Source organism: Mustela lutreola, chromosome 2, assembly GCF_030435805.1.
Source record: "Mustela lutreola isolate mMusLut2 chromosome 2, mMusLut2.pri, whole genome shotgun sequence".
In the NCBI taxonomy this organism is placed as follows: Eukaryota; Metazoa; Chordata; class Mammalia; order Carnivora; family Mustelidae; genus Mustela; species Mustela lutreola.
Window position 1 is genome coordinate 161,955,616 of NC_081291.1, and position 954,963 is coordinate 162,910,578.

A 954,963-nucleotide genomic window follows, 5' to 3' on the forward strand; every position below is an offset into this window, starting at 1 on the left:
TGAGCCCTAAAGTTGTACAGACACTCTAACAATTACCATTCTTCATTTATATCTTATTAGTGCATGTGAATTCTGCAGTACTGCAACTCCTGCCTCATTATCTCTCTCTGTGTCTCTCTGCCTCTCTGTCAGTGTCTCTGTTTATCTCTTTCTCTCGTACACACGCACACACACACACATACACACACGCACACAAACACACACACACACACACACATCTGCCCTTGCTTGGGGAGAAAAGATCTGATTTGTCTGTCTCAAAGAGAACAGGGTAGGTGTTCTAGAGATTTTTTTTTTTCTTTTAAATGCATTTTCTATTTAAAGAGGAGAAAGAAAGAAGGAAGAAGAGAGATAACCCCCAAGAAAGTCAAACTATCTATTTATTTAGTTATGTGTTTTGGGTTGCATTTTGCATTAATCGTCACCACACACAGGAGCCCTGCAATTTATTATTGGTGATAAGTGTGGACAGTAGCTATTATTTTCTCTCCCTGTTCTAAAATGTGGCATAGTGGGACACTTAGATTTATGGAACATGCATTATTCAAAACTCTAGTTCTGGGATGGCTCAGCAGGAAGACTCCCAGTTATTTCCATATCCTTTCTTCAAAATTCTTCTTTACTTGCTTTCTTTCTTTCCATAACAGGGTGTTAGAAATCACTCAAAACTCAGAAGTGGAAGAATTCATCATGGAAATCTATCAGTACAGTATCTTTCACAAATGGGAATAACTATGAACCCCTATTCTACAAAATCCACAGAAAAGCCCTAGGAGGAAGGAAGTGGATTTTCATTGCAAGTAATGAGATAAGATCACCTAATTCACTAGCAAATCCCTTAAGTGTTAAAGACTCAAATAATAGAGTATCATTTTTATTTTGTACCCCCCGATCCATGCAACTTGAGTGTCCTAGTAACCAGGAATTACTCATTATCAATCATTTAAAGGCTTTTTTTTTTTTTTTTACTCAATATCCTAGTTTTTCACACATATACAAGACACTTGAAAAGAAGAAAAGCAAATCAGGAATCTAAGAAGAATATACAATATAAAAATAATAAAGAAATGGAAAATATCTAGGAAATTAAGTATACATATATAATATGTTGTATATATTAACACTGATATATGTAATGAATGAACTTACAAATGAATTTATAAGTATAAACCATTGAGAATTTTCAGAGTTCCATATTTCTAATTGCTACTAGTAGTAATTATCATTGTATTATATAATTTTACAAAGGGTTCTATATGAGTGAGAATAAAGCACAATTAAAAGATATTCAGCTTTTTGCACATAAGAAATCCATTTAAAATGACTCTGGACTAGTATGAGAGGTGGGAGCTCTCGCAAGGTTGAGTTGGAACACCCACCATTGGGAGAAGTCTGAAAATGTCATTTGGATGCCATGGTAACCTGTGAAGAATCAATAGGATAATGTAATTCTTGGCTATAAACAATCCAGAAGAGAGATAATATAGAGGTGTGGTTAGTAACCTGAGCTCAAGATTGCTGCTGTATAGTTCTGATTCTATTTGACAATTATTTCTCTAGCTTTTAAAAGCTTACTTCTCTGCCAGACTTTATTCAGGTTTCTGAAACTTTGAATTTCTTAAGGGCAGAAGCCACACTTCTCATTCCGTGGCTCTGAAATGCTCAACTCTGTGCCATCATCCATCCTCATTTGTGTTTGCGTATGCCAAATAACCATTTACAGATAATTTATTATATGTCAGCCTCCGTGCTTTATCTATCCGTCTATCAATTGGTCTATCGGCAAGATCTTAGTGAATTCTCACATCACCTTGAAATTTTGTTTCATTACTATTAATATCCCCATTTTTACAGATGTTGTAAAGGTGGGGAAAAGTTTGGTTGCTGAATTCTTAAGGAATTTCTCAATATTGAAATAAGAGAATGAGGCTTTGGTTCCCTGAAACCAGCAATTACCTGAAAGCGTTGCTTGCATTACTATAGTTCTCTTGCCTAGAGGCTTCTGGGAATAACCCAGCAATGAAAGTACTATCCCATAGGTTCGCTGGATCCAAGTTCTGCCATGTGAGCTGGACCCGCTTCAGAAGAGCCTAAGTGGTTAAAGACTGGGACCAGACTCTTTGGGGTTAAATTCCAGTTATGCCATTTATTAAAATACAACCTTGAGAAAGTTCCTCAGGTAGGAAGAAAAGACAGTAGCCATGTCATGGATTTGTTGAGAGGATTAAATGAGTGAATATGTGGCAGTTAAAGCAGTGCCTTGGACATAGTGAATGCTATTTAAGTGTTAGTTATTTTCACTATCTATACTCTTGTTGTATCCTGAGTGAACTGAGACTTCAGGATTTTCTCCATTGGGAATAAGCAGACACCTTTAGACAGTGCAAGGGAGGATCCTGGGCTCTGTTAAATAGGAATGGAGAAATGAGATACAACCTTGCCTCTCCATTCCTGTCTTCTCAGGGCAGTTCACAATTTCTAGGGAAAACGGATGACAATTCAGACTATTTGAATATCTGTGATTCTAATTGGAGAGAATGAGAACATGCTACCAGTCAGATATAAAACAGAATCCAAGGTGACCTTTTAAGTGGCAATCTTCTAAGAGTTGCAATTTTGTCCTTCTGTGGCTTATCACATTATGGCATATTTTGCTCATCAAGGTAAGAAACAGCTTTAAAACAGAACCTATTCCTTTATGGCCTCCTTGATTGGTGTGTATGGATGGGTGGTTTGGGGAAAGTAAGGACTGAGAGAGAAAGAAAGAAAACGGAACAATTAAAAGCATTCTGAAAAAGTTACCTCAATTGTTCCATGTTTGTGTTAGAATTCCAGGTGAGCCTAAGACTTCTGAGGTCAGTATTGTGTTAAGGAAAGTGGCAAATTAGTCGCTTGAAGCAATTGTTTACAAAAAAACTCAAGAAAAGTTATTGTTTGACCTGTGAGCTACTTAAGAATCAGCTTAAATTAACATTAAAGCATAAATGAGTTTTTAGTTAGTGGAAAAAAAGAATTGATGGGCTAGTTAGAAGCAGTATTCTTAAAAATACAACTTGTATTTTATCTGTTTACACTCGTAATTCATGTTCATTGAGGCATATGTAAAATATGCATCTAATCTCAAGAACCAGATATAACCAAGCTTTTTTTTTTTTTTAAAGATTTTTATTTATTTATTTGTCAGACAGAGATCACAAGTAGGCAGAGAGGCGGGCAGAGAGAGAGAGGAGGAAGCAGGTTGCCCTCAGAGCAGAGAGCCCGATGTGGGGCTCGATCCCATGACCCTGGGATCATGACCTGAGCTGAAGGCAAAGGCTTCAACCCACTGAGCCACCCAGGTGTCCCAGATATAACCAATCTTAACATTATGGTGCATAGTTTGTAACCTTTTTTCCTTGAATATATTCATCAATCATATTAATACTATTTAACAATCACTGTGGCAATAAAAATTATATAAATCAATACATAAATCCCAAATTTTAAATTCCACTCTGTTTTCTACACATTTTCAGTTGCAGGTATTACAGATGTGTTTACCAAGTGATACGAGTGGTGGTGTAATTTTTTCCATTAACTCATTCTAATAATTTCTGAATCAGTTGCCTTTTAGAGATAACTAGTGCCCTCTGCTCTCCCAGGTGTGACCTTTTATTTGCTACCCCTGCCAATAAGGAAGTGGTGCTCCACTGTGCATCATGACCTGACATAGAAAACCCTATCAAACTCACCCACTGATGTTTTCCTTGAAGTGATAATCGTTGGGTGATTGGGGTTCCAATAACTGGAGAATCAATCATATTGTCAATGGCACTAAATCTACTTGCAGTCTCCGCCAACTAACAGAAATCACAATAAAAAAAAGTCAAGCCCTTAACATATTGCTTGCTAAGTCAAAAATATAGCAAATAGCTTTATCATCGACTCAATCATAAAAATCATTTATTGGAAAGTTATATTTGAATAGATGGAACCTGCTCTTTCAGGCCAAATAAGCCATACAGTGAGGCAATAAGAACCAAGATCTATTGCTAGGTTTCTTGAGCTAAAATTCTTGCTCTCCTACTTACGTTTTAAAAAATTCTCTTTATCTCAGTTTCCTTATCTGTAAGTTAATATTCTATTCAACAGGGATGATAAAAAGGATGCTCCCACATGAGGTCTCCACTGGATCCCAGTGGCGTAGACTCCCACTCATCCCATCTATCCCTTAAGCTTCCTTTTTGTCTTTGGAATGTTGCCCACCAGTGCTTAAGACCCCAAGTCAGTGCCTATAACAGCTCCATTTGTTTTTGTTCTTTGTGGGTTTTTTTTTTTTTATGAGTTTGGTTGGGTTTTTGTGTTTGCATTTTGTTTTGTTTTACCTCTTCTCCATTATTTCTTGGCTTTTCCAGAGCCCAAATCCTCCAGAGATGAACAGATGAACATCAAACCCTTGCCCACCAGGACCCTAGCCACCCACAGGAGTGCTATTGCTCCTATCAGCAACTGGCTGGCAGGAGGGATTAATAAACAACATTGTGGCTTGACATAGAACTCCTGGCTGGGATATTGCATTTAAGAACCTTAGAACAGTGGTTACTTACCCTTTCTATAGAAGAATCATGATATTTTAACAACTGCTGGGACTGGATTAGTGTGCTTGTTGAATATCAGCCCTGTATACATGTATATATGAGCGCACATACATCTATCACTATGCAACACTATATGGCAAACCTCTTGTATAAAGCCATCTTACTTTGAAAGATAAAATGCCCTGAATAAAATTGGGGCCTCCTTTAATTTTCTCAATCTCTTCCATCCTCTTCACAGATGTGGATTTGGTCTTTTAAATTCTGGTGTCAGAGAAATAAGTCATCAAAAAACATCTTGGGGGAAAATAAACTATTCTTAAGTTTATCAGGCACATTTTTAAAATTTTTTTGAGACATGAAGCCTTATTAGAAGTCAGTATGTAGTTAGAGGGAAGTATGAACAACTGACATTGCAGAAAACGTCATAATGACCAAAAAAGGAGAGCAAACACAGAAGAATAGATGCTGTGAGTGTCGGGCTTTTCATAGTTCCCTTGGATTATAATTGTGTTTTAAATAGAAAGATATTGTCATTGCCCGGACTTATGGTATGCAAATGTTATACTATATCATTCATTTGGCTTCCACTTATTGGTCATGAATATGGATGCCATTTACCCTGTAATTAAAATATAGTCTAGTAATTTACACCTGAATTCAATTACAGCCTTAAAATAGCTTTTCCACTGAGATCTTACAAAGTAACTTAGAGTTATATTGCTCTTTTTTTTCCATGCTGAGTAATAATATTGGCAAAGTCTTGTCCTACCAGCCATCCAATTCTCTTGCTATTGCACACAGGCATTCCTAGAGGCTTCTCTTTTTCCATATTTCAGCCTCATTAACCCTAGTTTGATTACACATTATGCTTGGAGAACATCTATTCTACTTCCTAACTCATTTTTTAAAAAGACAAATATATATATACATATATATCTGTGTATATATTTGTTCAGTTTTTGTTTAATTATTTTTATGAGTATATAATGTATCATTTGCCCTAGGGTACAGGTCTGTGAATCATCAGTCTTACACATGCACAGCAGTCACCATAGCACATACCCTCCCCAATGTCCATAAGCCAACCACCCTCTTCCTACCCCACCACCTACCAGCAACCTTCAGTTTGTTTTGTGAGATTAGGATTTTCTTATAGTTTGTCTCCCACCCGATTCCATTTTTTATTTTTTCCTTCCCTAACCCCCTAAGCCCCCAACCCCCCGCCCTGCCACTCAAATTCATCATAGCAGAGAGATCATATGATAATTGTCTTTCTCTGATTGACTTGTTTTGCTCAACATAATACCTCTAGTTCCATCCACGTCATTGCAAATGGCAAGATTTCATTTCTTTTGATGGCTGCATGGTATCCATTGTGTGTGTGTGCGCGCGCACGCGCACGCGCACGTGTGTTTCTGTGTGTATACCACATCTTCTTTATCCTTTCATCTGTTGATGGATATCTAGGTTTTTCCCCATAGTTTGGCCACTGTGGACATTGATGCTATAAACATTCGGGTGCACATGCCCCTTTGGATCACTACATTTGTATCTTTAGGGTAAATACCCAGTACTGGGATTGCTGGGTCATATGGTACTTCTATTTTCAACTTTTTGAGAAACCTCTCCATACTGTTTTCCAGAGTGGCTACACCAGCCTGCATTCTTACCAACAGTGTAGGAGGGTTCCCCTTTCTCTTCATCCTCACCAACATCTGTCATTTTGTGACTTGTTAATTTTAGCCATTCTGACTGATGTCACTGTGGTTTTGATGTATATTTCCCTGATGCAAAGTGATGTGGAGCACTTTTTCATGTGTCTATTGGCCATCTGGATGTCTTCTTTGCAGAAATATCTGTCCGTGTCCTCTGCCCACTTCTTGATTGGATTCTTTGGTTTTTTGGGTGTTGAGTTTGATAACTTCTTTATAGATTTTGGATACTAGCCCTTTACCTGATACGTTGTTTGCTAATATTGTCTCCCATTCTGTCAGTTGTCTTTGGTTTTGTTGACTGTTTCCTTTGCTGTGCAAAAGCTTTTGATCTTGATGAGGTCCCAATAGTTCATTTTTTCCCTTGCTTTCCTTGCCTTTGGCGATGTTTCTAGGAAGAAACTGCTGCAGCTGAGGTCGAAGAGATTGCTGCCTGTGTTCTCCTCAAAGATTTTGATGGACTGCTGTCTCACATTGAGGTTGTTCATCCATTTTGAGTCTATTATAGTGTGTGATGTAAAGAAATGGTCAATTCTTCTGCATGTGGCTGTCTAATTTTCCCAACATCATTTGTTGAAGAGACTGTCTTTTTTCCATTGGACTTTCTTTCCTGCTTTGTTGAAGATTAGTTGACCATAAAGTTGAGAGTCTATTTCTGGGCTCTCTATTCTGTTCTGCTGATCTATGGTTCTGTTTTTGTGCCAGTACCATACTGTCCTGATGATTACAGCTTTGTAATAGAGCTTGAACTCCGGAATTGTGATGCCACCATTCCTCTGGCTATTTGAGGTCTTTTCTGGTTCCATATAAATTTTAGGATTATTTGTTCCATTTCTTTGAAAAAAATTGGTGGTATTTTGATAGGGATTGCATTAAATGTGTAGACTGCTTTAGGTAGCACAGATATTTTCACAATATTTGTTCTTCCAATCCAAGAGCATGGAACATTTTTCCATTTCTTTGTGTCTTCCTCAATTTCTTTCATGAGTATTCTATAGTTTTCTGAGTACAGATTCTTTGCCTCTTTGGTTAGGCTTATTCCTAGGTATCTTATGGTTTTGGGTACAATTGTAAATGGGATCTGCTCCTTAATTTCTCTTTCTTCTGTCTTGCTATTGGTGTATAGAAATGCAACTGGTTTCAGTGCATTGATTTTATATCCTGATACTTTACTGAATTCTCGTATGCGTTCTAGCAGTTTTGGAATGGAGTGTTTTGGGTTTTTCACATATATCATATCATCTGCAAAGAGTGAGAATTTGACTTCTTCTTTGCTTATTTGGATGCCTTTAACTTCTTTTTGATGTCTGATTTCTGAAGCTAGGACTTCTAGTACTATGTTGAATAGCAGTGGTGATAGTAGACACCTGCCATGTTCCTGACCTTAGGGGAAAAGCTCTCAGTTCTTCTGTATTGAGAATGATATTCGCTGTGGGTTTTTCATAGAGGGCTTTCATGATATTGAGGTATGTACCTTCTATCCCTACACTGTGAAGAGTTTTGATCAAGAAAGGATGCTGTACTTTGTCAAATGCTTTTTCAGCATATCTTGAGAGTACCATGTGGTTATTATTCTTTCTTGTATTAGTGTATTGTATCACATTGATTGATTTGCAGTTGTTGAACCAACATTGCAGCCCGAGAATGAATCCCACTTGGTCGTAGTGAATAATCCTTTTTAAAGTACTGCTGGATCCTATTGACCAGTATTTTGGTGAGAATTTTTGAATCCATGTCCATCAAGGATATTGGTCTGTCATTCTCCTTTTTGGTGGGGTCTTTGCCTGGTTTGGGGATCAAGAGAATGCTGGCCTCATAAAATGAGTTTGACAGTTTTCCTTCCATTTCTATCTTTTAGACCAGTTTTAGGAGAATGGGTATTAGTTCTTCAAATGTTTGGTAGAATTCCCCTGGGAAGCTGTCTGGCCCTGGACTCTTGTTTGTTGGGAGATTTTGATGACTGCTTCAATCTCCTTGCTGGTTATGGGTCTGTTCAGGTTTTCTATTTCTTCCTGGTTCAGTTTTGGTAGTTTATATGTCTCTAGGAGTGCATCCATGTCTTCCAGATTGGTAAATTTGTTAGCGTATAGTTGCTCATAATATGTTCTTATAATTGTTTGTATTTTCTTGGTGTTAGTTATGATCTTTCCTCTTTCATTAATGATTTTATTATTTCCTCTTTCATTAATGATTTTATTATTTCTCTGGCCAGGGGTTTATCAATCTTATTAATTCTTTCAAAGAACCAGCTCCTAGTTTCATTGATTTGTTCTACTGTTCTTTTGGTTTCTATTTCATTCATTTCTGCTCTGATCTTTATGATTTCTCTTCTCCTGCTGGCTTTAGACTTTCTTTGCTGTTCTTTCTCAGCTCCTTTAGGTGTAGGGTTAGGTTGTGTACTTGAGACCTTTCTTGTTTCTTGAGAAAGGTTTGTATCACTATATACTTTCCCCTCAGGACTGCCTTTGCTGTGTCCCAAAGATTTTGAATGATTGTGTTTTCATTTTCATTTCTTTCCATGAATTTTTTCCATTCTTCTTTAATTTCCTGGTTGACCCATTCATTCTTTAGAAGGATGCTCTTTAGCCTCCATGTATTTGAGTTCTTTCCAACTTTCCTCTCGTGATTGAGTTCTAGCTTCAGAGCATTGTGGTCTGAAAATATGCAGGGAATGATCTCAGTCTTTTGGTACCAGTTGTGACCTGATTTGTAACACAGGATGTAATCTATTCTGGAGAATGTTCCATTTGTATTAGAGAAGAATGTGTATTCTGGTACTTCAGGATGGAATGTTCTGAATATATCTGTGATGTTTATCTGGTCCAGTGTGTCATTTAAAGCCTTTATTTCCTTGTTGATCTTTTGCTTGATGATCTGTCCATTTCAATGAGGGGGGGTGTTAAAGTCCCCTACCATTATTGTATTATTGTCAATATATTTCTTTGATTTTGTTATTAATTGGTTTATATAGTTGGCTGATCCAATGTTAGGGACATAGATATTTAAAATTGTTAGATCTTCTTGTTGGACAGACTCTTTAGGTATGATACAGTGTCCTTCCTAATCTCTTATTATAGTCTTTGCTTAAAATTTAATTTATCTGATATAAGGATTGCCACCCCAGCTATCTTTTGCTGTCCTTAGCATGATAACACCCTCCCTTTAAATCTGGAGGTGTCTTTGGATCTAAAATGAGTTTCTTGCAGACAGCGTATCTTGTTTTTTTATCCATTCTGATACTAATCTGTGTCTTTTGATTGGAGAATGGAGCCCATTTACATTCAGGGTAACTATTGAAATATATTAATTTGGTGCCATTGCATTGCCTATAAGGTGACTGTTACTGTCTTTGTGTCTGTTCCTTTTTGGTCTACTCCTTTTAGGCTCTCTTTGCTTAGAGGACCCCTTTCAATATTTCCTATAGGGCTGGTTTTGTGTTTGCAAATCCTTTAATTTTTGTTTGTCCTGGAAGCTTTTTTATCTCTCCTTCTATTTTCAATGACACCCTAGTTAAATATGGTATTCTTGGCTGCATATTTTTCTCATTTATTGCCTAGATATATCATTCCATTTTCTCTGGCCTGCCAGGTCTCTGTGCATAAGTCTGCTGCCAATCTAATATTTCTACCATTTTATGTTACAAACTTCTTGTCCTGAGCTGCTTTCAGGATTTTCTCTTTGTCATTAAGACTTGTAAGTTTTACTATTAGATGATGGGGTGTGGACCTGCTTTTATTGATTTTGAGGGGGGATTCTCTATGCCTCCTGGATTTTGATGCTTGTTCCCTTTGCTGTATTAGGGAAATTCCCTATTATAATTTGCTCCAATATGCCTTCTGCCCTCTCTCTCTCTTTTTTCTTCTTCTGGAATCCCAATTATTCAATATTGTTTTGTCTTGTGGTATCATTTATCTCTCAAATACTCCCCTCTATGTCCAGTAGTTGTTTTTGTCTCTTTTGTTCAACTTCTTTATTCTCTGTTATTTGGTCTTCTATATTACTAATTCTCTCTTCTGCCTCATTTATCCTAGCAGTAAGAGCTTCCATTTTTTATTGCACCACATTAATAGCTTTTTTGATTTCAGCTTCACTTGATTTTATTTCTTTTATTTCTCCAGAGAGGGATTTTATTTATCCAGAAAGGGATTCTCTAATATCTTCCATACCTTTCCTGAGCCCAGCTAGCACCTTGAGAATTATCATTCTGAATTCTAGTTCTGACATATTACCAATGTCCATATTGATTAAGTCCCTAGCCATCAGTTCTGCCTCTAGTTCTTTGTGTGTGTGTGTGTGTGTGTGATGCTGAGTTTTTTCACCTTGTCATTTTATCCAGATAAAAACATATGAATGAAAGAATAAAATACTAAAATGGTGACAAAGACCCCAGAAAATTATCATTAACCAATCAGAGATACCTGAAACTGGGGGAAGTAGAAGGGGGAAAATAAAAATTAAAAAATTAAAAATTAGACTGGTGAATATAGCAGAGCCACTCCCTTGATTTTATGTGTATTCTGGTCTCTTAGAAGAAAGTACCTCCCAAAATTTTAGAGAAAAGAAAACTTATATATATCCAAAAATAAGGGTAAACACAATAAAGAGATGAAATGTGACTGTAAAGATAAAAGTTTTAAAAAAGATTCTAAAAAAGGAATTGATAAGATAAGTTGGTTGGAAAAAGAAATTTTAAAAAAAGAGGAGAGAATGTGACCAGGCTCGAGACTAGAACAAAGCCATGTGCTAGATTTAGGGTATATTTTGATCTACTAGAAGAAATTATATTCCAAAAATTTAAAGAAAAAAAGCTATATGTATACAAAAAATAAGGTTAAATACAGTGAAGTGTTAAAATATAACTATAACAATGAAATTTAAAAAGATTTTTTAAAAAAAAGGATTGTTAAGATAAAATAGTTTAAAAACATTAAAAGAGGAAAGAGGAAAAGTTAAAAAATAGAAGAAGAAAAAAAAAATAGAATTAAAAAAAGATAACTTTGCCAGACTAAAGGATCATGAGGGAATGCCATGAATTCTCTGCATACTTTCCCTAGCTCTGGAGTTCTGCAATTCTTGTTGATTGGTGAACTTGGTCTTGGCTGGATGTTCTTGCTGATCTTCTGTGAGAGGGGCCTGTTGCCATCATTCTCAAATGTCTTTGCCTGAGGTGAAATTGCACCAACCTTGCTAGGAGCCAGGCTAAGTAACCTGTTCACATTCACACTCGGGACCTTTTGTTCCCTGAACACTTGCCATAGAGCTTTGGAGAAGGAGAATGAAGATGGCGGCCTCCCAGTATCTGGCCCATAGGAGCCGAGAGGTTAGGGCCCCACTCCTCAGTGCACCCCCAGAGAAAAGCAACTGATCCCTCCCATCTCCCTGGTCTCCAGCCACACTCCTTGCTCACCCAACCTGTGACTGATTGTTTCTGTTTCTGGTGCACAGCCCCATTTGAAGTCTCCAAACCCTGCAGATTCCTGCTGCACACTACTGCACAACTCCTCCTGGAGGAGGAAGGAGGGGGAGGGTCTCCAGATCTGCCACTTGTGGGGTCCCTACTCAAAGAGCAGGGGCCCAAGTGTGCCTTGGATCATGGCTCAAGGTAACCCCAAGCCAAGAGCTCACTCCTCAGCTCCAGCTCTGTCACTGTAACTGACTTCCCCACTCTGATGCCTGGCAGCTCTGCCACCCTCAGACATCCTGGTCTTTCTGTGACCTCGTGGGTCCTGAGACCACACTGTCCCTGTGAGGGCACTTAGCCTCAGGAGTGACATCCCTCAGTGGAGCAGACTTCTAAAAGTTCTGTTTTTGTGCTCTGCTGCTCCACCACTTGCTGGGAGCCAGCACCCCCACCCCTCATGGTCTATCTTTCCGTCACTTCAGATTCATTTCTCCTTAAGTCCTACCTTCTGGAAAGTGGTTGATTTTCTGTTCCTACAATTGCTGCTCTTTTTCTCTTGTATCTCCTGTTGAGTTTGTAAGTGTTCAGAATGATTTGATAACTAGCTGAACTCCTGGGACCTAAAGCTATTTCAGTCTGCTCCTCCTTTGCCATCTTGCTTCCTCACTCTCTTTATATATTTTTATATTTCTGTACTACATTTGCCATACTTCTGTTGATACTTATCAATTTTCAGCCTTTTTTACTGTGTCTCTCCTCGAGTAATATATAGGATTCTAGCGAACAGATATTTGTCCAATTCATGTTGGCCTCACTGTGGTAAGCTTGGTAGCTTATATATAGTAAGTATTTAAAAAATGGGCTAATGTATGAATGGAGTGAACAAGCAAGGCATGCAATATAACAAATTCCATAGTAGATAAAATTATCATCTCAGTGCTTATTTTGAATGGTTGTTTTAGGAAAGATAGAAGGTATGTACTGAGGTAGAAGTATATAATTATTGTCTTATCTTTGCTTCAAAGTGTGAAAGATATATTCTAAATGCCTGTAACTCCCTCTTAGAAACACTTTATGAATCTGTCATTCATTAGTTATCCAAACTTTTTTTCTCCATCCTATATCTTGTAGGAAAATATGTTGGGATGTTTACCATTACCTTTGTAAAATAGCACTTCCTTTGATTAGTTCAAAGCAAATTACTTCCAGCCTTAAAGTAGATGTTCTGTTTTATTATACTAGAATTTTGTGGATAAGGTCATTTTCATCTCATCAGTAACTTTCATTGGTTTAGGGCTCATATTCCTCAGCAACCTCATCATGGCAGTAGGAAGCATTTTTAGAGTATGTGTCTACCATCACAACACATGCACATCACCACTTTCTTCCATTCCCTTGCTAATTTTAATCACCGAGGTATATGTTTTATTTTTTGGAAAAAGATAACAAAAATTATGAATGCCATTTTAAGTGGGAAGAAGTATTGTTATAAGTACAATTACAATTATAATTTGGATTTTATTCCTAATCCCCTTCCTAACAAACAACAGTCTCCTACTGCTTATCTTTTTATCCTACAGGAACACTAGCCCAAATTTTTCAAGGATTAATCAAGACAGTTTCTAATATGCCTTTCCAGGTTATATCTATTAGGCCTGCACTTATTGAAAGGGCCATAATGTCCTTCTGAACATGTTTTTTTTTTTTTTTTAAAGATTTTATTTATCTGACAGAGAGAGAGAGATCACAAGTAGTCAGAGAGGCAGGCAGAGAGTGGGGAGAAACAGGCTCCCTGCTGAGCAGAAAGCCCAATGTGGGGCTTGATCCCAGGAATCTGAAATCATGACCTGAGCTGAAGGCAGAGACTTAACTCACTGAGCCACCCAGGTGCCCCCCCCTGAACATTTTTTTAAAGTTATTTGAACATGGGCAAGTAGAAGTTATTTATTAACCACTCTGTGTGTGTGTGTGTGTGTGTGTGTGTGTGTGTGTGTGTGTGTCTGTGTGTATGAAATCAACAGAGCCTTTAAGGTATTTTTGCATTTTAATGTATACTGAAGAACTTAGAGTAACTAAAAATCTAAAATTTTCCCCAATTCCAGAATTTATTAAAAAAAAAACAGTAGTTAAAAGCAAGAAACAACAAAGATACCTGGGTGTGTCCTCTATACTTTTTCACCCAAATGTATACTGATTGGTTTGTTTGCTATTATTTTTATCTATACTTGCCTCCTTTCATCATTATTCCATTTTTTGTTGTTGTTGGTTAACAATCTTTAACTAAATAACAGTTGTTGTAAGAGGCTTTAAGAAAATCTATAAAAATAATTGTTACCAATTTTTCTTTAATCATATAATATTTACCTTCTTTTAGAAACCCTAGCTAATTAATGAGCATGTGTCTACCCTTCAGTAGATACTATATTCAGGATATGTCTTTAGTTTTCTCTGTCTCTTTTTAATTAAAACTAGAAGGAATATTTTAGAATGAAGAATAGTAATATGACCCCCTAACAAAGAGAATAATTTAAAAAGAATAACAGCTAGCATCTATTGTGAGTTTCCTATGTATTATTTTAAGTGTTTTCTAAGCACTTTAAATGTTTTAAACCATATAATCCTCTTAACAAATTTCAGTGAAGCCCAGAAATATTGAATAACTTGCCCAGGGTCTCAGAGCTAGTTAATGGTAGAGCCAAGATTCAAACCCAGAGAGTCTGGATTTAGAGCCTGAGGGGATTTGTTTGTTTGTTTGTTTGTTTGTTTTGAGAGATATAGAGAGATAGCTAGAGGAGGTAGAGAAAGAGAATCTTAAACTGGCTCCACACCCAGTACAGATCTGATGATGCAGGCTGACACAGGGCCCACCTGGGGCCCATACAGAGCTCAATCTCATGACCCTGAGATCATGACCTGAGCAGAAATAAGAGTCAAGTGTTGGATGTTTAACTGACTGAGCCACCCAAGTTCCCCTAGAGCCTGGGCTTTTAACCATTTGATGACCCTAGGTCTCAACTCATTTTCTTGTGATGAAGTTGAGACTATACCCTTCATACATACATCTTTGAGTGATATAAGAAGAATCCATTTTTTTTTTCCAAACTAGGGAAGAAATGAATCCCTTATCACTGTTTCTAACTTAGTTGCTAGACTGCTGAGTCCCAGAGAAATGTTTCTATGTGATAAATTTCCAAGGGTTCTATTTATAAAGTAACTATTATCAAGTAATAGTTATAATATTTTCCATAACATATATTTTTTCAATGAATAACACATAAAAAACCAAATCACCTTAACATGAAGAATATTTTGATTGTGCTTTCTCTTGGATCTTCATAATTGTTACTCTTGGATTTTTTCCTGACTCTAATTCAGAGATGCCTCTCAGGGTCTTTTGTATACAGTGATATTCAAGAGTATTGTCAGGAATGAATGAATTGCATAAGTGACAGATGAATTCTTGTATTTTCTCAGTGAAATTCAGTTTTAGAAACCTATCTCCTTTGCCCCTTCAGGTAATATAACTGTTGTTGCACTGCTGTTATAACTGTTGTTATAACTGTTATTAATTTTATCCAGTGTGTACATTTAGTTCAGCACAATTTTAAAAAACAACGCTTGTAGTCAGATAGATGTACATTCAAAGCTTCAGCTGACATAGTAGTTTCTTCAGATAGTCATAGTAGTTACTTAAAAGAGTTGAGAATTAAATGAGATAATCTACATGACGTACTCAATACACTACCCACACATAGTAGGCATGACATTAATAGTAACTAACTACTCTTTAACAATAGTAACATTAATAGTAAATAACTATTCTTTAACAATAGTAAAATGAACTACTTTCAGATACTGTTGCTTAATTTTTCCCCTCACAGTTAGTATGATCTTAAAATCTATTTCTATTAATTAAATTTCCATAATGTTAACTGTAAATATTTTCTTTGGTATAACCTTTTGTTACGCATCAGCTCATTGAGCCGAAGCACCTTGCAGAGAATACAGTTCTGAGTACAATTAGGTTTATGATGTATATGTTTATATTTTTTATGACTAAGAATAGAAAATGGAGAATACATATGCTGTGTGGGAAAAAAAAATGTTTTCCTTGGCCGTGTATTTTCCCATGAAGGATCTGTTGCCTTAGAGAATCTATCTGTCCCCATTCAGTCCCACATTGCCTTTGTAAAACCCACCAATTCTTCCTTGCTCCTCTGAGATTGAAGGGCTGTCGTCATCATTCTTATACTTGCATAATTACACATAATACACATCCAATCTGCCATTCTAAATGTGGAGAGCTGACATTCTGGCATGTTCATGCGTGTATTCCAGGCAGTGCTCTAAACCCTGTGGGCACTTCTTAGCACAGCTATTGAGGAATCCATAAAGAGCCGTGAGTCAAAATTAGGTGAGCAAAAGAACTAGGGGTATGGGACAAAGGAATACTTACACTGGGGTCTTAACTCAAATGCTTAGGCTTTATGTTTCAGGAAATTACAAGAAATGCTTGGATAATTATGCTTTTTCTATTCCCAAACATATTACTTATTAGGGGGTCAAAAAAAAAAAAGGTTGAGGTCATATTTGCCACAAAACACTATAAGAATGGAGTGGAAGCAAGAGTCAAGCATTTGTTAAACTCCTGTGACAATCCAGATAATTAGCAAAGTATTTCTAAACACATTATTACATTTAAATCTCACACAGTTCTACAAGGCAAAGCTCATTTAATCCATTCTGGAGATGAGAATTCTGGCCCAGAGATGTTAAGGAGTTGTTCATATAGCTGAAATCTAAAAAAAAAAAAAAAAAAAAAAAAAAAAAAAAAAAAAAAAAGAATATTTCTGATTCTAAAGCCCACAAGTGCTTCCAGTATATAATACTGCTTCTACAGGAACTATATGCATAAGGACATATGACAACAGTTAAGGGCATAATTAAAGTCTTCAGGGAAGACACAGTGAGAAATTATAAATTTCTATTATTTAGATTGTTCTAGGATCTCAGCAGCATGAGCTTCCTCTTCCCACTGCAGTCTTCAAGAAAGAGGGTTTGATCTGTGAGTCATGATGAAAGGGAAAGGAAATGGTTGAGCAGTGGATAGGAAAGAAATTTGGTCCACTTGACCTTGTATTGAAAGTTGTTACCTTGAAGTTGTCCCAAGTCTGCCTGAATAATGAGGGCTGTCATGAAGGAGACTGATAAAAACTGAATGTCTGACACTGACAACAATAACATTTCATCATTGGTAAAAATGTTCCACAAGGGGCTGATAATATACCTAGGGATCATGCATGACTTACTCACATAATGGCAGTGGATCCCATTCAGAATAGCCTCTGAAGACAATGGGACATGGGCTGACAACATTTCTGCTCCATCAGCAAAGACATCTTTGTCCAGCAGAGAAGTGGATGAAATAACATCACTTGAATCCTCTTTGTGTATGTCAGAAGGTGGAAGGAATAAAGTTTAAGGCAAGATTTAATGGTCTTGTGTACTATATATTAGTATATGAAATAGACTTTAAGAACCAAGAAGAAGATGATAAAGGTCCTTTGGTATACTAGAACTGATCATACTGAGGGAATCCATTTACATCTCAGGCCATGTGTGATATCCTTTGAAAATATAACCACCTGTGGATTTTGTAGAGTTCAAGTATGCAATGCAATAGATATTTTTATCTGAAGATTTGGCTTTACTTTAAACTTTGTACAAAAGACATAAAGGAATATAGTCACCTAGATTTATTTGATTGTCCAGTGTATTCCTAAACATGCAGTGATATGGAGAAATGGGTATTTCTTTTATATGGGTAAAAATGTAAATTGATACAAACATTTTTGAAAGCAAATTAAATATACTTCTTAAAATTTAATTTTATTTGGGGCGCCTGGGTGGCTCAGAGGGTTAAAGCCTGTGCCTTTGGCTCAAGTCATGATCCCGGGGTCCTGGAATCAAGCCCCGCATCAGGCTCTCTGCTCAGCAGGGAACCTGCTTCCTCCTCTCTCTCTGCCTACTTGTGATCTTTGTCTGTCAAATAAATAAATAAAATCTTTTTTAAAAATTTCAATTTTATTCATTGATTCAGTAATCCCTATCAGACAACATCCACATAGAAATAGTTATATAAGTACACAAAGATACACATACACATAACCATTCCAGTGTTCCTCATGATGGCAAAAAAATATATAAATGATCTCAATAAGGGATTAATTAGATAAATTTTTGAAGATAGATATACTAGACTACACAGTTGATAAAAAGAATAAGATTAGATTCATGTCTAGATATAAATATCTATGACATATTGTCAAGTGAAAAAAAGCAAACTAAGAATAGTATATCTTATCTCATCTTATAAAATTAAAAAAGATAAAGTGTATATACATTTCTTACAAAAGCATAAAATAGAGGTTAAAAGAAAATATTAAGAGGTATATACCAAATAATTATTTGTAAATGATAATTATTATGGGGATTTAAATTTGCCCCATTATACATTTCTATATAATCTTATTTCTCATAATAAATAAGTGCATATGTAGAAAACATTTCATATACAACTTTTATAATAATAAAAATAGATATGTATTTGTAAACAAACACTACAAAATAAACAAAGGAAGAAGAGCAGAAACCCAGGCCTGTGGAAGCTTTTAAAGCTACTGGCTATGGCAGAAGTACATGGGTAATACTGCTAGGGTCTCCAGTGTGTACTAAGGATAAGACCATAAAACCTCAAAAGCACAAGTCAAAAATACCTAAGATTTACAGTTCTTTGACATTTCCCAGTTGTTCCTAAATAATTTTCTGAGTATCTTCATATTTCTCTGACTTTTATGTTTCTTGCTGACTGGTGTCCTACCTGGCTTTTAATGGATCAGAGAATAAGCAGAAAAATCTCCTATAAGAAGAAAATAAATTCAATAGTTAGCAAAGAAGCATTTGAGGTTTTGATGTCTGAAGCCTTGAAATTGAGGAAGGTAGGGCTTGATGTCATTGCACATTTCTAGATAAATTTTATGAAGTACAGTATTCTTAGCAATGTTTGTTTTTGAGCTGATGTATGGCCAATGCTATGAGAAATTTTTAAGTATTCGTATAAAAGAGGGACACCTGGGTGGCTCAAGTTAGGTTAAGTGCCCAGCTCCTTGTTTTGGCTCAGGTTATGATCTCAAGGTCATGAGACTGAGCCCCACATCAGACTCCATGTTGGCTGGGAAACCTGTTTAAGATTCTCTCCCTGCCCCTCCTCCCTGTGCTTGTGTACATGCTCTCTCTTTTTCTCTCTCTCTTAAAAAAAAAAAAAAAAAAGAATTTGTAAAAAGAAATATACATTTGCATTATTATTCTTTTTAAAAGGCTAGTTATAAAGAATTATTTTCTTGGAACTTTACATTTGGCTTTCATTTATTTATATTTGATTTCTACAAAAAAGAAATGATGCCACACATTTGAGTGAGCTTCTGTAGAAATTATTTATTGAGAACCTAGAAATATACTCTGACCATTTCTGGAGAACCTAGAACTTCATATAGTATTTGTCTTTTTCTGAATTATCTTACATAGCATTGTATTTTCAAGATCCATCCATATAGTCATAAAAGGGAAGATAGCTTCCTTTCTCATAGCAGAATAATATTTCATTGTATATACATATAACATCTTTTTTATCCATTCACCCATCAATAGGCATTTGAGTTGTTCTGTATCTTTACTATTGCAATAATGCTGTAATAAACACAGGAGTGCATATAATCTCAAAGAACTCTTGTTTCCATTTCCTTTGATATACAGCCAGAAGTGGAATTTAATTTTTTAAATTAAATTAGTGAGATTTAATTTTTTCAGAACCTTCATTTCTATCAACAATACATAAAGTTTCCCTTTCACAAGATCCTCACCAATACCTGTTTTCTCTTGATTTCGTGGTGATAGCCATTTCAAGGGTTGTTAGATGTTGTTAAATATCTGTGATTTTGATTTGCATTTCCCTGATGATTAGTGATGTTGAGCATCTTTTCATTGACCATTTTAATGTGTTTTTTGGAGAAATCTTTAGTTTTTCTGCCATTTGTTTTTCCATTGGATTGTTTCTTATTATTGAGTCGACTGGGTTATTTATATATTTTAGATATTAACCCCTTATCTGATATATGGTTTTGAATATTTTTTCCCATTCTGTAGTTTGTCTTTTCAGTGTGTTAATTGTTTCTTTTGCTGTGTAGGAATTTTTTTTTAATTTAAATTCAGTTAGCCACATACAATACATCATTAGTTTTTGATAAAATGTTCAATGATTCTCTATTCGAGTATAACACCCAGACGCATCACATCACGTGTGTAGAAGCTTTTGAATTAGATGTGGTCCCATTTATTTTTGTTGTTTGTGGTTGCGACTCCATGCCCCCAAGATTATCACCAAGAACAATATTGATGAGCTTCTTCTTCTAGAAGTTTCATGGCATCAGGTCTTATGTTTAAATCTTTGATTCATTTTTAGTTAATTTTTGTGAATGGTGTCCAATTCCATTTTACAACATGTGTTTCTACAGTTTCCCCAGAACCATTTGTTAAAAAGACTATCCTTTCATCAGTGCATATTTTTGGCTCCCTTGTCAAGTATTAGTTGACAGTATATGCTGGGGTTTAAATCTGGGATCTCTATTCTGTTCCATTGGTTGGTGTATCCATTTTTTGTGCAAGTACCATACTGTTTTTATTACTGTGGCTTTGTAGTATAGTTTGAAATCTGTGTTATCTCCAGCTTTGTTCTTTTTTCTCAAGATTGTTTTGGCTTTAGGACCTTTTGTGGTTCTGCAGAATTTTTAGGATTGTTTCTTCTATTTCTCTGAATAACTTAAGCATTTTGATGGGGACTGTATTGAATCTGTAGGTGGCTTTGGGAGTATGGCCATTTTAACAATATTAATTTTTCCAACTCATGGACATTTGTTGTCTTTCCATTAGTTTGTGTCATTTCCAGTTTCTTTCAGGAAAGTTTCATAGTTTTCATTGTATAAATCTTTCACTTCCTTGGCTAAATGTTTATGTATTTTATTATTTTTGATGCTATTATGAATGGGATGATTTCCTTTCTTTTTTAGATGATTCATCATTAGTGTAAAGGAATGCAATTGATTGCTCTCTGTTAATATTCTATATTCCAAATGTTTTGTATCCTGCCACTTAACTGAAATTTCTATTAATTCCAGCAGATTTTTTTAAACTAATTCCTTGGGGTTTTCTATGTATAGAATCATATCAAATAACAATTTTATTTCTTCCTTTCTGATTTGAATGCTCTTTATTCCTTTGTCTTGCTTAATTGTTCTAGCTAGACCTTCCAGTAATATGGAGTGGTGAAGATGGGTATTCTTGCCTTGTTCCTGTTCTTAGAGGAAACATTTTCCTCCCCATTGAGTATAATGCTAGCTATAGATCTGTCATATATGGCCTTTATTATGTTGAGGTATGTTCCTTCTATATTCACTTTTTTAAGGGTTTTTATCATGAAAGAATGTTGCATCTTTTAGGATATGATTTTTATCTTTAGCTTTATTGATGGGATGCATTGCATTTATTAATTTGCATATTTTGAGTCAGCCTTGCATTCCAGAGATAAATCCAACTTGGTCATCATGTATAATCTCATTTGTTCTTGAATTTGGTTTGATAATATCTTGTTGAGAATTTTTGCATCTATATTCATCAGGGATATTGGTCTATAGCTTTCTTCTGCTATCCTTATCTGGTTTTGGTATCAAATGAATGTTCCCTCCTCCCTGATATTTTGGAAGAGTCTGAAGAGAATTGATACTACTTCTTTAAAATGTTTGGTAAAATTCTGCAGTGAAGCTGGCCCTGGAGTTTTCTGTGTTGATAGTTTTCTGTGTTATTATTGTTGTTGTTGTATTACTAATTCAAGATCTTTACTTGTTATTGATCTATTTATATTTTTTATTTCTTCTTGACTCAATCTTGGTAGGTTATGTGTTTCTAGAAATGTATCTGTTTCTTCCAGGTTTTGCAATTGCTTGGCCTATAATTGTTCATTCCTTGGCCTATAATTGATTTTATGTATTTCTACAGCATCCATTATAATGTCTTCTTTTTCATTTCTAATTTTGTCTTTTTCTTAGTCTAGTTAAAGGTTTCTCAATTCTGTCTTTCAAAATGAGTTTCATTGATTCTTTCTATTATTTTTTGGTCACTATTTCATTTATTTCTGGAAAAGATCCTTATTTCCTTCCTCTTGCTAAATTTGGGTTTATTTTTCTAGGCCTTTGAGGTGTTAAATTAGGTGGTTTGAGATCTAATTTCTTAATATAAGGGTTTGTTGCTCTAAACTTTCCTCTCAGTATTGTTTGTGCTGCATCATACACTATTCAGTAAGTTGTGCTTTTATTTTCATTTGGGATCACTTTTTAAAATTTACCTTTTGATTTTTTCTTTGACTCAATGGTTGTTTAGGACTATGCAGTTCAGTTTCAATATATTGGTAGATCATCTCACTTATTATTAATTTCTATTTTCATACCATTTTGGTCAAAAAAGATAGTTGGTGTGATTTCAATCTTATTTTTTTTTTTTAAGCAAGAGAGACAGAGACAGAGAGAGAAAGAGAGTCCAAATGGGGGTAAGGAAGGGGCAGAGGAAGAAGGAAAGAGAATTCCAAGCAGGCTTCACACCCAGAGAAGCTTGGTCAGAGCCAAAATCAAGAGTCAGCCACTCAACTGACTGAGCCACCCAAGAACCCCTAATATGATATCAGTTTTAAATTTGCTACAGTTTGTTTTTGCCCTATCATCTTATCTATCCTGAAGATTGTTCTTTATGCATTTGAGAAAAATGCGTATTTGGCTGCTCTTGGATGGAATGTTTTGTATATATCTATTAAGTTCATTTGTTCTAAAATGTGGTTCAGTTCTGACATTCCTTTGTTGATTTTCTCTGGATAATCTATCCATTGCTTATAATGGAATACTGACAACCCTTACAATTCTTGTATTGTTATTTCTCCCTTAAGATCTATTATTAATTGCTTAATATTCTTCAGTGCTAAGTTGGGCATATGTATATTTATAAGTTTTATATATTCTTTGTGCATTTACCTAAGGCTGGGACCCTGTGCTTTAAGTCTGTTTTGTGTGATATAAGTATGTCTATACCCACATCCTTTTGGTTTCTTTTTGCTTTGAATAACATCTGGCATCCAGTCGTTTTGAGCATACATGTGTCTATTAAGTGGCATATAATTGATTCTTTTTTTTTTTTTTTTAATCTATCCAGTCACTCTATGACTCTTGATTTGTGAGTTCAAATCATTTACATTTTGGGTGATTACCAATCTGTTAGGATTTACTATTACCATTTTATATTTTGCCTTTCTGGTTATTTTGTCTCTTCATTGTTTCTTTGTCCTTCTATTTCTGTCTACCTTTCTAAGCTGGTTATTTTCCATAGTGATTTGCTCAGTCTTCTGGTTTTTGTTGTTGTTGTTGTTGTTGTTCTTGTGTTTTGTGTTTTTATTGTAGATTTTTGCTTTATAGTTATCTCAATGTTTACTTACATCAAAATTCTCATAGATATAATGGTTTTTTTCTGCTGATATCAGTTTATCTTCATTTTCCTATAAAGTTTCCATTCATTTATTCTTCCCCTTTCATATTTTTGATGTCACAAATTACCTCTTTTTAAAAAATATTTTTTATTTATTTGACAGACAGAGATCACAAGTAGGCAGAGAGGCAGGCAGAGAGAGATGGGGAAGCAGGCTCCCTGCTGAGCAAAGAGCCCAATGCAGGGCTTGATTCCAGGACACCGGGATCATGACCTGAGCCGAAGGCAGAGGCTTTAACCCACTGAGCCACCCAGGTGCCCCACAAATCACCTCTTTTTAAGCTGATTTTTTTTTTTTTACTAAGATTAGAAGCTGTAATCTTTATGCTATAGTTTAGAGATTAATATAGTATTCTAAAAAAAAAAGTTACAGTCTTCTATCATCTAATCAGAGTTTTCTGTACTCTCATCTTTTTATTTCAGCTTGAAGGCTCCTTTCAACCTTTTCATAAGGCAGGTTTAGTGGTGATGAACTCCCTCAAATTTTGTTTGGGAAAGCCTCTATTTCCCCCTCATATCTGAAAGATAACTGCTGGATTGAGTATTCTTGGCTAGCAGTTTCTATCTTTCAATATTTGAATATGTCATTCTACTCTCTCCTAGCCTGTAGGCTTTTTGCTAAGGAATCTGAAGAGCCTAATGGGTATAATTTTGTAGATTATTTTGTCCACCACCAGCTGCTTTTAAAATTCCCTATCATTGACTTTTGACAGCTTAGAGATAATGTCCCTGAGGGAAGGTGATTCAGCATTGAGATAATAAGGTTTCTGCTAGCTTTGTGGACCTGTGGACTTGAATATCCAGTTTGTTCCCCGAGTTTCGGAAGTTCTTAGGTTTTTTTTGTTTCTTTGTTTTTTGTTTTTTTTTAATTTATTTATTTGACAGAGAGATCACAAGTAGGCAGAGAGGCAGGCAGAGAGAGAGGGAGAAGTAAGCTCCCCGCTGAGCAGAGAGCTTAAGGTGAGGCTTGATCCCAGGGTCCTGAGACCATGACCGAGCTTAAGGCAGAGGCTTAACCCACTGAGTCACCCAGGCACCCCAGCTTTTACTTTTTAAAATGTGTTTTCTACTCACTTCTCCCTCTCTTCTCCTTTTGGGACATCCATTATCCTTATGTTAGTTTTCTAATGGGGTCAGTTTTTGTAGAGTTTCTTCACTTTTTACAAATCTCAGTTCTTTCTCTTCTTCCCCCTTAATCATTTCCATAATTCTATCCTTGAGCTGCTAATTCTCTCTTCCATGTGATTGCTCTATTCCCAGTGCATTCTAAGACATTCTTTATTTCATTTATTGAGCTCTTCAGCTTCAGAATTTGTTCGGTTCTTTTTTAGAATTTCAATCTCTTTGGTAACGTACTCCTTCTGTTCATTAATTTTATTCCTCAGTTTATTGTATCACCTTAGGGGTATTTTTTGTTTTGGGCTTTGTTTTTTTCTTTTGTTTTGTAGCTCATTGGTTTTCTTCATAATGCCTATTTTAAACTTTTTATCAGTTAGATGACATTCTCCCACATCTTTGGATTCAGTTGCTGGAAAATTGTCAGTTCCTTTTTGTGAAATTATATTACCATGATTTTTCATAGTGTTTGATGAGAAGTGCCTCTGCATTTGAAGTAGCAAAGACCTTTCTTGTTGAGGCAATGCTTTTACTTTGATTCTAACAATTCAACAAGTTGGTAGTAGGAACCTTCCTTTTGTCTTCCAGAAGGTGGTGCTACAGTACCAGTTTTTGGTTTCCCTTAACAAAGCTGACCTAACCCTAAGGCCTGGACCCTATGCGTAGATGTTTAAAAAACAAAACAAAACAAGACTTGGTGGCAGAGTAGGGGCCAGTGTGTACTGAGCACTTGGGGCTCTGGGTATGCCCACAGCCTGGTGGGGGAAATCCTCAGGTGAGTGGAGGAACCCCAGAGATCCATGGTCAGTACCCAGTACTTCCCAGGGAGACAATTTCTTACAGTTTTCTTTGCATATTTCCCTTTCCTTTCCCTTCCCCCCAGGCTCTGGGGTCTCTCTTCAGAGGGAGCAACTAGTCCCTCCAGTTATAGCGCACTTGGCTGGGCACGTCTCCACTCACCACCTTCACCTCCCACCTCTGCCAGGAAGGTCATGATGGCTTGCTGATGAGCCTGCCTTCTCTGTGGTCACCAGCTCCACTGCTACAAGCTCCACTGTCCCTTCCCTTGTGCTCTGCCATTTCTGTAGTCCAGTCCAACTTCTTTCAGGTGCACAGATGGATGGATATCTAAGGTATCCTTGTATGCTGTACTACACAGGCTTTTAAATTTTTTTTAAATTGTTTTTGGTTTTGGATGTCCAATTAGCTATAAATCAAGGGGAGAGAAAAAGGGAACAACTGATGCTGCCAGACATCACTCTGAGCTACTTCTCCTTATTACTCCAAGTCCTCTGTTTAAAAACTAGTATTTATGTATTTATTTTGAGACCTTAAAGGGAGGTAACTATTTCCACTTCAGTCCAGATAAAAACTAGGAACTATTAAATTTTATCCAGGACTCCAGAAGTAAACAAAATGTGACAAACCTAGGGCTGATGTTCTGCCCACTATGAATATCCAATAATTAGCCAGATAATTCCTGAAAATAGGTCTAAAAACTGACCCCATATCTATTTTGAAGTTAAATGGTTTTAGAATATGTATTTAACTTCTGAAACACAGAAAACCCTATTTTTGAGGGGAGGGTATGATCCTTTCCTAGATACCCAGAAAGGACATTGGTGGAACAGCGCTTCTTTGAATCAAAATGTTGTGCTATGGTTTGAGTTCCTGACACTACCAGTCTTGGGCCCAAGGTCGGACTCCCTAAATGAGGATTATAATGTAGTTTTGGCTGAATGTGTAATAGACAGCTTTACCCAATCTTTCTATATCTACGTGCCATGTCAGAAACTTGTTAGGGAGAATGATTTGTTGTAAGGCTGCAGGGCTTGTGGTAGTTTTGAATTCATTTTTGTGCAAACAGGGTGGGACAAGTTGTTATATCTGTACTAGCCAGATAGGTGTTGAAAAGAACTTATCAATTACTATACTGACAGGACCATATCATTTTGAGCACAGCCATAGCATAGCTAGCCCAGCTCCTCTACAGTTAAGGTAGTAAATATTTCTGCTTTTTAAAATACTACATCCCCAAATTTTGTGCTGACAGAAATAATACTTGATGCTGTATAAATAACAATGTAGGTCATGCACCATTTTACTACATATCCTCACTCTGGCTCTACTCTTGTTATTCTTGTCTCTTTGCTTGTCATTCTCCCAAATAGTCTGTAAGCGTCTTGAGGGTAGAGATCAGATAGTGTATCCTCAGAGTGTAACTTAATGCCTGGCAGAAACTAGGTTCTCATATTTTTTGAAGAATTTAAAAAACTATTAAAAGGCTACAACTAAAGACACAATTAGCCAGTACTTCCTTGAGTAAGTATGGATGGACTATGTATAGATTATTTATTCTTCATGTTTAAAATCTCTACATAATTGTATATGCTAAGTGGTTAGAACTGCCAAGAAGGAAATGAAAGTTTAGTATTCTTTCTTAGAAGATACTGGGAAGATTATGTAGATCCTTTACAGATTGAATTTTATTGAATTATGTCACCTCTTCTAGTTTATTTGGGGGGAAACTCCAAATAAATTATAACCTCAGTAAATGTAGGTATCATATGTATTTTGCTAACCACTTTATCTGCAGTGACAACAGTGGTGCCTGACATATAATAGATATTTAACATATAATTGTTGAATTATCACTGAGCATTTTTGTTGATTTACACCAAGTCTTATTCTAAAAATGATAAGGGACCTTACATAAATAAATACAAGTAGAAAATAAATGTATAAAAATTAGAGCAAGGGGAAGTTATGTACAAGGAATAAGTTGAAGGGGTAAAACAAAGATATGAAAATACGTGAAATAATAGTGTTGTACAGTTGTTAAATATAATTTTTTACTGTATGTCAAAACAAAAACAAAATACCCAAGACAGTAGCACTGTGGCAGATGCTCTCAGTGCTCTGCTCATTTTGCCTAAGACTTTCAGTGTGTTCCAACCAGTATTCAAGTGACCATTCCTGCATCTGTGCCTAGAGCTCCTTACCCCCAAACTTTAGGAAGCATATGAAAGTGCTGAGAACTTAACACCACCGAGGAGCCTCAGTTGAAGACTAGCAAGAGTTGGTATATAAATATCCCTATTCCCCTATCACTTTGGTGTGACCCTTCTAAGGCACATATTTTTTGGTTGTTGTTGCTTTAAACCATTTCCCATAGTCTCTGTGGAATTAAGCTTCAGTAGCTGATGCTTGTAGCTTTTTCATTTTCCTTCTATCTTCTGCAATACCTAACTACTTCTTTGTAGTGTTTCCTGCTCTTTCCAAATAAACTACTTTTAATCTAATCTTTGTCTTAGTGTACATTTCTTGTTAAAACCAAAATAAGACATAAAAATAAAAATTATATCCCAAAGGTGACAAGGACAAAATAAGCTATATTGGCAGGAAGGAAATTTTTCTGGGAAAAAAAAAAAACAAACCTACTCCATGGACACTCCTAGAGTGGGCAGTGGCTAATGTATAAAAAACAGTATCTTTGATGATATTGATCAGGCAATGTCTCTGTCTCCTATGATCATGATGATTTCTCACTGTGAGAAGAGTTTGAGGAAGGTAAAAGAACATTTAGTCCAGCTGCAGAAAGCAGAAATCTTTATTGTGGATTCTGTATAAATTAGTATGAGGATTATTCTATCTTTGCTCACTTGACTACCATTCCATTTTCAGCCTATTCCTCATCTACTTTGTCACTTTGGTTTCATTTGAAGGCTGCTGTTCATTAGCTACTTGTTACAGTTTTGGCTGACATACTGCTCACTTTCTAAATCTCTCCACACATCTGGTGTCACATGTTTTCCTTGCAAATTTACCTTCCAGAGTAAAAGTTGTCATGCATGATCCCTATGGAGATGAGCAGCCTTTCCTTTGTTTTCTCCTGGGGAAAGAAAAAGGGAAGGATGATGTGCTGACACATAGAATATTTAAGCCAAACACTTCATTAATGTACCTATAAATTTTTTATTAGGAGTCTGATGGGCAGTGGTAGTCCCTTGCTGGTCTTAGACACAAATAATTGTCATGTACCATAAGCATCTGCCGTACAATTCTAGAAGTAACTCAGCTTGACTTTTTAATACCCCTGTTTCTTTTGTCACCCCATAATTTAACAAAAGGCAGAAAACAAGGTTCCAGGAAAGCAAGAGTTAATAAAGAATTGATTGAAGTGAGAGATTCAGGCCATGCTTAGATAACTGAAAATAAGCAGATTGTGCCATAGTTGGTCTAGTTATTTTAGCTTCTTTGACAGCTTGTTCAGAGTACCATAGTCTAGCTGTGATTAATTGTTTGGCTATCACTCGTTAATATGGCAGGGGAAAAAAAAAGGAAAAAGAAAAAAACAACTATGCTACTGAAGATTAGGCATGTCCTACAGACATAGGAAAAAAACTTCAAAATGAATTATATTACTGAATAATTAAGGGGTAACTAATCAGTACAAACCACAAGTATGGAAAATTCAGCATTTCTCCATGCCTGCCACCCTCCCTACTCTCCCTTCCCCAGCTCTCCCTTCTCTCTTCTCCATTTCACACATCTGAATATGTGCTATCTTTGGTAGGTACCAAAGCTGTCAGTTTGTTTATATATGGTAAACACTATAGCTAAATGTTAGTGGAGAAACAACACTTGCCTCTGTCTAATTTAGGGAAGGCAATATCACTCTGGATCTTAGAAAACAGATTAAAAGAATATAGGTCCCTGGGGGTCAAGGTCAGCACAGATTTGGAGAGTAGGAGAACTATTATAGGGGATTTTATTAATAATAAACATTTACTGAAAACTCATTCAGTGCTAAACTCACAACTAAACCCTCTTTATGCTATTCCATGTTTAATCCTGACAATAATGTTGAATTAAGAACTACAATGGTCCTTCCTTAACAAATGAGGGAATTGAGCCAGAGAAATGTGTTGCCTGAGAGTAGCGGGTAGAGTTAGAATTTTTACTCAGACTGATTCCAGAATCAACAGTTTCAAAGGAACCCCAATATCCAGGGAGCCAGGTAAATGTAGCTGAAGGATAGCTTATTGCAAAACTAAAGAACAAATAAATGAGAGAAGAGCATGAAGGATCTGGAAATCTTCAGTAGCTGAATATGAGAAGAGGAAGATGTTAGGTTCCAGCACTTCCAGAAATTCCAACAATACCAAGGAAGAGATTTCCCAGGAATACAAGGACATTGAATATTGGATCAGAATTGGCTTGGGTCTATGCATCTGAGTATTCAAGAACACATTATTATCAACCAAGTAAAAAATAATGTCTGTATAACAACAACAAAAAAGTCACTTGAATACATTTCCTACATGTCATTAGCAACTTAAGAATAGCTCTTCATTGAGACCAAGTGTGTTGCCTTCCTCAACACTTGTTTCTTAGTTGTAGACTCACTTTAGGAGGGTAAGAAAGCTGAGGAGCTGGGCTAGCCATTCAGACCATGCTTATACAACATGCATATACAATTGACTATGGGGCACCATAGTCAATTGCTTTTTACCAGGTTTTATATCAAATTTACTTCAAGGATTGTTTCAGAACTCAACTTTAATCTGCCCATGTTGGTAAGTAGAGAACAATAACAATAACAAAATTTTATTTTGCTACATAATCCAAGTACTGTAAAGGAAGTGAGAAAGAATAGGAATAATATTTTTGAATGGAGTAATACTGAATAATGAGCAGAAACATTTATTATAAGTTAATGGACAAGGCTAAAATAGGTTAATTTATGTATTGTAACTTTTACAGATGCTTTATATGAAAGAGAAAGGTTCAAGAAATGTTATATGTGCTTTTCTTCTCTTAATTATTTTCATTGCATATTTACATATAAAAGTCCTGAAAAATCCTTCTATAAAGAAATCCTACTAATTTTTTTTAATATAATTTTTTATTTTTTATAAACATATATTTTTATCCCCAGGGGTACAGGTCTGTGAATCACCAGGTTTACACACTTCACAGCACTCACCAAAACACATACCCTCCCCAATGTCCATAATACCACCCCCTTCTCCCAAACCCCCTCCCCCCAGCAACCCTCAGTTTGTTTTGTGAGATTAAGAGTCACTTATGGTTTGTCTCCTCCCAATCCCATCTTCTTTCATTTATTCTTCTCGTACCCACTTAAGCCCCCATGTTGCATCACCACTTCCTCATATCAGGGAGATCATATGATAGTTGTCTTTCTCCGCTTGACTTATTTCACTAAGCATGATACGCTCTAGTTCCATCCATGTTGTCGCAAATGGCAAGATTTCATTTCTTTTGATGGCTGCATAGTATTCCATTGTGTATATGTACCACTCTTCTTGATCCATTCATCTGTTGATGGACATCTAGGTTCTTTCCATAGTTTGGCTATTGTGGACATTGCTGCTATAAACATTCGGGTGCATGTGCCCCTTTGGATCACTACATTTGTATCTTTAGGGTAAATACCCAATAGTGCAATTGCTGGGTCATAGGGCAGTTCTATTTTCAACATTTTGAGGAACCCCCATGCTGTTTTCCAGAGAGGTTGCACCAGCTTGCAAGTAAGAACAAGAACCATATGATACTCTCAATAGATGCTGAAAAAGCATTTGACAAAGTACAGCATCTCTTCCTGATCAAAACTCTTCAAAGTGTAGGGATAGAGGGCACATACCTCAATATCATCAAAGCCATCTATGAGAAACCCACCGCAAATATCATTCTCAATGGAGAAAAACTGAAAGCTTTTCCGCTAAGGTCAGAAATCCTACTAATTTTGTTTAACTTTGTTTCCCAAATATAATTTACCCATAGAATCTATTTTTGCAGAGAATGCCTTTTAATATCTAACTGATAAATCTTAGACACAATTTTGGAAAAAAATTATATAATAAGCTCATAATAAGTTAAATAAGTTTATTTTAGATAAAAAAGAGATTGAGTTAATTCATAGAGGTATAGATATAAACATTTATTGAGTCCTCATGGCAAGAAAGTATTCTAGGTCATTGGTAATGACAAAAGTTCTGTGCCCTTATAAAGTGTGATGTTGCCTGTGACAAGTTGTCTTTTCTCGAACAGAACAGTGTCATTGATAAGAGACTTCAGCTGGTGATTTGCAGAGCCTTCCCAAGAATCAAACTGATATTTCAAAGAGATTAAAAACTGAAGGGAACATATGATATCCATTCAAATCTGAAACTTCAGATTTAATGAAGGCTGTATCAGGATGAGATATTATTCAGATATTGAGCTACATTTATGTAATCCATATAGACTTATAAATCAGTCACATTAAATAAATATTTATTTTGTTTTAATTGTCACTTTGTGTGTTTCAGGGGTTTCAATTCTAGTTTCTTTCAATATTTAATAGATATGATTTTCATTTCTAAAGTAATCTGTACATTTTTGTTTTATTTTTTATAATTCAAATTTAGTTTGGCTACTTCTGCAGGATTTAAAGATTATGTTTTGGTACCCAATTTTGAAATATTAATTCCTACATTTTCACAATTAAATCATTACAAAGTGACATAATTCTCTCCACCTACCAACCCCCAAGCCTAGATACCCAGATACATGTAGAAACCAGCTTAAACAATCTCCACTTAACTTGCTAAGACTGTAAACCCTGCCTCTGTATTCTCCTACAGATCTGTTCCTTCAAACCTGCTTACTCAGCAGTTCTTCCACAGTGTCTCCTGACAAATTTCATTCTACAAGCAGCCCAAAGAGTGACCTGTGCCAATTCCTGTCCTGGAGAAAGGGGAAGATAACCACATACATAGGCTGAGGACAGACACTTGCTCTAATTGCTAGCCCATCCACCAACAAAAATCTCAGAGAACAGCACAAGTAGATAGCCCTGTACCTTGTGGTCACTGCAGCCCCAACAGATGGACTAAGGGTAGACATCTGGTCTGACTGCAGGTCCTGTCCACCAAAAAAGCCTCCCAATGGACAATGCAGGGAGCATGCCCAGCAGTTTGCTGTGACTGCAGCTCCAGCAAATTGATGGAGGGCAGGCCTGGTGTGATATAACTAAAAATACAAGGCAGCCCTAGAATGACACGTTCATGGCTCAGGAACTAAGTCCTGCCCATATCAGGCAAATCTGGTCATTGCAGTTTATTGGACTAACAGCAAACACAGCTCAGCCACAATAGGAGAGCACATACAGCACACATAGGAGACACCCCAGAAGTTCCTGGTTCTGGTGAATAGAGGGCATTGCACTATAGGGCACCATAGGACCTCTTATTCATAAGACTACTACCTTCAAGATTAGAAGACACAGCTGTCTTCCCTAATACATAGAAATAAACACAGAGGTTACAGAGAATGAGAGACAGAGGATATGTCCCAAATGAAATAACAAATTGAAATCACAGCAAAAGAATTAAATGAAATGGAGATAAGCAAAATGTCTGGTAGAGAATTCAAAGGAATGGTTATAAAGATACTTACTGGACCTGGAAAAGAGTAGAGAATCTGAGACCTTCAAGAGAGAGAGAAACAGTTTTTAAAAAATCAGAGATGAAGAACTTAATGACTGAAATTAAAAGTACACTAGAGGGAATCAGTAGTATATTAGAGGAAGTAGAAGAACAGATAGCCAAGCTGGAAGACAGAGTAATGGAAAGCAATCAAACTGAATAGAATGATTTAAGAAATGAGTATAGGTTAAGGAAACTCAGCAACACCAAGTGTAGTAGCATTTGCTTTATAGGGATCTCAGAGGGAGAAGAAACAAAAGGGGGCAGAAACTTCATTTGAGTAATAGCTGAAAATTTCTCATATATAGTGAAAGAAACAAACATCCAGATCCAAGACATACAGAGATCCCCCAGAATAATCAACCCAAGGAGGTCCATACCAAGATACACAATAATTAATATGGCAAAAAGTAATGATAAAGAGAGGATTTTGAAAACAGTAGGAAAAAAACAGTTACATACAAGGGAAACCCCATAAAGCTATCAGCTGGATTTTTAGCAAAAAGGGAAGGCCAGGAGGGAGTGGCATAATGTATTTAAGGTGCTGAAAATAAAATAAAACAAAAACCTGTCCCAAGAATACTATATCCATCAAAGTTAACTTTCATAAAGAAGGAGAGATAAAGAGTTACCCAGACAAAAACAAAACAACAATAACAACAAAAACTTAAAAGTTCATCCATCACCATTAAGGCAGCCTTACAAGAAACATTATAGAGAATTCTTTCAGTAGAATGTAAAGGTCATAATCAAAGTAGGAAAATTAGGAAAGAAAAAAAATTCACAAATAAATACAACATAATAAGAGTAGATTAATGACTTAGAAAACCAGTTCAATAGGTTAAAGCACAAAAACAGTAAAAAATCAATTATATCTAGAACAATCAGTACAGGGACTCACAAAATAAAAGAATGTGAAGTATGGTGTCATGCACATAAAATATGGGAGGAGGGGTAAAAACCCAGCACTTTTAGAATGGATTCAAATTTAAGCAACCATCAACTTAATATAGACTACTATATGTATAGATGTTATTTATCAACCTAAAGGTAACCATAGATCAAAAAACCTATAACAGATATACTAAGAACAAAGAGAAAGGAATCCAAGTATATCACTAAAGAAAGACATCAAACCACAAGGGAAGACAGTAAAAAACTACAAAAACAAGTGTAAAACAAGTAACAAAATGGCAATATGTGCATACCTATCAATAATTACTTTGAATATACATGGACTAAATGCTACAATCGAAAGACATAGGGTAATGGAATAGATAAAAATGAGGCCCATGTAGAAGAAACTTACCTGAGACCTAAAGACACTTGCAAAATGAAAGTGAAAGTTGGAAAAACATTTATCACTCAAACAGAAGAAGAAATCTGGGATAGTATTGCTTATATTGGACAAAATAAAGTTGAAAACAAAGATTGTTACAAGAGACAAAGAAGGACACTGCATAATCATAAAGAGAACAATCTGTTAAGAAGATATAATAATTGTAAAAATTTATGCTCCCAATCAGATTGGGAGCACTCAAATACATAAAGCAGCTGTTAAGAACTCGATAGTAATGAAATAGTATTAGGAAACTTTAACACCCCATTTGTATCAATAGATACATCATCCAGACAAAAAATCAACAAGGAAAGAGTGGCTTTGAATGACACATTGGACCATATAGATCTAATAGATATATTCATAAAATTCCGCTTAAAACAGTGGAACCATTCTTTTCTAGTGCACATGGAATGTTTTCTAGACTGGAGCACATGCTAGGCCACAAAACAGGCCTCAATGAATTAAGAAAGATTAAGTCATACCATGCATCTTTTCTGACCACAATGTTATGAAACTAGAAATCACAAGAAAAAAATCTGGAAAACAAATACACAAAGACTAAATGACATGATAAGAAACAATAAGTGGGGGTACCTGGGTGGCTCAGTCCATTGAACATCTGCCTTCACCTCAGGTCATCATTTCAGGATCCTGGAATGGAGTCCCACATAGGGTTCCCTGCTTAGCAGAGTGTCTGCTTCTCTCACTCCCTCTGCTCCTCCACTGCAACTCCTACTCTCTCACTCAAAGAAGTACATAAAATCTTAAAAGCAAAACAAAACAAAAATAAAAACAATGAATGGGTCAATCAAGAAATCAGAAGAAATTTAAAAAAAAATACACAGAGTCAAATGACAGTGAAAACATGATTGTCCAAAATCTTTGTGATGCAGCAAAAACTATTCTAAGAGGAAAGATTTTAGCAATACAGGCCTACCTTAAGAAGCAAGAAAACATTGCAAACAAACAACCTAACCCTAAAGCAGAAATAAATGAAAAGAGACTGAGAAAACAAGAGAACAGATCAACTGAATATAGGAGCTGGTTCTTTGAAAAGTTGATAAACCTTTAGCCAAACTCATCAAAGAACAAAACAAATACAGAAGACTCAAATAAAATCAAAAATGGAGAAGAAATAACAACCAACAATACAGAAACACAAAGGATTATAAGAGAATATTATGAAAAATCATATGTCAATTAATTGAACACCTAGAAGAAATGGATAAATTCCTAGAAATATGCAACATTCCAAAACTGAATCAGGAAAAAAAGAAATAGAAAATTTGAACAGACTGATTACCAGCAATGAAATTGAATCAGTAATCAAAAAAACGTCCAACAAACAAAAGTCTAGGATCAGATGGCTTCACATGTGATTTCTACCAAACATTTAAAAAAGAGTTAATACCAATTCTTCTTGAATGATTCCAAAAGGTAGAAAAGGAAGGAGAGCTTTATCATTCACCATGATAAAGTGGAATTTATTCCAGGATGCAGGGCAGGGGTGGCTCAACATTCACAAATCAATCAACATGATATATCACATGAACAAAACAAAATATAAAAACCATATGATCATCTCAATAGATACTGAAAAAGCATTCAACAAAGTACAACATCCATTCATGATAAAAACTCTCAACAAAGCAGGTTTAGAAGGAACATAATGCAATATCATAAAGGCTATGTAGGAAAAACTCACAGTTAATATCATCTCAATGGTGAAAAACAGAACTTTTCCTCTAAGATCAGGAATAAGACAAAGATGTTCACTCTCACCACTTTTATTCAACATAGTACTGTAAATCCTGGCCACAGCAATCAAGGAAGAAATAAACGGCATCCAAATTGGAAAAGAAGAAGTAAACCTATTTGCAGGAGACATGATACTATTATAGAGAACCAAAAAAACTGCTAAAACTGATAAATTAATTTGATAAAGGTACAGGATACAAAATTAATGTACAGATACAGAAACATGACATAGTTCTGTACACTTATAATGAACTAGCAGGAAGAAAAATTAAGAAAACAATCCCATTTACTATTATAAATAATAATTTACAGTTCCAGAAATTGTAGGAATAAAATTAGCCAAGGAGGTAAAAGACTTGTTAAAATGTCCATACTACCCAGTAGCAATTACAGTCTTAAAGCAGTCCCTATCAAAACACCAACTACATTTTCATAGACCTAGAACAAATAACCCTAAAATTTGTATGGAACCACAAAAGACCCTGAATAGCCAAAATAATCTTGAAAAAATGAAGAGCAAAATTAGAGGTTATCAAAATCCAAGATTACAAATCCTTATTAATTAAAACAATATGGTACTGGAATAAAAATTGACAAAAAGATTAATAGAATATAATAGAGTCCAGAAATAAACTCACACATTTATGGTCAGTTAATCCCCCCAAAAGGAGGCAAGAATATGCAATAGGAAAAAGACAGTCTCTTCAACAAATGGTGTTGGGAAAACTGGACAGCTATGTGCACAAGAATGAAACTAGACCCCTTTCCTACACCATACACAAAAATAAGCTCAAAATTAAGTAAAGACCTACATATGAGCTCTAACACCATGAAAATCCTAAAAGAAAACATAGGCAGTAGTTTCTTGGACATTTGCTGTAGAAACATTTTTCTAGATATGTTTTGTCTGGCAAGGGAAACACTAAAACAAAAGTAAACTTCTGGGACTACATCAAAAGAAAAAGCTTTTGCACAACAAAGGAAATAATCAACAAAACAAAAAGGCAACCTACAGAGTTGGAGAAGATATTTGCAAATGATGCATCTAATAAGGGGTTAAAATCCAAAATATTATAAAGAACTTATAAAATACAACATCCCCAATAAAATAATTAATTAAAAATGGGCAGCGGTTATGAACATTTTTCCAAGGAAGACATATAGATGGCCAACAGACACATGAAAAGATACTCACTATCACTAATCATCAGGAAAATGCAAATCAAAACAATGAAATATCACCTCACCTCTGTCAGAATGGCTAAAATAGAAAAGAAAAACACAGAAATTATAAGTGTTGACAAGGATATGGATATAAAGGAACCTTCAGGTACTGTTGGTGGGAATGCAAACTGGTACAACCACTGTGAAAAACAGTATGGAGATTCCTCAAAAAATTAAAAATGGAACTACCCTACGATCCAATAATTGCACAACCGTGTATTTACCCAAAGAATATGAAAACACCAGTACTAAAAGATACATGCACCCTTGGGTTTATCACAACATTATTTACAAGAGTCATGATATGGAACCAATTCAAGTATTCATCCATTGATGAAGGGATAAAGCAGATGTGGCATATACACACAAGGTTACTACTCAGCCTTAAAAAAGGATGAAATCTTGCCATCTGCAACATGAGTGTATCTATAGGGTATAATGCTAAATGAATAAGTCAGTCAAAGAAAGATAAATGTCATGTATCTCACTCACTTATGGAATTTAAGAAGCAAAACAAATGAACAGCAACAACAATAACAAGAGACCAAAAAATAGACTCTTAAATGTAGAAAACAAACTGGTGGTTGCCTAGAGGAGGTATATATGGGGGGATGGGTGAAATAGGTAAAGGGGATTAAGAGTACATTTATCATGTTGAGCACTGATTAATGTATAGAATTGTTAAATTGTTAAAGTGAAATAATATAACACTGAATATTAATTATACTTGAATAAAAAATTTTCAAAGGCGAAATGATCTTGCAGGAGTTATATCTTCCAATATTCAAAAAAAAAGTATGTAACAGAATCATAATCATTTAGAAAGAAGTGTAAACAACAGAAACATTTGCTATTATATTTTTATACAATTCTCAGGTTTTAATTAGTAAATGAAAATACTAATTTTGAAGAGGATCATCATTCTAGGAGTCTAGGTAAAAAGAGCATTTTAAAGTTTAGATTCTGGAGTGCTTTGAATTCCATTGTTGTTGAGAATTTTATTATTTTGTAATGAAATATGTTGGGTTTTCATTATTTCTGGATTACTGGATATGTTATGAATATTAGAAAATGGGTAGTCACTGTGAAGTGAAACCGGATTGTTCAGAATCATAACCTTTGTGTGAGATGAATAAGCTCTCTGAGGACAAATTCTGAATCAACTTTACATTCTTCCAGAGCCAGGCAATTTGTAAGAAGGGATTTAATAAATATTTGTCAAATGAGTGAATGAATAAATGAATTATTTAAACAATGAATGCAATGGCAAATTCTGGCCACCTTAAATAATACTTCCCCAAAGTGCCAGAATTAGAAGTTTACAAAGTTCAGAATGAAGGATATGAGATTAATTCAGTACTTGAATTGCCTGGTGCAAAGAAGAGTAGCTAATGATGTGGAGGAACATTTTGTTATAACGATAGCCCAAAAAATAGCTATTTCCATTGCAGAGACAATGTCTGAGATCTTATAAATACCATTTCATTCATTCGGGCATTGTTCTAGGTATTGTGGATGCAGTAAACAAAATTCCTTCCTTAAAGATTTTGTGGAGTTAAATAAAATGTCAGGCATTGTTCTAGGTATTGTGGATGCAGTAAACAAAATTCCTTCTTTAAAGATTTTGTGGAGTTAAATAAAATGTCATGTAGTAAAAAATGTTATGAATTTAAAAAGTGGAATAAGGGAGATAGTGAAACATATTTAAAATATGTTTTTAAGTTATTACATTTAATTGATATTTATATTTAAAATAAGATATTCAGGGAGTTTTATAGATTATATGAGTTGAGATCTGAAGAAGGTAAAGAAATAACCCATTCAAGATCATTCAAGATCCCTAGGAATCATTTTCTAGGGAGAGAAAACAGGTAGTAAGTAGAATTGCCTTGAGGCAGAAGGTAAAGACTAGCATAGAGGCAGTGAGTCTAGATGACAGTAAATGAAAGAGCAATAATAGGAAATGAGGTCAGAGAAATGTAGAAGGTGATGGATAATGTGGGGTTTTAATATGGGAAACCACTTTTAACAAGTGGGTAGTTTTAAACAGTGATGAGACATGACATATTTTGAAAGGATTACTCTGGTTATTGAGTGGAGAACAGTGTCTATGCTAGAGAATATTGTGTGGAAGGAAAAATGGCAGTTGAAGTTACTGCAGTAATTCAGATAATAATCTGAATAAGATAATGTCTGGGACCAGCTATGGTGGTTATAAGGTCAGTTTTGGGATATATTTTGAGAGAATAGACAAGATCTGTGCATGGATTCAATGTAGGTATAAAAGAAAGATATGACTCTAGAATCATTCCATGATTTTTGACATAAACAATTAAAAGAATGGGAATGTTGAAACTGTGATGGGAGAAACTAGGTAAAAATTAGGTTGAGTGCAGAGGAGTTGACATGAAGAGTTCTGTTTGGAACATGTTACTTTTGAAATGCCTGTTAGACAAAAATCATAGAGATGCCAGTTAGGCAGCCATAGGGTTCTGAATAAAGAAGAGGTGTGTGGATATTTATCTGGGGTCCATTAGGCAGCATTTTAAGCCTAAAGACTACATGAAATTATGTGAGGATTAAGAACAGATGAAAAAGGGTGGTGTAACACGAGGTCCTAGGTCATGTCAAATGATGAAGCAATTAAAATGAACAATTAGATACATGAAACAATTCAAACTATAACAAAACAGTTAACACTAAAGAAACAAAATATAAAGTTTATATTTTAGAACCAAGACACAATGCACCCAGTGATATAATTTTTCCCCCAAAGGAAGGTATTGGGATTACCTTTCAAGGTCTGACCCAGCCATTTAGGCTGTAACTCTATTTCCTTGAAATTTCTACCTATAAGTGTCCTTTTAATATTTCCCTTGCATTTGAGTCCTAAGAATTGTTAAAAACTAAAATACCAGCTCTTCCTGAGATACTGAAGTTTATATAGAACACTGGATCCAAAATCAGATATGAGGTAGTTCCTAATGCAGCCTGTTGATTTTGTGAAGTTTGAGGATCACAGCTCTTGGTTGTTTAGCCTCCTAAGGAACTAAGAGTCTTGATTGCTGGCAGAGTCAAGGAACCCCAGGTTCTACCACATCTTCTTCATAAGGCAGTATATGCCTTCCTTCACTTACTCAAAAGTAAGAAACAAGTCTCTCTGACTTTTCTCCTCTCATCCTACAGGATGGGAGACACTGAAAATCACACCTAGCCCAAAATATTAATTCTAACTAGTTGCTGGTTTTACTAAGAAAGAACATGAAGGGCACCTGGGTGGCTCAGTTAGTTTAGGCCTCTGCCTTTGGCTCAGGTCATGATCCCAGGGTCCTGGGATCGAGCCCCACATTGGGCTCTCCGCTCAGCAGGGAGCCTGCATACCCCCCTCTCTCTCTCTGCCTGCCTCTCTGCTTACGTGTGATCTCTGTCAAATAAATAAATAAAATCTTAAGAAAAAAAAAAAAAGAGCATGAAAAAACAAAACAAACAAACAAACAAAAACCAACCAGGCTTTCAGAATTGAGTTGAACATAAGGAAGAATGTTCAACAACAGGGTTGTTACCTTGCTGAAATACATTATCATTTCTTAAAAATGTTAAATATTTGAAGAGGTTGTAGGCCTCCTTTTTTTTTTTCCTACAAGACTTTCAAAATCTCAAAGTATTTCTTATCTAGAAATGTTTTAGGTGTAATTTGGAATGAAGGGCAGTGGCCATTCTAAATTAATATCTTCCAAGGTCTCATCTAGTACATGATTTTATTATTTTGTTTCCTTGGGCAGTTTAACCTCATTTACCTTTGATGTGGCAGAAGCTTTTTTTCCCTTTCATCGTATTTTCCAGATGACTGTGCAACCATTAGAGAGATACATGGTATAAAGAATAAGAAGGGGGGGGGGAACACAGCAAAGAAAGTCCACAAGGGAATAAAGCAAGTTAAACAAATAGATTTTGCTTCATGTTATGAAAATCAAGCTACTGCCTCTTTACCATAATAGGTGAGGAGGCTAGGGATTTCTGTGGAAAATTACCTGTCCCCTAAACTTCTAAATCTAGATACAATTAGTTATAGTTTTTTTGTTTTGTTTTGTTTTTGCTTTGTTGCAATATAAAAGGAAAATAAAATTACAAATGCTAAGGTACTTAGAGCCCAAAGTATGCAAATATTATAGAATAAAACCTTGGAAATAGACTCAGAATGTAGAATAACTCACAATACATCACTGATAAGATAACAGCGCTGCTCTATGTGATTATGAATCATAAAAGCATGTCTAGTTAAAGAAAGTTCTGTATTATGGAGAAAGTATTGTCTTCCAGGATTTCAAATACTCTGAACCCAACTAAATTTGTGAAGTTTAGTTTTAAAGAAACATTTACTAAGTTTGAAGATTGCAACTGTTGCTCACCCTTGTTGAATGTGACCTTGTTAAAAATAAGAGCTATTCTAACCCTGTGGTTTTCTCCTTTTCTTTTAAAGAAGATTCTTTTTTGCCAGAGTCTCTAAAGGTTTTTTCCTGCCTCTTTACTTACTGCATCCAAGTTTCCCTAAGAACTTACAAGTAACAAATATTTACTATGTTCGTTGCACCTCATTCCAATTTTAGCTTTCATTCATTCACTTTTCCTGGTGTATCATCCTGCTCGTCAATGGTTCAGGCCAACATCTCAGAATGTGCAAAATTTGCCAAAGGATTCTGTGCTTGTCCCACAATTAATCATTGACAGTAACTGACACAAAGGAATAAGCATTGTCATCTCTATGTACACACAGCATAGCCAGAGAGTATTCTAGGCACACAGTGGAGCTGTTTAAAGTATAAGTTGTAGATTAGCTTTCTAGATCCATCCATGGATCTGTTGCATGGATAGATGGATCCACTCTTTCCACTCTATCCACTCCTTGTAGATACAGCTATCCACTCTTGGGTAAGTCCTAAACTACTAACCTTGAAGCTGCAGAGTCTCTTGGAAACACAGAAGAGTCATCACAGAGAAGCTGCTACTTGCACAACATCATGGGTAGCAGAGATCTAATACCCCAAAAGTTTTATAGTCTCTCTTACCTTCCCTGTTTTCCATCTATCTCCTTCCTTTATTTCCTTTCTATAATATATTTATGTATCTAGGTATAATCTATCTATCCTGTGTAGAGTGCATTAGGTAAGTCTGGGAACCCAACACATTTGGCATTATCTTTGGTAAAAGATCTATAGAGGTGAGGCCATTGAATCCCTGGAGATTCTCCCATAGAGCCCTGGCTATTTGAGTGTGTGTGAGACAGAGACAGAGAGAGACAGAAAGCAAGAGGACAGTGAGACAGGAGAGCAAGAGAGGAGAGATTTCTTCAGCTTTTCTTCAGCATTTTTCTTTCATGTGAGGCCTCAGAGATTTCCATATGAAAGATATTTCATATAACTCTGAGGTGTAGGCCTCCCTAGAAGTCATCAAGAGGCTTCATTTTACAGACAAAGAATTCAGGGCCTGGACAGTTCAGGTGACACTACATGAATAGCCGAGCTTGCATCTTACACGCACACGACCTGATCTTTCAATCAATCACAATCCTTTCCCTCCACCCCAGCTTAAATCCAAAAAGTTCTTCCTCTATTAAGAGAAACATAAATCAAATATGAATGACTATAAAGTGCGGAAATATTAAAAGGGAGAAAAGATGAAGGGCAAGTACAAGTACAACTTAAAAGTTACCAAGTTTTCCTTATTTTTTCACATCTTTAACATTTCTAACTCTTTTGAATTAAGATAAAAAAGCACATTTGGTATGGTTAATGAGTTGAACCTATTTATCAACAGTTATAGGATATACTGCCTATCACAGTAGAATATTTTCAAAACATGTTGAAAGTTCTTTAAAAACTAGTTGAGAAAGTCACCTAATACACTAAGATTAATGCAGCAATAGCTGTAATTTCATGACTACTGTAAGTGTATAGGCCTTAGAATAACCACAGGAGGATGTGAGGGCTTTTCCTCAGTATGAATAAATTATGTTTACATTAACTTGTACCAAACAAAGTTTTGATCTTGAAGAAACAACTGTCACCATTTTTTCATCCACATGTCATTTTATAGCCAAAGTTAAAAATGCCTTCTGAAACACCCAACAGAGTGTCTGACATTTAGCCAATCTTAGGGTCATGACTGTGGAATTGCTATTTGTTTTTTTTTCCTAAAATAATGAGAAGCTTCCTCCCTAGTTCCCAAAGTGTATTAGCATGGGATCCTCTAAGAGGCCATGTCCAAGTATGCCCATGATTCCTTATGGGCCTGTGGAGCAAGTTCTTTCACATAAAATCAAGCAGACACACAGTCTCAATACTCTCAGGTTACCGGGAGTACTCAAGGCTTGAGGCACACGTGGACCTACCCTCCTGCACATGAAAGAAAATAAACTTGGATAAAGGTGGTTGTAGAAAGAAGACCTCTAGACAAGCTGCCTTAGTTTCCTATACTAAGGATACTTACATTCTTTCCTTCTACCAAATTTGAAGTTTTAAATTTAAAACTTCCCTATTTTTCACAAACTAGTTAATACAAAATCTGTCCTTATCTATAATCTCTCAATCATGGCCTTGTACAATATTTGATGGATCAAAAAGTCTATTATGTCAGAAATGAATACATTGAGTTTATAATTTTGTTGAGTCCTATAAACTAATTTTTTTAAATTTTAATTTAAGCATAGTTAACATATAATGTTAAATTAGTTTCAGGTGTATAATATAGTGATCCAATAATTCTATACATTACTCAGTGCTCATCTCCTTCACCTATTTCACCCATTCCCCGCCATCTTTCTCTATATTTAAGAGTCTGTTATGTGATCTTCCCCTGCCCCCTTTGTTCATTTATTTTGTTTCTTAAGTTCTTATGGTATTTATCTTTCTCTATATGACTTATTTCACTTAGCATCATATGCTAGACCTATCCGTGCTGCTGCAATGACAAGATTTCACTTTTTATGACTCAATGATATTCCAGTGTGTATACATGTTTGTGTTTGTGTGTGTGTGTGTGCACATGCACGCATGCGTGTGGGTGTGTGTGTGTGTACCATGTCTTATTTATCCATTCATCTATTGATGGACACTTGGTTGCTTCTATAATTTTGCTGTTGTAAATAATGCTGCAATAACCATAGGGGTGCATTATAACCTTTCAAGTTAGTGTTTTCATGTTCTTTGGGAAAATAGCCAGTAGTGTAATTACTGAATCACATGGTAATTTTATTTTTAATTTTCTAAGGAAACTCCATACTGTTTTCCACAGTGACTGTACCAGTTTTCATTCCCACCAACAGGGCATGAAGTTTCCTTTTTCTCTACATCCTTGGCAACACTTGTTGTTTACTATAAATTAATTTTATCATTAATTCCCAAAGAGTTAAACTCAGCAAAAAGTTCTGTTATCTTTGGGAAATAGTATTCATGATGGCTTTCCTTGCCAAGTTTTTTAAAGTGAGCAAACAATTTCATGACCATAGGTCACTTAAAGTGCTTTCTTTCAGAGGAGCTGTAAAACTGAATACTATCATAACACATTTCTTTATATAAAATAGGTGTGTCTGAACTAAATTATTTATTTATTGTGCTAAAAAGTAAGGAATTCATTTTCTTCATTCATTTTTTAAGCAAAAATTAGATAATGTGTGACATTGTTATTAAAAACGATGCAACATGGGGGCTTAAGTGGGTACGAGAAGAATAAATGAAACAAGATGGGATTGGGAGGGAGACAAACCATAAGTGACTCTTAATCTCACAAAACAAACTGAGGGTTGCTGGGGGGAGGGCATTTGGGAGAAGGGGGTGGGATTATGGACATTGGGGAGGGTATGTGCTTTGGTGAGTGCTGTGAAGTGTGTAAACCTGAGGATTCACAGACCTGTACCCCTGGGGATAAAAATATATGTTTATAAAAAATAAAAAAATAAAAATAAAAAAAATGTAAAAACAAAACAAAACAAAACAAAAAATGCATTCACTACTATTAGCTTTAGACAGGGAAAGGAAAACCACAACCCATGGGCCAGATCCAGCCCACCACCTATTTTTGTAAATAAAGTTTAATTGGAACACAGCTCTGCTTATCCATTTACGTGCTGTACATGGCTAATTGTGCACTGCCACAGTTGGGATGGCAATCTTATGTCCTGCAAAGTCAAAAATATTTACTTTCTGAATTTTTATTTAAAAAAATTCCTGGTATAGCCTCAAGCTGTGATTTGATGGGAAGACAGCTCCTATAAATCCCCTAGTAGTTTCTGGTAACATATCCTGGTCAAAAAATGTGATTCTTGATATTTCAAAAACTGAGGGATCTGAAGTCTTAACCAAATTTTGAAAGGCCATGATATATGTGGAGAAGTATTCTCTCTTGAATCCAACATTGTTATGCAGAGTCAGTGTGCCCATCTTTTTTTTTTTTTTTTTTTTTTTTTTTAAGATTCTAGTTATTTATTTGACAGACAGCAGAGATCACAAGTAGGCAAAGAGGCAGGCAGAGAGAGAGGAGGAAGCAGGCTCTCTGCTGAGCAGAGAGCCCCTTACAGGGCTCCATCCCAGGACGCTGGGATCATAACCTGAGCCGAAGGCAGAGGCTTTAACCCATTGAGCCACCCAGATGCCCCCAGTGTGCCCATCTTTAAAGAAAGATTTAATGTGAATTTTATTTTCATTTCCAGGAGGATATGTCATTTATTTGTAGTTGTTTTTTCCACCACCCTTTCTGTTCCTGCCATAATACCTATACAAGTTATCTACAGTCTGTGTGAGAGACAGAATGTGTCCAGAAGCTGGAAAACATGTTTTCCTTGATTAATTTTTAATGCATTGGTTTTTTTGCTTACCCTAAAAACTATCCCTACTTTTAATCCATAGCAAGACTTTCATAGGACATCAATCAAGATTTCATTGTTATTACTATGTGTTATCTTCCACTTTACTCTTCAATTCACACTTTCTTTTTCCATGTCACACATGGTCTTCCCCCATCCAATGATCTAATCCTTCGAATAGTTAATGCCGTTTGAGTAGAAGAGATAAAACATAGCAGTCCTGGTCAGTGAGCAAACAGTTTTGTAGTTCTCCTGGACTTCAGGGAAAAAAAAAAAAATTATCTTAGTTGCTCTCTAGAACTTTGACTTTTTTTTTTTTAAAGATTTTATTTATTTATTTGACAGAGAGAAATCACAAGTAGATGGAGAGGCAGGCAGAGAGAGAGAGGGAAGCAGGCTCTCTGCTCAGCAGAGAGCCCGATGCGGGACTCGATCCCAGGACTCTGAGATCATGACCTGAGCTGAAGGCAGCGGCTTAACCCACTGAGCCACCCAGGCGCCCTAGAACTTTGACTTTTATTAACTATTTTAAACAAACCTTTTCTACTGAAGAGACCAGAAACAAAGTACAATATTGGTCATTTCAATAATATTTATCATTGTAAATATCAAGCCAGTTCCAACTGGACCTGTCACTGGATAATCAGACACTAACGATAAACTAAGGGATGATGTAGGTAAATACAGAACAACCACTTATATTAAAGAAATCTTGTTCAACCTGATATATAGTAAAAGAGGTATCAAAATTTATAGCAGCAATTAGGGAGACATACTTACAAATGTCCCAAATAGAGGATTATAAGCTTCTTGAGGAAATGAAGCTAATATATCAGTCCCTTCTGATTCTCTTAGTAATATACTAAGTTCACTTACTAAAAATATACAGTAAATGCTAAGAGTTGGCTGATGAAAATCCTGTAGGACATTAAGTCTTTCTCAGTAGCTAAACAATAAAAATTAAAAGTCTTATTTCCAGTCCTTTGTAAGTATTGTTGAACACTCACTCATTCCTTTTTCCAGCACTGAGAGTACCTTGCCTGTTTAATTTTTTAAAAAGTAAATGGTCATTTATTTTTCTAATCTCTAATGATGTAAACTTAGAGAAACAAACAATCTTAAATTCACCTTTTTATAGAAAAGCATACCATTTTAGACAAAAGTCATTATGGAGCAAGAAACATTAAAAGGATGAGAATATCAGGCACCTGGGTGGCTCAGTTGGTTGAGTGACTGCCTTCAGCTCAGGTTATGATCCGAAGTCCTGGGATTGAGTCCCACAATGGGCTCCCAGCTCCATGGAGAGTCTGCTTCTCCCTCTGACCTTCTCCTCTCTCATGCTCTCTGTCACTCTTCTCTCTCAAATAAATAAATAAAATATTTTTTTTAAAAAACTGATGATTTACTATATGTTGGCTAACTGAACTTAATTTTAAAAAAAGGATGATAATATGAAGTATATTTAAAATCACAATAAATGTCTACTAAAGAGTAGAAAGATAAAGTTCCATATCCGTCCAGCAGTCTAACCTATTACATTTCATTGTCACCTGAGTCATATAGTATACATCTCATAGACATTCCAAGTTAGGTCATTAGAGCAACATGAGAAATGGATGGCATGTTTGTCTGCAATAGTTTTAGTCACCCTATAGAAAGATTCATTTTATCCTCTGCTCACATAGTTCTTAATACAATAGAGAAGTGAACACAGATTTTCATTTTCTGGAGAAATTCAATTCCAAATTTTAATCAAATTCTTAGTAAGTATCAGGTATCAAACACCATATCTTAGGCACAATTGGAAATTACAAAGCCCATTCATTTATTCAATAAATGTCTTTAAGTATCTTTCATGCATAATTTGCCATGTTCAAATATGAGAAATGAAAGTCACAACTCTCCAGTGAAGAAATAAAACAAATTCACTAAAAACTGTGATACAAGGTAATATGTGACAAACATTATTCAGATACTATAATCAGAAAAATTTTTAAAAAAAGAAAGATGTTATTTCTAGCTGTATGGACAAGAAACAGTCCTGAAGGAGATGGCATTTAAACTGTGTTTTAAACAAAGTATAAAAATTTAACAAATATAGATGTGAGTAATGGGAATTGGCGTTCTAGGCAAAGGGAGTAGCATAAGCAAGGACATGAGCTGAGGAAATATGAATGTGTATTAATGGAATCAAATGTATTAATGGAATCTAGTGTATTAAGAGAATGTGGCAAAGGTGAAAGTGTATTAATAAATCAATCTGTATGTTGGGATAGGGTACAGGTGAGGTAAGCAATAAAAGAGAAAAGTGTAAGGTAAGATCAGATTACGGAGGACCTTCAATGGCAGGCTTAGGTGTTTGGTCTTCCAGAGGCAATGGAAGGATTTTAAGTAAGAGATTTAACTTCATACATTAATTTGGCAACACTTTTTGGGAGAGAAAGTAAGGGGGAAAGAGATGCCATCCAGTGGCTGGCTGCTATGTTAACAGACTAGTGAAGAACAGAGCTTATAATATCAAGCCAACACAGTGGATAGACTGTACGAGAAAGATATTCAGAAAAGAAGTTGGTTCAAGTAAGTGAATCTAAAAGCCCTCATTTTAAACCATTTTATATTCATTTAAATGTGTTGACAAGTGTGAGGAGAGGTAGAGAAAATGTGTTAAGAGAGCTCATGAGATAAGAAAGAATTTATCCAAGGGTGACAGAGAATTTTTGGTTGGCTATAAAATGTTTTGCCAAGAAGAAATCATCATTCTTCTAAATTTTAAAGTGGGTTTTGATATAATATTTGTTGAAGTCAATATTTTATATATATATATATATATATATATGCACATATGCATTATCGTATACCCATATACATTTATATATATATATATATATATATATATATATATATACACACTTATATAATACACAAATCATTTGGGACTCTAATAAGTTTGCCTGTACTACTAAAAATGTTATATTAATTAGTGTCTTTTAATGGACACTGTCTTTTTATGGTGCTATAACAAAATATGAGAGAATGATTGGCTTATAAACAACAGCAACTTATTTCTTACAGTTCTGGGTGGTCAGAATTCTAAATCAGGGTGCCAATATGGTTGGAGTCCAGTGAGAGCCCTTTTCTGAGCTGCAGACTGCTGACTTCTTCATGTATCCTCACATGGAAGAAAGAGGGCCAGAGAGCTAATGACCTAATTACTTCCCAAAGCCCCCACCTCTTAATGCCATCGTACTGGGCATTAAGATCTTCAACATATGAATTTGAGGAGGGACATGAATAGTTGGTTCATAAGAGTGTTAAAAAAAAAAATGAAGTACATGTTTTCTGTAACCCATACTTATTACCTATTGCCTATTATGGTGACCTGATTGTCAATTTTTTTTTAAAGATTTTATTTATTTTATTTGACAGACAGAGATTTTAAGTAGGCAGAGAGGCAGGCAGAGAGAAAGAGAGAGAGGAGGAAGCAGGCTCCCTGCTGAGCAGAGAGCCCGATGCGGGACTCGATCCCAGGACCCTGAGCCGAAGGCAGCGGCTTAACCCACTGAGCCACCCAGGCGCCCCCCTGATTGTCAATTTAAATAAGAGATGATTGAATGCATATATATCTGTGGTGGTTATAGGTGTTTAGACTTCACTGAGTAGCTTCTAAATCAGCCTAAATTGTTTGTCACACATTAGTTCTTCAATAAAATGGCACGGTTCTAACTATAGTTTGTGATTCACCAACTTTGGTCTTATTCAATCTCTCCTCCTTAGAGAATTGTCTCTCTTTACCCCATCTTCTTAAACACCATTAGTTCATTTGCAGCACATTCTAATGCATTATATAAACAGAAAGTGTCAGTCTACAGTGCCCAGGTTTTAACTACAGAAAAATGAGGATTGTTTCTTTTTCCTGGGCCTTGTTCTCAGCAAGTCTTACTTCTGCCCCCATACTCTATATCCCAGCGACTTTTCACCCTTCTTTTGGGTGACTTCTATATGTCTTCAGTGAGTTTTGGACATAATCAGAAAGACCTCCCTTCCTTGGTTTTTTGGGTGCTCTCTGCCCAGATCAAATTTCCCTTCCATCCTGTAGATTCTGTCATATCTGGCTTTTGGGTGCACAGTGATCCCCTTACATATCACAAATAGTGTGTGGAAAAATAAAATTTTCTCAGCATTTAAATAAATTTGATTAGGCTTTACTTGAATTGAAAAATATGTTTAAATAAAAAATATAAGGGCAATGGATGGATTTGAAGAACAAATATTTCCGATCTGAATGATTACCTAAAAATAGACTTGGCTTGGCTTAGGAAGCTGTTGATTTCCCTCATCCCAAATATCAAAGACTTTAATGTAGAAGAATACACAGTTGACCAGAACACTCAAATAGCAATTCCAAGGCTTGTGTGGTTTAACAATAAGGACTTTTGGTCTTCAGGCTCTCTCATAATCTATGTTAGGTGTTTATCTACAGGCTAAGATCCTAGCATTGTTCCTTTCACTCCAGATAGGTAGAAGTTTGTACTCTGAATGGCCTTGACCTTATTGATCTTTATCTCTAAAACCAAGCTATCTGATCTTCTATGTTTCTCTATACTTGGAGCCCTAACCCATTGTTCTTTTTATTAATTTGATTTGCCTAACCACCAGTGGGACTGGTGGCTCTTCAACAGAGTAGCCAGGGACAATTTCCTCTACTTTGTCTATAAGAGTCCTGTGGCCTGCACGATGGATCAACTTCCTTTCTTGAGAGTAAGTCCACCTCACATCATCATCTTATATTCCCACCCTTCCTTCTGTTACTCACTGACCAAACTTCAACATGCTTCTTCTATTTTAAAGTAAATGTTAGCCACCTTTACACAGGGAGAAGAAAAACATCATGATATGAAACTGAACCAATAGTAAAAAGGCATTGTTATTCCTGATCATTTTAAAATATTTTCCCCTTTCTGCAACAGTCAAAACTTTCATTTATTGCCCATTAATGTGTTCCTAAAGATATGAAGTTTAATGTCATTTCTAGCCCAGGGGTTGATTATCCTTTGTCCTATCCTTTCAAGGACTGCTTTTATTTTCTGTTTTAATCTCAATATTATATTTCCATTCCATACATATTCCGAGAGGTCATAAGACACCAACACCATTTATGCAAATCAAATAAAAATGTACAGGATGTTTGGTTTTTATTTTCAAAAGTGGTTTACCATGTGCTCCTTGCTGCAGTCTGCACATGCAGATGCTTAAAGACTCCAGTTCTTTGGCCTTGGCATCCTAACTCCAGTGGGCATCTTTTTTTTTTTTTTCTTGAGAAGGCAGAGGCCACATTGTCTGTCTTTACTATGTTTAACAATAGGCAACCACAGGGTGGTGTTTTCTCAGAATCCAGTACTGTTCCTATATTTTGGCACCTGCATTTTGAAGATTTGGTATGTCTTTAGTTATATTAAGGAAACAATGCAAAGGTTTTTCTTCATTGTCCTTTTGGACATCTTACCGAATTTCACAGAAGTTCTTATAGACAGATACTTAAGCACCACACTTTGTTACTATTAGGATTCATTCATAAGATTCAAGATTCTGTAGCCAAGTCCCCCATCGGCATTACTACCTAGAATTAATGTTTCTCTATGCTCAAACTATTTGAAAGGCTTATTTTTAGCCCCAACACCTAGAAAATAACTCCTAGGTAGTTCACCCATAGAATATGCAATAAAACATGGTGGTCAAGAGCACGGTTTGGGGAGACAGGCTGGATTGAAAACCACCGTACTCTACAAAATATGTGACTTTGGACAAGCCACTTGACTTCTCCAGTTTCTTCCTTGATAGCACCATCTCACATGTTTATTAATTATACTAACTAAGATTATGATTATAAAAACACCTAGACAGGTCTTGGTACTTGTTAGGTGCTTGGTACGTAATAATCACATCACCCAACTTATTTGGTTTAATTTATAATAGCTGATTTTATCTCACTTTCAAACATGGCCACAGAATAATGACAAAAGGCACAGAAACATTTTAATAAAAAGATGAATTTGAAGGATATAAAAATCTAAAACATGGAGTGAGGATGGAAGAGACCTGGACTTGGAGGCAATGTGCCAATTAAATTCTGGAAACCCAGAAACACCAGGGTTACCGCAATGCAGATTCACTTTTCTTCCTATTTCTACTTCATCTACTTCTCCTAAAATTCAAATAGTATTGCCTAATCCAAAATACTCTCATATGAAACACAGGAGACAGATGTATCTAAATTACTATAAAATTTAATCTGTATACTAAAGGCAACAATTGCTTTAAATTTAAAGAATAAATGTAAATATGCATACATTATTCTTAATATTAATAGATATTATTATTTTCATTTTATACGTAAGTAAAGCTTAATGGATTACCTACCAAGTTCCCTTAAGCAGTAAAATTTGGATAACATAAACCCCAAAATGAAAAATAGAGAAAAACTTAATGTTAATTCTGGAATTAGCGCTATAAAACCCTGCAATAAAACCCAAAGATGGTGAGACAGCCTCAGTAGTTTTTGTAAAAAGTCAGTAACATTGTAAAAAAATCCTTTGCAGGGTTTTATGGAATCACACATATGAAAGTACAAGATTGTATGTGGAAATATGTAACATAGTATATGACATATTGTGCTTGTTTACCAAGTGCTGGTTTTCATCTAACACTAAATTCCATACCCTTCTTGCTATCCCATGGAAGGACACACCATTACTGAATCATTTGTACTTCTAAGTTGAAATAAGGTGGGGCGCCTGAGTGGCTCAGTGGATTAAGCCTCTGCCTTTGGCTTGGGTCATGATCTCAGCGTCCTGGGATTGAGCCCCGCGTCGGGCTCTCTGCTCAGCGGGGAGCATGCTTCCCTCTCTCTCTCTGCCTGCCTCTCTGCCTACTTGTGATCTCTCTGTCAAATAAATAAATAAAATCTTAAAAAAAAAAAAAAAAAAAAAGGAAAAAGAGCTGGGCCTCTTGCTTTCTCCCCTTAATCTGGGGCTTTCTCCCTTTCTCTGTTTATCTATCTACCCATCCATCTATGCTACACATTCTTCATCCATTTATTAATTTCCTGTTTACAACCCTGTATTACATTCTTCTTTCTTCAGCTTTTTTCTTTCCAGTCAAAATACTTAGCAGTTTAAAAAAAGTGGTTATGAAAAAATAATTTAAAAATAATTAAAAAGTGGTTAGGAGATTGATTTTCAGAGTCTTGGACTTCTAATTACTACCAGAATGCTTGGTTGCTGCTACACACTCCCTATAGAAAGCTGGCCTTTCATGAAAATGTAAGAAGAAACAGTCAACCACCAATGGATTCTTAAATGCTTTCTACATTTAAGAAATATAATCCAACTAAAGTAGTATATGTAATAGGGAAGACATCTTAGACTGTAAGAGAAGATACCTAAATTTCAATAGCTTAACACAATAGATATGCTTGGATAGGTATTCAGGGGAGCAGAAAAATTCTCCTAGTGATCATTAAGGGATCAAGTTCCATCTTGTTGTTCCACCATCCCACAGAGCCACGTCATAATAAATAGCCAGCCAGAGAAATAGTGGAGGAGAGCAATCATGGAGGAGACACACAGCATTTCATCACAGCCTTGGTCTATCAGTGAGCATTGTCACATTTGCTCATACTCATTGACAAGACATTGTCATATAGACATACCTCACTACAAGGGAGGTGCCTAGTTATAATCCTACTCCTAGAGGAGAAAGCATAACAGAACTCACTGAACAGTGAGAGATCACTGCCACAGCATATCAAAGAGAAGCTATATTTCAACTCTATTTTTGTTTACTCTAAAACAACAACTTGCTAGTCTACTGCTACTTATCCCATTTTGCTGAAGGATCCCTCGAGGAATATTAATTTATTCTGCCTTGTTCCCCAGTGGATAACTTGTTATTTGGGAGTGTGGGTGGCATTAGTTGTAGAAAGGGGATGATCTTTCTTAATGTAATTTTAAATAACAGACCGAATTTAGTGCAGCACCAGGAAAGTATTCAATTAAAAACACATTATTAAAATAAAAATTAATGTTCTGTTGCTGAACTGCTTGGCTGAATGCACCAATTAAAAGTTTTCTTATCTTCCCAACCTCCTCTCCAATCTCTTTGAAGAAAGAGAAAAGACATACACACAAATACACACAACTTTCTGACCAAATAAATTGAGGTTAATGATGAACATTGTCCCTGAAATACTGTAATCTTAAAATTACCTACAACATTTGACACGTGTTGTATGGAAAATAACTGTTAAAAACAAACAAACAATGCAAATCCCCAGAAGAAATTCTCATGGGGGTAAGCCTTATTTTGGCTCAAGTGCTCTGTGGGTTGAGGCTTGTCCTCACCTAGACCTGCAGGTCATGTGAATCTTTCACAGTACCTGCTCCTCAAAGGCCTTGTCATTCCATTTCTGGCTCTTCCTCACCTGCCCACATGCTCAAGAGGGATGGTTAGAAGCTGATCCTCAGGCAGTCTTCTGCTGGTCCCAAATGTTACACATCCTTCCTAAGGCTGCAGACCTTAATCCACAGAAAACTATCTTAGAGCCAGCAGATTGGCTTGTCCATATACAACCTGAAGATGAGCTTCATAATCAGGTTCAGGTCCAGCTACTTGACCATCTTTTCAATGGAGCCCAGCTAGGAGAACTCCAGGATCATTCAGTCCTCCAAGGGCTACTTGAGTGCAGAGTTCTTCATGGAGCTCAGCTGGGCTTGGCAGAGATGTCATCCTTCAACTGCATATGATAAATGCCTCTGGACTGTGCAGACATCATGGGGAAGCAGTAATTAAGGTTCTGTTGCATTTTCTCCTATTTAAGCATTTTCTTTTCCCCTTTTTGTTTGCAGGGTATTTCATACCTAGGGCCCCCTGATTTCACCTGCATATAAATTTGCTCTACGAATTTCCTTTCACCTCTTGGGAATCCTACTACAGAGGGTGTATTTTAGTGTTCATCTACCTTCAGGCAGTTTCTTTCTCCTCAACATCCATTTGTGGATATAAGAAATATGGGATTCTGTGCAATAACTAGTTTTCCAGATAGATCCAGCTGCTGTTTCTCTTCTTCCTTCAATCTTTTATCGTTCAGTGAGTTAGCCTTTCTATTCTAATGCAAAATTCTGTCAAGCTTATCTCTAAAGGTTTATATTCAGATGAACAGTGATTATACCCCCACTACTGCAGAGCTGTGAGAACACATAGATGATCATAGCAATTGCTGTGGAGTTGCAAACCAGCTTCCTCATTTGTGTGTATTTACGTGTGCTGAATGACACATGTTTTGTGAATGCCATGAAGTCAAGGTTCCATTGTTTTAAAAGAACTCTAGGTCCTCCAAAAAACCAAATGACCAGAATGGTACCTATTCGAACTGGTTTTAAGATGTGGGAAGTGGAGTCATAACCTCAATTTCTAAATTAATCCTATTTGATGTGCTTTGTGATGGGGTAGCAGGAGGTGAGAAAATAGTTATTAACATTTTTTTAAATGACCGATACAGACAGCTATCAGGAATGGTCTCTTGTCACCTCACAGTTTAGCAAAGAAAAGCCATAGGTTCATAGGGAATTTTGCCTGGAAAGAGCCAAGGATATTATGCATGAACACAGGTGCATATGCAAACACACACACCATTATACACAAACTCAACATATACACACCTGGATAGAAAGACACCTGCATACTAAGACACAGTGCACATCTATATACTACAGTTAGAAAGAAATTGGGGAAACAAAACAAAACAAAACAGAGGAAGAGGTTTTCATGGGTAATCTTAAGGCTATGTTCTGAAGCTGCCTCATTTTTCCAGACTTTTAAAATTGGGCAGATGTCTCCTGGACAGTAATTTTCATTGAGGACAGAACCTAGAGAACATAGTCTTTCATTCTAGGAAGCCTGTACATTTGGTGCAGAAGTAACATTCTGTTACCAGAAGCTGCTATGCCACCAGAGGCCAGGAACACTACCTGGTCATTCTTCCTGGCACCACAGGACACCTCTCAGACCCTAAACCAACATCCCCATCCCGGACCAATGGTTTCAACAGCATTCAATTGGTTTATTTGGCCATTTTTAAAGAGTTAAATTATGCCTTTCTCAGGAGCAGACTCAATTATTTAACTCAAAATTTCAAAATTGAATTACCTTAAGTGAGTGCACTTTACTCTTAATACTAAAATTTAAAAAGAAAATCTCCATATAAAGGATTTATTTATGAAGATTTTATTTTTGAATATGGTTTCTATTATACTGTGGATAAATAATAAATCTTAAAAAAAGAAAAAAAAAAGCTGTATGAACAGATTGCTCTCCCAGTGGGAATGAACTCCAAATATCAGGCAGAGGGATGACCTAGAATCTTGAAAAGCTGAAACATTCCCAGGAGGAGGCAGCCTCTCAGGTATTTTTCTTCTAGTCTTTGCATAGCTTCTATCCCTGAGAAGTGCACAGTAATGAAATAGGTCAGCATGTGGAGAGATATTAAAGAGGTGTTATCTGCCCTGTGAATCATGTCATTCACTGCTTTATGTTCCCCTAGAAATGGAGGAGAAGCAAGAACTCATTAGAGCAAATCAGGCCCAAATTTACAAGCATGTTTTGACTCTCCTGTGATGGATTCAGCCTGGAGCTCTACTTTAGGTTGGCAGGATGATAGAGGTCAGGGCTGGGGAACAGCAAAGGGGAATCAGCATGCACCTGCTCTTTTTCTAATATTGTTTATAATTCACCCATGCTTCAGATGTCTGTCTTTTCATTATACATAATACTGGGTAAGTGTTGTCTGGGAGAAAATCAAGGCTGAGTTGCAGGTACTGCTTTCCAGGAGCTGGCAGTCAGGAAGGGACAAGGAGAAATGTTAATGTCCACATTTAATTTGAAGGCATTACGTGAGTTATAGTTGTGTATATATCTGACTCAGCCTCTGACATTTATCCAAAGGCTTACTAGATGAGGCACTGGGTATGGATTATCTCATTTCATTCTCACAAAAATCCAATGAAATGATTATATACTTGGTTCCATTTTGCAGATAAGGAAGCTGAAGTAATGAGCTCAAGGTCACATACTTAAGTGCTGCATGTAATCTCTTCAAACCTTTATGTGTTTTGCACACAATTGCCAGAGAAACCTTCCTAATACAGGTTTGATCTGTATTTAACTCCTTATTGACCCCTGCCAGTGATCCCTACTGCCTACGTAAGAAAGCTGTGGTGGATTTTAGACCTCAGTGTCAGAGTCCTACTTTGTTGCTTTAGTGGCCTCTGCTCTCTCACAGGACCAACTGTTTTTGCCTTCTTCTCTTGCTATTTCTCCACATAACTTACACTTTCTGGTGAATGAGCTTTTGCTCCCACCCTGTGAATTCCTTGATTTCTGGGAACTTGGGATCTAATCTGCCTGTCACAGGGAAGAAAAGTCAGTCAGCATGGCTGTGTCTCTGCCATGGCACTGGATGTTTGTTTAGCTTTTATCCTGGGCTGTCCTTTTCTGACATTGTACCTGCACCGGTTGTCCACAAGCCATTTTCCCAAGTTGGCTGCCTATGTTAGTTTTCTAGGGCAACATAACAAAGTACCACAAACTGAGTGGCTTCTATATGTTGTCTTACAGATTTGAAGACTAGAAGTAGGAGATCAAAGTGTCAGCAGGGTTGGTTCCTTCTAATGGCTGTGAGGGAGAAGCTGCCCTTCTTCTCCTCTAGCTTCTAGGGGTTTGCTGGAAGTCTTTGGCATTCCTTGGCTTAGAGATGCAGCACCTCGATCACTGCCTTCATCTTCCCGTGATGATACCTTTGTGTGTGTGTGTAAATAAAATTCACCACCCCCGTTTCTAAGGCGACCTATGTAGGAGTGCTGAAAACCATGACTCCATCTTTGACCCTCCATCTTGTTCATGCCTGAGAAATGACCTACCTCGTAGCTACATGTTCCAGGCTCACAGGAGGTTAATGTATGTCCTGACCTGGATATAGGATGGCTTGTTCTGATCTTCCCTAAAATGGCACACAGAAGCTCCACTTCCAATAAGCAGTAGAGATGACTGGTGCACAGAAGTCCCCACTTTAGATCCTAGTAGAGATCCTCTGGCTCACAGATGATGCCAATTTAGATAACTACCCTCTGACCTCACCATCCTGCCTCTCATTCTATAAATGCTGGGGATTAAGGCCTGGATTGGGCAGAGAGTGGGGGCAGAAAGGAGTTATGCTGCTGCCATGAATAGTCCTTTGCTAAGTCTCCTTGTCAGTAAGTTACCCTGACTAAAGCTTTGTAAATAGTATATAGTGGCTTGTGTCATTTTTCAATCTCAAAGTGTCTTCTCAGTCTGGAGTATACTTCACTGTCCCTCCTCTACCTTCTAATAACCTGTCATGTTGGATTAGGGTTCACCCTGATGACCTATCTAATTAATTACATCTGCAAAGAACCTATTCACAAATAAGGTTACATCTAAAGTACTGGGGATTAGACCTTCAACATACAAATTTGGGGGGACACATTTCCACTCATAACACTTGCCCATTATTTATGCAGTGGTCTGTTATGGCAACCACTGAGCCCTACATTTTTATACCTTATTACTATATGCAACATCTGGTAACCTCTGGATCACAGTAGGCACTTAGATGAAAGCAGTTAGGAAAGATCCTACTGTGAGTCAAGTCTGATAGTCCCCCTTCCAGGAGCTGCTTCACAACTCAGAGCTCAGTAGAGAACAGAGAGCATTTCAAGTCATAATTATTGGGAAAGGAGAACTTTGCAAAATTATTTTTTGGTTGTTGTTGGAGGTTTTGATGGTATTTTTTCCATCTTAATTTTCCATCTTAATTATGAATTTGATGCATTGGGCCCTATAACTGCCTGCAGAGTTACAGCTTAATCATATACAATGAAGTATGGCTGAATAGTAGAGCTGGAACCAAGGAAAATGTCATTAAATCCTTCCAAATGTCATCAAGACAGTTTTTTGGATCAAATTAGATGGATTAAATGTTACCTTCCTGCATCTGGAACAAAAGTGCAAAATATAGCTTATCAGTGTCTCTTTGAATTACCATGTAATTCTACAAACACATCACTTTACCCATGTAACCCATCACAGGGCATTCACAATAACATTAGGACATCGTAGGGACTACAAATGTGGCCTGTTAAACCAATGAGATATTTTTAGCTTTTGGCAGATGTCCCTGTGGCTGTGTTTAAGAATTGTTTTGTCCTTTTACATTTCAAACCATTTTTTAAAGGTTAAATAGAGAAAAACCTATTTTTGAGCCAAGGTTCAGAAAACATTTTAAAAGATTGTTTTGAGGTTTTGTAACTAAGTTGTACAAATCTGCTCTGATCCCTATTCCAAAAGGAAATTCATACAGTATTTACTAGCAATTAAAAAGAGAATATGTTTAAATCCCAAAGGAATAAAAAACAGAGAAGAGAATGAGAGTTTTGCCTTTAGAGTAAGTATATTAAAATTAGAAAGTAAAAGTCAAAAGTTTGTTGGTAATTGGTAGACAATAAGGGCTAAGTAGGCTTTTAACTACTTTTTAAATTCTAACATTTTCTATTTTATTTCCCTGATCTGTTATTTGCTATGGTACTATGGAAAATACTTGAACTTTTAGGAGAGCCTACTCAAGCCAATCCCTCATTTGTCTGTAGAAAACCACTAAATCCTTGGTCAAAATACTAAGAGGGGCTAACTTGTTTTGAACATAATATACAAAGTTAAGCCTATATTTTGAAGTAATCAATATCTTGGGTTTGGACCCCATTAATACCATTTTTTCCAATGAGTATCCATTGTTTTAACCAGAGCTGCCCAGAACTTTCTTAAATTTAGCTGAAGTTGGTCTACAGTGAAGTTTGGGAGATTTTGACATTTGTTGTCAGAGATTTAAGGTGTCACTATGACAGGGACATGAAAAGTTGGCAACACAGACAAAAATAGGCAGCGGCTTTTAAGCTTTTGTGTCAAAAGAAACCAAGCCAATAATATTGGAAAATAATGGGTATGAGATGAGGATTAAGAGAAGGGAGCTCATAGCATAAGTAGATAAGGGCCCCATCGAAAAATGACAAAGAGCACAGTGAACCTCCACAGAACAAGACAGGACAGAAATCTTAGAGAAATGCAAAATGAGATAGCACAAGGCTTTATGAAAAAATGACTGAGATTGTTATAATTTTAAAACTTTTCACACATTTAATTAATAATGAAAAGATTAGAGGACTGTTTACAATTGTAGAAAAGCAAATAAGTAGTCCTTTTTTTTGTATCCACATGAGTATAACATGCTGTATTTCTCCCAAAAGGCAAAGGGTCTCTTTAGAATATAAAGAGATGGGCTGCTCTGCAGTCATTTAAAGCTTCCCAATTGCAGAAGAGAAGAGAGAAAACAAGGAGAAATTCAGGATTGGTAAATACCAAGAGGAAGATGAAGACCGGAAATAAAAATTTCCCAAAGGCAGGTTTTATTTAGTCAGGGAAAAAAGTGATGTCCTTTAAACAACTTTTCATAACTTTTTACTACAGTTCATGATTTTAAAATTATTATTAATTATTAAAGGTTCTTTTGGGCATGTTTTGGGTCTTTCCTATCAAATTTTATTCCCTTGAATTTTGAACTAAATATTTAACAAGTCAAGTTCTTTAACGATGATTTTGCTTAGATTTCCCTCCTATAAATGTAGATAATGCTAGTTACTTGATCTTAGTGTTGATGGAATGGTGCTAGCTTCGGCAGCACATATACTTAGTGTTGATGGAATGGCTTGTTAAAAAAGCTTCAACACAATGAATAGTCAGTGAGGAATAGGAATAGCTGTTACCATCCAGTAATGATGAGATTATTTTTATGTGAATTAAATAAACAAAAAAATTGCCTCCATCTTCCAAATTCAATGTGGGGTGTGTGTGTGTGTGTGTGTGTGTGTGTTGGCATCATTTGTATTTTGTGTTGTTGGAGAATACAATGAAGACATTTTAAATCTGTCTTTTAAAAATTGCATGCACTATCTTATCTAAAAATTATTCTCTGTCATCTTTTGTCTATTTTAAAGGCTATTTTAGAATGCACTTTATATCAGAGGTAGTTTGAAAAAGCCTCTGTAGGAATATGATACTAAGCGAAATGTAAGGCAATATACACACACGTAGACACACATATGTGCACTCACACACCCTAGATACTATTTAGTAAAATATCCCATCATTAGAAATGTCTTTTTACCTTTAAATATTTTTTAAATATAATTTTAAAACATCATGTTTCAACAGTGGGAAAATTCACTTTTTCGATTGGCAAAGGCTGTCATGTTTATTGTGTCAAAATAGTTTGAAATGGAATTTTTGATTCTGAGCTCCTTTAAGACAAGGATTAAGTGTTACTTATATAGTATGCTCCCTGGCTCATTGTAGGCATTAAATACATATTTATAAATAAATGAATAAGCCAACCAATACATGCATGGAAGAATCAAAAGCAAAAAGTTAGAAGCAGAAAACCACAAACGGAGCAGAACAGTGACCATATATATCCTAAGTTTCCCCAGTTGTTTTTCTGTTTACTACTTTGGGAGATCCTGGGCACATATTTTTAGGATGCTGAGGAACTGTTTCTTAAGCAAGAAGCATGTCACTCTGAAGACTGTAGTGTAGTGGGCAGCTTCAAAGCTTCATGTGTTTTGATAACTTGAATCAAGGGGCACTGAAAAGCAAATCTAAGCCCACACTCACAGACCAAATCAAAAGGTTGTAAGAGGACGTAATAAAGAAAAAGAGTACACATTTAATTTTTAAAAAAAAATATTAGACTATATATTTTAAAATATAGACTACATATGTAAATCTTAGACTATAAACCCCCGGAGTGGCAAGGACCTTCTTCACCCTTCTCTTCTTGGCACCGGCATAACATTGTGCATGTTTTTGTTTTTATTTCAGTAAGTTTTTGTGGAATGAGTTAATGAGTTAATTAATGATACTGCAAAATGTTAAAATGTTAAGGAGTCATAAATATTGGCTGTTAGGAAAAAGGACTGGCATAAGTAAATTTAAGACAGTGCACAAAAAAAAAAAAAAAAAAGGCATTGGACAAACATGAAGAAAGTGTGAAAAGAAGAGGTTACAGATTCCAAGAGAAAGTGAGCAGTATGGCCTAAGGAAAGGGGTCTTGGAGTAAAGGTTTGGCCATATTGAGGCTTATTTTCTCTAACCAAAAAGTGTTTAAGCAATTTGGGAGAAAGGCAAAATTTAAAAATCACAATGAAAGCAAGTTATGTATTATGTTCCTCTACAGACCTCATAAAAGAGCAATTTAGTCTTGCATGTTCTCTAAATGTTTGTAAGAGAATGTATTATGAGCATACAGATTTTAGATTCTGTCCCATCTCTGACTCTTAACTAATTCACTTAAAAAGCAAGATAGCTTTGTGTACCTGGCAAACTAAAAAGGCTTTTCTGCAATGGGGGTCTTTGATTTGGAGATTTGCGCTCTGGGTTGGTCACTCAAAATAACCATAACTGAAAAAGCCATTTTAATAAAAGCAATTAGAATTCAAATAAAGGCCAGACTAGTCAGATCTCGGTTTCTTTAAACTCTGAGCTTAACTCACTAGAAAGGGCTCAGTGGCAAGTGATGGCAGTTACCACTTTAGGGTCAAGAAATTGGGGCTGTCTCCTTCCATGATGCACAGATTTCCCACTCAGGTTTACAGCTTCACAGTAAACAGATGATATCATCATTAGTGTATGTAATAAGAATAAAAACCAATAAGATGAGGGCTTAAAAGGATATTGGATGGACACCTTTGTTTTGCAGGTAAGTATTATAAGGATAAATGTCTTACTCAAGGTCACAAAGCTAGTTGAGGATGGAAATGTGAGTAATACAACTCCTGATTTCTGTATCACACTTTCACTATACTTTGTACAAAAAAAATAGTTAATTATGTGGACAACAAAGAGAAGGATATAGTTGAGGTAATTCCTAGAATAGCCTAAAAAATTCCATTTATTGGATTTTTTAACTTTATGAGAATAGTCTTGTTCATTACTATATCTCCAGTGAGTTGCACAGAATATGGCACAATATATATACATATATTGTATATACATACAATATATACATGTATATATTGAGATGTAATGTACATAGAATAATTTGTAAAGATCTGAAACATTCAGTTTAATGAATTTTAGTCATTTTATTTAACCATGTACAGAATGTAACCATATACAAATGTAAATATTCTGTATATGAGTCCTTTGTCGGATATCTGTATTAGGAAAACTTTTTCTCAGTCTGTGTTTTGCCCATTCTTTTTCTTATTAACATCATCTATACTACCCCAGAAAATTCCTTCTTGTCATTTTATGGTCAATCTCTGCTTCATTCTCTCCCCCCACAGAGGTGACCACTTTCTGATTTCTATCCCCCTCGATTAGTTTTATCTATTCTCAGAAGTAATATAAATAAAGTAATTGAGTCATGTTTTTGTGGCTGGTTTCTCACTCCTCATAATGTTTTTTTGAAATTTATATAGCTTTTGTCTGTATCAATAGTTTCTCCTTTTATGTAGTAGCATTTTATTGCATGACTATAACACTTTTTGCTTATTCATTCTGTTGGCAGATATTTGTATAATTATGAATATGTTAGTTGCTGTGAACATTCTTTTACAGGCTTTTTTGGACTTTTTTGGACATTTTGAACACAATTGCCAACACTTCTTGGCAATTTGTATTTCTTTGTGTAGTATGTGTTCAACTCATTAACCATTTTGTAATTGGGTATGCCTGTTTATAATTTGTCCTTTTCTTAATGTATTATAGGGTTTCTTTAATATTCTGGATACAAGTTCTTTGTTAAATAGATGTATTATGAAAACCTTCTCACAGTCTGTTTTTTGCCTATTAATTTTCTTAATGTTTCTTTTAATGAGATGTAAATTTTAATTTTGATGAAGTTCAATTTATCTATTTTTTTCTTTTAGAGTTACTGATTCTGTGGCCTGTTGAAATCATCTTTGTTTGCTCCCGAGGTTATAAAGATATTATCTTTTTTCTGTGCTTCATACATTTAAGATTGATCTCAAATTAATATTTTATTTATGGAGTATAAGGGTTGAGTTGCTCTAATATCATTTGTTAAGAAGATTTTTCTTTCTTCCATTGAATGAACTTGGTGCCTTATCTGAAGATCAATTGACTTCATATGTGTGGGTCTGTTTCTGAACTTTCTTATTTTCCATTGATCTGTATTTTAATTCTTTAAGTCAATTTTTCCATTCTGTTGCTTATTATAGCTTTGTAATGAGTCTTGAAGTAGATAGTGTTAAGTCCTTGAACTTTTTTTAAAAGATTGTTTGGGCTATTCTAAATCCTTCTTATTTCTACCTGAATTTTCAGATCAGTTTGTCGATATCTTCAAAGTAGCCTGTTAGAAATTTGATTGGTATTACATTAAGTCTATAGATGAAGAGAGAAAAACACATCCTTAAAATACTAAATTTTCTCAGTAAACATAGTCATAACTATTTATTTGAGTCTTTTAAATTTCTCAACAATGTTTTACAGTTTCAAAGTCTTGCATCTTTTTCAGTAGATGGTTTATATATTCAGTATTTTTATTGATATTATATATAATTTTACTTGTTTTCCTAATTTTTGTTTGCTTATATATAGAAACACTTGATTTGTTGTGAATATGAATTCTACAGTTTCACCGAATTTAGTCCTTGTTCTTTCGTAGATTCTCTGAAGGTTTTCTACATTTACAATTATTTTGCCTGCAAATAGCTCAACTTTAATTATTCTTTTAGATTGTTAGGCTTTTATTTATTTTCCCTGCCCCATTGTACAGAAGGGAAACTCCTGGAAAATATAAAATACAAATGATTAGAGAGGGCATTCATCTTCAGGAGAATACTAGGAAAGCCTTATTTGTACATCAGTCAAAATGATTATGTGGAGCGTTTTTGATGTTGTTGTTTTCTGTTTATTCTGCTAGTATGGTGAATTATATATATTTCTGAAATGTTGAACCACTTTTGCGTACCTGGGATGAAAATCCATCTGTTCATGAGGCATCACTGTGTGTGAGTCTGCTTGCTGTACTCAGGTTGTTTCTATGTTTTTCACATTTTGCATCTGTGATCATAATAGGTATTAGTCTATATTTTTTTCTTATATTTGCCAAGTTTTGGTATCAGACCATATTATTTAAATAGTGTTTCCTATTAATAGGAACTCCTTCAGTTTTTGAAAGAATTTGTGTAGAATTGGCATTATACATTACTTAATACTTGATAAAATTTTAGTGAAGCCATTTGAGCTTGAAATAACTTTGGGGGAAAGTTTTTGATTATGAACTCGATTTATTTTATAATCAGAGGGCTATTTCTTATGTTATTACATCAATTTAAATAAGTGTTCAAGGAATATTTCATCTAATTCATAGAATTTATTGGCATAAATTCCTTTTTTATCCTTCTATTTTTTGCAGTCTCTATTACTGTCACTTTTCATTCTTGATGTAATTGTATTTCTCTTTATTTCTTGGTAAATCTTACTAGAAATATGTCAAGTTTATTAATCTTTTTAATGATTCTACTTTCAATATTTTGATTACCTTTTGTTTGCCTTATATTGTGTTGATTTATATTTTTGTCTTCATAATTTCTTCTATTTACTTTGGGCTTAATTTACTCTGTTTTGTCTAGCTTCTAAAATAGAAGTTTTAGTTATTTATTTTTAAATTATTCTTCTTTTCTACTATAAACATTCAAACTCTAAGTGTTCTTCTAATGGGGCTTTAGCTGAATCATGCAGATATTTATATATATATGCTTTTATTATCATTCATTTTGTAGGCTTTTCTAATTTTCCTTTTGATTTCTTCTTGACCTATAGGTTGTTTAGATATTGGTTGTGAAATCCCAAATACTTTAGGATTTTTTATATAGCTTTTAAAAATTAATTTCTAATTTGATATCATTATATCCAGAGCCTATATTCTAAATGATTGTAATTTTTAAATATTTTTGAGACTTTATAGCCCAGTTTATAGTCTGTTTTAGTGGATAGCCCACGTGCACAGGCAAAGACTGTGTAGGGTAGTTGGGGTAGAATTATACATATACAGTTACTGGGGGATGGTTATATAAAATTTCTGACCACAAACATGGACTTGTCTACTTCTCCATTTACTCTCTCAAGTTTTGCTTAATGCATTTTGAAATCTTGTTATTGGGTACATACACTTTTAGAATTGTTATAACTTCTTAATGAATCAATCCCTTTATAATTATGAAATGTTTCTTTATTTCTCCAGTAATATTCTTTCTCTTGAAATAACCTTAGTCTGATATTAAGATGGGCAAACAATTTCTCAATCTTTGTGTTTCAATAGTATCTTTAACACAACAAATCTTTCTATATAATTAAATTTCTTAATCTTAGTGTTTCGGTGGTACTTTTTCTTACACATTTACTTTCAATTGCTCTGCCTTTACACATAAAATCTATAGGTTATGTCTTTTTATATGATCTTATTATCTCTGACTTTTACATAGAATGTTTTGTTTATTAACATTTAATGTAATTATGGATATAGTTCTATTTTAATATCCTATCTTCATAGTTTGTTTTTATTTATCTCATTTATTAAACATTTCTGATTTTTTTCCTGCCTTCTTTAATGTAAATCACATTTTTTATATCCTATTTCTACTCCTTTTAGTATTTAGATTTATATCTTTGGGTTGTATTTTTATGCTTTATCTACAGCAATGATGTCTGAAATAACTGGAAATAACTGGAAATCTTCTATATCTGTTCAATCCAATATGATGGCCACTAGAGATATGTAGTTACATAGCACTTGAGATGAGGCTAGTGTAACTTAGGAACTGAATTTTAAATTTTATTTAATTTTGACTAATTTTTGCCTAAATTTAAATAGCAACACGTAGCTACTGATTACCCTATTGGACAGTATAGCTTCAGAGTTTAAAATATGAATCTTAGATTCATTATAGCCTACCTTCAAATAACATTATGCTATATTGCAGTTTAGTGGGGGGGGGGGGTTGCCATCTTTTTATCCTTTATGCACTTCATTTCTTTTATTTTAATTCTATATATGCTAAAAATCCCTAAATACATTTGACATATTATTATTATTATTTTCTTTTAAATGCTCTGCAGTCTTTTAAAAATACACATAGATATAAATACAGATATAGATTGAAAGGTCTTTTATATTTTCCCAGGTATTTACTTTATTTTATGCCTTTCACTCATTTCCTGCAGATCTGGGGTTTCATTTGGCATCCTTTCTCTTCATTTCTGAAGAACTTCATTTCTGAAGAACTACTTTTAGCATGTCTTACATGTAGGGCTGCTAGAGGCAAATTCCCTGAAGTTTTGTTCTCTGAAATGACTTCATTTGCCTTCTTTTATAAAGGAGACATAGATCTATATATGATATTCTTAGGTTGAGTTTTGTTTTTAGGACTTTATGTTATTGTTTTGTCCAATAATATATTCTACAATTATTTTTAGTGGTAAATCAACCATTATGCAAATTATACCATTGACAATAATGTCTATTTTTTGCTGACTGCTTTTAAATTATTAAATTTTGTTTTTAGCAATTTAGCTATGACGAATTTAAGCATGCTTTGTTTTGTAGTACTCTGCATGTGGTCCACTGAATATCAGATATTGCTTAACATCTTTCAATAATTTGGAATCAGTATCTGCTATATTTTCTTTACATATTTTTTTACCCTATTCTCTATCTTCTTTTTCTACACTCATGGTGAGCTTGATATTGTCCTACAGATCTCAAACACTTCTCATTTTTCTTTTACTTTTTTTTTTTTTTTTGCTTTAGTTTGGAGGCCTTCTATTGCCCTGTTTTGCTTTATTCATTTTAAACAAGTATTTTATTTAAACAAGATGCTTGACTTGAATTGAAAAAATATCTAGGAATCTCCTTTTAGATTAATTTATTCCTATTTAAGACAGATCACGCCGCATATCACAAATATACACAAAAAGTTATAAAATTGTCCTTGGTTTTATAGTGATAAATGAAAAGCATTGAAATTCTCCAATCAAATAAAGTATGCAAGGATTTTTATGTTGTTCTTTTTTGTTTTGCTTTGAGAGCAAAATAACTTACTGAGATATAAAGACAGGAGTTGAATGCAACAAATGGAGACAGGGATATTTTCATAAAATCAGTATTTTTCCCTATTTCATAGCCATTTGGTGCTGATCAAAACATATCATTGGCCATTTAGTTAAAAAAAAAAATGCGGGAGGCTGAGTCAAAATGGCGGAGAAGTAGCAGGCTGAGACTACTTCAGCTGGCCGGAGATCAGCTAGATAGCTTATCTAAAGATTGCAAACACCTCAAAATCCATCGGCAGATCGAAGAGAAGAACAGCAATTCTGGAAACAGAAAAACAACCACTTTCTTAAAGGTAGGACCGGCAGAGAAGTGAATCCAAAGCGACGGGAAGATAGACCCTGGGGGAAGGGGCTGGCTCCCGGCAAGCGGCGGAGCAACGGAGCACAAAATCAGGACTTTTAAAAGTCTGTTCCACTGAGGGACATCGCTCCAGAGGCTAAACTGGGGCGAAAACCACGCGGGGTCAGCGTGGCCTCAGGTCCCACAGGGTCACAGAAGTTCGGGAGTGTCTGAGTGTCGCAGAGCTTGCGGGTATTGGAACGTTCTGGCTACAGAGACAGAGCCGACAGTAAGTTCACAGCTCGGTGTTACCTTGAACCGGCCGCAGGCTCAGTGAGCTCGGAGCGCGGCCGGAGGTGAGGCAGACGGGAGTAACTGGGCGCTCTTCTCTGAGGGCGCACTGAGGAGTGGGGCCCTGGGCTCTCGGCTCCTCCGGGCCGGAGACCAGGAGGCCGCCATTTGTATTCCTGTCCTCCGGAACTCTACGGAAAGCGCTCAGGGAACAAAAGCTCCTGAAAGCAAACCCAAGCGGATTACTCACCCCGGCCCTGGGTAAGGGCGGTGCAATTCCACCTGGGGCAAAGACACTTGAGAATCACTACAACAGGCCCCTCCCCCAGAAGATCAACAAGAAATCCAGCCGAGACCAAGTTCACCTACCAAAGAGTGCGGTTTCAATACCAAGGAGAGCAGCAGAATTCTAGAGGAGAAGAAAGCAAAGCACGGAACTCATGGCTTTTTCCCTGTGATTTTTTTTAGTCTTGCGGTTAATTTAATTTTTTTCTTTTTCATTTTTTGTTTTTTTTTCTCGCCTTCGGGTAAAATTTTTTTTAACTTACATTTTTCTTTTTTAACATTTTTTAACTAGTTTATCCAATATATATTTTTTAATTTTTTATATTTTTCTTATTTGTTTTCTTTTTTTAAATTCTTTTCTTTTCTTTTTTTTTTTTCTTTTTTCTTTCTTCCTTTTTGAACCTCTTTTTATCCCCTTTCTACCCCCTCACTATTTGGGATCTCTTCTAATTTGGTTAAAGCATATTTTCCTGGGGTTGTTGCCACCCTTTTAGTATTTTACTTGCTCCTTCATATACTCTTATCTGGACAAAATGACAAGACAGAAAAATTCAACACAAAAAAAAGAACAAGAGGCAGTACCGAAGGCTAGGGACCTAATCAATACAGACATTGGTAATATGTCAGATCTAGAGTTCAGAATGACAATTCTCAAGGTTCTAGCCGGGCTCGAAAAAGGCATGGAAGATATTAGAGAAACCCTCTCGAGAGATATAAAAGCCCTTTCTGGAGAAATAAAAGAACTAAAATCTAACCAAGTTGAAATAAAAAAAGCTATTAATGAGGTGCAATAAAAAATGGAGGCTCTCACTGCTAGGATAAATGAGGCAGAAGAAGGAATTAGTGATATAGAAGACCAAATGACAGAGAATAAAGAAGCTGAGCAAAAGAGGGACAAACAGCTACTGGACCACGAGGGGAGAATTCGAGAGATAAGTGACACCATAAGACGAAACAACATTAGAATAATTGGGATTCCAGAGGAAGAAGAAAGAGAGGGGAGCAGAAGGTATACAGGAGAGAATTATTGGGGAGAATTTCCCCAATATGGCAAAGGGAACGAGCATCAAAATTCAGGAGGTTCAGAGAATGCCCCTCAACATCAATAAGAATAGGCCCACACCCCGTCACCTAATAGTAAAATTTACAAGTCTCAGTGACAAAGAGAAAATCCTGAAAGCAGCCCGGGAAAAGAAGTCTGTAACATACAATTATAAAAATATTAGATTGGCAGCTGACTTATCCACAGAGACCTGGCAGGCCAGAAAGAGCTGGCATGATATTTTCAGAGCACTAAATGAGAAAAACATGCAGCCAAGAATACTATATCCAGCTAGGCTATCATTGAAAATAGAAGGAGACATTAAAAGCTTCCAGGACAAACAAAAACTGAAAGAATTTGCAAACACCAAACCAGCTCTACAGGAAATCTTGAAAGGGGTCCTCTAAGCAAAGAGAGAGCCTACAAGTGGTAGATCAGAAAGGAACAGAGACCATATACAGTAACAGTCACCTTACAGGCAATACAATGGCACTAAATTCATATCTCTCAATAGTTACCCTGAATGTTAATGGACTAAATGCCCCTGTCAAAAGACACAGGCTATCAGAATGGATAAAAAAACAAAACCCATCTATATGTTGCCTCCAAGAAACTCATTTTAAGCCCGAAGACACCTCCAGATTTAAAGTGAGGGGGTGGAAAAGAATTTACCATGCTAATGGACATCAGAAGAAAGCAGGAGTGGCAATCCTTATATCAGATCAATTAGATTTTAAGCCAAAGACTATAATAAGAGATGAGGAAGGACACTATATCATACTCAAAGGGTCTGTCCAACAAGAAGATTTAACAATTTTAAATATCTATGCCCCCAACGTGGGAGCAGCCAACTCTATAAACCAATTAATAACAAAATCAAAGAAACACATCAACAATAATACAATAATAGTAGGGAACTTTAACACTCCCCTCACTGAAATGGACAGATCATCCAAGCAAAAGATCAGCAAGGAAATAAAGGCCTTAAACGACACACTGGACCAGATGGACATCACAGATATATTCAGAACATTTCATCCCAAAGCAACAGAATACACATTCTTCTCTAGTGCACATGGAACATTCTCCAGAATAGATCACATCCTCGGTCCTAAATCAAGACTCAACCGGTATCAAAAGATTGGGATCGTTCCCTGCATATTTTCAGACCACAATGCTCTAAACCTAGAACTCAACCACAAAAGGAAGTTTGGAAAGAACCCAAATACATGGAGACTAAACAGCATCCTTCTAAAGAATGAATGGGTCAACCGGGAAATTAAAGAAGAATTGAAAAAAATCATGGAAACAAATGATAATGAAAATACAATGGTTCAAAATCTGTGGGACACAACAAAGGCAGTCCTGAGAGGAAAATATATAGCGGTACAAGCCTTTCTCAAGAAACAAGAAAGGTCTCAGGTACACAACCTAACCCTACACCTAAAGGAGCTGGAGAAAGAACAAGAAAGAAACCCTAAGCCCAGCAGGAGAAGAGAAATCATAAAGATTAGAGCAGAAATCAATGAAATAGAAACAAAAAAAACAATAGAGCAAATCAACGAAACTAGGCGCTGGTTCTTTGAAAGAATTAATAAAATTGATAAACCCCTGGCCCGACTTAACAAAAAGAAAAGAGAAAGGACCCAAATAAATAAAATCATGAATGAAAGAGGAGAGATCGCAACTAACACCAAAGAAATACAAACTATTATAAGAACATAATATGAGCAACTCTATGCCAATAAATTTGACAATCTGGAAGAAATGGATGCATTCCTAGAAACATATAAACTACCACAACTGAACAAGGAAGAAATAGAAAGCCTGAACAGACCCATAACCAGTAAGGAGATTGAAACAGTCATTAAAAATCTCCAAACAAACAAAAGCCCAGGGCCAGGCGGCTTCCCGGGGGAATTCTACCAAACATTTAAAGAAGAACTAATTCCTATTCTCCTGAAACTGTTCCAAAAAATAGAAATGGAAGGAAAACTTCCAAACTCATTTTATGAGGCCAGCATCACCTTGATCCCCAAACCAGACAAGGATCCCATCAAAAAAGAGAGCTATAGACCAATATCCTTGATGAACACAGATGCGAAAATACTCAACAAAATACTAGCCAATAGGATTCAACAGTACATTAAAAGGATTATTCACCACGACCAAGTGGGATTTATTCCAGGGCTGCAAGGTTGGTTCAACATCCGCAAATCAGTCAATGTGATACAACACATCAATAAAAGTAAGAACAAGAACCATATGATACTCTCAATAGATGCTGAAAAAGCATTTGACAAAGTACAGCATCCCTTCCTGATCAAAACTCTTCAAAGTGTAGGGATAGACGGCACATACCTCAATATCATCAAAGCCATCTATGAAAAACCCACTGAAATATCATTCTCAATGGAGAAAAACTGAAAGCTTTTCCGCTAAGGTCAGGAACACGGCAGGGATGTCCATTATCACCACTGCTATTCAACATCGTACTAGAGGTCCTAGCCTCAGCAATCAGACAACAAAAGGAAATTAAAGGCATCCAAATCGGCAAAGAAGAAGTCAAATTATCACTCTTCGCAGATGATATGATACTATATGTGGAAAACCCAAAAGACTCCACTCCAAAACTGCTAGAACTTATACAGGGATTCAGTAAAGTGTCAGGATATAAAATCAATGCACAGAAATCAGTTGCATTTCTCTACACCAACAGCAAGACAGAAGAAAGAGAAATTAAGGAGTCAATCCCATTTACAATTGCACCCCAAACCATAAGATACCTAGGAATAAACCTAACCAAAGAGGCACAGAATCTATACTCAGAAAACTATAAAGTACTCGTGAAAGAAATTGAGGAAGACACAAAGAAATGGAAAAATGTTCCATGCTCCTGGATTGGAAGAATAAATATTGTGAAAATGTCTATGCTACCTAAAGCAATCTACACATTTAATGCAATTCCTATCAAAGTACCATCCATCTTTTTCAAAGAAATGGAACAAATAATTCTAAAATTTATATGGAAACAGAAAAGACCTCGAATAGCCAAAGGGATATTGAAAAAGAAAGCCAACGTTGGTGGCATCACAATTCCGGACTTCAAGCTCTATTACAAAGCTGTCATCATCAAGACAGCATGGTACTGGCACAAAAACAGACACATAGATCAATGGAACAGAATAGAGATCCCAGAAATAGACCCTCAACTCTACAGTCAACTAATCTTCAACAAAGCAGGAAAGAATGTCCAATGGAAAAAAGACAGCCTCTTCAATAAATGGTGCTGGGAAAATTGGACAGCCACATGCAGAAAAATGAAATTGGACCATTTCCTTACACCACACACAAAAATAGACTCAAAATGGATGAAGGACCTCAATGTGCGAAAGGAATCCATCAAAATCCTTGAGGAGAACACAGGCAGCAACCTCTTCGACCTCTGCCGCAGCAACATCTTCCTAGGAACAACGCCAAAGGCAAGGGAAGCAAGGGAAAAAATGAACTATTGGGATTTCATCAAGATCAAAAGCTTTTGCACAGCAAAGGAAACAGTTAACAAAACCAAAAGACAACTGACAGAATGGGAGAAGATATTTGCAAATGACATATCAGATAAAGGACTAGTGTCCAGAATCTATAAAGAACTTAGCAAACTCAACACCCAAAGAACAAATAATCCAATCAAGAAATGGGCAGAGGACATGAACAGACATTTCTGCAAAGAAGTCATCCAGATGGCCAACAGACACATGAAAAAGTGCTCCATATCACTCGGCATCAGGGAAATACAAATCAAAACCACAATGAGATATCACCTCACACCAGTTAGAATGGCTAAAATCAACAAGTCAGGAAATGACAGATGCTGGCGAGGATGCGGAGAAAGGGGAACCCTCCTACACTGTTGGTGGGAATGCAAGCTGGTGCAGCCACTCTGGAAAACAGCATGGAGGTTCCTCAAAATGCTGAAAATAGAACTGCCCTATGACCCAGCAATTGCACTATTGGGTATTTACCCTAAAGATACAAATGTAGTGATCCAAAGGGGCACATGCACCCGAATGTTTATAGCAGCAATGTCAACAATAGCCAAACTATGGAAAGAACCTAGATGTCCATCAACAGATGAATGGATCAAGAAGAGTGGTATATATACACAATGGAATACTATGCAGCCATCAAAAGAAATGAAATCTTGCCATTTGCGACAACATGGATGGAACTAGAGCGTATCATGCTTAGTGAAATAAGTCAAGCAGAGAAAGATAACTATCATATGATCTCCATGATATGAGGAAGTGGTGATGCAACATGGGGGCTTAAGTGGGTACGAGAAGAATAAATGAAACAAGATGGGATTGGGAGGGAGACAAACCATAAGTGACTCTTAATCTCACAAAACAAATTGAGGGTTGCTGGGGGGAGGGGGTTTGGGAGAAGGGGGTGGGACTATGGACATTGGGGAGGGTATGTGCTTTGGTGAGTGCTGTGAAGTGTGTAAAGCTGGTGATTCACAGACCTGTACCCCTGGGGATAAAAATATATGTTTATAAAAAATAAAAAATTATAAAAAAAAATGCAACATGTTTGGGGCGCCTGGGTGGCTCAGTGGGTTAAAGCCTCTGCCTTCGGCTCGGGTTGGGATCCCAGGGTCCTCGGATTGGGCCTCACATCAGGCTCTCTGCTCAGCGGGGAGTCTGCTTTTCTTCCTCTCCCTCTGCCTGCCTCTTTGCCTACGTGTGATCTCTGTCTGTCAAATAAATAAATAAAATCTAAAAAAAAAAGTGCAATATGTTTGTGTATATACACCAGTTGCTTTACGTGCAATAAAGGAATGGGAAAAGGGGAAATGAAAGAATTGAGAGAACTCTACTGTAGTAGTCAGGATGTAGTAGAAGCAAATTGCAGTTTTCTTATTTAGGTTGTCCTTTTGGTCTGGAGGACCAGAGTTCTGGAGTAAAGTAGCAGGTTCCCTTTTTAGTAAACATTTTCTGTTTGCTGCTGGAACACATCAATGTATCTTCATCCTCCATCTCCAAGTACTCAGGAATGTCTGTTTCATTGATTGGATGCTCATCCCATTGGCATCTGATTTGCCTCATTGACGAACCTCATTGATAAGCCTATTGTTCATAATAGGCTTTCATTAGTTCACTAAGTGCTGTATGACTCTTAATCTTAAATGGCACCACAGAACCATCCAGACACAACACCTTCAAATTAACATGATCCTTGCTCCCAAATTTGACTCCTTCCTTGGGCTTTTCATCTGCCGGGGTATGTGCCACATTATGCTTGGCTGCCACTTCATAAAGAGGTCAGGCTCTCACCTGAACCAGCACACACAAGCAGCACCAGGAACTCTATTGATGTGTCTTCCAAGATACTTCCTCTTTTCAGATTCCAGTCTGCTGTTAAATTCACTGAATGAGTCCTTCATTTACGATATTGTATCTTTTCTGGAATTTTCAATAGATTTGTTTAATATGTTTCTGCTAAAATCCCCCATCTCTTTACTCACACTGCCTACTTTTTCTGCTTCCTCCTTTACATTCCATGTAAAAAGTTCCACACATTTTATTTAAAATATCTGATAATTTCAACATGTGGGCCATCTCTGGTTTTGCTTCTCTCCATATATTCTCTTTTGGACATGATTTACATATCTTATTTTTCATGCAAATTTTATGGCACTAAGGGTATTTTGTGTAAGTAAACAATACAAACAATGGATGTATATCATATTTAGTTCTGGAAAAGATCTAGAATCGAGAGCTAAATAAGTCTGGTCTCCAGTTGAGATGTGTTTGGGATTTGCTGCAGCTTCAGTTTGACCACAGGCTTTAAATGTTTTGTAAGTGGAGTTAGAATGAAACCCTGCAGACTCGGGGTCTGAGCCCTAGTGAGAGCCATATATTTCTCTGCTTCTTTGCCCAGTGCTAGCTCTTTAAAACATGAAGATTTCTGCTTTTGTAGCACTTGCAGCTCTCCGGATTTCTAGGAAGTTTTCTTTGCTCTCTTCCAGCCCTACTAAGACTTTGTAAGCCCAGGAAGATCTTTCTCTTCCCAGAATGCCTCAAAGCAGTCCCTCTCAGAATGCTGTCTCCAGTTTTTAGAAGCTGAAATCTTGAGTTGAAATCAATCCCTCTCAATTCTCCTCCCCTGCTTTCTAGCCTGTGGAGAACGGCTCCTGAACAGTCAGTAAAGACCCAGGCAGTAGAATTGGTGAGTGAGTGCAGATTTATTCTGTGACTTCACTAGGAGTATCAGAATTCCAGTCTTTCTGGGCAGCCCACATACAGGCCTTAAAATAATGTTAAAGATTCTGCTGCCTTTTGGTCTATGGAGAAAGTTTTCTTTTCCTGCTACTAAGCCAAGGAAAGTAGCTTTGTGTGTCTTTTCTCCTATGAAGTAATCATTGGAATTTGGCATATTTAAAGAGTTTTTCAATGTCACTTTTCTCAGGGACTCAGGAAAATTAATTTAGTACCTCACATAATTTGTTTTGCTTGTTATGGTGAGAGTTACATTCTCTTTTAACTTCCTACTTCATTGGAATAAAGAGATGCAGAAGAGCAGGCTGTCCTGAGTGAAGTTTTCAAATTCTAGGTCTGTTCCTTTTTTTTTTTAAAGATTTTATTTATTTATTTGACGGACAGAGATCACAAGCAGGCAGAGAGGCAGGCAGAGAGAGAGGAAGGGAAGCAGGCTCCCTGCTGAGCAGAGAGCCCGATGCGGGGCTCAATCCCAGGACCCCGGGATCACGACCTGAACTGAAGGCAGAGACCTTAACCCACTGAGCCACCCAGGCACCCCGTCTAGGTCTGTTTCTAATTTGTTCCTTTTTATATTCTTAAGCAAGTTGTTTTTAATCTCATTTTTAAAATATTTTATTTATTTATTTGAGAGAGACAGAGTGAGAGAGAGAGAGAGCATGAGGTAGGAGGGAAAAGGAGACTCCCCACCGAGCAGGGAGCTTGATGAGGGACTTGATGCCTGGACTCAAAGACAATGACCTGAGGCGAAGGCAGTTGCTTAATCAACTGAGCGACCCAGGGGCCAAGTTCTTTCTAACCTTCTGTCTCCTCACATGTAAAAAAAGGGATAGTAATGATACCCAACTTGTAAATTTTTTTGAGGATTACATGAGTTATATAAAGCATTTAGAGTGAAGCCTAAAAAATAGTAAAAGTTATATGAAATCTGTTTACTTTTTTTATTTATAATAGAGTTTTCTTCAGAAAGTATAGAATGTGTTCAAAAATCTCAGCAAGATAGAGGATCAAAATAATTACCCCTCCACCACACATACACACACTTTGTAGCTGGTGGAATTAAAAACCACTACCAATTATTAAAACAAAAGGTAGTGTAGTGTTTAATCAACCCAAATAACACTTTCAAAGTTACTGGTGAGGTAGGTGCTTCATTGGTGGAATTAGGGCACTTAGTTGAGTTGGGGAGAAAATATGCTGTTACATAAATTAAAACAACTGAAGGGGTAATCAGCCCCTCTAGCACTGAGATATACACTCTCATTTCTGGTCTGTATACCCCCTGGAGTTGATGAAATATCCTACAGGGCAATGCACAGTTGATTCTCTTACCTTTCTTTATGTTATTCCTCAAGCAGCACTGGCCAACTGTGCCTTGTTCTCAGCTCCTAAGATTGTCTAAAAATGAAAGAAGCTGCAGAAACCAGATGGAACATCTTTTTTAGTCTCCAGTTTTTCTCTCTTCTTAATCTCTCTCTTTAAAGTTTTTCCCTCTTCAGAATCTCTCTTACATTTTATTACCATTGTGGTATCTTCCAGTAATTGTCCTGTTTTCCCTTCTCCCTTCTTCTCACATACTTCAGGTCAAAAGAACAATAAGTAATAATAATAGTAGTAGTAGTAGTAAGCTATATAGATTAAGAAGATGAATGAGTACATAGTATGCTTCAATAAGTGTATTTTTTTTAAGATTTTATTTATTTATTTGATAGAGAGAGATCACAAGTAGGCAGAGAGGCAGGCAGAGAAAGAGGAGGAAGTAGGCTCCCTGCTGAGCAGAGAGCCCTATGCAGGGCTGGATCCCAGGACCCTGGAATCATGACCTGAGCCAAAGGCAGAGGCTTTAACCCACTGAGCCACCCAGGTACCCCGAATAAGTGTATCTTTTTTATTAACAATTATTAAAAAACTCCAAAATTGTGGGAAAAAATTAGAAGTGGGAAAGGGTCTTTAAAAATTAAAAAAACAAACAAAAAAAAACCCAAAAAACAGAATCATCTAAGTCAGGTCTAGCCTGTCAAAATTGCAGTCTGGAAGAACTGTGACTCTAATCCACAACTATATTTTCTTGGGTTTTCTCAGGCTATTCGGGGTCTCTCCAATTACTAAGAATGTGGTGAGCAGCAAGGTTAACGTGTTTCCTACCATTAGGAGTACTGAAATACTCCATTTCTCTCAGCTTCATTCTCCTCTAACACCCCCAAACAATATACAACTCTGTCTAGCACTCTCAATCTCTCTCTCTCTTTCTCTCTCTCTCTCATGCACACACACACACACACACACACACACACACACCACTGAAAATAATACATCTATTCTGATGCACTTTCAGATTCTGTGACTGCTGGTTCAGGGAAGTATTTTTAGATAAGGGGCTCTTCCAGTATAAACAACAACTTATGCATAAGTCTGGCTCCATTCCTAATGAATTTGCTGAGAAACAACAGTTTTGAGGATATAGTAGGCACATTTTCTGAAGAAAGAACTGAAAGTGGGCAACCTGTACTCCCTCCCATCTTCTCCTGTGCACTCTGCTAGGCAAGCAACCAATATCCGTCACAAGGTCTGCTCCACCTACCCCGCTGATGGATTGTTTTCTCTTTGCCTTGTTTTCAAGGTTGATACTCTCTGAGCCAAACAGACAGACAGCTGCAGAGGACAGGGGCACAACTCTTAAATCCTGTAGATAATTGCCAAAGGCAGCTGAGTTCAGGAGCCCCACCTGTTAATAAGCAGCCAATTATTTCTATGCTTATAAATCACCTTTTAAACAAACACTAATAAACTTTGGCTACTGGTTACCATGGTAACTGACTATTCACAAAGGAGAAGGAGACTGCTGACATATGAACAATGGGTCAATGGTCCAGTATGTCCTGGGACTGCCATTTGTATTCCTTCACATGAAACTGTTACATCTTAGAGCAACTTAAAATCACATGATTAAGGAGGCATAGGACATGATGAAATGCCTGTTTTTCCTGTATAGCCCAGAGAGTATAGAATGTGTCCAACTTCCCACAAGCTATGGGGACAAGCTGCCCTAACTTGTTAAGTGGCAGTTCCTATGTATAGCCATACAGCTGGTCTACTTAGGCCACCTGCTGTCAGATATTTTATTCCCCAAAGCTTCCTAGGCTGCTGGGTTCTACTAGTCTGAAGAGGTTTTCCTAATATATTCAGTTTACTGTTGCAGATGGGTAAGACTATAGGCTACTTGTGAGATGCTCAGTAATATTTAGTGAGAAGCAAGGAATGGTTTCACATGAAAAAGAACATATTTTTGCTCCCAGCAAACGGACGGCACTTTCTTTCTTTTTTAAAAGCACAGTGAGAAGGCAACCACCCGTGACCCAAAACTCTTTTTATAGTAGAGAAAGAAAACCACCTTCTGCCTTGAACTGGCTTTTTAAACTAGATATAGGGAAGCTCACCACAAGTGGTATGGGGTACGAAATGACAGCTCAAAGAACCTGATGGTTTCAGGGCATTAGTGAATAGTGACCTAATCAAGCAATAGAGCAACGTGATTATAATCATTTTGCCATGACTGACCCAGAAATGGCTTTTTACCCTGATTTCTGAAAGAAAACGAGTTTTCAATAAAAAATTGAATTGCTCATACTATAGAGAAGTTCCTTACCCTTCAGCAGGTGTTCAAATTGATACCTCTAACCTCCCAGCTCCCTGCTCTAGGGCAAAGAGCATGAGCTTTAGATTAGGATTTATTAGTATCACTACCATTTATGTGCCTCCCTCAGCTGGAGGATTTAGGAAATGGATGTAGCTCTCCACAAATACATTATTCCTTCTAATTTGGGTTCTCTGCATCCTATATGTTATGGAGGGTAGGGGTTCAGAAGCTGCATGAGATTTATTTTATATACCTACAAATCTTATTTATATGTAACTGAATGTATGTATGTGTTATGTTGGAGTTATGCATTTGCCACTACTAGGAAATTCGCCTTCTCCTGCCATTGTTACTGTCTGTGAAGGAGCTCCTTCACAGACAGTAACAATGGCAGGAGAAGGCTGCTTCATATTTGGCTACTAGTTGTTCTTCCAATCTCTTATGCTTTCTGGACTGAATATTCTGATAAAGATTTAGAGTCTTACAAAAGGGTGAAGATAAAATCAAGTCCTGGATAGTATATTACAGAGGGTTGTTCACCAAATGAAATATGCTGGTATGAGTAGGGTGACTAATTGAATAAAAATCTAGTGGAAGAAAAAATGTAGGGCTGATGAGAGGTCAAAAGAGAATCAGTTATGTTGAAAACATTGTCAAAATTTAAACAATGCTTAGATGAGAAGGCAATCAACCATGTAGATTGTAGGGAAAAGTTTATGAAGGAACTTATGACCATTTGGTCTTGCTCTAGCAGATTGGTGGCAAGGTTGGCAAGGTGAAGGAGTAATTTGTAAGTGTATGCATGAATGATTTAGTAAGAACCAAGTCATTTGAAATGTCAAGGAAAAGCAGGCTAATAGCCCATGCAGATAGGAATATAACACAACCCAACGCCCCCACCCCAATCCTTCTCTTCATTTGGAATACTCAAGTGGAAAGAGTGGAAACGAAAAAAGGATTCCAACCCTCCTTTTTCTTCTGAATAGCTGTGAGCCAATGGGCAAGTTGTTTTGGGGTCTTAGTTTTCATACCCTTTTCTGTATACTTTATAAGAGTATATGAGTTCATACTAATATAATTAATGAGTAAATCTATGAAAGGTGAACATCTCTCAATAAAATATTCATTTGAAAGACAATAATATTGCTAATGATAACAATGACCCCTCCAGTCTTTTGGCAATGGGCTAATATCCTCAGAATTGTTGAGAAAAGAAGATATTCTATGAACTACATAGAGAAACTAAAACGAGATGCTCTAGATAAAACTATAAAGTGCAAAAGGAAGGAAGAGTGGGAAATTTTTAAAAAGAGATAAATAGATGTTAACAGGATAGAAAGAAGAATTAGAAGAGTCAGATGTAGAGTGGCAGAATTACTTCTAGGTATAGATTCTAGATGCCTGGTTCTAAGCCTGGTTCTGTCGTTAGCTCAGTGATCTCAATCAAGTTGCTGAATCTCTCAGACCAGAATTTCTCATCCACTAACAAAAATATCTTTTATCAAATAAAATTGAAAGTGGTACTTCAGTGTCTAAAAGCACTGTGAAGTGTTGTTTCTTTTGTTGAAAACTTTCTTGGCATTCTTTTGCCCCCATTCCTCACTGTGGCCTTGGATCATATGTTTAAAAATCAAAAATTTTGAGGATCATGCTCTGAAAACCAGGAAAGTGGATGACATCTGATGGGTTACTTTTGAGATTAAAGCAATCCTAGAAATGTTTGAAATCCTGAGAAGGGAATCAATATAGATGTTAAAAGATCAACTGAAAAACGTAGCTGGTTGTTGACCAAGTTTATTGTTGACTGACGGGTGTGCCAACAAACACCTAGAAACAGTATTCACCATAAAAGAAAGATGAGTTCATGAGGAAGGAATTTTCTCCAAAGCAATATTTATCTAAGAAACATATAAGTGTACAGTTGACTCTTGAACAATATGGGCTTGAACTGTACAGGTACACTTATGCACATTTTTTTTTATAAATACAGTATAGTGCTGTAAATGTATTTTTTCTTTCTTGTGATTTTCTTTTTCTTTTTTTTTTTTTAAAGATTTTATTTATTTATATTTGACAGAGAGAAATCACAAGTAGATGGAGAGGCAGGCAGAGAGAGAGAGAGGGAAGCAGGCTCCCTGCTGAGCAGAGAGCCTGATGCGGGACTCGATCCCAGGACCCTGAGATCATGACCTGAGCCGAAGGCAGCGGCTTAACCCACTGAGCCACCCAGGCGCCCTCTTGTGATTTTCTTAATAACATTTTTTCTTTAGCTTACTTTATTGTAAGAATACAGTATATAATACACATAACATAAAAATATGTCTTAATTGACTGTTTATGTTATTGGTAAGGATTTTGTTCAACAGTAGTCTATTAGTTAAGTTTTGGGGGAGTCAAAATTATATACAGATGTTCAACTGTTTGGGGGATGCCCCTAACACCAGTGTTGTTCAAGGATCAACTATAGTAGGAAGAGGAGCCATGAAAATACTCCTGAAAATAACTTGGATCAGCAGACTGAACTCTGCATATTCATTAATAATCAATGCAGTCTGATAAAATTTGTGACTTAGAAGGGTGAAATGGGACCCAACGTGTCCCAACAAAATGTTGGTAGGGGTATTATCTCTGCCAGTTCATGCTCACTCAAGCTTCTTTGTCCCATTCTTTCCCTCCTTTGCCTAATAATTCATTGAACTTCTCATAGGGAAATATTGAATGCGGTGGTCCATTCCTAGCAAGAGGAAGTTGGACAGACATCTAACCAGGTCATTCAGACTTTTGCATCCATGAGTAAAGGAGGATTTGGAGGATGGGTGGGGAAGGAGCTACCTGTCTTTTCAATAAAGTCATCATTTTTTTCCCAAAGAATTTTGCAAAATGCTAATCAACAGTGCTTTATACAAGAAGTTCACCCAACTCTTGTCTGAATTTCTGAATAGGATCATTACCATTTGGGGCTTTTAAAGATAGTGGGAAATTCTGAACATTTTCACCTTTTTTATTCAAGGCCAAAATTTCAATTTCCAAGTTTGAATTCACCCAGTGGTCTATACACTTCCAGATGGGCTACAGAGTTGAGAGAAGAAATGAAAAAATAGTGCTTTGGATGGGAAAAACACATTTATATGATAGTCCTCTGACAGCTCTCATCTATATATTGTTGATGCAGTAACAAGTCCATGAAACTAGATGTTAAAATATATGTATTTTTAATCTTGAGAAGTATTTTAAACATTCTGAATTTTAAAAGTCTGCTCAAATATTTCAAGTTTCTGTAACACCCAGTTTTGTTGGTTTTCAGATCAGATGCTTTCACTAAGGATTAAAAATTAGATATTTGGCTGAAATCTCACTTGTTAGGCCTCATGATCTTAGAAAGTCAGGTTATTTTATGGCTAACAGGCAAATGATGAGTAAAAGGAACTTCCATTCTCTCTCTTTATTGAGGTATAATTGACAGACAATATTATACAAGTTTCAGGTACACAACATAGTGATCCTACATTTGTATACATTGTGAGATCATCACCACAGTAAGTCTAGTTACCATCTGTCACCATACAAAGTTAATACAATATTTATTGGCTATATTCCTCATGCTGTTCATAGCATTTCCATGACTTACTGATTTTATAATTGGCAGTTTGTACTTCACCCACTTCACCTTCCTCCATCCCTTCCTTCTGGCAACACCAATCTGTTCTCTGTATTTATGAATCTGGGCTTTATTTTGTTTGTTTTGTTTTTTTGCACTCCACATACAAGTGGAATCATGCAGTCTTTTGTCTTTCTCTGTTTGAATTATTTTACTTAGTGTAGTACCCTCTAGGTCCATCTCTAGGTCATAAATGTCAAGATTTCACTTTATTTTTTTTTTTTTTTATGACTGAGTAGGATAGATAGATAGACAGACAGATAGATCTCACCAGCATTTTCTCTATCCATTTATTCACTGGTAGACACTTAGGTTATTTCCTTATCTTAGCTACTGCAAATAATTCTGCAGTTAACATAGGGGCACATATACCTTTTCAAATTAGTGTTTTCATTTTCTTCAGATAGATACCCAGGAGTGGAATTGTTGGATCATATAGTAGTTCTATTTTCAGTTTTTTTGAGGAAATTCCATATTGTTTTCCATAGTGGCTCTACTAGTTTAGAATCCTACCAACAGTGCATAAAGTTTCCCTTTTTTCCCACATCCTCAAAAACACTTATTTCTTCTCCTTATTTTTTTTTTATATAATAGCCATTCTGATAGGTTTAAAGTGATATCTAATTGTAGTTTAGATTTACTTTTGACTAGTGATTTGTAATGACCAGTGACGTTGAGCATCTTTTCATTTGCCTGTCATAGTATGTTTTCTTTGGAAAGAAATGTCTATTTATATCCTCTGGCCATTTTTAATTGAAAAAAATTTTTTATTGTTATTGAGTTGTATTAGTTTTCTTACATATTTTGGATATTAACTCCTTACTGGAATATGATTTGCAGATATCTTCTTTCATCCAGGAGGTTGCCATTTCATTTTGTTGATGGATTCCTTCACTGTGCCAAAGCTTTTTACTTTGATGTAGTTTCATTTTTTTTTTTTTTTTAATTTTGCTTTTGTGGCCCTAGCCTTTGGAGTCAGATGCAAAAACAAGACAAACAAACAAAAAAACAAAACTAAACCAAAAAAAATCATTAACACTGATGTTAAGGAGCTTAGCATCTACTTTTTTTTTTTTTTTTTTTTTGAGGAGCTTTATGGTTTCGGATTTTACATTCAAGTCTTTGATCCATTCTGAATTAATCAATCAATTAATTAATTATTTTGGCATGTAGTGTAAGATAGTGGCACAGACTCACTCTTCCACATGTGGCTGTTCAGGTTTTCCAACACCATTTATTGAAGAGACTGTCCTTTCCCTATTGCATGTTCTTACTTACTCTGTCATAAATTAATTGACCATATATGCATGAGCTTATTTCTGGGCCTCCTATTTTGTTTCTTGATTTATATGTCTGCTTTTATGCCAATACCATACTGTTTTGAGTACTATAGCTTTGTAGTATAGTTTGAAATCAGGTAGTATACTATCTCTGGCTTTGTTCTTCTTTCTCAGAATTGTTTTGGCTATTTGAGGTCTTTTGTGATTCCATATAAATATTACAATTACTTGTTATAATTCTCTGAAAAATGTCATTGGGATTTTGATAAAAATTTCATTGAATCTATGGATTGCTTTGGGTGCTGTGGACATTTTAACAATATTCTTTGAATCCATGAACACAGAAAATCTTTACATTTATTTGTGTGTCTTCTTCAATTTCTTTAATCAATATCATAATTTTCACTGTACAAGTCTTTCACCCCCTTAGCTAAATTTATCCTAGGTATTCTTTCTGATGCAACTGTAAATGGGATTGGTTTATCTCTATTTCTGATAGTTTGTTATTAGTGTATAGAAATAACAATAGATTTTTATATATCATTTTGGTATCCTGCCACTTCATGAGTTAATTTATTAGTTCTGACAGTTTTTTGGTGGAGTGTTTATGGTTTTCTTTATAGCATCATGTCATCTATAAATAGTGACAGATTTACTTCTTTCTTTCTAATTTTTATCCTTTTTTTTTTCCTTTTTCTTGCCTAATTGTTGTGGCTAGGACTTCCAATACTATGTAGAGTAAAAGTGACAAGAGTGGGTATCACTGTCTTCTTCCTGATCTTATAGAAAAAGATTTATCTTTCTACCATTGACTGATTACTCCAATGACCCAATTGTTGTTCAGTAACATATTCTTTAATCTCCACGTATTTGTAGTTTTTCCAGTTTCCTTCTTATAATTGTTTCCTGATTTCAAATCAGTGTGGTTGGAAAAGGTGCTTGATATTATTTCAAACTTCTTGAATTTCTTGAGTTTATTTTATGACCTAACTGGTGATCTGTCTTGGAGAATGTTGTATGTGCATCTAAGACTGTGTGTTCTGCTTTTGGATGGAATGTCCAGTATACATCTTATTTAATTTATTGGTCTAACGTGTTGCTTAAAGCCAATGTTTTCTTCTTGATTTTCTGTTTGGATGATCTGTCCATTGATATAAGTGGGGTGTTTAAGTCCCCTACACTTATCTTGCTGTCAACAATTTTTTATGTCCATAAATATATATATTTTTTAATATTTTGGTGCTCTTATATTGGGTGCATATATATTTATATATGTTATATATTCTTGCTGAATTGACTCCTTTATCACTATGTAGTGCTGCTCTTTGTCTTTTATTATGGTCTTTGTTTTAAAATCTATTTTATTGGTTGTGAGTATAGCTCTACAAACTTTTATCTATTTATTTTTTCCCATTTGTATGACTGTCTTTTTTCATCCCTTCACTTTCAGTATGTGTGTGTCCTTACTTTCAAAGTGAGTCTCTTATCATAGACAGTATATAGATGTATTTCGTTTTGTTTTGTTTTTAATCCATTTAGCCACTCTTTTGACTGTGAAACTTAGTCCATTTGTATATAAACTAATTATTGATAGGTATGTGTTTATTGCCATTTTGTTAATTGTTTGATGGCTGTTTTTATGGTTCTTACAGTTCCTCTTTGTTCCTTTGTTATTAGATAAACTTCCCATTTTCCCTTTGTATATTTGCGCTAAGTGTTTACTTTGGGTTACCATGAGGTTTATATATATCATCCTATTATAAAATAATCTATTTTCAGTTGATAGCAACTTAAATTTGACATATTAGAAAACTACATTTTTAGTCCCCATTTTATATTTTGATATCATATTTTGCATCTTTTTTTATTTTATGTATCCCTTAACTCTTTTATTTTTAGTTAATTGTGCTACTTCTCTTTTTAATCTTTATTGTAGCTTTATAATTAATTAATCTAGCACTTTTACTACATATTTACCTTTTCTAGTGAGATGTTTACTTTTGAATGTTTTTCTTCTCATTAACTAGTGACGTTTTATTTCAGTTTAAAGAAATACCTTTATTTATTTATTTATTTATTTATTTATTTTAAGGCCAGTTTAGTAGAGATGACCTCCTTTGGATTTTGCTTGTCTGGAAAACTGTTTATGTCTCCTTCAATTCTGAATGATAACCTTGCTGAATAAATAGTCGTCACTGGAAATTGTTTTGTTTGCTTGTTCTGTGTTTTTCTTTCAGCATTTCAAATATGTCATGGTACTCCAGTATGGCCTGCAGAATTTCTGTTGATAAATCTGCTCATAGCCCTGTAGGGTTTTCCTCATATGTATCAATCTGTCTTTCTCTTATACTTTTTATAATTCTGTTTTTATCCTTAACTTTTGATGTCTTAATTATTGTGTCTTGATGTGGATCTCTTTGGGTTATCTTATTTGGAACTCTGGGCTTCGTGGACCTGGATATTTGTTTCCTTCCTTAGGTTTGGGAAGTTTTTAGTCATTATTTTATCAAATAGTTTTCTGCCCCTTTCTCTATCTCTTCTCCTTCTGAGACCCTTATGTTGAGAATGTTTTTCCACTTGATGTTGTCCCATAGATCCCTTGTGTCATTTCTTTTTGCTGCTCTTTTGGGGTGAATTTTATTGCTTTGTCTTCCAGCCTGCTGATCTATTCTTCCACCTCACCCTGTTTGCTTTTGAATACCTCAAGTGTATTTTTTAGTTCAGTCATTTTATTCTTTGGCTCTGTACTTATATTTGGTGCTTTATAGTTTCTATCTCTTTGTTGAAGTTGTCACTGTGTATTCTTTTCCTGAGTTTGGTGAGCATCCTTATGACCATTACTCTGAATTACCTTTCTCTAAATCACTAAGGTATTTTTCTGAGGTTTTTCCTTTTTTTTTTTTTTTTATTTGAAACATATTTCTTCATTTTCTAATTTTGCTTGACTCTCTGTGGTTGTTTCTATATATTACAATGGCTACATCTCTCAGTCTTGGAGAAGGGGCTTTGTGAAGGTGATGAAATATTCAATCTTGCCCTAGCTCTTTGTTTTCTCTCAAAACTGTGTGATTGTCCAAACAGACTGCTTTATTCTTGATATATTACCATTGTTGAGGGTGTGCCAACACCTATCAGTATTCCAAAGGTGGTGGAATACTGCCTAGTTTTGGCTAGCAACTAGTTTTGGCTAATTAGAAGCTTGCCCCTGAAGCAGCAGTTTTAAAAATATGGAAATATATACCATCTTGTGGACTGCAATCATAATCCCTGCTGGTTCCCAGACCAGAAGATCTATAGGTGCTCTTTGGACAAAAGCTGCAAAAATCAAGACCAAATGAGTATATAAGCTACTCTCTGGGAGGTTTTCTGGAGCTATAGCAAGATCACGGTTGTGTGCAAGGATGGTGTCTCCTGCTTACATTCCCTAGAAGCTTCTCCTTAGCCTCTGGATGTGTGGGAACTCTGAAGTCTGTCCCCTAGCTTGAAGTTCCAGGATAACTAAGTAGGGGTGTGTGTGTGTGTGTGTGTCTCCCCCTGCCACAGGAAGACTGTTTTTTGTTTCCGTCTGTTTTCTTTGTAGTCCCCTGGGGGTAGTGGCCTGCTAAGAACTATTTTCTTGATTGTTACATTTCCATGGAGCTCAGGAATCCCAGCCCCCTTGACCACTAAGGTGAAGTGATCAAAGACTGTCCCCTGTGTGAATTGCATGCGTCCACTGGCTTTGTTAGGTAGAAGCAGAATTTGTTGTGGGGGGAGAGGGCTTGCTTGCTGGCTTCAGAAAGGCAATTGGGGGAAAAAAAATGTCTTGACTGGGGGTGCCCACAGGTGTGAGGAGTACAGTATGTGTGCCATCTTTAGAACAAGAGCGGAAAAATGCCCGCTCATGTTCTCCAGCCCCAAGCAGGGAGTTGAGGGAATATTGCAACCACCATATACCTGTTTAAGCAAGGCTGCAGCAGAGAGCCAGAACTACTTGCTTCCACCTGTCTTTGCTAGGGGGCAGGAGGGTACTCATCAGAGCTCTTGTGTGCTAGCTGGGTGGGTGAAAAATTTAAACATGGCCTCCACCAGTGCCTTCATCTCTAGGGAATTTCAACTATCCTCTGCTTCTCTAGCATATGCTTTTAGATTAGCAAATGAACTTCCTTCATATATAGTCCAGGTACTCTTAAAACTGCTGCCCCCCCACCCCCACCCCCACACACCCAGCTGCTCTGGGCCCTGAGACAAGTGGGAGCATATACCAGCTATTGAAAAGGGGGAATGACAGCTTTCTATAGCACTTTGGGTCCCTTGGGCATCAGCCCCATTGGTTTTTTAAGCCAGACATAGAGGAGTTTTTCTCCATAGTGCAGATACTACAGGTTGGGTAATTGATGTGGGATACACACCCTTTGCTCCTCCAGGAAAAGTGTCAGACTGGTAGGATATCTTCCCATTACACATCACTATACCAGGTAAGGGGTTTTTAGCAAGACTGTGTCTCTGCCTCTCCTACCCATCTTTTATTATTTTTGTTTGTTTGTTTGTTTGTTTGTTTTTTAATTTATTGTTGGGAAGAAGCTGTTCATTTGTTTTCAGAGGGAAAGGATACATATGCAACTATAGACTTGGTAGTCCATGGGAGGAGGTGAGTTTAGGATCTTTCTACACTCCTGTCTTGGGGGTCTCTAAAACTGTCATTCTACTATGTTTTAGCTCTTGTCTAAGCAGTTGAAGACCTCACTTCTAGTCCTTTCTCCTTTTTTCCTGTCTTCCCCCTGCCCCCCTTTTTTGGTCTGTCTCTAACTTTCTTAATTCTCCCTATAAATGTGTTTATGTGAGTATGCATATGTCTCTGTGTGCATGTGAACAGTATGAAGAGGAATAGGGGAAGAAAAAAATATGTATTAGGTTTAGCAATTTGGGGAGAAAATAGAAGGAAATATTTAAGTAATTTTTTTCATTATTTCAAGTCCTTCTTATGGAGAGAACTGAGCCAGACTCTAAAATGAATACTTAATTTGGACAAACAAGTTATACTGTACTTTACTGATGTAGAAAGAAAATGAAGTATTTAGTATAAGTAGAGTGTGGGCAAAAAATCTATGAAGCTACAGAGGAAGTGTGGCTCTATGATTGTATATGTTGTCCTCTAACATCTTCACTCTTCCTATTTGGTTGCTAGCAGGTGTCAGTGTAAACCTTCTGTTACTTGACTCCTGTGACACTCTCTAGAGCTCCTACTAATAGTTTTCTTCTAGACATACTAAACAGCAATATCAACCGAATGTTCTAATATGTGACTCTCTTCCCACTCTTCCCTCTTCTCAATTAAAAGAAATGTATTTAACTTTGGCATCCTTTTAACCATAGAGTTTTCCTTGAAATTATTTACCTTATTCCAGAATCTTGAGAACACTTAATCAGCCTCACCTTTGTGTCTGCAGTCTTCCTCCTGCAAATGTCTATCCTAATATCTTGAATTTCTGGTATGCTAATGTGCTACTTTGCATGACATTCCCTGTTCTACTAAACTATGGAGGTACAGTATCTGAAATTCTTCCTTGTATTCCCAGTATCGGACAAATTACCTGGCACCTAGAAGTTACTTAAATACATATATTATATAATATTATAGTAACATCACTTAATATATCATCTATATTATATATAATATTATTATAATAGCTAGTAATTAATATATATTATATTATAACCAGGATATAATTATATAATAATTAAAACACAATATATGTTATATAATATATATAGCAAATTATAGCACTATGCCTATGTATACTACACACACATACACAATATCATGAGAAATCTCATTCTTGCAAGAGGCTCAGAGCTTCCAGTTACTCACCAATTATTTGCATTCTAGTTTGACATGCTGGATTTTACGATTGGTTTGCTACGAATGCTACTTCTGGAAGAACAAAGCTGGGAGTGTAGAGAACATTATAGGAGATCAGAACCTGTGGCTGGGTTACTGAGTCTAGAGGGTGAAGGAATGGCAGTAAAGACCATTGATCACATCCTGCCTTCGTTGAGTTGGTGTCAAAGAATGAAGCAAGCCTGGAGTTCTGCAAGGGGGCTGACAGCGGGTTGAAAAGCCTGGGGCTGATTAAAGCAGTGTCAAGAAAATGAAGTTGTGGTGACATTCATGGTTTGAAAACATTAACATTAACTTTACAGAACTGTTTTCCTAAGGCCTTGGGCACATTCTAATTTGAACCAGCAACAATATCTGCTTGGCTCCAAACTGTTGGGCATCTGCTAATGTTTCTAACCACTTTAATCATTTTGGGGGCTCTGCTTTAGAACCTCTCCAAATCTCCTCCTTCTCACTAAAGTCTCAAGTCTTCAAAGTCTATGCCAATTTTAATAAAGGTCTAAAAGGATTACCTTATGTTCCCAATTTAGTATTTCTGTTTAATATTCCATTCTTTGTCTCACTTAATATATCAAAATGCAGAGTTGGAATCCTTGATTTCTGTGAGCCAATGACTTACAGAACAAAAATTTGAAATTCAATCTCAGGTCACACATAAGCAGAAAGTAATTTGTGTGTCTGCCTTACCAACTACAGTATGATGTTCTTGAGGACAAGGACTTCGTCTTTTCGAAAAATTTTCCCTGGTACTTTGTATAGTACCTATCTCCTTTTTTTTTGTTTCCTTGTCAAACATGAATATTTAGGGTGAGTTTAGTATTTTCATTTTAAACAGTCCTAATTAAGAGTGCTTGGTAACTGAAAACCAAGTAAGGGATTAAAAAGAGAAATACAAAATGTTTTAAGCATCTATAGTGGATCATTTTTAAAGCTATGACTCCCTTTTTTATGGCCCAGTGTGAGACAAGGGGTAAATGGTGAGGTTAAAAAAGAGAGAGAGAGGGAGAGAGAGAGAGTCCTAAAAAAAGATAAAGGGATGCAAAGAAGGGGAATTTGGGGAATAGGGACTAAACTGAATATGGATCAGAAGAGTAGGGAAGCTGAAAAAGTGAAAACAAAAGCAGAGGGCAAAGACAAAGATGTTACATGCTAAAACAGAACAAACACTGTGTGTGTGTGTGTGTGTGACCCTCTCCCCCAAATTCCCCAGTGATCAAGCTCTGTCATATTTCAGCCTGGCAAGGTCTGCACATATAGCCGAGGTTAAATGATCTTGCAAAATCTGCCATTTCAGACATAGCTGAACTAGATGGCTGGCCCTTCTATGTCTTGTCCTCAAAGGTCTCATTCATACATTCTAAAATTGTAAGCTTCTCTAAATAATCTATTTTTAGTCTTACAGGAATAGATGTGATAGTTCAGATATTCCCCAAAAGCAAATCTTCAGGCTAGTGAACAGATCATTAACTGAAGCATCACCCACTTAAGATGAGGCCTGAAATTTTAGGTTGTCTCTGATGACTTTAACCAAATAGCTATAAATGGTTGAGAAATATCACACAGGGAGATAGCAGAAGATTTCAATAGATCTTGAGAAGTTATAGGTAATATTTCTTTAGAATAAGACTTAGCAAGAAATGTAGGTACCAGTATTGTTTCTGTCTTTCAAGGATGTGGTCTATTTAATGTAGGTTATCAAATTTGTGGGCATAGACCAGCATTGCTTCTGGGAAACAACAACAACAACAAAAAAAAAAAAAAAAAAAAAAAAAAAACCTGGTCTCCAGCCTCTGCATCCCCAAAAGTACTCATTAAAGTTAGGTCCTTATTATACTTTCTAAGTATTTAAGAGGAATTAAAATAAAATGCAATGTGATGCCTACATAGTACAGGTATAATTCTTATACTAATTACTCTGAAGGGTAACATTTTTGCTCAGTTGGTCTAAATGAAATTAAGCTATTTCTACAGGTTTTTTGGAGCACTCACCATCACCAAGCACCATACACATCATACATTGAAAGGCATTCAAACTCCTATCCTTAAGGAGTTTATGATGCAGTGATCCTAGTTTATAATCTATTCCAATGAAATAGGCAGAAATGTTCGCAAAGAAATCTGATGTGTTTGACAACTGTGCTACCAAATCATTTCAAGTGCTTTGTAGGAGGTTAAAGTAGTGGACAGGAATAGATGGTATTTGAACTGGGTTTTGATTAAAGAGTAAGAATTTGTTGCTTAAAGAAAAGTTGGAGTGACAAAGTTGGGGGAGGGGGTAGGGATAGTCTACTTAAGAAAACACATCAAGCAAAAGAACACACACTTATACATAAACAAATACACACTTGTGCACACACTTGTGTCCTGGAAGTCAGCATATTTCAATCAGGGTTCTGAACTGAGTATTATGAAGATCCTAGCCTTGCTAGGATCCATTGTATGACCTTGAGCCAGACTTTTAAAGTCTCTGGATCTTAGTTATTCCATTTGTAAAATGCAAAGGCTAGATTCTATGATGGCTGGAGCTCCATCCAGTGAAAAAAACTAGGAAATAGAGTTAAAACCTGTTTGATCTGAAACTCACAATTTAGGAGATAAAAGCATGGTTTATGAAAAGTGACCCAAGCCAGCTGATTTTTAAATTTCATATAAGGGAAAGCATTTTTGACTCTCATTAGTAGGAAAGATAATTGCAAATTTAATATTTTTCCATTCCATATTTCTTTATTATTCGGTAGCACATATATCTTGGGATATAAATGTAACATTTTTCCTTAAAAATTAAGGACACTCCCCCCCAGTCCTCTCCCCACCACCAAACTTCAGATAAGAAAAGGCACTGCTAAGACCTAGGACACTGACATATAGTACATTATAACACTCTGTCTGGCTCTGCCTAGGCAAGTGGAGATGATAAAGAATCAGTGCCGTGCACAGCTTCGAGTTCCAGGTGACAGCGAGAATTGAATGGCTGGAAATACAGTGGGGATGTACCAAATCTTCTGCTCATATCTAAATATCTGTAGGATTTGCATTTGTCAAATATGAAAACTTGAGCTCAGAAACTACATATAATACCAAAGATAGCACTAGACATATTATCCTTCCTCTGCAAACATCTCCAAGATTTGGAGCTCAAGGTTTCATCTTCAGCTCTCTGGTACTTCATTTGCCCCATCTGGAAGCAACGTGAGCACTGCTAAGAAACAAACTTGAAATTTAAACTATGCTAATTACCTTGTTAGGTTTTAGATGAATTAATAATGAGTTAATAAATAAAAATTAACTTGTTAGTAAGTCACCAACTGTCCAGTTTTTTTTTTCATATATTTGTGGTGAACGTATTTTTGCACATGTGCCTCTGTGTGTGTGGGTGTGTGTGTGTGTATAATATTCCATATCTTTTCAAAAAAGATTTAAAGTACTTCTTGGGGAAAAAAATAAGAATTTATAGTGCTGCTTACCTAAGGTAATTCTATTCATTTGTAAAATGCTTAGATACAATCAGAACCTCAAACTGTATTTACAAACTGGAATAACTTATAAAATGGCAGTTTAGGGACTGGATTCCATTTCAGTTGTTTACTAGGAAAACACATTAAGCAGGTGTTTAAGCTGCTCTCTTCTTAAAGGGCCATCATCTGCTAATGATTAAGTTATGGCCTATGATGTTAAAATTTCTCTTGGAAACATGGAAGTCCCGTTATACACATAGTAATCATCTCTCTATTCATCTGTTGATGAATCTCTCTACTCATCTGTTGAATTCGTGACAGTCCCAGTGGAACTTTGGATAAGACAGAAAAGCACGGTTGGAGAAGAGACCACCCCTCTCCTTCAGTGAGTTTATCGTTCTATTGCAATACATAGGAATGTCCTAAGTTTTCTCTGCCCTGGTTTCTCATTGTCCTTTGATATTGATCCAGACCACTTAGTGATGAATACAGGCAGCGCTCTCTTTCTATTTAAAGACCTTGGGTATCTATTATTGTTCCTATGTTTATTATCTAAATACCTGACATTTATGACATCTTTCTTCCAAAGAGCTCTCTGGAGTGCAATAGGTGCCAAGTAAAGACAAATGAACCCTGAAGCACTTTGTGCTCTACAGATGAAGGGAGAGTCACTCTGGATCTGCTGCTTTCCAGGAATAACTTCTCTTGCTTCTTGTTTTCTTACTCCAGCATGGCAAGCCCTACCCATGGTGCAATTCTCAGACTCTGCTCTTCTTTATCTTCGTTAACTCTTTCAAACACACCCACGCCCACCCCCCACCCCCCCACACTTCAACTCTCATCTTTATCCTGATGACTCCCCAATCTGTATTTCACTACTGGATCCTTTCTTAAAACCCTGCTTCATATTTATAACTATCTTTTGTAAATTTCTTCTTTAATATTTAAACAAATCTAACACACCCAGCATAGAGCTCATTATTTATTTATCATTAGAAAAACTATCCTATAACTTTATTTGATATTCCAAATACATCTTGAAATGTACAAAATTTTAAAAAATGGCCTGACCCCAGTTAGAAATAGATTGTAATAAAGAAAGGTAGAAGAAGCTCAAGGGTAGAGGATTATGATGAACAAACAAGTGTAGTGAGCATACCTTGGGATATTTTGAACTCTTAAGAGTTTGAGGATGAGATCTAGTGAGAACTCATTAAAAAAAAAAAAAAACCTAGGGTTATATTAGATGGAAATTTAGGATCAACCTTTAGTAAGGAATGTTCACTTTAGCCCAGGTGTTACCTATATTTTGGATTTTTTTATGTGTATCACAATTTTAGAGAGTGGATATTAGAGAATAACTAATGCTATTTTATTTATGAATAATTATAAATATAAGCATGAATACTGAAAGGATCATATGGTTTCTTTTTTGGAATTTTTTTCTTTCTTGATTATGCACATCTGAAAAATTCATACCAATAGTCCCTCCAGTAAGTGCTACTAACTGAATGGCAGTGCTTCTGCTTAGAGGCAATTAGTTCCTCACCCTCCCCCATCCCCAGTATACTACACTCTGCTTTTTTCACTTCCCTGAACCTTAGCAATGATACCCCCATTCTCCAGACACCCAGAGGGGATTCACAGGACTCGTTGTGGATACCTTCCTCTTACCCATTTCATGTGCTCAGTTAGTCAGTGATTCCTTTTTTTTTTTTTTTTTTTTAAGATTTTTTATTTATTTACTTGACAGAGAGAAATCACAAGTAGATGGAGAGGCAGGCAGAGAGAGAGAGAGAGGGAAGCAGGCTCCCTGCTGAGCAGAGAGCCCGATGCGGGCCTCGATCCCAGGACCCTGAGATCATGACCTGAGCCGAAGGCAGCGGCTTAACCCACTGAGCCACCCAGGCGCCCAGTCAGTGATTCCTTTTGACTCTTCCTTTATATCCCTGACATTTATCCTTCTTTCCTCTCACTGTAAGGTCAGTACCTTTCAAGCCTGAGTCACAGACATAGTATCCTAATTGGGTCCTCTGCTTTACACAACTATTATACCAATGGCCACTTTCAAAACCTTGCCCAAGAAAATAAAACACATCTTGTGTGCTGATGTATTAAGTTTAGATTTCTCCCATCCTGTCTTTTAAGACTTTATATTTCATCTCCTTTCTCCTCATCCAAATGACTTTCATACTACTCTCCAGCAGGGATCCTTTCTGGTCAGGGACACTTTCTTCCTTGCTATATTTCTTTGCTCCAGGATGCTGGCTCCTAACTCAACATTTATCCCTCTGGGTTGCCCTTGTGAACTTTATTCCACACTCATTTCCAACTGTTAACATCCCAAACAACCTTATGGACCCAGTCCTCATGTATTACCTCTTCAGGTGAGTTCTTTTTTAGGATACAACTCTGTTGCCACCTCAGAAAACCTTCCCTCCAGTGTGGATTAGGTGGCCTGCTTTATGGGAAACAGTACCATGTAAGCATTTGTCCAGTTCATACTTATTGTCATTGTCCAACTATTGGTAATCTCTTTTCAGAGCTAAGAGCCAGGGTTTTCCCCTGTGCTTCTTTGTGATCTCAGTGCCTAGTATCTTGACTGACATGTAAAAAGTTGAAGTGAACGCCACATGTTTGAATTTCTTGGCATTTAAAACAGTTTTTCTCAAAATTTCAAACTTGATTGCTTGCTGTTTTTGAATCTTTCACCAATCTATTTGTTGATCTTCTTTTTCTAACAAGGTTGAATTTTTTTTTTTTTTTTTTTTTTTTTATTACTGAGAGACCTTATCCAAGAGCCCATAGTGAATGGTTCCCATAGATCTTTCAGGATATCTTTCAGAAGTAAGTATTTCAGAATACTTACACAGAACTGATCATTAAATTCTTGTTATTTAATTAAGTAATCAAACTATTAATAATATCATAAACCAAAAATATCATGTCAAATTAGTAGGAATGGAAAGAAGTTGCAGACCATCATTTAGTATTGTTTCTTAACAACAAGGTGGTCATTTTTGTCCCAAGAAAAATAATTTTACTCTTTTATGACATACATCAAAATAGGTACCAAAATTAGACTGTCTCACATTAGCTGATTAATAAAAATTATCTATTTTAAGAAATAATAGATCATATTACAATTCCTTTTCACTTATTATCTTCCTCTCCCATCACCCCTGTTGTCTTGTACTCCCTCTTGTTCACTTAGTGCTTTCAGATCTACATCTTCACACCTGCTTATCATTTTCTCTATCTTCCTACTTCCCCAAACTGTCTAGTCCTTATATCCAAGCTAGATATTTTCTACATCAAAGCTCTAACTATAACCTTTTTTTCCTGAAACAGCGAGTATTTCTCGTATCAGCTCATTCTCATTGCTTCCAAATATCACAAAAGGCTTCTAAAGCCACTTACCAACCTGATTCTAGCCTAAGATCAATACTCTGGCATGCTTTCTTACAAGAGAAAAGGAGAACACCACTAAAGAAAAGGAGTCACTCTAATTTTGATTTTGCTACTGGAAAAAAAAGTCTGTTTAAGAAGTTTGACTGATAAATTGTTGGATATGGGTGTTGGAAATATTTACCAAGTGTACTGGATGTAGTCAATGTTTTCAAATTGTCTATATTTGTTTCTATTTGTGTGTGTGTGTGTGTGTGTGTGTGTGTATAATTTTACTGGCATTTCTCTATTTCTGACCAATATCTATCATCTGTATAAGAACTTTTTTTAACAGGTACAATATATTGAGTTGATAGTCTAAGCTAAGTTTTCTTCTTGTGTGAGGGGATATTATGATTTAATGGGTTAAGATGATGTAAATTCTCTTTTTACTTTAAATTTTAGGTCTTTTAAGTTACTTTCACAGTTGTTGATTCAAAGGCTTATATCTTTGTCAGTAAAAAACAAGAATTACTAAAGGACTCTCCCATTTGAAAACAAACAAAAATCCTTCTCTATTGCTACTTATTTCTACTGAATAGAAATTTACTGGAGGTTTAGGACACCCCCTTGTATAACATTCACATCCCTTCAAAAGTTAGAATTTACCACTCACACACGAGAATAAATAATTTTAATTGGCTTTTTTTTTTTATCTGCCAAGAGAACATAGGAATATCCATTAAGAATGGAGATGGCTTTGGGGACACCTGGGTGGCTGAGTCAGTTAAGCATCTGCTTTCAGCTCAGGTCACAGTAAATAAATAAGTAAGTAAGTAAATACATAAATAAGTCTTAATATAAATAAACAAATAAAATATTAAAAAAAATAAAAGCTTGGAGATGACTTTGGAGAATAGGATATTGGGTGAGTAGCCAGAGAGCTGTAATACACTATCTTAAGGAAGAAGAAAAGAGTGCTACAGGTGGTTGGAGGGTGAGCAATTCCTCCAGTTTTTCTGCTGACACAAGAGATGCTCTGGCATCTCTGAAAATCATCTCAAACCTTGCTATGGTTCTAGACTCCCAAGGTGGAACAGACCGAAAATCTATTCAAACACGTAATTGGGGATTGGTCTTTGCCTTATTATCTATTTGTTCAATTGACCTACCTACTTCTTGTGGTTTTTTTTTTTGTTGTTGTTGTTGTTTTGTTTTGTTTTGTTTCTTACTTGCTTGTTTCTTACTTGTTTAACATAGCTATGGACTGTTCTGTTGCTGTATAGATATAGCCTTAGAAAAATGGGCATGTAAATGCCACATGTAAATGTTTCATCTGTGGCATAAAGGATTAATATCCTGATAGTATTAGGCAGACAGCATGTTACAATAGAAAGAGTACTGTTTTGAGAGTTGTGCTCTCTGAATACTGTCGGTGATCTGAAATAATTATAAGCTCTAGGCTTCCATGTTTCAGCTGTAAAATGGAGGGACTGAACAAGAAGATCTTCTTGGTCTTTACCAGCTTTAGTAGTATGCAATTCTTTTAATTACATATGTTTCCTGATTTTCCTCTGATTTCTTTAATTTATTAATGAGAGCTTAATGGGTTGGAATCAAAGTGTTTTTCTGACAAGTGGGGTGATAACACTTGCATTGTTTATCTCAAAGTGTTACGGTGAAGATAAAATATAAAGTTATGTGTGTCACTAAGCATTATGAACTGCAAAATCCCATACTTGTGCATAACCAATTATTATTGTATATTTCTATTTCTATTATAAAAGACCTATGATACTTCAGTGTGCAACCAGCAGAGGGAGACAAGTTCAGATTATATTTCTTCTTCGAACATAGAAGCAGTTAATTGCTGTATGCACATGTGTTTTTAAAAATTAAAATGAGGTTCATATTATTAGCAAATATATCACTAACTCAATGCTCTATATGTATATTAAAGTTACAGAAACAAATGAAAGAAAGAAAACATGAGAAAAAATTGGTGATGGGGGAGAAACGTTTGATTTTTGGGCTTACTTTATTACAGGATTCAGAGATAGCTCTCCTACGACGCATGTCGTATTCTTCTGACAACTTCCTAAGCATGTCCATCTGGAGGTACAGACTATTTGAGTTCCAATTTAGGAACCAGTTCAGAATTCTAAAAGTAGAATTTCCAAATTTTCTCTGAAACTAGTTTCTTAACTCAACTTTCTCATTTTACCAGCCTGGACTTGAAGGAGGAAAAAAATACACACACACACACACACACACACACACACACATACACGGGTGGGTGTGGGGGAGAGAATGAAATCTTCTATATCTAATTAGTTGACAAGTCCTATCAGTACCTCTCTGAAATGCCTCCAGAAGTCTTCACTCCTTTTTTCCTTCCACTGTGTTTGTCCTGTGACCTGCTTTTATTATCTCTTGCCTTTTTTATTTCAGAAAGGTTATAACTGGTCTTCCCTGAGTTTGACTTGCCCGAGTCCATCTCCCACTCCATTGCCAGTTAGTTATCTTCTTAAAACACAAGTCTGATGATGTCTCTTGCTTGAAGCCTTTCTTTAATGGCTTCCTTTTGCATATAGAATAAAGACAAACTCATTAACCTGCCTGCAAAGACCCTCACTGACCCCAACTTACAAAAATCAGTCATTTTCCGTTCTAACTTTTTCCATCTCTACCTCCATATCCTTTCCTACAACTTACCTTCTCCACTAACATAAAGTCGCTGAAGGAAGGTCTTCATCGTTATGAGAAAGCAATAATGTATATAACGAATGATGCTCATTCCCCTTTTCTTCTGTCTCCCAACAGCTTTAGCCTTCTAACTAGTTTCTCCACTTCATCTTCCTTCTAACCTCTAATTTCTCAGTGCCAGAATTATCTCCCTAAGATGCCCATATCTCATCTCACTCCTTTACAATTTAAAGTAGCCTTCCAAATAGGAGATGAAGGGTGTCGTGTGATTCTTCATTCAGGGATTCAGGATTCTCCATTACGTAGGTTTTTCTCTTCAGCCTTTACTCTCTCCTTCTTGCTGCTAGGCAGGCAAGTCTTCCTCCAAGTCCATTCTTTGTTTCAGGATGGTTCTCTTGGCCATCTTTTGCATCCCTTGCATAAGGTGTTGCCTTCCTCCAGTCTCCTCTTATACATCTTCTAGGGATTACCTAAAATACCATTTTCTCCAAGAAGCCTCCTTTTCGATTACCTTTTCCGAACCACCATGGTGTTTTGATTCTTCTCCCTTCTAATTTAGTACTCAATTGTTCACTGGCTATCTTAGTCTCTGTTTCAGAAGTCTTCACCTAACTTCTCCATCAGGGCTGTGGGTCCCTGAACTTTATTATTTTGCAGTACTGCTCGGTACCAGAGAGGACTAAGCTTATTGACTAATTTCGGTCCTGTTCTATGATGGAAGAGGCTTACCTTATAACTGCACAAAGATGATGTTTGGCCCCTCTCTAGGAGGGGCCTTGGATGGCATTCCCCTCATTAAATCCCATGAGGACAGGGTGTCAGTTGTGTACATTATTGTTTCTCCAGAGTTTAGTACACTAGTTGCATGGTAGGTCTTAAAAAAATTGCTTATTTTAGTGAATTGTTTTTTACCTAGCGACACCACTGATGAGACCCATTTTGCAAATCCTCTTCCTCTCACGCAGTCTGTGCTCCTACCTTCATTGCTAACAGGAGAGAGGGCTGAGAATGTGATTTGCAGATAGAAAAGGAAGACACTTTTAAGCAGGCAAACTTCTAGGACCTTTTGAATAAAATAATGACCTAATGCTACACTTGCCCTGCAGCTCAATATTGTCAGTAAACTCTTGAGAAAACATATTAGTGTTATTTACATGATTTATAGCCTCAAGATATTTAACTAGGCATTCCATTTAGATTTAGCAGGATAACTATTGCTTGCTAAATAAATACAGATATATAAGAAAATATTTAGTAAAGTTTAGCAATTAAGTGGCATCTTCTCATCTTGTTAGGTACTTCTTAATCTGTAGCAAAGCACTTTCTTACACTGACATTTAGTTAATGTATAATAACCGTATTAAGGGTAAGTGAAGTTTATACCCGAAGAAAACACCGACTGAGAAAAAGTTTTGTTTTTGTTTTTGTTTTCTTGACTAACTGATATAAATTACGGTCTACTTGGCATTCTGTCAGTTCTTATTTGATGAGTGGTGTCTTTCTGCAAGGAAACACCAGAATTGGTGTTTGGTACACCAATACACCAGTACAGTAGAATTGAACTAGTACAGTAGTATGTGGGAAATACTGATCACTTGTGATAGAACATGGCTTTTTTGGGGGGGGGGTGTCTTCCCATCATAAGCAGGTCTAGTTAACTCAACTTTTCCTTCATTTCCATTGCTACTCCCCAGTCCAAGCCAGTTGACAAGGACTTACTTTCATTTTCTCCTGGCTTCCACTACTGCTCTTCTACAATACATTCTCCATAAGATATTTGGAGCAATCTTCCTCTCAGTCCCTTGCTTAAAATCTTTTACTGATCCTTCAAGTCACTAAAATCTAAATTCTTGCCTTGGGATATCTTCATTATTACCCCTCCTCAATTTCTAATCTCACCTGCTTTTTCTAGCTACCTCCCACAGCATATACATAAACCAAATTCCTGGGTCACTGTTCTTGTTTTGTTTTCTTGCGTATTGTGTATTGGTCCCTGCCTCAGAACCTCTGCACACGTCATTCCTTTATCTGGAAAAGTTTTCTTGCAGGTATTTGCATGTCTGCTTCCTTTAGATTTCAGCATGTACATTCCCCTCACCTTACCTCTAGGCCTTTTCACTGTATCACCTATATTTTTCTCCATAGCATTCACTCTCCAACATAATCTTACTATGTATTTACTTGTTTAGTGTCTATTTCTCCATCAAGGATATAAGTTCTGTGAGAACAGAGTCTTAGACTGTCTTGTGTAACTATCATATCAATAAACACTGAACGAGCAAATGACTCATAAACCTACTGGGCATGTCAGAGTACAGAACGGCACACCTGCCTCCACTCTTTCTCATTTCTCCTTGGCCTACTTCCTGAGTATAGGCATCCAAGTCACCACGGTAACCAGAAATAGGGGATATAATTGTCTGATTACCTGCTTGTACTACCATCTTGCTATACTGAAGATGCCGCTACCCCCATCTTTCCAGCTGTTGCAGTGTTCTTCCTGTATGGGAGGGATGGATAAAAGAACAGCAGCAGTGCAGATGCAGCATTACTTTGCAATTGCTACCTCCTAGTCCAGGGTGACAGACTGGACAACTCAGAAAAACAGAAGGTCTAAGGGATAGTACATACATGTCTGTGAAATAAAAAGACACAAAGAAGAGTAAGTTTGCTGGTGTGGGAGGACCCAAGCAGCAGCTCAAGAACCTCAAAGACTTTATGAAAACTTGGACAGATCCAAGTACTGATACTTACCAAAACAGAATGAATGAGCGAAGAAGCAGAAGACAAGTGTGGTAACAATATACCACAAAGGCATGGACGAAAAGTAAACCCTGAAAGAGCACTTTTAATTGTGCAGACTACAGATTGAGTGAGAGTGCTGTAGTAAGGATTTAAGCAATATTTAACTGACTTGAAGCTGATTGATTCTGTTAGGCAGGGAGACGCTGGATGAAACCAGCATCTGTACCCAAAGGAGCCCGATTCTGAAGGAGATTCACACGCGATAGTGCCATGCTTATGAACATAAACTGAGATACTTGAATATTGCTGAATTATGATGAAATCATTGAAAATGTCATAGCAAGAATCCTAAGGAGAAGTATTAACAGTTCTGCATTTCTAGTTCGTATGGAAATGCTAATTCCACTTACGAAAGTAAAGTACAGGCATGGCGTTATTATGATTAAGACCTTACAACTGTGGAAACGTAGAGTGGTACATTAATAATATTATAGACATGTTTAGCATAAAATGCAAGCAATGTAACTAAATTAGTTGTACATTCCAGGCTGCATCTGGATTTCCTGTGAGCCTGTTCCATTACAAAGCTAAACAGAAGAATAAACCTTTCATGCTTCTTAGGGTGCTCAGACGTTAGCCAGTTTTTGTTTTTCCTGCAGCATTTGTCCCTGGAGAGTGCCAGAATCTTCTAAAGCCTCTTTTAGAAGGCAGTATGTTATTTTAAAGTAGTAGTTAAGATCATCTTACTTGGGTGATGATAGCTGTTTCACATGGCTAACAGCCATACTTGCCTCACAAATAACCCGAAAGTATGTTCATTTTTGCCAGCCCTTTTGGAAGAATGCATATAGTGGTGTACAGAAAAATAGCTTGCATAAATTTCGGTTACTTGTCTATTTGTTTCCTTCTTTACATTTCTTAGGAAAGCAAGCAGAGGAGTTCATATTGAAATACATTTGGGGAAGTGACCATTAGGATGAGATAAGTTCATATGTATATATTTTATATATATATATATATATATGTATATATGTAGTATATAGATATATAGTATACAGATATATGTATATATAGACTATTGGATTTATTATATATGTATATATATGTATATATAGACTATTGGATTTTTTATATATATATATAGACTATTGGATTTATTAGAATTTATTAGATCTCACTGAGAGATCCTGGAGGCAAGTAAAGGAATCCACAAGGGAACAAAAAGAGGAAAAACTCCGAGAGAACATAAAGTTGAAATCCAAGTCAATGGTACACTCACAAATAGATTTATTACCTTATAAATGATGGGACAAGCCACGTGAGTGGGCTTAGGTTGTCAGTCATTCCTTTATTTTCACAATCATCAATTATAGAGTGCTGCCCTTGTGCCAAGAGTTGGGTTAAGAAGCTGTATTTGAAGTGCCTCCTGGACATAAATTATAAATATTAAAGAATTAACTTACATATTAAACTTCGTTTAATGGAAATTCTTCAGAAATCCAGTATAAATTATCAGCCTAAATTAGAGAATTAAAAAAAAATAATCTTCTTGAAAAAGTTAAAATAAAATGTAGTTGTCTTTTTGTGTTTTACTTCCAAGAAACATAGTAAGTCAATTTAGTTTAGCAAAAGTGACCAATAAATGGACTTTAATGAAAAAAAAAATTAAAAAAAAACCCTTTTAATTACATTACATCATTTCTTTCTATATACATATGGCACTTGCAATGTTTCTTCTTAGGTTAGGCACGTCTATTCCATTTCTGATTACAATCCTGATTAACTTAATATATTCTTTCCTCAGAACGATTACATTGACAAACTCCAGAGTTGATTGATTTGTTATGAATCCCACATTCCTGTTACTTTGGTGTGAATTATTTTCAACCCCAGTATGTTAATCTTTATGGTTAATGTTAATCCTACCGGTAATTTGAGATTACTTGTATAAACATTAGTCAGCAACCCTTATACAGCATCTCCAGCAAATCATATGCTATCATCCCACCGTGCTTCCTTCCTGCGCTGGAAAAAAACTTCATTTCTTCATTCAAAGTGTAGCCCAATGATACAAGAGGATACTGATGTTCTAGTTCCCATGCGGAGAGAGGCGTGTCTGGCCTCATCAATGGAAATAGATTTTCTAGTGGCCCCAGTCCTTCAGGTCTTTATTTTCTTCCTCCTGACACTGGAGAAATACCGCTCACGCAAAGAAAAGGTTCTATCTAAGACTATCCTTCATCTCTAAAAGATCAGAAGAAGTCCACTGGGGATTGTTAAACCCATTGGCAGGTATTGGTGGGGGTGGGTGGTCTTTTCCCTGCAATCTCTGCATAGAGTTATGTAATCCAAGCTTCTCCATTTGGCCCTTCAAGTTCATTTTTCCATTGGTCCTGGGAACCACAGGATTATGGGTTTTGACTTAATCATTGTTGTGAGAAAAAAAATCCAAATTTTAAACAGCTGAGTTACAGATTAGGAGTGGAACATCCCTGGCTTATTATCTGGGCACTGCTTATCAGCACCCACACAGTGCAAAACACTTGAAAAACACAAATTTTTCCTTACTTTCCTCACATAATCTGTAAGAGTGCACCTACCTTTTACACTGAAAAAGTTCAGTGGATAAATTCTCTGAATTCTGGCAGGACAAGATAGATGTCAAAACAGTAAATGCCTCTTTAGGGCTTTTACTCTGATGGGACTTGTTAAGAATTCCTAAACAGGGGCACCTGGGCGGCGCAGTGGTTAAAGCCTCTGCCTTCAGCTCATGTCATGATCCCAGGGAACCTGCTTCCTTCTCTCTCTCTGCCTACTTGTGATCTTCGTCTGTCAAATAAATAACTAAAATCTTAAAAAAAAAAAAAAAAAAAGGAATTCCTAAACATACTCTCTCTCCCACCCCGTGTCCTTGGCTAATCATTTGTGTAACTAAGAGGGGTGGACATAATATGTGTGCATATTTACTTATATATACTTGAAGATTTAGGGGAAGTTTTATAAGACCTGGAAATACTTGTTGCCTCCAAACAGGAAAAAATGTTGCCCAAAGACAGGAGTAGGAAAGATATCTACAATTTGATCTGCACCATTCTGTACCACTTGATTTTTGCATCATGTCCATGCCTTAACTATGCAAATAAACAAATTTTAAAAAGAAAAAAAAAAAGTCCTTGACTGGTCTACCCCTATCTTTTATCCTCAGCATCAGTAGTGAGGGAGATATCTAACAGTGTGGGGCTGTCACATGAGTGACTCACAGTGTTAGCCCCTTTGGTTCTTATCACTTGGCTTGACTCCTGGAGTGGAATGACAAATGATGGTAACCTGCCTGCCAGTCGCATGCAGGAGTGCTGTATGTAGCCTAAATGTGGTCCTATAAGTGACACGCGTTCTGATAGACCAATCTCTTCCTTACATATAAATATTTTTTGAGAAAAACGTGCCAGTGGCAACTTAGGTAGGAACAGCAACATGACATTTAGACAGTAATCCTTAGTACCATTCCTCACATGTGGGACTGAGTGAGGGGTTCCTGGAGAGTGAGGTTGATTTAGGGATTGGGGATCAGCTGCTGAGGCGGCACTTGGAAAAGACAAACCAGGCATTCACACTCCAGACCACTCAATACCAGCATTGTCTCCAATCCATCTTTCATAAGGGGGCTCCAAGAGGGGGAGGGGTTAAAGGAAGGAGAGAAAAGAAACCTTTTTAATCCTGTAAAAGAAAGTGCAGGAGAGAGGAAAGAATGAACAGGAGGTGAGTGTGAAAAGCCCGTGGCCAGGACTATTTAGTTTCTAAATCAACTTTGCCGTTTAATCTGAGCCTTCCCTGTCAAGTTTCTCCTCCGTTTTACATGCTCTATCCCATCTGTGGGCACTGGTGCCCCTGCACTCCCCATGCTTTCTTATCCTTCTCTGGTTCATTCCCTTCATCTCTCCCAGTTCGTCTTCTCCATGCCTTCTCTCCTTCCTGGCTCCTTTTCCTTTTTTCTCTCCCTCCCCCCCCCCCCCTTCATCCTTTCCCACACTCTTTCTCCCGTGCTTTTACAGCCTGAGCCCTTCTCCTTCTCCCCTTTCTCTTGCACAGTACATCCAAGCTCCATTCCCTCTTCTTAAGGAAATCAGCCAGGCCTCAGATGGAGCTGTTGTCCTGACAACCCAAAGGCGCATCGGGCTTTCACTGAGGCTGGCTGCTGCTGAAGGGGGCAGTTGTGCAAAGCGAGGGGCCAGGCCGGAGGGAGGGCGGAGGGGATGACGGGGAGGGGCTGTTGAAATCCGCGGGGGGGCGGGGGAGGTGCGAGCGGAGGGGAGGGGCTGGAGGGAGAAACAGGAAAGGGAGGGGGGTAGAGACTCTGGGCTGCTGCCGCTGCTGTGTGGGTTTCTTTACACTCCCTGGCAGGCTGGGTGCCGGCTCCCTCGCCCGCCTGCCCGCCCGCCTGGGAAAGTGGGTTAGGGAGGGAAGGAGCTCAGCTCAGACACTGGCAAAGGAGCATCCAGCCACAGACCGGAGAAGAACACCTTCCTCTTGCAGCTTTCTCTTCATCTTTTCTAGAGGGTTTTCTATGTGTCCTCTCGCCTTTCAAATTGTGTTCCTTTGACTTTCCCCCCACCTCTGCTTGGGGTTTTATGCGGGCTTTGTTAAGTCTTAGAGGGAAGAGAGCCTGAGCCAGGGAAAGAGAGGCAAAGTGGAAGGGAGCACAAACTGGCCAAGCCCGTTCCGCCTTGGCTGTTGATGAAAGCCCTGGGTTTGTAAAGCCCCCTCGGCGTGAGCGTCACGCACATACCCTCCAGAGTGCACCGCGGACCCGCACCTCGGCGTGGCCACCATGGTCGGCAGAGTTCAGCCGGATCGGAAACAGTTGCCGCTAGTCCTACTGAGATTGCTCTGCCTTCTTCCCACAGGACTGCCTGTTCGCAGCGTGGATTTTAACCGAGGCACGGACAACATCACCGTGAGGCAGGGGGACACAGCCATCCTCAGGTAGGGCTTTGGGGCAACTTTTCTGCTGTGCGCCGGTGTGTGTGTGTGTGTGTGTGTGATCTTCAACTCCAGATTCTGATGCTGCAGGCATGTGTGTGTGTGTGTGTGTGTGTTTTGTGCATGCACACGCGCCTTTTACTGAGTGGACCAGGTGTCTGCCAACACATTTGAAGGGAATTCTGTTTCCCGTCAAGGACCAGCGACGTTGGTTAAATGTTATTTGGTTTCTTAGGACCTTGTTTCTCTTACCAAGAAAGCGTAACTTCACCTATGGTGTTAGTGACATCTGGGCAGTATTCTTGCTTTGGTAATTTCCGATGCTTTGCACTCAAGAGTTTTGTTGGGGTTCTTTAATAGGGAAAGAAGAGTTGTTGAATTATGGCTCTCAGAGAGTGGTACACAGTACTGCATTCTCTGTGCTGTGTGTGTGTGTGTGAGAGAGAGAGAGAGAAAGAGAGAGAGAGGGAATATATGCACATCAAGGCTCTCGCCCTGCCCCAGCAGTAGTTCGGACTGGAGACTTTCTGTAAGGATCATCTAATTGACATCGAGGGCAATAAACCAATCTTAGAACTTTGGTTGGTTACTGAGCCTTTTCTGGAATGTGGATAGACATCAACACATGAAAGTACAGTTCCTTTTCTTTAAAAGGAACTTGCCAAATTGCTGATATTTAAGAATAGTATTAAGCGCAAAGATTAGGCAACAATTAACCTGGTGTAAAATGGGTATTTCAAATTGATTATTCACCTTAAAGTCCCCTCTCTGTGTGACTCTGCCAAACTCTGAAATAAAATTTGGGATTGAAATCTGGACAGAGAGAGTCCCAGTCCTTGGGAGTTTGACCCCTCTAAGGGACAGTAAACTGCAGAAACTCAGATGGAACCTAGCTGTAATTCCATTTCTAAAAAAAAGCTTCAAGCTTCTTTTCCTATGTTTCTCTTTTCTCTTCCCCTCCTCCACCCACTGCACATAACCCTAGTCTTTTTTTTTTTCCAGCTTTCTTAAATTTCTATCAGATACAAAAAAAGAAAAAAGAATGAATAAAAAAATTTTCCTTGGAGATCCTTTAAAATCTCATTTTGTCCAAATAAAATGACCCAGTGTCCGTCTGTCCATACAGTTAATATTGCTTGTTGCGGCAATAAAAAACAGTAGACTACAGAAAGTAAACCTCTAATCTGTGTGTGAGGAGCTGATAGTGCATAAACCCTGGGGCATCAGGGAGCAGTTCTCTAGCAGAGCTGCCTACAGCAGCAAAGTTTTCTTTCTTTTCCTCAGAAATAAATTTGGTTGGCTGTCACAGTGTCCTGCTTTGGGATCTCTAGCCTTGTTAGAGAGGAATGTGTACGTGCTGTGTGTTGTGTTGTGTGTGTGTTGCTGCAGATTGTGAAAACTAAGAAAATCCTAATGTGTAAATGCTCTTTTCTTCGTTTCCTGAGCATTGAGTGATTCTGAATCCCAAAGATCCTACTATCCAAAGCAGATTTTCCCTACCAGCTTTCCAGCCCTGTAAACCTGCATGTGTGATTTATCCACAAGGAGTAATAAGATTTATAGAGTAATTTATCTGTTTGCAAAGGGATTTGGATATGATGCACAAAATGTTTTTTGCAAACACATAAGCATGCCATCTCAACTGCTAACATTCAGACTCCCTAACATCATTAACCCTTACTAGTGAGGCACTCTATATAAATTTATGCTATCCCCAGGAAGACTTATTTTTGCAGATTATGAGACTGAATATAGGGAAAGCAAATACCTGGGTGTGTAAGTTTTTATTTAACTGCCCATGAACTTTGTAAGTCAGCATCACCTGTACCTTAAGTTGTAGCTGTCAAAGGGTTAGATAAACATCTAAATGTTTATTCAGAGGAAAAAGAATATTCTTCTACTTTCATATCGCATATGCATATAAGTCTATGTGTATGAGAGGGGTCTTATTCTATAAATATCTACATATGATATAGATGTGCTTTCAAGTGTCTCTGGCTTAAAAGAAATGGAGTTTTTAAGCATTACACTTTAGTAGACATTACAGTGTGGAAATGGAGGGAGTGAGAAGTGAGAATAAATATAGAAGCAGTTATTCACTGGGAAAGAGAAGCTAGACAAACAGAGCATGCAGAGAAGTCACCTGTGAGAGTCCGTTGCTTTTCCAGACCTCACCTAATGTGCCCTCTTTTAAATTTCCTCTGCCTCAAACAAGGCTTTTATTTCTGGGTTGGTGGAGCTCTATCAGAAGTAACTATGGAGAGAGTTCCTTTTGTTTTCTTCCCTGACCTTCTCAATCTCTTTAACTGAGCCCAGTAAGCTTTGTGGGTCAGTTTCCCGGTGAAGAATGGTTTTCTTGCTTTCTGTTTACAAGTCTAGCCTGGGAAATACTTGCTTCTACTTTATTTGTGACATTTTACTGAGAGCATGAGCTTCCAGGGGAGGAGAGGAAGGAGAACTTGATTCATTGGAAGTCACAGTAGATGTTTGGCACTGAGAAAGTGAAATGGCAAGGAGAAAAAAAAAAAAATCTCTCAGTGAATCTGTAGCCCTGAATAATCTGAAATGTTAAAAGGAGACAAGGAAGGTTTGTAATTCTGGTGGTCCAGTGACAGGAGTTTGGCTGACCATCCCCAAAACATTTACCTTTACTGCCTTACTCCAATAAAAAGAAAAGTATATATTTTTTTGGAACTGATGCTCAATTTTGTATAATTATGATAGGAGATGAATTCTAGTCTTGGGTCTTACTTTTTTATTTCTATCTTTTTGGGGAAAACAACAACAACAACAAAAGACTATAGAGTGAAGGTAGCAGAACTAGATGGAAAGAAAAATACTCTCATGTATCCCAACCTCACCCTGTTGTTTCCCAGACAAGAATCTAGATATCCAGAGTTTTTTTTGTTTTGTTTTGTTTTGTTTTGTTTTTAGATCCTTTAAGAGCTAAAGGAAACCACACACCATATTCTATCTCAGGGCACAGAATCAAAGTACCATCCGTAGACCAGTGGCAACAGCGGCACATGGGTTTCTTCCTAGATACTGAGCCAGAATATTTGCATGCAAAGTAAAGTACCAGACATACCCACAGGACTTGTCTTATGGGAGTGTCTCAGGTGTTTTTCTGAACAGAGCACACCTGCCACACTGCCACCCCAACAAGTGTAGGAATTCATCAATTACTGGAGACATTTCTAGCACTGATTTTTCTAACTTTCTACCCTTGCACACAGGCTCACAAAGAGGTTCACCTCCTGGTTATTCTTGGCAGGTTGAAATCATGTGGCTCCCTTGATAAGTCAAAGGAAAAATGGACATAATGTTCTTATCTAGCCTTTAAAATTTCATTTTTAACAGTCCCACTGACTATATTTTTATTATCAATAGCATATGTCTAGAAAGATAATTATAAAATAATTGATCCTAACGTATCTGCTAAAAAGGTAACTTTGTAAAAATGACATATTTATGCATATTTGTACATGCTGTCTAAGTGCATATATGATAAAATGCAGAGGTTTCATTTTCATACTATCATGGGTTTAAATATTTTAAATTTGAGGTGTTGGAATTTTATTTATTTCACAGTTCTGACCCTATTTGATGTTTGTAAGATACTATAATACTTTTTATGGTGGTAACGTTTTTCCCATTTAAATGTAAATGTACTTAATAGGAGTTAGGTATAAGAAATTGAGTATCTAAGTTCAACATAGCTAAGTTTTTAATTTTTCAAAATTCTGGGTCTTTATTCTCTTTTAACACTAGGGGAAAAAGAGGAAACAGCACAAAAGATATGATTATTTGACAGTGCAGTCTGAGAATTTTGTGCAAATTTCAAGGGAAAAATGGCTTCTCTTCTATAAGGCATCTGGAACGCCTACATTTACAAAGAAAGTGTCAACACTCAAACATACTTCTGACACAATATGTGATTTTTCTACCACTTGTAATTCACTATTTGAAAACAAACTTTGTGGGCATCGGTCTTTGGGGGAAGTTTGTGACAATTATGAAGGTTTCTTTTTCTTGTGGCTAAATCCCTAATCAACGTTTAGTGGTTATTACTGATATTTTAAGGACACTTCGTTTCACTTTAAATCCTTTATCAAATATATTTGATAAATGCTAGAGTATACCACACGATTCTCTTGTCTAGGAATGTGGCATATTAATTACACTTTATAACATTGATGTACCTGTGAATTGTATCATTTGTTGTTACTTATGGACAGAGGAACACAGCAGCCAGGTCTCATGTGACAAATGTAATTTGTGATTATTTGTGTTTTTATAAATACGAAACATATAAGTATGTATACACACACCCCACATATTAAGGTGATTTTTCTGTTCTATGTCATCTGACTTTGAATGAATTATTTGTAGAACTGTGGAGTGAACAGCCAAAGGTGACTGACTTATCCACTAAATTAGTTGGTGAGGGTTAAACATTTGTGTTTCTTGAAGTTGCTTCTATATAATTGCACACTCAAGCAAAAAAAAAAAAAAAAAGGATTAGTGCATATTTTTCTGTGGTCCTTGAGAGCTCCAGGTACAAATGTCTGTAACTCATGTGATAGGAAGTTACCTAACTGTGTGCTGGTACCCCTTGCTGCTATCACTTAGACCTTAGAGAGTCCTTGTCTTCAGGCCATTACTTATGGCTTACAGCCATTTGCCCTGCTTTCAGATGTCCTGCTTGTTAGTTTGTACGACTCAGAAGACCTAGACTCTAATTTTGGATCCATCCTTGTATGCTACATGACTTTGAACAAATCCCTTAAATATTTGAGCTTCAGTTTCACTTATAAAATGCTGAAACTGCCTATCTTAGTGACTCTAGTTACTGTACAGAGTTGTTTTAAGAAGCTCAGAAGAGATCAAGGAGGGAAGTTTGTTCAGTTGTAAACTGCTACACAAGCATAAAACTATTAGTCATTTTCCAAACACATTCAACCAATTGTTTGGACTTTAAGGAGCTCTTTTGCTTAGACCAGTGTTTCTCAAACTTGAAGGTGTATCAGAAGGTGTACCAGGGAAGTCCGTTATAACACAGATCGCTTGGCTTCTACCTGCAGAGTTTTTGATTCTGTAGGTCTCTGGTAGGGTCTGAGGTTTGCATTTCTAACAAGTTCTTGACGATGCTAATACTGCAGGACTGGGCCACACTTTGAGAACCACTGACTCTTGCTGCTCCAATCGTGTTCTGCAGATGTGTATTTTAGGTATCACACAGCCGCTTTTTAAAATCCCAAATCTTGGGGTCTATCCTAGACCTAACAAGTCAGAATCTGCATTTTTAACAAGATCCTCAAATAATTCACAAACATCTTAAAGTTGGAGAAGTGCTGCTTGAGATGGTTTACAGCTATTACTGCATGTTACAAAGGTGGAGACCTTTCAAGAAATACTGAAGCCACATATTCTCTACTTTCAGAAATTCTTATTGAATTAGTTTGGGGTAGGGCCTGGCATAGGTATTAAAAAAAATGATTCTGATATGTATATAGAGTTGAGAACCACTGCTTTACCAGTTGAGGAATCTCTTTTACAAAACATCTTTGGGGCAGTGCTTAATGGATACGTAGTAAAAAATTAAAGTCATGTTGTATGGCTTGGGAAGTATGGCAGCAGTAAAGATGTACAAATTGAATTGGGAGAAAAGAATGAGACTCTCATAGATCCATTTCTTTACCACACGATTCTATAACTACAATGTCATGGAAAATGGAGTGACTTCATTTTAATATGGATCCAATTTACATAGTATCTATTGAAATAGCATTAAAACTTGGTTTTTAAAAGATTATTGCTTTGTGTTCTCACTTCCATTTATATTAGGCAAGACATGGAAACACTTCTATTTTTTTTTTTTTTTTTTCAGGGCTATCTCTAGGAAAGAAAATAGATAATTCTTAGGCAAGGAAAATATCTTCAATGATAACTTATTCAAACAAGCTTGTCATTTATGTTGCCATATATGCAAATATATGATTCACAATATGATAGCTACGTGTTTGTGGACTTCATCTCAGTCTTACGTGGTGATCAATCTTTCGCTGAAACTTAGGATCCAGTCTTTGTGTCATAGGTAAATACCGTCAAGGATCTAATAAGTTCAGAATGCTTAACAAGTACTCAGAAGACCTAGATCTAAATACCTGGAAATAATTTGATCTATTAAATAAGAATAACTGACAATTACTTGACTTATTAGATAAGCTATTTTTATGATGATCAAATGACCTACTATGTATTACTGTTTTATAAAGTATAAAATGGCATAAAATAGAAGCTCTTATTAATAATCATGGTCATTATATTCATAGTAGGAAATAACCTTTAGAACACTAAGAAATTTGATAAAATGAGCTTTTCATTTTTATTTCTATGGTCGAGGTTGGCCATTTGTCCTATGTTTGTATCATTTCCCCCCCCTTTAAAGTCCTTTAAAGTTACATGTATCTTAGAATATTAGTTGAGTTTCTTATCAGGAGTACAAGGTGAATAAACAATTTTTTGGTAGTCACTTGAATCAAAACATAATCTCAAGTTGAGTGATTAACCTTCACAAAAGAAAACACTTTCCTTCAGATTTTGTTAATTACTACAGGATAAACTTGTGGAAATCTAGAGAAGGAAAGGCCTTGGAGATTAGGCAATTCACCATCTCATTTTATGTATGTATGTATGTATGTATGTATTTATTTATTTATTCACCTACTTATTTGAGAGAGAGAGAGAGAGAGAGAGCGTGTGTAAGCCAGGGCAGGGAGGGAGACAGTGGAGCGGGCTGAGGGAAAAGGGTAATGGAAGCAGACCCCCTGGCTGAGATCATGACTTGAGATGAGTACCACCTAAGCTCCCCCCACCATCTCATTTTAAAGTGATGTACCTGAGGGAGTACCTGGGTGGCTCAGTTGGTTAAGTGTCTGCCTTCCCCTCAAGTACTGATCCTGTCTGGGTCTTCCTGCTCAGTGGTGAGCCTGCTTCGCCCTCCCCCTCTGCCCCTCTCCCCAGCTTGTTGTCTCTCTCTCTCTCTCTCACATGCAGGTGTGTGTGCTCTGAAATAAGAAAAAATAATAAACTGATGTAACCGAGAAGAGAAAAATTTAGTTGGTTTTCTAAAGATTTGAATGATTCGAACTAGAATTCATGCCTCCTTGTTCTTGTTCAGCGATTTTTATTCCACAGTAGCACTGAAGTTATCTTCCTGGTTTTCATGCTATCTCATGATGTGCTATTTAAAATTATGCCCAAAGTGTCTTTCCCCTTATTCTTTTCTTTCTCCCCTCCCCCCTCTATCTTTCCCTTCTCCTCCACTGGCTTCCTCTGCTGTCTCTTCCTTTTTCTACCCTTCTCTCCCCTTCTTTCTCTCTCATCTCTCCTCCTCTACTCTCTCCTTCCTTTCCTCTCTTCTCTCTATCATCCCTGAAAATCAAAGCTGAGCCTTCCTTTGAATGATCCTCCTGTTAGTGCTGGTCAAGGAGGAAGTTTTCAGTAAATACTTCACTGTTTACATGCCGAATATCATCTGTCTTAAAAACATAGGCTTACTTTCTGCACTTGCAGCTTCCATCTTACGATATTTGCAAAGCCAGTCTTGTATTTGGCAGAGCCTATATAACATTTTCTTACATTTGTTTTGTTTTGTTTTCCTTTTTGTTTCTGGCACTCTGCCTCTTACTCAGCTTTCTTATCTGAGTTCTTGACTCATTCCCTCAGTATTTGACTTGGGTTCCTCAAACCTACTACCTCCTTATTGTTACTTATGACTTTCTACCTGGTTAAGGCTCCTATTACTTGTCCCTCTTGGAGACACTGATCAGGATGATTGCATAGTGAGATCATGGTTCAAGGCTTGGTTTTCAGCCTGTAGTCCATCGTTTACATAACCTCCAGGGGTGCTCTACACATTGTAGTCATTGTAGATTATACTTAAAATCCTTTGAGGAAGGTAGACCTTATTTTCTATTTGTACACAATTTATTTTGGGCTAACAATGGGCTGATTGTTGTCAGTGGGAGGAACTGGACATTGAGATAGACCAGTCTCTTGGGATGGTGGAGGCACTGGATGCTAAGTTCCACTACAAATGCCTAGGGGGTTTCTTGTGTGTCATGTAGAATGAGGTTTCGTAACGCTTTCTTAGCAGGTGAGCCAGGGGAGGTCCAACATGTTCCGTGAAAAGAACTCACAGTCAGCCCTATAGATAGGCAGGCAGGTATCACAGGGAAGTGTGTCAGCTTGTATAGAGATGTAGCCACAAGGCAGAGGCTCAGAACACAAGGGAGTCTATGGGATAAAGGCTGGCTTACACATGTCCGCGTAATAAGGGACTTAGACCCCAGACATCCTACCAAGATAGCTACCTTAGTCAAGGGTACAAATGAAGCTCTGTATCAAAGCTGTTGTAACCAAGGGGTAACATGAAGATAACTCTCAGAGCACCAAACTCCATCTTTTTAAAACTTGTTTGGGATCATAAAACCTGATCTAGTGAGTCGGGGAAAAGATAGAGCTAGAGGTCTGAAATGAGGTACGAATTAACACTACTTGCTTTTCCTTGACTTAGGAAACTTTGCTAGATTACATCTTTATTCTACTTAATCCTTTCAGACCCCAGGTAGTTGGTAGAATCATGGACCTGAACTCATCTGACTATCACGGGCCAGTTGTTTTCCAGAATCAATCTGGAAATATCACCAGAGCCTTTAAAATCTTCTCATTATCTACAACATAATGTCAAAAGTCCTCAGCTTGGATAACTCTCCATGACCTACTGCCTCATTGCATCTACTAATTCAGAACCACTTTCATTCTCTGTTCATGAGCACATGAATGTGTGTACACACACACTTCTCTTATATTTGTTCATGAAACTCTCTCTACCCAGAACCTTCTCTTCCTCCCACCTCTCCCCTCTTCCCAACCATACCTTTTTGCTTGGTTACCTTGTTGCTCCTTCCAGGCTAAGGCTGGTTTTGGTGATATCTCATTCAGAAATCTTCTCTTATTCTCCCAGATTCAACTAAATACTCTATTTTTATTGGTAATGTCATCTCTGTAAATGTTTTTTTTTTTTTCTCTCCTAGCTTTATTGAGGTATAATTGATAAAAGTTTATGTATTTAAGCTGTACAGTGTGATAATTATGTGTATATATACACACACATTATAAATTATTACTAATATCATGTTAATTAACACATCCATCACTTCACCTAGCTACCTTTCTTTGTGTGTGTTAAGAACACCCAGGATCCACTCTCCATGCAAATTTCACATTACAACCGAGCATTATGAACTATCATCACCATGGTGTACATTAGATCTCTAAAATCTATTCATCTTATAACTGAAAGCTACCCTTCGACCAGTATCTCACCATTTTCCTACCTTCCAGTTCCAGGCAGCTACCATTCTATTCTCTGTTTTCATGACTTAACCCTTTTTTAGATCCCATTTATAATTGAGACTGTATAGTATTTGCCTTTATCTACCTTTTTTTTTTTTCACTTAACAAAACACTCCCCAGGTTTATCCATGCTGTTGCAAAAAGATCTTAAAAATTTTTATAGCTAAGTAATACTCCATTGTGTCTCTCTGTGTGTGTGTGCATAGAGAGATAGATAGATATAGATGATATAGATAAATCTTATGTTTTCTTTTTCCATTTATTCATCTGTGTATGTTTGGGTTATTTCCATATCTTGGCTGTTGTGAATAAGGCTGCAATGAACATGGGAGTACAGATACTACTTTAGCACATTGATTTCCTTCAGATATATGCCCAGAAGTGGGATTGTTGGCTCTATGCATACCTCAGCTTAGCATTCACTACACTTTAAGGGCACTCTTGTCTTGCCTCAAATGTATTATCAGTCCTTCAAAGACAAGTGTCTCATCTACCTTAATTTTCTACCCAAGAATTTAGCTTAGTACCTGTAGGTGGTCAGATAAATATTTATTCACTGAATTAAACAAAGAGGGTGTAGTCATACTGTAAATCAAGCAGATCAGAAATTGGTTTATGAAAGAGGAGATAAGTTTGAAGGAGACAAGGATGAAGGAAGTTATGTTAGTGAAAAAGTCAACCACCACTAGGGAAATTATAAATATGTGGTCGAAGAAGGTTAAATAGTAAAATCAGAGATGGATTATTTTCTGATCATTGGTTGAGGGGATAAAGTGTTTGTCTAGAAACACTCCCAACATTTTCCATTGCAGCTCCTCTTTTTAAGCACAGCTTTTTAGAGCATGAGGAAGGCATACAAGGGCATTTTAGGGGAACCTAAAAGTTTAGTCACCAGTGCCTAAAGTATGCTCCATTCACTGATGGATGAGTTTCTGACAAAACTAGGAATCACTCAGTGCTCCTGAAGTGAGTCATGTCCAGGTTCTGTAAAGAGCTCAGAATCCCAGGTAGTTTAAGAAAAGGAATATACCTTCTGGGAGCTGCTGAAGCTTTCTCCCTATAGAGGTGCCTGTGACCTTTCAGAGACTGAACTGAGAAGTTGAGAGTTACTTATGGTTGGCAAGATTGTTGTGCAACAGGTATATTCACCTCATCTGTCCTACTTTCTTGTGAAATGAGACAAAGTACAGACCACTTGCACTCATTTGACTCAAAGTAATTATTCATACTGAACAATGATGCCAAGTTGGGTTTTGCAGTGTTGACCTCTTTACTCACTCCTGTGAAATTCAAACTTGAATGTACCGTGGACTTTTTAATAATCCAAATTCTCTCTGTATGTTTTGCCATAATGCACAAGAGCATTATTTATGTGAGGTCAGAGGAAAAGCCTATAACTCTGAAGAAAATGAAACCCAGCTTCTCCTACAATAATGCCTTACTGTTTATTCCATTATAATTTTTTTTGGTGATGCATTTCTATACTGAGTTTCTATATTTTGAAGTTATCAAAAGTTAATAATATCTTTTCTAAAATAGTGCTTTAGTCATGCTACTATTTGCCACACTTCTCTGCTAGGAACAATGTAGACAAAAATGAAAGTCATTCAGTTCAACACTAAGTCATGCATAGCCAAACGTATACATGTGAAAATATTGATTTGGAAAATTACTCGGTTTCCTAATTTCTAATTCTTGTGCTTCTTCAGTCATATTTCACTCTAGGACACTTACATCAGACCTGTTTATTTTATGGGGTTTGAGTCATATATGGTTGCCAGTTTGCGACTGATTTTTGTTTTGAGATGACTAAGATTGTTGTCATCTTATGCATGTTCATGATGTAAATATATGAGCAAATCTTACGATCAGCATTTTATATTGCAGAATCATTAAGTTAGCAGATGAAATTTTCTTTGACTTTCTGACCTTTATTCTTCTATCTTTTTTTTAAGCATTTAAAAAATATTTATTTATTTATTTTAGAGAGAGAGGGAGAGAGAAAATGTGTGTGAGCAGGGGAGGGGCAAAGGGAGAGGGAGAGAGAGACTCTCAAGCAGACTCCCCACTGAGCACAAAGCCCAAATCGTGGCTTAATCTAATGACCCAGAGATCCTGACCTGAGCTGAAACCAAGAGTTGGATGTTCAACCCACTGAGCCACCCAAGGGTCCTTTTTTTATCTTTTGTTACTCTAATATAATGAGCTAATACTATCTAATATCATCAACACCTCAAGGAACTCTCTAATGTCTAGATAATACCACTAGATCAGGTAAACTTCTAGATTGAACACCAAGGGATTTAGGCTTTATTTCCATAAAACCTTAGCTTTTATTGTTTTAACTCAAAAATGGGAATAATTCCTACTTACCTCTTAAGCAAAGATTTTGGTCTGGTCTGACATTAAGTTTTTCAATATAATTGAGTTCATTAGAAGAAATGTGTGATATAATAAGTGGGATGGTGATATACTCAAATAAAAAAAATAAACTGCATCATCTTAAAATATCATGGCATAGGAAACTTAAAGATATTTTTTCATTAATGCTTTAATATTTGTATAGAATAAGACAACTTAAAATCTAGTTCTTCTAAAAATAAAAGCATGTATTTATACAGAATGTATTATGTGTAAACAAATTGTCATACTTAATTACATCATGTGGATTTTTTTGAATACATGATTTTTTAAAAATTAGTTTCTTTTGAATATATTAATAATATATAAAACAAAAGCATATATATATTTTTATATGTACAATAAATTTACATATATACAATATGAATCTGAATATTATTGTAAACTTGGGTCATAGTATTCTTTAATAGGAATCCAATTTAATTTGATGTACCAATGTGGAGAAGTTTACTGTAGAAAACTAAATTTTCCAGGTTATCAAGGATATTAACAGGTACAATATATAAGAAGCACCATAGTATGTCTTTTTAATTTGTTTTGATTAATGTTTTATTTTTAATTGTTATGCAAGTGCGAAAATTCCTTTGTAAGAGAAGTCAGACTTAATGTTTTTTTTTTTCCCCACAGACTTAATGTTTCTTGTTTCTGCTATATCTTGGTTAGCATACATAGTAGTCCCTAAGGAGTAACATTTCTTCTATTTGGATTATAGGATAGACACTAATGGTGTATTAGCTAAGTGAGAAATAATTTTCAAATGATCAATTCCTCAGATTTTTGATCTTGATTCTAGACTAAATTTACATTTTCTTTCATTCTAAGTCACCAAATGATGTCATGATCTGTTAATAAGCATGCTTGTTGAAAATGAGAGACTGGGGGCACCTGGGTGGCTCAGTGGGCTAAACCTCTGCCTTCAGTTCAGGTCATGATCTCAGAGTCCTGGGGTTAAGCCCCGCATTGGGCTCTCTCCTCAGCAGGGAGCCTGCTTCCCCTTCTCTCTCTCTGCCTGCCTCTGCCTGCTTGTGATCTCTGTCTGTCAAATAAATAAATAAAATCTTAAAAAAAAAAAAATGAGAGACTGACCACTGAAGGAAAAGAATAAGAATTCAAATTAAATTTCGTTTATCAAGTAAAATTACCATAATTATGCTTTTATGTCCTTTTCAATATTAAAGATTCAAGGCAAGTGAAGAAATGATTAGAATAATATAAATAAATTCAGGTGTAAGACTCAAATGCATTATATCCAGAGCAATAAAGCAGCTTGGTAGTATGACCAGTCTTTGGCAAATGTGATGGTCTTTGGCCATGTTCAATATTTGGATAAAAACACAGGAAGCGAACTTGCTAACATGTGTATAACACAAAAATAAGAGGATAGCTTTGTGTCATGCTATGTGTATGGCATAAAAATAAGAAGATTGTGGTTTTTGGCAGAATTATAAGGTAAAAATGGATGCTAGCTTATAGAAGAATGTTATTCATATGTGTGTGTGTTATATCACACTTCATCTCCCCCCCACGAAAAAAAAGAAAGAAAGAAAGAAGAAAAGGGAAAGAATTTAGGATAGTTTATAATTAAAATAGAATATAATTTAAATAAGTAAATCAGGTTGAACTCTTTTATAAATGATCTTTCAAATAGTTTTATGGCATGATGGAAATGACATATCTTCTACACCAGGAGACCTAGCTCCAAGTATTCCTCTACCAATCCCCAATTTTGTAAGCAAGGGCAAATAAGGGGAAATTATCCCTGCTGGGCCTCAATTCCTCTATTAATAAAAATGAAAATGATAATACTTACCCTCTTATCTCAGAAAGCTAGTATAAGAATGGAATAAGAAGGACCTGTAAAATAAGGATCTGTGTGTGTGTATGTGTATAATTATATATATATGAAATATATATATCATATATATGTGTGTGTATAAAATTATACACACATATATATGGATATATATATTTGCATCATATATATATATTTGGATATATATGGATATATATATATATATATATATATATATATATCTATCTAGGTGCAGGTATATTTATTTTATAAATGTTCCTTGCTCTTCTGCCAAGTGGAATAGATTTCCTAGTAAAGAAGTAAATTTTAAGTAATCTTCATATTTAAACAGAGGCCAGATAACCACAATTAAGAAATGTTATTTAAAAAGGACTAAAACAGGGATACCAGGTTGGCTCAGATGGTTAAGTGTCTGCTTTCAGCTCAGGTCATGATCCCAGTGTCCTGGGATCCAGCCCCACATCAGGCTCCCTGCTCAATGGTGTGCCTGCTCTCCCTCTGCCTGCCACTCCCCCTGCTTGTGCCTGTGCTTTCTCTCTCTCTGACAAAAAATAAATGATTGTTTAAAAAAAAAAAAAAAAAAAAAGAAAAGAAAAAAAAAGAAAAAGAAAAAGGAACCAAAACCCAAAAACCTTTATGTAGTAGAAGGTTGAAATGGATGATTTCTCATATATTACCATTAATATTCCCTCATTCTCTCACATTCTGTATTTCTACTCCTTATTTTGTATGTGCTTATTTATTTATTTATTTTGCTGGCATGCATTGTAACTTTGCTTATGAAGAATTTCATTCAGAAATAATTCTCTAATCATTTTTCAGTGGATTTTAATATTCATACCTCTACTACTTTCTTCCCACTGGAGAATTTACAAACATGTTAAGAGAGAGGAACTGTGTTTCATTAAAATAGAAGATCTTTTAGGCCTTTCATCTTTCTATGTAGATCAATATTAAGACAAATCTAGTCTTAGAAAGCTACTTTCATATTCATGCAGCTTCATAGAGATAGGTAAGATTGATCGGTCAAGTAGGGACCTCATTTCTTACATTGTTCAATATGGCTCGAATTGTTACTTTGTTTACTCCCCCCAATGAGTAAAGCATGATACTACCTCCCAATTCATGCTTCCTGCTGGTTCTCTTCCTACTCTGAAGACTGACATATTCTCGGCTTTGAACCCTCCAATCCTGGCTCCCTCTGAGCACTGACAGGACTAAGCATCCCCAGCTATTTGAAACAAGAACTTTCTCGCTGCTGACTCCCTTAGTATCATCAGAGTCATCTCCAGTAAGATGGGAGTAGAGCAGCAGCGTCCATGGGCTTTACCTGTGGGTAAATCTGCTATTCCTAAGTTGCTTTATTTGTATCACTCCCTTACTTTTTGTATTACCTACCTTTCCCAGAAATAACGAAGCCAAAGAACTTGAATGTCTGATTTGCTTTGCTTACAATTCAGATAACCTCTGCTGCCACTAAATAGGAGGTCAAACAATGGCATCCATCAATAAGTCTAGGCAAATCATATTTCCCAATCTTGCTGAACCTAGTCTCTTTTACCAACTTCAGCATTTTTGCTCAATTTTTATATGCATGTTGCCTTATTTTATTTCTTTTTGTAAAATGACTTTAATTTATCTGAAAGTCCAAACTGTTAAAATCTGTAAACAGCGATTATCAGAGTCTTTAACCAGTCTCCTTTCTGTTGAGTTGACAGGTTCTTAGCCAATTACCTCATCACTGCTTTAGCTGTATTCATACAGAGAGAATCGCTGATGCACAGCTTTGTCTGTAGAACTGGGGTGGGATTTTGGGTAATAGTTTTGAAAGAGCTCAGAAAGTTCGAGCAAACCAAAGTGAGGATTTGAAAGGAGAAATGAAAAGACAGAGACAGGTTAGGGCGAAGCCGATTAGGAAAGGACCAGATGTCAGGATGTAAGTAAAACATACATAGCCCCATTCCAAAGTGAGTTATCTGTATGTAAAGCTGAAAATATTCCCATGAATGTCTGTTTCCAAATGGAAAATTGGTGGATGCTAAAATAAAAATAGAACTTGTTAAAACATAATGACAAGGAATCCTAAGAATTATCTAACAAAGTCCTAAATATATCAGAGTTAATTCCTTGTGGATAATGTCTCAGTTTCATTCAATATTAGTCCCAACTGAAAAGGGTTAGGCAATCAGTTCCCAAACCCTAGTCTCTTTGGCAACTACAGAATTCATGAAGAGTTTCCAAACTTCCATATGAAACTTAAGCATTATCTGTAGACATTATATATCTCACAGGTAAATAAATTATTGTTTTTCAAACCTGGAAGAGTTAAGGATAGCTTCAATTAAAATATTGTTTGGAAATGGAAATGAGAAGGCTGACAGAATGATAGAGACAGAGGGAGAGTCCTAAGTAAATAAGGTATAGTATTACTGGAAATACAGCTACGTAAAGGCCAGGAATAAATATGAAAGGATATGTGGAATTAAACAGATTTTTAAATTAAGATTAATTTTGTTGGTTAAATTGAGTTTGAGGGGCTGTGAGATATTCAGGTAAAGTTGCCCATTGACAAGTGAATCTGAGAACTCTGGCGTTCAGAAAAAGAGCTGCATGACTTAGGGTCATGGAATATTTCCCAATTAGGGGATAGTTTTATCTATAGTTTAGATGAAATTGCTAAGGAAAGAATGTAACAGGGGTAGTTAGTATGCACAGCCCTGTGCTGGACATTCCACGGGGATTAAATAAATGTCCAACAGTAGATTTAAAATGGAGTTTAAGCTTTGGGGCTCTTCACTTGCATGGACCAGCTATTCCGAAGTTTTGTCTCTAATTTGTCATTTTGCATTTTTTAGAAGAAAGGCTCCACACTGTATATGGGCGCCTGGGTGGCTCAGTGGGTTAAGCCGCTGCCTTCGGCTCAGGTCATGATCCCAGGGTCCTAGGATCGAGTCCCGCATCGGGCTCTCTGCTCAGCAGGGAGCCTGCTTCCTCCTCTCTCTCTCTCTCTGCCTGCCTCTCTGCCTACTTGTGATCTCTCTCTGTCAAAAAAAAAAAAAAAAAAAAAAAAAAAAATTTAAAAAAAAAAAAAAAAAGAAAGAAAGGCTCCACACTGTATAAATTTCAGGATCCACAGAAATCTGGATCCATACTTGTTCTAGTTCCTCAGGAACTTCTACAAATGAAAAATTAAGTGACAGTGAAAACAATATATTCCTAACGATGGTTCAGATGGCTTTTCAAAAACTGCTGTGGGCTGATGTGTTCTTGTGGACATTTTTAATGAAAGAGCTGAGTCTTAAGCATTGTGGTGAAACTTGAATAGGGATAGAGAGGACAAGTAGAAAGCCAGGTATTTCAGTAAAGAAGTGAGGATATAATACATAGAATGACCCAATCTCAGGTTGTGTATTACGAGATAAACACCAGGAGCTCTTTGTCTCAAACTTCTTGGCACACCTCTTCACCTTGGGCAGATTAGTAATTATAATTATATCCCACCATATTGTAGACTACTTTGGCTCCTCGTTCTTTACCGTGAAATACAACCTCACTCTGCTGTTGACAGCTCTGTGTTGCTTCAAAGTTAGGAAATATGGTGAGAACGGCTCCAGGGTTCAGGACGAGAGAGACACAGGGCAGTCACAGAAGATATATAGTCCCATTTCAGATTTGATTTCCCAGTGTGCCACAGTGCTATTATAATTTTTATTATTGATATTATTATGTTTTTAATTTTTCTTTATACTTGATAATTTTAATGAGCCATCATGGAGTAATAGAACTCCTTTATTCCCACTGCTATCGCTCTATTCCAAACCCTTATCAGTGCATGGCTGACCTCAGTCTTTCCATATATTGAATACTTGCCTTATGCTAGGCACTGGGCTGAGTACTGGCAATGAGCAGTGAGTAATATGGAGATTATAGTCTAAACGTCTAGATTTTCACCACTGTTTAGATTCTTCTGCAAACACAGCTTTTCATCAGTTCCTTTCCTTGCTTAATAAACTATAATTGACCTCCAGTCTGTGTCCCATCAGCTTCAATTTCTAAGATCTGGTCTTAGTTTGTCTCTCTATAATATCCATCCATCCTCCCTTTTTGTTAGGAATGTTTCCTGATACCCTCTGCCCACATGTCCTTTTTAAAAATATTAATGTTTTAAAAATATATTATATGTTTTTTTAAAAAAAAATAATGTTTTAGCTTCCTTCAGAATTTTTATGTTTTATTTTTCCTCCTCCACTTACCTGCATTCTATTCACCTTAATTCCTTCCTCCTGTAAGAAACCATTGATTATTCCATCCTCAATTTATTTTTTTTAAGATTTTATTTATTTATTTGAGAGAGAGAGAGAGAGAGCATGAGTGGTGTGGGAGAGGGGCAGAGGGAGAAGGAGAAGCAGATTACTCCCCCCCACCCCCCAAGCAGGGAGCCCAATGCAATACAGGGCTCCATCCCAGGATCCTGGCATCATGGCCTGAGCTGAAGGCAGCTGCTTAACCAACTGAGCCACCCAGGTGCCCCAATTATATCATTCTCAATTTATTATTTTTCCTTATTTGTTTGCTTATTTATTTATTTATTTTTTTCTTTTTGGACTTGTAAGCAATGCCAAACAATTTAGTGCCTAAATGTTTGCTAATGGTTTCATACATTTTAGGTTTGTGTCCTCAACTAGGATGCAAACTCCTGAAATTACAGAATCAAGGGAAGTTGGAGACCACAAAGTACCTTGGTCTGAGTAACCTCTCCAACAATACTTGTATTGTTATAGTACTCAAGTGTATTATATTATCTGCATTTTAAAGAGGAAGAAAAAAAAAACTCTAGGGAAAATAGTTATTAGCAGATCCTAGTCTTCATCACTACCATTTCCATGAAACCTTCTTTTCTCTTCCCTATGTATTCTCTAGAACAAAGCTGTACAAATGACAGGTACTCAGTAATTTCTTTTAATGACAGACATAGAATGATGTGTGTTGGTTGCTATATTCTATTCTATGGATCATATACAGCCAGAGGTATGGAGTGAAAATAGAATGTTTGTTTTCCCTTTGTCAGAATTAAATATGGGGTGATGAAATCTTTAGGGGTAGTGAAAATACCAAAGGTGAGCAGTTCTTTTGAAATTATTTTTATGATGATTTTGTGTGATAATCAACATTCCCAGAGTGGATGACTTGGCAAAAGTTTTATGACTTAGACATCTAGTATTGCCACCATGTCTAAAAGCCCAGCCCCCTCACAGAAGGCAATGCATTTGGCTTGGCAAACTCCCCCCCCCCTTTTTTTTCATTAGTGAAGTTGGCCTCTTGGGGATGGCATTTTTAAGAGTAATGCAAATACTTCCTTTCCTATCAATAAAGCTGTGATTTACAGTATTTAATCTAGTTGAAGGGCAAAAAAAAAAAAAAAAGGAATTTTGCATATAGGAGAAATGAAATTATAATAAAATGGCACACTCCCCAATGTTTTCTTAATATGTAGAGTATTAACCTGGCACCCAGCCCTATTTGCTGCATATAGAGCTCCATCAATCAGAAAAATGGAAAGCCTGGTTTTTCAAGACTCTTAATAAAACATTTGACTTACTAGTTCTGTAGATTTTATTGAGTAAATAACATGTTATTTAATCCACAGTATCTCCTCTATCATCTTTTGTAAGACTGAGTCTTGGTGTAAAAACCTCGAGATACTCCTTATAAGTTCTGCCCTGTGTTATCTGAGTTCTACCTTTTATCCATATACCGCTATAGTCTGTATCATATGACCCTCACTTGATTATAAAACATTTAGCTTTCATTAGTAAGAGCTTTCTCTGATTTCCACACCACCTCGCCCAACAATTGCCCCTTGGAGAAGGCAGGACTGTGGAAAATTAGGAGTTTTTGTCACTAGCTTAGAAATGCTGGAAAGAAATTTAAATCTCTCCCCAGTGAACTATAAACTGCTCTCTCTTGCTCAGCCTCAAAACTTGAGTGTGATTTAATGTTTATTCAGCACCAACAATATACAGGCACTTCAAAAAAGCATTCTGTTTATCTAGCACTCTAAAGTTCTAAAGACATGTCACATACTTTGCCTAATTAGTACTCACCAGGCCCTAGTGAAGAAGGAAAGGAAGATACGCACATTATCCTACCACATCCATTGGAAATAAAGCTCAGATTTTTTAGCAAGATAATTGAAGTCAGTGGCCGTAGGACGTGAATGGAACACAGCTCCCTGGATCATTTTGAACTAACCAATAAATTACATTACTTCTTTTCTCCACTTTCCCTTTTTAAATCCCCTAGTTCCACCACCTGTTTTAGAATCAAGTCCATTCTTGTCTTAAATTGGTAAGAAAACAGATTTTTTTTTGCTATATCCTTCTCCCCTTTGTGCAGTATTATCAGTCCATTTCCTTTTCCCTTTCTTCTTGCACTTATGATTGCATTTAGACTCATTCTTGTAAGAGACATCACCAGAGGGATAGATGGTGAAGACATTAAGATGTTCTCTCTTTCTCTCTCCCTCTCTCTCTTCTTGTTCCTGGTGCTGTGTGCAGTGCAGGCTCTCAGTTCTCATTGAGGCTGCAGTTTCTTTGCTGAATCACTGCTTTGTATTCAGCCAGGGACCATGGAGTATTCCCAGTGTATTTATTTTCTGTTCCTGAGCTGAATGCTGGGTGCTTCTTTGTCCTGATGCCTTCTGCAAAGGAGTTTAGGAGGTGGGGGATGGAGGGGAAGAAAAGAGGAGGAGGGGTAAGAATGCCAATAAAGCTTTCTCTATCCCCCAGAGGAATGTGTGCAAACGTCTTTAACATTGCTTCACTCAATGTTCTCCTCTCTGCTGCCCTTGCTCTTAATTGGATCTAGACCCTGGAGAAAATCACTTTGTTAATGGGATGGTTAAAGAAAAAGAGAGGTGGAAGTTGGCTGTGCTCAGTTCTGGCAACTTGTCCTCTCTGGGAATAAAAGTCTTAGATGCCTAATCTGGGGAAGGGGTGCTGTTTTCTTGATCATGAGGAAGTACCATTTCCCGTCTGTTGCATTTTTTCCCCTTCTCAAAATGGATTATTTTCTGTGTCTCCTAAAAATACATAAAACTAATTTGCTTAGAAAATGTGAGTCATCCATTTCTGCAGCCATTTTGTATTTATCCATTTATTTATTTATTCATATATTTGACAAATGGCTGCTAAACATGTTTTTGTGCCAGCTACTGTTCTGAGAATAAAATGGTAAATGAGAGAAATAAAGTACCTGCCCTCTTGGGGCTTATATTCCAATTGAGGAAGAAAATAAACAAGTATTCCAATGCATACATAATAATTATAGCTTGTGATAGTGATACACTTGGAAATCAAAATAATCTACTAATAGAAATTATGAAGGAGATCATTTATTTTTTTATTTTTTAAATTTTTTTATTAACATATAATGTATTATTTGCTTCAGGGGTACAGATCCGTGAATCATCAGTCTTACACATTTCACAGCACTCACCATAGCACATACCTTCCCCAAGTTCCATCACCCAGCCACCCTACCTCTCCTCTCCCACCCCCAAGCAACCTTCAGTTTGTTTCCTGAGATTAAGAGTCTCCCTTTAATTTTGTCTCCCTCCCTGGTCCCCTCTTGTTTCAATTTTTTCCCCTTCTTACCCCTCACGACCCCCTGCTCTATCTCTCAAATTCCTCATATCAGAGAGATCATATGATAATTGTCTTTAAGGGGATAGTTTGGATAAAGGTTTCAGATATAGCCCCTCTGAAGAGGTGATACTGAAGCTGAGATGTAACAGCGTTTACAGAAGCTTATCAGCACCATTTATTTGTTTTTCGCAGTCTTAACGAGGTGTAACTTAACATATCATAAACTTTACCAATGTAAAATGTTCAGTTCAATGATTATTAGTAAATATATAGAGAAGTGCAACTATGACTATAATCCAGTTTTAGAAGATTTTCATAATCCCCAAACGATTCCTTAAGGCTATTTTAGTCAACCCCATTCTCGCCTCAGACACTGGTCACTCACCAATCTCTGTATATCTGTATATTTGCTTCTCCTGAACATTTTGTATAAATGTAATTATACATATGCGTGGTCTTTTACATCTGTGTTCTTTCACTTAGCATAATGTTTTTGAAGGTTCACCCATACTGTAGCATGCAGCATAGTTTGTTTGTTTTTGTTTTTGTTTTCTTTTTTCTTTTTGAGAGAGAGAGAGATTGAGGACAGAGACAGAGAGAGGTGGAGGAGGGGCAGAGGAAGAGAGAATCTTAAGCAGGCTCCACATGGGATTTAACACATAATATGGGTCTCTGTCCCACAGCCCTGAGATCAAGACCTAAGTCAAAATCAAGGGGCACCTGGGTGGTTCAGTGGGTTAAAGCCTCTGCCTTCAGCTCAGGTCATGATCTCGGGGTCCTGGGATCAAGCCCCACATCAGGCTCTCTGCTCGGCAGGGAGCCTGTGTCCCCCTCTCTGTCTCAGCCTGCCTCTCTGACTACTTGTGATCTCTGTCAAATAAATAAATAAAATTTAAAAAACAAACAAACAAACAAACAAACCTAAGTCAAAATCCAGAGTCAGATGCTTAACCAACTGAGCCACCCCGAGGCTCCAGGTTTTTTTTTTCTTTTTTTTATGACAGAATAGTATTCCATTATATGGATATGCCATATTATATTTATTCATTCACCAGTTGATGGACACTTTGGTGCTATTATGGACAATGTCACTATGAACACCTGTCATAGCATATATTTTCATTTCTTTTCTGTGGATACCTAAGATTGCAATTGCTAGATTGTATGGCAAATTTATATTTAACTTTTAAGAAGTCACCACATTGTTTTTCAGTGTACCTATACCATTTTACATTCTCATCAGCAATGTATGACAATTTTGCTTCTTCACATCCTTGCCAACTTTAAGTAATATTTTCCTTTTTGTATAGCAGTTGGAGTGAATGTGCATATTGATATTTTACTGTGTTTTTAATTTGCACTTACCTAATATGTAATGCTGAATATCTTTTTCAGTGCCTGTTAGTCACTTGCATACCTTTTTTGATCATATGTTATTCATACATTTTGCCTATTTTTAGTAGGTGTGTTCATCTTATTGAATTGCAAGATTTTTAAATTTATTCTGCATCTAATTCCTTTATCAGATATATAAATTTATAAATATTTTCTTAGAGTCAGTGGCTCATCTTTTCATTTTATTTTGAAGTACAAAAGTTCTTAATTTTGATGAAGCCAATTTATCAAGTTTTTCTCTCATGATTTGTGCTTTTTCTATCAGAACTAAGAACTTATTGCTTAGCCCAAAGTTACAAAGATTGATCTAAATATTTTTTCAAAATTTTTATAGCCTTAACTTTTACGCTTGGTTCTCTGATTCATTTTCATTCCTTTCTGTGTATGGTGTGAGGTAGATTCTAAATTCACTTTTTTCAATCTGCATATCCAATTGGTTCAGAATCATTTGCTGAAAAGACTATCCTATCCTTATAGATTTGATTTGGCAACTTTGCCAATATATTTATTTTTAAATTACTCTATTTCAGAAGAGAATAGTGGCCCATGAAGCAGATTTTGTCCATAGATCAGTCGTTGCCATAGGATACTTGAACAGTTATAGTATTCCCTCTCTTTTACTGCCTAGTTTTCTAAAAAATATATAAGAAGTAGTCCTTACGTTAAGTACGTCTCTTTTTTTTTCTTTCAAAAGTTTTTGATGTCGTTTAAATATTATAAAGAGCAAAATGAAGCAGTTGGAATTTTTAAGTCAAAAGAAGCTGACTATGAAAGTCGTTTTAATGAAAGACACTATGATAAATATATGACTGGTTGTTTAGTTGTGTATCCAGAATGTTGGCTAAAAGTTCCTAAGAGGCCAGTACAGGTAGAAAAATACCAAGTATTATATCCATCGCTATGTTAAACAATAATCAAGTTACCCTACATTTCCTGGTCCACAGTGTCTATTTTTGGCTTTATGTTGTTTGTTTACACCCTGTTAATTTACACACTTTTGTTTCTACCAATCTGCCTTGCTCCTGTTGATGCCTGTTTTGCATTGTTTAAAGATAACTCTTTTTATCCCTAAATAATTGTCTTTGAAATCTTGCTTGTCCTCACACTCTAAATTTTGCCCCATCTTGCCCCACTTTACTCCTCTTCTGTTTTTTTTTCTAGGACCATTGTCTTGACTTAAACTCCAGCAAACCAATTTTCTAGAAAACAAATTGAAATTATTCTAAAACCAGTGTTACTTAAAATCTTGTTAACCTACTTGCCAAACTTTCCAGAAACAAAGGAAATGATCTAATTACTATAAATCCCAAATACAAGCACTAAATGATTTGTTGAATAAGAATTCAGGGAATTTAAAAAGAGAGAAATCACTCACAATGGGCATGGTCAAGGAAAGCTTTGAAGATATATGGCAAATGAAGATCCTTAAAGGATGTTAAGATTAAGTTCGAACTGATGTGGGAAGAATAGAAAAGTAGGTAACTCCAGACAGTATAGTTTGATTTGTTTATTCATACATCCATTCATTCGTTATCAGGTATGATCCTAGAGAAAAAGAAAGCATTGGATACTTTTAGAGAATATGTATGAGTCATCTACACAGAGTGGGAGAGAAAGAAAAACATATCTAGTAAGATGACGTCAATATTGAATATTTAACATTCAAGTAAGAATTAATCCGTAATGGTTAGATGGAAGAAGAACATATGTTTCCAGATGAGAAAATAACATGTGCAGAAGTAGATACACTTAAAGGTGTATGGAGAATTTAGAGATGCGAGAGTGGGTTGGTATGGTTGAAGCATAGTATACACGTGAGCATGAGCAATTGAGGTACAACTGGGGAAGCTCAAGGTTATTTTAGGAAAATAGTGAATCTTTATTGGGCAACTATGAAGATTGCAAAGAGAATCAAAGTAGATATATCTGGAAATGTAGAATGGGTCAGTTATAAGTAACCTTAAAAACCAGGTTTAGGAGAGTGAGCTTATTTTTGTTTTTTGTTTTTTTTTTTTTTAATTTATGTATTATTTTTCAGGCAAGGAGACATGATTTGGTAACTCACATTGATATAGTCTGGCCTATGAGATAGCCTGACGGTGAGGAAAGGCTAGAAACAGGAGCATCATGTAGAAGCTTACTGCAATAGCATGTGTTTGATGTTGAAGAGATAAGCTACAGTGTTGAGAAGGAATTGAAAAAAATAATAGATATGAAGAAATATCTTGAAAAAATAACAACAAGCATTTGTGGATTTGTATGTCAAGGATGGGTGAGGAGTCAAAGATGTCACTGAAGTTCTAAACTTGCAAATTAATAAGGAAAGGGAGAATTTTCGATGAGGAAAAATGATGAATTGAGTTTTTAGATGTGCTGATTTTTGAGATGGCATTAAAATATCTGAAACTTTTCTCTAGCCAATTACGATAAATGACTAAATCTCATGAGTAATATCAGTGCTGAAGATTGGATTGTGAAGTTTTACAGAACAGTGGAAAAAAAAACAGAGTAGTAGTTTAAAATAAACATAAATGGCATAAAAATTCATCTACTGTGGTTGTCACATGGAAAACAACCATGTAAAAGTCCAGGTACCAGTGAGAAGGGGTGAAAAAGAATAAATGAATATTAATGAAACAAATGCCCTAAAGCTGATACAACTTTTAAAGATTGCATCAGTGATATATCAAGGGAGTTTAGATTATTAAAGTAACTGTGATTAGACTCAACCCTGTCACTTCTGTCTTTCTAGGGGACAATTATTTCCCTCTGCAATGTACAGAAGTGCCATGGACCCTTGCTGTGACCTCTCCAGTAGGAAATCCATGAGGTCCACAGGACTTGGGTCCTGGTACTTAGAGACAACAAGCAAAACTTTTTTTCCCCCTTTTTCTTTCTTTCCTTCCTTCCCTTCCTTCCTTCCTTCCTCCTTTCATTTTTTTTTCTTTTTAACTAATGGAATCTCAAAGAAATACAAAAGAGTTGTGTTGACCTCTTGTTATCATTTATCATAATCAGGACTGACAAGTGAAACAGCGTTTCATTCCCTTAAAGCAACAGGGAACTAAGCCAGTTGATTAAACAACACACACACACACACACACACACACACACACACACACACCCCTTACAAAAAAACAAAACCAGAAAGACCAGGACATAAGCCAAACTCTCTTTCCCTTGCTTTCTCATCCCCTTGTCCTATTTCTGATTTGTTTTCCTGTCAGCATTTTCTCCACAGATCGATTTCTCTTCAGCTAGTCCCAGTGATTTTTAAGCAAAGAGAGAAGCTTACTCTTTGCAGGTGAGAGATAATCAAATTGAATATTACACAGCCCCTGAAGTGCAGGCAGCTGATAACAAGAGCCAAACTCAATATCCTGACAGATGTTGTCTTGGATTGATTAATCTCTGCTCTCACTCCAGTATAGCCATCCTCCAGCATGGACAGCACAGCCCCTTGGCCCCATCCCAAATGGGTTTTCACGTGGCTGGGGCTGGCTCAGAGAAACAGCCCTGTTAAGAGTGCAACAGAATCCCTTCCTTTTGAGGAGGAGGAAATTAAACCTTAGCATGCCTACCTATTTTGAAATCCATTGTAGTGGAAGGCCAAATTCTGGGCTTACTTAATGGTGCTCACAATAAAGGAATAAAGATCTCTCTCCTTTGAGTGTTCACTTGAGGAAAAAAAAAAAAAAGAAGTTGTTGCCTCTTGAACTTTAAGAATTGAGAGATGCATATTTTTGTGGTGGGAAAAAAGTAGGAGATTAGAACAAATAAGAGTAAAATAAGAGTAAAAGTGAAAATAGAAAAGAAAATAATTATGAGCCAACTTCTAAATGTGAGAGAGGAAAAAAAAGAGATTTATTCATTCTTTCATTTCTGTTCTTGCCTGTTCCTTCCCTTCCTTTGCCTTTTCCCTCCCCGCCATTGCCTTTCTTTTCTGCCTGTCTCTTCCTTTTTTCTAATCTCCTTCTTTGATTCTGTTCAACAATATATATTATAAAGATACTCTCTAAATGCTGAGAATACAAAGAGGACCAAAAAAAAAGAGAGAGAGAGAGAGAAAGAGAGAATTCTGTGTCATCATGGACATGCTGTCAACTTAGCAGAGGTGCCAGGAAGCAGATAAGTCATAAAACAGCAATGTAAGAAGCCCATAACGGAGCACCATGTGCTGTGGGAACAAGAGAAAAATTGAGGGAGTCTTCATGTAAGAGAGCAGATTTGTCCTGGGTCTTAAAAGGTGGTTAGGTATTCATCAAAAGGGTAAGGAGAAGTAAGCATGTGCAGAAAGAACACGGTGTATTTTAGGTAGTGTGTCAGCTGCATACCAGCCCCCTAAATAGCAGTCTTAAAGTAAGCATGTATTCCACCTTGAAAACTGCAGCAGATTTACCACCACCTACCTTGATACAATCACTTAACTTCATTGTTTTCTTATCCCCATTTTGCCTCTATACCTCATTCTTATTCCTAATGGAGGATCTCAAACTTGTAAACCTGTGTTTAGTTCCTCCAGCTCTAGTTCTGGTGCTCCCTTAAAACACCCTATTTAGCAGTTACATGTCAATACAACTATAAGTTTAAAACTATGCCTCTTTTCCAGACCTGGGTCAAAACACGTGTTGGCACCTACCAGGGAGGGGTTCTGCATGGTTTGGAGAGTGAGGAGTTAGGTGGCTTGAAAATGGAGAAAGTCATGAGAGTAGCCCAGGATGGGTCTTGAGAAGGAGATGAGCTAAGAATATGTTTGGGCTTGGAGTAGAAAATGCTAGAAGTAGACACAATAAATAGAACAAGTGAGAATACGAATTCCTTGAGACTTGTCCTGTCCAGCTTTGTTGTCCCAGCACTGGCACAGTTCCTGTCTTGTAGAAGTGCTCAATTAGTGAATCCTTCATTTCAATAATGCTGACTGAAGGCAAATGGCCCAGAACCATTTCCCACTCTACCTTGGTTTTATAGAATAAAGTAATGTTTTAATTTGTGGAAATAAAACCCATGTGAATGATAACTTCCACTTCTTTGAATTTATGTATGATTTCTATGCTTAGAATTATAAGAATATACAGTGAAGGCTTTGTGAATGTCATCGCTTTAAGGAAAGTGTTTGAATTGGAACAAACATTTTACTTTAAAATTTATAAAATTTACAGAATACATTTGCCCCAGCCCTGTTCCTTTCATTCCCATCCCCCATTAGACCACCTGTCTCTCCTGTTCTGGCTGCTTCTGGCTCCATCCTTTGCCCAAAGCCCTGTTGACACATTACAGAGCTTTCATTTGCATTCTCTGCAAGGGCCTATGTTAATTTGACATCAGCGGCATTACAATGCACATGAAGGGTAAAGCATTATTATTATTTATTTATTATGATGCTTTGAGTTTACACTTTACCTGTGGGAAGTTTCAAATGCCTGCATCATTCTAGTCTGCAGTAATCATCTATACATATAATTTGAGGGCATGTCAGCTCTCTCTCTGCAAGAGAAGATGAAGACAATCTGGGTAACTCATCCTGCCACAGTTCCGGGAAATAATCCCCTACCCTAATCATTCTGTTGTGCATATTGAAAAGTACCAAGGAACCTGTTTCTTGGTCTGAAGCTCATTGACCTATCTATATTTATTGTAGCAGATTTAACTTGGTCCTCTGACCTTTGTCAGGTTGGACTTTGGTACCTATAGCCCATCTTCAGCAATATTGTGAAGTAGGAAACATTTCTCTTTATTTTGTCAAGTAACTATTTTTAGACACATCTCTCTGTAAACCCTTACTCCTATAATTTATTACCTCAGTATAATATATATTATTATATATATTAATAATAACAACTGCCAAATCAATACAAATCTGGCCTTAGATAGGAGAGACTTTAATTACAAAGCAAAATGATCACAATAGGGAGAGCACCGTGATGGCAGAATTCTTCAAGTTTCTCAAAAATCAAACAGAAAAAAAAAAAAAAAAGTGTTGTTTGATAGGGTAAAGGAGAGGTAAGCAGAATCTTTGGAGGGGAAGCTAGACAAACAAGGGGAAATGACCATTGAGGTATGGTAGGGAAGTATTTCTCTGTGGTCAGTTGATTCTGAGAAGGAACTAATAAGGGGGCACAATTCACTTTCTAGTGAATTCTCTCAAGCTTGGTGGTAAGCAGAGTTCAGGGGACTGTAAAAAAGACAGAAGCTTGACTAAAGTTTGGTCAGAAAAAGACAGAGCAAAGGTTAAAAATTGTTCATTATGAACTGTGGAAACTTGGTCATTGCTAAATTTTTGTGGAAATTAAATGGCAGTGTGTATGCAAGGAGTTGAGCATGGTGATTGCAGCAGACCACAGAGTAGAACCCAAGGAACTCATTGAAGTTCTGTGAGCCAGTAAAGATACCATCCAACGAAAGTAGTGTGATTTCTCCCAGACCCCTCAAGGCACACAAAGAGTCTACTTAGGCTTTCTTATGAATTAGGTGTTTTTTCGCTGATATCTAATTCCCACTGAGATGAGAAGGACCCAAGGTTGGATGATTGCTCTGTTTGCTCTAAACTGTTGTGATGTAAGTTTGTTTAGGTCAGGCATACGTCTCGGATGAATGAATGAGTAAAGGAATGAATTAACTATCTTGAAGGCACAAGGCAGTCAGCATTGTGATATGCTGAAGAAATTGTGCAGTAAACCACAGAGGATGAATGTATTATTGAAATCCACTATATTGCAGGATAGAGCATTTTGAGTACCTGCTACTAAAGGAATGGGGGATATTTTAGGAAAAAATAAAGATTCTAGTGCCTTTTTTTCTGTAGTGAATACTTTTGTCATTTCTGCTTCCACAGTGCCCATTGAACAGTGATAATAGTCTCTACATCACCTCTAAAATTTACTCTCCAAAAATATAAATTCCCCCAAATGAAAATTAGTATGATCTGACAGCATGCAAGGCCACTTTAAAATGAAGCTGGGGAATAATGTCACCAAGACAGGCATATAGGTTGTTAGTGACTTTACTTCTAGTCTTAAGAGGAATTAACAACTATTTAAGGAACGTGATACCTTGAGAGAATCCTAGAATAAGTGTGAGGCTGAAGAGTGGCTGAAGTACCCTTCTTCCCACCAGCACCACAGAGACCAAGACAATGCATTAGAAGAATAAGAGAAGAGGCTACATGTTGTCTGCATTGCCCTTTCCCCAACCAGCATAGCACCATGCAGAAAGGTCTTCTCTGACCCTCTGGTTCTTACATTGGGAAAAGAGAATCCAGAAGGCACAGTCAGCACCCCCCCCCCCCCCCAGTATTGTGGGTCATTTTGTAGGAGCCAATAATATGACCTCATACCATAGGGATTGCAATGGAATCTGAGGGTCTATACCACTGGGAATCTGACTGGGATGAAGAAGGGGGAGGACTTGCAACAACTAGCACAAAGATCTTGGCAAAGCAGCTTTGTTCATCTATGGAACCAAGAAAAGGTCTTATTTTGACCAGAGAATTCAGTGGGTGCAGCTCTGCCTGATTTTATGGGCCCTAGAACCTTTTTGCCCTTGCCCTAGCAAGGAACCGAATCACAACCTCACCCATAGTTGAGAGTGTCTTCTGGCCCCATTGGACCTGCAGGGCTAGGGAAAATTCCTTGAAGCAATGTGGCCCAGTGGCACTTGAACCAAGAGGTGGACATACAGAGATTATCACAACCATAGTGTTTCAGGATTTCTTTTCCTTTAATACCCACAGTTCTTGGTCACACAGCTTCAAACAATGAAGAGTTAGAACCGAAGAAAAGTGGTGGGCAGCAAAGCAAAGTTTATTGAATAATAGTACAAAGCTCTTGTAGAGGGAGGCCCCAAGAGGGTTGCCATTAGAGTTTCAAAGTCTAGGGGTTTTTATGAGAATGCTAGGGGGTTGTTTTAGTCTGATTGCCCCTCTACCTATTACCCAATCAGATTTTTGTCCATGTGCTTATCTGCCTATCAGGTAGTTGTTCATCTGGCAAAGGGTGAAGGCCTCCTTCCAGGATGGTGTAAAATAACAGCATAGGGTCTTTTTCCTTTTAAGGATAGTTTCCTCTTTGGTTGGGGGCACCTTGCCCCAGCCTGCCTTTCTTCCAACTATCCTCCATTAATAGCAAAGCCAGTACAGGGTATGGAGATTTCCTGTGTTAAACACAGGCAGGGAGGATTAAATCATGGCCAGGATTGAGAATCCTGGCCTATCAGCCAGAGAGCCTATCAGGGAACTGGGATTAGCCTGAAGTGGGCCCTCTCACTTCTTTCCAGACAAGGAGGCTGAGACAACCCTGCCCACTGTGTAGAGTATTTTCTGGCCCCACCTGGCCAGAAGGGATAGAGAGAACTTTTAGAAGCTGTGTGGTTCACCAGCTCTTAAGCTGAGAGATAGGCAGGCAGAACTGATAGTTTATAGAACAAACCCAATGGTCCTATTCAATCAGGGCACTTTGGTTGGGGGGTCAGCTTGAGTTAGCACAACAAACAAAGAGCTTTACTGAGTTTAAAGCTGCTTCTCTCACTGCATCTGAGTAGGGAATCCGATTGATAGCACCACTAATTGTTGAATATAACTTTCAGCCTGTTGGACTAGGGAGCCTAACCAGAGCACATGCAAAGCTGCCTCACCTATTCAACAGCCCTGAGTACAGTGGCACTTGGACAGAGAACATAACCTATGGCTTCTGTAATCTGGAGAGCAAACCAATGGCCTCACCTGACCAGGGAATTCAGTATACACTCTAGTCTGATTTGGGTTTCCAAACAATGAAATGTATAGGCTCTGGGTCCCATCCTGATGCCCTGCCAGCCTCCTACTAGTGAATATAGTACCCAGTCCCTACCATTTAGTAAGTCTGACTGGAGAATTCAGGTAATGGTGGAGCCAATACTATAGCCTCACTTGTGTAGAGAAGTAAACCAGCATCCTCTTCAACTGCTCTCAGCCAGTGGCACATCTACCCATTTTTCTCTTCAGAGCTTGAACAATTGCCTCACCCAAAAATAGATCATACCTACCCAAGGACATGGCCAGCAAACACACCCAGAAACCCAAACTAAGATGTTTGGTGTAGAATTGTCTCTGCTAAAACAAACCTGTCAAGTCTGGAAGAAGAGCCCAATTACTCAATGCAGAAGAAAGAATGAGTGACCTGGAGGATAGGACACTAGGAATTACCTAGTCAGAGGAGCAAAAAGAAAAAAAAAAAGAATGAAGAAAGCTATGGGAATTATAGGACATAATGAAAAGAAACTGTATTCCTGGGGCGCTTGGGTGGCTCAGTGGGTTAAAGTCTCTGCTTTTGGCTCAGGTCATGGTCTCAGGGTCCTGGGAGCGAGCCCTGCATAAGGCTCTGCTCAGCAGGGAGCCTGCTTTCCTTCCTCTCTTTCTCTCTGCCTGCCTCTCTGCCTACTTGTGATCTCTGTCTGTCAAGTAAATAAATAAAATCTTTAAAAAAAAAAACAAACTGGGGGCGCCTGGGTGGCTCAGTGGGTTAAGCCTCTGCTTTCAGCTCGGGTCATGATCTCGGGGTCCTGGGATCTAGTCCCGCATCGGGTTCTCTGCTTGGCAGGGAGCCTGCTTCCTCCTCTCTCTCTCTCTGCCTGCCTCTTTGCCTGCTTATGGTCTCTCTCTGTCAAATAAATAAATAAAATCTTTAAAAAAAAAACAAACAAACTCTATTCGCATTACGAGAATTTCAGAAGGAAAAGAGAAGTAGAAAGGGACAGTGTATGTAAAGCAATAATGGAAAATAACATTCTGAACCTGGAAGAGAAATGAATATCCAGATCCCTAAACCCAAAGAAACCCAAATAGGTTAACCCAAATAGGTTAAACCAAAATAGGGCCACAGAGAGATACATTATAATTAAATTATGAAAATTCAATATCAAAGAAAAATCAAAAGACAAAGACAGAGAATTTTAAGAGCAGCAAAAGAAAACAAAGAAGTTACACACAAGGGGACCTCCATAAACTCTGGGCAGATTTTTCAACACAGACTTTTTAGGCCAGGAGAGAATGAAGTGACATATTCAAAATATTGAAAGAAAATACATGTCAACCAATAACATACCCAATGAAGCTGTCCTTCAGAAACAGTGAAGGTATAAAGACTTTCCTGCACAAATAAAAACTGAGGGAGTTCATTACCATCAGACCTGCCTTACAAGAAATGATAGAGGGAGTTTTTGTTTTGTTTTGTTTTGAGTAGGAGTAAAAGAATGCTAATTAAATCATAAAAAATAAAAAGATAGTATAAATGTCATTGACGTTGGTAAATATATGGTCATAGTTTTGCAATGGTGGTACATAACTCATTTACAACTCTAATTTGAAAGTTAAAAAAAATGAATGTAGCAAAAATAATCATAACTGTAATGATCTATAATTAATATAAAAATGTACATTGTAATGGAAATAAATGAGGAGAAGTAAAACTATAAAATTTATAAATTCTATTGAAATTACCGGATTAGCTTACAAATTTAAAATATCTTATGTTAGCCTCGCAGTAACCACAAAGGAAAATCTTATAATAATTACACAAAAGAATATGATAAAGAAGTCAAAGATACCAGTACCAAAAGACATCAAATCACAGCAAAAAACAATAGGATAAGAAACTCCAGACAGAAGAGCTATAGTATAAAAAGAAATAACAAAATGGCAATAATAAACCCTACTTATCAATAACTATTTTAAATATAAACAGTTAAAATTCTATAATTAAAAGACAAAGAATAGCTGAATGGATTAAAACAAACAAACAAACAAACCTAAATTCAACAATATGCTGTCTACAATAGACTCACTTTAGCTTTAAAGATACACACAGACTGAGAGTGAGGAGATGGAAAAAGACATCTCAAGCAAACAGTAACCAAATAAATGCAGGGGTAGTTATATCAGGCAAAATAGACTTTAAAAATGGTTTAAAAAAAAAAAGACAGAGAAGGTCATCATATAATGATAAAGGGGTCAATAAGTCAAAACGAGTATCAATAGATGCTGAAAAAGCATTTGACAAAGTACAACATCCCTTCCTGATCAAAACTCTTCAAAGTGTAAGGATAGAGGGCACATACCTCAATATCATCAAAGCCATCTATGAAAAACCCACCGCAAATATCATTCTCAATGGAGAAAAACTGAAAGCTTTTCCGCTAAGGTCAGGAACACGGCAGGGATGTCCATTATCACCGCTGCTATTCAACATCGTACTAGAGGTCCTAGCCTCAGCAATCAGACAACAAAAGGAAATTAAAGGCATCCAAATCGGCAAAGAAGAAGTCAAATTATCACTCTTCGCAGATGATATGATACTATATGTGGAAAACCCAAAAGACTCCACTCCAAAACTGCTAGAACTTATACAGGGATTCAGTAAAGTGTCAGGATATAAAATCAATGCACAGAAATCAGTTGCATTTCTCTACACCAACAGCAAGACAGAAGAAAGAGATATTAAGGAGTCAATCCCATTTACAATTGCATCCAAAACCATAAGATACCTAGGAATAAACCTAACCAAAGAGACACAGAATCTATACTCAGAAAACTATAAAGTACTCATGAAAGAAATTGAGGAAGACACAAAGAAATGGAAAAATGTTCCATGCTCCTGGGTTGGAAGAATAAATATTGTGAAAATGTCTATGCTACCTAAAGCAATCTACACATTTAATGCAATTCCTATCAAAGTACCATCCATCTTTTTCAAAGAAATGGAACAAATAATTCTAAAATTTATATGGAACCAGAAAAGACCTCGAATAGCCAAAGGGATATTGAAAAAGAAAGCCAACGTTGGTGGCATCACAATTCCGGACTTCAAGCTCTATTACAAAGCTGTCATCATCAAGACAGCATGGTACTGGCACAAAAACAGACACATAGATCAATGGAACAGAATAGAGAGCCCAGAAATAGACCCTCAAATCTATGGTCAACTAATCTTCTACAAAGCAGGAAAGAATGTCCAATGGAAAAAAGACAGCCTTTTCAATAAATGGTGCTGGGAAAATTGGACAGCCACATGCAGAAAAATGAAATTGGACCATTTCCTTACACCACACACGAAAATAGACTCAAAATGGATGAAGGATCTCAATGTACGAAAGGAATCCATCAAAATCCTTGAGGAGAACACGGGCAGCAACCTCTTCGACCTCTGCCGCAGCAACATCTTCCTAGGAACAACGCAAAAGGCAAGGGAAGCAAGGGAAAAAATGAACTACTGGGATTTCATCAAGATCAAAAGCTTTTGCACAGCAAAGAAAACAGTTAACAAAATCAAAAGACAACTGACAGAATGGGAGAAGATATTTGCAAACGACATATCAGATAAAGGACTAGTGTCCAGAATCTATAAAGAACTTAGCAAACTCAACACCCAAAGAACAAATAATCCAATCAAGAAATGGGCAGAAGACATGAACAGACATTTCTGCAAAGAAGACATCCAGATGGCGAACAGACACATGAAAAAGTGCTCCATATCACTTGGCATCAGGGAAATACAAATCAAAACCACAATGAGATATCACCTCACACCAGTCAGAATGGCTAAAATCAACAAGTCAGGAAATGACAGATGCTGGCGAGGATGCGGAGAAAGGGGAACCCTCCTACACTGTTGGTGGGAATGCAAGCTGGTGCAGCCACTCTGGAAAACAGCATGGAGGTTCCTCAAAATGTTGAAAATAGAACTGCCCTATGACCCAGCAATTGCACTATTGGGTATTTACCCTAAAGATACAAATGTAGTGATCCAAAGGGACACATGCACCCGAATGTTTATAGCAGCAATGTCCACAATAGCCAAACTATGGAAAGAACCTAGATGTCCATCAACAGATGAATGGATCAAGAAGATGTGGTATATATACACAATGGAATACTATGCAGCCATCAAAAGAAATGAAATCTTGCCATTTGCAACAACATGGATGGAACTAGAGCGTATCATGCTTAGCGAAATAAGTCAAGCAGAGAAAGACAACTATCATATGATCTCCCTGATATGAGGAAGTGGTGATGCAACATGGAGGCTTAAGTGGGTAGAAGAAGAATAAATGAAACAAGATGGGATTGGGAGGGAGACAAACCATAAGTGACTCTTAATCTCACAAAACAAACTGAGGGTTGCCGGGGGGAGGGGGTTTGGGAGAAGGGGGTGGGATTATGGACATTGGGGAGGGTATGTGATTTGGTGAGTGCTATGAAGTGTGTAAACCTGGTGATTCACAGACCTGTACCCCTGGGGATAAAAATATATGTTTATAAAAAATAAAAAATTAAAAAAAAAAAAAAAAAGTCAAAACGATGGAATAATTTTAAATGTGCACTCAACATTGAAGTACCTAAATATATAAAACAAAAATTAATAGAGTTAAAAAGAGAAGCAAACAATAATACAATAATAATTAGGTGTTTTTTTTTTAAGATTTTATTTATTTATTTGACAGAGATCACAAGTAGACTGAGAGGCAGGCAGAGATAGACGGAGAAGCAGGCTCCCTGCCGAGCAGAGAGCCTGATGTGGGGCTCGATCCCAGGACCCTGGGATCATGACCTGAGTCGAAGGCAGAGTCTTTAACCCACTGAGCCACCCAGGTGCCCCAATAATTAGGTTTTAAAGTACCTCAACAATAGATAGATCATCTAGACCCAGAATAAATAAGGAAATAGCCCATTTGAACAACACTGTAGACCTATGGACCAAACAGACATAAACAGAAGATACTCTCCAACAATAGCAGAATATAGATTCTTCTCAAGTGCAATGGGAATTTTTTTTTTAGGAAAAATCGTATGTTAGGCCACAGAAAAGTCTTAGTAAAGTCAGGGAGATCAAAATTACATACATTGTCTTCTCTGACCACTTCAGCATGAAAGTGGAAATTAATAACAGGAGGAAAGTTGAAAAATTGATGAACACATGGAAATTAAAAACACTTTCTTGAATAATCAGTGAATCAAAGAAGAAATGAAAGGAGAAATAAAAAATGTTTCTTTAGACAAATGATAATGGAGAACAACATAACAGTACTTATGAGATGCAGCAAAAGTAGTTCTAAGTGGGAAGTTCATAGCAATAAACACCTACATTAAGAAGCAAGAAAGATTCCCAAATAAACAACTTAAACCTATGCCTTAAGAAACTAGAAAAAGAACAAACTGAGCCCAGAGTTAGCAGAAGAAAGAAAAAAAATAGAAATAAGAGTGGAAATAAATGACAAGAAGAACAGAAAAGCAATAGAAAAGATTAACCAAACTGAGAAATGATTCTATGGAAAGATGAACAAAATTGACAAACCCTTAGCTATACTAATCAAGGATAAAGGGGAAGTACCCAAATCAACAAAATTATAAATGGGAAAAGAAACACTCCAATGGATATCACAGAAATTCAAAAGATCATTCAAGGCTACCATGAACAACTGTATGCCAACAAACTGGACAACCTGAAAAAAACAGCAAAAGTTCTTAAAAAAAAAAAAAAAAAAAAAAAAAAAAAAAAAAAAAAAAAGTTCTTACAAATATATGGCTTACCAAGACTGAATCAGGAAGAAATAGAAAATCTGAAAAGATCAGTTACTAGTAAGGAGATTGAGTCAGTAATAAAAAATCTGCCATGGAAGTAAAGCCCAGGAACAGATGGCTGCACTGGTGAATTTTACCAAACATATAAAGAATTAACACCACTCCTTAAATTCTTCCAAAAGATCTAACAGAAGGAAACACTCCCAAATTCAGTTGACAACTCCAGCAGTATTCTGATACCAAAACCAGAAAAGGAAACTACTAGAAGAGAAAACTGTAGGTCAAGATCCCTGATAACTATAGATGCAAAAATTTACAATAAAGAACTAGCAGACCAAATTCAGCAATGCAATAAAAGGTCTTACACCATGATCAAGTGGGATTTAGCCCTACGATGCAAGATGGTTCAACAAATATGCAAATCACTTAGTGTGATACATCACATTAAAAGAATGAAAGAAAAGAATTATATGATCATTTCAATAGGCACACAGAAAACATTCAACAAAATTCAAAATGCATTCATGATAAAAATTTTAACAAATTATGAATGAAAGGAACATATCTCAACATAATAAAGCCCTCATATTTTAAGTTAACAGCTAACATCATACTCAATGTTGAAAGATTGAAAGCCTTCGTTAATATCAGGAACAAGACAAGAAAGAGTGCCTGTTCCACTCCTATTCAAAATAGTACTGGAAGTCCCAGCTAGAGCAATCAAATAAGGAAAAGATAGAAAAGGTATCAGGAACTCTAAAGAAAGAAGTAAAATTGTTTATCTTTACAGATGTCATTATTTCATATGTAGAAAATCCTAGAGACTCAAGTAAAAAACTAAGATCTAATTACTGAATTTAGTAAATTTTATAGGGTACAAAATTAACATACAAAAATCAGTAGTTTCTATATACGCACAACAAATTTTTTGAAAAAGAAAGAAATCTTTCCCATGCACAATAGCATGAAAACAAAAAACAAAAAACAAGTTACCTTAGGAATAAAGGTAACTAAGGAAGTGAAAGATTTCTACTCTGGAAACTACATGATATTAATGAAATTTATTGAAGAAGACTTAAATAAATGGAAAGATATTCTGTGTTCATGGATTAGAAGAATTAATATTGTTCAAAGGTCAGTACTAACAAAAAAACTAGATTCAGTGCAATGCCAATCAAAATCACAATGGCATTGTCTATTTACTTATTTATTTTGCAGAAGTAGAAAAAAAACATTTCTAAGTTTTGTATGGAACCACAAAAGACCTTAAATAGCCCCCCCCCAAAAAAAAAAATACTGAGAAAGGAGAAATAGCAGAGGGGCCTGATTTCAAGCTAGGTTATAAAGCTACAGTCATCAGGACAGTATAGTGCTGACATAAAATCAAACAGATCAACAGAACAGAATCAGGAGGCCAGAAATAAACCTAAGCACATACAATCAACTAATATGTGTCAGGGGAACCAAAACTATTCAATGGAGAAAAGGCAGTCTTTTCAATAAATGATGCTAGGATAATTGAATATTTGCATGTAAAAGAATGAAACTCCACCCATATGGTACATCACCCCCCCCCCAAAAATAACTTGAAATGAATTAAAGACTTACATGTAAGATCTGCAATTATGAAACATCTAAAAGAAAACATAGGAATAAAGCTTCTTGACACAGGCCTTGGCAATCATTTTTTGAATAAGACACCTAAAGAACAAGTAATAAAATAAAAAGTGAATAAATGGGACTATATGCAACTGAAAAGTTTCTGCACAGCAGAAAAAAACATCAATGAGGTGAAAAGACAACTTACAGAATGGGAAACCATATATCGAATAAGGGGTTAATATCCAAAATATATAAAGAAATCATATAACTCAACAGCAAACAAATAAACAAAAACAAAACAAATAACCCAACTGAAGAATGGACAGAAGACCTGAATAGAAATTTTCCAAGAAGATATATGAAAGACCAGCAGGCACATGAAAAGATGCTCAACTACACTAGTCATTAAGGAAATGTAAATTAAAACCACAATGAGATAACACTTCATGTCTGTTAGAAAATGGTCATCATCAAAAAGACAGATTTTGTCATCCCTGTGGAGACAGGGAACCTTGTGCACTGTGGAATTTTTAAATAATTTATTGGCACAACCACTATGGAAAACAGTATGGAGGGCCTTCAAAAATTAATTCTATCTCTGGGAATGTATCCAAAGGAAATGAAAAGATAATTCAAAAGATATCTGCAGCTCAAGAAGATATCTGTACCCCCATCTTCATATCAGTATCTATTTGCAATAGTCAAGACATGGAAATGACCTAAGTGTCCATCAGTGGATGCATGGATAAAGAAATTGTGGTATATCATTCAGTCTTAAAAAAAAAAAAAAGAGAGAGAGAGAGAGAGGAGATCCTGCTATTTGTGACATGGATACATCTTAAAGCATTGTGTGAAGTGAAATAAGTCAGAGAAAGATACATACTACATGATCTCAGTTACATGTAGAATCTCAAAAACAAAAAGGCAAAAATAAACTCAGAGTAAAATCAAGCTGGCGTAATAAGAGGTGAAGTGTTAGGAGAGGGGATATTAGAGGTAGGTGGTCATCAGGTATAATCTTCCAGTTATAAGATAAATAAGTACTAGGAATGTAATATACAACATAGTGACTCTAGCTAACACTCCGGTGTGATATATAGGAAAATCGTTAAAAGAGGAAATCTTAGGCGTTTTCATCAAAAGATTTTTTTTTTCTTTTTACTGTATCTACGGATGAATGTTGGCTGAACCTATTGTAATCATTTCACAATATATGTAACTCAAACAAAGGGAATACTTGTTTTCAGATGATTATGTTAAAAAATGAAGAAATTTATTTTAAAAAAGAATAATGTGCATTCTTTTTTGGATCTTTTTTTTTACCCCACCCCCCTTCCCTAATTGCTTTCTTTTTCACCTCTTTTAGAATTGTGTAAATATTACTGACAAGCATGTTGTATAAAGGGACAAAAAAGACCATTTTCCAAAATCTGTTTCTTATGTCTTTTTCATTTCTCTTTTTCATTTTTTTTCCCCTTGCGATTAAGCAAGTAACTGTTTTCATCAATCAGCCTGTGCAGACTGGAGCCACGAGTTTGCTATGGAGGCCTTTGCCTCTTTCACTGGGCATCCTCTTGAATTTTTCAGTGCTTACTTACCAAGGATACCCTCAAACCGCAATTGATGTTGAAACTTTTTCTGAGGATCATTTGTACTGAGAGTCTTTGTTGCAGAGTAGCCTCTCTCTTACTTGTCAAATGGATATGGGAAGCAGAGGAGGAGAAAATGCAGGATATCACTGATTATCCAGTATAGAGTCTAGTAACCTTGTTAAATGGTGACTGAATTATTTGGTTCAATGAATATCTCATCTAGGAACAATTAGATTAAACCTCTGCATCTTTCAAGCAAGTAAGAGGGCACATAAATACATGCATTTGAGTGTATTTGTAGAGTATTTGAATATCTTGTATAAATATTTTAATGATTACTTAGAATATTTGTAAAGACTAGGATAGTACCCAACATAAAGTAGGTGTTCAGTAAGTAAGAAGATGTTTCTTTTTTTATTTTTAATGATCTTTTATTAAACATTAAAATAATTTTCAGGACTTCTAAGTAAGTTGTTAAATTTTTTAGAAGAGCTGATTGATTGTAAATAAATGTAGAAATATTATATTTATCTCTCATATTGCATGATGTTTTATATATGTTATAACACACACACACACACACACACACACATGCCACCAAAAGAATGCTTTTTCTCCAAAAAGCATGATTAATTTGAAATCATTTGTAGTTTTCTTACTAAATAGCTGTTATAATGGGATAATGTTAGGGTCACTGAAACCTGCTGTAGACCAGTACTCTTAAACTTTAGTCTGCATCATAATCATCTGAGATGTATTAAAACATAGGTTACTGGGCCACACCACTCGTGTTTCTTTTCTTTTCTTTTCTTTCTTTTTTTTTTAGATTTTATTTATTTATTTGTCAGAGAGCACAAGCAGGGAGAGTAGCAGTCAGAGTAGGAGGGAAAATCAGGTTCCCCACTGAGCAGGGAGCCAGACATAGGTCTTGATCTCAGGACCTTAGGATTATTACCTGAGCCAAAAGCAGATATTTAACTGACTGAACCACCCAGGTGCCCCAACATCAGTGTTTCTGATTCAGTAACTGGGTGGAACCCAATAATTTGGTTTTCTCATAACTTCCTCAGTAAAGCTAAAGAGGCTGATCCAGGAAACCACATTTTGAGAATCATTGCTACAGTCCAGTGTTGGAACAGCTGCTGAGGAGTCAGCTACTTTCACTTTTCCTACCTGGTTCATTACAAAAATATTAGTGTTAACATTAAGGAATGACTTTCTTCTTCTTCAGCAACACTTTATTAGTGTCTGCATTTCAGATTTATTCCCAGGTTTGTGTCTTTATGTTGAGAATAATAAAAGACTCTTTCATTTCTCCCTGATTCTTACGTTTATTTCATTTTCTTTAATGTTTAGAAAGTTACCAATTCTATAACAATGTTAAATACTAATGCTGTATGTTATATCTCAATAAAACTGGACAATAATAAAGTTAGATGATAAAATTCTCTATCTTAAAAATATTGACATTAGTTATCCCTTAGATGCTTAATGATATGACTGCCTCTTTTGATCCAAGCCAAAATTGTGTAATTTGTGATTTTCTAAAGATGCTGCTAAACTGGGAACTGTCAGTGCTTGTTTAAGTCTTGCTTGGTGGTAGGTTAGGTTCTCATTGAAAACCTTTTTCTGGGGGCATCGGGGTGGCTCAGTTAAGTGTCCACCTTTTGGTTTCAGTTCAGGTTATGATCTGATGGGTAGTGAGATTGAGCCCATGTCAAGCTCTGTGCTGAGGGAGAAACCTTCTTGAAAATTCTCTCCTTCTGCCCCTCTCTCCCCCACTGAAGTGCTGTCTCTTTCTCCTTCTGTCTCTCAAATAAATAAATAAATAAATAAATAAATAAATGTTAAGAATCTTGTTTCTTATTGAAACAGGTCCTTGGTTTCTCAAAACGTTCCCTATAAAGGAGGACAAGTGTTCAAATGATTTGCCAGAGATGTGGAAAAAGATATTAGTAAAGCAAGTATTTGCAATGCCCTTAATGTGGGAAACTGCAATATTAGGACCATATATCCTAAGGGAGTTCTAGGCAGGCAGAGTCAAGGGAATCCTCTGGAACTTTTCGTAGAGAGTGGATCTTTTTAACTTAGTATATCGTACCATGTTGTTTCCTTGTTTGTTTCATGATTTCATCTCCATTCTGGTTGTTGGGCAGTATAATCATACATGAACAATTGGCACTTCTCGCTGTGTCCAACCAAGTCCCTCTGAAGGAATAGTTCCAGGGTAACAGATTTTATGGTAATAACAGTTTCAGTAAAACCTATGGCCTAGCAGGATAAAGCTGCTATAGGGGAGGGAGAACCACTGCTAGAAGGAAGGTGATAAATTGAGAAAGTCATTATAAAACATTTGCTGCTCACACTTTAGAAGTACGGGTTAGACTAGGGAAGAAAAACCTTAAGAAAACTCCATCTCCCGCAGCAGGGTGACCAACCTTGGAGGATAGAATGTAAAGAGAGGGAGTGCTTGGGTGGCTCAGTTGGTTAAGTGTCTGCCTTCAGCTCAGGTCATGATCCCCGGGTCCTGGGATAGAGCCCCACATCAGGCTCCCTGCTCAGCCAGGAATCTGCTGGTCTCCCTCTGGCTCTGCAACTTGTGCATCCTTGTGCTCATGCATGCAGACTCGTTCTCCCTCTCTCTAATAAAAAAATAAATAAATAAAATCTTAAAAAAAAAAAAAAAAGAAAGAAAGTAAAGAGAGGAGAGCTGATGTGAACAGGGAAATGGGCACAGAATTCCACAAATGGGCCAAACGACAACTTGTACACTTGTCTGATCCCATTTTTTTTCTCTGTAATATAAATTTTGCTCTAAGTTTTGGTATGAAAAACAGTTAAGGAGAATGTTTTAAACACAGAAGCTAGAAATAGAAGAAAGCAAAGGAAGTTTGTGCCAATATCAGAGAGACTAATTTGGTAATCTTGCAAAGATTTTCCACACCAGCAGTTTCAGAGGTGAATTCCAGCAGGTGATGGAAGAAGGTTCTAGGAGCTTCCTTTAACACTAATTCTCCAGCTCTGCAGTGTCCTTCAGCTTTGCCAGAGTCCACTGGAATAACAAGACACTGGAAGTCTTTGTGTGAAACTCCTTCATAAAATCTCCTCTTGGTAATTCAATATTTAAGTTAGCCTCTGTTGGTGGGGACCAAGAAGCAAGGGTCTTATTTAGAAGAAAAGATCTGTTCTTCCCATTCAATATCACAGTCTATGAAGAGGGCTAAGAATCCTATTACTTAGAGTTATGATTTTGGTGTTATATGGAGATTTAGAAGAAGGAGAAGGAGAAGGAGAAGGAGAAATTGTCTCAGTGTGACGAAAATTGTATCCTAATAATGAAAACTCAGGAAAGATTGGAAATTGAGATTCACCTGAGGTCCGCTCAGAGCCTATTCTTGAAAGACACCATTTAAAAAATCCATGAGTCCTCTTCCCATGGCTCCGCCTCCATGACAAATGCCCTGGCAGAGAAGGCAGAGAGAGCTGGGGATCTGAGCAGCAGATCAGGAGAGCTGGCTTTAAACACACCAATAACTCTCTCTTTTAATTCAGAATAGGTCTGTAAATAAGTGTGTTTCTTTTCCATTCAGCTCCTCCAAAGTGTTTACAGCTCCTTAATTAGACATATGTCTGCCATTTATTACCATTTAAAAGGCCAAGATGTTAATGTCCCATTGTGAAAATTCCAAGTAATTAATAATTAACTAAATAAGCTCAGCTTTTTCTCTACCTACCTCATCTTTGGTTGTCTCCTTGTATTTATATATTAATATAGAGTAATTAAATGATGGCAGGGAAAGTGTTTCAGAGCTGGCATCAGCATAACAATGGATCTACTGCTCACCCTTCCAGTCTTAATTAGTGCTATGTCTAAAGGGTAGAATGGAGAGGGCTGATTCTACTTCTTGTTGCCTTTACTTTTCCAGGTTACCAGGGCAGTTTCCCATTGGTATAAATTGGAGCAGATGTCTTTAGCTTTTATCTTTAAAAGGAGGCATGATGAATGAAAGCTACGGACCTCAGCATGCAAAGCAGCTTCCTGGTGCCGATTTAAACCAATAAACAAACAAACAAACAAATAAACAAACAAAAAGACTACATAATGAGTTGTTTCATTTCCCTGAGATATTGCTCATCAGTTAAGGGGAAGATGACCGAGATCACTGAAAAGGGCCTTTACACCAAATTTGGCCTGAAAACTATGCTTTGTGCATACCTGTCTTACATTTTGCCTGAAGGATCCAGAGGGAAAATGCTTAAACAAACAGCTGGTGGTTAAGCTTTTACTGTGTCTCGTAACAATGTCAATGATAACGTAAAGCTTTGTACTTAAAAGCATCTCTCATCCAAGAGACCTGAAGTGCTTTACACATGATAACTCATTAGAGCTCCCAACACATCTCCAAGGGAACTAGGAGTCACATATGATCTCTGGTGTGCCGATGGAGAAACCAATGTAGAAGAATAGCAAAATACTTTTATTTTTCCCATTTCTGCAATGGGAATTGACTCAGTTCCAGTCCAGGGACTAGAATATAGGTCTCTGTGCTCTATCTGGGTAGTCACTGGGCCACACACTTAAGGAGGAATTTTCTGTGAAAAAGACTCTATTTACAACTAAAGCAAAAAAGGATTTATGCTTCTATAGGTATTACATATCTGAGAATCAGTAAGCTAACTTATTTTCAAACTGCCCGTTGTTATGCTTTTACACAGTTATGCTCCTGGTGTGATGGACGTTGACTTTGAGGTCAGATTGACTCAGCCACTTAACTAGCTGTGAGATGTTGTACAATCTCTCTAACTTCTCTGAGACAAATAAACTAGGGGGAAATAATAGATATCATGCACGATGGCTGTGAGGATTACATACCTATTTTTGCTACACCTAATTTTTTATAATGCCCGTAGTCAAGATAGGAAGCTTCTCAGTATGTTGAACATTCATGTAAAGCCTGTATTAGTCATTCAGGTGTGGTTGAATTCATAGGGAGAACAACTTAATGCCACTGCTTTTTTTCAATATAAAATATTAAAAAAAGAAAAGATGCTAAATATCCTTCTCTATTCAGATTGCATTTTTAGAAGTTACACACTGCAGGGTTGCCTATGTTAAATAAAATTATAGTTTAGTGAATTTCTCCAAAGGAAAAAAATCATTCTGCATTTATAGAAAAAACACATAGTATTGATGTCTCATTCATCCATTAATTGACTTGCATTATTGTTTACCATTTTACAAGTGTAACTTTTTATATAAATAAAAAGTTTTCAGTGATAAACAGTATACACTCATTATGTAAAATTTAAATGACACAGATATGTGTAAAGAAGGAAAACATGAATATTTCTTGGTGTTTTTCTTTAAAATTTCTTCCAAGAATATGTTTCTCACAGTGCACATTTTGTCTCTAATTAGTTTATGACAAGAAGTTTGTGTAATAGTTACCTCCAAGATTACTCCTCAATAAATGTACATCAGGCTCTGATATTTATCTTCTTATCTACCATGGCTCATATAACAGTATGCTTTAATACTACATAAAACATTTCCTCTTAAAAAAAGACTCATTTACAGTCTAATTGTGTTCCTAGAAGTTTATGGTTTAGGAGAGTGTCACTCAAATGGGTTTCCCTGTTGAATGATAGTTGTATCTGGAGTTAAGAATGAATACCATCCGTGGCCACCTGGGAAGCTGGGCTTAGTAGGAACTGGCCTCTGGATTGCTTCTGTCATACTCAATTTATAGATCCTAGCATGCAAATTCATCAAATTACATGACAGGGCAAATCAAGCATGCAAATCATGTACCACAGTAATAAGAACACTACATGAACAATAAATAACAATAGCCTAAGACTGAACAACCCAGACTTGCCTTCCCAAGTCACCATTTGCTTTCCTCAAATCCTTAGGCTATAGTTACACCTTTGTCATAACGTAAGCATCTGTTGCAAATGCCTGAATATAGAGAATATAAACTTGTCATATCCCTCCTGGGAAAACAAAACAAAACCTCTAAGTAGCATAGGGATTCCTCAAGGCTTGCTACCATTGACAATGATTATTATTTAAGATTTACAGTATTCAATATTGAGATTCAACTAAGGGTCATCAATTGTTGTAGACCAAGGTCTTTTAAATTGACTTTAATTTTAATTACCTTCATATTCCTGCATCAAATTGCAAAGCTATTTCTGCTTCATTCAAAATAGTCTCCCCTCTGTATCTGCTTCACATAGGTGTTTGATGGATGCATGGTTGGAAAGACACATACATAAATAATGCACCGGTGTAGACAAGTTAGATGGAAGATGAATAGGGAGAGGGATACATGAATGGATGATGAACTGATGGAAGGTACTGTGTGTTCCCTTTGCAGACAGATATGCTTGGCTATTTTTTTTTTATCTTTCTTTTTAAAGAACTTGAAATTTAAATTAAAAAATCAATTAGTTAAGGCAGAAAGTTATTATTTTTTTTATTTTTCGTACTCTTACAGCAGATGCTTTGAGAATCAAAGACAGGTGGCTTAAGAATTACTAAAAAGAGCCATTACTTGTCTTTTTCTTTCTGTTTATCCTTGTTTTCCCGATAATTTCTTATAACTGTCTTTCCCTTTTTTAACTCTTTATTACCTTCATCTTGCTTTTCTTTACGCTTATATATTCTACTGCACTATTTGTTAACCGTTAGTCTCTATCTCCCTGTTTTCCTTTTTTTTTTTTTTTTCACCTAATGTCTGTCAAACAATGATCATTTATTTTAGTTTTTATTCTTTATTGTAGGGGTGCAGAGTAGAAGGAAACAAGAGGAGATAGGACTTTAGAGAAGAACAATTAATGCTTTTTAAGTTTCCTATTTTTCATCTCTTTTGCAATAGTGGGCATTTTCTACCCAACTCCTAATCAAAGAATGGGAAGAAGATGCAGAGAAATGGGAAGATAAAGTGGAATAATTTGATTTAAATATCAATAAAAATAGGAAAGGTAGGATGTAAATGTATGCCAGCAGAGTAATGGCGGGGGGTTAGTGAGTCATAATCAAGAAGGAAATAACAAAAAAGGATTCATAATGATATCATTTGTCCTAAAAGAAAGCCATGCCTCTAAGAATTTAAACCTAATAAGACGTCGATGCCCCTTATTCATTCTGGGCTGTACTTTATATGACTTACTTTAACCTGGGTGTATAGTGTGAGTTCCAAGGCACAGAAAAAGTTGAATGTTTGTATACATCTCTTTGTATGTTAATTTATCCATTATTAATATTCGTGGCCTCTATACCTTCATTCATATGGTACATCTCCAGAATCCCCTAAACTTTAAGTAAATTATTATTCTAAGAAGGAAAGAATTTTGGATACCACATCCCTTGTTGACCTTTCATTTTTTTGGTAGCTGTGTATTTCTGGATTTTAGCCAGAACTAAAAGAAATTATAAAAGAGATAAAAATTTAGCTTCTCTGGGATAATCGTATTTGGACTTACAGCAAAGTGAATGTAGGAAAAATCTAGAAGTCTCACAAAGTTTTTGCCCAAGGGTCCAGATAATTTTCTAGACTAGGACACCAATAATAAATTTTAATTTGCGTTGTTTCTAGTTTATCCAACTTTATGTCGTTTTTTCTGGTCTCCACACTTTGGTTCACATACATTCCTCTTGACAGACCAGAAGGATGGATTCTACCCCTTCTCAGTTATTAACTGACTTCATGATCTTATATAGGTTTCAATATTTGTGGATTTAGAATCTTCACCTGAGGGGGTTAGAAACGATTAATCAATGCTACTTCTTATGTGCCTTATATCTCTAAATATTTGAGACTCATTAAAAATTTTCCTCTTATACTTTGCACTCTTGTTGATCACAAAAACAATGCTCATTTAGTAGACTTGTTTTACATGTTCTTTACTTGTTCATTTAAAGTCAAGCTGTAACACCTCCTTTCATACTGCTGATGTGTTTGTTACTATCAGTGTGTCAGTCAGATAAGACATCTCAAAGAGTGGCACTTTTGCAATCTAGACAGAGAAGTCCCGACCACTGTCTGTCTCCCAGACAGTCCCCACCTATCATCTTCCCATATCAGGACGATAAGTAAATGGCTCATCTTCCCCATACAAATAATTTAATAGCTTGTCTGTCTAGAAGGTAATGGCATAGCATCTGCAATTCCTGCAATTTTGATAATGTAATATAATAGTATATAAGACACCCCCAAACTGCAACCCAGACAGTCCTGTTGTTAAGAGTGGGACCTTACTCTGGCCTCCCATTCACAGAAATTTTTTCATCAGCACCACTTGCCTAGGCTTGTTCTTTGAGTCTTTTTGAGCTACCTACCTCTAGGAAGTAAATCCATTTTTTTCCTACTAACTCTCTCATTGATAGTACAATTTAAATAAAAACTCCTAGTTCTGAATAAAATTATCTGGATCTGTTTTAATTTCTATTTCACAATAATAAGTCTTTGTTATTGTGCAATGTTATATCCAAAGTCCCAAGTTGCATTATTACACCAACCTTGGATACTAAAGGATGAGACATTTAAAGGGAGAGAAATAGATTTGCCATATATTTGAATACTGTACACAAGTCAAGAAGAAGAAAATTTCTAGGAAAAAGAATGACCAATATTCCTCCTTTTACTTTAAGCATGGCTTTTGATATTTAATCCAACAAAGACAAGTTTGTTTCATACTTGGAATCTTGTCATCTGTCTAAGGTCAGCTGATGATAGGGGAAAAAAGTGTATTTTATTCAATTAAATTGGAGTAGTTCTTTTATGATCTATAGAGATACAGTGTGGCTGTCATCATAGTCATTATCATCATTATCTTTATAATAATACTAATGAAAGCATGTCTTCCTTCACCTGTATAACTTATTTGTATTTACCTACCCCTTATTCATCCATCCATACATTCATCCATCAATCAGTATCACATGTTTTCTATGCATACATTTTGTAAGTCACAATGCAAGTTGCCAGGAACTGTCCTCAAGGAGTTTAAAATGACCATCTATTCAAGCCAATTATGTCTACTAATAAGTGGACATATTCTTACTTTATTAGAAGCCAGAGGGCAGGAAGAAATTACTATTGTCTGAAACATTAAAAATAGAATTTCAGCTTTCACTGTTATATCATAAAAAAGAGATACTTAAATTCGATTTTGTTGGAATGGAATCTAAGACTTATCAATATGATCATCAGCTCATAGAATATTCATATCCATTCTTGCTATTAAAGATCTGTAGCAACATTTCAAATAGTGAACTCTTTACCATCTGTTTGTTTGTTTTTTGAACTGTGAATTAAAACATTGGGGGAAAACACTTTTTTCATAAATCTCTTATTTTTAACATGTAAATGATTCTAAGCCAAACTTAAATTTTGACACTTTTCATGTTGTTAACTATTTATGTTTGGGAAACATTCACCATGTCAAACTTTAGAAAATATGTAAAATAATAAGCCTATATGTATTCAACTTGTGCATTTTTGAAAGCACACAGAATTATTTCAATTACACTTTTATTAATGTGGACTTGGTTAATGCATGTTCTCCAGGTTGTAAGTCAATTTGATTAGCACCAACGAATATTTTTTAAAGATTTACTTATTTATTTGAGAGAGAGACCACAGGAGCAGGAGGGGTAGATTGAGAGGAAAAGAAAATCTCAGGCAGATTCCACACTGAGCAAAGAGCCCCATGTGGGTTTTGATCTCACAACCCTAAGATCATGACCTGAGTCCAAACCAGGAGCCACTCACTTAACCAAATGTGCCCCCCAGGCACCCTCCAAGGAATTTTTTTAAATAGCCTTTGAAAATAAATATTTCCCAGATTAATCAAGTCTTGTTGGTAGATATTTATTCAGTAAACATGTATTATGGAAGGAAATTCTAGGGTGCATAACTAGGTATCTCAATGTACTTTAAGTCATTTTTTATGGAAATAAAATAAAATATAAAATAAAATATAAAAATCCATTATACCTTGTTTCCAACTATTTATAATTTTTTTTTTTTTTTTTTTTGCCAATCCTTCATCTCAGCGCCACTGTCCTATGTGGCTCCTAAGTGGCTGTACTGACCGTTTTAGGTATAGACTCCCTTTTAACCCGCTGAGCCACCCAGGCGCCCTAGACTCCCTTTTAAAAAAGAATTTGCTCCCCATATGGAACCCATCTGGCTTCTCCTGCTATTGCCATTCATTCAAGGATAGTTCTCCAGTCCTTATTTTTACTTTTTCTGACAGCAGTTATTAAGCTGGAAATGGTATCTGTCATCATGAAGATTTCCTCCTGTTAGGTGTTTTGTGTCTCTGAAACCTTCCTAAAATGCTATTCCTTAGATGAAATGTCTTTCACCTTTCAAATGAGCATTATTATCTCTAGGTGACTGGTTGTTCCTGTTATAATTTTTTAAAAGATTTTATTTATTTATTTATTTGAGAGAGAAAGAGAGAGGGAGGGAGAGTGCAGAGGGAGAAGCAGACTCCTCACTGAGCGGAGAGCCCAATGCAATGCTCGACCCCAAGACCCTGAGATCATGACATGAGCTGAAGGCAGAAGCTTAACCAACTGAGCCACACAGGCACCCCTGTTCTTGTTATAATTTTATAATAATTCACATATGCATATAGCTAATGCTTGTACAAGTGTGTGTATTAGGGGACATTAAAATTTTGTAATGAAAACTTACCCATTGCTATACAGGTTTAGAAATTATTTGTTTCCTTTCCATTTTTAACATTATAAAGGAAATACATTAGAGACAGGCCATGAACTGCTGAATACATTTATTTAATCTGTTATTAAGTTTAGAAGAATTTATTAAATTTTCATTGGATGAAGGATATAGGAAGTATATCAAGTTTTCTTTAAAGGAGATATACATTTCTCTTAGGATGAGTATATGCACAATTTGGAAGAATGAAATAATAATTTAGAATAATTTAGAAGGGATGTTACATCTATAAAAAGAATTGGAATGAAAGACAATTTTCTGAGTTATATGCCAACCTGTAAACATTTTGGACCCTTGGATTTAACCTGTGTGGGCCTCAGTCTCCTCACCTACAAAATAAGGGACTTGAGCTAGATGTCCTACAATTCATCATTCATTCTGAGATATGCAGGTAAGAAAACCCAACTCTTACTAGCTTGAGAAAAAATAATTGTCTGTACAGATACAAATGAAAATGGCCTTAGGATGCAGTAGAATCTAATTTTCTAATTTGTGTACACTCATTTTTTTTCTATCCATCCTATTTATACCTTTTCTCATTTCGGGCTTCTTTCTTCTATGCTGCTCATTGGCTTTTCTTACATATTAGAGGACTACAGTGTTGCCGGCAGTGCTGGGCTTACACCCATAATTATAGAGTTACAACCATAAAGGAAAGGAAATTTTCCATGCCATTACCATCTAGAAAATCTCTAGGAAGGTTATCATTAGTCTTTGTTTATTATCCAGGAAACCGTAAGCCTCTTGTCTCAGTGTAACTATTAATAACACTCTTTCACACTCAGAACTCTAGTTTGGGCAATATGGGGGCTTAAGTGGGTACGAGAAGAATAAATGAAAGAAGATGGGATTGGGAGGGAGACAAACCATAAGTGACTCTTCATCTCACAAAACAAACTGAGGGTTGCTGGGGGGAGGGGGTTTGGGAGAAGGGGGTGGGATTACGGACAATGGGGAGGGTATGTGCTTTGGTGAGTGCTGTGAAGTGTGTAAACCTGGTGATTCACAGACCTGTACCCATGGGGATAAAAATATATGTTTATAAAAAATAAAAAATTATTAAAAAAAATTATTTAATCACCCTACCTTGGAGAAGGCTGATTAACTTAGTTTAGGTTTTATGCCATCTCTGGAGCAATCACTGTGATCAGAGGAACGGGATACTGTGGTTGTCCATATCTGGATCATATGCTAACAGTAAGGCAACAGACTTGGGGTAATGGAATTGGCAGCTTCCCTTCAAAACAGGTGAATGAGGGGTGCCTGGGTGGCACAGTCAATTGAGCATCTAACTCTTGGTTTTGGTTCAGATTGTGATCCCAGGGTCATGAGATTAAGCCCTGTGTCAGGCTCTGTGCTCAGTGTGAAGTCTGCTTAAGACTCATTCTCTCCCTCTGCCCCTCTGCCCTCGTCTGACATTGTCTCTCTTTTCTCTTTCTCTCTAAAATAAAATAAATAAATTTCAAAAACAAAAACAAAAAATGGAGGTGAATGATAAGGTGGTAGTTCCAGAAAGTAAGAGTGGTTTCAACCAGGTGAATAAAAAGCATGAATATGTACTTACTGCATAGGAGAAGCACACATATGTCTATTGGGTCATGACAGAGTGAAACATATGTACAGAGAATGCTGAATAGAGGCACAGTCAGTGTTAGAGGGGGTTTTATAGTCTTACACATAGTAGATTTATTTTTTTTTAATTGGAGGTAATTATAGTGCATACTGTAAATAAATTATCTCAGTTTTATGCATGTATGTGTCTAATGATGTGTATATATGTATACATACATACATGTACAAATATGCACACATGAATACATATCCCTATATATTCACATGTATATATATATATATTTATTTATTTATTTTCAGCTTTAATTTGGTTTAATGTCCATAAATAATAATTTATTATGATTATTTTGATATTTCTATAAATAATTAAAATGACTTTTTGTTTAAACAAAGATCTTAGAGTATTTGTGTGTTAAATTTCTTTACTTCTGATCATTGAGATATTGAGATAAGCTGATTTTAAATTAAAGTTGTAAAGTAACGCGCAGACATTTCGCTTTTCCTAGTCAATCTTAACCTCAGTCAACAGTTTCATAGGATGACAGTTTTCAGGGAAAGTCGAGATCTTTCTTAAATGAAAAGTAATTATTCATCATAATAGAATGGCAAGCAATACCTTAATAAGTGGATGTGCTAATGTCTATTCGTTCTTTAGACATATTAGCCTAAATTTGTTTTTAGCCCTAACATGTGAAATCACAAATAAAATACCTAATTATCTCTTTAAAATAGCATCATATCAGCTGTTTTTACAGTATATTTAGGCTCTGAGTCACCAAATGTTTTCCACAATGAAGAGACAGAAGTGTATTATTGAAAAATGACACTGGTTGAATTTTCTATTTTGGTTTTTCTATATTGGGCAATGGAAGCATGAAATAAGATTTTTCATGGAGTAGCAAGTGGTTTAGTTCTTTTCATAGAAAAAATTAAATACCTACTCTACATCAGATATAGTATTAGGTAGTGAGGATGCAAAATAACAAGACTAAGCCTCTGATCTCAAGATTACAATCTATAGAGTGAACAGACTTGAACAACTTAATAAATGTGTGTATATGTACACACACACACACATATGTATGGTTTTATATGGCTAAACATATGTAGCCTTTACTTGGTCTATTTTTCATGAATGGTGAATTAATTAGTATGAACTGCTGTGCTCTGAGCTATTCAGAGAAAGAAAAACCCAGTTCTGCATAAAGGAAGAATCGGGGCCTGGTTAGGTATGCTTTGCTAGAAAAGATCACAAATGAATCTTGAAGGATTAGAAGGAATGATCAAGTCAGCAAGAGTGGGTATCGGGTGATATAAAGGAATCATTCTTGATATGTTGAGCACAGCCCAACAAGCTTTTACCTATCCAGTCTTTCCTGCATGTTATATGGAAGCTCTGAGATACTCAGTATGCGGGAAAGTGCAGAGAAATAGTAAGTAACCAATAATTTCTTAGAAGTCATTACCATTTTCATGTCTCAGATGTCTTGACAGCCAGGGTTGGCCCAAGAAAATTCAAGGCTAGAGCAGAACTATAGCATTACCATCAGTGGGCTTTCTCTTGGTGGATCTGTACTTGTGTTATTCCTTTCTAAAGGTGAGGGTGTAGAGATGGGACACTATTTGCTTGTAGGTCCATCCCATGGACCTACATACATGTCCATCCCACTTAGTGCATTTGTTTTTTTTTTGTTGTTTTTTTTGTTTTGTTTTGTTTTGTTTTTAAATTTTTTATTTTTTATAAACATATATTTTTATCCCCAGGGGTACAGGTCTGTGAATCACCAGGTTTACACACTTCACAGCACTCACCAAATCACATACCCTCCCCAATGTCCATAATCCCACTGCATTTGTACAGGTAACTAAACAGTAAGATCAAACCATTATGGAGACCTAAAGAAAAGTTAATAAAACTACTAAAGAAGGAGTCAAACTGGAGTGTGGAAAAAAAAAAAAATGCACGCAGGGGATTAAAAAAAAGTCCTACCTATAAGGAACAAGGTCAGAAGTGGCTGGGAGTGGTAATGATGTTGGCAAGCCAGGGTGGAAGAGCACTCGACTTTTGGGAAGCTTAGTGACAATGCCACCACATTGTTTATGACTGGATTTTTTTTTTCCCCCTTCATAATGACAGAGCCTCTCTTTCTTCACCCATTCTCAACTGGAGTTTTGCTAAATTTCCAGTTTCTAGTTCTACTACTCTCTGATTCTAACCCATTGACTTTATTTTGTTTCTTCTCTTTTCCAGAGTTTTCTGCAGTGAGTTCCTGCCGATTTAATTTCTTCAACACTTTTAACTTTATTCCTTTATTTTCCTTCCCTGTCATCACTACCCATACTCAGGCCTATGTTATTTCTTGCTTGAGTCATTGAAAGAATCTCCTACTAGCTTCAGTGCTCAGTGTTATACTCCCAACTGTACAGTCCCCAGACTGTAGGCAGAGCTTTCTAAATGTGATTCTACTTTAATTATGTCATTGTTTTGTTATAATACTTCAGTTGCTCTCTATTTTTTTAGAATAAAATTAAAATTTCTTCCAAAAGTGAACAAGCTCTTTGTAATCATGCCCTTACTTATCACCTTCCCAGTCTCATTTAAAATTATTTTCTGCTTACCTTCTCTTCCTCTTTCGGCCTTTCTCTGGCTTTCAGTCCATTTGAAATTGAACTACACTGATTTTCTTCTGCGTCTTCCTATGTGCCATTTTCTCTTTCACTGTTCTTTATAAAGCATCTAATTCCAACTCTTCCTTCAGTCTTCATCTCAATTTTCACTCCTGGGAAGTCTTCCCTGAACACCAGTGGTCATGGTTAGGTAACCCTTACATGTCTAACATTGTTGGGTTCATTTATTTCATTATGTTTCCCCACTCCAGAGATTGCCAACTCCTTGAGAACAGTGATGTTTTATTTATTTCTAGCACCTAATATATAGGTTGTTACATACAGGTACTTAAAACTTAAATAGTCCCTTTTATACTAAGATAATATTCAAGATGCTTACCATATAAATTAAAACCCTTGTCTAAGACTCTAGCAATTAACAAATATTTTTCACCCTCCTTAAATATACATTTCTAAAATTTCTCCAAACACATTCAATATTTGGGTAATTTTCTCATGTAGTCTAAGGATTACATGGTTCAAGGACTATCTCTTTCTTTATTCATTATAACAAGCAAAAAATCTTAAAACTGTATCTCTCATGGAGTTTTATGAGTTAATGAGTCAAATTAATAAGACAATGTTCTTAATCACACATGGTCATCTTATAACATCTTCCTTCTCCTCATGTCTTCCCTCCTCAATGAGCACTCACTCTCAACAGTAAGATATATATGTATATATGTATATATATATGTGTGTATATACATATACACACATACTATCTTTTTGCTCAGTAAATATTTATTGAGCAAATACTAATAACTAGGCAGTGTTACTATATTGAAGATATAATTGTCAAGCTCAAGATTATAATGCAGTATTATTTTATATTTTAAATTTGTGGTTCATAGTTTTGTACTTGTTTTTCCACACCAGAATGTAAACTTTGTGTTGATAAATCCTATTTCATTTACCAATTCTGTATCATAAGTCTGCTATTATATATAGAATGCTATGTAAAAGAGATATTTAACTCTATTTTAGAAGTTAAATATTCAGAGAAGAAAGCATGAGGAAAATTTATAAAACAATATACAAAACACTCATATAAAAGGCATCATAACAAATTTGCTCTCCAAGACAAGGAGAATAAATGTCCTTTCCTGTATGTAGGTAACCAGTGGTTGAGTTTGGCCTGGAGTCTACCACTTCTAGCCATGGGGAAAACATAGAACTATCCACAGCAGAGGAGAAATGTGCTTTCTTTGTGTAGTGCCTGTCTATGAGATTTTGTTCAGAGCAATGCCCATTTATGTTATACTATACTTATTTAGTAAGAGCTCAGGCATTTAGCAGACTATAGTGCCTGTCTATTTATTCATTCATTTATATATCATCAAAATAATTATTGAGCATCTACTTCTTGCCTAGTGATATTCTAGCACTGGGCAATAGAGCAGTGAACAAAACATACAAAAATCCCTCCCCACCAGATGTTAATATTGAGTGGAGGGAGACAGATAATAATAGAAATAAATAAGTAGGCATTTTAGTATGTTTAGTATGTTTAGATAGTGATAAGTGCATGGAGAACAAAACTTAGTTGGAAAATGGTATCCGAAGGCATATTGCCAAAGGTGTATGTAGGTGCAAATAAAACAGAGAAAAACAATCTAAAATGAAGGAACAGCAAGTGAAAAGGCCCATAATCAGGAACTTACATGGGCTAGTTGAGTAATAGGCAGGAGGCTTGTGTGCAGGTATGAAGTGAATGGTAGAAAGAGAAGACAAGGTCAAAGAAATGGTGGAATGTCACTAGGGTTTTGTAGATCACTGTTAAGATGTTAACACTGCCCTATTAAGACTTTTTTTAAAAAAAGATTTATCTATCTATCTATCTATTTGACTGAGAGAGAAAGAAACCAAGCACAACCAGGGGGAGCAACAGAGGGAGAGAGAGAAGCAAGCTCCCCACTGAACAGGGAGCTCAACATTGAGCTAGATCCCAGGACTCTGGAATCATGACTTGAGCCTAACACAGATGTTTAACAGACTGAGCCACCCAAGCGCCCCTACCCTATAAAGACTTTAACACTAACTATGAAATGTGAAAGCCATTGGAGGGATTTGGGAAGATAAGTGACATGATCTGACTTATGTTTTCAAAGGACCTCTTAGCTCCTATATTGAAAATGGATTGCAGGGTGCAGGATGGAGACTAATTAGCATATTTAATATGTATTAGTATTATAATAGGAGAGAGATGATGTTGGCTTGGCAAAAGTGATAGCAATAGAAGTAGAGGACGTGATCATGTTTTGGATTTGATCCGATAATAGAAACGAGATAATTTCAAGATAAATGAGACATGAAGTATGGCAGAAAGATGAATCCAAGGTATTTTGGCATGAACAACTAGAAGGATGGGACTTCCAAAAATTGAAATAGTGAAAACAATGTGTGTGGCAGACTGTAGAGGGAAAAGATCGAGAGTTCTGTTTTGAAGGTAGGAAGTTTAATTGCATATTAGACTTCCAAGCGGTGATGTTGAGTAGATAGATGGATAAAGAAGTCAAAAGTCCAAGGGAAATGTCCAGGATGGAGATATGTTGGACATAATGATAAATCCTACAGAAGATAGATGGTAACTCTAAAATATCATTTGTGCTTTTTAGAAATGTATAATCTGCTGGCTGGACCTGATACACCCATAAAAGTAATAACCAGTGCAAAGCAGGAGATGTAGTACCAAAATGAATGCTGGAGAACACAAGTGCAGTGATACCTCAGAGAAGGGAGATGTACACTAAGGAAAGGGCCCAAAGAGAAAACATGATTTAATAGCCTAGCAGCAAGTGTTGAATTTCAGTAGTTGCAAACGGAAGAGGTATCCTGGGCCTAGGAGGCAGGGAATGGGAACACAAAACTCTTGAAACACTGATGAGATCTTCCCATCTGTCCAGGAATATATGGATGGAAGTCCCCAATTAGATTATAAAAGCTAGAATTGCTTAAGAAATGATGTGAACTTGATCTGGTCAAAAAGTAGACTTACAGCTTTTTGACTTTGTGAATAACATATGTAATGCATTGTTTTCCATAAAGGAATCCAGTGACCACATTGGATATTACTCAGTTGGGCAAATCCAGCTTTAGTACTGACTCCAAAATATTGTCCATCAGAGCACTGAAGTCTAGTTAATAAAGGGACAAGAATGTCTAATTCCATAGCTTTGAAATACTTTCACTATTTAAAAAAAATATAAACAGATGTAACAAAGTTATATAAATACTGTTCATATAAAATTTTTATCGTGTTCTCAAGTTCATACTTGTGACCATTAGGCAGAAATCATATTAATATTGTAAATTTGTATATTTTAGGGCAATATATATTCTTTTGCTCTAGGCTAACTTTTTTTGGCAATTTTCCAGTGACCAGTAAAAACCATCCTGCAAAAGAGGAAAATAACAGTAGGAACTAAAGAGGTTGAAATACTTTAAACCTCGAAATATGTTTGCCTTCTATGAAGTGGCTGTACTTGCCCTGTTTCTAGTCACACCTTAAGTTTTCCAAGCAGACTGTATAATCTGAGTCTTTCTCTGGAGATAATACAGGGTGCAAGCCCCTTCAAAGAAGGGATTTGTGCTTGCTTGCAGCTCCCAGAGCTCTGGTCTGTCTAGTAGTTAAGATCTCCAGAGTGGCTTATGGGCTTTGTGTAATTTCTATCTGCACCCAGACAGCCAGACTTCATTTCATTTTATTTGCATTTAATAATAAGCTGCCTTTCCTTAGCTGTTAAATTGTGAATTATCAAACACTATCAAATCCTCCTTCCCATATTCTGAATACACTTACTTTGAAACAGACCCATTGGTAACATGCTGGTTCCAGGGAAAAGCTGGGCTTTGTGCCATGTATTTCTGGGTGGGAACTACTCTGATATATTTCTTTTGGGGCTAAAAAAAATTGCCATTTTTGATCTAATGTGAACGCTGGGAACGGCAGAGCAAGCTTTGTGGTGGATTCATCTTTAATTATTAAAACAGGAGAGATCATTCATGCCTCTTTGAAGTTCTTATTTTATTTTCAGGAAAGGAAATGAATGTACTAGTCACTACATGTGAAGCAGGGTAGATAGTGATGGTAAAAAGGGGGAAAAAGAAGAGAATAACAGAAGGAATAGAAAATAACAGGGAATAGTGATTACAAAGAGGAAAGGAACTGTAGAAATGAGAACAAAGGACAGAGTTGGCCTGGTTGGTAGGAAGCTAGTGCAAGGCTCTCAATAACATTTGGAAATAAGTAGATTTGAGATCATTTTGCTGAGTCTTTGTCAGTCAACATAAATACAACTGTGTTTTGGCAGCCACTGGGCTTATAAGAGCTAGTGATGAAGGAAAGGATGTGGTTTGAGGGGGAGAGATTTTACATATTAAAACTTCTTGGGGAATTATGTCCTCTTGCTATGGATTTGGGAAGAAAAACACATATTAGTTCAAAAACCTTGGGGAAGCTAGAACAGAGAGAGGAACTGTGAGCAAGAAGGAGTCACAACCACAATAAAAAGTCACTCGACACTGAGCACCAGAGATCTCAGTGTGTGGTTTTTCTGTCTGTCTAAAATTGTCCAGTCCTACTAATTAGAAATTGAGCATAATGAGGGGGCTGGTCTGAGTCATGCTTTAATGAATCAAAATTATAGCAGGCTGGCATCCATTACACGAAAGCACTTGTATGTGTGGTGGGGATTGGGAGAACAAGGTGTCATTTTTTTAGGAGAGAAGATTAGTAAAACTCAATGTGTGTTGAAAGAATTTGTCTTGGGCCTAGGCTAGGAGTAACAGTGGGACATGGGATTCGAGTGCATTCATGGACTCTATGATTGTTATTCTCAATGTTGTTATAACCATGGATAATGTTGAATGTAGATATCAAAAACTAATTATCATTTAGTTGCTTCTCCTGCTTGAGGAATTTGAGACTTTTCTGGCTTACAATGAAATAACCATAAGATAAAGAATGGGTTGGGACTAGAACAATGTTGCTGATGTACACAGAACCTGGATGTTTGCCACTCTAATAAGGTCCCCCCTTATTTGATTGTCCTCTAACCTGACATATGTGGAATTGAAATGAATTTTCTCTAATCTAGAGAGGAATACGGAAAGAGGAAAAAAAAAAGCATTTGCATAATGAGTACCTTAGTTATAGAGAGCCCCATGCACCTGGATAAAAGAATCAGATTCACTGATCCTCCAGCCATAATATCCCGAGTTCCAACCCAGGACATGCCCAAGAAATGATGCTCCAATGCAAATGAAACAACTAGACCCTTGCTTCCTTACTATTCCACATAAATGTATAAATGTATAACTTCATTTATTCTTAATGCTACCAACCTTGCAATACACCACAAGCTGATTAGAAACATTTCTCATTTCACCATAGCTTTCTATTTAGTTTATCAATGAAACAATTTCTCTACAGATTCATTTTATTGGCTCATAGCCATAAGGTTAAAGGATATCTTGGATTGGACTCCTGCAACAAAGTGGATCCTGAAATGAGGAGTTGTTTCTAACAGATTTATTAGAAATAGGAATCATCCCAAGGAAAAACTACTAGATGAGTAGGAAAGTGGTTATTGAAGGGGAAAAAAATCACAAGTGAGAGTAAAATATCAGGCGAACTACCACAGATGGTAAAAACATGGTTCAAAGTTGTCCTATGTGGGGGCACCTGGGTGGCTCAGTGGGTTAAAACCTCTGCCTTCGGCTCAGGTCATGATCCCAGGATCCTGGGATCGAGCCCCACATCGGGCTCTCTGCTCCTCAGGGAGCCTGCTTCCCCCTCTCTCTCTCTGCCTGCCTCTCTGCCTACTTGTGATCTCTGTCTGTCAAATAAATAAGTAAAATCTTAAAAAAAAAAAAAAAAAAAAAAAAAAGTTGTCCTATGTGAAGCCAGAGGTCCTGAGTATCTCAGCCCCTTCAATCATCGGCTAAAGGCTTTCTTGGAGGAACACACATTTGGGGGCACTTTCAGTGCTCCATAAGTTTAGGCAAAGCAAACTCTAGCAGTCTAACAATAGCCCCCTGACAAAGAGCCTCACTTGGTGGCTTTTCTGTTGACCCTCAGTGGGAGATAATGTACATGAAAATGGCAGAGGATTTGAGGGGACATGGGCAGAGCACTGACGAAATCCACTGCCGAGGGTATGGCACGCCATACCTGCAAAATATGAATATTGTGATTACTTCTTAGTATAACCCTTGCTTTTTCTTCAGTGCACCCTCATGCCTCAACACATTCCTTTTAGCTTTTCAAGCCACCTTCTTGCTGTATGTTTCCTTGCTTTTGTACATGGCTATCCTCTGAAATGCCCTTAACTAGTCTCTTCCCTTTGATTGCTGATGTACTCTTGCCCCATTCTTGATGTCCTACTCAAGCTTTACCTTCTACATGAAAATTTCTTTAACTGAGCCAGGAACAACTCACATTCATTCACTCATAAAACTGTAGCACCTTTAGTCATTAACATAGGACATAACACACTGCATTGTAATTTTTCATTTCAATGACTACTTACTTTTTCTATGTTTTTATTTATCTTTGAAAACTTAGAACCCTTGATTTATGTCTGGCATATAGTCAGTATCAGTGAATCTGTTGAATGTAATTGACTGTATGAAAAAAAATTTGAATGTAGGAAACATTGAGGTTTTTACTTGGAGGATCCTTTTAAATTAATGAAGTCTAAGCTCCCACCCAGTGTAGAAATCTCTGTCCATTTCGACCACAACCAGTGGGATATTTGGTCTGTTATTTTAAATAATTTTCTTTTTTTTTTTTTAAGATTTTATTTATTTGTCAGAGACAGAGGGAGAGAGAGCAAGCAAACACAGGCAGACAGAATGGCAGGCAGAGGCAGAGGGAAGAGCAGACTCCCCGCTGAGCAAGGAGCCCGATGTTGGACTCCATCCCAGGACCCCGGGATCATGACCTGAGCCGAAGGCAGCCGCTTAACCAACTGAGCCACTCTGACCCAAACTGTCACCTTTTGTTGAACTACATGTCCTATAGCAGTAACAATTATGGGAGTGTTTGCTCCTTGGATCTCCACACTCTTCTCTTTAGTAATTAAAATTTATATTGTGCTCATAATTCCTTTTTAGTATTTTAAATAAAATTTTCACAGAAATAGTACTAGTGTATTCACAGTCAACACTTTTTAAGTTGAGAAGTCAGTAGAGAATATCAACATGGATTATATATTAATATCATGCTCAAAACTGACACTGTCCCATTCCTGGATGTTTCTTGGACATTCAGTTTTGTTTGTGTGTTTTCCCCTGATCATGTCAAGGGAAAGATCTCTTGCTGAGTCTTTTTCTATGACCCTTTGTAAATCGTATGACCAAACTTTTGCGATGCAGTTTATGACTTTCAAGTTGTTTAATGTGAAGAGGAAATGAAATCTGAATAATAACTGAACAGTGTTTTGTCATTATCAGAGGGACAAAGAATGTAGAATTTAGACAAGACACAGGCCTGTTGGGGCACCTGGGCGGCTCAGTCAGTTAAGCATCTGTCTTCAGCTCAGGCCATGATCCTAGAGTCCTAGGATCAAGCCCCAGATCAGGCTCCCCGCTCAGCGGGACATCTGCTTCTCCCTTGCCCTCTGCCTCTTCTCCCTGCTTGTGCTCTTTCTCTCGCAAATAAATAAATAAATAAATAAAATCTTAAAACAAAACAAAACCATACAGGCCTGTTTTAGGGGCAGAAATCATGGATGATCCAGGAGAGTTTTGAGGTATAACTGATATAAAATTGTTTTCAATGTGAATTTATCCAGCATCACGGTAACCAAAGAAATCCCTCCCGGCCTGTTATTGTTCACTGTTAGAAAGTATCTTTTCTGCTCTTTAAACAACTCTCCTGTACCCACTAGGACCTTTTTCATCCCTTGCCTATCCTACCACAGCTGGAAGTTGGCTAGCTTTCGGAATCGACACTAGAGAGCCTGTGTTTGCATTTTTTCCTCCACACCATCTGTTCACAGAATGGATTACAGTTGCCTCCAGTTAAAAAGCAGATTGTCTTGGCCCAAGGTCAGGAGAGAAGTCTCCGCATCATGTTTGATTGTTGAAAACCTCTTCCCCATCCCTGCAAGACAGGAATGTAACATCTGTAGTTAGAACTTGGGTCCCTTGACTGGTTCCTCTGGCTATTGCTTAGCAACTCTCAATTGGAATTTCACAAAAGCACCTCTTCCTTCTCTGGCCTGGCCCCTTATTTCTTAATTTCAATGTGTTTTCTATTAGGCTCTTTTTTAAAATTTTAAGATGCCTGCTGTTAGCCTTGATTTACCTTCAAATGTGCTTGTGCTCAGAACTCTCAGGGCTGAGGTCCCAATATACATTAGGACTGGTGAAAGACCTGTAGTTGTCTTTTGCCGAATCACTTTGGCATCATGTTCAAAAGAAAATTTTGTATGTTTCTGTCTCTTTACTTTGTTTATTAGAGATCAAGATCAGAGGAAGAGATGATAGTGTATCTGAACATTAAAATCTTCCACAGATTGCTAGACCACCACTTTGGAAGAGTGGTAAAAAGACACGTTGTATATATATTTATTTTCAATCTGCCTCCTTCTCCAGAGCTTTCTGTTGGCATGTAGTAAAAGAATATTCCATATCTCAGAGCCCTTATTTTCATTTCATTTTATTTTAAAGATTATTTGTTTATTTGTTTATTTATTTATTTGAGAGAGAGAGAGAGAGAGAGATTGAGAGTACATGTGGTTTGGGGGAGGGGAAAAGAGGTGGGACAGAGGAAAGGGAGAGGGACAAGAAGACTCCCAAGCTGAGCATGGAGCCTGAGGTGCGGTTTGATCCCACAACCCAGAGATCATGACCCAAGCCGAAATCAAGAGTCAAAAACCCAACTGACTAAGCCACCCAGGCACTGCAACCCCCCTCCTCCCATTTTCAAAATTAAAGAAAGTAGAAAAGTTCTTTCGTTAGATCCAGCCAATTGCAAAGTTATATGCCTTTTGGGATAGAAAATGCTGTTGGTATAAATTGTCCAGAGCTGTAAAATGGCAAGAGTAATCGAGAATGAAAAGGTAAATGAAAAAATACTGAATATCTGTCCCTTCACCTTTACCTTCAGGTGCACTGACGAAAGAGTTATTTGAAATCCAAAAGTGTAGGGTCAGTGTATGATTCTTCCTAAGGATTTCCTAATTTCTTAGTCAAGTGTCCTGACTTGTTTCTTCAGTGCATCTGCAACATTCATTCTGCTACAGTGTCTCTTTTTCATTCCCATTCTTCTCAGATGTTGACCTCCCTTCCTCCAAAGTTCCAACTCCTACCTGTCAAAATTCAATTAATCCTAGAATATCCAGTAAAAATGATATTATTTTTTTCCCATCAAGACTTCCCTGAATGCATTAGCTTAAGTTTCCAGGATGAAAGAGGGCTTTTTAGATAAATGGAAAAGACTATGAGTCATAGATTGCACTAGGAATAATACTATGGAGGATTTATAATCATTTGGAGGGGCAACGTAGATTATAACCAGGTGGCAGATCACCTTGAACATCTATTCAAGATAGTTAAATATAAGAGATAAAAGTTGTAAAATCATGAAGGTTTTTATTTATTAGAACAGAACATGAAGAAGGTTAGCTCTATGGCTGAATAGAAAATTTATTGGAGAACACCCCTCTCAGATACTCTGTTTACTCCAAGTTCTATCTTAATCATTGTGCCAACTAACCATTGTGTTATTGGTACTTCCTATATGCTGGGGATTTTAGACTATTCAAAGAGATGTGGATTATAAAATGGCCACTACTGCTTCACTCTCTCTGTAACCCTGGGCCAATCTAAGAGTTAATTTCCTCATCTATAAAATGAGGAAAATAATATTTAAAATTTCACCAAGTTCTTTTGAGTATTAAAGGAAATAATGTGTGTAAAGTAATTAGTACAGTTTCTAGTCTATAGTAAGTATTCAATAATTGGTATATATTTGTAGTATTATTACTATTAATATCAATAATAATAACTACTCTTTGCTTGATTTCTTCAACTCATAAGATTGTTATACACATAGCTACTAAAATCACTCATGGCTAAGGTTCGCTTCACATATAGAAAATGTTCCTTGTTCCGGGCTAAATTGTGCCCAAATACCCACACTCCTCCAAAACAAAAGCAAAAACAAAAAACTCTGTGAAGTCCTAACCCTCAGAATTTTAGGATGTGACCTTCTCTAGTTATAAGGTTTTTACAGAGAAAATTAAGTTAAAATGTGGTTATTAAGGTGAATCCTAATCCAGTATGAAAGGTATCCTTTTAAGAAGAGGACATTTGGACACAGGTATGTACAGAGGGAAGGTGATATGAAGACGCAAGGAGATGATGGCCATTCACAAATCAAAGAGAGAGATCTAGAACAGATCTTTCCCTCCCATAGGCCTCAGAGCAACCAGCCCTGATGACACCTTGATCTCAGACTTTGAGTCTCAAGAAATGAGAAAGAAAATTTCTGTTGTTTAAGTCAAATGGTTTGTGGTACTTTGTTATAGCAGCCCTGGCAAACTAACTTACACCCCTAAAAATTTCCCAAGGCATTCGTTACCTTTTAAATTACTTGCTTCATTCAGGGCCCCAGATGATAACTAGAGAGGATAGATATTTTAAATTAGACAGGCAACCATATTAAGTAAAGGCATTCCTATAAAATGTAGAGAGACTTATGAGAGTCTCTTAACAATCATGGGAGACAGAGCCTGAGGTCCTTGTGAATGCTCTTCTTATGGATAGGTTTATAGTTTGCCTCCAGTGCAGCCTCTTTGGACTTAAGATTCAACTTGGCTCCAGCCAAGTTGCATTTTATTGTATTCCTTGCAATTTGGGGAGTACTCTCAAGTAACGGGAACTATAAAAATAAACATTTGAATGCCAAAGATCTACCTAACACTGCTGAATTCTGCTTATGTGTACCCTACTATTTGGGACTCTAGGAAGTTGTCTAATAGAATCATAATATTTTACTGCTTGCTGAGAATTAAGAGGATTTTAGTCAACTTTCTCATATAATGGGTATAAGAACTGAATCCAGAAGATGGGAAATATCTTGGTCAGGGTTTTGCAGCTATTTTCAGTTTTTCCTAGTGTCAATCTTCTTTTTTAAACTCTTGGAGAGACAGAGTCAGATAAACACAGTATTTCCCCGTCACCTTTTTCTTTTTGGCGTTGTCTTTTATTTCCTCCTTCTCAAGGTTCCTATGGAAATAGAAGCAGCTAGATTCTGACCCTGTGACTGAGTGGAGCTCAATAACTTACATGCACCCCTGCTTGTCCTATAATCCAGCCAGCCTGGGAGAACTGCTTAGCTCCTAGCATCTCAATAATTCATTTCACACATTCTAGTCAGTGTTGTGTTGACATACAGCATTTGAAAGTGAAGGGAAGGAGAGTGAAGGGAATTTCGTCCTGGGTATCCATTGCTGGACTTCTTCAAATTAGGAGAACATAATCACGCAAAAAATAGTGTGAGAGAATTGTACCTTCTAAAATATATTCCTTAAAATTAAATGTGTTTCCTTTGTACGAGACAGGTAGTGATATGCAAGAAAAGGGGAAAAAAATCACAAAACACCCCCTCCAAATTACCTTTTCTCTAACTAGGATTTTTATATTGTTCGCATGTACTGAGAACAGTGCACCCTCTGTCATCAATATTGGGAATAATCCAACTGAATTGTTAACTTTATCACTTTATATATCCCACATTACCCAATATACCACATTAATAGGCCTTAACATGTATTGGAAGATGCAATAACTCCCAACCCCCACTGTGCATCAGACTCACCTTGTTAGTTTAACAGAAATAAATTAACATAGATGCCCATGTCCCACTTTCAGAAATTCTCAGTCATTTGGGCTGGAATGTGGATCGTATGGCAGTTATTGCTTTAAAATCTTTCCAGGTGATTCTAATGTACAGACTGTTGAGGACAAGGCAATTGATATGTGAAGTGGATGATATACAAGAATATTCCTCAGAATAAACAAAATAAAGTGAGAAGTTCCCTCTTACCTAGTTGAGATCTGAGATGGCAGAAGCCTGAGAAGTAACCAGAAAGTCTGGAGGATGCTGCTGTAATCTTTTGTTCTTCCCCCAAACACATGGCATGTCATTTTAATCAGAGGAAGATGGTAGATTGCCGTGCATTGCCTGGCAGAGATGAGCCAAATAATTCTCTGGCTTCATGAATGAATTTTTTCCTAAATAAGTGAAATGGATTTGTACTTATTTAATTTAACAAAGTCCTTTGATATGGCTTGGTCTGAGGTTAGTGCATGAAGTTAGTAGATGAAGGAGGAAGGTGCTAGTTAGAGAGCAGCTATTAGACCCCAATATACTAATGAGCGAACTATGGCATGTCATCAATGTGTGAAAAATGCGTAATTGTCACTAATGCCCTGCTAATGTGTTCATAATGATCTGTCAAAGTACTAGAGCTAATTATTGTCATGGCAATTTGGCCCAACTTTGCTGGGATAATACTGGGCATTGGTGAACAAGAACATGCATTGCCAGTTTGTTACGCACTTTGAGTCTTTGTTCCTCCTTGTATAAAGATGCTTTATGTCATTTTCTATATACTTTAAGTATTTAAATACATCATTTTTGTTTTATTTCCTTGTTTTCCAAGCTCTGTGTTTCATCTTTTTTACCCCTATTTCTTTTTATTTTTATCACAGACTCAAGTAGCCGTACGATCTTGGTTCTACTATAAGGGCAAGTCGCTTCATCTCCCTGAACCTTTTTTCCTTAAGTATAGGAATAACATAACTAGATAAGCAGTCATGAATGTCTTTCTTACTTTGAAATGGTAGACTTCTAGAATGCAACACTTCTTGCATGTCTGCCCTGTGTCTTTATCCATAGAATCATTTTTATCCAGTTTATGTATCACCATGATGACTCATTTTTCGAACCATAGGTTGTACAGCAAGCCAGGTGCCTGCTGTTAGTAGTCAATGGCATAGGAAATGAAGTTCACTTGCTATAGAGATGTAGAGGAGGGAGAAGAAAATAACCTTTAAATATGAAAACATACTTGCAAGTACATTGCAAGGTGACGACATTGCCACCTCTAAATTTTCTCCTAGAATAGTTATTTTTATGGAATAATGTTTAATTAATAATCTCTTAGAAAATAAATTATTGTAGCAATGCCTAGGGTCTGTATAGCATCTAGTGAAGAGATCATACCTCTTCTCATTTCAGTTTATAACATCCCAGAGAGACAGTTGGACAGATAAAAATTTATCCCTTCTTTTTTGGTAGGAAGCAAGATTTGGCCTTTGAGCCATAGTTTGCCAACTCTTGCCTTAGAGTCATGCCCATATTGTATGATTCTGAGACACTTAGACCAATAGGTACACTGCTGTTCACATTCCACTGTTCATAAGAAGGGATATTAATATATCAAGATGCATTAAATTAACATTTAAGAGGTGACCTCTGTGCTGTTCAACTTGACGACCACTGAAAGCAAGACTCATTTCTTGGAATGCATAAATTTTCCAATAAGCAACACGGTCTTTAATACCAGATTTCCCAGTTCTGTCCAAAGCTCATTGGGCTCCAAATATAGGTGGTTGTCCAGGCTGTCTCTTGCTTATACAGCTACTGTGTTTCTGAAAAACAATGCTAAAGTTGAAAATCTGTGAGATGATTTTTCCCCCCATATAACTTCATCTATGACTTCTCCTGGGGAGGAAGAATATTATGAAACATAATAAAGATTGTGTCTTTTATAATACTAATATTCCCTTCATTTTTGGTAATGAACAATTTGTATTCACTTCATTCTTCCTCTACAGTCCTCATTGAGAAAATTAGTCAAGAGATAACCAATATACATGATCTTTCATACACATATAATGCGCATATGCATATGCCTACGTGCCCACACAGTGCTAGATATGTCAATTGGTTAATACCTGTTTCATTGGGCACTATGAATTGACACTTAGAACTTAATATATCTGCAATAGAGAGTCCTTAGTTGAGAAAAACAAGATAAATGCTTTCTAGGAAAGAATCCACCAATCTATTAATATGCTTCACTTGTTTGGATCTGATGCAACAAAAGGGAATAACAAACAAGGAGTAAATAGCTCTTTTTAAAAAAGCAAGCATCTTCCTATATGAGTGCCAGTGAAGACTGATAAGTGCATTTCGTCAGGATTCGTTAAATATGCATAGTTTTGCTCTATACAATAAAGAACATAAGGTAAGAAGCAGACTTTGATTTAGCATTCTTAGTTGAATTAACACTATTAATAATATTATAAGTCCACACTGTTTTTGCTGTAGCAATAGTTGTAATAGACAAAAACAACAACAAAAAAACAAAAACTATAATCAATCCAAATATTCATCAATAAGAATGCTTGAAGATATCATGTATACTCATATTATGAAATTGTTTGCCATCATTGATAAGAATGAGGTAGATCTGAATCTGTTGATGTGGAAGAATGTCCATGACCCATTAAATCATGGAGTCATTTATATCGTGTGACCCCCACTTTGTAAAAACAACCCCCATGATATGTGTATAGGTTTAGATAGGCATGGAGAAATATGAAAACAAATATATCCAGGTTGTTAGCAGGCAAAGATGCGTAGAGATTGTTAAATTTTACTTACACAAGTTAGCAAAGAAAAATAGATAGGGGAAAGCATGCAGATAAAGGAAATATAGGATATAATTACCTAAATGTATCCTTAATCTTAAACAGATAATACCAGTTAATGAGGTGAAGTATACATCAATTATATGCCAACCAAAATATAAGAAAACATTAATTAATTTTAATAATCATAGATTATATAACTTTAATTTGACATATAATATAATAATAATGGCTAGGGGTACCTGGGGGCTGAGGTATCTATGTAAATTTTAAAAGTTCCCCAAATTAATTTGTCTGCACTATTTTGGTAGCGAAGTGTCATGTGATTCCTTGAAAGAAATCCACATCAGCCACCAGGAGCAATCTATTAACCCAGCCATCCACAAGGGACTGGGCCTGGCCATGGGACCTCAGGCTGACTCCACAGTCATGAGTCTTGACAATGTCTTGGGGACATTTGTTTGACTTCACACAGAGAGGAGCTTTAGAGTGCACTGTGAAGAGGAGAGACAGTTGTGCCTGGCGTTTGGCTCTAGAAGGTTACGAAAATTTTGAGAAAGTCAATCCAAGGTTTAGACCCCCTTGAGGCAGAGGGATAAGGTCATGGCTTTTCTTTCTTGGGTCTGGGGTGGAAGAGGAGTGCTGACACCTGGGGCATGGTACATTCAGAGAGATGTGCTAAACTAATCTGCTGGCTCTAATTCTGGCTCCCAGTTAACTGGTTATTTTCAAGCCATCTGCATTCTCTATTTCCTTATTGGTTAAAGGGGACCACTGTTGTTTTTCTGTTCTTTCTCAATAGTCTATTGTGTATTTTTGTGTGTCTAGACACACATACTCTTTATGAAAAAAAGAAACTGTTCTATAGAATTTAAATATTATTAACAGTCATGAAAATAAAAGGTGAATTTGCTCTGACTTTGAAGAAGTGTAGGAAATTGGTCAATAAATTAAATAGTGAAGTTTTGTGTGATAAGGGAAACAGTATTTGAACTGCTAGGTGAAGAAAAGAGGGAATACAAAGTAAAAGGCTTGAAATTGTCTTGGAAATACATAGATACAGATAAGACAAATTCTGTTCATAGCTATCTTAAAATATGGAGCCAAAGAGTTGGATTTTATTTATCTGTAAAGAGGTTATTGAACATGGAACTGATTGACAAAAAAAGTTTTGGAAGTATTGATTTGGCATTAAGTAATGGATTATATAAATATTTATAAGTGTTAATTGACCCCACAGGGGCATCTTTGAAATGTGTTCTCCTCCAGCTTCCTTTAAATTTTGTTTTGGCATGAGTAAAAATACCTAGTCTGTGAATATCCAATATGTAAATCAAAACAGTGCTGTTACTAGTTAGATGTAAAAACTGCTCTAAGGAAAAATGCTTAAAGACAGATTGGCAAATAGTACAGAAATGTACTTTCTTTTGCTGAATCTAAAGAACCGTTAACAACAAAAATTAAACCATTGCTTTCATGATGTGTTTGTATACTTACAAGGGTAAAACTCCAATCTCACTGTAATTGCCTGATATAAAAGGTGTTGTTATTGTTTTGTCTTTTGTTTTGGAAACATTAGGTCAAGCTGTAGTTTGGCTTGTGAAAATAAAACATTTTGTTACTGTGATAAGAAGGAATTGTTTTTCATCACACATTTTAACCTATAATGAGAGAGACCGGGTTTTTCTATTTGAGAAATAAATGATTAGATGCAAGAATACCTCATCATCAGTATTTAAAATTAATTCACCCACTGGGTGTTTTACCTTATTATGATTGTATTTATCAGAATTCAGAGTCTTCCTTGTAAGGAATTGATAAGACATACAACATTAATTGTTGTACCTCTCAAACTCAGATTGTTCCAAAAGTTTCTTGGCAAGCCTTATTCTAATTATTTTAAAGTTCTGAAAAGTCAATCCTGCTATATTAATAGCAATACTCACTGAATATTAATGAATTTAGTATATTGTTAGAGTCAAAAATTATGAAAAGTAAATTATATACATGGTAAAAATATGCACAATAATTATTATCCTACAAAGAAAGTAGTCATAAATGATAAGCAGTTCATATAAATGTTTATATTTTGAAGTATTTTTATATAAAATGAAACTTCAGTGTATAGTAAAGTGTGTTGGGACTTCAATCATGAAAATACTATCAGATTCAATGACAAAAGTAGTAATCTAGAATGCGCTTGAAGTGAATGTGTTAATTACATCCAGTTTCTTTATAATAAATTTCAGGATGATCATGAGTCTCAACTATAAAAGTTAAGACAATCCCTTATAGATATTATAAATGAAGTCTACCATTAAGTTATTATTATAAGTAACTAAAAATTCTTTTGTTATTATTATAAATAACAAAAATACTTTTGTTGATAAATGAAGAGAAGGAAGGAAAAATACAGCATTTTATGGATACCATGATAAGCATAATATAAAGCAAAAATCAAACTAAGGCATTAAAATTCCTACAGGAAAAATATTAAGTGTTAGTAGTATTTATCATTAGATGGAAGGACTAAGGGAGTTTATTATTTTTATTTTTAGGTGTATGATGAATTTCCTAATTTGATAAATGCATTTTCTTTATAAAACATTTTAAAATTTATTTTTAATGATGGAAGTATTTATTTATTTATTCATTCATTGATTCATTCAAATACTATCCCAGCAGCTTGGAACTATTTAGCATGGAATGCAGCTTAGAGTTCTTTTCCTCACCAGTGGTTAAAATAGCCTCTCTTTCTTCTCTCAGTAATAATATAATGATGATCATAATAGTGATGGTAGACAAGGAAGACAAAGCATGTATTTGAAAAACATTACATGCATTTCAAAGCAATCTTCACATAGCTTTACTCATTTGGTCCTCATGATATCAACTCTGTGGCATACGTAAATAACTTATTTACCAAAAGAAATCAGTCTTTTTTTTGGCTGGGTCAAGGCAGAAGGATTAAAGGAGCTATACAGTTGTCAGGGAGGCATCTTGCATCTTGGCTGAGCCATTATTTATTTACCCAGGAGTATATTCCTCACACTTCCTTGTTCTCAAAACCTCCATTGGTAGTAATTCATACTTTGGGATCCTAGAAGAACTTGTGACCTCCAGTTCCCAAGTCTAGATTCAGTTTCATAAGTTGGTAGAAAACTTTGTAGGCTGATTGTAGTTTGGGTGATACCAAAAAATACATCAGCAAAGAAGTGTTGATAGTTATAGTGGCTTCGAAAGGAAGCAGTGATTGTCAACAACAGGGATTTTTCTGTTCACCCTATGTTGCACTTTGCTGTTCTTATTGAAATTTGATGCATTTGAGGAATAATAGAGCAAACCAAAAATAGCTAAGGTGTAGATGACAAGATGTCTAGTTTTTATCGTTACAGTTGACTTGTTTAATGACATGGGGTCAGACATTTCATCCCTCATTTCATTTCTAGTAAAATATATGTAATATTGTATAATACTTGTTAAGGTTATTGAAACTTTTAGAAGGTAGGTACTGTCAGGTGGTAGTATATCCATAAAATGACCAACAGTTCTTGGTTTCCTCACAGCTTTTCACGAAAATAGAACGTCTCCATACAAAAAAACAAGTATCTTCTTGAATACGTTACAAACCAGCTTCTTATCTTATTACAACTTTATGCAGTTTTATTGAAAATGCCAAGAGAACCATTGCTCTCCTCAACAGAATAGAGAATTTTTCATTTTCCTGCAAAGTAGTAATGACTTTTTTCCATACAAGATCTAATCTCTTGACTACTGATCTGTCTCATATAAGTTGAGTACTATATAGACAACACTCTCTTTCATGTATGGTATTAATAACAGAACATTGCATTATATATTAAATGGAGGAAATTGAAGAGGTTACTATAATACAATGTAAAAATTCTCGTATGTTTTGTGTCACCAGCCTAGGATTTTTAAAAATTTTTTTAGATAATTGTCTTTGATCACATTGATCTACTCAACCTAGGATGTTCTTCTTCACCTTTGGTGTGTGCGAAACCAGTTGTTGGTTTGCAAGCTTCCCAGATATAACCTGAAACCAATCACTGTATGTGGAGAGCATGGAGAGACTGAAGAAAGAGGCAGACCATTCCATAGTGGTAGGTGACAGTTTTGATGAGCAAGGGAATTAACATAGAAGAGTTGCTGTGGGCAGCTGCTAGAGAAGTAGGTCTCTGCACCTGCCCACCAAATCTTACAAGTTTAGAAGAAGGCTTTAACTGAGTTCTGTCATGTATACTGACAGATTATCTCAACACCACATCACTGTCTCAAGGTTGTGTCCTCACCTTGGGGGTGAGGAAGCCAAGAAGAATGTCCCTTCCAAGGATGGGGAAGGAGGTAGGGAGCTCTGATTGCTGGGGTTGAACTGATGGGTTAACTGGCTGTCATATCTTTTTGATGACCTCCACCAACACCAATTCAAAGTCAACTACCCCATAAGACATAGATATTGATTACAGAATCTCATTTTATAGTATGTGATAATGTAGATGCTATTTACCCAGATTATTGCAATCCCTTTTTCTTCAATATGTTAAATGGTTCAACACAAATTTCATTTAATGAAAGAAATTCAGAAGTCTTCCTCACATTTCTGAAAATATCTAAGTTGTTATTGGGGGAGGTATGGTGGGAGGAAGTTGGAGAGATTATGTGAATGTCTGAATGTCTGGTAACTTATGTCACAATTTTGTATTGTGGTAAAATACACATCACATAAAATTTAATGTCTTAACATTTTTTTTTTTTTTTGATAATCAAGATTCTGTTTTATTGCCGAGCACCTCTGGATTTTTCTCGGGGCTTTCTTTGAAACAATTAACCTCATTAATATAGCTACACTAAAATATTAAATAAGCATGAAAGCAAATGGTATTTTAGGAGAAGCTGTCAGCAAACAAACATTAAGATGCATAGAATCCTGGTAAGATCATTTTTTTCCTTTTTTTTTTTTTAATTTCTTTTCAGCGTAACAGAATTCACTGTTTTTGCAACACACCCAATGCTCCATGCAATACGTGCCCTCCTTAATACTCACCACCTGGCTCCCCCAACCTCCTACCCCCCACCCCTTCAAAATCCTCAATTGTTTTTCAGAGTCCATAGTCTCTCATGGTTCACCTCCCCTTCCAACTTCCCTCAACTCCCTTTTCCTCTCCACCTCCCTATGTTCTCCATTTTATTTGTTATGCTCCACAAATAAGTGAAACCATATGATAATTGGCTCTCTCTGCTTGACTTATTTCACTCAGCATAATCTCTTCCAGTCCCACCCATGTTGCTACAGAAGTTGGGTATCATCCTTTCTGATGGAGGCATAATACTCCATAGTGTATATGGACCACATCTTCATTCTCCATTCGTCCATTGAAGGGCATCTTGGTTCTTTCCACAGTTTGGCGGCCGTCGCCATTGATGCTGTAAATATTGGGGTACAGATGGCCCTTCTTTTCACTACATCTGTATCTTTGGGGTAAATACCCAGTAGTGCAATTGCAGGGTCATAGGGAAGCTCTATTTTTAATTTCTTAAGGAATCTCCACACTGTTCTCCTTCTCAAACTCAACACACACAAAACAGATAAAATCATATAAAAAAATGGGCAAAAGATATGAACAGACACTTCCCCAGTGAAGACATACAAATGGCTACTAGACACATGAAAAAATGTTCATCATCACTAGCCATCAGGGAGATTCAAATTAAAACCACATTGAGATACCACCTTACACCCGTTAGAATGATCAAAATTAGCAAGACAGGAAACAAAGTGTGTTGGAGAGGATGTAGAGAAAGGGAACCCTCTTACATTGTTGGTGAGAATGCAAGTTGGTGCAGCCACTTTGGAGAACAGTATGGAGATTCCTTAAGAAATTAAAAATAGAGCTTCCCTATGACCCTGCAATTGCACTACTGGGTATTTACCCCAAAGATACAGATGTAGTGTCTTAACCATTTTTAAATGTACAGTTGAGTGATATTTTAAGTACATTCATATTGTTGTACAGCCATTACCATCATCAATCTCCAGTTGTAAAACTGAAACTCTACATTAAGCAAGAATTCCTCATTCCTTTTCTCCCAGCTCCTGACAACCATTCTATGTCCTGTCTCTATGATTTTGACTACTTGCAGTACCTCATGTAAGTGAAATCATACAGGATTTATCTTTTTGTAACTGGCTTATTTCACTTAGCATAATGTCTTCAAGGCTTATCTGTATTTTAGGATTTGCCAGAACTTACCTGTATTTTAAGGTGGAATAATATGCAATTGTATGTGTATATCACATTTTGCTTATCCATTCTTCTGTCAAGAGACTCTTGGGTTTCTTCCACATTTTATCTATTGTGAATAATTCTGCCAGGAACATAAGTATGCAAATATCTATTCAAGACCCTGATTCTATTGTATGTATACTCAGAAGTGAAATTGTTGGATGATATAGTAATTCTATTTTTAATGTTTTGATGAACCACCATACTGTTTTCCAAAGTGGCTGTACCATTTTACACTTCCACCAACAGTGTGCAAGGGGTTCAGTTTCTCCATATCCTCACCAACAGTTGGGATTTTCTGTTCTTTTGATAATAGCCATTCTAGTGGGCATGAAGTGGTGTATCATTATAGTTTAGATTGTATTCCCGTAATGATTAGTGATCTTAAGCATCTTTTCCTATGCTTATTGGTCATTTGTTTATCTGTAGAAATGTCTATTTAAATCCTTTGCCTATTTTTTAATTGGGTTGTTTATTTTTTGTTCCAAAGTTTTATGAGTTTGCTACATATTCTGGATATTTATCGCTTACCAAATACATGGTTTAGAAACATTTTATCCCATTCTGTGGATTACTTTTTTACTCTGTTTTTGGTATTTTTTGGTGTGTGAATCTTTAACATTTTCATGAAGTTCATTTTGTCTATTTTTTTTTTTTTTAACCTATGCCTTTGTTGTTAAATCCAAGCAATTTACCAAATCCAGTATGGTAAAGCTTTTGCCCTATGTTTCCTTTGAGGAGTTTTAAAATTTTTTATCTCACATTTAGGTCATGGATCTCATTTTTTTTCTTTTATCTTTTTTTTTTAATTTTAGTTCATTACCCAACATATAGTATATGCTTCATTTCAGATATAGAGTTCAGTAATTCATCAGTTGCAAGTAATACCCAGTGCTCATCACATCACATGCCCTCTTTAAAGCCATCACCCAGTCATCCCATCTGTCCACCCAGCCCTGCTCCAGCAACCCTCAGTTTGTTTCCCAGTTAAGAGTCCCTCATGTTTTATCTCCTTCTCTGATTTCTTCCCATTCAGTTTTCCCTCCCTTTCCCTATGAACCTCTGCACTGTTTCTTATACTAGATGTGAGTCAAACCATATGATAATTGTCTTTCTCTGACTGAGTTATTTCACTCAGCATACTACCTTCCAGTTCCATCCATATCAATGTAAATGGTAAGATTTCATCCTTCTGATAGCTGAATAATATTCCATTAAATATATATATTTTTAAATTTTAATATATATTCTATTAAATTATATATATATTATATATGTATTTTATATATATTCCAATGATCTGGGTAAATATAGAGCATCTACATTATCACATACTATAAAATGAGATTTTGTAATCAATATATATGTGTCAGGGCATAGTTGACTTTGGATTGGTGTTGATGGAGGTCATCCAAATGACATGACAGCCAGTCATTTCATTCATATATATATATCCATTCCTCTGTCAATGGACATCTGGGCTGTTTCCATAGTTGGCTGTTGTGGACTTTACTGCTATAAACACTGGGGTGCAGATGCCCCTTTGGTTTACTACATTTGTATCTATGGGGTAAATCCCTAGTAATGTAATTGCTAGGTTGCAGGGTAACTCTATTTTTGACTTCTTGAGAAACCTCCATATGTTTTCCAGAGCAGCTGTATGAACTTGCATTCCTACTAACAGTGTAAGAGGGTTCCCCTTTCTCTACAGGTCATGGATCTATTTTAGGTTAGTTTTTTAGGTGGTGTTAGGTAAAGATCCAACTTAATTTTTTTGCATGTGAATATACAGTTTTTCCAGCACCTTTCTTTTTTTTTTTTTTTTTTAAATTTTATTTATTTATCAGAGAGAGAGAGGGGGAGAGAGCAAGCACAGGCAGACAGAATGGCAGGCAGAGGCAGAGGGAGAAGCAGGCTCCCTGCTGAGCAAGGAGCCCGATGTGGGACTCGATCCCAGGACGCTGGGATCATGACCTGAGCCGAAGGCAGCTGCTTAACCAACTGAGCCACCCAGGCGTCCCTCTTTTTTTTTTTTTTAAAGAGAGAGCCAGCACACACAAATGAGGTGGGGACAGAGAGAGGGAGGGGCCCAACTTGGGGCCTGATCCCAGGACCCTGACATCATGACCTGAGCCAAAGCCAAGAGTTGGCTTAACCAACTGAGTCATCCAGGTCCCTCCCCCAACCCCAGCATCATTTAAAAAAAAAAAAATTGTCATTTCCCCCATTTAATGGTCTTGGCTCCCTTGTCAAAAATCGTTTGGTCATGTATTTAAGGATTAATATCTGGACTTTGTAGTCTGTTGAGTTGTAAGTCTGTCTTTACTCTGGTACCTTACTGTTTTGATTATCTTTGTAGCAAGTTTTAAAATCAGGACATTTGAATTCTCCAGCTTTATTCTTCCTTTTCAGAATTTTTTTTTCTATTCATGGTCTTTTGAGATGCCATCTGCATTTTAGGATGGGTTTTTCTGTATCTTTAAAAACTGTATTTGGTGGATAGTAGATCATAAAAAAAAAACTGTATTTGCGATTTTGATAGGGATGGCATAAATGTGTAAATTGTTTTTGGTAGTATTGATATCTTAACAATATCAAATCTTCTAATCCCTGAACAGAAATGTCTTCCCATTTATTTTTGTCTTTTTAAATTTCTTACACTTTTTAAAAAGTGTACAATTTTGTCTTTTTAAATTTAAATTTCATTTAAATGTTTTGGGGTGCCTGAGTGGCTCAGTCAGTTAAAGCAGCTGTGTTTGGCTCAGGTCATGATCCCAGTGTCCTGGGATTGAGCCCCAACATGGGGCTCCCTGCTCAGTGGAGAGCCTGCTTCTCCCTCTTCCCCCACCTTCCGCTCTGCCTACTTGTGCTCTCTCTCTCTGTCAAATAAATAAGTAAAATCCTTAAAAAAAAGAAAAGAAAAGAAATGTTTTGTGGTTTTCGATACCCAAGTTTTTTACCTCCTTGGCCTATTCCTAAGCATTTTCCTTTTTTCAGTGCAATTAATTTCTTTTTTGGGTTGTTCATTGTTAGTGCATAGAAATGAAACTGATTTTTGTTGACTTTGTGTCCTCCTACGTTGCTGAGTTACTGTATTAGTTCTAACCTTTTTTTTTTTTTTTTTTTTGGTGGAATCTTTAGAATTTTATATATATAAGATCATCTCATCTGCAAATAGAGGTAATTACACCTCTTTTGTTTTGGATGTCATTCGCTTATTTTTTTCTTGATAATGTCTCTGGCTACAGCTTCCAGTACTATGTTGAATAGAAGGGATGAAAGAGGGTGTCTTTGCTATCTTTCTGATTTTAGAGGAAACACTTTCAGTTTTTCACTTTTGAGTACGATGTTTGCAGTAGGCTTTTTGTATATGGCTTTATTATGTTTAGGCAGTTTCCTTTTATTCCTAGCTTGTTGAGCGTTTTTTACCATTAAAGTATTATATTTTGTCAACTTTTTCTCCTGAATCAATTGAGATTTCATGTTTTTTTTTTTCTTTTTTTTTCCTTCTTTCTGTTAAGGTAGTTTCCAATGGTGATTAAGTTTTGTATGTAGAACCACCCTTGGATTTCAGTGGTAAATCTTACATGTGCCATAGCGTGTAATCTTTTTAATGTAATACTGAATTTGATGATGCTTTGTTGAGGATTTTTGCATCAGTGTTTTCTTGTAGTGTCTGACATTGATATCAGGGTAATACTGCTTTCATACAAAAGTGCACCTTTCTCTGTATAATTTGGGAAAAATTTAATAAAGGTCGGTGTCAGTTTTTCCTTAAATGTTTAGTAGAATTTACTGGTGAAGCTGTCAGGTCCAGGGCTTTTCTTTGCTGGGAGATTCTGGTTACTGATTCTATCTTCTTACTAGTTACAGGTCTCTTCACATTTTCTATTTTTCATTGTTTGGTCTTGGTAGGTTTTTTGTTTCTAGGAATGTGTTCATTTCATCTAGGTTATCCATTTTGTCAGTGTACAATTGCTCATAGGCTCTCTTATAATCTCTTTTTTTCTACAGAATTGGTCATACTATCCCCACTTCCATTTCTAGGTTTAGTAATTTGAGTCTCCTCTCTTTTTTTCTTAGTCCATTTAGCTAAAGATTTGTCAATTTTGTTGATCTTTTTGATAACCAACTTCTTCTTTAAAAATTTCTTTATCATTTTTCTAGTCTTTATACCATGTATCTCTATACTATTCTTTATTATTTCCTTCCTTTTCATAGCTTTGGCTTCTTCTTTTTCTATTTCCATAAGTGCTAAAATTAGATTGTTGGTTTGAGATTTCTTTTTTGTTTTAATGTAACTTTTATTTTAGCTTTAATTTTCTCCCTTAGTATCGCTTTCATTGTAATTTATAAGTACCAATATGTTGTGTTTTCATTTTCATTCATTACTACATATACTCTAATGTCCCTTGTGATTTCTTTGATCCATTGATTAAGAATGTGTTCTTTTTTAAAAATTATTTTTTTTATTTATTTTTAATAAACATATAATGTATTTTTATCCCCAGGGGTACAGGTCAGTGAATCACCATGTTTTACACAATTCACAGCACTCACCATAGCACATACCCTCCCCAATGTCCATAACCCCACCCCCCTCCCGACCCCCCCTCCCCCCAGCAACCCTCAGTTTGTTTTGTGATTAAGAGTCACTTATCGTTTGTCTCCCTCCCAATCCCATTTTGTTTCATTTATTCTCCTACCCCCTTAACCCCCCCCATGTTGCATCTCCACTTCCTCATATCAGGGAGATCATATGAGAGGGTATCATGTTAGTGAAATAAGTCAAATGGAGAATGTGTTCTTTTTAATTTCCACAAATTTGTGAATTTTTTAGTTTTACTTCTGTTATTGATTTCTAACTTCATCCTGTTGTCATAATTTGTAGATATCTAACTATTGAGACTTAATTTGTGACCGAATATATCATCTTTCCTGGAAAATGTCCCATGTGCACTTGAAAAACATGTTGTTGTTGGTGGGTAAAGTGTTCTCTATATGCCTGTTAGAGATCTAGTTGTTTTGTTATGTTGTTCACATCCTCTACTTCATTACTTATCTTCTGTACAGTTTTCTATACATTATTAAGAGCAGGATATTGAAGTCTCCAACTGTTGTTGTAGAAATGGCTTCCCCCCTCCAGTTCTTTGAATTTTTTCTTCATATTTTGATGGTCTATTATTAGGTGTATAAGTGTTTATAATTGTTATATCTTCTTGGCATATTGAATGTTTTATTAATATGTCCTTTTTTTGTCTTACAGAATTTTTTTTAAAGATTTTTATTTATTTATTTGACAGACAGAGATCACAAGTAGGCAGAGAGGCAGGCAGAGAGAGGAAGAAGTAGGCTCCCTGCTGAGCAGAGAGCCCGATGCAGGACTAGATCCAAGGACCCTGGGATCATGACCTGAGCTGAAGGTAGAGGCTTTAACCCACTTAGCCACCCAGGCATTCCTGTCTTACAGAATTTTTTAGTTGAATTTTATTTTGTCTGATGTTAGCATAGCTTCCTCTGCTCTCCTTTGGTTACTATTTGCATAGAATATTGCTTTCCGTCCCTTTAATTTATTTGTGTCTTTTAATCTCAGGAGAGTCTCTTATAGACAGCTTATAGGTAGATAATGGTTTGTTTGTTTGGTTGGTTTTTTCCCACTCTACTAATCTTTGTCTTTGATTAGACAGTTTTTATGATTACTATAGACCACCTCTGTGCCAAAGTATAATCCTGAGGAAAAATTACACAATTCTTAGGTCCTTGCTGCACATGTATCTTCCTTTGGGCTTGTTCGGTGATTCTCTCATTTCCCCGATATATGTGGTCGTGCTTAACTATCTTAGTCTTCAATATCTGGCTCCCAAAAGAGGAATAAAAATGAGGGGAAAGAAGTTGCCAACCCTCTAACCCTCTGGAATTTACTTTAGCCAAAGGGGCAGGAGTTTGCAATAATGAGAGGAGAGGTGCAAGAACAATGGCCTCCTCCTCTTTCTCTTCACATCTCTGATTGCTGTCAGCAATCAAAGCACAGATCTCCGATAGATATTTGGAGGACAAGGTCCTCTTTGCCCACCTTGGTTTGCATAGACTGTGTGAAAGCTGCTCCATGAACATGTATATCATTGTCTGCCATGTGGCTGAGGTGGAGAGTGGGGGAATGGGTAACTGCTGCTGTGTTAAACCAAAATTTATCATCCAAGCCTTCCTCTGGAAATTGCAAGTTTTCAAAAGACTGAAGAGTTCCAAAATAGCACATCAGCTAGATTCTGCCAGGGCAATTGTTGTCTAGGTCAGGAAGACAGATTTCTGATGTTTCCTACTCTACCATCTTCTCAGAATCCTCCTAGTTCTCTTATAACTTTTATGCTAAATTCCTGCTCTTGTTGAATTCTTAATTGTGTATTTATAGAGTCCCTTATTTTAGCTGATGTCTCGTCTCTGCCTTGAATTCCCTCCTACACCACTTCTCTTCTATTCTTCAAAACACTACAACCACAAAATTGTTATGTGAATAGAATTTTTTGAAGGCTTGATTATAAGAAAGGGACATAGAATATAGCACATAATAAAACAATTTAAAATTATAGTTTTTCAATTATAATATTCTTCTTTCTTCCTGACTTCATAGTGCTTTGTATTAGTTTGCTAGAGCTACTATAACAAAATGCCATAGACTTAGGTATCTTAAATAATTGATAATATCTAACAATTCTAGAAGTCCAAGACCAAGGTTCTAGCCCTTCCCTTATATAAGGACACTAGCCACATTAGTTTAGGAACCTGCTCTAAATGTCTCATTTTGAAATGTTCATCTGTTTAAAGGTTTTATCTCCAAAAATGATTACATTCTGATGTCCTAGATTAACCTATGGATTTTGGATGGACAAAATTTAACCCATAACAATCTATTTCCCCTAAGATCCCAGACTACCTTTATGTTCCTCGGGTAACCCTTCTCCTCTTCTTCTCCACGTTCCTGTGCCAATCCACTAAAAAATTTGTCATTCTTGAGCTGCAAAAGGGCAACCCCACTTTCCTGTACTTTATTATTTCTTGGTCTCTCTTTTCTTTTGACAGACCTACCAGAGTGGGGAGAAGGACCATAACCAAAGAGTACAAAAAACATGTTTTCTAGAAGATAAGAGTAATTTTCTTCTTGGAATGAATGTTCCCATCATTGTGGCTCAGATTACAGCTGGTGTTGTAAATAACATTTTTCTTCTCACTACTCTATGTGCATCCCATTCAGTCTTTTATTAAAACTATTTGCTACATCAATCTGCCTCATCCTGTAAGGTGTTTGTATGCAGACACTATGTCTTATTTATTATTGTATTGCTTACAACCTCTGTCTGAAGACCTTTATATCATAGGGTTTTCTTTTTTTCTAGCTTTCTTCTTTATGCTCATGGAAAAGCTGTGAATTCCTTTCAATGTTATGCACTTAATAAAATTGTTTCTTCTTCAAAATTTCAGGGTAGACTTTCACAAGTTCAGTCTCAAGCTCTGTTTTTGAATCTGTCCTTACAACTTAACTTACATTCTTCCATTAACACAAGTTACCTTATCCAGCTCCAGAATGTTTACTTATTATTTTCATATCTACCTTGATTTATTAAAAATAAGTATTCTTTTCTGATAAGGTAAAATTCTAGTTTATTGGCCATGAATTTATATTCCATCTTTTAAAATACTGCTTGTTTTTGAAATCTTATATAAGGCAGTATTATAAACACCTTTGGATTTTTCTTCAGTTCAATGTATTCACACACATATATACATATATATACCTGTGTACACATGTATGTATATACATGTGTATATGTATGCATATATATGCATACAGATAATTATACATGCATATTATGTAGGCCTTGAAAATACAAATATTTTCCCTAGGAATAATTGCAATTCTTCTATTCTGACTTATGTATGTGATTATAGAGGCATTTCTCATTGCTCTAAGAAATAACTCAACAATTAATAGAAGTACTGACTTCTATTACAGCCTGTCTCTCTCTTTTTTTTTTCTTTAAGATTTTTATTTATTTATTTGACCGAGAAAGAGAGAAAGAAAACACAAGCAGGGGGAGTGCAAGAGGGAGAAACAGGCTCCCCTACTGAGCAGGGAGCCTGATGCCCATCTCCATCCCAGCACTGAGCTGAAGAAAGTGTCTAAAGCAACTGAGCTACCCAGTGCCCCTATTACAGCTTGTCTTGATGAAACATTCAGTTACTAGTTCTTCCTTTACCATGTCATATTCATAATAAATCCTAGCAAAAGTGTTCAGTGTAATTGTTGACATTACTTTTCCTTTGAGTTTGAGAGCTAAGAATTCTATTTGGCTAGAGTCAGCTTCCTCAAGCTAGGCATCTTTTAGGAGGCTTATAAAGTAGATTCAAAACCAGGCTTCTCCAAATAATACTCACTTAACCTTGAGAATATTTTGTTGAACAAAGCTAAATTCTTTTTCTTTCAGTTGATCCCTTATTTTGTTTAGAATCTATAATCACTGTCCGTTATGGAGATTTGTTAGAACTTTTCACTTGATGTTTTTCTATATTGAGAAATATATATGTTTTCCAACATACAAGTGGACTACATAGGTATTAACAAAAGTATTTTGGAGCACTTCCAGAAGAGTTAACATGACTCCTACCCTACTCTTGGCAATCACCTGTTTTGGAGTTCTGAGTGCAAGGTTGTTTCAGTCCCGTTTCACTGTATATTAGCATGGTTTTAACCTGTCAGGGCATGTTCTCCACCTCCTCTATGCACAGCTGCTGAAGAACACTGTGGGCATCCTTCTGAGACTTTACCAGTGCTCTTCTCACACTGTTAATTAAAGGAGAAATATTATTACAGCATTTAAAAGAACCTATCAGGCAGCTAACATTTTCCACCCACCTGCATTTACCAGGAGCAATTTTGCTCCCACTCACTCACCTGCCACTCATGTCCTTAGGTTAACAGAATATTTGTTTGTGCTCACAGACCCACATATTCCGAGATGGCATATAGTCACAGTCATTATGCCTGGAAGAAATGTGTGGGGAAACAAAGATAAGAGAACCAGTGAGTAATTACTCTTGCTTGTAAGCAGTGAGTTTTATATGAAATAAAAAGAAAGGTAAAAAAAAGAATAATTGTAAGAAGAGAAAAAAATACCCTGTTCAGAGATGAAGAAACTTAGGTCAGAAAGAAGTACATTTAGTAGGAAATGAGGAAATAAAAGAGATACAAATCATAAGATATATTTGCATCCTAATATCTTTATAATGGATGGTTGCCTGATCCTTCTTTTTATGTTTTATGAAATGTTTAGCACACACAAACTCCACCCCCAGCTTAAGAAATGGATCAATGACCCTATCTTGAAGATGGCAGTTGGTTATGATTTCTTTAGTTTAAGGCGTCGGATATACATATTCAAAAAATATAGGCTAGGGGCACCTGGGTGGCTCAGTGGGTTAAAACCTCTGCCTTCAGCTCAGGTCATGATCCTAGCCAGGGTCCTGGGTTCGAGCCCCGCATCGGGGCTCAACACAGAGCCTGCTTCTTCCTCTCTTTCTGCCTACTTGTGATCTCTGTCTATCAAATAAATAAATAAAATCTTAAAAAAATATATATAGGCTATATCTGTGCCTTTGACTTCTAATGCAAGGATCCAATTAATTTAGTATTAATCTAATCAACTGCTGTTGTGCAGGTTATTAATGTCTAATGTGCCAATTGGAATTATTTAGCAAGGTGTGGCAGTAATTGTTTCAGGTGCTAAATATGTCAGCTGCCTTTTTCCCAAAGACTGACAAATCAAATCAATCCACGCCTCCCCCACCATTCTTATTTCGTGAAGAGCTAAGCAATGCAGATAACAGGAAAGGGACTCCGAAAGATAGAAAGATTCTGTGTGTGTGTGTGTGTGTGTGTGTCTGTGTTTGATAAGAAAATTCAAAAAAGATTACAATAAATGGGTCTTTGGTTCTGGTACCTAGAACATTCCTTCATCCCTTTTTAAGATAATGTAGGGAGGATAACTCTGAGGAGCACAAAACTGATCTACCATTTCTGAATTCCAGCCCTTAACACCAAATAGTTATTCAGTAAAATGATTTTCTAAAACAATAAATGAACAAATATGCATTATTTCTCAGGTACTTCCTCAATACCTCCTTGGGGACTATGTCACTAAACTTCTTTGATCCTTTGAAACTTTTCACCATGTTCCTTGAAACTTTATTCACTTACATAAAAATATGTGTGGAGAGCATCTTGAAAGACAGTTTTTTTTTTTTTTTTTTTTTTTTGGAATAGCCATGTAAAGACACAAACAGTGATAAAAAGTCTGAGTAGTTAATGTCCAAAACTATTGCTGTGGGTGTAAAAACACACTGATTCTCATTGCTTATCAATCCTGGTCTTCACTTTTATGAAAAGTTGATGAGTCTTGGAAGGAGATGCTTTTGATCGAAGTAAGATATTGGCCTCAAGGAAATCGAGTCTCTCCTAGCTCATTTCACTAGAAAGAGATAAAGTTTACTTGGAGTAAACTGCAGTTTATTGTCAAGGATATTGTTTCCAGATTCATCATCCTAAGGATTAAACCTAAGGACATTCTTGTTGAGTTCCTTCCTTCAGGCTCTTTTTCCTGGTGTTTTATTATCCCAAGGGCTGTGTTGTAAAATCCCCTCACTGTAAAATCCCCTCAAAAAAAGCTGCTGAAGGGCATAGGATATGCATAATTTACACAATATAGATACCTAGAGCTGGGCTGACCTTTGATACCTTTTCTGTGTTACCAGGACGATAGGATTGTTTAATACAGTGTGAGACCTCAGTGCTGTGTTGAAGACAGGCCAAGTCTATTTCTTTATTATTTTGCCATTTTAAAACCTTGAGTATCTTGATCCTATTTATTTGACCAAAAACATTTTATTCTTTCTGCAACTACTAATTCAAGGGGAAATGATCTTTTTTAAAAAAAATTATTTATTTATGTATTTGAGAAGGAGAAAGAGAAAAAAATGGGGGGAGAGGAGGGGCAGAGGGAGAGGTAATTACAGACCCCTAACTGAGCGGGGAGCTTGACTGGGGGGTATGGACCTGGATTCCAGGACCCCAGGATCATGACCTGAATCAAAGGCAGACATTTAACTGAGTCCCTCAGGTGCCCCAAGGGGAAATATGATCTTTACACATTGATAGATGGATTAATTAATGAATTTAAAATATGCACATAGTATAGATGTACCTCAGCTTAGAATAGAGCTGAATTCAAAGTAATATATATTACAGCCTATGTTCTCAATAAGTTTACAAGATAATCTGAAATATATTCAATAGTAATCAAAATTCAGAGGTTCAAATAAACCAAAATTTCTTTCATGAGAGCTACATTTTCCTTCCATTACTTTAGTTTGGCAAAAAACAATTTTATACAAAGTAAAGATATCAAACAGATAGGCAGATATGTAAATGCAGTCCAGAGTTTATAACAGGACTATTTACTTATTTATATCCTACATAACTCCAAAAATGCTCTTTGGTGGAGAAGAATAATTACCAAATACATTATTCAAATCTGTATTTGTTCTGTTAATAATTCTTAGCTTTTTATTTGTATATATTACTATTTTTTTTAAATCATTAAAATCAGCACCTTTCATTACAGAATAATGTTTGAACGTCTCACATTGTTATTTCATAGTAGGGACTTTGATTTGGTCAACATTTTTATATAGAAACAGGTGTGCATAAAGACAGAATGTCTTTCATCTAATACATCACTCATATCAAAGTATTAAAAATGCATTCCAACTGGTGAATTTATTATTGTGTTCCAGTAATGAGCAAATATATCTAATGGCCTTTTTTTAAAAAAATTCTTCTGTCAGATGTAACTTGGCATAACAAAGCCTTTCTTCCTCCCAAATGTAAGCAGGGTATGGGCTTTTGTGACAGTCCTTCTTATGTGCCCTTGCAATGGAGGTTAATGCCTTCTTCTCAAGGAATCTATCTAGACTGTTACCATCAAGCAGCTTCCCTACATTCATATATCCTCACACATTAACTCACTACTGAAGTCTGATGAATGCCTGCGTTGAATGGAAACATTTGGCCTGCCAGATACCTTTTCCTTTATTTCTGAAAAAGCAGCTAGCTCTCCCTTTGGGGACCTGCCACTCTTGCATTCCACCTGGTACTATTTGGGGTGTCAACTATGAAGCCTTCTTTACCTTATTAGGGTGACTAGACTGAAAAGCTCTTCTCGGTAGTTTAATGTGGATTATGCACATGTGAAGATGGAAAGCAATTGGAACTCATCCTGAAGAGGAAACTTAAGGAGACTCTTAGTGAATCTTGCCACCATGCTCTCTGAAGTTTCCCTGGTCTTCTATTTCCTTAGTCCCTGTCTATTCAACTCTTTTTTTAATTCAGTCTTTCCTTGTGAAACCAGTCAATTCAATTTTTTTTTTGTCCTTATATTGTATTAAAAATGCATTCAGTGGAAATTTTCTGATGCTTTTAGTGAAGAACATGAACTGATATAAATTTTTCTTAGACTCTATTTTCAGAGTTTATTTATTATTTATCATCATTAACTTTGGAACAAGATAATTGGGCCCAATGGTTGTAACCTGTGTAGGATATACATAAAATTGGCCTAAAACAAACCATTCAGTTCCCATGCTTGACCATTTTTTAAAGGAATGTATACTGTATATAAACATTTCTTTTTATTGTCTTATAATGTACTGGTTGAATAATGGTTTCAAATGTCCTAGACCCAGGCTTCTGGGAATGATTCAGTTACCACTGTGCATGATTTTGAATTACCTACTTTTACCTTTAACCCTATAGATGTTATCTATTGTCAATATTTGGGATAATCCTAGCAGGATACTCATTGCCTCTTTTTTTTTTTTTTTTTTTTTTTTTTTAATTTTTTATTTTTTATAAACATATATTTTTTATATACATATATTTTTATCCCCAGGTCTGTGAATCACCAGGTTTACACACTTCACAGCACTCACCAAATCACATACCCTCCCCAATGTCCATAATCCCACCCCCTTCTCCCCAACCCCCTCCCCCCGGCAACCCTCAGTTTGTTTTGTGAGATTAAGAGTCACTTATGGTTTGTCTCCCTCCCAATCCCATCTTGTTTCATTTATTCTTCTACCCACTTAAGCCTCCATGTTGCATCACCACTTCCTCATATCAGGGAGATCATATGATAGTTGTCTTTCTCTGCTTGACTTATTTCGCTAAGCATGATACGCTCTAGTTCCATCCATGTTGTTGCAAATGGCAAGATTTCATTTCTTTTGATGGCTGCATAGTATTCCATTGTGTATATATACCACATCTTCTTGATCCATTCATCTGTTGATGGACATCTAGGTTCTTTCCATAGTTTGGCTATTGTGGACATTGCTGCTATAAACATTCGGGTGCATGTGTCCCTTTGGATCACTACATTTGTATCTTTAGGGTAAATACCCAATAGTGCAATTGCTGGGTCATAGGGCAGTTCTATTTTCATTGCCTCTTTTAAACTTGAAGAGACTTTGTTCCCATAAAGTCTCTAGTAATTTCACAAAAGATTCATATTTGTCAAAGAAAATTCTGATAATTAACTTCTCAGGGCAAATGTTGAAAACGATTACTTTTAAATGAATATAACTGGGCGCCTGGGTGGCTCAGTGGGTTAAGCCGCTGCCTTCGGCTCAGGTCATGGTCTCAGAGTCCTGGGATCGAGTCCCGCATCGGGCTCTCTGCTCAGCAGGGAGCCTGTTTCCTCCTCTCTCTCTGCCTGCCTCTCTGCCTACCTGTGATCTCTCTCTGTCAAATAAATAAATAAAATCTTTAAAAAAAAAAAATAAATGAATATAACTTTTTTTGCATTTAATTACATAGAGATTAATTAAATGAGTGAAATCTGCTTTTATCTTATTATAAAACTATAGTTTTCAGTATTGACTTTAAAAAGTAATATTGGGGTAGTAAGACCTCGTGATCTTGTTTGACAATTTGCTGATCGTTCTGTAAGGTTAAATAAAGGCCTAACTTTGATTAGGTCTATAATTATAAGAAACTGACTTCTTATAGGAAAAAATTAAAAAAGATATTTTCATATAGTAATTTCTAATCATCATGAATGCTCATCTTTAAAAAAAGAATCATTTTAAAAGAAAATTCACAGCAGACTATGTGAATTTGCTTGTTTTTTCCTTATTGCAGTTGTTACTCAAATCTTAAAATTCAGAATATGTATGTACTTATAAATGTGGAAAACAAATATATGTTCTGAACCAAAGTTACCTTTATGTAGTAGAATTCATTTTATAGAATCAATAGCTTAATAGAGTCAGCTACTTATTTGAACTAATATAAAAGCCAATTCTATATTATCACATAAGAAACAAGCAACATCTATAGTGAAATGCTGGAGAATTAGTCATGCCATTTAGATGCAAGTGTCATATGCAAGTGTCCTAAATCCTCTCTTCCTCAAGGTAATAAAACACACACACATACCTTTTTCCTGCAGTCTTAGAAGTCTTTGATGGCTTTCTCCATCTTCCTGTATGGAACTACAAAACACTGGTGATACCCCCAGTGTCTATCCTGGTTTCTATTTCCTTTGAGAATACATAGGTAGTGGATATATGTTGGTCTTTGCTGTGACAGACCTAAGGTAACTTATCATAAAATGTTGCATTTGCATGTGATGTCCAATTCAGCTTTAAATCTGAAGGATCTCTTCAGTCCCTCTGAGTCCTAAAATTTTCATGATTCTGTGATTCTGGGTTCAAGAAAATATTGGTGCATCTTCATTGCCAAGGAAAAACCACCAAAACTGTGATTCTACAAATTCGGCAAAGACAAAGCAAGATTTTTGGTAATTATCAAAGCCATGGCTCAGACCATAATGCAAACAGTCAAGCCTAGAATGGCTGACTTGGTGGTCAAGGTATTTCTAAGAAGGTGGTTTAAATAAGGTACAAGCAGAGAAGTAAGGAGCATCAGCAAGGTCTGTGGTTTGCATTGAAGTATCTGATCTTGAAAATGCCTGCATTGGATTTTGAGTCAGGGATGGTCTTAGAAAGGATCAGAGATAAATGGCTACAAGGGATAGGATGAATTCATAGGATAGGATGTCTGAAATTTAAGCAAAACTAACTATATATATATATATATATATATATATATATATATATATATATTCCCTTATCAGGGTTAAATGTATATGTTGGTGGTAAGTGGCTCTAGCTTCAAGAGTTGAAAGAAAAGGATGAGAAGAGTTCTAGCAGATCCTGACAGTATCAGCCAAACTCTGTTAGTGATACTCTAGCTGTCAAGTACCAAAAACAAACAAAAACAAAACACACATTAGAAGGCATTGAATGGATACACAGTTATCTTAGAAACTCTTCTACAATGATTTTCATGAACTTTCTCTTTTTAAAAAAAAATTTTAATAAACATATAATGTATTTTAGCCCCTGTGAATCTCCAGGTTTACACACTTCACAGCACTCATCATAGCACATACCCTCCTCAATGTCCATAATCCCACCTTTCTCTCCTGACCCCCCTCCATGAACTTTCTCTTGATTGACTCATTTATATAGATTCAAGTGATTATTTCCTGAAGTAGGTCTCATAATGTATAATCAAGTGGTGTATGAATATGCTTATACCTATATACTTTGTGCATAAATAAGGCATTCCACTGTATTGAAATATGGGATGGAGAATAAATTATATGACTTTTATTACACAATTTCCTAATACTCATACCTATACACACTTTTCTCTTATCCCGTTTTTGTTTGTCACTGAGTCAGATAGGAGCAGAAAGAAATTTATACTATCCTAATTTCAGCTTAATTTGTGAAGATTCTTACATAACAGTGCAGTTCAGTACAGAATTATGGAGCATTCTCTATGTGCACTGGTTTATCTGGGGAGCTGTGGAGAAATCAAATTAGGTAGAAAGACTTGATCCCTGCCTTCAAGGCGTGTACAGTCCTGTTAAGGAAATAAAACTTGTGAACATGAAGCAATTAAATAACAATACCAAGACAGTTTATAATAAAGTGTTAAATTACATATCATCAAGCACCATAATTATATGGTTCAAACTGTAATTCTTATAGGCAGAACTCTCCAGAGTTAATTGATCATTTTGAATAATTCAGCAAGAGTAGAGAGCTATAATTTATCTTTGTCTTAATTTTTCCAGTTAGGTCACCCAACCCTTTTTATAACTTAGTCACATTCTTAAGCATGTGGCATTATTAACCGTTGTTTCCTCTTGATTTGCCCACAGCTGTATCTCTATCTCATGATCCTTATGTTTTTGTTGAAGTATGATGCCCAGATTAACTAGAGATTAGACTGTAGCTAATCACTACCAGCTAGAATGTATTCTGAACATAAGAACAAGTAGAGATGACTCTGAGGTTACAAATTCCAAATGAGTGAGTTTTAGAAGAGGGTGAACTATGCTTGTGTTCTTAACCAGGTTGGATATGAAATTCAAATCCTGTATAAAGAAGAAAGCACTTCTGCATACAGGCATCTCATGACAAAGAGGAAAAACTAAACAGCTATGACCTTGGACAGGATCTGAGGCATCCAGATTGGGGAAAAACAACCTAAGTACATACACTATGAGATCCAAAAAAAGTCTTTTACTGCCTTACACAAGGCAGTAAAATAATTGATGCTTGTTGGAATGGAATACACATGAGTTAAATAAAATAAATGATTGATATATTTTATAATTAGTTACAAGAAGAACTTTTAAAATGAAAGCATGTTTCAAAGATTAAAGAGATAACTTTCAGTTATTTTAATGTTTTACTTTGAGGCATACCACATTTTTGGAGAGAATGATGTAAAGGAAGTATTACTGCATCTTTAACAGAATATTTCCATATTCGAGCTCAAAACTTGAAAGCAGATTTATTTAATGGCCCATCATTAGTCTTAGAGCTGTCTCCAGCTGACACTGTAAAGTAAACAAGACTGCTTTGCCTTTTCTCATTCCTATCTCCACCTGTAACTTCTCTTGCTCCTCTTCTGATGGTCTTTGTACTGCTCTCCACGTGAGGTCCCTAGCTCCCTACTAAAAGGCTCCCATTCCAGTTGACCTCCAGGGGCAAGTTCCATGCTTTGGATCCATCTCCTCTTTTTCTTTGCCACCCCAGCCCTCTTCTCACATACATTTCCAAGCCCTGTCTCTCCTAGATACCTTGATAACCAATGCCCCATTAATTAAATGGGTGTTAATGAGTGATGTGTGGCTTTTAAAGGGTCCTTTCTGTTGACAGCTTACCTTAGTGGTGGCCATGTCAGAGAACTCAGGAAGTATTTTTAAGACAAGTGGAACTTTCTGCTTAAATACCTAGAGTAGATATCTGCTCCTTCTGTTTTTACATATGGTGAAACCTGATTAACCTTTTAACCAAATTACAGAGCTGATAAATAATCATGTCACAACAACTGAAGGGTTAGCCAAAATGACCTCTGGCATCATTGCTGACATTTTCAGACTCTGTTACCTGAAAAATAACCTGAAAGAAGAGAATACTCACATGGTGCTGATACCGGTTTATTTAAATAAGGAGCTAGTTGGTGTTTCTCTCTGAGAAGAAATGTTACCACACCTTTGTTTGGCTTCTAGTTAATACCGTTGAACATTTCAAGCCCTTCGAATGTATTTACCCAAAGCATGTGTGAGCCAGAGCAGTCAGTTTGAAGGGAATGATACTGGAGAGCAATAACATCGTTCCCATTTTCAGCAGCAACGCAGATAAACAGACAATGGCTTTGGGGCCCATGTTTTTATTTATTTAATTAGTTCATTTGTTTATTTATTTATTAGTTTAATTAATAAGTTAGTTCATCATTGCCTTTTATTATGTAGTTAGAATGCCCTTCTAGTCATTAGAAAGAGGTTTTAGACCAGGCTAACAAATTCTGACTTTATTCAGTGAAGAAAGAGCATAATCACATAATGTGAGAGCTAAGGTGGATGGCTACTTATGTGAATATGCTGCTGACTCTGGGAAATTCTTCAGAATCCTTTCCTAACATAGCCAAGGCCAACCCTGTCTGCAATTATCCTGTCAGGTGCTGAAGCCACCTTTCCATTATTCGGGGATTGATGCTGCTGAGGTATTCTCATTCTGTTTCTTCTCCCTTTAGATGTTTAGCTTTTGATCTTTTGTTTTGTTTTGTTTTTGTTTTTGTTTAACAGCCCCTCCAATGAAAAGTAGGGTGTAGAGAAGAGACAAAGGCAAAATTCAAACAAATCAGTTGCATTGTGTGTGGGATACAGCAGGTGTGCTGCCTTCACTCTCAACAATGTAGTCCTTATAGTCTCCTCCCCCAGACCCCAACTCCCAAATCCCTCCTTCCTTTATGCAAACTGTTTCAACAGACTGGATGGCAGTATTCAGGGTTATAAGAGGAAACTTCTTTACAAAAGATACTGAGGTAAATCTATACATAAATCCCCTGAGATAAGTCAGTGTACTATACATAATGTCATCAATTAAAACCTTTGTGTCTTTAATCAACATTTAACCTCTGTAGATATGCCTCAGTTGCCTTATCTACCAAATTCTGGAGAGTTCTTGAGTGATACAAAGACATATTTATATTTCAGGTCCACTGTCATTTATTGAGCACCTACCATGTGCCGTGATAGGAAATTTATTAATCTGATGTTTGGTCATTTTTTTAAATCTTTTATTTTTTTTTTATTAAACACTTATTCGCTCCAATTTTCTTAATCAGTTAGTGTCAAAAATAACATTTGCACCAATACAAAATGTGTAAAGAGACAATAATAACCTTCCTCAACCTTGTTTCCTTTCAATCTCTATCTTCCCTGAAGTATTCAACTTTAGTACCTTGGTATATTCTCTTCTTTACATTACCTCATGTTCATAAAAACATACAAATACATGCACATAATCAGAAAATATAGAACTGTACTTCACCTTTTACCTCTTTTAGGATACTGTTTTATTAGGACTAGTCTCCCCCCGCCAGCCCAAGATCTGTCCTAACCACCCCAATTTAAAGTTAGGATCTCACCAACCACCACTGCCTCCTCAGATACTTTCTATGTGCAACTACACTACTTCATTTTTTTCCCCACTATAGCACTTATCACTATTGGATATACTGTGTATTTTACTTAACTGTTTGTTTTTTGGGGGGGGTCCTTGCCCCCTAGAATTTAAGCTCCTTGAGGGTCAAATTTTGTGTCTGTTTTTCTTATTGCTATAATACATTTGACAGTCAGTGCTCAACAATTATTTATAGGATGAATATAAATATATATAAAGAGCTCATTTCTTTGGCGATGATAATTTTGCTTTTTAAAAAGTGGGATTATTGGGGCACCTGAGTGGCTCAGTGGGTTAAAGCCTCTGCCTCCAGCTCAGGTCATGATCCCAGGGTACTGGGATCCAGCCCCCATCAGGCTCTCTGCTCAGCAGGGAGTCTGCTTCTTCCTTTCTCTCTGCCTGCCTCTGCCTACTTGTGATCTCTGTCTGTCAAATAAATAAATAAAATCTTAAATAAAATAAAAAGTGGGATTATACTGAGCAAATAGGATCTGTGGTTTGCTTTTTTGTACTGAGCAATCCAACAAAGACAATAGATACACAACTCACCCATTTAAACATTTTTAATGTATATAATATTCCACAGTATGGATTGCACATTATATGTAATCATTGTTATATTGATGGACATACAGTTTTTACATTGAGAAATAACATAACGTATTTTCAATGTTATCCAGTATTATCCTTATGAAAGCTGGTGCTTTCATTTCTAATATATAATAATAACAGCTAAGTTATCGATTGTGTTTAGGCCTGGACTTTCCTAAACATGTTACCTGCATTAACTCATTTAATTTTTCCCATAGTCCTATACAGCAGGTTTAGTTTTTATTTCCATACAGTGGGATACAGTGGAGGGAACTGAGATACAGAGGGCTTAAAATACTCGCCCAGACCCGCACTTCTAAAAAACTGAGCTAGGATTCAAACCCTGGCAATCTGCATCCAGACCCTGTTCTCTTAACCAAGATGCTGATTTTATCAAAGATAATCATGTTTTAAATGTAATAGTTAATGCCAAGTCTCAATTACCAAACAAGTAGTAGAATTCATACTGTCACCAGCAATAAATGAGTATCTGTTTCTCTTTATTCTCATCAATAAATTTTTGATGTTTTATGTCATTTTATTGATTTTTAAAATTTTACAGAAGTAATGGATTAAAAAAACCCTATTTTTGAAAACAGCTTTTAGTGAGGATTAATCCTGTGGTTAGAACTGAATAATGGCATGGTTATGTTGTTTTACCAGTGAAAATGCCTGCAGCAAATGCCTTTAGTGAAATGGGAGTAAAGTCTAATTGCTCCTGGTTAAATAGTCATGCACCTTTAATTTACTACTATGGATACAGGGATCTGGGAATGCCCATTCCTAGCAATAGAGGTATTTCTAACCGTCAATGCCCTTTTCTTTATGTAGAATAGAATGAACCAAACCTCGGAAGTCAGGTGCTTTTTTAACGAGACAGGAAGTTGAAAGCAGGATAGTTGAGTCATAATGCTAAGTACACTTGGGCTGTTGGTGTGTTGGTACTGGGCTAGGGATTCACTTAGTTGATCATCGAGAGTTTTCCAATAATGCAGTTTTGCTGAGTTTATCTTAACTAGGATCAAATCCATTGTATTCAGGCATGAAGAGAATATGATCTTTTAGTGAATGAGTCTCTATTATGAACAATGGGCTGTGAATGAGAAATGAAATAAAATGTATTTACTTGTTATATTGCCAACCTAATTTTGAGTAATTTCTATCTTTTGGGTAACCATATAATTTATTTGAATTGTGAAACTTTTGAGAATGGAAAGACTGCGGCCACTAGTTACGCTGGGTAACAGGTATACACCAAGGTTTTTCCACGCAAGCCAAGACATATCCCAGAGTTTTATTTTTTACTTTTTCCACATATATGCTTCAAAGTCTACTTGTGAAAAAAATATGGGAAAAGTGATGGGAGTATTGTTTTCCAACTCATTTACTTCATGTCTCCCATTTTCTGTCCCTCTTTCCTTCTCTCATTTGTTATTTTTCCATCTTTCCATGTTGCCATATTCCTCAATCCTCAGCATACATATTCTTCTTCTAATTGTTAAGATTATAGATAGGAGAAAAAGAACTGAAGCCTGCCATGAGTTTCTTGGGTTGTAGTATGGAGGGACTATGGAGTAATGTCCTGTCTTCTTGGTTTGGACTCTGCTTGCCCTTTTTATAAAGTCTGACTACTGCTGTTTGCATTTTAAAAATCTGTTGTATCAGTTATTTTTAGAATACAAAGTCTTCCATCCATGAAAATAAACGTATCCAAATATTTTAAGGGCAAAGAGAAAAAGAGAAATAGGGAGAGACAGAGATAGGCAGAGAAGAGAGAGAGAGAGAGGGAAAGAAAGAGACTGAAATAATAGTGAAAAGGAGAAATGGTGAAACAGACTGACACTATAATTAGTGTCAATATTTGTTTTTGAAGTGATTATTTGGCTGATCTACCAACTGTGAAAATATTTCTTCAAGTTAAGGGAAAGCTTAGGGAAAGAGAGGCAAGTTCTATATACAACATGTGAGGATTGACCTTCATCATCAAAGCTCATTTCATGAAGGGCGAATAGAAGGAAATACTGTTATTATGACTTTGTGCTATCTTGTATGCATAAAATTATCAGCACTTCAGTGCTCAGTGCATGGCTCTAAGCATTGTCCTGTATTCTTCTAGCAGTACTCTGGATTACCCAAGCCTTTGTGAAAAGTTGATTTTCTGTGTTATTGTTTCAACATAAAGTAAGAGCATCACTTGGCTATTTTTCAGAACCATCCTATAAATAAATCATTTTTATTTATTTATTTATCAAGTTCAGGAACAAGAGGGACTTGTTGTGTAACAGTCTACTCTGGTGAGTAGAATGAATATACGGATTTAAAATATTGGGAAAGAGAAGGAGACACTTGAGAATATGTCAGGAGACTGCTGTTATGTGATATGTGTTCAACAAAACCAACAAATAGTAGGGACTTAATGAATGTTTGCTAGATGAATAAATTCCCAGACATGCCTGAAATACTTGTGTGACATGTATTCACATATGACCTCTCTGGTTCTCACTATCGTCCTCTGCAAAATGAAGGTGTTAGAACATAATCTGTAAGGATCATTTCATCTCTAAAATTGTTTGATTCATAATGTTATTAGTAACAATTAAAATAATAGTGTAAACTATCTTCAAAAGCCTACTGATGCTCATGGAAACTATAGACCATTATTAGAGCTCTAATAAGATATAACTAACCCTTAGGAAATAAATAATCTGGTTTTAGCGGGGGCAGGGGAGTAATTCATTGGACATATACGTGCACATCAAATTTAAACATCTCATCGATAGGAACATCTAGCAATGCAAAGGCAAGCAGTAGAAATGCTTGTCTACGGAGATATGGTTATTTCTAATTAAAAAGTAATTTTCCTTTTTCCAGATTTTTGACCGAGGTTACAGAGTATAACCCTTCTAGGATATGTGTTATTTTTAATAATTTACTCTCAGACATTTTCATTCATAGACTACTTCTGGTTTCTCCCTTCATTTTACTTCAAAATTCATTCTTCCTTTAGATTATGTACATGCATATCATATTTATTTATTCACCAAGCATGGCATTCATAATAAAGCAACACTCCTGTAGGAAGCAATCAGTAGTTATTACTATCCCCAATTTTGTTTTTCCTTTTCTATTTTATTTTGCATTTTGCTTTTTTCATCACATGATTATACCAGCTCCTTCAGGCTTGGTAGTGGACCAGCAACTGACAACTACTATGCCAAAGTTTAGGGAACACTTGCTGGTCTTCCTGGGCTAGGTACCTGTGTATTAACAAAACTTCGTTTCTTCTCCCTTAAATCAATCAAAAGAGAAAACAAAACAAAAACAAACAAAAAGACCCCCAGAAGTTGTTAAAAAAAAAAATGACATTGGAAAGGGGGTGGATTAAAGTTCTAAAAACTAAAATTATAGAAATTAATGAAATTATAAGCACAGTTTTGTTATTCATTATAACTGAATATCCATCCCAGTTAGCCTATTCCTGGAAGTCACTGGAAATATCCCATTTCAATGATTGTCATTCTCATATGGTAGTTATTTTTCTTTTCATTTACAGAAAAGAGAAGATTGGCATACCCTGAGATTTGAACCTTGGGGCACGTGTTTAGTTATTCTCATTTCTCCAGGTGACCCTGCTGTGAGGGTTTACAATGCTGCAGAATTCTAATTTCTTCAATTTTACAGTAATAAAAATTACTTCATAACTATAATAATGATGATGATGATGATAGTATTTTAAGGATGATCTCTCACATATGGTTGATTCCCTTAAGTAGCTACATGTTCCTCTTTATAAACCCCAGCCTTCTCCACACTTCAATGCATTCTTTTATTTTTGTTTGTTCGTTTGACTTTGACTGCTATTTGGTTTTAAATAATCTTGCCTCATCAAACAGAGAAGATAGATAGACGGTGATCTCTGTGAGAGGAAAAACCATGCCTGTGGTACAGTACTTGGCACAGTGCCTACCACAGAATTATAGATACAGTAGATATCTGTTGAACAAATAAAATATGTAAGTGCATATGTGGGCGCACACACACTCAGATACAGGTATCACAATCTATTTCCTTATAACCTAAAAGAAAATTAAAGTAAGTTTTAAGAAACGCCTACAGTGAAAGATATAGAAATCAGAGAGTGAGGCCTAAATGATTTTAAGGAAATCTATTTATCTCTTGTCATTGTTTCTCTGATGGAAATTATAGAGTTAACTATACTTGGCTTTGAACTTTGAGTGCTAAACTGACTATATAAATATTTTTTTTTCCTTCCAGTTTCTTCCTCTTTAACATCAGAATAATAACACTTATCTCTTAGAGTTGTGTATGGATTAAATATACTTATGAAGCCCTTGACACATTTTGTATCTAGTTAGATAGTTATTATTCAGTTGCATGGAATTTAGATTTGGGATCATTCGGGATAGGTTTTCTAGAAGTTAACATTGGATAAGTTTCAGATGTGACAAGGAGGTGGGATGGAAGAGGCTGGAGGTAGAGATTTCTTTAGTAAATATGGTATGGTTAATTTAGGTTTATAGGTATAATAAAATTCTCTCTGTTAAAAGGGTTCTCAAATCTCTCTACATGCCTAAATTGACTTTCACTATGTTTCCCCCTCTATTCCACTTTGTCTATCAATCAGTTAGTATACTTTGCATTTGGACTTATATTGTCCCACAAGCCACAGGTGACTAGGGATATTCTGGGTTATTTACTTTTCCTTTTACAATTTACAATTATAATCATTTCTCACTCAAATCTTTTGCATGTCTCTTGTTTGTATCTGAAATCACAGCTGACTTGGACTAAAAACAAAAGTTCAGTACACTTATGACTAATACTTGTAGCCAATCCATGTGGCAAAAGTACTTGACATTGAATGGAGGATGGTAGTATCATTACTCAAATGTGGTCACAGGATCCTCCTAATTTTTTTTTTTTTTGCTTATTTTTGGTACCTACAGGATGAGCTCATCATTCTACAGTTCAAATCCTTATATTTCTTGAAATGTTGCTTTTTTACAATAACTATTACCTTAAAATTGTGGCAAAGAGATTTTCATATATTATAGATCCTTTCTTACTCATGAATAATAAACATATTCTCACAGTGCCTATACAGTGATTGTAATTGAAAACTACCCAGGTTTATGTGGAGAACTCAGGTGGCTGAAGAATCCCTACCTATATATGGTTGAAACCAAAACAGACTACAGGCTGGCTAATTTTGCCTATCTCTGTATTTCAGAGTAACCTGCATTCTGTCTTTGCCTTCTGTGGTGTTGACCCAGGCTCTGCCTCTTGGGAGCTAAGCTAATTTATAAGACTTGGCTAACATAGTTTTTATGTTTGACTACTAATAATCAACACAGAAAGCCATGCTATCAATAAACCCTGAGTGAACTGCATCCATCATAAAAACTGCCTTTGGCCAACATTACAGGACATTTTATACACAGCACAATACATTTTACTGACCATGTTTGGCTAAACTGGCTGCCTTAGGTGACTATCTTTGTTTCCATTAAAGTACTTGTATTAGGAAATTACCTGCACCCTAAGAAGCCATTTTCTTTACTATTAGAATATAAATAACAAGTGGACCCTGGTGATTATTATGTTGCTTTCACATTCTCCATCAATCCCTTCAGGCCAGTCGGTGGCAGACCTGGAGTGGGTTTTTTCTCTGCCTGCATTGCCTACTTTCAGGGTCACAAACCTGTCCTCTCTGTAACTTAGGGGCTCTTTAGTGACCCATGTGTCACTGTGTTTGCTCTACAGCAGATGTCTGACTCTTTAAAGTTTCCCCTGAGCAAGATATCCTGTCTTTCCAAATACATCACAAGTAGGTGCAGGAATTTCACATTTTCCTTCTTTCCACTCCAGGGATCAGTGATGAATGGTCACTGCAGTCTGTTTTTTTTCTTCAATTTGCCCCCTTGTGTTTGCTCACCTATATACTTATCATTTATTTTGTTTCCAAATTGTATCTTCCTGGTATTCTAAACACTTAACATATAATGGAACAGCTTTTCATCTCTTTCACCTTCTTTCTCCCATTTTCATTTTGAAAAGAATTCATTAATATTGACTCTTGAATCATGAAAATGATCCTCAGTCGTTGAATTATAGAGTCATAGAATGTTGGAACTAGGAGGGAACTAAGTTATATTTCTCTTACATCTATGCTTCCAATAGAGCATGTCCTGGCTTGTTGTAGCTGCATGAAAATTTCCCCCACATAGCTTCATATGTCATAAAGCATGTCATATGCACTTGATGTTTGGGGTTTTAATGCAAAACCCCAAACATCTATTAAATTGAGCCCATTCAACCTCTAAGACGGCACTGCAGCTGTTTTAGCAGCTTGAAATGGTGCAGGGGGCACTTCCATCCAAATACAAGCATTTGCCACTTGAAAGCTTAGGGAATGTGATTTGAAGGGCACAGGGATGGTTCATATCAAAACATATTCCTCATCTATTGGACAGAGACCTTTTGTATATTGTTATGCATGTATTAGAGAAATATATTAAGCTGTTCTCTCACAGACTAGCATCTTAGTATAAATTGGTTCAGAGCCTCCATTTTCTTTACTGTTTGAATTAGGAGAGAGTTCCTGGAAAATAGATAAGCAAAAGCAATATTTGATGTGGGTTCTGGAAACAAGGCTGAGCAGATTAAATTTTGACTAAAGAGTAAGGTAATGGAGGCTAGCATTAAAAAAAGCACAAAAACCATGTACACAAAATTTAATTGCTCCCAATAACAACTCCGAGCAGTTCAAGGTTCGCTACCCCGAGATTGAGAAGAGGGGACCTGTCCAGTGTTTTCCAATAGCATGACAACTGAGAGGACTATTGTCAGTCTAGCTGGTGTCAGGAAGTGATCGCAAACATTAGCCATGTACACAGGCTACGCCATCCCCTCTTAGACGCTTTCCCAAGGCATCTTAATACTGTTCCTATTATTTCACATTTATATAGCCCTTTCTCCTGAGGAAAACGACAACTTTCAAATGCTGACTTAGTGCCACCCTAGGCCTGTTTGTTGTCGCACATTGAGGCAATACCTATTTAGCTCCTTTAATCTTTTCCCATAAAATACATCATTCCATTGCTTTAATCATTTCAGTGCTATCCTCTGCACTCAGTTCTGTTTCTCCACACATTTCAGGTATTGAGAAGCCTGACAGTAGTTTAGCCTAAACAGAGTCAAGGAAGGTGGGAGTCAGTTCTCTCTATTTTTGCTCTGTCCCAACATAATGGATCATTGTAGTCAGTTCAAAACAGCATCAGCTCCTTTGGCAGCCATATTACATTGCAAACTGATATCTAATTTTTCCTCCATTATCAGCTCCATGTCTCTGTCACAGTTACTACTTTCTAGGTTTCTCCTGCCCCCTGAATTATTTTGCTGAAGATGTATTGGTTTTCATTTTTCCAAGCTGAATCTCATTTTGTTATTTTTGACTCAGATCACTACCCTCTCTGGGTCCATTTATATAACATCTTAGGAGCTTCACGGGTGCCTGCCATACATCTTCACTTATCACCTGGAAATCCCATTAATGAGCTATTTTCACTCTTTCCTTACCTAAGGGATCATTAACATAATGAAAATAACCCTTCTTCCAGGTCATATTTAGAGAGATTTATTAGGTAGGACCTGAGCTAAGAATATCCCCAAAAGAAAAATATTGTGTAGCGCTATTTTCATACATAACAAGAATATTATTTTGACACCTTTTCCATTTTGAATTAGGTGAATCTGTGGGAATTATTTTGTTAATAGAGATTTTTGAGAGTTTTCTAATACTTACATATTGTCATAGAGACTACATCTTACCTATGCATGATTTGGATTTGTTAAAACAAAAATCACTGTTGAAAGTGTTTAAATGTCATGATCTCAGTTACTTGGAGGCCATCTGGATCCCTAAAAGGATCGTTTAGCTTCTCTTTCCTCCATATGCCAGACAAATAATCATACCAGCTTCCTTATAGGTACACTGATGGTGATGTGTACAGAGCTTATCAGAAATATTTGCCTTCTATTAAGAGCAAAAAAGCAAAACATGTTTCTAATTGGGTGTGGTCACACAGTATCACTCTTGGAGATGTGGCTAAGTGTCACTTTTGGAGGTAAGTGCCAAAGAGACACTAATTTGTGATAAGAATTCCAAGGTTGTGAGGTATCCTGTGCAATGAAGACATTTGTTCTAATAGAGCTTTGGATCTGTGTTTGGAGAGTGTTGTTTGTAGGCTGTGTGACAGGTAAACACAGCTAATTTTAATATGTATATAGATGTTATGGGTTAGTAACCAAACATGTCCTTTTTTTCTAAAGTAAATACTATCATATGAGTGTTCAGTGTTTTTGTTTGCTTTCTTAACATTAAAAAAGTACTTATGTTGGAAAATGTTTCATTCACAGTTCTGAAAAAAATATTTCAACATAGTGTCTCATCTGTATAAGGTGTATATTGAGAAGCGTAAATTCTGAAATCCTCTTTTCACTGTAAAATTTATTTTCCATGACTTGGACGTGTTCTCTTTCTTTCCCTCAATCCTAAGGGGTAATGGCTTTGATCATAACTGAGATACCTAGGGATCCTTGATAATTATTTACAACAATGTCAACAATAATAATAACAAAGATAACAGTGATAATCATTAAATTCCCACTAAGTTATAGGCACTGTGTTAGGCACATTCTTACACAATTACACAATTAAAATTGCCTCTTTTAATCTATACTATAATCCTGAGATATGCTTTTTTCTCTAGCTTATATATTAGGAATTTGATCTTCTGAGAACATGAGTAAATTACCCAAAGTCACAGAGCTTTTTTTTTTTAAAGATTTATTTATTTATTTATTTATTTGACAGAGAGAGAGATCATAGTAGACAGAGAGGCAGGCAGAGAGAGAGAGAGAGGGAAGCAGGCTCCCTGCTGAGCAGAGAGCCGGATGCGGGACTCAATCCCAGGACCCTGAGATCATGACCTGAGCCGAAGGCGGCGGCTTAACCCACTGAGCCACCCAGGTGCCCCGTCACACAGCTTTTAATTGAGTGACAAGGATAATTGAATGACAAAGCTAGGGGTTGCTCTGCCCACAGTGCCTAGAATGATTTCTGGCCCTGATGTATGTTCTGCCCTACAACTTGTCACTATAAAACAGCCATTATGCCCAACACTCTATGGGTCAGGAATTTGAGAAGGGCCTTATAAAGATAGCTTGTTTTTTTTTGTTGTTGTTAGTTTGTTTTCTTTTGTTTTTGTTGTTGTTGTTTTTACAGAAGGTAGGGGTGGGGAGATGGGATAACCAGGTGATGGGTATTAAGGAAGACATATGTGATGAGCACAGGATGTTATATGCAATTAATGAGTTGTTGGACGCTACATCAAACACTTATGATGTATAATATGCTGCCTAACTGAACATAACAACAGCAATAATAATAATAATAATTTTAAAAGTTAGCTCGTTTTTGCTTCATAATATCTGGGACTTCAACTGGAGAGACCCAAACGTGTGGGTGACTTGAAGGCTTGGAGTAACTGGAATTACAGAGCTAGTAATATCTGGGGGCATTTTTGCTTAGATATATAGCCATTGGTGCTAGCTGTTGGGTGGTTCCTCAGCTGGGGTAGTTAGCCAAAATACCTATAGTTAGTTATGCCTTTATGAAGAGTATGGTAACCCAAGACTTCTCACTTGGTAGAATAAGGCTCTGAAGACAAGTATCTTAAGAGAATCAGGCAGAAGCTGTACCATCTTGTATGACCTACACTTGGAAATCATTTAGTGTCACTTCCTGTGTACTCTGGTCAGCTGTTCCCTAAATTTAGCCCGGGTTCAAGGGGGAGGGGATATAGACCCCACTTCCTTATGGGAAAATGTCAATTTTCAGACATGTTTAAACCTCTATAATTCACGTATTGATGTGAATGCTTGAACTGTCTTATGGTTTTGATTTATTTACTATGGTTCTCAATTATCACTGCAACTCATCACCTTGGGGAGCATGATAAACCTATCAAGTTCCAGACTCTACTCCAAATATTCTGAAACAAAATTTCTAGGAAGGGAGTTTGGGAATTTATAGTCTTATCAAGCTCCTGATGATTCTTAGACAGCCAGTCTAACCTAAGCACCAAGTTTTACTTCTACTGCTTCCAAGGCAGAGATGCTCTTAAAAGCCTGTAGCCAGGTCCAGGCTTGGTAGGATTACCCCAATATGGTAAACTCCTTGGTGTCTGATATTAGGGCTACTTGTCAGTCATCTCTGCCTCTTCTCTCTGCCTTGGAGAGGCACTGGAAGCTTTACAAAGCACCACCTTTATATCTGCAAGAGGAATCCTGGGAGCTCCCTTCCTCATCTCATCATGGATGGATGACAGGACTTTAAGCAAAATATCTGCTGAAGCTATCACAGCAGGGGGGTACCAGCTTAAAGCTGTCAGGTGATAATCACTCTACTGTGAATGGTTGGGCTAGTGGCACCTAGTGATTCAATTTGCATATTTATAACTTAATGCATGCACGGAAGTGCCACTTTGGGGTGCCACTGCAGCAGCTCCACTCCCATGAAAACATCTTCAAAGACTTGTCAGCTTCCTTCAGCATTTTTTCTGAGGTTTAGAGCCAGAGGAGGGTGGCAGTCCACACCTCAGGAGGAATGGCTGATAAAATCTATTAACTCTTTTCTCCTCTTAGACATCATCTCTCACATCTGCATCAGTAACCAGTCCCCTCCATGGGAACTGGAGGGATACTTAACCTAAACATAAAAGAGAAAGGATGCTTCTATTTCACCTGCCTGGGATCCAGTCTTCAAATTATGAGGAGTTTCACAAGTTCTAATATCTATGCATGGAGTGGGAGAAAAAGAGACTTAAAAGATCATCTGGGGAGGATGAAGAGGTTGGAGGAAAATGCTTACAGTGGGAAGAACTTTATGTAGCTTTGAGGCTGGTGACCAAGGGACAAGTAGCTAAGGAGATTGTCCTGTAGTTCAATAAGAGGGGCTATAAAAAGAACCCTACTGAATTCATCCACTGGGCAGGAAGGTCAAACTCTACTTGCTAAATTTACTAGATTATAGTCCTCCCAAATCTCAGCCACTGTTGCATCACACTATCCATCAAGAGACTAAAGAGATGAGAATCAGTAAGAATCATGTTCCCCAAATCTTCCACAGAGGTAAGAGTCTTTGCGAAAAGTAGATAAAAACAAGCAGAACCCAATGAAAACCATGCCATATTCTTTGTAGGACTTGAAGTAAGGTTGTATACATCAGGTTGTATACATCAAGAAAGCAAGAAGGAAACATTTTCTCTTCCTTTCTCTCCTCTTTGGTGATTTCACACAGGGTCCAGCTAAGTATATCTTCAAAAGTGTATTTCTTAACAGTCTACCTCAGAATCTCCTAGGAATTTTATGAAAAATGAAGATGTCTAGAAACCACCTTAGATCTACTTAATCAGCAACTCCAGAGATGGGGCCATAGAATCAAAATTAATGAGGAGTTGCCCAGTGACTCGGAAACACACTATAATTGAAGAAGCATTAACCTAGATCCCGTCATTGCCAGTGTTAGGGGTGCCAGGAGTAGTGTTGCTAAAGGTCTCTATTAACATGCACACACTCTTTCTCTGTCCTTATTCCTCAGGGGGACCCATGGGCACGAAGAGGGTCTTTTGAAGTTTGATGGTGTTAAGTGGTTGACCTTTTATGAAATAGTTAGAGTCTTCTTTGATATTAATTAGTCATTAGGTCAGCAAACATTCTAAAGGACAGGGCTACCTACAGTGAAGAATACAGTAAAAATGACTCTCTGGTTTTTGAATAAAATATAGAGATTATTTTCTATATTTGAACCCAGCAAAATTGCTTGTCCCTATGACTTAGTACTAATTTTCCCCAGCCCTGGAAGAGCCAGTAGAAGCTGTGTAACATTCAAATCAAAGTCCCAACAGATATCAAATTAACAATATCAATATACTTTAATAAATGGACACTATACAAAGATCATGTGAGTTAATTGCCCTATTTGACTATATTTCTTAGAGGAGTGATGTAGAAAAGAGAAATGGAAAGTAGTCATTATTTAGTAACATATATGCCAGACTCTGTGTTATCTTTGATATCCAAAATTTCATTGAAATCAGAGCAAGGGGGCTTTGTATTTAGATTCCAAAAGGTATCATTTTAAATAAGTTAAAATTCTTTCTTTTTTAATAAAATTCTTATTGTTTATTTATTATTTGTGGCACTTATTGCCCCCCTCCTTGCCTCCCATGGATCATAAATCACTAAAAATAAAATGGATTGGAAATACAATAAACTGATTGGAAAAACAAAATTTAGGTGCAATGCCATCTAATATTTGAAGTGAAGTTAAATGGTACATTTGTTCCAGTCCAGTCTTTAGCATTATATAATAAAGCCCTCCTCCATAAAATTCGGAAAATATATGAACACCTGGTGTTGGCAGAATTACCGTTGAATTTTGAAAATTTGGACATCCTCCCTTTGTGACTTCTTTGATAGCTAAAGGTTTGCATATGTCGCCTCAAAGAACTTTAGATCTGGTTAAAACATTTACTCTTTAGAAGAAGAAGCCAATGTACAAAAATCACATTTATTTATTTATTTTTTTTCCTCGCTAACACTTTTCAGTCTTGTTCTTAATAGAGGAACCTACTTTATTTTCAAAGAATTTCATAAAATCAGAAACAAACAAATAAAATCCTCTTGGTTAAACAATTTTAATAGAAAATAATTTAATTCAACGTTAAAAGACATTGTGTGTGGATTTCTCCACTTAGAACTGGTGTGCTCTGGATGACTGGGCTTTAGTTTCTTTAACTCTAAAATGGGGATAAAAGATGGATCGAGTTCATTGGGCTATTGTAAGAACTAAATTAGGAAATGTACTTCCAGCGCTTAGCATAGAGCTTATTAAAGTTCGATACATGTTTCCAGTTATTATTTAAAAAGGTAAATTTATAACATGTATTAAATTCTACCTATATGCAGTAGACTTATTCTTATTAGAAACTGCCCTATAATTCATACATTGTAGTAAGCCAAAAGTGCCTTAGCCTACATGATTCCAAATTGGGTGACATTTTACCTTGTTCATAATTATGAAACATTCGTGATGGTAATGAAATTCTGAATTATAAAGATCTGGAATTTCAAATTCATTTGTTTTTATTTCTACATACATCAAGCTATAATCTTAAATTGTAGAGTCATGGAGGTTTATTTCAATGTTAAATAGTAAAAACCATTTACCCTTAATTTTCTACAAAAAGCATATAGAGAAATACACATGTTTTTAAATAACTTAATCAGATAAAAATGGGCCATCTTTGAAGAGAGATAATTACCTTATTTTCATTGGCCAAGTATAACAGCACCATCCTTTTCCCATTGTGCACTGGTAAATGTCAGTGTACAGAAGGGCCTTCTTTGTTGACAAGGTAGTAACTATCACCCTTCAGCTGTTCTCATTAATGCCTAACCACCTTCATTTATTACTACTGATTCCCTCATGTTCAGTATATTAAATGTTAACAAATGGTTCTCATTTTACATGACAATTCTAATAATTAATTATTATAGAAGCATATTAGACGCATAATGCCAAAATATATTACCTGTAATGTTAATCTCGAATTTGAGTGCCTTTCATATGTTGAAAATAGAATATGCTTTTTAGAGGTCAAAGCAGGAACACAAATGTACCTCTACACCTCTTCTTCTCAATCTTAGGCCTATTAATTTAAGTCAGTGAAGAATTCGAAATCTAATTTTCCATTAGCAGTGTCAGGCTTGCAGGAAAGATCTCTGAGACCCAGAGAAGAATAGCTGAAATTCATAATGGAAAAAGATTGAATGTGATGAAGGAAAATATTCTTGGCCTGACATCTCTTTAGTGCCCAAGTGACTACGGGAGACCATTTCCTTTGCATGATGGATTACCGCTCTTCCTCCTCTCCAGCGTTGAAAAAGGAGGATGAAAGCAAAGAAGCAAACCTAGACCCTTGGGTACTCAGCTAATGAGCACCAAGAGGGCCATAGACAAAACATTGGAAAGGAAATACAAGAGAAAGGGAGGTGAGGGAATCAGTGCCTCAGAAGTAGAAAACAGAACTGAGTTAACTGATGGAGGGTGGTTGCACAACCATACCTCAAGTGTCTTGACCTTTGTAATGTCTCAGCACAAATTAGGATGGGTGTGAGAGAGACTCACTGGTGTCCTCAAAGCACATGTCACACAGACTCCAACCTAATTCACTCTGCCTGTTATAATTTTTTAAAGATTTATTTTCTGGCTATTTTTATTTTTATTTCTTTATTTTTTAAACATCTATCACAGTCACATTCTTTGCCAAGTGTGTTATTTCATAGCAAGAAGCATAATAAGCTATTAGTAAGGACTGGCATTCTACCTGACTCTGTACTGCCTGATCAGCTAGGTATGAGTGCAGAATTCAGCATGCTCTTTATATACTACTTAGTTGAGCACATATTTACAAAGTGCTCTATTGTGCCACAAAGAGTGTCAGAAGCTGGGAAAATACAAAATTAGGTGACTTTTTTGTCCTTGATAACTTCAGGGTCTTATGAGAAGAAATAGCCACATAAATTAAAACTTGATACAAATGTGTCACAGAAAGGATAATAGTGCAGCAACTAAGATTGGAGGTTTCCAGGATAAAATCCTGGAGAAAATAATCTTTTGGCAGAGTTCCAAAGAGTTGTGAAAAATAATATTCTAAACATAGAAATTAAGATGAGCTAAAGTATAGAGGGAGAAAACCACTAGAGTGTTCCTGGAAACAGCAGTTTAGTCTTACTAGAAGAGAAGATACAGGAACGCTGGTAGAATATTTGGTAGGAGAGGAAGGCAACAAATCATAGAGGGTCACGTAGAATCTTGTTACTCAAAGTGTTATCCACAGCCCTCAGCGTTGTCCTTGGCTGGAACTTATTGGAAGTGCAACTCCTTTGGCCAGATATTCTACATCAGAATTTGGATTTTAACAAGATCCCCAGGTGATTTGTTTGCACAATAGAGCACGAATAGCACTGGGATAGTATTGTTGGATAGATCTGAGGAAGAATTAATTGGAAGCTGAGGGACAAGAAGTTTTCCTCAACCAGTCTCTTTCTCTTTCCTTCCTTACCAAGAATGGACTCCTCAGAGTAGCTTCAAGTTTAATTTGGGCCTTGAACTCCTGCTTTCTGCTGCTTGATTTCAGTGATACCCACCTCCCACCCCCAATCCATATCATTGCAAACCTGGCATGGAAAGCCTTGGGTATATGAGGATAAAAGGAAGGTAGCAGGGACACTTTGAAAAATCTGGAAGGCTAATGTTAACAACTTAATATTCTTCTACTGTATAATGGTTGTTAGTTTTCAACATATATTTTCCTCACTTCAGCCCTGTGAGATCATGATCAATCTCCTCATTGTGCTGATGAAATAATTAAGACAAGTGATATCCAGTGCTAAAAGTCACATGACTGAGGGAAAAGTAAAAAAAAGAGAGAGAGAGAGAGAGAGGAAAGAAAAGAAAAAAAAATGAAATTAGATTTTTCAATATGAAATTCAATACTGTTTCCTCTTCTCCAAATTGTCCTCCTAACTTATGAGCTCATGGATCCCTGACCTGGATAGACTCTGTTGCTATATTGTATTATAATATCATTTTTCTTAATATTTTATTTTTTAAAGTAATCTCTATACCCAATGTGGGACTCAAACCCACAAACCGAAGGTCAAGAATGACCTGCACCACTTACTGAGCCACCCAAGCCCCCCTACCATTATTTTGGAATGGAGGATTTGAGGACAAGGTAGTTGGGAGACTTTCAGAGCAGAGGTCCACTAGGGGATGGTTGTGTTTACTCATTCAGGGAGTTAGGGTTCAGTGAAATGTTAAGCCAATATAATTATTTTTACTCTTTAAGCAGTTACAAAGGGAGACAGAACAAAGCCAGGACAAAAATTTAAGTTAATTTAGATGAACTCTAAATAAGGATAGGGATCAAATCCTGATGTAAGTCACCTTGCTTTTCTTTTTCACTCTCAAAAGTATAAAAGACCATGACTGCAGATCACAGCATCATGGCCAGTTTAAGGTTTAGAACACATCTTAATGATTAAATTAAAATATCTGCACAGATAATCTAATTGATTAAATTGAAACTAGTCATCACTTACATAGTTAAGTTGGAAATAAAGATTCCATTGAGAAATGTCCAACTTGGAAATATGAGTAGAGTAAAACTTCCCACTCCTTAATTATCAGGCTCTTTGATAATTAGTTGAAAATTGTGATAAGGGACCTGTGGAAAAATCGTGAATATCTTTAGATATGTTTGTGCTCTCTTCACTCTATTTTCTTTGAAGGTTTGGGATCCTAATCCTTTCTTTGGCTGGTGGAGAGAAAGTGGAACTTTTTTCATGAGCAAAATAGGAGGGCTTCTCTGCCCTGGTGGTTACCAAATAATACTTTGGTCATTGAAGGGCTCAAAATAGCTCTGTATTCAGTTTGTTGGCAACTTTAGCTCAGAGACAAATAATGTTGCTTAAATCCTACACCCTGAAACTCTGCATACTGTTAAAAATTCAGAGAACAGAAATCACAGAGATAAAGGATAATATTTAAGAGTCATGAGGTAAAGAAAGTAGAAGTATGTTGCATAGATCTTCTCTCCTATTAGAAATAAAAATCTTGATTTATATCATGATTTAAGGGACCTCTATGCCTTTACTGAAATCAAGGATGTTAGCTTTTAACAGCAATATGTGGCTTTCCCTTGTCATTCACTTCGTAAGAATAAGAACACCAGAAAGGTAGGGGATAAGAGTATGTGAGTAGAAGGAGAAGAGAGAAGTACTGACTTCTTGCCAAATTAATTAATTAATTAAAGAATATATGAAGTTTTATAAAATATCCATATATAATTTTATTTTAAAATATATTTTAATATATATTTAAAACAAGTGGATAATGAGATAACAGATCCGTGGTCAGATCTTCTACAGACAGCCAAAAACATTTAAAAAAAAGTTACCATCTTGGATTATGGCATGTGAGAAGGATATGAGAGTCTAAGGAGCCCAGTCTAACCCTGAAAGGGCAAAAAATGAAATCACAGTCCATGTAGCCTGTCAAAAAGAGAGGCAGTTAAGATGGAATGTAAATGACTATAAAGTCTTAAGTATTACAGATAATGCCAAGGCACACTGATTGTTTTGGGCCAGCCTGGAGAAGATAAACAGCAGAAAAGAAAAAAATAATTTCTCTCACTCAAGAGGAAATGCTTTTCACACAGGAACTATGGGGACCAAACATGACTTGCAAAAAGATAAATTTAAGGAAATCAAGAGCAGAATATCCAGGGGGAAAAGAAAACCTTATTTATTGTGGCTCAGGTGTCTAAGAGCTCAGAATGAATAGACTGTGACACTAGCATTATTAATGAAAAGAAAAGTTTTATTGACTACATAGTGTGTAGATGTCTATATAGGTCTGGCTAGGTAATCTAAAATAGGCAAACTTCTGGGGTCAAAGTTTAAAGTAAATACAAAGGTGGATAATTTGTGTCTTATCTCTGCCTGCTTGACTCCAAAGGCAAAACTCAAGGTTTAAAAAGAACTTTTATAGCCTGAATATCCCAGAGACAGAATTAAAAAGAAAATGCTCAGATCTATGAGTGTCTGGTGAGATGCCCCCCAACCCAGCTTTGCAGATAAATAGAATGAATCAGTTGAATCCTATACTTAGATTTGACTCGTGGATAACGATTACAGACAAAGGGAAAGCTCTGCAGTATGGACTGTGGCATCAGTCTGTTGATCACGGCCTTTATTCATTTGTTCATTCATTGACTTACTCATTCATTTGTTCACTCACTCTTTAAATAATACCTGAATGCCTGGGAAAGGATCAGGGAATATTCTGAGTGCTCGAGCTATAGTCATTACCAAGAGACCTCATCTTCATGCTCACAGACCTTATAAACCAGCAGAGAAAGACAGATTAAAAAAAAAAAATGCCAAACAAGATGACTTCAAATGACATTACTATGAAGGAAGAGAATAAGATGGCATTATGGAGACCCACTGCTTAAATAAAATAAAGAGAATAGACTGTATATGTACATATACCGCTCTACATACATGCATATGTAGAGTAGTCTGGGACGTCCTCTTTCCCGTGTCAATTTAAATTGAGACCCATGGTTAGAAGAAGCCAGGCTACATCAGTAATATGCATATATTTAGCAGACTACAAAGGATTTCTAATTTGTTTCAGAATATGCAGATCAGAGATTAAAGAATAATTTGCTAAGATGTAAAACCCTTAATTTTTTTTTTAAGGGGAAGAATCTCTCTCCCTCTTCCTCTAATTACTTCTCTCTGTGTCTTTATCTCTCTCAAAAGTAGAAACTAGCAATTCTTTATATGGCCATGAAGTTCATGTGTCTCTGTCTTCTTAAGCACAGCAAAAGCACATCCAGACTTTTATAGTTCTTAAAGAGAAACTGGTTTCAGTCCATCAGAGTTCAACAAATTATCTTTAATACAGTATTTTGTGCATGATTGTTGCTCAATAAAGACTAATTTAGAGAATGGAATTTTGTTTAAAGATGCTAGATGCTAAATACATACTTTTGGTTAAAGAATGAAATTAAATTTAATGAGATTATATTCTGTTTTAATGATTCTTTTCTAAACACTCTAAAACGCTTTATTATTCATTCCACAAGTAACTGCCATTCTCTTGACTAAATCAGGTACAACTATGAACCCTGAGAATAGTAGCCCTGAGTAGTGATTCTTAATGTTGTTTCAAAGATGAGATTCGATTGAAAGCAAGTTTTCTGTCCCTATCACTAAAATGTTATTTAGATAAATGCTAATACAAGGGGAAACACACAATGAGATATCACCTTACATCTGTCAGAATGGATGAAATTTTTTAAAAGACAAGAAATAGTGATGCCTGGATGGCTCAGTCTGTTAAGTGTCTGTCTTTGGCTCGGGTCATGATTCTGGAGTCCTGCATAGGGCTCCTTGTTCAGTGGTGAGCCTGCTTTTCCCTCTCCTTATTTTTCCCTCTGCTTTTAAGTTCCCACACTCTCTCTCTTTCTGACAAAAAAATAAATAAAATCTCAAAAAAAAAAAAAAGAGGAAATAAAAACTGTTGGTGAGGATGTGGAGAAAAAGGAACCCTCATTCAATTAATGTTGGGAATGTAAATTGCTGCAGCCACTACAGGAAACAGTATGGAGTTTCCTCTGAAGATTAAAAGTAGAAATACCATATGATCCAATAATTTCACTATGGGGTATTTACCCCAAAACAAAAACAAAATCACTAATTTGAAAAGATGTATGCACGCCAGTTTATTGCAGTATTATGCACAAAGCCAAGATATGGAAGTAACCTAAGTGTCCATCAATAGAAGAATGGATAAGGAAGATGTGATACACATACACACACACACACACACACACCTGGATTATTATGCAACCATGAAAAGGATGTGATCTTGCCATTTCTGACAACATGGATGAACCTGGAAGGCATTATGCTAAGTGAAATAAGTAAGAACGGGAAAGACAAATACCACTTGATTTCACTCAAATGTGAAATCTAAAAAACAAAACAAATGAATAAAGAAATTAAAAAAAAGCAGAATCAGATGTATAAATACAGAGAATAAGCTGATGGTTGCCAGAGGAAGGTGTTAAAGGGATAGGAAAAATGGGGGAAAGTGAGTGGGAGATACAGGCCTCCAGTTATGGCATGAATAGGTCATGGGAATAAAAGGCACAGCATAGGGAATCAATAATATTATAATAAGGGTGTATTGTGAGTAGACTTGTGAATGGTAGATATGCTTGAGGTGAGCATAGCATAACATATGGAGAAGTTGAATCACTATGTTGTGCACCTAAAAACTAATGTAATATTGTGTGTCAGCCATACTCAAATAAAAATAAATAAAATAAAATAAAATAAATGATGGACTTTGGAGACTTTGAGCTAAAAAAAAGAGAAAACATTTTTAATATATGTTTTTTGTTTTCTGACTAGATTATAAAATATATGATTTAGGAGACAATGATTTATGCCTCTTTGGAACTCTAATTTCTAGCATATACAAATGATGGCTGTTAACTAATCTTTAAGGCTGTGTGGTGAACTGCAAAAACTATGTTTAGAGCCAGACAAACTGTTTCAAATCCTGGTCTGCAATTTGCCAGCTCTTTGAGATTGAGCAAATTGATATGTCAACTGAGCCTCATTTTTTCACCTATAGAATAGAGATCCCATTGCCTTTCAAGGTGGCTTTAGAGATTAGTGATATTTAGGCAAAATAACTATAGGATAGCTATTAATATTTAAACACAAGAAGAGAAACAGGCACACTGTTCTATTAAGTTCTGTAAGGGCAGGAATGGGAAGTGTAACTTTCTGTATCCACAACTCTTGGTTCTTAGTAGATACTCAACAGGTATTTGCTGAATGAATGAATAAAATGAATATTATGTTTGATGATTTGAGGTGGATAGGAAGGTAAGATTTACAGAGAATTGAAGAACTTAAAGACTGCATTAGATATCATGGCACCTGTAAATTTCTTATTGCCTCCAGGAGGAATACTATTACATTATCTCTAGAAAGAAAACCATAAAGTACTTCAAAAGAAGCATTTTCAATTATTCTTACTTTCCTAAAGCAATTCCCTGCAAGTCAAATGAACAAAAAATTTAATCAAATAAACAATACCAAACTATTTCCTCAAATATTACTTGCAGGAGTTACCATGCAATGGTTCTTTAAACAATTGCAGTTTGACCCAGGGAGGAAGAGTTGAAGATTGCTTGGGGTCCTTTAGTTCTTAAATCTTCATGGGGAATAAGTGAAGAAGTTTGACAAAACTGAGAGATTGTTCTAAATGAGGCAGTTGAGTCGTCCCTGTGCTTAAAAAGCAGCACAGTATGTTTTAAGAATTTCTGAGGGCCATGATCAAAATCTACAAATTAGTCGACATACCTGCTGGAAGTGTTAGTATGCACATAAGGAGATGGAAGATTCTGATTTTCCAAGGACCTGAGAATCTGAGATGAAGGGCTGTTTTATACTGATGGTAGAAATTAGAAGAGTTACCAAGGAGGAAGGGAATTTATCTCGGTACAGAAATATCTGGTTCTGATTATATGAAGAATAAGGTAGTGTAAAGAATACTGCTTCTAGGGGTGCCCGGGTGGCTCAGTTGGTCAAGCATCTACCTTTGGCTCCTGTCATGATTTCAGGTCCCTGGGATAGAGCCCTGGTCTTGCCCTCTGCTCAGCAGGAAATCTGTTTCTGCCTCTCCTTCTGCCCCTCCCCTCCACACCCACTCAAGCTCTCTCTCTCAAATAAATTTCTTTTAAAAAAGAATACTGCTTATAATAACTCAAATAGACATTTTCATTATGGCACCTGCAATGAACACAGCCCTCTTGAAAGGAAATTGTCCCACACTTCACCTGTAGCCTCTGGTGGGAAACTGTGTTATCATGTTTTTGCCATCCTGCCTTCTTCTGCCCAAGCTATTCTCACTTCAACCCAACCACAATTCACTAGAGTCGATCTGCTAATTGGGGATTGAATCTATAAACTGACCAATGCAAAATGATAAAATGGGCTAAAGAAATTTGTTCTGGACTTTGGAGTGGAGCTATCACTACAATATGGCTTACATAGCAATGGAAATTGAAGCTGAATCATGCAGCGAACTTAATGATGTTAAGAAGCTTGAGTTGTGGGGAAAAAAAAAGAAGAAGAAGCAGCTTGAGTTGTGAAAGAACAAGCTGTAACCAACCAGAAGTTACCAAGTTGAAAAGGGGCACCTGGGTGCCTTAATGGGTTAAAGCCTCTGCCTTCAGCTCAGGTCATAATCCCAGGGTCCTGGGATTGAGCCCCACATCGGGCTCTCTGCTCCACAGGGAGTCTGCTTCTCTCTCTTTCTGCCTGCCTCTCTGCCTACTTGCGATTTCTTTCTGTCAAATAAATAAATAAAATCTTTAAAAAAAAAAAAGTATGCAGAGGTAAGAGGAAGGTATTCCCAGTGCAGGCAGGCACTAGGAAGAAAAGTGCATATCCAGAGATGGAGATTGGTGGAGAGCAACTGAGTGATATTTATGATGGACAGATATTAACAATCTCTTGTTCTTCCTGCAGTCTCGCTCTTACATAATTCCTGCTCTTCCTGAGTTTTGAGTTTGCAGTTTTTTGTTTTTTTGTTTTTTTTCCTGGCTCACTGGACAGCATATGTTCACAGTTAGACCCTATTCTTTGTGGTAAACCTACTTTATAGCAAAGCTATCCAGATTAAAACTTTATGATGACCAAGCAGCCAGTTTTCCTTGGTGCATTCTCAGTTTTATATATTTTGTCCCAGCGTTCACACACAACTAGCAAAGTTGGTTCTGTTAATGGTTTGGAAAAATATGATTGCTCTATTCTCAGTTGGCCTCATCTAGTTTGCAGAGAAGGAGAGAAGGGAGAGAGAAGAAAGGAGGAAAGAAGGTTGGGAAGCAGAGGAGGAGAGTGGAAGGGATAGAAGAAAATAATGGGAGAAAAGAAGGCTAAAAGAAATAAGGAATGAAAAGATTGAAAGATTTGGACAGAAAGAATATGATCCAATAAGTGTTAGCAAATCCCCTTAGGTGAGTTTGGAGTTTAAGGAGATTCGTTTCCCATGGTGCCTGGGTGGCTCAGTCGGTTGAGCATCTGACTCTTGGTTTCAGCTCAGGTCATGATCTCAGGGTCCTGGGATCGAGCCCTGCAACAGACTCCACGCTCAGTGGGGTTCTGTTTGAGGTTTCTCTCTCTCTGTCTAAAACAAATGATTTTTTTAAAGAGGATTTGTTCACCTATAATAAGTCTTTTAAAGTTACCATCTGTCAAAAAGAATAAGACAGTCAGTTTTGAAAATTTTGCATGTCCAAATACATAAGTCCTAAATCTGGGTAAACAATATGCCTCCAAGTATAATGTAAAATAAGCAGACTCAAATAGTGATAAGAGAGAGGTGGTGTTTGCATGTGACTTGTGTACCAAGAATCCATGTACTACTAATATTTTCTTTTAAAAAAAATGTATTAAGCCTCCTTACAGAACACAAAAATATTTTAAAGAAGAATGTCTGGTTGTCCCTGGTTGAGTTCACATAAAGGAGGTAGGCACATTTCCATATAACAACTCAGTGGAGTAGTTATAGCCATTTCAATAATATAATACAATAAAATTTATTTTTATGTTGGGCCATAAAATTACTATACCAGAAGTGGTCAACAGTTTATCAGTTCTCAAAATGGGTAGTGTAGGATGTGACTGGGAAAGGTGTAAAATCCCTCAAATGTGTCTAATTATCCCAAACTCTACGCCCAAGGGAAATATTTTCCTAACCCTTTCTGTTGATCAGTTTATGTTATAAAACATATGGGTTGATGACCCTTACAACATAGTTTTGCTTCAGTGGATAATGTAACTACAGATCTCTTTTATTGTGCTATAAATACTCTGTCTTCCCTAGAAATAGTACTGCATTCATCGTGTGTCTTTCAGAAATTGTTTTCTCGTGTCATTATTTCACATTAATAATGAACATCACTGAACATCACTAAGCCCTGTATAGAATGAATGAATTTTGGAAAAGAACTATTGAAAATGACGTAGGCTTTAGAGCATGGAAGTTTGTTGAAAATAACTGGGACCAAATTTAAATTCCAAACCCTGTCTCACCAGTAGTCCCAGATATGACACAAATTAATTGGTTTTGGAGGAAAAGGAGCGGTTTAGATGTCATTTACTCCTTTCTTTTCAGGCTCTAAGAATGAGTGAGAGAGAGAGAGAGGGAGAGAGTATGTATGTGCGTGTGTGTGTGTGTGTGTTTAAGAAAACAACTCTGAAACAACATTGAGATGAAAGAATGAAAGTCAAGGTACTTAAATTTGAACCCAGTTTCCATCACTTACCAGCTACTACATGATATTAGCTAATTAATCCTTCAACTCTCTTTTTTCAGCTAAAAGTATCAATAATATAGCACCTTCCTCCTAGAGTTTTCCTGAAGATCAGTGAGAAAGAGACTGAAATGCCCCTCACGTGGTCCTTAGCATCTAGTAAGCAACTAGTAGAGGCAAACTGCACAACTATTCTTGATATAACCTTTTCCTGTATGTAGAGAGAGGGATTTCCTTTTCAGTGTCTCTCCTGGAAAGGTATCCTCACAAAAAAATCACCGAGAGAGCTAAGGGGCAGCTTTGGCTCAGAAAGTTTTTACATAAAAGAAAGTTGGAAGAAAAATACATAGCCCAGTTGCCCTCACAATGATCCTAAAGTCTAGAGGAGAAAATTCTGAAGACAGATGCAGGAACAAACGTGGAATAAGTGTATCCAAGTGTGGTATTCTATTCACTGCTTGTTCGTGATATCCCTGCTTGTGATATTCCTGTGCTACTGCTGCCACTATAATGAAGGCTGGGTTTGGGATAGTAAATGGTGAGAGGGAGAGAAAAACCATGCTCCTTTCCACCCCCCTCCCCCAGTGAGATGTAATTGACATATAATATTGTCTTAGTTTAAGGTATAGCACATAATGATTTGATACATGCATATGTTGCAAAATGGTTACCACAATGAACTTAGATAACATTCAGTATCAAGAGGACAGTAAACAAAAGAAGCAGAAAACAGGGTGGAGAGAAGCAGGTGAGAGTGAGGATAATTGACATTTAAGTTTTGTCTCAATATTTGATTCCCGACCCATTCGGACCATGATTTCTGAGCAACACAATCAGCTAGATGCCACCGCACCCTTAGAGAATCGAGTACTTCTGGCTTGTGCCAGCGGTCATGCATGCTGACACAGCTGTCCAAAAGGAGGAATGGAGGAAAGTTTAACTGGGGTACAGATCGATGCCTCGCCAATGCTATTAATTGCTGCCATTGTTCCAGGGCTGCCACACTGGAAACACAATAGCAATTTTCTCACACATTTACCTGAAAGGCTAGTGTCTGACATCATTTCAGAGGAGTAGAGGTTGGGGGTTATAAACATAACGTATTGTTTTGCTGACATATGCAAATGTTTGGAAAGTCTTCCAATTTTAAAGGAGAAAAAAAATACGACATAAATTGTAGTCAAAGAAAAAACAACAACAACAAAAACCCCACGTTGTTTGGTTTTCCATCTTCCCTGGGGAGCAGCTGCTGATTTCACTCTAATTTTAGCTGCTATTGCTTTGAGCTAAACTTTCCATTTTTATTAAAAAAAAAAAAAAAAAAAAAAAACTTTGAGTCTAGAGGATTACAAGCTCCTGTGCTTTTGATTTTTAATAAAAAGCAAGCATTTACCTCTGAACAGTAGCAGCAAGAAAGGGAATTAAACCTGAGGCTAGTGAGCTGACCTTTAGAGGGGTGCCGATCCAGAGGGAGATGAGAAATGTAACACACATTCCTTTTCTTTCTCATGTACATACTCTCCAGCTAATATTCTTCTTTTTATATTTATTTAAATGGGAGAAACCATATGATTTTTTTAAAAAAGCCTTTGTTCACTAACGTTTGTGTTTCGTGAATTGGCTACATGGATGCAGGTCTTTCCAAGGGCTATGCCTACTGGTATGGTCGAATTTTCACATAGAATATGAAATGAATGGTGATGGTGCTGATAAAATGTAGAATAAGAAAGAGAAATCACATATCCATCTCTATCCAAGACTCTACTGAGTGGGGAACCTGGGGTGATGCGTGACAGAGTAAAACTAATCGCTCCAACACGGCTGACAAACTACTACTTGCAACTGGGAGTATGTATACCCAAATTGCAGGAAAAGTTCATTCTTTAATCTGTTCACTTTCTTACAGAGGAAAGGAAGCACAGTAAATTTGGTCTAATTTGCATATGGCTTTTCTATAAAACAAGTGTATTCCTGTGACATTAAATGAATACCACTGTTTAAAGAAAAATGGGCTATGATCCATGAACTCGGTTTACAGGTAACTGTTTTCATTCTTCCCCAATCCTCCCCCACCACCAATTCTATGCAATAGTATTTTGTCTCTGCAAAGGAGCTCACCTATAACCGGTTTAGAATACAAAATGTTGAGCCTCAAACTCAGCCTTCTACTTCTTTTGCTTTCCTTGTTCTGCATTTCTCCTACCTCTTATGGAGACTCAGCCCCCTAGAGTAAAGCTTGGGAGTTTGAGTTTCTATTTGAAATCATTTATAACTTTAATTCTCTTTGTCGAATGGATCACTACTCTTACAGAATTTAGTTCTCTTTATCATCCCCAAATACTTCACTTTCAGAGAAAATATTTAAAGATGTAGTTGTTAGAGTATCCAAACATCATATATTGTGCTGAGTTTTGTTTCATGAGTTTTACCTTCATGTGGGTATTGGCGTTAATTAGATGTGTACATTGAATGCTCTCTGCATTATGTTTAATTACTTTTGATATTTAACTTTCCTTATAATTTTAACCCAGCTGAAATATATCATGGGATAATAGAAACCTCTCATGGAGCTAATTAGACTAGGAAGGATCTTTTATAAAGGTCAGGCTGGCAGTTGTCTTGGGTGAAAAAGGAAGTTCACTGGGTACGAACTGGCAGTGAGGAGACAGTCTGCTGTACAGAGTTAGAGAAGCTCAGACTGGAAGAGCTTCAGAGACAGTCATGCTGAAACCCTTCCTTCTCCTGGGATAAAGACTAAGTGGAAACAAGGTTCTACATCTGCCTATGACTTGCTATGATTTCTTTAGATTAATAATTTAATTTTTCAATGTCTGGTTCATACAATCTATTATTAAAACCCCAGCTTTTGATTAGGGCCAGGTAGGTTGTCCAAGGGACACAAAAAATTTGCTGCAGCTCTGCTGCCACTTTGCTGCCGTAAGTGCTAAGTGTGAATGTTGTTGTTGTTTAAGATTTCTTTATTTATTTGAGGGAGAAAGAGAGTGTGAGTAAGTGCATGGGTGGAGGAAGGGCAGAGAGAGAGGGAGAGAGAGAATCCCAAGCAGAATCCCCACTGAGCACAGAGCCCAACATGGGGCTTGATCTCAGGACCCTGAGATGATGACCCCAGCAGAAATCAAGAGCCAGACTCCAAGTCGAACGAGCCACCCAGACACTCCATGAGTGTTTTATTACTGAATTTATGGAAGACACTTGGATTCGCAGTTTAAATGAAGAGACTTCTGACTTTTAAATGGATCCTTGATTGAGTTGCTTACTTATAAACCTCTTTTCCTGCTCCTAATTAAAAGCAAAAATCATGGACTGTATCTGTAGCCTTCATTTTCTCTTTTAACGTCATGCAGACTAGGTTGGCTCTTTTCATCACAAGAGCAGTATTCATGAAAATCGCTTAAACAACCCTCCAGCCAAATCGAGTATTCCTCTTTTCTACTTTCATTCTTCTTCACTTCATTTTGAATGAACTCAAAGCTTACCACCTCATTTTGGAAGCATGCCTATTTTACTTGCCTTCCCATACTGCCCTATCCTATTTTCTCCCAGATACCTTCTCCGACATTCATTTATGATCACCTACAGTTTGCCTCGGATTTTGCTGTGCGTGGAGGGTACATAATGAATAATAAATGATTCTTAAAACAACCTAAAAAATATAACAAGGAGAGAATTTTGTGGAGAATGGAGGATTGTGTGATACAGTATGAAATCCTACTCACAAGTAAATCCCAGTGATCAGTAGTTTCAGCCCAGCATCTTACTGCTTCACTATGACCAGTGATGGTTCCATATTACTTGAATGATCACATCTCAACTTTTTAAACTATGGTCAAGGTCCTGTATCAAATACTCTAGGGACAAATAAGGACCAAGAGGTGAAAAAAAGGACACTTGATACAGGGCAGTACTTTAAACTGTGAATCCATGTGTCTTCCATAGAGATAATAATAGTTTCTACCTCCTGGAGTTCTGGACAGGATCAAAGGAGGAAATAGGTAGGCAGATAGATGACAAAAACATAGAGATATCCCTTCATCACTTAGAACAGTTATTGGAACAATAAACATTCAACAAAATGTCAGGTGCTATCATTATATTTATATTTGTAAATAACTATTCTCTGAGTATATGTCTTATATCTTCAAGCATAAAATCTTTAAACGTAGTGTCTCTATATTTTATTTCTTCTGTAGCCAGTGGAGAGCTGTCTATGGTGGTTGTCATATAACAGACACTAAAATTGACTGATTGTGGTGTTTAACAGCTCTTTTTTTCCCCCCGTTGGCTCTGTCTCTGTCCCCAATATAGATTCATAGATTTCCGTCCTCTACTTTTTAAAAACGTATGCTATCCGCTATAGGTCTCAGCTTAAGAGGCCATCTAAGACTAGTATAGTACAAAAAAAGAAAGCATAGATGAGACTGGGCATCAGCGGAAATTTTTGATTCCTTAAGGTGGCTTTAGGAAGGAATAAGCATCTGAGTGAATCTTAGAGGCTTCAGTACATAGAATTTAAGACATAAATGTTAGGATATGGGTCAAATTAACCCAGATGGAGGGACTGGAATGAGCAAAGTCCAGAAGACCAGAAAGCATGGAGACAGGTTAGGAAAATGACAAATCATTCAGTTTAGTGGGTAAAGCACAGTAATGGAGGAAAAACATGAGAAAATTGGGTTCAAGCACTGAATTTTAGGGTCAGTTTTTTAAGCTTAAATGATATTTTTATCTGATTTACATTTTTAAAAAAAATATCATCATTTTGGGGCGCCTGGGTGGCTCAGTGGGTTAAGCCTCTGCCTTCGATTCAGATCATGATCTCAGGGTCCTGGGATCGAGCTCAGCATCGGGCTCTCTGCTCAGCAGGGAGCCTACTTCCCCCTGCCCCCCCCCCCGCCTGCCTCTCTGCCTGCTTATGATCTCTCTCTGTCAACTAAATAAATAAAATCTTTAAAAAATCAATAAAATATCATCATTTAGTAGATTAAACAAAAATGTAAAAATTGATTTTGTCTTCTGTTTTCTGAGAATTGTGAGACTTTTTTTTCTTTTAAGGGAAAATGACTCATTCTTAGGTCTTATATATGGCATGCTTGAATAAGAGGAGTTCAGCTTTATATAAATGTTGACAGCTCTAAAAACAGCAGTACTAATGGTCAAGCTAAGCTCTCCATACAGCAACACCAGAGGGCTTTCAGAAGCAGGCAGGGGAGTTCTGAGTTAAAAATGGCCCCTGGAACTACCTTATCTGTCTTTACCAGTTAAACCCATAACTATTTTCTGGCACAGCCAGTTTTCATAGATACCATTGTGAATTTGTTTTCCTTTTATCAAAGTAGACTTATTTCACATTTTACAGGATGGAGAGCTAGGTAGGGATTCTCCTCTGAACTTCCACTACATTTCCTTTTTAACTTTATTTTAGTATTTGGTATGTTGTGGTATAATTTATATTTTATGTGTCTCTCTACCCCACAAGCCTGTGAGCTCTATCAGGAATTTCTTGAAATCTTTGCCATGTTTCAGGCATTGTGCTAAGGGTTTTACATGATTAATTTATTCACCTTCGTAACAATTCTGTGAGGTGGATACTATTGTTCATCTCATTTTATACATAGAGAACTGATGTATATAGAGGGTAAGAAAATTACCCAGTTTGTATAATTAATAGATGTTAGAGCTAGGATTTGAACTCAGTGTAATTCCAGAGCCTGGTTCTTAAATATCACCCATGCAGAAATGAATATCAGTTGAATGTATGAATAAATGGAAGAAATGTAATATGCACATTTAGTAGAAAGAACACGGGTAGGGAACTAGAAAACCTGATCTCTAGTCCTAAGTCTGCTTCAAACTAGCTGCATGACCTTGGGCAATTATCTTAACTTCTCTGAACCTCATTTCTTTACTTGATTGTTGTGAGAATTAAGTTATATGACATGTGTGACAGTGTTTAGCAAAAGGCCTAGTACATTTTAAGTTTTTATAAATGTTAGCTTTTCTTTCTTTCTCACCCTTCTTTGCCCTGAGAGGCCTGTAAGCCAACCTTGACTTTTCTAAAGCACATGACATCCTGTCTCAGTCCATGCCCAACCCTCATGGGCCAGAAGGTCCTTACCCTTACTTGAAGGAGGGAGAACATGGGCTGCACCAGATGATTATGGAGAGAGCAGAACTCACGGAGGTTATTGCAACTGCCAATTCAATGACCAGTGATGGCAAGGGGCTACCACATCAGTGCAGGGCCCCATGTGCCCATGCTGGGTTCACCTGCCTCTAGTCACTCTGGATCTCTCATGTGAGTTACACATGTAATTATCCAGGCATCAGGCTAAAATATCTCCACAGATAGCAAAGTTTCATCAGCAGAAGGGCACATTTTGTTTTGTGCCAAGTGTTATAAAGCTGTGGTGATTAATTGAAGGACAAGTTAGAAAGTCATGGAATAATATGTCATTCCTATGCCCAGGCCTCCAAGGGTTAAGCAACGTAAGAGGTTAGAATACACCTGAGCTTGTCAGATAAAAAGGTACCCCTAAAATTATTTTTAGCTATGGTGCCTTCACTAGAATATGCTTTTCTTCCAAAAAGCTCAGAATCCGTATTTTTGTTACCGAGTCCTTAATATTAGCTAAAACTATTACCGCAAAATAAGGTGAGAGATCACATTTTATTGTTTCTTTATTTTATTTGTTTTAATATTTATTTATTTATTTATTAGAGAGAGAGAACACATGTTCATGGTAGGGAAGCAGAGGCAAAGGGAGAGATGAGCATGTAGCTCAACACTGGCCAATCCCACAACCCTGAGATCATAACCTATGCCAAAACCAGGAGTTGGATGCCCAACCAACTGTACCAACCTAGAAATCATATTGTGGATGAAATTTTGTCAGAGAGCAATGGCATAAGTAAAATACACATATTCTGTTAGTTGTGTGCCAACAGAGCAAAAGAAACACACATATACATGTTTGCAAAGACACACTTGAAAAAAAAAATCATGTGAACAAAAACCTTATTATTCTCCTATTGTGGTGTTGTTCTTACTTCTATTATCTTTCCAGTTGACCTGGAAGTTCCTGACAGGAATCCTCTGTTGTGTGTGTGTGTGACGCTAGAGACTATACTTCTTGTAAGGAGTAAAGATAGCTGCTAAGCCCTGTGTTATCTTGTTCACCTAAGACTTTGTGAGAACTGTGGATAGGTTAAAAGGCATAGAAAATGGAAGAAAAAAAAAAAAAACAAGGAAAAGGGAAATAATATAGATCATGAAAAAAATGCAAGGAAGGAAGCCTGCAAATAACTCAGAATGGAAAAGAGGGGAAGAGAAGAAAGAGGTGAGCATAGTCAGGAGGGATATATGCCACCAGGGTCATCTGTGGTGTTACATGGTGACTGACTATCAAGGATTCCTAGACTGACTCTTTCGATATTAAGGCTTCTATTAGGCTTAGGATATTTATGTCATATTCTCTAGGCAGGTCAAAGAAAAGTCCAAAGACCAACAGTGTTGCTGAGCCAATATTTTTTAAAAAAGATTTATTTATTGATTTATTAGAGACAGAGAAAACAAACAAGTTGGGGGAGGGGCAAAAGGAGAGGGAGAGAGAATTTCAAGCAGATTTGCTGCTTAAGCAGGGAATCTGACTTGGGGCTGGCCCCCATGACCCCAAGATCATGACCTGAACTGAAACCAAGCGTTGGACGCTCAACCAATTAAGGTACTCGAGCACCCTACTGAGCCAACATTTTTTTTTTTTTATAAACATATATTTTTATCCCCAGGGGTACAGGTCTGTGAATCACCAGGTTTACACACTTCATAGCACTCACCAAATCACATACCCTCCCCAATGTCCATAATCCCACCCCCTTCTCCCAAACCCCCTCCCCCCGGCAACCCTCAGTTTGTTTTGTGAGATTAAGAGTCACTTATGGTTTGTCTCCCTCCCAATCCCATCTTGTTTCATTTATTCTTCTTCTACCCACTTAAGCCTCCATGTTGCATCACCACTTCCTCATATCAGGGAGATCATAGCAGCAATGTCCACAATAGCCAAACTATGGAAAGAACCTAGATGTCCATCAACAGATGAATGGATCAAGAAGATGTGGTATATATACACAATGGAATACTATGCAGCCATCAAAAGAAATGAAATCTTGCCATTTGCAACAACATGGATGGAACTAGAGCGTATCATGCTTAGCGAAATAAGTCAAGCAGAGAAAGACAACTATCATATGAGCCAACATTTTTAAGGAGAACTTTCTGCCTGACCTACTTTCTTTACTGCTATCTGTACCAAGTACCCACATAAATACATTGTTTATGACCTGGCATTATGTTTTTATTTTTGTTTTGATTTTTGCCTTTTTTATTAGAGCTGTTAGAGAGAGAGAAATGGGAATGTACAGGGACACTTTAGTGATGTAGCAAAAGGGTTGAGATGACCGGGTCTAGACCACCTTTTACCTGCTTATTGACAAGAATGTAACTGAATCAAAGTTATTATTTGTTAACAGATTGCATCTACTTTTTCCCTTTCCTGCATGGCCACTCTATCTGAGATGAAGATTAAATAAATAACTTGGTATCATGTACTCCTCATCTAGGTATTAGTTGTTGCTCAGAGCTTTATTTTGTCTACAAAAACTAGATTGTTTTAGTTTGTTCCTTAGTTCAATCAAAAGGTATTTACTGAACAAGTACTGCTATTAATACCACTGTCTTTACCACTATAACCACAAGTTAGCATTTATTAAAAACCCATATTATTATGGTTTACCTGCTTGATACTTTACTCGTATTTTAGACAAACTTTTAATGTATATACAATTATACAAGCAACCAGGGCTCACCTAAGTTTTTTTTTTTTAAAGATTTTATTTATTTATTTGACAGACAGAGATCACAAGTAGGCAGAGGAGCAGGCAGAGAGGGTAGGAAGAGAAGCAGACAGAGAGAGAGGCTGAGCAGAGAGCCCAATGCAGGGCTCAATCCCAGAACCCTGGGATCATGACTCGAGCCGAAGGCAGAGGCTTTAACCCACTGAGCAACACAGGTGCCCTTCACCTAAGTTTTGTAATTTGCTAATGTCATGGAATTAGTGATGGCAGGGGCTAGAATTCAAGCTGAGATATGTCTGGCTCTAAACTACTGTCTAGATCACTGTGCAAGAAACAGGGTTAGGTCCATACCAAATTAATAAGTAAATACATGTATAAGTACTATCCTCTAACTTAAAATTTATTGGATGAAAAGACAGATACATAAATAAATCTAATTCACTGTAAATGGTGTTGAATGTTCTGAGCAGTGATTTTCAAATGATTCATCAGAATCACTTGGGGGAATTTATTAAAAATGTAGATTCTAGAATGCTACCAAAAAACTCTGGGTTGGGACCCAGGAATCCATAATTTAAAAAGAAAAATGTGTGAAAATCTCTGCTGATTCCAAAGCCAAGCTAACTTTGAGAACTTCAGTTAATCCTTAATAGTCAAGGCAATATATTATCCCTTCTAATAAGAAGGGATATAGGTTAGGGATGCTTGGGTGGCTCAGTCAGTTAAGTGTCTGCCTTCAGCTCAGGTAATGATCCTAGGTTCCTGGAATTGAACCCTGAGTTGGGCTCCCTGCTCAGTGAGGAGCCTGCTTCTTTCTCTCTCACTTCCTCTGTTTCCTGCTCTCTCTCTCTCTCAATACAATAAATAAATAAAATCTTAAAAAAAAAGGGGGGGTAAAGGGTAAAATAGATCCTACAAGAAGAAGTAGAATTTGTGGAAGGCTGTTTGAGGATGTTTCGTTGACTTAATAATTTCCAGGGTTATCTACGTCACAAAAATCACATGATTTTTAGAAGAATTGTTGGTAGCTTTAGACTAGTCTCTACGAATTCTGTAAATGACTATCCTTAATGCTTGCTGGTTTGAATAGATCTTATGTTTCAAAGTGCACTTAAATTGTACTTTGCTACCATAATTTGATGTTCTAACTTTTCAGTTTACTTAGTCTAGTAATCTAGTTACCATACATAAAACCAAAAGTTTGTCATCTTCATCATCTTCATCAGCAGCAGAAGCAAGTAATGACTGTCAACATTTTTGCTTAGACATTATTTGTACATGATCAAGGTAATTCATGTCTCTGGGCCTAGCCTTCCCATCTGTGTAATGAGGAAGTTGGATTAAATAAAGTTGTGACACCCCATGGAATTAAGACTGTGGGCCCTCTTCCCTCAGTACACTCTTGTCTTAAGACGTTTTTCTTTCCAATTGAGAAACTTTTTCACAATTCAGTAAATATAGAATGACTATTTCAAAGGCCAGCTCTGGAATAAGTAGGAATCATTCTGGGCAGACTTGAGGCTTGTGTCTGAGAAGCTATATATACAGAAAGCCTGGAAGATCGAAATAGTCCAGAACATTTCAGGACTGGACAGCTGATGTGTGGGTAAAGGTTGCCTGTGCCTCACTCTGTCAGCTTGTCATTTTAATGAATATCAGAATCACCCACACACCAAATTGAGAAGCCCAGGACCTCATCTTACCTGAGAATGAGCCCCTCCCAGAACCTGGTTTAGTTGTATGAAACAGTTTCAACAGCTAAAAGTTCCATTCGTGCCAGCCACTGCAAAGACTCCGATTGCAGGAATTCTGCGACCTCTCTTGTCCTTGATTATAATATAGGCGAAAAACTGCCTTGAAAAGATAAAGATATTTTACATGATTTACAGTCTGACCTTAAGATGCTCTTGACAGTATGTCTGAAGAAAAAGAAGGAATGGCTGTTCCCAGACAGGTTGAGTTCTTTCCTTATCAGAAGGGTTAAAATAAATATTCTTTCTCTTCTGTGCCTTCCCAGTATTTCTCTGGCTGATAAAAGGGGAGATCTGTGTGTTGGACTGAGAGTTATGGGGAAGCAAATCTGAAGAGATGGGACAAACTTTTTTTTCTGTGTCTGTGCACATTAAGTGTGAGTTTGCAGAAAAAGAGAAAGAAGGACTTGTCAATCAGAAACGGGGTCAGCCAGCAAAAGGAGAGTCACGAAAGCAAGGGCAGTAGTACCCACCAAAGCAATAACCAAGGAAAGTCTTGGCTGGCAGACTGAGTGTTCTAGCAATAAGACCAGTTTGTTTTGTTGGCCAGATTATGGTAACCAGATGCCAGGAAATGTTTGATTCATCCAGTCGTTCTCCTTGTTCTGATTCTGGGCCTTTTAAACCAAGCTCAGATCATAATGTTATTCCAATGAGGAAAAGACACCATGCTGAAAGTCTAAGTGGAGATTTTCTTTCCCGTTATAAAATAATAAACTGCCATTCTTTTTTGAGTGTTTAAGTGTTCATTTGGCTAAGGAGCAAATGCTCATGCTGCATACAGTGACTAGTTGAAACTGTACTATTTAACACAGTAAGTAGCCACTAGCCAAATACAGCTATTTAAATTTAAATTCATTAAAATTGAATTTAAAATAAAACTCTTTAGTCATACGAACCACATTTCAAGTGCTGAAAGCCACATATGACTAGTGGCTACTATGCTGAATAGAGCAGATTATCAAACATTTCCATTATCAGAGAAAGTTCTACCAGGCAGCTCTGGATTAGCAAGGAATTCTCAGTTCCTTTGTCAGATCGTTCTTGGTGCGAGGCAATAACACATGTAGATTAGCTGTGCCTCAGTTTGCTTTTGAAATAGGAGAAGGATGCTGTCCACCAAACAGGAATTATGTGGGCATTTTTAATGTAATTGCTAATTGATGCTTTATAAATAGAACAAAGAAGAGTGTTTGTATATTTAAATATTAATGTGAGTAACACTCCTCATTTTCACTGTGTTCTATAAGAACTCTATTTAGCAGTTTTAAACATCTCCATCTTTCCAATAGCTTCTTTGTAAAATGAGGTATAGGGAAATACGGAAAGGTTGTCCTTACTCTTGTCAAATAATTATAGGCAACTATAAATTTGTAAAGCAGTCTAATATTTAATGGGAACTTCTGAATGAGGAATGCTTTACCAGCAAAATAATTAAAGATGTTGCTTTATATTTGTATGCTGCCTTTCCAAAATGATACTTTAATTGATACTTAAAATAACCCTATAAAGTAGATTGGGGAGGCAAGGTGTGTATTTACATCCCTATTTTACATGTTCAAAGAAGTTAAGTTACTTGCTCAAGGTCATGTGGTTGGAGCATCAGCAATAGAACTTTTGACTTCTGAGTTCATTTTTGATTCTGTTTTACCACATTGTTCAGTTATCAGGACAAGTATTTTATTTTAGAGAAGACAACAATAGAAAGAGAATAGAAATGTTGAGAATTTGTAGTCATGGAATACGGACTGAAAATATTCCCCATTCTTCCTCCGGGCCAAAAAAGTACACCTGAGCCTTTCGAAAGCACAGAAGAAACTGCTTTTCTTCTTTCCTTTCTGCCTGCTTCACTCATAAAACCTAGCTTGCATTCGTTTCATTCATTAATCCAATGGGAATGACCACTTTTCCTATGCCAAGCACTCACTAAGCTGGGAGAGATACAAAGAGGAGCAAGACATGCCACTGACATTGAGGGGCCTACATTCTGATGGGGAAAGAGATATACATTAATTACCATCCTGTAGCATAGATACTGGGATAGTGTTTACTACAAAATGCTTTGACAGTGCAAAGGAAAGGGTGACTAATCCTTTCATTTTAAAAGTTCTTTTATTTCTTTATTTAAGAGAGAGAGCAGAGCGATCGAGAAAGAGAAAATGAGTGTGGGGTTGTGGGAGAGGCAGAGGAAGAGGGAAAGGGAGAAGCAGACCCCCTGCTGAGCAGGGAGCCCATGTGGGGCTGGATCACAAGACCCTGGGATCATGATGGGATCTGAAGTCAAATGCTTAACTGACTGAACCACCCAGGGTGATGAATTATGTCTAGAGCTGGATGGTCATGAGAAAAAAAAAAATTTAAAAACACAGAAAACTCCATATTCTTTTTAGGTAACATGTGAACTTGACCTCAGAGGACAAGTAGGAGCTAATAGGTAAAATTTAAAAGAAGTGGAATAAGTACCATGAGCAAAATTATTTGATTTAGAACAAATAAAAACAGTATTCTGTATTGTACTTACTCTATTCCTTGCATTTCGTAAACACATTAAACAACTCTTCATCTTTAAAGCAACACTATGAGATAGGTACTGCTATTACCTGCATTTTACAAATAAAGAAACTGAGGGTCAGAAAGGTGAACTAATTTAATCTAGGTCAAATAGCTCACAACTGATATAATCAGGAATCATATGTACTTAGCCAGATTCTAGCAATTGTGCTCTTAACCATGGAGTGGTGATAATAATGTATAGTCAATTTTATAACCTGATTTTTCTTCCCTTTTATGGTATATCATAAGCTCTTTCTCAAGACATTAGAATTCTTTATAAATGCTATTTTAATAGTTTAAGAACCAATCTTGCTGATATATTATAATTTAACTAGTCCTTTATTGTTGGACATTAAGTTGTCTGCAGTTTTTTACTATTTTGAATAACAGTGCATGATTATTTTTGTGATTCAGAATTTTCTTCACAGACTCAACCTTCGTATATCCTCACAGAAAGCCCCAGAGATGTCCTTGGTATTAGTGCCATAGTGAATGTGCTCTATCTTGGATTATTCTTTTAGGGAATTGTCTTCAGTATATTAAACAACACTAAGTTGCTACTTCTAAAGACCTGGATATTTCCAGGTTTCTGCTACCTAGTTAGACTATTCTGAATGATTACAAATTAGTTTTAATATTAACCTAAGAAAAATATAATTAAGAAAGCAAATCAGCTGAAAATGTTATTACAAACCCAAATAGAGGTGATTTTTGGATTATCTGCTCTTCTGAATTACTTATTACATTGCTCTGTCCATTTAAGTGAGTGCTGGCAGTTTTTGATTGCTTTGCCCTAAGTCAAATTTGGCAGAGAGAAATGTGAAGGTTTAGGTTAAGATGTGAGATTTTTTTTTCCCTCTAAATGAATGCAATTAAAATTACTAAACTTCGCTTGACCCATACTGATTGTATATCTCTTTTCTTGCTTGGTGATGGAATCCATTTTAAGGGAGAAACCTAAAAATGCTTTGTGAAGAACACATACCCTTCATTTCCAGAAGGTTCATTTTCCACTCCTGCTTTAGATTGACAATGAGCTGTAGTTCAAAGGCTGCCTTGCAGGGAAGCTCATATACCCTATAATTTAGAGGGCCTGAGACGCCTCATGGGAAACTTGGTAAAACATTCTATTTAGAGACATGCCTGCTGATATGACATATATTTTTATAGTTATACCTCTTTATTGCTGGGACATAAAACCTGTTTTCACTCACAATGTGCCTGCTTTTTCAAAAAACAGAAAAAGAGACATGCAGAAAACAATGATTCTATTATCATGTACTGTAACTTTTGTTTTATAGTTCTCTTCTTCAACTCATCTCTTTGCCCTGAAGCTATGGAGTCTGGACTAAGCCCAGGGATGAATCCCAGGTTGTAGGCTAGTAATACCTGCTTTGGAGGTCACTTCTGTAGCCCTCATTAACTTTTGACTAGTCAGGCCTTCTCAGTACAAATATAATAGGGTCATTCATTCAATTTTTCATTCCTTCATTCCCTTTAAAAAACCATCTATACAATCATCATTTCAGAAGTACAGTTATGTGCTAAGAATTGTTCCACTTGTTGCCAAGAATATGCACATGAGTACAAGATTCTGACCCTCTCCATCTCTCTCAGCAATTGATCATCCCTTGTAGATTTTTGCATATGGAACATTCTCCAGTTCCTAACTAAACATTCTAATCTGACTATAACTTCACCCATCTCTTCAGCCGCCCACCTCCTGTTACCACCTCCTGTGGTACAGTGCTATCTAAGAATAACCCCTTCATTTCCCTTCCCCCACCATCTCTCCTCCATTTCAGGTTAGGAATGACACCTGCATTTATGTACCACTGGGTTTTCAGGGTCAGGCACAATTCTGGGTACATGATAGTCCTCAATAAATATTCATATAGGGGCACTTGGGTGGCTCAATAGTTTAAGCAGCTGCCTTTGGCTCAGGTCATAATCTCAGGGTCCTGGAATAGAGCTCTACATTGGGCTTCCTGCTCAGCAAGGAGCCTGCTTCTCCCTCTCCCTCTGCCTGCTGCTCCCCCTTCTTGGGCTCTCTGTCTCTGTCAAATAAATAAATAAATAAAATCTTTAAAAATTTTTGTTGAATTAATAAATAAGTGAATTTTACTCTAAAAGACTGATAGCCTAATGTGGAAAATTAGATGCATGCTGGGCACAGAATAAAACCTCAAAATATTAACTGAAGAAAAATAAATATAGGATTAGAAACACTGAAGAAACAAGTTCAATATCAGAGACAGAAGGAAAATATTCTTTAGAAGTTCAGAATCTCTGAGGCTTGGAGACAAGAGCATTTTTTAAAATTTGTGATCGTACCTCCAGGAAAGCTGTTTTCTTCTATTATATTTACTAGGTTAGATAATTTCATTTTCAGTATCCTATTACAAAATGAGTCTTAGGAGGATACTCAGGATACGCACACAAAGTTGTGTGAATATAAATAATATAATTATTTCTGTAAAATTAAGGATTTTTTCCACTGTTTTTAATGTATTTTTAAAAGTTTATTTATTTGAGAGAGAATGAGTGTGGGGGAGGGACAAAGGGAGAGAGAGAGAGAGAGAGACAGAGAGAGAGTACAGGCTACCTACTGAGAAGGGAGCCTGATTCAGGGCTCAGAGCCAGGAGCCTGGGATCATGACCTGAGCCAAAGGCGGATGCTTAACCAACTGAGTCACCCAAACATCTCCACTGGGTTTTGATGTTTTTACTTTTATAACAGTGGCATATATTTCTTTAAAGTTTTTAATTTTAATTTCAGTATAGCTAACATACAGTGTTATATTAGTTTCAGGTGTGCAAGGCAGCGATTCGAAAATTCTGTACATTACTCAGTGCCCATCATGATTAGTGGACTCTTAAATCCCCTTCACCTATTTCACTCATCTTCCCACCCACTACTCCACGGTAACTACCAGTTTGTTCTCTATAGTTAGGAGTCTGTTTCTTGGTTTCTCTCTCTCTCCTCCCCATTCTTCTTCTTCTTCTTCTTTTTTTTTTTTCTTTTCTCATTTGTTTCTTAAATTCCACATATGTGTGAGATTATATTGTATTTGTCTTTGACAGGCTTACTTCACCTCGTATTATACTCTCTAGATCCATCCATGCTGTTAAAAATGGCAAGCTTTTTAATGGCTGAGTAATATTACACATGCACACATATACCTATACACATATATACACCACATCTTTATCCATTCATCTGTCAATATACAGTTGGACTGCTTCCAAAGTTTGGCTATTATAAATAGTAAACATAGTGATGCATGTATCCCTTTGAATTAGTGCCTTGTTTGTTTGTTTAATTTTGAGGGTAAATACCCAGTAGCACAATTACTGGATTGTAGGGTAGTTCTATTTTCAGTTTTTGAGGAACCTCCATACTGTTTTTCAGAGTGGCTGCATCAGTTTTCATTCCCACCAATAGTCCACAAGAGTTTCCTTTCCTCCATATCCCTACCAATACTTGTTGTTCCTTATGTTGTTGATGTTAGGTATTCTGACAAGTGTGAAGTGATATCTTATTAAAATTTTGATTTGTATTTCCCTGATGATGAGTGATGTCGAGCATCATTTTATGTGTCTATTGGCCATTTGTATGTCTTCTTTGGAAGACATTGTTCCACTTGTTCTGTATTCCACTTCTGCCCATTTTTTAATTGAATTATTTAGTTTTTGGGTGTTGAGTTGTATCAGTTCTTTATATATTTTGGACACTAACCCTTTATCAGATATGTCATTTGCAATTATCTTCTCTGATTCAGTAGGTTGCTTTTATTAGTTTTATTGATTGTTTCCTTTGCTGTGCAGAAGCATTTATTTTGATAAGGCCCCCTAGAGTTTATTTTTGCTTTTATTTCCCTTGCTATGGTTGATGTCAGAGGAAGTAGTGTCATGCTCTCTTCTAGGGTTCTTTTATGGTTTTAAGTCTCACATTTAGTTCTTTAACCCATTTTGAGTTTATTTTTGTGTATGGTGTAAGAAAGTGGTCCAATTTCATTCTTTTGCATATAGCTGTCTAATTTTCCCAACACCATTTTATTGAAGAGACTTATCCCCATTATGTGTTCTTCCTTTGTAGAAGATTAATTGACCATGTAACTGTGGGTTTATTTCTGGTATTTCTATTATGTTCCATTGATCTATGTGAGTATACTGTTTTGATTACTATAGCTTTGTAATGTAATTTGAAGTCTGGAATTGTGATACCTATAATTTTGTTTTTCTTTTTGCAAGATTGCTTTGGCTATTTGGAGTTTTTTATGGTTCCATAGAAAGTTTAGGATTGTTTGCTCTAGTTCTGTGAAAAATGTTATTGGTATTTTGATAGGCATAGCCATAAATCTATAGATTGCTTTGGATAGGCATAGCCATAAATCTATAGATTGCTTTGGGTAGTAAAGAGATTTTAACAATAGTCCTTCTTCTAATCCATGAGCATGTATCACCTTCAATTTATTTATCAGTATTTAAAGTTTTCAGAGTACAGGTCTTTCACCTTCTTTGTTAAATAAGATTCCTTTTGATTTAAGGGCATCTTGGCTCAGGCTTTATGGTTTTCTAGGACTTCTTTATTCAAGAAGAGTGAGTTGGTGTAAGGTAGCCCATATAGTGTTGTGGTCTGTTATGGCTTTCCTCTTCCTCTCATCTCTTTTCTTAACCCAAGAATTATGTTTTCTTTTATTGATTTATTTGTCTGAAAGAACTGCTCCTAATATGAGATCTTTCTCCTGTTACAAAAAATACTATGAATTATAATTGGGATATATGATTTTTATATGATTTTGAGGGAACTATAATATAATTATGTATAGGCTGTATTACCATCTGTATTTCATTGGCCTTTTGATTGAAATAGGGAAGGACATTGGAACTATGTGCCTAAGCAAAAGTGCTGCTGTGTCCTTGATCTTCATTTAAAAGACAAACTTGTTATACAAAATCAGGTCTAGATATCTGATACCATCTTGAAATCTTAACAACATCTGAAGTCAAGTACTTTTACTTCTTTCTCTAATCTTCATCTTGGATTCTGTAGCTCAGCTTGTGACTCTCTTCCTCTTCTCCATAAGGAAATCATTCTGGAGCATAAATAGAACATTCTTGCATAAATTTCTGTTCATTCTACTTCCACATGCACATTCCCTGTAGGTACCATCACCACCATTGCCTTACTATAAGTCCTTATCAGCAATCACCAGGACTATCCATAATATATTTCATACCTGAGACTTGCACCAAAATTCATTTTCCCTAACTGCTTCTAGAGAACTCTCCCTAAAATCTACATCTGACTTTCTCATTCACCTGCTAACAATCCTTTGTTTTGTCTTTATTTTAGATGATTACAAGCATGTCATACAGACCCATGCCTTCCTGCTCAGTTTCTTCTCCCTCTCACTCTCACTCCACACTCATCCTTCATGCTTTGAACTTTATTAAATGCGTCTCATTTGTTTCCTAATGGACTCAGTGTGATTTCACTGCATTGGCCCCATAGTTTTTTTTGTTTTGTTTTGTTTTGTCTGTAACAACTTCTTTATATCTGAATGTCCAATTGTCTTTCACCTACTAAGGGAAGTCTCCCTGATTATGAATATTCCTTTCAATCCCAGGTCCCATGTTATCATTTAATCCTTCCTCTGTCTATTCCTTTATCTTACCTGGTTTTCTATGATTATAAGCATTTTGGGATGAACTGTTTGCATGTCTCCTTCCTTCCTAATAACTCTTGACTCTCTGAGACAGAGGTTGTCTATTACTGGTTCTCAGGTCCTCAGGATGTGTCACATAACAGTGTAGCTTAATATATTTGAAGAAATGCATAGAACATTCTACCAGATATTCAGACAGAGCTGAGTTAGCACAGCCAACAAGAGAACATATTAATAACTATGTTCCATTTAGTAAGGTAAAATTTATTTATGACCTGTTCATGATTATTCTTGAGAGGTTTTATAATGCTTTGCCCCTAATCTCACTCCTCCATGGTATTACCCCAGCCCTGTCATTGAATCCTTTTACTTACCTTTAAGTGATGGTGTCCCTTAAATTTGTCTGGCTGCTCTCACACTTTCATCAGTTCACACTTAACTTTTCACAATGATATAAGAGATAGCAACCCAAATATCACACACCATATAAAAGATTGCTCTGTGCATCCACTTGTTAAATCTGTTGTGCTCTGGGTATGCTCATGCCAGTCTGTACATACAGATTATTCGCTTGCAGGGTTAGTGACTGTAACATTTTTGATTAACCTCTCTGTACACTTCACAGGCACTTACTCTGGGCCATGTTCAGATCATGAAGATACCCTGAATCACTGAGATGTTGCTGGATATCTGTTGACATAGTTTTACCAGTGTGGAATAATTCAGTGTTCCTTCAATTTAAAGGAGAGTCAAAATAGCATAGTTTTCTGCTTTTGTTCATTTTCATCTCAGACATAATGGACAATGAATTACGAACGAAGAAGAAGGAGAAGAAGAAGAAAAGAAAGAGAAAAAAAAATCCATTATAGATTATTTACATTATGCCTACATACCAAAATTTGTCTATTCCTTCAATGTTTTTACCTAAAATAAGTAGAATGATGCATATCTTTCATATATTTTTAAGCTTTATTGACATATGGCAATTTTCTCAAAATCTTTATTTCTCCCAAATATCTTCCACAGGACATAAGACTTCTGTAGTTTGCTTAATTCAACTCAGAGACAACTTGACATTTCAGTTACTATTTACCTCCTTCAAGATGAAGTTTAGGCATTTGCAAGAGATTGAGAAGCCCTCCCTAGTTGTTTCATTTTCCAATGTTCATGGGCACACATTAATTCCAGAGGTCATGAAAAAAAATACAAACAAAAACAAAATCAGTGTATATCTAATTAAGAACTATGGGCCACTTATAGCGAAATGCCAAAATAGTTTAGAATACTAGATTCTCTAATTTAGAAGAATTGTATATTTGTTTAGTAAAATGACAAATGTATATATAACTAACGTATAAGACTAGTTTTTGCATCCAGTGTGTCCTAATGGAAAAAGTTATCTTAGGGCTTAGAAAGATGAAGACTGAGGACTACATAAAGGAAGAAGGAGCTAGTACAATGAGCAAACTTAAAAAGGGATAGGGAATTATGGGGGAGAAATTTACTTATATACAATTTTGCATAGGGCTATCCTAGATACGACTATCTAGAAAGGAATATTTTCTGAAAATGTGCTATGGTAAGCAAAATGAGCACATCATGTAGAATGCCACTGGGAATTACATAACCTGTGGACCCTTTCTGTTTTATTCTTGGGTCACAATTATTATTGTTTTCATTTTGAAACACATTCTTCCTTCTTGACAGAATGCCATGATCTCTACAGTAAATGAGTATGGTTTAATATCTGGAGCCATTGAACAGTGGTATCTATAACAAAAAAGAGACCTGAGCTGGAGAACCTGCTTTTCTTTATCAAGCAGAGTTGCTCTGGATGGTGGAAATGTGGGTGCATTTTGACTATGTTCACAGAGCTGCAATTGACCATTTTTCTATAGGAGGTCTTTTCACTGGGGTGGAGGGAAGAACCACTAATTAGGATCAAATTGCCAGTTCTGTCTTGATGACTTTGAGCCAAGGAAATATTTTGCTTGCTATCTGTCTTTATAATATCTAAAATCACAATTTTATATTTTCATTAATTTTTTTCACTTAACTTATAAAGCCTTAATTTCATGGTTTGGTAGGAATACTTTTTACTATGAATATATGTATGAAAAATGAGGTTCAGCCATATCTCCAATGACTCATCCAATGAAATGCATAAATCTCAGGCCATTATTGGAAATACCTCTCAGTCCCTTCAGGGTGGACAGCTTTCTCAAGAAACCATTTTGGGGAAGAGATATAGTCTTAGAAATCAGCAATTTATCTCTTTCTAGGACAAAAGAATATTAAAAAATATTGTTGACGTAATCTTCTATTATCTTCCTTCACCTGCATCACTGGATTATATTTGTTATGGTCTCCCTCTTTGGCCTTATTTTATTTCTTTTTGTTTGTTTGTTTTGACCTCAGGTATAGGAGGTTGAGTTAATCTTCTCCTGAGTTCCATGTCAATTGTCATCAAAATCAATTTGGTTGTCAGAGGGTCATATTTTCAGCTGTATCCTACAAGTAATTTGATAGTCTGTCTTTGCCTTTGTTTAAATACTTTAAGTCTCAAGCATATAAGAGTGGCTTTTTAATTGCATATTTCTATTCATGGATTTTCATTTTAATAGACATATTTAAACCGGTATGATCCTGGTTATGGGTGATTTCAAATTTTTTTCTTTCCTTTTCCAAATATTAAAGATAATTGTTTTAATTCCCCAAATATGTGAGAAATGTACTCAGTATATTAACTTTTTATTATTTTTAAGTAAATAATATTCTGAGGCAGTAGGTTAGTAACCACATATTAAAAGGTTATTTATTGTTTGGGGTTTTTTGTTTTGTTTTGTTTTTGTGAAGACAGACACAAATGACGTGGAAGAGTTCAGTCATTTCTCCAAAATGAGCACCCTGTTTCCAGAAGTTAGACTGGTTTTATCTTATGAATATCACCTGCAATGTTATGTGATTAAATAGAGTTAGACAAGACAGAGCATTGCTCTAAATTTATGTGAGTCTATTTATGATACTAATCAAGTCTATGGGAGAGCAGAGAATAAATTCCAAGACTCCCAAGTACTTGCCCAGAGCTCCCGCCATGTGATTACATGTTCTCAGGTCCTATGTACTCAGGGTTCAAACCCGTGGTAACTGAGATCAAGCTTTTTTTGTTGCTTTCTAAGGTGGCTTTGCCTGAGCAAGAGGATGGATGACTGAGTACTGCTGCACAGCCAGCCTGCTTTCCACCTCTCTGTGAAATGGATGTGATCAAAATGGGCCTTAGACACAGAAGCCTAAATAATGGGGCTGCGTTTCCTTGTGGAGCTCAGTAATATTTACTGAGACCAACAGCTTCATTTTCTTTGGTTTCTGCTGCATTAATGGCTGGCTTCAGGGAGGGAGGTGAGAAGGGAGGAGTGAAGAATTGCTGAGAGGGACTCAGGCGACGCGGTTAACAGATGGCCTTATTAGAGACACTTTCCCTAGGCCTAAGTGAAGCCTTTTTGTCTGAGTCGGCAAGAAGTGGGTCATTTTCCTGAGCTGTCAGGCTCAGTGCTTACTTGACTTGTGGCTGTAACTGCAGCCAGCTATGGGTTTCCCCACAGGCTTTTTGTTTCTTGAGATGTGCTATGAAGGCCCTGTCTCTCTGGGTCTTCCTAGAGCAGGGCAAGACTTCTACACAGGCCATTTGTTTGTTTTCTAGACCGTAAGCTGCCTCATAACTGTGTGCCTCCTGCACAGCCAGCCACGGGCAGGGATCTCTGACTCTCTAACCCTAAGGCTGGGCCCTGTTCTGAGCTGGTGCGATGGTCCAGGTCCAGATACCTGGAGAGAAGGGAAATACTATGGAGTCTCATAATCGTATACACACCAAGAAACATCTGTATGTGGGACAAAGAACAATCCAAACTCATTGCTGTTATTTCTCAATGTAAAAACATGTTATGGTGAGTAATATTCAAATTCATTTTAAATATTTCTGAATTTATTGCAATTTCCCATCACTATGCAATTTTCAATCCAATGGATATTGAAGGAATGAGCAGGGTTCCATGTGGTTCTATACCGTTCTTTTACAATGTTTTCATAATATTTGCTAAGAATCTGCTCTTCACCAATACTGTTTCCAGTATGTGACATGCTGTCTCCTGTAGGCTCTACCTGTCACAGATTATACATCAGTGACCTTTTAGCAAGTCAATAGTAATCCTTCCCCACCCACAGCTGCTGTTTTGGTAGAAAATCAGTCATTGTGTTTCTACTTCTCCCACTCCATCAGTTTAGGACCTTATGGGTGGTCATTCCCTAGGGATATTGAATACTTAGACAATCAAAACAAAAGGCAATCTACAGTCTGTTACTTAGTAAGACTCTGTACTCTTTGTCATTTGCATTAGTCTACATTCTTTTCAGTCCTGCTGCTTTTTGACTTTTGGGTTTTGGGTTTTGCGGGGTTTTAAAAATTTTGGTTTCATTGTCTCCCCACTTCTTACACACCTTTCTAACAAAGTCCTTGGCGTACATACATATATACTATATATCAGGGTAGACACTGGTTAATTTAAAAAACCTGTACAAAGGCAGGTTGTACCTGTTTGTGACTCTTGTACCAAGAAAGTGGCACAGGAAGAGAAACTATAATGTACCAGGAAATAAACCAGTCCCATCATACACTCTCTTGCATATTTAAAAGTCACTGGTGCTTGGTTAAACCTGACTTGAAAATCATTTCCATCTCCGCGTGAAGAAGAATAGAAAATAAAGTGTAACTGTGCCTTGAAATTCGTTCTCAAAACATATATAACATACTTAAATTGATAGATAAGGAAGTAATTTTATGGAGATATTTTTTCTCCAAAGCCACAGATTAATGACTGGATCTTTACACATTAAGAAGAGAGCACTTAAATACATTTTCTATTCAACAATACTGCCCAGGTTTATTTGTGCCTTGCTGTTCTCCCCTTACTCTCTCTCTTCTCTAGCAAACTCCAGAAATCAGAGAAAATCTTCCTAACTTCCAGTGTTTTTTTTCACTTCTGAACACATACATCTTTCAAACACATTTAAACATGTTGGAGCCAGAAGATATAAAGCTGCTGGTTTTCAGTCCATGATTTATTTGCTAAAATTGGGCATGATTTTGGGCAGAAAATTAGAAAGGGGAACAGAAGGAGGGTTTCTCCCTTCTGTCCATGGCTCTGCAGGGATTTCTGCTGGAACCAGAAGAGAAGAATCAGACAGAAGGTTTCTTTAACTTCCAAGAGATAGTAAGTCAATTGTTGCATTATATTTTAGGTGTCTGTGTCTGCAACAAAAGCACAATGGATAGCTAGATGGATTTATAGATAGATACCTAGATGGATGATAAAGAGAAATAGAACATGTGTTGAAGAATTGTGTCACAGAATGCCTTTTTGGACGATTATTTGGCTGTCAGAGTTGCCACACATAAAGAAGATAAAGGAGAGCCAATAAGCAGGAAATCTATTATGACTACAGTGTTTTTTGGATTCTGGAAGAAGAGAAGGGGTGGTTGTGGGAGTATCACAGAAGAATAATGAAGATAAAATTAGAAAACATGAACAAAACCAAAATACTATGCTTTTTTCTTCCTGTGAGCTCCAAGGATAAACAATTACTTTCTCTAAAAAAGATAATTTTTAGTTAATTTATTTGTATCATATATGAAGAAGCCAATGTACAGAGAAGTTCACTGACTTTATCAATTTGCTTTAGTGTGTCTTAAAATAATCTTGAGATTTTTACTCTTGGGCTATCCAGAATTTCTGAAGACAAGAATGAAGGCAAAGGTATGGAAATATAACATGCTCTATGATCATTGTCAAACTTAATATTTAGATAGTAGGTAAATCAATAGATACTATGATATTATATATCATTACCTACACAAGAAACATTCTTATTTTTGTCCCCACAGAGAATAACATGAAGGTTTCATTTGTCAGATATAATATATATATATTATAATTTTTACTATCAGCCAGTATTTTCTTTAGCACACAGACTATTATATCATGACTGTGCTTTCAGTTAGGGGTCTCATTGCCCTTTGTTATATAGATCAAATTTCTTGGACTACACCAGTGATGTCAGATCCTGGGGAAGTTTGGTGGTCTCCCCAAGATTTTAGTGATTCTAATCCGAAGAGTATTAACAAGCACTTTGAACTTACAGCTTTCTTTGCCTCTGTATGCTTCTATATGTTCTATCTGTGTGTCCCATCTCTCTTTCACCCATTTTTAATTTAGATACAGTCTCTTCACCAAGATTCTTCCCCCCAAAAAATCCAGTCACATTTTGTGACTACATTTTATTGCAGAAAATTGGAAAGAACATACTACATGGTGCTTAGAATCTTTCCTGTACTTTCTACCTCCACCAACAGAGGTGATAGTTACTAGAAAAAGAATTATTTGAGGGCATTCAGGATATGTGACTTTCCGTGCAAGTCTGCCCTTACTGACTGTGTGATTGGGGGCTTGTCATTTATGTTCTCTGGACTCTTGTCATTTGGGTTTCTTATCTGTAAAATGAGAAACTTGAACTATTTTTCCAGGTGTTTTCATGGTTGTACCTTCCAAGGACCTTCACGCATAGGGCTATGCCTTCAACTTCTTTGAATCCCCCACAATAATTGTCTGATATATTACCCATGGGAATGGATTCTCAGTGGATATTTAGAATTTCTTAGGAAAGAAAGAAAAAGTCCTTGTTCTGGGATAAGCCTAACACCTGAAGAACTCACAGGGACATGAAACTACCTCACTTGGATAAAGCAAACAGTGCTTTAGTAAATAGTAAAATATGAAGCTATTCTCACAAAATCTCTTTTAGTGCAAGTTATTTTTAAGAGATCTCTTAAAGTACATAAAGTTTTTATTATGATTTAAATAATCCACAAATTTTTATCAGTTTTGTCTTTTTCAATTCTTAAGAAAAGAGTTTTAATTCGAAGTTTCCCAGGGAATTAACAAAGGGAATAGATCAGCAGCTGCGATATATGTTCATCTCATGTTCCTTAGCAGTTGATGCAGTTTGTCTGTATATGATTTGTCTGTAGGACCATACTGATACTGACACCCGTGCTCATACTTATTGCATTATGTGGCCGAAGTGGTTCAGTGCATCCAGCACACACAAATATGGATCTTGTATACTCAGTGGAAATGGGTGATTTATTCTAAATTCTATCTTACTGTCTCTTTCAAGTTTATGTAAGCAAGTATGTAGGTTTTCTAATGTGCTCTTCTAAAGACATGAAAAATACTTCATCTCCCTTGTGAATCTGAGGTTTGAAACTTTAGGAGTGTAATTCCTCACATAGTGTCTCATCAATGCAACTATTTTCATAGCAAAATACTCATAGAGTCTTCCTTTTAGGGGCTTGAGGGAGGAATCAATATATGAAACCCATTTCTTGCCCTTCTGAGTTCTGATCCAGTTAAGAAATAAGACACAGAGGCCAGTATCTCTTCTGATGGTTATTACTGATGATGCTAACTGGAGCTAAACCTGTAGAACTGTGACTAAAATGATGGCTAACACTCTCTATCCCCTCTGTCTCCCTCCAATTTCCTTTGCCTCCTATGTCTAGACCTTGGACTGACCACAAAGTTGGTTTAACTCTACAGAATAGGCACACTTAGAATTATAGCTTTATGTTTTTCAAGGTGGAGAAAGAATGAGCAAATTCCTGGAGCATGCAACTATTAAATGGAGGTCAGCCCCATCTAGTCAAGAAATGTGGATCCGTGGATGTCACCAGATACCTAAATCTTAGGGAGTCAGAAGGTCGTTACTCTACTGAAAGTCCTTCAAAGGTGGAAAATAAAAATCAGGAAAAGGATGTTTCCCCTCAGCCTCAATTTTATTCAGAATTCAAAACTTCTTTAGCAATGACCAGATGTGTATGACTCCCCAGGAACAGGAGAGTTGTGTGATGTCAATTGAGGACACTTTTTCTTTTTCCCTCAACTATGAAGATGTGGTTTTCATATCATCTTTTATCACTCTCCTCCCAGTAGTAGTCCCTCAGTCTTGGGTGTCCCATACAGGGCCATTCTTATACGCCTAAGGCCAAGAGATAAAACTTGCCATATTAGTTTCCTATTTCCTGCTCCCTTGACAATGAGTTTTAATTGAGCTTCAAGAAAAGATTGCAGGAAGAACTTTGCAACTTACAGATCCTTCGATCTGGCCTGGAGTCAGCATAAATACTGCAAGTTCTACTGGCAACAAATTGAATTTCTTCACCCTCTGTCACCCTCCCTCACTACCCCCTATGTCCACTCACCATGGGCTTAAAACTTAAGTGCAGGTTACTTTTGTTATTTGATGTTAATGGTGAAATGGCTGACCCTATAATATCCCACATCAGGTATTTTCCATACAACATATAAATTAACCTTTGGTTCATAACATTTCTTAATATTTAAATTTAAATAGCAACTTAAGCTTGTAACATTGTATGTTGCTTTTAATACCTTGAAACACAATAGGAAATGCTGATTACTATAATACTGAATCTGTATGAGTAGTATTTAAAAATCATTGCCGCTATGGTAACCAAAGGAAAAAGATCCTTACTCTTTATTATAGTCTGTTAAATGTTTTCTTTTTACTTCAGATTGATTTTCACATGCTTTTATTCATTTCATGTAAAATGACTTTTCTGAAATAGAAGTGATTATTTGTTTTGATTCTTATTTCTGAATCTTAGAATATTTAAACACCTTAGTACACTATAGTAAGATTCAGCAATCAACCTTTGAAATAATTACAGTAAAATCAGGACTCAAAATCACATAGAAATATTGTTCCCAAAACATTGTTCTCCAAACCTATTTTATGAAATTCAACCATAGTTGAATAGTTGATAATCTTCGCTGAAGAATCTGCTATATGGACTCATTATCACCAATGTCCAATGTCAAATGTTTTTTCTTCAGCTACCTACAATAGGTTTGGGTTCTTATGCTCTAGTGTTAGTAAGTACGTGTGCAGGAGGTATAGATCCAAGATGATGGCAATGAAGATAGTTATTCCTTCTTTCATGTATTCAGTTATGCATTCATTCAACACCTCAGCTTCACAACTAAACAACCAAAGAAGTAATCAGCTAGTATCTACTGAGGACATGGTGTATAGCACTATTTTTGTGTTGTAGATACCTGGAAAGATTAAAAAGTATGTTTCCTAGGGTTTGTAAAATAATACATGAGCATGACTAAAAACATTAAAGTATAGGGTGCCTGGATGCTCAGTGGGTTAAAACCTCTGCCTTCAGCTCAGGTCATGATCTCAGGTCCTGGGATCGAGCTCTCTGCTCAAAAGGGAGCCTGCTTCCCTCCTCTCTCTGCCTGCCTCTGTGCCTACTTGTGATCTCCATCTGTCAAATAAATAAAATCTTTAAACAAACAAACAAACAAATAAATAAAAGCATTAAAGTATAGAACAGTCTCCTACTTTGCCTGCCCCCAAATCCTACTTCCCAATTTATTGTTTGTTTTGTTATTTTGAGTAGCTCCATAGATTTCACTATAACACTTATAATGATTCTACTAGATTTATCAGTATTAGGTATTATCTGTTGACTTTGTGTTATGATAACAATTTGGTCCATTCAAACCATCCACTCATTTTTTCAACCCTACATGACTATAAATATAATCTTAATTTTCTTACAAGTTACTTCCATTTTTTGTTCCATGAACCATAGATAATATTTCTTATCTGTATCTTTTAAGTTAAGAACATTTAAATTTCTGCCTCTTCCTCTAGCTTGTTTCTCACCTTTCAAAAGAATCTTTTAATGGAAGTAGGAAATAAAATGTTATTCTAAATTTCTGTATGCTTCCTAGTTTATAGAATTTTCAGGTTTAGGGAGTTACCTTCAGGGTTACTGATAGCCCCTATTAGAATTTAAAATAAAGGGGTATCCATATGTGGATATTAGCCATATCCCTCATAAGTTTCCCTGATACAATTACAATCTAGATATGGTACTGTGTATTGAGTCCTATGAAAGAGAAATCATCTCGGTGGCAACACCAGTAACATGGGACATCCAGAAGAAGTATTGCGGCCTCACAGGATAAAGCAAAAAGATGTAAGATGAACAGTCTTTGAAGAACATGGTGGCGGGTATAAGAAAATGAAGGTGGTACGAGTGAAGGCCTTTGGATTGGTATTCATACACAACAAAGATAGAAAATAAATGGAGAAAGAAATGGTTTTTGCTTTCTTCTGTTAAGGTTGACACAGGAATGTTCAAGAGGTAATTCTTCATAGGATTTGGACTTAAAAAGGTTAATGTGATAGCCTTGGGTTATTGCACACTGATATTACTCTGAGCTTTACCCTTACTTGCTCTTAGGTTCACTATCTTGTAAATGAACACTTTCAGGAAAACAAAGACACTATGTGAGCAAACCATTTAACCTTGGGAGCTTCAGTTATCTTCCCTGGAAAATGAAGGTAGGGAAGGAGATCATTTATGAAGTCATTTTTTGGTGTTAATTTTTATACTATGGATCAGAAGTCAGAAGGCTAGACCAAGATAAGCTAAGGTTGAGTAAAAAATCTATGAACAGTTTCTTACATTTGTAAAGCACATACAAATTATAAACTAAAATGTTTACCTTGCCCTATTGATTTCTCTGGACAACTCTGGGATATGCATTTGCAGTATTTGCCTAAGATTTTATAGTTAAATGATGGCCAAGCTGAGATTACAAACCTGATTTCCTTCTACTTAGTAGAATTTTTTCTTATCTTGTGACATAGACAACACATAAGCACACAATATATTTTATCAATATTCATAATTTATGTCCATCACATAAACACAATTGGTCCTATATAATAACCATTTGAGAAACTGTGGTTGACCTCTACATTTTATTCGTGTATGCTGCTTTTGCATAGTGAGACCCAGGATTAAAGGTGAGTTTGACTTGATGCACTGAATATTACTATCTTGGGGGAGATAGGAGCCTTGTCAGAGTGTGATATCCTTTACTACTTGCATTTAATTATAAAATGTATATTCAATTCAAACTGCAGAAATGAAATAAAGAGTAGAAGTATAAGATATTCTAAAAGATAAATTTTAAATTAACTCACTCTAGATCAGGAGAGAAAATACCTTCTTCTGTACATCTTTTGTGAGGGGTGTCATTTTACATGGATGGTGTTCCCAGAAAGAGTATGTTTCAAAAGGTAATAAACTGTAAGTCTTTCTAAGATTTGTTTGTTTGTTTGTTTGTTGTTTAGTTTTAGGTTTTTTGAGGGCCAGAATTGTTGTTATATAATTTGCTTTGAAAATGATTGCTGAGTGGTGACCTTAGAGCTGGGGAAATTTGTAGGAATATGGAAGAGAGTATGACAAGAGTTAAAGAGAAAGAATTCAAGGAGTTGTTGCCTGGCAGATTGTTCCATAACAATGGGAGCTCTGCCAGGCACTTTTATGCTTGAGTCAAGGACTGTTTTTCCCAAGAAAACTGTAGATTAAATGCAACTTCTGAAGTCTGGTCTGTAAGCGGATGTGTCTATTTCATAACTGGGTTATTCTGCCAAAGTTTCAAGCACCAATTTATCTGAAGCCCTGGTGAGCACAGGAAGTTGCAGTGGAGCATAAGAAATACCTGGTCTTTGGAGGAAGAAGGGAAGAAACCACCAAAGCTTGATTTGTATATCTGAAATGAGCCTTGCATAAATCCTATACCCCAATTCTAACAAGGTCATTTCCCAACCTAATACTAGTTGTGGGAAACCACTGAAGCCAACTTCTATTAGAATGAAGATATTCATCATGGCATCTTAGAATGTGAGGAATTAAAAACACTCCAGGTATCATCTAGGTCAAAGCACTCATTTTGCAGATGAACAAACTGAAATCCAAGGAGGTTAAGTGTTTTGCCCAAGGTTAAGTAGCTTGTTAGTACTGTATTTGAGATTAGAGCCCAGATCTCATGACTTAGGCCAGTGCTTTTTGGTTAGATTCAATATAATTATCGATGAGGCCAAGTCTCTCAAGTCCCTATGACAGAATCCTCAAAGACCAAGTTCTGCCACAGAAAATCCAAGCTGGTCATTGTTTTTTTTTTTTTGTTTTGTTTTTTTAATTCTGTTTCTAATTCACCTACCCATATGTGTCAACCCTAATTAGTAAGGCACAGGCTTATAATTTACAGCATGTATGTGCAGACAAGTAGACAGACTAGATAAGGATAAGGAAGCAAAGATGAATGTGTACAGCAGAGCAAATAACCTGAGAAAAGAAATAAATATGAGAATTTGGCTGGTATCCTTAGCAACTAGTGCAAAGACTAACAGTTTTCTGTTGGACAAAAGGAGTACATAAATTTAAAGATATATAGTTCAGGGTCAAGATATCTAGAGTCTTCAGTGAAATTTCAGAGTTTGGATGGGATCTTGGGTACAAGGAAGGATCCTGAAGATTTTTTGAAACAGTGGCTTGTCCTAACTGTTCTCAATTAGACTAATGCAATAGCAAAAATTAGAATTGATTATATCAAGGAGATTTTAGAGGCACAAAGACCAAGTAGGAAAGTATTTTTATGTCTAGATTATGTTTACATGTTTCCTGGGGAAGATGGGACAAAATTCTTCAGTGTACAGATTCCAGTTTTTAATGTCCACTTATTCTTCAATACGGTATAGCACAGACAGTAAAATTTACATCAGTGTAGCAGAGGTCATTGTACAGGGACACGCCATGTAAGGATACTGCCACATACAACGTCTCTTATGAACTGAAATGCAACTATTCCATTACCTTCTCATGGCAGTCATTATAGGCTGCTCAAACGAAAGCCTTTATGAATGTAAGAGGGAGCTGTACACCAAACCCTAAGAGGCCATTCTAGAGTCCAAGAGATCAATTGATACAAAGAGCTCCACACATTAGGGTAATTAATGATTTGCTAATCCAGCAGAGTAGCTGCCTCTGGTATTGGTCCTAGGAAATATGAGAGGACGGACCAGCAGGTAGTGAAAAGAGAAGACAAAAAAAGTCCAAAGAGAGGGAGAAATGAGGAAAGTCACTAGTTGATACAGTTGCCTTGTGCTGTGATAGACTTTTAGTCCAGGCTTAGCTTTAGACTATACGTCTTCACTATAAATCCTGTTTTCTTAAGGTGGCCTAACTAAGTCTCTGTTTTCTGCAGCAAATTGATAAATATTTTAAGTTCATCTTGGGGGGCTAATTTTTGATATTGTCAGTTGAAAATTAAAAACTTAGTAAGTAAGGTTCGTGTTAGAGACAGCGGACGAAGATTTCCATTAGATGGGTGCCACCAAGTGCCTACCAGATGGCGTATTTGACTTCAAAGGATATTGCCATTGAGCTACTTTGAATTAAAAAAAAAGTCGAATAGAAGATTTTTTTCTGAACCTGCTGTTGGGAAATTACATGCATAAAAGAAACAGAGTAGAAAGATAGGAGAAATTGATTACAATGTCAATGGATCTTCAGTAGCCTTTGCTGCATCATTTGGCTATTGACGTAACCAACCGCTTCCCCAAATGAGTTGTGACAAACTAGGGAATCCTGCAACTGTTAGTGGGCATTCCATTTTTCTGGGGAAAAAAAAGTCTGTTCTAGTTAAATATAGGCAGGGATTGCTGTTTAAACAGGTTAACCAAATTAAACAGACTTGGGGAAGTGGACTTTTCAGAGCCTTTTATATGTTTTGGTGCACTGTGAATAACTCAGTAGTAGTACAATATGCAATTGTTTTCAAATGTTTGGCCAAAAAAGTCTCTACCATCAGTTTTTGAGAACTGGTTATTCATATCACAGGAGAATACCAGTCTTGATTTGCCCCTCTCTCTTATAAATTGGTGTGTTCTCTCTTGTGTTAGGCTTTCTCTGATTGCTGTCGATGCTACTGACTGTTTCTTTCATGGAATTTTATAAAGCATATCAACAGAAACTCTAGGTTCTTTCTATGAGTTTAGTTTCCATCTCCAAGAATGCACTGTATTTTAGAGTAAATCATCTCAAGCCAACCTAATAAACCCATGGGATTTAAGACTGAAAAAGCACGGATCTGTTTTTACTGTGTGTGAAATGGCTTAAACATTTATAGAGATTTGAACTTCACTTCACTTCATTTATTCTCAAATGAATTGGCCTACTATTTGCTTGTTTGTCTTTTCTTGGTCTTGACATATCTTAAATAGTAGGGCAGTTAATGCAGGAGCCTAGCTCTTGTTGGAGGTCCCCTTATGAAAAATATTCTATTGGGTGATTTGGGAGCAAAAGAAATTTTTCACTGCCTTATGCCAGGAAAATGAATAGTGCTGTGTTGAAGACCCAAGAGATCAGAGTGGGTTGAAAAAAATTCAGCAAGTGCATGTTATGAGGAAGTCAGCAAATTGAAACTCTCCATACTTTTAGGGGCTTATCAGAGAAAACCTTCAGATTTCGTGAGAGAGAGCACAACAAATTGGAATGAAGTTTTCAATTGGCTTTTTAAAGTTTAAAGAGTTAGAAATTTCACAAACCTTCACTCTACATGTCCCCAGTGAGAATCAACAATGTGAGAATAATCTCATATGCACCAATGTGTGTGTGTATACATATTATATATATGTATATGTATATACACGTATATGTACGTGTATATAATTCATATATATGTGTGTGTATACAAATTATATATATGTATATATACACATATATGTATATATATACACGTACATATATGTGTATATATATACATATATAATATGTATACACACACACATATATAATTCATTGCTTGTAATGGTGAATGGTAGGGAGGAGGGCACTGGCTAAATGTCCGTTCTGCCTTGGTTTGCATTTTTTTTCTGGCTCCTTCCCTCATTCCCCCCACCTCATTTAGACAACAGCATGAACGACACCAGGGTGTTCATCTCTGCCTTCTTCCCCCTAAAATAAAGAAATGAAACATACCCTGTCCACTTTTACATGGTCATAGTATCCTACAATTTTTTTTTTTTCTGCCTCTCTTCTGGGGAGGCAGCACTGTCTGTTCTCTTTCAAGGTCAAAGTTATTAGAAATGAGGAGGAAGTATCATGCTTCCTGAGTCTAAGCCAGCTGGTTTGGAATTGCATAAAGTCTGAGGCTTGTGCAGTGTTCTTAGCCAGGGTGGTTGAGGGCAAACTAAGAGCTCCCTTGAATAAGAGCAGGCAGAGAAATCTGCATCGTAGGGTTAAGGATTGGAGCATGAGATGATCAGAATGTAGGTGGGGCTTTGGGACATGCTGGTGATGAGAATAGGAAAGTTAGATAAATGGTCATTACTTTTGGTTTCCATCTTTTTCATCTGATAAAAAAGAAACATTCTTTTTAAAATTTATTTCCTTTCCAACATTCTTTTTTTTTTCCTAGACTTATTTTTCTAGTGCCTTTTGCTTTCAGAGTCCTTAATATTTTACATCTTTACTTTTAGTCTTTGGAAAATGCTAACTCCACCAAGCTGCAGTAAGTGATGAAGCCAGATAAAATACACACAAAGAAATATACATTTCACAGGCAGCCTCTCTCCACCCGTGTGCACAAGCACACAGGTACTGTACCAGAGCCTGATGATTATGCCCTCAACCCACTTTGACAGAGGGATTTGTGTGGATTACAAATTAAGGCTTCGTGCTTGGGAGTGCATCTTCTCATATTACAGGGTGTTGTGAGAGCTCTAAGTGAGAAAATCACAGAGGAGCGCTCAACAGTTCTGACCTCACCTCCACAAAGCAAACAACACCACACCAGTATCTTATCTGCAAAGGGGAATTTATGGCTCTCTGCATGTGATACCATCTCCATTTTCCCTCTGAGGGCTTGTACACACACACATGCACAAACACACTCCCATCAATCCATAAGCAGTTGACTTTTTACAAACGAGTTACACATAAACATCTAAGAAAACGTTACAAACTTGAGTCCATTCTGGTTATATTTGCAAGTGTCTATTATGGGGCAAACACTGGATACTGGAGGGAAATATGCTGTCTTTATCTAGATGGGCATAGATAGACAGGAATAAGGTAGTCATAGCTAGTGATGACATTGTCTTTTTATACACCTATTAGGTACTAGTTTTTTAACTGACAGACATGGTATTGAATAGTAAATGCGTAACCGAGACCTGGGAACTGGGAACGGCCAATCTCTGGCATTAATATTCAGCATTGGGCTTTCTACTGATAAAAACTAGCTAGATGCACACTTTCTTTCACCCCTGACCCTGTTTTTGCATGATATAGATGATCTATGTTACTTTTGGTCTAAACAGTTTAAAAATCACTAGTCCTCATTGAAAAATGTGATAGCAGTTCCTCTGCTAATCAAGGTAAATGTACCATAGTCAGATAGATGGAAAGCTAGACCAAAAACTGAAAGGTAGGGGGGAAAAGGAGCTGAAAGGGGTGAGTTAGAGGAAGAGAAGTGATTAAAACCACAAAAGCCTCATCTGAGGACATGAGCCTGAAAGAGAACAGCATCGCTCTGAGCCTGAGTTACTGTAAGAGCTGTGCCTTTCTGTCATTTTTAATGGAATGTTATTAAAGACAAATCTGGAGTAGTGAACCCTTCAGTGCTTTCTTTTAATTTATTTATTTCTGCAGAAGGAAACCCTGTTAACCCCAGCAGATAATGTATTCAACAGCTTGTATCCATGGCAAGGTTGTTTCCTAAAAATTTTATGGGATAAATTTAGTTCAACATTTGCACATATTTACACATGAGGTCTCCATTTCAAGGTCTTTGGCTTAAGAAAGAAAGTCATCCCAAGGCAGAATGTCTGCCAGGGCTGCAGAGTATATTCCATATGCATCGTAAAGCTCCCCCATTTCCTAGCACATGAAGAGGACATTGCCTCCAGTGACCTCCTCTCCTCTTGGAATTGCAACGTGTAGGCTAGGACTGCTGCAACCCCACAGGACACTTGCTATGGCGAAGCCCTCTGGGTCATGTCTCAGGCCTAGACTGGCTCCCCCACAGTCTTTGGCCTCCTTTTTGTAAGCCCTACAGATGAAGCCTGCTTTCCTTTCTCTTTAAAAGAGCTCTACCCCCACTGTATGTTAACTAAACTGAAATTAAAACAAACAAACAAACAAACAAAAAAACTTTTAAGAGCTCTTCCCTGGTTAGCTCTTTTCTCTAAAGGAACTACTCTGGAGTGGCACACCACATAACCATCCTGTCTCTCAGATTGTCATTGAGTCTACAAGAACCTTTTCTCTTTTCTTTTGCAAGGGTTTTATAGCTAATATTAGTGTAGGGAGGGGAGTGGTAGCAAGAGAGAGGGCATTCATTTTTACCTCCTATTGACATCTAATGAGCACCACAGTTGACCCTAAAAGAAAAGTCAGTATTTTCATGACTCCTACATTCTAGTGAGAGAAAACAATAAATACTGTGACCTGATTTTTATATACACTCCAAGGGGAAAAAACCTGAAGCAGGGATGGGGAATATTTTGGAAAGTATAGATGTTTTTTAAAACATACATTTCTCAGGAGCAGTTACATTAAAGCAGAGTCCTAAAAGAAGAGGAAATGAGCTGTACAAAAGTATGGAAGCAAAGCATTCCAGGGAGAAGATATGGCAATATCATCAGTGAGTTTGGACTGCTTGAGAATTGACAGGGTTGCTAAAGTATCCAGAGGAGCAAGAGTAGAGCAGGGCTTGGTGATAGATGAGGACCACCCCCTGTACAGTCATCAGTAAGAAGTTGGGATTTTAGCCCCTGTGTGATGGGAAGATGCGTCAGGAAACTGGCACGAGATGATTTATATTTTAGAAGGTCACATGGTACAACTAAGGATCAGGGAATTGAAGGGAGTACCCCAAACACTCAGTCGATTTGGGGCTGAGCCAACCCTGAAGTTCAAGTTTCAATTAAGACTGACTCAGGGATCGGGGATTTTAGTCTCAGCTTTGTAATCAAGACCTTTAGATTCTTTGTTCCTTTGAGTATTTATCCTTGAAAGTAGCAAGGTCATTCCACTATTTACTAAGCAAAGATGCTTTACTACAGTGTGAGGAACTCTTGGAGTATACTTGTCCTGGTTTATTTTTGTTTTCATAAGTGTATCATATTTTATGTTTCTTCAAATAGCATTGAGGAGCAGATGATTTAGAATTATGGATGAAGTTGATCATTTCAGAAATCAAGTATTTTAATTTCATATGCAATTGATCATTTAAGGAGGATTCTGAAGTTTAGAAACTGTCTTATGAGTTCTTTGGGTTGGGGCTCCATGAGAAAGAAGTGACATTGCTGATGGGCTGTCCTACATACAGAAGAGTGACAGCCATGGAGGAGTTAACCTCAGTAGTAATCCTTTCTTCAGTACAATGTACAAGTGCCCTATACTGGAGTCTAGAATGAAATGGCTCACTGGGTGGCAGGAAGGAAGATAGGCTGAATATCTCCGAAATGCTCCACAGCTTCTGTAATGTATTAGGCTTAGAGAAGATAAAATTTAATATTAAATTTGAACAGAATCATGCAAATACATCATTAGCAAATTGCAAGCTTTCCAGGTCCTTTTGAGTGCTAAAGAACCTATACGTTTTCTCCTAGGGAAAAAAAAAATTTTTTTTTAATCTTAAAACTATATACTGATAGTTCTGTGAGATCAATACATAACAAATGATCATTTGGGCAGAGTCCATTTGGGGGGCACAGAATTCTAAATTAAAAAATCCAGGTAGTGGATTACTCCACAAGAGAAAACACAACAATGGAGAAGCAATTTCAGGCATGAAACAAGATGATCTTTACAGTGAATTTCCATCTTTATTTTTAGAAGCCACAAATTTATCTTTATTTTTAGAAGTGTTTTCCGTATGCTTGTCCCATTATTCTGTTCCTAAACACATATAAAATCACAAACCTGCATATAAATAAACTCCCTGGAGTAAGTTGGGACCATCCTAATGGGAAGTGAAATAAGAACTATAAGATGGAGAAGAGGGAACTGTGATTTTTTTCCATTGGTTACACTCCTCAGACCACAATACCCTCTCTCTGGACTTTGAAAAAGCAAGTCTTAAGGGTTTCATTTTAAATCATCTTTATTTTTTATACTTAGTATCCCTTTAAAATTTGTTAGGGATATTTTTCCCCTTTCTTTGACCAGAACTTTGCTGATCGCTCAGATAGTACAAAATCCTAAGCTTTAAGTACAAAGCATAAATTTGATTTTAAAGTAAACTGTTAAGCTCTGTTAGTCAACAGTTTTGTCTTTATTCCAAGGTTCCTACCACATCTCAGGATAAGATCTACTTCAGAAAGAGAAAAGAGGATATCAGCCTCTTTTCTCTTTCCTTCCTCTTAGTAACTGTTTTTTTTTCTTTCTTTCTTTTTTCTTTTCTTTTTTCTTTTTTTTTTTTTTTAATTTGTATAGAGGGGGGCTCTGGGGAGAGAGAAAGCCTAAGGAGAACAGGAACTAAAATTTTACATTCTCCAGCCCTGGAAGAAACTTAAGCTGACTCTTTCTCTAGTGGACACCTTCAAGGATTCTTAGGAGGGCCCATTCATCTCTGGAAAGCACTCACCTATAGCTCTTTTGAGCACACTGACTGCATCCCCCTCCCAGTGATGACTGGTTTCTTCTAAAGCCCTGTAGGAATCAAATTATAGAACTTCAGTTGATCTTTGCTTATCCCTGTTTTTTTCTGTAGTTTGCCCTTTTGAAAAGGACTTAAGAGGACTTCATCCTGGCTCTCTGCCACATAGAGCATATCTCTCATGTACAGGAAATACCCAAAGATTCTTGAAGATACTGGGGTGTGAAGACCATATTGTTTAATCACTTCATCATAGCTCCACTCTTAACCCATCTCTCACCCTTCTGAATGCTCAGGTGGAAGTCAGATACAAGTCCACTATAACCACTCACTGCCTATAAAACTCTCAGAAAGTCTTGCTGAAACCTCTCTTGAGGTGACTGGGGAGCTGACAATCAATTGGGAAAAGGGCTCTAGCACAGCTTATTCTAAAGACTTTCTCTTTCTTTATATTCTTTAGCTTCCAAACCTTTTATTTATTTATTTATTTTTAATGTTAGTGGGGAGTTTAAAAGTCTTCTAACTTACCACTGTTTTTTTTTTTTCCTAAAATGAATCTTACAACTCCCTTTGATATTTGATATTTTTCTCCACCAAGGCCTACATTATAACATTCTCAATACCTCATTTAACTTGGGATAGGCTCTGTGTTCATTAAAATCACCTCAATAATTGTCCCTCTTATTGCTTCATTTATTGAGGAACCTTGCAAGTGTTCTAATTTAGGCTTAGGTTTTACCAAAGTGTATACTTGGAATTTATTTCACCCAAGCTATTGGATGGGTAACCTGCATGTGCATGGCTTTGATAAACAGCTTGTCTCTATGGCATAATTTAATGGTTCAGAAGACCTTTATGCCTTTTAATAACTGTCTTCCTCTATTTCCATCTCCATCAATAACTTGTAGGGTTTTTTGAAATTCCAAAGGAAGAAAGCATTTGCTTTGAGTTCAAGTCAGAAAACGTGAGTTTAAACCATTCCCATTTCCCTAGTCAACACCTGTAGGATTTTTATTGATAGTAGTATGAGATATAACTCTCTGAATTTTAATTTACTCATTTGTGAAATGTGGTCAGAAATACCCTCTCACCGAGTCCTGTCATAATGATTAAACAAAATCATGATATTTGAGGACAGCACAGGATTAAAGTATTCACCAAATGTAATTTGCCATGATTACTGCTGTGCTTACTATTGTTACTACTAGCACAGCTACTACTGCACTCCACTCATGAGAGGGAGAGCAGAGAGTTGCCTAGGGTCCATTGTTACAGAGCATTGGTGGTGCCAAGATGGTCAAAAGCAGGATGAGAGTAATAAACAGCTCATTAGAAGGGATGTAGAAGAGAGTAGAAGCATTGAAAAGGAAACTGGCAAGGGGTCCAAACAAAACATTTCCATGAGTTTGCCTCAGGTTTGTCTTGGTTAGAAGAGAGACATTGGATTGGCTTCAGTTTAGATCTCCATGTCAACTGTGAAGTAGACTGATATCAGCTGTGAAGTGGACCGATGTCAGCTGTGAAGTGGACCATGTGTATATACTCCTCATTTTTCCTTCATAAGAGTATCAGTGCAATTCCTGAGTTAGTGGAAGGTCTTCTGTTTGGCAAAATGATATATCGCAATGTCCTTGGCTTAGTTACATTCCAGAACATTTTTGTTTTTGTCCTGTACAGTCTGCTTAGGGGATAGTTAAAATTCATATACCAGAAAGTGTAATTTTCAGAGACCTGAGGCCTACATATGTACAGATTAAGGAGTGTGGGCACAGGGTTCACAGCGTAGCTTTGAACGCCCATCATATCCATATGATATATGTATGATATGTATAAGATATAACTTGTATCCCTGCTACACTGAAGTCATTTAAGGAAGTTATATTGTAATTTCCTATCTCATGAAGAAGTACCCATAAGGAAAGGACATATTAAGAGAAAAAAAAAAAGTGTTACAGGGACCTACAGATAACAATTAAGTTAGTTTTAAGAAGAGTTTAGCTACCACTGGCTAAAACAACAGAGATTGTGTTTGTATGCCTATGTGTGTGTGCACATGCACACATCCCCAAACTATAGGTTGTTTCCAGGGGTTGACTCTCCAGGAAATATTTTGTAATTACATGGTGTTCTTGCTCTTGTAAATCGGGGATGGGAGAAACCAGAGGCAACTTACTCTGACCTTTACCTCTAACTCCTCTCCCTATATCTTATCCTCTCTTCCTACTTACATCAAACCAAATTGTCATTATTTCAGTTACGTCCTGCCCAGCATGAGCTTAGTCCATGTTCTAAGCATGGAAATTTATCAAAATTATCCTCTTTTTTAGTAAAGAGTGAAGATGTTTTTAAAGAGCATCTTGATTTTCTTGTAGAAAATAAACAAAGCAGCAGCACATGCATAATCACTTAAATAGCAGGCCTTTCCATAAAAGGAATTACATAGCATCCCGTTCCATATTGGCAGTGTCAGAAGGTTAATTAAGGAGGCTGTTAATGTGGAGAAGGATGTCTTCGTTTCAGATCAACACCTCTCAAGATATAAGCATAACTTACATTTATTGATTAGTACTAAAAGATGACATAGACAATGTGAGGAAACACCCAATAGCTATAGAAGACTCAAAGTCAAATCCTGGGAGGAAATATGTTCCAGATCCTTGTGGTACTCTAAATAAAATAATCTCCTTCTCCAAAGTCGTAACTAATATCTTTAGATTTAACAGTGTACCTAGCTAACATAAAGAGATAGATGCTTGGGTTTGCATCCATGCTAAAAGTAATGTAGTAATAGCATTTTATTATTTGTGTAGTGTTTCATATTTTACAAAATGGTTTCATGTTCAAATTTAGTCCTCACAAGAGTCCTATAAGGTAGTGTTATTGGGCCTGTTTTTCAGATGGCAGTTTAATGTAGGCTCTAACTGCCATGTATGAATCTGGCCACTGTAGAGATAAACTATGGCTCTTCTGTTAGCATTTATCAGTTATGATAGCTGTCATGCTTTCTCCTTTAATTACAAAATAAGTAATTGTCATGAACACTAAAGGAAAGGGATTCTCTCACCAACTTTCCTAATAAGTACTTCTCTTTGCAAACTCCAAGATGTCAGCTATCGTGCAGCTTGAAAAATAGACTATAAGAGTTCCAGAAGAAGTATAAGATGTCCTTCCCTGCCTCTCCACCACTGTACTTCCATGCATCTTTAATGTCTTTCTTTTTATCCCCCTCTTAAAGTCTCCTCAGAATTCTCCACAAAACTCTTCAGCCTAACTTCCTGTACTTCTTGTCTTCCCTTGTTTCAGGAATCCCACACCTCTCAGGCCTATAAGGTTTCAAAGCTGTGACTGCGGGTTTTCTTTCATATTTTTTCTACCACCTGCATTTCCTTTACCCTTTCATTTTCATTTGTGAGCTTAATGTCTTCCAGTTTCATTTCTTTTTTTTTTTTTTTAAGATTTTATTTATTTATTTGACAGACCGAGATCATAAGTAGGCAGAGACTCAGGCAGAGTGAGAAGGAGAAGCAGGCTCCCCGCTGAGCAGAGAGCCCAATATGGGGCTCGATCCCAGGACACCGAGACCCTGACCTGAGCCGAAGGCAGCGGCTCAATCCACTGAGCCACCCAGGCGCCCCTGTCTTCCAGTTTCTTGAGGAGGGGATAATTTAATTTACTTTTTAGATGGGTTTATGTATGGGTGTATTTCTTGGGTTTTCACAAGAGGCAGCATGTCATTCTCATTCTACTCTTTAAATTTGTACTGAGTAATCACTTCCCGTGGCTAGAGGGAAGCAACGGAATCATGAAGGAGGGAAGCGAGACACTGGAAAGAAAGAGGAGCCGTAGGACAGAAACCTAGGGAACACTCTCAGTTACCCCCTTCTGTGAATGAACCACACTCTCAGAAGATACTTATTTTCAGATCTGTACAAGTTTGTGTAGAAGCCCCAGCTGCTAAACACATCCAATAACACAGCATTTTTAAAACTTACTGGCCAGCGTTATGGAAATGGATGCCAGGAGTAGGTCTCTTTCCTCAGTCAATTGAATCCTGACCCGCAGCCAAGCTACTTTAAGAAAAGAACAATGTAGCACATATAAATTGGAAGTTTCAGTCATCAAGTCCCTAAAATTCCTCTTCTTTCCTGGTTAGTACGGGAAATGAAGCAGAGAGGACTGGGGCTCAGGAACCTAGGTCCCGTTCCCTTCAGGCCCACTCACTGCTCATGGGACCCTGAGATGCTTCAACTCTCAGAGCGTCTCTGTGATGAGTATCTTCATTTCTGAAGTGAAAAATATCTGCCATGTTTGCATCATTCAGTGTCATGGCGGGGAGCCGAAGTGATTTAGGTGAAATATGTCAAGGTTAAAAAGTTGTTATTTATTGATTTAATTCTACTATCACCTTTTATTGTTTTGTCTTCTGTGGTGTAAGTATTTCCAGTCTGATTTTGTTTTGCCTTAAGTTACACCAAAACAGAAAGTTCAAAAAAATCATCACTAATTAGAACCACTAGTAATTAGAACCACTAGTATTTTGTTCTTTGTTTTTTCAAATATTATTTATCTATTTATTTATTTGACAGAAAGAGAAGAGAGAACAAGCAGGGGGAGCAGCAGAGGGAGAGAGAGAAGCAGGCTCCCCCCTGAGCAGGGAGTCAGAATTGGGGCTCAATCCCAGGATGCTGGAATCATGACCTGTGCCAAAGGCAGAGTCTTAACTGACTGAGGCACCCAGGCACCCCTGGTTTGTTCTTTAAATATAAAAGATTCCTTGTGAATACATATATTACAGAGTTCATATTTAGCCCAAACTCAGATTTCTGAGTTATTTTTTTCCTAACCAGGACTGGCCATAAATAATAATAAATGTTGGGAATGTATCCCTAAAATTTCTGACATGTACCAGAACAGACAATATTAGGAAAAGGGGTAAATTCAGCTAATCTATCATAGCATATACAAAACTCATTTACAACTGGGCACAATAATCACTAACTTATAGAATTTGAGGAAAATGTGTCTTCAGAGATACTTAGCATTTTAGATGAAACTTTCATGTCCTGTAAAACAGATTTCCAAAATTCAATACAGATAATATATGCTCAGCAGTCAGCAATATATAAGTAACAGTGTTATTGAACATAATTTTATTTCTTCAATAATTACAAGCAATAAAATACAATAACCAAGAATATCTTTTCTTTAGGCAAGCACATAATTCTTTTTAAAAATGTGATAAATTTATACAACTTTCCAAGATTTGAGACTAACACAAGCAAAAATCAGCACAGAGAATCCTCCACATGACAGCCACAATGACTAGTGGGCTTCCTGTTTCTTCTAAAGATGGTTTTAAGCAGAGACTATAGTTAAACTAAAGAAGAAATAGTCATCTGGGAGAGAAGTATACTTTCTGGGCAGCCAAGACATCTCATATCAGGGATGCCATCATTGTGGAAAGACACTGTTGGAAATTACGCCTTTTGTGAGAAGGTGCTTTAGGCAGTGCTCATGTGTGATTCTTTTTCCTCTGGAAGACAGACTTCTTGTGACTATTAATTTACTAAGCGGTGATGTGTATATTTGAGAGCAGGACAGAAGGCTCTTCTGCTCTCTCCTAGTTTCCTCTGTACCTTTTTTTTTTTTTCCCAATAGGGACACATAAAATTCAATATGATTTTAAAATATAGGACAGGAATGCCTGAGTGGCTCAGTCATTTAAAGTGTCTAACTCTTGATTTGGGCTCAAGTCATGATCTCAAGAGTTGTGAGATTAAGCCCCATGTTGGGCTCCCCGCTGGGTGTGGGGCCTGCTTGGGATTCTCTTTCTATTTTTCCCTGTCTCTTTCTCTTTCTCTAAAAAAATTTTAAAAACATTTAAAAAAAATATAGGACAAAAAATGGTGAATGCATTTCTGTGACTCATATCCAAATTTTATTCAAGTGGCAAGTACTAGTAGGAAAGATTCTTTATGGAACCTCCCCTATGATGAAAGCAAGCACCAGATACAAGACTTGCTGACAGTGTTGTAGAATGAAGCATCACATACACTCTCCCAGGGCTCTGGCAGAATAAGGGTTTTCTCCTTTGTCCCTCAAGGCTAACCATAGGCCAGAAGAGCCACCTATCTTCTGTGAGGCAGATGAGTTAATACAAAGGATTACTAAAGCGTTCAGTTTGGGAGATACATATTCTAATTCAATCATACATATTTTTCAAATATCCATTCAACAAAAATACATTGAGCAACAACCAGAAGCCATGTTGGTGTTAGATGTTGATTTATAACCTGATTAGCATCAAGCATGAACAACTTTCTCATCCTAGGAGCTAATTTTGGTAAGTATGTGTCCAACAGAAAAGGGGTTTCTTACTTTATCCAGGGCCACAATTATGTCATAGCAGAGGTAATTTTCAGTTACTTGAAACATAGGTAGTTAAATCATCAATTTAGAGGTGAAAAGAGCCATATGAATACCCATGTCTCCCCAGAGACTCCTCTCTTCCTGGCTTTTATGTTTCATCAATCCTTCCATTCCTCTTGTTTATTTCCCCCCACTGAATTCATGTTCCTGTTGCTTTGCAGATGAGTATGATATGAATTAAGTATAATAACTTCAGGTGGAGAATAAGCAGTTAAAAAAAAAAAAGCCACTAATAGTTTCATTTAAATGTCCTCAGTAGTAAAGAGCAGGAAGAGGAAACCTAGACAATATATAATCTAGGAGCTGAATTATTTTCAAATGGAATAATTTTCAGAGTTCCACAGAGTGACAATAGCTCTTAAATCACATGAAGGGAAAAGCTTATTTCAGCTTCTGGGTATGTGTGTGACTTTTTTTTGCTCCCCAAAGCTAGAATTGCTCTGATAATCAGCACACAGAAGGGTTGTCCTGCTGGGACTAAATTATAAATAAGAGAAACGTTCAGCACCCTCCCAGGATTTTACCTGTGGTAATAGTGCTTTCCATCTTTAATACACTTCACTTTTATTATAGGATTATTACTTCAGCCCCTCTCCTAAATGTGTAATTTTGCCAGCACAATATCTCATAGAGATAAATAGCATTAAATAGGGTTGCAGTAATTATGAAACATTACAGTGACATCTTGAACATCACAGTACTGATATCAAGTAAACATCCAAAAGATAAGATGACTTCTTAAAATAAGCGAGAAATACGACTTTTTTCTTTTGTAAGAATGAGCTAACTCTATCGTGTCTTTCTAAATATTTGGTGTGTTTATTCTGGGACATTTACAGCCTTATACCTGGTGACCATTAAAACTCTAAACATATGTAAATGTGGGTAGAGAGATTGTGATCTACACTGTTTTGCAGATGTATAAAAACTGGCACAGGAGGAACAAATGAATTGTTATGTTAAAAGCTAATGTTGAAAAGTACCAGGAAAAAATAGCCCTGGAACTTCTTGTATCTGGAGTGATGCAACGTACTTGCGAAGTTCAGTATGTTACCTGACGTAACAAGTATTGACTGTTAATATTATTAGCTCCAGGAATATTAGCCACATGCTGGTGACATGGAACTTCCTCCCAGAGTATTATGATTCACTTCTGTTTATAGACCTACTATTGCTTGATCGTTCTTGTCAGGGACCATGTTCTTTTGCCTGTGGGGTGAGCATTCAAGTGTTCCGAGAGCCCTACTGCTACCATTGCCTTTCCTTTCAATTCCTTTGTCTCCTGCTCCATGTGTGCGAACCTGTGGGTGTCAGCATCTGCCACAACCATGACTGTGAACGAATGTGAAAAACATGAGTGCACTGGAGTCCTTTTCATTCCGGAGTTCGTCCTTGGTGACCATTGGTGGTCAGCTCATTCAATAATGGACGCGGTTTGGCTGCCTCTCTCAGCAGGTTATGTAGAATGTTCTCAGTAAGAGCTGCTCCATCAGGCCAGCTCCAAGTGTTAGTTCTGATATTCGGTTTCTTGTAGGATTTGTTTACACACTTGAGGCTTTAAGCTTAGTATCTATCACCAAAATCCCCTTCCCTTAATAATACCTTGTGTATCTAGTACCCATGAAACTTCTTAATTCTTTTTTGAACTGCATTTATTTTCAGCCTAAACTAACTCTTAAAATAATCCTTACATCTTGCGTTGACTAATCATGCATAATCTAATGTTTTTTATTTCAAATATATCTTTTTGGGAGCTTTAAAGGTGCATCCAACCCTAACATGAAGGAAGCAGTTGGGTACATTTATTTTCTTTCTAATCCAAATATTTCCTAGTTATAAATAACACTTTGTTTGCACCACCTTCTTTCCTAAGATTAAAAAAAAAAAAAAAAAGTCCTAAACTATAGTGTACTCAGTATATTTAAAGAAATATTTTCCTGGGGATATCCATCACATATTTACAAGGAAAATCCTTTTGAACCCATCAAATCAATCAGCGCTAATATTAAAACACAGCCCCTTCTAAGTCTGATCTCCCTTAAAATCTATAGTTGGGAGGGGTTTTTTTGTTTGTTTGTTTTTTCTCTTACCTCCTTGTGTGAGTGCATATATATAGTTCAAGAAGTTAATGATCATGTGTTTTCACCTTTGTGCTTTTCTCTAATTTGGTCTTCTTCAGTTAAGTGTAGAATGATCCTACCATATTATACCTTTCTCCTGTTTGCCCATTATGGGAATAAAATTAATTGTTATATAGGTCTTAACTTTGGAAGAATGCAGGGAATAGAAGATGTGTATGTAGGGGAATTGAGGGGGAATGAGGTGGTTACCTCATATACCTCATTATTATTAGTGATGTTTAATCCTCTTAAGCAGCAGAATTTGAACTTTTACCCACAATGCCTCTTCCAAAAATCAGGGAAGACTATTAATTTTCTTTGATGCTATTTCTACATTAGTCTGAAAGTCTAAAAATGGGGTTACAAAAAAGAAAATGCAGTTATCTCCTATATGATTTTTTTCTCTTGTTGTCAAGCTTGGGTTAGATAAAGAACATTTATTTAAGTTGTAGATCCCCATCCCCATCACCACCACTTCCAGACACACATTGGCTTTTCCACAAAAATGACAGAGATGGTTACACATAGATGTTTTTCAGATCTCATTTTATGAAGAAGAGATAGAACAGAAATTTGTGACCCTGTTTATAAGATTGCCAACAAATGTTTTAAGCGGTTCAAAAATAAAAGCCTGTGTTGCGGATAACAGTTTTTTGGATGTTACTACTTGATGCTATTCTTATCAATTATGGAAATATTTTATGAACATTGTTTTCTTTATATTCCCTGTTCTTAACAACCCCTGGCATTTATTTATTCTGCTATTACATAAATCTTAGTAATAGGAACAGCAAAATAATGTGAAAAAACACAAGTACAAAATACGGAATACAGTAACAACTTATTTTAAATCATATTCCAATACAAACTGCATGTCTTCCAAATTGTGTTACATGAATTCTGATACATGGAAACTCTGAGAGGGAAGTTCAAAGGCTGATTAAAAAGGGAAATGCAAATTTTGAAAATAATTTACTAAGTGTGAGACTGACCAGGAAGGAAAACTCTACTGAGGATATACACAATGAAGAGATGATTTTAGTGAGAAAACAGAAAGGATGTGGATAGAAAATAACAGACTGGAGCCAGAGTAGAAACTTAAACTTATGAGGGATCTTAGTGGTCACTCTGGCTAGTGTTCTGGGCTGTGGTAAAACACATTTACAAAATAATAGGTGGTTATCTAAGCTCTTCTGGATACACACACACACAAACACACACAGAAAAAGCACACTACACATATATGTAATGCATAATAATTGTAATTCCAAAATAGATTCCTCTAAGAGAGCAGTAATTCATTTTTCTCTGAGACTGAAACTACAATCCCAAAAGAATTTTTGGAGTTAATGTTTTCTGTATTATAGATCAGAGTGCCTGTTATCACTCCTGGGATACATTTTATAAGAATATTCTACTTCTGTCAGTTGCCTCAGTGTATTAACATGGGCTAAGTTTCCGTCGGTGACTAGAGGTCAGAGGTTATAGAGTGAATCAATTTAGAAGCCAGTATGAGAATGGAAAATCAAGGAGTCCTTATCCAGTGCTGTGTTAGTCAAGGATAGGGTGAGGTAGAGATAGGATTGATAGGGACAGAAGTTTGGCTGGTGTAGCAGGTCACACATGAACTCACATTTGATATACAGATAAGGTCCTCTGTCCTGCTTATCTCTTTCTGAAATTATTAAGTGCTTTGATGACCTTTTGGGGAGCAGTGAGAAATTCTAAGTAGTGTTCAAACAATGAATGACAGCACTTAATAACATCAGAAGGACTCAGGGAATCCAAGGGAACACATTAGCATGTCATAAAGTCCTGAAAATAATTTACCTGATTCTGAGAGGTTATTTATACTCACAGTGCTGCTTCCGTGAAAGAGTAGAAAATTAAACAACAAGAAAGTTAGTTTGTTATAGCTAAGACATTTAAATCAAATAGCAAACCAAAATTTCTGGATTTTTTTTTCCATGGTAATAGACTTTTCTACTACGTAGATTCCTACACATAATGGATGACCGATTTCTATGTGCCCTGAATCGGTGGAAGCCAAAATCATGCAAAAATAATGGATTTGCCAGGAGATGAATAGTTATTCCTATAGTTTTTTTTTTTTAATAATTTTTTTATTTTTTATAAACATATATTTTTATCCCCAGGGGTACAGGTCTGTGAATCACCAGGTTTACACACTTCACAGCACTCACCAAATCACATGCCCTCCCCAATGTCCATAATCCCAACCCCTTCTCCCAAACCCCCTCCCCCCAAAAACCCTCAGTTTGTTTTGTGAGATTAAGAGTCACTTATGGTTTGTCTCCCTCCCAATCCCATCTTGTTTCATTAATTCTTCTTCTACCCACTTAAGCCTCCATGTTGCATCACCACTTCCTCATATCAGGGAGATCATATGATAGTTGTCTTTCTCTGCTTGACTTATTTCGCTAAGCATGATACGCTCTAGTTCCATCCATGTTGTTGCAAATGGCAAGATTTCATTTCTTTTGATGGCTGCATAGTATTCCATTGTGTATATATACCACATCTTCTTGATCCATTCATCTGTTGATGGACATCTAGGTTCTTTCCATAGTTTGGCTATTGTGGACATTGCTGCTATAAATATTCGGGTGCATGTGCCCCTTTGGATCACTACATTTGTATCTTTAGGGTAAATACCCAATAGTGCAATTGCTGGGTCATAGGGCAGTTCTATTTTCAACATTTTGAGGAACCTCCATGCTGTTTTCCAGAGTGGCTGCACCAGCTTGCATTCCCACCAACAGTGTAGGAGGGTTCCCCTTTCTCCGCATCCTCGCCAGCATCTGTCATTTCCTGACTTGTTGATTTTAGCCATTCTGACTGGTGTGAGGTGATATCTCATTGTGGTTTTGATTTGTATTTCCCTGATGCCGAGTGATATGGAGCACTTTTTCATGTGTCTGTTCGCCATCTGGATGTCTTCTTTGCAGAAATGTCTGTTCATGTCCTCTGCCCATTTCTTGATTGGATTATTTGTTCTTTGGGTGTTGAGTTTGCTAAGTTCTTTATAGATTCTGGACACTAGTCCTTTATCTGATATGTCGTTTGCAAATATCTTCTCCCATTCTGTCAGTTGTCTTTTGATTTTGTTAACTGTTTCCTTTGCTGTGCAAAAGCTTTTGATCTTGATGAAATCCCAGTAGTTCATTTTTTCCCTTGCTTCCCTTGCCTTTTGCGTTGTTCCTAGGAAGATGTTGCTGCGGCAGAGGTCGAAGAGGTTGCTGCCCGTGTTCTCCTCAAGGATTTTGATGGATTCCTTTCGTACATTGAGGTCCTTCATCCATTTTGAGTCTATTTTTGTGTGTGGTGTAAGGAAATGGTCCAATTTCATTTTTCTGCATGTGGCTGTCCAATTTTCCCAGCACCATTTATTGAAAAGGCTGTCTTTTTTCCATTGGACATTCTTTCCTGCTTTGTCGAAGATTAGTTGACCATAGATTTGAGGGTCTATTTCTGGGCTCTCTATTCTGTTCCATTGATCTATGTGTCTGTTTTTGTGCCAGTACCATGCTGTCTTGATGATGACAGCTTTGTAATAGAGCCTGAAGTCCGGAATTGTGATGCCACCAACGTTGGCTTTCTTTTTCAATATCCCTTTGGCTATTCGAGGTCTTTTCTGGTTCCATATAAATTTTAGCATTATTTGTTCCATTTCTTTGAAAAAGATGGATGGTACTTTGATAGGAATTGCATTAAATGTGTAGATTGCTTTAGGTAGCATAGACATTTTCACAATATTTATTCTTCCAATCCAGGAGCATGGCACATTTTTCCATTTCTTTGTGTCTTCCTCAATTTCTTTCATGAGTACTTTATAGTTTTCTGAGTATAGATTCTGTGTCTCTTTGGTTAGGTTTATTCCTAGGTATCTTATGGTTTTGGATGCAATTGTAAATGGGATTGACTCCTTAATATCTCTTTCTTCTGTATTGCTGTTGGTGTAGAGAAATGCAACTGATTTCTGTGCATTGATTTTATATCCTGACACTTTACTGAATTCCTGTATAAGTTCTAGCAGTTTTGGAGTGGAGTCTTTTGGGTTTTCCACATATAGTATCATATCATCTGCGAAGAGTGATAATTTGACTTCTTCTTTGCCGATTTGGATGCCTTTAATTTCCTTTTGTTGTCTGATTGCTGAGGCTAGGACCTCTAGTACGATGTTGAATAGCAGTGGTGATAATGGACATCCCTGCCGTGTTCCTGACCTTAGCGGAAAAGCTTTCAGTTTTTCTCCATTGAGAATGATATTTGCGGTGGGTTTTTCATAGATGGCTTTGATGATATTGAGGTATGCGCCCTCTATCCCTACACTTTGAAGAGTTTTGATCAGGAAGGGATGTTGTACTTTGTCAAATGCTTTTTCAGCATCTATTGAGAGTATCATATGGTTCTTGTTCTTTCTTTTATTGATGTGTTGTATCACATTGACTGATTTGCGGATGTTGAACCAACCTTGCAGCCCTGGAATAAATCCCACTTGGTCGTGGTGAATAATCCTTTTAATGTACTGTTGAATCCTATTGGCTAGTATTTTGTTGAGTATTTTCGCATCTGTGTTCATCAAGGATATCGGTCTATAGCTCTCTTTTTTGGTGGGATCCTTGTCTGGTTTTGGGATCAAGGTGATGCTGGCCTCATAAAATGAGTTTGGAAGTTTTCCTTCCATTTCTATTTTTTGGAACAGTTTCAGGAGAATAGGAATTAGTTCTTCTTTAAATGTTTGGTAGAATTCCCCCGGGAAGCCGTCTGGCCCTGGGCTTTTGTTTGTTTGGAGATTTTTAATGACTGTTTCAATCTCCTTACTGGTTATGGGTCTGTTCAGGCTTTCTATTTCTTCCTGGTTCAGTTGTGGTAGTTTATATGTTTCTAGGAATGCATCCATTTCTTCCAGATTGTCAAATTTGTTGGCGTAGAGTTGCTCATAGTATGTTCTTATAATAGTTTGTATTTCTTTGGTGTTAGTTGTGATCTCTCCTCTTTCATTCATGATTTTATTTATTTGGGTCCTTTCTCTTTTCTTTTTGTTAAGTCGGGCCAGGGGTTTATCAATTTTATTAATTCTTTCAAAGAACCAGCGCCTAGTTTCGTTGATTTGCTCTATTGTTTTTTTTGTTTCTATTTCATTGATTTCTGCGCTAATCTTTATGATTTCTCTTCTCCTGCTGGGCTTAGGGTTTCTTTCTTGTTCTTTCTCCAGCTCCTTTAGGTGTAGGGTTAGGTTGTGTACCTGAGACCTTTCTTGTTTCTTGAGAAAGGCTTGTACCGCTATATATTTTCCTCTCAGGACTGCCTTTGTTGTGTCCCACAGATTTTGAACCATTGTATTTTCATTATCATTTGTTTCCATGATTTTTTTCAATTCTTCTTTAATTTCCCGGTTGACCCATTCATTCTTTAGAAGGATGCTGTTTAGTCTCCATGTATTTGGGTTCTTTCCAAACTTCCTTTTGTGGTTGAGTTCTAGGTTTAGAGCATTGTGGTCTGAAAATATGCAGGGAATGATCCCAATCTTTTGATACCGGTTGAGTCTTGATTTAGGACCGAGGATGTGATCTATTCTGGAGAATGTTCCATGTGCACTAGAGAAGAATGTGTATTCTGTTGCTTTGGGATGAAATGTTCTGAATATATCTGTGATGTCCATCTGGTCCAGTGTGTCGTTTAAGGCCTTTATTTCCTTGCTGATCTTTTGCTTGGATGATCTGTCCATTTCAGTGAGGGAAGTGTTAAAGTTCCCTACTATTATTGTATTATTGTTGATGTGTTTCTTTGATTTTGTTATTAATTGGTTTATAGAGTTGGCTGCTCCCACGTTGGGGGCATAGATATTTAAAATTGTTAAATCTTCTTGTTGGACAGACCCTTTGAGTATGATATAGTGTCCTTCCTCATCTCTTATTATAGTCTTTGGCTTAAAATCTAATTGATCTGATATAAGGATTGCCACTCCTGCTTTCTTCTGATGTCCATTAGCATGGTAAATTCTTTTCCACCCCCTCACTTTAAATCTGGAGGTGTCTTCGGGCTTAAAATGAGTTTCTTGGAGGCAACATATAGATGGGTTTTGTTTTTTTATCCATTCTGATAGCCTGTGTCTTTTGACAGGGGCATTTAGTCCATTAACATTCAGGGTAACTATTGAGAGATATGAATTTAGTGCCATTGTATTGCCTGTAAGGTGACTGTTACTGTATATGGTCTCTGTTCCTTTCTGATCTACCACTTGTAGGCTCTCTCTTTGCTTAGAGGACCCCTTTCAAGATTTCCTGTAGAGCTGGTTTGGTGTTTGCAAATTCTTTCAGTTTTTGTTTGTCCTGGAAGCTTTTAATGTCTCCTTCTATTTTCAATGATAGCCTAGCTGGATATAGTATTCTTGGCTGCATGTTTTTCTCATTTAGTGCTCTGAAAATATCATGCCAGCTCTTTCTGGCCTGCCAGGTCTCTGTGGATAAGTCAGCTGCCAATCTAATATTTTTATAATTGTATGTTACAGACTTCTTTTCCCGGGCTGCTTTCAGGATTTTCTCTTTGTCACTGAGACTTGTAAATTTTACTATTAGGTGACGGGGTGTGGGCCTATTCTTATTGATGTTGAGGGGCATTCTCTGAACCTCCTGAATTTTGATGCTCGTTCCCTTTGCCATATTGGGGAAATTCTCCCCAATAATTCTCTCCTGTATACCTTCTGCTCCCCTCTCTCTTTCTTCTTCCTCTGGAATCCCAATTATTCTAATGTTGTTTCGTCTTATGGTGTCACTTATCTCTCGAATTCTCCCCTCGTGGTCCAGTAGCTGTTTGTCCCTCTTTTGCTCAGCTTCTTTATTCTCTGTCATTTGGTCTTCTATATCACTAATTCCTTCTTCTGCCTCATTTATCCTAGCAGTGAGAGCCTCCATTTTTTATTGCACCTCATTAATAGCTTTTTTTATTTCAACTTGGTTAGATTTTAGTTCTTTTATTTCTCCAGAAAGGGCTTTTATATCTCTCGAGAGGGTTTCTCTAATATCTTCCATGCCTTTTTCGAGCCCGGCTAGAACCTTGAGAATTGTCATTCTGAACTCTAGATCTGACATATTACCAATGTCTCTGTTGATTAGGTCCCTAGCCTTCGGTACTGCCTCTTGTTCTTTTTTTTGTGTTGAATATTTCCGTCTTGTCATTTTGTCCAGATAAGAGTATATGAAGGAGCAAGTAAAATACTAAAAGGGTGGCAACAACCCCAGGAAAATATGCTTTAACCAAATTAGAAGAGATCCCAAATCGTGAGGGGGTAGAAAGGGGATAAAAAGAGGTTCAAAAAGGAAGAAAGAAAAAAGAAAAAAAAAAAAGAAAAGAAAAGAATTTAAAAAAAGAAAACAAATAAGAAAAATATAAAAAATTAAAAAATATATATTGGATAAACTAGTTAAAAAATGTTAAAAAAGAAAAAGGTAAGTTAAAAAAAATTTTACCCGAAGGCGAGAAAAAAAAACAAAAAATGAAAAAGAAAAAAATTAAATTAACCGCAAGACTAAAAAAAATCACAGGGAAAAAGCCATGAGTTCCGTGCTTTGCTTTCTCCTCCTCTAGAATTCTGCTGCTCTCCTTGGTATTGAAACCACACTCTTTGGTAGGTGAACTTGGTCTCGGCTGGATTTCTTGTTGATCTTCTGGGGGAGGGGCCTGTTGTAGTGATTCTCAAGTGTCTTTGCCCCAGGTGGAATTGCACCGCCCTTACCCAGGGCCGGGGTGAGTAATCCGCTTGGGTTTGCTTTCAGGAGCTTTTGTTCCCTGAGCGCTTTCCGTAGAGTTCCGGAGGACAGGAATACAAATGGCGGCCTCCTGGTCTCCGGCCCGGAGGAGCCGAGAGCCCAGGGCCCCACTCCTCAGTGCGCCCTCAGAGAAGAGCGCCCAGTTACTCCCGTCTGCCTCACCTCCGGCCGCGCTCCGAGCTCACCGAGCCTGCGGCCGGTTCAAGGTAACACCGAGCTGTGAACTTACTGTCGGCTCTGTCTCTGTAGCCGGAACGTTCCAATACCCGCAAGCTCTGCGACACTCAGACACTCCCGAACTTCTGTGACCCTGCGGAACCTGAGGCCACGCTGACCCCGCGTGGGCTTCGCCCCAGTTTAGCCTCTGGAGCGATGTCCCTCAGTGGAACAGACTTTTAAAAGTCCTGATTTTGTGCCTCGTTGCTCCGCCGCTTGCCGGGAGCCAGCCCCTTCCCCCAGGGTCTATCTTCCCGTCGCTTTGGATTCACTTCTCTGCCGGTCCTACCTTTAAGAAAGTGGTTGTTTTTCTGTTTCCAGAATTGCTGTTCTTCTCTTCGATCTGCCGATGGATTTTGAGGTGTTTGCAGTCTTTAGATAAGCTATCTAGCTGATCTCCGGCCAGCTGAAGTAGTCTCAGCCTGCTACTTCTCCGCCATTTTGACTCCGCCTCCCGCATTTTTTTTTTTAACTAAATGGCCAATGATATGTTTTGATCAGCACCAAATGGCTATGAGATAGGGAAAAATACTGATTTTATGAAAATATCCCTGTCTCCATTTGTTGCATTCAACTCCTGTCTTTATATCTCAGTAAGTTATTTTGCTCTCAAAGCAAAACAAAAAAGAACAACATAAAAATCCTTGCATACTTTATTTGATTGGAGAATTTCAATGCTTTTCATTTATCACTATAAAACCAAGGACAATTTTATAACTTTTTGTGTATATTTGTGATATGCGGCGTGATCTGTCTTAAATAGGAATAAATTAATCTAAAAGGAGATTCCTAGATATTTTTTCAATTCAAGTCAAGCATCTTGTTTAAATAAAATACTTGTTTAAAATGAATAAAGCAAAACAGGGCAATAGAAGGCCTCCAAACTAAAGCAAAAAAAAAAAAAAAATGTAAAAGAAAAATGAGAAGTGTTTGAGATCTGTAGGACAATATCAAGCTCACCATGAGTGTAGAAAAAGAAGATAGAGAATAGGGTAAAAAAATATGTAAAGAAAATATAGCAGAGACTGATTCCAAATTATTGAAAGATGTTAAGCAATATCTGATATTCAGTGGACCCCATGCAGAGTACTACAAAACAAAGCATGCTTAAATTCGTCATAGCTAAATTGCTAAAAACAAAATTTAATAATTTAAAAGCAGTCAGCAAAAAATAGACATTATTGTCAATGGTGTAATTTGCATAATGGTTGATTTACCACTAAAAATAATTGTAGAATATATTATTGGACAAAACAATAACATAAAGTCCTAAAAACAAAACTCAACCTAAGAATATTATATATAGATCTATGTCTCCTTTATAAAAGAAGGCAAATGAAGTCATTTCAGAGAACAAAACTTCAGGGAATTTGCCTCTAGCAGCCCTACATGTAAGACATGCTAAAAGTAGTTCTTCAGAAATGAAGTTCTTCAGAAATGAAGAGAAAGGATGCCAAATGAAACCCCAGATCTGCAGGAAATGAATGAAAGGCATAAAATAAAGTAAATACCTGGGAAAATATAAAAGACCTTTCAATCTATATCTGTATTTATATCTATGTGTATTTTTAAAAGACTGCAGAGCATTTAAAAGAAAATAATAATAATATGTCAAATGTATTTAGGGATTTTTAGCATATATAGAATTAAAATAAAAGAAATGAAGTGCATAAAGGATAAAAAGATGGCAACCCCCCCCCCCCCACTAAACTGCAATATAGCATAATGTTATTTGAAGGTAGGCTATAATGAATCTAAGATTCATATTTTAAACAGCTCAAACAAGATAAACAGGGAGCCCTCACAAAAGTCACAGCTGAAACTTTTTCTGAAACCTTCCAACATATGTTAAACGTTAAAACTCCCTCAGCACTCAAAGTCTTCCAGAGTTTAGCAATGACAGTGCCCAAGTGGTTTCAGGAATACATTTTCCTGGACCTAGCTGAGAACAACTTAACAGCTAAGAATAAGCTCATGATTAGACACTGATGCACCAAGGCTAAGATAATCACAATCAAGATCCCAAATACAACAAAGAACCTTTGTGGTTTATCTTACCCCACAACCTCAAGTGCAGACCACTTGGGTTTGATCGGGCAGAAGGATGTTAATTCTTTGGCCACCCATGGAAATGGGGAGCTAACTTGAAAGGAAATTGCCCTTTCACATTGTTTAATGACATTCCTCTACCAATTTTGTCTATTAACCCAGTAGGGTGACAACATTCATCACAGTGAAGGTCTTGTATGCCTGAAAGAATCCTAGATGACTTATTGATCATTCACATGTTATTAGGACATGTTTTATACAACACTCTTGTGTAAAGGTATATCATGCTTTGGAAAACTCAATATAAAACTAAACAAAATGTGATTTAAGTTATAAGCAAGTAAATAGGACATCAGTTCATGGTCAGAAGGTTGGTTATTCAAACTTTAGAATTTATCCCTCTAACAGTGTTTCAATACATAGATTCTTTATAGAGTGCCCCCATGGACATGTGTATGTACTTTCATTTATTAAAACCCAATAAACACAGTTGTTAAGGAAAGCAATATGTTGCACAGAGGAAGGCACACTTGTACAATGTTTAGGCAGCTCTCTTGGCTTAAACATTGAGAGCATTGAACATATGCATGTTTTTATAATTACGAATTCATCTGCAATCCTGACCCAAGGGATCAAGCAAAGAATCGTGTGCTTCTTAAGAAGGTGATCATATGTATGTCCCTGTTTTCCCAGGACAGTCCCAGTTTATACCAGTTGTCCTGCAGTAATTATTAATAATGCTCCCTCTTTGTTCTTGGAAGTATCCTGGTTTGAAAATGTGGTCTACTTATTGATAGTGTTGTTGCACAATGGAATAAGCTCAATATTAGCTTGGATATAAAATAGTATTACACAAGTAAAATTTAACAAGGACTCAGAACACTGCCATTAGGACATTCATTCATTAGTTCATGATATATTATTCAAACTTTAGTGAATATTTATTGAGCATTGTGGGTCAATAAATATTTTAGAACAATTTATTGAGCATTGTGTGAGGGATGCTAGAGATTCAAACATAAGCTACAAATCGACAAAGTATATAACATGTGTTTGTGTATCTCATTTAATATTTAAGAAGAGGTTACAATTCACATTGCATAAGTGAGGAAATAGGGTTATGAAGGTTTCATTTCTTATTATCAGACAGCTCATACATAGAAAAGTTGAAATTTATAGCTACTCATTATTAAAATTTTGTACTTTTCCCTCCATTATTTCATCTTTAGGCTTAGTGGAGAGATGGATTAAAGAACCTTGTGCTTAGTATATGGGAGCAAATGGACTGAGATAATGATGAAAAAGGAATGGGTAGAACTCTACTCAACACAGCAGTTTTTTGAGGTATAGGGACCATTCAATGGGAGGATTTATCTAAGCCTTACCAAGGCAACTCATGACCCATGTGGACACACTAACAGGGACAGCATGGCTATCCAGCCCACTGAATGATCTGATACTACATAGATTGTCCCATTTGATTGGACTTCCATTTCATTTGTTATTTAAATCCCAAGAAGGTCCTCCTCTCTCTCTGCCCGACTCTCTGCCTCCTTGTGATCTCTGTCAAATAAATAAATAAATAAAATCTTCTAAAAAAAAATTAATCCCAAGAAGTTACTTCCTTTTTTTTTTAACTCCACGAAATTATCTGCCCTCATACTAGCCATTGTCTCCAACCTTCAGAAGAAGACTATTTCTTTCAATGTAGTTTCTAAAATTAAGAGTAAAGTCCAAAAGAAAAAGAAGTTAAATAAAACAGAAGAGAGAGTGTTTGAGAGAGAAGAAATGAAAAAAAAAAAAAAAAAGAAAACCTTTAGAAATCCTGAAACACACACAAAATATTGAGGTCGAATAAAAATGGAAGGATTCTATGCTTAAGTTTTCCTATGGAGTGTCAGTGTTTTCTGTTGCCCTCACAGATTGAGTGCCGTAAGGATGTTAGAGAGGTGCCATGAATCTTTATGCTCCCATCCTGCAGGAGCACATAAAGAAGCTCATCCTCTCCTTCCAAATATCCCAACCCACATGAATTCCTCAGATACAGCTAAGAAAGAAAGAAGAGAGGGGAAAAAAGTCATGCCTTATGTGAAGGGTAGAGTATGGAGTGACAACTGATCTTTGAATTATAGCAAGGGAAAGGAGTTCTGGTCAGTCAGGCAAGGGAGGCAATCATAGCTGACATGACTACTATGTTTACCAAAGGAGTACCCCTTAATATAAACAAGAAGGGGTATTTGTGTTTTATCTACAACAAGGGAAAAAATGGCCGTTTGTATTAGTCTAGGATAAGTAACAAGAAATTGGGAAAAGGATGTATTAGTTGAAGTTAGATATAGTTGCATATTCCAGAAAGCCCAAATAAAGTGGTTTTCAACAAATGAGGCCTTTTAATTTTCTTTAATGTAAGATTGTCCAGAAGAGATTTCTGGAAATGAAATGATGTCACAACTATCCTGAGCCTAGAGTTTGACTCTGTCAACTTCAATGTGTGGCTTCCCTCTTCAAGGTTCAAGGAAGTGTTTGGAGGTCCAGCCTTTATATTGACATCTCCCCTTCAGAGAACATCCCTGGAGCCTCTATCCAGTGACATTCATATATTTCATGGCCACTCCATTTACAAGAGTGGCTGCAAAATGAAGGGTTTTAGCTGGGCTCATTGCCAATAATACAGATACTCTCTTATGGTTGGAAAGGGGAAGAATAAATATTGGGGCGAACACAGATGGAGATTACATTTTATATTGAAATGTACATGCTATACACACGATGGCAGGAAAACAGAAGTTCCTAACCTAATAAGCAATCCACTAAGGGAGTTGCTGTTCTAGTGACAGATTCTCTGCCAACTTAACTCTGGGATCCCCAAAGGGGCAGAGATAAGCAGTGTTTTCTCCCCTTTAAAAGAAAATAAGTTTCCTATAAATTCTGACTGTTGCTTTTCTTCTTTCAGTTGATAATAAGACTTAAGGAGAAAGGTGTTTAAGGAAAACACCAGCAGAAGCACTTCAAGAAGCTTCGTACAAAGCTGGGGGGAGATGGCAAAATTAAATTATTTGCTTTGCTGATTCTTTTATTTCAAACTGTGCTCCTTAACAGAGTTTAAGTATTAGATCCCAAATACATAGTGTGACAAGGTCAACTCAGGAAAGGGATGGATCTTTTCAAAGTTCATCTGCATTGCTTACATTCCATTGTTAATTTCCACTGAAATGAGTACCCATTATAGTATGGATGGAGGGAGTATGGACACTCAAAACAGCAGCATTCACCTTGCATCCCAATTCATTAGGCACTGTGGGTATTGCCTAATACCCACATTAGGCACTGTGGGTATTCTTAGTTTTGAATCCCTATTTTGAGATAATGGTCAAGAGACACAGCTTTAGAACCCTACATTGACCTTATCATAGTCTTCTCTAGGATGAGAGATCTGTAAGACAATGCATGTAAAGTGCTTAGCAGATGCTTGTCTCCCAGGAAAGGAATCCCCAGTAAGTGCTGGTTATCACTGTCATTAGTGTTAGTGTTACTATCTTCTGGCTCCTTGCTAACATCCCTCCCTATTCCGTTTCTAATACTTTCCTCACAGACAAAAGTGGTGATAAAAGGAAAGACTTATTTCTTCCCTTTCTCATCATATCCCCTTTTTTCTGTCTCTCTGCTTCTCTGCATGTCCACGATTTCACTCCACATGAAATGCCAATTTTTGAAGACTGTTTTGGGGGACTTTTAAACAACTATGCTCAACTCTATGGATAGATGGCATTCAAACAAGTAGCTAGTCAATGGTTCCCATTCAGTATGCTCGTCTTCCATCCGTGGCCCACCGGAAATAATAATGAGACCTCCCCATTTATTGAACACTCTCTGTCATGTGCTCTACACATCCCATGGTTTCCTATAAACCTGATCATCAGATTTGTCTCTTGGTTTCAGCTCAGGTGTTGCTCTCTCTGAACGCTTTTGTTGCTTAACCTTTCTGCCCTCTCCCAAAGTTCTTGGCTTGTAAGCGGCATAATAAATTCCCACCTCATCATCATTAACTGTCAACTGGAAATCCACAGCCAGGTGAACGGTAGAATAGGAATCCATGTCTTGTCACTAAAGCACGCTGGATCTCTAATAGCTCATTAGCATACCATACACAAGCATCCTGCTTTTAATTAGTTACGTGGTGTGATAATTAAGCAGTATTTCTCTGCAATTTCCCTTCATGTGGGGAAAAAAGGGGGAGGGAAGAGGTTGGCTAGCTATGGTTCAAGCTAAGTATAAAGTTTTAAATAATTGTGACCCTGGAGACAAAACAGCTAGCAAACTCTCAAGGGGAGAAAATAAAATACTTCTCTTATGTTAAAAAAAAAAAAAGATAAAGAGATAAAAGCCTTCCTGTTTCCATAAGCTTTTTAAAAATGTAAACCAAAGATAAAAACTTATATCGTCTTTGATTTGATATGAGAGCACAACTTGTGTTATATTGCTAGCCCAAGTCAGAAGAGGACAAAGGGAAGACACCTGCCCAAATCATCAGCTGACTAAGGAACCCAAATGAGGCATTGATTATTCAGCACCAGAAACATTTTAGGAAACCTGTAAGTGAGCTCCAAAGAATGGCCAAGATAATTATACCGTATGTAACTTCTTCTCACCTGTAAGAAAAATGATGCACCATTTCTCTAGACAGTTGTAATGGCATTGGCCTGAGGCAAGACATTAGGAGGGAAATTTCTCCTCTTAAAAATTCCATCACTTGGGGGTGTCTGGGTGACTTAGTTGGTTAAGCATCTGACTGCAGCTCAGGTCGTGATCTCCGGGTCCTAGAATCAAGTCCCATGTCAGACTCTGTGCTCACCAGAGAGTCTGGATCTCCTTCTGTCCCTCCCCCAACTCATGCTCTCCTTCCCTCTTTCTCTCTCTCTTTTCCTCATAAATAAATAAATAAATAAATAAATAAATCTTTAAAAAAATACAAGATAACTCCTTCATTTGAGCAATTATTTAGATTACTATGGCCAGAGCAGCAGGACATATAAACTAAAGTCGTATTCTGGCAGAGCATAAACTATCAGGTTCGCTCTAATGAGGAAACAGATGGCAGGGCTACGAGCCCTCTATATGTGGATTTGAAAAGTTACCACATCATCAAAAGGACAGTTGTAAACCTGTTAGGATATAAAGTACCAAATGCAGTTCCACATTGAACCTTAATAGTAATACAGTCCTATAATCTCTTGGAAATTATGTCCACCTCAAACAAGTGCCAAATTTACAATTAAAAAAAAAATCCAGCATGAACTTTAGCTTCTCTCCAGGTGACCCTCAGGAAGAGAGGAATCAACAACTCTGGTGCTCTTGAGAACATAATTTATCATGCCAAAGGTGATTTTCAGTAAAATGTATGCAGCATTATAAATCTGTTTCAAATTAGAGACTTATCTCTAGCCAACCTCCCTCAACTAAAAGTTAATATAAAGAGAATAGTACAGAGTAGCTCATCGACATTAGAAAGCAGTTGCCAAATCACTAGGGACATTGTCAAAGAAAAAGACAACCCTAATACAGAGACTTGGAAAATAAATGGCTTAAAAACAGAATAGGGATGATGAGTTCAATGTTTACCCATCCCTGCCACCATCTTGTCTATCTCTTCTTTATCCCTTCCCTCTCTTATTCTGTTGGTATTCACTGCAAAGCAGAAACACTAGTCTCCCTTAGTGAGTCTCCCAGAGTCTGACCTTAGAAACTAAGCCATGCCAGCAGTCACCTGGCCTGCACAAGAGCCATGAGCTGGTGTCTTGAAAATGAGTCTTTTCCAGTACATGGGAAATATCTCAAGACCAATTCATTGCCCAAGGTTGGCCAACCCTCAACTCCAGATAATTCCACCTTGGTCCAAAGTGAAGTCTAGGTTAAGAATAATCTGAAAGGAGAACAGAGGGAAAACTTTCTTATCTCTTCATCCCAGAAGAGTGAATTTTTAGGGTTCTATGAGCTACAAAGGGAGAGACCAAGGAGGTGGCAAAAAATGTTCTGCAGCATTATCAGATGAATTCATATTAAAAGGTGATGTTTCCCTTCAATGAGACAGATATGTAGTAACAGCAAAGTGCAAGATGACATGTAGACATGTTCCATTGCTATCTTGCCTGGGAGAAACACACTGTCATTTTCAGAAGGAGCTTCTCAAAACTGATCTGTACTTTCCTCTTTACTCACCTCTCATTCTCCCAGGAGGCTGAGTATGTCCCATTGCCATCAGAGTGAAGAAGTCACAAGTGACTTTCTTCCACTCCGAGTAAAAATCTTGGTCTCAAAACCATGCTGCCATATTTCCCTTAGAAGTCAAAGGATGCAACAAAGTGAGTAAGTTTTTTATGTAGATGAATATTCATGATATTAGTAGACCTAGTCATTAACTGTTAGAATGGAGTCTTGTAAATACAATTTCTAGAATTCTCTGTACTTCAAGACATAAAACTGTTGATGTAATAAGAAAAAATATAAAAACTATAATCTTGGTATATGCTTATGAAAGCCTCACATTATAGAAGCAAAGCTGAAAATATTATTTAAACATGGCTCTTAATATGTAGTTCCTTACCAAATATGTGACTATTAAAATATCTATCCTTTTATATAGTAGATTAATTCCTATAATTGAAAGTATACATAGTTACTTTTGATCACCTATCTCTGTCCTGATCACATTCTTTGTTATCTTTACCATTCATAAATTAAACAAATGGCCTTTTACTATGTTTTTTTCTTCCTCTCCTACAGAGCATCATCTTTTCTATGTCTAATGGAGAGCAGACAGTTTTCCCCAGTGAGGTTGGGTGGAATGACAGAGCCCAACCCATAGAATATCTCCATAAACAAACCATTGCTTTAAGAGCCAACAAAACAAATCACTGTATTTTCTACTCACAGGGCACCTAGCAAACCAGTTTCTGTGAGTGCATCCGAACGTCTTAGTCCTGCATCTACTTCATGAGGGACCTAGAAGAGGGTTCCAAGCACAGAAAGCCACATGCTATATGGCTTCCTTTGACTTTGATGATTTCATGCTTCCCCAGTAAATGTCTTTTTCCTTCTTCTTAAGAACATTGTATCCTTTTGAACATTTTCCCTGCTCCCTTAGCAAGATAAGCTAAGTGACTTATGACTAGATGGTTGCTGCGCTCTCTTCTGTGCAATGGTGGCTTTACAGATAGAGTATTCTATAATCTAAAGAAGTTTTGGTAGTCCTGTTTTGCATGCACCAAAAAGTACCTGCCATCTATCTGGTACTCACAGAGAACATCAGAATGAATAGTGAGTCACATGCCCATAGTCTAAAAACTCAGAATCTGAGAGGATGTTGAACATTTTGATGAGTCAAAAATGTTCAAAACATCAACACCAAACAAATGCACCTATGGATGGATTTAAGATATCAATATGGAGTCAGAGAGGAAATTTATCAGCATATATATCACTTATCCCCTAAGATCTAAGCCCAAGGAAACTAAAATCTCACAGCATGACTAGGATTTATGGTTTACGATTTCTACTTCCTAGATAGTTAAAATTAAATTTTAGGTTTAATGTTAACAACTCAAACACTCAACAAAATTTCCTATTAATTCTCTTTGTATAGCCCATGAAATAAATGCTTCTCTCTCTCTCTTTTTTAAGATTGCTTTATTTATTTTAGACCAATGGAGGGGGGAGCAAGAGAGCGCGCGCGCGCGCATACACACATGTGAGGAAGAGGGGTGGAGGAAGAGGGAGGAAAAGTCCCAAGCCAACTGCACCCTGAGGGCTGGGCCTGACTTGGATCTAGTTCTTCCTTACCTCTCAACCCGAGCTGAAACCAAGAGTTGGGTGCTTAACGGACTGTGCCACCCAGGTACCCAAGATACTTCTCTTTTAACACAACAGTCGTTACACTCAGGTGAAAAACATATAAAATGGCAAATATAATATGAGTAGTGTATTTCTACTCAATCTGGGTCAGAAAAATAATAAGAAAATGGTAAGGAAGAGGATCCATTAGACTCATTAGGGAAGTGATTTAGTATTTATTATATTCTCAAATTTTTCTTCTATTATATACATCAACTACATAGAGTATTAAAATATTTGCTCAATCTTGTCTTACTTTACTTTAGGAAAAAGATGGGAATGTAGATATGCATACCCAAATGGAGAGAGACAACACATTCTAGTGGCAAAAAGACTGATGAAAATTGGAGAGCATTTAGGAAAGGAGATTTCCAAGACCAGTGCATTCTGCAAACCTGCCCACAGTTCACTAAGAATTTTCTGAGAAACTTAGTCTTCAGAAAGTTTGGTTGCTAATTGACTGTGCTAATTTCCTAGAAAGGCCATTGTTTCCTAAACAGGACATGGTGCAAAACCACAGATCACTTCAAGCAAAGCAAAACTGGAGGGGAGGGGTGAGAAATTCAAAGCTATGAGAAAGACTGAGGAGCTAAAGTGGAAGGATGCCATGAAGAAGAGAGAATCAGATGACAGTTTTCTAAATAGCAAGGTGACATGCTGATAATTCAATGTGATGCTAAGATAATAAAAATGCATGAGAACATTGGCTTCATGAACAGACTCATGTTATCGCAGGACAAGAAAGCTGTAGCCCATAGCTCCTGTTTGTTCGGTAAGAGGAGACTCTATCTGGCATTCCCCTCCTAAGTCTGAGTGCCCCAGGATCAGAAAGATACTGATAACTGGAAATGAAAGAAGAAACCAACAACAAAAATGATTAAAGAACTTTAGGACGAATGAGGAAAGATTACAAGAATAAAATAGCTCTAGTTTCACTGTGATAACTAGGAAGGAATATGCATGATCACTATCTACAAGTGCTATATCAGAAAGTTGTAAACACTAAGGAGGCAAAGAAATAATTTATAATATTGTGATACCAAGGTGTATGTGGCTAAGGGTAATAGGATAGAATTACACTATGCAAAACATAATTTGAAAGCTCTGGAATAGACTTCAGGAAAGTTAATTGTGCACAAACTGTTTCCCATGCTCAGAATGTTAATCAACTGCACCCTCCCCCAGGGGATGCTCTATCTTTGCTTACACCTCTACCCCCATCAACAAACACTCAAGAAGCACTTCATTGAAGGCCAGATCTCCTAGCAGAAATGCTGCCTTGGACTATGGGCCTTGGGCCCATGTTCTCTCTCCCCAAGGCACAGATGCTTACTAATTGGCTTCTGTTTCTCTGAGCCTCACAAATATTGATCTGGCTCAGGCCAGAGAAAATGCAACTGGAGATGGGAAGCTAGAAGTTATGCTATGGTAGCAATATAAATGTTCTACCCAGCCTGGTCTGGGAGCCTCCCCAAATGAGCAACACTCCCCCTCCTAAGTGTCCAAGTTCAGTTGCTAATGACCTGGTAGGTCAAGCAGTGGTCAAAGACTGTCCCACGAGTATGCACTGAGGTCTTGAAGAAATGATTTGAAACACTATATTTGTATCTCATTTTGATTTTTATATAAATTGCATTTTTATTTTTTAATTTTATTTTTAAAAAATAGTGTATTTATTTATTTGACAGAGATCACAAGTAGGCAGAGAGGCAGGCAGAGAGAGAGGAGGAAGCAGGCTCCCCACTGAGCAGAGTCCGATGTGGGGCTCGATTCCAGGACCCTGGGATCATGACCCGAACCGAAGGCAGAGACTTTAACCCTCAGAGCCAATCATGCACCCCTATAAATTGCATTTTCAATATGTTAGTATGACATAATGTTTTAGTAAAACAGTTCATGCATATTATTAAAAATGAGCACATGGGGGCTTAAGTGGGTAGAAGAAGAATCAATGAACAAGATGGAATTGGGAGGGAGACAAACCATAAGTGACTCTTAATCTCACAAAACAAACTGAGGGTTGCTGGGGGGAGGGGGGTTGGGAGAAGGGGGGTGGGATTATGGACATTGGGGAGGGTGTGTGCTTTGGTGAGTGCTGTGAAGTGTGTAAACCTGGTGATTCACAGACCTGTACCCCTGGGGATAAAAATATATGTTTATAAAAAAATAAAAAATTTTAAAAAAATGAGCACCTATACATAGATTGAAGTCATGTGCTTTAATACATTTATTTTTTTATTTTTTAATCTATGTATTACTGGATAGGACAGAGACTCCTAGAGGTTAGAGTCGTACCCACCACTAGGGGCCTCAGTAATACCAAATGAAATAAAATGTGTTTAAGACCTTTGAAAATTTAAATGTGCTTATACAAATGTAAAAAGGGACCTTTATTAAAAGATTAAAATAAATGATTTTAGCATTCCTTTCCTTAAAGAAAGAGAACACCTTCCTGAATTTAAACCAGAGATTTGACCCTATTTGTGAGACAAATACTTAAACGAGGAAATGTACCCTTTCAAGGGACAACCCATACCTGGGAAATGGCACATAGAACGTTGTGGAGAAAAACCTATCATTTTTCTTTGTATAGGGTATTTTGAGATGAAATAAAATGAGAACAAAGAAGAAAGAGTGCATAGCGATGTTATTGCAGAGGTAGGAAAGGCTGGTCATTTTGATGGCAGGGAGTGAAGAATTTGGAGAATCACTTTCTTATATCTGAGGGTATTTGCTACCAAAAGTATCCTCAGTCATCTTCACACTCAACCAATAGGAGATGGCAAGCAATGCTGCCACATCCCCACACATCAACACCACCAGCTCCACCACTGCACATATTTCTGTGCTGCTTTCTAAAGAATCGCTAGTTCCATTCACTTCACATCCTCATGGCTTCTAGTTGCAATAGAGAAGTAATCTATCAAAGTGTGTATAAGCTTTAAAATAGGATAACACAGGGGTGCCCGGGTGGCTCAGTATGTTGAGAATCTAACTCTTCATTTTGGCTGGGCTCATGATATTGGGGTCCTGGGATCTAGCCCTGCATCTGGCTCCCTGCTGAGCAGGGAACCTTCCTCTCTCCCTCTCATTCTGCACACTCCCATGCATACTCATTCTCTCCCTCTTAAATAAATAAATCCTTTTTAAAAACAGGAAAACACACATAAGTTATAGAGAACAATGAACATAAGAAAAGACTTTGGCAAAATTTCCCAGTTTCCATTTATGTACTGTACAGTGTCAGGACTGAAAATGAACCAGTCCAAGTTCTTCATCATTAGTGAGCAAACTGTAACAATTGAATACTGTTTTATACCTGTAACACAATATTGGACTATGCAAACCACATTTTGTTTGGGTGCTTCTAACTACTACCTGTGGCCCCATGTAACATAAATAAGCTAAGATAAATGTTTTGAATACGTACAATTAATTGATTGAGGTCTGTGCATTGTTGGCAGAGATCATTGGCGTTTTCATTAAAAAAAAACACGAAATGTTGCTATTTACTACAATTTGGAAGGAACTGGAGGGTATTATGCTAAGTGAAACAAATCAAACAGAAAAACAGTTATATGATCTCACTCATATGTTGAATTAAAAAAACAAAACAGAGGACCATAGGGGAAGGAAGAGAAAAATAAAACAAGATAAAATCAGAAAGGGAGACAAGACTCTTCATCATAAGAAAAATCCAAGGGTTGCTGGAGGGGAGGGGGTTGGGGAATGGGGCAACAGGGTGATGGACATTAGGAAGGCATGTGATGTAATGAGCACTGGGTAGTCTATAGGACTAATGAATCGCTGAACTCTACCACTGAAACTAATAATACACTACATGTCAATTAATTGAATTTAAATTTTTTAAAAAAGAGAAAAAAAGATAAAGGCTAACGAACCTGAAAAAAGAAAAAAGAGATCATTGGCATTTTAAGGTTGACATGTTATTGAATAGCTAAATGTATATTGTGAAAATTCATCAGCTAAAAACAGAGCAACTGCACGATTCTGCAGAATTTTGAATTTCTGTTGTTCTAATTACCAAATACATTGAAGAGTGTTAGAGCCCCAGTGAACTAATATGTTTTGATGAAGAAAGGAAGAAAGAAAGAAGAAAAGGAGGGAGGGAGGAAGGAAGGATGGAAGGAAGGAAGAAAAGACATTCCTTGAATAGGATTGGCAAATTCAAAAGTCTATAGATCCACTGAAGTAAGGACGTGTGTGGGATTTTTTTTTTTTTTAAATGGAATTTTTATGGGTCTCTCTGCTGGGAGCAGCTCTCCTGCCACACCCCTTCCTCTCCTGAAAACATACACCTGCTCAAAGTTCACCTCCAGCCTCTTCTTGGTCAGGAGCACCTCTCAGCTGTAGAACCAGTCAGTGTCTACAGTACTGCTGAAACAACCAGACACTGACAGATGAGAGTGTCGGCAGCTTGGTAGCCCCACTTACTCCTAGCTGTAGCCTCCCTCTCAGGGGACATTTCAAGGGACGTCAGGACAGCAGCCAAGTTCCCTAGGGCTGGGGCTGCCACAAGTAGAGGTGCCTAGCACTGGGACTGGAATTGGGATTGTGTTTGGCAGCCTCATCATTGATTTTGCCTGGAACCCTTTCATGAAGCAACAGCTCTTCTCCTCTGCCTTTCCGGATTTTGCCCTCTCAGAGGTCAGGGAACACTTTAGCCCGATGGTGGCCTTTCTCATCCTCTGCCGTGTCTCCGCCACCCATACATAGGTCTTTCTCCCGTATCTCATCTGCCCTGTTATGTTCCATACTTCCTCGGGCAGCCCGGGCAAAGTTGTTGACTCAGGGCTTGACAGAGGGAAGACAAATAAATGCTTTATTAATAAGATATTTTAAAAATGAAATTTTTATTGATGGAAAATATCAGTCCAGTAGTTTTCAAGAGTGTTACATATAAACCATTTGTCAAGAAATGCAAATTTTTACATAAATGTGTTTCTGTCGTTCTCTTTCATGTTCCTACTGTTCTCTTTACATAATTATACACAAAAAAAGCGATCCCTCTAGAAGCATATGCTCACCTGAAAGTAACAACTCAGTTTTACTGTTAGGCAGTGGTGTTCCCTTCAGGAAGCAGAGTTAATACGTGGTATTATTTTCCTGTTGGTGATTGTTGCTTCTTTAATTCAAACTGTGGACCGGGGTGCTACTTAATAAACTTCTGCAGAAGAGATCCCCGTCACCTAATTATATTACAAGATTTTTTTAAATGTTGCTTTTTTCTAGAATTCCTTTAAATTTTAGTAAAAAGGAAAACCTTAAAAAAAGTTGTTCCTGACAATCTGTTTAGTATATTTTAAAAATTAAAGTTTTCAAATATACTAGTCTTTCAAATGGAGAAGATTCTTAATGGAAAAAAAAAAAAGAATGAAGTAAAGCTTCCCTACTTAACTAAGTTATTATTAATGCTCAACCAATAAAGGATATTTTAAAAGCTACTGAAAATTCAAAAAAGATCTATACAAATGATAAGAAAGATTATAATGAGGGTTGGAAAACAATTTGGGAGAAGATAGATTCATCCTTGGATTACTCATTAATTTTGTAGAAAGTCAACTGTATTAAATTTAGTTCAGGAGGCTGTACAATTGCACATTCTTTATTCTTTGATAAGAATGAGATTAAGACAAGAAGACAAGCTGGAATCAAAGAATTGGTCAAAAACAAAGTGGGATGACAATTAGGGTCGATAAGGATCAGCTTTAATTCCTCCCATTTTATCTGATAATTGTCAAGTTATTAATTTTATAGTCTTAATGAGGCACTGCAAAATTCTGAGTCATTAAGGAAAGTCCAAATATGTTCCTGTATTTGCTGAGGTAGCAAAGAAATACTTTTTAAAAAATCAATAAAAGAGTTGGAACAAGAAAAAAAAAACCACAACAAATAACACTTACTTAACTATTTATTGATTTAACTAATATTTATGAAGTGCCTACTATGTATCAGAAATTCTACGTAATGAGGTTACAGTGATAATAAGCAAGACTAAAAATGTCCCTAGTACTCATGGACTTAAATTCAAACAATCAGAAAAATTATATTGTTCAGTATAATTCTTAACCAGATATCTAAACTGTTTCCATGTTCTGTTATTGCTTTTGTTCATTTTACAATTAGCAGCAAATATTTAGGGGGTAAAAAACCTATAATATTATATAGGATCTACAGTAACACCTTTTATGTAATCCAAATTTGTTACATACAGTAGTCATACTGTACTACACTTTGAATACTTACAAATTGAATCTTGCGTGACTACTCAACAAATTATCCAAAAATGTTGGAAAGCAGAAAAGATGGCAGAGGGGAAAAAAAAAAAAAAAGCAGACTAAGAAAATAGAGAATGAAAATCTGTTCCAGACTGAATATTTGTGTCCTCTTCAAATTTATGTTGTAATCCTAACCTTCAATGCAATGGTATTGGGAGGTGAGACCTTTATGAAGTGATTAGGTCATGAGGGTTGGGCCTTTCTGGATGGGACTGGTGTCCTTATAAAAGAAGCCTTGGAGAGTTCTCTTGCTTCTTCTCCCATATTGAGGACACAGTGAGAAAATGATAATCTATGGATCAGGAAGCAGGCTCTCTAAGATACCATAACTGCTGGTGCCTTGGTCTTGACCTTCCCCGCCTCTAGGACTATAAGAAATAAATGTTCATTATTTAAGGCACCAATATGTGGTATATATATACATATGTATGTATGTATATGTATATATAGTACGTACATACATATGTGTATATATATGCCCAGAGGGACCTCAGCAGTGGGATTTGGAAATAGATGACCCAAAGCATGGCAGCCCCAGGAGAATAGACAAGAAGTGCTCACTGCACCTGAGTATATGCAGTTGAAGAAAGGTAAAATGGGGCTCTTTTCCTGCTACTGAAGAACAGCCATTAGTGCCACTCATAGAAAGTGACCTAATGGATGTGAGCATTTGATCCATGAGATTCATTTTTTCTATTCTTCCTCCTCATTTGGACTGGAGAAAGGGAGGGTATAAAATAGGTCGAAATACTCAGTAAGAAAGTGAGATGATGAGAACACAGAAGAGAAAAGAAAGTACCAGGCACAGAAGAAGTGGATAAATTGTATTAGAGATTAGATAAGATCAGGTATTTTGAACAGCCTTTACCTACTAACCTGTGTAGGTAAGTTATATATAATTACAGCTGGAGGCATGCTATATGTTAATTATGTCATCAGTGTACTCTTCTGTCATTCCCTCCAACCAATTCTTCCCTTTCACTCAAGCTGCAAATCACACTATCAAAGATGAAAAGATGGAAAACACCTGTGAGGTTATAGGTTGTCCTTTCTCTTGAGCAGCATAAGAAAAACCAATGTTTTCCTCAGTATTTTGTAAAAGTGATTTTCTATCTTCCCACGCTGGCATGCACAAAGGTCTGCCTTGCTGGTTGGTTTTGCACGGAGACAGGTTTTAAACACACTGGGGGAAAGCAGCTCTTGCTAAATGTTTTATAACGTGTCAGGAAACCTTTATCAAACATTTAATCCAAAACCTGGCTTTGAACCAGGGAGGCATACAATTCCGTAATTAATTTTTTTTACCTTCTTTTGCTAATCGCTGATAAAAAGCTTAATTCTATTAACAACTCGACTTGACAAATTGCACCGCTCAACGGAAGCGTTTAGAAATTAATTATGCATTTTATTGCATTAGATTGGATAAACAGGGAAGCACCAGCAAGAAGAAGGAAAACTGGGACAGAAGGAAAATGGTCACAAATATAAACAATCCACTGGTGTCTGACCCTTTCCATTGTGACTCAGTGGGCCACTTAAAAAAATAAAATAAACACACGACCTTCTTGAATGACACCTTCTGTTTAAGTATGGTTTCTCTTCTAGGCCATATTAGTAATACACATTTCTTATTCTTTTTCCTGAAAGCATACATTTCCCCCCAAAAAGCCCAAGCTGATTTGGATTCCTAAAGGGACTCCTCATCTAATTGTCATGGAAGCTCAATCCTTCCCCCTTCTTAGATCCTTCAGCTTCTAGTCTTAGGAATCTCAGAGCATGGCCTTCAGGGATTTAACTAAGAGTAGCGAATTGTAACAGTAGGTGTAATATTGTAGTTCCAAAGTATTAAAAAACTAGGAGAAAGATTAAGTTGGCTTCCACTTCACTTCTCTAGTTAAAGTTAAGTGCTCAAGCAGTCAAAAGACCATATGCAATTTTTATGGCTCTCTTTGTCTATAAATATACATGTTTCAAAGTGGCTGTTGAAAGAGACTTCTGGCATGTAATCAAATTGTGCTAGCATGTGGACTTCTACACTGTGTCTGCGCTAACTGAAGACTTTTACCCAGTAGCAAACTTGTCAGTAAATTCATGTTTAAACCATCATACTCTTTCTCTCTGGTACTCCTTTGGATCTCTCTGGCCAATCTTCCTTTTCTTTCTTTTTCTTTCTCCCCCCGCCCTTTTATTTATTTATTTATTTATTTTTTCAGTGTTCAAAGATTCATTGTTTATGCACCACACACAGTGCTCCATGCAATACATGCCCTCCTTAATACCCACCACCAGGCTCACCCAACCCCCCTCTCCCCTCCTCTCAGTGTTCACAGTCTCTCAATCTTCCTTTTTTTAACTGATGTGTTAAAACAAGATTATGCTTTAAGATTTTCTTCTAAAATCTAATGCACTCAATTATTCTTTTTTTTTTCATTTACAGTTTCATAATTGTTATGTCAGGACATAAGCATGTTCTTGAAATGAATATCACCATCAGTGATGGTGGGCAGGTCAGAAGAAGAGGGTCTTGCCTATAAAAATCTAGAACCGCTCTTTGAAATGAGACAGAAATGTAGATAAAATGTCATGTCACACAGAGAACAGGAGGAAGGTGCTTTTCTGATGTCCAACTTCAGTAATTGGTAAAGAGACTCTCCCCACCTCTGTTCTGAAGAAGGTTGAGGGTAAATTTCTTTTCAGAAATCCTATCCAGGGAAACAGAAGAGAGATTCAGAAATTGACCAATACCCAATGCAAAAGTGAATATTCTAGGCAAATTTGTAAGTTTTTAACCAGGGAGGTTTGTGCAAAAAATGTGTTATAAAATGATTTTTGAGTTTTGGGAAATTTCTTGTGAAATAGTTCCAATCATCAGAGTTTTTTTCTAAAGAGATTAAACTAATGAGTTCAACCACTACACAGATTGTAGTCAGAGTTTATTACGAAGCCACATGCTAGCTTTTTTCTGGTCCTGGTGAAGTCAGTGGCACTTGCTTCAAGTTTGAGTCTCAACAGTATCTGTCTGTGACATTGTTGAGAAGAGAAGGTACTATAGGGAAACTGATTTTATTTATTCACAAGAGGCAGAAATGGAGTAAACCAGACTAACAGTCATCTCTACCATGGCATGTTGGGCCCCCTCTTCTAATCTCTGTCTATTTTAAATTGTCTCTTCTCTTCTCATTCTTGGTTTGGCCACATGATGCCATTGTCCTTTTCTTGAAATGCAAGTAGGAAGTAGTGAGTGAAATCTGTGTAAATCTGTTTGTTGCATGAATGAATATGAGAACTGTCAAATCCAGATCTAATTTTTAGACAGACTGCTGGTTATAAAATGGGTGCAGAGGTTTTATCATCATGATAAAATCATGATAATTTTTTACCACCTTCTCTGTGTGGGATGACAAAGGGGTTTTGGATACTATTAGAGTTCTTAGAGAATATTGCATGCGTATATAGGGTATGTTAACAGAGAAACTACTCTATAGGTTATCATATTAAATATCCCCCATGGAGGATGTATACCGTCAGTGCTGCTGGACTAGGATTTGGGCCCATTCTGGAACTCTAGGGAAAGACAGTAATGGGAAGAAGCCCAAGTATTTAAATTGGGAAGAAGTTGATGATTTGAAAATGATGTATGTGCTTGCAAAATGCTATGATGATCGGAGAATGAGAATGATCTTGCTGAGTTCTTTTGAGAAAGGCCTTTATAGCCATTTGAATGCTACCTTTCCACTCTGGTTTCTTGACATTGACCTTCACTCTTAAATTTCAAACTCTGTTTTATCTAGTTTTTTTTTCTTTTTCTGCTTTAAAACTTTGAGTTCGCTGAAGCACAGCAGCTGCTAATGTCCGATGTACAACAACAAATGAGAAATTTCCATATTTCTAAAAGGAATACACAAAGGTCTTCCTGCAGACTAGCTTCCGCTGTATGAACAACAAAGAGAAATCTTCAGGTTTATTACACTTAATGTTATCTAGTGCTCTCTTTTTCCCTTGCCTCTGCAGTCTTATTTTGGGCTGCTGTGAATTGTCGTCTGCAAAGATATGTGAAAGATAAAAGACAAATAATAGTAATAAAAACATGCTATATGTATTACATATATACAATGTTCTAGAAAAATGTGTTTCTCCAGGGACTTTAGCTGATGTTTACAACCACCACACAAATTCTTTGTTCAGAGATTGGATCTTGCTAATGGAAAATACCACCTCCTGTTTTCTGTCTTTCCATGGATGGCATCTGATTACTGAAAATCACATTATATGGCTGGCCGGTATGTGCAGATGGTGAAGGGTGTTTTATTTCTGTATTTGTTCAATTTGCAAAATGTATGCATTTTTTTAGATTCCTTTGCAATAGTAATGTATCAAGAAGATCCCTAGCTCTCTCTTTAAGAAGAAAGAGGAGGGGAAGGTTGAGGCCATGTGCTGTGCTCCATAGCTCTGATAATTCTCCAAATCTGGAATAGTTCTGGGACAACAAGTTTAGCTGAAAATCACATTGACCAAAAACCCTAGAAAGGGATAGACTTACTAAAACTTTAGTGGGTTCCCCCCACTCCACCCCATTGGTCAGGACATTGTAGACCAAATGGGGCTCTGTCTTTGATCAGGACTTACATCGCCAGCTCACTGGAGTCATCCTCTAATTCTTAATTATGGATGTGATGGAATTTGTCTTCTTGGAGGCTAGTTACAAATCAGAAAGAAATCCTTTAAGGTTAACTTTACGGTGACATTTGTGAAGTCAAGTAGACATTTATTGCAGTAAAGTTTTCCTTGAATTATTCACATTCATAATACTAAAATATTTTCTTCACAGAGAAAAAATTCAACGCATGTATTTAAAATGTTTAGCTACTTAGAGTCACAGGGACTCATGATTACAAGTGCCTCTAAAGATTTTTCAAATGAACCAACCACCTACTGTCCCTAGAGTGCGCCCTCTGATTTCCCCCACAAATTATTGAGGGAAGCGGCATGGAAAAACAACAGTGATGAAATTCTTTAATTACTCCAAAGGCTGAATAAGAATCTTCATCTTGCAGGTCAGAGGTTACCTAAAACTCCTTCCCTTCTAGCTAACTTTTAAATGGATGACTTGAAAATCTTGTTTTGTCTGTATTGATCTCATGAGGGTTTCTTCTTTTGTGTGAGACTACTGGGTTCTTTCTCTAGCATATCCAAATTGTCTCCAGTGGAGGCAGGATGCTCTATGAACTGCCCCAACCTTCTAAGTGTGTACTATTGGGGTGGCCGTCACATTTGTCTCTTTGGGTTTAGAGACAGCATGTATCTTTGTAGATACTTGGCTCAGGATTGGCTGTGTATACAGAGGCTCCCCAAACCCCCATGTGTTTAAGAACAACGAATGTTAATGTTGATCATAGCCAGCAGTGAGAGGAGCAGAGACACTCCTAACAAGAGCTGACACGAGGAGAAATACTAGCTTTTTGTCTCTCTTGTATGTTAAACAATTCATGAGGTTTGGGGTTGAGTGAGACGTTTAATAAACATTGGCTGCTTGGGCTGCCTACAGCTGGTGATTTGTCACTACTGGTCAAATGTATGAGAAGCAGAATGAGTTTTTCAGCTTTGAGGACTTAAGGCTTAACAAATAGTGCTCTTTACCATCCATTTAAATTTGAAGGCACAACATGATTCAAGTGATAAGCCCTGAATTTTGGTCTATCTAAAAAAGTGAGGCTTCCATAAGATGAAATTAAGGTGTTTGCAAGTAAAAATCTTTCACAGGCTCTTAGCACAGGAATTGTTTTTAGATGTCATTCAACCTTAGCACCTATCACATTATAGCAATCCCTCCTGAGGAATGGGTCAGCTGTCTATTCTTGCTGAAATACTTTGCCTGACCTAGTTCAGTTTCTTTAAAGGAGCTGCCCTCTACTATCTTGATATGAAAGAAGTGACCCATTGGATTTGAACGATCTTACCTCGCCTGCCTGTATATGTTTGTGACCTCTCTTTTGCTAATGACTTCACCTTCTTTCAGTGTGATTAACCTTTTGGGTAAAGCACCTGCTGAGTGGTTTTGGCCCCCATGACCGACTTCTGTTAGAAAGGTTTTCTTGTATTAAGGTGCTTGCTGCTTCTTTCCCATCTCTACCTTTTATACTAACCATGCCACCTGCAAAATATTAACATAAGTTTTGTGGCTGAATTAGTAATGTTAGATAAGAGAGTTTATGAAATTCTAATGAGGATTTCATCAGAAAAATCACAAGTTAAATACAGGCTCAAGTCAGATGTTTCTACCTTAAATTAATAATAATTTGCTCCCACAGAATATTCTTGCAACTGATCTGTGTAAATGGCAGGGATGTGTTTTATAAAAAGGCAAACAGTTGCTTGGAGCAGCGTGTCTTTGCATGGGGGCAGTGTGTCTTAGCAAGCAGGGGTCTGAACACAAGGCCACAAGATGAAGGTGGGCACATGGACATCTAACCTTTCATCTCTGGAAGAATCCCTACCTAAAGAATGATACAATCATCCATTCTCTGCTTGCATATTTTGTTCCACCTCTAAGAAGGAGGTGGGCACACGGACAGCAGTGATTCCTTTTCCTTTTTTTTTTTTTCTTTTTATAGCTTTTTAAATTTTCTTCATCACAGTTTTGAACATCTGAAGGAAGAGGTATAAAGTATCTGCTCCACTGTGGGTAATAATTTATGTTTAATTTCTATACAGATAGGGTACTTTCTTGGATTTTTTTTTTTTTGATGAATTGAAAAATGAATGGATAGATAGTATAGGTGGCTCAGTTGGTTAAGCATCTATCTTTGGACCAGTTATGATCTCAGGATCCTAGTATCGAATCCCACATCAGACTCTTTGCTCAGTAGGGCGTCTGCTTTTCCCTCTCCCTTTGTCCCTCCTCCTGACTCATGCAATCTCTTTTTCTCTGTGTCTGTCTCAAATAAATAAGATCTTTTAAAAAAAGAAAAATGAATGGCAGTCATGGTAAAGGAAACAGCCCTTTAACAAAGGAAGTGTAGGGACTTCTGGGTGGCTCAGTCAGTTAAGCCTCTAACTCTTGATTTTGGCTCAGGTCCTGATCTCAGGGTAATGAAATGGAGCTCCATACTGGGTTCTGCACTGGGTGTAGATTCTGCTTAAAATTCCTTCTCTCCCTCTTTCTCTTCCCCCAACCTCACTCTCACACTCTCTCTTTAAAAATAAGTTAATTTAAAACAATAAAATTATAAAAAAGGAAGTGTTGCCAAATGCATTGTCAATAGTAGTGTAAATTTTTTTTTTTAGATTAGATAGAAAGTTCTAGAAACTCCTGATACTATGGATTTTACATCATGTCTTGGGCCGCAAAGAAGATGTCTTCTCACTTGAACCAAGTATTCATGGAGGAACTAGCAATACCATCCTTAAACTAAAATGGGGAAGGAAATACAGTATGAATATTACTGCCAAGCACTATGTTACTCATTTTAGTGAATCTGAGTCTGTTAGGCACAGATCATCATTCTGGGAGATCTGGGTTTTTCTCTGGCACTGCCGTCAAATAGCTGAGTGATCCAGAGCAAGTCAGTTATTTCTCTGGATCTCAGGCTCCTTATTTATAAAATGGGGATTCATTTATAAGTAAATGCACTTGGAAGCACTTTGTAAAGTGCTTATTTTATTTTAAATAATCATTTTAGTAGCCCAGTTATTAATAATATGATATTGTCATTGGTGAAACTATAACAGTAATAGTAAATTTATGCTACAAAGCAGTACTGGCTTGTAGCTTTAGCTAAGTGTTATCGAAAGGGGCTTCCTGGAGTGGTATTTTCTGGGACTTTCCTAGGCATGCTGTTCCAAAAGACTAGATATTAAAGGAGCTTCTCTAGTTTCCAGAAGCATCTGAGAACCATTAGCTCCCTAGATTAGGTAGACAAAAAATAAAATAAAATAAAATAAAATAAAATAAAATAAAATAAAATAAAAAATTAGGTAGACAACTTTGCCAAGCACCAAGGCAAAAGGAATATCAAACAAAGTAACTAGATAACTTACTGATCCAGAAATCAGAGCGTATTATTTTGGATACACCTTAGATCAATACATACCCTGACTCTCAGAATCTCAAAGGGGTTATTAAACTTTAGTGCATTTTAAAGACTCTTTTGATAGGTATTTTATCAGCCTGAAGAACAGATGCTATTTTTTCATATATAAGGTTATATAGACCTATAGCTGTACTCATGTCTACATATACGCACAGGCATCTTTGGCCTGGTGTCTTGCTAAGGAACCTCAATGAAGCATGAGCAGGGTAGGGTAGAGAGTTCAAGGCAAAAGGGTCCAAGAGGAGCTGACCTGAAAATTGAGCAGCTTGGCTATGACATAGAAGAGAGTGTTGTTTCCTTTGCCTGACTTCTTACCAACTCAAGGTAATGTTTGCAGAACAGAAGGTTTGGACTAAGTGGTTTATTCTGTCCCATAGGTTTTGTGCAGACATCACAGATGCTTGGAATAGCCCTTTCTCCTTTTCTAGCTGTCAAAATCCACTCATTTTTTAAGGCTCTGGAACCTAAAATCCCATTGCCTTTCCAGAGACATTTCCAACTTACCCCAGGAGTCAGACCTTCCTCCTAGCTCCTAAGTAAATTAGTTATGTATGTATCAATCTTTCCTTCTAGTATTTGAACTCCTAGAGGTAAGATATCCGTCTGCTTCATCTTTGTATCTCTAGAACCAAGCACATTACCTGGCACAGAATTTGATAACTAGCACTACCCAGGTGACTAATAGTATCACTTTTAAAGAATATGTCCTCAGGGTCACCACCCTTTTTGTTACTCTCCTTTGATTTTTCTACTATTGCGTATGGATGCAAACCCACCATGCTGTATAGTTCTCTAGATGCGAATATGTTGATTCATTATCTTTTAAGTGAAGTAGTAAGTAATTGCATGAGCTTTCTTAGATGGGTAAGTTTGGCCAGGCACAGATCCCTGTTGGTTGGTTTTCATGATCATTTTAATTACATTATTTCACCTGCACTTTAAGAAGTCAAAGACCAGAGATAGACCTCAGTTGCTAAAGTTTCTTATTTTGGATTCCATACTTGATTCCAGGCCACAGTTCAGCTTGATATGAGTGTACCCATAAGCTTACCCTAGTCCTAAAACTTCTTCCTAACCAAAATGTTATAATATACTTTGCTCCCACAATTTCCCCAAAAATGTCTCTAAATATCTCCATAATTTTTTTTCTATGTCATATTTGTGGAACTTTTATTTCTCAAATTGGCAAAATATATCTTGACACGTTAACTTTCTTAAATACTTATCCAACCGCCATATTAGGGTCTTAGAGGATAACACTGATGCCATGTAATGATTTGTTTTATTTAGAAACTAAGAAACTGTGTGGTAGATACATCCCCAAAATGTCTACAAATCCTGTTCTATATATAGAAATGTCTTTGTGTGATAGAACAAGGGAATGAGTTTGCTCTCACTGATTGTGGACAAACAGAAGCCTGCTAAATACAGAGGCAGGGAAATTAGAAGAGCAATTTAAATATTAGATAATGGTCACTCCCAGACTTAAGATTCTCTCAACTTTCACACCACTTCATTGAGATTAGAGTTCCATGACCTCACTTTTATGTCTTACTAACAATGGGATATAAGGTCAGCATGAATTGTTAATACCACATGATGTTCTGAAATGAACATCACCCCCCATCCCTACTCCACCTCTGTCCTATCATCACCACTACCAGGACATTTGCAAAGTAGGAAAGAATCTGTCCTATTGCCGTTTGGGTGTTTCTAGGACTGTCCTCCCATTCTTTACTCCGAGTGTGCAGTTCCTGCCCCTCCCTTCCCCCGCCCTGCTATATGCATCACTTTGGATGTGACACAGGGGGACCACATCCCCTCCCTCTCCTGCCCTGAGGTGCTTGTGGAGCTCAGAGAATAATGTGCAATTGGGTTGTTTATCACCATGCTGAAAAATGGAAGGATGGCATCGCTACAGGAGCAGATGGCACTGCACGCTTGGCATAATTTTCTCAGACAAACTAGGACTAGGGCTGCGAATATTGGCATTTGCCTGCTATCGCCGTTCATATCAAAACATAACAATGAAAATAAGGTACTTTTGTAGAAAAGGTATAGAGATTTATTTTTTCAGAGACTTAACTTTACATGTGTTTAAGTGGCATAGGCTCCTATTGTATGCATACAAGATGTTTGCACCCCTAACCTTTTATTTCAAGTGAAAAATTGTATATGATGTTTTGGGTTGGTTTGTTTGTTTGTTTTTAAATTTATCTTTCTATGTATTCCCCTAAGTGTACTTAGTCAATGATATATCAGAAAATTGCATTTAAGCTTGTAGAATGTGTTTGGAACGTAGAAATAAAAATGGTAGTAGAAAGAATAAGGTTGTGTTTTAATTCTGGAAACTAGCAAATGTCTAAAAGAAAAATTCGATGTGTGAAGGGATCATTAATCTTTGTTTTAGAAAACTCAAAGTTCTACTACTTATTAAATGAATGATTTTAAGCAAATCAAGCCTATCGTACAATTTTTCTCTTTGGCATAGTAAGAGTTTGGACTGGATGATTACTAACATTTCTTCTACTGTTGTTTGATTTGATATTTCTATGAGAACTAATGAAACAGTAATGCAGACCACCTGCCTTTTGATCTGTGTGTGTGTGTGTGTGTGTGTTCATTTTCTTTTTTCTCTCTCCCTCCTTCTCCTTTTTCTCTTTAAGAACCATGGAGTGAAAGTCTGCATTTCATTTCTGAAGTATATTCCCCTTTTCTCCCCCCTTTTTTCCTTCTCTCTTCCCTTAGAATCATTCTTCTCTGTTTCAATTTTGATTTCCTTTGAGAAAATAAAAAACTCCCAAGAAAATGGCTATAGTCTCCTAGTATTTGAATTAACAAATGTATGTATTCATCCATTCAGATTCCATTGCAGGCAGGTGTTGGGCTACAGGGATACAGTGATGGCTAAGATATGTTCCCTGCCTTACGAGAATTGGCAGTCCATCGGGAGGCACACTGCCTACATATATATGTAGTGTGATGAAGTAAATGCTAAAGTAAAACACAGGGGATAGAACTAATTTTGTTAAGATATGGGGGAAATGTCACAAAAGAGGTTACATGGGGTTTTAGAGGAATTGTGATAATGAAGAAAGAAAAAAGCTTTATGCAGAGGGAACAGTATATACTAGAACTAAGGGTCTAATATATTTGGACAAAAGCGAGAAATTTTATACACCTTGAATATAGGGTGTAGTTGAAAAAGGTAGAATAAAGGCTAAGAAGAAAATATGGGTCAGATTTTGAAGGGCTTTGTTTTCCTAAGACATTATTAAAATTTTACCCTTTAAGGAAAGAAGAAAACAGCAGAGTTAGGTTTTGTTCTTGTTGTTAAGATTTTGTTTATTATTTATTTGAGAGAGGGAGAGGAGAGGAGCATGGGGAGGGGTAGAGGGAGAGGGAAAAGCAGACTCCCACTGAATTGGGGAACCCTATGTGGGACTGGATCCCAGCACTCTGAGATCATGACCAGAGCCAAAGACAGATACTTAACTGACTGAGCTACCCAGGTGCCCAAGAGGTTTTTTGTTTCTTTTTTTAATTGAAGGACAAATGACACACAATTTTTTTATTAGTTTCAGGTACACAACGAAGTGATTCAATATATACATTACAAAATGGTCACCATAATAATTCTGGTTACCATCTGTCACCATACAAAGTTGTTAGAATATTGTTGACTGTATCCCCTATGCTGTACATTGCATCCCATGTCCCTTTTGTTTTATAACTAGAAGATTATACCCCTTAATCTCCTTCCTTTCTTTTGTCTATCTGATACCCCACCTCCCCTCTGGCAGCCATCATTTGTTCTCGGTATCTGTAAATCTGTTCTCATTTTGTTTTGTTTTGTTTTGCTTTTTGAGATTGCATGTGTAAGTGAAATCATATGGTATTTTCTTTGACTTATTTCACATAGTGTAATATTCTCTAAGTCTATCCTTGTTGTCACAAATACCAACATCTTACTCTTTTAATGGCTTTATTTCATTCATCTTTATTCATTCATCTGTCAGTGGATATTTAGGTTGCTGCCATATCTTGGCCACAATGAACACAGGGTCTTTTCAAATTAGTATTTTCATTTTCTTTGGATAAATACCTAGAAGAGGAACTGATATATTACATTACAGTTGTTTTGTTTTGTTTTGTTTTTAAAGATCTATTTTTTAATTTTTTGAGGTACCTCCATACTGTTTTCCATAATGGCTGCACCAATTTTCATTCTCATCATTAGTACACATCAGTAGTGCACAATTTATATTCTCATCCCTTTCTCTACATCCTTGCAAACATTTGTTATTTTTTATTACATTTTATTTTATCCATTCTGTTACATTTGAGGTGATATCTCATTTTGGTTTTGATTTGCATTTCCCTGATAATTAGTGATGTTGAACATCTTTTAATGTGTCTGTTGGCCATTTGTATGTCTTCTTTGAAAAAAGTGCCTATTAATGTGTTCTGCCCATTTTTAATTGGGTTATTTGTGACTTTTTGGTGTTGAGTTGTATGAACTCTATATATTTTGGATATTAACCCCTTATCAGTTACATCATTTGCAAATCTTTTCCTATTTGGTGGGTTGTCTTGTTTTGTTGATTATTTCTTCATTGTGCAAAAGCCCTTGTATTTTGGCTTAGCCCCTTGGTTTAATTTTGCTTTTGTTTCTCTTGCCACAGGGCAGCTGTTTTAAGTTGGTGTGGTTAGGTAAGTCTCACTGAGGCACAGAAGAAAATGATAACAAAAATCCAAACACTCAAAGATTAGTAAGAGGGAGGATATTCTAGACACACAGATGGATTCTTGTTTTGGAATTTAAATAGATTAAAATGAAGGAAACAGATAATGTTTGGAAGAGAAGATAAGGACATGTTAGGTATCAAAACATAGATTTTCCTGGTAGGGAACTGGAAATATATCTGGCTACATAAAAGGAGATTAGATCATTGGAAATGAATCTCGGAATAAATAAGGTTAGAGGAAATTTGAAGTTAAATTACTGAGGTTGAGAAAGAGATAAACTAGCAAATTCCAAGGAAGAACCTAACTGATACAATGAGAGAAGTGGAGAGGATAGTTGCTAAGACCCAAGACAGCACAGGATTCCAGTGTGAAGAAACAGAGAATTTCCTCTGTGATAGGTATTAAGTAAAGGTCAGTAAACCCAGAAGTGTTAAAGTAGTAGGAGAGAAAATTGAGGGAGATCTTACATAGAGGACTTTATTTTGAATGTTTTTGAGATGTGGACTTCAAAGCAAAGTGGTAAGAGTTTTGGGCACCCTCTATAGGAAGTTCATAAGAGAATTATGAGGACAAATAAAAGATTTGCCAAGCAACAAAGGACATTCTGCTGAAATGACTACTCTTTTCTGCTCCTTCTGCCACTCACTATATTTATAATACAGAAATACAAATTTCATAATTGTAAGTCTTCAGATCATTTATAATAGATTAAGTATGGTTTTCAAGTAAAAGAGTTTCAAGTAAAAGAGTACTTGTCATAAATTCCACTTTAATTTGCTCCTTCATATCTTCTTACTATATCACTGTACACATTTGGCTTGGTAGTGGTTTATGAATAGTTTATGAAATAAGTAAAAGTCATCTCTGCACAGACACACTATCTTTTTTTAGTCCCAATTCTCCCCAAATTGTGTGGATACAAAGGGAAAATTTTGTCTGGAAGCATAGGAGTTTTTGAACCTTCACTGTTTCATGGTAGTTACTTCAAAGTTAAAACATTGCATTGAGTAGTTAAGGTTTTGAGAACTTAGAAATTTCAAAACAGTTCATTTGTTAGGTCTCTTATAGATCATTGAATTCTGTTTGACCCAAGCATTGATAATTTGCTAATGTATGGGAGATAAAAATGAAAAAATAGAATAATCCATTTCCTTGCTATGCTAAAGAGTTTTGAGTATACTGGCCCCCAGTTGCTTCTTAAATCCAGTCCTCACTCTGTTCTGTTCCTCTCCTTGTAGCAGGAGTTTGACCTTCATAGGTTTTTTGGTTCCAAGACTCCTCTGTTAAGCTGACCTTCTTGCTGGGCTCAAGCAATGGAAGGCATGGTAAGGAAACAGGAGAGCAGGAGAGAGGGAATAGCTAGAATATTTCTCTCCCTCTTTTCTAGTTGGTGTCTTGGACAGCCTACTGAGTTTCTCTTGTGACTCCAGATTCCCAGGACAAATCCACATAGATCCAGTTTTTGCTCCTGAGTTTAAGCAATACCATCTCCTCTGTATAGTCAAAGGAAGGAGTAGCTTTCTTCTGCTGCTAATCACTTCTTGGCCTTAGTGTCCCCTGGATGACTTCTCATCCTCTTCTAGTATCTGTTTATCAAGTTCCTTTATTAATTTCCTTTAAAGACTTGTGAAAGATTGTGTTTTTTCCCTATACCTTGACTAACACAATAAAACTAGGAACTTATTTCAAAGTAAGAGATTCTGATATTTTAACTCACAATGGAATAAAATTCAATAACTATTTGAAGGTTTTTTCCTAACTATGATGCGCAATATAGCAAAATGCTGGAAATATTCCTTAGAAGCCAACTTTTAATAGTTTTTTTTTTCATGTTAAAATTCAAGTTAGATAGGCTGAACATGTTTGGGCTGCAAAGATCAGTACACAAGGAAAGCATATTTATAAGTAGAACCAAAGCAAGAAGAGAAAAAGTATTTGGGGAAACATGTTAGAAATAATAATGGGGCAGCAGAGGGAAAAAAAAAAAAATGTCCGAAACACAAGGGAAAGTGGGAAACCAGAGGATCTAGAGAAGAAAAAAATACAGTCTTAAAAGCAAAGAGATGAAGCTGACACAGAACATGTCCAAACTGATGCTCTCCCACTTCTTCTGGATCACTGGATCTGCCTGGAGTATCCAAGAAGCTTTTTAATTTCGGTTCATAACCAGGTCTTTCCTTCCCTTACCATCAACCTGCTAATGCTTTTCTAATAATTACCATTTTTGAAACTATTTTGGCTGTTAAAAATGTTTCTTTTTATTAAGCTGATTAAAAGAGGCTGCTTATTAGCATAAGCTCTTTGCTGTTCAGCCCTCTTCCTAATTAAAAGCACTCATCTGTGGAGACCTCGATTTTTCCTCCTCTCTGCGATGAGTTTTTGGATATTTTTCCTTGGTAATTTGTTTTATTTTGCTTTTCTTCCTTTTCATAGTTTTCTGCTTCTGTATTCCACAGAGATAGAAGCTAGTGAGCAAAATAACACATGGGAGGTGACATGCAGTCTGAGTGTCTGAGAGAGGACTGGAAGATGCAGCCAATGAGGTTAAGTTGAATCTAAAGAGGAAGTGCTAGTTTTATGGTGGTTGTGTAGTGTGTCTAATTTCCAGGATCGTGAGTTGCCAAAAGTCATATGGAGAGGTGAAAGATGATGCATCTAAATCTATCGTTCTTTGCAAAGGATTATAACCACAGTACCAATAGATATGCCTTGAAAACATTGAGAGCACATATTTGAGAGCACATATTTGAAAGTTTCCTCATGATGAACCTAGAACATGAGGATAGCCAGTGGGTGATATTCATGGACTGTAGATACACCCAACCCCTCAGAAATTGTCCTTAAATATGTGATCAGGGAACTTGTGAAGCAATGAGACCCCAAATGGTGTGATTGGTATGATAATTTTATATACATTTTATGAGCAAAAGTTTTTAATACAAACAGAATATATATTTAGAAATGTCTGCCTAAAAGAGTTACAGAAAAGGTGGTCTTCAAGCAACCTGGAACAAAGGAAGGGAAAGAGAAAAATGTGTGTGTCTCAAGTTGTTGAAGGCAGAGAAATTTCTGTATGGATGACATGAGATTTCTTGTTCACTTGGCATGGCACATTATGTAAAGCTTAACATTGTTTGTTTTATGGACCCTCTTGAGAATCTGATGAAACTGTTGCTTTCTCAGTCCTGAAAAGCAAACATTTGCATATAAATACACTGCTATTTTTTTTTCAATATCTTGAGTTTCACAGATGCTTTAAAGCCCAAGAGTCCATAGACATGAGTTAAAAATATTTGATAGAATTTCTGCAATTGGTGCTTCTAGCTATATAGATCATTTTTCATTTTGGCTTTACTCTAATCTCATTCTCATCAAGTGAACTTCTAATATCAATTTTCCTTCTTCTGTAGTGTTTCCTGTAGGGGAGAGATTGTGCCAGCTAGATCTAGTAAAAATGTTTTGCTTCATTTGGCAGACATATTCATCAATGAGAATTAATGATATTGCATTCTTGCTTAATATGCATTCTTTTTGAATATTGCTACTGTGGATTGCTCTTCTGAGTTATATGGCAAGGTTTTCCTTTGATACTCAAAAAGCAACAGATCCAGGTCTGGTGATGTGGTTTTCCTCAATAAAGTCTTATGGAAGAACTTACGGAATTTTATGGGTTTTATGGAAACTCCAAGAATCATATCATGAATATCTTCTTTATAAAGGGAAGATTAAAGAATATTAGTTTTTGTAAAGCTTCTTGCCTTATTCTCAGAACCACACTTCCTTATAATAACTACTAACTATGCAATTTGGGGATATTTTCTATATTATGAAGATTTTATAAAACCATGAAGAAATAATCCAATCACATTATTTTATGGATATTAACAAACTGATTCTAAAGTTTATATGAAGAAGAAAAGAGAACAAATTGTTGAAGGAGAACAACAGATTTGGAAGACTGACACAGTTCAACTTTAAGACTTACTATAAAGCTACAGTAATCAAGACAAAGTCATATTAGCAAAAGAATAGACAAATAGATCAATGGAACAGAATAGTAATATACATACATAAATAAAGTTAACTGATTTTTATATGAGGAGCAAATACAATGGAGCAAAAGTAGATCTTTCAACAAAAGGTCCTGGACAACTAGATATCCATATGCAAAAAAATGAATCAATATATAGACCTTTCATGCTTCAAGAAAATTACTTCAAAATGGACTGTGGATCTAAGTGTAAAATGCAAACTATAAAATTCCTAGAAGATAACATAAAAGAAAAACCTAGATAGACTTGGGTATAGTGGTGCCTTTTAACACCAAAGACATAATCCATGAAAGAAATAATTGATAATTAAAGTAAAAAACTTAGGGGTGCCTGGGTGGCTCATTCAGTTAAGGATCCAACTTTTGGTTTTGGCTCAAGTCATGATCTCAGTTTGCTGAGACAGAGCCCTGTGTCAGGCTCCACACTCATCAAGGAGTCCTCTTATTTCTCTCCCTCTGTCCTTCCCCCCTTCTCTCTCTCTTTCTCTCAAATAAATAAATAAATATAATCTTTTTTTAAAAAATTAAAAACTTAGGGGCACCTGGGTAGCACAGTTGGTTGAGCTTCTGACTCTTGGTTTTGACTCAGGTCATGATCTTGGGGCTATGAGATCAACTCCACATTAGGCTCCACACTCAACCCCAAATCTGTTTAAAAACAAACAAACAAACAAACAAACAAACAATACCTCTTCCTCTCCCTTTGCCCCTTACCTCTCTCTCTAATAAATAAATAAATCTTTAAAAAGTAATTAAAATAAAATTTAAAACTTTAAAAAATTAAATACTTATACTCTGCTAAACATAATGCAAGATACTTAAAGGATAAATCACAGACTGGGAGAAAATATTTGCAAAAATACTTCTGGGAAGTGACTTTTTTCCCCATATACAAATAACTCTAAGAACTCAATAATAATAAAACAAACAACCTAATTAAAAGATGGGCCAAAGATCATAACATATACTTCACCAAAGAAGATATACAGATGGCAAATAAGCATAAAAAATATGCTCCACATCATCAGCCATCAGAGAAATGCAAATTAAAACAACGAGAAACCATTATACCCCTGTTAGAACAGCCAAAGTGCAGAAAACGGACAACACAAAAATGCTGCTGAGGATGTGGCAGAACTTTTTTATATGTTGCTGGTGGCTGTGTAAAATAATACAGCCATTTTGGAAGACAGTTTCACACTTTCTTATAAAACTAAATATAAAATCCAGCTATTGCACTCCTTGATGTTTGCCTAAAGGAGATGAAAACTCATGCCTGCACAAAAACCTGCCCATAGATGTTTATAACATGTTTTTTTGTAATTGTCAAAACTTGGAAACAACCAAGATATCCTTCAGCAGCTTAATGGTTAAATAAACTGTGGTACATCCAAACAATGGAATATTATTCAGTGCTAAAAAGAAAATGATCTATCAAGCCATGAAAGACATGAAGGAACCTTAAATGCCTATTCTAAGGGAAAGAAGCCAATCTGAGAAGGCTACATACTATATGATTCCAGCTATATGATCATCTAGAAAAGACAAAACTATGGGAACAACTAAAAAAAAAAAATCAGTGGTTGTCAGAGGGGCTGAGAAGATAAATAGACAGAGCACATAGGGCCGCAAAAATACTCTTCATGATAATATAATGATAGATATATATACTTATGTATGTGCCCCAGCCCATAGAAAACATAATACCAAGAGTGAACCCTAAGGTAAAGTGTGAAATTTGATTATGATGTGTCAATGTAAGTTCATCCTTGATTTAAGAAAAAAAGAAAGAAGGGCATCTTGGTTCTTTCCATAGTTTGGCGACCATGGCCAATGCTGCTATAAACATTGGGGTACAGATGGCCCTTCTTTTCACTACATCTGTATCTTTGGGGTAAATACCCAGGAGTGCAATTGCAGGGTCATAGGGAAGTTCTATTTTTAATTTCTTGAGGAATCTCCACACTGATTTCCAAAGAGGCTGCACCAACCTGCATTCCCACGAACAGTGTAAGAGGGTTCCCCTTTCTCCACATCCCCTCCAACACATGTTGTTTCCTGTCTTGTTAATTTTGGCCATTCTAACTGGTGTAAGGTGATATCTCAGTGTGGACAAATGGATAAGGAAAATGTGGTCCATATACACTATGGAGTATTATGCCTCCATCAGAAAGGACGAATACCCAACTTTTGTAGCAACATGATGGGACTGGAAAAGATTATGCTGAGTGAAATAAGTCAAGCAGAGAGAGTCAATTATCATATGGTTTCAATTATTTGTGTAGCATAACAAATAGCATGGAGGACATGGGGAGTTAGAGAGGAGAAGGGAGTTGGGGTAAATTGGAAGGGGAGGTGAACCATGAGAGACTATGGACTCTGAAAAACAATCTGAGGGGTTTGAAGTGACAGGGAGGTGGGAGGTTGGGGTACCAGGTGGTGGGTATTATAGAGGGCACGGATTTCATGGAGCACTGGGTGTGGTGAAAAAATAATGAATACTGCTATGCTGAAAATAAATAAATTTAATTTAAAAAAATAAAAAGGAAAGAAAGAAAGAACAAACCATTGTGGTGAGTGATGTTGATAATGGAGGATGCCATGCATAATTGGGGGTGGGTGGACATATAGGATAGCTGTCTGCTTCCCTCTCAATTTTGTTGTAAACCAAAACTATTCTAAAAAATGTCTTTTAAAAATGAACAAATATTTATACAATACTAGATGGCTTATAAATGACTAAATATATGTATATACACATATATATGTATATATCACACAAATATATATGTATATCACAAAAGTAACCAAAAAAAGGAAAAGAGCAATAGCAATTAGAATGCATTCAATTGAGGGGACTTCAAGTGGTAGAATTTATAGATCATACACTTGTTAATATGAGGAATCATGGAATTCAACTTAACTAGTTAAATCTAACTAGAGAAGAGAAAGCAGATATGACTTTCTCCAAATTCATGAAAGACTGATATAGGAAGGAGTACAATTATTCTAAATCGATCCAAGCATCAGAACTAGGCTAGTGAGTATGAGATACTCACTACAGAGGTACAGATACAGAGGGGGTGAGGTAGAAAGAAACCAGATTAATATCAGGATGACTTAAAGCAAATAGATCCATCCAACAGAAGAATATTTTTTAAATAGTAAGCTCTCTATCCCTGAAGAGTTCAAGCAGAGGTTAGATAACTATGCATCAAGAGGCCTGTTAAAAGTATTTTAGGAATTATATTTTAAAAAATTATTCTAAATCTAAAATCTATGAACTCATATATAATTGTTATGTATTTGTATTCCACCACTAGTTGGAAGGTCTATTTATTTTTTATACTTAGGTGCTTCTTATTGTTTTGAAAGTCAATTTATCTTCTTTGCTTCAATCATTTAACAATTTAAATCATTTTTTATTTAGGTACTGTTAATTTATTCAATAAATCAAATAACATTTCTTAGTATAGTATTTTGTCTTAAATTTAATTAGGATTTTAAGAATAGGATTCCTGGCTTTCAATAGATCTTGATTTCTCCAATCTTTTTTTTTTTCTTTTTCTTTAAACATATGTTCTGGATCCTGTATTCTAGGATTTGTGGGACTCAAGTGATAATTCCAAAGCTTAGTGAGCCAGGAAGTCACTTCAGTTTTCTATAGTTTAGCAAGTGAACTTTATCAAGACAGAGACATATGGCTGTGTGTGCATGTGTGTTTCCACTTGAACATTCACTCGGCAGTATATCATGATTGGGACCCCAAGTCCTCCACTTTATTCTCCCAATGGCGAATTATATATCTATTTCATAGTCCTGTGGTGAGGTCAGCAACCCTCATAGAAGAAGAGCTGGAATAGACTCTCTTTATTCTAGACTTAGACTATCACAGGTGATATGACACAAATGCAAGTCTACTACTCATAGTTTCTAAAATCATAGCTTTCCTCAGCAGCCACATAGGGAGAACTAAGCTGAATTCCCTCTCACCTTGTGAATCATCAAAACCTTGTCAGTCGGGTTATGGTTATAGGATGTCATGTTGATGATGCATGGGGTGAGGGGAGAAATAAAAGCACAAGACTCCATCTGCTTTTAAGATTGCAGGCAGACTGGCTGAGCATTGCTACTTTCCAAAACAAAAGATAACCATGTCATCATTTCATTTTTATTTTGAGCACATTTTCTGCTGAAGTCAGCAAATACCAATACATATGACTGCCTTGGTATCAAGTTTATGTTTTCTTAGCTAACTTTAGAGGAGGGGCAGGTGAACTGAAATCTCATAAACGGATTTTACAGGGCACAAAGAGGAGAGATGACTGCCATGATGTGTAACTGACGGTGACACTGACATGACAGCATAGGGGAGGGTCTCTAGTACCACCCATTAAATAGGTCTTGTAGAAAGACATTAGACACAGTTATCTTCTTCCTCTTCTTCATTCCTTCCCTTCCTGGCTATCTTGCATCTGAACTGTGAGACCTGGGGAACTCACAGACTTAGAAAATGTTGTCTGCTTAGTCTTGGTCCCAAATAGGGGTAACCTCCTGCTGCAGATTTTCCTCAACTTATGTTGGGGTTGTGAATTCAATTTCACAAATTGAAAATATTGTAGGTCAAAAACCATGTAATACACCTAAGCTACTGAATGTCATAACTTAGCCTCCCCTATCTTAAATGTACTCAGAACACTTCCATTAGCCAAATGTTTGGCACAATCATCTAAATGAACCTATTTTATGATACAGTATTGAGTATCTGGTGTAATTTATTGAACACTGTACTGAAAGTGGGAAACAGAATGGTGGTGTGGGTCCAGAGTAGTTCCAAGTGTATTGGTCATTCACCCTCACAATCACCTGGCTGACTGGGAGCTGCAGCTCACTGCTGTTGCCCGGCATCATGAGAGTATCCTACCAGATACCACTAGCCCATGGAGAGATTAACATTCAGACTTCCAGTTATGAGTTTTACTGAATGTCTGCTGCTTTTGCACCATTGTAAAGTCAAAAAATCATCTTAAGTCAGGCCCATCTGTGTTGAAGCAGATCACAATTATGCAGGGATAGTAAAAAATTCAGAAAAATGTTCTCAAAATTGCATCTATTTTATGCTTCTGTTCTAGAATCCTAACCATTTTTTTAAAAATGTCTGGCGGGATCAAAATAATGCTGCCATGATCAAAAGAGCTTGATTTGCTTAGCTTCTAAAGGCCAGAAACATTATGTTGTTTAGTGAAACTTTGAGGGAGTTAATTCCTTGGTAGGAGAGAACTAGAAGATCTAGGCCCCGAAGGCCAGTTATAAGCATCAGACCCCTTTGGGGATCACTTACTCATGTGGTCATGGTACAGGTATCATTCCTCTAGAACCTGGGGCTTTTTGTCCCCCAGGAAATAGCTGGCAATGTCTAGAACCAATTTTGGTTGTTACATCTTGGTGCAGGAACCACTGAATGCTAAGACATCTAGTGAGCCAAAGCTGGAGATGCTATTAGTTATCCTACAATGTACACAGCGGTCCTTCACAAGGAAGTACTATTCATCCTAAAATGTCAAAAGTGCCAAGGCTGAGAAACCTTGCTTGAGGAGGTTATTTGAACTGGCCTTTAATTGTGAGCCACCTGATACCCTGTCCCTTTACCGTTCTAAGACACACATGAGAACTTGGTTTAGTATGTTGTCGAATTACACAGTGATAAAAGCATGGGCTTCACAGTTAAATAACCTGGGTTTGAGTCCTGGTCAGTGAGTTTTGTGACCTCTGATCTCAGCTTCTTCATATATAAAATAGGGCTAACAACGTTTCTAGGGTTTCTTGTGAGGACTAAATGCTGATGTATTTCGTAAATGATGGTGAATATAAATGAAGGAAATGAACTAGGCACCCTGTGATTACAATAGTGTGTATTCATTGGGTCAGGAGACATGTATGAAGCTCATATACTTGGCACTGTGGTAAGTGTTCCATTGCATACTTCATTATGTTGTATAAATGGCAAAGCTTCTGGCTCTCCTTTTATTTTTTCTGCTTTGCTCAATGATTATCAGCAATTATTAGCATTGCCACATAGAGGCTAAACAGAAGAGGAGAGAAAACAAAGTAAAATTTACCAAACCACTATGGATTTGGATGTTTCATGTACTTTTCAGTACATTGAACAAAGAGTTACACATATTAAGATAAAAGGAACATCCTAGTTATAGGATCTGTATGTCATTACTGATACTGCTGCTAGGCTCACCTTTGCTTTAGTCTTTGCGAGGAAAAGTGGAGAGTCAATTTTTTTTTTTTTTTTTAAGATTTTATTTATTTAAGAGACAGAGAGCAGGAGCAGGGTAAGGGGCAGAAGGAAAAGCAGACTCCTCACAGAGCAGTGAATGGGATGCAGGACTTGATCCCGGGACTCCAGGATCATGACTGGAGCAGAAGTCAGACACTTGGAGAGTGGATTTAATAATATGTTAAGACAGGACTAGGCCTTGTATTCCTACTAAATTTTATTTATGCTGGAGTGTTTTTGACGTTACCACCAGAAAGTAGGTTTAGTGTCTTCAGTTTTTACATTCCAGATTTTGAAATGGCAAATATTATGTCTGAAAAAAATGTATGTATTATTTAAATTGTAGAGGCATAGCATTTTTGAAGTAGGAAATAACCTTATAAATCATCTAGTATAGCTCTTTTGCTTTACAAATAAAGAATCTAAGGCTGATGTAGGTAAAGTAACACATCAAAGTGTAGCTCAAAGGAAAATTTTTCTGACTATTTCTTGAATTCATATATTGTTTCTCATTCAAATCTATAAAGGTAAAAAAAAAAAAACTTTAAACAATGGACCCTTTCCAAATACTATAACATTAAAGCCCATGTATGAACCCAAAAGGTGTTAACTAAGCATTAAATAGCATTCAGTAGCTTGTTCAATTACAATCATGCATTTGCTATCATCTTATGATCTTGGGGGATGCTTTTTATCTTATCCGTTTAATAACTGGGCGCAATAAAAAGCCATTACTTCATGTTATAACGTGGTTTAGCATTTCATAAATGAAATCGAGGTGGGCCCAGCATGAAATGAGGGTCAAAATGAAGGTCAGCATTGGGAATTCAGGGCATGGAGAATCTTTTTCTTTTTCCATTTTTTTCTCTTAGTATATAGTATTCTTTTCTTTTAGATTTGATGTGAATTTCAAAACACAGGTATACAAAACAAGAAAGATTAGGCTTTATATTATACATTAATGGGCCGGGAATGAATCCTTTTCCCAATCTTCTGACTAGGACAACCTGGGTCATTTGTGTGTGTGTGTTTCAAAGAAAATGCACAGCAGATTTAAAATAATAAATTAATAACATTTAAAAAATCTATAAACCAAATATAGAAAAATAAAAATATTTTTAAAGGGAAATAAAATGGAAAAAAAAGTAATATTTCATTAAAAAGCAAGTCCTTCTTTATTCTAGTTACTAGTGAATTGGGCTCCACTTGTCCTTAGTTCTTTGCTGATGATCAGTACAGAGTGGAGAAACACAAGTGGTGTGCAGATACACTAATAATTTTAATAATAATAAACACCACAGACATTTACTTAACACCTATTGTGTCCCCCTTGGAGTTTTTACGTCTGTTGACTCATGTGTAAAAGAGTGGTGTTTGGAGGTAAGATCTAAAACCTGGAAAGGAAGACACATTTTAGTCTAAATCCCAGCACAGTAACTGGATTAAAATAATTATACAGGATTTATTCTTCAGTCCTTTATTTAATTTAAATGTAAAAACAGAATATCAACATCACAGGAAATACAGAGGTCTACTACTCTCTACATAGAAAGGACACATCTTGGATTTATTCTAATCTCTTCAGAGAAAAAGATGATTTTGTAATAAATATTCTAGTAACTTCATGAAAAAAAATATGTAATGTACACTTTAAAGGTGAGTGATGCATGGATCTTCAAATGTCATTTCCATGTATAAAACAACAAAGATTTGGAGACTAAGTTATTTAAGCCTTAGGGCAAAATCAATCTGCATCTCTCTCTTCTTTCTGTCTCTGTCTCTGAGTCTCTTTCTCTCTCTCCCTTCATCACTCCCTGACTCCCCCTCCCTTTCTCCTTCTATCTTTTCCTCTCGATGCATTCATGCATGTGCATGTATGATTTTAAAAGTTAATAAGGACATACTATAGCAAGAAAACAAACACTTGGACGTTGACCTCCTTGAGTAGTCAGTCTGTGTTCTTTGCACAGTAATGGCATGGCATGTCCTGAGTCATGTCTCTTAGAATATTTGTTCTGCAGAACATAACTGTGTTCCGTTAAATATATGTGTGTCTATGCATGTGCACGCGTGCGTGTGTGTGTGTATGTGTATGTGTGTATACATACATACATATTCAAGGTCAAAAAGTTTGGTGGAGGTCTGGATGGCTCGATCTGCTAGGCGTCTGCCTTTGGCTCAGGTCATGATCCTGGAGTCCTGGGATCGAGTCCCTCATCTGGCTGCTGCTCTGTGGGCAGTCTCCTTCTCCTTCCGACCCTCCCCCCTCTCATGATCTCTCTTTCTCACTCTTTTTTCTCAAATAAATAAATAAAATCTTAAAATAAAGAAAAGCGTGGTCGATACCAACCAAAAGCGTTTTTTCTATAGGAAAACTCAGAGCCTTTAGTGTGTTTGCATGGACTGTGAATTTCCAAAGAGCATATTATTATCTAAAATATCCCAAACATACCCCAAAGAACCCACATGTCCCATGAAACATAATTTTGGGATGTGCATTACACTTCAGAGTTGAAAGTGATAGGAAAAAAGTTCTGCAAAAAATAGCTGTTTCCATTTTCAATATCAAGAAATCCAAGTACTTGTGTCCTCAATTCAAGAGCAGAGAATTAAAAATTGGGATGTGGAAGAAAAGATAAATTTCATTTTACAGAAGAGGCCTTGTTTTTGTTATCTTTCAGTCAACACTGTTAGAATAAAATTTCTCTCTTTTCTAATAGCCTATTCCATGAGGACTAATGCAGTCAGCTCTGGTGGTAATTCTGTGGTTGAGTTTTAAACAAGAAACCATTTTCCTTTGATGGAATGGGATTTCTTATTTAAATGAATGAACGAATGAATGAAATGCCCTTTACCATGTTTGGTTTTTGTTTTTGAGAAGTCCCTCCTTTTTCTCCTATCAGGCAACATTTGGGCATTTCACATATTATTCTCTGTGTTTGCCCTTTCATTCTTTCTCTCATAATATTTATGCCCCAAGAGAAATTCATGAGTGACAAATGAATGAGCCTATATTCTCTAATCCATGGGATCTGTGATCAGACCTGTAAACACCTAAGAAAAGCCTCTGTTCAACATTCACAACAGAAGAAGACTGAACTAACACAGGGAGAATGTGCGTGGAGAGGGTTTGTGTCCGGTGCATCCAGCTCCCAGATCTCTGACCTCACTGTATCTGTTTCGAAGAGCTAAGCCTTAAAGTATCCCAGCCAGTAGTTGTGCAGGTGCCAGCTGCCAGTCAGCAGTTCTTTGCTCAAACCAGATTGTAAGTCCAGAACTTCAAGTGGAGAATCTACAAACAGTCAGCAGGAGAATGCTCTGCGGCTCACAGAGCATGTTGCTTGCCTTCTGGAACTAGGAGGGGAGAATCAGGTAAACCACGTGACCATTACAATTTGAGCTGCAACATGGAATTCGTAGAGGTCACAGGATATCAGTAATCCACCTTAAACTAGGAATGTATTTTAATTTCTATTCTGACCCGTTTTCCCCCACAGTGCTTCATTACTCCAAGGTCCAGCTTTTCTTGTCATCACAAACATAATCTAGTTCACAATTTCTTTTTTTGTTGTTTAAAGATTTTATTTATTTATTTGACAGGCAGAGATCACAAGTAGGCAGAGAGGCAGGCCCCCTGCTGAGCAGAGAGCCTAATGTGGGGCTTGATCCCAGGACCCTGAGATCATGACCTGAGCCAAAGGCAGAGGCTTTAACCCACTGAACCACTCAGGTGCCCCTAGTCCACAATTTTTTAATTAAAATGTGGCTGCACACTTTTTTCTTGCAAGCTCTCAGATATTTTAAATGGTGGTTTTCCTTTCTACGAGGTTCTAAGGAATGTTTAAAGAAGGCTAGAAAAAGAATCAACTGTATCTCACCTCTGTCGATGCCACACACAAGTCAACAGTAACCCATATATCAGAAAGGCAGGTGGGGTAAACAAATGTCCTTTGCTTTTTAATTTTTTGCTGATGTAGCAAAAGGATGCTTCTAGTTGGTGCAGGCCTCTCCCTGGTTTGAGCCAGTGCCCTGAGGCCACCTGACATCCATCAAAGGCCTATGCTAGTTTCATTTAACCAAACAACTCTACTTTTTTGGTGTTTAAGACCTATGCTCATTTGAGACTCAGCACCTTCCTTGCCTTAGGTAGCACATCTACCCTGCTGCTTAAGAAAGAAAAAGAAAAGGAAAAAAGGTGGGGGTAGGTCTTCAGACCATCTCTTTCTCTAGCTAAGCTAGCTGGACCTATAATTGATTTTTCTCTCTTGGAAATTAGATGCTCCACCAAGCCAAGACCTTTATAAAGCATCTGGGCAGCTTCTGTAGGACTCAATAGATTGTCAGCAAGCTTTCCATCTAGATATTGAATGGACCAAGTGAACATTTTTTCTCTAAACATCTTTGGTTGAAGGGACTTTTACAAATTCCCTTTGCACAAATACAGATGGCTGCACTAAGAGAATGTCAGCTTCGTTCTTAAGTCTAAGGAATCTAATTTTACAATCTGTAACAGACGTTGAAGAAGTAAGTCATATGGTCACGCTTACTACCAATTTCTTGGAAAGCTGTTACCTGGCAATGCTAGTGAAATGGGCCCAAACATGGGATGACTGTGGAATTGGAGGACTATATGTAGTACTTACGGGAGATGATCTGAAGGCTCTCCAGCAGCAATTCTTGTACTCATTTCAAAACTCATGCAGAAAGCGGTTGGTTCAATGTGTATTTCTCTAAATGTGCTTAGTTCATGCATGAAGACTAGGGCCCTAACCTTGAAAGATGAACCATATAATGATTTCCATCTACAAACTGTCTCTGGCTGAAAATGTAAGGAAGGCATATCAGAGACTGAAGGCTTAAAAGGGTAGAATATTCAAAGTGTGACAATCTGTAGAACACCAAACAGAACCAAAGGAGTCTTTTACATATTATTAGACTACAAAAGCCTCCCAGAGTGCTTGAGAAATACCGGCATCATTTACCTGCTGACATGTTTTTTCCCCCCTCCTGATTGATGACTGAGATATAGGGAAATTGTATGTACTCAGCTGTGGTGAAAGATTTTCCTTCCTTACCTGTGTTCTTTTCCCTGCCATTTTTCCCCCTTAGGTTCCTTCTCTCCACAAAGTCACTACTGACTTCTCCAGATCAATGAGCTTTGTTCTCTTCAGATAGACTTTCATTTCACTCAGAGTGTCAGAGACGTTAGCACTTGTAAGTAGTTTATGCAACTTAGTTTTTGGTTTTCTAGTGAGTGTATCAGGTCTGGGAAGACACGGGCAATGTTTTTCACTCTTTCTGTATGTCCTGAATCAGGAGAGCGGAAGATGCAGAACTTGTCTCTCACCAGGCCTATGGTTCAGGATGGGAAGGAGTCTGCTTCCTGCCTCCAGCCCTGATATAATCGGTAACTGAGTGTGTCAGGACTTTGTTCTGTAAAAAGAACCAGACCTTTTCACTGCATCAGGTGTTAAGAGAAAAAAAAAAAAAAATCAGGCATCAGATCTAATTAATAATAATATAAGAGCCAATTTCACAGCCCATTACCTCAAACAGACCAATCCGGGAAAATTGAAGGGGGACTTGAACAAACATGGGCGTTCATATTTGTGGTCTTCAGAGTGACCAGACTTGACCCAGTCAAGTCGAGGAAAAGTAGAACTTCCTTGTATTCCCTCCCAGCTGATGGTTTTGGGCTCCATTAACCCAGATGTAATGCAAATGAAAAAGAATCAGGAGAAAATTTCAAGCCCAACCTCCTCAGTTTGCTTCATTAATAAGGCTACAAACTCTTTGTCAGGTTCCTCCTCCCTTTACCCCTCCCTTTCTCTTTCCGTTTCGTTTAACTGAAGGCAATTCATCTCATTTTAATTAATTTTTACTTGAAGCATTATCACCCTGAGTATAAGGCAGAAAGTTTTTTTTTTTTAATTACAAAGCTAACGGCATTAATTACTAGTACAGTGAATGCATCGGCGCACGCAAGCCGAGTGGGTTCCAAGGAGCTGAGGCAGCAATTGGTGAACATCTCAACAGCTGGAAAAGGCTTAGTCACAAAGGAGAAACCTTTCTATGGCAACAATACGAAGGCTGTCTTCACACTGATTGAGCCACTGTTTAATTGAAGGTGACATAGCCTACAGACTAGGGACCGCACTATTGCATAACCGGGAAAAGGTTATTCATGGAGTCTCTGTGGACTTCCCACTAGCCCTACTGTCTGATAGGAAACTCAGAAATCAAACCAATTGTGAAATAAAGGAAAAGAGCTGCAGTAGCATAATATAATATCAAGTGTCCTTCCCCTCCCCCCATTTTGCTTTTGTCCTGTAAATTAAGGGGCAGTCTCATCATGTGCTGAAAAGCTAAAACCCAGTATGGAATTCATGGCTGGAGAGGAGTGGTTAAAGTTGGGTGTTGGTTAAGATCAGAAGGTGTGCATATCAATGGTAAAGATAAGGCAAAATGTTCAACCAGGAAGCTTGAAAGGCTCAATAAGGATACAAGAAAAGAGCCTTATAAGTGTTTTTCTTCTCGCAATGTGTGTGTATTCTCCATCTATCAACCAACGCGTCCTGCGGAAACATCCCTGCCACTTTTTAGACAGCTCATAAAATAAGTAGGCCCCTATTTCTGCCCCCAAACTTCCCTAATTTGCTGCCAAAAGATTATACATTATTCTGCATCTCTCTCATTCTCTGCATGCAGCTCAAAAATTTCCTCCCAGGCAATCTCCTTTGATTCCAGACATTTCTACATGCATATTTGAAAATCTCCTCCCGCACCACGCCCCCATTTCCTTATAAATCGAGCACCCTCTCTTTTTCTCTCTCTTACATTTTTTAGTCAATACCTGATAACACTTAAATATGGTTCTGAAAACCTACCTGTACCATCTGGAAGATCCGAAATTATTTAGGGAAAGAGAGAATCTTACCTAATAACCTCTGAAGTCCTTGAAGATGCCCTCATTTATGCCTTCTTTGGAAACTCTACCAAAGATAGCTCAGCTCTCTTCCCTTTTAAGTTTTACCATAGTTTCTCTAATACATACAATTTTAAATAAATATAAAATACTTTTATTCCAATTTAGACTTTTCTTTTTATTTTATTATTGAAAAAATTCATTAGTTTCTTTCTGTAGATACAAAATATACCAATTTTATATAAAAGTAATGTCTGTATCCTTACTTATGAGCTTAACCACAAATTATGGAAGTATTTCTATGGGAAAAGTGTGTTGACAGTTCTATACGACTGAATTATAAATGAAATTTTGGAATACATGCCTTGTATATTGGCAGTTGCTGGTACTTATTGTTGATCAGGAATGTAACTTAGTGATATCCATATTAAAATTTATCTCTAGCCTAACAAAATCTAAAATAAGCAGTATTTTCCAACTAATTTTACTTCTGTGGTATTTTTTTTTTTTAGATTTTTATTTATTTATTTGATAGACAGAGAGAGATCACAAGTAGGCAGAGAGGCAGGCAGAGAGAGAGGGGGAAGCAGGCTCCCCTGCTGAACAGAGAGCCCGATGTGGGGCTCAATCCCAGGACCCCGAGATCATGACCTGAGCTGAAGGCAGAGGCTTAAACCACTGAGCCACCCAGGCGCCCCACCTCTGTGGTATTAACATTGATCCAAATTTAGATTTTATTTGTAACTACTCTAAGAATGTAACTTTTAGATTTCCTTTTGTTTTCCTTAAATAAGTAAATGAGTCTGTGTTTTTCCTTGAAGATGTGAGAGAAAGGCAAATGTTTCTGCTGATTTTTCTCTGAATATCTTAATCTTGCAGAAAAAGACTGTAATTCCCCCCAAGAAAATACTTTCAAAAGAAGGTTTAATATCCGTTGTATGTGAAATTTTCATGAGAAAGCTTACAAAGCATGATACAAAATCTAGAGAAAATTAATTCTTAATTTTTTCCAAATTTTTATGAAACATGATGTCCATTCTGGATTTGAGTTTGTCAAACATTTTTATTACTTTCTTAATCCAGATGGTTTCCCTGATCCCTGCGGCATCATGATGGAGCTGATACTTCCAAAGGGGTTCTTCAGTTTTTCATTTGAAAGAGCCTGTAGGAGATCCTGGATGGGTTACTGAATAGCTGCTCACCTAAATGCCCCCAGCTTCCTTCATGAGTAAAGAGGGAATTAATGTTAATCTCCTTTTGAGAGTCCAGACTAGTTTTCTTATGGTACCCATATTTGCTTTACTTGATACGTTTTCTGTATGAGAGCACTTAGAATTGACCTCCCTTATTTTGCCACATTGTTTTCACACTTTACAAGAACAAAGTGATCACCACTGCTCTCACAGCAACAAAGAGATACATATGCGAATCACAGTGACAGTAGTAGCTATGATTTAATTGAATACTCCCTCTTTATACTTATCCTCTATTGGACTAAGCAATCTTGGGGTCCATTCAATCACCCTATCAGGTAAGATAGCATCATTACCCTCATTTAAATGTAAGGAAAGTGAGGCTGGGAGAGGTCAGGGCTTTGCCCCAAGTGACATGATTGGTAGGGAGAAAACTTCACTCAACCCAGATCCATCTGATTCTGGTGCCTGAGTTGTAACTATTCTAATGATACTAATGATTAATGCATTATTAGCCTTGGCCACATGATTCATCATCAGATACCATCACAAGTGCTTTTCTGAAGGGATATCTTCTCTCGTATTTTTGCAACCTCTTCAAGAAGAGTTTTGTTAAGTAGGAAAAACTATGGCCCACATGCAGTAAAGAGGATTTAAATAACAACCACAACTAAATTTAGAGAAACTAACAAAAATTATGCTCTCTCCCTTTTGAAGGCAGGCTCTACTGAACTTGTGCATCCCATATTTTGTATTTTAGGACCGGTTTACACTACTTGTTCCAAAAATAAACAAGCAAACAAAAATTAACTTGTACTTACTATGTACAAACAGAGCTACACCTTTGTATATAATTAATATGAATTAATAGAATACAGAATGCTTTTTCTACAGTCTCCTTTGGAACAATACCAGCATGACTGAATTTTGGTAAGACTTTCAAAATCACAGCTATTGGTATGATAGGCAGAATTTTGTGGTTGAAAATTATGACCCTTTTAAATGTGAATCAACTCTCAGTTCCATTGTTCAATACTTAATAGATGCTGCATGGGGCTGTCTCTTCCATATGTGAGCTGTCACCCATAAAATTGATATATAGGGTGGCAGAGAAAAAAGAAGAAAGAAAGAAGGGAAGGACAAGATGATAAAAAAAAGAGAAATAAGAGGAGAGATAAGAGAAAAGAAAGAAAAATAGAGAAGGGGAAGAAGGCCAAAATCCTGTTAAGAAAGGAAAAGAGCTTGGGCCTAAAATAGATATATATCAGACATCAGTCAAGCAGGGTAAAGCTGGGCTCTGAATGAATGCTATGCTCATTCATTTAACACATACTTATTGACCATATGTATGTGGTGTATGTAGTGCTGTGCTAGGTTTATGGTAATGAAGAAAATAGACATGGAGCTTTGAGCCAAGTAAGGAAAGTAAATTTCAACCCACAAATTATGTATGAGTACATAATCTGGTTAGCATTATGATAAAAAATATGCCTGAGGGATGTGCCTTAGATTGTGTGGTCAGGTAAGACCACTCCGAGGAGTGGTTAATTGAGACCAGAAAGATGAGGACTCTCCCCGTGTGAGGAGCCGTGCAGGAGACGCTACGTAAGTGTAATTGACAATGACAAGGCAATGTGTAGGTTATACTGAAGACATTCATAATGCAAAGTAACTTCGTGAATCCTAAACACATGACCTGGTGATGATTTAGATACCTCACTAGGAAGAGAGATTGATTTTAGATGAACTTGAAACAAAATGGCAGACCTAAGTTTCCTTTTCAAGGAGGGCCTTTTTAATTCCTTTATAATTGTGATTGAAGTTATCAGAATAAAACATTGGTTGCATGCTTCTGGAAAAAAAAAAAAATCCATGACTTAAATTTGTTACAGAATGGAAGGAAAAGGAAGGAATGGCTGCAAAAGACAAAGTTGTGGTCATGTAGAATTACGGGATTGGTGGTGGGGAGGAATTTGTGGAGTTTCATTCCTCAGCATCTACTGCAGGACAGGTACGAAGAAGTAGTCTTTCTGTTACAATAATACCAGCCATGCAGTTCATGAGTCCCATCTGTGATATGTCTATAGTACACACAAAAAATAGAGAGAATGACCCTTAATGGGATTCAGCCATCTAATATATAATTTTGCAAGGATATGGGCCATAAAAGGATGAAGAACAGTTGATAATAGATGTCACTCTCTCTAGACAAGGGAATACCCATGGTGGTACTGGGGCCTTAAGTGATCAAAAAATGTATTCTGTTGGCTAGAGGATGGTGTCACTGAAAGACAATTATGAGAACTGTTTCTGGTGATAAAATAAAGCAAATGGACTGCTCTGTCCCTCTAGCAAAGATCAGCAATGGGATGAGAGAGAACTAGGGAACACCAGAAAGAAAATTTCATTTTCTCAGATCACCTTCTAGTAGAAGTGAAGTAAATGGCAATTTGTCAAACTTTGATCTCATCCCTCTGAGTTAGACAATCAGCTCTGTTCAGAAACTGAGAAGACGGGCTATTACCGGAGGAGGGGACTTGACCATGAAGCATGAAAACAATCACCAGCTTAGCATCTAATGTTTAGGGGAAGGGTTAGGGGTGTGGAGATTTGTAGTGGCTGTTCTGCACAGCAGTTTGTGAAGTTTGGGGGAAGAATTAGAGATAGAAGATTGTTCACTGGCTAAATCAATGATTTTAACCTGAGAAAAAGAAAACTATGAGGAGGTACCATGAAGAGCGTTCAATTTGATTTTGAAAGCTGGACAGTTAGATGCATAGGGCAGACTTGTGAAAAGATTAAATAAGCCAGTCACACACATCATAGAAGGAAAAAATTATGGAGATTAGAGCTTTCTTTTAGACATTGGAAGATGATTTGTAAAATTGAGTGTCTGTTTTGGAGAACTGATTGTTCTTTTAAAGAACTAAACATCACGATGTAAGACAGCTTGAGGAAGTGTTTACTTTCAGCATTTTATTTATTATCTTCATATACACAGGAAAAATAGAATAATATGGTAAATACTCATATTCAACTCCTAGATTCTAAAATTATTATCATTTTGTCATATCATCTATATTTGGATGATGTATTTTAAAGTTAATTAAAGATGACATATATTCCATCTCTAAAACCTTTTTACCTTCAAAATTTGTTTCTACATAGCCTCAGTACCATTATGACACCTAACACAAATAGCAACAATTCCTATCTTTCTTAATACCCTCTGTTATAAGGCCTATGTTGGTTTTCTAGAGCTACCACAACAAGTTACCATAAACTAGGTGGCTTAAGACAATAGAAATTTATTCTCTCCAAGTTCTGGAGACCAGAAGTCCAAAATCAAGGTGTGTTAGGGATGCTTCCACTGAAGGCTGTAAAGGAGAATCTTCCTTTGCGTCTTCTAGCTTCTGTTAGCTTGAGGAGTCTCCTGGCTGTGGAGACGTAGCTCCAATCTCTGTCCCTGTCTGCAGATAGCCATCTTAACTGTGTGGTTTATTTTCTTCTCTGTGTCTTCTCTTTTAAGAACATAAGTCACTGGCCACTTAAAGGATAATCTCATCTTGAGATTTTTAATTATATCCACAAAGAACCTATTTTCTTATAAGGTCATGTCCACAAGTACTGGGAATGAGGACTTGGGCTTATCTTTTGGGGGGCCATTCGAATACTCACTACATGCATATATTTGAGTTTACCCCAAATATTTTCTTTAAAATACTCTTTATAGCCAACTTGTTCAAATTACTATCAAAGGCTATTCATTGGGCAAAGTATTTAAATTACAAGCTGAGAAACATGAGTTTGTGATCCATGAATCAAAAGCACTGAGATTCATTCATTCAATAAATACAGGTTCAAACTAAGGTCTTACTATAGGCAAGACATACTATCACAGGTGTTGGGTGTACTGTTGTAAACAAGATAGAAAGACAGCGAAGTCACTAAGAATCAGTTATTCTAGGGCTGGCAGCACTATCACTGAGCAACATGACCTCACAAGGGTCCATTCAAGCCAAACAGGCTGCAAGGAGGGTGGGTCTCACATAGGGATGTAAGGTTGCCTTTTCCTTTGTGCCTTTTGACTTCTAGAAGGTTAAGAGGGCTTTAGCTTAAGGTCTCAGAATTTCCATCACATGTTGCTTCATTGATGAGATGTTTGTAGGTACTTTATAGGTCAGGATGATTGTGAACAGGATCGTGAACAGGAAAGTGTATAGGCTCTGAAGATTTTCAGAAGAAAAGGAATATTTCTGGATCCTTTTTATCTGTTTGACGCCCCCCCCCACCAAATCAAATGTTTATTGCGTTACCTAGTTCTGGATTCTGCATCCTTTTGTCAGATTCCATTGGAATCATCAAAGAAGTTGAAAAGTTATAAGAAGAAATGGAAGGAACTGAGGATGAGCCTATACTATTTTTTTTTTAAAGAAGCTCTTAGAAGTATGATTTTTAATATTGCTCACCTGTTTCTAGGATGTGTTATGCAAATGACTGATAAAGAAATCTTGTAGAATGCTTGGATATCCTTGGGTGAAGGGTCTAATTAAGTGAGCATTACTATTTTTATTATTTTCTGGTTTAACATAATTATGATGGGATCATGCCAATAGTTGTTCCTTGAAATAGCGAACTCGGCAGCCTAGTAGGGAGGTTATGATCTTGGACTTGTAAGCCTAGGTGAATCATTAAGTAACAGAGAGAACAATCTAATTAAATTTGACATCCTCACATGGGGAATCATACCCACGGGTAGTACTACAGCAAGAAACTTGAGGAAGGATTTTTTTTTTTTTTGAGAAAGTTCATTAGAAAGAGACTGAGGGGAAAAGTTTGAAAATCAAAATTTATGAAATCAGCAAAGGAGCTACTTTTAAATATCCCCCTGGAGAAAGAATTAGAGCTGAAAGTATCAGCAATTTCCAAAGGGTTATACAATCTTCTGTGCAGTTGGTACGCATATAGTGTCAGACCTCAGGCAGCCACATTGTGGGACTGGAATCACCGTGAACCTTAAGGAGCCTCTTATGTAGTTAAATGCCATCACACTCACACCAAGTGTAATTAGGGAATGAGGCCCCTTTTTATTGTTGAACAAAAGTACTATACTATTGATATTAAACACCATCTTCAAAAGGATGATTCAAGGACATCACTATTATAATAAAAATTATGTTACTTTTAAAATATTTCTTCAAATCAATGTCGTGTGAGCATATATATTACATGGTTGAGATGCTAGTGGGCAAGTTTGCTCTTTTTTTTAGTAATCTGTACATCCATGGTGGAGCTGAGACTCACAACCCTGAGATCAAGAGTCAGATGCTCTACTGATTGAGCCTGCCAGGCACCCCTATGGTTTGCTTTTTTATTTATCATGATTGCCTAAACATTTTCAGTAGTTTTCATATGTTTTAATGTAAAGTGCCTTCATACTATTTGAATAAATTGATGTGCCACAATAGCTCAATCTTTTATTTTTTCACATTTAGATTGGTTCTAATTTTTTATTATTATAGATAAATTTCATCAACTTTTGACTGATTTAAACAGTTCCTGATATAATGGAAGTGCTTGATAAATATTTGGTGAAGAGATTAATAGGACAAAATAGGACAAAATTATTTTGTCCTTTCTTGGCTAATATTACTAGGGGTGTCATTCTGATTTTGAAATTTCTTTCACTTGTCCAAAGGGTTGTATATTATACAGTGTCACCAAATTGTATGTATACCTTTTATTATAAATCTGTCCAGTAGTTGTTGCCTATTACCCATTTAAAGAAAAATCTAGGGCATTTGGGTGACTCAGCAGGTTAAGCCTCTGCCTTTGGCTTGGGTCATGATCTCAAGGTCCTGGGATTGAGTCCCACATTGGGCTCTCTGTGCAGCAGGGAGCCTGCTTCCTCCTCTCTCTTTCTCTCTCTGCCTGCCTCTCTGTCTACTTGTGATCTCTCTCTGTCAAATAAATAAGAAAAATCTTAAAAAAATAAAATAAAGACAAATCTATGGGCACCTGGTTGGCTCGTCATTTAAGCATCCGACTCTTGACTTTGGCTCAGGTCATGATCTCAGGATCCTGATATTGGTGCCTGTGCTGTGTGTAGAGCCTGCTTAAGAGTCTCTCTCTCTCCCTCAGTCCCTCTGTCTCTTACCAGTACCCCATGCCCATGCACTCTCCCTCCAATTCTCTCTAAATAAAAAATAAATAAATAAAAATAAAAACAAATCTAGCTTAATAGTTCCTTTAGTTTGTGGGCATTGCATTAGGTCTATTACACTAAAGAAAACTATTCTACCCTTCATGTAATTTATGTATTTTGAAAAGAGGATTATTATCTACAAAAGTCTATTCAAATATGGGTGAGAAGATGAAAGGTGAGAAAAAAGAGCAACAGAGGTAATGAAGATGTTAAGTTCCTCCAGAGTCTACCCCTCACTTCCATAAAATGATGTATATTGGCCTTTCTTCTCCTTGACTCATGCCCCAGTACACAGTATTCATAGCACGAAATTCAAATATACCTCTTACTGCAGAGGCTTCACACCCAGACCTGAAGTGCAACCAATAAAATTAGAATGGAAAATTACAAGCGTAAGCCTTTTCCTAACTCATTGAAAGAACTAGATACAGGGATGCCTGGGTGGCTCAGTCGGTAAAGTGTCTGCTTTTCTCTCCAGTCATGGTCCCAGGGTCTTGGGATCGAGTCCTGCATTAGGCTCCTTCCTCAGCAGGGAGCCTGCTTCTCCCTGTGTCTATCGCATCCCCTGCTTGTGGTCTCTCCTTCTTTATCTCTGACAAATAAATAAATAAAATCTTTAAAAAATTAAAATAAATAAATAGCTAGTTATAGAAATGTGTTTATTCTTCAAAGGAGATACTTTAAAAATTTAAGACAAACACCAAGCAAGCAGTTATTAAAGAGTAATTTCATCCATGGCAGGCAACTGTCAGTCCATAGGATGCAGCACTATGGAAATAGAAAAGTGTCTAATTGGGTTTTTTTTTTTTTTTGAACTTGTAAAATAGGCATAACATCATAGAACGTCAGAGCTGGAAAGGGTCTTATGGATCACCTTTATTTCGTAAATGACAAGAGAGTGACAAGGATTCTAAAATCCTTGTATTAGTCTTAGAGCTGGGGCTAGAAGCCAGATCAGTGAGCTTGTACAACCCGGTCCTTATGGATCATTCTTCTAGAAAGGGAAGCAGTCTCCAATTCCAAGTGATGGAAGTGAGCCCAGTGAGGTGAGACTGACTCCTCAGATACCCCTCATAATAGATGCTTTCTAGTCATCTATTTTTTTTTAAAGATTTTATTTATTTATTTGACAGAGAGAGATCACAAGTTGGCAGAGAGGCAGGCAGAGAGAGAGGAAGGGAAGCAGGCTCCCTGCTGAGCAGAGAGCCCAATGCGGGACTTGATCCCAAGACCCTGGGATCATGACCTGAGCCGAAGGCAGAGGCTTTAGCCCACTAATCATCTTTTGAATGAATTCCCACACTGTGAAACTGCGAACAAAATGTCATTTGAGGAAGAGCAATAAAAAAAAAAAGCATCGTTCCATGTGTCTCCCGCTCCCCTGTCCACACACCTACACAAATACATACTTGTTTACACAGTGTTATACAGAGGTTTTAAACTGTTTTCTGCAAAGTTACAAGTGACCCTTAGTACTTCAGAATCACGTGGGGCTGGAGGGTTGAGGCACCAGGGCCTCTACTGGTGTCTTAATCAACACAACTCTGTTGGTGTCTGTTACACAAAGCAAAGATTTGTGCTATTTTTTTTTTAATTTTATTTATTTATTTGACAGAGATCACAAGTAGGCAGAGAGGCAGGCAGAGAGAGAGGAAGGGAAGCAGGCTCCCTGCTGAGCAGAGAGGTCTCCTAGGTCTCCATCCTAGGATGTTGGGATCATGACCTGAGCCGAAGGCAGAGACTTTAACCCCTGAGCCACCTAGGCGCCCAGATTTGTGCTATTTTGTGACGATGACGGCTCTGCCTCTACACACAGGTACACACACACACTTTTGGAAAGCACGGGTCTGGATGAGCTGTCTCATTTTACCTGCAAACCGGTGGAGGCTCAAGCAGGTGGAATGGCTGAGTGACCTCCCCAGCTGGTTGGAGATGAGGTGGGAGAGGGCTGTTAATTTGGAATTGTTACCTGCGGCAGAGTCTGCTTTGTGTGAATGAGAGTTCTAGGTTCTCGGATTCCCCATGAGAGACTGATCTGAGAATCCGGGCTCCAGTAAAGACAGCGGGAAGGAAAGTAGCAAGCACAGGGTGGTTTATGGAGGACAGTGCACTCTCAAGGTCTCGAGGTAAGAGAGTGGGCAGACCCAGCCAAGGCAACTGCTCCACGCTTAGGGGTATCTTGCTTTTTAGGTTTAAAGAGGTTATGAGTCACTGTGAGAGTGGTTTCCTGCCAGCTGAGGTTGTTTCCAATCTTCTAAGAGACTCTTCCTATGGGTCGGGAGGGTGAGTTTTTGGCCCTGAAAGGTTCTGGTGGTAACTGTCCCACCATCTCTGCGGGAGATGTCAAAATCCTGATGTAAATATATGATAATGAAGCTCTAGGTTACCCTGGGGCAGAGATTACAGAGACTGCTTGTTCTGCACCTGTGGCTCCTGGTCTGTCCTCCCATGGGTGTTGGAAGCTTTAAAGCCAGGCCATTAGGAGCCACAAAGTCAGGATGTTGTGCCCTCAGGCTTCTAGTGTGTGAGCTGTTCATCACCCCCTTGGCCTCCAGCTCTTGTCCAAGGAACTGCCTACTCTGTCAGAATCCTGAGGTTCCAGGTCCCAAACCCGCCGCTGAGTTTATCAGATTTGTGAACCTAGCCAAATTAACTTGCTGAGCCTCAGTTTTCTTGTTTATAAAATAGGGTAATTACATTTTTATATAGGCCAGTTTTAAGGAAAATGAAGCAGTTTGTGTAAAGGAGCAGTTTTCAGTATTTTAAATAAATGTTCTTTTTTTTTTTTTCTTGCTCATTTCACTTTTTCTTCATCTCAGGGTCAGGACTGGGACCAGGCTTCCTGAATCCCATTTAATACACTTTTGAATACAGAATGGCTGCTTATTTTGCCCGTGTCAGAACTGTTTTCCCATCCATTGTGCTTGATTACGGCAGTAGATAAGTGGCCCCCAGATCCCTTATCTCATTCTTCAGTTCCAGTTTGATAAATACAAATCCTGAAACTCCTGAAGATGGGATGCCTGAGAATCCATAACAGTTGCTCCATGACACAACAAATCCTGAAACCTGATATAGATAAGGAAATGGTGTTTTGAACTGTCCACCTTCTCTAACGCTTGGCAGCACAAAATGTCCCAAAGTCCCCATACTCTCTTTTCCAATCACTGATAAATTATGCTTTATTATAATTTTCCCACATTTAGCTTCTGTTCCAATATCAGCTCCATCTCTTGTCATTGACCCTCTTTCTCTGGTTCTTCATTCCTTTTAGAACGATCTTCTGTGTGTATGTGTGTGTATATGCGCCATACACATAGTGCATATATATATTATACATATACCCATGCACAAGCATGTACACATACACATGCATATATGCAAATGGAAGAGCAAAGGACAAGACACTTTTTTAAAATGTAGGTAGTCCTTTTGGTACTAGGGCTCAAGGGCAGAAGCATAAATCATTACCAATAAAAAATGGTGAGCCAACGCAGAATAAAGTTAAAAAGCAGAGGACTGATGACTCAGTGTTGAAAATGAAAGCAGAAGTAGGGCAGGGGGTATCTACAGCCATTTGGGAAGCTATCCATGAACTCCACGCAAGTACTGCTGGTCACAGAGAAGACCTCGGTGCTGTTAACATTGGTTGGCAAACTCTTGGCGGATAGGGGCATGGTGGTGGGATAAAGGAGGTATGTTGCAGCAAGTTAAACAACAAAATAGTGACTAATAACCAGGAGAAACTGTTTCTGTACCTTCTAAAGCAGAATTCATCAGATACAGGAGCGCCTGGGTGGCTCATTGGGTTAAAGCTTCTACCTTTGGCTCAGGTCATGATCTCAGGGTCCTGGGATCCGGCCCTGCATCAGGCTCTCCGCTCAGCAGGGAACCTGCTTCCTCCTCTCTCTCTGCCTGCCTCTCTGCCTACTTGTGATCTCTGTCTGTCAAATAAATAAATAAATAGAATCTTAAAAAAAAAAAAAAAAGAATTCATCAGATACAGCCTGTTATGATCTACTACACTCCATAGGTACTATGTTGACATTTGATCCCTGCTGTTTTCTTCTGGGATCAATTACATCATTAATCTGTATCTTCTGGATCGATTACATCATTAATCTAGATCTTCTTTCTCCTAAATCCAGTGTGTTAGTCTGCTCTTTCTGACATCTAATGAGCCCTACTTCTCTTGGAAGGTGACTACAGAAAAGGAAGGATTTCCACTTATGTTCCTAGTTTCCTTCCCAATCTCCAACCATTGCCTCCCACTCCTGAGTACCAGGACCACACAATCCCTCTTTCCTGTTCTTTGTCGCGTTGTTGGATTGCTCAGAAGCATCTTCCCGTGCTCAAAGAGTTCAAGACTAGATATGCTATGCACCCAGTTTTAAAATGTGCTCTCCTGGGACACCTGGATGGCTCAGTCCGTTAAGCATCTGCCTTCGGCGCAGGTCTTGATCCCAGGATCCTCCCTGATCCATGGGGAGCCTGCTTCTCCCTCTCCCTCTGCAGCTCGCCCGGCTTGTGCTGTGCTGTTGTGCGTGCTCACTTGCTCTCTCTCTGACAAATAAAGAAATAAAATTAAAAAAAAAAAAATTTAAAGTGTGCTCTTCTTTCACCTGAACCACTATGGAAATGAAAGCCTCTCCTAAACTCTGTGGACTAAATATTATTATTATACCCTGGGTCATGACCTAGTGTGGGAGCTCCTGAGGGGTTCCTCCAGTCCCCTCTTATTCCCCACCTGGCACTTAGGTGGATATAAGTAGTGCGGTACTGAGGCTGGGAACAGAAGAACCAGGCTTAGAAATACCGGATTTCAAATATTAATCTGGACATACTACTTACACTTCCTAATCCTCAGTTTTCTCATTTGTAAATGAAGATACTAATATCTTCATAGCGCTTTTGTGCAAAATAAATAAGCAAATACTGTATAAAATGTTTAGCACAGTCCTTGGCACCTGGAAGCCCTTTAAGACAAGTAAGGAGAACACTGTAATTTAATATGCTTCTTCCCACTAGACTAAATTGTCTGGAGCAGAGATGTGTCTCAATAGCTGTGCCGAAGGTAGTAGGCACTTAATTAATTTGGAAGTAATGAGTGCAAGAATGCATGCATTTACGAACAAATTCTAAAATGAGAGCTCGGAAGATTAAATAACTCGCCCAAAGTCATCCATTGTTCGAATATTTGGAATTTGAAGCCAGATATATTTTATTATATGTTGCCAGTCAGTCTTCTATAACATAAATGCTTTTGTTAGTTTCTTCACTTGGTGGAGGGTTGCTCTTGCTTTTTCAAGCACAGTTCCTTGAACTGTACAGGCTTGGTGATGAAAACAGCCATAAATCCTTGAGACTCAATATTAAAATATTTTGGCCCAATTACCTGCATGAATTTATCTGGTTGGTGAAGGTGTGGGTTCATACCATAACAGCCACCAGCAGTGAGAATTAATCTCCTGAGTCTTAATTAAAACAGTCTTTGGAGAATACAACTGCCTCAGGAAGTGCCAGAAATCTCATTTGAAAGCTTCCTGATTGTGATATTTCCAATGTCATATCACAGATTCAAGAAACTTGGGTGTTTGGAATAAGCTTCGGATAAGAACAGCCTCACTTTAAGTGCTTATCTGAACCACCATACCATCTGTTCCTCTCCCATCACGGTTCTGAACAGTACCGAGAAACAAACGTTCCTCTCTCTGTCCCACTTTGCATCTGAACATGATCTCCTTCCAAAGTAGTTTATTTCTCTCCTTTCCCCATCAAGTAAAGCAGAAACTAGCTGTGAACATTTCAACAGCACTGAAAAAATCTCTATCTTTTCCTAATACCTCCTCCCCAGCACTCCTTCCCAAATTTCCCATTTTAAACTCATAGTTATTTCAGTGAAGTTTTCTATTATTTTCAAATTTATTTATTTTTTACAATTCACATCCAATTCACTACTATACCTACTATTTTTTTTTCTCAACGGTTTCTTGTATCTCCCTCTTCCTTGTCACTCATGCATTAGATTATTACTAAAATCTTTTTTTTTTCCTTTTTTTTCCTCTGCCTCTAGAATCTTCCATGCTCCTACCATCTCAGACAAGATCTAAGGGTAATTGGTTTTAGATAATAGAGAAGGGCTGCCAGATAAAAGAAACAAAAAAATCTTTAAAAAAAAAATAATTTGACCTTATTCTCTAAGACGTACTGTGCCCAGAACAAGAACAGTGGGTATCACTTTTCTTCTCTGTCCTCATCAGGACATACCTACAGTAGCACATTCAATTCTGGGTACATTTGAAGAATATCAACCAACTAAAGAAGAGCATTACAGAGTGATCTAGACAGCAGTGGGCTTGGAAGTCCTGGAGGGAAGGGGCAAGTTAAAAAACCCCTGAGGAAGTTTATTTGAAAATAAAGAGGCTAATGGGATGTTATATAATAAGAAGATTGAAGCTATATATATATATTTTTGGGGGGGGCACTTTTGAAGGTAAAACTTGAACTTAGTCTCCTGAGAGACTAAGGAGAAGTAGCTTTCAGATCTCTCTAAAGAAGAATTTTCTAATCATTGCTCTTAAAAAAAGAGAGAAGCATCTTTGTGAGGTAGTGTCTTTCCTATACAAGAAGCTGTTGCCTGGCTACTTATTCCTAATTTTGTAGGAAATACATGTACAGAGAAGGGAAATACACCACATGACCTTGTTAGCTGTCAGCCGTGCTGAGTGACTGGGACTCTACAGTCATGTGAGCCTTGCTCCTCACCATTTTCTTTTTCTTCCATTTGTTTCTGTTTGTTTTAAACAGCCTTATTGAAACATAACTTACATATAGAAATCATGCAATTTAATGAATATTTTGAGCTTTTTGAGAACTTATTTTTTTTAGAGGAGTTTTGGTCACACCAAAATTGAGAGGAAGGTACAGAGATTTCCCATATAGCCACTCCCCTGCACGGGCACAGCCTCCCCCATTATCAGCATCCCTCACCAGAGAGATGCATTTGTTACAGTTGATGAATCTACACGGACACATCATTATCACCCAAAGTCCGTAGTTTATCTTAGGGTTCATTCTTAGTGGCTACTTTCTGTGCTTTTAGACACAAGTCTAATGACTTGTATCCATCACTGTAGTATCATAGAGACCATTTTCAGTGCTTTAAAAATCCTCTGTGCTCTGCCTGCCCTTTCTAATCTAGCAACAACTGATCTTTCTACCATCTCCACAGTTTTGCCTTTTCCAGGATGTCATATAGCTAGACTCACAGTAGCAGCCTATTGTTATTGCCTTCTTTCACTTAATAATATTCATTTAAGGTTCTTCTATGTATTTTCATGGCTTGACAGTCATTTCTTTTCTAATGCTGAATAATATTCCATTGACTGCATAGACCCTAGTTTATTTGCTTATTTATCCATTCACCTACTAGAGAAAATCTTGGTTGCTATTTTTCACTTCTTGGTGAGCCCCTATTTCTTTAGTCAACTTAATTATCCCATCTATTATAGATTATCCTGATCATGGTACCACTATATAGATAGATATAGATAGATACAGATATCTCCAACTTCTAGACATTTTATGCCCACCATCTTCCTCAAAATCCACTCAAGGAGTCTTCTCTAATTAAACACACCTCTCTGAGTGCTTGGCAGGTGAATTAGTTAGGGTTCAGGCTAAGGGTCTGTCACAAATAAACCAGGGGGGAAAAGACAGTGGCAGAAGTACAATGTACCATTTCTCTGTCAGCTTACAGCTTAGAAGTAAACAGTCTTTATGTGGGTGGTTTTGCATCCTCTACAAGTGGCATCCATCTCTCTGACCCAGGCTTTTTTTTTTTTTTTTTTTTTTTTCCCCTTCTCACCTTTTTGCAGCAGCAAGCTTCTGGAAAGGTGCCAAGGCAGTACATGTTCAATCATTTAAAGTGCAAATGTGGAAGTGGCACACATCACCTTCCCTCACATTGCATTAACCAGAATTTGGTCTCATGGTTGCATCCAACTGTAAGACTGGGGAATAAAGTCTCCCTTGAGTGACCAGAGTCAAAACCTTGATTATAGGTGAAAGGGACAATGGATGTGGGAGAATATCTCACAGTTGACCAAGAGCTTCCCCTCAGCAGTTATTTACAGGGGCGGGGGAGGGAGGAATGTTGTGCCTTTTTTTTCCCCCCTTTTTTATGACAGTAAGTTTTGCTTTTCAGAAAGCAAACAATTTTATTTAAACTATAATCTGCCATTAAATTCCACTGAAATTTTAAGGTTGAATCCATATGTTTAAAACTTTTAACCTTTGATCTATCAATAATTTTAACATTGTCTTTTTTTCAGTATAAAGTCTCTGTGCTTTAGTTTGTCAGAAGAGAGAGGACAAGCAGTGGGAGTGACAGGCAGAGGGAGAAACAAGCTTCCTGCTGAGCAGGGAACCCGACGGGGGCTCCATCCCAGGACCCCAGGATCATGACCTGAGCTGAAGGCATACGCTTAACTGACTGAGGCACCCAGGCATCCAAGTCTCTGTGCTTTAAAATAAATGTCCCACTGTTCTTCCAAAATGAGAATTGGTAATAGTGAAGTTTCAGAATCTTTGCATATGGTTTTATTTATTTTTTTGTTTTTTAAAGATTTTATTTATTTACTGACAGAGAGAGATCACAAGTAAGCAGAGAGGCAGGCAGAGAGAGATGGGGAAGCAGGCTCCCCGCCGAGCAGAGAGCCCAACGCGGGGCTCGATCCCAGGACCCCAGGATCATGACCCGAGCCCAAGGCAGAGGCCCAACCCACTGAACCACCCAGGGACCCCTGCATATGGTTTTAAAACACACAAATTACATGATACTGTGAAAATTTCTCCTATTACTGGGCCTTTTCACTTGCTAATGAGACCTCATGTCTTGATATTTTCACACAGGTTATACTAGTGCAACACAACTTGGTGCTCAAAGAGACAAACAAGTCAGTTTCCCTGCAGCCTCTGCTCCCCAGTATATGGGTGGGATGGTGGGTGGGTAACACAGGTTATCATCTCCCACATCATGACAAGGAAAGAGTGCTAAAAGGAACTAGCACTGGCATAAACTGACAACTCTGAAATCTGTTTCCCTGATTTTTGTAAGCTTTAAACATTAGTTAGATGGTCATTAAATGCTTAAATAAACATTTGTTATATCAAGCCATCTCAGAAGGGTGTCTTTGAAGTTAATTTTACTTCTGCAGTTTCTTTGAAGGTTTATTTTGTCTCTAAACAAAATTCTCTACATTGAATCTCTGCCTTAATAGGATAAAGGCTGAAAGTGCGATTGCATAGTAAATAGGGTCAGAAGAATGCCAGTCAGTATGGATTTGTTCCTCAGTTACTTCCATCTCTGTACTGTTTAAAACTGGCTTTTCCTTTGATTCTGATGGTTATCAGGAAATATTATGGTATTACCATAAAAGTCCCCTTTTAGCATCATCAAAATTTGTTTGAAAGTTAAGTTTTTCACCACTATTGGATCATATTGTACCTAGAACTAAACTTTGTGCATTTTTTCAATTGTCTGATCATAAGTAGTCTCTCAATTCCAACTTCCATTTATTTGCTATCACAGTATACATGGTTCATTATTTTTCAGTAGTACCAGACTGTGAATTGCCTCGTGGCTGCTCAACAAAGTGTGGCAAGCATAAAACCCTGTGTCACTGGACTGGGCAAAAGCCTTCTTCCTTCAGTCTTCTTTTCATGGCCTTCATCACAATCAGAATCCAACTATAACCTGACTTCTCTCTTCTATTACATATGAGGAAGCACAATTAGAATACTGACACAAGCTCTAACCCATAATACCAGAGTCTCCTGCTATGATCTCTCTCCTGGCCATCCCTCTCTGTTGGTGTGTATCTGAAAATAAAGGCTGGTAGCTGGCAGAGTCCTCATTAAACAAGAGGTATTTCAGCCTCTTCCTTTAACATACATTATGATCCGAAGCTATTTGTCATTGTTTTGTTAGATTGACTATTTCTTTTAAATCCAAGACCTAAATCTGGGACATCTAGTACTGCATGCCACCATATTTAAGGATCAGTCTACTTTAAACTTTCTTTTGATTCTCAGTATTTATTTTAAGTACCCTAAAAGCCTTTGGCTTCCCCCATCTTTCTGGCTTGGCAAAGTGTAAAGTCAGCCTCACTTAATACAATCTTGGTTACTGCCTTTTGATCAAATGTCTCTTTTTATTTAGTCATTTGGTGTTAGAAGTTTTTTCTACTGCTGCCTATACTATGTATTTATATTTCCAAATCATCATCATTATCATCATCATCATCAAAGAATATCATCATCATCACAAATAAAACCTGGTACACTAAAGCCAGATAGGTACATATTATTTATTTCTAATCAGTTTCCTCTTAAATGAACACTGAAAAAAATCCAAAATCTGTTTGTTCAGTTTGAAACTCTAAGGACTAAATTCCAGCTCATTGATCACTGTTCACATTTCTTTGGGCTCCACCTTAACTCTTCTTAGCTCTCCAAAACCAAAGTACCCTCCTCACCAAACACACAGGAACATATCCGCTGAAATCAAAGTACATGCAGTATTTCAGTTTGAGCCTTTGGGGCTTGTTGTCATGCACATATGAAAAATTTGGAGATCTGTATGCACTGGGGGGGAAAACAAATTAAAATACACATAGTTCTAAAAACAGATTGGAATTTGGGGAGGGTACTTATATAAAAAGCAATTGAGAAAAAAATTTGATAAAATCTTATATACATTCATAATAAACATATTTAGTAAATTAAGATTAAATGGGAACCTTTTTTTTCTTAACCTTATAGAGGAAATCTAAAACAAAATAACAAAATACTTACTGGTGAAATTAAGTATCACCTTGAAAATTAGTAATGAGACAAAGATATTCCATATCATAACATCACACTGACAGCCTCATAGTAGCAAGACAAGAAAGGAAATAAAAGACACGAAGATCAGAAAGCAAGAAATAAACTCTTACTATTTGTAGAAAATATGATTGCCTACATGAAACAAGATTTATACACTATTAGAACTGTAAAATAGTTTGGGAAAGTGGTTGGTTACAAAATTAATATACAAAAATCAATTGTGTTTTGTATACTTTAGCAACAAGAACACATTTCTATATTTCTCCTTCTCAGGTAACTTTAGTGGTAGGTACATACAGTGATTGGGGCCTGGATGCATAACTTGCAAAGGGATGGGAACTTCCAGAAAGAAAGAAGTAAGAGCATTCGAGGGGACTTCATTTAGGAGGAAAGTCTCTCTGGGGCAGGAGTTACTGGAACTAGTATTGAATGTTAGTAGGAATGAGGAACAGTTGTGGATGTGTGAGACCAGGGTATCGGGCTGAAGTGAAACACAGTATAGAGATAGAGGCTAAGGCAAACACAGAATTGCAAGTGTCAGAGAATAAATCAAAGACCTCAGGGGAGAAGGTCAGTTTCTCATCATTCCAGGCAATACCAGGGAAGAAATTCATTGAGTGGTTTACCAAAGGGGAAATGCTAGGGGTTTCTAAGTAATGCAAGGTGGGGAATTCTTGATGTTTATGCCAATTAAGGATGAAAAACTAGGACCCCGAATAGGATAGAAGGAGTCAATTGGTCTCAACACAGTTAGTTAAACAAAGTCCCACTTTTTATTGGTCAGAAGAGTCTTCAGTAAAAGTCTGCGGATGGAGGGGGAAGGAGACCCCCAAAACTCAGGGTACTTGAACAGCTTCCACTGGTGAGAGTAGTTGCGTTTTGTTTCTGTATCTCCTGGGCAAATGCCTTAGTAAATGAAACATTGTCCTTTTACAAAAGTAATGGGGGGTGACTGGATATAGATTAGAGGCCATTTTTAAGGGTTCTGTTAACCTGTAGGCAACAGGATGCCACAAAGTACTCCCAAGAACAGAATGGCTCAGACAGATTTCTGCCCTGGGGGTTGGGGACACTGGCAGCCATGCAGAGGACTGTCCTGATGGGAATCACAGAGACGAGTTGACCACCCACGACTCTTCCACAGAGAAATCAGTTTAGTTTTATGAAAAGACACTACAGCACAAAGATGAGGAAGGCACAGTCCCTGCCTTCCTGAGAAGTGTTAACATTTTGAATGTTTGGATGAGCTTGGTGTAAAGAGGCAAGGCTGTTTTAAAATCTGTACTGGCTGGTGCCGCCTGCGCTTTACTCGGGCCTGAAGGAGGCTCTGCTGGGAATGGCCATTAACAGTCTAGGCACAGGCTAGGAGCCAATGCATGCAAATGAGAAACAAACAAACCCGAAGGTGGGATGGAGAGAAGGAGGTGCAGGGGGGAGGGACAGAGAGCACATGAAACAGCGAACCCACCCATCCGGTGAATTCTTCTCTGCTCTCGTTTCCAAACTGCACAGGCTTGGCTGAGTGCGCACCTCACTTGTTAATCTCCTTTTTGCATCCCTGTTTTTGTGGCTGTCAGAACTCCATATTATGCAAATTGGGTTTAAGCAATTAAGGCAATAATGTTTCCCTTGAAGAGTTTGACAAGGTGGTGGGAGCTAGGACAGAATTTTGCAGACGGGAGCTTGGATGCTTATTTACCTACAAATAGAAGAGGAACAAGGAAAGGGAGAACACCACTGCAGCACCAGGCTTACCTGAGCTGTGCTGCTGATTTTCTTGCCTTTCCTTGGTGCTTCATAGGAGAACAAAGGGTCACTCCAGAGAACAGGTGGGGGGTAAATTTAAAACAAATGAATACTTTTCACAAGATGCAGCTTTAACCTGTTGAATTCCCCGTTGCAGAAGGACACCGAATGGAAAGTAGTGTCCTAGCAAGATTTGAAAGACTAGGCAATTCTGTGATAAATAACATTTGAATCCCCTGGGGTTGGGTCTCCTGTGTTTGGGGTCAGAAGCTGATTGTCTTGCATCTGGAGAAAAGCAAGTCCAGGGGCACCTGGGTGGCTCACTGGGTTAAAGCCTCTGCTTTCGGCTCAGGTCATGGTCCCAGGGTCTTGGGATTGAGCCCCGCATCGGGCTCTCTGTTCAGCAGGGAGCCTGCTTCCCTTCCTCTCTCTGCCTGCTTCTCTGCCTACTTGTGATCTATCTGTCAAATAAATAAATAAAATCTTTAAAAAAAAGAAAGAAAGAAAGAAAAGCAAGTCCAGAAAGCTGGACTTTGTTTTCAAATTGCACAGCAGATGAGAATGTCACATTTACCTTTCTTTGAAAAATCCACTGTCATTAGGAAACCAGATATGATATATCAGACTATTAATTGGGAATGACACATTCCACATTGCTATACTTAAGGGAACAGTGCCCAAATGACACTGTCCTCAACTTGGGCATGTGGCCCAAAAAAACAAACAAACAACAACAAAAAAAAAACCCTCTTATAGTTTGCCAGAAATAGTTTTTAAAATATTTACTAAACTTCCAATATATGATTGTGAATATTTCTCTTCCTCCAATAGTGTGTTTGAAGCTTCCCGAAATGTCTGAGTATCAGAAGAAAATGGTGCCTTCCCTCCTGCCTTGGCATTTAGCTGTTCAACCTCTCATTAGTCTATCAACAGATAGTTAGAAAATGCCTGCTATGCCTTTAGCTGTGTGTGTGTGTGTGTGTGTGAGAGAGAGAGAGAGACAGACAGACAGACAGACACAGAGATAGGGAAACATATGAAAAGGGAGACTATAAACAACAAATTTATAACAACAAAATTTAAAGTGTCTTTCTCTTCATTCTTTAGTATTCTGTTACTGTATTTCTCACTCCTGGTTTCTAATGCACACCCTTTCAGTTTACATCAGATGCAAATCACTTGCCTAGCTTCCCTTGCAATACCAACATCTATACTCTCCCTTTCTCTTAACTTTTTTTCTTTTATAGTCAATGGTTGGTGGAACTACCTCCTCGCTTTCATAAGTTCATCAAAAAACTGAATTCCGACCTCTGTTCCCTGAGATAAACTTTTTAGGAAAATCCAATTAAATATCATTTCCTTCATCTAATCAAGCCCTTCTTCTGACCTCACTCTACTTGACTGCTCTGCGGCTTTCACAGCTAACCATCTTGAAATTTTGACTTGCTTTCAACCCATCCTTTTGCTAAATGTCTGTCACTGTTCTTCATTCTGTTTATTGGTTCATTCCTTCATTCCTTCATTCATTTATTCTAGTAGTCATGCAATAGACTTTTCTGTACTAAAAACCGTGATATGTTGAAGTTCTCATCTTTCTCCGTTAACCTACGGGACACATTGGTCACCAACTTCTGCAGATTCCACCTCCCTAAAGAGCATCAGATCTACTTTGTCCTTTCCAGTTCTGTAGCCGTGATCTTCATCATATCTCATTATGAATAGTGATCTCTTTGATCACTCCTGATCTCCTTGAGTTTAGTCTCAGAAATCCTTACAGAAGAAAGTCCATGCATTTCTTTAAGATTTTATTCCCTACCTTTACCTTTTCAATACCAGCTTTCCTTATTCTTTTATTCATGCCTTGTACTTCTCCCATACCAGACTGTTCCTGTTTACCTGAGCAAGTCATTTTTGTCTGTATCTGTGTGCTATTTCTCACAGTGTTCCTTATTGTGCAATAACCTCTCCCCTTGCTCGGGTGAAGTTTAACTTATTCTTTACATCTCAGTTTAAATGCCACCTTCCGGTAAGTCTCTGGGAAGAATTAGCCACTTTCCAGGCTAATTCTTTCCAGGTAATTCTAATTACCAGGTAGGTAAATGTATCTATTTTATATGTATATTAAACTATAGCATATATCATGTTACAATAAAGTCAGCTATATATGTGTCTGCCCACCAGACTATATCTACTCGGGAACAAGGACTGGATCTTATGCTAGTGTTCAGTAGATGCCCAGAAAACATCTACAGAAGTCAAGTTTGGTTCCCTGGACTCAGTTTCCCACTGTTCTGGAGAAACAGGGGTTCTTATTTTTAAGAATAAGATGATTTAATATTGGAAGAGAGGAATTAAGATAGAATTGAGAGGAAAAGAGAACAATCCAAATGATTGGGTTAAAAATCTGCTGTCCTGCCTAGAAAGTTAAATAGGGAAGGCTTTGAAGAGTTAGCACAAAGCTTTAAGCAATCTTTAACTTAATACGCTGAGTCTGTAGAGTTGTAACTTATCCAATCTAGCTGAGTAAGGTGAGTTTGTATACTTCATACTAGTTTGTAAACCATGATTGCCTGGCACTGTAGTTTAAAAAAAAAATGATGTTGTCTGCATCTTGAAGCAGCTGGCTCTATGTGAATATTGAAGGTGAGCCGTTTGGAAGGAGGAGTGACAAGGACACAGTTATAAATTCCATACCTACAGTCTGCATTCATGCAGTCCTTTCGCATCTCTCCCAAATCCATTCTGGTCTTTCCAGGATAAAAAGGAAAAACAGAGACAAAAGTTGTGTGTGTGTGTGTGTGTGTGTGTGTGTTCGCGCGCGCACGCTATGGATAGTTACTTTAGTTTCAGGGCTGGCCACAGGACCTATTTGATCAGAGACTGCTGTTTAAAAGCTCTTGTTATTTGGAAGAGATTTCAAATGGCCTCTAGTTACCCCCCCCCCACCCGCCACTTAATTCATTGGACCTTTTAGGAGATGCAGAACACTTGGCCTACAGGTGAAGAGAGTAACATACCTAGAGACAATGGCAATAAAAAGCCCAGAAAGCCCAGGCCCTGAGAGGCAATGGGAGGCTTTGGTGAGTTGATTACCATTAGCAGGGATGTGGTCACAAGGGCTGTGATAGTACAACAAGGAGGTGATTTCTTGACTAAAAGAGTGCTTGAAATGAAGGTGATGCAGAGAAGTCAGTGGGAAAAAAGGAAGGAACAGGAAGATAAGACTATAAAAGAAAGATCCACTTCACCCAGTTTCCGGTTTTATCCAAGGTAGGCACTGGCTTTGTATTTTGACTAGGCATGATAAAGCAGATTTCTAAGAGGGAAAAATTCCTGCTATTTTCTCCCCCTAAATTCTTCTCTTCTTGCAATACAATTTTCACAGAAATCGAAATTTTTATCTTGGCAACAATAACTGAAATACAGGGGTGCCTAGGTGGCTCAGTGGGTTAAAGCCTCTGCCTTTGGCTCAAGTCATGATCCCAGGGTCCTGGGATGGCGGGCTCTCTGCTCAGCAGGGAACCTGCTTCCTCCTCTCTCTCTCTCTCTCTGCCTGCCTCTCTGCCTACTTGTGATCTCTGTCAAATAAATAAATAAAATCTTTTTTAAAATAGCTGAAATATGAATCCTTGAAAATGAACACAATAGCTTAGGTAGTATACTGAGGAGAAGTAAAATCAATACTATTATTAATTATGATCTACTTGAGACAGGACTCAAATGTTTTCACTTACCCACTGGTAAATTGACATGAAATAAAAGGGTTTAGTGAAATTGTTATTTCAAGTCATTTCAACAAATACTTACTGATAGACACTGTATCAGGTTCTGTGAATAAGTAGATGATAAGACCGTATCATAACGAAATATTTACTTACTAGAGCTTGAAACTGTTCTAGTTGTTGTCATAAGATGGAACCTTATGTTCCATAAGATGGAACTTTAACTATAGATCAGACTTTGTCCTCTTGACTACTTATCATCTTAGTCAAATACTAATAGAATTCACCTAAAGGTCCCTGTCAAAATTCAGCTGAAGATCGCCAGTAGTTCACGGAAGATCAGTAAGAAGATGGGGTGAAAGGACTGACCATTATCTCTTTTTGTTATAGAAAAAAGAAGTTTTTACATTTCTGAAATATGTGTGTTGTTCCAACTATCAATTTATTACTGCCTCAGTCATTTCAGAGCACCAAGAGGATCCTGTTTTCCTTTTAGGGCAATGGCCCTCAAAATGTAATGCATATTAAAAAAATCACTAAATGGGCTTTTTAAATTTTATTTTGTTTTGTTTATTTTATTAAATGTGTTTTTTAAATAGATTTCTGGATTCCATCCACCAAAGATTCTAATTAATAGATCTAGGAACAATTTATTGTTAACAAGCAGCCTGAATGATTTTGATGTAGTTGGTCTAGGAACAATACTTTGAAAAACATTGCTTTATAGAGAAACTTTTCTTTGGAAAAATTGTCCCCATTTTTTTCTCCTAAAAGACCTTTCTCCTGGAACCATTTTGTTGTTGTTGTTTTAAATCCATTCATTTATTTTTGGACTTCCATCTATGCCAAAAAATCCTATATATTATTTCAGCTTTCTTTCTGCTAATTTATTTTGCTCCTTGTTCATGCTCCAGATGCTAGTGATTGTGGTAGATTACATACTGATGTTGATTCATTGTCTTACCAATTTAGGAGAAAATTTAGCAAAACTGTTTGGAGATATAGTTAGATTGTATATATTGGCTACCTAATTTAATTGTATTTGTGTCATATTCATAATATGACATGATGATTTAATCAGATATTAAAATAGATTTTAATACTAGAAAGTCTGAAAAAAAATAATTGTTGAGTCAGTGAAGGTACAACCAGGAAAATAAAAATTACAGAGTATTTAAATAAAATAAATTCAAAAAAAATTTTTTGCACAGGAAATGGAATTGTGAGAAGCCAATCAGAAGGCATGACAACGCCAAGATTAGCCTCAACTACAGAGATAGTGGGAAGGATTAGGATTACCAGAGCCAAGAGATTGATCTCCAGGGGAGATATAGCTATGGGCAAAGACGGTGACCAGTGACAATGGGAGAGAAATACCCTGGGTTTTCTCATGATGCTGTCCTCTAATTTTCTGCCAGTTCTTCCTACTAGATGAACTCAGTTGACAGGGGAGCTTGTGAAATGCAATGTGCACTTGTTAACTCCGCGGTGATTCAAGAGAAGGTGGGGGTGAGGAATGGCTGCTAGGGTTGTTAAAAGATAAACTGAGGCATATTAAAAATTTACGAATTTATCTGAGCAAAAATCAGTTAGAATTGGGCAGTGACAATTCAGTGATTAGATGCCTTCTATCTAATGCAGCTGGGAAAAACGTAGGAGAAAAAGGGGAAACAAAACAAGGAAATTATGGAGTGGCTCTGGCTTAGAATCTAGTTGACTGTTTGTGATTGGTTGTCCTTAGTTTTCAGTTTTGTAACCTTGAAGCATTTGCAAGCTAAGATTTTGGTTTGCCAGCAAAACCAAACTCTCATGTCGGCATTAGAGCCACAACAAGGTCCTCCTTGTTTAATTAATAAAACAAAGTCATAGACCCCAGGACCAGCAGAGAGGTGAATATATCCCCAAATAGACCTTAATGATTCTCCCTGATCTACTTTAATGCCAAGAACTTTGATACTCTTTATCAGTTCCTTTTTATCTTGTATCCAATCTGAACCTTAAACCATGATTTACCTGAGCATGGGCAAGGTAGAGGGGTGGATGGGAGGGTCATTTAAGAATGCTCTGTCTCACCACTGTAGTTTGCTTCCTTGCGAGGGTAGAGCTTGAGATCCACAGAAGTTGAAAAAGAAAACAGCTTTTCTCTGCAGGTCTCTTCCACTGCTGACATTGTTCCTAGATTGCTCTCTGCATTTCTCTCTAGGGTCTCACGTGGTGGCCGCGTGCATTTGGCCATCTTCTGCTTGATATATTCTGATTTATGCAGAAAGATCTTGTATCCATTTCCTAACAGCTATCATCACTTCTCATGCCTGATCTCTCTTGCTTCCTCCAGTTCTTCCCAGTGTGATTTTTTAAATTTATTTATTATTATTATTATTTTATGTTGACTTCTTTCTTTCCTGGGGTTCTTTAGCTGGTAAGTCTTAGGAATGGCTAGTTCCATTTGTGACATGAATGCAGCTACAAAAGGTTGTCAGCTCTCTGTCTGAAACTCAGCATGACTTAGCTATAAAAGGAAACACTGCACACACTAAAACAGCAGCTGGAGGATTGAACTGGGGTCAGCAAAGAGAGGACTGGAGCTGGGGATAGTGTGACATTTGATCCAGTTCCTAAAGAGTATTACAGTTAATATTTTGTTGTTTAGCCAGGGTTTTATGTTTTGTTTTCATGGTTTTGTATTCTTCATTTCACTTTAATATTTAGCTGGACAGTGTAGGTCAAAGGGTGGGAAAGTTTTGGTGTATTTTCCTACATTCTGGTGGCTAAGCTCTCGGCTGCCATTCTTTTAACATGACTTTGAGGTGGTTCCAACCCTAAAATGAAGTATGTTGTTGCAAAATGGGATTAGATTTGTCTAGCACAGTACCTGGCTTGCAGGAGCATTATTTTATTTTGTTTTTGTAAAAATATCTTTTTTTTTTTTTTACAAGGTTCAATTCTTTTAGATGAGGGGCATTTCATTTAAACCTGAGCAGTTGTATTGCGAGACAAATGATACCTTGCTTTTCCAAAAACAAATGCCTTAATGAACTCTTCCTCTACCATCAGTTAATGATTTCTAGGGCTGTAGGTCACATGCATTGTGACAACAAATAACACTATGGATAGAAACTTTGAGAAGACTTCCTGAGTTCAAATCCTCCAGTTATCTGAACAACAGAGGAAAAATGGAGACAATCCAAATTTACCTTCTTTTATGGGAGATGGGAGACAGCAATATATAGTTCCTGGTCAATCTTGAACAAATCAAAGGATTTCTAGATCAGCACTCTCGTTTGTAAAAGATGGTAACTACATATAACTCATGATTTTAGTGAGGATGTAGTGAGTTCATGAGTGTGAAATTGCTTCTTAAACACTAAAGCATTATACAAGTAAAGGATATTGATTAACCTCCCCCTCATCCTCATTTCTAATTGCACAAGAAACTAATCATCTACCATGGGGCTGTTCTGTCACAGTGCAGTGGTTAGCATATCATTACCAAAGTTATCTAATTAAATGGTAGTGAAAGCACCTCTGGTACCAGTGTAATCCAATTACATTTACCAGGTAAAAGAAATTAGACTGAGAATTTAATCTCTGGCTTGGACAGCTCCTTGTTTGTCAGTCAGCCTTTCAGAGCTGGGAAGCTGCTTTAGTGATCATCTATTCCAATATCTTAATTGGTTCATGAGGAAAGCAACTGAAAACCAGAGGAGAAAACCCACTAACCATTACCAAAGTTGTATCAGTCATGGTGGGGGAGGGGATGTCAGAAACTCTATCCCTTTGCCTGTATTTGCTGACTCATCCACCTAATTCTTTAATTTTCCATTTTTCCAGATGCCACTTACTGTTAATATTTTGATATGACTTAACATTCTCCCACTTGCTCACTCTAATTCCACTCCTCTAGCACATTGAGAAATAAAGGAGAAAAGAGACTGGGAAAGGAAGATACATGCAGAGAGGAGGGGAAGAAAAAAAAAAAGAAAGGTTTACTGGAGAAATTGGAGGAATATGAGGAACAATGAAATGCAAAACAGGTGATGAGGATGGCTGGGCCGACAGGCAAGCCATTAAAAAGAGGTAGATAGTATGCTAGGGTTTAGAAGGAATGTCTGCTATTTCCAGCTCTTGCCAGATTTCCTTCCAGATCACATTTACTCCTGTGTCACCACCCCAGTATATGGTGGTTCTCAAGCCACTTCTCACTGACAGGAACAATCAGAAAGTCTCTATTAAAGCCTTTATTAGGCTTATGAATTATTATATTAATACCTCGTGCAATCGTCATCTGTGCTCAAGGATTTAACTGTCATCTGGCCACACAAGCCACACTAACTTGTGTTGCAAAAATAATACCTTGCTGTAATAGGATATTTTAAACCATTTTTAAAAGTAAGTTTATGTCTGTTATCTCATTTTTCCTCGTGGTAATTCAGAAATTTAGACTAGTTATTGTCTGTTATCTCATTTTTCCTCGTGGTAATTCAGAAATTTAGACAGATATTTTAAACTGTTTTACAGATGAGAAAGCTGAGACCTATGGATATTAAGTAACCTACTGGATTTCACCATCAAGTTAATATTGTATATCTAAGTGATATAGGAGTTAAATCTAATTCCTGAATGAAATAATCAGGATATGGTTGAATAGATGTTATTTGGACGTTTTCAAAATGTACCATTCTTTCTAAAAACTTTTATAGTTTAGAAAACCTGGCTTTAGAGGTCCTTTAAAAGCCCTAAAATTTGTCATTGGCTAATTGAGGGAATTTGGGGTCAATAAGACAGTACACAAAACCAGAATCAGACAAGAGTAGCTAAAGCAAGAAATAAGACTAGCAGAGGAAATGAGTTCCATTTCTCCAGACAATCTTCCAGGTTGACCATGGACCTTAATGAGGCTGGTTGGGATCCAGAAGTTGAGTGGAATCCCCAGCTGTTCAAAATCATCTTGTCTCCCCTAAGGTTCTTATCCTTCTTTGAATTGCAGACCCATTTGGAATCCTGAAAAAAATGCACAGTTGTAAGAACTCACTAGCAACGATTTCATTCACTATGACAAGCACAGATTACCCAAAACCTGTCTATAGACTCTGTTTCTCCATGTACACACGCCCCTGGGACCACTTCAACAGAATCTCCTCAAATGCTGCTTCTTAAAATGCAAATTCCTGATTCCCATCCCAAACCATTAAAACAGTCTCTGTGTATGGTGAAGGCTAGGAATTTGTGTTAACAAATCCTCTAGCTCATTTTTATCCAATGTAATATCTGAGAACCTATGTTACAAGTATCCATTGGCCCCCAAAACCCATCTGTCTTAGAAAAATAAATTTGAGACTGCCCCACAAATTCTGCCTTCCCTGTTCCGACATTAAACAATGTTTCCATGTAGCCCATATTAATGCTAAGATGAACACTGCCTCGGGGAAGTCCAGTGGTCCTCGATTCTTGTGTTTTTCTCCACTGAAGGTGCCCAAGGTCCATCTAACTTAGTGTATGAGACTCAGAGGGTATCTAAGAGAGTGCTTTCGCATTTCTTAATGCCATCTGAAACCGTATTCTAAGCTGCTAAATTCAGTTTACAAAATGTTGTGATCCCATTTATGCTAAAACTCCACCCATACTAATGGCAAATATTAGTTCCTTGTAGTTTTCCACTGCCCATGACACATGTACTTTTTACTGTATCCCTCTGGTTTGGAAATATGAAGCCAGTGTAGTAAAAAAGTGAATGAGCCGGTTGGTTTATTTCCATTAAAATGCAGGTACACGCTGTTTGTTTATCTCCCTCTGGGAACAAGCTGGGAAACTGTTAGTGTTGGGGAAAATAATAATAAAAAAGAAGTCTTAAGTGTTGACTCTACATTTTCAGGGCTTGATAAGTCCTTCTGAGTGTGGCACTCCATCACTTTTCTCAGCAGGGTATAATTACTCATAACTTGAAGGTTTTATCTCTGGGCTGCTTCTAATAAAAAAGGGGGGAAGAAGGCATATCTGTCACTCACTGGAAGTATAGATGTTTAATTAAGTATCACATATAATTGTTTCAGTCTCTTGTGTGACAGTTGCACAGTCCAGGAGTTTAGGGTGGGGGTAGGGAGATCATCTAGCAAATTTATGAGGATTTATAAAATAAGGATTTTTTTAATGCATCCTCTGTGTGTATGTGTGTGTGTGTGTGTGTGTGAGTGCATGGGTGTATGCATGTGTATGCTTCTACTACTGTGTCTGGGTCTCATCCTGCTGTTTGGTCTTTGAGGATTATGTGGCTTGATACTCATTTGCATTGTGTCTGGGTACCCTTCTCAGTATTTTTACACTGTGAAGTAATTATTTCCTCCTCTTTTCCACTTTATGTTCCCTCTCTTGTCCTGACCAGGGTCTCCTATATTTAGTGTTTACATGTGGCGTATCTGACGTAACCGCACAGGACAAAAACAGAGAGCAGGCAAATTGGGGTTCTGCATTGAGGAAAAGGTGGAGAGGTGGGGATCATCGCTCCTTACAAGTTAGTACAGCCCATTTAAAGCCTCAGGAGACCTTCTCTGCTGGTTCTTTCCATCCTGAGCCTAAACAGCTTTCGGAGTTTCTAGGCACTGTGGTTACAGGGTTGAAGCCCTGGGACTGTCCATCTCTTTTGGAGATCTTCTTTGGAACAAAGATGGTTTTGGAGGTTTGAGAAGTACTTTTTCTCTGGATCTCTGCAAACACCCAGACAGTGTATTTTCTGACCCTGATTTGTAGTGTTTTCTAATTTTCATGATGTAAAGAGTCCCATTATGGCCAGCTGAGGGGCTCTGCTGTATCTGTTCAGGGTTTCTTCATGATCCTCAAACTGTCCACATCATTCTCACCTCAGAACTTTTGCTATAGTTACTTCTTATGCCAGGAAAATTCTTTCCTTAGACCCATCAACTAGCTTTCTCTACCTTACTTCATTTAAGCCCCCACTATTATGTCATCTCCTCAGAGAGGCCTTCACTGACCACACATTAGTTTTTATCTACCTTTTTTTCATAGCACTCATCATGACCTGAAACTCTATCTTTATGTGTCTGTTATCCATTTCTTCAGTTGGTTTTCTTCACTATTGTGTCTCCAGCACCTAGAATAGAGCTGGCATGTAGTAGATGCTTAGAAATAATTGACTCAAGATATAAAATATATGGTTAATCAATAGCCATGAGATGAAGACTGCAAAGACTGTACAATTTCAGACTTTTTCAACTTTCAGTATAACAAGATCTGTCCATTCTACTATGCCTTCCATAGCCCCCACTCATCTTCTTATCATAGAATATTGAGTATATGGTGATCTTCTTCTTCTTCTTTTTTTTTTTTTCCTGTTAGGCTAGGAATTTCTTGGAGGAAAGCCTCATTTTTCATTTATTCTTAAGTTTCTCATATCTGGAATATAGTAGAAGCTCAATAAATACAGAGAGACTGAGGATGAACAGGCCACATGTTCTGTTTTCTTATTTCCTATCTTTCAGGGATGGTTAGTAATAAATCCATAGGTTAGAATAAAAGGCCTGTGTGCAGCATCTATCAGGGCCAGCAAGAACCTAAGAGCCAATAAAGAAACTGTAATTTTGTACCACAAACAGGCTGGAGGGAGGAGAGAACATCTGGGGATGAAGTCAGTTTTGGCAGCTACCAGTGGGAAGCATCTAAAATCCCCAGGGTCTCAAGGCAAGAAGGAGAAATCCTGAGGCTAAACAAATTAATGGCTTCCATGGGAGCCCCAGGACATGTGCAGATGCCAAACATTGCTCAATGTGGTATAAGATGTTGTATTGGACTTCTAATCAACTGAACATTCTATGATAGTCTCAAAGTTAACTGTTCCTGGGGAGTCTGCCAGAAAAAAGCATGATAGGAGGATCTACAGAGGCAATGGATTTTCCACATCTGCTTTTTCTTGTACCTAGCTGGATCACTAAATGAGGCAAAGAACTCCCCTTAACAAGTGTTCAGGATAGGGAGAGCATTTAAGGAAAGTAGGTATGGTGTTTGACATCAGGAAGGAAATCAACAAACTTATTATGAGCCTATTGTTTTTATGTATTTGGATGATCTGTATAGAAAGATGTGTATAAAGGTAAAAAATGTCTTCTGTAACTATGTATTAAAAAAAAAAAATCAGGTGTGTTCTACCTTTGGTGTGGGCACATATTGAGGGGAAGCTATGTCCTGGGAAAAGAAGGATGTTGAATGAGTCAGAGGGGAGTTTTAGAACTCAGTAAATTACTGTATAATAACCATTGGAGAAGAATCTCCTCTCAAGAGGGAAAGGAACAGAAAGAATACGAAACTCTCATGTTGTGCTGACTACTTGATACATCAAAGAATATATAGCTGACGTTCTGAGGCAATAGAAAGATCACAGCAATTGAGAAAGAAGGAAAGAAAGGTGGTTCCCGCCTGACAGGGATTGACCCCAAGGAATCTTCAGTTTCCCCTTAAGACAGTCCACTTTTGCACTGTACTTCACTAGGATTTCCAATTAAACTGAGGCCGTACTACTTACATACTAAGTATATATGGAAAAAAATGTAAAATAAGTTGATGTGGTTCTGGAACATAAGAGAGTTGAAATCACTGAGAAGAACTATGAAAGCCAGAGAGGTCAGGGTAAAGGACATGATGCACTCTCTGGTGTGTGTGTGTTGTTTGTTTGATTTTGTCCCAGAGAATGTGGTAATTACCCATAAACCTGACCACCAGAGTGTCCCCCAATCCCCCAGAGGTAGTCTTGTGGGCAGGTTCTTTCTCTGATACTAACCCAGCTCTGTTCAAAGCCATTGGCTTGAGTATACTCAGGCATATCCAGCTGAAGCAAATCCTGCTGGTGGAATAGCTTTCCCAGGCAGAGGGATGGAGTCAAATAGCAATGAAGAGAAGGCAGGGGTAGAGATGGTAATTGAGGTCTTCTGAGAGTGAAGAGAGAGATTATATGGTATACAAAGCAAGAGTGTGGAAAAATGGATTGTAGTCCTATAATTTCATTGGACTAATTGTGAGTCCTTGAAGCTCCATTTCCTCTTTATAAGATGAGGGGATTTGTCATGATGTCCTAATGGTGCCATTGTGATGTAATTCAAGAAATAAGCCTTATCTTGATTAGGTAAATAGGACTTGATTAATTCCACTCTGATTAACCACTGCTTCTCAAAATGTCCTAGAGGCTTCTACCCATCCTACCCAGCAACTCACCGCGTTCTCCTGGCAGAAATGAAAAATGCTCCAGTATCCCTCATGATAGAGATCAAGCCAACATCCAAATGCTTCAAAACATAAAACACTTCCACAGATGGTTGTGGTTTGCCTTGCAAGTGGGATGGCATTGGTGGAGATAAGATGATGAGGGGAAAATGGGAGGGGGTGGTATAAAGGAGAGGTCCTTTAAAATATCAAAAAGACTTTATACATATTTTCTGCCCTTTCATAAAGACTTCATCTGGCAGCCAGATTGCCTTAATGGTCTCCCTAAAAAGGCCCACCCTGGCCTGACAGTGTTAGGCACACACTCTCCGCTTTGCTTTGCTTCTTTGATGCTGTCACATGTCCTTCATTTTCTACATTTCATTCATTCTTTGCCTTTAAGCTGTGAGGATAAAAGTGCCTAGCATTAAAAAAAATCAGCTTACATTTTTTAAAGGGGTAGACATTTCATGCAGCCTTTGATTTTTTTCTAGGAAAAAATGTTACTTTAAGGAAAAACGGGAGAGATTTTTCTACTTTCTTTTCCCCCTTTGCACCCTTCACCCCGAATCTCCCATTTTCAGCAGGAAGACACAGCAGTGGGTATAGTACAGGAAAGGGTAGGGGAATAATTGTCTCTTAGAAAGCATTTAAACCACTACAGTGAGTAAAAAAAGCCTGAACATTCATTTACTGCTAAACAATGACAAAAGATAATTAGAATGTTTGAAAGCACTGCGCTATTTTCAACATCTGTTAAACACTAGTTGAGATAGCTGTTTTTAAAATTAGGTGGTGTTGAGGAGGAAAGGTAACCAGTAGAGTATAATGCTTATAGCTTTCACAATCTATATGAAGGGTACATAGAGATGTCTGAAGCATTGTTTATGAAGGAGGGTGTAAACAGTAAAAACCTTATAGCAGAAGGAAACACTATATGATAGAATTCCTGTGTGTGGAAATACTTAAGTAATAAAATGTGGCCATAGGGATACTCTGTAGATTATCTCTCCAAAATAATGAGCATAATCTTAAAATATGGAGGGACACAAAGAATCTGTAAGGACAAGTAGCAATACTAAGGGATGAGAGTTGGCTAGAAACGGAGTATGAATACACACATGGGGGAAAAAATAGGAAATGTAAGATTTCCAGATAGGATAAATGACATAACAGGTGTTTAGAACCCAAAGGAAAAGGAAATGTTGAGGTGATCCTTGGATTTGAATAAGAATGGATGCTAGAGATATGCATAAATGTGTAATAAACCAAACCAAGCCTCACAATTCTAGAGGGAGAGGAAACAGTGAAGAAATCCATCACCCAGTTAGTTATCAAACTCCAGGAGAGAAAACTGTGCCAAAATATGGGAACTAAAAAAAATAAATGAATAAAAATATAAATAAATAAATAAATAAATAAATAAAAAGATCTGCAAAGTTAAGTAAGCCACAAGGAACCTGGAAATTCAGGGTAAATGTGTTTTGAAATCAAACAGACCGAGGGCTGGTGAAAGAAAACAAAACTGAATAACCAGCAAAGTCAAAGAAGCTCTCTCTGGAAGAAACAACAACAACAACAACAACAACAAAAGAAAGGCATCTTTGGGAGAGGGCAAAACAATTAAAAACTGGAAAATCAACCAACCTGAGCAAGCACCAAGCCTACAAGAAATCCACATAAGACAATCCTGTGAGAGGTACTCAAAATACAATACTAGGGCGCCTGGGTGGCTCAGTGGGTTAAACCCTCTGCCTTCAGCTCAGGTCATGATCCCAGGGTCCTGGGATGGAGCCCTGCATCAGGCTCTCTGCTCAGCAGGGAGCCTGCTTCCCTTCCTCTCTCTGTCTGCTTCTCTGCCTACTTGTGATCTCTGTCTACCAAATAAATAAATAATCTTTAATATATATATATGTATATATATATATAAATATACATAAATAATACTAAAAGTGGCTTTTGGTCAGGTAGCCAAGTCCTCCTTAGGAGCCTGATGAAGCTCACTTAGGCCCACACTTCAAGGGATAGAATTCTTTGGGGCATTTGCTCCACCATTCCATGATCAGTGTATGAAGAGTGTGCTTAGATGAGAAAAAAGGAAAGTCAGAGAAGCTTATTTCAATATTGACTTCCTTTTTTATAAAATAGGTCAATAAGTTCTTGTTAGCCGATACTCCGTTCAGAGCAATTAGGTAAAATAATGACAAAAAATAATCGACTATCCTACTTCCATACTGGTTTTACCAGTGGCATGCATGATGAAAAGAAGGCTCAATCAATGCTTATAAATCCTCCTTTGTTGAAAGAAAGCACATCTCCTCTAAGTAGAAGTAACATAATAAAATTATTAAGACTCTAAGTTTACCACATTTAAAAATTATTACTAAAAAAGCCATATGGGGAAGGGGTACCTGGATAGCTCAGTCAGTTACCCATCTGACTTTTGATTTTTGCCTCTGGTTATGATCTCCGGGTCCTGAGAGAGAATCAGCAAGTTAAGCTCTACATTGAGCATTGAGCCTGCTTAAGATTCTCTCCCTCTCCTCCCCCCCCACCCAAAAAAATCCATATTGGGAAATATTTTGCTCTTTTAATATGGGCCAAGATCTTAACTTTAAAATAGGAACTCAAACATAAAGATAACACACAAAATATTGGCCCAATACAAATGTTTACACATCATACTTTTTGTGAGAAAGCCAAAAAGGGAATAATTAGTAATGTCTTCCAAATGGTGCCAGCATTTTGGGGGTTGTGAAATGCCAGCTCAATGGGAATAAGCTGAAATAAATTCTTAAAAGAGACTGTAAATGATCAGAGAAGGGGTAGGTTAGACCCAATACCGGCAAGTTTAAGAGGTCAACAAAAGTATAATAAAGGATCTAGAAGCTGTTATATGTCATTTTCTACTGATACCATCTGGATTTGATATCTGTAAGTTCATCCAAATTTACACATCATCATACGGGAATTTATAACTAAACACAACAGGGGGGCCTGGGTGGCACAGTCCAACTGAGTTAAATTATCCAACTTTTTTTTTTTTTAAGATGTTATTTATTTATTTGACAGAGAGAGACCGCAAGTAGGTAGAGAGGCAGGTGGGCTGGGGGTCAGGAGGCCGTTGGTGGGGGGGCACACTCCCTGCTGAGCAGAGAGCCCGATGCAGGGCTTGATCCCAGGACTCTGAGATCATGACCTGAGCCAAAGGCAGAGGTTTAATCCATTGAGCTGCCCAGGCACCCCAAACTGTCCAACTCTTGTTTTCGGTTCAGGTGATGATCTCAGGGTTGTGGGATCAATCCCCATGCCCGGCTACACATTCAGCATTGAGTCTGCTTTTCCCTCTCTGTTCCTCCACCCCACTCACTGTCTCTCAAATAAAATCTTAAAAAAAAAAAAAAAAAAAAAAAGCTAGACACAATATAACCTTGCTCTTATTCATCTGAACTGCACGTGGCAAAAGAGAACTATACAGAAAGTGGAGAGTGAGTTAAAGGATGAAAGGAATGGGAGCCCCAGCTGTGTGGAGACCAACCATATGGAGAGAATGAGACTCATTAGTTAGAATACAGGAAAGCTGAGCTGAGATCGAACTATGACAGAAATGTTTAGTGAGAATATCACTTTTAATAGAGCATGAGATGCCAGCATTACAAGGCACCCCTGAAAATATTTAAAAGGTATTTTAGGACAAGTAAAAGGAAGCTACATTGTGCGTGATAAATTTGTAGAACTTCAAAATCTTTAAGTGGTAAATGCTAAATATATGAACAATGTAGTAAAAGATGTATATGATTTCAAGGATGCTAGTTCCAAAATGGGGTTTTAGTGGTAGTAAGAGGGAAAATGTGAAAATTCAAACTTTAAGGTTGAAAACTATGCCCTTTCACATTTGATTCTTTGGCATTTCTGTCCACTAAAGAATATTCTCTACTGGGTTAGGATTTCACTCTTAGTTTGTTGTTTCAGGGCTTGAATTCCCAAAGGACTATCGGGAAAATATCAAGAGGTCAGATGACTAACTCTTTGAAGCTTCAAATACACTATTTGGTGAAGGTGATGAGGGACTCCATTAACAAATGTGAATATTTTATGTACGTCCTCCTGTCTTACGGCAGTCCCTTCTCTAGTCTCCAGCCTTTAAATTATGCTATATTCCCTTACACAATAATTTTGTACATCTCCCTAGCTGTTTAGTGACTGGAAAGACAACCAAAACATGAAAAATGACAGACTTTTTCCAGTCACATGTATAGCAACTTAGTCAAAATCACCCAACCAGAAGGTTGGGAAGACCTGGTTCTTTCTGAGTTCAGAACCAATATGCTGTTACTAACCTGTTACATTGCCTTGATTCCTGTTCATGTGTTTATTTCCCATTCAGTATTCTCCTCCATTTCCCCAGATTAATAATTTCTCTAAGACCTGTTTTACCTGGACATATCTCCAGCAGCCCAGGCTATGATTTCAGCACAATAAACAAGCATTCATCGTGAATTTGAATTGAATTGACTTTCCCTGGTGCAGCCAAAAGTGTATATGGCCACGATAGAGTTGTGGGATGCTACATTAGCTTTACTCCCGTTCCTCATTTGTTCTGTCCCTAGAGGTCACATATAGATAGTCCCTAACTTCAAAGTATATCAAAACTAATAGCCTACATCTGCCTTAGTCTTAAATTCTGTCATGGAGTCAAGTTTGGAAAGTCAGATACTGATAAGAATTGTAATGTTTTATGCCTATATATGTATATTCAGTGACAAACAATCAGACAACAGCGACTGTTAACCCACCCTACCCATACTCCTCATCTACAGATCTCACTCATTAAGTAATCAAAAGTTATTGTGATGGTAAAGTCTAAGTCTCTTCATCTTTGTCTGCATAGTACAATGCCTGACATGTAGTTAAAAGCTTAAGACATATTAAAATTAGAATATATAGTGGCTCAGTCAGTTAAGCTTCCAATTCTTGGTTTCAGCTAAGGTTGTGACCTCATGCGTCATGAGGTTGCTGCTCCACATTGGACTCTGCACTCAGCAGGAAGTCTGCTTGAAAGACTCTCTTCCTCTGCCTCACTCCCAGCTTATTTTCCCCCAACCAAAAGAGATAAATAAATCTTTATGAAATATTAGAATATATAATAATATATATTATCATGATCAACTCCCCCTCCCAAAACTTATATTCAGTAGGTCTAACATGAAGATCAAGCATCTCTATCAAAAAAACAAAACAAAACAAAACAAAACAAAAAAACAATAAAAACCCACATGACTCTTTAGTTGCTTCATTCTATTTAGAAATGATATTAGGATGGGCACCTGGGTAGCTCCGTAAGTTAAGAATCTGCCTTCAGCTCAGGTCATGATCCCAGAGTCCTGGGATCAAGCCCTACATCAGGTTCCCTACTTAGAGGGGAGTCTGCTTCTCCCTCAGCCCTCACCCTGTTCTCATGCTCTGTCTCTCAAATAAATAAAATCTTTGGGGAAAAAAAAAATTATATTAAGCAAGATTTTCTCTAGACAGTCTTTTTGTCTTCTCTTACCTTTCTTTACTCCTTCTTCACACACATGCAAACACCTACAGTGAAACAATCATGTGCCATGCAGAGGCATGTGCTTAACGTCCTGTCATAGCACTTACAGTACTTTCTTCTAATTGCTTATTTTAACTGGCATACTCTTCTGTTTGACTACACGGTTCATGAGGGCAAAGACTATTTTCATTTTTTCAATGCCTTATCTTTGTTATCCTGCACAGTGCCTAACTATACATGTAGTCCAATATATATTCAATATAAAATGGAGTATTTTAGTGAACAGACAAGTGAGGTAATCAATTCCTAGAATATGGTATTCGTTTTCCTATAGAAAATATATTTTATGACAAGAACTATAGGGGTGGCTGAAGTAGTAACTCATGGCACTGGTTATTTGGCTGCATCATTGGTCTCAGAGGTTTCATAAAGGTTCTTGGAGTTGACCGGTATCTACCAGGTTATTTCCATGGGAAAATGATTTCCAGCTCCTTTAATTTAAAAGAACTTTCAAACATGACACATTCAGGGCCCACCTGTATAGAGCAGGCAGGCAATTCTCACTGAAGCTGAAATATAACATGTTCTACTCATTTTTAATAAAGTTAGTATCTCATCATCTCTGAATTTCCTTTCACAGGTGTTCTGTAACAAAGGCTCCTAAACACAATCGTTACATAGACTGAAATGCAGTTGCCTGGAAAAACCTTACACAAATAGAGATTCCTGAGTTCCACAGAAGATTTTCATTTGGAAAATCTGTGGTAGGATTTGTAAATCCTGAATATGAATTCAGGATAATATGAATTTTTTAGACCTCCTCCTAAGGAAAGTCAATGCAGGAACAGGCAATCACAGTCTTGGGTTATAGTGGCTATGAGGTTTGGGAGTCTGATGCTTGAAAAACATGGCTTTCTACCTCAGGATATTGTGATGAATGATAAAAACAATTGAAAGTGCTTTGGGAAAGTAAGGGAGCATGCAAATGCCATGCATTTAGGAGTATGGTAATATTTTTACTTTGTATCTCTTATACGGGTGTCATTATGCAATATTTGCAGGGGCTTTTGATACTGTGAGTGATGGGCATGCTTAGGGAACTGAGGTGCATTTGGGATGTCCTAAGTCACTACAAACATAAACTTTCTTGGTAGATATGAAATCAGGTATTTCTACAACAATTAAACCAGTTCAAAACTCATTTTCAATGTCCTTTACATCAACTGTAACATTTGAGCCTGAAAACTGGTGAACTATATATTGAATAGCACCTTTCACTGTGGTTGGAAATCTGTCCCTTTGTTACTGTGTTAGTACAACTTCAGTGAAGAGAAAAATCAGAAAGTTTCAGAAAGTTAAATAATGACCCAGATAAGACTACTTGAATTATTGTACACTGTTTTAATATTTAGAGATAAATTATAACTGGATACAATAAGCTAAATAAGAAACTTCTGCATAAATGACAGTCTCATAACTTAAATAATTACTTGAAATACAAAACACTATGAAAATCATGTTGGACTAGTCTTGCCTCATTTTCAGCAGCACCCATTTGCTGTCTTTTTTTTTTTTTTTTAAGATTTATTTATTAGAGAGATTGAGGGTGTGTGCAAGTGAGAGGGAGGAGTGTCAGAAGGAAAAAAATCTGAAGTAGTCTCCCCCCTGAGCACAGAACCTATACGGGGCTTACTGTCATGACCCCAAGATCATGACTTGAGCCAAAACCAAGAGTAAGTTGCTCAACTGACTGAGCCACCCATATGCCCCATCTGTTTTTGTTTTTGTTTTTGTTTTAGATTTTATTTAGAGAGAGAGTTCAAGATGGGTGGAAGGGCAGAGGAAAGGGGATAGAGAGAATCTTAAGCAGACTCTGCCTTGAGCACAAAGGCAAGGGCAGACTGAGTCTAATGGCACTGAGATCATGACTTGGGCCAAAAATCAAGAGTCAGTTGTTCAACTGACTGAATCACCCAGGCCCCCCTACTGTCTTTTTCTTGAGCAGATCTCTCAGTGTTCTATGAATCACATTCATGGATTACTTCACCTACCTTCAGATGCAGCCACGTTCAGGGTCAAGGGTAATAGCTTCCTCATAGCACTGGCCCACAAAACACCATATTAAGATATTATTCTCTCCTCACATGGTTAAAGGGATTTGTAATAATGACAAAAATGATAGCTGTGCATTTTATTATGCTGTTGCTTTGCCCTACTTATAGACCAGAGGTGTGATTTAGTAACAAAAACATAACTTTCTTAAGTTTCAAAAGAACTAGCTCATAGAACTATTGATCATCAAATCCAGTCATATCTCATATTTACTCCTTCTTAACTTCCTCAACCATGAAGATGAGTAATTTATTACATCCTAAGGGGATTTTGTGATCATTTTCTTTTTATAACAGCCCAAAGCAGTCTCTAGTGACTCTGTCCATGTTCTTCAAATTCCCAGAGGTCTTCTCGTTGGAACAGCTCTTCTCAGCCATGACAGACACTTAACTAATTTAGCACCATCTCTAATACTTTGGGTTTTAAGAAAAAATCCAATACAAAACATCTAGAGCAAGAAACCTAAATCTTCAAACCTTCATATCTTCAGGTTCTGGTAAAGCACTCCCATAGCATCATGCATTTTGCCTCTCTTTTCTTTATCATAATTGTCATGTGTTCATTGGAGCAGTTAACTTGCTTGATAATGTCAACCACCCCAAGTGAGCTCTAAGTTCCTTGAGGACAGGGACAATGGTGATCTAATCCAGGGATACATCCCCAACTCAAAGGATGGTACCTGACATTTTTTCATTGTACATAACCCCTCTGATGTCCTGGGGTATGTATTTATAATCTTTAAAGCACTTGTCATATGAAAAAGTTATTGACTGAAAATGAATAAACATCCCCAGACCTGAGCCCAAGCTGTTTGCTATAACACAATTAAAAATATGCTAGATGTGGGGCGCCTGGGTAGCTCAGTGGGTTAAGCCTCTACCTTTGGCTCAGGTCATGATCCCAGGGGCCTGGAATCGAGTCCCAAATTGGGCTCTCTGCTCAGTAGGGAGCCTGCTTCTTCCTCTCTCTCTGCCTACTTGTGATCTCTGTCAAATAAATAAGTAAAATCTTAAAAAAATATGCTAGATGTACCTAGAACAAGTACAAGCATGCTAAAAAAAAAAATCAATAAAGAGACTGAGAAGTCAAAGTATTTCTTTCTAGCAGCAATTGGTTACGTATAATTTTATTACATTTTTCTGACATTAGTATCATTGGGGACTGTCAAGCATGCTCATTAATCATTTGTCCCCTTTCTACGCACCTCCATCTTTTGAAATTGATCTTCCAGTGCTCAGGTATAAAGCATGGAAAGGGTTTTTCATGGAAGGTGCTTGAGTACAGAAGTTATGCACCCCAGTGATGTTACTAATATATCTTTTTGTGGAACTGAGGAACTGGATATGAGGAAGTGACTGTAGATGAAACGGTTTCCAAGAAATGTCTGCAAAGGTTTTTGTGGTCGCACCCTAGAGCAACAGGAGCGGGCAGAAAGTAGCCTTGGTCTGTTAGTCCTTATTTTCAACCTCTTGGACTATACTCTTGGAGAAATGTAAACTATGATGCAATCATAGGGGTCATTCTTCAGGAAATGGGAGGTGGCCACTGCTGTCAAGAGGCTTTTTTTTTTTTTTTTTTTTTTAGCATTAAAAGTTGGGTAGCTGAGATCCTTGCATAGGTGCCAGAATATAATACCTTTTCATGAACTAGGAAGTAATTAAAACTTGATATGGTAGACTCTCAAGGATTCAGACTGCTTCAAGAGAAGAGAAGTGGGAAAAAAAAAAGACTGGGAGACCAGATAACACTTAGATAACAAGAAGCTTTGGGTAGGAAGTTTTTACCAAGCAAGAACTGATCATTTTATCAAAAATTGCTCCCTTAGTATCTCCTTTATCTGTTTAATTTTAAAATTTAACTGTTTTGTTAATATGTATTTTAGAGGCTAAAATAGTCAGGTGAGAAATGGATTTGGTTTATTTTGGACTCCCAAGCACCAAGAATGTGTTCCTTTTTCAGTGGTAGCCTTTTTTAGGGGAGCAAAATATCTGTTACCCACATGTCTTATTTCATCCTGCTTCTTCTTAGCATTTATAGCACGCACCCCCTCATCCATCCAGCCCTTCCCACTCTCTCTACCATCTCCCTGGTTTACGTAATAAGGCTAAAATTATAATCACTGCTTATCTGATCCATCTGCTCTAAGTCTCTTCCTTTTTGTATGCACATGTGTGCGTGTGCAAGCATGTACAAGTGTGCATGCGCACACACACATGCACATATATGCAGGACGGTCAGTGTAACTGCCCTTAAAGACAGATATTATGTACAAACTCTGCTTGTGGTGTTTTCTCATTTTCTCATTTGAAAAACTAAACTTCTCTCCTCCTTTTAAAACTCTCCATTGATTTTACTTCCAGTATAGAGTAAACTCTGATAGAATTTAACATGACCTGCCATATATCCCAGCAGCTTGTTACGGAAGCATTATCTCCTTCATCTGGACTGTGAACTCCCACAAGTCAGAGACAATGTTTTATTGATTTCTGCATCTCTATAATAACTAGGATGTGATTTTCACATAGTAGGTGCTCAATGGCTCGGTGACAGTTTTCCGTGATTTTGATGGTGATCTCATCTAGGTCATTAAAAGAATCTAATAAAATGATCCTCCCTTTCTTCCCAGTGAGATGAATTTTTACAAAAACCTTCAATAAGATTTATTACAGTTCTCATCTCTGGACCATTCTTAAGGAACTATTTTTATTTATTACAATTTTTTTTATGCTCTCCCCTGATCTTGCTCACATGGTGACATTTCTCACTGTAAAATGCACACAAAACCCATTTTGCTACATGATAAAAACTTCCAAGCCCATTTTATAATTACTGAATCTCAAGAGGGTTATTTCATGCTTGCCTTGTGGGAGATGTCTTATATATTCATATACTCTGTAGTACATAGATTCTTATTTACTTTGATCAGAGTGAAGTGTTTCTTCCTTTGATTCTGGTCTAGTTTCTCTTGTCACTTATAAAATGTGGGATCCAAACATTCCTTATTCTAAGTCTCTGAGACATGCTACAATTCAGAAATGGTAGCCTTGGGAATTACTGTTCCTTTCTGCAGTCAGTGTTGCATACAAAGCTGAAATCCAAAGACACAAACACTGCACCTTAGAACTGCAACACACTTCTTGAGTCTTTCAGAGTAGTGGTTCTAAACCATATCCCCATGACTGTTAGCATTCTTAAAAGACTTCTCAAGATGTTACCTCTGAGAAGAGCTGCAACTGTCGCCAACTTTGCTTCTAATCTATCTTGTATAACTTGGGTTCAAGCATCCACAACAACATTTCCCATGCTTAGGAAAAAAAAAAAGGCAAAATCAACTATATTATAGGATAAAAACAAAAGGATGGAAACTGGTACTAACAATAAACAGTCCTTCAAATACTAGAAGCTTTAACATCCATTTCTAATTTTTCTTAACACCCATCCCACCTGAAAGTCACTTATGGAGGCAGAATGTTATTGTGTTCTTTTGTACCCACTTTCCCTTATAAAATGTGTTCAAGATTCTATGAATATTTTCTGAGTACCTCTATGTGCCAGACATTAGATATATTGCTATTTTTTTAATTTTTAATTTTTTATTAACATATAATGAATTGTTATCCCCAGGGGTTCGGTTCTGTGAATCACCAGGTTTACACACTTCACAGCACTCACCATAGCACATACCCTCCCCAATGTCCACACCCCAACCACCTTCTTCACACACACCCCTCTCCCCGGCAACCCTCAGTTTGTTTTGTGAGATCAAGAGTTTTTTATGGTTTGTCAGATATATTGCTATTTATAACTAGTTCAAACAAATAAACAAAAATTAGGTCCCTGCTCTAGCCTGAATATATGCATTTGCCAAAAATTCATGTTAAATCTGAATTCACAAAGGTGATGGTATTAGTAGACAGGGTTTGGGGAGGTGATTAGATCACCCAGACAGAACCCTCATGAATGGGATTAATGCCCTTATAAGAGGCCTCAGGACAGATCCCTTTTACCTTCCACACTGTGGGGATATAAGAAGTCTGCAGCCTGGAAGAGGGCCCTCCCCTGACCATTTCTGACACCCTGACCTTGGACTTTCAACCTCAAGAATCATGAGAAATAGATTTCTGTGGTTTTATGCCACCCAGTTTCTGGTATTTTGTTATAGCAGCATGAACCTGATTGGACTAAGACAGCTCCCCCAACACATGTACCTTTTTAATTAGTGAATATTACTTTTTGATATCCTTTATTTATTTATTTATTTATTTATATTTTAAAATAAACATATAATGTATTATTAGTCCCAGGGGTACAGGTCTGTGAATCACCAGGTTTACACACTTCACAGCACTCACCAAAGCACATACCTTCCCAATGTCCATAATCCCACCCCCTCTCCCGCCCCTCCTCCCCCCAGCAAACCTTAGTTTGTCTTGTGAGATTAAGAGTCTCTTATGGTTTGTCTCCCTCCCAATCCCATCTTGTTTCATTTATTCTTTTCCTACCCCCCAAACCCCCCACATTGCATCTCCACTTCCTCATATCAGGGAGATCATATGATAGTTGTCTTTCTCCGATTGACTCACTTCGCTAAGCATAATACCCTCTAGTTCCATCCATATTGTCGCAAATGGCAAGATTTCATTTCTTTTGATGGCTTGATATCCATTATTTCTGATACTAAGGAAGAGCCTTTGGTCCCTTGGTTGATTGGTTAGTTGTTTGCTTGTTTGGTTGGTTGGTGTGCCCATTTATTAATTTAACAAATAAGATTGTGTCAGTGGTTACATTGAGACTGGGGAAGATAATAAAATGCTCTTAATTGTTCTTAGATATTTAATACTCTGTTAATAATTTACTATGCTCCAGCTTTAACATGGAGTGTTTACTTCCACATTAGCCCTGCACTTAGGATTTCCTTTTCATTTTTCTTTTGTGTCTTTTTCTGAAGACTTGTGCCTTCCTGCCTCTTTTGAAGGGCCAAAGTTATTTCTCATCCGTCTGTGAATTGCTCTATTCCCTACTGTTTCTAGTGCAATTATTTTCACGTATAGGGTACTCAATGATATGTCTGAAAATGCCAGTTATTATATGTCTGCATTTCTGACTCTCCCAGTGAGGAAAATGATTGAAATATTGCAGGTTTTTTTGTGCCTCATGCCGAGCTCTGTCAAGGGAGAATTATTTTTAGCAAGAATATTATATCATGAATTCCTGCATCAAACAAGGGGTTAAAACTGAGTGACCTCCAAAGCTTCTTCCACCTCTTAATTTTTATGATTCTGTGTTATTGCACAAGGGTGCAATTTTAGAAACAGAAAATAAGTTTGCCTTTGGGTATTAGGCTTTCACATCCTTCAATCTGAGTTTTCATTGGATTTACTATAACCATTAGCACAATGTTTTTTGCATTGTCCTGAAAGTCAGGAAACTTGGCTCTGCTGCTTAGCACAGTAATGCCTTCATCATGAGCCATGCTGCAAACATGTCTGCTTGCACCTCTAAGACATCCACTTTGACCCAGTCTTTTGTTTGTTTGTGTTTGCTTTTTTCAGGAAAAAGGGGAATAATTTGAAGATGTGTATATGCGATTTTATTTGTGTATCACATGTTCTGTCACAGGTCTGTTTCTTCTTCATATTCCTTGGGCGTATACCTTTTATATAGTCATTTAATCCAATTTTTTTAGTACTTCCTGGATTCCTATATTGTTCTAGATGCTTTGGTAAAGTCAAAGAAATAAAAGGACATGCTTTAGGCTTTGCAGAGCTTAGTCTAATTAGGGAGAACTAACAGTACTAGAGAATAACCTCAGATATCTTGAGACAAGTTGGATATGCCATGAGAAAGGATCACCACATAGGCTAAAGGATGGTTCCAGTGGTGAGTTAGTTATTAAAGAGGAACTCTTAGAGTCTAGACTTGTCATGTTGATGGAAAGGCCATTTATGAAGATGGGTAGTAGAGGAATGGCAAGAGACAACACAAAAAGGTGAGATACCAAAAGAATAAAGCCAGGTGATGGGAAATGGGTTGAAACAAAGGATAACCCACATATTCAAGTTCTAAGACAAGAACGGAAAAGAGAGTGAAGGTGGACAAGATAAAGGCTATTTTGAAAGGAAATTAGTAGAGCTTGTATACAGTGTGATAGATAACGGGAAGCTATTTGACATGATATGGGTTAAGTAAATATTGTATTTGAGATAGTCTTAGCTATATGTAGGGGAGGAACAGAAAGATAAGAAAGCCATCTGAAATGTGGACACAAAAATCTCCCTGTGATATAGTAAGTTGCTCATTATCATGGTTGTGGAAGGGAAGGAGACAGGATAAATATGAGATATGACTGGATTTGATGACCAATAATTTTATAAGCTAATTTGTCTAGTGTTTCTTAGTGAAGTTATGTTTTCTTACTGAATACTGCCTCTCTTCTATGAGTAGGGCAAAAGAATGAGTATAATAAAATCCGTAGCTATTATGATTGCTATTATTATAAAATCCCCTTGAAGATTTGAAGAGAGAATAATGTCTTAATGTCGTGTTTTGTGGACCAGTGCTATGTGGAACAGCTATTACTTTTTACTCTAAGGTGGCTGCATACTGAAGATAGGTGAAGTGACACCCAAGAATATGGCTTGCAGAATGCATAGGGATCAGGTCAAATTAAAGATACCATATAAATGCAAGGTGTCATTACCAATAGTCATAACCATGCTGGTTGTTATTGTTGTCTTGGGAAGTTTATAAGAACTAATTGCAATGGTTGCTCATACGGTAGCCATAAGCTGTAAGAAATAATCTTTTGAGTCATAATCTTAAATATGTCCAAAGGCAGCTAAACAGCCTTTGGAAATAAATGAGACTGCTTTGATTTTTACCTGTGACAATGCACAAATCTGGCATTTTCTGATTTGGAAAAGTTCTGAGTCTGGAAATTAAACTGTCAGAGTTGAAAAGTATGGGAATGTGAGGACCAAAAACTGTTTAATCAAAGTGCTAGATACTTTTTCAAAAGGGGTAGGAAATAGATTGTCCAATAACAATGTAACTGTGTGAAATGCATCTTCCGAACAAGGAAAGATGGAAGAAGTGAGAGAAGGGTAGAGAAACAGGAGATTGCTTTTCCAATGGTTAAGAAAGGAAAATGTTTCTTTCTCCTTTTCATCCATTATGCCAGACATAATAGCAACTGTTAAATAAACCTATCTTTACTTTCAATTAAAACACCTGCCTTTAAAATTCTTTTTTAATCTAATATACACGTTTCTGGGTTTTAAAAATATTTGATGGGAGATCAGAAACCTATACATCATAAAAAGATAGAAACAGACAGATTGGATCTTTCAGTTTAAATAGTTCTATTCCTACTAAAGAAAGAAATGACAGATTTACATATCTTTTAAGTCCTGAATTATTAGTGGACATATGGCACTCTATTGGGAGTTCCTGAGTTACTATTAAAGTTTTTCTAATAGATCTTTGTTATCCACAACTTGATTGGTGTGTAACCACTTAACTGACAGACTGAAAAGGTCACAGTATATATCATGCTCTATGATTTCAAGGTTTGGGAGGAGCGAGCAAGGGAAGTGCAGTAGGATTTACTGTGAATAAGGGCTTCCTCTACCTAACCAGTGTTTAGGGCAGCTAACCTGACTCTTTCAACTAACAAAATTCATGCATGTTGAAGTAAGTAGATATTAAGATTCTCAAGAATTTAGTAGATGGCATTATTGACAATTTACTTGACTCTTTAGGCCTTACTTAAGAAGATAGAAACGTCTTCTCTCATTTCAGTCATGCCTCTTCCTGGCATTTTCTGATTTGCTTTCCAGTAGTCACTGTAAGTGTGGAGACTTCATCCTGTTTCCTGGATAAGGGCTGGGGAAAACACTTCACTCAGCAATGCCAATGTAAGCAAACTGATCCTCGCTTTTAGGTTACAGAGCAAAGCTTTGAGCATGACACACCACCTCGATAACACTTGATGATTCTGGAAGCAAGCCTTCTTCAGAGAATATTTGAGAGCAGCTACGTGCTTACATTTCTATCCCATATCCTCTTTACAATACTGCTAGCAAGTTCCTTGGGAGTTTTCAAATGCTCTTAAACCTAGGTTTGTAGTTGTCTTTATCTTCACTACATTTTCTCTTCTCTCGCACATGTTTAAACAAAAAAAAATCAGTTGTTCGGTAAGCCCCCATGATCCAGATTCCAGATATTTGTATCTGGTTCCTGTGGATATTCTGATCTCTATGGGAGGAAGAGATGCTGGTAATTAAGGTAGAAGAACTTGAAGGCTTTTGACAAAATTTGGAAGAAAAAACCTTTAGACAATGAAATTGCTGAATACCCACTTTTACTTCTTACCTATTCTGCCTCGTGAAATTTTAATCCTCTTGGCCACCAAGTTATGGAGGATTGTGAACACACCACCAGGCAGCTACAATCACTATATCCTCAGAGGTTCTATGTTTATTCACCAACCTGTAACTAAATACTTGCCCAGTACCTGACAGGATATGGATTAATTAATACTTGTAGAATAAATCTGGAGGGAAAATTAATAGAACCATATACCAAATTAATTAATTTTATTTTACATAAATGTGTTTAAATGAGTACATGTTCACCTCTTAAAGGATCCATGCTTGTTCATTCACTGTCTCCTTTATTCATCAGACATCTTTTTGAGGAACCAAGTGCACTGGGCACTGTGGTCATTTCTAAGGAGATACAGATAAATCATCTCTTGCCCTCCTCCTGAGGAGTTTGTCCCCTTTCCCACATAGTTTTTCTATTCCTGCCTCTCACAGTTCCATTTGTTGTTGAACTTACCTCACTAGAGTCCATGGATCTTGGTTCCCTAGAGGACAAAAGGGCTCAAAGTTCTCCATCCTGGGGCTCAGATCCTACAACAGACTTCAGATGACTCAAGACTAGAATATAGTCCTATTTCAGTGATCTCATGAGTGACAAGTAGTTTTGCATATATATTTAAAAGAATAGTTGCTGAAAAAAGTATGTTTCGTGTTCAAAATAACAGATAAAAAATAAAATCATCAGGTATGGTTCCTGTAGTGCAGTCAATAGATCTTCATTTTGGGAGAAAGATAATGCAGTGATGTTATTAAGTAAAATAGGAATACTAAGAGTATTAGTGCTTGAAGTGTGGTGATCAGGCATGGTTGTCTACCTGATGTAATTCAGTTTTGTTAAAATTTTCATTCACCCACATGCTTCAGTGAAAAGTGACCTTTCCTCCAGCTCATAAACTGTGATTAATTTAACCAATTCCTCTTCTCAGTGATTGGCTTAGAATTTAAAATAGCAAATAGTTCTTAAACATTTGTTATGTGCCAGGCACTGTTCTAATTGTTTGCTTTGTAGTAACCCATGTAATGATCACAGCAATCCAATGAGGAAGGTAATACTGACATCTTGACTTTATAAATGAGGAATCCAGGGCACAGAGAAATGAAGCAATTGCTCAGAGATAAACAGCTCTGAATTGCAACACTGAATTCAAACTTAAGCCGCCTTATTCCCATTTTCATTTTCTTGAATCACTGTTTTATTCTGCACGTGACCCAATTCTGGACAATGAGATGTGAGAAAAAAAATTGCTGGGAATTTTTTTAGAGAGTATTCTTACACTTGAGAAAGGAGGAAATTGCTGGGAACCACAGAGAAGCAAAGCCAGCAATCTGACATGCCCCTCTGGAGCCTGTCCCCACTCTGTGTGTCTCATTACATGAAATAATATACGTCCTTTTTAGGGGCACCTGGGTAGCTCAATCAAACATCTGTCTGCCTTGGGCTCAGGTCATGATCCCAGGGTCTGGAATTGAGCCCCACATCTGGCTCCCTGCTCAGTGGGGAGCCTACATCGGGCTCCCTGCTCAGTGGGGAGCCTGCTTCTCCCTCTTCTTCTGCCTGCCATTCCCCCTGCTTCTGCTCTCTCTCTCTCTCTCTCTCTCACTCTCTCTGTCAAATAAATAAGTCAAGTCTATAAAAAATTTTAAAAAAAAATAAATAAAGATCCATTTTATCTAAATCCTATGTCAGGATTTTCTCTTGTTTTACAGTCAAAAGCATCCAACCTCTTATTAATATATTGAATGCTATTCTCACTCCTTATCACATAGCAAGTATATGATAGATACTATTTTATGTGATCCTTGCAACTTAAAATAGGTTTTACTATACCCTTCTCCAGACTGAAGGTTAGAGAGATTAACTAATTTACCACAAATCAGATAGCACTGAAGAGGCAGAGGCCAGTCTACGGACTCTGGAGCCCATGTTCTTAAACACCAAGCATGGCTATCTTTCCCAATCACAGAATTATTACCTAATATAACCTGTTTATCCAATGTCTCTAACACAAAGCAAGGTTTGCTTTTTGTAATAGGAAAACCACACATAGAGATAGATGGTTCTATCTCTATCTCTATCAAGCCTAAGTCAAAGAGCAGCCCTGTGCCACCAAGCAATTAGATTGACTCAAAAATACTGGTCTCGTCTGATTGATTTCCACAAGTTAAGGCAGTTGATAGCAAAAATGTTGGCATTTTTCATACTTTTTCTTGCTTTTAATACAGGTTGAAAATTATTTCCTAATTGAGTTTTATTCAGTTATGTTTCCTCATATGGCTAGTCTTAAATATATATATATATATATATATATATATATATATATATTTTATGACATTGCCTTATTGTAGAGGAACATGAAAAATTTTGGTGTCTGAGAAATGTAAATATTATGGTGAAAGCACACATGAAAGCACAAGAAATGTAAGAAATGGATTAAAGTCAAACAGGCGAGCTGCCTGTATGATTGTGATTTCTCATAGATGAGGTATAAAGTCCATCAGTTATCAATAGCTGTGGGCTTTGGCTAAGTACGTTGACAGTGCCCACAATTGGTGTTTATAGCCTATAACAATAGGCACAAGCTTTACTCAAACTCACACCCATTTATTCTAAAAATGTACTGATTAGGCGGCAGGCATTAAAAATAGATGAGTCTAGTTTCACGAGACCCGTTGACAGTAATCAACAGCATAGGGAGAAAACAGCGTAGGGAGAAAAGCAAATTAGATTTTTAAAACCTTTCAGCTGAAATCGTCAATGATTCTTCTGATCCTACAAATAATGGAATGAGTTTAAAGAAACAGAGTTATCATTCAAAAATGAAGAAGGCCATAAAAATAACTTTTCATTTCTGGAAGGCCTTGCTTCTAAGCAGTGATGGATTTCTCTGCAGGGAGTGGAGACCATTGCTGAGCTCCAGACTTCATGGAAATGGGCTGAAGGACTGTGTTAGTCACTGCTACACCTCTTATGGGAAGCAGAGAAAGAGAAGGTTGCACATTTCATGGGAAACAGGCTCTAGGAGGTAAATACATGGCAAATGCCTCAGGCCCTGTGCTTAGCTCTTGCCTGAGCTGTCTTTCTCATTCTGTTTTCTGGTTGGAATGTAAACAGGAAAATAGAAAAGGGTCTTCAAGAACAATTGTTCCACTACTTAGATTCACTACTGGCAGTTTATGGGAAAAAGCAATTCAAGTTTGGGTGTTTCTTGCCTTTTTCATTTTTCTCTTATGCCTTTTTCTGACTGGTAAGTGTAGGGAGTAAAACTATTTGGTCAGCAACTTAGTTTTGAAGTCTTCTATATCTGTTTCCTTTAAGAATTAATTCCCATTGTAGAAGAAGATACCAGTAAGATAGCAGAATTAGATGTAGGGTTTATAAGTACATAATGAATCATACTGTGCTTTTTGGTAATTAAATTAAGAAACTGAATGTGCAAATATTGTGGCTAATCGGTAATGGCTCCTTGATTTCCCCTAAGTATTAATCACTAATGCTGGAATTTTAGGCATCAGTGGGGGAGATGTTCAGGTCACGGAGGCTGTCTTCTGCCCTGTCAACTCTCACCACAGGGGTGAAAACGTATTGCATAGCCAGGGTATTCCAATCAGTCTCGTCAGGATTCAGTAAGTTAATGCTCAGAGAGCAGGTGTACACAGAAAAAAATGCCGCCATCCACATGACTTTTGGGGGACCTTCTTAGAGACGGTAAACATCAAAATCATCTCATTAAGATTTTACATCCTGGTTCTGGGATGGATTTCTATCAAAGGTTTACTTGGCAGTCATGATGAGGGCCAGACTGATTGGAACAAAACTGACAATAAAATTATGAATTTTTTTCCTTTCCTTTCAAATATAAATAAATGTCCTTTGGTTCTTGAAAAATACAGCCACAGTTCTGTCACTCCCCATGGTTCAGAGAGAGCTGCCCTCTGGGGTTATCATCTTCTCTACCCTAAAAGGCCCGTTAGTCAATAAAGAAAGAAAAGCTCTTGGGGAATCTTCCCCAGAGCAAGCACAGGGATGGTAGGCTGGTGGAGTCTTGAAATTCCTTAGAAAAAGAAAAAATTTGAAAAACTTCTTTAGTTCCACTGATAGATCTTTTTTAAAAACACTTAAAAAAATACTTTCAGATGAATAATCCTACTTCTCCTGGCTCCATTGCATCAATCTGCTGAGTTCGTTGGGACAAATTTATCATTCCTTCATTTTAATTATTTTTATTTTTAGTTGTTTATTTATTATTTTTATTAGCATATAATATATTATTTGCCCCAGGGGTACAGGTCTGTGAATCGTCAGGCTTACACACTTCACAGCACTCACCATAGCACATACACTCCCCAATGTCCATAACCCAACCACCCTGTCCATACCCCCCACCCCAGCAACCTTCAGTTTGTTTTGTGAGATTGAGTCTCTTATGGTTTGTCTCCCTCCCGATGCCATCTTGTTTCATTTTTTCCTTCCCTACCCCCAAACCCCCACTCTGCCTCTCAAATTCCTCATCTCAGGGAGATCATATGGTAATTGTCTTTCTCTGACTGACATATTTCACTCAGCGTAATACCCTCTAGTTCCATCCATGTCGTTGCAAATGGCAAAATTTTGTTTCCTTTGATGGCTGCATAGTATTCCAATGTGTGTGTGTGTGTGTGTGTGTGTGTGTGTGTGTGTGTATCTCACGTCTTCTTTATCCATTCATTTGTTGATGGACATCTAGGTTCTTTCCATAGTTTGGCTATTGTAGACATTGCTGTATAAACATTTGGGTGCACGTGCCCCATTTGGATCACTATATTTTTATCTTTAGGGTAAACACCCAGTAGTGTGATTGCTGGGCCATAGGGTAGCTCTATTTTCAACTTTTTGAGGAACTCCCTGTTTTCCAGAGAGGCTGCACCAGCTTGCATTCCCACCAACAGTGTAGGAGGGTTCCCCTCTCTCCGCATCCTCACCACCATCTGTCATTTACTGACTTGTTAATTTTAGCCATTCTGACTGGTGTGAGGTGGTATCTCATTGTAGTTTTGATTTGTATTTTCCTGATGCCGAGTGATGTTGAGCATTTATTTTTTCATGTGTTTGTTGTCCATCTGGATGTCTTCTTTGCAGAAATGTCTGTTCATCTGTTCATGTCCTCTGCCCATTTCTTGATTGGATTGTTTGTTCTTTGGGTGTTGAGTTTGGTAAGTTCTTCATAGACCTTGGATACTAGCCCTTTATCTGATATGTCACGTGCAAATATCTTCTCCCATTCTGTTGGTTGTCTTTTGGTTTTGTTGACTATTTCCTTTGCTATGCAAAAGCTTTTGATCTTGATGAAGTCCCAATAGTTCATTTTTGGCCTTGCTTCCCCTGCCATTGGTGATGTTTCTAGGAAGAAGTTGCTGTAGCTGAGGTCAAAGAGGTTGCTGCCAGTGTTTTCCTCAAGGATTTTGATGGACTCCTATCTCACATTGAGGTCTTTCATCCACTTTTTTTAAAGATTTTATTTATTTATTAGACAGAGAGAGCTTACAAGTAGGCAGAGAGAGAGAGAGAAAGGAAAGCAGGCTCCCTGCTGAGCAGCGAGCCTGACGATTTACTCAGTCCCAGAACCCTGAGATCATGACCTGAGCGGAAGGCAGCACCTTAACCCTTTGAGCCACCCAGGCACCCTGTCTTTCATCCATTTTGAGTCTATTTTTGTGTGTGGTATAAGGAAATGTCCAGTTTCATTCTTCTGCATGTGGCTGTCCAATTTTCCCAACACCATTTGTTGAAGAGACTGTCTTTTTTCCATTGGACAGTCTTTCCTGCTTTGTCGAAGATTACTTGACCATAGAATTGAGGGTCTATTTCTGGGCTCTCTATGCTGTCCCATTGATTTCAGTGTCTGTTTTTGTTGCCAGCACCATACTGTCTTGATGATGACAGCTTAAATAAATAATAGAGCTTAAAGTCCATAATTGTGATGCTGCCAGCTTTGGTTTTCTTTTTCAACATTCCTTTGGCTATTCAGTCTCTTTTCTGGTTCCATATAAATTTTAGGATTATTTGTTCCATTTCTTTGAAAAAAAATGATGGAATTTTGATAAGGGTTGTATTAAATGTGTAAATTGCTTTAGGTAGCATAGACATTTTCACAATATATTTTTCTTCCAAGCCATGAGCATGGAACATTTTTCCATTTCTTCGTGTCTTCCTCAATTTCTTTCATGAGTACTTTATAGTTTTCTGAGTACAGATTCTCTGCCCTTTGGTTAGGTTTTTCCTAGGTATCTTACGGTTTGGGGTACAATTGTAAATGGGATTGACTCCTTAATTTCTCTTTCTCTGTCTTGTTGTTGATAGATAGGAATGCAACTGATTTCTATGCATGGATTTTATATCCTGAAACTTTACTTTATTCCTGTATAAGTTCTAGCATTTTGGAGTGGAGACTTTCGGGTTTTCCACACAAAGTATCATATCATCTGCAAAGAGTGAGAGTTTGATTTCTTCTTTGCCGATTTGGGTGCCTTTAATTTCTTTTTGTGGTCTGATTGCTAAGGCTAGGATTTCTAGTACTATGTTGAATAGCAGTGGTGATAGTAGACATTCCTGCTGTGCTCCCGATCTTAGCTGGAGAGCTCTCAGTTTTTCCCAGTTGAGAATGATATTTGCTGTGGGTTTTTCATAGGGCTTTGATGATATTGAGGAATGTACCCTCTATCCCTACACTTTGAAGTGTTTTGATCAAGAAAGGGTGCTGTACTTTGTCAAATGCTTTTTCAGCATCTTTTGAGAGTATCATATGGTTCTTGTTCTTTCTTTTATTAATATATTGTATCACATTGATTGATTTGCAGCCCAGGAATAAATCCCACTTGGTTGTGGTGAATAAACCTTTTAATGTACTGTTGGATCCTATTGGCTAGTATTTTGGTGAGAATTTTCACAACTGTGTTCATCAAGGATATTGATCTGTAATTCTCTTTTTTCATGGGGTCTTTGTCTGGTTTTGGGACCAAGGGAATGCTGGCCTCATAAAATTAGATTGGAAATTTTCCTTCCATTTCTATTTATTTGGAACAATTTCAGGAGAATAGGTATTAATTCTTCTTTAAATGTTTAGTAGAATTCCCCTGGGAAGCTGTCTGGCCCTGGGCTCTTGTTGGTTGGGAGATTTTTGATGACTGCTTTAATCTCCTTCCTGGTTATGGGTCTGTTCAGGTTTTCTATTTCTTCCTGGTTCAGTTTTGTTAGTTTATATGTCTCTAGGAATGCATCCATTTCTTCCAGATTGTCTTATTTGCTGGCATATAGTTGTTCATAATATGTTCTTATAATTGTTTGTATTTCTTTGGTGTGGGTTGTGATCCTTCCTCTTTCATTCATGATTTGCTTAATGTGAGTCCTTTTTCTTTTCTTTTTGATAAGTCTGGCCAGGGGTTTATCAATCTTATTAATTCTTTCAAAGAACCAGCTCCTTGTTGATTTTTTCTATTGTCACTTAGATGAAACTACCTCCCAAATTTTTTTAAGAAAGAAAAACTTACATATATATACAAAATAAGGGTAAACACAACGAAGGGATGGAATATGACTGTTAAGATATAAAGTTTTTTTTTAAATTCTAAAAAAGGAATTGATAAGATAAGTTGGTTGGAAAAAGAAAGAAGGAAAAAAAAAAAAAAAGGGCCAGGGGAGAGAATGTGCTCAGGCTGGAGATTAGAACAAAGCCCTGTGCTAGATTTAGGGTATATTTTGATCTATTAGAAGAAATTGTATTCCAAATTTTTTAGAAAAAAAAATAAAAACCAACATGTATACAAAAAATAAGGTTAAATACAATGAAGGATAGATTCTGACTATAATAATGAAGGTTTAAAAAGATTTTTTTTAGAAAGGTATTGTTAAGACAAACTAGTTAAAAACACTAAAAGAGGAAAGAGGAAACGTTAAAAAAATCTAGAATAGGAAAAAAATAAAATTAAAGAAATTTAACATTGCAAGACTAAAGGATCATGGGGAGAAAGCCACAAATTCCATGCACTGTTTTCACCTATCTCTGGAGTACCGCTGTTCTCCTTGATCGGTGAGCTTGGTCTCGGCTGGATCTTCTTGCTGATCTTCTAAAGGAGGCGCCTGTTGTAGCGATTCTCAAATGTCTTTGCCTGAGGCAGAATTGCATGACACTTGCCAGGGCCAGGCTAAGAAATCTGCTCCAGTTCGCTCTTGGGAGTTTTTGTTCCCAAATGCTTTCTGTAGAGCTCTGGAGGACAGGAATGAAAATGGCATCATGCAGTCTCCAGCCTGGAGGAGCTGAGAGCTCAGGGCCCTACCCCTCAGTGGGCTCTCAGAGAAAAAGGGTCAATCACTCCTGTCTCCCTGGTCTCTGGCCACGCTCTGGGCTCACCTGGCCTGTGATTGAGCATTTCTATCCCTGACACACAGCTCCATTTCGAGTCTCCAAACCCAGCAAATTCCTGTCTCCAGAGGATGAAGGTGAGTCTCCCTGGATCTGCTACTTGTGTGGTCCCTGCTCAAAGGGCAGTGGCCCCACTGAGCCACGGATCATGGTTTAAGGTAACCCTGAGCTGAGAGCTCACTCCTCAGCTCTGTCTCTGTAGTCAGCTTCCCTGCTCTGATATCTGGGAGCTCTGCCACACTCAGACACCCCCAATCTTTCAGTGACCCTGTGGGTCCTGAGACCACACTGTCCGTGTAAGGGCTCCATGCCCGCTTAGCCTCTAGAGTAATATCCCTCAGTGGAGCAGACTTTAAAAGTTCTGATTTTGTGCTCGCTCCACTGTTGTGTCACTTGCCGGGAGCCGGCCCCTCCTCTGCGGTATATCTTCCCATCACCTTGGATTCACTTCTCTGCACATCCTACCTTTCAGAAAGTGATTGATTTTCTGTTCCTAGAATTGCTGCTCCTCCTCTCCTGTTGAGTTTGTAGGTGTTCGGAATGGTTTGATAACTATCCAGCTGAACTCCTGCGAGCTGATGTCATTTCAGTCCACTGCTCCTCCGCCATCTTGCTTCTCTCTGTCATTCCTTGATTCTGCCTTTTCCCCAACTTCTCCTACTTTTGCTCTGGGTTACATACCCCCACTCTCCCATCACTGCTCCTTTGGCCATTACCCAGTGCTTCTCTTCTGGATAGCTGTGCCTCTGTTTCTGCTCTCCCTTTGGTCTTCACCCTGAAACACAGATTTTTCTCCGTCCTCTTTAAAAATTGATGCTGCATAAAAACTCCACATATTGGATGAGGGCCAGGGAGTGTTGAGAACAATACATGCCAGAATGTAGCTCCATGGGAGCAGGGGCAGTATCTACCTTGGTCACTGTTTACATCACTGACACAGCAATGGGCTTAGAGTGGACATTTGATAAATAGGTGGGTGGATGGATAGAGAGACATATGGACCCGGTACAAAAGCTATACATGCTTCATAAGATCCTGAGGCCATTGTCATTTCAGTTTACTTTCATAATTTTACACACACAGACACACACATACACACACACACATCTTTCTCTCCACCTTTTTGAAGAGTTGATTTGTGTAACAATCTCTCAGGCCAAATGATACTGTGAAGAAATATGTCTTCATTTATATACAGAACAAGTGCATGGATTGCTTAAGATCTAATTGGAATATGTTTGATATGACTTCAGGTCACAGGACTCTGCAGGTGGACTCTTGAGTATCTACATTCGGTTTTTCTTCTGGCAGCAAAGACTGTGTGTTCTAGTAGGCTGTGGGTCCAGTGCAATTACAACACACACACATACACACGCACACACACACATACATATACATATACACATGTGCATGCACACACACACACACACACACACACACACACACACTGGACCTTTTTTTTTCCAATTAATTATTTTTATTAACATATAATGTATTATTTGCCCCAGCACTACAGGTCTGTGAATTGTCGGGTTTACATAACTCATAGCACTCACCATATCATATACCTTTCTCATTGTCCATAACCAAACCACCCTCTCCATTTGGCCCCCCCAGCAACCCTCAGTTTGTTTTGTGAGATTGAGTCTCTTATGGTTTGTCTCCCTCCTGATCCCATCTTGTTTCATTTTTTCCTTCCCTACCCCCAAACTCCCTACCCTGCCTCTCAAATTTACACTGGGCCCTTTGTTGTTATTATTGACTTACTTGTGCAGTTTCTTATGATAATGATGTAAGGTGAGAGTTGATATAACACAGTCCTGAGGAGCATAGACTCTGGAACCATTCGTGCATAAGTCTGAATGCCCCTTCTGCCTTTTAGTAACTCAGCGAACACGAGAAAGTTTCTAAGGTGCTCTCTGTTCCCTCTGCTTCAGTTTCCTCATCTTAAAAAACAGGGATAATAATAGTGTTTGCCCCCTCAAGTTTTTGTAAGGATTAAATACATAAGTGTGTCAAAAACTTAGTACAGGACTTGGCAGGTTCTATGTAAAGGGCGGTTCTGATGGGATCCATTGGGAGATTATTACAATAGCAAAAACTGCTGAAAAAAATTGTTTTTCCCTGAGTAACTATTATCTTAGTATAATATTCATTCATTGATTTGGCATGTCATTGAGGATGGCATGTGATGAGTATCATCGTAGACACTGGGACTGCATAGGGAATAGAAGAGACAAATTCTCTGTCTCCACTGAACTTACCCTGCAGTGGGAGAAACAAGTTTTTAACAGAAGGAAGTGCATGGATAGATAGGTAGATATCTGATATCTATATCGATATCAGATATATCTGATATCTATATCTGATAGATAGGTAGATATCTACAAGCTGACTTCGGATCATAAAGTCTCTAGAGATTATGCAACAGGGCTAAAGGGCTCCAGAGAGCCTGGGTGGGGTTGGAAAGCAACTGAGAACTGGTGGTGGGAAGCTAATCATGCATAGAGGGAGGGAGGACATTCAAGGGATCAGCAGTGCAGGGCCCCTAGTGATCAGGAGCTTGACACTTTTGCTGCATCAAAGTTAGGCAGGGGGAATGGGGTCACACCAGATGAGGCCTATGGAGTCAAATCAAGCTAGCTTGTTGTGCTCCCATTTCCCTCATAACTAAAAATAACCTATCTAAACCACTCTTAAATTTCCAAGGCACAGATAGAGCCCCCATTTTCTTTATCATTTCCTGTCTAGTAGATTTCCAGGGAGGGGGAGGGCACACACACACACACACACACACACACACACACACACACACACACACAGAAAGACAAAAGGCATATGCCTATCTTTATTCGGGCTTCTGGTTAATCCAGTTTTAATCCATCCTCCTAATTGTGCTTTGCTGTTTTCTCTTTCTTTATCCTCCAATTGCTCCGCTGGGTGGGGGGTCTGGAGGGCAAACACATTCATTATGTTGCCAGCAAACAAGATAGGAATAGCACTGCAGGGGACAAAATTAAATTTACAGCTTTCCCTTGTACATGTCATAAACTATTGATTTAACACAAGAGGAGAGAGCTGCAGTGATGGGGCACAATGGTAGTATGGAGCCAGGTTCTGGCCAAGGAGATGTTAGTGGTGACTGCAGATAAGGCTCTGGCTTCTGAGACCAGCCCCCATCCCCAGCCGAAGAGCAAAAGGTAGATAGACCTGGTTTATGTGCTGAATGTAGAAGATTTCAACCGGGGACAATTCCCTGCTCAGAAATACCAACTTTATGCCTGGACAAAATATTAGTGACCAGTATGGGTAAATCAGATTCAGCAAATATTTTCATCTACCATCTCTGGTACATTAGAGCTGCATGGGATATTTTTTAAGAGTTATAAGGGAAGAGTCAGGCTCAGAGAGGCAGTAGTTGATAAAGACCACCCACTTTTAAGTGATAGAATTAGTTCTTTTGGTATAGGAAACCTTCACTGAGACCTTCACTGAGACCCTGTCCCTAGGTCAGAGACAGTTCTGCATGTCCCTTAACAGTGTATACACATGGCCATTGTATTGCTCCTTATTCCTGTCTTCACTAAGCTGGGAGCTCCAGTGTGGGGAAGGCATTGTGTGCATGCTTATATCTGAAGTGATGAGAAGAGGTCTGAAATATAAAGGTACTCTGTATTTGAATTAATAACCCCATGTTGATTTCATGTGAGACAAGTTTAATTACAATGAAACATCCTCTCCACATGGAGATCTTCACCTCAAAACCTCTTCCTTGTCTTCATTTTCTTTACTATTTGGCACAACTCTTAGGAGATGGAATCAGGAATGAAAGGGAAGGAGAATGGGCTAGAATTTCAAAGGATTTAACTACACCGTCTCTGTTGCTCTATCCGTCCTAATAGGGCATTGTTGGGTATTAAATGTGACAATGGAAACCAGATGCTTGTTGTTAACTGCATTTTGTGTAAGCAAAGAGAACAGGAATTTAAGAAGCAAGATGAGTGGTTGTGTTTAAAAACGGTATAATCCAACATTTGTACAAATATTCAGCATATTCACGATTCAAAGGACCCAATTCAAGCTGAGAATTTAGTGGGAAGAGTGTTAAAATGCAAAACAAAAGTCAGTAATATTTAACAACCTTTTCTAGCAAACTTTAGCCTCAGCTATGAATCTGTCTAGACAATTCAGACTCCCTGGGATGCATGTGTGATTCTTATTTCCAAATGGAAAGCATTTGAAAACTATAAACTACATGTGTGTGGCCTTCTTCCTTTTTCTTTTCTTTTTGTGTTGGTTTCCCTCTTCTACAAGCTCCTTCCCTTTTCCACAGCCCCAGGAACTTCCAGTTACCTGTTGACACCAGTAGGGTCAGTGAGCAGGAAGTCCAGGCACAAGGAACAAGTAGGTTAATGGGCAAGTCATGGCAGACTAAAATCCATGCAGGAAACATCATAAGAGAGAGAACAATATTGCTAGAATTGCTGCCTGAAGAGTAGGTCAGAGATTTATCGAGGCTATGACATCTTGCAAATTAAAGCTTTAGAATGCAAAGTATATATACACACACATATATACCTACACACCTATGTAGATACAAAGACAAAATTGTCAGTGCAAGAGTAACACCCACAGCTGAGTAACGTCAATCTTTTTATTTCCTTTAAATGAAATCTATAAACGCTTTTTGTTACATTATTTAGAAGCATAGTGTTAGGATAGGTGGTAGTGCAGTGTCATAAAATACACCTGAGATGAAACATCAGAAAACCAGAATTTAAATTCCAAATGAACTCCTGGCTTATCATATGACCTTATTATAGGAACTTCCACTTTCACGTCTATAATATTGGGACAGAGGAGTTCAGCCCACAAAGTGTTATTCACAAAAGGAAACTGAGGTGTGTCATGTAAAGGATAGCTTTTAAAGCATTATACCAGGGAACCCTTTCCCAAGTGTGATTACAAAGAGCACCTTAAAGAAAGGATTTACTAACTAGCTGAGCCCTCACTAGATCCTGACTTTGGTGGAAACGTTCAGAGACACTGGCTGCAGAATCCATCCCTCCCTGTTTTCTGGCTGGTCCCAGTTTTCCAGGAGAGGTTCTCCCAGGAACCAGCCACTTCACCACATTGCACAGGTCGTGAAATATTGCCAACACCAACTCATACATAAAACACATGTACCATCGATCACCAGATTTCTGAAAACAATTCTCTAAGACCACTTATTTCCAGCCACATGAAGTTGTCTAAGATTTTAGTTAGGAAAGTAGTAATTTGCTATAGACTAGCATCAGAATTCATTTTCATTTGCCAAAATGCTAATGTGAATGGTGCAGAGAGAACCTTTGTCTTTGGGGGCAAAAGAGGTGGCTCCATTAATGTTCTTTTTTTTCTGCCCTACTTCCGTTTTGTTTTATTCTCTGCTTGGGGGTGAGTTATTTTGACATGATTATGCACTCTCATTCCAGCATCCAAATACACTATTCCCCACCCTTGCCTGCCAAACAAACTATCTATTTAGCCGGGGTGTGTGTCTGTGTATGCACACATGCACACACATTTTTTAGCTTTTCTATCTAAATGCTATTTTCAGAACAGGTCCAGTAATGATAAAGGTTCACATCCCTGCTAAGTCTGGCATAGGAGTTCAACCAATATTTGAAGGATAATCTGCTAAATTGTCCCTTTTTGTTTCATGAATACTAGACCCCGATGCTCTTTGATTTAGAATATTTTTTTGGCACTAAACCCATACATGAGATAGCTTGGAATCTCCATCTGTCCATTGTGACCTTCTTGGCAATCAGCATTGCTGGTGTTTGTTTAGGAAGGAGAGGTCCATGAATATGGGGAGCTTCTCAAGGCCATAGTATAGCCCGTTCAACCACCTTATCAAGGCTTAGGTGCCTGACCTCATTAGCCACAGGCAGAATAGTCATGAAGCTTACTGATGGGATTGTCACAAGGTCCAACAACATACCCACTGCACAGTGCTCATTCATTTTAACTACAAATAAATGGAGATAACCGCAGATCATTCATTTAGTTCACCCTATGAATATGACATAACTTGCTATGTACAGACTAGGATAGGAATAAAAATGTTTATTCTGGTAATATAAAATCACACTTCTATACGCACTGGTGGATTAAAAGGACGCATCCTGCAGAAAATGTTATTTCATGCTATTCCTACTGAGATCTAGTATCTCTTGCTTCCTCACTGTGGTGGGTATAATGCAAAAGTAAATGTGATGCTCCTTGTCCCCGAACTGTATTCTAAAGCTCAACTCTCCAGTATGGCAGTCATGAGCCACATGTGGCTATTTAAATTTAGAATAATCAAAATTAAGTAAAATTGAAAATTCAGTTCCATACCTACACTAGCTGCATTTTAAGTACTCAACAACCACATGTGGCTAGGGACTATCTCATTAAAAAGCACATATATAGAGCATTGCCCTCACCCCAGAAAGTTCTATTGGAGAGCACTGTAATTTCTCCAAATGCAGTCTGTACAGTTGTTCTTTCTGCTTATTAAAAACACAAATTTCTGGCACCATTCAAGGCCTACTAAATCAGAATCTCTGTGGTGCAGTCTTCAAATCTGCATATTAACAAACTTCTCAAATATTTTGTTTCTGCAGTGAAGTTTGAGAATGCTTCATGTGTATGTTCCAACAGCCATTACACATTCAGCTACCAGTCACCAAAATGTTGCCAAATATATTTTATTTAAAATAGTTCTCCCTTGCTCATTTTCTTCTTTCTCCTTCCCTCTCTCTCTCTCTTTCACTCAAGTATGTTTTCCCCATATATTTTGGGTCATAAGATAATTCCTATTGGAAGAGTAATTACTAAATTGTTTTTATTGAATTGATGAGCAAGAATCTTTATATCTTCTCTTTGCCAGGGACGGCATAGGCAAACATCAGCAGAGAATAAAGTATAGAACATAGGAGCACCTAAAGAAACTAAAAATTCTCACTGAAAACCTCATAGATCATAAAGTTTTTCAAATCCTCCGTGATGCCTTTCTCCTTCTGCCAGTTCTTTGATTACTACTATCTCTAGCAGTTCTGCAGGAAGGTAGAATGAGGATCTCAGGGATGAATCTAACCACCAGTGTTATATATTTATATACCGGATGAGATAAAATGAGGGTATAGATAACCAGCATTCCTTCCTCCAACCCCAACCCAAATTAGAAGGGTGTCATGGGACCTCAGGCATTCTTTTACTCAACTTTCAGGTTTTCAAGGAAAGAAATCTGTTGCCTTCTATGACAGCTACTACAAACCGAACTGATCAGTTCTCTTACGAGTCAGTCTTAGAGGACTCTTTCCCCTTCTTTCATTTTCTTTCCTGCAGTGTGGGATTATAGGTTTGCCACCCCCTGCCTGGGAACTCTGAATGAGACCTAAAGAGAGCTGGAATTTTCACCAGTGTCCTAAATCACCGTTATTAAGTCCGAAGAGCACATCCTGAACAGGAAAATTGCAGCAGCATATGGGCAGCCCTCTGCACTTCATATGTTATCCATCACATTACAGAGCCCCTGCCACATGTTCCTGAAGCGGCCAGGGAAGAACTTGGCTCAGTGCTTGCTGAGTAGGGCCTCTTAATCTGTTTTACAGCAAACAATTTTGCAATTACTGTGGGCATCATGGACTCAGCTGATATTTGAGCTTTGTCCTGACAAGTCTATAGCAAATAAACATATGACACAAAAATAATCCACTGGAATTGATGGGAAAAGGAACTAGAGAAATGGAGAAAAGGTCTATTGGTTCCAAAGAGAGAAGGAAAAAAAGCTCACCCTTCAAAGGACTTTTATTTTGAGCTAATTTATATATGTATACACAGGTACATGTGCATTTCAAATATATGTATATATGTAGATGTTGCAAATGTGTATGCTATATATTTCAAATATGTATACATTTATATGTTCCATACACACACACTCACACTTGCCCCTCCATGGTCATTAAATATTTATCAAGCCCTTACTATAGGTCAGACAACATGCAAGGCATTGTGGGAAAAAAAAGTGATAAAAAATGGACTTCGGTGCCTGCCCTCATTACAGAGTCTAGTGAATGAAAACAGACCTTAATTAAATAGTCTCAGAGATAAATGTAAAATTATAACTACCACTATGCTTCACAGAAGTGTCTCCGGCTATGACTCTACAGGGAGTTTTTGTCTTAGTCTGACTGATAAAGAAAGGCATTCATAATGAACTAAACAGTTGAGCCATTGGAATATTTGTGATGAGGTCACAGGAAGAAGTAACAGTTGAGACACTGGCCTGCAAACAATTATTTTATATCATATGCTCCAAATATGCATTTATTATGTATAAATTGTCTATATATGTTCCTGCCTGTGGATATTTCAATATTTGAAAGCATAATTTACATTTAAGTTTAGGTAAAAATAAATAAAAATAAAAGCTTCCCCCTGGACGCCCCCACTTTCCAGGCCCGAGAGGACTGACTGTCTTGCATCCCCCCAGTGTGCATACATTCTACTTTGGAGACCTCTTTGAGGATGTCATGAAGTAGACTAAACAAAATGAGCAGGGATAGGGAAGAATATGTGTCAGGGCCTTGAGGAAGGAGGAAGCAATGTATGCCCAGTATGGATGGGAGGGAGAAGGGACAGTTAGGTAAACCTCAAGAAGATCTTAGCTTCCAGACCAAGCATGACTTTGTCAAACACAGTGATGTCTTCGGTTATCCACCTAAGACCAATGGGAAGCTGCGAACTGTTTCATCACTGGGTGAGAAGATTCTATTCGGATTTTGGAACAATCGTTCTCAGTAATTGTGGAGAATGAGTTTTACCAGAGCATATTAAACCTTGAGCAACTGATTTTGTCAGTGAATGGTCGCTTAAGACAAATTAAAGTTTATGAGAATACTCTTTGTGTTCCAAGCATTGTTATTAAAATGTCTTTCTAAATTAGTCAAGGTACATAATGTACCAAGTGGCATAACAAAAATAATTGAATCTTTGGTCTTGTAGTTCCTCAAGGAAGGCCAGTATATATTGTGATTGATAATTATCATGACAATGCCATCATCACCATCATTCTGAATCACATTTTCCTTTGGCATATTGCTTTATTGTGTGAAAATATGTAACAGAACAGGAAATAAGGACTAGACTTGCATTTACTTTATTAATCCTCACAAACACACTATGAGTTCGGTAGGCCCAGGAAAACCATGGGGCTGCTTATGTTAGAAGTTATCATTGTAGGTTATTTATTCCATGATAGTAGCTGTTTTGGTAGATTTGTCCAAATTTTTGAATAAGTAAACACAGATTTAGAATGTTTACTTTGCTAGAGTTCTAGTTGGTCGGTCGGTTGGTTTTGATGCTCTGGAAACAAGGATTGGACAACAATTTTGTATAAGATTTATCTTGGGTTTCCTTTCTCTTATTTACAGAGTAAATCTACCAGATCTTGTTAGCCACTGTAATGAATGAGTAGTCATTAGCAACTGTAAATGTTACAATTTAGACTAGATTTTAGTTAAAGATAAATTGTTAAAACTATTCCTAAAGAGATCTTATGAAATTGAACAAAGAGGTTTCTAGGCCAAGTACCCCCTTGGAACTTGTTCTCGACCTTAGGCAAAGGCTGAGAGATAGAAGATCTAATTGACCCAATGCCAATTCTCCTCTAAATTATATGACAACTCACCCATACTTTTCTATGAGCTTGTAACATTAAGATTATCATCTTATAAAACCCTTATTGTTTGGAATTAAATCTATTCTTGGTTTTATATATTACCAGAAGTCTATACAAAAATAAAAAATAATTTTATACACACTGCTTCATTAAAGTTGGAATAATGATCTGTAGTCCATTTAATAAAACGGGACAATTTGAGAGTTCCAGTTTGATCTTATATATTTTTCCTTAATTACTGGAATCATTATTGGAAATTTGTGGCCTTTCTAGTACCAAAGCTGTTTTCATTTTTATTGAGTTCTTTTGCTTAGTCGGTTAGTAAAGAGATAGCACAGTTTGATAAGTCATCTCTTCTTAAGAGAAAGCAAGCCCTCCATAGCATGTGGTGTAATTTACAGCCACTATTCAGGGGTAACCCTGCAGAGCTTAGTTCCTAAATATGAATTGCTCTCATTTTCCTGTAGTTGAGTTGAGTCATTAGCTAAGTCATGTAGGTACAGTCTGAGAAATCCCTTTGTGTTCTCAGATGATCTGGAGTGGCCGAAAGATAACAGAGGGGCTTCAGCTTTACAGGAACTTGAAAAGAGCATGAAATCAAACTCCAAGGAATTTTGGAACAGAGCATGTAGTGGTTTGAAACATTCAAAAAAATTTTTTTCAAGAGGATTCTTTTTTCAGTTTAAACATTTTTTTTTTCTATTTGTAGATCTTTAACTTAGGTCATTTTTTAAGTAAAAAAGACAGTTTAAAAAACATTATCCACAATATCATGGAAAAGTAAACACTGATAATATTTTGGTAAATTTACTTCTAATCGTTTTTCATGAATTTATTTGTAGAACTGAGACTATGCTCAGAGGCTCTTCTTTGAAATAGGATATGTTTATGTGCCTTGTAGTGTATGATTTACAAAGCCAGTAGAATGGAATATAGATAGGTACTAGATTCTAGTCCACACTTTTCTAATGGTATGTTCATAACTTTAGGTAAGGGGTGTGTGTGTGTGTGTGTGTGTGTGTGTGTGTACTTAACAATGAATTTTACTTGGGGTCGTTTAATTTGTTTGTTTTGCTAAATAAGTAAATTGGACTTGATCTCTGGATCTACAGGTTCTTCTTCACATGATCTTCTGTAATTACCATTACACCATTAGCATTCAATGTACATAAGAATATCAACCACATGATTGATTGCCTGTGTATCTAGATGCCCAAAATAGTGAGCCTGACACATAGATGTTGCTTATTCAATAATTATTGATCACTTTTACAATAAAGGACCCAAGGGGAGATGCAATTAATAGCTTTTCTAAGTGAGACAAGCTCAGTTTAGTACAACTGAGGCACAGTACAACAAAGCAGTTGAGAAGCACAGGGTCATGGCTGAAAAGGCAAACTCTGAAGGGAGGTTGCCTGGATGTACATACCAGCTCCTCCATTTACTAGGTATGACCTTCTACACATTCCAAAGCTTTAAAGTTATTGATTGAATCACAGAATGTGGCTAACAATGGCAGATAAATTATAGTATGATTATTAGGAGTAAATTAGTTTATGCATGGAAAGCAGTTAGAAGGGTATCTGCCACATAGTAAAGCCCTCAGTAGAGTTTTGTTATTAATCATAGGGTGTATTGCAAGTCTAGGGAATGAGAACAAGACAAAGAATGTCTTGGCTTTTAAAATTTATAAAACATCATAATATTAAACAACTTAACAGTATTAAAACAACTTTTGTACCTAGAGGTTATATCAGACTTGATCTGAGGCAGGAACTAAACAAGCTTGGTGAGGAAGAACAGTCCAAGAATTTTGTTTACATGAGAGGTAAGGGATCTTTAGGTAGGCCTGAGGTCAGATCCAGAATAGTCAGATAACCGAAAAAGAAGAAAACACAGAGCAGAAATACAAGAAATTCTTCATCCTTTGCTCCCCAATGAATTGCTGGTCTTCCGGCTAGAGTCCTGTGTCAGTTCTGGGTCCCTCCTTTAAAAAGAAACATGTACCTATTCAGCCCTCTTCACATATCTAGAAGCAAGTGGCCAGCAGCGCTTGTGGTGTGAGGAGGCAAAAGGGGTTCATGGGTCTGTGTTTTCAAGAACAGGTGAAGTTGAGTGGCCTGCTCCGTCTCAGCAGAGTTCATCAAGTTCCTGGAGTTTGGTCTCTACGGGGGGGCCCTGGCACATGGCAGGCACTGTGTCCAATCTGTGGTTCAGTAGCACAGTCAGATTTTCCTGTCCCTCCTCTCCACATTAACTGAACAACTTGAGGGAAGAAACGGAACTGATACACAGAAGCATAACAGATATTTTTGTATTTTAAAAAAAGTATATGTAAAGATGGAGTGGACCCTGGTTTCTTGTATTTAGAGTTACAGTGAATTTTATGGGGTCCCTCATCAAACCCATGTCCCTCTGGTCTCCAGACCCCTGAAGATATCATTGTCTTTCCCTGGAATGCTCATTCCTGCTACTTATACTTAGTTAATGCCCACTCATTCTTAAAGACTCAACAGACACATGACTCACCTTAGGAAACCCACTCTCACTGTGTCCCTTGCACCTCAGTTCAGGCTGAGAGGAATAAATGGCCTCCTTTGTAACCCAATCACACCCTAGAGATATGCATGTTTCTCTCATAATCTAATGCACCATTCACAAATTCTACTATTACTTTTCTGTCTCCCCCATTAAATTAGAAGTTTCTTGATGCCAGTGACTTTGAATTTCAGCTCAGTATCCTCAGGGCCTACCTTTGCTCATATAAGGAGGGATGTTTGAAATAATAGGGTTTAAAATGGGCTGTGTCAAGAAGCTCCATACTACTTAAGGATGGAATAGAGCCTATGGCTATATGCCTTGCCTCAAAGGAGATTCTATGGAATGACTTTCCCTGTCCTTACAGGGGATCCACTAGGATACTACCTGGAAATACTTTATGAGCCAAAGATAGTTTACATATGCTAAAGTAATGAAATTCCTTTCCTTTAATACATTTAGATTTTTACCTGTTCAGCAGGTTTCTCTTCTCCAAATTAGTAGTTTTTATTATACCAATATATCTTCATATTTTTCTTTATAATTTTAAAACTTGCTTCTCACATTTTAGGGTCAAAGTAGAAACTGCTTGTTCCCTCTCTTATGACATCTTCTAAGTCTTGAAGTACATAGCTATGTGCCTCTTTTCATTGCCTCCTTAACCATTATGGCCTGTGTAAGCATGTATCATTCAGCATCAGATTCCTTCCCTTGGCCCTCAGCCCCATTCAGTCTTCCACACTTTGTTTCCATCTCCATCTCTAGATTTTCTTTGACCAGTTTTTTTGTTTGTTTGTTTGTTTGTTTGTTTTGTTTTTAAGAGAGAAAGAGACAGAGAGAGTGCAGGGATGGGGTAGACAGAGAGGGAGAGAGAGAATCTTAAACTGGTTCCACATTCAGTGGAGAGCTTGACACTGGGCTCGATCTCACAACACTGAGATCAAGACCTGAGCCGAAACCAAGAGTTGAATGCTTTACAGACTGAGCCACCCAGGCACCCCTGGCCAGTCTTTTTTATTGGTAATAGAAATAACATCTTCCACTTTTTTTTCTGCTACCATATAGCTGGTATTTGAATTATTTCAACTAAAGCATTCATTTGCAATTAAAAAAAAAGTCATAATAGTCCTCCTTAAAAATACCTCTTTATTCCTGAGGCTTTCAAAAGGTTCTTTAAACTAAATGTCTAAGGATATTTAAGTTGACAGGTGCAGACGTTAGACTCAATTATCAAACAATAGCTAGAGTCTACAATAAGGGAGATAATTAGCTATTTTATGAATTAGAGATCCATTTATACATTGGAAATTTAAAAAAAAATAACTTGTTTACTTAAATAACCTCCGGGCCTTGATTTCTTGTGTTAGTTTAATTGAAAGTGATGACTAAGCTCAGGCCTCTGCTGTGAAAAGCAAGTGTGTGAAATTCTAACACACTTGTAAGGTCAGGAGAGTATAATTTACTAATTAAAGCACGCTAAATGGTTTTAATAAAGTCCATCTACTTTTGAATCAGCTTTATGCATTTGGTTCAACATTGTGTAAGTCATCTAATAATTGAGCATGCTCATTGCAATCAGATTAATGAAGGTCATTATTGCTTTTTCATATATACCATGAGCAATATTCAGTGCTATAGTAGAAAGATATTTGCTGTTTCAACTATATATATATTTTGTGGTAGAGTTGTAGATATACAAGGCGTTTTCATGTACCTCTCAGCTGCTGAAGTCAGTATGTGTATAAGAAATGCTTCCAGTCTCTCAGAGCCCCCCCCCTTTAAAAAAATGATATTTATTCAAGAGCTCCATCAAAAAAGAAGTGCATCACCATCACAACAGTCTCCTTCCCTGAGATCTTGCAGAGTAACGGTACATATTCAGATAAATGAACCATTGAATACTGTCTGTAATAGCAACAGCTGGCACCTCTCAGATAACACTGAGCTGCCCAGCCCCCAGAGATGAGAAAATAGGCAACGACTAAGTTGAATTTTTATAGATCTGAAGTCTGCTGAATACCCATTGAAAGACAGAAAAATGTGCATTAGACCTCACTGACAAATGCCCAAGGTTCAATCTCTCCAACAGTCTTGCCGACCAACAAAAAACAGGAGTGAAAGGGATTATCTCCATCCTCAAATTTTCAACATGGTCAAAGGAACTGTAAAATCCTTCTGGTGAGCAAGCCAGGTTTAATGGTCGGGAACAAATGCTTCTTTAGTCACAGGCCAAGCCTTTTGGATTTGTTGTAATTTCCTGTTAGGGGCATCAAAGGCAGTGCACAACCTCCTCTCCTACCCACCCCCACCCCTCACCCTCCGGTCCCCTTCGCCATACTGTTTTCTCTTCCTCTTTCCTTTCTTTTCTTCCAGCACAATTCAAGTTATACTGCAGGTTCTCCTGGAGGCTGCCCTTGGAGGGCGTGAGGGCCATGTTGTGATCCATTCACCACAACTCTGCACATAAACCCACTCTCCAGAGAAGTAAATATGTACCCGAACTGCTAACTGTAAACATAATTGGTGCCTAGTGGTAGGTTGAACAGAGTACTAACAACAGATCATTAGGGGCTGAATAGATGATCTTATGCAATCAGTTGCTCTGTGACTGTGCCTTAGCATAGCAGTGGGCCCCTATTATAATTAGTCTTTTCAGAGCCTGTGCCATTTTCTCTATTGACGTCTGTGATTGCGGATACTGTTGTCCAAAATCAGTAGTTTGCTATATGCATACACTACTGCAAACTGCTGCCATTCTTTTGAAACATACTGGGGACTATTGTTCAATATCAGTTACTCATTTTTTTCTGAGTCTGGAATAGATGTCTTTCTGTTTACCAGTTACATGTTAAATTACTCTGACAGATGCATTTTTAAAGGCAAGTAAATTCAGTCCCTGAGATTAAATGGAACAAAGATGTTGGATGGCTTGTCATTATCTTCTGGTGTCATTAACTCACTAGGACTTTCGTATCCATGAATTTCCTACATGGCTAGAAACAGCCTTGATTTATTAGTGGTTCCATAGTCACTTCTCAAACACTGGTTTGTGCTCCAAATAACTTCTTTTATTTGGAATTGGGTATAATTGCAAAGATAAAATATAGCACCATATAAGGTTTTGCTTCAAAATATAGGAGAACAAGGTAAATTTCTTGCATTGCTCCTCACTGGACAAACTTGAGGTCTTCCTAATAATCATAATCCAGAGAAGGTGAGCAGTAACTACCTATGTGACATTTTCTAAGCATTAATCTGGGTCGGCAAAGTAGCTCTCTGTTCCATATAAAAGGATATTTGCTAAATGGTCAATTTGTGGGAGTAAATAATCAATGAATCAAACACAATTTTGTTGCTGATGTTCTTGGTTAGCTCTGAGGGTACACAGGCAAACGGTGCACCATTCCTCATTAACAGAAGAAGCATCCGTTTTTGTAGGAAAAAAATATCAAGGATTAGGACAATGATGAAGGAAAAAAATTCTAAAAAAAAAAAAAAAAAGCCACAAATCTCCAAGAAATGTGTTTGGAAATCTTAAAATTAGAATTAGGTGACCTGTGGGGAAAATGTGTAAGGACAAAAAATTACATATTAGTTTCATTCAAATTAAGGGAAAGAATAAAGAAGAGCTAGGTTCAGATAGAAAGGAAAGAATAGAACCACTCTTTTCCAGTTTTGAAATTGTCATTTAGATAATGAAGAAAAATTTTAGACTGAAAAAGATGAAACTCAAAACAAGCAGAAATACAGAGAGCATCTAACTAACTTGGGTGAGTTATGTTGTCCTTGATTGCTCCAGTGCCTGCTGATAAAATGAATAAAACTGATTTGGGATTTTTAAAAAATCAAAGATAATGGACCAGAAGACCAGTGAGAAAAACTGGGTCCCACTTTTTTTTTTTTTTTTTTTTAAAGAGTGAGGAGTCACAAAATGGATGAAAGACCTCATTGTGAGACAGGAATCCATCAAAGTACCTTCCTTGAGGAGAACACAGGCAGCAACCTCTTTGACCTCAGCCACAGCAACTTCTTCCTAGAAACATCACCAAAGACAAGGGAAGCAAGGGCAAAAATGAAACTATTGGGACTTCATCAAGATCAAAAGCTTTTGCACAGCAAAAGAAACAGTCAACAAAACTGAAAGACAACTGACAGAATGGGCAAAGATATTTGCAAATGACATATCTGATAAAGGGCTAGTATCCAAGGTCTATAAAGAACTTACCAGACTCAACACCCAAAGAACAAAGCATCTAATCAAGAAATGGGCAGAGGACATGAACAGACATTTCTGCAAAGAAGACATCCAAATGGCGAACAGACACATGAAAAAGTGCTCAACATCACTTGGCATCAGGGAAATACAAATCAAAACCACAATGAGATACCACCTCATACCAGTCAGAATGGCTAAAATTAACAAGTCAGTAAATGACAGATGTTGGAGAGGATGCGGAGAAAGGGGAACCCTCCTATACTGTTAGTGAGAATGCACGCTGGTTCAGCCACTCTGGAAAAGAGTATGGAAGTTCTTCTAAAAGTTGAAAATAGAGCTATCCTATGACCCAGCAATCACACTACTGGGTATTTACCCTAAAGATACAAATGTAGTGATCTAAAGGGGCACATGCACCCGAATGTTTATAGCAGCAATGTCCACAATAGCTGAACTATGGAAGGAGTCTAGATGTCCATCCACAGATGAATGGATAAAGATTTGGTATATATACACAATGGAATACTATGCAGCCATCAAAAGAAATGAAATCTTGCCATTTGCAACAACATGGATAGAACTAGAAGGTATTATACTGAGCGAAATAAGTCAGTCAAAGAAAAACAATTACCATATGATCTCCCTGATATGAGGAATTTGAGAGGCAGAGTAAGGGTTTTCGGGGGGTAGGGAAGGAAAAAATGAAACAAGATGGGATCAGGAGGGAGACAAACCATAAGAGACTCTTAATCTCACAAAGCTGAGGGTTGCTGGGGGAGGGCGGTATGGAGAGAGTTGTTGGGGTATGGACATTGGAGAGGGTATGTGATATGGCGAGTGCTGTGAAATATGTAAGCCTGACAATTCACAGACCTGTACCCCTGGGGCAAATAATACATTATATGTTAGTAAAAATAATTTTAAAAAGAGTGAGAAGTCGATGTCTTCAACCGTATAATGTAGGACCTTACCGTATAATGTAGGACCTTCACTAATTCTTGAAAAATATTACAAACAGATTACTAACTTAATTGTGAGAAAAGAAAATGGTGGTTTCTCTGAGCTGGGACAGAGTCACTGAAAATCAGGTTATATCAGACTGACTTCATGTGCTTTTCTGACCATCTTACAACATTGTTTATTAGAAGACTGGTGAATATGTAATATAGATGAATGTTAGCCAAACATGAGAGAATATATGCCCTGATATCATTGGTGACAAAATGGAGAAAAGTAAGTAGAAATTTTAAAAACTGAGTTCATGTAGAGGGAATTTCTTAAGGTAGGGATCAACATTTCTTTTAGTGGATTCTATGAGGAGATAAAGCACAGAGATTGGGCATGTAACAGAAATGTGGATGAACATATAACATACTGATGAAAAAGACCTGGAATTTTAAAAGTTTTCAGGAATTTGGAATAATGATACAAATCTCAGAAAATAAGACTGCAAGAATATATGCCAAATTGAACATTTAGATATATGGAAAACAAACAAACAAACAAACAAACAAAAACAACTTCTGCTGCCAAGTTGACTGCAGTTTCAATTCAAATCAATAGTCTGACAGTTACACCAAAAATGAAGAGAAGCTTAGGTACAATAGAATTAAGGGGAATAATGACCCACCTTACCTCTAACCATGAGATTATAATTCCACAGTTTTCATTTTGCTCAATTTTTTTAATGATTCATATTAATTCCTTCAACAATACTTTAAGTAAGTTGTGTTGTGTTTCAACCTCCTCATACCACAAAAACAGGGCATTCTATTTTTATATAGTTAAAATTGTCATAAATGTCTTCTTTTAGGTCCAAATTGATTTGCTTGTGACTTTTGTCAAATAGATATAATTCTGTTCACTTGAATCACACAGAAAAGTCTTAATCCATCTTCTATCTGACAACTCTTTAGGTATCTAAGAATTTCTTTCATTACCCTTGTCAGATTGTATTTCCCTTTTGAAATATACACTATCATGTCAACATCTCCTCTTTTGTTAGTGTTGCCATTCATTCATACAGCACATAGTTACTATTCCAATTGATGTGCTAGTACTGGTGATGGAAAGAAAAATAAGATTTTTTCTCTGCACTAAAGGGGGCATTTTGTCTAAAAGGGAACAGCATACTATTGACTTATAGTGGGCTCGTTGTCAGCTAAGATCTATAATCTGATCTTCGTTTGTTTCTACAAATAATAGCAGCTATTAAACCCACATCTCACCTATTTTACCCATGCACATAATTCAGTGTGAAGCCCACTGAAAAAGAGATGCTTCGTGGTCTGATAATATTAAATTGTCTTCAATTTGTCAATTCAAAACAACAAGCTTATATTAAATCAGTTATATTCCAAGTACAACTCCCACTCTTAAGACCACCAGTCTAGAGGTAGATGGAGAAATATAAACCAAGAATCACATTATAATGTTATATGTTTTAGAGCAGAGATATGTAATGAATGGTACTGGAATACAGAATAAAAAGCTGAAACTATTTTGCTGTTTGCTATTTCTGAGAAAAGGATTCATTCACAACTGCCCATATGGCACTCTTTTTAAAGACAGTTGGCATATGAGATTTTATTTTTTAAGAACTGGGCTATTTACCTGGGGAAGAGTAGAGGAAGATCTGAATGCTATCATCCAAATAATTGAAAGGCTAATATACAGAGATAGGTATAGATATTTGGCTCTGATTCTCTGAAGAACCCTGACTCATACAGAATGAGAATGCCAAAGTAGACCTAATAAGAGTTTCAGAAAAAGAGAATACAGGTATACTTCAGAGATATCGCAGGTTTCAGATCACCACAATATAGAAAATGTCACAATAAAGCAAGTCAGAGGCTTTTTGTTTTGTTTCCCATTGTATATAAGTTATGTGTATACTTACTGTAATTTATTAATTGTGCAATACTGTCATGTCTGCAAATATACATATACCTTATTCACAAATATTTTATTACTAAAGAAGGTAACTGTCATCTGAGCTCTCAGTGAGCTATTTTTTTGTTGGTAGAGGGTCTTACCTGTGTTTTGATGGCTACTGACTGATCAGAGTAGTGGCTGCTGAAGATTGGGGTGACTATGGCAATTTCTTCAAATAAGACAACAATGATATTTGCTCCATTAATTGATTCTTCCTCTCATGGAAGATTTCTTTGTAGCATGAGATTCTGTTTGGTAGCATTTTGTATGCAGTGGAACTTCTTTCAAAATCAGAGTCAATCCTCTTAAGCCCTACCACTCCTTTATCAGCCAAGTTTATGTCAAAGTCTAATTCTTTACTACCATTTCAACAGTCTTCATGGCATCTTCACTAGGAGTAGATTCCATCTCAAGAAACCACTTTCTTGGCTGACCCATTAAGACACAACTGCTCATCCATTAACATTTTGTCATGAGATGACAGCCATTCAGTCACAACTTTGGGCTGTAATTCTAGTTCTCTTGCTATTTCCATTACATCTGCAGTTACTTTCTGCACTTAAATCTTGAAGCCTCAAAGTCATCAGTGATGGTTGGAATCAACTTCTTTCAAACTCCTGTTAATGTTGATCATTTGACCTCTTCCCATGAGTCATGAAAGTTCTTAATGGCATCTAGAATGGTAAATCCTTTCCAGAAGGTTTTCAATTTCCTTTACCTCGATCTACCAGAGGCATCACTATCCATAGCAGCCTTACAAAATGTATTTCTTAAATAATGAGACTTAAAAGTTGAAATTACTCCTCACTCTATGGGCTGCCGAATGGATATTGTGTTAGCAGGGATGAAAACACCATTGATCTCATTGTGCATCTCTATCAGAGCTCCTGGATGACCAATTGCATTATCAATGAGCAGTAATATTTTTAAAATCTTTTCTTTTTTCTGAGTACTGGGTCTCAATAGTGGGCAGGCTTAAAATATTCAGTAAACCACGTTGTAAACAGATGTGCTGTCATCCAGGCTTTGTTCTTACATTTATAGAGCACAGGCAAAGTAGATTCAACATAATTCTTAACCCCCCTGTGATTTTCAGAATGGTACACAAATATTGGCTTCAGCCTTATGTCAGCAGTTGCCTTAGTCTGTAATAAGAGAGTCAGCCTGTTCTTGGAAACTTTGAAGCCAGGTGTTGACTTATCCTCTATCAAAGTCCTAGATGGCATCTTCTTCCAATAGGAGGCTGTTTCATCTACATTGGAAATCACCTGTTTGATGTGGCCATGTTTATAAATGATGTGAGCTAGATTTTCTGGAGAACTTGCTGTAGCTTCTCCATCAGCACCTGCTGTTTCCTCTTGTACTTTCATGTTATGGAGATGGCTTCTTTCCTTAAACTTCATGAACCAACCTCTGCTAGCTTCCAACTTTCCTTCTGCAGTTCCCTTACTTCTTACCTTCACAGAACTGAAGAGAGTTAGGACATTGTTCTAGATGAGGCTTTGTCTTAAGAGAATGTCGTGGTTGATTTGATCTCTGTCCAGAACACTGAAACTTTCTTCTCATCAGCAATATGGCTATTTCAATTTTTTATCATCTGTGTGTTTACTGGAGTAGCACTTTTAATTTCCTTCAAGCACTTTTTCTCTGGCATTCACAGCTTGGCTAACTGTTTGGTGCAAGAGCCCTAGCTTTTGAGCTATCTCAGCTTTTGAAGTATCTTTCTCCCCAAATTTAATCATTTCTAGCTTTTGACTTAAAGTAGAGATATGTGTGACTCTTCCTTTCACTTGAACATTTAGAGGTTATTGTAGGGTTATTAATTGGCTAAATTTCAATATTGTTCTGTCTCAGGGAATAGGGCACCACTGGGGGTGGGGAGAGAGATGGAGAACACCTGGTTGCAGGAGCAGTTAGAAAACACACATTTATGGATTACATTTATCATCTTATACGGCCTGGCTGTGGCATACAAAACAATTAGGATAGTAACATCAAAGATCAGAAATCACCAACCATATGTCTCAATAACAAATATAATAATAATGAGAAGTTTGAAATACTGTTAGAATTACCAAGATGTGACACAGAGGCACAAAGTGAGCAAATGTTGTTAGAAGGGAGCAAGCACACCAGTAGACTTGCTCACTGCAGGGTTACCACAAATACTCAATTTCTACAAAATGCAGTCTGTGAGGTGCCAATAAAGCAAGGTAGGAGAAAATAAGGAATGCCTATTTATAAGATGGGGAAGCAAAAATATTCAAAGGGGATAACAGAAAAGGTGGATAAATTCAAAACTCACTATTTTGAAAAGACTAATAAAATAAAAAAGTCTATGCAATGCTTGATCAAGTAAGAAAAGAAAAGGCAGAAAAATCATTGATATGTATAAAAGGTGACATCATTAAGATATAGTAGAAATTTTTGTATCATAAGAGCAATAAATAAACATCTTTAAGCCAACACAAGAAAACTTAGATAAAATGCATTATTTTTGGAAAAAATAAATGATAAAACTTATATAAGAAGAAATGAAAAAATATTTTTTTTTTACCTTTTTTTTTTCCCCATTATTCGCTTTGGTGAGGAGAACTAATACATGTTCTAAAGAGAATGACTGGGGCGCCTGGGTGGCTCAGTGGATTGGGCCGCTGCCTTCGGCTCGGGTCATGATCTCAGGGTCCTGGGATCGAGTCCCGCATCGGGCTCTCTGCTCAGCGGGGAGCTTGCTTCCCTCTCTCTCTCTCTCTGGCTGCCTCTCTGTCTACTTGTGATTTCTCTCTGTCAAAATAAATAAATCTTAAAAAAAAAATAAAATAAAGAGAATGACTAAGTTGATAAGCAACGTTTAGTAGTCACTCCTTTCCCTGTCTTGTTCTGTAATTTAACTTGGGATCTGGGGAAGTTATTAGTGAGAATAGGAAGGTATGGAAGTAGTAATGAGAATGGGGGGAAAAATGGAAACAGAGGAAGAGAAGAGGAGAAGGTGAAATAGAAGGCTGAGAGTGAGCTACTTCTTTTTCCAGCGAGAATTATTTTTTGTCCTTCTGTACTAATGTACAGCACCCTGAAGCATCCCTCCCTCCATTTCTACTCACCCTTCTTCGAATCCCTTCTGTTCACTTATCTTCTACCTTCCCAGAAGTAGAAACTGTAGGCAATAGTTGAATGGTATGTAACAGGGAGAATTCTGTTTATAATGAGGGAGTCTAGATACTTATTGTAAATAAATTTTAATATAAAATATATTTGATTTCAAATAAACTATAAATAGAATTTCAGTCACCTTGGCAGTGAGTATATTTGAGAGATTTTAATAGAAACGAATGGAACTTAAGCCACCAATTCTAACCTCTTGGGCAATGGCGTGCTCCTAATTACGAAAGTAGCTTCCTGACTGATCAGGCTCCACTGGGTTTTTTTTTTTTTTGTAACTATTTCATTCACACCAAGGTAAATCCCTTTTAGTTTTCAAACTCCAAGCCTACAGAGAAAACTACTGATCATTTTTCCCTTCTCCCTCTTCTTCCTATGCTGTCCAGTAACCTGAATTTCCCATTTTATTTGGATTAGCTGAAATATTCCCCCTCTATAGTTTCACTTCCTTAAAACTGTGAACATTTCAGCAAATGAATCCCAAATACTCATTTTATCTACATTACTTAATATAAGCACGTAAGACCTACCTTTTGGACAAAATTACATGAATGTTATTTTGCTATAAATCTGTTGCTGTCTGTTGCCTTAAAGTCTCAGTGTTTTTGTGTCTTGTTGCCATCGTGTAAAAAAATATGAATTACATCTCATACCTTCTTTAGTTCAATTTAGCTGATCTGATTTTCAGAGGAATTGCTGAAAATTAGCTTTTCAAACTGCTTACCAGTTTTCTAAGATGATCCAGTCATTCTGGCCTATTCAGCACTAGGGAAACCTTCCATCACTGTCTCTTGGGTGTGTGATCTCATCACATTTAAATAATTGTAATTAGGAAAAGAAATTCAGTTGGTGGTTTCACTTACTATTTAAAAACAATCATGTGATTTTTTTCATTCACCTTTCTGTTAAAATGTGGTCCAGTCTATAAAAACAGGTCCTGCTGCTTTTGAATCAGATTAATTTTAGAAACACTGTCACCTGGTGGTATATTCAAGTGATTGCACTTGGCTTTTCCTCAAGTTTTTTCAGTGTCCATGTCTACAGGAGAAATGAATCAACCTCTAAAAACCTAAAGAAAACATCTTAATTTACCAAGTGTGGTTTGGAGTGAGAACTACACAGACCCTTTCCATCATACTTTTCAAAGACTTTAATTCAAAGATCGTTCCTCATCCTGAAAAGTCCAACCTAGTATTTGGAGATCCTTTGTGTCTATCCTCGCTATGTCTTTAATCCCATGTATTTGTAACATGTAGAAACTTGAAGAAATCTTGGGAATGTTTTGGGCCGATAAAACCATCTCTCTTTTATTGTGCCTCTTTGCTTATTTGTGAAATTTCCATAAAAACACAGGCAAGATACTGTACCCCAAAGAAAGCTCTGTCTGCAGGCACAATGCTCTTCTCTCTATACTCTATACAATGCACACCTGCTGAGAGAACAGGAAACAGTGTTGTCTCTTGCTACATCTTCCCTGTTCTTCCAAATATAGGAACCGTGAGAAGCATTATAGGTCTAAAAATATGTCTCATACGTTCTGTAATAAATTGGTCTGGATTGACCTTTAGGGAGAATTATAAAGGTGTATAAGTTGACAGTGAATGACTTCCGCAATACAGCTGTACCTAAAATCCTGCAGCATACATTTGGCAATTAGCTAGCTTATTTGATCAATGAAAATGGCAAAGCCATATATTTCATCCTTCATGTCTGCTCTGAGGGTGAAGAGAGAGTTAAGCTTTTTGAAGATAGACTCTATCTTTACCTTATGCTACGAGATTTGCTTAGGGCATTTAAAATAGCCATTTGCCATCTTCTTTGATACATGATGAAGGACTCCAGGTTGGCCTCAGAATTCTCAGTCCACCGATCGGAGAAGAATCGTGTTTAATATCAGAACTAAATATTTTTGTAGTCTTGAATGCTTCTGATCAAAGTAAGTTTAAATGTGAACAGTTATCCTTTGAAAATTGGGCCCTTATATCTGGCCATGTTTGTGATGGTGGCAGCGTAAGAGTTGCACTTTTTGTGAGATTTACTGGGTGAAACTGAAGATACTACAACTTCCTTTGAGTCTTCAGCCCACAAGAATATTGGCAAGTCACTACTGCCTTCCACAGCAGGAGTATGAGCAGATTCCTCAGGTCAAGTTTCCCAGGACCTTGAAGACCCTCCTGAAAATATATATTATACACACACATACACACACACGTAATGATCATGATGATATATTTTCAGTTAACAGTGCAAACGTCTAAATGACTGTTAAGATCAGAATAGTCTTTAGTGGATTCTCATTCAAATGACTCAACAAATTGCCTTGGCTGCTATCTGCCTATGAAATCTCCAATTTTAACCCAAACCAACATGAAAAAAGACGCAATTGCATAAGTTTAGTCTTCAGAAGCCAGGGACATTACTCTCTAGCATATCTCTTTAGCAAGGCATAGAATTAAATTAAATAAAAAGCAAGAACCTATTGATTTTTCTATAAATGAAATACTTTCTTCTGTGGATGTTTTATTCTCTCTTTGTGAGTCATTCCTGCTCATTGCTGCATCTGCTTCCTGCCTGAAACCCATGTCACAGTTCTGATTTTTGTTTCTCCCAAAATTTGAGCAAGAGTTGTTACACTATCTCCCTGAAAATCATCTTTAGCAATCTCACTGGTGTGGGGCTGTATCTTTTAGAATAGAGACCAATTGTATCAATTTTTATGAAATTAGTAAATGTAGGTTAACTTTTTTTGTCTATTTATAAAATACTTTATTTCTGTTATTTCCCTTGTATTGTTTGAAAGTGAAGGTAGATGCCAAATATTATATTTGAAAAAAACAAATCCACAACTGGCTGAAAGAGAAACTCTTGAGGATATGGATTATATTTCATTTATCTTTGTATTTACCAAAAACAATTGCTACAGAATAGGAGCCCAGTGAATGTCTACTGAATGACTTAAAGCCTTACAATCTTTAGCCTATGTGAAATAATAATTTGCCAGCTCTGTTAGAATAACTTGATCCTCCATAACCTTGGGACTCAAAGTGTGGTCCTTGCTCATTATCAGAACTTGTTAGAAATACAGACCCTCAGGTCCTACCACTGATTGGAAATCCACATTCTGACAAGAGCCCCCAGGTTTTTCATATGTGAAAACACTGCTTCTCTATATGTCTATTCCTTTATTAGGATGGTCAGGCTTTATTTTCCTAAGCTGTTGTCCTATGAATGTATTTCTAAGTTCTATGTTGATTCCTGTGGGGGTATTTCACTGAAAAGGACAGAGAGGATCTGTTTATATCTATTGCCCGTGGACACAAATGTGCCCTCCCCACTCTTGTGGGTATACTTTATACTTTATAAGGGCATCATTATCTACGTTAATATGAGAAAGATCGTCTCTACATAAAACACAATGGTCTCCTTTGTAGAATATAGAATATTTTATAAGTATTCAAGATTTTTCTGTCCTGTATCACATTCTTCTGAAGATTAATCAGTAATTCCAAAATTAATTGATTAGCTGGGGCAGCTATAAAAAATTCAGTTTAAAACTTGCCATATAAAGGGTACCTGGGTGGCTTAGTCGGTTAAGCATCTGCCTTCAATTCTGGTCATGATCCTGGAGTCCTGGGATCCCACACTGGGATCTCTGCTCGCCGAGAGTCTGTTTCTTCTTTGTCTCTCACCCTGCTTGTGCTCTCTCTCTCAATAAATAAATAAAATCTTAAAAAAAAAAAAAAAAAGAACTCATCATATATATATTTAGTATAGAGGACTGACCATTTATTCTTTTTAAAAAAGATTTATTTACTTATTTGAGAGAAAGAGAGAGAGAGAAAGAGAGAGAGCAGTGTGGGGGAGGAACCAAGGGAGAGTCTTAAGCTAAATGCAGAGTCCAAGGGAGGGGCTCAGTCTCATGATCCTGTGGTCATGACCCTGAGATCACAACCTGAACCAAAACCGAGACCTGATGCCTTTAAATGACTGTGCCACCCAGGCACCCCAAGGACCAACTATTCCCTTTTTTTTTTTTAATTAACATATAATGTATTACTTGTTTCAGGGCTATAGGTCTGTGATTCATTAGTCTTACACAATTCACAGCACTCACCATAGCACATACCCTCCCCAGTGTCCATCACCCAGCCGCCCCATCCGTCTCCCCTGCTCCCTCCCCTCCAGCCACCCTCAGTTTGTTTCCTGAGATTAAGAGTCTCTTATGGTTTGTCTCCCTCTCTGGTTTCATCTTGTTTCATTTTTCCCTCCCTTCCTCTATGATCCTCTGTCTTGTTTATCAAATTCTTTATATCCGTGAAATCAATGGGTAATTGTCTTTCTCTGATTGACTTATTTCACTTAGCATAATACCTGCTAGTACCATCCACATTTTTGCAAGATTTCAATTTTTTGATGGCTGCATATTGTTCCATCATATATAAATATATACCGCATCTTCTTTATCCATTCATCTGTTGATGGATGCCTGTGCTCTTTCCATAGTTTGGCTATTGTGGACATTGCTGCTATAAACATTCGGGTGCACATGCCCCTTCGGATCACTACGTTTATATCTTTGGGGTAAATACCCAGTAGTGTGATTGCTAGGTCATAGGGTAGATCTGTTTTCAACTTTTTGAGGAGCTTCCATACTGTTTTCCCAGAGTGGCTGAACCAGCTTGCATTTCCACCAACAGTATAGGAAGGTTTCCCTTTCTCTATATCCTTGCCAACACATGTTGTTTCCTGACTTGTTAATTTTAGCCATTCTGACTGGTGTGAGGTGGTATCTCATTGAGGTTTTGATTTGTATTTCCCTGATGCCAAGTGATGTTGAGCACTTTTTCATGTGTCTGTTGGCCATTTGGATGTCTTCTTTGCAGAAATGTCTGTTCATGTCCTCTGCCCATTTCTTGATTGGATGCTTTGTTCTTTGGGTGTTGAGTTTGGTAAGTTCTTTATAGACCTTGGATACTAGCCCTTTATCTGATATGTCACGTGCAAATATCTTCTCCCATTCTGTCAGTTTTCTTTTGGTTTCGTTGACTGTTTCTTTTGCTGTGAAAAAGCTTTTGATCTTGATTAAATCCCAATAATTCATTTTTGGCCTTGCTTCCCCTGCCTTTGGCGATGTTTCTAGGAAGAAGTTGCTGTGGCTGAGGTCAAAGAGGTTGCTGCCTGTGTTCTCCTCAAGGATTTTGATGTACTTCTATCTCACATTGAGGTCTTTCATCCATTTTGAGTCTATTTTTGTGTGTGGTGTAAGGAAATGGTCCAGTTTCATTCTTCTGCATGTGGCTGTCCAATTTTCCCAACACCATTTGTTGAAGAAACTGTCTTTTTTTCCATTGGATGTTCTTTCCTGCTTTGTTGAAGATTACTTGACCATAGAATTGAGGGTCTATTTCTGAGCTCTCTATTCTGTCCCATTCATTTCTGTGTCTGTTTTTGTTGCCAGCACCATACTGTCTTGATGATGACAGCTTTGTAATAGAGCTTAAAGTCCATAATTGTGATGCCACCAGCTTTGGTTTTCTTTTTCAACATTCCTCTGGCTACTCAGGGTCTTTTCTAGTTGATACAAATTTTAGGATTATTTGTTCCATTTCTTTGAAAAAAGTTGATGGTATTTTGAGAGAGATTACATTAAATGTGTAGATTGCTTTAGGTAGCATAGACATTTTCACAATATTTGTTCTTCCAATCCATGAGCATGGAACATTTTTCCATTTCTTTGTGTCTTCCTCAATTTCTTTCATGAGTATTCTATAGTTTTCTGAGTACAGGTTTTTTGCCTCTTTGATCAGGTTTATTTCTAGGTTTCTTATGGTTTTGGGTGCAATTGTAAATGGGATCAACTCCTTAATTTCTCTTTCTTCTGTCTTGTTGTTGATGTATAGAAATGAAACTAATTTCTTTGCATTGATTTTATATCCTGACACTTTACTGAATTCCTGTATGAGTTCTAGCAGTTTTAGAATGGAGTCTTTTGAGTTTCCCACATAAAGTATCATATCATCTGCAAAGAGTGAGAGTTTGACTTCTTCTTTGTTGATTCGGATGCCTTTTATTTCTTTTTGTTGTCTGATTGTTGAGACTAGGAATTCTAGTACTATGTTGAAGAGCAGTGGTAATAATGGACATCTCTACCATGCTCCTGACCTTAGGGGAAAAGCTCTCAGTTTTTCTCCATTGAGAATGATACTCTCTGTGGGATTTTCATAGATGACTTTTATGATATTAAGGTATATACTCTCTATCCCTACATTGTGAAGAGTTCTGATCAAGAAAGGATCCTATACTTTGCCAACTGTTTTTTTTTTTCTGCATCTATTGAGAGTATCATATGGTTCTTGTTCTTTCATTATTAATGTATTGTATCACATTGATTGATTTGCAGATGTTGAACCAAACTTGCAGCCTAGGAATAAATCCCACTTGGTCATAGTGAATAATCCTTTTAATGTACTGCTGGATCCAATTGGCTAGTATTTTGGTGAGAATTTTTGCATCCATCTTCATCAGGGATTTTGGCCTATCATTCTCCTTTTTGACAGGGTCTTTGATTCTGGGATCAAGGTAATGCTGGCCTCGTAAAATGAGTTTGGAAGTTTTCCTTCCATTTCTATTTCTTGGAACAGTTTCAGGAGAATAGGTATTAATTCTTCTTTAAATGTTTGGTAGAATTCCCCTGGGAAGCTGTCTGGCCCTGGGCTCTTGTTGGTTGGGAGATTTTTGATGACTGCTTTAATCTCCTTCCTGGTTATGGGTCTGTTCAGGTTTTCTATTTCTTCCTGGTTCAGTTTTGTTAGTTTATATGTCTCTAGGAATGCATCCATTTCTTCCAGATTGTCTTATTTGCTGGCATATAGTTGTTCATAATATGTTCTTATAATTGTTTGTATTTCTTTGGTGTGGGTTGTGATCCTTCCTCTTTCACTGATGATTTGCTTAATGTGGGTCCTTTTTCTTTTCTTTTTGATAAGTCTGGCCAGGGGTTTATCAATCTTATTAATTCTTTCAAAGAACTGGCTCCTACTCTTGTTGATCTGTTCTACTGTTCTTTTAGTTTCTGGTTCATTGATTTCTGCTCTAATCTTTATTATTTCTCTTCTCCTGCTGGGTATAGGCTTTATTTGTTCATCTTTCTCTAGTTCCTTTAAGTGTAGGGTTAAGTTGTGTATTTGAGACCTTTCTTGTTTCTTGAGAAAAGGACTATTTCTTAGAGGATGTATATTTACATCATTGGAAGGATGAGAAAAGTAATTAGTGCCCATAGTTTCTTGATTCCCGTGTTATTAGCCAAATTTGTATACTTGTGGTTAGTCTTAGAAATATATATTATTTTCAAATAAAATGTGTATTATTTGTTTAAAAAAAAAGAAATACCTTTAGTATATTTTAATTAATTATATTGAATATCTATAAACAACTGTACTGAGTTCAGTAGCCTGTTCAAAGATAATATCTAAAATCCTCAAAATGTAACCTTATTTAGAATAAGGAACTTTGTAGATATAAGTAAGACAAGGATCTCCAAATGAGGTTATTTTAGATTAGGGAAGAGGCTGAGTCTAATGAGGAATGTGTCTGTAAAAGACTGAAGAGAAGACAGCAAGAGACAAAGGGATGGAGGCTACACAAAAAAGAGAGGAGCAGAGATTAGAATAAAACCTAATTCTCTGTAAAACCAAAGAATACCAACAATTGCCAGCAATCACCAGAAGTTGGAAGAAGCTGGAAAGGATTCTCCTGGGGCCTTTGCAGCTTTGCTGACACCTGGATTTTGGACATTCGGCCTTCAGAACTGTGAGGAAAAAAAAATGTTGTTTTAAGCTACTGAATTTGTCATAACTTACTACAGGAACCATGGGAAATTGATATAATAGGCTAAATAAGTTAATTGTTTAGTGATATACTGACCAAGTGGCTTTGACATTATAATGTCCCTGCCCAACGTCATAACACCCCTACTTTGATATCATCTTCTGATTCTGTTTCTGCATGTGTAGAGGCATAGACATATACAGGAGGCAAGACACATCCAAAGGTGGATAAAGATTGATAAAACAATAATAGTGGACAAGAAGAAATGATACTGCCAGGAATGGGAAAATTGGCAGGGAAAGAGAAAGGCAAAGAAAGATTTTTAAAGCAAGTTTTGAAACTGTAAGGCAGAGATTTAAAAGAAACAAAGATCTAGAACAACTGTGTTTATAAAGGGCCATAACCTTTGGATGATGATACTCCCATTACATAAAGAAATTCTTAAATTGCCTTTACCCTGTAATTCAACAATCACAGTTTAATGGGGGCCAGGGAGAAGAGAGGAGGCTTTGGAGTTATTACAGTTATAACATTGTATTCTGTTATTATCTCCAGACTGACTTCTGTGTATGTGTAATTGCATTGCATGTGTGTGTGTGTGACTAATAGGGAGGGTTTGGAAACACACTCTTACCTTCTAGGATGTGTGCCCTGAGCTCTTTCACAACTAGTGTGGACAGAGCAATAGTCATTCATCTGGCTGAATGAATACTTGTGCAATATATTCTACGCATGCTCTGATCCCTTGCCAAAGCTGAATGATCCAATAGGGTGTTAAAACTATTGATATATTAGGTGTGTGAAAGAAATGGGTGGTTTTTAAATAGTTTGTTCCATCTGTGTCACTAATGTGGGTCTTGCCACCTTGTAGCCTCACAAATCAATATCCAAATTCAATGACAAACTCTTTCAAAAACATAACTCATTAAGCTTTAGTGCTACTTAAGACAAGGACCTTGCCTGTGTGAGGCCATCAAACACCGATATTGACTCTCTAGGACATTTTTAAGGCTATTTATATCACAATAAAGGCTCTTTATTAGCCTCATCAATCAGAACAGTGCAAATTCCACCCTGGAATCCATTCTGCCGGAGCCTGTGGAACGGGGAAGGGTGAGAAATTATGGGATGCATTATCTTCAATCTCATTTGAAACATCCTAATTGAAACAATGGACGAGCACAGTTTATTGCTTATAAAATAAATGAAGGAGGTACCACTACTGTAATAATGAAAGTTTGGGCTTGTGGTTGTTTTTCCTCTACTTGACAGAGAGTTGGTAGTCAGCCAGCAGAGAGATTCCTGGTTTCCACAGTCAGAGACACTGTGCATCTGTCATTTGTCCGAGATGAATTCACTGGCCATGCAATAGGGCTGCGCGGCTTGTAACACAGGCCTAGGCTGATGGTTCCTGTCACCTGTGACTTCGCAAGTTATACCACCTTTCACTGGGTCAAGGAAATGCTATCCCAGCATAGTTAATGGTCCATTCTGAGGAGTTAGACAAGATCGGGTTCAAATTCTATCTGGCTTATCTGAGCCAAATTTTTCTCATGAAAAACAAGGGACGTGCATTGTAGGATTGGTGTGAAAATTAACAGAGATAATACCCTGTGCATAGTAAGCACTTGAGAAATGCTTTCTAGTAACAGTATTCGTTGAGACAGGTTCTCACTTCTGTTTGGGTCTCTAGGACAGGCATGAAAGGATGACACTGGTGGTGATGTTTATGAGACAAAGAGCACCAGTTTTAACATCAGACAGAATTGGATTTGATTCTTAGCTCTGTCATACATGAACTGTGAGTTCTTGGCTGATAAACATATTTTCTCTGGGTCTTATTTCCCTAAGTTGTGAAATGGTTACGAACATAATAATGCCACCCTGTCAAAGCTGTTGTGAAGACCTAATGAAAAATACATGCTGGTAATGTATGTTGAGTGCTTTCTTTATGCCTTTAGTGCCTCAACATTCCATAAATAACTTTTTATATGATTATCGAGAGCCTGGCAAAATTTTAGAAAGAAATATCTATGTGCACACCCAGAGAATTATTTAATTTCATAGATTTTATACATTTACTTAACAAATATTTATTGTCTCTTACAGCTAGACAGTGGGGATACAGAAGAGAACAAGACTGTAAACTCTCTGCTTATAGATCTTATGATCTACCTGGGGAAGATGGATTTGTACCGTATAAAATAACTAATGGGGGGTAATATGAAGGAGAGTGATGGGGAATGGGAAAAGGTGATTGGTCAGCACTGGCCACTCTCCAACAGTGCATTTTGGACTAGGAAAGAATAAGCAATGCAAATATAGAAAGGAAAGATGAACACATTTTAGTCCAAAGTTAAAGTTAACATTACAGGATGACTCAAGAAAGTATATTTGGAGAGGCACATATCCTAAGGCCAAAATAAACCATGAAATGATTCATTGAATCATACCCACTCATTAATTATTACTCCATTGAAATTTTGGTTGTTGTTATTCCAGTTGAACAGAAATAAAAGTGCTAAACTGCTGTAAGAGAGGTAAGGGAGAGAACTAAGGGAAGAAAGGAGAGAGGAAGAATAGGGGACCATTGTAGAAATACCAAAATGATACAAAATATTGCCCGAGGCTCTATTTCTCTTAAAAATTTGGGGACTTTTGCAGTCATGAGAAGTTCATGAGAAACAAGTTATGTACTGGAAGATTGTATTCTCCTTTTTTTTATTCCTTTTTTTTTTAAGATTTTATTTATTTATTTGACAGACAGAAATCACAAGTAGGCAGAGAGGCAGGCAGAGAGAGGGGGGTAAGCAGGCTCCCTGCTGAGCAGAGAACCCGATGCGGGGCTCCATCCCAGGACCCTGGGATCATGACCCGAGCCGAAGGCAGAGGCTTTAACCCACTGAGCCACCCAGGCACCCCTATATTCTCCTTTTTTGTTCAAGTCCTTATAGTCCCTATTTCACAAAAGAAATATGAACAAGTGTGTCTTTTTACAAATAATCCATCAGGAGGCGCCTGGGTGGTTCAGTCGTTAGGTGTCTCTCTTCTGCTCAGGTCATGATGCTAGGACCCTGGGATGGAGCCCCGAATCAGACTCCCTGCTCAGTGGGAATCTGCTTCTCCCTCTTCCACCCTACCCCCCGGCTTGTGTACCCTCTCTCACTCTGTCAAATAAGTAAAAAATCTTTAAAAAACAAAGAAACCCCAAATAATGAATCAAGTGTGCAGCAGGGAGGTGAAGACATTGTGACCTTTTGCATTCTTTTCAACCTGATTCTTTGTTGCCAAGTGGTGCTGGTTAGGGCTTATCACAGCTACTGGGTGTCCTGTGGGGAATGATAAATGTTAGCAAGTTAAAGATGCTTGCTGGTCAAGGCCCCAAAGATTTGAACTATTTTGTTTATTATATAGCTCTATTGGTAACTTGCTATTGAGCTACAAAGGATTAGAGCAGGAGTTCTTGATACATGAGCAATAGTTGTTCAAAGCGATTCTTGTACTTGAAAATGTGGGAACTACTTGTATAGGACTCAGTCTCTAATGACCTGTTTGGCTTTGTTTATAGGGTGGGTTCATCATTAAGGAATTTTTGGTTACAAGACACAGAATACTTAAACTGACCAGCAGTGAGGGAGTTCATTGGTTCACAAAAGTGAGAAACACAGTGGAAGGTTTAGCCACAATTATCAGTTGACTACGTTTTCTATGCCCTGCTTTACTTACTTTCTTGTTAACTGTACTCCTGAATAGGTTCTTTACTCATACAGAGATAAGGTTCTTTTTTCATATAGCTAACTTATGATAGCTGTAGAGCACCAGACCTTGTTTGTATCACCTACGTGATGAATCCTTTGGGGGAAGAGCAAGCCTGACTTCCCAGCAGTCAGTTAAAATCCTAAACCACCTCATTCCATTTACTGGTTCTGACTGACTCACATTCCTGTATCTGAACCAGTAATTGATCCAGTGCTTGACCGAGCCCTCCGTACCATCCCTGCTGTTAGCCATGGGTCTCAACCAGCCTACCAAGGTGGAGAGATAAATGTGTGTATCCTTAAAAGGATCCTTAAGTAAAGCTAAATGAAGCCTGAGTCACTTAAGAACAATATGTATTCTTTACAGCAAGATTGACTAAAAGAAGTAGAAGGATTTGAAGAGGAAAGAGGAGGATACTGGAGAAGAGGCAAGGAGGAAGAGTATCTACACAGACATGATTTGTGCTTAGAAATATGTTTAGGGGCGCCTGGGTGGCTCAGTGGGGTAAAGCCTCTGCCTTTGGCTCAGGTCATGGTCTCAGGGTCCTGGAATGGAGCCCCGAGTCGGACTCCTTGCTCAGCGGGGAGCCTGCTTCCTCCTCTCTCTCTGCCTGCCTCTCTGCCTACTTGTGATCTCTCTGTCAAATAAATAAATAAAATCTTAAAAAAAAAAAAAGAATATGGGGCTACTGTTTGGGGGTTAGTGTCCCAAATACAGTGAATATTGAAAATGGGATTGATAACCCAATAGCTCTAATTATCCTTCAGATAAACACCTAGAATCTATAGAGTCCAGTACATCCCTCAAGGCTTTAGTTTCTACTGGGCTGTCCCCAAGAAAGAGATACCATATCCATGCTGGAATACATGCATCCCTAGGGCAGGTCAGGCAGAAAAAATATTATTTCCATGGAAACCTTGCATATACTTACGTGAGCACATCCCCACCTGGCTTTTGTCCTTCTAGTGACTAATGAGCCAAATGAGGCAATTTCTGCTGTGGCCACTGGAAACAGGGCTTGCTTCATTAACACCATATCGTGATAGTAGGATTATAGAAAAAAGGGTTTGAGCTTTCTTTAGGAAAAGCGATTTTCTACTGGGCCCTTGCCAAAGGTCGTACTGACTATGTTTGGAGACAAGCTGGGCCATACCCTTCACATAACTGCTGTGTGCTTTGTGGCCAGAGTTCCTTTTTGTAAATAAAATCCAATATATCAGAGACCTACTTACCTTGGGAAAGGGGGATGCTATTTACCCAAGGTAGGAAATTGGCACTATATTATCAGAGGGTATTTTCTGAACAAATATTTAATCAGAACCTCTCCTGTTTGTCTTTTTTGGCCTGAGGATGTTCTGTGAAGTGCAATGCATTTCCACTCTATGTTCATGATTTACTCAGAGCTTTGCCATAAGCTGTTGTAGATGCAAAAGGAAAGTTCAGTATTTTTAATTACATTGTGTAACTAGTCTGTTATCTGACCCTTCTGTGTTGCAAAGTAAATTTTTATCAGTATTCCTTATTGCCACCTATCAAGATCTTGTGAATCCATATTTTGTTAAGCTTTTCAAGGGATATCATGGATGTAATATAATCACGTAGACTTGCACACTCTTGCCATACCGTGGACATCTATGAACTTATTGAACCCATTCTCTTTGTGATTTTATATTTTTCAGTAGCCTGAACATTTGTTTTTGACAAATACCCAGGAATGTTGTCACATGGCTGAAAGGTTTTTAGTTAACTCAGGTGACATATGATTGGCATTGAGAAAAAAATATTAGTGACTTGTTTTTTTTTTTTTTTTTTTTTTTTTTTTTTAAAGATTTTATTTATTTATTTGACAGAGAGAAATCACAAGTAGACGGAGAGGCAGGCAGAGAGAGAGAGAGAGAGAGGGAAGCAGGGCTCCCTGCCGAGCAGAGAGCCCGATGCGGGACTTGATCCCAGGACCCTGAGATCATGACCTGAGCCGAAGGCAGCGGCTTAACCACTGAGCCACCCAGGCGCCCTTTTTTTTTTTTTTTTTTTTTTTTTTTTTTGTGACTTGTTTTAATGTTCTTTTTCTTTGTGGAGGTCACATGTAAGTGAGAATTAAAAATTTCCCTCTTTTCTGCATTGTGTTCTTATTCTACTTATTAATCTGAGTTAATGAAGTATGTTGTCTGGACCTCTTCTCTAAGTCTCCTTACCGAAGAGTGTGAGGAATGTCTTATTCAATTATAGTGATGGCACAGACCTCACATAGAGTGATCATGATCACTTCAACAATATTATTCTTCAGACTATTGAAACGTGTCCCATGGTGTAATCCAAATAGGTGGCCGCACAGCTGTTTCCTAAATTTTGTCCATTATATCGTGTGATGCAGACCACAGAACAATTATGGGAGCTGTGGCTCTGAGAATGTGCTCATAACTTGAACAAATCCAGTTAACCTCTCCCCCATAGACATGGTGGGAATGTGTACGTTCACTAAAGACTAGTGGGGAAAAACTGCTCCATTGGTTTCCAGAAACACCATTTAGTGGGAAAGAAGTATGATTTTGGAACCAGAATCTCAGGTGTATGATGAATTCCACTACTTCTTCCATCTAGCTGCATGAAACTAGCCAAGTTCTCTGAGCATCTTCATTGTTTTTATAGGAGAATCAAATGAAGGGATATATGGAAAAGAGCTCTGATTGGCCATAATTATTCAGTCAGTATGACTCTTCTTCCACTATGCTATGATCTTGTTAGGGTAACTATTATATCTTTATTCCTCATATCCACTGAACTTAGGGCATTCCCTGAGAAAACATTCCATAGTGTTTATTAAATGACTGAGTGAATGTTAACCTTCGATAGATGCAGACGATCACACCAGAGATTCTAATTAAAAACTGAAATGAGCCAATAGAAGTACCCTAAGGTCTTGGATCACCCCCATGCCTTTTAATGAGAGCACTGGCCTAGTTGTGATAATGAAAATAAAACTAAGACCTGAAGAACCTGTTGTACAATTGACAGTAAACCTTTGAAAATGTCTATTAGAGATGCTAAAGCAATATGATGTATGAAGTTGACACTTAGCAACAGTAGTTTTAGAGGAAATACATGTTGCTTTAAATCAATTCTCCTAATAAATTAAAAAACAGCAATAAATAAGTGCTTCATTTTTTGGTTTGTCTCCATCAAAATGTCAAAGGTTTTCACTATTTGTCTCAAGAGCCGAGGTCTATACAAGAAACTTCCACAAACACTGAAAAGAAAATATTTGCTCACTCAGCTTTTAGACTGTCTAGAGACACTAATTCTCACTTCATGAAAAGGTATAGTCAAGGAACTTTTTTCCCTCAAGTTTTATTTTTAAATATGGTATTTTTGTACTTGTGAATTTGCACATCTCCTAAAAACGATGCAAGACTTGCAAATGTATTCTGATAGTATTAATTTGAACATGTGTTTCTCTTCTTTTACTGCCTTTTATCCACCTGTTGGAAAAAAGAACATTAACTGAATTTGACTAAGGGGGGTTCATAGATGCCAAGGAATGAGAAGAATAAATCTATATTTTTTGACCAGTGCATGTACGTGTCAGTTGGATGTGATTATCAATAGCCATAGATAATTGTTCAAACAATCATATCAGCCACTATATAATTCAACATGTAAACCAAACTTGTTTGGTATATAAGTTAATTGAACTTTCATGTGATAAATAAAGCAAGCATATGAATTTTTCATTTTATTAGTAGTCAGTTCTAGCAAATCTTAGAGGTGCCTGCTATATTATTTTAGTTATTCCTTGTAAATGAATCAACATACACGAATCCAGACATCTAAGAAGTTTACAGAAATGACTAGTTAGGACCTAATCCAGCAATTCTCATTTTACCTAGATTTTTATTTCACAGAATATCTTGAATTTCTCCAGAACAAGAAAGAGTTAGGATCCAGACAAATCTCATGTGCAAGTAGTAGGATTTATTGACAGATTTTTATCATCTCTCCAGCTAAATTCTTAACTCCTTCAGGGATAGATCAAAATTCTATTCATATTAGCAAGCACCCAACATAGTGCTCTGACTCTTGACTTGGATGCTTAAAAAATATAAATAAAGGACATAATCCATGATACTATTTTCTATTATTCATTAGACCTTGATTCAACCCTGCCTAACCTCCAACAAAAATTTGGCAGAGGGATTGATATCATTTCCCATTGTTAATGTTCTTGAGAGGGACTTGTCTTCTCACATTCTGCCTCCATAGGTCTTCAGATTTCATGAGTTACATTGAGGCAGTTACATGAGTCATGACTCACAATGATTGGCTGAGATTTAAGTTGAGCTTTCACATTACCAAATAGAAAATCCAGATGTGTTAGTTGTATGTTTCAGTTTTCTTGTTCTTATTATGATTTTTCATTTCATAGAGAAGCTTTATATCAATATATTCAAAGTTCAAAGCCATGATTATTTCAATTTCTCAATCTTCCAACCCCCAATCCAAAAAATAAATTAACAAAAACAAAACAACAACACAATACCACCGACAGTAAAAAGCTTTTTCCCTTCATTTGTGGCATCTACAGAATAAATCTGCCTGCAAATGGATATAAAATGGAGTCAGAGAGTCAGAGTTCAGATTCTATTATCCACATTTTCCCCACAGTTATAGATCTCTTAGGGTGTGAAAAAATATCATTTATTTTGAAAAAGCAGTGAGCTCAGGTACAACCATAGATCCTAATTCCCTAACACTTACTGTCTTTTTTGGTTACTAATTATAAATCGTTTCCAGTTTTCATTGTTGCCAGGAGAAATACCATCAAGTATACTTTTCCAAGTGTGTGTGTGTGTGTGTGTGTGTGTGTGTAAGACTTCCCTAGATTATAAAGCTTATTATGAGTAGTGGATTGAAAGTGAGTTCAGAGCACAACTCTTAGGAAGTAATGTGCAAATGTCCTTCATTTCATAGTTTTTCCAAATGAAATAGAAGAGCAAATAAATACAGTCTGTGGAAAACAATTATGTTGCGTATAGGACAGTCTAGTTTGAGGGGAGTTAAAGAAAAGGGTTGGGGAAGGTGTTGGAAAAGCAAGAAGGAAGTCAAGGCAGTGAAGGAGGGTACAAGCAGGGGAGAATGCCCCTGGTTGAAAATTCAACCAAGAAAGAAGGATCACAAGAAAGGAACATACAGACACTAGGAAAAGATAAAGGAACCTGCTGGGGGGAAAAAAAAAAAAAAGAGAAGAAAAGTAGAAGGAGAGAAAAAAAACTGCGGTAAGTAATGAACAACTATGAAAGGAAGAAAAATAGAGAAAGGAAAAACAAACAGAATATCCCAAAAGATGGTATCTCTTGATTATTGTTAGAGAAAACTACGTATGAAACAAATGAAGTCTCATTTTGTTCTCATAAAAGCTTCATTATAAGATGATATTTCAGAGCTGGCTTTAGATATGGAAATGACTTTGTCACTGTCTTGGTCCCTGTAACAGAAGCCATTCTCTGCTTTCAAGGAGTAAAGAAACCACAGGAGCTAGGACATCGTACACAATGGGAACACATCGGGCTAAGCCAGAGGTTCCTGGGAAATAAATGACCCTGAAAAAGCTACAGGGACGAATTTCTTTTTCTAACTCTCTCCTTTTGAAACCCCAAATATCAGCATCCTTCCAGACACTGCTATGTGATTTGTGGTCCCCAATTTAGCACAAGTCGGTCAGTTTTCTGTTGTACAAAATTCAGAATGGAGTTTTCAAATGAGAAGAATAATTGTTCACGTGTATAAAATGAATATTTTTGTAGAACTTCCTAATATTTATGACCCCAGTTGTGTCTGCTTCTTTGAGTGTGTGCATGACAAGGTCCATGTTTACCAACAGTCTCTAACCGCTATAAACAACTTCATTTATTTACTTAGCGTCTAACTCTATGCATTCTGTAGTTTTAAAGTGGAATGGAGAATATTTACTATCTTTTCTATTTTCCTCACATTTTTACATTTTCATTTTGTGTTTTCAGATCTCTCTTGGCCAGAAACTTGTACACAACTGTAATATGCTTTTATAAATATGGTTAGTGGTAAATAGACTCTAAAATGTTTTCAAAGTTATTTACATTTTAATTAACTTAAAATGCTTAAATGTTAAGGATATATATTTAGATTTTTTTTTTACAAATGATTTAATCTGAATAAGCTTTTCAAGGCTTGAGACAAAGACTGCACCTGAATGGGTTCCTGAAAACTAGATTAGTTTGAGAATGTAATACTCTGGTATACTTCGGAGCAACTCAAAAGGCTTGAGAGCCCACAAATAATGATCATGAGTGAGACGAAAGGATGTCTTTGATTATCTGAGGGTATGGAGTGATAGGTGGGTCTTCTAATCAAACTGTAAAACTTTCAGTGATAATGAAGCTTTTGGGTCTTTCTCCATTCAAGTTGCTCAGTTACTTCCCGTTTTTTAACATTAGTGGACAGTGCTGAGTGTTATCATTGTTCTTTCTGGAGGAGAAGTTAGTCTTCCACCAGACATATGAAAACATTTCATATTTGTTGATTTTATACCTGGTGGTCCCAACCATGTTAGGTAGTAAGGAATCTTTGCCTCATAGTTATGATATTCTTTTTTATTAAGTTTTTAAAAAATTTTTAATTCCGTTATATTTAAAATACAGTGTTGTATTAGTTTCAGATATACAATAGAGTGATTCAACATTTCTATACATTACTCAGTGGTCATCATGGTAAGTGGACTCTTTAATCCCCATCACCTATTTCACCTATCCTCCCACCAACCACTCCTCCAGCAACCAAACCCATAGTTATATTCTTAGAGTTTCTGAGTGTATAGGTCTTGTTCTCTAAATCATATCTTGCTGGGAAAGAAGGCATGTGACCTCTCGTTCCAGAGGTGTATTCCTGTCGTTCATTAAAGAAGAGACCTTTTCTCTAAATCATACCTTAGATTATCTGACTTAAGTCATCTCAATTTATAGGACTCTTTTATGGCATCACATGCAAGGCATTTAGGACATACTCCAAGGATGGACAGGGTAAACCTGACTAATATCTGCTGTACTAACAAAGTTTCAGGGCAAATGGAAACGTTTTTTCTTTTTTCCATTAATTAGTCCTACTATCCTGGATATACTTATTCATTTAAAATAGAAACATAATCCAATAAAACACTTTTGATTCACAATGGTTTTAATAAGAGGTAAAGAAGAGAGTGTAGCAGTTAAAGCAGAATGGCTTTTGTTCTTTTAGTTCCATGGTAAATTAATAATTGTTATCACTCTTTCAATTTTCTTCCACATCATAATATTTCCTATGTGTTACAGTTTTGCTATTATTGGAATGTCATTGAAGTTGAAAAAACATAGACTTTCCTTGCTATTTCTTTCCATATGCCTTGTCAGAGTTACAAGTTAAATTTAGAATATATGCAGAGGGTAAACTGTATCTCTGAGAAAAATGTTTCAGCTGTGGCCCATGTCTGAAGGAGGTGTCACGGGCCACTTTCTCAAAGCTCCTTTTAGGACACAATCACTCTTATCCAAATGAGAAGGCAGCTCACTCTACTTTGGTTATAGCGATCTATAAATGAGCAGAGAAGACCTGATCAAACACTAATAATTTACTGCTGCTTTTCTATTATTGATTTCACTTGGAATTGCTTTTGTAATTTTTTTTATAAATTAAAGAAAAAAAAAGTGAGCTGCTTTGGCTTCTCCTGTTTGGAAAGTAACTAAAGAAAAGGTAGTCTTTCTTCTGAGTGCCTATAGTTGATATTTGCTCTCATGTATCCCTTATTATGATAGAATTATTTGTTTAAAACTCTTTCAAACCCACTGGATGTAACTGTCTGGTGTGTGTGTGTGTGTGTGTGTGCACATCCAGTGCTCCATGTAATACGTGCCCTCCTTAATACCCACCACCAGGCTCACCCAACCACCCGCCTCCATCCACTCCAAAACCCTCAGTTTGTTTCTCAGAGTCCACAGTTCTTCATGCTTTGTCTCCTCTCCAGTTTCCCCAACTCACTTCTCTCCATCTCCCAATGTCCCCCGTGCTATTTCTTAAGTAAGTGAAACCATATGATAATTGACTCTCTGCTTGACTTATTTCACTCAGCATAATCTCCTCCAGTCCTGTCCATGTTGATACAAAAGTTGGGTATTCATCCCTTCTGATGGAGGCATAATACTCCACTCTATATATGGACCATATCTTCTTTATCCATTCATCCATTGAAGGGCATGTTGGCTTTTTCCACAGTTTGGCAACAGTGGCCATTGCTGCTATGAACATTGGGGTACAGATGGCCCTTCTTTTCACTACGTCTGTATCTTTAGGGTAAATACCCAGTAGTGCAATTGAAGGGTCATAGGATAGCTCTATTTTTAATTTCTTAAGGAATCTCCATACTGTTTTCCAAAATGGCTGCACCAACTTGCATTCCCACAAACAGTATAAGAGAGTTCCCTTTTCTCCACATCCTCTCTAATACTTGTTGTTTACTGTCTTATTGATTTTGGTAATTCTAACTGGTGTAAAAAGAAAAACAAAACTGGGGGCATCACATTGCCTGATTTCAAGCTTTACTATAAAGCTGTGATCATCAAGACAGCATGGTACTGACACAAAAACAGACACATAGACCAGTGGAACAGAGTAGGGAGCCCAGAAATAGACCTGCAACTCTATGGTCAAATAATCTTTGACAAAGCAGGAAAAAATATACATTAGAAAAAAGAGAGTGTCTTCAATAAATGGTGCTGGGAAAAATGACAGCTATGTATAGAAGAATGAAACTCAGCCATTCTCTTACACCATACACAAAGATTAACCAAAATGGATAAAAGACCTCAACATGAGGTAGAAAACTATCAAAATCCTAGAGGAGAACATAAGCAGTAACCTCTTCGACATTGGCCACGGCAACTTCTTTCAAGGCATTTATCCAAAGGCAAAGGAAACAAAAGTGAAAATGAACTTTTGGGACTTCATCAAGATCAAAATCTTTTGCACAGCAAAGGAAATAGTCAACGAAACAAAGAGGCAACCATGGAATGGGAGAAGGTGTTCACAAATGACACTACAGACAAAGGATTGATATCCAAGCTCAATAAAGAATTCCGCAAACTCAACACACACCAAAAAGATAATCTCATCAAAAAATGGGCAGAAGACATGAACAGACACTTCTTTTTTTTTTTTTTAAGATTTTATTTATTTATTTGACAGAGAGAACACAAGTAGGCAGAGAAGCAGGCAGAGAGAGGAGGGGGAGCAGGCTCCCTGCTGAGCAGAGAGCCCAATGCGGGGCTCGATCCCAGGACCCTGAGATCATGACCTGAGCCGAAGGCAGAGGCTTAACCCACTGAGCCACCCAAGCACCCCTATGAACAGACACTTCTCCAAAGAAGACATACAAATGGCTAACAAACACATGAAAAAATGTTCATCATCATTAGCCATCAGGGAGATTCAAATCCCAAAACCACATTGGTTGTAACTTTCTAAGGGCAGGGAACATCTCCACAATGTCTCCCATGGCTACGATAGGTGAGCAAGAACCAGCTACACATGGAGATAAGTGGAAGGAAAGAATCGGTGAGCTTCCATTGGTTAAATTTGAGGTTGAGGTTTGCTATGGTAAAATGACATGTTTTAAGAGTATGTTAACTAGTAGATATATCATATATTCACTAATTATTTGTTCACTCATTATTCATTAACTATTTACAGAGCACTCACACAACTTTCTAAATCACGAGAATACGAAGAACAAGAGGGATGTGGTATTCATACTTGGAGATTACTTATAGCAGAAATGATAGACAATAAAAACATGTCAGAAGTGCTAGTAAAATATGATACTGAAGTGTGGTGATATAATTCTTATCATATAGAGATATAAAGAGAGTACATAAGCATCTCCTTCACACTAGGGCATTAGGCAAGGCCTCTCTGAAAAGGTGGTATTTGAACTAAGTTCTAAAAAACGAAAAGGAGCCAGCTGTGCAAAGATCAGCAGAGTGTTCATGAGAAAATAAATGAAAACTACCTATTTACCTACTACTTGGTAATCATCCTAATTAACATTTTGGTATACATCCTTTTATGTGTGAGTGTCTGTGCAGGTATATATGAGTGTATGCATAAATGGGTTTTACTATAGAGTATATTTGCTTTATTTATTCAAGAATATATTGTGAATATTTTTTGCAGCCTACTAAATTTATTTCTATAATCTATATCTGAATGACAGCATAGAGTTCAGCCAAATTCAAGTAATAATATTTCATCAACTCCCTCGGTTATTTCTACTTTTATCTGATTTCCAATGTTTTGATATTTTAATTTTTATATTTGCACAGTTGAGAAGGGGATATATCAAAATAATAAAAAGTACAGGCTTTGAAAGCAGCCTGTCTGAATTTTGACCTGGCTCTGCCATTTAAAGTCATACAGCTTAGGCAAACTGCTTAACCTATCAGTTTTCAAAGTGGTCATAATAATAACACCTACCTCATAGCACTGCTGGTAGAATGTTTCATTAAGATGATACTCATATTATATACAGAGGAATGCTTGGCACCACCTGAGAATCTCACTAAATGTGAGCTACCAGGGGCACCTGGGTGGCTCAGTGGGTTAAGCCTCTGCCTTCAGCTCAGGTCATGATCTCAGGGTTCTGGGATTGAGCCCCACATCGGGCTGTCCGTTTAGTGGGGAACCTGCTTCTCCCTCTCCCTCTGCCTACCTCTCTGCCAACTTGTTATCTCTGTCTGTCAAATAAATAAATAAAATCTTTTAAAAAATAAATAAAAATAAAAATAAATGTGAGCTACCATTCAGAACCATTCAGATTCTAGAGAACTTGGCAGAGATTGAAGTATACTATACCAACCAAACTTTGTCTGTTATTACCCTAATTGTGAGGGAAGTTTGTGATTCATTTTTAAAAATCTGTAAGAAAGTTTAGGTAAAGTAAAAATTGTGTGGATTAGAAAATAGTGCATGATATCCTCCAGGAACTGACTCAAGAATAAATAAATTTTCATGACCTATGAAGTTTGTGGTTGTTTTTCCGGGGAAGGTCAGAACAGTGGCAAACTTGTTGCTGGGCTCAATATTTGTACATTGACAAAGTACTTGTCTTTTACTCACTGAGGTCTCAATGCTAAACAAAAATGCAGTATTTCAGTTTTTAGCTGTAGGTCTTACAGTAAGCAACTATTATTGGGTGAAAAGGTCTCCAGAAATGCCAGCGAGTTCAAGTAATGAGAAAAGTGCACACAAATGAAACGTGATTGGGATGAAAAATTTGAAGATGTTGTGACCTTCATGACTCTAGGTCATCACACTGCCCCTAGCTTGAGTGTTCTTAGCCTGAAGTTCCCATAATGGGCTTCATGGAATCTGTCATCCACCTGAAATTGTTGATATTCTGTAATCAGAAGGTCACTTGATGAGCATACAATTAAAGTAAAGGGAGTTAGCAAGAATATCTAAATGGCTCCCAACCTCAAGTTATGATGATAGCCTGATGCACCCATCAGATTTAGTGTGTGTGTGTGTGTGTTTCATTTTCCGTTTTATAAACTCAGAGTCCAGTGAAAGCTTAAAAAGTTCTGTGATATTCTTAAAACCCTGAGCCCAAACCCAAACTTTGCACATGTGTGTATATTTGCAGATTTTCTAAGTAGAAGTTAAGTACTCTTGGTCAAATTTCCAAAAGTATCTGGGAATCAAAACTGGTTAAGGGCCAGTTTTGGATTTCTCCAGAAGCTAACCTCAGCCTCCTGTGAATGTTGCTTTGGTGATTGTCCTGTCGTTTGCTTCCCAGAAGCTTGTATCCATGACTTCTGCTGCAAGTAAAGAGTTACTGGGCTCCTGTCATTGTCTCTGAGTCTCACTCCTGAACATCTGTCTCCCAGAGACTGGTTTCCATTCATTTGCTGCCAGAATTCTCTAACTGGAAAAAGTTTCTTGTCCTTCTTTCTTTTCTTTGCTTTTCTCTTTTCTTTTCTGTTGTGCTTGTTTTCGTATCTACTGACCCCAGTGCTGAACCTACTTAGAATGAGATTGTATATTCTTAGAGATCTTGCCAATATGTAATATCATTTGTTCAGGGGATGTTTTATTTCTTACTCCATAAACCAGTTCACACCTATCACTATTGCTCTTGCTGAGCTAATTTCTTCCTCATTTGGGCTACCCGCCTACCTTGTACTTCTGTTAGAACACATCTTAGTTGAAATTTCTTTTTTTTTTTTTTAAAGGGAGGTTTTTGGTTTTTTTCAAAGATTTTTTATTTATTTATTTGACAGAGAGAGAGAGACGGTGAGAGAAGGAACACAAGCCGGGGGAGTGGCAGAGGGAGAAGTAGGGCTTCTGCAGAGCAGGAAGCCTGATGTGGGGCTCAGTCCCATAATCCTGGGACCACAACCCAAGCCAAAGGCAGATGCTTAATGACTGAGCCACCCAGGTGCCCCTTAGTTGAAATTTCTTTATCTATCCCTAGGACTATGAGCTCCTTTAAAAACTATGCCATTTTGTCTCTCCATCTCTAGAACCCAAAGTCATGCCTGAAAAACTTTTTATTATCTGGGTTGCTTTCTAAGATGGCTATTATAAGGGTGTCCTTGACAGTGTTATATGAAACATTACATAGTCCTCTCTTTATAAAAGTATACTAAATAAATTGTCTTTTTAGCCAAAATGACTTATGTAAATGATTATATATCTATTCATTTTTTTGCTAATTACCAAGAGCTGTATTTATGATACCCCATCATTAATGTGCTGAAATCACAGCACATATTGTGTTCTGATCTCAACATTTTTTATTTTATCTTATTTTATTTATTTATTTAATTTATTATTTATCTTATTTTATTTTGTCTCAACGTTTTTATTTTATCTTTTTTATTGTCATCTTTCTTTTGCTTTGATTCCCTTGCTTCTTTTAGTAAATACTACTTTCATGCATAGTTAAGCTATTTTAAATGAGTTTGGTATAATTTATAAGGTATGATACACACACACACACACACCTGCACAAGTAGTCATGTAATAATTTCTAGTCCCAGCCATTTATCTTATGGATGGAATCTAGTTCCACACACATGCAATGCTTTATTTATTTTGTTTTGTTTTCTTAAAAGATGAGTATACTTTCACATCGTATCCTATGTCTTTATTCAACCGGCAGGTTGTTCTGCTCCTACTTTTTTCTTTATCCAGGACAACTCAACTTATTGCTACCAAGTCCTGATATTGACAAAATTGTTATGCAGATGGTAGCTCTGCAATAGAAATAAGATCTGAAATGGCATTTTACAATGTCGGAATATAGGGGCACTTGGGTGGCTCAGTCAGTCAAGTACCTGCCTTTGTCTCAGGTATTGATCTTGGGGTCCTGGGATTGAGCCCTGCATTCCATAGGGCTCCCTGCTCAGTGAGAAGCCTGCTTCTCCTTTTCCCACTCCCCCTGCTTGTGTTCCCTCGCTCCCTATCAAATAAATAAATAAAATCTTAAAAAAAAAAGCCAGAAAACATAGTGCCATTACTAAACATCCCTGCTATATATGTTTGTGATCCTTGGACCAGCAGAAACTCAGCCCTGCCCAGACTTACTGAATCAGAGTCCACATTTTGAGATTCCCAGGGCATTTATATGCACATAAAAATCTGAAAAACACTGATCTGCATGATCTAATGGATGAAAAATTCCATTTTAAATGTTGAAAGTACGAACTTTATAAGTGATGTGGGGTGGGAGTGTAGTGTAAAGTAAAAAATAAAAATTAACTTGGTTTTAGATTTGTATTTGAGTCCTGGCTCTGCTTCCTATTTTCATTTATAGAAACTAGAATTAACTCCTACTCTATCAGGCATGTGTGTGGGTGATGGGGATACAAAGATAAGCAAAACAGAGCCTCTGGTTCCACAGAGCTAACTCTGTAATCCTTAAACAAATCTGTGAAAAGATGGTAGATTGAACACACACCCACTTCTACTCTCCCTAAGTGGTACAATACCTACTATAAAGGAGTTCTTTTTCCCTAAAGACATACATACAAGGGGAGGTGGGGAGAACAGGATGAGAGAGCACAGTAAAAGCAATTTTGGAAGCTGTAAAGCACAGGGATAAGTGAAACTGATTTAGCAGACAGGAAAATTCTGAAGTCTAAGCTAGTAACAAGGAGAGCTGAAAACCAAACTAGTTCTTCCTATGAACTGTTCAGGAATTGGCAGTACCATATACCATTGGGAGCTGGAGAAACCTCAGATTAGGGTGGGGGGAGCAACTGAAATAAGAGAAGTTTTTGATGCTTAAAACTGAATTAAGTGGGCGCCTGGGTGGCTCAGTGGGTTAAGCCGCTGCCTTCGGCTCAGGTCATGATCTCAGGGTCCTGGGATCGAGTCCCGCATCGGGCTCTCTGCTCAGCAGGGAGCCTGCTTCCTCCTCTCTCTGCCTGCCTCTCTGCTTACTTGTAATTTCTCTCTGTCAAATAAATAAATAAAATCTTTAAAAAAAAAAAAAAAAAAAAAAAAAAAAAAAAAAAAAAAAAACTGAATTAAGTCCCTAAATTTCTTCTCTCTGATTCTTCTTAGCTAAACCAAGCAACAAAATTTAAGTTCATTCTTGTGAAGGAAGTAAAGCAGTGTCTCTGTACTGGGGATACCAGATACAGTTAAGAGTAGGGTACATGATATTTGTATAGTAAATATGAGGTCTTCCAGTACTAATTCTCCACTGAGATCCCCAAATATTGGCAGCCAGATTGTACCTCCTATGCTGGTTATGACTCTTTCCTGGGGAATATAACTACCTGAAAAGAATAAATGTAGGGAAAATGGGGAAGGCATCATAAAATAAATATCTTTAGGTCCATACTAATATAAACAAGTGTTTAAGCAAATAGATTTAGAAAGAAACAAATCTCCCACACAGAATTCCAAATAATCTATGTAGCTATTCTTCCTTCCAAGAAATGGAGCATAACTTCCCACTCTTTAAACATAGGCTGTTTGTAGTGGTTTCCTTTCAAAGAGGATAGGTTGAAAGGAGAAGAGAAAATGAGTAATTGTAGAGGAAAGAAACCTAACAAATACTTCTTCAGGTGGATGATGGAGGTCAGTGGCAACAGTGATAAATCATATTGATAGAATGTACTCTTTGTAATATGAGATGATGAAAATAGCCTTTACCCTTGTGGTTTCCTTCCCAAGACCCATAACTCCCATCTAATTATAAGAAAAACAGACAAATTTTATTAGAAGACAAATTTTATTAGAAGATCCTACAAAATACCAGACCACTATTCCTTAAGACTATCAAAGTCATTAAAAACAGGGGAAGTCTGAGAAAATGTCACAGCCAAGAGGAGCCTAAGGAGACATGAAGAACTCATGTGGAATCCTGGATGTGATCCTGGAAGAGAAAAGGACACTAGGCAAAAAGTAAGGAAATATGAATAATGTATGAATTTTAGCTAATAATAATAAGGTTTCAAGATTAGCCCATAAATTGTGATAAATGTACTATACTAATATAAGTTGTTAATAAGAGGGGGAAGTTGTTTAGGATTTATGGGAACTATGTACTGTCTTTGCAATTTTCCTATAAATCCAAAACTGTTCTAAAAGTTTATTTTGAAAATAAATAAATAACAGGGGAGAAAAGACTGTGCTGTTCCTCTAAGAAACAGCACAGCCAGATTGCTCTTGGAGTCTAGTTCCTAGTCAAGGAGTCCCACCCATACATTAGAGTTTTGAGTCACCATTTCTTTGACCATTATAGCAAGATACATTTATTTTAATTTACCAGTATTTTGCACTTCACTTTTCCATGTTAGTCATATAAATCTAGTGTTTTGATTATCCCTTGCTGCACTAAAAATTACCGAGATCTTCATGGCTTAAACAACCATCATTTTATTTTTTTTCTCAAGATTCCAGAATTTAGATAGGGCTTGATTAGCTGATGTGGTGTTGACAGAAGTTGCTCCAGGGTATTCAGCCCAAGGTTGGGCTGGTGTGGAAGATTCAGATGGGCTTCACTCAATTGTCTGTCCCCTTGACAGGATGGCTAGACAGGTGGGCTCACCTAGAATTCTTGGCTGGAACTTAATACACATGGACTTTCCAGCATGGCAGCCTCATGGTGGTCAAATATATGACGTAGCTCCTAGAGACAGTCTTCCAAAAGCTCTCATTTTATTCCCCATTTTAAATATGAATAGCATATAATGACTACCGGATACCTAAGGAATGGCTGAAAGAATGTGAAAGAAAGAAACCAAAATAAACACATAATAGCAACTTGAAGAAAAAAGACAGGGTTTGAACAGAGAAAAGTTTAAGTATCATTGATATTCTTGGGAAAAAAAGATAATTGGTGATTGAAAAGAGGTCTTGGAAATGTAAAACATGAGGGTAGAAAGGAAAACTCAGTAGGTATGTTGACATTAAAAGCTGAGAAAATCTCTTTGGAAGTGGAGGCAGAAGACAAAAAAAATTGTCGAACAGAAGGAAAAAGAAAAAAAGATTGCATTACAGAACACGTATAGAAGATCTACTGTCCAAATAATGGTAATTACAAAAATAGAAAGTTGAGGTAAAGGAAGGGAGGAAATCACTGATGAAATCATTCAATAAAGACTTTCTAAACTGAAAAATGTGAATTTCCAGATTGAAATTATTGAAAGCACATGGAAAGTAGACCCACCTCAAGGCATTTCACCTTGATATTTCAGAACACTGGGACAAATACAAGAACCAGTGAACAGCCAAGTAGGGGGGGAAAAAAAATGAAAAAGCAAGTCACATTCAAAGGATCAGATATTAAGTGATTTGTGACTTTTCAATAGCAAAACTGGGTTTTAGAATTCAATGGAGAATATCATCAAAATTTGGGAGGAAAATGATTCCAATCCAGCATTCTCTACTCAACAATGTTGTTATTGTTGTTGTTGTTGTTTTTTACCCTCACTCTTGGTTGATAGACATAAAATTTATCACATAATTTACATGTCACACATTTTAATCAAGAAGCTCTTAAAGAATGTGTTCTACCAAATGACTAAATAAATAGAAAAAGAGAAAATGTGAACTAGAGGAAAATAAGAGATTGAACCCTGGAAAGATGCAAAGAGAAATAATAGGATTATAGATCTGCAAGAAATGGTAGAAGCAAACAGTTGAGAGTGGACCCAATTCTATTCCCATCTCCACCATTTATTAATTGAGATTCCTGGACTAATGTAATTGACCTATCCGTGACTCACATTCTTTCTTTAAAATGGGGATAGAAGTACCCAAAATATGTAGGGTGCCTGGGTGGCTCAGTGAGTTAAGCCTCTGCCTTTGACTCAGGTCATGATCTCAGGTCCTGGGATCAAGCCCCACATCGGGCTTTCTGCTCAGCAAGAAGCCTGCTTCCCTCTCTCTCTGCCTGTCTCTCTTTCTACTTGTGATCTCTCTCTGTGTGTGTCAAATAAATAAATAAAATCTTTAAAAAAATAGTACCCCAAATATGTAAAAATTATAAATATAGTTGAGCAATGCCTGGCACAGAATAGATGCTCAACAAATATTGACCTTTACCATTTATTACTAACACCCCTCTTTGCTTTGCCCCCATTCAATCCCTATTAAAAGTAGCATAAATGTATTGTTTTATTAAAAAAAAAAGTCCCTCAAATGCATGCCACATTGTTTCTATTTTATCAGGCTATAAAATCTGAGCTAGACTAAAGAACCCATTTAAAGTGTTTCCAAAAACCTTTAAAACCTGCAAACAATTATAAAGAGATGGATAATAAGCAAAACAATTCCTTCCACTTCATAAAATACTATTGAAAAGCATCTATTATTCCAAGTTATCCTGGATACTAAAAGTAGTAATATTTGGCTGTTAACCCAGTGGCACAGAATGAAAGGAAAACATAATAAAATGTAGAGACTCTGTACCCTGCTGACATAATAACTAAACTGAAGAGACAAAGAACACCAAATTCCTAACTTTATGACCCATATAGAGGGATGTTCCAAAGCATATGTACATCATCGGAGTTTAAAATCTACCTGAGGGGTTCACTTTCAGTATTTTCATTATGTGACTTATTTGGTGGGTATTGCAAGATTATAAATGCTGAGAGTATTACTGTTAATGTTTTAGAAAAGCAAAGTTGCTATTTCTCTAAAATATGTGAGTGTAAAAAGTGGTACTACTACTTGCATAAGTGTCTGATTTTATTACATTTCAGGATTTCATTATATTCAGGGGTCTCTGGTTTTCTAATAGCAGACCCTAAGGCACCAGGAAAAAAAAATGCATTTCTGGAATGCATATATTTTGTGAAATAAGGGATAATAAAATGAATGGGTTCACCCTCAAATAGGAATAATAACTTCTCTTTCTACCCTCAGCTTACCATCCCATGCACTGTCCAGGATTGCTCTGGGCACTACTTCTGTCCTATGTTTTCCAAAGGGCAACCCAGCACAGAGAAACATTGTGACGCATGCAAAAAACAAAAGGCACCAGACCGTTTACTGATATGTTATTCAGGCTGTTGCAGTAAGAAGTAGGAAGCCTGAGATTTGATAGGGCCCCGTGGAAGTCAGGAAGAAGAATGAGGATGAGTCTTACCTCATATTATGTGAAGGTGCTGAGGTCCTTTGCAGTCAACCGTTTCCTGGAACACAGAGCAGGGAGATTTTCTAACCATTCCTGCTTTAAGGGAACACTGGGTTTAGATAAAGTTCATTGTTTTTCCACATGGTCTTCTACTATTTCCTTTCTTCCCATTCAGAAGTTCTGCTCACTAAATTATATCTCAATCAGAGTTTTCTTCAGAGTGGACATTTTGGGGACCCTCCTTATTGCCTCTTGTACCTTAAAATTATTGACCCACTTGATTCATTCAAAAAAATGTCTCCCATCTCATCTTTCCTCATTCCATTTTTGTGGCTAGTAAATAATAGGAATGGTATTGATAAAACATCAATGACAATATCAGCAGTTCTATATAAAAGTTGCTGATCATTTTCATATGCCAGGTGCTACTCTAAGGTCTTTACATGAAGTGATTTATTAAATCCAAAAACAACCCAGTGGAGAAACAGAGACTTAGGTGAAATAATTTGCCTAAATTATTGTAGCTGACATGTTAAGAAGCTGAGATTGGAACTTCCTCAGTCTGCACTACTCTATTTTCGGAGTACCACACCACACAGCAGCAACAGTACCTGGGGACACAGCCCAGTGTTAGTTAGAGACAGGGTAGGAATCACTTAGAAATCCTGGGAGTGTTAGTGAGGGAGAGCTGTTGCAGCTTAGAGAAACAATTTCTCCAACTGAGGTTTATTTTACTGAGCACAGAGAGTTAACATTAAAGTCTCCTCTCATACCTGACATGCTACACAGGTGTTAATGTTGGTTGTCCCAGAACTTCTAGTCTATGGGAATACCTTCCAGAACTACTGGGAAGTAGGGAAGAGTAAAGTATATTACACAATGATTAACACAAACTACTTGTCTAACAATCATTTTTAAAAGCAGAGTTCAAAGTTATGTACATTTACAAGGGTATAATTTATAAATTATAAGCTCAGTATGATTCCAAATAAACACTAAGTGTGTCTGTACAACTTTAAATATAAACCACTGGAGATGAGCATTATTAATAATCTGATGGTTTTTGTTTTATCTGTATTTTTCCATCTTTTCTGGATTTTTGATGCAGAGCAGGTGCTTTTCATAATCATAAAACATATGGTGAAAACATTTCTAAATTTCTAGACTTCTCTACCCTACATCATTTACTGATCTTTCAGGTTTTCTGTTTTATAGGAGAGTGGGAGAAAGGGTGTGGGACTTGAGATGCAGAGAGAGAGAGTGCGACCTAACATTTTTTAATGCAATTATTGTTATTTCTCTTTTCTGTACCTTCTACTGAAAGAAAAGTCATTCTGAACATCTATTCTAGAATTTCCTTTGGCTTTTTCCATCAACTTTTTTATCTGATTCTCCAGTAGTTGGTTTGCAGCATCTCTCTCTGTCTCTCTCTCTTCACCTTCTCACTCTGTTTCTCACATTGTCTCACACTCATATACATGTTTGTATACGAATCTCTCTCCCTCTCTCTCTCTCTGCCCCACACTCTCTCATGCTGCCTTTATTTATTATATTTCTGTAGATACTTTTCTGGTTTTCTGCATCTGCTTGAATATACTAAAACAAAACAAAATGAAACAAAAAATATCTGAACACTGGAATTCCAGAAGTTTGAACTCACTAGTACTTAAGAAGATATTTCAGAATCTTCTCTCAGAGCCACATAATTTTCAAAAATATATATGTGAAACTCAGATTTAAAATTTCAAAGCCTAAAGTCATGGCAGTCAACTTCCTGAGCTAACTCATTCCACAATATCTACATCAATATCTATATTTTTATTTCTCTTTTACCCCACACTAGGCTATTTCAATAACCAGCATCTGCAATTGATTGGATTTACCAATAGTTGACAATTAAAGTATTCTTTTTACCTTTTAATCAATCATTATCTAAAACAGTTAACAGTTTTTAGATAATGATTGATAAAACAGTTAACAGTTTTTAGATAATGATTGATAAAACAGTTAACAGTTTTTAGATAATGATTGATAAAACAGTTAACAGTTTTTAGATAATGATTGATAAAACAGTTAACAGTTTTTAGATAATGATTGATTAAAAGGTAAAAAGAATACTTTAATTGTCAACTATTGGTAAATCCAATCGATTGCAGATGCTGGTTATTGAAATAGCCTAGTGTGGGGTAAAAGAGAAATAAAAATATAGATATTGATGTAGATATTGTGGAATGAGTTAGCTCAGGAAGTTGAAAGAAGATTCCCTGGAGAGACAGCATAATTAACTGCCCTGATAGATCTCCTTTCAAAGCAAACTCTTTCCTGACTTCCTTCTCAAAGTACTAACAATTACCAGGAGTTCCCACACCTGCCTTGTAGATGCTGCCAAATCCATTCCTTCCAACTGCAGACTTCCTGGGCTGGTTCCTATGTTTCAAAAAAATCGTTATATATTATAAGCTATGGATCAAAAGATCCATCTATTAAGACACTGAACAATTGGGTAGAGATTGTAATATTTCACTATTAAACAAATTGTGAGCCATTCTAATTCCGGTGTTTTTATTAGCTTTCTTGTCATAGTCATTTTTGGAAGTTCATGTCCATCCCTACACCTCTTCTGTGAATTATAAGTAAAGAATGCACTGGCTGTTGTAGACTGTGTAGACAGGCTGAATTCTGTTCTCTCCCATTCCGCCCTCCATCATACATTGAGCCTTTCATTAAAGTGCACCTTATCTGCATACTCTCCATCACTGAAGGAGTCATTGGTTTGGATCAATTGTGATCCCAGGATCCACATTTTTAAAGGGTATACCTGTGCTGATCTTGAACACTCTTATTAAGAACATTTGTAGAGCTCCAATTTCTCTGTGAGAGCTATTCAGCCTTCCAGCTTAGAATGCAACTTTCTGTTTCGTAGTTCAGCTAGTAAGTCTTACCCTTGCAAGAAAGCAGGCCTCACTGAGCATGCATGGCTTCTGTCCAGGTAAATCCCACTGAGTAATTATCTTTCACCTACTGAAGGAGAAGCTGTCTTATGCTATCCAAACCCTTCTTTTAATCTCCCTATCTCTGCCTTGAAATTTCAGGGCTAGTTAGCAGAAGCACAGTGGCTTTCACATGCTGCCAACTTGTTGCTAGAGTCCCCTTGATTTTGCACCAACAGCCATTATAGAGACCACCGTGACCTCACTGAAAGCGCATTTTAAAACAGACAACCAACATTGAAAGACTCCTATCAGGAGAGTGGTAAAAAGGGAGTGATTTACCCAAATTAATTGATAAATTAGCCTTGAATTAATGAAACAGAATTTTAAACAACAGTAGCCTTAAAACCTGTGCAAATAACACAGTTAAAATTTTTTTCATAAAGTTTTTTATAAAATTTTATGGCCAAAAAATGGTATGTGTTAGAGGGAGAGAAGGAAGGAAAAGAGAAAGAACCACATTACTTTGTGAAGATCTGCTTTTACATAGGGTGTTATAGGTCCAAGCTTCAAAGTAGGGACATTTTGAAATCAGCATTTAAGTGATTTTAAGTAAGCTCTTTGGACACTCTAATGCCACTGATGAACATGAAGAATTAACTCCTGTCTCAGTGCAGATTTATGAACCCACCATGTCAAGAGTTGCTTTCTCCTAGGCACCAGTCAGAAGGAATAAACTCCTTATTGGTTAAAAGAAGACACAACTGCTTATGCAGCCATTTCTCAATGGCAGTGCCTGATTGGCTGCACATAGTTCACAGCCAACTGACTGTCTTTTGAGAGATGTGCCTGGCAGTCCATAGATCGCATGAGAAGCTGGGAGGTCTTTGTAGCAGTTAGTCCTTTCACATTGTGCTTCTACTCTGGCTGGAATGGAGTCTTGTAGGATTGGCTGGCAGTGCTTATTTCCTTATTCTGTACTGTGTATCACTAGTGCAGTGGAAAAAAAAAAAATCTAGGCAAACTGAAAAATATCTCTTCACTAGCCAAAAAGTCTGTAAATGCCTTCAACATGCTAACTATCCCACACCCCAAACTTTCAAAGGCTTTTAAAAAGTAGATGACTCTTCTATTTTGTGCATGTTATGCTCAAGCCCATATCCTGCACTTTTTGTTAATACTGGACTCTGCCATGAAATTGTCTGTCTGGAACATTCAAAGAACAGCTCTAATTCTAAGTTATAGAATAACTGTAATAATATAATATAATATAATATAATATAGCTGTTGAAGGTTTCAGGAAGTCAGCAAGTAAAAGTGTGTTAAGTCAAGTATGAGTCTGGCCTATAGTATATTCTTACTAGCTTTTCCTCTGACATTGAGAAGGATTGGTATAGCTATAAGATCTTTTGGGAAAATTTTGTCATGCTCTCACACCTAGCATCACCAACTGGAGAGGTAAGGTGAACAGGTTTAGTATTTTAAAGTAAGATGAAATTGTTAATTGTGTTTTCTAATTTTATATAAATTTGCCCTAGTTTATTTGTGGGTGGTCTGCAAAGGGTCACTTTTTACATATTATTTCCTACAATATCTTCATCTTGTACAGTATCTGATCTTCTATGCTATTTAAAGATGAAGAATTTAGGCAAAAATAATATAATAGAAAAGGTTAACAGCTGTTGTAAGATTGTTAATCTGTTCTGATCTTACTTGTAAAATAATACTTGACATCCAACATGATGGACAAAGACTGGGTGCACTATATGGAAGAAAAAAATATATAAGTCTGGTTTACTTCTGTTGTTGGCTTGTTGATTTTTTTTTTTTAAATTGCCTCTGGCAGATTTGCATCTAGCATTAGCCTTGCAGAAACATACTTTACTACACTGTGGAGAATGTTCTCCACTTATTTGTTGCTTCGGGCTAACAGGCTGAGCTGTTTTGCATTGAATATGTATCTTTTGATCTTGCTTTATTTCCCTCTTGCTATTTTGTTGCTGCTAAGAGCTGATGATTAGGAGAAATCTGTAAGTGAAAACTGCCAAAAGGTTTTGAAATAATGAGATTGGACTCACTGGCCAGTGCTCACACTGAGTTCTATGGGGACCACAGAGGGCAGGTGTAGAACTCAGTGACTGGGAAAGAAAATCAGCTTAGACTCACTTAGAGGAAGCATCTACTTAATGAACATTATATTCTTTGCTCTTTTGTGCTCTGATTCTGGCCCCTAAATAGAGATTTTCTAAAGTTACTATTTTGTTACCCTCAATCACAGTATTCTGTGATTAGATGTTATACAGAGGTAGAGTAATTCATAGGAAATTGTATATTTGAAATTTACTTCATTGTTAGAGAATTTTTTTATTGAATACCCACATATTTTCATGCACTCAAATCATTTCTGCACTGATATACTTAGAGAAATTAGGGACTCTGACTTCCTTAATTTTATAGTTTAACAGAGCTATAATTTTAATGTGAAGCATCATGTGACATAGTAATAAGTCTTATCTAGACAAAAGGAATGTTTATAAAGATTAAGGAACCCATATTACATAAGAGCAAAATGTAAAGGCATATAAATAAGCCATATTCTTTGATTCATGGTCTCAGTTGTAAAAAGTATGGCAGAAAAGAGATGGAATGAGAAGAAAGTGACATAAAATATGAACAAAAATATATGATTTATACCATAGCTATAGATCACCACTTTCTAGATTCAAGATAGAATAAACATCACTATGTTACTAATCATTAATGTTTAATAATTAGTAAATAAACTAATAGTCCACTTCTGAATAAGGCCATCCACACCACCTTTCCTGAAGTTTGAAGATGAAGATATATCTTGAGCTATAATAGTTCCTTTAATAGAGTTCTTTGGGAGAATACTGTGATTCAGGATAACAGAATAGAAACTCTAGGAAATTTTCTCTTAGAGGACAAAAAGGGAGCAAGATATAAATCATTAAAAAGATTTGTTAATTCTTATTCTTCTCTCATTCTGTATTCTGGGGAAGTTTTGCATGATTCTAGTGTTTGATTTGGAGGCTGACATCCAAAATGAAAAGATTATATCTTGTAATAATCAGAATAAAGAATGTACCAAATTTACTAATATTAAAGAATGGGTGGGGTACCTGGGTGCCTCAAAGGGTTGAAGCCTCTGCCTTAGGCTCAGGTCATGATCCCAGGGTCCTGAAATCCAATCCCAAATCCTGGCTTTCTGCTCAGCAGGGAGCCTGCTTCCCACCCTCCCCACTGCCTCTTTGCCTACTTGTGATCTCTGTCAAATAAATAAATAAAATCTTAAAAAAAAAAAAAAAAAGAATGGGCATAGTTTTATCTGAATAATAATAGTATCCCATATTGACTGGTAAACTCTAGAATGTCTAAAATCAGTAGCTTCCCAGACAAGAAAGTATCAGTAAAGAAAAGCTCACTTTATCTACCTCTTTATCCCTTCCCTTGTTGTCTTCTTGGTCATATTATTATCTTGAAGGAAAAAAAATAAGTGCTAATTTTACAGTGGAATTTAATGAGGAAAGAAAAATTTGTAGTTTTTTGAGATCAAATTAACCTATTTTAGTAGAGATGAACAGTGAAATTATTGGGTATGACTTAGCCAGAGACCCACTATAAACACTCAGAGATTAGGTTACATAACTGGAGGTGATTAGTCCTCAGTGCGACATCTGAATACTTATAAAAAATATTAATTTTTATCCTTAAATACTCCTCTAGGGGGGAGACACCAGTAGGATAATGTCAATCGTAGTATTCAAGCCCACCAGACAAGAAGAGGGATGCTGGTGAATTTGAAAACATCTTATGTTTTCACCATACAGCATAGTTTGAGAAATTTTTTGAGTTAAGTTTCTACCACAATTGTATTTCTTTAAAAAAATAAAATAAAACAAAACTGTTTTTATGTATATATTATAGTGTATCATAGATATATCATTTAAAAAATTGTAACAGGGCACCAGGATGGCCCAGTTTGTTGAGCATCCAATTCTTTTTTTTTTTTTTTTTTGAGCATCCAATTCTTGATTTCAGATCTATTCATGATCTCAGGGTTGTGAGATCAAGGCCCCAGCTAGGCTTCATACTCAGTGCAGAGTCTGCTTGAGATTTTCTCTCTTCCTCTACCTCTCCACACTGACTCATGCTCTCTCTCTCTCTCTCAATTATGTTAACTATTTAACATAATTAAATAATAAGAATTTTTAATAAATAAATAAAAAGATAGTATCATCTCTTCCAGGCAAAGAAGGACAGAGAAATGGTAGCATCGAGTGAAAGGAAATAAAATGGCTAGATTCTTAGAGAAGACAAAAGGGCTTTGTCCTGTCATACTTTTCTTTTAAAAACATTGGGAATAGTAAGATTCTTCCACCTTCAAGATTGTATTAGGAAGGAGAAATGTCTAAGAATGTGAAATGAGAGGAGAAAGGTTTTTGGTATATTCATTCATCCATTGAATAATTATTAAGGGAATTTGTGTCAGGCATTTTGTGAGACAACAGAAATCCAAAGATTGAGAAGACATGGGTCATGCTTCACTCACTCTTAAAATAGTGATGGGAGGCAGAGAAAGAATTAGAATGCTAGCAGGAGCAGGGAAGCAACTATGGAATTAGGGAATACATCACAAGGGAAGGCACACCTGAGATGAGTTGTGTAGTAAATAGGAACTTACCAAATGAAAGAATAAGGTTCATAGTAGAGAGGGAGTGAAATATCTATAGATCAGCAGTCTGGAAAGGTAGATTGAGCTGACGTATGTTATCTGACATATGTTAATCTCTTTGAACTCTTAAAAGTAAAAAGACCAAGTGTATTTAAATAAAAGGTTAATATGATCAGCTTCATGTATGTTCTGTATGAAGAACTATAGGTGAGGGATGCATTGTCAGAGGTGATAACACCAGTTGGAAGTGATGTTGACAACAGAAGAGAAAGTTCTGAACAATGGTAGTGACAGTATAGATGGAAATTAGAGGTCAATCTTAGGGGAAAAGATGGAAAAATATATTTGATTACATAAATGACTTGAAGGAGAAGGAAACAAGGACAGCTCTGGGGCTACTAGTTTGGATTAATAGATGGATTATGGTCCTATTACCCAAAACTGGGAATTTAGAAAGGAGACAAGCATAAGATGGAAAATAATGAGTTTAGGTTCAAAACATGCTGAATTTGAGGGGTCTTTAGATATCTATGGGGAACAGCTGAGTATGCTGTTTTAGATTTCAATATGATAGAGTATAGAGTATAATTAAAACCAGAAAACCTGATGAAATGTATGAGGACTATTCCATGAAGCCAGGAGGTGAGTGGAGAAAGCAGGGCTGATAGGAGTCAGAAAGAGAGACAAGAAAATGAAGAATGAGTGGCAAATTGTGTTGAAAGCTATATGGAGATAAAGTAGGACAAATACTTAAAATAAATCCATTGGATTTAGCTATTAGTGGATTACCAACATCCTTCTAAAAGTGTTCTTGATAGACCAGGTGAAAGTGACTTGACCTTAAAAGAGAGTGGACATTAATTAGTCAACTTAATATTGACTACTACTATCAACATTATGATTAATAACACAATGTCAACATTATGAGGACTGTTAATTAGTTGACATAATTTTTGTTATTACTCAGATCATGTTACTGACCACATTCAGAGAATTCAACAGAGTTTCTGGAGCCATCTCAAAAGATCACAACCACAAATGGTGATATAAGTAATCCAAAAGAAATAGAGGAATGATTTAAAAACAATGTCTTACTGATCTCCACTTAACATTTAGCTCCTTCTCTCTCTCCCTGCCTGTCTTTTCATATAATAACCAGATTTTGAGAGTTGCTATAAGAGAAGATACCTCTTCTGTAATACAATCTCCAAGACAGAGTGCCCTGGGACAAAGAAGTGGGAAAATGAAATACAAATGCTCTCAGAGTAAATAAATGGTGCTTTTGAATCATGTGACTCTTCCTAGAACTCAGAGAGTGACCTTCACCTTGAAGTATCTTCAGCTCTCTCTTTAACTGAGGCTAGCTATGAAACTTTAGAATTAAGTATGTAGTGTAATAATACAAAGGGTGATTGGCCTTTAACTTCCTCTCTCTCCCAAGTCCAGACACTTTCTTTCACCTCCATCACCCTCCCAGGGTCAGGGTTGTGTGTAAGTTGGGGATTACAGTGGCAGATCTCATCCTCCAGTTTGAGTAAACTAAATTCAGCAGAGTAGCTCACAGATGGGTTTTCATCTCAAACTCATCAGATCTTACCTTCATGCCCATTCTCTTGATAATTTCTGAAGCTCTTTTTGATTACTTAATCACAAGTCATTCATGTTCTGATTGTTGATACAGTCAAGACAGAAAAGCCTGCAAGGAAGGGTTAAGGTGAGGGGGAAAAAATGATGGAGAGAGAAAGAAGAAAAACCATAATAGTTAACTGTCACACAAGGATAAAGACTTCCTTACATCATTGTCCTTTAGAAGGAAGTGCTGATCCACTGGCATTTTTCAAAGAGCTGGAACAAACTATCCTAAAATTTGTATGGAACCAGAAGATGCCCCAAATTGCTAAGGAAATGTTGAAAAAGAAAAACAAAATTGGGGGCATCACGTTTTCAAGCTTTCCTACAAAACTGTGATGACCAAGTCAGCATGGTTCTGACACAAAAACAGACACATAGTAGGAGCAGAGTAGGGAGCCCAGATATGGACCCTCAACTCTGTGGTCAAATAATCTTCAACAAAGCAGGGAAAAATATACAGTGAAAAAAAAAGATAGTCTCTTCAATAAATGGTGCTAGGAAAATTGTACAGCTATGTATAGAGGAATGAAACTCGACCATTCCCTTACACCATACACAAAGATAAACTCGAAATGGATAAAAGACCTCAATGTGAGGCAGGAATCTATCAAAATCCTAGAGGAGAACATAGGCAGTAACCTCTTTTCATCAGCCACAGCAACTTCTTTCAAGACATGTCTCCAAAGGCAAAGGAAACAAAAGTGAAAATGAACTTTTGGAACTTCATCAAGACCAAAATCTTCTGCACAGCAAAGGAAACAGTCAGTCAAACAAAGAGGCAACCATGGAATGGGAGAAGATATTTGCAAATGACACTACAGACAAAGGGCTGATATCCCAGATCAATAAAGATCTCCTTAGGGGCGCCTGGGTGGCTCAGTGGGTTAAAGCCTCTGCCTTCGGCTCAGGTCATGGTCCCAGGATCCTGGGATTGAGCCCCACATTGGGCTCTCTGCTCAGCAGGGAGCCTGCTTCCTCCTCTGTCTCTGCCTGCTTCTCTGCCTACTTGTGATCTCTGTCTGTCTAATAAATAAATTAAATCTTTAAAAAAAAAAAAAAAGATCTCCTTAAACTTAACACACACAAAACAGATAATCATGTCAAAAAATGGGCAGAAGCCACGAACAGACACTTCTTCAAAGAAGACATACAAATGGCTAATACACACATGAAAAAATGTTCATCATCATTAGCCATCATGGAGATCCAAATCAAAACCACACTGAGATACCACATTAAATCAGTTAGAATGGCCAAAATTAATAAAACAGTAAACAACATGTGTTGGAGAAGATGTAGAGAAAGGGGAACCCTCTTATACTGTTGGTGGGAATGCAAGTTGGTGCAGCCACTTTGGAAAACAGTGTGGAGATTCCTCAAAAATTAAAAATAGAGCTACCCTGTGACCCTGCAATTGCACTAGTGGGTATTTACCCCAAAGATACAGATGTAGTGAAAAGAAGGGCCATCTGTACCCCAATGTTCATAGCAACAGTGGTCACAGTCTGCCAAACTGTGGAAAGAACCAAGAGGCTCTTCAAAAGATGAATGGATAAAGAAGATATGGTCCATATATACAATGGAGTATTGTGCCTCTATCAGAAAGAATGAATACCCAACTTTTGTATCAACATGGACAGGACTGGAGGAGATTATGCTGAGTGAAATAAGTCAAGCAGCGAGAGTCAAGTATCATATGGTTTCACTTACTTGTGGAGCATAAGGAATAACATGGAGGACATTGGGAGAAGGAGAGGAGAAGTGATATGGGAGAAATCGGAAGGGGATACATAACATGAGAGACTGTGGACTCTGAGAAACAAACGGAGGGTTTTAGAAGAGGAAGGTAGGGGGTTGGGTGAGCCTGGTGATGGGTATTATGGAGGGCACCTATCACATGGAGCAGTGGGTATGGTGCATAAACAATGAACTTTGGAACACTGAGAAGAAATAAAACAAAATAAAATGGAAAAAAATTAGAAAAAGAAAAAGAAAAAAAGAAGGAAGGGCTGAGGGGAAAAATACTTCTGGAGATAGGAAACAAAGGAAGCAAGGTGGGATAGAATGTAGGTGATGGAAAAGCAAACGTGGAAGTCAAAAAAATCTCTATGATTGTAATTCTCCATGTGAGAACCATCCTTGTGATTTATAAACATTCATCAGTGATCTATTGGCTTCTTGTCAGCAGGGGGAGGGGACCACTACATTTCCTTCAGCTAAGAGAGATTTGTTTGACAATATGCGCTCCTTTAATTTGTAGCTCCCAGAGTCCCCTATTTCACATCTGTATCCACAAAGTACATTTAAAAAATAGACTTATTTTGCTCTTTATATTTATTTGTCTTTATTTCTGCTACCTCTACCAGGGAAGGCAAACTAGACAGCAGAGCCCTTTTGTAATGGTAGCTCTGATAGATGATAGACAGTCTCATTACTTATTTATTTACTTATATACTTACTGTATGTTAACTCTGTTATATCATACATGCTGTATTTATTAATTGCCATGTCTTACAGGGCATAATTTAATCCAAATTGTATCTAAATGCATGTAATGAGAAGTTATATTATAACATGGTTCTGCTCCAATGATAACATTTACATAATGCTGTATATGATAAGACTATAAAGTAAGGGGCTGGGTTTTCAAGTGAGACTTATGGAAAATAGTCTCCTGACTTTATGGCCGTGTCTCATACAACAGAATGCTCATCCTAAGTGCATTGTAATTTATTGTGAGCACTTTTATTTCTTCCTACTGCTGGAATGAGATAAAGAGTAAACTCCACATAGTATAGAGCACTTTTTTTTTCTTTCTAGAACTTAGCATACTTTTGATATTTACTTTGTAATGACTCAGAAGGTAACAGAATTTTCTTTAAATAGCTGTAGATTTGTTTTTAATTGCGTGGTGAGAAATCCAAGCCAGGATTCTAAGATTCGTTTTATTTTTTTTAAAAGTACAACTAAAAGCAGCCCCCACCCCGAAATGAGAGAGATTTTTCACAGAGAACAGAGACTCATAGCAAGAATTGAAACAAAAGCACGATTTAAAATTGCTTCTCATCCTCACTCAACCAAGTGGTGAGGAAAGAGGAGAATCTGTAATCCAAAGGAGAGGAAAGAGTTATAGATACTTGCTGTTTTGGTGAAAGGATAATTGCCACACACACAGAGAAGGAGAAAAGATAAGCCTTGTTCTTGCAACCTGAGGGTACATAAAGCAGAGACTATGATTCATCCAGTCAAGGAGGAACCCCAACTCTGCCAAGCAGATTTCAGCAGATCACAACATACAACTTTGACCAGCTGCCTGATCGGGTTGCCCTGGAGGGGGAGCTATGTGTGGGCTCTGTCTGAATCTGATTGAAAGTGGTAAGACATTTAAGACCTAAGCTGCCTATGCGCAGATATGCAAAATAAATAAGTAAATAAAACCAACAACAACAACAAAAAAAACCTTAAAAATGTTCGGAGATGGCATTAGAACCTCAATTTACACTGTTGTACCATAACCATACTGTATCACCTTGCTTTTAATTTAACACATGTGGGCTTTAGGGGACCAGTTACTGATTAGAGGGGCCAGAAAGGTATCAGATGCAAAAAAAAAAAAAAAAAAAAAAAACTAGTTCTGTAGAAGGAGATTTCCTGGAAATGGCTGTTAATAAGTAAGGAATTGGGTTAAATACTTACTGGGGGTTGCTGGATTTAGCCAGACAATGGGATTTATGTAGAATGAAATGCCCAAGATTCAAATTATGAAAAGTGATGGAACAAGATTTTATTAGGCTCTTGCAAGGCTTACTGGGTATTCTAAATATTTTAGCCCACTTAACAATCACAATCATATGAGAAGAAAGTCATTATCTGTGCTTTGCTGAAGAAAAAGACTGAAGCTCTTTGGTAAGAATGAACCCTTTTGGGCCAGGCAGTGCTCTGTATGTTTAAAATTAACCCATTTAAACATTACAACTACCCATTGAAGTAGAATGTATTAGTCTTCATTTTACAAATGAAGAAACCTAGGCACAGAGAAGTTTAGCAAATACCACAAGAGCACAGAGCAAGTATGTGATGGTGTTAGAATGCAGAGCAGGAAACTGGCTCTTGCTCCTCAACTTGAGCACAGTTGTCTTTCTCTGCCAAGTTACTTGCCAAAAGCTACTAAACTATGGAACCCACGACTTTTCCACGTCACTTCTCAGAAAAAAAAAAAAGAAGAAGAAGAAGAAGAATCTTGAGTTACGGTGTGGCTAAGAATATAATGATTTGTTTTTTAAACTGATCGAGACTCTTAGAAAGAACCTAGAAGAGCTATTTCCAGCCACTTATAAACATTCCTGGGATCGATGTTAGCTGTGACTGCCACAGAACTCTGTTCTCTCCTGGCCTCAGCCTCAATTCTGATCTCTTTTTAGAATTTCTCTCTTCCTGTTTTCCATTCATTTCTTCTGTGTGAATGTAGAGATGGCACAATTGATGAGAAAAGCAGAGGAGCACAGATTGTCCTAGAATTGAGAGATTGTGGCGACATACTTGGTTCCTAATTTGGAGGATAATTTCTGCTCCTCTCTACTTGCTTTCTTCACCTGTGCTACCTTCACCTGTGCTAACGCTTCTTCTTAAAGACAGTGAACCTGGAAATAAAGCAATGCATGTGTCATATCATACTTATATAAGGATGCATGTGTGGCTGGACTAGCGCTCCCTCCTGACAGTAAGAGATAAAAGGCATATCTAGGGAGGGCTTTTCATTGCTTCAGAAATGACACAAACCCTTGGCTCTACCAGTTGCCATTGTGGATTCTCTTTTGCTCTTATAGGTAGTGAATCATCCTAATAGATAGTAGCCCAATCCCAGAAAGTGTGCTTTGTCAGCATAACACATGCAAATAACTAGTTCAAATTGAATATTTAAAGAACTACATGATTGATCAGAGAGTCTGGAAAATAATACATATTTAGTGGGTGTCATCACACTCTGTGAAGAGATAAACTTTTTGAATGGCCTAGGGAAATCAGTGTTTTTCCTTTATAGCCACCCCTATATATAACTATTTTATTCTTATCTGCCATGAGAGATTATGAATATGAGCACAGACATTGTTTTACATCTTATAAAATATTTCCGTGTTCATCACCTCATTTTATTCATGGAGTGATGCTAGGAAGTTGGGTAAAGTATCATAAGCTTCATTTTACTTAGGAAAAACCAAGATACAGAGAAGCTAAGTGACTCACCTGTGTTCTGAAGGCCTGAACTAAAATCAGTTATCATGCAGGAGCTAAACAGTATGTCTTTTACCCTAACATTCTATCAGAAGTGTACAGATTCCTAAATCGTTATGCCCAGTAATAGAACCACATGAATCTGGTTCCTGTGGTTTGCTACTTCTCCATTCTTACCCTCTCTGGAACATCTGTCACTACTTTTGTGTGTGTTTATATGTATGTGTGCATGGGACACTTGTACATGAGTGTCTGCCAACCAGCTGGGGGGAGGGGAGATCATTACCATGTAGATATTGTATTGGTGTTAATTGGACTAAAATTCAGTAGGAATCTAGAAAAATAAATTATCATCAAACCAAGATCAGTTCAAGAGGTTCAAGAGAATCAAGATTAAGAGAGCATACATGCATAAGAACAATAGAATGAAGCCAACAGAGTAGGCAGGGTTCAAATCCCTAAGTCAAATTTGGAAGGCAATAGAAATGGGAGCAAGACAGCTAGAGAGCTAAAGCTTCTTGCTGTAGACAAGGCTAGCAGGAGCACCTAAGGGTCACCAGTGACCCACAATTCTTATATTTCTGAGTTTAATCTTATAGCATGGTAATGAAACAGAGATGACCCGAAATGATTAATACTTCCAAAATATTTAGTTTTTAACTAATTTAGCTTGTATTGTTTTTAATGTGTTTGCACAGTGCTGTTGGAATTTATTATACTTAAAATAATATGATAAAATTAAACTAAGGACCTCTGACTCAAGAGAGCCTACTTTGTTCCATCTGTCTACTTTTCCTGATTTCATGCACTCATGCTGGGAATGTACAGACTTACCTCTCAGACAGAGAATCTTTCCTTCTACACTCTATGATAGTTTTGATGATTCACTAGGGATTTGTTTGTAGGTTTAAAGTTACAATGCAAACAGCATTAAAATCAAGGGCAAACATATTCCTGAAAACTTCTTTTTCATTCATATCTTAAATCATTACGCATCTTACAAAAGAGGGAGAGTCACAAAAATAATAAAAGTTAATTTAAAAATAGCTTTCCATTTATTTTAATTTTTAATTTTTTTACTTTTCTAAATTAAAGTCTAATAATTTCCTTAGAACTCAAATCCTCTAATTGAGTTGATTTTCCCTATCTGTTCTAGATTTAATGGACCCATTTATATAAAGAGGAAAAAAACAAAAGACTAAATTTAAATGATTTCTTTAACATTAAATTAGGAAGTAACCAAGTTATAGCTTTCTTGTTCACCATCAGTAGTATACAGATCTTCCTTACTCATGATGGGGTTATATCCCAATAAACCCATTGTAAGTGAAAACATGGTAAATCAAAAATGCCTAATACCGAACATCACAGTTTTAGTCTAGCCTACATTAAATGTTCTGAGAACACTTACATTAGCTTATATTTGGGCAAAACCATCTAACAAAAAACTTATTTTATAATAAAGAACTGAATGCTTCATGTAATTTATTGGATACTGAAAGTGAAACACAGAATGGTTGTGTAAATACAGAATGGTTGTTAAGTGTATCAGTTGTTCACTCTTGTGATGGCCAAGCTGACTGGGAGCTATGGGTCACTGCCACTGGCCAATATCACGAGAGAGTGTCTTAACTAGATATCAGTACCTTGGAAAAGGTTAATGTTCAAAATTCAGAGTATGTTTTCTACTAAAATTATATTGCTTTCACACTATTGTAAGGTTGAAAAATTATGAGTCAAATCATTGTAAGCTGGGAACTGTCTGTATAAGACTGTATTGATGTATATTATGATACTAAAATGAAACAGCAAAGGGGTAATGTTTCATTTCCTACTAACTTATAACCAGAGCATGACTAGACTTCATTGTAGTGATTCTGTCATGAACATGACTTACAATTCAGGAACTTTGCTGGTGGTCATTAAGTGTCTATAAATTAAGAAGCATACGGTTATGGAAAAAATACCATTGTCCTGTAGACGTTTGCCATATGCTTCCAGATATTTAAACCAAGAGACTGAGGTCTGACTCAGCATTTTTTAGCTCAGCCCTGTAGACACATGGGATGTCTTTACTGTGGCTGTTGTCCTTTATGTTGTAGGATGTTTAGCAACATCCTTGGTCTCTACCCACTAGATGCCAGCAACAACCTCCCCACTTCACACTGGGACAACCAAAGAAATGTCTCCAGATATTGCCAAATATCATCTGCACACACAAATTGCCCCACTTGAGAACTACTAATCTCATGTTCATTCTTAATTTTATAAACAAATCTTGTACTGATCCAGTTCCACAGCCTTGGTCCTTATAGTTGAAAAGTATGAAGATAGATAACTGGTGAGAAATCAAGTAAAATGTACTTACTTGTGATAAATGAATAAATGCCAGATTATATTCCTGTGAAAGAAAGGAAAATTTGGATAAATTCTAATGCTAAGTCAAAACATTTTCAGCAGCAAGTTGTTTGTTTTAATATGAAGAGATATGTCTGTGGCAATTGAACAGGCTTAATATCTGGTAGATCTGTATCACTTATATCATGGATACAGTCAGTAAACATGCTATGAAACAGTCTATTGCTACAGATTGAATTTAGCATGTCTTTTCTGCCTCCAATTATACTCATCCTTTTAGAAGCAGACTTGGACAGTATGAGTAGAATTGTCGATGTATCTCTTTGTATAAATGTGCATAATATGCTTGGTGTAAAGTGTTTGCAGAGATCCAATGCTTGAGATTTTTATGAGTGCATTGATTTTTTGTGACAGTTTTATGGCTGCAGATATACTGAACAGGGAAGATAAAAATTTGTTTGCTTGCCTTTCTTGTAATTTTTTTAAAAGTTGATTTAAAAAAAAATCATAGGTCCATGGTTAAAGTATGATATTTGCAAGGTCATGGTTAAAGTGGGCAACCCACTAAACATATTTCTAGTGCTTTATGTTTCTTTCACTTTTTCACATATGACATAGATTATGTAATTCCCAAGGATGATGTTTCTTTATAATGAAAGCCCACTGAGCATATACTTTTCTCTTCTTTACTTTCATGTTATTACCACATTCAGTAATTCTCTTTTAAAATCTCCCTTTGTATCTAATACTTTTAATTATTTCAAAATGTTAAAATAATTACCCTTCTATTTTATACCTCTTAGATAATTACCAAATATTTGAATTTGATCTAATAGCAATGTATTAAATTAAATTTAGTTTATTTATTCTACATCTCAGTGAGTAATGAGATGGTGGGTATGTGCATGGTGGGTATGTGTAGCTAGGCCCTGTGAGGGCTCCTTAGGTAGATTCCAGGAGGGTCATTGTCATTAATAAGCTTATGAAGAAAAGTGAGTATAGATAAAACTAATTCTATGTGGCATATGATGAGGTCATAAGAAATATCCATGAGGGGCACCTGGGTGGCTCAGTGGGTTAAAGCCTCTGCCTTAGGCTCAGGTCATGATCCCAGAGTCCTGGAATCGAGCCCCGCATATATATATATATATATATCACATATAGCACATGTATATACAGTGGAGATATATATATATATATATATATATATATATATATATATATATCACTCACACACACACACACACACACACAATGGAATACTACTTGGCCATCAAAAAGAATGAAATCTTGCCATTTGCAATAATGTGGTTGGAACTAAGAGGGTATTATGTTAAGTGAAATAAGTCAGGGAAAGACAAATAGCATATCATTTCACTCATATGTGGAATTAAAGAAACAAAACATATAAACATAAGGGAAGGGAATGAAAATAAAATAAAAACAGAGAGGGTGGCAAACCATAAGAGACTCTTAACTCTAGGAAACAAACTGAGGGTTGCTGGAGGGGAGGTGGTAGGGGAGTGGGATAACTGGGTGATGGGCATTAAGGAAGGCACTTGATGTAATGACCACAGGGTGTTATATGCAACTGATGAATCACTGTATTCTGCCCCTGAATCTAATAATACTATATGTTAACTAAATTGAATTTAAGTAGAAAAATATTTTATTAATAAAATACATCTCTTCATAATTTTCCAGCTTTAGCCACAGCTGATATTAAAGATAGAATCATTAGGTATCCAATTCTGAACTAAATTGTCTGGTATTGAAGCAACATTCTGAGTAGGGAGTAATTCCTTATTATATTATGATGGTATGCATGAGAATTCTCATTTACTCTACAGGAATGCCTACTGCACAGTTAAGCCAACTTATCTCCTAGATGGAAGCTCATGATGCTTGCTGGTCAGTCAGTGCATGCTAGGAACCTGGGTCTGCATTAAATCAGCATTTCTGCATTTTTTAATAACTGGGTGTTCCGTGACTACCCTATGTGACTGGTTATTTTCTGAACAATCATGAGCTCTACAAATTGAAATTACTTTGACTCTTACCATCTTTTACTTATATACACTACTTATGGTTTGAAATAGTTGTCACCTTAAATCAAGATATCAAAATTTTAAAAAAATTAAATTAGTTCTGAAAATGCATTATTTTTGCCATTTTTCAGTATGAAAGTTTTAGTCATGCTGCGGAAAGATTATTTTCTGGTTTATAGAATCAATATATTTCCTTTGGAACTACTGACTACATAAAAAAGAACCCTTAAATATCTGGAGGAGTGGTTTTCCTTTTAAAAATACTACACTGTTGCGGCACGTGGCTGGCTCAGTCAGTAGAGCATGTGACTCTTGATCTCAGGGTTGTGAGTTCAAGCTCCACATGGGGTGTAGAGGTTACTTAAAGTAAAAATTTAAAAAAGGAAAATACCACATTGTGGTCTGCTTAGCTTCTTGGCTAACTATACTAAGTTAGTAAAAAGTGTGAGTGTATATGTATGTGTATATATCCTAATATATCTTTCACTTATTTGTAAGTAAAAGATAAATTTTAAAAATAAATATAAGATGAAACACAATGTAAGAATAAGCTGTTATGTAGATTGTCATAGCAAAATTTCCACATAATGTATGTTTTGGTAGACACATTTTTGTGGGTCTGGTAATTTTGCTGAAATAGTCAGTTACATCTTTAGGTAAGATAAATCTGAACACTCACAGAGAATAATTTGGGATAATGATCTGTGTGATAAGTTTAACTTTTCCATGGACAAAAATTGCTAAAATGTCCAAAAGACCCTAAACACCTAAGTTAGTAACTCTACCTTGTGATGGTTAGGAAATTTGTTCATTTGTCGATGTTGTAGGGTTTGGGACGGGGACGTGGAAAATAGGTAAACATATGTCCTCTTCTCTGTGAGGGTGACACTGTCAGTTTAACAGCAGGCCTTCCCCAAGTACCTGTATTCTATGAGATTAATTTTTGGAGGTACCTAAATGAATAGAGCAAAATATCTGCCTTCAATTGATTTGTAAGCCATAGTTACATAAAATTGGCTATATAGTATTTTTTTCCCCAAAATGAACATATTAGGGACATATTTTTGGCTAGACATTATTCAGAATATATTTCTATGCTGTAGTGTATCTGTTTGCTGCTATGTTGAGCTACATAGATGAGAAAAGTACAAGGAGATACATGATAGAAAAATTAAAATGCATTGACAGAGGTAAATTTCCATTCTCTGTAGAAAAGAAAAACACAGTAAACCTACATCAACAACTGCATAAAAGTTCTAGAAAGTGGCTAACAGCCTATTAACTCATAAATGATTCTCAGTTGAGAAGAGCCACATATACCATGAAGGACAGAAAAACAATGCCACAAAATAATAGAACAGGAAAAGTCAAGTATGGAAAGAAACAGCAAGCATCCACGAAGTTAGCTTTGTACTCCCTCATGGAGAAGTTCTTAATTATCAAACATTTAATTAATCATAATAATATCTTCATGGCAGAGAGATACATATTGGCTAATAGAGACACTAAATGATGACTTCATCTACTTAATGTTCTGGATAATAATTAGGTAGAGGAGAAAAAAGACCTATGGATCATGGAACTCAAGTAATTAAAATTCTCATGTTCAATAAAATATTCAGTTCACTTAAAAATAATGGGAGTAGGGGGTCTTTTGAACCATAGGTGAGGTATTTTGAAAGGGTGCAGCTTTTCTCCTTCTAAGGCTGAATTGGCCTCTGTATACCTACTGTAGACAGCCTGTAGATAATGCATCAATTTCCTGTCTATGCATGGGTACAGAATCTCTATGACTGACCTTTTTGACCTGAGAGAAAACCTGATTTGACTTAAAGAATACAGAACATGGTATTTTAATTGTTCTGTTGTCATGCTCCTGGCTTCTCTCACCATCCCTCATGCCCCAGAGTGCTGAGCAGATGGCTCTACAGTTGTGAACAGGGTCTGGGACAATCTCCCTGTGGGGCAGACATGAATCTTGCCAAAAGGATACAGAGAGAAGTTCGTTTATTTGTTTGCTTTTTACTTGATTTTTCCATTTCCAGATTCTCACTGGAATTGAAGGAGAAAACTGCATTCACCATGAAGCCTCTACCCTTTCCCCATCAATCTGTATTCTTTGCCTCTTTCTTGCAAGTTTCAGAAAGAGATCCTTATAGGTTTTTAAAATAAGTAGTCATTCAGAAAAACATTTTTCCTTCATCTTTTTTGGAATAGGAACTATGAAATTGGTTTCTTCATCTCTCATAAAATATTGAATTCACTCTGATGCACCAGCAGACAACTTGCTGCCTACAGCAACTGGAACCAGACTTAGGCAAGATGACGCTAGCTTTGATTTCCTTGACACAACTATCTGATTACCTTCAGATCTATTCACACACTTCTCACTCCTGGGAGAGGGCATTCCAGACTTACCAGAATCTGAGGCAAATTCTGAAATCTTGTCTAATTCCTACAGTAGTAGGGCATAAATTATATCTACCATCACACAGGAATTTAGGAAATACTTATTAGAGAATTAATACAATTCAAAACTCAGTAAATGTGTCACATTATCACTTTCAAATTCTCAGGTACTTAAACAGATGGAGTTCTATGTGGTGACCTTTTCCTAGTCAAGAAGAAGATAATCCAGTGGGAAGTCAATACCTATTTAATTTTATTTGCTTGCATTTTTCATATTGATTGTTTATTGCCAAATTGAATCTAATAATAGTGACATCCATCCATTGGATGGTAATTAGTCTTAGGACAACACTTAGGACTCTAAAAAGTGGCTTGGCGATGATTCATCCTGCATGTAATTATTGTTCTTGGTCTTGTTGAGGCCAGTCATAAGGAGAATGAATGCAGGTGAGGTAAGGTTGAGGTTCTAATGTTGTTATTCTGCTCTGGCAGGTGCGTTGTAGAAGACAAGAACTCGAAGGTGGCCTGGTTGAACCGTTCTGGCATCATTTTTGCTGGGCATGACAAGTGGTCTCTGGACCCTCGGGTTGAGCTGGAGAAACGCCATTCTCTGGAATACAGCCTCCGAATCCAGAAGGTGGATGTCTATGATGAGGGTTCCTATACTTGCTCGGTTCAGACACAGCATGAGCCCAAGACCTCCCAAGTTTACTTGATCGTGCAAGGTAAGAAAAAGTGGGATAGGTGGTTGGTAAGGGAGAGGTGAGAAACAGACATTAAACATGATGTACAAAATATTTGCAAAATGCTTTCTGAAAAATAAAAAGCTTTCAATGGCATTATTACATTTTAGTGTCTATTTTCTCTCAGGAAAGAGTTAAAATAAGAGGATTTAGGAGAATATAAAGAGTGCCTCTGTGAACCAGGACCCTTGATAAGCATATTCTCTCCTAGCCCTTAATATAAAAGCATGTAACAAAGGCCATATCTATAAGAAGAGCACACAGAATACTTAGAACCATGTGAGGTACTCTTTATCAGCCGTTAGGTACTAGATGCTTTGCTGAAGGCTTGATTTTTATCTTCAGCATAAAGAATGTTGCTAATTATCTGTTTTCATGATAGTAAATGCTATTTGGAAAAACAAAAATTTCCAGGGGCCTTGATATCCTCTCAGCTGGCCAACTTCTTTATCAATTGTATCTCCATTTAATGCTAAGTTATTTGTGAGTAAATCCAATGACCAGGCTCTACAAAGTCACTGGAGACAATCTGCTTCTAGATTGGGGTTTCCAAGGGCACATCTGAGTCATGGTTTATAGGATGAAAACCCTAAGTGGCATACACATGCCCCCAAACTATAGCTCTCATGGGTCCCTTTCCCCATGATTGCAGAATGAGAACAAAGCTGATCAGCTGCACAATTTTATTGCAAGCGAAGTCAAACCACCAGCAGCTTCAATCCATCTATCAGGAAAGATCTAAGCACTAACAAATATTAGGGCTGTGTTCATGTATTCTTGATTTACAATTTTATGTAAATTTAATGCAAATCAGGCATGGCCCTAGGGCTCTTGTCAGGATTCCAATGCAGTCAAGTGGTGTGGAAAAGTTTGACTGTAGCTTCTATTAATGTGTTATGGAATTGATTATTGCAGCATTTAAATTATTGCTCTCCCAACTCCTCTGATTAATAGATGGAAACTGGAGTGAAATACATCGGAGACTGTCTGGTCCAGAGGTGGTTTAATCATGTGACCTCTATCTTGGTCCATTTGGAATTGCTGATAGCTTCATTTTATTGCTTGTTAAAGGAATGTCTACTGATTTGCAAAGTTCCTATAACAGTCCAGGCATAGAATGTTTTCCTTGTAGTTGAGTACAGAGTGCTAGAGCTTATAACATGATACTTCAAGGCTTAGATCTCAGGCAGTCCATTTAAATGTGTAAACATAACCAGAGATGTGTAAACATGTAAATGGGTTAATTTGCCAGCTCCCTCAAAAACACTAGTATGACATATATTTTCCCTCTCTCTCTCTTACATACACACATACACACACAAACACACTTTCCTCAAAACAAAAGAAGTTCTACCCCATGCAATGGCAGATGAAGGGGAGGCAACTAGTTTTCTTAAAGACCCTCAGAAAAGATTTCATCCAATAACCAGCTCCATATTTTATTATGAGATTCGTACATAATTTTAATTCCTTTACAGCCTTTAGTGACACTGGAAAGCCACTAGAGACCACAACTAGAAAATGTGTATTGTACTATACTAAATAAAATTGAACAATTTAAGTGTATTTCTTGGTTTCTAGATGAGGAAGCAGAAGTTCTTTAAATTTAGGTTACATGCTCAAGGTCACATGGAGAGTTTAAGGAGTGAGTAGTTTGGAGCCAAGGAGACCGAGAATCAAATCTGAAGCATTTTCAACTGGAAGGGAAATTTATTGTGATGACTTTAGAAAATATCATATCTGTATTTAAGTCAGCTCTTAGCACCAAATGTCCCAAGCCCTTCCCCCTTTATTTTCTTATTTATCTATGTTCATTTTAGTTATGAACTAAATGTACTAATCCTGAGGGGCTTAGAGCTAGAAGTAAGTTGGATCATATTTGCATGTATCTTCATACTGTGTTGGCACAAATGAAATTAAATTTAACTAACATGAAGTCAAATTTAATAACTTCATATTAAATTAAATTTAACAAATCAATATTAAGTGATGGAAAAGACCCTACTAAGTGCCAGGTACTGTTTATTCTGTTGGGAAGCCTTCAAGGTTCTTCTACCTGGTCTAAGAATTAAATTGACATGAAATAGATTAGTAGGAAAAAATAAAATTTAATTTCATATGTATGGGTATCCACATAGACATGAGATTCCAAAGACAGGCAAAATGAGGTATATATATTATCCTGAACTAAAGAGAAGGGGCCACGGGTCTTGGACTTCAAAGGAAAAAGAAATCAACTCACGGGAAAATGAAGAAGAGTAAATGTTTGGTAAGCAAATATTGCTGAACCATCCAGAAACAAGGGGACATAGGGAGGACTTTGATCAAAGAGTGCCTGCAAGGATTCTCCTTATCTACCACCCCAAGTTCATATTATATAATATAGTTATTTATGGTGATAGCTCTTTTGCTGGAGCAGGTCTTCTGTCTAAATTCTTTTAAGCAGTTAAGGGGAAGGTCAATTTTTCTTCCTGAGTCCTTGAACACTGATTATTTTTAGGTCTAAATAATCTGCATGCCAAAGGTACAAATCTTGGGGCAACTCTTTCTGAACCCCTATAGTTCACTTTCCCATTTGATTCTAATAATATTATTATTAAGTGTGTATTAATGACTTTATTAAAAATGCATAAAATCTTCTTGATCTGATATAAGGATTGCCACTCCTGCTTTCTTCTGATGTCCATTAGCATGGTAAATTCTTTTCCACCCCCTCACTTTAAATCTGGAGGTATCTTCGGGTTTAAAATGAGTTTCTTGGAGGCAACATATGGATGGGTTTTGTTTTTTTATCCATTCTGATACCCTGTGTCTTTTGACAGGGGCATTTAGCCCATTAACATTCAGGGTAACTATTGAGAGATATGAATTTAGTGCCATTGTTTTGCCTGTAAGGTGACCGTTACTGTATATAGTCTCTGTTCCTTTCTGATCTACCACTTGTAGGCTCTCTCTTTGCTTAGAGGACCCCTTTCAATATTTCCTGTAGAGCTGGTTTGGTGTTTGCAAATTCTTTCAGTTGTTGTTTGTCCTGAAAGCTTTTAATCTCTCCTTCTATTTTCAATGATAGCCTAGCTGGATATAGTATTCTGGGCTGCATGTTTTTCTCATTTAGTGCTCTGAAAATATCATGCCAGCTCTTTCTGGCCTGCCAGGTCTCTGTGGATAAGTCAGCTGCCAATCTAATATTTTTACCATTGTATGTTACAGACTTCTTTTCCCGGGCTGCTTTCAGGATTTTCTCTTTGTCACTGAGACTTGTAAATTTTACTATTAGGTGACGGGGTGTGGGCCTATTCTTATTGATATTGAGGGGTGTTCTCTGAACCTCCTGAATTTTGGGGAGGGTATGTGCTTTGGTGAGTGCTGTGAAGTGTGTAAACCTGGTGATTCACAGACCTGTACCCCTGGGGATAAAAATATATGTTTATAAAAAATAAAAAAATTTATTAAAATTAAAAAAAAAATACATAAAATCTTCAAGTTCAGATATAATAAGGAGCCTGCCTAAGGCTGCCTGTTGGCTTAGGACAGGGTTTCAAACCCATATCTGTATGATTCAATATACTATTAAATATACTTTTTAATTATGTTGCTGTGGAAGAAAAAATGAGCCATAAAGCCTATACTTGAAAGAGAGATGATGAAAAGATCTTCTCCTCATTGAGTCCAAGTTATGAAGGGTTTTTTTTTTTTACCATTATATGGATGTTGGCATTTTATATTGAGCTCCAGATGGCTGATCTACTTCTCTTTAGGACATTAAACCTTATGATTGTATCAATAATTCTATCCCATCATCTTGTTTTCTTCATACTCTTTCGTACTTGTGGTTCAACCCTGTGTTTTCACCATATCAGTGATGCTGTTTCTAGGAATGGCTGCCAGTCTTCCTTCCAGCCCCATAGCACCATCCTTCAAAATATGAGTCTCTTGAGTTTTTCAAATTCTGCCTTCCTCACCCTCCATGGTTTCTCTTCATCCAATTTAACTAGTCATTAAATAAATACTGGATTTTTTTTTTTTTCTTGCCTAATGGTGAGGACACCTTTAGCTCCAAGATGCTATGAGATATCAAGAAAGAAGAGCAGTTGAGAGCGTGGGCTTTGAAGTCACACTGCCTGCTTCAAATTTCAGTTTTCTTTCTTGCTACTTAAATAAATTTGGTGGTAAACTGCTTAATTTCTCTAAGGCTCAGTTTTGTCATATATAAAACAGACAAAATTTAAATTTTAAATACCCCCAAATTTATTGTAAGGGTTAAGTTAGAATTCTATGTAAGCCCCTAGTCCAGTGTCTGGATCTCATGAGTTCTCATCCACCAAGATGATAATAATGGTGATGATGATGGTGGCGATGATGATGGTGATGGTGATATGATGATGACGGCAACCACGATGCTGCTGCTGCTCCCATATCTGTCACAAGGCTGACTTTGGCCCTATATCTATTGTCCAGAGGCTAACAACTGCTTCCACTTATGCTCATTACCCTTGTGGTGGGCTTCTTCAGCTTTTATTTTAGATCTTTCCTGTCCATTTTCTTCAGTTGTCCTTTCCTCAGCATTCAGTCTTTCACTTTACTTCCTTAGGATTCTGACGGGCTTCTTAGACCAGTATCACTTTCAAGTTCTTAGTTACCTTTATTAAGAATATTAAGGAAGAAAATTCAGTATGCTTCACAGTAACACTTAGAGAGTTTGTTAAGTTTTTAAATTTTTAAATTAAATTTATTTATTTTCAGCATAACAGTATGCATTATTTTTTCACCACACCCAGTGCTCCATGCAATCCGTTTAGATTGGTGGGAGCTTCCCAGAATTTCTGATGAAGTAATTCTGGAGATAGGGGCTGAGACTATGCATTTCTAACACATTCAGAAGTGATAATGATGCTACCAATGCGAGGATGACACTTTGAGAACCACTGCTCTAAAAATTTGTATACCTTAAGAATATCAGAAGAAATATTCCTGCATAATTTCATTAATTTGAGATAGTTTTATACCTACAAATACTCCTAAAACTAATCTCATTGAACATGAGACAGGGAATAGGTAGATTGACAAATACCTTAAATTTCATGGTAACATCTTGGGCCTTCTGAGATTGCTTACCTAGCCTAGTTCTGTGGAAAGAAAAATCTCTTCCCAAACTGTCCATTTGCAGATAGCAAAGCTAAAAAAAAAAAAAAAAAAAAAAAAAAAAGGTTGAGACACAAAACTGCTCCAGGCTTCAAAAATCTCATCTGTATAAATTTTAAATATTTGTATCCCCTCATGTTTTTCATGTTTCATTTCCCTGGAAACCTCCTTTTCTTTTATATGTATTCCCATCACATTAGTGACTGTTTAACATCTCCAACATTTTCTGTCTAGGTTTTTATCAGTTCATAAGTGTCATTACACATAAAATACCCTGTGTTAAAATAGATATGCTGCATGGTTCACTAAACTCAATCTTTAGCGAAATGACATCTCTACACACCTTCCTCATGAGATACACAAGTGAAAGTTTTGCATCAGCAAATATACAAATCAACAATGATCTCTGGGTTGACTTGTGATTAGTAGTATTAAATGATACATCTGTGGAAGTCAAAGTTATTCAGAAGAAACATGCATTTGAGATACTTAATGAATGGTGGGACTCATTTCTCAAGCCAGGTATTTTGTTTCCCACACCACCTTCTTTATAGATTCTGAGACAAAAGATTAAGAGAACATCATCTTTAACTTTAATAAACAAAGTACTTTAACATCCTTCCTATTAATAATGCTCATTTCTTCTCCAGAGGTTATCCTCCTATGATATATATATATATTTTTTCTGACCATGCCACAAATGGAAGCACTTGCATTACAACTGTATTTCTCTTTATGTGATCCTAGCATAACCTGCAACAAAGTCAACAATTTGGTTTATTATACTTGTCAAAATGTAGACTCCTGAGAACCACTCCCAGAACAATTAAACCAAAATCCCTGGGAATATAGTCAAAATTTGTAAATACACTGTGCTCTGCAGGCAATTAAGATATATGTGAAAAACCTAGAACTACTGTTTTAGGGATCTAAACAATTAATAAGAAGAATTTGCAGCTACCTGCTTGTTTATTTTCCTGTATGACATAGCATCAAATTGGATATAAAGCTCTGTGGAGCAGATGCTAGAACCTTATAATAGAAAAATAAAAATAAAATAAAGTAAACCTATGTCCTTATTGAAAACAGATGTTCTTGAGTGCTGGGAAGAGTGGCCTCAAAAATGCGATTTTTTTTTTTAACTATAATATTCAGAATCTTCATGTGTATAAGAATACAAAGGACACCCTAACATGACAGGATTTTTAGAAAGTGAACCTTATTTTTAAATATCTTACGCAGGAGCACCTGGGTGGGTCAGTCAGTTAAGGAATGGATTCTTGGTTTTGGCTCAAGTCATGATCTCAGGGTCATGAGATCTATCCCTGCATCAGGCTCAGCACTGAGTGTGAACTCTGCTGTAGATTCTCTCCTACCCCCTCAGCCTCCCACTCTCTCTCACACTCTCTCTCTCAAATAAATAAATAAATAGATAAAGTCTTTATAAATAAATAAATATCTTATTCACCATCCCTTGCAATGTTTATCATATTTTCAAATTTTTATTACATTGTACTTGTGCTCAAGTACCATACTAAAATGATCATTTCCATGTTGAGTATTTTGCTCTCTTTTTATGCTATTCTAATTTGGTTAGCATTTAATTGTAGAAATGCCCTAATCTGCATATAATAACATTGGAGATTTTTTAGAAAACATTTTTTGGTTTTTTAAATATATTTCTAAATTAATAAATGTCTAAATTTCACTATAATAGTAAAGAGAATACCAGATATTTTTCTCACCACTGTGATACAGATCATATGCCTGGATTCTGAGACTATTACATGTAAGGAAATTTATTGCATGATTACCTTAAGCCAATAACATTATGGAAAAAAATGAAAGTGGCACTCCTTGTAAGATCATATTTGGCCTTTTCTTTCAAATCCACATACCTAAAAAACCAAATTTTCTGTACCTCATTAATTTTAGAATATTCATATTGACTTAAAATTGTAATTCTATAGATTCCCTTTTAATTTAATAATTGAAAACTCAACTCTTAAGAAACACAAATGTAATTTTTTTCATGAATACTAGTCTAAAACTTATTGTTTCTAGGATTCTTAGAAGTATTTTAAATCCTATCAAACATTCCTTATTTTGATATGAATGTAGTTAGTACCCAGAACTCCAAGCAGATTTCTCTTTTATCTCTCTTAATCTGTCTTTTCTTTATTTCTTTCATTACTGTATTCCCCTTTTATTCCATTTTTTCCCCACAGTTTTAGTTACCCACAATCAACTGTGGTTTGAAAACAAATGATCCTCTTTCTGACAAATAGTCAGAAGGTCAATAGTAGCCTAACATTATAATGCCTATATCATTCACCTCACTTCCTCTCATCACACAGGCATTTTGTCATATTATCACAAGAAAAAGTGTGAATACAATACAATAGGATACTTTGAGAAAGACCACATTTACATAGCTTTTATTTTAATATATTACAGTATACAATATATTGTTCTTTTTATTATTAGTTATTATTTTGAATCTCTTATTGTTCTTAATTTATATGTTAAACTTTATCAAAGGTATGTATGACTGTATAGGAAAAACCACAGCATCTGTAAGGCTATCCATGGTTTCAGACATCTACTGGGGGGGGGTCTTAAAATATATCTCCTGCAGATAAGGAAGGGCCCTACTCTACTTCCCTTATTCGCCTTTCCCTTCCATCTTTATTCTTGACCTTCTTTAAACAGCATCGTGTTACACTGATTGTTTTTTCAGTAACTTAACATTGTCTACAAAATTTCATATAAAATAATTGGCCAGTGCATTCTAATTGAACTTAGCCTGGAGCTCTTCATATTTTTAGCACAATCTAATAAAATAAGGAATTTTAAATCTTCTTTACTTAGATTTGATCTATGGTTAATTTTATTGATTATTGAGAATCATAATGATTAACTGGAATTCTCATTTGGAATTTATATGCTGAAATCTACTAATTTTTCTATTCTATTATTCTATTTTAATTATTCTATTCTATTCTTCAGCTTAATTTTTCAAACAGTAGCCTCTTGATTGCCTATTAAAACCAGATTCTGTCTTTAAGGACATCACTATCCACATCAGCAATCACACAGCTAATATAATGGGAATAAGTGAGTTTTGAGATTATTTTTGGGGGGAGGAAAAATTTTTATGTATCCTTCAAAGTTCTTCTTGAGAGTCATCTAAGAATCATATTGACATGAGACAAATTAGCAGGAGAAAAACAAAACTTTAATAACATTTATACGTTCTGTATACATGTGACAGACCCAGGAATACTAAGGAATTCCCCAAAATGACTCAAGCCATCATTTTAAATGCCATCTTCAGCTAAAGTCAAAAGGTGTTGGAGGTGGGGAGTCAGTTGTGGGGACTTACCAGGAGAAGCACAGTAACAGTAGTTAAGATTGCTGTGCAGAGCTAAAATCATTCCCTTCTCCATGCATAGGAGTTTCCAGAGACTTAGAGTCAACTTCCTCTTCTTGGTACAGCAAGGGAGACACTCTCACAAAGGGAGATTTCCTTTACAAATGTAAATGTCTCTTACAAATGGAAAACTTCTACTCAGTTTTCAGAGCTTCTGTTATGTTTGCAGTTTTAAGTTGATATTCCACCTGTGAGAAGGACTTCAAATTTTATCTAAATCAAGCTCATCTCCCGCAAATTAATTACTATCTCCAAGCTTTCTATATGTATTTGCAGTCCACCTTTTAGCTATCAAAAGAAATCAAGTTTCTACATCCACGTATTTTCTATTCTAGCTTGCATTTGTCCTTCTTGAAGATGACAGAAAATAAGGGACCAGAGACAAAGTTATTTTAAAACCCAGGGTTGGCTCTGTATAAAAATTGACTCAATGAAAAGAAGGAAAGCTACCTGAAGACAGAGAACAATTAAAATCAGCTATATTGAAATCTTGAATCTTTATACCATTACACAAACTTTAACATATTATAGTCAGAATTTTGATGGTGATCAGGAAGAATTTGAGAGTAGGCATTTATTCCATTTTGGAAATGCATATACTAAATTGTTTAGCTTTATCCAGTTTTCCTTACATTTATTGTTTTCCTTATATTTATATATCATATGTGACAACTGAAAGATGGGCTAGTTTTTATATAGATATTTTACCTATAGCTACATTTGTAATTTTTTTACCCCCGTAATATTTTTAAATAATACTGTAAGCTACTTTAAATTGTGATCATCAGTAACATTTATGTTTTCTACAAATTACCAAAAACAAATACCCCCCCAAAAAACCTGTGTACTTTTAACAATATTAAAGGCAATTTTTGAAGTCATATATTTAATACTTAAGAAAGATGGCATATATATTTATTTATATTTTTGATATACAGGTACTTTTATTGTTTTTAATTTGCTCTAAATAGGTAACATTTATTTTTGGACAATAAGATGATTTGGGTTATATTTAAAATTTGTCAAGTCTTAGATGTACTTCAGTGACAAAGTATAGAAAACATAATAAAGCCCCTTTCCTTATTCTCAGTCAAAAAGCTAATGGGCAAGGTCAAGTGTAGTGGGAAGGCAACCCAACCTGTGCCAGGGCCTACCCAAATGGAATACAAACACTACAGGGCCCAGGGCTCACAAAAGGACAACATCTAAATGAGAAGGTAGTCACAGAGGATTAGGACCTTAGCTACAGTCAAGAAAATTGAGAAAGTTAGTAAATATATTGAGGTTAATGATAACCAATTTTTCATTATTGGGGAAGAGAAGTATAAATATGGAAAGGGGAGAGCTAAAATGAACCAGATGGTGTTAGATCAAAATTGGAGTTATTAGTGTTTATTCATGAGTTTTAACAGAAGATAGAGAAAATGATGTCTACTTATTTGTATATTTTCTACTCTTGCCCACTGAGAGGGCCTTAGAGCACTTACACCTCAGTAGCAGTGAGCTTAGCTGGCATCCAGATGTTGATTTTAGAATATCACTGTTAACATAGGCAGTAATTTCTTTGACATCAACCATAGCAACATTTTTCTATATATGTTCCCTAAGGCAAGGAAAACAAAAGCAAAAATAAACTATTGGGACTACACTGAAACAAAGAAGCTTTTGCACATCAAAGGAAACCATCAACAGATCAAAAAATTAGCCTACTGAATGAAAGAAGATATTTGCAAATGATATCCAAAATATATGAACAATATATAAAACACAACACCCAAAACAAATAATCTGATTTAAAATGGGCTGGGAAACTGAACACATATTCTTTTAAAGATGACCAACAGACACATGAAAAGATGTTCAACATCACCCATCATAAGGGAAATGCAAATCAAAACCACAATGAGATACGACTTTACATCTGCCAGAATGGCTGTTATCAAAAAGTAACAAGTGTTGCTTTATGTTATGGAGAAGATATGGAGAAAAGGGGCCCCTCATGTACTATTAGTACAGTACACTGTAAATTGGTATAGCCATTGTGGAAAACATTATAGAGGATCCTCCAAATATTTAAAATATAAATATCATATGATCCAATAATTCTACTTCTGGGTATTTACCCAAAGAAAATGAAAACACAAATTTGAAAAGATACATGCAGACTTATGTTTATTACAGCACTATTTACAATAGCTAAAATATGGAAGCAGTCTAAGCATCCATCAGTAAACAAAGGGATAAGATAGATATAGATATAGATATAGATATAGATATAGATATAGATATCTCATCCTTTTTTATGTCCGTTTATATATAGATCTAGATCTATATATATAGATATACATAGATCTATATATCTATAGATCTATATATATAGATATATATAGATATCTATAGATATACATAGATCTATAGATATATAGATCTATAGTTATATATATATATAGGTTATCTATATATCTATATATCTATAGATATATCTATAGATATACATAGATCTATAGATCTATAGATCTAGATCTATATATAGATCTATATATAAACGGACATAAAAAAGGATGAGATCTTGCCATTTTGATAACATGGATGGACCTAGAGGGTATTATACTAAGTGAAATAAGCCAGACTGAGAAAGACAAATACCTTATGATTTCACTCATATGTGGAAGCTAAACAACAAAACAAATGAATAAACAAACAAAAAACAGAATCAAACCTATAAATACAGAGAACAAACTCATGGTTGCCAGAGGGATGGAGTTTTGCAAAATAGGTAAGCTGGAGTGGGAGATAGGTTTCCAGTCATGGAATCACTAAGTCAAGAATACCAGGCAAGGAGTATTGGGGAATACTCAATATTAGGGAATTAGGGAATACTCAATAATATTGCAAAAGTGTTGTATGGTGGCAGGTGGTAGCTACCCCTGTGATGAGCGTATGATAAAGTATAGATATCTTGATTCACTATGTTGTACCCCTGAAATTAATGAAACGTTGTATATCAATTATACACAAATAAATTTTTTTTTTTTAAATAGAGTATCCCTCTCCAGCAATAGGAACAAAGGTTACTTAGAGAAATAGGTGATTCCAGGACTGGGACAAGGAAGGAACAATATGAGCTTGGAACATCTTCTGTGTCATTAAGCAAGGAAGATTTCAAATAAAAACTTGGCATATCAAAGTATACAGAAGCCAGCTTAAAATGGATTTCCACTTGCCAGTTCTGAGACAATTTGGTTATTAAAATAAATAATAGCAACATATTACAATGCTGATATAAACTAGATAGTAGTTGTGCAATAAAGAGAATATAAAGCTCTTTCTTATAATGGAATATCAACTAATAAATGTAGAAGGAATGATGGAATTCAATATTATCATTTGCCATCATTGTAGAAATAATCAGTTCAGTCAAGAAACATCAGTGGATTCTAAAAATAGCAGATAAAAATGAAATAAGGACTGAGTTTTTTACATAATCTCAAAGTAGCTCCCCACAAACTATTAAGTAATATTTATTAAGGGGAAAAAAGAATAAAAAAGAAAAAAGTATAAAAATCTAGTTGACAACATTCACCATTAATATTATTAGTAATAGGACAAATTGGCATCATGTGCCAGATGATAAAATGCAATAAGCAGAATATAGCATCACTTCTGTGATATGTCTATCAAAATCTGATTCTAATCAGAAGAAAATGTTGGGCACACCCAAATGAAGGACATTTCTATGGAAGAACTGACCTGTAATCTCATAAGTGTCAAGGTTATGTAAGTTAGAAGAGACAGTGGAACTTCCCCAGATTGAAGGAGGCTAGAGATGTGGTATATCTGGGTGTAATATGTGAACTTACTTTAGAACATTTTGCTAGAAAGACATTACTGGAACAAATAACAAAACTTGAATAGAGTCTCTGTGTGAAGAATATATGGAGGTTCTTTGTATCATTTGTGCAATTTTCTATAAAATTGAAATTATTTCAAAATAAAAGTAAAACAGGCTCCATAACACTTAAGGTAGGTATCAGGGTTAAATACTAGTGAATAAAATCCAAAATTGTATTATATACTAAATGTAGCATAATCAAGTAGGATTTTTTTCAAGCACAATCTATTATAAAAAAATATTAATACTCATAATTTAGTAAACTTAGTCTGTAGTAGATATCTTTTTTAACATGATAAAGATAGATAGCCTTAACAGTAATTGGTTCAGGAATAAGGCAGGGATACCAAAATCATTACTTTTTTTAAAGATTCATTTATTTGTTTTAAAGAGAGAGATACACACAGGAGCGAGGGGAAGGCAGAAGGAAAGGGAGATACAGACTCCCTGCTGAGCGCCCCCCCATCCCCCAGTGCAGGGCTCAGTCTCAGGAAACTGAGATGATGATATGAGCTGAAATCAAGGGACCGATGCTCAACCAACTATGGCACCCAGGAGGCACCCCATCAACAATCATTACTTAACATTATACTGGAGATTGTAGTCAATGCAATGGGAGAAGCAAACAAATTTTAAAATATTTAATTATAGGAAAGGAGGAGAGAAACAATATTTTTAGGTAAAATAATTACTAACTTTAAAAAAATCCTAATAAATTAATGACAAAAAACCATTAGCACCAATAGCCATTTGATAAGTTGTCCTATTTTCTAAAGAACTATATAAAATTAATAGTTTTTACATTGGTTATTAGAAACACATAAAATATTCTATAAAATGACCATTCATGAAGTTTCAATAATATAAAAACATTTAAGAATAAATTAAATAGTTCCCTGATGCCAAGTTATGTTGAGCACTTTTTCATGTGTCTGTTAGCCATCTGGATGTCTTCTTTGCAGAAATGCCTGTTCATGTATCCTGCCCATTTCTTGATTGAGTTCTTTGTTCTTTGGGTGTTGAGTTTGATAAGTTCTTTATAGATTTTGGATACTAGTCCTTTATCTGATATGCCATTTACGAATATCTTCTCCCATTCTGTCAGTTTTCTTTTGGTTTTGTTGACTGTTTCCTTTGTTGTGCAAAAGCTTTTGATCTTGGGAAATACAAATCAAAACCACAATGAGATACCATCTCACACCAGTAAGAATGGTTAAAATTACTAAGTCAGGAAATGACAGATGTTGGTGAGGATATGGAGAAAGGGGAACCTTCCTACACTGTTGGTGGGAATGCAAGCTGGTGCAGCCACTCTGGAAAATAGTATGGAGGTTCCTCAAAAAGTTGAAAATAGATCTACCCTATGACCCAGCAATGGCACCACTGGGTATTCACCCTAAAGATATAAATGTAGTGATCCAAAGAGGCATGTGCACCTGAATGTTTATAGCAGCAATGTCCATAATAGCTAAACTATAGAAGAACTTAGATGTCCATCAACAAATGAATAGATAAAGAAGAGGTGGTATATATGTACATACACACACACACACACACACACACAGGAATACTATACAGCCATCAAAAGAATCAAAAATCTTGCCTTTTGCATTGATGTGGATGGAACTAGAAGGTGTTATGCTGAGCAAAATAAGTCAGTCAGAAAAAGACAATTATCATATGATCTCCCTCATAATGAGGAAGTTGAGAGGCAGGGCCAGGGGTTGTGGGGGTTAGGGAAGAAAAAAATAAAACAAGATGGAATCAGGAGGGAGACAAACCATAAGAGACTCTTAATCTCATGAAAAGAACTGAGGATTGCTGGGTTATGGACAATGAGGAGGGTATGTGCTATGGTGAGTGCTGTGAAAAGTGTAAGCCTAATGATTCACAGACCCAATCCACAGACCTAATTATTTGCCTATAATTATAGGCAAATAATTAGGCAAATAATACATTATATTATTTGCCTAATTATAGGCAAATAATACATTATATTATTTGCCTAATTATAGGCAAATAATACATTATATTATTTGCCTAATTATAGGCAAATAATACATTATATATTAATTAAAACAACAACAACAACAAAACAAAATAAAAAGAATAAATTCATTAAACAGTGTAGAGAACTTAAATGCAGAAATCAATAGCTCTACCTAGGAAGATAAAATGATATTTTGTATGTCTGGTTTTCTTTGTTTTTTAATGGAAGGGAAATACTTCATTTTTGAATGGACACACAAATAATGTAAGGCAGCAGCTCTTCCCAAAGTAAATATAGAACTTTTTTGTATCTAAAAATTACTTTGAGGGATTTTTTAAAAAAATATTTTATTTATTTATTTGAGAAAGAGTGACAGTGAGAGAGAGAGAGAGAAAGATCACAAGCAGGAGAAGTGAGAGAGCTCAGCCCCACTGAGCAGGGAGCCTGTCCGGAGGACTCAATCCAAGGACCTAGGACCTGAGCCAAAAACTGAGCCACTCAGGCACCCCTGCTTTGAGGGATTTTTTTTATTGAATTTGTACTAAATTTATCAAAATAATTACAAATAGGTGGGCATAAAGAAATAATTTTTTAAATTGTTTTATTGGAGCAGGAAAATTCTTGTACTGCTAGATGCTAACATATGTTGTTAAGATAAAATTATCAAAACACCATATTTTTGGTTTAAGAGTGACCACATCTATGGATATAAATGAAATGTGTAAAACACTACCACATGTAATTAGAACACACGTGATCTAGATTTATTTAAAATCATGGAGAAGGTATGATTATTCAACAGATGGTTTCAAATAACTAAAGAAAAAATAGAATTGTATTTTTACTGAAAAAACACTCATGAAAATTAGTACCATATTTTTTTAAAGACTTAAAAGTAGAAAATCAAGGAAAAAGCTGGTCCAACCATCAATAAATATGTACCTTCACAGAGTTAAGAAGGCTTTCTTAATATAAAAGCAAGTGCAATGAGCACAAAGAAAAAAATGAGTAAATTTTACTATGTATATATAAATGTATAAAATTAAGGGAAGTGATAAAGTGATTTAAAAACAAATTGTAAAAAAATAAAGTTTTAATATTGGTATATGAATACAGTTCAACAGGTCAATTAAGAGAAAAAATAGCAATATAGAAAATATGACTAAAATTTGTCTAAGGGCATAAAATCACCAGTTTACAAAAGGACCTGCGGATATAGCACACATATGAAAAACTGAAAACCTCACTAATAATTAAGGAAATGCAAAATAAAGCAGCAATAAATTATCTTTTAGACCAATAATACTGGGAAAGGGTTAACAAAATGTGGCTAGCCTGAATTGGCAAGTCAGTATGAAAACTGACACTTTCATATCTCCCTGTTGAGAGTGTAAATTAGTAGAAACTTTGCTAGGGTATTGTGAGAATGTCTATCAAAGTTTTAAAACGTATTTGTATCATTTGACCCAGTAATTCCACTTCCATGAAAATCCTTTGAAATACAAACAGATTATTGTACAAAGTGGTCACCACCAAATTATTTTTAAAAGAAAAGTATGAAAACACCCTAAGTATGCAGAATAAGGAATGGGGAGGTTAAATTAAGGTCATTTCCAGGCAGAAATACCACTACAGTGACCATGAGAGTAGCGGTGAGCACTCAGACCTCTCCCCTATGTTTACAACTTTTGTCCTTTCGGTATTGGGATGTTTTCTCTTTCTTCCAACTAAAAACTCTGATCCACACAACTAAGCAGCCATTGACTATCATGCTTTATAAAACATGTTATTACATGATAAATGTTTGCTATATATGGTTAAGTGAAATGGTAGGTTACAAAAAAGTATAATTCGTACCCTGAATTTTGTAAACTATAATAAATGTACACACCATATGCACTCATACATCCATTGGAAAAAAAGAAAGAATGAAATATGCCAAAAATGTTTTAACAGTAATTTTTTAAGTATTGTCTTTATAGGTAAATTTTTACATTATTTTGTTTCCAAATGTGTGTGTGTGTGTGTACGTGTGTGTGTGCATATCATCTTTGGAGGATAGCCTAAAAATTGTTAAAATAATAATCATGATTATTGAAAGGACAAACTTTTAGAAAAATTTTCAGAGCACAATTTCTCTTTGGTGCCTTCAATTGCCATTTTTTTATTGTCGTTTTTTTTCCTCTGTCCTTTCATCATTCCCTTGCCTGAGTGTTTTTCTATTTTTTTTTCCCGGAGTAGAAGTAAACTCATAAAATCATGTATTCTAAAAATAATAAGGACTTAATTTCTTATGTCTTACAAAGATGTATTCTTTCTAAAGCAGATATTATAAAGATAATGCTAAATACACACACACACACACACACACACACACACACACACATTACAATGTTTTAGAGAAGAGGAACAAACAGAGATTTTATGTGAAAAGACCTTCTCAGCCTCCTCAAATTGAGTACAACTATGGAATAAACAAGTTTTTGTATAAACTTCTAAGTCATATCCTGATTTCAAAACAAAACAAACAAACAAACAAAAAACAAAACAAAAACCTTCTCCCTAAATTTTTTTTGGATGCTGCTTTAATATTGAATGCATTTGCCTGTCTACCCAAGCTTGGAGCCCACAGTCTGACATTTTAGTAGTCTCCTTCCTGGAACCCTAAATTCAAGTCTATTTGATTTTATCTTGTTTTGACCCCTTCTGTCCCTAGCCAAGGGGTAACTCCATACTATTCTTCTCTACCTTATCTAAAGGTTGCTAGGAAATGAGATATCATAATATTTTATTTAATACACTACAAAGTCATGCTAATCTCAGCTGAGTCCTCATGTTTTCTAGAAATCTCCATTCATCACTAGCTGATTTTCAATGCAATTGCCTAAAATGTTTCTTCCTAGTTTTCTTTATTCTAGGTTTACAAACTTCCACTGTTCCTCTCTTTTTAAAGTATCAATCTTTTTAGAATTTTTTCCATTTATGCTCTTTTGAAAAAATTCTATTAGATATACTGCTAATAATTATTTTTCTTTTTTTGCAATTCCTTTTCTTCTTATGTCCTGAAATAATGCCCTTAGTATTTTGTCTCTCAGACTATACCAACTTGAAATTTTTAGTTATATGATCTTATTTCTGTATGTTTCATCATACCTGTTCCCTCTTCTCTCTTTTTCGGATTCAGTCCATTGATGACCTCATCTTTAATGTAACATCTGTATGTAGAGTTTTAGTCTAACTCTTTGTTGCCAGTCTTTCCACTGCAGGGGTGGGGGGTGGAGTCAAGAAATCTAGTCCAAAAATACTTCATGAGCATTTTTTTCTATCTACTATATACTCCATGTTTATTGTGCACAAGTCAAAATTAACCACTCCTCCAAAGTAGCTCCTCCTCTTCCTTCTGATTTCCCTTTTTTTCTTTTTTTAAAAATATTTTGTTTATTTGAGAGAGAGAGAGTAAGAGAAAGAGAGAGAGAGAGACTGAGAGAATGAGGTAGAGGAGGGGCAGAGGGAGAAACACGAACCCCACTGAGCAAGAAGCCCAATGTAGGACTCAATCCCAGGACCCCAGGATCATGACCTGAGCCAAAGGCAGACACCTAATCATCTGAGCCACCCAGACACCCCTCCTTTTTTTCAATAACAACACACTTGATCTCTCTGAATGGAGGGGTATTTCTAACTTTTCATCCCCATCTATCCCAATCTAACTTTTCTATTCAATCAGTCACATATTTTTTGTGAATCATGTTTTCTACGTTCTCTGTTTTAGTCCCTCATTACCACTTTCTCATTTTTTTTTCAAGAAAAGTGGTATATCTTCCTCTTATCTTTCTGTATTCTAAACTGGCCTTAATATCACTTTAAGATATTTGTCAAATACAGCTCTGACATTAACATTTCTTGTCTCAAAACTTTTAACTTCTCATAACTGTGCACAGAATAATCTAGTTTATGAGTGATTTTTCCTCAATGTATTGTTCAAAACTAACTTCTTATGTGCATACTCTATACCCTAGATAATTAAACTCTTCCCCAAATTTGTGAAAGTAGAGTTAGCCAGGCATGGAGTGTGAGAAAGAGAATTCCAGGTAGAATTAGGGCATGCGGCCAGTAAACTGGAATATGGTTAGCAAGGAGGAATGGGAGACAAGAGGAGGCTGCAAAGATACACAGATCCTTGCAAGGAATTTAAGGATTTTATTTTGCTTTGGTTTTTGGAGGGTGTATTTGTGTATACCAAGTGTGATGGAAATCAATTGGAAATTTTATGCAGAGGAGTAACATGTTCCCATTGAAGTTTTTAAAAAATGACTCTAAACACTCTGTAGAATAGGTTTTTCTATCATGACTTATTTAACTGTACCATCCACAAGCAAACTCTCTCTTCTATAACACTAGAAGCACTTTATCCCTTCTGAATACATATCATTTTCTACTTTATAACATGACTATTTGAATACACATCTTATGTCTTCTATTAGTATAAGCTCCCAGCATGTATGGACTATGTCTTGTTTCTCTTTGAAACCACACAGAATTTCAGAAAATAATAAGTTCAGAAAATACTTGATAAAGGATCAATAGTCCTACTTTCTAACAATAACATCCAGGTTCTTAGTGGAGGGTGAAATCATATAAGGAATGTTCATAGTGGATGAAAATCTTAGTCTTTACTCATTGTGATTCATCATCACCCTGCCTTTGTATGGAAGGAACAAATCTTTCTAAATATCTGTACCCTATTTCTTCTATCTTTCAAACACCAATAAATCTCATCAACTTCTTTACAGTGGTCTAATAAACATCACCCAACTAATAACTATTTAATATTTTAAGTTTTCCAAAGGAAAAAAAATAGCAGTTTTCTCTTTTAATATTTGCTATAATGAGGAAATATTAAATCTGAAAGATAAATTACTCTTTTTTATTAAATATCCAGTCACAAGGGCTGTACCAGGACTATAAGTTAACAAAAATTAGAGTGTTTCAGAAGGCTCCAAAGCAGAAAAGAGGGGTAGCTATCTCTTTTCTGAATGCTGATTGGTTGCTGAACAGATAAAGATTTGTGGCACATTTTAAATTACTCTTCTGGATGGAATGGTTCATGAAAGGGGGAAATGGGTTTATTCTTTAACATCCTGAAGAATCTAAAAACCTATGCAACTTTCATTGATTTACTCTCCGCTGGATAATCTTGCTATTTAAAATCGATGACATATTAACTTCTCTCAGAATGCCTCTATGGTGTAAACCATCCTTCATTTTATGTTGAGAAATAAATTCTTTATTCACCACCACCCCCCGTTAAATGAGTTTCCATAGACTTTGGGGTTACCACAAGTTTGTACAACTTGTATTTTTTCATCGTTCTCCCCACTTCACTTCCACTTCATAATCATGTTTGATAACTTGAGAGTATAGAGTTTTTTTCAGAAAGAGTAATCTTCAAGAGCCTCTGAAAAAAAGATGAATAAACTACCAATCTCTGCACATGGTTCATTACCCGTATCCCAGCAGAATCTTTCCTAAAAGTTCTTTAATAAAGAGAAACAAAACATTAGCTTGATGTTTCTGTTTGTTTTGTTTGACAGAGGATGAAGGGGAGAGTTTAGATTTTTTTTAAATGGCAAGATACAGGAAAGGATATGTCCAGAGAGCAATAACCTCCCCGTATCTCTGACTCAGAACAAATTTTATAACAGTTTATTTCATCAATGTAAAAGAAAAGTTGTTTGAGTTACACTGTATTAAAAGGGGGAGAAAAACCTGTTCAAGAATGCAGCCTGGCCAAATGGCCCTTGATTGATGGAGCAGCAACAACCAGAGGGTATTTGCCAACTCACCATTGCCAAGTCCTTAGAGTGATTTTGCTGCCTATGACAGCTGGTGTTCTCGATTGGAAGGCTGTGTCTGTATACATCTATGATTTGCATATTTATATACCTCGGCTGCTGTATGGGGTCTGCATTTCACAGCAGTGTGTGTAAGTTGTGCAGCTTTGCTGCTTGAATGCCTCTGGGCATGGGATGGTAGAATTTGTTTGGGTAAAATTAGAATTTTAAGGTTTTGCAGGTTAGCCAGTAATATCACATTTTCGTTCATCTCCCTCTTCATCATCTTACGGTAATATTTTTGAAGCATCTCTGCATGGGCTACCATTTGAGGCAGATACATTATATGCTCTCTCTAGGAGGCTACAGGCTCAGATATTAAGACATCATACACAGAAAGAAAGGATGACATCAAAGGAATATATTTAGTCAAGTTGAAGCCTAAAGAGGAAATTGTGGGACTTATACACTGAAGGGAGTTACTGATGCTTTTTTCTAAGTTGATTTAAGAAGGTAAGAATTTCTCGTGAACTCAGCTAAGCCTTCTCTTTCTAAATAGTAATACCACAGAGTTCCTGGAATAGATGGGATTTCCCCAGTTATTTGGAAGATCAGTTATGGAATGCAGAAAAAAAATGGGAGAGGGCTCTGGAGGAAAAGAATAAAAAAGTTTGAAGAAAACAGGAGTTGGATAAAACACAATGACTATGTGGAAATGAAGTGATTTTAAGAACAAAGAGGTGGTAGGTGATTAGGAAGAAATATATTAGGGTAGAAAGTGTCACATAAAGAAATTTGAAGGTAATTGATATGAATATTAGTCTTTGTTTCCTGTGAGACTGACAGTCTCTTAAGGTCAAAAAGCGTTATTTGGGTAAAAATGTTGGGTGGGATCTTCAGTGATAGAAAGATAATCTGAAGTAAGATATTTTTGAAGTCAGTTTCTGGAAAATAGTAGTGTCAGGAAGAGGACATCCAGATTAATGGTTGAAGAGAATGGGGCAATTTTTAGACAGGTAAACACTGTAATGTCAGGCAAAAATATCCAAAATGTGTCAGAAAACAATACAGAGTTTAAAAGTTAACTTAAGCTTTCTTCTAAGCATGTTTCCACTCGAGCGGCATGGACTGCCGTGGTAAGGCAATAGTTCCCATTTTGGAGAACCTACCATATGTGTCAGACATTTATATATCTACAAACTTCACACAAACCCTCTAGAATGAGTATTATGAGCCCGGTTAAAGACGAGATAATGGAGGCAGAAAAAAATAAATAACTCACTTAGTTTCACACAATGAATATGTGGTAGTCCTATGATTCAGACTCGGGTTTGTCTGATTGCAGAAGTCATCTTGCTTATTTGTTCGCTTGTTTTCCTAACATGCTGCTTCCTTGGACAGAGGAGCGATACAAAGAAAAAAGAGTGAACAGTTCTCTTGGGAATATTTAATTGGAGTTAGCAGGGAAATGGCCATCTGGAGATGTTGCTTATACAAAGTACTTGCTGGGTTTGTTCTGTGCATACCTGTGAAATGTGCGACGTTAAGTACTATGGTCCCTATTTGAGGAATAGAATGGATAAATGACTTGATTATGTTCATGTCAATGGTGTTGCTGAAAGTGAGTGTGATCCACATGCCATATCTGCATTTATTCCAAATTACCACCTGCTAGTACAATACTGGTCACTGGAACAGCATTTTGATTGCCTTACACAGTGACAGCAAACAACAAACAACAATTACCACAACTATCAACCAAATATAGAAGACAAAATTAAATATATAGTTCTTAAAAACACTAAAGGTACAACTGCTCTTGAGGAATTACTATGTCATGAAATAATAAATATCATATTTTTTAAAGTTTTAATTTAAATTCCAGTTAGCTAACATACAGTGTAATATTAGTTTCAGGTGTATGAATCTGGTTTTTTAATCATCATTATTTCTCTTCTTATTTGGCTTGGCATAGTTACAGTTTGGACCCACTTTCAGCCTATTGGTCATATAGTCCAAATGAACAGCTGTTCACAGAGTCCTTTGCTGGCTCAGTCACAAGCTGCAAGGTGAATGCTATCCACCCATCTACAGAAGAGGTGTTTTGTTTGTTGTTGTTGTTGTTGTTTTCTGGTTGTGTTGTCTTTTAAGAAATATCTATCAAAGTACTGTTCCTGAATCTTGTTCTTATGCATCAGGTAAAAGTCTATCTGAAAACCAGTTCATACTTGATAACTTTTTTAAAAATATTTTATTTTTAAAATTATTTTATATTATCTTAAAACCAACATTTAGAATATTAGACTAAGGACCTGCTAAAATGCCATATATAGAATGCCAAAAAGATTTATCATGTAGTAGCTTAACAGCATAGGTTCTAAGGTTAGAACGTATAGATGATGATATAGACTGATTCATTTGCTAGCTATGTGATTTGGTGCAAATTATGTTCTCTTTTGTGAGTGTATTCCCTTTCCAGTAAAAAATGAATGTAACAGTAATGTTACAGTTGTGTTAATGTGTGTGTGCATATGAAGACATTGAGAGAAAGAGTAATCTAAAGTCTTTTTCACATTACCTAACATATAAGTAGATGCTCAATTAATATTAGTGTTGTTGTTGTTGTTGTTTAATTTTATTTACTTCACAAATGAGTTAGCTACATCTGGGCTATTCTGTACCAATTTTTTATATTAAGAAAAATATTTTAAATAACTCACCAACCTTGGATATCTATAGAGGAAAAGGATACAAATTTATATTCTATGTTTCTGAAATTTTTCATATTTATCTTATGTAGGAAATGCCAAATGCTTATGACATTGAAGAAGAAGAAAGTGTGCCTTTAGAAATTATGAATGAAGTCTGATTCATCAAATTATTGATTTTTATTAGAACATTCTTCTTCTGAGACCAAACCCTAAAAAAGAAGAAAATATGACTATAGTCCACTGGATTACTCCTCTACATCAGCATTCATTTATTACATTTGCCTAGAATTTGGCCAAGGAAACAGTAAAAAGCAAAATCAATATGATTAAGTTAAAGGATCCTTCAAAATATGAGGGAAAAATAGGCTTGGAGGGAAGAGGGAGTTAGAAGAAACATAAGTGTTTTGATAGGATGCCATGCCTCTGAAGAAAAGAGTATTCCTTTTTTTTTTTTTTTTTGCAATAGATAATTCTGAAAGGTATTAAAATTAACCTTTATTTGATATTTTTCATATGCTTACATTATTCAAAACATTTTCATTTCCTAATTGGTCTTTATTTTGCATTCATATCTTCAGTGCAATGTTGGGCTTTTATAGAGCAGGATACACAGCTATTCTATTTATTTTCCTGTAGGATCAATGAATCAATCCTTTTGAAACATGATATAAATTAAGTTGCTTTTGACAATGGATGAGAATAATCTTTTTCCCCCATTTAAAAGAAAAGTGGTTTAGGCTGCATTTTTTGTGTTTTGCCACTTCAGTGTGTTCTAGCAGCTTAATTGATTAAAAAAATCTACTGTGTAATTCAGAAGGAGTAGTAGAAACTGTGTAGCAGTTTCAGTTGTAAAATGCTTAATGAGGTTTGTCAAATCCAAAGATCAGGATGCTATAAACAGAGGTCCAGATTTAGTGTTTAGATTAAATTAGACAAATTTATTCTAATTTCTAGGTGGTTATTTGTATACACACACACAGCAAACAAAAACAAACATGTACAGACACAAGGAGTGTTATAAAAATAACAAGATTAATTTACAAACAATGTGAGTTATTTATAAATTCAAATTATTTTTATCCTTCAAAATAGTCCAGTCTATTTGAGTGGTATACTCTTCTTTAAAAGTTGTAATCCATTCACCTTTTTGAAGAATTTATTTACTGATAAATTTATGAACAATAAGAGTTGTTGTTGAGGTGCCTGGTTGGCTCAGTCAATCAGTAGACCATGGGATTCTTCATCTTAAGGTCATGAGTTTAAGCCCCATAATGGGTGTAGAGATTACTGTTAAAAATTTAAGTAAAAAGAGGAATTTTTGATACTTTATGAATATTATTTTTTATATTTCTTTACTGAGCACAGTATTACCCAGCTCAATCACACATTTTAATTATTAATATTAGGATTTAGTCTTGGTAAATAAATATTTGTTGCCTTAGTACCAGGGTACCAAGATCTTAGGAATCACTTCTAAAAATAATTTCTAGAAATAATTTGAACAATAATTATATTATTGAAGTAAGGATATATTTCTCTAAAATAAAATTCCTGAAAAGCTCATAGATAGTAGCTAAAAGACAATAGTTCTGTGGGCATAATGTAAACATACTAGATATGTCTGTGTCAACTCATAATAACATATACACACATATTATATCAATATACCATAATGGAACAAATCCCATTTTATGATCTCTGTATTTATAAAAAGATAAAATTTTTGATGATACTCTACCATTTCAATTCAGTTAGATAAGAGAAGTGATAATAGTGGCTGTTAATAAAGCTATAAACCATTATTAATGTTATACACCTTGTCTCTCCCTTTTGGCTGACAAAGGTAGTTCTCCACAAATGGCACAATGCTGAACACATATGTCCAAGATGGAGTTTTTCAAGGTAATCCAAGCCATTCATCAGGATAAGATATGTTTAAGAGTCCTAACTAACAGGGTCATTTCCAGATGCCAAAAATTAAGGGAAAACACACTTAGGTGAACAGAGTTTAAAAGTAGAAGTCCACAGTGGTAGCAGAACTGGTAAAGTGCCAAGACATTCAACAAGAGTAGAGTTGATAGGACTGGTCTTCACACTTAAAGCTAGGAGCTAAGAAGACCTGCCGCTAAGAAAACTAGCTGTGGAGTAATTCCACCCCACTGTTCAAAGACCTAGAATACAAATAATTCTGAATAACATCTGGATCTGAAACTAGAAATTTATCCACACCTGTATTGGTCTTTCTTACTTTCAAACACAGAAATAATTTAAAAATAAATAAATACTGGGCTCAGGGTTACCACACTTTCTTACTGTTTATTCAAGTGTACATAACAAATATATATTCAAAACTAGTGATTATCACGTATATCCAGCAAAAACGATCATGAGACAGGGCACCCAGGTGGCTCAGTGGTTAAGTGTCTGCTTTTGGCTCAGGTCATGCTCCTGGGGTCCTGGAATTGAGCCCTGCATCAGGCCCCAGGGAACCTTTTCTCCCTTTCTTCCCTCTGCCTCTTCCCCTGGCTCATGCTCTTGCTGTCTCTCAAAAAAAGAAAATAAATAAAATCTTAAAAAAGAGAATCCTAAGATGACCCCATAAGCGATATCTTTGACCTAGCACTTCTTTCAGGTAATAATTTCCATTCAAGATGAGTTTACAGATTGAAAATCTATAAAGCTCAGGGTGCCTGAGTGGCTCAGTGGGTTAAGCGACTCCCTTTGGCTCAGGTCATGATCCTGGCGTCCAGGGATCGAGTCCTGCATCAGGCTCCCTGGCTCCCTGCTCAGCAGGGAGTCTGCTTCTTTCTCTGACCCTCCTCCTTCTCACACTCGCGTTCTCTCGCTCTCTCTCTCTCATGCTCTCTGTCTTCCTCAAATAAATAAAATCTTTTAAAAAAAAGAAAGAAAATGTACAAAGCTCATAAGGAAATTTTATTCCATTAAATATATTGTCAAAGACCAGTATATTGGAGTATTATACTTGCTGATTGTAGGATGATTTTAAAAAGACTTTAAAATGACTATACTTACATTTTTAAACAGTTTATCCATTAAGCATGAACAGGATATCATGAGAAAAGAACAGGTACATTAAAAAACAGAATCAAAACCTTCCCTGAAAGAATTAAGTTCTAGGTTATACATGGCAGGAGTGTTAAGAAACTGGAAGCTAGATCACATGAGTCACCCAGGATGAATCCCATGTTGATAAACTTATGGAACATCTGAAAAAGAAAACATTATGAAATCTGAAAAATTGAATGAATTGTTAAATATGTCTAATAGTGGTTTTGGAGAGACTAGAAAGAACTGAGGAGAGATATTAATTGAATTGGGCTTGAAAAAATTTTCCAGAACTTAAAACATAAATCATAGTTTAAAGAATCATATTCAGGCAATCAAAGAATAATATTTACAAATTGAGACATGTTATGATGCAACTGAAACACATGGAAGACTGAGGATAAAAATCTCAAAACATTCATAATAAAAACATATTGCCTATAAAGGAAGAATAAGCTGTTTGAAAACCATCCTTTGGTAACAGTACATTCTGGGAAATAATGGAATAATTTGTTTTAAAGAGTTGAGGGAAAATAACTGTAAACTACCTAAAAATCAACCCTAGTAAAAAATATATATATTATTCAAGATTGAGGGCAAAACAAAAATATCCTCAAAACCAATAAAGACTGCAAGGCTATAACACTCACAGACCTCAATGATCAATCTCCTTGGGGGTAAAAATGTTTTTATAAGAGAATAGGTAAATGTAGAAAGAAGTAAAATCCAGGAAGAAATAGTAAACAAAGATACCACAAACATTTTGGTAATTACATATAGGAACTGAATTTTAAATAGTGGCTAATTTGTAGTTAGATCACCAGAGACATTCAAACTACAAAACAGAATAATCTGTGAGATTGTCACTCTATCTGAAAAGGCTTTGTGCTTGACATCTAGAAATCTTCTTGACTGGCTGCCCTCAGATCTCAGAAACTGGGATTATAGTCTGTTCCAATCATTAACTGTTATATTTCTGTTGTTTCTATAAATATGCTTTTATTAAATACTCACTTGCTTATATAATATATGTATAGCTGGGGCCCGTGTGCATCACCCACCTCCTGAAATGAGACACAACTCTTTAAGGGCACTGACCTATTCCAAGACTGAGGATGGCCCACTGAGATATGGAACAATCTATCAATTTAGCTGCTGGCTTGTGTAACTTCTTATTTGAAGTTTCAAAAGTGGAACTGAAGGGGAGCAGATTTTGCCACCACAAAATATGTTTCTTTGCGAAAGAATTATTTTGAGCTAAAGGCAATCAAAACCCAGCAGATTTAAGAAAAGCTCTTTACCTCCCCCTCAACTGCCTAAATTTACATTGGAGAGGGGACCTGTACCCGGAAGAGAGCTATTAGCAGAGATAAGTTTTTACCTAAGAAACTTATCTGAATAACAGAGTAACTTTTATTTTCTAAACCTCTCCTCCATATTCCTGTAAATGGCTTTCCTCCTCTTTTCCTCCCTAGATCTCAACCCCTTTCCTTAGCTCAGGACATTATATAAGCTTCAGTTACCTGGCTGCCTTTTGAGTGTTCATATCTTTATTGGGCTCCACTATATACATAATTTTGTTTGCTTTTCTCCTGTTAATCTGTCTTATATTAATTTGATTATTAGATCAGCAAAAAGTCTAGATGGGTAGAAGAAAACTTTTTCTGCCCCTATAGCATAATTTTTCTTTTTCCACACTTAATGTACATTGGAAGAGGAGTGAAAAAGAGCATCAGTGTCACCTTGCTAGTGTTGACTTAGCTTTGCCTTGTGAATGAATATAAAGCTGTAATTCTTGGCAGAAAATGACCCCAAAGAGAAAGTGAAGTGTTGTGAGGGTTATGGCAAGGAGGAAGATATGAAAGAGTCTAAGAAAGAAAATAAAACTTCATGAGAAAATCCTGTGCAGCATTTGTGTCATCAAACCTTTAGATTCCATTCCCAAAGAAGTAAGAGCAGAGACTCATATGTTAATAAACCCATATTTGTAGCAGCATTATTCATAATAACCAAAGGTGCAAACAACCCAAGTGTCCATTAGCAGATGAATAGATAAACAAAATGCAGTATATTCATACAATGGAATATTATCCAGCTTTTAAAAGGAAGGAAATGTTGATGCTACAAATAAAAATGTGTCTTGAAGATGCTATAGTTATGCTAAACAAACTAAGCCAGTCATGAAAGGACTGGTATTGTATGAGTCCACTTATATGTAGTACTTGGATCATCAAAGTCCTAAAGACAATGTAGAGCACTGGTTACTAGGGGCTGGGGGCAGGGAAAAATGGGGAGTTATTTTTTGATGGGTACAGAGTTTCAGTGTGGAATGAGGGAAAAGCTCTGGAAATGGATAGCAGTGATGGTTGCACAACACTGTGAATGTACATAAGGTCACTAAATTGTACACCTTAAAATAGTTCAAGTGGCAAAATATTATGTATATTTTACCACAGTTTTTTTTTTTAAATGAAAAAATATAAGGATAAGTAGATACATAAAAATAAAAATGATGGCTAACTTGAGAATTAAAAATAAGAGGGAACTATAATACAATATAGTGTTGAAGGAGATAAAAGGATGAGGTGCTGTTAGTTAAAGCTATCCAAGGTCCTTGAATTGTTTGGGAAGAGGAATTTCAGGCTTTATACCACACACCAGACAACTATAGTCTGCCCTGAGGAAGGAGCAACAGCTATAATAGAGTTAGGCACTTGCACAGGGCCAATCTGTGTCTAAGGAGGAAGCCAAATAAACAAACAAAACTTCCTACACTTCACAGATTGTAAATTATTGGCCATCTGCAATTAAGGAAAGGAGCGGAATGCCAAAATACATCCCCCTACTCCAAAAATAAAAAATTCAATTCCTACCTAAGCATCCCCCTACTCCAAGAATAAAGAATACAATTCCTACCTCAGGGCAGAAGAACTGAGAAAAATCCTTCTTGCACTTCAGATCTTAAATTAAAACCAAGACATGTCAATCTATCACTGGGAGAGTTTATTCTTGGTGATGTACTATAGGTAACTGAAACTACATAGCCAAAATTCAGTTCAATTCTACTTTGACACCATTCTCAATTAACAATCCAGAAATAGGAAAGATGGGCCTTTGTCTAAGTGAAAATACAGTATTTATCTCAGTCTCTATTCTATTATGTAGTTTGGGGGATGTGATAAAATATTATGGAGTTCTATATAAGCAAGAAAATAGAATCCATCATTAAGAGGCAATATAGTCAATAGGAACAACTTCAGATATGACCCTAATATTAGAAATATTTTTTTAAAAGACATCAGTGCAAGGATAAATATGTTAAAGAATTTAAAGAGAAAGATCAGCAACATGCATGAAGAGATGAAGAATTTCAGCAGAGAGATGGAACCTATAAAAAAATACCCAAGAGAAATATTAGAAATGGAAAACACATCAGGATAAAAAATTAATCTGATGACCTTACCAGCAGACCAGACACAAGAGAGAAAAGAATCAGTGAATATTAAGACCGATCATGGGAATTATCCAAAATGAATGTATGCAAAATAAAAGGTTGAGAAAGCAGCCTAGTTCTGTGTGAGACCATGAAATGGTAAAATCCCTGAAAGAAAAGAAACCAAAAGCAGACAAAAAATATTTGAAATGATAATAGTCAAAAATCTTCCCAAATGAGTGAAATACACAAATCTCTGATCCAAGAAATCTAGACTTATTTGAGATCAAATTAGAGAAATAAATGATAGATATAGATACACATACATACATATATATTCTTCATATAGTGTATGTGCTTAATAAGAATTAACGATCAGTAAATTTGGTTGACCCTGGAACGACACAGGTTTGAATTGTGCAGATCCATTTATATGCAGACTTTTTTTTTTAATAAATAAAGTACTATTCTTCCTTATGATTTTCTTAATAACATTTCCTTTTCTCTAGTTTATCTTAGTATAAGATATAATATAATATAATATATAGCTCATACCAAAAATCTTACAAAATAGGTGTTAATCGACTATTTGTTGTATGTAAGGCTTCTGGTCAACAGTAAACTGTTAGTAATTAAATGTTTGGGGAGTCAGAAGTTATAGGCAGATTTTCAACTTGGTGTGTGTTGCGTGATAGGAGGGTTAGTGCCCTTACCCCTCCATGTTGTTCAAGGGCTAGTTGTACTAATTGCTAAACCTGACCTGCCTCTTACACAGATTGGGCCATGTCACATACAGACCTTAGTTATGCATAGAGGAAAATTAAGACCAGCCCATGGTATGCTGCCCCCTCAACCCCCTGAGGAAAAGGGACCTCGGCAGTTTATCATAGTTAATTACATAATTTTCATTTTATAACATATCCATTAAGTGATTTATGCTTGGTTCTCTTTTCTTTGTTACATGCTAGAAAGAGCATGGGCTTTGGAACCAAGAAACCAAGATTCAAATCCTCAGTGCTAATTACTAGCTATACACTTAATGTAGAACAGCTTCTGTTTACTGATTTGCCAAGTAGAAATATTAATATTAAAAGTTCTTATGAGAATATAATAAGCATTATTACTACAATGGAGTATGTTAATGGCCCATGCCCTCTCTCAGTCTCTGGCTCTACTCTATTCTCTTTCATTTTCCTTAGAACTTGTGACTGAGTAGTCTCATGCCCTCTATATATTTGTCTACTAGAAAGTAAACTTCTAATTTATTATTTTTTAAAATTTTTCATTGTGGTATTTTACTTTTATTTTGGTATGTTTCATAGTCTTGTGCCTTGGATATTAAATGGCATTAAGATTTGGTGAAATGAATGGTTTTTTTGTTTTGTTTTTGTTTTTTTAAGAAAGAATGGAGCTGAGGGCGGGCGAGTGGCACAGGTAGAGTTAGGGAGAGAATCCCAAACAAGCCCCACACCCAGCCCAGTGTGGTCTACATTGGTCGGCCAGTCTCACAAGCCCGAGATCATTCATGACCTGAGCCAAAAGCCAGAGGCAGATGGTTAACCCGCTTAAGCAACTGAGCCATCCAGGTGCCTCTTAAGTTTTTTTTTTTTAACTACTTTTCAAAGTTTCCATCTCTCAGATTTTGAAACAACCAATTCATTAACACGAGTTTTTTTTAGCTATGAAAACTTATTTGCATTACCTCTTTAAAGCTGATTTGATGTATATTTGTGTGTATTTCCACCTTTGTGCTTGGATTTGAAAGGAAGGAAAAGAGAAGGATTCACAATCAACTTCTATTTTGCTACCTTAATAGTTCTCCTAGTACAGAAGTGTATTGCTGGAAAGAGGCAAGAGAGAAGTGGACAGGGGAGAGGAGAGGGAAGGAAAAGAGGCAAAGGAATAACCCAAAGAAAGCTTGCATTTTCCCAGTGCCCCATCTCAGTATTTATTGGCCGCTTTTTCTGCCTGGAGGCATTGCTTTGTCACGTAAATCACAGAAAGGCTTTGCTCAGCTAGGAATGGAAGACTCTGGAAGGACTCCAGGTGGTGTGGCAAGCCAGCCCTTCCTCCAGCAAGAGGGCAGCATGCAGGGCTGAATCAGTGAGGACTCTGTATTATCCTTCCGCAGGATTCACACCAGCCCCCATAGGCCAGGGCAAGGGATTTCATCAGAGAGGTTTCAGGTGATTTTTTACCCTCTAAAACTGAACTGCAGCCAAGTCAACCAGTGGAAATTCAGACACCTAATTAAAAGACCTCCTTTACGTCTGTTTGGCTACTTGTGTGTACAAGACCTTTAGGTTATCACAGCTGAGATTTAAATGGAAATTCTTAGGTTGGTAGACACCAGCTCAGTCCATTGACTCTTTTGGAACTCTACTGTGCCTTTCCCCAGGTGAACTATGATATTTGATAAGAAATGCTGGAGGAAAAAAAAAGAAATGCTGGAGGAAGAAGAAAAATAGCTCAGAAAAGTAGAACAAAGATGCTAATTGTCAGAATTCTCAGGAGCTAGATGTCTCACCCACAACTCTCTCATATTGATAAGCAAAATACCAAGAGGGATGGATCCAAAGTAGGCAAAATCGAAGAAACACAGTATTTTCAAAATTGCATTACTTTTAGTCCCTTTAAAAATGTGAGTGGCTGAAGAGAGTTGGAGAAGGCAGAAGGCTAATTCTTCTTCAGATGCCTTATTTCTGCAGGATACTAAACATCCTCTAATAAAAATAATTTACCTCTTTAATCAGGGGGAAAAAAAGTAAAATAAGATTTTAGGGGGAAACCTAATCATTTAAAATTTCAGCTAACCAGGTGCTAAATGAGCTGCACTCTTGTTCAGACATAGCAAATTTAATCGCTGAAACTTAGCATTTGCTGCTGTATCTATCTTTAAGCTCATGTCTGTTCTTAACTGGATAGGAAACATGTGTAGTGGCCTGCCATGCTGTCCAGGACAGAGGAGACCTAGAGCCATTATTCGTCAGTAATGGTAAAAATAAAACAAACAAAAACATTTTTACTAGTTTATGAACACCATTCATCTGTGTTTGGTTTCTTTCTTAGTGGCTAAGAGGCGGAAGACTTGTATGTGTCTTAGAAACACATAAATCATTGATCTTTAGCCATCTTTTTCAGGCTTCTTAGTTTATCTTTTATGTCAAAGTGCTATAAATTGGGTTTGTACTTTCTCTGTTCCTTAAGGGTCCTGAATCTGAGTATCTAAAACACTAATTTGAACTCTCAAACTAAGTTTTCTTTTTTAACTGTTATAACCGTACTTCACAAAGGTAAAGATTGAGTATTCAAATGTGACCAACAGCTTGGATTAAATAAAAGCAATTACAGAAGATGGTTATTTTCTGCGAGTAGCAATCCTGTATTTCTGGTAGAAAATTTAATTTGGAGATTAGCTTCAAAGAGTGTTAAAAGCATAAGGGACTTGGGGATCATCGAGCCCAGTGGTTTTATACTTTTTTCCCCCACATTTTAAATGACAGAAATGCTTTAGTTAAAAGCTAACATTCAAGCTTAGTAGATGAAAGTGACTATGTTTAGAGCTCTTCTGGTTTAGCAAGCAGGGTGGAAGAGTATGGGAGCCCCATTTTTTGGCCCCATCTCACATTCCACACTTCAATATACTCTGTAAAACCCTAAGGGATCTAGAGAGTCTAGTGTTAAAGCCACTCTACCAGCCCCCTCCTTTTAAAAAGGAGGAAACTATAATCTAAGCATTAGCCTGTGGCAGAATTGAAACTAGAACCCAGACCTTCCATGACTCACTTCAGAAATAGAGCTATCTCATTAGTTTTCTGATTTTAAAAGTAAAACATATTCATGGTAGATAATTCAGCACACTTGTTCCTTCTAAATCCCCGTAGAACATTCTTCCTACTGTATCATGCCACCCTAATACAGTTTCACTAGAATAAATGTCATTCATTTTCAAATACCTATATTAACACATGACACAGAAGGCACAGGCATATTACATTCACACAATATTCCTTTTTCACCAAAACAGATTCATTTTGCCAAATCAGTTCTCTTTTATTTAATTCATCTCATAGGTATATGTGTATATGTATATGTGCATGGATATGTGTGTGTGTGTGTGTGTGCACACGCATGTTCAAACTATAGCTATAGTTTTAATTTTTTAGGATGAATAAATTAACAGCAGTAGGTAAGGTGGAAAGGAGAAGGGATGGCTCATGTAACTAGAAAATACAAGGATGTTTTAATTTCAGGCATGGTGGGATTCAGTAGTTTAAATGATGTCATAAGGATTCCATTTTTCTCTGTACCTTTTGGCTACAATTTCTTCTTCTATGTTAACCTTATTCTCAGCCAGGATTTCTCATACAATGGGAAAGGTGACCTTGGGGGAGAAAAAAAATCAATCTCTCTCTAAATCAACCTCTCCTCTTCCCTGTTTTCTACCCTCTCTCCATCCCTCTCTTTCTCCAGCCATTATAGTCCATAAACAGAAAGACTCTGATTGGCTCTGCTTCAGTAACATGCTCGTCCATTAACCAACTACTCCTTCCAAGCAGAACAGTCTTCTGATTGGCTAGCATGAGTCAGATGACCAGCACTGTATCAGTGCAGCAAGTAAGAGGATCAGCCCTGTATCAGTTGTATTATAGCCCCACCAGGTGGATAAAAAGTAACAAATCTACATGAAGATAAATCACCTGTGCATGCAGAGTGAAAAAAGCCAGAGGAGACTTTTACACACTGAAGTTCTCTCCCCTATAATCTAGTTACCTGGGTGACCGATTTGTGTTTCTTACTTGTTTCATTTTTGCTTTATTGGTAAAGGCACCAATAACCAAAGCCAAGTTCAAAGTGAGGGTTTCTAGGAACCAGTGAGTCTGCAACACCTGCAAATAAAATAGTATGTCAATGGATCTTGACTTTCAGTGGGAAATCTGTTCAGAAGAGATCTCAGCAGGGGTAAGCTTTAGTGTGAATGATATGTGCTAACTTTATAGAGGCTGCACCCAGAATTCTTCATAGCTCATTTTTACTATGCATCCCTTTATATTGTACATCAGACTATGTCTCTGTCATTCACTTTATGAATACATACCTGGCATACTACTCAGTAGATAGTGAGTTCACAGATTTATTTAGTGAATACACAAATCAGTGAATAAAAACTTCTCAAGAAATGGTATATCTAGAGCCATAATGCCTTGGTAAGAATTTGTTTGTTGGTTACCTTCCTTGTAACAACAGAAAAGAAAGGTCTGTTGTAAATATTTGACAACAAAGAAAATATGGAAAGTGGAGGCAAGGTCACTAAAATCACATTTTTTGAGTTGCTTCTCTGAACTTGAAGATAAATTTGCTTCTCAAAAATAATAATTATGCTCAGAGAGTTAATTAGAACTATTCTTCCAAGAATTCTTATTTCTGACTAATATCATTGTATAATATGTTGTACTCTCTGCTTTCTGTTAATAAAAAAGACAATTATATCTGGGTTAGTTAGGTCAGTTTTTCTATTGGAATCATATTTTTAGTTCTGGGTTATATTCCTATATGAACTAGTTATAAATTTCACTATTGCTTCCACTAGTTTAATATGTATATTTGGTCATGAAATAGAATGGACAGATATGTGGATGATCAATCTGATCGATACCCAATCAGAAAAAGACAGCCCAATGACTATCATGCATTCAAGTAGATGATCTGTGTTAATATGGGAAACATTATACTACTACTACATGATAATTCTACTCCCTAATTTGTCCTCTTTCTTGTAGCAGGTATATATCCCAGGGATGCAAATAAATAAATAAAATCAGCAACAGAGTAAGAATTGAGAAGTAGTATAATCATGGATCAAGAAATATTTTTTTTATAAAAGGCAATTCCCCAAACTTAACGTAGCTGCTGTCTCATTGTCCTGTGAAACACAGACACACACATAAAACAGGGGCCTTTTACATCTTTTAGTCCAACTGCAAACTCTTTGAAAATAGTGATGATGTAAGAAGAGGCAGAATTTCAGAATCTATATGGAATTTGCAACCTTAGCTTGAAAAATCCTCTCTTGACATGTAGACTAAGGGGATTTGCTATATAAGTGATTTTTAAAAAGAAGCATATAGAATTCACTGTCACTCTTCTCCAGTTACTCATTATTTCTTCCACATAATTTTGAAGCAAGACATATTTGACTGATCCTGGATTAGGTCCCAGGGTGAGCCAGGACTATGAAACGCTCTCCAAAGAACCCTGTCCCTTTCCTTTAGGTTACTTATGAGCTGAAGACATTGCCAATTACAGACGTGTTCATTTATGTATGAAGTAGATCAGTATCTTTTGAGGGTTGGAGAAGGAGACCTCACCCCTGAACTCTCACTTCCAAAGAATGCTTACCTACATCATTCTAAATAGACTCCTAAATTATCATTCAAATACCAAATAAAGTAAATGAACACGCAATGTCTGTACCTCTCACGGCAATGACCTAAGTAATTCTCGCCCACACTTGGCTTCAGGACATGTGTCCCCAGTACAGCATCACGCATGACAAATAGAACATGGTCAATGAATGGATAGTAACATCCATTATTTTTGAACTTTCTAATACACTCTCTCTTCATCCCACATCTCTATAATACACCTAAAGCCAATATTTTTTTTTTTAACACTTCAGTAACACACTGGAAAATTAAGGGATTATAGTGTTACTAATCTGGTACTAATCATATAACAAATTAGGGACAATTGTGGTGTTTCTCTGAATTCAAGGCTAAGAATCTTTGTACTACACCCTTATATCAGCTATGCTTTACTTTAGAATATATTTTCATGCACCTAGAGCATGAAAAATATAATAGAAAATAAGAATAAATAAGTAAACCTTCCAGAGCCTTAAGCCCTAGAAAGGAATACCCTAAACATAGGCACTGCTATTCTGAGATCTTGCATTGCGACATTACCACAAAGTAGTAAATGTGACTGTAAATGTCAGGGTCTTTGTTGCTAATTTTTCAGGCAAAAGCAAAAGAATAATCTCAGTTTTCCAATTGTTTAATTCGGGGGTTTTTTTGCAAAAAATATTTTTCTTCTTTTTCCTTGACATTAAGTGGATATAATCTTTTATACTCTTGTTAAATCTTTATCCAGTGTTGATCAGCAGTGTTCATGCAAACAGTTTGAATATGTTGGTGGGGCAGAAAAATCGTAACTGAAGTCCTTTCCTCCTGGACTATGTTGATTTGCCTATGAGAAACTACAAATAGGGCCAGTTTCAGTGGTGGAAATCCAGGACAGGTCTTTAGGAGTCTGTGCTTGGAGCATCACACTCCTCCCTCTTTTTAAACTTTATACTCTGACCTAAGTATGTCTGTGATAGATAGAATAAGGCCTGTACTCCAAAGATGTTCATGTCGTGATCCTGGGACCCTGGGATACGTTATCTTACATGGCAAAAAGGACTTTTCCGATATGATTAAGTTAAGGACTTTGAGATAAGACTATTCTGGATTAACCAAGTCAGCCCACGTAATCATAAAGGGCCCTTAAATGAGCCCAAGAAAGAGATATGTTCCTGAAAGCAGAGTGGCAAAAAAGAGAGATTTGATGACCCTATGCTTTTGACATTGAAGATGGAGGGGAACCAGGAGCCCAGGAATGCAGGCAGCCTCTAGAAACTAGAAAAGGCAAGGGATGGATTCTCCTCTAGAGCCTCCAGAAGGACCACAGCCTTGTCAACACTTTCATTTTAGCCCAGTGAGAACCATTTTGGACTTCTGACCTTTAAAACTGTAAGATAATATGTTTGTGCTACTACCACCAAGTCTGTGGTAATTTGTCATAACAATAGGAAACCAACACAATATAAAATGAAGCATTAAGTGTATAATGAAAAGAAAAGCAGATTTAGCAGTTGTCTCCAATCTAAAGCCCTCCATTATTTGATTTGTCTTTCAAAAACACACCAGTGTCTTTGTTCCAAGCAGAATCACTTGAATGACTGCACATTGTGTACTAACACCTACTAATGAAGTATCATAGTTTAGCCTGACCTTCATTGTTCCCAAACATATTTTATAACCTTCTATTCAAACCATGTATCTTTTTACATTGACTTATATTTCCCATGTTTCATTCTTATCAAAGTACTCATCAATTCCTGAAAAACTCAAGAATTTTACCATTTTTGAACCTTTACACCTAACATTCTCAGCCTAGAATTTCCTCTTTATTCCTTCAATATTGCGAAACATTCCTGTTCATCTTAAATGCTATCCCCTCAAAGAGACTTTTCCAGGATTCATAAATGATCTCTTTTTCCTCAAATCTCTTTTGTTGTTTTTATTCCACACTGTCACCTATATCACTGTGTTTGTCCATATGCCTATATCTCCATCTGTGTTGCAAGAACACAGAGGGTAGGAAAAAATTGTAAGTAAATTTCCTATTGTTCTCTGCAAAATGCCTTGAGCTCAGAGTTCAATAACCTGATCTAATCGAATTGAACACCTGATATTTGCAGTTGGGCCTAAGGATCGAGAACTGGGATTTATAGTTCTTAAATAAAAATAGAGATCACTATTTGGAGTTATAAACTAAGAATTTTTACTTTTGGTAACAGTGAGCAGCAGATGATGGACAGTGCCACTGGGCTCCAGGATCTTCCCTTCCTTTCCTCTCAGAGCCAGGCTGACTTGTAAATAGAGATATTTTACCCTGATCTCATTTCCAGTATTTTCACTCTGCATTCCACTCTTCTTTAATGAAACTGAGTTTTGCTTCAGAACTGGTTGATTCTCTTTACAAGGGTAGAAAGGCCAAAGAGTATGTATAAGCTCATCCCATCCAGCTAAGCAATGAGATGTGAAATAGGTTTGGGAGCACATGAACACCTTGAACAACACCACACTGACTTGTTTGCTACCAGAACACATGAGGGAGGGAAGTATCCTGCGTAATGGAGCCCAAATGTCTGGGAAGTAGTAACAGGTAAATACTTTCTCTTAATGGGAGTTTAAACACCAAACTCTTTTGCAGAATGTCTTGCCTCATCCTATAACACTGAAATTGTTGCCTCACTGACACAGTGTACACCTACCCAGGGACCTAGAAGCATGCTAGCAATAAGTTTTTCTATACAATATCGTGGAAGGAAGCAATTCTTATAATAAATTTATACAGAAAGTATAAATTCTGTATGATTGTTTTCTTAATTTAAAATAAGTACTTATTGGGGCACCTGGGTGGCTCAGTGGGTTAAGCCGATGCCTTCGGCTCGGGTCATGATCTCAGGGTCCTGGGACCGAGTCCCGCATTGGGATCTCTGCTCGGCGAGGAGCCTGCTTACCTCCCTCTCTCTCTCTCTGCCTACTTGTGATCTTTCTCTGTCAAATAAATAAATAAAATCTTAAAAAAAAAAAAAAAAAGTACTTATTTGTGAAAGTTAACTCCCCCCAAAAGAAAACATTACAACCCAAGGTGTTCAATGGATCAAGAGGGAAATACAAGCCACATATAACCCTTCGTCTGTTTTCCTTTCAGTTTTCTCTATCCGTCCCCTCCCCCCACCCTGTCTCCCTCTGCCTCTTGCTCTCCTCCTTGTCTTCTCCTTCTTCTTTCATCATCCTTCTTCTTCCTCTCCTTTCTCTTCATTGCAAGCTCTATACACAGAGGCTTTTCTCCACATCATCAACTGTCAGGGTATGCTTATGAAGCATCCATGTTGACCTGCTAGCCACAGGCCTGAAGAACTTGGATCACTCACCAGCATGCCATGGCAATTCTTCATGCTGTGGATCCTTTCCCTACCACTCTGTTTTCTTCTTTTAAACCCAGCCTTCCTCTCTTTATCTTACATCTTAGCACTTCTTGGTTTTCTGTGCTTTGCTCAACATTTAAAGATTAAATGGGTGCAAAGAAGCTCAGCAGCAGTTGGTGGTAGGATGACAGCTGCTCCACTGGTGTTCCCCCAGGGAGTAATTTTACTCCATCAGGAGAGGAAAATTGAATTGCCCCCTTCCCCAGCCCCCTGCACCATTCTAGTGATCAGCACCTGGCAGTGCCTCTCGGCTGGCAGCCCTAATATGAATGGGGCCTTCATTGAATTCCATGCAAACACCCAAACTAGAAGCGATATCCCTGTGACTCTGCTGGCGCCAGAGAGGTCAAGAAGCCACTGTTTACAACTCTCTATGAAAAAGAGGCTGGGTTCTTTGCTAAAGGTCAGTAGGAAAGAAGACCAGGTTAGTGGCTTTAGGGAGAAATTACCCTTTGAATTTTCCTTTCTTCCTCCAGTAAAGACTATTGAAACTAGAAGGTGATCTTCATTAAAAAAAAAAAAAGGATTCCCAAGCAAATTTCAGTCATTCGAAGGGGAGAACGCTGCTGCTTTTCCCAGCAAGTTCTGCCTTTTCAAAGGGAGATTTGTGCTGCAAGAAGCAGCTTTTGGAAGTCATCTCAGGAGAAGATCCTCTTTTTTTTGCCTCACTAATCAGCCCTTTTGTGCTGTCTGGGTCCAGTGACGAGTCACATGGAACCTGCAGGAAAGCTATTTTAAACCCTCGTTTTTCGTGCCAAATGTATAGGAGGCTAAAACCTGACAAGGGAGGTCACTGTCATTCACCTTGCTGCTCCAGGGCTGGCCTTGATGATTCACGGCCCTTAGCTGTGCCAGGTGCCAAAGCTCTTTCATTTTCTTTTCAATTGCACATTCCATACCTCTGGAGGGGAAAATGAGGTTCCCAAATATGTCCCTCACTGCTCGTGCCACCAGCTTTCTGCTAGGAGGCCATCCTAGAAGAAGATTTCATTATATCACCATTTCAAATATTTTGTGCTTTTATTATTATTATTGTTATTGTTATTGTTATTATTTGACACTTTCCTGGAATTTCTGATATTGTTGCAAGGAGCCATGCTGGACTTTCAGACTCTACTGTGCCCTGCACTGTGTCCCTCTAAGGCATAATTTATCTTTCACAAAATGTCATTGATCACACTGCTGATACAAATGAATTTTATGGCTGTTAGAAAAAAGACTGCATTTCATGGCAACTTATATTTTGGATCATTTAAAAGAGAAGTCGTTTAGAAGTAACTGGGAAATATGCCTTTGGCCTGGGGAGAGCATAGCTGACTCCAAACCTTTTATTTTGCTATTAAAACCTTGGCTGGGGAGCATGTTTCAGTGGGTGAATGTGAGCCATAATCTAATGGGCAGTATCTGGCATGGGAAATTCATCCGGTTTCCTGGTGCTTTTCTAGGCTAAACCACCCATTTTTGACCCTGTGACTTAGTGGATACATTTTTTTTTTTTCTAATTTCCCCCAAAACCACATTGAAGCTTCAGAATAAAGGTAAATCTGAGTTACAGGGCTTTGTCAGTCAAGGTCCCTGCAGGAAACAGATGGCACACTCAAATTGGATAATTTTGAAGGAGTTTAGTAGAAGTTACTTTTTTAAATATTTGGGCAAGAGGCAGGGGGTAAGGAAATCATAGGGGATAATGCATTGCCTTGGGGCTGGTAACTCCAGGAAGCTGTTATCACCTCTAGGTCTGAGGAGGGTAATGGGAGGGAACAGTGACTAGAAGTCAGAAAAGGAGTGAGCTGTGTGTAGAGAGCATCTGACAAGAGCTGGGTCTTGTAGTGGGAGGCTGCCGCCAGCCTGTGCAAACCCTGGTGCGGAGGCCAGGGCCATAACTGCCTAGGACACACTCTGCCCTGTCCTTCAAATCTCTCAGTAATGTTCCTTGCCGATGGAAGCCAGTTCCTTAACTAGAAGCCAGAGGCAAGGATGCCATCAACATAACTCACATGGTCAGCCTTCCAGGGCACAGAGCGGGGCAGGGGGGGTGGTGATCTGGAAGAGATGTGGTGTACAGATGGAAGCTATCCAGAAAAAGAATAATCCCTGGGCTGCGTGCAACCCTTTCTCTTTTCTTTAAAACAGACTGATTTTCTGTTAAGTAAGATAAATAAGCAGGACCTTGACTTTTCCTCAAAAAACAAACAAACAAAATCATGTATAGAACCTAACTCTACGTTGCTGTTTTGGTTCAGTGATTAATGTTGATTAAAATATACATGAAATAGAAATATAAAGCAAAAACACTGGTGTTTTTTATCTTATCTCTGAAGGCTGAATAGTGATGCTGAAAATGTATTGTTATGCATTCAGAATTACTCTTCTCCAGAAAGAAAAATGGTTAACTGACTCATGAAAATAGAAGTTAGGCAATGCATGAAGCACCCAGAGGCTCAAATCCAATCCAAAAAAATGGGGGGAAAGTCAGCTTATGAGAAGTTGGCAAAGGTGATTATATCAGAAACCATCCTATCATAACTTCAAATACAACTATTGTACAGTCATAGATCTTAAGACAGAGTTTAAAAGGCAAATACCTTTTTCTGGGAGCAGGTGGAGGAGAGGTGGCAGATGCCACCAACACCTTGCAATAAATTACTGGAATGTTTCAAATACTTTATTTCCTGGCTAATGGTCACTGGGAAGAACAGAACACTTAGGAACCTAGAGAAGATGAACTGCCTACTCCGGGGTCCTGCTGTAGGCTGGCCCTGAATCGAGCTTTACTGTCCATCAATTCTACTAACAGCCACTTAGGTAGCCAAAAACTGCTCCCAAATTGCTAACACTGATGCCTTCTGATTCTGTTTGGCAGAAAGCAGAGATAGCAAAGCCTGAACAATCCTATTAAAGCTAGGACAGATGGACACCCCTGGCTTCAAGCTCTAGGAGGGCACCACAAGCCTCCATCACACAAACATTGTATCTATCGCCTATTAATCACCATCTGAGAGTGAACCAAGGAGAGGGTCTGTGCTCAGCAACCTCCCAGAGCATCAGCGCTCATCCAGGTTAAGCAGTGAACCCCAACATGCTCATTCCTGCACTGCCTTTCCCCTCTTTGATTTCAGCATGCCCTGGTCTTCTTTATTTTCTGTTCCTGGGCCTTCTCTGTGTCCTAGTTTATTTTGTCTCCTATCGAATGGAGAAAGGAAGCAGGAAGTTATTACACAGGAAAGGAGAATGGAGTGAAAGGAGAAGCTCTGTTTGATTTGGGTACTACAGCTTCAGCTCTTTGACTTGCATGAGTTGTATAATTTCATTAAACTGCAGTTCCTAACCTTTGAAATAGGATGATAATACCTTGTCTAAAATCATATAAAAGGACTTAATAAAGTGTGTGATATATATAATAATATGTAACTGTTAAGTAATACTTCAGTTTGAAGTAGTATTAGTATCATTAAGGTAGCATAGAAGAAAAAGTATTAAATAATACTTCAGTTTGAAGTATTATTAGTATCATTAAGGTAGTATAGAAGAAAAAGAATTAAATAATACTTCAGTTTGAAGTATTATTAGTATCATTAAGGTAGTATAGAAGAAAAAGAAGCTCATGGGAAAGACTACTGATACATTTCTATTCCTTTACCTGCTCACATTGAGGTTCTCGGACTCTGTTTATTTTATATTTCTTCTGGTGGACCTAATTCATGGTTCATAGATAAATCACACTAATTTGAGTTATGCCTTTGCAGGTACCTTATGTATTATCTTTTGTTACCCCACTTTATGTCATCATTTTTCAGGGTCTTGGATATAACTCACCATAACTTAGTTCTCAGAACTGTACTGTACAAAATATTCCTTCTTTGGTAGACTGGTGACATTGCCAGACATTGTGTTGGGTGATTCTTTCGTTGACATTTTATGTGAAGAATGTGCAGGTGGGACCGAGTTTTCCAAGATGGGCACATTTGTCTACTCTACCCAGGGAAAGAGACCTGGTCATTCAGAAGTCCGATCATTGATACTGTCCTTTAACAATCACTCCATCACCTGCTACCAAGATAGTATATACAGTGGCGAAGTTTATTCATAAATTCATCCATTTGACAAACATTTATTAATGGCTTACCGTATGCTGAGAACTGTGCCAGATCTTGGAAATTCAAATATGACTAAAAATAATAACATAGCCCTGCCACCAAGATCTAAATATGTTTGGATGCCAAAGAGGTATGTTAAGAAGGAAGAACAGAAATGCAAACAAACAAACAAAAAATAGGTGTTTCACAAAATCTGTGGAAATATGAACAAAATCTAGGTTGCACACAGAGAGGGAATGACTCTCTGGAATATGAGAAAATTTTCACTGAGGTGGGCAAGGATGGAAGGATAAGTCAGAGCTGCTCAGGTCATCAACGGGAGAGAGGAGTCAAAAGAAAGACGTGGATTGGCAGTTCAGGAAGTAACAAGGAGCCAGTTTTAAGTGGAGTAAGAAGAATCTGAGGAGAGGAAGCGGCAATAATCACTGGACACCAGAATATGATGGGCTTTGAACACCTTGCAAAGGATATTTGACTTTATCTTGTAGGGCTGGGTAAGCAAGGATTTTGGGAGGGGAGTGAAATGATGAGAGGCATATTTTATAAAGGATGCGAGACACGGTGAGACAAGATTGAGTCTATATCACTGACAGAAATATTTGCCTTTATGTAAAAGTTTTCTGTTTTGGACTGAGACGCAGTCTTTTCTTTCGCCAGTTTATTTGTAATGCGTAACATTGTACTGCTTCTGAAATGGGATCATAATCTTTTACATGTATTCATTGGGAGAGTAGTCATCAGTATAGACCAGCTCATAGAGGATTTCCTTGAGGAGATCAGATGGGTTTTTTGACTTGCTCAACTGCAAAACATTTCCCGAGGGATAGGAACTGCATTTTGGCATGAGTTAAGTGTTTGAGAATGGCTGCATAAGAAAGAAAAAAAATAAATTGGGACTTTCTTCTGAGCCCTTTGCAGTGGGAGATGATTTGGACATGTCTGACTTGACCAGCATTGTGTCACCCGCCTGACTGGTGTATGAGCGAGCCCCGGAATTCTCACTGCCTGCTAATGTCTGAAATACAAGAAGGGATGAGACTTGGGGAGAGAGAGAAGAAGCATCTACAGTGCTTGTCTTTATTTCATGTGTATTTCGGCTCTCTTCATGTCTGGAGAACCTTTGTTTTGCCCTTGGAAGTTCAGACAACCCTGATAATTTGGGCAAATGCTTGAAAGGATCTGAATATTATGCACAACTTTCACGGCTTCCCAGCCATTACCAATTCTTTTCAGGGTTGCTGCAGCAGAAGTATCTGACATTGCTGGGGTGCTGGCAGACTTTCTCTGTTGTCGTTCCTCCGTCTGCTCCAGGCTCCCAAACCAGGGCCTTTGAGCTCTGCTCCCCATCTAATCTGCGCCTCCCTACCTAACGACATCCACTAATGTGCACTAACAGATGTCTGAGGGAAAATTAGCCGTGGTGTCCAAATCAATTAGACCAGAGTTGCTGTGCAGGAACAATTGCTCTGTAGGCTGTGTGGGCTGGGTGGTTTTTTTTTGTTGTTTTTTTTTTTTTTTTTGCCTGTTTCTTTTTTCCAAAGGTGAAGTCATGTGGCCCAAGCTGAGCTTCCCTGCTCCATATTTTCCACTTCCAGGCAGTCTACCTCAGTGCTTAATGGGTTCTGATTGGACCACCAGATGGAGATGACTCGACCAGGTGCAGGCTCCCAGCAACCAAGTTAAGAACAGGAGGGCTGTATTCGCCCCAAAGGCAATGCAGCCCAGAATAAGAGCCATGTGAGCTTCAAAAATACAGCTTTGGTGTATGTTTTAAATTCTAAGATAAGTTATGTTAATGGAGTTGCCTTATGCAACTCTTTAGAGAAAGTCTGACAATTATAGGGATAGAGAACGGCTTGAGTAGCAAACACAACTCTTTGAGCCCATTAAAAGGGATCTCTCTTTCCTGTCTCTAATGCAAGGGCCAGATCTGTCAAGAGCATGAGTAAGTGGAGAAAAAGAGCTCCGATTCTGAAGTTAGGCAGGGCTGGACTCTGACTCTGTAGGCTGTGAGCCTTTGGGAAGCCCTAAACTTGAACTTTGGCTTTTTACTTCTGGCAGTGATGCTGTTTACTTTGCAGCATGGTTAATCTCTGAACCTCAGTTTAATTATGTGTAAAGTGGGTATAATAATAATCTACATTGCAAGAATGATCTGATAATTAAATAAGATATTCTTAGAACAAGGCTTACTATTATATATATGCTTGATAAATGATAGCTATGTCAGCATCCATCTTTCCATTCCAGTTCTCAGAAACACTTATGGAATATTCCGTTTGTGAAGAATTTCAACTTCTTGTACTTTTTAAAGAAACTCCTCCCCGAGAACAAACATTCCAAAGTGTCTGTGGCTTTTAACTTTCTTCTTTTATTTTATTCTATTATCATATTCTCCCAGGTATGCCATCTCTTCCCAAACTATGGTCACCAAACCACTCCCACCGCTACCTTCAGTCTCTACTTATTTCCCGACAGTGTCCTCCTCAGAGACACTCCTTGTGATTGTCTCTGTACTTTTGTGTTGTGAAAATAGACACTGGTTCCCAAAATAGAATCAAATCTCATAGTAAAAATTAATAAGGAAGTACTAAAGAGAATGAAGGGAACTATTTGGAGGCAGTTGTAGAGAGAAGTTCAGTTTTCTCTTTTTTATACTATGGGCTCATATTTGGAGTTTTACCTTGCCTAAGCTAGAAAATTCCTTAGTATAATTAATAACTGCCTTTATATGTTCATAATCTTTCTATATTGCATCATTTACTTAGGTAGTCCATTTCCAAACTAGCAAATTTTGTAAACTCTCTTCAGACTATGTATATGGAATGATCCTATATCCAAGAATCTCTGACCTTTACTATAAAGATTTTTCAGAATTTGGCAGCCTGTCTCTTCCCCTTACCCCCGCCTCTGCTATCTGAGAATGTAATCACTACAAGGCATTTAGTCTTTCAGGGGCAATTTCAACTGTTAGGGGGAGACAGAGAGAAATACAGTGTGAGCCCTGCAGGCTCACCTCTTCTCCTATATACACAGGTTTTCTTATTACCTTCCCATGCATCTTTCTGGATCTGACCAACCAGGGCTATGAGAACTGAGAATTCTGATAAGTGAATAACCTCTTGCATCAGAAAGTAGTGGGGTTTGTTTTAGCTTTTTAAAAATTGCTTGTTTTGTTTTAGTTTGGATTAAGATTTGTTGGTTTTGTTTTTGTTTTTTTAAGTACAATTACATTTCTACTTTAGGTTACTAGCTATGGCTCAGAAATAGAGACCTGCCAGACTCCCCATCTCAGTCTGTCCCCATTTTGTGCATGAAGCAGTTCCCCATGAACACACAAATATCACACTCAGCTCTGTCAGATCAGCTTCATGGCCACATTTATCAAAATTATCCCAGAGTCCCTTGCAGAGGCGAATATTAATAGGGTTCATTTAAAACCAAGAGTGTTACTAATGCTTTTTTCTATGTGCTAAATGGGAGGAAACAAGAATTACACAAACAACAACAAAAAAAAAGGCAGGGTTGTTAGAATAGTTAATAAGGCGAGGTGAAATCTTTGGGCAAGGGGAAATAACGCTGAGCTTTCAGAAATCTTGATACATCAATTTACATATTATTATTCCCATTGCTTTCCATCCAGAAAGCAGAGCAGCATTTCTGTCAGTACACAGCACACTGCCAGGTAATCAGCCCTGAGCATGTCCCCTGAGAACATTCTGTCTGTCCATGTATCTAAAGAACTCTTACTTTGTAATACTGAATTATAAGGAGAATAATGGTGCCTTTGCCTTAAGCTAGTAAAGAAGGATCAGGGAAGAAGAGCAGAGGAGCCTATGAAAGGGTAAGAGGAGAGATATGAAGAATGGGTTATTTCCATTTTCTCTCCAATCAGACAGTGTCATTTGCACCCAGGCCAGGTGTTGTTGGCAGGCCTGCTTCACATAGCAGCAAGCTAACATAGTGGTGTTCCTGGTAAGTTTTGTTGGATAGTATTTCACACTATGCTGCTGCTTCAGTGCCCAGGAAATGTCATTTTGTTGTCTTGTGCTGAGGTGACATCTGCTCTAAGATAGGTAGATAGTGGCATCACTCCTCCCTCAAGCAGAGGAGAGAATCAGAAGCAACCTTTTCATGTCTGTTGGCATTAAACTGACTCTAATAATTATGTATATTAGCCTGCCAGGACAATCATGGCTCACATTCTACGTGGAAGAAAGTAAATAGGGTGCTACAAACACTTAAATTAGAAGGTCTTTAATTAATTAATTAATTAATTAGTTTTTAAAAAGGATACAGTATCTAGAGATGAATGTTTAAAAGTAATGGTAATGGACTAAACCATTCTTTATCACTTTTTAATTAACTGGAGCAACATTCCAAGGAATGAAATTAATATGCTTTTTGGAGCTGCTTAAGAACCTGATTCCATAGTTAATTTTACTCTCTCAGACTAGAGACAGAAGAGTAATTTATTTCAGGTCAAAATTCTCTATTGTGGAAACTGCTATTGTGAGAAAAATGGGTCATGCCATCTATATTTACCAGTAACCTGGTAGATCTTTGTCCTTCCTTAGTCTATCCAACACACCCTCTAGAGCAGCAATTCCCAGTCAGGGGTGGTATTTGCCCTCCCCCCAGGGATATTTAGTAATATCTGAAGATATTTTTGGTTGTTGCAACTTGCCAAAGGATGGGGGAAGGAAGAGCTATTAGTATCTGCTGGAGAGTGACCAAAGCTGTTGCTTAGTGTTCTCTCTCTCTCTCTCTCTCTCTCTCTCTCTCTCCATATCTATCTATCTATGGATAGATAGATAGATATGACAATTTCTCTTTATATATAAAGAGAGAGAGAGAGGAAGGACAGTTCCCACAAAAGGTTTATCCAGCCTATAATGTGAGTAGTGCCAAGGTTGAGAAGCCCTGCACTAGAAAGATGTAGAGAAAGGTACAAAATTTCCAAACAGATCAGGGATAGACTGACAAAAAAGACATTAAATCATTACTGTTCTGTTGCTTCTAGAGGAGAACATAGTTATTTCTACAACTCTAACTGAAGGTTTCTCTTTCTTCTATAAGATTATGCTTTGGTACGAAACATGCATCTCTGAGACACACAGACAGTGGACGAGAAAGAAAGAGAACATATTTTCAGGTTAATTGACTCAGAGTTATTAATAGACTGACAGATATAGACAGATATAGAGAATATGGAGTAGGGGTTAAGAGTACACAGTCTTAAAATAAATAGAAATTAGCAGACCTAGTAGTCTAAGCCAGGCTAACTATGTAACACATTTTCCTCATCTATAATATGGAACTACTAATGGTGCTTTCGTCCTAGAAGGGGAAAGATGATTTATTGAATTAATGTGTGTAAAATACTTAGCAAGTGATTGATAAATGTTACATAATCTTACCATATCCCTTAACATTCTCTCATAGTGAGAACATAAGTATAGGTAATCCTAGTGAGACCTGAAACCACAAAAATCCTAGAAGAAAATAGGCAGTAATTTCTCTGAGATCACCCATAGCAACGTTTTTCCTGAGGCAAGAGAAACAAAAGCAAAACCAAACTATTGGGACTACATCAAAATTAAAAACTTTGCACAGCAAAGGAAATCATCAAGAAAACAAAAAAGACAACTTACTTACTGGCGAGAAGATATTTGCAAATGATATATTCGATAAGTGATTAATATTCAAAATAACTACAGAATTTGTACAATACCACCAAAAAAAAAAAAACTGATTTAAAAAATAGGCAGAGGACTTAAATAGACATTTTTCTAAAGAAGACATACAGATGGTCAATGGACACATGAAAAGGTATTCAGCATCACTAGTCATCAGGGAAATGCAAATCTATCCATAGTAAGATATCATCTTAAACCTGTTAGAATGACTAAAATCAAGAAGACAAGAAACAACCAGTATTGGCAAGGATGTAAAGAAAAAAGACTCTTGTGCACTGTTGGTGGGGATGTAAATAAATTAGCACAGCAACTATGGAAAACAGTATGGAAGTTCCTCAAAAACTTAAAAAACAGAAATACCATATGATCCAATAATTCCACTAGTGGGTATCCAGGGAAAACATGAACTCAAAAAGATATATGCACCTCCGTGCTTATTGCAGCATTAATCAAGATAGCTGAGACATGAAATTAACCTGTGTCTATCAATGGACAAATGGATGAGGAAAGCATACACACACACACACACACACACACACACACACACACACAGGAATATTACACAGCCATAAAAAGGATGAGATTGTGCCATTTGAGAAATATGGATGAATCTAGAGGGTATTGTACCTGGGAAAATAAGCCAGATGAGAAAAAACAAATAACATATGATTCAGCTCATAAATGGATTCTTTAAAAATGAATAAACAAACAAAAAACAGACTCAGAACTATAAATACAGAGAACAAACTGATGGTTTCCAGAGGGGAGGAAAGTAGGATTTGGGCAAATGGGTGAAGGAGAGAGGGATCAAAAAAGTAGGTGATCCTAAACTTGAGTCACACATGCTTCAGAATGGTAGACAAACTTTTCAGGCAGTGAAGATCCTGTTCATCCTCAAACATTGTTCATAAACTTAATATACAATTAACTTCAATCAATCTAAGTAAATTGTGTATATATGCATATATGTTACTTTACTGTAGCAGCCTGTTAGAGGTCTGTGGCAAGGAAAAGCAAATCATATAGCTCAAGTATAAATTAATGCTCCAAGTATATTCAAGTACAATAACCATAGAGAAAATGTTCCCATATTCAAGAAGTTTTCAAAGCAGGTTGTATATAGGGATGCCTGGGTGGCTCAGTCAGTTAAACATCTGCCTTTGGCTCAGGTCATGATCCCAGCGTCCTGGGATCAAGTCCCACATCAGGCTCCCTGCTCAGTGGAGAGCCTGCTTCTCTCTCTCCCTCCATTTCCCCCCCACACCCAGACTCACGCTCTCTCTCACCCTTGTTTTCTATCTCAAATGAATAAATTAAATCTTTTAAAAAAACAGGTTGTATACAGGATGATGCATTCTATTTGGAAGTCAGGGTTTACTTTTGTGGTAGTCAAAGCATATGCATGACTTTGTTTCCTTCTTGTTGAATTAAAATGAAATGATATCTCGGGAGCTGTATCTATTGAGAATAGGAGAGGTTTTTTGTTGGTCTCAAGCATTAACTTCTACTGCCATTTCTACTGCTTCATTCTTTGTGGTACACACCACAGCCTGATGAATGCCATTTGAAAAGTGAAAATATCTTAAGTTTTATCCCATCTTCTTCCACTGTACAAATAAGCAGAAGAGGACCCATTCTAAGGGACACTCAAAAGGGGGACACTCATTTGTAAACCAACTGAAATTTGAATAGGAATTATACTCACTTGCGTAAACTCAGAGGCTTCAGTTTCACAAAAGGGAGAGATAATTTCACAAAAGGGAGAAAGAGGTGTTCCATTGATTTTTAGCCAAACTTAGGGCAAACATTTTTGACACATTGATGTTTATTACTAAACAACAGTACAATTAGAAAAATCACTGTTATATACTCTGCTTTTGACTGTGTTTTTTAGGGCCAGTTTACCACTTTGTTGACTAGAAAAGGCCTTAAAAACCATGTGACCCTCAGGGCACCTGAGTAGCTCTGTAAGTTGAGCATCTGACTGGAATTCTGCTTAGACGGTGATCTCAGGTTCGTGAGGTCAAGCCTCACCTCAAGCTCTATGCCCAGCACTGAGTATGCTTGAGATTCTATCTTCTGTCCCTACCCCTCTCCCTGCTCGTGCATGTGCTCGCTCTCTCTCTCTTTAAAATACTTACATACATACCTAAAATATTAAAAAAAAAAACCACACACAAATATGTGACCATCAAAAAATAAGAAATTAGTGCTGGCCCCGTGGGGAACATAAAGTCAGGTCCACTGTTGGTGAAATAATAAACGGTAGAGTCCTGCTACAGAAAACAGTATAGAAGTTCCTCAAATAATTAAAAATAGAACTTTAATCTCTTTTGCTATGAACTGAATAGGACAGTGCTAGAAACTGAATAAATTCATTGAAATGGTAAAAACAAAAAGCAAAATACCATGTGACCTATTTCACTCCAGATGCTTCAGTGTCCCTAAAATGAAGTCTCTTGGAAGGTCCCACTATGATCTTTTCCATCTGTACCAAAGGTGTTCAAACAAATATTATGGTTATGATTATTAGCTGATTTGAGCACCCCCATGGCCTTTTGAGGAATGGCTCAAATAGTTAATAATGATAGAAACACAGGTGAAGAACCAATCAAATGATAAGAATGGTAGGTACAAAAATAAACAAGTGTTGGCATGTATGTCATGTACATATCAAGGTTATGTGTGCATTCCCGTAAGGGGGAAATGAAGAGATGATTTTTTGTCCAGATGAGCTGTACCCAGAAAGCAGTCATTTCTCCTTGCTTATCTGAAGCAGGGAGTTGGAAGACAGATTGCTCTCATCAGCCTCTCTTCTGAATTCTTTTCCTCTGATCTGCATCTCTTAAGTCCCATCCTGGCAGTAGGGAAAAGGCTTTGAATTCTCTGCTATCTGTAGAAATGCTAGAGTGAGGTCAGAATCACAGTGCTCTGCCAGAGATCCTCTCCCCTCAGTTTGGGTTTCCAAAGGTAACATAAAACCATCCGCACCCGACACACATTTGCTTTCTCTTCGGGCATGGTGTTCTCTGTGTGAGCTTCAGCGTTTTCCATTGCCTCTTTTTAAATTCCACTCCCAGTAAGCAGAGAAGGGGACCAGGACATTTTTTTTTCCCCCAGAAAGAAACAGGGTAAAGAGTTGCTGTTATCGGGAACAGAGGAATTCAAGACCAGGCAGAGCTTTGGTGATGTACATTGAGGGCAAAAGGGAGAACTTTGAAAGGTGAACCTTACAGAGACAAGCTGGTCATTGAAAACTAAGTTGCCAACTTGCCTCCAGTGAACAAATGCACCTGCCATTCGTACTGCAGCCAATTTGCTGTTTCTACTTTTATCTCTCTCATGCAGCAGGCTCCAAACTCTCAAAGGTTTTCTTGTGCCTCTTTTTGTGAGGCCCAAACCAGCAGGACTGTTAGATAGAGGCTTCTGTTGATGCATTTTATTCCCACCTTCTCTCCTACTCATTGCGTTAAAATAAATTGAGACAGTAATATTCATAAAAGAAGAAAAGTTCTAAGGAACAACAGCTCTTCCTCCAAACCCTAATGCTACTGGAAACTCTCCAGCTTTTCAGGATGGTGCATGGCATCTACATAAAATGCAAGCCCTGGAACCTAGCCACCAAGGGAGAGATGCTCTGTGCTGTGAACACATTGTGGAGACGTGAAGTAATGCTTTTAATCCCACTCTCCAATAGTGAATAACAGCTTCTGGAGAAAGACCTCCTTTGAAGGATGATATTCCACAAGCAAGGTCTCAGCCTCAAAGCATTTTTTTTTTTCCCATGTTGCAAAATGTTTGATAATGAATGATCATCAGGTGACTATTTTAAATTACCTAAGCAGGAGGGAGAAACACCATCTTCCCATAAAAAGCATTCAGAATGACAAATGTAGATTTGCTTATTTGAAAACATCCAGTTCAATCATTTCCAAAAGGATTTAATTATTTCAACATGTATTGTCGAGCTTCCACAATAGCTTACATTGCTCAGCCCCAAAAGATGCTTCCAGTTACAGACTTCTAATTCTCCATGACAGCTTCTCTGAAGACACCTCTATACATTTAAATATAGGCCATTTCAAACCCTGGCAGGAAAGAAGGACAGACGTGGGAAATGCGTCAAATTAATGTTTTTTTCTCCCGTTCTCTCACGAAAACCTATGTGAAATATTCTAATGTTGCCTTAAGATTGGGTATTTAAATAGCATAAAAGAAAAATTATTCAGTTATGGTTTTCCAATCTGTAACTCTAACCCAACGTAAGGGACGATCTCAGTGATTAGTCTTAGGATATAGAAACAATGATAAACATGTGGGTAAAATTTCTGTTCTGGGGCCCTGCCCTCCCTTGCCTTTCTGACTTGTGCTTCCATATCTTACTTTAGATCAACCAAATGAATTGCCTTCCATTAAAAGTAACAATGCTGCTGAGCAACTGTGGTATACATCTCAGAAGGAGAACTGGGCTTCAACACATCTGAGAGCAAAGACATTAGAAATAGAAAGCATTTAGTGTTACCACACTATTGAAGAAACAAATATTATATAGATGTTTTAGTCTATTCAGAAAAATCACAGGTTAAAGTAGATAGAAGTTGCTGGTCATTGTTACCTCCCAAAAGTGTATTTCCAGGGGCGCCTGGGTGGCTCAGTGGGTTAATCTGCTGCCTTCCGCTCAGGTCATGATCTCAGGGTCCTGGGATCGAGTCCCACATTGGGCTCTCTGCTCGGCGGGGAGCCTGCTTCTCTCTCTCTCTCTCTCTCTCTCTCTGCAAGCCTCTCTACCTACCTGTGATCTCTCTCTGTCAAATAAATAAATAAAATCTTAAAAAAAAAAAGTGTATTTCCAGAGAGTAGTCTTCTGTTTTCCATTGATTCATTCATTCATTCATTTGTTCATTCTTTTATTCATTCATTCATTCCCTCTTGTGTTCCAAAAAGTATCTTTTTTTTTTTTTTTTTAATTTATTTGACAGACAGAGATCACAAGTAGGCAGAGAGACAGGCAGAGAGAGAGGAAGGAAAGCAGGCTCCCTGCTGAGCAGAGAGCCCAATGCGGGGCTCGATCCCAGGAACCTGGGATCATGACCTGAGCCGAAAGCAGAGGCTTTAACCCACTGAACCACCCAGGCGCCCCCCAAAAAGTATCTGTCAGGTGCCTGTATCACATGCCACTAACATGTTCTAAGATCAACAAGAGTTATTATAAGCACATACTACCTATTACAGACATCCAGTTAAATATTTTATATGCATTTACTTACCTTGTTTAATATCTTGTTTAGTACTTTAATTATCTTGTTTATACATTAATTATCTTATCTAATACTTGATAATCCTATGAGATAGGTTAAGTCTCTCCTTCTGCAGATGAGAAAACTGAGTCAAAGTTTTCACTAAGATTTAACAGCTACTACTCTGAGGGACTGGTGTTGGAGCCTTGCCTGAGTTCAGAACCCAATGCCCAGCCACAAAGTTATACTCTGTAAATATATATTTAAAAAGAGAGGGCTCCTACCCTTATGTATCTTCAGATGTTTCTGAGTTATTCCTTTCACCTGAGCATTTATCACACTACACTTTTGACTTTTGACCCTTGACCTTTATATTCAGGGGTACAGCAAAACATTAGCTATAGGGCTGTGTTGCCCAACTCAAGGGGGAGCCCTCCAGATTGACTTCCAAAGCTGACTTCTCAAGAGAATAAACTTAAACCACTGAGGTTGGTCAAATCTTTTTATGTAAGATATTGTTGGCCTTTATCCAAACTATAAAGATGAATCCCTGAGTCCCTAGTTAGTATTACAACATGTGCTGGACCAAGTATAATCATGAGGTCATTGCATGTAATATAGAGCTCCACATGAAAATCAGTCATGTTACCATACAATCCTGAGTCACTTTTATCTTCCTTTTTTGCTTTCTGGAAAAAAAAATAAATAAAGGAAAATATCCTAAGCATATATACCCACTACACTTCCCTAAATGATTTAGTTAGTCCTTACATTTATCCTGGAATCTAGAAAATTGGCATCTGTTATTTTTAGGGATGAATACACTGAGGTATAGAGAGATTTTTGTGGCCTGAAGGAGCCCTACTGGGAGTGAGGGGAAGTATGGGTCTCAAAATCTAGGTCCCCTTGAAGCCTTCTATTTAGTGAATGGGGCTGCTTTTAGATAACTCTGTTTACTTATGTGGGTCAGATCTTATTTTCAACTTAGAGTCACACATTTTTTGGTATGTTCTTCTCACTATTATCCTGAAATTCTCCCTGGTTGGCCTTAAAAATAACTCGTGTACTAGAAATATATTCAGTAAAATTCCTTTATGTTTTTCTTATGAAGGAATGCTTGTGTAATAATGAGGCCTGCAGAATACCAAATATAGAACCCTTTCACTATGGGAAAGCTAAGGACAGACTCCACCCTTGTTAGAAACCTTATTTGTTCTGATAAAGTATGATTTTGTACTTAAGTAAGGGAATAATACAGAGGTCTCTGAGGCCTTGCACTGATTATGTAACACAGTTTCCTTAAATATATACTGAGGCATTGTCCTCCTTCTCTAGCTAGGGGGAGGGGGAGAAAAACCTGCAGGTATAAAAAATACCAAAACAGAGAGAAAGCCAAAAATATAACCTAAGACTCATGTATTTCCAGGCAGCTGTGCTATTTACTAGCAAGTATATGCAAATGGAGGGAAATTTGGTTATAGTACCTGGAGTACAAAATAAGCATTTTTCATACAATATTTCCTCAGGCAATTTCTAGAAATATCTTATACTGTTTCATTATCTCTGTAGTTGTGAATAGAGGTTGTGACTCCCTTGATGGGAAATGCCATTTTGCTAATTCAAATAATATTCCTTTGCACTGTATTTGCTTAAATTTTATAGATCATTTGCTTTTCACACTGTGAATCTTATATAAGATTATAAAATTCAAACTTGAGAATGCTGAATTCCTAGGATATATGCCTTACAGGTCAGGGGTCTGGAAGCAGGTGTGTGCCGCTTCTTAACACCAAAGGCTTATAAGCAGAAGTAGGTGTGCAGGTAGGAAAGATCTGATAGGTGGCAAAGACAAAGCAAGGTCCAGAATTGGGCAGACCTCCCTCTCTGACTGTACTATGGCTTCCATACCACAAAGCAAAGGAGAGATTACTACATGGTCTTAAAGAGGGCCAGTATGCGTCAGGAGGCTACGGTTGGCCAGAAAATAAGAAAGAAATGGATGAGTAGGGCTGAAAGACATGAAGATTCATCATTTAGTCATTGACCATGACTCATCCAGGTCTCACTGGATGGAGGGAAGAGGATTTTCATTCAACAGTCATGATTCACAAAATATGAAAAGACCTTGAGAGAGCATCAGATCATTTCCAACTTTAGGCCAGTTTGCTTCTAAATAAAGGTTGTATCGTTTACTCTTCTTTATTTATTTATTTGACAGAGAGAGAGAGATCACAAGCAGGCAGAGAGGCAGGCAGAGAGAGAGAGGAGGATGCAGGCTCCCCGCTGAGCAGAGAGCCCGATGCAAGACTCGATCCCAGGACCCTGAGATCATGACCTGAGCCGAAGGCAGAGGCTTTAACCCATTGAGCCACCCAGTTGCCCCTAGTTTGCTCTTCTTCTTCTTTTTTTTTTTTTTTTAAAGATTTTATTTATTTATTTGACAGAGAGAAATCACAAGTAGATGGAGAGGCAGGCTGAAAGAGAGAGAGGAAGAAGCAGGCTCCCTGCCCAGCAGAGAGCCTGATGTGGGACTCGATCCCAGGACCCCGGGATCATGACCTGAGCCGAAGGCAGCGGCTTAACCCACTGAGCCACCCAGGCGCCCCCCTAGTTTGCTCTTCTTAATGATGTTCTGATCAGAGTACTCCATGCCCCAGGAGGTACTGCTGAACTCTTTTGCTTATTTCTTACTAAAGAAGCCCAGTTAGGTCAGGCAGTCCCGTGCTACAGAGCGGCTGTGTTATCCGGACACATGGCCCCATAGTTACCATCACAAGATGGGAAAGGGCTGGAGCAACCTGCTGGCAGTTTTTAGGGCCAGGCCTAGTGTCGCTTACCTCACTTTGCTCAACATTTTATTGGCCCACGCCCAGTTTTATGGTTTCAAATTAACCACAGCAGGTTGGAAATGTAGAGAAGCCCTGATACTTGGTGAGCCTTAATAGGCCCCTCCACCACCTCCAAGGTATTACCAGACAATGATTGGGGAGTACCATTCGGGAGAGCTTTGAACACTACGCAGTCAGGAGCACCCGCATCCATCCCTCCAGGAGGCAGGTGCGCTGAAGGTTGGACTTCCATGATGCCCTGACGGTGTGCAAACACCACCAGTGTCAGACACGTCTGGGCAGGCAGCTCGTACAGAAGCCAAGGATTAAATGGTAATGTGTTTCTTTTAGTTTTGCATTAGGATATGGAGAATGTGTGGCATTTCAAATATTTTCATAAGGAATGTTAAATAGGAAAGGAAAATCTGCACAGGGACATAGATATGTCCTGTAAAGTAGGTCTTCATTTCGCTACTGACTTTTCCTTCCTTTGACTTAATTCATACCATTTTAACGAAGCAGTTTGAAGTTCCCTTCGTTCCAGTAGAAGTGATATGTTCCTGTTACCCTCATTAGGATCTATAAACTAAGGTGTAGTTTGAGTTGAACCGTTTAGCGTCTGATTGAATGAGAAAGAAAGGTTATAAAGTTTTTAATGTGTGAATGCCAGATTCAGGTGTCAGAAATAGACTATATAACTGTTACACCCGTGAATGTCCTAGTCTCTAACGATGCTATCAACTACCAGCATAGCAGATTTCTGTTTGGTTGATAATTTTTCTTTTTTACAGTGTTTTAAGACACTTCTAAAAACATTTGTAATAATTTACTCTACTTTGTAATTAGATTTAGTGATTAGAATCTTGCTCACTTACATAGCTGTTTTCCTTTAAATGAATGGCACCAGCTGGCTTATAGCTGAAACCTGATCTGACTCTCAAAACTAGCAGAGGGGCCGGCATAAGGCAGAGCCTGCCGTGTTCTGGAGTTTCACGGAAAGTTAACAGAGGGAGATGTTTTAAGTTCTTTTATATATTCCTTATTTTTTTTATATTTCTAACAACATGTATATATATACATACATACATACATATATATATGTATATGATATGCATATGTGAAATATATTGGAGGTTTTCTTTTAAATGTAAACTTTAGCTACTCTGGGCATACATTCAACTTACCAGGACATGGAAAGCGGCCGACATTACCTTCTCTCACACAGCCTCTAATCACTAGAGGAAAGAAGCTAAAAATTTTCAGTTTGGACTTAAGCTGCCTAGGCTATTTAACCATCAAGAGAAATGTGATGGCTGTATAATTAATGGAAGAAAGCATTATCAAAAGGCTAAGAGAGAAGAGAAATCACGTGGCTCTGAGTATTGTTTCCATGTAATTTTACACACGACATTGAAGATTCAGTTAAGTTATTCATTCCCTCCTTTTACTGTTAGTGAGAAGCCACGTAACCAGACATTGTGTTTTCAGGCCTATGTGACAGGTTTGAGTGAGTCTGACTCACAGAAGTCAGAGCTCCTCCATGGGCAGTCTCCCAGGTTCAAATCATTTGCAAGTAAAGCTAAGTGAGTTGCCCAACCCAGAGGGAAGACAGAGTAATAGTGCACTTGCTCTTTCCCCATGGATTAAAAAAAAGGAGCACTGTGGACTGAGAATGAAGAATACTTCTGGTGACCAGCAGGCCTGTGTCTCAGTCCATCTGGAGCTGTTTGGAACCAGTAAAAACCCAAGAATCCCACTCATAGCTACAGCAGGAGTCTCTCCTCTGGGTGCCCTCTGGCTTCAGCTGCCTTCAGGCAGTTGACTGGTGGTGGACGACAGGACTGAGGAGACCAGTGGGCATCCAATCACGCAACCTCTGTGACCACCCCATACTAATTTCTGCTCCACAACCTGCCTCTTGTGCTTGCAAAGGACATGGGTGAAGGACAGGCTATGAGTGCTGCTGACTTTCCCCTCCAGTGCTCACATTTTCCACAGAGTCTATATGAAACTCGAATGCATTTCCTATGTTTTCTGGCCTAGGCCCTATGGATAAGCAGCTAGCCCTGCGGCCAGCAGGGGGCCCCCTGGGGCACTACAAAATTCCCAGTTGATGCTGAGCCAAACCCCTCGCTGACATGCGGCTGATTCGCACATGTTCTCAGTCATGTGTACAGTATTTTGTCCCCCAGACTTGCCCTTTTTCCCCAGCATTTCTTCTTGATATGAACCCAGAATTGAACTTGTAGTTAAACCACGCCAGGTTGGCAGACGAGGACAGCGGACAGAGGGAGACAGACACAGTCCCAGAGGGCCCCATGGCCTCTGGAGTGCCTGGCCTGAAGTGCTCTGGCCTCACAGCATGTTCCCTGGAGACTGCTCGTGGCCAGAACGGATCTGCTCTCCTAAACACAGGTGTTGTGCGTGTTTATGTGTGAGACTAGGAGCCAGGTGGAGGATTTTCATAGCCAGTGTTTATTTCCTTAAGACACGGAAGTTTGAATAAAACATCATGGCAGGGTGCAGAAGCAAGAGAAGAGAAATCTTTGACATTTTCCTCCGTAACATGCCCAGGGCTCTGAACAAACAGTGGGGACCTGAGGCACCTCCATGTCTAACTTCACATTTAGCTCAAGATTAATGAGACTAGCCCCCTTCGGGATTCATTTGTGGAAGCAGGGACAGAACATTTCTTCTTTTCACCACCACCTGCCCCCTCTTGAGTCTTAAGAGGAGGGAGAGTAAAGACAAACCCCAGTTTACATTGGCCAAACCCAGGGAGAGGAAATGTGATAAAGGCAGTAAGTAAGGCTTATGAGGATGTCTCTAGTTTCCACGGTAAAATTGTTAAAGCTTCTCAAATGACAGATAAGAATGTTATCAGCATTATTTTTTTTTTTTTCAAAGATTCCACTTATTCATTTGACAGACAGAGATCACAAGTAGGGAGGCAGGCAGAGAGAGAGGAAGGGAAGTAGGCTCCCCGCTGAGCAGAGAAGCCCGATGCGGGGCTCGATCCCAGGACCCCAGACCATGACCTGAGTCAAAGGCAGAGGCTTTAACCCACTGAGCCACCCAGGCGCCCCCTGTTATCAGCATTATTTTTAAGAATGCCTCAAATCCAGAAAGCCAAATTCTCAGCCATGTCATTAATTGAACCAAAAAATTGAACTGAATAATGTAGAGAAAACAGATTTAAGTAAAGCAAACTTCCTGGGCCTCTATACAACCAGTGGCGTTTTCATCACTGTACTAAACACAAGTACCCACCTACCCAGATTTTCCTATCTCTAGTTGTGTCTTGGTTATCTTTGCAGCTCTTTAATTCAATCAACATGGTACCATCTCACATCTTAACAGTAGATATTTAGTCTTGAAATACCAAGTTCTTCCTAGATCTTCTCAACGCAATCAGACGAGCTGGTTATGAACTTTGTACTTTTACTTTCTAGCTTCATGACCTTGGCCACAGGAATGAAGCTCACTGAGCTTCAGTTATTCAGCCAATATATAGGTGAGATATGGCAGTAATAAAACTTGCCCAAGCCATCACACTGTGATAGCGTATAGATCAAATAAGGCAAGATACCTATCAGCATTTCATAAATTATATAATGTTATACTACCTCCAGGTATTACTATTATTAATTATCTTTATTATTTTTATTATTTCTCCTTTCTGCTTCCTTAAGTCTTTTTTTTTTTTTTTTATTGTTTAATGTTCCTTTGTCCTTCTAACAGGGGCAAGGAAAGATAAAATGGAGATCTAACTCATATTCATCAACTCCAGGATTTGTTTTTTATATTTCCTTCTTCCCACAAATGCTGCATACCTACTTACCTCTGTGGAATTTTCTAAGCCTACTTAGAATGACAAAAAGTATGCTGTTTCTCCTTAGCTGTATTTAACATTTGCAATAATTACTGTATTTTCTACCATTACATATAATTTTTGAAAAATTATAATTGGCATGAATGTATTAATTAATTCACGGTGGTGACTCCGTTTAGAAGGAAATAATGTGAGTACTCCACATTCAATTCATAATGGTTCATAGTAAGCTTAGCACAAGGACAATGTAAAAAAAAGAAATTCTAAAAACCTCCTGTCAATCCTATTCTTTGTCTAGATTTTCTCTCTTCTGGGCCCTTGAGCAGAGGCAGGAAACAACTTTTATTATTTTCATTGTATTCAAGGCATGCTTTAGTTCACCCTGGTTGGTTTCTATTAGAATCTACCTCCTTCCCTACACACAAAGAACACTATATGCCTTAAGCAACTAAAAAAAATAGAATTTAGGCTAGTAATGTGGGCATGAAATGTTTAAGTTTAAGGGATTCTTACAAGCACCATAGTGATTTCTACATATATCTGATTCCCAAAATGGAATGAAGAAATAAGATGAACAGAAAATCATTTAAAAAAACGTTAGAGTAAGTGTTCTTTTTATTTTTGTGGTAACCTTTTATTGGCACTGTTGTTAAAACCATAAAAAGTGGCTGATCTAAATCATAATTTTTATTGTTTTATCTTCTCCTCACCTCTGGCTATGCCTAGCACAGTGTCTATGCATGTTATACGTTCTCAGTAAATTTGTATTATTTCTAAACATAATAGATGTAAGATTAGTGTCTGAACCCTTTAAACTTCTGTTCTATTAACTTATTGTTTATTTCTCTCTGATTTAGAATTCTGTCCTTGTTGGGGGCACCTGGCTCAGTCGGATGAGCATGAAACTCTCAGGGTTGTGAGTTTGAAGCCCATATTGGGGGCAGAAATTACTAAAAAATTTTTAAAATAAAAACCTTAAAATTCTGTCCTCTCTCTCTCTCTTTCTTTCTTTTTTTTTTTAATATTTTTATTTGTTCATTTATTTGACAGAGAGAGAGATCACAGGTAGGCAGAGAGGCAGGCAGAGAGAAAGAGGGAGAAACAGGCTCCCCGCTGAGCAGAGAGCCTGATGCAGGGCTCAATCCCAGGACCCTAAGATCATGACCTGAGCTGAAGACAAAGGTTTAACCCACTGAGCCACCCAGGCGCCCTTCTGTCCTCTCTTACTATAAGGACTTGTCTATAATATTCTCTTAGTAACTAAGGAATTCAACCATGGGGTCTAGGTAACTTTTTCTTTTTTTTTTTTTTTAAGAAAACTAATGGAACACAGAAAAAATAAATTGTTTGGGCTACCCATAATGTATTTTGTAGCTTTTAGGATATGTCATGTTTTAGGGCTAAATCTTTACAGGCTCTTCATGGAATAAGGAGTAGGTTTTTAGTAGATGGCAGGAATACAGCCTGAATTTTCATATACTCTTAAGAATAATACTGAACAACCCCCTTAAACATAAAAAAAAAATAAAAAATTCAGTGTTGAGTGCAAAGAAGAAAAGATGCACTTCCCTTTTCTCTGCTAAAGTCTGTAGGTACCATTTCTGGGCCCTTGGAATTCACCCAGTTGCTATTTGCTACCTACCCTAGGTAGCCTGGTATTTTTGAGTTTCCCTCTGCTCAGTACCCCCACTTCTGCCAGATAGCAAAACCATCTGCTGCTTTAGATGGTATCTAAAGACTATTCCGTAAGTACCAGAAATGATACAGCTATTTTGCCTAGGTAAAGGGAAGATAGCAGATATATTCCTCCCATCTATTGATCAAATCAGCTTCTGGATGTTTTCCCAGATTGGCAAAAACCAATATCCAAACAGCTGCAATAAAGGTCTGGGAATAGGAGACTTTGGAGAAGCTACTGACTTGTTGAGTAACTGCAGCCTCAGTGAACTGAGTCAGGATAGTTCCATTTGCTCTTATTTAGCAAGGCAATGACCCATACATGAGAACAGCCATTTGACATCCCACAGAGTATACATATTGCTGAAGCAGCAATAACGGATGCCCTTAGCTGGTCATGAATGCAAATGCTGGTGCCTGAATAATCTGTCCCCTTTCTAAACCAGCCCACACGTTTAGATGCCAGGGTAATTCTGAACGTTTAGTAAGTACAGAAAAATTCCAATTGAATGTACTTTCTTTGTAGGTAGACGGGGGGCCTCAGTCAGATGCAGATATCCATGCCACACATGTCACGCGAAGTACACATCCGCCATGGTGTGGAGTAGAAGGGAGCTCATGGCATTTCTTTGTACCATGGCTACTGTGTTTGAGTCATTGAGAACAGTCTGACCCAAATTAACCCTCCTTTGTAATGTTGGCTACTGTCTGAAAAAGTCTGTAGGGAGTGTTCTTATGTTAAATCTGACTATCTGAGATGGTGCCAGGAACCCATAGGGCCACTTGAGAATGTGATAATGTAAGATTCAAAGGTCAAAGAGGATGTCTTACCCAGCTTGCACCTTTGGCCAGCACAGTAAAATGCCAGCTGCAGCTCAGAGGACTATGTTAAGTGAGGCTTCAAGCACTAACCCAGTTACATGTATAATTCAGAAATTGCTCCTTTCTGATTACAAAAGGATGGCTTTTTCTTGACTGTACGTTGCTTCAATATGTCATTTTCATGAGCTGCCTCGCTCCTGTTTTTCTGACTGTACCACATTACCGCTCATATGGCACTTGGCTTTGTTTTATATACACGTTTTCTCTTTTCCCCTAAATTGTTAGCGGATTATCTCTAGTTTCCTTAAGTTACTTTGTTCATCATCTAATGCATGCATAAGTGCAGCATTTGTAATCACTCCTGGCAAAGAAATTTGAGTAACTGATATGTATAATGAGTTTCTTCTACTTTCAGATTCATCTGACACTCAAAGAATCTATAGTTTCCATATTTTCCCTACCCACCCATGAAATTGGTGTTTAGAAGGAATCCTGTTCCTGGAGGGTGCTCCTTTTCACATACCTACTTCAGAGACAGGTGTTTCTGGCTTTATAAATGGATTCTTTTAAGAGTGAGAACTAAGGGCGCCTGGGTGGCTCAGTGGGTTAAGCCGCTGCCTTCGGCTCAGGTCATGATCCCGGGGTTCTGGGATCGAGTCCCGCATCGGGCTCTCTGCTCAGCGGGGAGCCTGCTTCCTCCTCTCTCTCTCTCTGCCTGCCTCTCTGCCTACTTGTGATCTCTCTTTGTCAAATAAATAAATAAAATCTTTAAAAAAAAAAAAAAAGAGTGAGAACTAATACTAGCAGAAAAGAAATGATCATTGGTGGTTTTTTTTATTCGAGTTTATTCAGAGTTAAGGCTGCAGAGACTGAAATTATAGTCACAAAGCACCTAGAAACCTCTTTTGCCTAGGAGAACAACAAATGAAGGACCTCCCTTTACTGAGTCTTACATTACAAATTATGTAATGGTGATCACATTTTGTTTGAAGAACTTTTCCTTGGGAGCCCAACAGTTAAACTTCTAAAACTTATTTCATGTATGATTGTACATTCCTGCATCTTTGTGTCACTTTTTAATATTGGTATAAGATGTCTAGACTTTGACTAAAGGGCTGAACATATTGGCATAGCCCTGTCCATTAGTAGAACTGGATACATATCTCTGGGTGATTTTTTTGTTAATGCCAATATTAACGATTAATTATGAATTATAGTAATTACCTAACCTTCTGACAATAATGGCGTCTACAAAAATATCACCGTAATGCCATTAGCCATAGAAATGCATGAACTATTTTATGTTTTTTTAGGAAAAGTTAAGCCAACAGTGCTTTATTAGCTGGTTTTAACATGTAATAAATAATAGCTATACTTAGAGAACCCCTTCCAGTTTACATGAATTATTTTATTTGACTTTAATAGAAATCCTGTAATATTATTATTAACTTTGCATATACTTTCAATTAGATGAAGAAACTAAGTCTCAGGGAGATTTAAATAATTTGTCTCTAATTTGTCCATCTATTCATTCAAAATTTGTTAAACACCTACAGTGTAACTTGATGAGGACAATTCAAAAGCAAATATCAGAGAATATGTGGTTGCCTGGTGAGCCAGTGTCAAGGTAGGATCAATATTCCCAGCTCTCAAACTAGTATACTGTGCTATATTCTCCAGTCCTATCATCCATTCCAGAAACTATTACACCATGTGGCAAAGCATGCTTCATTGGTGTTCTCAGAAGCAAAATGCTATATTAGATGGATGTTTGATGTTTCATAAGATGGCAGTATGTGTTATATTGTATATTTCTGTTCTTCATCTTGAATTCTTGGATCATGCTTATTTAACCCAAGGGCTGCCTGAAAACATCCTGTAGATTTCTAAACCCAACTCTTACACAGACATGAATCTATAATTTTCCAGTCTGTTACATGTGCAAAAGCTAGGGTTTAAGTTTGTCTAGCCACACCAAAGAGAGGTGAGAAGCAGGAAGTGACAGTGTTGTGTTTTGTTTTTTTTTAAAAGATTTTATTTATTTGAAAGACAGAGATCACGAGTAGGCAGAGAGGAAGGCAGAGAGAGGGGGAAGCAGGCTCCCCGCCGAGCAGAGAGCCCGATGTGATGTGGGGCTCCATCCCAGGACTCTGAGATCATGATCTGAGCTGAAGGCAGAGGCCCAACCCACTGAGCCACCCAGGCGCCTCCAGTGTTGTGGTTTTAAGGGCCCCTCACTACCACACACCTAGCAATACCAGCATCTTGCCCAAACTTTGAATAAATGTAACTAATGAGACCAATTTATTAATAATTTGTGTGATTAGGAATAACATTTTGAGTTGAGTACAAGCTATAGCTGCTAATTATTTGAGGTTAGAGAAGTGAGCCAACTAACCACTTTTCTCCCTTACTCTGGAACTAATTTATTGTCCTTCTGCTGGCCAGTCAGTTGAGGACTCCAGATAAAGGTATTTAAACATTCTCAGCTTTTTTTAAAAAATTATTTTTAAAGCAATGTGTGCTGACAGATAAGAACCAATGCTAGACATGCAGCTAAGTTGGTTTTGTGGAAACCCAAAAGAATACCTAAGCATAGATGACAATTTACCTTAATGAAAAAGTTCCTCTTCAATTTTTTCCCTTATTATGCCTACTTCCCAATTTGTACCAATTAGGATTCTTTGGTTTAAACAACAGAAAATGACTGGCTAATCTGATGTAAAAAGAAGGCAATTCTTTGGAAGAATATGGAATAGCTCAAAGAACCAAAGGAAAAGCAGAAAATACTGCCTTCAAAGTACAGAGGCCATGCATCCTTAGGGAGGCAAGTTGCAGACACTAGTGAAAAATAATAGTCCTTTCAGGTGGCTGTCCTTTCATGAAAGTATTAGCTAACTATTGTGGTTGAACAAACCACTCCAAAATTCAGGGGCATAAAACAATAGTTATTTTTTATTTCTCACAAGTGTGCAAGTCAGCAGATCCAGGCTTGGCTTCATTACAGGTGGCTCTGTTCTCTGCATTGTCAGATTTACTTATATCTGTCAGATTTATTTAAAAATACAGGATGCCCAGTTAAATTTATTGTTTTCATAACAAATAATTTTTTAGTATAGGTATGTCTCATGCAATGTTTGGAACATGCTATACTAAAAAAGTATTTGTTGTTTATCTAAAATTCATATTTGACATGTTTGGCAATCCTATTTGCCATCTTCCTTCCTCTTTCTCTTGGGACCAACAGGCTCAGCTGGTCATATTCTTTTCATGCAAATGGCAGAGGCACAAGACCAAGTGGGTCCAATTGTGCCAACACTTCTCAAGACTCTGCTTGTATTCCCTATGCTTATATTCTTGGCCAAACCAAGTAACATGGTCCAGGGATGGAAAAGCATGAACCACCCACTGAAGGAGGGCATGGGCATGGCAAAAGGTGTGGCTACCGGAAAGAGTAGAGAATTGGGGCCATTAACACAGACTCCCACTGGTTGAATCAGTTTTGACCTCTCTTGAGTCATTCCCTATAAAAAACAGGTTCCAGGGAGGGAAAGCCCAAGTAGCCCATCTTGGGTCCCTCTCCGAATCCTTGGCCAAGGGAGAATAGGTCACTTGATTGATGGACCCAACAAACCAGTAGCAGTGGGTGAGAGGCATCATCCCCAAAGGAAAACCAGAGTTGTCTTTCCAGACAGAAGATAGCATAGATTTGGGCAGGTAAAATAATATATGCCCACTCCATTTTTGTCCCTGACATTGCCTGCATTTCCATTTTTGGTCAAACATAAGAGATGTTAGCCTTATATAAAAGAGAAGGAAGGCGTAGGAACCTAGAGAACTGTAAAAATATGTGCAGGCAGGTCTAGGTTCCCACAGGCCAGGGCAGCCTCTACAGGTCTGGTGGAGAGAGTGGGTAAAGGAATTAAAAGAGGGGCACCTGGGTGGCTCAGTGGGTTAAAGCCTCTGCCTTCTGCTCAGGTCATGATCCCAAGGTCCTAGGATCGAGCCCTGTATTGGGCTGTCTGCTCAGCAGGGAGCCTGCTTCCCTTCCTCTCTCTCTGCCTGCCTCTATGCCTACTTGTGATCTCTATCTGTCAAATAAATAAATAAATAAAATCTTTTAAAAAATAAAATAAAATAAGGAATTAAAAGAAGGATGAGGAGGGGCAATAAAAGCATCAATGGCAGAGGCAGATTGACTGTGTCATAATCCTACTTACTGCTACTTCATTGCACAGCTGAAGGAAGCCATGTATACACGTATACCTGGATGTTAGCATTATTTTAGAAGCTGTCATTGAATTTGCATTGCATGGACAAAATGTACATTCTTTAACGCAGAATTTATGTGGGTTTCAATGAAAGAATATCACCTAGTTAGTAGTTCAGATTTAAAAATCACAACTATGGGGCGCCTGGGTGGCTCAGTGGGTTAAGCCGCTGCCTTCCGCTCAGGTCATGATCTCAGGGTCCTGGGATGGAGTCCCACATTGGGCTCTCTGCTCAGCAGGGAACCCGCTTCCCTCTCTCTCTCTGCCTGCCTCTCCATCTACTTGTGATTTCTCTCTGTCAAATAAATAAATAAAATCTTTAAAAAAAAAATAAAAAAATAAAAATAAAAATAAAATCACAACTACTAGGTGTGGCATATTCATTTTGGTTTGTTTCCCCCACCCCCCAGTGGGAACCTTAAGAATTCTGTTGAATAATGAATTTTACTAGTGTTCTCAAAAAGGGGTATCTACATTATGTTTTTCACTCAACATTTTTAGGAAGTGTTCATCTAATAAGCAATTGATTTTGGGACTAGCAACACATAGTAATAGTGTGGTGTCCAAAAGATTAATGACATATTTTAAAGTATTTTGATACAATTACTTGGAAAGGGAAGTAAGGTTTCTATTTATGTATTTCCCAGAAATACTGCTCTGACCAGGATGGTAGAGCTATGTACCATAATTCTGAACACCAAAATAATGTATACATTTTATATAATTTAAGCAGTCCTACTGGGGAAATTGACTAAAACATCATGAGGGGGAAAAAAAACTATTTGTTGCCATAAATAAATTTCAGATGATTTAAAGAGTGCAACTTAAAAAAAAAAAAAAAAAAGCATTGAAAGAAAAAGAAGAAATAGTCATAAGTATTTAACTGATTTTATGTTAGGAAAGTATCTTCTATGCACAAAAGCAATGGAAGAAATTATTCAAAAAGTCAACAAAATAATTGAAAACTTGGGGCGCCTGGGTGGCTCAGTGGGTTAAAGCCTCTGCTTTCGGCTCAGGTCATGATCTCAGGGACCTTGGGATCTAGCCCCACATCGGGCTCTCTGCTTCAGCGGGGAGCCTGCTTCCTCCTCTCTCTCTCTGCCTGCATCTCTCCTGTTTGTGATCTCTGTCTGTCAAATAAATAAAAATCTTTAAAAAAAAAAATTGAAAACTTTGGGGCATCTGGGTAGCTTGGTGGTTAAATTGTCTGCCTTCGACTCAGGTCATGATGCCAGCATCCTGGGATCCAGCCCCACATCGGGCTCCCTGCTCAGCGGGAAGCCTGCTTCTCCCTTTCCCGCTTCCCCTGCTTGTCTCTCATTGTCTCATTGTCTCTCTCTCTCTCTGTCAAATAAATAAATAAAACCTTTAAAAAGAATTTAAAACTTCTACATAATAAAAATGGTCATAAAATTAAGAAGTTAGGAACAAATTGGGGAAATTGTAAATCATGTGACAACAAAAGGTCAAATCCCTAAGGTATAAGAAGCTCTCATTAATCAGTAAGAAAAACAAAATAATCCAGACAAATTGGAGAGATCGCTAAAACTGAATAGGTTGTAAACATCAAATAAATGGCATTACATTTAGGAAAATAGAATAAGGCACACTAATATCCCCTGAATAAAAATTACTAGGCAATACTCCAGAAGAAAAGAAAATATCCAGAATATGTGATGATCCATGACCATAAATCAGGATTACAGTGGTTTTGATAAGTAAACAACTTATGTTTACTAATGCAAATAAGATTATCTTATTAAAAGTATTTCCAATAGTCATCCTTACTGAGAATTAAAATAGAGCAAAAACCCTATTTGGAACCACTATTGCAAAAGTGAATATGATCTAGAGGAGGAATTAAGTTTGGGGGATCTATAAACCTTAAGTTTTGATACTAGCTTTATAATTACTTAGCTGTGTGATTTCTACCCATATTGGGCCTATGTCTACATCTGTAAAATGGCAATAATGAGAATACTTTTTTACTTCCCAGAATCTTTATAAAGATTTTATGAGGTAATAGAATAAAAACCTTGTGTTGCCCCTTTCATGTTATATTACCAGTGACAGTGTAAATGTAGACTGTGTGAATTGCTGTAGGAAACTAGGAACCATTAAACCATTAAACTGAAAAAAAAAATACAAAAACTGTATGGATGTATTATGTACATACATACAAGTATGTACGAATGACTCCTTGTAGAAAAAAAAAAAAAGTCAAACTCTGAAAGTGTCTATAATTCAGGAAGTTGAACACGAAGTTTATCTTTCTTCCTATGTTTCTAATCTACACAAATATCTCTCCGCCCATGGTTAGTTTTTTTAATAATAATTAAGAGCTAAAAAAATTGGGAGTGAACAAGATGGTTAGAGGGGTAGCTAAAGAAATATTGACAAAAGCTGTGTTTTACAGGTTCAAAATAAAAGTTTGCTCCTTTCTGACAAAAACTCAATGGGACAACTTCCTTGAACTCAGAAGATTTGAGGCAGGGGAGTAGGGGTGGTGGCTGATTTTCACTGATTTCTTCTTTCAAGCATTCTGTGAGCAACCTGCCTGTTCCAAGTGCTATGGTCTGTAAGATTCATTGGTCAAGGATACAAACCATAAGACACTCAATCTCAGGAAATAAACTGAGGGTTGCTGGGGAAGGGGAAGGATAGGGTACCTGGGTTATGGACATTGGGGAGGGTATCTGCTGGTGAGTGCTGTGAATTGTGTAAGACTGATGATTCACAGACCTACACCCTTGAAGCAAATAATACATTATATGTTAATTTTTTAAAAAAGGTAACAAAGGCCCTCTCATCTGCCTTCTTCCATTTAGTGACAAGCACAAGTAAGTAATCTAGCAATGACCACTCAAGGCTGTGGTGAAGAAATAGAGGGCTCATTGTGGGAACACACGAGGGATGCTTCACCCAATCTGAAGTCAGGAATGGGGTCAGGGTGGGGTTAGGTTTGAGGGTGGGAAATGACAGGATAGTCTTTCTGGAAAAAGTGAGAAAACAGCCCCACAAGCTGAAACCTGAAGGGAGAAAAGGGCTGACCACATGAAGGGTTGGAAAAAGAATATTCCATGTAGAAAAAATTGTGTGTTAAATACCTGGGAGTAAACAAGCATAGTATCTTCCAGGAACCAAATGTTGTTTGATCTGATTAGATGATACAATAAAAAGGGATAGGACATATGACTAAAAATGTAACCAGGGGCCAATCATGAGTGGTGTATTAATTCATATTGAGAAGTTTGAATTTTTTCTTGAGGGCAGTGAAATTAATCAGGGAATATTATACTCACGTTTGCAATTTAGGGGGAAAAAATCTTCTTATTGTAGTGTAATGAATGAATGACAGTGAGCCTGAGGAAAGGAACGCTAGAGGCAAAGAAATTCATTGTAATGCACTTGCAGTATTCAGGCCAAAAAAAGAAATGCTTATGGCGGATGGGAGTAGGATTTGGGAATAATGAATGAAACTGAGAGAGATTTAAAAGGTATAAACCACAGAATTTGGGAACCTTTTTACATGGGAGAAGTAAAGGAGAGAGAGCAGTCAAGGGAGATAACTTTCCTCTTTTACCTGGGCAACTGTTTGCATGATGATGCCATTCCCTGAGATAGTGAACAAGACTACAAGTGTTCTGTGGGAAGGAAGATGATGATTTCTGTTCTGAGTATGTCGAATCTTGAGTATCTGTGAGGAATCTGACAAAAATGTAGAAGAGTTGATTGGAAAATAGGTGGTAAAAGTCATGAAAAAAATCTGAGCTGCAAATACTGATTTGGGAGTTATCAATAATAGAACCTTAACTTCTAATGCTAGAGAGTAGATGAGGTCATTCACGGTGAATGATATGAAGGAAGAGGACAGTGATCAACATTTCAGAAATATAGATATTTAAGGAATAGGTCAAAGTAAGTCTAAAAGTTAAACTGGGAAGGCTGGCCAGAGGGGTAAGACAAAATAAACAGTCAAATTTGGCATCTTAGAAACCAAGAAAAGAAAGGAATGGAAGAAGGAAGACGTAATCAACAGAGTCAAACACTTCAGAGGAAAATTAGATAATAACAAAATTGCTCACAGGACCTAGAAACAATATGGTTCAAATTGATGAGCTTCCTGAAAGCAGTTTCTTGAGGGGTTAAGGAGAAATCCAGATTGCACCAAACGCTGAAGTGTGAATGGAAGATGTGACGTAGAACAATTCCTTCAAGAAATTTGGAAACAAAGAGTTTGAAAGTAAGAGGATAACATGGAAGTTAGGGAAGGATTTATTTCTAGAACAAATGATGGCATCAGATATAAATGTTGTAGGAAGAAACTGGTACAAAGTATAAGGATGTAGAAGATAGACAATGGAATGAAAATATTGACCCAGAGGAGGGTGAAATATAATGTCTCTATGAGTAAATTTCTGACTATTGAACACAAACACTGAATATCTAGTATCTGAGATCCAGGACCTAGGTATATTGTCCTTAATTAAAAGAAACAATATGGTTTCATATGGACTGCATAGGCTTGCATTCAGTTATTCTATTTTATTCTTAACTTTATCATCACCTGTGAATGTAACACTGAACAAGTGGTTCAACTTGCATGACACACAAAAGGAAAGTCCTTAGATTTATATTCCTCTTATAAAAAGAGGTAATTATGAGTAAATTTTATCATACATAATAATTCACTGGGAACTTGAACACCAGAGATCCTTTCTGTTTTGCAAATTTGCATGTTTTCACATTAGAAATACAAAGTCTCCCCCTGTGCACATTTTTTTAAGTCCAAACACATCTGTATTTCTCCTTTGTATTCTGTGGCCTGTCTTGCAATTCAGAATTAACTACAAACTGAGTAATATGAGCTCTTATAATTATTACATAGTTTCCTGTTGCAGATTTTAGATTATTGAGGAAGATGCCTAAGATGTCTAAATCTTATTCTTGAACACGGCCATAGATTTCTAATTTATTGTAGTTTTTTGGAAACTGGCTTATTCAGCTAGGAATTAAAAATGATGAATATTAAACAACAAAACAATTGGACATTCAGGAGCCCTGAATTCTAAGTCCAGCCATATTTCATGATGGGATTGACCTTGACAAGCCATTATATATCTCTGTGCCTCATCTTCTTCCTTAAAAAATGGGTATAACTTTTTAGGTCCTCAATGTAAAAGCCTGGGAGTCAGTGTGCGAAAATGAGAAAAAGACCCATAACCCCAGTAGATAAAAAGGAACTAGAAACCTTATAGATAGATAGCACTAAATAACAGGAATCAACCACATTCCATTTCTGCCACTGGGTTTGATTTAGAATTACTGGTTTCTACCCACAAGGTCTGTAAGATGTCATTGTAAAAGTAATGCTACTGTCAAGAGTCCTTCTCTCACTTCCTCCTTCCTCCACTCAGACCTGGTCAGTTGCCCAAGTACCATCCGTGTCACCTAACAGAGATCTTCAGGGATCACATGGTTGTCAGACAGCTGTCTCTACAGGCAAAAAAATGTTCCCATGTTACTCATCACTACAGGGCAGAAAGAATGAGAAAAAAAAATAAGTCTTTTATTATTGAACTCCTTTATGCTGTCTTGTTCACCTCTCTCCCCCGATACATACTTGCTCAGGAATAGCTTAAGCAACTAAGATCTAAAACCAAAAAAAAAAAAAAAGAGGAAAATCACAGTCAAACCATAAACTCTGCTATTTGTAATCAGTGCATAACCTCTGTGATGAAATCTGTGAGTAATTCACTTTCCACTTAAGCCTACCAATATGAGATCTAATGTTGCCACCCTGAACACTAATGAAGGAAGTCAGGCGGCAGTACAGCTAGCCCTCAGGGACTCATTTCTCACACCACCAAAAAGTAATTTCCATCATTTTCAGCCATCTGGTATCCTGGATTGTGAAGATGAAGTTTCACTGAAGTATTGCTGAAGAGTGTGGGCCCTGGAGTCTCCTTGGATTTGAATCTCTTTTCTGCCTCTCACGTAGTTCCATCTATACCTCGGATTCCCACCTGTAAATAAATCCTCGTAGGATATCATTTCTTCGTGATAAGGAGTTACTGATATAATACTTATAAAGTACTCTACATAGGACCTTACATATAGTAAGTGTCCAAATTTAGCCATTATTAAATTGTTAATAATAGTGGCAGTAAGGGGCACCTGGGTGGCTCACTAGGTTAAGCAACCAACTCTTGGTTTTGGCTCAGGTCATGATCTCAGGGTCATAAGATTGAGCCCCACAGGGGGCTTCCTCTTCAGTGGAAAGTCTGCTTGTGATTCTCTCTGCTCCTCCCTCTCCCCGTCTTTCTGTTCCTCCTCCTGCTCATGCACTCACTCCCTCTTTCTCAAGTAAATAAGAAAATAAATATTTTTAAAAATAATAATAGTGGCTAAAGCATTAGGAGTAATATTACTTTTGTAATGTCTGTGACATAGGCCTTATTAATTCAGTTTCTAGGCTCTAAATTGTGTCATCCAGTCTGTTACATAGCAAGGTGATATTTAGAGACTTTCTACTAGGATTCCCTGATGGCTGCCTTACGTGGCTAGATTAATAGTAAACAAGTATTACCATATCTTAAGAACACAACTATGCAACTCATACTAAATAACATTTTTTTCCTGACATTTGGAGAAAAGATTGGACAATATTCATTTTATATACATAGGAAAATAAATATAAATGCCATGTAGTGATAAGAAAAATTTATTAATATGTTTAAATGTGCAGATAAGGATAATATCCAGATAAGGATTATTCTAATGAGAAAAGAGCTAAGACACTTTTATTATACTCCTCTGTGAACTTCCTACACTACCTGGTCTTATTGGAGAGATTCTCCTTATAGTAAGACCCATGCTTTTCTTCTGCCAAATCACTAAGGGGGTCTTAAAGCAGCCTGGCTTCTTAACAAAAAACTTCAAATGGTTTAAGTCATAAAAGCATTTAGCTCAGATTTGCTATATCCAATGGCATGGACCAATGCTGCAAAGCTGGTTTTACAGGCATGGCTACATGTTCCATTTGCTTTTGTCTTTACAGTTCCACCAAAGATCTCCAACATCTCTTCGGATGTCACTGTGAATGAGGGCAGCAATGTAACCCTGGTCTGCATGGCCAATGGCCGTCCTGAACCTGTGATCACCTGGAGACACCTTACGCCAACTGGTAAGCAACCATCTACTCTTCAAAATACTACATATCATTTAAGATATCCTCATGCTTCTAAGATCCCATTGGATCAGAAAGACAAGCATGTATCTGGTTATTAAAACACTAATACAACTGCAACATAAGACTTACTTTGGTCCTCCCTGGTCTTTGCCAATGGGTTCATCTTATAAAATGCACAACCATTTCTTACTTCATTTTCAATAGAACATCACCTCCAAGCAACAAATATAGAAGAGTTAAATGCATTAAATGACCTAGTATTATGTCTAAAATGTATGACAGTTCTGTGCTTAAGCAAGTCTTGGGGCAGTATGTTAAATGAATTAAATTTACCTAGCTCTTTGTATTTGTTTGTTTGTTTGTTTTGCTTTGCTTTTTAACTATAGCTTCCTAATATGTCACACCTTGTGAAGAAACTTTCAGGATTAATGCAAAATTGTTAGTGACTTCTAATGTCTTGTCCTTGGCATCTGGCTCTGGGAGGGGGTTGCATCAGGCATGGACTAAGCTGCATGAGCTCATGATGGGTCCTTAACTATTGATGCAAATTCAGTAAAAGTCAGAAAAACTTTTTCCAGAAAGGTCTTCTGCATCCTCCCCTCCCCCTTCCCAGCACGGACACCATAACTGAATTCTCAGGCCCTGATGCTTTTTGAACTTCATTTAAATATTCTATCAAATTACGAGGGTCAACTTCCTACATACTCTCCTGCTCTACAGATTACATTTTCTTATAAGCAACACCATGCTTTTACAAATGACATAGTCTTTGTAGAAAAGGGCCTGCTATTTGATTTCTCAGAAAGAGGGGCTATGAATCAATTACTCTTATAAAATGTAATTTATTTTGGTAGATAGCCCTCAAATTTTAATTGATTTATATCTAATATTATCTTAAAATTACCTTATAAAAGGATTTAGAGATTTGATTAACACCATATAGCCAATTTGGAATGAACACCATATAAAATTGTTGTGCAAAGTGAGACATACATGGAAGCTATCCTGGGGTATTTCAAAAAGCCAGGGTAGTGTTTTCTTGAAGCATCTTTGAAATCTGTATTTCGTTGTTGAGAATAGGGGCCTTCAGGTCATGTTAGCTCTCAAATTAATTTTTCAGGTAATTTTGTACCAGCCTATGGAATGGTCTCTCATTTACTCTTATTAAAGCATTCTATTTTCTTAAGAGAGTGTCACTCAGAACCCATCCTAATTGTTAATGCATGCAACTTGTCATTTATTGACAGTATATAAAAGCAATAAATGAGGCACTTATTTAGAATATCAGCCTCAAATTCATTTCCTCTCAGAGCCATTTTATACTTCACATGGAAAAAAATGCATATGGAAGGCTGTCTGAAGTGTGAATCTCTGGATATCACACACCTTTCCCATGGGTTAAATTAAACATCCAGCACACATTCTGCCTGGATGGAATTATATTATCCCCCAATCCCATACCACCTATTCCTTTCCAGTGTAGGATCGTTTTTACTGAATGACTATTTGGTATAAAAGCTATTGGCCCATATTTAAAGATGTTATAAAAATATCTTTTAAAATCATTGCATTTACTATAATGTTGTTTTGAGAGATTATTACTTTTATTCCAGTTTCCTTTTGAAAATGCCCTTTGAGGAAATTCCCCTTCGTTTTCAGTATTTCTAGTGCCTTTTTTTACTCAGTGGTTTGTTTTTTTATGCATAAACTCAGTGAATTTTTACAAATGATTATGAGTCCATGGAATTGACTATTACTAACCTTAGAGCCAAATTTATTGCCCATTTATAAAAGAATATAGGAAATCATTTATAAAGCACACGTTAATAAACAGATTTTAAACAAAACCTGGGATTTTATGGCATCAAATTCATAAAGAGACTATGCTCTTGCTTTCCTCTTGTTTTCTTACCATTATTTTTTATATTGTCTCACCTTTTATAATTAATTTAAACATCTATATAAATATATTATAACCTCATTTCTTTTTGTGGAGCAAGTAGTAGAGAGAAGAAGGAAAGAAGGGAGAAAGATAGATTATATTCAACTTATAAACAAGGAATGAATTAAATTAATAAAAAGACTTTCTCTTGGTATACTCACCAATACTATTAACTATTAAGTAGTTGAGTTTTTAAGAATTTTTATTATTATTTTTTTATTTTCAGGGGGAAATGTTATTCATGACCTGAACCCAAAGATACATGCTTTTTATCCTTTGGGATAAAAAGAAAAATAATGAGAAAATAATGAGATATCATCAGAAAAATAATGAGATAGAATCAGAGTTTTTTTAAGAGTTTTCCAGGCTGGGCTCTGGAAGAGTACATCTTCACAGTTAACTCTAGTAAACTCTTTAATAATAGTGAATATCTGATTTGAATCCTGACTAACCTGGTATCCATGGTGTTTAAAAAACAGCAATAGACCATATCTTCCAGAATAAAGGTAACATTTACATACATTCAGAGAATGCTGGACACTTCAAAATCAACTTGAAAAATCAGTGTACTCAGAGGGATTTCCAATAGTAAGGCCAGGGTTCTGCAAACTACAGTGTGTGGGCCAAATCCTGCTTGTCCCACTTTTGTACTGCATATAGGCTAAAAGTGATTTCTAAATGACTGTATGGTTGGAAAATATCAAAAGAAGAATTTCATTTTTTGACATGCAAAAAATTTAACATTCATATTTGAGGGTCCATAAATAAAGTTTTATTGAAACATAAATATACTTATTTATTTTCGTGTTGTCTATGGGTGCTTTTGTTCTAAAACAGGAGAGTTTAGTAGTTACAACAAAGATGTTTTGGCTCACAAGGCCTAAAATATTTTGTATCCAACCCCTTAAAAAAGTTTGCAGACCGTTGCTCAAGACTATGGCTTGGGGCACAGGCAAGGATTTTCTGCACTCACCTATGACCCCATGAGGCTCTGAGGATAGTGTCCCTTAAGTTCCTAAATAGACCTCAAGGGGAAGAACTTTATTCTTCTATATTCCTTTATCTAGGCCCTCAGTGTAGGTCAAATTCTATTCTGTCACATGCAAAACTAGCTCCATGCTGCATTCACAAACTCAAGGGCAAACTCCAATTTCCCCTCCAAATGTTATTAATTTCCAGGCCCACTCTTTCATCTCTTTCACATCTGACCTAAATAACCACCTGATCATAATCACATTCCTGGTAACAGGAGAGAAAATTTGCCTTTACTGTTCTATAAGGGAAACTAGGTTTATCGTGGGGGTTTTGAGGGTGTGTTTTTTTTTTTTTTTTTTTTTTTTTGGTTTTACGTGGGTTTTTTCCCTTCTTTTCCAAATTTGGAAACAGGCAATGATCCTTTTCAGTCTATAACATGAAACCTTTCTTGGAGGCACTCAAGGAAGAGACTCTGCTCCCTGTGTGACAGCAGAACTGCCTGCAAACCATGGCCATGTGAGCAAAAATATCCAGCGAGCTTTGTTCAATTATTAATTGTACCTTCAACAGTATAGAGTGTGACTGCCTTGCCGAGGAAATGTACCTGTAATTAGCTCGACCCCACAGGGGCATTGAGCCATGAAAGGGGGAAGATTCTATGCAGGGTTCACACATACCTGATTACCTGTCATTTGATAACACAAGGGGGAGAAAAGAAAGAGGGTGCAAGGTGTATTTTTATGAGAAGAAGAATATTTATTATCTCTTGATTTAGTTTTTTTTTTTTTTTAATTTGGTTGTTTCTCTTTATTTCAACAATTGAGATTTATTTTTCAAATATACTCCAAGAGTTTTTAAGGAGGGATGTTTTAAGAACGGTAAATCTTTCGTATGTCCATACATCTGATTTAGAAGGAGGAAATGAGGTTGATGAATTCCATGGTTTCTTTTCTTATATTTCTGATTTCTTAATTTTTCTCTTCTCTCCAGTTATTCTGCATAATCAAAATGATATGTCACGTATGTCGTTGTTAAATGTGACCTATTTTCTCCCTTAATTAAGTTAGACTTTCATAATCCTGTAACTCCCAGAGGGCAATTGCACCGTAACATGTATTTTCTATGGAGTGTTTGATCTCCCTTCTGTGAGCAATGCTGCTCCCATCTTCATTTAACTTTGTTTCTCCATCTTTCTTTTCACATTCCAGAGGAAGTCCCTTTCTCTAGTGTGTCTCACAAGTGGTATCAGGATTGCCCAGGGTTACAGAAGGAGTTTCTATGCATTTCATTTCTACAAAGGTTTTTTGCATTGTCAGTAGCTTTCTATACCTGAAAAACTCGGGCACAGTGAGGACTTAGCCCTGTAGGCTGAGAACAACTTAGGAGGTACTGTAAAATTCTCTTGTCCAGAGAAGAGGCTAGATTTGACATCAATATGGAATATAAAAAATATCGCTTGAGAAATATTTTGTGTTTTAATAGGGTAGGTGGGAAAACATTGCTCTGGAAGGAGTTAAGAGGACTGCAGGGTGTCTGGAATCCCATTTCTCATTGGATGTTGGGTTTTAATCATTTGGTGGGAGTTTCCCTTTCAGTTCTTTTCCAAATTTGAATCCTTGCCTGATGATACTCTTGAATTTCATGAATGCTCTAGCCCTATCTGTCTTTCTTCTAATATTATAGACTAACCAATCATTAATATATATAGCCTAGACTCTATCCTCATCAGTTCGGGAAAAATATATAATGTTAAATGAAACTCATTTCTTTAAGTTGTCTTCCAGAGGTATGTGTTGCAAGTAACTAATATCAGCTCTTTTTCGTTAGCATGTTAGAATTAGTATGACTTCGTATTTCACAGAGAGAACATATGATCTGCAGTTCAAGCTTGAGGATATTCTTTCTCTGGGGTTTTCTTGTATGGACATTCCAAAAGGTTCTTTGAGTTAATCTTTGTCATATATAGATGTGGAAGAATCAAACTGGTGACTTCACAGGTAAAGGCTCTTGACCATATAGTAATAATTTAAGTGAGAACAATGATTCAACCTTTTATGTTGATTGCTTTCATTTGTTTCTTGCATCTGAGAAAAATTCCATTTTCCCTTTACAAAAATCAGAAAAATAAATAAAAAATCTTGCTCTGTTTTCTTTTCAATATCTTACTTGTATATTATTTTAAAATATGTTATTCACCAATACAGAATAATATTCAGATTAATCTTTATCTCTATCTTACAGTTTGTTCTTTTGGCCAAAAAAAAAAAAAAATTCATAAAAGCACCCTTTGTTAAAGAACAAAATGAAAAGAAAGATAGACATGGTCCCTGCATGAATGGAGTTTATAGTTAAAGAAGAAAGCAGAGCACTGAACTAATAATCACATGAATAACCACTTAATTGGATTTATACAGCATAAAGAAAAATTATAGCATTCAATAAGACCATAAAATAGGGCCATATAGCAAAATCTGCAAGGCCAGCAAAGCTCCCCTGAGGGGAGCATATGCTGAGACCTTAAGGATGAATATGACCAGGCGAAAAAAAGAAGAAAGTGAAAATTATCCTAGGCAGAGAAGAGAGTGTATATAATGATACATTTAAGAATACAGGCAAGCATCTTTGTGTGAAACCATGATGTTCATTTTATATATATATATATATATATATATATATATATATATATATATATATACTTGATTCTTTAAACATATTATTATTTCTTTTTACCCTTTTTTTTTTAAGATTTTATTTATTTATTTGACAGACAGAGATCACAAGTAGGCAGAGAGGCAGGCAGAGAGAGAGGAGGAAGCAGGCTCCCTGCTGAGCAGAGAGCCTGATGAGGGGCTCGATCCCAGGACTCTGAGATCATGACCTGAGCCAAAGGCAGAGGCTTAATCCACTGAGCCACCCAGGCACCCCTCTTTTTACTTTTTAACATATTCCTGTTTTCCCTTTCAAAGAGTGGAAAAATAAAGAGAAATCTTGCTATATTGTCTTTTCAGTGCCTTACTTGTGGACTGGTTTTAAATATACAAAATAGCATATACTAGTGTATATACCATAATACATACCGGGATATGTACATGTTCCCAGTGTGGCAGGCATATAGGCAGTTCTTTATGTGTGTGAATATCTTAAATTTAGATCAGAAACATATTCTTTTCCCATACAGGTCATTTCATAATAGCTTAATCAAGTAAATACAAATTCCCTTCCAGTAGCCTTATTATTAAAACAATTGGGTAATTTAGAAAATGAACACGATAAAATTTAACCACATGATCATCAGTCTCCAAACCTTAAAATCCTGGATAGACTCCCAATAAGTGACACCAGCAACCTTTGAGCCATGGAAAGGGCTCCACAACCAGATGTGCTGGCCATTCACATAATGTTGGACAAATGCTTTCCTGCCACCTCAGCACCCCACTCTTACCCTATCCACATTTGTCATCAGATGGCCAGAGTACTCATCCCGAGGAGAAATAAACCACCTAGATGTGTCCTTGGGGGGACTAGCTTGGACTTGGGTGCTCTAGGACATTTTGGAAGCTTAGGTCAAGAAGGGACAATATGGCTTAATTATAAACTTTGCACATGAATTACAGAGTTCACATGTCCCAGAATCTCACCACTTCAAATATTTGTTGCCATTATTCCAAATAGTCTGTATTTTACAATTTAGTAGAGATAAAAATAGAATTTGTCAAAAGTTATCGTGAGAATTAAGGTAAAGTTCTTAATACATATTGTGTCAGATAGTATTGGTACTATTTTTATTTATTTTAATTATTAGTTATCTATATATCACCTTTATACAGTGATAACTTGGAGGGAGACTGATAATTTAATTGAAAATAACCTAATGTCGTCTTTATCCATCCCAACATAACAACCAGGGAGATTTTTAAAAATGCCCTCTCATCAAAACGAGTCTTAATATTTTAGGTCTCATATTGTGTTACATTATATATGCATCAACATACCCATTTAAAGCATTCCTTTCTTTGAAAGGGCATGACAACATCTTATTAGGGCAAGATTTTCTAGCATTCTTTATCAATGTGTTCATTCCTCTATGGGAAAGTTTCTCGGAATCTGCCTGTATAACAGCGATTACCTTATTTACTGTAACTATGTAGAATCTATAGGTTGTAAATTATAATGCTTACTATTTTTTGAAAAAATTGGTCTTCTAGGTGATGATTATGCCAAAACAACAACAACAACAAAAAGTTCGGCAGTGTTTGGGAGAAATCCATTGAACAGGAACAGAGAGGCTGCATCATAAAAGCAAAACAAAAAGAAAATGGTAAATTATAGAGCTTTTTCAGAGAAGCGTATTAAAAAGATCAAAGTAATCATAGAATTTTTGAAAGGGGCAGATATTAGTAGAGTGAAATTCATCAAGACAAGTGCAGGTGGATTTACCTGGAGCCAAACAAACTGCTATGAAAGCGGAGACAATAGGACTCACATTGCATTTGGTAAGGTTTACTTACAGAAGAGAAAGTCAGGGTAGGGTGTATAATTCTGTGGACCACCCACAGTTAACTTTGGAATCTCGACTGTGGATGTCAGCTAGGGGCTATCTTATGATCCCTCAGGAGATGTCAGAGTAAGACTGATTTAGATCCTTGCTAAGAGGGGCAATCCTGGGTCCCTGAATCAAGGCATTTACCCAAGGTGGTCAGAAGCAAAGCGGTTAGAGGACAAGTTCCAAGAGATTGTGAACAGATCAGATACAAATTGTCTAAGCCAGAAACTTGAGAGTGATCCTAGCCTCTTTGGCTTTCTTTTCCCCAGCAATAATTCATTAGACACATTGTCTTGATTCTGCATCCTCACGGGCCATCAATCTATTCCTCTTCCCCGCTGTCAGAGTGTAGCTACACCAACATTTTCTCACCTGTACTTTAGTTCTCCAGTTGAACCCCTTGCTACTAGGTTTTTCCCCCTCCTACAAAAACACTATCTCTTAGTATAAAATTGGTCAAACCCTGACTGATTTCCTTATTTTCCAATGCTTTGGGATAAAGTTCAAACTACTTAACATGGCCTTAAAGCCCTTCATTCAACTTCTTCTCCTATGTATAAAGCCCTAACACTGCTTAATTTTAAGTAAATTATACTACTTTTTCAAGAATATGCCTTGTTCCTTGCTTTTGGGCTTTCACACATCCTGGTCTTTTGTCCTAAAACATGATTTTCATCTCATCTATATCATCATTTTGCCAGCACAACTTCTTACAAGATCTTCAAAATGACACTTTCTCCAAGAAACCATATAATAGAACTAACAAAATTACATTTTAATTATGTATAATCTCTAGATTGTAAAATCTGTAAAAATGCAGAAACTATGTCCTACTCATATGGATATTCTCAGAACATTGTATTCAGCCTATTAGTCAATCAATTAATTGAGTTATTTAGGTAAGGGCTTTTTAAAAATAGTATTATTGAGAACTCACAGCATGAAGTGTAAACTAAATACACTTAATAAGTGATTAAAGCATGAATGAATGGAAAACGAACTTCAAAGAATACAACAGAATTATAGAACTAAAGCTATCTAATAGTTTTATTAATTTCTTAGTGAGAAGGTTTTAGAAATTTCAAGAAAGTTCTCTGTCTAAGTCCTATTCACATCTTTTCTCCTCATGTTGCCTTGATGTTCGGATCTGGTTCTAAATCTTTTTATTCACTAGGCTCCATAGAATGCTCTGAAATCTTCACATTTTTATATCAGATCTTCAGATAGTCTTTATATCACCTAATTATTATTAGCAATTGTTCTTCTCCTTCTAAACAGTTATCACAGAGCAATTGTCTTAAACATTTGTTTACTTTCTTACTATTTTCCTCATGAAATCAGACCCCTGCATATCCTTAGTTCTCATTATAGTGCCTGGCACAGTAAATACTCAATAAATACTTATTGAATGGATTAGCGAATTATTTATTCCAGACAAAAGTCAGACTCTGTGTTAGACACTGCACACAGTTTAGACTTTAAGAACAGAATGTATGTATATGTTATACCTATATATATTATATATATTATATGTATATATGTACATGTATACATATATACATTATATATACATAATGAACTAGTCCTTATTATATATTATAGATACAGATATAAATATAGATAACTAGTGCTATAATGGGGGCTGGGAGTTTGGTGACAGAAGATCAGGTCTACCCTGTTTTTCACAGTATGGAATAGTAGAGAATAGGTCGAGTCAACCTGAAAAAGGATCCTCCACAGCAGGGCTGTAAGTTTTATAAAACCCCCTATGATTCACTGTTCTAAACTATTACAGGAGCAGCCACCTGTGGCATAAATCTCCACTATTAGAAAATCAACAGGATTTCCAAATCTGACTGACCATCAGAATTAACTGGAGAAAGAAAGTTTTTAAACATACAGATTCCCTGGCTCAGCCCACACATAAAATGTCTCTTCCAGTGAAATTCCAGGATTTGGTGGGAGTAAAGCCTCCCAGTGAGTCCGGTGAGCAGCCAGACTAGCAGAATGATGACTGTCTAAGCACAGGAGGGCAAGATCTAAAGGAGTGTTTCTTCAACTTTATTGTGCTGGAAAGCCATCTGGAGGATCCTGTTAAAATGCAGATTCTGATTCACTGGGCTGGGGATGGGGCCTGAAATTCTGCCTTTCTAACAAACAACTGGTGGTAATATGGGTGCCGCAAGTGCGTGGACCACATTTTAAGCATCATCTTGGATCCTGAGATCAGAATAGGTTGGAAGACAGCAGGATATAAAACTAGCCTAGACAGAGAAACACTTAGGTAAGTCCCACGACGTACACAGTATTCACCAAATAATATTACAGTGTTTTATATAGTAATTTCTCTGTTCCACCCCAGAAACTCAGAGCTGATTCAGAGAATAATAAAAATCACTGTAGTTTTGAGAAATGGGATCGATCCTTGCCTGTCAAGCTCAGACGATGAGCAACAGAATCGACATCAGCTTAGAGCTTCATAGAAATGCAGACTATTGGACCCCATTTCAGACCCACTGAATCAGAATCTACATTCATTCTATCAAGATCCCCTGGTGAATTGTATGCACATTCAACTTTGAGAAGCCCTGGACTAGGGTTGAAGTGTCTTTCTATGTATGCAGAAGAAGCTGCTTTCCTAAGAACTTAAAGTGTAGAAATGAAAGTGCTTTCCCCACTTTCCTACTAACTAGTAACCCTGAACTTTACCCCTTTCTCCCTTCCCTCCAAATGTATTTCTACTAAGAAACCAGGAAAAAAAAAATGGTATAGGGGCGAGAATAGGGTTACAATACAGAACCATTGAATATTTATCACTTGGAAAGGAGAGCATCCCATGATTTCCCTACTCTATCAGATGCTGCTAAATATTGCAGGAAAATTTAGCCTAGCATATGAAGAAATACTGCCTGAATGACAGGAACCACTTTTCTCATAATCTTTCATAATGGCTTTATCTGCAAAATGTAGACAATATTATGTGCCCTACCCACCTCATACTCTTGCTCTGAAGCATCAAACGAGATCATGAATATGTAAATAGTTTGAAAAGTATAAGACACTCCACAACTGTAAGCAATTAATAGAAAGAATAAGTTGGTAGAAAGAACACAGAGGGAGAAAACCCAAGTTCAAGTCTCTGCTCTCAACAGTTGACCTTTTTGGGGGATTTGTGGGTAAGTCCTCTAAGCTCTCTGCTTTTTATCCAGAAAATATGAATATAATGTCTGCTCACTACCAGGGTTCCTGTGTTGTCTTCCATGATACAATGTATATGAAAATGATTTATGAATAATAAGGCATTATTTAAGTGTTGTTATTACTATTATCTTAGATTCTGTAAGGGAAAAGACGGACTTTAATTAGAGTAGTCTTTTTTGTTACCATTTGAATAGTGGAAAGGACTGCCAGACAATAAAGTCCTCCATTTGACCAAAATAAGGAGTAAAACCAAAGTCTCTAAAGAGTATAAAGCAGTGATTCTTGGAGTGTGTTCCCTAAACCAGCAGCATCAGCATCACTTAAAAACTTGTTAGAACTGTAAATTATCCAACCCCAATGCCAGATCTACAAGAATCAGAAACTCTAAGCCCCATGATCTGTAGTGTAACAAGCCCTCCAGGTGATTCTGATGCACAATAAATTTGGAGACCCCCCTACGCTAAAAATACTTCTTTTTGAAATAGGCAGAATGGTGTGCTGCTTTTACCAAGCATGAGTATAGGAACACTTGAGATTCTTTCTGTGTAATAATAAATCAATAGAAAATGTTTTGATGACCTGGTGGGTGTGGGTGTGGGATATGTGGTGTGTACGTTTAAAACTATTTGATATATAAAAGCACTATCCCATCTCTGTGGTTGGAATTTTTATCACTTCAGATGAAGAGATTTAGAAGTAACAACTGCACAGAAATCCCCACTTTGTCTTTCTCCATCTACAGTCTAATGATGTTTGATCCTTTCAAATGTGCATGCATTTCTGAAGCCCTCATCCTTCCCTAAGAATATTCATTTTCAAGTCTCCCCATACACTGAGGTTGCAATTAATTCTGAGAAAACAAAGAAACCTCATTTGGTAACTCAAATAATATGGCTCTGCCTACAGAAGATATGCCCGTAAAATGACCCCATGTCACGTAAGAAACATTAGTGAGAAGCAGACTCCTTTATAAAAAGCACCTGGCCATTTCCTTCCTATGCCTTCATTCACCTACCTTTATTTTATGGATCAAATCAGGTGTTTTTCTCAAGTTGTTTGACAATTCAAAAGCCCAGAACGCTCTGTGAAATCGTGAGTGTTAAATTGTGACTTAGTCTGCAGTTGATTAAAGTGTTAAAATCTGATGAAGGGAAGAGAAAAAGAAAAAAAAAACTTTAATAATTCAGTTGGCAAATATCAATGCAAATCAGATCTAATTCTTCAAGGTATTCTAGTAATAAAAATGGAAATGTCAATCTTTGAATGACATCAGTCCTTTTTTTTTTTTAATTTTTGGGGGGCCTGGTCACTGAGGCTCTGTGCTGTTTTGACTGTGGAAAGACAGATCCAGATCAGGAAATGAGGGATTTGAAAAGCAGACAGGAAAATAGTTACTGAAAGTTAGTCTTCATAAAGCAATCCAAGAGATAGTTTGCATTTTTAAAAATTCCTCCCACCTGATAGATCAGGTAGATAGATAGGCAGATAGAAGATAGACATATAGATATATAGATGGATGGATAGGTATACAGATGGATGGATGGATAGATAGAGTGAGTGAGCCAGCCCTGGGAAAATTGCTTCGAATTGCAACAAGTTATAAATTCCAGAATTTCACCTTAGAATAAAAGTCATTCCAAATATAACATATAACTAAGGACCTGGTTGCCCATAGCTTAGGGTCACTTGGTATGGATACAGAGATGGACAGTTTTGGGGGTAACTCTGATAGCATGCTTTGTAGCCATCTGGGAGAAGATAGGTGAATTCATCTCATTCCTTAAAGAGAAAAAAGAAGGATATCTTTTATTTTCCAGCAAGTAATTAATTTTGATGACAATGCTTGCCATACCTATAATGACTCCTATAAGCCCACTTACTTAAAATAGTTTAATAAGCCCACTTATTTTTTTTTGAACTGTCACTATAGTGTATTAGTCATCTTAGGCTGCCATAATAAAATATAAACCAGGAGTGCTTAAACAACAGAGATCTAGTTTCTCACAATTCTGGATGTTAGAAGTCCATGACTAGGTGGCAACATGGTCAGTTTCTGGTGGGAGCTCTCTTCCTAACTAGTAGGAGGCCAGCATCTCCCTATGTGCTTACCAGACTTTTTCCCACAGAGAGGGAGAGTAAGCAGACTCTTTGGTATCTATTATTATAAAGGCCCTAGTCCCACCATGAGGTCCCACCCTGATGACCTCATCAAAACCTAATTACTTCCCAAAGGGCCTATTTCTAAATATCATCACATTGGAAGTTAGGGCTTCAAATAAGAATTTGAGGGAAACACTAGTCAGTCCAGACCATTTAGTATCTGATCTCATAAGGCTGACCACCTGGACTCCTGGCTTACCTGTCTTTCTCTGAGCTTCTGAGCACCTGAGACTTGCCATGGCTCTGTTGTCACATTTCTTTAAGACTGGAAAGATCCCAGAGTTAAATCCTCTCTTAACTCAGAATATGCAGCCATCATCCAGAGACCAAGTGGGAATGGCATTACCACTCTATCACTTGCTCCCCTCCCTGATCTAAATGTTCTGTCAATAGAAGAAAGGCGTCTTCTTCATAATGCCAGAGAACCACTAGGAGACCAAAGCACGCCCCATTCAGTTATCCCTATAATACCCCCAGGCTAGGCTGACAAGAAAAAATTTTTTTTAATGGTGTGAGCAGCTTTAACTCTCTACCAATGGCAGTTAGGTCGCTGGAAGAAGTGATTCCCCCAGAACATGTAAGCACACTCTAAGGTCCCCAACAACTCAACGACTGGATGTCAGAGTGGATCAGGGGCTGTGCTAAGGAGGCGGACTCAACAACTGGGTGTCAGAGTGGATCAGGGGCTGTGCTGAGGCTAATGTGCTAAACCTTTACGAATGTATGGGATCAGGAGGGAGACAAACCATAAGAGACTCTTAATCTCACAAAACAAACTGAAGGTTGCTGGGGGGGGGGGGTAGGGTAGGGAGAGGGTGGTTGGGTTATGGATACTGGGGAGGGTATGTGTTATAGTGAGTGCTGTGAAATGTATAAGCCTGACAATTCATAGACCTGTACCCCTGGGGCAAATAATACATTATATGTTAATAAAAATAATTAAAAAAAAAAAAAGAATGTATGGGATTCCTTACTCAGGTCTGTTTCTTCTCCATGGTGTGGTTCTGCCAAGAAAGTGTCTGTGCATTGATTTTATATCCTGACACTTTACTGAATTCCTGTATAAGTTCTAGCAGTTTTGGAGTGGAGTCTTTTGGGTTTTCCACATATAGTATCATATCATCTGCGAAGAGTGATAATTTGACTTCTTCTTTGCCGATTTGGATGCCTTTAATTTCCTTTTGTTGTCTGATTGCTGAGGCTAGGACCTCTAGTACTATGTTGAATAGCAGTGGTGATAATGGACATCCCTGGCGTGTTCCTGACCTTAGTGGAAAAGCTTTCAGTTTTTCTCCATTGAGAATGATATTTGCGGTGGGTTTTTCATAGATGGCTTTGATGATATTGAGGTATGTGCCCTCTATCCCTACACTTTGAAGAGTTTTGATCAGGAATGGATGCTGTACTTTGTCAAATGCTTTTTCAGCATCTATTGAGAGTATCATATGGTTCTTGTTCTTTCTTTTATTGATGTGTTGTATCACATTGACTGATTTGCAGATGTTGAACCAACCTTGTAGCCCTGGAATAAATCCCACTTGGTCATGGTGAATAATCCTTTTAATGTACTGTTGAATCCTATTGGCTAGTATTTTGTTGAGTATTTTCGCATCTGTGTTCATCAAGGATATTGGTCTATAGCTCTCTTTTTTGATGGGATCCTTGTCTGGTTTTGGGATCAAGGTGATGCTGGCCTCATAAAATGAGTTTGGAAGTTTTCCTTCCATTTTTATTTTTTGGAACAGTTTCAGGAGAATAGGAATTAGTTCTTCTTTAAATGTTTGGTAGCAGCAGTAACCCATAATCTTATTTAACCAGGCTATCTGGGGTGGGTACTTGGGTAACTACAGGAGGCGTGAAGGGCTGCTTTACCATGGCGGTCTGTGACCACCACATCTTGCTTCTGACCTGATTCTAATAGAATCTTCTTACAGAGATGGGCAAAGAGTTGTTTTAGCAGATCCAGAAATCCATTTGTGATCTCAGCTGCTTAAGGTGGTACCTTTCTGAGTTCAAACGGATTCTCATTAGCTACCAAAACCCCAAGCTAAAGAGCTTGTTCCTTATCTTTCTATAGAGCTCCTATGACTGAGTTTCATGAGATTTGTATAATAAAAATGATTATTCAGGTCTTTTCTCACCACATGTTTGTTTGTTTTACTGTTATTGTTACTATTATTACTGCTACTTCTGCCGCCTTGTAAGTTTGAACTACCATTGTCAATGGTGGAAAGCCTACCAACCAGTCATGTTTACATTCTGCATTTGTAATTGCCAGTTTTTATCAGATCTACTGGTCAATCATCCGTGAATAATTCCATGAATCTTCAGAACCCATTCCCAACCCAAACCCAGAGGCAATCATTTACAAGTTAAGAACTGAGACATTGCCAAGGGGCATTCTTGGCTTTGATGAGGGACAAAGCAAAATCTACCAGATATTAATAGGTTATTTGTAAGAATTTATCCTCCTGTTAGCCTTTCATAGGAAACCAATGAACATGATGAAACATGCAACAAGTGATATAAAGATTACTTACACATTTATTCACACAGTTATACATTTATATACATATATTTGCTTATATTACTTGTGTGACATTGATATTGTACCTTTTAGGTTTTTAAAAATAAATATTCCAATACCTTGGGATTTCTCACTTTGCATCAGTAAGAAACTAAGGTATAAATCTGCATTCGTAAGACCTAGTTGTAGTCACAAATCACGCAGTTTTCCTTAGAAATGTTCATCAAACTATTCTATTCTATTTTATTCTGATATCTGCACCATCAAATACATCTGTGTATTAGTTTTCTAGAGCTGCCACAGCAAATTATTACCAGCATAATGGCTTAAAACAAAGCAGTGTATCTCTAACATTGTTCTGGAGGCCAGAAGTGTAGTCAGGGTGTCAGCAGGGCAACACCCCCTCTGAAGTCTCAAGGAGAAGGTCTTTCCTTGCCTCTTCCAGCTTCTAATGGCTTCTGGTCTTTCTTGACTTGTAGCACCTTACCCCCAATCTCAGTCTATGCCCTCACATAGTCTTTTCCTGAATGTCTTTGTGTCCATGTGTCTCAGCTCTCCCTTTCCATTCTCTTATAAGGGCACCGGTCATTGGATTTAAGTTTCACCCTAAATCCAGGATGATCTCATTTCAAGATCCTTAAATTAAATACCTCCGCAAAGATTCTTTTTTCCAAATATACTCACTCTCATTGGCTCTCGGAGGTTAGGATTTGGACAAATTTTGTCGGGGCCCACCATTCAACCTACTACAATCTGCTCTGCAAAGAAAAAAAAAAAACTTAGAGAATAATGATATTCGAGTGGAACAAACCCAAATGACTTTTGAAAGGCGAAGTGTGGGAAGCTCCAGGTACTGCCATATTCAAATTAACTGTAATTAGATCTTGCCTTTATTATCAAGTGAACTGAGGAGAACAGATTTTATATACTGCACAGTTCTCTGAGTTTGCCTATAAAGACCAAGATCTTTATAGAAAAACATAAAAGAAGTACACGTTGTTGCTAAGAGGATAAAATTAAGAAGTAGGCCAACCTGGTTTGGAGTTTTAGATAGGATTTGCTAACTGTGTGACCATGGCAAAATGTCCTCCTTCAGACATATAATGACCCACAGATGAGGGGGAAGGGAAATAGAACTTTCTCATTCTTGTTGTGGGAATTAAAGAGATGGTGTTCATGAAGCACTTCCCACAGTACCTGACCTGTTAAGCTCTTAATAAAAATAGTCACTGTTATTGTTGTTTCATTGAAATTTCTAATGGGAAAAGTGTGGTCTCTGTGCAAAGGCACCAATCTGCAAGTGACCCTGCAGTACAAAGGACCCCTCCCCACAAAAAAACAAGTCAGCCAACAGTGACACATTGTCATCTTTCCTTCAGTGTTTTAGCTGTAGAGGAATTTTTGCGTATCTTAACTGGGCTTGAACACAGTGAAATGATGGATCTTGTTCCTTCGAACATTGCTTATAATAGATCTGTCAGGTGTCCTATTTAAACCCTAATGGTTTTGCAAATAGCAGGGATTACGAAACACCCAAATTCGAGGTAAAAAAAAAAAACAAAAAACAAAAAACAAAAAAAAAAAAACATAATTTAGAAGCAAGCAGTCAGTGTGAATTTAGGGTAAAAGGTTAGTCAAGAGGACATTTGTCTATAGCTGAGAAACAGAAGCCCCATCTGGGTTGACCTGCATGAACTTTCTTCCTACCTGAACATCTTGTCCACACAGGGGTAACCTCCTGTAGCCCTTGGCTAGTGTCCCTTACCTAACCTTAGTCATACTTTCCGTTGTCCTCTGGGTGCACTGGGATGTTTTTTCTAAGGGAGGCTTTCCTGTTTTTGTAGCAAAGCACAGAGGGAAATAGGGTGCATGGTATAGCTGGGCAAGCAGCCAAACCTACACATTCAAAAGGCCTGTCAGATGGCAGCCAAAGTTTCTTTCAGCCTGGCTTTCTGCCACCTCATTTCTCCTTCCTAATCTCCTTTTGTGTTCTCCACTGTCTGGCACCAGGAAAATATTCTCCATCATCTTCTTTCTTCGTCTTATGCTCTAACTTCAAGTTGTTCTAATACCCTAAGTCAAGGCTTTAAGAAACAGAAATTTAAGTAACTTCCATCACTGGTGCCTAGGCATATGTGGTACAGCCCTTCTCTTGAGCTTGGACCCCTTGGCTCAATATTAGTAGAGGTTCTGTGTGAAATTACTTCCTTCAATCTCATGAACTTCAGTAGTTTTCATTTCAGGATCACCCTACCCCTCATATATGAAAAGAGACTGTTGCTTCCAGAAATTGGAAGCCAATAAGCAAAGTCAGAGGAGGAGAACATTCTGGTGAGTGAGTTCTTGTTAAGGGTGTGTGGTCGATAGAATAATGTTCCCATGAGATGTTCACATTCTGATCTCCAGACCCTGTGACTATATTAACCTACATGGCAAAAAGGACTTTGCAGGTGTGATTAAATTGAGATTTTGGAGGTGAGGAGAATATTCTGGATTACCTGGGTGAGCCCATTATAATCACAAAGGTCCTGATGGGTGGAAGGAAAGAAGATCAGGGTGAGGAAGAAGATATGATCACAAAAACAAGGGTTATAATCCCAGAAAGATTTGGAGAGGTCACACTGCTGGCAGGAAGATAGAGGAGGAACCACAGTCCAGAGACTGCAGGCAGTTTCTAGAAGCTGGAAAAAGGCAAGCAAACAGTGTCTCACCTAATGCCTCCAGAATGAGTGTAACTCTGTTGACAGTTCAATTTTAAGCCTCATGAGACCCATTTTGGATTTTCTACCTTCAGAACCATAAATGGCTTTATGTTTTAAGCCACTAAATTTATAGCAGTAATGGGAAACTAATACAAGGAGTCACCCCTTACCATTATTCATAAGCAGACACACAATTATGTAAAATTAGTTTGAACTGTTTTAGGGGAAAATAAGATACTGAAATGTCTTTACAGAACTACTTGTTTTGGCAAAATGGACAATTGAAATGCTCTGATCAATGGTATCATCACATATATTATTACTGGTGGCTAATATTCAAAGAGTTGTATTTTGATAAAATATAATACAAAAAATATACTAAAGGAAACTCCTTCCCCTTCCCCCTTTTTTTTATTCTGGTAAGTGATCCACAAAGCACTGACTCAAGGTAGTCTTTGTGATCATCAATTACCATTGTAACATTGAATCACCTACTAGTGATACCATTTCCAGTTGATGAATACCAGGCAAACTATCATTTATTATGATCTAGTAACTCAACTATGTCTGTTAAACTACAACGTTGGGAGTATGCCTGCTTCAGAATTAAAATTTACTCATTTTCAGTATTTCCCTTGAAATTTCCTGGAGAGTGATAGGATGAGAGATAAAAGGAGGTCTCATAGTTGCAATTAAGTGCAACTTTTGAAATACTGAAACTCGAACTTACCATCAGCTAGAACAGGGGTTAGGTAAGCTGTTGTTTTCAGTCTTCTTTGATGAGCATGTGAGATGTCCTTGATTCCTGGGATTATGAACCTGCTATACTAACGCATTATTTTTCATCCCAACACTTGATAAAATGTGAGTTACTTGAGGGAAGAGCCAATATCTCCTTTTTCACTCCTCTTCCCCATATGTTATACCTAATGACACTTTATTGAATAGAACCAGATTCTCAGCAAATACTCCATGAACAAATAAGTTAATGTTGAATTCCTTAAATAACAATAGCTACCATTGGTGCAGCACTCCACGTTCAACATGCTTCCCCACCCGGATATAGCGTGAAGTATGCATCCTCATTTGAGGAGACACAATGCTAATGAATGAGGTCCCTAGAGTTGAACAGCCTGGGTGAAAACTAGACTCCATCACCCTCATCTGGGGCTGTGGAGGAAATTCACCTCAGATTCTCATACCTCAGTTTCCTTGTCTCCAAAAAAAAAAAAAAAAAAAAAAAAGGTAAGGCTATTTCCTATCTTACTGGGTTATTGTGAAGATTAAGCAAGGTAATACTGACTTGTGCTATAGTCTGGTGCCCAGCACATACTAAAGATTCTAGAAATCATAGACTGTTTCTATTCTCAGTTGGTGGAGAAGGAAAAGGAAGACCAAAAGCATAAGATGATTTCCTCAAATTCTTTGATATCAAAATGGAAGATCTGGCTCAAATCCTACTTTCTTCCTTCTATAATGTATCAATATCTGCGTGTTCAGAATCTGGTTTTTAACCTCTCCTTTTTTCTTTGTTTTCTCTTCCCAGCACAAATACATTCTTTCTCTCTCTCTTCTCAACCCCCCTCCCCACCGACATACACTCACATGTGCGTGCGCCCGCGTGCACACGCGCACACACACACACACACACACACACACACCTGCATCACTGCCCAGCTTCGATTGCCTTGGAGAATCACTGGGGAACTCCACATGTCCCTGTCAAGAACCTGCTAATGGCAGATGACAGCCGTGCAATGACAGAAGCTGTGTGCTTCAGGGGCCAGTCCCCTGCAGAGAGGAACGGTTTCACATCCAGCCCTAAAAAGGCACGCAGCTTTATCCTCCTTCCCGTGTGAGCCTATAGTCATCTCCCTGCCCACCAACCACTGTGCTCATACAGCGGTTGGTTTACCTGCCCTTGATAAACTCCACTAACTCTAGGAAATCCTTAAACCCCCTTAGCAGAAGTGGCTCCCCAAATTACTCCCGGGCTACAGCTACGAAGGAGGTGAGGCTGCCCTCACACTTCCAAGCCTTAGAGACAGAGATCAGTATCTTGTCAAATGAAAGGCAGCCTTGAGGATTTGAATCACTTTTCTTCTCCCTCTCTCCCCTCAAGCTCATCCTCCAAAGCAGGCTCTCTAATTTATGATATGATGGGGACCACATATTGGGATAAGCACAGCATATTAGCTCTGCAGGAGCTGCCAAATAGGACAGTAGCTATTTCGCGACTTAGGTTTTGAGGGGAAGAGAATTTGACAAATGGTCCATCTCTCTGGAGAATCAGAGCGGCAAGTCAGCTAGCCAGAGAAGAGGATGATAGAGACAAGGGGAGCACAGATTGAGAGTCTTTTTTCAAAATCTCTCTTTGCATGGAGGGGAAAAGAAACATGGTTCAAGTTGCAAATCCTGCTGCCTGTGATCTGGAAGATTCCTGTTCCTGAATGTGCAGCCAAACAGTGCTCTATGCAGGGGCTGATCTCAAAGCCTCCTCATCGTTGCCCACACCCCAATCCTGGCATCGCTTTGCAAGGGATTTGTTTTGGATTTGCAATGTTAACACTCTGAGCAGGGGAAAGATGCCAGCCCTGTGAGCAACAACAACACAGCTTGGTAATTGGTTTTTAAACGCTTTTTTGCTTTAAATTGATACCATGGATCTTTCATTCTTCCTCCCTGGAGGAATTTCAATCTTTTATTTTTTGAAGAGCGACTTTTCCTTGTCCTACGAGAATTAAGGGACAAACTTGCCATTTCTGGTTGAGAAAGGACTCTAACAGGAGATACATATTATCCTACTGAGCCAGCTGCGGGGGAAGATCTGGAACCAGGGAATGGAAGGCTGAGTTCCAATTCTGACTGCCCTGGACTCCCTGTGACCTCCAACAGACCCTCTTCCTCTCAGAAGATCTCAGCTTTTTGCATACATAGCAATCACCTGGGCGATTATATTAAAAAAGAGACTCTGATTCAGCATGTCTGGGGTGGGGCCTGGGGTGTGCATCTAAGCTCCCTGGTGATGCCCATGCTGCTGGTCCACGGGCTCCATTTTGAGCAGCAAACATGGAGAATGTTGTTTCTGCAGGTGTGGTCTGTTGACAACCAGAAGTCCTGCCAAAGTGCCTTCCAGTATATGTTCTGACTCCAGCGTCTCTACTAGACTACTGCAGTTGTCCCAACTTCCACTTTCCACCCTCTCTGTTCCCTACCCAGCCATCAGAGCATTCTTTTAAAAACATGAATCAGATTGTATCACTCCCTCAACCCCACTTAAAACCCTCCAGTGATTTTCAGAATCTCTTGGAATAAAATCCAAGGATTATTATGCCCTTATGTGATTTAGCCACGTTCTGTTACCCCATCTCCTACCATTTTTCTTCTCCCACAAGCCCTATCCTAGTGATTCTCAACTAGGGTCAATTTTGCTCCCAGTGCATATTTGGCATGGCTGGAGATATTTTTGATTGTTACAACCAGGTTGGTATAACTAGCATCTATTGGGTAGAGGCCAGGGAAGTTACTGGAATCCTACAATGTTCAGGAAAGCCCCACATAACAAAGAATTATTTAGACAAAAAGTCAGTAATTCTACTGTGGAGAAATCCTGCTCTGACCACCCTGCCTTGCTTTCTATTACTCAAGATTATCAAGCTTCTTCTTACCTCAGTGTCTTTGCACTTGCTGTACATCTTATGCTTCAGACTATATGTATATATACACGCATATATACAAATATACATCTGTATACACATATGCATACACACATACACACACATAGAAACACACGCACACAATCATTTTGATCATTAAAGCCTCAGTTTGAATACAACATCCTAAGGAAAGCCATCCCAGATACCCTTAGCTAAAATAGCATACACTCCCTGCTACTTTTCTGTCACTGTGCTATTTTATTTCCTTGTAGCACTGTCACTATTTGAAAATTTATTATTTACTTATTTATGAGATTTTTTGATCTGTAGCCCCATAGTAGAATATAAGTCCCATGACAATAGGCACTTTGTTCATCTTATTCACTGCCATATCCTTGGTGACACTGCTGTACCCTACAAGGGTGCCTAGGGCATATTTTCTTCTCAAAAATATATGTAGAATTAACATTAATAAATCAGTAAACATACAACTAAATCTACTTGGGTGTATATTTTTTAAAATGTAGAATTCTAAGCCCTACTGTAGACTTACTGAAACACGATCTCTTAGGTGCGTGTAATCCAGGAATCTACATTTTAACAAACTTTCCTTACAATTTCTATACACACTGGAGTGTGAGTTCCACTGGGCTAGATAATAAAAAATAACTAACCTTTATTACTCACAGAGAGGTGCTCACTTACCAGCCTGCACATGGATCTTGCCAGCAGACCTACTTCTTTTCTGTCCTGCTGGGAAAAAGCCAAGAATCCTGTCTTTGGTTTTATCTCTGTGGGTGGACGTTAGAAAGGAAACTCCAGAGAATGACCCAGAACCCCATCCATCCTGACCTTGAAATTGACTAACCTGGTTTATTTTCCTTGAAGATTGGAATAACAATGAGGGAAGGGAAGGAAATAATACTTCCTGAGAAAATAATAATAAAGTGAGAAGTGAATAAAAGATTAAAAAAATGAAAAAAATATGAAATTATCCTTGAGATAATAAGTATCGTATAGATTTTCAAAAATTGGTGGGAAGGTTTTTGCCCACACCCCTACCAGTGGCTGTGAGATCACAGTCAACCAGAAAGCTTGTGAGTAATCTCACACATGAGGCTAATGAGACATCTATTTCCCATCTCGAGTTTACATCATCTTTTTTTAATGGAAGGAAAAGACCACATTTATCCCTGTTACATGCAATCTTAGTAGATTTGATTTTTTGTTGAAGTGTTATAACAAGGCGGTAATCTTGAAATTCTTGTTATAATTGTCTAAACAAAACTTCAACTCCCTGAAGACTTCTCTTGAACGTCTTAAAAGAGGATGAGGGATTAGCTGTATATGTCAATTCAGAAGTAGAGATTACCCTCCAGATACTATTCTACCATCTGACTATTCTAACATTAGTAAAATTCAAGGTGTGATCGTTATTATTACGGTTATTCTGTAGTTTAGCTATTTTAATCTGTTTAGTTACAATCAGTAAAGTTGACTATCGTGTTCTGTCCTAGATCCTTCAAAGTGACATCAATCCTTTAATTCTTTGGGGAATTTTTTCAATCAGTTATGAATCCTCTTTACCATAATCCAGTCTACACATTGCACATTGCTTGCAAAAATAGGTTGTAACAAATATTTTGCTTACATTTTAATATTTCTCACAGTATTCCTTTAACCAGGTGTTTGGTAATTATAACCTAGGTATTTATTCAATCTAGAGTTTTGATTGTTAATATATTATATCTCAAGCTGAACTTTCTGTGATGACTGCTTATATGTCCCCAGAGACAAATCACCAATGTTTCCTGGAAAATTTTAAAATATACAGGGTTCCCCAGCAGATCCTTATAAATACTCATTAATTTTATGGGAAAATTTGATCTTGGCGTAAGTCATTGTTGCTTGACTATAACAATTACTGCTTTTCTCAATTTTCCATTGAATGACTCTTCTGCCCTAAGAGTAACATGTAAAGTCAAGTGAAATAATATGCCTTCCTATTTTATTACTTTCTCCTCACCTCCATCAACCTAATGCAACATTGGTCATTAAATAGGTAATTGGAAAAAAAAAAATGCCTGAATCTGTTTCTAAAACTATCTATCTTCTGAACACCCTCATAATATACATAATTCCTTTAATTCACTAACAACAAAAACATAAAACCAATGATTAAGAATTTTGGTGTCTTTTAATCACAGAAGGCCCTAATGGTCAGTGATATGAATGGTAATAGTCACCATTGTCATTAATAAATATTCGGTGAGTAGGCTGTATCATGTGCCAAGCAGTCAGCTAGGTCCTGAATACTGTGTGGAAGAAGGGCACTAAATTAAACAAAAGGACCAAAGTCCCCTTTATCTGGGATCAGCACTGATCTCCGCCATGAATAGGCACTTTTGGGTGAAGTGGAAAACAAAGCTCAGAAAGAAGCAAGCTATCAATCATCAATCACGTATACCATTAATTACCTGGGTATTGACAGGAATAATGGCAGCACCACACAGGCTTCTTCCCTTAATTTTTTTTTTTAATAATTTATGGAAATGTCCTTTAATGAATTCTATGTGGGGGAAGTTAAACCAACAAGACCAACAATGGTTAACTATACAAAGGATGTTTCTAGAAATACTTTACATAAACTTTTATTTGTACCTGTCTCTGGAAATATGGGCATTATTCATGCCCAGGCATCCAGTCTCATTTACTCCTGTATCATACTTGATTCTTCTGTTTCAAGGAGGAATAAGGGGAAAGATTTCCTTCAGTAGATGATCACCTCAGCCTCTCCATGAAAATGCCTACTATTAACCAAATTCCAATTGGTGTAGAATGCAAAGACTTAATAGCTAAAGTTGACTGCAGTTCCCTTTGGGACCTCAGATTGAAGCTAAAGGAAGTGTGGGGTCGCCCGTGGCCAAATTTCTTTTAGATTCTAGTATAAAACAAGACTTTCAAAGGGAGGATTCAATCTTCATGACTAAGTTGATGTTGTTTCTCTTCTCCATAGGAATTCCCAAAATATTTCAGGACCAGTAGGTAGGGATCACTTATTCTGAGCTGAAATGAAGGTGCCTTTCAGCAGTTAAAGCCGGCCACTGTGATTATTATTTAACAGCACAACACATCAGTTACAGAGAAGGACTAAAAAATATTAAGAGAAAGTAAGTCCTATGAAAGTGTCACAGGAGCTTGACATTTCTATAATTCAATAATTTCATTGATATGATTCACTCTTAAATTGGGCTACCAAATAAAGTTGCATTTTAGGTGGTGGCAATTAGTCGTTTTTATTATAATGACTAGCACTCCCTTGCCTGCAGTTAGTATTCTTTATCCTCTTTAGAGTCACTTCTCATGAATCCTCAGGTGGTAAACTCATGAAATTCTACCTGGTTCCTCCCTCCTGCCCCAAAACTGATTGTTTGTTTTCCTGAATATGCCACCATTAAGAGCAGGAGAGCTCATGTTCCACACTTTTTCCAGTTTGCTGTTGCCTTTGCTGCAATACTGAGTTGCCCCTGGTCATTTCCAAAGGCCAGGTTCCAATTACAGGGGTGGGGAAAAAGTAAAAATTTTTTTGTCCCAACTTCCACTCTATGGAAGCTCCAGAACCTGTATTGTTAATTTTTAGACTCCCAAAACAGAACTCAAACCTGGAAAAATCTTTGCTTTTTTTTTTTTTCCTCTAATAGTATGCATTCATAAGGATCCATCTTCACAGTTCTTTTCCTGTATATCATACCTATGCTGAGATAAATCAGCATTTGCATCTTGAGTCTTTCATTTGTCAGGAGTAAAAAATTACATACCAATAAGAAAGGGAAAATGATGGGAAAAACATGGTCATTTTACATTTTACAGAGGTACTTTATTTTTTACATTAAAAATTTTAAAATACTACCATTGCAGAAGTGTCACAATTTTCAGGGAAAAATTATAAGAATGTAAGTTCATATCTAGAGTGAAAAATAAAATCTGTCCCTTTAAGAACATGGGGAAACAAGCATGAAAATAAAAAACCAAATTAACATCAAGTGTCATGACTTAGAAAACTTTTAAGAGACAAGTTATTAACAAATTCCAGAAGAGAATAGGTGAATTTAGTTTACATAATCATTAAATGTTAATAAGATTATCCTGTACCTGTATAATATAGTCAGAAGTTTAGAAGAATTGATTCCTTTATGGAATGCTAAATTTCTTAGATCTCCTAGATACACTGCAGATCAGTGGAAACAATGACCATAGGTAACACAGCGGTTGGAATAAAAACAAAAAGATGACTTTTTCCTAACATCTTCAAGGCTGTCAAATTCCGGAAGTGTTGGATTTTACACTGGAGCTGAGCTCAGGTTTATGTCATATTCAAACTGCTGCTGGAAAACTTTAAGGGGTTGTTGTTTGTTACTTTTTTCTACGCATTTATTTATCACCCTGTCTCCAGAACCTTTGTGTTTTACAGATATTGACATATAAATAATAAAAATAACCCTATACAATATGTAAGGGAAATTTAAAATTATTCCCTGCTTACAGGGTAAAACACTGAAGCATATATAGCTCTGAGGCCAGATATTTGCATACTCTGTCAAGCTTTAGAAACCTGAAAACAAATGCTGGAGAAATTGCCACCATCCATGCACCAATATTAGCCAGGTAGAGAAGAAGAAGAAGCAGAGAAAAGGGCACTACCAACTTCTCAAAGTCCTTTGACTGAGGAGGCAGAGAGCCCTGAGGGAGGTCAGTGGTATCCCGACACATAGCATTAATCTGAGCAGCAGATAAATTTATGAGTAGTCACGTCATGGCAACTTCCTAATTATCTGTCTCAAGATAGCTTTGATTTGTCATAAATTTCCTTTTTCTTCCATGTATTCCGGTGGTACTCTTTAGTCTTTTTTATGAACTATGTCAACATCACATCATAGACCTCTACACAGGAAGACTATCCATTCCAAAAACTGAAGGCATTTTTGAAAAGTTTTTATAAAGAAAACAATTTACAAAACAAATCATTCTTTTATATTTATTTGCATTCTGTGAGAAGACTCATCGCAGAGGTTTCAAATGATCAGAGTCAGTGGGATCATCTGATTTGCATGCTGACTGCACTCCTGAGAATAGAGGAATGAGGGTGGCTCTTACCTGTAGGAGCCCAAACATGTATTTTTTAACTATTGAAGGAAAAGACCAGCAGCTACAGCAGCTGACCCTGAGGAGAGTTGCAATTCTGTGAATCATCACTACATCGCCCTCACCCACACTCTGGTCCTCATTAACTAGGGCTGTCATTGCAAATGAGGGCTTGGGTAGCCATTTTGATTGGGTCCCCATCTGTGTGTGTCACATAGGCTGATGCTGGTGCAAAGTTAGAGATAGGAGCTGAGGACGTCTAATTTGGGAAAACCAGCTTGAAATGTTATTTTTCAGCTAACATGCATACTTTCTGGGTATGTCATAACAAAATTGTGTGCGTTGCACATTTTCTTTTCAAACTATACTGATGGCAAAGAATATAACTTAGTTCCTGTAGCCATGCTATCCACCTGCCCCCTTTCAGAACAAGACAATGGGCTATTTCAGGGGAAAAAATCATAGCATATGCACGAGCAAACATGAGTGGGAAAAAGGAGACAGTTTCAGATGATCTGCTTTACCCCAGAGCATGGCACTGCCTTATTCCTACCATCCGAGCTTGGAAAGGTATTGCTGGGCATGGGCCAACCTCAGCACATTTAGCCACCTTTAGTGCAGCCCCGGGGCATTTCTTCCAGTGCTTCAGCCTGTCTGTCTTTAAATGGCATTCTTTATTTCTCAGGTTCAATTCCACTTTTACTCTACCTATACAGAAGACTAGACTGGAAAGAGTGACTAGAAGCCATTTTCCTTTTCCCAGACGAAGATATTTGAGGATGTTAAAATTTCTCTGTAGTCCCTTGATGATTATGACAAAGATATAAGATTACTCTGGGTCAAGTACTCTGTATATACATACATATATACATGTAAATAATTATGTTAAATTGTAAGGTATATCTTACTATCCCTATTTTACAGAGGAGGATACTGAGCATCAGAGGGTTAAATTACTAAAATTTTATAACTGTTATAGATGGTACTTGAATCCACATCACATGATCAAACCATTATACTGTGACTTATGAGCTTGGCAAAGCTTTCCAAAGTTTAATCTTTCTTCATTTTAAAAATCATACTATGGAACACAAAACTTTAAATTTTTAACCTTCTTTTTTTTTTCCATCAAGGAAATAAATGCACTTGAACATTCATTTACAAAATACTTTAGAAAAGCAATTGTTTAGTTTAGCAGAAATACAAGCATAGGCGCAAAAGAAGAAGAAGAAGAAAGAAAGAAAGAAAAGAAAACCATTTTATCAATGCTTTTAGATAAAATGATACTTTAGATAAATATACTTTACCTATAGTAGCCAATCTACCAGCAACTGGCTTTATAATATGAGTCAGGGCTACTTACATCAAAATCACTGGGATTCTTGTTAAATGGAGTTTCGCAGAACCACTAAGACATAATAAGAGCCTCTGTGGATAAGCCCCAAGAATCTACATTTAAAGCATAAGTTCCTAGTGGTGCTGATGTCCACCACAGACTGAGAGAACAAATGCCCTAAGATCTTTTTGTTGCTTCTCACCATGTTAGTGTGACAAGTTACTGCAGAATGCTGTTGATGATAAACAAATGGTAAGTTTTAGTTGGACTAGCTTGTGACTTTCCTAGTGTCACTTTTTGCAGTGGTAGAGTTTGTTTTGGAAGTTTTATTGCATTATCACCAGCCAATTAGAACTAACCCACATTTGGAATTAGTGACGAACTGGAAGCCTATTGGTGTGTTCAGGCTCTTAAAATGGATGACTAAGAAGAGAATAAGCATTTTGGAGAAAACTTCTCTCCCATGGTGACCTTGTTTTCAAGCCAACATGCCTACTAGTAGGTCACAGAGTTTACTTAAAAGAAATGAGCATTTTACCAAAGGTTTTGCAACGTGTGCTAATCAGAAGCTGCCTGTCAAGTTGAAGTAGCATCAAGAGGCTCAGAATAAGGGCTCTTGGGCGTTAAATGGTTCCTACCAAATACCAAACCTATTATCATGATTGGCTGTTATAGCCCTCTAAACGGCAAAGTGATTAAATTGGTCATTATGAAACCCTAAAGATGCATAATTATGACAAATAAGACTCAAGTGCAAGGAGATTTTTATCTCACTGACTGGATTACATTTCAAGGATGAATCAATGAAAGAATTTTTTTTTTTTTTTTTTTTTTTTAAATCTCTGTCCGCTGCATGGAAGCTTCTTCAGTTAGGAACTGGATTCTCTTGATCTTTGGGGAAACCTCTTTGTGAGTCATCTTAACACACTCAGTTTAGAAAACTTTCAAGATCTAAACTGATGCTAGATGCCTATTCTTTACAACAACTGGTCTCCATTTACATTATAGCCCTAAATTATACATGGAATGCTCTTTTTGATAATTTTGCTGAGTATCAGATGCCTCTGACAGGATCCTGGACTTATTCTGAGTCACTCTAACTTGTTCTAAGTCAAGTCCTCAGCCTAGATTTTATCCACTTATCATTACCAATAGTAATGGCAAAAAACCAGGACTACAAAATAAGCTGGTTCTGTGCAGTCTATTTTATGTCTAAGAATCGAAAAAGAAAAAAAAAAAAAACTGTGATAAAATACCTCACCAAAAAATGATTCTGTCCTGGAAACAGACATACTAAAAACCCTTATAACATATCCCTGGGTCAGTGACAATAAGGGTATACCAGGTTATACCCAGAAATTCTAGCACACAAAGTTTTGTGGGGTTTTTTGTCTTTAGGATTATAGAGAAGATTGATCATATGAACCCAGTGTCTTGATAGAATACTTTCAATTATTGACAGAAAGAGGAAGCATGGAAAAAGAACTTAAACTAGATTTACATGAACTTCTGTATTTGGCAGCCAGATATAATACCAATATAGTGTCCAGTATCAAACTGCATTTGCATTAAGATCTGTCATCAGTACAAACTAAAAATAGTATTTACTGAATAGTGATACTTGTCAAATTACTAGTGACTTCTTGGGAAGAAGTCCCTTCTAAATACCAATCTGAGGTATCATGCAAACTATAATTGTGGTGGTTGATATTTTCTTGAAACAGGAAATCACCAGGAAGGTAACCAAAAGTTATTCTCTGTTCATTTATATAATAGACAAAATAAACTATTCACTACCCCCTTTTTTCTTTTCTTCTCTATCTATGAATTTCTTTCACTTTCTTCAGTTCTATTTACCATATACCTTGAACTGTAGTCTCATCGTCAGAACAATTCATTTAGTGTGAAAATTGAATGCCCTTTAAGAAATGAATTGTCAGTATTTGATATCACTGTGCTTCTCTTATTTAAAGAAATGCTGTAGTTTTATTGGTGAGAAGGCAATATGGCAAGAGAAGGGGAATCAAAACATCTTGAAGGGTGAAAAAGTTTTAATTGTTTTCAAATATGTTTTTAGACAGTCAGAACAACACAAGAAACAGAACAAAATAGATGATGTTGATGAAAGTAAGCAAGGGCATCTGGATGACTTTTTGTAACTCAACCGCAAGAACCTTTACCAACTCAGAGCTTACAAAATATCAGCCATGTTGATAATTGAAAGTATTGTTTTCCCAGAAAGAAGGAAGGAAATCAGAAAAGCATATAAAGAAGTCAATATGTGTTTTAAATTTGTATTCTCTAATTTTCAAATGAGATCTCAGATTTTACTTGTCACAATTGTTCATTATCAAGGATGTTTTACCCTGTGGCCATTCTATTCTCTGCTTTGATGGCCAATTTTAACTTGTCCCAGAAGCAAGTTTGGGAAAGCACTCATGCCTTCTACTACTCTTTTAGGTGAAAATGGACACAAATTAAATGCAATCTAAAGAGAATTAATTATGTCATTTTAAGTGAAATAGAATGAATCATAATGAAAATAAGATAGGCTTATAATATTTCATACATTTGAAGTAAAAATTTTTATGTGATTTTATTGTTGCTAAATTAAGGAATAAAGAAATCACCCATTTATAGTGGTTTACATTTATCTGTTTTCCATGTTATTAGAAAGCTTTTAGATGAACTGGATCTGCTCATATTTATAGAGGAGAAAGGACAATCCAGACATTATCAGAATAGAAAGTCATTTGGAAAGAGTGTGAATACAGAGGAGATGTATATTTATCCATAGAAAAATCACAGACATATAATTTCCAATTACCCTTAGGTATGGATAAGCTTAGAAGGAAAGTAGAAGTTTTGGAATGCTGGAAGAATTTCTTCAAGAGTTTGAATATTTTCATGTATACAGTGATAAGCCATTCCATGCAATGGAATGTATTTAAATATTTTCTCCTGGTTGCAAAATATATCTGTATTATAGGTCCCATATCAGAAGTATTAGTTGTAGGTATGATGCCCAATTCAGTATAAACATAAAATCAGTCCTCATAGATAATCATTATCATAGCATAAACATGAATTCACAAATCATTTAAGAAACCTCTCTATAAATGAAGCATTGTAAAACTATTCTATCTGATTAATGTTTCCCAAACTTTGAGGATATTAATCCTAATAATGTTACTTGTTTAGTAGATATTTTTTACCATTCTTAAGTGAGGTGGGGAAGAGAAGGGAAGGAAATCAAGTGAGTCAGGAGAATTAACCCTACCCACCACTCTAGACCCTGGAATCTCAGTGGCTTAACACAATAAAAATGTCCTCCTCCTTCACATTACAGTCTTAGATGTATTGTTCTCTGCTTTGTAGCTCTACTATCCTAAAAAATGGCCTTCAAGCTCACCATGAAGTGGGAAGATAGTGAGGACAGGGAAAGCTGCCTTTTACCTCAGCCCAGAAGAAGCACACTTCCCTTACGCTCACAATTCATGGGCCAGAACTCAATCTGCAGAAAAGGCTGAAGAAGAAATGAAATGAAATTAAAGCATTTTCTTTGCTTCAGTCAGCCCTTCCAGCCTCCAAACTGTTACATACTTCTCTTATCACACATAGTACCATCACCCCCTCCCTAGGGGAGGCAACCCAGACACTACATGCACCTCAAATTCCACAGTCTTCACCATGAAGCCCAAATATTGTTCCTCCCCATCCAACAAATGAGGAAATAAAAAGGTAACTTTTAGATCCCTTCACCTCTCCCATCCTGTACACACTGAATATACAATGATGGAACAGAGAAGGTATAATCTCAATAAACTCTTTCACTGGAGAAAGGAATGAATGGGAGATACATATTAGCCACAGGTCCAAACCAATTCCAAAATCGCACTGTGCGTTATACTGTAAAAGCTCCCCGGCCCCAACCTGGTTGTTGAGTTTCTGATGTTGTGCTCTTGCCCACTTTTTTCTCAGTGGCTCCTAGATCTGCCCTCTGTAGGGGGAAAGGAGGCCATCACTCACTGACTATTTCTTGAGGTCATCTGGGGTCATCTGGGGTGGGCATTTGAAAATATGCTTTCACCTTGGAAACTACGCAACTTTAGCAGCTCAGCATCCTCTCATGGTAGCCCAAAGTATTTAAAAACATCCAACTTAAATTCATCTGATTTCTTAATTACATATGAATTCAAGAATTACTTTTTTCTAGAAATTCTGACTTTTTTGGTCTGGGCTCCATAATTTATTTGGTGGATACAGGATCTTTAACATCCTAACAGGCTTCTAATCTATTTGTCTCTAGTCAGCAACATGTGCTAATAACTACACTCAATGTTCTTTTGAGACATAGTGCTTGAATATGTTTTGCTTCTTTTCCTTTCTGAGCTCTACATCCTTCTCCCAACAACTTGATGGCCCCACCCTTAGTTAGATTTTTTCCCCTGAGCCTCTTTAATCAACTAAAAGGTTTTATTGGCATTTTGTTACTCTTTTAGAATCCCATCTCCTATTATTGGGGATCAAGAATCAGTTGGATTTTCTAACCATTCAAAGCTCCTAATTTCTGGACACTGTTTTCTTTTGTTTCTGCTTGCAAACTTGCCGATTCTCTCTTTCGCTCAATTCTTCCAAAGACAACTGTATGAGTTACATACAATTTGCTGAATAAAAAACTGACCCAAAATCAATTTTTCTTTTTTAGTAGTCAAAAATAGCAAACATTTATCATCTCATAGTTTCTGTGGATTTGGAATCCAGAAGCAGCTTGATCTCAGGGCCTCTCATGAGATTGCAGCCAAACTACCCACCAGAGGCTGGAGTGTCTGAAGAATTGACTGGGCCTGGAGAGTTGACTCCTAAGTTCATCCACAAGGCTGTTTATCAGGAAGATTCAGTTTTTCACTACTTGAGGCTTTCTGTTGGCCTACTCATGACATAGCTTCCTCATGCATGTATGTTTCAAAGAAAGTAAGAGTGAGTGAGCAAGAGAACACCCAAGACTGAAGGCAAAGTCTTTTATAACCTAATCTTAGAAGTGACGTGCAGTCACTTCTGCTATATGCTTTTGGTCATATGGACTAGCATGTGAGTATGTTATGGTACAAAGTATGAATACCAAGATATAGACATCATCGAGGACCATGTTAGAGGTTGGTTACTGCAGGCAACCAATTGTAGCAAATACAAAGATTTTCAACATCTTTTCAATCTGCACATTCCATACGCATGCAGCCTACCTCAGAAGTTAACACAACTGACAGTCTTACTATTTTGATCACATCTCTTTTCAGAGATCACAATCTAATCCTTAACTAGCTACCAAACTTTCAGTTTGTTCGCCTATTAATGGTTAAGCCAAATTACATTTTGTATTTTTTGTTACAGCAACGCTTTACTCTTGGCAATGACTATCAATTTTTTTTTTAAAGCCAAGATGATTAAATAATAGCTAGCAAAACAGAACAAAACACCACCAAACCCTACCCACCCCCACACACACACACGTGCGCGCGCACACACACACACACACCACTAAATTATCTTAAATATTTCTTATCCATTATAATCAATCTGTTCTCCCATAAGCGACCAGAATTTCTTCTGTGAAATACATATTTGAACATATCAGTCTATTATGGAAAACTCCTTGGCTCCAGAGCCTTCAGGATGAAGTTCATCTCCTTAACTGTTGCTTACAAGACTTTTCGTATTCCAATCTTAGTCTACATTTCCACCTTAGTTTCCAACTAATCCCCACAGATATTCTATACTTTAACCCCACAACACTGTTCACTATGGAATATCATAAGAAGTTTTATTCCTCTGTGTTATGTACATACCAAGTCCTTTACCTGAGATTATATGCCTTCCCCCAAAAACCGCATAAACCCCTCAGATCACGCTTCATTTATGCTACTGTTACAGTATATACATACCTTTACTGGAGCATTCTTAACACTTTTATTTCATTATCTCCTGAACTACCATATTTACTCCTCAAAGGAACTACCCTAGAAGTTACTTTTCATTAACATAGAGGCTTTAGCAACCATACATCTTAACTTACTAGATTCTGAGTAATGATCATATAGTAAATATTTATTAAATTCAAATAAGCGAATATATGAATTAATTGGTAAGGGATCATTCCTTCTTTTTTCTATTCTTACTGTAAAGCTAAGCTCCTAGTCTCATAAAACCTATAGTAGACACTCAATAAAGGTTTAACAATTGTAAAATGGATGAAAATGGCTCATCCTTCTAATTGTACCTGTTCTTCCTGAATGAAAAATTTATTTACATCTCTATTTATATTCTACACCTTCTCAAAATTTAATGCCAGTCCAGATCCTTACCCTGAGTGTTAGGCCCATATAGCTAAATCTTTGATAAAAATTTCCATTTGAAATTTCCAAAATGAACTTGAATTCAGTATGTACAAAATTAAATTCATCATGTTTTCCATTCATATCAATTTTCACTCTTGGATTTTCTTTCTTTGTGAGTGGCAGCACCATTCACTCAAGCCAGAAGCTTGAGTGTTGTCCCAGACTCTTAGTAAACAGGAAATGTTCCTCACACCCAATTTGTCACTAAGTTTGTGTCTTAAATATCTCTTGTTTTTATTTCTCTGATTTTTTAACTTCTTATCATGTTTTTTGCAGAATGCCATCAAGCCTCCTAACCTGGTATACCTACTACCTGTCTGGCATTCCTCCAGTTTATTTTCAACATTGATATAAAAATTATTGTTTTACAAGATCAATTAGGCCTATGCCATTTTTGTTTAAACACCATTCTCATTACCCTTATGTTAATATTATTACTTTTTTTTCAGTGTTCAAAATATACATACTTTAAAAAACTTTTATTTAAATCCTATTTAATTAACATACAGTGTATTACTAGTTTTAAGAGGTAGGATTTAGTGATTTCTCAGTTGTATATAATACCAAGTGCTTATTCCATCAAATGCCTCCTTAATGTCCATCACCCAGTTACACCATGACCCCATGCACCTCCCCTCCGGTAACTCTCACTTTGTTTCCTATAGTTGAGAGTCTCTTGTGTTTTTCCCTCCCTCTCTGTTTTCATCTTATTTTATTTTTCCTTCCCTTCACCTTTGCTCTTCTGTTTTGTTTCTTAAATTCCATATATGAGTGAAATCATGTAGCATTTGTCTTTCTCTAACTGACCTATTTCACTTAGCATAATATCCTCTAGTTCTATCTACACTGTTGCAAATGGCAAGATTTCACACTTTTTGATGGCTGAATAATACTCCACTGTATTTATATACCATATCTTTATCCATTCATCTGTCTATGGACATCTGGGCTCTTCCCATAGTTTGGCTATTGTGGACATTGTTGCTATAAACATTGGGGCCCATGTGCCACTTCAGATCACTACATTTGTATTTCATTGATAAACACCTAGTAGTACAATTTCTGGGTCTTAGGGTAGCTTTATTTTTAACTTTTTGAGGAACCTCCATACTGTTTTCCAGAATGTCTGCACTGTTTACATTCTCACCAACAGTGTAAGAGAGTTCCCATTTTTCCTCATCCTTGCCAACATCTGTTGTTTCCTGAGTTGTTAATTTTAGCCATTCTGACTGTTAATATTATTACTTTTTGCTGACATAGAGAACACTCTGTGGCTCTATCCTTGCCCATCTGGAGATACATGCCTTGCCTCTTCTTTTTCTCTCTACAGGGCACAAATATGGGAAGCATATCTAACTAATCTAATAATTTATTATCCTTAGAAGATACCATTCTCTCATGAAGAATGCTGTTCCCACTACATGACTCTTTCTCTGACACAGTGTTAAGTACTTATTCTGGACAACCCTCCCTATAGGCAGCCCTCTCTATAAATATGTGTTGGCTGAATGCATGGTTATCAAAAATCCTGACACCGAAAAGCACAAAACCTAAAATCTGAATGCATTTCGTAATTTACCTATTCATTAATTTACTTATCCTGCTAAATGTTACCTTAGGTGTTGGGATTGTCCTATAATGACTGAGGTGATCCAACTCTGTTTTCTTTTTCGTGTCTTAGAAAGCCAGGTTTTAGTTTGATTTTAGCAAGAACAGCAAAAAATTATATAAAAAGTTTGGTTTTCCATAGCTTCATTTTTAAATAGAATCTCAAATGACCTTCCTGGATACTATTCATACACTGTCTTAGACTAGATTAAAAAAATGCCTCCATGAGCAATGATTGGTTAAGACAGAGAAAAGAGATAACAGTTCACCCACGGGAGGAGGCTGAGGCAAGCAAAGACAGTGACAAGCAGATAAACAGAAAAAGGAAGAAGCTGTTGGAAAAAAAAAAAAAAAAAATTCTTGAGTACTTGAAAAGCCTTGGCTGAGATAGTGGGGGAGATAAAAAGAGAGAAAGGAAAAACACAATCAGCCCTGCTAGTAATTGGAGAGGCTGGAAGAATGGAGGTTGGAGGCTCAGAGGGAGAAAGAAAAGCAATGAAAGAAAATGAACAATAACGGTGGGTGGGGGAAACATAGGAAGAGATTGAAAAAATGAGAAACCAGTCAAAGAGAATAGAAAATGGGAACCTCTGGGGTCCCACTTCTCAGTTGTTTCATTAACTTCTTACCACAAGAAGCATGTGCAATTTGGAGAATTTACCCCCTTTCATTTAAAATAAGTAAATATTTAAATAAGGAACATGTGCCTTATGAGACAGAGTTCAAAATCAGGGTGAACTAACAATATACGTTCAGAGAATTTTGAAGCTCAGCTCCTATTATAGGAAGTTAGAGAACTTGGCGAGTGTACTTCTGAACACAAATCATACTGTCTACATGTCCTGCATTTGCCTCCCATCCCTGACATTCTGTCTAAATGTTTTCTTCCTTATACAGTTCATCCTTGCCCATCTACCGGTTGCATAAGATGTTATTGCCGCTCCTTCACCAGTAACAATTGATGAGAGCCCGAGAATGTTCCAAGCCTCTCCCTTCTCTATCTGCAGAATGGATAGAGTAAGGAGTCAATAGAATTCTATGGCTCCTCCTTCCTTCAAAGATGGAAACAATGTAAAGGCATTGATGTTTCCAAATTACCTTTCTTTACTAGAGAAAAAACCAAAACCAACAAACAAACAAAAAAACTTTACCAAGAGTCCCCAGGTGGTTGAGATGGGTACACTTTATATTTCCAGTTCACACCTTCCCACTGTCAGTGGCACCCTCACTGTTAGACACCTGGCCACACAAAGGTGGGTTTCCTTAGTGATCTATGCAAAGGTTTTCTTGTGTGATTATTTAAAGGAAGGTGCCATAAAAAGAATAATGTTATTTCCATAGTTGGGAGTTCTGCTCAAATCTGTGTGGATCGGAGGGTTTTTTGTTGTTGTTAAATAATGCTCTCAAAAATCAGGTCTGCAAGAGAACAAGGGACAATATTGACTAGAGTACAAAACAATTCAGCAAGTGACCTTCATGCTTCTAAGCAACTAGCCAATCAGAATTCATAGCAAACAAATACCATCCAATCAGTATTCATTTCACATGATTAGTAACCAGCTGATGTGAGAAAATGGATGAAAGGCAGCATTCAGGTATATAATGATTATAAAATAATGGATCAGAATGTAATTCTACAAAGCTACAGGGTTAACAGGCTTGGAAAATGTATTTTATAGCTTTGGGAGAGATGCCATTTTTTGTAAGATCTTATTTATCAATCGTAGAAAAGAATAGAAACCCTCAAAAACAAAAATAAATTTATAACACAATACCTGTTGCTTTCTATTTGTTGCAAAAACAAAACAAAACAAACAAACAAAAAAACCCAAACTCTAAAAAGTAAAGTCTAATAACTTGTCTAAGAAAAAAAAAAATTTCTATCAAGCAGTGGTGGGTGTTAATTTCTCATTATTTTTCCAAGAACTTCACTTTGGAAGGCAGAATCTATTAAACCTGTCTTAATTTCCATTTTGTTTGATCAGTAGTAAGCTCACTTCTTTTCTTCCTTCTAAATATTTTCTGTGATGAAAAAATTTCATATGAAACAACTTTCATTTCTCCCCAGGAATACCATGCCTTTGTTGGGTTATAGTTTATGGAGTTAAAATGGGAAGAGAACTCAGTCTGGGACAATGGCATTTTGACCCAGGGTTGAAAACAACTCTCAGAGGTACTCCCCAAAGCTCTGGTTATCACCAGTGAAATAACAATTCACCTCTCTGTTTTCTTTTACTGAAACTGACACTGTAAGTAACAAAATGTAGTGAGGTTTCAAAGAAAGGAAAATGACCTTTAAATTTTCTGAAGCATAAAGGCCACTTCATGCAACAGAGAACAGCAAGAGATACGTGGCCTTAGGAGGTGAGTGAGATGACTCAGATTAGGGAATAAAAAGGAAACAGCAGCTGGGACCTTTGGGCTTGTCCTTTCTGAAGGCACAAGGACCAAGGTCTCCTTTAAATGGAAAATAGGGGTGGATGAGCCTCAAAAGACTTGGTACAGATAAGAACGAAAGATCTCAATAATTATTCAAGGTATCTAAGAGTTCCAAAATTAGATAACTTGTTGTATTCCCATATTTTCCATTATGCTTTTATAAAACCAGGATTGAAGGGAATACATATGAAACTTAATATGAAAATGTTTCCTACTGTCAATAGTCTCAAAGTAAAAATTAACACTTTTTTTTTTTTCTTTTGCACTAAGTGAAAGACCAACTCCAAACTGAGGGGTATCTACAGGACTTGTTATTCTTTGATATAGAAAAAATTTGAAGAATTGCAAACATGATCTCTTCAGAAGGTCAAAGAACTGTGGTAACTTTCCAAATTATAAAGAGATGATTTTAGCAGCTAAATTCAATAGGAGAAAAATAGTTACAGTCTACATTTTTTTAGTATCATTATGAAACTCCAAATAATAATAAATGTACAGTTTAAATGAAATGATTATTTCTTAAAAGGGAAGTGAACTGTCAAAGGATGAATAATCTGAAAACTTAAAAGAATGTTTTTCAACATATCAAAATCTCTCCCAATTCTAGGATAAAGTCTAAGTCTTGGAATCTAACATGGAGTCCTATGTTTTATATAACAAGCTTAACTTTAAATAAGGTGCAGTGAATTGCAGGTACTAAATCTTACTGAAGTTGAAATACAGGTTGGTTTTACAGCCAAAGACTATGTGAATTTAACTTAGAATGTGTAAAGAAGAGTGAAACAAATATGCTAATGATGAAAGGAGAGCCTTAAGCAGAAAGATCATAAACCTCATCAAAATTCCTTCAATCTTGCCAAATACTATTTGCACTTGGAATTATTTAGCAAACATTTATTAAACATCTATTGTATGCAGAGATTAATATTTGAACTAATGGAAAATATACCATGATTAAAAGGAATAATCTACTTAGAGGAGAATAATCTGATAAATGGTGATCAAATTACTCATGGAATCACAGTACTCAAAAAAACTTCATTGTTCCTTCTGTCCTTGGAGATTTTAGAAAATGGAGATTTGTTAATCTCCCTTGGAAGCTTATTCCAAGGTTATGTCAAAAAATTATGTACTAAACTTCTAATGAGGATAATAGCCACTGTCTAATTCCTGTTAATATTCCCAGGCCCCAAGGTACTTGCAAAGAAATCATAGAACCATCAAAGCCATGCTTTCTAGTATCAATTCAATCCTTGCTGCTGCCTGGAAATAGTTGTATCTAATTCTTTCTATACATTTCATAATAGCCATTACAAGAGTTTTCCATTCTTTTCAAGTTTTTAAATCTCACAGTATTTTTAGCTTCTCACTTTCTTCTGTCAGATAAGCTAGACTCTTGGGCATCAGCATTTTCATCTTCCTGTTTCTCTTCTTCAAACTACCGTCCTAATACAAATACTAATACAAGCTAAAGATTCTAAGATGGGTGGAGAAGCTTCAATAAGACCAACTACCCTAGTCTTTTCTTTCTTTTCTCTCCATGTGCTTTGTCCTATCTTCTTGTAAACCTCATATATATTGATCTTATTTTGCCTTCATTTCTCTCTGTTCATTTTTAGTTCTCTGCCTTAAATGCATTAAGACTTCGTTTAATTGATTTTTCCCTATTTTACAATGTCATCCCTCTTTACCAATAAATGAATTTCTTCTTCATTTCAATCAAATTTCTGAAAACAATAGAACTCATTTTTGTAGTCAGTCACCTCCTTCATTTTCAATTAAATTTGGCCATAACCAGTTTCTTCCTAATTGCAAAATCAAATGGTCTTGCCATTATCTTAACGCTCCTTGTTCACAGTAGCACTCAGTCCCTCAACAATTACTTCCTCTTAAAACCTAAACTTCCATCAATAAGGCCACTTACTAGGCCCTATTTCTTTCTTTTTTCCTTTCCTTTCCTTTCTATCTTTTTTTTTCTTTATCCTTTCCGACCTCTCCTCCTTTTTCATTGCAAATTTATTTTCATTTCCTATCTGTGAAATGGGATGATATTTGTTTGTTTGTTCCCGTGGATGAGATCATCAATAGAATAGAATAGAATTTTTTACTTAGTAGTAATACAATTAATAATACTATATTTCTATGCTTATTTCCCCCTTGTAATTTGTCACTATCATAAGAGGAAAAAAATATGGTTGGTGCTTTGTTTTTCAAAAATTCATAGTAAATTACGATGAATCATTTCTGATATGGTAGAAAGAATACTGGATTAGAATATTAAGGATTATAGTAGTTGGCCTCACTGACTGAGTTTTCTTACCTTCAAATGAGGATGATAATGTCTGTCTATATCATTGTTGTGATAATCACATGACACATTGTACATAAAAGCATCTTGTAAATTTCAAAGCACTATTTTGATCCATCATATATTCTTACTGGGGATATTTGAATAAATATTTATTTATTTGACTATTTGAAATAAATATATTTATTTTTTCAAATATTATATTCAATTATTTGTTCCAATATTTATTCAATTATTATAAAATAAATATTTTCATAAATATTTATTTAAATAATCTCTAGGCCCAGTGTGGGCTCCACCTCATGACCCCAAGATCAAGAGTCACATGTTCTAACTGAGCCAGTTAAGTGTCACCCTGATGTAAAATAGATCCATATATTGCTACAGTTGTCCTCTAGTTTTCCCTTTTATAGGGGACATTGCTTTTGCTTCTGCCATATGAAGGAAATGACTGTATTCCTTGCCTGTAGATATGACTATACCCATTTGAAAATTCCTTCCAATTCTTAGAGCCATGGCCCTGGGGATTTTACTTTCCATGACCAAAAATAATAGCTATAAGTCTGTCATAATATAACAGAGATACCCATTCCTTAAATAATGTAGGGCAAATTTAATTCATTCAACTTTTCAAGGCTGTGAAACAATATCTTCTTTCTATTTTAGTTTAGTCCTCTTTTCTTCCTTCATAACCAAAACTGCTGGAACGTACCTCAGTCAGCTATTCATATTTCAACTTGAAAGGGAGTAGTGGCAGGGATAGAGAGAGAGAGAGGAAGAGAGGAAATGAGAGAAAGCGGGGGACAGGGGAAGGACGGAGGAAAGGAAGAAAAATGGTGGAAGAGAAAAAAGAGAAAGAAAAGAAAGGGCAAAAGGGAGGGAGGAAGAAAAGTTATAAGACAAAGACTTTCAATGTTCTGATATGTTCACTGGTGCTCTGTTATTTAAAAACATACCTAAGGGCACCTCCATGGCTCAGTCAGTTGAGCTTGGGACTTTTGATTTTGTTTCCTGTCATGATCTCAGGGTCGTGAGATTGAGCCCCAGGGTGTGGCAGAGTCCGAGCTCAGCAGGGAGTCTTCTGGAGATTCTCTCTCCCTCTGCCCCTACCCCCTGTACGAGTGTGTTTGTGTGTACGTGTGAGTGTGTGTGTGCATGTGCGCTCTCTCTCAAAACATCATATCTAGTTTAGAAAATAAGGAGAAGATATTTAAATTCGGAGACAGTAAGGAGGAATAATCAAGATCAGACCTTCTTTAGTAGGTACAATTCCACCTGGTGGAGAATGTCAGTCAAAAAGCGTTTTAGGAAAAGGATAAAACCAGGGAAAAATGAGTTGGTAAGTGTAAAAATAAGAGATTCTGAGTAATCATGTCGGGTAGGAACTTAGGGTAACTTTAGAGGGATTGGGCTGAATCTGCTTTAGAAAGATAGAATCCTGAATACCGTGGTTTGGAAAACACTCTAGATAACATGTGACTCAACACTCTTCTTGATGTTTGAATTAATGTTATAATATTCTTTCTAAGTGGCTACTTATTCAGAATAAACCTAAAAATTACAATGACAGAAAAACCACTCTTTTCTGAAGCAACCTAATCCAACTGTGAGAAGCTTCTTTCATCAGTGAACATATATCTATCTTCTTTTCACCTATAGATCCTAATGTGCTTGTCGGGGCCATACTGTACAAGATAAATTACATGTCTTCTTAATCATCCCTTGTGCATTTAAAGACAGCTGAGGTCCTGCTAAATATTTTGATTTCCAAGTAAAACATTAACAGTTCCTTCATTAAATCTCAGATGATGTGAAATAATATTTTGTATACCAATGAAATATAACATAGACTTTAATAGGATAAAATCCATATCCTTTATTCAATATTATGCTCACTCTAGCATGTTCTCTAATTTTTCCAATACTCATGCTATAGGGTTCTACCTAATACTGAAATTTTCACTATGAATCCAATCAAATAGGAGAAAATAATACTGTATTACCCATCTCCTAGGGATCATCTTTTTCTAGTATCTTCTGAAATCTTTTTCTTCAAAGATAAGTCTCCTCCTCTGTAATGATCTTTCTTGTTTGTTGATTTTGCTAACCCACTTTTGATCAGATCAATCAGACTGAGTCTTTTTTCTTGTATATATTATGTCTTCAATAAAATTACTTGACTTAGTTTTATAGCTGCTAAATCAGTTTCTTCCTTTACTCCCTTCCCCTTACCATTCCCCTTATCTTGTCCCCATATACTTGTTTTGAAACAAAATAAGAGTTTTTATTCTCTCTGACAAGTGAGCTATTTTATGAAGAATATTTATTGAAAGACTGATAAATTTGCATTTAATTAAATAGACAGTGAGAAGCCACTGAAGTTTTTGATCCAAAAAAAAAAAAAAATTAAGTAGACTAATATGGCAGCCATAAGTAGAACTGGTTGAAATGGGGAGAAGCAGGAGAATAGTTTGGAGAAAGCTGCATTATTGCTCCCTAGAGTAGTGTCAAGGAAAACAGAATGGAATATTAGGCATGGTGACAGAAGCTATAGAACTTACTAATGATTAATATGAATAAAGGGAAAATCAAAGTTCCTTACAGTGGTAACAGTCTATTAGTTAGCATTCTCCAGCAAAAGAGAACCAAAGAATTGCATTTATATAAAGAATTGACTTATACAGTTATGGAGGCTAAGTCACAAAATCTACAGTCAGCAAGACTGGAGATCCAAGAAAACCAGTGATGTAGCTCTAGTTTGAGTCTGAAAGCCTGATATACCAAGTAAGCTGAGGTTATAAATCTCAGTTGGAGGATTTCAGGCAGAACAAATTCCCTTTTCTCCATCTTTTTGTTCTATTGAGGTCTTCAGCTGAGGTCCCTCTTCATTAGGGAGGATGAACTGCTTTATGCAATCTACCAATGTAAATGTAGTTAATCTCATCCAGAAACATCCTTACAGAGACAGCAAGAATAACTTTTGATCAAAAGTCTGGCACCTTGTTGCCCAGTCAAATTGAAACCTAAAATTTACATTGAGAGAATAGTTAAATGATAAAGCCAAAAGAAAATTTCCTTCAGCAAGAAATTGGTACATGCTGAATTTGAGGTTGTGAAGACATGTGAAGATGACCATAGAGATGGTTATAAATGATAGGCTAGGACTCAGGAAAGAGATAAGAATTTAGAATGCAGATTTGTGCTTTATTTACATAAAAGTTACTAGTGAAAGGCTTTTAAGAAGTTAATAGCATAGGATACTGTTAAGAGGTTACTTAGGATTATGACCAAGAAAAAGTCAGCACTTTGGTGGTTTTAGAAATCTCTATGGTCAGAAAAGTAGGAGGATAACTGGACACAGAAGTACAGAAGTCAAGAGAATAGCTATTCTTGAGGAAGTCATCTTTCTTCACTGTCTCTACACTATCATGTCCCTTCTCTCTTACTCTCTTGAACTTTCGTTAATCAGGCTCTTGACTTTACATATTTACAGAAGTTGATTTTCAGGTACATTACATTCTGTGTCCTATTGGTTTCCTCATTTTGCCTCATAAATGCAAGAATCCTCCAAAGCTCTTTCATCTACATTGGTCATCCTGTAAATCAGAAAAATGCAAACCTATATCCCAATTGCTTTCATTAGTTTCAGACCTATATTTACAATAAACAGGACAAAAAACCATCAGGATATCCATGTTTGTATCTCTAACACAAAGTATCCTAAATAGAACCAATAAAATCCAATAAAATCTCTGTGATGGCTGAGGAACACTCCAAGATGCTGAAGTTCAAACCCTCAAAAACATCTTTGATTTCTTTCTCTATCTTGTCCCTTGCTGTCCTCCATCGCCAAGTCCAAATCCTATTAGTTTTACCTAGAAAACATCCTCCATATTCATACCTTTTGCATTACTGCTGCTATCACCACCACCATTCAAATTTAAGAACTCATTGTCACTTACATGTGGTATTAATCTCTTACACGAACTTCCATATCTAGCTATTCTCACCTCTACTCTGCCCTTTTCCATGGCTGCCAAATTAATCTTCCCAAAGTACCACTTAAATCATGTCATGCTACTAATCCAAAATGTTTAAGTGTTTTTTATTACTCATTGAATAAAATCCAAACTCTTCAAAATAATATTTAATGCCATCTACCATCTGGTAATATCCCACATTTCTAGATGTATCTTCCTTTTCTCCCTTTCAGAGATTCAGTACTGCACTCAAACCACATGTCCTTTTCTTACCTGTCCTAGTCACTTTGTTCATTCTATTTTCCTTGCCAGTCATGTACTTTCTATTCATTCTCATCTGTGAAGCCTTTCTGATTGCCCCAGTAGAAGGTAATGTATGATTCAAATGATTGGGGCTGTATCTTAAGTGTGTTATAGATATCATAATTATAAATTCTCGTAATAACCCTGTCATATATTTACTCTCTTCTAAATTTTACCATTGAATAAGCTGGTATTTATATGGGTTTTTTAAATTGTCCCCAAATCACATAAAATACTCAATTTTCCATATTTATCTGATATCCAAAATCAGTATTCTTGACCTTAATCGAGATAGTTTTAATTTTAGCATTCCCCCTCTGGTACAGTTATTAGTCCCATGGCTTCACTGAAACCTCAGTAATGGGAGAAAAATTTTAATAGTGAAATATTATTTACTTATAAAACTGCCCTTTTTCTTAGTCTGGTTTATAGAAGCATGATTTACATATAGTACAATTCACTCTTTTTAGTGTACAGTTCTGTTATTTTGGTATTCTACTTTTATTTTTCCAAGGTTCTCCCTTTAGAATCAGTGATTTAGTTTTATGGTTTACCTTAGTAGTTTGATTTAGTTTTAAAAAATGTTTGGCTTCCTTTTTGCCCTACATTTCTTCAGAAATGTTGTATGTTGTCAATATTGTTCCTAGTAACTTGTCAAACACTTCTTTATAAACTGGTAGAACTTGTTCATAAAATGAGAAGCTAAGTAGTATATAGTCACAGGCAGAATTCATGGATAGTCTACCAGTATATCTTTCCTATTACTGTTCTACACCTAATGAAATTTACACTCTTCAAAATTATTTTCTTCATCTTTACCTAATGGATGTATCGAATTTCTTGAATGTATATGGTTATATAGCCACAAAGTATCTAGACAACTTACCTTCTCAAATGGTAGTTCAAAGCACTAGAAAGAAATCATAGAGGGAAATGTGGGCATGGAATTCACTTTTTCAAGAGCTACATTTCCACTAAACCTATACAAATGATTTGTCTATATATTCTTTTATCCAATAAACATTTTTTGAGCACCTTCTTTTATGTGAAAATTATGAAATTTTCCCTTATACAGCCTACCATCTAATAGGTATTCTAGCAGACTGATTTCATATATAGTATGTAAAGGAAATCCCCAGGGTGATAATGACTGACAAGAATTAATGGCTAAGTTAATTAAGTGTTGTAGTCACCAAAGGAGTAGAGAAACTTCATATTTTTTATTAACTTTTAAGAAGAGCTAAGAAGATAATATCTAGCATAATATTCATGCTCAGCAGCAGTGAAATAATAATAATTAGGAAAAGACGACTTGATGCAAGAATGGTTTTAAAGCTTCATGGTATTAGGTCAACCAGTGCATCAGAAATAACAGAACTAGTTTAGTTTTCGTATAAAAACAGGAGTCCTTTTAGTAATATGAAAGCAAATTAGAAAGTATTCCCCTGTAGAGTTTGTGAAGATAAGATAAAGCCCTTTTAAAGAGCTTTATCATGAAGTTCTAACAAGTTTTCCAGCCATTATAGTCCAAACAGATCATTGACCTAGTTTAGAAAATCATCTTGGGTTTTGACCTCTCTGTTTATTATTAAATTTTGGGGAAAAAAAAACAAACAAAAACATGTACAAGCATAATTCATCATAATATACCTCTCATTGACATTGATTGCACAGGCATAATTTTGAACTTTTCTTTTTCTCTTGAGAGAGAGCACAGGTGCATAAGTGGGGGCACTGGGTAGGGAATTGGGGGAGGGACAGAAGGAGAGGGAGAGAGAATATGCTAAGCAGGCTCCATGCCCAGCATGGAGGCCAAGCCTGGCCTGATCTCAGGACCCTGATACCATGACCAGTGCCAAAATCAAGAGTTAGCCACTTCACTGACCGAGCCACCATGATGCTCCAAATTTTGAACTTTTAAAATGAGGTGTTAAGAAACCTGTCTTGCAATTATTTTCTGACTCCAGGCCCAGTACTCCACAGTTTCCCTTCCAGTAATACTCACTGCCTATCCATCGTGGAATTAATTCTCCTGTCTCAGAATTATCTGAACACACCCTTTGATTTCCTAGCCCCGGCATGCCTTAGAAAGGTTGAATTAACTATTTCCATTACTCTGTCTGCCTCCTTTCTATCTCCTATTCACAACTCCCATAACATCATTAAAATAAAAAAGAGGGATTCAATGAATTTTGTATAGTCATTGCTACAAAAACCACATAATACATATATACAATAGAGCTCATAACAACACATATATCATAGAATTTAGAGGAGAAAAATTTATCTCACATACCCCACCTGCTAACCAGCAGCACCAAAATTATCTCTTTTTTTAATAAGTAGGTAAATATCCTATTTTTAAAGAATTTTTGTGAGTACGAGGTGTTGTATTCCCACACTAACAATCTGAGTTTTCACACCCCATAGAAATTTCTACATAGATTCGTGATATATACATTCAAATGCACAGCTAAAATATTCAAATATACAAAATAAGTCAAAGCAAGAACTTTTTTGTTCTGACCTAAAAGTACCTCATTAGCGCAGATGTCCAAGATAGACAGCCCCAAATACACTGAGGTCCAAGGGCATGAAAGCGCCCTTACTTCTGTAGACTAACAAATGGATTCATGCAAATTAGTGTGTGAACTTAAAGACATTATTGTGACAAACTGATTGGTATACACATGCTGCCAAGGGGAAAACACCACCTAGGCAGCATTATTATTGCCACTGCCATAATTATTGCCAAAACCATGAGACCTTAAAGCTTTCTGGATAAAAGGCTTTTGAGGGGAAAACAATCTATCCTAGGGTTTGCTCTGTGGACATGAAATTACTTTTCAACCTTTTCTTCTTATTTATCCAACTCATTTCAGAAGATGAAACACCTATTCCAAGGTGAGGAAAAGAGGCTTCTGGGGAAAAGAAAAAATAAATTCTTTAGGATGGTCTTATTATTTTCTGTTTATTCTCCTGATCCTTTTTTTCCCTGCCTATTTCCCTGATTTTAATTTGTCTTCTCCTTTTTTATCATTTTGCCCTCAATTTTTCAACATGTCCTGCATCTTTTCCTCTCATCTTCCACACTCTCAGAAGTATCATCAGTAATCAGTCCATATCTTCACTACATTCTTTCTTTTTTTTCCTTCTTTAAAGCATCTCTATGAATATGGCTTCAGAGAAACCAAGGTACCAATTACTGTGCCTGAAGCAGTGACAGTAAAAGTAGACATATTTGAAATGAGGGCTATGGAGAAGCAGTATGATGGTTACAGTGTGTACTTGTGCACATTCTGGAAACAGGTGGGTTTGCATTTGAACCCACACACTGCTATTTACTAGCTATGACAAAGCCAGTTTATTCATTCACTGCTCTGAGCTGAAGTTCAAGCAGATGTTATAAAGAGTCAGTAATATCTAGCTCATGGGATTGTTGAGGATTGTTGAGATAATAATATTTAGCATTTTGCAAACTGTGAGTAACCTAAGAGGTGATGCAAAGTAACAACATTGAGGTTAAGGTGATAGCTATGGTGGAGACAGTTGTGGTGATTATAGACTGACTTTTCAGAGTCTTGTTTGTCAATAGGGGCAGTTACCTTTGTCCATTTGAATTGCAAGTCCTTGGTAATCATTTGCATATTTAAAATGGAAAGAAGTGCTTTGCCATAGCAGTTGTGCTTAAAAAGCATTGTGGTCAGGCTTAAATCTCTTCATGTTTCCAGAGAAAGATTTACTTCACACATGCCTCAAAAACCCAAGCAGTACTTTGTCCTCCCTACTGTTTTTCCCACTCCTTTTTTTTTTTTTAAGATTTTATTTATTTATTAGAGAAAGAGGATGAGAGAGAGAAAGCACGGGATGGGGGAAGGATAGAGGGAGAAGCAGACCCCCTGCTGGACAGATTGCCCAAAGACTGGATCCTGGGGCTCCAAGATCCTGACCTGAGCCACAGGCAGTCGCTTAACCAACTGAGCCACCGAGGCGCCCTGTTTTTCCCACTCTTATCATAAAATTTTTTACACAGTCAAAATAATATCTACGGACATGTAAGTTTAAAATAAAAATAATAAAATTAATATCCTTGTACTTAGCACCAAGCATTAAAAGAAATGGAAGTTTATGACTATTTTAAAGCTCCCACTAGAGCTCTCTCTGCAGCCTCTCTCCTTCCTATACCAGAGGTAATGACTATCCTCAATCTGATTTTGTCATTCCATTGCATAACTTACAAATTGTATAGATGGGTGTATCCTAAATAATATATTAAGCTTCCTTATGGTTGAATTTTTATAAACTATATCATGCTTATAGTTTCTTTAGAGATTTAGGTTATTCCTAGCCATTCTCTTATCTATGAGCTTTTGGGTTATCTCCAATATTTAGTCTCAGAACCTTGTTACTATGAATACCTTTGTACAGGCTTCCTGGTGCACATAAGATTGTGGTAGTTCAAAGCATATACTTAGGAAAATATAAGATAGGCACATCTTCAAGTTTAAGGGACAATGTCAAATTTTTTCCTTATGAGGTTGCGGTAGTTAGAATTAGGTTAGGATGTTGTGAATAATTAAAAAAAAAAATTAAGAGTCATACCAGTTTAAAGTCATGCATATCTATCTCAGGTTCAAGAAGTTCGGAGGCAGCCAGTCCAGAGATGATATGATACATCACAGTATCAAAGACACAAGGTCCTTCCGTTGAATAGGTCACCTCATATGTATAGTTTTCATCCACAGATTCACCTAATGTCCAGAATGGTTTCTGAAGCTTCAGCCAATACATACAATTTTGGCTGGCAAGAAAGAGAAAAAAACAAGAAGTGTATAGCCCTTTCCCCAAAGATGCACACAGCACATTTTTTTTTTCCATATCCCTTTGGCTGGAACTTACATGGCCACATCTAACTGCAAAGGAAACCAGGAAATCAAGTCTTTACCTGGCCATGGATCCAGTTAAAATAAAATTACTGATGAGAAAGAAAAGAAAGACAAATATTGGGAGATAACTAGCAGTCTCTACCCATATTAAGTTGTACATTCGAGATGCCTGGGTGGCTCAGTTGGTTAAGCGGCTGCCTTCGGCTCAGGTCATGATCTCAGCGTCCTGGGATCGAGTCCCACATCGGGCTCCTTTCTCTGCGGGGAGCCTGCTTCTCCCTCTGACTCTGCCTGCCATTCTGTCTGCCTGTGCTTGCTGTCTCTCTCTCTGACAAATAAATAAATAAAATCTTAAAAAAAAAAAAAAGTTGTACATTCCCTGGAAGACTAACCGTTTTTATTGCCCCGAATATTTGCCACACTTAAAATTACCAGACTTTAAAATTTTTCAAGATCATATTAAATATTATACCATTTAGAAAATTGTACCTGATTAATACTAAAGTTTCATTATTCATATGCTTATTAGTCATTTATATTTCCTTGTCTATGAACTGCCTGTTCATATCTTTCCTGTATTTGTATGGTTTACCTTATTTTTACTGATTTTATAAATTTTGAATTTATTCTGAATAATAACCCATTTCCAGTTATATAAATTGCAATTGCAAGAAAAAACATCTTGTTAGTGTCTGAGCTTTTTATTTCTTCAAAATATTTGATTAAAAGTTCTTTTTTAAAAAGCTTAATATACTTGAATTTGTCAATCTTTTCCATTATCATTTAAACTTTTTATATCTTACTTGAGAAATCTCTCCTCACTTCATGGTCATCAGACATTCCTACAATTTTTTCTAGAAGTTTTTATCTTGGCATATATGCATTTCAATGGATTAACATTGATATTTTTTATGTATTGCTGGGTAGAACTATAATTTCATTTATTTCCCTCTGGATAAATAATACAGTCTTAAAATGATTATAAGAGTTTAATTTTTTCTCACTAATTGAAAATGACAGCTTGATCGTATGAAAGGTCTCTTACAAATGAAGATCTGTTTTGGATAACTAGTTCTCTATTCCTGTGTCTAGTTATAATTTCCCTGTATATTTAAATATCTATATCTCTATTTGTCTAATATCTAATATTATAAGTAGACTTGCTATTGAATAAATAAGGACCCTCTCTATATATCTTTTTTTTGATGTTTAGTAATTAATTTTTAATTTTTTTTTTTTTTATTAAGTAAACTGTATGCCCAATGTTGGGCTCAAACTCATGACCCCAGGAGATCAAGAGTTGTGTCCTCTACCAACTGAGCCAGCCAGGTGCCCTGAGTGAGGTATTTCTTAGTTGTTCTAGGCTCTCTGTCTTTGTGCATAAATTTTAGAACTAATTTGTCCTGTTGAACAACAACAGCCAGAAAAAGCAGTTCACACTTGATAGTCTTACATTAAATCTCATTTGTCAATTTGAGAACTGACATCTTTATAACATTGGGTATTCTTATTCATGAATATGGCATACTTTCCATTTGTTTATTTATCTTTTCGGAAATATATTTCCTCAGGGTACTTGTGTGGCTCCAACTCTTGGTTTTGGCTAAGGTCATGATCTCCATCAGGGTTGTGAGATCAAGCCCCACAAGGACTCAGTGCTCAGCACAAAGTCTGCTTGGGATTCTTTCCTCTCCCTTTGCCCCTTCCCCAGCTCACTCACTTACCCACTCACTATCTGTCTCTCCCAAATAAAATAAATAAATGAAACCTTAAAAAAAAAAAAAAAAAAGAAATATCCTTTTTCAAGTTGATTTTTTAATGGGATCTAGAAATGCAGTTGACTTTTGTTTCATTGTTTTATAGCCATCCAATTGTCTAAATCCTAATTCTAAAACTGTGTAAGTTTTATTGGGTATCTATGTCAACATTTTTTTCACTTTTATTGTGAAATAATTGATATATAACACTGTATTAAGTTTCAGGTGTATGAAAGATGATTTGACTTGCATATTTTATGAAATGTTCATCAGAGTAGGTTCAGCTAATATCTATCTTCTCATGTAGGTACAATAAAAAGAAAAGAGGAAAAAAAAGGAAAAAATGTTCTTGTGATAAAAATTCTCAGATTTCTGTCTTAAAAACTTTTTTATATTTCATAAAGCAATATTAGTGATAGTCATTATGTTTGACATTATATCCTTAGTACTTAATTTTTTTGCAATAACAAGAAGTTTGCTTGTAACTTTTGATCGCCTTCCTCCAATTCACCTTCTCCCTCACCTTTGATTCTGGTAACCACAGGTTATCTCTTTTTCTATGAGTTTTTTATATTTGTTTCAGGGGGGTTGTTATTGTTAGAGATTCCACATATTAGTGAAATCATATAGAATTTGTCTTTCTCTGTCTGACATCATATTTCATTTAACATACTGCATTCAAGTTTCATCCATATTGTCACAAATGCTAAGATTTCCTCATTTCTTATGGCTGAATAATATTACATTATGTGGGTATATATGTGTGTGTGTATATTTTGTGTGTTTATCACAAATTCTTTTTGCATTCATCCATTGATGGACACTTCAATTGTTTCCATGTCTTGGCTATTATAAATAATGCTGCTATGAACATGAGGGCAAAGATATCTTTTCAACTTAAGATTTTTGTTTCCTTTGGATATATTCCCAGAAGTGAAATTTCTGAATCATATGATAGGTCTGTTTTAAAATTTATGATGACCCTTCATACTGTTTTCCATAATGACTGTATAAATTTATAATCCCACCAGTGGTGCACAAGGGTCCCCTTTTCTTCACATCCATACGAGCATTTGTTGTCTCTTGGCTTTTTAATGATGGTCATTGTAACAACCATGATGTGATATCTCATTGTAGTTTTAATCTGCAAAATTTCTATTTAGGTACTTCTATTTTTAAATTGGGCCATTTGGCTTTTTTGTGTGAGTGTTTTTTTATTGTTGTTTAGTGGCAGCTTTATTGTTTTTAGGGGGGGTGTTCTTCAGGTTTCTTTAGAGGTTGGATATTAACTGCTTATCAAATATATGATTTGCAAATATTATTTTCCCATTTTGCAGGTTGTAGGTTTTTTTCTCACCTTGTTGGTTTCCTTTGCTGTGTAAAAACATTTTTTTGTTTGTTTGATATAGTCCCACTTAAGTATTTTTTATCTTGTTGCTTGTGCTATAGGTGTCATATCCAAAAGATCCTTACAGAGACCCATGTCAAGGAGTTTTACTCCTATGTTTTTTCCTGGGAGTTTCATGGTTTCAAGTCTTACATTTAAGTCTTTAATCTATTTCTGTTATTTTTTGTGAGTGATATAAGATATGGGTTCAGTTTTATTTTTTCCATATGAATTTTCATTTATCCCAGCACCATTTATTGAATAGACTTGCCTTTTCTCCATTGAGTATTTTTAGGTCCCTTGTCAACTATTAATTGACTGTATACGTTTGAGTTTACTTCTGGGCTCTTGATTATATTCTATTGGTCTCTTTGTTTTTATGCCAGTGCCATACAGTTTTGATGACTGCAGCTTTACAGCTGCAAATCAGGGGTGTGAAACCTATTGCTTTGTTCTTGTTTCTCAGAATTTCTTCAACTAGTTGAGGTCTTTTATGGTTCCATACAAATTTTAAAGGAGTGTTTTCTCTACTTCTTTAAAAAATTCATTAGAATCTTGAAAGGGATTGCGCTGAATCTATGAAAGGTTTTTTTTGTTTTTGTTTTTGTTTTTGTTGTTTTTGTTTTCGTCTTGAGAAAGAGAGAGCACAAGTAGGCAGAGCAGCAGGCAGAGGGAGAGGGAGAAAAGGCTCCCCACTGAGCAGAGAGCCAGGTGTAGGACTCAATCCCATAAACCTGGGACCATGACCTGAGCCAAAGGCAAATGCTTAACCAACTGAGCCACCCAGGCACCCCATATGGAAGGTTTTTAATAGTATTGACATTTTAGCAATATTAATTCTTCCAATCCTCAAACACAGTATACCTTTCCATTTATTTGTGTCTTCTTTGATTTCCTTCATCAGTATCTTATAGTTTTAAGAACAGATATTTTTTACCTTCTTAGTTAAATTTATTCCTAAATATTTTATTGTTTTGATGCTATTACATATGAGATAGTTTTCTTTATTTTTTTTTTTAGAAAAGTTATTGTTACAGTATAGTAATGTTTCTGGGTTTTGTATGTTAATTTTGTATTCTGCAACTTTACTGAATTCCTTGACCAAATCTGACAAGTTTTTGGCTGAGTCTAGGATTTTCTATGTATAATATCATATCATCTGCAAATAGAGACAATTTTACTTCTAAATTTCCAATTCTGATTCTTTATTATTTCTTTTTCTTACTTGATTGACCTATCAAGAATGTCCATATCTATGCTGAATAGAAGTGGGGAGATTGGGCACCCTTGTCTCGTTCCTCATCTTAGAGAAAAAGCTTTCAATCTTTCACCATTAAGGATGATATTAGCTGTGGGCTTAAAGTATGTGGCATTTATTATGTTGAGATACATTCCTTCTATGCCTAATTTGTTTTTTATTGTGAATGGATGTTGAATTTTATTAAATGCTTTTTCTGCATCTATTAAAATGATCATATAATTCTTTTTTTTCATTTTATTAATGTAATGTATCATGTTGATTTTCATATGTTGGACCATCTTTGTATTCCACTTGATCATGTGTAAATGATCTTTCTAATATGTTGCTGAATTCAGTTTGCTAACATTTATTAAAAAATTTTTACATCTATATTCATCAGCAATATTGGTTTGTAATTTTCTTTCTCTAGTAGTATCCCTTTCTGGGTTTTATGTCATAATTATTCTGGCTTCATAAAATGGGTTTGGGAGTATTCCATCCTCTGATTTTTTGGAAGAGTTTGAGAAGGATTGGTGTTATTTCTTTAAATGTTTGGTAAAATTCATTAGCGAAACCATCTGGTCATTAGTGAAACCATCTGGTCCTGGTCAAAGAATATTCCATCCTCTTTGATTTTTTGGAAGAGTTTGAGAAGGATTGGTGTTATTTCTTTAAATGTTTGGTAAAATTCATTAGTGAAACCATCTGTTCCTGGGATTTTCTTCATTGGGAGATTTTTGATTACTGATTCAGTCTCCTCACCTGTAATTGCTCCTCAGATTTTCTATTTCTTATGATTCTGTCTTGGTAAGTTGTATATTTCTAAGATTTTTTTTTTCATGTCTTATAGAGTATCCAGTTTGTTGGCATATAGTTGTTCATTGTAGACTCTTATGATCCCGTGAATTTCCATTCATCCATTGTAATTATTTTTTTTCTTCTGCTAACTTTGGGCTCAGTTCATTTATTTTCTAATTCCTAAAAGAGTAAATTTTAACTATGTATTTGGGATCTTTCTTGATTATAAATGTAGACATTCATTGCAATGAACTTCCCTTAACTGATTTTGCTCCACCCTATAAGTTTTGGTATGTTACATTTTTGTTTTCATTTGTTTCAAGAAACTTTTTCACTTCCCCTTCAATTAATTTTTTGTTCCAGTAGTTGTTGGGAGAATATTGTTTAATTTCCATGTGTTCATGAATTTCCAACTTTCCTCTTGTTATTGATTCCTAGTTACATAACATTGTGGTCAAAGAAGATATTTGGAGTTATTTCAGTCTTCTTGAATTTTCTAAGACTTGTTTTGTGGTCTGACATATGACCTATCCCAGCAAATGTTCCATGTGTGTTTTAGAAAAATGTATATTCTGTTATTGTTAGATAGAATGTTCTTTATGTACTTGTTGGGTTCATTTGGACTATAATAGTCAAATCTGCTGTTTCCTTGTTGATTCTCTGTGTGAATGATCTATTTATTGTTAAGAGTTATATAAAAGTCCCCAACTATTCTTGTATTACTACTTATTTCTCCTTTTATCTCTCTTATTATTTGTTTTATATACTAAGGTGTTTCAAAGCTGGGTGCATAAATGCTTACAATTGTTATAACTTACTGACATAGTAACCCCTTTATCTTTATATAATAACCTTCTTTGTCTCTTTTTACGACTCCTAGTTTAAAAACTGTTTTGTCTAATAGAAATATAGGTATTACTAAATTTTTTTTTTTTTTTTGGTTACCATTTCCTTGAAATAAATGTCTTTTTGTATCCCTTCACTCTCAGTCTATGTGTGTCTTTAAGGCTAAAGGGAGTCTCTTGTAGGTAGCATATTGTTGGATCTTGCATGTGTGTTTTTTTTAAACCCATTCAGTATTCTTTGAATTAGGGAATTTAATTCATTCATGTTTAAAGTAATCATTGATAGGTAAGGTCTTAATATTGCCGTTTCAATTGTTTCCTAGTTGTTTTGTAGATCTACTTTTCCTTGTTTCTTATCTGCTGTCTTTTGTTATGTTTTGATGTATACTGATACTCTCTTTGTTGTGTTCTTCTGCATAATTACTACAAGATTCTCCTTTGTGGTTACCACAAGACTTACACAAAGTATCTTAAACTCATAACACCCTATTTTAAATTGGTTATAATTTAACATCAATAGAATTTGTAAACTTTATACTTACTTCTTCCCCTACCCCAGCCTCACATTTGAGGTTATTGCCGATACAATTTATGTGTTTCTGATACTGTGTAATAACAGGTTATTGTAGTTATGGTTAGTTTTGCTACATTCATTCTTTGTCAACTTTTAAATTAGAGTTGTAAATGAATTACGTACCACTGTTACCATGCTGCGGAATCTAACTATGACTCTATATTTACCATTACTAGTGAGATTTATGCTTTTTATGTTTTTGTAATATTAATTAGCTTTCTTTTACTTTCAGTCAAAGAACTCCCTTTAACATTTTTCATAAAGCACTTCTAATGATCATGAACTCACTCAGCTTTTGTTTGTATGGGAGAGTTTTTAATCTTTCCTTCAATTTTGAAGGACAGCTTCACCAGGTATAGAATTTTTAGATGACCGCTCTTTTTGTTTTGAATATGACATCTCTTTGTCTCCTGGCCTGAAATGTTTCTGTTGAGAAATCCACTGTTAATCCCTTGTATGTAACCTCTCTTTTCTCTTTCTGTTTTTAAAATTCTGTCTTCATCTTTGACTTTTGATAATTTAATTATAATGTGTCTGGGTGAGGCCTACTTGGAGGTTCAAACTACTTTGAATTCTCTGGGCCTCCTGGATATGGATGTCCCAGGTTTGGGAAGTCATTATTAGTCATTATTGCATAGTCATTATTGCTTTAAAGATATTTTATGTCCTATTCTCTACCTCTTCTGAAATTCCCATAGTACATTTTTTTTTACATTCTCATAATTCCCATAAACTTTATTCACTTTTTTTCATTCTGTTTTCTTTTTGCTGCTATGTAATTTCTAATACCCATCCTCTAGTTTACTGATTCTTTCTTCTACATAGTTGGCTTTACTGTTGAAACTCTATGTCAAATTCTTTAGTCCAGTTATATTTTAAATTTTAGGATTTTTTTTTGGATGGTTGCCATTTTCTTGTTAAACTTCTCATTTTGTTCATGCATTGTTTTAGTAATTTGGTTTAGTTGTCTGTATGGGTTTTCTTGTCCACTATATTTCATTAGGAGGTCTGTTCTGAATCATTTGTCTAACATTTCATAGATCTTCAGTTTTTTAGGGTCAGTTATTGAAGATTTATTATTTTTTTTGGTGGTGTCATATTTACCTGAATTTTTTGTCAGCCTTGATTCCTTACATTGATATCTGCACCTTTGAGCAATTGGGCTCCTTTTCCAGAGTTTACAGATTTGCTTAGAGACAGCTCTTCACCAGTTGGCTCAGTTTGGGTTTATGGGTGTGTTTCCTGGTAATATCTTTGGGCAGGTAGGGCCTGCTATTATGCTCTATTTTGAGATGAGGTAACTGATTTCTGAGGATGGGGAAGAAGGGGTGTGCCTTTGACTAAGAATAGTTGGATATGACTGCTGGCTTAGTTCCTTACCAAAGTGAGGTTGTAGGATATGTTCTATGGTTGTCTGAATTCTTGGGTGAGGCTGACGAGATGGTTGGAACTGGGTACCATATTCAGTAACAGTTTGGGCTATGAATTAGCTTCCCTGCCCTAGCAAGACATCAGGATGGGGCCCAGGGCTTATGCAGCTTGTTTGAGGACCCAATTCAGATTAGAGCATGCACTGAATTCCCTGGTCAGGGGAGGCCACCTGGTTTGAACTGCAGACAGAAGAATCCATGGTTGTACTCACTGTTCAAGTGCCATTGTATGTAGGGATGTTGAATGGGTTATAAAGCTTCTGTGTGTTCTCATTAGGGTCTCCAGTTGAACACTGTATTCAGAGATTAGTGGGACTGAAAATTAGACTCCCTGCCTGGGTATAGTGGAAAAAACAGCTCTAAAGCCAACAAAGCTCTTTGCTTCTTGTCTTAATTCAAACCAAACCACTCCCCAAGTTTGCTACCCAAACATGGCCACTAGCTTTTCTTGGCAAACTATCAGCTCTGCCTGCCCTTCTCTCAGCTCAAGCACCACTGAACTGCACAGCTTCCAGCTGCACAGCTTTCAGATAAATACACACACGCACGCGCGCGCGCACACACACACACACACACCCTTTTGGTCAGATAAAGCTAGAAGACTCTTCACAATAGGTGGTGGCTATGTCTCAGCTCCTTTGCTTGAGAAGGTAGTCTAGAGGGGCCACTCTACACTACCCTCAAATTTTCAATCATGCTTTTCATTTGGGAAGTTACCAGCACTTCTCTCAGCCTTAGCTGTGTATTTAACCCCAGCCTCTGGGTAGCGGTGGACCCTCCATGCCTGATACTGCCTTTGCTCTGGGGGTAATCAGCACTGCCCACCCTTCTCTGGCCTCTAGTGCCACTGGGCCACTCAGCTTCCTGGAGTTGTTACCAGCCGTTCTGGTCATATGTGGGGCTATGACTCTTCCTTTCCTGGGCATGGGCAGACTGGGCTCTAGAGCTGGCAAATTTTTCATTTGAGGATCCAAATCAGGCAGATCTGCACGCCACCAAGTTCCCTGGTCATATTGCACCCCCAAACTTACCTTCTTTTGATAAAAAAAAAAAAAAAGCTGTTAATTGGAATTACTACTTGGACACTACAGGTATGAACTCAGTCTGCCAAGATCCGTGTGCCAGTCAGATTCCCCGTAGTTGATCCCTGCAGATTCCTGTGCAATCTTTGTGGTATGAGATCAAAATGAGGCTCCAGCAAAGAAACCCCCATTACAGGTTCTCTTTTCCTACTGGAGGAACTGGGGACGCAGGGAGACCTTTCCACATAGTGGTGCACCAGCCTGGGAGAAGAGTAGCATGGTAATTGTATAGCCACTTTTCTTACCCTTCTAATGCCATCTGTCTTGGTTTCTGTAGAATAGAGGGTTGCTTCAGACTCACTCCTGTGCTCTAAGTTTCTCAGTGGTGTCTTGTTCTTGAATAAGAAGTGAAGTCAAAACCATTCCCATTATCTAGATGCATCGGATATATACAATTTTATCATCTGTGCATGACAGATACTTTTGTTTCTTTCCTTCTGGTCTTTATTTTTCTTGTCCTGTGGTACTGGCTGGGATTTCCATCATAATGGTGAACAGAAGGGATGATAGAAGTCATTTTTGTATCATTCTAATTTTAAAGGCAATATTTTTAAATCTTTTTTTCTTTACTAAGTTTTTATTTTAATTTCAGTAGTGTTTTGTGTTAGTTTCAGGTATACAAGGTATACAAGGTATACCTTATATTAGTTTCAGGTATACAAGGTAGTGATTCAGTAATTCCATATATCTCCTTGTGCCCATGTGACAGTGCTCTCCTTAATCACCATTTCCTATTTCAACCACCCCCTTATCCAGCTCTCCTCTGGTAATCATCTGTTTCTTCACTATAATTAACAGTTTTTTGGTTTGTCTCACTCTCTTTTTTCCTTTGAAAAAATGAAAATTTTTTCCTTCGAAAAAATGAAATTTTTCCTTTCAAATGAAAGGAAAAAACTGCTTTTTTTCCTTTGAAAAAAGTGAAATTCTATGGCATTTTTCTTTCTCTGACTGACTTATTTCAGTTAGTATTTAACTGTCTAATCATCCATGTCTTTGTAAATGGCATATTTTATTTATTTTTATAGCTAATATTCCATTGTGTGTATATGTATGATATATATATCACGTATATCACATTTTCTTTATTAAAGGAAATAATTTTTAACATTTTACCATTAAGAGTGGTATTTTATATATGTAAATTTGGTACTTACTTGGATGTCTTTCTGTATGTATAGTTATTACATATGTGTATGTATGGTATGTGTATCCTGCTTATATTGTATATATATGGAGACTGCTTTATAACTCACTTAGTAAGCTACTATTAGCTGAGGAAATTTAATGAACAAAGTTTAATTTAGTTGCATGAGATTCAAAGAGATACAAATCCTTAGATTTGTATCTAAGGATTAGATACAAAGAGATACAACTTACTACATATAAGAAATGATAGGAAGTATATAAAGTATATAAAGCCAAACACAATAAAACACAGAAAGCAATAGCTTCCATAAGAAAGGTGCAAGTCAGGTGCAAAAAGCACAGTAAAAACTACCAGTTGGAGACTTATCAGGAAAATCTTTGTAATTGAGATGGTGTATGAGGTGAACATTAAAGAGGGATAGGGTTTGAATTGGAAAAAAAAAATCCTAGATAAATAAACAGCATGAGCAAAGGCCTCTACCTCTTTCACCTATACTTTGAGGGAACTTAAAAGCCAAATGCCTCGTTAACAGGTTCAAACTAGATATATCCAGTATACCCTCAAGCCAACCCAATCTTATACTGGAACTCAAATCTAATATCCAGAGTTTTGCTCTAGAGCTACCAGTCTTCTCATACAAGCATATAGGGTATGAGACAGGTCCTTTGAGTGATGACAAATAGGATTATTCTACTTGATCACCTACCTTCATAACCAGAGTAGATCCAGACATCTTATAATTGCCTCCAAATTCAAATCTGCCCTCAGATGATAGTTTGCTACCCCTGGGAAGGTTCAAATGAATAAATGAGTAGGTGAGAACAATTCTCAGAGAATCACCTCATTTTTAACAATTTTAGTATTATTAAACAAGTGCAAAAATCCATATAGTGGCTGTTTTAAAGCAAGCAATCATTTGGATGAATTATACATTGTTAAAATTCCAATCACATAATTTGATAGTTGCCCTTATGTGTTATTTCTGGGTCCCTTCTTACATTGAACCATAGGAATCTATGGCCCTTCACAACTAAGGTGTCCAGAATCCTTTTAGGATGGAAAAACAATAATAAATTTAAGAAAACCTTTAAATACATAGATAACCTGAGTCCTCCTCTTATCATACTGCTCAGTAGCAATTTAGTCCCTGGCTAACGTATTAACTCGTAATTTATTGCAAATTTATTAAACCTCGGTAGCTCAGAAACCTAGTGGCTTATGGATGATTCTATAATTAGTGGAATTAGAGATGATACTGTTTCTTTTGATTAATTGGCACATGTGGAGACTAGGTGCCCTCTGAGGCCTTTTATTTGCATATTAAGTTACCACATATCCATTACTGAAATCCGAAGGGGTGGGGGCTCCATCTACCCATGTGAAGGCAATGTCCTGCGGATCTAATTAAATCACTATGTGTTTGCCCTTTTCCCTTTTTTACCCACTTTAGCATAATTTTCCAAGGAGCAACCTGAAAAATTAAAAAAAAGAGTAAACAATTTATGTGAATGTAACAATTTACCATTTACAAATTCCTTTCATATATATCATCCCATCGAACCTGCTTAGCAGCCCTCTTGAGGACATACAGCTTTACTCCCATTTTATAAACAGTGAGATTGATAGGCCTCCCAATTTATAGAGTGGTAATTGAGCAAGCTGGGACTCATACCTGTATCTTCTTGCTCCAAGGTCAGAGCTATTTTCATTAAGCCAAGTTGCATCATTAGAGAATTATCCCAAATTGTATAATAAAAGACATGAAGAAAATGTCACTCTTCAAACACTGGTCATGTTCAGTACAAACTACCATTATACTCGTGGTCTTTGGGGAAAGGGATAGGCTAAATGGAATTAATAAAAGAGAATTTAAGCATCCTAAGGGGGATAATGGTGTTCCATGAGAACCACTGTGCCGAGGGTAGTGCCTTCTATATTCTTCATGCCAGGAATTCAAGCCAAGACTGTATGGCCACTTGGTTGCAATTCTAATTCAAATGTCAGCTGTGGGGTTGAGCAAGTGGACCATTAAGGTTACTTTGTTGAGTTTCTTTGGTTTAAAAAAAAAAAAAAAATACACCATATTACTGGGTCAAAGAAATTTGCAGGCCGGTATGTTTGCTAGGTATTTGTCAGAGCCTGGACACAAATAGGGGAGTTATTTTAGACAGTGGATCGTTCTAGGAGCCAAAAGCTATGCAACCATCTTCTGGGCACATGTCATAAAGCATATTTTCTTTGCTGGAGAGAAGCAAGGGAGTATATTTGGAAAGATTTAATAAAGGTTCTGAAGGACCCTATTGGTATAAATGCCTATTATTGTTGTCAGTGAAATTTAAGAACAGCAGGAGGGAGGCATTTCAAATAGAAGTTCAGCTTCTATTCCAAGAAGGCCCTCCAGATTCAGCACTGCTGCAGTCTGTAAGCAGTCTGTGAAACTGGCCCCAGGAAGGGCGTGAAGGAGAAGGCTGGGCTGCTCCACATGGTATTCTCCTTGCTAGCACAGAGAATTGGTCAGGGGGCTGTTTCTGTGTGTAATTACTGAGTCGCTTCTCATTTTGGTCCTACTGCCAGAGGTGAGGCCCCCTTTAATGGCGCCTTGGAGGAACAAGCTAGATCAGCTCCCCTAGTGGTGATATAATGTGATGAATGTGCTTCTAACAAGAAGAGAGCAAGAAGAAAATGTGTACTTTTCTGAGTGTTTCTTGCTGTGAATTTTAAAGGAAGCCCCAGACCTGAATCCATAGTCCATCTTGGGAGGAGACAGATCTCAAGACTCTGAGAGGTGCATGAAGAGAAACTGGCATAGGGTCCCCCAGTCTCTCCCTAAGACAAAATTATGTGAGGGTGGCCAGCTTGCTGTGATTTGGTGCTTCCGAACTCATTTTCCACTGCCTATTCTGACATTAGGAGACTCGAGAACCACATATCTGCATAGAAATGACAATATGAGAAGATCTTGAGAGAAAAACTCTGTTGCTTAATGGCCTATATCCAGCTTTTCTCCAAGGCAGCTCCTCCCTCAGCTCCTCTCGGTCCTCCTAAAACAGCATTTGCCTCTTGGTGATGCCAGTTCCCTCACCTCGTTAAGCTGCTGCTACAAAGGAGACTGGGGATTGATGGCAGACAAGTCTAATGTGGCTCACACAGAGCAGTCAAGTTTGGCATGTGGGAGGCTGCTGGGGAGATATTACCGCAGGCTCATGCACACCAACTGATTGAAGTTGCTGTGAACTGACAGCTAATGGTGGGGGGTGGGGGGGGGTGAAAGCTGCTTTCTATTTCTTCTAGATAGCTGTTTCATTTTGGGTGCAGCAGGGTTTAAAAAAAATTATTTTTAATGGGGAAAAAATTAACGATTTTTGTTTGTTTGCCTTCCTTTTGTTCATAGTTGATTTCAGGATGTTCCAGAGGCATTATCTTGACAGACATTATATTGTCCGATTGAAAACCTCGACAGATAAACTCTTTAAGCCCTAACTCTAGGTGGTGACTATACGGGCCCCCAGGATGTGGCTGAGGAGCCAGTCACGTGCTGGAGATGCCATTATAAGGAGTCTGGAAGGATAGAAGTGGCAGAGAATACCAGATAAAAAGCTGGCTGAACTATGTTGGCTGAAAAAATTAAATGCTGATGGGGGGGGGGGTGCTTTAAAAATCCCAATGTGTACCAGTTAACATTTTTCTTAGGAAAAAGAAGACTAGAACTGGAATTCCAGGCACTACTAGTCCCCCCACGTGTTTTCCCTACATTTGGGTTAGTAAAAGAAAGCTACCTTTCCAAATTAAAGCCAACTATGAAATCTCGAAGATTTGCTAGTGCTGCCCTAGTGGCTTAAGCAACAGGAGTTAATTCCTTCACAGTTCTGGAGGTTAGACATAGAAGATCAAGGTGTCAGGAGTGATCTTCTGAGGGCTGTTCCAGGACTCTCTCCTCGGCTTTAGAATGACCTCCTCTCTGTCTTCACATTGTCTCCATTGTACACTCAGTGTCCAGATGTTCTCTTCTTATAAGGACACTAGTCATATTACATTAGGGCCCACCCTAATCTCATTTTAACTGAATTAGCTCCTTAAAGACTGTATTTCCAAACACAGTCACATTCTGAGGTATTAGGGATTAAAGTTTCCACATATGAATTTGGTGGTGATGACAGAGACACAACACAATTCAGCCCATAACAAGGGACCTAAGTAAGAGAGTGAAATCTCCAGCTTGTCATGGGGCATGTTCAGCCATTCAGCAGGGCCCAGACCCTGAAATACCATCTCCCTTTGGACTCTCTTTCTCATTCTGTTGCCACCAGAACATTCATGCTCTCTTTTCATGAGCGGGGAACCTATCAGCCACAGTTAGATCATTCAAGTCCCACCACATTCTCCCTAATTCCAGCTAGAATAAGTCAGTGAACCCAATTTGCTTGAATAGATCTACTAATAATCACAAAAGTAATGGTAAAATCAATGATAAAGTTATAACAGCCGTTATCTCTTAGTGAGTGTTTTTAATCGTGCGCCAGTCTCAGTGCTAAGTGCTTCCATATATTATCTCATTTGGCCTCATTACAATCTGTGAGGTAGACACAATTATTACCCCATTATTAAAGATAAGGAATCTAAGGCACAGGGGTCCAAGTTCAAAGGATTAGTTAGATGAAGAGCTATATTTGACTAAAGCCAATGTCTATACTCTATACTACTATAATTTATTATATAGAACCAACCATTTCCTAAATCAGGCTTTTAAAACTATTTTTTAGTTACAAAACCTCTATTTTTGCAATGAAACTCTTACATTAAATTCTATTATACAGCACAGACATAAAGCATATAAATTGAAAAGAAGAGTACGGAACCCTGTCTCTGCAGTCTCCCTAATTCCCCTCTTTGGTCTATCCACCAATTTGAAAACCACAGCCCTAAATTATGCCTAAAGGCTTGCACTTTTGGACTCTGTCTTGGAAGCCTTGGGTGCTGAGTCCTCTGCTCTCATTTCCTTCTCCTCCTTCATTTGGCCTCATTACAAACCTGTGAGGTAGACACAATTATTACCCCATTATAACCCCTATATTCTGTCTCCTGTTCAAGAAAGAATCTACAGTTAAAATCTACAATTATTTGTCCAATGTTTTGTATGAAACCTTTGAATTAGATTATTAATGGCATCTACTAATTTATATTGATAAAGAAATAGGTAAGTTATATTAAGAATATAAAATATAGGGGCACCTGGGTGGCTCAGTGGATTAGGCCTCTGCCTTAGGCTCAGGTCATGATCCCAGGGTCCTGGGATCGAGCCCCACATCAGGCTCTCTGCTCAGCAGGGAGCCTGCTTCCCTTCCTCTCTCTCTCTGCCTGCTTCTCTGACTACTTGTGATCTCTATCTGTCGAATACATAAATAAAATATTTTTTAAAAAAGAATATAAAATATAGATTATTGCTAAGGAGAACAGGAGTATCTAGACCAGAAGACATTTCTAGAACCTGTGTCCTAAATACAGGATGTGGTTTGCTGAGGAAGGAGAGGGAACAGCAATTATAGGCACCCCTCCAGGTATAATGCTGAGTGCTCTGCATGGGACTTATCATTATTCCCCGTCACAGCCTGTGGGGAGATCTGCACACCTCCTGACCTCACTTCCACTAGCTTCCCCTGACAATAGGAACAACCAGAAATTGATCTCATTCAAGGGGAAAAGTTGTATCATTTGGAGACAAAAATAAGAAAAGTGCTTAACGCTTCACTTACTGAATTCTCTGAAAAAAAAAAAAAAAAAAAAAAAAAAACAGCCTTTGCAGCCACCGTCTTCAGAAACGAATCCTGCCATGGAATATTATCTTCTCATCCTCTCTGCCATATGTTCAGGCAATCTGTGTTTCACAGTCTATATTAATGCACTGAGTCAGAGACAGTGGGGTTCAGTGGGCTAAGCAACAGCCTGGAAAATGGAGGGGTGTGAGTTCTAATTCTGTCCTTTCCCGAGCTTGCTGGCTGACCTTCAGGGAAGTTATATCAACCTTGCATTGCCCTCCGTTTTCTCCTCACATAGCACACATGGTTTTATGTCTTAGCAAATTGAAAAGGAATATTAACAATGTCGGCATAGAATTTCACAAACCTCTTCAAAGCTTTGAAATGCCTACCATATTAAAAAAATACTGTTCTGGGGCACCAGGGTGGCTCAGTTGGTTAAGGAACTGATTCTTGATTTCAGATCAGGTCATGAATTTATGGTCTTGGGACTGAGCCCCTCATCAGTCTCCCCACTCAGTGGGGATTCTACTTCTTTCCCTTTCCCTTTCGCCCCCTCCCTGCTCTCTCTCTCATTATCTTTCAAAAATAAATATTAAAATAATACTGTTCTGAGATTACCAAAGATCCTTAAAGAAATGATTTCCTATCCTTTGGTCATTTGTAATCTAGTTAGAAAATAAAGCACATATTTATAAGATATGTTAAAATCAACATCTCAATACCTACAGATACTCATTTTCCCTCTCAAAAATTAAAGTTCTATTAAGACATTGAATAACAATGTATTTACACAACACCTCAAATTCTTCATAAAAATGAGCCAAGGTATATGTGTGTACACATATGCATGAATAAACCAAAAGTAATTATTTTTATCTCAATAAATATAAGAGGCTCAGAAATGATTACTGCTACAATCCTGAAAGTCAGAATTTTTCCTACCCCTTCATGGACAAAGGAGCTTCCTTCCTCTCTCAGTCCACTCTTGGGAAACACGAGCTATATGCAACTGAAAATGCTAGAGAAAAGATGGAGGAGACATAGGAGTTGTAGACAAGGACCTTCCATAACAAAATGATCATTCAGTTACAATTGGAAATCATATGGTTTAGGAGAGTATGTTTTTGAAAGCTATTCTGCATAAAAGGGTCACCATGTCTTCCAGGAAAAGGTACAAAATGATCTTTGAAATAGAAGCAAATGAATCATTAAGTTCATTAAATTTACACCACACAGACATTTGAGGCCGACATGGAAAATGCAAATTTCCCAGCTCTTTGTCCTGGCACAGAACTCATAGCAGTGATGAACTTGTCATGTAATATCAAGAACCTGGCTAGTTAATCATTGTCCCCAGTGTCTCTCTGAGGGTTAGGTGGTACTGTCCAGTTGCCACAAACATATTGGGTTTTAAGTCTTCCCAAAGAAGAGGTTAAAAATGAAAAGTAAATATACTGGTGATGAGGACTCCAGATGCTCAAGATGAAGTTTGGGGTCAGGATAAAATTGACAAAGGAATCACGGAATATTAGATGGGTCCATAGCCAAAAGTGTTTGTGTTAGTTTCTTAATCAAATAGGCACTGTTTTCTAACATAAATAAGTGTAGTGTTTGTGGCCCTTGGCAATAGATGTAGATGGAATAGACTTGCATATATCATCAGTGGAGCTTTCTGGTTGTCTGCTATAAATTTTGACCTCTAGGGGTACTAGACTTCTTCAAATAAAAATGTCAGACTTCAAGGCACCTGGTGGCTCAGTGGGTTAAGCCTCTGCCTTCAGCTCAGGTCATGATCTCAGGGTCCTGGGATCAAGCCCCACATCAAGCTCCCTGCTCAGCGGGGGAGCCTGCTTTCCCCCTCTCTCTGCCTGCCTCTCTGCCTACTTGTGATCTCTCTGTCAAATAAATAAATTAATTTTTAAAAATGTCAGACTTCTCATGCCTATCTTTACCCCACATAAATTACTCAGCTAATTTAAGCTAAACTTCTCTAAGATATTTACAGTGGGGAACAGAAATAGCACCAGGATACTCTCAAAACAAAATCAGGCAAATGTAAATGTTTGAGGTATTAATTTTGACCATAAATGGTTGTGAGAATACATTTAGACTGGGCTTCTGAAAAAGCTGAATAAAAGTAGGCTTTCAAGCTCTAGAAGGCTTATGGCATTTGAAGAATAGTGGACTGACCTTCAAGAAGTCTGTAAGAGGAGATTAGGGCTAAAGGGATGAATATGTTAAATCCAAGAAACTCTGAATATTCTGAATGTGCTAGTATTGAATCTAGATGGGTATCTTTTATAGGAAAGTAGTTATAAAAAATTATAAAGCTTTTAACTATAAGTCCCCCAATTTTTCTTTCCCTTCTTGCCTTTTGGATTTATTCCACCATGGAAACAAGCTGATATGGACCTAAATCCAAATCTTCACTGAGTTATTTTCTACATGATAAGTATACCTGTCTCCACTTTCATGGAGGATATCTTTAGAACATGAATATCTTCTACCAAAAAATAGGTCCTATCTAAGAATAGAGGTGGGCAACTAGCTGAATGTAAAGAGTCAATTAAAGTCCATGGTTCAGAAATAATGGATTTAATGGAATTTAATGTAGCTACTCAGTCGTGTCAATCTGGCAGTCTAGTGTATTTCTCTTTTATGTATTAAGATCATTTGGAAGTGACTAGTAGAACTATAGTATTTGGATTTCAACTTTTTAGGCTGATTTTCCAGAATGATGCAGATTGACTTAATATGAGGCCTACTTGATTAGGTCTATCCTGCAGAACTCTATGTGCAGGTTCAGGCCCCTGTCCCCTGATCAGATACCCATCACAGTGCTTTGCCAAGCCTTCCCCTCCTGTCATATTGGAACTTTTCCAGTATAAATATATGGAGATAATAATCATGGAGGAAGTCCCAAGGTCTTCCTAAAATTTATCACAGATGGTAGTGTGTCTCCAGGAGAAGTTCTGGGCAAGAAGGTGTATCATGGCAGCCTACATTTGAGCTGGGCTATCCCCCTGGTAACTCTGTCATATGGCTCAGTTTAAGTTGTTCTCTTTGACAGTAGCTTGAATTTTTTAATAAAACTCTTGGAAAAAAGGATTTGATACTGGCCTAATGAGAGCTTTAAGGTTATTTATGTACTGGACCTCACTCCTTTCATCTGCCCACATTAGTTGAGTGAAGGAAACTTCTGACTTTCCCAGGATCAACAGCATTCTTATTGGAAATTTTTGTTAGTGACAACTCCAGAGATGCATGAGCTCTGTAGGTAGCCAAATAGGCAGGATGTGGATGTCTTAAGAGCAGCAAGTGGAGAGAGGTTTTTTTGGTTGGTGTTCTTTCAGAGTGCCTGGCTAATTCTGACTATTTCTTAGATCTTGAAGGATCAGGAGGCTGGCTGAGGACAAAGCAAAAGCTGGCGCCTTGCACCCCCCCCTTCACCTGCTCCCCTCCATATGTGTGGCGTTCCTCAGGCACCCCTGACTGCCATAAAATGATAAATGGTTAATTTGCTGAGATCACAATTCTGCCCCACCCGAAACTTGTTTGCACCTGTCTATAAAAACCCAACCCAGCTCTGGACCTCTCGGCGTTATCGGCAACAAGCGGCGCAGAGGTCCAGGTTCGAACCTGCAATAAACGACCCTTGCTGATTGGCTTTGACTCACGTCTCTGGTGGTCTTTTAAGGTGGGGGTAATACTCGATTGGCATTTCAATCTCAACTTGGATTATATTTTATCCAGAAAGTTTTTATCCTGTAACACACACCTACACACAGAGCTACCTGCTGGATAACATCTTTTCTTTTCCTGTTGGTAGTTATTACAATGACTTGTTTAAATGCCTATCTCCCATATTTGTAAGTTCCTTGAAAGCAAGTACCCTGCTGCTTTTATTTACTGTTGTATCCTTAGCACTTAAGAAAGTATTTAGCATACAGTAGATGCTTGACAAATATTTGTAAATGAATGGTTTAAAAGAATGAATAAAGCCTGATAACACTTCTGCTTTCATAAGATGTGGGCATGGTTGACTGAGATATTTTAGTAAAGAAGTTATCAAGAATAAACCAGGAACATGGGGAGAACAATTGTAATTTTAGAGAAGCAACAAGAAAACACAGGAATCCTACTCAGGATTCAGGGTCTAAAGCACTTGGTACCAAGTTATAAGATAAAATATCAGACACATTTGGAAGCAAACAGGTAGTAGAGTGATGCCAAATTATATAAGGCATAACATAAATTATCCTGGGTTAAATGGATTTACAGGATGAGGAACCAGCAGAAACCAGTCTAGTAACAGGATATGGTACATTTAAGAGAAAATAATTATGGAGCTACTTTAAGAGACTGGCCCAGCATCTTATTCTTTGATCAGAGCCTATCCTAAAGGTAGAGCTACTAAACACTGGGCTCTGGAAAGAGAATGCTTTTTTCTTTGCCAGCCAACTAAAATCGTTTGGTTAAAAACTCCTTTATTCTGGTCTGTATTTGGCCCTGACATGGAGAGAGCTCAGCCATAGTGCAACTCAGTGTTCTGTCAGTGTTGAAGCTGATGCGTCCAAGAGAAATATGTTAGATCTTTGCATTTTTCCAGCCCTCTTTCTCTCTGCATTTGTCATGTTCATGTCAACTTCTCTGGCCCCTTACTGAAATAGTAGTTTGGTTACTTTTGCACACTCAAAACTTGGTTTTTCTTGCTCCTCATGGTGGTTTCCCTGTACCTGGATATCCAGCAGAATAGGCAGGTCAATTTCATCCCCTTAGTATAAGCTTACAGAGATAAGTACATGAATGCCTAAAGGTGGGGCAATGGAGGCAGGACACCGTTTTTCCAGACCCAGTGTGAATTATCTGCAAGAAAAAGTGTGCTCCTGTCTTGCAGCCCCGATGCCAGAGAAGGATGTGTGAAATTTGCAGATGCTGTAAATAACCAGGTTCAGAAAATAAACAAGCAAGCAAGCAAACAAACCTTCAAAAAAATATTCATCACGTATCTTATGAACATAACATGCCAGCTGGAAATAAGGAAGAAGTATTAGGGGATAAGGCAGAAAATGAGCGATTGAAAAACAACTGAAAGATATATTCTTTATTATTATATGTGATTCGAAAGAAGTAAAATAGGCGATATCAAGGGCGCAAGGGCAATTGTTTTAGTAAAGGAACTTGGGAATGTCCTATCACAGAAGGAGCCACTTCACCTGAGATCTAAAAGGTAAGAAGGAACTAACCATGGGAAGAAATGGGCAAAGGGAATTCCAGACAGAGGAATCAAGAGGACCAAGGGCCCTAATGCAGGCAAGGAGTAAAGGAATAGAAAGCTGGACAGTGTAGGTAGAGCACAAAAGGAGCAAGACACATTTTCATAAGACATTGGAGAGGGGGTTAGATGCTAGATTCTGCAGAGGTTTGATGGCCATGGTAAGGAAATTTGTATATTTCCAGGCCTTTTTATTTAATTAGGATTCCTTAAAACCTTACTCTTAATTTCTAATTTTTCTTCAGGTTATACTTATGGTATCTAAATCGATGAACTTTATTATCCTGATAAGGAAAAAACTGGGGAACAGGAAAGCATATATTGGATATTGTATTGCAGAAAACTCAAAAATTGCTGATCCAAAAGAAATTTATATTTGGCTAATCATAGATTTATGGGTGATATATAAAAATAGACTACGTTAGGGCGCCTGGGTGGCTCAGTGGGTTAAGCCGCTGCCTTCGGCTCAGGTCATGATGTCAGGGTCCTGGGATCGAGTCCCACATCGGGCTCTCTGCTCAGCAGGGAGCCTGCTTCCTCCTCTCTCTCTGCCTGCCTCTCCGTCTACTTGTGATCTCTGTCAAATAAAAAAATATAATCTTTAAAAAAAAAAAAATAGACTACGTTATTTTTTCACTCCATTAAGTTTCTATCACTGATGAGTTTTGCTAATTAATATTGTTCTGATCCCACTACATATATACATATGTGGCCGGGATAGTTAGAAAATGGCTCAGGATGAAAATTTGCCATGGAAAATCAACACAATAATCAAAATTTGATTGCAGTGCTTTATCCAAAAATAAAATAAAACAAAACTCATGTGTACAAGGAAAAAAGTTAAGAATTAGATAACAGGATTTGAGATGAAATCACAAAGGACATGCCCCTAGGACCATCTCTACTCAAGGATGGGTGAGATGTAATGGCTGAGAAGTGGCTCTGAATCAGACCTAAAGGAGATTGAATCTCAGCTCTACCAGTTGCCACCCACTTCTACAACTTTGGGTAACCTCTAAACCTCACTTTCCTCCTCTGTAACTTGGGGCTAACAATGTCTTTTGTGTGGTGTTTTTGTCAAGAATAAATTAAATAATAAGACACACAAAGACAGTATATGATAAGCAATCAGTAGTAGCTTCTACTACAACAATAATTTTCTTTATATCTCAAATTTATTTTACCTGTTGTTCTTTGGTTCTATATATCTTGTTGTCACCTTAACTTCTTCCTAAATCTGGTCCACAAGAGATCAAGCCTTAAACAAGATTACTGAACCTGAGAGAATACCAGGACTTCTTGAATAAGCAAGAAAGAAGGGAAGCAGAAATGAACTGGAAACCAAATGAATGAAATCTACATTCAGTAAAATCTTGTCTTAATAGCATATTATTTCATTCCTGTGGAATTTAAGAAACAAATCTGATGAACATAGGGGAAGGAAGAAAGGAAAAAAGAAAAAAGGAGAGAGAAATAGGCAAACCATAAGAGACTCTTAACAATAGAGAACAAACTGAGGGTTGCTGGGGGGAGGTGGGTAGGGAATGGGCTGAATGCTCATTGTGATGAGCACTGGGTATTGTATATAAATGATAACGCACTAAATTCTACTCTTTAAACCAACATTACATTATGTGTTAAGTAGAATCTAAATAAAAACTTGAAATAAAACCAAAATCTTATCTTTATAATGACTTATTACTTATGAGGATAAGTGTTTGGAAATTGACAACTTTTCAGCTACAGCATTTTTACTGTCAAGACCTAATACAGAAGAGACTGAAATTCTCTTAGACTTGACTATCTGTCCCCAAGATCTTCTCTATTTCATACTCAAATGCTACAGTAAAATGGATATCATTCTTCCTGCGTAGCTCAGTCAGGATTCCACATATACATAGATGTGTTTTCCATCTGAGCTTTCTATCCTTAACACTCCCCTAAATGTGTAGTCCTGGAACAGGTTGGTGAAGGTGGCCCTCCTGTCAGCCAGTAAGATGACTAAGTAAGGAGTTACATGACAAGAATGCACAGAAACAGCTGGTAATATGTCACCTGTAAAATTGATTCATTTCAAGTTTATTACCTTCTCATTTTATTCTATTCTCCCACCAGTTAATTCACAAACGTGTATTGCACTTAACTGCCAGCTTATTGATTTGAATCTAAGAATCTAAGCACATTAATTGCATGGGTTATCAGGCAATTATTTTTAAAATTATTTTTATAAACTTTTAAATTAAATTATAATGTGCATACAGAAGAGATTAAAAATTTGATACATTTTGATGACTTTCCACAAAGTGAACACACTAATATTACCATAATCCCATTTTTAAGAAATGGTATGTAACCAGAAACCTAGATGACTCCTTTGTGCCTTTCCCAAAAGTAACCACTATCATGACTATGTCTTTCTCAAAAATAACCACTTTCCTGAAAGTAGCCATGATCATGACTACTTCTTTTAGTGCAGATAGGTTTTCCTTTTTTGTTTGTTTTGTTTTGTTTTCATTTTTAATATAAATGGGGTCCCATTACGTGAACTCTTTCATGTTTGACATCTCTTACTATTTATATGTAAATATAAGCTTTAATTTTTAATAATATATTTGCCTTGTTTTACTAATTTCTATTTTTTATTATTTTTAATAATATAATATAATTATATTATATATAATTATAATATTATGTTATATATAATATTTTAATAATATATTTTTAATATTTTAATAATATATTTGCCTTGTTTTACTAATTTCTAATTTTTATTATTTATTTTCTTTATAGGCATTTAATTTGTCATTGATTTTACAGTTTCTTGAAATAAATTCTTATACCATTATTTCTAGCCTTTTTTATTTTCTGCTATATTTAAAGGTATAAATTTATTTCAAATACTAATATAACTACATCCTTAAGTTTTGATATGTCTTGTTTCATTGCTATACTGTTTAAAATATTTCTAATTTCCACTGTAATTTCTTTTCTTCACCTGTGCCTTATTTATTAAAGTGTTAATTTGACATATCCGGACTTTTCTAGTTGTTTTTCCATTATTGACTCCTAATCTAATTTCACAGTTGTCAGAAAACATACTCTCTGAAAGATTTCAATCCTTTGAAAGTTATTGAGTCTTACTATATGGTACAGGATATGGTAAATTTTGGTAAATGTCCAGGTGCACTTGGAAAATAAACAAATAAGCATGTTTTATGCTGTGGTTGTGTGGAGTGTTTTATATAGGTCAATTACATCACTATGTTATTCAAATTTTCCATATGCTTATTGCTTTTTTGTCTGATCATTTATTCAACTACCAAAAAACATATGTTAAAATATTGTACCTGTGGATTTTTCTATTTCTCCTTTTGGGTCTGATGATTTTTGCTTTATATATTTTGAGACTTTGCAATTAGTTATATCCAAAATATAGGATTATATATATTTCTATTACTTTATTATTATGAAATTTTCTTCCTTATCTCTAGTAGTAATCCCTGCCTTGCATTTTTTTCTTCAATTCTGATATAGCTAGATGAAATTTATACTTCTATTTAGCATTTGCATGGCAGAAATTTTTTTTTTAACTTTCAGCCTTTTAGAGTTTTTATATTTAAGGCATATCTCTTTGAATCAGTATATAATTTGGTATTTGGTATGACAATTTATATTTCTAACTGCAATATCCCATGTACTTTTACTTAATATAATTAGTGACATTTGTATACCATGATATTATTTTCTCTTGGTCCCATCTATTTTTGTGCCTTTTTTTCATCCTTACCTTCACTTGGATTAGTCACATCTTAAAAAAAATTATTCCATATTTGCTAGTTTGTTCATTATACACTTTTAAATATTATTCTTTGAATGAAGACTGAAACTTGCATCCTTGACTTACTAAAGTATAAACCAGTACTTTCACCACTTCCAAGATGAAGCAATCTATCAAATTCATTTACCTACCTCTCACCTTTATTCTTTAGTATATTTTAATGAAACATATGTCTTAAACACTGCAAGATGTTCTTATTGTTTTAAACTGTAGATATTCAATTGGATTGGCTACACATTTGTTCTCTAGGGTGCTCACTTCTTCTGCAGTACTGTGCAGAAGAATCATTTGGGAATCATTTGTTTTGTGCCTGAAGAACTCCTCGTTGTGATTCTTGCAAAATTTAATGTAGTTCCCTGCTAATAAATTTTCTGTTTAATTTGAAAAAAAATATATATATGGTACTTTGCCTTCATTTTTCAATAGATTGCTTTACTGGTATAAAATTCCAGACTGATAGATATCTTTCTTTGATGTTTTAAAGGTGCCATTCCATTGTCTTTTGCTTCCACATTTTCTGTTTAAAATTCATCTATCTGTCTTATTGTTGCTCCTTTGAAGGTAATATGTCTTTCCCTCAAAGTGTTTTAAAACTTTCAATTTTCCCTAGATTTTCAGTAGTTATAATATGATAAACTTAAGTGTGGTTTTCTTAAACACACCTTTCTTAATATTTATAGAGTTTTTTGTGGGAAATTTTTGGTTAAGCATATCTTTAAATATTGCTTCTGCCCAATTTTACCTCTCTTCTCTGCTTCTAAAACTACAACTACACTTGTTGCAAATTTTCTGTTACATTCTGTATATCTGATATAATCCACTGCTATATTTCCTTTTATTGAAAAAAAAAGCTCTATGTTTAAATATGGGTAGATCGAACTGTTTTCTATGACTCTACTTACTGTTAAATTTATCTTTTGAGTATTATTTCAAATTCTGAGATTTCTAGTGTATTGTTTTAGAGATTTCATTTATTTTTAAACTTGTCCAATTTGTCCTCTATTTTTAGACATTAATTATGAGATGTCAAAATCTGCATCTGATAGCATCAATATTTGTATTACCTATGGGTCTGTGTGTGTGTGTGTGTGTTTTCTTTTAGTCTCTGGTTATTAGAATCTTATTTCTGGGCAGGTTGGATAATGTTTTAGTGAATACCAGAAATTGTATTAAACAATATTAGTTAGATACCTAGTGATGCTATCTTTTTCCAAGAAGATTTTTTCCCCATTCTCAGGCAGCTAGAGTATGTGCCAATAAACTTGACCCAATCGAAGCTGGTCTACTTCAGGTGTATTAAACTTGGGGCATAGTCTTTCAAAGTTCTCAGCTGAAAGGCTATGATATTTTACCAGGCCCCCAAGCAAATTTAACTTTACTTTTTATTGCTCAGTACTATGAGAATGACAACATTTCTGTTTAGATTTTCTAGCCTCTTAGCAACTCTTTCCTTCCTGGTTTCTTGGGATCTTGCCCCCCATGCATTTACATCTTGGAATTTGACGTACACCTTTAGGGGAAATTTATTGTAGATTCCAGAATCATGCCCCGTCTTGTCCTCACTGCATTGGTTGCACTATGTATGTATATACGTATGTATGTCTCCCCAGTTCAAGGACTGCTGCTTTCTTTTGATCCCTGTGCCCCATACTTTGAATCAACAAATGTTCCAAAGGAAAACAAACCAAAATATGAGACTTACCTCAGTGGTTACCTTCCCTTTTGGGATCTTGGCCTCCTAAATCCAGCTGTCTTAGTTGCTTTCTGATGAATCTGAAGAGTTTGGTGGGGTTTTTTAAATCCAACTTTTATAATTTTTCTCAACAGAAGAATTAATACAATACCAATTATTTTGTCATATTTGGAAATGGGAAGTCTCATGACATTAATTTTTATATTGACTGTGATAATTTGTTCAATCACACTGTATTAACTATGTAAGTAGAGTTTTCAGAGAAGGTTCTATTTAAGAGTTTGACTTTAAAACAGTCTTTCCTTCAAACTTTTTTGGTATTTAAAAACTTTAGAAGAAGAATATACTAAAGCTGCCTTAACAAAATATTTAACTGATTTGAGTAGGTGATAATGTCAATAATAACCCAAAAGCAAAATTTTTCTTGATGATCCATCTGTGAATAATTGAGAGGTGTCTACTTGAGCAAAGAATTTCCAAGACAGTAAAGACTCTATTAAGTTGAAACTGTTTTTAAAAAGCTATTATATAATTTTATTTCTTAAAGCTTAGGTCTAATTTCTTCTAACATTTCTAGTTACATTGTAAGGGAAAAGTTTTTGGACTCTAAGACCAGAAAAATTGATGGCAAGGTATTTGAAATGTCACTTGTGGTTCTGTTCGTGTCAGTATGATGCAGTAAAAAGAATGTTGCAGTAGTATGAAGGTAATATGAGTCATAGGTCAGTGGCTCTGAAGTTACAAATTTGTGTGACCTTTGGTAAGTACTTCCCTCTTCTTTCCATCCCTCACGCTTTTACAATTTCTGAATCCCAGCGCAGCCTACAGACTTACATCACAATCCTTAGTCTTTCATTTGGGAGACAGAAACCCATGATCCTAGACCCCCATATGTAAATACCTAATAGGTCAGGTCCTTAGTTTGATTCAGATTAATCCTAGAAATACTTCTACCAAATAACATTTCATATGTTTTCTTGAGTATCTGCCATATGGAATATGTTTGATTAAGACTTTTAAGTACGTACATGAGCCCTAATTTGAGAGTTTTTAGTTAAGTAACCAAGTAGACAAGACAAAATAAGAGCCATAACAATTGTAAAGAAGTTGCTGAGAATACTCAAAAAATGGAGCCCATGTCTGGTTAGAGGGCTGTAGCAAAGAGAAAAAAAGAAAATTGGATAGGCTTCATAGAGAAGATAATATTTGGATCAGCATTGAAGAAATGCATAGACTTTTGATAGATATAGGGAAGAAAGGGAATACAGATAGGGGAAACTATTCAGGTGGCAGAAATCATCTGAGCAAATGCAAAGTGGAAGGAAATGTGGATGGCCCCAGTAGACTGGAGAGAAGCCCTATACTATGGAGATTAAAAAGTTCTGGCTATGAAGTCAGATAGTCCTGGATTCAAATTCTGACACTTGAAAAATATGGGACATTGAATAATATCTGAACTCTGGGTTCAGTTTCCTTAATTGCAAGATATGGATATTGATAGTAACATACAGAGCTATTGTAATTATTAAGTATTTTATAAAGTATTTGTACAATTGTACAAATCATTTGTAAAGTATTTGCCACAGTGTCAAGCACTCCATAAGTGGCAGCTAAGATTACTTCAGTATTGGCAGAACAAGGCACACTGGGGTTTCAGAGCCTTTGGAACCTATCATTTTTATTTGTTTCCATCAGGAACAATTAACTATATGGGGGTGGAGTTGCAGGTTGCTGAAACTTAGCTGATGAAGTCTTCTTTAAAGTTTTGAATTGACAATCACCCAAGGGTTCAGTGTGAAGCACAGGGCTGAATTTCAAAGAGACAAAACTGTCATGTTATTGATAACAATGCACGTATCCAAAGAGATTGTCTTTAAGCCTAGGGTCAATACGTTCTTGCTCCCAATGAGAGCTAATACCTCACCTCCAGTTCTTCGTCTCCCTAGCATCACTAGCAAGGACATTCCTACTGAAAAGGGTTCAGCACAAATTCTAAATGCCTTATCCAGCAGCAGCTTCCTTCCCGAAAAGGTCCCTGGCAAGAGTATACAAGCAGAAATTTGTCATTACTACCAACCATCATCCTCATTAAGTACTGTGGGAAAACTACATTAATGATTGTTTCTAATGCTAGACTGGAAATCTGTGGATTTGGTTATGTATCATTTTCTTCTTAAGGAATCCTAGGTTTTGAGCCAGCAGAAAGATAGCTTCAGGGAACTTGTTCCTAAATAAGCCTGTTACAAGGAAATGCATTCTCCCTTAGGGAGAGAGAGAAGCAGTTACAGGCAGTTGGGAATTTCCCCAAAGGCTTATTTAAGGATTGGTTCAGATATTCTTGGCCAAGTTGGATCCTCTAAAGATTCTGTTAAAGGCCTTCTGAGGGCAGCAGTGAGGGCAGATGAAGAAACTCTAATCTTCCTTATGTGTAGTTTAGTTCCTGTTTCAGATTAGACCTGAGAAGGTAAAGTAGCATCTCCCTAGCAAATGCCTATTTAAGTGAGAACAGCTTTATCAAGATATACAGCTATTACTTAAGGAAAATCTCCTCAGTGGAAGCTTAAGAAGGTAAAATCCCAGAGAGTTAAGAGCAGACAGCTTGTCTGCTGATTTTAGGGGATAATAATCAGTCTAACAATAGCACCAGAAAAGGAAGAAACCAGCATTCAACACACTGTTTCACTGAGGGTAAAGACCCCAATTGCGGGAAATGCAGCTCATTTTGACTTCCAGTGGAAAAGGGAGAAACTGCCAGCTTCCAAACTTTATAGACAGGTGGGTACAGCTGGTCCAAGAAGTCCAAAAAGAGCCTGTCTGGATGAAGTATTCTGAAGAGAAATCAGAAGCAAATCAAGGAAGAATGACATTGAACCCATAATCTAAGTCTTAGCCCAGTGGACATCCCTGGACTTTCTCCCCAGTACACTCTGACATGACAGTCTGGTATTCCCGCCTCACTGGCTCACTTGCTAAACCACAGGTGGAACCTTCCAAGTGTTTTTTCTTGACTTGTTCCATTACTGAAATACTTTTCTCCCTTATAGAAGTGCTCACCTTTTAAATCTCTTTTTAAATGAATTCATCTCTTGAACCTTATAACTGAAAATGATATTTTCTTCCTTTGAGCTCTTCTTATGTTGTTCACCCATGCAATTCACTGAGTACTTTTTTATTGCATTGTATTATGCTTATTTAAGTTTATGCTCATCTCCTTTTACTAGACTGTGAAATCAATCTGTGAAATCACTAATGTTGACAACTATGTATAGGAAGACCGTTAAAGCCATGGATGCTAGTTTGGTTCTATTTTCACCTTAAACATAAACCCACAAGTTCAAGTTAGGTTTTGATCCTGTGTTTCCAGAATGTGGCTGCAGAACATTTGCATGAAAATTTACTGGAGTGCCTTAAAAATACTCATTCCTAGACTTCACCACAGACCTTCTGAATCAGAATCTTTGGTGGGGGGGTCTGGAAATATGCATTTTTAACAAGCACATCAAGAGTTTTTAGTATATACTAAAACTTGAGACGAGGGAATCATCGTGTTTATGGTTATTAGACGAAACAAAACAAATCATGCAAGTGAAACTAGAAACGTTGCAGTACAAATTTCGTATACAAAAGATTGGAAAACTTTTCTGCATGTCGCAGTCTTTTAAAGTACATATTCTCCAGTGCCCAATTGTTTTGTAATAGTGTGAGATAATTATCAGCTTATAGAGGAGAAATGGACTCAATCATCATGGTTTAGCTTTATCCGAGTTTTTACAAGCAGACCATTTTGCTCCTTCATATGCCAATAGAATTATTACCCTCAGTGATGGGAATTACTTGCAGTTTTATAAAGGAGTCAGATTTTCATATAAAGAAGAAAGTAATAACACATGCTTGATGCTAGACAACATTTATGATGGAATTCAAAGAGACACTACATTTGTTTGCAACCCTATTTCCTTATTTGTTCTCTTTCCTTAGCCTAGCCTTTCTTTTCTGTCTTTGTATAGCATGACTTTACTATTTCTTCCTTTATCATCTAGCCAGAGTACTGGTTCTCTTTTATATTGTATCCATTTTAGTAGAACTTATTACATAATACCAAGTTATTATAGGGAAAATGTAATGAAAAATAACAGTAAGTTTTAAAAAGAAATAAAACATTATCCTTTAGGAAGCAATCTGATATAGTGAAAAATTCCAAGATGAGGTCAATGTCTAATTGTTTTGTTCTATTTTAGGTTATGTATTTCCCCCTTGCTTTTTTTATTAAGAAGACATATCTTCTTAAAATGGAGGATCTTAAGACCTTGATGCTAAATTTATTTTATTATTTGTGAGAACCCAGATTTTCAGTAATGGAACATCTCTATTTCACATACAAAACTAATTCTGTGACTGGCATTAAGTCATTTTGTGACCCCAGTACTTGCTTTTAAGGTCAAAGAGCATTCCCTTTGTTATTTTTGTTTCTATATATAACAAAAGTCATGGATTCAGAATCTGAAAGTCAATGAAACAGATAGAACAAAAACTATCAAGTTCTGCATTCTTAAATTAGTATTTACCGAATACCAGAGTTCAAAAATAATTAGACAAAGTATTAAAATAGATGAATTTGGTGTTTTATAAGGAAGATAGTCACAGAAACAAAAAAAAGTATACTTCAGTTTGGAGTTGGTGCAGATGTTTGTTTTGGTAACCTTATACAACAGCAGTTGTTCACATACTGAAAACCACAATCAATCCTTCATATTGCACGTCACCATTTAATAAGACGTATCTAAACAATTAAGTTTTTGTGTTTTGTGAGTCTTCTTTTGAATACACATTTTATGTAAATATTTCTTAAAACCTTCTATAATTCAAAACTCAAATTATTCAGGACTAATTCTACCAAACACCGTGTGGATTGATGTTTTGCTTGGCTAAAGTGGTGCTTCCATTTTGCAAGAGCATAAATATAATTTACAGTTTACTCAACATGTCATATTTGATAAAACTTATCAACTTTCTGTTAAATATTTTGGGAGATACTCATTACAGAAAGAAACTGATATAATAGGAAATTTAATTCCTAGGTATTAGAGAAGTCCATTCAAACATGAAAATCATATATATATATATATATATATATATATATATATATCCCACAAGCATATCAATATTTCATTGTACACAAATGAGTTTACATTCATATCATCATCACTTGACTTAGGATTATAGTAATTTTTGTGAGTCTGCTCATTAGAGTTCAGTGTCATTTTCCTCTCCTAAGCTATGCCCATAATAATTATCTTCAATTTCATGTTTTAGATTCTTCTAAGTGCATGAAAACCTAAAGACCTTTGTAAAAATAACTGGAGTACCATATTTTTGCAGTTGCTTTCATTCTTTTACAGTTGTCTTACATGCATCCAATACAATAGTACTGTTTAAGCAAATTTTATTTAATGACTATTTTGAATGTATTGAATATAGTTCAAATAAAAACCTTTCTTTCACACATGTATTACAATAATGTACACAACATTTAATTAATTTACTTGTTAAAATTAATAGTATAACTGTGAGAAACATATTTGATAATAAACAGCCATATCATAGTAAGCAACTTAACTTAGAAGAAGTATATAGCCATACAGAATTAGCCAATACCATTCAGCATGCCGTGGACATCCATTTTAACAGAGGAACACGAGTGTTAAGTAAAGCAGATCTGGTAAAGTGAAGGCTGATTAAGAGATTAACAACTGTATTTTAAAACTTGTATATAACACAAGACATTACATTTTTATGCCACCGTATGTCATTTAAAAAAAAACAAACAATTCAGGTTGGGGCACCTGGGTGGCTCAGTGGTTAAAGCCTCTACCTTCAGCTCAGGTCATGATCCCAGAGTCCTGGAATTGAGCCCCACATTGGGCTCTCTGCTCAGTAGGGAGCCTGCTTCCTCCTCTCTTCTTTCTGCCTCTCTGCCTACTTGTGATCTCTGTCTGTCAAATAAATAAATAAAATCTTAAAAAAAAAAAATTCACGTAAAGCACTATTGCATTGAGCCATATTCTGTGTACATTGTTACCTACAATTCCAGAAACTGACATCAGGTGCTGCTACCAATGATTTGGCAGATAATGTGGTAGGTTCTCCTCGAAGAAAAATTTTATATAAAAGGACACTAAAATTAAGTAGACCAATAGAGAGGACGCATGTTTTCAGGTTAAATTATGCTTTGTGATAAAAAAATTCTTAAAGATGAATATTATTTTAATGGCATACTTAGTATAATTCATGAGTATATGAAAGAGCTACAATGTGAAGAAAAATTAAAATTAATTAAAATATTTGAGTATAGTTTATGTACTTAACTAAATGACAACAACTATTCATTGCAGCTTATCTAAGACAAGTTTCTCAGGTTTCATTTGCACATTTCCCAAAACTTTTTTTCCTGGGGTTAGAATTTCTGGAATTTAGCTAACTTCAGCATGGGAACTCTACTATATGCTCTGTTAAATGTATATCCTGCATCTAGAAGTGCACCAGAATATTACAAGATCTTAATCTAATAATCTTAAATGAATGGATTGAATAAATGAGCTTTGGATATGACTTTTCCCCCTGACTTAAAGACCCCAAAAGCTAGTTTTTTAGATTGTTCCTTTCCATTATCACCTAGAAGTCTCACTTTTTCTCCTTAACGCTAGTTGATAGTGATAGGTCTTTGTCTACTCCCTGAAAGGCCAGAGTAAAAATGACCTATCATCACTTGCAATTCTCTGTCAAGACTAAAGTCAAAAAGAGACTGTCAAACTTATCACTTGTCATTTTTTTAATCCCTTGGCCTCCATCAGGAAAACATTATTATTTTAGTGATAAATTATTGTGGTCATAATGTTGTCACTGTCTCAAGCATACTAAACATTTAAAACACACTTGAGTAGAAAGAACAAAACAGTTGTACATTTAGTGATGTTCTCTTAGTAGGACACAATATAATCATAAGAAGGAGAATTGATCATGTAACAAGTCAGGTATTATGTGCAGGTGATAAAGATGTACTGAAATAAGGAACCCAGGTAGAATCAAGTAATTTTTCCAGAGTACCATGACTAATATATGGCTGATCCAGGATTCTCTTTCTATGACAACTTGTTCTTTCTGTTTCCAAAATTGATTAACAAATATTAAAGGTGGAGGGGGAAAAAAACCATCCAATTAATAAAAGCATGAAGGGCTCAGACTGAAGGATTCATTCTGTTCTGAATTCCAAAGTGCTAGTAGCCGCAAGTCTAATCTATGCCATGCTGATCCTTACTTGCAATTTAAACCAGACCAACACAATCCTTAGCAGGGCCCACTTTTCTGACTCAAGTAAAGATCCTCATGAAATCCAGTCTTTTAGCTATCCCAGCTACCAAGTGACATTGCTCTCCAAAGCAAACCTGAGATATTTTAAGTAGCAAAGCACTGAAAGATACTGGAAGTGTTATAAGAAAGTATGGCTTTTTCAGACTTCCAGTTCAATTTGCTTGTTTAGAAAGGTTTGGATGTGACTTACAGAGAGGGTTGAAGACCTTGCCTGGTGGGTGTTCAATAAATGTTAATTGAACTGAATTGAATTGAGACCCAAGTTCAAATCCAATTTAATACCAAAATAGTGAACGTTTGGTCAGATCACAAAGTCACAACTGATGGGATTGCCTGGGACAGATATTACAGCATGTGTGGTGGGAAGAAAGGAGATGAGACTGGCAGGACACCTCGAATTACGTTTTGGGTTCTGAAAGAGTGCTATTTACAGCCAAGAGGTGTCATGACACCTTGCTAGCTTTTACAGATACTAAAACGTTTTGCTATTTCTTGAAATTGTCACGATGTGAAAAATCCTTGTCTTTTCTTCCCCTCCTCCCCCAAGACAACACCCATCCTGCCACTCTGAGATAGGAGTCCTCTCAAAATACAGCAGGTGCAGAGCTCTATCTCAAAATCAGAAAGAAATAAAGTGGCAACTACCCAACCAGCTCTGTATAAGGGGGATCTTTTGAAATCATGTCCCAAAGCAGCAGAGAAGGGGATGATGAGATAACTCGGTAGAAAACAGCAGAGCCACCTGTCTTAGTCCTTTCAGGTCGCTGTAACAAAATGACATAGTCCAGGTCACTTATGAACAACAGACATTTATTATTATTTATCAAGGAGGGCACTTGCGATGAGCACTGGGTAATGTATGGAATTGTCAAATCACTATATTGTATATCTGAAACTAATATAACAATGTATGTTAACTCCCTGGAATTAAAATAAAAACTTAAAAAAATAAACAAAATAAAATGAAACAGAGTAAAACAAACATTTATTTCTCACATTTCTAGAGGCTGGGAAATCTAAGATCAAGGCTCTGGTAGGTTCAGTATCTGAGGAGAATTCACTTCCTATGTGGCTGTCTTCGCTACAACCTTACATGGCAGAGGAGCAAGGGAATTCTATAGGACCTCTTTTCTAAGGGTACTAATCATATTAAGTAGGGCAGACCTATGGCCTAACCACCTCCCAAAGATCCCACCTCCAAAAACTTATCTTCAGGGATTAGGATTTTAACATAATTGGATTTGGGGAGCTATGCCAGCATTCAGACCATAGCACCACCTATGTCTAAGGGACCTCCACTCTGCTGGCCCAGCATCATACGAAGCACAGTTCACATTGCATCTGCCTGCCTCCCTGAAGACAATGAAGGCAAGATTGTGGTTTGCGGTAGTATGCAATTCTTTCCACTTGACTTTCTCAAGAGGCTCTTTATCCCACATCACTTTCTCAGAAAGCAGAGAAGTCACATCTCTCAGGACCTCTTACATCTGCAGTTGATTCACCATCTTGAAATCAAGACTTCTATCTGAAACTGAGCATGGTACAAAATTGCCTGCATTAAGTGAGCTTTACTTCCTCTGTTCCCTTCCTTCTTCTCTCCTCTCCTTTGTCATTTTGCAAATAGGATGCAGCCAAAGAGACTGTCAGGTGTCTGGCACGATGAGTGCCCCCAGCACAAACCTCTAGCACAGGGTTTCTTATTCATTAAACCAAAAGAAAACCTGTGTCTAGGAGTATAATATGACCACATTAAAAAATGTGCTTCCATATTTTATTTATCAAGCTAAACTTTCCTTTTATCTTCTTTTTCAAGATTATACGTAACATTCCAGAAACTATAATTCTCCTTTTTTCCCCCTTCATTGGTGAATTTTGTGCATTTGGTCTCATTTGTGTCTTGCCCTTTTTTCAGATAAAATGATTCAGTGCTCACTTTTTGATTTTTGTTTTTTCTTAAAGCTTGACCAGTTTTCTAATTCTGCTCATCATGTGTTTGTGATATTTTCAAAAACCTCCCAAAAAACATAGCTGGAGTAAGGAAGGGAATACATATAACATTTTCTAGCTGGAATCTGTCTAAAAGACCATCAAGTCTGGAATACTTATTTTTTAGAAAATGGTGTGGAGACTTAAACAAGCCAATTAATTTGTCCTAGGCTGCAGAGCTGGTCAGTGACACGCCCACGACCATTATGTACACAAGTCTTCTACATATGGAAGCAGAGCCAGATATAAGTAATATGTAGAGAAAAGAAAATTAATTGTCTGACTTAGCGTAAAAAAGACACTTTGTTTAAACCGTTAGTTCATCAAGTATTGCTATCTACATAATACAGTATCTAATTTCTCATGGTTCAGACATTCAAATGAAACATAGTATTTTTGTATTTTATGTAGGACTTTTATTCATTTCAATAATACTTTTAAAACACAGTATAAACTATACATTTAAGGAAACCATTTGAGGGGATTATTTTAGGGTAAATAAATTTAAGTCTTGAGTTTAAAGGACATATCTAAAATAGAATTATGTTTTCCATTGTAAAAATCTTCCCTAGTTCCTAAAACTGCTACTCGTTCTTTCTCTTTTCCTCTCGGTGCCAACAATGTGAGGGGAGAAAAATGGATTCTAGTTATTGCCTCTGCTATGTTGGCATATATTAATTCGGTTTGCTGACTTCTATCCCAAACACTGTACTGTTTTCTCGCCAGAAAGTTAACAACACCAAATGGTACATTCCCATTTATAGTACTGCCACTTTTGACACAGTTGACTCTCCTCTCCTTGTCCCTTAACCCTTTACCAAGGTTCCAACTCTTTAGAGGGGTGCTCATCTCCTTGTCACCTGAATATGAAAATATCCCTCATTTTTCTCCTGCTGGTGTTCTGTCTATATACACATGTTCAGGGCTGCTCTTCTGTCTATGTAGACCAGAACTGGAAAGCTGGCTGTAATGAACTCTCAGCCTGAATTTCCATGCCTACTGATCATTTTATTTGAATGTCTTAGATACTTCAATTTCAACATGGCCAATAGATCTTTTTTTAACAACGAATTTCTCTTAATGTTAGTAATTCTTTCCTTGTTTATCCAGCACTGTCTTCTTTTTTCTCTTCTGTTAGGGAACAAATTTTAGTCATTCACAAAGCCTGTTGATCTTTCAACCCACCCCATCCTTTTCGTTAGTACCTGTGTAAGCAAGAAATAGAAAGTTCCCACTGATATTTTTCATGCACAGTCTCTCCAACTTGAAACGAATCAAAATTACCACTGCAAAGTCAAATTTTCTAATGCTCTGATGTTCTGCTGCTGTTACTACACAATGACTCCCTTCAGTGGTTTCCCAACTGAGTCCAAACTCAGTTTGGCATGCCATGACAGAGCATGCCCAGACCCATGCATACTTAGAATAATCCCTTTTGTGACTTCTGTGTCTAGCCCTCCTTGGCTACTAGCTCTCAATGTGTTCACTCCAGTTCCCCACCCTCTTCATTTTCTCTTTCTTCCCCTGAATCATTATCAGTTGAAAGAATGCTCAAGGACTAATTCTGTTCCACCTCCTTCTTCTAAGGGCATCTGACATGTCACCTCCTATCTCTATCACATGCCTGCTATTCAACATGGAGAGTTATTTGTGCCAATGCTGTGTGTCTCCATTTGAACTGAATTCTTTCTCTTCAATTTGACATCCATTCCTTGGCCATGAGTCTCTTATTTATACAGTGACTTGCACAAGAACAGTAATCAGAAGACATTTTAATAGGATTAATATTTCCCTAGTAATGAGTGACTCCCTAGTCATGAGACAGATAGGAATTTTAAATGATTACCAAGTTAGAAAAGACTAAAAATTGATAAAATAGCATACCTAATGATGATCTATAGAACCATTCCATGCTTTGTAATTTTTCCTTCAAATTGACCATTCTATGACTTTCCTAATGTGTAAGTTATACAAGATGTACAAAAAAAATTAATCATTTTTTAGGCGTTAGCTTTAGCAGGGACCTGTCTCTCCTCTCTATCCATAACTGACTCTTCAGTAATCTTGGAATCTATCCTGCTATCTTATTGCTCATCTGAGTTTTTGTGCACATTTTCCCCACTACCTGGAGTCATGTGAACCTCCTCCCCCCCCAAAAAAAAACCCTTTTCTTATTAAAAAAAAAAAAAAAAAAACAGTATCCATTTAGACCCAGCTAAAATTACAATTTCTCTATAAAATTCTTCCCTGTCAATTAGAATTACATAGAAGATGAGAGAGTGGTAACTGTGGTCAGAAGACCCAGGCCCAAATTTTGTTTCTTTTATTTCCTCAGTGATTTAAGGTAAAACAAAATTTCATTATCTAGGTTATGGGAATAATCATAGTATCTTCTTCATAAGTTGTTGTCATGTTTTAAATAAATGATAGCTATATTCTTATCACCTTATTCCTGCCTTAGTGTTACCAAAGCATTTTCTTTGTACCCCTGTCATGGCACAATTTTCACAGTCTTCCTTATATTGTCTTGATATTATTTTTTTAATGTTATTTATTTACTTGAGAGAGAGAGAGAACACAAGGCCGGGGGAGCAACAGGCAAAGGGAGAAGCAGGTTCCCCACTGAGCAGGGAGCCTAATCCGGGGCTTGATCCCAGGACCCTGGGATCATTACCTAAGATGAAGCCAGATGCTTAACCTACTGAGCCACCCAGGTGCCCCTTGTCTTCCTATAATTTAAGTTCATCTTTGTTTCATCTTTGCATCCTGTTCAGTGCCACGTATATATTGCTTGCTATGTCTTAGAGTTTGAGCTAATAAATTTTGGAGACAGATAACCCTGGTTATCTCCACTCTGCTACTTATTAGCACTCTCTTTTGCGGCAAATTACTCAACACTTCTGAGACTCAGTTTATCCTTTAATAAATTTGGACTGGTAATAGTTTCAACCTCATGGGATTATTATTAAGTAAGGTAATGATGACTGATATAAGAATTTGTGTGGGATGAGCTTGGTGCTCAAAATAATGAATGTATAGTGGATATTCCACAAATCTTTCTTGAATTCAGTGCATATATTTTCATGGGAGATCTCTGCCACGATTTTAAAGGTGGGTCATGACAAGGAGAAAGGAGAGACATGGTGCGGGGAAGGTGCTCTCAACAGGACCCTCTCTGGTCCAAGAGCTCATTTGTACCTATAGTCTGACCCTATACCTCAGAGCATAAGAATCACTTTGATCCAAACCCCTGACACTTGATTTCATTCTTCTCTTTGTGAAACAATCTCATTAGAGAAATCGTGCTGCTGAGAAAGCAGGTCACTCAGCTGGGGGCAGGCAAAGAAAGTTTGCTCGGCTTAGTCATGACCTCCATGAAAAGTGAAGTGTTAGTGAGGAGCCCTGGGATTTACAGCGTGCCATGGCCAAGGATTTCACCAGAGGCCACTGGGAGTTTGGGCAGAAGGAAAAGTAATGAAGGGGTTGACTGAACTGCTGCTGTGTGTGTTAGCATCAGTTCTCCCCTCCTGGTTAGTAATGAGCTCTTTCCCCATCTGGTGGGAAATCCCGGATGGAAGGAGGAAGCAGGGTGCTGCCAAGGGTGATATTGGCAGTGATATATTTAGAATAAACACCCAACTGGGTTGCTCATCATCTGTAGTCAACATTGACCTTATCATATTTTTTGCAAGAACAGAAATGTTCATTAAAGAACCTAGGGCTAGCTTCAGTTTAAGACTATTTCTTTTTAACTAATGTATAAAATTCTTTATCTTTTTATCCTTATAAGTTGCAATAGCAAATAATAATTTAAAAAATGCAACAACAAAATATTCCATTAAGACTTTAAGGTTCATATCCTCATCTCCTGTAACCAGACATGGAGGACCAGATAACCTCCCCAAAATAAGCCAGGAAAAGCCTCCATGATATCAGGGTGTTTAGAGCCAGAAACATCCAAAGACAGATATCACTGTTAATTTCCTCTCACCTTTCAAAGTGGAAAAGCCAAAAATTTGCACCTAAGCTGCCAATGAAATATTTTGCTACACTTTAAAGCCTTGCAAACCAACTGATTGACAAAAGTTCATTGGATCATGGGATGTAAAGAGACAGAAATTTAAGAAGTAAAGAGAAAAATTGTAAGTCCCTTTCAGTTAGACTGGGTTTCTGTCTTCCATATCTCTCTCCTTTTACTTACTATAGACTGAGTTTCCCAACTGGATCTCCCTTGGGACGTACTGACTAGGAGACAGGTCTACCTAAGAAAACTCTACTTTTCACTGATAGGAAATTAGCCACAGAAAAGCCGTATTGTTAGTCTTGAATCTCTCTGTATCCCTCCTAGAGGAGGTGCTCAAAAAATAAAATTGAAAACAAAACACCCAATACTGCCAGACCCATAATAGATGCTCAATAGATGTTTATTCTTTTCTTTCAGCTATAGTGCCACAACGTATGAAGGCAGCATTCTCACTCTCAAAAAAATAAATCTGTTACTTTAACTGAATGAGGCTTTTTCCTAATTCAACATGCATCAAGCCCAACTGTAAAAATGGAGGGAGCTGGTGTTGGAGTCCTTCTCCCAGCCACTAGTCACGTAGTTAACTATCGAACCGAGCCTTTTCTCCATTCTGAATTCTGTACCCATAGGTCCCAATACTTCACAACACCTATTTTACATGTCACTCAAAAAAGGATCTGGCAAATTTATAGCTCTAGTGTATAAATGTTCATTGTGTGGACCTATTATGTGTCAGGCACTATTTCTTTCAGGAATGCTGGTATTTTCAAGATGACGGCTGCAATAAAACTACATGCACCCGAATGTTTATAGCAGCAATGTCCACAATAGCCAAACTATGGAAAGAACCTAGATGTCCATCAACAGATGAATGGATCAAGAAGATGTGGTATATATACACAATGGAATACTATGCAGCCATCAAAAGAAATGAAATCTTGCCATTTGCAACAACGTGGATGGAACTAGAGCGTATCATGCTTAGCGAAATAAGTCAAGCAGAGAAAGACAACTATCATATGATCTCCCTGATATGAGGAAGTGGTGATGCAACATGGAGGCTTAAGTGGGTAGAAGAATAAATGAAACAAGATGGGATTGGGAGGGAGACAAACCATAAGTGACTCTTAATCTTACAAAACAAACTGAGGGTTGCCGGGGGGAGGGGGTTGGGGAGAAGGGGGTGGGATTATGGACATTGGGGAGGGTATGTGATTTGGTGAGTGCTGTGAAGTGTGTAAACCTGGTGATTCACAGACCTGGGGATAAAAATATATGTATATAAAAAATATATGATTATAAAAAATAAAAAATTAAAAAAAAAAAAAAAAAAAACTACATGTAATCACTAAACATTGAAACCAAGGGTAGAATTTCAAGAATCTGCAGCATGCAGGATCGGGAGGGAACCACTTAGCCCTTTCAAGTTATCCTGAAGCTTGCTACTTTTACTTCCAAGTCATAGACACAGTACTGTATATCTTAGGAGGAACTCTTTTTTGCTATTATGGCATTATTTTCCTTTATAACAAATTCAGAATTTCATAGCACTTTTGAGTAGGAAAGGTATTTATAATCCACCTATTCAACATGTAAAATTTACTAATCTAAGATTACAGAATTGGTTAATAGTTGAGTGTCTCCAAATTCTTGACTCCCTGCTGAGGTATTTCATAAACTCCTCCATGCTTGCTGTTCTGTGTGCATTTTCACCTACCTGCTCAGTAGATCCGGAATATTTCCTCTTCAGAGCCACCAACAATAAACTGAAGGAGAGGATTTCTTCATATTCTCAGCCAGTCCACTACTATATAGAATGCATAGTTTGTTCAAAATATCCCCATTTTAGAGTTGAGGACTGAGGTTTGAGATAATGTCACAGGTAGAGTCCCATATGGCTTCTTTAGCTTTGCCCAGGTTTGTAACTCTCACCAGTCCTTATAGACCCTTCCTGCCTCTTAAAAACTCTGTGCGCCCTCTTCCTGGCTCTTTGGGTTAAGGAGTTTTTGTGTTTGCTTTACTACTCTGCCCTACATTCTACTCTTCATTCCTGATTTAATCAGTCATTCACCTTAATTTCTCCCTTTAGGGTATTGCTTCCCATCTAGGGGCTAGGATACCTTTTTCGTTACATTCATGGTCTACAATAATCAGCTAAGATTCCCATGAATATTATTATAGCTAAGGGGTAACTAACCAGCCATGTTCAACTTCTTGTAGTCCACACACAATAAATCATAAGTGAAATAGGGAACAGAAAGCACATGAATATCCCATTATTTGAGACATTAGTCTTCCACGTAAATCCTTACCTCTGTATTCCTCTTCCTGCCCTTCACATCTCAAATGAAAATAGCTTAACATTTTCCTAGATTCTCATTCTCTTGCCATTTCTTTTCATTGGGCTGTGACCTGAGATGCATGATTACAGAGTGTAATTTCCATATGTTGGGTCAAGTATACTGAATGTTCTGGGCCCATGATCTTCTTTCTCTCATTCTTTCCTGTGTGTCTCCTCACAGATACCTCCTCCAACCTCACCCTGCCCCCAACAATGACTCTGCTGCACTCTGCCTTTCCTGACAGGGGTCATCTTGCTCGGATAATTTCAACAAATATAAAATAAATCCAATTCACAATAAGCACTTAATATTTTAAAGGCAGCTCCCTATTTTCCCTCCAAATCCCTGATTTCCATTTAGTAATCAAAGCAATTACATTTTCACATTTACATGCTAGCAAAGGAAATGTGGTGTAAGCACTTTTTATAATCATCCACAGTCTTTGGGCAGAGGACATTTTTATCAATGTGTTATCCTCATATCTGTATTGTGAGGTACTTGGGACTGTCTTCTCTTGCTTTTGCCTCCTTCCAGAGCCTCGTGAGTGTGTTCTATACACAGTGATGTTAAATGCTTTTCAAGTAAAGTTATCATTGAAGAAGAGAAACAGGTGTGAAAGTGAGGTGGAATCTGAAGTCAAAGGACCACTGGTTCCCAAGTTCTTTCATTGGAATAAGAATTGTTTAGTAAACTCTTCCTTGGATTTTTAAAAATTTTAATATATCATTCATTTATTTTGTCATTTGTAAATGTTATTGAACAGATGCTATGTGCAAGGTACTTTTCAGCTCATGGGGAATACACTTTCAAACAAGAGTTCTTCACTGCCATCATGAACACTCTGATGCAAAGATATGTTGTGGGAAGATAGATAATTAAGTGTAATAAATAAAATTTAAAAACACATCATGTAATAAATATATAGAACAATGAAAATCATGAAGCAGGGTATTGGTCTCAGGAGTATTTGGAAAGGACAAAGTAGCTGTTTTAAATAGGGTTATCAAAGCAAAACTCACTAAGAAGGTGAGATTTGAGCAAAGACTTGAAGCAAGGGAGGAAGGAGATTAAGGAATTAAGTGGCCTTCTGGAGGAGGACCTTTCCATGCAGAGAGTATGGCCAGTGCAAAGCCTGGGGCCTTGCGGCATGCCTGGTGTATTTTAAAAAGAGCAGGAAGGTCAGTATGGCTTAAGTCGAGTGAGCAAGGGCAGAAGTAGCAGGGGACAAAAGAGAGGAGGTCAGAGAGTTAAGAAAAGGAAGATCCTTTTCTTTAGGAATGAAATAAAATATGACCATGGTTTGATGGGGGTGGGTCTGGTTCTCTCTTAGGGAAAGAAGGACATTCTGGGAGTGGATGGCCAAGCAGCAAGCTGCTGTGTGTGGGAAGCAGGTAGGAGGAGAAAGTCATAGAAAGCAGCAGATTACAAATGCTCATACAGATCCCTCAATGCACATCTGTTATTTCAGAATGTGGTGAATATTTCAACAAGTCAGCTACCATAGCCAACTTCTCAGCAAGCTGTTTCACTCCAGTGCTCTCTAGTTCCTTCTTAATTATGCTGTCTTTTATGCCAACTTTCCCTTCATCTTCTTCACCATCCCCTATCTATTTTCTGTGGCTGGGAAGAAACATTTGAGATCAGTCTTCCATACGATGCATGATTTCCCCTAAAGCATCCTCCAATAATGTGGTCAGCTAGCCTCTGCTTGAACATCTTCCCCCTAAAGGGTGGAAGGCATTCAATTTGTCAATTAAACCATCAATAAATAAATAAGCACCCATTCATTAATTTATCTGCACATTAATTTAACAAATATTTCTTGAGCATTTATGATTTCTCAGGATTTATTCTAAACAATGAATATGCTGCAGAGAATAAGACAAAGTCACTGTCCTCATGGAACTTATATTGTAGTGGCAAAGAGACCAATAAACAGATAAACAGAATTTCAGATTAGGGGTAAGTACAAAGAAAGGAAAGAAGGCAAAGCAAAGCAAAGTGAGGTGAAATGGACCTATTTTACATTGGAGTTAAGTGAGTGAGCTAAACTTTCAGAAGTCTGGAGAATAATGGTCTAGGCAGAGGACAGCAAATGGGAAGGTCCAGAGTCAAGAAATTAATAAGCTTTTAGCATTTGTCAGGCCTTATATTGCATAGTAGAGCCATGGTTCTTAACTCTTCATGTACATCAGCATCCCTATAAAATAGTTCAGGACTCCAGAAGACCATGCCCCTGTAAGAACTCCTAAATCCAAACCTCTGATGATGGTAGCAAAGTATGCCTATTTTTTTTTTTTTTTTCTCAAAGGGCTCCACTAGATGTTCAGCCAAGTTTGAGAACCACTACACTAATGAGACAACCATGAACCTAGCAAATATTTGTTCTGTCCTCATGGAACTGTGTAGGTGATCTCACAATACTAGAAGCTTGTTTATGGATATGTTCATTTAAAACACATTTCCCGGGATGCCTGGGTGGCTCAGTTGGTTGGACGACTGCCTTCAGCTCAGGTCATGATCCTGGAGTCCTGGGATCGGGTCCCGCATTGGGCTCCCAGCTCCCAGGATCGGGTCCTGCATTGGGCTTCCAGCTCCATGGGGAGTCTGCTTCTCTCTCTGACCTTCTCCTCGTTCATGCTCTCTCTCACTGTCTCTCTCTCTCAAGTAAATAAATAAAATCTTTAAAAAAAAAACAAAAAAACAAAACCCATTTCCCTGTGACTTCCTCTCCTTTGTTTATCTTCTGGGATGACAAAGAATTTCAGCTGAATTTGAATGTAGCAGTCCTTCCGGTATATCAAGACAGCACTTTTTCTAATGATGCTCCCTTGATCCTTCTGTATGAGTGATGTCAGACCCTTACGTAACACCCCAGTCACTCTCATGTAGACATGCTCCAAGTGCCCACAGTTCTTTTTTAGTTCAATGCCCAGAATTAACACAGAATTGCCTATGACCATGCACAGAATCTGCTCTTCTCCAGGCACCTGTTTTACACATTTCCTCATACATCTCAAACAAGAGTTCAATACACTCCCTTGGATGTACTGTGATGGCTCTGTTATTTCCTTTTGTATCTTATGTCTTTAACATTTATGTTGTTCGATTCTCTTTCACAATTTGCTCTTTGGACCCAAAGTTTTCCTCAAATAACATGGCCAAATGCATCTTATTTGCTTTATAAAACCCCTCCCTTAAAAAGAAAAACAAACCAACTTCCTTTGGTGAAGCTTCTTTTTCCTGTTTTCCTGCACTAAGCAAAGCAACATCTTACATCCATTCATAAATAATATTATTCAGAGAATGTTGATTGATCCAATTAACTAGAACACTCAATCAGTGGCATTCCATTTTTAGAATAAAAAGGGAAATTTTAAATAAATGAGCCAATAACTGAGAGTTTAATTAAGAAGAAATTTCAAAGTGTTTTAGGGTCAGCTTATATTGGCTAGCTACATTCCAAAAATGTTTGTAATGTTTCTGATCCAAATTGTACAGGTTACAACTATCAAAAGAAATCTAGTTTTTTTCATGATATGTAATATTTACCAAGTAACCATGCCTCTCCTAATGTTTGTGGGTCCCAGAATGAAAGTGCAATTGGAAGCTGATAACCTAATAGATAAATATTTTAAAGCTATAGGGGAAAGGAAGGAAAAATGAATGGGAGGAAATCAGAGAGGGAGACAAACCATGAGAGACTCTGGACTCCAGGAAACAAACTGAGGGTTACAGAAGGGAGGGGGTGGGGGGATGGGGTAACTGGGTGATGGTATTAAGGAGGGGACATGTTGTGATGAGCAATGGGTATTATACGCAACTAATGAATCTTTGAACACTGCATCAGAAACTTATGCTGTACTCCATGCTGGCTAACTAAACATAATAAAAAAAGAAATAAAGCTACAAATCAAGCTTTAAAAAACTATATCCTGTAATTTACAAAATTATTTTTAAAATGGCATGGAAACCAAGTTTGAATGAAAATTCCTGAGTACCTCAGATTCTGAGTGCCAGAATCTGCTAGTGTTAAGAGCTGAATCCTGTTTCCTGGCTTGTAGCCCATCCCTCTCCTCTTTCCACATTTGGTTTTGTCTCATAGCACAAGCAACTTGGCGAACATGTGTGTGGCACTCTGGCCCATGTATTTAAGATCCATACACACTCTCTGTAAACAGGTGTTCCTTATCTATCCCCTGGGCCTAGGAATTCACAGTCCTAGGGTATGGCTTACCTCCAAAGAATGGACTGGGAAGGAATCCCAGGCAGAGCCTTGGAGCAGACCAACTGCCATTTAGGCAAGGGATTTGGGGGTTCCGTATACCTAGAGCATGGTCTAGAAGATCACGGGATAGATACTGGCTATGGAAAGGCATGTGCTATTGGTCCCATAGATTCTTTGTCTCATGAGAAGAATAAAGACAGGAGAAAGGGCAGAATAAGACCTACTGTGTAGCATCCACATCAAGGGATTCCCTAGCCTAAGTCTAAGCACAGTACAGTACTAAGAGAAGAAGTAAGCCTCTATGTTTTAGAAGGATTTTAGTTGCAAAGACTAAAGTAAAATGAGTTTCTAGTTAACATTAATTTCACCCAACATCTATTTATGCATAATTTTTAATATGTTTTTTAAAAGGTATATTATATTCCCCTATAGTACCTTCCTAAGAGACTTAATAAAGAATTCTGCCAGCCAACAACAAAAACAAAAATTTTTCCCCCTTTGTCAGCCTAGGTAATGTTCAATGAACTCATCATTCATAATCATCATTCAAAATTGCCTTTTAGCCAAACCCACAATGGGGCAATGTCTTCACTGTTTCTAAAAAGCCAAATGACTTTAGATAAGTTGCTTTACCATTCTAGTAAATGAGAGGGTAATGTTTGAGTGATCTGTAAGATTTCTTTCCATTTTAACATTATCTCTGCTTTGCATATGCATTCACTGTTCTAGAACCATACAAACAAGCCCACTGACATTTCATTTTCGCTGAGAATTTTAGTCAAGGCCAAAAAACTCAAATTAGGAAAAAGCAAACTTATCTTATGCTAATGTGAAACTGAATTAGGTTCCTAGGGATTCAGAGAAAGTAGTATGGCTACCCTATACAATTCAATTGGTATGCATTTAATAACCACCTCATGTCAGTTATCTTGCTAAGTACTAGAGAGGAAACAGAAAACAGGTGTCAGGAATAGAAACACATCAATTTAGGTTGTGCCCCTCACCTGAAGAAGTTTAGAGACAGATAATGCTAAACCTATTATAATACAATACGATATGGGTTCTAATGTAAAAATGAAAAAAAAATGCTATGAGTATTATAGAAAGGGGAATTTTTCTCTGGTGACTCACAATGAACTTGACACTTCTTCTAGAAAGCTAAGTAGGAGTTCACTGAGTGGAAAAGGAAGAAAAGGCCATTCAAGACAGAAGAGGCAATATGGAAGACATGGGAGCATGCTATGTTCAAGAAGTAATAAAAATTTTCAGTAAAGGAGAGCATTGGTAATAATAGTAATAGCTAATGGGATATATTGAGCATATACTATATACTAGGAAATGTACCCCAGCACTTTATACATATTATCCCAATGAAGACTTCCAGAAGAATGTTATCAGCAAGATGGTTCCAGGCCTTGTTGCCCCATAGAAACACCCAATTTAACAATGATATATGGACCAAAATACCTTTATGAGAATTCCAGAATCTAGCTAAGAAGTTTCAGCAGCCCAGGTAAGCATAAAGTAAAGAAAAGTTGTGTTGAAACAGGTAGAAGAGCAATTTCACATTTCGTTTCTTTCCCCAAGCTAATGCAGCTCAGAACTGGGAGAAATGCACCACCTCACAACTTTTCCCTCAGGGGAATAAGAAGAGAGGAGTATGTGTTCATTGTCCCAGCTCTTTGGAGGGCTGTCTGAGAGACTGGGTTTTGTCTTGCTTCACCTGGAGTGCTGATAGAACAGACATGGTTTGGATGCCTGCAGGCTGCTACAAACAAAGAACATTCAGGGGAATGGCTTCCTGTGGCTGGTACAATTCATCATTATTAGGAGAAAGTATATATAACTTGAGGCTTCTATGGGAGAGAAGGAGAGGAGTGGGGGTGGGTGTCCAGCATTTTAACTCTTCAGAGGACTCTTCATGGAACTGATATCTATCTCTCCTGACTCTGGGTGCTGATGGGGAACCAGCTGGCTTTATATGCCTGGTGGCTGCTGAAAACAAGGAAGAACAGAACAACATGCCTCGGTACAACCAAGGAATTTACAGTGCCACAGGTAGACACCAAAGGGAACAAGAGATTAAGAGGTCCTGAAAAAGAAACTAACATGCCTCTGTAATTGAGAAATTAAAGGCACAAACTCAGAAAAATATCATCATCCAAAAAAGTTTTCAGAAACCCCAGAATTTCTAGCTGGGCTGGTTGGTGAGGGGCTTCCTTTTTATGAAGCCAGTTCATAAAACTGGAAGAGGTGGTTTCCTTGTTTGTTTGTTTTTTCAGTTGTGCAGACCCCAACACAAGCTTATGAGGCACATAAAGAAGCAGGCAAATATGCCCCAAAGAAAAGAACATAAATTTCTAGAAAATGGTCCTAAAGAAATGAGATATATTAATTACCTTGTAAAGAATTCAAAATTACCATCATAGAGATGCTCTAAAGGCTCAAGAAAACAATGCACAAACAATAGGAGAATACCATCAAAGAGATAGAAACATAAAAAAGAAATAAACATAAATTTCAGAGCTGAAGAATGATTGAAGTGAATAATTCACTAGAAGAATTCAACAACAAATTTGATCAAGAAGAAGAAAGCATCAGTGAGCTCAAAGTTCATTGGAAATTATCCAATAAGAGGGGAAAAGAGGTGATTGTGGAGGAATGAAAGAAAAAGAATGAAGAAAGCCTAAAGGACTTATGGGACACTATCAAGCTGACCAATATGTGCATTATGAGAATCCCAGAAGTAGAAGAGAGAAAAGATTAGAAAGCTTATTTAAACAAATAATGGCTGGAAACTTCCCAAATCCAAGGAAGAAAGTAGACATTCAGATTTAAAAGAAATATAACAGACTTTACCTAGGAGGACTTAAAAATTCTATACCAAGGTCCATTATGATCAAATCATCAAAAGTCAGAAAGAAAATTTTGAAAGCAGTAATATAAAAGCAATTGGTCATGTATAGGGAATTCCGCCCCCCATAAGAATATAAGTGGATTTCTCGACATAAACTTTGCACACCAAAAGGGAATAGAATGATATATTTGAAGTACTAAATGCAAAAAACTGCCAATCAAAATATTATGTCTGGCAAAACTACTGTTCAAAGATGAAGGAGAAATAAAGACTTTCCGAGAAAAACAAAACATGAAGGTATTCATCACCACTAGACTTATAGGAAATGTTAAAGGGAATCATTCCACCTGAAATGAAAGGACAGTGAATGGCAACACAAATGTATATGAAAGTAAAGAGTTTGCTGGACAAGGTAAATATATACATAAATGCAGAATATTTTAATACTGTTAGTGATGCCTAAACCACTTTTACTTCTAGTATAGGGATTAAAAGACAAAAGTAGAAAAAATAATTATAACTATTAAAAATTAACAAATACACAATATTAAAAGATTCTATTTGTGACATCAATTATGTAATATGTATGTGGAGGTGGAGAAGGAAAAATATAGAAGATTTATATGAAAGTGAAGTTAAATTGTTATCAACTAAAATAGATTGTTATAACTGTAAGATATTTTATGTAAACTTCCTGGTAACCACAAAGAAAATACCCAGGGAAGATATAAAAAAGAAAGTGAAATAGTAATCAAAGTATATTACTGCAAAAATAAATAATAAATGAAACACAAAAGAAGACAACAAGAGAGTAAAAGAGGGACAAAAAAAACTACAAGACAGAAAACAATTAACAAAATATCAATAATAGTTCTCCCCTATTAATAATTACTTAAAGTGTGAATAAATTAAGTTCTCCAATTAAAAGATATAGATTAGCTCAATGGATAAAAAATCAAGATTAAACTATATGCTGTCTCGGGGGCACCTGGGTGGCTCAGGGGGTTAAGCTGCTGCCTTCGGCTCAGGTCATGATCTCAGGGTCCTGGGATCGAGTCCCGCATCGGGCTCTCTGCTCAGCAGGGAGCCTGCTTCCCTCTCTCTCTGCCTGCCTCTCCGTCTACTTGTGATTTCTCTCTGTCAAATAAACAAACAAAATCTTTAAAAAAAAAAAAAAAAAACTATATGCTGTCTCAGAGACTCTCACTTTAGATTTAAGCACACACATAGGCTGAAAGTGAAAATATGGGAAAAATATTTCATGCAAATGGTAACCAGAAAGCAAAAGTACCATACTTACATCAGACATTAAGTTAAAAACTATCAAAGAGACAAAGAATATTATATAATGATGAAAAGGGTCAATTCTCCAGGAAGATATGATTAATGTAAAAACATAACTATCCAACATCAGAACACCCAAATATATGAGGCAAACATTCACAGAACTGAACAGAGAAATAACAACACAATAATGGTGGAGAATTTCAATAGCCTATTTTTAATTTTAGACAAAATATCCAAACAAAAGATCAGTAGGGAAATAGAAGATTGGAACAATATTATAGCCCAGGTGATCTAACAGACATGTACAGAACATTTCACCCAACAGCAGCAGAATACACATGTACACAAGGAACATTATCCAGAATAGTTTATGTGTTAGATTATAAAACAAGTCTTAACAAGTTTAAGAAGACTGCACTAAACAGCAATAAATAAATAACCCAATTAAAAATGAGCATATCTCCAAAGAAAACCTACAAATGGAATGCAGGTATATGAAAACATGTTCAGCATCATTAATCATCAGGGAAATGCAAATCAAAACCACAATAAGGTATTACTTCACATCCATAGGATGGCTACTGCACACAAAACAAGAAAAAACAGAAAATAGCAAGTGTTGGGGTGAGGGTAAACTGGAAGGTAAATTTTCTGCACTGTTGGTAGGAATGTAAAATGGTGTAGGCACTGTGGAAGTTTGGAAGTTATTCAAAAAAGTAAAAATTGAACTGCCATATGATCCGGCAATCCTATTTCTGTGTATTTATCCAAAAGAATTGAAATGAGGATCTCCAAGAGATATTTGTACTCCTATATTCATTGCAGCAATATTCATAATAGACAAGAAAAGGAAACAACCTAAATGTCCATTGATGGTTCGATAAATTTTTTTAATATGATACTTGCAATGGAATCTTATTCAGCCTTAAAAAAAGAAGAAAATCTGGTCATATACTGAAACATGATAGTACCTTGAAGACATTATGCTAAGTGAAATAAGTCAGTCACAGAAGGACAAATACTGTATGACTCCACTTAAAGGAGGTATCTAAAGTAGTCAAATCCTTAGAAACGGAAATCAGAATGATTACTGCTAGGGACTAGGGAAAGGGAAAAATGTGGAACATGGAGTTTCAGTCATGCAAAATGAAAATGTTCTAGAGATCTGCTGTACAACAGTATGTTCATAGTTAATACTTACTATACACTTAAAAATTTATGAAAAGGATAGATCTCACTTTATGTGTTTTTTTAATCAGAAAATTTAAAAATAAAAATTTAATATTTACAAATAACTATGTAATTTTAGAGATGGGAATTCTGAGGTTTAAACCAACTTTATAAGAGGTCTCACAGCTAACAAGTGATAAAGTTGAGATCTAATCCCAGTTAGTCTCCAGATGCTCTAGACTACTGTGCTATTTTCTTCTTTTTCCCTTATGTGAGTTTAAATAAGTATGCTATAAAACATCTTCTTTGCCTTGCTAAGGAGCTTAGATTTTTCAAGAATCATTGAATCTTCAGGTTGAAGCAAACTTAACCAAAACACATACTCTATCCTCTCTCTCTCTCTCGTATATATACGTTCCAATATAGATTGAAGTACAGTATGTTATGGATAATATATATGAGAAACATTTTTCTTTCTCATGGATAAATGATTACAGTACACTCAGCTTTTTAATCCCAGATTTGGCCACTCCAGATAATCCACTAAATTTAATCTATAACAGAGTCTATCTCTTGCAATCTGGGGTTTCTGTAGAAACTGAGAAATTAGGGGGGGGGGATAGCAAAACATGTTTTGTAACATTTTCAGTTATGAGAAAAGAAGAAGCAAACAATGGAGACGTTAAGTCTTCACATCTCAAACAGCCCAGTCACACTCATTCATGGATATACACCAACACACACACACACACACACACACACACACACACACCTTTGGAATTCATATTCACATTCTCTATCACACACTTCACATGCAGACTGAACCGAAAATGGCTCTGTAGGTTTGTAGTGGAAAACAAAGTGTTATCCCGCAGAACTCTGGCCTGTTTTGAGGCAGTTATAGCTTTTCTTAGCTGGTCTGGTCAAGCTACTTTAACTATATGTATTTTTAACTCTAGTAAGGACAAGAAAGAAAGGTCACCTGCAACTTTTTCCCTCAGGGCTAAACAAACCGAGTTGTATAGGAACAGGTCTCTGAACGGATCATGTTGGCATTTAATTTCTAGATTCACAAAGCTAAATTTAGCATGTCCTATTGACAACCCAGCATCCAGCAGGACAGTCAGGGGGAAGAAAAGCAGAATTTCTAGGTTTGTGTGGAATGTCCTGTAGGAAGTAGACAAGCATCAACTCCTTTACCAGCGCATAATTCATCTGTCTTCACCTATCCCAGAGACAATGAGGATGATGTTCAGATGGTGGGTTAAATGAGATAGTGCATGTAAGAAATTTAACACAAATGTTGACACATAGAAAACACTAAATAATTGGTATTTATAATTTAATCTGGTCAAAATCAACTCGTTCCAAACTACTTTTGAGACAGTTAAGATATCCCCCATCCCTTTGCGCAATATGCATGGTGGAAGTAGAAACAAAGTACTATCTTTCTGGATCTTGTCCCTATTCTAAAAATAAAGCCATCTGGGGATTTACTCTGAGCAAAGAAACCACTGAGAGCAGCAGTTCATCATCACTAGTCAAAGCCACAGTCAGGGTCAGAATAACTGAGCTGACTGTGGGCTATTCTGTACCTTTCATAAAACTGTGCCAGTAGGAGACTCACATAGGAATGAGTCTTGGGCATAGACAAAATAAAATGCTCCCCCACTCTCCCCTCAAAACTTAGCAAGTTATCCTAAGAGGTTATCATGATCTCAAAGGTGTTGCTCAAATGAGTGAATCCGAATTTGTTTTATTGAAGAAATACAATGTTGTGCCAGACAACATCATTCATTTCTCAGCTTTGGGAGAAATCTTTGAGCATTTGATTTCACTTGGTGAGTTTTGCCATGGCCAGGAAGACTAATCCTTAACCTTTGTATTGTTTGGAATAATATGATCTTATCTTAGACTTATGCTAGTAATCTTCCTGTGTAAGAATCCACCAATAGACCTGGGGTCTTAATGGCACTCAAAGAATAAAACCACTTCTTTTGCCCTTTGCTAAGAGTCCATGACCACTGACAGGAATGATTGGAGAGCCAGAGAGATCAGTAGATAGAAATCTGTAGTTGATCTAAGAGAAACAAGTCTATCAAAGAAAAACAATTATCATATGATTTCACTCCTATGTAGAATTTAAGCAACAAAATAGGATCATAGGGGAAGGGATGGAAAAATAAAATAAGATGAAATCAGAGAGGAATACATACCATAAGAGACTGAACTATAGGAAACAAACTGAGAGTGGCTGGAGAGATTGTGGGTGGAGGAATGGGAAAACAAGGTGACGGGCATTAAGGAGGACATGGGATGTCATGAGTACTGGGTGTTATATGCAACTGATGAATCACTGAACTCTACCTCTGAAACTAATAATACACTATACATTAATTAGCTGAATTCAAATTTAAAAAAAGGAAACGTACTGTTGAATCTGACCACTGGCTGTAACCACAGCATTGGCCCTGGGTTCTACTCTGCTTCTCTTTTACGAAAAGTACTTGCATTTTGAAAACTGTGTCAACTTAGAACAGGAAGTGCACTTAAGAAATAACAAAATAGGGGCACCTGGGTGGCTCAGTGGTTTAAGCCGCTGCCTTCGGCTCAGGTCATGATCTCAGAGTGCTGGGATCGAGTCCCGCGTCGGGCTCTTTGCTCAGTAGGGAGCCTGCTTCCCTATCTCTCTCTCTCAGCCTGCCTCTCCATCTACTTGTAATTTCTCTCTGTCAAATTAATAAATAAAATCTTTAAAAAAAAAAGAAATAACAAAATATAATTAAAATCTCTCTAATGAACAGAGATTTTTTTTTTAATATTCAGGGAAGTTGCTGAGATAGCAGATTTTTAGCCATTGGCATATTTGCAAGCTTAACTTTCTATACTTAATAAAGCATATATTTTATAATTTTTTAGGCAAATAGTAAAAATGGGAAAAGTGAAGAATATTTTATTCCATTTTGAATATCCAATAGACACCAAAATAACCCTTCTTCCTACTGATGATACTATTCTTACCCAAAGAAAGTTTTCAGATATCTAGAAATTATGATGAACTTGAAAAAAGTACTCAGGGGTGCCTGGGTGGCTCAGTGGGTTAAGCCTCTGCCTCCAGCTCAGGTCGTGATCTCAGGGTCCTGGGATGGAGCCCTCCATCGGCTCTCTGCTCAGCGGGGAGCCTGCTTCTCCCTCTCTCTCTGCCTGCCTCTCTGCCTACTTGTGATCTCTCTCTCTTTCCAATAAATAAATAAAATCTTCAAAAACAATGATCTTTTTTAAAAAGTGCTCATTAACTTAAAAGAGTATAGAATGAGGAGGAACGGAATAAATGGATAAGAGAATATGAAAAATATACAATGACCTTTAAGAATGGTACAAAACAGAGAAATGGGTTATACAGTTCTTGAGGAAGAGAAAAAAATAAAAGGAAATGTATTTTAGAAATATCAGCAAAGAATAGAGGGTGGTAATAGCAATATTTTGAGAGCTACCGATGGAGAAGTGATAAGAAGCAATCACCAAGAGACTAGTCCTGTTTCTATAGAGGTTCTATGATCCTTGGATGGGAACGTTTTATTTCAGAAGACAGCAACAATATATGAGCAAAGGCAAGTAATAAACGAACAGTTAAAATGGTGGGACCAAAGGGTTGGTTGCAAGTTAGAAGTATGGAAGCAAGTGTCCAGGGATTGCCCAAGGCTACTGAGCACTTTTTAATATCCTATTTCAACACTCACCTTAATATTTTATTTTTCCCTTAAGTTTCCCAACCTAGGAAATATCTGAAACCATTCACATAAGTTACTGTGTGCCTTGGGATGCAATCATTTTCTTCTTCCCAGCTGCAAGCCTGAGGCAAGTTTCAAGAAATCATTAGCAGAGGCCCTGTTTCCTTTACCCAGTATTTCGCAGAACTGTGAGTCTCTTACTTAGACTTTTTAATAATCTACACATTGGGGATCTCATTCATAGGAAAGTGAAGCTATCCTTTATAAGGAGAATGTTACCACTTCTTTTCTATCCCATTATTTTCTATCCTACCCCCATCTCCAGAAATATAAAGACATTTATGTAATGTGTATAATTCTTTGATGACAGACAGACAGATATGGATGTAGTTTCTGACCTTGGGCATGTGATGTATAATCTCAGAGCTTTAGTTTTCACATCTACAATATGAGAATAGTATCTATTTCATCAGTTTGTTGTCATGAAAAATAAAATGAATTACATTCATCTGTATCCTCATCCTAGAAATACTTTCAAGCTCCTACAATCAACTAAAATGCCTACAAAGCTGGATTTGAAAGGAATGAATGAATGAGAGAAATTAGTGTGAATGAATGTTGCTAAGAGACTAGATCTTAAATGTTCTTACCATAACAGCATCAGCAAAATGATAATTATGTGAGCTGAAATATGTGTTAACTCACCTTACTGTGGTAATCATTTCACAATATATATGTATCAGATTATCTCTAGTGTACATTAAATTTATGAAATGGTATACATTGACTATATCTCGGTATGTAATGGGGGGAGGGAAGGAAGATATGTAAAATAACAACAACAACAAAAAAAACCTAGTGCAAGAGAAAATAAAGATTACCACTAATCTCAATAGGAATTTTCCTTAGTTTAATACATCTTATACTCCAATATTCTACATGCCTAAATGGCTTTTATGCTCTTAATCTGAGCTACATAGAACAATTAAGATCTGTTATGTGATGGGAATTTACACTTGAGAGGGAGAGTTAACATTTGACGGATGTGTTACAGGAAGTTAAATTTCTGCTTGCTTATTGAATATTTCAGGTATCTTGACTTCCATATCCCATAGTGTAAACAGATGTTTGCTTTGTATCTTGACTGCTGAGCCCCTAGAAGCTCCCCTTTTTTTTCCCATTCTGCATCCTTCACAGTTCACACCCCAGCTGGTTAAGCAGTGGACTTTGAAGAGAAGAGGCAAGTGGGAGACATCCCCTTAAGGAAGGCCAAGTTTCCTCTGTGGCCTCCTGTGTCTGCTTATATCTACTTCTCTCTTGAATAATTGGTGTTGGACCTTAAACTTTAATATTCTGCATTTCTGATGTGCTTCATTCCTCCATAAAGTGAACAAATGAGCAAACAAACAATCTTCTTCATGCTCTGCCACATGAGAATGACTGGAAACAGGGGGATCTACCCAAGGCATTTCTGGTGACCTATAGATGACTTGTGTGTTGACTGCCCTTGTTAGAAGGTGGATGGGGGACTAGAAAGTATCCTCCAAACGGAGAAGGCACTTTGAGACCAAAAAAAGAAGCAGGCAACTCCACACAGTTTACATAGTTTTATTCAGGGTGACTTACAGACAGGGGGCATTGAGGAGGCAAGGAGCTGGGTGCTGCACAGCGATTCTCTGCCAAGTCTGGACCTTAGTGTACAGATTGTGTAGAGTGAGGAGATGTGGGAAGGACATGGTGATGAGGAGGTCAGAGGGTCTGCATACACTTACTTGATAGCTAACACTTAACAGACCTCATGGCGCCCTCTGTGTGTCAGAAGATGGAGGGGAAGCTATGTTATCTGTACTAGTTATCCCAACAAATTTAGGGAAGACCAGAAAAAGTCTCCTCACATTCCAGTCAGGTCATACATTAACCCCAAGGGGTCTGGACACCCAACCCTGAGGGAAGTCATTGCACGGACATGAATAAGATGGCGGGCCAAAGATGAGTCAGAATTGTCACCACACCTACACTCCATCCCCAGTATTTTCATGGCCTTCTTTATATGTCATTCTTCCACAATGACTCTAGAGCCAGATACTAGCAGGTAACTTGCATTCCTATGCCACAGCAGCAATATAAGCAACAACATGAGATTAATATACATAGAAGATAAAAGAAAATACTTAAAACTATAGCTTCCAACAACCCAGAAAAGAGATGAGCCATCTAGTGACAGCATTAGCAAGACATACACTTTCTGTGTGTGGGACCTTAAATCAGTAACGTTACTGTCATAGAAGGGTGTATATGAACAACATTCGTATCCTGTGAGGGCATAGGTCCCTATTGGAGCAACAGTTAAAATATCTAGAGCCTTGTCATTTTATAAAACCACCTCTCTCATTTGAGAATGTCTTGATTGAGTAGAGAAGTGCTTTGGTAAGAATTATTTAACACAGAGACTGTAAATTTAGCCAAGGCCTGAATTTCTAATTTTGTGCTCAAAATGGCATATTGAGATAGGAAAAGAGATGCTGGCCATGCCCACCAAACTAGACTTTGGCTCCATCAGGACCTTAGGACTTGCCCCCTGGTAAGTTATGGGGCAGCCCAGAAAGAGTGTCATATTTGTGCCCAGGTAAGTGTGAGAAACCTAGGGTGCATTGCTCTGTCCATCTATAAGGTAGATAAGACCATAAGTTACTTCCACATATCCAAATTATGTTTTGGGGGTAGAGAAAGCCCCCACCTTTACAGATTTATTTTCTCATCCTATCCAGTCTGTAACTAATATTTTATGTATCTTTTGAGAGGGAGAGTAGAGCAACCATCCCATATGTCAAGGGATGGCAGGAACTGTTAGTCTTAATATGCCATGCTCTGCTCATAGCCATTCCAGGCCATCCCAAATGTGGTAGTTAGTAATAATCTTGGAGTCATTAGTTCCCTGCCAAATTATATTATAAATGTATGCCTTAGTGGACTGTAAGTCAAAAGTAGGAGATGTCTGACTTTTTCTCTGCAGGGTACCCAGCACATCCAGGGTTAGGGGTGTGCTTACTAGACTTAACCACCATTCTAATTCCATGATATTGAAAGGTATCACTGGCCATGGTGTCCTTCCTGAGCTGGGTAGTGACAGCATTCCACAAATCCCATAGTCACAGGAAGTGTGAACCCCAGCCTAAGTGATGGCCCATGATCGATGTCTCCCACAACAACAGGGAAGGACAGCAACAGCAGCAGTGTGAGTCTAGAGGCAAATAGACAAATGTTTTATAGGCAATAAATATGGCAAATCTCCATTAAGCAACAACACAGTAGCTGTTTAATCCCCATGAGCCAATACCCGCCTGGCTTAAGTATTTTTCCTGGAGGAATGATTTCATATTGTTTTTCCTTAATATCATCAAATAGTATGTCTAGATTGTACCTAGGTGTTTAGGTTGTCACCCTTAATAAAAATGCATTTCAGTACCAAACATCAGAGGTCCAGAAGCAGTTCTTTGTGTGTGTGTGTGTGTGTGTGTGTGTGTTGGGCTCTGACTAATACAGAACAAGACGTTAATAACAATACTAGCACTTGGCCCCAAAGAGTTAGGATGCCATGCCACCTTGGGGTGGGGGTACTTACAAGCCAGTTGCCAGTGAACTAGAGTCTTGCCAGGTGGGAGGACTTGTGGAAAAACAAAATGAGTCCCTTATAGGCCTCAAACCTCCTGACAATATCTGCACTTGCAGCAAGCTGTTTGTTAGGCATTCATGTGCTGATGTCTGTCAATCTCACTGGGCTTACATCAAAGAGCTGAATCTCTTCTGTTAGTTGTGGAGGCCATCCTTCTAGGAAGCTGGCTGGTGATAATGTCTTTAACATATTTTTTTATTAGTCCATTCATCCTTTCAGTTAAACCTTCAGCAGTGGGACCGTATGGCAGGTACAAAGTCCATAATATATCCCAAGCCTCTGCCCATTCTTGACCTTTATGGCAGGGAAAATGTGTCTCTTGATCACTATCTATCTGAGTTGGTGTTTGTACATGCCCTCCAGTTTTGTTAATCCTTTTATAGTTGTGGTCTGATTGGTTCTCTTCTGAGCAAAGGCTTGAGGTAGTTTTGGGACCTGTGTCATGATTTAAAATGGACCCATTCTGCCACATCAGACAGATCAGCATTTTCTTCACCAGAAGGGCTCCCACCAGGACTAGAGCATTTGCCTCCATGATTACCTGGCAATGTGGATGGGGAGTGAGAGGGCACATGTCATGCGTGGAGGGCTACATTAGGTTTATTGCATACTTCCCAAACATCTTTACATAGTTCCACTCCCCATGGGGGTCTATAATACAGTATCCATATTGTTTACCCTTTCCACACTGCTCAGCTTCCAGTGGGAAAATTGATGGGCATGGGTTCATACATCAACACCATCCATACCACTTTCATCTGTCTAATGACTACTTTGTTTAGGTCTGTCTTTGAACCAAAATATATCAGAATCCAGCTGGATGGAAGAAAAAGGCCATGAAGGTGGGTCTCCCTGGCAACTGCCATAAGTGTACTATGTGTCTGCTGGAGGCATATCTCTTTCTTTACTTGGGGGAGAGTAGACATAATGTCAGTGACTTCTGGAAGCTAGGCTAGGTAGACATAGGTGACCAGCCCCAGTAACAAGTGCAGTTCATGAGACAGCAGGCTGGTATTACAAGTGCTCCTTTGCTACAGCATTGTAAGCATGCCATTTCTGTAAGGTGCTTCCATGGGCACAGGCAATCTAACGTTTGCTGAACATATCTTTAATCCATCTTCCTACTGATAGATAGGTTCATATCATCATAGGCAAGTCAGCAGTTAATCCTTCCATCTGTCCCAGTGGAAGATATACAGCTAATAGTTGTTTTTCAATGGGACTGTACCTGGTTTCTATTCCCTTCCATCACTGGGACCAGAATCTTAACAGGATTTGTTTCCCATTATGTCATAGCTATAAGTCCCAAGCAAATCCTTCTGGATATAAACTTATATCTGATTCACAGTTCACATCTGGCACTAATGCCCCAAGGGTCTTGTACTTGATTTACTGCCGTTTTTGCCTTTAAGAACACCTCTTGTTGGTTAGCATTCCAATCCCATTGACTCTCCTGATTAGCCAAGGTGTATAAATGTCTTAATATCTGTGCTAGATGGAGAATACAAGGTCTCTAGTTACCCAATAAACCAACAAAAGCCTGTAGTTCCTTTGCCACTTTAGTGATTGGGAAGGTTTATATTTTATCAATGACCACCTCTGAAATCACTTTTGTCTTACTGACCATATGATGCTCAACCACTTTACTCATTGACCAGGTTCTTGGGTCTTATAGGTATTTACCTCCTAACCTCATGATTTTAAGTACTCTTGTAGTGATGTAGCAGCTTGAGACAGAGGATAAATCATCCCAAGTTAACATAATGTCACGTATATAATGATATAGCACAATTTTTTTCTGGAAGTACCCATTTTTCCAAATCTCTGGCTACCATCCTGTGATGAACTGTGGACTATGGAGATACCCTTGGGGCAATCCCTGGAAGGTCCACTGTCTCCCATTCCATGTGAAAGCAAATTGGTCTTATGATTCAAGCCCTCATGGAATACTGAAAAAGGCATCAGACAGGTCCAGTATACAATGATATGTCTTAACAGATGCCATTAAACAATAATATCAAATTGTTATCAAACAATAAGGCTATATTAGGCACCATGGCATGAATGGGTAGAATAACTTTATTGGGTTCCCTATAATTCATTATCATTCACCAGGCCCCATTGGATTTCTTTACAAGTCTAACCAGGCTATTGAATGGGCTTTGAGCAGGCCTGATTATACCTAGTTTTTCTAATTCTTTAATGGTGGTGGTAATTTGCATTCCCCCCCTTCCCACCCCCACCCAGGTAGCTTACTTTGTTTTATGTTTATCACTCTCCAGGGAACCAACAGCTGTATAGGTTCTCATTTTGCATAACCCACAACAACAGGAATCTGATTTCAACTGTCTTTGTAGTTAAGTCCATATCCTATAAAACATCTGTGCCCAAAATATACTCAGGAATGGAGGAAATATGTACTAGAAAACAGTAGGGAGGGAACCTGTCCATCTGTAGGTAGAGACTACTTTTTCTGACCTTGATCATTTGCTACCATCAATAGTCTTTATTGCCCCCCAATTTTTGAGGGCTTATATAAGTGTGCATTCAGTTCTAGTGCATATTAGAGCTGGTACAGTCTGCTTGTTAGTGCAAAACCAATAAATAACTATTTCAACCTGGGGCTTCTGGTCAGCCCCTATTACATAGGCACTAGAGAGCAACATTGGCCTGACCTATAATCTCTGGAGGTAGCAAGTATCCACCCTTGAAATTCCTCTGTTAGCAGAGGAACATGATGACATATCTGGCTTTTTTGACACTTCTTTCCAGGGAGTAAACCATTTTTCTTTAGGTCATACTTTCCATAGGCTCAGTGAGACCAAGTTGCATTGTTTGTCTATACTTTCTCTTGGAGTCCCAGGTAATATTAAATGTTGCCATAACTGTTTATGAAAGATCCTGATGGTCACCCATTCTGCAATCTTGTTGTTGCCAGGATCCTTTGTCTTTGCTTTTCAACCCATTTATTTCCTTTATGATCAGATTCTTTCAGTCTCACTTAATGTCAGCCACCATAACAGCTATTGTAGCAATGGGTCAATTAACCATAGATACAAAGACAGATACCAAAGTCTCATACCATGCCCAGAGTGCTGTCTGTAAGGTACGGTCTTTCATACCAGCAATAAATAATTTTTCATCTGGGCCTCTAAAATGCTGGGTGTAAATGGCATGTTTTATTCTCAGTTCATGTATAATTTTTGTAATTTCTCCATAAAGGTTCAGCATAATGGAGGGGAGGTAACATTTCCTTCATTAGGCTGGGTCATTTTAATGCCAGCATTTATCCAATCAATCAGTTTAGCTAAGTGCCCACCATTCCCATCCATGCCTGCAGCATATAATCTTTGTCAAAAGGCAGGTTAAGCAGTGTGACTAAGGCCATTTTTGACATCTCAGACTCATTTAACATAATACCATCTCCCCCAATATTCCACCACCATAACAACCAAGCTGACACACTTTTGCAGCCGTTTTGCTTAAAGTGGTTTATTAGTTCTACCAATTCAGTGGCAGAATATTCCCTCACAGTTGTTTTCTAACTTGTGGGAATTTCTTCTCAGTCATTCTCAGGCTCGTTGAGTGGTCTGGGTATTTTGTATGAATCAAAGGTCATGCCCATAAGTCATTTTCCTCCTCTATGATAATATCCTCCTCAACAAGGGAGTTATTATCTCAAGGATCCCACATTTTAGGGTCTGAGTTTTCTTCAGATACAGTAGTTCTGACTTTACTATGCAGTTGCATCTTTGGCCTCCTATGTGCTATAATCTCTAAACATCTCTCCTGCTATTGGATTCTTTTGGACATAATGTCCTCACGAGAGGAACATGCAGCTTACAAGTCAATGCTTCTCTAGTCTATTCTAATTCTTTCCTTACGTGTAATTCCCTTTCCTTGGTGCCTTGTAATGCACAGAGCAATGGCTAAGCTACTGCAGTAATAGCTTTTTCCAGATTCTCTTCCATTTCCTCCACCTGGATAGGATATCTAACAATCCATTGGACATTTTCAGGGTGTCCCCATACTTACCCACGCCAGCCTGGAATTTCCCCCACAACCAATGGCTTTTCCCCCATGGACAATAGGCTTTCTTCCAGCATGGCCCCTGTACCCACACTTGTTTCCTTTTCAGTCTCATCCTGGCTGGCTCACCAATTGTTAGATGGTGAGAGGGCAACTATTAAGTATCCTCCAAACTGAGAAGGCACTTTGAGACAAAAAATGAAGCAGGAAGCTCCACAAAGTTTACATAGAGTTTTATTCAGGTTGACTTACTGACAGGGGGAATTGGGCAGGCAAGAAGCTGGATGCTGCACAGCGATTCTCTGCCAAGTCTGGACCTTAGTGTACAGATTGTATAGAGTGAGGAGATGTGTGAAGGACATTGTGGTGAGGAGGTCAGATGGTCTGCATACACTTACTTGATAGCTAACATTTAACAGACCTCATGGAGCCATCTCTGTATCAGAAGATGGAGGGGAAACTGTGTTATCTGTACTAGTTATCTAAACAATTTAGAGAAGACCAAAACAAGCCTCCTCACATTCCAATCAGGTCATACATTAACCCCATGGGGCCTGGAACACACAGCCCTAAGAGAAGTCATTGCACTGACATGAGTAAGATGAAGGACCAAAGATGGAGTCAGTATTGTCAGCACTCCTATAGCCCTCATTTCTGGGCTAAAGTTAGCATAATATTTGGGATTGAATGTAGTATAGGGTATTATCATCCCCAGATCACTGCCCCAAGCTTACATTTAAAGGCTTCAACAAGGTGAGCTCAGGGATTTTATATACGGTGATGTAGGGGCAGGAAGCTAAAAATGAGAAAATAAAGATTCAGGATCCATCCCAGCAATTAATTAGCTGGGTGATTTAAGTCATATCATTTCACTTCTCTAAAGTTATTTTTCCTCATCCATAAAATAGGAGGAGTTGACCTAGTTGATCTCAAAGGTCTTTTCCAGCAACACAATTCTATAGTCAGCAAAACCTCTTACAACGGGGCAAGCAGACACTAGAAAAACCCCATCTTATTTCTCCACTTCTAAATTTATCACTTCAGTCATCAACAAGACATTGCTCAATATAAGGGAGCTGAGTTAAGCATAATTAATAGCACGGGAGTTGTCTCAGTCAAGTTAGCAATGTCAGACTTTCACTCAGGAATTTGGTCACAGCTGAAAAAAACAGAAAATGGAGGGGTGCAGCAAATCCTGAGTGTCCCAATTTCAGCTTAACTTGCATAACAGCATGGAAAGGGTAAGAGGGCATCCTTTTTCAGACAATTTCTATATCACAGCAAGGCTCCAGCTTCTCACTGCCTTCAGGCTTCCCAGTAAATAAAAGAAGTAAACAGCCCCCATCTTCAGCACCCCACCCCCTTTTAAGGTGATTGTTCTCTCACCCCCTTTGGAGTCCAATCCAGGATACAGTCCTTTCAAGTATAAAAATGAACTTCCAAGTTTCAACTTCCCAGCAGTGCAGAAGAATCCTAAGAGGTTAAGAAGAATGAAGAAGCTTCTAAAATCTGTGTGCCTGAGAGTACTTAGTGCCCCATTCTTCCTGACACAATAGGTCTGGTTTTATGTGGTATACAGCTATAAAGGACACATCTAGAAGTAGCAGTGAGCATTTCTACCTGCCTATCAGTGAGATGCTTATCTATCTAGTTTTTCTAACTCTTAGAGGTAATAGAAGGAAATATAATAAGAGAGAGGAGGAGAAAAGAACTTGTCCATCAAGTCCTCCTCTAGATTTAGATTCTGTTAAAGAAAAAAGTTTTCTGACACTTGTTAAAATGGTAAGGAAAACTTTATTCAGAACTGTTAGGATGCATGTTGAAACCATCCCACTAAGGGAGAGAGAGAGAGCTCAACTGTGAATACAGGAACAATTGGGGATTTATAGCCAAGAACCAGACTGGTTCAGGAGAATGTGTTGTGGGGAAGGGTGTTGGCAAATAGGTAAAGAGGGATTTGTTGCTGAACTGACCTAATAGGATTCTTGGTAAAGACAGGCCAAGATGATTAGATATCAAGGGTGGGATAGTAGGGCATAGAAAAATTTGATAGCTATTGAGGGTGATCAAAGTAGGAGGATTCTCTCTAAACTGACTTAGTAAGATTGGCGGCGGGGGGGGGGGGGGTTGGTGGGGGGACCAGGCTCTGCAGTTCCAACAACAGAGGCCAAGACTGAAATCTATTCAAGACTGAAGTCTATTCAGAAAGATGGTCCAGAGGACCCTGACTAAAGTTTGGTCAAGGAGAGAGCAACGAAGACTCTCTCCTTGATCAAACTTTGGTCATACTTTTCCGAGCTCTCTTTTTGACAAGGTCTTGACTTTGGGGATACTCTGCATTGTTCAAATTTGGCAAGAATTCTGCTAAGTCAATTTAGTCAGAATCCCTCACCCTTAAGATCTGGTCACCCTCAATAGATGGACATCCTCCACCATCTCTCAGGTGATGTCCAATCAGCCTAGCCTGCCTTCAGCAAGAATCCTATAAAGTTGGTAGTCAGAATCCCTTACCCTTTACTCCTGATGTTTCCTTTTAGTAATTTTGCATCTACTGACCCTCGCCCTACTCCTTCCTTGACTATGAATTCCCTCTTTTCTTTGTTGGGAAAAATCAAAAATCAAAATCAAATCCCTCTTTACCTATTTGCCAGAGTTGGACCCAATCTCTTTTACCTCTGTAAAATCCCATTGCAGCGATCTTTATACCTACCTTGCCTACCTTGATGGTCTTGAAAAAATTGACCTTACTGTTTCACAAGTGTCATGAACAATTTTTTCATTAATGGTTCTGCCAATTCTCTGAATCTTCCATTTCTTCTTTTTAATCACCCTAACTCTTAATATTTGCAGAGCTTCCATAGTCACACAAAGATTATAATGAAACTTACTGGTTTAATGGTCTTCTGTTTCAGTATCTTTTCCCCTTTCTTCCTTTCTTTCTGTCTTTTATTCATTCTTTCTTTTCTCAAATGTTTATGCTTTGGATTTGTGGAGTTCAGTTCTCTGAGTATTCTCTTCTCAAGGTCCACTTGAGGCTTTCAGATGATTGTAACTTAATGTGATATAGAAGAATCTTAACCTTTATTCTGTGCTGGGCACCATGCTAGAAGACATAAGTGAAAAAGATGCAGGTCCTGTCCTTATGAAAAAATCTATTTTCCCTATGGAAAAACTGATGTTTTGTGGTAGAGTCCACATAAATGCATTACTCGGTTTTAGCTTCCATTTCCATGTCAGAGAAATTCTTCATCAATGGAAAGGGAATTTACTATTAGGGGTTTTTTGTTTTTGTTTTTGTTTTCCCTTTTCTCAAGATAATACTAAAAAAAAAGGCATTTTCAGGACAATTTTTTTTTTAACCTGAAACACCTGTGTACCCTTCAGATAGCTGACAGTCCTTGCCCTGGGGAAGCTGAAGGCCAAAGGACACTGGCTGCTGCTAGCCTGCCTGCTAAGCACCCAGCACAAGCCTCTGTCCCTAGGGCATTCAATAAATATTTGTAGACTGACAGAAGCCTGCTGCTCAGTAAGGATGTGGCTTTTTCAAATGCATCCAGGTGAGCTGGAGATATCAAATCAACAACTGAATGGAATGGAGAGGAATCACTGGAAAAAGAGTTGGTACAGGTCTAGAGGAATAGGAAATAAGAGAAAAAAATGGTATCAATTATATTTTCTCCCTTCCCTTAGAGGTCATTTAGTAGGCAGTTTACACAACTGATGAAGATGAGTTTTTTCCTCTTTTTTTTTTTTTTTTAATGATCAACATGAAAATGCTGTAATTTATTGAAACATCTGTCCTCCTTATAACCTTGTGCTATGGACATTGAAGAGCAAATTAAAATAACAGAGCTTGCCTGCCAGAATAAACATGACATTTCCTAGACCATCAGGTTTTACTTAAAAATCAAATTGGGGAGCATCCACTTCTGGAAAGACAGGGCAGACAACCTTATCCCCATTTTTCCAGAAAAGTACAATTATAAAACCCAAATGTATTACACAGAAAACAAAATTAGAAGACTCTGAAAGATAGAGAAGAGACGTTCTAGGTGGGGACCTCAGGATATGAGGAAAAACATTGTCATAAGTTTCTTGGGTTTTGGTTTTAGTTTTGGTTTGGGGGTTATTTTTGTTTTTTGGTTTTTGTTTGTATGTGTGTTTTTGCTTTTCTGCTTGTTTTATATATCCCAGATTTGGAGTTGCAGAAACTGATAACCTGAAAATGCCTATAAACACAGGCAAAAGAAACCCTAACAAAAGCTTGCCTTCTCTAACCAAAAGAGTAAGAAAGAGGCAAAATATCAAGGCAGAACACTTTTAAACAATAACCAGTTAAATACCACAAGAAATACTGGCTCCTATCTACTCATGCCAGCACATGTCAAGTAGAGAGCCTAGACTTCAATAATCATGTGGCTTTAATGAGATGCCACAATACCACTGATGACATGTTGTTGGAGAAGGCCAGGTAGGGAGCTGAGATTTTCACCCCACTGGCCAGTAATATGCCCCCACCCACTCTTTGGGTGCAAATGGAGTCCATGCAGAGAGCCTGAACTTCCACATCCACCCAGTAGTAGTGAGATCCCCCTCATCTTCACAGCTAGGTTGGTGTCAGACAAATGGAATAGGTGGTATAACTGGGGTAAAAAAGAGGGTTAAAATAAAGGTAAAAAAGAACTGAGCATTAACCTAAGTCTAACATATTATACAAAAATTAATTCAAAAGGGATCACAGACCTAAATGTAAAATTTAAAACTGTTAAATGTTTAGAAAAAAAACTTCATGATCTAGGTCTAGGCAAAATGTTCTTAGACTTGACACCAAAAGCATGATCCATAAAAAGAAATAAATGATAAGTTTGACCTCATCAAATTTACTAACTCATATTTGGGGAAGAATCCTATGAAAATGATTAAAAGACATATTAGAAAATGAGAAGAACCACTTATTTAACAACTGATATCTAGGATATATAAAAGATTCTCAATTCTCAACAGTAAAAAAAACCCAAAAACCTCAATTAAAAATGGACAAAAGAAATAAAGTGAATATGATTTATAGTGAATAGGATTTATAGATGGAAAATAAACATGAAAAGATGTTCTATCTCATCAGTCATTAGGGAAATGCAAGCTAAAGCCACAATAGGGTATCACTATACATGTATCAAAACAGCTAAAATAAAAAATATTGCAACACCAATTGATGTCATGGATGTGAACAAACTATTTACTCATACATTGCTGGTGGGAATGTAAAATGGTATAGCCACTGTAGGAAAAAGTTCAGTATTTTCTTAAAAAAAAATTAAACATATAACTACCATATGCCCTAGTGATTGTACTCCTGGACATTTATGCCAGAGAAGTGAAAAGTTATGTTCATACAAAAACCTCTTCACTAGTGTTTATAGCAGCTTCATTCATAGTAGCCAAAAACCAGAAACAACTCTTCAATGGGTGCATAAACTGTGGTATATCCATCCCAGGGACTATTGCTCAGCGAAGAATAAACTACTGATACACACAGTAAACTAGGTGATTCTCCAGTGACTTATACTGAGTGGGAAAAAAAAAAAATCAAATTTATGTATGCTGTAATTCTGTTTATATAACACTCCTTAGAGGACAAAATTAAAGAAATGAAGAACATATCAGTTTATCAGAGATAAAGAACGGGTGGAGATGGGAGGGCAGTATTGTGGCCATAAAAGAGCAACATGAGGGATCATTGTGGTGATGGGAATGTCCCATATTTTAACTATATCAATGTTGACATCCTGACTGTGCTATTATGCTATAGTTTTACCACTGGGCGAAACTGTGTGGAAAGTTCACAAGGATTTCTGTGTTATTTCTTATAGCTACTTGTGAATTTATAATGAACTAAAAAAAAAAAAGAATAATTTAAAAAATCAAGTGGGAGGGTAGAAAAGTTAGAGAAGACATTACTTACATTAAAATACACTCAAATAGAAGAGTAGAATGCAAATTTTCCCTGAATTTTTAATAAAACATGGAACATCAAAGACATTTTACATTTGAAATAGAATTTTGAGACTGTATTACAGAACTCTAGGAACAAGCATTTGCCTGTTTCTCAGTTACCTGGGTGAAAAGCCTTGAGGAAATTTGGTGCAAAGAAAGGAGGATTTATAGAAATACCTGGATTCTACTTTTTATTAGCCATGGGACTTTCAATATTTTACTTAATTTCTCTGGGCTTCTGTCCCCTCCTCTTTAAACTAGGAATACTAAAAATGTGTCTTTTCTTCCTTCCCAGGGTTATTATAAGGATCAAATGAGAGAAAATGTGTCTGTACCTTGAGAAAGTGTTGTTATTATTAAGGTAAACTGATATGAGCACTATATCAAGGATTTAGATATGTCTTAACAAGCAAAATATAACTAACCTAAACATATTTGGGCAAAGAGTTGGATAAATATATTTGTGTTGGCTTTTTAAAAGAGGGAAACAGGTATTATCAATTTATGTCGAATGAGCTAGGCTAACATAAAATTACCTACTCTCTAATAAAGCAAACATCCTGTTAAAGTCTATTTATCTTTACTAGTCTCACTACTTTTCACCCAAAACTGATGGGATACAAATGATCACTTTATTGATTTAGAACATTTTAAGTTTTAACTTTGTGGCATCATCTCCTAAAAATCAAATAAAAGTGGCCTGCATCCTATTGAACTGATATTGTTCATTCTAATAAGTGATGTACTTCTTGATTTAAAAAAAAAAAAAAGAAGTTAGGAAATAGAAACCTACAGATTGAGCCAACACCTAGGCATAGGAGTGTCTGAAGTATGGGAGATGTGGGAGTGGTGGGAATCTTCTATTGCTCCTAAAGAAAAGACAAGTAGTAATGTATGCTAGGTGAATAACTGTACCAAGGCAGCAAGAATAAACACCAGGCCATTGGACACTTGAACCATTCATTTAATGAAAGCTTTCAACTGCTTCTTTATACTCAGACGTCATGACAGAATCAAGCAAGAAAGAATTATTTGCATGATTATGCAGATTAAGAGACGCCAAGATGGGGAATTAGCAGAAATGTGGGATCTGGCAGGTAGGCAGAGAATCTGAAATGAGAACCAAAACTTGGAATTCCAGAAGCATTTGCATCAGAAATCTGTGTCATTAAAATGATAAAAAGGAGATTTGGACTAAGAATGAGAGGAGAAGAATGTCTAGAAAAAGATCACTCCCCAGTCCTAGAAAGGAACATATTGAACCTCAATAGGCCATTTGGACAGGAAGAGTATGTATAGGAAGAACTCAGGAATCCAGTCTTTATCAGAATTAGGGTCTAAGCTGAGACTTTTTAAAAAAAGGCAAAAGTAACACAATTTAAATTTAAGTACAAAGTCACGGGAGACAAAACAGCAAGGATGACTTAGTTTGCAATCCTGAAGAATGAATGAATACCTTATGTCACTTGACTTAAGGTGGAAGGAAGGAAGTCAGTGCCTGGGCAAGGTTGATCACCTAGGTTGGTTGGACACGAAGACCGGCAAGCCTAAGTGGAGGGGTCTTCAGAAAAGATTCTGATGTAGATTTATTTCCTGCAAATTCTACATCTAAGATGACTCAAAAAATATTACTTTTTGCACTCCTAAAGGTGATACAATATTAACAATAATCAGAGTAAAATCACTACTTCTGGTCCTTTTATTTTTACATTTCTTTTTTGTGCTATGGTCATAGTAGAAATAAGTTCTATATAAATATCAGGGGCTGCGTATCTGAAAAATCATAGGAAAAATGTCATGCTATGAGCAGTTTCAAAATCAGGGCTATGGAGGATCCAAACAGGAGTCTACCCCATCCTTCAGCTTGTTAAATACCAAGGTAGGCTCATGCATTTGGATTTTTGCCAATCTGATCATTTGCATCACTTTATTCTGAGCCATACGGACAGGCAAATATTAGTATTTTCATATTAGCAAAGTAATAATAATATAAATGATGATAAGTCTACACGTGAATAATCTTGGCGTAACATGATCTTGTAAAGTACGGAGTGAACTAAAATCATTCAATCAGATGTTGGGAAATAGGTTTATAGTACTAGTTAGGTGGTCTTTTCCTTAAGAAAATATAAGGCATATTTTCTTATCTTCCCCTTATGGTTACATATACTGTCTCATGAATTAAGTGCAGGTTGGTAACACTTTTAACATTAAAGATCCATGGATAGACAGTTGAAGTCAGGAGTGACATGAGACGAGGCTGCATTGTTTGATCCAAAACTGCTCAGCAAGTGTCATGGTGATCTTCAGGATAAGAAGGCTTTGAGTGGTCCCCAAATGGTGTCATGTCTTATTCAGCAGTAGCTGGAATACACACCTTTCTTCTTGGGCAAAATGTTTCAGATACAAATCTGTGATTTTGCTTTGATTATAAGCTAAGTCACTTCATTGAAGAACTTTTCACTATTGAGTTTATACTGTACTCACAGACCAGTTCCCAAGTCCCGGGGAACTACCTTTTGCTGTTTTATGGTTTCTAGGTGAATTCTCTTTCATGTAGCCAGGCAGATCTGACTGGGGAAGTAGACTACGGTGAGCTTGAGGATGACTGGAAAGTCTGAAGATGGATAAGGGAGATTAGGAATGGAAACTGGAGCTGATGTCAGAAACTAAAAAGGAACTATATTCAACTGGGAACAAGACTTGAGGGTGACTGTAACAAATAACATTGGGTGTTGGAGTTGTTTAATGGTATAGGATTGAAATAGGAAACCAACCCCTGATGCAGTTTTTGTAGGAAAAGGAATTTGTTTTTAATATTCAAATTATTCTGATATTGTGCTAACATGAAATTATTAAGATTATTGTTTACTTCTTTACCTGTTTTTTTAATGTAGAACCTAGCTAAGAATTTAAATAAGCCTCCAAAGTTATTTTGCTCACTCTTTGAAATCAAACTAACAAAGCCATAATTAGCCTCCTCTAATGCAGTTTAATATGTAATACCTGACTATTGGACCACATCTTATGTCTGAGCTCTCTTGGAAAAGCATGTCTAAAATAAGGAATAGAACTTAACATGCAATGAGCACCTGCTGTGTGCCAAAAACTGTGCCAAACTCTTTATACATAGTAATTTATTTAAAGCCTTCAGCAAGCAAAACTATTAGCTTTACTTTACAGATGAATAAATTAAGGCTTTGATGGTTGCAGTCACTTGCTCCTGGATACACAGCTAGTAGGGGAGAGAAATGGGATTCCAAAGTTAATGCTCGTTCTGCTCTTCGGTGCTGCTCCCTCTTTGGATTACAGAGCTGTGAACTGCCTGCTCTTTGAAGTTTACTCTTCAGCTAGCTACATGTTGCAATAACTATTGATAACAACTAATAATAAAGTTGGTCTCATAGCAATACCTCCACCCAGACAACATCTGATTCATTTAAGTCATTTGCTCTCAAGAGCAATATTATTTTCCTCAAGACTTACATGCAAAAACAATAAAAGAAAACTGAGGGGAAATCAAGTGTAATCTCAGCACCATGCTTAATAAATGCTGGTCTCCAATAGATGAAATGGAATAAATAAAAGTAACCTCACTTAGTTACCTCTCTTCTCCCAGAGACAAAGTGACACATGTTGTAAATGGCAGAGCTCCATCACTGAATGCATTTCTGGCAGAATACTGCAGGAGAGAGCTGCCGAGCAAAATTCCCTGAGCTGGTAACCTCATCAGGTCTTTCTTCCTTTTGGCATTAGCAAAAACCTGTAATCTGGATGGGAGCTCTAATTGCTTGCCATAAGGTTCCAGCACCTGTTTCCAGGGTCCAGTGGTCAGATGAACAGACAGAATGCCAAAAGTCGTGTTTGCTATTTCTGGTTCTGCCATAGCCTCGTGACCTGGGCATTATGGCTCTCCCTGACTTTATCCACCTCCCCCAGCCTTCCATGTATCAAGAATGCCTAGTATTTTCCCACTCCCAGAGCTTTCTCCAAAACATCCTTCAGGCTTTTGACCCCTTGACACCCTGGAATGGAAGATGCTCCTGAGATGAGGGGCCACCAGAATGAGACCTCTCTCTCCTTAGAAACTGCAAGTGCCAGTTCAAGTGAAGGCAATGAGTCTTGGCATCTTTTGCTGGGTTCTCCATGCTGAGCCTCCAATGTATTGTACATATGTGTCTTCTCCACGGAAGGCTGTATTTTCTATAGCACATGTTCCCAAGTATGCTCTATACAGATGCACAGCCTGTGACTTTAATAACTCTCAAAGCCTTTTCCTAGTTTTGGGTTACTGACTCAATAGCAAAGGATCAATTTATATTAAAGACCAAATATTAAAAATTCTAGGGAGGACTCTGGGGTATCTATTTTGGAATTTAATTGAAATCAGTGTAATGTTGTTCACAGATGAAAAACCGAACAGGTATACTTTGAGGCTTGTAACGATAGCTCTGTATTGTGAAATGAAACCCAGCAGGGAGGAAAGTAAAACATTGATTTTTTTCTAGGATGCCATGTGTCTGTGCACTAAAGGATGCTTCCCAATATCATCACTATCTCATATTAGAGCAACTGTGAGCTTCCTGTCTTTTGAAGTACCTAGGAGAGAAAGATGATGCTTTTATTGTCTCCCCATATCCCAAACTTTAGAGAAACTTTTTAAAGGTAATAGAGATAGATCCCAACCTAGAAATGGGTTGTATTCCAAAAGTGCGTTTCTGGTTGTTCTTTGTACCCCAGAATGTATTTCCTCACAAAAGTAAGATTCTACTTGATGATTAAGTTACCAGAAAAGCTATACAGAAAGGCCCTTCTTTCATGATATGCCTGAACTAGGGTATGAATCCATCATGTACCAGACCTGTTCTGGGCCCTGAAGACCCACAAATAAACTTCTTCAAGGAATTCACATTAAGAGAAAGACATTATGTGTCACATTATGAGAAAGACATAGTGTGATCGTAAACAGAATTCAGCATGGCGAAATAGGTGCTGGGAAGATTTGCAAAAGTGCTCTGGGAGTCCAAAGGAGGGACCCACTAAATCTAGTTTCAAAAGACAAGAATAGGAAGTCAGAGCATATGTGAGTGAAGAAGAGGGAAGTGCAGTAGCATGGCATCTTTGGAAAACTTCAGTTAACACTTGGGGAGTGGTGAATGATGAGGGCAGCAAGGTAGGCAGGGCACAGATGAGATTGTTGAGGAAAGCTTTATCCTCCTGGTAATGAGGGACCCCTGAAATAGTGTTCCCCATGGACTGGAAGGATCAGATTTGCATTTTAGAAAGAACACACTGCTAATGAAGTGAGAGAGGAGACGAGGACACGGATTAGGGAGTGTTTCCAAGTTTTGCTAGCCTAATAAAATGAATTGTAAAGTATTTCCTCTGCAGGAAATAATATAAATACATATAATAAGACTATAAATGCAGGAGTAAGATGGTAGTTTGAATAGTTTTTATTATTTTACTTCTTAAACGAGTGGAACGCTCCTACAATTTTATCTGAGCCTGGTGTTTTCTTTATGGAAAGATTGAAATCTACCAGATACGTTTCTAAAACGGTTAGAAACTATATTTACTTTTTCTTCTTTAATCACTTTTGCAAATTTACTTTGTTTTAAGAATTTGAAATCTCTATCTAAAATTTTTAAGTATTTGATGTGTTTTCTAATTATCCAATACATAATTCCTAAAATAAATATAATAGTGCCTCATTTTTTAATCTATAATGACATCCAATTTTTTACTAGCATCTGTAGAAACAGCCACTTTTTTATTCCTAGTATTTATTTGTTTCTCTTTTTTGATCACTCCTGACAATTTTTATTTATTTATTTATTTACTTACTTGCTTATTTGACAGAGAGTTAGAGAGAGAGCAAACCCAAGTAGGGGGAGTGGGTGAGGGTGAAGCAGGCTCCCTGCTGAGCAGAAGACGGATATGGGGCTTGATCCTAGGATGCTGAGATCATGACCTGAGCTGAAGGCAGCCACTTGAGGACTGAGCCACCCAAGCATCCCAATTTTTAATCTTTTTAAAGAACATTTAGTTCTGTTGATATTTTCTATTATTTGTTTCCTATTTTTTCCTCTCCCAATAATTTGGGCTCTTATTTCCTTCCTACTTTCCAAGTATATTATGGGTTGTTTTTTATTTGTTTGTTTGTTTTATTTTGGAACTCCTAAAAATACCTGCTGGGAGTCCATCTTCATAGTTTATTTCTTTATAACATAAACCATGTTTTAGGTTACCCTTTAAGAATTGCTTTAAATGACATGATGATTCACAGATCTGTACCCCTGGGGCAAATAATACATTATAGGTTAATAAAAATAATTTTTTTTAAAAAAGAATTGCTTTAAATGAAACTCACTGGAAATGCTTTGTGGTATTATTTCTTATTGTTCATTCTTATTTTATTATGATTTCTACCACTGTGCTTGATTTATTTAGAATTTCTAAATGGAAAGGGTTTTTTTGGGGACATCTAAGTGGCTCAGTCAGTTAAGCTTCTGCCTTCAGCTCAGGTCATGATCCCAGGGTTCTGGTATCAAGTCGCACATCATGCTCCTTACTCAGCAGAGAGCCTGCTTCTTCCTCTACTTCTACCTGCAGCTCCCCTGCTTATGTTCTCTCTCTCTCTGACAAATAAATGAATTTAAAAAAAAAAAACTTTAAAAAAAAAGGAAAGAGATTTTTTACCTAGTTAAATTTTGTTCCTAATTTCTAATTTAATTGCCTTTTGACCAGAGATTGTGGTCGATCTGTAGATACTAGTTCCATTTACTGAGATTTGCTTTTTCACTCTTCAAAGTGTTCAATTTTTATAGTAATTTTATGCTTTTAGGAGAATTTGTATTCTCTACTTGTTAAATAGGATATTCTGTATATGCAGGGAAATTAATTTTAGTTGCCTCTTTGAGATAAGACAATGTGTTGAACTAAGGCCATGATAATGGAGAAGGGAGAGGATGTGTTGTGGATGTATTTAATAAATTTTGTTTGATTTCTATAATTAATAGGATGTTGATATAAAAATTGCAAATCTAAGATAATTTAACAATATTTGGACTTATACTATTGAGTGACTTTAGATGATGGACATACAGATAGGAAATACAGGGGGTTAAGCTGGTTTTCTGGGAATGGAACAAAAGTTGGGTTTTGATGTGTTGCTTTTGAAATACTGGCATGACGTCCAGTAAGTATGTGTAGGACTAGCTGGAAATAGGAATCCATGGGAGGAGTCAAGATGGTGGAGAAGTAGGGAGACCCTAGGCTTTTCTCATCCTTTGAATACAGCTGTATTGAGGTTAGATCACTTAGAACATCCAAGACATTGATCTGAGTACTAGAAGAAGGAACTCCACCAGAGTTGGAAGGAGGCAATGTGACAGGTACAAGGTGCATGGAAGTAAATTAGGGGAGAAAAAAACACCCTGTGCCACTGAGGGGAGTGAATCCTTCCATTAGGGAGAGAAAAGTGAAAAAAGAGAGAGGGTTTGAGAGAGTATGGTGTTGGGTCCACACAAGAAAACCTCTCCACACCACGGACTGGTGAAGGACTAGATCTGAGTGCCGAATACTTTTTTGCAAACGGTGTCTGGAGCTCAAACTCTGAGGTTTTGGAAATATGTTCTCATAGCTCAGCAGAGAGACCTGGACTTAAAACACTATTTTGGGAGGCATCCATATCAAGGGGATAATTGTAGCCCAAGTAAAGTAAGTAGAATGAGAAGAGAAGGCAGCCAAGGATACACTTTGAAACACATAAAAATGTATTATTATACATATGCCTTCCTATCTAGTATTTTGCAGCTAAATTGGCTAAACGCAGCAATTATGTAAGTTGCTGTTGGCTGCCATTACTGACAGTTCAAACCCAGACCTGGAATGTTTCTAGTGGCAGAGCCGCCAAAGTTTTGTCCGGAGTAGCTAAAACCAGTGTATGTATCAGATAAATGCACTCCTGCTGCTTTAGCTTCTTTTACTAAGCTTATATAGATGAACCTGCTATTCACAACTAAAGTGAAGTTGAACACAGAGTGGTGAAGGAAATATGGATGGGTTAAGAAATAGAATATATTTTTTTTTATCTTGTCAAAATTGAGAGGGGAGAAAGTAAACATCTCAGCAAGGAAGAATTCCAAATAAATAAGAAAACAGTTTATACCACAGAAGACACTTTAGACTCAGGGATCTATAGCCATAAGCCAAAATCAGCTGTTTTCATCTTGATGCAAAATCCACTGTATTAGTGTGATGGACCCGGGAAGGCACCCAACAAGAGAATAGCATTTTTCTCCAATTTACCATTGTTATTTCACTTGCAGCTTTTCCCTTGGTGCCAAACACACAAAAAGGGAATCAAATTAATGGAGGCAGCAAACTTCTCTTCTTTTGGTTTTGTACCTGCTCATTCACCTTTCCATCCTATCATGATACAAAAAAGCAGCAAATGTAGATGATCCTCAAATCCCTGGTCTTTGAGCCTTATGGTCTGAACTTGTGGGAAAACCTGTCTGTGATATGAAATGGCAACATAAGCTTAGGTGAAGCTCTTTTTTTTGTCCTCCCTCAGTTTTCTCATCTGTAGAATTTAGGCTTAGAAGGAGGCATTTCCAAAGTTACCCACACAGAAACTCTCTAATCCATTGAAATTATGGAAGACTAGTAATGAAACAGATATCCTAGGAAAAGATAAGTATAATTCTACCTCCAAATTATTTATCATGATTAGAGCACCACTGTGAGGAAACAGAGAACTGTAATCTATAGAGGTCCTTTAACTTCTTTCTACGTTTTGCATCTTTAGAAAGTAGGACATTCCTGGTGGCCATCAGGAAGACCATATTTCAGTATGGAAGCTCGGTCTCTCTGGCTGAAGTCAATTAGATGTGAGCAAATATAGTCTGTGATGCCATTTTTAGAGAATTCTGTTGTCGACAGTAAGCATAATTTAAAGTGGAGCCAGATGCCATGTCCCCTTTTCAGGATGTTTTAAGAATCTAGATTGTTGCTGACTGTACAAAGTTGATGTTTGGACTATGTATAGAGAATAGACACCAAATCATTCTAATCAACAGAGTAAAACAGTATAACATTTAGATTTCATGGTAATTGGACAAATAAGATTTAGTGGCTGTGCAGGAACGAGTTATTGAAATCGCTCAGTCTACACCTTTTATTGAATACTCATTGTGTTCCAAGGACATGGTTTAAAAATAGACATCAGACTGTTAGGCATGCAAGGGTAATCACAGCTCTCCTAATAATAATCTTTAAAAATTACCTCTCTCTTTTTCATCAAAGAAAGTAGACTAAGTGATTTATAGGAACTGTAAATGCTCTGCCTGTTCTTTCCAAAGTGAGGCATCTTTTCTTTATGTAATTCATTTTCTGGAGTGCTTCCTAGGAAAGCAGTGCCCTCTGAAACAAACAGGTGTTGAAGTAAATCTGATGCAAATAAGGACTCCTGCTGTCACAGAGACACATACTTTGTACCTATATAAATGCATTTCTCAGAAAGTTCTCACTGTTGAGAAAAACCATTTGAAAGGAAGCCGAGCTAGCTAAAAATGTTATTCTTTGTACCCTGAATACATCTGCTTCTGCCTCAGATTGGCTGCCTTAGTGTTGTGTGTGTGTGTGTGTGTGTGTGTGTGTGTGTGTGTTTAACATATTAAAATGAGGCTTCTTTTATCTTTTATGCTTTTCTATGATTTCAGCACAATTCTTCCTTTTGGGTTCTAGATATTGAACTAACTTGTCTGTACTTCTACTGTGGTGTTATCTGAGATGCCCATGGCTATCTGCATTGATGCGAGGCTTCCCATGACCTTTACCTGACAGCTCCGTTGGCATCTGCAGCCCATGCTGAGAGTGACTAAAGAGAACTTCACACACACTAGTTCCTCTCTTGCCTTGCTCCAGCTTCTTTTGTGCCTATTATCAGGGTGAGCACCACTACAGATTTCCCACAAGCTTCAAACAAGGAAAAGCCCTGGCATGTCTTAGAGTTTTCTACTAACTGAGGACCTCCTGATTCAGGCATAACAGGAAAGGATGGATCATTGTCTGGTCACTAGGTGGGTCTCAATCTCAGTGTATCTTGGTGAGCTCAAAGAAGTCTCCTTCGTATGTCTGAATGTATTCATCAACCTGCAAACTCCAGGACACGCTTGAAGATCATACATCTCAGTGGTCTGAGACACAATCTAAATAACTTATCCAGACTTCAACAGAATCTTCAACTCCATTTTCTTGGCTTATCTGAGAATTCAACTCCCTCTAGAAAATCCTTAAGAAGCCCAAGTTAAAAAACAAAACTCTGTAGGTGGCCCCAGCACAGCATTTCCCAAAGTAAGCCTCAAGGCTTGTCCTGCTAAATACTCTGGAGAATAGTTCCACAGACCAATAAATTTGGGGAACACAGTGCCCCAATTTACAGCACATGTTGACATTAACTGTTTTAGGAACTCCTACAATTAAAAATAATCCATTAGTTTTTTAATCCGATGTTTCCCAAACTTATTTTGGGAAACTTTCTTATTTAGAAACTTTTTTTTTTTTTCTGCAAAGCATTTATCATCTTCCAAAATTTGGGGCAATCCTACCTCTGAACAACACTCACAGAAAGAGTCAAGAGCTCCCCCTTGTTCCAAGTTCTTGAATGTCAGTCCTTAAACTTATCTAAACCCCTAGGATACCCTCAGGAGGAATGTGATGGAACAGAGATTTATGTCTGGAGTGAGATTCGATCTAAGGTGGGAAAGTCAAGCTGCCCAGAGTTGGACACTCACAAACTGCTCCCACATGAGGTGGCATTTTGCCTACCGGCATCACTTCCTGACATTATTCTTCTCCTAAACCAAATTTGTCCTCCCAATTTAATTAACATAAGAAATTGGAGGTGGAAAAGCCAGTGATTTTTGCCAGAGGCACTTCGGAATCTATTCCAGCAGGCAGTGAATCAGTGCTCATCTTTTCATTTTAAAGAAAGTCCAGACACTCTTAAAATGTGTTCTATTTTTAACAAAACACTATTAAACTGTCACATACCCTTCTTTCTGTTTTCTTCTCCACTGCTGCTGATGGTGACCAAGATATTTGTATGGGAATAAAAGCTGTCTCCTTTATATTCAACTGACATCTTTACTTCCCTGATATTATTATTTTGCATTTCTATAGACTTTATCTTTCCAAAAGGCTTTACAATCATTCATTAGTTATTCCTCACAGCCTCCCTATTAGGTAGAACACTATGATTTGCCAGTTTTACATTTCGTTTTCCTCTACTCAGTCCCTCCCCTCTTTTCTACATGGAGAAAAGGGAAAGGTACATAACTCAGGGCCTACTATGTGTCAAGCCTTTTTTTATCATGTAATTACAATAATCCTCCAAGAGTAATAAGATTTCTGGATGGGATTTAGTTAGATTCATGCTGTTCTACCTCCTCCCTCCAAGTTTTCTCTAAAGAAAATTATATGTAATAACAATGGCCAAATGAGGGGACAGATGATTGGCTTTAATAGTAGCTGGACAAGCACTTGAGGAGTATCTCTACCACCCCTTGTCCCTGCCACACATGCCATAATCTAGTGCAACCCTATTCAGTTTAGGGTTTCTTGGCCAAGAGGCACCAGTGCGAAACTTAGGCTTAGAATCATATAGGGAGAAGGTGGTTGGGTTATGGACATTGGGGAGGGTATGTACTATGGTGAGTGCTGTGAAGTGTGTAAGCCTGACCATTCACAGGTCCGTACCTCTGGGGATAATAATACATTGTATGTTAATTTAAAAAATCATAAATGAGTCTTTTTATTTATTCCTCCCCCACCCTACCCTCTACATCTAAAAGTCTAATTCTGCATTTACCCAACCAGCAGCAGAAGCAAGGAGTGGGAATAGAAACAGACATGGAGATCCAACCACAAGGACAGGCCTTGCTCAGAATGGGCTTCCAGGGAATGCAAAACACATTCCCCCCACCACCCACGCATGAGCAGAGAAGTGCTTGTACAACTTAGAAACCTACCTTCAAGGCATGAAGACTTTGCATTTATAAATCATGACCATAAAGAATTGAGGTTCTATTCTATCCCATTAGAAAGGTCTCCCATTGAGGCTAATGAGGTATGGATTACATGGGAAAATAATGCATGCTGCATCGGCATATGACCAGTTTAGGAAAATGAAGAGGACAGCAGAAATAATCCTCACTTCCCCAAAGTGGTATTCATTACCAACATCATTTCACAAATGAGAAAGCCAAAGGCATAAGGTGATTAAATGAATAGTACAAAGTTGCATAAGCCAGTGAGTGGCCAACCAGATGCTCTCTTTATACTGTTTCTGACAAGGCAGTATGGTCATTGTGCAGTGACTCTTGGACTGAACACCACCAGTTGTGCAGCTACTGTTCCCATTTTTTTCTACCTTCATGTAATTTTTATCTCAGACACCACTATATGTATCCAGAGGGAGTATATTACATCTCACTTATCTGCCTGGAAGAGATTAAGCGCCCACCTTATTACCACGCCTACTGGAACTAGCTACAGGTCAATTTGAGTGTAATATCTATGTGGCAACTATTTTGATAGCTTACAGTCATTTTTCTCTAAAGCTATAATGCACTTTCTTTGTAGGAGACCTCATTAGGACCTTAATATGAGGCTCTTTTTAAATTTCACAGTCCTAAGAACTGAATTTAATGCTTCACTCTTATTTTTAAACCTTAGGAGATAAGGAGAAAAAGTTTCCAGGGAGAAAGAATTTGGGAAAAATTAGAAAAGAGCAAGAAAAACAGTTCATAGCCGGACGATCAGAACACAGAGAAACAACAAGGGCAGACGCAAAAATTTAAGACTCAGGGCAGAATAGAGATATTTAGTGAAAGGGTATATGGTCCAACAGATCCCTCAGTGAATGTTTCAAAGACATCAAAAGCTATTACAATAATAGATGGCCATACTTATAACCTTGGCTCCTTAAGGGGAGAAGTTGAATTAATAGCAGTGTTTTCTGTTTAAAATGGCAAGAATATATGTGTGACACATTTAAGAGAGATTTCCATTCAGAGAAGTTAAAATGTAAAATGTTTTACTACTTAGAGACGGAACCCCTAAGCTATTAAGAAACAAACAAACAAAAAACTTGGCTCTCCAGAATGAATCATTTCCAAAGACTCTTGGATAAATATGGTCTTGCAGATATATTTTTATTCTCTGCTAGGGAAAAATACACTGAAAGGGAATTACAAATTTGTCATATGTCCTTTTATGCATTGAACACATGCATCCTTCCTCAAACTACTTCCATTCACCTGCTCCTCTGCTCCTCTCACATTTCAGGAATCCACTCAAAAAAAAAAAAAAAAAAAAAAAAGTGCATTTTCTTTTGATGTACTCCCAGAAAAGGAATTTTATTTTAAAAATAATCTGTTGTTTATCTGTGATTCAAATTTAGCTGGGCATCCTGTATTTTTATTTGCTAAATCTGGAAGCTGCACTCAGGAAGTTGTAATCATCACCAATGAAGGTTCTACTACCTCTGCAGACACAACCTACACCCAGTACTAGAACTTGCTGGCAGTCATCTGGCACCATCTGCCTGATCCCTTGAAGAGCATTTGGTCTCTCAGCTGTTTGTAGAAGAGATTTGACTGACAACATGAAAATAATGCCTGCCTAATGTTCTTAGGGATGGTCTACCCTGCCCTTAGGACCTTGTAATTCACAGTCAAGAGATTGAATTGTTCTGATGTCAAGAGCTGTAGTTTGTGAAGTAGGAAAAAAAAAAAAGACACATAGAAGTACAATCTGATAGGAACAAAAGCCTGTATTTATACCTGATGATTTTGGTAATTGTCTTTGGGAAGGAAGCAAAGCACAGATTTTTTTTTTTTTTTTAATGCCATGAATAAACACACTTCTCCATTTTTTTTTACATTTGTCTGAATTTAGCAAGGTGTATTAACCCTTAATTTGCCCTCCTTTTCTTTCTCTTTTTTATTCATCTGCATTTAGTTCTCTTGAGAATAATGAAAGGAAATCAAAGCGCCTTTGTGAATTTTGACAGCCAAGTGCAAATAGATTGATTAAAAACATGGTGTTTCTTTTTAAAATTTAAATAGAGGAAAGATTTGTGGGTAATATGCATAATGTGTGTTCACTGGCAACAAGCTAGCAGTGGGAAGAGAGAAAATATGGAGGCACCATCAATGTTCTGCTTTTAAGCATGAGATTGATTTTAAATTTTTCCTGCATGTCAGCTTCATTACAGGCAAATTAATCCTTCTTTCAGTGGCCTGAGACTTTTATCTCAACTCCTTGTAGGAAAAAAATGTGTCACTGGTTTTCATTTTTCATGAACATTGACTTAAAAATTTGAATGCTGAGTTAGAGGTCCTAACTCAGAATATGGTCGTTTTAAATAAGATGGTCTGTCAAAGAAGTCTTTTATTTTTGCCTTATTGTGTTCTCTATCTCCCCAATTTCCAGCATAAATGCATAAAGCTCAGAATTAGCTCATTCTCTTTCCTTACTCAGACAGAATTTCAATGTGAGGATATTCCTTCATCCAGGGAACAGTGAGGGTCTTGGACAAGATCATGTATGGTTAGCACACACTTCATTTCTTCACTTCTCGCGTCTGTCCTTAGGTGCTGCATGAAAATAGGGACAAAGTAAGAGTATGGAGGAGGTAGTGAAGTACAGTGTCCAGAGGTAAAAAATTGTAGACAGTGAGGAAAATGTTAGGACTCTGCTGGATGAATCAGAGATCTGGGCAAGATTGTCCTAAATGAAGTAGGTGCATCTTAGACCTTTGTCCAACTACACCAAAAGAGAGATGCCTAAATTCTCGGGCAAGGGCTGTTACAATGAAGAGGTATCCACTCATACTTCCTTAATTCAGATTATAGTGTAGAATAGGACTGTCAAAATTAAGAGTAAGATAGAATAAAAAGGACAAAGTAGAAGTAAGAAAGGAGAAAAGAAGTCCTGATGTATAGCATAGGAAGAATCAGAAGGTGGGAGGGCCTTTGAATGGAGATATAGGAGATAGCTAGGCAACTAGGACACATTCCAGCTATGAAATATATGCATGGTGATTCCCAGCATCAGCAAATGGGTCCTTCAGGGCCTGAAACGTCTATAATTTGGGAGTCCTCCTGAAAAAGATAATTTGGGTATAATTTGGGTATAAAAGTCAATTTTTATTTAAGGTAAAAAAAGAAGTCACAATAAATTATAAGTTGTAAAAACTGATATGTGCCATAAACAACAAAATTAAGAGAATATCACTATTTATGAATCAACTTCTGATATACATCTAATACATTTATCCCTATTTTTTTTTTTTGGTTCTATATTTTTTTGCTAGATTCTTTATAAGAGTAGACTTTTGTAATATTTTCCATAGAATAAATAGAGTTCAGGGCACCTGGGTGGCTCAGTTGATTGAGCGAATGCCTTCAGCTCAGGTCATGATCCTGGAGTCCCAGAATCCAGTCGCAGGCATCGGTCTCCCTGTACAGCAGGGGGTCAGCTTCTCTCTCTGAACTTCCCCTCTCATTCTCTCTTTCTCTCAAATAAATAAAATCTTCAAAAAAAAAAAAAAAGAGTTCAATTTTTCCCTTCTGCAGATGATTAGTTTGTATTATATTATTAACAAGTTAAAAAGGTGGGGGGTTTTTTGCGTTTCACGACTATTATTGGCAATATCATGCAAATGTTTAGGAATATTGTCAGTTTGGGGAAAAAAACATCTCTGTTGGGATTCTTTCATCTCTAAAGTATAAGATACAAGGACATTCCAAATTTTCTCATACAGTGACACTCTTTGTGTTGACAACATTCTTTAACCAGTGTGTTGCCCATGTTTTCATTCTAGTGGCAAACTAAAAGCTTTATATATTATTCTTGTTGGTTTTAGTATTGCATGTAAAGCTGACAACAAATTTAAGTATTTATTGATTCAGTGATATGGCAGGATTTTACATACAAATTCCTATACTGCCATACCCAATATTTGTAGTAATGTGACAGACTACTTCCCCAAAAAGAATGCCAATAAATATTATTTCATGAAATTTACATAAATATATAAATAGTACATAACTTTTATATATAATTTTGTAATTATATACACTGTGTCATCAAATATATTCATGAAAGAAAAGGTTTTTTCCATTTTGATAATAGCTGAATCTTGTATATAATTTTTCAAATATTTTATTGAAAGATATACATATTAAAAAATGTACATTTCATATTCACATGGTTCAGTGAACTTTCAAAAATATGCCTTCATGAAATAGGTATTCAGATCAAGAAATAAAGCACTGTTAGCCACCTGTGGCCTCCCTCTGGCCTTCTTCCAGCCACTACCTCCCATAAGAGTAGCCCCTATTTGCCTGCTTTTACACTTTACATAAATGGAATTTAGTAAATCTACCTCTGGTTCCCAGCCTTCAACCCTCCTTTCTTACTTCTACAACTAGGAGTATCTTTAAGAGTAAGCTAAATTTGGTTGAGTAAAGTCTACAGAGGGCACACCTGTGGTATAGTTTGCACCACAATGGAAACACCTCTTCCCCATCCAAAAAAGTCTACCTTCTTCCTGAGTTTTGCACAAACTCTTTTCACATCAGAGGATGTATGGAAAAATGATGACAGCTTTACAGCATAATGGACTGGGATGCTCATGATGAGGGGAAAATTACTGAATCCTCTACAGGCTGAACAACTCAGTATTTTCGTACACGTACAACCAATTCCTGTCACTTCTGTGTGACCCAGCATGCTAGTTTGGAAGGTCTTCATTGGATGACTAAGGCTGCTCTGGCTTTCACCACTAGGTACCCATCCCTTTGTTGTAAGAAACTGTTTCCATATGGAAGCACCTCTGAGAGGATATAATATAATAGGCCTCATCAGTCATTTACACATGAGCACACAAAAGCTTAATCATTATAACTTTTCCTGAGATTTCATTTTCAATTGTTTTGTTTTCTGGAAAAGAGAAAAACTGTACATGTGAAGGCTTTACACAGGAAAGAACAGGAGGTAGGCTTTGTAAATGTAGAAAAGAAAGCATAGATAGTAAATGGGAAAGCAAACTTCCCTCAAAATCCAGGTTCAACTCCTACCACCTCTAAAAATATCTTATCCTTGACTGGAAAAGTGGAGTATCCTTATGCCTAATGTGTCCTGGAAGAGATGCCTAACCTGAACTATTAGTACCATATTGTTTCATAGAAGGTGTAGATATAGTAGGGGAGTACATTGTTCTTGTTGTTGGATTACCAAATAGAATTATATGACTATTAGTCTGTAAAGTCATTAAAAATTTCAGCTGGTTGTTGCTCTAGTACCCAGTCTACAAATTCAGGGACTTGTTTGTGAACTGTCCCAGAAACAACACATTAACGTTTTCTGTATTGAACTTGTCTATAGAGCTGTGGATGCTTTTGAGATTTCGGAATTCAGGTAGGATCTTATTCTAACCAACTTGAAGGGAAATCAAAATTGTTGTATTAGTTCCAGATCTCATTAAAATGAAAGTTTACTGCTACAGAGTAAGAAGGGATACACTGTTTATTGAGTTCTTTATTTGTTTACATAAAACAAGTGTTAGGTATGCACTGTGTCTGCAAACAATAACAAATGGGAGAGATGAAAAAGAGGATGTTCTTGCCAGTTCTGAGGGAGTACCTAAAATTATCTCTTCCACTGTAACTATATTTAAATGCAATATAATATGATTTTAATATGATTTGTATGTTTTTCACTTTGTTTTAGAAGTGATAGGAACACAGACAAGATTTCTTTTATATTATTCAAATTTTAGGGCTCCATGTCATAGGCAATAGCCTGGTAGAGATGCCTAAATTGAATTACTAGGGTGATATTGTATGCCAGCAGTTCAGATATAATAAGGAAGTAAATTATTTTTGTAGGAATATCATATAGAGTTATAGAATATTAATCTGTAAAGCCATTGTCAGTTTTCATTCTTGTTTCACTCTTTAAGGCCTTTTTAATTTTTTATTTTTTATTTTTTAATTTTTAAGGATCCACACTGGGCTTGAACTCACCAACTCAGATCAAGACCTGAGCTGAGATCAAGAGTTGGGCACTTAACCCACTGAGCCACCCAGATGCCCTTAAGGCCAATTCATTGAAGCATGAATGCCACCTTCTGCATTTATGAGTTACACCTAACTGGAGGCCAAATTGGGTTGAAAACTAGGCCTTCTGAGACTTAATTCAATGATGTCTTCATGTTAGAAATATCAGTTTTGTTTGGGGTTGGATCTATCCCAGACTTTATAGGTTGCTTTCCTCCAAAATTGTTAGACCTCATCTAAATATAATCCCAGTTTGAGTACCAAATTCCAAGTTTTCATTCCTTCGTGATTCCCCCCACCTCCCTGCCACAAACGCCACGAGAGGTGCATGAGATTCTGAAAGTTCACCAACACACCATCTGGCATTAAGAATAATTATATTACGCAGATATTTAAGCTCAGATTTTGCACTCAATTTTAAGAAACCAGTATTTCCATTAAGGAGAATGACAGCTAACTACATTCAGTTTTCAACACAGGGAACCTTGCTCATTCACAGGTTCAGCTTTTCAATGCCAGCTTGCTATAGCCAGAACAGAATGTGGGACCCTGACAAAACCCAACTGGAGCATTTGTGCTGTGAAAAGTGCTTTAGGGGGAGTGAGAATATTCAGAGGCTAATCAGAGGTTGTAAACAGGCCTGTCTTACTTTGTTACCATCCTTCCCCCACCGTTTATTCTTCCTGTGTGCTAGAGGGTAGAGCCTTGCCCTGAGAGAAACCCAGCCTGTTAGTACTCAGAAGGCGGGTGTGCGGTAGCTGTCTCATTCTAACAAATTTACTTCCTCCAGTCACAGACTTAGCGTATATGGGGTTTCCATTCTAAATATTCTCAACAATCCCATTTTGCCACATAGTTGATGTCCATCTTTTCTAAATGTATCATACTTCCAAACAGTCTGAGATAAGTGTGATGGAGGGGAAAGAACTGTAGAAAAATAGAAATCTGTTCAACCTATGCATTCTTCGTCTGAATTTTTTCAAACATTAAAAAGAAAGGTTGTGAGCTTCAAGACACCTGGCAGTAAGCATGGAATTCTGGTTCTCAAGAAGAGTAGGGGTTCAGTGAAACAATGAACCATGGATTGGATGGGACTAGGAACAGTTTGGGTATATCCCCCTCTTCTCTTTAAATGTATTAGGAAAACACTGATTTGAGAGAGAAAATGCGGAGACTTGGAACTCTGACCAATAGAAGGGTTTGATTCATACTATAAGACAGTGTGATGTGGGGTCAGACGCACTATAGAGTAGCAGAGAGGTGTTAAAGAGGTAATTAACAACTGTATTCTAAATAAAAGCTAGGTATGGGAACAGATGGGACTAGAAGCTGCAGTAAAGGCCTGGGATGGTAATAGGAAGATAAACACAAATGTATTCGAAGTAGCTTTTAGTACAGCTAAGTCAAAGACAGGATAATTAACTGGCACTTCAGAGCTTTTTCTTCTTTTAAATCTTGCTGTGGTTTTTTATGGTTTATGAGGGAAAAAATGAAATAGCAACTTTTATGCTGCTTTCTAAATCAACCAAATTGTGTGTATAAATAGCCATACACAGATCCTACATACATATGTATTTTAAATGAGAATATGAAAGAATAAATTTTTCCTTTCTTATTCATCATTGTCTGATCTAAATCCAATTAAATGACAGAATGAATGTTACTGTATTTTCCTAAAAGAATGTCTATTTAGCTAATGATTCCTTCAGGCTATTCAAGTTTAATACTTGTATCAGTCAGTTCTTGTCACAGTCATGCTGTGTAACAAATTACCTTCAAACTGTACTCCAAAAATAAGCATTCTCCCTCCTATTTATAGATTGTTCAAGTTAACTGTGTCTCAACTGCTCTAGGCTAGCCTCAGCTGTGTGACTATGCCTCAGGCTGCAAGTCAGTTGGGCTTGACTTCAGGCTTCATTTTGTGTACAAGCTGACGTTACAGGTGTTCATGCTAGAGCCCAGGCTTTAAGAGCAATACATTTTATTCTCACACCAAGATGAATGAGCCCAGGAGAGTCATCTGAAATATGTAAAGACCACATGAATAAAGGTGCTTAGAATTCTGCACAACATAGGTTAAGCGGAGCAAGGACTCTTAATAAGTATAATATTTTGTACTTACTTTAATCCTAATAGGACCGACTATGTTTTTCATATTAACACTTCCCATCTGACGATAAGGGTATAGAATTTCTTTGATCCATCAAGCTAACTACTACTCACCATACTGATTTCCAATCTGCTGTAATTATTTTCTCTGAGTTTGGTAGAGTCAGCTAATGAATCACGAGGACTCATGGCCCTTATTGCAGATAAAACTTTCAGCAATAATGAAGAATGGTCAATATCTTTTACCTCATCACAGCCCCTTTGGTATCAGATGGCCTCAGCTGTAAGTCAAAGGGACACTAGAAGAATTCTGATTCATGGGACCTTGAGGCCTTAGGAGTTTCCCCCTCATAAAGTGAAGGCCCTTGAGACATAGGAGATGAAACCTTTCTTACTGGCCATGATATTATTCAAGATTTTAGATTCAGTGGCAAAAGCATATCTTGAGATACTTATTATCATTTGAAAGATCCCTGATACTTCACTCTGTGGCTTCTGAGCATGAGTATGCTTACTGTAGCAGGTGAAGCAGATCCTAGTTTACCTATGATTCACAAAGACTGTATGTAATTCACTGATCTCCCTGAGGTCACCTACTCTAAATTCATACCTATTTCCTACCCACTCTCTCTTTTGTCACTTAAAATATCATGGATATGTGTAGGTATCAAATGCCTGCTGAACTGATAAATCATTAAATGACAAAAAATGATCCCAGCTTCTTCATGTGGCTCAAAAACCCAACCCATTCTATCCTTGTCCCCCCAAATTAACTGCAATTTGGAGAAATGGGCTAAACATATTTAAAATATTCATCTTCCAACATGCATTCATTTAATATAATTGTTCTTCCTGATGAAAAATCAAAACAGGAACATCTGAATTAAATGAAATTATTAAATGGCAGAAACTTGTTAAAAATTCATTTTATCAATAGCTGTGAAGTGATCTTAATATATGCAGAACTTTGTTTTTTGCTATTTATTAAAAATGAAGTCCATCTTTACCTTGATTTGTATTACTTTGATTTATATTCTAAGACAAAAATCAGCAAGCTGCTCTTAGGTTCTGATACTTGTGTAAATATATGGGCATAATAAAGTTATACAAATATATACACAAAGCTAAGGAGAAAGGCAGCTCTCATATAGTCACTCCTCTAGTCATAATCAGCTCCATCTTAGAGTATTTTTTTAATATTAGAAAGTATTACCAACCATTTAAAAACTAATTGAATTTGTTGAAAGTTTTATAAAAAATTATTTGGGTTCCTGCGAAAACCATTCCTGTTTATGGAGGCTATTACTTTGCACCATGTTTTAAGGTCAAGTGGTTCAAAGAAAATCTGTTGTTCTAATATCAAGAACATATAAAATTCCTTGTATGTTAATTATGGCTGATGCTGGCTTGGCATTTGTATTAGGCCTCTGTCACAGGAGAATGGTTTTTTAAAAATGATTAAAGTTGAGCATATTTATCCGAGGGAACATTATTGCTGAACTCTGTTTACATAGGGAGCAATGAAACATTCAGCAGTTTGAGCAGAAAAGTTGACTTACTATCGAAAGGTGGTTTCCAATTTCCAAAATACATAAGAAAGGACAACACATTGTTAACCTGTAAATGACATCCCATCCTCAGAGACAACTGCTCTGTTTCATCTTGGGTCACAAGTGAGGTGAGTTTGTGGAGATGAAGCTCTAGCCTATTCAGCCAGCCCCACTTGCCCACTTTGTTTCTGACAGCCACTCAAGAAGGGATTAGGAATAGATTAACTAGAGACATGAAAAGTCAGAACCGAAAGCAGCATTAATAAATTTGTTTAGGGAATATCCAGACACAAAATGCCACTAGTATTTCAAGTCAGAGGGGGAAAAAATGCAGAATTTAGAGTTGAATTTTTGGCTTTTATTCCTTGGGCATAGCATTTTTTTCATTTTATAACTATCTCTGGCTGTTCAAATTTAAAATGGTGTATGTTGTCCTTTATATTACTATTATTCAAAGTGTGGTCTACAGACTGGTGCTAGTTGGTAAAATGGTAACTGTTTATGAATATGTATTATTTATATTTATGTGTGTAACATACATAAATATAGAAATTGATAATTAATGTTTGGATAAGCATACTTATCTAATGAACCAGTAAAAAAGTTCACAGACCATATTTTAAATAGTAGTGATGATTAGCATATAATGTAAGAAAAGACTGCAGAGCAATAGGTATCAGAAGACTTAAATTTTAATTGGAGCCACTGTCAACTACTAACTTCACCTTTCTGGTCTCAGTTACCTCAAATGTAAAATGAGGAATTAAATTAAATCTCTAAGGTTCCTTCCATAATTAACATTCTATGATTCTATTAAATATGCTTTTGACTTTTGAATATACTTTTGTAATATTTCACCTTAACTTGTCCTCTTTCATTTATCCTTACTAACCTTTAAAATTAATGCCTGCAAGAAGAAATTGCAAAATATCATATCAGAGACAGCAAACATCTGAGTCATCAACATTTTCCCTAGAATTTGTTAAGGCTCCCCCTTAACTTCTTTTTTGTTCTGTAAGGTAGAAATTACCAAATTACTTTATAATTTTCATTTTAATATTTTTATATATGGGCATAGTGGAATTAAATGCAATAAAAATAAGGAGGAAATGAACAGATCTTATGTATTTACCCTGCTATTCATGTTCAACAGTAACTCCATAGTCTTCTTAAATAGTTCCTCTACCACAAAGGACTGAGTCAAAGAAGAAGATTTAGAGAGAATCTGTGCTCTCAAAGAATAAATCTCCACCAAAGACTAGCAGACTTAAAGAATAAATCTCTGACAAAAATTTAAAGAAACCAATCCTCCATTAAAAGCCATGTTTGGATAGGAAAAGCCCTGTTACTAATAAAAACTCCAAAGTTACTCTTTATTGAGTGCTTTAAGAATTCAAGTGCTTACTTTATACTTGATAGGGAACTATATGGGGATGACAGGGCAACCTCATTTTCCCACCCTCTGGTATACTGGGAGCTCTCCATGGTACTCCTCCAGATTCTACAGCATCAGCCTGCATGATTCTTGGTTCCAACTTTAGTCTTAATTTTCTAAGTTTCTTCCAATAGAAAGTATCTAAGTGAGATGCATTAAGTGCCAGATACTTGCCCCTTCCCCCAAAATGTTCCAAATTTGACTTGTGCTGGTCACAGCATGACACCTTTTGAGTCCAGCCTTAATTTTGACAAGGGGCTCCTGTCTATAGCTGATATTAAACCTATCTCCTTCATTCTTTTCTTGGTTGATATAGCCTCACTTTCCCTCTAATCTTCTAGTCTTTTCCTCGGAACTGAAAATCATAGAATTATAACATACAGAAGGCAATTGAGAACATTTCACCAGGGGTACCTGGTTGGCTCAGTGGGTTAAAGCCTCTGCCTTTGGCTCAGGTCATGATCCCAGGGTGCTGGGATCGAGCTGGGTGGCTCAGTGGGTTAAAGCCTCTGCCTTTGGCTCAGGTCATGATCCCAGGGTCCTAGGATCGAGCCCCACATCAGGCTCTCTGCTTGGCAGGGAGCCTGCTTCCTCCTCTCTCTCTGCCTACTTGTGATCTCTGTCAAATAAATAAATAAAATCTTTAAAAAGAAAGAAAGAAAACATTTGCCTGACCCACTTAATCTCATAATCATAATGGATCTTGAATCTTTGCTCACTCCACTTTCCTGTTCACTATACCACACTCACAACTGTCAAAATTCTTTTTTTTTTTATGATTTTTTTCACTGATTTATATGACAGAGTAAAAGCACAAGCAGGGAGAGCAACAGGCAGAGGAAGAAATAGGCTCTCCACAGAACAGGAAGCCCGATGTAGTGCTGAATCCCAGGACTCTGGGATCATGACCTGAGCCAAAGGCAGACACTTAACTGACTGAGCTACCCAGGCATTCCACAACTCTCAAAATTCCTAAATGCAGGTCTGGTTCTGTTGTATATAAATATCTCTCCCAAAGAAGGAAAAAACCTTGTAGGGCAGGAACAGACCAATGCAAATCCTGCCCTTTTTGCCTTTTCCCAAAATACCAAGCACATTGCATCGCACATAGTAGATGTTAAATTTGAGTACTTCTTGAATTCTTATAGCTTCTATATCTCATTAGTTTTTGCCCTTGTTTTCTGTAAGCTTCCTCAATTTTTATATTTATGTCAAAGATAATAAATTTTTCATGTTTGATATACCTTCTTCTGAGAGAGTCTGGCTTAGTATTTTGCACTTACTAGGTGTTAAATAACATTTCTTTTTTATTTAATTTGTATGCATTGTATCCACAGGCATCTCTCTGACCTTTGAAGAGTGCTTAATACTCAGCATCTAAAGGAACAGTTCTTTTGTTTATATTTGCTGTACTCAGAATATACTTGTGTTTCTTATAATCATTCATGCTTGTTCTTTTTTCAATGCTGCTGATTTCCAGGTTCATCTTCTTATTGAATATGTGTATCTGTTAGATTGTTTTCTCCTCTGCTACAGCATTTATTTTTTTCAAGCTCAATCTTATTTTAGATGCTTTTTCATTTTTGTAAATGTGTTGGCATTCCTTCATTATTTTCTGTTCTCTGACATTTGCAATATCTTTAAGCCAAGTGCTGAAACTTCTTCATAGTCATTCTGGTAAACAATGATGACCCTTATAATACTCCCAACTAAAGAGGTCACCAGAACTAGCTCTCTAGTCATTCCTGATAAATCCTTACTAATTAACAACCTAATAGGATTAATTTTAGATTGAATTTGAATCTAACTAGAATATTTATTATCCATTTCATACTTATTGAAACTCAACTATATGAGTTATTCTGTGTTGACTTTTATTACTAGTTTGTAATTATGTCCACCATAAAGCTATCAGAAATGATGTCTACCATTTGTTCTTTTCAAGATAATATTGCTTACCTGTCACCTTGGTATTTAAGATTGTTCTGTATGGATCCCTGCTCCTTTTTAAAACTGCTTTAGTCAGCCTCCAAAATCATTTGCTTTACCTAATATGAAGATTATTTCCATTCACCCATTATTACTACATTTTTTAGATATACATAGCACTCTCTCTTTGTTCATAACTTTGCAAAAATCAAATTCAATCACTGTGACAGCCAACTATCAAGTCAATTGTAGGCATCACATACTCAGAGTCACTGATTTGTTAATGTCCAAATTTTCCAATTGCTCCATTCTCTGCTTTTAGGAGTCGTTTTTGCAGAAACTTAATTATATCCTAATCATATGCAGTAATTGTTTTCTTATTAAAACAAGATTTAAGAAATTAGTTGAGTCTTTCAGCCATTTGAACTTATCATTAATGTCATGTCCCTCATTTATTTTTGACTCCATTTGTTTAGTTATGTTCTCCTCATATCCCCTCATGAGGTTTAAAAAAAATACTTCTTTTCCAGTTTTAACCATTTGTGCCAACCATAATTCATTCTCCTTTTGTAGCCTTTTTTTTTTTTTTCACTTCTAAGTTAAAATACTACCATTTCTTTATGGAAACTGTGACTTAATAGTGAATATATAGAAAATAGCCAGGATTACTACCCCACACTTGATTCAGATCCAAGATTCCCACACAGTCCCAAATAATGACTCAATCCTTGCTCAAGAACCCCATCAGCTACACTTGAGGTCAATTTCTGTGCCCTCAGTGTCTGTGTACACTGCCTGCGTGATGCACACTGCAGGCCCAATTATATACCCACACCCTCCAGCCTATGGGATACCCACACAGTCTTTTTATTTTTTAAGGTTTATTTTAAAGTGATAGAGAGCGCATAGTGGGGGAGGGAGGCACAGTGGGAGATGGAGAGAGAAACTCACACAGGGTCCACACTGAGTACAGAACCTGATTCAGAACTTGATCCCATGACCCTGCGATCATGACCAGAGCCCAAACCAAGAGTGGGATGCTTAACCAACTGAGCCACCCAAGCAGCTGGGCCACACTCTTGTTATTGAGCATTTCCTAGCTCTCATTCCACCAAAGTACAAGCATACTAGGAATCTCTTTTCCCAAACACTTTTTCTTCTATATACCTTTCTACTTACCATCTTCTCTCCTAACCTTCAAATTTCTCATCCTTTTAAATCACTTCTCTTTTCTCTTGCCCAAATGTCTTCTAATACACTACAGTATAACAAAATCTTCTGTTTATTCAAGATATTCCCAAACTGTAGTCAGTGGTCTACTTCTTCCAGAAGCAATTAATGAAAGAGGACTTTAGGCAATGGAGAAAAAAAAAGTAAATAATTCTTTGGAATGTAGCATAATAGGTGTTTCCTCTATTTCTCCTTCCCATTCAGTCTTATCTACCTATTCTCCCTACATCATGTACAAATTCTTGCATATAGCCATCCACCCCCATGCCCAGCATGAGGAAGGAAGGAAACAGAGCTGGATTTATTCAGTATATGGTAAACTCAGCAGGATGAGAGCACTAGGGTCAGAATATCACAACCATAAAAATGGAAATGAGATTCCAAAAGTAAGAATGACAAGTGAAGGAGGACAGGGGCGAGGGGAGAAACCGCCAGCAAATTCCTTTGGTATTGATACTACCCAGCAAAGCAGTACTTACTTTATATTAATGTGATGTATAGAAATTAAAATTTCAAAGTAGAGTAACTTCATGATTATACAATTTATGGAAGGACTGAGCAGAGACCCCCTCCCCCCCACCATGTGGGACTCCATCCCAGGACCCTGAGATCATGACCTGAGCCGAAGGCAGAGGCTTAACCCACTGAGCCACCAACAGTAATATTTTTAATAGCATACTCTTTTATGCTGTTTCAAATATGACTCTATTTACAGAAATTTTATTACATAATGTTTTAGGAACATGGTTCTTGAATAAAGTGAGGTGTATCAAGAATTTATGGACTTTGGGGGTGGGGAGGACAGGAAATTATGAATCAAGAAAATCATTTATTGGGCCAGCAATTATCGGACCTGAATCTGTCTGGGGAAATCCAGAAAAGAAAAAATAAATAAATAAACACCAAGAACTTGGGGGGAAGAGCTAATATCTTACTCAAATTTTTACTCCTAGTACTGGCACAAAGTAGATGATTGTCTTAGGGAAGTTTCCTTGGACACAGGGCCTGAGACAAGGATATAGGGATTTGTGATTTATTGAGAAGTGTTCCTAGGAAAAACTCATAAGTGGGAGAGAAGTGGAATAGGTAAGGGGAAAGGGCTAAAAGAAAGAGTACCTCAAGAAAATTCTCACCTTGTCCTGGTCCATGATAAGGCTCTCGTTTATACATAACACAGCAGCATTATCCCACCATGAGGCAGAAGAGCTGTGGGTTTTTGAGTCCTGAATAATTCATTTGGGAACAGGTAAGTTGTAACCTAGGAATTTATGGACATCTTTGCCCCCATTCATCAAAAATTCTCCAGAGAAGGCCACAGATATGAACTACTTACTGTAGTTTTCATGTAAGCTAGGAAATAGGTTACATGAAAGGGAATCCGAACTGACTACCTAAAGCATCAACTGCAGTTATCCATAAATATTTATCAGATGAGTGAAGACAGCAGTATGGCTCAATCTGACTCTAAAGCAACTTCACATTTTATAGAACTTGGGTATTTTCTGATTTTTAAAGAAATATTTATGTATTTATTTTAGAAAGAAAAATGCACAGGGTGGAGGAGGGGGAAGGGCAGAGAGAGAGGGAGAATCCTTGAGCAGACTTCCTACAAATTGGGGAGCCCAAGGTAGGGCCCAATACCAGGACCCTGAGATCATGACCTGAGCTGAAATCAAGGGTTTGCTACTTAACTGACTGAGGCATCCAGGTGATCTTATTTTCTGATTTTTTTGTTATGATCATGAATTTTATTCAGCATACTACACATGTCCTGTCTGGCCTAATCAGTGTCGTTTTGAAGCTCATGGTTTTTTTGTTTTTTGTTTTTTGTTTTTTTTTTAATGTTATTGGCTTTTTTTTTTTTTAACATATAATGTATTATTTGTTTCAGAGGTACAGGTCTGTGACTCATCAGTCTTATACAATTCACAGCACTCACCATAGCACATACCCTCCCCAATGTCCATTACATGGACACCCTATCCCTCTCATGCCCCCCTCCTCTCCAGCAACCCTCAATTTGTTTCCTGAAATTAAGAGTCTCTTGTGGTTTGTCTCTCTCTCTGGTTTCACCTTGTTTCATTTTTCCCTCCCTTCCTCTATGATCCTCTGTCTTGTTTCTCAAATTCTTCATATCAGTGAGATCATACAATAAGATCATACAATAATTGTCTTTCTTGGATTGACATATTTTGCTTAGCATAATAGTCTCTAGTTCCATCCACATCATTGCAAATGACAAGATTTCAGTTTTTGATGGCTGCGTAGTATTCCATTGTCTCTATATACCACATCTTTATCCTTTCATCTGTTGATGGATATCTAGTTTCCATAGTTTGGCTATTGTGGACATCGCTGCTATAAACATTTGGGTGCATGTGCCCCTTCCGGGTCACTACATTCGCATCTTTAGGGTAAATACCCGGTAGTGCAATTGCTGGGTGATAGGGTAGTTCTATTTTCAACTTTTTGAGGAACCTCCATACTGTTAAATAGCAAGTGAAAATACACAACAACCAGGTCCAGAAACACAACCAGTCAAGAAGAAATAAAGGAATGTTTGCTCTTACTATAGCTTTCATTGACAAGGTAAAATCAATAAGGTTTATAAGCAGTGGGATGCGTGAGATCATAAGTAATGTAAGCAGAACACACACTAGCAGAACACATTAAAGCAAGGATCCAAGCAATGCAGAATGGCTCTCTAATCCTGGGTAAAAAGCATAACTGGAAACACAGGGAAGGAAAGTGACACCCAAACATGAATTGCTCTTTCTAAATGGACCTAACATAGGTCCTCAAATGGTAGGAGGCACAGCAATAACTTATTTTACTGTTCCATGGGAAGATTTCCAGGATGCACAGGCTGACAAAGGGCAATGTTATGTGTTAACTCTTTGCCTGAATACAGGGACATAGCCACTTTTAGCAGCAACATCTGTGAATGCAAAGGGTGAGACTATTAAAATGTTAAGGGTTCATTTAGGACATTAATAACTTTAGGTGTAAAGATTATATAATCTCCCTGGAAATGGCACTTAAAATACTGTTGTACATTATTTTGACACAGCAGATTTTGAATGTTTAGGCTTTAATCTAACCATAATCTTTTAGTCTGATTTTCTAACTCATTAAAGATTCTCCATTTGCTACTAAGTGATTACATAAATTTTATTCATAGCCATGAATTTAGGTTTTTTGAATGACTTGGGAGTCTTGGTAAGTGTACAGACTTTTCAGTGTGGCCTTTTTTTTTTTTTAAGATTTTATTTATTTATTTGACAGACAGAGATCACAAGTAGGCAGAGAGACAGGCAGAGAGAGAGGGAGGGATGCGGGGCTTGATCCCAGAACTCTGGGATCATGACCTGAGCCAAAGGCAGAGGGTTTGACCCACTGAACCACCCAGGTGCCCCATCAGTGTGGCCCTTTATTTTGTGGAGACTTTGAGTATCTTGAGAGGAAAAAGTTGGTTGCCTAGTATTTATCTCTGTTAATAATATCCTTTGGTGGTAAGCAACAGAAATTAACTAACCTACCATAGTGAAAAGCAGAGAATTTATTAGAAATTTGCAAGAGCAAATCATCGACTTGAAGGAAAAGGTGAAAAATATGTCTTTGTTAAGGCAAAAATAAGACAACTCTTAAGCAAGAGATGTTTGGGGTGTTTCTCAGTAGCATGATGCTATTAATGAAACTTACCTAAATGAGAGACTTTTCCATTCAAGTTTCACATTTCCAGGAGAGAGTTTTATCAGTAAAGCTTTAAGTTGTTTTCCCCCAGGAATCAGCTAGCCTGTCCAGAGGCTAGTAACACAGAAATGGTCACCAGAGAAATTACTGATGTCCAAGCATCCATTCATTTTATGTTGGCTTAAGTATTAGAGTTTGTCCCTTGATGTCTGTGATCATCAGTGTGTTCAAATCTGTGAGAGTTTTTAAATTTATTTTTATTTATATGTTTCTTTAATAGGTCTTAATGTTTATACATAATTAGAACACTTTTAATGTGGAAGTAAATGAATTTGGATTCATAGGTACCAAGACTATATTTAATGTTAGCATTTTAAAATCAAATAAACATTTGATCTGTGATACAAGGGTCACTATAAATACTTCTTTTAAGTGAAGGATTAGGTGAAAAAGCTGTATCTGTTGTACCTAGTGCTCGTACGTATGGCTCTTAGTTTTACCTGGGCTTCCTTTTTGAAAATATTAATGAGGTGCCATTATTTCTCATCTATCCATTGGCTTACCCAATCAGCCAATTCTCAAATGTCCCTGGCTTGCTGTCTAATTTTAAAATTGTCACTCAAATGTGAGATCTTGAGGAGCCTTCCATCTATATAATCCCATGCTTGGGGAGTGTTTTACAGGCACTACTGACATGTTTGTTGAATGTGTGAGAAAACAAATGATGACATCTCCTCTTCCCACCTTCTAAGATCAGCTTTTTATTTATTATTAACAATATAACCTAATGTATACAAACTCTAAAGAGATACACAAAACCCAGATTGGTTAGAGTTTATACCCAAGAGTAACTAGTAAATTCTTCAGGAATGAGGTGGAATTTGAAATTCTTCAGCAATATAAAGTTTGAGCATTATCTTTGGCTTCCATTTACTTATTTATGAGTAAGTGTGCAATGGCTTTGGTCATTTAAAATTGACGATTTCCATTAATTTTATTAAACTCATACACTTATGGACCTGAGTCATGGGTAGAATAGTGCAGCTTCACAATAAATCTGAACCCATTTACTTGCTCGGCTGGACTTGTACTTCTTGGATCATAAAGTTTGCCCTCTATAAGCCCAAGGAATGGTAATAATGATGCAAACTTGACTGAACTTGCAGCCCTAAAGGCATAGAAGTGGTTCTTTAGGACTTGTCATAAATTCACTGTCATGTAGATTTTGTCAAAATTTTGAGATGTGGATACTACAGATCTGGAGTAATGTATTCAGTTTGCAGATGGTGCAAATAACAGGGCTTCAGAAACATCAGGATCTACTTCTCAACTTGACCTCATAATTCACCAAAACTAATTAGATTCACCAAATCCGTTTCAGCTGCCACATACGGAGATTTGTTCCCAAGTAATTCTCACTTATTTCTGGAGTTGTTTACATATGGTATCAGTGTTATTATTATTACACTGCTATTATAGAATAGCAACTCCTCAAAATACCAAGTAAATTTTTCATTGGTTAATTTCTAAAGCAAATCATTCTTTTACTTTGTCACTCTTTATAACTGGAACAAAAATGCTTCATCCTTTTTTTTTTTTTTTTAATACAAAGTCATAGCTTATGGCCAGTAGTAGTGGGCTTAGTGCAAAGTACTTCCATCACCTTTTCCTTCCTCCTCTTCCACCTAGATTGTCTCATGCTGAAATACACTCCTTGTTTGGAGAGGACACTGATGAATGGTCTCACTTCCCTATGATAATCTCCCTTCTAAGTCATGATTAACTCTCCATGACTCTGTGGATGCTTAGAACTTGTCATTTCAGTCACTGGCAGCCACACCCATCATATGTACGATAGAGCAGTTGTGCCTCTGGGTATGGTTTGGGGAAATGGGGCTCATTTGCCTGATGGCATGTATCCTACACCATTGTGTTTAAAGATTCTTTTTATTTATTTATTTGTCAGAGAAAGAGAATATACAACCAGGGGGAGCAGCAGGCAGAGGGAGAAGCAGGCTTCCTGCTGAACAAAGAGCCCCATGTGGGACTCAATCCCAGGGACCTGGGGTTATGGCCTGAGCCAACTGAACCACCCAGGCATTCCCCTACACCAATGTGTTTAAATCTCTGAATTATAGCAAAAGATAAAAACATCTCTTTCAATACTCACTACTGCATGTCATCATCACTTGTTGGCTTAGCTATCTTTCTAGTAACTTCTGATCTGCCTAAGAGTGGGAACCACATTTTATTTATGTTTGCAGTTCCCTCCCCAAAATAGCACAGTGTTAGTAATAGTGATGATTCAACTGACCGAAGGATTCCCTCGCTAAAGTATGCACAGAGACAACCATATGATGGGGTGCCTTAACCACAAAGTCACGCATTTGTGGCAGCAAAGTGAAAATAAAACAAAACTTTGAAATGAGAGAAAGGAAAAGGATGTGTTAAAAACCTAAGGCTTTCTCCTGCTGCCAGTCAGGAATTGATGCCTTTTATGGAACGAAATACTACACTCTGGGCTCGTGTTCTTGATGGGATCGGCACATAATACTGATAAGATCTAAGCTACATTGTCATTCATTTCTTATTTTTTATAGACCTTGCATTCATGTATAAATGTTGGGAAAAAACTACTCATTTTGAAATGTGATGTCTGTGAATAAAATATGTACATGTATTTGAGACTCAGTTTGACACTACAACAGTATATTTAAGATAAACTATTTATCTTCCCCAAACACATTTCAGTGTTTTAACACATCCATTTGTTTCTGGAATGAAGGCAGAGGCATGAGGATGGGAGGAAGGGAGGGTGAGAGGGAGGCAGGAAAGAGAAGCAAACAGTCAGGGAGCTTTGTGTTTTGATATTTCAGCTTTCCTCTTGATGGCAAAATCCTAACTGGAATATGGTTTTGTTATCCCGGATGTCAGTTCACAAATCATGAATTAAGCAGCTCAAGCCAAGTGGCACCTAGCAGTAAAACTGGCATTTCTCAAAATATTGGCAGATCGAGCGAGCAACTGTTGATTTTAAATGTTTAATGAGCAATATGTTACTTATTCCGGTAATATTGTTGTGTTTGCCTAACCTTTCTCAGACTGCCTCCTTCTGCTTTATTGCTGGCGGGCTTCCAAAAAGAAAGGGTTGAGTTAGAGAGGGGAGAGAGCACGGACAGAAGGAGGAAAACCATAAGAAGAAAAAGCTAATTAAAACTGCTCCCCTGATAATGGGGAATTAGCCATATCTTGTAGGAATCATAACTCAAGGACTTATATGGCGTTATGGAATCCTAACATGTTGATCTTCACATGTTTATGATCACAGTGGGAGAAAAAAGAATAGAGGAAGAGAAAAAATGGACTGGCAAGAGGATGAAAGTGCTAGCTGGTGATTGAAATGAGTAGCACAGGGTAACTGGGAAGTCCTGAGTGAGATCTTCAAGGTGAGACCATGATGGCAGGAATCTGGCCGGAGTTACTCTGCGCAGGATTATGATGAAGGGGTCTTGGTCCAAAGAATGAACTTGTGGTGGGATTACAACAGAAATAAATCAACAGAGTAAATAGTAAGGGGAAATCAATAGCAACTTCATACTCTGTGGCAGAAAACTCTTGGCTTCTTGGTTCCCCTTATTGATAAATGCTACAGAGATATGCTCTCAATTCCTTTACAGTCCTGATTGGTGAGTCTGAATATATTACTGGTCGGTCTGTGTAAAATAGCTGACAGAAATTAAAATTTCATCGGGGTTAGGTTAATGAGTGCTATACAAACTATTTGTTGCTCCAAAAAAACAAGTCATTTTCTTGATCAGAACCATTTCTTTTTAGCAAGTGTGAATGCAGAACTCGAGGAATTACTGAGTAAGTTTGAAATCCTCTACAGGTCTACTGCAGATAATTCATGCAGAAGATCTGGATCAGTAGGGGCATTAAAGTGGAGATAACCATATGACTGATTAGCATAAAAAATTAGCTACAGAGACAAATCTCCTGAACAGAGCCCTCATTATAGTTTGGAACAGAAATGAATTCCTCAGTGCTCTAAGAATTAAAAACGAAAGGAGAAAAAAAAAATCAATTCCCTGTTTGTGGAAGTTAGGAGAGGATTTTACCTTTATGGAAATACACCATCAACCTGCTGTTATGCTGCTTACAGTGTTGTTCCTATACTTCAGAAGGAAAGGAAAACCATAAGAAGAAAAAGGAAGGAAAACATCATGTCGAATCTCATCCATGGTTGCATTTTGTAAAGTTACTTCAAAATATATGTCTATTTGCCCTCTTCCATGATTGTGCTCTTGTAGAGAGAAATTGTGATTTTCCTTAATGCAGTCATAAGGTCTGTTTTGGTATTGAGTTCAACAACCCTGGGAGTGATGCTAATGAGGTCAGAAAAACAAGGACAGTCTCCATAATCTAGCGAGCTTTGCTTTGTCCTTTGACCACAGTCTTTAACCCTGGCGGTGACCCCTCAAATGAATATTCAGTAACAATAGCCGTGGCTTGTCAAAAAAATCATTTCAGATTCATCATTAAGAAGTCATCATTTATTGAGTATCTACTATGTGACAGGCACAGTGCATAGTGGTATTTGGGATAATATAATTATTCTGTACCCTCTAGTAATAGGTTTCTATTTATAGAGATATGGCTTCAGTGCAGCAAATTTGATAACCCATCACATTTGTTAAAATGAAATACAGTAACCACTTATAAAACCCCTACTCTAATCTCTCACTCAATTAAATATTTCAGAGGAGAAATGAGTGAGGGTATTAAAAAAATCTTATTTGAGAAATGAAGATAAAGAATACAATTGAAACAAATAAATTCAAATGATAGATTAAGGTTACTTGGTTTACTTCCTCTGATAGAAAAAAAGATGATATCTCTTCTGAGAAAAATATTTGGATGAGGATCTCTGGAATAATTTGGATTTCAACTGAAAGTAAACAGTTTGTATTACATTTCACTCACTAACTTCTAATGTATTTTTTGAAGTTGTTATAAAAAATAAGACAATGTTCTCTCATATGGTTGTGAGAATTACCTGAAATAATATAGATGTGTATAGAAAGCCCCATATAAATAATAGCTATTTCTGTTGAGATTTTTTTCTCTTTTATTTGAAGAAACCCTTCATTTATTTTGTTTTGTTTAAGCACCTACTGTGTACTCCTTCTTTGTTAATAGAATACTCATCCTTGAGATCTCCATTTACATGGCTTTTTCTTGATCTTGCCTTCTTAGCATCAAACAGGGTTGTAACTTAACCCACTGAGCCACCCATGTGCCTCCCCTTTTTAAAGATTTTATTTATTTATTTGAGAGACAGAGATCACAAGCAGGCAGAGAGAAACAGGGTTGTAACTTAACTAAATTATCTCTCTCTCTCTCACACACACACACACACACACACAAACACACACACCACAACCTCCCCCCTCCTCACACACATACACGTTTGAGATGGCAAGCTTCATAAAAATGAAAATAGGTTGATTTTGTTTACCACTGTGTCTTCAGCACCTAGCACAGTGTCTGGCATATTGTGGACAATCAGTCATATATTTAGAGGAATGTAATTATAAATAAATACACAATTCCATAAATGAACAAGGGAATATAAAGATAAATAGGACTGGAGACGTAAATTCATGAATTTCATAGTCTGGTTGGGGAGACAGGAATGTATACAAATGATGTCAGTGCAACCTGAGCTAGGTCACCATAATTGTATGAACAAAATTAATGGAGCATAGGGAGAATTAAGGAAAAAAAACCTGGAGGCTAACAATAGGGGTAGTTTCAAGCAGAGTTTAGGAGGAGGAGCAGAAGGGAACATGCTGAGAAAGACTTCATAAAAGAGATGTCACTTGGACTCATTTTTGAAGGTTGAGTAGAAAAAACTCAGAAAGGAGAAGAATGTTTTTCTGGAAGAAAATGGACAGCAAGTATTGTTGGCATTATCTGTACACTGAAATCTAAAAGCTCCAAATCCATTATGTCAAACAAAATAAATTGATGTTTTGCAATAGTCACAGACAATATTCAAGGCTTGATTAGATTTAAATATGCAATAAAAATTCTACAAAGTCTCCAAGAGGGAAGAAATAAACCTATGACATAGTAGAAACTCAGCATGTAAAATACTTTTAAGTGCTTGGGAATTCTGTCATCCCGCAAATGGGTAGTGGTCAGTTCCTTTGGGCATGCACTTTCATGGACTGACTCCTAGGGAAAGATCAAACCCTGGGGTGGTCTTCAGAGGGGACCAAAGGAGAAGCAGGCCAGAGGTTCTCTAGCAGCTTAAAACCAGAGAGCTATGAAGTTTAACTGCGTGCATTTACTTACATGCATGTAGTGCTTGCTAATTGGTACACATTGTCTATTTTGAACTTCCTAACCTTCTTATAAGGCCATCAGGAAAGGTATTGGCCTCTCCTCAGAAGAGGAAAGTGAATTTTGGAGATTTTTAATGACTTGTCTGAAGATAATGACAAAACTCTAAACTCAGGTTCTCTAAATCCAGTATCAAGGCTGCTATACTATTCAAGCTTCCTTATTTTGTAAAATAAAATGAAACAGTATAAAATAAGGTAGAATGATCAGAAAAATTAAATGGAAATGCTAGAGCAAATTCTCTGAATCTTTTGCTATATCAAAAGTTTTCAAATCTAATCTAATTAGACTTTCATCACCAAACATCTCATATTTTAGGATACATGCCTCTCTCTTTTTTTTTTTTTCTAGATTTCTTCCATCTTGAGCTACATATCTCCTTTCATTCTAGTCCCCTTTATGTTTTCTGAAATAGAATTTCTCTAGTTTAAAAAGTATGGACTTTAGAGCTAGACCAATCCTGATTCTGTCACTTACTAGCTTTATTTTTTAAAAGATTTTATTGTTTATTTATTTGAGAGAGAGAAAGATTGTATTCATTTATTTGAGAGAGAGAGCACATGGGCACATGAGGTAAAGAGCTAAAAAGAGAGAGATGGGACACTGGAGCCTGTGAGCGGGGGGTTGGGGGGGGGCAAAGGGAGGGGCAGGAGCCAGGGAGAAGCAGGTTCCCCGCCAAGCAGGGAGCCCAACCTAGGGTTCCATCCCAGGACCCTGAGATCATGAGCTGAGCCGAAGGCAAACGCTTAACCCACTGAGCCACCCAGGCACCCCACCACTTACTAGCTTTATGATCTTGAAAAATGAATTCAGATCTTTGGTCCTCACCAGGACTGTAACTGCATTGTGACATTATATTTCCTGAATTAACATGTTTGTATGGAACTGCTTAGCACATGCCTGATCTCAGTAAATATTTATTTGTTGAAGCAGTGGTCAGTTCTCTTCTTTCCTGTGAGGATTTTAGGCCTTATACTTAATAATTCTGAGCTTCAGTTTCCTCATCTTTTGAGATAATAATGCTTTATTCAGAACTTTCAGACAGTTAAGAAATATAAATGATGTGACATTCTTAGTACGTAGTGTTCACTCAATGAAAGCTTATGGTTTTTTTCTCTTCCTTTTCTTATTTTCATTCTGCATGCCATTTAACTTTCTCTCCATTTTTCCAGCTGCAAGAATTTCAGGTCTTTTCCTTCCCCACCTCCTATTGCTGTCCTCCTGGCAATCAGACACCTTCTCTTTTCCAGATCCTGTTTCCGATTTTCTCCTGTCTGCCCCTCACTCGTACCCCCTTCTTCATCCCCAAAGCCTTTCCTCTTGTCTTTGCCAACTTTCAAGAGCTAAAGTAGACACCAGGTGATGTTTAAAGGTGACAGATGGAGAAATCTTACCTGCCCAGAGGATATTTCAAGCTGATCCAAACACTGGAAGATAAATAATTTAGATGTCTTTGATTTGGGAGTGTAGAGACAACAAAATATCCTGAACAATAGAGATCCTCTTGACTCCTGCCTTCCCTATTTCATGTAGACACACACACACACACACACACACCACATACACGCACACATATATAAGTTTGCCCCAAAATTTTGCATGTGATCACTTTCTCACTCATTCTCATGAGGCCTTTTATCTTGGTATTTATATTTACTTTTCTTCAGTCATTTTCAGAATTTCAGAAATAACAGAGTATGTAAATCAATAAAACTCGAAGAAGAAAGAAAAAAGGACGTAAAAAGGGAGATGCTGAGAGATGAATGACAACTTGGCACAAGAGTTTTGAGTTTTTAGAACCAGCAGCATCCTCTCAACACTACTAGACAAGCTGTACACAGGTTCTAAGCAGCTTGTAACTTTCTTCTTTCTCACAAGGCACTCTGCTATGTGGTATAGGGAGGTTTCTGAGTCCAGCTGGCAATCACTTTATGTCCTGAGGCAAAAGGATTGATGTATGAACCATCCTTTTCCTAGCTTTTATAAAGCAGACGCTATTCCTGCTTTGCTCAATCACATAGATGTTTAAATTTTCCTAGACTCTTATAAAACTTCATCAGTACCCCTGGAAAGTCAGGCAATAGGACACCTTCAGGTGAGGTACAGAAAGAAAAAGCTAAGGGAGTAGGAACTTGGAGATGCTTTCTCTCTCCGTCTTTCTCTCCTTCAGCCTCTCCCTCCTCTCATTCTCTTTCAATCTCTCTCTCTCTCACACACACACATTACCTTCATGTTGGTTTTCTTTGGGTGGAGCAGCTCTTTGTACAGCGGAATCATTTAAGCAGGGATCTCCTGTATTTGGTATTTCTTATTCCAGCACTGCACGGCCAATATTGTTTTCCTTTAAGTCCCTGCCTTTCCCAAGACCTTCTAGGGCTTTGGAATCTTCAACAGTGAGGTTGATTTCCCAGGGCTACGCCTTTCGAAGGATGATTGTCTTCTGATTCCCTGTAGCCACTTTTTCTCTGGCCCTGGTGAACAGACTTACTCTTAGTCTTGAGTATTGACCCAGGGCAAAGAGGGAAGTTTAAAATAAGTTTGGGGCGGGGGCGGGGAATCTCTATATTTCAGGGTACAAACTGTATGGCCTTTCCAAGCTGTTAGTCCCTATGAGAATGTCATGCCATTTTTCCTATGGAGCTTCAATTTTAAGAACTCCCAGGAAGCACACAATAAGAAAGAGTTTTAATGTGAATTTGGGATACTACCACTCTCAAAGGGGAACGTTTTCAGCTCTCAGAAATATGATTTTTAGTTTCACAGTTTGAAAGCTCCACGACTGATTCTTGCACATTTCTCTCCCATCCTGTTGTTGAGTGTTTGCGTGTGATTTCATATAATGGATTTTCTCTGTTGTGGGATCCAAGTGCTGTGCACCTTACAGGTTTGTGACCACCATCTCTCCAGCAGGCCAAAGAAATGCCTGGGGCCTTTTCAGCTTTTTTAGAAAGAAACGGCTACGAGGCTATTAGTCTGATTCTAACTTTTACTGCATTTCTCTTGGGAACAACTCCACAGCAAGAGCAGCCGTCTCTTCCCCAGAAAATAGAGCATTTCCTACCCAGAGCCAGAGCTCTGAAAGCTTTCTTTACATGGTGGCTAGTTTATCGAGGCCAGGGCAGAGGAACTGGTAAATCGGGGTGCTTCTGTGAAGCTTTCGGACTCAAAATGTACCTCTGCATCACCCCCACTGTGTTGAAATGCACATCCCTAGGGCTCACCATAAACCTACTAGACCAGAACTTCTGGAGCTGAGCCTAGGAGTCTTCCTTTTTAAGATGTTCCCTAGATGATTTTTCCCGGCTTGGGAGCCACTGCTTTAGAACGATATTTAGGATGACCTAAAATGAAAGTTTACTCTTAGGTGTTGACCCTATAATTATTTGAAAATAATTACTTAGATCCTAGATCATAGAACGATATCTCTGAAATATGATTTGGTGGTTATTTACTGTATTACCTGATTTAAACACAATAGCCCAATGAAAAATGCATTTCTTCAATTTGCATGTTTGAATCTATTTCTTTATATCACAGGTTGTCAGATTTTTTTTTTTTTCATAAAGGGCCAAGTGGTAAACATTTTAAGCTTTACAGGCTGTACAGTTTATGTTGCATGTAAACACTGAAGGCAGCGTTAGGCAATAAGTAAATATGCCTGGCTGTATCCCAGTGAAACTTTATTTATGAATACTGGACTTTGAATTTCATATAATTTTCATGTGCCGCAAGATATTCTTGTTTTGGATTTTTAAATCATTTGTAAGTGCAAAAAACATTCTTAGCTATGGGCTGTACAAAAACAGGCAACAATTTGCAATGACGTGGATGGAACTAGAGGGTATCATGCTTAGCAAAATAAGTCAATTGGAGAAAGACAGCTATGATATGATCTCCCTGATATGAGAAAGTGAAGATGCAACATTGGGGGTTTTGGGGGTAGGAAGGGAGGGAGACAAACCATAAGATACTCTTAATCTCACAAAACAAACTGATGGTTGTTGGGGGGGAGGGGGATAGAGAGAGGATGGTGGGATTATGGACATTGGGGAGGGTATGGGCTATGGTGAGTGCTGTGAAGTATGTAAACCTGGCAATTCATAGACCTGTACCCCTGGGGCTAATGATACATTTTATGTTTATTAAAAAAATTAAAAAATTAAAAACAAAAGCAAAAACAGGCAACAAGTCAAATTTGGCCCATGGGCCATAGTTTGCTAACCCTTGTCTGCACTTCTGTTGGCTCCAACTTAAGACAAATATGGAAGAGAATAAATCACAATCTTAGGAAACATTTTTTTTCCAAAACATTTTTGGTTATCAGTAAAATAATAAGATATCTATAACTGTATCTGTATGTTCACAATAAAATGTTTCTGGTTTAGAAAAGACAACTATGGGGGCGCCTGGATGGCTCAGTCAGTTAAGCATCTGCCTTCAGCTCGGGTCTGGGATGGAGCCCAGGATCAGGTTCCTTGTTCAGTAGGGAGCCTGCTTCTCTCTCTGTTCTCTTTCTTGCTATCTCTCATGTGCTCTCTCTGTCAGCTAAATAAATAAAATATTGAGAAAAAAAAAAAAGAAAAGACATCTATGTTAAATTTCCAGTCTTATATTTTATAAGTGGTTCACCAGATATAGAGCAGTTATTCAGAATCTAATAGGTAAAAATTCTTAGAGACAGTTGCAGCAGAAAGAGAAAGAGGTTGAAAATAACTAATGTTGTATGCATGTCTATTGTCTGGGCACTGTTCATCATATTCAAAGGTAAGGAATTAAAACATTCAAATTAATGAACATTGATAGGAAAAGCAAGTTCACTTATTGATGACATGTTGTCAATAAAATGGTTCCCTAGTTAGGTCTCTTTTCCATTTTTGTCTTACTAGGCTTTGTTGTATCTTCCCAGCACAGTAGTTCAGGGTGTGTAATAGTTGTCAAATTAAACTCTCTAATATGCTTTCTGTTCTGTTCTGGCTATCAAAGTTTAGACAATCAGAAGTTGATCTACCATCCCTTTTCATTGCTTGATTTTAGTTTATTCCTTGAGCATAATTGCATTTATGTGTCCCTTGGAAAGTATTCTAATGGTTTTCAAACTATTGGCTAAGGAAAACCGGTGTTCCAGAAACCAAATTTAGTGGTTCTGCTGCTAAAATGGAATATTGACATTCTTTTGCTGATTCATAGAATTCTGCTGAACAGAACTTTATTGACTGAAGATTGTCCCAAGAAACATCCTTAAACATTTTGATGTCTACAACATTTTTTCTGAATTAAAATCTAACAGTCTAATTTGGATAAATCACATAATTAAATATTTAGCTTTTCATATTTGGATTTGTTGTTAGATAAAGAGTTCTATGATTTTGGAATGCTCTGCTACCTGAAAAATTTTGAGAACCTGTAACCTGAATTATAATGTGGAAAAGTTACCAAAAAAAATCTTCTTCAGCAAATGGAGATTAAACCTATACAATTAAATTTTGTGAAATTACTTTTAAACTTTCCTTCTACCAAACTTCATTTTAAATGTGCCTCAAGTTTCATATTTTTGACCGTTTAGTAAAGACTATATTCTTGCTAATTTTGGGAATAATTCCACATTCCTGCTAACCCAAATTCAGTCACTGACCTTTCTCCAGCTTTCCTGGCATGTATTTTACTCTCTCTTCCTGTCCTATTTTCTTCTAAATATTTCTCATCCTCACGTTGTTTTTTGATATTGCAACTTTGACTTCTTGATGGAGAGAAGAACAGATTTCTCAGTGGCCAGTGCTTGGATTGGGGAAGGAGGAGATCAAGCAAGCATCTGACTGTTTTGGAATTGCATCTTCTTTTGATTAACATGAACCCAACCTAGACATGCTCTACCTAAGGTTTAACTAGCCTCACTAGAAACCTTGTAGTTCACAGGTAACCAGCATCCTCCTCATTTCCCATGGCCCTGTCTCATAGCGCTCATCCATAACAGCCCTTGACAGCTCTCTAGGAAAACATTCCATTAGATAAAAATAGAATACAGGAACAAAATTCTCATTATCTCTGACGTGCAGAGAAAGCCTTGGTAACCTACCAAAGCCTAAACCTAAAGCCCTTGGACCACCTGGAATGATATCAGGATCAGGGATATTGGTTTTAAAAAATTATTTGGACCTCCAGTCCTATAAAGAGGACTAAAGTTAACACTATGTTGTCAGGAATGACCACGCCAAATTTTTATGACTTTTAAGCTTTTCTAACCCAGCCACCTTCGCAATCATGTGCTCTTGTATTCACTTAGTCTCAGATGTGTAGAATGACAGGCAATCACTTCTTAGCATGGTTATTTTTATGGCATATGCAAATGAAGTCTTTTTGTGAACAGGCCTAGGCTCAACCAACCTCTGTTGATAAACCTGTGTCCACCTTGACTGCCAACAGCCTGGCCTTGTCCCTATCTGTAAGTCTACTCTAGGCTGTTACAGTCTGGTTGTCTTTTCTCCCTGCTTTTAGGCTTCCCCATGGTCTGTTTTGCTTGATTTCTTTCTAGGACCTCCCTCTACATTCCTTTTTGCTGCAGGACCTTCCCCTCCCACTTTTCTTCCTTTGCATCTTCCCTGTGGTCTCCTCGGCAGCTGACCACAGCACGTCAATGATTGGCCCGAAAGCCACGGCTAAGTTTGCCTTCAGGTAAAACCATTTGTCCAAAGAGGGTAATTTGAGCTTCTTAACATTTTTCACCTTGAAATTGCAAGGTTTTTTAGACCAGGAACCTAAAATTTCATCAGTAAATGTTGCATTGAGATACTGATATAATTGGGTTTAGCCTTCAGAAAACCAAGAGCATTTTATAATATTATACAAGGAAGGGAATACGAAGAAAATTTGAAAGCCTAGGACTTACTGAAAATGTTCCAAGACCTTCTATTGAGAATTTACCCAACTATCTTCTGAAGAACTGGCTATTAATTGTTCTCATCAAGATATGAATCAGCAAGTTTAAAAAACCTCTTAATATAACCTCAAACAGTCCTAAAGACTTTTAGTGTGTTTTATACCTATTCCAGGACTGACTTATTTGGGGGTATATACGACATGTATAGACATGTCCTCTTTATCCATATCTGCACCTAATTTTATATCAAGATTTAGATATTAATAAGAATGATTTTCTGTCTCAGTTTTTACTACTTCCTGTTCAGTTACCTCAAACACTCAGATATGCTAAGCCAGAGTTGTGTAAAATGTGATATCTGAACTGTGATCCCCCCCATCCCTAGGAGTGTCCTCTTCTTCCATTCTAGTCCTTGTAGTTTCCCAGAACCTATTCCCACAAGTACCTATCCTGATTGCCTGCAGGCTGTCAAGTCCCTTAGGTGTTAATTGAGAATTAAGACGTTAACTAATAAAAGGTATAACCACTTGCATTAATATTTGCATTGCAAAAAGAGTCTTAATAGGAAAATAATTAAGCTTTAAAGTTTGATTTCTTTGAGGCAATTTATCCTGCCTGGCAACCTGTCAAATCTCTACCGGCAGGCAGCCCCTGCTTTGCATCACCTAATCTGCCTGCGCCTCATGCTGGCCACATGAAATTTCAGTGTAACTCTGCAACCAAACTATTAAGAGTGTGGAAGGGGATAGCTCGGAATCCTATGCAACATGATCCAAAGACATTAAATTTCTCCTCTGTTAATAAGTTAATTTACTCTTCAAGGATCTTCCAGGGCTTGAGAAGGTCAGTAGCCATCCATCGGTCATTCTGCAAGTTCACAGTTAGTTTATCCACAGATCAAAGAAGATCTTGTAACAAAATTCATGCATTATGGAGGCAGTAAAGGCAATTTGCAATTTCTTGCCCAACTTTGCATATAATTGACCTGTTCTTGGTTACTTTCATGCTTTGAAAATCTAGGGATTGTGCCCAGCAAAACATGGTGAATTGCAGAACAGAAAGGAAAGGACAGCAGACAATTGGGAATTGGGACCCAGGCTTTGTTTAGAGTTCTAGGTAGGCCAGAAGGTAGTCAGCATTGGCTTTTGTCAGGAAGCTGGTGTTTAGCATTGGTGGGCAAAATGGAGACTAATACCAGGAAGAGAGCTGAAACTTTTAAAATATGGTATAATGGTTAAAACACTAGAGTCACACAGACATCATGGCTTTGCCCTTTACTATCTATGTGATGTTGGGAAAGTTCTTCAACTTTGCTAACTTTAAACAACATCAGTTGTAAGGAAAGAGAAAAAAAAATATGCCTATATAGATAAATGAACTAGTATATGTAAGCAGTTCTGTGTGACCTGAAGCGGCACCAACAAGTAGAGTTTGAGTTGTTAGCTCAGGACAGGGAATTGAGTGTCACATTCAATGCAGAATGTTGATTCTTCTGATGAGTGTTTAACTCCTCTCCTTCAGTCTCCCCCAATCTAAGAACTGGATTAATCCCTGATCATGGGCAAAGTTTAAACTTTTCAGCTAAAGTTAATTGAAGTCTCTTAAGAGAAGAAAAGGACAGTGACCCTGAATGACAGACTACTAAAATCAGATGGCTGGCTCCCATATGTAGGAATGTCCAGGAATCACCTAAGGAGTTTTATAAACACATGGATTCCTAGGCCTCTTCTGCTAGTTCTGATTCAGTAAGTCTTTGAAAAAACCCAGTGATCTACATATATAAAAAGCTCCCAGTGGGATTCCTATATAGGTAGTCCATGGGTCACACTTTGAGAAACAATGGAGTAGATGCTGACAAGAACCTGAGATAAGCTATTACTATGGCTGGACATGATATTTGCATAATTTTTCTAATGTGAAAGCAAAAGAAAAAAAAATACATTGATTCACGTAACTACTTTTTTCTTTTAAAAACTGTGGCAAGAGTTTAAAAATCCATCTGAGGAAATATTTTCTGCAAATATCTGATGCACGGAGGGCATTTAAAAAGAGTATTGAGTAATGTATTAGACAACATATTTGACTGAAGTTTATGAAATACATAGAAAATGTGTTCAAAAGGGTAATTTTTTATAGTCTTTATAGAAAGCCTGTGGTCTCACTTCAGTGAAGCCATTTCTAGGAAGTGCATAAATAATCATGGTCCAATTGGTTTGCTTTCTAAATACATGATCCTTGGATAGTCTCCAGAGGCTCTTAAATAAATGGATGGTAGCGTGCTGAGTAGGTATGCTATCTCAGTCAGTTCTGGCTGCTATAACAAAGTACCATATACTGGTGCCTTACACAACAAACACTCATTTCTTACAGCTCTGGAGGCTGAGAAGTCCGAGATCAAAGCGCCAGCAGGTTCAGTATCTGGTGAGAGCTCACTTCTTGGTTCATTATGTCCTCACAGAGAAGAAGAGGCAAGAGAGCTTTCTGAAGTCCTTTCTCAAAGGGCGTGACTCCAATTCATGAGTACTCCAGCCTCATGACTTAGTCACTTCCCAAAGCCACATATCTTAATACTATCACTTTGGGAGTGGGATTTCAATACACTTTACGGTTACTGAGGGTCTTAAACAAGCATTTGACAGATCCTAGGTTAGAATCTTGTAAAGCAATTGAATCTCTGAGTAGTTATTCTGTGTGGTTGCAGTGAGATCCTTATAAGGTAGATGTGAGAAATAAGGGGGGCAGACCTTTAAAAGAGTGAAGACAAAATGACTTCAACACAAGGCTGGGAAGTTGTCAGTGATGCTTGAGTACACTTCAGCACTTGATTGAGATAGAAAGTCTGTGCTATGTGGAAAAAAGGACTGAGCCTGATATTTTTGTATGACAGGTATTTGTTATCACGTGCTTTCTACATCCAGAAAGGTCTCCATGTGGATTCTATAAATGTTATATTTTTAAGGAAATAATTGTGTAATTTTTGCCTGTTAGCTATTGCAGGATCTAAACCACTAGCAAACCTAAAAGTTCCCAATGAGAAAGAGAGATAGCTGAGTTTTGCTTGCTGAAGGAGCATTAAAGAAGAAACAAACTAGGAAAAAGATGGGTTCTTTCCATCCACATCTCAGACCTCTTTTTCCTTTCTTGGAAGACTTACATTCATATCATTAAGGAAACCCAGCTTGGGATCATTCTCAGAATGTTCAAGTCCAAGGTCTAGAACCATAGCAGGGCACAGAGATTTGTGGGTAATGGTGCTATGTCTAGGCTAGCAGGCTATTAGTCAGTGATAGAAATACAGTAAGAAGCATCCAGTTTTGGAGGAAAGGAGACATCAACTAGATTATGATAGGCCAAGTTCATGGTTTGGCCCCACATTAGCCCCAGCTGGGTCTGGAGTGCAATCTGAGCACCAGTGACAAGGACGGAAGACTCAAACAAACTGGTGTGCAGAGTGGAGAATGGTAGGTAAGGAAAAAGTATCTGAGAGTGCATATAGGTACCCACCACCTCAGTGTCAACGCTGAGGTCCAAACCTCTCTCAATTGTGAAGAAAGAGCTTCTAAGGAAAGCTGGGCTTGCATCTCTGTACTTCAGGACAGAGGAGGCTGGCCCTGCAGGTCACGATTTCTTATTAGCAACAGTCAGACAGTTCAGAGGATAGGGGAGAACCAACAGTGGGTGCGTGTGGTCATTAAAACTCTTTATTGTTCAGCTAATTAGAGAATTGTTTTATTTTTCTATAAGTCAACTTCCTTGCTGGTATTCCTTCTCTCATTTGGTTTTGGCATTCCTTCTGTCATTTGGTAATTTTCATATTAATTCTTCTCTCCTTATGCCAGAAATAGAAAAATCTCAGAGATTGTCTTTTTCATTATGAGAAACCTACCCTGAGGAGACAGCCAAAAGGGTGAATATGTCTTTCTCCTATACTGGGATTATTAAATACAATTCCATTTTTAAAAAAACTTTTAATATAAAAGTAACATATGATTTATGTCAAAAATCCAAGCAATATAGGAGGGCATAAAATGAAAGGAGATTCCCTGACTACACATTTCTGACCCTCCCCACTCCATAATCCAGAAGATGGCCACCAATATTATGTAGACGTTGTATACGTATACAAGCCAATGTGTTTAAAAGCGTATATACGAATGTATATATTTATGTGTGACTACAACTTTTCTAACATAAACAAGATAAACCATAACTAATATCCTATAAATATATCTTAGATAGCATTGCATAAACTAAATTTTCTTAATTAAGTGAATACATGTATACAAAAAGCATGACACATGGTAAGCATTTAATAAATACTAGCTATAATAATGCAAATATTTTGTAATAATCCTTTCCTCGCTTAGTTTTATAACTTTACAACTATACAGCATTTCAGAAAAACATGGACTAGTTTTGCTTGTCTGCCATTTTCATACAAGGAGCTTTCTGCTGTATTTATTCATCTCACCTAACATTACATTTGGGAGATTATCCATATTGCCACTTACAGCTGTCATTCAGTCATTGTCTTTGTTCTATGGTATTTTATTTTATGAATGTGCAACAGTTTTTTTACTTTTTACATGGTATAGGTGTTTCCAGTGCTGCTGGGAACATCGCTGAACATGGTAGTGGAATTACTAGATGCTGTGTGTGTGCTCAGCTTTCAGAGATATTGCCACACTGTCTCCCCAAATAGTCAGACCAGCCTCCTGACTTCAAACCTTCAGTGTTGGAAGAAATGTGGCCCTTTTATATCCTTTTTATTATAAGTACACTTTTCATCTTTTCCTTTATGTATTTATTTTCTTGATGAAGGTTTTGTACTACAGAAAAATGTTTACTTTTTATGTGGTTAAACTAAATCCAGTTTTTAGGGCTCCGTGTTTCATGACTTACTTAGAAGGTACTCCCCCTTCAATATTATCAAATTATTGTCTATTCTTTTCATATTCATACAGTTTAATTTTTAATTATTTGGCATGTTTGAGTTTGTTTTGGTGAATAATATGAGGAAACTTTTTTTTTCCCTCAACAAGGGATAGCCTATATTTGTAGTTTCAACACCATTTAGCAACAATAAAAGAGAAAGATCATTTATTAGGTAGGTAGTTTTAACATATTGATATATAAAACTATTTTTTTAATATGGCTAATACTGGTTAGATAATAGTAAAAAGGGACCTTATTTACTAGAAATAAGAAAACATAACATAGAATAAGCATAATGTAGAATTCTCATGACTTGGGAAAAAAATTGATGGATGAATAAAAAAGACTTAAGTGTGATATTTTATTCTTGGATAGACAGAATCATGATTATAAACCTATATTTCTATAAATAAACCTAAAAATCTGATACAAACCAAATTGAAAAGCTGAATATTTATTTTTTGCTTTATTTAGAAGATAATTCTAAATTCATCTGATAAAGATATATGGAACCAATCATGAAAACTCTGAGAAATGACTATTTGTATCTTTAATTAAAATGTATGAAAAGCCATGGTAGAGGGGTTCCCAGGGTTCAGTTGGAAGAGTGTACAATTCTTGATCTGAGAGTTGTGAGTTTGAGCCCAGGTTGGACATAGAGTTTACTTTAAGAAAAAGAAAAAAAAAGAAAGAAAAGAAAAAAGAAAACTTATGGTACTTCAACAGGTATAATCCAACAAGTATAAAAATTCATTTTATTATCCACTCTCCCCTAACATAGATTAAAAATTTTAAAAATAAAAATAGTGGGTGACAATCCCAAGAATGGACAAAAAGAGTTAAGAAAACAAGAAAATCAAGAAATAAGCCAAAGTATATATAGGAGTAGTACTTAAAATCATTGATGAAAATATGAAATTTTTTTAAAAGATTTTTCTTTATTTATTCAACAGACAGAGATCACAAGTAGGCAGAGGCAGGAAGAGAGAAGGGGGAAGCAGGCTCTCCACTGTGCAGAGAGCCCCATGCGGGGCTCAATCCCAGGACCCTGAGATCATGACCTGAGCCGAAGGCAGAGGCTTAACCCACTGAGCCACCCAGGCGCCACTATATGAAATTTTTTTTGTCAGAAGCTGGTTCACATATAATTTCCAAAGCCTTTTAATCCATTTCACACTCATGTGAAATAAAGTCAGGGCCTTCCAGAATTCTTTCATTGTATTTATCCCTGATGAGAATGTAGTTCCATATGAGTTATGGAATGATATCTTTCTTCTACTTCCTATTTCTTTTTTTTTAATTATTTTTATTAACATACACTGTATTATTAGCCCCAGGGGTACAGGTCTGTGAATCATCGGTCTTACACATTTCAAAGCACTCACCATAGCACATACCTTCCCCAATGTCCATAACCCAACCACCCTCTCCATACTCCCCTTCCCCGCAGGCAACCCTCAGTCTGTTTTGTGAGATTAAGAGTCTCTTATGGTTTGTCTCCCTCCTGATGCCATCTTGTTTCATTTTTTCCCTCCCTACTCCCCACAACACCCCCCCTCGCCCTGTCTCTCAAATTCCTCATATCAGAGAGATCATGTGATAATTTCTACTTCCTAGTTTTTATAATTACGGTTTTTAATTGTACTTCAGAAGCCACACACTGTTTTTCAGACCACACCCCACTTGCATATATGTTTTTAAGTATTTAGGTCTTTAAGACTAAACATTTATATTTTGAATTATTAATCTTATTTAGCATTTGGAGGCATCATCTCTCTCCCCTATACCCCCTAGATGGTTAGTTTCTTATTTTTGTCGACAGTTATCTTCCTCAGTTTATAAAGACCTCAGAAAACAAATGAATAAAGAAATGAAGTGCAAAAATATAAGTGGTTTTATTCTCCATTTATATCCAGTTGTTTTGAAAAGATTCAAACTCAACAGGTATAAAAACTATATTTTATTACCTATTCCCCCCAACTTAAAATGTCATCCAGTCCACAAATCAGTCCAACCAAGAAATTCCGGGTCATCCCTTTTCTTCAGTCGCCCCTTTAATTAAGGGGACTTTGTGAAAGTAGTGCCTTCCCATCCGGCTTGGCCAGTATGCTGGGCTTTCTGCATTTCATCTCTCTAAACCTCTGTGGTGGCCTTTCTCTCTGCCTTTGTTTTTATTTAAAAAGAAGTGGAGGAAACATCCTCATGCAGTGCTTTTTAAATGAAGTGACTTGTCAAGTCGTAGACTGTGGCAGTAATCTGAAAGGCAGTAAATTCAGCGACCCTCACTTGCACTGACAGCCTGTCACGCGCTTGAAACATAAATAGCAGTGGAGACAAATCGCTGCTGTTTTCCTATTAAGCTTTGGCCCACTAGCCTCGTAGCGGTCCAGGAGCGCACGGGCCCGGCCTGCGAGAGCCACCACTGCTTTCCGGAGCAGGCGCGCCTCGCCCCTGCTCCACCTCCACGCCGCCAGGGCTCCCAACACCGCAGCTGGGCCCCTCACTCCTGCTGCAATCCATCTGCTTCGCAGAAAGGCCAAAAAACCCGGGGCCAGGACTGAGGGGTGCTGGTACACACAGGGCTGCCACCCAAGCCGACTGTCGAAGGAAGGGGGTGATTCCTAGTTCCTACGCTTTGGGCTGAAAGCAAGAAGCGAATTGCCAGACTCCTCAGGGTTATTTGTGTGGGGCCCAGAGCTGCCGCCCTGTGTTAAATGGGAACATTGTAAGAACATCAATTCCGTTCATGCTTAAACCATTTCCTTTTCTGACCTACCCCCCAGTCCCTTACACCATTTTTCTCTTCATTACTTATTTATTGACTTTAAGCAAGCACAATTCTCGAAATTGGATCGAACAGCTCATTCAGCAGCGAGGCTAGCCGGAGCAGTGAGGCGAGGATTTGGGGGTGAGCCCAAATGAGGTCACTGCAACGTGGGGGCCTAGAAGGAAAGGGCAGAGGGCCAGATGGGGTTATTGCCTGCCTTGTTTTAATTACCTTTCAAAGGCTTCTGTGGCGGCCACAAAAACTACGCCTAGCCACCTCTCTGCAGTGCAATTGTCCTGCTGAGTTTAGGGCATTCACTTACAAAAGGCCAGTTCATTTATGTGACTCCTGAAAACAGCAACCGCTGTTCCCCATCTCTGGATAGCTCGTCCTCAGCTGGGGCAGATGTGCTAATGTCAGGTCACATGACACCCGGCTGGCTCTGATGGCGGTGGTGAGAGATCTTGGTTGTTGCTGCCTCTGACCACCAATTCTAATCTCTACGTCACCCCCTTGGGATGAAATCATCCAGAAAACAGAAACCTGCTGGCATTTTTATTTTTATTTTATTCCAAGGGACTAGTGTTGTTTTGTTTCTTTCCAGTTTTACCTCCTTGCCTGTCCTTCCCCAGACCCTTAGGAAAATAAAAATGAAGACAGTGAGTCCCAGTTTTTTATGACATCATGCTATGTCATACAAATGTGCAGTCTCTCCTACAGTGGTCTGAATTCCCACTGATGTATAAGTACACATTTATTCTATGTGTAGCCCCAGTCTCTTAGGAACTCTGTGTTTCTGGGTGCCTGAAAAATGTATTCTCCAGGATGTTCCAAGAAAACCTGGTACCAACCAGGTGAAGAATGGAACTCATTATCTCCACTGGAGATTAAGCTCTCCTTCCTAATTTCCCCAAGTGGTGCCAATTGCATTCAAACCCAGGTAGTCCTTAGCGTTCAACATACACGCCGCATTAGAATACAGTTCATACTGAAGAAAATCCAAATGGGCTACAGGAGGCCCCGGACAAATGAAAGTCCAAATGTGGCACACATTCCCTTCTTCTGCACTCACAGACATTGTCACTCTTTCCCACTGAGCCCAGACGCTGCCTCGGATTGCTTCTCAATGTCATCCTCCCAGCAGCCACTGCCAATTAGTCAGGATTGATGATGACTATCTGACATCCTTGGGGAACCAGCCCCACTTTCAACAGCAGTTCACAGGGCAGCTTAGCACAATACAATGTAGGATTTAGCACCAAGTAGCTGGTACTGAATGTAAGTGGTATTGATATTAAAAAGACTTCATTTTTTTTAAAAGAGTATTTATTTATTTATTTATTCAGAGAGAGAGAGAGAGCTGGACCAGGGGGAGGCGCTGAGGGAGAGGGAGAAAAAGAAACTGAGGTAGAACTCAATCTCCTTACCCTGAGATAGTGACCTGAGCCAAATCAAAAGTCAGATGCTTAACCCACCCAGGTGCCCAAAAGGACTTTAGACAAATAGAATGTCCATGGGGCTCCATGCTTATACACTGAAATGAAATGTAAGAAAGAAGAAATGAAATCTATCATTCCTCCAGAAATGAAAGAAAGAAGGAGTGGGGGAGGTAGAGAAGCAAGGAAAGAAGGGAGGAAGGAAGAGGGAAGGAGAGAGAGAAGAGGGAAGGAGAGAGAGAAGAGGGAAGGAGAGAGAGAAGAGGGAAGGAGAGAGAGAAGAGGGAAGGAAGGAAGGCAAAAAGGCAGGGAGGGAAGGAGGAGAAAAGGAAGGGGGAAGGAAGGAAAAAAAGAATGATAAAAAATGCCATTTTACTCTGTATCTTGTGGATTCTGGAAGGCTCCATTGTACCTTGAGATGTGGTGATACCAAACACTGTCAATCCAGAGTCTTCACACCACCGTTCACATCACGCTGCTCATTTCTCCTGCATGGAAAACTCTGTTTCAAGCAGGCTCACCAGGTTGCCACACCCTTTCACAATTTGCCAGCTCTGATTTTCTGCACTTGTGTTTTTCAACTTCCGGAAAACTCACTCCTCCCAGTAAGTCTTTCCTAATATGGAAGTCCCTTCTGTACTGTCCCTGTAGCTCCTTTGTGGCCTGTTGGCTTGTGTGTGCACCCGTGGCTTCGATGGGGCCCTGTATGTAAGCAGGTGGTGCTAAACTTCTAAATTATCAGGGTTTTTTTCCTCATTTATTGCTTCATTAGATTCTTTTAATAAGGAAGTTAAGTGGACAAACCTTATAAAAACTGAAGGCTGTCTTTTTTTTGTTTTTTAAGATTTTATTTATTTATTTGACAGACAGAGATCACAGGTAGGCAGAGAGGCAGGCAGAGAGAGAAAGCAGGGAAGCAGGCTCCCCTCTGAGCAGAGAGCCTGATATGGGGCTCGATCCCAGGACCCTGAGATCATGACATGAACCAAAGGCAGAGGCTTAACCCACTGAGCCACCCCTGAAGGCTGTCTTTTACTTTCTTCATCTAGAACTGAGCTGTATGGCTTTGGAAATGCCCTGTTATTCATTCTCAAACTCCCATTTTATACTCAGTAGACAGAAACAGAGCAGATTCTGAGAGCTGAGAGACCAGCTAACGACAGCATCTCACGGCTCTGTAATGATAAAAGCAGACATGACTCATTAGGAACCTGAGCTCCAGAAGCCAACAGACTGGTTCAAACCTCAGCTCTCTTTAATAACATTGTATATTGGGGCAAGTTCTTTAGAGCCTTCTCTAAACCTGGATTCCCTTGTTTCCTCATCGGTAAGCACTGGAACACAGTATTGTGAATTAAATGAGATAATATCTGAGCCACCTAGCCCTGTGCCTCGTAAATGTTTATTAAGTGCTAGCTCTGTCGACAGTCACTCTGCAATATTTCTGGAGCACCCCAGCATCCAACGTTGTGCTGCATACCCTGCTGGGAGGGGTACAATGATGAGCAAAACCAGATGTGGACCCTACAATGGAAGATTTGCTATTATCAATACAATTCCCCTCATAAAAAAAAAAAAAATGGAACATAGGGAATCCTAATTTCAAGCCTAGCATTTAGAAGGGCAGAACAGTTTCTAAAAACTGACATGAAATAGGAGGTAATGGTTAAGTAGGAGTACAATTACACAATGTCACGCCCCAGGAATAAAAAGGATGTGTAGATGGTGGCTTCCGGTTGGATGCTGAGCTCAAACTGTCAACTAGCTGGTTTTTTTGTATGTGAAAGCAAAAAATGCAATCCATAATGAATTGGGTCTCTCTGGATGCCAAGAAAAAATAATGCCAGGGCGTTCTTCTTCATTTGGCTCACACTCATTCATAGAGCCAAAGCCAGTTGTGAATCTTTCCTGGCATTGTGCTTGCCTCTGGTTTCTGGGTACTAACTACACCCTTTGGGGCTGCCGAAGGCATGGGGCCAATCTGCATAATCCACACCCTGTTGTGTCTTCCTATTCAAAGGGGGAATATTTCTACACCAGGGCAACCAACCCCTTCCCTTCCATGTAGCTCAAATATCTCAATAGTCAAATACCTCGTTCTCTAGAGAGCTGTCTCTTTCATTGCCATCCTCCAACTCTTCCTTAAAATCATCCCTATTGGGGGTGCCTGGGTGGCTCAGTGGGTTAAAGCCTCTGCCTTGGGCTCAGGTCGTGATCCCAGGGTCCTGGGATCTGCTCTGCAGGAAGCCTGCTTCCCCCTCTCTCTCTGCCTGCCTCTCTGCCTACTTGTGATCTCTGTCTGACTTGTGATCTCTGTCTGTGAAATAAATAAATAAAATATTTTTAAAAAATCATCTCTATTGTATCATCACTGTATGTCTTCAATGCAGTGCTCCTCCCGGTGTCCCCTTATTCTCTTATGATTGCTGCTTCTGACGAGTGTGTCTGCCCCCACCCCTGTCTTCTTAAAGTCATGGATCATTTACCAGCCCCCTCAATCCTCCCATGATGGGTGGTGAGAGGTGGGGATGAGAAGCTGTTTCAACCTTTGGTCAGAAACACTGTCAAATGCTAAAGGATCTCTCAGCTGGGTTGTGAAGCTGAGAAACAAAACTTCAAAGGGTCTAGAGGGAGACATGGCTGGAAATATAAACAGAACCCCATCGAAGGCATATTTCTTTTTAGATTTCTTGTGGTTTTTTTTTTCCTCCCTTCCATTTTTTTAGCATGTTTGTATAGAACGTGATGTGCAAAAAAAAAAAAAAAGGGGGGGGGAAGGAAGCAAAGACAGGAACATGTGAGTATGTCCTTAGGAAAAAAAAAAAAAAAGACATGAAACGTATTGTAAGAACAGAAACTTGTTACAGCATTTGAAGTTAGCACAGAAAACTTCAAATGGCATCACTGATTTGCAATCCTTTTTTCTTTTATTTTTAGAGGTAGAAGTTCATAGCTTGCTTTTGCTCGCCCTGTTCACTCTTCTTTCCAATCACAGGCCCACGCAAACACACACATTCGAGCACACATGTACCTTACAATACAAGCTCCATTCCTTTGCTTTTCATTAATCTGTATGTGTGTTTGTGTTAAAGCTAATCTGTTCACATCTACTTGTAAATACTCAAATTTAGGAGAGTAAAGAGAATGTCAATCCCATTTCTTTCTGTGGAAGAATGATCTGCAGAGATGTTGTGCTAAGATTTCTCAGAAGAGGGAGGAAAAGTGATTTCTCCCTTTCCTAGCATGTTTGAATCTTTGAAATTCAAAGATTCATTTATGACTTTTTGCAAGTCGTAAAATGCTCAAATTTTAGCAGGTTTTCTAAAGGCCATTTCCCATACCTCAAATAAAGATAAAGAAAGATGTCATGATGACTATTAGGATAGTAGTCTTTTTCTGTTTTGTTTTGTTTTTATCTCAAATAGGGCACTTTGTTGTCCTCTCTGGGGAATTGTCAAGAATAGGCCTGTTCTGTTTAGTAAGCAAATTTTTGGGTATTAGTGAATTTGCATGCTATTTCCTAAAAGTTCAAGTGAATGGTTAAATGTGAATAAATTGTTATTTGTCCGCATGCACGTGTATCTGTGGGAAGGGGAAGGTGGGGTGGGGAGAGAGGGAGGGAAGAGAGAAAGGGAGAAGCAGGAAAGCAGTGCCAGGGAAATGTATTTCATTTCAAGTGGCCACGTGCTTCCAAATGCCTGGTTGACCTTGGAAATCTGCATCAATCAACGTTTTGGATGTGAACTCCCCAAGTTTCACCAAAGCACAATATTCCGAAGCTGCTAAGACGCTGGCACCAGGCATACTTTAATTGGCGTGATTCCTGGCTGATTTGCTTCTACATTAGGGAACACAGAAGAGAACACTTTCCTCTCGCCGTTAGCTCTAGGCCCTTCTTTCTGACTTATGAAGAAATATTAAAAGAACTAATATGTACAATTTGAGTAAACAGTGACTACGAGGGAATATGCTAATTATGTGCAGGAGTTTGAAAGGCGCACCCATCGAGGAGGACGAGCCGTTATTTAGCCCGGTAGCTGAAAATTGCCAGGAGACACAAAAGCACATTAAACAGAGGGAGATTTAAACTAAACGCCAGATCCCAGAATAAATACAACACTCGGCGACGTGAGCAGGCTTGTGGAAATAGGTTGAGATGTTTAAAATACCAAAATATTGAAATTTGCATTTCAAGTAAACATTTATGCCAGAGCAGAAAATAACAGGAACAAGAGAAGAGCCCACGTTGTAGCCAGAGGGCTGTGTTCAGCTGGAGAACTTTGCAAGAGGTCAAGTGTCACGCTCTGACCCGAAAGCCTTCTTGAGGTTGAGAGTAGAGGGAAATGGCAGCAGGACCCTTGGGTTGAGAGCAGCTAGTCAGAGCGAACTGAAAGAAAGGAGGAGGAAGTGCCCTGAGGGGGACAGATATGGTTGGGGGCGGGGGTAAAGGGAAAGGAACAAGAGGATCTGAGCCCATTTTAGAATTCTGACTCAAGGGGCGCCTGGGTGGCTCAGTGGATTAAGCCTCTGCCTTCTGCTCAGGTCATGATCTCAGGGTCCTGGGAGGTCATGGTCTCAAGGTCCTGGGATAGAGCCCTGCATCGGGCTCTCTGCTCAGCAGGGAGCCTGCTTCCCCCTCTCTCTCTGCCTGCATCTCTGCCTACTTGTGATCTTTCTTTCTGTCAAATAAATAATAAAATCTTTAAAACAAAACAACAACAAAAAAAAGAGTTCTGACTCAAGGTGAACAACATGTACTCCATCCTTTGAACAAAAACTTGCACTTGATCAGATAAAAGGTGTGTCATGGTGACTGTTTCTACTCAAGGGCTCTGTTGGTATTGCCACACTTTTTTTTTTTTTTTTTTAAGATTTTATTTATTTATTTGAGAGAGAGCACAAGCAGGGAGCAGGGGTAAAGGGAGAAGCAGGCTCCACTGAGCAGGGAGCCCAATGCCGGACTCAATCCCAGGACCCTGGGATCATGACCTAAGCTGAAGGTAGATACATAAGTGACTGAGACACCCAGGTTCCCTCGCCACACCCTTTTGTGAAATAACTACACACAGCAAATACACCCTCAGGGCACAGCCAGAGATGCCCTGTGTAGCTTTTCAACAGCAGAGGACTCGGCACACTCTTTCTCCCCCAGTGAAAACGTGCTCTGTGAGGATCATCGAAAGGAGTGGGACTGATACACTAGCTTCTCTTAGAGAATTACCGAGCCACCTTTCAATACTTCAGTCTCTTGAGTTATATGATGTCTTGAATCTGACTCTAGTTTCTATTTGTGTCTCTTAATTTAGTTCAGCTAACTCAACAAACTAATCTGTGCCAAACCCTGTGCAACAGAAAAGCTCCCATTTCCTCTCAGATCACTGTGGCTTAATAAGAAATGCTCAAGGGAAGTAGGACAGATAATGTGTTGTGGGCCGAGTCCCTGCGGGTGTAAGAAAAATAGACCATCAAGAAGTGCCATGGGACTCTGGATGGCTCAGTCGGTTAAGCGTGGAACTTTTGATTTCAACTTAGGTCATGATCTCAGGGTTCTGGGATGGAGCCCAAAGTCGGGATCTGTGCTGGGTGTAGAGCCTGCTTAAGAGTCTCTCTCGCCCTTTCCCTCTGCCCCTCCCCATGCTCCTGCTCTCTCTCAAGAGTAGGAATAATAATAACAACAACAACATTAAAAAGAAGGGCCAGGAAGAATAAGAGTTTCAACTGAAGGACTGAAGGATCCAAAAGACAAAGGAAGAATGACAAGAAAGGCCCAGAGGTGTTGTTTAATACTTTAAATTCTTATCAATGGATGGAGGAAGACCATCTATCTTCTCTTACCTGTATTTTGTTTGTACACTGAGACTCCCCAGTCTACTGAAACAGCTCTGAACATGTGTGCTGGGGAACAAGGGAGCAAGAGAAGCAAAATGATCTTCCCGCCTTATGGATGGGGCACGTAAGAGAAACTCCCCTTTGTCTTTCAGTGGTATTGGGGGAGATTTTTCCTGGACATGTGGAATTAAAAACTCATCCCATGACGCTCTGTTTTATTATCAGCTTACCAGAAAAAGCGGGATTATTAATACCTATATTAGCGTGTAAGAATCCCAGGTCCAAAAACCCAATAAACGCCACTTTATTTTCTCTAGTTCATCTGAGTGTGTACCCTCATAGGTTTATCATCTTCCCAAACTGCCTTAATTCATACTGCCAAGAGTCATCCTCCCTCTCCTGGAACAGGTTCATATTCTTTAGAAATTCTAAATGCAAGGTAGGGATTCACTACCCACCATTTCTAGGTATGTTATGTGAGTCAAAAAGAATTCAGCATTGTTGACCATCTCTAAGAAGACTGCATTGGTTCTCTCTTTCACTGACATCTCAGGACCTACCCAGGAATGAGGTTGATGGGTGTGGGGTCCCAGCAAGGCAGAAATCCTACACCATTCAGATATCATTCTGAACCCTTCTTCTTCTTCTTCTTCTTCTTCTTTTTTTTAAGATTTCTTTTTTTTTTAATTAAGAGGGAAAGTACACAAACAGGGGGAGGGGTGACAGAGGGGCAGGGGGGGGCTCAGCATGGAACCTGCTGTGGGCTCCATCTCATGACCCTGAGATCAAGACTGCGCAGAAACCAAGAGTCAAGCACTTAGCTAACTGAGCCACTTAACTAACTGAACCGAACTAACTAACTAGCTAACTAACAGAACCAGACTAACCAACTAATAGACACTTTACTAACTGAACCAAACTCTTATTTTATTACAATCCACCATTATTATTAAAATCAGTAATGTTGTCTTACTATCAATTCCACCTCTGCTCTCCAGATTTTTTTAAAAGATTTTATTTATTTATTTTCGCAAGAGAGAGAGAGAGGGCACACAATGGGGGGAGGCAAGAGAGAGAAGCAGGTTCCCCACTGAACAGGGAACCTGATTTGATTCAGGACTCAATCCCAGGACCCTGAGACCATGACCTGAGCCCAAGGCAGACACTTAACCCAGTGAGCCACCCAGGCGCCCATGCACTCCAGATTTTTTAATGAGTTTACACCTATTTTGGCCTGGAGTTGTCAACATTGCCATTTGTCTTCACGGTATTTGCATTTAGCCATAAGATTCTAGCATCAATTAGTTGACACAGCTCTCCATCCACAGCTGCAAGTATGCAGGAAAGAATTTTTTTTTTTCCTTTAAGCCCAAATTCTTCCCAGCTCATCCAATACAGTGGACTAGTACACTTCCTAAGATTTCTGTTTTCTTTCCTACTGCATTCTCCTTCTGTGATATGTGAAGTCAGGTCTGGCTGCTTCCCTGAATGTAGAGAAGAAAACAGGTGAAAACACAGACAGAGGAAAAAAATTAATCTTTGATAGATAATAGGCAGCTATTTCCTTAATAGACTTATTCTTAAGCATTTTCAGTAGAAACATGTGTTAGATAATGTGCAGGACTCGAGTACCAGATAATTCTATATAACTACTGCCTTTTATTGTTAGGATCGTATATTTCCTCAACACTAGTGATAATGACAACTGACAGGATACTTGAAGCTTGGAACAGTCCTGACAGTTGTGTTATAGGATGTTATCAAAGAGGCCCTGTGTTCTATTGGGATCCTAGTTAACAGGCTTGGCTGACATATTTAGACAGTGAATATGTCTCTGTGCTAGCTGTCTGCTATGTTGATTTGGCCATTGGGGAATTTCCAGAAAAGGAAAACAGCTTGTGGCATTTGAGTCAAGCTATTAATTGGTACCATTTAGTGTGGGATGACCAAGAGCAAGATTTCTTCACGGGACAGGACTGTGTCCTTTTGCACCCTTCCCAGCTGCTTTAGCCTAACCCAACAACAATGGGGTTTTGTAATTTGGTGTAAACAGGGTTCAGTTTAGCTGGAGTTAAAGTCAGGAGGCCTTTCTGGCCAAGCTCCTCCCCTGATCAGTCCCCCTTCCCCTTTCACCTTCTTTTCCCTTGGTTCCTTTTCCTCTCTTCCCGCTTCCTATTCCTTCTCTTCCTACCCCCATCCCTCTCCAAGAAGAAAGTTTTTTAGTCAATTATACTCCACCGGAGGGGAATTAAACAAGCCTGCCTGCCTTGAAATTCCATGACTAAATTCATTACTAAATGGACACATCCAACTTCATGGAACTTTCCAAAAAGGACCTCCAGAGCCCTAATACCAACTGATGAAGCCAGAGATACTGAGCTCCCTACCACAGTCGGTCACAAAGCACAGCATCAGCAGCACCTCCTTGTGGATCTGGATCCTGGCCTGAATGAAAGTCTCAGTGACGAAGTAGTTTGACACCGAGCACGGAAACCATAGCTGCAAGACGGGGTCTTGAACATGACCTTTGTAAACAGAATTCCACATAATCTGAGGGAGAAGACTGAGTTTCTCAAAAGGAAACCACTTTTCCTAACAACAACTTTGGTCAGAAGTGTGCTTTGCCACATGGTGTATTTAATAGCATGGTGTATTTAATAGAGCTTTGACAGTAGCCCCTCTGAACCATTACAACTCTGTGTCCAATTCCCACATGTTCTGAGCCCTTAGCCAGTGACTAATGGGTGTAGATGCATAAACACTTCAGCTTCTTGAACACTCAGTCAGGACAAGTTTGAGTGGGATATGTGCACTCCCCAGACCTCCCTGATGGATTAAACCAAGTTACTCTCTGAGGGATGTGACCTGCACCCTCTCTTGGCTTCTTCCTCTTCCAGGTCCCATTTTTCCACTCCCCTCATGGGTTTTCCCGAGAATGTTCCTTCTGTGATCACATTCACGTGACTTTTTGTCTTGGGGTCTGCTTCTGTGGGACCTGACCTCAGACAAGCTCATTGTCAAATTATTAAAAAGTCATGGGCATTTACTGCTTCTGTAAAGAAAACATAGGTGTCCTATTGCATATTTGAAACTTAAAAAACAACCATGCAAATCTCTGTTTTTCAGGGAGAGAGTTTGAAGGAGAAGAAGAATATCTGGAAATTCTTGGCATCACCAGGGAGCAGTCGGGCAAATATGAGTGCAAAGCTGCCAACGAAGTCTCCTCGGCGGATGTCAGACAAGTGAAGGTCACCGTGAACTGTGAGTATGGCAAAAGCCAGCAGGTGCTGTGTGCCCAGGGCCCACCTCCACCACAGGCAAGCTCTAAAGATCCCATTAGCAAAGGAACATTGCATTTCAAGCAGATGCTCCTCGGGTCAGGGATGCACATTTATACATTGGACACATCCAAGGACAGGACTTGGCCCTTGAATGAGAGAAATCAACTCTACCAACTCTAAATATAAACCATAATGCATTTAACAATGCAATCTGTCTTTTACTGGGACAACAGAATTAAGAAAACATGATCAGACAGCCCTAGCATTTCTGGCAATCACTATTTTGGTCTTTGTGGAGAACAAGGTCACACCACTTTGGAAAAAGAAACAATTCAATTCTGCTTCAACTGGAATTTCTCTTATTGCATTGTTTATCAGAATGCAATAACCCTTCCTCTGCTATTTAACTAATCGGCCTTGAGAACAAATTTAAGTCACTGTGGTCAGGTATCCGATGTCCCTGACAGCTACAAGGGATACCTGATAAATTAGTTTGGTTATCTATTTGTCCCAAAGTATGGGCATTAGAGACGAAGATTTCACTAAGATGCATAGGTAATGGGCATACTTTGAACTTCCCAGATGAAAGGATCCTTAGATGTAGTTCAAAAAGACAGGGGGCGGGGGCGGATCCATATGATGTATGTCACCCAGCAAAGGAATAAAGAGAATTCGTTTACCCTGTTCAGTTCGGAGTGACTTTTCACATCATTCAAATTCAAGTTCCCTCATCACACAATCATGGTTAGTGACAGGGACAAAGGAACATCCTTATAGTTCCTATGCATTTGGTGCACACACACAGACATACACACATACCCTACACACCCATACATACATCTGCACATATAACACACATACATGCATGTATATAGGCACACAAAGACACATGCACAAACACATTAACCCATGTTTGAAAATATAGCTTAGACCATGATGAGTTACTTTCCATTATTTTAAGCCCTCCGTGAAGTCACCTATATACCAGTGATTCTATATAAATTCACTGTCATGGTAGATAGAATTGACTCCATTTTAGGGTTTAAGACTCTGAAGCCCAAGGAAGTAAAATTGACTTTCCAATGTGGAAGCAAGTATAAGAAAGTGGATTCAGATTCTGGCCCATTTGATTCTAAAGCCAGCATTCTCAGGAGGAAGAGGAAGAGAAGGCATTTTCAATTCTTAGTGCCTACGATGTGCAGCACTGGACTAATGGAATTGTATTTAATTTTTACATGAGATGCGTTGGTTATCTCATGGTTATCAACGCATGAGATAAACATCATCAGTTCGACTTTATGAATTTGGAAACTGAGGCATAGAGAGCTGAGGAAACCTGCCTAAAGTGACCTGGTCTATGCCAGGCTGCTCCATTCTCGTTGCCCTGCTTTAACCTTGCAGCCTTCTGAGACAGTGAAATCTTCTTCACCCCACCCCTAGAAGAATCCAGTACATAGGACTCTGCCATAGATACTTATGGCAATCATTTCCAAGAAGCAAGGGATACATTTGATGAGCTCTGAAGTGCTTTTATCCTGTAGCTGCCTGCGATTTTTTTTTTAGGAATAGAGTTTTGAAATGCCAGTATTACTATTCTTTTTCAGTGCTGGGTGTGTTTCAAAGACACATTAATGATCTCAGTGTTATAAAATGCTTTAGGATCTTTTTTTTTTCACATGAAAGGCAATTTCTGTGGGTGTTTATATAAGTTTATAATGAGGTTAGTTAGGTTCTTTTATGTACACACAGCCATGCGGTCCTCCTCCACCTCTTCTCTGACTTTTAGAGTTAAAATTTCCTTTTCTCTTAATTGACCTTCATCTTAATTAGATTTCGGAAAGTCCAATCATGGAGCACATAGAAAATATTTATGCTTCCATTGTGTGAAACATCAAAGTGGTCTGCATTGCAGATGGTTCCCAAGATCAAAGCCAGACGCCCGGGCCCTATTATTATTAGCGCAATTAGTCTGACATTGCTCCTTCTTGACTGTCCCCACAGTGTAACTTAGAGCAGAAGAAAATACTGATAATTTTTAAGAAAAAGCTTTTATGAAGATGTGAGCTTTTCCTAGTGATGAGTGAACCATGGAAGAATATAGACAGAACCTCAAGATTCTGAGATGTCTAACAATAAATTACACAGAGTTTTATAATGAGCTTAGTTAAACATACAGAATGGATGCCCTAACCAGCAGCACCTAGCACATACCTGACCTTATAAAAATTGCTCAGTGAATGTTGACTGAGTGAGTAGGTAAAAATCTCACAGGTAAGGTCTGCCCTCTTCACATTTCTCCAAACTCATGTCACCTTTTTTTAACCAGCACTTCATCAGCTGGGTTTGTATCACATTAGAACAACTAGCCATGTACTTGTTGTACTGTTCATGCAATTTGTCCTATTTAAATGTAGTTGTATTAAGTAGATAAAGTCTCCGGGATTGAATTACAGAACCAGGTCTGGCTAGCAAAACTTGTTCCTACCAAGAAATACCCGGTATTACCTGTATCACTTCATCTAAGCCTATGTATTGTGAAAGTGTCACATTATTTAAAGTGATTCCTCTTCCTTTTCAAAACTCAGGGTCTGGAATTAGTTCAGGGACCAGGATGGCTAAGATAAATAATGACTAAATAGCTTATTGTAATGAAACAGACCCTGAGTACCACTGGAAAAAAAAAAAAAAAGTTCTAATGCTGGTAATTTTCTCCTACGAGCATTTCATTGATTCATTTACTCAGTTGCCAACAGATATTTGTTGCTGGACACTGAGAAGTTAGAGCAGTAAGTAAAAGATGTAGACATAACAGTTTCCCCTGTTTACCTCACAAGCTGGATTCTACGGCCTCTCCTTTTTATTTCTCTTGGATAATCCTTCTTCAGCATTGCATATAGCCATTTGACATGCAACATCTATTTTCTAAGTCGTGAGAGGTCCTGGAGTTTACAGAAGCTAAATTATTGACTTGAAATCTCTTCAACTAAATAAGCTTATTCCTAGCACAATAGACAGGACTTCTAGTTTCTTGTGTCTTACAGCACAGCTGCTTATTTCTTCCAGGTACCATCCCTAGAGACAACTGTCCTTTCTGACAGATTACCTCAATTTCACTTCTCACAGTGGATTAAAAGTGGCTGCTTATGGGTTTACCTCATCTTAGTGGCCCAGTATCCTGAGGATCATATCTAGTGCATAGTCAACGTTCAATAAATGCAGACTGTTAAGTTTATTTGGATTCTCCTTACACTGAACTCTTCCTATTTCTGCAGAAATACTTCTCCAAAGCTGCCCCCACTTCTCAAGACTTCCCTCCATACCATTAACCAGCTAAGATTCCTGCTTTCCACCTTCCCACAATGATGTCTCCAACTAGGTTCACACTACCAAGCTATAACTTCTTTCCCCCTCTCCTTGTCTCCATGTGAACTCAGCTCTGCCTCCACACTGATGTCTAGAACTAATGAACTCAACACAGATGGGGAGTGGGGCATGAATGCTGGCATTTCTAAGGCTCACCCTTAACCTTTGATAGCCATTTACGAGAGGAGGCAGAGGTTAGTTACCATAGAATTTACCACTGGGACTGGAGACATCCTTTGTTTCATATATATATATATATATATATATATATATATACATTTTAACTGCATTTAACTCAGTGCTTTGATCCAAAAATCACCTAATGATGAGATTTCAGGAAAATGACTGCTCATTATGGAACCAGACTGGCTACTTTCTCTGGATATTCACAACTACAGCTATGCATTCTCCATGCCAACCTCTAGTTTATTCTTATATTTGGCATGGTGTCAGTAAAGACATGTCCTCATGCTTATGACTCCATTATGGGACCCCCAGAGAAAATAGTATGCATCCAAAGTTATTACAATCTTACCATAACTTTGCAACGTGAACAAGAACCATGATTTTCTGAATTCCTTCAGAGTACCAAGACTGTGCTAGAGATTTTGTATGAGTCACTGTAATCATGACATTGACAGTGGCTAACCAAGGAGGGAGGTGTATTGGGCCTGAACTACCCCAGCAGGGAGGTATTTACTTTATCACTGACATTATTTACTATGTTAAGTTTACTATTTCTGGGACATAGTGATTAAAAAAAAAAAAAGATTACTTTGAGTTCATTTTATTATTATTTCTAAATTCTCTAAAGATAGTACCTTTCTTATTGCCTCTATTCTCTGCCCCTGCTCTGTTGGTGCATCACTGCACACTAATCCCAAAAGATAATCAAATCATCCCTCTTACAGAGAGGACACAAACAGAGCTCAGAGAATATAAGCATTCTTGGCCATAAAATCAAAGAACTTGTGAGTGGTAAGAAGAGTTGGGATTCTAACTCAGGTCTAACTCCACAGCCCTCTTTCCTTACAAAACACCATGTGAATAATAGAAATACAAGTAATAAATATCAAATGATAGCAATAATAATAATAAAAGTAATCACTTCAGGTGTTAAACATGCTCTCATATACATGATTTCTTTCGATCTTTACATCAAACCTGTGAGACAGATCACAAGGGTCATCAACACCATTTATAGGTGGGGGACCCCAGGAGATCAACATGTCACCCCTGGGTGATGACAACCTAAGTGGCACAGGCAGAAACTGAGCCCACAACTCCTGATTTCTAATGCGGGTTTATACCCCTTAAGTCACTGCATGCTGTGCCATTTTTGATACCTTTTAGTAATAGAAGAACATTTATATTTTAAGCTACCAACATGTTCCCCTAACTGGCTATTTGTCCCTATTAGGAATTCATTTCTTTTTAAAGGAGCTCATTGAAATGGAAGCCCGGAGAGGTTCAGAGCATAGGCTTCAAAACATGGGTTCAGATCTAGACTCCATCAAATGCTGGCTATGTGAACTTGGAAAAGTTTTTAACCCTGTGTAGGTCTGTCTTCTCATTCATAAACTAGGGTTAATAAGCCTTATGTCCAAAAGCTATTATTTGGATGAAAAGAATACCAAAAGCCTAGTAGAGTGCTAACACATGGTAAATGCGCACAAGTTGAGACCTTTATTAAGAATTTTTTTCTTTTATATTATTATTCCAAAAATTAGGATGATTGAAAGAATGATGTTTTGTTTGCTAGGCTACTGTCACTGTTATCCTATTCATTCCAATTGAAAAACTCTTGTTGTTGGTGATTTTAGAGGAAGAAAGTCCTTATTAATATTTTGAAGTAATAAAGACTGGAAGAGTCTTTTGAAAATTGTAGGCTATTCCAAAGTCACATAAAGAATAACAATGAACTCTGCAGAATTTTTATTAAGCTACATTTTTATTATAACAATATTTTGAGCAGGGACATCTATTATTTTGACTATACTAGGCATGCTGCAATGTGATTTGTAATAATTTTTCTTAGCCTCACCTATACAAAATTCATTACAAATGAATTTTGAAATGTTCATTCCAATAAGCCATGAGTGAACAGAACTGCACCATTGTGTCATCTGAGGAATATTAGAAACAATGACTTCTTTGTACATTTATCATTATCTGTGAATTTACCTTGGTAGGAGAAACATCCTAGATTTTCAAGGAGAGAAGCAAGTGTTTGGCCTTTGTAATTGACCAGTGTCATCCTATCCTCAAATTAATACACCCTAATTTGCTATCACCTTTACAATCCTGGTGTCTCTGAGGAGCTAGTAAGTAACTTACTACATAGGTATTCAGGTTTACACTAATGGAGAAATAAGTAAAGGAGATGTATGAGAGACCCAATTGCCCCCATTATTAGAGATCAAGATGGTTAGCAGTGGTACTTAGTGTGGGGGACTTATCTCTCCAATCATGGCAGCCTTGAAATGGGGCAGGAAGGAGAGAGAGCCTACTCACCTGAGAGCAGGAAGGAGAGGGCCCGAATAAGAGTTTAGTGTGGAGAAGCAGAGGAGAACCTCTGTTCCCTGCCAGAAGGTTGGTCCCAAAAGGAAGCAAGGAAAGAGATGGGCCAAAGAAATCTCATTTATTCTTTCCAGACTTTTCAGTCAAAATAATTCCTTCCTTGTGAGTCTCAGAACAAGGAGGTATACTAAATAAGCTCCCACCACATAGAAGGAAACATCCAGAGTGAGGAAGAACTCTCCCACAAGATGGATTCCTCATCCCATGGTGGAGGGGCTGGGGGCCATGTTCCATGGCCTTATTATGTTGAGTTGCCACAGACATGAGTGTCAGAGGTGGAAGTGATGGAAAGTATGGAGTCAGACCCAGGTTAGGGCTGGTTTAGCAAAAAGGTAGGCATCATTAAGGGTTTGTCATTCATAACCATGTGGCTTCAGAAACTCACAAACACTGGTTAAAACTCCTTTTACACATTGAGAAATTAAACAAATCAGTAGAATCACAAACAAGATTATCTCTTTGGCCAGCATGCTACATATTGTGGATTCATTGGCAGCTTCTGAACCTACTACAGTGAAGAGGTAAGGAATGGGAAACTAGTATTTGTTCATGATCATCCATTTCTCTGCTTACAGATCTTTTCACAATGGATTAAATCCCCAACCCAGAAACCTGACATTGCTCCTTCTTTCCCTTATCCTTCATGTCTATTCTTGTCAATTCTGAGGCTTCATATCTCTCAATTTCAATTCTGTCCTTTCCCTTCCATCCCCTTTATCACAAACCTAGTGCGGGCTATCTTGGGTTCCTTCAGTACTCTCCAAGTGGACCTCCCTGCCTCTGGTTCCAGCATCCTCATTTGAGGAAGGTGAGGCAAAGTGACTCTGGACAAAGCATGATCTTCTGTAATGAGGAAGGACAGTGAGGTATAGAGCCTGGATTTGAGCTCATGTCTATCAAACATTAAATCCAAGCTCTTAACCTCTGTTCAGTGCCCCATCTCTATACAAATACCTCCCCCACCAGCACCACTACCACCAATTATTCCATGATCTTTAGAACTAATGTGTTCTAATGATCCATACAGCAAATCACCAAATGAAAGAATTTTAAATGGAACCTTGGAGATCATTTAAAGCTAACTCATTCTTTCAAAAGAAGAGAAAGAAAAAGTTCAAACTGGTGTAGACACTTGGGCAGGCCATAGTTCTGTTTAAGAGAAGAGTCAAAATCTGACCTCAGGTTTCCTGTTTCTGACTGTTAATCCTGACTCCTAACTCATGGAACAGATAAATAAACTGTAATTTTAAAAGTTAATAATTTAAGGGTTAAATGAGTTATGGGTATGAACATACACCTGGGTCATAATGATACCAACTGCCCATTTGTGAATGATGGGCAGTTTTGACTAGAATTGTTTTTTGGATTTTTTGTTGTTGTTTTTTGTTTTTAAAGCTGGAAGGGTTAGTAGAGGTCATTAAAGTGTGGTTCCCTTACTTTATAGGTAATAAAACCAAGGCTCAGTAAGATAAACTGTGTGATGGGAGGTCCACGCAACCAAACTGAAATTAAATTCCAGGACTCCTAGCTTCCAATCCAGGGTTCTTTCCACTCATCTGGCTACTTCTTTGTGTCTTTACAAAAATGAGTAGATGGGGGGCGCCTGGGTGGCTCAGTGGGTTAAGCCTCTGCCTTCACTCAGGTCATGATCTCAGGGTCCTGCGATCAAGCCCCACGTCAGGCTCTCTGCTCAGCAGGGAGCCTGCTTCCCCCTTCTCTCTATGCCTGTCTCTCTGCCTATCTGTGATCTCTGTCTGTCAAATAAATAAATAAAATATTAAAAAAAAAATGAGTAGATGGGTCTAAAATAAAACAGCCATTTCCACCACCCACTTTGGCACATCTGTCTACATATGGCTAGTGATGCTTATCCAAATGTGCTTTAACTCCTCCTGTCTCTGGCAGTAATTTCAAGATGTCCAAGCTGATATAAAAATGAAATGGAAGAGAAAACTGCAAACCTCATGGTTTTGTGTGTCCTTTTAAACTAAGATCAGAGGGCGCCTGGGTGGCTCAGTGGGTTAAGCCTCTGCCTTCAGCTCAGGTCATGATCCCAGGGGCCTAGAATCGAGTCCCACATCGGGCTTTCTGCTCAGCAGGGAGACTGCTTCTCCTCATCTCTCTCTGTCTGTCTCTCTGCCTACTTGTGATCTCTCTCTGTGTCAAATAAATAAATAAAATCTTTAAAAAAAAAATAAGATCCGAGTCTTCTATAGGCAGGGAACTTGGAAAACAGTTTTGTGTATGAAAATAAAAATCAAAACTGAGTGAGCCAGACCAAGTGCTGAAGAGCAGAGATTTAAATGAATTTTGTGTACTAGAGTTTATTTTGCTAATTTCCCTAAATAAGCTTTCTCCTCTACAAAATCTAAATAGACTGTTTGGGTCTATTTTTGACTTGTGAAAGAGCCAACTTGCCATTTCCTGCCAAATGACCTTTGGACGGAAATGTCCTTTTCTCCTTGAAGGTCCATAACCTGTACAAATACAGCATCATCAAGGCAAGAGCTTGTATCTACCACCCAGCTCAGCCGTCCGGACCTGTAAACACTTGTTCCATCCTCTGTAAGATTTTTTTAAAGAATCATGGCAAATTAGAATATAAGATGTGTTTCTGAGCTCATTTCAAGGCTGCTACAACTTTGTAGACCCAACTCTAAGCAGAACATATCAAGTGTACAACTGCCCACCAACACAGAAAACTGACACACCAGGCAGGCTTCTCTGCGCCAGGGTACACTTCAACTGCACACTCACACACAAAAGCACAATTTACTTGGGTCCTAGCAATAAGGAAACACTTAGAAAAAAGAGGTCAGCATCTAACACTAGTTTGTTTTTCTGAATCTCTGCAATGATTATCAGGCTGAACTTATGTTGGGAGAACTTTAATCCTCTATCGCTTTGACCAGACTTCTTACTACCATCTCAAACTATAACAATAATGGTGATAATAATAATGATGAGAAAGAAAAATTGTTCAAATTAGACATTTAAAATCCCAAGTCCTTTGGTATCACCTCTGAATTTATGAAAAGAAAAAAACACCTAAATATTATAATCTATGCTTGAAACAATTGATAGTCTATGGGAGTAGGGAAAGAAATCCTAAATTCCATCGCCATAAAACCCTATTAAGTATCCCATTTAAGTAAAACAAGTCTATGGTTTCATTAATCATCCCTTATTTTTATTTCATTTTCTAGTGATCAGTGCCATTCAACTGATCACAAAATTCATGTAAATGAGGCTTGAAGACGATTCCTTTCGTGCAGTTCTCAGATCAGACCATCTTTTCTGAGTCCGTCTAGCAGGGAAATTCGGCAGCACCCTCTGACTCTAGTGTCAACAGTGTGCCTGTCTTTTCTACAGATCCTCCCACTATCACAGAATCCAAGAGCAACGAAGCCACCACAGGGAGGAAAGCTTCACTCAAATGTGAGGCCTCGGCAGTGCCTGCTCCTGACTTTGAGTGGTACCGGGATGACACCAGGTATGTTCCAAATGAGCAGGGCCCCCATCGCTCCAACAGGTGATCTTGGGGACAGAACCAAGTTCCTCTGTCATGATGTGGGTTAACACTATTAAACTCTTCTTTTTCTCATCTCTGTATTAAGTGCTTTGGGGCCTGTAGTTCTTAACCCAAAGCCCCAAGGCATTCAGGTTACATGCAAAGAGGGAGGTAGGTGCTTAATGTGTTGTTTCCCAGAAAGTTTTCCTAACTTTCCTAGAAAGACCTGCATGTCTTTCTTACCTGTAGCAGAAACCAAAGCCCGATAAACTCATCCATTCCAGAGTTTTCTCTGTCAGTGGACATTGATTCTGATGATATGGGGTTGCATGATTAAAATAAGGAATTGAGCAGGAAACCACAAGCTCTAACTATTACATTTCTTTCTAAGTCCGCCAGTATCATGATGAAAAAGGGGTTACTGCACCAAGTCTTCATCAGTGTTTCTTTTTACTCTTCTGTGTTTGAACTCAGGATAAACAGCGCTAATGGCCTTGAGATTAAGAGCACGGAGGGCCAGTCCTCCCTGACGGTGACCAACGTCACTGAGGAGCACTATGGCAACTATACCTGCGTGGCTGCCAACAATCTGGGGGTCACCAATGCCAGCCTAGTCCTTTTCAGTAAGTATGCCAAAGTAGGGCCTGACTCACCAGAACAAGTCAACTAGTTCTCCAGTGGAAAACTCGAATATCATTGACTTACCTTATCATCTATGTTACCTATTAAAGGTAAACTTGCACAAAAACAAGAATGTAGTCACTGAAACAAAAACACAGGCCCTTCATCCCTATGCATGAGGCAGGATTTACAAATGAAATAATTTCTCTCTCCATCTCCTGGCTTACTTTTGATAACTACTTTGTGGTTTTTTGTTGTCGCTGTTGTTGTTTTTCAACTTTTTAAAAAAATTCTGTTTTGTTTTATTTTCCCCCCGGTTGGTTAACTATAAGAATATTCAAAGAACAGAAATCTCCCTAAGGAACAGAGGTGATGTAAGATCCTGGAACATGGATGGCAGTTAAAAAATGGCCCTAGTAAGAGTGATTGAGGAAGAAAAATTCCATGAGTCTGGGTAAGGTGCCGGGAGAAGGGAGAGGCTAGGAAAAGAAAGTGTATTTCTAACAACACAGGAGAAATGATGGAGTGAATGATTAAAACATGATACAAAATCTAAAGGAAGAAAAATGGCTGCAGAAAGATTTCTATACGACAGCAGGAAACACTACGTACCTGACATATTTTTGGAAGAGATAAAATCGTAGGAGAGAGGAGCATTTCCAAAGACCAGAGAAGATCCTAAGGCCAACTGAAGAGGACTCAGTTGTTTTAACTTCCTGGTATTCGTAGGAGAGCCCACGTCAGAGCCTGACTCTGTAGTAGCTGTTACGTCAGCTATCTGACCCCCTCCCTTGCTGGCCCTGAAGCTATGAGCATAGACACAAATGCCCCCTGAGAAACAGAAGGATGATGGGTGAGATTAGGAGAAGATGACACATTTGGAATAGGAAAGCAAGTCTACAGTTCCATTAGTAATCTCTTATTTTTACATAGTTCTCTAGAGATCAGTCCCATTCAGCTGATCACAAAACTCGGGAGTAAGAAAATGGAATTTGGAATAGGAAAATGTTTATCAGAGAGAGTAAAACAAACAAATGGGCCAGAAAGTTCATTTGACTAAGAGATAGTCCAAAAGCTTTACTATTATTATTTTGGATACTCTCGTTTCTCTTCAGATCGCATAAATCTTTCACCTTTTACTATTATGATTTTGGAATAACAAACCACAAGGAATTTTTTTTTTTCCTGCACATGTTCAGTTGGAAAAGCTAGAAATACTACGACCAGGAGAGATGTTTCCATCTTGCTTTATCTGATTTAGATGAGCCTACAAGAAAATATATATATATATTTTATTTATATATATTTTTTTCTTGTAGGCTCATATATATATATATATATATATATATATATATATATATATATTTTTTAGAATAAAAATCAATTTAAGTGAAAGTTCTCTTGAGATGAAGTAGTAAAGCCATTTTATAACTGTTCAAGATCCAACTCTGCTTATAAAAAACAACCACCACAAACTATTCTAAATCTGGGCTTCAGTTTCTCACCTAAAACTCGTGTTGACTTCAACCTATCACTGTTTGATGGCATACAGTCATACAAACTCTTGAAGTTTAAAATCATAGGAATTTTAATACAAAGTTTAAAATTCATATCCCTGTTTACTTGTCTCCAAAGACCAAACATCAGTAGTGTTCTTTACTTCGGCTAGAGACACCAATACCTCAAGACAATTGAGAAGGTATTTATTAAGAAATGTAGTTACTTGTTTCATTCTTGGCATCAGGGATTCCATAAACAGGGGGGAAAAGCCTCCACTCTGCATCCGAGATTCTGACGTATCTAACATAAGCTGCTGAAGTAGAACGACATACACTTACTAAGAGGTTCTGTAGGGACACTAAGAGGTTTCATACAGAAAGTGGAACCGTTAGGTTAGAGAAAGTGAACAACTATAATTTGCATTAAAGCATTTTTCCTTGTATCCCACCCAGAAGAAGTATGCTAATATATTGCAAATAGTAAAATGACACCTATAGACAGAGAGAGGACGGTGGAGGAGGATGGAAGGGTGGGCTAGGTCAGAGATAATGGAGATACCTACCGCTAGTGTGCTGGTGGTGATGAAGGGTAATCTCCAGCCATGGATTAGTCATAAAAGTCCAATACCATCGCCCTAGTCATAAAAGTCCACTTAAAGGACCCACCCATAAAATTAAGAAATGCCAAGAATCTTACAGAATCTCTGTGTGTAAGCTGAGAATCACAGACTTGGGCAAGTGTATCAAAATCACATTGTGACTTCACAGAGCTCACCTGAAATTATATGATAGGGAAGTGCACAGCACCATAATTAAAGGGACACTGTTTCCCCTTGGGTCCACACTGCCCTCTGCAGAGCAGCCTTCTTAGGCATCAACTCTGCATTGGGCAGCACATGCATCAGCATTGGGTTTGTAACTGGTTTCCCACCGTATGGGAAAGTTTCAGAGGCATCATGATGAAAATGAGTGGAACTCCTGCCCTCTTTCTTAGACCCAAGACCCAAATATGGACATGTTAAGGGGGAAGCTGCACTTCTTAACCAACCGAAAGGGCACTTCCACCATGCCTACCTCACTGTGACGACAGGGAGGCCCCTTGTGACAGCCACGATAGCTGAATCCTTGGGAATACAGCTCTATGGAACTCTAGTCACACAGGCAAGAGAGAAAGAGAGAGGAAGAGGGTGGGAGGAGGTGGGAAAGGAGGGAAGAAGGGGGGGAAGGAAGTACCTAAGTGAACAGATTGCCCATTACGTGGACTCAAAGTAGATGGGTTGAATGGGAAGAAGGAAGACACTGCTGGTGGCGGTACTTTTCCACAGAACAGAGTCAGAAGGGGAGAGATGCTTGGGAGGGGCGGCTACCACAGCCCTGACAGAGAGTACTGTGTGGGTAGCGGGGAGCTGTGCTGACCCAGCTGGTCCAGAGCAGATGAGGCAGCTGGTGAGCTGCTGCCAGCCAGAAGGAGGTAGCCAGGAAAACTGGAGGGCCAGAGCCCCGACAGAGTTCGTGATTATCCATCTTCACAGGGGTGTCAGCACATTTCCAGTGTCCACCTCAGTGACATGTGCTGACTTTTTACGCAGGGTCAGTTTGTGGTCACGGATTCTTCTTGTCCTCCACTGTCTATTCAAATATTGCTCTCCAGAAGGGTCAAAGTAATTAAATGAAAGTGCAAGAATACATTGTATTCACAGTAATTTTTTCCTAAGCCAGTGGAAGCACTCCTTTTTCCTTTGTTTCCTTCTCCACACATTCCAGCATTGTTTTACCGAGAACTGTACTACCTCAAGCTGTATCATATCCAACTTTATATATTTTTCTCCATCCTGGGAAAAGCATTACATTGTGTAATTTTTCTGAACACATTAGTCCAACAGTACAGTGTGTACCAGCAAAGATTCAGCTCCTTAGTCCTCCTCAGCTGTGGGGATATGCACCACATGGAGGAAGTTTTCTGTTGATGCCAAGAGAAGGTCCATCTCCAGCACATGGAACATCACAGATTTTGTTTCCACACTGAGGACTACCATGCACCCACAAAGGAAACCTATCTTGTTTCCATGCTTATGTTGAGTTACTTTTAACACAATGGATAGGGAGGAAGGATAAGGTGATGAATTTAATGTGGTCACTCCTGATCAAGTCAGTTCTTACAAGGTGCTCTGCACCTGCGCCAAACACTTAACATACATGATCTCATTTCATCGTAGGTCCTAGTAGGGACTCCTACTTCTCCACTACACAAAGAGGTTAAGCAACTAGAGCAGCTAAGTAAAGCTGCTGGGATTTAAACGAGTAATCTGTTTCCAAAATCCAGGCTCCAGATCAATATGTTACCTAAGCTTGTGTATGTGGAGAAAATGTTAGGAAATGTATCTTTTGTAATTTGGAAGTGAGGAGATAGATAATTTCTTTCTCCCTTTTTTCACTGATCAAGGTCTTCCCAGTACTAAATATTGTCACATCCTTTCCCACCTCAGACTCTGTGGGTCACCTCCCATTTCATTTCCATTAACTCCCACCAACACGGGTCCCCTAGATTAGTTAGACTGTTGATTTATCTTTGGCACACGGAGATTCCTAACTAATATTCCAGCCTAGTGATCAGGGCTTGACCTCAGGACGGGAATATTCCCATATGTTAACGGACACTCCTCCTAATCAATTACCCTCTGCTTTAGAGAAATGTGTGGTTGGGAAGGCATTTTGAAGCTATAAGTACAAAAAAATAAAAATGCAGAGAAATCTACACTGAGCCATACCACATCAGTGTGTAGGAGGTTTTCAAATTTTCTTTTGAATTTTAGAAGATCATTAACTTGTAAGCCTATACTTGATTAAATTTCCAGTATTACCTAAGCAACCCAGCACTGGAGGAAGCCCTTAAAATGAGGGCTTCCCCTACTTGTTTAGAAACCATTTAAGTTATCACCTCAGGGGTTCAGGGTTTAAATATATACCACTTGATGATGCTAGTTAAGACTTGGCAAAGCCTCTTAACCAGCTATGTCTGGATGCCACATACACATAATAAAACAATGTGAGCCGCTACTGGAACACTACCACATGTGGTTTGAAAGGACTGGCGGCAAACTTTTTACAAGGGCTCTCTGTGGCTACAATAAGAAATAGATGGGCATTTGGACATAATTTAGTTTCAGAAATAGGTGTGGAATGTGCTGACTTCCAAAAAGTTTACAGAACATCCGCAATACCCATTGAAAAAGAAAAGAAAATCATATCTCAGTTAATAAATTACCTCCATATATACACCTTATCATCAACTCCAGCCTTTGTCATTCAAGTGCTTTTAATTCAGAGGTTCTTCGTAAGTGTTAATGCCCCATTTATCTCATGGTGTCCCAGCAGAATCAACCAATCACACACATACACACACACACAGACACACACACACTCTTAACAGACAAGAAACCGATGATCAGAGTTAAGGGTCTTAACTAAGAGCCACAACATATGTTTCTGGGGTCAATCTTAGGGCTCTGTTCCTAAGAAACTTCCAATTACCTGCTAAGCTCGGCTGACTTCCCCAAATGTTAGTAGCTCAAAGACAAAGCACATAGCAGCTAAGTTCCTACCCTCCACTACTTCTGAGTTTCAAACGTTGAAGAATTTCTTTTTCATTTTAAGTGATCTCGCTTCCCATTACACTCTTCCAAGAGCCCACAAACCCTGGGCATGAATTATAAAATGCAGCAGAGCGATGACAGAAGAATAAGGACAAAAAGCTGGGGTGGGGAAGCATCTAAAGGAGTAAGTAAGATGGAGTTAGAGGGTGAGAGTAACCAGTGGGGCGTGGTAGGGCTGAGATGAGGAGAATTAGGGTGGAGCTAAGATGATGGTAACAAGCTGAGAAACCATTGAGAGGGCGATGAGAGGAGGGTGAGTGAGATGATTTCAGGGATATAAATGGTCTTGTGGAAATGAGGGCAGAGTGCATTTACCCAGCTGTGAACACTGTGATGAGAAAATATTAAGCTGAATCATTTAAACAGTCTGAATAATAATAGTAATAATAAAAATAAAATACAGTAGATAGAGTATCGTATGGGACAGTAGTCTCCAGCTGCTCCATAAATGCTGAAGGCAGTTTAGCTATTTATTTTCAAAGCTGGAAACTTAATACCAAGTAACCAGTGGAGGCTTAAACCATTTTTCTATTTGACACTTGTGTAACTAAGACACAATTGTTCACTGTGCTATTATTGACCTGTTCCATCTTAATGCACTTAGGAAACTTTGGCGTTTAAGCTACACCTTTCAGCCAAGCTAGAGAAAAGCTCCTTCCGCAAGGAGACCGGGTTTTCTTGGCATCCCGATGTACTGAGTGTCCAAATTCCAGGCAAAATCTACTCTTCCTAAACTGACGGAGCGAGATGGCAGGCAGATCAAATTTGAATATTATCTTGATTTTTGTTGATTTCAATTTATCATTAGTCCTTATTTAACCAAACAGCTAAGAGGGATATAAAGTGCAGGCTAATTATGTTGCCCTATAGGGTTTCTGGGCAGCGAGGAATGCATGTGACCCCTAATACACCATTCTCGCTCTCTGAAAGAGCCTCAGAGGAGGATTTCGAGTTAAACCTAGGGTTTTGATAAGATAAATAGGGGATATCTTCAAGTCTGAGCTCTGCTTGCAGCATCAATTTATGATCAGTAGCTTACGGATGGGTCTGTGAGTGACACGTAAGCTCAAGTTCAAGTGTTCAAAAGAATGCTTTTTCTTAAATAAATAAATAAATAATTTTTAAAAAAAGAATGACTTTTCTTACTCAACAGGGTATATCATCAAGTAAATTTGGTTGGTTGATCAAATCTCAGGTGAGATTGTATTATCACAAGAGGTTGTATTACCACAAGAGACAAAATAAAATTGTCATGTCAATTTACTTATTTCCTTGGCATTACCCTTGCACTGGTGTTAGAATCGAAGAAATACCTGAGGGAAAAGTTGAATTAGTATTACCCAAAATAAATTTTCTACATACGTGGCTAAAACTGATAGGAGCTGTAGGACTCAGGGAGGGGAAAAGTGTCCTTAGCTATCATGGGTCCATCTCTCATGAGTTAAAGAGACCAGAACCAGGACGAAGTTGCATGACTGAATGTGATCATGACTAATTTATATACCTTCAACCCAGCCCTCCAAAAAACTTGTAATTTTGGTAGTTGAGTTTTTTCACTGTAGGGTAGGATCCCGTGTATAGGATTGCCACAATAAATGTTGTTTCCTACTCTAGCTAATTTTTTTTAAAGGCTTTAGATTTAAAATTTTACTAATAGCTCTCTGATACTTTGGTGTTGGCAGGAAGAACAGACAAATGCTTCACGGGAGATATAATCCTATAAGCTTGGAAATTCTTCTGTTTTGTAATTATCTGAGTAGCTGAACATGAGTAAGATATATATAGAAAGAGATACAAATACAGATCTATATAAACTCTCCATGATGCTTACTATTTTTCCCCTATAGAACGTGTTTCACCCACAATCCCCCATCCCATTCAAGGTCAGTATGATTTTTATGACTGTAGTTCTGTTGCTGGGTCATTCTCCATCATCTATAATGTGCACAACACAAACCGGGGGACACAGATTCACAAAATTCACATACAATAGAAATCTTTTTTTTTTTCTTTAAACCTTCAAAAGAGAGTCCATCCATTGTCCCCACACCAGCTGATAGGCCTCTAACAGACCTGTCATCTGACTTAAGTTGGTCAGTTGCTGGCGAGATGACGCCAAACTCAGAAAGCAATTTTCTCTTCAATTAGTATGTATGACAGGTGACTGTGGACTCACATATTTGGAACACAGCCAGTTACGTTCTGCAGCTCATAAAAATACGAATCCTCCAACTGGCCACCCTCACATTTGGAGACTTATACAATCTGAATCTGAAGTCCTTGGAATTGTAGAAATGAATTTATCTAGTGCTGTCAAAGTTTGAACTCAGCCATGTTACAAGGACGTTCATTTTTCTGAAAATCTTGGCTAATCTGAGGGCCTTTCCTTTTAACCATGCCTATTTTAGAAAACTCAAATGAAAAAATAAGGTAGTCATTCTGTATTCCTTTTCATAAAACTTTCCACACACTCAAATTAAATTTTGCCTCCTACATCACATTTAGATGCAAGTTACAGCCCCAGCCTTCTAGCTTGAGGCTATTTAAAGGCAAATTGGCAAATAAAATTAAAACAATACAAAAAACTCTGAAATGAAACCAACCTACCATTGAAATCAAATTCCAGAAAAGTGATTTGCAAATAACGCTCAAAGACCTGAGAAAAAATGGAGAGTAGGCCATGCGGGGCCTAGTGTGGAAAAAATAAATCCAATTAAACAAGATTATTGTATACACTGTAAAGGAAGTGTGCTGAGAATTAAAGGTAGAAAGCTGCTGTTTTATAAGTTTGAACACGGATCATGTATCATTAACACTCACCCAAACTAAAAATTAGGCCAGAATTCGGTGAAGATGTTCAGTGTCAATAACGTGATGTTTTGCATATGTATGTATTCACATATATGCAAACTTATTTTAATTATATTTGCAATGAGGATTGCAAGGTTTCAAGGATCAACTAGACAGCTTAATAAAAAAAGTTATTCTTAAATTTTAAGAAGGGTCCAAACTATTTTTAGAACTCTCTTGAATAAAATTGTTCCCTGAAACATTAATGAAATCTGTTTCTTATCCCAGATACTAAAAATAAGACTTAAAATGTGCCTGTTTTTTAGACTTGACATGAAACTTCATGTTCGTGGAAAATATCCCATTTTGAATTCCTGACATGCCACAATTATTTTAAGACATTTATCTTCTAGTTTTGCTGCAAAGATTGACACCATTTTATCATGTTGCCATCTTGCAGATATCTTGACGTGACAAACACACACATACACATGTGTCCCAATGGATAACATTTTCAAAGAGGTCATGCTCCATCCAAGATGAGCTTGAAACATTGTCACTGTGCCTTTGTGAGAGCAGTTCTGCAGCCACAAACTCACATATTTATCTGATCATGCTTTATGATGTATATAACATGGAACAAAATGAAGTCAGTCACGATTCACAAAGGACAGCTGTTGGATATTGAAAAACAGTCTGGACCTGGAATGGAGCACGTTGGATTTTATTGAACTTGATCTTTTTTCCCACACACTGAATTGTTGATTGGAGAATGACCCGGGTTTGATTTGACGTTGTAGATAGACTGTAGATAGCTTCTTTAGATCCAATATAGAGACTGTAGTTTATCTCACTACTAATACTTCGGGCTTCTGCTGGTAGAAATTGAAAAGCTGTTCATGGAGACTTGGGATAGCTGATGTGTGAGGCTGAGAGAGAAAGATAATGCCCTCTTAAATCCCCTGTTTCTTACAAGGACTTTAACTTTGTAGAAATCAAATCCTTTTTTTTTCTTCTGTCCAATCAAGATGGCAATCCATGTGAAATGCAGTTTTCCATGGGAACAAATATTAACATATAGGATCCTTAACTCTTTTTATAGTGCCACTGGAATACCAAAATGTCTATGAAAAGCATGCCTACCTCACTTTGGTCGTATCTATAGGACAAAACACCTTCATTTAACTAAATACCATATATTGTCATCATCTAGGTAAAAAACGACGTGTCTACCATGCAGTGCCTGAGGTGTCTATAAACAGTTGGTTGATGCAAAGGTCCTTTTCCATCCCCCCATCATAAAAAGAGAGAACTTCCCCTCCTCTGTTCCAGTAACAGAAATGCATGTTTAATTTCAGCTGCTTCACTGTTAATATCTTTCATTGGAGGGTCTCCCCACCCCCAACCCCACTCTACATGGCTCATCAAGCTGACTGGGGATAAACATCAGAGTCGCAGCAGGAATGCAGTCCTAAACCCCTTCAAGCTGTGATTAAACAAAAACAAGGCTCAATAAATCAAATGTATTTCTCCTGGGCTTCCTTCATCATATTGCTTGATTTTCTGCAGTGATAATAATAATACTGGAATTACACCAAAGGATAATTTGTATGGTCTGTGACCAATCAGAAATTTTCAAATGTCCTTTCCTATTCAGCCAAAACCAAGACCAAAAAAAAAAAAAAAAAAAAAATCTGTGTACTTCCCTGCTTCTTAATTTAAAAGATATACATAGATAAATAAAATACTGTTCCATCCTTGATCTGTTTCTGATAGGTGTTTTTCCCCATTAATTTTAATTTAGGTTTATTTATTCTGAAATGAGTCCTGAATTGCATATATTTGCATAACTACCTCTGACTATATCACTGCAGAAAATCCACTGCATTGTAAAATGAGGAAAGAATCAGCTCTAAGTGACTGAGGGAACTTTTCTCATTTTGTTAGGCTCAGATCCTTTCCTGAGGCCTCTGAATCCTGGGAAGTGATGCTACTGCTCTTGTCTCCTCCCCAAAAGCTCACTTGTGCATAGCCTTTCATGATGCTTCAGGGCATCTAGAGAGGCCTTCACGTTGAGAAGGACCACAGGTTCAAAACAAGGGGACAAAACCAGCTGCAGAAAGTTAAAATGAAGTAGAAGAAGAGAAAGGACAAAGACAAATGACCATTGTGCTGTTTTTATCACCCTTAGGTGAGGAATCCCCTTGAGTGGGGGATTCTCTGGACTCCATCAGCCCATCCTTCTCCCAGCACTGCAACTTCAAAAAAGAAAAAAAAATAATAATAATAACCCTGGGTTGAGTCTCACTTGCTTACCTCCCATCTGATTATTTATCCCAAGTGAACAGCCTTTCCATTCACTAACCCTGCGTGGCGAGTGGGTTTGGGAAATGTCGAGATTATCTTCCAGGCTCAGGCTTTGCACTGGGTTTGTTCACAGCTGCTTGCCATTCAGTTCCTGTTTTTCCATTGATAAAACACATTGCACATGGCTGGGTTTGCATGATTAATACAGCTGTCTAAAGCTTTCTCAGAAAACAAAACAAAACCCCCAAAATTAAAGTGTAAAAAAAAATTAAAATCCAACCCACAAACAAACCAGGCGTGCAGAAATCTGAGGTCCACCTGGCATGTTTCCTCCCAAAGGGAGCCGGGCATCATTACGGGCGGGCCTGGCATCAGAACAGCCAGTAGGAGGAGGCCACATACCTGCTCTCACCTGGCACTCTGAGACCAGACTCCACTGGGATGGAAGGAAAGTGGGAGAAAAATCCTAAAATCAGTGCATGCCATAAAGATAACTAGACAATCCCTACAACTTCATTTATTTTCCATAGGATGTTATCCCAGGTATCAATGAGAAAATGCCTCTTTTCAGCTCCTTATTATAACAGCAGTGCCATCTCCTATAATAATAACAATAATAATAACAATAATAGCTAACATAGAGAGTGGGCATCTCATGTACCAATAAAGTTCTGAGGGTTTTTGCATGTATTAACTCAATTAATCCCCACAATCCTAAGAAACTAATATGCACCTTCTCCCACACTCCTTAATGATCAAAGTACACCCAAACTACACTCTACACCTTGCAGCATCCAGGCACATATATAATGCACCTATAGTGCATTATAAATAACCATTAGGTATGCTTCGTCATTAGATATGTATCTAATGAATTGTAAACACTCATCTAATTTATTTTGAGTATGCTTATAATACACAATACTTTTACCTTAATACCCATACAATCTTACAAAGTCTATTTCCAGACATACTCAACACAGAGACGTATGCCCGGCTCACACAGAGATTTATATGAAAGCAGTCGTCTTTAAAAAACATGAGCCGAGGTATCTGGCATCAGCACATCTAATTTCACACACTTATTCAGGCTGATTCACATACACACCTCTATTAATCATGGATAATTACTAGCATTGTTCTCTTTAATTCAGTTTTTCCAACTGTGAAATGGGAAAGAAATTATATTTTTCATGCCTACAAGCTCAGAGTGTTTTTTAAACAATATACAAAAGAGAGCTTCAAGTTCCTAGAAGGAAAGCACACTGAATTTAAAATAATCGTGCTCAAATACACATACTTCTTACATTTTTTAAAAGTGCTGATATTTAAAGACACACTTGCATCCGATTGCCTGGATATTAGCTATTTACAAGTTTGGTGTGGCTTCATCGTACTTTGAGTTTTGACTGATTCTAGGAATGTCTGAAATGCTCCCTGCTAGCGGGTTTAAATACAGAAGTGTCCCATGGCCAGATAAAAAACGTTGTTTATTGTTTTTCACCAACATCATAATATTACACTTAGAGAAGCTTCACATCGCATCCTTCTCTATTGTGTGGCGTGCGTGTGCACACACAGACGCATACACACACACACATGCTGATACTTTCAGCGAGACCTTATCATGCACATTACCACCTGTCGGATCAATCCAGCATCCTCACTCTACAGAAAGTGCCCTTTTTCCTGGTCCAGGGTATAAAGCACATCCCAGGGAAGGTTTTAGTTTAGTTTTCGCACTAGCTGGTGGAGGAAAAAGGGAGCCTTGCTTTTTTACTGATAGTACTTGGAAAGTAGTGTTAATGCAAATTTACAGCAAAATCATGGACCGAGACTAACACACATGAAGATCGTTAAGAGCTGACGTTGGTACCTGAGGACCCTCTCTGATTCCCTTCCTGGGAACAACAGGCTGACTTCCTCCTGATTTTCTTCAATGGCTGGGAACCAAGTGGGATAGTTGTGCCAATACCTCACCTAGAATCAATACTTCACCTGCCAACACGGTGATGCAACCATGGTGATTCAACCAGCAACCCAACTGTTGAATCCACTTCTGTGCCTTACTTGTCTCAGCTCTGCATTCTTCCTTCGGCTGTGTTCCCTAAACAACTCTGGGCCTCTCCCTGTTCAAATCTGCCAGCAAGACTAAACCTGAAATGTATTCACACTATTATTTAAATGTCCAACAGCAGCTTGGAAGTGTTACCTCTCAGAATTTACATTTAGCTTCAAGCTAAATGGCTAACAATCCTACAGCATCCGTGTAAAGGTAGGAGAATATTTTGTACACTAATGCCTTTTCCTATTTTCCCAGTCTGTTTCTGCCTATGCCAGTCAGACTCTCCCGGTGAGCCTCCTGTACTTAGGCTTTGCTGTGCTATGTAGATTTCGAGAGTCAGCGGGGATTTGAAGATGAATATTTTTTTTTAAATCCCAGCTCCCACTAAATTTTAATTTGATGGAAATATTTCTCTTCTATGAGCTTTATGGGAAAAAAAAATCTTTCAAAGTAACAATTACATTTGGGGATTAAGTTTAAGTAATTGACAGTCTTGTCTTTTTAATTAAAAGGAATAAAGCTGCCTAAGAAGAGCTCAGTGAGATTTGCAGCAGAAAATGTTGGCATGACGCCCCAAAGGGTGAGAAGACCAGGATCTGGAATGGACAGAAAATGCTGATGCAGGTCTCTCTGGTCTTTCCAGGGAACCCCCAGCTGAGCTGGCCCTGGTGTTTGCATCAGTGTGCCATTTAACGGGAGGGCAACGTGGTGCTGTGAGGAGCTGGATAGAGCCAGGAAGGAGGCCCTTCTTTGGGAGCTTGGCTCTATGTTCAGAGACATTGTATGGAGCAAGTCCTTCAAGTCCTTGAAAGAAGTGGCACTATTTAGAGTCAAAAAGAAAGAATGCATACCCTCCAGGAACTCAAACATCGACAGTCTCAGCTCCTGAGGAATGTCCTCATGTAACCCCCAAAGTGTAAACTTGAATTTTATTTTTTTTTAAGATTTTATTTATTTATTTGACAGAAAGAGATCACAAGCAGGCAGAGAGGCAGGCAGAGAGAGAGGAGGAAGCAGGCTCCCTGCTGAGCAGAGAGCCCGATGCGGGGCTCGATCCCAGGACCCTGGGATCATGACCTGAGCCGAAGGCAGCGGCTTAACCCACTGAGCCACCCAGGCACCCCTAAACTTGAATTTTAGTCTGCCCTTGAGCTCTCTCTATTTTACCTGAGATTCATATTCCTGCTCTCTGTACTTCTTGATTTTCTTTTACTCTGTATTTTTCACCATATTCACCTCACCCGACATATATACTTTTTCTTTGACATCCTTCAAATGAAACCAAAGAAAAAGTTTTGATAGTAATAACATTCACTTCTAAACCCTGGTTAGCAGCTATGCGAGCAAAGCCATTATCCCATCTATCTGGAGGACACATCTACTTCTGAAGAGGCAAGATACAAATTAACCTTAGTAACAACTTCCCTTACACAGTCACTCTGTCCTCACAGTGGTCTTTCATCATCACAAGTCATTTGTAGGTCTTAAATGAAACAGCACCTCCGTCGGGGGGAGGCGGAGATGGGCTTACGGGGCCCCACCTTACATCTCCCCTTGTATACTGCTGTGAAGAAACACACCTGCCAAGGAGGAACACAGCACGACATAATGAGTTTGGAATTCCAATTTAAGGTGTTCATATGTACCCAGATGTATGATGGGAGTAGGCAGACCACTCACTAGGACTCCACTGAGAATTGTCAGCTTATATCCACCACAAGTCAGTGGGGGGAGAGACTTCACAAGTCATTCATCGTGCTTCCTAATAGGACCCTGGGGAGCCAAGCATCACCATAGTTGACTATACTGTTCTGCTTATTACTATGCTGATTGTAGAAGAAAACACTTGCCCCATTTCTGTCACACATATGTGTGTTTTAACCCCTAGACAACACCACTAACAAAGTATCTTCACTATAAATCATAGCTGTCAGTCGGTTCTACTCTAACCGTCCCATGCTTGTAACAATGGCTCTAAATGAACCACTCACCTTGCAATTGCAGTTTCGGGATGACTTTTTTAACAGCCTAAGAGACATTGTTCAGGGCCACAGTAGGATTTAAAAAAAAAAAAAATAGTAAAAGGAAAGGGTTACGTCTTGGCTGATTGCCCATTCTGTGTACCATGCCATCCGCCTTAGCCCACAAAGCACAAGCATTCCCAGCCATGTTCTATGTTGGAAAGTTGCTTGACCATTCTAAAATGTTTTCTCGATTATACATGTAGAGTTTGTATGACTTGGGAGCAGGGAAGGTTCGGAAAACAGAAACACCTCTAGAAAGAAAGGGAGAAAGAAAGAAAAAGAAAGGGGGGTGGAGGAAGGGAGGGAGAGAGGGAGAAAGGGAAGGGGGGAGGCAGGAAGGGGAGAGAGAGAGGGAAGAAAGAGAAGAAGGAAGGCAGGAAGAAAGAAATCAAAAGGAGGGAAGGAAGGAAGGAAGAAATCAGACGGTATCTTTGTATGTTGAATTGCAAGTTAGAGAGGAGTAACGTGGGAGGTTTGTTCTATTTTCCTCCCTGGAGTTCCAGGACACAGGTAAGTTCGTCACTGAAAGCTGCTCGTTGTTGCAATGCTGAAAAAGAGCGGTCTCAGTCACTGGAAGTCGGTCTTCCCTTCGAGAACCAACCCTGCTAAGTCAGTTCCGTTAATAGTGTGACTTCTTGTTCTGCATTTACATGTACTCTCCACTTGCTTTTGCTTTGTCGAGTTTCTTTTAGAGTCCACGTTTTCTTGTTCTCGAGATTTCTAACCATTAGGAACACAAGAAAGAGACTTCATTCTCAACGGGCAGTGCAGGTTCATTTCTGGCCCAGCTTACCTGACAATGCACAGTATGTCAGTCACCCCATTCATCCACTCAGAAACACAACTACCCTCGTACTTTCTATGTGAAGCAGGCATGAAAAAGGTTTGCTAAGTTTAGGGTACCTGTGGAGTATTCAGGGAGCACAGGACAGAGACAGCTTAGCTAGCCCAGAGCAATCAGGGAAGGCTTCCAGGTGAAAGGGACGTTTAAAAGGCAGAAAGGAGAAAAGAGAGGAGCAAACATTCCAGTCTATACCAAAGTCTAGAATTCAGAGAGAGCTGAATTAATTTAATTAAGCCTAATTAACTTTCAAAATCTGAAAAAACACACTCTTTCTCAAATAGTTTCTTACTTATCCTATTTTGCATCTGGCCTGTTTTAAAAAGAAAAGAAATGTGATAAAACAGTGGGGGTTAAAAGTAAGGGAATCTGGGGTGCGTGGGTGGCTCAGTCAGTTCAGTGGCTGCCTTTGGCTCAGGTCATGATCCCAGGGTCCTAGGATCGAGGCCCGTATCCAGCTCCCTACTCAGTGGAAAGCCTGCTTCTCCCTTTTCCTCTGCCTGCCCCTCTGCCTACTTGTGCTCTCTCTGTATACATCTCTCTGTCAAATAAATTAATAAAATCTTAAAAAAAAAAAAAAAAGTAAGGGAATTTACATTCCCACCTCTCTGTTACTCTCTTAGGACAAGAAAGCATCTGCTGGCTTCATTGTACAGACATGTAGTGATACTGCATACTGGGTGTAGGTAGCACTATCTTGGGTGAATTTTCTGGAAAAAAAATGCTGAGAGCCTATTTTCTGGACGAACACCCAGAGAAAACTTTCAGTCGCTCATCAGGGAGGTTGGATGGTAAATTTTAATTTTAGTTGTGGGAATGGTCGGGTTGCAAGGACCCGTCAGTATTTTCAAGGAGCTGCTCCAGAAGCTGGTGGCGATGCTGTAGTTGGAGTCAGTGACACGGCGGGAGTATGAATCCCTGAGGCTTCCTGGCATGCTGAGTAACAAAGTCACTTGGGAAAGGTCCAAAGCAGAACCGCCTTTACCAAGTTCTGGGCTGTGGGGGTTAGTGCCAGAGACATAGATGCAAGGGTAACACAGAGCACACCACCATTTGTAATCCCGTATCTTCTAATTTCCAAGAGCCTTAAAAGCTGTAGGAAATCTCACAAATTCGTTATCTCTGCATTCAAATTCTGGAGGCCTGTCATCTTGTTTTATGGTAGCTGAACATTTTTTTTTTTTTTAATTTTGAAACATACAAAATGAAAACACACCTTACATGGATTAAAGACAGTCTTGAATTCCTTAGAATTTAAATCTAAAATGTATTCTAAAACAGATCTGCAATTCACAATTCAGGGCTGGGAAATGAAAAGAGAGGAAGAAAACCAGAAAGAAGGAAAATCTCTAGAGACTTACCCAGACCTGTGCTTTTAATCCTTTTTTAGCAAGTCAAATAAAGGGAGGCACAAAAGGCTTTAAAATATACATAAAATGTATGTTTTTAAACACGGAAAATATAATCTACTTTGTACCAACAACTAAGTAGATTTGGGACTGGGAAGTAGTTCTTTATTAAATGAGAAGAGTGGTCTTTAATTCCACAAGGGCAAAAGGCCAGAATTGTACCTACAGATGCAAAGGTCACATTCTAGATACACGTCTTTCTCTCAAAAGACAGAAACTGCATGTCTGACCCTATTATCTTACTGACTGGGACGCCTGTGTGGCTCCATGGGCATTTGCCTTTAGCTCAGGTCACGATCCCAGTGTCCTGGGACAGAGCAGGGCTTCCTGCTCGGCGGGGAGCCTGCTTCTCTCCCTGCCACTCCCCCTGCTTGTACTCTCTCTGTGTCAAATAAATAAATAAATCCTTAAACAAAAAAAAACAAAAAACAAAAAACACAACTTACGGACAGCTGATTTAAATAAATTTACTTCTGGAGTTTTTCTAATTTTTTTTTTAAGTTTTTCTAATCTTGTATGTATTTTAAGGTGGAGTGGCCCAGGGAAACCCCTTTATTAAAGTTAGACCCTTGGGCATTCTCTAACATTTTGATTCATTAATTATTAAAAATTAAATTTCTCAGGCTAAATAAGAAACACGTAGGATTTGAGAAAGCTGACTTTCTGTAAGAGACTTACTGGAGCCCTCTCTTTATGGTGGGAGTGCTCGGCAAATCTACACTTTCTGGAGCAACTCACATCACCACTGAGCAGATCCCACAGTCGTTAAAGACACATCACACACCCCCTCTTACTCGACAGTGCAATTATATCAAGCCTGTAGTCTGAAGACCTCATAAGCCCATATAATACATTTTTTATTGCGTTGTCAGTTCCTGTTGTTAAGACTATGTTCCTTGGCCTTACCTATCTTAGCTTCTGTTTGGTTTTGCTCTATGACACCAGCCAACTGAAAAAGCGAGGAAAAAAAGTTTCAGCCTCCTTGTAAGGATGTCAGCCCAAAGCCAAATATTATTTTCTTTTCCCCAGAGTTAGAGTGTTTTTAAAATGCATTGTTTTGTTTTTATAAATACTTTTCTATTCATTATGGAAGAATTTGAAAAGATGTGAAACTATAGAGAAGAAAATAAAGATCGTATATAATCTCTCTCCTCAGAGATAACATAAACAAATGTTTCATCTGGAGGTTTGAGCTTAAAATACTTGAGTTAAAACACCTAAGCCTTTATGTTTTTTTTGCCCTTTCTGAGGATGGGTGTGTTTCTGTGACTTGCCCAAGCTTACAGCTCAGGCAGGCCCAGGAGCAGCCCTCTGGCCCCAGATCAGGGCTGTCTCCACAGTGACAGACACACTCGCAGCTCTCCCCAATCCCAGTCAAACCAGACTCTTCCTATCAGAGGTTTCCCTTGTGTCCCTTCCAGGATTTCCAGTGAGAGGTCCTCCTTTCAGATGTGGGAGTGCCTACATCCTCTCTCTAAATTGGTGTGTTTATATTTCCCCCTTCATAAGTTGGTCTCTTTTGAATGAAATGAGCATTAAAAACATTTTTTTTCCTGATGCCTTTTACTGTAGAAGACTTGGTTTCTAGGGGATTGGTCCATAAATTCATGAGAATAAACAGTGAGTCTCAAATATTTTTTAAAAGACTTTATTTATTTATCTGAGAGAGAGCACAAGCAGGAGAAGGGGCAGAGGGCAAAGCAGACTTCGCTCTGAGCAGGGAGCCCAATGTGGAACTTGATCCCTGGACGGGTCATTCCTGGGATCAGGAGCTGAAGGGAAAGCAGACGCATAACCGACTGAGCCACCCAAGTGTCCCTGTGAGTTTCAAATATTTTATTCACATTACACAATAAGAAATTATGTCAGAATTAATTTTGGTTTGGGCTTATTCTCTCATTCAACAAGAAGTTATCACCACATTCCCAGAGTGACAAATATTTGACTAAATCATTCATGGCTCCAGCTCATTCCTAAAAAGCATCAAACATGTGAAGTTCATTTTAGGTCAACTGTTAAGAGGGAAAAAAGCCCCTAGAAGTATTTGGAAGTGTAAGATTCCTTTCATGACCTAAAGTTAGCTAAAGGAAGCCAACATCCTTTCTCAAATATTGATGACACACTAAGACTTCTTGGTTTCCCCCAGCCAGTTTGAAATAATTCTCTGAGTAGTTAAGATAATAGTCCACCTATGAACTAACTAAGAAAATAAAAATCAGGGCACCTGACTGGCTCTGTCCACAAAGTATGTGACTCTTGATCTCAGGGTCCTGAGCTCAAGACCCATGCAGGGCATAGAGCTTACTTTTAAAAAACAAACGAACAGCAACAATAAAAAAAATAAATACTAAAACTAAAACTAAACAAAGCAGGAATAGCCTTAAGGTTAAGGTTTAGACCTATTTCTCTGCTTTGGCTTTTCCCCTGTGAACTACACCCAGAATGGTTACTGATTCTCAGAGAACATTTTTCCAGAGGTATTCGGAATTAGGGTTCATACAACATGAATATAGTAAGTGGAGAAAATAAAAAACTCTAACAACCTAAACAGAAGTCACAGCCATATCTTTTTCTATGTCAAAAAACAATAATAATAATGCTTGTAAGTAGACGTTGCTATTGCCTAAAGCCTCTGAATGGAGAAACCTGCGAGAAAGAAATTAATAACTTTCTAAGCTTGAAAGAGGCTTTGAAAATTGAATTAATAAATGCCCTGCTTTTAAACCACTATAATAATAAGGGTTTTGTTTTTAAAAACTGTGACAAAAATAAATAAATAAAGTCAGAGCACATAAAACATAAATTCCCATTAAAGAACCTTATAAATGTTATGTTTCAGGTCTTCATCATCAGTGAAGGAGGAAGAGGCAACATGTCGAATCTTCCTCATTTCCTTTATTAAGTTTCTTAAGGATTTTTACCCCGTACCTCTCTCACTTGTTCCAGGCAACTGGAGGGTAAAAACTCCCATTGAATTTGGACCTTCCCTCTCTTCTGTACATACAGTCCTACTAGATCTCCCAGAAGCGGGGGAGTGGGGGAGAAACAGTGCAATTAATCATCTTAAGTCCTCAAACTAACATGTCATTTTCAAAACCTAAGGCACATCCGATGACCAGATTTATACAAAGAGTTGTGCCATATGCAATGGAAGGCAGAGTATTCCCTTGTTCAGATGGCAGTGGCAGATTAGAACGTGGTTCATTCATGTTCATGTAAACATGGAACAAGAAAAACCACACAAATGATATAAACCCCAAAGTTCTGTACATCCTCCCCAGGGCTGGGAGTAAATACTTAGAAGCAGGGACTTTAAGATAAGACGCGAAAAGTCAAGAGTCAGAGTACTGAGAATCAATGCTTCTTTTTATGGACTTGTTGGACCCTCATCTCCTCTACCACATAGAACTCAAACAAGGCAAAATGACAAAATTGTTCAGAAATATAGACTTGAACATTCCCTCGGACAATAAAAGATTTTCCAAACTGTAAACCCTATAGAGTTTCCAGGGACACATCTCTCTCACTTTCATATCACTCACTTCAGTTTTTGAGCAGAGAGAGAGAGAGAGAGAGAGAGAGAGAGAATGAATCACACCACATCATGGAAGATGAGAGGTAAGAAGTCTTCTGGTCTCTGAACAATAAAACAAGCTTGGGTTTCTATTTCTAAGGTTTTAGTTTTAATTAGTTGAGAGGATATTCTCTTTTTTATTCCTTTTTTTTTTAAATGTTTTCTTTTTTTTTAGAGAGGGAGAGATGGGGTATAGGGCAGAGGGAGAGGGAGAGACTCTTAAGCATGTCCTACACCCAGTGCAGAACCCAATTTAGGATTCAATCTCACAACCCTGAGATCATGACCTGAGCTGAAATCAAGAGTCAAACACTTAACCAACTGAGACACCCAGGCAACCCCTCTGCAGAGCATATTCTTAAGTGAAGCTCAACCACCCAGAAAATTTTCTACCTGACCAAACTTGGGGACTGATGAAAGGACTTCTTCAACCCATTTGACTCTCCAAATGTTTGATTTCCCAGCAAAAATTTTGCCTTTCCACTAGGGCATGAGCTTCCAAAAGAAGAATAGAATCTTCCTCTACCTAGAATCCTAGCTAGGATAGATGTTGAGATACTAAATGATTCCATCAGCCTTTTTGTTCATTCCTTCATCCACTCATCTGTGCATGGGCATTCATTTCACAAATATGTGGGACACCTACTCTGTGCTAGAGAAATAGTGAGCTGAGACTACACTAGTGAAGATGGAAGACATGCTCTGTGCCAACTGAGAGGCTGAATGCTGCAGGTTTGCCTGACATGGCTGGATATATAGAATCTGAAAGTTAAAAGTCAAAGACAGATTAGCATAAATGTGTCATAACACTTGCCCTTTCTGGTATTAAATTCTCTCCCCCATTGCCTCTTTGTACTCCGTCAGGAGAAACCAAAGTCTAAGCATATGGCAATAATGCTTCTAGAGAATTCGAGAACTTTCTCTGTACTAAACTCCCCCAAAGTTTTATTCACTGCTATGGTAGATTTATTTTTATTCTTTGGACCCATACTGCCATGCTTACTTGTTAAATGTATTTGCTTAAGCATATGTTTTTTATACTTTTATACCTAAGACGTATAAAAATAATAGGTTTCAAGTGTATTCTAATGAGTGTTTCCAGGAGATCCCTATAGAAATCATATCCTTGGCAAGTCAGTTTTACTCCAGAATTTGGTATCACCTTAGCACTACAAAAGGAAGAATAATTCTCAGTTTTTTAAGGACAACAATTTTTTTTTTCTTTTCTGTCAGAATAGGAAAGACTCCTTTTGGAAATGTAACATTTCTTGCTGGCTGGGACTGGAAAAAAAAGTTTTTATTTTCCCCACTATTGCCACCTGGTGGACAAAGGCAATTCCTTTAGACAGCACATAGAAACATGTCTTTGTATTACCACAAGATGGCAGCACACAACCAAGTTTTCAAAATGCCAGCCAGGCTCAAAACATTCAGGGTTTTGCTTCTCCAAACAGAATGGTCTATTCCAACAGAAGAGGAGGAATAAAAAATAATAGTACAAAATAAGCACTCTGTTTTGTTTCCCTAAAGATAAATGAAATTCCAAGTCTAACGATCACTAATCAGTGTTTCAATCAAAGAGAATGAAATCTTGCCATTTTCAACGACATGGATGAACTAGAGCGTATTATGCTAAGTGTAGTCAGTCAGAGAAGGACGACGATCATGATTTCACTCATATGTGGACATTAAGAAACAAAATTGATGAACATAGGAGAAGGGAAGGAAAAATAAAATAAGATAAAAACAGAGAGGGAGCAAACCGTAAGAGAATCTTAATTGTAGAGAACAGAGAGTTGGTAGAGGAGAGGGGCGTGGGGGATGGGCTAGATAGGTGATGGGTATTAAAGCACACACCAGTTAGGATGAGCACTGGGTGTGGTACATAGGTAGGTGATGAATCCATGGTTCTGCTCCTGAAACCCCAGGGCTGCACTGTATGTTAACTAACCTGAAGAAAAAAAAAAAAAAAAAAAAAAAAAAAAACATTAGTATTTCCCAAACCGGTTTATTTATTGCAATAGGGAGGGCACCTAAAATCTGACTCGTAACCTCGTTTGCTTTTAAAGGTATGCATATTTTTTTTTTTTTAAAGATTTTACTTATTTATCGGGGGTGGGGGGAGCGAGCACAGGCAGACAGAGTGGCAGGCAGAGGCAGAGGGAGAAGCAGGCTCCCAGGAGCCCGATGTGGGACCCTATCCCAGGACGCTGGGATCATGATCTGAGCCGAAGGCAGCTGCTTAACCAACTGAGCCACCCAGGCGTCCCGGTATGCATATTTTTTTATCTGGTTCTTGTGCTATTTTTTTCATAGAATATAATATTTGGGCAATGTTTTAAAATCCTTCTTTTAATGAACTTTTTTAAATTCATTAGTAGGGGAGTTTCTATTCTCTAAGAGAAATATTTAGACATGTAGACTCTTAATCCAAGCCTGCATCACTGACTGGTTAACCCAGGCTTATTGCTGGTTTTCCCCTTTACCTGGTCAGTCGGCTTCCCTATCATTTGGGTGTGCTAGCATCTCTTAATGTTTCATTCATCCTTAGTGCTACAGTAGATTTTTTTTTCATTATTATTATTCTTTGGATCGCACTTCCATAGCTTATGTGTTAAGATATATTTTTTTCTTTTCCACCAAACTTTCACTGAAAGTCCTCTGTAGAGGGGATTTTAACCCAAATCTGATGATAATGACTCGTGCATTGAGCACTTACTGTGTATCTAGCAGCATTCGAAGTACTGATGTAATGATAATTAGTTTATCTAACCAGTACCACAAATTTATCAGGAGTGTGTTGATTACATGTATTTCACAGATAATGAAGCTGAGGCAAAGAGAAGTTAAGTGGTATTTTCTAGCTTAAGCAGGTCTTCCTGCCTGCACAGGTTCCTGAACACTTGCTTGGAATTATTCCCATGAGACCTGTGGATCAGGGATGGAGCAAGGCAAACCAAGTATTCTTGACATGAAGATGGTCCCATTAGGGATCTAAGCCTTTTCGGGTGAAAAAGCAATCATTCCATGACCTGGTAGCCTCCTTACAAATTCCAAAGAACGATAAATTGAAAGGCTTGACCAAAGAAAGAAGGTCAGTTGCCTTTTGCACAAGAGTAGAGTCAAACTGTCCCCAGCTGATACTGAATCATTGTAATATCCCATTGAGAACCCTGGAGTTATACAGGCTATAGTTACCTAGCCTTGCTTTAATAAAAACACCAGAGGGGCATTGTAGGATAGTGGACAGCGTTCTAGTTGGAGAAGTGAGAGCCCTAAATTTCAGTCTCAGCTTTACTCTGTGTGACCCTGGGTAACTGATCATGCTAAGCTAAGTACATTCTCTACAGTGCCTTTTCAACAATTTTTAAGGCAACATATTTATTTCAAAGAAAAGTAGTCAGAGTCGGTATCATGAAAGTAGCTGTGTGTTTAATATACAATTGAAACATCAGTAGTCACATGATCAGCATAGTCAATAGGTAGAGTTGTTTGATAAACAAAACAGTGTTTTATATCCTGATGGAATCTGGCTTCCCTTCTGGGGTAAGAATGACATTGGTTTCTGGCTTCTGCTAGGAGAGAAGCAGAATTATCACTGCATCCTTCTGTATGGGCTTCCACACAGAAGACTTCAGTACTTGTGCAAAGAACAGACTAACTCTTCAAAGACAGACGGACAGGTGCCGGTGGCTTTGAGCATCTTCAGAAGTGCCTCTAGAGGACCACCAGCAAGCATCGTACAAAAGAGCATTCACACTGGGATCCCCCCATCCCACACTGGACTAGTTTAGGCAGACTGTCCTGACTTGTACCTACAGCTCGCTGTTAGAAGCAGCCTGGCTGCTGAATTGTCACCAAACATTTTCAAACGTCAGACTCTAGGAGAATTGTGCCCTCTTATAGCCATCATAAGAATAGCAGAAAATGGCACGCTATTGGAGGGCTTCTTCTTGTGACCTCCTTTGGAGAGACAAATGGAAAATCTGTGAAGGAAATAGACTGCACCGAACCTCAGAAATTTTGCAGACCTGATTCTGAAGGTCTGAGCCCTTCGTGCTGCATCAGATTATAAGTAAGCTACGCAGGCTCTCTGTTGTTTTAACCGTCTCAGGCTCTGTTGGGAGGATGCGTGGCCTGTATTTATTTTTCTCATATTTCAGAGATTCTAAATCTTCTCTGTCCCATTGTGCATTCAGAGTGCCTTTGTGCATTGGCTGTACTACAAGGCAGAACAGGAGTAGAGACAGCACTTGCTTCCTTGGAACTCATAGTCCAGTAGCGAAGACAAACATTAATCAAAACCTCAGACAAAGGAACTTAAAATTAAAACTGAGATGAGTGTCATGAAAGAGAGCAGAGCTTATAATAAAGGGACTTCATTTTACTAAGGAGACTGAGAAAGTCTTCCCTGACTTTCTGAAGGAGGAGTGGGGTTACTAGTAATGATAACATTGGGCCATCGGCCCTACAACAACCACAAAAAACATGATCCCAAGGAGAATGAAGGAAATTTTGTGGGCTGGGATGCAGAGATGATACACACTGATGAGGCTGGAGAGATGAGGTAATAGGATCTGGGTCCTTATCCTGGAAGACACAAGAAAGCATTGGACAAGTTTCAGTCTGGAAAATGAGGTAACCAGATATCCAATTCAAAAAGCTCTCTTTAGCTACAGAGTTCAGTACTCTGAAAATTTTACTTTACTTCCTGAGTAAAAGTGTGTTACTAGGGGGTGCGAAGTCATGTCCTGATCACGGAAAAGGCAATCCATATCCCACAGCCATGGTTTGGGTTCCTATATCTAACTAACCATCCACTTAGTCCTGAAAGTCAAAGTGGTATCCTATGGAAAGTTTCCACATTTACTTCTAAAGATATAACAGTATTGTTGTTTAGTTGATAAAGTCACTCAAAAGGGAATTCAGGTATTTGACCAGTATGAGTTCTTCCAACCCTGAGATTTATACATTTAACAAGTATTTACTGAACACATACTGCATGTCAGACTCTAATCCAGGCACAAGAATACAATGGTTGAGCAGACAGACACCTTTGCTGCCCTCATGGAACATATATATTAATGGAGGAGATAAACTTTAACCAAGCAAATAAGTAAATTCATAAAATGATACATGTAGTGATAAATGCTAAGACTATTAATAAATCAGGGTAAAGGAATAGAAAGTGACCTGGGGGGTGTGCCTGGGGTGGCTCAGTGGGTTAAGCCTCTGCCTTCAGCTCAGGTCATGATCTCAGGGTCCTGGGACCGAGCCCCACATCGGGCTCTCTGCTCAGCAGGGAGCCTGCTTCCTCCTCTCTCCCTCTCTGCCTACTTGTGATCTCTGTCTCTCAAATAAATAAATAAAATCTTTAAAAAAAAAGAAAGAAAAAGTGATGCTACCACTTTGATAAGGTGATGAGAGAAGTCCTTCCTAGGTTGGTATCCTTGCAGTAGAAATCTAAATGAAGGGACTGTGCGGGCCATGCAGAGATCTGAGGGAGAAACATTGCAAGCACATAAAGCAACAGGTGCACCACTTATAAAGCTGGAAAGGATTTAATGTATTAGGAGAAAAGCAAGGTCACCTGGCTTGAGTGGAGTAAACCAGGAGCAAAAATGGCAGGAGAGGGTTGGAGGCCAGACACATTCCATCATTTCATTAAATTGCAGTCAAGTGTACTTCTACATGGCATTCTCGGTGTCCTTGTACTTGTCTATACACATAACATATAAGATCAAGTGTTTGTAGTTGGAAATTATTTTTGCCACCTCCAACTGCACAACATTTGTTCCAACAAAACAATCTCTCTCCGTGTGCCTTTCTTTCATTCTCTACCAGTACTTGTTCCTATTAGAATGTTCTTTCCACCTTTTGTCCTATTCTCCTTTCAGTGGAGAGTACCAGATTACTTTTGTGCGTATTCTCAATTGATAAAAAAAAATTTATCTGTTTTTTCTTTTGCTAAATGTTTCTTTTTTAGAAATTGGCACCACCGTGCACTTCAAGCAAAAAGGTATGGTTCTTATTTCTGATTACCTACTGTATGTTAAAATTAAGATTTCTTAGCCATATATTAGAGTCTTATACACTTGAGTTTATTTCATCTCAATAATTTGTGGTAATAATTTCCACAACATATGTGCCACTATGTTTCCCGGGCTGTGAACTTTCTCAGTCACAAAAAGCCCTGATCCAACCCATGACTCTATATCATTTTTGACAGCTATTCATTTTTAAATCTCCGGAACTGAACAAGTTATTCCTCCCTCCCACTTTCCATATCCCAAGCGGCCATGGTTAATTCTTGCGGAGCTGCACTTTTGACAGTGTTTGCTGCCCAGTGACCAGGCTCTCATCAGAGACAGAAAGCCTACTTGATGTTCTTAGTTGGCTATTAAAGTAGATATATTGCTAAAAGGAGTAAGAGTAGCATCTCCTAAAATGAAACACTTGAACAGTTAATATTCTCCCTGTCTCAGTGTTCTCCCAGGTCTTCCTATAACCTCCCCTTTTTATGGTACACCCAGCCGCTGGGGTCTCCCAGAAATAGCACCACATGCCTCCATCAGCCTTGTGTGACCCAGTAATCACCCACATCTCCTTACAAAGACAATGCAATCAGGTGAAAGCTTCATGAACTGGAACCTTCGCTGCAAACAATTACCAATTCTGAAGTGCCCTCTTTACAAGTCCAGCAGAAATCCTTAACAGTGTCTGTCCCCAGACTAAAGCTACAGAGGAACCTTCATGGCCAGACAGCAGCCTCCTTAAGTCCTCATGGCCACTCACTTGGATTGGTCTTATATGAAGATGTTTTCTTCTGTTGGCCTCAAAGGGGATGAGACAACCAAGGTCATTCTCAATTGTGAAAACTTTTCTTGTGGGACTTACACCCTACCAGTGACCAGCAGCCACAGAAATTTGGACACTTTGTTGCTTACTCCCTGGAAAGGGTCAGCGCCTTGTTTATGGCCCACTCTAGGAAGTCTTCACAGAGGGTTGCAGAGATGAAGCCATCAGAAATACATACATTGAACCAAGATCATTTGGGGCAAGAAGGTATAAACTCGTGTCTCTTTCATCCCTCCTTTCCCCAATGCCATGAGTATCAATTACATGTGAATTTTAAGTGGCTAGTATTAGTGGAACATATGATACCTTAGGGTTTTGGAGAAATAGGGCATAGGGTTTTATTTCAAAGACCACCAAGATAAATTCCTAGTGTCACCCAAAGGAATTCTATGTATTGACCTAAAATTTCAAAATTTTGTATGCCAAAATATTTAATGTTGCTTTGATGGGGAAGATGTGATGGACTTTACCGTGAGAATAATTAGGCTTATCCAAGACTTACTTTATACAGAGGAGAGATAATAAATAAAGAATTATGTAGGAGTTGGTTTGTGAACATTGGGGAGGTTATGTGTTAGGGTGAGTGCTATGAAGTATGTAAGCCTGACGATTCACAGACCTGTACCCCTGGGGACTTAATACATTATATGTTAATTTTAAAATAAATAAATAAATAAATAATGGAGGGGGAGTGCAATTCAGCCTTGCCAATAAAAAAAAAAAAGCATTATGTAGGAGGAGCCCAAATTTAACTCTAGACACATTGCTTAAATTAAATATCAATATATTCCCTCGTCTGTGCTCCAGCCTGGAGAATATAGACTTTAATCCCCAATTCCTTCTCGCCAGAGGAAGCTGTACTAGCTGAACACAGAGAGCAGGTGGCGCCAAAGTCAACCTTATCAGACTTCCCTTTAAACATGGCTTCCCAGGACGGGGAAGCACTTCAGCGGGCACATCTAGGTATTCTAAGAGAGATTTTAGGAGATTGTTTTTCTTCTTTGCTTAGCAATTATTTTGTATTTGATTTTTTGTTTTATTTTCACTCACTCTGTCAGCCCTTAATAATTGTAAGAAGAATTCAAACTTAAACTCATCGGTCTTTCTTCTTCTCTTGTGTGGCTCAACTAACTACAAAAATAAAATTATTATTGGCCTTGATTCCTTACAAGCTGAAAGGAATGCCTGACGATCGCTGAAGCCGTGACAAATGTTGTGTTGTTGTTGTTGTTGTTTAAGAAAGATTATTATGAAAAAATCTAGTCAAAAATCCAGGTAAAAAGCCCTAAGTACTCAGGAGAAGCAACAGAAGTGCATTGGCTAGATTTGAATGAGTCACAAAGTGTCTCCAAGTGCATGCTCTCTAAAGCAGGTGTTGGAAAATCACCTTACACTTTCTTTGAGATTTTACTGAAAGACAACCAATTCGAGCATCCTGCATCGAATTTGTGTAGAGACTTGCTGAAAATTCTCATATCCCGCAATTTCAGGATGCTTTATCAAAAACCTTGTCCGTAATCACAGATTCCCTTGTAAAAGCATTGTGGTAGCAAAGTGCAGTCCAGCATTCCCCTTGATACAGAACCTCACTTGTCATCCTGTCCTGAGGTTGAGAACCTTGACCTGGTGTGTTGACTCAAAATTCTCAATCTTGCTACAGCTGAATTTTGCCCCTTCGGGTCAAACTTTAAATGCCTTGACCCAATTCACAAAGGCATTGCCTCTGATTCAGAAGTATTTCATGTCTTTCTATAATCCAGCCTTCTGTAGTTAATAGCAGTGATGATGATACTACCATTTATTGAATGTTTACTAGATACCACACATGTAAGTGTGCACACACACACATAAACACATATAGAATATGGCTAAATATGATATGATTTTTGTCTGTTGTATGAATTGTGGTTCTATTTGCCTATCTATTCTTAAGGCTAATTTATGTTTACAGACTCTTGCTTTCATTATATCTGTCAGTATATAAAAGCACTTGCTGAGCCTGGCCATCTGGTGTGGGAAATAAGATTTATCATTTGCATTTCCACAAATAAGCAGAAATTTCATAACTATGAGCTAAAACGTAATTAATGATTTTGCTGATTATTCTTCCCTGAAATAGCCATTAACTGAAGTAGTCTCCTATGCAGTCATATATATCTATAATTGCATACACACTTGTGATGATTCTCCAACTATCATTCATTTATCCTTGCATTTTTTCAAGCTATTTATTTACTCTCAAAACCAATTATGAAAAGAGCAAGTCATATAAGCACATCAAATAGCTATATGAGAGCACTTAATAAATAATAATTGATAGAAGTGAAGATACTCTTAACAGATCTATGAGATGCATTTCAAATATATAATAATAGTTCTACTAAGGATAAAATTAAGATTATTAGCACAGTACTGGGATTCCCTGTACATATCATAGACCAGCATGTGAAAGTAACAGTTAATTCTCAATTATGTCTATTAAAAGACCAATAATATGTGTGTATGGTATGTCAATGCATATATCATATATATGAGTATGCATACATATATCTACTTCTCTTTGTATCTGCAAATATATGTGTGCACATACATTAGCAAAAATGTTAAATGTGAATATGTGTATGTATATATACACACACATATATATATATGGTATTTTTCAATGACGGAATTTCTGCTTTCTCAAATATTTATTGTCCTTCACATAAAAGACTAGGGTTTTTAGACTTTTAGACTTCCCCAGGTACCACTCAACTCCAAGATGTCTGAGAGATAATCTAACCTATCCCAGCACTAAAAAATGAGATTAAGGATATAGGCAAAATTAGACTCTTTGTAAAACCCTTCTATTTCACACTTTTTTGCTTGGTCCTGTGTGTGTGTAGTCTTTTTTCTGTTTTGGAAGCTGTTCTGACCCACTAATCTAAATGAGTGCCATGTAAAGCATTTAGAGGAATTAAAATGATAGGGAAATGTATTACCATCGGCCAGAAGCCCTGGGGAGTTGCCACTGATGGAACTTAAACGCCCCAAAGGCCAAAAAGGATGGTGGTGAAGGGTGTGGAGGGTGGGCTACGAAAGGCGTGGAGCTGAGACTTTGAACACCTGTATACTATTGCTTGGTCACCAGTTCCCATAGGTGCTTTACGCAGGATACATGATCTTCTTGAACCTAAATTCTTCACAAAAAGCATGAACCCGAAGGCAGCAGAAGTTTCCTTTATTAATACAATCCTGTAGCCATTCAGAAACTTAAAGAATTGGCCGATTGGATATTCGAATTGTTTACTCTATATCTCCGTAGCTTTCCAGATAATAAAGCTCATTTTTTACCATAACTATACTGTTCAAAGTTTGTATATATTCATATTTTTAGAGCAAGTAATATTTTTAATATTCTCAAGGAGACATTCTAGTAAAACATATTCTATTGAAAATTGTTTTCAAAGGTAATGGATGCCTCCACGTTGTGTTTTGTTTGTTATGGCTCTTGTTTTAAAAACACCCCAAATTCATTTGCTGAACATGTGTAACTTGTTACACATTAACTCCTTCACTGTGTAACTTCACTGTGTAGTGGTGACAGGCAAAGACTGGAACCAGCTGCCTGGGTCAAAACCCCAGCTCCTCTGTGCACTAGCTGTGTAAGTGTGTGCAATGCCTCTTACTAGCTCAGTGTAAAAAAGGGTTCATTATAATACCTGTCTCATAGCATGTCTTACATGCGTAAATCATATGCTTACATGCGTAAATTATCTGTAACAGTACCTTATAGTAAGTGCTGTGTAAGTATTGGTTTTATTTAGTTATTGTTGCCATTATTTACATAAAACACAGATTAGGAGGACATTCTTGAATTCAGCATTTTCCCTGTTATTTGACCTTTGATCTGATATGTTTGTAGACACTTTTGGAAACATTCGCCTGTCAGAGGACCATCGTAGGTTTAATCACTCATGCACGTGTACACACACACACACACACACACACTAGCAGATTAATTCACACATTGATCTGCATATATGTGCAAAACTGCGAAGTGACCCTTAATTAGTCACATTTATTTCTTTTTTGAGCATCATTGTCTAAGCGTTCAGTTTTAAATCTAAAAATCTTTGTTGTGAAAAACACAAACATTTTCTTCTTGTAATAGATCTATATGAACAGAAGTTTACAGAAGGAGAAAATAGAGCAAAAAAAGCAGAGGAGACAAGCTCTTGGGGCCTACATTTTCTGCCCCAATTATCTCCTTTCTGTCAACACACAAGTGCCTTCTCCGCTTTCCTCCCCATTCGAGTCTCCCCCTTAGATCCACACCCACACACCCCAAATCGTGTCTGCTTTGGGAAAACTGAGGTGGCGGTGGGAAACACAGAGGCTGCCACTCCAGGGTGAATTCTGGGCAGGTTTAAGTCTGAGTTCTGCTTCTGGTTTGGACCTGCCCCTTAAACTCTCTAGGTTTGGTTGTCTTTGTTGTTGGTCCTGCTGCCTTGGCTTTTGATCCTTAAAGGGTCACATGAAGAGTTTGGATCAGATGATCCCCTGCTGTCTCTTAAGACTCTACAAGGAGTGGGCTTATTTTCCTACCTCACGGCTACGGTGCATTCAGCCATAGTGTTCCTTGGAAACAATTCCCCTTCCCATTAACAAATAAATAATTACCACTTCCCCCTGAGGAATGAGAGGTTCAGATTGGTCCCATGTTTTATTGATGGAGATACTGGAATGAATCAGCTGGAAGAGCCCATGTCTTGGGGCTGAAGGACCCTCACCGATGTTTGGCACCTTAACGGGGGCCGGCGTCACAGTGCCATTCAGAGCAGAGAGTGCGAAAGGAGGTTGGGTGAAGAGGACTCCGGTGCACCAGCAGGTGACACATGAGTGATAGCTTTCCCCAGCAAGAGCATTTCCTATTCAGAAGTGTTCAACCACTGATACCCCCTGAGATACTTACCACTCAAGGAGAAGGATTTAGGAAAGATGGGGAGCCCTTCTTGGGCTGTACATAGCGCACTGACCTCAAGGTGCTGGTACGTGGCACATTCTCACCTCCAATCCTGTGAGCTGTCACCTGTGACGTAGAGGGAGTCTGGATGTAATTATTCTCTTTTCTGTCTCTTTTGCCTTGCAGGGCCTGGGTCGGTGAGAGGAATAAACGGATCCATCAGTCTGGCCGTACCACTGTGGCTGCTGGCAGCGTCTCTGCTCTGCCTTCTCAGCAAATGTTAATAGAATAAAAATTTAAAAATAATTTAAAAAAACACACAAAAATGCGTCACACAGGATACAGAGAGAGAGAGAGAGAGCAAGATGGGGGGAGACTGTTTATTTTACAACTTTGTGTGTTTTTAAATGAAGGGGGAAATAAGAAAACAAAGAAGAAAATACACTTAAAACCATTTTAAAGTCCATCAATAAAAACTAAACTATATAAGTCAGGGTGGGAAAAGTTCTGCAAGGATACATGTATAGCGAAGCAAATGTATACTATATAAAGACTACATCATGCTAAGAACACCCGGATGTTGTAAAAATAAGACCAGTGAAGAAGTATCAGATGGATATTAACCCCCCACACACACTTTATCCTTCCTTCATTCTTTTTCATCTGTGGGGAAAGAAAAAAATAAGGTCTTGCCTTTGGTGTTTATATTTCCATCAACTTTTTATTTTGTTCATTTCATTTGAGCTGACTCATAGCCATGTCAGACTATCAGTGGAATTCACGCTGGAATCCCGTGTTGAGCCTTTTACCTGGCTTTCCTGCCTCCACTATCTTTCCAACTGTTAAGACCATCTCTTGCCCTTCCAGTGTGTTCTATCTCCCCCACATCCAACTCAGAGACTCCCTTTCACCCGTCTTCCCCCCTGGCTGCTGCTTCTCTTCACCCCCTACTACACCCTCCAGCACTAGTCATGCCGCAAATGCTAGGAAGTACCATTTTAATTTTCTCCACTGTGCGCGCGTGCTCAAGTCTCTCGCTCTCACGTGGGTGTACATGTGTGTGAGCGTGTGTGTGTCTCTCTCTAAAGCATGCCAAGGGAATGGTCCATGTGTACATAGACTCATTGTGCTGTAGATACTGTCCCGCATTGTAACTGTGAGATGCGGCTGTGACAAGTTGCTGGGGGACATGGTGGGGAAGGAGGCATGGAGCAGGGCTCCTCACCCTCCCCCATGGCTGTCACATGACATTAGTGTGTATCAACACCAAGCTGTGCCCCTTCTAAGGGCAGAACCTCATATTCCTCCTAGTCCAATCATCAGAACCCAGTCAAGAGTCACTCAGAATATCACTGTAAATGAAAGTGCCTACTATTGATGGGGTGAGCAAACAGTAGAAAGAATCAGTGACGTCAACGAGGTGACCTAGGAGAGATTTCTGATTTCACTCTTGTTTCCTGAGTCTGAGGAATTCATGTATTTCCTGGCTTTTTGCAGGCTCGCTGCAGGAGTGAGTAGCATGTGTTGAGTAAATCCCAAGAACCAGGAAGGTCTCCAAGTGTTAACTCCTCATGAAAGGATGATGAGCCACATGGAGATCCAAAGCAGCCCTGTAATGCCCCTTCCCTGATCTTCAAATAACACTGCATTTGGCCCATGGATTCCCTTGAGCAGAGATTGTTTCCTATTTCAGATTAAACCTAGGGAGAGTGAGCAAGGCAGGAAAAATAGACAGATGCACAGGTCCCTACTCATCTTGTAGAGATGTTGGCAGAGCTCTAGACAAAGCATTGACCATAACAAGAAGGAATTCATTCCTTGTGCTCCTTTGCAGATATTTGTCCTGGTGTTATAAGCTAATACTTTATTTGGTGGCCTGCACGATCTCCTTTTTGCTCCACTGGTAATGTTTGTAGCACCATTATTGTAGTGGTCCGTCATTATCCTAGGCCAGGCCGCTGGAGTATATTCCACCTTCCCTGCTCACTTTTGGCTTCTGATTCCTGAAAAAGATACTGTGGGGGATACGATGTCTAAGTTTACATTGACAAGAGTCATCTGAAATGGGAGCTAGTTTCTTCATCAAAAGAACTGGGAAACTTGTAATAATTTAGGTAGAAGTTGTATGCATACCACAAAGCTTGGTATTGCTGCAACACCAGGATTTTCTTAGGAAAGGTCTTGCAGAGAGAGCTGGCTCTCTGTCTGTAGATATCTTTGTCAGGAAAAATAACCATTGCTTTCACTTAAACTATAGGAGGTATTGGAAGTGGTTTGTTTTCTGAAAAGACAGAGGATTATTATTGAGGTCATAATTAAATGTATTTCAGAAGAGCCAAATATGGTACCTCCTCTAGTTTCGGAACCTGAAAAATAGTTGTCACCGAATATAAAACAGGAAACTTCCTAACTGCAAATAGAAAAAGGAAGGAAGAGAGAAAGGAAGAGAGGAAGCGAGGGAAAAAGAGGAAAAGAGGGAAGGAAGGAAGGATGGAAGGAAGGACCTGAAATTTCCGATTGGATTTATTAATTGAAGGCTCTTTGCAATGAACCTTGTCTTTGAAGGTAATGATCTCTTTGATAAGCAACATTTTAAATCTGTTCTAGGGGATTCTATTGTTCATTTTGGAAAGCTTATCACCAGCCTTCTTTTATGATTTTGCAGCTTAAACATGAAACAGAAGGGCAAATTGGGCTTGGGGATGGATAAGAGTGTTTGTGGCAGATCCTCGCATAGTACAGAAATTCTTATCCCAGAAAATAGCTTCTAACATATAGGGAAGGTGAGCCATATTCCTATCCAGCATCAGTGTATTGACAATCGGGGTTTCGCTAACATTTTGGTCTTAGTACAGGAATAAAAGTTTATCATCATGGATGATAAGTGTTCCCCACATATTGAAGAGCCAGTCACATCCTTAGGTGGAAGCTTTAGAGGAATGCATGTGAAATTAAAGATATATAAGAAAAGAAAAGTAGCAGGAGTTAATTTGGTTTAGTATCAGTTTCAGGAACAGATCCTTGTGGCATGTGACATATCTTAATCATACACCTACATTTCGTATTGTCTCCACCCTATCATAACGACAAGGTCTTGATTTTATGGAAGGAGATTCTCCACTGAAAGGAATGTCTGCCTTGTCAGCACCATTTGTTCTCTGAGTTTTAATATACTGGACCATATATTAAACATAATTAAACATACATTGAATATTGTGGTGTTTGCATATATCTCTGACAGGATCTGGGGATTTTAAAAAAACTGTCCTGGCTCCTGTTTCAGAGCATTGGCCCCAGAAATCTCCTAGGTTTGAGAACATCTCTAAGCAATGTGAAGAATGGAGGAGAACATAATTTGGAGAAAGGTCAGGAAAAAGGTAGCAGCCAGAGGACTGACACCAAGAAATTGAGTCTGAACATGGGACTTCTTGGAATTTAGTTGATCGTATTGCTCTAAATCCCTTCAAGAATCTTTTCCATTGGTAATCAAAACCTGAAACCCTGCATTGAAAAGAACCAACTGGTTGGAAATAATACCCTGAGAGGAGTGAAATTCATCAGTTAATCTGAATGGCTAACATATTTAATGTCCTCTGTATGTAAAAGCGAAACTCCACCATTCATAAAACTAAATCCTTAGAACCGACCTTCAGTTAATGAAAACAGAAATGACTTGACCAAGGGCACTTCCTGAAGAATGAGAACTATCCTAGGTTTTACAACTGCAGAATTACATCTTCTGTGCAATTGTTCATCAGAAGGTGCTGCCTTGTTGGAGGAACAGCCTTACTTGTTTTGAGACATAAAATCCCTCTGCCCTAAAACAACTAAGGCTTAGGGGGAAATTGTATCTTCTGTTGGGGAAGAATTGTCCTATTGACCTTTGCCTTCTCTTCCAAGTCAGACAGACTTCTCCCTTGCCATGGGCATTTTTTTTACGACATATTCAGTCAACTGGGGCTATTCATAGAGACCTTGTAAAAGTACTCGTGATTTTCATGTTCTTGGAGAGAGAAACACAAATCTGTTTCTCCTCCAAAAATGGACTTACCTCCTTTGCACACAAAAACTAAACTCCTCAGCATGAAATTATTTCTGAGTTATTACCTACCGAGTTGTTAGCTTCTTAATTACTCCAGAGTCACAGTTTCCATCCCCAGGTTGGTTGTGGTTTGACTGTTTCTATTGGCTTGTCTCCCGGAATCTCTCCTTTTGTTTTTTGAATTATTTGTGGAAAAATAATATATATGTGTATGTATTTTTTTTAATCTTATCTTTACAGATGCTATATTTACAATATTGTATGTATTATAAGACAAATCTAGAATAATGGTTTAAACTTAAAAGGAAGAAAAGTACTGGATTTGGTTAAAAAAAAAGAGCTATGCTTCATTTGGAAAGATACGGAGCCCCGTTTTTTCTATTTCATAATTACTTGTTTAAGAGGAATTTTTTGTGGACCAAGTTCCATGGGATTAACCATGGCCTTATTTTTCTCTCCATCTTCATAAGTTTTTAGCCTGAATTTATTCTTGGTTACCAGTAACTATCATTTTTTTAAAAGAATATAAGTGCAGTGCTATATCTAACCTATAAAAACTATTAACATTTTGGAGACAAATGTTAAAAGTACCACAAAAATGATGAGATAGGACCCTAAATTAAGAAACTCAAATTCAGTTCAGGAAGCCTTCTTCTTTTTTACGTACTTAAAATATTTCTCTTCCAAAGACTACATTTGCCCCAGTGATGTAAATTTTCCATCATGGTTGGCATAATATCTGTAAACATCTCACTAAATGCAAAATGGAGTTTACATTTATGTGCATACTAGTGGAAGAGAAGTAAACTATTCTCATTTGCATGTAGCTATGTTGTCAAAGGCGGCCAACTGAAATTTAAGAGAGAATTTGTTTTCACCCAGCAATGTACATCACTTTCCTCTTGGCAAGGAAGCTGGTGTTAACGTTAGGTTTAGGTTTAACATTTACACCAGCGCAAATGTTTATGGATATTATGGAAAACTTATTTTAAAATCTTGATTTCCTTTCAGTGCATTTACATACTGTGTGCTGATTAATAAATTAGGCACCAATCATGTGTAAATCAATGTAAATCACTAGTTTATGTACATAATATAAACTATGTAAACTTCATTTTTCATGCAGTGCCCCGGTTCAGCTAAATCTATGAATCTTAACGAAAAAAAGTCAAATACAAATAAATAAAAACTAAAACATTTTATAGGTCAGAATGGGAAGAAGTATTACTAATGCCCCGAACAAGAAGGTTGCCTCAACAAGAGGAAGCAGACCCACAGGAACTATTAAAGCTTGACATCCTGCTCAAGTCACAGGGACATACATGGGTCCTTAGTTCCTGAGTGACCTAAGTGGATTTTCTCCCAACTGTTGCCACAGTTGTCTCATCTGACCCCAAAGCAAGGGAAATGAGGAAGGCATTTCAAGGGCTCATGTGTCTGTTAGCATCAACTCCCAGTGTCTTCTTGTTACTTCTTACCCACCATCTAGGATGGCTTATTTAAATAGATCCAAGGAAGTCGCCTATAGCCCGGTGAGCAAAATATTACTCAGTTTTTATTTTCCATCAGACAAAGACATTGGGAAAGCTTCTTTGTCATCTTGATTCGAAGAAATTATAGGATGTAAGAAATACGTTATATCCTTGAGAAATATCTTGCCAAGTTACCCTAGGAAATGGATACTTTTACTTAAGCTGATAGACCTATATTTCTACATATCTATCCTGAATATTGCAAATGAGGACAAAATTACTTTAATTGGGAGTATCTCTGTCAGGCACGTTCTCTTGGAGTCTTTTTGAAGGGTCTGATGTGTTTAAGAGAGTGACATATATGTATTTTCTATAATCTGAACAGCCACAAAGAGCTATCAAAGAGATGACTTTGGAAATCACAGGGACTTCCTATATGGACGTTACAGAAATAAATTTAGGTCAGATTAACACTTCACTTAAAGTCCTCCCGTCCACCCAAGATAAATGGCAACTTTAAGGTAAAGCAGAAAGTCAAGAGAATTGGATTCTGGCTAGGGTCTGGCCACAAATAAGCTATGTGATCTAAAGCAAACCATCCTGAGACCTGATTTTCTCATCCTGAAAGTAAGGAATTTGGATCACTTCTCTAGGACCTCTGTGATCTCTAAACTCTGGTTCTGAATAAGAATTCCATGCTCATGTAGCCTGTGGCCAGCTGCTTGTCACCCTCCAGTTGGCCTCGATACCACCTTCGTTTCTTGGAACCATCATCCCATCATCTCCATTTCAGAAGCCAAAACTTTTAGAATACAGGGTCCCTGGACTGGTTCTAAAATTCTCTTCTGACCAAAACTTCTTAGCAATGTAGAGAAGGGACACATTCAGATGACACGGAAGGCTTTGAAATAGTTGGCGTTGTTTCCTTACAATAAAAAATCTAACTTGTTGAACTGTATTCTAATAACCTTTCATAGGAAGGAAAGTAGCCAGATTGAGTATAATGCATGTGGTGCATATGAAAGGAAACATCAGGGGTGTTTTTTGTTTTTGTTTTTGTTTTCCTCCTCCTGGGCCAAGTGCCCCATTTTAGTCAACCTGTGTCCTTGAAAACTCTGCCTGTGATGATGGGACCAGACACGTGGGACCAGGCAATTTCAAAAGGCTGTTCTGTGAGAAATAGGCAAGACAATACATTTTATTTTGTAAGGAACGTCTCATGGCATGAGTTTCCCTAAACTTCACTGACTGCTGTGAAGGCTGTGAAGTCAAAAGAGTGAACAGAGAGAACAATTTCCATTTTCAAAAAGTACGGGTCAATATTATTTAAAGAAGACAGGTTAAAAAGAGGACAAAAACACATTTCAGGAGGTGACAGAGTCAGATACAGTAAGAGTTGTTGTGAAGGCCAAGATCAAACATCAAGTTCAGTTCTCTGAGAAGAAGTTACGCAGAAATGATGCTTCTCAGGCAGTTAATGAAGAATTATTCTCTTGTGCTTTGTTCTGAATGGACAGAGCACAGGCCCACTTTTTTGAACCCATCAAAGTGTAGCCCCACACTATTCCTGGAGCTTTTCATTCACTGCCTCAGAGAACAGAATCTGAGTTTCGTCATGTATGGAAGATCAGGGATTATCCATAACTTCCCAGCATTAGTATCACTTGATGTAGATAAGGATGTGGGATCCACTTAGAGCGCTTACAGAGCTCTCTTTTAGTGGGAGAATGACCTGCCCATAGGACAAGTCCCCATTTTCATGGATAGTTCAGAGGTGTCTCTGAGTAGTGCTCCTGGATCTACTCCTATAGCTACATTACATTGTCCTCTGCACAAGCCTTCTCTATGTAAAGCCAGGCACAGAGTAAAAATCTGCTTCTTGCAAATGGAGAAAATACATGGAACTACTAGCTTCATGGCATGTGGCCGTAATTCTAAGCTATCTGTGGCCTTTTTCGGACCCATTTCCCTAAGTCTTCGCTCTTCACCAGAGAATGTAAATGGTTCATTCCATTGATTATGGCCACATCCTGCTCCCTAAGTATTCGCTGGGATTGGGGGAAGGTTAAAGGGGAAAAGATGCAGGGGGAGAAAAGTATGGGACAAAACCTCTGTCTTCTTTCCCCCCACCCTGCCTCACCTCTGCCTTCTCACTGCTCTACTGAAGGGTGTATAAATCCTGCTCTTGGTTAGAATTCTCCTTATTAACAGTGTTATATACATATAAATATATATATATATAAATATATTCCTTTTTTTTTCAGCCCTGTAGACATAAACAGAACTTTTCCTTGATGATACAAACACATGGCCATTTTTTGTTTGGGTTTTTTGTTGTTCAAAGTTTATTTTTGTTTATTGGATGAATTTTTTTTTTCCCTGGATACTAGCTCTGTGATGGAAAATAAAAAGCGCAATGTGTGTTTAAAAAAAAAAATTAAAATTAAAAGAAGCTTTTTTCTTTTCTTTTAAAATGTATTTAAATTCTGTTTCTCTCTTCTGTTACTTTACGCGTATGAATGCTCTGCTCTTCTGTGAACTTAAAACAAAATGAAATAAACGTGAAAAGGAGATGTGTCTTCATTGACCTGAGTCAGTGATCTTGTGGTTGACTGTACTGCCTCTTAGAGGTTTTCATGAATAAGACAGGAAACGAAGCCAATGATGAAAATAATGTGAGGAAGGGATGGACAAAGTACCAAAGAATCACTTGAAGGTTCTATCCGTATCTCTCCTATTACAGAAATAATGTTGTATTTACAATCATTGTCTTCATCTAAGCAAAGAGGTTCTCTGCAAGTTTTTCTTTTTCTCCCTTAAGTAATCAAAAGAAAGAGCATTAATTACTATTGGGAAGCTACAGATAAAGCATTAAGAAGTTCCAGATTGCTAGATTTGAGTGAAACATTAGGACATGATCCCAAAAAAACATTAGGGGGTATACTCTTTCTTTAAAGTCTCCATAGTAGGAGTATCTTTAACAATTAATATTTTTCTTTGTTTTGTTTTTTTTAAAGAGAGAGTGAGCATGATGGAGGGATGGTCGGAGGGAGAAGCAGACTCCCCGCTGAGTAGAGAGCGGACTTGGGACTCAGTCCTGGGATTCCAGGATTATGACCTGAACTAAAGGCAGTGGCCCAACAAACTGAGCCACCCAGGTGCCCTTTAAGGATTAGTTTTAATGAGATCCTACCTGATAGCAATAGAAGGAATGAAATTACTTTCTAAAGCCACCTATTTTTTTTTTCTACTTAAAAGTGTAGTTAATTCATTATGCATCAGAGTGATTGGAAGGGTCTGAAGCTTGACTCTTTAGTAGCCAAATTAGATCAGGAAAAAAACAAGAGAACTTGTCCCAAATCAGAGTGGGTGATTGGGGTAGAGGCTGAGGAAGTAAGCATTTGTGATCAGCTTCAATAACTGGCAAAAGGTTTCAGACAGAAGCAAAACCCCATGGTCCCCTCTGTTTAAAGAGACTGTTTAAGGGCCCAATCTCCCCAAATTTGAATTTTACATAAAATTCTGAAAAGTGCCTTTTTAAAATAAGCTTGCCAAACTCAAAGTTAAAGACACAGTTCCCAAACAAAATATCCCTCACATCAGAAATCAGGGTGCCCAAAGTTCCTGAATTTGTGGCTTGTGTCTGAGTCACCTTGAAGTTTTGCCTTCTGAGTGCCTCAGAAGAAATTCCTTGTTGTATACCCCCTTTCTACTCCCTTTATATCCATATATTTAAAAGCATGTTCAAAGCAGCAGCTGAGAGCTGGGAAGAAGGTGAGTCTGTGAATCTAACCTCTTAAGGAAAGACCCAAGTCTTTTCACCTTTGTGATCCTTTCAGACCTAGCATGGTGAATGGCTAATAATTTAGCCAACATTTGTCAGAATAGAATAGAGTTGTGTTCATAGCAACTAACAAATGTACTTCATGTGGAATTCTTTTCTACCAATAACTGTAACGTCACCACAGTGGAAGACTTCTAAATTCAAGTCTACGGAACAAAAGGCAGATTCCTCCCTCACACTCACACAAAACTGTTATACAAACATGCAACACTCTGCTGCCTGGGAGCCCAAGACTGGAGACTTAATGGTCTTTGGTGTGAAGAAGAAAAGGCCCTTTCTCCTCTCTCCCTGCCAAGTTCATTCTCTTCTACTCCCTAGACTCACCCATTGGGGTGACAGGGAAAAACTGTACTCTAAGATGGCTGACCAAACCAGCAAGGGAATTCCAGTCCCTGTCTCAAAGCCCTTCCGGGTTCTTCTTTCCTACCCAGTCTCCCTTGCGTGCCAAAAGTACCAAGTATGCGGAAGTAGAAGGGTATAAATTCCCCTCCCTGCTTGTGCTCGGGGTTTAGGCCTTTGGAGAACAACCTCCTCTGAGCCCACCGGTGTTAAATAAACCTCCCATCCTCCAAAGTCTCCGAGTGCAGCTTGGTTCTTTCTCGAGGATCCTGTCTAGGTTCCATAACAGGGGTAGCCTTTCATCAGTTGAATCTACCTCCCAGCCCCCAAATCTCAAACTGTTGATGATCTTCAGAAAACCTAGGGAATTTTGTTTGAGAACAGGGGCGGGGTGGGGGTGGGGTGTCTTCTAACTTAATCACATCTTAAAGACCCAACCATTCTCAATGAGAAGGTGCTGGCTGACTTGTCATGTGCTTTTAAAACAAGATAGTTTTTACTACATAAAGTCTGTGAAATTGGGACTAGCCATGTTATCTCTACTTTGTGTCATTCTACCTGCTCACCCTGCCCCTGTCTGGCCTCCCAGATCAAATTTGAGAACTGTTGGTCCAAGGATCTTCTACCTTGGGTCTGTCTGCATAGAGAGATGCTCCTATCAGTAGACGCAGGCACCAGAGGTGGACTTGGAAACAAAAAGAGTTAGGGGTCCCTGGAAAAAGAAAGACAAGACAACTTTTAGGACACAAGAGAAGTCATCTTAGTCCCCCAGCTATTTTTGTGATGTATGCCCTACCAGCTCTTGTTGTCCAAGTACACTTCTAGCAGAATTTCCTAGGAAGTGTTAGAATTACAAACAAATGTAAAAACCTCAGTAGTTAAGGATTTAAGGGAACAAATGGAAGGCAAGAAGTCTCTATCAAGACAGGAAATAGCCTAACCATGTCAGAGACAATAAATCAATGGTAAAACTCCCAGTGCTGTTCCAAAAGTAAAGATTGATCCAACGTACACTCTCAAATTATTTTTGCAGGATCGAAACCGTGCCCCATAGGGTTGATGAAGTTAAAACTAGCAGAAAACTTAAACCTGATTTTTTTTCAGAGAACTCTTTCTTCCGTAATCAGGTATTGTGTCTTTCCAGACCCTACTCACAAATCCATTAGCTGTTTTTACAGAAGCCTGGACTAAAGGTCAACTGAAATAATTCCAGCCTCAGGACAAGCAACACCCTGCTTTCCTTACCCTGAGATAATAAGCCCAAGACTCCATCCAGTTTATACCTGGTTCTCCAGCTCTCCAGGCAAGGCTGTAGCTCCGACTTATCTGGTGGTAACCTCTGCCTCATTATAATGTCAAAGTCTCCACCCTAGGAGGGGCACAAGCATCAATACCTTCTAAATGCGCCTGCGCAACTTTATGCCTGCCTTTATAGGTGAGGACAAAGCTCCCATTTGTGATTATCTGTCCTAAACCCTAAATAAAAAGAGTCCACTTATCCCTACTCAAGGAGCCACCGTCTGGAGTGATCTCCTTATTTGTTGCAAATAAAGATTACTTTGTGTGACAATCCCCTCTGGGGTAGTCGCTACCAGTAACTCTAGGAGGAGGGAACTTTGGTGACAGATCCTGATTGAAAGCTCAGGAATGGGGAAGGACACTGCCCAGGTCAGGAGAAGTGGTGTGGTTGTGATCCCAAGCAGCTCCAGAGGAAGAGTTGAGAAGCTCCCAGGAAGCTGTTAATGAAAAAGGTCCTGCATTACGGTCTCTACCCCAGCAGCCACAGGCTCCATCCATAGGCCTCTACTGCATTCACATTTTGAGTCCAAATCCCTGGACTTTGAACATAACTTCTCTGTCCCTTTATTTTTTCCTGGCTCCTAGATAATTAGTGTAACTGTACTGCTGAATTTTTGCTTTATTCTTAATGTGTTTTCCCAGGCTCTATACCAGAAGTCACGAGATGAAATTCACCCAGATACATTAATATTTCAGCAAAGTCTAGAAGAAAAAACAAAACAAAACAAAACCCTCCCAGAACCAAGAGGATTCACCAAAGAAAGAACTGAGAACCCCTCTGGAATGGAGATGCTTCCTACTTCCGAGACAGTTAGTTGTGTTCTTGAAAATGCTCCTCATAAACACGGCCCCTAGGTCTGGCTGACCCTTCCCCACCTCGCCTCTCAGAAGCCTGGACCAGCTACAATAATACTGTCCTGAACCGATTTCAGCAGGACTAGAGTTATGCAGCTGGGCCAAGAAAGAAATGAGCCAAGAGGAGGCCTGGGTCATGGCCATTAAATACATGTGGGCCTTCCTAAGACACACACATTCCTCTGCCCCTACACTCGTCATGCAGCTGCATTCTAGGACTGGGGAATCTGTCTCAGGGCACACACGACCAGTGTTAAATGGGAAAAGATACACAGTTCTCCCTCTGCATCTGTTAGTCCTTGTTTTACTAACTCCATCTTTCAGTGAAAAAAGCCTGGCTCAGGCTTTCTCTTGTTTTTCTAGAAGGATCATATCCTTCTCCCTAAGTAACAACATTCTGGTAGTTTTTCCTCTTTAATCCTAATTTGTGATAAAATAATGGTACTTTAAGGATGACAAGATATTTGGATATTAAGTAATTGGACTAATAAGAACTCCAATTACCTAATTCTGCTTCACATTCTAATTTTTTCTCTTTTTTTATGAATTCTTTGAAGTTAATATTTATGAAATGTAGTAATACATACCTGGAATTTTTTTCATGAAAATAACACTCATATAGTCTTGGTATTATGTATCTCCACTTTTTTGATAATATAATTGTGCAGTATTTATGTATAATATATTTATAGCCACTGTTCGGACTACTGTTTTGTATTGATTCACACTGTAAATTAATATGGAGAAGAAACAAGAGATGAAAACACAGGAGAGTTAGTTTCCCAGTGTGGTTAATGTTAACGACATAGACCTACAGCCCTGGGCCATCGTGAATTGTCATGCCAGATCTTTTCAGGAATGAACTGAGCCTGTCTTCCTTCCTTCCTTCCTTTCTTTCTTTCTCTATCTCTCTCTCTCTCTCTTCTGTTTAAAGTAACCTAAATAGCCACTAAGGTTTTCATTTTCCCAAAGTCCCTTTGAAAATAAAGAAGTAATAAAGCAGAGGTTAAAACAAGAATTCCCGGTGACTAGTGTCACTGTTTTCATTAACATTTTAAATGGTTATTTTTAATGGTACATTTAACTAAAGCTAACATCCATGGGAAGAGAATATGGCCATTAAGATCGGCATCTGTTGAACAAACTGAGGCCCATGTTCGGTGATGCATGATTATAACACCAAGAATATGACACGCTAACAGCAGCCTCATTAGCATTAATTGCTGCATTTTGTCTCACTTAAAATCTCCGGTATATATAACATTTGTTAAATACGTTACTGTTTTTGAAATAAATACACCCTAAAATATTATCCCATTGGTAACAACGGAACTAATTCAAGCTTGGCATGGGTGACGTGATGATGAGAAGAAAAGAGACCTGAGGCTACCTCCGTTGCCTGATAGTGATGACACGGCCTGACGGTGTCCTCCTGACAAGGGTTCACATCGGCGTGTGTGGCGCCTCAAATGCAAGGTCACTTCTTACTATTGAACAAGTTGTCCAATGGGAGTACCAGGAAATACCTCTGAAGAGGCATGAATACACAGATGCCAGTTACCGTGCTTGCCTTCATTCACTTGTTTGTTCACACACAAGTCTCCATGAGGAGACTAGTGTGCACCAGGCACCACGCTTGATTATTTACCTACTCCCCAAGCACAAGCTCCTGTCCTCTGGACCTCATGTCTGGGAAGACAGACTTTGTTTTTGTTTTAAAGATTTATTTATTTATTTTAGAGAGAGGAAACAAGAGAGGGCGGTGGGGAGAGGTGCAGAGGGAAAGGGAGAGAGAGAATCTTCAAGCAGACTCCCCACTAATTGCGGAGCCTAACTTGAAGCTCAATGCAGGGCTTGATCCCAGGACACTGAGATCATGACCGAGCCGAAAATCAAGAGCCGGCTGCTTAACCAACTGAATCACCCAGGCACCCTGTTCTTTTTTTTTTTTAAGATCTTATTTTTAAGTAGTCTCTACATCCAATATGGGGCTCTAACACACAAACCCAAAATCAAGAGTTACACATGCTACCAACTGAGCTAGCCAGGCACCTCAGGAAGACAGATGTTTAACAAAGATTTATAAGTCAATCCTTTCCTAATGCAAATAAGGTATTTTATTTATTTTTAAAAAAAATTTTTTTTTTTTTTTATTTATTTAGTCAGAGAGAGAGTGTGAGAGCGAGCACAGGCAGACAGAGTGGCAGGCAGAGTCAGAGGGAGAAGCAGGCTTCCCGTGGAGCAAGGAGCCCGATGTGGGACTCGATCCCAGGACGCCGGGATCATGACCTGAGCCGAAGGCAGCTGCTTAACCAACTGAGCCACTCAGGCATCCCCAAATAAGGTATTTTAACATCGCATTTATAGTTCTGCCATTTGGTCAAACAGACTATGCATGCCTAGAGCTGTGTGTAGGTAAAACTGGGATTCACTAAAAATGGGGCCATTAACACTCTATGAACGGAGAGGGCAACTTTTCAGAACTCTTTACCCATGCAGTGTCCTAATTCCTTTTTCCTTTTCCTAATGTCCTTTTCGTTTTAAATTATTTGATTATGAAAGGTACTTCTGCTGTTTTCTCAGAATATGTCACACACACACACACACACACACAGAGAAATGTTTCCTCAACTTTAAATTTCACAGCTGTCCTGCATCATTATCCCCTCTGGAATTTCCCCCATTTATGATCTGTCACTGAAAACAGGTTTAGTGTTTTGGCTACACCCTTGTCAACACACCACTCATTTATTCAGTTATTTGTGGGTCCTTACTCTTTGCTAATCTCTGTGCCAGGGCCTGGGATGCCCTTGCAAGTAAAGGTGAGTGCTGTTTTTCGATCCTTATCTCTACCCGTTTACTCAAACTACTGGTTGAAAAGAACATTTTGAGAGAGCATTAAGTGAGGTGACATTGTGGCACCAAATCAGCATTGCACATTCAAAGAAATGGATGTGACGATCATGGGTAATGGTTGAGGGCTTGCTGTCCTAAGAGGAGGTGATGAACGTATGTGAGAGCTGTGTGGAGGTGCACAGCCCTGAAAGCTGGCTTGGGGAAAGGAGGAAGAGGAGAGAGAATCTCCTGAAGAATATATGGTCAGGAACACAAAAGAATATCACATTCTTTCATTTACATCTCCCCACTTCTGGGCATGGAGAGGGGCTAGAGGTTGAATTGATCCGCCATGCCCAATGACTTAATCAATTGTGCCTATGTAATGAGGCCTCCACAAAACCCCTAAAGGACTGTGTTCAGAGAGCTTTTGGGTTGGTGAGCATATGGAGGTCTGTGTTCTCTGAAAGCGTGTGGAAGCTCTATGCCCTTTCCCCACACCTTGCCCTGTGCACCTCTACCATTGGGTTGTTCCTGAGTTACATTCTTTTATAATAAACTGCTGATCTAGTAAGTAAAATGTTTCTCTGAGTTCCGTGAGCTGCTCTAGGAAATTCATTGAACCCAAGGAGGGGGGTTGCCCATAAGAGCTTCCCATTTGTAGCTTTTTGCTTAGAAGCAGCGCTGGTCACCTGGGTGTGTGATTGGCCTCTGAAAGGGAGGGGTGGTTGTGTGGACCTGGGCCTTTAACCTGTGGGATCTGACACTGTCTCCAGGTAGATCGTGCTGGAATTGAATTGAATTGAATTGTAGGACACCCAGCCAGTGTGTGAGAATTACATGTTGGTGGGGGACCCCTTCTCTCTCTCTCTCTCTCTCTCTCTCTCACACACACACACACACACACACACACACACAGGAGATTCAGTCTCAGAATCCCATTTAGTGGTCATTTGCAAGACAAAGAGAGAGCTCAGGAGAAACCAACCCTGCCAGCCTCTGGACCTTGCACCTCCAGCTTCTAGAACTGGGAGAAAATAAATTTCTATTAACGGATCCACCAGAGTGTGCTGTTTTATGCAGAAGTCTCATACAGAGAGCAAATTCATTGGTCCATGTGAAGTTTTGCTGAATGTTTTTACTTTTCAGCCTTAGGGTGAAGGTAACAGGAACATGTATTTCTACTCTCACCCTAAATATGAAGGCAAATCACGGAGTCCCATAAAGTAGTGAATTGTGTAGATAAGGGTAAAAAACAAAAATTAGATGTGTGTATGTGTGTGGGGGGGAGGGTAATGCGTATAAAATACTAGATTATATGTATGTATAAATATACATATATAGAGACATGCACATGTATATGGAGAGAGAGAGAGAGAGATGAATTGATAGAAAATACATTTAGAGAGGTTCCCACGCCGCTCTGTAATGTAGATTCACACAAATTCATCTGAATTCTTTGCCATGAGCTCTTTTTGTGGCACAGAAGCTGAGCAAGGAACTGAGCAGCTCACTGACCACTGTGGGAAGCTAACCTTGCCACAGCTTTGATAAAACCCAGAGTATTGGTTCTTTGGCTGAACCCTGATGGAAGATCATAAGCAAATAAACAGATTCAAGCAGAAAGATATAATCAAGGAAGAGTGAAAAGGAAACAAGAAAATAAAATGTAAATGTTTAAATGTTGGGGGATTAACTGAACAATTATTTAATGATTTGGAGATCTACAGTTAATTGGTTTTGAAAAAATGGTGGCAACCGTGCTTTTCCACCAAGCATTGTTTCGCCCTGGCTCTGGGGACCATCTTCCAACTTTTCAAAGCACGCCCACATCCATTATCTTTTTAACCTCACAACAACTTACTGAGACAAGAATAACATAACTCTCCATAATTGGTAATAACCATGGCATAGAAAGGCTTTGCATTTTGAGGGACCAATGTATTTTTCTCTTCCTATGACTCATCTGCGTCACCGTCCGTTGACCACAGCGAGCAATGGTTTCTCTCCAGAGTGCATTCCTTGAATGTCCCTGGCAGGTCCCAGAATAAGGGTGGAACACCAAGGATGTCCATTCTCTGGAGAGCTCCCTCTGACTGACCCATCATATGGAGGATGGAGGCCCATCCCCTCCATTCAATCATACAGATAGGCAACCACTTCTCACATGGTGAAATAAACTGTATTGGCCAAAACATTTTCATAAAACCATTTGTTGTGGTAAGTGATTGGGGGTATTACTGCCCATGCCCATATGCATTGATTCATCTCCTGCCAAAACAGTTTTTATCATCTTGTCCAGGCTTTCTAAATGTGACCCCCTCCTTCAAATTTGGAACAAGATTCAGTAATGTTGGCACAATAGTAACTGCGACTGAGATACAGAAAATCCCTTTCAACCTTCTCACCGCATGTACCAGCTGTAGCTAGCGCAGACCTTGCAAAAATCTCCCTCTGTCTATTGTTCTTCCAGAGATGAAAGCGATTAGGTCAGGAGCTACAAATGTGATTCAAAAAGAACCCATTTTTGAGGCTGTATGTTGCTGCAGGGCTTTGCTTTGTTTGTTGATAGGTAGGTAGCAGAAGCCTTTGTGAGTGTTTGTCACACACATTCGGATTCTGAGCAGCTCCTGGTCTGTTTCCCAAAGGACAAGCTAGCCCGCAGAGGTCAGCAGAGAGAGAGACCGTGTAAAACCTGGGATCAGATAAGGAAAGCAGATGCTGCTGATGGCGACCCACGAGGGGGAGGTAATAAGCCCGGGCACACCCAGGGTTCTGTCAGACACACCGAATGTATGGCATAATTGTTTCTGCCTCTAATGATCTAGTGATGTGGGAGACACGAGAATATGAAAACAAGACAGAAGAATGGAAACTCATTTCCAGCAGCTGCCAAACAACATGGAATGTAAAATAGGAGAGAGGTATATTGAAATGTTCACAAGGTTCACTTCCCCAAAATGAAACTTTACCTCTCACGGATGTCAAACCCTCCCCTCTCTTTCATGCACAAGTTCCCTCCCATTTCCCATCAAACTGTTGCTCCCTGCCTTCTTTCTGCATCCTTTGCTGTCACTCTTGTCCCTCATCACTGTCATTTTGCCTCTCTGGCTTCTTAATTTCCTTCATTTTTCCTATTCCTTTCTCTCCCCTCTCCATTATCCTGTCACAAACAAGCTCTTACAGCTGTTCTCCCCCCTTTCTCCCTCTCCCTCTCCTTCTCTCTCTCTCTCACACCACACACACACACACACACACGGACACGGGGACACACACACACACACACACACACACACACACACACACACACACACACACACACACCACCCCCCCACACCACCCCCCCCCCCCTACCCCATCAGTTGAATGGAGCTGTAAAAATGCTGTTTGAAAAACACCCAGAGGGGACGCCGCGGAGGCTGCGGGAGGGCGCCGGCGTGGCCGCCGCTGCGATGCCCGCACCTGCCGCGAGGCGGCAGAGGTGAGCGCAGGCGGGCATGCGGCCCTGCGAAGCGCACCCCGGAGCGCCCGGAAGGCGGGCTCGCCAGGTTGCTGGTTGGGTGTCACGCATCCCAGCGGCTGACAGCCCGCGCAGGGATTCGGCCCGCGTCCCGAGCGGGCGCGGAGGGGCGCAGCGAATAGGCAAGCGATTCCTGGTGAGTGCGGGAGCGTGAATTCCGCCTCGGGCTGGTACAGATCTGTCTTTTCCAGAAACAAAGGAGTGAGTCGTGCTGCCTCTGGTCAGGAAAGGAAAAGAGGCAAAGCTGGGCGAGCCCGCTGGGTCCCTCTCAGCCGTGCGTCTTTCCCACGCTCTGGCTCGCTGTCCCCAGTCGTCGCCCCCGTGGTCCGCACAGCCCGGAGCGGCACCGGCCGCCGCGCCCGCTCGAGCTCCTCGTCGGCCCCTCCCCTGGGAGCTGGCCCGGTCACCGCGGCCCCCGGGTCAGGAGGAATCTCAAAGGCCACGCTGATTGGACACTTGGGGGACCCGCAGTTGTGGAACCGGCCCGCAGAGTGTGTGCGCGTTGGGGGAGAAGGTTGATTTGCAGCCCAGAAGGGGGAGCCCGGCGAGCGGACCTCCCCAGCGGGTGCGACGCTGAGCGGTGCCGGTTCGGCGGACTGGACGGCAGGTGGCGGTAGCGCGACGGGTCAAGCCGCAACCTCTCCGTAGCCGGAGTCGGAGCTCTGCCAAAGGGTCTGTCCTAGGTCAGCAGCCTGAAGCCAACACACAGCTACCTACCGTGCGGTGCGCGTGCACACGCGGGGTCTTCGTGTCCCTCTAGGGTTCCACTCTTTCTAACGTATTCCAAAATACGGAGGAGACGTGTAATGACACTAAGAAAATAGTAATAATAAACACTGAGTGCTATGTGCCAGGCATGTACTGGTTTTATACCATCAATTAATAGCAATTTGCCAAAGTAACGTTGCTGAAGAAATTAACTGAATCTTATTTTCTTAGTTGCACATTGAGAGCATGAGAGGTATTTTTTTCCTTTTCAAGAAGGAAGCTAGGGGCGCCTGGGTGGCTCAGTGGGTTAAAGCCTCTGCCTTTGGCTCAGGTCTTGGTCCCAGGGTCCTGGAATCGAGCCCCGCATCTGGCTCCCTGCTCAGCGGGGAGCCTGCTTCCTCCTCTCTCTCTGCCTACTTGTGATGTCTGTCAAAAAAATAAATAGAATCTTTAAAAAAGAAAAAAAAAGGTAGCTAGCTCTGAGGGTCCCTCTACCTTCCCATGGGCAAGAAGCCTCATTCATTTCTTTATTTTTAGAAAAGGTAGGATTATTTGGCTACCTTTAGACAGGATTCAGTCTCCAGATTGTTTTCCTCAACAAAGGCTTTTTAATGGAAATTTTCTTGTAACTACCCAGACTTAGAACTTCCCTTGAACAAGTAGAACATTGGAGACACTGGACCTAAAAGGCAACCATGCCTTAGGAGCTGAGGAGCTGTTAAGACCATTAGAAAGGAGGAGTTACCCACAGTACCCACTTTACCTTACTGTCTTACTCTCAGCTCTTTTTACTGTATTCCCTTGTGAGGCATGTGAGCAAGGGATTCCTAGGTACTAGGGGCTTCAGGAGATGGAGGAGTGACTATCAGAGAAGAAGGATTCTCCATGGACTGAAGAGGAGGGGACTAGCTGGTTTGAGGAATGAGTTGAATTCAGGCAAGAATAGCCTGATCAGAGTGTCGCCAATAGACGTGGTCTCTGCTTACACACAGTGCAGCGAGGGCCGGGGGCTGGGGACCGCCAAACCTTGAGAGAGAAAGGTGTTGTGATATCTGGAGCCCCAGGCATGGAAGTCTGCCAGGGCTCTGGGATCATGACTTGAGCTTATGGCCTCTCTTGATATCACTGGAAGGGGGAATAGCGGCAAAGCCTCTTGCTTTGGGATAAGCTACATGGGCTTGATCAAGGAGACAAACAGGGATCACCTATCAGAACTTCTTTAGGGGGACGCCTGGGTAGCTCAGTGTGTTAAAGCCTCTGCCTTCGGCTCAGGTCATGATCCCAGGGTTCTGGGATCGGAAGCCTGCTTCCTCCTCTCTCTCTGCCTGCCTCTCTGCCTGCTTGTGATCTCTGTCTGTTAAATAAATAAATAAAATCTTAAAAAAAAAACCCAAATAACTTCTTTGGGGATGCTCCTGAGTCCCTGGGATTTTTGCATGATCCCAAGGGAGGTGGAAGCAGACCCCCCAACACACACACACACACCCAGTCCCTTGCCAGGACTGAGGTGAGTTTACCGGCCAATCCTGATACATGGAAACTGATCACTTTGCCTTAGAAAAATAAAGACATGAAAAATTTTTGTAATATCCAAATATTTGTAACACTAACATTTGTAGGGAGTTTCTCTAGCTAAAAAGGACACCATTGTTATCTGCACTCTATATCTGAGGACAATAAGACTTAGATAAAATGCTCATAGTCATACAACTAGCAAATGGTGGAGCCAAGGCTCAAATGCAAGTATGTACATGACTCCAGTGCAGGGATTAGTCAACTTTTTCTGGAAGGGGCAAACAGTAAATCTGTTTTCAGCTTTGTTGGCCATATAGTCTCTGTTGCACCCACTCAACTCTGTGTTATGGTATATAAAACGATACATAAATAAATGACCATAACTGTGTCCAAATAAAACTTTATTTATGAACACCAGAAGGTAAATTTTTTTGTAATTTCTACTTGTCACAAAGTATTATTCCTTAAATTTTTTCAATAATTAAAAAATGTAAATACCATTTTTTAAAAGATTTTTTTTATTTATCTGAGAGAGAGAGAACATGAGAAGGGAGAAAGTCTGAGGGAGAAGCAGACTCCCCACAGAGCTGGGAGCCTGACGCTGGACTCAATCCCAGGACTCTGGGATCATGACTTGAGCCAAAGGCACTGGCTTAACCAACTGAGCCATCCAAATGCCCTATACTGGCTTGCATACTACACAAAAACAGGCAAAATAACAAACAAACAAACAAACAAACACACAAGACTACATGTGGAGGACCAGATTTGACTTATGGGCTATAGTTTGTCAACTTCTGCTCTAGCGTCTATACTAATCTGTATAGTTTGTGGGAACGTTCTGCCTCTGGACCTAAACAAGCCAGCCCTAGCAGAGAAAAATCAAAGACATTTTGCCTACTCACATTTCAACACCTTTAAACTTCCTAAAGAAGTAGCTATTCAACATCAATCCATGATTACAAACCATGATTATATCAAGGTTATATTCCATAAGGGAATATTGCCTTATTCCCATAAGGGAGTATGAAATTAGAAAGGGCAGTAGGTTTGACATTAGAAAAAGTGGCTTTGAATTCCAAACTGTGTAACTTTGAGAAAATGACCCAGTTGTCAGAAGTTCTGTGTCTTCAGTTATCAATCACAATGCTTACTTTAAAGGTTAACTATGGCATGAGATCAGACAGAGCATATAAACTATATAGTAGAGACAGACAAATTCAGAATTTGAGATGCTTAAACTTTATCCAACTTAGGGAGATTTACCTAAGAAAAAGAATACAATTTTTATAAAAGAAATAACTGCTAAAAGTAAATATTTATTCAAAATGAGAAAAAAATCCCAACATATTTTGGAGCCTTAGAGATGCAGGTAGTTTTCTTGTGATATTTCTCTAGGAAATTTATCAAAAACGCTTAACATGCAGAATTGTCCTTGTTATGGCTGACTTTTCCTCACCATTAAGGACATGCTAGAACCCCTGGCAAAGCATGGCATTCATAGGGATTTGTGCAAGTCAGGGCCCTGAAAGTTAGTGTAACACTATGGTAGCAGCAGTGGGAAGGTGGTAACACAGAGAGGAATTGATCAAATAAATACCCACATTAAAGAAAATAGGAGCTAAGTTTCTCATTTTCAGAAAAGAGAGATAGAAATACTAAAAACAGAATGAACTCTATAGTGTTGGGATAAAATCAGAGGTATTGGTGTGAACTTACAATTTTCTTTTTTTTTTAAGATTTTATTTATTTATTTGACAGACAGAAATCACAAGTAGGCAGAGAGGCAGGCAGAGAGAGAGGGGGAGGCAGGCTCCCTGCTGAGTGGAGAGCCTGATGCGGGGCTCGATCCTAGGACCCTGAGATCACGACCCAAGCCAAAGGCAGCCACATACTGAGCCACCCAGGTGCTCTGGAACTCATAATTTTCAATATAGCTGCAAATAGAGATGATAGATATATGATAGTGGGTATATGTAGATGTCAACATGCGCACATACGTGTGTGCGCACATACATAACCCAGCACTACCCACTAAGAGCAGCAACAAACCACAAGTAATGAGCTCACTTAGTTCCCAGACCTTGTTTTCTAAATACCTAACTTATTTTATTTCCTCTTAAAAAAGGAACCAACGTCCTTGGACAAATGGCTGATTCCAGGGCTGGAAAAAAGAAAGTATAAATAAACCTGGAACATTTTATTGTGTCAAAAAGTAAAAAAAGAAAAAGATAAAAGAAGGAGCTCGGTGAATGAGAGAGACACATGAAACGGACACAGAAGTCAGCTTAAAAGGGCTTTCACTGGCCAAATCTGGGATCACTTGAACATTAAGATAAATCATAATAATAGTATGCCAATTGTTCAATAAAATAGGTAGTCCATACTGATATGAATGAATGAATGAATGGATGGTTAATGAAGAAAGCAGTATTTACGTAGTTTCAGAATAACCCTCACCCCAGCCCTACCACACACACACACACACACACACACACACACACAGTGAATACTCATTTAATATAGAGGGAAGAGAGGAATATGCAATGGAGAAGTCTGGGAGACAATATTTTTAATCAAGGGATCGAAGTGAACATTGTAAGAAATGGCACAAATTAAAATCATAGGCACCTGATGGATGCAGAGAGGGAAGGCCAACATTACTTCTGTAATGAACTATTCCAAACTGAAGGAAATTTGAAGGGACATGATCATTAAATGCAACTCATGTTCTGAACTAAATCTTTTTGCTATAAAAACCATTATTGGGATAATTGGTGAAATGATGGAAGTCGGGAAACAGAATAGGAGTAAATTATCAATGTGAATTCCTGATTTTGATGATTGTTGTGACTTTTTTTTTTTTTTTTGAACTATAGTACACAATAAAGCACTCAGAGATGATGAAGCATTGTGTTGCTAACTTGTTCTCAAATGGTTCAGGGAAGAAATAACTCTATATTAAAGTCTGAAATTTTCTGGAACCTTAAAATTATTTAAAAATTGAATAATGCATAAGAAGAAAAGCAATAGATTATAAATTTCATAAGAACAGGAATCATACCTTATATTTCTTTTGACTCCCTCAGAGAAGTTTATAGATCCAGACATATATAGGTATTTGATAAGTACTGTTGAATGGAAACTTATTGAGTGAAATGAGCAATGGGATAATACTTCAAGTGTTGGACTACCACAAAGATCGTCTATTATTTTTTAAGGTCTAGGAAAACATTTATACAAGGCCTACCATTTCAAGCATGCATGCATGTATTAACAGAATCCGATGTTGAAAGCAAATAAAACATGCCACAAGATTAATATATGTGTGCTTAACTATAAAATAAACATTTTGTTTCTTGGTAATCAGACATAGTAATAATCTATGAAATTCTAAAAAGTAAGTGAAATACCCTTTTTATAATTATTTTGATCCATAGAAAATTTTAGGCTTAACCATAGAACTAAAAGAGATGTGATCTGATACAAAAATCAAAATGGTAGTGAAAAAAATTAATACTCTTTTACAGTGTATAGAAACCCTAGCTAGGCCATACTGCATTGCATATTTATAAGTTCTGGTTTTATCAGAGAAGCAGAGCCACTGTGAACAATACAGAATCAGGAATTATTTTAGGAGTGATTGTTATTTCTCCCATATATGCAGTTATGGGAATGGGTTAAGCAGTCTACATAAGGCCACTGCCTCTGCTTATGCTCTTGGGCCTGATCCAGCAGGGCCAGTAGTCAAGAAGGGATGATGGAATGGGTAGAGGCTGTGAAATGGGTAGAGCAAGCACAAATTGGGATCTTGCCTATTTCTTACTACCTCCATGGGAGTGACTTACAGGATAAGCTGATCTGTTCATCCCAGAGCTGCCCACACAATTGCTTCAGAGAAGCTGACAGGAGCTGGTAGAACCCTGGGCCAGCAAGGTGAGCCCTGCAGCCGTGTTAGGTTCCACATCCAACTTCAAAGCATAAAGATGGCTGGTGTTTCTCTTCTGCTTTCCAAATCTCATACACTTTTCTCTTGTGACCAGCCCTAGCCTAGAAACAAAGGGAATTCCTGGAATATGGTTCCAGGTCACCCAAGTAGACATAGCACAAAGCCACTATATGTACACAGGAATCTTTACAAATGTAGCGTAAAGGTCACTGTATTATATAAGAGAAAGCAGTATATTTTGAATATTAAAAAATAAATTAAAGCTCTAAAGTCTCAATAATATCCTTTTAGATATTTATCAAATAACTTTCCCAGTTGGGGGCCATGGGAATTCAATGGGATCAGGATCAGGAAGGAGAGAAGTACTGTGAGTGATTCTATAGTGTGGACTCCAGGAGAGAGGACAGGCTACTTTGGATAGAGCCACACAGTCCAGGCCTTTTTGCCAGAAATTAAGACAAGGGAAATTCAGCAAGGTCTTACAAAATAAATGAAAAGAACCTTCAGGAGTTACAAAGAAAACTAAGATGCAAAGAAAAATTGCCCATTCCCATCTGTCTGGCATAAGTACCAAATACAGAAAAGGCGAGATACCAACAGTGATGCTGGATGATGCTTAACATGTTTGAAGACTGTACTTTCAGTTCTGACCCTCGCAGCCCACCCCTCCTCAGGACTTCTCTACTTCGAGGACTGACCCACCATCTACGCAACTTGTTAAGGCAAAAATCTAGGAGTCAACCCTGACCCTTTTCTTTCCCTTAACCCATCAACTAGCTTTGTCAACTCTATCACCAAAATCCATTGTGAATATTTTCAACTCTACTGCCACCACCAGAACACAACTCTGATCTATTGCTATAATTTTCTAATTGGTTTCCTGCTTACATTTTTCCTTTTCTAATTCGTTCTCCATACAATATCCAAAATGCTAATAAAAAAGATGAATCAGGGGTGCCTGGGTGGCTTAGTTAAGCATCTGACTCTTGATTTTGGCTTAGGTGATGATCTCAGGGTCATGGGATCAAGCCCTGTGTCAGCTCCACCCTGGGCATGGAGTCTGCTTAAGATTCTCTCTCTGCCTCTCTCTCTGTCCCTCTGTTCATGTTCTTTCTCTCCTTCCACCAAAAAAGATGAATCATACTACATATTAAATGCATAATATCTATATTTATTATATTTCTTATCCTGGATATCAACATGAGGTTTCTGGGACAGAGCTAAATTATCAGAGAGGAAATGTGCTATAGTGGAAAGTGCATGGGCTTTGCAGTCAGAGGGATGGGTTCAAGTCTTAACTCTACCACTTACCTGCAAAGTGACCTTATAGAGACAAGAAATCTGCAGCTCTTAAAGAAGGGTGACGTCTAATTTGGGCAATAACACCAATCTTACAGGATCTTTGTAAGAATAAAATGCAAAGTGCTCACTTAAATATCAGTGCCCTTCCCTTCCTATACCCATTGTTCTCTACTTTCCATCACCTCACTAACCACAGGAAGAGTCATCCTTGAGTCCTCTTTGATCTCCAGCCCCATCCAGTTCAACAATCATTGTCATTAATATGACAGCAATACATATTAGGAATTGCAATACACATGGAGGACCTATATGTTCTAGGGCATGTTATATATATTATCTAATGGAACAGTCCCAAGGAACAGATGCCTGCATTTCTGGTTCCCTGGTCAAAAGCACATTGTTTTGACAAGGATCCCAGAGAACTTTAAGCTGATAGAAGCTGATGTTCACCCTGTGGTGATCACAGACTTTTTGTTTCAGACTTGCTGATTCAAAATTAAACACATAAATAAAATACCATAATCCAATCTGCCTCCTAGGTTTCATACCAAATAAATAATTAAATAACGAGTGAGTGGTTTGAAAGCATAACATGCTGAATAATGTAATGTGTTAAGGGACCAGGTCCTCATGAGGAAGTTAGAGCCAGAATTGGCCACAGGCCCAAAATGGGAACTGCTAATCTTTATATAGATATAAAAACCACAACACCCATTCATTGAGACTTCCATACCAATGGGCTCCAAACTTTAGATCATGTACCCAATCTCGAAAAAATCATTTGAGCATGTACCCTCAAACATATATATTTATTTATAAAGTAGGTACTTGCATTTCTGTATGAATGTAATTAAAACCATACACAAATAATACATATTTTTACAGGGTGAAATAAAAATATATAAATAGAAATCTAATATTTTCTTTTTGTACTCTATTGGATCAGCTCACACATTGGCCTACTTTAGAAACCACTGGTTCAATGAACAGACCTATTTATTTTTCAAATATGCCAAATGTTACAAAATATGCAATTAAACAAGTAAATTATCTTGGATTTTGGTATGACCAAGGAGGAAAGATGAGAAAGGAACAGTGGGTGTGTGACCCTTCACCCCATCCCCGCCCCTATTAGCCACCCCAGTTAACCAGGGTGGGGGCGAAGTCCTGTGAAAGGGTAAGATAAACAAAGACCGCACACAAATTCCTTTTGGATATAAGGCACTTCCTCTTTACATAATTAGACCATGAAAAGGGATTCCAAGTTTGGAAAAATGGGCTAAAGACTTGTATTTGATACAAGTCTGTATCAGTTAGGACTGTGGCTACTCCCACTGCTTTGGGACTTAAGGTGAAGCTAGAGTACAGGGTTTGATTTCTAGCAGCTACTAAGCACCTGGGTAGCATGCACTGGAAGTGGGGGGTAATTAATACTCTATGGGGCTAATTTTGACCAAGGACAGACAGAAGTTGGAAGGTGCCAGCAGATAAAACTCTCTTCTTCCCCCCAAGAGACTGTTCTGAAAGAGTTTGGACCAAGCTGCCCAGTCTAGAAGACATCCCACATGAACAAGCCTTAAACTGTTTTCTTAAGAAGAGTGGCTAGCTCAGTAATGTGCCAGTTTGGAGTGACAATCTGGTCATACTTGGAACTTCCCCTCACATAACAGCTCTTATGCTGAAGTATCCCACCTAAGATCTGTATCAAGTGTCCCCACAACTCTAGCCATACTCTTTGGACCAAAGGACACTGTTTTGTTTGTTTGTTTGTTTGTTTGTTTTAAAGGTTTCATTTATGTATTTATTTGAGAAAGCAAGAGACAGAGAACACTTGTGGTGCAAGGGCGGGGGGTGAGGACGAGGGATGAGATGGGGGCAGCCAAAGGGGAAGGGGATGGAGGGAGAGACTCTCTCAAGCATTCTCCCCTCCGAGGGCAGAGCCGACACAGGCAGGCCCGAGTTCACAACCCTGAGACTGGGACCCCTGCCGAAGCCAAGAGTTGGACCTTTAACCAACTGAGCCACGCAGGTACCCCCAGCCCGCCCCCACCCCAATAGGACATTTTTGATTCTTTTTCCAACGCTGGACAGGTAGCTGCCTATGGTAGGTCAAAAAGAAAAGCTAGGTCAGGTTCCTTTCCTGGGAATTCAGGTTTGGGCAACTCAAGTGAATGATGTTTATTATCTGTGGGTGCTGAGTTGTTAGTCCTGAGGGCTAAAGTGGATGTCATGGTGGCAAAGCCTCCCTCGTGAGAAGAAAATAGCAGACACAAAGTGACAGAGGTGTAGGGATGCCAGAGGGAGCCCAGAGAGAGACAGATAAATCAGCTGCCTTTGCCTCTTTGCAGTTCCCCGACACATTTCCCCCAAACTCCTGCTATTCTTCATTTCTTGTATTTAAATTATGGGAGTCCTCTCTGTACACTTTTTTCCTTGCACCAATATATGTGATTCTCTGTTCCCTCCAGTGAACAATGCCCCTGACTAAAGCATGACTGCAGCACAGTATCTGTCATAAGCTTAGCTCAGGGAACAAGTGAAGCCTGATGGGTCTGCAATACATTCATTTCTCCAGACACTATAAAAAAAATCTGCCTCTGGATTCAGTCAACCAGCAGACAGCTACTAACTAGATGAATTTTGTATTGCCAAACCCTCTCCAAGCCTTACCGGATAGTGTTTTCTGAATTGTGTCTAGTGTGTGATACTACCAGTCTTTTTTTGAGGGGCTCTTCATGAAGCAGCCTTATGAAATGCTTTACTGCAAACTTGAGAATGTTGTTGAGGAATTTGTTCAGGGTTGCATGTCTTTTTCTATAAAAAACCCTCAGAAAAGATATCTTCATAGTCTAAGAAATAAACATATTCCTTGCTTAGAAAAATTTGTTTGCTAAGACCTTATAGTCTAAGAATTTATATAAATGGATGCTGGATAGCTTGGAATAGGAATCTATTTTTGCATTAGTTTCATTTTTGATTCTAATTTATGTCTTGACCCACTGACTAATTTTTTTTTCTCATTTGCTTCTAATATATGTTATTTTGATGTATGACATATAGCCATGAAGCCACCTTAAATCTTTTTACGAGTAATGCAGATATAAAATACAGTATCCCCAATACTGGTAATCCAGAAAGCAAAACCTGTGATATTATTTATGATAGCACACTTGAAAAAATTAGAACGATTAAGATCACACAAATTGTTAAATAATTCTTAATATGAGATGAGCATTTTTTTTTTAAAGATTTTGTTTATTTATTTGACAGACAGAGATCACAAGTAGGCAGAGAGGCAGGCAGAGAGAGAGAGGAGGAAGCAGGCTCTCCGTGGAGCAGAGAGCCCGATGCAGGGCTCGATCCCAGGACCCTGGGATCATGACCCGAGCCGAAGGCAGAGACTTTAACCCACTGAGCCACCCAGGCGCCCCATGAGATGAGCATTTTAAGGTAACAAGTTCCATGAGTTGGCTGAGTTTCAAAATTTTATATTTCTACATTAGGGAGCTATCAAAGGCAGCATTCAATACACAGAGCATCATTACGGAATAAGCTCATGGAAAACATCAAGAAACCAGTGACAATCCATTATAGTCGGTGTCACATTGATCTGCAATGTTAACATTGGTCTGGGACTCCCATAAAAAGCGTGGTGGCATTCAGTAATAAAAAGAAGACAATGTAAAATTACCTTTATCAATATGGTCTGCTACAAAGCTATGTTTGCTAATGCAATTGAGTGACTTTAGGAAACCTTGTTAACTGTTAATGTGAGCACCCTTTTTTTCTTTCCAATGCCTAAGGGAAAGATCAAGGTGACCTTTCTGAAGGCTCTGTAAATTCATGGCAAAACCATGCTTTTTATATTTCCTATCAATTTGTTAAAATCCTTCTGTGCTTTGCCAATTTTCCTCTCTGGTTTTTTCTTCTTTTTTTCTGTCTACAACTATCTTCAAGTTATTTCAGTTCATGATACAAGGAAAGGAAGCTGTTCCACCTACCCATGGCAGACTTTACAATAAGGTGATGGAACCTAATCTTGTATGTTGAATCTGATTAAAGAACAAACCCTATTATCCTTTCAATGCAGCTATGTCCAAATTTGAGCCCATAATCTTCCCCAATATACCAACCCTCTTCTGTCCCTTCCCCTATTTTTGATCTGAGACATTGGAAACTCAGGTTATGAGTGTGATTTCATAAGAGGAAAAGAGAAAGTGGTCTCACAGGGATAGATTTTGGACTAACCTGTGAATTCTGAAGTCTTCTAGGTACAGGGCATAGAGAGAATCAATCTACCAATTCACAGAATTTTAAAGCTTCCTGAGGAAGAAGGACATTAGAGACTACCTAATGTCCTTTTAGGGTTAGAGATACAGACTCTAAGAAGTATGACAATCCCTCCCTCCATGGCAGTTTGTTGCAAACTGAGAAATATGGGCCACGTGGGCAAAGGTCCAAACACTTGAGCAGAGAATTCAAGGCATGGATGACTATGCCCCTATATCTTCTTCTTTTTTTTTTTTAGTTTATTTATTTGACAGAGAGAGAGAGATCCCAAGCAGGCAGAGAAGGAGGCAGAGAGAGAGAGAGAGAGAGAGAGAGAGAGAGATGCAGAAGCAGGCTCGCTGCTGAGCAGAGAGCCCAATGCGGGGCTCGATTCCAGGACCCCGAGATCATGACCTCGGCTGAAGGCAGAGGCTTAGCCCACTGAGCCACCCGGGTGCGCCGCCCCTATATCTTTAAAGACTCATTTCTCACTTTCTCCACACTCAGTCTCTCAGAATGCAGTATGCATATCCAGACTTCTGAGGCTTTGCTGATTCTATTCCTTCAGCTGGGAACATTCTTTCACCTCATTTCTGCCTATTAAAATCTAACTTTTTAAAAAAATATTTTACTTATTTATTTGACAGAGAGAGAGAGAGAGAGAGAGAGAGAGCATGTGAGGGATCACAAGCAGAGAGAGTGGGAGAAGGAGAAGCAAACTTCCCACTGAGCAGGCAGGGAGCCTGATGCGGGGCTGGATCCCAGGATCCTAGGATCACAGCCAGAGCCAAAGGCAGACGCCCAACAGACTGAGCCATCCAGGTGCCCCTAAAATCTAGCTTCTGATTCAGATGAAATGCCTTTTTATCTGTGAACATGTTCCTGATTCCCCAATAAGATTATTCTGCTTAGAGAAAATATAGAATGATGATTAAGACCAGATCCTTTGTTGAGAGGAAACAAGATATTTGTACAGTCTCAAAGTAAATATCCAGAATATTAATTAACTAATTGCAAAGGAAATTTTTATGTTAGAGAAACTTAGCAGACACCACTTTAACCAAGTGTTCAAAAAGCAAGTGTTCACCGGTAATAAGATATATTGGCATCGTGCCCTCCCTGAAATGAGGCTCTGAGAAGGACACACCATCGCTTACATGATATTCACGTCCAAAATGCATAACTTCCACCTACTTGTGAGAAAACATCAAGAGGCATTTTACAAAATGACTGACCAGTGCTCTTTGGAAGCACCAAGTTGATGAAAGGAAAGAATAAGGATCTGTCACAAACTGGGGGAGACTAAGGAGACACAAAACCTAAATGCAATATGTGATCCTAGACTCAGTCCTGGACCAGAAAAAAGACATTAGGTTAAAATTGGAGAAATTCTAATAACGTCTGTAGGTCAGTTAAAAATATTCACCAACATTCATGTCCTGGTTTCTCCTAAGGGCACTGTAGTTATGCAAGATGTTAACATCAGAGTAAGTGAAGTGAATATGGGGATTCTTTGTACTATTTTTGCATCTATTCTGTGAGTCTAAATTTATTTATAAATGAAAAGGTTTTCAAAAAAATTTTAAGGAAAAAAGGGGAAAAAGCACATTCCCTGAAGCCAGTCGGCCTGGATCTAAATCCTGGTTTACCACATATTAGCTGTATGACTTTGGGCAAGTTATACATTGGGGTATTGATATCCCCACCCTTAAAACAGAGGTAATAATAGTATTTACTTTACAGAATGACTGTGAGGACTAAATGAGTTAAAACAAATTAGTGCCTTAAGACAGTGCCTGGCACTTAATAAACGCAATAAGTGTTGGTTATTTTTATCATTTCCCCTGTATTATATTTGCTTTCCTCCATGCTTCCATAATATTTTCTGTCATAATCGGATCATTTAACACACAGGTGGCCTTACATTGCAGACTATCCCTAGTTTTTAGAAACAAGCTTACCTGAGTTCTGATTTATGCTTGACCATAAATTTAGGAAAATTATATATAAAAATGGATATGAATATAATCTCCATAGGGTTTGTGACATTGTGATAAAATGTACATGAAGTGTCTAGCAAAGCCCACTGATTCGTAGAAAGCATTTAATACACGTTAGCTGTTTCCACTTTCTTTTCCTCTAACAAACTATAAATATATCTTACTCATCTTGACAGGCTTCATTCATCTTAGAACCTTCTCTTCCAATACACACAGAAATACACAAACATACCATATACACATCACATAAATAATACACACACAAACACCCCCCCCACACCGACTAGCACAACAGTATGCACACAGTAAATGCTAAATTCGTGCTTTTTAAAATGAGTAAGTTTACCAGTATTTGGAATTGCTCCTTAACCCTACACTCTTTTTATTTTTTTCTCCCTAGGAATGTGACCCACATTTAGTCCCAGAGGCTACAGTCCTACTGACAATATGATTTCCACCTCCCTGCAAACTGTGGTTCTACATTAATAGAGAGGAAGGGAATGCCAGGGCGAAGATGGGGCCATCAGACAAGCTCCTGCAACAAATTACAATATGGAAACAGAGAGATTGGGTCAGTTAACTCTAGAAGCTGGATCGGGAGTATTCTGTTACTCAGACTGAGAGCCCCTTTTTAGAACAGTGATTATAGATTATAAGTAGAGCAGAGAAAAGCCAGTCTGCAGGGAAGAGAAGAGAGCAGTAGAAGTGAGAGATTGAGTCCCTCGAAGGAAAGAGAAAGAGAGAGAGAGGGAGGAGAGAGAATGAAAAAGAGAGAGAGAGAGAGAGAAAACAGCTTTTTTGGCTCCTGAGAGTTTGTAGTTCTTGCTACATATCCAGGGGAAAGCACATTCCGCCCTTGTTAGGATATGGGGACGTAGAAGGAAATGCAATACACTCTCTCCTATGCTTATGCTAGTTTGAGTGAGCGTCAATTCTTTCTAACATAATATCCTAGACCAAGATAAAAGCAAAAGTAATAGCTTTCCTAAATATCCAGCTTTCAGTTTGGTAGAAAAATGCATTTACTTATTTCTAGACCTGTCTCACCTTTACTCCAGTGCGGGAAGATAATAAACTATGTCTATAAAAATCATATAAAGATTGACAAATTCCAATTTTAAAATGTCACAGTAAATGCTTGTATAATCCACATATGAATCAGGGCCCCAAACAGTCCAGCCTCATGTGGAGTGGTATTCAAAGGAACCATAAATCTAACTCTACAAATCTTGGAAAATGGTGTAGATTTTTTTTGTGGGTTTTCATATAGGGCCCAGTCAAGGGGTTTTATGTAAACTACTCTCCAAACTGGGATGTTTTTGAAAGAGAGAGATTTCTCCTAAAAATCATGCTGAGTCAAACAAGCATAAACCAAGACTAACTCAAGCAAACCAGATAGATGGTCATCCTAGCACAATGCCATCTAACACAGAGACCTCTTCTCAAATATTCTATTTCGTTATGCTTTTCTTTCCCCACATGTGCAACATCACAGCAGGCTCCACATCACTCCTTCGGTCCAGCTGCCTCTCCCTATGCTGCTCCTTTTACCCTCTTTCTTTGCCCTCTGCTGCCCCAGCTCCCTGTGGGAAGGCCCTGCACCCCATCACCACCCCGGGCCTTCTACCCTGACCTGTACCAAGCCAGCCTAGAGAGCCTGGAGCACAAAGTCACTGCACATACCAATTCCTCCCTTGCTTCCTGACAAGAAAGGCTACTAGTACCCTTGATACATTTAGTTTCTGTGGGTGATATTTTACAAGAAATATTTAATTAATAAAATTCTCAACTTTGTTACATTTTTCTTGTACTTCACATTTACACTTCTCTGCAAGAGAAAGATCAAATATTGGATCTTCAAAGAGACTTTTCTTGACTATCCTTTGACCAGCAAATCAACCTATTTTATTTACTTCATTGTTTTTAAAAGTATGTGAAAATGTTAAGATTTAGTATGCTTATTTATTTCTGATTTCCCTCCACTAAAATGTAAGCCTTCTGAGGGCAAATATCTTGCCTGCCATATTCTCCTCTGGGGCCTTGGAACAGAAGTTGTGCACAAGGTCCAAGACAAAGCCTTCCCTGGCCTTTTCCCCACATCATTAAAGGGGGAGGAGAGTCTCATTCTTTTGATATCACACCCAGCTTCCACAGCACTCCTCCAGTCTGTCAACAGGGTTCATGACTGGCCATGTACACTCACAGAAAAATAATCTCTCCACCAAAAGGGATCAAAAGTGAATTTATACAGTAGGCCTACAGTCAAAACTTTCCTCAGCCTTCCATCCCAGCATCTGGAGTCAAGAGAAATGTGAATTGAGACCAAACTCATGATACTCATTAGGTCTTCTAATTCCATCATTATGGGGGGGGGGGGAGTGGACCCTAGAAACATACTCTTCCCTTCTCCATACACACAGAGCCTTGTCACCCCTGGGATTAATTTTAGCAGGTCTTTCATGTCTCTTTATGTCTGTAAAAGAAAAAGAAATTTCCAGAATCCAGGTCATTCCTCATCTCCTGAACACTAATTCATATTAGACTGTGTACATACCCTAGTCAGTCCCCTTTCCCCCTGACTTCCTAACCGTATTAGTCAGCTTTCTTTAGAGAAACAGAACTACTAGGAGATACACATATATAAAGAAATTTATTTTAAGGAAGTGGCTCATGCAGTTATGGAGGCTGGCAAATCCATAATCTGCAGTGTAGGCCCCCAGATGAGAGATCCAAAAGTGCCAAGAAGGCAAATGAAGACTGAAGGCAGTCTGTCAGATAACTCCCTTTTGCAGGAGAAAGTCAACGTTTTTGTTCTATTCAGGCCATCAGCTGATTGGATGAGGCCCACCCATATCATGGAGGGCATTCTACTCAAAGTTCACTAACATAAAAGTAGATCTCATCCAAAACACCCTCCAGATTGACACAAAATTAATCATTGCACCACTTCTCCAACTTCTGAAATCCTTTCACAGGTCTTCTGGAATTTGTGGTTATTATTAACAGAAGTTCAGAAGTTCCTTACCATAAACGTGTTCTATGAATATCCCTCTCTCTTTTTCCTCTGATGTAAACCCTACTCATTCTTGAGGATTCTGCTTCATCTGCTGCACTCTCAAGTTCTCCCCCAAAGCTGGTATCACTGAGACAAGTCTGAGTAACTGTTCCCCATTGCTTGCCACTTGTAGACCATTCTCCCTTTCTTTTCCCCAACCTCCCCACACCCCGAATTTCAATTACATGATACTAGGTTACAACCCCCTTACCAACACCAAGCCATTTCCCCTCATTTCTCAATGATTTGCACTCTTGACTCATTGTAATTCTAATAATATGAATGCCTTTATTCCTTTATGATTTCAATACACACTAGATGATCCTTCCAATACTCTCACCTCTCAGGTTTTTTTTTTTTTTTAACTTCTTTTAAGAACATCTTGTTCTTCCCCAAACTCAGTCACTCCTACATTATCTTTCATTACCAATAACTGTAGACCCTCTATAATCATTTCCTTGCCTCTTAGGCTCTATAATTTTCTTAATTTCTGCCTCATTCTCTCTGGTATTCCAATCTGCACTACACAGACTACTAGGTGGTCTCCAAACTTTGATCCTACCACCACACTATCGTTTCTTGCTCCCTTGATATCCTTACTCTTCTCCTTACCCAGCAAAATTCTGCAGTCAGTCACAAAAATCACTCCCTTAATCTTACTTTTTTGCTTCCGGGTACATGCTTACCTAAATTCCATGCTGGACTCTAACTCTTTGCCTACCCCAACTGCACCTGTGCCATTGAACATAACTGGAGAAAAATACACAACCTCACTAACTTGAAATTTATGATCTTGAATTCCAAGTGGATCCCTATTACTAGTAGGCAGTCAAACTGTATAATTCACTTCCCTCTCCCAATGCATGTACAACTATTCAGACTTTTTCTTCTCTGACTTTCAACATTTCCTTACTCATTCTTACCTCAGATGATTACATCTCTCCCCATTTTCCTGAAAACATTGAATCAATCAACAGAGAAATACCCAAACATTCCCATCACACTATCACATACACTCATCTACCAGCACCTGTACCTACATACACTACTTCCTTCCTATTACAATGGATGGCAGGTCCATACCCTTATACAAAGCTAATTTCTCCTGTATAGGGTCTAGATCCTATTCATTCTTGTCTACTCAAGGACATTGATCTAGAAAGTCCTCTTTTCTCTCCTAATTCATCAAATTATTTGCTCTCTGTTGAATTGTTCCCATAGCCAAATAAATATGATGCTCCTACTCTTGTATCCCTCAGTTCAGATTCCCAAAAGAACAAAGATAAATGGTCAAGTTTAGATTGACTTTCCAGCTATGGCAAAGGAAATAAGGTCACAGAATTGAAAGCTGGCTTTTAGAAGACTAGGAAAAAAGTGTCTGCTTAAATGCCATTAATGTACATATCATGTGACTATTTTTCAGCAAGAATTCAGCATAACAAATTATGGGAAGTTCAGGAACAGGATGATTAGGAGGAAACAGAAAAGGGATAAAGAGAAGGTACCACAGGAATAAATAGATAGATTCCCAAGTCCAGGGAGCCAAAGCGAAGTATTTAAGAAAGACATATCAACTCTAGACCAACTGGCAAGAGTCAGGATCTATGAAGGTCAGAAACGGCCCCTAAGTAGAATAAGAGGTAGAATCATATCAGAAATCCTGGAAGAGAAAGATAAAAATAAAACTGGAATTAACAAATACATAAGTAATTTTTATTTTTTTAATTTTTAAAAAGGGTTTATTTATATAGCAGAGAGAGAGAGCACAAGCAGGGGTAACAGGAGGCAGAAGCAAACTCTCTGTTGAGCTATAAGCCCAACACAGGGTTCAATCCCAGGACCCTGGGATCATGACCTGAGCCAAAGACAGATGCTTGACTGACTGAACCACCCAGGCACACCTATAAGTGATTTTTTAAAAGTAAGTTCTAAACATAGTGTATGTTGGAATAATGTTTGCTATCAAATGAGATTTCTTCAATGGAATCACCCAATGAAGAATTACTACCACAATCAGTTTCAAAACTGGTTCAGATTATTACTGCAAAGCTGTCAGGGCAAAGGTAGGGCCAAAACCTTTAAGCACACAACTCAGTAGGCTTCTCTAACACACAAACTAAAAGATACAAAGAAATTGTCCTACAGTACCAAACAGGATCTGTGAAAATAGGAGGAAAATGAGTTTCAGTTTGAATCAATGCTAACTAGGTCATGTGCGGAAAATACTAGAAGTACCATATAGTGAATGATCAGGCACACATATAACGATGATAATGAAAGAAACCTTGAGGTGTCAGTGGCAGTCAGAATTGGCCAGTTTGAGCTACATAACCCCAGAGGAGAGGAAACTCTGTGCTTACCAGGCAATCGAGGGAGGTTGGGTTTCAGAAAGTGCACTCTCTCCAGAGCTTTAGCACTGCTGAAGTGAGATGGAATTACATCATCAAAATAAGTTGAGGGACTCCTGGGTAGTTCTCTCCATTAAGCATCTGCCTTTGGCTTAGGTCATGATTCCGGAGTCCTGGGTTCGAGAACCTTGAGAGCCCCGTGGGGCTCCTTGCTCAACGAAGTCTGCTTCCCCTTCTGCCTGTGGCTCCCCCTGCATGTATGCTTTAGCAGTCTCTTACTCTGGCAAATAAATAAAGTCTTTTAAAAAAATAAAATAAAGTCGTGTTTTGGTTGAGAGGCAGTGGGTAGAGTCAAGACATCAGCAATTCAGGACTAAAGACAGAAGCTTTGGTTCAATACCCCCAAACTCTTCTCATTTGTTAAATTCATGTGTCCCTTGTTTCTTCTTCTGAAACAAGATGGAGGATTATCCTCGTTTTTTTCTCCTTAACTGTTTACGTGAAGATCCAATAGATCAGAAGTCAATTCCTGATATTCTGTTACCACTTTCAGATTTTGGAATTTCTGAAAGCTGTTTTATCTTCGAGAGGAGGCTGGTTATGGAAGTGTGGATAAAAGAAATGGCATTGAAGCGAATGCTGAAGAATATTAGGAAATGAAGTTGAGGGAGGGCGTTTCTGACAGATGTGAGAATGGGCGAGATGTATTTCAGGCCTGACAAGAAGGCTGATATGGCTGGCCCTAAAGCATATTTATTAGTCAGGGGCTTCTTAGTTGCAAGAAATATAAATTTACTCAAACTAGCTTAAGTTAATATGGGTTTCTTCAAAGAGCTAGAGCAATTCATGAAACCCGAGGTCAGGAAGACCCCTAAGCTTCCTGTTTGTGTAGAACTGAGACAGACAAGATGTGTAGATGAAGAACCAAGGCATCTACTTTTGTTGTTGGTGTTGTTAAGGGACAGACAGAAAGAGGGTGTGCGTGGGCAGGAGCAGGGAGTGGGGAGGCAGAGGGAAAGGAAGAGAGAGAGAGAATCTTAAGCAGACTCCATGCCAGTGGGAACTGGTGGCAGGTCCCAACCTTAACGACCCTAAGTTTACGAGCCACAATCGAGAGTCAGAAGTTCCACCTGCGGAGCTACCCAGGAGCCCTAAGTCATCTAATTTTCATCTCTCTCTCTCTTTCTAGGTGGGCCTCTGTCATACTTTCCTGCATTTTGGTTCCATTTGCCTGCTTCTGTCTGCCGAGCATCCTTTCATCCAGCGCTCAGCATCCAGGGGCCCTGAAAAGCTGAGGTGAACTGACAGCCTCACACCCCTCTATCAACATTACCATCTAGTGGGTAATACTAGATAATCAACAGCATAGTTGCTACCAAATCCAGATCCCTTGGACTGAGGATGTGATTGGTCCAGTCCAGTCAGTTGTCTGCCCCTTGTTCAATCATCTGTGGTCAGGTGGGTGGGGCCATGGGGCTAATCCGGAAGACTCAGCACAGAGTTTTACAGAAGGAGGTGTAGAGGCAAGTATATAGGAAATGGTGAACAAAATGAAAGTTTTTTTTTTTTTTTAAGTAATTTGAGCCTTTTTCAATGAAGGCCTTGAATGCTAGACTGAAGGCCTTTCATTTTTGTATGACAAATAATTTAATCCACTTATTTAAACCCATAATTTAAGCCGTTTAAGCAAAGAGAATTAAACAAAGGATTGCTATTATACAATTACTCCAGCAGCAGGAGAAACTGAAGAAGGGGATGACTGAAGCCACAAAGACCAGAGTAAAGATGGCAATAACCTTAGCTTGGCATAATAAGATTTTAAGCTGACTGATGGCAGTAAGAATAGAAACAGAAAGAAGGATTTGAGAGGATTCTGATAGAATTTGTTGCAGCCTCGTTGTGGGAACCAAGATAATGTATATGGATGCATGTTAAGAACAGAAAGGGACAGCATAAATGTAGCAATAAATGTGTCCAAAAATAATGAGAAGCATGCAGACGATATTTTGATAACAGACAAGCATTTGAAGAAAATCCATGTGATAAACTCTGGCAAACTATTGGAAAAGCAGGTCTGGGGCTGAGGGGAGACTACAGGTAAATGACAGGGAAGAATCCTCCTGGACTTGATCATTAAAAAAAGGGACTGCGTTTCCTTTAAAAACACTGGTAGGAAACACAGGAGTGTCTAAGGCAAGTAAAATCATTTTCATCTATTTATTTAAAAATTGTAAGACTCCTTTCTCTTACTTTCTGTTCCCAAAGAGCATAGGGTACCTTTTCTGGCCTTATCATGAGAATTCGGCTAGAGCTGGGAAAAAGAACTCTGTCTTGCTGGCCTTAAAGTGATTCCTCTTCTCTGCACAAAAGAGGAAGAAATGGGCATGACCTCATATAGCTGCCTTTCATGGTCCCTCGCTAAATTTTTGATTGTGTAATTTCCCTATTGCAGGATGATTATGCATGGCAGGCTGATTCAGGGGCCATTGTCTGTTTTGAAATGAACCCCTAGAGTGCACTAATGGGATTTTATGCCATTAATGCTGAATAGAGTGGGATGAGAAATCACTTTTCTGATATGTCTGCTTCTTGCTCTCTGGGCTCAATGAGAACACAAGTAGCTACCGTGAGAAAGAGAATTTATGGAGACCTTGGCCCCTTCTGTCCTCTCCCTAAGCTCCTGCAGTGAATTAACATGGCCTCACCTTTCCAATCTTTTTACCTTTTCTGGCTTACTTCAGGATATCAAATCATCAGCTCCAGTTTATCAGGGCTGGGCAAGTCATCCATCACCTTCTCTAGAGCCCACTTTATCCAGAATAAAAAGCCTTGTGCCATGAGGATATTTTAAACCAGAGACAATCAGCTTTGTACATCCAGCCCTGTACCAACTCCTTTTTGAAGACTTTCCTTTGCAGATTTTCTTTCTCTGGTCCTTCTAACTCTGAAGAATCTGTTTTTGTGCCCTGTGGTCAAGGAGGAGAGATGAGCTAAGCCATAAACTGAATTCTTTCTACTTCCTTTGTCTTGCTCCCATGTAAATCACCCTCCAACTTTACCTGACAAGAGCAAAACCCGAGAATGTGACTATCTTTCCTTCCCTCTTTTCTTGTAGTCTAAGAGCGTGTTTGTTTTCAGTGGGTCCACATTAACAGAATTCTTTCGTGACAAAACAATCCCATTGCTTTGAAGAGTTTCCTCCAAATTGGTTTTGTCTGTATCATCACACCCACTTGGTGTGGGGGGTGGGGAAAAGGCAAAGGGGTGATTCTGCACTACCATCCAGAGCCATTTGTAAAAATTAGTCCTCTACTGAGAGGAAGGAGGAGTTGAGAATTGCAAGGCTAGAAGGTCAGCTCATGTGAGAGCTTCAGAGAGTGTGCTCCTTAGAGCAAAGGAGAGATCCTGGGCCTAGCTAGGACCTGAAGAATCAAGGATGAAGCATATGGCTATTACTGTTATTGGCAGAGCTCCTGCTGTATGGACACAAAGGCCATCTCTGTCCTGCAGCTGTCAGTTCCTGCCTCCTAACATCTATTCCCACCACGCTCAACGGGGGGAAGATTCTCTTCACTCTTTCTTCCACGTCCCGGGAAAGGTGAGGGGCTCCCAGCTAACTTCTAGATGGTATTTAATGTAATCCTAGAAACAACTTGAGATGTAGGCATTGTTATTACCAATTTAGAGAACGGAAAATAAAGCTAAAAGCTGGAAAGTAACTCAGCCAAGGTCACACAGCTCCTGAATGGGAAAGAAGTTTAAAATCCAAGCATTATGTGACTCATGCCCCTTTTTACTACTCTACACGGATTTCAAGCTTTTAAAGTTAATGTAAAATTTTATGGGTAAAAATGGAAAACCTGATGAAGGGATACATTTTAATTATATACATATAACAAATGCTAATTCATGGAGATCTTTAATTATAGAATTTATACGTGCAGTTTTCTGAATTTTATAAAATAATAGTGCTAATTAAGCACTCAATTGTATAGGCAATGATCCATGTTCAGGGGGAATTTGAAATAATACTAATATTAAGACAATTCTATTTTAGGGTGGGATGGTTGGTTGATAAATTGAGGTGGCAAGTAGAAATAAAACTTGTCTCCCTTCTCTGTATGTTTTTCCATATCCAGAATATGGTGAAACAAAGGTAATATATTTCGTGCCTATAGGAAATTGAACTGAGGAATATGCGTCACCACAGAAAATCTAAGTCAGGAATAATATCTTTATAAGATATGTATCAAATGCCACCTGGAAGTGGTCGTTTCCATCCTGTGACAGAGGCATTGCAGCAGTGGTGAGAATTTACACTGGTGTTCCCCAGGAACGTTGCAACCTTCTGCCCGATTTTCACTTCCCCTGGATAATGGCTGAAATGATTAGGCTTCTGGTTGGCTCTGTGAATGTGGAAGGCAAGAGGGCAGAAACAAGACGCCTCCTCGATGATGTGCCCCTGTAGAAGAATCTGTGGGAAGCAAATGAATACCTGGTAATTGGGATGATTCTGGGCACATTAGGACGATCTCATGGTAGCATGGCACCATCTGTGAACACTCTGATAAACATTTCACTCCTGGAGAGTGTGCAGGCCATTGGATAAATATTTTCATGCTCTGAATAAATGTGTGACTGCTATGGCCTCTGTCCTCACCCCGCCCCGCTACCTATTAACCATGCTGGGAGAAAGGGAGGGGGAAACATATATATGTTCGTATGTATGTGTGTATGTATGCTTATATATGTACATAAATGTATATGTTATACATTTATATGTATATAATACATATACATATATATGCATATACATATATACAATATATATGTTTTACATACCTAAGTATAGGTATGCATGTGAATATACACACACTTCCACATATATGTAAATATATTGTTGTGCCTACAAAAAAAAATGGAAGAAAAGAAAAAGACTTTTATGCTCGAAAATAGAAAAAGGCTCTGAAATAGATCTCTGAACTTGTGAGTTCTGGACTCTACCTGCAAGTAGGGCAGGCTAAGCCACTGGACAGCTCTGCAGATATGAATTAGTCTGCTTTTGCTGATAAATGTCATGGAGGTCATGTTTCAGACAACCAGGTGGGAACTTTAGTTGTCCCAAACAAGTTTCTGCCAACACCACCATCCCCTCAAATATTCTGCGTTGAGTCTTGTTGTCCCTAAATGTCAGAGGATGACTTCTAGGTACAGTAAGCAATTTAAGCTACAGGATTGTAGCTCAGGAGAGATATCTAACTTCAAGACACCGTTTTTGAACTCATCGGCATGCTGGAAGTGGATGAAGCAATAGAAGAAGAGGAGACTGTCAAGGGAGGATGTATAGACCGGGAAGGAATGAGAATTGCAGACAAAATCTGGAAACATTAGTGCTGAGAAAAGGTAAAGGAAAAGAATAATGAAGAATACTGGAGCACCTGGGTGGCTCAGTGGGTTAAGCCTCTGCCTTCGGCTCAGGTCATGATCTCAGGGTCCTGGGATTGAGCCCCGGATTGGGCTCTCTGCTCAGCAGGAAGTCTGATTCTCTCTCTCTGCCTACTTGTGCTCTCTTTCTCTGTCAAATAAATAAATAAAATATTTAAAATAAAAAAAGAATAATTGAAGAATACTGAAATGATCTTTTCAGAGGTAAAATGTAATTAGAAGAAGTCAAAAAGAAAGAAGGTTTTAGGAGGGTATATGGTAGAGATCAAATATATTTTTTATTCTTCTAAATAATTAATAAAGAGAGAAAGCATCTCAGTAAAAATGCCAAAGGAGATACTAATACTCTTTGGGTACCTCCTGTGCATTGAGATAATCATTTTGCATATGTGTTGGAACATGAAAACGTTTCCTGAACTTGGGTTTTATGGATAATAATTATAAAAATTCAAGATTTAAAACTTTTTTAAAAATGTGGAGCCATATGTATATTTCCTGAGGTATCGCGGATCCTAATTTTTTGACTGTCAGAAACTTGCACTATGACCTGGAACAAATCACTTCACCTTTCTGGGATTGTGTTTTGTCATCCTTAAAATAAAACAGAGGGTTTGGAAATATCTCTAAGTCTCTACCCAACTCTACATACATTGATTCTGGTAAGTGCCATTATAGAACATTGCATGCTACAGACAGAAATATAGTCTAGTAGTTAATGAGTTTATGAGCTAAAGATCTAATACAGATGCCAGTGCATTTATTTACTTATCTGTTGAAGGACCTTGTGGAGATTATTAAACTTTTCTGTGCTTTAGCTTCTTCATACATAAAAATGTGGGTAATAATAATAGCTCCTGCCCTCCAAGGCAATTGGAAGAATTAAATTAAATAAGCTAATGCTTATAAGGGCCTTAACATTGTTCTTAGAACACAGTAAGTGCTCAATAATAATTTTGTATTTGCTGGCAGTGATATTATCATAATCATCACAGATAAGGCAATTAGGAGCACTGGTAACTTTAAATTCTATTTCACAATCAGGACTCAGCAGGAAAGAACCAGGCCAGTAGAAGAAGAGCTGCTTCAGACTATGCTTGATTGAGTAATTAAAATCATATTTTTAAAAGCGCTTAGTTAACAGCCAATGAGTAGGCAAAAATTTTAAGCATTAACGTTTGTGCCATATTCTTTCTTTCCCTATCCTTGCATATGTTGAGAAATCAATCTGGATTTCAAGTAACAAGGAAAGAAGGTAGTAAAGACCTGTGCATTACATCAACACCCTGTATTAGTGATACAATTGACAATTTAATCAAGGTTTCTACTCATGATGGTGTATGTAAACTTGGGCCACAACCCAGGCTAAAACCACTCAAAGCTGTGGCAAGGTTTCTCTTTGTTCTATCAAAGATTTGTCATCAAATATGAGCTCCAGTCAGTTCCTGACAGTAAGCTTAATGGTGAGCACCTGTACTGTGAAAAATGCTTCCCAGATAAATGCATATTTAAAAAAAATATGTGTATAATATCCAACTTCCAAATCATTCAACCCTGCGGGAGAATTTAATGTTTTTGCAATTTAAGAAGGATCTGCCCAGATTTCTATGTCCCATGATTCCTTCCATTCTAAATCTATTTTAGGATAAGACAGGCTGCTGATAAATGATGTCAACAAACCTACCAAGGCCTCCTGAAGAGGAGGTAATTTGGACCATCAGAGGGAATCTTCATGACACCATATACACCTGTTTTATTTGATTTATCTTTATTTATTCTTTTTCCCCATTTAGCTGGGAATGGTACTGCACAGCCAAATTTAGAGTTGTGGTTCTCAAAGTTGATTGTGTATTAGGATCATCTGGGGATGTTTTTAAAATATGATGTCTCCAGGCTATGCTATATACCAATTAAGCAGGAGTTTCTGGAGCTTGAACTCAAGCCCAATAGTTTTTAAGGTTACCCAAGTGATATAATGTGCAGCCAAGCTTGAGAACTAGGGTCTTTGAACATTGCCACTCAACCTGACCAAAATCTGATTCATTACTTTGTGTATACAATGACATATGTTTGCAGGGACACCTGGGTGGCTCAGCTGGTTAAGCATGGAACTCTTGATTTCAGCTCAGGTCATGATCCCAGTGCTGTGAGATTGAGCCCTGTGTTGGGTTCCTTGCTGGACACGGAGCCTGCTTAAGATTTTTCCTGACCCTCTGCTTCTGCCCCCACTTAAAAAGAAAAAAAAGAAAAAGAATAATTTGAGGAGCTTGTTATATAGGCCAATCCCAGGTTCCTCTACCCCTAATTCCTGGTTCTTGCTGGGATAGATCCTAGAAGTATAAATTTTTGTTAAAAGATTTATTTATGTATTTTAGGCAGGGGTGGGGCAGAGAGAGAGAGAAAGAGAAGGAGAGAGAACATCTTGAAGCAGCTCCCCACTGAGCGTGGAGCCCAACATGGGGCTCAATCTCAGGACCCTGAGATCATGACCTGAGCTGAAACCAAGAGGTGGTCACTCCACCAACTGCACTACCCAGGTGCCCCTAGAGATGTGCATTTTTTAACCAAAGTCACAGGCTTGGGGTTGGTCTATTTTAAAGTTACAAAAGCCTGGGCTTCCCCCCTGGGTTTTCTGATCCAGAGAATCAAGGTAAGTCTTAATATACATTAGTAAGCTCTTGCTACATAATGAATCACCTCAAAATGTAATGACTTGAAACAGCAACCATTTATTCCTGCTTAGAAGTATATGGGTGCTGTTTCTGGTCACAGCTGGTTTCACCCATGCATCCACAGTAATTGAGTTTTGGCTTTGCTGAAGTTGGCTGGAGTCTCTTACATGTTGGGGACTAGCTATCTATTGGCTGTCTGTTTTTTGGTTTGGGATAGTCTTGGTTCTTCTCCATGTTTTCCCTACATCCCTCTGCAAGGCTGGCCCTGCTCTTCCACGGCAGAAAAAGGGCAGAGCAGTAGAGAAAGCAGAAGCTTGCGAGACCATGCATTACAGTACACATACATGAGAAGCATCTCTTCTACCATATTCTATGCTTGCTGTCAAAGCAAGGGTAAGGCCAGTCCAGATGTCCAGATTGAAAAACAGATTCTACCTCTTAAGAAGAGCACCTCTAAAGTCATATTACAAAGATCACGGACACAAGGAGAGATCGAGAGCAGCAACCATTTTTGCAGAAGACAGACCAAATATAGGCATCTATTTCTTTAACACTATTGCATGTTATTTCATGAAATTGTCACAATAATCTGATGAAGTAGGTAGTATTAGCCTTGCTTTACTGGAAACAAGGGACCGCAGGCATCCCAGAGAACAGTGAAACCATTGTGAATGATGTGTTGGGACACATTTCAGGTACAACTTGCAGATAAATATTTTAACTTAAATGGAAAGCAGAAGAATGAAGTCATTACCAGTTTGGCAGGGAGAAAGGATTAAAGTGTAAATGTGCTGATTTTGTGAGATGGAGCTATTTTATGGAAGAAGTGGTTGCATTCCAGATTCTGTTTCATTTAGTCTCACAGCCCTCTTTTGAGCCCTAATCCTGATTTACTTTATCAGATTTGGACGCAGTGGGACATATGCCCTTGATGTAGCCATGATCAGCTCATACGTTCAGCTCTGTCTCAGGCCTCAGCAATGGGAACCTGGAGGATTAGACTCATTTGACCTTTGGCGAGAAATTGCCCTGTGGTCTAGTTAATTGAGTTTGCAAGGAAAACTATCAAGTTCTATCCCAGCTAGAATGATGATATAATATTGTTCTGTGTTTCAAAGCCTCTGTAAGAAAAGTTAACTTTTAGAAAGGGGGAAAAAAAATACATAGCAATGAGGGACAAGAACTATGCTTCTGGCTCTGCACCAGCCCCATTTAACCTGCTGTGCCATTTCCCATCTCTGCCTCTCTTATCTTAGTAGTTAAAGCAGGAAGCTACCCCCTCCTTGTAGAATTGAGGGGGGGAAGCTCTATTTTTATATGGCCAAGCAGAACTGCCTTTTCAGCATAACAGGGCAAGCAAGCCGAATGGTTTCTCCATTCGGAGCCAGCTAAAATCATGGCTCATGGCTCATTTTGAGACGTAATGTCAATTTTTACTTTTCTACCTTAGAAGTTGTGTTATAGAAGAATTGTGTAAAATAATTTAATGCTCTTTTGTACTTATCTGACAAAAGTATTTTATTTATTTATTTGACAGAGAGTGATTAAAAGTAGGCAGCACGGTAGGCGGGGGGATGAGCAAGGAGCCTGAGGTGGGACTTGATTCCAGGACTCTGGGATCATGACCTAAGCTGAAGGCAGATGCTTAATGACTGAGCCACCCAGGTGCCCCCTTATTTGACATTTTTTACACAATTAATTTGGTGGCAACTCCACATTGGCCTCTTGTGAGAGAATGAACTTAATTTTTCTGGTTTCTGGGCCTGTTTTCACTGAGATAGCAACATAGCACTGGATATTTGGGGGGCTTGGGTCAGAGGTCATAGGTGAGAGGCCTGTCCAGGCTTCATTTCCTGTGAAACTGTGAGATCCTCAGAAAAGTGTCTTGTGTCCCTTATTGTCTCATGGCCTAGTTCAGTGCCTGATACTTAGGCGAGGAGTATAGGACACTGGATCAGAGATTGCGATCTGGAAATGGACTTCCCAAGTTTGGTTTCTGTGTCTTTCACAGGTTGAGAACTTCAGGCAAGTTACATAACCTTTCTATGCCTTTCTGTGTTCATCTAAATGGCAATAAAAGTAATGTTTACTTCATATTATTATGAAGATTAAATTTGGCCATATATATAAAATACTTAAATGAATGCCTAGAGCACAAGTACTCAATAAATACTAGTTATCATTGCTCAGTAAGAGGTGGTCTGTGCTCAGTAAATAGAAAGAAATGTTATAATAGTATCATATCATTTAACTATACATTAAATTAAATGGAAGAATTTCTTGGGGAAGGGAGGACAATTTTTAGAACCTAAAGAAACAGTATTAATAAATAGTTCAGGGATTTTTTTTTTCTCCCCCTGGATGCTGTTTTGCTATCTTGCTTGCTACTCTACCTTCAAGTTTTATGTAGTTTTTCCTTTGTGCACATAAATGCAATTTCCTAGTTTCTTCCTGCAGGAATTCTTCCATATCACATGATTTATAGTCTGATTTCATGATATTTATATAAGCTTACAGAGAGCAATTAGTATGGTTTTTACTTAATTTATGCTCTTAATTTATTTTTAACTTATTTGTTTAATTGGGGACTATCATGGGTTCTCCAAGCTTGACATTAGAATATGTATATTCTGCTTGCAAAACACTTTTTTTGGTTCACTTTTTAAAAAAATGATATTAAGGAGTGGAACTCTCAAACTTCCTTTAGCAGGAGAGGAAGAAAAATAAAAGGAGCTTGCGCTTTGGAATCAGAGTGGACTTCAAATCTCAGCCCTTCCAAGAGAGGTTTAAAATTATTTCATTTCTCTGAGCCTCCATTCCTCCATCCCCTTCTCTCTCAGAAAGGTTTATATTTACTTGAAAATCTCAAGATCGTTAGGGTCCCTGGCACATGATGGGTACTCTGTAAAGGACAGCTACTAAAAGGGGCTGGCCTTTATTCTAAAAAGAAATTCATGTTTGGTAGATAGGCAGTAGCTTTTAAGTGAAAACACTATATATAAATTGATCAGAGTATTGATTGATTGGTTGATTGATTGATTATCTGCTTCCACCTCGGTAAGCCAAGATTAAAATCCCTGGGGGACCCTGCTATGCTCCTATATGATGGCTTTGTCACTCCTACGACTGAGAGGGGCACATGGTTTGTAGTAGGAAGAACTGGACGAGTGGGTGTGAAGGTAGAGCAGAGGTCCAGAGGCTACCCATGAAGGTGCTATTTTGAGAAATGTGAGGTCAATTCCTTTTTTATTCTTGTTTGCTGACCCTTCACCAAGCCCCTTCCACGGAGACAATCGCTTAATCTTCTTTTGAGCCTTGGAAAACTCTTATCTAGTGGGAAAAGTAGACATAGGCCGAGAAATGACAATCACATCCCTTGTCCCAGAATGGGCCATTTCCACACTCCTTTTCTTTCAGATCTGGGGAGAGCAGGCATGATTCCTGGGGAGACAGAGCACCTTCCCTCCCCTCCTGGAGCTGAGACTAAGCACCCGCCACACCCACCAACCCACACATCTTCTGCACCTGCTTCCTCTCCTTTCTCTTCGAGGTCTCTTTCCTAATGGAGGAAACGGTGAGCATGGAAGAAACTGCTAAAGGCCCATGAATATTTCAAAGGGAAAAGCCAAGGGACTCCATTAAACCTTGTACACTCTTCTGTAAATGGGGAAAGAGACTGAATAATGAAATGCTCAGAGCTGCTAAGGCGATTTCAGAGCAAGACAGGCAGATATGAAATAAAATGCTTCTCACCATGACAAATCCTGCATTTCCTCTCTAGCCTTCCCTCACAGCCAGTTCTTCTCAGACTTCCCACGTTCGTGTGCCCAACCACACAAAGCGGTGTGGGAGGTCATATAGGACAGTGGTTAAGGACAGACCTTTCCAGTCTGAGAGTCTCAGTTGGAATCTGTTTTCTCACATTGACTGGCTGCATTACCCAGGACGGTACTTCACTTGCGTGTGAAGATGAAAAAAATCAGAATCAGGGGGACAGTGATAATGATGCCCACTTTAGAATAGAGTGACGAGAATCACGTATGACAAAGCACATACACCTCAGAGCACAGATTATTCACCTAGGAAATGATTTTCCTTTGAGTCAAGTATTCCTCTTCTACATTCTTTTCCTAAGTGCATAGAAACTGTCTTCTCCCAGCTTCTTAACCAAACTCCAGCTGTGCAAAACCTCTGCCCATCGGTCAGGTCAGGGGCCAGCCCTGGCATTTCCTGGAACCAGCAGCCTGTCTGCCTGACAGATGCATCTGTCGCAGCAGACCCAGTCCTCTGTCTAATGGCCCTAGGGGAACCAGGCTTTTAAGCCTACATATGCATGCAACAGGCTGGACAGCCTTCATTAATAGCGTCTGCGCTGTCAGAAATGGTTAAATCAGCAGGTGCAGAACAGGCGATACCTTCTGCTTTCTGGTCTGGTGAAAAAATAAGCCTCTCTTCTTCCCCTTTCTTGAGCTACGTCCACACAATGTAAAAATCACTTCTGAATTGTCCAACCATCCACATTTGTCATTATCAACTCAGAGTCCAAGTGGGTATCTCTTTTAAAGGCTGGCATTGCTAGAGTAGAAGAAATGGGAACTATGTTCCCAGTGATGAGCACAGATACTGACTGAGCTGTTTTGGAATCAGTTAATCAGTAAAGCAGCCTTCAGATTCCAGAATTTTCTCCGAATCATTGAAAAATACTGCGGTTCCTACTCACAAACTGCTTTCATCCCATTCACGCTACCAGAATACCACAGACTGGGTGGCTAATGAACAACAGAAGTTTATTTCTCACAGGTCTGGAGGCTGGAAGTCCAAGTTCAAGGTGCCAGCATGGTCAGGTTCTGGAGAAGATGCTCTTCTGGATTGCAAACTGTTGACTTCTCACTGTGTCACTACGTGGCAGAAGGGAGCTCTTTTGTAATAGCACTGATCCCATTCCTAAGGGTTCTCCCTTCATGACCCAAGCAACTCCCAAAGGCCCCACCTCCTAATTCCAAAACATAAGATTTTCAACATAAGAACTTTTTTTAGGTGGGGAGTGTGGCATAAGCATTTAGTCCACAACACAAACATTATTACATGACTATTTATAGTCTTGGTACTGGAAGCTGGCAATGCAAAGAACATTTTAGTTGTCCCTGCCCTTAATGTCTTGGAGTCTAACAGACAACTGAATTTAGTATCTAATGGGCAACTAACCAGCAGACAACAAAGCAGGTGATTATAATGTGGTGGAGGGCTAGCACAGAAGTTATGGCAAGACATATGTGGGAGGCCCCCTAAAAGTGGATGGGAGAGTCAGGAAAGACCTCTCAGAAGTAGCAGTGGTCGAACTGAGTCCTGAAATGTTGAGTATGAATTAATCAATTGTTTGGTACATGGCACAAGTTTCCACTTTCTTCAAAGAAAGTTCTTTCAAATAAAAGACTACATACTTGATCTCCTATCTCATCTTTTTACGAAAATTCCCCCCAGCTCTTCTATTGAAAATTAATCTCCACTGTTTTTGAACTTCTGTAGCTGATTCATGTATATCTATAGTTTAAAGCTAAAACTGGTATGCAATTATTTCAGTTCTTTTCACTCCCATTGGAATTGTAGTCTTCTTAAGAGTAGAGGTTTTAGCAAGGTGAATTTTGCATTTCTAATACTTCCTGTAAGATTTTGTCAAAGGTTGCCCATCTAGAAGACAAAAACCATGGATTCTACTTCCGGTTCTGAAAGTGTTGGCATGACTTACTGAAAATCTCCTGAATAACAATTGCCAATTTCAGGTGCCCCATCCATAAAATGGGGATGATATCCCTCTTTTACCCACCACATAAGATTTTGTAATGTTAAGGGTAGAATACTTATAAAATGCTTCTTAAATAGTAAACTACTATAAGATTGGTTTACTGAGCATGTCTCTTGATAATTGCTTTTTATTTAATATAATGGTAGGCATTCTGTGCATTGTTGTCTGCATTACTCAGGATAGGTGAGATTAGGCTGAGTAATGAACTTCTCCAAAAATCTCAGTGACTGAAACCAACTAAGGAATACCCTTAGTTATTTAACTTGTTCCTCTAGGCATGTGTGGGAAATGCTATATAGTTACTCAGGGACACAAACAATTGCCCAAATACCTTGAATGCTACCAGTTGCAGAGACATGAAAGAAAGAATTTGAGAGTCTCCCGGTGGTGCTGGGTATAATGATCCACTGCCTTTTAGTAGCTCAGAGTGTCTTGAAGAAGATGGACAAATACTATACCATGACTATAAAAGAAGAGGTGACTTCATGGAGCCAAAGGGCACAGAGAGTAGACTGATTCATTCCTTCAAGAAACATTAAACACCTACACTGTGCTTGGAACCAGGGATCCCAAGAACCCAATTCCCGCCTTCAAGCATCACATGGTCTTGACTAGATAAAGAAATAGACAAGAGCATGAATTAAGTGCCACTTTTGTGCCAAGCTCGGGGGTATATTTCTGATTTAATCCTCATCGTGATCCTATAGAATTGCTAGTATCCCCACGTATCGTGAAACCCAGCCAACCCCAAGGTCTCTATGTTATGGTAACAGAGCTGAAATTGGAACCATATCTGTCTGTTTCAAAAATAGTGCTCTTCTACCACGGCATATAGACTCACTGGTCAGAGAGAAAAAAATGTGTAAGCAGCAAATTACAGCATGGGAAATATAACAGCAGGAATAGTGTATGTAGTGTGTACTCTGTGGGTCCTGGAGAGGCAACTAAATGCCTGGGGAGTATCTGAAAGGTTTCTCCGTGGAGGTGACATTTTAGCTGGGGTTTTTGAAAGATGAGTCAATATTTGTCATGCAGAAATCAATTCAGTCTAAGTAGTAATAAATGGGGCTTAAAGAGGCAAACAGCCAAGTTGTTTATCTAATGTCAAATGTTCCTACAATCACACATTTCCATCTGTTTTCCTTGCCACCAGCATCCTTCTAAATTATCAGATTCATAACCCTACAGCCACCCTCCATTTCTCTCTCTTTTTCACCCTTTCCATCCCATTGGCAATCTATCCCCAACTTTGGATAAATTCTTCCTTGTGTTATTTCTCAAGAGTGCACTAAAAAACCCAATCTCCAAGAAGGTGGTTGTCTGGAAGACAGGAGCATTGGCTGGTGTAATCATGAACATCCTCTCTGCTTACCTTGCTGAAATAGACATGTTTCCCCATCGTCTTCAGAGCTGAAGTCAATGTCATGGAAGCAGGGCAAAGCAATTTTTCTTATGCAGCTTCAGACACTGCCAATTTAGCCCTGCCTGGCGCCAGCACAGGGAGAAGGAAGAATGAAGTATGATGGTTTTTCTGAAGGTATAAGATAAAGCTGGAATAACAGTAAAGAGAATCCTACTCATAATAACAATGCTTCAGCATTTCCCCACACAGGTTTCCCTCTTTCAGCTCCTCATAAAAATGTAAGGAAAGATTTTTTTTTTTTAAATTCCTTTTTCTTTTGCTAAATTAACCAACTTAATGTAGAAGAGATGGAGAAGAATAAGTACAATATGAATATATATTTTAAGGGATCTGGATTTATGCTTTACTCAATCTCTTAACTTTCCACTGGTTATACCAATCAGAATATGCTCTTTTCTTTTTTCCCAGTGGTCAGCATTATAAATTTTATCAGTAACAGAAAATCCAGCTGTTCTTTCTTTTACTTATGAAGAAATATGAAATAGAGACCAAGCAATGAGAAATGATCTTGAAATTTCATCAATTATGTATGATTTAGTTTGCTAGTACTTTGTGTGACTTGAGAATCTCTTGGGTTAGGGCTTAACCTGGTTAAGAAAGATTTAGCCAGCAGGAGACCAAGGATGTGGAGGGAGGTGCCATTCTGCAGGTAGCATTATATTTCCTCAATTTTTTAAAAAGATTTTATTCATTTATTTGACAGAAAGAGAAAGAGAGAGAGAGACCACAAGCAGGGGGATTGGAAGAGGGAGAAGCAGACTTCCTGCTGAACAGGGAGCCTGATGCAGGGCTTGATCCCAGAACCCTGGGATTCTGACCTGAGCCAAAGGCAGACACCCAATGACTGAGCCACCCAGGTGCCCCCCCGTTTTTATTTTTATTTATCTTAGTTAAAGAAGCAGTTATTTAGAACTATTTTATTGGTCTTTTGTGTAAAATGTCTGTTCAAGTATTCTGGCCAGTATTTAATTGAATCATATATGTATTAAATTTAGATGATACAATATTATATATACACATATATATGTATTTTAACCACTAATCGTAAGAATTTTTTGTCTTTTCTGGATACAGTCATTTTTCAGGTTATATTTTTATGTATCTGAGTATAACAATGAATTCTTATAACTCAATAGTGAGAATACACATGAAATACATAAAAATATATATAATATATAAAAATTTTCTCTCAATCTTCAGCTTGTCTATTCATTTTCTTTATACCATCTTTCAAAGATCAGATGTTTTGACGGAATTCACTTTATCAATTTTTTTCTCTTATAAATCATACTTTTTGTGTCCTGTATAAGAAATCTTTGCCTATTCTACAATTACAGAAATTTTCTCCTACATTTTTAGGTATTTTATAGTTTTAGTTTTTACCTTGCATCCTAAAATGCAGTTTGGATTAAGTTAAATTTTGTATATGACTTGATGTAAGAGCTAAGGTTTATTTTATTCTATACAGATATCTATCAGTCTAGTGCCCTTTTTTGAAACAACAATCCTTTCCCCATTGAATTACCTTGGCTTTTTATAAAAAATCAATTGAATATATAAGTGTGGGTCTATTTCTGAACTCTATTCTCTTCCTTTGAGATATGGTAACACCATACTGTCTTAATTACTGTAGCTTTATAGTGAATTTTAAAATCAGGTAGTACAAGCTAGTTCTTTTTCAAAATTACACTACATTAGGCCCCTTGCCTTTCCAAAAAAATTTTTAAATCAGCTTGCCAATCTTTCCTTAAAAAAAAAAATTTGCTGGGATTTTTATTTTTAATCATCCATGAAAGGCAAATTAAAAGTACAAGTGAAAAATATATGCCAATATTATTCTCACTTCAAGGAGCCTAATTAAAGTTCTGTTTTTTCCAAAAAAAAAAAAAAAAAAAAAAGTATAGTGAGCTACTTCTACACACCCAATACAATGGCTTAAATATAAAGACATAACATCCATCGTTGGTTGGCGAGAGAGGATTTGGAACAAATGGAATTCTGCCGACGCTGATGATTAGGATGAAAATAGTGTAACCACTTCAGAAAACAGGTCATCAGCTCCTTAAGAAATGAAACTTCACTTCCGACATGATCCAACAATATCAGTCTTAGTTATTTACTCAAGAGAAATGGAAACACAGGGGCGCCTGGGTGGCTCAGTGGGTTAAGCCGCTGCCTTCAGCTCAGGTCATGATCTCAGGGTCCTGGGATCGAGTCCCATATCGGGCTCTCTGCTCAGCAGGGAGCCTGCTTCCTCCTCTCTCTCTCTCTGCCTGCTTCTCTGCCTACTTGTGATCTCTCTCTGTCAAATAAATAAATAAAATATTAAAAAAAAAAAAAAAAAAAAAAAAGAAATGGAAACACATGTTAACAAAAAAACCCTGTACATAAATGCTAATAACAATTTAATTCATAATAGTCTCAAACAAGAAATAACTCAAATGTCCAACAACAGGTAAGTGGGTAAACAAATTATACTGTATCTGTACAGTAGAATAATGTTCAGCAACAGAAAAGTCTGAACTGGGCGCCTGGGTGGCTCAGTGGGTTAAGCCGCTGCCTTCGGCTCAGGTCATGATCTCAGGGTCCTGGGATCGAGTCCCGCATCGGGCTCTCTGCTCGGCAGGGAGCCTGCTTCCTCCTCTCTCTCTCTGCCTGCCTCTCTGCCTACTTGTAATCTCTCTGTGTCAAATAAATAAATAAATAAATCTTTAAAAAAAAAAAAAAAAAAAAAAAGAAAAGTCTGAACTACTGGTACATCTGGTACACTAAGGACATGGATGAGTTTCAAAAATATGCTGCTTGAAAGAAACCAGACACTATGCAATTCAGTTTATGAGAGAATCTAGAAAAGATAATTCAAATATATAGTGATAGAAGAAGGATCCATTGGTGTTGGGGAGTTGGGATAGGGTTGGAAATGGACCAGGAAAAAGCTAAAAAGGAATTTGGGGGGGATAATGGAAATGTTATATATCTTGTCATAAAGATTACAAATTACACAGGTGTACACATTTTTCAAAGCCAATTGAACAGTAAAGAGTTAAAATATGTGCATTTAATTACATGTATATTATACATCAGTGAAATTGCTTTTATAGTTAATATTTTTTATTTTTTTTCCTTCTTGAAACACTCTTCTTTCTCAAGAATTTTACACCTTCATGGTTTTTCTCCTGCCTTTCTGGCTATTGCTTCTTGGTTTCCCTTACTCATTCTCACATGTGAATGCTCCGGAGCTTGGTCTGAGGCATCTTCTCTCTTTCTCCAGGTCAATTGAATATTCTCTATAATACTTAACTTTTATAGCTCCTGCTTAGCTCTTTCTTCTATGTTAGAGACTCCTAAAACTATTTGGCATCTCCAATTAAATGTATCATAGGCATCTCAAAATTAACATATGCAAACTAAACTCATTTAATCTTTCAAACCTGTCTCTCCCTCGCTCTTTGCTTTCCCAGAAAATGGCACCATTGTATGCAGTCGCTAATGACAAGAGTTTGAGAAATATCTTTTATACTTCCCTTTTCCTTACTCTCCAGATACTCTGTCAGCAAGCTTTGTTGAATCAGCCCTTAACCATATCATATGTACTGATCACCATTCTCCAGAGAAATAGAGCCAATACGGCACGTGTACAGAGAGAAAGAAATCGATGATAAAGAATTGGTTCACATGGTTGTGGAGGCTGACAAGTCCAAAATCTGCAGGGTGGCCTGGCAGACTGTAGATGCTAAAGGGCCAATATTCTACTTTGAGTTTGAGAGCCATCATGCTGGAGGACCAGGAATAGCCAACTTTCCAATTTGAGTCCAGTCTGTTCAAACCTTCAACTGATTGGACAGTAGGTTGAAGGTCTGAACAGATAAAAAGCTTGACCCTTCCCTAAGTAAGAGAGAATTCTCCAGCAGACAGACTGATATTTACAGTTTTCTTCTTAAACCACAAATCCAGTCTCTAAAATTTCTGTAGGATAAGGTTCATAAACATTTTTGTTCCTTAGATCCTTTGGCAGATGACTAAGCATATGCATCTGTTATTCTCTTGTACACTGAGGTCTGTAAAGGTGGCTACTCTAGGAAGGACTTCTTTCTTCTATTTCTTCACCAACAAACTTCCACATCACTAAAGACTAAATGTCTCTAATTTCTCCCCCTCCTCCAGGAAGCCTTCGTTATTGTCTACACAGTTTGAGTGCACCTCTGCCTGGTTTTCACAGCACTGTTCCTCCACAGTAGGCATCACAACCTTGCACTGCCCTTGTTTTACCTTGACACCCTTTGATTTTCTGGACCACATCTTATTTCTTGCAGTATCTTCTTTGTTTGGGCAGTACAAGTGTTTAACACATTTCTGTGGAATCAACCCATGAAGACTTGAACCTGGAGTAGCTTCTAGACTGAGCGTGGAGAAATAGAAGAAGTGATCCCATGTTAGTTGCCCTGGTAATAGTGTTAAAGTAACAGATGGGGTCTTGCTTAATACTACACAACATGATGTGGTAGGTCCTACTTGGGCCTCAGAAAGACTATTTGGAGAAAGTCAAGCTACAGATTGAGCTAAAAGGGGGAAAAAATAAAAGCTAAAAGCTAAAAGGGGGGGGGGACTTGACTTTATCTTTTCAAATATACAAGAAAGCCCCCTTCCAGGCAGGCTTTGGGTGCTGGCTAATCAATCCTATTTTAAGGACAAAAAGAGCTCTTCCTCTTTCCTAATTCCTTTGGAAGAGATCCAGGATAGACACTAATGACAACTGATTCTGTATTATAGCTGTTAAACTGAGCCTTCTGTGTTTTTGTTTTATTTTTGTTTTCAATTTTTAGTTTCTTATCTCATTTTCTACATATTATCAAATTATCATATACATGTGTATATATATATGTACACACATACATATTATATTTATGTGTTGTATGCATACATACATACATATATTCTACTCTGGGCAAGAAAAATATACTAATTTTTATTTCATTCAACACCCACTCTATTTCAGCATAACAGTAATATACCCAGAGTAAATGTTTTAAAATATTTGTTCAACTTAGTTTGTTAATAGCAAAGGAATCATGTTCATTAAGATAAGTAATTACTTTTATACCATATGTTGTTTTGATATAAATTAAGGTTTGATATTTGAGAGAGACACCTATGATTTCAAGAGTAGATCCCATTTGAGATCCTGTTCTTCTAAGAATATAGCATGTTTTATGACTCTAAGTCAGAGTTTGGGGCTGGAAAAAGTATCATCGGCATCCCGAACCTCCCTTCCCATCTCAACTCTACATTATCATGTGTTCCTCCTCTGTAGACATAATGGTGTTCTCTCTCAGCATTTTCAATTTATGCATTAAATCTTGAAAATATGTGATCAACATGCAGTGGGGGGAGTGATATATTATATACTTGGATAACAAATCACCATGTTTATGCCACAGATGCGAAAATTTCCAGGGGCCAACAGAAACCAGGAGCATCGCCCAGGGGGTTACTTACATGGAGGAGGTAACTGGAACTGGGGCAAACATAGAGGGCTTGGTATATCAGGAATCTTCTAAGTTGTACATGGCAGAAATAGAATTCAAACTCACTTAAGCACAAAAGGGTATTAAAACAGATAACTGAAAAGTCCAAGAGTAGTACTTGCTTCAGGCATTGTTAGAACTAGGTGACCAGATAATGTTACCAGGACTCTGTCTCTTGCCATTTCTTGGGCAAGCTTTCTCCACATGATGAACAAACAGCCATTTATAAGAGAAAAATCCCAGAGGAGGACTCTGGTCATTCTGGTGCCTAAGCTAATTTTCAAAAACAGGAGATGTGATGGGCTGACTGGCCAGGCCTGGTTCTAATATCTATTCTCCATTGAGGAGAAGAAAGAAAAGATTCAGCATCAGCTGCATTCAAATTAAGTAGCATAGATTCAATATAAGGAAGAGATAATCTATTACAGGAAGAGTGTGAAAAGGTGTGGTGGAACATTGGTTCCACTACAAATGATGTGAGAAAGTGGTCCATGGATGAATGCTATAGTTAGGAGAAACCAGTTTTAAAAGTGAGAAGGTCAAAAAGTATGTGCTAAATTCAAGGAGCAAATAAAAGACTTAAGTAAATTTTGTGGTTGCCATGTTGAGAGCGATAACTCATTTGCTGTTTACTGAGTTTCTATGCAATGCCCTCTTGTCTTAAGAGCTGAAGACAGAAACAAAACAGTGGAAGTTCTTAACTTCATGAAGCTTACATTGTAATGATGGGAAACAGGTGAATAATACAATCGAGTAAAGGATATCGTATTTATTATTATTGATTGATTGATTGATTTTAGAGAAAGAAGGCATGAACCTGAGTGGTGGAGGGCTGGGGAGGGGCAGAGATAAAGGGCAGAGAGAGAGAATCTTAAGCAGGCTCCACATCCAGCATGGAGCCCTACATGGCACTCGATCTTACAACCCTGAGATCATGACCTGAGCTGAAATCAAGAGTCCCGTGCTTAACGGACCGAGTCATCCAGGCACCCCAAGGAAATAGTATTTTAAATGGAGACAAGACTTGTCCCCACCCAAAATACTTTCACAGGAAAGGGTAATAGAAAATATTGAGTGAGCTGGGCATGCAAGGCTTTGGTGAGAAGATGCTGTTTGAGAAAAGACCTGAAAGTAGTATCGGGGGAAAGGACATTCCCAGCAGAAAGCGACAGCTAGTGCAAAGACAATGATGCAGTAATGGAGGGCCAAGATGCAAAGTCAGGTATGGAACAAGCAGGGACAGGGGAGAGACTGTAGCCAGAACCTCTCAGCCATCCATTATTTAGTGCCTGAATTGCAACTTGTAAGATTGACAGGGCCATTGCTGCTCCAAGTTCATCCCTGGGTGTGACATGTGAGCGTGCTGAATTCTCAGAGAAGTACTTCTTCCTCTTCTTAGACAAGAGCTTTACTTGTAACTTGGAGCTCCTATGGGAAGTTTACAAAACTAAAAGAAGGGAAAGGGAGGTAGAGACTGACAGGCAAAAATCAAAGTCTACTTCTTCATTTATTTGTTCACCCATTTGCGTGTTCTTGAAGCATTTACTTGATAACCACTTGCTATTTTCAGACACACTGGTAACCAGAGTATAAAACTGAGTAGAACAAAAATCCCACACCTAAGCGGTCTATGGTCTGGCAGGAGTCGTCTACACAGACAGGGTTGGCTACCTTGGCAGGGGGTGGGGGAGGAAAGCAGGATTCATTGGCCCAGGCTGATAGGAGGTCAGAAAGTCAGCAAGGGCAGCTCTGCAGAGCACTGTTGGTGATCTCCCGTGGGAAGGCGGGAGCTGCCTACCCTCCCGGGCTGGAGGTGTGGTTTTCTCTGGCTGCCTGCTAGGCATTCCCCCTCACTCGCTGAACCCCCTAGCATCTCCAGCCTTTTCTCTGCCTCCACTTACTCTAGGTAGAGTGGAAGGGCTCCAGAGGGTGGGAAAACAAGGACAGAGAGACACAACATTTCTCCTTTTGTTTCTATCCTGCATCTTCTTTTTCCAACATGGTGGAAAAGAGTTTTGTTTTTTTTTTTTTTTAAGATTTTTTTAAAAAATTTATTTTTTGACAGAGAGAGAGAGAGAGGTCACAAGTAGGCAGAGCGAGAGGAGGAAGCAAGCTCCCTGTTGAGCAGAGAGCCAGATGCGGGGCTTGATACCAGGACCCTGGGATCATGACCTGAGCCCAAGTCAGAGGCTCAACCCACTAAGCCACCCAGGTGTCCCAAAAAGAAATTTTTAAAAAGCAGTGGTCTCCCTTCTATGCTTAAAAAAATTCCAAACAAGAGAGATACCTTTTTTTTAATCCCTCAGTATAACATGAAATATTCCTCTTTTTATCTACAGTTTAAACATATATTTGCACTCATGGTGAGTTAATAAATAATCATTTAGTTCTCACAACACTTAGTAACCATTAGCTCCAGGTTCTAAGAGGCCCTATTGGATCAGCTTCTCTGCCAAGACCAGATTTGAACCGACCAAGTCTAGTTTCAAGGCCCAGCGCTTCCAAGGCAGTAAGGGATGGTGAAAGCTCAGCAAGCATCGCGAACCGGGGGTTTAGTTTGGCAGGCCAGCATTCTTCTCCTTTACTTTTTTTAAGTTTATTTCCAGAGTATTTAGGTAGGGCATGAATTCTTCATTTTGCCACAGCCCCGACCAACTTCAGACCACTTTATATTGCCTATGTCCCCGTGTTTTACCCTCTCTACTTTCTCTTGAGAGTGAGGAAACATTGTAAAGTAATTCTATTCTATTAACTTCTTAGGAATATTAGACCTTTAATTCTGAAGTCTTCATGGCCTCATCCGCTCTCAAGCCTTACAGTCCCTGTGTGTCCCTAACAGCTCACATAGTCACAGCTGCCAGTCAGCAGGAAGTGTCTGTTTAGAAAATGACAATTCCAGCATTCCCTTTGGGAGCCTCAAGCCCAGGATCAGGCTGAGGCAAGTGAGGTGTTTCCCCCAAGTGTGAAAAAAAAAAAAAAAACCCTCCATAATTAAGATAAATCACATTTTAATGCAATATTTGAAAACTCAAAATGAATGCAATGATAAATGCATTAGGGATAAACAAAATATCAAAATTTCAAATAAAGATAGGTTTCTGTTTGTATGCTCGCAGCCCTGCATTATTGCAGGAGGACATCAGTTCTTTTCAATTAACCCCCGTTCCTTAGCCTGACAAGGGAAAGCAGCCCATGGTCACGCGCAGGCAGGTTAATGAAGGGTGACAATGGTGTGCCAACAGATTGTGCAACCAACGTGAGACTTTGTATAAAGTCATGTCCTTGATTGTAGAGATTTATTAGCCTTCGCCCTTGGTTCAAAAATATAGGAGGTGCCTGGGGTGGCTCAGTCATTAAGTGTCTGCCTTCGGCTCAGGTCATGATCCCAGGATTCTGAGATCGAGCCTCACGTCAGGCTTCCTGCTCAGCGGGAAGCCTGTTTCTCCCTCTCCTACTGCTTGTGTTCCCTCTCTCACTGTCTCTCTCTGTCAAATAAATAAACAAAATCTTAAAAATTACATAGGATAATGTTCTAATAAGTGTATATGTATAGAGCTGTACATTTCCCCCTTTACCTCAGGCATCCATAAAGCACTGGGAAGCAGCAGTGGGAACCAGGGATTTTAAAGTCCTCTGTCAGTCATTTAGCAATCTGTCTGAAAATGTCTGTCTCATGTGAAGTACGAATTTACAAAATATGTGCAGCATGAGCCCATTTTAAATATATATATATACATATATGTATATATATAGAGAGAGAGATAAATTGATACGTGGATAGAAAGAGAAGAACACAGATAAGCAGGCAGACAGATTATATAAAGCTGTATCTCTAAAAGTTAAAATGCTCAGTTGTGGGTGGAAAACTGGTGAGTATTTTTATCTTCCTTTTCTTTTTAATATTTTTTACCTCTCTACAATGAAACAGTATTATTTGGGTAATTAAACAATAAAATTATTTTAAGATTCTTTTGACAACCCCATGTACTTTCACAGTCTGATCACATGTGATACAATGTTAACCTGTAATGTTTTTCTTGGTATGGAAGCATCTCCTCTCAACAAAAAGGTACTTATGAAGGTACCATCTGCAATACTAAGTATGCTGTAATTACCAACAGTGACCCATACCTGTAAAATAACAAATCAAGTAATCAATCCACTGGAAAATGTACACTCAAAATACATTTGCCGCCTTAGTAGAATTCTCCAAGAGCATTTAGTAGCTCATCATTCTCATAGCTATACTCTTGCCTTCATTGCTGATGATGGTGAATATTTTTCCAGGAAAACAGGACAGAATTGCAATTATGTCAGAGTAAATATGTGACTGAAAGAGGTGGTGGGTGCGGATGCAAGCCTTACCAACATGATAGGCAGGCATGAGTTTTAATCCCCTAGGAAAAAATTTAGGTGGAAGTTTTTTTTGGGGGGGGGGAGTGGGGGTTGTTTTGTTTCATGTTTTTGAAATAAAGAAAGCCCACATTTCTAATGCTTATTAGCTAACATTTAGCTAGAAGGGTCACCAATCATTAAATTATTTTTATAGGCAGCTTAGCAGAAGCTGTGTTTCCATGACAACAGACAATGTATGGAAAGGTTAAAAAAAAGTTAATGGGATTTGTGGTGATCTCAATAATACTCTATGGAAATCATTCATTAATCTGATTTTCCTATTTCTCAGGCTTCTATGCCAACCGCAGAACTGGATTTTCTGGGCCTGGCTGATGTTGGAAATGACACATTTTTGAGAGCTCCAAAGTGTCTTTTTTTTCCTTAGAAGTTGAGACAGAGTTTAAGAATCCCTCCCTGATCTCTCTATGAGCTGAATATGGGCTGGGACCACTGTAAAAGACCCCCAGAACACCTAATACTGACCAAAAAAAGTGAGGGTCTGGTTGGAGCAGCAGGCACAAGTTTATCACATAATTTGCTCATAATTAAATATTATATGAGAAAAAGAGATACCAGCCTGCTTTCCAAATTCCTAAACAAAGTCATGGATGGATGATAGAGGAGAAAGAGTGAATGCTGGGCAAAGTGTGAGTAGAATCATAGGAATTGTATTACATCATGACTGAACATTTTAGACCCAAATAATACAGCTCAATCAAAAGATTACTTCATGTAGACACAGCCATAGTTTTGCTCTCGGTAGAATATTGGGAATAGTGCCCACAATTTGGTTTTATTACTATCTGAAAGATTCACCTGTTGATGTTGAGGCTTTTCTACTTGTCTTCAACCTAGTTTTAATTTTTTAAAAAGATTTATTTATTTTAGAGATAGAGAGAGCACACAAGCTGGGGGAGGGGCAGAGGGAGAGAGAGTCTCCAATAGACTCCCAGCTGAGTATGGAGCTCAACTCAAAGTTCAATCTCAAGACCCTGAGATCATGACCTGAGCCAAAATCAAGAGCCAGATGCTTAAGTGACCAAGCCACCCAGGTGTCCCTAACTTTCTTTTAACAAAAGTATGAGAACAATTCTATACCTTTATTAATTTACTTTTCAGAAAGTTTAAATCCTTGAGAGGTACAACATCACACAGATTCTGTGGCCAGTGGCTTTAGCAGGAAGGTTGTTTTGGAATTTGGCACGAACCATGCCATTCTTTCCATGAGCACAAGTTACTTTTCCCCAGATTACTCTGGTTTTGTTTATTTTGCCACCAGGAGTCACTGTGCTGTTCTTTGCTTTGCATACATAAGCACATCTCTTGCCTAGATAGAATTTGGTTCCATTGAGTATAATCACCTTCAATTTTAAGACAAGCTGTGTGCTCCCTCTGGTTCCAGAGACCCCACTTATAGCCAACAAAAAATGTCCTTGAACTGGACTTCCAGACATATTTGTTTTTTTTTTTAGGAATCCTGTTCCCTGCAGGCCTCCACAGGTTGCAAGATGGGGGAAAGAGAAAGGCCAACCTAGTTTTAATTTTTATTTAAGTACTCCTTTAAGTACTCCAGATGTAGATGCTTTAGAATCAACAAATTATGTTGCTTTCTGACCAGAATTTAGCACCTATTTATTTCTGTATCTTGGTCTGTACTAGTCAGTATCACCCTGACTTTGTATGCATTATGGTATAAGTTTGAGTCACATTGGTTTTGTGTCAGTGTGAGGACTGCAATTATCCCTGGTATATCCTTTAGGATTATTACAAGCTTCTCTGATGTATCCTCCCCCACCTTGAAAATTCTACTAAGGAACCAAGAGTTTATAAAGCAAAAAATAGATATTCACATGTGAAAAAACAAAATCCCAACTCTGACACAACCAGTAAGATCACCAAACAGTGTATATTAGTATAGACTTAAAATGCAGGGTGACCATGGATTCAGGGGAAGAATTTTAAAATTATGTTTTGAAAAGGAAGTTGAACCATGCTAAGTCACAAGGATGTTACTTTTAAGTATAGATTTGAGGAAGAACTGAAAGCATTTATCCTACCAAAACAATTTGAAGGTAAAAGAGAATGCCTCAGTAATATACTGCCAATATGACTCCAACCAATGGATGACCTTCTCCAACACTTCATAATCTCACACCTGTTGAGACCTTAATGAGATTATGATTGAGTCCCAGGTTCTTGCTCCAAAGTCTTCTGTGGAAATCACACCAACTCAGAATGAAGTAAAAAAAAAAAAGTTCTTAAGTTGTTAGGATATGCTTTTTGACCTTTTTCTGTGTGGCTGCTTCTCCCAGTGAAAATTTCACTCATTATCAGTGACAAAAAAAGACCCCTTGATCCAGTGAGGACTCAACCCTTATGTGACATCAGCTTTCTTCAAATAGGTTCCAGCTCCACACAGAGCTGAGTAAAGTTACCAGGGTGTAGGTTGTTCCTCCTAAAATCATTTATTTCCATGATCTCCATTATCGTAAAGGCTTTAACACAATTTTCTTTTCCTTGTCAGGGATTTCTATGTGTAAATAAGTATAGGAAGCTTAAGGGAGTCCACTGGCCATGACTGTCAATGAGAAGACTCAGGGTCAAGGCCAGGTAGGACTTGTTAGGAGTTTGCTCTGAGATTGATTTGGGAAATTTAGAGGGAAAATGAATAGCAACAGACACTTCAAGATTTAGGAACATTGCTGTTTCTCATGAGAACTGTTTACCTTCTGATAGAGAGTGCTTAGAAAATGGAAACTAGGAGATTTGGAAAGGATGGATGTGCTAAATGTATACCTTTTCTTTATATAATATCACCACTGCAGGAACAATGATTATAAATGATCGAGAATATGGCAGCTGCCTTGGGAGCAGAAGTATTAACTTATTAAAGCTGAAAAAGATACAATGTGCTATCAATACTTGGATTAAAATAACTCATCTAAACAAAAGTCAGGAGTTTTCAAAGAGTTCTATCTGTCTCTATAATCTTCAATTTAGCAAAACCTAGAATAACCTTCTACTGGATACTTCTCCAGAGTCATGAAAATACTCTAGGGTGATTTGAGTAGAAGCAAACCTTAGTGCCTGTTATGGGTTGAATTGTGCCCCTCTTCCCCCAATGCACATGTGACCTTATTTGGAGATAGGGTCTTGACAGGGGTTAATAAAGTTAAAATGAGGTCATTAGGGTGAGCCCTAATCCAATAAGGTTGGTGTCCTTAAAAAAGGGTAATGTGCCCATAGAGATACCCACTAGTGATGCGAAGAGACACTGGAAGAAGATCGCCGTGTATATGTTGAGGAGAGAGACCTGAAACATTCTTCCCTCCTCACCCTTAGAAGGAACCCACCCTGCCAAGACTTTGATTTTGGACTTCCAGTCTCCAAACTGTGAGAAAATAAATTTATGCTGATTAGGCTACCCAGGCTGGGATACTTAGTGATAGTGCCCTAGCAAACTAACACAGCCTCCAACAATCCCATCAAGGACCAAAGCAATTGATCCTGACCAGAGTCTAAGGCTTGGTCCTTCTTTTCGTTATCAGGGTCATTGATGTCAGACTGGGAGGACAGAAAGAAGATGAAATGTGAGGCACCAATATGTCAAACCAGCTAATGAGAAGGTGGAACAGAAACACAGAGCCACTGGAGTTTGCTTACTCTCATGATTTATTAATATTCAGATTGAAAAAGGAGCCTTAGAGCCGCAAGTTACGCTAATTGGCACATTTGCTTTATTTATTTATTTGTTTATTTATTTATTTTCAAAACAAACTGGGTTTTTGATTTTTTTCCTTTTTGTTCATTCCATCACATTTAAAGGAGGAAAAGAAAAATGGTTTTGAATTCACTCGATATTTTGGACTCCTCAGATGAACGGAACATTGCACACACACTTGGAACAGAGAGAGATAGAGAGGAAAGTGGACTCCCACAGGGCCACACGCACCAGATCAAAAAACTTGGATACAGTGCAAGAATTTCCCAAAATGATTGGATCATCATTACCAAAAACTCGCCATAACAACACCAAGAAACAAAAAATGTTTAAGCCACACTGTTTGACTTGGGATCTTTCCTGCTTTTTTTTTTTTTTTTTAAATGTTTGCCACACAGAGAGAAAGAGGGCTAGTGGGTAGGAGAGGACAGACTCACGGATGTGAGCAGGACAGGAAGGGAAACTTCAGAGTGGAGTTGAGAAGAGGGTGGGGAGAGACAGGCTCAGGAGAGGGGAGGGTGGGGACGTGGAAAGCCATTTCTTAAAGTTCAGGCATGTTCTTGGTCCGCCTCACGTTCTTCTCCTTTACCCTCATCCTGCCGGGCACTTTCCTTAGGTTTGGTTTCATCTACAGCTTCTGAGGAAGAAAACAAGGTGGGGAGGGGGAAGAGGGGGTTAGTATTTTGTCTCATCCGTTCATATGATAATGCAATGCATTTCTCCTTTTCATACCATTTCACAAGAGATTTAAGATAAAAAGAGATTTTGCTACCCCAGTAATATAATGTCCTAGTCCAGAAGATGGTACCTTCAGGAGGCTATTCAATGACTAGTATGAATGAGCTCAGGAACAAAGTTATGTATTGGGGGAAGGAGCCACTGAACAGAAATTCCCGTGGTCTTTAATCTCTCAGCCTTGCAATCAAGATATCCATATGTAGGCTCTTCAAATAAGGAATCGGCAACAATCTTGTATCTCTTCTCCATCAATGTCAGGCTAACTGTGACAGAGTTTTTGTGGATCACTGACAGCCATCCCAACTCTCTTGCCTCTTACTTGTGGTGTTATAAAGGATGGGAGGTAAAATAGTTGAATTTCCAGATCCCCCTGAAGCTAGGGTGTCCATGTAACACAGTGATGGCCAATTATATAAAGACAGAATTCCTTAGGGAGGATCCCAGAGGATGTGGTTACCCTTTATTTTCTGCTCTTCCTGATGACACAAATACCAATCAGCACCAGGTAGTGTGGCAGCTATCTCATAATCATGAAGACAAAAACTATACACTAAGGATGATGGGGCAGAAAGATGGGGGAAAATACTGTCACTGAGTGACCTATCACTCCTACACATCTTTTCCTCAGACTTCTTCTTCTTCTTATTATTATTATTATGAGAAAAATAGCTGACCTCTAAACTAAACCATAGTAGTTTCTAGTTTCTTGCAGTAAAGAACATTCCAACTGAATATACTTATCCATAAGGCAAGGTGCTTGCTTTGCTTAGCAAGGAAGCCTGCGTCTTTTTGAAGGATAATTTTTCCTCAGGAAATAAGCAAATTTTGGGGGCGCCTGGGTGGCTCAGTGGGTTAAGCCTCTGCGTTCAACTCAGGTCATGATCTCAGAGTCCTGGGATTGAGCCCCATATCGGGCTCTCTGCTCAGCCACGATCCTGCTTCCACCTCTCTCTTTGCCTGCCTCTCTGCCTTCTTGTGATCTCTGTCTGTCAAATAAATAAATAAAGTCTTAAAAAAAAAAAAAAAGAAAGAAGCAAATTTTCTAACTCTTCTGCCTTGTTTCCTGATAGAGTCAGTCAACAGATTTCATATTACAGTCACTTTACTAATACGCCAGCTAGTAGGAAGAGAATTCCTTTGCTTCATAATCACCTGTGTTAGCAACCTAAACTCCCCGTTGTTGGGTGTCCTTCAGACTACCCCCAGGCTCAATAATTTGATAGAAGGACTGACAAGATTCAGTATATAGTCCTATTCATGTTATAACTTATTACAGTAAAGGATATAAAACAAAATCAGCAAAGGGAAAAGTTGCATGGGGTGAAGTTTGGAGAAAATTATGCATAAGCTTCCAAGAATCCTTTCCCTATGGAATAATCCAGGATGTGCTTAACTCCTCCAGCAATGAACTGTGACATGTATGAAATGTCATCCACTAGGGAAGCTCTCCTGAGCTTAAAATACTGAGTTCTTACAGGAGGCTGGTCATGTGGGTACCCTCTACCTAGCATGTCCCAAATCCAGACTCCCATAAGGAAAACAAATGTCCAGCATAAACCGCACTGTTTGCAAAAAGAGTTAGGCACAGTAAAGACTCTTAGGGAATGGTGAGAACTCTCTCAAAATCCGAGTTGCTAGATGCTGGCCAAGGATCAACTTCACAAGCAGCCTTACTAAAAACTGAGAAATGTTGAGATTAGAGAAATCAGAGCCTTATAGGAGACCATTAGAAGAGTTTATATAAATGTACGTCTCCTTCAAATCATTCAGCTATATATTTATATTTAGATAAAGCTCAACATCCACATTCAAATAAGACCACCACTGGAAATACATTTTTGGAACTCATTCTTTGCAACAAGCATCTAACGATATTCTTTTAAATCCTTCAGTAGCAGAAAATGTTTCCCTCCTTGAAAATAGATTTGATTTTTAGAATCAAATGAGGCTGGTCTGTTAAATAAGGGAGCAGCTATGATGGATTATTTTAATGTTACAATGACTCATTTTTTTAAAGATTTATTTATTTATTTGAGAGAGAGAAAATGCAATTGAGGGGTAGGGGCAGAGGGAGAGGGAGACAAGCAGACTCCCCACTGAATGGGGAGTCCAGCGTGGGGCTCAATCCCAGGACTCTAAAATCATGACCTGAGTCGCAATCAAGAGAATGATGCTTAACTGACTGAGTCACTCAGGCGCCCCTATAATGACTCATTTTTTAACCAAAGTTTTTAAGTCTGATTTATTTTGGGGATTTGTCATTGACCATAAATTATTTACAAAATGTAATTATTACAGTTTTAAGTCTACCTACCATTACTCATAAAGATATTTTAAGGCTATAACCTTCTAAGTTGAACATTATTGGCATACCAATCATATTTTCCAGGAAAATTTTTGTATGAAGACTAACTCAGTTCTGATCTTTTTAATACTCTATGTACCAGCATTGTTTCCCACGGATTACAGAACTTCGGTGCACTAATGAATCAGCTGATTTTCTGCTGGAAGAAAGTTTTCAGGTTTATTTCAATGAGGTTCATTTATAGCAATTTGGAATTCTTTTAGAGAATTTACTTTGTTCCCGAGCGCTGCCCAATATGCCCAAAATGGTTCATTATCCTTACCACCCAGAGAACAATGTTTTTAATGCCCTCTTCCAAACTCAGAAGACACAGAATATTGATTTAAAGTGGCTAGAAGCATATAGAAGGTTCAGTTGTATGAAGAAGACAAGACTTTAAGCCTTTCTTTCTAAAATAAAAACTTGGAGCTATGAGGTCATTTTGAGTGAGATTTAAAAACTTGAGAGGAAAGGTAGAACCAGGAGAGGGAAGGTGAGAAGTACTGTTTGTAAAATAAGGAAACATTCCAAAAGGGAAAGCAAAAGAACAAAGATTCAGGAATCCTGAGAAGCAGCCACACTTTCTGTCCTCTGTTCGAGTGGAATCAGGTTAAATCCTCCTCAATTCCCATACTTTCTCCTGTCACCCTTTGTCCTGGCCTGGGAGAGAGGGTAAAAGTGGCATCCATCTGTTTATGGTGACAGCAAGGGCTGTTGTCCACCCGCTACTAAAAGAGCTTCGATATCTACATGTTCTTTCTTCCCAAATCTTCAAAATATTTGAAATATAATTATTTATTCATTTACTTGTTCAGTTGTTTTTGAACACCTGCAATGTGTCATACATTCTTCTAGATGTTAAGAAGAAGAGGTGAAAAAAACAGCAAATACTCTTGCTCTCACTTAAACCTTTCAACAATACACCTTTAACAGACAATAAAATCCATAATCATAGAGCTGGCAGGGAGAAGGGTCTCAAAGAACATCTAGTCACTACACACAACTCTTCAAGGCTAACAACAATATCATTTTGCTCAACTTTGGACTCCCCTGTGTTTAGCACAGAACCTAGTGCAGAAAGGGCTCTCAGTAAACATTTTTTGAATGACAGAATGAATGAACATCCTCATTTTATAGGTGAGGAAACAGAAGTCCAGGTATTTCCCTAAAACCATAATTCTATGTTTTTCTCATAGCCTACCCAGGACTAAAGCCTAGAAGTTCTACTAATCTTGGTGTCCCCATTTTATCGGGTGGCCAACTTGTCAGAGGAGGTCAAGATCAAATCAGTTTTATCAATTCAGCATCAGAAACGAGTAACTAGGGTCCACAGGCTTTTAGTGACCTATGAAATTTCTGAGATTAAAAATGAATTATTGGCTCCAAAATTTGAAATAAAAACCATAAAATTAAAACTGATGAAGTTCAATTATTTGACTGCAAAAGGGAACATGTCAGTTAGCTGGAACTCAATTTAACTGAATACATATAATCACATATACATTATATTTTATATGAGATGAGAGGGTTTTTAAAATTTTTATTTACTTGATATTACTGAATAATGAAAAAAGAGGTCATCTTTGTGTTAGACGGGATGACTGGCTGGTAGAAATAAAATGTGTCAAGTCAGTGGATTCAGAGAAATTTATATAGGCCAGAAGGAAATTATGAGGAGAAAAATATGGAGGAAGGAAATAATCTAAACTAAGAATCTTCTACAACCACAAAAGTAAGGCAAGCTAAGAACTCATAATAATATTTTTTAGGACCCACACAAAAACAGAAACAAACAAACCAAAATAAACCTATACCCTAATAAAGGAAATGGTAATCAGATGTGGAGAACAGGCCTGTTCTAGCTAGATTCACTTTATGGGAGACTGTGTATGAGTTTGGGCAAGATTTTAACTTTGGACAAAAGGGAAGTTATTAGAAACAGAATCCGAGCTATGCATAAATGGGTCCATTTGAGCCTGAATACCAGGAGAACAGGATATTGTGAACTTGTTCCTTCTCTTTCCGATACCAACTCTAAACAAGTCACTGTAGTTAATAAATCATGTTGACCATACACTTGCATATCTACAGTTTCATACATGTTCTATTCAACAGCCTCACTGCCTGGAAAGAAATGCAAATTATGATTTTGCTGACCCATTGTATCAAGTGTTTAGCTAATATAGTTGAGCTCTTACTATATGCTCACTCAAAGCAGTTCTGTAGGTAGTTGTGTCATGTCATTGAATGACTGCAGCTCTTTAATCATCCCATTTGACAGCTGGGGAAGCTGAGGTACCGGGAAATGAAGCAGCTTACCTAAGGGTGGACTGTTTGTCAATGGCAAGCAGTAAATTTCAAACTAGGACAGAGATATCTAGGCAGCTTCTATTTTAGATTGCCTCCACCACCCTTATCTTTACCCAAAAGGATGGGTGGGCTCAGAGTGGAAACTAGAGTGGGGGGTCCACGGGTACCTACGCCTGCAGCCTACAAAGTCCAAAAATTGGCCTTAATAAAAGCAGCTCAGAATGCAGGGAAGAATCTTGATTAGTCTTCAACAATATGAAATCTGGTCTTGGCACTCTCTGGCACTAATTACATAATTGTAAATGCTAGAGATGAGTTTATACGTAATCTTTAGTATTTTGTGCAAAAACTTTGATCACCATGGTGAGTGTCAGAGACAGATGAATGGCTGAGGCCAGCTGGTCACTCCAATTATCATGATCCAATTAGGGTAAATAATCACATTCCCCATCTAGAGGATCAACCTCCCTCTGAGACAGTTACTGCTTGAGAAGAGGCTGCGGAAGCAAACGATTGTACCGGGTGACACAGAACAAGCAAGTGGAAGTGAATGGGCCCGGGGCTAGCAAATAAGGAAAGCTTGGAGTTGTTCACATGATTGTTGAAATCCAGAGAGTTAAAGGATAGAAAATGGTTTCTCTCTTTTGGGTTGGCTCTGAAGAGCATTTTTGCTCATATTAAACATGGAAGCCCAATACTATGGTTAAGACATTATAGGAAAAACAAGATTAAAGGAATTACAGGTCATTCACAGGAATCACGGGCATTTCAGGTGACCAGTAACTTATTCTCATTAACAGACATAACTATTTTCTACCTAACGATGGCTTCTTCCCCCAAATCAGTCTTCACTGAGGGAAATCAACTCCATAAATTCAGTTTTATAGTAAGGCAGAATGTATCCCCCCCAAAACAAACAAATAAAAAACCCCAAACCAAAAATTGGTGATGCATTTTAGCAGTCTGGTCTAAAGGGGGAAAAAGTGGTTTTAAAAAAAAATGAAATTGGAAAATTTTTTATAATTATTGATATTAAATATATTAACTATTTAAATTCTCAAAAATTACATATAGTCAATTTGAACAGATGACATTCACATCTGGTAAAGAACTGTAACCTTCTCTGGCATTGCCATTTTAGCCTTGACAAAACCATTACTCTCTTTTTTTTTTTAAAGATTTTATTTATTTATTTGACAGAGAGATCACAAGTAGGCAGAGAGGCAGGCAGAGAGAGAGGGAGAAGCAGGTTCCCTGTTGAGCAGAGAGCCCAATGCGGGGCCTGATCACAGGACCCTGAGATCATGACCTGAGTTGAAGGCAGAGACTTAACCCACTGAGCCACCCAGGCGCCCCCAAACCATTACTTTTCAGACCCAAAGACCTCTTAGAAATGATATGTTCATTAGGGAGCTCCATAAATTTTACCATGTCTGTGTTAAGAGGAAAATTACATCACGGACAGTAGAGTCATGTATTCTTAATATTCTAGAGTTGGAGACACTAAAAAAAGGAAGAAAAAAAATGTTTTTATTCATTCATATATTCAGTGAAAGGTCCCGAGCCTCACTATGTGTCACACACCATTCCACGCGTTGCAAATACAGCAGTGGCGCTACAGCAATGAAAACACCAAGTAAGAATTTCTACCTTCCTGAGATTCATATGCTAGTAATCACTAGCATATTTCCACGACAGTAATTACTCTCATGTGTATTGCTTGTTGCAGAAGGAGTGGTAAAGGATAAAGTTGTAACTGGACAAGAAGAACTCAGCCCAAAGGGGCATCATTTCTCTTGGATTTGAAAAGTGGAGTATCTTTAATAAGTCACCTAAGTTTCAAAATATGGAAAACCCTGACAGTTTTCACATTCTTGATCCGTAACCACCATTCCTGGGAAAGATCAAGACCACATTAAAACAGCAAGAAAGAGGGAAGTCATTTGTATATGCACTTGAAACAGTGTGGTGGTGGCCTTAAAAGACTAAGGGGGACCCACGTGGATGGAGTCACAGTAGTTCTTGAAAGACATGCCAAACTGGTTTTCTGATCTTTATCAAAATCCAGTCTAGAAGACACTCTTGACTTTCGCAGCCCATTCATTCCTCGAAAGGGTTGAGAGTAGCACGTCTGCGTTCTGTTGGTGAGCAAACAGCAGGAGCAGATGCGGCCGCCTCTGCCCTCGTGCTCAGCCGGGCGGCCGGCTGCAGGCTGCAGAGTTGCTAGAGGGATGGCGGTGTTCCCAGCTGCAATCGCCTACCCTCAGCTCTAATGGCCCTGTTTACTGGCTCGGATCCAGGCCCCTCCACAGCCCTACATTACTGAAATTAGGTTGAGTGGATTTCCGAGTAAAACATTATCTCTTGGGACCTGCCCAGCTCTCCCCAGCCTTGTCAACATTGATTAAATAGAAGCTGCTATCATCCTGGGGCCATGCCCACAATTACTCTACCAATCACACTGGGCTGCCGTGTTTGCTTTCCCTTTTTATTTTCACTTTTCTTGAATATTAAACATTACCACCTCGAAGGCTCAAAAGAAAGTAATTAAAAAAAAAACATTCTGTAGCTAACTTGCATACATCCCTTTGTTGCTCACATGGTCTCGCTAAGAGCAAGAGCTATGGACCAGATGTCAATCTGGAGCCTAGGATGGTGGCTTTGTGGTCACTTGCATCCACATTTTGAACAACTTTTTAAAAACTATATTTCACAGTTTAAATTCCTTTCAAAGTAGAGAACCAGTATACACCAGCAGAATGGTGTAAATATTACCTATGCCCCCATCTCTTGTTTTTTGACACTTTATGAAAAAGAGGATAGTTCTATTGCTTATAACACTGTTCACTTGAGGGTTTCAAAAAATAACAAACAAAAATTTAACCAAGGAGAATACTCAAAGGCAGCATGATGGTGGGGTCCCAGTAAACATACATACACATGTTTACGTGTCTTAAAAGTTTAGGCCTAGGATGAAGCTGATTTGTATTCCAACCTTGACTTTGCACCAAAAAGCCACAGGATCTCAGAGAAGTTACTTTTTCTCTCTTTGCCTCAGTTCCCTAATCTATAAAAAATACAAATAATATTGGCTCCCCCACCTTATTGCAGGTTGTTTAGAAGTTGAAAGAAAGCATTTGAGAAGGCTTTATAAAATGTAAAGGGTAGAATGCAGTATGTTGAGACTTTAATCCAAGCTGTAAGATTCTAGTGAAAAACACTCATCAAGTTTAACATTCTCATCTCAGGAGGAGGGAAAAATTTCCCAAAAGGATAAAAAACTTCTTTCCCAGAAAAAAGATTAAGAAAATTCTCCCCTAGAATGTTCCTGTAGTCTATGACTCTGATCAGAAAATAAGGATACAAGTGGGGGCGCCTGGGTGGCTCAGTGGATTAAGCCTCTGCCTTCGGCTCAGGTCATGATCTCAGGGTCCTGGGATCAAGTCCCGCATGGGGCTCTCTGCTCAGCAGGGAGTATGCTTCCCTCTCTCTCTCTCTCTCTGGCTGCCTCTCCATCTACTTGTGATCTCTCTCTGTCAAATAAATAAATTTTTTAAAAAAATTATCAAAGAAAAAAAAAGAAAAAAGAAAATAAGGATACAAGTGACTGATTATTTAAATAGCTATTTAGTTATAGAGGTTGGGAAAGAATCTAAGACATTTAACATTTGGAGCAAAAGTTATTTTTTTAGCCTGCCTTCCTTTCTTTTTCCTTCCTTCCTTCCTTCCTCTCTGCCTCCCTTCCATCCTTCTTTCCTGAAAGAAAAATGACCCCAGAAACTTTTTTTGAAAAAATTTAAAACAAACGTCAAAGAACATACAAGTTGACTGGCTTTGAAATCTTCTTAAACATTTTCTCTATAAAATGTCTGCCAAACAATCAAAATGAGTGCTCTATCTTCTTCCCCCATTAGGAACATGCAGAAAGATTTTTATTTTTTTTAATTGTAATTTATGTGGCTCACATAGTTGCCCTTAGTCATTTCTGGGACAAGATGGAATAAATATATAAAATTAAACAGTGTTAACATTATTTCTTACTGTTTTCACAATGAACGAGTCAACTTTTAAAGGTTAAAAATGAAAACAAAAATTGAGGGGATTTTCACTCTAGCAAAACCATCAGGTAGATTCACCCCTTCATTCTTCCCCTTAGCTAAACTATGTGCTGAGCTGGCAGTTGAATCTGGAGATCCAGTGAGACACTCTTTTCTGTTAGACCATTAGTCGGAGGGAGGAGTAGAAGATGGGGAGTCAGCGCAAACAATGATGGCTCCTCTGACACTGAGAAATTTGGAGAAGGGCCATGTTAGGGATGAAAAGGTGGATGTTGTGCTATTGGGTGTTCCTAATAGTGATGATCAGAAACAGGTTAGCCTAGAAACGGAGTTTTTTTTTTCTCTTCTGTAAAATTGAATATTTTTTAAGGAGTTCAAAATTCCATCTGATAAGAGTTCAACTCTCTACTGCCCCTTTTCACTTTATAGTATCCCAGGTGAGGAGCATCCTAGCTGGGAGAAAGGCTTAGTTGTGTGTCTCTAGCCTTTACAAATTCAATGGTCTTAGAGACCAGGCAGATAACATTAATGTGAAAAATCTGGCCACTGGTAAAACCAGTGGTGGTCAAAAGGCATACAAAATTTTTAAGACACACTCACTGGAAAAATAAAAGGCAGGGTATCTAGAGTAAGACTTTTTAATTGTACTAAGAAGATATATTTGTGGACTCTGATTTCAAAATGGAAGAGGTTCCCTTTAATCAGAATAGAAGTCGTATTTGTCTTCAAGAACCAACTTTAAATCAGGAGTATTGAAGAATAATGCCTCTTCCATTTTGCTAATCTTACATTGCAGTTTTTGACTTACAATGGGGTTGTGTCCCCAGAACACCACTGTAATTTGAGAGTATCATAAGTCAGGCGTGCATGGGTGGCTCAGTCAGTTAGGCAGCCAGCTCTTGATTTTGGCTCAGGTCATGATCCCAGGGATCAAGCCCTAAGCAGGGTTCCACGCTCAGTGGAAGGAGTGTCTCCCTCTGCCCCTCCTTCTGCTTACTCCTGTAGGTACTGTCTCTCTTTCTAAAATAAATAAATTTTAAAAAAGAAAGTATCATAAGTAAAAAATGTATTTAAATACACCTAACCACCTGGGTGGCTCAGTGGGTGAAAGCCTCTGTCTTCTGCTCAGGGTCCTGGTATCAAGCCCGGCATCAGGCTCTCTGCTCAGCAGGGAGCCTGCTTCCCTTCCTCTCTCTATGCCTGCCTCTCTGCCTGCTTGTGATCTCTGTCAAATCAAGAAATAAAAATAAAATCTTTAAATACACCTCACCTATTGAGCATCCTTAATTATCCTTGCCTATCAAAAAAAGGCTCAGAACATTTACACTAGCCTACAGTTGGGCAAAATCATCTCACAAAAAGCCTACTTTATAATAAAGTGTTGGATATCTCATGTAATTTACTGAATGCTGTGCTGAGAGTGAAAAACAGAAAGGCCGTGTGGGTCCAGAGTAGTGGGATGTGTATCTGTTGTTAACCCTTGCGATCTCCTGGCTGGCTGGAGCTTCAGATCGCAGCTACCGCCCAGCATCACGAGAGAGGATTGTACCACATACTGATAGCCTGAGGAAAGATCAAACTTCAAAGTATGGTTTCTACTGAATGTGTATCACTTTCACACCATTATAAAGTAAGAAATTGTAAGCCAAATCATCGTAAGTCAGGGACCATCTGTATTCATATTTCAAGATTTTTTTTAGTGAATGAAGTAAAAAATAAGCCATGCCTATTTCAGATTTTATAAATGGCCTACCGAAGCAAAAAGTGGTAGCAAAAAATTAATTCACAGCGTTATCTCTCCCTTTGCTTGCCATTCAAGTTTTTGCTACATCTCTACACCCCTACTTAGGCCTTCCAGATGTCCTACGTTCCTTGGACCCTCTCAGATCCCCTTTGCCATCTTCCAGCTGCTGGGGGTGTTGGCTGCCAATGGCCCACTCTTCTTCCTTGAGTAGGGGTATGAAGTGCCTGAAAGGTGATGCCCCATTTGCTCCCTATGACTCTGTGCCCTTGTTTTTGGACAAAACAGTCTGGCTGTGGTACAGTTTGTACTTCAGAGCTCTCTGTAGGATCAGGTAGAGACTTCACTTTTCATGAACCCACATCTTTGACTATCTTCTTCCTTTGGTATCTCCTCTTTCTCACTCCCTTCCAGATTTCCACCAACAAAGTATTCATACAACAGTTGCATCTCAGGTTCAGATTTTACAGAATGGGACCAAAGTTACTCCTTTAGCTAAAAAGTAAGGACTGGAGTTGGGAGGCAGGCCAATTATCCCAGTCAGTGTGCACAGCCAAGTCCTCAAGATTTGAATCACAGTTTGCTGTTTAATTTCCCCTCAGGACATAGCTCAAATGTTGTTTCCCCACCTCCAAAACAATCCTAGGCATAATTAGTCAGTTCCTTCTCTTTATTTATACAGAAATCATATTGCTTGCATTATATATCAGTTTGTGGTATCCTTTAAGTCTTCTTGACTACGAACTAACTTTTCAAAGGAAAAGGATACATTTGCTAGAATTTAAACTTCACAAAGGCAGAGATTTTTTTTTTAAGTTGGTCTACCTTTTATTAAAACCATGTTCAGACAATTATAAACAAAGTAAATAATAAAGGACTTCCCTTCATCAGAGAAGACCACTCCCACCAACCCACACCCCTCTTGGTTTTTTTAGGTTTTAGCATCCAGGTTAACTTCTCAAGAAAGTCATTCATGATCCTGTAGACCAGTTCCTCTGTAATGATCCTCAGGCAGAGATTTTTTTTAAATTTATTTTATTCACTAATAAGTCCTACATGCCTAGAAAAGTACCTGGCACATATATACGTTTTAGTGAATCAATTCTTTTACATTAACCCCAACTTTTGGTATCATACTTATCACAAGATACACATTTAATACTTATGGGGAAAGAAAATATGGAAAAAGGGAAAATCCTAAGAATGCTTTGTGACATGGAGATAAAACCTGTCTTGCCTCAAGCAGAAAACTCTGGACCTGTAATGTTTGAATTGCAGGGGCCTGTCTGAATTTCAAAAACATTGGATTATGAAAAAGAACCTCAACATTATCCTGGCTCAGAGCCAAGGAAAGCATTATCCCATCGTCCTCCTCTTCCTTCTTCTTTTTTTTTTTTTTTTTGTTAGCTTTAATTTTATGTTTATCTTCTAATTTTATAACAAATGACTCATGTTAAAAAAAAAAAAAACCCAAATGTAAAAAATAGATATGTACTAAAAGCATAACTATTTTTAGATGATGGCGTAGAGTAGTGAATAAGAAATCTGGTTGTAGAGTCAGATATTTGCATTTCAATTCTCTGACACTTACCCTGACTTTAAGTGAGTTACTTCACCTTCTCTAGCCTCATTTTCCTTGTCTGTAATTGGTGGTAGTATTGTTATCCATCTTACAGGGTTGTTATAAGATTTAAGTAGGTTAATTATTTAAGGTATTTAACAATGAATGTCATATTTCAGTAAGTGCTCATTAAGTGTTGACTATTATTACTAGTGACTGAACAGTAACTAACATTGGTTTAAGGTTTACTATGTGTCAAGCAGTATATTAAGGGGTTTCACATATAGGTATTCAATATACATCTTCCCTGGCTTTTCTATTTTCTCATCAGTGGAAATAATAGTAATACCTCTCTCATAGACTTGTGATGTGCATTAAATGAGAGCAAACGAGACTCTCTGCCACTACCTTGCTTACCTACATGCCTAAGAAATGAAAGTTACCGTCTCTCTCTCTTCACTAATTCATGCTTATCTGATCTTAGTACACAGATCCATTTTTTTTTTTTTCCAGATAACCCAAGAAAGGGAAGGAAAAGTCTGGGACTTATAAAGTTTTTTGCTGGTAGAGTGGGAAAAAAAAAATAATTCTTTGAAAAAAGGCTTTGAAATCAAGGGCCAAAGTCCCGAAATGATTACAACAGCAAAGATGACAACTGATCAAACTTGAAGGCCATGATTCTATGAAGAATGATGAAGGAATCAAGGCTGCTAGATAGTAATGTTTCGAAAGTCAGGAACTTCTCTGCTATTGCTTCTGCTTAAAAACAGAGCAATCTCCTAATTTCATACCCAAGAATAGCAGCTAATTGATTTCAAAAGGAAATAACCTTATCTTTGGTTTTAGCTCATTTGATTCCATAAATTTTGTAGCAAAAGTTTACTGCATTGAACAAGAACTAAGTCATCTCCATCCCCCAATGTGTAGAAAATCTTGCCTCCAGTAGGCAACTTACAGAGGGGATGGCAATCCTCCTGGCACAAGACATCATACCCAATTTTCAGAAAAATTTCCTCATTTGGTAATGATCACCAAATCCAAGACTTGAAAGAAGCCTAAAATTTTTTGTCCTTTAACCTTAAGGATATAATTAGATATAGTGAGATTTTTCAAAATTTCATTATGAGAAAGATCTTTTCATTTCCTGGAAGGCTTGTGGTCATCTGGGGACAGGGCATATGTTGGGTGATAAGTCCTTGGTGGGGAGGCTGTGTAGAGACTGTTCTGATGGGTTTTTCTTCTTACCTATGCACAACATTCTCTCATTTCTGGACCTTCTAAAGCAAGGAATTATAGCAGACTTCAAAGGATAGAGTAAAGATGGAGTAGGAAGGGCTGTTCTCTTTTAAAAATTCTAGGCAAGGAAATACTGTACTTTACGGAATCTTGTTAAAATATGGTTAACCTAGTATTCCCCCACCGAAGTTTATCTATAATTTCTCCTGCTGCATTCTGGAGAAAGTTTATGTTTTAAAAAATCAGACCCTTAGGTATTTGATATTAATTATTTAGATCCCTACTTAGGAGATGGGAAAAATTAAACCGGCTTATCATTTGTTGGTCATTTTTCATGAGTCTACTTCTCAGCTTTTCTTTCTCACAGCTTTTCATTTTCATTCAAACAGGTTGCTTAGACATTGTAGCAGTCTTTTCAAGTTTGTTTTTCCTTAGGCATTTCTCTTATAGTCACCAGAGATCTCATCTAGTGATCAGTTATGCAAGTAGAGTCATTTGTGTCTGTCAAACCTTAAGAAATGTAATGAACACTCTTCTGGGCTATACCGGTTTTCATTTAAAAATTCAGCTAATCAGGGGTGCTTGACTAGCTCAGTCAGAAGAGCATGCAACTCTTGATCTCAGGATCGTGAGATTGAGCCCCATGTTGGCTGTAGAGATTGCTTAAATAAATAAAATTTTTAAAAAATAAAAATTCAACTAATCATTTGTAATATTTTAACACAGGCTGAAGTAATATGCCTATTACAAAGATTATATTTTCAACATTTGACTTTAAAAACAAAAACGGATCCTAGGTTGTCAAATTCCAAGATCTAATATTTGATTAAATGATTTGATTATTTGACTCCAGGGTTAAAATACAGGAACCAAAACTAGACATAATTGTAGTTCTGTCAGAGTCACTCCAACAATGACTATAGCTGCCTAAAATTTTTCCTACTTGTGAATATCTATTGCTTAGGTGACATTTAGATTTAAAAAAAAAAAAAACACTACTTTTATGAGTCATATTAAGCTTGTGCCTTGCTGTGACTCGCTATGATGTGTTTGGGTGGTACTTGAGATTAGCTAAACCATTATTTAACTTTGTTGCTTAATTTTCCCTTATGGCTGTAACTATACTTTAGAACTTTAGAAAATTAAAGGCATGGCAGTTGCTAACTTTATCAATGCAAGTGCATAAGCCACATAATTCAGGACAAAAATACAAAATCTATATATATATTGTCATAGCGTTAGCTTGTAACTGTTCATAAAATTACAGCATAGTGGAAGGTGAAGGAGGTCTCAGAGGTTATCTGATCGCAGTCCCTCATTCCCTCTGACAAAAACTGACCATGGAGAGAGTCTCTGTGACTTGCCCAAAGTCACACAGCTAATTAGAATTCAGACCCTGCCATAATACCATAGTACCTCTCACAGCCTTTGGGGATGAGTGGATTCAGCTGCTAAATTTTAACTTGCATCTCTCCCCAGTGGTCCTAAATGCACTCCATAAATCCATTTCTCCGCCCCCTCCCTAATCTGCTTTTACCCCCTTCCCCCTTTCTCCCTCACCTCCCTTCACCACTCCCTACCTCCATTCCTTTTCTCTTTTGTGAAAGGAAAGGCAACTCAATATAATTGCTTTAAAGGTTACCAGAAGTACTTTTAGATACTCTGGACATTTTCAGAACCAGGACTAAGGATTACTGTTGTATCAAACTTCAATAAATTATGTACCAATTTTGAGGGGCGAAGCAGATACTCTATGCAGAGAGGAATAACATGGGGACCTCTAAAATTAGTAATATGGGCTGAAAAGTTATCATCAACTATGGTAGGTTTCATAAACTAAATCACTAAAGAGTTACCAGACAGTAAAATCTAGAATTGCTAAAATTACTACAAATGCTGCCATATCTAAGAACCTGTAAAAGACCATTACTATGTCCTGAAGAGGAAAAGAAAATCCATGTCATCCCCTCACCTATTAACCCCTTCACTTCCCAATAAAAGCAGTGTTAAAAAACCAACTGAGAGGGCTTTAACTCAATCTTGAAGTTAATTTTTAAAATATTATTATAACAAGAAAGCCCAATAAAAGGTGTTTGTGTTATATGCTTGCATGTGGGTAAATAAATGCAATCCCCATCCCTTACTGGGACAATTTGTTTTGCGCTCATTGTGTGTGTTGGCTTCCTAGGGCCTGTCAAATTACGGCACTGCCTTTGAGTGAAAAATTGCTTTAAAAATCAATAGCACTCACTGGAACACAACCAGAACTATATCGAAAAAGTAATATTTGTATGTGTACTGATTTTTCTCTCTTTAGTCAAAGAGCTGAAAGTTCTCTACTTAGTGGCAAAGAATGTAATAGCTTTGTCTATTTGAGGACATTGGGACAAGAAGCAGTTAAAGAATGAAGATTCGCAGTGAGCCTCCAGTTTGCCTGGGATAGATATACAATCATGTGTCCTGCCATCATATAATTCTCCCATTTGAAAACTCAACCCACCAAAGGCGTTTCTCTCTTTTCTCCACCCAATGTTTTTCTCTAAGAAAGCCATTTTCCAAGGCACATCTTATGTCTAAATTCTACCTTCTACTCTCTTCCTTCTTCCAAAACCCTATTTATCTGAAGGTAATCAGACTACATACATACAGAAAATGTTGAGTAGAAAGGGGCTTTGGAGACCCTCCAGCAATGCTTCACCTTAAATACAAGAATCCCCTAAAACACTCCTAGCAGATGGATAACCTCTGCTTCAGCAGGCCATTCCAATTTTAACAGTAACTTATTGCTGATATCCAGCTAAAATCTACCTCCCTTCATGGAGCTTTCTATTCTAGAGTAACATGGAACAAAAAATACATATATATGTAAATATATATACATATGCACATTATATATAATGTACAAGACATTCCAAAAACAAAAAGATAACAGCCTCCTTGTTCGAGAAGTTGACCAACCTGTTCTTTTCCTCCTCGATCAAACTGTATGAAAAACCAAGTTTTAGTTATGCTATCATTTCTTCATATCATCTTTTATTTTTCTATAAGCTGTCTTTAACTTTATCATTTTTCTGATAGTACTCTCCTCAAGTTCACTAAAAAAAAAATATTCTAAGTCATAAGGTCTTTTGTCATTTACCATTGCTCTAGAGCTTTTTTTGACAACTATTTCTTTTGACAGTGTTGACCTTTGAGATTCATGCTCCAGAATATAGTGACAGTTAAGGAATTCCCCCACCCTTTTGTTTTCTGAAGGCTTCCCACCCTTTTGTGATCCAGAAAATGGCCCACTGCAAAACACCCTTCTCCCCATGATATGCTGTACACACCTTCTCATGATTCCCAGAAGATGCATGGGTGACTCCCTTGTTTACCTGTAATAAGGCCATAGTTCTTCCCCACCCTCTTTGCCTGTACCTGGTAACAAAGCCAGACACAGACCCTCCAACTGCCCCTTTTTTGTCTCATGAGTAGCTGAGATTATAACTGTTTGTCTCTTTGAAACAAGCTACACACAGAGATAAACAAATCCTGTTCGGCTAACCGACTATATTCCACAGACTGCACAACAACCCACGTTGTAAATCACCCCACCTGTAACTTGACTAGACTATAAGTCTAAGGGAAAACTATTCTCCACCAAACCACTAGGATCTTGGGAGGTAGAGTATCTACTGCAACAGCTTAAATACACTAATCTCTTTAATTGTTGATGCACTTTTGTTTCTTAAAACATTCATTTTTTCTTAACTTTAGTGAACACTGTGTTCTAGATTTATTTCTGTTGTTTCCTAGGTTTCTCTTGCCATGATGGGTCTAGTTTTTATTCCCTGTCCCCTAACATGACTGCAATTCAAGAATCAAGTCTACATTTTTCTGTAGACTCTGCAACAGAAAACATTCTAATGACTTCAACCCTAACCTCATAACCAGGTAAATGCCGAATTTATAACATAACCATCATATTACTAATCTTTATATATCATTGAAAACATATAACAAAATTTTAATAACACATGGCCTTATATACATTAAATTCCAATTTCTGCTGCCAAATATTTCTCTATGTCCTTGGATCTACTCCTGGTTCCAAACCTATATCTCATTCTATATTGGACATCACACAATCACTATTACTACAAATATAACCAGTTTGGCCTTATCATTCCTTAAAATCTTCTCTTTATATGGACCTATTTATATCTGTTGATTGTTCTTTCTTGCAACATTTCTCTCTACTTAAGACTGTGAAATGGAAAAAAAAAAAAAGAACAAAAACTGCATTTATACTTTTTTTGGGAAAAATGTGCCAAACTCAAAGGCAATAGAGACTAGTCATGTAACTACTGCTTGGACATGGAGCCAGTAGTAAGGAATGGAAGGGAGTACATGTGGGTAAGAGTAACACAATATTTGAAGTATACGGATAAAAGCAATAGTCAAATAGGAGGTCAACAATAAAAGTACTCAACAAGTGTTGGAGGCCAGTATAGATAAACCATGAACATGTGGGGAAGTTAACTAGCCAGCAATGGGTCCCTCTGATCATGGATCCATGAACAAGTTTCCCATTTCTAAGAGGATAAATGAGAATATGGCAGAGACTTAGTCTCAAAGGAACCAGAATACAAATGAGATGAATGAGACAGGGACTTAGGTAAAGCACCCCAAGCAGAAGTCTAGTTAGTGGAACTGTTCCCAAGTAGGAGACCAGTTATTGATGTTTGGGCAAACTTGACTTGATGCTAAGCTAATTAGGTATAGTGCTCTTTAAATTTACCTAATCTAGGAATGAGAATGGCATCAATTCCAGAACCAGGCATAGAACTCAACCTGAAAGACAGATGATGTAAGTGATGTCATTAGTGAGGCCCTGGAAGGGTATATGGCAGTGTACCAGGCTGGCATTTCAGGGGGCAGTGGAGATATTAAAGTCTGAACCAATGCAGTCATCTCTCAGTGTCTTTCTGTTTCCAAGGTGGCCCTCTTGAAAGTATCTTCCCTACCACTGATAGTGGTAGCTAAAATCGTTACTTAAAGCCAGCAAATGATAATGTGAAAGGGAGAAGAGATGGTTCCTGCCCCAACAAACTATCTGACATCATGGAGTCTGAAATAGGGGACATGTCTTTCCTCCTGTTTTATTTATTTTTTATTTTTTAAAAAATTATTTGACAGACAGATCACAAGTAGGCAGAGAGGCAGGGAGAGAGAGAGAGAGGAAGAGGCAGGCTCCCTGCCGAGCAGAGAGCCCGATGTGAGGCTCGATCCCAGGACCCTGGGATGGTGACCTGAGCCGAAGGCAGAGGCTTTATCCACTGAGCCACCCAGGTGCCCCTTTCCTCCTGTTTTAAATAAGAATGTACTAAATCAAAAATTTTTTTGGTCATAGTCTCACTATAATTTTGTTTAAACATGTTCGATGTTTGCGCTCTGACCCATGTCCTTGCCATCACTGCTGCTTCTGGTTACAAAATTTTCAAAGAGTAGTACGGAGGCTTTTTAAAAAATATTTAAATTCAATTTAGTTAACAGAGAGTGTATTATTAGTTTCAGGTGTAGAATTTAGTGATTCATCAGTTATATATAACACCCAGTGCCAAATGCCCTCCTTAATGTCTATCACCCAGCTACCCCATCCCCTGAATTTGTTTCCTATAGTTAAAATCTCTTACAGTTTGTCTCCTTCTCTGTTTTTATCTTATTTTATTTTTCCTTTCCTTCTCCTAAGTTCATCTGTTTTGTTTCTTAAATTCCACTTATGAGTGAAATCATATGGTATTTGTCTTTCTCTGGCTGACTTATTTCACTTAGCATAACACCCTTTAGTTCCATCTATGTCACTGCCAATGGTAGGATTTCCTTCTTTTTGATGGCTGAGTAATATCTCCTTATAGATATCACATCTTTATCCATTCAAGTTTTGATGGACATCTGGGCTCTTTCCATAGTCTGGCTGTTATAGACATTGCTGCTGTTAACATTGGGAGGGGGCGTGCCCCTTCAAATCACTATTTTTGTATCTTTTGGATAAATACCTAGTAGTGCAATTGCTGGGTTGTAGGATAGCTCTATTTTCAACTTTTTGAGGAAACTATACTGTTTTCCACAGTGGCTACACAAGCTTGCATTCCCAGCAACAGTGTAGGAGGGTTCCCCTTTTTCTGCATCCTTGCCAACATCTGTTGTTTCCTGAGTTGTATATTTTCGCCATTCTGATTGGTGTGAGGTGGTACTCATCATGGTTTTGATTTGTATTTCCCTGATGCTGAGTGACACTGAACATTTTTTCATGTGGGTAGAGAGGTTTTAAACTCATCCAGGGGCCTGGGTCATCTGGTCTCATGTTGAGACGAAAAGCAAGAAAATACTAGGGATAGGAAAGATAAATTAGGAGTTAATTTTGTTTTCTAAGTTAGATTATTATGAGATCTTAGAAGGAGAATTGGTAAACTCAGGGAGATGTAGTAGTAAATTTGGGGATAAAGATAGCACAGAAAATAGTCAGAAGATGTGGGAGAAAATGAGAAAAAGATTTTTGACTGAAGTAATTAAACTATAAATTATAATATAGAAAGAAATTCTATGGATTATCAGTACTGTCCAGCCAAGGACTACCAAGAACACTTGTAGTTGAATGAAGTTGGATTTATTGACATGTTGCTCCAAGGGAGAACAAAGACAGTGGGAAGCCATGAGACATCACAGTAGGACAAGGTTAGAAGGGATTTATCTGGACTTGTGCTAGGGGGTTTGGAGCTGGATTCAAGGAAGCAGAGCTTTGGTCTGAATTGGACCCCAGGAAACAGGGGTCATTTTATGAGTGGGCATCTGGACAGATGTTTCTCCATCTTCTAGAAGGAAAGAAGGAATGAGGTGGGTATCAGCCCTCCCATTAGCCAGCTAGGGAAATATTTGGCCATTTTATGGTTTAGACAATGCCCCTAATTAGTCTGTGTTCAGACGTGATAATTGTGGTCTTGTTTTTGTCTTGAGGCATCACACAGACTCTGATATTGGCATTCTATAAAATTGGTTACTTCAACAGGAGAATATCAAGGTCTGTCTGTGAGTGCCAGGCCAGCTCCTAGTTACCAGGAGCAGCTTTCATTCTCAGAAGAAATAGGGAAGATCAAACTTGACTCTTCCAGATCTGATGTGTCGCTGTTAAAGCCCTTCCTTGTATGTGCCTCTTTCCCGCTCCAGAGTTTTCCATCTGGTAATACCCAGGGATATATGATTCCCCCGAGCATCAGAGAAAGAGAAATTACATTGATTGTCCAGAGACGGTGAAAGGTTCTACCTCAATTCAGGGCCATCAGCTGAAGACTACGCTGAAATGCTTTTACGAGCTCTTAAAGATGCTCCCAATGGACTAGTGGCACTGTTTTCTAATTTAAAATATTTTGATTAAATAAAATCCTTTGTGAAGAAGAAAGAGAAGTCAGATCAGGGTCTGCCACCTCAGTTGTTTTTGCACTTCACTGATAGGACAAGACATCGAGTTTGGCTTTTCTATCCCTCTCTCTTCCCCTCCTTCCTTTAATGGCCTGTCAAAAGGAACTTCCATCCTGTGTTAGCCTGCTGTAAATAAAGAGGAAATGGGAGGAAAGAGGAGGAGGGAAGATAGGGGTGTATAAGATAGAAGCTAGATTTGCAGCTCAATTGCAAGGCATCTTTCCATGTCTAGACACCAGCTGCCTGGTAACCATGGAAACCCACTAACTTTGGCTGATGGGCTGAGGAGTAACGACTCTCAGGAGATCCGGTGGGAACATGGTGGTGGGGGTGGAGGAAGGAAGGTGGGAGTATCGGCAAAGAGCATTAGAGTAGTATCAGAGAAAGCGAGAGCAAGCAAAACTCTCTCTGTGAAAGGGTGGCATTAACCTTGTTACTGGTTTTCTCATGCACATTACACACATGGTGACAAGGCACAAATCTGCCATACCCAGCAGGTGTCAGGACACAGGTTGTTAAAGATGAAAAGCTGAGCTGGAATGATTATATTCCCATCAGCCTCCTGCCAGTGCCGAAGTATTTCTTCAGTAAACGAAAGCTTTCCACAGTACACAGACACAATCAACAATTGTCTGTGGAAGTCTCGGGAGTAGGGAATTCCAATCCCCAGGACCGGCTGCCACTTTCACGAGCCCTCGGCAATGAAGATTAATCACAGCCCTTTATACCTGATGTGTCCTCCCTGTCCACGGCTCCCGTTTTCCCCCATGATGTGCAAGGTTTGGGCTGCTGTTCAAATCAAGGGTGGTAGTGAGTAAGAAATGAGGAGTTACCAATCTTGAACAAAATCATCAATCATACTAATATATTTTGTTCTTTATTCATAAACAGATTCCTATCATCAGAGGTTTCCAATCCATAGATTTTAAAGCTTTCCAGTTGCATGCTATTATCCTGGTTCCTTCCACCACCCATTCCTTCTGTATTGGGCTTTTCAGGAAGCACTACCCACACCCTCTCGTCACCTCATTTTGTTCCCAGCTCTCCCCTCTACCCACATCTCCATTCTACCTCACCACAGCCAGACAGACCCCCAGGGACCTCTGGGTTCTTTGCTCCTGCAGGACAGTCCTTTCTCACCAAAGCTCTTCACAGCAAAAGAGACTCGATTTTCTTGTCTCCTGGTGTTTTGCCTTTACTCAGGCAACCTTGCCCACCTAAGAGACTAATAGAAGACCTGAAGGTTTTATTAGAGGTATCTGGACACAAAACTGCTTTCCAGTTGTGCGAAGCTTATAGATGGTGTGAGAGTTAATCCTTGCCACTCTGATTAATCAAAACCAACAGAGATGCCTGGGTGGGGGGGGAATATATATATATATATATATATATATATATATATATATATAGTCTGCAGATCTGTATGCAGTGGTTTCTTCCTAAAATGCTCCTGAGTGGGGAAAAAAAAAAAAAAAAGCCCCAATCATTACCACATCGAGCTATAATCAACATTAGGCAAATTCAACATACTTGAAAAAGGGCTACTAAGGGGTAAATGCTGCCTTAACTGTAATTTATGATAAACAGAACATTTCAATCCACTAGGGACTCTTTATTAGACATAAAAGCTTCCATGACTTTGATTGGATGATTTCACATGAGAGAAAGGCAGCTCACTCCCCAGCAAAGGTGTGTTTTTGTCAGCTATTTCCAGTCAGGGCAGAAATCCCAATGGTTCTGAATTGCTAAAATGATTCTCTGCTTTTAGAGATGTGTTTCTGTGTGGGGAGATGAAACCGATTTCAGCCCTCTGACCTGTGCTCCCTATAGGGAATGACTGTGAAGCAGTGAGACTAGGACAGGGGGCTGGTCCCCTGGTACCACTGACATAGGCCAGGTCTAGTCACTGTCCAGCTGCCACCATCTCTGGTCAACAGGAGGGACGGCATCACAAGTGAGAACTGAGCCAGCAAGGAACTCGCAGGGCCAAAGGGAGATGGGGGAACACCCATACAGGGGGCGGAGGAGAAGTTTCTTTAGTGGCAATGAGGAGTGAACCAGCTGAATGTGAGAGTGATTTAGGGTCATCTTTGCCACCCAAGCATTGACCATTGGGATAACTCAGCTACTTTGTTTGACTAAGTAGGTATCCTCTCCCTCACCCGATGAATTGCGCATGCCTATTGAGCACTGGCTACCTGTTCTAGTTGCTGCGGATACAGCAGTGTACAAAACAGTAATGGAACAAACATTCCCCTCTCCTTGTGGAGCTTATACTGTAAATAGGTAAGTGGAACATATAGCACGTCAGGTGCCAGGACAGAGAGAGAGTTGTGGGGGGAAGGAGCATAGAGAATACCAGGATGAGGGTGGGGTGACAATATGAAAGAAGGAAATTCTCCCTGAGGAGGTGCATGTGAAGAGAAGCTGAGGAGACCTCGGGACTGGACGATACGAGCCTCTAGAGGAGGAAGATTTCCAGGCAGAAGGCAGAGGAAGTGCACACTCCCTAGCTGGGTGCACACATGATTGCTGGATATGTAGCAAGGGCATTAGTATTGCTAGAACAGAGCAAGAAAGGGAGAGTGAAAGAAGATGAAATCAGCAGGGACCTAGGGGGATGTTAATTGAGGAGGGCTTTGAGGCCATTGTCAGACTATGGCTTTTGTTGAAGCCGGGTGGGTGTTAGAAAATTGAAACGGGCTCAGGTTCCAGATGAATTTTGAAGGCAGAGCCAACAAGATTTGCTGACAGAATTAATGTCATTAAAAAAAAAATCTGGGATTATTCCAAGATACATGGCCTAAGCCTCAGGAAGAAATGGGCCTGCTACTTCCTGAAATGGAAAAACTCAAGAAGGCACAGGTTCAGGAGAAAAGGCAGGAGTTTGGTTTTCAAAATATTTAGTTTTGGGTATTTATTATATATACAAGTTGGGTTGCAGAGTAAGCAGTAGTCTGGAGCAGGGACCGAGGTCCTGGCTGCAGACGGAACATTGGGATTTATCAGATTGTAGACAATAATTATAGCCATGAACTGGGAGACATCACCAAAGGACTAGATGTGAATGGAGAAGAAGAGGTCCAAGACTGAGCGGTGGGGTACCCCAGCATTTAGAAGCCAGGAGATGATGAAGGAAGGGCCAAGGAAACTGGAAAGGAATAGACAACATGTGGGAAAAATCAGGAAGAGGTAATAGGCAGGAAGAGGGGTAACGAAAGCATTTCAAGGAGTAGAAAGTGATCAACTATCAAATGCTGTCGCAGCCCAAAGAAGATGAGGTCTTAGAATGGGCCGACTAGATTTTACCCAAGGAGAGGTCATTTGTGACTTCGGCAAAAGTTGTCTCCATGCAGGTGGTTGGGAGATGGATTGTTGTGCATTCCAGAGAGATCAAGAAGAAAATTGCAGACAGTGAGTATAGACAGCTCTGGTTAAGAATACAGACTCATGGGCTAGACAGCCTGAGTTTAAATCTGGAAACTACTACTTCCCAAGAAGTTTGTTTTTTGTTTACTGGTTGTTTTTGTTTTGTTTTGAGAGGTGGGGGGGGGGGCGAGGGAAAGGGAGACAATCCCAAGCAGTGTTAATGCTCAGCAGCACGGAGCCTGATGCAGGGCTGGATCCCATGACTCTGAGATCATAACCTGAGCTGAAATCAAGAGTCCTATGCTAAAACCAATTGAGCCACCCAGGTGTCCCTCCCAACAAGTTGTATAACCTTTCAGTACCTTGATTTCTCTATCTAGACTATGGGGATACAGTGCCTACCCCATAGGGTTGTTGTATCAGACATAAAATGTACGGATGATATGCTAAGTATTAACTAAAACAGTCCTTATCACTGATTTTCTCAATCCTCAATAAGATAGGTACCTATTGCTGGTTCTGGAGACTAAAATCATAAAAATTGTTTGAGCAACTATGATGAAAATTCTGCTAACCCTGATCTATGCCTAGTGCTCTATGACAGATTTGGATCGAACTCCCTCAAGGGAATGTCATATCTCATTTTCCACATAGTGTAACATTCTGGTTTAGCAAAAACAGTTTAACAAAATACACAGTGATCCAGAATATTTAATGAGTTTGAGCTTTTCCAAGCACTAATATTCTTTAACTCTGAAAGATTCCCAAAGATTTTTTTTTTCTGATCCCATTAAGCTTCAGTGGTGGTTCACATAAAGTACTTAGAAATATACAACACTCAAAAGTCTTATGGCATTGATGAGTCTATGCTACAAGAACAGTTCATCTGGCATTCTGTCAGACAGACATCTTTATCAACTAACACTTCTGCATTACAATAAAAATTGACATTTGTATAATGATCCTGAAGCATTTTATGACTATGATTACTACACTTCTAATGTTGTGTATATTTTATGACGTCCCAAACCTTTCCCAAATGGAAATCCAATTATAACCCAGATGGCAATTATTAATCAAAACATTTGATTAATCAGAATGTCCCATTCCCCAATCACATTGGAGAACACAGAATTTACTGTAAATGTGGTGTTCCTTTTCTATCTTGAGGACACCGGAGTTAAATAAAATGGGAAGAATAAAAGTAATTATATAGAGGGAGTAGGAATGAGACCCTCGTGTACTGAAGCTCGCTAGCCATGTGGCCTAAATTATTTAAGTTCTCTTACTTCCGTATAAGGGACAATGATGCCGCCCAATCGAGGGTCACAGCAGACAGCCTGGAACAAGAGAAGTGTTCTCTGTATTGTTACTGACAGTACTTTTATTATTGCTGCTGCAGTTGTTCTAGGGTGAGGACCTAATAAGCAAGCGCCAGACCAAAGGCCGAGCAATTCAGAGCTATCAAATATGCATTGGAAGGAAATATGCATTGGCTTCACATGTTAATTAAGGCTTGAGTTAATATTAGAAATATAGAGTCGCCATTGTCTTTGTGAGGAAGCCTCAATTAATTATAGGAGCTCAAAAAACATACAGGGTATGTGATATATTCATATGGATTTACTCCAGAAGGATGGCTTTCAGGGTGGGGCTGGGAAAAACAGTCTCTACTCCGATTTCTGGGCTGCCTGTAAGGACAGCCACAGCCACTCAAGGCTTCAGGGATGCTCACACAGCCTCCTGAATGACTGCACTCCCCTAACTGACAGGGGGACAAATGGCTGCTGTCTCACCACACATCTCTCCTTCCCATCTCCTCCACCCTCCTGCCAGCCAGCCCACTAGGCACGTGCCAGCAATGATCGCTGGGATCCTCAGCTCCATTAATAAGCCCTGCAAGGCTGATAATTGGGGATTTGTGGAGCCTGCAGTCTTTCAATAAGCCAGGTTGTTATGGAAACCAGAGGCAGACCTCCATGTCCATGCTATTGATCCTAAAAAACATAAAATAAAATAAAAGTGGAGTGTTGGAAACGATCATTACATCCACTCTTCCCATCGTTTTATTTCAGAAGTTCGCCTCCAATGTACACCCAGGAGAACTCACAACTCCTCTCTTGTGCTTTCCTGCTCAGCACTCCCCCACCCCTTTCTTAATTACAACTGGACCTGTTTTCACCTCTAGCAAAAAATCAGCTGAGCAGGGTACTACAGGAACATCAGAGTAGACACTCTGAATTTGGTTTAACACCATGGCATTAATTCTGATTATTTAAGCCAAGAAATCAGTGATGAGTATCAATGTGCTATACCCACCGGTAAAAAAACAATTGAACGGGCCAAAAAAAAAAAAAAAAAAAAAATCATGGCCTCAGAGTTTCTCACTGGCCTCTCAAGAGTTATTGTTCTGTAGCAAGAAGGCCACCACCCACACTGAGTCATGGTATTGTGTTCAATGAAAGGAGAGTCCAGCTCTCTAACTGCTCAGTAGAAGGAAATAGTTTTCTTGGGCCTGGGTGGCTCAGGTTGTGATCCCAGGGTCCTCGGATCGAGCCCTGCGTCAGGCTCTCTGCTCCGCGGGAAGCCTGCTTCCTCCTCTCTCTCTCTGCCTGCCTCTCTGCCTACTTGTGATTTCTCTCTCTCTCTCTGTCAAATAAATACAATCTTTAAAACAAAAATGAATAAATAAATAAATAATTAACTGACCACCTCCTTACAACAAAAATTCGATGACTGCTTTCGGCTCCTGAATTCAGGCATGATGCCAGAGCATACCTGACTGGGATAGCTGTGAAGAGCACTAAATGGATCCAGCCTGGAGGCTGCTGTGGACTCAGGATCCCGGACACCGCCCCCACATTGCAGAGACCCAGACACCATTGTTTCCTGCTGAACTTCCCATCTCTGCCCAGCAGAGGGCGCCAGCGTAATTCCGTTCCCAGAATTGGGTGCAATGCTAAAATCAAGAATTACTCTCCAGGAAGAAATGACTCCAGGCGAGCCACAGAGCAGATGCAATCTGGTGCAACTTATTGTGACTGGGTCCTACTTTTACGCCGTCCTGAAACTAATTTTTATTTTTCAGTCCTTCGGAAATGATTAAACAGTCCAAGTGCTGTTCATTTAAACTGCTTTAAGAGGTAAGCTAAAATTACTTATGAGGCTTTGCAATGAATTAGTAAGTGTAGATTGTGCTTTGTATAGCTCTTGTAGAAATATCAGAGTCCTTCGTGGAGAAAAATAATATAATAAGGCACCCTCTATTCATTGGCACCATCAAGTCCTTTGGCCACTTTGAGGCTTTTTAATAAGCAGGCCCAGCAGATCCACCGTCCCCACATGGACACAAACTACTAGGGAAAGTATCCTTACCAGTACTCTGCAGTGTTCACTTCTTTCCTTTGGACGCTACTGTCCATCCTGACCTCTGAATTCCTTCTCTGCAATTACAGCCCTCAGCTTGCAAGTAGATACATTGTTTTTTACTGGTCCTGTTTTTGTTTTAAGATTTTTATTTATTTATTTGACAGATAGAGATCACAAGTAGACAGAGAGACAGGCAGAGAGAGAGAGAGAGGAGGAGGAAGCAGGCTCCCTGCTGAGCAGAGAGCCCAACGTGGGGCAATCCCAAGACCCTGGGACCACGATGACCGGAGCCTACGGCAGAGGCACAACCCAGTGAGCCACCCAGGCGCCCCAGTTTCTTTTTTCTTTTAAGGCTCCCCATTTTTTTCCCCTCTCAACAGGACTGCAACTTTGGTAACAGCAGATATTCGGTTTTATACATCTATATCCCCCATTGCCAGTGTAGTATGGAAATGATACATACTAAAAATAAAAATCAGTTAAATTACGTGAAAACTCAGTTGTTGGGCCAGCTGGGTTTCCTGTCTCTACTCTTGTACTCATTGTGTGACCATGGGCAGACCATGCAACCTGAATCCCTGAGCATGTTTCATCTTTCATTAAAACATATATCTCCTAAAGATAGTTTTGAGTACAATGGATCTTAATCTTTTTGTGTCATGGTCCCAGCTGAATGTCTGATGAAAGACAAGGACATACGAATGTCATCCATATACACACACAATATAACACGTTGCAAATGATTTCAGGGGATTAAAGGACCTTCTCAAAGCCTCCCCCCCACCATTTCATAGGTCTATGTGATATTTTAAGTTTTCTTGTAGGTCTAAGAATGTAAGACTGAAATCCAAGATGTTACAGTTTATAAGCTGGTATCTACCTAGAAAGAGTGTATTAGCAATTTCCCTTAAGGGACTCCAACAGTTTCTGTTGAATCCCTAGATCACAGTTTCCGAGGGACCAATTACATGGAGCCTAAATTAATCTTAACATCACTACCTGTGGCCTTGGCTGAATTCCAGGCTCAATCATTGTTAATAATGTAAGGACTCAGTAATCTTGCTGAGCTACATGGTAGGCCAAATAGAATAGTCTCTGACTCCCAAAAGAGGCTGCAAATCATTATGTGCCTCTCTTGCTGGCCATAAAACATGTCCTATTGGCCCATTAATTTCCTTTATAAAATCAGAAGTGTAATGCCACGGGGAAAAAAGTTTCCTGATAGCTTTAGCCGAAAGGAACCAGAAGCAACAGTCACTTTCTATTAGGCACTTACTATGTGTTCAATACAATACCATAGTGAGCACTTCACACGTGATCTATGTAATGCTGAGAACCACCAAGTTAAGTAACAAGGATATTACATTATTTCAGAGACAACAAAACTGATGTTGACCTAGTGGCATAAAGCTGGTTAGAGACCAGGTCTCTCATTCAACCACAGATGGGTCTAATTCTAACACCTGTGATCTTCCCCTTGCACTGCAAATCTCTAAGGAAGAGAGTTGGCTAAATCCAGGGCTGTCGCAATTCTCTGCCTACTGTTGCAGTATCCAGTAAGCATACTTTTTCCTTTTGTAGTACTTATATACTCTTTGAGATGCTTTATTTTGGATTGAAAAAAAAAAAGATTCTCTTTATTTATTGGATGAAAAAAATCTTTTGCACTGTTCTACCTATGGACAGCTGACAGACAATCCTTGTTTCTGTCACCTCCAATTTGAAGATCTGCGTAAGGGATCTCCATATGGGAAGAGGGGAGCCTCGAGAACCATTTATTTCCAGTTATCAGAAGAGAGGGAAGGCAAAATGATATTCATTAAGGAGCTATACTATGCCAGTTTCTCTAAATATGTTACATTACTAAATTCTCACAACAACTGTTTGGACATCATGTTATTACCTCCATTTTAGGAATGAAGAGACAGGGGGTGGTGGTTAAAAGAATTATGACAGCCACACAGTAAGAAACCTGGGGATAAACCCAGGACCCAGTACTGTCTGCCTATGGCGTGTATTACATTAAAAAAATATTTCTGAAATATGCCTTGGAATCTATAATGGGTTTGTATGAAAAAAGCCATCCACTGAAACTTGTGGGGTAATGAAGCTCAACTCTTTTTTCCTTCTGCTGCCTGGAAGCAAGAAACACCTTGGTTTCTTGGTGGTAGAGGCTGCACTGGGGTGGGGACACTGATGCTGTAGAGGACCCTAACAACAGTGAGCCCAGGCTGGAGGTTCGGGGGGGCAGGTTCCTCCTTGGGGACCAGCCCCCTCTGTCACTTAGATCTGCTCAGAGACAGAAAATCCATTTGCTAGGGAGCTCTTCAGGCCTGCTCTTTGTGAAGTCAAGAACAGAGAGTGCTGGAGATGGAAGATACTTCCAAAACCATATTCTTTTATCAGAGGGGAAGGTAAATGTGTCCTACCCATTCCAGAGCACATGATCGATCTAAAGCTGCAGGGCCCCCGTCTCCTAGTGCTGAGCTCTGTGCCCCTCCTTTGCTGGACCCTGTCTCCCAGTCCTGCCCCACCCATGCTTCATGCTTTCCTCTCTTCCTTTTCTCTACCTATTCTTCTTTCTCTATTTCCTTTCTTATTCTTTTTGGTCCCCTGATACTTTCATTTCCGGTCCTCATCGACTTTTCGACTCCTTTTTTCCTCTCCTAGTTTCCAGCCTCTGTTCTTTTTCCCTTCCACTTCCTCTCTCCTCTTTGTTCACTGAAGGGTCCCCACCCATACCCTACCTGGTTTTTCTGGGACCCCGACTTCTTCTCATACTTCGGCCAATTTTCCTTCTGAGCCAAACCTCCAGTTGCAAAGTGTCTGGGTGCCTGGCTGATATTCAGAAAGTCATCGAATGGAGGTGCCTGATTTATAAAGCTCAACGAGTTGGGCTGTAAGCAATACAATTGGATTCTTGGCTTAAAAACCCATAACGTTTATTGTGGGTCTTCGAATTTGAAAACTACAATAATTCTGTCCTTTTCTCAAGCTGCTTATGAAGTGCAAAGTCACTGACACAGGAACACGCGGGGTGCGTGCTAGAGACATTACAAATATAGTGTGGCTAAAGAAGAGTGATGAAGGGCAGAGTGGAAAAACATTAGATCAGAGAGGTAAGCAGAATTCTGATCACACAGGGCCCTAGAGGCCATGGTAATCCTTTAGATTTTACTCTAAAGGTATACATTTGTAGCTTTGTATGAGCCGTCTTCTAAATAACCCATTATACTGGGAACCCTGGGTGGCTCGGCTGGTTAAGCATCAGGCTCTTGGTTTCAGCTCACATCATGATCTTATGGGTCATGGGATGGAGCCTCACGTCTGCTCCACACTCAGTGTGGAGTGAGATTCTCTCCCTCTCCCTCGGTCCCTCTCCCTTAAAATAAATAAGTAAATCTTAAAAAAAAAAAAAAGTTTAATTAGAAGTTATAAGAAGAAATCAAAGCCCCTCAAACCCTAAGCTTAGATTATCATGGCAAGATTGAATCTACTTTCACCCAGCTGGGCTGTTTCATACTGTGATCATTCAAGTGATTTGTAATCATTCGAGTGACATTTAGGATGTTAATCTCTGCAGTAAAATAAGAACTGGCCCCATCGCCCATGGGTGTTTCCCTTTTAGGCATCCTTTTAGACAGAGGTATAAACAGTTATTATCCACCATGGCTGAGGAGTAGAAAGAAGAAAGTGGCATATTATTTTGGAATTTTTGAGACAGATTTTGGGCTTAGCTTTCTAGAAATATTTTTTTTGGTAGATATTTCAAAACTGCATGGATGGAATTCCTTAAGTGGTATCTCATCACAGAGGATGTTTTGTTTATATAATTATCCTGAAAATTGGAGTAGAACTAAAAAATATTATTGCATTATTAATCTGTTTCTTTTTCTCAAAGACCAAGAAGCTACAGATGCAGAAGTTTTATTCAGCCTTGGTTAGTAACCCCGGGTGAGTCCCCTGACTTCCATTTGTTTACAGTTTGCAATATGAGCAAATGCTTATAGATTTCAACCATTCGAACAACTCCTATTTAAATTTGAACAACTAGAATTTGAACAATTCCTATAATATATCTGGGAAGAGCGTCTGTTGATAAAATAAACAATTCAGGCTACACATAGAGTGGACACCTGAATGAAAAGGTGAATTCTGAATTATGTTCAGTGGCGTCTGAATCATGCCAACATTCAAGGACTTTTGAAATTGACTTTAAATGGGGACGCCTGGGTGGCTCAGTTGATTGAAATTGGCTTTAAATGTAGAACAATAATTTTCAGTTATTATTAGTTAGAATGTCAAAATTTTACCAAGAGCCAGAAAAAAGTTAGTGGAGGAAAAGGGGATTATGGGATAGTGGATGACCCAGATCCTTGCTCACCTGATTCAGCAAGACAACCCAATTTCCAGAAACCACTTCTGAGGGGCTACCCCATGGGATTTCAGGGCTCTAAGGAACACAGTCAAAATTCACTGATTTAAGGTTTCAAAGCAAGTTTTTTAGAAAATAAATTTTCCTTAGATGTCTGATTTACAAAATAAATTTGGCATCCCTTCAATACTGTTTAGAATTTTTAAAAAATTTTAAAAAAACCCACCATGCTGAGAGGCTACTCAGACCAAGTCTATCTGTGTCTAAACAGTTAGACTATAATCAGGGGGGTGTTATGTTGATCTTCTAAATAATACACATAAGCTACTACTAAATCAACATGGCTGCAGGGTCCATACTTATCGTGAAAACCAGCTGCAGGACTGAGAAGGTCAGGTCTGCGCCTGACATTGGCCATTTTACTGGCCATGTGTAAAAAGACAGTAAGAGAGAGATTTCTTAATGTATTTCCCATTTACAGGGGAAGGATAGAAGCAGAGTAAAAGGAGCCCTGGGCCTCATTTCCTCCTGCCATTCTCAACCAGATAAGCTAGGTTTGGGGGTTTCGTGTACATACATTTGAAACTCATTTGAACAAACGGTACCCGGGCTACAAATTTTTTAAAACTTCTGTCCTCAATAATTCCTCACGAGTCTGATCCCACCTTCTGTGGCTTCATGGTGTCACAAAGCTCTGCCTAGGAATAAAAGCACCATGCTCCCTAAAAATTAATATGAGGAAAGGAAAGAGGCAGCGTTTCCTCTGCATTAAAGGTCAGAAAAGCCAGCATGGTCATGATTCAATCTGAACCCTGAATTCACCACTGGAAAGATAAAAAGTCTTTCAACTAATTAAAAAGATGCCGCTGAGATCACACTTTTGAGAGCAATAAATATATCAATTCCTTCTGTAGCAACTATTTTCCTAGTTGTAGAGCAGGTATGATTCTGAACTTCACCCTTTTCCTTAACCTTTGGTAAGTGTACAGTGCATAACAGAAATCAACGCAAATGTTAAAACTAGTTCTCAAGGCATATGTTACACACACACACACACACACACACACACACACACACACAAGTTTGTGAGTGCTATAGATAGTTATTTATGCGCTTCTACACCAACACACTGGGAGCTGATGACTACTGCTCCAGTATTTTAGTCACAAAAAGTAAAGTATATTAACTTCTAAAATATATTCATTTGGGATATGATGAAACTGGCTCCTACTGGCTACTGAAAGTGAGCTGTTAGCATCACTTCCCATCTGTGTGTTCAGTGACAACACATTGGTAGCCTGAAATCAGCTACGATGGGAGTATTTATACCACTGAAATTGGCAAATACTACAAATCAGGGCTTTTTCAATTTGGGTTTTTGTTTTGTTTTGTTTTGTTTTGGAGAGCCAGTTTACTAGTACATCACTGCAGATATCTGATAAAGCCATCAATCATGATCATTTATGGTTTAGTTTGTTTGCTTGTTTGTTTGTTACACTGTAACCATATCCATGTGCAATCATCAGGAAACTCGGGGCAAATGGCCAGACAATGACTACAATGAAGATAGGGAGAGAGTGGGAAAGAGAAACATTATTCTATAATACCTGAAAATGTGATAAATGTTCCTTCTAACTCATCTTTCAAACTAATCCTCTGGTGGAGACTTCTGATGTGAGGCAGCCGGAGTTCCCAGATTAATAGGAACATGAAAAACTATTCATTTATTGTGTGATACTCTTGCAAAAGCCTGCTCTATCAGAATGTTAGGAAAGGAGAGAAGGGTTTCAGCTCATAGAAGTTCAAGAGCAATATGCAATTTAACAACTGCACCCACCTTGTATCCAGGCCACACTCAATGTAGCACAAAAACAGTGTTACATCTTAAAGATCTACCTTTCTGCTGGGCTGAGAAACATCCATAAATAGCTAATCAGAGAGTGGCAAGATTTTGCTTCATTTTTACCCTCTGCTTTTCCTTAAAAACTGGCAAGAAAGAGGAAACTGACCTGTGTTTTTCAAGGGAAGACAGGTTCTTTCCACCTAACCTAGTTAAACTTTCCACGTGAAAGGAGAAAGGAGGGAAACAAACATCTTCCCCCTGCTGCTTTTCTTTCTAGAATGATCTGATTACACTGGTGGGAAAATGCTGCAAATACATGGCTGAACTCCGTGCTTGCTCAGCCCTTTTGACTGGACGAGAGACAGTTTCATAGAGTAGTGCCCTGTCTTTCTTTTTTACCGAATCCGTGAGAGTTTATATGTGGGAAGAAATCTGTTCAACCTTCCACTCCAACGTTCCTTATGGTCTGTAGCCTGAACGGCTCCCAAGCCGTACACAAATTATGTTTATACTGCTGTGGGAAAGGAGACTAGGCAATAAGAGCGGGAAAGCCTGTTTTCTGGTCTCTGTCCCAACACTGTGGGCTTGGGAACATATTAACAATTCATCCTATAGTGGGGCACAGCAGGTTCAGGAGACTCTTAACACCCTGTGAAGATTACTTAAACATGTCAGATGAGGAAAAGGAGCCAAGGAACCTGGCAGATCATTCCTTCTCCGGGTGTACCTGTCACACACTGGCACGAGCCTCACACAGGTCACTCATGGGGCTGGAACGAAATTAATCACCTGCTTTCAGAAGGAAGCAGCTTCGGTTTCCTCTAGTTTTCAATATGTTTCTGAAAATGAGGCAAAATGCTCACTCTGGTCTCCGAATGGCTTGAAATCTAGCTACCTCAGGGATGACGTATGCCTCTGAATAACAGCAAAATTTCCAGCAAGCTCTATATTCAGCCTCCAAAACAGGAGAAAGGTTGACAGAAGCACAGCTTCCTGGTTAAGCACTTAAGAATCTACCTAGAGGTTGGCATGTGACACAAACGGGAATTGTTGAGCTGTTTTAGAAATAGTGGTGATCCTGAGAGCCTCTGTCCGACATTTTGATTCCACAAAAAGGTAAGCTCACTCCCAGAGAATGCAAGGAAGTTGCTACCCCAAACATTCAGGTTAGAATCCAGTCTCTTAGGTCAGTTTAGGGGTTTTTCTATTATAATACCATTTTTCACTTATTCTTAATTCATTCATCAAATACTTACTGGCTGCCTCCTATTTCCCATTGTTATAGGTGCCAGGGACTCGACAATAAACAGAACATATAATGGAACTCTGTTCCATGGAGAACAAAGAGTTCCATGAAGATGAACTATGGATTCATCTTCAATAGCTGCTGCTGAATTAGGACTTGAGTTATTTGTATTTTTGTGTTAGTTCAAATGAAAGGTAGTTTCTCAAGTATTGGGTTGTTTTTTCTTTTTCCTTTTTTTTTTTTTTTTTTTAGTAGATACATCTTGTCCTTCAAGACTCAGCAGAGGTGACCTCTGCCCCAGGAAGTCTGCCTGGGCTCTTTTCCCCTATTTAGCCCACACAGAAGTCTCATTTCCACACACTATAAATTTCATCATAGATAGCCTCTGTCCTGACTCCTGGCTCCCCCAACTCACTGTACACTCACAGACACATTCCAGGGACACCCCCACCAGCAGAAGCAGGGCAGGGGTGCTCTCCACACAGATCCTCTGAGAGACTCACAGGCTTTTCCAGAGCCATCTGCCCCCTCCCCCTACTCTTGGCTTCTTGATGGCCTTAAGAGTGGAAAAACATGTAGTTCATTGTTCTTCCAGATTTTCTCTGACAGCCTGAACTCATGGGCAGTGCTTTCCCTATATGTCAGATCTGTGTATGTGTGTGTGTGTGTGTGTGTGTGTGTGTGTACATACGTGCTAGTGAGTTGGCAGAAGAGTAGGCTACAAGCATAGATACATGCCTGTATATAGATATGCTTAAACATGTCTAAATTACATTTTTCACCTCTTCATATCCCAAAGAGAAGATTCTTGCAAAGCTATATAAATGTTCATCTCTACTCTACCTGAGAAATACACACATTCACCATGCATCAGCAAGAAGGGACTATTTTAGGGGAATGCCTTCTGGTTTCTATTACAAAATCCAGAAGTTTCTACTAACTAGTACTGAAAAAAAATGTAAAAACAAAACAAAACAAAACAAAAAAAAAACCCTAGCCTCAGGACTTACTTGACTATATATATGCCTTCAGGGAAGAACATGATTTATAAGAAAAAGCAACTAGCCTTCCCAGGGTACTTTTTTCCCCTTGAAGATACCTTAAAGATGGTATTCTATTCCAAACAGAATAGTATGAGATGATCCAACTGAAATCTTTTATCTTTTACATTCCCTTAATTTGTGAATTTGAATATTGAAAATATGCATAAGAATTACTAAGTACTTACAACTAGCCTGTTCCTCACCTGCACCAGCTCTTCTTGGAATGTTTGAGAGCCCAAATCCAGCCACTTAGGTCTGTTAGCTAATTTCACTCATGGTCTAAGATTCAATTTCTGTGGCTGTAGAATGAATAAAAGAATTGAAGGGACACTGTATTGAGCCTATCCATGTAATTCTTATGCTTTAGTGACACTGTCCTGACAAAATTTTTTAAAATGCTTATCAACGACAATTGTCTGTCAGATATGCAGCCATTGCTCTACACAGGAATCCAAGGCTCTGTGCACTCTTGGAGCTGCTATAATTGTTTTAATAAATAAGATGGGTATAAAAATAAAAAGTGAATTAAGTCTAAGATGACAGTGAAACTATTAACAGCAAATTATGGCCACTGTAGCTATAGCTTTCCATCTCAGAGACAGGGTCAGGAGAGATAAAAACGAGACTCTAACAATATCAGAAAACATTATTGTCATCTCCTCATTTTCAATCTCAAGTATAAGGTGGATTAGAAAATTTCATTGAGTTGGTTTATTTTATTTATTTATTTATTTGTTTGTTTATCCCTGCAGTCTCCTGGGATTCCAGTGTAACCATAAACTTTCTTAAAGCTGACTCTTCCTGGATTCTTTGTCCCTCTATTTAGACTTATTATCTGCCCTGTCCCCTAAACCCACTTTCTAATAGTTTAGAAAATAAGAGACTGCAGGAAAGCAAGGAGGATTGAATAAGAGGCCATGTGGCCACACTTGAAAGATACTTCTTCAGTCTATCCCTGCATACCTGCCTTTTGGAAATAGAAGGTGGAGTGGACCTAGTTGAACACACTTACTTTGCAGGTGTGGACCCAAGCCCAGAGGTGGAAGGGCTGGCCTGGAATCACAGCAGAACCTGAACGAGGACCCAGCTCTCTTGACTATAGGTAGTGTTCAGTCTATTTATGCTGAAAATACAGAGCCCTTGCACCAAATACTGCCCGTAAGATATTGGATCTATTAAAAACATGGATTTTATTCATCATCTTCATGAAAACAACTTATGGCCCATTCTTTTAAATAAGCCCAGAAATAAATTATTTGCTTAGAGAGCCAAGCTTTATTACTGTGAGATCGATAACTGGCAAAAGCTGTTTTGAAAAGGCAGAGATTCAGATTTTCTTGCTTATAGGAATTGGTCTGAGGTTCAGCACCTGATTCAGTCATTGTGTTATGACACAAAGTTCACACATGACTAAGAGGGTTGGCAAAATGGACACATCCTCTCACACCCCTCCCTCCTCTTTCTGCATGCTGTAAACCATATCATCTTGGGAGACCTTCAAGGGCTCAGGTTTTGTAGCTTGAAGTAGCACCCTTGGTTTCCTTATTCCCCTCCTTTTATGTCTGGTTATAGAAAGCTTTCCATTCTTTATTTAATGAAGCTATGACTGTGAGAAGAAAATAAGAGTAATGACCACTCAGTGCTTTCTAGTCCATTAAACTGAGTGCTCTTCTCTCTCTCCATGCTTAGGCAAATGGACTGTGTAACCCTTGCTGCTCTCAGTTCTGTCTCCTCCTCCTCCTCTTTTTAATCCTTCTGGGATCTTGTGTGCATGTGTATGTGTGTAGAGAAAATATGTTTTATGAACATATACTAGCATCTGAAAGTAATCTGTATTTTAAGAAATACTCTTTCATTTTCAATTCCAAATATAACTCTACAGTTTAAAATTAGCAGAGCTACTTACATGCCTCTCTGATTATTAGCTTCCTTTATGAGGGGATAGTAATTATTTAATATGAGCTATGAAAGAATAGATGAAAGTTTTCAAAATGTGAGTTTCTGGACTCTAAAACATCTCTTCTTATCTTTTGTCAGCTTACATTTTTTAAAATTAAAAGCAAGAGTGATTGCTCTCCAACCTGCTCTCTCTACTAAGTTCTTCATATTATTTTAGTCACAAGTAGAAAGATACTGGGGTCCTTTAGAAATGTACTTGCCGGGACGCCTGGGTGGCTCAGTTGGTTAAGCGGCTGCCTTCGGCTCAGGTCATGATCCCAGCGTCCTGAGATCAAGTCCCACATCGGGCTCCTTGCTCGGCACGGAGCCTGCTTCTCCCTCTGTCTCTAGCCTGCCACTCTGTCTACCTGTGCTTGAGCTCTGTATCTCTCTCTCTCTCTAAGAAATAAATAAAATCTTTAAAAAAAAAAAAAAAGAAATGTACTTGCCAGGGCACCTGGGTGTCTCAGTGGGTTAAAGCCTTTGCCTTTGGCTCAGGTCATGATCCTAGGGTCCTGCATTGGGCTCTCTGCTCAGCAGGGAGCCTTCTCCCCCACCCCCCACCCCACCTCTCTGCCTACCTGTGATCTCTGTCAAATAAACAAATAAAATCTTTTAAAAAATGTACTTGCCAAAAAGGAAATAAAAGATGTAAACAGAATTTTAACATACTAATTTTGACAAGACAAATTCAGCGTAGAGATAACCTAGAACACATGAAATTACTTTCATCTGAGATCTGAAAATTTCACTTTCTTTTTTTTAATTTTTTTTTAATTTTTTTTAAAAGATTTTATTTATTTATTTATTTATTTGACAGACAGAGATCACAAGTAGGCAGAGAGGCAGGCAGAGAGAGAGAGAGAGGGAGGGAAGCAGGCTTCCTGTGGAGCAGGGAGCCCGATGCGGGGCTCGATCCCAGGACCCTGAGATCATGACCCGAGCCGAAGGCAGCAGCCCAAACCACTGAGTCACCCAGGCGCCCCTGAAAATTTCACTTTCTAATGTTCAGCTCTCCCAACATATTCAATGGAGTCAGTAGTACTTCTGTTAAGAACAACCAATTTCAACTGATTTTATAGCTCTCTTAGGCTAATGAGAGTAGTACTTAATAATTTTCAAACTAGGAACCCCAAACTCAGAACTAGTTTAATATTCTGAATAATTTTGGGGTGATGGAGCTATGAGGAAATTATGGCCAGGAGTATGGGTAATTACTAGTTACTCATCTGTAAAAGTGATCACTCATGATTCCTGGACAAGAGCCTAGAGGATCCAATTATACAAATGAAAGGGACGTTCTTAGATTAAGACACAATGTTGGGGTTCTTGGATCTCCTCCTTGTCTTTGTTTGTTTGTTTGTTTTTTGGAATAGTACTTGTAGTGGTCTCAGGGTTCAATGTAAGGCTCAGCACCTGGTTCAGCTACTTGCTAGCTGTTGAAAGTGATTAGGTGCTACAATCTCTCTGAACCTCGGACTTCTCTTCTGTCAAAGTACTTATACCACAGAGTGCTCTTGATGACTAAATAGGGGTAACCCCCATGTCGCAGTCAGCACAGGGTCAGACACTTGACAAATGCTCCTTAAGTGCTAGCTGTTATAAAAACCATGCATTTTAAATCTTGAAAAAACCTTAAAAGCCAACTCTCCCTGCCCCTTCTCTTAAAACTGGAACCTAGAGAGAAGCAATGACTTGCTTAAAATTCACAGCTGGTTAGCAGAAATATTGAGGTAGAACCCTAGTCTCCTTATTCTAGCCCAGTGTTCTTTCCTCTGCATCATCTTACTGGGCACACAGGACGCAGAACAGCCCAGAAAGTTCTGGTTGGTGCTGTCCAACAATAATCAAAAAATGTCACAACTGCTAAGAAAAAGAGAAAATGCAGGAATTGATAAAACTGCACCTTAAAAGAGATGTAAAGAGCTGCAAGGCTAGGGCGTCTGATTGGCTCAGTAGGTTAGGCCTCTGCCTTTGGCTTAGGTCATGATCTCTGGGTCCTGGGATCGAGGCCCGCACTGGGCTCTCTGCTCAGCAGGGACCCTGCTTCCCCCCCTCTCTCTGTCTGCCTCTCTGCCTACTTGTGATATCTCTCTCTCTCTGTCAAATAAATAAATAAAATAAAAAGAAAGGAAAAAAAAAAAAGAACTGCAAGGCTAAAATTAAGGTGACGATATAGAGTCCTATCAGTCTGACCCCTGGTTCATCACTGGCTGTCTTTGGGCAGAATAGGCATTATTTTGCCCCTATTCTGAGAATATAAAAGCAGAAAAGAAAATATTTTCAAGTGCCATTGGATCATTGTCAAGAAAACGCAATAAAAATGATTACTCGGGTAATATAAAAATGCTCCATAAAAACTTAATAATCAACAGTTTTAAGCAGCATGCCACTGGGTATCTGACAGGGTGCCCATGTTTTATAGACAACATTTATGGACTTGTACAACCCAAATTTTTACTCTTTATGAGTTGTGTATAAATTTGGAAAATGGTTGAAATCACATTTCAAATCAAAACTGCTTATGATCATTAGAGACTATGGACTCTGAAAAACAATCTGAGGGTTTTGAAGGGGCAGGGGGTGGGAGGTTGGGGGAACCAGGTGGTGGGTATTGGAGAGGGCATGGATTGCATAGAGCACTGGGTGTGGTGCAAAAACAATGAATACTGCTGAAAATAAATTAAAAAATTAAAAAAAAAAACCTGCTTATGAGGCATCCTGACATATAAGTGTAAATATCCTTGGGAAATCTCACAGTGCTTGGTGGAAGAGGACCTGTCCTTTGGAGAGCTAAACATGTTACGGATGGTTACTCTGGGCTGTAGGGAAACTTAGTTTGGAGGAACAGAAAGAACTTCCCCAAATACAGAAACATGGCCTGGACACAAGTATGATTCCAGAATCTATAAGTTTTGCATCCATTCTTTTGGCTAACAATTTGGCAATAAAGACACATTATATAGAAACGTTTTTTAGCATGCTTCAAATTGCATAAAGCACTGTCTCACTCACATTTTGTCCCATGGTGCCTTGGCATACAGAAGTAGTCCTTACCTTCTTCTTTTTTTTTTTTTTTTTTAAATTTATTTGTTTTATTGAGAGAGAGAGCAAATGGGAGAGAAAGAGAGCATGAGAGGGAAGTGGTCAGAGGGAGAAGCAGATTCCCCGCCAAGCAGGGAGCCCGATGCAGGACTCGATCCCAGGACTCCAGGATCATGACCCAAGTCGAAGGCAGTCACTTAACCAACTGAGCCACCCAGGCGCCCCAGTCCTTACCTTCTTGAAGAATTTAATTTAGTTGAGATTATTATTATGATTGTTTTCAACACCATTCCCTAAATTTCACCCCACACCCACTACTAGATCGAGACTCCTTAAGATCAGTAGCCATACCTTACTCATCTCTGTGATCTTAAAGCCTAGCACAGTAGAAAGTTAATATAAATGGAAGGAAAAAAACAAAAGAGGAAGGAAGGGGGAGAGGGAAGGAGGTAGGAAGCAGAAAATGGAAAAGGAAAAGAGGTGTGACAATGACAAAACTCCCCTGTTTCAACACAGGAAAAGATGCTCAGCATCACTCGTCATCAGGGAAATACAAATCAAAACCTTGATGAGATACCTTACACCTGTCAGAATGGCTAAAATTAACACAGAAAGCAACAGATGTTGATAAGGATGCAGAGAAAGGGGAACCCTCTTACACTGTTAGTGGGAATGCAAACTGGTGCCACCACTCTGGAAAACAGTATGGACGATCCTCAAAAAGTTAAAAATAGAAATATCCTGCCATCCAGCAATTGTACTACTAGGTATTTACCCAAAGGATACAAAAATAAATATTTGAAGGAGTACATGCACCCTGAGGTTTATAGCACCATTATCAACAACATCCAAACTATGGAAAGAGGCCAGATGTCCATCGACTGAAGAATAGATTAAGAGGAGGTGGTATGTATATATAACAGAATATTACTCAGCCATCAAGAAGAATGAAATCTTTCCATTTGCAATGACATGGATAGAATTAGATGGTATTATGTTAAGTGAAATAAATCAGTCAGAGAAAGACAAATACCATAGGATTTCCCTCAGATGTGGAATTTAAGAAACAAAACAGATGGCCATATGGGAAGGGAAAGAGAGAGAGAGAGAGAGAAATAAGCCATAAGAGACTCTTAACCATAGAGAACAAACTGAGGTAGGTGGGGGATGGGCTAAATGGGTGATGGAGGTTAAGGAGGGCACTTACTGCGATGAGCACTGGGTGTTATATGTAAGTAATGAATTGTTAAATTCTACTCCTGAAACCAATATTATACTGTACATTAACTACCTAGAATTTAAATAAAATTTTGAAGGGAAAAAAAATAACTCTCATGTTTTGAAGGTCATTACTGGTGACTCCAGTTAGAAAGAAGTAATGAGACCATGGAAATAAAATGCAGCCAAGTTCAACATACAGAAAACCTAGAGTAATGCAGTTACACCTCCCACGAGTATTAGTCAAGTACCCTGTGGCAACCACCTCTTCAACCTCTCTGATTTCTAGCCACCTGGCTGTATTACTTTGGTAGTACTTTATCACTGAGTATGGCTACAGCCGAAATTTTGGAGTCTTCTACTGGGGGAAGTCAATATAACATCCTGGAGAAGAGACACAGAATTCCTTCACTGAGAGTCCAATGAGGAGAGCGACACTATCCAGCAAGAGACACCAAGGACATGGACATGATCACCGAAGTTGGTTTGAAAGTTCTCTCCTCATGGCTAAAGGGGAGCACTGTCCTAGATATGCCTCAACACTCCTCCTCCTATATAGGAATTGTCATCAGAAATACACTGAAATCTTTTGGTCATAGGCATACCGAAAGATAGGCAGGTAGAGAGGCTAACCAGCTGGGGCTTTTAAAAAACAAAAGGAAAGAAAAAACAAACCAGCTCCAAAGGTTCATGTAAATGGCATCTACGTGTAATAAAGCCATAAATAGTAAAGGAAGTAAAATAACATATTTATAATTTACAAAGCATTGCCATTTGTATTAAAGCAGTGATCAGATTTGGTCCAAATTTTTTTTACCCTCCTGCTGACAGAAATTATTGTCCTGAATTCTCTCTAGTGACTTGTTTTGCCCCAAACCTTGTTTCACATTCTCTGCTTGTCTCTCTATACATATCCAGGTACCCACAGAATCCTACAGCAACCCAGGTTAGACATCCACTTCCAGACAGTGTAGCTCAATTGGAAATACTGTTATTTTAACTTGGATTAGAATGAAATCCAATGGTAGATAGAAGAAAATGTGGCACAGGGCTCCTGGGAATTTGGGCCTGTTATGCTGTGATAGATCTCCCTGTCACTTCCAGCTTCTGTGATTCCTGAGACTCACCACATCTGGGTAATTTGTGCTTGTCACATACAGCAGGCAAGACTAATAGACACATCAGTCCAGAAAGAAGCTACAGACAGCATTTCAGAATCTAACCAAGAAGACAATACCTAGCCAAACTCAGAAACAATGTAAAACAAATCCTCCTTCGTAATTACCTTCAAGCTGAACTTCACCTACACTTTCAATTACTTTTCAATGAACATATTAAAAATTAGACTAATTGAGACATTTTTTCAGTTGGTATCTGTAAAACTTAGAACAGAACACAATCTCTGTTTGCTTTCCAAAACCAAATGTTTGATCAAATAAATGAATGAGTAAGCAAGGTTGCAGGAAGAATGAGAGTAAACAAATCATTACCTATAAGTGAAATCTAGTCAATTTCATTCATTCATTCATCATGTGACATTTAATAAGCATGTACTACATAAAATAATTCATTAATTCATTCGGAATTACCATATTTTGCAAAATAGCAAAACTGAATTTCCTTAAAAATATATTTTAGACTTCTCATTGATTCAAGTTCTCCTTCTTTCTATTAATCCAAATCATGAGCACATACCTAAAATCGCATTGTCTTTGTTTATTCTCATAACTTTAGAAATTCCAATTAAAAAATATAACTCCAACCATTCAAATATTTTGTTTTTAAAATCATGATTAATTTCTAAATGTATGAGAACGTAATTTCCAGCCATCATATCTGAGATTATAACCTTAAGCCTAAAGAGAAGCAGTTAACTCTCTTAATTACAGGGAACAAACTGATGGATACCAGAGGAGAGGTGGATGGAGGGATGTGTGAGATAGGTGATGGGGATTAAGGAGCACATTTGTTGTGTTGAGCACCAGGTGAGGTATGGAAGTATTGAAATCACTTATATTGTATACCTGAAACTAATATGACACTGAATGTTAACTAACTAGAATTAAAAAAAAAAAAAAAATTAAAAAACCAAATCAAAACAAGAACAAAAAAGTAGTTAACAGGGTTGGTTTTGCTCAGAAAATTAAAACCAACACCCCATTCTTTATCACCTGCCTTACCTTTTCTAGGGAAACACTCCCATCTTTTTAACCACAAATTCCAGCCCCTGGGGCAGGTATGTAGTTAGAATAATGATTTAGAATGAGTCACTGGTAGAAAGAGGTGTGTGATTTGTTTGGAGCTAGAGAATGTTAATAACAATAGCAATGAATATAGTCTGGCTTCTTACTCACAGAATTTTGAGGGTAAGATGAAAGACGTAGACTTGAAATATACCTAAAATAATCACCTGTCAGTTGTAATATCTAAGTTAGTATCTGACATGCATATCACGGCAAATGTCCAATGATTACTTTTTCAGTATAATGGTCAGATGCCAAACATTTCCCCATGTAGTAGGTCCTTTCTCAAGGGCACAATGTGGTCCAGTCCAAATATAGGTCCTTGGACAGGTTATGGGTTAAATTCACAAAGTTCGAAAGGAGTGAACCCAAACTTTCAAACAGGCAAAGAAGCAACTTTATCTTTAAAGTCTTTGAGGCCGATAGGTATTCATGGGTCATATTAGACTAGAGAACAGTTTTGGAGACTGTTGGCCTCCTTCCCTACAGTTGGATGGTTAGGGTGAGGGATGGGTCTAGTCTCCGGAGGTGACGTTCTATTAAATCGATCTCGCTCAGGGGATGCTCTATTCTAATTTGGCACAGGCTCTTTGGGCCATAATAGTGAAATCACTCCAGCTTTCAAGTTAAAGCTCCAAACCGAAGAGAATCCAGTTCATTTTTGTAATCATAGTCAACCCTCAATTATTTATGCATTTGGTATAAAGTAGTATCTTCAGTAGTAAAATGATAATTTATGTTTGACTTCACAGCATGTTCTATATTTGGGGTTTTTCTTTTGTTTTTGGCAACATCAACAGACTTATTTTCCTAATTAGTTTGACCCTGATTGAATGTTACAATTAACATTCTCTGAGCGTACCCACACATACCCATACTACTCACCAATTGATGGTGGGGAGAATGCCCAGAAACATACTGAGGGATAGGCAAAGGTGGTCTGAGATTATGTTTTTGCTGCCAGCAATTCACAAATAGATCATCTGGATCAATAGGGACTTGGCTGTACTTTTAACCAGGCACTTCCAAGAGCCAAATAATCATATTAGCTAATTCCCATCTATAAAAATATATGTAGCCTCTGTAATTACTTATTAAACTAAGTGCATCCAGCACACTGAATACTTTTCTTTTTTTTTTTTTTTCTCCAAGACTACGTAGTTTTACTGTTTATGCTGATTCAGCTAACAAGATAATTGCCAGATCTCTCCAGTAGCCGCTCCGCAGATCTGCCCGAGTTCTCTCTCAGGCTTGGAGGTACTGGGGAATGTAAGGGGCCAGAGTCAGCCCTCTGCCTTGTCACTCTGGGGAATTAAATGCAGCTTCCCTGGATTTCCTGAAAAGCTTTCTAGACTTTTTCCCTCCCCACCTCCCATGTCCCTGTGGCCCACCCACCCATGGCTCGGGCCCTGGCCGCGGCTCACCTATCTTCTCCTCGGCTTGGCTGCTCTCCACAGAATCCGTAGGAGGCTGGGCTGTTGCCTTGGCAGCAGCATCCTCTGCAGCAGGGGTGGTGGCAGCAGCAGCAGCAGTGACAGCAGCAGGCACATCGGCTTGTTTAGGCTCCTCCTTGGCTGGGGCGTCTTCGGCCTTGGAGGACGGCGAGTTGTCAGTGGAAGCTTTAGTGGCACTTTCTGTCTCAGCAGAGCCGGCCTTCTCCTCTGAGGGGGCAGGCGCCTGGGGGGCTGCCTGCTCTATGGCAGCATCAGGGGCGCCCTCCCCCTTCTTCTCCTCCGAAGGAGTTTCGCCTGCCTTGCCAGATTCCTCAGGCTTGGGGCCAGAGGCAGGGACCGCGTCAGTGGGAGTGGGGCCTTCTCCCTCCTTCTTCTCCACGCCATCGGCCACGGGGGCTTCCTCCTTCTCATTCGCTTCCGCCTCAGCAGCTTGGGCATCCCCCTTCTTCTCTCCTTTGAGCTTTTTCCTTGTTATGTGTCCACGGAAGCTAGCCTGAATTTTGGTCGCGGCCTTATGGGCTTTATCTTCAGGTTTGATGCCATCTTGTTCGATCTTTTGGTCCTCATCGTTTTTTTCAACCTTTGTGGAGAAGGGGGAGGGGTTAAAAAAAAAAAAAAACACAGAAGAAGAGGTGAAGTGATGTTCTGTTCCTTCAGATCACAGCACTCAACGAATATTCATTAAGTGATTTCTTTTGTGTCGGGCTCCATATTTGAAGTTATGGGATCAACAGTACCCTGGATGCGAATCAAGTCTTTCCTCTCTCCTTGATGGGGAAATTGAGGAGAGCACAGATTATCTTATGGGAAAACTAATGTCCTTTTGGACTTTCAGAATCACGGGCATTATTTTGTATGGATTTCTTGGCCCAGCTCGATGTTGCTCCATTACCAAACTTAAGCCAGCCTTTTATTTTGGGGATGTAACTTGATCACTCAAATTACATTCATCCTAGGTTTTAATCAAAGAGCTCCAAAAGATATTGTGTTTCAGAGTTCCTGAAAGAGAACTTGTGAAAAACCACATGATGGTTTAGAAATTATCGTGGGAAAGTCTATTGGTTTCCCCAAGATTTCAAATCTGGTCAGGAAATCAACAGATGGAGGCACAGAGTATGATAAATAAAGGTTTAGACAACAGATCCATCAGGGTTTAGTGCAAGATGCAAATGAGTTTCAGGGCTTGGAGGGCTTTGTTCAGAATGTGACCACTCAGAATGCTGGTCACAAAATGATGCCTAGTTTCACCTGTGTGTGTTCTAACATCAATAATCAACATAGAGACCTTCAAAATTTGAATGCATAACATGGCCATTATTTTTGAGTTAAAAAAAACAACAGAATAGAAAACACTGTTTCCACATTTGAAAGAGTAGCATATATTCACTGAATCACAATTTCTTATTCCCAAAGCAATTTAAACCCAAAATTAGTTTTATATTACCATTAAGGGAGTCATCCTGATACTGAAGGCAAGAGACTAGAATCCAGGTTTGTTTGTTTGTTTGTTTTTTGCCATTTGTTGTAACATTTATAGAATAATATGTGCTATAAATAATTTTTTTCCATAAGGAAATTAAATGAGAAGATAGGGAGAAAAGGTATAGTCACGGAAAGAAATGTATAAGGAAGTACATGAAATTCTATATAACTACATTGCTCACCATGGTGCCCTAATGTGGTTACTTATAGTCTCCATTCACTTCTTCCTTTAACTTTGGAACTTTTAACCTTTGTACACTTGTGTGAGCACTGTTCTAGACAATGAGGAAATACAGTGGTGAACAATGCAGCAAATTTTCTTCAAAAGAATAATAATAGAAGAGTACTTATCATGTAACAAGTCCTGTGTTTGGCCCCAGTTTTGGCTTTGGCTTGATCTTGGCCTTTACTCTAGTTTAGGAGGTAAACCACAGCAGGCCAATGCAAGGGTATATTTTCTATCTGTCATACCCGCTCTGCCCCAGTGACCAAGATCCTGTGAATCATGACGTGCGTCTGTCTGACATCCTTCGCACAGGCATGTGGGCCCGTTGCTATGTAGGTTCATCAACATGTTAGTGGATACACAAAGGTATTGAAAATTGGCCACACATGAGAGTAAAAGCAGGACTGACAATTTTCCAGTAAAATTTAAGACAAGTTTCTCTTCGTCCTCCATTAACAGTACTTGAACCTGTACATAGTATGAAGGAGTTCATGAAAAGCATTTCGGAGAGGCCCATTCCTCTCCCTTCTCGTGGGACCATGCTGCGACACTGTTAGGTTCTCTGATGCGCTACTACCTTCCCTCCATCCTGCTGCTTTTGATAACTCCTACTGGGAGGCACGCAGCATAATCTGGGGCACAGGAGCAGCTGTCCCTGCCAGGAACTCTCAGCTCAGAGATGGAAGCATAACCCTGTTAAATTAACAGTTGTGAATAGAGCATAGAGCCAAGATGTTGTTAATTTATTTTACTCTATCTTGAGTTTTCTGAATGAGGCACAGTCTTATATGATAGGACATCTGCACTTGGGCATTGATGCCAAGTGGCTCTTTAATACAAATACTCTCCTTAGAGAGTAGACAAACCAAGTATTTCAGAGTGGGCAGGTGTGCATAAAAAAAAGCTACAATTTTACGGTCCCTTTTTTTCTTTAAGAAACACAAAGCAAAGGGGATGAAACTTTTAAAAAGCTGGAAACATAAAAAGAAGGAAGCTGACTCTGCATGCTATAATGAAGGAAACTTCACATGGATAAAGCACGAGCTCCTCTTGATTCTTCCCCCGACTGGCCCACTCTCCTTCTCTCTCTTTTTCTCTTTTAATTGTTCAGATTATCTCCCACTTTAACTTTCCAAATGATCAGGGCTGGAGGTTTGTACATAGCATCTATGTTAAAATATCTATTTAGAAGAACTCAGACTATGGTTGGGTGCCAAGATCGTGGGATGACCTTCACTGGAACAATTCAAGAGCATAAGGAACACAAGAGAAGAAGGGGTAGGTAGGAAGGGAGAGAATCAGGGAAGAACAAAGTTAGGGGAGATGTGAAGGCAAATCTTGTAAGAGCTGGGCGGCCAAATAGACAGGTAGAACCAAAGAGGTGCTGAAGATATTCAGCTTGTAGCTCATTCTGGAGAAACTGCTGGACCATTAGACATTTAGAGAAAATGGATTTTACAGATTGGTTGGAAAAAAATCAAACTTATAAATGTTTTGGAGAGAAGGAAAGAGGCAATGGAAGGGGAGGGGAAGAGAGAAGAGGAGAGGAGAGGACAGAGGAGAGAAGAGGGGAGGGAGGAAAGGGAAGAAACCAATCTAAGATAAGGTCAGACTTAAGTGATTGAATAAAAATATCCAAAGAAAAAATATTTTAAGTAAAACCTGGGTCTTAAGCTAGAAAGTACTAGATTGTGAGTGTGCATGTCTTTCTTTTGTACTTGAAATTGATTCTATTAATAGGACTTAAAATACAGGTAATACAGGTTATTTTTGATAAAATTCCTTTCAGAATATTAGAGGTAAGTGGACTAAGAGTATATTTTCTTGAGAGAGAAGCAAGAAAGAAGAGGATATTTCCCAAGAGTGGCTTCAGGATAATCCCAACGTGTCAGGCCACATAGATTTTTTCCAACTGGAAATAGAAGAACTAACCCAAGACAAAGGTCATTTGAGCCCAGAGAAACCAGAGGTCACTCAGCAAATTCAGCACAACTCTTTCAGTTTCTAAAAATGGCTCCGTGAAGTTAAGTGACTTGCCTAAATTTATAGCATAAGTGAGTCAGTGGCCCACCTTGTATTTGAACTCCGATCATCTTCCCTCCAACCCAAGTCTATTTTATTGCATTAGTAACCTGGAATAGCTTAGGCTTTCTTGTGACAGATAATCCATAAAGCATCATGTCAACACCACCATTCACTTACTCATTTAACAATACTGAGTACCTATGCTAGGCACTATGGACACACTAGTGAACAGATGGTACTGTATCCACCCACATACGATTCTTTTTTTAAATATGCTTTTTTTGGGGCCAGGGGGGCGGTGGTGGAATAACCTCATGCTGCCTTTACAATCAGTAGTTTCCCAGGGATTCACATTAGACATCTGACCTTATGCCCGTTTTATAAAGTAAGGCCAATAGTCTACAAGTGAGTTCTAGATGAAGTCTGGAGAAAAGAGGATCCTGGTATTCAGTTCATAAGTCTCCTCAAGAAGATTTACTTTGGGGATGACTGCCTGGTTCAGTTGAAGAGCATGCAACTCTTGATCTTGGGGTTGTGAGTTTGAGCCCCACATTGGTTATAGAAATTACTTAAAAATTAAAAAATTAAAAAATAAACATTTACTTTTTCAACTCAGTCCTATGACAAACTTTATGCTGAGCTCTGAGGTTTTCTGAGGGAACTTCAAAACTCTTTCATTTTCTTACATGGGATTGTTGTTATCTGTGAATTAACTGAGGAGGACATTCCAATGCAGTGCTTTATATGTAGAAAGAGTCTCACTATAAGTAGCAATAACTTTTTTAGGAATCTTCACTTCTATAGCTTATTGCTTTTATTGACCAATTTGTTTGGGAGCCCTGTAACTTAAAGTCCTAAAGATTTCAAAATATGTGAAATCTCTACTTTTCATCCAATGCTGAAATCTTGAATGAATATTGGTCTGAGGATGGATCCCATTTGGAATCCAATCAAATTTCTCAACCCATTTGGTGAAAGGGCAGTAATTTTCAACCGTATTTATGAATCACAGGTAACAAAGCCAAACACAGATGCAGTTATTTAATATCCAAAATTGTTGCCCTGGTTAATAGTTTACTTTCCCCTGGGGAAGGTCGGGGTACAACTCAGGATTCATTCTAAGATGTCCAAACACTTGCACTTATTAAATTGCAAGAGAACTTCAGGCAAAAATCTATGAATGCCTGACTTTCATAACTAAAATAACATCATATGTTCAACTGGGACATCTCAATTCATTCAATGTTTTCCAGTTATCATACGACTGCGTCAACTTTCCAAGCACAGAAAAACTGGGCCCGGTATCTACTTCTGCCAGCCATAAATACTACTATTAAAATACTTCAAAATTGCTCTTAAATGTGATTGAATTATAAATGCTTTTTAAAAATCATTTTTGTGTACTAATTCTTCTAAGAACATCTTTAATAAATCAAAATATTTTCTGAGCAAAAAAATATTTCTAAGAAGCAAAATCGAAGGGCCAGAGAGATCTTAAGCAACAATTTCTTTATCATACTATAGTTTTCATGCCTATCAGGATCTTATACAGTCCTTAAAGGAACCAGAATAAAGTATTGATGATATATATAAAATTTGGCAGACATCTAAAATGGCTCACTTTATTTTTTTATTTTTTATTTTTTTAAAGATTTTATTTATTTATTTGACAGAGATCACAAGTAGGCAGAGAGGCAGGCAGAGAGAGAGAGGAATGGAAACAGGCTCCCTGCTGAGCAAGGCCCTGAGATCATGACCTGAGCCGAAGGCAGAGGCTTAACCCACTGAGCCACCCAGGCACCCTTCACTTTAGTTTTATTAATAATTTATTGAGATAAAATTCATATAGAAAATTTCACTTTATTTTTAAGCATAGTTTATTTTAAATATAGATGGCATATACTTTAGAAAAAAATGCCCAAGCATTAAAGTTCATGCTAACGTTTCTGTATTCCTTCAAACCTAGTCAAAGATCAGCAATCCAGTGAAATGCCCCTTAGAGAGGAGGAAAAGGAAAATGGACCAACCTCCCCTAGTTGTGAAGATAAAATGCCTTCAGGTTTCTGAGCAGTTGTAATGAAGAAAGGTTCATTTAAAAGATGAATTAAGGGGTGTCTGGGTGGCTCAGTGGAGTAAGCCGCTGCCTTCAGCTCAGGTCATGATCTCAGGGTCCTGGGATGAGCCCCGCATGGGTTCCCCCACTCCCTCTGCCTGCCTCTCTGCCTACTTATGATCTCTGTCTCTATCAAATAAATAAATAAAAAGCTTTAAAAAAAAAATGAATTGACGCAGCTGGGTTACACAAGGTTTCCTCAAGGCTCAGTCTGGTTTGAAGATTTTAACTAAGGGTGTGAGGCAACGGGTGGGAGCAGAATACAGGTGAGCACCATGAAATTGTGGGTATTTTTGCCAACAACTGGCATCACATTTTTTAAACTCTGATTTTCAGGGGCACCTGAGTGGCTCAGTGGTTTAAACATCTACTCTTGGTTTCAGCTCAGGTCATGACCTCCCAGCAGGGTTCCAGAGCCACATCAGGCTCCTGACTCCTCAGGGAGTCTGGTTCCCCTCTCCCTCTGCCCCTCCCCACCAAAATAAATAAACAATTCTTAAAAACAAACAAACAAACAAAAAACTCCTATTTTTCAGTCCAGAGCAAAGTCCTTTTTTTAAAGTTTCTGGTGAGGTAGGAAATATATAATGACTAAGAGCATGTAAGACATCAAGAGTGATTTTTGCAAATCCTGGCAGACTGGTAGTGAGTTTTTCCCTTCAGATTAAGGGTGCTGCATATTACTATAGCTCCAGAGTTATAATACATGAGCAAGAAATGCTTATTGTTTGCTGACTAAATAAGAGAACTAAACATCCCTTTTTGAAAACTGGAATAGTATTGTTAACTTTTCAGATAATAGTGATCAAGACATGGGTCTTCAGCTCACTTTCATGTATTAGTTATTGGACACGTGCAGCCGACCTGCTATGGAATACGAAGTGGCAAATGCAACACAGTGGAAGGTGCTACTGGAAGAGAACTCAGTTTCTTTTCAAAAGAGTTATCTTTTATTTTATATTATGAATTTGTAACGCTGTCCCACAAAGACAGAAAGAAGAGGTAGAGGGCATAGGATAATTGGTGGTTTCTAACAGACAAAATTCGGCATGTGAAAGACCTTGCCCATTTTGCTCACAGCAGGATTTCCAGTTTCTAGAATAGTGTTTGGCATATGGTAGGTGTTTGATTAATATTTATTGAATGAATCCAAAATTTGAACATGTTAGTGTCATTTCAGAAAGACGGTGACAGGCAAGGAAGTCTGGGCTTCCATTTTGTCAGCTTTCCTTAAAATCCTTCATTTCCCAGGGATGGAATTCAAGAGCATCTGACTAAAACAGGCATGTGTCCCCCAATACCTGAGTGTGTGACCTCATACGGTGAGGCTGAACACAAAGACAATTACAGAAATGAATAAGTAGAAATCAGACATGAAGAGAGATTACAAACCTATAGAAAATGGCATTGATAATAATTTCAAAAAAGAGGCGCCTGGGAAACAACAAGTTCAAGGACATTCAAGTCCTTCTCTGTCCCCCCTAAAAGCAGGAAACAAATCTCCTATATGAGAAATACCCTCCCTGTACTAAGAAGTAATATGATATCTTTATCACCAGAGATGGGGACTTTAAAAGTGAGAAAGCTGTTGTTATTATTATTTTTTTTTCCCCTAACCTATTACCTCAGCCTAAATTCTGCTTAGGATTCCTTTTTAAAGTTCCCAAACACCTGTTGTCTTTCTCCTGTCAATTTCTCACAAATTTATCATCTCTTTGTCTAAAATGTATGAAAACTGCCCACCTTGGTCATTTCTTTGGATCTCAGTTTCATTATTGGGCCTCTATGCACATGTAATAAAGCTTTGGGTTTTTCTCATGTCTCATGTTAATTTAATTCTTAGTCAAGCTGAAGGACCTTGAAATGTATAGGAAAAAAATTTCCCTCCCTACCATACTGATGAGGTTTGGCCCGAGGACCTTATTCATTTCCATGATTACTGGTATCCTTACCCAGGGAGGACAGAGTCCTTTCCTTAACTCTACAGTGTTCCAGAGCTATCTATCCTCAAAGAGATAAGCAGAAATCTGTCTAAAATGTGCCACAATACTCAATCCACTTCTTTTTATCCTGGAGAAGGGGGGAGGAACTATTCCCAGTGTCAAGCATAAACCATAATCCCTCTCCTCTGCCACCAAACACACACCAATCCTCCCTAACTATATCCATCCCTTAAACCTCCACATAGTCCAGCATCTGGTGATGAAAATTCATTCAAAATTCAAGTCTATTCCTTTTCAAAATATATGCCCTTCACTTGACAACCACCCTTACACACACACACCAAAAAAAAAAAAAAAAAAGAAAGAAAAGAAGAAAAGAAAAATCTCATTCAGCTGCTATTTCATATATCTATCCTGTGGATCAAGCTCCAGGCCTTACACATCAGTAAAACAATTGCCTGCATAGGTTCTGAGGGCTACGCTCTTTACTCATGTCTGGTCATACTCCTACCTGATAAAAGCTGTGGATGGAGCTGCCTGACATTTTGTGGGGCTTAGCTTAGGAGCATCTGGTCCTGAGGAGAGAGGGGCTTCATGATTTGGGATTTCCAGCTCTATCCAACAGCCCCACTGGATAGTTAGTAGAACACCTCTGAAAGTCATTGTACTTCATTTCTATTAAGTGTACATATGTGTCATCAGAGTGCATGTCATTATAAAATCTAGCTGATGAGAGATGGACGAGAACTAGGACTCCATCTGCTAAGGAAAAAAAAAAAAAGACAATAACTTGAATTTTTGTGTTACTGGTTATGAAGTAATTTCAACTTCATAAAACTGTCCGTCTAAGCTGAGCAAGTGTGCTATTCCTTTTGCAAAATGAAGAATCTGAAACAGAACGGAAAGGCCCACAAGTGGTAGAATGGGTCTTAACCACAGGCCTCCAATCTCCTACATTTTAAGGAATGTAAAAGAGAATTCAAGAATTCAACACTAAACACTCAGAAGGAATCATCAAAGAAGTAGCAACCCTCACATCAGCATGTAGACTACCCACAGCTCTTCTCACTTATCAGAATTGGTCTGTATGTCAGATCTCGGAACAGAGGCAGCTCCAGAATCTCTAGGTACACGGGGATATGAGCAGAGACCTGTTTGGAAGGGGGGTTAGGTGATTTTGCCCGAAACTGCACTCGTATGGCAAGTTTCTTACCATAGGTTTATTTATATGAGGTGGCTGCTGGGATGATTTTATACGGCCACTGGTACTGATCAGCAATAGTTTGCACAGGCCTTAATGAACCAGCTCAGTCACCAGGTAAATGCAGGACTTGAGAAAACTTTCAAAAAGCACAAGTATGGGGATGTCTGGGTAGCTCAGTTGGTTAAGCGTCTGCCTTTGGCTCAGGTCATGATCCCAGGCTCCTAAGATGGAGCCCCTCATGAGGCCCCCTGCTTGCTGCTTCCCTGCTTGTGCTCTTACTCCCTCTCTCTCTCTGACAAATAAATAAACGAAATCTTAAAAAAAAAGAAAAGTGCAAGTATGTTTTCGCTCTGATTTTAGAAGATATGTTGTGGTATTCTTCCATGTGTGAGAAAAACAATGGAGTATTTTTTTGGTGGGTGCAGCAAGAATGTCAGGTAAAGGGCACAGAGTTGGAGGACAAACAGATTTCCATTTAATGGGGTTTCTACTCCCAAGCTACTAGATGGTAAACCATAACTGAGTCTAAACTTGCTCATGATGTGTTTGTCTTTGTCATTCTTTCTTTCTTATCCCTCCCTTTGTTTTTGGCATCTAGTTCTCTCATGATCATTAGTCACTGACACCCACTGATTACGAGTTCCCTGGCATGGTTTTGGTGTCAAATGATTTGAGTTCAAATCCTGACTTGGCCACTACTCAAATGTATGACCCAGAGTAAACTGACTTCTTTAGAATGCACTGTCTTCATCTTCAGATTGGGATACTATACCTACTGGGCAAATTTTCTTTTTTTTTTTTTAAATGACCTTTATTTATTTATTTATTTATTTATTTGACAGAGATTGTGAGAGAGACAGGCAGAGAGAGAGAGGAGGAAGCAGGTCCCCTGCTGAGCAGAGTGCCTGATGCGGGGCTCGATCCCGGGACCCTGAGATCATGACCTGAGTCGACGGCAGAGGCTTAACCCACTGAGCCACCTAGGTGCCCCCCTAATTTTCTTTCAGATGAAAGAAAATAGTATTTGTAGTGCCTGATACTTGAGAACTCCATAAATAATTGTTCAGAAGAAGATATTATGAGTGAAGTGAAAACTACTACTTTCTGGAGACTAGGGACCAAGTGCATTATTTGATAAATATTTTATGATTTTCTCTCTTTGATAGCTCACAAAGGAATTTTTTTTCAGGGCTATGCACATTTCATAAAAATAATAAATGCCTCCCTCCAAAACAACAACAACAACAAAACCTTTTAAAGGCAAAGATTATAAAATACCATCAGATCTTTGAAGGAAATGATACTAATAATAAACTGAAAAAATTATATAGTACTATGTACCCAGTACTACAAACAGTTTATACACACACGCAAATATATTTATTAAATGTATTATATATGTTGACCAGCTTAATTCTAACAAGGTTATACAGTGGGAACTATTATTTTACAGGTAAAGGTACTGAGGCACAGGGACTTTAAGTAACTGGTCAAAATCATACAATTGGTAAGTGGCAGAGTCAGGATTTGAACTCAAAAGATGTGTATAGGTTGCACGTGAAATAAAATCATCCCAGAAAGACAGGGCTGATCTGCCAGGTGTTCCCTGCAGTCTCCCAGCAAGGTGAAAGGTGGAGAAGAAGATGGGGAAATTCAGAGCAGGACTTTCTCAAGGCCACTACCTGCTAGGGCTGGGCTAGTTCTGAGTGTCTAAAGGACCAGGCTTCAGAGCTGTCACCACAATTTCATCTTCCCCTTTCAAAAATCTCTTTACAATAGAAAAGTACAAATACATTTTCAAAGCTAGGGCTGTGATAGTGTGACCTCATCACCCAGGTGATGCCATGACTCATTTTCCTTGTGAAGATGTTGACAGGGAAGAGTCACACTTGAGATGTTGAGAACGGCCCAGAGACCAGGTTCCTTATTAATTCTGGTATTGGGAGAATTACCCAATTCAGGGTATTGGGAGCAGGAGAGAGAAAATATCAGAGATCAGAAAAACCAATACTGGGGAAAGTGGTAGGAAGAGACTCCAAGTCAGGAAGAACAGCTATTTAATTACATGAGAAAAAAAGAAGGGTTTGAGCAGGTGGTACAGAGCAGGTTCTGTGACTTATTCCCAAATCTGAGGATTTAATTCAGCCAGAGTTCCTGAATTAGACAATGCCTTTTCCTTGAACCAACTACTCTGTGTTTTCTCTCACAATTGTAGTGAAGCAAACAGGGAAATCCATCTAGAACATTCTAGATGCTCTAGAACATACTAGCTGCTCTGATGATAGTCTCAAAAACTGTCATATACTATTTATGCCACATAGTTCATTGGAGGAATTTAGTAACAGGGCTCATCATGGCACAAAGAACCAGCATACCTCCTACTTTTTGGTTCTGTAGGGAGAAACACTGCAACATTTAGGGCCATCAAAGAAAGAAAGTTCCTTCTACTCTGTTTTTGAAACGAGACAAGACAAATTCTACAACTTCTGAATTAGTCTGTATGAGCCATACAGGGATTTATCATAATGTGATCTTTGAGCCAGAATAATTAGGCTGAATTCATAAAAATAAGGAAATATTAAGTTTGATTCTGAGGTCTTGAGGTGAATGAAAATTCACCTTTTTTGTTGAGGCATAGATAGCTATGAGGTATGCCATAACCCTCTCATAAGTGGTATCATACAACCCAGAGAGCCACACAGAGCACCAAGTTTGCCCAGCACTGTGAAACTGCAAAAAAATGACGGGATTTTGTCACAACAGAGAGGATTTGGAAACTGTCCTGAGCTTCAAAGTCCCACGAAGGTAGTGTGATGCTTCCTTCACTTCCAATTTACTCATTGGAAGTCAGTGATTCCCCATATGCCTGTGTCTGCTCAGGACTAGACCCAAGACTACAAATAGAAGATTCAAGGGCAATCCAATAAGCATTTTCCCTTGTGGTTGGGGCAACTCACGTTGGGGCAACTTGACAGCTCCAACCTAGAATAATTCCCTACTTTCTACCCAGGCTGAACTCACAGTTTAAAGTCACATATAAAAGCCCAGTGAGCCTGGGACCCCTGACTGCTCTGCCAGTTAATGTGTGACTTGGTCTTGGAGCTGTAAATTCGAGCCCCAGGCTGGGTGTAGAGACTACTTAAAAATAAAATCTTAAGGGGAAAAAAAAAAAAAAGCCAGTGAGCTTAAAAAAGTATAACTGCTTTGTACCTCTGTGGCCTTGGTGTGTGTACAGTCTGGCTGCCCATGGTGTACAAGCAAGCCAGGAATAAGCAACAGAAGGCTAAATTCACTGTGGAGAGTTAAGGGAATAATGGGGGTGGCTGGCAACGGGAACGGAGGGGGTGTACAGGGAAAACGCAAACAAAGATTCTCTTTTGCCAAGAGTCTGAAATTCCACCGTGAAGCAAGATTTTCTCATTCCCTTATTATTCTTATTCCCTGAAAGCTGAAACTACAGACACTCTCCGCTACACATTTTATCAGATGAAGCGAAAACAGAATTACAGTTTTACAATTTGTTCACTTCTGCCACCCCAAAACACCCTCTCTGCCCCTCCCAAAACTCTTAAAATATTCCTGTTGCTTATCCTACTAGACAGAAATGCATTGTTTTAGCATTCGAGAAATTCATGGAATGGACCCAGTCTGCCCTTCCAACTTCTTGCGTGAGCATACCCTTTACTTTAGCCAAGTAACTGATATGCTGCTGACTGCACACGCGCCTCACTCCCAAACTTCTCTGACTTCACTTATAATATGCCAAACATTTCTCTGTCCTTTGTCTGCTGAAACCCCACCTGCCCTTCATGGCTCATCCCAACCCTTACCTCCTTGGCAGGAGGAGAGTTTTCTCGTATCACCGTAAATGAACAGTCTAAATTTTTTTTGCAAAGGGCCAGAAAGTAATTCTTTTTTCTTTCTTTTTTTTCTTTTTTGGTTTCCTGAGCCATATGGTGTCTGCCACAACTCCTCAATTCTGTCGTTGTAGTGTAAAAAAACTCTAGATGCTGTGTAAATGAATATGAATATGGCTGTGCTCCAATAAAACTTTATTTGTGAACACTGAAATTTGTATTGCATGTAATTTTAAAAAGGGTCACAGAATATCATTACTCTTTTGATCTCCTGTCAACCACTTAAAAATGTAGGGAAAAAAAGCAACAACACATTTTTAGCCCATAGATTATCACTTACCAATCTTGGGGTAGGGTATACTTTTACATTAAGCTCCCACAGCATCCTTGGTTGTATTTTCATTAACTATTTTTATATTGCAGTTATTGGTGGACTTATTCCCCAAACTCCTTTATTTTATAAGATCTTTGAGGGCAGGAGTATTGTCTTATTAATGGAGGCTGTGATATTGTGACTTTTATTAAGAACTATATATATTAGGTCTTTCTCCCCATTTCTGGCACAAAGTTCCTAAAACCCTTGAGTTGCCCAAGTTGTTCGAAGTAAAGGCAGCTTTTGTTATGTTAATGAGGTGACTTGAGGAAAGCACCTAGAGACGGGATAGGTGGCTTGAAGAAACCACCAAGTGATTGGAGGGTTGGAACTTTCTGACCCCTGGGAATAACCTGGGAACCTGGAGATTGAATCTATCACCAGTGGGCAGTGATTTAATCAATTCGTCTTAAGTAATGAAACCTCCATGAAAACACAAAATTAGAGTTTCAAGAATATCCCGGTTGCTATATACATGGAGGTTTGGGAAGAGAGGTGTCCTGGGAGGGGGTATGGAACCCCTGAACCCTTTCCCCAAACCTTGCCTTGTGCATCTTTTCTGCCCAGCTGTTCCTGGGTTATACCATTTTATAATACACTGGGGATCTAGTGAATAAATGGTTTTCCCCAGTTCTGCAAGCCATTCTAGCAAATTAATTGAACCCAAAGAGGAGGTTCTGGGAACGTCTGACTTACAGGCAGCTGTTCAGAAGTACAGGTTAACAGCCCAAACTTGCCATTAATGTCTGCAGAGGAAGGTAATATTTTGGGACTGAGCCTTTTTAACTGTGAAACTGATGCTATCTCCAAATAAACAGTGTCAGAATTGAGCTGAATTTTACTCAGCTGGTGTCTGGGGCATTGCTAGTACAGGGCAGCACTCCCCCACCCCCAACTGGGTTCAGAACCCTTTCAGAGGCTAACATTTATAGATCACTGTGTGTCAGGCACTGAGCTAAGCGTGTTACATGGAAAGTCCCATAGCAACTGTGTGAGGGAGGTACTATTATTTTTAGTGAGGAAACGATATTATTATTTTTACGGGTGAGGAAATAATATGGCAGATTGAAAGTGAACTCATAGAGCAAAGGCAGAGGCCCTCCCAGAGCAGGCCAGCTTCAGGGAACTGAAAACTGAGTGACACTGAAGCTTGCCTACCTTAGAAGTGTTTCTGTCCTGTCATTCCTTCGCTGCCTGCTCAACTCAAAAGGGACACAAAGACACTGAGACCTGAATCCAGGTATCACACACAGCCCGAGAAGAAATGCAGGGCAGAAGTGAGTGTTGGGAATAGAAGAGCCCCAGGGGAAGGGCCATGCCTGCGAGCCACTCACAGAAGAGCTGCACTCCCAGAAGGATCAAAATGAGCTACAGCTGGGCGGACGCTTGTGGGAGAGGAAAAAAAAAGACTTTTTGTTACCGTCAGAGTTGAGTAAGTTGCTTATGTGCGAAAGCTTTTGTGGAACCATGTTAGATGGTGCTAAGTCACTAGACAAAAGATCACACCCTCCAGCTCAAGCTACCTGTCTCCAGGGATTGTTTCTAACAGTCTCGCGGATGAGTGAGGACAAGGGAGTGAAAAGCATTTAGATGAGCGGAAGGAACACAGTGACCTGGTATCAGGGGGAAAGGGGGCTTCTTAAATTCCCAGGGCTGTTCTATCCGTGAGAAAGAAGAGTGAGGACGAAATGCTGTTTGCCATTCTGCAGCTTAGCGCTCAGACCTACTTGGATCCACAGTGTCCGTAGGGCCAGAAGCTGAGAGGCCGTGCACTTGAGCCACACCCCGCATCTACTAATCAGGATCCGCATTTTCACAGATCTTCCACACATCACAATGTGAAAAGTACTGGCCTACAACCTCCAGACCAAACAGGCCCGTCCCAGGAAATCTACAGTTTCTTTTGAATATTTCTTTCGACAAAAGTATAATTTCAGAGGGGCTTCTCTTCTCTTACAAAGCACAGAGAAAGCTACAGGTAAAGTAGCAGAAGCTGTGGCCCTGCCAGGAGAGCAGCCCTCAGGAGAGCAGAGCTAGAAACATCATACAGCCCAAACTTGCAACCTCACGGAAGTCCCTTCACTTCCTTGGGCCTCGGCTTTTGCGTCTGTATATGAACGGGGTTGACTAGGAGATCTAAGACCCAAACATTCTAAGTATCAGAGTCCTAGTTGTGTACAAATGGATATATGCTCCATTTTCCTATTTCCCTAGAAAAGAGGGTCACAGCGTAGTTGACTATCATTCAATCCTACTACCTGGTACGGATAGGGTCTCCCCCACACAGTCACTTACCTTCTAAAATTAGCCTTATACACTGAACATTAATGAGACTAAGACCATTCTCAAGATATGCCAATCTCCAGAGGGAATCACCAAACTGAGTGCGCCCAGGGTCTGTCCACTGACCAGCCTCCCATGAGTCTGCGCAGTTCAGGATGACTTTGCTCACATGCTTCTGGGAACTAGTCATGACCTGCCTCATCAGGAAAGCAGACATCACCTTCCTCTGGTGCCTAATTTCAACCCTTTCAGAAAGCAGGAGCACATCATTGCTCAATCGGCCAAAACTTGACTCTTCCCCACCTTCCCAAAAGCCTTGATGTGAGACAGTGAAGCTATTCTCAAGGACATCTTACTCTACAATTTTTAAGGCCTCACTATCAGTCTGTGTGGAAAATCTGAATGAAAGTTCCTGTCCTAGTTGGGGGGAAAAAACAAGACTGCTAAAAATAAACAAATACAAGATCCAAGTCACTCACTCTCTGCCACAGTTGGTTTTAACCTATTTAAACAAGAGAAAGAGGTCAGAAAAAGAGAGAAAACTCTAAGTCCCATCAGCTTCCTACCCTCATCACTTAGGTCTTCCTCTCCAGGTTGCTTTACAGTTTCTGACCCTAGGCCAGGGGCCCATTCAGGCCCTAGAAGCCGTAACGCCACACCCTGGTTCTCCCCTCCTCTTCCTTGGAGCTTTCCTCTCAAGTGGACCTGAAGTCACAACCAGAGACAAAGCCCATTACAGACTAAGTGTTCAATATTTGATACATATTTTTGAAGTAAACTTCTAGGCCCAACATGGAGGCACTCCTGCCTGGGCGCCATGTCAATAACCTGAAAGTTTGTTTTCATGTCCCTCTAAGTGCTCCACTTGACCAGAAACATGGTATATCCCGTCAGACCATCCATCCCCAGGCTCTGTATTTATTTCCGTATTCCTCATTCTTTATCCTATAAAAGCTTCCTTTCATCCCATTTTGCAGTTCCCTGGGACCCTTGAAACCAGAGACTGCAGGCTTCATGAAGTGTTAAATAAAGTCCGTTTGTAACACCTAAATTGACTTGCTTATTTTTAAACAATATATTAGATGAATGAACAAATACATGGTGGTACCATGTGTGTGCAGGTTAAGAGAAAATCTCCCATCAAGTCTAAATTCCGCCACATCTCCAGAAGTCATCTAACTTCTTTGGGCCTGCTTCAAGTCACCATCCTTCCCCAATTGTCTATGGAGCTCCATTTCGTCGTTGGAAATGGTAAGCTCAAATGAAGCAGTCTAGGAAAAAAAAAAAATTTTTTTTTTAATCATTAAGGATTATTGTCTCTGGCTCTGACCTAGCTGGTTTTTCACTTCTGTTATATTCTAATGACAAGGCATTGCTGCTCAGCTTCCAAAGCTCTTTTGCAGTCAAACAGAAAGCTCTCCTCCCTTCCGGGTACTGGAGAAACAGGCCCGCACAGCCCGAGGAATGCTAATGTGCTTTTTGCAGCCTGCAGGCAAGGAAAACTAGGAGGGACACGACTGCGACTTCCAGTTGACCCACCTTTCACTCTTTTCCTTCCCCACCCGCAGAGTAACCTTGACGCGACTGAGAGCCCAGTCCCTGCAAGCCGGCTGCTGAGGCTCCTGCAAGGGAGGGGTGAACGCCAAAGCCTAATGAAGGGCGAGGGAGGGAACCCACGGCCCCCCCCTCCCTCCACGCCGTACTCCTCCACCGTGGCCAGGCCCGCGGCTTTTTGTTCTCTGGGCCACCGAGAGCAACAATTACCACCCAAACAGGAGTTTGCGGAGGTTGGGTAAAATGTCATTCCCTGGTGCGTTGGAAAACAGGAAACCGACCCACGAAGCCTGGCTTTAAAAGAGGGGCGGTGCGGTCGGAGCAGCGCTCCACGATCAGGTGCCGCCCACCGCGTCCGAAGCTCCGCCCAGAGTCGGGGCGGTGGCGCGGGGCGGGGCCGAGGAACGGGGCGGGGCCGGCGGTACAGCCGGGGAGAAACAAAGAGATGAGGTCACCCGGAAGAGCGGCTGGAGGAAACGCCTAAAGGGGACGGAGGAGACGCGAAGCCGCGCAGTGGGAAGGAAACCTGAGTCCAAGTGCGGGGGGAGGGGTCCGCGGGACAAAAAGCTGAGCGAGGACGCCCGACTCGGAAAAGGGTGGCCAGGCACACAGTTGTCTGTGTGCCTCGAGAAACGGAGTGCGGAGAGACCAGGCAGAACCAGCTTTCCTGAGGAAAAATTAAAAAAAGTTTGCTTAAATCCTCGCTGCTGCTCCCCGGCATGCTGTTCCACAAACTCCCACGATTTCTGTCAGTTCTTTAAAAAAAAGTCTGGGGTGATCTAAGGATGGGTTCCTGAATCTGGAGGAGTGTGGGATGTAGTTTGTTTATATAATTGTGTTGATATGATTATCCATACCTTTACTAAGAATGTAAGAGGTGTCCACCGCCCCCCCCCCCCAAGAGATTAAATGCCACTAGACAGAGGCACTGGAGGGAAGAATAGGAAAAAGAGAACACACACACCTAACATGCGAACGATAACCCGGGCGGCAGAATTCTGTAACACCTCCTCGTTTTGGATCATCAGGTTAATACCCGTCACCGTGACCAGGATATTTTGAAGGAAACAGGCCAAAGGCTAGTAAGGTTTGTTTGAAGGAAGACTGAAGACTTGGTTCTGAAAGACCAAGAAATGCGGTTGGAGTAGAAGTTCAGGAGGCACCGCCACCCACCCGTGGGCGCGGCAGTGAGTGGGGAAAAAGAATTCCTGGCCTATCTTTGGTTTTGTCTGGGCGGACAGTGAGGCAAGTCCCCGAAGGAGCAAGCCCCTGTATCTCTCTGTACAAGAATATTAACTAATAAGTCTAGGCCCACTCTTGTGCTTGGTTGACCCCGCACCCAACTGTAAGGTCATTGAGGAAAAGGACTTCGGTTAGCCATTTCTACACCAGTTCCTAGCATAATTGGTAGGACAAAGTGAGAACTCAATAACTATTTGTGGAGTAGATAACTGAATTACCAAAATAAGACTGCATAATCTTACCCCTTCTCTATAAACTGACCAGTACCCAAGAGGCCTTGGATCAGTTTTGCCATCTGGTGGTGAATATAGGTAATTGACAAAATCTCTTACCCATCCTTCTTTTCTTCTGCCTGGGGTTGGTAAACAGGCATCGGAAGTTTTTCTCCTTAGACCTAAGCAACTCACCTCTCCTACACTTCCACTTCAGGTCATCACACGCTCGCATAAACCACTCAATTCCTCCTTTTCTCGCTGCCCTGACCTTACCCCACTGCCAATACCAATGGTATTTCTCCTAACTTTTACCCAGTCAGCATTGGCAATTTCCTTTTAACCACCCCTCTTTTCATTCCTCGAGAGAATCCCATTATGGGGGTGCTGGGTGGCTCAGTCAGTTAAGTGAGGTCATGATCTCAGGGTTAAGAGATCAAGCTCCACGTGTAGACTTTGTACTGAGCCTGGGGCCTGCTTAAGATTCTCTCTCTTCCTCTCCCTAGCACCCTTCCCTCTCTCCTTCTCTAAAAAAAAAAAAAAAAGAGAGAGAGAGAATCCCATTGTGACCCAAAGTTGCCTAATAAACAAAAATTTTGCTATAGTTTTCATTCCCACTGTTCATTGGGGTAGCAAAACACCTTACCAGAAAAGGGAAGTTTGGGTATTCCTTTTTTCCAATGAAATTAGATATAAAAAACTGGTTCTATTACCTTCCAAAACCCAGTAACATTATTGTTTTCTCCTGTGCTTCCATTACAAATGTACTGAATTTTAGCTACATTTGGCTTAACCTGACTTTTATAGACAGGTCTAGAAATCTTAAGACTATTTTACGTTATTTCTCTGGAGAAAGCATTGTATATTTCAGGTTTGACATTGTATTTTTGAAATACAATCCATTTGTAACTAGGAAAGTGCTTGCTTTTCTAAGAAGCTGTTTTCCAAAAGGCTGTTCTACTAAGACACTAACCCTTTTACTTTCTGGGAAATTGGGAAAGACTTATGTTTCCTTTTTTTTTTTTAAGATTTTATTTATATATTTGAGAGAAAGAGAGAGCGATTGAGCGTGCCCGCACATGTGAGCCCTGAGCCTGGAGGGGAGGGGCAGAGGAGGAGGGAGAGGGAGAAAGAATTTGAAGCAGACTCTCTGCTGAGCAGGGAGCCCAGATTCCAATACAGGGCTCCGTCCTTCGAGCATGAGATCATGACCTAAGTGGAAACCAAGAGTCAGATACTCAACCAACTGAGCCACCAGGATGCCCTAATACTGTTTCCATTATATTTCCATGATTACAAAATTGAGGTTTAGGGCAAATTAAATGATTTTGCTCCCAAGAAAATTTCAGATTAGCAGAAAAAGTGCTCTTTTATCAATACTAGGGGTTTTCAAACTTCCGCATACATATTTACCACCCTGAATGCTTAAGTAAATCAGGTTCAATGGCCCTGCCTCCCATGATGCTTACTGAGGGAGTTTGGTATAGACCTAGCTGCAGAGCACCTGAAATGCATTTTAATAAGTACACCCACCGATTTGGACCAAATAAGGGCTCCAATCTGACCCACACTCCAGTTTGGAAATAACTTCCTTGATATTATTGAAAATGTCTGTATTAAGCAACAGTGAGAATTTTCTATTCCTACCCCATTGCCTCCTGATTTTAGAGACAGTTGGCACTAACCCACGCATAGGACCAAGAATTCCTATTCTAAATTCCAGTGTGTGCAGACACAGTGAACACAGACGTGAAGTCTGAAGAGGTCATCAAACCATGTCATTTCACAGCCACGGGAACTGAGGCCTAGAGGTGAGGCATCAGAGGACTAGAGGTGATGCAGAGCTGGGGCTAGCCTGATCGCCTCCTGTGTTTTTGTTTGAGTCCTGAAGGCTGCAAAGAACCGAGAAGGCTGAATTTAGAACAAAGTAGGTAACAGAATTAGATCATTAGTGTCAAAAGGGATGCTTTGGCCTAAGGCAATTGGTAGGTATCTTTATAATCCTTTCATTAGGGTCCTGAATGATCCAGATTAGCAGACTAGATCATTCCTCTGTTACATTTCAATCACAGAACCATGGTTTGGTGTGGCTGGGTAGTTTGTGTGGAATCATGAATGCAGAAAAGCATAGCCTGAAAAAAGAAGATTATGCTTCTGCCCCAGAAGCAAAATTCCCAAGTCAGCATAATGTCATTGCTTATTATAGTTTGTAATGTAAATGCAAATTAACTAACAATGTTTTAGCACATTTACTAAGTTGTACGATACATACTGATCTTCTGCAAAGTTTTGGAATATGTGAAGGTACAGATAGCCTGGGTCCAGGAGAAATCACATCTTTTAAGCACACACTGAATCACTGTATAACATTCTACACATGAAATTTGACACATTTTAAGAGGAAGATAATTTATACAGAAAAACAGTAGTGAGGCTTATAGTGATATCCGTATCTGTGATAACAGAACTGTTCAATAAGCTATTCCAAAACAATAAGCTTACCTTGTTCAGTGTGTGTTTTGTTTAATTTTTAGAGGTCTAAATACTGATATCCATATAGTCATATAAATATACATTCTCAGGGACAGCAAGTATTTTTAGTATAAGAAATCCAATAGTAGAAATAATTTCATCTATTTCTTCTTCTATCCAAGGTAACATAGGCTTTTAAAATAAGGAACTATTGAATTCTACTTGTCAGGGGAGGATCTAGGAACCCCCAATCATTGACAGCCCCTGCAATGGTGAGTTTAGGAATATTCTGGTGTTCATAGGTCAGAAGTATGATCACCTTGATGCAATCTGGTTTCACTGAAGTCTGGTTTTTATATCTTAAATGCATAGGTTTCTAATTACACTTTTTCCTCAATACATATTTCTTGCCTAAAAACTTCAGAATCAAATATTTGTTATTACCTTCTCTGGATATGAAAACTTGTCTAATATCACTAGGAATTTTTAAACCCACCAAACAACCTGAATTATTTTCTGGGTGCCCCAGGACATCCCTGCTAGATGCCCCAAGGAACCATTGTACTCTTTAAATGTAAGCACATTCAGTTACAAACACTAAAGAGACCTCCATACTGAGTGTTCCAGCTGCACTGCACTGTGTGCATTTCTGGAAAGTGGACTTGATATTATTTTCCCCCAAGAAACCACCAATTTACACATCTGTTCTTTGCAGCAGTGGATATAATTACTACGATGCTGTTCATAGGCACATGACCCTCTGAAGGGGCACTGGTTAAACATCTGTAAACAGGGATAAACATCATATTGTGTCTTTTTCTCAAGCAATTTGAGTAATTTTTGCTGGAGGGGAAAAAAAACACAACACAACACAACATCTTTTGTCCAGTCAATGTTCAGCGGTATCTGCCTTTCTGAGAGTGTGACTGTATGAGATTGCTTTGCCCCCAGGAAGGCAGATTGTGCTGAAGTACTCTTTTGACTCAGGAACACAGTGTTCAAATAAAATAGGGCTTTAAAAAAAAAGACTGTGAGAGAGGTGTGCTGAAGTAGTATTGGGTTTGCTCACCATTTCCTCAGATCTTCCTGGGCAGAGTTGAGCTCTTCAACAAAGAGAGAGTTTGTATTTCCTAAGTCTTTCTGCAGAGAAGAACTTTTCAGATAAACTTGTGTGATTTGCTATTTCATCCACTGCAGGTGGCTAAGGGGACAAGTATGTGATTTGCTTAAAGTCATACTAAAAATGAATATAATAGTCAATATTTGAATCACTTGGTACTTTCCTCTGAGCACCAATTCTGTTTTATATAGTTAGTGGTCAACTGAAAAATTAAAGTGAAAACAATGGAAAACTATTTTACAACGGAGCAGAAAACTTAAAACAGGTAAGAGTCAACTGAACTGAGTTTTCCAGCCTTAAGAATGGCAGAATTATCTTATCGCAGAAGCAATGCATAAATGCTTATATACAGTGGATTTGGGGTAGAGGAAAAAGTGGACAGGACAAAGGGAGTGGTATTTTCTTTTTGCTATTGCTCTGAGCATTTATTTTGGGAAATATTCTTTAGGAGTAATTTTTAAATTTCAAATGTTAAGTGTCTGAAAAGTGAGAAGTGAACCTACTTTTTTCAACTTAACCTACAAGCAAAGCATTTAAAATTTAAAGTGTTTTTAATATAACAGCAATATTTTCATTTGGATGGAATTACCCAAACTCTAGGACTAGTACTAAGTTGAGGCCTAAGAGATAAGGCCCAGAGGTTGCATATCTGTAAACAAGAGATTTCAACTAGATGGTCAAGTCTTTTCCAGCCTATTAATTCTGAGAATCTATAAACCTACTCCTAAGAGAGGAGTTAAAGTAGAGGTTACTCTTAGTAAACTAACAGCACAAAACACAAAGCAAGAGGAGAAACCATTTCTCAGACCTTCCTTAGCTTCCTTTAACACTAGAAAAACTATCCCATAATTTGGTCAAGAAAAAAAATAAGGAAATGCAGGTCCCCTGATGTCAGTATTTTTCTAAATGTGGTGTAGAATTCCAGTGTCCAATTCTTAGTTCAGCCTTACCTCTCATTTGGTTGTCTGTTTAATCTAACCTAACTCTGGACCCTTCAGCTTGCCTCATAAATTTTTTGACTTATAGCTTCTCTCTACCACAAGTTATGAATAACAGGACACATTCAGTGTAAACATGTATAATGTACAGAATCCACTGTTTGGGGTCCCTGGGTGGCTTAGCTGGTTAAGCAACTAAATTTTTTTTTGGCTCAGATAGTGATCTCAAAGTCTTGAGATGAGGCCCCATGTGGGACTCCTCACTCAGCGGCAGAGTCTGCTTGAGATTCTTTCTTCCTCTCCCTCTGCCCCTCCCTGCACTCCCTACATGTGCTCTAAAATAAATATATAACATCTTAAAAAAAAAATAGAATCCACTGTTAATAATGTTACAGAAATTCTCTTATGGGTATATTTACTAGCCACCATTTTGTCTCAAGATGGTGATCTGAACACAAATCTTCGTATCTACTAATTTTTATCAAAATCTGTCAACCTTTCAAAAGTAACAACAATGAGAGATATATACAAAATATTAGCAACTTCGTTGAAACATCTTAATAATTTACTGAACACTAGATCAGAATCAGGAATATAGAGATGGAAAAAATGCAATTCTTGCCCTCAAATGATTTAGTGTTTAAGTAAACAAGCAATAAAATGGTAATAAGAAATAAAATGAAAGAATTAAATAATACAAAGTAGCGGAATTAAATAGGTGATACAGTTAGTATGTGCTTTAGAAATTCAGATGAGAAAATCATCACTGAGACTGGAGGAAATACCAGAAAGAGGGGATTCCAAAAGGGAAGATGGGTTTTGGAGAAAGATGATGGGTTCAGTTTTGATCACAAAGGTCTGGAAGGAGAATTCAACTAGAGATACTCAGTAAGAAGCATCTTTTTAAGTTTTATTTATTTATTTGACAGACAGAGATCACAAGTAGGCAGAGACACAGACAGAGGTGGGGAAACAGGCTCCCCGCTGAGCAGAGAGCTGAATGCGGGGCTCGATCCCAGGACCCTGACATCATGACCTGGGCTGAAGGCAGAAGCTTAACCCACTGAGCCACCCAGGCGCCCCAAGAAGCATAAACTCGAGAGTCCTTTAGGTAAAGGTGATCACTGAAGGTAGGAAGGTGAATGAGATTTCTGACAAAGAAATTAGAGATAAAAGGTCAGAAAGATGAAGATCTTGTTCTGTGGGTTATCTGTATACAGAAGACAGGAGGAGATAGTTGATCCAGTGAAAACCAGGCTGGATAAGCATTGAGAAGAACCAGAATGGGAGCCAAGAGAAGAGTGAATCCCAAGAAGGTGTGTCCAGCAGAGTCTAACACAGTGAAAATGTTAAGAGAAAACTGAGAAAAGGTCTTCAGAAATGGAAATGCAGAGGTCACCAAGGACATCAGACAGCAATTTCAGAAAAGGAAGGAGGGTGGGAAGGACCAGTTACCTGTGCTTAAGAGAAGCATGAGACAGATAAAAATGGAGGAAATTACTATACTCTCTGGTATATCGGTTGATGGAAATAGAGAAACTAAAACCTCCCATTTCTGCATTGGTCAATGAAATGGAATGCAGTGTAGAGAAGGAAAAATATAGAATTTTCATATGAAATGAGTTTAAGATGTGTTTACTTTTGATGATAGGGTCCAATTCGGTGTTCCAGCATTCAGGGTTGATGCTCCCTCACCCTAGATGTAGTAAAATTTTTTTCTACCAAACAAACAAAAAACCCAACCAACCAAACCAACCAAACTAAAAACTAATGAGATTACCTTCAAACACTAAACCTAACTTTTCAAACAAAATAAAATATGTATGTCTGAGAGGAAGAGAGAAGGAGGGAGGGACTAAGACTCCACTTTGTAGGAAACTAATAACGCTACAACTCCCAGAACTCTGCTACAAATCCTATGTTCCTCTTATTGTGGGCCTCCTGGTATATGAGTTTCAAATAATGAAAGGTATCCCCGTGTGGCAGAATTGAATTTTATTTTCTTTCCCTTTACTCTTTATGAGGAATAAGACAAGATTAAGAAACACTGACTTCTTAAATACAAAATAATCTATCAAAGTTATGCTACAGGGAGTGAGGCAAGGTTACCAAGCAAATGTCAGTTGATTTAGATGCACAGCTTTGAAAACTGTAGGGACCAAATGTCTGAAGCTTCTAACACTGACCCTCAAGAATAGAGCAGGTACAAAATTATAGAGATCTAATATCCCATCTCAAGTCTGGGAAGAGGTGGAACAAAGGGCTAGAAAATGGGGATGAGTGAAAGAGAAAAATAAGGGAGTCCAGAGAGAGATGGGCACTCCCAGATGCCTGCCCCAAGGAAACTCCTAATGAACTAAAAGGAAATTCAGTGGAAAAAATAAGTGGTTTACCTCATCCTCTAAACTTCAGGCGTGTACCTAATTAGTATTGAGATTTTGTTCTTGGTTGTTGGTACACCTTAGCGCTTTCCCAGATGTTATGGACCTAGCCAAGAACTCTTGCCAGTGGAGGCTGGAATGAGTTTCCCTCTCTTTCTCAGGCAAATACACCTCGTAAAGGAAGCACTTCAAGGACTGTGAGGATGAAAATGGCCACAGGGTGAAGACAGTGTAGCTTCTTGTTAGCTTCCTAAATTCAGTGTTTTCAAGATGGCTCCACCTCTCAGTAAGGCACTGGCTCCTGACCTCACATGCTTCAGAATCATCTGAGGAGCTTGTAAATGCAGTCTCTCCTCCAGAAAATTGCATTTTAAAAATCTCTAGGTGATGCAAATTCATAAACCACTGGGAAACATGCTGCTTAATTCACTCTTGTTGCTTAGTAAGCTCTCCTGACCGTGTTTAATTCTCATTTTCACTCTGAGCAACAGACCGAAGTTCTTCACAGAGAAAAAAGGAAGTGGTGTTATAATTTTGACAGGATACCCTGAATATACACCATCCCAATCCAACAAATATTTCATCATCTTCTATTTCCCTTTCATTCCAAAAGATATTTCTCCATGAGGAATCCTCTTGAAATTTAGTAATTTGAAACTGTCTGGTCATTGATGTCACTTTTGTTTCCTGCTTTAGCATTTCAGACTTCCCTTCTCTATTCCTCTTTCTTTTTTAACATAGATTTCTCCCCAGCTCAAAAAAGAACACTCTTTTACTACAATCTCATCTCTCTCCCTCTGTTCAGTGCCAAATTCCTTGTGTGTGGTCTCTGCCAATTGCCTGTATTTCTTCCACCTCAGTCCTCTCCTACGTCCCTACAATCTGGCTCTCATCATCACCATTCTACTGAATTGCCCACTTGGAGGCTATCAATGGTCCTCCCACATGCAGTGGTCTATTCTCCATTCTCATCCCTCTTGATCACTCTGATTTAATCATGCTGACCATTCTATTTTGGAGCTTTCTCCTTACTGGCTTCTTTGATTCTGTATGCTAGTTTTTTACTAACTCATTTCTTTTCCTTCCTTCCATCCTTCCTTCCTTCCTTCTCTAAGATTTTATTTCTTTGAGAGAGAGAGTGCAATAGTGTGGGGAAGAGGCAGAGGGAGGGAGAGAGAAGTAGACTCCCTGCTCAGCGTGGAGTCCAACACAGGGCTCTATCTCAGGACTCCAGGATCATGACCTGAGCCAAAGGCAGATGTTTAACCAACTGAGCCACCCAGGTACCCCTATTTATTTCCTTTTAATGAAGTATCTTCTGGCATTGAGGGGACAGTAAGCCTTTCTCTCAGTTTTGTTTGTTTGTTTGTTTGTTTGTTTTTGTTTTTTTTCCTAACTCTCCTTAACTGAAGCCCATGGAGCTGAATAAGATTCCAATCATCCTTTGAGTCACTTGCCCCTGTCTCCTCTCTTGCCACTTCTGAATCTTCAATTAAGCATTTTTTTCTGGATACCTTATTCATACAACCCAAGCTAGAAACCAAAACCATGGTCTTTCTTAACAAACCAGCTTTTAACTTTCCAGTTTCATTTCCCTACACATATATGAAAAAATACTGGGCTCTGAACTCACCTTCCCACCTCCAGTCTCCCCAGGTAATGTCAAGTGCACTTGTGCCCTAAGTACCTCTTCTATAATGTCACTCCTTTAGCCAAAAGCTGCTCATGACACAACTTTTTTACCAGAAGAGGTCATTTTTTGGGGGGCGGGGGTGGGGTTAGGCCTCATCTACATGCCTGTTTCCCTTTCTAATTCTTACCATCAAACACTCTTCACTTTTCTCAGGATAGTCCCCTCAAAGCTCCACAATTTGCCCTGTGTCATACCGTGTAACTGGAATACATTTCTCCTCTCTCATCTTGGCCACTCTCTACTTTTCCCATCCTTAAGTCTTCATGTTCTGCTGTCTCTTCCAACAAGGATCTGTCATAACACCTGTGTCCCTTAATTACAGACTGCTTTATTTCATTATTTTCATGAGTGCCATTCCTCAGTTTGTATATATTTCTTAAATATCAGTCTTCTTTCCTCTCCTAAATGTTGGGGTTTACATTCTCTTGGCCATCATAATATGTCCTCTTAGAGTTAGGCCCACAGCAGGGGCTCAGGAAACACAAGTTGGTTATTACTTTTCTGGAAAAAGATATTTAATATAGAAAACAATGTGAGAGAATATTTCTAACATATCATCTGATATCAAATTGCAAGTGAGTCTCAGTGGAGAGGTCTCTTGTGTTTAGGGTTTTTCCTGATTATATTGTCAATATAAGAAATGGCAATCTATTTAGGTCACCACAAATACTTCTGAGGGCTTATGTTTAATCCAAGATACCTGTTGAGCTTTCCCTCTTTTGTCTTGAAGTATTTCTACTGTTTTCCATTTCTTCAGAATGATCTGAAGCATGTGCTCAGTCTCTCTCTCCCTATCTCTCCTTATACGCTTTCTGAATCTCCACCTACAGCAGTCATTCCTAAGTCCTTGCTACATGACCAAGGCATAGTATTCAAAGCTTGAACACTATAATCTTTAGGTCTTCTTCTTTGGCTTCTATCTTTGACCAAAAGCCATAGGCATAGGTTAAGTGAGCCTTTCTTGGCTCCAGTATGTAGCAAAAAAAAAGAAAGAAAGAAAGAAAAAGAAAAAGAAGAAAGAGAAGAAAAGGAAAGGAAAGGAAAAAAAAAGATAAAGAAAGATAGAAAGAATGACCCACGGCAGTAGTAATTAGTTGTATAAGGAAAGCAAACCTGGGAATGACAGTGTTGGAAGTTTCCACTGTGCATATAAACAGTTGGCATAAGCAGAGTTGCTTGCAGGAAAAATCTTTATAGGTCACAAATGTTGGACAGATTGGTGGCCTAGGCCAGACAATCTGTTTATCTAAGGCTGACTTACCCTTGGCCCTGAGTTTCTGGACCCTGACAGGGAGGAAATATTAAGAGAATCTGAAATCATGGTCTAATCTTATCAAGAGGCATAATCTAATAGCTTTGATTTTAGTATCATATTTTAAATTTAAAAGTTAGTCCAATGTTTAGTTTTTCTAAGTTATTATTGAACCAATGTTCTGATAAGTGACAACTGACCATTACCTTAGAGCCAATCTAGAAACCTCAATAATCCCGAAAATTTCACACTTGGAGTTTGTGTGTATATGTATGTGTTTGCATGCCATTTTACTTTTCATTTTGTGGGAACTCTTAATGCCTTAATTCTTGCCAAGGCCAAAGCTGAAAAGCCTTAAGAAATGTTTTTCTTGAGATGTTTCTAAGCATTTTACAAATGCAGCAATTTCATTTTAATACTATAGATTTATTCCAAAGCTTAATTTTTCTATGCAAATAAAACTAATGTGAGTTAATGAGGTTTCATTCAATAAGAAGGGAAAGTGTTCTGAAATACATTAAGAGGGTTAGGGAAATTCTTTGTAGCAAAAGGAGACTAATACTCATTGGGTTACAAATATAAAAATTTAGCATTTTTCTCCAATCTCTGGGTGAATATACAGTATGGTCAAGTACAGTGAAGTTTGACAGGACCAAGAGAAGGAGAAGGACCAAAGGAGAAGAGGTCACTAAATTAACTGTTCAGCACATTAAGGAGTCTCCTTTGATCTTTGCATCTGACTTTTTAAATGATGAGAGGTAAGCATATTTTTAGTTGGGCCTCTCTACTCTTGTAAGTGAGGTTAACCTAATTTCTCTCATTTGAAGAGTGTTGTAAATGAATAGCAACACAAGAAATGTTGGAGATAACTCCAGCAAAGGTTGAACTCCAACCTAACAAGAATATCGTGAGGAGGAATTAATGAATCCCATAGAGGGGACAACCATCTGTAATTCATATGTTCAGTCTACATCTTTTAGTTTGTAGTAAGCACTCAATAAATATTTCCTGATGAACAAATGAAGGATTCATGGATGAGCTGACTTCTAAAGTCTCTTCTAGCATTGAGACACTATGAAAGAGGTAAGTGATCTAGTGATAAACCAAAATAATATAAGGAACAGTCACACATGTGCCTTAAATATATCTTTCTCTGGGGAAAGGTGAAAGATTAAATAATAGCTTCTTTAGGCTTCCTGCTTTCACAAGACTGTCAGAATGATCCAGCTAGGCTGAAGACACCCTACATTAGCAGAGTTATCATCATACTTCTGTCTGGAATAAAGCCTCTGATGAAAACTGGACTCTGAGAATGCCAGTGAGGAACTAGATTTTGATTCAAGATCAGCTTATAACCACGGAAGTCGGTGCCTGACATGGTGCTGTTTGCCATTACACATTTTAATCTTCAATTCCTACAAAATTGAATTTCTTCTTAGAATGTCTTGGGATGTCTTTAAAAGGTTCATTTAAAAAAAATCTCCATTTATAAGTCACTGATGCTGTTAAAAGTTATACACAGAATTCATCAGTAAACATAAAGGATTTTTCTTTTTTCATTGCAACTTGAATCTTTTCTAGGAGATCTTGCTTTTTTTTTTTTTTTTTTTTTTTTTTTTTTAAAGATTTTATTTATTTATTTGACAGAGAGAAATCACAAGTAGATGGAGAGGCAGGCAGAGAGAGAGAGGGAAGCAGGCTCCCCGCCGAGCAGAGAGCCCGATGCGGGACTCGATCCCAGGACCCTGAGATCATGACCTGAGCCGAAGGCAGCGGCTTAACCCACTGAGCCACCCAGGCGTCCCAGATCTTGCTATTTTTATCTTGGAATGTTTTTGCCATGTTGGCTCTTTGAAGATTAACCTGGAATGCAAATAGGACATGCGATGGATGTTCTATCTTATTCAGTGTTTAGAATGCCTCCTGGTGTCTTACTTACTGCTACAGGTTTGTTATCCTTTCTCAACCAGTGTTTGAACCCCTCCCACTCTCACCCATTCATCACCCTGATAGTCCTGTCCAAAGACTATCAGGTAAAATACAATAATCAGTCAAAGCCAGATGGTGCCAGTGGCAAAAGCAAGCGTTTCCCCTTACAGCGCCCACAATACATAAATAACTAATACCGTCACATTGACAATTTAATGAGTATAAATTTACCACAGCAGGAAAATCCTCCCCAAATATTTAAACAATTAAAATGTAAGAGAAGAAATAAATAAGCATTCTGTAGTGGTAGGCAGGGCCAAATTTTTCTTTCATTATTCTCAGCAAATCTACTGTATCACGTGTCTGAAACTGACAGATAGGCAGACATATACAGGATGCTACTGAGCAAGATTCAAGGACAGAAATCAAGAAAGATATGGAGGAAGGTGGAATGGAGGTATTAGCTATAGCACACTTTAGCTTACTGTTATTATTGCATCTGAGCAGAATATAAATTCATTCATTCATTCAAGAAATAGTTATTGAGCATCTAATAAGTGCCAGGCACTGTACTAGGAGTCAGAAAATATCAGCAACTAAGAGTCAGGATGTTTACATGGCCCTGGGATGAGCTGATAACAATAAATGAATACCTTGGGTGGATACAAGGGCTAGAGAGTAAAATGAAAAGTATAAAAGGGTCCAGAAAGCGTGTGTTGGGGTGGGTGCTGCTTTATATAGAGAGTGAGGAAAGAAAGTGTCCTTGATGAGATCTACACAGGTGAGATTCTAGCAGAGCCATAAGGAAGTCAGGAAGTGAGTCAAGAGAATAGGTGTGAACAAAGCATATCAGGCAGAAGGAACAGCAAGTGCAAAGTCCTGAGGCTCTTGCAGTAATCCAGGTGGAAAAATAGTAGCTTGGGGCTGATTTCTTAAGTATTGGGTTGCATCAGTCAAACTCTGGAGTGCAAGCAATAGAAACTAGACTACGTTGGGACAATATTAGAGCTGACATTATTAATGGGAAAGGCAGAGAACGCCACTTGAAAAACAGGCAAGAAGCAAGCTAAATCCAGGAAACACAGACAAGCCAAGACCACCGACTGGTTAGGACATCAGACTATGGGCACCACCAGAGCCACCAGATCCTGGATGCCCACACCACTGAGGATAATTTAGAATTGTCACTGCATGTTTCCATTTTTCCTTAAAGATTCGAAGTGTCTGAGTGATCTTGAAATGCTCTCTTTCCAGTTGCCGAAGTCTGAGGCAGGCTCAAATTTCTATTCCTATTTTATTGGCCATGTCTGTAAGATAGGCTAATTTTATCCCTGAGTTCTAGACTCTAAGAACCAATATATATTAATTAGCCTTAAGGAGCACTGAGAGTGCAGAGTGTACAAAATCTAAATCAGTGACATTAATAACTCATTTTTCAGTTAACCAATGAATGTTCATTAAACCTCAGATATGCATAGACATGCACACACATACACACATGCACACATGCACCCCAAATTCCAGAAACTGGCCCTTGATGAATTCCTACCAAAAGATTCTGAGACATAGGATTTATTTGATACAGATACAACACCATCATCAACAAAATCAACTATAATGAGCAGTAGCTGACATTAAGTGCTTATATATGCCAGATGTAATTTTCAGTATTTATATGAATTAACACACGTAATCCTTAAAAACACTTTAGAGTTCTGTAACTTAAGCATTAAAACTTGTGAATGTTCTCTTACTCATAAAACTCACCTTCCAGGCCTCCAAGGCAAGTTGGGTACTCATATCTAATGAGAAGAAGCACTAGTTTATTCCTATAATGGGAAGCTTCCCTGAGCAATGGAAAAATACAACTGAAATTTTTAAAATTATTTAGGAGCACTTTCTAGAACACAGACTTTAAAAGAGACACACCTAGGTCTATCAAATACACTTGAGGGTAAAGAGTGTTCCTTTTTAAAAAATTACTTCTTTATTTCCAGCATCTCACATAGTTTCTGGCTTAGTACATGATTCATAAATGTCTGCTGAATGAATGAATGACATCCATATAATATTTGAGGAAAATATTATCCCCCAAAATTCATCCTGATAAAGAAGACTAATTGAAAAATAAGATGAATGAGTCAAAAAGTGGACAAAAGAAAAATAACTTCGTCTTCATTTATAGAAGAATCCTGTCTATTGATGAGCCACATAAATGCTCACAATACAAATTTGGAATATTTAGGAATTTGTACATGTAGAAATTGAGAACATGATCCTCTTTCATCCTCTGAAAGAAGTAGTACTGATATAGGAAGGAATTTCTGTTCAGCCCTTCCTGTGCTGAATGACCTCGATCACACAGCTTCCAACATCTGCACTCTGAAGGACTGGATGTAGATCAGTGTTTCCAAAACTCTGTTCCTTAGGCTTTCTCAGAGAGATCTCAGAGGAAGGAGAGGGGTACTGACCAGACAGATCTCTGAGCCACCAAACTCTGTTTAGCCACCATCAGCATCTTTATCTGTTTTACGTATTTGAGATTCTTATAAATATCTGGGACAAAAAGTTTCTGTGGCTAAAGAGAAATTAAATAAACAACTACATAAACTGTAAAAATCCCTTTTGTTCTACTAGTCAATGATAACCATCACCATCAGACATATAATGAAACTTCCCTGGGAGATAAATAAAAAGAGAGTAGGGTAAACTGCAGACCCAGAATGTGCAAATATTGTACAGTGCCTCGTGAAATCTAAAAGAGAACTCAGAAACAACACTGAAGTAGTGTCTAGGGAAACAGCAAAGGACAACACACAAATAAATAAATAAAGTGTATAAAATGCTCTCTCTCTTTCTCTGACTATGTATATGTGTGCATTTTATTTATGCAACATATACTCATATACACAAACAATATGGAGGAGGAGGAATTACTAGGGAGGTTACTATAGTGATTGCAGTATGGAAGCAGATGGGGAATGAGGAAATGTCTGAAATGATTTTATAAAGGTGATATTGCAACAGAATATTTGGAGGCAGAACATGGTTTGGCAGAATGGAGGAAAAGAAAATACTTTAGGTGGAGAAAATAGCACCACTTAATTGTAGGTGGTAATAAAACTTGTATATACAGAGTGCCTTGAAGGGTTTGCCATTATATCCTCTAGTCTTCTGGTACCAACAGAGGTATAAAGTCTATAGGTCAAATTATAGACCTTCCACTGGAATCCAGAAACTCTCTTATCTCCAGTGTGGCTGAAATTTGGTTTAATCAGAACAACCCAGATTCACTGGCTATTCCTGGAGTATAATAAAATTATTGGCAACGGGGCGCCTGGATGTCTCAGTCGTTAAGCATCTGCTTTCAGCTCAGGTCATGATCCCAGAGTCCTGGATTCGAGTCCCACATCTGGCTCCCTGCTCAGTGGGAAGTTTGCTTCTCCACACCTCTGCTTGTGTTCCCTCTCTTGTTGTGTCTCTGTCTTTAAAAAAAAAAATTATTGGCAACTTAAAATCTATAGTGGCCTGACAATGCAGTGTCTCTGGGTATACATCAACTGAGAAGCTCAGAGCCTTGATGGGAAAATGGTTTTCCACCCTATTAAGGGCTCTGTTGAGAGAAAAGTCTATGCAAAATTCTGTGGAAAGCAGAAACAAAAAATATATGGCTAGATTAGTGGGATGGAAAATGAATCCCCTTCTAGAAATGGTTCAAAGTGGCTCTACCTACATGTGGTAGGTCTCTCAAAGATCCACCATATCCCACCAAACCAAACTCTTCGAAGTTGAATACTTGCTTCTCTCATCCACTCACTAAGCAACCCAAACTACTCAAGCATCTTCTCCTCCCACATAATCACGAAAATAATAAAATGTACAACTGAGAAAAGTGGCTCATTTTTTTTTTCAGCTGAAGTCTGTTTCTCTTGCCTTCCTTATGTTCACCCATTCCCTAAGCAGGCAAATTATATTCTTTTGGTCCTTCCCAAATATGATTTTAGAGTGAGCAATTACCCCAACCTATAAATGAGATGTGTTTCCAAAGTTTGTTTTGCAAGTTAGCAGCTTAAAACCTAGAATATCATTTCATGAAGAAATAAATTTGAAAAAGTGTTGAAGTTTTCCAGACCAAAGAAGTCTATTTAATCTCTATATTATTTAGCTTTGGTTTAAAGGGACCCCTTTGCCCCCTTTAAAGTGACCTTTGGTTTAAAAGGACCCCCCTTCCCTAGTAACCGTGGATCCCTGCATGGATCATTCTTCTCCCTTCTTGATTCTCATAAGTATTCTTAAAAAGGAGACAGACTAAACTGAAGAACATTTCTCTCTCTCCAGAATCCCAAGAGAGAGCCCATTCCTTTTCAGCTCCATTCCCCAGAAGAATATTTTTGTGTGTGAGATACATAAGTTAGATGTTGATAACTCAACGATTACCTGGCCATTTATTTCTTCCTTCCCCTGTAGGAAAATGGACTAGTATCTTTCCATTTGTTTACCAGTTTGGGGGATAAATACAACAACATCAGACAGATGAATGCTTCCATAGTGCATATATAGAGACCAGAAAAAAAAAATTAAACATGCATATTTTTTTCTAACTAGGAATTTAAAAGAATGAAAAGAGAGGGACAGTGTGTACATGTATATATAGATATTTAGGTCAGATCATTAACAAAGATGAAGATATGAAAACTCACCAAGATTCCTGTGGGAGCAATACCAGAAGACACCAGTTTTAGGCATCAGGAAAGGGCTGATATTTAGCACTAGGCTTAGGAGGCAGATTAATGGGTGAAAAAGACTATAGCAATATATTTTAAATGGCTATCTCAACCTTAGCCCAGATCATAAGAAGTTCATAGCGTCAAGTATGGCTATCTTCCTGTCAATGTTGAAGTATCTCTCTACAAAATGGTGCCTGTTATTTGCTGAAGCAACCAGCTGGCACTACTTGGGTGAAATCCAAGTCTGTGTGGTATTAGTTCTGTGAGATATCTATTAGGTGCCCAATTATAAACCATGCCAGAGTGAGCAGGTTCCATGATTGATCAGTGGGAACTGGGAGACTTTTGCCTTAGATCTAACCAAATTTTGCCATCACATACTACTCACTAGACACTGATATTTGTCCCTTTGCATAGGCTCCATTTACTCAACTTTTATTCAATGGGAGTCTAATATGTGCAAAGCATTGAACTAGGGCTATCTACACATAGGCAATAAATAAAACATGATTACTACCTTAAAGGAGTTCCTGGTATAGTAAAAGGGATACACATTCATGTAAATGATTATTTATAATAAAGTCTGTTGAAAGTTGTAGCAGAAATGTATACTAACACAATATGGCAGAAAGGTGAGGATCATCATATCTGCCCAGAGGATGAGAGAGTCTCCACAAAGAAGAAACCACTCCAGCCACGTTACGGAAATAAATTAGAAGTGTGTTATATAAAAAGAGAAAGGAAGACATTACAGGCAAAAGGAACAGTGTTTAGAAAGAAGGAAAAGATGAAACAATATGGCCTTAATCCATGAAATTATACAATTGAAATAGAGTGTAGATGTGAAGAGTGGTAGATTTTGAAGTTCAAAGAGATATGCAGGGACCAGAAATTTAATGTGTTTGTTTGTTTGTTTGTTTACATCAGATTGAGGGCAATCCTAAAAGAAAATAAAAGAAGTGAGGTGATCTGCTAGAAAGTTGACTTCCTGGATACCACTCAGATATATTTGTCACAGAAGACCTCTCAAGGAAAGGCCAGAGAAGGAACATTCCTGGTAGAGGGAGTAATCCATGCAAAAGCCTTGAAAAATTAATGTTGTGTGATGAGTTTTAAAAACGAAAAGTCTAGTAGACCAAGAATATATGTTATAAGCCTTGGTGATAGTGAGTTTGGTTTTGATTCTAAGTGGAATGGGAAGCTATCAAAAATGGTTGTTTTGGGGTGCCTGGATGGCTCAGGGGTTAAGCCTCTGCCTTCAGCTCAGGTCATGATCTTAGGGTCTTCAGATCGAGCCCCGCATCAGGCTCTCTACTTGGTGGGGAGCCTGCTTCCCCCTCTCTCTCTGCCTGCCTCTCTGCCTACTTATTATCTCCCTCTCTGTCAAATAAATAAATGAAATCTTTAAAAAAAAAAAAATGGTTGGGGGCGCCTGGGTGGCTCAGTGAGTTAAGCCACTGCCTTCCACTCAGGTCATGATCTCAGGGTCCTGAGATCGAGCCCCGCATCGGGATCTCTGCTCCGCGGAGAGCCTGCTTCCTCCTGTCTCTCTGCCTGCCTCTCTGTCTGCATGTGATCTCTCTGTCAGATAAATAAATAAAATCTTTAAAAAAATAATAAATTAAAAAAAAATTTTAAATGGTTGTTTTTTGGTTGGTTTGTTTTTTTATTGGTTTTCATTGTTTTTGGAGAGAGAGAGTATATGGGAGGTCAGGGCAGAGGGAGAGGAAATCTTTTTTTTTTTTTTTAATGATTTTATTTATTTATTCAACACAGAAAGAAAGGGAAGGGAGAGAACAAGCACAAGTAGGGGGAGCAGCAGGCAGGGGAAGAGGCAGGCTCCCCACTGAGCAAAGAGCCTGAGGGCTCCATCCCAGGACCTTGGGATCAGGACCTAAGTGGAAGGCAGCCACTTAACTGACTGAGCCACCCAGGTGCCCTAAAGAGAGGATATGTTAAGCAGGCTCCACACCCAGCATGGAGCCAATGAGGGCTTGATCTCAAAACCTTGAGATCATGACCTGAGAAAAAATCAAGAGTCAGACATTTAACCAACTAAGCCACCCAGGCAGTCTAAAAGCCTGCTTCCTCCTCTCTCTCTGCCTGCCTCTCTGCCTACTTGTGATCTCTGTCAAAAAACAAAAAAAAAAAACAAAAAAAAAACAAAAAAAAAAAAACTTTAAAAGCTATCAAAGTTTTTAAGTGAGTCACATGATCTGATAGACTCTTTATAAAGGACCACTCTAGCTACTGAAGAGAGAACAATTGTAAGGGACTGAGGTTAAAAGGAAAGAGATTAGAAGGGAAAGCTATTGCATTTGAGTTTTTTGTTTGCTTGTTTTAAAGATTTTATTTACTTATTTTGCAAGAGAGAAAGAGAGAACCTGAGTTGGGGGGAGGAGCAGAGGGAGAAGCAAACTCCCTGCTAAGCAGGGATCCAGATACAGAACTCAATCCCAGGATCCTAGGATCATGACCCAAGCTGAAGGCAGATGCCCAACCAACTAAGACACCAGGATCCCAAAGCTATTGCATTTGTCTCCATGAGAGATGAATGGGTTAGCAATGACAGAGGAAATGGAGAAAAGTGGACAGAGCCAAGACATATTTTTGAGGTAGAGAGTGAGGGAAAGGAAGAATGAAAGGGGCTTTTTACTTATAAAAACTGGAAAAAATAGTGGCATCTAATGATAAAAGAGAGATGGGAGAAATGAATTAGGATTCTGTTTCCATTTAAATGACTGGATAAGAAAGAAGAGATTTGGGGACAAGAAATGATGACTGATCTTTAAGGTTTGTTGAAATTGGGGATCCTGTTGACTGTAAGGAAAAGATTTCTATGGGCCAATTAGATATAAAGCTCTAGACCCCATTAGGTAGGTTTGATTGAAAAGCCTAGAGAATTTGAGACCCACTAGTCCATGCAGGTGTTGTGGGTAGGAATTAGATTACTCATGGAGCTTCTGCTGAGAAAGAACATGCAGGAATAAGGACAAAAGCCTGGGTAACATCAACTTTTCAGTTAGTAGAGAAAGAGGAGCCAAGGGGGGCGGGGAGATAAAGAATATGCAACCAAAGGTGCAGGAGAGGAAAAATCAGCTAAAACAGGCATTATGGAAGCCAAGAAAGTAAAGATATTCAAGAGAGAAGACATGTTTCATGGTTTCAGATGTCCCAGCAAGATCAGATAGTTCCACTTGTCTTTCCCAGAGTTTACTGAGACTTCTGTTCGTATTTTATACTGCCTCAGAGTCTAATGCAGAGCTATGGAAGAGGAGATATCAAGATGTCAATCGGTATGTGTTTCTTGAACTAGACACTGAATTTGATAACTTACCTTCAAAGAGTTTGTAACTAGTTGGGAGAAATCAGGTACATATAAATGCACATGGCCAATTCAGTGAAGCTCTGTTTAATATGGAAGACAGGTGGTATATGCTACTGAAGATCTAAGAGGGGAAGAAGTCACAGAGAACTGTGGTAGTCAGAAAGGCCATCAAAATGAGATAACTCTTGGTTCAGGACTCAGATTCAGTGGGACTGAAGTAGGCAGAAAGGGGTCTTAGCAAGTAGTGGGAATGACAGTGAACAAAAGTATAGGCAAATGAATACTTAAAGTCATATTAAGTCAGGCTGGAACAGGATGCCAAAGCAGGGGATCAGCTTAGCTACAGAACATGTTATTTTGTAAGTTGGATGGCCTTAGACACAACTTAATCTTATATTCTTGTTTTGTATTAAAGGAGATGACAATCGAGAAAGATTAAATTTGTTTAAATCCACAAGCCTAATCAATGGCAGAAGGAGTAGAAGGTAAGGCAAGAATAGGAGACTGGTTCCGGATTCTGAGTAGCCCTTAAAAACGATCATAAATAAATAAATTGGAATTGACTCTGTAAACAAAAAAATACACTGTTGACATTTTGGAAAAAAAGGGGAGTGAAATATAAGATTAACCAAAGGTAGTGTGCAAAGTCAATGCCAAAAGCAAGGAATTTGGGTGACTCTCCAGCCTTTCTCACCTGAGGCTTCTCATGTGAACCACAAAACATAAATAAATGCCTTGAGTCATGATCTTCTCCATTCTCACAAGGATGTTGTATTTCTAGTACCCGTCTAGATGCATAGGAAAGAGGTTAATTCATTATGTATAATCATGGGCCTTAGATCTTGGTTGTCTTTTAGATTGCTGGCTGAAAAAGGCTGGCAGAAGAAGGAAAGGACAGATGTGAAAGATACCGCAAGTAGAATTTGGTAGCTGATATTTTGGCTTTTGTGAGGGAAGGAAGATTAATCAGTTATTCTCAGGTTATGAGCTGGGAAACTGGGAATGTGCTGTTATCTCTCAAAGACATTATCAAGAGTAGAGGGGTCAGAGCTCTAATCTAGGGAGAAGATGATTAATTTAACATGAGAATTTCTGAGGCACTAAAAAAGAATAAAAAGAAAAAAAATTTTCTAGTATCTGAAAATCTTGATTAAAAGAAAATTAAATTTTCTATTGGTTTTCCTATGGTTCTTATACTTTGGTTCTTTATGGATGGATTTTTACAATATACCCAAAGTTCCGTCGAACAATATTGATAAAATATATTTAATAAGTTTCAGTTTGTTCATGAGCCAGTTTCCAATGTTACTAATGATAACATAGAATTGGAGAGGCTTGCAGAAAAACCCGTAAGTATTGAAAGATATAGTCTTGCATAAAATAGGACAATACCTCTGATGACAAAATTGGCATTTGTAAGTCAAGAATCAAGTTTTGGGTGCCTGGGTGGCTCAGTTGTTAAGCATCTGCCTTGGGCTCAGGTCATGATCCCAGGGTCCGGGGATCAAGCCCAGTGTCGGGCTCCCTGCTTAGCGGAGACCCTGCTTCTCCCTCTCCTTCTGCTCCTCCCCCTGCACATGGTCTGGCTCTCTCTTGCTCGCTCTCTCTCAAATAAATTAAATCTTAAAAAAAAAAAAAAAAAAAGTAGGAGAAAAGAATCAGTAGTTTCTTCCCACATAAGTGAGGATAAACCTGAATTTGGTCCTTAATGTGCTTGAACATACTTAAGTATACTAATGCCCAAACTTCCTAGATTCTTTCCTGAAGACACATGTTCTTGGTCTTACTGTGGGCTTATTGCATCTTCCAGCTGAAGTTCAGAAGCCATCTGAAGTCGGAGCCATCTGTGGTCATTAAAGTTCCCATGACAGTTTTTACTAAAGGGTTATGGCCCAGTTCCAAACTGAGTAATTCTGTTTTATAGCTCCTCCCCCCTTTTCAATTATAGTAATCTTCATTTCCTCCTCTATCCTGGTTTCACCCCAGAGGTGTAAGGCATGAACTTCAAGATGGAAGAAAGAATATGCAAGAAACTAAGTCTTCATGTTTTCTATACAGCTCTCAGTATGGAGCACAAATCTGGCTGAGTTATCAAAAGCTATCACCCCAGTGTCTTTCAATCAAAGGCAATCAAAGCCATGAGGAACACTGAATTTATATTAGCATGAAAGACTTATTCAAATGAATACTAAATACCAACCTGATTTCTCCAGAGTAGCTTTCCCAAGTGATCTGAGTAACCAAGTCCTTGAAAGGCAAGGTGAAGGGAAGATCGCAAAAGGTACTCTTCAGAACAAAATACCTTTGAACAAACCAAACCCCCACGTCGGATCCGACTAAAGAAAAAACGACTTTTTTTTTTTTAAATGAGATGATATCATGCTCTCCTTCCCTTTGAAAATCTCAGAAGTTTTTAGAAACAATCCAATAAAACTTTGGAAGAAAAAATTCTCCAAATGCCTGGGTAAAGACGAAATGGGGAAGTTGATGATGGGTCACTTATAAAGTCTCACAATTACTTTACATTTCTCAAATAAAATTACACCTTGTTAAAAGTGATTTTATTAAAGAGAAAGGACCTTCCATGCATTGTCCACCAAATCATACCCAATGCCTATTACCCTTCCTCCACTAGAACCCTACATGTGAGTGTCTGGATAGCCAAATCGTGCAGCCCTCAATAGGACATGTACCTAGAAATTTAATTGCAAGTTGATTATTAGAAATTGAGAATTTTCTTTTTAAAGAAATCCTGTTTTGATTGGCGGGGTGGGGAGGTAAATAATGGAGACAATTGCCTCTACTGGAGTTTCGATGGAACTGTGGAAGGCATCTTTGGAATGGCTGTTAGGAACCTGGTTTGGTAATTAGATTTTACTTCTCATCTTATACCTCAAGCAGGTAAGTTGGTTTCTGAACCAAAACAAAGACTGAGAAGATAATTTGCATTCTAATAGCTCCTACTCTAGGCCAATTCCTAGACCAGTTGTGCTACTGGATTCTGAATCCATTTAGATTTAGATTCTGAAGCAGCCCATTTTTGCTTAACCTTTGGAGATCATTTAATTAATTTATTTTTTATTTTCCTCATCTAGTTCTTTTATATGGTCATTAATGGAACGATCTTAGGGTCTTTCAAATTCTCATTTAAAAATAACATTTTCTGAATAGTTATTGGAACTGAGATTATAAATAATGGATGTAAGGCTAATTACCAAAATTCTACATTTAGAGCAAACTGGTGCATATGGAGACAACAGCTCAATATTTTAGAAAGTGCCAATTTGCTAAAAATAGATAAATATGATGATTATTGCTGGAATTAATTCAAGGACATTCAAAATGAGATGACTAATATCAAGGGGTAGCATTTCTCTGATATAAATCCAAGGGAGATGTTTTACACCCATTATTGCCCATCCTTTTGCAGAAATGGATCCCAAAAACTAAAAAATAAAAACTAGAGCAAAGCTACCCTACATGAAATTAGCAAGATTACATTGTAACTAGTATTCCTCTTAGACAGATAGTACCTGCCAGAGTTCAGTTCCAAGAAGACCTTGAAAACCCAGCGCTTATCAATTCCAGCTGTGAAGATTTGTCCTAACCTTTCTTTTTTATGGGATCAGTTGTCTGTATGATGACTGCTTTCTTTTTGAATCCTCAGGGTGATAACCCTACCAATAATAGAATACGCAATACAGGAAAAATTAAAAGCAACCAATGGGAAAAATTAGTGTCCACCACATCTGAGGTAAGTGCCTCCTGATCTGGTTAGCTACCCTAATATATATATATATATATATATATATATATATATATATACACACACACACACAGGAGACTCCTTCTCAGCCAATTTACTCTCTTACTAAATTCACAAGTGTGGGCATCCAGAAATTGTGTCTAGAGTGTGACTTGGCCCTTCTGCCCATCAGAGATCATTGGTCTGTTGGTAACTAGCTGATCCAAGAAGAACCAATCAGATTCATTCATTCTAGTTCTTTCTCTGTATCCTCTCTCTCTTTGAATATGAACAGATCACACACACACACACACACACACACACACTCACTCACACACATATATTTATCTGTCACTTAGAATTTTGAATTGTGAGATACAAAAGCTAAGGTTATTAGTAACTGAGTCTTTTAAATTCAGGTCTCCAGAAATAGAGTCTATGAATTCCTCTCTTGAGGTTCCCACTTTGACTCTGGTTTCTATAAGCTTGGCTATTCAACTTCTTAATTTTGTGTGATATCTAGTTTCCCTTTGAGAGGTTCCTTTTATAGATTTAAAGTTGGTTTCCATTACTTATACCCCATCAAAATACACATAAATAATAGAAGTGTGTGTGTGTGTGTGTGTGTGTGTGTGTGTGTGTGTGTGTAGAGAGAGAGAAAAAGAGAAACAGAAAGACAGACTGAGAGAAAGAGACAGAGAGAGAGAAGTGGTGAGAGTGAGGGATTAAGGAGTGATACTGACCCTTAATAAACTCTAAACATAATCAAATATATGATTGTGGGGACACCTGGGTGGCTCAGTTGGTTGGACGACTGCCTTTGGCTCAGGTCATGATCCCGAAGACCCGGGATGGAGTCCGGCATCAGACTCCCAGCTCCATGGGGAGTCTGCTTCTTCCTCTGACCTTCTCCTTGCTCATGCTCTCTCTCATTGTCTCTCTCTCTCAAATAAATAAACAAAATCTTTAAAAAAAAATATATGATTGTTTTCTCTGGACACCAGCTTATTTTGAAATTTCTAGTTAATATGCCTTTCTATTAAATTCTATATAAGCCTGACGTATGAAAGATTTTCCAAAAGAAACATGATATTAATTTCCCTATGTTAGACTTTTACTTCTAGGATAAACAGAATCTCCTGGACAAGCTTGATCCAGTTATTACACTTTAAAATATTTTCAAATATTATCCATATATTAAAAATTAAATTATTTAGGTTGCAAAATTCTACTGTCTATATGAGACTTTGATAAATTTGTTTTTATTAAATTGGTAGTTTATGTCTATCAATCGGGGACACAGGAGAACTGAAATGTCCTTTGTAGAGATCCTGAGAGTTTAGAAGATTATGTATGGCATTAGAGTTGGGTTGGAAAAGGTTCAGGATAGCGTATCGCTTCTTCGGATCAAGGTTAACTCCTGATGCATCGAGGAACCTTTAAATTGTATCAAAATGATGCTCAGGTGATAATCTTTGAATGCTGCTTTCCACCAATCAGGGTTCATCCCCATTGTCAGTCGCTCCCACAGGCCCCACATTCCTATTCTTCTGCCTGACTGGGCCCTCATGTGATGAATGTGAGCACAGCATGCCTGGTAATCTGAGTGCTGAGAACCTGGTTTAGAAGTGAGGTGGGGGTGGGGATGGGGATGGGGGAGAAGCAGCCAGTTCAGCTAATGCAGAAGAGAAGAAATCTAAATGGAAGGAAAGACTTAAACAGAAAAAGATAAAAAGATAAATAGTGGAGATTTCTAAATGCATTTGAGCTGACCCTTGGAGTTGAATGACAGTTTGAACATTGGCTTATTTAAATTCTGCCACTAAAGTCTTTCAAGGAAATGATAAAGCTATACCATGCTCCCATCCATTAGCTTGGTTACTATTTATTCTGTAGAGAATAAGGAGAGGTGGGAATGTGAATATATGTATAAAATACACATAAATATTTATGTGTATTTTATACAGAAAGCAAGGGTACTTCTTTACATAGAACCATGAACACTTTGGGTTTCAGTATGTGGAATTCCTCAATAATATCTTACACATTGTTTGCAAAACACTTTTTTTTTTCACTTTATTTGAAACTTACACCAACCTAGTAAAAGGCAAGTCAAAATATGGAGTGTTCTTTTTATGGATGGATAAACTGAGGCTCAGAAAGATTAAGTTACTTACCCAAGGTCACACGACAAGCAATTGGCAGAGCCAGGTCTAGAACTCTGGGGAAGGGTTTATCTCACTACAAAGACATGAAACAGTACATTAAACAAAGAACATCTAAAAGAATAAGATCTGTAAATAATTAAGGATAGGAAATCTGGAGGGTCACACTCCCGTACTATAACCAGAACTCTCTGCAAGTGTGGCACTCTGATCTCAGCAGACAGGAAAGGGAATTCTAACTTTGACCACAACCATCTTGTAAGGAGGTCCAATCGAATTGAGTATGCATTTACACAAAGCCAGCTTTGAATAAGCTCACAGGAATAGTCTACTCCAAAACATCTTCCCTAATGGCCCATTATCCATTATGATGATCTCTCCCTTCCTACTTTTTTTTTTTAAGATTTTATTTAATTTTTTATTTTAGAGAGAGAGAGAAAAAAAGAGAGAGAGCACAAACGAGCAGGGGCAAGGGCAGAGGGAGAAAGAAAGAAGCAAACTCCCTGATGAGTGGGAAGCCCTAACCTGGGCTCAGTCTCAGGACCCTGTGATCATGACCTGAGCTGAAACCAAGCGTCGGAAGTTCAATCAGCTGAGCCACCCAGGGGCCCCTTCTCCTTTCCTACTTTTATTCCTTCAGTGAACATTTTTTATTGAGAAGCTACTATGTGCTAGACATAGCTTAAAGTATCAATTTTGTCTAAAACACCTCTTTGGAAAGTTGGAAGGAGCCCCCCCCCTTTTTTTTTAAGTTCTCTTTTCATAGCCTCATGCCTCAAACACTAGCATAGGCTGGTCTTACATAATCAGAAAATTCTCCCTGGTCCTGAGAAGGGAAAAAAAGAAAAACTCAAAGAAAGAGATTGAAAGAGATTGAGAACGATGAGCAAGATATGGAATAAAGGTGTGGAGATGAGAAAACATTACCCAACTTTAGTGGTTGAAGACAAACTTAACCTATAAACCATTTTGTCTTACTGCTCTTCTCAAGGCCACGCCAACTCAGTCAGAGAAAATAGACCACGTAGAGTCTGGCAAAGAGCATTTTCATGGAGAGCTGTGGTTGCAATTTGCCCTATGTTAACCACAATAGGCCTATTTCAGAATCCAAATCCCTTCAGTCCATTCAAATGTAAGAAAGATAAAGTTGATCTGATTCTCATTCATGTAACAGACATTTGAGGGGCTACTTACCATTCAACCTCCTTTTACCTCTATGAGAGATTTCCCTTTGTGGAATAGAGTAATTGGATGCTTCAGTGGGAAGGAAAGAAACCCAAGTGAAGGTGAAATTGATTCTTGAGCACAGACCCTGAGGCACAAGCCAACACTTCATGTATTTTTGGAAGTTTGTGTATCAGTGAGGTAAATCAAGTAAGTACCAAGAGATTGAGTTAAATTCTATTTGGAAGGGTTGTGGAGCAAAGCATCACGTGTAAGCACTGTGGGAGTCTTAAAGGAAGGGCAGCAGAAGTCCAAGACTTGTAACCATGTGTCTAACCTGGAACTCTGCTAACCTCAGAGGGTGAACTAGTTTGCCGGGTTGCTGGGAGAGGAGGACACTGAAGGGAGGTTTCCAGGTAGCACCAGTTACAGTAGTTTGGAGAACCACAATATAAATGGGCTCATTTTGTGAATGAATGGGCTTTCATTAAAAACTGATGATTGTCATATTTATATGTTAATAAGAATCAGTGACGATTAGCTTCATCTCAAAATTTGATGCCAATAGTTTGAACAAAAATCTACTAGTGGTTGCCTGCATTTAGATACTCCATAATTTATGGGAAGTTTGTCAACCTGGCTGTGTATTTATTTAGGAAACATATTATCCACGGATAAAGCCAGTTACCATATGTGCCGAACATTGTGATAGGCCTGAAAGGAGAGAAAAAATTAAGATTCCACCCAAGCAGCTCACAGTAGAGATACTAGTTTACCCAAAAAAGGGCTATATAAATATGTAGTATAACAACTGATTTAATAGTGATGCTACAAAATAGAGCGTGGTCGCAAAGAAAGTGGAACTTAACTTAGGGAGGTAAAGAACAGCTTCAAAGAGCTAATGCTGACAGAAGGAATGGGAGTTTTCCATGTGGGCAGAGTATACAGTATGAGCAAAAGCAACAAGGCCTGAAATACAAATGTGGTATCATCAGGTTGGAGGAGCAGGTATTTGAAGATGGGACTGGAAAAGTAGGTAAGACTAGATCATGTCATCAATGGCGAAAACTTTGTATTTTAGCTTACAGTTAACAGGGGACTACTGTGGATGTTAACAAGGAAAACAATACGACCAGATTTGCATTAGGTAAAGATAAGTGTAGTGTTCTGTGCAAGGAGAATTGGAGAGCAAGGTGGAGATAGGAAGTCCAAGCAAGAAGCTACTGCCTTGGTCCAGATGAGAGGTAACAAAAGTCGGAACCAGGTTATTTGTGATGGAGTTGAAAGCAGAGGATGGATTCAAAAGCTTTTTTTTTTTTTTTTTTTTTTTAACCTAGACTGAAAAAGTTTAGTATCTAGGTGTGAGGAAGGAAAGCAAGGACTTCCTTTAGATTACTCCCAGGTCCCTAGAGCTTGGAAGTTGGATAGGTGGTGTTATAGTATAAGGGTTGGAATTGGAGGAAGACTAAACGGTACCACACAAAAGACACTGAGTCTGGTTTTGTACCTAAGGAGTTCAGTGTCTCTGAAGTACCTAGACCTAGTGATATCCATGGATCAGCCACCAAGGAAAGATACCTAGTCTACAGGTTGGGGAATCACCCTGGTGGTTAAAACTTTCAACATGGAGGAGACCACCTAGAATTAATGTGTCGAATGAGAAAAGAAGAGGCTCAAGATCATTAACGAGAGAAAATTAATATTTGAGAGGAAGAGAGAGAAAAAGTCAGCAAGGGAGACTGAGAAAAGCTTATCTGAGAGGGAGGAGACCCAAGGCAGCTCTCCTGGGAGCCAAGGGAAGAATTTCAGGAAGAGGAACGGACCACAACACAAAATGCCAAACAGATATCAAGTAAGATAGAAACCAGTCACTGGAGGTGGTGTCTTTTTTAGAATATGAGAACAGAAGCGTCATTAAAGTAAATGCAAAAGTGAAGGAGAAGTGCTACGGAGAAGGAAACACCCCTGAGCAGAAGGAACAGCTCACAGACGGGAGGCGCGCACCCGTCCTGACAAACAGGTAATCCCAAGCCGAGACTCCTATCGCACAACTCGGAGAGAAAATTTTCTTACATTTGTATTGATTTTTGTCTTCATATGAATTTTGTTTGATCCCTACCAAAGACCTTTAGGGTCAGCAAGGTGGGGTTTTTGTTTGGTTGGTTGTTTTGTTTGTTTGTTTTGTTTTTCAGTCTTCATCTTATAGGAGGAAACTGAAGCCCAGTATTATGTGATTCATTCAAGATCGCAGAATGAATAAGTAGCATGACCTGAGGACTCTCAGCACAGTGCTCTTCCCAGCACCTCAGAGAATGTTAAGCAGACTTCAATACAGTGGTGCAGAGGCAATCCAAATGCACTTCAGAAATTCTGAAGGCAGAGCTGCCCACAGTCACTTTCTTGATTGATAACAGATATGCTCGGGTGCCGGAATGCCTCTGTGATAGCTAACGGATTAATTAATTAACTAATTAGATGCTGTATCTTCTCTGGAGATGACCTGCATATGCACATCCTCTGAAATGTTCCTTTCATATCAGAGGATGATTTTAGACTTGTCTTACTCTATCAATGAGAAATAGGGGGCCATTTGGTTAATCTATATGCACGCCTGTTGACTGGAAGACACCCCCGCCTTCTTTATGGGGTCAGGTAAAACTCAAGTATGTGGACTACTCAACCCCAGGCAATCACTGACAATTTCACCATGGTGGAGGCAAAGGAGACCCAGGCTACTCTCCCTCTCAGTGAACTGGAGCTCAGCCCTTTGGTCTAAAACATGAAAGGAGGTTTCTGTAGTTTTGCCAACTCAGCAAGAGAGAAAATTAACCCTACATTTTCTTATCCCCTTTGCCTCAGCCTGGGTGTTGGGGGTGGGGGGTGGGGGGGGGTTGCACACTGACAGCCGGAGGGAGCTGGGCTCATTGTGTATGCACCCTGGCATGGTTTAGAAGGAATTACAGTCACCAGATATGAACTCATTTCTAGATTTACCATGAATTTTCTAAGGTTCTCTGCAAGTCCAGATAATTTGGCAGGGAAAAAAAAAAAAAAAAGCCCTTAAGTGATTTTTTTCTTCTGTTTAAATTTGGAAATGTGTCATAGAAATCACCATTTAAAAAAAAAATACAGTTTCAATTATATTAAGAAGAATGCCTCCATTTAATTAATTCACTTAGTCCCTGGGTGACACTGGGTGTGGCTCAGGGAGATTTAGGAGGAATCCGATTTATCACTAGGAGGAATCATCTGCACCGGGCAGCAAGGCGGCATCCTTCCACACCTTTCCAGCACCGCAAGGGAAACGGCGCAGTGAGGCTGGAATTCCAAACCACAGATCACAATCTCTCAGATGAGAATTATTTGTTTTATGAGGAAAAAAGCAGATGTTGGTGGGGTTGAGAAGTGGGGGATGAAGGGGCTCCTCGCTTGCACTGCTATTCTTTACACTTGGATTACAATTTAAAATCCTTATCTTTAAACAAAGGAAACACCTCAGTGTTCTGGCTTTGTGGACACAGATCACATCTTGCAAGTTTTTCATCATCTGCAATACGCATGGTAATTAAGCTATTTAAAGTTAGCCCCAAGATATTTGAAAATCAGAAACCAGTACAATCTCAGGGATTCTTTTATTTTATTTCCCCTTTGCCCACTCTTTTACCATGTTCTCATCGCCACCCCACTTGCATTCTCTTCTTCCTGCTATAATAATCCATAGTGGTAATTAATGGCTAATAAAGATCATTAACGCTTTCTTCTCACCCACTGGCCATGTATTACCACTCAGAAATCCAAGCAAGACTGCTTCTTTATGCCGCTCAAGTGGAAGAGGAAGGAAGTGCAGTCCCTCCAGCCCCCTCCCACGTCCCTGCTGGATTTCATGGGTGTGGCAGAGTTTAGACCTTTGCAGGTTTTTGCCCTTGTTTTATTCCCTGCTAAGGACTAGGATGATGAATAGATGGCAGAAGGATAAACACAACCGGGTTCTGCCCTGAACTATAGTGGATCATTTCACCCACAAGCAGGAAACCTGTGTGAGACTTAAGTACTCACACTATATAAATGCCAGTCGGTGTAGTGTGGAGCCCACGCCCTGAACACACCATTTCCTTCTGTCTGATTTAATGCTATCCTAAATCCTGACTTACGTGAATGAGACACAGGAGTACTCAATAGGGCACATGGCCATTTCACACAGAAGTACGCATGTATCAAATGCATGGGCAAATATGATAATTTCCATACCTTTCATTTAGTTCTCTTGACTATGATTTATGCTAAACCACATGCGGGCATGTGGGATCTGTGCAGACTACATGCATGACTGTTGTACATGAAGTATGCGAATGCTATGCACATTCACGTGTGAATTGCTACAACTCCCTAAGCACACAATTTCAGCTGTATCACTTTGCACATCACCGTGAACGCTTGGGGCTGTTAGTGAGATAGAACCCAAGCGAAGGTAGCTGTCCCCCTTTTGGGGAAGGGAATTCTTTTAGCTTCAATTACCTTTCTAAAATTATGCTTGGTTTCTTTTGTTGGAGGGGGTGTGTGTATACTTATATGTGTCTACATGGGGTGGCAAAAAGTTGTAAACCGGCATAGTTTTCTACCCCAAATTAAGCCTTTTTTAATGAATAGCATTGGCTTCCTTAGGGCTCCGCCTTCCTAAATTTTATTTCTTCGGCTCACCAGTGGGGTAACCTCAGAACGTTTCCTTGACAGTGTGCTTAACCCAGCCACCTGTATCCATTGCATTCATGGATTAGAATGGAGGAAGACAAGGAAAGAAAATGTCCTGGTTTGAGAAATAAGCCCGTGGAAGCATCAATCTCTGGAACCCTACAGCAGTTTAGGGAAGTGGTACACGTAAAACCCACATGCTTTTTTTCAAACACCCCCTACACACACCACACACAAAACCCTGGGGTGTCTGCTGCTTTGAAAATTTTATTTATTTGTTTGTTTGTTTGTTTGTTTTAACTTGTTTTTTTTGTTTTGTTTTTTTTTTTCTCATGCCTCTCCATCCCTTCCATCCACTTCTCTGGTACTCTGCTTCTGCTTCCCTTCCCCTTCCTCTCCTTTTTCATCTCATCACCACCCACCCCTCCTTCCAGGGCGATGGCTAAATGTGCAAAGCTGGCAGGCTGTTTCTTCTGCACTCCCCTCCACCCCCTTCGGATTCAGCGAATGTATTACAAATTGCCCAATATCCAATACCTGCACAGGAATAATGCCCAAATCCTATCTTTTGCACCCCACCCCTAAGGCAATCAATCTGCAAAGGGCTTTTTTCGACCAAGACCTGCCTCCCCTCCCACGAGTATGCACACACACGCGCACATACACTCACCCACATCTCACACCCATTTTTCTCTTTAACCTTCGCCAAAATCACTCAAACATGTTCCAATAAATGTTTGAAAGCTTCCTTTGGAGAATGCCAGGGCACTGTCGGTTGCTGCAGAATACTGAACTCGTCATTCCTCCCCACCCTCAGCCCAATCAAGTTTCTAAAATGTCTTTCAAGAAATAAGTGAGCAATTTGAAATAGAAGAGAAACCTGGGTAGTGGGGGAGGGAGAGAGGGACGCGGATTCTCGGTAAGCTTGTATGTGTCCCTCTTCTGATGAAAATGAGTCACCATGCTTATTATCCAAAATGTTAGCCCATCTCCGGTCACTGACAATCCCCGGAAAGGTGCAAGGGTAGGGAGAAGGGAAAAGACCTGATTTCCAACAGGTAACACTCGGCTCGTTTTTCCCGTCCCATCGGAACCCAAAGCTCCTAGGGGCGTGGTCCACCCTCTCCTCCGACCAGCTGGTGCACAATCGGCAACGATCTTGGGAAGGGGATTCTCCCCCTCCACACGGCCAGTTTCTCCCCCAGCCCCAGTAGTCTTTAGAATCTCCTTTAAAAAAAAAAAAAAAATCTTCCAAATCACAGTTTCATTCATTCATTGAAAAATAAATAAATAAATCCTCACATGTTTTTCCATTAATACCTGCGCCCATTTAAAGCTCATGCATGTACGAAATAAGGCTTCTTCCGCAGCACATGTGAGAAAATTGTACGACAGAACAAGCAACACTCATTACTGAATAGGATTCCTTCGACCCCGCTTTTTGCAAAGAATTTAAAGGATTGCCTCCCCATCTTGTAGGTAGAGTCCACATCTTTTCCCCACACCCCTTTCTGTACCCACACCCGCAAAACCAGACAGCTAAAACGCTAAGCATTCACTAAGAACCCCCCAAATCTTATTTCTAGCCAAACAGGCATATATTTTTTTCCTAACCTCACCCTAGTTAGTAGCAGCGTTCCCCAACCAGAGCATGAAAGACAGAATGGAATAAAAGCTGGGATGCAACCATCAGTTACCATATGCTAAGGAAACGCGAGCACCATGGGCAGAGCAGAAGCAGTTAAAATATTTTTTTTTTTTTCTGCCTTTACAGGGAAATATTGTCGTCTGGTAATTTCACAACAGCAAGAAGTAAAAATCTTTAGCTCTACCTGTTTGGTTCTTCTCATACAGCACAGCATGGTTGTATCGTCCCTTGCCTTCTTCCTGCCTTCTCTCCTTCCTCCTCTCTCTTTCTTATTCCCCCCCTCTCCACCTCTTTTCTGCTCGCTTGCTCACTCGCTCTCTCGCGCTAGCGCGCTCTCCCTCTCCCTCCCTCCCTCTCTCTCTCTCTCCCTCACACACACCAGGGCAGTTAGCAGCAACTGTAAGGTCCACAGCTACTGCTCATCGCACATGCTCGCTCGCTCTCGCTCCCTCTCCCTCTCTCGGGCTCTCTCCTCTTCCCTCTCTACCCCTCTTTTCTCCCCCTTTGCCCCCCGTCTGTCTTTTTCTTCCCTTTCTCTTTCTCAGAATTGTTCACTAGCTTTCAATGACTAATCATTTCCCCAGCCCCCACCCCTATTCTAAACAGTCACCCCCTCCCAGTCCCCTGCCAGCCTCATGAATATTTAAACATCTCCAATCTGGACCCAATTACCCACCGACTTTCCCACTGCATTGAGAGGATGGTGGGGTGGGGGTAGAGACGGATATTCCAGCCAGTTCAGGAGATTGGATGGAATGTGTTTTAGGGAAGAGGGGCTTGAGGAAAGCTTGTGTTTCTTTACTAACTCTTCTCTTTTCCGATAATATAAGAGCAAAGGACACCGTAGTCAGACTTGTACCAATATAAGTGATATTTGCTATTTAGATTTTATGTGCATTTAATAATTGTGAGGGTTACGTTGTCTCAAAAAAATGAAGTAATATGTAAATAGACACTTATGTATACTGTTCTCAGTCTTCATATAATCTAAAACACACATATATATATAAGCTTAAATATACACAAAAAACATATCTCATATATGCTCAAATATCCTTGAGAAATCCACATGAATATGTAGCATTTTAAACATTTGAAGCACGTAAGGTAAGAAAATGATAACTAATGTTTAGGAATCAGCATTCATATCTAAAATCACATGGTGGTTTTTAATGCACTCACACCTGTTTGAAAATTGGGGTTTCTTCTAATTTTACTTAAAAAGTGGAACACATTTGAAAAATAAGTCTGTGATACTAATGGCACCCAAAATGATATTTTATAGTTTGGGCAAGAAGAATAAAAGTAGGGGCGCCTGGGTGGCTCAGTTGGTTAAGCCTCTGTCTTCAGCTCAGGTCATGAGTCCAGGGGCCTGGGATAGCCCCATATCTTCAGGTTCCCTGTTCACTGGAAAGTCTGCTTCTTCCTCTCCCTCTGCTACTCCCCCTTGGCTTGTGTTCTGTCTCTCCCTTTCTTTCTCTCTCTCAAATAGATAAATAAAATCCTTAAAACGTTTAAAAACTTAATTGTTACAAGAAGAAACCATATAACGTGATGTCTATGTCTTCAATTCCTTCTATGCTCTTTCATAATTTGAGTAAAGGAAAATATTTTAAGAAAAAGTGTATGTAAAATGATTTTTAGATGTGTGGTACTGTGTGATCTTGAGAATATTAATGACCCTCTCTGACCTAATTTTCTAATCTGTCAAATAGGGATTATAATGCCAACAAGGCATTATAAGGACCAAGTAATATAATGTATGTAAAGCATATATTAGAATGGAGCCATTCTTACTTCATACTAGCTTTACCTCAGAGACTGTACTTTTCTGAAATTTTGATGGCATTTTAAAGTAAATATCTCAAAGAACTTACCAAACTATTTCTTGTTGTCCTTTAGTGACAGGAAACATCCCCAATTAAACACCTCACATTCTTTCCAGTCTCTCCTAGACACAAGCCTAGTTAATAGGTGTCAACCAGACAGCTTATTATCACACATATTATCAGGATCACTGAGCTTAATAGGTGCTTAATACATTTTAACAAAATTTAAGGTACATCTTTCTCAGAATGGACTATCTCAGAGAGACATCCAAGGGATGATGGTTATACATTAACCCCAGAGGTTTTTCTGAGCATGACCTGCTTCAAATCCTTCCTTACTTGTTCTTTTACTCCCATTTACTTCTTGATTTTCATATTTTATGCTAGGAAACAGAGTTAAACTCTGAGTTTAATATTTTTTTGATGTTATAATGAGTCTAGTCAGAGTCTGCTTTCAAAAACAACCTTCTTTGCTTGGAAGTGGTAGAGGAGGACAAAGAATGGGTAAGAACCAGCTCCATCAGAGACAGTCCAGTTATGGGTGATGATGGTCCCACCCGCCTGCCTGGGGCCGAAGAGTGGAAAAGAAAGGAAACTGAGGAGATGAGGACTGGGGGCAAAGGAGAAGAAATGGAATGGCCTCTTTTGGTGTTTAAACAGATACATCACTTCACTGATAAGACCATTTTGTCAACTATGGCAACCAAGTTGGCCGTAGAAAGGGGCCAAGTCCTTTCCTTTTCAATTCACTCCCCTCCGCCCTCTCAATTATATCTTGTTTTCCCTTTTATTTTTTGGAAGGGACCTTGGAAACATCGTGACATAATGAAGTCAGGTAGAGACTAGAGTTCAAAACCAGGCATAGGCGTGGATGAACTGTGACTAAATACATTAAACCTCCCTCTTGGCACCAGTTTCTCCAGTAGTTGACGTGCACTATTTCATCTAATACCCAAATGAGGGAGGTGTGATTGTTAATCCCATTTTGGTAGGGTTACTAAAGCTAAGTGAATTAAGTACCTAGCCTAGGTCACATGGCTAATAAGAGGTAAAACTAGGACTCCAAAACCCTCTTATCCACTAAGCTACATGGCATTGAATGGACCTCTACCACCTCATTACCTCTGGTCCTTAGGGGATTAGACGATGCAGTGGAAGTCTTTGTGTTGAAAGGACACCAGCATTCTGCAAGGTCCACCTAACAGACGCAGCCCTCACCTCAAGAGCCATGGAGAACAAGCTGATACCCTCATCCAACAGCGAGCCCTCTGTATACTTCTGACCGAACATCATATACTTCAAACACCCCCAGGTGCCTCTCTATTTGGGGTCTTTGCCATTCTGAATGCCCTCCGGACATACTAGCTTCCGTCAATTAACTCTAAAATTACTTTACAGATGTGAGCTCAGAATTCCAAGTTCAGTTTAAATATTATGGAATCAATTCCAATACATTTTTATCCTGAGCAATGGAAGTTATAGGATGGTAAAAGAATGAGAAGGAGAAAAGCACACACTGATCTGATCTTGGCAAATAAAACAAAACAAAACAAAATAAAATAAAATAAAATAAAACAACAAACATAAAATAATAAAAAAATAAAATAAAATATCAGTATTGTCCTGATGCCCACCTGCCAACTGTTCCGTGGAACCACTAATCCTCATCCTCTGACAACCAATCCCAGAAAATGCCTGGGCTTAAGCCCCAAGGTTGAACTTTATATCATTTTAATTGGCATGTCATCTCATGAGACTGTCAGGTAACTTCTTACCTGTAGATTAGGCAGTAACATCATTCTAGAAGAGGGTGAAGAGTGGTGGAGGTCAGGTACCAGTTCCATTCTCAGATCTCTTTGAACTTCATACTAAAGTGATATTGTTTTCGTAATAAACCTGGAAGACTCTGGGCTTTATGAAGGGCTCCATCAGAGAGTACGTCATTTTAGGAATGAGACTGGCACTTGAGAGAAGAGTGTTGGCAGTGCAGATAGAAAATATGTTCATCTTTTTACTCCCCCTTTTAGGAGTTTATTTTTTTTTTTGATTTTCAGTCTTAGCTTTTTACCTGCTGTGTTCTGGTGCTAAGACTGCCATAACAAAATGCCACAAACTGAGTGGCTTAAACAATAGACATTTATTTTCTCACTGTTCTGGAAACTGGAAGTCCAATGGCAGGATTGGTTTCCTCTGAGGGCTCTCCAGGAAGTATCTATTCCAGGCCTCTCTCCGTGGCTTTGTAGATGGCCACCCTTTTACTGCCTTCTCACATGGTTGTCCTATGCACTTGAATTCCCGGTGTCTCTGTGTGTCCAAATATCTTCTTCTTAAAATATATCAGTCATATGGGGTTAAAGCCCACTCATATGACCTCATTTAACCTCAATTGCCTCTTCAAAAAACTGTCTCCAAATACAGTCCCATTGTGAGGTACTGGTTAGGGCTTCAACGTGTGTCTTTTGAAGGACCCGGTTCTGCCCATAAAACCTGCATGCTCCATCAGTACTTTTGGACATCACTTACTTATTCAACATTTTCTGTGTTACAAAAACATCCCACCCTCAAAGAGATACAGACACATGTGAAAAACGAAACAAATGCTCTTTGGACAAAACATGATTCAATGTCACACATGAGTTATAAGAATTTAGAACATAAGAGAAGTCACCGTGGACTAGTGTTGACCTTCCATTTCATGATTAGGATTTGGACAAGTACAGAAGACATGCTGAGTTTTAGAGAAAGGAAAGCAGTCATATTGGAAAAGGTAAAATGTACCACCTCTCACTGCATGATTAAGGGATTGTCAATATGGAGAAGAGGGGCAGTTGTACAGGGCAGTCATAAGAAAGAAATTTAGCAGGGCAGGCCACATCCGGATGGGCAAATGGGGTGTCCTAGGACTGCTATACAAATTTCCACAAACCTGGGGGTGCTTAACAACATAAAACTATTGTTTCAGGGGCACCTGGGTGACTCATTCATTGAAGCATCTGCCTTCAGCTCAGGTCATGATCTCAGGGTCCTGGGATGGAGACCCGCATTGGGCTTCCTGTTCAGTGAGGAGCCTGCTGCTTCATCTCCTTCTGTCCCTCCCCCCACTTGTGCTCTTTCTATCTGTCTCTCTCTGAGGTAAATAAATCTTCAAAAACGTTTTATTCTTTCACATTTCTGGTAGTTGAAATTTAATGTTGACAGGATTAATTCTTTCTGGAGCCTCTGGGGGAGAATCCATTCCATAACCTTCACCTAGTCTGGTGGTTGTGGGCAGTCCTTGGCATTCCTTGGTCTGAAGATGCATCACCCCAATGTCTGCCTCTCTCGCCACATGGGCCTTCCCTTTATCTATCTTTTCCTCTTTTATAAGGACAACTGTCATTGAATCTAGGATCCATTCTAAATCCAGGATGATCTCATTTCAGGATCCTTAAATTAATTATCTGCAAAGATCCTTCATTCAAGTAAGGTCACATTCATAGAAAGGAGTTGTTAGGATTTAAAGATAGTCAACCTCCTACAGGGGATTAGACATAAGGTTTGTTATAGGATAGTTTAGACAACACCTGTGTTAATATTGTATAGTATGGAATAGAGAGGACACACTGGGACCTGGTGAGAGAATCGTGGAATTGTTCTAATGCCTAGTTCTGGGAGGAAAGGTCGAGAAAAAGTGAAATGTCACTTGCTGAGTGCCTAGTATGTTCCAGGTACCATGTATATCATACTCTCCCTGTTTTGTCTCACGCACCTCACAGAAGAATCTCCTAGGGGAAGAAGAAAATGGGAGAACTGAAAGTGGTTTGGAGATTGGGCCTGGGCAACCTGGAGACTGAAAATACCAAACCCAGGCATGAGGAGGTCCAGAAAATGGGCTGGTCCAGTGAGGGAGGTGATGAGTCAGTTCTGAAAGCATTCATTTTCAGGAAGCATTTCAAGTTTCAAGTGTATCGCAGGATCAGATTTTAAGAAAGAAGATTCAGAAGTTGTCTGAGCCTGCCAAAGGTTTCCAGGCAGACGTGGCTACTTTGGGATCCAGGGAGAGGCAAGCCTCTGTGAAATGATGTCACCACATTAATTAGGCTGATAGCATTTTGGTAAGGCCTCACCGCCAGAATTCATCCTGCTTCCTGCTAACAGACAAGGACCTGGATGGTTTTTAGGACCCCCTCAATCTCAATCCATCATTCCAAACTTGCCTCAAATACCCTCATAGTTTCTCCTTCCAGCGCATTGGAGGCCATCTGAGTCTGTGAGTAGTCAATATCCCAGAACACAGGAATCTCAGTGATGAGACCTGTGCTGTGCTGGTGGCACCAGAGGAGATGGAAGACCTGTGGCCCACAAACCAAGACTCAGTCGCCACGCAGCTCCTGAGGAAGCTTGTGATTGCCTGAGCGAACAGATCTAACTCAGGGGCTTTGGGAGTGTATTAATAGCAGGTGATGTGAAAAATTCCATCAGGTTACACAAACCTCCACCACCAACACAGGATCGGGGGCTGAAATGAAAGTTTCATTTGAATTGGTCATGAAAAGAACCACAGAATGTTTCTCATACTTCTCTATTCCCCCTGAAGTTTTGTGATAGCTTATTTGCCAGCCTGTCTCCTCCCTGCAATGTGCATTCCTAGACGGCAAGAACCGTGACTTACTTTTCTTTTCTTTTTCTTTCTTTCTTTTTTTTTTTAGTCTCAGGGGTAGAATTTAGTGATTCATTACATCAAGTGCCTTCCTTAAGGCCCCTCACCCAGTTACCCATCCCCCCTCCACCAGCAACCCTCAGTTTACTCCCTATAGTCCAGAGTCTCTTAGGGTTTGCCTTCCTCTTTGTTTTTATCATATTTTATTCTTCCTTCCCCTCCCCTATGTTCATCTGTTTTGTTTCCTATATTCCACATATGAATGAAATCATATGGTAATTGTCTTTCTCTGACTGCACGTCTTAGATTTTTTATTGCTGTTTTTTTTTTTTTTAAAGATTATTTATTTATTTGAGAGAGAGAGAGAGAGAGAGAGAACACAAGAGGGGAGAAGGTCAGAGGAAGAAGCAGACTCCCCGTGGAGCTGGGAACTCAATGTGGTACTCCATCCCCGAACTCCAAACTCAGGGATCACAACCTGAGCTGAAGGCAGTGGCTTAACCAACCGTGCCCCTCCCTGCCTTTTTAAAATTTGTTTCTCCTGTCTTTAGCAGGGGTATAGGAGGGTTTTATGGGACTTAAAGCTTTTATGATTTAGGGGAGACTTCCTTAAGAAAAAGTATACAAGTTCAGGGCGCCTGGGTGGCTCAGTGGGTAAAGCTGCTGCCTTCGGCTCGGGTCATGATCTCAGGGTCCTGGGATCGAGTCCCGCATCGGGCTCTCTGCTCAGCAGGGAGCCTGCTTCCTCCTCTCTCTGCCTGCCTCTCTGCTTACTTGTGATTTCTCTCTGTCAAATAAATAAATAAAATCTTTAAAAAAAAAAAAAAAAAAAAAAAAAGAAAAGAAAAAGTATACAAGTTCAGTATGAAAATGGATATTTATTTGGAATAAGAATTTATATATATATATATAATGATTTTTACCATAAATACCACAAAATTCGGAAGAACAAATGTAGTATTTTAAAATACTACATGTCTAACATATCTCTATAATTCCTACATTTTTGTCTGCATGTTTTCTCATCATCTCTTTGTATAACAATAACTCTGTAATGCTATATTCTGAAGGAGAATGGAAAGGTAATCTAGTCTTTCCTCTCACACAGCTGACTGGATTTGTTTTTATTCTTGATAGTTGTGGGGCTTAAAGCATGAGACTTCCACATACAGATGTGTTTTTGGTAAAGGGCACCAGACGTAATACAAAACACAGGAATTCTGAGAAATTCCAAATAGTTGCTCCAGAAAGAGAAAAAAAAATATGCATGGTACATTTATAAATTATGAATTATTAATTATGTGGCATTATCAAGTTTATTCCTAACAGAAAAAAAACTTCAGTTTTGGTTAGGCTTTGGTAAAAATTGATTCTCTCACATTAAATTTTACACAGCTGATGATTGGAAAAATTCCCCACAGACTGGATTTTGGTTCATACATTTCAAATCCTGTTTCTCATCTTTACCACATGACTCAGGCGCTACATGACATAAGCCAAGTGATGTTTGCATTTGAATTCAGCCTCTAGTTCTGCACTTCAGGTGACCATGCCCAGTGAGTTGGCTCCCTGTATTCTTTGCAGCCATGAATCGTTAGCAACAACTTTATGTACATAAAAACCCTGAGAAGAAACATAAATATATCCCATTAAATCCAATTTAAATGTAACACCAATACAACCACATCTTACCTAGTTCCGGGAACTGTCCACAGCAACTCAACACAACCTGACTTGAGGGGAAATGTGGTTGAGGGAAAGTTTGAGTAGAAACAGACAGAAGTTGAATGGGTTATTATTAAGATATCTGACTCTTTCAAATTTTATACCAATGTATAAACCTGTGGCTCATGGCCCATGTGAGTAGGGAGCCCTAAAACTTAAGCTGAATTAGCTTCTTTGTAAATTTGCTTCTGGTTTCTAGTACTGATACAGAGCCATTAAGTCTTCAAGAAACCCTTGTTGAAGAATAAGAAGGTGGGAGAAAGAGAGAGAAAAAGGGAAAAAAGGAGGTGAGAAGGGGAAAAAAAGAGGGAGGAAGGCTGTTTAAATTAAATTTCAAACATTAACTTTCAGGATCCCCAGTTGTTTTAATCCATAATTGTGATTTTTATTCTATACAGAATGGCTGTTTCTCACCAGCTTCACTCCTATCCTGAATTTGTCCCATTCTAAACTTCCTTCTAGAGTGTACATGGCTTGGGGAGGTGACAAAAGGCAGCCCTCTTGGTGGGGTCCGAACATGAGGCTCCCCATTTGCGTTCCATTAAATGTTAACTGCCACTCTGTTGGGGAGTCAGAGAGGTGTCCTCCAAAGACTATACCCCTAAATTCATCACCTTTCATCCTCTCCCATGTCTCCTGATACCTCTTTTACTATTTTTGATAGACTATAGGCTTTGGAAGGTGTTGTATAGTCTACAACGTGTGGTTGGACAGTAAGAGAAATTTCAGATATATGGCTTCATATTATTTAATTTGCTCACATTGACTTGAAGTATTGATAGATTTCACTTAAACATTATTAATTTCAACCTTCATTCAAACAGGGCAGCTCATCCTATAATACAATCCCTTGTTTTATTTTTCTACTGTTCCCTTTCCCCTGTCCATGATTCTGCCAAGTCTAGAACTGAGCTTTTTGTGCTTACACAACTTTGCTCTTTTTCTGTCTGAAATCCAAATCTACTCTTCCTTACATTAAAATTATTCTTAGTGAATCCATCCAAAACATACTTAGAGGGGCTAATGTACTCTGTCCTCGGAATTTTCTTGAATAGATTTCCCCATTCTCTGTCCTTAAGGCTCTGGGATATTTATTTCCAACAATTTTCATCTGGTATTCCTTTAAATCCCCTCTAGTACCTGTTAGCTCCTCCAAAATTGCTCTGCTGATTATTTGGCTTTCTATTTCCAAGTCTCTATTCTTTCCTTCATCTCAAAGCCTCCAACTTCTCTAAAATTCAACAAAAAAATTCCACCATTCAAGTTTTAAGATTCTCTGCTGTTTGAAATACACCTCTCTGATTTTCCCAGGCAAAATTAGCATGTACTATTTCTCCCAGATCATCTATAATTGCACTACACTTCAGTCCACACCATAGTCTCTTTGACCAACATAAAGACGTTTACTACTAGAAAGTGATATTATATTCATATTAGTTTTCATGTATTTTAATCCATTAATGTAGACTGCACAGCATTGAAAGGTTTGAGGTACTGAAATGGGAGCTCAAAAATGTCATCTTGTCTATGTCCCTGTAACTAACTAGTGACTCAAGTTTTATTTAATTTTTTAAGATGAGGGAGTTTCTCATTCAGGTTTTGTCATCCCCACTCCTAATATCTCATCCTCACTCCTAAAGGAGTCTTTTCCCCTCATTTTAGTATATTGATGTCTTCTGGAGGCCTTCATTGAATGGATGTGTTTAACGGTCTGAAGGAAAATGAGGATATGGGACCCCTCTTAATAAGTCTTCAAGTAATTGGTTTCACAGAAACTAGACTGGGCATATCTTTAGTCATTTGCATTAAATGTTCCTGAACTTCAAAGATTCCAGAAGGTTGGATGATACCTATAAGGTCATCTGGCCCAGGTCCTTGTTTGATGTTACCAAATGTTAAAACACGCTGAGCTTGAAGCAAAGTATGTTACTTCCAAAGCTTTTCATTTTTTTAACTTTTGAGAATGCTTGGGATATTTGTTGTCCCTATTCATTGTCCTTATTTGTTCCTATAGAAATTGATATTTGTTTCCCACCTTTAGTTCTGTTTGTAAACCTTGAGGCCACTTAGGGTAATATCTCTTTCACATACTATTTCAGCAAGTGTTTAAATATAGCTCATCCATACTCGCTGACTTTTGCATACCAAGCATCTCTTGAGCTATTTTTCATTTAACAAGATTTTGAGTCCTTTCATTCTGGCTTTCTCCTACCTCCTTTTAACATACTATAATTTATCAACAGTCCTTAAAATGTAGCATCCCTACTTAATAATTACCCTTGAAGTGAGAAAGGAATAAATCAATGCCGTAATTTTAGATGTTCAATATCAATCAATACATCACAGACCTGTAAGATCTGTGTGTATGTGTGTCCCACCACCATACCATTAAATTGTGAGCCTGTTCAGGAGTGTGCTGGTAAATGTTTAACAACTGGATCTCAAGGGGTTAGGAGTAAGGCAGACATGATTTGTAGCTTTTGCCCATTTCAATGGTGTAAATATTCTCACCATGTCCTATTTCAAGCTACAAATGTGTCATCACTGATTGTAGAGCTGGGAAGACATGCACAGCAAAACAGCATTATATAGTGTTCCCAGCAAATAGATACAATAGAAATAATCTGCACAGTTTAGACAGTAAGTAGTAAAAACAAACCAAACCAAATGATACATTTTGAGTATTTATTAATTTGTTTTTAATATAATTTACTTAATTTTAAATTTGTGTAGTTTAATTTTTAATAGTGACTGTGTTTAACAACTAGCTTGCAAAATTCCTGAAAATTCAACAATTAGTTTGCAAAAGTTCATATGGTCATATATCATATCACTTATTTTACTCCAAATGACATTTTGAAACATTTGTTTATGTGTGACCTTGCTTAACTAAGTACCTCGTACACCTTCCTGAAACTGTCTAGTTCCATTGTTGATTTTTGTTTTATTTTTTCATCTGGGTACAATATTGCATATGTATTTTTATTTATTTTTGTCTTATTAGATTCAACCAATTATTTCACCCTGCCAATAACTCTTTAGATCCTAATTCTGTCATCCCATATTTCTGTCATCTTTATCCCTTCTGGCTTCATGTCATCCACATATTTGATGAGCAAGCTTTATGTGTCTCATCCAAGGCACTGAATTTAAAAAAAAAAAAAAAAAGCTTGACAGGACAGGGCCAAGGACAGAATCCTTGGCCATGCAAATAGAATTCTTCCTAAACACAGGCATCAAACCATTAATCAGCATTGATTCAATGAGATATTTGTCTACTTAATAGCCTTTGCATCCAGTCCAAATTTCTCCACCTTGTTCGTAAGACTCTCAAGAGATTATTTACAGAGTGCATGACTTTGTCCAGAAACCTTCACTTTCTTCCTTCTCATGTCAGAGGAAAAGATTACCCTCCCCGTATGTAAAGCTGAGCACTTTTCTCCAGGAGTCATCAATTATGCCTCCTTTTTGTCTATTCAATCTGCCTCTCTTCCACCTCCACCCCCCTAACATGTGAACATAGCATATAAACAGTGCCGGAAAAATCTTTGTTTCTCTCCTCTGCTTTCGTTTCCCATTCGGAATATTGCAGATTTCCATTTTTCTCACTTTTCTTGGGCTTACTATTCCATCTTGCCCCTCTATTCTCAGCATGACCGATACTATGACCTTGTTCCACTTGGAAAGTGAATGCATTCAGGTGAGACTTCACTCATTTGCTGCGTTGCCACCTTCAGACTTAATCTGAACCTGGCAAAGTGGAGGTGGAAGTTTCCCCTGCATATCTGGAATAGTCTCTTCTCAAAATTCCTCAAGATCTTGGTTCTCCTATTCCCTCTCTTATCGCAACCCCCCTGAATCTCCAAGCCTCATCTTTTAAAAGATTCTAGCTTCTTCCATTCCTTCAAAAATAAAATGTCCTTTACCTCTAGCCCTGCATCATATTCTGCCCACCATCTTTACCTCTTCACCTCCTCTTCCCTTCTCATTTATTGGTGATTTGCCTTTGTGTTCCCCCAATCCATTGGCTCTAATTAGGTCCCCGTAGTTGCCATCACTTTCTCTCTCTCTCCCTCCCTCTCTCTCTCTCTTTCACACACACACACACACACACACACACACACACACACACCTTTTCATTCCTTACCTTACAAGGCTTCTCTGCAGCTTCAAGACTAACCACTCCTTGTAGCTTTTTATTTTTTATTTTTTTCATTTAATTTCCTTTTATCTTTGTTTCACTGACACTCATTCTCCTAATTTTCCTCCTCCAGCTCTGGATGCCTCCTCTTTCTTCTTGTCAGATCGCTCTTCCTCAATCACCACTTGCCTGGGCCTTCTCAGCACTGCCCACAGCTTCCTCCACCACCACCACCTCTTTCTGCGTGACTCCCAAGTCTGTATTTTCAGCCCAAACCTCGTTGGAATTCTGCTTCAAATACAGATCTCCATATGCATGATTCACTCTCCCAAAATGAACATCTTATCTTCCTCCCGCGTCCTCTCACCAAAATATGTACCTCCTCCTGGAATCTCTATTCTGGTTTATAGGACTGCCGCTCACTCACTCGCCCAGGCCAATAGTGTGCTTGCTTCCCCCTCACAACAGTCAGTCAGTAGGTCAGGAAACCCTCGAGGTATCAATTCTTCAGGTCCTCCTTTCTTGTCTGATTTTTGTGTGATAGGTTTCTAATTACTTCCCTGCCTGTAATCGCTCACTTCTTTAATCTATCCTCTACCCAGAGCCAGAGTCATTGTTCTAAAACAACCACACCGGATCATGGACCTCCTTTATGTAATATCCTGCTTTAACTCCCAGTTAACTGCAGGAGAAAGTCCAAATGCCTCCCCAGCAGGTGATCTGCCTATCTACCTCTCCAGAGCCATCCCTGAACGCCAAATTTACTGCATTTTCCAAAGAGGTCTATGCCTTAATTATCTCTGTGCCTTTACACATACTGACTTTGATTCACAGAATAATTTCCCCCATGTTGAGTGATGAAATTCTCATTCTTCCAAAAAACAGCTAAAATAATCTCTCTCCATGAATCATGATGACATTCCTCATGCCACCATTTCTTATGTTACTATTCTTTCTTGTACCGGCCCCTGTCAAGCACTTACCATACATTATTGATAGTATCTACTTACCTGCCTATCTTCACTGTTACATGGAAGTTAAGAAACTAACACATTTCTTAAAGGAAGAAATTGAATTCTATTTATCTTTGCATCTCCAGTTCTTAGCACACGCCCACCATATCTTAGGTAACTCAGTATATTTTCATTGAATGGATAACTTTTCCTTACTTAATATTTCATACTCAATCAAAGAAAGATACATGAAAAATAACACGAGTTACTCTTGATGAATAGATCCTGGCTCTTTGGGATCAGTACTCTTTCATTTATGTTCTCAACCCAGAATTTCAATATTCCACTCTAGATAAATGTACCAATATTAAAGTCCTTAACTTGTTAGATAACTTTCTTTTCTCTCCCTTTTTAATTTTTGAAAACAGACCTAAAAAAATTATCCAGGTTCAACTCTCCTGCTCCAGAAATGGTACTATAGATAAAACTGCCATTTACATAAAAGTCTTCACTGTTGGGTAGAAGCTTTTGAAGTGTGTTTGTGTGTGTGTGTGTGTGTGTGTGTGTGTGTGTGTTTGGTGTGTGTGCTGATACAAAACCAGGGACAAAAGAGCTATTTTAGACCTGTAAGTAATTAACTAAATCCATTTCTGTATTTTATAACAAGAAATATGGTGGTAGGTGATTGCATTCGTTCATCTTATGGATGGAATCATTAGGGACCCAGGTTCTTTTATTTTCTTTGTTCTTATATCTTGAACTATTTTGTTCATTTGTTTATCAATCCCACGTATGTTGCCTCTGACAATGAAATGGCTGCTGCAGCTCCTGGTATTATGGATACTTTCCAGACAGGAACAGGGAGGAAACAGAACCAATATTGGCCCCTTTTGTAACAAAGTAACAACTTTTGCAGAATCCTTCAGGCACATTTTTGCCCTATATTGTACTGGACAGTTCTGAGTTGAATGACCACTTCTGAACATCAGGGAGATTGGAAAAGTAACTATTTTACTTTTTTTTTTAGCCTCCACAATGAAAGAAAAATAAGGGAAAATAGGGCTGAAAATCAACTCTTGTCTGCCTTGGGGGTTAAGATCAGATGTGACTGTCTGATAGCTGTTCTGTTTCCCAATATGTATTGGCTTTTACCTTACATTACTCCATTGTTTTCTTAATTCAAAAATTATACTGAACTTGTCTCTGGATAGTTTGACAATGTTTCTGTTGCCTTTCCCACCTGCACAATATCAGGTTTGAACAATTTTTCTCTCCTTACTTCTTCTTCTGATCATTGGCATTTTTTAAAAAATGATTTTTACTTGTTTATTTGACAGACAGAAATCACAAGTAGGCAGAGAGGCAGTCAGAGAGAGAGTGGGGGGAGAAGCAGACTCCCCGCAGAGCGGAGAACATGATGTGGGGCTCAATCCCAGGACTCTGGGATCATGACCTGAGCAGAAGGCAGAGGCTTTAACCCACTGAGCGATCCAGGCGCCCCGATCATTGGCATTTTTTAAAAGATTTTGTTTATTTGAGAGAGAGAGAGAGAAAGGGCAGGTTGAGGAGCAGAGGGAAAAATAGAGAATCCCAAGCAGACTCTCCACTGAGCATGCTTACATGGGCCTCCATCCCAGGGCCTGGAGATCAGGACCTCAGCTGAAACCAAGAGTCAGAGGCTTAACCAACTGAGCCACCCACATGCCCTGGTCACTGGCATTTTAGTAGGCAAAAATCTCATTTTTTCTAATCATCTTTCTAATCTCTTTAGGTCCACTTACACTGTTTTGTCTTCTTTACCAGTGCTGATAAATAACTCAAAATTTAATATAATTTGCCAATTTTACTGGAGTTCTGCTTGCTTCCTTTTCTAGATCATGAATATAATACTAAATAAAACCCAATCAGGGTTGGTTGGGTGATTCAGTTGGTTAAGCATCTGACTTCAGCTTGGGTCATGATCTCAGGGTCCCAGGATAGAGACTGGCATAGAGCTCCTTGCTCAGCAGGGAGTCTATTTCTCCCTTTCTCTCTGTGATCTCTCTTGCTCTCACTCTCTCTCAAAAAATAAACACAAACAAATAAAAATGTTTAAAAAAAAAACCAACAAATCAGACTGTATAATATTAACCTTTGAGTCATCTTAATGAAAACATTTCTCACCAACTGTACACATACACATTTTATAATTTCCTCACATATTTAAACCAAATCTTAAGCCTTTTCATAAAGTTAAAGAACACCAGGACTAAAAAGAGCTTCCAACATTTTTCATTGTATAGGTCAGATAACTGAGACCGAGAAAGTCAAAATGAGAATTTAGTGTTTGAGACAATGCTAGAAACCCTGGTGTTCTGGTCTTCAGTGTAATGTTTTCTCCATTCGATTGGGGTGTGCGTGGGTTTTGCATGAGAAACATTTGAGATAACAGAAACCCTGGGTCAGTGGAACAGGAGCCAAGGAAATGGGCTGCATTATTAGTCCCAGAAAGGACAAGGACCAAGCCCAGCTGAAAAGTATGGCACAGGCTGAGGAATGGTTTAAGCGATCTTGGGCACAAGGTTCAATCTGGTAAGACAGGGCACAGCAGTGGGTGAGCCCTTGGGAGCTAGGCAGGTGGCAGTCATGATTCTGGGAGTTGTGCCCATATGTTGCAGAATCCCTGCCAGAAGGCTGTGTTTGGGCGAGGCTCCAGTTCCTGGAGTGGAGGGCTGACAGGTGCCAGGTGGGCCCCAGGCCCTAGCCAGATGTACTGCAGTTTGGAGTGTGGCTCCGGTCACAGGGAGAGGGGATGACAGTCCCAGGATGATGGGCTGTAAACCGTGTTAGAGGCAGAAGTAAGAGTACATGGCAGGGACCAGTCTCCTGACATTGGCGATTCGCGCACCCAGGACTGGCTCGCCCAGAGCTTCAGTACAGTGGTTCTGAAAGACTGTAAAAGATGCTTGTAAGGCATTAAGAAAGCCCAACAAACACAGCTGAATTTTCAGACCTCAGGTCTAGGGTTAGGATGTAATTCAGTCTCACCAGCCTCTCGGCCAATCACTGGCTTAGGATAGGAGGCGGGACCAAGCCTGTGGGTTTGCAGGAGACCAGATTGCGACACCCGGAAGTTGCTAGAATCCAATTTACACTTATCGTTTACCTAAAATTATTTTGGGGTGGGGGAAAAAGAAGGCATGTCGGGATCTACAAATCTCAATTTAGTATTTCCATAGGTAAAGTTTATCTTGCCGTTTAAAAAAAAAAAAAACAACATCTTGGTAGTAGGTGGTGTTCATGAATTCATTATCTACAGTGTGTTTACAGATTTGTGATTCTTAATATAGTTACATCGTTGGTTTCTGTTAATTTTAGATCTTCTTTAGCAGCACCTTAGTTCTCTGAGACTTTTAAAAAGGAGAGACAGCAAGGAAATAGCTGTAAGGAGAGTAATAGGTATTATCAAAATATGTCCGTGGAAGATGGAGAGAATGCATGGCGGTCAGGATTCTGCAGTCAATACAACTGGGTCATTAAGGTGACCAAGATCACCAGACCATGAAACACTTGGTCCAATCATTTCATCCATCTTAATGACCAAAGCCAACCAACTGCACAATGATACAATCAATTGCTCAGTAACTATCCATTATGATGGCAGAAAACAAAACAAAACAAATTGGCAGTATTTTGATCAGCTTAGTAAAGCTACACAGACAAGATTGCCAAGCATATGCTGGCTCCTGGTTTTTGTGCCTTTTGTGGTCCAGATGCATTTCCTTCATTCTGATTACTTAGGAAGACTCACTCTCCCAAGTGTTTATCTCCAGCTTGCTCTTTGCCATTATTTTCTGTCTACTTTACTTTCTTCAATTTATCTTGTTTGTGGACAGAGTTTTAAAGCAATCATACTTCATCTTTTAAAGTCATCATTCCTTTTATATGCCTACTTACTTATTATGCCTTATTAGAAAATGTCTTTCTGTGTGTATTCCATTTTTTGTTGCTACATGTATGTATGAGGTTTCTAATTAACTTTGTTTCTCTTTGGAAGCATTCACTCAAACAGAACAGTGCTATAAATTATATTTTATATATAAGCCAAATATAATACATACATATGTTTTTTAAGCTTTTGCCTGGATATTTATTTGTTTACACATATATCTGCCTGTGTAGTTTTTAAATGAGCTATAATCCTTGTCCAAATACTTAGACCATTTATTCTAGACATATTAAGGTTGTATCTTGCAAATAGATTGATCTATTTTTTTCCCTCTGGGTTTATACTTAACCGTATGTCCAGCTTTAATTTTCCTGTGTTCCTATAGTGGTCAGCTTCTACTAAGTTTTGCCATTGCTTTGGACTCCTTCTCTTTTCTAGGCTGGTCTACCCAATAGTTAATCAAACGGAAGCTGAATATTTGGTAAACTAATAGTTGTTCTGTTTGGTTTGGTTTTGTTTTTTGGTGTGTGTTTGGGGGGAAAAGCAGACTAACTGTTTTCTTTAGTGATTTCCTTATTTTAATGAAATTATTAGAATTGCCTAAATGCCTTGGTACATGTAGGCACAGAAAACAATTCTGTGAAGACTTTATTTCCTGAAAAAAAATTTTTGGACTGAAGAGGAAGTTTTATAGTAAAAATATAGCTTTAAAAAAAAAAAGGCGAAAAGGATCAGAATTGTCTCCGTTTTCCAGGAATTAGCTTTGTAACCATCTGATAATTAGTTTGAGTGTTGGGCTCTTTGTGTTTTTAGGTGTGTATGCTGTGTGCACACATCCACATGCATGCATATGTGTGGATGCCTTTTTTGGGGGAAGGCAGTTACCGTGGTTAAATGGTAGCCGTGGGGGACTCACTGCAATAACTGGATTAGGGATACAGCCTATATGTGCCTCAGGCTCTGCTCTAAGAACAGATGGTAGTTGAGGTCAGGTGAGGTCAGGTCTAACCAATTGGAGCAGAGAACTGATTACAAGGATGAATGGTGGGCAGGTGAGGGTGTGATAAGGGTCAGAGGAGGCAGCTGCTATTTGGGGGTATTTGAAGTCAGAGAAACAAATTTCTAGGCAAAGCACTCAGGCCTATGGGTGGGCTCTGGAAGTGGGAGCTAAGAAAGCACTTCAGACAGCAACTATCCATGGTCTGGGCAACTTCCCTGGAGTAGATTTAATAAATTCCGTGGTCCCTGTGAGATAGGAAAGATGTTGGGGTTCACAGCCAACAGCCAAGAAAGAATTCTTGAGACATCTTTGGTGCAGAGAGGTGGTTTTATCTAAGCAAGAGGGCGGGACCCGTGGGCAGGAAGAGCTGCACTGAGGTCATGAGTGGCCCATTATATACTTTCATGTTGGGAGGGGATTAGGGAAAGCACAAGTCTCCAAACCTTGTTTTGGAAACAAGTTTTCCAGGACCTTGAGGGGGCCAGCCATTGTTGGGAAAATGTCATTTATTACTTTTAAGTAAAAACTCAGTCATGAAACCTTTCAGATGATATCAGTGTGTCATATACTTGGGTGGTGATTGCCAACATGTATCTTGGGGGTAGAGGTAAATGAAGTTTCCATTTATATCCAATTCTGATATAAATGAACTTTTATATATTCAAGCAGATTCACAGGATTCTGGGGGTCTTGCTGATAACAAGTATTAACATTGAGGCAGCTGAGTTCCTCAAGGAATGTCACTCTGCCTTTTTAAAGGACTTGCAATGGGCTGTAAGTAGTAAGGAAATTTAATTTTTCTTTTGCCTTTGTTTCCCCCATCACATGCAGGCCTTTTATTGTCAAAGTTCCAGACTTCCAAGGTTGTCCCATCTATACAGTAGAACTTCAGTTAGAATAGCCAACACAAACCTTTGTTCCCCATATGGATTTCCTCCTATCCTTAGTCTGTATGACCATAGTCATCTCCATAATCTAAAGAGCTGTCTATCTCCATCTCAGATAGAAATACCATTTTTTTGACGGTGCTGAATTGGGCTATTCAGAGATGTCAAAGACTCTGAAAGGTTTGACAAGCTGAAGAGGAAGGAAGTTTTACTCTTTACAAATACATGATCCATCTTTCAGGGAATCCATCTGCCTGAGTAGATTGACCCAGGGTAAGGGCCTTTACACTTTCTTCCATACAAAATTATTTCCATATGTCTTGGGAAAACCTGGACTTTATGGAGAGCTTGTGGTGGAAAAGGTCAGATGGAGTAGATGCACTTACATCAACTAATACTTAAGGATTACCTGAGGAATTTAAACATCTGGCTACCTTGCTTGCTTTAACAGGTGTTAAGAGTTAAAGACTTTATGAAGTTCATACTCATTTCTTTTTTTAGAATATTTTTATTTATTATTTGAGAAAGAATGGTTCAGAGGGAGAAGCAGACTCCCTTCTGAGCAGAGAGCCCGAAGTGGGACTCAGTGCCAGGATCCTGAGTTCATGACCTGAGCTGAAGGCAGACGCTTAACCAGCTGAGCCACCCAGGCACCCAAAATTTATATTCATTTCATTAACTGCTTGGGAAAATACAGAATTTCTGCATATGTCACTGTTATGGTAAGTAGAGGAAGACAAAGGAATGGAGGATATAATATAATAAGAAATATAGATGGTTTTTGTCCCCAGTTTTTGTCACAGAGCTCCTAAAAACTTTGGCTTTTCCTGAGTAATAAAGGGTTTTTGTTGCTGTTGTTGTTGTTATTCCTAAGAAGTTCATTTTAATCACCTTTGAGTTTATGCTAATGAGGTGGTTTAGGGTGGGGCCCTTAGATGGCCTCAGGGATGAGGGGCTGGTCACCAGACAGACTCAACTGTGATGAGAGGATGGGAACTTCCAGCCCACCCCTCCATTTTTTGGGGACAGGAGATTGGATTATAAAAACTTTTGAACAGTAAGGTCCAGAGAGCTTCTGGGTTGCTGAACTCCTCTTCTTGCAGGGAGGGTGGCATACCCAGAAAGGGCAGGGATACTCTGTGCCCCTGCTCCCCACACCTTGTTATACATCTCTTCCATTTGGGTGTTCTGAGTTTTGCCCTTGGTAATAAATTGGTAAACATATCTAAAGTGCTTTCCTGAGTTTTGTGAGCCATTCTAATACATTGTTGAGCTGGAAGAGGCAGTCATGGTCAGAGGTGCCAGTGGTACAGGACTGGTGTGTGGTGTAGGAGCAGTCTTAGGGACTGAGCTTGTAACCTATGGAGCCTGGGCTAGCTCACTAAAGTTAATGTCATAACTGAGTTCAATTGCTGAACACCAAGTTGGTGTCAGAAAATTAAAGAACTGGCTGGTATCAGGAAGAATACTCCAGAGGGGAAGATTAGTTTGAAGGTCCTTGCAGAATTCAGTCAGTCAATTCAAAAGCTAAAAACAAAACCCAAAAGACAAAAAAGCAGGCACAGGGGTTTTGTTTTAATGGTTTTGCAGATGTTTCCATACTAAAACTTAAAAAAAAAAAAAAAATCTATCTGCATTATTTGTGGGTTAAAAGGAATGTGCAGTTGAAGGGAAATTTATGATGCACTAGTTTGCATAGCCTAATATAATTTGGCCAGTAATTAATTTTAATTTCTATTATGTCACTTTGAACAAGTCAAAATAGCCAAATACATTTATTCTTCATCATTTACAAAATGATAAAAGAAGGGGCTGCTTAATCAACACTAAATTCTAGCTCAAAAGAAGAGAGCTGCTCTCATGTTATAGCTGGGCTCTTCACCTACATCTTTGTCCATATTTAGTTATGATTTATTGGTGCTGTAAATAAAAGAAAACTGGAAAATAATGGCATAAACAAAGAAGTGATTTGCTGTTCTCACATAACAAAATATATAAGATATATGTAATCCAGGGCTGATTTGGCAATTCAAAGGTGCTCTTTGGGGCCAAGGCTCATTCTGTCTTTCTGCTTTATCAACCATGGCTCAGGGCATCATCTTTGTGGTTACAAGATCATAGTTATAATTACACAGATCACATTTGTGTTCCAGGTAGAATGAGTGAAATGACAAAAGCAAAGGGCAAAAGGAGGCAAAAAGCCAGTGGTCTGTCCTTCTAAAAAGCTTTCCATAAAGTCCCTACCAGTGATTTCTTCTTATATGTCACTGAGCAGACCTGAGTCACATGATAGTACTGATTGAATGTGCCACCTCAGATTTCATACAGTAGTCTAACAATAACAATTCACAGATTCCCTTTCTGTGGTTTCAGTTGCCTGTGGTCAAGCATGGTTGGGAAGCAGATGATCCTACTATCGGAAGGTCAGTAGTGATCTAAAGCTACGTCACAACCCCTACATCATTCGCCTCACTACATCTGAGCATGTAGGCATCTTATCATCTCACATCTATCACAAGAAGAAGAAAGGTAAATATAGCACAATAAGATACTGAGAGAGAGAGAGGAAAAGGGAGAGAGACCACACTCATGTAACTTTTATTACAGTATATTGTTTTAAGTGTTCCATTTTATTATTAGTTATTAATCTCTTACTGTGCCTAATTAAGGCACAGTTAAATTAAGCTTTATCCTAGGTATGTATATATAGGAAAAGGCATAATACAGATCTTCCTTGACTTATGATGGGGTAACATCTTAATGAACCCTTTGTAAGGGGGAAATATCATAAATTGATAATACATTTAATACACCTAAGCTATTCAACATCATATCTTAGTCTGGTCTACACTAAATGTGCTCAGAACACTTCCAGTAGCTTACAGTTGGGCAAATCACCTCACACAAAGCCTGTTTTCTAATGAAGAGTTGAATTTCTCACATAATTTATTGAATATGCTATTGGAAGTAAAAATCAGAATGGTTGTAGTACAAACAGTAAGCATATACTTTACCCTCATGATTGCCTGGTTGACTGGGAGCTGTGGCTCGCTGCTACTGCCCAACATCACAAAAGAGCATCCTACCACATATTGCTAGTCTGAGAAAAGGTGAAAACTCAAAATATGAAGTACAGTTTGTACTGAACATGTATTGCTTTTCCATTGCAAAGTTGAAAAATCGTAAGTTCACCCATTTGAAGTCGGGGAACATGTGCATATTTGGGGTCCGGTACTATCCACTGGGAGTCTTGGAACATACTCCCTTGGGATGTGGGGGAACTATTGTGTATTGAAAAACCTAATGCCAATGTGATGGTATCAGGAGGGGGAGCCTTTGGGAGGTAACTGGGTCATGAGGGCCCTCATGCACAGAATCAGCATCCTTATACAAGGAGCTGAGAAACTCCTTGCCCTTTTGCCACTGGGAAGTTATAGCCATAGGGCGTCTTCTATAAGCCAGAAAAAGGGCTCTCATCAGACGCTAAATCAGTTGATGCCTTAATCTTGAGACTTCTTAGCCTCCAGAACTGTGAGAAGCAAATTCTTGTTGTTTATAAGCTACCCAGTTTATGGCGTTCTGTTACAGCACCCTGAAGGGGTTAGGACACATCACCATTTCTTGCTGAAGTTGGTCAGGAGTCATTCCTTAGCAGTTTAATTTAGCATATTGTACACTTAATAAAAATCATAATTCTGAGGTACAGATTAAGGTATAATGAATATTGTGCTAACCACCCACACTGATGCTTTCACTAGTTATAATATAAATAATGACCATCTACAAAACAAAAACATGACTTCCTAGATTATAACCAAAAATTTTCAAGGTTCAAATATTACTCTTGTCTTTAACATCCACTCCACAGGAAGCTTGTTCTCCGTTTCTCTTTCTTCTCCCTGTTTTTTGTTTGTTTGTTTGTTTGTTTGTTTTTTATTAAATCTCTTTCCTATAACTCATCTTCCTTTCTAGGCATTTTGTCCTCTCTTCTCTCCTTGCTTTTCTTCCTCTTTTCTACTTCTTTGTAACATATACTTACTTTTAGTAAAAACTTAGACATTTCTCTACTTCCATTGAATGAAACCCCTGTTTCATTAATGTCCTATTACATAATAAACCACTGCTGAAGTTAGTGGCTTAACACAGGGATCAGCAAAATTTTCTGTGAAGGCTGTATAGTAAACATTTCAGCTTTATGAGTCATGTGGTCTCTGCCAGTGTCATGCGAAGGCAGCCACAGATGATATGTAAACAAATGGGTATAACTGTTTCTCAATAAAACTTTATTTATAAACAGGCAGTGGGCTGAATTTAGCTCTCAGGTTGTAGTTTGCCATCCCTTGACTTAAAACAACAGTGATTTATCATTTCTTGTGATCCTGTGAGTTGAGTCACTGCCCTGACTGAGGAGGGAAGTTTTTCTATTCCATGGGGTATGAGTGAGGTCACATATTTGGCTGGAACTCACAGGTAGTTCAACTAGAGATGGAACATCCCAAATAGCTCCTCATCCTCCAGAACTTCTCTCCATACAGTTTCTCATTATTCAGCAGTCTAGTCTGACTAGACTAGAGCACCAAGAGGTCAAGCTCCAGATTACGGGTGCTTATCACGCCTCAGCTTGTATCACTTTGTGAAATTCTCATTTGCCAACACAAGTCACAGGGTCAGTCCCAGGCCTGACGTGGAACAGGGCTACACAGGGGTAGGAATACCCTGAAGCATCCATCATTGGGCAACCAATGGGAAAGAACACCAGAGTCTGCCCTCTAACCCTCAATGATGCTTGTCTCCTACATTCAAAGTACATTCAGTTTCTTCTCAGACCCAAATAATACCATTCCACTTCAGCATCAGGTTCAGGCCCGGGGTCAAGCACTTTGTCATAGAAATCTGTTTTACATGAAGATGTGGTCCCTAGAATGTCCTCATACATTCAATTGTGAAAATAGGAAAGGATAAACTCAATGGATATTCCCTTTCCAAAAATGACTGCAGGGGGAGGAGGCAGAAGGTGTATGTTTATTGCTCCATAGCAATTTTGTAATCTACTGGGACACATGTTACTTGGGGGAACAGAATGTTTGTTGTGATCCCGAGAACTGGTTCCTTAATCCATTGCTCCCCTCCATTTTTTGATCTTCTTGATTATTGGTTCCACTTTCGGAGATGGTCTTCCTTTCTATGAATAATGTCTATGCCTACTGCTAAGTGGTGCTCTCAGATGGCTTCCTGAGAAGTTGGGGGCCCAGACATCTTTTCATTTTGACTTATTCCTTTGAGTCCAAGCTGATACAACTCTTTTAAAAAATGCCGTGGACTTGTAGATATCCAGTTTTAAAATCCATTCCATTAGGCAAAAGCCCACACCCACAGATAACGTGCCAGAGGTCTCCCCAATTTGAGCTCAGAATACAGGTTTTGTGGTAAAATGCCCTTAAGATTCTCAGAAGAAGTGATTTTGTTCATGTGAGAGGATCTATGAAGCATTGCCTTAAATCTTTCAAAGGCCTAGACAAGGGATCAAAAAGCTGCAACCCTGATTCTCTATTTGCCCTCAGGCCTCTAGACTGATAGCATCTTGGGGTTGATCTTTTTCCCTGCGGAAAATTCTTATGTTAAGATGTTTTACCCACTCGAAAGACTGAAAATGAGAAACAGCTATCTTGTCTCATTCAAAAAGTCCTGAGTTGGAAATATTTTCTCTATGTTCTGCTTGAAAACTGAATAGTACTATCTTAAGCTTCTAATTCTTTTGCAATATCTTTTTACAAGATTTTTATTTATTACTTAATTGAGAATGAGAGAGATCACAAGGAGGCAGAGAGACTGGCAGAGGGAGAGGGGGAAGCAGGCTCCCTGTTGAGCAGAGAGTCCGATGCAGGACTCTATCCGAGGACTGGACCGTGAGACCATGACCTGAGCAGAGGCTTAACCCACTTAGGCACCCAGGTGCCCCTCTCTTGCAATATCTTACCGTAGGTGACTTAAAGCACCAACTGGCATATTCAGTATTCCACCTAAATTTAGACAAATTCTTAGCTAAATTCTCAACTTTATTAGGTATATAATTTTTCTATCTTCTAAGTTACCACTAACAAAGGATAGTTGAAAGGCAGGCAGGCTGGGACAAGGGCCCCATCCTAAGAGGAAACCACACTTACAAGGATTTCACACTGCTCTAGAAGGGGCCCTCCACCCTTTCCCATGTGATAGGTAGTTGAAAAAACCTGATTGGCTGACAGGCACGTGGGGGATTAATCAAATTAAAACAGTCCACTAAGAAGCCCATAAAAACCCCTAGATATAAACACCAAATCAGCAACCGTCCTGGGTCCCATGCCTCTTGGGGAGCTTTGTACTATCACTCAGTATCACTCAAAAAACTTAGCTCTGCTGCCCACCACCCTTTGGTCTACTTCCTCTTCTTCTTTTTTTTTTTTTTTTAGAGATTATTATTATTATATACCTGACAGAGAAAGAAAGCGCTGGAGTGCACAAGCAGCAGGAACTGGAGAAGCAGGCTCCCCACCGAACAGGGAACCTGATGCTACCAGAGGACCCATCCCAGGAGCCTAGGATCATGGAAGGCAGATGCTTAACTGACTGAGCCAACCAGGCACCCTCTACCTCTTCACTCTTTTGAGACAGCATGACCAAGAGCAGAGGACACTGAAGGAAAAGAAATCCTGTAACAACGACAGGTAAAAATTTCCTTCATTCCTCTACCAATACGTAACATTGGTCCCTTTTTCTCCAGCCTTTGACAGAAAGTTTAGTTCTTTCAGGATCCATCCGCAGTCTTCTCATTTTTCTATCTTCCATGCAGTCCTAAATTCTGTGTTAAGCATGTTTTTTAGTTTTTGTATTTCATGATGCTTTGAAGGATCTTGGGGCCTTGCTGACCCAGGAGAGACTGTCCCTCCCCTGGTTAGCTATTTCCTAGAGATAGCGAATGACTACCCTTCACATATGCCAAAGTAATCCAGAGCCCATACCACCAACTACCCACTTTGCCAAGCTCTCACACATTAGCTCCTGCCCTAATCACTCCAGGGGCAGGTATCATACAACTCAATCTGTATTCCCAGAGCCTGCCGAAATTATTCAAACTAACCAATCCTAAATCGGCTTACCTTGATTCTCCACCTTGCCCATTCTTTCCCATGAAAACTGCAATAAAGGCTCTTACCCATGCTATTCCTTTACTCCTGTTTCCTGACAGACCCTGGTTCTTTCCCTGTGGCCTCACATGCCTCTTCCTCTTGAGAGCTAACTATAAGTGCCTTTTGATTGGCAATCTTCTCCTCTCCTCATCTGTTAACCTACCTGTACCTCAGTAAAAACAAATTCCTAGGTGTAAAGAAATCCAATGTCATATACTTAAGGTTTTTGTTATAATAGCCCCCTACTTTTAGGCACCAATTTCTGCGCTAATTTTTTGTTGCTACAGAACAGTCCCCGAAACCAATGGCTTAACATGTTCATTATTTTTTATTTCTCACAGTTCTGTGGGTTGACTGGCTCAGCTGAGCATTCTTTTGTTTCTCCTTGTCATGGAAATGAGGTCACTCCAGTGGTTGCACTTAGCTGGGAGCTCACTTTGGGGATGGAATGTCCAAGATATTCTCCAGAACCTCACTCTACTTGGTCTTCTCATCGGTCAGTAGTCAGGACCGAATTTCTTTATAATATAGCAGCTGGCTTCTAGAAGCGAACGTTCCAAAAGATAATCCCCAGTGTGCAAATATTTATCAGCCCTCATGCTTGCTATCTCAATGGCCAAATCATCAGTTAGTTCACACTCTGTGTGGGAGGGGACTACCCAAGCGCTGAAAGAGGCATGGCTCCTTTGGGGCCATCGAGGTAATAGGTCTAGCATACCAATATGATAATGCCATTCCAAGTTTGTTTCTTTTTTTTTTTTTTTTTTTTTTTTTTTTTGGGAAAGAGCCCATGGAGTATAGCAGAAGAAGTATGTATGCTGTGATGGGGTGAAGACAAGGTCTGCAAGAGATGGGTGTAGACAGGACAATCTTGAAGGATTTGATTTCTCACTACTCAGTTAAATTGAGAAGTGAAGACACAAATTTTCATTTTCCTAGAACACATCTTAATCTGGGATTAAATGGCATTACACTGCCAGTAAGCTTTTATTTCATGGATATCCCCATCACTATTAAAGAGGCCTACTGTGGCGAACTCTATTTGGAACTATGAGATTTTCTTTCTACTTAAAAATTTTGTTTTCATTGCTGTCATTGTTACTGTCCCTTTTCCCTACATAGATTCCTTTGGTTACATTGACATTCTGAGAAGAGCTAGTCTTCAGCAATTAGCCACATGGAAACATGTGCTACTTATGGCAGTCTGCTCTTGCTTATTTCCTGTCTTGCTAATTTTGTGAAATTGGTTATTTGTGAATAGTTACTTGATTACAGAAATAACTTAAGCCTAGAACTGTTGTAAAGACTTAGACGATTAAGGTCATCTGTCTGAGTCAGTAAGATTAAAAGAGGATATCCAGGCTACCACCTGAGTACCAAATATTTATATGTTTGGGCTTTTGAGTCACATAAAGGGAGCCAAATTGATAGCTGTTTTATTGAAAGGTTAAAAAATAGCAGGGCCTCAGTCCATCAAATTACTCATTCCAAATGTCATCCTGAGTCAGGCCTCTCCCAAATATAATTACTATTACGCTCTGTACATTAATCTCTGCTTACGCTTTCTAATGTTTGATGTATTGCTCCTTCTGTGTCATGGATTCATTTAGATACTCTCTATTTGCAGTTCTCTTGCAGGTTTCAGAATAGAATCCACCTGTAATACTCACTAAAATTACTGGAAGTGCCATTTTAAAATGTAGATCCCTGGGCCTTGTCTTAGACCTACAACATCAGAGTTTCTTAAATTTGAATTCAGGAGTCTGGATCCTTTTTGACAAGTGTCCATGTTTGCTTCATGTATGTCAGAGTTCAAGAATCACTGCTATACAGGGAAAGACAAAAAGAGGGCGTGAGACCCAAACTGAATTAACCAGTATTCATGTTTATCTTCGGAGAGGAAGGGCAAGATCTGATTCTGGCAAAATTCAGAATAGAGGTTGGTCCTTGGAAACCTTTTCATCTCCCTTCCATATTTGCTCCCTCTCATTCTTCCATAATTCAGTAGGCCTTGTTGTTTGTTCAGCTAACACCATAAGCTAGGCAGTTGGCCTTGAGCCTCACAAAATCCGACGGAATCAGGCATAGTACCATCTCTCCATGCTGCAAGTGAGGATGTTGAAGCTATGGAACTGAAGCTATGGGACTTGTCCAGACCAGGAGCTAAGTAAGGTAGAGCTAGGGTTTGAGCCAGCATCCATTCTCTGCTCACTTGCCTGAGAAACTCATTCCACATCACACTGTTAGTGGTGTTCGGCTTCACATGCAGGAATGTCCCTGCATCTGAGGTTTTAGAATGTAGGTGAGGTTCAGTGGGGTAGAGTCCAGAGCCGATGACCAAGAAAGAATTCTTGAGACACCCTTGGTGCAAAATGGTGGTTTATTAAAGCACAGGGACAGGACCCATGGGCAGAGCCTGGGATTGTGAGGGGTGGCAGGTTAAATAGATGGGGTTGGAGGAGGTAAGGAAAAAGGGAGGTTTCAAAAGAACTTTTATGTGCTAAAGATGACCTATGAGAGAGATACAGGAGGACTTGAGACCTTGTGCTTGTCAGGTTTTTCCCTCTAGCAAGGTACTAACCTTAAGATAGGTGGGCGAGTCCTAAAGAATGGCACATAGGTCCCACTCAGGAATGGGGGTGGGGAAAGGTTGCAAGGTGTCAGCTTTTGCTTTGTCCTGTCAGCCTTCTGTTCCCTCATCAGCCATCCCTGTTTTTTTTTTTTTAACTGAAGTATAATTAACATACACTATTATGTCAGTTTCATGTGGACAACATATTGATTCAACAGTCTCAGACATGACTCAGCACTAATACCATGGTAAGTTAACACCTATCACTAAAGAACATTATTATAATATTAACTAACTATATTTCCTCTGTTGTACTTTTCATCTCCGTGCTTATTTCAGAAACACTTTTCTCTTTCCTTTTGAATCAACTCTAGTTGCCTTTTTGTGGGTATTTCTTCTAATTTTTTGAACCAAAGAATGAAAGGCTGGTGGCTGGTATCCTCTCCACCTCAGCCATCCAGCCATCTTTGGAATGTTTGTTGTTAGGCAAAATGCAGCCTCTTTGATTAGTGAACCCCTCAGTAAGTATCTCCTGAGGGGTAAAAATGAGTAGAAGATGTCTTACTGCAGAGCCCTTTCTTCTTCATAAAGGACTCCATTGGAACATACACTCCATGTCCATGTTTTGGTCACTGTTTGAGCTCCAGTCCCTAGAAGAGTGGTTGATGTATCAGTACTCACTAAATGTTGGCTGAATAAATGAATGTACAAACTGATTTTTTCCCCAGTTTTATTTTTTTAAAATATTTTTTTAATTTATTTGACAGAGAGAAATCACAAGAAGGCAGAGAGGTAGGCAGAGAGAGAGGGGGAAGCAGAGAGAGAGGGGGAAGCAGAGAGCTGAGGCAGGGCTTGATCCCAGGACCCTGAGATCATGACCGGGGCCAAAGGCAGAGGTTTAACCCACTGAGCTACCCAGGTGCCCCTTTTCCCAGTTTTATTGAGAAATAGTTAACATATATCACTGTATGAGCTCAAGGCATACAGCATGATGGTTTGATTTACAAAACGATTACTACAGTAGGTTCAACTAACATCCATTTTCTCATATGGATGCAATAAACAGAAGGAAA

At 37.9% G+C, this 954,963-nt stretch overlaps 2 protein-coding genes and 1 pseudogene across 4 annotated transcripts; 1 reads left to right on the top strand and 2 right to left on the bottom strand.

Annotated features, from left to right (window-relative positions):
• Window positions 1-75,257: 75,257 nt before the first annotated feature.
• Window positions 75,258-100,608, bottom strand: LOC131825620 (small ubiquitin-related modifier 2-like; annotated as a pseudogene).
• Window positions 100,609-107,647: 7,039 nt separating this feature from the next.
• Window positions 107,648-768,460, top strand: LSAMP (limbic system associated membrane protein). Of its 3 annotated transcripts, XM_059164016.1 has the most exons (9): window positions 107,648-108,287; window positions 461,870-462,102; window positions 536,965-537,090; window positions 718,169-718,303; window positions 727,639-727,759; window positions 728,252-728,400; window positions 735,398-735,433; window positions 754,547-754,579; window positions 760,550-768,460. In XM_059164016.1, exons 1-9 carry the CDS (start codon window positions 108,133-108,135, stop codon window positions 760,645-760,647), a joined length of 1,086 nt encoding a protein of 361 aa, XP_059019999.1. In that variant the 5' UTR covers window positions 107,648-108,132; the 3' UTR covers window positions 760,648-768,460. The 3 variants fall into 3 exon arrangements, with proteins under 3 accessions (XP_059019999.1, XP_059020000.1, XP_059020001.1); XM_059164017.1 differs by lacking the exon at window positions 754,547-754,579; XM_059164018.1 differs by lacking the exons at window positions 735,398-735,433; window positions 754,547-754,579 and having other exon boundaries at window positions 107,650-108,287.
• Window positions 768,461-826,628: 58,168 nt separating this feature from the next.
• Window positions 826,629-925,382, bottom strand: GAP43 (growth associated protein 43). Its single transcript, XM_059164019.1, has 3 exons — window positions 925,235-925,382; window positions 873,256-873,865; window positions 826,629-827,333 (listed from the first exon to the last, which is right to left on the bottom strand). Exons 1-3 carry the CDS (start codon window positions 925,262-925,264, stop codon window positions 827,245-827,247), a joined length of 729 nt encoding a protein of 242 aa, XP_059020002.1. The 5' UTR covers window positions 925,265-925,382; the 3' UTR covers window positions 826,629-827,244.
• Between the last annotated feature and the right edge of the window lie 29,581 nt (window positions 925,383-954,963).

Coding starts and splice junctions, on each gene's coding strand:
- GAP43 (XM_059164019.1), bottom strand. CDS start 925,264: ATGCTGTGCTGTATGAGAAGAACCAAACAG. Junction 873,866..925,234: donor GTATGAGAAGAACCAAACAG/GTAGAGCTAAAG, acceptor TTCTCCACAAAG/GTTGAAAAAAACGATGAGGA. Junction 827,334..873,255: donor CCAAGCCGAGGAGAAGATAG/GTGAGCCGCGGC, acceptor TTTCTTCCTCAG/AAGCTGTAGATGAAACCAAA.
- LSAMP (XM_059164016.1), top strand. CDS start 108,133: ATGGTCGGCAGAGTTCAGCCGGATCGGAAACAGTTGCCGCTAGTCCTA. Junction 727,760..728,251: donor TGGTACCGGGATGACACCAG/GTATGTTCCAAA, acceptor GTTTGAACTCAG/GATAAACAGCGCTAATGGCC. Junction 735,434..754,546: donor AATCCCCCATCCCATTCAAG/GTCAGTATGATT, acceptor TTTCTTTTTTAG/AAATTGGCACCACCGTGCAC.